The sequence below is a fragment of the Stenella coeruleoalba genome (genome assembly GCF_951394435.1).
Source record: "Stenella coeruleoalba genome assembly, chromosome: X".
NCBI lineage: Eukaryota > Metazoa > Chordata > Mammalia > Artiodactyla > Delphinidae > Stenella > Stenella coeruleoalba.
Genome location: NC_137152.1, coordinates 115,085,627 through 116,063,156, shown reverse-complemented (window position 1 = coordinate 116,063,156; position 977,530 = coordinate 115,085,627). Strand labels below are relative to the sequence as shown.

General features: G+C 37.7%; 1 protein-coding gene across 1 annotated transcript; it reads left to right on the top strand.

Moving 5' to 3' along the window:
• Nucleotides 1–2,675: 2,675 nt before the first annotated feature.
• Nucleotides 2,676–560,605, top strand: LOC307180667 (uncharacterized protein; the record flags this gene model as incomplete). The annotated part of the gene is made up of 9 exons (XM_079911035.1): nucleotides 2,676–2,952; nucleotides 29,942–30,099; nucleotides 70,411–70,465; nucleotides 89,185–89,261; nucleotides 91,022–91,068; nucleotides 387,273–387,394; nucleotides 438,278–438,327; nucleotides 547,848–547,903; nucleotides 560,586–560,605. The coding sequence occupies 5 exons, from the start codon at nucleotides 2,676–2,678 to the stop codon at nucleotides 91,031–91,033; spliced, it is 579 nt and encodes a 192-aa protein (XP_079767161.1). The 3' UTR covers nucleotides 91,034–91,068; nucleotides 387,273–387,394; nucleotides 438,278–438,327; nucleotides 547,848–547,903; nucleotides 560,586–560,605.
• Nucleotides 560,606–977,530: the final 416,925 nt, after the last annotated feature.

Here is a 977,530-nt window from a genome sequence, read left to right as displayed (position 1 = left end):
CTATCTTCTGTATTTTAGCTCCATCCCAGCTTTGTTTGTGTCCTTTCCGCTCACTGATATTCATGGCAGCTTTTGATTTTTAAGTTGAGAAGGAAGGAGTCATTTTCCTTGGGGGCTGGGATGGAAGGAGGGCAGAAATGTGGAAGATCCATGGCTAGTTTCCCATCAGTGGAGTGGATACCTTAGTCCAGATGCCCCGTGCTGGCACCATCCTTAGCTCCTGGGAATTTGGCTGCTGAAAGGTCACAGTTGCTTCTTCTCACTGGGAATCACTTTAGGCCTCAGAGAACTGTTTTGCTCCAGGTTACATCTCCTGCCTAGGGCTGGATAACTGACTAATTCAAGGATAGAAAGGCTGGGGGTCCTTGCTTGAATTTGGGACAACTCTGAAGGACCACATCAGCTCTGGAGCCCCTATGGGATGAGCTGAGGCCCCATTTGCAACTACACTGTCCTTTGGCATCTTCTACCGCTCAGCCGTGCCTCCCTAACCTCCTCACAGCCCTGTCTCTGGTCAAAGACAGAATTAATGGCACAAGGCACTTAAGGAGATGCAATAGGTAGAATATTCATTAATAAGGAACTTCTCAAAGAAAAAGAAGGGGGCTAGAATTTTATAAAGGCAGGAGACAAGAGAGTCATTTGCTTCATCCAAGAGTATTACAGAGGCCAAGTGGATGGATAGAGATGGTCTTATCTGGGCTTATGCAAATATGCCAGTGTTGGATGGTCCTTTGTGGTTAGCCATTTTCAGAACAAAACAGAGTGGTGGTGGTGGATGAGTTCTTAACTGCTGCTGCCTTCTGGGAACCCAGGGCTCAGGTAAACTTCAACACTGCCACTCTCAAGAGCTTTCCCCAGTTCACCTCTGGTAAGCAACTCTCTGTCTCAGAATCCGTTTCCAGGCAACCACCAGAAAACAATCAGCCATCTGGTCTTTTGGCCTGGGTTTGAGCTCCTCTGGTTTGAGCTCCTCCTGGGCCCCAGGAATCTAGAGAATCATATTTTTACAAGATACCTGATGAAATTCTAAGCAAGTAAGGGGTGAGGTTCCAGCCCAAAGCTTTCAAAACTCTCCATGTGCAACAATAGGCACCGCAAGCTGAGCTGCTTCAGGGCTAAGTTGAGACCCTGAACTGGAGTTCTTGGAGTCTTTTCTCCCAGCAATGCCCTATACCCTGAAGATGGGAACCTGAGACAGCATCTGGATATAGCACTCTTGGTGTTGACCTTGGGCCTTGCAAGATGGGCAGTGAAAATGGTGAAGCCTCTTCTCACTTACTTGGAAGGCAGCAACCTGGGGGAGAATAAAGCAAAGAACAGAGTGGACCCTGTGTGATGCCTGCAACTGAAAGTACCCCAAGATACACCAAGGGGATATTTTGGAAATAGAAGCCTGATTTCCAGCAATCAGGTTGGTGGAAGCTTGAGTTTCATGCTTTGGTTATGAAAAATAAAAGTGATCTTTCAGGCTGGTGAGTTCTGGGATATCTGGATTACTTGAAGGTATCTTTAAGTCGGTCTCATTAAAATAAGAATGTTTTCTCTGCAAGTTGGGTCACACTTAAATAAAATTACAGATCAAAAAATTCTTTGAAAACCATACAGTACTTTAGTAATGTGAGATTTAAAAACAGATGTTATTGTTCCTGTAAAGGGAGGTCACCTTTGTGGCTAGGCACTTCGGTTTTAGAGTCTGGCCAATCTGTGTGACTCTGGACTAGATTTTCATCAATGGGGGAGCAAGAGAGGAGAGAGGGATTTGTAAGTACTTTAGCCTTCCACATGCGATGGTTCAACAGCCCTATGCGCCACAATTTACCCCAAAGGAACTCATACCTAAGCACTGATAAAGACAGATTGCATCAGATACAAATAAAGCTTCAAGACAAATACCCTAATCTTGAGTAACTTCCACAAAACATGCAAAAAATTTTAAACAAAAACAAACAAAAAACACTAAGTAAAAAAACTGTTTTGTAGGCAAATTTAACTTCAAGTCAGTCCTTTAGCCAATTCCCACTCCTGGCTGTTCACTTCTGTGTTCTTTCTTTCATTCTCTCTCTCTCTCTCTCACACACACACACACACACACACACTCACATACTAACGGAGACTGCAGGCCTAAACTCTTCATACAGAAATTTAATCTCCTCAACTCATGATATATAACTTTTCTGAGCTTCCGTTTCCTCATCTGTAAGATGGAAGAAATAATCAGTATTTAATGAGATCTTGCACATATGGTGCTGAGCAGTGGGTGGCCCATGGTTAACATGCATCTCTATGGAAAAACAGAATTGGAATGACATTTGTATAGGCGTTATATCTGGTAATTCATGTCACCTATAATTAAACATTTATTGCATTTTTTCACCCACTTATGGGTAGAGTGAAGAGAGGGCCATGTTTCTCTGTGTCTGTCTCTGCACCACACTGCTCATCAGAACCCAAGATCACTGGACTGCAAGGAACAACAAATAAAAACCTTTCAAAAGAGCTCAAGTGAAAAGGCGATTTACTACTACGAGGACTCTCCTGGAACCCAATTTCGAATGTACCTACTTTATTTGCATTAATTAATTTGATCCCCTAAAACAAGTAAATATTATTTCCAATTTACAGATAAGGAAACTGAGACCCAGAGGGGTACCAGCACTTACCCTTTAAAGAGAATGAGCTCCCTGGCTGGGCGCGCTGGCGCCTCCTCTCCGCCACGTGATCCGCCGTTCCCGGCCAATCCTGCGCGGAGCCCCCCTCACCCTACCACACCCTGGCCGGCGGCGGCACATTCCCTCCCTCCTCTGCGGGACTTGTCCGTTGGGTCACCTCAGGGTGACCTCCTCGCGTCCGGGACACCAACGTGGATCTCACCCTCAGGCTCTGGCGGAGAAAAGGGGAAAACCACCCAGGACGGCGGGGCGCGCCCTCAGGGCCTGACTCAGGTTCTCGGTGAGAGGGGCGCGCGGGGCGGCGGGCAAGTGGCCGGAAGTGCGGGGCTGGGCGGGGTTTGCGTGGACCGAGGGTGCACCTCCGACCTGGGAAGGGGGCTCGCTGCCTGAGTTGACATTGGGGAAGTCACTCAAACCCTCAGGGCCTGTGCCCTGCTCTCTAAGATGGTAGCAGTGAGAGAAGCGACCTCCTAAGGGCTTTTGGTGGTTTGACTGAGAGAATTTATGGAACTTTCTTACTACAGAGCCTGGTCTGTAGCATTTGATGCATGGTGGGTGTAAACGTAGAAGTCGGGAGAGAAGAGCAGGTCTGATGGTGGAGACGCTGCTCCCAAGGGAGGGTCTGTGTGTCGGGAACAGGAAGAAATGAGACTGAAAGGACGCTGAGGATTTGGGACAAAATATCATTATAAAGGTGACAGTTCTGGGCTTCCCTGGTGGTGCAGTGGTTGAGAGTCCGCCTGCCGATGCAGAGAACACGGGCTCGTGCCCCGGTCTGGGAAGATCCTACGTGCCGCGGAGCGGCTGGGCCCGTGAAACATGGCCGCTGAGCCTGCGCGTCCAGAGCCTGTGCTCCGCAACCGGAGAGGCCACGACAGTGAGAGGCCCGCGTACCGAAAAAAAAAAAAAAAAAAAAAAAGCTGACAGTTCTGAAGGGCCGATTATACACTTCGCAGTTCACCTGAATTATCCTCACAACCCTATGATGTGGAAGTGATCAAATTAAATAATCATGGAGTGCCTGTGGGGGAAAAAAAATTATTTCCCTATTCTTGGACATTTAGAGTGTTTCCATATGTTTGCTGTTATTAAAAAACAGTAATTATTTTTGTGCATATTGGGTTTTGTTCCTTTGGAAATGATTTTGTGAGATAAATTTTGAGAATTCATATTATTTAGACAAAAGGTATGAACTTTTCAATGACTCTGTATGCATTGCTCTGGGTTTTATTTCAGGAGGTATTTGCATTAACTAAGAAATATACAATCATATGGTAAAGGTAAAGATGCCTTTGGCTGCACTTAGTAATTATTTGACACTGGAAGATGTGTTAGGTGATGAACGTCAGAATTGAATCGACTGTGGGCACTTCCTCTTGTGTGTTTATTGACTCTTTCTCATAATATTGAGCACCTGCTGAATGTGGGCCTTGTCCTTGAGTGTCCATGGCCATCAGCTCTGTAGTCAGGTAGCTTTGATTTCTGAAGGCAGGGGTCTGCACCCTCACTATGATGAATCCTTTTCTGAAGTCATTCCACACATAATTTTAGGAAGGGGAATTGGACTGAAAAAATTGGAATTTTTCACTTGCTTTCCCAGGTGGTTTTGATTAATTATAAGATAGAACTATTGTAAGGGTAATTAGGTGCTTTGTTCTCTTTGGAATAAAGGTTCCATAGGAAGAAGAGTGCAGTAAGAAGAAAGAAATGGTGGTGGTGGTGGTGACAATGATAAAGATGGTGAATGCTGGACTGGAATTGAGGGGTGATGACATTTTTTTTCTTTCTCTAGCTTAGCTTCCTCCTGTGATCAGAATACAAATGTTTAATGGAATGAATCAGCTCAACTAAAAAGCGTTCATTAAGAATATACTAATTTTTCATTCATTCAACAAATAGTTATTGAGTGCCTCTATTGTGCCTATAGATGTATAATATATATGCATATATTATATGTATATATACACATATATGAGACAGAGAGAGAGCATGCTAGCACCCAGAACATGCTGGGAAAGAACAAGGGAAATCATATTTAAGTGCTTATATCATACCAGTAACTTCTGTTATAAGGAAATTTAGGCATAGAGAGGTTAGATAACATGCCCAAAGTCAGACTCCTAAAAAGTAGTAGATCTGGGATTTTAAACAAAACTTATTTGACTCCACCTTTTCTCCTAAAGTACACTACCTCCTAGTGTCATAAGAAAAAAAATAAAATGAAAGACTTATAGAGGTTTGGAGACGTTATTAATTCTTTCCTGGAGGAAGCGAAGGGCTCTGATGGTTGAGGAGGCGTTGATAGGCAGGGGGTAAGATGTAACTGAGGAGGTGAAAAGGCTGTTAAAGGTTGAAAAAGCAGCGAGAGCAAAAGCAGTGACCAAGGAGTTTGTCTGAGGTTTCAGAGAAAGGGATGTGGATGGCCCTTGTGGGTGGAGCAGAGTTCGGGTTGGGAGTGGTGAGAAACAGCCTGGAAACAAGAGCTTGGAGCCCCGGTGTAGAGCGCCTCTGAATGGCGTGCCGGGGATTTCGGATTTCCTTATACCTGTGGGGCCAAAGGGGGCGAAGGTCAAATGTGAGCCATGAGAGCCTGACACAAGGCTGAGGCAATGAACAAGAACAGGCTAACAAGATTCCATAGAGTTTCATGGTGAAATGGGCGAAAGTTCATGACCAGTGGATGCGGTGCTGAGAGAGGAAGGAAGGCGGTGAAATGATGTCGGGGTGCCAGTCGGTGAGGAGCTAACTCAGATTTGTTCAGCTCCACCAGCATCTCCTGAGAGCATCTGTGCTGCGGCTCCAGAGCACAGCGAGGCTGGTTTGCTTTTGCCAAGACATTCCTCGTGCTCCAAGTGTTAGGTGGTGTCCTTCCTCTAGGGGCTAAACTTCTGCTTTAATGAAGCAAGCGCCCCAGAGCTCACCTGACCAGACTTTGTTGACCTGAAGAAAAGAGCTTCTTGTTGCCTATCCTTAGTGAAATCAAGAATTGTTTCAACACATGATGACAAGCTATGAATGCCCCCGACCCTATACACACATTCTCTTACCCTTGGTCTGACAACTGCATTAAACTAAAGGAATGATTGATGTCCAGTCAAAACCTTAGGCAGACTGGACTTGCCTTTTAAGTATCTTTTCTGTGGCGCATATTCTAAGGTGGGCTGTTGGATTTTTCAGTGTCTCAAAACCATGAGGCAAAAAACTCACCTGTGAGAAGAGTGGGATGAGGCACGGACGTGGCAGAAATTTACCTGTCACTTTCCTAGGTTCCTTGTTGTCATGGAAACGATTGCCTCGGTCTATACTGCCTGTGTGTGTTTGGGAGAACCCCTCTTGTATTATGGATCTCAAAGCAAGCCTTCTATGAAACGAGGAATCATCAGAGTGAAGCTGTCTTAACACATTAAACTCCAGCAATGGGAGTGGGCTAGCATTTGGGCCTCCAGAGGATGCTAAGTGAAGTAAGAGGCCACCTGGTTATCGCTTCTAAATCCAGTGAACCAGGAAGAATGAGTGCTTAGCTCACACCTGGCTGCGCTTTACATCTTTTAAGCTAACGTTTATGGGCCGCTTCCGATTTGTCAGGCACTGTGATGTACCTTTTAGCTTCCTGTCTTGCTTAATCTTTAGAATGAGCCAGTGGGCTGTACTGTTATCCTCATCTGCACTTTACTGATGGGGAATTGGGGCTGAGAGAGGTGAGGAGACTTTCCCAGGTTCAGCCTGGCCCCTTCTGTTGCTCTGCCTGGCCGTGGGCTTCCTGGGACCTGTTCTGTTTGGCAGCAGTGGACGTCTTGCTTATTCTGAGATCCCTCTGACTCACGCTATTGGTGAATGAGTAACCCTAAGTCAGCCGAGCAGCCAAGGCAGGGAAGGGTCTGTTCCAGGGAAGCATTTGTAGACGAGGCTGAAGTTCCAGAACTCCTTTGGTTTTGTGTCTGTGCATGTGATCAAATGGGTCTATACCAACGTTTCCGTTTTTCTTTCACATAAAATGGAAAGGATTTGAGGACTGGACCCTCTACATAGGATATCATCATTCACTATTTTTCTGTTCTGTTTATGGGTAATAAGGAGAAGACCAGCCCTTAGAAAACGGGTTCAGCTTGGACATCGTTAAGAGTTGAATGGTATCCTGCAAAATACGCATGTTGAATCCTAATTCCCAGGACCACAGAATGTGACTGTATTTGGAAACAGGGTCTTTACAGAGGTAACCAAGTAAACACCATGAGATCCCATGTGACTGGTGTCTTATGAAAACGGGAAATGTGGACACAGAGGCATGGATAGAGGGGAGATGATGTGAGAGACGGGGGAGAAGACGGCCATCCACAAGCCAAGGGGAGAGGCCTGGAGCAGATCCTTCCCTCACAGGCAACTGATACTCGTGCGGTGTGCGCGCCTGTAAAAACACATGCACAGGAAAGGAATGGGGTGGGGGTGAGCTGTGTGTGTGTGTGTGTGTGTGTGTGTGTGTGTGTGTGTGTGTGTGTTTGAGGGGGCAGAAGGGAGGAGGGTCAGGGAAGGTCCTCTGGAGATGGTGACACGTGAGGTGCGGTTTAAAGGGGGAAGAGAAGTTTCCCTGGTGATGGGCTGGGGTGTGGGGGAAGGGCATCCCAGGTAGAGGGGACAAGTCGTGAAAGGTCACGACCGGAGGAGCGAGAGGCTGGTGCGCTCACGGGACTCCTGACGCTGCCTGTTCCTGCTTCTCCCCCGACCTTCCTGAGCATTCTTCTCCTCTCACTGCCAACAGCACGAAGCACTCGAGGCCCAGTCCTTAGCCCAGGGCCTTCCTCTTCCTACCACTTTCTGAGAACGGTTATTTTCATACCATAACAGGAAACATCAGCCATGCGGAGGCTCCCATGTGTGAATCTGCAGCTGGGACGGTCCTCTTCTCTGGAGTGTCACCTCGTCTGCAGTGTTCACATGTGCACAGCCCAGCATCAGCTCGGGCCCAAGAGAGCCAAGTTACATTCTCTTTCCTGCAAAAGTGTGGCCCAGGCTTCTATGTTATTTTTTGATGTCCCCACCATCAATCAGTGACCTGGTCCTAAGCCCTGGAGTCACCTCTGACCCCTCCTGCTTCCAAACACCTTGTTAGGATGCAGGGCCAGACTGACAGTGTTATTCTCTAAGTCCCCATTTGTTTCCCTTGTCTTGAAATTCTCAGCAACCTTTGCCCATCCCCAATCTCCTGTCATCTGTCTCCTGTTCTACAAGTGATGACAAAATTTACTGACAGTGACTGAGATGATACCTGTGTGGTCCTTCAGTAGCAGGAACATCAGTCGTTAGGCTGACCGGAGGGCCTGTATGTGTTGTAAATGGTTAAATAATCTCCTGCCGTCTCCCGATTAACCTGTGGCTGCCATTCCCTCCTTGACTGTCTGCTCTGTCATTTCGAATGAGAAGAACATTATCTTCCCTGGATAAAGAGGGTGCACAGTAGAAAATTAGTGGTCTGGACTTTTTCAAATAATCCATGAACGAGATACTTTCTTCTTCCCCGTTTTTTCTTCCTATAGGAATGTTTGCAGTCGTTGGCACTGTGACCACCCTCTTCCTGATATGCTTTCTTCGTGGGAAACCATTCTCTCCTGATTGCAGTCCTGAGTCCTGAGTCCTGAGTGCAATCCTTCTTCAGACTCTGCCGGATAATCCTCTTTCGCTACTCACACTTTAAAAGTTTATGTTTCCTGAACCTCTGCCCTGAGTGCACTGGGCATTCCTGCTCTTCAGACGTGGTCAGGGGCCCTCATTCATCCTCACCCTCACTGCCGACACCCTCACACCCGGATCCGCCGTGCACACCTATCTTCTAGAGACGCAGCTTCCTCCTTGGCGTCTCCACTTGGATTTCCCCATAGATCCCGGAACCTCATCCTGTCAAACACTGACCGAGTCACCTATTCCTTCTTCCGCGAGGCACTCACATTGCTGCTAGGGGTCCTCATGAGTTCGAGCTGCTGTAACAAAGATGCCGCAGACTGGGTGCCTCAGAAACAGCAGACATTTGTTTCTTACAGTTCTGGAGGTGGGAAGTCCAAAATCAAGGTGCCAGCAGGTCTAGTGTCTGGTGAGAGCCCTCTTCCTGGTTTTCAGAAGGCTGTCTTCCCATCTTGGGAGAGAGAGGGAGCCATGTCCCTCTTGTTTCTCTTCTTATAAGGACACTAATCCCATCCTGAGGGCTCCACCCTCATGATCTAATTGCCTCCCAAAGGCCTCACTTCCTAATACCATCACATTGGGGTTAGGGTTTCAACATGTGAATTTTGAGAGGACAAAAACATTCAGTCTATAGCACTAGGGTTGGGGAATTTACATCAGATTTTGCTGTCTGAGACGTTAAAGCGATTCATATCTGCTTTAATGTGATTTCTGGCCTCCATATTTGAGGTGGGTTTAGCAGTAATACCAAACGTCTCATAATAGGAAGAGAAGGAATAAAAGCATCCATAGTAGACTTGGATCTCAAGGACAGTTGAGACTGCCAGCTTAGGGCTGGAATTTACACCATTGGCTCTCCTAGTTCTCAGGCTTTTCTACTCACACTGGATCTCCACATCAGAGCTCCTGCGTCTCCAGCTTGCTGACTGCTGGTCTTGGGACTTCTCATCCTCCGTAACCACATGAGCCAATTCTTTATAATAAATATATCTATTTGTGTATCTATATATCTATGTATCTGTCATCTATCTATCTCTCTACCTGTCCATCCATCCATCCATCCTTCTATTCTATTGGTTTCTTTCTCTGGAGAATCCTGACTAATACCACTATTTTTTTTCACATACTTAACTCTCCCCAACTCCAGTCTTGTCTCTGTGATTGTTTTTAATTAACATACTATAAAATTAACTTTTTTTGGTGCGTACAATTCTATGAATTTTAACACATGCATAAATTCACATAAGTACCAACACAGTCAGGATGCAAAACAGTTCTATCAGCCCCTAAAATTTTCTCATGTCGCCCCCTTATTGTCAAACTCTCCCCCAGCCAGGAAACCTGACAGTCACTGATCTGTACTTCTTTCTATAGTTTTGCCTTTTTAAGAAAGTCATCCTAGAGTGTATAATCTTTTGAGATTATCTTTTTTTTCTCTCAGCATGATTCTCTGGAAGATCATCCAGGTTGCTCATATTAGTAGTTTGTTCCTTTTTATCACCGAGTAGTATTCCATTATATAGATGTACCACTTCTGGGTGTCCATTCTCCCACAGAAAGACATTCCTGTTATTTACAGTTTTTGATGATTATAAATAAAGGTGCTATTAAGCATTCAGTTACAGGTTTTTATGTGAACATAATTCACTTGGGTAAATGACTAGGGCAAATACATTAGGAGTACGATTGCTGGGTCATATGGTGAATATATGTTTAACTTTATAAGAAACTGCAAAATAATTCTCAAAAAATGTCATACATTTTGCATCCCAATCAGTAGTTTATGAGAGATTTAGTCGTTCTGAATCCTTGTCAGGACTTGGTATTGCCAGATTGTTATTTTCCCGTTCTAACAGGTATAGTGGTAGCTCAGTGTGGCATTAATTTGCATTTTCCTAATGACACCTTTTTAATGTGTTTATTTGCCTTCTATATCTCTTTGGTGAAGGGTCTGTTCACAGCTTTGCCAATTTTTAAAAATTGTTTTTTAGTTGAGTTTTAAATGTTCTTTACTCTGTATACAAGTTCTTTGTCAGATATAAGATTAGCAAATATATTGCAGGGCAGGAATAGAGACGCAGATGTAGAGAATGGATGTGTGGACACGGTGGGGGGGAAGAGGGATGGAACGAATTGGGAGATTGGGATTGACATATATACACTACCATGTGTAAAACAGATAGCTAGTGGGAACATGCTATACAGTGCAGGGAGCTCAGCTTGATGCTCTGTGGTGACCTAGATGGGTGGGATGGGGTGGGGGAGGTCCAAGAGGGACGGGATATATGTATACATATAGCTGATTCACTTCGTTGTACAGCAGAAACTAACACAACATTGTAAAGAAACTATACCTCAATTAAAAAGTAAAAGATATATGCACACCAAAAAAAATTAGCAAATATTTTCTCCAAGTTTGTAGCTTGTCATTTAATTCTCTTAATAGTGACTTTCTCAGAGTAAAGATTTTTTTTTTACACATTTTGATTAAGTTCTGTTCATTCATTTTTTCTTTTATGGGCCATGCTTTTGGTGTCATATCTAAGAACTCTTCACCAAGCCCTAAGTTCCAAATATTTCCTCCTATGGTTTCTTATAAAAGCCTTATAGTTTTAAAGTTTACTTTTAAGTCCATGTACAAATTTTAGTTAATTTTTATAAGGTATGAAGTTTAGGTTGAGGTTTAATTTTGTTTTCCGTATGGATGTCCAGTTGCTCCAACAACATGTGTTGAAAAGTCTATTCTTTCTCCATTGATTTGCCTTGTTGAACATCTGTTGTCTATGTATGATTATCTACTTCTGGACCATCTGTTCTCCTGAGTGATTTTTAACGTGGCTAGTAATGCCAGTCTGAAGGTGGGTTCTACTGACTGGTGAGACGTGAGGTGCCCTTATTCTGCCAGAGGGTGGTCTAACAGATGGAGCTGATTTTCATTGGATGTACAGTTCTCTAATCTGATGTGGGGCTGGGATTTGAACTAAAAGAGGATTCAAGAACAGACATGCGGTTGGCATTGAGCCGTGAGGGATCAAATTCTTCACTCCATCCCCAACTCCAAGTATATGACTTGAGTTGTTTGCACCTGTTTTTGCAAGCATATAGATCTGCCAGGGAAAATTGACTTCCTATATTGTTACATGCTATGAAGAATTTTAAGGAAAAAGATGATTGACTCTCTTTGTCCCGAGCAACTTTTCCCCCTTTATGTGCCCCCACTGACTTTCCACTGGGCAAAGGTGTAGTTCCCTCCATCTTATCAGCCTCTCCCTGCTGTCTCCTGGCTCCTCAGGAGGTTGAGGGGCTCCTTCCTCCGTCCTCCCACAGACTTTTACAGAGTTTCTTTGAGCAGGAAGGGGTCCTGTCTGCTCCATCTCTACTCCACCAGCGCTCAGGGCAGTGTCTGGCCCTCTGGAGATACTATGTGTTTGCTGTTCTTGAATTTGTTCCTGATTATTTTTGAACAAAATAAACAGTATGTGACATTTATAAAACCTTTTCTAGAGTGAGGGGGAAACTGGACGATGCTGTATGGGATTTGGACTGAGAGTCAGGGACCTGAGTTTTAACCCCACCCACCACAAAGCAGTTGTGTGACTTAAGTAAGTCCTTTCATTTCCTTCTGGGTTGCTATGTTCTTATCTGGAAAAGGAGGAGATTGGATGAGAACAGGCGTTGCAAAGTCAAGGCCTGCGGGGGTCAGACAGGCAACATAAATTAATGAAATATAATGGATATAAGAAAAAGTAGCTGCAGAAACTCATTGATAAGTGACAGTTGGCAGCCCCTGGTAACCACCAGCCTACTCTCTGTTTCTACGAGTTTGGCTCTTTTCGATTCCACATATAAGTGAGATCATACATATTTGTCTTTCTCTGACTTGTTTCACTTAGTTTAATGCTCTCAAGACTCATCCATCTTGTTGCAAATAGCAGGATTTTCTTTTTTCTCATGTCTGAATAGTATTCCATTGTGTGTGTGTGTGTGTGTGTGTGTGTGTGTGTGTGTGTGTGTATCTTCTTAATTCATTCATTCATTGATGGACACAGGTTGTTTCCACATCTTGGCCATTGTGAATATATGATCTGTCCCTCTTTGAGCCCTGACAATGTCCCCTACCCCTCTTTAACTGTCTCTCTTGCTCATGCCATATCACATGCTATTTCCCATGGAAGCTACATGTCAGTTCATCGGGGTGTCCCTCACAGCTCAGTGCCTGGCCCAGGGAAGGAGCTCAGGAGATGATCAGGGATTTCAATGGGGAACATGCTGAGGAGTGGACCCTGGCGTCCCCATCAGCTTCTCTGGAGCGGGCATCCAATGCTGGGCTCCTAGGGGCAGAATGCATTCTGGCTGCAAGTGCGTCTGGATGTCCAGTAATATGACACGGATGTCTTCGTGACTTTGGCTGTTTCTGGGGGTGACCTCATGGGATTCTGTCACCATTTGTAATCCTTGTTATCTGTCAGCAGTGCACCCACAATTTTTCTCATGATCAGATTGATCCTGGTGAAATGTAAGCATCTTCCCACGTAAGGACAAAATAAATTTAACTGCAGACTTCTGTTGAAACAAACCATTATTAGTGAAAATCATATTTTTCCCTATCATTGCCAGTGGGTAATTGTCATTGATCCTAGAGCCAAGCTCATCCCGAGTGAGAACTTTGCTAATTCTAGGTCCAGTTTTTGGAAAACCGGACATCTGTCTGCCCTTACTTTCCTCCTTGTCCTGGAATCCCCCCAGCAGAGCATGTGGAATCCATGTTCTCCTTGTGACATCCTGACAGCTTGGCAAACGACAGCTCTTGATTCTGATTGAACCAAAAGGGCTTCAGGAGTGTGTGAACCTTAGGTGAAAGGTGGATTGTGTCCCCTGTGGAAGGAACAGAACGGGTCTGTTAGAAATGGAGGTCTGTGTATGTTCATCCAGTGGCCCATTGGAGCCGGCTGTTCTGTTGAATGTAAATGAGAAAGAACCGCCACCCATCCTACCTATACTTATATGTTCCTGTGTTAGAAATATATGCTTTATAAAGTGCAAATGTTCTATTAAATGTGAAGTGCTATATAACAGAAAATATCATACTTATGTGTAAGTAAATAGTAGGAAAAAGTTGCTTATAATGATTGGAAAGCAATTCTAAAACAAAGTTTTCAATGCATCTTAAATGTTTATGTTCCTGGGGTAGTGAACTCAATAGTCTCTAACCGAGGTAAGTATGCCTGGCCAATATGTTGATATCTGCCAAGTGCACCCATTCAGAATAGCCATCAGCTGGAGAGGAAAGTAAACCAGGGTAAGTGAGAAGAGCTGACTTCAAGCTGAACGTGGGCTGCACAGTAGTGATGTGGGTTATGCGTGGAGCCATGGGGATCATCTTTTATGCTAGCGAGGCTATTATTGGCTTTATGACATTTCTGCTTGGTATTGTAATTTCCTGAAAGATAATTTAATTAAGGCTATAGAAATTGATAAAATGATTTTTTAAAATGTCAAACAGTTTAATCTTTATAATAATAAAACCCCTTCTTGGTGGATTCACATGGGTTAAGGGACATGACACCTTGGGGTTCACCTTGGATACATGTGTGGACCGCAGACCTAAGTGCCTCTGTCTTTGAACTGACCTTCAGGTGGTGCTTTTCTGTTTGGAGTTCAGAAGGCCTTGGAAAGATGATTGAGTCTAAAATATGAGTAAAACAGGAAGCTCTTCTCATCAGGATACATGTGGGGGTAAAGAAAAATGTGGGGCAAATTTCAGTTCTGTACTACTCTAGGTTTTTATCTACACTGTCACTGGTAACATGACAAAATTAAAATAGGAAATATTCTAAATATTGATAGGCAAAAACTTTTTGTTTGTTTGTTTCGCCCTCTATTCACATTTAATAAATGTTGATATTTAGCCACATTTTAAAAAGTTTTTTTTTTTTTTTTTTTGCAGAAAATGTTACAGTTAAAGCCTCTTTTTCTACCCCACTGGGATCCCATTCCCCTGCAGCTTTCCTAGAGGGAGCCAGTCTTCCAAGGTTGTGTTGTTACATACATGTTGTTGCATTTGGCTCCCGGCTATGTGTCATGAACAATAACTAGTATTATTTTGTGAGTTTAAAACATTTATGGTAATGTTCTTACTCAGTAATCCATCTTTCTTCAGCTTGCTTTATCACTCAAAATCACGTTTTTAGGATTTATCCTTATTAATTGATGTAGAGCTAGTTTCCTTACCTGCTCTATTAATTCCTTTCAATGAATATATCATAATATATCCATTCTCTAATTGACGGGAGTTTAGATTGTTTCCACCTTTTCGTTTTACACACAGAGCTGTTGTGTACTTCTTTGGGCTTGTTTCCATGTGGACATGTGAGCTTCCCAAAGGTATAGATGCAGACGTGGATTTCTGGGTCTTAGGGGACAAACATCATCCACTTTGGTAGATGTTGCTGAATTGCTCTCAATTTACACTTCCAGAACCGTGTATGAGAGTTCTTGTTGCTCTGCATCTTCTCCAACTCTTGGCATTATCAGGCTTTTACATTTTGCTAATCTGATACATTGAAAGGTATCTCATTGTGGTACTGATTTATACTTCTCTGGATTTCTGGTGATTTATGCTTTTCTTTCTCATGATTGTTGGTCATTTGGGTTTCTTTTTCTATGCATTGCCAGTTTATAGATTTTGCTCATTTTTTGTAGTGGGTTATTTGTTTTTTTCCTTCCAGTTACCAAACGTTCACTATATATCCTGGACACTTAAAAAACAAAAACGAAAACAGAAACAAAACTACTCTCTCCATTTCTTTTTTGTTTTGCCTTGTTTTGGTTTAAAACAGCAAAAATTAATTTTCTTACAATTCTGGAGTTCAGAAGTCCAAAATGAGTCTTAAAGAGCTAAAATCAAGGTGTCAGCAAGCCTGGCCTCTTACAGCTTCCAGCTCTCTCCATTTCTTGCCTTTAACCTTTGTTTTTTGGTGTCTTGTCACATAAGTTTTAAAATCATGTTGGTCAACATTTTCTTCTCTTTTTGCTTCATGGTTTGTGCTATTGTGTCATTGCCTAGTCTGGGATTATAAAAATAGTGTCTGTATTTTTTCCTAAATCTTTTAAAGTTAACTGTAATTCTCTTGGAATTCATTTTTGGATATAGCATGAGTTAGAGATCTATTTTTTCCCCTGTAAATAACCAGTTGTCCCAGGACCATTTAATAAATAGTTCAGTCATTTCCCGCAGTTCTGTAATGCTACCTCTGTCACATCCCAAGTTCCTATACGCAGAGGGGCGCTCTCTATTATGTTGGTCTAACCCTGCACCAATCCTATTGTGTCTTAATTATAAGGCTTTAATAAATGTCTTCATATCTGGTAGGACAAGTGTCCATCTTATACTGTTTCAATATTGGTTTAGCTGTTTTTTGGCCTTAATTCTTCCATATGAATTTTAAAACCAGCTAAAAATGTTCATGAAAGACCTTTCTGGGACTTTAATTTGAATTACATTCAATTTATGTATTAACTTAGGAGGAACTGATGTTGATGTTGAATCCTCTCATCTCTGAGCATGAGCTATATCTCTGTTTATTTAGGTCTAGGACTTTCAGTGAAGTTTCATAATTTGCTTTCATTTAACTCTTGCACCTCTTTCTTTAGATTCATTCCTAGGTTTGTCATAGTTTATTGTTTTTGCTAATGGGATCTTTTAAAAATTACATTTTCTAATTCGTTGTTGCTGGTAAGGATGCCATGGATGTTTGTATATTAATCTCGTCTCCAGCATTCTCGCCAAACTCTCTTATGACTTTTGATTGTTTGTAGTTTCTCATGGATCCTCTATGTAGACAATCTTATGTGCACATGATTCTTCTTTTTTTTCTCCATTTCAAATCCTTATTTCTATAACTCCTTTTCCTTTGTTTATTGTGTCAGCCAGATATGTCACACAATGATGAATGGAGTGGTCTTAGAAAAAACATATTTGTCTAGTACCTGACTTTAAAGGAAATATGTTCCTAAAGTTTATTGTAGGTTTTTAGCAGAAACTGCTTAGTGAAAACTTCTTTCTATTCTTGGTTGGCTAGGTATTTTATTGTACTTTTAAATTGTGAATGGGTACTAAATTTTGTAAATGTTTTTTCTGCATCTATTGTGATGATTAGTCTTTCCTTAATCTGTCAGTGTGGTGAATTACAGTAAGACTTTCTAATGTTGAATCTTCCTTGAGCTTCTGGGATAAAACTTACTGGTCATCACAAGCACACATGCACACCATATATTTACCATGTGATAAATATGATATATGTGATCATGATATATATGATACATGATGTATATCATATCAAAAAACATATTTTAAAATAAATATACATTTATACACACACCACACTGCTGGATATGTTTGCTAATATCTTATTTAGGATTTTTGCATTGATGTTTTTAACTGAGATTGACCTATTGCTTTCCTTTTTTGTACCGTCTACTTCTAAAATATAGCTTTAGACTGAACTTATAAAGATACGTTCAGCAGCTTTTGTTCTTTTTCTATTTTTTGGTGTCAACTTTGGTAACATATTTTTCTAGGAGATTTTCCATTTCATCTGTTTTTAGTTTTACTGCTTTAAAGTAGAGGATCGAATTCTCATACTTAAAAAAAACATCCTCACTGTATTTATAGTTATGGCTCCTTTCCATGCCCAACAGTGTTTCTTTGTGCCTTCTCTTGTTTCTTTTGCTCATTCTTGTTGAATATCTACCTATTTTATTAGTCTTTTTAAAGAATCCACATTTGTTTTGTTCCTATATGTATTGTCTCTTCGTTTTTATTTTATTGATTTGTTATTATGATAGGCAAAATCTTTTAACAGCACAATCTTCTGTTCACTCTCAAAATACCTAAATACCTAGCAATGATTTCCAGAAAAGTGCCCCCAAATAGCCTCTTTGGAATAGAAGAATATTCTTTCAAGTTGTCAGGCCACGGGGTAAAAAGAAATCAGAATGCTTTTTCCTCTCTCTTTGATATGTACAATTGAAGGTATTTCTTACTGCAAACTGATGTTCCATCCATCATATGGCATTAAAGCATTTTTCATATTAGGCTTAGTAATAAAGGGTCACACTCCACAGCCTTAGGCATTTCAGAGGAAAAAAAGCTTGAAGTGTTGAGCATTGTAGGAAATGTCTGAATATTCAGAATGTTTGATTTAAGAGTTCAGGTTTATTTTCTATTGGCATGGAAATGACTCTGAGACGTCTCTTCACGATGCCATATGCGGAAGTACCCATTCGGGAAGGCATGGGGCAGATACATTTTCTTCAGAAAGCGTGTGACGAGGACCACGTCTTATTGGTCTCTGTATCTCTGTGCTCGACAAAGAACACATGCTTCTTCAAGGGTTGTTGAGTGGCTTAACAGTCTTTGTTCTATGGCTTACCTCTGTCTAAAGCGCCCTCTTTCCAGGATAATCCCCCAGATTCAACCAGAGACCTTGTTCTTAGGGGCCAACTGGGTCTGGTGTCCGTCCAGGGATGAGTGAATCAGAAGGAGCAAGAGAGCAGCTCCAGCCGGGATGGGCCCTCGCTTGTCATTTTATACTTCCGGGTTGTAAGACCGGTTGGCTAGAATCATAGTGATGAAAATTTAGAGGAATCATAATATTATTAAAAGTGAGAATTATAGAACCACAGCACATTTTCTCAGGTTAGCATCAGTTATCCCAATTCCGTCGTCCCATGAATGGGGAACTGGAGCCTAGAGAGGGCATGTGGTTTATCCAGATGACCAGAGAGAACACGAGACGCAGGGCCTGGAGAACCCGAGGCTTGGTCCTCCCTCACAGTGTAGCACAAGTTATTTGGCTTCTCTGAGCCTCAATTCCCTGAACTGTCAGTGGGAACGGTAATTGGTACCCACCTCCTGCGACTGCTGTGCATCTTGGATCTCTGCTAGGCATCTTCCCTCTGCACATCCAGATCCACTCTCTGCCCTTCTCGACCCCCTCTCTATCTTGGCAGGCGGTGTCCTGTGGATTATATCAAGGGGCCCCCGGGACCTCCATTGGGTTTGGCGGCTGGGGAGCCCCAAGGACAGTTGGGGGGAGGAGAGTGGGAGTGGGGTGCTCCATCTCCCGGCTCCCTCCCTGCTAGTCATCGAGGACTGGCTCAGTCTCTTGGAGAGGTCAGTGCTCCTCCCAAGGTCTTAATCCCCTCTCCTCGCGCACCAGGAAACAAAGAGGGAAGAAAAAGTCTCTTGCCTCTTCGGCAGGTCCAGACTTTTCCCCGGACTCCCTCCCTGCTAGCCGTGGCGCACTAACCCCCTGCAGGGTGTGTTCACGCCGCCAACCCCAGTCCTCTCCCGGCTCTCCGACCGAAGCCCGAGCCTCAGCTCCCAGCCCCACCCTCCCAGCGGGGGAGCAGACAAGCCTCTCGGGCTGGTGAGTGCTGGTCGGCCCTGATCCTCTGTGCAGGAAACTCACCGCTTTGCCCTCTGCAACCCTGTTGCTGAGCTCTCCTCCATGGCTCCGATGCTTCCCCCTCCGCCACCCGCAGTCTCTGCCCTCGAAGGGGCTTCCTAGTGTGTGGAAACCTTTCTTCCTTCACGGCTCCCTCCCACTGGTGCAGGTCCCGTCCCTATCCTTTTGTCTCTGTTTATTCTTTTGCCCTACCCAGGTACGTGGGGGGTTTCTTGCCTTTTGGGAGGTCTGAGGTCTTCTGCCAGCGTTCAGTACGTGTTCTGTAGGAGTTGTTCCACGTGTAGATGTATTTCTGGTGTATCTGTGGGGAGGAAGGTGATCTCCATGTCTTACTCTTCTGCCATCTTCCCGGAAGCCTGCTTCTTTTTTCTTATACTTACAAGTTTGTTGTATTTTTTAGATTCCACATATAAATGATATCATGCAGTATTTGTCTTTCTCTGTCTGACTTTTTTCACTTAGCATAATGCCCTCCAGGTCCATCCATGTGGCCGCAAATGGCAAAATTTCATTGTTTTTTTTTTATGGCTGAGTGGTATTCCATTGTATGTTTTTGTGTGTGTGTGTGTGTGTATATATATATATATATATATATATATACACCACATCTTCTTCATCCGTTCATCTGTTGATGGACACTTAGGTTGCTTCCATATCTTGGCAATTGTAAGTAATGGTGCTATGAACATTAAGGTGCATGTATCTTTTCAAATTAGTGTTTTTGGTTTTTTTAGATATATACCCAGGAGTGGAATTGCTGGGTCATTCGGTAGTTCTATTTTTAGTTTTATGTGAAACTTCCACACTGTTTTCCACAGTGGCTGCACAAATTTACATTCCTACCAACGGTGTACCAGGGTTCCCTTTTCTCCACACCCTCACCAGCACTTGTTATTTGTGTTCTTTTTGATGATAGCCATTCTGACAGGTGTGAGGTTAAGATATCAGGAAGAAATAGAAAATATGAACAGATGAACTCTTAGTAATGAAATTGAATCAGTAACTTAAAAACTCCTAACCAACAAAAGTCCAGGTAAATAAATTTAGAAAACAATCATATAAGGGAAGGGAAGTCTGCTATTTACAGCAATTTAGATCATTTTTTGACTTGTCCTATTTGATACAGTCTGCTGACTTTTTTTTCTAATATCATCACATGAAAGATATTCTCACTGCTCATTGCAGACAGGAGTCCAAAAAAAAGAAACTCTTAGAAATTAGCTTATGAGCATTTAATAAATGAAAGTAATGATCAAAAGACACCATCTGGGATTCACTAAGAAAAATGTAGCTATGCCTTAGTAACAGGATAAGCATACCTCAGTAACAGCATTAGGTGTACCTGTGTAACAGCATTCTCTCTGTTTATGAGTGTTTAGACTGTGGTCATGGGAATGCTATAAATTTGTTGCATCTGGAAGTCAGCAGGGCATCGTGATAGGCCTTTATTGATGTTCTGGTGTATGAGAGGAAGATGTGTGAGCTGGACAAACGCTGAGCCAGGAATCAGGGCTCTAGTCTAGTTTTTGTCTCATTATTAAGTTGTGGGAATTCCTGTTGGAGGACTCTAGAGGCATACTGCTTCTACCCTTGTCTCCCTCCTTTCTTTTAATTTTTTAACTTTTATTTTGAAATAATTATAGATTCGAAAGAAATTTCAAGGTTATTTACAGGGGCATCCTGTGGACCTCAGGCCTACCACTGGCTGGTTAGCCAGACATTAGGGATAAAGACTAGTTCAGGACTGAGCCCTGAAGATCAGTTTCCTTCCTTAACACTTTATGTCAGGGTCAAGGAGTAAAAGGACTTGGTATTTCTTGGAGGGTGTGTGGGGTGGGAGTGGGGTGAATGGGAAGAGTTGTAATGTGTGTGGGGTGGCAATGACACACTCCCAACAATAAGGCAACAAACACAACATAATTGCCTTCAGGCCACCTACCTCACAGTGATGTGCGTTGTAACCCACTAGGCTATAAGCAGCCGAAGCCCTGAAAAGGACCAAAAACTCATTCTACTCAAAGGAACCAACAGCACCCGCACACACTAAAATAATGTGTTTGGAAACCACAAGTTCAACACTGGTTAGTGCACTTTCTTGTTAGCAGTGGCCTGACAAAGGTGGGGCAGTGGAAGTGGTCCACCACACCCCCCAAACCACAGGCAATAAACGGGAGTATTGTCTACAGAGAATTTTAATAAAAGAATAAAACCGAGTAAAAACTGGTCTTCATGTTATCACCTCCATACTTCTGTATGTCTAAGCCAATCAGTGATTAAGTATTCTTCTCCTGGTAAAAAAATCTGTTTCTGTGTGTGGCGGGGTGGGGGGGGATGGTGGAGTGATTTCGACATCAAATCTAGAGGCTTGAGTTAATCGCATTCCTAGAGTTAATTGTTCAGGGCCCTCTCCTGTTTATTTACTCATTTGTTCCTCTTCTTTTTACCCCCCAATCCCATTTGTCTTCTCATAGGCAATCATTCTAAAACATTTGATGCATATACTTTTCTTTTCATGAGTGTTAATAAAATGTATATTATTGTTTGTGGGCGTTTGTTTTTAATTTATGTATCTGTTGTTAATATTACACTTCATTTCCTAATGTGTCACTGAGCCCCATTTTGAAGATCCATCTGTGTTCCTTATGTGTGTGTCTAGTCTGTTGTTCCCTTTAAATGGATATGTCAGATACATTATTTTTTATTTGTAAGTTTTAGAAAGGTATTTGCACTTTTAATATTTGTACCTACCCCTTGGTACATGTTTTGTTTGATTTATACCTCAAAGTTTCATTTTCTTTGAAGTGACAGTAAACAGTATCGTGTGTTTAATTTTGGTTTCCACATATTCTGTGTTAGTATATAGAAGTGTGATTGATTTTTAAAATTAGGCTTTTCATTTTGACATAATTATTTAATATTGTGACCAGGAAATTGACATTAATGCAGTCCATCTACCTTATTCAGATTTCACCAGTTTTGTACCTGCTCATTTGTGTGTGTGTGTATTTATGCAGTTTTATCACATGTGGGGATTCCTGTGAGGACCACCCCGGTAAAGATATAGAAGAGTTCCATCAACAGAAGGATCTCTCCTGTTGCCCTTTAATAGCCACACCCACTTCCCCCTAGAGGAAAGAAAGAAACCAAGGTGATGATAGAACTTGAAACTGTGTGATAGAACAAATGATAAAGGAACTGTATCAGGTAGGGTCCTGATGGGAAACAGATTATACACTCAAACAGGATAATGAGCACTGATTGCGAAGGAATGGGAGAGTGTAGGGAAACCATAAGAAATAGTGACGTAACCTGGGGCTGGAAACAGGAGGGAAACCACTCCGAACCCTAAGCTGGACAGGGAGAAGGAGGAGATAGTTACTGGAACATGGAAAGAACTGTCAGAAAAATATGTGATGATCTAGGTAAAAGAATAAAACAAGACCACACAAACCTTGCAAGGAGGGAGCCAGGTGAATAAGTACTTTGACTGCATTCTCATCCTTCCCTCCAATAATCCGGAGGGGATTCCCACTGATCAAAAATAAACAGAGAGCAAGAGAGCCCATGAATATAGCCCATGGTTCACACGAGTCAGAGCACAGGGCAGGGTGGAGAAGAGTGGAAAATGGGTCTGGTGATGCAGATGGACGATATACTAACAGTGAACTCAGAGAAGCCAACACCTCAGGAGCAGTCACAGTATCTTTCTTTAGCTCTCTGATGTATGGTCATGTGGAAGCAGATTGGACTCGGACTTGTTGAGTGTCATAACTCTGATTAGTAGTATCACAATAAGAAACTTACGGGAAAGTGACATAAACTCCATCAGGCAGTTGATCTGGTTGAGTTCACCCTGGAAAGCTATTTACAAAATGTTCCGTTGTCATTTAAGGACATTTTGCTCTTTCCTGTGGGCATGAATGTCTCACCATGCCTATCACTCTCTACATCAAAATGTCCAACACTTGCAACTATATTTCCCCTGGCAAAAAAAAAGAAAGTTGTGTTCTTTTAAGCTTGATAGCACTTTAAAAAGAAAAGAGTTACTAAATGTAGAAATCTGAACAGTGGCAATGATGTGCAGTGGCCTGACCGCTAATTCCCAGTAGGTCAGGACTCAATCTTGTTTGCTGAGGCATCATCAGGACTTAAAATGGAGCCTGACACACAGTAGGCAACAAGTAGATATTTGCTGAATGATTGCACAGCCATGGGAAGTGAAGGGTAGCAGGGTAAAGGAGAGAAAGATAGTGACTCATGTTACATGTGGTTCTAGTCCCAGCTCTGACTATAACTAAATATATCATCTTTGGCTAGTTATATAAATGACCTTGAAGATGACTTCCAGGTATCTAATTCTTTGAGTCTCAATTTAGTCATTACAAGTTTGAGTTTTCATCTCCTTCTATGCAGCATATTGATCTGGGATCAGAAATATCCAAGATATCCAAGGTAATGGATGAGTCTCTCCAGCTGAGGTTTCAATAGAATGCAGAGGCTGGTCTCTACTCAAAGAAAGGGTAGACAGTAGATATACTTATTTTAATTTATATTATTATTTTTGTATTAAACCAGCTTAATATTAAAAAGACCCTGAATAATTATGTTATTTTAATAAACTGTAAACCAGTGCACATTTAAGCTAAGAATAATTCCTTTGGATTGAAATGCTTCACTAACAGTGAATACCACTAATACCAATACTATCTAACATTTTAAAATAATTATGTCTATATATCCAGCATTTACTTAGCACTTATTAAATATCAGGTACTTCACATGCATAATGTAATTTCACTCTCACAACCAGCTAATGAGCCTAATACTTTTACTGTCATCATCCTTAGGGAATGAGAAACAGAGGCCACATAGGAAGTGATGAAGTGGGGATTCAGATTCAGGCAGCCTTAAGTAAAGAGTATGAACTCTTATCTACTCATTTTAAAGGTTATCATCTCTTGACTTTTCATCAGAGCAATAAGGGAAAATATGCATATTTGCTGTAATATAAATTCAAAGATGTTATGATTGCATACTTAGTTTTACAGACTGCATTCTGGAATTTTCCCTTTTTGGGCACTGACACCTAAACACACTTGAGTTCCTGCATTTCAGGTATCGCTTAGAAAAATATATACACATTTGGAAAATTTCTTTGCAGAATGCTGCAGCTGGGGTAGTTGAGAACAATTACCAATGAACCAATGAAGATGACCTTAAACTACTTCAGCACCAGATCTCAGCTCTGTCAACTAACAATGTGCACCTGGGCGAATGTGCAGTATGCTCTCTAATGTGTGACGTCCTACACGGTGCTTAATTCACTGCAGGGATTGTCTGTCTTCCAGCCTGTGTGTCCTCACACACAGGACTTATCTCCTCCTGATTGTTGCTCTGAAAAGGGGATTTTTCTTTCTTTAAGGAATCTCATACTTTTCCCATGCATTTTGAAATTTTGGAGTTTTGGAGAACCCACTTTTAGTGAGGCCTTTGCTCTGTTTCATATTATTTTTTTTTTTTTGCTTTTCACAATCCTAGTAACCAGCTAGGCAAAGGAAAACAAAGTAGTGAATTCAGTCAGCACTCTTAACACTTGAAGGATTAGCATTAAGTCAAATATTTCTTAATTTATAATAAGAATGGTAGTAAATTTTCATGGTCTATTTTTAATGACCTGTGGTAACATTTTAGGGCCCAAATGTATTACCTCTACATAAACTTAATAGAAAACACAAGGCAGCCCAAATTAGACACAGGAGGCTGGCTATCTAGTCTTTGGATCTCAGACATATACAGGGGAAAGGATACTGAAAAATCATAGAACATTTCCTTCTTCTTAAAGCTTCTTTGGTCCTGCAATATTCCCTAGTAAGTAAAAAGATTTTTTGCATAGTATATTACATATAGTATGGTACAATATATACTAAGTAAAGTTTTTGGAGCCTGACATACCTGGGGTCAAGACTTTGGGCAAATGATTTCGCCTCTATGAGACTTAGTGTTCTTTTCTATAAAATGGGGCTACTACATCTTATTATCCCCCCCTCCGCACCTGCTGACCCTGAGAATTAAATGAGAAAATGCCTGTCTGTCAGTCTCTTAGATCAATGCCTGACAATTGGTATGCCAGGGATGGCTAGAAGGGTCTTTCTTGCATGTCAGTTTTGCAAAGAGGAATCAAAGTTGTTTGGGGTCCAATTAAAAATTATTGTAAGCAAAGGACACTTTAGGGAATTGTAACTGAGGGAATCAGGGAATCACCTTCAGAGTAGCTGTATGACTGCTATAGATTTAAAGACTCCCAAATGACTCATGGTTAGAGAGGGGAGCTACCTCTCCCTAGTCAAGTTTCCTGACATAATCAAGAGTTTCAGAGCAGTCAGAGTTACCCATCCACAAGACCAAAAGGGCAGGAAAAAATGGCCATAAAAATAGGCATTTCTTCCCCAGGGTAGGGAAGCCTAAACTGTAGTAGATGATTTGCTGGAGGCTCAGTGTGAACAAGCGTGAGAGTAAAAAATGACTCCAGTGATACACAGTCTTGAGGGGGCCTCTCTGTTGTGAGGTTTACCTCTAGGAGCTCCACCAGGTTCTCACAGTGAAGACTGGAGAAGAATCTCCTGCTTTGGTCAGGGAAGGGGAGAAGCAGCCATTCTGAAATATGCCCGGAGCATTCCGTTCTTAACAAGGCCTTCCCTCAAAAGAAATTATTTTACCTGAGTCTAACATACTTGAGTTTCATGAGAGCCTAACTGACCTGGGGGATGGGAAATATACTTCTCCATTCCTCTCCAGTCTTTTTTGGTTTCCCCTAAAGGATGTGGGACTGAGAAGCATTTGTAAAGGTCACAGCCTATGGGTAGGCTTATTAAAAGACTGAGACCTAACCATAGAAATATAGAATACTTGCCTCTCCCCATCAGTAAAAGTCTATTTGCCACAGGTCTTTTTACCCAATACATTATGTCCAGCTTTCACCAAAAAAAATTACAAGGCATACAAAAGGGAAATTAACAAAACACAGTTTGAAGGGACAGAGCAAGCATCAGAACCAGACTCATGGTGGCAATGCTAGAATTATTAGACCAGGAATTTAAAACTATGATTAATATGCTAAGAGCTGTAGTGGAAAAATAGACGACATGCAAGAATAGAGGGGTAATGTAATCAGGGAGATAGACATTCTAAGAAAGAATAAAGAAGAAATGCTAGAAATTAGAAACACTGTAACACAAATGGAGAATGCCTTTGATGGACTCCTTAGTAGACTAGATATGTCTTGAGGAAAGAATCAGTGAGCTTGAGAATATATCAATAGAAACTTCCAAAAGTGAAAAACAAAGATAAAAAAGAATACAAAAACACTAAATGGAATATCTAAGAACTGTGGGGCAACTACAAAAGGTGTGTCTTATGGATAATGGGAATGCCAGAAGCTGAAGAAAGAGAAAGGAACAGAAGAAATACTTGAAGCAATAATGACTGAGAATTTCCCTGAATTAATGTCAGACACACCAAACCACACATCCAAGAAGCTCAAAGAACACCAAAAGATTCTAAAAAAGAGTGGATATATATATGTGTGTGTTTGTGTGTGTGTGTATATATATATATATATATATATATGTATAACTGATTCAGTTTGCTGTACACTTTTAACACAACATTGTAAATCAACTATACTGCAATAAAAATTTAAGAAAAAGAACACCAAAGAGGATACATCCTTTAAAACAGACAGACAAACAAAAGCTACATTTAGCCATATCAAATTAAAACTGCACAAAATCAAAGATAAAGGAGAAATCTTGAAAGAAGCTAGAGAAAAAAACAGCTTACCTGTAGAGGAGCAAAGATAAGAATTACATTTGACTTTTCTTCAGAAACCATATAAACCAGAAGAGAGTGAAGTGAAATATTTATCATTGATCGAAAACCCCACTAGCCTAGACTCCTGTATCCATTGAAATTATCCTTCAAAAGTGAAGGAGAAAGACTTTCTTAGATAAACACAACTTGAGGGAATTTGCTGTTAATAGACCAAGAAATGTTGAAAGAAGTTCTTCAGAGAGAAGGAAAATTATACAGGTCAGAAACTTGTACCCACATAAAGATAGGAAGAGCATTAGAAAAAGGAATAAGTGAAGGTAAAATAACTTTTACTTGTATTATTCTTAATTGAGCTAACAGATAACAGTTTGTTTAAAATAATAATAGCAACAGTAGATTCCATGGTTATAGTTTATGGGTAAGTGAAGTGAATGACAGCAATGATACAAGAGATGGGAAGGATGAATTAGGAATACTTTGTTTAAGGTAATTGCTCTACTCATGAAGAAGTATAGAGTTATTTGAAAATGGGTTTGGATTGGGTTTGTGAACGTATATTGCAGAGTCTAGGGCAACCACTAAAAAAAGTTAAAAAAAGAAGTGTAATTGATAGGTTAAATGGCATCACATAAAATGTTCAACTAAAACCACAGAAAGCATAAATACAGAAGACAAAATAGAAACAAAATACAAGTGCAATAAATAGAAAATAGTAGCAAATATGGTAGATATTAATCTAATTATGTCAATAACCACTTAAACCTTAATTGTCTAAAGACACCAATTAAAAGACAGACTGTCAGAAGGGATCAAAAAACAAGAGCCAATTATATGTTGTCAACTAGAAACCCACTTTAAATATGGAAACACATATAGGTTAAAACGAAACTTCTGAAGAAACATATACCATGCTAACAGTAGTTAAAAGAAAGCTGGAGTAGCTATATTAATTTCAGACAAAGTTGACTTCAGAACAAGGGTAATTATCAGGGATAAAGAAGGGTATTATGTAATGATAATGGAGTCAGTTATCTAAGAAGACATAGCAGTCGTGAATAGATAAATCCATAGAAACAGAAAGCAGATGAGTGGTTGCCAGGGGCTGGGGTGGGGGTGGGGAGGGGAGTGACTGCTTAATGCCTTTGAGGTTTCCTTTTGGGGTGGTGAAATGTCTTGGAATTAGGTAGTAGTTGAACATTGTGAATGTATTTAATTATATTCAATTGTATACTTTAAAAAGGTTAGCATTTCATTGTATGGTATGGGAATTTTACCTCAATAATAAAAAGCATAAGGATGCAACAAAATTACGTATTTTCAAAATGCTATCTATTGAGTAATTATTACTAGACCAGTAATTGCTTGGCATGTGTTCTTTCTCAGCCCATCTCTTGTCCAAGGTACACAATAATTGACTGATTGTAGGATATTTCCTCCCCCAAGAACTGATTTTGCCCAGGATCCTTCTCAGTACATACTCTAGGAAGTCACTATCCAAAAAATAAATAAAAAATTCTGACTTTGGGCCAGGACGACCTTTCCCAATTCACCCTCAGTCCCACTTCCTCTGCTAGCTAATACATGACATTCCACAATCAAGGCTTCACTCTTTTTGGTCTTTAACCTTTGTTAAATATTCCGCTGGGGATGTGTGGCAGGTTGGGTTCCCAGGAATCAGACTCAAAGACAAAGATTTGTGTATAGGTGGTCTAATGGGAATGACCTGGAAGGGAGGAGAGAAGTGGGATTGGACAGAGTGCTAAGCTGACCTATGATGCACTTGCAATGGAGGCTGCAACTGAGCCCACAGAGCGCTCTGGAGCTGGGATGATACCTTGGAGGTACCCTAAAATGAGGCAAAGACCTTGTATCCTCCCATGAAACAGTCACTGGAGGCACTGGGTTGCCTCTAGGCAAGAATTGTGACTCACCTTGAACTTGTATAGGTAATTCACACAGATGGACTGTGCTGAGCTGGCAATTGGGGAAGTACATGTATTGGTTCTAAAAGGAAGATCTGGGTGGCAAGCTACCACAGAGATGCACCAATTTTAGTTGCCAGCTAAATTTGTACATCAGTATGAATGAATTTAACCTCATTATGGAAGCAGGGAAAGCAAGCGAGCACAACAAGGGCCCAGGAGTGGCATGGAGGGTTACGGTGAAATACTAAGGATGCCGAGGAGAATTTGAACATTGCTCTAACATGAGGTAGCAATGTTCTCCAAATTCATTTTCAACTCTTTTGTCCTAATAAAAACAATCTGTATAATACTGCTTTGGGATGGATCATGAGGGTGAACTTTGAGATTGTTATTTGTAGGAGAATCTGAATCTAATTTTATACTTGTGGGGCTTCACTTGCCTGTTAGTTTCAAAAGTTTGCCCCTCTGGAAAATGGTCTTCCCAAGAGTCAAGAAGGCCAATTGCCAGTTTTCGCAGCCAATCTGTAGCCAGCTCGTGTGCTGGTGAAAAGAGCTCCTCCCGGTAGGCAGGGTGTACTTAAAGGAGGATAATCAAGGAGTTGGAGAGTTTTTCACTGCAATCTACTTTAACTTCTTATTGCAGTTACTGTATAACAAACTCAGTGGTGAAAAACAACCATTTATTATATTCACAGTATCTGTGGTTTGGGTATACAGACAGGGCCCAGTGGGTATAGCTTGTCTCTGCTGTGTGATGTTTGGAGCCTTGCTTAGCTGGAAGGCTCAAACAGGTTGAGACTGGAACCACCTGAAAGCTTGCTCCCCCTCATGTCTGGCAATTGATGCTGCACGTAGGCTTAGACCTTTGCAGGACTTGTTGCCAGCACACCTACATGTGCTTTCTTCATGTAGCCCAAGATTATACGTAACATTGTGGCTGGGATCCAAAGGTGCGGGTCCTCAAAGAGAGAGCCAAGTAGAAGCTTCATGCATATTACACCTAGTGTCCAAAGTTCTGCCATCACTTCGGCCGTGAAATAGCTTGGGCAGTCACAGGCTCCTGCTCTGATGAAAGGGGAGGGAGTACAGACCCCACCTCTGTGGGAGGAATGTCATTCCCACTGTAAAATGTGGATGAGATAAATATATTGGTGTAGCCATCTTTGAAAAAGTCTGTCACTTTCCCTTTTTCCTATAGACTCATTCTTTCAGTTTCCACAGAGGAAGACATTTGGTCTAATATTCACTTCCAGAGAAATGTAATTTGAGATTGGAGCCCCTGGAATGATAGGGGGATAACACACTTATTTCTATAAACTAGAATCTTATTCTGGTGACTCTCATATATTTTTTCTTTTTTTTTTTATAGCTTCCCTGGAAATGCAAATCCTAGATTCTACTGAGAAAAATTATTTCACCTTCATATTTATTTTGACTTTCAAAATTGCTGATCTTAAGTGTGACCAAACAGAAAGCTGGGATATTCTTCTTAACGTTTTCTCAAAAGTTAGGAAGATCACCAGGAAGGTGAGTGTCTAAAATGCCTTCACCCCACTATTGCTTATGAACTCCAGATAGCCTGGATACAACACTTTTCTATTTGGACAGGGTATACATGTCTCTTGGGAGTGCCACACTGAAGACATTCATTAATAGTCAATAACATACATTCATTTTTGAGGTTCTGGAAAATTTAGCTTCTGAAGGTAAGAGTGTATGCACTGTTTAATTGGACAGTATAGACTATGAAAACCAAGGTGATGACATTTATACCTTCCTTGGCAGAAAAACTAGAGCTAACATCAGTATTCACTTGTAATTATCTTGTTTCAGGTACGTGTATCGTCAATCCTTCCTTCTCTCATAAGATTATATTCTCTTCTTTTTTTAAAAAAATTAGTCTTTAATTGTCCTATTTTCAATATGTTGAATCTTGAAAGTTACATTCTGTCCATTTAGAATTAAGTAGTGGTATCAATCTTGATGACTGCATAGTTTCCTTGATGCATTTCAGCTAATGTGTGGAATAATATCAATAACACTGGCACTTACTGGACATCTACATTCTAGGTATTATGCTAAGCAATTCACATTATTTCATTTAATCTTCACAACAATTCTGAGTTCTGCATTATTACTCTTTGCACTTTACAGATGAGAATGTTGAAGTTGACAAAAGGGAAGTAACCTGTCCTGGTGAAGCTGTTTCAACTCAGGTTGAATCCAGAGCTTTCACTTTTTACCATTATACTATAGAATGAATAAAAAAATAATTTGGTTTTGAACTTTTTTCATGACCAAAGAAATTCTGTTAGTTATGTGAGGAGCTATTCTGTGTGTGTGTGTGGGGGGAGGGGGGGGTGGTGGGGGAGGCGGAATGTCATTGCCATGTCATCTTTTTTCTTTTTAAAAAAATTTTTATTGGAGGATAGTTGATTTACAATGTTATGTTAGTTTCTGCTGTACAGCAAAGCGAATCAGTTACACATATATATATATATCCACTCTTTTTTAGATTCTTTTCCCATACAGGTCATTACAGAGTATTTTTTAATATAGTTTTAATTTTTTATTGAAGTGTAGTTGATTTACAATGTTGTATTAGTTTCTGGTGTACAGCAAAGTGATTCACTTATATATATATTTTTTCAGATTATTTTCCATTATACTTTATTACAAGATAGTGAATATAGTTCCCTGTGCTATACAGTCGGACCTTTTGTTTATTTTATATACAGTACTTTGTATCTTCTAATCCCAAACTCTTAATTTATCCCTTCCCCCGCCTTTCCCCGCTGGTAACCATAAGTTTGTTTTCTATGTCTGTGAATCTGTTTCCATTTTATAAATCATTACAGAGTATTGAGTAGAGTTCCCTGTGCTATACAGCAGGTTATTAGTTACCTATTTTATATATAGTAGTGTGTATATGTCAATCCCAATCTCCCAATTTATCCCTCCCCCCATCCCCTGGTAACCATAAGTTTGTTTTCTACATCCATGACTCTACTTCCATTCTGTAAATAAGTTCATTTGTACCCTTTTTTATAGACTCCACATATAAGCGATATCATATGATATTCGTCTTTCTGTGTCTGACTTACTTCACTCAGTATGACAATGTCTAAGTCCATCCATGTTGCTGCAAATGGCATTATTTTTTCTTTTTTATGGCTGAGTAATATTCCATTGTATATATATATACCACACCTTCTTTATCCGTTCCTCTGTTGGTGGACATTTAGGTGTTTCCATGTGCTGGCTATTGTAAATAGTGCTGCAATGAACATTGGGGTGCATGTATATTTTCAAATGATGGTTTTCTCTGGGTATATGGCCGGGAGTGGGATTGCTGGGTCATATGGTAGTTCTATTTGTAGTTTTTTAAGGAACCTCCATACTGTTCCCAATAGTGGTTGCACCAATTTACATTCCCACCAACAGTGTAGAAGGGTTCCCTTTTCTCCACACCCTCTCCAGCATTTATTGTTTGTAGATTTTTTGATGATGGCCATTCTGACCACTGTGAGATGATATCTTATTGTAGTCTTGAATTGCATTTCTCTAATGATTAATGATGTTGAGCATTCTTTCATGTGTTTGTTGGCAATCTGTATCTCTTCTTTGGAGAAATGTCTATTTAGGTCTTCTGCCCATTTTTGGATTGGGTTGTTTGTTTTTTTTTGAAATTGAGCTGCACGAGCTGCTTGAAAATTTTGGAGATTAATCTTTTGTCAGTTGCTTCATTTGCAAATATTTTCTCCCATTCTGAGGGTTGTCTTTTGTCTTGTTTATGGTTTCCTTTGCTGTGCAAAAGGTTTTAAGTTTCATTAGGTCCCATTTGTTTATTTTTGTTTTTATTTCCATTTCTCTAGGAGGTGGGTCAAAAAGCATCTTGCTGTGATTTATGTCATAGAGTGTTCTGCCCATGTTTTCCTCTAAGAGTTTGATAGTGTCTGGCCTTACATTTAGGTCTTTAATCCATTTTGAGTTTATTTTTGTGTATGGAGTTAGGGAGTGTTTTAATTTCATTTGTTTTCTTTTTTTGCGGTACGTGGGCCTCTCACTGTTGTGGCCTCTCCCGTTGTGGAGCACAGGCTCCGGACGCACAGGCTCAGCAGCCATGGCTCATGGGCCCAGCCGCTCTGCGACATGTGAGATCTTCCTGGACTGGAGCACGAACCCGTGTCCCCTGCATCGGCAGGCGGACTCCCAAGCACTGCGCCACCAGGGAAGCCCCTAATTTCATTCTTTTACATGTAGCTGTCCAGTTTTCCCAGCATCACTTATTGAAGAGGCTGTCTTTTCTCCACTGTGTATTCTTGCCTCCTTTATCAAAGATAAGGTAACCATATGTGTGTTTTCTATCTGGGCTTTCTATCCTGTTCCATTGATCTATATTTCTGTTTTTGTGCCAGTACCATTCTGACTTGATTACTGTAGCTTTGTAGTATAGTCTGAAGTCAGGGAGCCTGATTCCTCCAGCTCCATTTTTTGTACTCAAGATTGCTTTGGCTGTTTGGGGTCTTTTGTGTTTCCATACAAATTGTGACATTTTTTGTTCTAGTTCTGTAAAAAATGCCAGTGGTAGTTTGATAGGGATTGCATTGAATCTGTAGATTGCTTTGGGTAGTAGACTCATTTTCACAATGTTGATTCTTCCAATCCAAGAACGTGGTATATGTCTCCATCTATTTGTATCATCTTTAATTTCTTTCATCAGTGTCTTATAATTTTCTGCATACAGGTCTTTTGTCTCCTTAGATAGGTTTATTCCTAGATATTTTATTCTTTTTGTTGCAATGGTAAATGGGAGTGTTTTCTTAATTTCACTTTCAGATTTTTCATCATTAGTGTATAGGAATGCAAGAGATTTCTGTGCATTAATTTTGTATCCTACTAGTTTACCAAATTCATTGATTAGCTTTAGTAGTTTTCTGGTAGCATCTTTAGGATTCTCTGTGTATTGTATCATGTCATCTGCAAACAGTGACAGCTTTACTTCTTCTTTTCTGATTTGGATTCCTTTCATTTCTTTTTCTTCTCTGATTGCTGTGGCTAAGACTTCCAGAACTATGTTGAATAATAGTGGTGAGAGTGGGCAACCTTGTCTTGTTCCTGATCTTAGTGGAAATGATTTCAGTTTTTCACCATTGAGGACGATGTTGGCTGTGGGTTTGTCCTATATGGCCTTTATTATGTCGAGGTTAGTTCCCTCTATGCCTACTTTCTGGAGAGTTTTTGTCATAAATGGGTGTTGAATTTTGTCAAAAGCTTTCTCTGCATCTGTTGAGATGATCATATGGTTTTTCTCCTTCAGTTTGTTAATATGGTGTATCACGTTGATTGATTTGCATATATTGAAGAATCCTTGCATTCCTGGGATAAACCCCACTTGATCATGGTATATGATCCTTTAATGTGCTGTTGGATTCTGTTTGCTAGTATTTTGTTGAGGATTTTTGCATCTATGTTCATCAGTGATATTGGCCTGTAGTTTTCTTTCTTTGTGATATCTTTTTCTAATTTTGGTATCAGGGTGATGGTGGCCTCATAAAATGAGTTTGGAAGTGTTCCTCCGTCTGCTATATTTTGGAAGAGTTTGAGAAGGATAGGTGTTAGCTCTTCTCTAAATGTTTGATAGAATCCACCTGTGAAGCCCAGATTATTTTTTTAAATATTGTGCCACAGTTTTATACTGCCATCATTAGAGTATGGATGTATTGTGTTATCACTTTTGTTTTGTTTTTTTAAAGATTTTTGTTTGATGTGGACCATGTATTTTAAAGTCTTTGTTGAATTTATTACAATATTGCTTCTGTTTTATGTTTTGGTTTTTTGGCCGTGAGGTATGTGGGACCTTAGCTCCCCGGCCAGGGATCGAACCCGCACCCCCTGCATTGGAAGGCAAAGTCTTAACCACTAGACTGTCAGGGAAGTGCCCTGTTACCACTTTTGAATAAGATTATTATATTTTAAATATGGTTGGCAGTATACTGCTTTCATAAGACACTGCCAGGAACAGTTTTGAAGCTTTGTTTTGGATATTTTCAGAAGTTTGGGACTTTACCACTATTTTGGGGAACTCAATGAAAATGCTCCATCTTTCTTGAGGCAGGATGGTTCAGGTTGATGGAGAGGCCTAGGACTGAGGCTTCGAACTCTGAAAGCTTATACAAATAGGTAAAGTCAAATAAGGGTCTCCAGATCTTAGGTACCTAAAAATGGTTACAGGACTTAGGAGAAGCAGACTGGATGACTGTCTGAAGTGTTTTCCATTTTAAGGCAGATGTCTTGTATTCACTAGAGTCATTTAGGACATTTAAAGTATTTGCATAGCTGACAAAGTGAGAGCATGACTGACTGATGTAAAAACTTCCAGTCAGCTCAGTCAGAAATCATGTTTCCTTCAGTGTTGATTGAACTGACTTCATATTCCAATATCAGGTGGTCAGAGACAGCAATACATTTATAGATGTAAACAATAATTTTTAATGTTTACTGAGTACTCAGTATACGTCAAGCATGATTCTACGTACTTTGTATCCATTTAGCTTATTTAATTCTCACAATAAGCCTTATGAGTTGGGCACTATTATCATTCTCATTTTAGAGAAAATGAGGCACACTGAGCATAAGTAATCTGTTTAAGGTCACACAGCTAGTGGAGGATAAGGCCTTTGAATTCAGACAGTAGGAATCAGGAGCTTTTGTTCTTAGAAACCACTTTCTACCATTTAGATTAAGAATAGAGATAAGGCTGATGATGAGGAGGAGGAGGGTGAGGAGGATAAGAATTTTTATGATGAAAATTTTTATCATTAGCTGCTATTGTTGACTACTTATCTTTTCCAGACATAATACTTGAAGATTTACCTATATTTATTTTTTTCCTGTGTAATCCTTATATAAACTCTGTGAGATAGATAAATGTTTTCATTTTAGAGGTGTGAGATCTGAGTTAATTGACCTTTCCAGTTCACACAGGTAAGATGTGGGTGAGTTGGAATTCACTAAGAGTACATAGATAGAGGGCTGCTTACTCCAGAGCTCATGCTGCTGCCTTAAGTAGGATGACCCTCCCTCTCTGAAACACCACCTGAAGCTGAAGTTTTAAACATACGTGCTTCTTGTAAATTCTTGTAAAAATTATAATAATGATATTGATACTCAATCACACTCTGTTTGTACTGAGGCCAGAGATTTTTTTTTTTTTTTTTTTTGCGGTACGCGGGCCTCTCACTGTTGTGGCCTCTCCCGTTGCGGAGCACAGGCTCCGGAAGCGCAGGCTCAGCGGCCATGGCTCACGGGCCCAGCTGCTCTGCGGCATGTGGGATCTTCCCGGACCGGGGCACGAACCCATGTCCCCTGCCTCAGCAGGCGGACTCTCAACCACTGCGCCACCAGGGAAGCCCCCGAGGCCAGAGATGTGCATGTAGGAACCAGATTCACTAAATGGATTGTCTGTCACAGAGAAAATCTTAGATCTTGACGTTAAAACGTCAGGTTCTGTCTCTGAAGATTTAATGTAATGATGAAGACCGAAAGTGTGTACCAAGTGCCTTGGAATCGTCACTTATTCTATTTCTGTAATGCACTTAGAATCCTAGATTGCCAGAGCTGGGAAGATATTAGAGGTCATCCGGTTCAACTTTCTCATTTTATAGATTAAAAATCAAACAACGAAGCAAACCTATAATGACTTTAGAGCTTAAATGCTTCTTTTAAGATTCTTCTATGTTTCTTCTAAGATTCTTTTAAAATTCTTACTTAGAAAAATAAATTTACTCTACCTTGAGCCTGGTTACACAAAATATATATTCATTCATATGATTAAAATTAGATTCTGAGTGACTACTTCCAGTTCCACCAAGATGGAGTAGCCTTATTCCTCCTGGTCTTGCCTCTTACAACTAAAAATCCCTAACATAACACAACGACCAAGCATAGGAAGATTCTGAAAGGTGGAAAGGAGGCAGATTGCGTGGGGATCTGGGGACTGGAGGAACAGCATGGCGGTGAGCACTCTGGATTTCTTTATTGTCTCCTGCATATCTTGGAGAGGGTGGTACAGAGAACTCTAACCAAGAACAGACAATAGGCACAATAAAAAAAAAAAGCTCCATGAAGATCCTGTTTCCCATAGTGAAAGGACTGTAAAAACAGTGGCCTAACACAATGGAAAAATTTTACAGTACCCACCCTACTCTAGTCAAACACCAATGGAAAAACCTACCGCCTATGGTTTCAATGGAGCTGAGTAGGGAGCTGATATTCTCCTCAACTGCCCTCTCCGCTGAAGTGGGTGGTGCACTCCCATTCCTCTGCTGTGCGGTGTCATCTGGGACAAACAGGATGCTGATCTTTCATTTCTCTCACAGCAGACCTAAGTGGCCTTGCTTTGATTCTGCTGCAGAGTAGTGTCAGCAGTACTTATCAAGGAGCTAATTTTCCATACTCCACCCAGCGGAGGCAGTTGGAGCTCTGATTCTCCTACCAGCCCAGCATTAGTAGGCGTTAGCCAAGCTGAGCCTCCAGCCTCACCAGCATCAGAAAGACTTAATGAGGCAGTGTGAAGTGGAGCTAGATACCACTAGGCTTCAGTCCCACTGGTGTTGGTGGAGGTTCAGTGGGAAGATACCTGGCATCAGCAAGACTGAACAAGGTGAGGCAAGCCAGGGCTAGTCAACACTCCACTTTCCTGCCACTTCTGATGTCAGCTGAGCCCAGTTGGAAACTGAATCCCTGCACCCAACATTAATGGGGTTGAATGATGTGATGGGAGGTGAGACTGATTGGTATTCTGTTTCCCTCTCTCAACCTGCCATGGCATCGATGTGACCCAGTGAAAGCTGAGCTTCAGTTTCTACACTGAAGCCACCAAAACTATGTGACTCATCCTTTATCAAGGAGCTAAACTTACATCCCCACTAAAAAGCAATGAGATTGTGTAAATTTGTTCCCCACTTTCTTTTGAGAAGATGTCAGAGTTGCTGAAGGGGAAACTGAATTTACATTTAAAAAGCAATCAGAAGCAAGGAAATAATAAAAATAAGAACCAAAACCAATGAAATTGAAAGCAGGAAGCAATAGAGAAAATCAGTAAATTAAATAATGATTTTTAAAAAAAATCTGTAAAAGTGGTAAACCTCTAGCAAGACTGACAAAGTTAAAAAGAGACAATACGCACATCACCAATATCAGGAATGAAATAGAGAATATCACTACAGATCTTGTGGCCATTAGAAAATAATAAGGGAATATGATGAAAAGCTGAACACAGATAAATGCAGACTTAGAAGAAATGGACCACATCCTCAAAACCCAGAAATGATCAAAACTCGACCAACATGAAACAGATATCATGAGTAGTCCTATGACCACTAAAGAAAATGAATTTGTGATTAAAACCTCCAAAAAAAGAAATCTCCAGGCCCAGATGGTTTCACTGGAAAATTCTGCTGTAGCACTGGAAGTTCTTACCAGAGCAATAAAGAAAAAGAATGGAAGGAAGGAAGAAAGGAAGGAACTAAATAAAGGCATAAAGATGGAAATGGGGAAAAAAACCTGACCCTTTGTGCAGATGATATGATTGTCTACCTACAAAATTGCAAGTTATATACACAAAAACTTCTGGAACTAATGAATGAATTCAGAAAAGTCACAGGATACACACAAAATATCAACACACAAAAATTAGATATATTTCCGTATGCCAACAGTGAACATGTGGAAAAAAATTAAAAACACACAATTCACCATAGCTCCAAAGAAAATGAAGTATGTAGGTTTAACTGAATGAAATATGTACAGGATCTGGTGCTGAAAATTACAAAATGATAATAAAAGAAATCAAAGACCTAAATAAACGGAGAGGTATACCATATTCGTACATTGGAATCTTCAGCATACTAAGAATATCAATTCTCCCTAAATTTCTATAAAAATCTCAGCAAGCTTTCTTTGTGGATACAAACATTCTAAAATTTATATGGAAAGGAACAGACCTCAGAATAGCTAAAACAATCCTGACAAGAATAAAGTTGGAGGAATTACTCTAGTCGATATGAAGGCTTACTACATAGCTACAGTGATAAAGACAGTGTGGTATTGGCTGAAGGATAGGCACAAAGATGGACAGAACAGAATGGAGAACCTAGGAACAGAAATGCAAAAATATGCCCCAATGATTTTTGACAAAGATGCACAAGCAATTCTGTGGAGGTAAGAGAGTCTTTTCAACAAATGGTCCTAGAGTAATGGGACATCCACATGCCAAAAAAGGAAAGAATAAAAAACAAAGAAACATCAACCCAAACCTCACACCTTGTTAAAAATTAACTCAAAATGAATAATGGACTTAAATGATAAATACAAATTTCAGAACTATAAAATTTTTAGAAAATGAAAGAGAAAATATTCAGAACCTTGAACTATGCAAAGAGATCTTAGATTTAACAAGAAAAGCATGGTCCATAAATGAAAAAAAAGTTATAATCTGGACTTCATCAAAATTAGAACTTTTGATGTACAAAAAAAAAAAAAACCCTTGTATGACCTTGTAATGACAAGGTAGAGGCTGGGAGATATTTGCAAACATACTGGACAAATGATTATTATCTAGAAAATATAATGAAATCTCAAAACTCAATAGCAAAAAACAAATAATCTCACTTCTGGTTCTGGCCCAGCATTTAAGGAGCTTAGAAGTTGCCCCTTCATCTTGACAAATGACAAGATGAACAAACTGAAAAATCAACAGCTCTTCTTAAATCCTTCAGAGAGTGAGGTCACAGGGCAAAATGCAACATCCAAAGTTGTAAAGACAGACAGGAAGATACAGACCATCATATCATACAGAAGCAGAAACTCACAGACAGAAACCTCTGCAGGAACCAGTACAGAGGTAGGAAAATCTGAACTGCAAGTGACAAATTGCTGGAGAGTCAGTGTGGACAAGTTTGAGAGTTAAAATTTCCAGGGGGACCCAGTCAATGAGGAGCCCCCAAGCTTTTGTCAGTTTTACCTCCGGGAGCTCTACCAAGTCTTCCCAGTGAATGTCAGATAAAAATCCCCTCCTGCTTCCAGAAAAGGAACCATTTAGAAACATAGCAGAGCATTCTGTTCTTCTTAACAAGACTGCCCTCAGGAGAAGCTATTAACCAGAGCCTAATCTGGTGGACTTTTATCAGAGACTAACCTATCTGACGGAAGGGAAATAAATACCTAACTCTAGTCAGCTCTAGCCGTTCATGTGGGGGAAGGGAAATGCTCAATTCCAGCCCCCTCTAGTCACCACGTCCCACCTAAGGGGGCAGGGGAAACTGAGAAGTGCTGCGAAGTTCACAGCCCAGAGGTGCAGGCTCACTAAAAGACTGAGACCTAATTACAGGACTGTGGAACCCATCCCCTCCCCCAGAGGCCTTTTTACCCAGTATGTTCTGCCTGCCTTTCAACCAAAAATCACAAGGCACCCTAAAAGGCAAAAGCAAAGTTTGAAGAGACTTAAAAAGCGTCAGAACCAGAGTCAGATATGGCAGTAATGTTGGAATTATCAGACTAGGAATTAAAAAAAAAAAGAAGCTATGATTAATATGTTATGGGACAACATTTAACATTTAAGAACAGATGGATAATATAAGCAGAGAGGTGGAAATTCTAAAAAGAATCAAAAAGAAAGGCTAGAGATCAAAAATACTTTAACAGAGGTGAAGAATGCCTTTGATGGGCTTATTAGTAGACTGGACATGGCTGAGGAAAGAATATCTGAGCTTAAGAACGTGACAGTAAACACTTCTAAAACTGAAAAGCAAAGAGAAAATAAAAAAAGCAGACTATTCAAGAACCGTGAGACAACTGCAAAAGATGCAAAAATGCACAATAGGAATATCAGAAGAAAGGAACAGAAGAGATATTTGAAGCATGCTCTAAGACTGAATGTTTATGTTCTCCCCACATTCACATGTTGAAATCCTAACCCACAATATCATGCTGTTTGGAGGCAGGGACTGTGGTATACTGTTAATAGTTCTTTCAGCCTTCCCCAAAGGGACCTACAGCCTTTTACCAAGGTCACGGTACACTGGGGGAAAAAAATCAAGCCTTTCAGGGACTACTGGACACAGGCTCTGAGCCAACATTGATTCCAGGAGATCCAAATCATCACTCTGGCTCACCAGCCACAGAAGGGGCTTATGGAGGTCAGGTGATCAATGGAGCTTTAGCTGGGTCAATCTCACAGTGGATCCAGCGGGTCCTTGAACCCACTCTGTGGTTGTTTTCCAGCTCCAAAATGCATAATTGGAATAGGCATACTTAACATTTAGTAGAATCCCCACAATGTTCCCTGACATGTGGAATGAGGACTATTATGATAGGAAAGGTCAAGTGAAAGCAATTACAACCGCCTCTATCTAGGAAAATACTAAAGCAAAAGCAATACTGCATCCCTGAAGGGATTGCAGGGATTAGTGCCATCATTAAGGACTTGAAAGGTATAGGGGTAGTGATTCTCACCACATCCCAATTCGAGTCTCCTACTTGACCTGTGCAGAAGACAGATCTTGGTGAATGACAGTGGATTAACATAAGCTTAACCAGGGGATGACTAACTGCAGCTGCTGTACCAGATGTTGCTTCATTGCTTGAGCAAATTAACACATCCCCTGGTACATGGTATGCAGCTGCTGATCTGGCAAGTGCTTTTTCTCCATCCTTGTCCCTAAGACCCACCAGGACATCATATGACATTAGGGAATTGCAAATTAAAACAACAGTGAGATACCACTACACATCTATTAGAATGGCCAAAATCCCAGACACTGACAATGCCAAGTGCTGGTGAGAATGTGGAGTAACAGGACCTCTCATTCTTTGCTGGGAGTGCAAAATGGTACAGACACATTGGAAGACAGTTTGGTGGTTTCTCACAAAACTGAGCATACTCTTACCATATGATCCAGCAATCACACTCCTTGGTATTTACCCAAAGGAGCTGAAAACTTATGTCGACACATAAACCTACACATGGATGTTTACAGCAACTTTATTCATCATTTCCAAAACTTGTTAGCAACCAAGATATTCTTCAGTAGGTGAGTGAATAAATAAACTGTGGTGCATCCAGACAATGTAATATTATCCAGTGCTAAAAAGAAATGAGCTATTAAGGCATGAAAAAACATGGACGAAACTTGAATGCACATTAGTGAAGGAAGTCAATCTGGCAAGGCTACATGCTATGTAATTTCAACTACATGGCATTCTGGAAATGGTGAAACTATGGAGACTGTAAAAAGACCAGTGTTTGCCAGGAATTGGGTGAGGGAGATGAATAGGCAGAGCACAGAGAATTTTTAGGGCAGTGAATTATTCTACATGATACTACAATGGTGGACACATGTCACTATGCATTTGTTCAAACCCATAGAATGTACAACACCAAGAATGAACCCTAATGTAAACTATGGACTTTAGTGATAATGATATGTCAATGTAGGTTCACTGATTTTTAATAGATGTACCACTGTGGTGGGAGGTGTTGATAGTGGGGAAAGGAGTGCACATACAGGGCATACGTACGTGAGAACTCTCTGTATTTTTTGCTCAATTTTGCTGTGAACCAAAAACTTCTCTAAAAAATAAAGTATATTAAAGAAACTCGAACAGCTAATTAGATAATGGGCAAAATGCATGAGCAGATGTTCCACTAACAGGATATACAAATGACATGTAAGCACGTGAAAATTGTACAACATTAGCCATTAGGGAAATAAAAATTAAAAACTACAATGAGATTTCAGAATGGCTGAAATAAAAAATTGTGACAGCAGCAAATACTGATGAGGATGTGAGTAAACTAAACTACTCATAGTTAGGTGGTGGGATAGACCACTCACAGATAGCTGGTGGGAATGTGTAACGGTAAAGTTGCTTTAGAAAACAATTTGACAGTTTCTTTAAAAAAACTAAACATGCAACACGATCATAAGAACACAGCAGTGACATTTCTGGGCATTTATCCTCAAGAAAGGAAAGTGTACTTTCACACAAAAACCTGTACACAAATGTTTAAAGCAGCTTTCTTCATAACAGCCCCAAACTGGAAACAACCTAAATGTCCTTCAGTGAGTCAATAGTTAAACAAACTATGCTGCATCCATACTTTGGAATACTACTTAGCAACAAAAAAAGGAATAATATATTGATACATACAGCAATCTAGATAGATCACCAGAGTGAAAAAAGCCATTCTCAAAGGTTACAAATCATATTATTATATAAAATTTTTGAAATGGCAAAATTATAGAAAAGGAGACAAGATTAGTGGTTTTCAGGGGTTCACGAAAGGGTGATAGCAGGAGAAAGGTTGATGTGGCTATCTAAGGGCAACATGAGATATTGTGGTGATGAACTGTTCTGTATTTAGACTGTATCAGTCTCAGTGTCCTGGTTGTGATAGTGTAGAATAGATTTGCAAGATGTTACCACTGGAGGAACCGGGTATAGGATATAAAGGAATTTCTCTGTATTATTTGTTACAACTGCATGTGACTAGAATATCATATCAAAATAAAACATTTAACTAAAAACATGGTATGTAACAGTATTATTCACAATTGCCAAAAGGTGGAAGCAACTCAAAGTCTCATCAAGCAATGAATGGATAAACCCAATGTGGTATATTCAGAGTGGAATATTGTTCAGTCATCAAAAGAAATGAAGTACTGATACCTGCTACAACATGGATGAACTTTGAAAACATTATGCTAAATGAAAGAAGCCAGGCACAAAAGACCAAATATTATATGACTGTGCATTTATATGAAATATCCAGAATAGGCAAATCCGTAGAGACAGAAGGAGGATTAGTGGTTGCCAGGGACCTGGGGCAATGATGCTTAAAGAGTTTGAAATTTCCTTTTGCAGTGATGAAAGGGTTCTGGAACTACATGGTGGTGATGGTTACACAACACTGTGAATAATACTTAATGTCACTGAACTGATCACTTAAAAATGGTATATTTTATACCACAGTAACAAGAAAAATTTGGTAGAAAGTGAGATATCCATATATTAAAATATTTGGGGGTGAGCAAATTATAAAGAATTTTTATGTTCTACTTTTTATGCTTGTACTCGATGAATCTTTTAAATGAGCATGTATTAATTTTGTTAGCATAAAAACTTAAAGAAATAAATAGCAATGCATGTACTCTAATACTTAAACCTAGCATTCAAGGAAAGTTGGAGTTACTGGAGTGGAAAGAAGAGAAGGGGATTTAAAACATACTTTTTATTATGGAAAGTGACAGAAGCAAAAATCACATAGAATAGTATAATGAACCTCCACTTACCTATTGTCCAGCTTCAATATTCATCAACTCACGAACAATAGTAATTTTATCTGTACCCCCCCTACTCAGAAAGGATTAGTAACAATTGCTGTGGGGCGGGTGAAAAGAGCATGGACTCTGAAGTGAGACATCTCTGTATTTTAATCTCAACTCTGCGAGTTCGGACACTTGGGTTAGAATCCTAGTTCTCTTGACTGATCATAAGGGGCCTTGGGCTGGTAACATAACCTCAGTTTCCTCATCTGTCAAAAATAATAATCAAATGTGAGTCATAAATAAAATGACGTGAAAAAAGAAACATAAATATATGATACAGGTTACTGAGTTTATTGTATTGGCTATCTACTTTTTTAAAACAACCTGTATGTAACCTATATATGTTTCCAGACAACCAGAAATCTGGATTTTTAAACTGAATTTATCTACATATGAGCTTATCAACATATATTTGAACAGAAACCCCATGTCTCAGATGGCCCGAGACAGTCTCCGTTTGCCCCTGTGGTGAGTGCAAATAATTGCTAGAGCGTCCTTTGACTCTGAGGGTTCCAGTTTGAATAACACATTTCATAGTCAGCGTTATATATAGGAAATATTGAAGTTTAAGAAAATGATATTCAAGGAATTAAAAACAACTTGCAATAAAGAAATCTAATAAATGAGTATTATATGCTCTTTAAAAGTGTGGGCTTTTCAGTGTTGATGAATAAGTTTTAAAAAATAAGCATTTTTGCATGTTAGCGAAATTTCTCTGATACTCAGACCTAATTTCATTTTGTTTTAGAATAGGTTTTATGATTCTGGGTCATTCCCAGATGACTCTGGTTTGGTGTAAATATAAGGCTTTACAGGCCTTAACTCTTAAGCAGTGCTGTGATTTCATCTGTAATACCTCTGTCTTCCTATTCTGCAAAGGCAGGCAGGTTAATTCCCTCATAAGGGAAGGGCTGTTAGAGCCACATGAAGGAGCCCTTGTGGACAAATCAGATCACTGAATTAACCACAGTGCTAATGGCTTCTCCATTCAAATAAAAATCCAACTGCCACCAGGCATGGCCCTGGTGTCCGACAATTGTAAAGTGTTGTACAATCACTTTTAACAAGCCTGTCTCACATCAACCCAGGGGGCACAAGCTGAACTAGCTAAGCTTTCTTTCTAATAGTAAAATAGATTCATTCATTCAGCATTTTTTGAGTACCTTACATGTCCCACGTTCTATGTGAGGCATTAGAGATACAAAAATGTGTAAGGCAGAGTCAGTGGTCTAGTTGGTCACAAAGTTAGATGAGGAGTACAGTTGAACTTACAGACGCTGAGATTTAGAGTTGGTTTCACCAGCTACAAGTATAAATTACAGTTTATCATTTGCTTTCTAGACTCTGCCATTTATTAATCCCTTTTTTTCAAGAAATACTCGTTGGGTGCCCACTCTGTTCCAGGCACTGTTCCAGGTACTAGAAATACAAGTAGTCCCTGCTCTCCTGGTGGTTATAGCCTAGAAGGGGGGCAGTAAGACAAAACACATGAATATACATGTCAGATGGTGGTAAGTGCTATGACAATAAAATAATTCCCAGTGAAAGGGGATAGAACTTGATAGGGGTGAGATGTGAGCTACTTTATATTGGGTGGTCAGGGAAGGCTGCATTCAAAAGAAGTCTTTGAGAAGAGACCTGAAGGGAATGAGATTCGAGGTCAGAGCAGTCCAAGGGACAAAAACGTGGTTGGTATATTCCCCCAAACAGCAAAGAGGCCAGTGCAGCTGGAACACAGTGAGCGATGGGGAGAGTGAGTGGCTTGGGACAGGAAGTCAGAAGGGTGGTGCAGGCCAGGGAGGGCCTGGAAAGGATTGTGCAGAAACTGGACTTTATTTTAAAAGTGTGCTTGGAAGCCGCTGGATGGTTTTGAGCAGAAAAGTGATATTATCTGCTTCTGGTTTTTAAGGGATCATCCTGGATGCTTGGTTAATGATTGTAGGCAGACCAGTTAGGAGGTTTATGCAATAACTGAGTCAAGAGATCGATGGTGGCTTATTTGGTTTCTGGACTCAATTCCAGTGTGTGGTTTGGACGTTTCCTCCCCGACCAACGAGCAATGCTCAGGACACCAGCTGAGCGTCCTACAGTTCAACTCAATTCTGACACTATCCACCAGAGATAGCATCAGATTCCACAGGTTAAGGGCTCAGTCCTCCAAGACTGCCCTTCACTTTAGGTGCCAAGAGAAGGCACAGGTGACGACCTGTGCTTCTGACCGACTGGCTATACATCAGAGGTCCCCAGGACCCTTTCCTTGGGTTCGATTAATTTGCTAGAGTGGCTCACAAAACTCAGAAAACCTGTTTACTCACTAGATTACCGGTTTATTATGAAAGACATTAAAGGATGCTAGCCAACAGACAGATGAAGAGATACATAGGGCGAGGTCCTGAACAAAGGAGCTTCTGTCCTTGTGGAGTTTGGGGCCTGGCATGGTGGCACATGGAAGTGTTCTGGTTCCTCAACCTGAACCCTCTCTGAACCCTTTCCTTTTGGATTGTTTTGGAAGCTTCATGACATAGGCATGCTTGGTCAAATCATTGGCCATTGGTGATTGATTCAAATTCCTCTCCCCTCCCCAGAAATCAGGATGAGGGACTGAAAGTTCCACCCTCTATACATGGTTGGTTCCCTGGCACCCCCCATCCTCAGGTGCTTTCCAAAAGTCACCTCATTGACACAAAGCCAGTAGTGGTGGAAAGGGGCTTGTTAGGAATAACAAGACACCCATTCCATCTTTATGGCTCTGTTGCATTTGCAGGAGCTGAGGACAAGAGAGCAGATATTATAACAAAAGGTGCTCCCACTGCTCTTATTGCTCAGGACATTGCAGGGGTTTTGGGAGCTGTGAGCCAGGAACCATGGAAGAAGACCAAATTTATATGAGAACTATATTTTGGTCACCTGAATGACCAAATGCATATTTCTTATAAATCACAATATTGCAGGCTTCAACTAGGATGGTAGCAGTGCAGCTGGTGAAAAATGGTTGAATTAGGGGAAGGAATCTGAAAGTAGAGACAATAGGACTTGCTTGACAGATTGGACATTGTTATAAAACGCCTTTTTTGCCTTGAGCTATTGGAAAAATGAAGTTGCCACTTACTAAGATGGGAAAGACCATAAGGATAGAAGGTTAAGAAATAAAAATCGGGCTTCCCTGGTGGCACAGTGGTTGAGAGTTCGCCTGCCGATGCAGGGGACACGGGTTCGTGCCCCGGTCCGGGAAGATCCCACATGCCGCGGAGCGGCTGGGCCCGTGAGCCATGGCCGCTGAGCCTGCGCATCTGGAGCCTGTGCTCCACAATGGGAGAGGCCACAACAGTGAGAGACCCCCATACCGCAAAAAAAATTAAATAAATAAATAAATAAAAATCAAGAGTTAGACATTGGTTATATTAGGTTTGTGTTTAGACATCTCATTGGAAGTGCAGAGTAGGCAGTTGACTATATGAATCTAGAGTTAAGGTGAGTGATCTGGGCTAAAGATAAAGGTTTTAGAATTGTTAATTTACAGGTGGCATTTAAAGTCATGAGACCAGATATTCAGCAAAGGACTGAGGGCAGAACCTTTGGAGACTGAAAAAGCATAGCCAGTAAGTGTAGGAGAGAAGCCAGGAGAGAATAGCATCTTAGATGTTAAGTAAAAAAGCTGTTTAGGTTGGAAGGAGTGATTAGCTACATCAAATGCCACTTCATGTTTCCATTAATCATTTACAGAGGGCTCACTCTTTTCTAAACACTGTGCTAGGTGCTTGTGATCCAAAGCTGTACAAAATATGGTTCTTGCCCTGGAGGAGTTTATAGTCCGGTAGAGGAAATGGCCAAGTAAGCAGACTATGGTGATATAGAGTGGTCAGTGCTGAAAGAGTCATGCACAGGGTACCATGTGAACATGTGCCTTCCCTATTAATGTGTCTTTCCTCTCAAACCTTTAGAGGCAAGTGATTGGCGTGAAGAGATATTTTTTGTTAGCATAGTGCATTGACTGATCGCTGCCAGAGATATGGTGAATGACATTCCAGGTTTTATTTCCTAAGAGGTGAGTTAAGTATAAGCCAAGTCTCTTGGGAGATATTTTTCGGAATAGGCAAGGTATTGTTACAGTTGTGAAAGAGATTGGTATTCATACCCTTCTACTTCTTATTCATACTAGAATTATACATTGAGAAAAACTGTAAAAATATATACTGGTCTAAATATATGGAGACATCAGACAAATGTTCTTTATCTAAAGCAATTGGGGTTCCTTAAGGACACTTTTCTGAGGATATAGGAATGGACCAGCATAATTAGCAATGCACACAACTTCCAAGGGCAGCTGCCTATTTCCTTAAGCAACTTGACCATTTTGATTCAGTTCACTCAAATGATCAATTCAGTTAAAAATAATCATTTGCTTGACTTTGTTTACTTGTCTGTAAACAAAAACAACCACATCATTGACTTAGCGGATTTGGTAATTTTAATGCCTCTTTTCCCGACCTTCAGGTCACAGTGCATACTTCTTAGTGTGACACAGGAAACCTTTTGTAGATGATGTAGAGCAGAGGAGTTCAGATCATTTACTATAGAGTCAGTTTGTTTGAATCCTGGATCCACTGTTCACTAGCTGGGTGACTTCAGGCGAGTTACTTGGCTTCTCTGGTCATTAGTGTCCTCATCTGTAAAGCGAGGGTAATAATAGTATGTGACTCAGAGGGTTATTGTATTAAATGTTATTCTGAGCAAGGGACGTAGAAAGTGGTCTAGAGCATAGTGATTGCAATGTAAGTGTTTGCTATTATCATCTGGCTCAACTCCGCTGGTCTGGCCTCACTAGCTGCCATTTGCAGACGTGCTACCTCCCTCCAGACAACCAGAACTGCTCAAAGAGGAGAGTAGGGAGGGAGAAAACAGCCAGAAGGCTGTTGCAGTGATCCAAGCCAGAGCTGAGGGTGCCAGAGGAGACAGAGAGAACTAGACTGACTCAGATTATCTAGTTTGAAGGCTGAGCTGACAGTATTTCCTAACGGATCACATGTGTATGGAGGGTCAGGGAAAGAAAAGTTAAAAAAAATGACTCCTACCCTTTTCTGTACAGAAGAAATTAACACAACATTGTAAATCAACTATACTTCAAAAAAAAAAAAAAGACTCCTAGCTTTTTATCTAGAGCAATTGGAGAGAAACAGCTTGGTTGCAAGAGGGGCAGGTATTCTGATTAGGACATGTTATGGACTTTGAACATCTCCAAGTGGAGATGTCAAGTAGGCAGTTGGATAATGCACCTGGAATTCAGGGGAGAAGTTAAAGCTGCAGATATAAATTTGAGAATTATCCTTATAGAGATAATAATTAAAATGCAAAGCCCTGGGATTAGTGGTGGTTACCTAGGGTCTAATAATAGCATGTACCTTTTAAGACTGTTATGAAGGTTCTATGAAAAAACCATGTAAAGTACTTGACACCATTCCCAGCACATAATACATATGCAATAAATGATAACTCGTGTTATTGTTATAATTATTATTAAGAATAATCTATTGCTAATGGGAATTTTGGTAAACCTCCATTATTCCTTACAGATGTGCCTCCAAACCTTTCCCCTATCACAGGCACACATAGAAAATGATAACATTTGCACAGCATTCTAGGATAAACTTCACTGTCAGAGGCTCTGATTCAGTTCTTGACCAGCTGCCCCAAGGGATGTGGATATCAACTTGGAGTACAATACTGCAACATACCGGCTGGGAAATTCTAGCCTATAGCCTTAATACTTAAAGTATGGTGTGTGGACGAGAAGCCTGGGCCTCAACTGGGAGCTTGTTTTCTAATGCAGAATTTCTGGCCCACTGAATCCGAAGCTGCATTTTTACAAGCTTCCCAGATGATTCTTGTATACCTTAAAGTTTGAGAAACACTGATTTATAGGATTGTTGTGCAACTCAAACAATATTCATTAAAACTGATTACATTAATTGTCAAATTTGAGATGATTATTTCTTCTTTTCTCCTTGCTTTCCACACAATGTTTGTATTGTGTCTATGATGCAGTGTGCCCATGGAGAAATTTGCAGTAGGTGTCTTTTGGCATTGGAGGACTTCTCTGTAATATGGGAAAAGCTCTAGGATTCATTGTTTGCTTAATTAAGTGTTTTCCATTTCACAGGGGCACTTTCTACCCACACTGTAGCCATGTCTATACATGATGACTGGCCTGGGACCATCACTTACCCTTACAGCTGTGACACTTTATGTCAGTGTTGGAGTTCGTGGTGGGAAACTTGACCCCTCACTTGGAGCTACATTAATGGCTGCTGCTGAACTGGGCAAGTTTCATCTGGCCTGGGAGAATGGGTCTGAAGCACAGTGAGGAAACAAGGCACTCTCTCTCACTCACTCATGGGTCTGGCCTGAATCACAGTAGTGCATATCGAGCCAAGGAAATTTGGCCATAAGACATTGCAGAACCAAAAGAGGCAGGTCAGGAATCAAAGAGAAAGATCAAAGGAAATGTTAGGCCAGAAAGAGAGGCACAACCTGAGTGGAAGTTTCCTTTCCTATCTTCAACTGAAAACACCCTGAGAGGCAAGTAGGAAAGGTGTGTCTCTGTCTGGGGTGGGGCAGATCCGGGACACATCCTTATGCATTCAATCTTAGAAGAAAAGAGCTTATTATGGTACCCATAGCCTTGCCCATAAGTGGTCAAGTAGTTTTCAGAGGGCAGAGAAGTTGTTTACCTAAGGTAGGATTAGAGCATCTTGGAGTTCAGTCACCGTGAGGTCCACAAAGTCTTCTGGCTGTCTGCCCCGCTTGGGTCAATATGGCTTTTGAAAGGTTTTCCACAGGCTGCACGGGAAAGAAACAAGGAATCATATGTTTGGTCCGTGTCATGTTGGTATGTGATATATTCGCGTGGGACTGCAGAGGCAAAACTTCCCCAGTGGCAAAAGTTAATGAAGGAGGCTCACTCAGCAAAGGAGTTCCAGCCAAAGAGGGCTCTGGACATGGGGGAAGCCAGTCATCAGTTTACTGTGTGACCGTGGACAAGGTCCTTCCTCTCCTGGAGGCTCAGTTGGGCTATTTGTCAAACAGTTTGGACTAAATGAACTCAAAGGGCTCTATTGACTCTGATATTTTGTAATCCTAGGCAAGCTGGCAATGTCAATCTGAATTTCAGGAAGTGACATGTCCAAGATTCCTAAAAATAGCCCTAAAACTAAAATCTCAACTGGTATCATCCTCAAAATGTTTCTGTTCTTACAACCACTATAGGGAAAGAAATCCATGGTATCAAGGTAATAGAACTCTGAATTGGGGAACTTTTAGGAGGAGAAACCAAACAAAGTCCTTGGTTCCGTGCTCCATCCATCCCAAAGCACTCTAGGATGTAACCTAGAGAATGCTTGTAGGCCAGGGCAACGTACGGAAGAGAGATGATTCTTTTTTCTTTTTTTAAATTTTTATTTTATATTGGAGTATAGTAGGTTTACAATGCTGTGTTAGTTTCACATATACAGCAAAGGGATTTGGCTATACATATATCTATTCTTTTTCAGATTCTTTTCCCATATAGGTTATTACAGAGTATTGAGTAGAGTTCCCTGTGCTATACGGTAGGTCCTTGTTGATTATCTGTTTTATATATGGTAGTGTACGATATATATGTTAATACCAACCTCCTAATTTATCTCTCTCCCCCCCTTTCCCCTTAGGTAACCATAAGTTTGTTTTCTAAGTCTGTGAGTCTGTTTTTGTTTTGTAAATAAGTTCATTTGTATCATTTTTTTTTAGATTCCACATATAAGTGATATCATCTGATATTTGTCTTTCCTTGACTTTCTACAATCTACACATATAGTATTAAAACCCAAATTTTATATCGTTAATGCTGGTCTCATTTAAAAGATACCTTGAAGGCCTCATTCTTCAACAAATCCACTCCCTCAAGGCCACTATCCCATTGATTAGTTTGGAATAACGTTTACACCTCCCACAATTCCCTTTTAATTTGCAAAGAATAACATTTGATACAACATGAAGCATCTGTTCTGCATCATATAATATTACAGACGCTTTACATATGATATTAGCAATCCTTATCTGACTTGAGAAAGTAGAGACTGTTCCCATTTTACTAAGGAGTCTGAGATTCAGAGAAATTAGGTAACTTGCCCAGGTCACAGAAATCAAATTTGGATCCGTCACTTCTTTTTCTATATTGTATGACCTGTCTCTTTAATAGCAAATACTTAAATAACACTAAGTTCCAGGCACTCTGATACACACACACACACACACACACACACACACACACACACACACAGAATCTTCACTCAACACTGTGAATTAAGTACTATTAATAACCTCATTCTATAGATGAGAAAGAGGAAGCAAAGAGAAATTATGTAACTTGTCCAAAGCCAGACAGCTAGTAAGTGGTGGAGCCTGACTTTGCACTAAGATCTGAGTCCAAAATTACTATGGAATCATTAGGATTTTAACAACTTAGCATAAATTAGCACTTCAACTTATTTTTCTTTTTTGAGTGGAGGGATGGGTCCACATTGGGCATTTGGCAGGGGAGGAGGTCATGAGCAGGTCAAAGGGACTTTTTAAGAAGCCTGTTGTTGCCTGGGAGTGCTGTGGCATGGAAGGCCAGGCAACACACAAAAGCCAAGGTCTGCCTACTCCCCAGTTTCTCCAGGGCGGGGCTTACTAAGATGCTGACTCCCTAAACTCACCTTAAATCATTGTATTAGCAAAACACATTTTCTGTGGTGTAGGGAAAAATGCAGATCTCAATCGGACGTGCTGCCGTTACTCTCTGTCAGATGGAAGTCAGGCTTTTTTAGTTGTTTACCATGCATTGTTATTATGAAGGTATTTATAAATCAAGCTCCAAATCTTTTTGCTTTATCTGTACAAAAGCAATATCATACAGCGGGTGTTCATTCTTTGCCCTTAACCTTTGTAATGCAGGGTGAGAAAAAGTCACTATTTGCATACTGTCATTAATATAAGAAACTTGAAATTCAAGTAGAAGGTGAGCAATTCATTTAATGACAGATCCAAATGGAACACTGCTATTTTGCATATTCAAAGTGGCTTCTGCACTTGTGACACTGCAACTGTAGTTGCTTCTTCTAGAATCGGGTTTCAGTGAGGGAATCACGCATGAGCTGTGTAATAGATCACACACATAACTTGTCTGAGTTTCAATTTACTTGACCGCAAAGTAGAGTGATCACTTTCTCTAGCCTTGTTATAGGAACTGTGAGCTGAAAATGGTTAAACTGTAAAGTGCATGTAGAGTGCATGAAAGCTTTGTTATTATATTAATTCATAGTAGAAGCCGTATCTCTATTTGGTAAGTGTGCACAGATATTTTTGTTCATTTAAAAGTACATATTTATTGGTGTCCACTATGTGCCAGGTGTAGTTCTAGGTGTCATGCATAAGTCAGTGAACAAAACACAAAGAAACCTCAACTATACTTTGATTAAAAACACACACACATACAACAAAACAGTTCTACTCTCCTTGAATTTTCATTCTAGCGGGGAAAGTAATTACCCAGCATGTCAGATGTTGGTGATAGTTGCTATGGAGAATAAAGGATAGAGAGGGGGCGGAGGAAAGCTGTGGTGGTGGAATTAGGTCCCTGCTTTGGATGAAGGAAGGGATACTCTTTTATACAGGATAATGAGACAACTTCTCTCAAGTACCATTTGAAAGAAGATAAATTTCAGGATTCTATATCATGGCATTAAGATGATCCACAGTAATGAAAACAATTATTTTTACAGTACTGCATTACAAATTAAAACTCGAAAAAGAAACTTTTATTTTTATTTATTTTTACTTTTTAAAAATTGAAGTATAATTGTTTTACAGTGTTGTGTTAATTTCTGCTGTATGGCAAAGTGATTCAGTTATACAAATATGTATACATTCTTTTTTTCATATTCTTTTTCATTATGGTTTATTATAGGATATTGAATATAGTTCCCTGGGCTGTACAGTAGGACCTTGTTGTTAAGAAACTTTGAAAAACTGCATGCAATATTGGTTTGGAAAAAAGTGCCAAGTTCATCAAAGGGGTAGTAATCGTTTATCAGTTTTATTTAAATAATGAGAACTTTTCTAAATCAAGGATTTTTCCCATTTTGTTTATGTAGAACAGGCACAGGGTTTCCCTTCCTCTTAATAGCTCTGATTTATTGGATGTCTTATATGTGCCATTTTACATCTATTAGCTTATCTTTCAATCCAACAAGGATGCTGAAAGGTAGGTACTGTTGTACTCATTATGGGTGTTCGAGGAAACTATGTTTAGTTATCTAATTGAATCCTTACAATAATCTGTGACTCAGGTATTTCTAACTGAATTTTAAATGAAAGAAAATACTTGCAGAAATAATGTGCCCCAAGGTCACACCCCCACTCCGTGGCAGAACCAAGATTTTCCCTTAGCTTTGCCTGAATCCCCTGCCAGTCACCATCGCATTCCTACTGCCGAGCACGAGGCTCAGCACACAGCAGATGCTCTGCCAGCAGTTCTGGAATGAATGAAAATACTTTTTTTTCCTTACAAGGTATGCATTCGCCATGTCTGTCAACCTGGTGGTCACGCCGGGTACTGCCTTCCTGACAGCTGATAAAAATGTAGAAAAGAACAAATTGAACAATTTGTAGAAAGGTATAAGGCAGGTGCAAATATCTGGATCAAGACACCTTTAAAAATCCCAACTTTGTCCATTAAGTATTTCTTCAAGACATTTTCTAGGTAGCACTCCATCTTTGGAAAGATGTGCTTAGGTCAGGTTGCATCTGGAGGGGTATTTTTATACACGGTTCAAATTAGATTTCTGAGGGTGCTGCCAGATATTATTGGAAACTGCTCAGTGTTTTTCCCCACCCTAGATAACTTAACCCATGTTCTCAGTCTGTTGCCAGCAGTCTTACCTCTAGGATTTGTCCAGGGCACCTTCCTTTGCCGGTCATGACTCGCTGTCTCTTGCTCTAATCTTCGTGGGCTATCTTAAACCTTTGGCTCCATGCTGTGGTTCTGACTTTGGCTTCCAGCCTTCCTTGTCCTCATGACCCGTTAGAGACATACTCTTCTGTGGTTGCCTGGGAAGAGGCTCTCCTGGAGGCTGCTTGGCCACTGCCTTCTGGCTCCACACACGACAGCTGTGGGCTACACTGTGCCCTGCTCGTGGCAGCCTGGCCCTTTGGACCAGCTCTACTGAGCCCAGCAGTTCTGCCCTGGGAAGGGGGATGGATAGACAGCTCTTTACAGCCTTCACGGTTCTGCCTAACTGAACTCATGATTGTGAAGACAAAAATGGTCTTGATTGAACAGTGCACCTGATGATATAATCACCAAATCAGAATGAGTAGCCCAGTCAAAGTAATGTTATTTAATAAAATGGTTCATACCCACTCTTCAATTTATTTGGAAATCGACTTAAATTAGCCAGAGATAAGAACTGTCACTGAATGTCCTTACAATTTGACTTGCAAAAATAGCTAAGATTTCCGAGAGTGGGGCTCCAAGAGTGTCTCTGGCTTTAAGGGTATTATTCAATACCCCAAATTTATCACTTCTCCTATGTGCCTGGAACCCATGTCTACCAATATCTCAAGCTCCTCTTTCACCACGTCCTAGATCATTCTCCAGGGAGCTGTCATGGTCCCAGATCCAGCTTGTGCACCTATTCTTGAAATGGGTCACTTTCACCCATTGCACTTGTGACCCTTTGGGGAGAGATTCCTTAGGTCAGAAATATACTATGGAATCTACTGGAAGATGGAGCACATCTAGGACATCTGCTCCTTGTTGCCATCTCCAACCTTAAGATGATTTCTTCAGCAATCTAAGGGATATTCTGACAGCAAACCTGTGGCATGGAATTTCATTTTAATGGTTCAGCATCCATCCCTAGACTTTTGGGAACACAAATTGGAATTTCCTTTGGGCCATCAGTTTCCCCTTCTAAGAGTTCATGTGCACATGCCAGCTTAGCCATGTCCAGTCAGAATATTGCAGTCTTCTGGCAAATGGTTTTTGGTTTAGGGACGGTTGCATAATTCATGCTGAGCATGAAATGTACTCTTTAGACTTTTGCTTCTACTGTTGAGAGAGGCATGCTCTCACTTCTCCTGAGTTTGGACCTATGGGGATATAAACAGGGAGGTATAGAGAGCTTTGCAACTAGGAAGGGAAAGCCTGAATGAGAACAGAGCCAATGCAAAAGAAAGCAGAACCAGGAGATGGAAAATCTGGGTGCAGATAACTAGGATCAAGCTAGGTTTACCCCTAGACTTTTCATTTATGGAAACCAATACTGTCCCGTCATTTGCTTAAGCCAGTCTGGGGTGATTTTCTTTCACCCAGAATTGCAAGAATTCTGACTAAATCAAAACGATTTCATTTCTTTGAATCCCTCCAATGCATCTTAAAGTGTGTTCTCTGAGTAAGAGTCCATGTTAGGTTATCCACCATGAAAGTGGATACCAGCATTCACCCATGCATACACCAAACCTATTATGAGGCATCTATCCCCAATCTCATTGACTTACTAGCTTCATAAGTTTGTTGCAAGTCTCAAATGCCCAACATTTTATTATGAAAGTTTTCAAGCATACACCCAAGAGTTGCAAGTATTTACAGTGAACAGTCATGAACCTGCCACCTACATCCTATCATCAACACTTGGTTTATAACATTTATCCCTCCATCCATCTCTCAATCCATCTCATTTTAAACTAAGTTACAGACGTCATTACAGTTCTTGTTAAGTACTTCACATACAGCTCTGTTCTTAACTTGAAACTGTTGGCAACTCATCGTCCCTGGGCCTTGGTTTCCTCACATAAAAAAATGAGGGAGTTGTTTTAGATGACCTCCATGTGTATTTTCCAGTTCTGAAATTCTACAGTTATCTGATATTTGCCTTTTTAGTTGATTGACATGCTTTGGCAAAATGCTCTCCGGTTGGATTCAAAAAGGATTAACATGGAAAATATATTTTGTTTATCTATGGGATATTGACCTAAGTAAAGCGAGTTTGGTTTAGAATACCCTGCTAACCAGTCCATTGTGATTTGGAGCCAAAGCAGATGTTTTTGAGGGTCTAGGGATAAACAAAATAAGGCATCAGGTGAATATTTTCAAAATTATGGGAGGAGTGGGGTCTTATCCAGGAAAAGAGCATGCAAGAGAAAATGAATTCACATGAAAATTAAACTCTGCCCATCCTGAGGAGGAGGAAAATCAAAAGTATGATGGGCAGACAGTAGAACAGCAGAAGTCTGAAGTCTGAGGCCACTGAACCTGACAGCATTATCCCTTGTTTAGTTCATGTTGGGGCATCTCTGTCAGATAGTCTTTTACATTCATGGTCTTTAGGAGCTAAGAAAATGACTTAAACAAACCAAAAAAGAAAAAGGAAAAAGGGTATCATGAAATCCAGTCTTGGAAAGAAGTGGCTATTTCTAGGAACAGGGGGCAAAAGGGAGAATACTAATACATAACTTATTGCAGAAAACAACCAAACCAGATGGAGACCCAACCCTGCCTCATTGTGGACAGCCCGCTTGACTCCAGGTGTACTGAAGCGGCCTCAACTTCTGATTTCCTTGGGGTCCCTGAAATGGCTTCTTCAGCAGGGATGCACATCAGTCACAGTGGCTCTGGGGCGGAGCTCTTGGCATCTCATGTGCAGCAGACTGAGCCCCCTCCCAGATTCCTTTTTTTTTTTTTTTTTTTGGTACGCGGGCCTCTCACCGCTGTGGCCTCTCCCGTTGCGGAGCACAGGCTCCGGACGCGCAGGCCCAGCGGCCACGGCCCACGGGCCCAGCCGCTCCACGACATGCGGGATCCTCCCAGACCGGGGCGCGAACCCGCGTCCCCCGCATCGGCAGGCGGACTCCCAACCACCACGCCACCAGGGAAGCCCCAGATTCCATCCTTTTGATTGCAAAGACTCTTCTGGATTATTTTGAATAATTCAAGTGAGAACAAAAATATCACTGAAGTTCTTCATAACCGTCATCAGCTTCCACGAAAAGGCCTCTTTCACTTAACTTTCAGTATTTACCTACACGTGTGAAATAAGAGGGCCACAGAGCTTCTTGGAATGGCCTTTATGCATGTCAGATGATCAGTCCCATTAAATATAGACAATTATTACAATTCTTGTGTGTATCGGGGATCAAGGAATGTGAATTAAAAGTGATGTCTGGTTATTTGGTCACAGGATATCAGTTTCAGATCTAAACTAGGAAGAAGTAGGCATTCACATGCCATTTGCATTAGGGAAATAATACTGTGGAAGATCTAAAAATAATCAGGAAGATTGCATCTCAAATAGTATTTTTCTTTTTCCATTTTAACACTCTGTTGTTGATGATGATGGTTCATTAGGCACTGTCAGACACTTCAGATCACAATTCTCAAGTTTATTTGAAAATGGCTGCATTAATTTGGCATTCAAGTACCCAGTTACTGTAGGCATGCCTACATTTGTTAACCTTGTATGGACTTTGATTAGACAGTCATTCCTTTTTGATAATCCATATTGGTCCAAGGCTATATCTGTGTGTTTATTCCATTTTCGCCTTAACAATATTGCTGAAAAGTGGAGACAGAAATGGAAGGTTGTGTGAAGCCACCATGATATGGGATTTTGGAATAGAGCTGAAATATGCCGTATAGATTATGGAAATTAGCAGCTGTGTGGTCTCTTCATTTGATTGTTTCTTATTAGTAACATGCTTGATTAGCTCTCTACCCTTTTAAATGGAATCACAAAATAACTATGTGTTCTGCCTCCAAAGCTCTTTATTGAGGATAACAATAAAGTGCCCAATGTTCAAATCAATGTATGATACATTTATATGATTATTAAATGCTGATAAATTGCCAGTTAACACTGCATATGTTTACTACCTAGTAAAACAAGTGTTGACCCATCAACTTAAACAACTGGGGAGCATTCATCTTGGCTTAAGTCATTGTTTCATTTTGGGAAAACTCTGCTAACGTGCCAGCCAGCCAGCATATCATCTTTCGTCTGCATTTATTAACAGCTTAGAATGTCCATCTGTTGTCCTTAGTAAATGGAACAGTAAGAAAAAAAAAGGCATCCATTGAGTCTATCTATATATAACTGTTCTCTTTATGGAGAAAAGCTCCTTGGAATGTTCTTCATAAATCAGAAACAAGGGACAAGTGTTGGTCAGAGAGAAATCATCCAAGTTGCTGAACTTTTAAGTGACACATAGCAGATTCCTCTCGTCCTGGGAGAAGATAACTATATTAGTTTCAGATAAAATGGAAACCATCAAGAGAACGTTTTTCCAAAATGTCTCAAATCACATTTCTTTAGATTTTGGTGACGGCTTGATGGGTGGTATAAAATACAAGAGAAAAAATTAACACATCTTTCATGTGTATTTGTGTTTACGTAGCCTCATGCACTGATTCAATTTTGTCTGTGGTCGGAGTTCATTTGAAATTCAGGAAAACTATGAGGGCATCAGTGCTCTATAGTTTCTATTCCAAAAATTTTAGCAGATTTGCTTGTGGCCCTGCCAAAGTAAAACTGCATTCGGAGTGGGACCATTTGATGCTATTCTAGTGAAGAGAACTGAGGGAAGGTATGAGGTCTCCAAGCACATACAAGCGCATCAAAGTGGGTTAACTTTGGATGAAAGTAGCATAATAACACATTCAGAGGAAAATTTAACTCCTGTTGGAGTTAAATAACTCTATGTGAAATTAGGGTTAAGAATTAGGGTTAGTAGAATGGTACAGTTTTACTTGAGCATATTCTTTTGATATACAGTATATAGGAAGAAGAAAACTACAAAAGTCATTGCTTGGAAGCCATAATTATATCACCTCAGTCTGATGCCGTGGAGTCTAACAGCAATATAATTAGTATAATCATGTTGATCATGGTGGTGATATTAAGGGCCAGATTGCTGGGAATGTAAACTGTTGACATGCAATGCAATATATAAACAGAAAAAGAGCATCTAGATGTAGATAATATGAAAAAAGAACTGTATTAGATAAAAATACATCATTTCTAGTAGAAAAGAGGCAAATTTGATTTGGAGACATCAGTTACAAATGTACAATAATAAGGTTCTCGGTTCACGCTAAGTACAATAATTAAGTCTGAAGTATCCTTGACAAACTAGCAGTGCCTCTTTCTGGTTGCTTATTTCACTTGAAAAGAGAATTTGATAAGTGTGAGGTTTTTTGTTTGTTTGTTTGTTTGTTTTTGCCGTACGCGGGCCTCTCACTGTTGTGGCCTCTCCCGTTGCGGAGCACAGGGTCCAGACGCGCAGGCTCAGCGGCCATGGCTCACGGGCCCAGCCGCTCCGCGGCATGTGGGATCTTCGCGGACCGGGGCACGAACCCGTGTCCCCTGCATCAGCAGGCGGACTCTCAACCACTGTGCCACCAGGGAAACCCGTGAGCTTTTAATATAAATGATCAAGGATTGATGTCTGTGACTTGCCTACGAGTTGTCTTCATCTGTTTAATTTCTTTCAAGTCTACCTCCATTCATTTCCTCCTCTGAGAGGTGAATAAAAGGGGAAAATAGGTCTAGATAAAGAGGGTATTTTACTTCACTTTAAGTCAGCTTTGCAAAATCTTTCAGTTTTAGATAGACATTTTTTCCCCTGACAGTGGCTTTACAATGATAGTAAATAACGATGAAAATGCAAATCAGGATTCATCTTCCTATGATAAAGAATTGAGGCTCGCTATTTACATCTCATTTGAGGACATTTAAATCACAATCCTGATAAATATTTATTTACACTTCTGTAATCACTGTGAACCCTTTTCTTCCCTGAACTATATATTATTGTGTGTGTGGAAAGAAGAAATGACTTAATAGTAATTTCATTTGCCTTAATCTCTCATCTTCCCTGCAGGGTAACATTCATTACCCCTGGCAGACTTAGCTAACGTAGAAGAAAATGGAATTAAGTTTATGTGTCAGCTCTTCATAGTCATCTTTTAATAAATGTCTACAGGCATCTTATAGATAGTATAAAGGTTCTTCTTTAGTGAACTATGAATAACAGGAGTAATGGGATGGATTTGTGTTCTCACTTTATCCTTTTTCATCTTGTTCTCATTCACTTTGCTTTTGAAATCTGTATGTTCGTCTTGGCCACAATGTGGCCATATAGCAGAAACGATTATTATGCATCCAATTGTACCGGAAGTCAGGTTTTGTTTTCTGAAGTTTATTTTCTGGAGTATCTTGGGTTATTTTTCCATATAGTCCATGACTCACTATGCAGCGCCTAATTTTCGCTCAGAAAATAATGAATATATTGAAATTCAGGAAAGGAATTTGTGTTTTTCAGCCAGCTGCTTCTTCTGTATTTTTAATATAAACCTAGATACTCATGGCAAGAAAGTCTGAGAGTCAGTCATCCTTGACTCTGTTTTGCCCTGCCCTCTGCATCCTTCTCCCACTCCCAACCCATCGCTAAGCTCTGTCGGTTTAGCTTCTTAAACACCTCTGGAAGCTGCCCTCTCCTTTCCATCGGGACCACCCATCTTAGCTCAGGCCTCCTCCTTGCTCAGGTTTAAGACTGCCATGGTTTCTGAACTGGTCACCCTATCTTTGATCTTGCCTCTTTCCAGTTCATACTCAATGTTGCCACCAGTGTCGTTGATCTTTAAAAAATGCTCATGACACTTCCCATTTGAAACATTTCAAGGGACCTTACATGACCTACAGAAAAAGAAACAATATCAAATGTCTACAGGGGTTAACAGGCAATAGAAATGAATGCAGCTGCTCCCAGGAGGAGAAGGTATCTAAATGGAGGGTCCACAGCCCATCAAAAGGAGGCAAGCACCACTCAGCTCTCGCCCACTGTTGTCATGCAGAATCATGGGCCACTTTTGCCTAATTTCCTTTTTTTTACCTCCTCAAAAGAAATTAGTAATCCAGATTTTTACGTTAAATCTCTTGATCTTTAAATGTTCGCAACTAATTCTTTTTCTTAATCCCTTGGGGGTGGGGAAAATGACACAGGTCTACTGGCTACTGGGTTTGTGAATCACCAGGCCTCAACTTCTATCCTCTAGGATAAACTCTGAGCCCCTTAATATGGGATACAAAGCTCTCTTAGGCCTACATCTTGAGCCTCATTTCTCACAGCTCCTGTCAGTTGTACCTTCAAAAATAGCTCTCAAAATCCTTCTATTTCTCTCCATCCCCAGTGCCACTCCCCGATTTCAGGCCATCATAACCTCTCCCCTGGATTACTACAATAGCCTCTTAACTGGTCTCTCTCTGTTCCAAATCTCTCCTTGTTCCAAACCATTTTTCAAACTGATTTTCATAAATGTAACAGTGTGATTTACTGAGAATTTCACGTAGCACGATGACCTATTGAGAAATTACCTAGTGCTTTGTTTTCCTCTTCTGCAACTCATCAGGAAGAGACGAAAGGCATTTTTCCATTTGTCAGGAGAGGCATCTAGCGCTGTGCGTTCTAAAGAGAAATGCTATGGAGTGGCTGTCAGCAGATTGTCTCTGCTGGCCTGGCTAAGGAGCTGGGCTAGGGGACTCCACACGACTCCAGGACTCTCTTACCTCATGGAGTATAGCAATGGAAGGCTAGTGGGGAGCCATTGCTGCAGAGCAGAGTTGGACATCTGTGAACTGCATCAGGCTGGCAATTGCTTTGTAATCATCTTTGTACCTAGATTTGGGTATGGTGCCTAGGATTCAGTAGCTGCTCAGTAAACGTTGTTGGGCTTCATGTGGGATTGAGCCAAAAACCTTATCTGGCTCTTTGGGAAGTGTAGACCTTCTTAGAAATTTAGAAATTTTAACATCGTTTTGAAGCATTTCTGGACTATACCTCCAAAATCGATAGACGCATTGTGGGCTTAGCTTACATCCACAAAGTTACCTCTTAAACCTCACAAATCCCTGTACAAAAGTAGGGGCATGTACTTCTTGGTGACAAGCCATTTTTCAATGTTCAAAATACACAAAACCTAGAAAGAGACCAGACTACCCAAACAGAAAGTACTCACATGCTTTGTTCAAGAAGACAAAGACTTAAGAACAAGTATTACTTAAAAGAAAGAATCCAATTCTCTTTCTTCTTAACGTGTTATTTCAGTTCTATCTCCATAAATAAGGACAAGTTACCTAAAAACTCTGGAATAAAACATTGTAACTTAGAAACATGTGCCTGGCTTATGTCAACTTTCGGTTTTTTGTAAGGGACTGGAATTAGTTTCGTCTGACATGCTAACTCTGAGAAGAGAGCCCTATACTTGGTAGTCCTATACATAATATCTAAATAAATCAACAGTAGCTCTTACTTGGAGAGCTACAATCCTTCTTAAGTTTAGAAGGATTTTGAGGTTAAGTCCAGAGTGAGTGGGAAATTTTTCATGGTCACAGTAGACTTTTGGCCATGGACTTGGGACTGGGCTGGCTGATGGCACTAGGGCCCCATCTTCCCCCATGTTATCTTGATTAAGGATTCATGCCTCTTCAGTTTATTTCCTCCCCAAGTGTCTGGGAAGCAGGTACCATTCTATTTGATCTTTAGTAAACTTACCTCAATTTACAGACAAAATCAAAAATCTACTTGAGCTATGAGGAACTTGCTGTTTATTTAAGGGCTGTAGATTACGGGCAAGGCCACTCATTAATTCTAAGTGAACCTGAGATAGTATAGTCTAGTAGCTAATTCGTGGGTTCTAGAATCTTCTAGAATAGGATTTAGGTCTATTTGCCACTTGCTGGTAGAGTGACTTTTGGCTAAAGTACCTTACTTTAAACATCCTGCTTTTTATCTGGAAAATGTGGATAGTAGTCCATGCCTAGCAAGTTGTTTACTGTCTTAGAAAGGTACCTGGCACATAGTAAGTACTCTATTAACAGACATAATTATAATAACGACTATTAGCCTGAAGGATATAGGGGAAACAGAGCATAATTTGTACTGCAACTTTTCTCTAACAAGATTATCAAATTTCTCAAACAAATCAGAGATTTAATAGACTCAATAGTGTACTGCTTTCCAAAGTGAATGTTGAAAATAATTTTATAGCAATAAAACATATTAAAAACATATTGTATCTTCATTTTTCATGTAACTGCTTAACTAAGTAGAATCTGCTTTTACTTCATTATGAAGATATTATTTTCACCATTTATTCTAAGAAGTCAGCCAGATCTTGGATTTGTTTAAAAAACATAGAGGCATTTTAGATAGGTCATTTTGGATGAATTCATGGCTGCCTCGCTGAAATGAGCGACTTTCCTTTCTTGTTTTTCAACACTTAGGAGACAAATGAATTTCATATATGTTCTCTAATTTTGACGTTACAGCTGCCCTGTGAGGTGGGCGTCAGTAGCCTCATTTACAGATGAGGAGAGCAGGTCTGTCCCTATTCTTTACATTCTCTCCATTGACAACAAGCTCAGCAAATCCTTAGTGCTGAGGGAGGGTGTTGGGCACACCAGAGCTGTGAGCATGCAGGCAGCTCAGTGGTCTGGAGAAGGCGACTGTAAGTCTGCCAAGGAGGACATTTCATCCATTCTCTGGTCTTTGGTTGGGGCCCTACTTCAATCTGTACCAAATGAGGAGAATCTCTGCTGCTTTGGGAAACTACAAGAGAAGATTTTTTTTACCATTTCCTTTAATAATGCCTCCAAAAATATAATGGCTTTTAAAGTTAGGAACAGCATCTGGTGTAAGGAGAGAGGAAAAGAGCAGTTTTTTCTATAAAAAGCAAAAATAAATATAAATTTACTATTAGTCATGGAGAATGTCTAATCACCTGTTTTGAAACTGTCCTGGCTCCACAGGCTCATGGATGGATTTAAATAATGTACATAGAAGGCATTTAGCATGTAGTTCTTTATAACATGATAAGAACTCAGTCAATGGTAATGTACCTTTCTTGACATCTCCTTTGGCAAAGTTGAGGTGGCAAATGGATCTTAGGGAGAAAAGAAATCAAAGAAAAATCACATTCAGTGATGGGGAAAATTTAAATCCATGAACATTTTCTAAGTAGTTTAACCTAAAAACCTAAAGACCTAAAGACACAATAGAGCAGAAAACAAAGATGAATAGCCAAATGACGTGTATTTGAAATAAAACTGTACACTTAATAAACGGTATCCGTTATTGACAGTCAGCAAGGCCTGCAAAGCCTTGCATCTCCCAGTTCTCTGATGGAATTGATCAGTGTAAATTGCACAACTACTGCATTTCAGTTGGATTTGGAATCTAAACAGTATTAAAATGAGCATGCACAGACATACAGGGGCACAGACACACACACACACACATCCAGCTGTTAGGAACTACTCAGTCAACTCAGATAGACTGTAAATATTTAATTTGCAAATTCAAGTCTTTCCCATAGACCCTTCCGTGATCATACGTTACAGTAGAAGGGCTTTCATGATACGCAGTCTTTTGGCAGCAGCTACTTCCAGTCTTTAGAGGCTGCCGGATCCCTGGCAGTATGAGAAGAGTTCTGGCCTCCTATACAAGAAATACAAGGTCTTCATTATACCAGAGTTTAATACTCACAGCCAGAAGGCTTTATATACAATGTGCACACAGAATCTCTGTCTTGCCTTCAGACTGAACAACTGTTTTTTTTCTGTGGTTTGTTGCAAAACTGCCGTAATTACATGGACAGCTACAGAGACTCACACTCAAAATCAAAACAGACAAACCAATTAAATGCATTTCACAAACAACTTTCAAAATGAGTCTAATCTACCTTTTGCCCTACTAATTGACTCAGATACCTACCTACATGGTGACATTGATACTTTTGCTAATTAAGAGAGCCTGCCTTTCTGTATTAGTTTAGTTGAAACAGAGAAATTTTGCTTTAAGGCAATGTAGTGTAAACATTCAGATTTATAGCTCAGAAAAATGGGATGTTGGTGTTTTGAGTATTTTTTTTTATTGCGAAAGTATCCTTTACATAAACTCACCCGGGAAGTCTGTTGATAAGGATACAGAGGGTGGTTACTAATTATCTTTAAGCACATTAGGATTTCTAAAGCACTTTGATCAGACCTCATTTGATTCTTATAAGGAAGAAGTAGGGTGGGATGTATAATCTTTTTTTCTATGCATGAGGCTCAGGTAGGGCCCTGGGTCATTGGTTGCATAAATGGCTAAGCCAGGACAAGGGGAGCCCTAGTTAAGTGTCATGCTTCCTTGGCCAGTGCGTTTGGCAAGGATTCAGTTGAAAAAAATGTAAAGGCTATTGACTTTTACAGGAATCCCTACAGGCACAAAATCAGATATCCCTGAACTGCCTGGGTCCTGCAAGCCCTCATAGGATGGAGAGAGATGAGGAACATTATTTTATCCATTTGGTATGCAAGGTATGGAACCTAGGACCTATGTGTTTTGCGTGTGACTATGAAAATGGTTGAGACTTGGAAAAAATACTGGTTCCAGAGTAGGAAAAAAATCAAAACATGGAAATGAATAAATGTGTAATTGAATGACTACTTAACATTAGGTCACCTAGTCACTTGCAAGTGAACTCAACTCCCATACATAGAGACAAAGATATTATCTGGATACATTTTATTATGTTTGGTATGACATGAGATGAAATTTTCAAAAGTAAACATGCCTAGAGCATACCAGGTCTCAAAGTGGTCTTATTAAAAGGGGTAGGGGAAGACTCAGCGGTAAGTGAAGAGTATCTTGGGAACATGCTAATTTCTTTTTGCCTGGGAGATGCCAGTGGTTAGCTTTTACATGTGTCTCAGCGGCTTAATATACAGTAGGTCAGGCTACTCAAAGGGCAAAGATGAGGATGGAAGTGATATAGAATTAATTAATTATCAGCCCATTTTCCCTGGAGTCTAGGGTTGCTAGATTTAGCAAATTAAAGTACAGAAAGCCCAGTTGAATTTGAATTTCAGATAAGTGAGTAATTTTTAGTTTAAGTACTTCAGCATAAATATATGCATTTTTAGTTCAAGTTTATCCCATGCAATAATTGAGATATATTTATGCTGAAAATATTCATTGTTTATTACATTTCAGATTGTACGAGGTGTCCTGTATTTTATCTGACAACTTGACTGGAGGCGGTTTGATTCACTTATGCTTTAGACCTTTGGGTTGAGAGTCCTGCAGTATGGATTCTTCACTTTATTTCTCATGTACTTGTAAATACTACATATTTAAGCGGCATGATTTAGGAGGACTATTCCCCCAAGTGTTTAATTGTTTTCCTAACCACTGTCCGTTTGCCCCCATACACTGCCTCACTTGAGCCTAAGCCTTCAAATCTGTGAGGAAGGTAGGTGCACTCATAACGTGCAGATTGGCCTGTGTTGCCAAGAGTTGGGCTGACAGACACCTGGTAGTCCTTGGCACGTAAGAGGTATTTATAAAGATCTGCTGGACCATAAGCTTCTCAAAGCCAGGCTTATTTCTTATTCATCTTTATATACTCAAAGCCGTGTAAAGTGCCCAGAGTTCTGAGAACATGGACTTTGTAATCACACAGACCTGGATTTGAATCCTGGTTTCTATTTTCTGGCTGCATCACCTTTGTGGGTAATTTTGTTTCTCTGCACCTTCATTTCATTATGTGGAAAATGGTGATACGAATTCCTATAAAGCAGGCAGAATTTTGTCAGGGTTAAATGAAATGAATGAATATAAATATAAATGTAAATGTAAATATAAATATATGTATGGCACCTGATAAATTGTAATCAGTCAGTAAATGGCTGTGACTAAATGGTAGCATTCATTAGGCCCCTAATGAACGGGTATTTCCCTTTAAACATTTATTGGCAAAAGCCAGCCTGATGGTAAACATAACAGGGAAACGGTCATTGAATTAATTTCCCATAAGTTCATGCTTCAGTTGTGGAGAATTGTTCAATCATATCGTAAGAGATTTGATTCTACATCCCTTTTGCACATGGGAGGCAGCTTGAGAAATTCAGAGGCAGCATTTGCCTGCCCAGGTTGTAAGTGCAAGGACCATCCAGACTTGAGTCTGCTTCTGAAATGGAGAGATTAGGGGAGTCTGGAAAACAGCCTGGTGCCATCCCTGCCCTTCTGTACTGATGGTGGGTCAGGAAGCGTGTAGACCACTTTTCCCACATAAACAAGTTAGATACAGAGGAGGTAAATGTTATTCTGCGAAGGGTTCAGGATCAGTTATTCGAAACATAATTGGTTAGCTGAGAAAAATCACCCAGTGTTAATATCAGTATTAAAATACAAAGGACTGGGACTTCGCTGGTGGCGCAGTGGTTAAGAATCCGCCTGCCGATGCAGGGGACACGGGTTCGATCCCTGGTCTGGGAAGATCCCGCGTGCCGCGGAGCAGCTAAGCCCGTGTGCCACAACTGCTGAGCCTGCGCTCTAGAGCCCACATGCCACAACTACTGAGCCCACGCGCCACAACTGCTGAAGCCCGCATGCCACAGCTACTGAAGCCCACATGCCTACAGCCTGTGCTCCACTAGAGAAGACACCACAATGAGGAGCCTGCACACCACAGTGAAGGGTAGCCCCTGCTCACTGCAGCTAGAGAAAGCCTGCATGCAGCAACGAAGACCCAACGCAGCCAAAAATAAATAAATAAAATAAATTAATTTAAAAAAATACAAAGGGGCTTCCCTGGTGGCGCGGTGGTTGGGAGTCCGCCTGCCGATGCAGGGGACACGGGTTCGTGCCCCGGTCCGGGAAGATCCCACATACCGCGGAGCGGCTGGGCCCGTGAGCCATGGCCGCTGAGCCTGCGTGTCCGGAGCCTGTGCTCCGCAACGGGAGAGGCCACAGCAGTGAGAGGCCCGCGTACCTCAAAAACAAAAATAAAACAAAAAAACCCCAAAGGACTGAGGCCCTTGTATTGGGAAGTCCTTATAGCGAAGATTCAGAATACTCACTCAAAATTCAAAATATATAAACAGCAAGGATTGACTGTATAGCACAGGGAAGTATATTCAGTATCTTGTAATAAGCTATAATGGAAAAGAATAAACAAAGAATATGGATATATATATATATATATATATATATATATGTATAACCAAATCACTTTGCTGTACACCTGAAACTAACACAATATTGTAAAGCAACATACTTCAATAAAAAATTCAAAATAAATCTGAAAACAGCTCTGGCTTATATTTCTTAAAAAGTCCTCAGTGCCTTTAACAGGTCAGCTGGTCTCCATAGCTTTCTGTCAGGGGTTTGCTGGAACTCATTTAAACATGATCGCAGGAGAACTGATGGTTGAATTCTCAGCAATTTTGCAAGCCGGTTGTGAAAGCTTTGATGGCTTAAAATCTGCTCTGGTGGTAGTATTTACATTCACCAAGGAAATCCACACAGGGCACAAAAGAGCCCCTTCCCTCCCACCCCCCATCTCTTTAATGGTCTGCGGCTTCTTTCTGCATACTCAGTTGTGAAGAAAATTGTCCTGGGAGTCTTCCTCATTTGAGGACCTTCTATAAGTTTACCAGAGAAAACAATCTCATCTCATTCTCCCAGCTGGGGAGGAAAATGTGTCAGGACAAGAGGAAGCGAGATAAAAGTACTTCCTGTAGGTTTGAATGGATAAAGAAAACGTATGTGTGTGTATGTGTGTGTGTGTATATATATATATATATATATACACACACACATACATGTATATAAAATATTACTTGCCATAAAAATAAGAATAAAATCTTGCCATATGAGACAACATGGATGGACCTAGAGCATATTATGCTAAGTTAAATAAGTCAGAGAAAGACAAATACAATATTATTTCACTTATATGTGGAATCTAAACAACAAATGAACAAACATAACAAAACAGAAACAGACTCATAGATACAGAGAACAAACTGGTGGTTGCCAGAGTGGGTTGAGGAGATGGAAGAAATAGGTAAAGGGGATGTAGAGATACAAACATCCATTTAAAAATAAGTACGTCATGGGGATATAATGTGCAGCATATAGAATATAGTTTCACTAATATTGTAATAACTTTGTATGGTGACAGATGGTAACTAGACTTATTGTAGTGATTATTTTGTAATGTATAAAAATATCAAATCACTATGTTTGTACACCTGAAACTAATGTAATATTATAAGTCAATTAAACTTCAATTAAAAAATTAGCTTACATTTTATAGAAACCTTAATAAATGAAATAATACAAACAAAAGTAATTCCTCTATACAGGAAGCCTCAGAGTACACAGCTTGTTGGTGTCTTCCAACATTTCTATTAGTACTAATAATAATGAGTGACATTTTTTTTTTGCATTCTTAAAACATGCCAGGTCTTGTTCTAAGCAGTATGCAGTATGTCATGTTATCCTCACAACAATTACAGGAGGTAATTATTATTATCTTCATCTATAGATAAAAGTAAATGAGGCTCAGAAAAGTTGGGAACTTGCAAATGGTCGCACAACCAGTAAGAAGTAGATTTGAATGCTAATCTCTCTGTCTCTGCCAGGGCTGTGTTTTTCTGACTGTACTAGGTATTGATATGCTTGTCAGTGTCTAATGCAGTTCTTTGCATATTGTAGAATCTCAACACATATTGGTAAAATTGAATCATAAGTTGTAATGCCTATGTTATTTAACCTCACACTTAATTTAGACTCTGTGAGCTCCTAGTACCAGTGTTGATCTTATTTCCATAACCTTAACACCTGGCAGAATCCTGGGCACATGGTGCTCCACAAGCGTTTGTTGAATGGAAATGAGCTTGTCAGTTTCCATACCAAGCAGGCTGACTTACAAAAAGAGCGGGAGCTGGTCTCTGGACTGAGCTTAGTTAATGTGTAAGCTTTCATGGGATTTCTGAAACTTTGTCCTTCTAAACCTGGCTTAAAAGAGCAGTAGCTGGGAAGGGGCATAATGGTGAATGCAGTTCCTTTGGTGATACTAGACTGTTTTTTTTTTTTAGACTTTTTTCTATTTCAAATCTTCTATAAGAGAAGCAAGGGTGTAAGGAAATGTATTTATTGATGACCAGTCATTTCGTTAGGAGATTTCACACGTTAAGTGCACGCAAACAACCCTAAGAGGTCAGCACTCTGTGTTTTATAGATGAGGAAATTTAGGCTTAGGGATTCAACACAACTGGTATTCAAAGCAGCAGATTCGGGAGTCAAACTCAAGACTCTTCAACTCAGACTCTGGCTGTGACAATACCATCTTTCTTTACTGTTGACCAGTTTTTTTCCTAACACGTTTTAAATTAACCAAGAATTTAGTTCTGTTTAATCTGAGTGTTCTCTGCCAGCTGCCATCCTCTCTCTTTTTTTTTAACATCTTTATTGGAGTATAATTGCTTTACAATGGTGTGTTAATTTCTGCTTTATAACAAAGTGAATCAGCTATACATATACGTACATCCTCTTTTTTTTTTTTAAACCTATTTAGCAATTTCCCTACTGAATACATAGGTTGTTTTTTGTTTGTCTTTTAAAGATTTTTTTGATGTGGACTATTTTTTTTTTAAGTCTTTATTGAATTTGTTAGAATATTGTTTCTGTTCTATGTTTTGGATTTTTGGCTGCGAGGCATGTGGGATCTTAGCTCCCCGACCAGGGATCGAACCTGCACCCCCCCGCATTGGAAGGCAAAGTCTCAACCACTGGACCACCAGGGAAGTCCCCCATACATCCTCTTTAATACAAGAGACTGAGTGGGGGTTGGATGGGGGGGCTCTGTGTTACCTAATGAAAAGGTCTCCATCTAGTGGTTACAAATCAAACTGCGTTCATATACCCCAAAGGTGCTTCAGGATGAAGTTAGGGATTAAAATGTATACTGACTGGTGCAGGGCTAGCACTAGGGTGAAGTGCATGAGGCAACTGCTTCTGGTGCAAAATTTAAGGGAGTGCCAAAAAACTCAGGCATCGAGACAAATAATATTTTAATCCAATGTTTTCAGAAATCAAAATTAAAGCAAAAAATCCGCTATGAACAAAACATCAAAATTTTAAATAAAGACAGGATCAGTATTACTGACTTTTCCTTTTGCCTCAGGCTTTAATATGGCACTACATGGAACTGGACTGGTGTGAAAATATGAAATGTTCATAAAAACTTGCTTTCAATGTAACCATTCTGAGTCCAAATCTTAATGTATTCGCTGAAATGTAATATCAGACTACAGCAATCACATGCCAGAGGAAAATCTCATTTACTACGGATTTCAGACATTATTGAAAATTAAGATGGCAGTGACTAAGAGGCATCGTATTCAATGACTTAACTGGTCATAGTAGAAATGACTAACCCGCTTATTTGTGAAGGCACAACTTTAAAATGACCATTTGATTTGACTGTTTTGCTGCTGTGACAGCATAAACAAAATATCTTTTCCATTATGTTCAATTCAACCAACTGTTGTAGTTTACAAATTATTATAAAATTGGAAGTGTTTTAGTACAAACATGTCAACAGTAAATAACTCCAAAAAGGTTTGATTAGCATTTGAGCAGTTTAATTACATTTGAACTAGCAGTGATTCAGTGGCTTCTAGTTAACTGGTTATTAGGACAGCAAAGTCAGTGTTTTTGAAAGAAGAAATAAAAAGTACTCTTTCTGGAACTTGATTGGTGAGTTACAGAATTGGTGAGCATCTATTCAAATTATCAGTTTATACACTGCCCCACATCAGGAAAAAAAAGTAGGAAAATTCAGCCACACCTAGATGTTTGTTTCCTTCAGCTCTCAGCTATCCTATTTGGAAAGAGCCAGTGTGTCTAGGCTCTAAATATTTTCTGACAGTCTCAGAATACTACTAAATGTAACTGTCTATTCACTGGGCACAGTTTTAAGCCAATTTATAAATAATGCAAACTTACAACCTTTGCTCTGCAATTTCAAAAAGTTAAATGAACTTTGTCAACACTGGCATTTATTTACTCAGTCTGAACAATGAGTAATGTGATTTATTTTAGGGAAATAATTAGGCAGTTGATCATTCGAAGCTAATGGTTTACTATTAATGAGCTTGTCTAATTGTGGATTCCACAGAGCTAACTGACCCAGGTAGCGCTATCGCAGACTTAATGGAAACCTGGAGATATTCTCACAGACGAAATGCAGGGGAGGGTTGCCATGGTAACAGCAACAGGCAGGCCTGGGCATCTTTATGTAGGCTTTAAGGAAGAGATGAGGGAGTGAGGAGAAACTGCAGCAGCTTGGTAAAGGTTGGGCTTCCATTCAGATTGAGTTTGAAGGAAGAAAAGGTAAAGGCGAGTTCTGTTGCTACTTGTCACTGGGAGGAAGGTCTTTCTACTGAGCATCTCTGAGAGCCAATAGTAGGGGTAATTTTCCTCGAAGGCCAAAGACAAGTAAATTCTATGGGATGATTAGGTACCTGAGACCATTAAATTGTTGTAGAATTCAGGACACAAGAGAATATTGCTTCCTAGAACAGAGTTGGGAGAGACATTTTAGTATGTAGGCATTTAACTTAAATTGCTTAGGTGGGGTTCATCATTTCCCCTTAGTTTTAGTAATATAAATAAAATGATGTGCAGCAAATATATATCCCCACACACTATACATATATATGCCATTGTAATATGCATATCGTGTATACATGCATATGCATACAGTATATACACCTATATATCATTTCTGTGTGTGTGTGTGTATTGTATACATACATACTACCCGCAGCTACACATCTTTACACAAAAGCAGGCCATACATATATGAGATGCTCCCACCTTACCAGGTTGTGAGCAATTCAAGGGCAAGGATCACGTCTTCTTTGATTTACTCTCTCAAGCTCTCACACAGAGAGTGCTCCATACTGTTTCCTGCAGGAACAATTCCATCGTGTAACCACTGTTTTCATATCATCTGTATACTTACATAGTTTAATTTGCTACTTTCCTTTTGAAAACTCCAAGATAAGACTGAAATAGCTTCCTTCTTGAAGTTGGAGGGTCCCATTTAGATTACACACAATTATCATTCATTGTTGTTGTTATGTTATTTTAAACTGGAGTGGGTACCAGGGTTTAACTACCCTGTAGTCCACAGAGCAGTGGACGACCTTCCCTTTTGGTGATTTGTGAGTGGAGAAGGCAACCGCATTGCACCATATAGACAAAACAGGATCCAAAAAGGGCTAGGGTGACAAGGCAGCTGAGACACTGATTTCCGTATGCTACATTTTGCAGATGAGGAGAACGGGGCACAAACACATTCTCAGAGCCACCCAGGTAGTGTTCTTTCTGGATCTGGCCTCGTGGCAGGTTTTTCGAGACCACTTTGAGCACTATTTCAGTTCAACAGCACAATTTTGGCTGAGGTTAATGTAAAACACTGGCATCCTTTATGTTTGTTAATGTAACCTGTGAAGCATGGAAGTTAAGAGAATGGACTATCTTGACGGACACACTTGGGTTTTAGTCTCAGCTCTGTCATTTGCAAGTTATGTGATCTTGACTGAGTTGGTAACTCTCTAGACTTCAGTTTTCTCATGCGTGGTAAGGGAATAATAAAGGAATAATAATACTACCACCATACAGAGGTGTTCGGTGATTTAAACGAAATAATCTATGTAAAGTTTTTCTTCCTTTATTCCCTTCCTTCTTTTCTTTCCCTCCCTCCCTCCCTCCCTCCCTCCCTTCCTTCCTTCCTTCCTTCCCCAAGAATTTACCAAGCACCTACTCTGTGCCTGGTACTGTTCTAGGTACTGGGGATACAGCAGTAAACAAAACAAAATCTCTACCCTCATGAACCTTACATTCTAGTGGAGAAGAGAACACTAAAGAGACAAGTAAAATATGTAGTATGTCAGATTGTGATGCATTCTATGTAGACCAATAAATCAGAGAAGAGGTATAGATCGAAAGTACTGGGTTCTGGGGTGGTGGTGATCCTTTTTCATATGGAGTGGTCAGGGAAGGCTGCTTTGAGACTGTGACAGTTGGGTAGAGATCTTAGAGAAATGAAGGGGCAAACCATGTGCACTGGGTAGAGCAGACCAGGCAGAGAAAGGGGTGAGTGTAAAGACCCTGAGGCAAGAAGTTCTTTAAAGTTTCTGGAAGTTCTGGGAGGCCACCGTGGCTGAAGCTGACTGACCTTGACACGGGAGAAGGCAGGAGGTAAGGCCAGGGAAGATAATGGGATCTTGTCATAAAGGGCCTATAGTCCCTGTACAAACTTTGACTGTTACTCTGAGATAGGCAGTCACTGAAGGGTTTTGGAGGAGAGGAATGACGTTATATGACATGTTTTAAAACAGGTCACAGAATCACACCCTGGATACTCATTGAGATTAGATGGTTATGTGGCAAGGGTAAAAGCAGGGGGGCAGTTGGAAGGTCATTTCAGTAGTTTAGTTGAGAAGCTACTCAAATAGTAGATGATGAAGAAGGTGATGATGGTTGGCAGTAAATGCCAGCTACTTTTACACAGTAATAATAGATGGTTATAACATACTGGCTACAGTTAATTACCTTTTATAAAGGAAAAGAGACAAGTTAAAAATGGTATGTAAAAGATTAAGAATTAATTTTTGTTAGAATGAAGAGTATCTGATGGTACGCAGCAGCTCCTTCCTCTTTGGGTACATTATAGTTATGTCTGCACGGCACCAAAATAGCTGGTGGAAAGTTTAAATTTTAGTCATCAGATAAAAAAATAACATAATAAAATACATTTGTTCAGCCATTTGAATACACTTGTTAAACCATTTGTGGCTTTTAATTGAAGTCAAACTGAATTTAATGTCAAACTGAAGGAAAGAAGAAAAGAAGTACTTGGGGAACAAGAAGGCAGTTTTCCAAAAGTATATTTGAAAGTGATTTTTAAATAAGACTTTTTTCCTATTCTATAGGAATATATACACATTACAGAAAACTTAGGAATAGGATAAAATTAGAATATTGAGAAGAAAAAAATGTATCACCCATAGTCTACCACCCAAAGTCAACCTTGGCTTACATGGTATATTTCTGTTGTTATTAGTCTGTTGTTATTATTATTACTTTATGTGTTTTACATGTAATGCTGATAGACATATAGATTTATATTTATTTTTCACTTAATACAAAATAAAATGTATTTTCCTGTGTTCTCAAATTCTTTATAAATATCACTTAAAATAGTCATGCAATATATTCAGTATATGTGTCATGATTTACTTTACTAATTCTGTAGTCAAAGACAATTTTAAGGGTTATTTTATTATTTCAAATAGTGTCACAGTGGCTATCTTTGTGATAAAACTTGTATTCTATATTTAAGAGTATTTTCTTGGAATAGGTACCCAATATTGGGATGATTGAAACATTTTAAGATTTTTAAGTGGAATCCTCAACCATAGAAATAAGAAAAACCATGAATAAAGGAATGAAAATGACAGACTGCTAAGCAATATACATGGTAAGGAAAGTGGAACTACTTGAGATAGGTCTGTGTTAACTCTAAATTAAGGACTTTCCAGAGAAGGAATTTAGGGAATAAGTAAATGTCAAGAATGGAAATAATGTATCAATCCCAAAGTGATTAGATGTTGTCCTGAAGAGTTCCAAATCAAAAGGATCATAGATCATGCATTGTCAAAACCCAGAGAATCATTTTTAAATGATGGTTTCACTAAGATCAAATGATTAAAGTCTCCATTTATCTTGAATACAGTTTTTATGTTGTCAATAAGCATCATGCATGATGCTTACTAATGAAGTTGAAAAATGCTGGCATTTTGTAATTAAATTAGTTCTCTTAGTCAATGTGCATTAAATAATGTATCAGGATATTATATGAGATTTTCCCTAATGTCTCAGATTTTAGCTGAAGCCCCGAAGCTGAAAACAATTCACAATAGTGACCACACAGTCGAAAGAAAGGTGCTAGACATATCCATGTAGGATTTCCTAAAAGTAAGAATAAGTCCAACCATCACCATCTGCCTCTAGCTTGTTTCAGAGAGACAAGAAATTCAAAGAGAAATTGTTGGAAGGGAATTTGTAGAAATAGATCAGGCTTTGACTTTTCTCCTCCTCTCCCCAAACTAAGATGGTTCCTGGGAGTGGGGATGCCTGTAAGAAGGTCAGCTTACTGTCCCCCTCCATTGAAGGCTGTCTGGGAAGCAGAAACTCTATAGGCTCTTGACAGTGCTCCACCCAAGTGGCAAATGGTAAAAAAATTGTTGGAAGAGCATGACCCAGTATTTCCTGGAATTTGAAGTCCTTGCATGAATACAGCCAGGTGCCAGTTTTAGACATGGGGCATCCCATGAGGACAGTGGGGCAGCTAACTTGTCCAGCATCATGGCATGGCACTGATGTGTCAGTTATACTTTGATCAGGTGGATGCTTTAGAGGTAGTTAGATTTGCACCAGCCTAAACAGATGCCAATATCTGAAAATTAGACAATTTTATAAGTGACCAGAGAACTATGGGATCTGAAAGAGATGTCACTAAGAGGTGGAGAAGCAGATTGATCAGAGTTGGAATGGGAGTGTTCCGGGCCATTCAATTCACTGGCTATTACCTTAATTTAGTTTACAAAATGAAGTAAACCTATTGATAACTATTACCTGTGGAGACATTTGAAAGCCCTCTAGCTCAATGAAGCATCCTGGTTCCAGTTGCTAGATACTTCCTTGTTTACCTGATATTCAAATTTATCTGGGAATCCTGATTTTTTTAACCTGTAAAATCTAGGATTTGCTAAAACCTAGTCAAACATCATGTGTGCCCTAACAAGCACACATATATTACATATATGTCTATGCATGTACATCATTATACATTTATTGTTTGTATAGACATAAACATCAAGTGTTAATTTTACTATGGTTTTTGTATTTGTAAGTAATGTATCATGTTTTAATAATATAATGTATCTGGAAATACAATTTTAAATGTATTTACATATATTTATTGTTACTGCTTCATATGCACTTTTTAAAAAGAATTTATTTTATTGAAGTATAGTTGATTTACAATGTTGTGTTACTTTCTGGTGTACAGCAAAGTGATTCAGTTATACATATGTATATATACATACATACATACATATATATATATATATATATATATTCTTTTTCAGATTCTTTTCCCATATAGGTTATTACAAAATATTGAGTATAGCTCCCTGTGCTATACGGTAGGTCCTTGTTGGTTATCTATTTTGTATTTAGTAGGGTGTATATGTTAATTCCATCCTCCTAATTTATCCCTAACCCCCCTTCCCCTTTGGTAACCATAAGTTTGTTTCCTATGTCTGTGAGTCTGTTTCTGTTTTGTATATAAGTTCATTTGTATCATTTTTTTTAGATTCCACACATAAGCAATATCATATGATGTTTGTCTTTCTCTGTCTGGCTTATTTCACTTAGTAAGATAATCTCTAGGTCTGCCCATGTTGCTGCAAATGGCAATATTTCATTCTTTTTTTAATAACTGAGTAATATTCCATTGTATAAGTATACCACATCTTCTTTATCCATTCATCGCTCTGATGGACATTTAGGTTGCTTGCATGTCTTGGCTATTGTAAATAATATGCACAACTTCTTTTAATCTTCATAGACACCTATGACGTAAATGCTATTATTACCCCTATGAAACCAGAAACCATGGTTCAGAGAGGTAAAGGAACCTGACCAAAGTCACACAGTCAAGAAGAGGTAAATGAGAATCTATACACCTAGGATCACCTGACTGCAACATTTGTGTTCTAACCACTGTGCTTTACCTGCCTCTTTATGCAACATTAAACCAAAAGAGTAAGTCAATTGTTTCATTAAAATGTCCTGCATAGGGTATGTTTTAAACAAGAAACGAGGGAAAGGAAAGCACTCCAAATGTTCAGAAATAGAATCACAAGTATGATTTTAATTAATTTGGGACAGATATTTCGTCTTTCTCATACTGATATAGAAATAGAGTTATGGCTCCAAGTATCTAATTTGTGAAAACATTAATTGTATAGACACATTTAAACTGCTTTTCTAAACAGAATCTTAACAATGCCGCAGGTGAAATCTTCCTTTGCTAATGGAGGGTTAGATGCCCATGTCAAACAGAAAAGAGTTTGTGTTTTGTATCTTAACCTTCATTGTTTTTGTCTTTTTAAAAATTAATTCATGTATTTGCTGTTTCTTCCACAAAGAGATGCACTTGATTGTATTTGAATGAAAGGGGCCACACATAGAGCTGTAATTTTTCTGAAAGCATCCTCATTCTTTAATTTTTCTGCTAAATAGGGTGGTATAATTTGTCCTTAATGGATATGAAATGAATATGGATTGTGAACAGCAATTGAAATTGCCTTGATAATCATCAAATTATTCAGTCCCCAAAGTTGTTATTTTTGTTACCCTCCAATAATTGAATGGAGTGAATGAAAACACCCTTTCTCTTGCATTTCTAACTCACCAAAGAGTACATTAATCTCTATCTTCCAGTGGAAATGGAAAGGATTCTCTCAAGTGATGTTGCCATCTGTGTAGCCATTGGGGATTCTTTTCTCTTTATCATTTTTAAATTTCTATTCATTTTAAATAATTTTAGTCCTAGCATGGTATTTTTAAAGTTCAAAATAATGACATGAGTACTATTGTGTTATTTCTGACTCATGCAGTATTTTTTAAATATTGCAATTCTGCTATTGTACATTATTAAAGTGTATGTCAAATTTTAAAAAATCTACCATTAACAAAATTACTCTAAGAATTACCTCCATTATTCTGAATAGCCCTTCTTGCTATTTAAACAGGACTCCATCTAAAAAGTAGTTTCATTTGGGTTTCTGCCAATCATCACAGGGCAAGATGGTAATTTCAATGACATGTATGGACAAAGGAGGAGGAGGGGGAGGAGGAGGAGAAAGAAGAAAAAAGAAAAAGAAAAAGAAAACTATGGGGAATTCCCTGGTGGTCCAGTGGTTGGGACTCCGTGCTTCTACTGCAAGGGGCACAATTTCGATCCCTGGTCGGGGAACTAAGATCTTGCAAGCCGTGTCGTGCAGCGAAAAAGAAAAGAAAACTATGATGTATCATTGATAAAACAAGCAGTTAGTAATGTGAAAGTTCTTTCTGAATATGCCTTTCCAGCAGTAGTGTTTGTTTGTTTCCTGCCCTCCCTTCCCTGGACCTAGATTTATTTCAGTTGACCCCACCAATCTGGTCTATATTTTTGAGTCATCATAATTGTCAACATGCGCTCACTCAAGTTTCCATAGTTCTTTTTGTATCTGAATAATCAATTGAAAAAATATACATTATTTGTAAAGGGAAGGCTATTACGTTTTAATGATTGTTGGCTAAGTGCCAGGTATTGTAGGCTGTATTGTGTACACAGCGCCTCATCTAATCCTTACCTCAGCTTCTGAAGTAGATATCAGCACATGAAAAAAAAAATGCTCAGAGAGGACAAACCACTTGCTCCAGTTACACAGCTGCTAAGAAGCATAATCAGGACTTGATTGGTCTCTGAGTAAATCTGTGACTTATATCTACTACGTAAGTTATATCTACTACATAAGACTGACTTTCATTCAAACTGTCTCTGAGTGAATCTGTGAGTTCTATCTACTACGTAAGTTATATCTACTACGTAAGACTGACTTTCATTCAAACTGTCTATAAAGCTTGAATTGACTGACTACTGACCTTTTGTTCAAGGACACAGTTTAGTTTTTGTCAAAACATGCCAAACTATTCTATAAGTGCAATAAATATTAGGTTCACCTGGTTTTTATGAAAAATAACCAGTTGACTGAATTTTTCTTTAAAAAAATACTTCTACATTGTGCAGATGCAGCTCATTTGTGTATAGAGTCAGAGAACCCTATGTAAATTGATGAAGGTGATTCATGAATTCTCCTAGCCTAAATTCTCTTTTATGTAGCTAAGAGACACAAAGTATGCCACATTGAGTCTGTGCATACTATCTCTCACTGATGTGCTTGTGAATCTTTAGTAAATGCTGGGGATTATGATAACTGTAATCCCTTGCCAGAGACATTACTTACCTAATGTCTTCAGTTTGCTTGCATGTATATATTTTGAGAATGAGTAGATTTTTTAGTAAGTGATATCTGAGTCTGATCCTTTAAATCAGGGGTCTGCAGACTTCTTTGTAAAGGGCCAGATAGTAAATATTTTAGGGTTTCTGGGCCATATGGTCTCTGTTGCAACTACTTAACTTCGCTGTTGTATTGCAAAATCAATAGACAATACGTAGATGAATGGGAATGATTATGTTCTAATAAAACTTCGGTCGTAAATGCAGATGGTGATCTGGATTTGGCCAAAGGGCCATAATTGGCCAAACTTTACTTTATATAATGATCTGACAGAGTGGACATTCATATACAACACACACACGCATAAACACACGTAAATGTACACCATACTTTTTTAATGGAAGTGAACCATTACTAGGACGCCTTCTTTAATAGCTATTTTAAGCTGAATCTTATGTGAAATTGCTGATAACCTGCAGCTGCAGATTATTTAATTCTTTCCTAAAGTTAGCACTATTCTTCTGAATAAACTACTGGATCATTAAAGTGAAAGTTGGTTGCATTGTATTTGAGAACGGGATTATAGACAATAGATTACAGTTCTCTTAGTTTTAACTGAAAACTGAGTTAAATTAGCTCTACACTGGCATGGTTCTATAAAGGAGTTCATTATAAGCATTTGAAAAAGTAACACACAGTATTAGGGCACTTTTCTATTTATACTATTGCCATAATTAAGAGTCTGTCCATATTTTTAAAGGCTAGTTTTAGCCTTTTCCAGTTTAGCCTTATATATTCTCTTCTGATTAAAACCTGGTAAATAAAAATGACTCAGAGTTGGGGTGGGAATGGAAAGAGGGACTTTAAAACATTTGTTTTCTAGACTAATTAGTCTCCTGGGCTATTAGATATGGGTGCTTATGTTGTCTATGGTTAAGGATTCTAAACATTAAGACCTGTTTTTAAGTTTAGCAAAAGTCCACATAGTCAAAGATTTATTTAAACTTAAGTATTTCAAGCTTTTATTGTAAATCCGCAGTTTTAGATTGTTAAAATGTTTCTGAGGGAATTATAGGAAATACTCTGACCATGTGTTTGGATTTGAAATAATACACTGAAAACAATGCACAAAACAGATCTAGAGTATAGAATTCTAAGAGGTAGAATGCACATCATGCCTAAGGGAAAATGTGAAAAGTGTTTGGATAAAATGGGAGAGTCACTTAGGAATGTATGTATACCTTTCTCAGATCAAGCATTTGCCAGTTTTAAGATATGAAGTGTAATGAAATGCTTGACTTAGAAAAATTTAGAGTTTTACAGTACTTTATAATGTCCATCAACCTACACAATGAAGCTGGGCAGTGTCCTATATCTACTTTTTCTTCAGACACGTTTACAAAGTTATACAACTCAAAACATAATCAAAACATAAATTTAACATAAGCTTTACTTAACATGCCAGCTAAAATGTTTGAAAGCCCAACCTCTGTAGCACAGTGTTCAAAGCCCTCACAATGTAACTCCAATCGTTCTTTCCTGCTTGCTTTCTTTCTTTCTTTCTTTCTTTCTTTCTTTCTTGCTTGCTTGCTTGCTTGCTTGCTTGCTTTTTTACTAAGCCCTACCCTGTACTTTTTACTCCAGCCAAGTAGGATTAATTTATTTTTCACGAATATACCCTGTATTTCCTGGCCTCTTATGCTTCCTCTACTTGGAAGGGAAATTTTAGAAGAAATAGATGAAGCTACTCTTAAATGTTAGTAGAAGCTCATTAATTTTAACTCTAGGGTCAAATGTCAATAATATATAGTTTACAGATACAGCCTCAGAACCCAGTCTTTGTTTGCTTGCCAGACATTAAAAATGTGAAATGCTTCAGCCACCCTTACATAGTTTTTTAAAAAATCTATTAGTCTACAAAATATTTTCTCTTTTATGCATTGATACCAACTCTGCCATCTTGACATGTGAATGACTTTCAGATTTAAAGGGTTTATTTGTTAAAGCATGGGAAAATCTCAATTGTGAGGCTCTTGAATGGAACCTTTTGAGCGTATGGATGCATACTTGCATTAATAACAAGCATGATCCCTTATTTACAGCCTGCCTGCATTATCTCATTTAATACTCATAACAGCACTAAGAGGTAGGTGCTGTTAGTTCACACTACTTTAAAGATAGGGAAACTGAGGCTCAGAGAAGTTATACTCATTGAGTTCTTACATGCATGAAACACCGTTCTAAGTGATTTATGTCTATTATTTAATCTTTTTTAACTGTCAGTTTTTATTGAAGTATAGTTGCTATACAATATTATGTTATAGGTGTACAACACAGTGATTCACAATTTTTAAAGGTTATACTTCATTTATAGTTATTATAAAATATTGGCTATATTCCCTGCATTGTACTATATATCCTTGTAACTTATTTTATACATAGTAGTCTGTACCTCTTAATCCCATACCCCTATCTGGCCCCTTCCCCTTTTCCTCTCCCCAGTGGTACCCACTAGTTTGTTCTCTTGTATCTGTGAGTGTGTTTCTTTTTGTTATATTCACTAGTTTGTTTATTTAATTTAATCTTAATGACAAATCTATGAGATAGATGCTATTATCTCCATTTTACAGGTGGGAAAACTATGGAAATCTAGGTCTATTGATCTGTGAGCTTACACTCCTAATCTCTATGTTATCTAGTAGTTTAGCTTCAATTTTTTTCTTTTATTGGAATCCCTTATTTTGTCTCTATTGCTTAGCACTGTTGGCTTATCTGTCTATTCATGTCTGTGTGCATGGAATTTGTCTCTGGGCTCTCCTAATATTTATTATCTCCTACCACATCCCCCATGTCCTGAGATAACCTAGTAGGACCAGGGTGGGGGACTCAGAGCAAGGAGCCCTTTAGTGGTAGCCTGTAGCAACTCTATTGTAGGCCTTTGAGAAAAGGGTTCTTGCTTTCCCAGGTTGCCTCCCTCAGTCGGGTGGTAAGATCCAGAAAGAGGCTAGGAGAGGACTCAGACATTTTTCCATATTTGGGAAGGGTGAAACTCAAACTTTTCCTCACTTTGCCTGGACACATTTGTCCTAGTCTCAGAAGCTGCCTATCACATACCTGTTTTATGTACATTTGATAAATGTTAAATTTTGAATTGAGTGATCTTTCCTAAAAAAAGAAAAGAATTAGGAGAATTATGAACTAATTTCTTTTATTTTTTTTTAACAAAGATTGTGGAATGTGATCCAGAGTTAGATCAGTTAGTATATGTGCCTTCTGATAGGAAGAAACTGATTTCTCAAAGTTGTTTTCAAGTCATGCAGTTGGGGACTTTTTCATCAGTTTCATTCTGACAGACCATCTGTTGGCTGTCAGCCACAGGCTTTTGCCTTCAGTAAGTACTGTCATTTTTTAAACTATGCACTATTTTTACTTGTAGTTATTATATGAATGACATTGAACAGTTGAATGGAACTTCCTTGTTATTGTACCAGGATTCAAAGTTTCTTGATTATGAAGTCAGGTAATTTAGTAACTCAAATATAGACTATGCTGAGAGAACTTTATTTTCCTTATGTGTGTTTCTTTCTTTTTTTAAAAAAACTGGTTAATAGATTTTTATTTAAAAAAACTTTAAAGCATGCCATCCTCAAATAATCCAAGTTATCTTACTATTAATCACAAATTATACTTTTTAATAGTCCTATGACTTAAAAAACTTTATTGATGAATAATTGGCAAATATAATGGTTTATATTTAAAGTACACAATGTTATGATTTGATATACATTGTGGAATGATTACCAAGATCAAGATAACTAAGAAATCTATCACCTCACGTAGTTAACTCTTTTGTGTGTGTGTGGTGAGAATACTTAAGATCTAATCTCAGCAACTTCCAAGTATCCAGTACTGTATGATTAACTATAGTTACCATGCTATACAGTAGATCCTCAGAACTTATTCTTCTTATAAGTGAACGTTTGTATCCTTTGATCTACATTTCCCCATTTCCCCCTCCACAAAGCCCCTGACAACCACCATTCTATTCTCTAGTCTATGAAATCGGCTTTTTTTTTTTAAACATTCCATATATAAGTGATACTATACAGTATTTGTCCCTCTCCATCTGGCTTACTTCACTTAACATAATACCCATGTCCTCCAGCTTCATCCATGTTGTCATAAATGGAAGGATTTCCTTTTTTGTGGTATATATATATATATATATATATATATATATATATATATATATATATATCTTAATGACCCTTGGTCATTATTGCTACTTCCAGTGGGACACCCCGACATTCATCATGCAGGGATCAGAACTGAACTTTCTTCTTTGTCTCATTTATTCCAGAGTCAAAGTCTTAGGCAGAAGTGTCTTATTGGCTCTTCCTTACCAGGTACACAAAGCCATTGCCAGAAAATGGAAAGAGCAACACTGCCCTACTTTGCTTCCCAAATTAGGGAGCAGGAAAAACACAGCATCACGTAAACACTGCATATATTGGGGGATTTGCCTCTAAAAGGAAGGGGGCTGGATGCATAAAAAGAGATCTAATAATCACTATACACAGGTTCATGAGTAGTAATCAATCCCATTTAGTCTTATAAAACTGTGACTCTATCCTCACAGAAACAAGTTGTATTTTGATTTTACTGAAGGTTTTTGAGCTCTGAAAAGAGCTATCTTACTTTGTGATTATTTTCTCTTTATATGAATGCCTTCATGATAAATGGGATACATTTAGAAGGGCTCAGTAGTTGGTAAATTTGAAAGAACTGTAATTAGCAGTCGGACAAAACTAAGTTCATATATCTTTGTGTGATCCTGATCAAGCTGTGTGATCCTGAATAAGTTCCTTAATCTCTCTGGACCTCAATTTCCCTACTTGTAAAATGAGAGTAATGCATCCTGTGCTATATTTATTATCAGGATCACATGATATAATGAATGTGTTCTGAGTACACGGAACTTGGCGTACAGCTTAATAAATGATGGTACTTGTTCCCTGTGGTAAATGTAAGTCAATAACTTTGCACACACAAATTCAGAAATTAATTTAACATCATTCAGGTTTTTTGAAGCTAAATTTAAAAAATGTGACTATTTTATTCAACCTGACCATGGAACTGATTGACTGAATTTTTTTACTTTGCCTAACTTTTAATATAATGTTTTATTGCCTTAAGTGAATTTTCTATGGGCTTAAGTAAAGTTGAGGAATAGCAGCATCATGCTGAATTACTGCTGATTTGCCTCGCTAACAGTCTACCCTAATGAACTGCCAAAGCACAAAAGCGAGCTGTGCTTTTTTGTTTTGGTTTGCTGGGAGAAAATGACTTCAGATGCAATTCTAAGCATTCACAGGACTTAAGACGTCTTATACCCTGTGCAGATTTTCTTTATCGTTTTTTTTTTTCCTTCCTGAGTTTTCATCCTCAGATTTGATCAACCTTTTAATGTTTGTTATGTCGAAAATCACTTCACGGGCCTTAATCATCTATGCCAAATAATAATTGACTAGACGTTTTGGAAATTATTTCACGTTTAAACCATTTAAATCATTACTGTCTTTGGTAAATTCCTTTAATATTTCCATGACTCAGGAGTTAAGATTTTTTTAAAGGCTTAAGTGTTTTTTGCTATATTTCCCATCCCTTGCCTGAGCTCCGACCCCACCTCCCAATCTCAGACAACTAGTGGTTTAGAAAATATTGGCTGATGCCAAACATTTCTTCTCTGTTCTTTCTGTTCCTTTCCTCCTGCTCAGAGACTCCTGTTCTTCCTTAATCTTTCTCTAAACTGTTACTAATATTTGAGAAGTTTGTTTGCTGCAGCCTTGCTATACACAGTTGTGAAATTTGAACATAATGTGGTAACATGCACATTACTTATTTTATTTTATTTTATTTTGGCTGCGTTGGGTCTTCGTTGCTGCGCACAGGCTTTCTCTAGTTGCGGTGAGCAGGGGCTACTCTTCATTGCAGAGCATGGGCTTCTCATTGCGGTGGCTTCTCTTGTTGCGGAGCGCAGGCTCTAGGTGCGCGGGCTTCAGTAGTTGTGGCACGTGGGCTCAGTAGTTGTGGCTCGCGGGCTTAGTTGCTCAACGGCATGTGGGATCTTCCTGGACCAGGGATTGAACCCGTGTCCCCTGCATTGGCAGGTGGATTCTTAACCACTGTGACACCAGGGAAGTTCCCACATTACTTATTATTGTGATATGCTCTTCTCTGGGCAATACCAAATAAACAGTATTACCACTCAGAGCACATCTACATCAGCCAAATATTTTCACAATACTGATATCAGAGTGTGTTATGGTGAAGATGAAAATAGCAGCTTGCGTGCTGCAGAAGACAGGAGATTAACTTCCTTCTATACACAGCAATCTACCTCTTGGATCTGGGCATGAGAGATTTCTAGGAGATATGTTTCAAGGCTCAAGCTATATTGGTAAATATCCAATATCTAGTGGATTTCAATATGCTATTTTACCAAAAATTTGTAAAGGTGATGATGGATGATGTGCTGGTAAATGGATAACAGCTGGCTTGAGACTGGGTGCGAAAGTCCTGATTTGTAGTATTTGCTGATATTCATGGCATAAATGTCCCCAGCATGACCAATTTCAAGCTACCAATATGACACTGAATGTAGATTTGGGAAAAATACTAACAACCTGGTCTCATGAAACAGTAAGAGCTGGCTTCAGCACACCACTGCATATATATTTAAACCACTCCATTTTTCAGGAAACAAAAACATCACACGACATGCAATTAGCAAAGATAACTTCTATAGTCAATATAAAATGTTACAATTTAACTAAAGTTCTTATATTTAAAGGCAAATATAACTTATATTATGCAATTCTCAGTTCAAAATCTTCCAAAAGAGTGAAACAACAAGGAATACTTCTTTTTTTAAAATTGAAGTATAGTTGATATACAATATTGTGTTAGTTTCAGGTATACAGTAAAGTGATTCAATTATATATATATGTGTGTGTGTGTGTGTGTATATATATATATATATATATATATATTCTTTTCAGACTCTTTTCCATTATAGGTTATTACAAGATATTGAGTATAGTTCTCTGTGTTGTATACAGTATGACCTTGTTGTTTATCTATTTTATTTATAGTAGTGTGTATCTCTTAATCCCAAACTCCTAATTTATCCCTCCTTCCTTTCCCCTTTGGTCACCTAAGTTTGTTTTCTATGTCTGTGAGTCTATTTTTGTTTTGTAAATAAGTTCATTTGTATCATTTTTTGAGATTCCACATATAAATGGTATTATATGATATTTGTCTTTCTCTGTCTGATTTACTTCACTTAGTATGATAATGTCTAGGTCCATCCATGTTGCTGCAAATGGCAATATTTCATTCTTTTTTAACGCCAAGTAATAAAGAGTACTTCTTTTTAAAGTGCAATATGTGGAAAAGCTGCTTCACAGACTAATTAACACACTGTTATTTTGGTCACAAGCCAGATGTTGCTTTTTCAAAATGAGAAAAGGTCAGTGGGAAAATGAAATCACTTTGATTGAGTCCTTCACTTGAGACAAGGCAAAACTAGAGTGTGCTGAGAAGGGCTTCATAAAGAGTGAATTCCCACATTGTGTCAAACCAAAATGCTTGCCTTAGACTTTCAGTTTGTTTAACACATTGTGTTAAGTGAATGAAGAGGATACACAATTTGAAGCTTACATATATCATAATACATATGTCCTTTTCGTATACGGTGTCCTGAAAGTCTCCAGGCTACTGAGGGGAAATGGAGTATGAAGACAATAGGTTGAGTTTGTAGCAAAGGACCTCCCTGATCTACATGGTTTCCACTCATTTTCACGGTAGGTGCTGTGGTGCTGACCAGTTGCATTGAGATAGCAAACAAGTTTTGTTTTTTTCTTTTTTTCATGAGCAGTCCTCTCTAGTAGCTCCATCCCACCAACTTCTTTAAAGCTCAACTGTCAGAGACTCACAGGATGGCAGGAATAGTGGCATTCTTGGAGATGATGATGATTGTGCAGGGACTCTAATTGGAGGCGTGATTTGCTGAAATCACACATCGGGTGATATGGCCAGGCACAGAAAAAAAAAAATGTTTCTGTTAAAAAAGTGCTCCTTCCACCTCATCCACTATTCCCTTTGTCTAGACCCTGGTCAGTGCAGGAGGATCATCCACATTGTTGAACATCCCCCTGCTACCCCGTCCACATGGAAACTCCAGTCTGTAAGTTGTTCAGTTTGTTCCAAGCGGTTCAGAATCATGATAATGCATTGTCATAAATACAGCAAGTCCTTAATTTGACTTCCTAAAATGTGCTCAAAGCAAAGCTCATTTGTTTTATCTAGTAATAATAGTAACACCAATAATATTAATAATGATAACTCTCATTTGAGTGCTTTCTGGTATTATTTATTTTTAAGTGCTCTCTAGTATTATACGGTTCCTTTAACTCCTCACCACAGCACTGCACATAGGTATTATAATCGTGATTTTTAGGCATAGAAAGCTGAGGCTTAGTGGGGTTCAAAAGACAAGTGAAGGAGCCCAAACCTGAATTTAGTTTTATCTAGCTCAAAAGCATGTCATCTTCAACTCCTTAAGCCACCCAAACCTTAATTATTCTACACAGCCTGCAACAATGTAATAGTTTCAGATCAGAAAAATGGTTGCAGGAGACAATTTGTTTCCTACAAATTTCTAGGATAATGTCTAATTTTTAAAAAGCATGAGTAATTCCAAGTTTTGGAGGGCAAGCAGCAGTTAACCAGGTACCTTCAAATGAATTTATGGAGAGAAAACTGAACTCTCTTTAAAGTAATGAACACAAGAGTGTTTGAGAGGTCAAGATGAATTTCTTCTCTAGGAGAATGTCTGTTTTCTGGGGCATATTTACTACTGTGACTTGTTTACTTTGAGCTGTCCTGGAATGCCATAGAACACAGCTACAGAGTTCATTTTAATTACTTGAGGCCTCTCCCTGGGAAAACCTCTGATGCATTCAAGAACTGTAGCACTAAAAAGGTCCTTAGTTGATTTTATCATTTGATGTAAGTGTAATGATGGTTAATACATTGCTGTAATAGCATCTACCATCTCCCCGGCTCCTTCACCTTGGGCAAGATGCACAAGAATTTCTGACTGTTCATTGCACATGCATTTCAGGAAATAATAGAGAAGAGAGACAAACTGCAGGAATGAAGATCAACTTTTTAAGTTCCCTCCAAGGCTATACAGGAAAATGTAATATTGTTTGTAAGGGGTAGTGGGAGGGGATGATAGGGAGAGTTTTCATGGTATATCTTTTTGTACTCATTGAATTTGTAATTGTTTAATGGATGCCCTATCCGTACACCACAATTTAATACCATAAAGTTAAACTTTATGAAATATAAATCTTCCTGGCTGAAAGACAGGACTATTTGAACTGAAAAATTTAAACCCATGCTGGGCTCTGTTCTGTCTTCTGGTTTGTGACCAAATTCTTCTGTGTATCAAACAAAAAGCTGCCTAGGGTTGAGGATATGATGGCAGAAACGTGATCTGCACACATTCTTACAACCCATCACAATTTGAATAAAATTTTTGAATTAAATATTGCATCTTAAAAAACAGGCAAAGTGCTTTGCACATGGTAGATGTCATCACATGTTTCTGGGTGTTGGAGTAAATAAATAAAGTCCTAAGTCTCTGTACCCACGATATTTTTCCATCCTCCTCCTACCTCTCCATACTTCTTCATTTTCCTAGTAAGACAGGAAAAAGAGGCTCCATGAATGTTCGCTGCAAGACATGCAATGATAAGCCTTGGTTAGATCCACATTTTTAATCCCTTCTTCATCTGATCTTCAAAGGAGAGTAGAAAAGAAACTTGTTCTTTGAGAGAGCTGAACCAGAGCCAGGCAGCGTAATGGGCATTTTACATACATGATCTCATTTAATCTTTATAATGATAATAACAGGTAAATATCATCTTCTTTTTACAGGAGGTGAAATAAATGTTCAGTTTACCATGACCCAGATCACACAGCTGGTAAGTAGAACAACTGAGGTTTGAGTTGGGTTTTATATGGTTTCCCAGTTATCTACAATGATGAGGACGATAATAATTACTATTTATCTAATGCTTTCTGCATGAGTTTTCCATTCTAATCTTCCCTCAGATCCTTCAAAGTATGTATTATTATCCTCACTTCACAGGTGATCCAAAAGTGAGGCTTACAGAGGTCATGTGACCTGTCCAAGGTCACACAGCTAATACATAGGATAGTAGATGTATGAATCCACGTTTGTCTGTCTCCAAAGCCTACTCTTTCCCACATAACACTCTACCTCTAAATATAGCTATATATCACTTGGTATTTAGCAGAAATCCCATCCAAACTCTAACTTCACCCCCCCAGTCCAACACACATACACACACACACACACACACGGATGGAAGAATAGTGACCATTATAAAGAGAGGAAAGTTTATAATCTGATATCATGGAGTGAAAACCAGTATCATCATCGTTCTAGCTATTCAACAATTAAATATATAAAAATCCATTACATCTTCATTTTAATATCTTTCAATTTAAAAGTTATCTTTATGTCCTTAAGAAAGAAAACATGACATAAAATGTTAATTCTGTTTTACATCATTTAGGTATACAGGGTCTTTTGGTGTGAGAGAAATTATGTAAAAATATTGATATAACAAGTTCTACATTTAATCCAATTTTAAGATATATTATGGGTAGAAAAATATAAGGGAAATAAAAAATACTAGATTTGTACAGTATTTTCCATTGAGAGTAAAGTGACTAAAGGAAAAATGAATATAAGAAAGAACTAGCTCAGAAACAGCAAAGGCAGGGGCCAGCATAATGCACTTTCTTAATTGAGAGCAATGGCTCTTGATTAGATCAAATGTAATGGCGGAAACAAAGGCCTGTGCATAAGTCATTTCCTAAGCATTAATATCCCATAAGAATTATGTATTTTGTTTTGAAATATAAGCAATTATGCTAGTGTAGACGAAAATCAAATTTCTTGATATTTTTTCATTAACATATCAGAGGAGTTACTTGGAATGACAGAAGCAAAAACAGCAAAAACACTAATCTTTGAAATATACCAAAATTAATGAAAATACAGTAACACTCCACCAAACTAGAAATTTCTCTTTTACAGAATAATTAAGTCAGAAACTCATAATTAAGTAAAAGGATGTATTAGAAGTGGCCAAAAGTGAGCTGGTGATGTCCAGCAAAGTTGATGAATTTCACTAATAGTACAGTTTCTCATGTCTGTAGTCAGTACCTCTTTATATTATTTTAACTACAATGGTAATAAATGTGGGTTATCTTGTTTCTAGATCCATTCTACAGGAAATTAGAAGTGAGAAAAGTTTCTAAAGGTTGGGATGTTGACTGAAGTAAGTAGTGATAGTTTTCAGAGAATAAAATGTAGAAAAACTGTTAAAACATACCTCAAAGCTGTCTAGGGCAAATAACCCTATATATGTTTCAATAAGCTAAAGGAACCCAAATTATATTAAAATGAAGTATAACAACAGGTATTACCGTCAATACTCTAAGGCAGTGAGATACAGTTAACTTCTACTCAGATTTCTCATTTTACAAAGGCAGGGACCAGTACAACCTATTTCAGAATTATCTATACAGTAAATAATTAAAACGAAATATTTGAACTTAAAGCAATAAACCTTCAGCTCTCCAGAAAACCACATAGTTTAGAATAACTAAGGTTCCAAGACTGTGAATTATTGGCACTCACTGATGAACCTATACTTATATTAAACTAATCTTTTTAATATCAGAAGAGTGTGCTTCCCATAATCTTGAAAGAATTAATAAACCACGAAGAAGTTGGATTGGATGGTATGTGTGAAATTTTACTTACTTTCAAAAGATGACACTTTGCAGTAGTCACTGCACAGTTATGACATTGCCTGGTATTCAGAGGAATGGTTTGGCAGAGACTGGAAAGGTGTTTGGAGAAACAAATGGGAGACAACTGAAAAACACTTTCATTTAGGTCCTATAAACTGCAACTCTGACGGTTCTGCATTATCAGGAGTTATTCAACTCCCTCTGCCTTTCAAGCTCTCTGGAAGGGCAAGAGCTCTTCTCACAGTTGCTCTTGAACTTCTTTTCCTGCTTTAGGGATAAAATCCCCCAGGACTGCTCGCCCCTGGGCTTCACTGGCTGGCTCTGGGCTCACCCAATGTCCTTGATTTCCCACACAGACATTATATCCTTCTGGGCCTCCCTCCATTAATTTGGGATTTGTCATGATTTGTGAACTTGAGACACCACTGTTCTTTTTATCTATTTCAGAAGGGATATGTTTTGTTTTGTATAGTTAAATTATGCTTTGAAAGTTCAGAAGGGGGAAAAGGGCAGAGTCCCTGAGAGGAGCAGTGTGGCTATGACTGCGAACCAAGTTATAAATTGCTAGTGATCTTTAACAAAAGTAGACAGATTGGTTTAAATAAAAGCGACAATAAGAATGCACATGTTGCTGTAGAGGAACTATGGGTAGCCATGCATCAAAGTGGTCTTTTCTGAGAGAAGAATATCAGGAAATGGCAGTGTTGGGAAGAGCAAAGTGAGAAACAGAAAAGGGAAGGAAATTGCAGCCATGATGACATTAGACCTCAGCTTGTATTATGCCATGGGGAGTGGAGTACAGAGGTGACATTTTTTCAATTTTGAATCAAAGAGTGGATGATATACTGCATTGTACTGACAGTCCTCTACAAATTAGGAATAGTAACTGTCTTTTAACAGCTTTATGGAAGTATAATTGACATACAGAGAACAGCACATATTTAAGGTGTACAACTTGATAAGTTTGGATATATGCAGATACCACTGATACCGTCACTACAATCAAGGTAGGAGACACAGGCAACACTTCCTAGAATTTTCTTGTGTCCTTGTTTTTGTTTTATTGTAGTAAGAATAATTAACAAGCAATTTGAACAACAGCAGATTTGAACAACACTGTAGACCAAATGGACCTTACAGACAAATACAGAACATTCTATCCAACAGTAGTAGAATGCACATTTTTCTCAAGTACACATACATTTTCTATGATAGTTATATGCTACGCCACAAAATGTCTTAACAAATTCGAAAAGATTGAAATTATATCAGCTATCACTCCTGACCACAATGATATGAAACTGAAATCAATAACAGGAGGAAAACTGGAAAATTCACATACACATAGAATTAAATAGCACACTCCTGAACAACCAATGGGTCAAAGAAGAAATCAAAAGAGAAATTTAAAAAAATATATTGAGACAAATGAAAATGGAAATCCAACCTACCAAAACTTATGGGATTCAGCAAAAGCAGTTCTAAGGGGAAAGTTTATAGCTATGAACACCTATATGAAGAAAAAAAGAAAGATCTCAAATAAACAACCTAAATATACACCTCAAGGAGCTAAAAAAGAAGAAAAAACTAAGCCCAAAGTTAATAGAAAGAAGGGAATAATAAAGACCAGAGCATAAAAAATGAAATAGAGAATAGAAAGAAAATAGACAAGATCAACAAAACAAAGAGTTGGTTTTTTAAAAGATGACAAAACTTTAACTAGATTAGCCAAACAAAAAAGGGAGAGAATTCAAATTAAAAAATTATAAATGAAAGAAGAGACATTACAGCTGATACCACAGAAATACGATCATGAGAGATTACCACGAACAATTATATACCAACAAATTAGATAACCCAGAAGAAATGGATAAATTCTTAGAAAGATACAACTTACCAAGACTGAATCATGAGAAACAGAAAATTCAGACAGACCAGTGATGAGTAAGGAGATAGTATCAGTAATAAAAATCAAGACGAGATAATAAGTGATAACAAGGAGGTGGAGAAAAGGGAATCCTTGTGCACGGTTGATGGGAATGTAAATTGGTACAGCCACTATGGGGAAAAGTATGGAATTTCCTCAAAGTATTGAAAACAGAACTAATATATGATTCTGCAATTCCACCTCTGGGTATGTATCCAAAGGAAATAAAATCACTATCTCCAAGATATATATGCACCACCCTTTTCACTGCAAAATTATTCACAATAGCCAAGGCATGGAAACAACCTAAATGTCCCTGGACAGATGAATGGATGAAGAAAATGTGGTATATATACACAGTGGAATATTATTCAGCCTTAAAAAAGAAGGAAATCCTGTCATTTGCAGCAACATAGATGAACCTGGAGTGTATTAGGCTAATTGAAATAAGACAGAGAAAGACAAATATTGTATGATGACAATTATTTGTGAAATCTAAAAATGCTGAACTTATAGAAACAAATTGTAGGTTGGTAGTTGCTGGGATCTGGGGGTCAGGAAATGGGGAGATGTTGGTCAAAGGGTACAAGCTTCCAGTTATAAGATGAATAAGTTCTGGGGATCTAATGTACAGTATAGTGACTATAGTTAACAATACCATATTGTCTACTTGAAAATTGTTAAGACAATGGACCTCAAATGTTCTCACTAGAAAAAAAAAAGAAAAAGAAAAGGAAATGGTAAGTATATGAAGTCATGGATGTGTTACTTTACCTTAGTGTGGTGATCATTTCACAGTTTATACATATATCAAATCATCATGTCATACACCTTAAACTCACACAGTGTTATATGTCAATTATATCTGAATAAGTTAGAAAAAAAATAAATTGCAGGCAAAAAAATCCATGAGATCTATTCTCTGAAATTTTGAAGTGCACTTTCCTGTACTGTTCACTATAGGCACTATGGTGTATAGAAGAGCTCTAGAATTTTTTCACCCTGCATAACTGAATCTCTATACCTATTGAACAGCAACTTCCTTTTTCCTCTAGCTCCCTAGCCACTGGCAACCACTAGTTACTGGGGTTTATTCATGAAGTAATTCTAGTTAGCTGCACCTTCGCTACTTCCTTGTTCAAGTAGCTGATCTTTAGGAAAGTTTCTGTCATCCTTCTGCCCAAAGGAGAACCAGGGAATTCCTGCAGGTATCTTTGCCAAGCAAACTAGTGAGTAAGTTGTGAATCAGGCATGTTTTTGTTTTTGTTGTTTTTACCTATGGAAATATCAGTGAGTTCTAAATAAAGCCTAATTATTAGACTGTAAGTATACCAACCTGAGAGTTAGTTAAGTATTAATTGATAGCACTTGAAAGAGAGACAATTTAAGCTGAATTAACTACAGTCAATAATGCGGCCTAATTTTAAATGCAAGCACTGCTCTAAATACAAGAGGAGAAAACTACTTCTTTGGGTTATAAAAGCACAGCAAACATTTTGGAAACTGTTTGGGTTGAGTTTAACTAAGAAGAAATGTTGGCTTAGGAATTAAGGCCGAGAGGTGGTATTTATTTATTTATTTTTAATTAAATTTTTTAATTGAAGTATAGTTGATTTACAAGATCATGTTACTTTCAGGTGTACAGCATAGCGATTCAGTTCCATATATATATATATATATATATATACACACTCTTTTTCAGAATCTTTTCCCTTATAGCTTATTACAAAATATTGAGTATAGTGCCCTGTGCTATACAGTAGGTCCTTGTTGATTATCTGTTTTATATATAGTAGTGTGCATATGTTAATCCCAATGAGAGGTAGTATTTAGACTGTGACTAGATTGTCCCCAGTATCCTTGGCCACTCTTAGAGTAGCTCTTTACATAAAGTCATCTGTCTAAAGAATATATTACGTAAAACCATACATATTCATCAAGGGACCTATATAAAGCAACACTTTGTTTTCCTAATTTGAGTTATGGTATGCACCCGAAAATAACATTCTCCTCTTTTTTAAAAGTACAGTTTAGAGGACTATTTTTTTAGATGTGTTCTACACAGGCCTAGGGGTTCCACTGAGCCCTATTAAGTCAGTGGACAGGGAAGGTGACTTATGAAACTGATGTCTACAAGGAAGAGAATTTAATTACTTGCGTCTGACCCAGGTTTATGTTAACTATCATTTAAATGTGATATTTACTGCAGAATAAACCATCCCCTGACATGTAATAAAAATAATAAATGTAATGGCTATTACTGGGAAAGCAGGAAGGCTGGAAATAAAGGATTTTGGAATCAAAAGCTTCTTATCCTCTAGAAGTTTAAGCTTTTTTGCACGAATTTGGAGAGCAGATTTTAAAACCTGAGTTAGCAATTCTGTGGTTGACTCAAACTGTTTTGTAGTTACATATAAGCATTTGTTCTTTGCAACCACCGATAGGCCACATTGTTTACAAATAGCTAAGTCATTATTTCAAGTTAAAAAGGGACATGAACTATTATGGCGACTAGCTTTTTCTCTATCTTTTCAAAATTTACAACTTTAAAGAGAACGTATCTAAAAATCATTCTTAAAATGTGCCATCAGAGAAAACTTAGAAACTCTTGGACAGCACGCTTATGTGCTTTTTTGATCTAAGTATTTAAAAAACATTTCCCTCATTTGGATTTTAATGGATGATGGTCTCAGTTCCACAAAATAAGGTGAGCTTTCTTTCATTTTCTTTAACTGTCTTTCTATTATGAGCCCCTATTCTGAAAAGTTAGAAAAATGTGGTTAATTTGGGGTTCTCCCATTTCCTTCACCTAAGTTTTGGGGAGTTCATGTTGCACCAAGAGTTGGAGGGTGAGGTGTGCGTCTACTCCTCGCTGTTGCACTCCAAACACTGGCATGGACTGCTGCGGCCTCATCCCTCTCTCTATTCCTCCTCTATTCTGGCTTCATGGCCACTTCAGTCCTGCTGGTTCTTTAGGCTTTGAGACTTTCCTATTCACCTGCCGGTTTCTAGTCTAAGCTTTCTATGAACTTTACCTTTTGACACACTCCCGAGGTTGGTAGGTGGATAGACATATACACCAAGGGATGTCTTCCCAAATCCTTTGTTTAGGCCATTGTCTTGCTTTTGAAACTCAGAAACTAAGAACTGACTCCTTTGTTCCTTGTCTCCTGAAGTAAACACTCTCTTAGTTCCAGTTGCCCAAGTTTGTAGGTGATGGGTGGGGGGAGACACATCAGAGGGTAACAGGAAGTACTGGAGGATACAAAGGTTACAAAGCAGTTAACATTTCAAAATCATTTTTCTGCTTCATTTGCTTTTGAAGGGGGTACATTACAAAAAGGGAAATTGGTCTAAATAAGGGGGTATTTTGAGAAGTCTTTGGAGGTAACCAAGGTAGCTAAACAGATGCACTAAAATATATTTTGTAGGAATAAACAGTCTCTACCAATGAGATCATTTGGTGAAACATTGACTTTCTTATTATTTTATGATTCAACTGTCAAGTGAGTTCAGTTTTTTTTTGTTTTTTTTTTTGTGGTACGCGGGCCTCTCACTGCTGTGGCCTCTCCCATTGCGGAGCACAGGCTCCGGACGCGCAGGCTCAGCGGCCATGGCTCACGGGCCTAGCCGCTCCGTGGCATGTGGGATCTTCCCGGACCGGGGCACGAACCCGTGTCCCCTGCATCGGCAGGCGGACTCTCAACCACTGCGCCACCAGGGAAGCCCTGAGTTCAGTTTTGATGTATTTCTGAGTGCTTCAAGGTACATTTCCCATCACGATTTGAGCAGAAGAAGCAAGAATGCATTTTCATGAGAATACAAAAATAAGAAAAACTGACATCTGTTATCCAAGTTCAGGAATTTATGCCAAAATTCATTAACATTCAAATTATGAATTAGCTGCCATAGAAGAGCACCTTAGTAAACAAAGCTAGGACCATACAGAGTCTTAAAAGTTGGGGCAGTCCAGTTTTGTTTTTAGAGCCTCTGGTAACACATTCAGCAGAGAGTAGTCTGGCCATGTTTTCAAACGCTTTCTAGGTTATTTGCAATCTTTGGATATCCTGGACAAATAATATGGTAAACTTAACTTTCCTTGGGGAAACAAAACAGCAAAAAGGAATTTGAGTAAACTGAGGGTATAGGCATCTTAAGATTCAATCCACTAAATATTGCTTTTCCTGAATTTCTTTGGAATTTTTAAAGCATTGTTTCTCAAAATGTGTTCCAGACTTTCTACACTTTAATAAATTCTTCAGATCTTCCTATGTGTGTTTAAGTTTGAGAACCATCAGCCTTGAGATATTTATGTATGCATTCATTTATTTACTTCCATGTAGAGTTATATGTGTGTGGATATACATGTGTGAATACTCACACATTATTTTAATAATTCTGATAATTATTGTCATTGAGTATTTTGGTCTTATTGAGAAGAGCAGACACAAATACAATAATAATAGGCTTCTGAGCAGCTCTTTAAACAATATTTATAATAGATGCATTGGAGTGATTGGTTTTATAATAGTAATATTACATAATACTTAGCGAATACTTACAAGTATGAACTGTGCTGAGGGCTTTATAAGTATCATCTTACTCTATTCTCACTACATTCCTTTGAGTTACCAGCTCTTATTATCCATTTGTTACAAAAGGGGAAGAAGTCACTTTTATGGGTCTACTTGTTCACATCATTTATTCAAGTCATGTTTGTTCAGAGGTAGTTGAGGATCTGTGCTAATGATTGAGAATAGAACAATAGCAACATAATCATGATAAGAGTAGGGAACATTTATGGGATGATTACAATGTGCCAGTCACTAGACTAAGCATTTTACATCCGTCACCTTATTTAATCCTCATGTCAACACTGTGTGGTATATGATGTCTTAATTCTCATTTTGTAGGTGAGGAAATTAAGACTCAGAGATTAAGTAATTTACTGAAAGTTACCCACTAATGCTAGTGGGTGATAGTGCCTGACTCCAAAGTGCATTTCAAACTTCCAAAAATCCCCCCCCCTTCCTTCTTTCCTTCCTTCTTCCTACAAATATATTTGAGTTTGGTTGCCATCATTCTAAAACAACAACTTTCTTGGCCTTGCTACATTCCTGAGCTTATTTCTTTGTTTTCCATCTTTCTTAGGTGTTTATTCTAACTGCTCCTATTTCCTCCCTTCCCCTTAAATCCCTTATCCTGTGCAATTGGAAGTCAACGCTCATCAAATTCTAACGCTGTTCTGTTCAAGGTTGCAAAAGGCTTCTTAATTATACAACTAACAAAGGTTTCTTAGTTCTCATCACCCTAGACTTCTTTGCTCAGGGTGATCAACAAAGACCAGTGAGCAGAGAAGAATTGGCTAGTAACTTGGTTGTTTAAATGCATTGCTAACCTGCTTTTTTGATTTGTTTTCTTTTTGTCTTTTCAGTGTTTCTTTTCCTTCCTCAAGAGGCCAAGACTTTGCAATACTGAGCAGTGTAGCTTAACCTGGGGTGCACATAAGCAGCAGCTCTCAGGGTTTTGATTTAGGGTTTCTAGGGTGAAACCAGGCATATGAGTTTTCGACAAGGTCTCCACATAATGGTTTTGTCCCACATATTGGAATTAACTGTTGGAGAATTAGCAGTTGTTTACATTTCTTTAAAAGATGTACTATAAAAAAAGATTGAGCTCTATCTTTTATTTGAAAAACATTCTTTCTTACCTGCATGTTTCGTATTTTAGTTTTTTTAAGTCTAGTGATACATTATTTAATCTTACCCCTTGCATGTTTAAATCTGTTGGAAATACGCCCCTGAAAAAGACAACTAAAAAATTATATTTTCCCTATGAAATCTGGACTTTAGTAAATAAGGAGAGTATAAATATAACTCTCCTTAGAAGTTTATTAGGTCATATTACCATTGATATTTTTCAAATTATAAATTATGATTTTTTAAAGAATTACTATGCAAAATGAAGCATATTGTAATTTATCCTTGATAGCTTAATTGATGGCTACGAATGAGGTCTTTTATGTCTTTTCCATATATAAATGTACCACGTGCTTCTCTACATGCCAAATTTTAAAAATGTTCCAGAATTACTTTGCCCTTGTTTAATGTAACTAATCTAATTCTTCAACCTAAACCAAGTACTATTGAAACATATCATATACTATTTAGTGGAGAAAATTTAAAATCTGTTCAATAGACCCAAGTAATACTTTTCCTAGTAAAATAAGGGTGTTTTCAAATGAATTAATATTATGGATCAAGAATTTCAGAAAATATACCTTATGGTAATTATTGTCATTTTATGAGAACTTGTAGAGTTAGAAATAGTCTTTGAAATCAAGATTACCATTCATCTTGCCTTCTTTTTGCAAAAAAATGGTTTTAAGAAATAATTTTGTATTATCAATTCACATAACTTATTTTTCTGGGATCAAAAAGCTATTATCTTTTTAACCCATTTGTTAGAAGATGACTTCTGTAATTTCCAATATTTTAGGAGCTACTTCAGTGTGGAGACAAAATAAGAATGGGTCTCTGGTCCCAGGTTTCCATAGAATCAGAGCATAGAGATGAATCAACTAGGAAACAGATAGTTACAAATATTTATTATTTTTCAGCTGAGATTAAGAAGGGATAATTGCTTGATATGTAATTATTTGCATAGTTATAAAATATTTTTATAAATACAATTTTATTTAATTCACAAAAATGCTTTCAAATATGTTAATGTTCTCCCACATAAACCTTTGAATAAAGATGTAAAACAAACAAAAAACAAACAAAAAAGAAAAATAAGGCCTCAAAATATCTGTTGTTGAGGGAAAACATAGACTTCTTGGATATCTGGCTGGTCAGCTTAGTTTTATATGGGCAAGCAATCAGAAGCATCCGTAAAAATGTGTCTACAAAAATCTGAGTGCCTGTTTAACATTTCTACCCTCACTAAGCAAAGGTCATGTCTAAGGTGAGCAACCTATCCCAGATTACCTGAAACTGTCCCAATTTTAAAGCTGAAAGATCCACGTTCTGGGATCCCCCTCAATTTCAGGCAAACCAGGATGGTTTGTCATCCTACATTTTCGTTTGCTTTCAAAAGAAAACAGGACCCAATTCTACTCACTCACTTCCTCACAGATTCATTCATTTATTCAGAATTTCAATAAGTATTTGCCGAGAGGCAACGATGTGCCAATCTGTGTGCTAGTTGATAAAGACACAGTGGTAATTCAAACAGCATTTCTGTCCTTATAGAAGTTACAATTTAGCGGAGATGGACGTTAAACAAATGTGCTAACATTACCAAAGGGTAAGATTAAAATCATATAGGAGATTTTAATTATACGAGTCAGAATTCTGAAGATTCTAAGAATGGCTTCTCTGTCGATGTAAGTGGATGGAGGGGCAGGGGGATGACTGAAAATGAGGCTTCAGAGTGGAGCAGAGGCCAGCTAGACATTACAGGGCCCATTAGTCATGGCAAAGAGAGTGGATTTTATAATAAGATCAACGGAAAGTCAGATATTTCTTTTGTAAAAATACTTCACCATTAAAATATTTGGTTTCTATCATTCTACCCTTAAGAAGAGAGCTACATGAATGGTAAAAGCAGACATTTCTGAGTTCCTGGCTACACCTAACTGAAGTGGACCCAGCTATGCTTTTGTCGGACCAAGTCAGCCGTAATACACCAACATCCATTCAGAATCAATAAAGTTGTTCCTAAGTGTGTCAGATGACTTACCTATATATATATATATATATATATATATATATATACATATATATATCCTCTAGAGGAAGAAACTGCCTTGCTGCCTTCTATTTCTGACAGTATCTTCAAATTCTGTTGTCCTAATCAATTTATTTCAGGTTCTCAGAGTGGAACCTCTGTGGTAAAGGTGCGGATTTCAGAACTAAGGCTACTGGCTAAGACAATTTGATGTTTACTATGCAAATAGGCTTTCCATCTGAGAGAAATACAGACTGTATTGCTCATCTGTCACGTGTTGACCCCTATATGGAGATAAATAGCTGCCTTTCTTTACTGGGTATTGTCTAACCGCTAATCCTCCTAGAGGAATTCTGTGTGTATCAACAATAGGAGGGTGTGTTTAAGTGATCCTGGGCAACCAAACTGAGACACTGCCCTTCCTTTGTATTAATATGGATCACTGAATTAAGTTGACTCATAATATAAGCAATAAAAAGTTTTCTGAATTTTGGAACGCTGGTACTATATAGACTATCTCTGAATACTTTTCAAAATTTTCAACTTTTATTCAGAATTTGGTATCAGAGACATAGCCTACAGGTAGCCACGTAGGCAGATCTCCCAAGGCTTTGCAACTGTTCTCACAATGTCAATATCTATTGTCATATTAATCCAGCAGTGATGCCCACTCATCACTCAGAAGGGAGGAGTCTTCTGCTTGGCGTCACCATCTTATGGTTATTTTGAACACGCAGATCTAGTTTGAGGAACAATTGGTGGTATTAATGCCGTGCTTATTGAATCATTACTCAATCTCTTTATGAAACATGATGATAGAAGGACAAAATAAACTGCTTTTAGGGAGAGTTCCAGGAAATATACAACCCCTTTTGCATTTTTGGTGAATATGCTAAAAATTTTAGCCAGCAAGGCTATCAATCTTTCATAGTTCCCAGATACCATCTTCCAAAAGGAAAGACACAGTTTTCCACAAAAGCCTGTTCTGCAGGCAGCTATCAATGTCAGTCTAATTTTTCCTTCTGCTTCAGTGGCTTCTTAATGGTGAACAAATGGAATAGGGGAGTATACGCATTTTAGATACATAAATAATTGCATGAGAGTCATAGGTTTCTGTACAGGAGAAAGCTTTTCTTTATTATTTGCCGAGCATGTATTGTTGCTTAGCTCCATTTGTTTTCTAGCTTGAAAATTATGAGTACCTCTCTATATATTTATTTTCATTAGGATCCCCCCAAAAGTTTCTAAGTGGAGGAAAAAAAGGCTGCAAGAGATTAGACCAGACTCTGGCATCCATAAGTGTGTCTGTAGTTAAGCTAGAGGACACTTAATTAACACTCTGAACCTCAGTTCTCTCATCTGTAACATGACACATAGAGTTGCCATGATATTGAATATGTAAAGACACTTTATATACTGCTTGGCACATAGTAGGTACTCAACAATGGTACTTAACTCAGTGCATTTAAAGATCACTCAGGTTGTTTCTAGACATCTCTGATTGATCATCCCACTTATCTTCACCATAGCTCATTAAAACTGTCTTCTGGAATCTCTTGCTACCTAGTATTTGAGCTTCCCTGGTACATGGGAAGCCATATTGAACTGTGTTGGCTGGAGCATATCATTCATTCATGAGTACAATAAAGTACTTCCTGCATATCCTAAGCTCCCTAAATGTTGAGATAAACTTATCTGGTGTTATAAATGATAATGATATCTGATTGGTCAGCTTAGTTTTATATGGGCAGGTAATCAAGGGCATCCATAAAAATGTCTACAAAAATCTGAGTGCCTGTTTAATACTAGATCTAATATCACTAATCCAAGTCATAATATTATTACATATTTTATTACAATGAATTGCTTACAGTTATCACTCAGTTGTCATTCAGTTAATGTAAGTTTTTATGAATGAATGATTAAGCAATTTTTTTTTAAAGATATTTTGATGTGGACCATTTTGTTTGTTTGTTTGTTTTGCGGTACGCGGGCCTCTCAGTGTTGTGGTCTCTCCCGTTGCGGAGCACAGGCTCCGGACGCGCAGGCTCAGCGGCCATGGCTCACGGGCCCAGCCGCTCCGCGGCATGTGGGATCTTCCCGGACTGGGGCACGAACCCGTGTCCCCTGCATCAGCAGGCGGACTCTCAACCACTGCGCCACCAGGGAAGCCCTCAGCTTCTTTTAAAGCAGAAATTCTGGAGGTGATTAAAGAATTTTCGCAAACTTAAGAACCTTGCTTTGTCCCTGACTTCTCAAAATGCCTTTGATTTATCAGGTGGGGGAGTAGGAGTGTTGTTTTCAAATCTAATTTTAATGAAAAATCACTAGTAAACACCATCACTAATAAAGCAAACAAACAAAACCCCCAAAGTTGCTTCTTAGTAGAGAAGCACAAAATAAAGTTACGTAAGTAGGAGCTAGACTGCCAAGGTTCCATAATGTTACATTGAATCTAACTGTCATTCACTAGATGTATGATTGCAAATGGAAGATGTGCAGGTAAACACTTAAGTGAATTAAGAATGAAAAAAAATGGGGCTTCCCTGGTGGCGCAGTGGTTGAGAGTCCGCCTGCTGATGCAGGGGACACGGGTTCGTGCCCCGGTCCGGGAAGATTCCACATGCCGCGGAGCGGCTGGACCCGTGAGCCATGGCCGCTGAGCCTGCGCGTCCAGAGCCTGTGCTCCGCAGCGGGAGAGGCCACAACAGTGAGAGGCCCGCGTACCGCAAAAAAAAAAAAAAAAAAAAAAAAAGAATGAAAAAAATGTATAAAAGTGGGTATTAAGTTCTTTGTAAATCACATTCTTTTGCTTTGTTTTTTTATAACAATGATTCTACATCTTTTTCTTCAGACTTTCCAATGGTATCTTTATTAGATTGTAATTGATTCACCACAACCCATTAATTCTTAGTCAAAGCAGAATAACATTCAAAGCAGAGATATAGTTGATATAGTATGGATGTGTCAGCACATTTAACATAATTTACTTTAATAGGGTCTCCTACTTGGCTGTAATAGAGCTTCTGGATGGAGAATTTGAGTGTCAGGTTTTAGCCAGATTGACTATCTTTCCATTTAGTCAGTTTTAAGATGTGTTTATTGGAAGTTAAAATATGGATATAGAAGGCAAAGAATTACCTCTTTCACATCACATCTCTCTGGGAGGCAGTGCCGTTTAATGGAAAAAACACTGTACAAGAAGTCTGAATACTTGGTTCTAGATCCACCTCCCTATTTACCCAATATATAACATTGGAAAAGTCAATTTGTCTCAGCTTCCCTACTGGAAAGTGAGAAAAACTTGCCTCAGAGGGGTATAATAGTCAAATTAAATGATGTGTGGGAAAGAGTTTAAACTTATTTTTGTTGTGTACTTTTTGATAGTGCAGAGTACTGATAATATATAAAATTATGAAGCATAACCGTGAACCCACCATCCAACTCAAAACTAGATCATTGGGCTTCCCTGGTGGCGCAGTGGTTGAGAGTTTGCCTGCCGATGCAGGGGACACGGGTTCGTACCCTGGTCCGGGAAGATCCCACATGCCGCGGAGCGGCTGGGCCCGTGAGCCATGGCCGCTGGGCCTGTGCTTCCGGAGCCTGTGCTCCGCAACAGGAGAGGCCACAGCAGTGAGAGGCCCGCGTACCGCAAAAAAAAAAAAAAAAAACCAAAAAAAACCTAGATCATTAGCAATTTGTTGCAGTTACTTATGTGCTTCTTCCATATTCCATCCCACTGCCTCCTTCTTTTTACTCTTAGACTGTAAGGTTAAAAAATTGCTTTTAAGATCCTCCTCCTGTCTTAGAGTTTTTGAAATTTTACTACGATGTTTCAAAATATGTGGGTTTCTTTTAATGTATCTTGCTTTACATCCATTTTCCCCCCAATCAGTGTATATAGACATATATTAACCTTCCTTATTCTGTTTATCTTTTACCTCTTCTTCATTGTTTTTCATCTACTTCTCTTTCCATAATTTCTTTAGCTTTATTTCCTGAGCAGTATTTCAGATCTGGGCTGTGTCTTATCTGCTGTTCAACCAGTCTCAGTTTTTGAGTTTGACAATTATACATATTTTAATTAAACTTCTAAAATTGGTTTTTTATTTTACTCATTTTGGAATTATGAGAGTTCTTTGTATATTTTTGTATGCAAGTCCTTTGTCAGATATGTATTTTGCAAATATTTTCTCCAAGTCTGTGACTTGTCTTTTCATTCTCTTAATGGTGTCTTTTGTAGAGCAAATGCTTTGAATTTTAATGTAGTCTAGCTTATTAATTTTTTTATTCTTTGAGTCACATTTTAGTGTTGTATCTAAAAAGTCATCACCAAACAAAAGGTCACCTAAATTTTCCTGTGTTATTTTTTAGAAATTTTATATTTAGGTCTGTGACCCATTTTGAGTTATTTTGTTGTGAAAGGCATAAAATTATATTTAGATTCATTATTTTTGGGATGTGGGTATCCAGTTCTAGCACCATTTGTTGAAAAGTTTATCTTTTCCTCATTGAATTACCTTTGCTTCTGTGTCAAAGATCAGTGGACTGTATTTTGTGGGTCTCTTTGGGAGCATTCTTTTTTATTTCATTGATCTGTGTGTGTATTCTTTTGCCAATACCATATTGTCTTGATTACTGTAGCTTTGTAGCAAGTCTTGAAGTTGGGTAGTGTGAGTCTACTGACTTTGTTCTTCCTGAGTATTCACTTGGCTCTTCTGAGTCTTCTGACTTTTGGTATAAACTTTAGAATTAGTTTGTTAACATCCACAAAATTACTTGCTGGGATTTTGAATGAGATTGCATTGAATTTACAGATGAAGTTGGAAAAAGCTGACATCTTAACAATATTAAGTCTTCCTATCCATGAACATGGACTTTGTCTTCATTTATTTAGATCTTAGATTTTTTCCCCATAGTTTTTAGTTTTCTTCATATAGAAATTGTACATATCTTATTATACCTAAGTATTTCTTTTTTGTTGTTGCTAATACAAATGGTGTTGAGCTTGTAATTTAAATTTTCAATTTTTTACTGCTGATAAATGAGAAAGCAATTGAGTTTTATTTATTAATTTTGTATCCTGCAACATTGCTATAATTGTCTATTAGTTTCAGGAGGTTTTTAAATTTTCTGGTTATTTGAGATTTTCTCATATAAACAATCATGTCATTGGCAAACAGAGACAGTTTTATTTCTTTGTTCCCAATCTGTATACATTTAATTTCTTTTTCTTGTCTTGTTGCATTAGCTAGAAGTTGCAGTAAAATGTTGAATAGGAGTAATGACGGGAGACATACTTATCTTGTTTCTAATCTTAGGGAGAAATTATATAGTTTCTCACTGTTAAGTATGCTGTTAGCTGTAGGGTTTTTTTGTAGATGTTCTTTCTTAAGGTGAAGATGTTCCCCTCATTCCTAGCTTGCTTTGAGCTTTTAATCAAGGATAGAGGTTGAATTTTGTCTAGTTCTTTTTATGAAACTACTGATATAATCATATGAATTTTCTTCTTTAGCCTGTTAATGTGATAGATTTTATTATTATTTGATTTTTGAATGTTAAACTAGCCTTGCATACCAGGAAAAGACCCCATTTGGTCCTGATGTATAATTCTTTTTATACATTGTTGGATTTAATTTGCTAATATTTTTGAAGATTTTTGCCTTTATGTTTAGGAAAGATATTGGTCTATAGTTTTCCTTTATTATAATGTTTTATCTGTTTCTGGTATACTTGTAATGCCAGCCTCATAGAATGAGTTAGAACAAGGTCCTTTGGGGTTCTATTTTCTGGAAGATATTGTAGAGAATTGGTGTCTTTCTTGCTTAAATGATAAAATTCACCAGTGAAGTCATCTAAGAGTGGTGCTTTCCTTTTTTGGAGGGTTATTAGTTATTGATTCAATTTATTTAATAAATATAGGCTTATTGAGATTATCTAATTATCCTTCTGTGAGTTTTGTTAGATTGTGATAGACAGGCCAAGGAATTGGCCTATTTCATCTAAGTTATCAAATTTGTGGGTATAGAGTTGTTCATTATATTCCATTACTATTCTTTTAATGTCCCTGGGATCATTGGTGATGATCCTTCTTTCAATTCTGATATTAGTAACTGTGTATTCTCTTTTTTACTTGGTTAGCCTGGCTGGAGGTTTATGAATTTCATTTATCTTTTCAAAGAACCAGCTTTTGGTTTGGTTGGTTTCCTCTACTGTTTTCCCGTTTTCAATTTCATTGATTTCTGCTCTGTTATTTTTTTCTTTTGCCTGCTGTTGGTTTACATTGCTCTTCTTTCTCTTGTTTCCTGTGGTGGAAGTTTAGGTTAATGATTTTATATACTTCTTCTTTTCTAATATATGAATTCAGTGCTATACAATGCCCTCAATGACCCAATAGTTTGGTCCCACTAAGCACTGCTTTAATGCATCCCACAATTGTAAATAGTTGTATTTTCATTTAGTTCAATACATTTTAAAAATTTCCCTTGCAACTTCTTTTTTGACCCATGTATTATTTAGAAGTGGATTGTTTAACCTCCAAATATCTTGACATTTCCCAGCTATCTTTCTGTTACTGGTTTCTAGTTTAAATTCCACTACTGTCTGAGAGCATACTTTATATGATTTCTATTCTTTTAAGTTTGTCAAGATGTGTTTTATGGCCTACAGTGTGGTATATATGGGTGAATGTCCCACATGAGTTTCAAAAAAATGTGTGTTCTACTGTTGGCTGAAGTAGTCTATAAGTGTCAATTAGAAACTGTTGATTTATGGTACTCTTCCGTTCAACTATATCTTTACTAATTTTCTGCTTGCTGGAATTGTGAATTACTGACAGAGGGGTGTAAAGTCTCCACTGAAAATAATGGATTTATCTATTTCTCTTTACATTTCTATTAGTTTGTACTCCACATATTTTAACACTTTTTTGTTAGTCACATACATATTAAGAACTGTTATGTCTTCTTGGAGAATTGATTATATTATCAATATTATGTAATATCACTCTTAATCTCTGATAATATTCCTTTTACTGCAGTATGCTTTGTCTGGAATTAATATAGGTACTCCAGTTTTCTTTTGATTACTGTTAGCATAGTATATCTTTAGACATCCCTTTACTTTTTTTTTAACATCTTTATTGGAGTATAATTGCTTTGCAATTGTGTGTTAGTTTCTGCTTTATAATAAAGTGAATCAGTTATACATATACATATGTCCCCATATCTCTTCCCTCTTGCATCTCCCTCCCTCCCACACTCCCTATCGCACCACTGTAGGTGGTCACAAAGCACCGAGCTGATCTCCCTGTGCTATGTGGCTGCTTCCCACTAGCTATCTATTTTACGTTTGGTAGTGTATATATGTCCATGCCATTCGCTCACTTTGTCCTAGCTTACCCTCCCCTTCCCCGTATCCTCAATTCCACCTCAAGTCCATTCTCTGGTAGGTCTGCTTCTTTATTCCCTTCTTGCCCCTAGGTTCTTCATGACCTTTTTTTTTTTCTTTTTTTTTTTTTAGATTCCATATATATGTGTTAGCATACGGTATTTTTCTCTTTCTCATTTACTTCACTCTGTATGACAGACTCTAGGTCCATCCACCTCACTACAAATAACTCAATTTCGTTTCTTTTTATGGCTGAGTAATATTCCATCATATATATGTGCCACATCTTCCTTACCCATTCATCTGTTGATGGACACTTAGGTTGCTTCCATATCCTGGCTATTGTAAATAGACCTGCAATGAACATTTTGGTACATGGCTCTTTTTGAATTATGGTTTTCTCAGGGTATATGCCCAGTAGTGGGATTGCTGGGTCGTATGGTACTTCTATTTTTAGTTTTAAAGGAACCTCCATACTGTTGTCCATAGTGGCTGTATCAATTTACATTCCCACCAGCAGTGCAAGAGGGTTCCCTTCTCTCCAAACCCTCTCCAGCATTTATTGTTTGTAGATTTTTTGATGATGGCCATTCTGACCCGTGTGAGGTGATACCTCATTGTAGTTTTGATTTGCCATTCTCTAATGATTAATGATGTTGAGCATACTTTCATGTGTTTGTTGACAATCTGTATATCTTCGTTGGAGAAATATCTATTTAGATATTCTGCCCATTTTTGGATTGGGTTGTTTGCTTTTTTGATATTGAGCTGCATGAGCTGCTTGTAATTTTTGGAGATTAATCCTTTGTCAGTTGCTTCATTTGCAAATATTTTCTCCCATTTTGAGGGTTGTCTTTTAATCTTGTTTATGGTTTCCTTTTCTATGCAAAAGCTTTTAAGTTTCACTAGGTCCCATTTCTCTATTTTTGTTTTTATTTCCATTTCTCTAGGAGATGGGTCTAAAAGGATCTTGCTGTGATTTATGTCATAGAGTGTTCTGCCTATGTTTTCCTCTAAGAGTTTGATAGTGTCTGGCCTTACATTTAGGTCTTTAATCCTTTTTCTCTCTTTTTTTTTTTGCGGCACGTGGGCCTCTCACTGCTGTGGTCTCTCCCGTTGTGGAGCACAAGCTCTGGACGCGCAGGCTCAGCGGCCATGGCTCATGGGCCCAGCTGCTCCGCGGCATGTGGGATCTTCTCAGTCCAGGCCAAGAACTCGTGTCCCCTGCATCGGCAAGTGGACTCTCAACCACTGCACCACCAGGGAAGCCCCTTTAATCCATTTTGAGTTTATTTTTGTGTATGGTGTTAGGGAGTGTTCTAATTTCATTCTTTTACATGTAGCTGTCCAGTTTTCCCAGCACCACTTACTGAAGAGGCTGTAGTTTCCAGTGTGTATCCTTGCCTCCTTTATCAAAGATAAGGTGACCATATGTCCGTGGGTTTATCTCTGGGCTTCCTATCCTGTTCCATTGATCTATATTTCTGTTTTTGTGCCAGTACCATACTGTCTTGATTACTGTAGCTTTGTAGTGTAGTCTGAAGTCAGGGAGCCTGATTCCTCCAGCTCTGTTTTTCTTTCTCAAGATTGCTTTGCCTATTTGGGGTCTTTTGTGTTTCCATACAAATTGTGAAATTTTTTGTTCTAGTTCTGTGAAAAATGCCAGTGGTAGTTTGATAGGGATTGCATTGAATCTATAGATTGCTTTGGGTAGTAGAGTCATTTTCACAATGTTGATTCTTCCAATCCAAGAATATGGTATATCTCTCCATCTATTTGTATCATCTTTAATTTCTTTCATCAGTGTCTTATAATTTTCTGCATACAGGTCAGTTGTCTACTTAGGTCAGTTTTTTCCTAGATATTTTATTCTTTTTGTTGCAGTGGTAAATGGGAGTGTTTTTAAATTTCATTTTCAGATATTTCATCATTAGTGTGTAGGTATGCAACATATTTCTGTGCATTAATTTTGTATTCTGCTACTTTACCAAATTCATTGGTTAGCGCTAGTAGTTCTCTGGTAGCATCTTTAGAATTCTCTATGAATGGTGTCATGTTATCTGAAATCAATGACAGCTTTACTTCTTCTTTTCCGATTTGGATTACTTTTATTTCTTTTTCTTCTCTGATTGCTGTGGCTAAAACTTCCAAAACTATGTTGAATAAGAGTGGTGAGAGTGGGCAACCTTGTCTTGTTCCTGATCTTAGTGGAAATGGTTTCAGTTTTTCACCGTGAGGACAATGTTGGCTGTGGGTTTCTCATATATGGCCTTTATTATGTTGAGGAAAGTTCCCTCTATGCCTACTTTCTGCAGGGTTTTTACCATAAATAGGTGTTGAATTTTGTTGAAACCTTTCTCTGCATCTATTGAGATGATCATATGGTTTTTCGCCTTCAATTTGTTAATGTGGTGTATCACATTGATTGATTTGCATATATTGAAGAATCCTTGCATTCCTGGGAATAAACCCCACTTGATCATGGTGTATGATCCTCTTAATGTGCTGTTGGATTCTGTTTGCTAGTATTTTGTTGAGGATTTTTGCATCTATGTTCATCAGTTATATTGGCCTGTAGTTTTCTTTCTTTGTGACGTCTTTGCCTGGTTTTGGTATCAGGGTAATGGTGGCCTTGGAGAATGACTTTGGGAGTGTTCCTCCCTCCGCTATATTTTGGAAGAGTTTGAGAAGGATAGGTGTTAACTCTTCTCTACATGTTTGATAGAATTCGCCTGTGAAGCCGTCTGGGCCTGGGCTTTTGTTTGTTGGAAGATTTTTAATCACAGTTGCAATTTCAGTGCTTGTGATTGGTCTGTTCATATTTTCTATTTCTTTCCTGTTCAGTCTCAGAAGGTTGTGCATTTCTAAGAATTTGTCCATTTCTTCCAGGTTGCCCATTTTATTGGCATATAGTTGCTTGTAGTAATCTCTCATGATCCTTTGTATTTCCACAGTGTCAGTTGTTACTTCTCCTTTTTCATTTCTAATTGTATTGACTGGAGTCTTTTCCCTCTTTTTTCTTGATGAGTCTGGCTAGTGGTTTATCAGTTTTGTTTATCTTCTCAAAGAACCAGCTTTTAGTTTTATTGATCTTTGCTATGGTTTCCTTCATTTCTTTTTCATTTATTTCTGATCTGATCTTTATGATTTCTTTCCTTCTGCTAACTTTGGGGTTTTTTTGTTCTTCTTTCTCTAATTGCTTGAGGTGCAAAGTTAGGTTGTTTATTCGAGATGTTTCCTGCTTCTTAAGGTGGGCTTGTATTGCTATAAACTTCCCTCTTAGAAGTGCTTTTGCTGCATCCCATAGGTTTTGAGTCGTCGTGTCTCCATTGTCATTTGTTTCTATGTATTTTTTTATTTCCTCTTTGATTTCTTCAGTGATCACTTCGTTATTAAGTAGTGTATTGTTTAGCCTCCATGTGTTTGTATTTTTTACAGACCTTTTCCTGTAATTGATATCTAGTCTCATGGCGTTTTGGTCGGAAAAAATATTTGATACAGTTTCAATTTTCTTAAATTTACCAAGGCTTGATTTGTGACCCACGATATGATCTATCCAGGAGAATGTTCCATGAGCACTTGAGAAAAATGTGTATTCTGTTGTTTTTGGATGGAGTGTCCTATAAATATCAATTAAGTCCATCTTGTTTAATGTATCATTTAAAGCTTGTGTTTCCTTACTTATTTTCATTTTGGATGATCTGTCCATTGGTGAAAGTGGGGTGTTAAAGTCCCCTACTATGAATATGTTACTGTCGATTTCCCCTTTTATGGCTGTTAGTATTTGCCTTATGTATTGAGGTGCTCCTATGTTGGGTCCATAAATATTTACAATTGTTATATCTTCTCCTTGGATCGATCCCTTGATCATTATGTAGTGTCCTTCGTTGTCTCTTGTAATAGTCTTTATTTTAAAGTCTATTTTGTCTGATATGAGAATTGCTACTCCAGCTTTCTTTTGGTTTCCATTTGCATGGAATATCTTTTTCCATCCCCTTACTTTCAGTCTGGATGTGTCTCTAGGTCTGAAGTGGGTCTCTTGTAGACAGCATATATATGGGTCTTGTTTTTGTATCCATTCAGCCAGTCTATGTCTGTGTCTTTTGATGGGAGCATTCAGTCCATTTACATTTAAGGTAATTATCGATATGCATGTTCCTATTACCATTTTCTTAATTGTTTGGGGTTTGTTATTGTAGGTCTTTACCTTCTGTTGTGTTTCCTGCCTAGAGAAGTTCCTTTAGCATTTGTTGTAAAGCTGGTTTGGTGGTGCTGAACTCTCTCAGCTTTTGCTTGTCTGTAAAGGTTTTAATTTCTCCATCAAATCTGAATGAGATCCTTGCTGGGTAGAGTAATCTTGGTTGCAGGTTTTTCTCCTTCATCACTTTCAGTATGTCCTGCCACTCCCTTCTGGCTTGCAGAGTTTCTGCTGAAAGATCACCTGTTAACCTTATGGGGATTCCCTTGTGTGTTATTTGTTGTTTTTCCCTTGCTGCTTTTAATATGCTTTCTTTGTATTTAATTTTTGACAGTTTGATTAATATGTGTCTTGGCGTATTTCTCCTTGGATTTATCCTGTATAGGACTCTCTGTGCTTCCTGGACTTGATTAACTATTTCCTTTCCCATATTAGGGAAGTTTTCAACTATAATCTCTTCAAATATTTTCTCAGTCCCTTTCTTTTTCTCTTCTTCTTCTGGAACCCCTATAATTAGAATGTTGGTGCGTTTAATGTTGTCCCAGAGGTCTCTGAGACTGTCCTCAGTTCTTTTCATTCTGTTTCCTTTATTCTGCTCTGCATAGTTATTTCCACTATTTTATCTTCCAGGTCACTTATCCCTTCTTCTGCCTCAGTTATTCTGCTATTGATCCCATCTAGAGTATTTTTCATTTCATTTATTGTGTTGTTCATCGTTGTTTGTTTCATGTTTAGTTCTTCTAGGTCCTTGTTAAATGTTACTTGCATTTTGTCTATTCTATTTCCAAAATTTTGTTTCACCTTTACTATCATTATTCTGAATTGTTTTTCAGGTAGACTGCCTATTTCCTCTTCATTTTTTAGGTCTGGTGCATTTTTATCTTGCTCCTTCATCTGCTGTGTGTTTTTCTGTCTTCTCATTTTGCTTGTCTTACTGTGTTTGGGGTCTCCTTTTTGCAGGCTGCAGGTTCATAGTTCCCGTTGTTTTTGATGTCTGTCTCCAGTGGCTAAGGTTGGTTCAGTGGGTTGTGTAGGCTTCCTAGTGGAGGGGACTAGTGCCTGTGTTGTCGTGGATGAGGCTGTATCTTGTCTCTCTAGTGGGCAGGTCCACGTCTGGTGGTGTGTTTTGGGGTGTCTGTGGACTTATGATTTTAGGCAGCCTCTCTGCTAATGGGTGGGGTTGTGTTCCTGTTTTGCTAGTTGTTTGGCATAGGTTGTCCAGCACTGTAGCTTGCTGGTCGTTGAGTGAAGCTGGGTGCTGGTATTAAGATGGAGGTCTCTGGGAGATTTTCGCCATTTGATATTATGTGGAGCTGGGAGGTCTCTTGTTGACCAGTGTCCTGAAGTTGGCTCTCCCACGTCAGAGGCAGAGCACTGACTCCTGGCTGGAGCACCAAGAGCCTTTCATCCACACGGCTGAGAATAAAAGGGAGAAAACGTAGGGAGAATTAGTAGAAGTAGGAAGAAAGAAAGAAAGGGAAGGAAGGAAGGAAGGAAGCAAGAAAGAAAGAAAGAAAGAAAGAAAGAAGAAAAGAAGGAAAGAAGGCAAGAAGGAAAGAAAAGAGGGAGGGAGGGAGGAAGGAAGGAAGGAAGGAGGGAAGGAAGGAAAAAAGAAAGAAATAAAGAAGATACAGTAAAATAAAATAACGTATAATAAAGTTATTGAATTAAAAAATAATTATTTAGAAAAGAAAACGGACGGATAGAACGTTAGGACAAATGGTGGAAGCAAAGCTATACAAACAAAATCTTACACAGAAGTATACACATACACCCTCACAAAAAGAGGTAAAGGGGAAAAAATCATAAATCTTGCTCTCAAAGTCCACCTCCTCAATTTGGGATGATTGGTTGTCTATTCAGGTATTCCACAGATGCAGGTACATTAAGTTGATTGTGGAGCTTTAATCCGCTGCTTCTGCGGCTGCTGGGAGAGATTTCCCTTTCTCTTCTTTGTTCTCACAGCTCCCAGGGGCTCAGCTTTGGATTTGGCCTCGCCTCTGCGTGTAGGTCGCTGGAGGGCGTCTGTTTTTTGCTCAGACAGGACGGGGTTAAAGGAGCCACTGATTCGGGGGCTCTGGCGCACTCACGCCGGGGGGAGGGAGGGGCACAGCGTGCGGGGCGGGCCTGTGGCGGCAGAGGCCGGCGTGACGATGCACCACCCTGAGGCGTGCCGTGCGTTCTCCCGGGGAGGTTGTCCCTGGATCCCTGGAACCTGGCAGTGGCGGGCTGCATAGGTTCCCCGGAAGAGGGGTGTGGATAGTGACCTGTGGTCGCACAGAGGCCCCTTGGTGGCGGCAGCAGCAGCCTTAGTGTCTCCCGTCTGCCTCTGGGGTCTGTGCTTTTAGCCGTGGCTTGCGCCCGTCCTTGGGGTCCGTGCTTTTAGCCACGGCTCGTGCCCGTCTCTGGGGTTCGCGCTTTTAGCCGCGGCTCGTGCTGTATCTGGGGCTCCTTTAAGCAGCGCTCTTAAACCCCTCTTCTCGTGCACCAGGAAACAGAGAGGAGAAAAAGTCTCTTGCCTCTTTGGCAGGTCCAGACTTTTTCCCGGACTCCCTCCTGGCCAGCCGTGGCACACTAACCCACTGCAGGCTGTGTTCACGCCACCAACCCCAGTCCTCTCCCGGCGCTCCGACCAAAGCCTGAACCTCAGCTCTCAGCCCCGCCCGCCCCGGCGGGTGAGCAGACAAGCCTCTCAGGCTGGTGAGTGCTGGTCGGCACCAATCCTCTGTGCGGGAATCTCCCCGCTTTGCCCTCCGCACCCCTGTTGCAGTGCTCTCCTCCGCGGCGCCGAAGCTCCCCCCTCCACCTCCCGCAGTCTCCACCCGCGAAGGGGCTTCCTAGTGTGTGGAAACCTTTCCTCCTTCACAGCTCCCTCCCACTGGTGCAGGTGCCGTCCCTATTCTTTTGTCTCTGTTTTTTCTTTTTTTTAATTCTTTTGCCCTACCCAGGTACGTGGGGAGTTTCTTGCCTTTTGGGAGGTTTGAGGTCTTCTGCCTGCATTCAGTAGGTGTTCTGTAGGAGTTTTTCCACGTGTAGATGTATTTCTGGTGTATCTTTGGGGAGGAAGGTGATCTCGACGTCTTACTCTTCCGCCATCTTCCCTGGAACCCCCAACAATCAAAAGTTTAAAGGAACCATCTTCAATTACTTAGAATAGTATGCAGATAATTGATGAGATGCTTTATTTTTTCTCAGAGAACTCTCTGCTTTGATTTCTTGTTTAGGTAGAAAGTAAGCAAGTAATTAAGGCTCAATAACTAAGCAGAAGGAGGATGAGACTGAACTAGAACAGGCGTCCTCACTCTCATGATTTTCTTATCTTCTCTGGCCCTCTTATGCCTTTGCTAGTCTCTGAGTGATAGCTTTGTTCATTCAGGTTGGCTATCACTTTATGGTTGAAACTTTGTCCATATTAGCTTCTGGGTTTACACTCTTACATATTTGTGGCAGAGGTGAAACTGGCCAAAGATGAAACTCTAATCTTCAATTTGAAAAATTTCAGTGACTAAATGTTGGGGTTTATGTCTATTTCTTGTGCTAATCACTGGGTTAAGAGTGTGGTAAGACACCCATGCATTAGCCCAATCCTTGGGGGTCTGGAGATGGGGTCAGGTAGCTCCTATTTGGGTCACCTATAAGTTGGGACAAGGGGGGAGAAATGGTTCCTCCAAAGAAGAGCATGGGTGCAGCAAAGGTATAATCCTTGGGGAAGTTTCTGTGACCTGGGAAGTCATCCAGATTTGTGTCTACTCCAGGCCTATGATTCAGAGAGTAAAAATATGAATAATTTGATGCAAAAAGATTATGTATTTTCTCCTTAAAAGTATATAATGTATTCAACCCACTTGCTATTTAAAACTTTATATATGAAGTCCAAAACAAAATGACAAGAATATCTCTTATCCTATCTACCTAAATTTTGAGGGTCATATAAGAGGATAAATATGCTGGATCTACACAAATTATAAACCATGGTACATATTATCATAATCATTATTTATATCGGAGGTAGAAAGGGCAGGTAAGGGACTCTTTATTTTCCTTAGACACATTCTTCCTTTCTGTGAGCCTAAACTCTGGAAGGAACAGAAGAAAGACAAAGATTCTGCTGGGGAGGAGAAAACATTTCCAAAGTTTAAAGGTTTGGAGATGACTAGGAGAGATATGTGGCTGTTAGACATCTCACACCTGGTATTAGGTACATTCAAAATATACACTAATGGGCTGTGAAATTTCAGATGACCCTTGGGCAGGGAGAGGAAATGGAAGAGTAGGAGGCCCAGAAAGGGGATTTCTAGGAATTCGTGTGTGTGTGTTGGGGCAGAAGTGGATTCTCCCATTCTGTGTCCAGCTCCAACCCACAGGGGTACCATCTCGTGTCTCTCTCCCTCTCCCTTGCCTGAGTGAGAGTCCTTATCTCAGCCCAAGAGAAGATCCAGAATCTGTAGCCTCATTTCACAATATCTTTATTTTTAAGGTCAAACAATAAAAGTGGTTTCTAGAAGAAGAGGTCCTATAAAAAAATGAAGTTGTAAGGATATTCCAGAGCACTTACTCTTTGGTATTACCCAGTGTGAAGGTTAATTTTATATGTCTACTTGGCTAGGTCATGCTTCCCAGATATTTGCTGAAACACCATTCTAGGTGTTGCCGTGAAGTCATTTTTTGGATGAGATTAACATTTAAATTATTAGAGTGGATTACTCTCCATAATGTGAGTGAGCCTTGTTGAATCAGTTGAAGGCTTTAAGAGAAAAAGACTAAGGTCCGCCTGAAAAGAAAGGAATTCTGTTTCCAGACTGTCTTTGTATTTGAATTGCAACATGAACTCTTCCCTGGTTCTCCAGTTGGCTAATCTGCCTTGCAGATTGCAGACTTGCCTTCTTCCACAATTGTGTGAGCCAATTTGCCATTTCCTTAAAACTTCTCTCTCTGTCTCTGTCTCTGTCTCTGTCCCCCTCCCCCGCTTTCTGTTTATGTCTAATAGGGAGATAGTAGGATAGATGTTGCATTTTATTGTTGTTTTTGTTGTTGGCTGCATGTGTTTGAGTGTGTGTTACTATAATGTGTCTATGGTAATACTTGGCTCATGTTAGATGATCATGAAATGTTCGTTTTATTCAATGCCTTACAATCCTCCAGTCCTAAAAAAAACTTTTATAGGGGAGTGAAGAAGCTTTATCTGACTTGTAAGCATCAGAATCATCCTTTTGACATTGGGAAAAGGATCCCTAGCGTATTTTCCAAGCTGAAAACAAATGAGCTGTTGCCATCCATACAAAGCCAACATAATGGAGGTTATGAAGTTGAAAGTGGTGGCACCTGTGACAGATACTGTGCTAGAGACTGGAAAATAAAAGCCCCACCTCAAGGAGTACCCCCTAGAGTGGGGGAGACGAAGTTACTTAACCAGGCAAACGTATTATACAGTGACAGGTGCTAAGATGTAGGTACACGCAGAACGCCATGAGAAAGCAGACAAGGGTCCCTATCATGGGGTTAGGGTCAGGGGCTTCCCAAAGAAGGTGACAGCGGAGCTCTATCCTGAGTATGAGGAGGGATTTCAAAGGTAGAAAACGGTATGTAAGGATATTCCAGAGCATAGTAACAGCATAAGCCAAGGCTAAGAGTCATGAGAAAGCCCAACACATGAGGGAAACTAAAACATGCTATTGTGCTACTCGCTGGAGAGTCAAGGAAGACCCCTGCCCTCAGTTGACTCTCAGTTTCATAGAGAATGTAGGATATTTACATGCAAGAAAAACACCATCAAGCTAAGTGCGAAACCAGTAGTGAAAAGAAGAGTTTAGGGATGATGGGAGTGAGGATGGATCACTGTGAACCAGCTTCTAGGAGTTTAGTGGTGGAAAGGGAAATAAGCTTGAACCTTATGTGGAAACTAAGACTAGGAGAGAGAATGCAGAACCCATTCAAGGCAAGAGAAATGACACAATCAAGGAACTTCTAGGAAGGAAACAGTGGACCACATGGCCCAGTGTTTCTCACATTGAGGCTATACTGCCCAACTAGTGAATACTCAGAAGTGTGTGGGGACATATAGTTGTCAAAGTGCCTGGGAGGAGCTACTGGCATTTAGTACCTTGAGATCAGTGATGCAAACCTTCTGTCATTCATTGAGATCCTTAGGTGAGATTACATGATTGAACCTAATAATTAACAAGCTTCAGGTTTGCCATGTGTATTTGTTATTTCAAAACCAAATTTATTTGGGGGAGATCCCCTACCCCTAACCCCCATCCCTTTTTTCGGCAAGGATTTTGAAGTGGGTAAGATGCTTTAACCTCCACATCTTATGTATCTTTCTTTATGAGACTGGACGATACCCACCAGAATTTTGAAAAAGGGTGGCTGCCTTATTATGAAGAGGTCTAGAATAAATACAGGAGAACTTGTCCATGATCATACTGGGTGATTTTCTTCTTTCAGTCTTGTCTTCCTGACACCTTCCTGTCCACCCCCACCCCACACAGAAGAAAACTCTGGCCCTCTGTATTCAGAAATGCTTGGGGCATTTGGACTATAGACCTCGCAACATGATAGATGGGCACAAGAAGCTGGATTGCTTCAGCAAATCTAATTGAAAAGAAAACTGGATATTGGTGCCTCAGCCATGATGAATGAATACAAAATGCTATAGCCTGTTACCAAGTTATAATTCAGAAACTTGACGTTCCCACTTCTTTCCACCCAGGACCTTAGGCAAAACATTTTTGTTCTTCTTCCGAAGTTCAACCTAGCCAGTAGGCCTTTTATGAGAGGACTGGCTGTGTTCTGATTATTGCAGAAATTAACAAAAAGCCAATTAATAGAAATAAATCTGGAGATGTTCCAGGATACAAAACAAAAAAGGGCCTCCCAAATTATCGCTAAACAATGAGATGGCTATCATTTCTAATGAGTAGTAAATATCTGCATCAAGGCAGTGTGCTCTCAAAAATGTATCAGGCTTCCTTCTCAGTGTATGAGATTAAGAATAATGTGCCCTCTCAGTATGACATAGAAAATCATTTATATCATCATGGAGTCCTTTCTGTATAACGAGAATAAAATGATTTCTTCTGTGTGAAATGGATTTCTACCTCCATCCCCCTCAAATTTAGTTACAAAAGGTTTAACCATGGCTCTATTCCAAGTTGTGTTTTGTTTTGTTTGGTATTTTTATAAGCTTAAACCAGCAGCTGTGCATGTTTGTGCAATTCCAAAGTCAGGATTTATATATGTAATTTTTCAACTGAGGGAAAAAGAAGTTAAAAATATCTTTAATGAATCACATGGAAAGCCACTGAAAGAAATATAACACCAAAGAAATGCTCTCTTTTATTTCTTTGTTAGTCAGTCTACATATTTGCAATATTTATAATGGAATTGATATAGACCTCTCTTGGGATAAGGTTTATCTTCCTACAAAGTGGTTTAGTTAATTTTCAATGAAGTAATTCAGGAAAGCAAATAGGTTTTGAAGTCTCATATGGCGTCAAGATGCAGATTGGACTGATTTCCTTAAAAAAAAAAGTGTTTGGACACTTCTGGGAAACATGCACCCCTATCTTACTCAAATCCCTCCAAATTCAAAGCAGGGCCCAGACTGCCACTAACCTTTTCCAGAATGAAGAATATTGGAAAGGCAAAACTGCTGGCCAAGCAGAACCCCTTCAGCAGTATCCATATTTCCTGGCCAGCACCATCCTTTTTTTCCCCTTCAGTTTGCCTCTTATTGGAGTGGGTGTACTAACAGATTTGATAAACGCATTGTTGTATTTTTGTAGGAAATGCTATTAAGTGACATTTTCTTCCAATATTTTTCTATCCTGGAATGAGAAAAGATCACTCTCTTAGGCCTATTCATCCATTTTCCCTTCAGTGTCTTCCTATCCTCCCGCCTTCCCCCGCTTTCCCTGCCACTCCTCCACACCCTGGCTGTCCAACTGCAACACTTTTCCTCTTGTGTCCTCAGCACAGTCTCCAAGCCAACTTCCTCCCCCTTCCCTCCTACCTAGGGCTTGCACCCAAGGGTAAGACATCATCTGGATGCTACACCAGATTCTGCACACACCTAATACTTTCTTACCTGAAAAAAGACTTAGGGAGAGTTTGACCTAGTCTTATGTAGACATTTAGCTCAATAGATTGTGCTCAGTAAAGCTGTTTACATCCTGTGTCTCACTGTATTAATTCAAGGCTCTCAGCATCAAAAACTTGGGACACAGCAGTAGCTTTGAGAATTTCTCACCTACATCCTTTTAAAAAGAATTTTTCATTGGTCACAGAAGGGAGGTTCTTTTCTCCTCATTTGATGTCTACCCTGGAAATCTGGCAGAGGGCCATACATCGTGCTCACTCAACATTAACTTTGCCCAGATACTAGACCCAGAAAATAATTTTAGCTTCAACCTTCCAGATAAAAGATGAAGTGAAAATGAATTAGTAGGAGAAGCTAGTATCCTTTTATCACTTAATAGTTTTTAATGAATTTGGTTCTATTGATTTGTTATAAAGAAAAAGAAGAGAAGATTTGCCTTCGACCTGTCTTGGGACAGTCAAAATCTGATTATCTTTTGCCTTCTACATACCCCATCAATGAACAGGGCACAAGCAGGATTTCTTTGCCTACCTTTCTGTACCAGAATACACAGAACTATGCTCAGCCCATGCAGAGAAGAAGAGGTACACTGTGACTACATAGCCGACAATTGCCTACTACTACTACTTCTATCACCACGACCAGTCGTGGTAACAGTTAACCTTTGTTGGGTACTTCCTACATGCCAGGCATTGTAGATGCCTTGTGCTCAAAGTTTTATGTATATTGTCTTATCAAATCTTTATAATAGCCATTTTGAATGTAAGCAATACTATCGTTATCCCATTTTTCAGATGAAAAAACTGAGACTTTAAAAAGTAGGAGGGGGGGCTTCTCTGGTCGCGCAGTGGTTGAGAGTCCACCTGCCGATGCAGGGGACGCGGGTTCGTGCCCCGGTCCAGGAAGATCCCACATGCCGCGGAGCGGCTGGGCCCGTGAGCCATGGCCAATGAGCCTGCGCGTCCGGAGCCTGTGCTCCGCTATGGGAGAGGCCACAACAGTGAGAGGCCCGCGTACCGGAAAAAAAAAAAAAAAAAAAGGAGGAGGTTACCCAAGGTGTGGAATTGCACTTTAACAATCATAGCCTTTTCCATAAAGGACAAAAATATGGCATAAAATCAAACAGAATCAAGGAGTAATAAAATAGACGAGAATAGAAAGCATTAGCATTCACAATACCAATAGTGCTATGGTTTTTCTTGAACATTTAAGGTCCAGTGTTTTTAGTGTATTTTTATACATTTTATACATATACTTTTAGTGTATTTTTATACATTTTACACATATACTTTCTGTATTATAATTACTCTTAAAGTAATGAAAATATTTAGACAAATATAGAACCAAGAACTAGCAGCAGACTGAAATATATGAAGTCAATTTATATAGATACAGAGAAGCATCTTTCACTAACAGATTAGCTCAGAGGTTCACAGAATGTTAATCTCTAGTTTTCAATAATCAGTGCTGGTGTGACCTTTATGTAATGAAGTCCTGACTTATTGAGAAAGAAGGTACAACATTTTTTTCTTCTTCTAAGATTCACTCAGTTTTCCTGAAGACTGTTTATTCACAAAATAAACAGAGTATTAGATGCACAAACTCTAATACAAAGCTAATATTGTATTTTACTCCTAAAAGACTTATATTTAAGTTTTTTCCAGATTATTTGCCATTTAAAAGAACTGACAAGTTAAAGCTCATTTACTCCATGAAACTTTACTTCTATCTGATGCCCATATTGCATACACCAGGCTAATTCTTAGCTTTCCCTCAATGCGTATCTGGAATTATGATATTTTAGCTCTGTATGCAAAAGCTCAACTTCCATAGCAGGCCTGATCAATGATGAAATCCATGACTTGTTTCTGTTTCAGCATCTATTCCAAAATATATTTGTTCAAATAAATGTGTCCTTTTGATAATGGTTTTTGGTGAGCATGACACAAGGAAAACTTACTTTGCATTTACCCTGGGATGGTGATGAGAAAATTTCTGAAACTGTGTAAGTGTTCAGGAGGATTGAGTTCCAGTTCTAGTTGTGTTATTTTTGACAATTCACTTTACCTCTTTAGGACTTTATACAGTCTCTCCTGCAAAGTGATGGTATTGGACTGAAAGATATTAAGGGTTCCATCCAGGTCTAAGATTTTAGGATTTTTGATTTCAGAGTTTCAAGACATTTGAATTGGGTAAGTCTTCCTTTCAAACAAGGGGGAAAAAAGGGATCAGGACTCTTAGGCACTCATATATAAATGGCATATGATTTCACTTGAAAAGAGGAAGCTGTCATAGTTCATGCTTTTATTTTCATTATTTCCTATCATGGGCATTAGCTGGCATTTGAATTGTATATGTAATTTTTGTTGGTTGGACATAGATTTGACTTCCCTTAATATATTTGACCCTCGAAACCGGCAAGTCCAGCTAATCATGGCTGTGACCTGCATCATGTGGCCATTTATTCATCAATATATTCATTCAGGAAGTGTTTATTGAGTACTTTCAGCCACTGATCAAGGCACTGTGGACACAGGCTGAACACGGGTATGTTGCTTACCATCACGGAGCTTACAGTTCAATTGGGGAGACAGAAAATGATTAAACAATAAGTATTTAAAATCGTGATGAGTTCCAGGGAAAAACAGGTTGTTGTGAGATAGAATAGCAGTCAGAGGTGGGGTGCTGAGAATAACAGTCAGAGGTGGGGTGCTGATGAGAAGAGATCTTATGTAGAAATCACAGTCAGGGAAAGCCTCCCTAAGGACTGACATGTAAGCCTCACCCTCAAAGAAGAAGGTAGCTATGTGTCCAACAGTGGGAAGGATGTGAAGGGTTTCTGAGACAGGAAAGAACTTGGAATGCTTACGTCTGGGTGGACTAACAAGTAAATGGGAAAGCGGCATAAAATGAGATTGGGAAATAGCAGCTAACATTGTCTAAGAGCACGTTTTGGCCAGGAATTCTTCTAAGAACTTTCTATGGCTTATCTCCATTGATACTCATACCAAGCCTGTGAATTTGGTATTATTATTATTAGCCCCATTTACCGATGAGGAAAGGAATACATGAAGAGTTTGAGTAACTTGCAAAAATTACACAGCTGGTAAAGTGTTGCACTGGGACTCTAATCCATGTAGAGAGTGTGCTCTAAACCAGAACACAGTATGGCTTCAGAAATAATGGTCAGATGACACATGGCCTTGTGGGCTGCCAAAAAGGGTTTGAATTGGATTATAAATGTAATGGATAGACATTAAATAATTCTTGGTAACATAATCAAAGCTATGTTTTGAGGATGGATTTTTGGCTGATATGTGGATAATAGGGGTGGGGATGGAAGCTAAAAAAAACTGGACATGGGAAGAATGGTTACTGGGGGCTGCTGGAAAGGCCTAGGACAAGCAGACACTATTGCTTGCTTATTCAATAGCCATTCCTCCCCTTCCTCCTGGCTAACAGAGCTCCAAATTTGATTTATTTTTGTCAAATACTCATATGTTATTCTAAATCAGTAGGTATCAAACTCTCTGATCTCAAGAACACTTTACACTCTTAAACATTATCAAAGACCTCAATGAGTTTTCTTTGTTTAGCTTTGTTGAGGTATAATTGAGAATAACAATTTTACATAGTTACAGTGTACATGTTTTGATGTACATATACATTGTAAAATGATTACCACAACCAAGTCAATTAATATATCCATCACCTCACATAGTTATTTTTGTTGGTGGTGCAAGGTCATTGAAGATCTACTATCTTAGCAAATTTCAAGTATACCATTAGCATTATTAACTATAGTTACCGTGCTGTACATCAGATTTCCAGGACTCATTCATCTTGCATAACTGAAACTTTGTACTCTTTGGCCAACATCTCCCCACTTCCCCCAGCCTCCGGCCCCTGGCAACCACCATTCTACTCTCTGCTTCTATGAGTTCAACTATTTTTCTTGATTCCACATACAAGTGAAATCATTCAGTGTCTTTCTGTGTCTGGCTTATTACACTTAGCCTAATGTCCTCCAGGTTCATCCATGTTGTCCCAAATGGCAAGATTTCCTTATTTTTAAGGCTGAATTATATTCTTATATACATGTATATAAGGTCAATTTTATGTATAAAGTGTCAGTAGACACTTAGCTTGATTCCATATCTTGGCTGTAGCAATGAATGTGGGAGTGCAGATATCTCTTAGAAATACTGACTTCATTTCCTTTAGCTATAGACCCAGAAATGGAATTGCTGGATCATATGGTAGTTCATTTTTAAATATTTTGAGGCAAATTTCCGTACTATTTTCCATGCTGGTTGTACTGGTTGTACCAATTTACATTCCCACTAACAATGTGCAAGAGTTCCCTTTCCTCCACATCCTAGGCAGCACCTGTTATTTCTTGTCTTTTTGATAATAGCCATTCTAACAGGTGATACCTCATTGTGGTTTTGATTTGCATTTCACTGGTGATCAGTAATGCTGAGCAGCTTTTCATGTACTTCTTAGCCATTTGTATGTATTTTTGGTTTCATCCATCAATGGGATTTGAGCAAAAGTGTGTGTGTCTCGATAATGTGGAAGTTTCAAAGAAGTTAGTGTTGTCGCATTGAGTTACTAGAATAAGTGTGCTGGAAATATAGGAGGTTAGAAAGGGGGATGCTTAAAATGACAGTTTCAAAAGTGGTACAGTTAACAGAGATAACAAGACCCAGAATGTAATAATTGGAGTGGGTGTCTTCAGTAGGTTGGAGGTAAAGTAAGGAGGAAAAGGAGTTGAGTCCAAGTTGTTGCATGGGTCACCATCTTGGATATTGAATGCCCTTGACATGCTAATAAGCGTTGGAGTGAAGAGGAAGACAGTGATTTAGGAACTACACTCTTCATGAAGAAATAGCGATTGGTGGATGCCAGCAGTAAAGAGCAGAAAGTATTTAACTGGATAACATGAGTCTTTGTATTCAATGAGCATGCTGAAGTTATATTTCTCAGCTTTCTCAGCTTAGGGCTCCTCATTGTTTTAAGTTTTCTTTTTCTAACTATAAGTAAGAAATTGGCATTATAGGAAATTTGGAAAATACAAAATACATAAGAAATAAAATAAAAATTACCCATAAACCCATTGCTGTTGACATTTTGTTTATATTTCCATGTATATACATATAAAACATTGTGATAAAACAGTACTTACATTTTTAGTCCTCAGTTTTTCCTTAGCATTATATCTTAAGCATTTTCCTACATCCTTATATATCTTTGTAAATATCATTTTAAATGTTAGATTAATATGTCATCCTATGGATATCATATAACTTATTGAACCTTTTCACTCTTGATGTGTATATATTTTTTAATGTAAGCAATATTGAAATAGAGGTAATTCTACAAAAATCTTTGTCCATATCTGAAAATTTCCTTAGAATAGATTCCTAGAATTTAAATTTCTGGGTCAAAGATATGACCAATTTTAAATCTCATGACACATTTGTAGAGGGCATCTAAATTTTAGTATCCCTGGCTAAACAAATTTATTATTTAAAGGTTAAGGTGATATTCCTTTGTGCTTTATGGACTATTGAAAGATAGACTAGACTCCTTTGGCTTCTAGTGATACTGATGTGTGTTCTTGGACTCTTCTACTGAGGATGTAATTGAGCATTTCACCTGATGAGAAAGCTAATTGACCAATGTTTAAGTAAGTTTAAGTTATCATGACACCTGCACTTTGTACTGGTGGCAGCAAGTAAATTTTCTCCTATTGTAAAAGAAGAAAAGCTACAGAGGCAACTGTGACAGTTCCAGAAACGAGAATAGAAAAGTTGTCTAAGATGTAGACTCAGGGGGATCCCTAAAAGCTGAGCTACTCAACCTTTCTTTTATTATTGGTCCCCTAAGAGAAAAAATAAATTAAACTTAAAAATTAATCAACTTAATTAAGTCCAATGAATGATTTAAATTAATTTTCATTAAATTTCCCCCTAATGAGAGAAATTAAATAACGACGAACAAAAGTTTTTCAGGTAGAGCTTTGGAGGCTCCCAAACCATTGTACTAAGATTTCTCCCCTGTACCCAAAGTAATTTTCACCCTTTCGGGCGATATTGCCTCCACAGAGAATGCATATTTAAGGTGAAATGAGGAGTGCTCAATCACTAATGAAAAGAGAGGTGCCTTAGTTTGAGCCACTCATTAGCAGGAGGTGATCATGGTTTTCACTTACTTCAGTGTAGTTGGGAATTCTGAGGTGGCCCCCAGAGATTCTCAGGTCTGTTGTAAACCCACCTTCTCCCACTTATTTAATCAGACAGGTGCTGCTGTAAAGGGATTTTGCAGACGTAATTTAAGTCCTAAATTGCTTGACTGAAATAGGGAGGTTACCCAGGTGCTCCTGATCTAATCACAAGACTTTAAAAAGGTTCTGGGCTCTTCCTGGTGAGAGAGATTTGCAGTGTGAGGCGGTTTGTGGAAGGAGGCACGTAACAAGGACCTGAGCGTGTCCTAGGACCTACAGGCAGCAACAAACCCAGGACCTCAGTCTCACAACCACACTGGAAATAATTCTGCCAACAACCTGAAGGAGCCTGGGAGCTGATCTTTCCCCAGTCAAGCCTCAGGAAGAAGGCACAACTGGCTAACGCTTGATTTCAGACTTATGAACCCCTGTGCAGAGAACCCAGCTAACAAGTTCTGGACTCACTACCCGTGGAAACTGTGAGTTGATAAATTATTTCTTTTTTCTTTTCGTTTTTTACATCTCTAAGTTTGTGGTAATTTGTTACACAGAAATATAAAACTGGTATATTCCACAATCATGACTCCTCATTATATTACACCCTCTTCTCCCTTCTGGAGCGGAAAAGGGAGGTGGTGATGAATTTTCCTTTTCAGTGAGTTTGCTTTCAGCTTTTCTCACTCCTTTATATCTTTGCAACACTGTCCAGCTATGAAAGCATCCCCGGTTTTAATTATGGCACCCCTTACACAAGATTCCAAGGTATGAGTGGGTTCTGTGGCTGTTTTATCAACACTGTTCCATACACACATTCTGATATAGGTTTAAGATTTATCCTGCGACAATTGTCCCACACCTTATATTTGGCTCCAGTGCCTGCCAGTCAGAATTTGGAGGTGTTAGTGGGCTTTTGCTAGGGTTTTCTTCCATTTATTCCCCAGGCGGGTGTTTGCTTTGAACGTAGCCCTTCCTGTAAGCTAGTTGCACCTGGACAAAATTTTCCAGAGATGATGCGTATTTCACTTAGTTTGGTATATTGTTTTGCTCACTGGAGTGGGACTTTTGGAGGGAGGCAATTTAAGTTAATTGATATCAGATGTTACTTTAATCTGGACAACTTCTGATCCAGGTTTAAAGAGATGACTTTCTTCTTCATCACATACTACGTAAGTAGATTATATGTAACATTAATTTGGGGGAGCCAGAAGTGTAGGCTTTTGTTCCTCAAGAGACTTGGAGAAATCAGATCAATCAAGCAAAGAGGTTTTACTAGCGGTAATCTATTAAAGGCAGATTTTTGTCTTTAAAAATTTGAGGGAGGGTCTTGATCCTTTAGCCCTGGCATTAGGAGCAAACATTTGACGTCAGAGGGTTGAACATGGAGAAAAGTGGTATTTTTAGCCTGAAGAAAAACCAAACCTTTACATTTATTTGGGGAAACAAACATTTATATTTGACAGGGAAACAAACATTTATATTTGACAGGGAAAACAAATGAGTGGATGTTTGTCAACCAATACAAGGTGAGTTTGGATACATGTGTATATATATATATACGTGTGTTTTATTTTGGACCTTATTGTCCTGCTTCGTGAAAAATGAACTCTCTGGCAGTTTATTGAATACAAAGATTGGGGAAAATAGCTTTTTACCTAGGGTTCATTGCTCAAGAATGTAAGGATAGCTTGAACGCCTCTTCCACTCAAGAACAGCCTTATGAAGTAATATTTTCCTGTGTATTCAGGGACAAATTGAATAAATCCAAATTGGAGTTTTGCTGACGTAGCATTCTTTGACAAGCTAGAGAACAACTCCTTAGCCTCTTTCCCTGTATATGAAAGCAAATTTAGGAGATATTTCTCATGCAGGGTTCCCTGGCCATGTGTATGGTGATGTTTTGAGGACAAACATGTCTGTATTTTTAAATTGTTTCTCCGTGTATGTAGGTACTGATTGGGGGCAGAGAACTCCTTGCTTGGGATGAATTGGCTGAGGGTTTACCGATATAAGATGCATATGTCCTTACTTAGAGTGTTCCTCCATTTGAACAGGGATGTTCTGGGGGAAAATGTGGCCTTACATGGTAGTGTTAGTGACAGACTATGGTCACAACTCCAGATTTCAAGTGGTTTTCCAAAGACTTAGCTAACATGAAGACAAATTGGATTGGTTGCTTTACCAAGTTACACAAACGAGTCTGAGAACAAATAAGTCCTCATTTAGGGTTTCAAGTCACATCATGTGTTTGGGTACAGTTTGGGGACAAATTGCCCCCTGCTCCTTGCTTGTAATTCTTCATGGTGACATTGTGGGGATAAGCACCACTTGAGATGGGGTTATTTATCCAAGTCATCAGGGACTCTTGGTGGCAAATGATACCTTCTTCTTGGATGTTTTGGCCAAGAATATAGGAACAGTTGGTACAGAAACAACTCTTAGAAAATCATACATGCTCAGAAATTTAAGGAATAAACTACTTATCCCATGTTTATTTTCCAAGTGTGGAGGGACAGTTAAATGGGGTACCATCTTAATTTTCTTTTTCTCATAAGTAAGGGCATTTAAGGACAGTTAAGGGTTGCACCTCTTTGTGTGGCTCTCTAAGCTTGAAGCAGTAGCATGGGGGCGGGGGGGGCTCTATATTTGGGGAGCTCTTTATCCACATGTTAGGGGAATTCTGGAGAATGACAAATGACTCCTTACTTGGTGTTTTTCCCTTTGGATGAAACAACATCATTTGAACAAATAATTATTTGGATTTGTCTTAAGCATGTAAGGATGGTATGTGACCAGGATCTGACTTATTAGTTTGTCTTTAGTCCATGTGCTCAGGAACGATTGAAGGATAAAGAATTCTTGATTTGTGGATCTTTTCCCTTCTTTATGATGGCACTTTGGATAAAAACTTCTTCCAGGGGTTTCTTCATAAATGTTTATAGCCACCACTTATTAGTATGTTTTTACTTTGGATTATCTGTCTCAGCAATTACAGGCAATATTGAAGAAACAATTCTGTGTGTGAGATTTGTGTTTTACACAGAATGTACAAACACTTCCTCCTAATAGCTGAGATAGACCTGGGTTCAAGTCTCCCCTCCACCAAACAATAATCGTGTGCCATTGGCCAAAATTATTTAGTGTTTCTGAACCTCAGTTTCTCATCCATTAAATGGGTAAACTAATAGTCCCAAACCTAGAGTCATTGAGAAGACTGAATGATATATATAGACAAATGCCTGGCATATACTAAGTGCTTGGTGAGAATTGCTATCCTCAAAACAATGATAAACCCGTCTTTCTATGCAGATCTTTACAATTTACCCAATTCCCCATTCAGAAATCTTTAGGCTTTTCTCACAAGGCTACTTTTTAATCCAACTGTGTTATTGAAGGCTTTCAAAGTGACTTTTGGTAAGACACTAAGCATCTCTGCCTTTCTAGTTCTTCATTTATCAAGCTGATGTGATGATAATAAGCAGCCTATTTCATAGTTTTGTGAGGATCAGATTAGATTCTGTGTCCTTTGAAAGTTGAGTACAATAGTATCAGGGTAGGTGCTCTACCTTCATTATCTCAGGTAATCCACCCAGCAGTCTGGCATGTAGAATGTTAATACTTAAATTTCATTAATGGCGAAGATGCATTTCAGAAAGGTTGAATAACTTTACCAAGATTATACAGATAGAAAATGACAGTACCAATACTTTATCACAGGTATCTCTGACTACAAAACCATGCTATTAATGACCATAATAAATGATTTCCCCATTGGAAATGTAAGGGTAGCTTTGCATTATAGGATTCTATTATCATAACTATTATTTAGTATAACATAGTGGTAACTAGAGGATATAATTATTCTGTAAGGAAGATTTCCTTCCCACTATAACAGCTGGAGGAAAGATAGACTGAAAGTAAGAAAGAAGTAGGAACCAGTAGAATATTCCAAGGACACATTTGTGAGAGCCTGGACTATTGTAATAGCTACAGATATGAAGGTAGATATGTGTGAACTATGATGTGATAGACAATGAGACCCACATTGAAATAGATAAATTGGGTGAAGAAAAGAGAGTATAAGGGTGAGTCTGGGTATCTGAAAGGCCAACAAGATAGTGGTATTATGGATTTGATTGGCTTGAATAAATAGGAAGAGTAAGATTTTAGGGAAAAGATAATAAGTTCGATTCCCAAAAGGTTTAGTTTTCCAGTAATCTTCCAAAAGTTAGGTCAATTAAGAAAGTTGGCTAATGGTTAACTGTTTTCAAGGAAGGAGATGAGATACAATTACTGATATCAGTAAAATCTTCATTTTCCTACCTAACCATCTTATACTTGTGACAAGACAGCCATGGTTGTAAGATCAAATTCCTCCCCCTAGCTTTCAAAGCTTCCATAATAGGGTCATTTCATATTAGAGAAGAAAAAGTTTGAGTCTTAGTTCTGCCCATGCTGACTGAAGCCTCAGCTAGATAATTTCTCTTCTTTGAAATGTCTTTTCCTCATTTACCAAGTGGGCATAATAATTCTAATAATAAGATAACATGGGATTACATATATGAATATATTTTCATACATGATAAAGACCCTTAGAAATTATAGGGAATTTTAAGACAATCTCATGTCTTCCATTACATCCCAAGGAATATCCCCATTTAGGTTGGTATCAATCTTATATCTTTATCTCATCATTCTGTTCATTCTTCCTGGACTGTTCATGTTCTTCCTCTTCGCTAATATAAATTCTGTTCATCCCCTATGCCCAGCTAACTGTGTAATCTTCTGACAACTCCTTAGTAAACACACACACACACACACACACATACACACACACACACACACACGCACACTCTTCTTTTGTTTTTAACTGTGTCAATGGTGCTTTGTTCTATTCTACACACTTAAACTGCAAAGCACCTTGACTATAGGGTTATCTTCTCTATCCTGTATAGCCTTACTAGATACCAATGGGATTGAATTACATCTCACCTAAATTTTTTATGTTTCAAAACATTGCATTTTATTTCATCTACAATAAAAGGAGAATGTGATTCTACAAATGAAATTCTTTCCTGAGAAGTGATATTTAATGCTTATTGCCTTCTTTCACAGAGCTGTGTTTGTCTAGGCTAAATAAGTCCCCTTTTGCTTTTTCTCATCAACCTTATTTACATAGTGGGTGATTAATGGAGCTATAATAATCTTTAGCAGGAAAATTTCTACATACCATATATGTTGATGCATTTCCTATCTTGAGTGCCTATTGGAAATGCTTTGGCCATTAACATCAAAGATAATTTCTGTCTCACTAGGTACTACTTAGTAGACCCCCAAAGAGAAAATGATTGGACTGTATCAGATAAAAGTAGATTTTTCTTTCAATAATGGAAATGGATCTGTAGTCTTTCTATAGTGTCTGTTAATTCAGTGTAAGAGTGTGATGAATTGATTCACTTTCTGGTAATTGCTACACAGTTATGAGAAATAAGATGGCTAAAAAAATATCCTCTTCTTGTAGGTATGCTGATATGTTAAAACTTTAAAACCATCACCCAGAGCCAGGAAACATCACAATGAGATACAAATCAAAGCAATTAAGGTTGCTTGCAGCAAAGGTTAATGTGGCTAATCTTTAGATTCCCTCCCCATTTATTAGATAAGAATAGAATGCTTGCAGCACACCCAAGATGTTCTTAAAATGACTCCTTGAGATGTTCATATTTCAGCTCTTTCTCCGTACTTTCAAGTGGTTCAGTGTCACTGTCACTATTCTTAGAATTTAACTATGTTCACCTGAACTATGACATTTTCAAAAATCCATCTTCCTTCCTCCACTGAAAACATTGAAGTTACATTTCAGTAATTTTTGGCGATTTATGTGATTTTTGTGTCTTGCTTCCTTCTTAATATGCACATTGTTAAAGCATCATTCTCCAGATAATTGGCTTTTAGGCTAGGAACTAAGCTTAACCTATACAAGGTATTATAATCATCACTCAAGGTAAATGTGGGATATATGGCATCATAAAGACACACATGGGCATTTGACTGAATTCAACCAGGGGCTTTTAAAAATCACCTGTCATTTTTTTTAGATTTATTTATTATTTTTGGCTGCATCAGATCATTGTTAAGGCACGCAGGATCGTCTCTAGTTGAGATGCGCAGGTTCCAGAGCACGTGGCCTGTGAGGCGCGTGGGCTCAGTAGTTGTGGCACGCAGGCTTAGTTGCCCTGCGGCATGTGGGATCTTAGTTCCCCGACCAGGGATCGAACCCGCGTCCACTGTATTGGAAGGTGGATTCTTTACCACTGGACCACCAGGGAAGTCCCCACAATCACCTGTCATTTGAAGGAATTCTTCAAGTGTGGAAGAATGGGCTAGTTTTACTCCTTTGACTTACTGGAGTCTAAGAAACAGAAAACAAATTGCCTGTTCCCTCCTTCACCAAATACATGGTGAAGTTACATTTTAAAAATTCTTTTTTTCTTTTGATATTTCAGTTCAGAGGTCTAACCTCACCAATTACTGTGTCTAGAGAAGCAGCTTTAATAGCTATTCACTGGGGTTTCCAGATTGATTTATTCCTCAATGAATTTTAGAGTTAATGAGGTAAATGTTAGGAAAAATGCCTCTGTCAGTTTTAGTGTTTGGTCTGATTTTGAGCTTGTACTGCTATTTTGGAAATTTTGTGTAGGCTGCTGTATAGAGAATTTGTTGTCTGCTCTTGGAAAGCTATTTAGAAAGATGTGAGAATGAAATATTTAAATGGTACAAAGAGTTAAAATATGTTTGATACAAAGATTTATATAAATATCTTTTAATAAACTATATCTAATAGAGTAAAAGAGCTTCAAATAACAACTGGTTTTCTTTCATTGAATTAATAAGTTCATCCTTCAAATATGTTTTCTGGTATATTTGAAGACACTAGATTATATAACTGGATATAAAAGTATGGTTATACTAAGAAAAGTTCTTAAAGCAGAGATCTATGATTTCTGATTTGAGATGGAAGATACGTTCACCTCTTCTCTCCCTCCCCCAACCCATTGAAATGACATTAAAAAAGCAAAAGACTGGGAAAAATTAGTAAAAATATAGTGGATATTCTGATAGAGATCAGGAATCAGTGGCTAAAGATTGTGTTGAATTTTGGGAGAATGGAAAGGTCAGGAAATCATATTAATAGATGATCCTGATCAGAGTAAAACAAAGCTCAGAGCACCCACGCATGAAGGTTCAAGTAGAGGAGAGAGCTCTTCTTCCCAGTGCAGTTTTCCAGAGTCAGCAGATATGGAGAGTGAAAGTGAGAAGAGGAATATAAGTTATTTTTCTTGGTTTGTTTGTGGATTGTGTTTGCCTTTTTAAAAATTGAAGTATAGAGTATAGTTGATTTACAATATTGTGCTAGTTTCACATGTACAGCAAAGTGATTGTTTATAATGTGTGTATATATATAAATTTCTTTTTCAGATTCTTTTCCATTATAGGTTATTACAAGATATTGAATATAGTTCCCTGCGCTATGCAGTAAATCCTTGTTGTTTACCTATTTATATATGGTAGTGTGAATCTGTTAATCCCATACTCCTAATTTATCCTTCCCCCGCTGTTCTCTTTTGGTAACCATGTTTGATTTTTTCATGTCTGTGAATCTGTTTCTGTTTTGTAAATAAGTTCATTGGTATTATTTTCTACATTCCCCATATAAGTGATATGATATTTGTCTTTCTCTGTCTGACTTCACTTAGTATGATAATCTCTAGGTCCATCCATGTTGCTGCAAATGGCATTATTTCATTCTTTTTTATGACTGAGTATATTCCATTGTATATATGTACCACGTCTCCTTTATCCATTCATTTGTCGATGGACATTTAGGTTGCTTCTATGTCCTGGCTATTGTAAATGGTGCTGCTGTGAACACTGGGGTGCATGTATCTTTTCAAATTAGAGTTTTCTCTGGATATATGCCCAGGAGTGGGATTGTTGGAGCATATGGCAACTCTATTTTTAGCTTAAGGAACCGCTATACTGTTTTCCATAGTGACTGCACCAATTTACATTCCCACTGACAGTGCAAGAGGGTTCCCTTTTCTCCACACCCTCTCCAGCATTTATTATTTGTAGACTTTTTGATGACAGCCATTCTGACTGGTGTGACGTGGTACCTCATTGTAATTTTGATTTGCATTTCTCTAATAATTAGCGATGCTGAGCATCTTTTCATGTGCCTGTTGACCATCTGTATATCTTCTTTGGAGAAATGTCTATTTAGGTCTTCTGCCCATTTTTGGATAGGGTTGTTTGGGATTTTTTGATATTGAATGGTATGAGCTGTTTGTGTATTTTGGAAATCAAGCACTCGTTGGTCACATCATTTGCAAATATTTTCTCCCAGTCCATACATTGTCTTTTTGTTTATGGTATCCTTTGCTGTGCAAAAGCTTATGTTTGATTAGGTTCCATTTGTTTATTTTTGCTTTTATTTCTTTTGCTTTGGGAGACTGACCTAAGAAAACATTGGTACGATTTATGTCAGAATGTTTTGCCTGTGTTCTCTTCTGGGAGTTTTATGGTGTCATGTCTTATATTTAAGTCTTTAAGCCATCTTGAGTTTATTTTTGTGTATGGTGTGAGGGAATGTTCAATCCTCACTGATTTACATGAGGCTGTCCAGCTTTCCCAGCACCACTTGCTGAAGACTGTCTTTTCTCCATTGTATATTCTTTCCTCCTTTGTCAAAGATTAATTTACTGTAAGTGTGTGGGTTTATTTCTGGACTCTCTGTTCTGTTCCATTGATCTACATGTCTGTCTTTGTGCCAGTACCATGCTGTTTTGATTACTGTGGCTTTCTAGTATTGTCCAAAGTCTGGGAGGGTTATACCTCCAGCTTTGTTCTTTTTCCTCAAGATTTCTTTGGCAATTCTGAGTCTTTTATGGTTCCATATAAATTTTAGTATTATTCTAGTTCTGTGAAAAATGTCATAGATAATTTGATAGGGATCACAGTAAATCTGTAGATTGCTTTGGATAGTTTGCCCATTTTGACAATAATTCTTTCCAATCTGAGAGCATGGGATATCTTTCCATTTCCTTGAATCATCTTTGATGTCCTTCATCAATGTCTTATAGTTCTCCATGTATAAGTCTTTCACCTCCTTTGTTAGGTTTATTCCTAGGTAATTATTTGATGCAATTTTAAATGGGATTGTTTTTTCTTTAACTTTCTCTTTCTGAAATTTCATTGTTAGTGTAAAGAAATGAACACATTTCTGTATATTAATCTTGTATCCTGCTACCTGCTTAATTCATTTCCGTTCTAATAGTTTTTCTGTGGAGTATTTAGGGTTTTATAAATAGAGTATTATGCCATCTTCATATAATGACAATTTTACTAAGTCAAGGGCTTTGATTAAAGATATGCTAGCAGAAAGATGGGTAGTTTGGTCCACTCATTCATAATAGGGACTGCTAACAGTGGAGGGAATTATGAACTATCTAATCAACTATTCTTTTAAAAAATTAGAAAAATAAGAGCCTTAAAAAATCATAGGAAAACTAACCAGAAGAGAGGGACCAATATAAGCAAACAACATCTGATTTGAGAAGAGCATATATTGTTTAGGGAAGAGAAAAGAACTTAAAAAAAAATCTAGTTTGTTCTTTCAGAGAGTTTGATAAGACGTGCATCTGTAAAATAAGAACAGGCTTCTCATTTAAAAGAACAATCACAGACAAGGAATAATTTGGAAAAATTAAAAATGTTACCAAAATAAGTAATTCAATATAAGGGTTTTAACAAAATGTTTGAAAAACACTTTCAGACGTCAGGAAAAAAATGAAGTAGAATGTATGAGAGGAAAGTTAGAAGATATTAAGGACCAATCTACAAGGACAAGCAACCACCTAATTAGGAGTTCCCCAAAGAACAAAGAAGGTGAGAAAAACAAGTAGCAAAGAAATAAAAGGAAATTCCAAGTGTTGTAGAAAGCTAAATCTCTACAGATTGAAAGGGCCCATTGCATGATAAAATGAAAAATATCTAGACAAATATTCATAAAGATATTGTTTTACAAGGATTATGTGAAGACCTAAAGGTATCTATAAAGGAGACAAAAAAGCACAGTAGATTATCTACAAAGAAATGATAAAGATTAGCATGAGACTTCTAGGTAGTGACATAAGATTCTGGAAGACAGTGGACAATACCTTAATGTTTGAGGGATGATGATTTTGGATTTAGAAGTCAATACGTAGCCAAATTAAATAAGAGTGAACAATTTATTTTTTAAAATGCAAAGGCTTAGTCATGAATTATTTTCTCAAAAAAAAGATTTAAAAGTTTTTGTGGTTATGCACCAATCAAAATGAAAAGAGTAGAAATAGGATCTAAGAAACATGAAACTAAAGAGTACAATAGAAATAATTCCCAGGATGATAACTGTGTAGTAGTCCTAGAATAATAGTTGGAAATTGTGTTTGGCTGATGATGACAGTCCTGACTGTGATTAAAATACATAAATATTTTTCTCATATTATGCACAATGTTGAGGTAGTTGGTTGCTGGCATTTTATCAACAGTACCACTTCAAAGTTCCCAAATGGCGGTTGCAGTTCTAGCCATTGCATTGGCATTCTAGGATGAAACAGAGAAATAGGGGAAAGGGGAAAAAAAAGTACCTCCCAGTAAAGTCAATCCTTGGAAGCCCCACCCTACAACTTCTACTTAAATGTCATTGGCCAAGCCGAGGTGCAAGGGAGATTGTATTCAAATAGGACCAGGGAGAGAACAGATTTTGGGGTGGGCAACTAGCAGTCTCTGACATGACTTGAAAGCATTTTATTGCATTTAACAAATGGTATAACTATGATACCCAATGATATTTCATGGTGAAGAAGGCATATTTATTTTATAAATAAGACATAGAAAGGCCTTTAGCAATTTCTGGAAGAATGAAATTATACACAAGAGAGTCTTGGCCCACAGACAAAACAAACAAAATGAAATAACTTGAAAATGTGCCATGATTTTAGGCAATATATGGAGTCAGTGAAAAGAGAACCACTTTGACTTTGAACCGGGAGGATTAGTCAGTAATCTTCGCATCAGTACAGGGTTGAAAAAGAGTGGTGAGGGGACATCCTTGCTTTTACCAGATATTTGTGCGAAAGTTCAAGTTTCTCACCGTTAAGAACAGTGTTTGCTGTAGGTTTTTTGTAGACATCCTTTATCAAGTTGAGGAAGTTACCCTCTATTCCTACTTTACTGAGTTTTTTTTTTTTTAATAATGAATGGGTGTTGGAATTTGTCAAATGCTTTTTCATCATTTATTGATAAGATCATGTGACTTTTTCCTTTTTAGCCTGTTGATGTGATGGAATACATTGATTTTTGAATGTGGAACCAGCCTGGCATATCTTGGATAAATCCCAGCTTGTTGTGGTATATATAGTTTTTAAACACGTTGTTGGATTCAATTTGCTAATAGTGTGAAGATATTTGCATCTATTTTCATAAGAGATATTGGTTGGTAGTTTGATTTTTAAAAATTGAAAACCAAGAAATCTATAAACAAGGTTATAGAAAACTATGATAATTGAAAACAGATTATAATGTAATACAGTTTAACAGTAGAAGGAGAAGTAGTGGGGAGTATAAAATGGTAACATATACAGTGGGGAGTCAAGAGCTACTATCTACAGGTGATGGATCAAGAAACAATGATTAAATATATTATTATAATGTCAGGAATGAGAACAACTCAAAACATGTAATTTACAAAGATTAGAGTGTCCCATAGTAGTGGGAGTGAGTTAAATCTCTCACCTTTTATGGTGGATACAAAATAAGTACTTTTTTATTGTTTACAATACAAGCTAGGCTGCCAGAGTGAAGAAATACCAAAATGTTTTTTCCCCTCTCATGTAATAGTTTAAGTAGTTGGTCCTGGCTGGTATGTTGGTTTGATGGGGTCTGGGATCTAGGCTCCTTTGATTACATTGCTGCGCTATCTTCATCTTGTTATCCCTCTAAATGTTTTAGCTCAACCATCATAACTTCATTTCAAGCTATGGATTTTAAGGAAAACCCAAAGGGGAAGACACATTCCTTTACTTTAAGGGCATGACATGGAAACACATCCCTTCTTCTCACATCCTCACAGAACTAGTCATATGACCTCACCTATCTGCAAGAAAAACTGGGAAATACAGGCTTTATTGGGGCAGATATGTGCTCAGCTAAAAATGCTTTTAATGTGGAAGAAGAGAATAGATATGGGAAATAGTTAGCAGTCACTGCTGTTTAAAGTTTATAAACATAGGTATAAGCAAATTATTTAGAGTTATGGAGTCAACCACAGACAATTTAAAACCAAAAATGGTATAAATATGGTTGCCTCTGAGGAAAGGGGAGAGTGGGAAGAACCGTACCTTTTTAATTTTGTACCTTTCTGTACTTGCTGGGTTATTATTTCCATGTGCTTTTAATAATGATGTAATAATTACACAAATGTAGTTTATATGGCAGATATATATCCTTCTTTTAGATGGCGGGGGAGGGGGAAATGCCTGCTATAGCAGAGTAAGGAAAATCAGATTTAGGAAAACAAAAAGCTTTAGTTAAATTACCTTTTGATTTTTATGACTTCTCTACTCCTGTTTTCTCTTGTTTATTAACAGAGGGGCATCAGCCCTTGCCAGATAGGTTGAGAAATAAAAGACAAGATGAAAAGACAGCACTTTGGACAAATGAAGTTACTAAAGAGAGAATCAGAAAAGGGAGATCAAAAACATCCCAGGCCATTTTATCCACCCTTGGACCTGGGCAATGCTTCTGTTTTGGGGGCTTTGACCTGTATGATGCTGCCATGTGCTGAGCATTGAAAGATTTTGCTGCCTCCCTTTGAAGGTTACTTCCCAGTCTAATAGATTTCATCCATTGAAAATCAGGGGTTTCTTCTCTATTCAGGTACATTTTCCTTTTCTCAATTTAATCCCATTATTTTTAATTATACTCTTCAAATCGTCCCTGTAATTTCCATCTTACTAGGGTTTTCAAATACCTGTAGACAGCAACTCCTTAGACATTATTTAGTCAAATGCACCTATTATTTCTTTGATCTTTTCTCTTAAGTTAGTTCCTACAGCCACTCAACATCCATGGTTTTAAGGATTTTTTTTTCTGCATTTTTCCTCAAATGGGTCTGTATCTATCTCTTCCTGACAGCAGAACATAGTTTCTTTCTCCTGCTACGGGTTCTGAATTATTTTCTTTCATATAGTGTGTGTCTCACTGCTCATGTGCACGTATCACCTATATCATTTAAGGTATTACAATTGATAGTCAATGACTTGAGGTAGATAAGGGGATATTTGATGAGATGACCTTGAAGTTTCCTTTGAACTCTGTGATTTTTCAATTTTATGCAGAGGTTACATATTGTTTTTCACTTATAAATTCTGCAGCTAAGAGTGATCTATATAAAAAGAATTATGAGAGTCAAATGCAAAACTTTTCCTGTAACTTCCAATCTTTAGTAACATGAATATATTTTAGACTGTATATATAGTATTTGTGCATTGTTTTGCTTCCATAACTGGGCACTAATTTATAAATAAATATCCATATAGTCTATTATCTACCTTCATATCCTTTAAAATAGGCATTATATTACTCTATCATAACTGATCTAACCATTCAAATATGCAAACTTTAAAAACCATTATCCTTGAGTTATAAAATAACATCAATATATAACAGGTGACTGATTCATTAAATAGAGAAATAAACTTGATTTTAGTACTGAGCTTACCACTGATAATTCAGAGGATGCCCGTAGAATACAGAAATGATATTTTATAATCTTAAGTCCTTTTTTCTTACTTTGGATAAACACATGAGAATTGCATGGTTGACTTTCTTACAATGATGTGCTTTAGTATTTTATCCCCTGTTAACTTTTTTAACATTTACCTTTTCTGGAAGGTACGTTCAATGTCTTTGGCTGTATATCCCTTTGTCTAAAAAGTAAATCCAAAAAATATTTCTCTCCAGCTTTAAGGGAACATTTAAAACACACAGAAATTCTCCTCTTGGAAACACCTCCTGCAGTTCCCAGGGGCTAATATTTCTGGAGGTGTAAAATGTGCTTCTAGTTCTTACAGTGACAGTTCCTAAATAAAAATGTTGCTAACTGGTCTCATGTGATAATACTTACAAAGCTAATGGGCAAATACATAGGTCCCCTTTCAATACTGAAGTTGCCTTTGGCATATATCATTTTGTAAAATATGCCCTTTCCATGCTGGGCACCAATACATGGCTGAAAGTACAGAGAAGATAGATAAATCAAACAATATGTGAGAGAAGAAAACTATTTGGAAAAGTTGCACACTAGAGACTCCACTACCCAAGAATTGAGGCCAACTTACTTACAAGGTAGGGAGAAATGCTTTGGGCCAGACAGGAGTTAAGTATAGGTATATCTATATGTAAGGTCAAGTCTAGTGTATGATACTCAGCCTGGGAGGAGTTGCTAAGTGGTAGGAAGGAGGGAAAAGGTAATGTGGCAGATATAAAACTTATATTTTAGTATTTTGTTTGAGCAGGTAATGAGAGGAGATTCTGCAGTCAAATATTTTTTAAAAACAATCAATGCTATTTCAAAATATAAAATGTCTACATTGTGCAGAAATTGTGCTACATACCTGATACGGAATCGTTTAGGCATCCCCAGCGACCCAGTGAGGTAGGTATTGTCATCATGCTCATGGTACAGATGAGGAAATTGAAGTACAGAGAGGCTGAGTTAGTTGTTTAGGGTCACTCAACTAGTAAGTTGTGGAATATTCTGATTCTTTTTCATTTCTGGTCCTGATCTCTGGTCTCCCAAACCCATGCTTCTCAGGGCAACAGAGGAGTAAAGAGCAAGCTACCTACCTTATGTATTTGAGAAGATTGCAAATTCATGGGTTGAGAGGAAAGAATACATCCCCTCTAAATTCCCAAGGAGGCCAGGACTAGTTAGTAGACACCTGGCAGTTTCTGGATATAGAGGACTAAGTCTCTATCTACAACACAGTGATTTTTTTTTTTGAATATAGAGAAGACTGGGGGCAAAAATGCTAGAGTGGGAGGGAACCCAGGAATTGAGTTCGCAGGATATTGGGTCTACACTAAGTGTTGGGTGAACTTTATGATCTTTCCCACTGGAAGATTATGTGGATATAACCAATATGAAATTGATCACAGTCAAGATAGAGAATGATAGTAATAATGATAAAGATGTTATCCATAAGTAATACTTTAAAATAGTTTTCTGTTTGTAAAGCACTCTCAGATATCATTTCTTTTTTTTTTTAACATCGTTATTGGAATATAATTGCTTTACAATGGTGTGTTAGTTTCTGCTTTATAACAAAGAGAATCAGCTATACATATACATATATCCCCATATCTCCTCCCTCTGGCGTCTCCCTCCCACCTTCCCTATCCCACCCCTCTAGGTGCTCACAAAGCACCGAGCTGATCTCCCTGTGCTATGGGGCTGCTTCCCACTAGCTATCTGTTTTACATTTGGTAGCATATATAAGTCCATGCCACTCTCTCATTTCGTCCCAGCTTACCCTTCCCGTGTCCTCAAGTCCATTCTCTACGTCTGCGTCTTTATTCCTGTCCTGCCACTAGGTTCTTCAGAACCATTTCTTTTTTTTTTTTTGCGATATGCGGGCCTCTCACTGTTGTGGCCTCTCCCATTGCGGAGCACAGGCTCCAGACGCGCAGGCTCAGCGGCCATGGCTCACGGGCCCAGCCGCTCCGCGGCATGTGGGATCTTCCCGGACCAGGGCACAAACCTGTGTCCCCTGCATCGGCAGGCAGACTCTCAACCACTGCACCACTAGGGAAGCCCGAGAACCATTGTTTTTTAGATTCCATATCTATGTGTTAGCAGACGGTATTTGTTTTTCTTTCTGACTTACTTCACTCTGTATGACAGACTCTAGGTCCATCCACCTCACTACAAATAACTCAATTTCATTTCTTTTTATGGCTGAGTAATATTCCATTGTATATATGTGCCACAGCTTTTTTTTTTACATTTTTTTTTTACATTTTTAACATCTTTATTAGAGTATAATTGCTTTACAATGGTGTGTCAGTTTCTGCTTTATAACAAAGTGAATCAGTTATACATATACATATGTCCCCATGTCTCTTCCCTCTTGCATCTCCCTCCCTCCCACCCTCCCTATTCCACCCCTCTAGGTGGTCAAAAAGCACCAAGCTGATCTCCCTGTGCTATGTAGCAGCTTCCCACTAGCTAACTATTTTACGTTGGGTAGTGTATATATGTCCATGCCACTCTCTCACTTTGTCCCAGATTACCCGTCCCCCTCCCTGCGTCCTCAAGTCCATTCTCTAGTAGGTCTGCATCTTTATCCCTGTCTTGCCCCTAGGTTCTTCATGACCATTTTGTTTTTTTAGATTCCATATATATGTGTTAGCATATGGTATTTGTTTTTCTTTTTCTGACTTACTTCACTTTGTATGACAGTCTCTAGGTCCATCGACCTCACTACAAATAACTCAGTTTCATTCCTTTTTATGGCTGAGTAATATTCCATTGTATATATGTGCCACAGCTTCTTTATCCATTCATCTGTCAGTGGACACGTAGGTTGCTTCCATGTTCTGGCTATTGTAAATAGAGCTGCAATGGACATTGTGGTACATGACTCTTTGAATTATGGTTTTCTCAGGGTATGTGCCCAGTAGTGGTATTACTGTGTCGTATGGTAGTTCTATTTTTAGTTTAAGGAACCTCCATACTGTTCTCCATAGTGACTCTATCAATTTACATTCCCACCAACAGTGCAAGAGGGTTCCCTTTTCTCCACACCCTCTCCAGCATTTGTTTGTAGATAGTTTTGATGATGGCCATTCAGACTGGTGTGAGGTGATACCTCATTGTAGTTTTGATTTTCATTTCTCCAATCATTAGTGATGTTGAGCATCCTTTCATGTGTTTGGTGGCAATCTGTATATCTTCTTTGGAGAAGTGTCTATTTAGGTCTCTGCCCATTTTTGGATTGGGTTGTTTTTTTTGATATTGAGCTGCTTGTAAATTTTGGAGATTAATCCCTTGTCAGTTGCTTCATTTGCAAATATTCTCTCCCAATCTGAGGGTTGTCTTTTCATCTTGTTTATGGTTTTCTTTGCTTTGCAAAAGCTTTGAAGTTTTATTAGGTCCCGTTTGTTTATTTTTGTTTTTATTTCCATTTCTCTAGGAGGTGGGTCAAAAAGGATCTTGCTGTGATTTATGTCCAAGAGTATTCTGCCTATGTTTTTCACTAAGGGTTTTATAGTGCCTAGTCTTACATTTAGGTCTTTTATACATTTTGAGTTTATTTTTGTGTATGGTGTTAGGGAATATTCTAATTTCATTCTTTTACATGTAGCTGTCCAGTTGTCGCAGCACCACTTATGGAAGAGGCTGTCTTTTCTCCATTGTATACTCTTGCCTCCTTTGTCAAAGATAAACCCACGCACATATGGTCACCTTATCTCTGGGCTTTCTCTCCTATTCCATTGATCTATATTTCTGTTTTTGTGCCAGTAGCATACTGTCTTGATTACTGTAGCTTTGTAGTATAGTCTGAAATCAGGGAGCCTGATTCCTCCAGCTCTGTTTTTTGTTCTCAAGATTGCTTTGGCTCTTCGGGGTCTTTTGTGTTTCCATACAAATTGTGAATTTTTTTGTTCTAGTTCTGTGAAAAATGCCATTGGTCATTTGATAGGGATTGCATTGAATCTGTAGATTGCTTTGGGTAGTAGAGTCATTTTCACAATGTTGACTCTTCCCATCCAAGAACATGGTATATCTCTCCATCTGTTTGTATCATCTTCAGTTTCTTTGATCATTGTTTTATAGTTTTCTGCATACAGGTCTTTTGCTCCTTAGGTAGGTTTATTCATAGGGTATGTTATTCTTTTTGTTGCAGTGGTAAATGGGAGGGTTTCCTTAATTTCACTTTCAGATTTTTCATCATTAATGTATAGGAGTACAAGAGATTTCTGTGCATTAATTTTGTATCCTGCTACTTTACCAAATTCATTGATTAGCTCTAGTAGTTTTCTGATAGCACCTTTAGGATTCTCTATGTATCGTATCATGTCATCTGCAAACAGTGACAGCTTTACTTCTTCTTTTCTGATTTGGATTCCTTTTATTTGATTTTCTTCTCTGATTGCTGTGGCTAAAACATCAAACTATGTTGACTAATAGTGGTGAGAGTGGGCAACCTTGTCTTGTTCCTGATCTTAGAGGAAATGGTTTCAGTTTTTCACCATTGAGAATGATGTTGGCTGTGGGTTTGTCTGTGATTTAAAATCTTCCAACAGACAAAAGCCCAGGACTAGATGGCTTCACAGGCGAATTCTATCAAACATTTAGAGAAGAGCTAACACCTATCCTTCTCAAACTGTTCCAAAATATAGCAGAGGGAGGAACACTCCCAAACTCATCTTATGAGGCCACCATCCCCCTGATACCAAAACCAGACAAAGACATCACAAAGAAAACTACAGGCCAATATACTGATGAACATAGATGCAAAAATCCTCAACAAAATACTAGCAAACAGAAATCAACATCCCATTAAAAGGATCATGCACCATGATCAAGTAGGGTTTATCCCTAAAATGCAAGGATTCTTCAGTATACGCAAATCAATCAATGTGATACACCGTATTAACAAACTGAAGGAGAAAAACCATATGATCATCTCAATATATGTAGGAAAAGCTTTCAACAAAATTCAACACCCATTTATGATAAAAACCCTCCAGAAAGTAGACATAGATGGAATTTACCTCAACATAAAGGTCATACATCATTTCATTTGATCCTGTCTGCAAACCTTGAAAGTAGGTACTAGCATCAATCCCCAATTTCCATTTTATAGATGAGATCACTGTAGTTCATAGATGATCAAATACGAATTTAGCTTTGATATTTTAAAAAAACAGTAACAACAATAACATCATTTAAAAGAAGAGTGGGTGTGACTTAGGACCTAGCCAGTTAAGAGAATTACCAAAAACATTTTAAAAAATCAAAGTAATAGCTTTGGGAGTTCCAACAAGCCCTAGATAATTATAACCTTTTCAACAGAGGCCAAAGCTAACAGTTGGGCTTAATTTCTTCCCCCTAGGCTTAGGCTGTGAAGATAAAATACGCATTAAATTGATAAGCCTGAGGTAGTCCCTTTAGAGCTGAATTGAGTAGGGGAAAACTGAAGTTTCAAAATTGCAGAAAGTGAAAACGGTAATGAAATAGGAATGTCAAAGAAAAGAGTAGCCCAATTGGGAAAACTGTTCTGACCCCCTGGCCATGTATTCATTCTGGGCCCAAGAAAGATTCCGCTCAGTGGATACTGAGGTCCAAAGAATAAGACAAACACCATGGTGAGGAACTGTGGAAGACTGAATTGTACACTATAAGAATAGTAGCACACAACAGTAGGCCCCAGGGAGGGCCTACTTTATACATTTGAGACCATATCAGAGACAGGGGCCTTACTCTGATTATGTCATCACTGTAGAAGTTGGGGATGGGAATCCACTGACAGGCTCCTTTGACTCCTATGGCATTCCTTAGACCTCTTCCTTTGTCTCCATTTCTTCACCTCCTCAATGATTTTTCTTTTTATTGACTCACTCCCTCAGTGTTGATGCCCCTCAGAGTTCTGCCCATGCTTTCCTTGTCTCTAGCCTTCTACACAGTTACCCTTGAAAATCAATTTTAAAGCCAAGGTTTATGTTATATATATCTCTAGTTTTAATATCCAAGCCCGTTTTTTGTTTTTTTTGCTTACTGCCTGTGTATTTTTGATCTCAAAATGTTGAAATCAGAACTCCTCTTTCCAGGCTAAAAGTGTCAGAGATATCTTTTATTCATCCCCCTAACTTGCTGCCCACCCCATTCTGTTGTTTCTACCTCTGAAATATCTTTTACATCTACTCTCCATTTCCACCACTAATGCTCTGTTTCATTCGATTGCCGTTATTATTTTGACTATTACAATAATCTAGCTGGCCGCTCTGAATTCAGACTTCAGGCTTCAAATAATCCTGTCTACTGGTGCTCGTTCCATTGGCTTAAGGCTGTCTTTCTCAAACTGTTTCAAATAATGATAATTCTGTGGAATGTTAATAGGGAGTATGCTTTTTTTGAGAAGGGAGTTGTCAAATGGTATTGGGAAATGCTGGGCTAAACTGAGTAAAATATGTTTGTTATTGAACTTTTCAGAGTCTCTAGCATGTTTAATTTATGTTATTAATCTTCAGTAGAATATTTAATCCCATGGGGGGGCAAATATTTCTTTGCCTTGTTCACTGATATATTTCCAGAATACTCTCATGATGCCCATCAAATAGTAGATGCTCAATAAATATAGTTTGAGTGAATAAAAGAATGACAGATGGGTCTATTGTAAACAGCATTTTCCACTTTAATGTAAATATAAAAACCATTTTAATCAACTTACATCTCAAGGGAGCAATGTCTTATGAAATATTTTCTATGAAATTTGGGCCAGATGATTCTTTATGGCAGGGGGCCTATGTCCTGTGCATTGCAGGATGTTTAGCAGCCTGTTGCCCTCTACCTACTAGATTGCAGTAGCACTGGCACCCCATTTTTGACAACCAAAAGTGTCTCCAGACATGACCAAATACCCTTGGAGTGTGGGGGGACAAAATCATCCCTGGTTAATGAACCAGTGGTTCTAAAGTATAGTCTGAGTTTATTCTCCAGCTCAAAAATTTTCACCACCTCTTCATTGCCTATGAAGTGAAGTTCAAATTCCTTAGGCTGGTATGCAAGTTCCCTCTTTGTCCTGAATCTTATAGGCACTTGTACGCAAACACACACACACGTGCCTGTAGGAATCAGGCAACCAGGGAGGTAGCATGTGGTGGAAAAGGGCACAGCTCATTTAATGTAATTCTGACATGATCTTGGCCTATCACAGAGGTCATTACTTTCTTCTCTACCCCACACCTTCAGCTAGCCAAATGCTTATTTGAACACTTTTTCTTAACAATATGTACCACTCAAGGTTGCCCTTGATATTCTTTTATAGTTGTGATTTCATCTGAGTATAAACATTTTGATGAACACTACATGATGTATCCTGGTCCTCTATATCTCATTAGAGGAGCCCCCCCAACTTTTATATATGACGCAGATATAATTGCTTAGTCAGTATGCAAAAATGTGAGTGTCTACTATGTGCTAAGCACTGTGCACGATGCTGGGGTTACAACAGTTACTGAAGCTGATTCCCTACCTTCAAGGTATTTACATACTAGAGATTAATGAATTGAGATAAGTGCACTATCAGAGACACACACCAATAGGTAGAGAGTCTGCAGGAGAAGAATTAACTCTGTGTTTGGACTTCCTGGAAGGTAGCATAGAAGAGATAGCAAGTATGCTGAGTTAAGAAAGATGAGTAGGTATTGATCCACCACTCAGAGTGGCCAGTCGACTCAGGCCTTTCAAAGAGCATATCCACAGGTATGTTTTAAACAGTTGCTGTTGTCCAGTGTGGGCTGCATTTGGTCCTTATAGTCAAATTGGTGTTTCTCCCCCATGATGAAAAAGAGACTTAATTTAACGAAGGCTTATTGCCCAGGCTTGTTGTCTTCTCTCTCAGCTGTATATAGACCTTACCTTTCCATTAGAACATCCAGATTTGTTGCTGTAACATGGCCCGAGAGGACACTTTGGGAGCAGTGGGGTGGGGGTGGAGGTGGCAATGATCAGGTGTTCTTCTCAAAAAGGTGTCTCCTGGCCATGATACAGACTTTTTCCTCTTGTCATTTTAGATGAAGTTTTCAGCTCAGGGATGGCTGAAACCAACTCAAGAGACTTAAAGGAAAATTTTCAAGGTACCACAGCTGTTTTTAAAGTTAAAAAACAATAGAACAACAAAAGAAGTTTTCTCTAGCCTAACGTTGAGGGAAAGTACGTTAGCAGATGTTTCCACATTGGAAGCAATTTGCAAATGCTCCTTAAATATTCTGCCAGTGGTGGCTGCAAATGCATATTTTATCTGAATGAATTGTTCACTGAAGTACTGGAAGCTGTATAGACAAAGCAAATATAGAGAATTTATCAAGTGGCCCTTACTTTGTTTTCTATATATTCTTTAAATTTTCTCCAAGATGCTTAAAATGCAAACAGACTTGTACTTGCCAAAATTCTTGCTCAGTTTAATTATGCCTAGAGAGGAATTTGACAAATCTGTTTGGGACACATCTTGGCCTAAAGGAAATGAAGCTGTGGGTTCAGAGAGAAATGGGATTTTGGTTATCCGTTGCACTCATTCATTTATCTATTAATTACTTTGTGGAAATAATTCCTTAATTATTTCTCCATTGAATATCTGCTACAGAAAGCTGTTTATTGGCTGTAGATGGCATAGAGATTTCATCTTGTGTGAAGATTCTCAATTACTGATAGTGGCTCCTTGGAATTCTGTATAAATAAGGAAAGACCAAGTTTGATTACTTATGTCTGTTATGGGCACAGGTTGAGGAATAGTGGTATGTAGGACAGACAACATTCATGTCAAGTATGTTAAGCTAGTATCTAGACTCTAAGCTACTCTAGGGCTTTTGTCCATTTCCAACATGACTGAAATTAGCAACGTTTGTCTTGATTTATCATTTGAAATTATAGAAAGAATTAGAATTTACCTATATATTTAAATACAATGATCGTCCATAATTCCATAATGCTAAATGTGCACATTTCTTGCGATTACTTGTCCATGTCAGTATTTAACATATGTATCATGTTCTGTGCTGCATTTTCATTTAAAATTATATCATAAACATTTTCATTTTTAGCCAAATAGTTTCCAAAACATTGTTTAAATGACTAGTTTTCCACTCTCTGATTGTCTTGTAATTAGGTAGGCCTTAAAAATAATTTAGGAGGGTTTTACTTAGAATCCTACCCAGTGCATACAGGCTTCTCCTTTGCTGTTTAAATTTCAGTTGGTTTCTGAAAAGTAAGTGATATTTCATTAAAGCATTTGAAGAAAGAAAACATTTTATATAATCTTGGTGAATTAACTGAAATACATATATAAATATATTTATATATAACAAGTATACATGTGTATATATACACAAATACATATGTTTATAATTCTAAGTATCATCATCATTGAGGCAAATCACATTTTCACACTTATTAAGAACTTCTGTATAAATCAAATGTAATGTCTGCATTTATAGGTGTTTTGTTTGTCTTCAGTTCTGATCCATTCTTTGGCAACTACCAAATTGACCTAAACAAACCCTAGGCATACAGAGCCCCTAGACTTAAAATATATTAGGACAATTCCTTATTCCAAACCAAGCCTGGTAGTCCCAGCCTTCCAAAATCCAGCATGAAGCCCCTGCTCCCACCTGGCTCCCACTACTTCCCTCCAGGAATTATCCATTCCTGCTAAACAGGCCTGTTTACTGTATCTCACCATCCACTTATTTTCACTGCCTCAGCTTATGCTACTTTTCCTGCCTTGAGCTCTTTCCTGTTTGTCTTAGGCTTATGGAAATCGATAGTTCTCGATAGTAGCTCCTCTAGGAGATTTTTCTTGATGAACCTAACCTTTCGAAACTGTTCTTGTTTGTCTCACTGGAAACTTAATTTCTATTACATCTGTCTATCTATCTATCTATCTAGATCAAAACATTCCCAAGGGCAAAAAAACCCCAAACAACACAACCCCCCCCCCAAAAAAAAACCCCACAACCTCAAACAGAAAAACTGTATAATACCTTGCATTGATCCATGCTAAGTTAGTGACTGGGTATCAGTGAACCCCAAACTCCCAAGTAGGGTCAACAATTCTACTTCTGATTAAAAACTGGCATACATTTCTTCAGCCATTATGGGTGTGTATCAGGTGTGGTGGATCATCATTCTCCTATTTCTGATGGATGGTAATATTCTGTGCAGAGGTAATGCAGTGGCCTCCAGGTTGGCTGTTCTGTTATTGCCACTCCGGGAACCGTTAGCCTTTTACTACTGGAAGCTGAATGCAGCAAAATCTATGTTTTATTCCTTGCTTTGTAATGAGCGATTTGTTTTCAATACGATGACAGCACACTCAGGCAGCTGAACAGCTATTAGGGTGGCAATGGGCTAACATCACCTACAGCAGCTATAACCGTCAACTAGGTAGTGGCAGTGATGATGCCAAATGCAGATACAATTTAGTGAAATTAACAGAACTTAAAAGTGCTGCCAACAACTTAGGATTTAATAATTAGTTTTAGACCTGATAGTCCCTCAGTGGAGTTTTCCCCAACCTCTAAATTTCTTATCTGTAGAATGTTCTTTGTCGATTTGCTCTTTTGCTCATTTACACTGAGCCACAGTCAGCCACAGCTTTGCTCTCACTCTAGGAATGGTGATATTGAACACTAGTGTGGAGTTTGACTGCAGCTGAGGTTTACTGTCTTGGGACAGAAAGATGTAGGGGAAGTGCTTGCATAATCTTTTCAGAAAAGCATGGCTTTGACTTTTGGATATCACACTTGTAAAATACTTTCATGGTGTAGATCTATGTCTCACTGTCTTTTGCATTTCATTGGAAGAACTAATTTGTTTCCAGGTCTTTCTACTTGCTGCTCTGAACTAACAGTGCTGGTAGGATATGGTAGACCATGAGAAGGAGACCCTCAAACAGTGACTTGTACGAAAAAAAAAAAAGGAACTTCTTGTTTTAGTAAGTGTTCCTTTTTTCTTATATTTGAAAGTTCAGTGTTTCATTGAAAAACTCTAACTGTGCCAATTCTTTAAGCATTTTCTCTGTAAATCATTGTGGCAAGGAGCAATGGAGGGTGCACTGAAAAATAGAAGGCCAGTTGTAGCTCCAGGCCATAGTTTATTGACTAGTTAAAATGAAGGGGTTGAAATAGATCTTTCAGGCTCTTTGCTTCTCTACTACCATTGTAATGGAATATTTGAGTATGGACAAGTTTTCACTGTGAATTAAAATAAAAGAAGGAATCTGGGTACATTCTGTACACTATACCTAAGTATATATAAAATATTAACATTTTTACTTTATAACCTTGCCATGGTGGTATCTTGTATAAGTTATCAAAGCTATGATGTGTCAGTCTTCGTAGTTTAATATATAATGAGAATGGTTTTAGCTGTATGAGTTGCATTCTGAGGGAAGAGGTGGAGAAAAGGAAGATTTCCTTATAAAGCCAGATGGCCAAGAGACTTACAGCATCTGGTGTCCTTATTAGAAACCAGAGGCCTTAAGCTAGATACATCCACACATAAGGTCCACAACTTATATGCTACCTAAGTACATAATTATTGTATTGTTTCATATTATGGTATTTGATTAATTGGGATGTGAAAAGTCATCAAAACTAAAAGCATTCAAAGCATTTTGCATAGCAATCCCAAATATTTATACTGAATGAGAGCAATGAATATGTCAGAAGTGATTATATGAATTTTCATACAGTTCCCTGGACTAATTTATAATTACTTCCAACTGTAGCATGTAGGAATTGATTTTTGGTTATTGGGAAAAAAGAACAGAAAGCTTGGAAAGGAGATGAACAAATCAGTTTGGAAAATGGTGTTCTATAAATTATAAATAAACATTTCAGCAGTTTTCTTGAGGGTTTATAATTTTTGCATCAGGTGGCTGAAAGGAAACTTTGGCTAATGTCTGCCTTTCCTTAGATGTTAATGGGATCAATTGACAGTACGCTGGATGCCTCACATATTAAATCATATGGGCCCAGAATCAAAATTGTTTTACTACTTCTGTGTGGTAGATAATTAATACAGATTTTTTAAAAATAAAAAATATTCACACATATATTAAAGGCTCATTTCCTATAGCAGTCCACTGACCTTTCTCAAATAATAATTGCATGTTGTACATTTTTTTTGCAATGATAATCTTCATGCCTTGAACAAGGGTTACAAACCCAGTTTCTGAACTATTTCAAATACAGTACTCCTTACTGTTTCCTTCACATTGGCAAATGGTAAAGCAGAGCATGATCAAAGTGTGATAACAACCCTGGGATGTATTTGTGAAATAGTCTCAGTTTTCCCCATGAGAATAATGAGGGGGAAAGTGGTTCAGCTGCTCCCCTGAGGTCACGCATCCAGTAGGCGGCAGAACCAGGACCTTACCTCTGATTTGACTACTTCAGCCACGGTGCCTTTGCTGGTACTCTGTGGCCCGTGTCTCCACGGAACTCATATTTTGACGGATTTTAGTAGTTCAATACAACATCCTGTTTGCCTGGTTTATTATTCAATGAATTTACCAGTTTGGAACTTGTATTGACCTAGCCTGCTTTCATAAACTCAGAGCAAAAGCCACATTCAGCTCTAGACTTATCCAACTTGGTTGTCGATACTAGTCAAATTCATAAACTCCTATTTCAGTCTTCTGCTAAATTTTGACTCTGGGGCCTGATCTAAGTAATTCACTGTTCTCTATCAGTTTGGAATGATTCAAGGATACATAACCCCAAAATGATGACTGGATAAAACATGTTTCAGCTTCATTGCTTTGTTTTGTGTCAGTTCCTAAGAAACTATTGGACTTTATAAACTACTTGGAAACATTTTTAATTATTAAAATAGAAACGGAAGAGAAGATTTTTTTGTGGTAATTGTCAAATGTTTCTTAAAGTTCTTGGGGAGTTCACATCCATGTCAGTTCTTGAGCCATATTTATGAATCAATGCCTCTAAATATCTTATATAAGTATCTAAATAATAGACAGTATTTCCTTCAATAATCTATATGCAAAATGTATAGGATTCATTGAGTCATCCAGTTAGGCAATAAAAATATACTCAGGCCTACTATTATGGTCAAGATACTCATTCTTTATGACTGAATGTCTGTATTAAAGAATGTCATGGAACAGGAAATTGACACCAGTCCACACTGTATAATTCGTCTGGAAGCAATGGCATTATTGCTCTAATACCACAAGAAACACGTCCTCATAATTCATGAAGGAGTCTCTGAGGTGAGCTAACGAGGCACAATTTCTCACATACAAACCCAGCAGGCAATTGTAGGTTTTGTTAAATCCAAGAACATATCACCTTACTTGAGTTTTAAGAGACGACTTTGTGCATGTGTTCACGCATGTGTATCTGGCCCAAAATAAATAAAAATATAAGTGGGGTTGTCTGACTGGCTGGTTATCTTGGACACTTCTGCTTATCTGGATTTCTTCTTGGCAAACAGTGAAGAAATACATATTTTACATATTTTTGAACTTCTCGCTAGTTTAGCCAGCTGTGTGTTTGGGATTTCAATACTCTTAAATTTACCAAGGCCTGATATATGACCCAAGATATGATCTATCCTGGAGAATGTTCCATAGGCACTTGAGAAGAATATGTATTCTGTTGTTTTTGGATGGAATGTCCTACAAATATCAATTAAGTCCATCTTGTTTAATGTATCATTTAAAACTTGTGTTTCCTTAATTATTTTCATTTTGGATGATCTGTCCATTGGTGAAAGTGGGGTATTAAAGTCCCCTACTATGATTGTGTTACTGTCGATTTCCCCTTTTATGGCTGTTAGCATTTGCCTTATGTATTGAGGTGCTCCTATCTTGGGTGCATAAATATTTACAATTGTTATATCTTCTTCTTGGATCGATCCCTTGATCATTATGTAGTGTCCTTCTTTGTCTCTTGTAATAGTCTTTGTTTTAAAGTCTATTGTGTCTCATGTGAGAATTGCTACTACAGCTTTCTTTTGATTTCCATTTGCATGGAATATCTTTTTCCATCCCCTCAGTTTCAGTCTGTATGTGTCCCTAGGTCTGAAGTGGGTCTCTTGTAGACAGCATATATATGGGTCTTGTTTTTGTATCCATTCAGCCAGTCTGTGTCTTTTGGTTGGAGCATTTAATCCATTTACATTTAAGGTAATTATTGATATGTATGTTCCTATTACGATTTTCTTAATTGTTTTGGGTTTGTTATTTTAGGTGTTTTCCTTCTCTTGTGTTTCCTTCCCAGAGAACTTCCTTTAGCATTTGTTGTAAAGCTGGTTTGGTGGTGCTGAATTCTCTTAGCTTTTGCTTGTCTGTAAAGGTTTTAATTTCTCCATCAAATCTGAATGAGATCCTTGCTCGGTAGAGTCATTTGGTTGTAGGTTTTTCTCCTTCATCACTTTAAATATGTCCCACCACTCCCTTCTGGCTTGCAGAGTTTCTGCTGAAAGATCACCTGTTAACCTTATGGGGATTCTCTTGTATGTTATTTTTCCCTTGGTGCTTTTAATATTTTTCTTTGAATTTAATTTTTGATACTTTGATTAATATGTGTTTTGGCATGTGTCTCCTTGGATTTATCCTGTATGGGACTCTCTGTGCTTCCCGGACTTGAGTAACTATTTCCTTTTCCCTTATTAGGGGAGTTTTCAACTATAATCTCTTCAAATATTTCCTCAGTCCCTTTCTTTTTCTCTTCTTCTGGTACCCCTATAATTTGAATGTTGGTGCGTTTAATGTTGTCCCAGAGGTCTCTGAGACTGTCCTCAATTCTTTTCATTCTTTTTTCTTTATTCTGCTCTGCAGTAGTCATTTCCACTATTTTATCTTCCAGGTCACTTATGCCTTCTTCTGCCTCAGTTATTCTGCTATTGATTCCTTCTAGAGAAGTTCTAATTTCATTTATTGTGTTGTTCATCATTGTTTGTTTGCTCTTTAGTTCTTCTAGGTCCTTGTTAAATGTTTCTTGTATTTTCTCCAGTCTATTTCCAAGATTTTGGATCATCTTTACTATCACGATTCTGAATTTTTTTTCAGGTAGACTGCCTATTTCCTCTCCATTTGTTTGGTCTGGTGGGTTTTTACCTTGCTCCTTCATCTGCTGTGTGTTTTTCTGTCTTCTTATTTTGCTTATCTTACTGTGGTTGGGGTCTCCATTTTGCAGGCTGCAGGTTCGTAGTTCCCGTTGTTTTTGGTTTCTTCCCCCAGTGGCTAAGGTTGGTTCAGTGGGTTGTGTAGGCTTCCTGGTGGAGGGGACTAGTGCCTGTGTTCTGGTGGATGAGGCTGGATCTTTTCTTTCTGGTGGGCAGGTCCGTGTCTGTTGGTGTGTTGTGGGGTGTCTGTGACGTTATTATGATTTGAGGCAGCCTCTCTGCTAATGGGTGGGGTTGTGTTCCTGTCTTACTAGTTGTTTGGCACAGGGTGTCCAGCACTGTAGCTTGCTGGTCGTTGAGTGGAGCTGAGTCTTGTCGTTGAGATGGAGATCTCTGGGAGATTTTCACCCTTTGATATTAGATGGAGCTAGGAGGTTTCTGGTGTATCCATGTCCTGAACTTGGCTCTCCCACCTCAGAGGCACAGCCCTGATGCCCGGCCAGAGCACCAAGACCCTGTCATCCACACGGCTCAGAATAAAAGGGGAAAAAAAAAGAATGAAAGAAAGGAAAAAGTAAATTAAAAATGTATTAAAATAAGAAATAATTATTAAAAATTAAAGGTAATAAAAATGAAGCAAAGAATGTAGAGAGCAACCAAACCAAACAACAAATCCACCAGTGATAACAAGCTCTAAAAAGTGTACTAGAAAAAAAAACCAGACAAAACTCTAGCACAAATGGTAAAAACAAAGCTATAAGAGACAAAGTCACACATGGAAGCATACACATACACACTCACAGAAAGAGAAAAAGGGGGGAAAAATATATCGTTGCTCCCAACGTCCACTGCCTCAATTTGGGATGATTGGTTGTCTATTCAGGTATTCCACAGATGCAGGTACATCAAGTTGATTGTGGAGCTTTAATCCGCTGCTCCTGGGGCTGCTGGGAGAGATTTCCCTATCTTTTCTTTGTTCGCACAGCTCCCGGGGTTCAGCTTTGGAGTTGGCCCCGCCTCTGCGTGTAGGTCGCCGGAGGGCGTCTGTTCTTCGCTCTGACAGGACGGGGTTAAAGGAGCCGCTGATTCGGGGGCTCTGGCTCACTCAGGCCGGGGGGGGTGGGGGGAGGGGCACGGAGTGCGGGGCGGGTCTGCGGTGGCAGAGGCCGGCAGACGTTGCACCAGCCTGAGGCGCGCCGGTGCGTTCTCCTGGGGAAGTTGTCCCTGGATCCCGGGACCCTGGCAGTGGCGGGCTGCACAGGCTGCCGGGAGGGGGGTGTGGATAGTGACCTGTGCTCGCACCCAGGCTTCTTGGGGGCGGCAGCAGCAGCCTTAGCGTCTCACGTCCGGCTCTGGGGTCCGCGCTTTTAGCCGCGGCTCGCGCCCGTCTCTGGAGCTTCTTTAAGCAGCGCTCTTAATCCCCTCTCCTCCCGCACCACGAAACAAAGAGGTAAGAAAAACTCTCTTGCCTCTTCGGCAGCTCCAGACTTTTCCCCGGACTCCCTCCCAGCTAGCCGTGGCGCACTAACCCCCTGCAGGCTATGTTCACGCCGCCAACCCCAGTCCTCTCCCTGCGCTCCCACCGAAGCCCGAGCCTCAGCTCCCCGCCCCGCCCGCCCCGGTGGGGGAGCAGACAAGCCTCTCGGGCTGGTGAGTGCTGGTCGGCCCTGATCCTCTGTGTGGGAATCTCCCCGCTTTGCCCTCTGCACCCCTGTTGCTGTGCTCTCCTCCGTGGCTCCGAAGCTTCCCCCTCCGCCACCCGCAGTCTCTGTCCGCGAAGGGGCTTCCTAGTGTGTGGAAACATTTCCTTCTTCACAGCTCCCTCCCACTGGTGCAGGTCCCGTCCCTATCCTTTTGTCTCTGTTTATTCTTTTTTCTTTTGCCCTACCCAGGTACGTGGGGGGTTTCTTGCCTTTTGGGAGGTCTGAGGTCTTCTGCCGGCGTTCAGTAGGTGTTCTGTAGGAGTTGTTCCACGTGTAGATGTATTTCTGATGTATCTGTGGGGAGGAAGGTGATCTCCACATCTTACTCTTCTGCCATCTTGAAGCTCCTCTCTTTTTGCATTGTTCTTTAAGTCTGTGTACTTAGCACTTAGCCAGGCATATACCAGCATATAACCAAGTTCTCTTTGAATAGACCGTGTGCTTAGATGTTTTATAGACCCATGGTTTTTACATCTATTTAGAGTAATAGAAACCATATATATATATATATATATATATATGTATATATGTATGTATATATATTTATTTATCAGTTACCATTTACCAGGCAATGGTCTGAGCATTCCACATGAATCACTACACTTAAGCAAACTTATTATTACCAGGGGGAGAAAGGTGGGGGGTGAGGTGAATAGGGAGATTGGGATTGACATATCCACACTACTATATATGAAATAGAGAAATAGGGACTTCCCTGGTGGTCCAGTGGTTAAGACTTCGCCTTCCAATGCAGGGGGTGCGGGTTTGATTCCTGGTCAGGGAGCTAAGGTCCCACATGTGTCATGGCCAAAAAACTAAAACACAAAACATAAGCAGTATTGTAACAAATTCAATAAAGATTTTTAAAAAAATGGTCCACGTTGAAAAAAAATAGATAACTAATAAGAAGCTACTGTATAACACAGGGAACTCTACTCAGTACTCTGTAATGGCCTGTATGGGAAAAGAATCTAAAAAAAGAGTGGATATATGTATTTGTATCACTAGTTCACTTTGCTGTACAGCAGAAACTAACACAACATTGTAAAGCAACTATACTCCAATAAAAATTTTAAGAATCACTACACTTAATTTTCATGATGAACCAGTGAAGATGGTGCTGTTATCAGCCCCATTTTACAGACAAGGCAACTGAGGCACTTGGGTCAAATCACACAGTTAGTATATACAACTTGGATTTGAACCCAGGCCATTGAGTTTTGGAGTCCATGCTCTTAAGTACTAGATTAAACTTCCTTTCTATGCCATAGTCATAAAAATGTTCACTGATTAACAAAATGAAATAATTTTAATTTTATGAGTTTAGTATATCTAGGATCCATCATTATGATTAAAAGGGACCTTAACATATTACATCCAAATATAAATTGGGTAAATGAAGGCCTTTTGGGAGGGCAATTTATGAATATTTTTTGATGGAAGGGACTAAGAAAACCATGCATTACTATCCTTTTTTTTTTTTTTTTTTTTACTATCCCTTTTGATTCAGCTACTGGGAATGAATTGCCTTGTCTATGGCAAGAACGTCCACTTGTGTTATCTCATTGAATCTGTGCAGCAACCCCATCCTGAGCTATAATATTGTTATCAGTTTGGGGGATGATATTACCCTAGAGTGTGTTAATAGTACTGTCACATGGAGGCAAGACCATTTCAGATCTCTCCTATGGAGACTGATGTTATCACTAAACAGAAAGGTCAGTGGTTTTGTCACAAATTAGGACAAGAGAAAAAAAAAATTGGAAAACCTGAAATGATAGTCTTGTTTGGAATTGAATGCTTTTTTCAGATGTGAAAATATATCCGTTCTTAAAATCATCATCTGTACAGAGTAGTAGTATAGTATAAGGTTTAAGAGGATGGCCCCTGCACACAGACTGCCTGGGTGTGGCTCCTACATCTCCTTTACACTCTGGCTGAGTGACTTTGGACAAGTTATGTAATCTCTCTGTGCTTACATTTCCTTAACCACAAAATGTGGAAAAGAATAATACCAATCTCACAGGGTTGCTTTTAGGATTAAGGGATTTAATACATGCACAATGCTTAGAACAGGGCCTACAAGTGTTTGAATGAATAAAATATTATACTTGCTCTCTGAAATATCCCTAGCTGTAAATTCAATGGTTCCAGAATGCATTTATTAAATAATGATGTCATGGGCTCAGATTCATTTTCTTTAATTAAAAAAACCCAATTTGATGTGTAGATTCAAAGACATACATGGAGGCCTTCTTTTATCTCCAAAAGAAACATATTTTAGGATTAACAGTGAAGAACGGTTGGAACAGATAACAAATTTTAAAAATATAAGTAGAGTGTATTTTAAAAATACTAATTCAGAAAAGTTATTTATCTTTTTTAATGGAAGAGGTAGGGTGGAAGGCCTAATTTAAACATTCAAAAAGGGAGAAATTAGGGGAAAAGGTCTATTTTCCCAGCTGGGGAATGTCTGCAGATATAGTGAATACTTAGTCAGCAGATCGCTATTTTTATTCAAGCAGCTTGCCAAGAAATACAGTGGCTGCAGTTTTCCTCTCCTCTAGATCGTGAACTGCAGCTCAGCTAGGAATACTGAAAACGGATGCCCATCCTTTCACAGGCGAGAGTGGGTCACGGGTAGCACGCAGGTCAGCAGATTTTCACCCCATTCTCTACTGTGGGAATTGGCCCAGTTAACAAAGGCAAACTGGGTTAGGTCTGGATTGGCGGTATACTGTTACTCTTTGAGTGTGCTACATGAAGAACAAGCCTAAGCTCTCTTGCAAAAATCATTGTGCGAGATTCCCTGGTTCCCTATTTGTCTTAGAAAGCACTCATGTATATGAATGTCCTTCTGTGAGAGCCAAAAGATTCAAGACTTGAAATGCAGTGGTGAACGGTTTGCCGTTGATGATGGTTTTATGTACACGCTAGTCTTATTAACAACCTTCATACTTTTCTTCACACTGCCTGACCACCAGGAATGGCTGTGTCTTTCCCTCCAGATTTTTCATCTCCAAATTCTAGTTTCCCTTTAGGCCCTGAAGTAAGTGTTAGCACATCCATCCAGCTCCTATCGATGGCTCTAGTGGGAAGTGATGATTTCTTTACCTGAACTGTCAAAGTATGTTACCTATACCTGTTTCAGCATATGGTCACTTTCTACCATGCATTTTACTAGTCTATTTTGTGTACTTATCTTATATCCCTTACCAGGTTATATGCTTCTTGAGGGGGTTTCTGCATCATCTTCATAGAGCAATACTGTGTCCTTTTTTTTTTTTCTTGGCTGTGTTGGGTCTTCATTGCTGTGCATGTGCTTGATCTAGTTGCGGCAAGCGGGGGCTACTCTTCATTGTGGTGCGTGGGCTTCTCATTGCGGTGGCTTCTCTTGTTGCAGAGGAGGGGCCCTAGGCGTGCAGGCTTCAGTAGTTGTGATGCACAGGCTTAGTTGCTCCACGGCATGTGGGATCTTCCCCGACCAGGGATCAAACTCATGTCCCCTGCATTGGCAGGTGGAATCTTAACCACTGTGCCACCTGGGAACCACTGTGCCATTCATCCAATACTATGTTTTGAATAATGCCCGCCGTATAGTATATACATAGTGGATATTGACCAGTGAATGAATAAACATCAAATCGTTTAATCCTGACAACAATCTAGGAATAGGGAAGATCTTATTCCGATTTTAGATAAATGGCAGTAATAATTAGAGCTAAGACTGATCTGAATGTACTAAACATTGATCTATGTTTTATGCATGTTGCCTCATCTTATCTTCATCACAGTTGTATAAAATAGGTACTACTCTCATCTCATTCCATTTTATAGATGGAGCAATTGAGACACCTAGCACTCTTGCAACTCACCAAAGTAGTAATTTTTAAAGCCAGCATTTGAACTTTAAGCAGTCTATTCCAGATGCGTCTCTTAATCACACTATTATACCCATTATTTCAGAGCAAGTCAGTACAGGAATTTAGATTTAAGCCCAGAACTTCTAATTCCATGTCCAGTGCATTTTCTACTGTACATACCTAGTGCCTTGCACATAGTAGATAGTTTAAGTATTTGACTCTATTAAAACCCTCTCCCTGGTTCCTAGCTGGATTTCCTGGTTTCATAGGCCAGCTATTCTTACTCTTCCCTGGTGCACTATTAACCATTCTAAATTCACCCAATTGATGAGCTAGAAAATAAAAGTATAGAATAGCTATAAAGTATAAAGGTAATGTTTGGGGGATAAAATAAACTGCCCGGTGTGTGTGCCCCTGAAACTGAGAGCTTCATAGGTTACACAAATTCTAATTTTCACTTGTAAATTCCTACAGATCCAGAACAGATAGGATGATTTAGTATCACCAACCTGGTTGAGTGGTAGGTGACCCTCGTTACATATTAGAATGGCCTGCAAAGTATGTTAAAATACAAATTCCAGGCTTCACTTGTATTTAATCAGAATTTGACTTATATTGCAGTTCATGTCATTGCCAAATTATTTACTGAAACAGATATTGCTGTGCCCCCAATTTGAATCAAAAAGTAAGTTCATTATATGAATTACTATTTAAAATGTATTACATTTAATAAACTGTACTACATAGGGATCTTCAAGATGGCAGAGGAGTAAGACGTGGATATCACCTTCCTCCCCACAAATATATCAAAAATACATCTACATGTGGAACAGCTCCTACAGAACACCTACTGAATGCTGGCAGAAAACCTCAGACCTCCCAAAAGGGTCTTGGTGCTCTAGCTGGGTGTCAGGCCTGAGCCGCTGAGGTGGGAGAGCTGGGTTCACGACATTGGACCAACAGAGACCTCCCGGCCCCATATAATATCAATTGGTGAGAGCTCTCCCAGAGATCTCCATCTCAACGCTAAGACCCAGCTCCACTCAATGACCAGCAAGCTCCAGTGCTGGCCACCACATGCCAAACAACTAGCAAGAGAGGAACACAACCCCACCCATTAGCAGAGAGGTTGCCTAAAATCTTACTAAGTTCACAGACACTCCAAAACACACCACTGGACATGGTCCTGCCCACCAGAAACACAAAATGCAGCCTCATCCACCAGAACACAGGCACTGGTCCCCTCCACCAGAAGCCTACACAACCCACCGAACCAACCTTGCCCACTGGGGGCAGACACCATAAATGGGAACTGTGAACCACAGCCTGCGAAAAGGAGACCCCAAACACAGTAAGTTAAGCAAAATGAGAAGACAGAGAAGCACACAGCAGATGAAGGAGCAAGGCAAACACCCACCAGACCTAACAAATGAAGAGGAAATAGGCAGTCTACCTGAAAAAAAGAATTCAGAGTAATGATAGTAAAGATGATCCAAAATCTTGGAAGTAGAATGGAGAAAATACAAGAAACGTTTAACAAGGACCTAGAAGAACTAAAGAGCAAACAAACAGTGATGGACAGCACAATAAATAAAAACAGAAATTCTCTAGAAGGAATCAATAGCAGAATAACTGAAGCAAAAGAACGGATAAGTGATCAGGAAGATAAAACAGTGGAAATAACTACTGCAGAGCAGAATAAAGAAAAAAGAATAAAAATAATTGAGGACAGTCTCAGAGACCTCTGGGGCAACATTAAATGCACCAACATTCGAATTATAGGGGTCCTAGAAGAAGAAGAGAAAAGAAGGGGACTGAGAAAATATTTGAAAAGTTACAGATGAAAACATCCCTAACATGGGCAAGGAAATAGTCAAGTCCAGGAAGCACAGAGAATCCCATCCAGGATAAATCCAAGCAGAAACATGCCAAGACACATATTAAACTATCAAAAATTAAATACAAAGAAAAAATATTAAAAGCAAGGGAAAAGCAACAAATAACATACAAAGGAATCCCCATAATGTTAACAGCTGATCTTTCAGCAGGAACTCTGCAAGCCAGAAGGGACTGGCAGGACAGATTTAAAGTGATGAAAGGGAAAAACCTACAATCAAGATTACTCTACTCAGCAAGAATCTCATTTCGATTCAATGGAGAAATTAAAACCTTTACACACAAGCAGAAGCTAAGAGAATTCAGCACCACCAAACCAGCTTTACAACAAATGCTAAAGGAAGTTCTCTGGGAAGGAAACACAAGAATAGGAAAAGACCTAAAATAACAAACCCAAACAATTAAGAAAATGGTAATAGGGACATACATACTGATAATTACCTTAAATGAAAATGGATTAAATGCCGCAACCAAAAGACACAGGCTGGGTGAATGGATAGAAAAACAAGACGCTTATATATGCTGTCTACAAGAGACCCACTTCAGACCTAGGGACACTTACAGACTGAAAGTGAGGGGATGGAAAAAGTTATTCCATGTAAGTGGAAACCAAAAGAAAGCTGGAGTATCAATTCTCATATCAGACAAAATAGACTTTAAAATAAAGACTATTAGAAGAGACAAAGAAGTACACTACATAATGATCAAGGGATCAATCCAAAAAGAAGATACAACAATTGTAAATACTTATGCACCCAACGTAGGAGCACCTCAATACAAAAGGCAAATACTAACAGCCATAAAAGGGGAAATCGACAGTAACACAATCATAGTAGGGGACTTTATCATCCCACTTTCACCGAAGGACAGATCATCCAAAATGAAAATAAATGAGGAAACACAAGCTTTAAATGACACATTAAAGAAGATGGAATTGATTAATATTTATAGGACATTCAATGCAAAAACAACAGAATACACTTTCTTACGTGCTCATGAAACATTCCTCAGGATAGATCATATCTTGGGTCACAAATCAAGCCTTGGTAAATTTAAGAAAATTGAAATTGTATCAAGTATCTTTTCTGACCACAATGCTATGACACCAGATATCAATTACAGGAAAAAAACTGGAAAAAATACAAACACATGGAGGCTAAACAATTCACTACTAAGTAACCAAGAGATCACTGGAGAAATCAAAGAGGAAATCAAAAAATACCTAGGAAAAAATGACAATGAAAACACGATGACCCAAAACCTATGGGATGCAGCAAAAGCAGTTCTGAGAGGGAAGTTAATATAGCAATACACTCCTACCTAAAGAAACAAGAAACATCTCAAATAAACAACCTAACCTTACACCTAAAGCAATTAGAGAAAGAAGAACAAACAAAACCTAAAGCTAGCAGAGGAAAGAAATCATAAAGATCAGATCAGAAATAAATGAAAAAGAAATGAAGAAAACAATAGCCAGGATCAATAAACCTAAAAGCTGGTTCTTTGAGAAGATAAGCAAAATTGATAAACCATTAATCAGACTCATGAAGAAAAAAAGGGAGAAGACTCAAGTCAATAGAATTAGAAATGAAAAAGGAGAAGTAACAACTGACACTGCAGAAATACAAAGGGTCGTGAGAGATTATTACAAGCAACTATATGCCAATAAAATGGACAACCTGGAAGAAATGGAAAAATTCTTAGAAAAGCAGAAGTTTCCATGACTAAACCAGGAAGAAATGGAAAATACGAACAGACCAATCACAAGCACTGAAATTGAAACTGATTAAAAGTCTTCCAACAAACAAAAGCCCAAGACCAGATGGCTTCACAGGCAAATTCTCTCAACGTTTAGAGAAGAGCTAACACGTATCCTTCTCAAAGTATTCCAAAATACAGCAGAGGGAGGAACACTCCCAAACACGTTCTATGAGGCCACCATCACCCTGTTACCAAAACCAGACAAAGATGTCACAAAAAGCGATAACTACAGGCCAATATCACTAATGAACATACATGCAAAAATCCTCAACAAAATACTAGTAAACAGAATCCAACAGCACATTAAAAGAATCATACACCATGATCGAGTGGGATTTATCCCAGGAATGCAAGGATTCTTCGATATACGCAAATCAATGTGGTACACCATATTAACAAACTGAAGGGTAAAAAGCATATGATTATCTCAATAGATGCAGAAAAAGCTTTTGACAAAATTCAACACCCATTTATGATAAAAACAAAAACCAAAACAAAAAATCTCCAGGAAGCAGGCATAGAGGGAACCTACGTCAACATAATAAACTCCATATATGATAAACCCACAGCCATCGTTCTCAGTGGTGAAAAACTGAAACCATTTCCTCTAATATCAGGAACAAGACAGGGTGCCCACTCTCACCACTATTATTCAACATAGTTTTGGAAGCTTTAGCCACAGCAATCGGAGAAGAAAAAGAAATACAAGGAATCCAAATCAGAGAAAAAGAAGTAAAAGTGTCATTGTTTGCAGATGACATGATACAACACACAGAAAATCCTAAAGATGCTACCAGAAAACTACTAGAGCTACTCAGTGAATTTGGTAAGTAGCATGATACAAGATTAATGCACAGAAATCTCTTGCATTCCTATATACTAATGATGAAAAATCTGAAAGAGAAATTAAGGAAACACTCCCATTTACCATTGCAACAAAAAGAATAAAATACCTAGTAATAAACCTACCTGAGAAAAAAACCTGTATGCAGAAAACTATAAGACAGTGGTGAAAGAAATTAAAGATGATGTAAACAGATGGAGAGATATAGCATGTTCTTGGATGGGAAAAATCAACCTTGTGAAAATGGCTATACTACCCAAAGCAATCTACAGATTCAATGCAACCCCTATCAACCTATCAATGGCATTTTTCACAGAAGTAGAACAGCAAATTTTACAATTTGTGTGGAAACAGAAAAGACCCTGAATAGCCAAAGCAATCTTGAGCAAGAACAAAGGAGCTGGAGGAATTAGCTTCCATGACTTCAGACTATACTACAAAGCTACAGTAATCAAGACAGGATGGCACTGGGACAAAAATAGAAATATAGATCTGTGGAACAGGATAGAAAGCACAGAGATAAACCCACGCACATATGGTCACCTTATCTTTGACAAAGGGGGAAAGAATATACAATGGAGAAAAGACAGCCTCTTCAATAAGTGGTGCTGGGAAAACTGGACACCCACATTTAAAAGAATGAAATTAGAACACTCCCTTCCACCGTATACAAAAATAAACTCAAAATGGATTAAAGACCTAAATGTAAGGCCAGGCACTATAAAACTTTTAGAGGAAAACATAGGCAGAACACTCTGTCATAAATCACAGGACAATCCTTTTTGACCCACCTCCTCGAGAAATGGAAGTAAAAACAAAAATAAAGAAATGGGACCTAATGAAACATAAAAACAAAAATAAACAAATGGGACCTAATGAAACTTAAAAGCTTTTGAACAGCAAAGGAAACCATAAAGAAGACGAAAAGACAATCCTCAGAATGGGAGAAAATATTTACAAATGAAGCAACTGACAAAGGATTAATCTCTAAAATATACAAGCAGCTTATGCAGCTCAATATCCAAAACACAAACAACCAAATCCAAAAATGGGCAGAAGACCTAAATAGACATTTCTCTGAAGACGATATACAGATTGCCACCAAACACATGAAAGGATGCTCAACATCACTAATCATTAGAGATATGCGAATAAAAACTGCAGTGAGGTATCACCTCAAACTGGTCAGAATGGCCATTATCAACAATCTACAAACAGTAAATACTGGAGAGGGTGTGGAGAAAAGAGAATCCTCTTGCACTGTTGGCGGAAATGTAAAATGGTACAGCCACTATGGAGAACAGTATGGATGTTCCTTAAAAATCTAAAAATAGAACTACCATACGACCCAGCAATCCCAGTACTGGGCATATACCCTGAGAAAATCATAATTCAAAAAGAGTCATGTACATAATATTCATTGCAGCACTATTTACAATAAGCAGGACATGGAAGCAATCTATGTGTCCATCGACAGATAACTGGATAAGGAAGATGTGGCACATATATACAATGGAATATTACTCAGGCATGAAATGAAATGAAATTGAGATATTTGTAGTGAGGTGAATGGCCCTAGTATCTGTCATACAGAATGAAGTAAGTCAGAAAGAGGAAAAAAAAAAGATTCTATAGAACCTAGGGGCAGGACAGGAATACAGGCACAGATGTAGAGAATGGACTTGAGAACACGGGGAGTGGGAAGGGTAAGCTAGGACAAAGTGAGGGAGTAGCATGGACATATATACACTGCTAAATGTAAAGTAGATATATCGCTAGAGGGAATCAGCTGCATAGCACAGGGAGATCAGCTTGGGGTTTTGTGACCACCTAGAGGGCTGGGATAGGGATGGTGGGAGGGAGATGCAGGAGGGAGGGGATATGGGGATATATGTATACATATAGCTGATTCACTTTGTTATACAGGAGAAACTAATACAACATTGTAAAGCAATTATATTCCAATAATGATGTTAAAAAACACATAAGTATTATGACTGCCTTTTAGTTTGTGTTTAGTTTGATATCTGGACCCTCCAAAAGGGCATTTCTGTTGCCTGCTTTTTGTGTGTGTGTGTGTAAGGTTAACATTTTCTCATTTCTTTCCAGGTCTTTAATTAGTTTTCAAAAACTGTACATCTTAGGTAATATAGCAGTTCTCGATAGTGATTATTTTTACGCTCAGGGATCTGTTTCTGTTCTTGGTTGATGGTTCAACTTTTAAAACAAAGTCTAGCATTCAGAGGACACTCACATGTCTTATGGAATTTTCTTCAGTTGGAAGAAACCAAACCCCCTTTTGTAACAGTATGGCAAAATACTTATAAGGCACAGACATCAATACTGTATAATATGTATTATTTGGAAGTTTAGATAAATACAGAATAGAAAAAAGTGGTAGAAGATGAGATGAATGAAATAACTTAGAATAATGTAATAAATGTTAGACATTGTTTCATTATTTTGTGTGTAAAGCTTTGTAATTCCTGTTGAGCAGATAATATTTTTAAGTTTGTGAATTTCCCAGTAGCATATATTTCTATATCTGTATATGTTTGGAATTCATTTTGGTCCGGGGAATGACACATCCAGAGAAAGATAATGAACATATTTTAGGACTACTTACAAAGACTAAATCTAGATAAACTCTATTTGGGGGAGGCTAGGGATTCAATAATTTTTTAACTGTGTATAGGAAACAGTGGGTTACAATATACTATGTTTGGAAAAATTTAGATTCTGAAGCATTCTATATTCCCTGTTATGCACTTCCTTTCTATTTAGAGTAAATAGCACATCAAATACATTTTGACGCTACTGATTTTTAAAATACAGTCCAAAAATCAAGTGATACTTCTTAGTTTCAGTGAAATTTGGGAGTGTATTGAAAAACTTTTACCCCAAATAAATTTGAAGTTTTTGTCAAATAGCCAATGGGAAAATAAAGGTGATGCCATCATGCCACTAAAGGTGATGCCATCCTGCCACTAAAGCTTCATTAGAGGCTATATGCAGTGCTTTTCTAGACACTTTTGACTCTGTTAATAATGGTAAACATTCTAGATTGTAAACCAAAATTATACTTTTGAAAGTATCTAGTTTTAAATTTATTTATTCAGTACTAATTTGTTGTAGTGTTTTTAAAAAATAATATTGTAAGGACAACTATGCAGGAAAATCTACATACATAATTCTCTGAAATGCACCAAAGGATTTTTAAAGTTATTTGAAGAAAACATAGTTTATGATGTTCATGAAAATACATTATTGATGCTAAGAATTTTCAGTCTTTTGATATCAACACTAACTTCTCCATTGTAGAAAATTCTAGAAAATGAAGGAAGAAAGTCAGTTTGATTCTAAATTTCACAATTGGCCCCATATGTGCTTAAGTTGATTTTGATATTTAATTTATTTTTTCATATTAGGTATATCGATATAATCTTTATTTTTTATTACTAAAATTTAAAAAAATTTATTTTTGGCTGTGTTGGGTCTTCATTGCTGTGTGTGGGCTTTCTCTAGTTGTGCGAGCAGGGGCTACTCTTCATTTCAGTGCATGGGCTTCTCGTTGCAGTGGCTTCTTGTTGTGGAGCACGGGCTCTAGGTGCATGGGTTTCAGTAGTTGTAGCATGTGGGCTCAGTAGTTGCAGCACGTGGGCCCTAGAGCATGCAGGCTTCAGTAGTTATGGCACGTGGGCTCAGTAGTTGTGGCTCTAGAGCACAGGCTCAGTAGTTGTGGCACACGGGCTTAGTTGCTCCACAGCATGTGGGATCTTCCCAGACCAGGGATCAAACCTGTGTCCCCTGCATTGGCAGGTAGATTCTTAACCACTGCACCACCAGGGAAGTCCCCTAAAATTCTTTTCTTTAATTGAAGTATAGTTGGTTCACAATGTTGTGTTAGTTTCAGGTGTACAGCAAAGTGACTCAGTTATACATTTTATATATATATATAAAATCTTCTTTTTCAGATTCTTTTCCCTTATAGACTATTAAAGGTATAGCAATATAATCTTTAAATGAGGTTTATGACAAAATTATAACATAGCCTTTTCAGTGCTCTAAATGACATATGTAATTTGTAGAGTTTTAATAACTGAACTTCTGCAACTGTATAAAAATTTACAATTAAAATTGACTGTGCATAGTAATTATAGAAAATTGATTGGGCATTGATATATGTGTAAATGAAAACTTTAAGTTTTCTATAACTCAGTGTTGCTCCTGTTAATGTATCACAACAATTTTGCAGCAACAATTTACCAGGTGGATTTGCAAACACTTATCACTCTCCGGATATATTTAACTTTGTCAATATTAGTAGACAAAAGAGAAAGTAGTCTCTCAAAAGTTAAATTTACTAAAACTGATTTAAGGTTAAAATAAACATGATAACACCAGTGATAATTTCTAGTGAAAATGAGACATTGGAGCAATAATAAGAAAAAACAATTTGAATATTTTGCTTGAGGAAGGAGTAATTTTTTCTAATAGGCTAATGGCATCCTTGCTATGCTTCCACGGTGACTTCGCAGACTTGAAAGGAGCGATTTTTAGGGGCTTTCCTTAGGAAAATGAAATTCTCACTTAGAGACAGTATGGCACAGGGGGAGTAACCTAGGCCCTGGATTATTGCAGGGCAAAGTTTTAAAGCCCCGTGACATAGGTAATTGTTGGACAATTCATCTCCAGCCTTAGGCAAGTCGTTTCATCTCCCTGAACCTTACTCTCCCTTCCTTTAAAAGGTGGAAAATAAGACTGTTTATCTCAGAGTAGTACATACTGGAATACTAAATCAGAAATTGTATGCAACGCATCTACCAGTGGCACAAAGTAAGTGCTCAATAGAAGTAACTCCTTTTTAAAAAGTGGTCGTTTATGAAACACTTAAAGGTGGCTCTTAGGCGTCATGCAGCCCATACCCAGAAGGAAAGTTGCTGAGAAATGAACTCCTTAGAAAACTTGATCTGCCTGAGAAATTTGGAGGCCCATGCAGAGTTTAGGAATAGCATTGTAAGATAGGAGATATTAGGGGGTGAGATCTTTACAATCCTAAGTGAGATTCGTGGACCAGTAACACCAGCATCACCTGGGAGCTTGCAGTAGCACAGACTATTAGGTCCCAACACAGACTTAATGAGTCAGGATCTATACGGTAACTAGATCCCCAAGATATTCAGATACATACTAGAGTTTGAAGAGCACTGGAATAGAGAAATTGAACTGTATTCTGACACTGAGCAGGCACCAAACTTAGAGAAAGTCTTCATGCTTCCATGTTGGGGGCTTATTCTGCCTCCAACTGCTATAGAAGTGCAGCAGTGCTATCATTGGTTACTCTGTGCTGCTTCTCTGGTTAGGTAGAGTGCCATTGGAAAAGTGGACTATAGAGGTAAAAATTCTGCGTAATATCATGGGCAATCTCAAGTCTGATCCCAAAATCATACAACAGCCTAGATGGATAGGTATTCCCTGGCATTCATGGTTATACAGACTTACAAAGTAAATGGCTTAAAATGTACAAATTAATAATCCTGCGAGATTCGACACCGCAGGTCATTACAGCCATGTCTATTTCATTTTGGAAAATCAGTACTCTGTTGCAAGGGTGCAACACCAACCCTGTTACACATTAGAACACAATTAGCCTGGTAGCTCAGAACTATAAAAAACATTGAGGTCATGGCAATGGGATTTGAAAAAAGAAAGACAAAACAAGAACCCAAAGTGGACAAAAAAAATCAAACCAACAATCTAATGCTGGGAATCCAGTTCCACAAACATAGGTAATGAACAACTTGTTTATAATGGAGATAAATTGTCTCAAACCAGAAACACTCCTGGAACTTTAGAATTATGTGTTGTGAAATGTGAGTGGATCCACTTTTTCATATTGTACACAAGAGTTGAAAAAAGAATAATGACCCAGACCAGAAACGATTTTTTTCTCCAGCTTTTACCTCTGCATGGTCAACCATCAGTGATACAAAACTATTGCCGTGCCCCCATTTCAGGGTCTCTAATTGCTCTGCTCCCTAGGTGAGGTGATTGGAGGAAGCAAGAATGCTTTAGCAAGTATGGTTGTCATTAGTACAGTTCACCAGTTCTCTGTCTTCTGTGTGCATGGTGGGATTGTACTTCCTGGCCCTCATGTGGTTGGGTAGAGACATGAAACTATTGCTGAGTTTAATTGCTGGGGGCGGTCTCTCCAGATCTCTTTTCCCTATGGCAAGGTGTCTGTAACTTTGGAGGTGCTGGCTGCTGTATCAGATTGGCTCCATAAATGACTACAATAAAGAGGGCCCCCTGCCAACCTGTAATGGTCAGATAGCAAGAACAAGAAATGGTGTGTGTTTGTGTACATTTTCTATTAAGCCAAGAAGACTTTGAAATGTTTGTTATTGCATCATATCCTAGCCCATGATGCAAGGAAAATGATCTTTATTCCAAGACATTTTCAATAATGGGAGAATGATTTCCCTCCTAGAAAGTTGGTCCATATGACCAGTCCCACTAAGTAGCAAAGCTAATTTTTACCGAGCTCCAGGTAATAACTCTGAATCTGGAAGTCCATGAATTGTCCTGCTCTCCTACAGATAGAGAGCAACTCCAATTCTAATAGAATAACAGAAAAGGGGGTTACGTGTAAAAGGATCAATTTTGGTTTTGATTGTACTCTAACTAAAATGATTAGAAAAGTTCAAAGCTTGTATAATTAGAAGAAAACTATTAGCTAACCAGAACATGTCAGGTGTGTGGTGTGGTGTGTGTGTGTGTGTGTGTGTGTACGTGTACTTAAGGAATTGTTTCATGTGTTTGTGGGGACTGGCAATTCTGAAATCCATAGGGCAGGCAGTGGGCTGGAAACTCAGGTAGGAGTTGATGGTGCAGTCCTGGGGCAGAATTTCTTCTCTGAGAAACCTCAGTTTTTGTTCTCATATTCAGTCGAAAAGATACATCCACATTATTGAGGGTGATCTCTTTATTTGGAATAATTAGGAAAAATATTCAACTTTAGAAAACATGATGAGGGTGATTTTTCTTTGGCAACATGATTAAAACAAGGGCTTCCAACATAGGGTGCTTTCCAAAATATAAATAAAATCATACTATTTCCCCTGTTTATAAACCTTCCATGAGCTACCACTGAAACATCGTAGCCTCAAATGTAGTTCCATCTAAGACCTGGCTCCAATTTTTATTTGAGCCATTCTTTCTTCCCCTCTTATCCCCATTACTCAGCTGCAGTTACACCAAACTTTTTGCCATTTTCTTTTCATACCATGCTCTTTGGGGATTCCATAATTTGTGTTTGCTTCTCTGTTCCCTATCCCCTGTCCCCTTTTCTTCTTGGAGCAAACTCCTTCTCGTTCTTCAAGAAGAACTTGTTATTCAGCATTTCCCATACCTGCAGACAGCCAATCAGTTATGTTTTCCCAAAATGTATTTATAAGCACTTCAATTAGAATATAATCAATTTATAGTCATCTTACGTTTTTTCCTTTATTCCTTCCTGACAAAAAGGTGAGATTTTTGAGCTGAAAGTCTATGATATTCCTAACCTCTTGCAAGCGGCTGTTACACAGCTGTTGCTCTAGAAATGTTTTTAGGGAAAACATCTCAGAAAAAAAAAGAAAATCTGATAAATGTAGCATCCTGTGATATGTTCTCTTCTATTGTGACAAGACCTTTAAATTATCTTCTAAAACTTATTCTACAATTATTAGGTTATTTCCTTAAGTTTATCCATGATCTTTAATGGGACTCCCAGTCCTTATTTTTATTATAATTCTAGTAGCTCCTTGCATTTGGATTTTTGATGTTTTTAGCTACAACAGCTTACAAATGGATACCACATAATCATGGCATACAAGTCAGCTTGGTTATTTGTCACCACCTAGAGGGGTGGGATAGGGAGCGTGGGAAGGAGAGACAAGAGAGAGGAGATATGGGGGTATATGTATAGCTGATTCACTTTGTTATACAGCAGAAACTAACACACCATTGTAAAGCAATTATACTCCAATAAAGATGTTAAAAAGAAACTTAAAAAAAAAGAAAGGGCTGTTTTTCCTCCTGTGAAATTTCCACTTTTCTGTACTTCAGAATTCAAGCGCAATTAGTCACACAGATGTGAAAATATAAAAGAACAAAATCGAAAATGGTGAGTGCAGATACTTTCTCTGATTCTGCATGGCACTGTATTGATCCATGATTCCACTTCCAAGAGTCTATATCATTTACCTAGTGGGAAAACATATATACATGCATGAGTAAAATTCTGAGAGTTAAGTAAAAAGGTAGAGGTTGACATACACTTAAAATGGAATCATTTTTTCTATGTTCAAAATTTCAAACTGGGAGAATCTGAATCAGATTTAAAGCCCTGATCTGTAAATTAGAGGGAAACATTTTTTATCTTGAATTTTGCAAATGTTTTATGAATACATTGCCACATAACACTGGATAAGAGTATTAAAGAGTAAACCAGTCAGAAATGTCAGTCATTTTCAGTATAAATTTTGGCACATAGTAAGAATTTAATAAATATCTGAGGGTTTTAATTAGGCATAGTTTTCTATATCTACAGGGAAATATGAGATCTAAAATTCACCAGTGGTTCAGCTGTATTTATATGTTTCATTGTATGGCCCACCTGACCTGAGAGTATTGGCATCATCAAGATAAAACCTATCTCAAACCAAGAGAGAAAGATTGAATGCTTACTTGACTATCAGGGGAGGAGATCTCCAACGTTATGGCAGTTACGTATGCCTGATCTTAAAACAATTAGGCCAGTTCAAAACTTTCATATTGATCGTGAAGAACAAAATTCCTTTCTGTAATAGTCATTACAGCTGTCCATAAATATTCCATTTCTCTTCCTTCTAGGCTCATGATCAGTCTATACTTCTCCATCACTTTTGAAGATAGGCATAGTCAAATGACCTGTTTTAGTTCAGGAAGTATGAGCTTCCATGCAGAATCCCCATAAGCTAGTGCATGTTTCACTACATTTTCTTTATTCACTGTAGAAGCAAGGAGATGGAGCCTTTTTCAGTCTGTGTTGCTATGTGAGAATAACGTAGAGCAGTTCCCCACTACATCCTACCCCTGGCCAATCCAAGGAGAGCATGGAGTATGAACCTGAAATAGGCCCTTATTCTTTTAGTCACTGAGGATTATAGGTTCTTTGTTACTACTGCACAACCAAGCCCATCCTGTCTGGTATATATTCCAATAATATAGTAATAAATCCCTTGACTGTTTTGCCAGCCTGTTGAGGGAGGAGTAGCACAGAAAAAAAATTAAAAATAATTATTAAACAATAGGGAATATGGGTGTAATCAATTGATACTTGCCATAAAAAACAATTTTACATTGGTTTGAAATGAGCTTTCAATAGATATGTCTCTAAAAAGAAGCTTACATAAGTCTTAAGGCCTCCCCAGGCAAGTTAAAGAAGATTAATGTTATTGGGAGTCAGGTTCTCAGGTTGTGATTACTAATTTCTCAAGACCAACCCTGAGCAAGGTGTAGATCAACCATGAACTCGTTTATAGTAAAATAGAATAACTCCTGTTCTATTCACCCCTCAGTGCTCTGTGGCCACTCAAGAGCTTCCAAGAGCTGTCAAAAGGAAAAAACAAAACAAAAAACACCTCAGAAGAAAGCAGCTATTGAAACCAAGGCTTTAAGACATGAAAGCAAGGACCATTGATTGGTCAACTACTATGTATGAAGCATTATTTTTTACATACGTTTTCCCATATCAGTACCATAATAATTATGGCAGGTAAATATTTTTCCACTTTTCCAATAAAAGTTAGTATACCAAGTGACACTGATCTACCTTTACAGAATCGACACAAAGCTGTACATTTATCAGGCACTTACCCAACCCAGGGTACTGTCAGAAGCATTACGTTTTCCTAAGAGGATCCACCAACTAGTTGATATAACAAGCCATGGGTATAAATAAAGGTATAATAGTATAAGCTAACGTAGGCTAAGGTTTCTACACATTTTGTAGGTAACGAGGACCACATATATCATTTGTCAGAAGTCAGAACTGGGGTGGTTTGGAAGGCAAGGTAGAAATAGACATTAATGTTGATTGAGGGTAAGGGGAACAAGGCAGGAGGGTGGAAATTTAAAGATCGATAATGATAGATGAAAAGCACAGAGGTGAAAATGCACATAACAACTCTGGGAAATGGCACCAAATCTGCCTGAAGCACACGTTTTCCTTCAATTAATAGTGTATTAGTGAAATCAATGAACATTTAATTTGGAAGGAATTATGAAACCCTTCTATTCCAACTCACTACCAAGTGAGAACCATTCTATTAAGTCCCAAAGAAGTGGTTCTCCAGGGAACGCATGAATACCTATAGCAGTGATTTCCAGCACTTACTGTCCATCATAAACCTTTGGCAAGCTTGTTAAAACTATATATTACTATCAATTATTGCAGAACTACTGAAAAAAGTATTCTAAGATGGGGTCTAGGCAAAGCCAAAGAGAGACAAGTAGGTGTCCTTTATGGACTAATGCATTTCTTTTACCCCTTAACATGGTTATTTTGTCTTCAACATTTATTTAGTGGAGCATTGGGAAGGGTAAAAGATAGCTGGTAACTGATTATAATCCCTCTAAGAAAGAATGCCATAATCCCCAAATTGCATATGCCACTAATCTAAATGGAAATCCTGTAGCTTTTTGGACCCATATTCCTTATAAAGCTTGATGACCATCTATTGATACTTGAAGATGTCTATTGCATACACATCTATTACAAGAAGCATACCAAAGTATTTTTTAAACCACATTAAAGTAGTCGTCTCAGAGTTCTGGTAAGCATAACTCTCTCCATCCCCTTACATTCTCTGTGATGTTATAATATCTAAGTGTATCCCTTATAGATTGAGGGAATGGATATATATCAAGCTCTGTATTTTACAAGTGGATAATGCAAGTCACCTTACATACTAAACAGATAACACAAGTCACCTTACATAGTTTCTTGTATTATCTGTTGGTAAGGCATCTGACTGACCACATTCTGTGTTTCTAAAGTTACCAAAGACATTTTTAGGCTGTAATACAATCGAACAAAAATTGATAAAAATTTAGACAATATTAGAAAATACTTGGGAATGAGAAGGAACACAAATAATTATTTGGTCAAGAAGCTATCTTTACATTCACCCTTCATATCAAGGCCTATGGGATACAGGAAAGCTATAATTAAAGACAAGTCCCTCTCTTTTGTCAGTTAAAATGACCCTCTTTAACCCATTCTCTTTTGACTTGAAATTGACTTAGTTTTCATCATTATCCCTACGCTTGTTATCTTTGGTTTGATTGGTAACTTCACTCCTTTAATTTGAAATTTTTCTTCCTTTGCATTAGATTTGTATTTTTTAAATGATACAGTATCAAATTCTATATTTTACCTAAATATGAGGGTCTTTGAATTTTAATAATGTAACTTAATAATATTTTCTCTGTTCCAGAATTTCAGTATGGGTAGGTTCTAAGCCCCAAAGGCAGTATATGGTTGTAAGAAAGGTTGGGAGGCTTGTCTTGAAGTCATGTCTACATAGTAAGACATGGTTTTCACTTAATTTACAGATCAGTAGAAGTCAAAGCTTTCTAAAGATTTTTGATACTTTATGTGAAATTAGTTGAAATCAAGTAAATATGGCTTATTGTTGTGGTTGTTATGGATTTTGGGTGGCTTTGGAGAACAGAAAGAATAAGAGAGAAATGCTAAAGCTACCCACCACAAACCATCCATCATTCATTGCTACCACTTGAATTCTGTGACTTAAGACATTCTGTTTGTATTCATGTTTGTATACTTATCTTAATTTTGTTTCCCTGGCTTTTCCTGTATGGACTACGTGTCTTAGAACTTTTTTCTTTAGAGACTTGGAAGAGGTACTTGCTTCTCTCTGTATTACTGTTTTTCAAAAAGAAGTCAATTTGTATATTCCCTGCATATTGAAAAACAGCGCAGTGACTTTTACTTCACACATGTGATGATAATAGCTAACATTTATTGAGCACTTATCTGTACCATACATTGTTCTTCTCCTTAACTTCATCTTATATTTGTCCATTTTTATCAATTTTTTACATTATAGTGCTGATAATTCAAGAATATATTTTTCCTTACCAGTGCTTTCATTCAACGGTATTTCCACCATCACACTTCTTGGCTGAACCTCAGGCTCAGAGTGCTGAGTTAGTCACACTAACAAAAAGCCCTTTGGTGTTTCATTTCTTTGCTTTTCCTTATGATGCTCATCCTACCCTATCTCCCAATCTAAGATGTTTAACATCCAAAGACACATCATGGTTTTGGCTGCAGATCCCTCACTCATGTACACATCTTGAGGCTCTGGGCCAAGTTACAAATGGTGGGGCAGGATTGAGACTTGCAGGTTTACTGTCTTTCAACTAACAAATATGAATGTTTCTCAAACCACTCCTCTTTGCTAGATGATAGCAAATCTATAATGTCTAATTGATGATGACTTGAGTTCCATCTGGGGATCTGTGGTAGCAAAAATAAACCAGAGTAAAACTGTGGACAGGTATGATAGTGAAGGATGGAACCCATGAAAAAGAAGGGGAAAGAATCCAAAGAACTCCTGAGTTATAGAAAGTTGCAAGGAATTCTTTAAGGCACCATTATCCAGATACCTTTTTAAATTGGAGATCATTAAACCACCTTAGGTTTCCTCTCTTATAACTCTTCCCTTTGTTTGGCCTTTAACCCCCCGTTACATAAAGTTTTTCCTTTTGTTTCCTGTCTGAAGATACTTTTTTGTTGAGATGACAGAAACTAGAATTTGAGAAAGCTTTCAATAGAAATGTAATGCAGTCTTTCTATTTTCCTGAATATAAATTTAAATACAGTCTTTGATCAGTAATATAACAGGGTTGGACTACTTTTCTGGTTCTCCTTTAAGTTATGGATCACTCATTCCATCTGTTGTGTTCTTACAAGTTCAACTCATTAGAGGGCAGCCTTCGGGGGGCTCCATGTGCAGCTCTGTGTTCCTCTTTGTTTACTCCTCCCTTTTTGTCCTCATGGGAATTATTGACTATTGCAATGTTAGAATGTTGTTATCAAGAGTTGCGTATCTAATTTGAGCATCTTCCCTTGTAACATCTTAGTATCAGCAATCCTAAGAACTTTGAGTATTTTAGAAACTACTTTCCCAAATTCTAAGGTCTGACTTGAACTGATGGGCAAGGGCTAGTCATTAAGAGTACCATAAAAGTTGAATAAAGACTACTAGTTGTCTCCCATTATTTGTAACTTATTCATCAATAATAAAAATCTTGTTTTATATCAGGGCAAACCACTCCTCAGCTAAAATACTACATACCCAAGCCAATCTTTCAGCTTGATGTGACCGTGTGACTAAATTTTTGCCATTGAGATGGAAGTGCTGTGTGGTACTTCTTTAAAACCTCTTTAAATGGGAGGGGATACTGTTTTTCTTCTTTCCTTCTTGCAGTGCTAAACTTGGGTATGATGGCTGTAGCTATGGCAGCTATTTTGGACCATGAGAACATGACCCATACTCTATTGATAGTACATGGTAAATTGGAAAGTTCTTGGGTCCTGGTAAAATTTCTGAAGTCACCACACTGTTCCTGGACAGTTTAACTCTGGATTTATTTTACGTAAGAGAGGAGTAAACTTCTTTCTTTGATTAAACTGCTGTAATTTTGGATTTCTCTGCTTAGAGATGAATTCAATCCTGGGTTTACATTGTGCTAAGGAGCTTGGACTTCAATGTTATCAGAGTAAGCAAAGTGTTATTTCAGAGAGATTAATTTAGAAGTATGAACTTGATGAATTTGATCTACAAGAGAAAAGGGACAGAAAGATCAATGATAAGATTATTGCATATATGACCTTTATTATGTTGAGGAAAGTTCCCTCTATGCCTACTTTCTGCAGGGTTTTTATCATAAATGGGTGTTGAATTTTGTCGGAAGCTTTCTCTGCATCTATTGAGATGATCATATGGTTTTTCTCCTTCAATTTGTTAATATGGTGTATCACGTTGATTGATTTGCATATATTGAAGAATCCTTGCATTCCTGGAATAAACCCCACTTGATCATGGTGTATGATCCTCTTAATGTGCTGTTGGATTCTGTTTTCTAGTATTTAGTTGAGGATTTTTGCATCTACGTTCATCAGTGATATTGGCCTGTAGTTTTCTTTCTTTGTGACATCTTTGTCTGGTTTTGGTATCAGGGTGATGGTGGCCTCGTAGAATGAGTTTGGGAATGTTCCTCCCTCTGCTATATTTTGGAAGAGTTTGAGAAGGATAGGTGTTAGCTCTTCTCTAAATGTTTGATAGAATTCACCTGTGAAGCCATCTGGGCCTGGGCTTTTGTTTGTTGGAAGATTTTTAATTACAGTTTCAATTTCAGTGCTTGTGATTGGTCTGTTCATATTTTCTATTTCTTCCTGGTTCAGTCTTGGCAGGTTGTGCATTTCTAAGAATTTGTCCATTTCTTCCAGGTTGTCCATTTTATTGGCATATAGTTGCTTGTAGTAATCTCTCACGATCTTTTGTATTTCTGCAGTGTCAGTTTTTACTTCTCCTTTTTCATTTCTAACTCTATTGATTTGAGTCTTCTCCCTTTATTTCCTTGATGAGTCTGGCTAATGGTTTATCAATTTTGTTTATCTTCAAGAACCAGCTTTTAGTTTTATTGATCTTTGCTATCATTTCCTTTATTTCTTTTTCATTTATTTCTGATCTGATCTTTATGATTTCCTTCCTTCTGCTAACTTTGGGGTTTTTTTGTTCTCTCTCTAATTGCTTTAGGTGCAAGGTTAGGTTGTTTATTTGAGGTGTTTCCTGTTTCTTAAGGTAGGATTGTATTGCTATAAACTTCCCTCTTAGAACTGCTTTTGCTGCATCCCATATCATCTCACACTGGTCAGAATGGCCATCATCAAAAAATCTAGAAACAGGGCTTCTCTGGTGGTGCAGTGGTTGAGAGTCTGCCTGCCAATGCAGGGGACACGGGTTTGTGCCCTGGTCTGGGAAGATCCCACATGCCGCAGAGCAGCTGGGCCCGTGAGCCATGGCCGCTGAGCCTGTACGTCTGGAGCCTGTGCTCCGCAACGGGAGAGGCCACAACAGTGAGAGGCCCGCATACCACAAAAAAGTAAAATAAAATCTGGAAGCAATAAATGCTGGAGAGGGTGTGGAGAAAAGGGAACACTCTTGCACTGCTGGTGGGAATGTAAATTGATACAGCCACTATGGAAAACAGTGTGAAGGTTCCTTAAAAAACTACAAATAGAACTACCATATGACCCAGCAATCCCACTACTGGGCATATACCCTGAGAAAACCATAATTCAAAAGAGTCATGTACCACAGTGTTCATTGCAGCTCTATTTACAATAGTCAGGACACGGAAGCAACCTAAGTGTTCATGAACATGTGAATGGATAAAGAAGATGTGGCACATACATACAATGGAATATTACTCAGCCATAAAAAGAAACGAAATTGAGCTATTTGTAGTGAGGTGGATGGACCTAGAGTCTGTCATACAGAGTGAAGTAAGTCAGAAAGAGAAAAACAAATACTGTATGCTAACACATATATATGGAATCTAAGGGGGAAAAAAAGGTCATGAAGAATCTAGGGGTAAGACAGGAATAAAGACATAGACCTACTAGAGAATGGACTTGAGGATATGGGGAGGGGGAAGGGTAAGCTGTGACAAAGTGAGAGAGTGGCATGGACATATATACACTACCAAATGTAAAATGGATAGCTAGTGGGAAGCAGCCGCATGGCACAGGGAGATCAGCTCCATGCTTTGTGACCACCTAGAGGGGTGGGATAGGGAAGGTGGGAGGGAGGGAGACACAAGAGGGAAGAGATATGGGAATATATGTATATGTATAACTGATTCACTTTGTTATAAAGCAGAAACCAACACACCATTGTAAAGCAATTATACTGCAATAAAGATGTTAAACAAAAAAAGAAAAGATTATTGCAAAAATCCAGGAATGAAGTTATGATGGTAGGGCTATGGTGGTAGCACCAGCGTACTGGTTGTGGTGATTAGGGGTTCTCACTTTCTCAGTTGTGGAGTGGGTAAGGGGTCTGGAGATGAGAGGGACACAAGCAGTATCAGGACAGGTTTATTGGCTATGACTTATTCCCCCGAGTCCTGGAATGTTCTCCGACATGCATATTAGATTACCACAGAAATTTCTAAGTAGATAGTGTGATGCGTTGAAAAGTAGCAAGTTTCTTATTTTAGATAATCCTGGATCTACCAATACTAACCATTAGGTACCCATTATGGACCTCATTTTCTGGAAAGGAAAATCAACCCTCAGGATTATTATAGTACCTTTTCAGGAGGCTTTTTAATGTGAATTAAGTGAAATAATCTCTTCAAAACATCATTCAGCACAAAGGCACATCATAAGCACTCAATAAATATTAGTTACTTTATTATTAAAGCACTTGCCACATATCACTAGGTATACAATGAATTTCTCTTAAATCTGAAAGAGAATGAGGAGAACTTACAGCTGGTACTGTCTTCCATCTTCACTAAGAAGCATTTTTGGAGTAAAGACAGGTGTACTTAGGTGCACCCTAGTTCCCTCCCCATTAAGAACTGGGCAGATGATTTTTGAGAATATCAACGACAGTGTTCGTAAGGGATTAGCGTCATACAAGGGGAGGTCATACAAGGGGAGGTTGAGGTGGATGGATTCTGGCTGACGCAGCAGTGCTTTTATAGTATTGTCAAACTCAGGATCTCTTTATTAATAGAGATAAAAGCGAGTGACTCTCTTTAGAACTGAGTTCCTGGTTTCCTGTCCTGCACTGGAACATGCACGTAACTGTCCCTAGGTGTTTTTTAGGAACTTTTTAGTTCAACATCTTGATTTTAGCTCAAAACAGATCTAGAACAATCTAACAAATTACCGAATAAAGACAAAATAAGTTTCTTGAGGATTACTCATTGCTGAAATGGAACCAATAGGATCCAAGCATTCAAAAGAAAAAAATTTGATAGGAAAAATAATGTGGTAAATGTAGGGAAATGTCAGTATCCTACTAATCAGCAGTCATCCTGACTCAGTTTAGTTGCTGTAATAGTGAAGCAATGTTCTAATTCTTCATGGGTTTCTTAGGTGAATTGAGAATGGACAAACTATAAAAATCATTGTAATGACAACCATCCAATGGGAGGGAGCTAACGGTGTGAGCTCTATAATGTTTTGAGAGAGCTTCAGACAGCTATTAGGCTTTTTTATCTGACTCAGCTTGCACCTGGATCCTGCCAAGACCAATGTTGATAAATAGCGAGGACACATAGACCCACTGCCCCATCAGTTATTTCTCTTTGATACTGTCCTCCAGATGACCTACTTCCTTCCTATTCAGAGCTTTTGGCACTCCTGCTGCCCCATTTTACTATTGTATTTAGCCTCTCTCTGGGATAATTCATATTGTGCCAATCAACCTTTACCAGTACTGGTTGAGTTTCCTATTTACTTATGGGACATTGTCTGTTTCAGCTATATTTTTTTAACCTTGACATTTGTCTGATCATATCAAATGTAGTCTTTCTTTAATTTATGCTCATTATATTGGTTCATTTAAGGGTCACTATAGCCTGTAAGGGTTTTTTTTTTCTCCATAAATAGTGTATCTTTGTATACTTCCCACCAACAAAATGACTCACATCTTCCAGTGTAATTGAAATCTAGCCAGAACATCAGGGAGACATCTTCAGCCCCTTCTCTGTACCTTCTTTTCATTATCCTACTATCCCAAGGAAGCTTCTAGGGACTTTGTCTCTTTTCTCTGTGGCAATATGAAAAAGAACCCAGCAAAAATTTTGTTTTTTTATACTATTAGCATTAGTACTCCAGGAATAATAATAATACCTGTAGTTCGTCCACCCTTTGTCCCAGACACAACCTTTGTCCCAGACACAACATCTAAGCACTTTATATTGTCATGTAGTTGGGGTTCTTTAGTTTGTGACAGAAAAATAACCAGTTACAGTAAGAAAAAAAAAAAGAACTTACTTGGATCATGAAGTTGAAAAGCCCAGAAGCAGATCTTTCTGTAAGCATGGCTTTATCTGCATGTTCAAATGAAAGAAACAGATTTGTACCTTTTTCCACTTCACAGGTGAGTTTTCTACTCTGTTACTTTCAGTATCAGGGGAGGTTGAACCTTTTATTGGCAAATACTGTGGCAAAGATGACCCCTAGAAAATTTATGTGTATATTGCCGTATAGCTCCTTATAAATAGGAATCTCAAAGAAAAATGGTTAGCTCTGCTTGGATTAGAGATAGACAGACATAGATTTCTGAATCAATCACTGTGGTCTTGGTATTGGTGGGGTGTCAGTATTCTTATTGGCCAGGCCTGGATCATGTGTCTACAGGTGGGTAGGTTAGGTCCTTCTCAAATTTCATGAAATATATTCCCAATGGTAAAGAAGTGTTCTCTTATAAGAAGGGGAAGAGGAGATATTGGGAGGACACAAGCACAGATATCCATTACATCATTTATTAATCTAATTTAATATTTGTGAGATGGATATCATTATTAATTTTACAGACAAGGAAACAGACTCATACAAGTCAGCTAGCATGCTGGTGGTCACACGGTAATAAGAGGAATTGCTAGGATTCGGCTTCTGGACTGTCAGATGGTCTAGATGTTGGGCCTTCAACATTTCCCATCATTCCTTTCATTTTTCTGATGGGGTATTTATCCTCAGACAAATTCTAAAGTGTGGCTAATTCAAACTGATTCTACTCTCAAAACAGTGCCACCTCTCTCCTTACTCTCAACAGATTCAGTGGCCTGCTACTTCTCAGTAAAGATAGACTATTCAGAGGTAATTTCCCCAATAGTCTGTTACCTCACCAAGAGACAGCTACATTTGCATGAATCCTTTCTTAAAGTTCTTACCCAGTCTGAGGCTAATCTTTCACCAAAGTTCTAGATTCCACTCCCTCCTCACTTCTTGGGATGATTATTCAGTCATCCTATATCTCTCTTCTATCTTCAACCTCACTACTGGCTCCAACTCATTAGCATTTAAACTCAATTTGTAAAAATCACCCTTCACTCCATGACCTCCTCTAGCTATGGTCCTTTTTATTATGATTCTTTTCAGATTTCTTCAGAGTTTTCTACACTTGCTGACTCTTCCCTCCCTTCCTCTGTTTTCTTCAGCTTGCTGTAGTCTGTCTTCTACCTTCATCACTTTACCAAGAAAGGTTTGTGTTAAAATGATCAATGACACACATGTTGATAAATCCAGTGGCTCTCTTTTAAGAACTTATTATACCTGATACCTCTATAGCTTTAAGTTCAGTTTACCATACTTTTTTGAAACCTCTAAATTTGAAGTTCCTCAGACATCTGTACTAAGCCATCTTTTTATTCTTACTTTACAAATCTTCTCTAGGTTATCTCATATATTTCAATGCATTTCATTTACCATCTAAATATTGATGGCTCCTGAATTTAGATACCCAACCTCTTAGATGCCTCTCTTAGAATTCTAGGCCTCTGTATCCAACTGCTCTCTGGCTATCTCTAATTGGACACTTCAAAAGGGCTTCTCTTGGGACTTCCATGCCAGTCCAGTGGTTAAAATTCAGCGCTTCCACTGCAGGGGAACACGGGTTCGATCCCAGAAGCCACATGGCAAGGCCAAAATAAAAGTGCTTCTCTTTATTATGTTTAATGGTCAAATCTGTTTTTTTCCCCTAAACTGAGTACTTCATTAGACTTGTACATTTCAGTATATGACACCTCTATCTGGTTCCTAAAGCCAGAAACAGGTGTTATCCTATACTTCTTTTATCTTCCCCACCAACCACATTTTAATCTATCACCAAATCTTGTCAATTTTAAAGGAAAACTAAATCTTGAAATTATCCACATCCTACATCTTCATGGCTGTGGTCCAAGCCACTGTGTTCTCTCATCTGGTCTGTCACAATAGTGTCTTAACTGGTTCCCTGCTTCTGTTGTTAAACTGTGCAGACCATTCTCCATACAGTACAAGCAGAATGATTTTTCTCAGATCTGATTGTATCATTCCTCTGCATAAATTCCTTCAATCCCACTTGCCCTACCATCATCTGGTAGTATAGTTTACAAGGCCCTTTGCAATCTCACCACCATCTACCTCCTTTACTTCTCCAGCCTTATTGTTTACCACTCTTCTCCTTTAACTCTGAATTCAGTCATGCAGGAATAGTTAATGTTCCTCTTTGAGTTATATTTTGATTCTAAAGAAACTTCCCTGTTTCTATTAAAGGTTCTATTAGGTGTCCATATTATGTGTATCTGAATCACCTTGTGCTTATGGTATGGTACTGCAGTTGCTTGTTATATTAGTCAGGGTTGTTCAGGAAAATGGACACCATTGCAAGTATTTCAAGAAGGAGATTAAACATAGGAAATTAAGTACTTACAAATCAATTGGAAGAACTGGAAGAAAGAATGTCAAGGAGGCCACTACTAGATATCAGGTTCTATTCTAGCTTCCAGTAATCTAGAAGTTGCTGCTTGCTCCCACTAGACCCTTCTAGCCCTTCTCCCAGGTCAGGAAACAGGAAGGCACTATTGAATATGGCCACAATTGCTGTGCAGCATTGAGGTAAGTAACTTCTATGGAAACGCCTATAGACTGCTACCAAATTTAAACATGTTAAGGCCCAGTTGTCTGCCCGCTGCTGCAGAGAAAAGGTAGTGTGGCTTCTGCTTCTCTTCTGCCTTACAGATGTCAAGTTATGGTTCACACTGGCAGAACTTAAGCTGGACCTTGAACCCTTCTGGCAAGGGAATCTGGGAAATGTAGTTCCTAGTCTTCCAGTCTCTGCAATTCAGGGAAGAGTAAAGAAGAGGGTGAAATGGTGCCAAATTCCAATATTCACTACGCCCATTCTTTTATCTGATAACCCATCAAAACTGAGTTCTGTGACAGTAAGGATTCTGTGTTTCCCTATTATTTCCCCTCAGGACCCGTCCAAGTGCCTGGCCCAATGAGTCTTGATGTAATGAAAGAATAATGAGGCCTTTATATCTCACAGATATACTAGGAACTTTATTGTTTATAAAATGAAAGTTAATTACAGTCCAGATTCTGTATATATTCTGAATATAAAACTCTCTAGTATTTTCTGTTATACTGATAACTTAAGGCACTGCTATGCACATTGTGCAAAGTCTCTAACAGAATGACTGCATTTAATCCTTAAAATAGCTCTATGAAGTAGATTCTATGATTATCTCAATTTTATAGGCGGGGATATTAAGCCTCAGAGATGAAGTTGTTTACCCAAGGTCACAAAGTTTCTAAATGGATAAGCTGTGTTAGAAACCCAGCGATGTCTTATTCCAAAGTCCATGATCCATTCTCCACTACACTATCTCCAGCTCAGAGAAGTGGAAGAACTTGCTCTGCTGGCATTTCAGGGGGCTGTGGGATACCTTCATGACCTTTTGACTCTAAAGCCAGTGCTCCTGAATCGTGCATGGCATCAATTTCAATAGCTTCTCTCTTGTAGAACAAAAAAACTTCCCTAGTTTTGTTTTTTTTCAAAAAGGACCAAGCATACGTAGCAATTGCTCTCTTAGTAGCACAACGTGATTACAACCCCATTTAAAGAGTTGCCAGATAAAATATGGGATGCCTAGTTCAATTTGAATTTCAGATAAACAGTGAGTATCTTTTCAGTATAAGTATGTCCCAAATATTGCCTGGAGCATACTTATACCAAAAATTTAACTTGTTTATTTGAAATTCAAATTTTACTGGCTGCCCTGTATTTTTATTTGCGATATCTAGAAACCCTACCTCTTTAGAAGCCATGTTATGTATGTAACCCATTCTGTTCACTTGGACATTGCAGCTTGCATAGCACTTTCACCACATTTACTTAGTTAATACATATAACAAACTTATGAGAAATGAATTATTCATTCCATAACTGAGGACCCTGGGCTCAGAAGAGTTAAGAAATTGGCCCATGATCATAGAGCTCATGAATGGTAGAACTGGAGTTTCAATCTAAGTGTGTCTCACTCCTTGTCTTGTTCTCTCTCCCTGATCACCGTTCAAAACCCGTCTCAGGCACCACCTTTGGTAAACCTACCCAGACTTCTCCCAACCCAAAGGTGAATTCGTTGCTCCTTTCTTATGTTGGCAAGGGCATTTGCACATGTCATTATTATGGGATGTGGCACATTGCTCTGTGATTGTTTTTATGTTGTTCTCTCTGCCAGAACTGAACTTCTTTGAGTAGTGTGGTAGGCAGAATAATGCCCCCCAAAAGATGTTCACATCCTAATCACCGGACACTGTGACTATGGTACCTCACATGGCTAAAGGGCCTTTGTAGATGTGATTAAGGGTAAGGGCCTTACAATAGAAAAATGATCCTTGACTATCCTGATGGGCCCAATCTAATCACATGCATCCTTAAAATCAAAGAATCCTTCATGACTATGGTCAGAGGCCAATGAGGATGGTGGAAGAAGGGTCAGAGAGATGCAGCTTTATGGGCCTTGAATATGAATAAAGTAGGCCCTGAGCCAAGAAATGCAAACTGCCTCTAGAAGCTGGAAAAGGCATGGACACTGATTTCCCCTAGAGCAACCAGAAGAAAACATAGCTCTGTTGGCATGTCACCTTGTTTTTAGCCTAGCGAGACTCATTTCAGAATACTCACTTCCACAACTTAAGAAATGTGTGTTGTTTTAAGCTACTAAGTTTATGGTAATTCATTAACAGAAGTAATCAGAAACTAAAAGAGGTAGGTACCATCTCTTAGTCACTGTTGTATTTCCTATAACTAGCAAAGTACCAAGCAGGCTCATAATAGGTACTAAGAAATTGTTTGCTTGCTTGAATAGATGAAAATTATAGAACTTTGCTTCATGATCTGAGCATATGAAGAAAGAGCCAGTCAACTAAGGTATGGGGAAGGAAAAGGCTCTCTACTCATCTTCTTCCCTGAACTAATGAGAATAAACTATCTATATTTCTTGGCCCAATGAGTCATGATCATAAATACAGAAAAAGGGGAATAATAAGTGATGATTCCCAAGGAACCCTTTATATCTTCTTAGCTATGAATGTGATTCTGAAGGGAGACCTCACCCATAGTGGCCGCAATGATAAAAATAGCTACGATTTCTTTGACTACTATTGTGATAGTAATTCAACTTTGGTGTGCATTAGAATAACCTGGGACACTTGCTTAGCTGCATTTTCCTGGGTCTAACCTCTAGAGCTTCTGATTCAGCAGGTCGGAGGTAGAAGCCAGGTGATTCTGTGGACCATACTGCACCAAACCAACAAATGTAAAAAGAATTCCTCAGAGGAGTTCATGTGGCATCTTCAAACCAGAAAAATATAAAGAAGGAATTTTCTCTCTCTCTCTCTCTCTCTTTTTTTTTTTAGTTAGGCTAAAGAAGTTGATCTTTAACCAACCACTGGAAATACAGGGTAACAGTTATGGAAAAAATGTTCCCAACTGGTCATTTTAATATGGTTACCTTTTTTGCTGCTCAAAACTGTAGCACATGCTAAAACTAAAAAGAAATTTGAAAAGCCAGAAAGATGCAAAGAAGAAAATGACAATTTCTCATAATTTCATTGCCTGAAGATAAGCTATGGCTAACATTTTGATTTATTACCCTCTATGCTTTGACTATGCATGTAAATCCTATTTGAGATCATACTGTATATGCATTTTAATATCATGCTTTTAAAAAAACTCAATGTTGTAGGATATATCTGTTCCTCAGTGGCCAACTTATTGTAATGAGATTGTTTTTGTTAAATTATTTTCCTTTAAGAGAACTGGGAGAGTCATAAATCCTAAGAAGAGGCCAAAAAATAACTTCATGCTCAACGTCTCTGCATATTATTCTCGAAGAGAAGCAATTAGATCTGCCTGGAGTGTCAGAGGTGTTGAGTCACCTGCAGCTGCTGACTGCTAATCAATTTTGAGGAAACTTGCCCTTTGGTGCCCCACATGTCAGGCTGTGCAGTGGCTCCTTTATTTACAGTGGCATGCAAGTGGGCAATGCCATGTTTAAAGAATAATGTGCATTCCAGGCTTGCTGTCCTCAAATGATTGCAAAGCTTTGTTGGAAAGGACAGAATTCTAGAATGTTATGACCATAAATCATATTGTTGGAAATTGTCTTTCTGTAAAAGTTTATCGTTGTGGTGCAGTGCCATTTTTCTTCTGGACTTGAATTTGACTGAATTCTACCTGCCATCACCGAGAAATACTTTATTTTCATTTTCAGTTCAATTATAAATTGCTGAAAATATTCTCGAGGTAAACTAGATACTAATAGTACAACTGAGTCTTAGCACTGAAAAAGTATTCACTATATATTAAATATACATGGGGATACTTTGGAAAAAAAGGGTGATTGCATTAAAAATTGTCAACATTGCATCCATCTGGATGCCAAATTGAAATCTTATGTGATTTCCCTAGTCTTTTGGGTCTATTGCTGAAGGAGAAAAACCCACTTTCATTAGCCTCTTATGCTAATAAAAACAAGCTAGAGACATGAGACCAAATCAAGAAGGCCAAGTTCTTCATCCTGTAAGCATCCTTTTATGTAAACACACTGGAAGTGGCCATTGCATCTGATTCAGTCCACTTTGTGGCACTTGCAGAAGCCTTAGTGCAGGTTACTTCATTCACTTTTCCAACCTGATAACTTATTTACATTGCACAAGCAAAGGCTACGTTTTCCTATGGCCAATAGACCCAGAAAACTATGTTGTTTATGGAAGATTTCAATCAAAGGCAAGTGATATTAACAATCTTAAATATATTTGAGGTCTCTTACTAAGTTTTTAATATAGTAGTATTAAAACACAGAGGCCATTGCAGAATTCCTAAGGAATTGGTATGAGAGATATTACATTAAGACATCTGTAAATGATCAATAAACTGTAAGGATTAATTGGATTTTACACTAAGAATGCTGTGTAAAATAAGGCAAAGAGCACTGGCAATATGAGGAATGCTTTCTAGTTCTCACTCTGACGCTAATAAGTTGTGTTAGCTCGAGTGAGTCACTTTACTTGCCTGTGTTGGAGAGAAAAATGATAGAAAAATAATAATATATATTGTGTACAAGGTCAAATAGTTCATTTGATAGTGCATTTGAAATCAACAATCTGAGAAAATACAGGCTTGCACCAAAAATCGGAACCAAAAACATAATGGCAATGAAAAAATAAGTCAATTTAACCCCAACTGATGTCTATAAGATATGAGAAAAAACTAACATCTGGTCATTTGCATAGTTTTGATCACAGAAAACAAAATATGGTTTGCAGCGCTCCACTGGAAGAAAGCCAACTAGCATGCGGGTGATCATTCAGGAAGGACTGCAGTGGACTCCCAAACAAGGTGGCTTTAGGATGCCCAACTATGACATTATCGATAGTGTCATGGAATAATGGCAAAAGGAAGAGTCATATAAGCCTAATTTTATTTAAGAGAGTGGCATTGTGGGACAGTCCTGAATGTGAGACAGTCCTAATTGCCTGGAAACCTGGGTGGAGTCAAAAGAAAAAGGACAAGGACCGGAAGGTTGTTGCATAACTCTGTGTGAGACCTTCAGAGATACTTTAGACCTGTACCTTTCCCACTGACTCTGGCCATGTCTGTGCGGTTGATAAATCATGTGCTTTTGTAGTCACTTGGCCTTACTTGGTCAACTGGTCGGCTTTGCAAAGGATACCATGAACAGGGAAAAGGTAGCAATATGCTCTCTGAGCACCCTTCCTTTATGATTTGACCTGAGATTGGTGCAATATAGGTGGTGCTTTCAATCAAAGGCTTTGAAGTAATGCAGACCTTAGTTTGAGTCCTGGTTCCACTATTGATGAACCGTATGACCCTGAACAAATTTGCTAAGCCCTCTGAGCCTCAGTTTCCTCTTCTGTAAAATAAGGATAAAGATGGGTTCTACATATACAGGAGAAGATTAGCAATTTATCTAGGTTCACAAAACTAGACATAGTTGAGCCAGGGCTGGCTGACTTCATGCCTGTGTTCACACAAGTGACCTAAGATTGCAAAGCTATTTGGCAATGAAATTGGATGTGGCAGATACTGCCAGACTACTTAAAATACGTTCTCCTTGACTTCCTTACCAAAGAATCATTTTTTCCCTCAGAGTAGAAATGTGGCCAGCTAAACATTCAACTTCCTGAATTTCCTGGAGCTTTGGTTATGTATGTGACACAGCTCTGTCCAATGTAATGTAATCAGGAATATACTGGGTAGGGTTTCCAATAAAGCTGTTATCCTGATAAAAAGGGCCAGACTCTGCTGAAATGCACCCTTCTTTAAGCTTAGCCATGGAAATAATACCTAGAGGTGGAATAGCTATCTTTGTAACCATCTTGATACTAGAAAGAAAAAAAAAAGCCACATGCTAAATATGCCAGAAGTCAGAGATGAAAGCTGGAATGAGCCTTTGTGGAAAAGCTGTACCAGCCCTGGAGGATGAATTTCCAGACTTAGTTGCATTAAAAAAAATCAGTGTTTGCTTAAGTCACTATAGTTTGGTTTCTGTTATACACAGATAAACCCAATTCTAACTGATATATTAGGATTCAAACCTCCAGAAACTTATTCAGCACATATTTTCTGGTAGATCCCTAGAGACAAAGCTCTGCTCATACTGTCTTTCATCTTGTTTATTTGTAATAGTTACCATGCCCTTGGTCTTAACCATCAGCTTCTCAGGGACAAAGTGCTTGGAACCCAGGATAATAAGCAGTCAACACCTATGATTTAAGGACTGGGAAATTGGGTCCTAGAGAGAGGGTATTTAGTGGTGGAGCAGAGGCCAGTGCTGAGGATTTTTGACATTCAGTCTTGTCTTCTTACCAATAGCGCCGTATAAGACAGACCAGGCTGGGGTTTTCCACTGGCTAATGCTCCCCCCCAAAAGTACTGGTCATCAGCGGCAGATATAAGAGCTTGGGCAACAAAAGAAATATTTTCATAGTTTATCATTTTGCTCTGAACATCCTTGTTACTTGCCTGTGTAGGCAAAGCATAAGCCTGGTTTCTCATATGCAAAGTGGGCATAATATAAATGTCTATGTCATAGAATTATTAATAGGATCTAAGGAGTTAATGTATGTAAAGGTCTTAGACCAGTGACTGGAGTATAATATGTATAAAATAAGTTGAGCTCTAACGGATATTATTTTTAACTGAAATATGAATCTTTTCAATTTGTTCTCCTAGGAATCTTCGAAATGATGAAAGCAAAGGTTCTGTAGCCAGATAGATGTGAGTTCTAGACAGATTTGTCACCTATCAATTGTGTGACATTGGGAAAAGCACTGAGACACTCCAAGTCTTGATTTCCTCCTCTGTGAGAGAGGGTATCTCACTGAGTTGTGAGGATTAACTGTGATACTTTATGTAAGGATACAACACAGTGTAGACATTCCCTAAAACATAACTATTGTGATTGCTTTTATTTAGAGCATTTCTTCTAAGATACCTTAGGTTTTTCTTTCTTCTTCTTTTTTTTTTTCATCAATCTCTGAGCTTGGGCTGCATGTCCATCACCTTCATTAACTTGGTGTAGCCCATTCTTCTGTTAGCTGCTTTTTAAAATCTCTTGATAATTTTTCCCTTGTGTGATGGTTAAATTTTACGTGGGTTTGGGATTTGGTGCCCAGCTGATGGGTCAAACACTAGTCTAGTCTAGGTGTTACTGTGAAGGTAATTTGAGGTATGACTGATGGTAAATATTAATCACTTGACTTTAAGGAGATTATCCTTAATGATGTAGCTGGACCTCATTCAATTGGCTGAAGGCCTTAAGAGCAAAAACTGAGGCTTCCTAGAGACAGGAATTCTGCCTTAAGACTATAACATAGGGGAAAAAAAAGACTGTAACATGGAAATCCTGCCTGAGTTTCCAGCCTACTGGCCTACCCTATGGGGTTTAGACCCAAGACTGCAACGTCAAGTCTTGCATGAATTTCCAGCCTGCCAACCTGCAATAGAGATTTTGGGCTTGCCAGTCTCCACCACCAAATGCATGAGCCAATTCCTTAATGCAAATCTCTAAATACATAATATGATCTCATATGATATAATATAATACAGTTGACCCTTGAACAACATGGGTTTGAACTGCACAGGTCCACTTATATGTGGATTTTTTTCAATAGTAAATTCTGCACACTTTGTGGTTGGCTGAATATGTGGATACAGAGGAAGCATGGATACAGAGGGCCAACTCTAAGTTATACAGGGATTTCAGATTTTTCACTGAGTGGAAAGTTGATGCCTCTAATCTCTCTGTGTTGTTCTGGGGTCAACTGTATAGTGTATCTTTTTGGTTCTGTTTCTCTGGAGTATCCTTACTGATATACCTTGTTTCTTGTACAAAATTGGATCTTAGGAAAAAAAATAGATCTTCTTTGGTTATTTTAGAAATTCTATTGAGGGACTTCCCTGGCAGTCCAGTGGTTAAGACTTCGCCTTCCAATGTGGGGGTGGGGGGCGGGTTTCGATCCCTGGTCAGGGAACTAAGATCCCACATGCCTCATGGCCAAAAAACAAACAAAAAAACCAAAACACAAAACAGAAGCAATATTGTAACAAATTCAATAAAGACCTTAAAAATGGTCCACATCAAAAAAAAAATCTTTGAAAGATAAAAGAAATTCTATTGAGAGTCTCATCTTCTGACATTTCTTCTGACTAAATGGAGATGAGCAGCACTAGAAGACAGCTGGCTGATGTACTTGTGTTTCTGTTTTTGTTTTTTTGAAAACTAGCCCTTCATTCTCCTTTTCCAGTCAATTGACTATTCCCTACAGCCTTTCACTTCAAATTTACCACTCATCTCCACACACCTCCTGGGAGTTTCCACTTCACTAGCACTCTTTTCTTTCTCATTTCTCCTTGTGGCTGTCTTGTCATACCACTCATTAATCATGGAAATCATTTTGCAAATCAGGCTGGGAGGAACCTCATGGCCATGGGATACAGCACAGGGAAAGCCAGTGTTTGAGCTTTACACCAAGCTCTTTGCACCACGTATAATTTGCACCACAGGTCTTCTTATCCTCTGGACAATGTTTAGGAAACTAGAGTTTTGTTAACAATCTTCAGTAATGTGGAGAGCTTGAAAGGATTCTGTGGAGGGCTCCTGGAATCCCTAGGGCCTGACTAAAGCATGCCTGGCTCCTCCTTACCACAGAAGCTGGTATCTGCCCTGTTCTGGACAAAGTGCTTGATTGCTTACCCATGGATATTGGTGTCCTAAGAAATCTTCATCTACTTCAGCAGGCACAGCTCAGGGAGGCCAATTAAACTAGTTTTCCAGCTGATAGATGGATGCATTGCCACTGTTTAACAAAGCACAAATTAGCATATTGTGTCTGATGGCCTGGTCATCTCTCACTGTTGACTCTAATTTGCCAGAGAAGAAGGAACAAAAGAAACCTGGGAAGAGTGGTGACAAGGGACTTTTGAATGCTGAAGAAGCATTTATTGCACACTGATTATGTGCCAAGTTAAGTGTGTCACTCGTGTTACCTCATTTAAGACTCATAGAAACCCTGTGAGGTAGATTTTAGTATTATCCCAATTTTACGAATAAGGAAATAGGCTCAGAGTGGTTGAATTACTTTCCTGAAGACATACAGCTCTTTAGTGGTAGGGATGGCAGGAAAAATGAGGCAATAGTAATAGTTACATCTGGCTCTGGCACACTTAGCAGATTGAATTTCTGCTGATCCAGTGACTTTTCCTATGTCCTCTTATCATCCACTTCCCTCTACTTCTCTAGTCTCCCACACAACAGGAAGCCTTTCTCTATTGTCATGATAATGAATTATGCTCTGCTGATCTCTCATTCTTTTGTGTCAATCCCGGCTGCTAAGGAATGGAATCATATCATAGTGATTGCAAGATATGTACCTTTGCAACCTACCGGCAGCGAGGAGGGCAGAATTCATCATAATGAAGGCATGAAAAAGACTTGTTTGGTTCCTTGGCTGCAATTAGCTGACGAAGCTTAAGACCTTTGAAGTCCAACTGCTTTGATCCCAGCTTCTCTGTAGCTGATCCTGCCAGGCTGCTTTGAAGTGAAGAAATCTACAGTTCCCTATTTGTAGGATATGGGAAGTGCTAGAAGGGCATGTGGAATTTATGGGCCCAGTTAAGTGGCTGCTGCTAGTATCCAGATGTGACATTTCATGAGAGTTTGAACTAGGGCGGGGAAATGAACGTGAAAATAAGGGTGGGGGGGAATATGGTAGATTCGAAGTTGTTAAAACCCACAGGATGTGGAAACCTTTTAAAAATGGGAGGTGAGGAAGAGGGAGCATTTTAAGATGAATCATTAACTTCTGATATTTGAGAATTTTGGATAATGGTGTCCTCCACAGATGGAAGACACGGTAACAGGAGCAGAGGCAGAGGCTTCAGTTCCATCTTATAAGATTTTCATGACAACCCGTGGTAGGAAGGGAATCCAGGCACAGGGAACAAAAAAGCTGAAGAGACAAAAATCAACAAGGCCTGTCTACAAAACAGCAAATGGATGGGTGTAATTGAAGTGCAGAATGCACACTGAAGGAGAGATTGAGATGAAGTTGGAAAAGTAGGGAGGTACTAGATCAATAAGGGCTTTTAAGAGGGGTTTTGCTTTTATCTTTAGGGGAAATGGAAAATTAAATACAGGTTTTAAGCAGGGAAGTTACTTGATTATAAAGATTTCATTTTAGAAAAACATCTCTACAGTGCAGAGGGTGGCATGGGAGCAGGGTAATGGCGTAACAGGGGAAACTGTTGAAATAGCCCAACTGAGAGTTGATGGTGGTTGGGACTATAGTAGTAGCGATTGAGGGTGAGAAAAATTGATAGAATGAGAGATATTTTAAAGGTAGAATGGGCAAGACTTGCTGGTGACTTAGATGTAGAGGAGAGGTAAAGTGGGGAATCAAGTATAACTACTAGGTTCTGGCTAGGCAACTAGGTTGATGTTAGTGCCATTTAATATGATGGGAGCCACATTAGTAAGAATTGGTTTACAGTACATTTGTGTCATCACTATCTTCTTGTTCCCTCTGTTAGGAGTTTCCTTTGATCTCTGCCTTTTCCTCACTGATCACAGCCAACCATTGATCCTTCTCTGCTCTAAGTCCCCAGAGAATTATCATCTGACTGTGGTATACCAAATTGGGGTAGGCTCTACCAACCATCTGGGGCACTGGAGAGGTGTGTGCTTTGGGGGTCATGGACATTTGATTCCTTCTTTTCCATCCAGTTATGACTATGGAGGAGAGAGCTAGAACTTGGGGTTAGAGAGAGCATCTATCCATAGGCCTAGGATGATCTGACTGAAGTAGAGATAATCTTGGTTTGCTCTGATAATGCCCTTTACCACCATTCTCAAAAACCCAGCCAACCTTTGTATTTTTCTTTCCTATATCTGTACAATATACTTCCTTCCAAAACACACATATACACCTATCACGCTCTATTACCTCCATTCTTATTTTTCCTTACTTTCCAGAATGTGTCCTTCACTCCACGATCCCTGGGTCTTTGCTAAAGTTCTCCTTTAGCAAGAGTACCACCACTCTCCCCACTTCCACGTATTGAATTCTATCCATCCTTTCCACATGAACTTTGATCGTAGTTGCTCTAAGGATCCTTGCAGTTCTCCCCATCAAAATTAATCTTTATTCTATAATAATTTGTTTACATATCTCTTGGAGCACTTATCTCAATGTTCTCAGTCATTTGTGTGTGGGCTATGTAGTCTGAGAGTTTGGGACCTAATAGAGTACAACAGCCAAGTCAAACATATCTGTACATTTGAGAACTAGCCCTTTGATACAGCCATGATTGGCCTTCAATCAAATAGTGTGAAATTTAAATGACTATCTCCCAAATGCCAGTAAAAGCACATAGTAAGTGTTCACTATTTTTTTTATTAAGTGAAATTTCACTTTTATCCTTATCATCCTGGAAAATTTATTATTTTATTTTCTCACTCAATATATTATTGCCCTAGAAAATGTCAAATGCAGTGCATTGACTTTTTCCCTTGGAGGAGGCTACTTTGTGCTGTAGTAAATACTGATGAGTGTAAATATCTGTAATAAACAAGGATAAATGGTACTGATTGGAATCAAGTCCACAACTTTGGTTGTCTAAAGTCAGCAACAGGAAAAATGATATGGCAGGGAATAAAACTATATGTGCTCTTCATCTAACACACTTAATCCCTCTTAGAGTCTCTATTTTTCCTACTTAACAACAATTAAACAACACAGAAAAGTGTGTGTGTTTGTGTGGTGTTGGCACAAGGCTTAGACTAGAATGCTAAGTTCCCCGTCGCCATTAACATGCTATTTTAATCTTATTCATGGAAAGTAGGGTTCTGCATCTTATCTCACTTCAGTATCTGCTTTGTGACATTAACAATTCCAATAACATTGACTCTCTGAGGCAAACTTATTTATTTAACATTTTATAATCATATCCTGCAGTTGGTGTCTTCTCATAACCATTCACTTTCTGAGTTGCCAATAAATACTAAATGCCTAGGAGTAAGGACATGTCAAAATCTGTTTGGAATGTAAATAGCACAAACATAATGATGTCAACTTGACATAATGCACTAGCTATGATTGCCCCTCATTTTTCAACAAATTCAAATATTTGTTTCTTCTCACTCTCTTATTTTGGTAGCATCCCATATCAAAAGGTTTAAAAACATCTAAGAGTGCTGGGTAGGAGGACTGGATTACTTTGAGAAGCCCATCCAAATAAGAATCCACTTTCCTTACCCATGATGAGCTGGTGAATACAGGTAGTTCACATTCGTGTGGAAGGAAAAGGCTCATTGAACGTTATTTCACATGGCCTCCCTGCTCCATGTGTGAAGTGATTTAATACCACTGCAGCAGGCAAACAATGACAGCATCTTCAGTTGTTACAAATTGATCATCCAACAGATTTTTTTTTTTTTTTTTTTTTTTTTGCGGTACGCGGGCCTCTCACTGTTGTGGCCTCTCCCGTTGCGGAGCACAGGCTCCGGACGCGCAGGCTCAGCAGCCATGGCTCACGGGCCCAGCCACTCCGCGGCATGTGGGATCTTCCCGGACCGGGGCATGAACCCACGTCCCCTGCATCGGCAGGCGGACTCTCAACCACTGCGCCACCAGGGAAGCCCCATCCAACAGATTTTGATAAATCACTATAACCTATGTGTCATGGAAATACTGAATGCTGAATATGTTTAAGCTACTATATACTTCACTGAAATATATCAGGTATGCTAATGCTAATATGAATTTTGAATTAGCTCTAACGAAAGAACAATTATTTGTTCTTTTTCATCTTTTGCAACTTGTCTCCATGTGATGCATTGTCAAGGTAAACCTTGCAAGACAAAGAGTGTAGAAGACTGCCTAGTTTTCTTCATTTTAAGAAAGAAAATAATTTAGAAAATATTTAACCCCATAGCATTTAGATAATCAAGGTTATGTCAAGCAATTAAGTACTATTTAGAATTTAAGCCACTAGTAAACATCTTTAGCGTCACTGTAGTGATGCCCATACCCTAGGCTCTAAGATAATGGTGACAATTTAGGAAAGATGGCACTTACAGGAGCCTTGCATTGTCCATTTTTGAGTGGGTAAATTTAATGGGAAAAATTAATGTAACCTCAAAAGTGCTGCGTAAGAAGGTAGGTCATCGTTTTTCTGAAAAACACTAAGGTAGTTATGATTGGGATTTTTAAATAAAATCCTAACATAAATAGTCTCTGGCACTTTGAATGTCATGAAACTGCCTTAAGAGAAAAAAAGTGGATGGAGAAACTTGTGGGAAATGGCAGATGTATGATCAATCTTTTTTTTAAAAAAATTATTTTACATTGGAGTAGGGTTGATTTATAATGTTGTGTTAGTTTCAGGTATACAGCAAAGTGATTCAGTTATACATACACATATATCTATTCTTTTTCAGATTCTTTCCCCATATAGGTTATTACAGAATATTGAGTAGAGTTCCCGGTGCTATACAGTAGGTCCTTGTTGATTATCTATTTTATGTATAGTAGTGTGTATGTATTAATCCCGACTTCCTAATTTATCCCTCCCCCCCACCTTTCCCCTTTGGTAACCAAAAGTTTGTTTTCTAAGTCTGTGAGTCTCTTTCTGTTTTGTAAATAAGTTCACTTGTATCATTTTTTAGATTCCACATATAAGTGATATGATATGATATTTGTCTTTCTCTGTCTGCCTTACTTAGTATAATAATCCTAGGTCCACCCATGTTGCTGCAAATGGCATTATTTCATTCTTTTTTATGGCTGAGTAGTATTCCATTGTATATATGTACCACATCTTCTTCATCCATTCCTCTTCCATGGACATTTAGGTTGCTTCAATGTCTTGGCTATTGTAAACAGTGCTGCATTGAACATTGGGGTGCATGTATCCTTTCGAACCATGGTTTTCTCTGGATATATGCCCAGGAGTAGGATTACTGGATCATATGGTAGTTCTATTTTTAGTTTTTTAAGAAAGCTCCAACATTGTATAGAGGATATTTTACCATTATTTTGGACAGTGAGCCACATGGCCCAGAGGGGAAATATATATTCTCATTTTTAGTTAAATAAAGCTGTAGGCTTGGGTTTGAATATATAGTTACGTACAATTCGGGCACCCTTGACTTAATTTGTAGTAGAACTTAGGAACTCTCTTCATCCAATATCAGTAATTTTCAGGATAGATAGCTGGGATATTGTCTACAGAATATAAGTTTGGTGAGTAAGTAGAACACTAAAGAGATTAATTTCCTTGAAGCACTCCCATCTGTGATATATAATTTGGGGTATAGGATGAAAATAAATAGATGGATGATAGATAGATAATCTCTAACACTTTGATAGATTTCCCAAGGATTAGTTGTTTATCACTGATCCTTACAGTCATCTCAGGATAGGCTTGAACAACAGTCTATATATACCTAGTGGAAAGACCCATGGTTTCCCGAAGATGTCTGTGGTTTCCTTTTACATGGTTCCCCCGACTTTGTATTCCTCCTTATTACTGAGTTGGTTCTGCTTCAAGAGCATCTTACCATACCCCTTTTTCTGTCTTTGATCTATACTGAATAAATTGGATCCCTGCCAACAGGGAACTGGGTCTTGTGAAAGTTTAAAGAAATTCCTTTCCAATATTGTCTTTGGAAGCCAGAATTTATTTTTAACAGTTGACATCACCAAAATCTTAGTTTTCCAGCTTCACTTAAAAGTTCTTACCCAATGAAATCATACATGACCATGAAAATCCTGAAAATGTACTTGAAAGTTTCAGAACAATCTTTCTTTCTCAAACAAGATTGTGAGCATTTCTTCAACTGGAGACTAATCCAGAATCCAAATTTTAGAGGCTCAGAACTTTAATTATTACAAACCAAAATGTGTCTCTCTCCCAATATTGTCTTTATCAAATCTTTTGATACTTTTGCTTCCAAAATATTGGTAGTTTAATTGTGAACTAAATTGAAATATTACAGATGTGGCCTTTTATGCTTAGAAATTCACTTTGGATTGGTAAATTTAAAGAAAATTAGTTAGATATATTTAAGGAGAACTCATGAATTACTGTTAATTTGCAGCACATGCATGATATAACAGTACTCTTAAGTAGCTGCCATATTTGTACTGTATGCCAAATACCATCCCGGGTGTACGTCATCCCATTGAACTATCACAGGTAGCCTGCCACACATCCCAGTTTTACAGATTGAATAGCTGTGAGGGAAATTTGTTCAAGCTGTGTCATTTTTCACTGAAGAAGTTATTTTATTCTGTATTGTCTCTTATGTAATGATGACCATATTATTGATATTGATCTATATTCAAGGTAATGTCAGATTTTATAAGACATGTGGGAAAATGCTATTTGGATATAAGAGACTTTTTTCACTCTCATGGTGAGTGAAATAGCCACTGAGGAAATCTTATGGGGTCCCCAGCCCTGAAATATCTAAGCAGAGAAAACAAATGCTTGATAGAATACTATAAGTGTATTTTTTCCCCTGTGAATTACATAACAAGATTTAGCAGCTTGTCTAAATCTGAAAGACATTTGAAGCCATTTTCAACAACTGTAATGTGATCTTAAATATCTGTGATTCCTATTGGTGACAAAGTCACAGCTACTCCATTTATAATGTAAGGAAAGGCTGAATTTCAGTTAAAGTTTAATGAAAAGAAAGATGGAATTGTTCCTGTCTAAATTCATAAACACCAGGTAGAGAACCCCTACTCTAACAGAAGTCATTGCAATGAGGTGATATAAAGAACTGGGAAGGAAGGCAACTTTGGAGCCACTGAGGGTGTTGTAGTGGCCTGGGTGTGTTATCAATACCTCGAGGAAGACACAGAAAAATGGCAGCTTGATGCCATTGAGCTCATCCTTTTACAAATGCGTAAGTTCTTCCAAATATGGATAGAATCTGCATATTTTTTATATTTAGGGTTACTAGTTCTGAGATATCTGTAGACTTCGTCTATTCTAATTGTCTTTTTAATTTACTGGATAGTACTATAATGAACTTCAACAACCTGTATGTATCTGATTCATACTATCAATATGAATTGAAAATATTAAACTGAACAATATAAATTCATTTTCATGAAGTTTGAAATTAGAGAATTAAAAAAATTTAGTCTTCACATCCACATTTATATCTGGAAATGGAAGACCTCACACATCATTTAACATTTCATATACCTTTCCTGTAAGTTCTCAGTCATGTTATTTAACATGCTGAGCAGCAGTGTTACTGGTGAAACTGAAATTTGCAACAGCTTATTTTTGTTGAACACATAATTTCCACTATGCTTGATAGGTACTCCTTTGTAAACTTGCCATCTGTATGTCTTGATGCCTGTGATTTTATTTTTTCACTTAACAGCCTTTCACAGAGGCATTATTTATTCTAGTTGCATTAAAATAAGTTTAAATTGCAGTCCCTTTTTCCAGTTCACCAAGTTTTCCATCACGCATCTTTTCTGTACACCAGTCATATTTCTTACAATAGTTTGATTCTGAAGATGTCTTAAGCCATATTCTTTGAACACAGATTTAGTTTATTTGCATAGTAAAAGCTTATGCCCAGCCCCTTATAGCTTATTTTTCTGTCATTCTCAACATGAGGCTTCTATCTTGTGGTCCATGATGGCTGCTCCAGGTCTGTATTCATCTCTTAGGGCTACCATAGTAAATCACCACAAACTAGGTGGCTTAAACAATAGAAGTTTATCCTGTCGCAGTTCTGGAGGCTAGAAGCCTGAAATAAAGGTGCAGCACCCATCCTTCCTCTGAAGACTCTAGAGAAGAATCCTTTTTAGCCTCTTTATGGCTTCTGGTGGTTATCAGCAATTTTTGGCATTTCATGGCTTGCCACTTCAGCTACTCTGATCTCTGCCTCACGTGTAACATGGCCTTCTTCTTGTGTCTGTATCCAAATTTCTCTCCTTTTATAAGGACACCAACCATTGGTTAGGGCTCACACAAGCTAGCATGACCTCATTTTAACTTGGTTACATCTTTAAAGACCCTATTTCCAAATAACGTCACATTCACAGGTACCAGGGGTTAGAACTTAAATATTTCGTTTAAAAAGTTTAAAAAAATATTTTAATGAGGTGAATTTCACACAACATAAAATTAACCATTTTAAAGTGAACAGTTTAGTGGCATTTAGTGCATTCAGGATGTGCAACCACTATCTCTGTTTAGTTCGAAAACATTTCCATCATTCCAAAGTAAAGACCCTTACCCTTTAAGCAGTTTCTCCCAATTCCTCCTAGCCCCTGGCAACCACTAATCTGCATACTGTTTCTATGGATTTATCTATTCTGGATATTGCATATAAATGGAATCACGAAGCATGTGATCTTTCACATCTGGCTTGTTTCACTTAGCGAAATCTTTTCAAGGTTCATCTACCTATATAGCATGTATCAATACCTGCTTTTTATGGCTGAAAAATATCCATTGTACAGGTACAGTTTTGTTTATTCATCTGATGGATATCTGGGCTGTTTCTACTTCTTGGCTATTAAGGACAGTGCTGCTATGAACATACATGTAGATATAATTGAGTTTTCTGTTTTCAGTTCTTTTGAGTGGATTTCGGGGTCATATGGTATATTCTATGTTTAACTTTTTGAGAAAATGCCAAACTGTTTTCCACAGTAGCTGAACCATTTTATATTCTCACCACCAGTGAACTAGGGGTCCCATTTCTCTCTGTCCTTGTCAATATTGGTTATTTTCTGTTCTTTTTTATAGCCATCCTAGTGGGAATGAAGTAGTACTTCATTGTTTTGATTTGCATATCCTTGGCTGTTAACTCAAATACTTGTGTCAGTTCTGAGTTGGTCTCCATGTCATTTATTAACTTGAATTTCTATTTAGTGAGATTAAACATCATTTCAGATGGTTAATGGTCAGTTCTATATCTGTCTTGTAAATTTTCTGTCCATGTATTTTTCACATTTTTCTATCAGATTTGGGGTCTTTTGTCCCACCATTTTTTAAAGTCTTTATGTATTAGTGATATTAGCCTATTATTTAGGATATATGCTACAAATATTTTTCCAAGTTTGTCAGTTATCTCTGAGTTTGAGTTTGTTATGTTGTATTATGCCTTAAATTTTTAAAGTGGTACAGTGTATCAATGTACCTTGGGTGAGTAAGCCACTGGTAACTTCCAGGAAGTTACCGGTCTATAAGAAATCTAGGAAAAACCGACTAAGGCAAAAGGACACGTGCTAAGGTGAAGATCATAGGCTAGGCAGCCCTCTATTAGAGTTAGGAACCTATGACCTATGGCTAAAGCCACTACCCATTTCCTCCAAGGCCAAAATCTGGAATGAGAGACCCTTTACCTAGTGAGCTAAATGGATAGGACTTATTCACAAACTGTCTTCCAAGAAGCTGGAAGTTTGTTGTATAGCTGTTCATGAATATGACACCCCCCAAGTGTCCCTCTTCACAGGAGTGAGGTAGGCTCTGTTTCTCCAGGAGAAGGAAGGGAGGTAGCATGTTCACAGTACCAGCAGTAAAATAAGGTGGGAAATGTGTCTGGTGGCGAGGAACCATACTGAGAAGTGCTTTTCACAGAAGGCTCCCATGCCTCTGGTTAAGCCAAGCCCTTCCCTGGGTTTGTTCCTAAGTCTCACGTTGTAGGTTTCTGTAAGAAAACGCCCAGTACAACTTCCAACATGGGCATATTTTCCTCTACTCACCTATAGTGGTAAAATCCAAGTCTGAGTATTACACCTCTGAGATGAACTCAATCCCCTAGATTTGAAACAAGATGAGGATACCCAGTAGAACAAGTTTATTCACTAAGAACTTTGATAACCTAAAGAGATTTCAGTCTGGAAATAGAAAACTGAGGAGAACTACGTGAACAGAGGGAAAAGGAGGTAGGACAGAAAAGTTCCCTGGTAGGAGCCGAGAAGTGTAAGTTCTTCAAGGTGTATAAAAGGGAGTCATAGAAGGGAGGTAGGGTGATTCAAATGTCCACTTAAATATGGCCACTTTGTCTTAGAGGGATTTTAGATAAGACATCCAAAATAATAGACAATGGTGAAGGGTGGGCGAGAACAGCATGAAACACTAGTGGAGGTGGCCAATGGGGGAAACATTCTCTGCCTGCCACGTGCACTACCAGAATGGAACCAGGGGAGATAAGAAGACATGGCAAGTCGCTTTGGGATGCATCTTTAGAGGGTGCTAAAGAAACCCCCTCTTCATCCAACCAGAGCATTTTGGCTTCCCCGACACCTCAACCCCTCCACCACCAGCACCATGGAGGTGTTGGGAGCAGTGCTTTGAGATGTCTAGCCACCCCAGGACTACCTACCACTGGCTGGAGCAGTGACTTGATGACCAAACAAAGGGTAAGGGTAATTGATCCTCTTTGACTTGGGAGGGGTATATATAGGAAAGATAGGAGCTCTGGGATAGATCACTGCTTGCCTTCAACATGGATGAGGTCTGTTGCAAATCAGAGGAACCTAGCACAGATATTGAACAGCCAACCACAAGCACAGAACAACCAGCCCCTAGCATGGAACAACCAACCACAAGTGGAGAACAACCAGCCATAAGCACTCAAGAAACGAAGGAGAGGATGACCCCCCGTCATTCCAAGTGCAGAGACAGTGCCAAGGTTGGATGGCCCTACCCATGCTCCTCCTCTTCCTGGTGGATCGCCCACCCCAGACGCCTATGCTGTCCGTGCCAGGCACAAACCCCATCCTCAGCCTGCACTCCGTGTGAAGCCCCCTCCCCATCCAGTCTCCATCTTCTGCCCCCAAACTAGTGCTGTGCTCCGTGCTCACCTGTTGCACCCCAGCCCCCAACCCAGTGCGGAAGGTAGCCAGGTGGGTAGAAATGTCCCTGCAAGAGTGTGCAGTCCCAAGGTCCCCTGAACCATCTATCACCTGTTCGAGAAAGCGCACGAGAGAAACAAGGGCAACGACCTCCGACTGTTACCTCCAGCTGATGAGCAGAAGGAATCAAAATCAGAGACCACGGCTGCAGCCGGAGCAGAACCAAGACGCCGCGGACAACCCGGCCCGTCCCAGACCGCCCTGTGTCCAGAGAGGCCTGGACACCAGCAGCTGTCTGCTGCGTCCCCAGAGGAGCCCGTGGAGAAACGGCCACCATTGCAGACACCAAAGTGGGCACCAACAGCGTACACAGGTGGTGATGGGTGAAATAACATCAACAAGATCTGAGAAAGAGATATGTGTGTGTGTAGGGGGGGTACTGTGCCAGTTCTCTGTTTTGGTGGGGAGGGAGGGAGGGAAGGGAGGGGCAGGTGTGTCTGAGGGCTGGGAGAAGAGTCCTGCAGAGTCAGGGGCCAGACCTGCAGGCCCACAGTTAGCCAGACATGGGGGATAAAGATGAGGTGAGGACTGAGACCTGAAGACAGATTCCTCCTGAACACTTTATCCCATGGGCAGGAAGAAAAGGATTTGGAGTTTCTGCATGTGTGAGTGTGAGTGTGGCAGAGGGCCTCCAGATGGGTTGACATGTGATGTGTCAGGTGACAATGGCACACACCCCATAAAAGCAGACATATTACCTCCAGACCACATACTTCATAGTGGTGTTTGTTGCACGTCATCCTATGCTGTAAGCAACTAAAGGCCTTCAGAAAAATTTAAAAACAGAAACAAAACCAAAAACTTCATCCTACTGAAAGTCACCAGCAACATCCCTAAACACTAAAATGATGGTATTTGTAGGCCATATTCCCAGCACTAATTAGGGTACTGTCTTGCTCAGAAACTTGGGATAGAGCCAGTGGAGGGTGGGGCAGTGGGAGGGTGAAGGTGAAAATAAGGAGCATTGTCTACCGAAAATTTTGATCATTTTTAAAATTTAATTTTTTATTGAAGTACAGTTGATTTACAATGTGTTAATTTCTGCTGTACAGAAAAGTGACTGTTATACATATATATGTTCTTTTTTTGTATTCTTTTCCATTATGGTTTATCACAGGATATTGAATATAGTTCCCTGTCCTGTACATTTGGACCTTGTTTATCCTCCTGAGAATTTTTAATACAGAAGTAAAACTAAGTAAAAGCTAGTTGTATTTTTATTATCTCTGCCATATGCCAGCATTTCTAAATAATGCCAGTCATTAAATATCTACTACCTCCAAAAATCTTTCTTGAGGTGGTATTCTAGAGGTTTCGACATCAACTGTAGAGGATTGAATTAATCATATTCCTTGAGTTACTTGTTTGGGACTCTCTGCTGTTTATTTCCTCATTTATTCTCCTTTGTTTCCACTCCCCAGCCCCATTTGCCTTTTCTTCACAGTCATTCTAATGAATTTTATGCACATTCTTCCCCTTGTTTGAATGTTAATAAAATGCACATTGTGATCTATGGGCATGCATTTTAAATTTATGTATCTGTTATATACCATTGTTTCTTACTATTTCACTCAGCAGTATTTATACATATAGCTGATTCACTTTGTTGTACAGCAGAAACTAACACAACATTGTAGAGCAATTATACTCCAATAAAGATATAAAAAAAAAAAGCAATAGTAAATTAAAAAAAAGACCTCTCCATGTTTCTATGTGTATGTCTGGTCTGTTGTTTCTTTGCCTTGGAATTGAATATTTCAGAAACGAGTTTTTTTTTACTGTATAAACTTCAGAAAGCTATTTAGATTTTAATATTATACAAAATATTTTTACTAGGTTAATCAAATATGTCTTAATCACTTACCAAGTGATATTTGAATTTTTAAATTGAAATTCAATTTAATATCTTAAATACCAATGAAATAAACATTTCTTAAAATGATAAAAGTAGTGTAATCATTCATATGTGGTTTTTTCATATTTGACTTAATTAGATTGGAATGAGATTTATCTGTTGAATAATTATTACGTTTCAACTAATACTTTCTGGGAAAAAAAACAACTGAGCTTGAGGCAATTATTGGGCCTGATTAGTCAGAAAGGATGTCTGGTGATTCTTTCAGATTTTGTGATGGGTTAATAGCTAATAGATTAATTTCTCTACATATCTAGGACATAAGGTGAATTTAGCCCTTAGCTGAAAGACAAAGCTAACATACTTACTTTTCTGCATTTGAAGTAGAAAAATCGTGGCTTTCCACTCCTGACCCTAGTTCTCTACGTAAATGACTTGAGTGACCCACTTGCCTTAGGGCTTGGTGATTTGTACTGGTGAGAAGTCCGCTCCCCCAGTGAGGAAGAGCAATCAGGTGCACCCCAGCCCCGTTCAGTGACATTGGTCATGTTGCTTCTCTGTTTCGGGGGAACACTGTGAGGAGGGAGAGTCATGAGGCATTCTAGTTGAATCAGAAGTAGAAGGCTCAAGTTTGTCCTGCTAAGAGTGCTAGGTTTCTTGTTGGAGCATCGGTTGTAACTAATTTCTAGGTGATAGTGTTTTAAAATTTCTTCTTCTGGTTTCTGGGCAGGCAAAAATCACCTCAGAAAACAAAAAAATAGCAAGAACCCTCCCTCCACACACATGGCCACGCACACAAGCTTCTCTAAATATGTGGACAGACAGGAAGGCATGTATCACGTATGTGAGCGAACTCATCTCTGAGTGTCTGTAGTGCTGTGAAGATGTAGTCTTGATGTGACCAAGCCATTTGATTATATGTTTGCAGGAATTTGGAAGAAATCTGTCATGTCTGTAATCACTTTGCATGCTCCATGTGTACGGATTTTCATATAACAGGTTTTTGTAAAGTGAGGCACTTCTACACTCCATCATAGGAGAAGAAAAAACACCTAAACAGAGGTATTAGTGACCCAAATCTGTTTGCCTCTGAATTCCCAAGCAGCGGCTCTAGGTAGCATATGCTACATTCCCATCATTCTCTCACACACACACACACACACACACACACACACACACACGCATATGCATACACATGGGTGGATTTAACTATTGATAGCTAGTGCAAATATTTAAGTAGCTATGTACAAAAGCTTTAACATTTGACCTTCAAGAAACAATTAGTGCTAATTTTGTAAAGGAGACAATGCAAGTCAAGCAGTATAAATCTGAACAAAGACCCTGGCACACCACGGGCTAGAGATGTTTGTTGGATTAAAAGATGGCCTTGAATTCTCCAAGCTCTTCACTCAGGACTTTGGGAGAAATTGTAGCTGCTTTAAAACTTTGCAAATCCCTGTTTCCCCAAGTTAGACATAGTAGACTATTACACATTTGTATTTTGGTGCAAATTAGTTTAGCAAGAATTGAGTGTACAGGCATATCTCAGAGATATTGTGGGTTCAATTCCAGATCAGTGCAATAAAATGAATATCACAAAGTAAGGTACACCAGTTTTTTTGTTTTTCGGTACATACAAAAGTTATGTTTACATTATAAACATCTATTAAGTATGCAATAACATGTCTAAAAACAATGTGCTCACTTTAATTAAAAATACTGGTAAAAATGCTAACCATCATCTGAGCCTTCAGCGGGCCATAATCTTTTTTTGCTGCTAGGGGTTTGAAATATTGTGAGAATTACCAAAATGTGATACAGACGCAAAGCGAGCAAATGCTGTTGGAAAAATGGCACCGGTAGACTTGTTCCATGCAGGGTTGCCACAGACAATTTGTTAAAAAAAAAAATGCAGTGTCTGTGAAGCACAGTAAAACAAGGTGTGCCTGTATTAGGGATGTAAGAAACCTCAGAGATCATCTAATTCACCACTGTCATTTAACAGATAAGGAAACTGAAGCCCTAAGAAAGGATGAAACTTACCCTGGGTCACACAGTAAATTAGAATGAGGTCTCTAGGGAATTCCCTGGCAGTCCAGTGGTTAGGACTCAGCTTTCACTGCCGAGGGCGGGGTTCAATCCCTGGTCTGGGAACTAAGATCCCACAAACCATGCAGCGGCGGACCCAAAAATATGTTAAAAAAATAAAGGTCTCCAGAGTTAATAGGTGCCCATGGAATTGATCTCCATGTAGAACTGTCCTAGTTCTGCCCAAGCAGGCAAAGCTGGCATCCTCCAGATGTCCTTAAGCTGTCCTGTTCACTGTGGAAAACTTCAGATGAACGTTTTGGTTAAAGGCAAATAAAGTAGTTCATTGATGACATGTAGCTCTTTGAAAACAGTAGCAGTCAACCCAGGATATGTGGTAGACTCCAAATTCAGCAAAGGCATTTTAGGAAGAGATACACTATAAAAATCAGGAAGTAGTTTAAGCACCATTCTTCAAAAATCAATTATTTATACATTAAAGACATCCCCAAATCTCTACTACAGTGTGTATGTTATAGAGATTCAGGGGTACCATTAACGTGAGACAGAGGGGGGGAGAGGGAGGGAAGGAGAGAATGAATTAGTATTATAAAACTAGTTTTAGTTGGTATTAAAACCTAGAGACAGTTAAATTCTAAAAACAGTTTGGCATTCTATACCGTACCAATCAATTGAGTCCATATGTAGTATTTTTAAAAACGACACATCACCTTCATTAATAACAAAGTCAATCTAATTTTGTCACTGTATAGATGAAATAACCAGATAATTAAGAACATAGCTCACTTTTTAAAATGTCTTATTTTTCAGTTATAAAATTAATATATTTTCAGTGAAAAAGATTCAGAAAAGTCATAAAAATAAATGGAGTTCCTAATCTCATCACCCAGAGCCATCTTCTATTAATGTTTTGGTCCTTGTACACTTTTTTTCTTGAATTTCATTTATTTACTTTTTATACAGGTTCTTATTAGTTATCTGTTTTATACATATTAGTGTATATACGCCAGTTCCAATCTCCCAGTTCATCCCACCACCACCACAATCCCCCCCATCCCGCTTTCCCCCCTTGGTGTCCATACTTTTGTTCTGTACATCTGTGTCTCTATATCTGCCTTGCAAACCAGTTCATCTGTACCATTTTTCTAGATTCCACATATATGTGTTAATATATGATATTTTTCTCTTTCTGACTTACTTCACTCTGTATGACAGTCTCTAGGTCCATCCACATCTCTACAAATGACCCAATTTCGTTCCTTTTTATGGCTGAGTAATATTCCATTGTATATATGTACCACATCTGCTTTATCCATTCTTTGGCTTCCTCTACTTTAATATTTATATATGGGCAAGTTTCAGGATTCTCTCGTGTGCTCTCTTCTTGTCCCAATATACACCCCACTGCCTGGATGGTTTTAGACACTCCCAGTGCTCACATTAACGATGTTCTAATGAATTACAAAGTTGTATTTCCAGTTCAGATCAGCTTCTGAACCTCAAAGTAACATCGGCAACAGGATACCCTGTATCGCTACTCAGATGTTTTACATACACCTTAATCTCAACATGTTTAAAATAAAAATCATTTTTACCTTCAAATCTGCTCATCTTCCGTTTTCTCTCCTGCCACATCCACCTAATTTCCCAGGGCAAAAATCTAGGATCATTTCTGACTTCTTTTTTTACCTCCTCCTAATCCTCTTAAATAGATCTAAAATTATATCCACCTCTTTCCAGCTCTACTGCCTGTTTTAGTCTCAGCTTCTACAGTCTCTTATTGGATTAATGCCGTCTGCTAACTGTCCTCCTTGTAGTCGGTCTTTCCTCCTTCAAACCATTTAACATTACAGCAAGTGTTAATGTTCTAAAATGAATGTTTGATCATGTCACTGCCCATTCTCTCCATGAAAAAGTCTAAGCCCCTTAAAACAACAGCAGTGGCCTGTCCAGAAATCATATACAGAAAATGCTTTTGCAGTTACAGGAGGGGATTATGGTGATAAATGTGCTCAGAATCAGGAGTTAGTGAACTCATCTTAAAACTGATTTTGCATAGCACTTTGCAACACTTTGAGAAAATGTCAACTTTTCATACCAGAGACTGGGAAGATGGCTAACAATATTTTGGTGAAAAGGTTGCCCCTCTTCCAAGCCACCCTCTTGATCTGTCCCCTAAGACATGACCCTACATGTCTTGCACCTCCTTAAAATTCATTTCACTTTTGGCCACTCTCATCCCTGGTCATTTATCAGTCACCCTTTAAAACAGTCAGTGGATGCTTATCGAATACCCACTATGTGCTAAAAATTATGCTAGACATTAGGGACATGATAATGAATGGGACATAGTCTCGGACCTCATGGAGTTTCAGTGTAGCAGAGGAGATAGCCATAAAAGTATTCTAGTATTAATTACTTAAACTTGTAACAAGTGACTATTTGGACATGGTAGGATCTAGCCCAGGGTTTCTCAGCCTTGGCACTATTGGTGTTCTGGGTCAGATAATTCTTTGTTGTAGGGGGCAGTCCAGTGCACTGTAGGATATTTAACAGCACCCCTAACCTCTACTCACTAGATGCCTGTAGCATCTCCCACCCAGTTGTGATAATCAAAAATGTCTCCAGATGTTGCCAAATGTCCCTCGGGGGGAAAAATTACTCCCAGTTGGCAATCACTGTTCTATACCAAGGTTACCATTGATTGATTGATTGATTTAGCAGTTAAATATCTTTAATTTCCTCAAGCATGCCACATTTTTTGTGTTAACTCAAAACCTGTGTACACACTGTTCCCTCTGCCTAGATCACTCCACTCCTTCCTTGATTGAGTCACCCCAACATCTCCCATCCCAACACTTTGACTCTAGAGTAGATGCCCCTCAGTGTTCCCATAGCACCCAGGTCATTTCTCATCTCATACAAATACACCTTATGATAATTTCCTGTTTACTTATCTATACCCTCCACTACTGTCTAAGTTCCATGAGGATAGAACCTGTCTTATTCCTCACTATCCAAAAAGTTTAGACTTTTATTTGGCACAAAAAATGCTGAACAATGTGTAGACCTTTATTTGGCACAAAAAATTACCAGTGTTGAATTGATAATTGAATGGATGAAAGAATGTTTCAGCTAGGGCAAGAGGGAACAAAGTGGTCACCCATGATTGAATGACAACAATTAATTGTGCTGATTTGTCGCAGTCATTTTCATAAGACGCCAAATGTCAACATATACAATCGCCTCTGAAGTACTAGGCGAAGTGGTCAGCAGACACCTCTGGCTGTCCCTCGTAGCTGACTCTTGATCCATGTTTTTCCTTTTCTTAATTTCTGATTCCATACATCCTTGTTTTTCACTACAATGTGAAGACAGGACATAGTATAAGAATTAGAAATTGACTGATGGTGTCTAGTTTACAGATTATTTGGCAATTTAGAAAGCTATTTTATTTTACAGCTGTGGCAAAATACTTTTACCTAAAAGAGCTGGGACAAGCCTAGTGGAGCCCTGGGGGCTGGAACACCCAATAGAACCCTAGCCCAGCAAAGCTGTCGGGGCGGAACTCCCCACCTAAAACTATGGGGGTAATGCTGCCACCCCAGTGGACTTGGAAGATGGGACATTGAGCCCAGAAGATTATTCTCAAGATTTAAGGTTTCATGGCATTTGTCTTCCTAGGTTTTGGACTTGTTTGGGATCTGACACTTTTTCTTCCTCTTTTAATGGGAATGTCTATCGTATACCTGTCCTACCATTGTATTTTGGAAGCACAAAACTTGTCTGGTTTCACAGGTGCACAGCTGGGAGGAATTTTGTCCCAGGATGAAACTTACCTTGAGTCTCACTCATTAGATGACATTTAGATGTGACTTTGAACTTCAGACTTTAGAGTTGATGTTGGAATGAGTTAAGACTCTTTGGGCTGTTGCATGTGAGAAGAACATGAATTTGGGGGGGGCAAGGGACAGAATGTTATGGACAGAATTATGTCCCCCTAAAATTCATATGTTGAGGCCCTAGCCCCCAGTGTGATGGTATTTGGATATGGGAACTGATAAGGTTTAGAGGAGATCATAAAGGTAGGGTCCTAACCTGATAGGAATGGTGGCTCTGTAAGAGAATATCTCTCCCTGTCTGTGTCTCTCTGTCTCTCTCCATGTGCACGCACCAAGGAAAGGCTATGTGTGCACACAGTGAGAAGGTAGCCATCTGTAAGCCAGGAAGACATCCCTCACTGGAACCTGGCCCTGCTAGCACTTGATCTGAGACTTCCAGCCTCCAGAACTGTGAGAAAATAAATGTCTGTTTTTTAAGTCTATGGTGTTTTGTTGTGGCAGCCTGAACTGATTAAGACAAGTCCACACCAAAGACACTGGCTTTTTCTTAAAAGTTCATCTAGACCCCTGGTGATGTCCTCTAATCTAAGCCATAATGCTTTACCTCCAAGTACCCTGTGGACTTTTGTAAATTCAGTATTACCTTCTATGCACACCAGACACCCCTGCTCAAGGCCCCACTTCTGTCAACGGCACCACTATTCTCCCAGGTATCTGAGCTTGAACATATGGTCATGTTTACCTCATCTCTCAGAAGCCCCCACAACTAATTTTCTTCTCCAGACATTCTGTATTCTATCTCTTTTTACTGATAGGCATAGAGATGCAAGATATATTATTGTGTTTCATAAATTCTGAGAGGCACCGCTATTTGATGTACCACTAAGGAAGTAAAAACACTGAGAGTTAAGCTGTGATGCAGCATTTATTGTAAAATGCATCCTAATTACAGGGATGTTAAAATGTGGAAAATGTGCATCATAGAATCAGTAAAATGAAGCAAGTGGAAAAATCAAGGACACTACAATATATAGAGCATGATACCTATATCAATCACATCGCAGCAGGAAACTGATGATCCATCAAAATTAGGGTAGTGTGAAGAGGGTTTATTTATAAAGCAGTTAATTACAAAGATGTGGGTGGGTCATGGGGTAGCCATAAGGAATAGTGTAGGAAACCTGCATCTAGTAGCAGTAGAGCTAATTCTGCTCAGGGCCACAGTGATGAGAAACGGAAAAGTTTAGCAGGATTGGGAAGGAGAGTGAATCATGTGAAGCAGGTTGTATTGAGAGGAGAAACTTCTTCAGTGGAGGGGCACAGCAAGTGTAAAGCACACTTGTGAGGTGCGAGCAGAGAGGTAACTATTCTTATGCAACTTGCCTTCCTCCTTCCTAACCTTCTGCCAGAGCCTCCCATTGGCTGAACCCAGTTGGAAGCCAGAGGGCAAGAGGCCAAGGGTGATGTAATCCATACATTTCAGTCTTAGGAAAAGAGCAGGGTGGAAGAAGATGGAAAATGGATATATAGGGGCAAAAGCAGATATCTTGTATGTGTACAGTGTATACACGTGTACAATGAAAAGAAAATGTGTTTGTGTACATATTTACATTTTTGTTCTGGAAGGAAACAAAACTTAACAATAACTATACAGGGCACATGGGATTCAGGTGACTAGGATTAGAAACTTTTACTTTTTATAACTCTTCTTGGCTGTGTGAAGTTTTTTTTTATAATAACTATTGCTTTTATAGTAAAAAAAAAAAAAAAGAAAAAACCTAATAAAAGTAGCCCCACAGTTTTATCATTCTCTACGTTACCACTGCCATGGCCGTAGTCTAGAAGTTACTGTCCCCATACCACAGTTATTGACACTGTCTCTCATCTGGCACCTCCATCTTACTTTGCTTTTTCTAATTAATCTTGAATAGGACTGCCAGAATTGTGTTTCCTCATTCACTCATTAATTAAAATGTTGTTATTGAGCAGCTAGTATATACTGAGTATATTCTAGAAGCAGAGGTCCTCTGATGAGTCAAGAAAGACTCATTCTCTTTCACATACAGCCCAGTAAGAAAGACAGTTGCTAATTTTTTCAAATCACATGAAGAAATATTCAATGTCAACCTTGAAGATGACAAGGGACACATTTCTGATGGAGTGATAACTGAAATAAAATATGAAGGATGAGTAAGATTTGTTACTCAGGAAGGTTGGGGAGGGAATATTTTTCCAGATAGATTGAATAATATATGCATTTCTCTGTGGTATAAGTGCACCTGGCATATATATTTTTTTAATTTATTTTTTATACAGCAGGGTTTTTTAATTTATTTTTTTATACAGCAGGTTCTTATTAGTCATCAGTTTTATACACATCATTGTACACATGTCAATCCCAATCTTCCAATTCATCCTACCCCCAGCCCCTCACCGCTTTCCCCCCTTGGTGCCCATACGTTTGTTCTCTACATCTGTGTATGTATTTCTGCCCTGCAAACCGGTTCATCTGTACCATTTTTCTAGGTTCCACATATATACGTTAATATACGATATTTGTCTCTCTCTTTCTGACTTACTTCACCCTGTATGACAGTCTCTAGGTCCATCCACGTCTCTGCAAATTGCACAATTTTGTTCCTTTTTATGGCTGAGTAATATTCCATTGTATATATGTGCCACATCTTCTTTATCCATTCAGCTGTTGATGGACACTTAGGTTGCTTCTATGTCCAGGCTATTGTAAATAGAGCCGCAGTGAACATTTTGGTACATGACTCTTTTAGAATTATGGTTTTCTCAGGGTATATGCCCAGTAGTGGAATTGCTGGGTCATATGGTAGTTCTATATTTAGTTTTTTAAGGAACCTCCATACTATTTTCCATAGTGGCTGTATCAATTTACATTCCCACCAAGAGTGCAAGAGGGTTCCCTTTTCTCCACACCCTCTCCAGCATTTGTTGTTTGTTGATTTTCTGATGATGCCCATTCTAACTGGTGTGAGGTAATACCTCATTGTAGTTTTGATTTACATTTCTCTAATAATTAGTGATGTTGAGCAGCTTTCTTTCATTGTTTTTTTTTTTTAAAAAAAACAAAGAAAGCTGTGTGGCTTAAGCATTGACTTGACGAGGAGCTTGCTGGGTGTTTTGTGGATGGTATGGTTAGGGGCCAGTCCACATATGCTTTTAGAGTCAATTCCAAGTATTTTTCTATTTATTTCAAAACCAACAGGAATTCTTTGAAATATTTTTCTGAAACCTGACTTGTGTTATATTGGTGGTCCAGCATAGGCTCCCTAACTCTTTCTAGATAACATTTATTCTTAGGGCTCCCTTTCCGATTACCTATAATCTGGCTCCACTGATACGTGGAAATAGATGGCTCACTGATCTCCTATATACCTTTGTCTTCATTCAACATAGATTGAGCAGCCACTGTGTGCCAGGGACTGTTCTAGGCACTTAGGGTACATCAGTGAGCACACCAAATATCTCTGCTCTCATGGGGCTTGCATTCTAAACACACTTCAGTCAGTTTTATGTGCATACTGTGCCACAAGTATAGCATAATTCCCTGTGCAATTTGAGAATAGGAAAACCAAAAATGACTTTAAAAGTTTCTAGTTGTATGGGACAGGAATTTTGCAGTAGGTAACTACGTTCTGCTTTAGCTGGCTTAAGAAAAGGGAGAGAGATTTACTATTTAAGGATAGTGGGACATCTTATAGAACCAGTGACTGTCTTTGTCATACTCTCATCTTTTTGCTACATTGCTTGTCTGCTTGGTTCATCAATCTTGATACAAACTAGCTCTTTCATTTTTGCACAGCTCTTGGGTTTTACATTCCCTTTCTTCCAGAGACCAATCATACTGAGACTGGAATGTCATAATTCTAGTTCAAATTAATGGGGGAGGGCTTCTCATTTTTGGTTCAGGTACCCCCAATTCTGGGACAAAACATTGTGGTAAAAGAAGATGGGTTGATCTTGTGGAAACACGGCTGCTCCCTCTATAACCCTGTATACTACAGAGGGGAGTGAGGGGCAGGGAGAAGGGGAAATTTTCAGAAAACAGTAGATTTGGGAAATGGTTCAGCAGATAAATGTGTCTATTGTACTAATATAGCCACCTCTTTCGATGCAAGGAAATTGGGGTCTAGAGAAGGACAGGAATTCACTAAGATTGTAGAGTGGAGCTGAGTGGTCTCATCGCAGCCTTCCTGCCTGCATTTACTTGTTTTGTTCCCCTCACCTGAAATTTCTTTTATATTCTTCACTATGACTTTCAAGGTCAGTCCCTTTCAACATTATGGGATCTCCTTTTCCTTCTCTGTAGTTTTACAAGCCTTAAAATTTGTATCACCCAATTTTAGCACACCTACAGTCATGTTACATAGATTTATTTCCTAGATCTTTTGTTAACTGTTCTCTTTGGTTGCACTTACTATCACAACTTTAACCTTCTCCATTTCCATATAGTAATATGCTACAATTTGCAAGACTAAGGCTGACTTTTGTAGTGTTTATTGGGTGCATTGTAGGTTGACTGATTCCAAATGATACCTACTGGTGCACCTTAATTTTACTAGTGCCACATAAATAATATTACAAGACACACAGTTTTAGTGAATTTGTGTGGCCAGTGCAAACATTTTTTGAGTCAGATACTTCCGGTTCCAGTCTATATTGCCCATGTGATCTTGTGCAAATTACCTGATCTCTCCACTGTCCCTCTATCATCATCTATTTCAAAGGATTATTTGGAAGATTGAGAAAATGCATTCAATTATTCCTTCATTTAACAAATATTTAAATGCCAACTATGCACCAGGTACTCCTCTAAGTACCAGGGATGATGCAATTAACAAAAACAGGCAAAAGTCCCCGACTTCATGTTCTTTGCACATAACTTTGTCCATAATACAATTTCAACAAGCAAAGCTTACTTATTCCCTTCTAGAAAGATTATTTGTAGCTACATAGCCTTAGTCCTTAATATTTTGAAAGAATATCATCTTTACAGACCTGGTTGTCTTGTCCTTTTTCTGATCTTGATCACCGTTTCTTTGTATTAAATGTACATAGACTAAACTCACATTCATGAGATCACCTAGGTATCATACAACTTCCCATATATTTTTGCATTTATTTTCTTACAATTAACTTTGATTTCACAGATGGTATATATTTGTTGAAGAAATTTTGAAATGTAAAGCAAAGAAGAAAATGTCTCAGTGTAAAGACATACTATTCTATGAAGAGAATACTACTCTTGCCATTTGGAGTATTTTCTCATCATCTTTTGAATTGCAACAGAATTGAACTCCATATTACCACTACCCTCTATCTATTAATACTACGCCTCTATTTAAAAATGCCATTGACATTTCTTGCGTTTTTACGTTTTGGTAATGAAAGCTTGTTTGACTCTGTGTCTGCACAGACACACTGTTCAGTGCTTTGACCTGTCTCTGACTTCTTGATAATCAACAGCTCTTTGTCTTTATATGACATTGAGTATTCGAGATTTGAACAGATATTGATAATTTGATTAACATGAACATTCACACACAGATCTTTTCCTTTTTAATGGGAAAACAGGAAATGACTTTACTGAATGTAAGGCTAGCTTATTGACTATTTAGTAATTAATGACTAGAAAATTGAGCCAAAATACTGGGTAATTTCAAATTAAAAATAGCATACTTGATTGTATGTGAACATAGCATATAAGCTCATCCAATTCAAAACCAGTCTCATTTTGTTCACTTTCTATATTGAGGGTGGTTTACTTGGTTTTGCCAGTCTGGGTACCAGCATTTTAAAGTCTTTATCCCCCAAATTTTCTAACATACAGAAAATTAGAACAAATAATAATACTGTAATGAACTCCCATGTATCCATTAATCAGTTTCAACAATTTCCAACATTTTACTCTGTTGTGTTACTGTGTCTCCCATTTTTTTATTGGAGTATTTTAAATTAAATCCTATACATATGTCATTTAACACAAATACTTCTGTATGCATCTTTAACTTATAAGGATATTTTTTGCATACCCATTACATCATTATCACATCTAACAATAATTACTTAAAATCATCTACCACTCAGCCCATGTTTAGATTCCCATGATTGTCTCAAAATGTCTTTTTACAGTTGGTTTGCATTTGATTGATCTGCGTCTTAAGTCTCATTTATTCTCTAATAATCTCCAAGTCCCTCTTTATCATGCAATTGATTTGTTAGAGAACATAGGTCCTTTGTCCTGTAGAATTGCTCACATTCTAGCTTTGGCTGATATTTTGTGGTATGTTCAGCTTGTATTTCCTGCAAACTATGAGTTAGATCTGGAGGCATGATTAGATTCAGGTTAAATTGAATTTTATGTAAGAGTACTTCATATGTGGTTTTATGTACTTTCTCTTGCAAGAAATCACAAGACATATAATATGTGGTCCCATTTTTAGTGATGTCAAGAGTGATCAGTGCCTTCAGGTATATCAATCTGATCCCTCCTGCTTGTTTAAGTTCCCATTAATATTTCATCTGATGATTTTAAAACCAGGATGTTAATGGCTTTGCCCTATTAAGATATTCAGGGTTGCAAAAATGTTTTTCCTAATACCATCCTTCATTTTGCCTTTGTTAGATAGAATCCTTGTATAAAAAATACATTTGTCCCTCTTCAAATATTTGGATACCCTGAGGTATAGTTGTAAAAAAAAAAAAAAGTAAGGTAAATGTTTAGTGCTTTCCCTTTATAATTTTTTTATAGTAATGAGTTGGTGGGTGTCTACAACCTCCAATGTTGTCCAATGAATTATTGTTTAGTATTATTATGAACTCTTAGATGTTTGTGTACTTGCTATATATCAATCCAATTGCACTTATTATCCTTCTTGATAAACAAGTTGTAGCCTCCTGGATCGGTGGAAACCCATTAGAGTTGGCTTTTGTGGGCAACAGAGGCTTAACTTTAATAATCAGGTAGGTCTGAAAAATGTAGGTATCAATATTTAATTGCACTCAAGGTGGCTTTTTGACTCATGACTTTATGAAGATTATAAAAGCATCAGTTGAGTATGGCTAATGTCATGCTCTGGAATGAGAAACATAGGAGGTAGAGGAGGTCCTCATTCTCATTCCCTGATTCTTCCTCAGAAAGGAATTTCTGATAACCTTTAATCAGTGTGGTCAAGGGAAGGGTTATGGTTTCATATGGCCTCTAGTTTGTGTGTTCTAGTGCTCTTGTCCAACTCATACTTAGTAATGAGGTTTCAGGGATATTATTGCTAAGACTGAGTTTTTGCTTATTTACTGGCTCAGAATAGATTTTCTTATAATCTGAGTTTTTATCAATTGTACAAAAGGCTTAATTCCATCTGTGGAACTATGCTGCTGCAGCTCTGTATTTCAAACCAGAATATTATGTAACCATACTTGTATTTTTTGTTGGCTCCATTGCTCTGTGTGAGCAGAGTTCTTTGGTTTTTTGCAGTTGGAGGCAATTTTTATATCTTCTTGGTGGGGAAAGTCACTTCCAATATGAGCTTGATCTAAAGACACATTTTCTATAGGTTTTTGGCAGTACAATTCAACAGCTTTCTGCTATCATTTTTTGTCATTACTTTATCCATTTGACACATAAATGTGTAGATTATAAGTTTACACAATCTTGTATCTTAATTTATGTAGGCCATCTATGTATATTCTATTTAAGTGTAAAATTAACTCACTTCGTCTGATAATCCATTTCTAATCAATTAAGATTTTTGTCCTTTTAACTTGAAAATGGTCAAGATAAAGACTCAAACTAGGCCCATGGGCCAAATTCAGACAACCACCTAATTTTTTGTAAAAAAAAAAAAAAAAAGTTATATTGAAACATATTATTTATGGCAGCTTTGGTGCTACAAGGGCAAAGTCAAATATTTGCGACAGAGAACATATAGCCTGCAAAGATGAAAATATTTACTATATGGACATTTTCACAGAAAGTTTACTAACCCCTGGTCAAGACTAATGAAATTTGCTTTGTACATATTCATAATGATACTTTTCTCAGGAAGCTGCTATGGAAATACCACTCACTAATAAGGAAAAGAGAAATTATTTTCCTCAAATATAATTCTTGTATTGTTAGCTAGGAAGAGAAGAGATTTTTGTCTGTTTTTTTTTTACTTCTCTATCTCCATCTCATAGTAGGAGACCAATAAATGTTTGTTGAGTGAATGAATACATGGATGGGTTATAGTTAAAGTCTTTAATGATGAACCAAATACAAGAAACGTACACTACATTCCTACTTCTATAGCTGTGTAGCTGTGGTGATTGTATAGCTATCATGGGAAGACTATACAATTGATCACAAACTAAGCGGCCAAACATATATTAATAATATTTTGTACACAGCCATTTGACATATCACTTATTAAATACTAACTTGCTTGTAACAAAGACCAGGTGAGGTTAGGTATCCATTTTCCTTGTTTGTGTTTTTGGTGGAAAGTAACTTTTCTGAAACATTTCTAATCATGAAGAAAGATGTCTGGGTTTATCTTTGGTCACCCATTTTTACTGTGAACTCTAAAAGAGTTAATGAATTGATTCCCATTCATTCTGTTTGACAGACATTACATTTAATAAGGTTGGTGGTTGTGTTGAGATCTCTGAGACTTATTTTTTATATATATAAAGAACCTCATATAAGCACAAAGAGCAACTGGCTACTTGACTCTAACAGTTCAGAGAATTCAGACCAATTCAGGGTTCTGAATCCTAGAACCTGGAGAGTTTAGCTCATTCAAAGTAGCATTTCAAAATTTACCTGAAAAACCCTTCCTACAAAGTTATCAAGGGGCTAGATTCATTTCCTATGAAATTATCCTTTTATCCCCACAATGAAAAAATTTTGAAAATGTATTATTTCACATATTTTGTCCAGTTTACCTTTGCTTCAATCCAGTTATTCTGTATTTCTTGTGATGATTCATCAGTTTTTTTTGCATTAAAATCTGAGGCACATATTAAATACTTGCCTGATGAAACTTGAGTTTAATTCCTGGGTCAGTTCATCATCTTGAGCCCAAAGAGACTTTGGTAAATCTTCACAGGTATGTCTTTAATAATGTTTTCAGTATGTTTAACAGATGACAAATCTGATCCTGTAGGTCGTCTGTGATTGGCTTCTGGTTGTGGCAGCCTTTGATCAACTTGTTGACAACTTATGCCTTATTTAGCTGGCTTATCTCTTTTAGAAGTTTCTGTGTCCTTAAACTCTTTTTGGTGCCTATTAGTTTACAACCAGGTATTGTTATGGGCCTCAATATTTACCCAGTGTGAAGTGTCCAGTTCTAATATATATAATATAGAATGCAGAGATTAAAGAGTTCACAGGTTTTTTTTTTTTTTTTTTACGGTACGCGGCCCTCTCACTGTTGTGGCCTCTCCCGTTGCGGAGCACAGGCTCCAGACGTGCAGGCTCAGCGGCCATGGCTCACGGGCATAGCCGCTCCGCGGCATGTGGGATCTTCCCGGACCGGGGCACGAACCCGTGTCCCCTGCATCGGCAGGCGGACTCTCAACCACTGCGCCACCGGGAGGCCCGAGTTCACAGGTTTTGAAGATTTGTGACATTAGACTAGTCATTTTATTTTTTAAGTCTCAGTTTTCTCACCTGTAAAATAGGGTGTGATAACAGTAACAAACTCAGAGTAGGTGAGAGGATTAAATAAATTAATACAAGTAAAAAAGGCACTTGGCACATTTCTTGGTACATAGAAAGCACTTGATAAGTGTTGATTATTATTACCATGCTACCCAACTATCTATTGGCTTAATAGTGTACCTATACATGAACAGTGATCTCAGTCCCCCCATCCAAGATGCACCTTGGTTAGTTCTAGAAGTTCTCAAATAAGGATGTCTCACATGTAATCACAACCAAGTCTGACTGTCTGGCAGCTGTAGTCACTACAGAGCCTCCACATTGACCTTGTTTTCTTGTTCTGTTTCCTTCACTGCTAGAAAGACCTCCTGGAGAAACCTCACTGATTCCACTACCTTCCATGGGCATATCCGTGTCCATATCAAGGGTTGTCATCTCAGGAGAATCCCATAGAATGAAATCCACAAGGTGCCCAAGAGTTGCTTGGTTCTATTCTGGGTACTCTGTGGCGGGAGATCAACTGTGAGATACGTTTTTTTTTAACCTGGTCCCTGGAGGAGCTCTGCTTATGCCCAGAGTCTCACAAATTACCTCTTGAATTAGTTCATTATTACCTTGTACCTTTACCTCCCTCCATAAAGGGTGATCTAAGAATCTGAATGTTAAATGCTCACTTTTTAATCATGCTAAAGCAGTTCAACAAAGTTTGATATACCTGCTGAACTTCTTGTCTGTATCTTTATAGATATGATCCATTGAAGGGCAGGTTCTCTTTCACTACTTATTATAGTGGAGGGGTGGAACAAGAATGGGGAATGTGTTATTTGAGAGGATACCTATTTCTCTGGGAGAATTTGGAGGAAGTCTACTAACATGAAGTTGCTAGGTGGAGATCAGCATATAGCCAGAGTGTGTCTGTTTGATGCATACAGATGGTGGGTGAGAATTAACCTTGACCACTGTCAGCTTCCAGCTCTAGAAGAAGACATGTTGATGCAAGCTTGTCTTGAGGGGGCTTGCAAGCTGAGTTGAACTAATCCATTATATTACCATAAGGAGAGGTGTTCCACTTGTACTCACAGTGCCTCACTAGCTACTGACTCACCACTGCCTATGAGAATCCAACAGCTTGACATGTAGAGACACTGAAGGAACTCACTCCAGTTGATTAATGGGTAGGCAGGACTGTTTATGCCCTCAAATGAGCAAGAAAAGTAAATTGTTTCACCTTTAAGGGGAATCAATAGCTTGAAGAAGGGGGGGATCCACTGAACATTCAGTACAGAATTGAAACAGATTTAATGGAGACAAGATGAAACACACTAAGGTAAATTCTAGATTAGAATTGAAAAGTTACCACAAAAGTATAAATATAAAGATTTCTTGGATAAATGCTTGCTTAAAAACAAAATTCATTAGAATCATGATAAAACAATGAATATAGTTGACCTAGAAGATAAACTAGAAGACGTATTCTATAATCCAGAGCAAATTTTTAAAAATGTTAAAATGGGAATAATGAGTGAAAAGATACGATAAATAGATGACAGAACCAGATAGTCTATAATAATAGGAGCGATAAGAGAGGAAAAAACAAATGGAGGAGAAACCATAGAAGAAATGTACCCGTAAGCTACAATAGAAGCTTGATTTGGGGGATCAAAAGGGCACAACAAGAGCCAGCAGAGTGAAAGAAAAACAAATAGCCATACACCAGTGAGATTTCTGAACTTCAAAAATAAAAAGAAATATTTAACAAGTAATCAGTAAATTATGAGATATTTCAAACTTATGGAAAATTATGTAACCTGTGTACCCACCATCTATTTTGAACAAATGTTAGCATTTTTGCTATATGCTTCATATATTTTCTAAACTGAGGTACAAATTTCATATACGTAAAACTCCTCTCACCATCCTACTTCTCTCTCTCTCTCTGCAGAGATGACCACTTTCCTGAGTTGATATTCAGCTTTTCCACTTACTTTTTAAAAAATATTTTTACTACATATATAGGTGTTTATATTTTTTAAATGGACAAAAATGTCATACATTACATATTACTTTGTGTCTTGCTCTTTTTTAACTTAATTTTTTAAAGATTTATCCAGGTTAAAGTATAGCTAGATAGATAGCTAGATAGCTAGATACATATCTAGTTCATACTTTTTAACTGTAATTAACTTTAGATATCCCTTATGTCAATGTTTCTGTGTAGAACATTTAAAACCAGGAAATATTAATTTCTGAAATTAATACATAAGTTTAATGCAATTATAGTTAGAATCCCAACAAATTTATGTTTTGAGAGACATAAAATCATCTTGAACTTATATGAATGTATATGTTCTAAAATAGCTAATAAAAATAAAATAAGTGCTTTAATCAATATAAGAACAAAGAATTTCTATAGTGAAATAAATATGAGTTTGGTAAAGAAATAGAAAACATATCACTAGAACATACTAGGAATACAGAGATATATATTAGTATATATGAGATTTTAATATATTAGTTATATGTAGTTCAATTCTGTCAGAAAATAATTTTTTAACAGTCCTGACACAATTGTCAATCCATCTGAAAGATACAGAAAATGGATCTCCACATTATAAGATACCCCCAAATAAATTCCAATATATTAAATACATATGTAATTAATCCATGAAATCTTGTAAGAAAATAAATGAGATTAAATGTATAATTTGGGATTCATAGAAACTTCTTAGCTAAGACTAGAAATCCAAAGACTGTAAAATAAAAGGTAAACATATTTCACAAACAAAATTCATAGACAAATGATAGAAATGGAAACAAATATTTGTAAAACTATAAGAACTCTTACAAAGTGATATGGAAAAGATAATCCAAAAGGATAATGGGCAAAAAATTACTAAAGACACTTCACAAAAAAGCAAATGCAAATGGCCAACAAATATATGAAAAAATGATGACATTTTACTTGCAGTTAGGAAATCTAAAAGAAACAGTTAAATACCATTTTACACTCATTAGATGGACAATAGTAAAAAGATAATTACCTGTTGATAGTGCACTATGAAGCATTACAAGTATTTTAGAAAGCGACCTGGAGATTTATATTTATACTTTATATTTACATTTACGTATATGTATATTTATATTATTTATGTCTTTGACTTGGCAATCCCACCAGTATATAAGGGCATACTTAATAGGATGTTTGTTTCAGTATTGTTTATAAAAAAACTGAAAATAAAGTAAATGCCCATTAATAGAAGAATGATCAAATAAATAATAATGCATCCATATGATAGAGGATAGTTTACAGTCATTAAGAACACTGAAATAAAGCTATACTGGGACTTCCCTGGTGGCACAGTGGTTAAGAATCCTCCTGCCAATGCGGGGGGACACGGGTTCGAGCCCTGGTCGGGGAAGATCCCACATGCCACGGGGCAACTAAGCCCGTGCGCCACAACTACTGAGCCTGTGCTCTAGAACCCACGAGCCACAACTGAGCTGGCGTGCAACAACTACTGAGCCCACGAGCCACAACTACTGAAGCCCACGCACCTAGAGCCTGTGCTCTTCAGCAAGAGAAGCCACTGCAATGAGAAGCCCTCATACCACAACAAAGAGTAGCCCCCATTTGCCACAACTAGAGAAAGCCCACGCGCAGCAATGAAGACCCAACACAGCCAAAAATAAATAAATTTATAAAAATAAATAAATAAAGCTATACTGATTGTACGTCCTCAGATAAATTTCTCTCATCCAAACTTTCTCCCTATCTGCTATATACAAAGCAAACACATTTCAGCATATAAATAAACTGTTGTGTGTCTGTGTGTTGGGAGGCGGGCAGGTGTGTTCTGTAGTCATAGCAACTAAACCCTAAGTCTGGACTGAGACTGTGGAATCTCACCTGTCGGGCCAGCCATAAGGGATACTGTCTGAGTGTGGATCCTTGGAGGTGATTGTATCTGAGGAGTTTCAAATTATTAGGCACAGCCATGGGAATCCCATCAGTTATTGTCAGCAGTTATCACAAAAGGATCAAGAATCCGGCCCTCAAGAAAAAGTTATTAAGGGTTTCCATAAGCCATGAAGAATAGGACTGATAGTTCAGAAAATAAGGTAGGAATAGAGAGCAGATTAGCTTGGTAAGGTCAAGTTACTTTTGGTGTACCCAGAATTGCTGAGGGTTTCTTCTAGGTATATTGGATGGTGGCCTATAATGATGCAACAGATTTCAAATTCCACCTGTTATTTGGATGTAGGTTTCCAGTGTTTCCCGTTTAGGCAGGTTGATTTCAGGAGCCCCTCAAGTAAGACTATCTGGGGGACGTGCCTAAGTACCAGATTAAAACAGTATGAGAATAGGGTGAGGTTGAGCAAGCCTGAGGAGATAACTAGATACAAAGAAGCAGATGAATTGGTAACTAACTCTATGACCTGTTTCTTTAGTACTAGTGAATAGCTTCCAACTATAGCATCCTACTGTTCCAACAGTAGGCCTTGACTCTTCGCATTTAAAGAATACTTATATTTGAGTTTTCAGTTTTTTTAGGAAAATTGTATGCATTTTCATTTTAGCATGTTTTTGTTCAACTTCCCTTACTGTAGATGGCTAACAAGACTTCTGGGCTAGTCCATACCACCATTCCTTTCTTGGCCAGAAAGTTCTTTTTTTTTTTTTAATTTTTGAATTTTATTTACTTTTTTATAAAGCAGGTTCTTATTAGTTAACCATTTTATACATATTAGTGTATATATGTCAATCCCAATCTCCCAATTCATCCCACGACCACCCAGCCCCCGCCACTTTCCCCACTGAGTGTCCATACCCTTGTCCTCTACATCTCTGTCTCTATTTCTGCCCTGCAAACCGGTTCATCTGTACCATTTTTCTAGGTTCCACATATATGCATTAATATACGATATTTGTTTTTCTCTTTCTGACTTACTTCACTCTGTATGACAGTCTCTAGGTCCATCCACATCTCTACAAATGACTCAGTTTCATTCCTTTTTATGACTGAGTAATATTCCATTGTATGTATATGCCACATCTTCTTTATCCATTCATCCGATGATGGACACTTAGGTTGTTTCCATCTCCTGGCTATTGTAAATAGAGCTGCAATGAACATTTTGGTATATGACACTTTTTGAATTATGGTTTTCTCAGGGTATATGCCCAGTAGAGGGATTGCTGGGTCATATGGTAGTTCTATTTTTAGTTATTTAAGGAACCTCCATACTGTTCTCCATAGTGGCTGTATCAATTTACATTCCCACCAAGAGTGCAAGAGGGTTCCCTTTTCTCCACACCCTCTCCAGCATTTATTGTCTGTAGATTTTTTGATGATGGCCATTCTGACCCGTGTGAGGTGATACCTCATTGTAGTTTTGATTTGCATTTCTCTAACGATTAGTGAGTTGAGCATACTTTCATGTGTTTGTTGGCAATCTGTATATCTTCTTTGGATAATTGTCTATTGAGGTCTTCTGCCCATTTTTGGATTGGGTTGTTTTTTCGATATTGAGCGGTATAAGCTGCTTGTAAATTTTAGAGATTAATCCTTTGTCAGTTGCTTCAGTTGCAAATATACTCTGCCATTCTGAGGGTTGTCTTTTGTTCTTGTATATGTTTTCCTTTGCTGTGCAAAGGCTTTTAAGTTTCATTAGGTCCCATTTGTTTATTTTTATTTCCATTTCTCTAGGAGGTCGGTCAAAAAGAATCTTGCTGTGACTTTGTCATAGCGTGTTCTGCCTATGTTTTCCTCTAAGAGTTTTATAGAGTCTGGCCTTACATTTAGGTCATTAATCCATTTTGAGTTTATTTTTGTGTATGGTGTTAGGGAGTGTTCTAATTTCATTCTTTTACATGTAGCTGTCCAGTTTTCCTATTACCACTTATTGAAGAGACTGTCTTTTCTCCATTGTATATTCCTGCCTTTAGCAAAAAATAAGGTGACCATATGTGTGTGGGTTTATCTCTGGGCTTTCTATCCTCTTCCAATGATCTATATTTCTGTTTTGGGGTCAATACCATACTGTCTTGACTACTGTAGCTTTGTAGTATAGTCTGAAGTCAGGGAGCCTGATTCCTCCAGCTCGAATTCTCTTTCTCAAGATTGCTTTGGCTATTTGGGATCTTCTGTGTATCCATACAGATTGTGAACTTTTTTGTTCTAGTTCTGTGAAAAATGCCATGGTATTTTGATAGGGATTGCATGGAATCTGTAGATTGCTTTGGGTAGTGTAGTCATTTTCACAATGTTGATTCTTCCAATCCAAGAACATGGAATATCTCTCCTTCTGTTTGTATCGTCTTTTATTTCTTTCATCAGTGTCTTACAGTTTTCTGCATACAGGTCTTTTGTCTCCTTAGGTAGGTTTATTCCTTGGTATCATATTCTTTTTGTTGCAGTGGTAAATTGGAGGGTTTCCTTAATTTCTCATCCAGATTTTTCATGATTAGTGTGTAGGAATGCAAGAGATTTCTGTGCATTAATTTTGTATCCTGCTACTTTGCCAAATTCATTGATTAGCTCTAGTAGTTTTCTTGTAGCATCTTTAGGATTCTCTGTGTATATTATGTCATCTGCAAACAGTGACAGTTTTACTTCTTTTCCAATTTGGATTCCTTTTATTTCTTTTTCTTCTCTGATTTCTGTGGCTAAAACTTCCAATACTATGTTGAATAATATTGGTGAGAGTGGATATCCTTGTCTTGTTCCTGACCTTAGTGGAAATGCTTTCAGTTTTTCACCACTGAGAATGATGTTGGCTGTGGGTTTGTCATATATGGCCTTTATTATGTTGAGGTAAGTTCCCTCTGTGCCTACTTTCTGGATGGTTTTTTATCATAAATGGGTGTTGAATTTTGTTGAAAGCTTTTTCTGCATATACTGAGATGATCATATGGTTTTTCTCTTTCAGTTTTTTAATATGGTTTATCACATTGTTTGATTTGCATAAATTGGAGATCCTTGCACTCCTGGGGTAAATCCCACTTGATCATGATGTATGCTCTTTCTAATGTGCTCTTGGATTCTCTTTGCTCGTATTTGTTGAGGATTTTTACATCTACGTTCATCAGTGATATTGGCCTGTAGTTTTCTTTCTTTGTGACATCTTTGTCTGGTTTTGGTATCAGGGTGATTGTGGCCTTGTAGAATGAGTTTGGGAGTTTTCCTCCCTCTGCTATATTATGGAAGAGTTTGGGAAGGATAGGTATTAGCTCTTCTCTAAATATTTGATAGAATTCGCCCATGAAGCCATCTGGTCCTGGGCTTTTTTTTGGAAGATTTTTAATAACAGTCTCAAATTCAGTGCTTGTGATTGGTCTGTTTATTTTTTCTATTTCTTCCTGGTTCTGTCTCGGAAGATTGTGTTTTTCTAAGAATTTGTCCATTTCTTCCAGGTTGTCCATTTTATTGGCATAGAGTTGCTTGTAGTAATCTCATGATCTTTTGTATTTCTGCAGTGTTGTTACTTCTCCTTTTGCATTTCTAATTCTATTGATTTGAGTGTTCTCCCTCTTTTTATTGGTGAGTGTGACTAATGGTTTTTCAATTTTGTTTATCTTCTCAAAGAACCAGCTTTCAGTTTTATTGATCTTTACTATCGTTTCCTTCATTTATTGTTCATTTATTTCTGATCTGATCTTTATGATTTCTTTCCTTCTGTGAACTTTGAGGTTTTTTTGTTCTTCTGTCTCTAATTGCTTTCGGTGTAGGGTTAGGTTGTTTATTTGAGATGTTTCTTGTTTCTTGAGGTAAGATTGTATTGCTATAAACTTCCCTCTTAGAACTGCTTTTGCTGCATCCCATAGGTTTTGGGTTGTTGTGTTTCCATTGTAGTTTGTTTCTAGGTATTTTTGGATTTCCTCTTTGATTTCTTCAGTGATCTCTTGGTTATTTAGTAGTGTATTGTTTAGCCTCCATGTGCTTTTATTTTTTACAGATTTTTTCCTGTAATTGATATCTAGTCTCATGGCATTGTGGTCAGAAAAGATACTTGATACGATTTCAATTTTCTTAAATTTACCAAGGCTTGATTTGTGACCCAAGATATGATCTATCCTGGAGAATGTTCCATGAGCACTTGAGAAAAATGTGTATTCTGTTGTTTTTGTATGGAATGTGCTGTAAATGTCAATTAAGTCCATCTTGTTAATGTGTCGTTTAAAGCTTGTGTTTCCTTATTTTCATTTTGGATTATCTGTCCATTGGTGTAAGTGGGGTGTTTAAGCCCCCTACTACGACTGTGTTACTGTCGATTTCCCCTTTTATGGCTGTAAGCATTTGCCTTATGTATTGAGGTGCTCCTATGTTGGGTGCATAAATATTTACAATTGTTATATCTTCTTTTTGGATTGATCCCTTGATCATTATGTAGTGTTCTTTGCCTCTTGTAATAGTCTTTATTTTAACGTCTATTTTGTGTGATATGAGAATTGCTACTCCAGCTTTCTTTTGAGTTGCATGGTGTATCTTTTTCTATCCCCTCACTTTCAGTCTGTATGTGTCACTAGGTCTGAAGTGGGTCTCTTGTAGACAGCATATATATTGGTCTTGTTTTTCTATGCATTCCGCCAGTCTGTGTCTTTTGGTTGGAGCCTTTAATCCATTTACATTTAATGTAATTATTGATCTGTATGTTCCTATTACCATTTTCTTAATTGTTTTGGGTTTGTTATTGTAGGTTTTTTCCTTCTCTTGTGTTTCTTGCCTAGAGAAGTTCCTTTAGCATTTGTTGTAAAGCTGGTTTGGTGCTGCTGAATTCCCTTATCTTTTGCTTGTCTGTAAAGGTTTTAATTTCTCCACTGAATCTGAATGAGATTCTTGCTGAGTAGAGTAATCTTGATTGTAGGTTTTTCCCTTTCATCACTTTAAATATGTCCTGCCGCTCCCTTCTGGCTTGCCGAGTTTCTGCTAAAAGATTAGCTGTTAACCTTATCGGGATTCCCTTGCATGTTATTTAGGGCAAACATTTTAAACTTTAATTTCTTTGGATTTTTAATTTGAGGAGATTTCCTTTTTGTTCTTTAATTTCTCCTTGGGAAAGAGATAATTGAGGGGGATTCAGAGTGTTCTAATTAGGGACATCCTTCATGTTGTAATTATTTGGGCTGATTGCATAATCTCTGGTGAGCTATGTTAAACAATGCAGATGGGCCTAATTTGAAAGGAAAATAGAACAAAGAGAAACTACTTTGCTTAGGGTACAGTGCAGCATAGAAGTAATTTTATTTATGTCTTATTTTGACCTATTTTGTAGTCTTCTGAGGGCAACAGTTTTAAGTGCCTTCATCCCAAGGTGATATATAAAATAGAAGTGGTTGACACTAGGGATGCAAGAGTGAGCTACCTCATCAGGTTTGGAACAGTACTGCTCTGAAATATTACTGGTTTACTTTCCCAAGGGAATGGCCACACCATATGCTTCATTACTAAGTTCAATGTTTTAAGACAGTGGTTTTCCTCCCTAGCTGCACATTAGAATTATCTGGGGAGGGTTTAACATACTTAAACTTTACCCTAGACTAATTAAATCAGAATCTCTGTGTTGGGTCTAGTGTTCTTAAAAAGCTCCTGAGTATATCCAGTGTGCATTTGTCTTGGGTTGAGTTCCCTAGGAAACAATCTCTGTGATAGAGATTTGAATAGAGGAAGTTTTTTGGGAAACTCTCAGCAACAACACTGATGAACAAAGGCGGATTGGGCAAGGTTGAGCTTCAGTGGTTACAGCAGAGGTCTCTGCCACAGAGAGGTCTGCAGCTGGCACAGCCCTCCATATTTATCCCAAATTAAGGAAAGGTAGCTGGATATCTTTATGCCCTTAAATCCGTACAGCTTTAAATTTGGGCTGCTTTTGGTGAATGAGTGTGACCTTGGGAATGGAAGCTCTTTTCCTCTTAATTGAATTTACAGGAGGCGCTCAGCTCTGTCGCAGCAGCCAACACTACACATGCACAGTCAGATTCCAGAGCCCATAGTACGTCCCAGAAGGACGAAGTTTTCGAGTTAACCTTTCTGGCCCCTCTTTAAAGCCCATAGAGCAGGCCTACCCACCAGAGGAAGAAGTATGTGTCTGATTAGTGAAAACAGGTAGGTCCTAATGCCCAGGTGGTTATGTTAATCAGTGATAGAGTCACTGGGGAAAAGTCAAGCATCATGGGCGTGTCTCCCTCTCCTTCCCTCTCACACATGGAAGCCCTCAAAAATATGTACTTTGCTTCCTGTCTAAGCCTACTACTGGAGTTGGTCCACACCGTTTAGCCACTATCCACCTTTTGTGCATGCATATGACTGGCTATGTAAGTTCATACCAGGAAAAGGATAGGAGACTTTGATACGTTGTCTGATACACCTCTAGCTACATTCAGGTTCCAGTATTGTAACTCCATCCACATTTGTATTCTTATAATGTATCTCAATTGCTTACAACCTAGAGAGGTGAGGAAAAGAAACTAGTCTTTCTCAAATCATTTCCTCAAGAATTTTGAGGAAGTAAATTGTACAGAAACAGAAAGAAATAATTAAAAATTTAGTGAATGAATAATCAAGATCGTTTGGGGTGGAGGGCAATAAAGTAAAAAAAAATCTCTGCAACGTATAATGATGAAGAAAAAAGACAAAGTATATGGAAAGTAGTTTTTATGGTATATAGCCACAGAAATGAAACTGTGGAGAGAGGGAGGGGGAGGAGATGGGAGAGAATGCTGTGTTCAGTTGTATGCTTACAAATTATAAAATCGAACTGAAATCAATAATTTTTCAGAAAATATAAATAACTGAAATTCTCAAAAGGTAGAAAATACTAATACATCATTAACTATGAAAGAAAGTTTATAGAAAGTCATCAGAAAGCTGAAACCAAAAAACTCTAGGACAATTTTATGAGTGATTCATTTGTGCTTTGCTCTATAAAATGTCTCAAATCATAGAAAATATATAAAATTTCTCAGTTTGTTTTAATATTATAATACAAGCTTGGCATACAGTTCTTTTAAAAATAAGCACAAAAACTAAAAACCACTCTTAAAGTAGGATCCTAAATAGAAAACTAGAAAAAATAAATCAATTCCTAATAAGATTAAAAATATGTGACTCTTAAAAAGCCAGCATCATACTGAAACCATAGAGGTGTCTACATTAAAATCAGGATCAATATAACAGTATTGTCTATCAATTCTAATATTTAGTAGTATTCTATAAATTTTAGTCATTGCAGAAAGATAGAACATTGAAGTGTAGGAAAAGAGATAGGTTATTATTGACAGATCATATAACTATTTAGTGAAGCTAAGATAACCAATTAAAAACTATAATACTATGTAAATTAATATAGATAATGAAAGCTCACTAAAATGGTCATGTCATACCCATGCACACACAAACATATCCATAACATGGATATATCTATACCTATATGTCTATATTTTTTTTGGAGATATGTATATATGTTTTGGATATATATATATATATATGTTTTGGATATATATATATATATATATATATATATATATATATATATATATATATATAAAATCACTTCCACTTCTATTCCTCTAGAAACAACTTAGTCCCATGGCCACGCCTGACTGGATGGGCAGCTGGGGATTTTGATGGATAGCCAGCAGCTTTTGCTACATATGTGATTTTATATATTTGTGATTGGTAATTCTATGTGGGCAATAATCTTTTAAAGCATGTAGTATAAGAAAATAATCTTAGAGTAATTACAAAACATTACAAAATTATAAAAGCATTAGAATGAGTTTAATAAAAGCATACATTTTATTTCTTTATTTTAAAGAATATTAAGTGGATATAAACAGCTTAATACACTAGAAAAATGAATAAAATGAATCTATTAAGTATCCCCAATTTAATTAATTCATTTAATAACAATCCAATCAAAAATCCCTTATAATTCTTTTAATTTGACAACATGATTCTAAAATCCATTTGGAAAAACAACTCTAGATATTTATAGAAAAGAAGAGTAACAAAGGAGCATTCAGTCTACAAGATATTAAGGAATACAGTAGAGTTTACAGTATTCAAAATGTTTTGATGTTATGAGAATTGGCAAGGTCACGAAGCAGAACATACAGACAAGCAACTAATATTTGATACCCCATATCTACCTGTATTTGTACATTTCTTATCTGGCTATGTATCTATACTGTTTAGGCTTTTATCATGTGCTAATTAGTTACTCTATTCATCAAGTTATATGTGATATTACAGTTGGTTTGGCTGTGGTAACAAATATACCCAGGCATATAATAGCTTCAAATAATAGTTTGTATCTTGTTTATATAATAGTCTTGAGTAGAGATTCCAGGTTAGTGGTTGCTGTAGTCTGTGTAAATCATTTAGGGGCCCAGGCTGCCAGAGTTTGTCTTTTTTCAAAATGTGACATAAGTGGCTTCCAAGGTTCCCATGGTTACCACAACACAATCAGCCAGAGACAGAAAGAACATGGAGGAGGTTTATGTAGGCCAGATCTGGAAGTTTCATATATCATTTAGTTCCATGGCCATGCCTAACTGGATGGGCAGCTGGGAAAAAGTAATCCAACTGTGGGCTTGAAGGGGAAGATGGATTTTGTTGGACAGCTAGAAGCTTCTGCTACACGTTATCTCTCTTTTAATCCACACACATTATGATCCAGTACTATTATTATTCCCATTTTATATACAAGGAACTATGGCACAGAGAATATAGGGAACGTGTCCACAGTCACATGGCTAATAAATGGTTGACATAGTAATCCAATCCAGTTTACTAACTCCAGAGTCCATGTACATCGCTAGTCTCACAAGCAATAGTATAACCACCACCACCACTATTACTATACACACACACACAGGTGTGCATGAATTAAATTTATGAGAAATGTATTAAAAATACTAGAGAATTAGTGCCTATTAATCAAATGCACTATTTGAAAACATAGATAATTTTCTTGTACTTTATAACAATATCAGGCAGATTAAATAATATAGAAAGTAAAATCACTTAAACTAAAAGCGTATTAGTGACTATTCATCGGCACTCTGGAATTTTTAAATATAATATGAAGTATAACTTTAAGTATACAGTAAGTGGCAAAGGAAAAGACTGGTATATTTGACTACATAAGGATTAAATATTTCATGCACCAAAAATCAGTAAAGGTAAACAACAAACTAGTAAAATATGTGCAACATATTTGACAAGTATCTTTAAGAAGTCTTATGAGAAAGAGCGCTGGTAACCTATAAGAAAAACAATAGGACATGAAGCATTTATTTCACTGTAGGGATAGAATATTGACAGAACTATAAATAGCTACTACATATATGAAAAACATTCAGTTCTGTCAGAAAACAAAGTAATGCAAGTTAAAGCAATGAGATACCTTTCATCCAATTGGATAAAGTTACTAAAAATATATTTAAGCAAAAAGAAGTTTAATGAACAGCTACTATGTGTCAGGTATGTTTTGAAATTTTGGGAATGCCTTATAAAGCTAGGCAAGTAGGAGCCATGCTTCAATGGAAATTGCTTTCAGTGGGAAGAGCTTAGACTAACAAAAATAAGAAAATAAGAAAAATATTAGATGTAGATAAATGCTATGCCAAGATTTAAAATAGGATATCAATATAACTGGACGACTTCTTAACGGTGTGTGGTTAGGGAAGGCTCATGATGAGATGGTATTTAATTGAGGGTCTGAATAGCAAGTCAATCATGTAAAGATGGAAGAGGACTACAGCACGAGGTAAATCTAGCTGGGAAGTTAATATGGCCAAATTATATAGGCTTGTTAAATAGGATAAGAAGTAGATTTTACTTGAAGTGTCCTTGAGACACCCTCTGAGGGTTTAAAGCAGGGCTGTAGTATCATATGAGCTGAGTTTACCAAAAAATTATTCTGGCTGCTTTTTGGAGAATTGTTCCCAGAAAGGAGCAAGATTAAAGGCAAAGAGATCCGTTAGGAAGCTTTGCAATAATCCAAGTGAGAAAAGATGATGACTGAGACCACAGTGGCATCAGGGAAGATGGAGATCAGTTAACAAATTTGGGATAGATTTTAGAGGTAGCATTCATAGTGTGTGGTAAGAATTGCCTATGGAAACCTGAGGAAACAAGAAGAAATTGAGCATAACTCCTAGATTTTGCAGTGTGTGATGTGGGGAGACATCATTTACTGAAATGGAGAAGACTGGGGGAAAAAAGTTGGTTTATGGGGGATTAAATAGTTCTTTTTTACTTCGTTAAATTTGAGATACCTTTTTATGAACTATGCGGATATGACAAATAGGCATTTGAAAGTATGAGTATGAAGTTCTAGAGAAAATTTAGGGCCTGTCAGAGATTCAGATTTATGAGTAAATTTATAAATATGCATGAGTATACATATATATATTTATATATTATTTTTACATTTACATTTATTATATATTTTATATGTAGAGGTATGGCACTACATGATTTTACCAGGATAAATGTGTCAATAGAAAAGAGAAGAGGATCTATGAATAGTATTGAATGTGAGGAGACATAACATACTGCTTGATGGGAGTTCAAACTTTACAATTTTTCTTTAGTGCTCTTTAACAGTCTGAATCAAAAGGTCTTATGGTCCATATTTACTGAATCATTAATCCAAATTCTAGAAATACTTCCAAAAGAAATATACACTGAAACAGTCAAATATTTACAGATAAAGATGTCCTTTTTGGTGTTATTTATAAAAGAGAATATGGGAATAAGCCTAAAATGCCACAAACTGGGGAATGTTTATATATATATAAACTATGAAATATTTGACAGCAATTAAGTTTTAACAAGTTTCAAAAATATTTAAGGATTTGAGAAAAATAAGGCAGGTGATAGCTTTAGGGAACTGATCATACAGTAGGGATATAGACACAAATAAATAATTAAAAGTTAATGGATTCTCTTCTGGAAGGAGTCGTTGGGAGCAGTGCGGTTGCACACAAGTTTGCCTGGGAGTGTGGTCTTTTGTCAATAATTGATCATCGGAATAGGTCTGGCAGAAGTGGAGTTTTAGCAATAGTGCAGAGGGCGGGGCCGAACAGCTAACTCTTGGGGCCTCAAGGAGCCCAGCACAGTGGGAAGCTCAGCAGTTGGGCAGGAGCCAAAGCACTGGTGCTCACCTAAGCCGCAAGGAGATACACCCAACTGGGAGATGAAGAAGCTGCAACCCAGAGAGGAGAAGTAACACACACAGAATCATTCCTCAGGAAAGCAAAGACATGAACCCACACCTGGACCCTTCTAGGCAGCTGTGTGGAGGACAGGCTCTTGGTGTTCCAGCCAGGCATGAGGGCTGTGCCACTGAGGTGGGAGAGCCAATTTCAGGACACCGGTCCACAAGAGACCTACCAGCTCCACGTAATATCAAACCGTGAAAATCTCCCAGAGATGTCCATCTCAACACCAAGACCCAGCTCCACTCAACGACTAGCAAGCTACAGTGCTGGACACCCTATGTCAAACAATTAGCAAGACAGGAACACAGCCCCGTTCATTAGTAGAGAGGCTGCCTAAAATATAATAAGGCCACAGACACAACAAAACACACCATCAGACATGGACCTGACCACCAGAAAGACAAGATCCAGCCTCATCCACCAGAACACAGGCACTAGTCCCCTTCACCAGGAAACCTACACAACCCACTGAAAGAACCTTAGCCACTGGGGACAGACACCAAAAACAATGGGAACTATGAACATGCAGCCTGCGAAAAGTAGACCCCAAACACAGTAAGATAAGCAAAATGAAAAGACAGAAAAACACAGAGCAGATGAAGGAGCAAGGTAAAAACCCACCAGACCTAACAAATGAAGAGGAAATAAGCAGTCTACCTAAAAAAGAATTCAGAATAATGATAGTAAATATGATCCAAAATCTTGGAAGTAGAATGAAGAAAATACAAGAAACATTTAACAAGGCCCAAGAAGAACTAAAGAGGAAACAAGAAATGATGAACAACACAAAAAATGAAGTTAAAAATATTCTAGAAGGGATCAATAGCAGAATAACTGAGGCAGAAGAATGGATAAGCGACCTAGAAGATAAAATAGTGGAAATAACTACTGCAGAGCAGAATAAAGAAAAAAGAATGAAAAGAACTGAGGACAGTCTCAGAGACCTCTGGGACAACATTAAACGCACCAACATTCTAATTATAGGGGTTCCAGAAGAAGAAGAGAAAAAGAAAGGGACTGAGAAAATATTTGAAGATATTATATTTGGAAACGTCCCTAATATGGGACAGGAAATAGTTAATTCAGTCCAGGAAGCACAGAGAGTCCCATACAGGATAAATCCAAGGAGGAACATGCCAAGACACATATTAAACAAACTATCAAAAATTAAATACAAAGAAAACATATTAAAAGCAGCAAGGGAAAAACAACAAATAACACCCAAGGGAATCCCCATAAGGTTAACAGCTGATCTTTCAGCAGAAATTCTGCAAGCCAGAAGGGAGTGGCAGGACACATTTAAAGTGATGAAGGAGAAAAATCTACAACCAAGATTACCCTATCCAGCAATGATCTCATTCAGAATTGATGGACAAATTAAAACCTTTGCAGACAAGCAAAAGCTGACAGCACCAAACCAGCTTTACAACAAATGGTAAAGAAACTCCTCTAGGCAAGAAACACAAGAGAAGGAAAAGACCTACAATAACAAATCCAAAACAATTAAGAAAATGGGAATAGGAGCATACATATCGATAATTACCTTAAACGTAAACGGATTAAACGCTCCTACCAAAAGACACAGACTGGATGAATGGATACAAAAACAAGACCCATATATATGCTGTCTACAAGAGACCCACTTCAGACCTAGGGACACATACAGACTGAAAGTGAGGGGATGGTAAAAGATATTCCATGCAAATGGAATTCAGAAGAGAGCTGGAGTAACAATCCTCATATCAGACAAAATAGACTTTAAAGACTACTACAAGAGACAAAGAAGGACACTATATAATGATCAAGTGATCGATCCAAGAAGATATAACAATTGTAAATATTTAGGCACCCAACATAGGAGCACCTCAATACATAAGGCAAATCCTAACAGCAATAAAAGGGGAAATCGACAGTAACACAATCATAGTAGGGGACTTTAACACTTTCACCAATGGACAGATCATACAAAATGAAAATAAGTAAGGAAACACAAGCTTTAAATGATACATTAAACAAGATGGACTTAATTGATATTTATAGGACATTCCATCCAAAAACAACAGAATACACATTCTTCTCAAGTGCTCATGGAACATTCTCCAGTATAGAATATATCTTGGGTCACAAACCTAGCCTTGGTAAATTTAAGATAGTTGAAATCATATCAAGTATCTTATCCGACCACAATGATATGAAACCAGATATCAATTACAGGAAAAGATCTGTAAAACATACGAACACAAGGAGGCTAAACAATACACTACTTAATAACGAAGTGATCACTGAAGAAATCAAAGAGGAAATAAAAAAATACCTAGAAATAAATGACAATGGAGACATGACGACCCAAAACCTATTGGATGCAGCAAAAACAATTCTAAGAGGGAAATTTATAGCAATACAATCCTACTTTAAGAAACAGGAAACATCTCAAATAAACAAGCTAACCTTGCACCTAAAGCAATTAGAGAAAGAAGAATAAAAAAACCCCCTAAAGGTAGCAGAAGGAATGAAATCATAAAGATCAGATCAGAAATAAATGAAAAAGAAATGAAGGAAACAATAGCAGAGATCAGTAAAACTAAAAGCTGGTTCTTTGAGAAGATAAACAAAATTGAAAAACCATTAGCCAGACTCATCAAGAAGAAAAGGGAGAAGACTCAAATCAATAGAATTAGAAATGAAAAAGGAGAAGTAACAATTGACACTGCAGAAATACAAAGGATCATGAGAGGTTACTACAAGCAACTCTATGCCAATAAAATGGACAACCTGGAAGAAATGGACAAATTCTTAGAAATGCACAGCCTGCCGGGACTGAACCAAGAAAAAATAGAAAATATGAACAGACCAATCACAAGCACTGAAATTGAAACTGTGATTAAAAATTTTCCAACAAACAGAAGCCCAGGACCAGATAGTTTCACAGGCGAATTCTATCAAACGTTTAGAGAATAGCTAACAGCTATCCTTCTCAAACTCTTCCAAAATATAGCAGAGGGAGGAACACTCCCAAACTCATTCTACGATGCCACCATCACCCTGATACCAAAACCAGACAAAGATGTCACAAAGAAAGAAAATTACAGGCCAGTATCACTGATGAACACAGATGCAAAAATCCTCAACAAAATACTAGCAATCAGAATCCAACAGCACATTAAAAGGATCATACACCATGATCAAGTGGGGTTTTTTCTAGGAATGCAAGGATTCTTCAATATACACAAATCAATCAATGTGATACACCATATTAACAAATTGAAGGAGAAAAACCATATGATCATCTCAATAGATGCAGGAACGTTTTTGAAAAAATTCAACACCCATTTATGATAAAAACCCTGCAGAAAGTAGGCATAGAGGGAACTTTCCTCAACATAATAAAGCATATATGACAAACCCACAGCCAACATCATCCTCAATGGTGAAAAACTGAAACCATTTCCACTAAGATCAGGAACAAGACAAGGATGCCCACTCTCACCACTCTTATTCAACATAGTTTTGAATTTTTAGCCACAGCAGTCAGAGAAGAAAAGGAAATAAAAGGAATCCAAATCGGGAAAGAAGAAGTAAAGCTGTCACTGTTTGCGGATGACATGATACTATACATAGAGAATCCTAAAGATGCTACCAGAAAGCTACAAGAGGTAATCAATGAATCTGGTAAAGTAGGAGGATACAAAATTAGTGCACAGAAATCTCTGTCATTCTTATATACTAATGATGAAAAATCTGGAAGTGAAATCAAGAAAACACTCCCATTTACCATTGCAACAAAAAGAATAAAATATCTAGGAATAAACCTACCTACGGCGACAAAAGACCTGTATGCAGAAATTATAAGACACTGATGAAAGAAATTAAAGATGATACAAGTAGATGGAGAGATATACCATGTTCTTGGATTGGAAGAATCAACATTGTGAAAATGACTCTACTACCCAAAGCAATCTACAGATTCAATGCAATCCCTATCAAACTACCACTGACATTTTTTACAGAACTAGAACAAAAAATTTCACAATTTGTATGGAAACACAAAAGACCCCGAATAGCCAAAACAGTCTTAAGAACGAAAAATGGAGCTGGAGGAATCAGGCTCCCTGACTTCAGACTATACTACAAAGCTACAGTAATCAGGACAGTATAGTACTGGCACAAAAACAGAAATATAGATCAATGGAACAGGATAGAAAGCCCAGAGATAAACCCATGCACATATGGTTACGTTATCTTTGATAAAGGTGGCAAGAATATACAGTGGAGAAAAGGCAGCCTCTTCAATAAGTGGTGCTGGGAAAACTGGCCAGGTACATGTAAAAGTATGAAATTAAGACACTGCCTAATACCATACACAAAACTGAACTCAAAATGGATTAAAGACCTAAATGTAAGGCCAGACACTATCAAACTCTTAGAGGAGAACATAGGCAGAACACTCTATGACATAAATCACAGCAAGATCCTTTTTGACCCACCTCCTAGAGAAATGGAAATAAAAACAAAAATAAATAAATGGGACTTAATGAAACTTCAAAGCTTTTGCATAGCAAAGGAAACCATAAACGAGACGAAAAGACAACCCTCAGAGTGGGTGAAAATATTTGCAAATGAAGCAAGTGACAAAGGATTAATCTCCAGAATTTACAAGCAGCTCATGTAGCTCAATAACAAAAAACAAACAACCCAATCCAAAAATGGGCAAAAGACCCAAATAGACATTTCTCCAAAGAAGATATACAGACTGCCAACAAACACATGAAAGAATGCTCAACATCATTAATCAAAATGCAAATCGAAACTACAATGAGGTATCATCTCACACCAGTCAGAATGGCCATCATCAATAAATCTAGAAACAATAAATGCTGGAGATGGTGTGGAGAAAAGGGAACTCTCTTGCACTGTTGGTGGGAATGTAAATTGATACAGCCATTATGGAGAAAAGTATGGAGGTTCCTTAAAAAACTACAAATAGAACTACCATACGACCAAGCAATCCCACTACTGGGCATATACCCTGAGAAAACCATAATTCAAAAAGAGTTATGTACCAAAATGTTCATTGCAGCTCTATTTAGAATAGCCAGGACATGGAAACAACCTAAGTGTCCATCAACAGATGAATGTATAAAGAAGATGTGGTACATATATACAATGGAATATTACTCAGCCATAAAAAGAAATGAAATTGAGTTATTTGTAGTGAGGTGGATGTACCTGTAGTTTGTCATACAGAGTGAAGTAAGTCAGAAAGAGAAAAACATATACCGTATTCTAACACATATATATGGAATCTAAGGGAAAAAAAAGTCATGAAGAACCTAGGTGTAATACACGAATAAAGACAGAGACCTAGTAGAGAGCATGGACTTGAGGATATGGGGAGGGGGAAGGGTAAGCTGTGACAAAGTGAGCGAGTGGCATGAACATATATACACTACCAAATGTAAAATAGATAGGTAGTGGGAAGCAGCTGCATAGCACAGGGAGATCAGCTAGATGGTTTGTGACCACCTAGAGGGGTGGGATAGGGAGGGTGGGAGGGAGGAAGACACAAGAGGGAAGAGATATGGGAGCATATGTATATGTATAACTGATTCAGTTTGTTATAAAGCAGAGGCTAGCACAGCATTGTGAAGCAATTATACTCCAATAAAGATGTTAAAAGAAAAAAAATGATTAAGCTCAGAGTAGAAGGATCTACAAAGGACATAAACAAAACAATAAATGCTTAGTTATGTTTAGGATTAGGGTGTATAGGGGCAGTGCCTCAGAAGAGATGGTATCTGAATTGAACATTTGAAGGAAGAATAGGAAAGGTTCACACAGAAGGAACAACATGTGCCTAGGGAGAGTGTTTAGAACAGCCTGGTGTATTGATGAAACTTTAGAAAGTTCATATTATGGAAGCATTAAGTATAAAAACAAATGAAGATGAGGAAAGGAGGTAGGTAGGGTCCGGACCGCACAGTTCATAAAGTGTCGTTCAAAGAACTAGAATTTATAACAAGGTCAGTGGCGGGGGTGGGGACATGACAAGTCAGATTTAAATATAATCCTAACATCTTCATGCATTGCAAGGAAATAAATACTTCTTGGGGAAAGTACTGTAGAGGTAAAATCAGATACCCAATTGGACGTAACTCTTTACTCCTGACTGTTCTTCCACAGTACACTGGTTCTTCTCTACCAGCTGCCTCATCACACCTGCTGCTTCTCTCCTGCAGGATCTCTAAAATAATGTCTATCATCAAGAGCCAAATAGATGATATATACAGGTTTCCCCCACTATCCAAACATAGAGTGTTCCTATGAAACCTTTGCTTATCTGAAGTGGTGTAAAGTGAAGAAACAATTACCTTAGGACACATCTTGCTAACGGATCCACAAAATGAATGGCGATAAAGCACAGATGCTCACAGACACAGTTCAAAGCTATGGCAGCTGAATGCTGAGATGCTGAGTGTGGTTTCTGGGGAAGGAGTTTGGTGGTGCCACTCTCACTGCCTTGGGTGTGCACTGCCACTATAATGGCTTGCTGAACACTAGTTTCACTTTTTGCCTGTTTTTCTAAAAGCAAAAAATCCTCTTCAGGTTTCTTTTGGTTAATGAAAACAGGTACTATTGTAGGTCTTTTGTAAAAGCAAAAGGTGGTGTAAAGCAAACTTTTGAAAAGTGAGGAATTACCTGTATTGTCCTGCAAGCAAGGCTCTCGTGAAGCCAATCCATTGGTGGCTGGATACTGGAGATGTAATGTGTCAATGCACTCTGTAGTTGTGGAGGACAGAATGGATATGTACAAGACTGAAGCTCGAGAGACAAGTTATCTAACTACTGCCATGGTCCAGGTTCATATGCCTGGAACTAAGGCAGGAGCAGTAAGGCCTGAGAGGAGGAAATGGAATTAAGAAGTACATACATAGAAGGTGGAATGGGTTAGATGGCTCATTGACTGAGAATCAAGGAGGGCAATGGTAAATTTAGTTCTGGACATGTTCTACTGAACAGCATTTAGAGCAGTAATTTCCAGAGTTGGCTGCACATTGGAATCGGTGGAGGAGCTTTGCAATAGTACATATTCTAGAACATCACTCCAGGACTTTCTGATTCAGTACTCCTCCGGTGCGAGACAGGTATCAGCATTTTAAATAAACTCCAGTGGTGATCAGAATGCACAACCAGCATTGGAACTTTTGCTGTAGAATACTGTTCAGTGCAGAGTTAGTGAAGTATTAACTAGCACATAAATGGGTACTGAAAAAATAGCTTGGTTATGGTCCCATGGCTCGTGTTTTTGCAAGTGTATTTAGTAGAGAGCTGATTATTCTCTTCCATTTCTATTCTGAGCAGATGTTCGTTCCTCATTCATGAGAAATTAGGGTTTGAATATCCTGCACCTGTTGCCAAATCTTACCAATGGCAGATGCTCAACCTCTTTCTCTATACGTCTATTAATCCAGTTCATAATGATTTCTTTTATGTTTAACATGTGCTTTTTCTGGCACAGAAAGATGTCCTCTATGTAGCCCAGCTTTCCATGTGCACAAATGATATTAGTTACTCAGCAGATGTCCAAGACAATGGTTTTCTGCAGGAGAACTGTATCCTGAAGATTAAACCATTTGCCTTGAGAAGTGGCCAGAATTTTGTTCTAACTTACTAAAAACGCTGTGAGGAACCTGCATGTATAATGCACACAGGGTGACCCAGATCACTGAACACATAGAATATTGTGGAAAAAACAAACATCCCTTGATGGTATTCCCCAAATGGTGCTTTATTATATAAAAGGTATTATCTCTTTAGGTAAGTTGAACTGGCCAATCTGATCTTTCTAGACTTTTTACTAGATCTCTACTTGCTTTTGTCTACTGTTCACTGGTTTTGTCACTAGATGTTTTCTTACTTGGTGTCAACCCTAAGGATCAAGTAATCTCTTTCCAGATACTAATTAGTGATGAATACAGAGATGATAATTCTGCATCTTAATATAAAAAACTCTCAATATTAAAACATCTTACCAATATCTTAAGCTATATTGAATGATGATCCAAAACTCACATGTTAAAATAACATTGCCAACACAAGACATTCAGACTCCACTGGAGTCCTCTCTGTTGTTTCTACTGTTAAGTTGCGTTGTAACTACACCCTGGAAGCACGTGCTCTGCTACCTTTCTTCATAGTCAGAAATCAGGGGCAGTGTGCTCATCTGAAGACCTCCAGATTTCTAACAGTTTTGCTGACACATGGGTTCGCGACTGGATTTGCAAGTCAAGAAGATTTTAAAACGTCCTTGATAGAAACCACAGAGATGGAAAAACGTATTCGTGGTTGCCAGAAGTTAGAGAAGGTGGACAGGGGCAGGGGGGTGATTAAAACTATAAAAGGGTCACACAAGGTATAATAGATCTTTATGGTAATGGGATAGGTGGTAGTTTCACCAAGCTGCATATGTGATCACAGGACATAGAATGGTAGCTCCACATTGTATCAATATCAATTTCCTGCTTTGTATTATGTATAAGAGGTAGCTACTGAGGGCAAATGCAGGAAGGATACAAGGTACTATCCTTGCTCCTTTCTGTGAACCTTTAATTATTTCAAAATAAGAAATTTAAAAAAGAAGTCCTTGTCAGAATCACTGTCCATTAGAGACCAACAATCTCAAGCCGTGTGGAGCCTGTTTCTTCTAGAACTGGCATCGTATGATCTGCCTGCATTTTGGCTACCACATATGATGAATCTATCATTTCGCTCAGCTTTTTGCCTGGCATTTTGTCAAGGCCTAGCCTTCCCAAATCAGACCAGATTTCTGCCTTTAATATTTGCTCTTATTCAATCTGCAATACCTAGCAGTGTCTGGCACATAGGAGGCATTTTGGCTGAAGGAATAAAGGCAGGAAAGATGGTCTTATCTATCCTACTAGAACTCTGAGTTCCTTGAGGCCTAGAACAACAGATTCATCTCTATCAGCAAAACATCTAGCATGGTAGGCAGTCAGTGAATGTTTTAAGAAGTAATAAATGGAATGTTATAAAATCAGTGAGGATTACTGTTATTAATATTTTAAAGGCTCTTGCAATCTTCTGCTAAAAGGAGCTTTTCATCATTTCCATCAACCTCACCTTTCTTTATAAGAACGTTTATATTTTTGAATATGACTGAGGGCAACCTATTTTTAGCAAGGTCATATACTTCTGTATGTATGCCTATAAAATGGTACAGTTTTCTAAGATAGAAAATTATATTCAAAGCTTTTCTTGCAAGCCACATCCCACAGAGATTCTAGATGGTTGTGGCATCAGCTCTGCTACTTTTTGAAATAAGTTAGTGAGGCACTTGGGATCCAGGAGAATGGCTGCTTGTTAACTGGTTGTTGCACAGATGGAAAAAATGAGGAGCCTCATCAGAAGACCAACGAGCTGCTAACGCCGCGTGCACAGGCCTTTCATACTTTGCTTACTGGCCCATTGGCAGTGTTTGAATCTTCAAGAAAGCAGCCTTTGTGTTTGGGAGGGTGGGAAGAAGATCAAAAAGAGGCAGACCTGGCAAGTGTCTGATGCAAATTATACCCTAATTTTCTAGATGTTCCTTCTCTTATTCATATTCTAATCCTGCGACTATTAGACAGGACCCCTTGGATACAAGTGACAGAAAACCTAACACAAACAGGCAAAAGGAGATTTTGTTAGCTCACGTAGAAAACTCTTGAGTGAGACCTGAGCTAGGAGCCCAAACATTGTCATCCTGGCCTGATTTATCTCCACTCTTAGCTCTGCTCTCACCTGTGTTGCCTTCTTTATCAGGCTCCACATGGTGACTTGCAGAATCTTCAGACTTATGATTTCCCAAATTCAAGTACACTGGAAAAGACAGTATATGTTTTCCCGGTAAATTATGTACAAGTCCAAGGATTCACTCTAATTGGACTAGCTGAGGTTGCATGTCCACTTGTGGACTAATCACTGTGGCTAAGGGGATTCTGTGACTCAGTTGGCCAGGCCTGGGTCTTCTGATCCATCAGTGGACTCAGTTCATTTCCAACTGCACTAAAGGAACAGAAAATAGAATATCGACTCCAAAAGGTGTTGGGGGTACCATTACTAGAAGAAAAAGAGATGCTGGCAAGCCCAAGCAATAAATACCAGGTATATCCTGTACACTGTGCTTTAGCCCCACTTAGATCAGCTGCCTGCAGTTTTCCAATGTGCTTCTTTCCACTTTAGAGCCATTGCTTCTACCATCCTCCTTATGTCTTCTTGTCAAAATATTATCTTTCCTTCCAGGGAATATCCAGCTTAAGTGTTCCTTTCTTTGTCAATCCTTGGTCAAATGAATTTCTCCTGCTATCTGTGTTCATATAGTATTTTTGAACCTCTGCTCTAGCATCCATTATAGTCTGTTTGGTATTGTAATGACCTGAATTTATGTCTTTATGTCCCTAGGTAACCAGTGTTGTGAGGTTAGGTACTGAATCGGTTATAGCTTTGCATTGCCCACAGAGTACCAAGGACTCTGCCATATGTAAATATATTCTTGCTGAATTATTGACTTGAAATTAATTTGAATAATTAATCTTTTTCCCATTTCAGCATGCTACATCAATGGTCTGTGTTCACTCCTGCAAAACTGCTCTAGGGCATGTACTTATTTTAGAAGTTTTCCCACTTTTACTTTGACTTAAAGAAATATATCTATACTTATTCTTATATAAAATCATCCCTCAGTTGCTTACTTGTCTACACTAAGATTGGCTTTGAGTGAGTTTCTGATTGTCTTGAGACTCGAGGGCTCTAACCCTTCCTTCCCATCACTTACATACTTCATAGATTTTATATCAGAAACCAAATTCATTATTCATGGCATGGCTTTAGCTATATAATCGGTCAGAATAAATAACAATCAAATGGGGTCTGTATACTGCAAATTATGTTCAGTATTTTATAATTCAAGAAAATCTGACTGAAAACTCTTCTGACCGTTTAGAGCAGTTGTTGTTTTGAATGGATACTTAATGACACGTCTTCCTTGCTAGTGAAGCTGCAAAGACCAGTGGTTAGTCCTACACTAGTGAGATAATTAGGATGAAAATGGGATAATATTCAGTTCAGTGTCATATAGCTTTACTGAGCACTCATTGTAGTTCCCTGTCCTTTGCTATGTGTGGAGGATAAACAGGTGAAGAAGACATGGTAAAAACCTCATGGTTCAGGCCTATGCACAGAACCTTTATTAATAATGTAGTAAGGCCAGTAACAGAGTTCCTCAGACTACTCTGGGAAGATGGAGAAGGTCAACTTAACCCAGAATAGGGACATATGGTAAAAGTTTCTGAATGTAGTTGATTATCTGGATGTTTTCAAATAGCTCCAGCTTGTGTCTTGGAGAGGTTCAGTAACTAGCTCAAGGCTACACATGGAGACAGTTTGCTTGGCATCCATAGACTTGAATCTCCAGTCATTCTATCTACTCCATTAAATGCTACTGTCCTCCTCACACCATATATATGTGTATTGTTGCCTGGAGTTAATGAAACCACAACTACAGCAGAATCTTTCTATAACATAATATTTTTAAGAGCAAATATCTTTAGAGCAAAAAAGAAACTTGAAAAGTATCTTATTTGTAAGATGAGGAGAGTTCCATGCCTACCATATCCCTGGGGAAAATGGATATATGTTAAACTGTGTCTGTGCCAGGTATCAAAATTTAGCAGAGTGTGGACAAAGAATAAAGTTTCCAACTGGGGTCCCTTGACTTTGGAGGTGGTAGTTGGAGTGAAATGCATTTACAGACTTATATGTCATGCAGACTCATTAAACAAATGTGATATAATATTTACCCTAAATTTCATTTAAACTGTTAACAAACTCCCCTTCCAAATAAAATGAGCTGACATTGATTTGAAAGGCTTGCACATTCCAGTGCTTCATAAAGGCAATCAACCTCACCCCATCAAGATAACCGTAGGAGGCTTCCCTGGTGGCGCAGTGGTTGAGAGTCCGCCTGCTGATGCAGGGGACGCGGGTTCGTGCCCCGGTCCGGGAAGATCCCACATGCCGTGGAGAGGCTGGGCCCGTGAGCCATGGCCGCTGAGCCTGCGCGTCCGGAGCCTGTGCTCCGCAACGGGAGAGGCCAAAAAAAAAAAAAAAAAAAAGATAAACGTAGGGCACTACATATTCAAGATGATTGTGTATCTTGGGTAATTTTCAAGCGTATATGAGACAGACCATATTAATAATAAACTAAGCCAAAGATTTATTTTTCAGTGAAAACAAATAAATCATTTAAAGTTGTCAGTGCAAATGCGTTGGTTTCTTTGGTAGTTATTTTTCCCCTGAAGTGTCCTCTGGGATTTCATTGACTTATACAACTATTTTATACAGCTCTTGATAGAGAGTTTCCTAGAGATGGAAAATCTTTTAAGTTAATGAAACTGTACATTTTATGATTACGTATATTCAATCTAGGGAAATGAAAACATAAATATAGCTTCAAACAAAAAATGTTTCTTTATTTGAAATTGAGAATTTGCACCAGACTTCTATGCAATGAAACAGCTTAAATGCAGTGATTCTTTCACCTAATCCTCTCTTCATTTCCCATACATCTACTACACATTTCTACTTGGCCATTTCACAAGTGCAATATTTTCAAATCCCACCGTTACCTTACCCATAAACTCGTCCCTCCTGTGTTCCCACATCTGTATGTGACACCACCACTGAGCCATTTACTCAAGATTAGTATTTATGAGTCATCCTTGGATTTTCCTCAGTTTTACATCCACACCATGATAATTACATTTCATTAATATTCCTAAATACACTGATACTGCCTTATTTTAGACTGCCTGGACTGTTACAGTAGTAACCAAGTTTGTCTCTTTTTGTTAATCTTATTCTTAAAAACTTGCTTACTCTCAATAAAATCTGGATTCGTTCATCACTCCCAGTGATCCCACACTGACTACAGGAAAAAAGCCTCCAACTCCTTAGGATGGTATTTAAGACCCTTCATAATCTGACCTCAGCCTCACACTAGTATCAATAAGAAGGTGTATGAAAAAAATAAATACTTTACAATGGCACTAAAAGTTTCCCCCTTCAACTAATTCTTTCTCTTTTCTTCTAGAGGCAGACTTCTTAAGAGTTGCCTGTATTTACTGTCTTCATTATTTCATGATCTATTTATTTCTTGAAGCCCTGCAGTGTGCTCCTATTTCTCCACCATTAATCTTTCCACAAAGTGTCTTACCAGGGACCTCAATGTTTGTCCAGTTAATAGTTTTAGTCTTCTTTGCACTAGACAGCCCTATTACATATGACAGAATTGACTTCCCTCATGAACACTCCTTCGGAGTCTGAGAAACCACCTATTTCTGGTTCTCCTCCTACTTCTCTAGCTGCTCTTTTAAAATTCTCCTTTGCAGGCTCATTATCTTTTAGCTGGCCCTTAAATGTTGGCGTTCCTCAGGGACATCTCTTTGTCCCTCTTCACTTCTCACTTTTGCCTTGGGCAACCTCATAAACTCCCTGAGTTCAGTTAGAAGCAGATGACTCACAATGTTATATCTCCAGCACAGATCTTTTCTCTGAATTCCACAACTGTATACAGTCATCCCTCAGTATCCGCAGAGGAATGGTTCCAGGATGCCCTGCAGATACCAAAATTTATGGATGCTCAAGTCCCTTACATGAAATTGTGTAGTAGCATTGGCTCTTGGTATCCGAGGGCTCCATTTCCAAGGATTCAACCAATGGCAATTTGATCCACGGTTAGTTGAATCCTTTAGTGTGTAACCTGTGGATACAGAGGGCCGACTGTATTCAACTGTCTACTTGATAAATATATATACACTTAAATATAGAATAGGCACTTACAAATAAAATATCCCAAACTGAACTTATCATTGTCTCTACCAAACAGCTCTTCCATCTGTATTTCTTGGCGCTAATTAGTGATTGGCACTAATTATGTATCCAATATACCTAGACAGAAATCTGGGCAAGATCCATGACTTCTCCTTTCTGACCTTTTGCATCCAGGTAATTACTGAGTCCTGACAATATTAACTCCTGAATATATACCTAATATATTCTGTCCACTACATACATACAATCACCACCCTTATTTTCTCTTGCCAAGAACAGCACAGTAGTCTAACATCTCCCTGCTTTCATCATTTATTTCTTATGTTAATTCTCTATCCTGTAGCATATTTACTGCTCTTTCTCTTGAATTTTGAGGTACTGTTCTCTTTTGGTTATCCTCCCATCTTTGATTTTTTCTTCTTAGCTCCTTTGCTGGCTCCCTTCAGTCCCCTCATCAATTAATGCAGCACTCCTCAGTGTTCTGTCTGAAGCCTCTCTTTTCCATATTTCACTCTCTCCTTGGGTGGTCTCTTCTCTCTCATGGCTTCAAATAACAACTGGATGTTTTAACTATTAGAGTCATATCTGCAGGCCAGTTTTCTCCCCTGATATATACTTTGAGTTTATTCTGGACTTCTCTGCCTATATGTCCCACAAAACTGAGCAGTAGCTACATCCAATAGCAATGTAAGCCACATTTAGTGACTTTAAAAATGAAATGCCTTGTCAAAATAAGATCTATACACACAGATCTCCTGATTCCTTTTCTCAGCATCTTTCATTGAGTGCATATCTGCTATACTGATTTACTATTTTTATGCTACCTTCAGTTTGGTTCTCTGATAATCCAAGCAAACAAAGTGATTGAATAGAGGTTTACTTAAATGCCTGAGTGAATATTTCGCCTTGATTTTTTCCAAGGGTCCCTATATTTGGCTTAGGCATGCCTTCAACTCTCAGGCAGGCATTTGACAACCCTGTCTCAGCTTTCACTTCCTACCTGTGTAGAACCCTAAGATCAGTCTGAGGTGAAAGCTTTGAGTCTTTTCAGGTTTTCTTTGGGCACTTACAAAACCCTGCACATGTGAATTGACTTCTAAATTTTCAGAAAATATGTTACTTTTCAAAGCCCTTGATGGATAGCTCATTCCCCAGGTATTTGTTTTAACTTTTGGCCAGTGACTGGTTTGTCCTAACTGATATCACTACTTCATATAGCTGCAGTATTAAACAATTGCTGCTGGTTGTTTTTGACAAGCACCCTGGGGAGAGGGCTTTTCAACCTGAGAGAACTCTGAATCAGATCAAATAAAGAGAAGCATTGTGGGTGGGGCTTTTCCAAGGAACTGCCAAACAGGTCAAATAGTAACAATTCTTCAGGGATTGGGTGATATGGGGAGTTTCAAACACATTCTGCCCCTATAGTGGCTATTAGGTTGATGATTTTAAGAACTGCTGTGATTGTGAGGCTGTTTAGTATTTAAGTGCACTGTGAAGCATGGTGGGGTGGAAATAGGACAACTAAAACACAATAGAACATACTGTTCTTACTGAAATTCAGCCATTTTTCTCAAACACTCTTGGATAGTTGCAAGCCTTTTGTTAATTTCTGTAATTCTGAAAGAGTTGATTTTGACAACTTTTGCTAGTATTTCTCTTGCTTTTTTGGAAGAATAGATTTTTGGAATTCCTTACTCTGCCATTACAGAAGTGACTATATTTTATATGCCATTTCAAATCAGAAATTGTCCGGATGTTTTACATGTGACACATCCTTCATAAATGAGGCTTCTTCTTTGGTGTCACTCAGCTGGAACCGATTATTAAGTACATCTTCATTTTATGTTTATTATCCATATGCATTTACTTCAGATAGGCATGGAAGTGTGGTGGCGTGCTGGAGAAAATGCTTTGCTTTTCCAGGCTCTCATTCTTTTTTTATCTGCAAACTGTTGGAAGTGGAGTAGGTGATCTTAAAGGTGTCTTTTAACTGTGATGTTGCCTTGATTGACTTTTTGCTTCTGAAGCTTAATCTACCCTGTAGATAGCTTAGGCTTGCCAAAGTCAGACCTATAGGACTGATTATGACAAATTGCAGACAACTTTTTAAAAAGAAAAGTGAGATACCAGTGAGTGGATGCTCTAATGATGTTCTGTATTTATAAATAGGACACTCTATGCTCCCTACACAGGCATGAGTTTTAGTAACGTCACTGATGACATATCCACCCCATCTATTAAGAATGGAATGTCGGAATTCGGTGGGATGCCGGGAGAGGACTGGGGTTGGCGGTTTGAACACAGCCTGAAGGGGTTAGTGCGCCACAGCTAGGCGGGAGGGAGTCCGGAGAAGTCTGGAGATGCCAAAGAGACAAGAGACTTTTTCTTGCCTCTTTGTTTCCTGGTGCGTGAGGAGAGGGGTTTAAGAGCGATGCTTAAAGGAGGTCTACAGACAGGCGCGAACCGCGGCTAAAAGCGCGGACCACAGAGACGGGCATGAGACGCTAAGGCTGCTGCTGCCGCCACCAAGAAGCCTGTGTGCGAGCACAGGTCGCTATCCACACCCCGCTTCCGGGGAGCCTGTGCAGCCTGCCACCGCCAGGGTCCCGGGATCCAGGGACAACTTCCCCGGGAGAACGCATGGCATGCCTCAGGTTGGTGCAATGTCATGCCGACCTCTGCCGCCGCAGGCTCACCCCACATCTGTATCCCTCCTTCCCTCCGGCCTGAATGAGCCAGAGCCCCCGAATCAGCGACTCCTTTAACCCCGTCCTGTCTGAGCGGAAAACAGACGCCTTCTGGCGACCTACACGCAGAGGCGGGGCCAAATCCAAAGCTGAGCCGCGGGAGCTGTGCAAACAAAAAAGAGGAAGGGAAATCTCTCCCAGCAGCCTCAGAAGCAGCGGATTAAATCTCCACAATCAACTTGATGTACCCTGCATCTGTGGAATACCTGAATAGACAATGAATCATCCCAAGTTGAGGAGGTGGACTTTGAGAGCAAGATATATTATTTTTTCCCCTTTTCCTCTTTTTGTGAGTGTGTATCTATATGCTTCTGTGTGAGATTTTGTCTGTATAGCTTCGCTTTCACCATTTGTCCTAGGGTGCTGACGGTCTGGTGTTTTGGTTTTTTTTTTTTTTTTTGGTTTTTTTTTACTTAAAAATTTTTTTCTCAGTAATTATTTTTTTATTTTAGTAACTTTATTTTATTTTATCCTACTTTATTTTATCCTCTTTCTATCTTTCTTTATCTCTTTCTTTCTTTCATTTTTTCTCCCTTTTATTCTGAGCTGCGTGGATGAAAGGCTCTTGGTGCTCCAGCCAGGCGTCAGGGCTGTGCATCTGAGGTGGGAGAGCCAACTTCAGGACACTGGTCGACAAGAGACCTCCCAGCTCCACGTAACATCAAACGGCGAAAATCTCCCAGAGATCTCCATCTCAACACCAATACCCAGCTGCACACAATGACCAGCAAGCTACAGTGCTGGACACCCTATGCCAAACAACTAGCAAGACAGGAATACAGCCCCATCCAATAGCAGAGAGGCTGCCTAAAATAATAATAAGGCTACACACACCCCAAGACACACCACCAGACATGGACCTGCCCACCAGAAAGACAAGATCCAGCCTCATCCACCAGAGCACAGTCACTAGTCCCCTCTACTAGGAAACCTACACAACCCACTGAACCAACTTCAGCCACTGGGGACAGACACCAAAAACAACGGGAACTACGAACCTGCAGTCTGCAAAAAGGAGACTCCAAACACAGTAAGATAAACAAAATGAAAAGACAGAAAAACACACAGCAGATGCAGGAGCAAGGTAAAAACCCACCAGACCTAACAAATGAAGAGGAAATAGGCAGTCTACCTGAAAAGGAATTCAGAGTAATGAGAGTAAAGATGAACACTCTATGACATAAAGCACAGAACACTCTATGACATAAAGCACAGCAAGATCCTTTTTGACCCATCTCCTAGGGGAGTGGAAATAAAAACAAAAATAAACAAATGGGACCTAATGAAACTTAAGAGCTTTTGCACAGCAAACGAAGCCATAAACAAGACCAAAAGACAACCCTCAGAATGGGAGAAAATATTTGCAAATGAAGCAACTGACAAAGGATTAATCTCCAAAATTTACAAGCAGCTCATGCAGCTCAATAACAAAAAAACAACCCAATCCAAAAATGGGCAGAAGACCGAAATAGACTTTTTTCCAAAGAAGATATACAGATTGCCAACAAACACATGAAAGGATGCTCAACATCATTAATCATTAGAGAATTGCAAATGAAAACTACACTGAGATTTCATCTCACACTGGTCTGAATGGCCATCATCAAAAAATCTAGAAACAAGGGGTTTCCCTGGTGGCGCAGTGGTTGAGAGTCTGCCTGCCAATGCAGAGGACATGGGTTCGAGCCATGGTCTGGGAAGATCCCACATGCTGCGGAGCAACTGGGTCCGTGAGCCACAATTACTGAGCCTGCTCATGTGGAGCCTGTGCTCCACAGAGAACAAGAGAGGCAGCGATAGTGAGAGGCCGACGCACCGCGATGAAGAGTGGCCCCCGCTTGCCACAACTAGAGAAAGCCCTCACACAGAAACGAAGACCCAACACAGCCATAAATAAATTAATTAAAAATAAAATTTAAAAAAATCTACAAACAATAAATGCCGGAGAGGGTGTGGAGAAAAGGGAACCCTCTTGCACTGCTGGTGGGAGTGTAAATTGATACAGCCACTATGGAGAACAGTATAGAAGTTCCTTAAAAAACTGCAAATAGAACTGCCATACGACCAAGCAATCCCACTACTGGGTATATACCCTGAGAAAACCATAATTCAAAAAGAGTCATGTACCAAAATGTTCATTGCAGCTCTATTTACAATAGCCAGGAGATGGAAACAACCTAAGTGTCCGTCATCAGATGAATGGATAAAGAAGATGTGGCATGTATACACAATGGAATATTACTCAGCCATAAAAAGAAACGAAATTGAGTTATTTGTAGTGAGGTGGATGGACATAGAGTCTGTCGTACAGAGTGAAGTCAGTCAGAAAGAGAAAGACAAATACCGTATGCTAACACGTATATATGGAATCTAAGAAAAAAATGTCATGAAGAACCTGGGGTAAGACGGGAATAAAGACACAGACCTACTAGAGAATGGACTTGAGGATATGGGGAGGGGGAAGGGTAAGCTGTGACAAAGTGAGAGAGTGGCATGGGTATATATACACTACCAAACGTAAAATAGATAGCTAGTGGGAAGCAGCCGCATGGCACAGGGATATCGGCTTGGTGCTTTGTGACCGCCTGGAGGGGTGGGATAGGGAGGGCGGGAGGGAGGGAGACGCAAGAGGGAAGAGAGATGGGAACATATGTATATGTATAACTGATTCACTTTGTTATAAAGCAGAAACTAACACACCATTGTAAAGCAATTATATCCAATAAAGATGTTAAAAAAAATGCACATATTGTTTGACCCAGCAATTCTACTTTAGTGATTTATCCTAAATATATACAAATATATATATATGTAGACACACATATATACACACACATATGCACACAAACATATTCGCACACACACAAACATACATTTTCATGAATTCACAAAGGTATTTGAAGGTATTTGTATAAGAATATTCAGTGGAGTATATTCAAACAAAGATAAACTATAAACAACTTAAATATCCATTAATAGGAGAGCAATCAAATAATGTTTCATCCAAACAATCAAATATTATATATCCTTTGAACAGAAAGCAGTAGTTTTGTGTACACTGCTATGGAATGATGCCTAGCTCTGTTACAATGTGTATGGACTCTGTGTGTGTGTGTGTGTTTGTGTGTGTTTGTGTGTATGCATGTATGCATACAAGTATGTACATGCGGAAATGAGATAAAAGTTACTATTGCTTGAGTGTCTCAGCATTTGTGCTGCTTCTGCTGAATTAAGAAAATTCGGGTTCTAAGACAGTCTATAGTTACTTTCCCTGGACCTATGAGAGAGGATCGATCTGGCAAGGGGATGTTTCTAGCTTTTGCACTTTAAGTATGTGAAGAGAGAACATGGTTGGAGAGGCTAAAAGAGGAGGGAAGGGGTTTAAATGCAATTGATTAAGCCAACACTAAAGAATTGAGGGGCAGGTGGTAACAAGGAGGGAAAAATTTAAATACTGATGAGCTTTGTTCACTTTTCAGGGTTTTCTGAGAATGTAGTCATGGAAATAGTTTTCAAATATGAGGGAAATCGATAAGAGAAGGAAAGAAAGACAATTTGAAGAAGTATTTCTTGGAACTCTGTCCTTAGCACAGTGTTAAAGACACAAATAAAACACTCACTTTCATTAAATTAATTTTTGACTGCAGATCTATGTTCTTTTGATGGTAACACCTCTTTGAGATAGAAACATAGGAATACAAGGGGACACCCAATATGGTATGATGTATGTGTGTGTAAATACTTTAAGTATAAATCTTAAATATGAATCTAAATAAATGTGTATCTCTATCTTCCTACCTTTATCTTTCTGTCCGTCCTTCCATCCATCATCCATCCACCCATCCATTTACTATGAACCAGGGGCTATTCTCCAAGTCCTTTACATGGAATTGACTCATTTGACCCTCATAAAACCTCTAGGAGGTTTTTACTTTCCCCATTGTTTAGGTAAGGAACCTGAGGTATAAAGTGGTTGATACTACTCTCTTAATATGCTACAGGAAGGTCTACCCAATATGTAAGCTTTTGACATCAAGAACACACAAGATTGTTCTGTAGTTTTCATTGTGTTAAGTTTGTCAAATTTTGCTATCTGTATAATGCTGACTTTATTAAAAACATGGAAGTTTGAATTATTTTTCTGTATTCTGTACCTGATTAAATAGCTTTGGAATTATCTGTGTTTTCTCTGTTTTCCAAAACTCATCTGTGAAATTATATGGGTGGGAAATGATTGGGAAGATTTTCTCTTTATAAAATATTTGCAGTTTCTTCCATGGATAGTGGTTAGTAGATTGCTTAGGTCTTATTTATCACTATGAATCAATTTTGGTAATTTATATTTTTCTAGAAAGTCATTTAATCCAGATATTTAAAAAGTCTATTTGCATAAAATTTATGCCAGTTATTATATTTTACTTAAAACAATATTTGTATCTAAAATTATTTTCCCTGTGTAATTTGCAATTTGCTACATTTGTGATTTCTCAATTCTTTGCTGATTATGTTAGCTAATGATTTGTTTATCTTCTTGATTTTTCACAAATTCTTGGGAGTATTTAGTTGCTCTGCCATTTTTTCAATGTTCAAAATGATTAATATCTGATTTATCATTATTAATCATTTCTTTCTGCTTTACTTTTGTTAACTTCATTTTTAAAAAAAAAAAATTTTTTTTTTCCCGGTACGCGGGCCTCTCACTGTTGTGGCCTCTCCCATTGCGGAGCACAGGCTCCGGACGTACAGGCTCAGCGGCCATGGCTCACGGGCCTAGCCGCTCCGCGGCATGTGGGATCTTCCAGGACTGGGGCACGGACCCGTGTCCCCTGCATCGGCAGGTGGACTCTCAACCACTGCACCACCAGGGAAGCCCCTTCATGTTTTTTTACTTATTAAATTTATTTAATTTTTATTCTTTCATACTTAATGGTCTAATTTTGTATAACAATGTAACTTCTTCTGACATGGCTTTGGTCAAATCCTGTGATACATATTCTTTTCATTATCTGCATTTTCCAGATGTTCTGCAATTTTACCTTCAGTTTCCTACGGGACATAAGAACCATGTAGCAAAGAATTTGTATGCTTCTTGTTGCTTGTAATTTCTATGTCAGTATATTTTGTCTGCTTTTATTTTTATTAAAACCTTATAGTTTTATAGCTCTGTACTTGAATAATCTGATCTGCACATTTTCTACTTTGGGAACTTTTTCAAGCTTTTGTTCATATCTTAATATGGGATACGTGGGTACTTAAAGAAGAGTTTATTCTCTAATGGCACAGGATCATTGTGGCTGCTATATGGAAAACTGGCTGAAGTGAGGCAAGGGTAAAACCAGGACGACAAGCAATGAGCCTTTGAAGTAATCCAAGTAAGATAATATGAGGACAAAGACCAGGGTGTTGTGGTGGAGGTGGTGAGAAGTGGTTTATTTCTGGATATGCTGTATTTTGAAGGTGGAGCTAATAGGATTTATATATTAATCGGATGTAGAATCATAAAGAGAGGGGAAACAAGAAGGGGATACCCAGGTATTTGGTCTGAGTAACTGAAAGAAAGGAGTTGTCATCAACTGAGGTGGGGAATATTTAAACAAGAAGATTTAAAATGAAAGTTTAGTAGCTCAGTTTTGGACTTGTTAAGTTTAGTATTTCCATCAACCATATGAGTGACGATGTTAAGTTAAAAATGTGTTACAGAAAGCTAGATTTCCAAAGAGAGGTTTGGACTGGAGGTAGACCTTTGTGAGTCATCAATGTATAGATGGTATTAAGGATGAGCTAACCAAAGTAGTGAGTACAGATATAAGAGAGAATAGATAAAATGACTGAGGCTTGGACTCTTACAACCTTCAGAAGTCCAGGAAAAGAGGAAAGAGCAAATACACTGTCAATTTGCAGCTAGGTAAAGATGGTATCCTGAAGGCCAAGTGAGAAATGAATTTTGGTGAAGAGGGAGTGGTCACCTGTGTCAAATGCTCTGATAGGTCAAATAATATGAGAAAGTATTATTATATTTGGAAACAAAAACTTCCTTGGTGACCTTGATCAGTGCAGTTTCAGAGATGTGATAGGGGCAGGCCTGACTGGCTCAGGTTCAAGAGAAGATAGGAGCAGAGATTTTGGTGACAGTGAGTCTAGACAATTTCTTTTATAAATTTGCAGTAAAAAAAAGGTGAGCCATATAATGGATCAAGTGGTAATGTGGAGTCAAGAGAAAGCTTTTCAAAGGGAAGTAATCCTTCCTCTGTTGTATATTATTTATGGTCTTTGATCCGGTAATGTGTTCTCAGAGGACCTTATCTATAAATGTCTTTCTTCACCCAATATATTTCTCCTTTTTTTGGTTATTTGTCATTTTGAAATAAGCAAATCAACTAGAATGAATGTCATGTCGTTTTCCTTGTATCTCATTGGTTTTTTATTTTGAGATTTCCTGTTCATTTTTTTCTGCTCAATTAACCTTGGTCAACAATTTACAAATCTGATTTCACCTTCCACTGCGTATTCCAAGCTGTATTACCTCTACGACTTTTCTACAGATTTCAGGAGAAAAAAATAAAAAATAAATAAAATAAAAATAAAATAAAATAAAGCAAGAATTCCCATGTGGTCTTTCTTTTTACTGTATCTCCCCTTCCACTGTTGGATTTAGAAAGGACACTCACTACAGATATTCAATTTCTCATTGAGTCTGTCTGTACCTCTGGACCTCATTATTCTAAATGATGAATTGCTTATTAGAATTTTCAGGAACCAAGTTTTCTTGTTTTTAGAGAATTCCCTATCCACTAGAGGTTGTAAAGACATTTATCTGTCCTTGTTTGCTTTTTTGAGTTGGTCTAATTCCATTAAAATTGTTTACTGTGGTAAAAATAAATATATAACATTAAATTTATCATTTTAACCATTTTAGGTGTACAGTTCAGTGACACTAAGTACATTCACACTGTTGTGCAACTGTTACTACTACCCATCTTCAGAACATTTTCATCTTCCCAAACTGAAACTCTGTACCCATTTAACAACAACTCCCCATTTGCCACTTCACAAACACTGGCAACCACCATTCTACTTTCTGCATCTAAATTTGACTACTCCAGGTACTTCATATAAGAGGAATCATACAATACTTGTCCTTTTGTGTCTGGCTTATTTCACTTAGTGTAATGTCTTCAAGGTTTATCCGCATTGTAGCAGATGTCAGATATTTGTTATTTTTAAGGCTGAATAATATTTCATTGTGTCTTATACCGTATTTTGTTTATCTGTTCATCCATCAGCGGTCATCTGGGTTTTCTCTACCCTTTGGCTATTGTGAATAATGCTGTTATGAACACAGGTGTACAAATAATTGTGTGAGTGTCGCCTTTCAATTCTTTGGGGTATATACCCAAAGGTAGAATTGCTGGATCATATGGTAATTCTATCTTTAATGTTGTGAAGTGCTTCCAGACTGTTTTCTACAGTCTCAGTTCTTGCTGTGCATCAGAATAACCTCTTGAGCTTTAAAAAACACACTTCCTCAATCTCCACCCCTGGAGGTTCTGATTCACTAGGTGTGAGGATATATCTGACTTGTTTCTTTTTATAATTCATATTTTAAAAAGTACTAGTGATGAGTTATTAAGAGGTAGTTTTTAAAGAGTGAAAACATAAGAACATGGAGGAAAAAGTAGAAGTTTTCCATTAACATTTGAAGTCTATCTTTACATTCACATGTCTACACACACTCACAGACAAGTGCACTTTTTTGTATTTTTAAGAAAATAAACGTGATCATACCATACACAGTTTCTACAGTATACATCATTATCTTAATTTATTTTGAATATCTTTTTATTTCCATCCACTTAGATCTGGTTCAGTCTTTTTCAAAAGATGCAAAATATTCCATGGTATAGATGCTTTATACTTATTTAACCATATACCTACTGGCAAACATTTCGGTTTTTCCTTTTTTCTATTAAAATTAGTATTTAACATACCTAAATACATAAATTTGAATTTAGGTATACAAGATTTACTAAATTTGGAATAGCTTGATTAAAGAGAATGAACATTTTCTGTGTTCATGGATATTTCCTGACTGCCCTTCAAAAAGGCAGTGTCAATTTTTAAAAACAATTTTTTTGAAGTATAATTGATTTACAATGTTGTGTTACTTTCAGGTGTATAGCACAGTGATTCAGTTATACATACATATGTATCTATCTTTTCAGAATCGTTTTCCTGTAGGTTATTACAAAATATTGAGTATAGTTCCCTGTGCTATACAGTAGGTCCTTGTTAATGATCTATTTTATATATAATAGTGTGTATATGTAATCCCAAACTCCTAATTTATCCCTCCCCCTTCCCTTTCCAAGAAGGCAGTGTCAATTTAAACTCTTATCATTAGTGCATGAGTGTGACTTTCCTCCTCTCTCCCCCATATTGGATATTTGCCTCTGGACTGTAAACTTCTCAAATGTTTCTCAGCCTTTTTCTCCATCCTTTGGTGGTAGAAGATAGCTAGAGTGGGCTTGAGCTGAATATTTCCCTTCCCCCCAGGTAAGTTAGGCTATTATAATACCCTAGCAGGTTAGGCTCTGGTTAACTTTTTTCCCCTGAGGGCTGGCCTTGGAAGGTATATTTCAAAATGGTTCCTTTTCCTCTTCCCCTGATGGAAGCAGGAGAGAATTTTTTCCTGACATTTATTGTGGGAATCTGGTCAAGTCCATGGAGGTAAATCTCACAAAATTGTAGGGACCCCCTTATGAAAGGGTCCCCCCTGGAGTCTTTAACTGTCAGAGTTTCCACACTGAGCCTCCAACAATTTGTCAGTTACAGTTCAGGATTTTCTGCCCCTGCTCTGGTTCCTCTGAAGGTTTCTACACATGTGTCTCTGCTCTTTTAAGCCAGGACTCCCTGTATTCACCTGTCTCTCCCCAATCTCGGGAGCAGTGATTTGTGCTGTGTCCTCCCCTGTCTTATGGATCTTTGAAGAGTTATTGATTTTTCAGTCTGTTCAGCTTTTTACCTGTTAGGATAGAGTGGTGACTTCCAAGATCCTTACATGTAGAACTGGATAATCATATTTTATGTTTGAGGAATAGCCACTTCCTAGTTTAACTGAGGTTGGACTTCTACTTTTTCTGCTTTATTCTTTTCCCCACATCATTCTGTTTCAAATAGGAGATGCTATAAATACACTTTTACTGTGCAGTATTTTAGAAGTCACAAAGTGTCCTTTAAAAAGTGGGCAGTACAGAGTGGATATAACTTTGAATGAAAATGCTCTTATGATTTTAACAGTCATCTTTTTGTGCTATTCTAGTCAATAAACATTTATTGAACAGATATTCTAGTGCTAAACCCTGCCTTAAATTCTCACTGGTTAGAGTGATGAGTTTGTCTGTGCCCCTGAGTAGTTATTGTTAAATAAGGGTTAGAAAAGTATGCCCGAAGATTTTACATAAATTAAGTGTGTCATGTGAGGCAAGTCATGATACATGTGGGCACAAAAAGGAAAGAGGATCTTCATCACATAGCAAGGCACCTGGTAACTATTTTAAAATGTTGAATTAAGTACAAAGCACGATTGGAATCCTATTTGATAGAAGGTATGAAGAACGATTATATTACTGACAATTATAGGTGGGGATTGAGGATGATCATGGGTTCTAGGTAGATTTACCGTAAGCAAAGATGTGATTGTATGACATCATGGGGGCATATTCAGAGAAAAGTCAGATTGGTCTGAACCTAAGGTATGTGTAGAGAAGTGAGAGATAAGACTCGGGTAGTTACTAAGGATCAACAGTGTTGCTCTGATCCTACTTTGCTGCAAATCCATTAACCTCTACGAAATGTTACAGTTCTCCCACAAAGGAAATGGGGCGCCTACTCAGATATGATATGTAATCAACCACTACTGCTGATACCAATCACTGAAAAGCTATAATGACAGAAGACAATGGTACTGATGTATCTTTAAACCAAACTGAGCCTAGCAATCTCAGGTCTGGACTTTCTCCTCTACACAGGCTAGGAAAATTCTAAGACATCACCATGGCTCTTTTCATGCCTGTTGTAAGGGCAGATGCCAAGAATTCACTTTAGTTAGGTACCCAACACTGAGTACACTGCCTTGTATACACCACACCTTTGGGAATATGTCTCTAATGGACCTTGGTGTCAGTCAACATGACCTATTTGAGAACATTAGCTTGCTTCTGGCCCACCACCTGCTGAGGATGAGTCCAAGAAGAAATTGTCATCCCTGCATGAACAGTGCTGGACCTTCACCCTTTACCCAGTAGGTACAGTTAGAGCACAGCAATAGATCTGCATCCCTACTTCCTTTCTACTTTTTAGGTGTCACTCAGAAGACACAACATAAGATAAATCAGGAAAACTGAATATTTCATATATGCCACAGTAAATCGGGTGATTTTTCTGGACAGAAGGAAATTGGCACTGGATGCCATGGGGAAAAGAAGCTTTTAATACTGCATGCACTCCTGTTTTAATCAAACTGAAGTTGTAATTTATGTTTAGGAACTATAAATGTAACATTCTAGCTAATGTTGATTTGCATTTGGTTTCTGAGCAAATAGAGCAGAATTATAGGAAATTGTAAAAAAAATCTCTGCATTTTACATGCTAAGAAGGCATTTTAATTGACTGTATGCTAAGATTAGTGGTTAACTATTACTGGCATAGGTTAAAATGTAAAACCCTGAAATTTCGGAAGTGGTGTAGTATTTGTATTTGGGATGTTTTCAGATGCTGAAAGTCTAGTCTATTAAGTTATATAACGTCTTCCACACCAAAGCAATAAGAGACCAGTTGATGATAATATATAATAGATGCTTCGAGCTTAGTCATCAGAGTAAAATTTACCCAGCAAGCTAAATAAAAACATCTTGCCTTAATACAAATTACTCAGGGCATTTTGGGGACTTAGGAGAATTTGGGATAATTACATTCCCATCTCCCAAACTGTGAACTACTGCAACTGAACTGACCACATTAACCTATTACTTGACTTTTAGTCAAGTAATAGGTTAATTAGTCCTTGTACCTTAATTAGTAATTAGTCCTTGTACCTTAAAGTCACCAACTCACCACCTAGGCAATTCATAATTGAACCAGCAAAGTTGTAAAGAATGTTTGACTTAGGTTATCATTGAATAAAGTGCTCATATTTTTATAGTATATGTGTATTCAAAATTTCAGATTGTGTAGTTTTACTTTGACATGTTATTCTCAGCTTATGAGGTCAAATTATTTGGGAAACTTCCCAAACTGAAACTCTGTACCCATTTAAAAACAACTCCCCATTTGCCCCTTCACAAACACTGGCAACCACCATTCTACTTTCTGTGTCTAAATTTGACTACTCCAAGTACTTCATATAAGAGGAATCATACAATACTTCTCCTTTTGTGTCTGCCTTATTTCACTTAGTGTAACGTCTTCAAAGTTTATCCACATTGTAGCAGATGTCAGAAATTTGTTATTAAGGCTGAATAATATTTCATTGTCTTATACCATATTTTGTTTATCTGTTCATCCATCAATGGACACTTGGGTTTTTCCTACCCTTTGGCTATTATGAATAATGCTGTTATGAGCACGGGTGTACAAACATCTGTTTGAGTGTCTGCTTTCAATTCTTTAGGGTATATACCCAAAGGTAGAATTGCTGGATCATATGGCAATTCTATCTTTAATGTTGTGAAGTGCTTCCAGACTGTTTTCTACAGTCTCAGTTCTTGCTGTGCATCAAAACCACCTCTTGAGTTTTAAAAACAACACTTGCCCGATCCCCTCCCCGGAGACTCTGATTCACTAGATGTGAGGATGAATCTGACTTCTATTTCTTCTTTGAGTTTATATTTTAAAATATACTAGTGATAAGTTATTAAGAGGTAGTTTTTAAAGAGTGAAAATGAAAGAATATGGAGCAAAAAGTTCAAGTCTCCTGTTAACATTTGGAGTGTATCTTTACATATACATGTGTGTACATGCACTCACAGAGACAAACACACATGTACTTTTTTGTATTTAAGAAAAAATAAATATGATCACACCTTACACAGTTTTTACAGCTTTCAACTTGTCTCAACAGTGAGATAAGAAAAATAATTGGCAGACAGTTTATGGTTTAATACAGATAAGAGAGAGGGAATTGTCAATAATGTCAGTTTCCTAAGAAATGGTGTAGGGATTCAATACAATGTTCAGAATGAGAGTGTGGTTGCAAATATGCAAAGAGTACAAAGTATTTCTGTTCTTTCTCTCTGTAAGTTACAAGCAAGATCATATCTTGGCAGTCAGAGGGGAGGTCCAACATTGAATACTTGTTGAGTAAAGTTTTGTTATAGTTGTTGTGGGTAAAGGGAGCTTGAGTTTACAGAATGAAATAGGATTGCTATTAGTGTTGTGAGCCCGTTCACTGTCTGCTTTTGATTTATAGTGGAATGCATCTGCCATGTTGCTGGACTTTGTTCAGTAGTATTGTGCTTTGTGGGTGAGGTCACAGAGAAAGCAGATAATTTAGTTCTTTCAGGGATTGTTTTTTACTATGTATTTAAAGGGCAAGAGTGACCTTTCACTTTAGAGTATTGGTGAGAACATTATTGACATGAAGAACCACAAAATTGAAAGCATATATAGAAGAAGTGAAGAGTACAAGTTATGATGGACTAGAATTCCCATTCAAAGAGCCTAGAAGCCTGAATCTTAGAAGTTTGTATTCATGGTTATTAAAGAAAGCCAAAATTTGGCAGAAGTTACGATTGAGAGAAAAAGTCTTTGAATAGTTAGGGAAAATACCTGAGAGGTTCATAAACCTCTCAGGTTTATGTGACATGGAGAAGGAGATACAGTCAATTGGCTTCGATTCTAATCTTTGGGTATTTTTAATGAGGTTTTAAAGGAGCCATCTGTAAGTGAGAAAGGGCAACAAGGAAGGTACAACTTAACTTTCTAAATTAATGTTTTATAGAGTATCAACAATACATGAATTATGAAAGGACTGAACAAAAATAACGTTCTGAGAGGAAAGCCAGATTTCAGTGAAGGGGATTGAAGGATGTTTAGAGAAGAAATTGAGTACATAAGAAAGCTGGATGATATGGGGATTCTGTACTGTTTTACTTACTATAGTTTTATTGTATGTTTTTTTATTTTGGTTGGCCCATTCTTTCCTCTTTATATTTAATTTTTACAATCCTTTCTTCTCATGCAGTAATCTTACTAATAAATGTTAGAATTGTTGGCCATGAAGTTATTTTAACTTAGTTCTCCTATTTTAACTCCCATGGCCAATCAGATTTTGATGCTTGTTGACTCTAAGCTTGGTATTTTTCTGAATTTTTATTGAAAATTTAAAAACTCAACTGTAGAAAATTTTCCCAGAATATATGATGTTTTAGTTTGCTCCATTCTATTTTCTTTGTTGATATATGCTTTCGTTTTTTCATACATTATGCAAAGTATGAATTGTTAGCCTCCTCCCTATTGTTTAGCTTTATTATGGAAAAATTTCTTTTTCGTACATATTCACTTATTCATCAAATATACACTGATCCACTACCATGTGACAGGCAATGTTCTAGGTGCTGGGGATAGAGTGGTGTGTGAGAGAGGAAGGGTTTTCTTTCTTTTTAAATTTATCATGGTTTATTTTATTTTTTAATACATGTTTGCTTTTTTTTTAAACATCTTTATTGGAGTGTAACTGTTTTACAATGGGGTGTTAGTTTCTGCTGTATAACAAAGTGAATCAGCTATACATATACATATATCCCCATATCTCCTCCCTCTTGCATCTCCCTATAAATTTTTCTTCTCTGAGTTTTGTTGCTTCAGTGGGACTTGGTGGAGGTGAAAGTGTGAGCTCAATCAACCACTTTTAACCATAAGTCTTGCTCTTTTACTCTTTAGTGAAGTATGGGAACTGGATCAGGAGAGAGAATCCAGTACTACTATAACACTGAAAAGAAGTATAATGATACTATAATGAGAGTCAGAGCAAGTCAGATGAATACCTGATACTATAATGATACCATAATTCTTTGATACCTTTTGGGAATTATGACAATTTCCCTCCTTTGTTTAACTCAATCTTACAAAAGCATTAAATCCAGAAGTATATAAAGTATGCAAATGTCTTGCATAGTAACATATTTAGTTGTTTTACATGATTCCAAAAACTCAAGGTAATAAAAGGTCAGACAAACATGATGTTGTTATCATAAGAAGGTAAATGTGATTTGATAGATGTCACTGTTTTTTGCTGATATAACTTGTGGTTGGAGTGAAAAAAGTTTTCTGAGAGAAAGTTAGGGAAGTATTCATTTGTATTTAGAATTCTACACACATGAGAGGGAAACTTGGTGGGGATAGTTTCAATAAGAACAAAATATAAAGGAAGACTGATTTTGGTGTTTGAGGATACAAAAATGGAATTTTCTTTTTGGTCACAGATGTCAAAATATTATGTGAAATATAATACACTAATGATGGGAGACACCTACTGAAGCATTTATCAGCTAAGAGAGGGTCAGATAATTGAATTATTGACTTGACTTGTTCAAAAGATAATAAAAATGGAATTTCACCATCAAAGTCTGAATTCTGACCAAGAAGTACAGCTTAGATATTTGGAAATAACAAAAATAAAGCATTATTTTATTACATTTTATGACATTAAGTGAAGGAGGGCAACCAGCTATAGCTAGATTTACTCACATATTTTAGAAATTTTTATTGAGCAATTACTCTATGATAGGCAATGTTCTAGGTGCTGGGGACATATTAGTGTCTAAAACAAAGAAGAATTCCTGCCCTCTTGGCACTGAGGTTGTAACTGGGGGCTCAATAAAAGCACAAATAATTAAATTATTTAGCTGGTAAAATGGTGACAAGTGCCATGGAGAAAAAATAAGACTGTAAAAGAGGAATGAGGAATACCAGATTGGAGACTATAATTATTAAAATGGTAATCAAGAAAAGCCTCAGAGACAAGGTGATATTTGAACAAAGACCTAATGGAGGATGTAAAAGAGCAAGTAATGGTAATATCTAGGAGAAGAGCATTCCAGGAAGAGGCAAGAATACGTTAAAAGTTCTTGTGATGGAAGCATGTCTGGTATACTTGAGGAACAGTAAGCAAGGAAGCAGTGCAAGGAGCAGGGAGAAAACTAGTAGATGATAAAGTTAAAGATCATGTTGAGTCTTCAGTCCATTTTAAAGACTCGGTTTTTATTCTGAGTAAGATGGGGAGTCACTGAGGGTTTAGAGCAGAGGAGTGACATGATCTGATTTATATTTTTAAACAAGACTATGCTGGCTGGTATGCTGAAAATATATTGTAGGGGGCCAGGATGGAGTGAACATCATTTAGGTAGCTATTGAAAAAACCAAATAAGAGGTCATAATGGTGTGGGTAAGAATGATAGTGGTGAAGGGATTGAGAACTGGTTCAATTCTGAATAAATTTCAAGTAAAACTAGTGGATTTTGCTCATGGATTCAATAAAGGAATGTGAAAGAAGATGTCTCCAAGGTTTTGGTTTGTTCAAATGTAAAGATGAAGTTGCCATCAACTGAGATGGGGGAGAATTGCAGGAGCAGGTTCGGAGAAAATATCAGGAAATTTCTTTAGAAATGTTAAGTTTATGGTGACTGTTAGACACTACAGATGACAAGTATGTAGTTGGATGTAAAACTCTAGATTTAAGGCAAAAGGGCTGGGTTGGCAATATACATTTGGTATAGCGCAGAAATTTTATGCTCATGAAATTTTATGAAATCATTAAAGAAATCAAAGTAGATAAAAATATTTTAAGATTTGATCCCTGGGACACTCCAATATTAAGAGAACAGGAACATGAGTATGAAGGAAGGTGGAAATTAAGTACTGTATTGAGATGAATAGTCACAAATTTAAAGTGAGACAAGTCAGCATTGTTGTGTATTTTTCCTGAGCCACATTCTGCCATACATGTTTAGACATAAAGTACATGATGATCTGGCTTGCCAAGGCTGCAATTTAGCCATGAGAATGCAATGAAGTGAGAGAAGACTAAGGAAGTTACAGGACTGTAACTTGTAAGACTGTATAAGAAAGTGATCATAATGATGGAACATAGAATTTAAAGGTGGGAAAGGAGGGAAGTGAGGCTATCAAAGGGATGAAGGCAGTTAAAAAGAGTTAGTATCAATGGATTGAAGATACTGTTGAGTCAAAGGATTATTAAAGGCAGGGAGTTGAATTAGGGAGGGTAGTCTTCACAGTAGGAAGGTGTTGGTTGGAAAACAGAGGGTATGAAAATGGTATTTTGGAGGAGTTGTATTGATTAATAATGAAAATATATAGAGTACAACCATGGAAGTAAGTGGATAAAACAGGGTTGAGGAGATGAGGAGGAAAGGTTAAGGAATTTTGTACATTTTATTAGGATTATCACTTATGTAGATATTGAAATCACCAATAATTGTGACAGAAGTAGTGTTAGAGAAAACATCCCAGAGCCAAGAACTAAACTCTTCTAAGATAAAGACCTAGTATATCAACAGTTGTCTGTTACAAGGAAAGGCAGAGGTGGTAAAGTCTGACAAGTTGAGATTAAAAATTCAGGGGTTTTCAAAGCAATCTACAGATTCCATGCAATCCCTACCAAACTACCAATGGCATTCTTCACAGACCTAGAACAAAAAATTTCACAATTTGTATGGAAACACAAAAGACCCCGAATATCTAAAGCAATCTTGAGAAAGAAAAACAGAGTTGGAAGAATCAGGCTCCCTGACTTCAGGCTATACTACAATTCTACAGTAATCAAGACAGTATGGTACTGGCACAAAAACAGAAATATAGATCAATGGAACAGGATAGAAAGCCCAGAGATAAACCCACACACATATGGTCACCTTATTTTTGATAAAGGAGGCAACAATATACAATGGAGAAAAGACAGCCTCTTCAGTAAGTGGTGCTGGGAAAACTGGACAGCTACATGTAAAAGAATGAAATTAGAACACTCCCTAACACCATACACCAAAATAAACTCAAAATGGATTAAAGACCTAAATATAAGGCCAGACACTATCAAACTCTTAGAGGAAAACATAGGCAGAACACTCTATGACATAAATCACAGCAAGATCCTTTTTGACCCACCTCCTAAACAAATGGAAATAAAAACAAAAATAAACAAATGGGACCTAATGAAACTTCAAAGATTTTGCACAGCAAAGGAAACCATAAACAAGACCAAAAGACAACCCTCAGAATGGGAGAAAATATTTGTAAACGAAGCAACTGACAAAGGATTAATCTCCAAAATTTATAAGCAGCTCGTGCAGCTCAATATCAGAAAAACAACCAACCCAATCCAAAAATGGGCAGAAGACCTAAACAGACATTTCTCAAAAGAAAATATACAGATTGCCAACAAACACATGAAAGGATACTCAACATCACTAATCATTAGAGAAATGCAAATCAAAACTACAATGAGATATCACCTCACCCGGGTCAGAATGGCCACCATCAAAAATCTACAAACAAATAATGGAGAGGGTGCGGAGAAAAGGGAATCCTCTTGCACTGTTGGTGGGAATGTAAATTAATACAGCCACTATGGAGAACAGTATGGAAGTTCCTTAAAAATCTAAAAATAGAACTACCATACGACCCAGCAATCCCATTACTGGGCATATACCCTGAGAAAACCATAATCCACAAATAACCATGTACCACAATGTTCATTGCAGCACTATTTACAATAGCCAGGACATTGAAGCAACCTAAGTGTCCATCAACAGATGAATGGATAAAGAAGATGTGGCACATATATACAATGGAATATTACTCAGCCATAAAAAGAAATGAAATTGAGTTATTTGTAGTGAGGTGGATGGATCTAGAGTCTGTCATACAGAGTGAAGTAAGTCAGAAAGAGAAAGACAAATACCGTATGCTAACACATATATATGGAATCTAAGAAAAAAAAAAGGTCATGAAGAACCTAGGGGTAAGACAGGAATAAAGACAGAGACCTACTAGATTATGGACTTGAGGTTATGGGGAGGGGGAAGGGTAAGCTGTGACAAAGTGAGAGTGGCATGGCCATATATACACTACCAAATGTAAAATAGCTAGCTAGTGGAAAGCAGCCGCATAGCACAGGGAGATTAGCTCGGTGGTTTGTGACCACCTAGAGGGGTGAGGTAGGGAGGGTGGGAGGGCAGGAGACGCAAGAGGGAAGAGATATGGGAACATATGTATATGTATAACTGATTCACTTTGTTATAAAGCAGAAACTAACACACCATTGTAAAGCAATTATCCTCCAATAAAGACGTTAAGAAAAAAGATGTGACACATATATACAGTGGAATATTACTCAGCCATAAAAGGAAATGAAATTGAGTTGTGGTGAGGTGGATGGACATTGAGTCTGTCATACAGAGTGAAGTAAGTCAGAAAGAGAAAGACAAATACCGTATGCTAACACATATATATGGAATCTAAAAAAAAAATATAAGGTTCTGAAGAACCTAGGGGCAGGACAGGAATAAAGACGCAGATGTAGAGAATGGACACGGGGAGGGGGAAGGGTAAGCTGGGACGAAGTGAGAGAGAGGCATGTACAAATATGCACTACCAAATGTAAAATAGATAGCTAGTGGGAAGCAGCCACGTAGCACAGGGAGATCAACTCAGTGCTTTGTGACCACCTAGAGGGGTTCGGATAGGGAGGGTGGGAGGGAGGGAGATGCAAGAGGGAGGAGATATGGGGATATATGTATAGTGGATTCACTTTGTTATGAAGCAGAAAATAACACACCATGGTAAAGCAATTATATTCCAATAAAGATGTAAAAAAAAAAATTCAGGAGTTTTAAGTAAGTGAAAGGAATATAGCTACCCCTAAGTATCTGCAGGGGGTTGGATCCAGGACACCCTGTGGATGTTGAAATCAGTGGATGCCCAAGTCCCTCATATAAAATGGCATAGTCTTTGCATATAACCTACACACATCCTCCTGCATACTTTAAATCATCTCTAGATTACTTGTAATAGCTAATACAAAGTAAATGCTATGTAAATAGTTGCCTGAATGCAGAAATCTCAAGTTTTGCTTTTCGGCACTTTCTGAATTCTTTTTTCCCAAATATTTTCAGTCGTGGTTGGTTGAATTGTGGATGCAGAATCCATGTATATGGAGGGTTGAATTTGATGTTCTGGAAACGACAACGAGGAACTGTTTCTGACTTTATATATATAGAGTGTGAGAGAGAACACAATCACCAGAAACAGTTCTCTGGAGGCTGTGAGGTCCTAAAAGGGGCGCTAGCTTTTCTTTAGAGCAAGAAGCTTGAGGAAACTCACAGAGAAGAGGTTAAAAACATGGGGGGGTTTGCTGAAGGTGTACTATGAGGTCCAGGAAGAACAGTAGTATGTCTTCAGAAGTTCAAAGGGAGAAGCAGTGGGGTCAGAAAATGGGTTTTCTGAGGAATATAAAGATTATAATCCAGAGGATAAAGAATGCCCTAGGAGATCTGGCTGCTTATCATAACTTGACCTAAGTAAGAAGAGCATAGTAAGGTTATTCCTGGTTGTCTAAAGGCAGAATGATGGGAGTGGGGGAGGGATGAGTATCTTACTAAAAGCATACAGGAGGAAGGCACTCTTTTATTTAACTCCTTTCAATGGAAATTTGGAGTCTAGAGGAGGAACAGTCTTCTCTGGAGCAAACAGGGATTTAGGGCTGCTTCTTCAAAAAATGATATAAGGAAAACAGAGGCAAGATGGTTTAATCCTGAGATGAGTAGCTCTGTGGTTCCCTCTTGTCTCCTAATGATGGTGGTCTGGGGACAGGGTGGAGGTAGTGTTTACCCTTGACTTTTAGATCCAAAAGGTCATAAGAAAGGAAACTGTAAAAATAAAGATAGCTTAGTGAGGGAAGGAGGCTGGAATAATGCAGTTTGGGCTATCTAAATTATAATCATTGTGAAAGCAAAAGAGAAGGCATTAAATAAAATGAAGGAAGTTTCACAGGAAGGAAGATCTCTAATTTAAAAGAGTCTTATGTAAGAAATATAAGGAGAAGCACCTAACCAAGGATGAGCATGGAAAATCTCTCTGAAGCTGTGAAAGTGCTAAGTATGAATAGAAAGGACTTTGTAGAGAGAAGATGAGGATAGAGAGGAGGATGAAATGATTGTTGTAGACTGTGAAACAATAAACTCATGGCTTGGAGCAGATCGTGTCATTTATTTTCGTTTTATTTTAGCAAGCACTTATCAACTTCATCGCTATTGTTGTATAGAGATAAATAAAACACAGAATTTATTTTCAACACTTATTAATACAACAAATATCTCCTGAGTCCCTAATATGTACTAGACACTGTCTTAGGACCTGAAGATAAATTGATGAAATAAACATATATAGGCACTGCCATCATAAATCTTACAGTGTAGTGTAAAAGACAAATATTTATCAAGCATAGAAATAAATACTAATTTATTGTACAAAGAGCACATTGTGACACAACCTACCTACCTCTATCACGAGACACCTTACGGACCCAAAAAACTCACTTTTATAGTAGTTCACTGCAGAATTAATTGGCAACTGGAGGGCATATCTGAATCTTCAGAGCAAGGGATGTAGTTGGAAAAAGCTCTCCCCTCTCGTGATTCCATATGACTCCACTGGTTGTGTGCCCCCACTAAGAATCTCCAAAGTAGAGAAGTGGGGAAGGGAGGGAGTAAGACTCAAGATCTATGCACTTAATAGTCATAGTAAAGCACAGGCAGGGTTTTGGAGAACCTTATTAGTCAGAATGTGTTGGATTATAAGCAATGGGCCTAAATTAAAATGAAATTTATTGGTTCAAGTAACGGAAACATCCAGGGATTTAAAAAGTACTCAAAGTAAATGAAAAAAAAATCACCTTGCTCTAGATCTAGATGTTTAGATCACATTTTCAGAAATCTTTGTTTCCATCACTTGGCTCTATTATTTTTCTTCTAAAGATTTTTTTTGATGTGGACCATTTTTAAAAAATTATTTATTTATCTTGGCTGTGTTGGGTCTTTGTTTCTGTGCGTGGGCTCTCTCTAGTTGTGGCGAGTGGGGGCCACTCTTCATTGTGGTGTGCAGGCCTCTCACTGTCGTGGCCTCTCTTGTTGCGGAGCACAAGCTCCAGATGCACAGGCTCAGTAGTTGTGGCTCACGGGCCTAGTTGCTCCGCGGCATGTGGGATCTTCTCAGACCAGGGCTCGAACCTGTGTCCCCTGCATTGACAGGCAGATTCTCAACCACTGCGTCACCAGGGAAGCCCGATGTGGACCATTTTTAAAGTCTTTATTGAATTTGTTACAACATTGCTTCTGTTTTATGTTTTGGATTTTTTTTGGCCACAAGTCATGTGGGATCTTAGATCCCTGACCGGGGATCAAACCTGCACCCTCTGCATTGGAAGGCGAAGTCTTAACCACTGGACTGCCAGGGAAGTCCCTTACTTGGCTCTTTTTTCCTTAGCATTGCCTTTACTCATTGTCTGCTGTACCCATGTTGTGAGAAAGTTGATTACCAGAAGATTTAGTGTTCTATCCTAACAACTTTGCAATTCCAGTGAAATTCATCAGCCTCTTTCCTGTTATTTCAGCATAAATCACAGTACTATATTTGACTTGGACCATATGCCTATATCTGAACCAACCACTACCACCAGGGTAGGAATAGACCGATTGACTAGATCGTATACCACACCCCGCCTTGAGTTGAATAATGGGTTCTCTCTCATGGGAAACCCTAAAAACTGATGTGAAATGTCAATTCTCCAAAGTGAAACTGAAGTTCTATTAGAACAATGGAGAATGGCTGATAAATAGGAAAAAACAATTGACGTCATTTACAGAAGGCTTGCATGAAGTGATGACATTTGATCTGGCTTTGAAAGATGGTTAGAATATTAATAGATGAAGGGAGAGAAAGGGTTGTTCCAGATACAGGAGACAATATGGGTAAAGGTATGTGAACTAAAAGAGCATGAAGGCTTCCCATTCCATTTGATGCACTCAACATTCACATCTGCCCACCTTCTCTCCAGAGACACTGTTAATATGAGAGTAAAGAAGGCAGAAAAAATGTGGTCGATGGATTCCATTCGTGGTATTAATTCTTCACCCCTCCACACTTCTCGCCATGCAACTTTTGGTACCTTCCTGCTCAGACTCGTGTTAACCAGAGTGTGATTTTGACAGGATGTTGGCAAATGTGACACAAACAGAGACTTGAAAAGTGCTTACAAAATTGAATTTGGTTGCTCTTGTACCTCTACCTTTGCCATGAGAATGTGTCTGGGCTGGCCTGCCGGAGAGATGTGAGAGACACGTAAAGCAGAACAGAATTGTCCCAGCTGACATGTGACGGGACCTAGCTGAGATTAGCACCTAGTGCTTCTGAGGCTGACTATAGACACATGTGTGAGCACAGCTCAGATCAGCTGAGTCCAGCTCACGTCAGCTGAATACTAGGGAAAAATAAGCTAAACAAATGTGTATGTTTGTACACCACTGAGGGTCTGTGCTTTGTTGTTATGCATTGTTATTGAGTTGATAGATAACTGAAACAGGAATGAATCGATATGAGGGAAGAGATTGGGAAGGGCACCTCTAGTGATGAAGGTATTTCAGCATATTTCTGGAAGGCTGAAAATAGCAACATTAGCAAATGAAGTCAAATGGAAGAGCAAACAGCCCAGGGGAGGACTGCAGTGAATGCCAGTCGATTTTCTAGGTCTGATCTTTGAGTTGGTGGTTACAGGTAACAGGGTTTATTAGTGGTGCTGAAAACGGGGATTCGTGAAATTGTTTACAGAATAACCTGGAGAATTGCCTTCGGTGTCAACTTCCCTACCTGTGCAGAGAGTGATGAGTGACAGAGGAACAGGCAATCTTGAGTGCATTTTTAAACAAATGCTAGGAATGCTGTTCTCTAGAGAGATGGGCCATTGATTCTACAGCACTGGAAAGGGTAGCTGACAGGAATGAGGCCAGGAGAAGGAGGAGAAAAGGTGGAAAGAGTAGAGGACAGTCATATCACAGATTTGCATAACGAAACATCCAGAGTTACCATTAAAGGTGATAGAATGAGAAATAGAGGCTCGTGCGTTTGATGTAAGGTTAGAAAGGTTATTACAGTAAAACTATCCACATTTTGGAGGAGAATCTGATGAAAAAGTTGAGGTGGTATAAGTGATTATAGTCCTCATTTTCTTAAGTTCATAAATTGAGAAACAGTTAACACAGAGATGTTATATAATGCAGTGGAGGTAAGCACAATAACTAAACACAGGCGTCCATCAGAGATTGCTTCTGGAGTAGGTCTAAGAATAGAGAGGTTTGGAGTGGGAGACTTTTTTTTTTACGCGCAGGCCCAGCGGCCATGGCCCACGGGCCCAGCCGCTCCGCGGCACGTGGGATCCTCCCGGACCGGGGCACGAACCCGTGTCCCCTGCATCGGCAGGCGGACCCTCAACCACTGCGCCACCAGGGAAGCCCTGGAGTGGGAGACTTTTGTTTCCATTATAAGTTCTTTGATCTTAGTTCATTATTTCCTTTAATACATGTATGTGTAAGTCAGTACAGATAACAAAACGTTCTAGCTACTTAAAGCAGGAATACATTTGATACAGGCAACTACATGCTTACAAATTATAGTAAGACCATGAGGAACAGAAGTTGAGGGTCTGCCGTGAGGATATTGATTTCAAGGTTAAAGCATCGTAACTGCGATCCAGAGGTCAAGAAGCTGTTGCTCCTGTAACTATGCTCTCTCCTATCCACAAAACTGGTGACTGGATAGGGGACTCTGGAAGTTTCTACTGAAGAGACGTTACAAACTCTGATGAGCTTTAGAACAAAAACTTCTGGTGTTTGATGAAGAATGGATTTAGGAGTCCTAGAGGCCACTGAGGAAATGGTTTAATTAGCTCAGGCAGAAAATCCTTCTATGGGGGAGGAAATTCTTGCTCCATTCCCCACACCTGCATTCTTGTTTCTTCCTTGTTCACTAGTATAGTCATTATGCAGGAACCATCTTTATGATATGCTGAGTCAACATAATTTCTTGTCCTAGGTGGCAATCAGAGAGAGATAAGGACACAGAATTTGTGGAGCTACTGATGAGGCAGTACATTGTTCATTGGCTATCGTGTGTGTGTGTGTGTGTGTGTGTGTGTGTGTTTCCCCACAGGAAGGAAGGTGCCTGGCAAAGCGGGATTCAGACGTTCCTGGATCCCTGACCATAGTATTACCTGGATTCCATAGAAACCCAAACTTTTATTTCTCATAATTACAAAATCCTGATCTAACTTTGCAACACACAGACAGCAAGGGAGTGAGTCCCTCCTTATATGTGATAAAGGCATATGGAAATAGAAAAAAAAAAAGAGCAGAACTGCTCAAGTCCTCAGCTGCTTTTACGTTAAAGAGAATAATCTTAAAACTGGATAGAGTGAAGAAACATGGATAAAAGGGAATTGAAGTCCAAGTAAGACATTTCTTTTTTTTTTTTAACATCTTCATTGGAGTATAATTGCTTTATCATGGTGTGTTAGTTTCTGCTTTATAACAAAGTGAATCAGCTATACATATACATATATCCCCATATCTCCTCCCTCTTGATTCTCCCTCCCACCCTCCCTATCCCACCCCTCTAGGTGGTCACAAAGCACCGAGCTGATCTCCCTGTGCTATGTGGCTGCTTCCCACTAGCTATCTATTTTACATTTCGTAGTGTATATATGCAAGTAAGACATTACTGAGTATCTAAACTCTTTAAAGGAGTTGAAGACTCTATATGCAGATAAATTATCAAGGTCAAAAACAATATCCAATTTTACCCTTGAGAAGCTGTAGAATATTAGAGAAAAACTGGGAGGAGACTGGGGATGAACACATACTTCTCCCTTTATTAAAAAGGGAAAAATGGTGGCATATGGAAAACAGAGATCAATAAGTGTGAGAACAATCTGTGGCAAGGTTTCAGAATGAATTATTCAACATACGTATGGGTAAAGTGTAGCTAATCTACCGTAGCAGTTGAGAGCATGGATGCTGCTGGCTGCCTGGGTTCTAACCCCTGCTCTAAAATGATGATAATAATAGTAACTGTCTTATAGGGTTGTTGTGAAGATTAGATGAATTAATATAAAATGCTTAAAACAGTGCCTTGTATGTAGAAAGTGCTATGTACTTTTATTTAATAATAATATATTTAGAAAACACTTGGAGAAAGTGAAGTTCATGAAAAATAAGTCTGGGCTAACTAAGAACAATTCATCCAAACTAGCTGTGCTTTCTTTTTGATAACATGGTGAGTCTGTTAAAGAGGAAAATGCTAATTCATAGGGCATTTGACCAAATGCCTCATTTCGTCCTAACGCCTGGATCAATGGTAGAAGAAGTGGATATGGAGGTGGCCAGCAATCAGATGAAACGGAAAGAACATGGGTGTCTGGATCAGACAGATTTAGATTCAAAGCCTGAATCTGTAACTTCTCAGTAAAATATTGAGTAAATTATATAAACTCTTTGACAGTCAACTCTATCGTGTGTAAAATGGGGAAAATCATATCTACCTTGTAGGACAATTGTATGGATTTGGTGTTTGTATATGCTGCGTCAATTGGGATTTGAGGTGGGGTAATTGCAATAGCTCCTTTCATCCCTACATTGTTTTGATTGCAGGCTTTTTGTTACATCATCTGTATTGAACAACTTGACTATGAAAGGTGTACCTCATTATATGTAATAATTTCTATTAATAAGTTATTTAGAAAACTTTTTTGAGTCTATTATCTGTGTAACTTTCCCTCTTTTCACCCAGAACTCTCTACGCTGAAGTAAATCTAAAAAAGACACAGACCTTTTAACTGGTCACAATTCCCTGACTCTTTTTCTGGTGATAATAAAAAGACCATTTTACATAGAAATTACTCCAAGCAAATAATGTACGATAGTTGGATAATTATAGTGAGAAGCAAATTGAAAAGTCAGTTTTCATAATTAGTCTCTGATATGTTGTGGCTCAAAGATTTTCATGCAATAGAGAACTTTGTATGTGGCAAGACTTATTAAGTTGATATCCTCTTAATCAACATCATACATCAGGTGCTTTCAAATTAACACAAGTTGAAATAGTTCAAAGAAGCTTTTACATTTGATATCATTAATTTAATTGAATCTAAGTACTTATTACTAGGTCATAGATAAGATCATTTGTGCTTGGAATATGTAAGAGACAAGAGACATCTACTTGATATTTTTCAGTGCCATGACCTCCGATACATGCCAACCATTGCTGGTCATCTATGATACCAGCAGGGCTGTGATGGGGAGGAGTCCTCACTGTAGATTCAACATAGATAGTTTTCATTTGAATGTGTAATATATAACTTTGATATGGTCAGTCAAAAGCATAGAACACTAAAGAACTGTTACGAACGTTCAGATCTTTCAAGACTAAACTGAGCCTGCTGCTGAGAGGGAAAGGATAAATATTTTTGACCCCCTTTAGGCCTGGAATAGCCTCATTGTTTCTGTCTCCACTGTGTCCCAATAGGTACCTTTATATCGAGCAATTGAAGGAGAAGAAAGTTGGGCTCTGATTTCTTGGTGCAGATGTTCATACTTTGTCAATTTTTTCTATCCCTTACTTCTTCCATTGGTACGAAGTTATTATCCACGTCTGCCATGCATTCACTCATCTTACCCTTCACATTCTCAACTACAGTCATACCAGTTAGCAGTTCTCAAAATAAACCATGATCTTTCGTTCTGCTCCTCTGTTTATGCTGTTCAGTCTACCTGAAAGTCTCTCCCCTCTTCTTCCCCTTCTCCTCCTCCCCCTCCCTTTCCCCCTCCTCCTCCTGTCCCTTGCCCCTCCACTCCCTCTCCCCTCCTTCTCTTGCTACTCTTCCTAAAGGTAGCTTCATGATTTGGCACAAACATCCTCTCCTCTGGGGAAGTTTCTTGACACTACCTGGTCCAGCCTGAGTTTGGTGTCCCTCTCTCATTCACAGGAATGAGAACGTCTGTCTGTCCTAATCATCATATTGCACACTAAATATTTTCATTCACAAATAAAGCATCCTAGGACTTTTTACCAATTCTTAAATACCATGTCATTCCACCACAAAAATATGTACTCTCTGACACGAGGAAAACAGCTAAATCAAGAAGGGTATACTGGGCAGATGGCTAGACTGACTTACTAGCTAAGCAATGTGTCCCTTTACATAAGCTTTGCAATATATTAAGTCAAATCCTGGCTTCAGCAAAATTATACACATGATAGATACAAGGAAGTATAGTAATAAGGCTTTTTGATTGATAAACTACATAATTTTGAGCTACATTATTGAAGTAATCTCTCCATTTGGAACAGGGCAAAGGGAGTAAACAGGATAACAAAAGGTTTGGAGAGAAAATCAGTAAAAGCAACCTTAGGAGGAAAAAAATGAATCTACAGCCAGGTGTTGAAACAAGTAATACACATCTGCACATCTATTTATAAATGATTGTATAAATAAAATGAAGAAAACTACTCTTGATACCCTATGAGTGGTATGTCATTGTGCTCAGGAACTCGTGGCAGACACACCACTGTTGTCAGTTACTGGAGTCCTTTTCAGAAACAGTATTGAATCTCTCATTTCCACAGGCTCAAATTCATTGGAGGACCAGGGATATTTCTGTTCTGGCTGCAGGACTCTGGCTTTGTTCAGAATAAGAAGTATAGGGGAAATTGGAGTTGCCTGAATTACTCTAAATGCTGTTGATGTTACAACTACATACAATTTCCCTCACAGCTGTGGGGAACTCAATCCTCTGGGAATTCCCTCTAGTGTGAAAAATATGCCTGTAAGGTAATAACATATGCAAAACTGAATGAATTTTAACCGGGATTTCTGCCAAGTAGGTGTCCCCAGGTTCTCTGGTCCTGTGCAGTTACCTTTCCCTTGAATATTTAAAAGTGTTGCACTCACTTATGGAGGAAAACAAAGGCTCCATCCCACCCCTGATACCTCAGAGGGCTTACATAGACTGAATTCTTTGTCTTACCTGTATCTTGTTTCTGTGGCTATTCCCTTCTATCCACTCTATATTGATCTAGACATGTAACCTAATTAGAATTGTAAGATTTAGCAACTTTTTAAAAAATCCAGTTAAATTTGAATTTCATAAAGTCAAATTTAAGTGAGCATCCTGTATTTGATCTGGCAACTCTGAACTTATCATCTTTTCCTTAATTTACCCAAAGCATCTGTCTCTCAGAGGCAAGTGTGCATAGGATATAGAAGATTCATGGGTAACAGAGGCAAAGTTACAAAAAGCAAAGAAGTTTACTTAAATAGGAATGTATAATTCTAGATTTTAAGTCCCGTGGTCATTCTCATCACAAGGACCCTTACACTGGTTGACTCTTCCTCAGGATTCCTGTCCTCCTGTCGTGTTGCTAAACCCTCTCTGTCCCTCTTTCTCCTTTTGATTATTAGCACTTTCACCCTGTCATTTTTAAATTGTTCCAGAACAAAAAAAATCCCTCCCATTTTATTAAATGGGATGTTTTGGCTTTTTAAATTTGTCTCGCCATAGCCCATTCCCAAAGTGCCCTAAGGTGGCCGAGGCGGGGTGGGGGGGGGGGTTACTTTCACATATTCAGTAACCATCAAATTGTTTTCCCAAATAAAAACCATGCTTTCCTAAGAAGATACCAGCTGGTCAGCTTTAAAAATATAGTTTTTTCTCTTTATTATATAATTAAAAAACAAATGAAGGAAAAGGGAACATGATGTGTACAGAGTGTAGGATGAGCAACGAAACTGAGCAAGTCTTCACAACAAAACTGCTAAGTTAGTCTGAGCTAAGCATTGAAGGAGCAGTAGACCCTTCCTGAGTACGGAATGGAGGAGTGATCTACTAAGTAGGGTTTTTTAAAAAAATTGTATTGAGTTCTTCTCATGGGCATGGATCAAAGCTGCCAGAAAGCTACTATTCTTTCTACTTCACTTTGCTCGTGTTGTATATGAAGTGTGTATTTAAAATATCCTTGACTGACTCAAAGAAAGAAAGAAATTCAAGAGAATTAAAAATCAAAGCCATGAAATAAAGTGTGGCAATTTTGCTCTTGTGTGTGAAAGCAGGGTCTCAAGGCCATGCTATTCTAGCGCGAAGAATCTTAGTTCAAATTCCTTGGGGGAGGGGAGTCTTTCTCTTTGGATGAAGATGTGCTCTCAATTACATAGGTAGATATGTATCAGCCAAAGTTGATTCCAGATTGTTGAATTCAATAATATGGAGTCAATAGTATAGATTTAAGCTGAATTCATAGTTCTACAATTCATGTGAAAAGCATGTCTTGAAGGGAACTCTGTGAAAGCTTTGAGACCAATGTGGATTTTTATGTCTAAAGGATTCCAGGATTGGTAACCTGAAAAATTCCCCTACTAGCCTCCAGTCAATCCAATTGGACAAATGTTCCCCAAACAATCTTCCTCCTGCCTGCACACAAGAGATGGCTATCAGTTTATTCTGCTTTGATGTCCTGAATACTTAGAACAAAATTAAGCCTTGAAAATCCTATAAAAATACAGAGATAGATAGTACATGGAAATCCCTAATAAATGAGCTTCATACAAAAACCCATTTACCAGCTGTGTCTGGTCCAAATTCAGCTCCAAAGGTAATCTGGAATCACATTAGTTATTTTTATTCCATTCGTGACATATTAGAGATATAAACACACTGTCTCTCCTGTATATTAGAGTTTTAAACTTGTATTTGCTATAATAAAGTTACCTCAAGATGTTAATTTTACAACAAATAATTAAAATATATTAAACTAGATAAAGCAACCATGATAAAAGAAAGTCAGTAATATGCTAATTCCAAGAGATTATTTTACTGCCTTGAGGGCACCAGAATTTTGATTTTAGCTTCACAGGAGATGGGAAAACTGATCAACAACGTGCCCCTCTGCCTATTCCCTTTGATTTCTCATTCCACAAGATGAATTCTTGTGGATGAGAGAGATTTATTTCACTGGTGTTCTCTGAGCATTGACTCAGTGCTGGGCTTGTCCTGGGTATTGGAGTCACAGAGATGAATGCCAGGCCTCCTTCCTTTGGGAACTCCCAGTGTATTGAGGGAAATAGACATGTAAACAGGCAGTTGCAATATTATGGTAAAGAAATGACCAAAATATGTATGGGAGTGATAGGCAAAGTACATTTGATCATACATGTAGAAAAGCAGGGATGCTTAAAAAAATTAGATTCTGAAACTGTTTTGGTGAGGAACCTGTTTTCTTTGTCCTTAACGACTGGTATGGGCCATTAAAATATTGGTAAGCCCCTGGCAGAGAATAAGGAGATTGAAGAGTCTGGTTTTCCTTTTTTCTCTCCTATTTATTATCGCACATTGTGCTGTGGGAAGGAAGGAAAGTCAGGGTGTTGGACAGTACATAGGACGTACTGCTCACCTAGCACTGGGGTTAGGAAAGCTTCACAAAGGAAGTGAGAACCAAGGTGAGATGTGATAGAAAGGAGGCAAAAGAAATAGAGAATCAGTGGAGACATCCTGGGAAAAAGACATGGTATAGATGAGGCACAGTACAAGGAACTAGGATGCCATGCTCGGGAAACCAAAACAGGTTAGTTATTACTGGCTCATGATATGGAAAGATGATGCTGGAGAGATAAGAAAAGGCTAGAGTTTGGAGGGCCTTAGGTACCACCCATGTAGGCCAGGCCAAAACTTAGACGTTTTCCTGTAAGTCAGGGGTTAGCAAACATTTTTTGCCAGATAGGAAATATGGCTTGGCTGGCCATACTTTCTCTGTTGCAAATACTAACTTCTTTCTCAATTTTGCCCTTGTAAGCAAAAGCAGCAATGAATAATATGTAAATGAATGGTCATGGCTGTGTTCCAATAGAATCTTATTGACAAAAAAGGCAGTGGGCTAGATTTGACCCAAGGGCCATAGTTTGCCCAACCTTGATACTAGTGATAAGCAGTGGCATGCCATTTACATATGAGATGGAAGTTGGTAATATTTTAATAAGCTTCTCTGGCAAATCTGACATAATAAATTTAGGTTTAGGAAAAAAAGATGCTTCAGTCTGAGCTGTACATCAGAGCTGCTCCACAGAATTTTCTGTGATAATGGAAATGTTCTGTATCTGCGTTATCTAATGCAGAAGCCCCTAGCTAAATTCTTGAAATGAAGCAAAGTGTGACAAAGAACTGAATTACAAATTTAATCTAAATTTAAATAGTTACATGTGGTTAGTGGTTGCCCTATTGGACAGCACAGTTCTAGGCTTTGGCCAATACTTGGATTTAGACTCAATTTCAAGTAGAAACACAAAGCAAAGATCTATGCTAGGATGTACCTATCCACATGGTATGGGGCATTAGCAGTATATCTAGAAAATATTGCAAAGCAGGCTCTGAGAACACCTTAAAATCATTCAATTCCATTCCTTTTTTTTTTTCATTCTATCTTGCCTGTTAGGATCCTTTGCCTAATTTTCTACTGAGTTTTTAAGCTTTCTTTCATTTATTTACATGAGCTTGCATACAGTAAGATGAGCATTTTATAATGTGAGTTACAAATTTTTAAAACTGTATGTTTTTACTATTTTAAAATTTCTTTTGAGTTTTACGGTGTTACTTTTCATGGAATTTTAAAAATACGGTCTTTTAAAAAGGTTTTTCTTTGATGACTTCAGGTATTGTGTGACTCTTTTAAGCCTTTTCTATCCAGCAATTATTGGGAAAAAAAGAAAAAAATGTTCCATAGCTTTTTCTGGAATGGTTATGGTTTAATAATTTACTTTTAAATATTTGCTCCATGCGAAATTTATTTATTTTTGTATAAAGTGTGAGGTTAGAGATTTGACTTAATTTTTTTTCAGATACCAAACCATTTATTGAATAATTGACATTTACCCACAAACAGGGTATTGTATCATAAAGAGTCTCTTGTATTTACTTTCATACATAGCTCGATTTTGTACTCTACATTATTGATCTATCTATTCGTGAGTCAGGGCCATACTTAGTAAAGTCTTATAATGTGTTTGAATATTAAGGTTAGTCGTCATCCTACTCCCCCTCTTTCTTCTTCGTTTTTTATTTTGTTTTTCTATATGGATTTTATTTTTTTAACATCATTATTGAAGTATAATTGCTTTACAATGGTGTGTTAGTTTCTGCTTTATAACAAAGTGAATCAGCTACTCATATACATATATCCCCATACCTCCTGCCTCTTGAGTCTCCCTCCCACCCTCCCTATCTCACCCCTCTCACTTTGTCACAGCTTACCCTTCCCCCTCCCCATATCCTCAAGTCCATTCTCTGTGAGTAGGTCTGTGTCTTTATTCCCGTCTTACCCCTAGGTTCTACATGACATTTTTTTTTTCTTAGATTCTGCCTGTGGTTTCCTCTAAGAGTTTTATAGAGTCTGGGCTTACATTTAGATCTTTAATCCATTTTGAGTTTATTTTTGTGTATCGTGTTACTGAGTGTTCTAATTTCATTCCTTTACATGTTGCTGTCCAGTTTTCCCAGCAACACTTATTGAAGAGGCTGTCTTTTCTCCACTGTACATTCTTGCCTCCTTTATCAAAGATAAGGTGACCATATGTGCGTGGGTTTATCTCTGGGCTTTCTATCCTGTTCCATTGATCTATATTTCTGTTTTTGTGCCAATACCATACTGTCTTGATTACTGTAGCTTTGTAGTATAGTCTAAAGTCAGGGAGCCTGATTCCTCCAACTCCATTTTTCGTTCTCAAGATTGCTTTGGCTATTCGGGGTCTTTTGTGTTTCCATACAAATTGTGAAATTTATTGTTCTAGTTCTGTGAAAAATGCTAGTAGTAGTTCGATAGGGATTGCATTGAATCAGTAGATTGTGTTGGGTGGTATAGTCATTTTCTAACTGTTGATTCTTCCAATGCAAGAACATGGTATATCTCCCCACCTATTTGTATCATCTTTAATTGCTTTCATCAGTGTCTTATAATTTTCTGCATACAGGTCTTTTGTCTCCTTAGGTAGATTTATTCCTAGATATTTTATTCTTTTTGTTGCATTGGTAAATGGGAGTGATTTCTTAATTGCACTTTCAGATTTTTTATCATTAGTGTGTAGGAATGCAAGAGATTTTTGTGCATTAATTTTGTATCTTGCTAGTTTACCACATTCATTGATTAGCTCTAATAGTTTTCTGGTAGCATCTTTAGGATTCTCTATGTATAGTATCATGTAATCTGCAAACAATGACAGCTTCACTTCTTCTTTTCCGATTTGGATTCCTTTAATTTATTTTGCTTCTCTGATTGCTGTGGCTAAAACTTCCAAAACTATGTTGAATAATAGTGGTGAGAGTGGGCAACCTTCTCTTGTTCCTCATCTTAGTGGAAATGGTTTCAGTTTTTCACCATCGAGGACGATATATGGCCTTTATTATATTGAGGAGAGTTCCCTCTATGCCTTCTTTCTGGAGGATTTTATCACAAATGGGTGTTGAATTCTGTCGAAAGCTTTCTCTGCATATATTGAGATGATCATATGGTTTTTATCCTTCAATTTATTAATGTGGTGTATCACATTGATTGATTTGCATATATTGAAGAATCCTTGCATTCCTGGGATAGCCCGACTTGATCATGGTGTATGATCTTTTTAATGTGCTGTTGGTTTCTGTTTGCTAGTATTTTGTTGAGGATTTTTGCATCTGTGTTCACCAGTGATATTGACTCATAGTTTTCTTTCTTTGTGACTTCTTTGTCTGTTTTTGGTATCAGGGTGATTGTGGTTTCATAGAATGTATTTTGAAGTGTTCTCTGTACTCTACTTTGGAAGAGTTTGAGAAAGATAGGTGTTAACTCTTCTCTAAATGTTTGATAAAATTCGCCTGTGAAGCCATTTGGTCCTGGGCTTTTGTTTGTTGGAAGATTTTAAATCACAGTTTCTATTTCAGTGCTTTTGATTGGTCTGTTCATATTTTCTATTTCTTCCTGGTTCAGTCTCAGAAGGTTGTTCATTTCTAAGAATTTATCCATTTCTTCCAGGTTGTCCATTTTATTGGCATAGAGTTGCTTGTAGTAATCTCTCATGATCCTTTGTATTTCTGTAGTGTCAGTTGTTACTTCCCCTTTTTCATTTCTAATTCTATTGATTTGAGTCTTCTCCCTCTTTTTTCTTGATGTGTCTGGCTAATGGTTTATCAATTTTGTTCATCTTCTCAAAGAACCAGCTTTTAGTTTTATTGATCTTTGCTATCGTTTCCTTCATTTCTTTTTCATTTATATCTAATCTGATCTTTATGATTTCTTTCCTTCTGCTAACTTTGGGGTTATTTGTTCTTTCTCCTGTAATTGCTTTAGGTGTAAGGTTATGTTGCTTATTTGAGATGTTTCTTGTTTCCTAAGGTAGGATTGTATAGCTATAAACTTCCCTCTTAGAACTACTTTTGCTGCATCCCATAGGTTTTGTGTCATCGTGTTTTCATTTCATTTGTTTCTACGTATTTTTTGATTTCCTCTTTGATTTCCTCAGTGATCTATTGGTTATTTAGTACTGTATTGTTTAGCCTCCATGTGTTTGTATTTTTTACAGATTTTTCCTTTAATTGATATCTAGTCTCATAGCGTTGTGGTCGGAAAAGATACTTGATACCATTTCGGTTTTCTTACATTTACCAAGGCTTGATTTGTGACCCAAGATATGATCTCTCCTGGAGAATATTCCATGAGCACTTGAGAAGAATGTGTATTCTGTTGGTTTTGGATGGAATGTTCTATAAATATCAGTTAAGTCCGTCTTGTTTAATGGATCATTTAAAGCTTGTGTTTCCTTATTTATTTTCATTTTGGATGATCCATTTGGATGTCCATTTGGATGTCCTTTGGTGAAAGTGTCCCATAGAAAGTCCCCTACTGTGACTGTGTTACTGTCAATTTCCCCTTTTATGGCTATTAGTATTTGCCTTATGTATTGAGGTGCTCCTATGTTGGGTGCATAAATATTTACAATTGTTATATCTTCTTCTTGGATTGATCCCTTGATCATTATGTAGTGTCCTTCTTTGTCTCTTGTAATAGTCTTTGTTTTAAAGTCTATTTTGTCTGATATGAGAATTGCTACTCCAGCTTTCTTTTGATTTCCATTTGCATGGAATATATTTTTCTATCCCCTCACTTTCAGTCTGTATGTGTCTCTAGGTCTGAAGTGGGTCTCTTGTAGACAGCATATATACGGGTCTTATTTTTGTATCCATTCAGCCAGTCTATATCTTTTTTTTTTTTTTTTTTTTTTGTGGTACGCAGGCCTCTCACTGTTGTGGCCTCTCCCATTGTGGAGCACAGGCTCTGGACGCCCAGGCTTAGCGGCCATGGTTCATGGGCCCAGCCGCTCCACGGCACGTGGGATCTTCCCAGACCGGGGCACGAACCTGTGTCCCCTGCATCGGCAGGCGGACTCTCAACCACTGTGCCACCAGGGAAGCCCCAGTCTATATCCTTTGGTTGGAACATTTAATCCATTTACATTTAAGGTAGTTATCGATACGTATGTTCCTACTAGCATTTTCTTAGTTGTTTTGGGTTTGTTCTTGTAGGTCTTTTCCTTCTCTTGTGTTTCTTGCCTAGAAAAGTTCCTTTAGCAGTTGTTGTAAAGCTGGTTTGGTGTGCTGAACTCTCTCAGCTTTTGCTTGTCTGTAATGGCTTTAATTTCTCCATCAAATCTGAATGAGATCCTTGCTGGGTAGAGTAATCTTGGTTGCAGGCTTTTCTCCTTCATCACTTTAAATATGTCCTGCCAGTCCCTTCTGGCTTGCAGAGTTTCTGCTGAAAGATCAGCTGTTAACCTTATGGGGGATTCCCATGTGTGTTATTTGTTGTTTTTCCCTTGCTGCTTTTAATATGTTTTCTTTGTATTTAATTTTTGACAGTTTGATTAATATGTGTCTTGGCGTATTTCTCCTTGGATTTATCCTGTTTGGGACTCTGTGCTTCCTGGACTTGATTAACTATTTCCTTTCCCATATTAGGGAAGTTTTCAACTATAATCTCTTCAAATATTTTCTCAGTCCCTTTTTTTGTCTCTTCTTCTTCTGGAACCCCTATAATTCGAATGTTGGTGCATTTAATGTTGTCCCAGAGTCTCTGAGACTGTCCTCAGTTCTTTTCATTCCTTTTTCTTTATTCTGCTCTGCAGTAGTTATTTCCACTATTTTATCTTCCAAGCACTTATCCGTTCTTTTGTCTCAGTTATTCTGCTATTGATCCTTTCTAGAGAATTTTTAATTTCATTTATTGTGTTGTTCATCACTGTTTGTTTGCTCTTTAGTTCTTCTAAGTCCTTGTTAAATGTTTCTTGTATTTTCTCCCTTCTCTTTCCAAGATTTTGGATCATCTTTACTCTCATTATTCTGTATTCTTTTTCAGGTAGACTGCCTATTTCCTCTTCATTTGTTAGGTTTGGTGGGTTTTTGTTTTGCTCCTTCATCTGCTGTGTGTTTCTCTGTCTTCTCCTTTTCCTTAACTTTCTGTGCTTGGGTTCTCCTTATTGGAGGCTGCAGTTTCATAGTTCCCGTTGTTTTTGGTATCTGTCCCCAGTGGCTAAGGTTGGTTCAGTGGGTTGTGTAGGTTTCCTGGTGGAGCGGACTAGTGCCTGTGTTCTGATGGATGAGGCTGGATCTTGTCTTTCTGATGGGCTGTCCCCGCCTGGTGGTGTGTTTTGCAGTGTCTGTGGCCTTATTATGATTTTAGTCAGCCTGTTTGCTAATGGATGGGGTTGTGTTCCTGTCTTGCTAGTTGTTTGGTATAGGGTTTCCAGCACTATAGCTTGCTTGTCATTGTGTGGGGCTGGGTCTTGGCATTGAGATGGAGATCTCTGGGAGGTTTTTACCGTTTGCTATTACATGGGGCTGGGAGGTCTCTTGTGGACCAGTGTCCTGAACTTGGCTCTCCTACCTCAGAGGCACAGCCCTGATGCCTGGTTGGAGCACCAAGAGCCTGTCCTATGCACGGCGCAGAATAGAAGTGAGAAAAGGAAGATAGAAATAAAGCAGATACAATAAAGTTATTAAAACAAAAAATGATTATTTAAAAATTTTTTTTAAAAAGTAATAAAAAAGAAAGAAAGAAGAGAGCACCAAACCAAAAAAGAAATCCACCAATGATAACAAGAGCTAAAAACTATACTTAAAAAAAAAAGAGAGATGGAGAGACTGAACCCTAGGACAAAAGCTATACAGTCAAAATTACCCAGAGAAGTATACACATACACACTAACCAAAAGAGAAAAAAGGAAAAAAATATTTATATCATTGCTCCCAAAGTCCACCTCCTCAATTTGTGATGATTTGTTGTCTATTCAGGTATTCCACAGATGCAGGTACATCAAGTTGATTGTGGAGATTTAATCCACTGCTCCTGAGGCTGCTGGGAGAGATTTCCCTTTCTCTTCTTTGTTTGCACAGCTCCCGGGGTTCAGCTTTGGATTTGGCCCTGCCTCTGGTGTAGGTCACCTGAGGGCGTTGGTTCTTTGCTCAGACAGGACGGGGTTAAAGGAGCAGCTGCTTCAGGGGCTCTGGCTTACTCAGGCCGGGGTGAGGGAGGGGTACGGATGCGGGGTGAGCCTGCAGCGGCAGAGGCTGGCGTGATGGTGCATCAGCCCAAGGCGTGCCGTGTGTTCTCCCAGGGAAGTTGTCCCTGGATCATGGGACCCTGGCAGTGGCGGGCTGCACAGGCTCCTGGGAGGGGAGGTGTAGATAGTGCCCTGTGCTTGCACACAGGCTTCTTGTTGGCTGCAGGAGCAGCCTTAGCATCTCATGCCCGTCTCTGTGGTCCGCGCTGTTAGCCACGGCTCGCGCCCGTCTCTGGAGCTCGTTTAAGCAGTGCTCTGAATTCTGTTTCCTCGCGCACCCCTAAACAATGGTCTCTTGCCTCTTCGGCAGCTCCAGACTTTTCGCTGGACTCCCTCCCAGCTAGCGGTGGTGCACTAGCCCCCTGCAGGCTGTGTTCACGCCGCCCACCCCAGTCCTCTCCCTGCACTCCGACCGAAGCCCGAGCCTCTGCTCCCAACCCCGCCCGCGCCCGGCTGGTGAGCAGACAAACCTCTCGGGCTGGTGAGTGCCGGTCGGCACCAAGCCTCTCTGTGGGAATCTCTCCGCTTTGCCCTCCGCACCCCTGTTGCTGTGCTCTCCTCCGTGGCTCCGAAGCTTCGCCCCTCTGCTCCCCTCAGTGTCTGCCCGCGAAGGGGCTTCTAGTGTGTGGGAACCTTTCCTCCTTCACAGCTCCCTCCCACTGGTGCAGGTCCTGTCCCTATTTTTTCGTCTTTTTTTTTTCTTTTGCCCTACTTGGGTACATGGGCAGTTTCTTGCCTTTTGGGAAGTCTGTGGTCTTCTGCCAGCGTTCAGTAGGTGTTCTGTAGGAGCTGTTCCACCTGTAGATGTATTTATGGTGTACTTGTCGGGAGGAAGATGATCTCCACATCTTACTCCTCCACCATCTTTTAGGTCCAGTAAATTACTTTTTAAAGACCCCTTTCCTTTTGGTACTGCTTAGCTAGCTCATTCTCCTTTAGTTCTTTTTCTGTCACTTTTGCTTTATTCAAAACCCATATATGTGTTATGCATATTTAATCTCCTAGATCCAAGAAATCCACAGGCAAATAGATTAACCTCTACGCAAACCCCACATTTATACAAAAGTTAACTCAAGATGGATTATAGATCTAAATGTGAAACATAAATTGAAAAACAATTAGAAAAACACATAGGATAAAATCTTCATGACCTATGGTTAGGAGAATTGTTTGTACATATGACAACAAAGGCATGGTCCATCAAAGAAGAAAAAAAGATAATAGTAGGCCTCAAAAGATGTTGCTCCACAAAAGACTCTGTTAGGTAAAAGGCAAGCTACAGGACATCTCTAGCGTCACAGTTATTAAGAATCCACCTGCCAATGCAGGAGACAAGGGTTCGAGCCCTGGTCCGAGAAGATCCCACATGCCGTGAAGCAACGAAGCCCGTGCACCACAACTACTGAGCCTGTGCTCTAGAGCCCATGAGCCACAACTACTGTGCCCGTTTTGCCACAACTATGAAAGCCCCCGTGCCTAGAGCCCATGCTCTGCATCAAGAGTAGCCACCGCAATGAGAAGCCTGCGCACCGCAGTGAAGGATATCCCCTGCTCGCCACAACTAGAGAAGGCCCACACACAGCAACGAAGACTCAATGCAGCCAAAAATAAATTAATTAATTAATTTTAAAAAAGGCAAGCTACAAACTGGAAGGAAATATTGCAAACTGCTTATATCTACTATATATTTTTATAACCTCTAAACTCAACAAAAGAAAATGAACAATCCATTTAGAAAACGGGCAAAGGCATGAAGAGATGTTTCACTGCAGGAAATATAGACATGAAAGATAAGCACATGAAAAGGTGTTCAATATCATTAGCTATTAAGAAATGCAAATTATACCATCATGTGGTATCACTACACACCTATTAAAACAGCTAGAATAAAAAAATAGTGACGATACAAAGTGGTGGCAAGGATGCAGAGAAATTGAGTCTCTTGTATTGCTAGTGGGAGTCTAAAATGGTACAACCATGCTGAAAAAGAATATGATGGTTTCTTTAAAAAAAAAAAAAGAAATTAAACTTGCACCTGAAATTCAACCCAGTAATGATACTTCTGGGCATTTATTACACAGAAATATAAACTAATGTTTGCAAAAATCCTGTATACTATTGTTCGTAGCAGCCCTAATTGTTATAGCTAAAAATTGGAAACAATCCAAATGTCCTTTGACTGGCGAATGCATAAACAAATAGCACATCTGTACAATAAAATTCTATTCAACGATGGAAAAGAACAAATTATTGGTGCAGGCAACACCTTGAATGGCTCTCAAGGGCATTATGTTGAGTGAAAAAAGCCGGTCCCAAAGGTTACAATACTGTATGATCCCATTTATATGGTATTTTTAAAATGGTAAAGTTACAGAGATGGAGAACAAACTACTTGTAGCCAGGTGTTGGAGGGTGTAACCATTAAGGGATGTACTAGTCATGGTTCTCCAGAGAAACAGAACCAAAATGTTACACACACACACACGTGTGTGTATGCATGTATGTGTGTATGTACATATACACATAAATAACAATATTTATTATGAGGAATTGCGATTATAGAGGATGAGAAGTCTCACGATCTTCCATCTGCAGTTTGCAGACCCAGGAAGGCCAGTGGTATAATTCCAATCCGAGTCTGAAGGCCTGGGTGAACCAATGGTGTAAATCCCAGTCCAAGGGCAGAAGAAGACCAGTGTCCAAATTGAGGCAGGCAGGAGGGTAAGCGTCCTCTCTTCTTCAGGTTTTTGTTCTATTCAGGCTCTCAATGGATTGGTTAATGCCCACCACCGTTCTAAAGATTCAGATGTTAATCTCTTCCAGAAACATACAGACCCAGAAATAATGCCTAACCAGACAGCTGGGCACCCCATGACCTAGTCAAGTTGACACATACAGTTAACAATCACAGTGGGATAACATGAGGAAGTTTCTTTGTGATGATGGGGCAATTCTGAATCTTGATTTTGATGATGATTACTTGCATCTAGACATGTGACAATATTAAAGAGAACTGCATACATGCACATACCCAAAGCACAGATAAGCACTGGTGAGATCTGAATAAGATAAGTAACTGATCTAATAGTATTGGACCAACATCAGTTTCCTGGTTTTGATACTGTCTTATGTTTATTTAATATATTATCTGTGAGGGGAGTTTGGTGAAGGAAAAACTTCTTGTGAGTCCTAAACTATTTTGAAATTTTAAAAGTTTTAATAAAAATAAAAGAGGACAAAAAAACCTCCCAGAACTACCAAAATGCAGCTATTGAATCTACTATAACATGGTTAAGACACATGTTTTACCAAAGCCCCAATTTTTTTTAGGATGAATTCGGTAATCAAATCAAACGTGGACAGTATACAGTCTGAAGTTTACAATACCCAATACTGTTTCCATAATTTGCAAACATTTATGTGTGTTCAAGTTTGTTTACCCTACACTCAGGTCATTTCTCTGATTTTCTGGACTCTCACCAAGGTAAAGATCATAGCATGTTTTTCCTGTCAATGTGTTTGTGATAAACATGGTGATCTGATGTCTAGGATCACAGTTTAGCAAGGCCTATTAAAATGTTATTGTAGGTGGCAAAATTTAAGAGGAAGTTTTCATAAACTTTAGCTATAGCCGTATATATTCCCTCCCATCTTCCAAAAAGGGAAATAGCTTTCCCTTTACTATCTAGAATAGTGGTGAATAGGTTTATAGATAATAAATTTCTTTAGGCAAAAATTAACATACAAAACTCTTGGGTGCATTCAGCCTTATATTCATATTCTTGGAATTGGCACTACAGTGATAATAATAAAGATTATCATTTATTGCATGTTTTTTTTGTGCTAAGCCCTGGGCTCAGTGCTGCAGATACTAAAACAAATAATGAGTGACCTTTACCCAAGAAGCTCCTATTCTAATGCAGAAGACAGAAAACTGAATAGCAAATCGCAGTCAGTGTGGAATTACTTAGCAGTTAGTCTTTTTTCCCTGTGCCTTTGTCCTCATCTGTAAATAGGTCCACAGATAATCCATATTTCACAGGTTCATTATGAGGATTTCAAAAGAAAATATATGAAATGGCTCTGAAACATAGTAAGAGTTCTTTAAATGATAATGGTTGTTATCCTTATGTCAAGAGTGCTCAGCCATCTCCCAAAGCTGCATCTCCGGACTTGTGTTCAAACCAACCTGAATAGGTCCTCTTTTTGCTATGAAGAATGTGTTTTATTATTGCTCAAATCTGGAAAAAAATATCCCCAGTCCTTGTCAGATCAAAAGCATTCCTACCAATTCTGAGCACAACTCCTCTAAATTTTCAGAGGCAGAGTATTTCGAAAGGAGAAGAGATTACAGGAGCACCTAAGTAGACAGTGGAGCAGTCAGTTTCATCCCTTCACTAGCTCTGTGATCCTGGACAAGTGACCATTTTTCTGAGCCTAAGTTTCTTCATCTGTAAAATGAAGACCATAATGGTATTTACCTCACAAGCCTGTTGGAAGCTTACAGGATACAATATTTCTAAAGTGCTTGCCAGTTTCCAACCCATAGCAAGTCTTAGTTCCATCTCTTTCCCACCAGCCCTCATAGCAGAAGAACTTAGAATTGGTCCCAATTCAGTCTCTCCCCAGCCAGAAACACTCCTGCATCAAAGGTAACATATATTAATTCTACACTGTTTTTTTCTTTCATCCCTTTGGTACTAAAATCACATTCATTTGTCAGATTTATGAAATGCAATAGCACCTAACAGGGTAACTATTGCTTAGTAAGTGTTTCATAAATATCGGTAGGCTAACTGCTAATGGATTACAAAGGATGAGTACATTTATAACATAAACTGAAGGTTAATGTGGAGTGTGTTAGAAATGTGTAAAGAAATCTTGCTTAAGTGCTATTATCGACAAACTAAGGCCAATTGCCTAGAATGTTCCCTCCATACTCCCACTGCCAAGGATCATCCTGCTTGGCTTCATGTACTGATGATAACTTACTCCTCCAAGACTACCTTTCATGTCCATGTGAACAATAGTTCCCTGCACAAAAATATGTTCTCTGCTTGGGGGACGGGATGAGAGAGAATGGTTTATCCTGGTATCATGCAGCTCTAGGAGTGTATGAGGGGAAGATGAAATACATAGATAGAGAGAAAGAAAAAGGGGGTTGGAAATATATTTCTAATCAGCAGATATTATGTTAGGGCACAATCACACAAATTGCCTTTATGGAGATTTAGGAACTAAATCCAACGGGGTTCTGCCTTCAAGGATCAATGTATACAATTGCAGTATATAGTTATATGCAGTTGACTTGAAGTCAGACACACAAAAGTTTGAGCTCTAAATCTTTTAAAAAATCTTGATTGTCTCATTTTTTTTTTTTTTTTTGCTGTACGCGGGCCTCTCACAGTTGTGGCCTCTCCCATTGCGGAGCACAGGCTCCGGACGCGCAGGCTCGGCGGCCATGGCTCACGGGCCCAGCCGCTCCGCGGCATGTGGGATCTTCCCAGACCGGGGCACGAAGCTGCATCCCCTGCATCGGCAGGCGGACTCTCAACCACTGCGCCACCAGGGAAGCCCGATTGTCTCATTTTTTAAACAAAGTTTCTGAGAAAGAACTTTGGGCAACATACTTAAATATTAACATCATTGAGAACATATAATTTCTAATTTCTATTTATTAACATAGCTCATCCAGCTTTGTGAAAGGGTGGGGCTAGAATCATCCAGTTGTTGAATCTCTGAGATTTCAATGTGTTCAGGCACCATCTATTCATAACTGGCTTTGAAGCCACTGCTTTCACTTACAGGGATGAGAGGGGTCAGTGCTCACTGCATTGTTTCTCCACTAAGGGGAGGATCTACCTGTACAAGCCATACCTGTCTTGTTGTAGAGACAGGCAACAATGCAGGTCTCTGGCCCCATCCCCAATCAGTTTCCCCAAAACCCCACAAATCCTGAAAAGGAATCTTGTAAAGTTCAATGAGACAGTCAAAAGACAGGTTCTAACTCAATTTAATTATCTCCTTTACTTAGCCTTTGGGATTATATGTACAGATGAACACAAAAGGGATGGTTTAAAAAGGAATATCTGTTAAAGGACAGTCCTGCTTGTTAATACAAAAACTAAGAAATAACCTGGCCTTCTGACCTGAGGGGCTACCAACATAATGGTATTTAAATCATGCTGTCATCCTGAATTTCCCAGCCCAGGCTGGCTCCAAAAATGTATTGTTTCCAAGACAGTGCCATATCAAGGCATTCTGGAACTTGAAAAAATTCAAGGGAGTTTTATCCACATAAATAATTTTCTCTAAGAGTTGCAAGTTAAAAGCAAGGAGCCCAGGAATGTCCTTCACAAATGCAGCTGTGTGATTAGTGATTAGAAAAGTCTTGAGGTTGTCTTTGTTTTGGGGAGGAGGACGTATAGAGGAGATATCATTATTATAATTCCTAAAACTGGGCTCTCCAATATGGTAGCCACTAGAAACATATGGCTATTTAAATTTTAAAAAATTTTCCTCTATCTCACCAGCTCCATTTCAGGTTCTCAATGGCCACATCAGGATGTGGCTGCCATATTGGACAACACAGACATGCAACTTTTCCATCATCACAGAAAGTCATACTAGAGTGTTAGCTCTAAGACTACTTCCTTTAAGGAGAATTCCCTAGCCCTCTGTATACAGTGACATTTTAGAATTTGTTCAACTCTGCCCTGAACTATAACTGGTTACACAGATATGTCAGCCCTACTATGAATAGAGAGTTATTTGTGCAGGAATTTTTTTCCAGTTTTGTTGGGGAATATTTGGCAAATAAAACTTGTATATACTTAAGGTATACAAAATGACGATGTGATATACGTATACATTGTGAAATGCTTATCACAGTCAAGGTAATTAACACATCCATTACTTCACATCATTACCATTTTTTAGCCTGTGGTGAGAAAACTAAATATCTACTAATTTAGCAAATTTAAATACATAATACAGTATTATTAACTTTAGACACTATGCTGTACATTAGATCCCCAGAACTTACTAATCTTGTAACTGAAAGTTTATATCCTGTGACCACCATTTCCCCATTTCCCCCACCACCTAGCCCCTGGTGATCACCATTGTACTCTGCTTCTGTGAGTTTGACTGTTGTAGATTCCACAAATAAGTGAGATCATGCAAATTTCTTTTTCTGAGTTCGGCTCATTTCACTTAGCGTGATATTCTCCCTGTTCATACAAGTTGCAAATGACAGGATTTCCTTCTTTCCTGTGGCAGAATAATGTGTCCTCTTGCATCTTGTTGAGGTCCTTTGAGATGATTATTTTGAATTCTTTGTTGGCATTTCATAGATCTCTAGTTTTTCAGGTTGGTTGCTGGGGCTTTATTAGTTTCCTTGGTGGTATCACGTTTGCCTGTTTGTGATCTGTGTAGCCTTGCATTGGGGTCTGAGCATTTGATGGGTAAACACCTTTCTCAGTCTTTACATACTGATTTCAGCAAGTAGAGACCTCTCATGCCAGGTTCCTGGACTGATGGGATAGCCTACGGGATCACAGTCGAGCAGGGTCTGGGCTGGGTAATGTGGATACTGCTGGATATACAATGGGGTCTGTATTTGTCAGGCTTGTTACCAGGGGCTTGGGTGGCTATGGACCCTGTCTGGTCCCTGGGTGAATAGGACTACCTCCAGGATGTTGGTCAGTAGGGCTGGCACTGGGACAAAGGCACTTCAGGGTCTGCAGTTGGGTCTGCACGTGGCAGGCCTGTTACCAAGTATGCAGATGTGTTTGACTCCTTCCAGGTCCCTTGGTAGAGCTCCTGCTGGGACACTGGGTACGTCCCTGGGTGATTAGGGCTGCTCCTGGACTACAGCTGAGAGGGACTGTAGCCGAGTTACAGTGCCGTTTCAGGATCCTCAGTTGGATTGAGGTTGTGGGCCTGCCTCCAAGGACAAGGATACTGAGTCCCTGTGTGGACAAGCCATTTCCCAGACCACAGCTGGGAGGGGCTGGAGCTGAGTTACAGGGATACTTCAAGATATGCAGTTGGACCAAGTTTGGCAGGCCCGCTTCTGGGTGCACAGATAGTGTTTCTCCTGGTGGGTCCTTGGACTGAGAGGACTGCTCTTGAGCCATGGCTGGAAGGGGGTTGGAACTGAGATACAGGGCTGCTTCAATATCCACAGTCAAATCAAAGTTGGCAGGCCTGTTACGGGAGGCATAGTCAGGTGTGACTCCTTCCAGGTTCCCTGGTGGATGGTGCCGATAGCAGGAGCAAGGCCAAACGCGGCTGTAGCCAAGTCCAGGGTGAGACAGGGCTGCTTCTGTACCTGTAGCTGGGACCATGGTTGGTGAGCCTGCTACCTGGTGTGGGCCTGCCTTCTCAAAATGGCCCTGCTCAGTTTTGGGCTCCACTGGTGTTTTATAACCCTCTACCTGGTTCCTGAAGCTCCCCCAAAGACACTTTTGTCTGTGGATGGCTGCCGAATTATTGTTGCTGTGGAGGATATGAATGGGGATCTCCTGTTCCACCATCTTGCTGATGTCACTCCAAGAACCTTATTCTTTAGGAGCATCTTTTGTACACACACATGTATGCAATATTTAAATCAGTGGTTCTCCAATTTTAGCATGTATCAGAATTAGAAGGCCTGTTAAAACACAAAATTCTGCTTATCATCCCCAGCTCCAGATTTCCTGATGTAATAGGTCTGGAGAAAGTCAAAAGAATATGCATTTCTAACAAGTCCAACGGGTGTGGCTGATGCTGCTGGTCCAGGGACCATACCTTGAGAAACATCAACTTATATCCTAAACCCCAGGCATTGCAACCCAAAAGTGTCCCCTAAATATGGCCAGTCCTGAGCTTCAGCTTTAAAATGGCTAGATCTTTCACTCAGGATGGAGGGACAAAGGGCTTCAAGATTCTTTACTACAATATTGGCCTTTCATTGTTTGATGAAAGAAAGTACTGCTGAATCTTTTGGACAGAAAAGTTGGCTGGAGGAAAAACTCTTTACAAACCTAAACTTTCTCCAAAATGGAGGGTCCTACTTAGATCGGATATGATTTCTTTGCTTCTAACACTTGACCTGAACTACTTACTTAACGCAAACCCCAAACTGGTCTAGCTCTGACTTTCTTTGAAGTAATACTTTCTTGTAAACAACAGTAAATGGTTGGTGTCTGCTTCCAGGATATAATATAGCAGCTCAAAACTTTTTATTTTATTTTATTTTTATTTTTGCAGTATGTGGGCCTCTCACTGTTGTGGCCTCTCCTGCCACGGAGCACAGGCTCCGGAGGCACAGGCTCAGCGGCCATGGCCGACGGGCCTAGCCGCTCCGCGGCATGTGGGATCCTCCCAGACCGGGGCACGAACCCGCGTCCCCTGCATCAGCAGGCGGACCCTCAACCACTGTGCCACCAGGGAAGCCCTCAAAACTTATTTTGCATAAATCAGAGGAGACACTCCCTAATATACCCATACGCATTGGCAGAGTAAAAATAAAAGTCAACTTTTTCACTGAGTTACATGCCACTTTTCTGAGTTTCAACGTTTTTTTAATTGAAGTACAGTTGGCTTACTATATTATATTAGTTCCAGGTATACAACGTAGTGATCCAGTATTTTTGCAGATTATATTTCATTTGAAGTTTTACAAAATAATGGCTGTATTTCCCTGTGCTGTACAATATATCCTTACTGCTTACTTATTTTATACATAGTAGTTTGTACCTCTTAATCCCATACCTCTATTTTGCCCTTACTTCCTTCCTTCTCCCCACTGGTAACCACTAGTTTGTTCTCTATATCTGTGAGTCTGCTAATTCGAAAAGATACATGCACCCCAATGTTCATAGCAGCACTGTTTACAGTAGCCAAGATATGGAAGCAACCTAAGTGTCCATCAACAGATGAATGGATAAAGATGTGGTATATATATACAATAGAATGTTACTCAGTGATAAAAAGAATGAAATTCTGCCATTAGCAACAATGTGGCTGGACCTAGAGAGTATACTGCTGAGTGAAATAAGTCAGACAGAGAAAGACAAATAGTTTGTTATCACTTATATGTGGAATCTAAAAAATAAAACAAATGAATGTATATAATAGAACAGAAACAACTCACAGATATTGAGTTTCAACCTTTGAAAGCTCTCCCAAACCAGTAGTAATAACTGAGAAAGGGGTGCATGCAATACCACAGCATTACACACAACTGAGTATTCCATCATCTGAAGAGTTAGCTTTCTCCATTACCTTGTTATATATTTGACTGATTGTTTTCAGTTAATCGACTAAATTTTTCAATGACTTGGTACTTACAAACACTTGCCAAAGCAAGGGCATATGAAAATAATAGAGGGGAAGGAAATACCACTTGTTGAGCAACTTCTGAAACGAAGCACAATCCTATAGACAATTTATATCTATCAACTCATAAGACCCTCATGAATCTTCATGGTTGGGATTATTATCCTTTCATCACATATGAGAAAACAGAAACTCTGATGTGTTACATGATCGGATCATGTTAATGCAGCTAGTAAGTGCTGTAGCATGAAGTGAAATGACATTTCTCCAATGCCAAATTCCATAATCTTTTCCTCTGTATTGGCATCCCTACAATGTATTCGGTAAAATGGGTGTTTCAATGGGGAAAAAATGTTTTCTGGCCAAATAGATTTTGAAAAGGTTGCATATCATGACCTTTATTTAAGATTCCTGATGCTCAGTATTTTAAGCACCCCAAATAAGACTTTCAGTAAAGAAACCATACAGCGCAGGGTTTCCCAAATTTAATTGACAAGAGAACTCTTTATTCCTAAGAAAACATTTTGAGAAGTACTATTTTATACTAGACTGCCTGCCTAAATATAGAATGAATATTTATTTTAACTCCAATATTCTAAATGAGAGTGAGCAGTAGGCAATGGAGAAAGTTCAGTACCTCTCTCTCATTTCCAAATTCCTTCTTTAATGAATACAGATCTTCAGTTAGATTCAGCGGCCAAGAATTGGACTCTTTACCAGTTAGTGGGGATGCTGTGTTAAAAGGTGATACACATATTTCCCCTGTTCTCTTCTAAATCATCTTTCCTTATGTCTAAAGTGGTACAGTGAACTAGAGCCTTCTTTTCTATTGGAACACCCTGGCTGTCTTATGCTTTCTTGGCAGTGCTAGAGTTTGGTAAGATCCTAGGATTTGAGTTTGGACCTAAACCATGTGCCCACATTCCCTGAATCTGTGTTTAGATATAAGCCAGGCTCACATTGCACTGGTAGTTGACTGTCCTTTGCCATTGAACCTCATACATCTGTTGGTCTCAGGGAGCCTGTGGGAGGGGGTGGCCGTGGTGGGTATTGAATTCTAATACTCATAGGTACTTAATCTAATAGTCAAAACCCACAGTCTTTTTCGTGACTCTGTTTTGCATTTTAACCCATATCTGTGGAGCTTAAAAAGTCCTTACAAATATTTCCATAATTTGCAAAGCATAAGGGAATAAAAAGAAAAAACAGTCAACTTCTTAAATTACTAATACACTTTTATTCATTCATATAATATATATGGTATTGTATGAAGTATTACATTATATTGCATATAGAGTATAAAATAGTGCCCTTGTCCTTGTCATTCAGGAGTTTATAGGCCAAAACATCAGATAAATATATGAGCGAGGAAAGAAGCAGACCTTTAGTCATACAGGCCCGATTCAGACATTTCTCCACTCTGTGACCCTGGGCACACTACTTAACCCAGCGGTCCCCAAATTTTTTGGCACCAGGGACCGTCTTCGCGGAAGACAATTTTTCCACGGACCGGGGTTGCGGGTGGGGTCGGGGGTGGGGATAGTTCAGGCGGTAATGCGAGCGATGGGGAGCGGCAGATGAAGCTTCACTCGCTCGCCCGCCGCTCACCTCCTGCTGTGCGGCCCGGTTCCGAACAGGCCACGGACCGGTACCTGTCTGTGGCCCGCGGGTTGGGGACCCCTGACTTAACCTTTCAGGTCCTTCATATCCTCTTTAGTAATGATGAGGTTTAACACTTCTCAGGGTCATTGTGTTTTGCAGCCGGAAATATGTGCACCCCATGGGGACAAAGGTCATTCCTAATGTCCATATAAACTCATAGGCCATCAAATAAATAATTTATATATTTAAATATATATTACTAATAAGAAATAGGTGTCAAAATCCATCGTAAACAAACCCAAAAGATAAATGTCAAACTAAGAAAAAGAAATGTGATTATTTTATAAAGGAAAGAACATCAGTACATCAGATTGGGTAAATAATATGAATAGACAATTAACAGTAAAGGAAATAAAAATAGATCTTAAACAAAAAAATAATGTACTTATATGAAATTTTAAACTGCATCAAGCTATATTTAACTACATTAAAAGCCTATTTTTTCTCTCACTGGATCAGCAAATATTCAAAATTTTTAAAATATACTATGTTTTCAAGGAATGCAAAGTAGCACAACCTTTGTGAAAGGTAGTTTTAGAATTTCAGTTAAAATTATGAATATATATCCTTTTACCTATCAATTTCCCTTTCAGAAATTTATACTACAGATATACTCCCACATATGTAAATATAATTTGAATAAGTTTGTTTAATGAAGCATTGTTTCTAATAGCAGCACATTTGAAACAAAACACCAATCAATCAATCAATCAGTTGGACTGGATGAATAAATTGTAGTACAACCAACAATGGAATTTTATGATGCTATATAAAAAAATGAGGTAGTTCTTTGTATTCCAATATAAAGTGGTTGCCAAGATACATTGTTAACTGAAAAAAGGAAAGTGAACTATAGTGTATATAGTATGTTAGCATTCTGTATAAATGGGAACATATATACATATATACATGTTGGAATACAACATGTATGTATGTTGTATATAAAACATAAATAATATGTTATATTATTATACAAGCACATATATGTTATATTATTATACAAGCACATATGTGCTTGTATATGGGTAAAATATCTCTACACAATATATAAGGAAATAATAGTGCTTGTATAAGAGACAATGTAAATAACTGGGAAATAGAAAAGCATCTTACTGTATAGCCCTTTATCCTTTTAAAATTTTGAACCATAGGGATTACTACGGACTGAATAATGTACCCCCAAATTTGTGTGTCGAAGCCCTAACTCCCAGCATGATGGTATTTGGAAATGGGGCCTTTAGGGGGTAATTTGGGTTAGATGAGGTCATGAGGGTGGGGCCTTCATGATGAGATTAATAGCTTTATAAGAAGAAACAGAGAGAGAGATTGCTCTCTCTGTGTCATGTGAGGAGACAGCAAGAAGGAAGCCATCTACAAGCCCAAAAGAGGGTCCTCACCAGGGATCAAATTGGTTGGCACATTGATCTTGGACTTCTCAGCATCCAAGACTGAAAAATAAATGTCTATTGCTTAAGCCATCCAATCTATGGTATTTTGTTATAGCAACCTGAATAAATGAATATGGGAATGTATTATCTATTCAAAAATTAAGGGCTTGTCTGGTGGCACAGTGGTTGAGAGTCTGCCTGCCGATGCAGGGCACACGGGTTCGTGCCCTGGTCCGGGAAGATCCCACATGCAGCGGAGCAGCTGGACCTGTGAGCCATGGCCGCTGAGCCTGTGCGTCCGGAGCCTGGGCTCCGCAATGGGAGAGGCCACGGCAGTGAGAGGCCCGCATACCGGAAAAAAAAAAATTGCTCCATTAACAAGATAATGCTCTTCATAACAAATTACAAGTAATTCTAACAGAATATAACCATAAATTTTTAATCTTACCCAAAGCACTCCTGCCACAAAAATGTAACCATGACACACCTTATCTACTTGCACTGTTGAGCAGTAACTACTGACTCCTTCTTAGTCTTCTAACATTTTCCAAGATTATGTCACATTTGTTAGTAGTGCTACAATTTAGCTATAGAAGATAGTGACGTGTTGATAAAGTATTTATTTGTTTTTGTTTTCAGAGCACCATTAGGCTGTGCCAGGTAATTGTAACAGAACCTAGAGAGGACCTCACAGTCTGCTTTCTGTCATAGTGCAGTTGGTTCATATAGGCTCCATATCTGCTTCATCCATTTCATTTAGGTATCTTATATCTTTGAATTTGCTGATGATAATTGTTAAAAAAATAAGTGGAATTAGTAATCAATATGGGTTAACAGAGATAAATATATGTAGATTTGGAGTTGTTGTTTTAGTAATAGAACCTATAAAATAATTGAAGATCCATGTTATTCTGGAGGTGGGAGATAAGCAATGAGTGAGGGGACTGAGCAAATTAGGACAGAGAGCTCTGCTATATTCTAGTAGGATGTTATAAGGAAGAAACTAAAGCAATTTTTACTCTACGAATTTGCCAACATATTGGAAAAAACGCTTCTGGGTACCATGCCAAGCAAAACAAGATAAATATTCCTCCAAGTTTCCTAATTCAAACATCCATGATATTTGACATCTCGACCCATTTTAGATTGAGAATAGGAGTCAACATAGATTAAATCAGGTATGTGACTGGAGACTGTTAAGGACAACTTATGGTAGCGACAGCCCTTCCATAATAACATGGGGGGCCTCTAATCATAATAGATAAATTCATAAGCCTCTGGAAAGATCAGGAAAGGCTTTGTAGAGTAGGTCATCATTGAGTTGAGTTGTGAAAGATGAATGCAAGTTTTTTAACCAGATTGTAGATTAAGTGGGATGGTATGGGTGGGAGGGACATTCTAGAAAAAGGAAATTGTATAGGTAAAATCAAGGCGGTTTCAAACAGATAATTCCAGGAAGTGCAGGTGTTTCAGTATGGTTGACATATCAGATTTTGGGGTGGAACCTTCATAAAATTTAGGATAAGAGAGAAGGCATAAGGTGGAAGCATAGGTTAAATCATAAAAGGCTTCATATACTATTTCAAGGAATTCTGAGTATAGCATGTAAGAAGCTGAGAGTTATTTGATATGACCAAATAGCATTTTGAAGACACCATCCTATTTGATATGTGGATGGTAGTTTGCAATTAGTATATAGAAGGAAGATGGTATCAGTGGAGATAAGTAAGTTAGAATATGGAAATAGTGTGAGAAAGAGAGGATATGAGAATGAATGAATGTTAGATATTAAAAGTTAGCAATGACGGAATAGGGGACTAATTGGGCATAAAACATAAGATATTGCTTTCAGGGATAAGGGAAAGGGAATACCAAGATTGCATTACAATAAGTCATATTTGAATTATCCTAATGTCAGTGAATTTCAGAAGGGTCATCAAAACTTGAGGAGAAAGCAATAGTTGTCAAATAAGAATAAAAGCAATATTTTAAAGATAGACACTAGTCATTTTAACAGCACTTGTCAAGGGATAGCCACAAACTGATTCTGCCAGCAGTAACCCGCCAACCATATTCTTAAGAAAAGGCTAAGAATTCATGGAAGGTTGAAGAAGCCAGGGATTCAGATTTATTTGGACAGAGTTGTGGATATGTTTTGCTTCCCGTGGGTGAAGAGAGGAGCAAGCTTCCACCTACCTCAAATCAAGTGAGGGGTGCTTCAAGAATAATTTGACATGCATTCCCTGGAGTTTTAAGGGATTCAGGGTTTGTTATCTGACTCACATCTTAAAAGTTGGAAGTAAAAAAGCTATGGTTTAAGTTCATCCGCATTTCTGCAGAATGTAGACACAGGGCTGCATAGTGAATGGCTTGTACTTCTAGAGTTTATGGTGAAAAACATGGAATTTTTTTTTCCTGTGGGCCAGATGGGGAGTTCACAGGAAGACAGGCAGACTAAGCCCTTTGGGTAGGGACTCTGCCCAAAAGGACTATTGGAGAACTAGGTGATCCCAGAAAAAGAGTGAACCACTAGACAGCAAAAAGACGAGAGAAAACTCATCTGGGAAATAGCAGTGAGCAAAATAAACGAAACCATAAATTAATTCTGTTCTTACAAGAATTTGAAAGTCAGTGAAAAACCAATTGGAGCTGCCCAACTATTTTATCTGCAGGTATTAAAACAAGTTATATGTGTAAACTTGAAATAGAAAATGTAAAGAAAGAACTTGCTGTCTGCTTGCATCTGACTAAGTGTAACTTCTTAAGTATACTTGCAGATTTCTGACTTGGATACATGGTAAAAATAGATAAGGAATGCAAAATGGCTGCCATTCACAAGATGGGGGACACTAAAGTAAGAAGGAGTTGAGGAGTGGTTGCGAGTTTGTGTGTATGTAGCTGATGAGTTCAGTTTTATACATCTTGAATTTGTGAAGGCTATGGACCATCTAGGTGAAGATTCCCAGTAGACAGTTGTAGTTATAGATGTGGTGCTTCAGAGAGAGATTCGGCTACATTATTTAGATTTTGTCATTATCCTATAGATAGTAATTGAAACATTAGGAGCATTTACCCATGTCAAGTGTAAAAGGTGATAAAAATAAAAAGAAACTATGGAAAATCTCTTAGACATGTCAATACCTATTAGACTGATGAGAATAATAATTCCAGAAGGAGAATAAGAAAGAATGGCCAGAGAGGCAGAAGAAAAGACAAGAGTAATTTTTCAGTAGTCAGAAGAAAAAGGAGTTTCAAGGAGTAGGAAATATAAAACAGTATCAAATACCTCCAAAAACTCGAAAAAGATGAGGACTAGTGAGAGGCCATAAAACTGGGATATTAGGAGATCAACATCATGTGATCTTTATAAGCGCACTGGGGGGGGGGGTGGAGGCAGGCAGGATAGATAATAGGATAACAATGATTTCCAATAGTTAGGTAATATATGGACCATTTTTAAAGGAAAAATTGTTATGTAACAAATGATTTTTATCATGCTACTCAAATATTTCCAAACCTAAAATCATGTATATACTATTACCAAAAAATACAATTTAAGCACATAAATACACAGATCAAATAATTTAATGTAATGGTGTTAGTGTATGGAAATCAAAGTACATCTCAGAACTAATCTACAGTTATATAAAGTACCTTGTCAAATTGTTTGAGTTTTGTAATGACTGAATTCTCCCTTGACTTTTCTCTTATCACACTTCTGTTTGCACATCACATCATGCTATGATTTGGCCTTTGCAGGGCCTGAATTCATTATATGTACCATAAAACTGTTCCTTTCATTTCTACTAGACAACAAAAAGGGTACTAATTGGCACCAATCTGATTAAAAACATAAACACAAACCTGGCACTTACCTCCTTTAAAACAAAAACACAATTCTGGGCTGTGAAATTTCAAGTTATAATATTATAACATGTTATAGTACAACATATCATAACATAACATATAATATATAACATATGTTATAATAAAGTAGACTTCCAGATATCCAAATAGGCTTGTATTACTTATTAAGTTTCTGAAGAATTACACATCTGCACACTCACGATCTGATAGATTCATCTCTGAACCCTGAGAATATGTCTGCAGGCACTCTTTTGAGAAGCAAGGCATTATACTATTATATCGAGATATACTATCTTTCTTTCTACACTGTAATTGATGATAAGCATAGACTATCTTATTAATTTTTATATCCTGCTCTCAGTGATTACCACAGTTTTTGAAATGGAGAGAGATTTAAAAGTTTTAATGAATGAATGAATGTCATAGTCTCTGTTTCCTTTATATAAAGTATAGAGATTGGATCAAACATATTGGTGGGAACTCGTTGCTTTTAGTAACAGTTTTTTCCCATAATTTTGGTCCTGAATTAACTCGTTAAGGCATGACATCAGAGGATACAATAGGGATATGAAATGACAATCTTAGACTACAATCAGATCCCCGTGAAGCTCAGTCCCAGGACAGTGCTGCTTCCAAGGGGCATTGTGATTCAGGTAGCTTACTGCTGGGAGATGCAGCAGTTGTTTGCTGACACACACATCTGCAGCGGCAAACTTCCAGCAAGGCTTCAGAACTGGAACTGCACTGTACTTAGCAACAACCTGAAAACTCGTTGCCCAGTGGGTAAGCTTTTCACAGCTGGAAGTTGCTTTCACATATATTATGCTGCAACCTGTTTACACTTTCACAGATTTCTAGGAGCATTCAGCTAATTAAAAACAGGCAGAGTTGGAACTGGAAGAAACAAATCACCCACAGGACCATGCCATATCCCAGTGGAGTTTCCCAGAGGTTCACTGACTGAAGTTGGGTCACAATTCTAAAAATGAGAAGCGCTATGCATCTTTCAATATGGCAGTGGGTTCCTGAAGACCAGGTCTCTGATGCTTCACTGTGTGGTCATTCCTAGTTCAGTGCTTTGGCTGATGTTTTCTGTTCCCCTTTCCCTTCCTTTTGCTTTTTTCCCCTCACGTATGTCCACCTGGAAAAACTTCTGCCAATTCACGTTTCTTGCTTACTTCCACACTCACCGCCTACCTCTTCCCAGAGATTTTCTGACTAATATCTGTAATTCCCCAACTTTCCTTCTTCAGTTTTATACAGAAGTTTCCTGAATAGTAACCTGGAGTCAAAGCAGAAAGTGAGCTTTGAATTGAAACAGATACGTGTTCAGTTTCTATCTGCAATAATTACATTTGTGACTCTGAGAAAACGTCTTAAATCCACATTCCATCTTCTTATCTAAAATTTTGGAATAACAATCACCACCTCATATGATTGTTGTAAGGATTAAATGCAATGATAGATGTGAACTACCCAGCTCAGTCTGTGGCACGTAATAGATATTCAATCAAGGCTAACTGTAGCTTTTGTTATTTTGCTGAATACCTGAGAAATCATTCCATTTGCGGTGTCTCCATGTCTCTAAAATCTTTCCTGATTTTTAACTGGCCATCCCTCCAGGATGATTCTTTATTCTACTCTTCTGGGTCTCAAAGACCACATGGAAGCCTGCCACCATTCCAGCTGTGAGCCTGGCTCACCTAAGCGGAAGGCATGATTTATCTGCTAAATGCTGACTACTTCCTTATTTCTCCACGTGGAGGTGAACTAATGTCATTTTACTAGAAGTCACCATCTTTAACTTATGTACACATAATTTTTGGATGCATCGTGTTCTGTTCCTTTTCTATAAGGAACAGTAATCGTTTCCAGCCTATCTTTTTTTCTCAATCCACAAGTAGATTCTTGCATATGCAAACATTTCTGACAACACCATTCTATAACTGGATTGTTCAGTTTCCAGATCACCAGCACATCACATCTCCTAGTCACCCATGGTGGACACTTCAAATTCGTTCTAAATTATTTCATATCCATACTTTCCCACCCACCCAATCAGTTAAATCCTGGTGATCCTTCCTTTGCAATGTCTTCCACGTCAGTCCCAGTTATCCCCTGACTTTCTGTTCAAATTGCCACTACCTTCCTTCAGACACACTTCTTTCTTCTGGAATCACTAGCAACCCTGTTTTCAGTCTCTTATCTCCTTAGACCCATCTTCATATTGTTTTCAGAATTGTCTTTATAAAGCAAAGGTGACGTCTTAAATTCTGTTTCTCAAAATTTGTCAGTGACTCCCAATTTCCTTCAAAATAAACTCCAAACTTCTTAGCATGATATTCCCAATTGAACCCCCAAACCACTTTTTCAGTTTCTCCAAATTCACCATTCCTTGAATATGGAACTCAGTCCTTAACAAAGCACTTAACTCTATGGATCCTAAACACTTTTCTGCCTCAGCATTTCTGTTTAGACTGTTCCCTCTGTCTGGTTGGCTATATGCCCCACTTGGTTTTTGCTTATTAGATTCCATCTTCCCTCAGGCACAGGTTCAGTGCCCTGGTCTCTCTATTCACAATTAATCATTTGTCTTTCTGCATCCAGAGTACAAACTTATACATGGATTTAACATTTATTTCATCATATCTCATATAATACAAAGTATTTATCTATATGTCTTCTAATGTATAAACCCCTAAAGGGCAAAGATCATCTCTACACCCTCAGAGCACATAGAACAATGACTGTACATTAAATGAACACAAGAAATGTTTATTGCATTTAATCAGATAACATGTAACCTCTTCAACTCTATTTGAAAACATAAAGCGTTCTTTTTTTATATCCATTGATACCAAAATCTGTTCAATTGTGTGAATTGCTAGTCTGTCTAGTCTGAGAATGGAGCTTCTGGCAAAATTTTTCTGCAAGATCAGATTTTCTTTTCAGTATCAAAAAGCTCTCTCTTGCTCTCATTGGATTTGAAACACTTGGGTCACATATAAGAATCTGTATATTTTCTAAATTAATAACATCCTGACACCCTATGGCAGTGCTGGAGTGGGATCTCTTTTAGACTGATGAACTGTGAATGATTTAGTTAAGCTACTACTGTGCCAGAAAATAACGAATAGCAAATCCATTACCAAGCAACGTGCCCTGATTTTATAGTTTAAGAAATTGAAACAAAGAGGAATTCAGAGCAAGAGAACTGAATTGTAATGAGAGAAAATGCAACATCTCAGGCATCTCACCATATGACTGAGAGAGATAACATATTTAACATCACATTCTTGAAGAGACTGAAATAGATTTTTAAATTTAAGTCATGCATTTTAATCACAGGTGGGAATATGTACTAATTCCTATAGAGTAAATTTTTAAAAAGCAACAAAACCAAAACATACATAAAATGTTGACATTTCCTTCTTATATATTTATGTTGATATAGATGGATTATATCGTAATTTCCATATGTTTTATTTCTTCTTTAAAATGCAGACCAGGCTTTCCTTTAATAGGGAAACATAGTTGTTAACTGATACATTTAAAGAAACTTGACTCATATTTTTAGAAAACAAAAATATCAGAGTCCCTAAAGCATTTGAATAGATTAACTCAGTGCTTATTTATGGAGCTTTGTTTTAATGACACCTAACGTTTCCATAGGTTCCAAGTTGCCAGAGCTCTTTCACATTCATCATTCCATTTGAACCTCAAAATATCCCTGTGAGAAAGTATTATCCCCATTTTCCAGTGAGGTCATTGAGACTCAAATAATCAAAATGACTCTTGTAAGCTACTAATTGGAAGTAGAAGCAATGCATTGTAACCCACAGTCCTATATTATGTGGACTTTGTTCTGCTTAGCTTCATACTATGTATCTGGTTCCATGTTAAGCACCAGGAAGGATACAAAGATTGAGAACTAAGGACACTTGCCCTCAAGTAGCTTGTATTTGTTTCACTTGATAAAATACATGAAGTTGATTAGCATTCATGAATGTATAAATGAGTAATTATGGGTAGAAAGGGATGGGTTGGTAGGGGTATAGAGTAAATTATTCAGTTAATTGTAATTGACATGTGTTAAGTCTTTTGTCCTGCCTGTATACAACCTGCATAACAATTTGGTTATTCAAAAAATAAAGCAGGAGGAATCAAGATGGGCCTAGACAAAAATAATGGTCATTTAAAAATTATTGTAAGTTCATTTGTATCATCTTTCTTTACATTCCATATATAAGTGATATCATGATATTTGTCTCTGTCTGGCTTACTTCACTTACTATGATAATCTCTAGGTCCATAATAACTTTAAATGGAGTATAATCTATAAAGTATTGAATCACTATGTGGTACACCTGAAACTAACACAATATTGTAAATTAAAAAATTGTCAACTGATTATGAAAAAAAAATTATTAAAGGATGTAAGCAAACTTACCCTAACCCTGTTTTTTTCCAACCGATATCTGACCTGCACCCCGTCCTTGGCCCATCCCTAAGTTTTACTGTACTCTCAATTCATTCCTGAGCTTCACTTCAATTCTAGCCTTCAGCCCATCCCTTATCTCACCTGTCTCTAACCATTTAGATCACAGCTGGAAATAGGAGAGTTTGAATTTGTGTAATCCATGTACTTTTAGAAAGTTAAATAAAACAGACTTGTCAAAGTATCCCTACATAAAAATGCCTATGGGAAAGTGAGTGAAAAAAATATTCTTGACATCATGTTGGCTGTGTCAGAATGGTTAGCTAAAGGAGGGTATTATTTATTGCTGTGTAACTAACTATCCCAAAAGTTAGCAACTTAAATATAACACATATTTATTACCTCATAGTTTCTGTGGGTGAGGAATTTGGGCATCACTTAGCTGAGTAGTTCTGGCACAGGGTGTCTCATGAGGTTGCCATCAAGCTGTCCTCTGGGATGCAGAGTCATCCATAGGCTTGACTGAGGCTGGAGGATTCACTTCCAAGATGCATAACTCACATGCCTTTTGGTAGGAGGCCTTAGTTCCTTACTGTGTTCCTTACTAGGGCACTTGAGTGTCTTCACAATATGACAGTTGCCTTCCCACAGAGCAAGTGATCAACAAGGAAAATGAAAGTGAGGCAGGCGGCACAATGTCTTTTATAATTTACCCTCAGATATCACATACTTTTACCACATTCTACTGATCACACAATCTGGGAAGGGACAACACAGACCTGTCAATACCAGGAGAGGGCAGATTATTGGTTTTGGCTGTCACGAGGGGCACAGAAGCACAGAAAGAATAGGTCTGATCTTAGAGACCTTAACACTCATATCAGGAGAGCTCGGATGAGGAGGAGTGGAAAGCCTCTTTTGAGAACATTGAAAGCTTGTCTGTCCTTCAGTTTGATGTTGAATCGTTCAATGAGCTTTGAAATTGTCACCATAGATCAGGGGCTGGCAAACTGTGGCGTGTGGGTCAAATTTGGTCTGCAGCATATTTTTATATAGTTAGTGAGCTGGTTTTTTGTTTGTTTGTTTATTTACAATTTGAAAGTACTATAAAAATAAGTATGTATATAGATAGATGATGGATGGATGGATAGATAGATAGATAAACTATTTGACAGAGACCATATGTAGCCCGCAAAGTCTAAAATGTTTTACTAAGTGGCCCTTTAAAAACATTGTAAATTCTATCATAGATCATCAAAATACATATAAAACATCTAATAAAATGTCAAAGTTTAAACTGCTATATTGTCTGGAAGGAGATATGTACATGAATCAAGAAGTATTTTTCTCCCCAGCTAGAAGGTTAGAGCATCATGGTATCTTAGACCCTTAATTTTTCCATTTAACCTAATAATAACTAAAAGTAACTATCTTGAGATCTCATTTCAGCATATCCCAAACCACTGAACATTAATCTCAGATGCACACACGCACGCACACACACACACAAAAGACTCCATGGTGAACTATGCTTCAGAAGCATCACATACTGTATCCTGTTTTTGGAGATTCAGAAGTTATTTGAATAATAAATGCTCTAAGAAGTCTTTCAATAATTCATTTTTGTCTACTTAATCCAGCATCTCCAAATCTAATTTTTCATGGACCATTTTTATTTACACATTAACATCTACTGACATACCGCGTGTGTGTGTAACTGGTGGATACATTCCCCGCTTCGCCACTTGAGGGCACTCTAATAAGCTTAGTTCAAGCCTTGATCGTCTTGATATAAGTGTGGGAGTCCCTTCCCATCATTTTTCTAGATAATCAGAAGTCCCCTTTTGGCTTTAAAAGATCCTGGAGGCATTTCTTGAGAAACCTTCACAGGGATGCTGAATATAAGCTAAGCCAAGTCTTGTAACAAGCCCATCGTCCCTCTAAATAGGTGATTGGCTGTTGAGGACACTAAGTCCTTATGGAGTCACGCTCCCATTCATGTTACTAACTGATAGTTGAATGACATAAATCTTGAAAATGGGACAATAGCTTGATCAAACCTTGCATTCAGCGTGGATCCTGCACACTTGAAACATGCTGCCGTGTTGTAGTTTCACGGTCCCACTTTCAGACCATTTTCCTTTTCTTATGGATGGGAGAGGGATCTATATTTTAAAATAACCTCACCTGATTCAGATGTGGCTAGATTACTGATCAGCATGTGAAAACAGTTTTCAACAAACTGCTACATAAGAATGCTAGATTTTTCTGATGTACAGCATTAAATTCAGTTCTTGGCCTTTTGTTTTTTACTCTAACACACATGATGATGACACGTACATGTATGGTACACTTTCCTAATAAAAGAAATATATTTGATTGCAAGTACCTAAGTGTGTTGATATTTTAGGGATAATCCTGAATCCACTCTAGCACATATAAAAATAGAAACCATTCTTTAAATTTTAACACAGCAGCTATGACCTGTGCCATTGGTTGTGTGCTGAAATTGGCCCAAACAACTCAGGAAAGCTGGCTGTGAACATTTCTTCCCAATGGCAGATTCAACACCTTCACACGAAGAGCCCAAAATTGACCATGGGAGGGGTATCTACATCACAGAAATAAGCAAATGCTACAAATCAAAAAAATTTTAAACAATTATCAGCACATCACTGTTGGAGATGCGTATTAAAACTAACAGCTAAATTTAATATAACCTTTAAATCAACTACAATAAAAATAAACAATTGTGACGTGATAATGTGTTATCACACTGAGGCTGAGAATGGCTGCTTTACTCTGTTGTTTTGTCTTTGTTTTTGCCACCGAGTATTGTAGCAGATCGAGAATCACACTGACCTTGGTACAAATTCTACTGTTTCTACTGCCTAGCTTTGTGATGTTTTGGAATTTATTCTGAGGTTCAGTTTGACAATAGAAAATGTGCATAACAACATGAATTCCTAGAAGACACATATGGCTATTGTGGATGGCTTCTGTAAGTTATATTACATAGTACCTGGCACATTGTAGGCACTTTAATACATAGTAGCTACTATTGTTAATTCATCTCTACTACAGGAGCAGTGATCTCAGCTCAAGTCTAAGCTGGGATCATTATCTACGTCTCTGCTGAAATGTCCCTACTATTTCTCCCACCTTCCTGCATCCATCTACACAGTTCACTCTATGCCCTCCTCATTCTGACTTTAGGGCCTCTCTAGGACCGCTGACTCAAAATACCATGTACACCTGCTCTCAGATCATCTGGAAGACATTCTGCTCCCTTGCAGTGTAGAATGAGGGGTAAAGGTAGGAATGAAATTAATTTCAGGGTGATAAACTTCATTGGGTTGGTTACTACTCCAAAATGTTATCCTGTTCCTGCCAAACACACACCAATACACAGACAAATTCTCACAATAGAAAGATACAGTGGGGAACAGTAACAGATAAGGCACTTCAAATATGCCAAAGAGGCACATCTTCAAGTATCTTGAAGGCTCTCTTGGGAAGGTTTGGAATTACATATTTAATCCCTTCCATAAGAGACAATCACAGGTGCTTAGGTCATGCCCTGACCTTCGACACCTTGACAATCCAGGACAGAGTCTTTTGTAGTTTTTGCTTTTTATTTTTTTTCTTTTAAACCACAAACTATATTCTTGACCTACCTCTACTAGCTGACCTGCAGGTATTTGCTGTCGACTGTAACAAGAATTAATTCTGTTCCATTCAATATGCATTTACTAAGCGCCTGTGTGCATTTTTTAACTTCAATTTCCTTTTCTGAAAATGCAAATAAGTTATTTTATGCTTCAGGGGGATTATTTGAGATGCAATTGTTATTTTCCAGCCTGGCTGTTCTGCTGTTTATTTTTATGTAACTATACAAACACAGGTGTGTATTTGCTGATATTTTGCTTATTTGACTGAAAAAATAGGAATCATTTCCAAAATAGCAGAGTTTTACAAGCTCTTGGGGCCAGGAACTGGGTCTTAGTCACCTTTCTATTCCCTCTAACTGAGCTGGTGCCTTGTATGAGAATGTACTCACTAAATGTTTGTCACATTGAATCATTCTTTATACCTGAGGTGTCCTCTATGAAGATGTTCTCTTTACACTGAAACCCCTCATCTAAGGTCCTAAATGTACTGCCATCATTTGAAACACAGTAAAACTTCATGATGAGGTTCTTGAGTATTTCACAGTGTCATTAGATGGTAAAGTCAGTATCATTTGATGTTTTTAGTATATACATGCCTAGATCCTCAGAACTGCACACGTCTATTATCAAAAGATAAGCTGTCTTCTCCATGGATCCTGATTCCTGCCCTGAGCATCAAGCGTATTAGGAACACTTGCATTAGTAAAAATTGGCTAAGTGTCCATGGTCATGCTTACTGATGTCTTAAGTATTCTCCCCAGTCTCTTCAGCTGGGTTATAACTTTTGTTACTTCTTCTCTGGATCCCTGACTATAAGTTCCCCTGGGCTGGCCTTCTTTGCTTCCTTCCTTCCTTCCTCCCACAGACTATTTCAGAGCACCCATATATGCCCAGGATTTGTGTGAAACACTGGGAATTCAATAATAAATAACAATGCCATCTTTGAGAAGCAATCGTTCTTTTTTAAACAGCATGGAACAAAAACAATAAGCTGTATGATAACATTTTACTACTTATTAAAGTGCTTCACAGGAAAGTATATATGTTGGGCAAGTATTGATGTTATTATACTTTGGCACGTGTATTAGTATTAGTTTGCTAGGGCTGCCAGCAAAGTACCATGGACAGGGAGATTTGGACAACAGAAATTTATTTCTTCAGGGTTCTGGAGGGTAGAATTCTGAGATCAAGTTGTCAGCAGGGTTGGTTTCTTCTAAGGCAGGGGTCCCCAACCCCCGGGCCGCGGACAAATACTGGTCCGAGGCCTGTTAGGAACCGGGCCGCACAGCAGGAGGTGAGCAGCAGGTGAGCGAGTGAAGCTTCATCTGCTGCTCCCCATCGCTCGCATTACCGCCTGAACTATCCCACCACCCTGTCCGTGGAAAAATTGTCTTCCACGAAACCGGTCCCTGGTTCCAAAAAGCTTGGGGACTGCTGTCTAAGGCTTCCCTCCTTGGCTTGTAGATTGCTTTCTTCCACTGCTATCTTCGTATGGTCTTCCCTCTGTGTCTCTCCATGTCCTAATCTACTCTTTTTATAAGGACATCAGCCATATTGGATGAGGGTCCACTGTACACACCTCCTTTTCACTTCATTACCTCTTGAGATACCGTATCTCCAAATGCAGTCACATTCTGAAGTATTCAAAGTTGGACTTCAACATATGAATTTTGGGGAGACAAAATTCAGCCTATAATACCAAACAAGAAAGTTAAGCATCAGGGAAGTCATATAACCTGCCAAGTTATCCTAGTAAGTAAGGAATAAACTGTGATATAATCTAATGTCTGTGGAAGTCTAGAATTCATACTCTTTCTACACCATGGCACAGCCTTTCCAAGCTCCTGTTATGAAACTACTGAAATTGGATCTTTCTCCTTATCCCCTGCCACTTTCTTTTTAATAGGGTGGTTTTAGCCCCAGTGCTCTCTAGACCTGCTGCTTGAGTTTCTGACTTTGCCTGTTTGATTATAGCTTTAAGGTTTTCATCAGTTTTGCTCTGCTTGTAATAATCTTCCTCTGTTTCAGATCAGACCTTGGTTCAGATGTACTTACTGCTTACAAATATACATGTATTTCTCTGACCTCTTGCAGTTATGTGGGGCCACATAATTAGTTCTAGGCTATGGAAATGATATGTTCTCATTCTGTGCATATTATTCATCTTTTTTTAAACATCTTTATTAGAGTATAATTGCTTTACAATGGTGTGGTAGTTTCTGCTTTATAACAAAGTGAATCAGTTATACATATACATATGTTCCCATATCTCTTCTCTCTTGCGTCTCCCTCCCTCCCCACCCTCCCTATCCCACTCCTCTAGGAGGTCACAAAGCACTGAGCTGATCTCCCTGTGCTACGCAGCTGCTTCCCACTAGCTATCTATTTTATATTTGGTAGTGTATATATGTCCATGCCACTCTCTCACTTTGTCTCAGCTTACCCTTCCCCCTCCCCGTTTCCTCAGGTCCATTCTCTACGTGTGCGTCTTTATTCCTGTCCTGCCCCTAGGTCCTTCAGGATCATTTTTTGTGATTCCATATATATGTGATAGCATACGATATTTGTTCTTCTCTTTCTGACTTACTTCACTCTGTATGACAGACTCTAGGTCCATCCACCTCACTACAAATAACTCAATTTCGTTTCTTCTTATGGCTGAGTAATATTCCATTGTATATATGGCCACATCATCTTTATCCATTCATCTGTTGATGGACACTTAGATTGCTTCCATGTCCAGGCTATTATAAATAGAGCTGCAATGAACATTTTGGTACATGACTCTTTTTGAATTATGGTTTTCACAGGGTCTATGCAGATTAGTGGGATTTCTGGGTCGTACGGTAGTTCTATTTTTAGTTATTTGAGGAAGCTCCATACTGTTCTCCATAGTGACTGTATCAATTTACATTCCCACCAACAGTGCAAGAGGGTTTCCCTTTCTCCACACCCTCTCCATCATTTATTGTTTGTAGATTTTTTGATGGTGGCCATTCTGACAGCTGTGAGATTATATCTCATTGTAGTTTTGATTTGCATTTCTATAGTGATTAATGATGTTGAGCATTCTTTCATGTATTTGTTGGCAGTCTGTATATCTTCTTAGAAGAAATGTCTATTTAGTTCTTCTACCCATTTTTGGATTGGGTTGTTTGTTTTCCTGATATTGAGCTGCATGAGCTGCTTGTAAATTTTGGAGATTAATCCTTTGTCAGTTGCTTCATTTTCAAATATTTTCTCCCATTCTGAGGGTTGTCTTTTCATCTTGTTTCCTTTGCTGTGCAGAAGCTTTTAAGTTTCATTAGGTCCCATTTGTTTATTTTTGTTTTTATTTCTATTTCTCTATGAGGTGGGTCAAAAAGGATATTGCTGTGATTTATGTTATAGAGTGTTCTGCCTGTGGTTTCCTCTAAGAGTTTGATGGTGTCTAGCCTTACATTTAGCTCTTTAATTCATTTTGGGTTTATTTTTGTGTATGGTGTTAGGGAGTGTTCTAATTTCATTATTTTACATGTAGCTGTCCAGTTTTCCCAGCACCACTTATGGAAGAGGCTGTATATTCGCCACTGTATATTCTTGCCTCCTTTATCAAAGATAAGGTGACCATATGTCCGTGGATTTATCTCTGGGCTTTCTATCCTGTTCCATTTATCTATCTTTCTGTTTTTGTGCCAGTACCATACTGTCTTGATTACTGTAGCTTTGTAGTATAGTCTGAAGTCAGGGAGCCTGATTCCTCCAGCTCCATTTTTCTTTCTCAAGATTGCTTTGGCTATTCAGAGTCTTTGGTGTTTCCATACAAATTGTAAAATTTTTTGTTCTAGTTCTGTGAAAAATGCCAGTGGTAGTTTGATGGGGATTGCATTGAATCTATAGATTGCTTTGAGTAGTATCGTCATTTTCACAATGTTCATTCTTCCAATCCAAGAACATGGTGTATCTCTCCATCTATTTGTATCATCTTTACTATCTTTCATCAGTGTCTTATAATTTTCTGCATACAGGTCTTTTGTCTCCTTAGGTAGGTTTATTCCTAGATATTATATTCTATTTGTTACAGTGGTAAATGGGAGTGTTTTCTTGATTTCACTTTCAGATTTTTCATCGTTAGTGTATAGGAACACAAGAGATATCTGTGCATTAATTTTGTATCCTGCTACATTACCAAATACATTGAGTAACTCTAGTGGTTTTCTGGTAGCATCTTTAGGTTTCTCTATGTATAGTATCATGTCATCTGCAAACAGAGACAGCTTTACTTCTTCTTTTCCGATTTGGATTCCTTTTATTTCCTTTTCTTCTCTGATTGCTGTGGCTAAAACTTCAAAAACTATGTTGAATAATAGTGGTGAGAGTGGGCAACCTTGTCTTGTTCCTGATCTTAGTGGAAATGGTTTCAGTTTTTCACCATTGAGGACGATGTTGGCTGTGGGTTTGTCATATATGGCCTTTATTATGTTGAGGAAAATTCCCTCTATGCCTACTTTCTGGAGGGTTTTTTTTTTTTTTATCATAAATGGGTGTTGAATTTTGTCCAAAGATTTTTCTGCATCTATTGAGATGATCATATGGTTTTTCTCCTTCAGTTGTTAATATGCTGTATCACATTGATTGATTTGCGTATATTGAAGAATCCTTGCATTCCTGGGATAAACCCCACTTGATCATGGTGTATGATCCTTTTAATGTGCTGTTGGATTCTGTTTGCTAGTATTTTATTGAGGATTTTTGCATCTATGTTCATTAGTGATATTGGCCTGTAGTTTTCTTTCTTTGTGGCATCCTTGCCTGGTTTTGATATCAGGGTGATGGTGGCCTCATAGAATGAGTTTGGGAGTGATCCTCCCTCTGCTATATTTTGAAAGAGTTTGAGAAGGATAGGTGTTAGCTCTTCTCTAAATGTTTAATAGAATTCGCCTGTGAAGCCATCTGGTCCTGAGCTTTTGTGTTTTGGAAGATTTTTATTCACAGTTTCAATTTCAGTGCTTGTGATTGGTTTGTTCATATTTTGTGTTTCTTCCTGGTTCAGTCTTGGAAGCTTGTGCATTTCTAAGAATTTGTCCATTTCTTCCAGGTTGTCCATTTGATTGGCATAGAGTTGCTTGTAGTAATCTCTCATGATCCTTGGTATTTCTGCAGTGTCAGTTGTTACTTCCCCTTTTTCATTTCTAATTCTATTGATTTGAGTCTTCTCCCTTTTTTTTCTTAATGTGTCTGGCTAATGGTCTATCAATTTTGTTTATCTTCTGAAAGAACCAGCTTTTAGTTTTATTGATCTTTGCTATCGTTTCCTTCATTTTTTTTCAATTATTTCTGATCCGATCTTTATGATTTCTTTCCTTCTACTAACTTTGGGGCTTTTTGTTCTTCTTTCTCTACTTGCTTTAGGTATAAGGTTAGGTTGTTTGTTTGAGATGTTTCTTGTTTCCTAAGGTAGGATTGTATTGCTATAAAGTTCCCTCTTCGAACTGCTTTTGCTGTATTCCATAGGTTTTGGGTCATCATGTTTTTATTGTCATTTGTTTCTAGGTATTTTTTGATTTCCTCTTTGATTTCTTCAGTGATCTCTTGGTTATTAAGTACTGTATTGTTTAGCCTCCATGTGCATGTAATTTTTGCAGATTTTTTCCTTTAATTGATATCTAGTCTCATAGCATTGTGATTGGAAAAGATACTTGATACGATTTCAATTTTCTTAAATTTCCCACGGCTTGATTTGTGGCCCAAGATAAGGTCTACCCTGGAGAATGCTCCATGAGTTCTTGAGAAGAATGTGTATTCTGTTGTTTTTGGATGGAATGTCGTGTGAATATCAGTTAAGTCCATCTTGTTTAATGTATCATTTAAAGCTTGTGTTTATTTATTTTCATTTTAGGTGATCTGTCCATTGGTGAGAGTGGGGTGTTAATGTTACCTACTATGATTGTGTTAGTTTCAATTTTCCCTTTTTTGGCTGTTAGTTTTTGCCTTATGTTTGCCGTATGTTGGGTGCATAAATATTTACAGTTGTTATATCTTCTTCTTGGATTGATCCCCTGGTCATTACGTAGTGTCCTCTTTGTCTCTTGTAATAGTCTTTATTTTAATGTCTATTTTGTCTAATATGAGAATTGCTACTCCAGCTTTCTTTTGATTGCCATTTGCATGGAATATGTTTTTCCATCCCCTCACTTTCAGTCTGTTTGTGTCCCTAGGTCTGAAATAGGTCTCTTGTATGCAGCATATATACCCGTCTTGTTTGTGTATCCATTCAGCCAGCCTGTTTCTTTTGGTTGGAGCATTTAATCCATTAACATCTAAGATAATTATCGATATGTATGTTCCTATTACCATTTTCTTAATTGTTTTGGGTTTGTTATTGTAGGTCTTTTCCTTGTCTTGTGTTTCCTTCCCAGAGAAGTTCCTTTAGCATTTGTTGTAAAGCTGGTTTGGTGGTGCTGAATTCTCTTAGCTTTTGCTTGTCTGTAAATATTTTAATTTCTCCGTCGACTGTGAATGAGATCCTTGCTGGGTAGGGTAATCTTGGTTGTAGGTTTTTCTCCTTCATCACTTTAAGTATGTCCTGTGACTCCTTTCTGGCTTGCAGAGTTTCTGCTGAAAGATCACCTGTTAACCTTATCGGGATTCCCTTGTATGTTATTTGTTGTTTTTCCCTTGCTGCTTTTAATATTTTTTCTTTGTATTTAATTTTTGATAGTTTGATTAATATGTGTCTTGGTCTGTTCCTCCTTGGATTTATCCTGTTTGGGACTCTCTGTGCTTCCTGGACTTGATTAACTATTTCCTTTCCCATATTCGGGAAGTTTTCAACTATAATCTCTTCAAATCTTTTCTCAGTCCCTTTCTTTTTCTCTTCTTCTTCTGGGTCCCCTATAATTCGTATATTGCGGCATTTAATGTTGTCCCAGAGGTCTCTGAGACTGTCCCCAATTCTTTTCACTCTTTTTCTTTATTCTGGTCTGCAGTAGTTGTTTCCACTATTTTATCTTCCAGGTCGCTTATCCGCTCTTCTGCCTCAGTTATTCTGCTATTGATCCCTTCTAGAGAATTTTGAATTTCTTTTGTTTTGTTGTTCATCACTGTTTGTTTGCTTTTTAGTGCTTCTAGATCCTTGTTAAATGTTTCTTGTATTTTCTCCATTCTATTTCCAAGATTTTGGATCATCTTTACTATCATTATTCTGAATTCTTTTTCAGGGAGACTGCCTATTTCCTCTTCATTTGGTAGGTCTGGTGGGTTTTTGCCTTGCTCCTTCATCTGCTGTGTGTGTTTCTCTGTCTTCTCATTTTGGTTAACTTTCTGTGTTTGGGGTCTCCTTTTTGCAGTCTGCAGGCTCGTAATTTCTGTTTTTTCTGGTGTCTGTCCACAGTGGCTAAGGTTGGTTCAGTGGGTTGTGTGGGCTTCCTGGTGTGGGGCACTAGTTCCTCTGTTCTGGTGGATGAGGCTGGATCATGTTTTTCTGGTGGGCAGGTCCACGTCTGGTGGTGTGTTTTGGGGTGTCTGTGGCCTTATTATGATATTAGGTAGCCTCTCTTCTAATGGGTGGGGTTGTGTTCCTGTCTTGCTAGCTGTTTGGCATAGGGTGTCCAGCACTGTAGCTTGCTGGTGGTTGAGTGGAGCTGGGTCTCGGCATTGAGATGGAGATTTCTGGGTGATTTTCGCCATTTGCTATTACATGGAGCTGGGAGGTATCTTGTTTACCAGTGTCCTGAACCTGGCTCTCCCCCCTCAGAGGCACAGCCCTGATGCCTGGCTGGAGCACCAAGAGCCTTTCATCCACATGGCTCAGAATAAAGGGAAGAAAAAAAAGAAGGAAAGAAGAATATAAAATAAAATAAAATAATATAAATTTATTAAAAGAGAAAATTATTAAAAAATATTTTTTAAGTAATTTAAAAAAAGTAAGAAAGAAAGAAGAAAGCCACCAAATCAAAAAAAAAATTCACCAATGATAACAAGAGCTAAAAACTATACTAAGGAAAACAAAAACAAAATGGACAGACAACGCTAAGACAAACAGTAAAAGCAAAGCTATACAGACAAAGTCACACACAGAAGCATACACATACACCCTCACAAAAGGAGAAAAAGGGAAAAAATATATATATCATTGCTCCCAAAGTTCACCTCCTCAATTTGGGATGATTCGTTGTCTATTCAGGTATTATACCGATGCAGGGTACGTCAAGTTGATTGTGGAGATTTAATCCGCTGCTTCTGAAGCTGCTGGGAGAGATATCCCTTTCTCTTCTGTGTTCGCACAGCTCCCGGGGTTCAGCTTTGGATTTGGCCCCGCCTCTGTTTGTAGGTCACCCGAGGGCGTCTGTTCTTCACTCAGACTGGACGGGGTTAAAGGAGCAGCTGCTTCGGGGACTCTGGCTCACTCAGGCTGGGGGAAGGGAGGGGCACGGAGTGCCGGGCGAGCCTGCGACGGCAGAGGCCGGCATGATGTTGCACCAGCCTGAGGTGCACTGTGCGTTCTCCTGGGGAAGTTGTCCCTGGATCCCGGGACCCTGGCAGTGGCGGGCTGCACAGGCTCCCAGGAGGGGAGGTGTGGAGAGTGACCTGTGCTCGCACACAGGCTTCTTGGTGGCGGCAGCAGCAACCTTAGCATCTCATGCCCGTCTCTGGGGTCCGCGCTTTTAGCCGTGGCTCGCGCCCGTCTCTGGAGCTCCTTTAAGCGGTGCTCTGAATCCCCTCTCCTCACGCACCAGGAAACAAAGAGGCAAGAAAAAGTCTCTTGCCTCTTCTGCAGATCCAGACTTTTTCTCCGGACTCCCTCCCGCCTAGCTGTGGTGCACTAGCCCCTTCAGGCTGTGTTCACACCACCAGTCCTGTCCCTGTGATCTGACCGAAGCCCGAGCCTCAGCTCCCAGCCCCAGCGGGTGAGCAGACAAACCTCTCGGGCTGGTGAGTGCTGGTCGGCACCGATCCTCTGTGCGGGAATCTCTCCGCTTTGCCCTCCGCACCCCTGTTGGTGAGCTCTCCTCTGCGGCTCCAAAGCTTCCCCCTCCGCCACCCGCAGTCTCCGCCCATGAAGGGGCTTCCTAGTGTGTGGAAACCTTTTTTCCTTCACAGCTCCCTCCCACTGGTGCAGGTCCCGTCCCTATTCTTTTGTCTCTGTTTATTCTTTTTTATTTTGCCCTACCCAGGTACGTGGGGGGTTTCTTGCCTTTTGGGAGGTCTGAGGTCTTCTGCCAGCGTTCAGTAGGTGTTCTGTAGGAGTTGTTCCACATGTAGATGTATTTCTGATGTATCTGTGGGGAGGAAGGTGATCTCCGCGTCTTACTCTTCCACCATCTTGAAGCTCCTCCCCATATTATTCATCTTTACTGCAAGCTTCGACTCTACTCCCTCTTCCTCTGTTCTAGAGACCTCAAAGCTATATGTCAAAATGCTAACATCATGAGATCAAATCTGCCTGGATCAGAGTACCTGCATTGGGAATTGAGGGAACCAAAAATACACCTGTGGTGTTAAGCCAGTGAAATTTTTGTATTAATTTGTTACTGCAGCATATGCTTGTCTATCCTGACTAATTCAGGCCAGTCAGATTGGAATTTTGTCGCCTTCCTGTATTCCCTTCAGTCTCACATCCAAAGAATCCCTGAGGTTGCTTTCCTTACTTAGGAGCTCTCACATGCCTTCCCTGAAGGAACTGACCACACATTTTTGCTCTTTACAATGGCAGTATCCATCAGATTGCTCTGATTTAATTGGACTACCAGTTTCTGCCCTGCCTTAGTTGGCTGCCACCCAGGTTCTAATTTGGAGAATAGAGAACATCCCGAATACCTGGATGCTCTGTCTCCTGAATCCTGTACCATAATGGCGTTGCAGTTTGCCTTTAAAATCCCGCAGAAGCATGCCTAAAAAAAAAAAGACAGCTTCAAAAAGAATATTCCCAGTTGTTAATTTAGTGAGAGTGAAGTTATGTTAGCTCATTGAAATTTAATTGCTAATGGGTTATAAGATCTTAGGAACTACAGGCCCAGCATCTGTCTCTTTTTAGTGTCTCAATTATCACCACAATAATTTAATGGCATCCTGTTGAAGAAGCATCATTGACATGCTAATGAATGGCACTCTGCTCATTTCCATGAACTTCTTATTCCTAGGTGATCATTTTAAGCCAGACATTTTAGATTTCCATCATTCCTTGACTACACAGACTGACTTAAATAAAGACCAAAATCATATATTTAGAAACAACAACAACAGTTGCTTAACATTAAATTTCAAATGTCTTAAACTTTAGTGACTTTTAATTTTATAAATACAAACCAAAATTGAGACAAACCATGAGAATCCCAGTATCTATTTCATTATCTAATTTCATCATGACCTTTTGCATTTAGGTTCCTCTATTTGGCTGTTTCATCGGTGTTCAATGACTGGTCCCATCCGTAATATTTTGCTTTTCTAATTAATTGTTTATTTTCTTGATCTTTCATTTTTATTTTTAAGGTCATATTAGCTTATTTTTTCTTTATTCATTTTATTTAATTTTTTCCATATGCTAGTATACTGCACTCTGACTTTTATTAAACACTGAGTTGTAACATCTAGATTTCCAGATACCTCAGAGCCTTTTAAGAAGGAGGGAAGATCTAAATACCTAAACAAATATATATATATATATATATATATATATATATATAAATACATATAACTGTCTCTGTTAATTTAAAAACAAAATAGAAGCTGTTACAATTTAAATTGAGATTTGTAACTGGCTTAAGAATGCACAAAAGTAATTATTTTGAGGTTTTTACTTGATATTTTTCATGATCGTAAAAAAGATGATTTGTTTAGAAAACACTGAGTCTTTATTTTTAAAGAACAGTTGTTAACCTGAGTTGCCATTGAAATTAATGTAGCATGGATTTTAAAAGGCTTTGCAAAATAGAGATTTGTGTGGTCAAAGGAGTTGAGAGCAAAAAAGAACAAGCCACAAACTGAGAGCGGTGGGTATGAAATAAAGCAGCATTTCTTGGTGGTGAAGTTCACTCAATTCTAACATAAACTGAAGAAGGTTTGGGAATTACCTGCCCTGCAGACATTGAAAAAGAAGATAAATACTAATCTGTCTGGGAATACTTTCATGACATCCTGTCTGAATTTAGTCAATTTAGCTGATTAGATGTCTCCTTGTGAGACATCTTGTACTCCTTGGGTACAATTCCTGAAATGGTAAACAAGAGAAAAATGCTATCACTTGGGATGTTTTGACTTCAATCAAGGAGTATGAGCTGAACTATGCATGGAGCATGATTCACCTTCTCACAGTGGCCTGAAGATTGGGTATCCTGGCAACTTAGACTTATGATGTGAAGAATGTGAACCCTAGTATATGGAGTACATCCAATCCAAAGAAAATCCATTTCTTCTGACTCTCGAAGGCAATGTGAAATAAGAGGCAGTCAGTTATCTCAAGAGTTTTGGAGAGTTCATGAAGAACCCCAAGCTGCTCCTCCTCCATGGGTGACCAAAGCTGAAAGTGGGGGAGAAGGAGGAGAGTCTGTGTGTTCACAGCCAGCCCTCCTGGTACCCATAGATGATTATGTCAATGTTGAGCATGAGAGTGGAGCCCAAGCAGTTGTTTCTAAGAGATATGACACAGAGTGGAGCATCTTGTATCACAGGTGGCAGAGGCTGGAAGATATCCACACCCCTGCCACTGGTACCCAACCTCAGAGCAGACTTCCCAGACACAGCTACCTTGTAGTCCCTCTTCCTGAGAGGAAACAACATTGAGTTCATTCTTCCTAGGCCTGGTGAAGAGAGGTCAGTGAGCCCTTCACTTCTGATAGAGGAGTTGAATGGGGGAGGCAGAAATTAATATACACAAAAATCACTTTTACTTGAAATTGAAAATAAAAGATACAAGCAGTGAAAGTAGTTTTGAGTAAAATAGACGTTATCAGAAGAGAACTGTAGGCTAGAGAAATGTTATGAATGTTAAGTACAAAGAATTATATATATAACTAACCATACCTGACATTTACACGTATGATTTGGGATCACTGATCATGGTGGTTAAAAACAAGTGCTTATTAAGTACTTACTCCATTTCAATAAATAAATACTGCACACCTAGTGTATATAAGGTAATGTACAGCATGCTGTGAATGCTACAGAGGCACTGTTTCCTTTCTGAAGGAAATAATAATTTGTGGAGGAAAAGAGAGAAACTAACATTTGTTGAAACGTAACTGTATGGCAAGCATTGTACTAGGCACCTTTTATGTGTCTTCTCATTTAATCCTTGCAATTAAATAATGTTGTCTCCATTGCCCTGTCTCATAGCTGAGGAAACTAAAGCTCAGAAAATTAAATGGCTTTCCCAAAGTTAGTACGTGATCCAGCGAGATAGCATGCAGATAATTATAACACAGGGAATAATGTGACTAAGATATTGAGAAAGTAACTAAAACAGATTTGTTCCATTCCCTTTAAAATAGTTATTCAGGTCAGTGACCCAGTCCTTAACCTATCAAGGTATGTATTTTCCTGCCCTTTTTGTCTGGGACATAAACTGGTCTCTTTGCATCTCAAAAAACCTCCTCTTTTTGATCTTCTGGATCTTTTTAAATGACAGCTCCATCCTTCCAGCTGGTCAGACTAAGATGCTTAGTCATTCCTGATTCTTCTCTTTCTTTAGCACCACATATTCAGTCAATTAATAACTCATGTCAGTTCCACCCTCAAAATATATGTAAAATGTGAGGTCACTGCCATCACTGCATTCCAAATCACTGCCATCTCATGTCTCCTTTCTCTATTATTGCACTAGTCTCCTAATGGAGACTAGTATTTGTAGAAATATATTTGCTTCTGTCCTTTATACCCCATCAGCCTCTTATCAACACAGCAGCCAGAGCAATTCTGTTAAACCAGATACATCATGTCTATTCTCTGCTCAAAACATTCCATTGGCTCTCCATCTCATTCAGAGACAAAGCCAACGTTCTTACAATGTCCTTTGAGGCCACCACTCCATCTGGTCCCTTGCTATCTCTACGACTTTATTTCCTACCACTTCTCTTTCACTCAGTTCAAGCCACACTGCCCACCTTATCCTTCCGGGAATACACCAAACATGTATTTATCTCATGATCTCAGGTTCCATTTCCCAGGAACATTCTTCTGTCAAATATTTTCCTGGTTTTATAGTTCATATCTGCAAAATATACTAATTGACAGTGTTTTTGGAAGGACATACGCATGAGATGCCTTAAACTATTTATATTATCTGAACCATTGAGTTTTCTTCTAAGAATTCCTCCTAAGGAAATAACCCATTACAAATGTAAAGATTTCTAGGCAGCAATATATAAGTAGTACAGTATATTTGTGAACACTATCAAGATATGAAAAAATATAAATGCCAACATGATGGGATCCTTTAAATAAATTGTGACACTTGGTCCCATGGACTATTGCTTATCCACTGAAAATTATACTGCAGGACAATATTTGCTGAAAATATTCCAACAAGTTACCATTCTATAAAATGACTAAAATATGCCTGAGCCAAACGAAGGGGCAAACCAGCAGGGAGCTCCATACGTGTCAGTATATCTGGGACACTAGAGCATCACTAGGAAAATAATGAGACTGAGAAAAGAATATTTATCAGAACATCTTTTTGGGAGAGCACTATTTTGAGGGAATAGATACTTCAATGTGGCAGTTAGAGTGGGTCTGGGGTGGTGAGCCCATACTCTAGTACTAAAACATGGTCATGAAATTTTCCTTTAAGTAGAGTACACCCAATTAACTGTATGGCTTCTTTTTTTAATTTGCTGATTTCATTTCCCTATAGGGCTTTTATTTATTTTTTTTAAAAAGTTGAAGTATAGTTGATTTACAATATTGTGTTAGTTTCAGTTGTATAGCAAAGTGGTTCAGTTATACTAACTGTGACTTTTGTTTGAATCTGGGAGGTGTACAAGCTTGGGGCCAGAGTAGCACAAAGACTAGATGAAGCCTGATCCATGTCCCTAAGCATCTGATTTCTTTCACCTGATACTTAGACCCTCCAAAGAAATATTAATGTGAAGGGGTGCCAAGTGATTAACTTGCCTGTGGCACACATGATTCTCAGTAGTCTTTATAAATACATGTTATTCAATATTTTTTAGGATTATGGGATTTTCATTATCTTTAATTGTGCTTTTCAGATTTGTTTCTTTGGTATTTGGCACAGGCTAGCTTTGTAATGAGGAAGAAAAATATAATTTAAGCAGTCATGTGGATTGTTCCACAGTGTTGAAAGATGTATTGAAGGAAAGTGGGGAGAGAGAAGAAGACTTTAAATTTGAGGGTGAAAGATTGAAGGCAACTTTGAGAAGGTGGAGAGCTTAGTGGCAGAAGCAAGCCTGCAATGCATTGAGGAGTGGGAGCTTAAAAAAATCAACAAAGTTTGAACAAATGAATTTGTAAGCAACATTGAGGATAAAATTGCATTTTCTGAAATATTGATGGATATGTATTTTAGGTCTAGGAAGAAATAAATAATAACATAGTTTATCCAACAAACACTGATGTACCTGCTGTATACTAGGCAGGCATTGTATGAAACCATTTGAAAATAATAACTAAGTTAATCCTCATACTTCATAACAACAACCATATGAGGTTCAATATTATTCTTATCCATATTTTACATGTAAAAAACTGAGACACAGAGGTTCAATAATATGCCCAAACTAACACAGTTAGTAAATGGTAAGATAGCATTTGAACCTTGGCACTTTAAGCATTGTAAGTAGGGCTCTTAACCATTCAACAACAGTGCCTCTCAATACTGTTAAAATGAGCTAGAAGGATAATCTGGCATTGGGAATACTATACACAGAGAAAAGAGGACTGTGAGTAAAAGATCAAAAGAAGCAGGATTCTATGGGTATGAGACCATAAAATAGGTACTTACCTCTTAATGCCAGAGTGACTTGTGGAAAAGGCGCATTTGCAGAATGAGATGGACACTAGGCTGGTGTCACATCTGGAGCAGAGGAGTTGAGTGGAGATTTCTTAGGAAAACCACAAGGCAAATCCATACAGTGATGGCTTGCCTGCTAGGCAAGACAGATGCAAAAGGTCTTCTTGTGCTGAGATCCAGGGACAGAATTTTGCAGGACTGAGAACACTTATTAACAATGCACAGAAAAGTATTGACAGAGGCTTTTGATGGACTAGAAGAGAGAAGTTAAATATAATTACGATTGTAAGATGTTTATATACCCTCAAAAGTGAGATCTTACATCTTTCTAAGAACTTCTTAGACCACCCAGACTGAGATCGAAGGCAAGGCCTAATTCTAGGGAAGTTGACCTTAATGTGTAGTAGCTAGATGTGCAGCATTAGGATCATTCAGGAAGTTGTTAGAAATGCCAATTATTGTTCCCACTCCCCCACAAAACCTAATGAATCGGAAACTCTTGGAGGGGGAAGATGGCAGAAGAGTAAGACGCGGAGATCACGTTCCTCCCCACAGTTACATCAGAAATACATCCACACGTGGAACAACTCCTACAGAACACCTACTGAATGCTGGCAGAAGATCTCAGACCTCCCAAAAGGCAAGAAACTCCCCACGTACCTGGGTAGGGCAAAAGAAAAAAAGAAAAAACAGAGACAAAAGAATAGGGAAGGCACCTGCACCAGTGGGAGGGAGCTGTGAAGGAAGAAAGGTTTCCACACACTAGAAGCCCCTTCGTGTCTCCCCAATTTTATATATTAAAGTCCTAATCACCAGCACCTCAGAATGTGACTGTATTTGGGTATAGGTGATAAAGTGAAAATAAGTTGATTAGATTTCGATGGACACCTAGTAGCTCTTGCCACATATGTGATCTCTTAAATCCACATACAACCTTATGATTCAATAATAATAATATCCTCTCATTACACATAGAGAACTAAGGTGAAGAAAAGTTAGGGAACAAGTCCAAAGTCAAATGAATACTAAATGTTTGACCTATCAATCCAATCCAGCTTACTAACTCCAGAGTCCATACACATCACTATTACCACTACCACCACCACCACCACCACCACCACCACTACTACTACTACTACTACTACAACACACACACACACACACACACACACACACACACACAAAAGTAAGCTCCTTTAAAAAAAAAAAGTAAGCTCCTTGAGACAAACGACTACGTTTTTTTCTTGAATTTTTTTAATTTTTTACTACAGCATGTTCTTATTAGTTATCCATTTTATACATATTAGTATATGTCAATCTCAATCTTCCAACTCATCACACCACCACCCCTACCCCACCAAATTCCCCCCTTGGTGTCCATACATTTGTTCTCTGCATCTCTGGCTCTATTTCTGCCTTGCAAACTGGTTCATCTGTACCAGTTTTCTAGGTTCCACATAAATGCGTTAATATATGATATTTGTTTTTCTCTTTCTGACTTACTTCACTCTGTATGACACTCTCTAGATCCATCCACATCTCTACAGATGACCCAATTTCATTCCTTTCTATGGCTGAGTAATATTCCATTGTATATATGTACCACATCTTCTTTATCCATTCATCCGTCAACGGGCATTTAGGTTGCTTCCATGACCTGGCTAGTGTAAATAGTGCTGCAATGAATATTGGGGTGCATGTGTCTTTTGAATTATGGTTTTCTCAGGGTATATGCCCAGTAGTGTGATTGCTGGGTCATATGGTAATTCTATTTTTATTTTTTAAGGAACCTCCATACTGTTCTACATAGTGGCTGTAGCAATTTACATTCCCACCAACAGTGCAAGAGGGTTCCATTTTCTCCACACCCTCTCTAGCATTTGTTGTTTTTAGATTTTCTGATGATGCCATTCTAACTGGTGTGAGGTGACACCTCATTGTAGTTTTGATGTGCACTTCTCTAATAATTAGTGATGTTGAGGAGCTTTTCATGTGCTTCTTGGCCATCTGTATGTCTTCTTTGGAGAAATGTCTATTTAGATCTTCTGCCCACTTTTGGATTCGGTTGTTTGTTTTTTTAATATTGAGCTGCATGAGCTGTTTGTATATTTTGGAGATTAATCCTTTGTCCATTGATTCATTTGCAAATATTTTCTCCCATCCTGAGGGTTGTCTTTTCGTCTTGTTTGTAGTTTCCTTTGCTTTGTAAAAGCTTTTAAATTTCATTAGGTCCCATTTGTTTATTTTTGTTTTTATTTCCATTACTTTAGGAGGTGGATCAAAAAAGATCTTGCTGTGATTTATGTCAAAGAGTGTTCTTACTATGTTTTCCTCTAAGAGTTTTATAGTGTCCGGTCTTACATTGAGGTTTCTAATCCATTTTGAGTTTATTTTGGTGTATGGTGTTAAGGAGTGTTCTAATTTCATTCTTTTACATGTATCTGTCCAGTTTCCCCAGCACCACTAATTGAAGAGACTGTCTTTTCTCCATTGTATATCCTTGACTCCTTTGTCATAGATTAGTTACCATAGGTGCGTGGGTTTATCTCTGGGCTTTCTATCCTATTCCATTGATCTATATTTCTGTTTTTGTGCCAGTACCATATTTTCTTGATTATTGTAGCTTTCTATTATAGTCTGAAGTCAGGCAGTCTGATTCCTCCAGCTCTGTTTTTTTCCTGCAGGACTGCTTTGGCTATTCGGGGTCTTTTTTGTCTCCATACAAATTTTAAGATTTTTTGTTCTAGTTCTGTGAAAAATGGCATTGGTAGTCTGATAGGGATTGCATTGAATCTGTGGATTGCTTTGGGTAGTATAGACATTTTCACAATATTGATTCTTTCAATCCAAGAACATGGTATATCTCTCCATCTGTTGATATCATCTTTAATTTCTTTCATCAGTGTCTTATAATTTTCTGCATACAGGTCTTTTATCTCCCTAGGTAGGTTTATTCTTAGGTATTTTATCCTTTTTGTTGCAATGGCAAATGGGAGTGTTTCCTGAATTTCTCTTTCAGAATTTTCATCATTAGTGTATAGGAATGCAAAAGATTTCTGTGCATTAATTTTGTATCCTGCAACTTTACCAAATTCATCGATTAGCTCTAGGAGTTTTCTGGTGTCATCTTTAGGATTCTCTGTATATAGTATCATGTCATCTGCAAACAGTGACAGTTTTACTTCTTTTCCAATTTGTATTCCTTTTACTTCTTTTTCTTCTATGATTGCCATGGCTAGAACTTCCAAAACTCTGTTGAATAATAGTGGTGCGAGTGGACATCCTTGTCGTATTCCTGATCTTAGAGGAAATGCTTTCAGTTTTTCACCATCAAGAATGATGTGTGCTGTTGGTTTGTCATATATGGCCTTTATTATGTTGAGGTAGGTTCCCTTTATGCCCACATTTTGGAGAGCTTTTATCATAAATGGGTGTTGAATTTTCTGAAAGCGTTTTTCTGCATCTATTGAGATGGTTATATGGTTTGTATTTTTTAATTTGCTAATATGGTGTATCACATTGATTGATTTGTGTATATTGAAGAATCCTTACAACTCTGGGATAAACCCCACTTGATCATGGTGTATGATCCTTTTAAGGTGTTGTTGGATTCTGTTTGCTAGTGTTTTGTTGAGGATTTTACATCTATGTTCATAAGTTATATTGGTCTATAATTTTCTTTTTTTGTCATATCTTTGTGTGGCTTTTGTATCAGGGTAATGGTGGCCTCATAGAATGAGTTTGGGAGAGTTCCTTTCTCTGCAATTTTTTGGAAGAGTTTGGGAAGGATGGGTGTTAGCTCTTCCCTAAATGTTTCATAGAATTCACCTGTGAAGCCATCTAGTCCTGGACTTTTGTTTGTTGGAAGATTTTTAATCACAGTTTCAATTCATTACTTGTGATTGGTCTGTTCATATTTTCTATTTCTTCCTGGTTCAGGCTTGGAAGGTTATACCTTTCTAAGAGTTTGTCCATTTCTTCCAGGTTGTCCATTTTATTGGCACAGTGTTGCTTGCAGTAGTCTCTTAACATGCTTTGTATTTCTGTTCCAACTTCTTTTTTTTTATTTTTAATTTTATTGATTTGAGTCCTCTCCCTCTTTTTCTTGATGAGCCTAGCTAATGGTTTATCAATTTCGATTATCTTCTCAAAGAACCAGCTGTTAGTTTTTTTGATCTTTGCTATTGTTTTCTTTGTTTCTCTTTCATTTATTTCTGCTCTGATCTTTATGATTTCTTTCCTTCTACTATCCTTGGGTTTTGTTTGTTCTTCTTTCTCTAGTTCCTTTAGGAGTAAGGTTAGTTTGTTTATTTGAGATATTTCTTGTTTCTTGAGGTAGGCTTGTATTGCTATAAACTTCCCTCTTAGAACTGCTTTTGTGCATCCCATAGGTTTTGGATCGTCGTGTTTTCATTGTCATTTGTCTCTAGGTATTTTTTGATTTCCTCTTGAATTTCTTCAGTGATCTCTTGGTTATTTAGTAACGTATTGTTTAGCCTCCATGTTTTTGTGTTTTTTACGTTTTTTCCCTGTAATTGATTTCTAATCTCATAGCGTTGTGGTCAGAAAAGATGCTTGACATGATTTCAGTTGTCTTAAATTTACTGAGGCTTGATTTATGACCCAAGATATGATCTATCCTGCAGAATGTTCCATGCGCATTTGAGAAGAAAATGTAATCTGCTGTTTTTGGATGGAAGGTCCTATAAATGTCTATTAAGTCCATCTTGTATAATGTGTCATTTAAAGCTTGTGTTTCCTTATTTATTTGCATTTTGGATGACCTGTCCGTTGGTGAAAGTGGGGTGTAAAAGTTCCCTGCTATGATTCTGTTACTGTCGATTTCCCCTTTTATGGCTGTTAGCATTTGCCTTATGTATTGAGGTGCTCCTATGTTGGGTGCATAAATATTTACAATTGTTATATCTTCATCTTGGATTGTCCCTTGATCATTACATAGTGTCCTTCTTTGTCTCTTGTAATAGTCTTTATTTTAAAGTCTATTTTTTCTGATATGAGAATTGGTGCTCCCACTTTCTTTTGATTTCCATTTGCATGGAATATCTTTTTCCATCCCCTCACTTTCAGTCTGTTTATGTGTCCCTAGGTCTGAAGTGGGTCTCTTGTAGAAAGCATATATACGGGTCTTCTTTTTGTATCCATTCAAGCAGTATATTTCTTTGGGTTGGAGCATTTAATCCATTTACATTTAAGGTAATTATCGATATGTATGTTCCTATTACCATTATCTTAATTGTTTTGGGTTTGTTACTGTAGATCTTTTCCTTCTCTTGTGTTTCCTGCATAGGGAAGTTCCGTTAGCATTTGTTGTAATGCTGGTTTGGTGGTGCTGAACTCTCTCAGCGTTTCCTTGTCTGTAAAGGTTTTAATTTCTCCATCAAATCTGAATGAGCTTCTTGCTGGGTAGAGTAATCTTGTTTGTAGTTTTTTCCCTTTCATCACTTTAAGTATGTCCCGCCACTCCCTTCTGGCTTGCAGAGTTTCTGCTGAAAGAGCAGCTTTTAACCTTCTGGGTATTCCCTTGTGTGTTATTTGTTGCTTTTCCTTTGCTGCTTTTAATATTTTTATTTGCATTTTGTTTTTGATAGTGTGATTAATATGTGTCCTGCTGTGTTTCTCTTTGGATTTATCTTGTACAGGACTTTCTGTGCTTCCTGGACTTGACTATTTCCTTTCCAATGTTAGGGAAGTTTTCAACTATAATATCTTCAAATATTTTATCAGACCCTTTCTTTTTATCTTCTTCTTCTGGGACCCCTCTAATTCGAATGTTGTTGCGTTTAATGTTGCCCCAGAGGTCTCTGAGACTGTCCTCAATTCTTTACATTCTTTTTTCTTTATTCTGCTCTGTGGGAGTTAGTTCCACTTTTATGTTCTAGGTCACTCTTCCTTTCTTCTGCCTCATTTATTCTGCTATTGATTCCTTCTAGTGTATTTTAAATTTCATTTATTGTGTTGTTCATCATTGCTTTTTTGCTCTTTTAAAATGCTTTTTGTATTTTCTCCATTCCATTTCCAAGGTTTTGGATCATCTTTACTATTATTATTCTGAAATTTTTTCAGGTAGACTGCCTATTTCCTCTTCATTTATCTGGTCTGCTGGGTTTTTACCTTGCTCCTTCATGTGTTGCATATTTCTCGCTCTTCTCATTTTGTTTAACTTGCTGTGTTTGGGGTCTCCATTTCACAGGCTGCAGATTTGTAGTTCCCGTTATTTCTGGTGTCTGCCCCCAGTGGCTGTGGTTGGTTCAGTGGCTTATGTAGGCTTCCTGGTGGAGGGGACTGGTGCCTGTTTTCTGGTGGGTGGGGATCGATCTTGCCTTTCTGGTGGACAGGGCCACGTCCGATGGTGTGTTTTGGAGTGTCTGTGAACTTTTTATGATTTTAAGCAGTCTCTCCGCTAATTGGTGGGGTCATGTTCCTGTGTTGTTCATTGTTTGGCATGGGGCGTCCAGCACTGGAGATTGCTGGCCATTGGATGGAGCTGGGTCTTAGCGTTGAGACGGAGATCTCTGGAAGAGCTCTCACCAGTTGATATTACGTGAGGCTGGGAGGTCTCTGGTGGTCCAGTGTCCCGAACTCTGCTCTCCCACCTCAGAGGCTCAGGCCTGACACCAGGACTGAGCATCAAGACCCGGTAATAATATCGATGCTTCTTTAATAAAACAAAATTGGCCTTTGTGTTCTGTAAAAATCTGCATGCTACTTCATTTAAATTTTAAAAAGCCATGTTTTAATCTCAGTTTACTGATCTGGAGATGATTGATGCTGCCCTATAAAAATGTAGCCTTCACAGTGCTGACGCAGCATCAGATTTTAGAATTTTTCAGAGACACATCTCACTATTATGTGACATTCAAGAACATCATCTGGATATTAAAGATAAGGGTATGCAGAAAAGTGCACTACAATTCAAGTAGCATCATCTCTCCTGCTGACCTAAATTTATAATATTAAATTATAAAATCCGCAAATGTTGTGCTTATAAATTTCTAAGTGTTTAACATTTTAAAAACAATTAGAATGGGGTCAAGCAAGTATTATGGAAAATGGCATAATGGTAGCAGAGCTTTTAAAAGGTCAGTCATTTAAAGAAAGAAGTCATTTAATCAAAAGTTATTATATTTTTTAAATCACTCATTTACTTTTCTTCATTGATCACAGAAGTCATAAAAGCATTTGAAAAAAGTATGAAATGCCCTAGAGTGAATAACGTTTACATAGAAATTTTGAAAATCACCTTAACCTCAGAAAATTCATTGTTGAAAATATTTAATTAAATACATATTAATAGTGTATACAGTATAAAACAAGTCTGAGAATATATTCAAGTGCTGTGATTTGTTAAATATAGTATTACTTAAATGATTTGTAACACACTATAGACATTATAAGCAAGTAGTTATCCCTTGAGTATGTGCTTGATAATCTATGATGTGGCTTAAATGATATGCATGGCAGAAGTGGACTGATGTTCCATAAGCACTTCACATCAAGGAAGCCATCTGAGCTAGAGTATTTCCATGTTATAGTAATCCTAACCAAGGCAGAAGCCCTTACTTAGAAAGAAACAGGATAGGTTCATTTTCTAATTATTCTTTCCTTCTGTTGTCATTCACCGTTCAACTTTTATTTTTTTAAACACAATCTTGGCTTTTTACTCCTTAAAAGCCACCAAAATGTTCATAATTTGCATTTGCACAAGAGCACAAACTATTCTATAGTCGGTTGGTGCAGTTTGAGATGACATGACGACATCATCAGTGATTAATGGTGAGTTAAATTGTTCAGGCCGTTTGGATTAAAATGCAGTTAACCTATGGCAGTGATCCCTCTGCTTTTTAGGTGATAGTTTAATTCTTATTCATATTCATAGTTGGAAAGGAGATTCTAGTCCAAATGTAACCACTCTGATGGACTTTTGATTTCAGGTATATATTTACATACATATATTTTATATATATTATATATAATATATTACAATGTATAAGGTGACACAATTTTTTCCTTGGTTGGCAATCATGTATAACATTTAACAGGAAGTTGCCTATGCCCCTCCGTCATGGGAAACCACTCAGAATATTTCTAGATACTTAAATAGTTTGATCACATGGATTGTCTTAGTTCTAGCAAGTGATAATTTATCAGCCATGGTGGTTGAAATATTGCTCCACCTACAGAAAGAAATTCATGCGTGAGTATACGTGAGTGAGTGACTAAAAGGATATAGAGGGCTTCCCTAGTGGTGCAGTGGTTAAGAATTCACCTGCCAATGCAGGGAACACGGGTTCAAGCCCTGGTCTGGGAAGATCCCACATGCCACGGAGCAACTAATCCCATGCACCACAACTACTGAGCTGTGCTCTAGAGCCCACGAGCCACAACTACTGAGCCCGTGTGTCACAACTACTGAAGCCTCTGTGCCTAGAACTCGTGCTTCACAACAAGAGAAGCCACCACAATGAGAAGCCTGCGCACCACAACGAAGAGTATCCCCCACTTGCCGCAACCAGAGAAAAGCCCACGTGAAGCAACAAAGAGCCAACGCAGCTAAAAAAAAAACTAGGATAGAGATCTATTAGAGGGAAGAATAGTTTTATTAATCATTAATGCCTCCTCCTCTTCCTCCTCCTCCAAAAGAATAAAACAACAAAACATAACAATATATATGACAAAATAGCCAATGATACGTCCACAATCCAGAATAATGCACTGTGAATATTGTTCTCTTTCCCTCTCTCCCTCCTTCCCTCCCTCCCTCTCTCTCTCTTTCATAGTTGGGAGTTGCAAAAGGAATATAATGACTGTATCACCTTCTGTTAAAATATTACAGGTAAAACTCACCCTGTTTAACTTCCATCCCTATCCTGGTTTTCTTTCCCTCCCACTCCTCATACAGATAAGCACTGGTATGAATTTGAAAGGTATCCTTCCAGTCTTTATTCTTTACATAAACAGCCATAGAAAAAATATAGTAGAGTTTTTCTTTTTAAAATTTCATATAAATGACAAGTTTTGCAAATCCTTCCTCAACTTACCTTTTTTATGGTTTTTTTTTGTTTTGTTTTGTTTTTTTTGCGGTATGCAGGCCTCTCACTGTTGTGGCCTCTCCCGTTCCGGAGCACAGGCTCCGGACGCACAGGCTCAGCGGCCATGGCTCACGGGCCCAGCCGCTCCGCAGCATGTGGGATCTTCCCGGACAGGGGCACGAACCCGTGTCCCCTGCATCGGCAGGCAGACTCTCAACCACTGCACCACCAGGGAAGCCCTTACCTTTTTTAATCTCAAGAACATGTTTGTGATATTTATATGTGTTGAAAAGCATTATAGTTCATTTATTTTCACAGGTGCATAGTATTCTGTTGTATGAATATGCAACAAGTCATTAATCTAGTTCCATGTTTATGGACATTCAGTCTATTTCCAATTTTTAACTATGATAAACAATTTTAAAATGAGCAGTGTTGTTTGTGTTTCTTTGCCCTCTGAGGGCAAAGACATTTTTGGACATTTTCAACTCTTCAAGGTATTGATTGCTAAATTGCTCTCCAGAGTGAATGTGCCAACTTACAGTTCCATCAGCTCTGTATGAGAATACCATTGCTCACACCCTTACCAAATTGGATATTATCATATATTTTAATTTTACTTTGGACTCTTCTCTATTATTTGAGTTGTTATAATTTTGTAAGAGTTTTGAAATTCACATGTCAAAAATAAAATTTATAAAGAGTAAAATATGCTCACATCATTTGACAGTGATTTCATATTTGAAATCTAAGGAAAATGTTGTAAAATTAAAAGGTTGAGGTTGCAGTGTGGGAGTTATGTGGATAGCAAAGGTGATGCTGGAGGAGAGAGAAGAAAAAGGATGCAGCAAAGAAGGACAATAAAAATGGAAAGAATAGAAATTAGACAAGCAAATCCTAGAGGGTCTTGTTTCAAAAACATCTTGGATAGAATCTGACTACCTCATGATGTCATCTACTTGGTCCAAAATTCTTGGGAAAGCTATCTACCTCAGTGCATTGTCTACTTCTAGGGGCTCTTGAGAGAGCCTAAGTTTCAGGTCTCTAACTGAGGCAGACTTATATTCAGAGTATCTCTTATACCTCTTGAATTGGAGAAACGTGAACCCAGGGTTGGACCTCCTGGAGTTCAGGAGCAGTGTTAGTGGTAAGGGGGATGAAGTATGGGCACTTTAAACAGAGTTCAAGATTAGTTTCCTAGTGATATTGCTTCCAGATAACTAAAGATCCAATTCTAGGTTATGGAGTGGTTTGGATGTTAAAACTGGAGGAAAAGCAGCTTCAACCTGTTGATGGCAAGTGTGGTTATAGTTAATAATTCACTTGTAGTATTTTAGAGAATCTGAATTGACAGGTTAGAATTTTTGAAAATCCAAGGAGAATAGGGAATTCTCATGGGTCAGCCATTTATTATTTTATATGGAGACGATTGGTGTCACTCAGCAGAAGGAGACTGGAGTGCAGTCAAGGCTAAGAATAAAATATCAGGCCATTTGCAGATAAAGTTCTCTTGTCAGTTTAACAAACTTTAATTTTGATCATCCATTAGCTCTTTATATCATTCCAGAATATATACTAATGCCAAATATATGAAAACTCTTATGATCTAACAGTACTACTCCTGCATATATACCCCCCAAAATAAGTGTATATTTCTACGAAAAGACATGTACAAATATGTCCATATTTGTAAGACCTCAAATGTTAAAATTTCCAAATGTGCATCGACAAATACAATTCATAAATGGAGTGTAATGACAAAATGAAATAGTATACTGCAGTATAGATGAACAAACTACAAAAACATGTAACAACATGTTGAACAAAGGAATTCAGGCACATAAAAGTACATAATTTACATATTTTATTATTCCTTATTGTGTATACTGATATCCAAGGACTGCTGTTGGGTTGAGAGCATTGATTTTACTCATGATATTTTGATTTTCTTTAGAAATTTTGTTCCATTGCATTTCCATATAACTTGTAGAATTCTCTCTCTCTCTCTCTCTTTCTCTCTCTCTCTCTCTCTCTCACACACACACACACACACACACACACACACACACACACACAAAGGGACACATTTCTAGGATTTTTATTGAAATTTTATTGAAGTTTGGGAGAATTTATGACATTGAGTCTTTTAATCCATGAATATGGTATATACTTCTATTTATTTTGTATTTATCAACATATCATAGAATGTCAAGTAGCCTCACAAAGATGATGTGAATCTCTCCATATTCATTCTTATTTATTAGCTCCCTGGCTGTTTGCACTTGAGCTACATTGCTTTTCTTTCTTTTTCTCAAAGGAGTGAAGCTTTTATCAGTTCCAACGCCTTTATACATGCTATTCTTTCTACCTGGAAAATTTTTTCCCACTTCTTTCATCCTTGGCTACCTTCTGTCTCATATCTGTTCTTCATATCTCCACATAAATATAGTTTCTTTAAGAAAGTCCTCAAGAACTCCAGATATAAATAAGTCCTGATATTCTCTTCTAACACACTCAAGTGTTTCTTCACAGGACTTATCACTGCTTTTTATTTTTCATTTTTATGATTATTTGTTAATTTCCATCCCCTCCAACAGACTGTGTGCTCCATCAGGGCAGGACCACTTATGCCCTATATATTGTTCTATCTCAGAGCTTATCTTGGTATCTGACACATAGCAGATTCTAAATATATTTGTAAATTGAATGAATGATTGACTGAAAGAATTCAAAAGGGAAGGTCTTAAGTTGATAGCCTGTGGCATTGTATCAACCAAGGTTAAAATCTTACCTCCATCACTTACGAGCTGTGTTTCCTCATTTACACAATAGGGGAAATGGACATCTTCTTAATCAACTATCCTATTGTTCTGTTTCATCCCAATTCCGGCTCAGGTTCCAGACCCTCTAGAACCCATGCCTGTAATCAGCATTCATCTTTATCTTTCACAACCACCCACAGCACTGTAGTTTCTAAAACAGCCCAGAACTTTATTTTAGTTCTGCAAAAGCAGTCTAAAATCAATAAGAGTAGGAACCATGCCTTTCGATTAATTAGGACCCAAAGCCCTGTATCAAGCATGCAGTTGATATTTACAGTAACTACAGTCTAATACTTGTTATTAAAAAGCTATTTATAGAGACCACAGAATCCCCTCATTATAGAAAAAGGAAGACTCTTAGAGATCACCTAGAGTACTTACTTATTACACAGATGAGGCAACTGGGTATTTGAAAGGGAATAGGACTTACTCTGGCCTTTACTATTAGTCAGTCACAGAATGAGTATTCCCAGTCTAATATACTGTCTCTGAGTTGCTTCAGCCCTGCTGGATTAAGCCAGCATCTATTACCAAAGTAATCATTAAGAGATCAGGGTTGAAACAAGAGAAATCCTGCACGTGATGCGATCCCACTTTGAAAGGAAGTAGCTCTATGACATTAGCAACATTATAGAGAGCCCATTTTAAAGTGTGCTTTGTAGGCAGACATTCAGCAGGCGCCAGATATAGCTTCCAGAGGGACCAAAACTGCAAACTTTAAATTCATTATACTCAAAAGAAAACAGAAACTGTTAACTTATTAAAAACACCCATTTACACATTTTTGTTATTTATTTTTACTAAGGTGTAGCATAAAATAACCATTTTAAAGTTTACAATTCAGTAGCATTTAGTATGTTCACAATGTTGTGCAACCACCATCTTTATCTAGTTCCAAAACATTTTTATCCCTCCAAGAGGAAACCGTGTACACACTAAGCAGTTGCTCTCCACACATATTTTAACATAGTAAACTTAAATATGTGATCAGTACTTATACTATGTACATATTTACGAGGAGACAAAACTAGACTGAGATTTTTGAAATGGTTGCAATAAATTCCCTTTTAATTTAGCCATTAACCATGACCTTTTTATGAACTCTTTTATTCATGTGTTTAGAGTTCTTTTTCATTTGAACATGATAACTATCACAGAGTAACTAAATGAAACAGAATAGCACATTTAAGCATTCAGTTTCTTACAGTGGAAGCATTATAGAAAATTCAAATATTTTTTGAGTTTTCTAATTGGTAATGCTTTAGAAAGCAATCAGAATACACAACTACCCCTACACACACACACACACACACACACACACATGCACACACCCAAATGTACACATCCTCCTAACCCGTAGATAGGCAGCTTTCATTTCCCTGTGGAGCTAGAAGCTTCATTTGGAGAAAGGAACCTCTATTAGTTTTAGCTAGTGAAACATCTCCCTTTGTTAACTGTCAAAGTTTTCAATTTGGAAGCTCAGAAAATCCTTCCACAGTGGGGTCTTGCACTAATTAGTTTATTAATTGGTATGCTGCTTCCTGGTTTGCCAAGGTGGGTAATATCCTTTGGTGTTATATGTATAGCAAGAAAATGTCTTACTCAGAAGGGATGTTTCCCTTTTGGAAACAAAACAGTGCAAAGTGAAAAATACAGTCCTGTTTATTTACACTTATCCCTCTCTCTACTAATCTCATCTGCTTGTGGAATCATATCACCACATGGTCAGATTCTGCTCTCCTAATGGAGACTAACGAAAGCTATGCAGATTGTCAATGCTTTATTCCTCCTTCACTTGTTCTTGCTAATTTCCCTTTCCTTTCTCATTCTTCCAACCAGTCCCTATCTAAACTGCTTCAGTTTCTAAGCAAATGCATATTTATTATGGAGTGTATTTGGCGTGCCAAATCAATGCCTTATGTTTTAAAGCCTTACAGAAATGTAGCTAATTTTACAGAATGGTAGCTAATTTTACAGAAATGTAGCTAATTTTAACCCCCTGAGAGTAGGGTGCAGGGAGTGGGGGAACTTGAGAATATATTTATATCTGTTGTGATTTAGATTTACCTTTACTCTTGGAACTTAGCTGTTTACTGTACATTATTTACAAGGGAACTACACAGTAAATGAGATTTAATGCATGTCTGTGTTTGTCCAATACAAGGGAACCATTTCATCGAATCACAGAATCTTCATACTAGCAGGGATTTTTGGAATGCATCAAATCCAGCGTTCTCACTCTGTTTTACAGGAAACAGAAATGCCTAGCATGGAAGGAAGTTGGTCAAGCTCAAATAGCAAGTTAGTGTCAGAACTGAAGAAATAGTCTCTCCTTTGGAAGGTTAGAATTGGCCAAAGACCCTGAGTGAATTTTCTGTGGAGAGCCTGACTGACTAAATGATGGTATAAAGTGCTTGTGAAGCACTTATTAGGAGTCTGGCAGTCTTTTAAGTGTTTTTATATAATAATTTAATGTACAGTTAACTCTTAAACAACACGGGGGTTAGGGGTGCCCACCCCTGTGCAGTTGAAAATCTGCCTATAACTTCACAGTCTGTCCTCCTTATCCTCCCTGCCTCTGTATTCAGTGCAGCTCTGTATCCTCGGATTTAACCAACCACAGTTCATGTAGTACTGTAGTATTTACTGTTGAAAAAAATCTGCTGTATAAGTGGACCCATGCAGTTCAAATCCATCTTCTTCAAGGGTCAACTGCAATTCATCTTCAACCCAATGTAGTAGAAGATAGATTATATTCATCACCTCCATTTTACAGATTAGGAAATGTAGAAATATAGAGATTAAGTCCCTTCAGTAAAAGTGACACAGGTTGAAACAACAGATTAAAGATTTCAACCAGGCATCCTGGCTCTAGAGTCCAGGCTCTTAACTATGGAGGAAACCCCACAGACTTGGGACCAGGCATGAGCAAACAGGTAAAGCTGTCTACAGAGAGAAAAGAACAAATCTGATATGGAGAGAGAAACAGACAATAGGCACCGTGTAGCCTCAGAGTAAAAAGTTGAAGAGGGATATTGGGAGGGGGATAGAGGGAGGGGGAAAGAAAGGGGAAGGGAATGGCAATGGGAAGGAAGAATGCTGGAGAGAAATGGCCTGATCATTTTCTATTTTCTGTGAATTCCAGCTTTATTTCCTGCAATGATTTCTATGAGATTCCCTGAATCCTTATAATAAATCTGGTTTTTTTTTCTTTGATCTTCTTAGGGTAGATTTCTGTTCCTAGTATTTTTGCAAGTGAATAATCCCTAAGACAGTTAGAAACTAAAGTTTGCTCTTTCACATTAAAGATGATTTCTATGTGTCTTTGAGAAAGGACTGAGAGTAAAAACTTTGCCACCCACGCTCTTGTACTCCACTCCACCCTCCTTTCCTTTCACTCCCAGTTCTTTCGTATTCCTGCTTAGAGGAGGAATACGAAATTCATCACCTTGATGAATTCAAGGCCTCCTGTTTGACACAGCACTCCTCTTCTAGACTTCAACATGACTCCCTCTCAACTCCTTTCTTATCTTTTCACCCACATTGTCTGTTGCAAATCTTGATTCCTCCTTTCTTTTTGTCCCACCTCAATGTTGCCAAATACTTCAAATGAAACTAACAAAATGTCCATTTAAGGAGACAAATATTTTCTGTGTCAATACAGCAGTTTCAATGCCATACATATTTCTTATAGAGGATCTCATGTTAATATCTGTATATGTGTACAGCAACTTAGAATTCATAAAACAGTTTTACATAAGCCCTTTCATTAAATTCTCACAATACTTGATGAAGTAAATAGGGAGGGTTTTTAAAGTTTAAAAACTTTGGAATTTTATCCACTTAATTGGAAACACTTTCGGGGAAGGAACTACATTGTACCAATTTTTATAACTCTCAAAGTGACTGGAGCCTAGCGAGGATTTCATGTTGTTCAAAAATGTAGGGTAAGTGAATGAATGAATAAGTGAATGAAGAATGGATGAATGAATGGCATTATTAAGTGGTTTATCCATATTTTCCTAATATTACAAGACCAAACCAATTCTAGAACCAAGGTAGCTGACTCCTAGTATAAACATTTTTTCTATTATATCAGCCTGCCAACACTCAGCGTGAATCCTACTTGTACACCTCTAATAAGTAGGAACTTTTAATACTATCTTGACTCCATTAATTGGAAAAGACTATCTCCAACCTGATCTTTCAAAGGCATTTTTCCAACACTACATTTATTTTAAGAAAAATCTGCAGATAGGCATTACAAAGATATATAAGAGCATAGAGGAGGCATAAATAAAAATAACTGGACATTTTAAAAACAAACAAACCAGAACTTATACATCTAAATGAGTGCTATCTTTCTAAGTAGTCCCCCTGGGAGAATACGCACATATTCCAATGATGGTGCCATTGCTCAAAGTGCCTTACGAACTCTTGTATGGGAAGTGACTTCTAAAACAGATTGGAAAATCACCCAAGAATTTGGAAAAACCACACCATTTTATTAGTTTATATTCATACTTTATATAAAAACAAATCTCTTTAGACATATCTCACAGAATGTCAGGTAACATTCTAGTTAGATACACTTATTAATTTCTCAACACACCATGAATTTTCTCTTCATAATAGAACAGGCTGAAAAATTTATCTTCCATATGTGGTGACCATTGTCAGGACTACTAAATATTATCTAAATTAAAAGTAGCCCTTTCAGAAACAAGTGAATTTTTTTTATCCTTTTCAACTTGTTGTAGTGCCTGTACACATCTCATCTGTGTGACAAGAACACCAGAAAGCTAGTTGGAGAACCACGTGCCTTTATGATGGCTTCCTAGAAATTAAGTGGGTCTGCTGGGCTCTTCCAGTCTGTTGAGAACAGCTGCTTTTGGCTGATGTGGTTTTTAAGATGAAAAAAGCTGAGGGAACCATCCAGAATTTTGTTCTTGATTATAGGTTTCTGAAATGGATTTTAGTGGCATTTATATTGGAAAGATATCTGGCACTATGTTCCTTTATATATTTGGTTCAGTATTTTTTTAATCCATTCATTTATTCCAGATTGTTCCCATCATTTTGCTAAGACTTTGAGAATCCTTAGCATTAGGAAGTTCCAACAGTGAAAAATTGCCTGTAAAATATGGTAACAATAAAATGAGCACTCAGGGGAAGCTGTAGTACAGTGAAAATGATATTTAGAACCAGGCAAGTAGACTGTGACATGCTTATGAGCTGTGAGACCTCAAACCAATAATTTTCTTTTCTTCATCTGTTTCTTAATTTTTGGAATGCAAATTGTGATATTGACCTGGAAGGTTTTGTTTGTGAAGAAAATATGAATATCTTTTGTCAAGTGCTCAGCACAATGCTACACATATCATGTGGTCTACAAATGGTGCTGCTACTATTATCATTGTGATTACTTGAAGGTACTGTTTTATTCAGATTAAGCTGAGATAAAAAACAGCCCCCCCCCTCAAATATCAGTGGTTCAAAAGAGATGCATTTCTCACACCATCGTCCAATGGTTGCTTTTATTTAGTGACCCAGAGATCTTCATATGACCATTTTGCACCACAGTCATCACTGAGTGCTTTGTTTCCATTTTTGCCCAAAGTTGTGAAAGAGACAGCCTAGAGAAGACACATTTACTCTTATCTGCATCACAGTAGAAGCATCTCATCACTTCTGCTCCTATTTCCACTAACTAGAACTCAGTCAAATGGTCCCCACAAAACTACATGGAGACTGGGGAAATGTGTTCTTCTTGCCTGTCAAGGTGGGCTCAAAACATAGTATTTTTTTTGGCCACATATAGTTTCTTTATATTGATAATAAAATAAATATCTGTACAACAGCAATAATAACCAGTTGCTTTGTTATACTGTTCCAAATGACTATCTTATCTCATTTCTCTTCTCCATTGAATCGAATAATAGTTTTATCATCTTTGAGATAGCACTCAGCTGAAATCTCACAAGTGGGTTTCCCTGTACATGTCCTTTCAACATTGGAACTTATTTTTGTCTGAAAATGAAATGACCTTGCTGTGTAAGGCATCTCTAAGAATACCCTTCCAATCAGCAACTCAACCTGGATGAATGAGGCTTTATGAATGGAAAATATTCATTTTGGTGCTGCAGCTGCCCGGTGTGGATAGAGTACAGAGGCATATGGGTCTGCCCATTGGACAATGAGACCCATGCTGCTGAGGCATTTCCAGAACTTCTTCCAGTGCAGATGACAGGTTCATCTGGGCTGGTTTGTGTTCCAACTAGGGCTCCCTCTTCCAGAACAAAGTTCCAAGAGATATCGTTAGCATTTCTAACTAGAAATAATTAATAACAGGTCAGTGTGTCATAATGAGAAGGAACCAGTGCCACAGCAACAGCTGATACCAGGGAAGAATAATTCACAGAGAAATTAATTAGGACCATTTCCATTCAAAGAAACAATTTATTAAGAACTCCCACCAAAAAGTGGATCCTGCCAAATTAGTAATCGCTATGAAAAGCATTCTGCTCAAATGGAAGCTGAAACTCACTTTGAATCTGACTGCACATATATAAATGATCAGGAACAATGGACTACATCTATTCAAATATAACTGCAGTGCTCGATAGGAATATTCTAAGTCATGTTCTTTTATGAACCACTGTTTTCAAATCACTAGTTGCTCCCACTGTGTATAAACAAGTGTCTTAATCATAGAAATGTACAGTGTATGCAGCTCAACCATTCTCTCGGGTTTACCCTTCTGTTAAGCCAAATAATCAGCAAGTGCATCTGCATTTTGGCATGATGTTACCAGTGTATATTGAGGGACATATAAGAGAGAGTGCTATAAATGCTAAGCTGTGTTAACTCTTAGTTTCATTTCCTACATACCTCTTAATTCTGGTCACTTTTCTCAGTCTCTATTGCCACTAACCCAGCTACCGTCCATCTTTTACCTGGGCAACAGCGATAGCTGCATGACTCAGATTCACTCAGCTCCCTTCTAATTCATTTTTACCAGAGTATAAAAGTAATCCAGGGTGGGCCACTCCTCTGCTTAAAACATGCCAAGAGCTTCCCTTATATTCAGAATAAATCTAAATTCCCTACCATGACCTCAACGGTCCTGTTAGATTTGGCTCCTTCTAATCTCCCCAACATGATCTACTACTTAGACTAGACCTCAAGGTCAAATACATTTTGATTATACTGCTTTTGCCCCAAACTTTCTTGGGTGTCTCTTTGGAAAGTCCTATCAGAGCTAATTCTCTGACCATGTAAGAAATGTCTCATTACTTTACAGTCTCATATCATCTTGAGTTCTAAAGTATTATTAATTAGCTTAGCTGACTAATTCATTGAAAACAGTCTCCATTTATATGTTGGCTGCTGCAAATAATCTAATTGCAAATTAAGAAGGACATATGTCTGACATGGAGAATATTCAATAGAGTGTAAGTTAATTTCCAAAAGGGATTCCAAGCAATTATCTGTGCATCGCCAACACTGGTGTCGGAAGTCTAAACTTTCAGAGGAGACTGCTTTTTGAAAAGGAAATACCTCACTTGGGCACATGATTTCTTATCTTTTTTGGCAAGCACTCTGTGTTATTACCTTACCACCAGGTCTTCTGTGTCACCTGCAACTTTTGACTTCCTCAGGAGTTTGGGGACACAATTATAAAGAGAGTTGGGGTCACAGGCCTTCCAAACATCTTCCTGCAGTCTTCCTGTAGTCTTTGCATTGACTAGGGCCATGGGTCTCCAATTCCTACCCTGAAGAGTACAAACAGAGGTAGGAAATCTGGATTTCTATGTTGTCATCAAAGCTGATACCTATATCTCATTCCTCTAGTGAAGAAATAATGTGCCATGAGGACCTTGGAGTGAATGACTTTCTACTAGCTCTTTTCAGATCACAGAGAAAACACATCTCCTGCTCACTCAGATCTAGCAGGATGTTTCTTTAGTTTTAATGGAGGTAAGCATTAGAGGGCCCAGGCTGCTTATCAAAGACTCCCCAAGAGTATTATTAAGTGGATCATTCACAGCAGCTCTAATGTCAAGACAAGCAAGATGCTCTTCATGCTTACCAATCTGACTTTGACAGCTCCCAGACAGTCTTCACAGCATCCTCTGTGTGATTTCTGGGCTGTTAACAAGCCCTTTTGCTACATTCATCTACTTAGCTTTCAGCTCTGCTAGTTTCTCAGTCAGAGTCAGCAGTCACACATGTGCCTTGCCTGTTCATTATATCATCTTCCCCAAAGAATAATAGCATGGGCCTAGGAAAGAAAAACACGTTGGACAGGCAGCAGTTCAGAATGAGTAATGATGATCACTGAAGTAACATCTGCTCATTCTTACACACTGGGTTTACAAGCTCCCCTCAAAAGCTAGGGCAGCAGTAGGTAGTCAGAAACCATTAGGATTAATTGAGTGACTCAGCAAGAAAATAAACACAGTAAGTGCTGCCTTGAAAGGAATTTCTGGCATTCAGGAAGCAGCTGGATAAAAAGACTTATGAAAGGTCAGAGATTGACTTTGGTATTAAAATATGATAGAGAACTCCAGCTCAGCTTTTCTTTGAGGAGCGTCTGTCTTAGTCTACTTAGGTTCTTATAACAAAATACTATAGGTGGTTGACTTAAACAATGGAAATTTATTTCTCAAAGTTCTGGAGGATGGAAGTCTCAGATCACCATGCCAGCATGGTTGATTTCTGGTGAGACTTCTCATCCTGTTTTGCTGTGTGCTTACTTGGCCTTTCTTTGGTTCATGCACAGGTAGAGAGAGCGAACTCTTTCATGTGTCTCTTATAAGGACACTAATCCTATTGGATCAGAGCCCCACCCTTATGTCCTCATTTAACCTTAATTATCTCCTTATAGGCTGTATTCCAAATACTGTCACATTTGGGGTTTGACCTTCAACATATGAATTTTAGGGGGACACAACTCAATCCGTAGCATCATCTTTAAGAATATCCTGGATAAGTTCATCCAGGTTATTGTTTTTGAACATCAAATTCACTAGGTTTGATTATTTCAGTGAGAAAAAGTCTCATTGGCCCCAGCTATTCATGGAGAGATGGGGAGGAAGCCAAGCAAGAAAAAAGATGAAGAAGTGGATAATTTGTATCTTGTAGATGGGAGCCTACTCTTATTTCTCTATTCATTTAGAAAGTAAGATAAAGGTTTATATTCCTACCCCAGTTTTAACCAAGACCATTCTAATTTTGTTTCATTAGATATTAGTATTCCACATAAAATGTGTATAAACAAAAGGTTCTAATAATTAAAAAATAATTTGAAATCCATGGGTTCAGATTAGGAGTCAGCAAAATTCCATTTTTGTTGCCACCTGTTTTTGTAATTATAGTTTTATTGGCAAAGAGCCATGCCCATTTGTTCCTGCAGTGTCTGTGACAGCTTTTGCTAGGAGGGTAAATTTGAGTAGTTGTGAGAGAGACCATATGTGACTTACAAGCTTAAGATACTTACTGTCTGGTTCTTCACAGAGAAAGCCTGGCCAGCCCCTAATTCAAATGATCTGCTTTAGAAATCCACATGATTAACTTCTTACTAACTAACTTGAGGTCTTAGAAGTGTCCCCTGACCCCACAGACTGGATCTAATGTGCCTCCACAGTTACTTCTGTTTACTGCTACATATCATATTCTTGTATTGCATTATACTGTAAATGTCTATTTACCTGACTTATTTGCATATGTAAATGTAAGTGGCTTGAGTGCATTAATAATATCAATCTTGTTATCCACTGTATCCTCAATACCTAGAATACTATCTGGAACATAATAGATGCTTACTAAATATTTGTTGAATAAATGAATGAATTAGAAATGCATTCAGTATTTAATTCAACAAATATTTATTAAGTAGTTGTTATGTACCTCATACTTTTTAAAGTCCTGAGGATACAGTAGAAGCAGAGGAAACAGACAGAAATCATTGCCATCATGGGGTTTACATTGAAGTGTGGGAAGCAAACCACAAACAAGATGAAAAAAAATTTAAGGGTGTCAGTATGATAATTACGAAGAAATAAAAATTAAATCAGAAAAGGACATAAGAAATATTGGTGTTGGGGGCATGAGGAGGAGTTGGATTAAAACTTGAGATAAGGTGGTCTGGGAAGGTAAACTTTGAATAAAGACCTGAAGTTAGTGATTAATATAGCCAATAATTATAAAAAAATAATTTAAGTAGAGTTGACCCTGTGAGTAGTAAGGAGAAGAGAATTCTAGGCAAGGGGAGAAATTGGGAAACAACTTATAGGTGGGAGAGATCTTGGAACATATAAAGAATTGAAAGACACCCGGAAAACCTACAGTTATATGATGCTATGATTCTTAAAAAGGAAGAGTGATAGAGAAAGGGACTCAAATGTCTCTAGTTCCAGGTCTTTCAATAAAGAAAAGGGATCACAGAGTATATGGTTACAGATACCAAATAAAATCTGAGTTCGAGCACTCCATATTAGAATCAATTGGGAGTCAGTATGTTTAAATGGTATCCAAAGATGATTGCTTCTCATTTTCTTCTATTTTAAGATTTTATAGGTTTCTGTAGAAAAGAGGGCATTCAGGAGAAGGACAGGAATTGATAAAACATCATTTTCTACTGATAAACATGAACTTCCCAACATTAATTCTCTTAAGGTAACTCAGCAATATGATTTAAGAGCCTAGTAGAGCGTTGGGAGAGAGAGAAAATGGAGGCATTCATTCTTATGTTCTTTTATTTGTATAATTTATGTTGTGGTAGTGCTGGATCAGGGGGAAATATGCCTTCAAGACATTTCTCTTCTAATAAAAGGGAGATGATATGTACTCAGATAATGAAAACACAGGCTGATTGGCAGAGGTGATTTGATGTACTGTGAAGTATGTGGGTTCTGGAACCAATATCCCTGGGTCCAAATCTTGGATGCTGATAGTTTTTGTGTGAACGTAGTCATTTATATATCCAGTCTTTGCTTCAGTATCTTCAAATGTAAAGTGGGAAAAATGCTAACTGCCTCATAAGTTTATGTATGATCTTTGAAGAATAATCGGCATGTGGTAAGCACAATATTAGTGTTTTTTCTTAAATTATCATTGACTATATTAAGTTTGAACTCTTTGTTAAATACCCAGATGGATACAAAAATTAGGCAGTTGGGATTCCAGAGAGAGGTGCATAGTAGAGATGTAATTTGGGTTGTCATATGCATATAGATGCTTTTTAAAGTAATCGGACTAGATGAAGTCATCTAAGGAATGAGTGCAGATGAATAAAAGGATATGTCTAAGGACAGAACTCTGAAGCTCTCTAGCATCTATAGGTCCGAAAGATGAGTGGAAAGCAGCAAAAAAGATTGAGAGAAGAAACTTCTCTGTAATGGACTGATTTGTGTCCCTCCAAAATTCATATGTTGAAGCCCTTACCTCCAGTACCTCAGAATGTGACTGTATTTGGAGATAGGGCATTTCAGGAAGTGATTACTTTAAAATGAGGCCATTAGGGTGGGCCCTAACCCAATATAAGGAAAACCGTGTAAGGATACAGTGAGAAGATGGCAATTTGCAAGCCAGGGAGAGAGAACTCAGAGAAAAACAAACCTGATGATATTTTGATCTTAGCCTTCTAGCCTCCACACTGTGAGAAAATAAATTTTTGTTGTTTAAGCCACCTAGGCTATGATATTTTACATGGCAGCTCTAGAAAACAAATAGAGTTCCATATGGTAAGTAAAAAACCAGACATATTTGTTGTCTAATAGCCAAAAAAGAAAGGAGCTTTAGGAATGGAGTGATCATCTGAGTGAAGTGCTACAATAGGTTTGAATAACTTAAAAACAGAGAAAAGAATGTTGGAATATGGCAATATGGAGGTTATCAGGTGGAATTCTGAAAAACAGAATGGTTGTGTGAATACAGAATGGCTGTAAATGTATGGATTGTTCACCCTCATGATCACATGATTGATTAGGAGCTGTGGTAGGGGCTGCTGCTTTCACACTATCATAAATTCGAAAAATTATAAGTCAAACCATCATAAATTGGGGACCGTCTGTATTATCAAGAATAATGTTTAACATACCTAACTTTTTAAAAGATTTATACCAATTTAGATTTTTCTCCTTATTTACTGGCTTTGGAGCTCACAACCAGCCCTTTTTAAACCCTTATGTTCTGGTTTTTGAGCCCTTAATTTTGTTTCACATTTAGGTCAGGTATAGCACATCTTTGAGTTTTTGTTTTTCATTTTCTCCGGTGTGTATATGAGGAGCATGATTTCTGAGCACTTATATATCTGAATATCATATTCTTTTCCCCTCAGTCATGGAGCACAACCTAATTGTGTATTTAATTCTTGGATCATAAAGTTTTATCTTCAAACTGTTTAGAAATATCCCTGGCTTGTTGAGGTGGAGCGTGTGTACTTTATGTCCAATTGTGGGCAACCTATATTTTTCCACAAACATTTCAATTTCAAGTTCATGTCAAGATCTGTTTATGTGTAGAACTTTTATAATGATTTTGCCAAAAACATTATTAAACATTTCAATCTCTGTATTATGCTTTTATTGTTTTTGTTACTTATTTTTGTGAGTTCTGAAAGTGTTCTACTTGGATTGTGTTTATTTTATTTATTGTTTGTTAATTCTTTCCCATTTTACCTGGTACATGGGGGCTTTTTTGTTTGTTAGTAAAAAAGAGTATCTGTATAATGTATGTCTGTCCTCTACTTCCCATATCTATTATCTTCTCTATAATATTTGTCTCTGTCCTTTTCTTCTGCATTCAGACTTGAGTACCTCAATCCTGTGTTTTACATGGCTGCTAGGTTTATGTGATTGATTCATTATATTCTTTATTGCCTCAAAAAATTTAATCTGTGTAATGAAGTAATTGTGGCTTAAGGTACTGGTTGTACAGACCCCATGATTCTGAATAAGGGTCAGTCATTAATGGAGGGAAGAAGCACTTTCTATCTTAAGCACATTAAGCAGGCTCTATTTTATGAGGTAAAACTTGGTTAGGTTTTATTGTTTTTGTTATGAGTCCATCTGCCTTATAGTTGGTGAAAATTCCTCTGTTATTATTTGCCCATTAATCTTATGTTTTAGTGTTGTTTTGAGTTTTTATGCATTTTTAGAGCCTTTTCATATGCATTTGAGTAAGGAGATTTGAGAGGCTGCCTCAAATCTGCTAGGCAGGTACCATTTTAAACCAGAAGTTCCTCAGCTATCTTTGAACCTTGCCTGTCCCATCTAATTCCACTTTCGATTCTTTTCTTTTAACCTCATCTTTCATTTACATGCTTTACTGAAATGTCAATTTATCTAATGGATGCCCTCTAAAATCTTCTCCTCGATAAATTTGCACTCTGAAATTTAAACACAAAGTTTCCATCCTTTTTGCTTCAGAATTTTCACAGACCCATGCAATGGTTGTTCATTTTCTCTCTTCCCATACTTTAAGTTCCATGAGGATAAGGATTGTGTTTTTCCACTGTTGTATCCCCATCACGCAGCACCATTCCTGGCACATAGTAACTGTTGAATAAGTATTTGTTGAATGAGTGAATGTGAGATTTAGCAGCGTCCATGGTTTCGATGGTAGTACGGGCCATACTTTAGGTTGTGTATGCACTAAATGTTGAAGACATTCCTTTGACCTTGTAATACGTCAAAGGTCCCTGTGATAGACATCACAGAGTTCACTAATGTCCAGCTCTTATTTCCTTTGTGACATATACAATACTAAACTTTTCAACATCCAACATACTTTTCAACATTCAACAATTTAGGCAGGGTCGTACAGCAAGTTCTGGGCTATTGGCTGTAAGAACTGCTCTGTCTTTCTTCTGGTATAATGCATAGAAGAGCAGGTGTAAATTTTTCAGTGCTACCTTTCCCTGCTGCAATGGCCAGTGACAGTACAGGTCATGGAGTCCCCATCTCCCTGGATCTCCAATTATGTCCAACATATTTTGGATATACAACAATAGTGAGGAATAACACACTGGTATATCAAGCTAGTGAATATATTTATAAAAGAGAAGTAATTATAATAGCCACCCAGATAAGTAGTTAATCCCATTATGCCTAGGTCTGCAGCATGCTATTCGAAATAATAGATTTTTGTAAATGTATTTTGTAAAGTAAACTAGAACTCACTTTATGAATAACAGTGGTGTTGGTGTCTGAAAAAATTTCTTTACCCAACATTCTTACATGTTACTTGTAATACCACCAGTAAAAAGAGAAAAAACTAAATTAAGTAAAGAACAGCAGAAACTAACACAATGTTGTAAAGCAACTATACTCCAATACGTTTTTTAATCTATGCAGAAATATAATGAAAAATGGAGATGTGATCTTAGACATACATTTGTGTGTCTAAGAAAGTTTTGTAGTTATTGGTCGTGGGGATGTCTACAACAGAGCTCTCCAATAGAAATATATGAGTCAGAAATGTAATTGTCAAATTTCTAGTACCCACATTTAAAGAAATATTTAATGAAAATATCCCAATATTATCATTTAAGCATTAATATAAATTATTGAGATTTTTTGTGCTAAATTTCTGAAATCCAGTGTGTGTTTTATACTTTCAATACATCTCAATTTGGACTAGTCATATTTCCAGTGCTACACACATGTGCCTAGTGAGCAACATATAGGACAGCACAAGTCACAGGTATGATCATAAGGGAGAGTATTGTGGTAGGTTGGTAATACTATTGGAGAAAAAGAGGTTAAAGCTAAAGGTCTGGAAGAATTCTCTACGTGCATTTTTAAGTTGCTCTGATTAAAGCAGTAGTAGTGCTAGAGAGAATGTCAGGGAATCACAATCTAAAATGAGTAGGAGAGTAGATGACAGCAACAAGAAGAGGTTGTAGGCAATGTAATAGGATAACATCAAAATCAAATTGGGTTATTTGAGCTAGACAGAGGGAGAATGATCTATTGGGAACCAGAAATGTGGAACATGGAGGACATCTACTGCACTTCCAGCCCCAGTAGTAGGATAGGTGTGGAAGAGGAAACAGCCATCACCTGAAAAGACTGCAGCAGTTTCCTTGGAGGATGGAAAAAGTCAAAGAGATTGAGTGTGTCAGACATTTTGGGCCTGATGGACCATGTGTTGCAGAAGGCACAGTGGATGTATTTCAGAAGTAAAGGAGGAGTTAACAAAGATAAAACAAGAGATGTGCAAAGACTTAGTAGAGATTAGAGTGTGGAAGATTAGGGGTGATATGAGCCTAGGGTTCTTGCAAGGGTAAGGGACTCAATGAGATTGGGTAGATTCAAGGCAGGTGAGAGTGTGGGTTCCAAAGTACAGGGAGGCAGGGATATCTGGGTCTATCTCTGGATCCGTGCAGGTGATGGTGAAAAAGTTATCTTGTGCAAGGCTCATAATGTATCCCTATCAGAGGAAAAGCAGATTTACCCTAAGGGTGTGTGACTCTCTCCTTGACACCTGTTGATGGAATTAAGGTTATCTAGGGAGGTCAAATGTTACTCTGGTTGTGTGAGATCCAACTTGACCTTGACTTGTGGTAATGAAGGGGTAGAAGACCTAGGATACTAGGATAACATGATTTTATTGCCAGTATGTGTGTGTGTGTGTATTTCATATATATATATATATATATATATATATATATATATATATATATATATATATATATGAATTTAATGAGATAAATGTGAAAATTTATAAATAAATATTGGAGTGCCCATAGATTATTGGGTAGATACATAGATAAAGAATTGAATTAAATACGGATCCCAATACTAAGGAATAGCAACAAGGAAATTTAAATTTGTTCTTGAGTTTAATTTTATGCTGGCAGCAGACTTCCAGATTTTAAAAGGAGATATTGGCCTTCTTCATTTTACTTTATATATCTGTGTTAATTAAAACAACAGCTTACCCAGGAATGCTAGGAGTCATTACTTAGTGAAAGCCGCTGCTGCTTCTTCGTGAACATATTTTTCAGTTGATCACATCTCCCAAGGATTCATTCTAGGTTTTCTTCATATCTAGCCTTAATCCATAGCACTATTCTGACTTCTGAAGGGATACAAAACATCATCATTTCTTCTAGTGTTCTCTGTTTTGAACAGATTACTGCTTGGCTATATGCACAATGCTTGAACTCTACATGGAGTACAATGATATGAGAATGTCCTGAGGACAAAAATAATGATAATCATGGACATCCTCCTGATTTTCTGACCTCTTAATTATCTGTTTGTTAGACGGTGGAGCCCATGTCAACTAGAATGAAATATCAGAGTAAAGAAATTTCCTTTAAGTATCCTTTCTTAAGGAAATTTCCTTTTTTAAGTTTCCTTTCTTAGGAACTGAGAAAATATTTGAAGAGATTATAGTTGAAAACTTGCCTAATATGGGAAAGGAAATAGTTAATCAAGTCCAGGAAGCACAGAGAGTCCCATACAGGATAAATCCAAGAAGAAACACGCCAAGACACATATTAATCAAACTGGAAAAAATTAAATACAAAGAAAACATATTAAAAGCAGCAAGGGAAAAACAACAAATAACACACAAGGGAATCCCCATAAGGTTAACAGCTGATCGTTCAGCAGAAACTCTGCAAGCCAGAAGGGACTGCCAGGACATATTTAAAGTGATGAAGGAGAGAAACCTACAACCAAGATTACTCTACCCAGCAAGGATCACATTCAGATTTGATGGAGAAATTAAAACCTTTACAGACAAGCAAAAGCTGAGAGTTCAGCACCACCAAACCAGCTTTACAACAAATGCTAAAGGAACTTCTCTAGGCAAGAAGCACAAGAGAAGGAAAAGACCTACAATATCAAACCCAAAACAATTAAGAAAATGGGAATAGGAATATACATATTGATAATTACCTTAAATGTAAATGGATTAAATGATCCCACCAAAAGACACAGACTAGCTGAATGGATACAAAAACAAGAGCCATATATATGTTGTCTACAAGAGACCCACTTCAGACCTAGAGACACACCCAGACTGAAAGTGAGGGAATGGGAAAAAGATATTCCATGCAAATGGAAACCAAAAGAAAGCTGGAGTAGCAATTCTCATATCAGAAAAAATAGACTTTAAAATAAAGACTATTAGAAGAGAAAATGAAGGACACTACATAATGATCAAGGGGTCGATCCAAGAAGAAGATATAAAAATTGTAAATATTTATGCACCCAACATAGGAGCACCTTAATACATAAGGTAAATGCTAAGAGCCATAAAAAGGGAAATCAACAGTAACACATTCATAGTAGGGGAATTTAACACCCCACTTTTCACCAATGGACAGATCATCCAAAATGAAAATAAGTAAGGAAACACAAGCTTTAAATGATACATTAAACAAGATGGACTTAATTGATATTTATAGGACATTCCATCCAAAAACAACAGAATACACATTTTTCTCTAGTGCTCATGGAACATTCTCCAGGATAGATCATATCTTAGGTCACAAATCAAGGCTTGGTAAATTTAAGAAAATTGAAATTTTATCAAGTATCTTTTCTGACCACAACACTATGAGACTAGATATCAATTACAGGAAAAGATCTGTAAAAAATACAAACACATGGAGGCTAAACAATACACTACTTAATAACGAAGTAATCACTGAAGAAATCAAAGAGGAAATAAAAAAATACTGAGAAACAAATGACAATGGAGACATGACGACCCAAAACCTATGGGATGCTGCAAAAGCAGTTCTAAGAGGGAAGTTTATAGCAATACAATTCTACCTTAAGAAACAGGAAACATCACGAATAAACAACCTAACCTTGCACCTAAAGCAATTAGAGAAAGAAGAACAAAAAAACCCCAAAGTTAGCAGAAGGAAAGAAATCATAAAGATCAGATCAGAAATAAATGAAAAAGAAATGAAGGAAACGATAGCAAAGATCAATAAAACTAAAAGCTGGTTCTTTGAGAAGATAAACAAAATTGATAAACCATTAGCCAGACTCATCAAGAAAAAAAGGGAGAAGACTCAAATCAATAGAATTAGAAATGAAAAAGGAGAAGTAACAACTGACACTGCAGAAATACAAAAGATCATGAGAGATTACTACAAGTAACTCTATGCCAATCAAATGGGCAACCTGGAAGAAATGGACAAATTCTTAGAAATGCACAACCTGCCAAGACTGAACCAAGAAGAAATAGAAAATATGAACAGACCAATCACAAGCACTGAAATTGAGACTGTGGTTAAAAATCTTCCAACAAACAAAAGCCCAGGACCAGATGGCTTCACAGGCGAATTCTATCAAATATTTAGAGAAGAGCTAACACCTATCCTTCTCAAACTCTTCCAAAATATAGCAGAGTGAAGAACACTCCCAAACTCATTCTACGAGGCCACCATCACCCAGATACCAAAACCAGACAAGGATGTCACAAAGAAAGAAAACTACAGAATATCACTGATGAAGATAGATGCAAAAATCCTCAATAAAATACTAGCAAACAGAATCCAACAGCACATTAAAAGGATCATACACCATGATCAAGTGGGGTTTATTCCAGGAATGCAGGGATTCTTCAATATATGCAAATCAATCAACGTGATACACCATATTAACAAATTGAAAGAGAAAAACTGTATGCTCATCTCAATAGATGCAGAGAAAGCTTTCAACAAAATTCAACACCCGTTTATGATAAAAACCCTGTAGAAAGTAGGCATAGAGGGAACTTTCCTCAACATAATAAAGGCCATATATGACAAACCCACAGCCAACATCATCCTCAATGGTGAAAAACTGAAAGCATTTCCACTAAGATCAGGAACAAGACAAGGTTGCCCACTCTCACCACTCATGTTCAACATACTTTTGGAAGTTTTAGCCACAGCAATCAGAGAAGAAAAGGAAATAAAAGGAATCCAAATTGGAAAAGAAGAAGTAAAGCTGTCACTGCTTGCAGATGACATGATACTATACATAGAGAATCCTAAAGATGCTACCAGAAAACTACTAGAGCTAATCAATGAATTTAGTAAAGTAGCAGGATACAAAATTAATGCACAGAAATCTCTGGCATTCCTATACACTAATGACGAAAAATCTGAAGGTGAAATCAAGAAAACACTCCCATTTACCATTGCAACAAAAAGAATAAAATATCTAGGAATAAACCTACCTAAGGGGACTAAAGACCTGTATGCAGAAAATTATAAGACACTGATGAAAGAAATTAAAGATGATACAAGTAGATGGAGAGAATACCATGTTCTTGGATTGGAAGAATCAACATTGTGAAAATGATTCTACTACCCAAAGCAATCTACAGATTCAATGCAATCCCTGTCAAACTACCACGGGCATTTTTCAAAGAACTAGAACAAAAAATTTCACAATTTATACGGAAACACAAAAGACCCCGAATAGCCAAAGCAATCTTGAGAACAAAAAACGGAGCTGGAGGAATCAGGATCCCTGACTTCAGACTATACTACAAAGCTACAGTAATCAAGACAGTATGGTACTGACACAAAAACAGAAAGATAGATAAATGGAACAGGATAGAAAGCCCAGAGATAAACCCACACACATATGGACACCTTATCTTTGATAAAGAAGGCAGGAATGTACAGTGTAGAAAGGACAGCCTCTTCAATAAGTGGTGCTGGGAAAACTGGACAGGTACATGTAAAAGTATGAGATTAGATCACTCCCTAACACCATACACAAAAATAAGCTCAAAATGGATTAAAGACCTAAATGTAAGGCCAGAAACTATCAAACTCTTAGAGGAAAACATAGGCCAAATACTCTATGACATAAATCACAGCAAGATCCTTTTTGACCCACCTCCCAGAGAAATGGAAATAAAAACAAAAATAAACAAATGGGACCTAATGAAGCTTCAAAGCTTTGGCCCAGCAAAGGAAACCATAAACAAGACCAAAAGACAACCCTCAGAATGGGAGAAAATATTTGCAAATGAAGCAACTGACAAAGGATTAATCTCCAAAATTTACAAGCAGCTCATGCAGCTCAATAACAAAAAAAACAAACAACCCAATCCAAAAACGGGCAGAAGACCTAAATAGACATTTCTCCAAAGAAGATATACAGACTGCCAACAAACACATGAAAGAATGCTCAACATCATTAATCATTAGAGAAATGCAAATCAAAACTACAGTGAGATATCATCTCACACCAGTCAGAATGGCCATCATCAAAAAAATCTAGAAACAATAAATGCTGGAGAGGGTGTGGAGAAAAGGGAACACTCTTGCACTGCTGGTGGGAATGTGAATTGGTACAGCTACTATGTAGAACAGTATGGAGCTTCCTTAAAAACTACAACTAGAACTACCATATGACCCAGCAATCCCACTACTGGGCATATACCCCGAGAAAACCAAAATTCAAAAAGAATCATGTACCAAAATGTTCATTGCAGCTCTATTTACAATAACCAGGAGATGGAAACAACCTAAGTGTCCATCATCGGATGAATGGATAAAGAATATGTGGCACATATATTCAATGGAATATTACCCAGCCATAAAAAGAAATTAAATTGAGCTATTTTTAATGAGGTGGATGGACATAGAGTCTGTCATACAGAGTGAAGTAAATCAGAAGGAGAAAGACAAATACCGTATACTAACACATATATATGGAATTTAAGAAAAAAAATGTCATGAAGAACCTATGGATAAGATGGGAATAAAGACACAGAATTACTAGAGAATGGAGTTGAGGATATGGGGAGGGGGAAGGGTAAGCTGTGACAAAGCAAGAGAGTGGCATGGACATATATACACTACCAATGTAAAATAGATAGCTAGTGGGAAGCAGCCGCATAGCACAGGGAAATCAGCTCGGTGCTTTGTGACCACCTAGAGAGATGGGATAGGGAGGGTGGCTAGGAGGGAGACGCAAGAGGGAAGAGATATGGGAACATATGTATATGTATAACTGATTCACTTTGTTATAAAGCAGAAACTAACACACCATTGTAAAGCCATTATACTCCAATAAAGATGTAAAAATAAATAAATTAATAAATAAAGTAAAGCATGGACATTAGTTAGTAATAATGTATCAATAAAAAAAAGTTTCCTTTCTTAGTTTCTCACCAAATTTGGAATATAGATTATTCTGTGGTAGAAGAATTTGAAATTGATTAATAGTCAGTCCCTAAATATATACAGAAAAAAATATTTATAAATGTGGTTACACAAAATTTAGACATTTCTAAATTTTAAAGCTCCCAAGAACAAACTCAGAAGACCAAAATCAACCTAGGAGCCAATATTTGAAACTCATATGACAGAGTACATTTTTGAAGGTCAGGTATCTTTTCCCTGTTTCTTTATCCTAAAATATGTTGTCCAAATTTCTGTGTTTATTTTGCCTTCCTGTTAACATCACTATTATGATTAATATTTTATTATTCATTCAAGAGCTATTTATTAAACATCTGCTCTATATCAAGTATTGTGCTTTGCTAACTGCTTAAGGAAGAATCCAACATTAAGCAATTACAATTGTAATATTTACTGAGTAAGTATTTATTGACCATTACTTCTGGGCCAGATACTAGGCTAAGAACCAGAGCACATAATGATGAGGCCAGACACATTCCTTGAGCTCATAAGGCTTAGAGATAAGTGGATAAGACAAACATTGAGTATGTCACCAGTACTTAGTTACTTCCAACTGTGTAATAAGTCCTCATAAAGAGCGATAGGAGAGCATATAACTAAGGAAACCAAATTAAGTCTGTGAAGTGAGGAAATGTTTCCCAGAGGATATAATGGTGAAATCGAGATCCAAGAGATGAATAGGCATTAGGTGAAAAGTGGAGGATTTATATTCTATTTCTATTCCAAACAGACAGAACAGCATGTTCAAGAACCTTAAGAGGAGATAGAAAAATGGGTACAGTCAAGCAGCTGAAAGAGTTTAATTTGCCTGGCCTGTAGAAAGGTAATGAAGTGGTGAGAAATGAAACTGAAGGGGTTTGCAAGAGCTAGATCATCGTGGCAGGGGGGCAGGGGTACTTTATAAGCCATGTTAAGGAGTTGGAATTGCATTGTAAAGGCAATGAGAAGACGTTTTATGGCTTTAAGCAGGGGAGAGATATGGTCAAAATTATGTTTTGGAAAAATCACTCTCGATGCCCCATGGAGAATTGATTTTAGGAGGGACAGGGCAGTGTGGATCAAAGATCAGTTAGGAGGGTATGTCAATGGTGCAGGTGAGAGACTGACAGTAGCTTGGATCTGAATGGTGGCAAAGGAGTAAAAAAAAGTAATTTAGCTCCTAAGATAATTAAAAAAATATATAGGGCCTTCTTTCTCATCTTTCTGGCCGCTGGAGATTGAATCTGTTTAAATGAAAATGGAAATAATCCAGTTGGGAAAGAATAGTTAAAAATACAGGAAAGAGAGGACATGATAAATGGAGGAGCCTACTAAAAAGGCAGGATAGCCTGTGTCAAGAACATCATAAAATTATCACTCTTAGTTAGCAAGAAGGATATGTACTTTATTATAACAAAAGAAAGGGAAAAATTGATGGGTACTCTTATGGTTGAATTGTGTGTCCCCCACAAATTCATACGTTGTGGTCTTAATACCCAGTAGCTCAGAGTGTGACCCTATTTGGAGATAGGGTCTTTACAGAGGTAATCAAGTTAAACTGAGGTTATTAGGGTGGGTCCTAAACCAATACGATTGGTGTCCTTATGAAAACGGGACATTTGGACACAGTGCTACACAAAGAGAAAAGAGCATGTGAAGAGACATAGGGAGAAGACAGACCAAAGAAGTAGGAGGCAACTGTGACTTCCCCTGGGAACACAGACACTGGCGGCACCCATTTTTGTAAGCTCGGTCTACCATAAGGACACTGGTGCTGGCAAGTGCCATTTTAGAATCTATAAATAACAAGTGTTGGCAAGGATGTGGAGAAAAGGGGACCCTTATACACTGTTGGAGGGAATGCATATTGGTGTAGTCACTATGGAAGACAGTATGGAGGGTCCTCAAAAAATTAAAAATAGAACTACCATATGATCCAGAAATTCCACTTCTGGGTATATATCCAATGAAAATGAAAACACTATTCAAAAAGATATATGCACCCCTACGTTCATGGCAGCATTATTTACGATAGCCAAGAAATAGAAGCAACATAAGTGCTCATCAATAGATGAATGGATAAGGAAAACATGGTACCTATATTCAGTGAAATATAAATTAGCTATGAAAAAGAATGAAATCTTACCATTTGCAACAACATGGATGAACCTAGAGGGTCTTATGCTAAATGAAATGTCAGACAGAAAAAGACAAATACTGTATGATTTCACTTATGTGGAATCTAAAAATCAAAGCAAATAAACAAACATAACCAAACAGAAATAGACTCATCGGTACAGAAAACACACTGGTTATTGCCAGAGGGGAGATGGGTAGGAAAGGTGGGTGAAATAGGTGAAGGGGATTAAGAGGCACAAATTTCCAGTTATAAAATAAATAATCACAGGAATGTAATATACAGAAAAGAGTATATAGTCAATAATACTGTGATAACTTTAAATGGTGACAGATGGTAACTATATTTATTGTGTTGATCAGATAAATTTAAAATCACTATATTGTACACCTAAAACTAATATAATATTGCATGTCAATTATACTTCAAATTTAAAATGAATGAATAAATAAATAAAGAAGGGAAAGGGAAAAAGGAGAGGAAGAGCACATGTTTACTTTGTAATATAAGTTTTAAGTTTTTAAAAAAACATAATTGTGTCTAACAATTATGGTAGTTAAGTCACAATAATTAATATATTTTTGTTATTTTTCTCCTTTTTACTTTTGGAAAATTATATCAGGTGATCTCTATAATTATTTAAAATTAACGCTGAATAAGGAGCAATCTGGTATGTTCTCAAAATGGTATTTTGCTTTTTAAAATTAAGCATTAAGAAACACCCCAATAGAAGAAAGCTGTATTAGGCCTCCCATACATGGGTTCTACTTTTCTCGGCAGTAATTTTTTCTGTGAACAGAATAAGCCTCGTCTAATATTTGAGAATATACAGTATGTTCCAAATACTTTCACCTACCTTGTGATTTATAATTTAGCTTTACTTATAGCATCTTTTACCCAACAGAAGTTTTAAATTTGCATACAGTCCAATCCCTTAAAGCTTTTGCATGTCGCGTCCTGCTTAGGAATATCATCTTCAATTAGTTAACTCCCAAACATACTGTATTTTAAACAGTATTATGAAAATATACTATCTTTTCTTCTAGTAGTTATGATTTTTCTTTTAGACATTTGAGTTATTTAATCCACTTGGAATTACTTTTTCTGCATGATGTGACATAAGCGTTTCTTTTCTTTTTCACTAAATTGGTGATTCTCAGCTGGGGCAGATCTTGCCCACGAGGGACATGTGGCAGTGTCTAAAGATATTTTTGGTTGTGACAACTGGAAGGTGGCATGATAATGGCTTCTAGTGGGTGGGGGCCAAGAATGTTCCTAGACATCCTACAATGCACAGGACAGCCTCACACAACAAAGAATTATGCAACTTGAAATGTCAGCAGTGATGAGATTGAGAAACCCTGTCCTAAACGGATGCCATTGGAGAAAAAGGACTAGAGTTTGGACAAATCAACTCAATCCCTTGCTGAAGTGGCTGACAGATTTCCAGCTACATTAATTGGCTAAAACCAGAATTCAGCACTTTGACTTTTGATCCTTTATGATCTACTATGAATAGCTCATATTTGTATATTTTGGGAAATAATGTATTTTTCTATGAAAAGTTGAAAAATGCATACATGCAAACACACATACACATGGAATCGTGGGGCTATGTAGGATGCCAGCTTTCTGCCAGAGTTCAAATACATCCCTCTGAAACCATACCATAAGTCTCCTTTATCACATCACTGCTGCTGGGTCTATACTATCTTCCCCTCTCTGCATGGATGATGAGAATTTGAACAATACGTTTTCTAGTAATTTTTGCTTGCTTGCTTTTTTTTTCCTTGCTTTTCTAAATAACTGGTTTTCCAATTTCATATTTTATGTCCAAAAATAAATACAGTGGAAATAATTTAGATTCCAAAACCAAGATAAAATAAAAACAGTGTTCCAGAGTAAGTCTTTCCTTACCTTTATTGGTCAAACAAAGGAGATACAATAGACTCTAAAACATTTATCTTCTTCTGAGGTGATCCTGTCTTTAATTTTGGTCCTGGATCAATGTTGTCTCCTGTTGTTGTTATTGACCTTTCTTAAGTACACATTCTAGTAAAATCAGAAAACTTAGCAGGAATCTGCTGTTAATATCATATCATTCCCATGGCTATGACCCATAAGATGTTTTAGTTTTTAACAGAGGAAAAGCATAAGATTAAAAATGAAGTATAAATTTGGGGCTTTTAATTTATTCTACAAAAACCCCACAATGCTTTAAAAACTCTTTTAAAACAGTTGGCTGTTAGCCATATACCAGGAGTGACCTTAAAATATTATGTAAACTATGGCTGGGAAAAATACATTGTAGCCATTGTTTTTCAATATCAAACTTGAGTACTCCTGAATCTGGCTATCTGTTTTAAATGATAGAAACAGAATTTGTTAGGAGGACTGGTGAAGACATATGGCCCTTGATACCTATATTGAGGCAAATTTGGAGAAACTATGCATTTCTGGGTAGTACTACTAATACTGCTATGTTGTTATGCCAGGAGCCTGGTGTACCTGTGGACTTTGCCATTACCTTTGTCAAACTGGAATTGGCAGTGGGGGCTTGCATGTAGTATTCTTTGGCTTTAGGAAGATGGAGAGGGTACATCTGAGACTCTCTAGTCTACCTAAGAGCCATTCTGATTGATAGCTATCTCACATATAGGTAATAGCTATTCTCTGGATATAAACTTGGCTTTGCAATATATCCAATACAGTGGTATGCTGGTAAATGTTGAATAATGCTCTCTTAAAAAAGCAAAATGAAGCAAAACCCCCTGATCCATAGCATTTGCTTATTTCCACAGTGTAAATACTACAAATATGGCTGATGTCAAATTACGAACTTGGCTTAACACAGTTGGAAAGAGATGTGCACAGTCAGTTCTCATGAGCTAGTATACATGCTTATTCCAGCATGTTCTCTTTGTCTTCAGTCAGAACATCTACAATAGTTAGCTACTCACACATAGTATAGAGATCATATTTTTAAAGTATGTCAATGTATAGAAACTTCTTCCTAGTCATTCCTAAGACACATTTGTACTTAAGTTTGGGGAAGGAGGTTAGAATTGTTGCAAAAATAGAAAGAGGAAGAAAGTTTGGATATTCAGATTCTAATAATCAAAATAAGAAGCCAATCAGCTTGAAAGCCAGTGTTTGTTAAGAAAGAAGCTTATTTCCTTCTAGTCCTGAAGAACTGTGGGAGAAAAGAAGATAGAATTTGAACAAAGATTAGAAATCAGGTCTTTGCCCCACATCTTCAGTGCCACAGTTGGGGATGGAAAGGATGTGATTCAGAAATATATAGATAATTTTAAAGGAATACCAAATTCAGATAAGATTAGCCCCATGTTCTTTTCTGAGAATACATTGCAGACTGGCATCACTACAGTCTGGAGGGAAGATGTGACAGAAAAAAAACTGTGATACAATATGGTCAGGAATTGCAGTCCCCACGTGATGCTGAAAGCATGTAAAACTTTGCAGTTTCCCTGTAGAGTATCAAAGAGGTAAGGAAGGTTGCTTCTTAGAGAATTTGCAAGAAAAGGCCACAAAGGTAGGGGTAACATGGCCTTAAAACTGAGTGCTACAGGGCAAATCAACTGGGTCAGAGTGCCAATCCTAACTCAAGGGTCTGAGTCACCTGTGCGAACAGAAATGCAGACCAATTGCTAACTTAGAAATGGTCACTGAGAACCAAAATGCCAGGATGTGAGGTCACGAGCCACAGATTTTAGAACTGGGGGGACAGCAAGATACTACATGTTCAGGGAAATGAGAAATATGTAAGGGTAAACAGAGACAATGGAAGGCCTTACTTATGAGGCTTACCTCTTCTTTGCAGTTCCCAAGTCAGGTAAGCTTGCCTTCCCCGTATATCTAAAATTCGTCTTGGAGAGGAACAGGGGGTGGAGGAATGAACTCTGAAAACTGGTCTAAGCCATTCGAGTAGATATTTGTTACTTAAAGTGATATATCCATGCTACTTATAGGGAGGTGTGTGTGTGTGTGTGTGTGTGTGTGTGTGTGTGTGTGTGTGTGTGTGTGTGTGTGTGTGTAAGAGGGGTGCTCATTAGGAAAGTCAGAAAAGGTATATATGGAGAAGCTACATTTTTCGTCTACCTGGGCGTGGCAATTTTGTGATTTCCTGTACATATAATTGCCTCTTTGTCAAGATTAAGGAAATGGGAAGTAATCGTCCTGAATATTTGTGGACCAGAAGGAACACATGAGGATGTTACTTTCAACAGGCCTACTTCTCCAAAGAAAAGGCAATAGAGAAAGTTGGACTAGGGTCATGGGGACTGGAGTCATGGATGAGGAGCCAAAGGAAATATAGGAAAATATCTCTAAAATCTGCTTTGAAGTTTGCAAGGTCCTATGCAAAAAACCTTGTAATAAATGCTCTAAGGGCTTAATCAAACCTATCATGTTCACATCACCAAGCCGTTTGCCATAGGAAGGCAGGGTTCTGGTATAAAATTGCTGCCCCCTGAATCAGCCTATCTAGTTCCCTAGTCTCCTGATTTTTTCTTATCCCTCTCCCCTGTTGTTTTATTCCACTTTCTGCCCCATCCAGTGGGTCAGTTCCCCTCACCCACTAAGCCCAGTGAGTGGTAACCACTACTAATGTTATGTGATACATATCATGTTGAGATCTACTAACACAAAGGCACTGTTATCACATTAAAACAAAGAAAAAAGAGAGTTCTTGCTGAGAAAGAGTAATGCATTGGCTAGAGTCCCAAGATAGCTGAGATCAGAGGGATAGGGTGGGGGACAAAAAAAGAGAGAGAAAGATAGCTAGGCAGAGAGAAATTCTAGGTCTATTAAGAGAACAAATGCCCAAGAGAAGTCTTAGTAGCTAGTACCAAAAAGTGGCAAAGTTTAAATGCCCATCTACTTTCTTTGATGCTGTTCTGCATGTGCTCATGTCAACGTTACCCCAGCTGTTCCTTCCTGGATTTAAAAACTTTTTCCTTGGCCCTTGCCAGGGGTACTAAATTACCTCTCATTCTTTCATCTGCTGCCTCCATCCCTTGCTGCAACCCAGAGGTCCCGATAGCATCATTTACACGTTTCTCTTTTGCTTGTCCAAAAATCCCCCACCCCCACTCCAGATCTTGGCATCTGTCCAAAGGTCAGCTTATTAGTTCCCCATGGTTTTAGCTTTGCTGGATATACCACTGAGAATAAGGTGCACGTGCTATTTCCAGGCTGTTTTTACCATCTGCCAAGGCCAATTGTTCACATGGTCATCAGAATATGATCTAAGTTTCCACAGTAATTATGAGAGAGTCCAGAGTCAGAATATATACCAACCTAACGTTAGTAAAAGATCAATAAATATTGAGTATCAGTGTACTAGGAAGAAAACAGTGGGCTAGTTCTCATGCAGAGACAAAGAGAACAAACACAAAACCTCCACTTTAAGAGAGCTATCAGTTTAGTTGGACAAACAGATATATAAACAGATACTTTCACTACAGTGCAGTAATTACAATGTTGGAAAAACTACAGAGCACTGGGGAAAAGGGGCATTTAAAATGTAGACATTTTCCTGTAATTGATATCTAGTCTCATAGCGTTGTGGTCAGAAAAAATACTTGATATGATTTCAATTTTCTTAAATTTACTAAGGCTTGATTTGTGACCCAAGATATGATCTATCCTGGAGAATGTTCCATGAGCACTTGAGAAGAATGTGTATTCTGTTGTTTTTGGATGGAATGTCCTATAAATATCAATTAAGTCCATCTTGTTTAATGTATCATTTAAAGATTGTGTTTCCTTATTTATTTTCATTTTGGATGATCTGTCCATTGGTGAAAGTGGGGTGTTAAAGTCCCCTACTATGATTGTGTTACTGTCAATTTCCCCTTTTATGGCTGTTAGCGTTTGCCTTATGTATTGAGGTGCTCCTATGTTGGGTGCATAAATATTTACAATTGTTATATCTTCTCCTTGGATTGATCCCTTGATCATTATGTAGTGTCCTTCTTTGTCTCTTGTAATAGTCTTTATTTTAAAGTCTATTTTGTCTAATATGAGAATTGCTATTCCAGCTTTCTTCTGATTTCCATTTGCATGGCATATCTTGTTCCATCCCCTCACTTTCAGTCTGCATGTGTCCCTAGGTCTGAAGTGGGTCTCTTGTAGACAGCATATATATGGATCTTGTTTTTGTATCCATTCAGCCAGTCTATGTCTGTGTCTTTTGATAGGAGCATTCAATCCATTTACATTTAAGGTAATTATCAATATGCATGTTCCTATTACCATTTTCTTAATTGTTTGGGGTTTGTTATTGTAGGTCTTTACCTTCCCTTGTGTTTCCTGCCTAGAGAAGTTCCTTTAGCATTTGTTGTAAAGCTGGTTTGGTGGTGCTGAATTCTCTTAGCTTTTGCTTGTCTGTAAAGTTTTTAATTTCTCTGTCAAATCTGAATGAGATCCTTGCTGGATAGAGTCATCCTGCTTGTAGGTGTTTCTCCTTCATGACTTTAAATATGTCCTGCCACTCCCTTCTGGCTTGCAGAGTTTCTGCTGAAAGATCAGCTGTTAATATCTTATGGGGATTCCCTTGTGTGTTATTTATTGTTTTTCCCTTGCTGCTTTTAATATTTGTTCTTTGTATTTAATTTTTGATAGTTTGATTAGTATGTGTCTTCGAGTTTTTCTCCTTGTATTTATCCTGTGTGGGACTCTCTGTGCTTCCTGGACTTGATTAACTATTTCCTCTCCCATATTAGGGAAGTTTTCAACTGTAATCTCTTTAAATATTTCCTGAGTCCCTTTCCTTTTCTCTTCTTCTGGGACCCCTATAATTCAAATGTTGGTGCATTTAATGTTGTCCCAGAGGTCTCTGAGACTGTCCTCTATTCTTTCCATTCTTTTTTCTTTATTCTGCTGTGCAGTAGTTATTTCCACTATTTTATCTTCCAGGTCACTTATCCATTCTTCTACCTCAGTTATTCTGCTATTGATCCCTTTTAGAGAATCTTTAATTTCATTTATTGTGGTTTTCATCATTGTTTGCTCTATAGTTCTAGGTCCTTGTTAAATGTTTCTTGTATTTTCTTCATTCTACTTCCAAGATTTTGGATCATCTTTAGTATCATTACTCTGAATTCTATTTCAGGTAGACTGCCTATTTCCTCTCCATTTGTTTGGTCTGGTGGGTTTTTACCTTGTTCCTTCATCTACTGTGTGTTTCTCTGTCTTCTCATTTTGCTTAACTTTCTGTGTTTGGGATCTCCTTTTCACAGACTGCAGATTGGTAGTTCCTGTTGTTTTGGTGTCTTCCTCTGGTGGCTAAGGTTAGTTCAGTGGGTTGTGTAGGCTTCCTGGTGGAGGTGATTGCTGCCTGTGTTCTGTTGGATTAGGCTGGATCTTGTCTTTCTGGTGGACAGGACCACATCCGGTGGTCTCTTTTGGGATGTCTGTGACATTATTATGATTTTAGGCAGCCTCTCTGCTAATCGGTGGTGTTGTGTTCCTGTATTGATAGTTGTTTGGCTTAGGGTGTCCAGCACTGTAGGTTGCTGGTTGTTGAGTGGAGCTGGGTCTTTGTGTTGAGATGGAGATCTCTGGGAAAGCTTTTGCCGTTTGATATTATGTGAAGCCAGGAGGTCTCTGGTGCACCAATGTCCTGAACTCAGCTCTCCCACCTCAGAGGCACAGGCCTGACACCTGAGCACAGCACAAAGACACTGTCATCCACATGGCTCAGAAGAAAAGGGAGAAGAAAAGAAAGAAAGAAAAAATAAAGCTATTAAAATAAAAAATTATTATAAATAATAAATTAGAAAGTAACAGAAAAAGAAAGAAAGAAGAAAGCAAGCAAACCAGAAAACAAATTGACCAGTGATAACAAGCACTAAAAACTATACTAAATAAATAAATAAATAAATAAAGGACAGACAGAACCCTAGGACAAATTGTAAAAGCAATGCTATACAGACAAAATCCACAAAGAAGCATACACATATACACTCACAAAAAGAGAAAAAGGAAACAAAAATATATATCTATATGTAAAAAAAAGGAAGAGAGCAACCAAATCACTAAAGAAATCTACCAATGATAATAAACTCTAAATACTAAACTAAGATAAACATAAGACCAGAAACAAATTAGATGCAGAGAGCAAACCTGAAATCTCCATTTGTTGCTTCCAAAGTCCACAGCCTCAGTTTTGGGATGATTTGTTGTCTACTCAGGTATTCCACAGATGCAGGTACAGCAAGTTGATTGTGGAGATTTAATCCGCTGCTCCTGAGGCTTCTGGGAGTGATTTCCCTTTCTCTTCTTTGTTCACACAGCTCCTGTGTTTCAACTTTGGATTTGGCCCCGCCTCTGTGTGTAGGTCGCCTGAGGGCGTCTGTTCTTCACTCAGACAGGACAGGGTTAAAGGAGCCGCTGATTCGGGAGCTCTGGCTCACTCTGGCCAGGGGTAGGGAGGGGTACGGAATGCGGGGCGAGTGTGAGGCAGCAGAGGCCGCAGAAGCTGGCGTGAGGTTGCAGTAGCATGAGGTGCACCATGTGTTCTCCTGGGGAAGGGGTCCCTGGATCACAGGACCCTCCAGTGGTGGGCTGCACAGGCTCCTGGGAGGGGAGGTGTGGATAGTGACCTGTGCTTGTACACAGGGATCCTGTTGGCTGCAGCAGCAGCCTTAGCATCTCATGCCTGTCTCTGGTGTCTGTGCTGATAGCCTTGGCTCACGCCAATCTCTGGAGCTTGTTTAGGTGGTGCTGTGAATCCCATCTCCTCGTGCACCGTGAAACAATGGTCTCTTGACTCTTAGGCGGCTCCAGACTTTTTCCCGGACTCCCTCCAGGCTAGCTGTGGTGCACTAGCCCCCTCAGGCTTTGTTCATGCAGCCAACCCCAGCCCTCTCCCTGGGATCTCACCTCCGAAGCGTGAGCCTCAGCTCCCAGCCCCGCCCGTCCCGTCGGGTGAGCAGACAAGCCTCTTATGCTGTTGAGTGCTGGCCGGCACCTATCCTCCATGCGGGAATCTCTCTGCTTTGCCCTCTGCACCCCTATTGCTGTGCTCTCCTCTGTGGCTCTGAGGCTTACCCCCCACCCATCCCCCGTTTCCACCAGTGAAGCGGCTTCCTAGTGTGTGGAAACTTTTCCTCCTTCACAGCTCCCTCCCAGAGAGGCAGGTCACGTCCCTATTCTTTTGTGTCTGTTTTTTCTTTTTTCTTTTGCCCTATCCAGGTACATGGGGAGTTAGTTACTTGCCTTTTGGGAAATCTGAGGTCTTCTGCCAGCGTTCAGTAGGTGTTCTGTAGGAGTCGTTCCACATGTAGATGTATTTCTGATGTATCTGTGGGGAAAAAGGTGATCTCCACGACTTACTCCTCCACCATCTTGAAGGTCTTCCCTATGCTAGGCTTTGAATCTCACTTTGGAAGCTGCCCCTGGGGAAATAGGGCAAGGTCTTTAATCCAATGCTGTGGCTCTTTAAACACACACAGACTTTGTGGTTGACTACATGTAATTCAATTATGGTCAAAAGACTATTATAACAGGTAATGAATTTCTGGAAATTTCTTCCAGTTCTACATTCAGAAATAGAATATATATATATATATATATATATATATATATATATATATATATACACACACACTATATATATATAATATTATCTTCATAAAGATAAACTCATTCCTTTCTTTTCTTTCTTTATTCTTTTCTCCTTTCTTTTCTTTTCTTTTCTTTTTTCTCCCTCTCTCCCTCTTCCTCTCCTTCCCTCCCTTCCTCCTTCCCAGACTCTCCCTTTGAGGCACTATTTCCAGTGTGACCCCTTATCCTGGATACCAGCTCCCCATCCTGAATGGCTTGGCTAAAGCAGAGCCATCTGTCTGTAAGGTGGTTACTTCTTTGAGTGGCTGCATATCAGTAAGGAAAAAACAATTCCTTTGGTACTGACACTCAAGATTTGTAGAAACAATGATTTACTGAAAAGAATATGTTCTTTTCAGTATATTCAGGGCAACCGATGGGGCATTCTGTCTCGGCTTTAGTTAACAAATAGGAAGTGTCATTTGCAGACCACTGGGCTACTCACTCCAGGATTTATGATCATTCCACATCTTTTAGGCAAAGGTGTTTTGGAAGAGCAGCTCATTGAGTGCACATACAGCCACACCCTGCCCCCCCAATACCTACCCACATATACTTTCTTCTCTTTATAGGCATGGAACATTTGTTGCAGTGAAGGTGAATCTTGCCTTGAAATGACTATTTGGACTGCTTTCCTACAGTCAGTAGTCAGCCTCTCCATTGTTTCCACTTGGGTAGATGAATGCATCTATTTTTTAAAGCAAGAAAAAAATAAAGGAGTAAGAATAAGAGAAGTCATCTCTACCAATTTTCCCAAACTTTTTAAAAACATCATGGCATACATAGATATTATTTGTACAATTTACCTAGAAAAATGGATGAGGCTGTCTTCTAGGATGGGGAGGGATATTGCTGAAAGCATCAATATATCAGATACACCCTTTTAAGACCATTTGGTATTCTGTGTCATTCTGGTTGAGAAGCTCTGCTTCAAGTACATATTAATATATTGACTGATTAATTAATTCATTTATTTATCTGTTCATTTATTCAACAAATATTTATTTAATGCCTACCATGTGTCAGATAGTGTTATAAGCATGAGGGACATTGAACAAGTTAGAGAAGGGATCAGCTCTCATTGATCTAAGATTCCAGCAATGGAATGTGGAAAGGTGATTGGACAAATTAAGTACAATACTTTCAAATATAAATAAATACAATGAAACTTATAAAAGAGAATGGAATAGACAGTGATTGGAGTTTGGACAGAGACAGGAAGCTGTTTTAGAAATGTATGGGTCCTCTCTGAATAGGAATATTTGAGCTGATATCTGAAAGGTATGAAGGAGCTGGCGCCACAAAGACCTGGAGGAGAAAAGTGGTTCAAGAAAAAGGAACAGCAGATAATATGGCCCTGGACAGCCCCTGATATTAGGAAAAAGACAAGGATATATGTTCTCGCAACTCCTATTCAACATTATAGTGGTAATTCTAGTCAGGGCATTCAGTCAATTAAAAGTGATAAAAGTCATCCAGATTGGAGAGTCTGAGCTGTTTTTACCCACGACACTTCTGATACCAAATGTATGATGTTTTTTCCCACGTCAAACAATTGTCTAATTCTCCAGACACCAACTGGGTGTTCTATAATTCAATTTAATTCTGACACAAAATCACTGGAGCTAGCACAGACCCGATAGGTTAAGAGCTCAGTCCCACAATACTGCCCCCACTTCAGACTCCTGTCTCATGTCCTAGGTTACTACTTGCATTTCTGACTGACCAGCTATAAATCAGGGGTTCCCATGACCCTCTCCTTGGATTTGATAATTTATTAGAACAACTTACAGAACTTAGGAAAGTGCTTTACTTACTATTACCGTTTATTATGAAGGATACAACTCAAACAGTCAGAGGGAAAAGATGCATCAGGCAAATTATAGGAAAAGGGGCACACTCTGGGTGTGCCACCCTCTCAGCATCTTGTAGTGTTTACCAACGCAGAAGCTCCAGAGCCCCATCATTTAGGGGTTGTTAGAAGTTTCATTACATATATAATTGATTGTCATTGGCCATTGGTAATTGACTCAATCTCCAGTCCCTCTACACTTCTTTGAGATCAGGGAGGGGGCTGAAAATACCAACCCTCTAATCGTGACTTGATTTTTCTGGCAACCAGCCCCCATCTGAAGCTATTTAAGATCCCTCAGCTACTAGTCATCTCATTAGCATATAAAAGACACTCTTATTACTCCAGAGATTCCAAAGGTTTTCAGAGTACTGTGCCAGGAACTGGGACAAATCTAAATATGTTTTTATTATATCATAAAAAGAATGAAGTTAAACTATCTGAGTATGACATGACTTTGCATGTAGAAAATACTCAGAATCCACAAAAAGATATTAGAACTAATAAACAAGTTCAGGAACATTGCAGGATACAAATCAATATACAAAAAGCAATGGTATTTCTGTACACTAGCAATGAACAACTCAAAAGTAAAATTAATAAGTTAGTCCAATTTATAAAAGTATCAAAGTTAATAAAATGCTTAGGAATAAGTTAAACAAAAGAAGCTGCAAACTTGTACTCTAAAAATCACAAAATATTGTTGAAATAAAGTATACCTGAATAAATGGAAAGTCATCCCACGTTCATGGATCAGGAGGCAGTGTTATTAATATGGAAATCCCCCCCAAATTGATCTACAGATTCAATGCAATCCCAGTTAATATCCCCAGTGCCTTTTTTGCAGATATTCACAAGCCTAGAATAGCCAAGGCAAGCCTGAAAAAGAACATAGTCAAATTACTCACACTTTCCTGTTGGAAAATTTAGTACAAAGCTACAGTTTTCAAGACAGTATGCTACTAGCTTAAGATTAAAAATATCAGTTAATGGAAAAGAATTTAGAGTCGAAAAATAAACTGATACATCTATGGTCAATTGGATTTAGGTAATTATGTCAAGGCCATTCAAATGGGGAAAGAATCAGCTTTTCAATAAATGGTTGAAACAATGAAATATTTATACAACTGGATAGCTACATGCAAATAAATGAAGTTAGACCCCAGAGTATACTTGGGTACACTCTGTATCAGCGTGGCAGTCTTACCTAGAACAGAATAATCTTGGCCAAATATGCATCTCCTCACAAACCCAGTTCTATATCTTATATGGAAACTAGAAAATAAAATGCTAAAAAGCACAGTAGACTCAAGATTGTATAAATGAGCTCTGCAATATGCTCCTTTTAAAAGTAGTAAGTTTCCCATTACTGGTATTCTAGAAGATGCTAGATGGCTTTTGATGAAGGTTGCAAATAAGGAGATTTCTAAACTGGGTTATACAGATAGAAGAGTAAGGGAAGTGCAGTAGAAATAAGTTGCAAAGCTAGACGTGTGTCTTTTGATTCAAGGGCAAATAATTTAAAAGTATTTTTGATGTTTTTGTTTTTATTTTTATCAGTTTATGGGCCATCTTTTAAAATCACCTCATGCTTGTTTAACACGCTGACTCCTGGGTTTCATCCTATGTTTACTATGTCAAAATTTCTGTGAGGAAGCCCAGAGATTTTTGTAACCTGTCCCTCAAGTGATGGTTAGGAGGACTAAACTTTGAAACGTACTGCTCATGTACCAAGATGTTCATTGCAGCTCTATTTACAATAGCCAGGAGACGGAAACAACCTAAGTGTCCATCATCGGATGAATGGATAAAGAAGATGTGGCACATACATACAATGGAATATTACTCAGCCATAAAAAGGAATGAAACTGAGTCATTTGTAATGAGGTGGATGGACCTAGAGTCTGTCACACACAGTGAAGTAAGTCAGAAAGAGAAAAACAAATACCATATGCTAACACATATATATGGAATCTAAGAAAAAAAATGTCATGAAGAACCTAGGGGTAAGACAGGAATAAAGACACAGACCTACTAGAGAATGGACTTGAGGATATGCGGAGGGGGAAGGGTAAGCTGGGACAAAGTGAGAGAGTGGCATGGACATATATACACTACCAAACGTAAAATAGATAGCTAGTGGGAAGCAGCCGCATAGCACAGGGAGATCAGCTCAGTGCTTTGTGACCACCTAGAGGGGTGGGATAGGGAGGGTGGGAGGAAGGGAGACGCAAGAGGGAAGAGATATGGGAACATATGTATATGTATAACTGATTCACTTTGTTATAAAGCAGAAACTAACACACCATTGTAAAGCAATTATACTCCAATAAAGATGTAAAAAAAAAGAAAGTGAACAGGGGGTTGCAGTCTTACAAGTCAAATTTGCAAGTGTCAAAGTCTGTTATAAAGTGCAGTTTTGAGAACCACAGGAGTTTTGTGATTAAGGTGTTAAAGCAATGCCTTTTTCCAGGACCTTCAGTAAATCATCTCCTGTAGTTTTTGATCTGCCCTAAACTTGTCCTTGACCATGCATTTCAGTTATGTATACCCTTGAGTCCTCCCACATCAAGTAGCATTACGTATTACATGTCATCTGTTCAGGATTCTGTTTAGAAGTTTGATTGACCTTGGAATTTTCTAAAGCTCGTTTTTAAGATTCTGGGTTCATACTATAGAAAAAATAATAGCTACAATTTTGTCTAATAAGCAGGTTTTACCATCATCCTGCATCTGGTTCCTTTGGGAATCTGGTACTTGTAGGGCCTTCAGTCGTGTGGATCCTCAACTCCAGCCATAGAGGAGAGCATCACCCAGGTTGGACCAATCATAGTACTTCTATTCCTGGTTACTGTTCAGCGACAAGAGTATATCCCAAACTGGGACAATTAGAGTATATATCAACATTTTTCTTCCAGAAAAAACTAAATATATGGTCTCTTTCAGCTGAGGATACTAAGCTTTGGAAGTATGAATCTAAGGTTATCCATTGTCTTCTTGACATTCAAGCAGAAGTAGAGGTGAGGAGTGTTTGCCCCTCACCTCAAGTCTATGGAAAGGAGTTTAAGAGGACTACATGGATGTCTTAATTTGTGTCCCTTACAGTTTCATCTAATTCTCATTCATGCCAGAGAAATCTAAAGGGCATGAGACAAGTTGGTTACCCATTGGTGAACCAAATTAAAGACATTTTTATAGGGCTGCTTATACTTCCTGAGTTTGTTGTTAAAACCGATGAGAGTTTCCTGTAGACTTAAAGGGTCATGTCCATATTATCAGTATCTTTGGTTCTGAGCAAAAGGGACACCTAGAATAGTAACATACTTTAGCAGAGGGAAATTGTGGATATTAGAAGATGCTAGGGGCTGAAGGCAGTTTTAGAGAGGAACCAGAAGAGAGATTAATTGGTGCTTGTTCTGGCTCCCATCCATCTGTTCTTCAACATCCTCTCTCTACCCTTCTACATCTGCTCCTTGCTCTGGAAGGCTAACCTTTATGCACTACATCAAAGCGTTCCCTTGCCCTTTGGCTTCCAGTTGGGTTTCCCAGTGGGGATCCACATCAGAACATCTGAGGGAAGGAGGAGATCAGGTCAGGATATTTGTTTCCTGGCTCTTTTTCTCTGAGGCCCCTCAACCTTTAATATCCATTTTACCAAAGGTCTCCGTTTTTCTTATATTGACTTTCTCTACATGACTGTTTCTTTCTGGGTACTGGTGACCACTCCCTCCCCTTATCCATTCAGGGCTAGAGGTGGTAACTCCCCCTGTCACTAACCCCATGTTATTTCACTTTCCCTTGTGGTCTGCATATGGTCCACCTCGTTTTGTAAATAGTCCCTTTTAAAGTAAACCTTCTACAAATGATCTGGATTTGAGGATGCCATCTGTACCCTGTGGGACTCTGATGGGTACAGCCCTCATCAAGGAGACTACAGATAAGCATGTCCAGAAATGTGTCATGCTTTAGGAACCCATGAATCACCCTGCCAGAAAGGCAGCCTCAAGTTCAGAGAATGGCAGACTTAGATTCCCTGGTCAGTATTAGTCATACACAGAGAGTCCGACTCCATTACCTCTCCTCCCTCCCCCTGCTCAAACCCTAGTTAGAATATAAACCTGAATTACCCAGTTTGGGAAAGAGGAATTGAAAGACAAGGTGTGAAAAGAACATATCCCTTTCACTGACTTCAAGGGGAGGAGAGGAGCTTTAACTTTCTATTAAATATGCAGTTTTAATTATTACATGGGGCTGTATATTTTATTCTCAGAGGACCTGTATTACATAAAAATGATTTTAAAAATCCATGAGTCCAACAGCATTTTTGTTTCTTTTTTTTTCAGAGCTACAGAAATAGCCAAACTAAATAAATATAAGGGTTCAACGAAAACAAAAATAACAATAATAAATGTGCTTTATGATTACACTGTACTTGTTCAAGGTGATGGCTACATAAGTTACATAAAGCTGTATCCGCTTCTCAAATGAAAGAACAATTTCAAATCCTCTTTGGGCAGTAATACCGTGCTTTTCTTTTACAAAGAATTAATACTGCTGAACCACTTCACTGCTTACTAGATGAAGACAGTTGTTAGACTGTCAAACAGTTATTACTTCTAAGCCTGGGCTAATACATTATGAGGAGCATAAACAGGGTTTTCTTACCATGGTAATTCACACCCACTGTAGGAGCCGACTGAGCTACAAAGATAGTTGCCCTAATTCTGTGCCTTCGTCATAGGTAGTTTGGTTGAGTATAACCCTACCTGTGGCTCCCCCAAATTGCAGCACTGGGGTGTGGGATATAGAACATACTAGAGAAGAGCCAAAGTCAAGACCAAGAAGATGATACTTCATACAACATTGCAGGGATATGGTAAGAATTATATAAGAGAAGATATTGTGAAATTGTACAGAAGCACTACTACTTATATGAAATGTTTACCTAATGTGGCAAAGAGGGACACAACTTCTAAAAGGAGCTATTGACGGATGAACAGCAGGAGATTGCAGATTAATCAATGACATTCCTTCATCCACAATAAATGTCCTGATAGACTTTTTCTCATGCCAGATGCATTAGGATAACCATTACTTTGTTTATCACTTATATCTTTTAGTCTGACATATTCCACGGAGTCCTTAAGGCAGCTGGCTTCACAGTTTTCCATATGGCAGAGTCTTTGTGAGCTGCAGATCTCTTTTGGGACTAAGAATAAGCAGACACTTCATTATAACACAGGTATGCACTGCTGAGATCTTTGCTTAGTAATTATAATTAATATAATTGGTTAGTCAGAGGTAGCTGAAGTGAAGCAAAATAATGCTGTGCACATGCATGGGTGCTTTAAAGGGTTTTAACCTTATTTTTCTTCCCTGACATTTGAATGTATTTACTTCCCGGATCTTTTATGGTTTTGAATTATTTTATTTTGCCTGTATTCCAAGCTCTGGCAACTATTGATTGACCTTCTGTTTCTGTTGCTTCTGCTTACCCCTAGTTGATTTCATGTAGCATATGAGTTTGAGTTCATTGATAATTGTCCATTTTGTAAGCATGAAACTCCTGCATATAGCATGACCTTCAGACAACTAGAACAGTTCTCAAGGTAACTATTCAGGCACGCTGGTAATCGATCAGTCAATCAACAAATACACTCATGCAAAATTGACCTGGCTACTGTGACTATGTGGGGACTACTGACCACGGGGGAGAAACTCTCACCATCTTTCTGTTCCACATGCCAATACATCAGAAGGACCCCCGTTGGTAAATGTTACTGTACAACTGACTGCCCATGAGCCCTGGGCTATACTGTGTGGAATGGAATAGGCTGGCTTCTGGACACACAAGTGCAAATAGTGGGATTAACTGTCTTTTGTTTGGGAAGACCTAATGGGTCCACCCCTAATGGCATTACTCTTTAGCTGCTTGTGTCTGTATTGTATTTGTGGTATCTGGTTGCAGTGCCCCCTACATACCTGACCCCAGGGATATCTAGGAAGAGGGGCAGACCAAGACTCTAAGGGTTGTGCAGGGTATGTAGGGGTGGAGTGTATGGTTAGGCCACTCCAGATGGCTGCTCTCTTGCTCTCTGTATATCCCCTGCCCAACCAGTGCCTGCTTCACGCATATCTTACGCACTCACCTTCCTACATATTTGCCCCAGGCCCCATCTAGTGATTGTTCTTATCAAAGGGGTGGTGAGCTGTGTGCCTCTATTGGTCAAAAAGAAATACACTTGTGCAAATTCATATGTTCTTTTAATTTTAAAAATTGGTATTATAATTAATAATACTTTGATTTACTCATTCCGATGGTATTTATTGTGTAGCTTAATTATTAGCAACTATTATACCCACAATACCTAAGGAAAGAGGCTACAAAGCTGACACTTATCTTTATTAAATATCAGTTATACACACATATGAAGTTTATAAGCATATGTATCAAATATCTTTATATCTTTTTCGTATATCGTATATCGTTTTATACGATATCTTTTTCATGAAGTATATTTTAATCAGTTTCATTGAGGTATAATTTCCATAAAATGAATCCACCAGTTTTAACTTTACTATTCAGTGAGTTTTGACAAATGTATATAGTCTTTTGACCACACCATAACAAAGATATATTATATTTGCCTTATCTCCTGAAGTTCCCTCTGGACTTTTTGCAGCCATTCTCCTCTTCCCAATTCCAGGCCCTGGTAACTATAGATCTGCCCTCTGCAACTATAGTTTTGTCTTTTCTACTATTTTATATAAATGAAATCATACAGTGGTTAGAGTTTTGTGTTTGGCTTCTTTCCCTTATGTTGCTTTGAGATTCATCCATATGGCTACATATATCAGTAGTTCATTCCTTTCCATTTCTGAATTGTATTCCATTGTATAGAACACACAACTGTTTCATCTATTCATCAGTTGGTGAACATTTGGCGTTTTCCCAGTCTGTGGCTTGCATGTTCGTTTTTTGACAGTTTGTCTTGAATGAAAAGTTTTTATTTTGGATGAAGCCCAATGTGTCATTTTAAAATGATTTTTACTTTGAATATCGTTTCTAAGGAATGTTTTCCCTATCCAGGGTCACAAAAGTTTTTATCCTACATTTTCCCTAGAAGTTTTATAGTTCAAATTCTTATATTTACATCAATGACATAATTCAATTTAATTTTTCTATATGGCTTCAGGTATATATACATCAATATTATGTATGCATATATGTATATACACATATCTGTATCTATCTCTATATACACCTGTATGTATAAATATTTGCATGTAGATATCCAGTTTTTCTGGCTACTTAAAAAAAATCCTTTTTCAATGATCTTAGCACCTTTATTGAAAATAAATTGACCATATATGTGTGGTTCTATGTCTAAAACCTCTCTTCTGTTCCTTTGATTTGTACATCTGTTTTTATGCCAATACTACACTATTTGGATTACTGTAGTTTTTAAAGTAGGTTGTCGAATCGAACAATATGAGTTCTCAAAACTTCTTTATTTCGCAGATCATTTTGGTTATTCTAGATCTTTTGCATTTCAACAATAATTTTATAATCAGCTTGTCAAATTCTACAAAAAAGCTGACTGGGATTCTGTTTGGTCTGTTTGCATGTATTGATCAATATGGAGACAAGCTGACATTGGAGACAAAATCTGAGTGGTTCAATGGAAACAGTAAATCCCTGGTAGTTGCAAAAGAATGTGAAAATAAGGTAGATTTTGGGATGTACAGAGTTGTATGTGGAGTAACATCAGGATAATAAAGGATTCCCTGGGATAAATATACCTTTAAAAAAACCCTAAACAGTGATGTAGGGCATGGCTAGTTCATTTCTGATGGTTGTTTTTTCTGAGGTGAATATTCAGTGCTGATAGTAGTTTCCTTCTCTTAGGCAATCAGGAATGGTAAAACAGGTGGATCCATTTCATAGTGATATTACAAATGTGGATTAGAGTGTAAGCCGTATCTATAGTGCACATAGTTCTATGGGCATCATTTAAATTCTGCTTGTCTTCAAAGTTAAAAAGCTTAACACCGCGGCAAGAGCTAAGGAAATGATATTCTGAACCTTGGTTTGCAATCACTGTGGAATAGGTAGTGGCTGACGAAAAGCATTGGATTTCTTAGTCTGGTGCTTTATCTTGGCATGAATCATATGATACTATATATTTCCTAGGGTTTGCAGCTACCAGAATTCAGAGTCATAGACTGCACTTTCTTAAACAGATGTACACAGAGGGGATGGAAATCATGTCATAACTGTAGAACCCAGCTAAAACTCTGTCCAACTGAGGTACAGAAATGGAAATGAAGGGATAATGTATATCTATTACACACATTCTTCTAAGTAAAAGAAAGACCAAGCCAATGGCCACGTTCTCATCATTGGTTGTATCCTGATGAGCCATGCTTGAACCAATTAAGAGTGGGGCTCAGACTGCTTTGGGGTAGATATTTTTGTTTTCATAACAGAACTCTGGTTTTATGAAGGACACAGGTTGTGAAATATAGCATGCAGTTAAAACAAATGAGCTTCCACCAGCACATTTGGTACTTCTTAAGCTTTTGAGCCCTGTAGAGGTGTTCTAGAGGGAATGATTCTTCAACAGGGAATCTAAATCTTTCCAGGTAGAGCTTCCAGGTTTTGAACTTGCCCTCGGAGATCCAGAGCACCTTTTCTCAAAGAATATAACCCTGATCACCATGTACAAACTTGTAGGAAGGGTCCCTGTAAGAAGGGACTAGGTTGGTTCTATGACAGGCTGAATCACACTAGCCTGTGCCACAGAAATTTGCCAATAGGATACTGGCAGACCAGGAGGAAAGTTGAGACATATTGTTGATTTTGACTCTCAAAGACATGGTAAGTCATAAATTCTCACTGAAAGGGCCTAACTTACCCATATCCAGGAAGTCAAAAGCTGCAAATTAAGTCTGTGCTAAGAACAAAACTTCTAGCATTACTATGATTTATAACCAACAGAAAGTATGCAATTCATTGGCATAATCACATTTAAATTAGCGTTTGATTTCAATCAATCATACTGGACTCTAAGGAGATATTGCTCCTTGGTATGAGCTGGTCATCATTAGGGATAGATCAATGATTAGAGGGCCACATGCTGTACCTCCAGGATGTGATTTGGGCTTAACTGGCATTCTCTGTAGGGCAGCTGGGGACTGAACAGTCATCTAACCTGAACTCTTCTTTCATCATTAGAATTTTTAAGAAAGAAATATTTGGAGATATTCTGCCAGCTAATGTGAAGTTTCCAGGCTGTTTCTGGCCATTGCCATTCTAAACGGCTACCAGTGGTGCCCTTTTGTGCAATGAATCCATCTTGTTCAAAACCCCAAAGTGCAAAAAAGTAACTCTGTCGGGTTGTAGACATTTTAAAAATGTTTCCTAAGCCTCATCTTCATCTGTTCAGGCTGCTATTACAAAATACCACAGACTTGGTAGCTTATAAACAACAGAAATTTCCTTTTCACAGTTCTATAGGCTGGAAATTCCAAGATCAGGGCACCAGCATGGTCATGTTTTGGTGAGAAGCTTCTTCCTAGTTCACAGCTGGTGTCTTCTGGCTGTGTCTGTATATGGTAGAAGTGGGCTAGGGAATTCTGTGGGTTCTCCTTTATAAGAGCGCTAATCCCATTCATGAAGGCTCCATCCTTATGACCTAAGTAGCTCCCAAATGCCCTACCCCCAATACCATTACATTGGGCATTAGGATTTCAGCATATGAATTGGGGACAGGGCACAGTCAAACCAAAGGCACCTCAATAATCTGTGAAACCTTACAAATATTTACCTATGAGTTTCAATACTCTCAAAATACTGTACTTTACCAACAGATTAGCCTTATTTAAGCAAAGTCCATGTCTTAATGATTAAAAATAATATATTCCTTAAAGCTCCCTTAGGCTAAGAAATACTATTTGGAAAAAATATTCAAAAATCCTTCTGCTGGGAAGACCTTAACAGAAAGCAATTCTCTTTTTTCAGTTTTTTAAACTTTGTATTCATTATTCTTTCTTTTACAATAAAAGTAATAATTTAAAATATTGAGAATTTACTACATGCCAAGATTTATGATGCTTTTTAATGTTTCATCATGACTTTGTAAGAAATATATTATTATTGTCGTTAATTCTATTATTTCTAGTTTTATAGATAAAGAAACTCAGTTTCAAAGAGATTAATAAACTTACCCCATGTCACAGAGCTAGTAAGCAGCAGAAGCATTTAAACATTATGTTATACAATGATAACTATCATCTTTATGGTACCTGACTATGTGGCTCTTGGTGTTGAAGATTTCTTGCATTGCATACCTTCTATCCATAAGGCCTTACACTGAGCAATAGAGGACACACAGATATTTAGCAAATGCAGGCTCTGTCTTCCAGAGGCTCAGAGTCTGGTGAGAGAGAAAGGATGTGGTCAAAAACAGCTACAATAAAAGGAGTTAAGTTAGAAGAAGCGAAGAACTATAAGAAGGAAAAAAAATCCACCATGGGAGAGTAGTTGTTTATCATGAAAGGCTTTGTGTAAGACAAGGATTTGGACTTGATCTTGAGTAAGGATAAGGGTTTAGATGTGCAGTGGTTGGGGTATGTGGAAGGCATCCAAAAACAGAAGCTAACCAATAGGATTTAGTGCCCTCTCACTCTAGTGTCTAGGAATCATGAATTTCTGGTTTAGATATTCTCCTTTTGCTTTTCTAGATCCATTCTTAGCCCTTCTCTACTATCTCTCTGCCTCAGAAGTCTGACCTATATTGACAATATCAGTGGGGTCCCATATCTTCTGGATTCCTGTTGAAAGAGGCCATTGGACAGCTCCAATGGGATATCAAAAGAAAGGATGAGAGTAAGCTAGGAATATTAATTCCCCTAGGCAACACCCTTCCCCATAGGGAGTCACCTTGAATAAGTGTATCCAAAACCAGACGTCACTATGCCTCCTAAGGCAATTATGTAAGACTTTCTGTTTTCAAGTTCTGGTAGCTGCTCCCTCCCCTTACTACTGAATGCTCTCTCAAGGTCCCCCTATATGCACAAATTAATAAAGTGTCCCTTTGGAGTGAGTTTAACTATCCTATTTTGAGTATATTGTCTCTTCTCTATTGGGACCCTATCTACTACACCTTCCTACTACTCTTTACCCCTCCACTTTCCTAAGACATAGGCTGTACCCTTGCTATTAAGGACATTGTAATATTCTATTTTTCTTCTTATATTTATTTCTGAGCTATTTTTGACGTTTTTCTTTAAGGTAGATGCCAAACCAGTGCAGCCAATGTATTGCCAATGACTTTTTGGACCATGGGGATGCCATGAAAAATGTCCAGCATGAGAAGCTACTGCCAAATATTAGCTCCCTCAATAAACATGTTGCCATTTCTTAAAAACACTGCCAATTTCATGAGTGGATAGTCAGGATTCTGCATCCCTCGCCATAGTTGGGAAGTACAAAGGAAGGCTGACTATCTATTCCTTCCTTTCTCTTGCATTACCCTTGATCCAGAAGATGAGTTTTATGGATGCCCATAAGCAGCATATGCTTGCTTGCTCCTGAACCAGGGGCGAATAGGAGATTAGCATCACCTACAAGTCACATGTGAATAGCTGAAGTATATCTCCTAGGACAGTCTTTATGATGCTTTCTCCTATCCACCTCCACCATATGGAGGCATAGCCAGGAAGGAGATGGGGTATAGAAACAGAAAGGCTCTGCCCCTGCTCCTTGACCCTTGATACTTTCCCACAGTGGGGTCACTAAATAGGCTAGCAGATGTGGCACAAACTCAGTTCCTCAATACTTTTGGGCATCTATGGAAGTCATATGGCAGTCCTCATGGTATAGAAATAATAGTACCAATTGAAGAGAGATGTGCACTCTCTATAATTTGTAAATAGCACCTCTTTGACAAAAGGACCAGGATGAAAAACATTTGTCACTCTTCAAACTCCATAAACCTTACATCTACTTAGCCATATGCATTTCTGTGTTCACATAACTGAAGAAAGTAGGTCTTTTAGTTATACACAGGGATAAGCAATGATAGCAGGGGGTGTGCTAGACTTTATAAGGGCCCCTTCACTACTAGTTCTGCTCTTTCCTTGGCTCCATATCCTGCTTCCCTCCCTGCTACCTCATTCTTTGGCTTCCACTTCAACAGTAGGAGGCCTCTAATTATGAGCTTTTCACCTTGTCCTCCTTTTTAATCATTCATTTCCCCTCATTATATTCATTCACATGAGAGCTCTTCCACCTGATAATTCATTGTCTCTATAGAAAGTTTCTGCTTTGAGAATTGATGAAGCTACCTTGGATTCAGAGTTTTAATAGAGCTGGTTTGAGTTAGTGCGTTGAAAATGGTCTTTTTGTTTGGCCACACCATGCAGCTTGCAGGATCTTAGTTCCCTGACCAGGAATCAAACCTGGGCCCCTGGCAATGGGAGCATGGAGTCCTAACCACTGGACAACCAGGGAATTCGCTGCAAGTGGTCTTCAGCATGTCAGTTAATCTCTCTGAACCTTACCTCAGTTTCCTCAGAGCTAATACGGAGGTTAATCACACCTTTCTCTACAGTTATTAAGATAAATCTGGAAAGAATCATATAAGCGTAAGCAATTACTATTTTTCTACTTTTACTACTACTCGTCCTGTCCAAGAATGTATCGCATTTTAGGGTAATTAACTTGTTATTTCTCTGTCTCTTCAAGTAACTCTAGCTGCCATGAGGACAGAAGCTGTGTTAACTTTAGTTCATCACTGTCTACCCACCAACTAACATGAAGCTGATCCAGATCAAATATTCCCTAAATATTGCAATTTAACTATAATTGTCAAGGACAGCAACTGCATTTTCACAGCAAACAGGACAATGCTCTAATTCATATTTGTAGAACTTGATACCAACCAGTGCTTGAGAAAATACAGCTGCAGTTCATCCTTACTCAAGCACCTCCCTTTTCCTTTAGGGACATTTCATAAACATCCTGGTAACTGAGCCTGAGATACGCAGGAAAATGTGTGAATCTGTGATAAATCTGGGCTTGCAGAAGGATGGTAATAATAGGCTTCATTCCTTTAACTGCCCATCTTCAGTATCAGTGGATAGAAACGCATCAGAGAAGAAATATGTACTCTATTGCTGCTACAACTAAGCTATTATGTTTAGAAAATTCAATCCGGCAGTCCAAAACTGCATGTGATTTTTGTATGGTATCCTAAGATATACTTATCTAGAAATTAGCTATTGTACTGCTTCCTGCGGCTTCCAGGTAAGAGTGCAGTAGAGGACAAATAGAGGACATTGGCACCAGAATTCCTCCATTACACCAGCTATTAAAACAAATGGAGACAGAATTCCAGTGCACAGTGCTCGCTGAGATGATTTTTACCAGTGAAGAAATCCCAGATAAAACAGTGAATGTCAAACTTGTGAATGCCGTGCTGCAAAAATTTCTGTCATGTAGGAAAGAAAACAGATGCTTTACATTTGGGGCAATACCCTATACTAATATATATATATATATATAATTTTTTTCATCTCACTGCTTCCATATACCACTCCACTTGGTTCTTTTTTTAACATCTTTATTGGAGTATAATTGCTTTACAATGGTGTGTTAGTTTCTGCTATATAACAAAGTGAATCAGCTATATGTGTACATATATCCCCATATCTCCTCCCTCTTGCATCTCCCTCCCACCCTCCCTATCCCACCCCTCTAGGTGGTCACAAAGCACCGAGCTGATCTCCCTGTGCTATGCGGCTGCTTCCCACTAGCTATCTATTTTACATTTGGTAGTATATATGTGTCCATTCTAGTCTCACTTGGTATTTTTTTCTTTTTTAGTTGCTTGGCTGCTTTTATCAATTGAGCAACTTGTTGATGAAGAAATTTCAATAAAAGCACCCACAATGGGAGCTGATAGAGTCTAGGACATAGTAGGCATGTAATAGATCTTTATTCAGTTGAGGAGCAAAGATGCACATGACTCTCTCCAGGGGAAGGTGCTTTAGAAGCTTGACTTGTTAGCACCCAAAATGGTTGCTCTCTCACCAGGAGGCCCACACTAACTAAGGTCACAGACAGTGAGGTGTAAACCAGAATGCCAATTAATTCCTTTGTCATGTTATATGACACTGTCAAGGGACCAAAGCTCTCCTGTCCTTCAGTTAACATATATTTTAGGTACACCTACGGGAGAAGTCAAATAAAATTCAAAAGTATGCATGGTTAGCATGGAATCAGAAGAAGGAGTGTAGCTAAATAGCTACTTTGGGGATATGCTTCTCACTGCAATAACACTGCTGACCTTCTTGGACCAGTGCGGCCTCTTCCCCTGGACTGTGCTTGAATGGACACAGTTAATTTTTCCTTGACAATTGTATTAGATATCTATCGCTGTACAACAAACTACAAACTTAGTAGCTTAAGACAACACACAGTTATTATTTCACAGTTTCTATGAGTCAGGAGTCTGAGCATAGCTTAACTAGGTCCTCAAATCAGGGTCTTACAAGGATGAAGACCACATGTTGGCTGGTCTGGGCTGCTTTCTGGAACTTAGGGTCCTCTTCTGAAGTCACATGATGGTAGCAAAATCATTTCCTTGAGGTTGTAAGAGTAAGTTCCCCTTTTCTTAGTGGTTGCTGGCAGAGGTTTGTTCTCAGCTACTAGAAGACTCCCACAATTCCTTACTAGATAGCCCTCTCACAATATGGCTGTTTGCTTTTTCAAGGCCAGCAGAAGAATCTCTCATCCAATCTAAGACAGAGTCTCATATAAAGTAACAAACACAGGAATGACTATTCCATCACCTTTGACATGTCAGTTAATCAAGCTATGCACTATCCTATCATATTCACAGGCCCCATTCACACTCAAGAGAGGAGATTATACAGTGTATGTCCATCAAGGGACTAGAATAATAGGGGCCAGCTTAGTATTCTTCCAAACATAGTAACTCTCTTTTCTCTGGGCAGTATAGCTTAGTGGAGTGGTTCTTTCTTCACTGCAGAATAGACTCATCTTAAAGACTTTTCCAAGTACAGATTTTCAGACTCAATCCTTAGAATTCAGATCCAGTATATAAAGCAGAACAGAGGCATTTCTATTTTCAAGCCCCATAGGTGATTCTGATGAGCAGACAGGTGGCAAACCACTTGAGCTTCTATTCAAGTTCTGAAATCTGAACCACATATATCTGAATCCTGATTTTGACTCCATAATTCACTAGCTTCATGACCTGGAAAATTTCACTTGATGACCCTAAGCCTTGGTTGCCTTATCTGTGAAATGAGGATGATAAAAAGGATACTTTAGTCATTGCTTCTCACACAGATTGACTAAACATATGCATGGAACATGGTTAACATATGCCTGGCATGTTGTAGGTGTATAAATAATGTAGCTGTTATTATCTGATTCTATGACTGACACACCTTCCTTCTGACAGTGAAAAGCTTGGAAGCCTTGTATTAGATATCTATTCTGTTTCTTTAGGTAACTCTGTAGACTGCTGATCTTTGATACTGCAGGTTGTTTTAGAGTTATACAGCTTAACTCACAGAAGGTAATCTCATATGTAAGTCCTAGATATAGAGGCAGAGAGTAGGGAATTCATGTTTGTCTTTAAGCCACGTGTGCAGTGAGATCTTCCATTGCAATTGCATTGCCAACATCTGCTAGCCCAGAAGCATCATAGTCAGGCAAGGCTGACATCTCTAGCTGTTTTCACCCGTATGTTTTTAACATATGGACTTGAATTCTTATTTTTATCATAGTCTACTTATCAGGGTATTGATTATTTGTGTGGACAGTGGAAGAAATTTTCTCCCAACATATTAATTGATTTTTTTCTTTTGTCACTGTCTCCATGTCAGGCCAAAAGAAAAACTGGCCTGATTTATCAGCAACATAAAATCTTGCTGTACTGAAATTGTCCAAACAGCTACTGCTCTCAGATCAATATTCTGTTCAAATGTAAGGCAAACACTCTTCATCCTGTGAAAGTCAATTTTCAAATACTTAACAAAGTATAAATTCCTTTCAAAGGCATTGCGTAACAGTGTCATTCCGTTGTGTGGGTACTCAGTAAATACTTACTGACTGACAGAGTTTTTGACTCTGTGATGAAGCCCATACTAAAAACAATTAAAATCTGTTTCAATATTTCAGAGTTCCTTCTTGGCTAGACCTCATGTAGGAATCGCTCTACAGATGCTGTAAGTGTGAGAGGTAAATCAGCAGAATGGAAAGTACCATACTAGATGCCAATTATCTAAGACCTAGGTTCTAGTTTCAGCTTGGCTACCTCCTAGCTGCATCCAATAAGGGAAAATTTCTGACTTCTCAGAACTTTGGTTTCTATAATATGCTTCCCACCTAACTGGTTCAGAAGATGGTGAAATTTAAATGATAGCAAGTTTGCAAAGTTCTCTGTGGATTGTAAGATACTATATCTCAGTATCTGCACTAAGGTACTACTGATGAAGAGGATGGAAGAGGACCACAGCAATCATGATGATTTTAGTGTGCTTTCAATAAATATTATAAATGCCCTATGGCTGGTTTTCCCTGACAAGCCAAAAGGATGGCAGAGGCAGCCAAGATCATTTCAATCATGCACACCACACAAAAATATATGCTCTTGTTCAACCATGCTTGACTCTAAAAATGGGAATTTGTGATCCTATGGGAAGGGCTGGTAGGGGGTACATGGGGGGCTGGTAGAACCCTTGATGCACGTCTCCAGTGGCAGAGAGAATGGTATGGGCTTCATCAAATTTGCTTTTCTTCCTTACAACACAGGAAAACAATGCTATCCAGAATGCCCTGCCCCTCCTCCCTTGCTCTAAAAGGGACCACGTGACTGAACTCTGAGTAATAAATTATATGTGGAGATGATGTGCACCGCTTCAGTTTCTGGCTTCTAAAACCCTCTGTGCAATCTTCCATGCTCTCATTCTTCACCATCGCTATCTATCTCCTTGTGACTAGAAGTAGACGACTCTGACATGGCAGAACTACAAGTTACCACTAAGAGAAAAGCTGCCCACAAGGAACAACCTAGGATTTGTGTTGAGAGAAAGATAAATATTTTTTATGTTGAGACACTTAGGTTTTTAGGTTATTTGTTATACCGACTACCATTTATTACTCTGATTAACATAAATCCTCAAACTTCAGAGTCTGTGCTATATTGTTGTTGCCCTATCTTTGACAACAATTCAGACTGATGCATTGTTAATAATATTTTCTCCATAGAAACTCCAAGGTTAATTGAGCTTCTGGAAAATATAGTTCATATTGTCTCTTCGTGTGTTCAATCAGGTCACATCCTCAGAAAACAGAAAATCATACGACTCCAGGCATGAACATTTATAGTCACCTAGTCATTTATTCCACCTCCAAACACACACATCTTGATTAGGGGCTGAAGTTGCCACTGTAAGACCAAGGTCAGGAATAAGACTGCTTAAGAAATGGTATAAGAGAACTTCCATTGAGATACTAAGATTCATAAGTGATGTCTACTCAGTTTGCAGAGAGGTCAGTTCCATCTATTATGTGACCTTAAACAAATCTCTTAAATTCTCTGAGCCTCAGTTACTTATTTTTAAAATGAGTACACTATTCCATTCACATGTGGTTATGAGGGATAAATGAGGTAATGTATATGGCATAGAACATTACAAATTTCCATATAAACGCAAAATATTTTAATTATTAACCAGTAGTTGCCCTTATGTAATACAATGTAAATTTGTTTATTTAGATCCATGGTCAAGAGTAGTTTTAATCCTGTATTTGATGTAGACACCAACTCATATAATGAATCACCCCATTTTGTTCATGGAAATTTGCACAAATCAACCTAGAATGAAATGTCCCAAAACAAGCAAATAAATTTACCACAAAGTAAGGAAATTGTAGAATATAGTGGCTATAAACACAGAATCTGAATTCAGAATGCTTCGGTTTACTCTCCAGTATCGCTTGTTATTTGCTGTGTGAAGTCAGGCAAGTTATTTTACCTCTGTATGCCACGGTTACCTCATATGCAAAGTTCATACAGTGGTCCCCATCTCATACGGTTGTTGTGAGGATTAAGTTGGTTGAAATGAGTCAACTGTTGAGAATATCTTTGAGCATGCATTAAATATGTATCACAGAACTGCATAGCATATGTTATATTTGGGTAGGGTTTACTCTTCTCCATCTATCCTCCCAATTCTGGACTAAAAATGGCCTTCCATATTGCTAGGTGCAAAACTTGCTGTACCAATTGTAACATGAGTAGTTGCTCCTTACCTTACTGTTTAATTTTCATTGATGTTATAGGAGGCACAATTCAATACAGAACTTCTAATCATGCCATAATTTTCATTGACCTCTAAAATGTATCCTAATAGGGGACCTTCAAGATGGCGGAGGAGTAAGACGTAGAGATAAACTTCCTCTCCACAAATACATCAAAAATACATCTACAGGGCTTCCCTGGTGGTGCAGTGGTTGAGAGTCTGCCTGCTGATGCAGGGGACACAGGTTCGTGCCCCGGTCCAGGAGGATCCCACATTCCATGGAGCGGCTAGGCCTGTGAGCCATGGCCGCTGAGCCTGCGCGTCTGGAGCCTGTGCTCTGCAACAGGAGGGGCCACAACAGTGAGAGGCCCGTGTACTGAAAAAAAAAAAAATCTACATGTGAAACAACTCCTACAGAACACCTACTGAACACTGGCAGAAGACCTCAGACTTCGCAAAAGGCAAAAAAATCCCCACGTACCTGGGTAGGGCAAAAGAAAAAAGAAAAAAACAGAGACAAAAGAATAGGGATGGGACCTGCACCTCTGGGAGGGAGCTGTGAAGGAGGAAAAGTTTCCACACACTAGGAAGCCCCTTCACTGGCAGAGACGGGGGGTGGGTGGGGGAAGGTTTCAGAGCCATGGAGGAGAGCGCAGCAACAGGGGTGCAGAGGGCAAAGCAGAGAAATTCCCACACAAAAGATCGGTGCCAACCAGCACTCACAGCTTGAGAGGCTTGTCTGCTCACCTGCCGGGGCAGGTGGGGACTGGGAGCTGAGGCTCTGGCTTTGGAGGTCAGACCCCAGGGAGAGGACTGGGGTTGGCAGCGTGAACACAGCCTGCAGGGGGCTAGTGCACCACGGCTAGCTGGGAGGGAGTCTGGGAAAAATCTGGACCTGCCTAAGAGGCAAGAGATTGTTGTTTCAGGGTGCACGAGGAGAGAGGATTCCTTCCCAATGTGCCCACAGAAGGCAGAGCAGCACCTAAGCAAGCTCCAGAGAAGGGTACAAGCCGCAACTATCAGCTCAGACCACAGAGATGGGCGTGAAATGCTAATGCTGCTGCCGCTGCCACCAAGAACCCTGTGTGCAAGCACAGGTCACTACCCACACCCTCTCCAGGAGCCTGTGCAGCACACCACTGCCAGGGTCCCGAGTTCCTGGGACAACTTCCCCAGGAGAACATATGATGTGCCTCAAACTGTTGCAATATCATGCCAGCCTCTGCCACCACAGTCTCTCCCCACATTCCAATTATGATTACTGTACCCCTCCCTCTCCCTGGCCTGAGTGAGCAAGAGAGCCCTAATCAGCCGTTGCTTTAACCCCCTCCTGCCTGGGTGGGGAAAAGACACCTGAGGGTGGTCTACATGCAGAGGAGGGGCCAAAACCAAAGCTGAACCCCAGGTGCTGTGTGCACGAAGAAGCGAAAGGGAAATTTCTCCATGCAGCCTCAGGAGCAGTGAATTAAATCCCTACAGTCAACTTTATGAATGCCGCATCAGTGGAATACCTGAATAGACGACAAATGTTCCCAAAATTGAGGCGGTGGACTTTGGGAGAAACTGTAGACTTGAGGTTACCTGTCTGTGACTGATTTGTTTCTGATTTTTATGTTTATCTTGGTTTAGTTTTTATTGCTTATCACTGGTGGATTTGTTTATTGGTTTGGTTGCTCTCTTCTATTTTTAATTTTTTATTTTATTTAAAGAATTCTATTATTTTTATTTTATGGCTTTTTATAATTTTTTTACACTTAATTTTATTTAATTTAATTTTTTTTTCTCTTCCTTACTTTTTCTTCCTTTTCTTCTGGGCAGTGTGGCTGATAGGGTCTTGGTGCTCCAGCCAGGTGTCAGGCCTGAGCCTTCAATGTGGGACAGCTGAGTCCAGGACGATGGAACACCGGAGACCTCCTGGCCCAGTTGGCGAGAGCTCTCCCAGAGAACTCCGTCTCAGCACTAAGACCCAGTTCCACCCAGCAGCCAGCAAGGTCCAGTGCTGAATGCCCCATGCCAAACAACTAGCAAAACAGGAACACAACCACACCCATTAGCAGAGAGGCTGCCTAAAATCATACTAAGTTAACAGATGCCCCAAAACACACCACTGGACACTACCCTGCCCACCAGAAAGATAAGATCCAGCCCCACCCACCAGAACACAGGCACCAGTCCTCTCCACCAGGAAGCCTACACAAGCCACTGAACCAACCTCACCCACTGGGGGCAGACACAAAAAACAATGGGAACTATGAACCTGCAGCCTGCAAAAGGGAGAGCCCAAACACAGTAAGTTAAACAAAATGAGAAAACAGAGAAATATGCAGCAGATGAAAGAGTAAGGTAAAAACCCACCAGATAAAACAAAGGAAGAGGAAATAGGCAGTTTCCCTAAAAAGGAAAACAGAAAAATGATAGTAAAGATGATCCAAAATCTTGGAAATACAGTGGAGAATATGAGGAAACATTTAACAAGGAACTAAAAGGACTGAAGAGCAAACAAGCAATGATGAACAACACAAAAAATGAAATTAAAACTTCTCTCGAAGGAACCAAGAGCAGAATAACTGAGGCAGAAGAACGCATAAGTGACCTGGAAGATAAAATAGTGGAAATAACTACCACAGAGTGGAATAAGAAAAAAAGAATGACAAGAATTGAGGACAGTGTCAGAGACCTCTGGGACAACATTAATTGCACCAACATTTGAATTACAGGGGTCCCAGAAAAAGAGAAAAAGAAAGGGTCTGAGAAAATATTTGAAGAGACTATAGTTGAAAACTTCCCTAACATGGGAAAGGAAATAGACAATAAAGTCCAGGAAGCACAGAGGGTCCCATACAGGAAAAATCCAAGGAGAAACATGCCACGACACATATTAATCAAACTATCAAAAATTAAATACAAATAACAAATATGAAAAGCAAGGGAAAAACAACAAATAACATACAAGGGAATCCCCATAAGGTTAACAGCTGATCTATCAGCAGAAGCTCTGCAAGCTAGAAGGGAGTGGCAGGACATATTTAAAGTGATGAAAGGGAAAAACCTACAACCAAGATGACTCTACCCAGCAAGGATCTCATTCAGATTTGATGGAGAAATTAAAACCTTTACGGACAAGCAAAAGCTAAGAGAATTCACACCACCAAACGAGCTTTACAACAAATGCTAAAGGAACTTCTCTTGGCAGGAAACAAGAGAAGGGAAAGACTTACAAAAACAAACCCAAAACAATGAAAAAATGGTAATAGAAACATATATATTGATAATTTCCTTAAATGTAAATGGATTAAATGCTCCAACCAAAACACATAGACTGGCTGAATGGATACAAAAACAAGACCCATATATATGCTGTCTACAAGAGATCCACTTCAGACCTTGGGACACATACAGATTGAAAGTGAGGGGATGGAAAAAGATATTCCATGCAAATGGAAATCAAAAGAAAGCTGGAGTAGCAATTCTCATATCAGACGAAATAGACTTTAAAATAAAGACTATTGCAAGAGACAAAGAAGGACATTATGTAATGATCAAGGGACAATCCAAGAAGAAGATATAACAATTGTAAATATTTGTACACCCAACATAGGAGAACCTCAATATATATGGCAAACGCTGCTAACAGCCATAAAAGAGGAAATCAACAGTAACACAATAATAGTAGGGGAGTTTAACACCCCACTTTCACCAATGGACAGATCATCCAAAATGAAAGTAAATAAGGAAACACAAGCTTTAAATGACAAATTAAACAAGATGGACTGAATCGATATATATAGGACATTCCATCCGCAAACAACTGAATACACTTTCTTCTCAAGTGCTTATGGAACATTCTCCAGGATGAATCATATTTTGGGTCACAAGCCTCAGTAAATTTAAGAAAATTGAAATCATATCAATATCTTTTCCGACCACAACAGTATGAGATTAGATATCAATTACAGGAAAAAACTGTAAAAAATACAAACACAAGGAGGCTAAACAATACACTGCTAAATAACCAAGAGATCACTGAAGAAATCAAAAAATAGCTAGGAACAAATGGCAATGAAAACATGATGACCCAAAACTTATGGGATGCAGCCAAAGTAGTTCTAAAAGGGAAGTTTGTAGCAATACAATACTACCTCAAGAAACAAAACAATCTCAAATAAATAACCTAACCTTACACATGAAGCAATTAGAGAAAGGGGAACAAAAGACCACCAAAGTTAGCAGAAGGAGAGAAATAAAGATGATATCAGAAATAAATTAAAAAGTAATGAAGGAAACAATAGCAAAGATCAGTAAAACTAAAAGCTGGTACTTTGAGAAGATAAACAAATTTAATAAACCATTAGCCAGACTCAAGAAAAAACGGGAGAAGACAAATCAACAGAATTAGACATGAAAAAGAAGAAGTAACACCTGACACTGGATTATGAGAGACTACTACAAGCAAGTATGTGCCAATAAATGGACGACCTGGAAGAAATGGACAAATTCTTAGAGAAGCACAACCTTCCGAGATTGAAACAGGAAGAAATAGAAAATATGAACAGATCAATCACTGAAATTGAAACTGTGATTAAAAATCTTCCAACAAACAAAAGCCCAGGACCAGATGGCTTCACAGGCGAATTCCATCAAACATTTAGAGAAGACCCAGCACCTATGCTTCTCAAATTCATCCCAAATATAGCAGATGGAGGAACACTCCCAAACTCATTCTATGAGGCCACCATCACCCTGATACCAAAACCAGATAAAGATGCCAGAAAAAAAGAAAACTACATATGAATATCACTGATGAACATAGATGCAAAACTCCTCAACAAAATACTAGCAAACAGAATCCAACAGCATATTAAAATGATCATACACCATGATCAAGTGGGGTTTATCCCAGGAATGCAAGGATTCTTCAATATACGCAAATCAATCAATGTGATACACCATGTTAACAAATCAAAGGATAAAAAGCATGTGATCATCTCAATAGACGCAGAAAAAGCTTTTGACAAATTTCAACCCCCATTTATGATAAAAACCCTCCAGGAAGTAGGCATAGAGGGAACTTGCCTCAACATAATAAAGGCCATATATGACAAACACACAGCCTATATCATTCTCAATGGTGAAAAACTGAGGACATTTCATCTATGGTCAGGAACAGGACAAGATTGTCCACTCTGACCACTACTATTCAACATAATTCTGGAAGTTTTAGCCATGGCAGTCAGAGAAGAAAAAGAAATAAAAGAATCCAAATCAGAAAAGAAGTAAAACTGTCACTGTCTGCAGATGACATGATACTATACATATGGAATCCTAAAAATGCTAACAGAAAACTTCTAGAGCTAATCAATGAATTTGGTAAAGTAGCAGGATACAAAATTAATGCAGAGAAATCTCTTGCATTCCTATACACTAATGATGAAAAATCTGAAAGGGAAATTAAGGAAACACTCCCATTTACCACTGCAACAAAAAGAATAAAATACCTTGGAATAAACCTATCTAAGGAGGCAAAAGAACTGTATGCAGAAAACTATAAGATGTTGATGAAAGAAATTAAAGATGATACAAACAGATGGACAGTTACACCATGTTCTTGGATTGGAAGAAGGAACATTGTGAAAATGACTCTACTACCCAAAGCAATCTACAGATTCAATGCAATCCCTACCAAACTACCAATAGCATTTTTCACAGAACAAGAACAAAAAATGTTCACAGTTCGTATGGAAACCCCAAAGACCCCAAATAGCCAAAGCAATCTTGAGAACGAAAAACGGAGCTGGAGGAATCAGGTTCCCTGACTTCAGACTATACTACAAAGCTACAGTAATCAAGACAGTATGGTACTGGCACAAAAACAGAAATATAGATCAATGGAACAGGATAGAAAGCCCAGAGATAAACCCACGGACATATGGTCACCTTCTCTTTGATAAAGGAGTCAAGAATATACAATGGAGAAAAGACAGCCTCTTTAATAAGTGGTGGGAAAGCTGGACAGCTATATTTAAATGAATGAAATTAGAACACTCCCTAACACCATGCACAAAACTAAACTCAAAATGAATTAAAGACCTAAATGTAAGTCCAGACACTATAAAACTCTTAGAGGAAAGCATAGGCAGAACACTCTATGACATAAATCACAGCAAGATCCTTTTTGACCCACCTCCTAGGGAAATGGAAATACAAACAAAAATAAACAAATGGGAACAAATGAAATTAAAAATATTTTGCACAGCAAAGGAACTCGTAAGCAAGACGAAAAGACAACCTACAGAATGGGAGAAAATATTTGCAAATGAAGCAACTGACAAAGGATTAGTCTCTAAAGTATACAAGCATCTCATGCGGCTCAGTAACAAAAAATCAAACAACCCAATCCAAAAATGGGCAGAAGACCTAAATAGATTCTTCTCCAAAGAAGATATACAGATTGCCAACAAATGCATGAAAGGATGCTCAACATCACTAATCATCAGAGAAATCAAAATCACAGTGAGGTATCACCTCATGCCGGTCAGAATGGCCATCATCAAAAAAGCTACAAACAATAAATGCTGGAGAGGGCGTGGAGAAAAGGGAACCCTCTTACACTGTTGGTGGGAATGTAAATTGATACAGCCACTATGGAGAACAGTATGGAGGCTCCTTAAAAACTAAAACTAGAACTACCATACGACCCAGCAATCCCACTACTGGGCATATACCCTGAGAAAACCGTAATTCAAATAGAGACGTGTACCACAATGTTCATTGCAGCACTATTTACAAAGCCAGGATATGGAAGCAACCTAAATGTCCACTGACAGATGAATGGATAAAGAAGATGTGGCACATATATATACAGTGGAATATTACTCAACCATTTTGGGTGCTAACAAGTCAAGCTTCTAAAGCACCTTCCCCTGGAAAGAGCCCTGTGCATCATTGCTCCTCAATTGAATACAGATCTATTACAGGCCTACTATGTCCAAGATTCTGATACCTCCCACTGTCGGTGCTTTTATTGAAACTTCTTCATCAACAAGCTGCTCATTTGATAAAAGCAGCCAAGCAACTAAACAAGTAAAAATACCAAGTGAGAGACTGGCATGGACACATATACACTACCAAATGTAAAATAGATAGCTAGTGGGAAGCAGCCGCATAGCACAGGGAGATCAGCTCGGTGCTTTGTGACCACCTAGAGGGGTGGGATAGGGAGGGTGGGAGGGAGGGAGACGCAAGAGGGAAGAGATATGGGAACATATGTATATGTATAACTGATTCACTTTGTTATAAAGCAGAAACTAACACACCATTGTAAAGCAATTATACTCCAATAAAGATGTTAAAAAAATAAAGTCTGGACTATTAAAAAAACAGTATCCTAATAAATTGAGATGCCTTCACAATGCAAAGCGATTCTGAAGGATGGATGTGGTACCCTGTCATATTGCAGTTATTAATGTTGACCTGAAGCACATGTAAGGAAAGCAGTGTTTTCCCAGTGTCAACCCCTGCTGTCACCTGCAGTGCATTCATGTTCAAGTCAAAGAAAACATGCGCTCCTGCTGCGTCTGCACCTGGCAGACTGGTCTCCCTCCTCTCTCTTTGCAGACATCTACATGCAGGCATCTAAGACTTCATGCAGACAAAGATGTCATAAATAAACACATGTCACTACATGTTCTCTTTTATTTTTATTTATTTATTTATTTATTTATAACATCTTTATTGGGGTATAATTGCTTTACAATAGTGTGTTAGTTTCTACTTTATAACAAAGTGAATCAGTTATACATATACATATGTTCCCATATCTCTTCCCTCTTGCATCTCCCTCCCTCCCGCCCTCCCTATCCCACCCCTCCAGGCGGTCACAAAGCACCGAGCCGATATCCCTGTGCCATGCGGCTGCTTCCCACTAGCTATCTACCTTACGTTTGTTAGTGTATATATGTCCATGCCTCTCTCTCGCCCTGTCATAGCTCACCCTTCCCCCTCCCCATATCCTCAAGTCCGTTCTCCAGTAGGTCTGTGTCTTTATTCCTGTCTTACCCCTAGGTTCTTCATGACATTTTTTTCTTAAATTCCATATATATGTGTTAGCATACGGTATTTGTCTTTCTCTTTCTGACTTACTTCACTCTGTATGACAGACTCTAGGTCTATCCACCTCATTACAAATAGCTCAATTTCGTTTCTTTTTATGGCTGAGTAATATTCCATTGTATATATGTGCCACATCTTCTTTATCCATTCATCCGATGATCGGCACTTAGGTTGTTTCCATCTCTGGGCTATTGTAAATAGAGCTGCAATGAATATTTTGGTACATGACTCTTTTTGAATTTTGGTTTTCTCAGGGTATATGCCCAGTAGTGGGATTGCTGGGTCATATGGTAGTTCTATTTGTAGTTTTTTAAGGAACCTCCATACTGTTCTCCATAGTGGCTGAACCAATTCACATTCCCACCAGCAGTGTAAGAGTGTTTCCTTTTCTCCACACCCTCTCCAGCTACATGTTCTCTTTTAAACAGCCCTGTAAACAGTGACCTTTTTCTGTTCTAATAATATGGAAAAAGTTGAAGATGGTAGAATTTATATTTCTATCATGAGGAAAGTAACTAGAGAAAAGGGTAGTTATTTCAAAATCTCACAACTCAAAGAAAAAACTATTTCCAAGTAAGAAAGGACATTTTTATTCTGCATTCAGATGTCTTAATATTGATAGGTATGGCTGGCTAAATGAGGTTCCTCTGAAGATATTCATGTCCTAGTTCCCAGCAGCTGTTAATGTTACCTTACATGGCAAAAGGTTCTTTGTTGATGTGATTAGTTAAGAATCTTGTGATGTGGAGATTATCCTGGGTTATCCAGGTAGGCTGCATTTAATCAACATTATCCTTATAAGAGGAAGTCAAGAAGGTCAGACTGAGAAGGTTGGTGATGATGAAAGCAGAGATTGGAGTGATACAGCCACAAACCAAGGAATGCTGGAAGCTTCTAGAGGCTGGAAGAGACAAGGAATGGATTTTCTCCCTTAGAGCCCTCAGAGGGAACCAGCCCTTCCTATACCTTGATTTCAGCTCTGTAGGTCTCACCTCAGAAATCTGACTTTAAGAACTGCAAAAGAATGAATCACTCTTGTGTTAAGCCACAAAAGCATGGACATTTGTTACAATGGCAACAGGAAACTCATATGTTAAGGTGACATCTAAATGAAAGGAATAATGTAAAAATAAAGGAAAGGATTGAGATATGTCTATAAAAATATTTGTAATTAGGAGTTTGGGATTAATAGATGCACACTACTACATATAAAATAAAAGCAAGGACCTACTGTATAGCACAGGGAACTATATTTCAATATCTTGTAATAAGCTGTAAGGGAAAAGAATCTGAAAAAGAATAGATGTATCTATATGTAACTGAATCACTTTGCTGTACACCTGGAAATGACACAACTTTGTAAATCGACTGTACTTCAATTTAAAAAAGTGGTTTAGTAACATTGAAATTAGCTTCTTTAGACCATAACAGTTAGTATTACTCCAAAAAATTTTGTCTTTATTCTCCATTTACAACTTCTCCTATTCTCTGACGCCTCACCTGCAGAGCATTCATGCTTGAATCCCACAAAATATGCTGAGGCTGCCTCTGTACCTGGCACACACTGAGCGTCCTCCTCTCTCTCAGACATGTCACATGTAGGGATCTTCAGTCAGACTTTAGCTCCCATCACTCCACCAAACTAGCTCTTACCAATGTGAACAATAACTTCCACCTTTCGGATACCAACAACCACTTGTTCAGTTTCATTTAACTCGACTCAGCAGGATTTTATAGAGCTGATGATGTGATGACTCCTGCTTGAAACACTTTCTTTTCTTGGCTTCTAGGACATCCCCTCTTCCTCTTTTTTTCTTTCTCACTCTTTGTTTTTATTCATTCTTTGCTGCCTCACCTTTATCTCTCTGACCTGTATATATTGGAATTCTCCAGAGCTCAGTCCTTAGACTGCTTTTCTTTTCTATCCATACTAATTCCCTAGATGATCTCATTTAATCCTTCTTATTTAAACATATTTTTGTCAAAGAATTCCTATTTTATATCTCTGGCAACAGTACTACCTTGAACTCCAGACTCCCATGTTCATCTGCCGATTCAAAATCTCCACTTGAATGTTGTGAAAGATTATATCTTACAGAAATAGTAACAAGCAATATTTCCAATCTCACACACTCTACTGGAACCTTGCCACTCCCTCTTCCAGAGGTGGTGTCTATTTCTTCTCCACTTAAACATGCATAGGCCTTCGTGATTGCCTCCATGATAGAACGTGGCCTAATTGACACTGTGTAACTTCCAAAGCTGGGTCATAAAAGGCAATCCATGACTTGCCTTCATGTCTCTCATTATGATTGTCCATGAAACTCAACCACCATGTTGTGAGGAAGCCTATGCCACATGAAGAGGTCACCTGCTAGTGCCCTAGCCAATACTCACAAGCAGGATTCCTGTTGACAGTATATAAGTATCAGACATGTGAATAAGTGAAGTTTTAGATCATTCTAGCCCCCCATTTTGAACCACCCTAGTTAACACAGTGGAACAGAGGTCGACTGTCCCCATTAAGCCATACCAAATCACAGACTTTTGAGCAAAACAAATGCTATTATTGTTTCTGTTCTAAGCCACTAAGTGATGGGTGGTTTGTTGCCTAAAAGTAGATAAGTGAGACAAACAGGTGTTAAGCAGCTCAAACCTAATTTGCATCAAACAAAATTCTTATTTTACCTTCCATCCCACATACCTGGCTTTCCATAATCTTCCATATCTTAGTGTTAACTCCATCCTTCTAACCACTCAGGCCAACATCAATGGAGTCGCTCTTGATTCCACTTTCTTTCACATCTCACACCCAAACTGCAAGCAAAACATGTTAGCATTTCCTTCTAAATCTATCCAATATTCAATCCCTTCTCATTACCTCCACTGATAGCAAATTGTCCAAATTACCATCATCTCTCATCTCAGCTTTGCAATTGCTTTCACCTTTGTCCCCAGATAGTCTCTTCTCAACACAGAAAAAAGGGATCATTTAGAAAGTTAGGTCATATCCTGTCAGTGCTCTATTCAAAACTGTCCAATGGCTCCACACTTCACTGACAGTAACAGGTACAGTCCCACCTGTAATGAACAACGTCCTGCACGATCTACAATTCCTTCACTCTCATCTACTTCCCTGATCTCATCTTACACTATGCTTCCCCTCCATCACTCTGCCTCACCACACAGACTTGGTTGATGTCCTTTGAACACTCTAGGAATGGTCCTTCCTCAGCGCTTTTGTATATGATCTTTCCTCTACTTGGAAAACTCTTGATTTTAAGTCTCTGCACATTTATTATTGTTTCAGTGGCAACCATACAGAAAATAACATTTCCTCATCCCCTCCCCAGTGCTCTCTAGATTCACATTACTCTGCTTTAGTTTTCTCTGGAGCACATAAACATATGTTTTGCTTATTCATTTACATTCGCTCCCCCCTTCCCTACCAGAATATATGCTCCACAAAAAAAGGACTTGGTATTATTTGGTACTCTATTCCTAGAGCTTTGGATTAGTGCCCAGCACATTAGTAGGTACTCAACAAGTATTTGCTAAATGAACAAAAAGAGAAATGTACTATGCATTTGTGTGTGTGAAACACAGTTGTTTTCAAAATTATTTAAATCTAATAATAACCCTATGAAGGTGATGATGTTATTGCCATTTTATAGAAGTGAAAACTCAAGAGGAAAAATGAGTACTGAAAAATGTAGTTGAGTGGCTACTGCCCAGAAAAAGCGTTCAGATGGCGTGAATGCTAGTCTCTGCCCCATCAATCACCACTTACATGCTGCTTGCCAAGTAAAGTCAACCTTTTAGAATCTGTAACCTCATTGGTAATCTGACCATAAAGCCTTTCCTGTCTACATACTATTTTGTGAGTAGCAAACTGAATAATAGATGCTATAAAGTTTTCCCGATTTCAATAGCAGTGTATAAATGTATGTGCCATTATTATTCTCAAAACATAACAAAAACATATCTTTACACAAATGAACACTCTACCATTTTTGGACCTTCTCCCACTCCTTCTCCCATCTCTCTTCCATGGTGTTCATGATCTGTCCCTGCCTACTTGTTTTCCTGTCTCCAAAGCGCAAATCCTTCCTTTAAGAACCATTTTTAATTGAGTCCTCCCTGACCATCAATTTCTCTGCCCTCTGAATGAATAGTCTGTGCTCTGTAGGATGTGGGTAATTAAAATAACACCAGTTGCCAAATATATCTCCCTAATGCCAGTCACCTATCATTACCTGGTGATTTATATTTTAATTACCTTATCTTAGATTGTCAGCCCAATGGGGAGATATTTTTTCAGCTCCTTTGTGTAGGAAAGGTCCTAGGACTCTTTTTGTGATTTAGTAAAGATTAAATCATAATAAGACTCTTCCTGATGTCCATAGTATTAGAAGAAGGATTTCAGTATCCTGATGTGAAAACCACAGAAAAATATGAAACTCCTGCCCTGAAAAGCTACTAGAGTTTTGGTGAGGCTCAAAGGCTCTAATGCAGTTGAAATTACTGTGAAAACTTTATAATCCATTTTAAATGTAAATGGAAATAATAATAATAACAATAGTGAAATGTGTTCATAGTCAATACATATTCATGTTTAACCAGGAAAAGATGAGTGATTGTCAAAAAAGTTAAAGGAATTTTGTTTCCCTTTTAGGGAGATCATTCTTTCGATATGTCCTGAGACACAACTATGTTTCAGTTGCTAAGCCTAGACTGATGAGGACTCTGCTAGAAGCCACAGTTTATTTCATGATTTTTTTCAAACTGAGATAGCCTGAGGGATACTGAAGGGTGTTAATAGATACACTTTCTTCATCTTTTATGGAATAAAGAATCTGCTTGATAGAAAACTTCAATCACAAAACCTTCAAGCTGGAATAGCCCTCTAGAGACAGTTCAGCCCATTACCCTACTTGGCAGGAGAATTTCAGTTCAGACTGTGCCTAAACAAAGAACAGTCAGGTGGTCTGGGCCATTGAAAAAGCATGTTACATATAATTGTGTGATAAATCAGAATATATCAATGAGATGGTAGAGAAATATACTGGAAGTGATTCACTCAGTGCTCAAGCATCAGAGTTAAGGCCATCTTGACTATCTTTGGAATTCTCTCACAAACACTGTTGGGAGTTGTCACCCTCAGAAGTTATCTTTTAGAACTTGGACTCTAGAGTTAGACTTCCTGGTTTGCAATCATGGCTATTCCACTTAGTAGCTGTGACTTTGAGCAAGGTATTTAACTTCTCTAAACCTCACTTCCTCCACCTTTAAAATGTGGATATTAATCATATATACCTAATAGGATTGTTGTGAGGATTGAAAGAGTTAATATATTTGAAGTGCTTAACAAATATTTAGTAGGTGATCAAAAATATATGTTGAATAAATAAGTGAATAAAATATGTGTTATTTTCATTGTGGTATTTTGTTAGTTTTTAATAGAAAAACAAAAACAGTCTGATACGAGCTTCCTTATACTTGTTACCTGGTGCAAGTATTTAACTAGGGCCTATACCTAGAAGTGGAATTGTGGGGCTATATGTTATGTTTATCTGCCCCTTTACTAGATAATGTCAAAATGTTTTCCAACATTGTTGTTGTACTAATCTAAATCCCTATTAGTAATGCATGAGTTTGCCTTGCATCACATCTTGTCATTTTTAATTTTTAGGTTTGGAAGTGTGTCTTATTGTGGTTTTTAATTTGCATTTTTCAATGGCTAATGTTGTTGATTTAAACACTTTATAAAAAATGTTTACTGACATCTGTGAAATACTGGTGTCTTCAGTACATTTAAAAATTTATATCAGGAAGAATTTCATTTGTATTTGATATTTAATATTCATTGAATTTCAAGAGTGGACTCTATACAGTTGATACAACAGTGAAAGAAACAGAAAAAAAAAAGACCTTCCTATAGAGCCAGCATTTATGTTGAGGGAAAAGACAATAAGTAATATTGATAAGTAAATCATGATTACCCCAAAATATATAAAACATAGCATATTAATGCAATGGAATATTATATAGCAGTGAAAATAACAGCTATATATATATATATATATATATATATATATATATATATCTTTAATATTTAGTGGAAAAATCCAGAAAAGTGTATACAATTCTATTTTATTTAACAAATCAGGCAAAACCAATCAGCATATATGTTTTTGGAGTAGGTATCACATATACATTCAGACCATAAAGTTAGCAAGGGAGTGCTTAATGCAAACTCAGGACAGTGGATACTTCTGGATTGGAAGGAAAAAAATATGCAATTGAGAACGGACACACAAGGTTTTCAAATGTGCTGCTAATGCACTATTTCTTAGGCTTAAAAGTGGGTACATAAATATCCATGTATTCAAGTTATTTTTTTCATTAATTTATATTTAATTGGAGTATAATTGCTTTACAATGTTTTGGTAGTTTCTGCTGTACAGTGAAGTGAATCAGGTATATGTATACATACATTCCCCTCCCTCTTGGACACCCCCATCCCACCCACCTAGGTCATCACAGAGCATAAAGCTGAGCTCCCTGTGCTATACAGCAGGTTTCCACTAGCTATCTATTTTACACATGGTAGTGTATTTATGTCAAACCTAATCTCCCAATTAGTCCCACCCTTCCCTTACCCCACTGCGTCCACATGTCTGTTCTCTATGTCTGTGTTTCTATTCCTGCCCTGCAAATAGGTATATCTGTACCATTTTTCTAGATTCCACATATATGCGTTAATGTATGATATTTGTTTTTCTCGTTCTGACTTACTTCATTCTGTATGACAGACTCTAGGTCCATCCACTTCACTATAAATAACTCAATTTCGTTTCTTTGTATGGCTGAGTAATATTCCATTGTATATATGTGCCACATCTTCTTTATCCATAAATCTGTCAATGGACATTTAGGTTGTTCCCATGTGCTGGCTATTATAAATAGTGCTGCAATGAATATTGGGGTACATCTGTCTTTTATTTTAAACATCTTTATTGGACTATAATTGCTTTACAATGGTGTGTTAGTTTCTGCTTTACAACAAAGTGAATCAGTTATACATATACATATGTCCCCATATCTCTTCCCTCTTGCATCTCCCTCCCTCCCACCCTCCCTATCCGACCCCTCAAAGTGGTCACAAAGCAGTGAGCTGATCTCCCTGTGCTATGTGGCTGTTTCCCACTAGCTATTTATTTTACGTTTGGTATTGTATATATGTCCATGCCACTCTCTCACTTTGTCCCAGATTATCCTTCACCCTCCCCATATCCTCAAGTCCATTCTCTAGGAGGTCTGTGTCTTTATTCCCCTCTTGCCCCTAGGTTCTTCATTACCATTTTTTTTCCATATATATGTGTTAGCATACGGTATTTGTTTTTCTCTTTCTGACTTACTTCACTCTGTATGACAAACTCTAGTCCATCCACCTCACTACAAATAACTCAATTTCGTATCTTTTTTTTAACATCTTTATTGGAGTATAATTGTGTAACAATGGTGTGTTAGTTTCTGCTTTATAACAAAGTGAATTAGTTATACATATACATATGTTCCCATATCTCTTCCCTCTTGCGTCTCCCTCCCTCCCACCCTCCCTATCCCACCCCTCTAGGTGGTCACAAAGCACCGAGTTGATCTCCCTGTGCTATGCGACTGCTTCCCACTAGCTATCTATTTTATGTTTGGTAGTGTATATATGTCCATGCCACTCTCTCACTTTGTCACAGCTTACCCTTCCGCCTCCCCATATCCTCAAGTTCGTGCTCTACTAGGTCTGTGTCTTTATTCCCGTCTTACCCCTAGGTACTTCATGAACTTTTTTTTTTCTTACATTCCATATATATGTGTTAGAATACGGTATTTGCTTTTCTCTTTCTGGCTTACTTCACTGTGTATGACAGACTCTAGGTCCATCCACCTCATTACAAATAACTCAATTTCATTTCTTTTTATGGCTGAGTAACATTCCATTGTATATATGTGCCACATCTTCTTTATCCATTCATCTGTTGGTGGACACTTAGGTTGCTTCCATGTCCTGGCTATTGTAAACAGAGCTGCAATGAACATTGTGGTACATGACTCTTTTTGAAATATGGTTTTCTCAGGGTATATGCCCAGTAGTGGGATTGCTGGGTCGTATGGTAGTTCTATTCATTTCTTTTTATGGCTGAGTAATATTCCATTGTATATATGTGCCACATCTTCTTTATCCATTCATCTGTTGATGGACACTTAGGTTCCTTCCATGTCCTGGCTATTGTAAATAGAGCTTCATTGAACATTGTGGTACATGACTCTTTTAGAATTATGGTTTTCTCAGGGTATATGCCCAGTAGTGGGATTCCTGGGTCATACAGTAGTTCTATTTGTAGTTTTTTAAGGAACCTCCGTACTGTTCTCCATAGTGGCTGTATCAGTTAACATTCCCACCAACAGTGCAAGAGGGTGCCTTTTTCTCCACACCCTCTCCAGCAATTATTGTTTGTAAATTTTTTGATTATGGCCATTCTGACTGGTGTGAGATGATATCTCATTGTAGTTTTGATTTGCATTTCTCTAATGATTAATGATGTTGAGCATTCTTTCAGGTGTTTGTTGGCAATCTGTATATCTTCTTTCGAGAAATGTCTATTTAGGACTTCTGCCCATTTTTGGATTGGGCTGTTGGTTTTTTTGATATTGAGCTGCATGTGCTGCTTATATATATTAGAGACTGATCCTTTGTAAGTTGCTTCATTTGCAAATATTTTCTCCCATTCTGAGGGCTGTCTTCTCGTCTTGTCTATGGTCTCCTTTGAAGTGCAAAAGCTTTGATGTTTCATTAGGTCGCATTGTTTATTTTTGTTTTTATTTCCATTTCTCTATGAGGTGGGTCAAAAAGATCTTGCTGTGATTTATGTCATAGAGGGTTCTTCCTGTGTTTTCCTCTACGAGTTTGATAGTGTCTGGCCTTACATTTAGCTCTTTAATCCATTTTGAGTTTATTTTTGTGTGTGGTGTTAGGGAGTGTTCTAATTTCATTCTTCTTCATGTAGCTGTCCAGTTTTCTGAGCACCACTTATTGAAGAGGCTGTCTTTTCTCCACTGTATATTCTTACCTCCTTTATCAAACATAAGGTGACCAAATGTGCATGGGTTTCATATGTCACCTTATGTTTGATAAAGGAGGCAGGAATGTACAGTGGAGAAAGGATAGCCTCTTCAATAAGCGGTGCTGGGAAAACTGGACAGGTACATGCAGAAGAATGAAATTAGAACACTCCCTAACACCACACACAGTTTCAAGTTCACTGCTTGTGATTGGTCTGTTCATATTTTCTATTTCTTCCTGGTTCAGTCTCGGAAGTTTGTGCATTTCTTCTAGGTTGTCCATTTTATTGGCATGGAGTTGCTTGTAGTAATCTCTCATGATCCTTTGTATTTCGGCAGTGTCAGCTGTTACTTCTCCTTTTGCATTCCTAATTCTATCGATTTGAGTCTTCTCCCTGTTTTTCTTGATGACTCTAGCTAATGGTTTTTCAACTTTATTTATCTTCTCAAACAACCAGCTTTTAGTTTTATCGATCTTTGCTATCATTTCCTTCGTTTATTTCTGATCTGATCTTTATGACTTCTATCCTTCTGCTAACTCTGGTGTTTCTTTGTTATTCTTTCTCTAATTGCTTTAGATGTAAGGTTAGATTGTTTATTTGAGATATTTCTTGTTTCCTGAGGTAGGATTCTATTGCTATAATCTTCCCTCTTAGAACTGCTTTTGCTGCCTCCCATAGGTTTTGGGTCGTCCTGTTTTCATTATCATTGGTTTTTAGGTATTTTTTGATTTCCCCTTTGATTTCTTCCGTGATCTCTTGGTTATTAAGTAGTGTATTGTTTAGCCTCCATGTGCTTGTATTTTTTACATATTTTTTCCTGTAATTGATATCTAGTCTCATAGCGCTGTTGTGGGAAAAGATACTTGATATGATTTCAATTTTATTAAATTTACTGAGGCTTGATTTGTGACCCAGGATATGATCTATCCTGGAGAATGTTCCATGAGCACTTGAGAAGAATGTGTATTCTGTTGTTTTCGGATGGAATGTCCTATAAATATCAATTAAGTCCATCTTGTTTAATGTATCATTTAAAGCTTGTGTTTCCTTATTTATTTTCATTTTGGATGATCTGTCCATTGGTGAAAGTGGGGTGTTAAAGTCTCCTACTATTATTGTGTTACTGTCAATTTCTCCTTTTATGGCTGTTAGTATTTGCCTTATGTATTGAGGTGTTCCTATGTTGGGTGCATAAATATTTACAATTGTTATATCTTCTTCTTCGATTGATCCCTTGATCATTATGTAGTGTCCTTCTTTGTCTCTTGTAATAGTGTTTGTTTTAAAGTCTATTTTGCCTGATTTTAGAATTGCTACCCCAGTGCTCTTTTGATTTCCATTTGCATGGAATGTCATTTTCCATCCCCTCACTTTCAGTCTTTATGTGTCCCTAGGTCTGAGGTGGGTCTCCTGTAGACAGCATATATACTGGTCTTGTTTTTATATCCATTCAACCAGTCTATGTCTTTTGGTTTGAGCATTCAGTCCATTTACATTTAAGGTAATTATCGATATGTATGTTCCTATTCCAATTTTCTTAATTGTTTTGGGTTTGTTATTCTAAGTTTTTTCCTTCTCTTGTGTTTCCTGCCTAGAGAAGTTCCTTTAGTGTTGTAAAGCTGTTTTGGTGGTGCTGAATTCTCTTAGCTTTTGCTTGTCCGTAAACCTTTTAATTTCTCTGCCAAATCTGAATGACATCCTTGCTGGGTAGAGTAATCTTGTTTGTAGGTTTTTCTCCCTCATCACTTTAAATATGTCCTGCCACTTCCTTCTGGCTTGCATAGTTTCTGCTGAAAGTTCAGGTGTTAACCTTATGGGGATTCCCTTGTGTGTTATTTGTTGTTTTTCCCTTTCTGCTTTTAACATTTTTTCTTTGTATTTAATTTTTCATAGTTTGATTATTATGTGTCTTGGCTTGTTTGTCCTTGTATTTATCCTGCATGGGACTCCCTTTGCTTTCTGGACTTGATTAACTATTTCCTTTCCCGTATTAGGGAAGTTTTCAACTATAATCTCCTCAAATATTTTCTCCGTCCCTTTTTTTTTTCTCTTCTTCTTCTGGGACCCTTATAATTCGAATGTTGGTGCATTTAATATTCTCCCAAAATTCTCTGAGACTGTCCTCAATTCTTCTCATTCTTTCTTCTGTATTCTCCTCTGCTGTAGTTATTTCCACTATTTTATCTTCCAGATCACTTATCCGTTCTTCTGCCTCAGTTATTCTGCTCTTGTTCCCTTCTAGAGAATTTTTAATTTCATTTATTGTGTTGTCCATCACTGTTGGTTTGCTCTTTAGTTCTTCTAGGTCCTTGTTAAACGTTTCTTGTATTTTCTCCATTCTCTTTTCAAGATTTTGTATCATCTTTACTATCATTATTCTGAATTCTTTTTCAGGTCGACTGCCTATTTCAGGTGTTTTGGTTTTTACCTTTCTCCTTCATCTGCTGTGTGTTTCTCTGTCTTCTCATTTTGCTTAACTTATAGTGTTTGGGGTCTCCTTTTCGCAGGCTGCAGGTTCATAGTTCCCGTTTTTCTGGTGTCTTCCCCAGTGGCTAAGGTTGGCTCAGTGTGTTGTGGAGGGCACTAGTGCCTGTGTTCTGGTGGATGAGGCTGGATCCTGTTTTTCTGGTGGGCAGCTCCATGTCTGGTGGTGTATTTTGGGGTTTCTGTGGCCTTGTTATGGGTTTAGGCAGCCTTTGTGCTAACGGATCGTGTTGTGTTCCTGTCCTGCTAGTTGTTTGGCATAGGGTGTCCAGCACTGTAGCTTGCTGGTCATTGAGTGGAGCTGGGTCTTGACGTGGAGATGGAGATCTCTGGGAGATTTTCGCAGTTTGATATTACTTGGAGCTGGGAGGTATCTTGTGTGCCAGTGTCCTGAACCTGACTCTACCCCCTCAGAGGCACAGCCCTGATGCCTGGCTGGAGCACCAAGAGCCTGTCATCCACACGGCTCAGAATAAAAGTAAGACAAAAATGAAAGGAAGAAAGAAGATAAAATAAAATAAAGTAAAATAAAGTTCTTAAAAAATAATTATTAAAATAATGTATTTTAAAGTAATAAAAAAAAGAAAGAAAGAAAGAGGAGAGCAACCAAATCAAAAAACAAATCCACCAATGATAACAAGTGCTAAAAACTGTACGTAAAAAAAAGGACAGACAGAACCCTAGGACAAATTGTAAAAGCAAAGCTATACAGACAAAATCATACACTGAAGCATACACATACACACTCACAAAAAGAGAAAAAGGGGAAAAATATATATATGGTTGCTCCCAAAGTCCACCTCCTCAATTTGGGATGATTCGTTGTCTATTCAGGTAGTCCACAGATGCAGGTACATCAAGTTGATTGTGGAGGTTTATTCCACTGCTCCTGAGGCTGCTGGGAGAGATTTCCCTTTCTCTTCTTTGTTCGCACAGCTCCCTGGGGTTCAGCTTTGAATTTGGCCCCGCCTCTGTGTGTAAGTCGCTTGAAGGCGTCTGTTCTTTGCTCAGACAGGATGGGGTTAAAGGAGCTGCTGATTCGGGGGCTCTGGCTCACTCAGGCCGGGGGGAGGGAGGGGTACGGATGGTGGGTGAGCCTGCGGTGGCAGAGGCCAGCATGACATTGCACCAGCCTGAGGCGCGCCGTGCGTTCTCCCAGGGAAGTTGTCCCTGGATCCCGGGAACCTGGCAGTGGCGGGCTGCACAGGCTCCCGGAAGGGGGGGTGTGGATAGTGACCTGCGCTTGCACACAGGCTTCTTGGGGGCGGCAGCAGCAGCCTTAGCGTCTCATGCCTGTCTCTGTGGTCTGCGCTTTTAGCTGCGGCTCGTGCCTGTCTCTGGAGCTCCTTTAAGCGGCGCTCTTAATCCCCTCTCCTTGTGCACCAGGAAACAAATAGGCAAGAAAAAGTCTCTTACCTGTTCGGCAGTTCCAGACCTTTTCCTGGATTCCCTCCCGGCCAGCCGTGGTGCACTAACCCCCTGCAGGCTGTGTTCACGCCGCCAACCCCAGTCCTCTCCCGGCGCTCCGACCAAAGCCCGAGCATCAGCTCCCAGCCCCCACCCACCCCGGTGGGTGACAAGCCTCTCGGGCTGGTGAATGCCGGTCGGCACTGATCCTCTGTGTGGAATCTCTCCACTTTGCCCTCCGCACCACTGTTGCTGCGCTCTCCTCCGTGGCTCCGAAGCTTCCCGCCTCCACCACTTGCAGTCTCCACCCGCGAAGGGGCCTGCTAGTGTGTGGAAACCTTTCCTCCTTCACTGCTCCCTCCCACTGGTGCAAGTCCCGTCCCTATCCTTTTGTCTCTGTTTATTCTTTTTTTTTTTTTTTTTGCCCTACCCAGGTACGTGGGGAGTTTCTTGCCTTTTGGGAGGTCTGAGGTCTTCTGCCAGCATTCAGTAGGTGTTCTGTAGGAGTTGTTCCACATGTGGATGTATTTCTGATGTATTTGTGGGGAAGAAGGTGATCGCCACGTCTTACTCCTCAGCCATGTTGAAGCTCCCCCTTCCATGTGTCTTTTTGAATTATGGTTTTCTCAGGGTATATGCCCAGTAGTGAGATTGCTGGGTCATATTGTAGTTCTACTTCTAGTTTTTTAAGGAACGTCCATACTGTTTTCCACAGTGGCTGTATCAATTTATATACTCACCACCAGTGCAAGAGGGTTCCCTTTTCTCCACACCCTCTCTAGCACTTACTGTTTGTAGATTTTTTTTGTTTTTCGTTACGCGGGTCTCTCACTGTTGTGCCCTCTCCCGTTGTGGAGCACAGGCTCTGGATGCACCGGCTCAGTGGCCATGGCTCACTGGCTAGCCACTCTGCGGCATGTGGGATATTCCCAGACCAGGGCATGAACCCGTGTCCCCTGCATCAGCAGGCAGACTCTCAACCACTGTACCATCAGGGAAGCCCTGTTTGTAGATTTTTTGATGATGGCCATTCTCACTGGTGTGAGGTGATACCTCACTGTAGTTTTGATTTGCATTTCTCTAATAATTCGTGTTGTTGACCATCTTTTCATGTGTCTCTTGGCCATATATATGTTTTCTTTGATGAAATGTCTATTTAGGTCTTCAGCCCATTTTTTGATTGGATTGTTTGTTTTCTTTGATATTGAGCTGCATGAGATGTTTATATAATTTGGAGATTAATTCTTTGTCAGTTTCTTTGTTTGCAAATATTTTCTCCCATTCTGTAGTTAGTCCTTTTGTCTTGTTTATGGTTTCCTTTGCTGTGCAAAACCTTTGAAGTTTCATTAGGTCCCATTTGTTTACTTTTGTTTTTATTTCCATTTCTCTAGGAGGTGGGTCAAAAAGGATCTTGCTGTGATTTATGGCCTAGAGTGTTCTGCCTATGTTTTCCTCCAAGAGTTTGATAGTGTCTGGCCTTACATTTCAGTGTTTAATCCATTTTGAGTTTATTTTGTGTGTGGTGTATGGTGGAAATGTTCTAATTTCATTCTTTTACATGTAGCTGTCTATTTTCCCCAGCACCATTTTTTGAAGAGACTGTCTTTTCTCCATTGTATATTCTTACCTCCTATGTCATAGATTAGGTGACGATAGGTGTGTGGGTTTATTTCTGGGCTTTCTGTCCTTTACCATTGATCTATATTTCTGGTTTTTTTTGCCAGTGCCATACTGTCTTGATTACTGTAGCTTTGTAGTAAAAGTTTTCTTTTTTGGCTGCAATGGTTGTTAGCTGCAGCCCACGGGATCTTTTGTTGTGGCAGGCAGGCTTCTCTCTAGTTGTGGCGTGAGGGTTTTCTCTCACTAGTTGTGGTGCGTGGGTTTTCTCTCTCTAATTGTGGTGTGTTGGCTCCAGGGCACATGGACTCTTTAGTGGTTGCGCATGGGTTTAGTTGCCCTGCTACATGTGTCACCTTAGTTCCCCCACCAGGAATCTAACCCATGTCCCCTGCATTGGAAAGCAGGTTCTTTACCACCGGACCACCAGGGAAGTCCCACCCTGTAGTGTAGTCTGAAGTCAGGGAGCCTGATTCCTCCAGCTCCGTTTTTCTTTCTCAAGATTGCTTTGGCTATTTGGGGTCTTTTGTGTTTCCATGCAAATTGTAAAATTTTTTGTTCTAATTCTGTGGAAAATGCCACTGGTAATTTGATAGGGATTGCATTAAACCTGTGGATTGCTTTAGGTAGTATAGTCATTTTCACATTGTTGATTCTTCCAGTCCTGGAGTATAGTATGTCTCTCCATCTTTTTGTGTCTTTTTTGATGTCTTTCATCTGTGTTTTATAGTTTTCTGAGAACAGGTATTTTGCCTCCTTAGGTGGGTTTATTCCTAGGTATTTTATTCTTTTTGTTGGGATGATAAATGGGATTGTTTCCTTAATTTCTCTTTCTGATCTTTCGTTGTTAGTATATAGGAAAGCAAGAGATTTCTGTGCATTAATTTTGTATCCTGCAACCGTACCAAATTCATTGATTAGCTCTAGTAGTTTTTTGGTGGCATCTTTAGGATTTTCTATATATAGTATCATGTCATCATACTTCTTTTCCAATTTGTATTCTTTTTATTTCTTTTTCTTCTCCAATTGCTGTGGCTAAGACTTCCAATACTATGTTGAATAATAGTGGTGAGAGTGGACAACCTTGTCTTATTCCTGATCTTAGAGGAAATGCTTTCAGTTTTTCACCATTGAGAATGATGCTTGCTTTGGGTTTGTCATATATGGCCATTATTATGTTGAGGTAGTTTCCCTCTATGCCCACTTTCTGGAGGGTTTTTATCATAAATTGGTGTTGAATTTTGTTGAAAGCTTTTTCTGCATCTATTGAGATGATCATATGGTTTTTATTCTTCAATTTGTTAATGTCCATGTATTTAAGTTATTTTTAAATGGTATATATGCTATATGTACCTCTTATGTCCTTGATAAATTCATAAATAAAAAATAATGAAAGTATTCAAGAATAGATCAAAATATGTGGCAAATATCCGACTTGTTTTGAGTAGTGTTGGTATATTGACTGGATATTAAAACAAAACCAATGTATATCTTTGCCTCATTCAAAACACCAAAATAAGATGGCTTATACATCAAATCCTAAGGTTATAACTTTCAAGTTATTAGATTTAGATTTTTCATGCTCCCAAAATCCAACTAGTGCAAGAGGGAATCAGTAGGTATTGATGCATTTAAGGTCAAGATAGACAAGCTTGTTATTTTAAAAGGCAACATGGTGTATGTGCCAAAGAGCAGCCTGGCCTGTTATTTTGTAGAAATAGGAAGTCATGCTTTATGAAGAGGAAATGTATTAGTACCTAAAGCAGCTCAGCTGTATATGCTGGCATTAAGTGTGCAATGTATTTTAAATTTAGAATCATTCTGCTGCACTGGATCCTTTCTTACCACCCAAATAAAGGTAACAAATGAAAAATAGCTAGCTATACAGACTGACTACTGAGATTCTGTCTCTCTTAACCAGACCAAAAAATAACAAATAAAACCTCTTTCTGGTTTTTTATTTTAAATACTTAATCTTAAGGAATTGTGCGTTTTCATGTAACTAGATAGGAGAACCTATTAATTTAAGGCAGTAGGTGGAAATCTAGATAAGTTTGGGTGTAATTATCTGAGTTAGAATATGCAACTGTAAGGTGTATTATCCTATGTATGTAGTATTTCCATGAATTATATACCTGCACTGAGAGCAAGGCATATCTCTTATCCAAGGCTCTTTTTATAGGGAAGTGTATTATATATACCTTTGTATGACTCAGCGTAAAGGAAATATTTTCCTAGACTTGAAGCAAGAGACAGTGCTTGAGGTAATAGGAAATGTGAACTTGTTGATTGTACATATGACATGTCAACATGCTCATAACCTTCAACTTCTATTAAAACAACTATTATCTAGTGATCCTTTACATTTTCCAAATGTCTTCTGATAAATCTAGAAATTTCATAATTCCTTTCAAAGTTAGTATTGGACTTTATTTATCACATGCAATACAAGTTTGAAATGTTCCCTCATGGGCTCATTAAATTCATCTTCAACTGCTTTCTGAATCTTTTTGTTGAAATATGTACAACATTTCAAAGTAAAGTCAAACTAGCAGAAATAGCAAAGTATAGAGTAGTAGTGAAGTCCAGTTTTCTATAATTCAGTGAAGGTCAAACCTTGTCTTCTTTCAAGAAAACTCTGTGACTTTATAAATGTGGTGACATAATGCAAGACAGTCAATCATTCCAGAAATGTCCAGCACTGGGATTTTCTAGACAGGAACTGGGCAGTTTCCTCAGTACAATTTCTGAGGAAAATTGATCATTTGAAGTGGTAAGAATATTGGTCACTTGTAAGAATGGAAAATGTTTCAATTCTCCAATTTCACACAAGATTATATGCTATTGACTGATATGAAAAGTGGTATGGATTAGACCAAGGGTCAACAAAGGTTTTCTGTAAAGGTCTAGATGATAAATCTGTCCAGCTTTGTGAGCTATAACATCTTTGTCACAACTATTTAACTCCGTCAGTATAGCACGAAAACAGCCATAGAAAATATGTAAATGACAGATGTGGCTGTGGTTCAATAAAACTGTATTTAATAAAACAGGTGGCAGGCCAGATTTGGCCCATGTACCATGATGTGCCAACCCCTGGACTAACCCATAATAGTAGAAAAAATCCAAACTCAGAGTATTCAGACGCAGGAGAAGATAGAATTCAATAAAAATGACAGGAGTAAAAATCATTAATGATTGTGGCCAGGTATCATGAGTGGAAAAGAAGCATTTTTACAAATCTGCACACTTCCCACTCTTACATATGGAATTCAAGCCCCCAACTAGGTACAAGGTAAAAATAATTGTAATCTATTATTTATGATGCATGAGGAATGCAAAATAGGCTCTAATATCCTGGGTCAAAGCTTGGCAGCCATATGAATATGTACTGTCTAAGTGTCCATAATAAATAGCTGTAGAGATTGAGAGGACCCCAGTCACAACAAAGAACAGAAAAGACTGAGGCTAATTAAATCATAAAGAAAAGTAAAAATTATGCAGAGACTCATTATGTTGTGGTAAATCTATTCCACTAAAATTTAGAAAAAGAGTTTCAACACATGGATGGCTCATCGTTTATAATAGGCTCTATTTAGAGAGATAAACCATGATCCTTATAATACCCTTTGTTATTTGTGAAAAGTTCACATTTCAAAGCACAGAAGGGGACCTCAAAGGGTTGTATTGTTCAGCCTTTTATCTACAGGCAGGATTAATTAGGGTAATAGCTAGCATGTATCTAGTGCCTACTGTGTGCCAGGCATTTTCCACATAATATCTCTCCAATCCTCAAATCTTTTGAATCACAACTCTGCTGCTTACTACCTTTGTGACCCTGGTCAATGAAATCAGTCTCTCTGGACTTCTGTTTCTGAATGGGCTCCTATGGAGTCAGCCAATCCCCATGCTATAGAAGTCCGGGTAAAGAGGCTGGAGAAAAACATGTCATTTCCTTTTGAAAAGTTATTTTCAGGGACTTAGAAAATATATTAACTAAGAATAAAATAGGGAAATATGCTAAAGCTAGAAAACCTGTTGAAATGGTGTACAAAAGTTGCCCTTAGGGCTTCCCTGGTGGCGCAGTGGTTGAGAGTCCGCCTGCCGATGCAGGGGACACGGGTTCGTGCCCTGGTCCGGTAAGATCCCAAATGCCACAGAGCGGCTGAGCCCGTGAGCCATGGCCGCTGCGCCTGTGCGTCCGGAGCCTGTGCTCCGCGACGGGAGAGGCCACAACAGTGAGAGGCCCGCGTACCGCAAAAAAAAAAAAGTTGACCTTAAATATATGCCTGAATTGGAATGCCATGTGACCTAGGGTCGGTCTTGGAGACCTGACACCGATTGCCTACAATGGCTACCAGCGAGGGTGGGGAGAAAGAAAAAAGAAGATAAATAGTATTTTCTTCCTCCTATGCTTGGCATAACAGGCTATAGAAGTGCAAGGGCCATGTTATCTCACATAACCTTTAAAATCTTTCACTGTCTTCTCTGGGCTTAAGTGTTCAGGATATGCTAATGACTGCCATTCAAGGACTCAGCTCCTTCGATATTTCTTCTCTAACATCACCCAAGTATCACCTTTACTTTGTATTCTCCTCTCCTCTCACCTATAATGAGTGTGTGTACTGTACCACAGCATTGAACGTGATTATTTACCACTTAGATATTTGCTCTAGTTTCATGTACTACTAGTTTCATATCCCTGGCATTATTTTCCCACAAGACAGGAACCATGACTTCTGCTTCTTCTGGGTTCCCAGTGCTTGACTCTCTGCTTGGCAAAAAGTTGGTATTCAAGTGAAGCTTCCATTATGTCCTTCCTGTGTTCTATGTCAGACATTGTGTTAGGTGCTAGGAACATAGTGTGGTGCAGAAATAGACATAATTTTTGCTGTCATGGATAGTCCTTACATTCTAGCAGGGAGATGGGCATTAAATAATCACACAGACGAAGTTAAAATTGCAGTGTGACAAGTGTTGTGAGGTAGGGATGTTAAGGACAGAAGATAATATGTCCCTGATCTTTAGGAGCTTCTAGTCTAAGTCATGTCAACAGACAATCACAAGACACAGTGATAAGTGGAGGGTTGAGGAAAGCATGGGGTGCTGCAGGGTCCCAGAGGGCAGGTACCAAACATGCTGGTGGCCAGAGAAGGCTGTCAGAGAAAGGAATGCTTTAGATGACTTTGGAAAATATGAGCAGAAATAAACTACATGGAGTTTGAGAAAGGAATTTCAGGCAGAGAGGAGAACATGGGCAAAGGGTTGGAGATCAGAAATCACATGACTCGTGGCAGGGGTAGGGGTAGATGCAATCATTTCAAAGTTGTGAGTGAATGACCTGGAAGGATGGAGCTGAGAGAAGATGCTGCTGGAGAGAAAGAGAACAGACTGGGGGTCAGGGGGAGCTCCCTCTATATCCTGAGGTTCTGCAGAGAAAGAGGAAATTGTAAAGACTTTAAAACAAATGAGTTACGATCCATTTTGACTGTTTAGGTAAATGATGATGGCAACTTTATGAAAGTTGAATTTAATGCAAGAAATGCTTAAAGTGGAAAGATCTGTGAAGAAGCAGTTGCAGTGCCCTAGACAGAAGACAATGAGGGCTGCTCAAGTGGCAAACACAGTAGAAATATAGAAGCTGTGCAATATGCCAACACAAACTACTGAGGTCAAATGTACAGGATTTTGTGATTGATTGCTTGAGTGACAGGGAGGATGCGGTGCGGGAGAGAAGGGGCGAGAGAGAAGGGGAGTGAGAGGAGAAGAGACAGAGAGAGATGGGGAGAGAGAGAGACCAAGAGAGGGAGAGGGAGGGAGAGAGGAGGGGGAGAGGAGGGGAGAGGAGAGAGAAAGAAGGAAGAGAGAGGGGTAAGGGTAAAGGAAAGTAGGAATGAGAGTTCAAGAACATTGCATGAGGTTCCAGAAGAGGTATAATGTAGCAGATAAAAGCTCAGGCTTTGAAAAGAGACCACCTTGATTTACAGTCCAGCTGTGCCAATTATTTTATGTGTGAACTTGGGTAAGACATTTAATGTTCCTTTGCCTCAGTTTCCTTGTCTGTAAAAGAGAGATAATACTATCTACCTCATAGGCTTGCTATTGAGACTGAATGAGTTAATGAATATAAAATTCTCAGAACCGTGGCTCTCAATAAGTACTATATAAATGTTAACTTATTATTCCTTTAGGAGAGAAAATGTGCTTGCTCAGGTTTGAGTATCCTGAGATTTAGATGCCTGTGGGATATCCATGTGACAATGACCATATCTGTTTTTACTCACCACTGTATCCCTCCATTCCTAGAAAAGTGCCTGATTCATAGTAAGCACTTAATCTATATAATTTCAGACAAATAGATAAATGAATGAATGCATAAGATATATAACAGGCAGTTAGATATACATCTGAAACCCATGGAAAATCTAGGGATGGAGGTAATAGATACGGTATTGTGTGCTATGGGTCAGGCTGAGACGTCCAAGGAAATTCCTGTAGGATGAGGAAAGCACAAGACAAAGGATGGAACCCTACATGTCTTATTTCAAGCTGCTATAACAAAGTACCATAGACTAAGTGATTTATAAACAACAGACATTTCTCACAGTTCTGGAGGCTAAAGTCTGACATTAGGGCACCAGTATGGTCAGGTCCTGGTGAGGGTCCTCTTCCAGGTTGCAGACTGCTGACTTTACATTATCTTCACATGGCAGAAAGAGCGAGAGAGCTCTCTGGGGTCCCTCTTATAAGGGCACTAATCCCATCATGAGGGTTCCACCCTCATGACCTAATCACCTTCCACAGACCCTCACCTCCTAATACCATCACATTGGTGGTGGGGGGTGTATAATTTCAACATATGAATTTTGGGGGAACACAAAGTTTCAGTCCATACACTATGAGTCAGTAGCATTTATGGGTCAGAGACAGCAGGAGAAAAGGAGAATAGAGGATCAATAAAAATCAGATAAAAACCAGGTTAGTGTGGTATCCAGAAGATAAAAGAAAGTTTCTGTGATAAAGAGATCCACAGTGTCAAGTGCTGCAACATCTTTTAGTATGTTAGACTGTAAATTTTCGAGCCATATTTTGACCCCCAACCTAGCAGATTTGATCCCAATCTCCTCTATGCTACGTCTACATATCATACATATGCTTACTCCTTCCACGTAAACTGCATGTGTGTTTAACTTCCTTCACTAGATTTTGAGCGACTTGAAGGATCATCTCTTGTTTTATTCACCTGTATGTCCCTGGTGTCAAGCACAGTACTTGGAATATAATAGAGAGCTAGTTGAAAGCATCTTAAATGAATTATGTTCACTTTATGTCAATAGACTAAATTGTCTCTGGGACATGATTTTCTAAAGGAAAAATAAATAGCACTATTATTTATGTATTTACTAATTCTTACAAAACTGAATGGGTGAAAGGAGGAGTCCAAAACTAAAGGGACAATATGTCATGCACTGTATTGACATTTTGTTCTCACTTGTTCATCCTACTGGGCTTTGGGCATGTGCTGTCCCGTTTTAATAAGTTTCAGAAGGGTTCGATTTAAAAATCATGAACCTGGTAAAAACTAGCATGTGAACAACTTATTTGAATTTGACAGACACTCCACCAAGAAGCATTCAATAGGTACACTCACCAATGACCTTTCAAGCTCAAAGAAGGTAATATTTCTTCCCTTAGTGGCAAAATTATACCCTAAGAATAGCTTACTCACTAGTGGTTTCTGTTAATATCCCTATTTTTCATGCCCTCTATTAGATTTTGATAACCCTATTGCCAGGATTCATGTCTTGTTCATCTTTATATCATGATCGCCTAACACAGTAACTGACAGCCAGTAGGTTCTTGGTAAATGTTCATTGAATTAGTTATTAGCTTTAAACCACTCACTAGGTATGTGAATTTAATGCAAAGGTAAGAAATGGTGCAATTTTAAATATCAGCCTTACTTTAGAATACCCTCTTCTCAGTAGTATAGAAGAGAAGAAAGCCGTGAGGTTGTTAAGTTTATGAAAAAACCAAAAACCAAAAATCATGTTCACTCAAGTGCTTGTGTAGGCTCATAGCAAGATGGAGGAACAAAGAAACTACTGGTGAAAATGTGCTTTAAAAATGCATATATGGTGAAATATCTATGCAACGCTCTTAAACAAGATCTTGTAACTAATACTTCCTGACCAACATCTCTGGCTTGAGCTGAGTGGTAGGGTTAGGGTTAGGGTTAGGTAGATGTATGAGGTTCTTGAAATGACTCAGTAGTTTTCAAAAGGAAGCTTATATGATTAGTAGATTTTATTCTTAAAAAATCCATCAGAATGAATATAAGTAATAATGATTTGAATGAATCCAGCATGAATTTGACTCATTTTCGCTGAATTTATGAAAACAATTGAGTCCTATAATAATCGGTGTTTAAATCTAAATGATACTGGTTGAATAAGGAAGACCAATAACTCACAGTTAACATTTTATTTTTAAATTAATATACAATGAAATATATTTTTGATATACACTTCTATGGGTTTTAACACATGCGTAGATTTGTGTAACCACCAGCATAATCAGGATAAAGAACAGTGCCCTCACCTCCAAAACCCCCTCATGCTTCCCCTGTGCAGTTACACCCTCCTCTTACTCCTACCCTCTGGCAATCATTGATCTGTTCTCCATCACTATAGCTTTATATATTCAAGAGTCCTATATAGGTGGAATCATGTGTGCTTTATTTTGAGGTTGGCTTTGTTCACTCAGCATGACTCCTTTGATATCTATCCAAATTGTTGCATATGTGTGTATCAATAGTTCATTTTTTTGCTGCTGTGTAGAATTTTTATTGTATATACTGTGCTCTGTTTATCCACTTACCCCTTAAAAGTCATTTGGAATATTTCTACTGTTTGTAAATTATAAGTAGAACTTCTATAAATATTTGTGTGCAGGAATTTATGTGAACATAATTTTTTTCTTTAGGGTAAATATCTTGCAATGAAATATCTGGGTTGTATGATAAATTCACATTCAACTTTTTATAAGCTGCCAAACTGTTTTCCTTAGTGGCTGTATCATTTTGCATTCTCACCAGCTATAAGTGAAAAGTCCAGTTTCTCCACACCCTCACCAGCATTTTTCATAATTTTTTTAACATCTTTATTGGAGTATAGTTGCTTTACAATGTTGTGTTAGTTTCTGCTGTATAACAAAGTGAATCAGCTATATGTATACATATATCTCCATATCCCCTCCCTTTTTTTTAAACATCTTTATTGGAGTATAATTGCTTTACAATGGTGTGTTACTTTCTGCTTTATAACAAAGTGAATCAGCTATACATATACATATGTCCCCATATCTCCTCCCTCTTGCGTCTCCCTCCCACCCTCCCTATCCCATCCCTCTAGATGGTCACAAAGCACTGAGCTGATCTCCCTGTGCTAAGCGGCTGCTTCCCCCTAGCTATCTATTTTATATTTGTAGTGTATATAGGTCAATGCTACTCTCTCACTTCGTCCCAGCTTACCCTTCCCCCTCCCCGTGTCTTCAAATCCATTCTCTACATCTGCGTCTTTATTCCTGTCCTGCCCCTAGGTCCATCAGAACCTATTTTTTTCTTTTTTTTAGATTCCATATATATGTGTTAGCAAATGATATTTGTTTTTCTCTTTCTGACTTACTTCACTCTGTATGACAGAGTCTAGGTCCATCCACCTCACTACAAACAACTCAATTTCGTTTCTTTTTATGGGTGAGTAATACTCCATTGTATATATGTGCCACATCTTCTTTATGCATTCATCTGTCAATGGACACTTAGTTTGCTTCCCATAATTTTTAACTGTAGGTATTCTAATATGTGTGTAAGACTATCTCATCATGGTTTTAATTTGCATTTCCCTAATGGCTAACGATGTTGAACATATTTTCAAGTGCTTATGTTTCAGCTTTTCTCTTTGGCGAATTGTTCCTTCAAGTGTTTTGCCTGTTTGTTAATTTTCTTTCTTACTGTTGAGCATAGTGAGTTATTTATGTATTTTGGATACAAATCCTTTGTCATATATATGTGATACATTTTTCTGTAGCTTGCCTTTTAATTTTTTTACAGTATTTTTCTCAGAGAAAAGTTTTTAATTTTAATGATGTCCGATTTAGCATTTTTTTCTTCTAAAGATCTTGCATGTATTGTCATCCCTAATATCTCTTCGCTTACCCATAAGTCATAAAGATTTTCTATTATGTTTTGTTTTAGAGATTTTATAGTCTAACATTTTATATTTCAGCCTATGAGTTAATTTTTATATAAAGTGTAGGGTTCATGGTTTGCATATGGGTGTCTCATATTTCCAACACCATTTTTGAAAAGTATCCTTTCTCCATCGAAATGTTTTTATATATTTGTAGAAAAATCAATTGTCACATTTTTGTGGGCCTATACTGTCAAAAATAAACAAAGCCAGACATTAAAGTGGTAAGGACAGATTTTATTCAGTAATATACTACTGAAATAGGGAAAAGAGCCCACCACAAACTTAGCCTGATTTGTGTAGAGGTGACTAGGCATTTTAAAGAGAGAGCGAGGGACCAGGGAAGGGGTGAGTGGGGGCTGAGTAGAGTGAGGGAAGTTAAAAATTATAAAAAGTGCACAGGGAGGGATTGGTCTATGTGATACCCCTCTGGGTTTGCTAACTGATGCTTACTGAAGTTAGGCTTCTACTCTCCCACAGGGGCTGGGAGACAGAGGCTCTATCTTCAGATGTTGGCTAGAATAAGTAGTAAATTTGGGGGCTATCTTGAGTTTTCTCATGCAGGCACTTTAAGGGGTCTAGGGTCATCCTAGGGATGTGGCCTTGAGCTATTAGAAACCATGTTAGTATTTGTTCAAGTCTTATATACCAAGGTTGAGGCCTAATGGAGAAGTTCTCAAAGGAGCTTGACTAGAGTTTGGTCAAGGAGAGAGAATCTTTGTCAATACTGAACACTTCCTTCTGCTCCTTTGATCTATGTGTCTTTCCCTTTACCAATATCATGCTGTATCGGTTACTGTAGTTTTATATCAAGTCTTATAGTAGGGTAGTATGCATCCTCCAACTTTATTCTTCATTTTAAAAGTATTTTGGTTCTTCTGTTTCCCTTGTCTTCCATATAATGTTATTGTTAGGAACTCAGCTGAACTAGAGAGAGATGAATTATCGGGTGTTGGAGTAATTGATTAAAACAACAACCAAAACAAGAGTAACGGTCCAAATCTTTAATCACTTGCTGTGATAGTATAAGCAAGGAACTAAACTTCCCCATTTTCTATTGTCCCCCATGGAACGGTATGCCAGATTGAGGGTTGGGTGGATCAGCACAGCCACGGGGTTCATCTCACTGCTGAGAGAAAGAAAGAGAGAGACAGTGAGGAAGGGAGGTAGGGAGGGTGGTGGAAGGAAAGAATATGAATGAGTGCATATAAATGAATGACAATAAAAATAAGGTTTTTGAAGAAACAAGAGGGGATGGACTCCTGTGCATAAGTGGTAAGGATGCGCTTGATAGCAGTAGGAGCACTCCCTCCATTGTAAGAGATAAGAGGGGGAGACAGGCAAAACGGGCATAGAAAGTAGAGAGGCAGCTTGATATGTTTGATCGTGGACTGGTAAGATTTCTGGCTTTTATTTTCTCAATAAAATATGAAGTTAAGTCATTAGCTCAGTGAGATATTATAAGATACTTGAAGAGATTCAGTGTTAAAAAGTTGATTTAAAGATTAATAAAATAAATCCATAAGGCAAGTACAGTAGGATATTCAGCCAGTGTGGGGTGTCCATTTGAGTTGTATGCATATACTGTCCAACATGTTTTATCCATAAAATGAATATGGATTCTTTAAAAATACTAACAGACTCACACTAAACATATACTTTACAATTTGCTTTTAAAAAAGACTCAGTGTATTTCAGACATTCTTTTCTCAAGACATTATATATAGGTTTACCACGTTCATTTGGTAGCTGCATTGTATTCTGTAGTATGGCTTCATTATAATTTATTTAACCAATGAAAAATTTCCAAAATTTAAGTTTAACTCTATAACCATTTTCTGGAGGCAGGGAAGATGGGAAAAAAATTGAGAATGCAAGTATTACTCTGGTGATGTGGTTCATTTGGGAATAACAAAAATAATTCATCTATTCGATATTTCAAACATTCTTTCATTTTAGAAAACTACTTAATGCATGCATACTATGTGCCACTTGGACAAGAGTTAGCTCCAGAATGTGAAATAACTGCTTTATGTCTGAAAGAATCGAGAGAAAATGAGACCACATTGAAATAAGCTCTTAAAGGGGATTACAATCTTTCTACATGGTTGCTAATTAAGTTTTACCTAATTGTGGCCACGTTTGTTTCCTACTGGAGAGACCCTCAGAATCTTTTTTTCCCATCTTAAATGTTGGATCTTTTTCATTGCTTTTTATTGAACATTCCTGGAGATCTTCAAGGAACACTCCGGTGGTGATGAGCAAAGATGTACTTGAGTCAAAGTTCTGAAATCTTACATCTATGCCTTTTTTGCATAGTCATCCCTTTTAATGCTTATGTCTGCTGGGGAGCAGCACCTGTGGGATGAGGAAAATTCTGGACTGCTGCCTGCATTTCCCCCTGTTTACCTTGAGCTTTCCATTCTTCCTGACAAAGTGCCCTGTTGCCCCCCACGATGAATATGACAGTTCATTCTTTTTACTCAAAAATTATCTCTCCACCCCCTTCTCTGTGTAGTCTGTCTCTCTCTTCCTCTCTCCTTGTCTTTCCTATCTCTGATCAACACATCTTCCTCTGAGTGTTGGGCAGAATAATAGCTCAGCATTGTTAGCAGCACTGCCCTTCTTATACCAGAAAAAAAAAGTCAATGTCTAAATATAGAGCTGAAATTAGGACGTATGCTTTCCAATTCTTGACTCACTCCATCATTTACTTGCTGTGGGGACTGCAGGGAACTGCTTGACCTCTCGGTTTCCTTTGATTCAGTGAAGGCAATAATTCTTGCCTTGCCTTCCAGATGAAGGTGAGTAATTAATGGTTGTGGAGTCCTTTGAAACTCAAAAAGGAAGCTGCAAAGGCTAATCCCTCGCAGAATTCACATCGGTTTTTGAAGTAATTTACAGGGGAAAATAAATAGTTCAGATGCGGAATAGAAAACTATGAGAGCTAACACAAATTCATCCACAAATTCACAAGAAGATGCTGAAGAAGACAGGAAGCTATTTAGCCTTTCCCCCTCTTTCCCTCCTGTGCACTCTCTTTTAGACTCCTCCCTGACACCTCACCTGAATTGGTGATGAGTGAGTTGCCCTTGAAAAGGAGTGGGGCTTTGGAGTCAGAAAGACCCAGTCACACACCTGATTCCACCACTTTCCCACTATGAGAACTAGGGCACATGACTTGTTACATGTTTCACCTTTTTCTGTGCTTCAGTTTCCTTATTTTGTACAACAGCAATTACCTTTACACCACAGAGCTGTCAATGAGAACTACATACACGCACACGCGTGTGCATGCATGTATTGAGCCTAGGGCATCCTTGGGTTTCACGGGATGTCCATTCCCTTCCACTTTTTGGAAAAGAGGTGGAAGGACAGGCTGTGTGGCAAAGCAGTGTCAGCTGCCCTGGTGACAGTTGACAGCCCCGACCAGATACTTCCAAGCCAGGTAGAGCAGACAGACTTTGGGTTAGGCTTAGTGCACTTGCCTGAGTGAGTGAGTGTTCCCCTATGACTTTCAACCACATGAAAAGAAGTGTCTCACACCAGACCAAGTTCCCTTATTCTGCAGACAGAAATAATATCAACCACGTCCTAAACAAAGGAGAGCACTATATATCTTCTAAAAAAGAGATATTCTTTGTTGAGCTCTAGAAACTAAAACAATAAACGTGAGGATCCTCTGGAGGACACAGCATCAGAGTCCATGGTTTCTGAGAAGACCACCTTTCTCAGGGAAGAAAGGACGCATATAAGTGGACAACAATTTCCAAGATAGCAAAGCCACAGATGATAAGGATGTGCACATTTTCAGGACTTTTTAAAGGTTTTAGTGTAGAGTCCTCAGGGTGATTAATTATCCCTCATTGTATCATCTGAGTCTTCTGAGAGCAGGGAGTGATTGAACTGAGCCTCTGGAATGCTGCTCTGTTCTCAGATCAGGGCTGCGCTCAGGGAATTAATTTTGATACTGTAACATGTAGCAGAGAAATATTTCATTTTCTAATCATATTATATAAGAAGACAAATACGTAATATCAACCAAAAAGAAAAAAAAGGATTCCTTCAGTCATTTGCAAGGGAACTAATAAAAATATGGCAACTTTTATGCATAGCTCATTTATGACTGTTGTAAGTTACTAAAGCAATATTTTGTACTACCAAAAATGTCTAAAAAGGTCAAATACTGGGGTCCAATGGTAATGCTTATTTTAGTGCTATATCATATTATAGGTATTTGTGAATGTGGCTGTTTTCTTCACTAGAGTTTGGCATGAGAACATGTATTATTTATTTCTATATTCCTCTAATACATCTCATGGTACTTAATATTAGAGTGTCTCAAGTTCTAGCACAAAAGATTATGTTTTGAAAACATATTAAAAGAATTATCATTAGAAAAAGTTTTAAAATTCCATAAATATAAAACACAATGATTGCTAAATCTTAATATATTTAGGGGAGAATATTTAACTGACCAGAATAAAAAAATGAAGTAACTGAAAATTGAAACACACATTCTATTAAATTAATTTTTAAAAGGAATTATCAGAGGACTCAACAGGTTTAAGTATGGACATGTAGGGTTCTATTGAAACATATGGTGATAATGGGACATAATCAGAAAGAAAAGAACTCAATGATTACACAAAACATTTAAAATATTTCTTTTTTTGTTTATAAGAGTTATATATGATTTGCATAGAAATTATTCAAAAATAAAAATATGTTAAAAATATAGTAAAAAATGGATTTCCTACTTAAAGATAAACTTTTCCTTTGTTTTAGTACAGTAACTTCTGACACCTTAATCTTAGACTTCCAGTCTCCAGAGAACTGTGAGTAATAAATTTCCATTGTTTGTTACCTAGTCTGTGATTTTTTTATGGCAACTTGAGCAGACTAATACAGCAATTTGCATGGTATGAGATTATGATTTTAGCTGTACTTTTAGTAATATATTTGGCTTTCTATTGTAAAAAGAAATATTATATACTTATTTGCATTTTTTGATAACTCCTAAACTTAAGTATTTGAATATAAAGCATTTGCACTCATTTTTATGTGAGTTGGCTGCTACTAGTCTTCTTTTTCATTTCTAGTTATATTTTAGAGTTTTTTTTAAACTTTCATGTCTTTATAAATTAAGAGTTTTAAGCCTTGTAACACCTTAAGATCTTTGCGAAGATTTTCCCAGTTTGCTCACCTGTTCTCTCTCTCACTCTAAATACACACACACACACACACACACACACACGTATAAAGAAGTTTTCAAAGTATTTAAATGTCAATATTATTTATCATTTTTACATAAGAAAGATATGTAACTATGTAATTTATAATTTTATATTTCATTTTGTGTATTAAGAAACTCTTTAAACCTTCCAGAATTTAGTTATGGTTTAGTTTGCTAAGTAAGTAATGTAATTTTTCTATTATAATTTATTGACTAATCTGTGTCCTATAGATTGGACGTTGCTACCTTTATCATGTCACAAATTGTAATACATGCTATGGTTAGTTTCTGAAATATAACTAGTATAGTGTTTTTGTTTTCTTTTGTTGTTAAGGCTTTATATTTTTGGAGCAGTTTTAGGTTCACAGCAAAATTGAGAGAAAGTTACAGAGATTTCTCATATAGCCTCTGTCCTCACATATACATAGCTCCTCCCTTTATCAGTATTCCCACCAGAGTGGGACTTTGTTACAATTGATGAACCTACATTGACACATTATTCTCGCCCAAAGTCCATAGTTTACATTACAGTTCACTCTTGGCGTTGTACATTAAATGGGTTTGGATAAATGTATAATGATATGTATCCACCATTATAGTGTCATACAAAATCCTTTCACTGCCCTACATATCCTCTGTGTGTCCTCACCTAGTCACCTTTTCCTGTGATTTTAACCCCTGACAAACACTGATCTTTTTACTATCTCCATAGTTTTCCTTTTCCAGAATGTCATATAGTTGGAACCATACAGTACGTAGCCTTTTCAGATTGGCTTCTTTCACTTTAGTAATATTCATTTAAGGTCCTTCAATGTCTTTTTATGGTTTGATAGCTCATTTCTTGTTAAGGCTGAATTAATATTCTATTGTCTGGATGTATCACAGCTTCTTTAATCCATTCACCTACTGAAGGACATCTTGATTGCTTCTATGCTTTGGCAGTTATGAAGAAAGCTGCTATAAACATCTGTGTGCAGGTTTTTGTTTGGACATATGAGCTCTCAACTCCTTTGGGCAGATACCAGGGAGCATGATTGCTAGATCATATGGTAAGAGTATGTTTGATTTATGAGAAACCACTAAACTGTCTTGGCTGTACCATTTTGCATTCCCACCAGCAATGAATGAGAGCTCCTGTTGCTCCACATCCTCGCCAGTGTTTGGTGTTATCAGTGTTCTGGGTATTGGCCATCCTAATAGGTGTGTAGTGGTATGTCATTGTTGTTTGAATTTGCATTTCCCTGATGACATGTAGGGTGGAGCACATTTTCATATGCTTATTTGCCATCTGTGTATCTTCTTCATTAAAGCATCTGTTAAGGTCTTTGGCCCATTTTTTAATCAAGTTGTTTTCTTATTGTTGAGTTTTAACTATTCTTTGGATACCAGTCCTTCATCAGATGTATCTTTTGCACAGACACATACTGTATCCCAGTCTGTGGCTTGTCTTCTAATTTTCTTGACATTGTTTTTCACAGAACAGAAGATTATAATTTTAATGAAGTCTAGCTTATCAATTGTTTATTTTACAGATCGCATCTTCGATGTTGTATCTTAAAAGTCATCGCTGTACTCAAGTTCATCTAGGTGTTCTCCTATATTATCTTCTAGGAGTTTTATACTTTAGCATTTTTAATTTAGGTCTATGATCCATGTTGAATAAATTTGTGTGAAGGGTGTAAGGTTTGTCTGTGTTTAATGTCTGGGTTTAGTTTAATGAATTGTTGTTCCAACTTCAGCCTTTTTACCACATCTGCTGCTCTAGTTTCCATATAGTTCTTTTACTCCAACTACAATTATTCTATTTCATTTATTTCCATAATTGATTCCTCCCTGGTACCTATGCCTGTACGCTCTCATAAGCCCTAGCTTGTTACAACATTCATGAACAGCTCTAGTTTATGTGGGATCTTTGCATTGTTTCTTTAGGGGTTACCTGTGGTGCTAGAGACACCAAGATAAATAAGATATATTCCCTGTCACCAAAGTGGTAAATCCACTGACATATAATTTCAACTTGTTTTGAGGGCCATTGTAGAGAAGTGCCCATAATGTATGAGAGCACAAAAGTTGTGTGTATAATTTCATAGGAAAATCATGGGGAAAACAGCTGGGGGGGTCATTTAAAGCAAAGGGAACAACATATGCAAAGGCATTGGGACATCTGTGGAGAAGAGAGTGAATATCTGTGTGTGGAACTGAGGGATTTTGGCAAAGATTGTAGATTAGGAGAGATGGAAAAACTTTTGGGACCAATATTTATGAGTTTTGATTCTATCTGATGTAAAATAGTTGTGGTAACAGTACTGGAACTGGGGGCAGAGGTAGAGGGGTTAAGATGTTTAAGCAGTAGTGGCACAATCAGATACATGTTTTACAAAAATGGATGGATGGATGGATGGATGGAAAGATGAATGGACGGATGAATGAATGAATAAACAAATAAATAAATATCTTCCAAAAAGAGATAATCCAAGCACTGTTTCCCTGCAGAATTTTCTATAGATTAGGGCACTGATTACCCTTCTTTCTTGCTATAAAATATCCTGTATATGGGGTCCAAGTCTTGGAATTATATGATCATTCAAGGCATTGACAGGTATCACAGACATTTAGAAGTTCCACGCATGAGAGTTCAACAGTAACTGCCCAGATGTGACTGTTTTGATGTAGAGAACTGATATTTCATACAGCAAGTCTATTTAAATCAAATGATGACAATTTTAAGAAATTAAATTTCAAGGAAAGTGTGAGCATCAGATGGCCTTCATTGTGAAGTTCTGTAGAGGGACCCAGATGGACTCCTAACAGAAAGATGCAACGTATTATTACCAACAGCAACTCAGGCATTGGCTTGGATAATTGCTGACTACTGATCCTTTTTTAAAAGTAACCTGGACTGAATCTGGGAATTGTAGATTAGGCATCTGAATTTGATATCACTAAGAGTGGATAAGGAAAATCTCTAACAAGCACCTTGTTCAGTATAAATTTTAAGACCTGCCACTATCTTTTCCACTAGAGTAAGTCACATCTAACACAGAAAAGCTCTTGGAACAGAGCAAAGTTAAACTACAGTCCAAAGAAACAGTCAGTGAGTAAGTTTTCTGTAAAACATTATATAACTTTTGCAATTGTATTTTAAAAGGCTTTCAAAGAAATGTGGCAGTTATACTTGTTCTTATCTTTCCATTGTTATTCACATGGCAATTCGCTGTGAGAGGCAAAGTACTGCACTTTATCTTGAAACAATTAAAATTTAGAAAATGACCCAAAGTAGATACATTCTTAAATCCCTAAAACAATATTGCTTGCAGGGTCCCAAAACCCTCAGACTACAGGTAAGTTAACTAAAAGCCAGAGAGGAGAAATGATTTGCACAATGTCATATATTACCAGAGTCAGTTCTCATCATCATATGCCATTGATAATATCCTGACTGTTTTCCAGGCACTGTGCCAAGATACTTTAAAGTATATTATCTCATTGTTAACTCCATCACACACAGGGAATGAAGACTTAAAAGAGGCTTACCTTGCCCAAGGTAACACAGTTTTTCAAGATGTAGACCTGGGATTCAAACTTGGGTTTGTCTTATTTCTGGGCCTCTGCTATTATCTAGGATGATATATCTCTTGCCCAGACCAGACTAGTATTATTTCCTTGACTGTATCTCCCCCATGTCACCACTGATTGATTTTAGTTATTGAATTATGAGAAACACAATAACTATCTGGGTTTACACACTTAACTCAAAAAAATCACCTCTAGAGTATGTGAAGGAAGTAACACAAATCTATAGGCTGTGTTGAAAAAAATCAGCCAATTTTCCTTCTTTGGTTTTGAGATAGTTCTGCCAACAAAAGTGCTTCCACCTGTCGTTTGAAAACCTGGATGAATAAGTGAAAGACATTACATCACAGTAATACCCATATAGTTTCCTAAGTGGCATAACAGGAGGGAAGATGCAACCAGTTTATGAAATGGGTTGAACATGCTCTTTCCTGCCTCTTCCAACATTATGGACACATCCCATGGTTCTTCAGTTATCTTGAGCCATAACAACACCTTGATCTTACGTAATACAATCAAAACTAAATGACATACGTAGCTCTGATTCAGGGCATATCTTTGCATAAATTTGCCCTTTCCGCTACCTATTTTTTCTCTCCAGCCTTTATACTGTAGCTAGAGTGGTATGTTAACAACGTAAATCTGATCCTATTCCTATCTATCTTTAAACCTCTTCAGTGGCTCCCTCATATTCTTCAGTATATAGTCCAGGCACCCTGGTTTAGTTAACACTGCATTAAAAATAACCCCCAAACTTAGTGGCTTAAAAACATATGTAATCTTACGATTTTGTGGATTGCTTGGGCAATTCTGTTGGTCTAACCTGGGCTCATTCCTATGGCTGCATTCAGCTGCTGGATCAACTTGAGGCTGGGCTCAGATAGGAAGGCTGAGATCACTTGACCTTATTCCTTGTGGTCTTTCGTCCTTAAGGAAGCTGGACCTGGAATTGCTTCAAAACCAGTGCTACTGGGGGCTGTTTGGCTGTTCATGAAAACTGAAAGAGAAAAGATGTAACCATATAGGCCTAAACTATGAAATAAGATGGCGGCTCTCTAAGAAACTTGAGTATGCTTCGGAATCACCAGGAGGGCTTGATTAACTCCAGATTGATGAACTCTACCTTCAGAGTGTCTTAGTCAGTCTGGGTAGGGCCAAAATTAGGCATGTCTAACAAGTTCCTGGGTGAGTCTGATGCAGCTTGTTTGGGGACAATATTCTACAGACCTCTAAATGAAGACATAAAAGCTCCACGAGTGAGTGTGATGATAGCAACTTGCATTTTCCTGAAGAACTGTGGCAGAAGTGCTTTGCTTTTGTCACCCATTGTAGCAGACAGAACAGAGGACTTCAAATCTGACCCTTGGACTTTTTTCCCCTATCATTTATTTCTGTGTCTCCAACACCTATCCTACACCTAAGTTGATCAGGAAATATGTGTTGTACTGAGCTACATGTTCTATCTACCCTAATAAGGACACTACTATTACTTATATCTAATACCGTCTGTAATGGAGAGGTCATTCAGAGAAATAAGGGAAAAGATGTTAATCAGCAGGAGTAAGGGAAAGAATGTGTGTGTGTGTGTGTGTGTGTGTGTGTGTGTGTACATTTATGTTGGGGGATTCAGGAGGGTTTGATAAGATAGGAGCTTCAAGATTCCTACACTGTTTGTTTGTTAACACCAGACACCTTTAATGGAACCTCTCTGCTAATACACATGGCAGCCAGAAACTTGCCTGAGAGCTTATCTACTATCTCTTGGTAGCTACCTACTTGAGGAAGCCCAGTTTATGTAAGGAATTTATGCCACTACAGGTACTGCTTCGGGTACATGCTTGCTTCTCCCTTTGCTTAGCCTCATTCTGTTACAGGAGTGGAGTGTTGCATTCCCCGGTTTGCTCCTTGTCATACTGACCAGGGTTCTTGGCATTCCCCAGTCAATAGAAATTAACTAGAGGCCAGACAATAAATTCAGGCAAGGCTTTATTGGGGCCCCTGCGCTGGCTGCAGGAGGGAGCAAAAATAAGTAACAGATTCCCTTGCTCGGCTCCCCGAGGAGGGGGGGGAATGGCGAGCTCATTCCTTATATGGGGTGAGGGTAGGGGTGTGTCCAGGGGTCGGGATGGAGGGCTGGCTTAGGTGGTTTGCCCACCCCTTTGTGGTGTTGACTGCAGCAGGGCATGCAGAGTTCCGGGCTTTTGCTCCCAACACCCAGTTTTTGCTCCCGGCTCTTCAGAAATGGCAGTTGGGTTTTTTTTGTCTTTTGTATCTTTTGGGTCCAGAATTTGCCCCAACTGGAAATGCACACAGTTATTTTTAGTCCTGTGTAGTTTCCTTGTATTTTTTAGCTCCAGGAGAGATGTGTCCAGGTGCAAGCTTTGCTGCACTGCAGCAAAGGGTCCTAGGTCCCAGGCCTGTCTCACTTGGATTCATTCTTTCATTAAAGGTCAGAAGCAAGCTAGTTTCAAATGTCAATAGATGTTTAAAATATTTCATTTCAGCAAGAATTTCCCCCCTGATCTTAACTATCAAATACTGAGCAAATTTTCTGGCTGTGTGCTGAAGTCATGGCCACTCCCCCGGGATCTTACACTCTCATTGATCAGAATTTGGTAGATCAAGCTATAGAAGAGTTAATTAAACAACTAAGTAAGAGCTGCTAGGAGACACAACTAATTGCACATCATGCACTTAATGACTGGTGATATTGTGGGTGTGAACAGATAATTAGAGTTTATTGTGATTCAAGGTGCACCTTTGCCAGTTTTCTTCCTAAGATTCAGAGCTTCACATTCAAATACTTTCCTCTTTAATATTCACACCGACACCAATGCTCGATAGGTAAGGAATTGCATGTTTGTCATTTTTCCTTGGTGAGAACTATTGCTACCTTAATTAATCTTTATTTTCCCCTCTACAATTTGATATACACACCGTTACTAGTTTAATGGCAATACTTATTATTATTAATAAGTATTATTAATACTTACATATTTTCCTATAAAATAGGTTTGAAGAAAAAGTTGCAAAGCATGCATTTGTATCAATATTCTGTCACTCATTTACAATAATACTAAAATGTAAAATTATTTTCTCATTTTCATTTTATTTAAGATAGTTGATATTCTTTCATTATTAGTATTTGGGTCAGATGATTTCTTTTAGCTGTCATTTTTAAAATGCATAAGGCTAAATTAAAAGTTGCAAAGACTTTGGGGATGATAATTAGGTAATCATCTATGTGAGATGTGATTAAAAACTTTAGTCATAACATTTTCATCAACACTTTTACTAGATATGTTATGAACAACATACACTAATACTACACTCTGTGACATCTACCTTTACTATTATACATTATTGTCTGCAAATAACATTCACAAAGAAATTATGTAGTTGGACAGCATATATGGCAAATAATTCCTCTTAAATATCATTGTTAAAGATCAACTGGTTGGGAGACATGGAATCTTCAAGAAGATTTCAAATTATAAATTTGTGTTTCCCAGTAGAAAAGTGGTCCCCTACTCCAATGATCACCAAGTCTTCTTTTTAAAATTAATACCTATTTTATTACTTTTGCCTGATATAGCCATATCTTGAAATACTTTACAAACACATCACATTAATTCATTATGTCTTGATTGGGAGAAAAAGGAAAAGCAAATTAATCAAAGACCTAGCTACCTGCCATTAAACACTTCTGATCAGCATAAAGCAGTTTGTTAAGCATCCTTCACGGGTAGAAAAGTAACAACAGTTGTGCAGTGGAAAGAGCCAGGGTTTCAGGATCAGAGAACCCTGGATTCATTTCTTTGTTCCTACAGATACATATACAAATGTGTGATCTTAGGCAGGTTGCCTTACTTCTGAGCCTTAGTTCCTTTACCTGTAACATGACGATAGGAATTTATCTGTCATAGGTAAAAATGAGAATTACATTTAGCTTGGGGCATGGCACATAAACACTAAATGACTGGAAACTATTACCTTTATTATTGATCCAAACAAGCATTTACTTTATCTGAGCATCATTTTATTCTCCTTTAATATTGCATTCATAACACCCCCTTGTTGGGTAGTTAGGAAGATTGGTAATGCCTTATGAAAATAATCTACTTTATACTTGGCACATATTAGGTACTCATTAACCATAGCAACCATGTTGTTTTACTACTAGTATCTTAGTTGAACTTTGTTCGTTTAAGAAACATTTATTGAATATCTGCTCCAAGTCATATTGTGCTGCTTCTTTGTTGCTAACGTGGTCTTTTTATTATGGTTGGAGGAGAGATATTCTATAATTGACTTAATTCCATTATATTACTTTTATTTTTTTATTTTTTACATATACATGTATCTATTCTTTTTCAAATTCTTTTCCCATTTAGGTTATTACAGAGTATTGAGCAGAGTTCCTTACGCTATACAGTAGGTCCTTGTTGGTTATCTATTTTAAACATAGTAGTGTGTACATGTCAATATATTACTTTTAAAGCCATAGTTTACATTTCATATCTTGGTATAATAATCAGATGATCCCAATAAAATTTAGAGGATGCTGTCAGTGCCCTGTCACTGGGAGGTGCATTTTTTCCTCCAGCTTCTGTGAGTGCTTACTGCTCACAGCTGATCCCTTTCTCCAGTGAATTCCTGTCTGCCACACAGAAGCCACCTCAAACTTACACTCCCAGGTAACACACAGCTAAGAATTGACCCGCTACATACAAGAAACTCACTTAAGGTGGGGCTATTTCTGGGATGCAGTTTGTGTTCCTGAGCTCCCCTTGGATCATGCTGAATCTACTCTAAATTTGAGACCGTATTCTTGTTTAGCAACTTCCTCTGCCCTATCCTACTTCTCGTATTCCCTTTTTTTTTTCTGAGAATATTTCCTCAATAATCACTACCTCTAGGACACCCAACCTAAGGTCACCAGCTAACAATTAAGGAAGTTACTGATACACTATTCAGGCTCCTGATGGCATTACATGCATGATGTCATTTACCCTGGAGAACAATCTTATGGGGTATATAACATTATCTCCATTTTAAAGGAGAGGAAACTGAGTTAGAAGTCTCTCTCCCCCAAGTTCATGGCGTTAGTAGGTGGCAAAACTGGAATTTGATGAATTAATTCTATCCATAGAACAAAGGAGAATAGTAATGAACAAGAAGCAGTTCCTGCCCTCAAAAGGATGTGCACCCCCAAATAGGTAATGAACTGCAATTTTAGAGAATCTTGTTCGTAGTGTCAGAAGCAAACACTTTGATAGTAACTAGACTTATTGTGAGGATCACTTCACAATATATACGAATGTTGAATCACTGTGTTGTACACATGAAACTAATATACAAATATCATTGTATGTCAATTATACTTCAATTTTAAAATACTTGTATTCTCCATATAGAAGGCAAGTAGTCTATAAACTTTGTTACTATAATTTTATGGATCTATTTCTAGATATCCTGTTTTATTCCATTGATTTATGAGTTTATCCTTTCAGCAAACCCACGCTGTCTTAATTTCTGTAGCCTCATAGTAAATTCTGAACTTAGGTATTCTAAGTCCTCCAACTGTGTTCTTCATTTGAAATAGTTTTGGCTTTTCTAATTTCTTTGCCTTTCCATAGAAATTTTAGAATCATTTTGTTGATACTATTTTTAAAAGACTGCCGAGATTTTTATTGGGGTTGCTTTAAACAAATAGATCTGACTGGGGAGAAGTGATATCTTCTTTGATTTTTTTTTGTCGATATTTACTAGTTTTCAGTATACTGAGTCTGCTCATGTTTTGTAAAGTACAAACCTGAGTAATTTTAGGGGTGTTATTGTCATGGTATTTTTGTTTGTTTTTAATACCAAGTTCCAATTTTTCATTGCTGGTAAGTAGAAACATGGTTGATTTTTGTATATTGATTTTGTATTATATGCTCTTGAAAAGGTTACTTTGCTACTTCTAGGAGCTTTTGGGTAGATTCTTTAAGAGTTTCTATTTATACAAGCATGTCATCTGCAAAGAGGGACAGTTTTATTTCTTCCTTTCCAAGGTGTATTCCTGTCACTTTATTGATTGATTGATTGCCATAATGTACTACCTAAGACTTCTAGTAAATTCTTGAATAAGGGTGCTGAAAGAGGACATCTTTGCATTATTCGTGAATTTAGGGAGAAGCATTCAGTTTTTTTAAACCATTAAGTTATATGTTTATATTAGGATTTTGTACGTACCCTTAATCAGTTTGAAGAATTTCCCCTTTACTCCTAGTTGGCTGGGTATCTTTACTTCTAACCCATTGATGTGATCATACGGCTTTTCTTCTTGAGTCTATTAATATGATTACTTACATGGGCTGCATTTTCCAATATTGAACCAAGGTGTATTCCTGGGATAAATCACATTTGTTCATGATGTGTTATCCTTTTTCTATATTGCTGAATTTAATTGCTAATATTTTGTGGAAGATTTTTGCAACTGTTGTCCTAAGGGATATTGTTCTATAATTTTCTTTTCTTTAAATGTCTTTGGGTTTACTAGTGGAATTCTGGCCTCATAGTATGAGTTTGGAAGTTTTCCCTCCTATTCTACTTCTGGAGGAGATTGTATAGAATTGGTTTTATGTCTTCAATAAATGTTTGGTAGAATTTGTCAGAGAGACTGTGTGTGCTTGAGATTTCCTTTTTTTGGAAGGTTTCAACTATTAATTAATTAATAAAATAAATGTAGAACTATTCAGGCTACCTATTTTCTACTGAGTGAATTTTGGTATTTTGTGTTTTTCAAGGAATTGGACTATTTCATCCAAGTTGTCAAATTTGTGGACATAGAATTGTCCCTAGTATTATTCTTTTAATATCTGGGGTGTCAATAGTAATGGCCCCTCTTTCATCTGTAATATTAATAACGTGTCTTTTCCTATTTTTGTCATTCTGGCTAAAGGCATCAATTTTTTTCCCAGAGAACCAGTTTTTGCTTTTTCTTGCTTTGATTTTTCATTGTTTTATATTTCAATTTAATTGATACTCACTCTCATCTTCTGTTATTTCCTTCCTTTGACTTGTTTTCTTTTAATTTAATATGTTTTTCTTGCTCTAGTTTCTTAAAGTAGAAACTTAAATCACTGATATTTTTTGCATTTTATTTCTTTTGTCATACAAGCATTCAATGCTATATGTTTTTAAGTACCACATTAATTGTATCAACAAATTTTCATATGTTGTATTTTTATTTTCCTTTATTCATTTTAGACTTCCATTAAAACCTCCTCTTTTGTTATGATTTCTAGTTTAATTTTGTTCAGGTCCAAGAGCATACTTTATATCATCTTTATTCTTTTAAATCTATTAAGATTTGTTTTGTAGTCCAGACTACTGTGTATCTTACAAATTTTGATAAGCATTTGAGAAGACTATGCATTCTGTTGTCATTAGGTAGACTGTTCTATAAATATTCACTATGCCAATTTGGTTGATCATGTTGTTCAGATCGTGTATATCCTTACTGATTTCTTCCTACTTACTCTATCAATTAATGTGTGTGGACCGTGGAAGTTTCCAACTATAATTTTGGATACGTCTGTTATGTTCTTCTTTTTTATCAGGTTGCTTTATGTAAATTGAAGCTCTATTAGGTGAATACACATTCAGAATTATTGGGGAATTCTTGGAAAATTGACCTCTGTATCATTATGTAATATCTCTATTTTTCTCTAATAAATATCCTTTAAATTAAGGCCTAATATAACTGATATCAATATAGCTATTCTAGCTTTCTTTTGGTTAGTATTGTGTGGCATATCTTTTTCCATCCTTTTATTTTTTAACCTATCTATATCTTTATGTTTCAAGTGAGTTGCTTGTGGGCAGCTTAATTTGGACCTTGCTTTTTCATCTAACCTTATACTTGTTTTATAATTGGCAAGTTTAAGCCATTTACATTTAATTTGATTATTGATGTGTTTGGATTGGAATTTATCATCTTGCTAGCTGTTTTGATTTGTACTATCTTTTTAAAAAATTTGTACTAAAAAAGACATGTTTATTATTTAATTTTTAATCCCTATTGACTTATTATTCATATCTCTTAAAAAAATTTAGCAGTTCACCCAGAATTTGCAATATACAACATTTATAAATCAGGGTTAACTTTCATATGATATTATACTACTTCACATGTAATGAAAGGAACTTATTACACTATATTCCCAACTCCTATTTTTCATCCTCTATGTTTATGTTTTCAAACATGTCACTTTTACATATGCTATAAACATACTATATTTTGCTGCTACTTTGGCTTTAAATAGCCAACTATCTTTTAGAGTAACTAAAATAGGAAAAATATAATCTTATTTTACTTTCATTATTTTTTCTAGCTTGCTTAGTTTCTAAAGAGTACTGTTTTAATTCCTGTTCTTCTATATGTAATATTTTTTTAATCTGACTGCCTTTAATATTTTCCTTTTGTCTTTCTTTTTAGCAATTTTAAAATGATTAGGTTATGAGTGTGTGTGTGTGTGTGTGTGTGTGTGTATTCTATTTGTTATTTTCTAAGCTTCTTAGATATGGGCTTTTGTTCATGTCATTAACTTTATAAAATTCTTAGACTATATTTTTCAAATACTTTTTATTCCCCATTTTTTCTCTCTTTTCTCTTTTCACGATTCCAAATATGCATATGTCCCACAGCTCTTGGATGATCTGTTCTGTTTTCTTTGTTCCATAGTCTGTTCATGTTTCAGTTTGTATAATTTCTATAAATCTATCTTCAAGTTCACTGATTCTTACCTTGATTGTGTTGTATCTAGTGATGTTAGTGTGTTTTTAATTTCTAGCTTTGACAGTTCATTCTTTCTTATCATTTCCACTTTCTCTCATGAAAAAACCCATCTGATCTACATGTTGTCCAACTTTTTCTTTACAAATTTTAGCATATCGTAATAGTTATTTTAAATTCTCTTTCAGATGCGTACAAAATCTGTGTGATATTTGTTTCTGTTTCTGATGATTTCTTTATATCTTGGGAATATTTTTTTGGTTTGTTTCTTTGTTTTTGTTTCTTTGTTTTTGTTTTTGGTTTTTTTTGGTTTTGGTTTTTTTTGTTTGTTTGTTTTCCAGCCAGCTAACTTGGGTAACACAGTAAAGACTGAGGTAACGTCATTTTATGCCTGAAAAGAGGGATGCATTTTCTTCTACTAGGTCTTAATTATGGGAATTTGAGTTAACATAGATACGAGTTTGGGATATACTGTTGCTATACCTATATTCATTTCACCACAGGCTTCAAATACCTTCACAAAACCCATGTTTTGGGTGGGGGTTGGTTTGCCAGAAAACTTATTTTTCAATATTTATTTCAAACTCAATTTAAAGTCTTTTCTTTGCATTATGCCTCAGAGAGTTATGTCTCTTGCAAATTACTTACTATAAGTGTAATTATATAATATTTGGAATTTTGTGCCTAATTTCATTTACTTGGCATAATGTTTTCAAGGTTCACCTATGTTGTAGCATGTATTCGTATTTTATTGCTTTTTATGGTTGAATAGTATTCCAATGTATGGATATACCATTTTGTTTTCTATTTATGATGTGATGCACATTTGGTTAGTTTCCACTTTTTGTTTTCTTTTTGTTTTGTTAAGTCTCCTTTAAATATTTGGTAGAGTTCTCCAGTGTAACCATCTGAGCCTGAAAGTCACTTTTTTGAGTAGTTTTAAATTATGAATTCAATATCCTTAATGTTTAGAGAGCTATTCAAATTATTTCATTTTCATGAGTTGTGGTAGTTTTTACTTTTTTGCAGAATTAATCCATTTCATATAAGTTGTCAAATTTATATTTTCATATTCTTTTACTATATCTTTGATATTTTCCATTCTGTAGTGATGTTTTTCATTCTGTAGTGATATCACTTGGCAAAATAAAATGGCAAAATTTTATTACTTATGTTTATAATTAGTGTCTGATGAGTATTTTCACTGGGCATAGGATTCTGGGTTGACAGTTCTTTTTTCTCAGCACTTGAAAAATTTTATGCCACATCTTTCCAGCCTACTTTGTTTCTGCTGAGAAATCCACTGTCATTCAAGTAGTTTTTTTCCTCTATACTTATGGTGTCATTTTTCTCTGGCTGCTTTGAAATTTTATTCTTTGTCTTACATTTTTAGAAGTTTGACTATAATGTAAATTTATTTGGCTTAATCTTACTTGAGATTTGCTCACCTTTTTGATTCTGTAGGCTTATTTATGTTTTTTGCCAAATTTGGGAACTTAGACTGCCCTTTTCTTCTCTGCTCCAAGTCTCTGATGACATGAATATTCTATCTTTTGTTGTGGTTTTTGAGGCTCTGTTTATTTCATTTTTTAGTCTATTTTCTCTGTTGTTCATATTGATTAATTTGTATTGTTCTGTATTCATGTTCACTGAATCTTTTATCTGTTCCCTCCATTCTGCTGTTGAGCCCATTTGTTGATTTTTTAAAATTAATTCTTTTTTAAATACAATTTTAAAGGTTACAGTCCATTTACAGTTATTCAAAATATTGCCTATATCTCCCCGTGTTGTACAACATATCCTTGTAACCTGTCTTACACCCAAAAGTTTGTACCTCCCACTCCCTCACCCATTTATTGCCCCTGCCCCCACTGGTAACCACTAGTTTATTCTCTATATCTGTGAGTCTGCTTCTTTTTTGTTCTATTCACTAGTTTGTTATAATTTTAGATTCTACATATAAATAATATCATACAACATTTGTTTTTCTCTGACTTATTTCACTTAGCATAATGCCTTCCAAGTCCATCCACGTTGCTGCAAATGGCAAAATTTTATTCTTTTTTATGGATGCGTAGTATTCCATTGTGTGTGTGTGTCTGTGTGTATATATATATATATATATATATATATATACACATACATACATACACTACATTTTCTTTATCCATTCATCTGCTGATGGACACTTATATTGCTTTTTTATTTAGTTATTTTTTTAGTTGTAAAATTTCTGTTTGGACCTTTATATCCTCTATTTATTTAATGAGACTTTTAATTTTTTCATTTGTTTCAGTGTGTTTATAAATTTTTGTTGAAGCATTTTTATAACAGTTGCTTTAAAATATTTGTCAGATAATTCTAGCATTTCTGTCTGTGTAATGACGATATCCATTGATTGTATTTCTTTTCATTTAAGTTGAAATTCTCTTAGTTCTTCATATGATGCATGAGTTTTGATTGAAATATTGGTATCTTTCATATTATGTTGTGAGACTCTGGATCTTATTTAAACCTGTTTTAATTCGCTTTCTTTGACACTGCTCTGGCAAGAAAAGGTGGGAGCACTGTCTCCTTATTGCCAGGTGTGCATAGACATACAGGTTGCTTATTCAACCTCCATTGCCAGCTGAGGAGGGAAGGTATTTTGGGGTAAGAGTGGGAGTTTAAATTTGTCACTAGGTCTCTACTGATACTTCCCTGGCTTGGGAATTAGAGTGCCTTATTACTGCTCCCCATGTGACCTCCACTAACAATACTGAAGGGATGTGGTTCATTGCCTCTGGGTAATGGTAAAAGTCCCAACACTCCAGTGTTGAAAACACCCCTGAAAGGAGTTGCGGAGCCTTGTTACTACCAATTGCGAATATAAGACCATACTTTCAATGTATTCTCCACTGACAATGAAGTAAGGATACCACCTGGTATCTATCTACCACCTGGTAAGGATAGAAATCCTAGTTGGCTCCTTGGTCTTTTCTGACACCACACCTACCCACATGTTGGGGCACCCTGTTACAGCCTGGTCAGGGTAGAAGCCTCGGATTCCTACTCAGCCTCTGGTGACATGGGTAGGGGTAGGGACAGGTGGTTTTTTGTTTGTTTTTGAGGGCAGTGATGGCTTGCTGCTGTAGAGTGGTTATTTTATAAAAGTTATCTTCCTAGGCTACCTCTTTCCTGGTCCCTGTATTACAAAGAGCAGAATTTGCTTGAGCTCTTATTGTCTGTGCCTATTGTCATTTCCAAGTTCCTGGATTCTTCAGCTGCAAGTCTAGGATGTATGAGGAATAGAAACAATGAAACCTAGGGAACTCCTTGCCATATTGTTCCTTGGGTCCTGAGCTCCCTAGCTAGTCTGATTTTTTCCTATCTTTCAAATGTTCTTATGTTTGTTTTATATAATACCCAACACTTTTAGTTGTGTTTAGCAGAAGAAAGAGGCAAAATTATATCTATTTCATCTTCCAGAGAAGGCAGTGACTTTCATATACATTTTAAAATTTAATTTTGACAACTACTTCGAGTTAACAGTTCATATGACAATTATTTAGGTGAGAAAACTGAGACTCAGAGCATTTATTTTTAATTTTTTTAACATCTTTTTTGGAGTATAATTGCCTTACAATGGTGTGTTAGTTTCTACTGTATAATAAAGTGAATCAGCTATACATATACATATATCCCCATATCTCTTCCCTCTTGCATCTCCTTCCCTCCCATCCTCCCTATCCCACCCCTCTAGGTGGTCACAAAGCACCAAGCTGATCTCCCTGTGCTATGTGGCTGCTTCCCACTAGCTATCTGTTTTACATTTGGTAGTGTATATATGTCCATGCCACTCTCTCACTTTGTCACAGCTTACCCTTCCCCCTCCCCGTGTCCTCAAGTCCATTTTCTAGTAGGTCTGCGTCTTTATTCCCGTCTTGCCCCTAGGTTCTTCATGACTATATATATATATATATATATATATATATAGATTCCATATATATGTGTTAGCATACGGTATTTGCTTTTCTCTTTCTGACTTACTTCACTCTGTATGACAGACTCTAGGTCCATCCACCTCACTACAAATAACTCAGTTTCGTTTCTTTTTATGGCTGAGTAATATGCCATTGTATATATGTGCCACATTTTCTTTATCCATTCATCTGTCGATAGACACTTAGGTTGGTTCCATGTCCTGGCTATTGTAAATAGAGCTGTAATGAGCATCGTGGTACATGAGTCTTTTTGAATTATGGTTTTCTCAGGGTATATGCCCAGCAGTGGGATTGCTGGGTTGTATGGTAGTTCTATTTTTAGTTTTTCAAGGAACCTCAGAGCATTTAAATAAGTTCATTTCAGTTGTTGAATCACTGACATTTACATACACCCTTTGCCAAGACACCTATCATTCTCATTTTATGATCTTAACTTCTACAATGTAATTTATTTTTCCTCAGTGTCTTTATATTAAGACTGTGTATCAGATTTCTTGGTATCTCATACATTGCTTAGTGGGCCTATGCATATATTAAGTATTTAATAAATACTTGCTGGAAAAACACAATGAGAATGCATTCTTATACCTTTGTTATTATTTCTGATTAATTTTATTAATCATTTTATTCTGGATTATTGGTAAACCTTTCCTTTACTTTTATAGCTTACCCATAGCCTGAGACTAATATGTGGTTTAGGAGGCTATTACCAGGGCACCCATGAGGCCCCACAAAGGAAAGTAGTGCCTATTTTTTTTTTTAACATCTTTATTGGGGAGTAGTGCCTATTTTAAAACTAGATGTCTATGCAATTCAAACTCCGTTTGAAATTTTGTAGATCTTCAAATCAGGGCAGACCTGAAATGGTATTTTTGGAAGTAAAGATTTGTGAGCCTCTTGGTTCACAGCAACTCGATTCAGCTTCACCCATCACCTTGAAGTCAGCCCTTCAACAATCACAGGCACTAATAGCATTTTCTTCCTTTCATTGATTTTTTCAAACTGAATGCACAGCCTTCCTCTGACTGGCACATGCTATAGTGACATGCTGCAGTTCTTCCTAGCCCACTCTATTACCCTGTGTAATGCTGCTTAAATCCCTAATTACCCTTCTGGATACTGCTGTGGCAGCTAATAAAAGGATTTTGCAGGCGCAGATTGCCATGATTCTTCAGCAGCTACATATTCTTCCACTGTTGCTATGTCAGTTTCAACATATGTTCACTGTTACACCTGTTGTTTCTACTACAAGTATCTTTCATTTTTCTCTATTATGCTTTACAATTTTTTACCTGAACTTATTTCAGAATGAGAATTCAATCAAAGTGACACATTAACATGCCTTAAGCTTGAAAACATTTTGATCATATACTTAAAAGTGCACCTCAATTCAGACTGGATAAGTATGGTTTATTTTGTAAAGCTATAGAAAACAGCCCTGTTGATTTTTGTGAGTCACAGGGAACAAACTCTACAGAAATATATAATTATGTTGACAATGATGGAGCAAGATAATATGTGGCTTTGACCTATCAATGACAGGTGGTCCTGGAGGTGGCCTAATCTTGACATCTTGAATATAGTGCTATCTTATGTTGGTGAACCAGTTAACAAATTCCCAGGTGCACTGTCTTCTGCCCCACTGGGATCTTAACCATACTTACAGTAAATGTTAAGGTATTATGAAAAATGCTTTACAAGCATTATTTTATTTAATCCTCATATGAACACTATGTTGTAAATACTATAATTACCCCATCCCAAATTAAAGAAACTCATAGAGTAAGAACTTATATAGATAGTAAAGGACATACCCAGGGTTCAACACCAAGTCCATCTAACTTATATTCTAAGCCCATGCTCTTAAGTATATATTGTACCACCTCTCATCATCCTGAGTACATTGTTATTTGTTTTGCCTCAGTCACATGTTCAGGACTGTGCTGAAATCAAAGCATCAGCAGAATTTAAGTGGTGGTAGGAAGAGCATAGCAGCAGCTTTCCTCACCAGTTACAAGATATAAAGGTAAATATAGTAATAATTATTTTTTAAAAAATGAGTATATAAATTAATTTTGTAGGTATTCTAACTATTAATAATTTAGTGTCCAGGAATTTAATCACTGTGCTACTCATTGGACTGGTACCTGGTGCTGTAATATTAGGAAGTCATTCTTTACAGCACACTGATAGACTGACTATGAGAAACTGAAATAGGGGAAGTAAATCTTTGAAAATATGCCCTACTGAACTAAGTACATCTAGATTCTTGTAGTTTTGAGACTCTTCATATTCCTTTTATCTGCTTCCATAAAAGCCCTAGTTATCATTTGCTTTCTCCTTTTTTTTCTTAAAAATTTTTAAATTTAATTTTATTTCTTTATACAGCAGGTTCTCATTAGTCATCAATTCTATACATGTCAATCCCAATCGCCCAATTCATCACACCACCATCCCCCCCACCCCCCGCGGCATTTCCCCCTTGGTGTCCATATATTTGTTCTCTACATCTGCGTTTCAACTTCTGCCCTGCAAACCGGTTCATCTGTACCATTTTTCTAGGTTCCACATCCATGCATTAATATACAATATTTGTTTTTCTCTTTCTGGCTTACTTCACTCTGTATGACAGTCTCTAGATCCATCCACGTCTTAACAAATGACCCAACTTCGTTCCTTTTTATGGCTTAGTAAAATTCCATTATATATATGTACCACATCTTCTTTATTCATTCATCTGTCGATGGGCATTTAGGTTGCTTCCATGACCTGGCTATTGTAAATAGTGCTGCAGTGTACATTGGGGTGCATTCGTCTTTTTGAATTATGGTTTTCTCTGGGCATATGCCCAGTAGTGGGATTGCTGGATCATATAGTAATTCTATTTTTAGTTTTTTAAGGAACCTCCATACTGTTCTCCATAGTGGCTGTATCAATTTACATTCCCACCAACAGTGCAAGAGGTTGCCTTTTCTCTACACCCTCTCCAGCATTTGTTGTTTGTAGATTTTCTGATGATGCCCATTCTAACTGGTGTGAGGCGATACCTCATTGTAGTTTTGATTTGCATTTCTCTAATAATTAGTGATGCTGAGCAGCTTTTCATGTGCTTCTTGGCTATCTGTATGTCTTTGCAGAAGTGTCTATTTAGGTCTTCTGCCCATTTTTGGATTGGGTTGTTTGTTTCTTTAATATTGAGCTGCATGAGCTATTTATATATTTTGGAGATTAATCCTTTATCCGTTGATTCGTTTGCAAATATTTTTTTCCATTCTCAGGGTTGTCTTTTCGTCTTGTTTATGGTTTCCTTTGCTGTACAAAAGTTTTTAAGTTTCATTAGGTCCCATTTGTTTATTTTTGTTTTTATTTCCATTACTCTAGGATATGGATCAAAAAAGATCTTGCTGTGATTTATGTTAAAGAGTGTTCTTCCTATGTTTTCCTCTAAGAGTTTTATAGTGTCTGGTCTTACACTTAGGTCTCTAATCCATTTTGAGTTTATTTTTGTGTATGGTGTGTTCTAATTTCTAATTTCATTAGAAATGTTCTAATTTCATTCTTTTACATGTAGCTGTCCAGTTTTCCCAGCATCACTTAATGAAGAGACTGTCTTTTCCCCATTTTATATCCTTGCCTCCTTTGTCATAGATTAGTTGACCATAGGTGCATGGGTTTATCTCTGGGCTTTCTATCTTGTTCCATTGATCTATGTTTCTGTTTTTGTGCCAGTACCATATTGTCTTGATTTTGTAGCTTTGTAGTATAGTCTGAAGTCAGGGATCCTGATTCCTCCAGCTCTGTTTTTTTTTCCCTCAAGATTGTTTGGGCTATTCGGGGCTTTTGTGTCTCCTACAAATTTTAAGATTTTTTGTTCTAGTTCCATAAAAAATGCCACTGGTAATTTGATAGGGATTGCATTGAATCTGTAGATTGCTTTGGGTAGTATAGCCATTTTCACAGTATTGATTCTTCCAATCCAAGAACATGGTATATCTCTCCATCTGTTGGTATCATCTTTCATTTCTTTCATCAGTGTCTTATAGTTTTCTGCATACAGGTCTATTGTCTCCCTAGGTAGGTTTATTCCTAGGTATTTTATTCTTTTGGTTGCAATGGTAAATGGGAGTGTTTCCATAATTTCTCTTTCTGATTTTTCATCATTAGTGTATAGGAATGCAAGAGATTTCTCTACATTAATTTTGTATCCTGCAACTTTACCAAATTCATTGATTAGCTCTAGTATTTTTCTGGTAGCATCTTTAGGATTCTCTATGTATAGTATCATGTCATCTGCAAGCAGTGACAGTTTTAATTCTTCTTTTCCAATTTGTATTCCTTTTATTTCTTTTTCTTCTCTGACTGCCATGGCTAGGAATTCCAAAACTATGTTGAATAATAGTGGTGAGAGTGGACATCCTTGTCTTGTTCCTGATCTTAGAGGAAATGCTTTCAGTTTTTCACCATTGAGAATGATGTTTGCTGTGGGTTTGTCGTATATGGTCTTTATTATGTTGAGGTAGTTTCCCTTTATGCCCACTTTCTGGAGAGTTTTTATCATAAACCCGTGCTGAATTTTGTCAAAAGCTTTTTCTGCATCTATTGAGATGACTATGTGGTTTTTATTCTTCAATTTGTTAATATGCTGTATCACATTGATTGATTTGCATATATTGAAGAATACTTGCATCCCTGGGATAAATCCCACTTGATCATGCTGTATGATCCTTTTAATGTGTTGTTGGATTTTGTTTGCTAGTATTTTGTTGAAGATTTTTGCATCTATTTTCATCAGTGATATTGGTCTGTAATTTTCTTTTTCTGTAGTATCTTTGTCTGGTTTTGGTATCAGGGTGATGGTGGCCTCATAGAATTAGTTTGGGAGTGTTCCTTCCTCTGCAATTTTTTGGAAGAATTTGAGAAGGATGGTTGTTAGCTCTTCTCTAAATGTTTGACAGAATTCTCCTGTGTAGCCATCTGATGCTGGACTTTTGTTTGTTGGAAGATTTTTAATCACAGTTTCAATTTCAGTGCTTGTGATTGGTCTGTTCATATTTTCTATTTCTTCCTGGTTCAGCCTTGGAAGGTTATACCTTTCTAAGAATTTGTCCATTTCTTCCAGGTTGTCCATTTTATTGGCATAGAGTTGCTTGTAGTAGTCTCTTAGGATGCTTTGTATTTCTGTGGTGCCTGGTGTAACTTCTCCTTTTTCACTTCTAATTTTATTGATTTGAGTCCTCTCCCTCTTTTTCTTGATGAGTCTGGCTAATGCTTTATCAATTTTGTTTATCTTCTCAAATACCAGCTTTTAGTTTTATTGATCTTTGCTATTGTTTTCTTTGTTTCTATTTCATTTATTTCTGCTCTGATGTTTATGATTTCCTTCCTTCTGCTACCTTTGGGTTTTGTTTGTTCTTCTTTCTCTAGTTCCTTTAGGTGTAAGTTTAGATTGTTTATTTGAGATTTTTCTTGTTTCTTGAGGTAGGCTTGTATAGCTATAAACTTCCCTCTTAGAACTGCTTTTGCTGCATCCTATAGGTTTTGGATCATCATGTTTTCATTGTCATTGGTCTCTAGGTATTTTTTATTTCCTCTTTGATTTCTTCAGTGATATCTTGGTTATTTAGTAACGTATTGTTTAGCCTCCATGTGTTTGTGTTTTTTACATTATTTTCCCTGTAATTCATTTCTAATCTCATAGCGTTGTGGTCAGAAAAGATGCTTGATATGATTTCAACTTTCTTAAATTTGCTGAGGCTTGTTTTGTGACCCAAGATGTGATCTATCCTCGAGAATGTTCTGTGCACACTTGAGAAGAAAGTGTAATCTGCTGGTTTTGGATGGAATGGCCAATAAATACCAATTAAATCTATCTGGTCTATTGTGTCATTTAAAATTCTGTTCCCTTATTTACTTTCATTTTGGATGATCTGTCCATTGGTGTAAGTGAGGTGTTAAAGTCCCCCACTATTATTCTGTTACTGTCAATTTACTCTTTTAGAGCTGTTAGCAGTTGCCTTATGTATTGAGGTACTCCTATGTTGGGTGCATATATATTTATAATTGTTATATCTTCTTTTTGGGTTGATCCCTTGATCATTATGTAGTGTCCTTCCTTGTCTCTTGCAACATTCTTTATTTTAAATTCTATTTTATCTGATATGAGTATAGCTACTCCAGCTTTCTTTTGATTTCCATTTGCATGGAATATCTTTTTCCATCCCCTCACTTTCCTCCTGTATGTGATCCTATGTCTGACATGGGTCTCTTGTAGACAGCATATATATAGGTCTTGTTTTTGTATCCATTCAGCTCCTATGACCATTTTCTTAATTGTTTTGGGTTTATTTGTGCAGGTCCTTTTCTTCTCTTATGTTTCCCACTTAGAAAAGTTCCTTTAGCATTTGTTGTAGAGCTGGTCTGGTGATGCTGAATTCTCTTAGCTTTTACTTGTCTGTAAAGCTCTGATTTCTCCATTCAATCTGAATGAGATCCTTGCTGGGTAGAGTAATCTTGGTTGTAGTTTCTTCCCTTTCATCACTTTAAGTATATCATGCCACTCCCTTCTGGCTGGTTGAGTCTCTGCTGAGAAATCAGCTGTTAATCTTATGGGAGTTCCCTTCTATATTATTTGTCATCTTTCTATTTTCAGTAATTTTTCTTTGTCTTTAATTTTTGCCAGTTTGATTACTATGTGTCTAAGTGTCTTTTTCCTTGGGTTTATCCTGTATGGGACTCGCTGCGCTTCCTGGACTGGGTGGCTGTTTCCTTTCCCATGTTAGGGAAGTTTTCGACTATAATCTCTTCAAATATTTTCTCTGGTCCTTTCTCTCTCTCTTCTCTTTCTGGGACCCCTATAATGCGAATGTTGTTCCATTTAATGTTGTCCCAGAGGTCTCTTAGGCTGTCTTCATTTCTTTTCATTCTTTTTTCTTTATTCTGTTCCACAGCAGTGAATTCCATCATTCTGTCTTTCAGGTCATTTATCCGTTCTTCTGCCTCAGTTATTCTGCTCTTGATTCCTTCTAGTGTAGTTTTCATTTCAGTTATTGTATTGTTCATCTGTTTGTTTGTTCTTTAATTCTTCTAGGTCTTTGTTAAACATTTCTTGCATCCTCTCGATCTTTGCCTCCATTCTTTTCCCAAGGTCCTGGAATATCTTCACTATCATTATTCTGAATTCTTTTTCTGAAATGTTGCCTATCTCCACTTCATTTAGTTGTTTTTCTGAGGTTTTATCTTGTTCCTTCATCTGGTACATAGCCCTCTGCCTTTTTATCTTGTCTTTCTCTGAATGTGGTTTTTGTTCCACAGGCTGCAGGATTGTAGTTCTTCTTGCTTCTCGCTTTCTCCTTTCTAACATGACAGCTAAGTTAATTAACAGACTACTTGCTTTGTCGGGGTCAGTGTTACTCATATCCTAATGGATAAAGGCCATCCTCATTCAAGCATCATTTTACCAATTTCAGTTTCTATGGAAGGCTGATGTGAGGAATATTTGGGGGAGAACCCTAAAATTTTATCCTTTATGTTACTGCCAATCTTTTTTATTCTTTGCACAGGGCCTGTTGACAGTTCAGAACCATTTAGGCAATATTTGAATTTATAGTTTGAAAATGAAGATTCATTTCAAGGCATTGGCCAGGATAGTTGGATAATGTGAACCACCTGGCCAGTAGTCCTTTACTCCTCCAGTTTTGACTCTTGGACATAATATATATGGATTTTTGATTATTAATGGGAATTAGGTAAATGAACAAAGAAAATAAATATACATGATGTACAAACTTCATTTGAAACAAAAGGTTCAATTTCCTCTTCCTCTATTCTTTATCAGGATGGTTATAATTTCTCTGAATGGTTAGAGTAGACTTTCTGCTCTTTAATTTTCTCTTCCCACTCCCTAGTGAAGACCACAATGAGTCCTCTATGTGGCCAAAATGCAGCCATGGAGAATAAGGGAGCACACAATCTGAATTACTGGTCTTCAGATAATTAAGCATTGACTATTCATTTTTTATCTGATATTTTAATTACCACTTTTATTTCAGAACTTACTTTCCTATAATTTTTGTTGTATAACCAAATAATCATCATGGTAGAATTGTTCTTTATCCTCATTTAAGTTCCTATTGTATATGATGGTGTTATTCGTAAATATGATACTGTTCCACTAAACATAGATTTTTTAAATCCCATATTTAAAATAAGTTAGTATTTCATGTGTCTTTTTTTACCTGTTTTATTTTGCAGGGTATATCATAAAATAGTATTGATGCTTTTGATCTTCTTGCTGTCTAGGGATCTGGTACAAAGGCAAATAAATAAAAGTGTGGGTGGAAGAAAGCATAAAACGCTAGAGACTCAGAAGTTCAAAACAGGGGAAGATTAACTTTCTATCTATATAAATAGACATAGAAGTTCACATCTGGGGATTCTTACCTTTTACTTTTCAGACCATCTAACAGATAGTTCATTCTTAGTTTTCATCATATATTCTGTTCATAAGAATTAAAGAACATGGATTTTTGATATATATTAAGCAGATATTTACTAAAAACCTAGTGTATTACAGGTGCTATGAGAATACAGTTGAAGTAGACTACAACTTTTCTGTTCAAAATATGTTCAAAAATAGGGAGGGAGGAAAATATACACATAAAAAGACAAAAAATAAAAACATACAAGGCCAACTATATATACATCAATGAAAATCAGTTATATATACATCAATGGAAATTATATATAATGAGTAGTCTTTCAATTCAAGCATGGGAGTAAAGGTTTTATGAAGGTCCCTGCCACTACAAAACAACTAATTCTATGTGAAATTGTCTTCAGGATACATTGCAGTTCTTAGGTGAGGGAGTTCTCCTAGGTCTCTTCCCACCAAATAATATAAGCTGAGCTCAGTATACAAAGTGCTGAACAGCAAGTAAATAAAAAAGAAAGGCTGTCTTGAGGAAAGATGCTGATACTAGCAACACAAGGGGGACACAAATATTCAGTCTATAGCACATTTTAATTATTAATTTATAAAAAGGAATAAACAATAAAATCAACACAATTAATTTGGAAACTTCAAATACTGAAGTCAAATTCCACCTTTTCTTTTATTCTCCTTTAACAAACTTTTTGACACATAGTCGTCAAAACACAGGAGGGATTTTATACAATCGTAGAGAGCTGGGGATAACTGAAAGTGGCTAATTTTACAGCTGTCCTTAGACAAACATAAAAGTTATGGGCAACTTGCATGGATCATTTCTTGTTTAATTGTCTACTATAATCTTTAATTCAACATTTATCTTGAAGACAAGGGAGCAAGATTTACAGCAAGATTGTGCAGCCTTATAATTGGACTAGATATGAATATAAAGTAACAGTTTTGTATTCACATAGTTCATTTCCCAAGTGTGGGATTTAGTAAGACTGTATTTTTTAAAGAAAAAGTATCTGTGTTGTTTTATTGCCAAAATGAGAGAAATTTCATAAAATGATTTGTCTTATTTGCTTTGGGGGCTCGAGAACTCTTCTTGTGCAGACAAAAATATAGTCTAAGTCTTTGTTTTAAAAAATATGCATAAAGAGAATTTATCTTCCAGAGGTTGGAGTGGACTTAATATTTTAATATTCTTTGAAAGCAACATTAATTTCCTGGGGATATTTTTATGCACCCACCTGATTCATTGGCTGAAATCTCTAATGTTTAATTATTTTCTGCTTTCTCAACCAAGATAATACTTTTTAAGCTACTTTTGCTTTGTTTCTAATAACAATGCAATATGGAATTTCTGAGTACATTTTCTACAATAAAATAGTATTAATGAAGATACTCCTTAGGAAATTGTGAGAATTATCATGGGTTGGTTAATGTTTGTGGTTTGAATTATATAGTTTCTTTGGATAATGTAAGACCCACTAAAATGCACTCTTCCAGTTCTTTTTTTAGAATTTGGTGTGTGGTCTTGTTTTGTTTTTTTACTGAAGTAGTTGATTTACAATATTGTGTTAATTTCAGGTGTACAGCATAGTGATTTGAGTTTGTTTTTTTTTCTTTTGCAGATTCCGTTATAGGTTATTATAAGATATTGGGTATGATTCCTTGCGCTATACAGTAAAGCCTTGTTGCTTATCTATTTTATACTATATGATATAATTTATATGTAGAATCTAAACAATGATACAAATAAATCTATATGCACTCTTCCACTTTTTCCCCAAATTTTAACTCCAGAGGTCAACAGAGGAAGATACAATCCTCTTGACCCTTTTACTCTGAACATTTCTATTATTGTATTGTGTAGTTACATTCAAAATATCTGAAGACATGATTCCTCATGCAAGTTTTTACTTTTTCTTCATCTTAAACATGCTAAAATTATGACTGGCAAAATACCTAGTAAAGGAGTTAGAAGAAAAAATTCTGGTTTTAGTTCTGCAGAGAGGTCCCTCTGCCCTTCCTTAGAAAGTAAGTCATGGTCACTGTCATCAAGGAACTTATCTGGTTTTCCTTAGGGCTTGGCTAGCACAGACAGGATTTCAGTGAATGAATATAAAGGTATAAATTAATTAATTGTATTGTTATTATTGAGGCTTTATATTTCATATATAAGTTATATGTGGAATCTAAAAAATATAACCAACTAGTGAATATAACAAAAAGGAAACAGACTCACAGATATAGAGAACAAACTAGTTGTTACCAGTGGGAGGAGGAAAGGGTGAGGGGAAAGATGGGGGAGGGGGATTAAGAGTTACAAACTACTATGTATAAAATAAGCTATAAGGATATATTGTACAACATGGAGAATATAGCCAATATTTTATACTAACTGTAAATGGAGTATAACCTTTAAAAATTGTGAATCACTAGGTTCTACACCTGTAACGTATTGTACATCAACTATATCTCAATTAAAAAAGCAGAACATTGCAAAGGGTATGAAAAGATCAAATTCCTTTTATCACATATGTATTTAGATTTAATTTGCTATCTACCTAACTGGCTTAACCACATTGTCAAAAGAACAAACGTGGTTAATCTACCGTCAGTCATGAAGGAGAATGTATATGCATACCTAGTAGTGTTAGGTATCACATCACTTCAAAACATACCCCCTAATTATGGCCTCAAGCCCCTAGCATTTTCTCTTGCCATCCTATCCCTTATGAATATCATTTATTGCCATGCCTTCTGTCAACATTTCTATGTAGTGGATTCCAAAGCTCTGACCTAGTTCTTCTTACGTGTCTATTTGTCTCTCATTTCTAATTTCCTACTATACATTTCTAACTGTAAATCCTAACAGAACCTCCTTGTATCATGCATACAACCACATTTCACATTTTGCCTTGTCCATTTCAGTTCCTCTTCTTGATTTCCTATTTTCATTAAGGCCACTACCAGCTTCCAAAGCACACATATATTTTTTTTTTAGTGTTTCCATAGTGAGCACTTTAATTAATTTCTCCATGGAGTACCATCTTTCTTTCTTTTTTTCTTTTTTAACATCTTTATTGGAGTATAACTGCTTTACGATGTTGTATTAGTTTCTGCTGTATAACAAAATGAATCAGCTATATGTATACATATATCCCCATGTCCCCTCCCTCTTGCGTCTCCTCCCACCTTCCCTATCCCACCCCTTTAGGTGGTCACAAAGCACGGAGCTGATCTCCCTGTGCAATGTGGCTGCTTCCCACTAGATATCTATTTTATATTTGGTAGTGTATTTATGTCCATGCCACTCTCTCACTTCGTCCCAGCTTACCCTTACCCTTCCCCGTATCCTCAAGTCCATTCTCTATGTCTGTGTCCCTATTCCTGTCCTGCCCCTAGGTTCTTCAGCACCTTTTTTTTTTTAGATTCCATATATATGTGTTAGCATATGGTATTTATTTTTGTCTTTCTGACTTACTTCACTCTATATGACAGACTCTAGGTCCATCCACCTCACTTCAAATAACTCAATTTTGTTTCTTCTTATGGCTGAGTAGTATTCCATTGTATATATGTACTACATCTTCTTTATCCATTCATCTGTCAGTGGACACTTAGGTTGCTTCCATGTCCTGGTTATTGTAAATAGAGCTGCAATGAACATTGTGGTACATGACTCTTTTTGAATTATGGTTTTCTCAGGGTATATGCCTAGGAGTGGGATTGCTGGGTCATATGGTAGTTCTGTTTTTAGTTTTTTAAGGAACCTCCATACTGTTCTCCATAGAAAATCACACATATTTTAAAGCTAAGATGCATCCTTGATTCTTCTTTCTCTCAGTTATCTTTTTTCCAGTCTTCTACCAAAACTCATCTTTTCTTCCTTCCAAATATCCATACCATCCATGTTCTTTGCTTTTCTACTACAAACACCCCTTCTAATTTTTGTCTAGATTACTGGAATTGCCTTCTTAATGAAATGCCTGTCTTTATCCTCACCTTCCACAAACAGGTAGCAGCATTTTATTTGTTGGCAGCTTTATTGTCTGTGTCATTGTTGTATTCATCAGGGTTCACCAGAAAAACAGAACCAATGGGATAGATAGATGGATCGATCAATAGACAGATAGGTCAATAGATAGAAGGAGATTTATTATGATGAATTGGCTCATGCTATTGTGGAATCTGGGACAGCCCACCTTCTGCCATCTGCAAGCTGGAGGCCCAGGAAAGCCAGTGGTGTACATCCAGTCCAAAGATAAATAATGAAAAACCAAAACCTACTATGGCATTAATTGGTATACTGTACTTTGTGGGAGCAATCTTTAATATGTTGGGGAAGGATATATTTTCCCCTGATGAGATTTCATAAACTATTATGCAAATTTATTTTATAGCATTTGAGGAAAAATACAATTTTAGACACAATACATTATACTGTTAAAAAGTAGTAAAAATAAACAAATTTACCACTAACCTAAGGATATGAATCATATGAAATATTTATAGATCACATTTTGTAACCTTTAATAATATCAAACCAAATCTGGTGGTTTTAAATTAGATTTCAATCCAGTGTTCTGCTCTTCAAACAATGCTGGATATAGCCATCCTTCACTACCAAGGGTACTTTTAAATAACTATGCTTCTCATAAAATGCCTTCTTCAGAGAGGAACCTTGTTTCATGTAGTCTATAATAAACAAGATGAACTGCAATGTTATTTTCTTTCTCTTAAGTACATCATCAGCTGTTTTGATTTATACTTCTCTCATAAAATATTATTATCAAGCAAAATAAAGCACAAAACTCTTGTTCTTGTTTTACAAGCAAGAGAAAGTCTAGCTTTTAGACTGTAGGTGGTTAGACAATTTGACTTCCTTTTCCTTCTATTTTTCTTTCTTATTTTTCCCCTGTCTATATTAGGAGTATTCTGAAATACACATCCAATCTGCATTTTTTTTCAGTTGGTCTCTTTCCTTGACAGTCTGAAACAGGCTGTGCTGTGTGCCGTGAGTTATGGCAAAATTTCCAAAGAGACTTTGCCTAGTGGAGGCACCTCAATAGTCTGACTCTTTCTTTTCAATTAAAATAAAAAATTATAGGGTGACCTTGCAGGGCAAAAATCATTGCATATATTTGGATCTATCTTTCAGATTTTAAATCCAAAGGTATTCCTGAACACTTTTGTATTTAATTTTATTTAAACACTTGCAATTTTAGATAAATAGATTGGCAACAAAGAAGGACCAACAAAGGAACAGCTTCTTCCCTTAGTAGTTAGTAGCAAATTATTAGCTTTTAAAGAAAATTGCCTCCTTTACCCTGCTTTAAAATATGCAGTCTTTGTTGATAGCACGTTTTGTCTTTAATGCCATGTAGTATCCTATATGTTATCTGTTTGCTTCCCTTCCCAAGGATTCCAAAGCACAGCAGCCAAGGTAACATTAAAGGGAATGATGCTTACATTAGAATATTCTTTATTTACTCAGAGTCCCAAATTACCATTCTATGCCTTAGATAAGCCATACTGGTGTTACCAAGTACAATTGCTAGCACTGTTATTTTAGCAAAGTCAATATTATGTTTCCCAGAAATCACAATATAGAGAGCCAAATATATCTATCTCTGCATATAAATAAAATAGTCATAGTGGATCATGGCCAGAGGAGAGTAACTAAATAGGGAGCCTGCAGGAAATCGTATTCCAAGATAGGTAGTTGAAGTGACTGAAGTGGCTTAACCTGAGGACAAGACAACAGATCAGTATCTTTAGGAGACTGACACACTGCCTACTGGGCTAGTGAGGCAACTCTGATCAGTATCTTTAAAATCGGAAGAGTTGCATGGTTAAGAAAACCCCAAAGGTAAAAGCAGTGTGATGAATTGGGAAGTGTCCAGCTTTGGAGTGTGGCAAACTTCACTTGGAATCCTGTTTCTTCCTGACTGTGATTGGGCAAAGGGTTAACTCATCTCTCTGCACCTTCATTTCCTCATCTGACAAATGGAAGTGATAAAACTGATGTCACATGACTGTTGTGAAGATGAATACCAATCACTTGCATAAAGCACGTAGCGGACGGCCTAGCGTTAACTAAGAAAGTAGTCGGTGTTTGAATGTCCACGAGCAAAGGGAGGAAGGAGGGCTCTTTCTGGGCTGAGAGTAGGAACTGCGCATGGGACAAAGGGGAAAAAATACTAGAATACCCTTAGTGAAGCCACGTTGGAGGCCTAGGAACTAAACCAGAGCTTCAAATCAAAGAGCAGAGAGGCTAGAAAAGCTCTCTTAGTGGTGATCCTGCAAAAGGGGATAGGCAAGATGGAATGAATGCATAGTTTGAATGAACAAGAAGTTGAAGTCTGGTGAGACTGTGGATCAGTGGTACCCACTGTAGAAGGGAGCATTTCACAGGGTCTCTGTGCTACAGCAGTGGATGGGGAAAAGCTGTTTTGAGGGCCAAGTTTGTTGACACACTTGATAAATGCTAACTATTATTAACATTCTGAAAATAATTCTTCATATTAAGACAAATGGGTAGGCACTTTAGGAGAGTTTGCTCAAATATAAGGGACTAATTTATTGATATTGATTGATCCACCAAATCTTTGAAGTCTACTCAAACCTACTTATTAAAAGGTTCCTCATCATGCAAAACCCTACTCTGCTGCAGTCAGTCTTCTAGTAACTGTGGGCAAAATTTTGTGTTTGGGTCTGAATTTAATACATAATGGGCTCACATTCACTAATCTACCTTTTAAAACTGATTCCCAGTGATTTTCTTACTTCTGAAACCTCTGCTTCCTTCACGCTAATTTCTAAGTTCACTTGGCATGTTTCTATCTCTGATTTTTTTTTCATATAATCTGTCGTCTACATTAAATCCTACACCAAGCATCAAGACCGAGCTCAAATCCTAGTTTAGATACAATCACCTCTGGACTGTTAGAAAACCTGTTAGTTTAAAATGTTTCTGAATTATTCATATGCTGTATTTTGATATGTATAACATCACTTTCTTAAAATATTGTATAATATTTCTAATGATCAGAGACTCAGAATTTATGTATCCCTGTCCCCCCACCCCCATTTCTCCATGTTATAGCAGCATATGATACATTCTCAATAAATATTTATCATACTGAATCAAGTTACTTTAATAAACAAGTGAGTTTTATAGTTCCCAGTTTAAAGATCAGAAAAATAAGTCTTGGGGAGGTTTAGCGGCATGCCCAATTCACACCGAGTTGTTAAGTCACCTACAGCTTATACAATTGGCTGTCGGCATTCCAGGAGCCAAATATGTGAGTAATATTAGGAGACGACCTCTTTCTTATGTGGACTTTGTTTTAATCTCACTGATTTTAGTCCTGTGCCTCTTTCTTTCTGCAATTGGGCAGGATTTGATGAATACTAGTTTATTAAACTAGCTGATGCATTACTGCCAGAACAAAGAGAAGTTTGTTTTGGGGCCATTTAATTTATTTAAAGAGAACCCTTGCTTTTTAAAATTTTCCTAGCAGTATGTGCTTGGCTATGGTGAATATCATAATTCAAGGAAAAGGTAAAAGGATGTTTGACTGATCAGGTGGCATGTTTACTATTAATTTCCCAGTCATCCAACCCTCAATATCAGAGTCACGAGCTTCTCCGGGGTTCTACTGGATGAGATCCTTGTGCACATGAGTTTCTATGCTTCAGCTTCTCCTTCTCTGCTTCCCCAGACCCCATCCTCCAAAGCTTTCCATCTGCAATAAATCTGTTATTGTCTCTTGCCTACTAATGGGTTTTAGTGTTCATCCTCATTTTCATGTGGTCATATTTGGAAGATGAGATGAAGAGGTTTGGTCATTCTGCCATCTTTAACCATCTGCAGATTGGTGACATTGAACCAAAACAGTTTTGAAACCACTGTGATCAACCTTTGCTCAAACCATTCACCCTCTTCTCAGTGCGTTCCCTCAGTTTATTCAATCAGTATTTATTTTCTTTAAAATCCACATTAAGTCTAATGCCTTTCAAAAAATAGAATTCAGTTTTCCCTGTGGAGACCTAATGTCTCTATTCCTCCGAATCCCACAGCATGTTTTCTCAACATCTATTACAGCATTTATAATCATTGGCTTTATTACTGGAATCATTTATATATCTCTGACTCCCCAATTAGACTGCAAGTTCCAGGACACGGGGGTCCATGCCTTTTTAATCTTTATATTCCCAGTGGTGTTTTGCCCACAGGAGGTAATAAATGTTTGCTCAATTGAAGTAAGTTACTTTATTCTTCTTGTTATTCTTTATTTCATTTATTTATGTCTAATAAGTGATTTAATTTATTTTTATAATTAAAAACATGAATGTAATCTTTCTTAGAAGTTCTGCATTTTCTAAATCTGATGTTCTATGCCTAAACTCCTATGTCTGTTAAGTTACCTAAATAAGTAAAATCAAAACACATTATGACAGAAAGGGAAATAAAGGCTATTGTTTGTACATAATAATTCAGCACAGACATTGGAATTAGATCAGCATTCTAATCTGGTTCCAGCTCTTACTTGCTGTGTGACCTAGGGCAAGCCATTGTACTTCTCTGAACTTTAGTTTCTTCATTGATAATATGAGCATAATGATACCTCCTTCTTGAAGTTATCAAGATTAAATGACTTTGCTAATTATAATTTTTCAAGTTCTAAACAAATTCTAGTTGTTATTGTTCACATGAAACGAGACATGGTAAAAGGCATTCTTAGTCACCTCCCTGTTCTCAACCCCCGGCACAGGGCCTGCCACATAATAGGTACTTACTATATATTTGTTGAACAAAGAAATGTGGAGGATGAAAAAAAGGAGACAAAGAAGGTGGGAAAGAAGTAAATTATATATTTATTCCAGATCTTAAACAATAATGGAAATGTCACTATCTGTAAGAAGGTAAATTCTACAATATTATCATGTTTAGAAGTAATTTTCTCTATGGTATGAAGGTCTATGTCTGTCCTAATGCATGAGTTCATATTCATCAAACAATAGGAACGATGTTTAGAACAGATGTCAAGTGCACAGTAAGCAGATCTAGCATTCTTTGGGTTCCCTGAGACATACAGATTCACACGTGTTCTCAATCTATAAGCTGAATTCATATGTAAAAGATAAAAATGAAGCTGCATTTTTTTTCTTTCTTTTCCACTCTCTTAACAACCCTAGCTCTGGAGAAAATAGGCAAGAAAAATGATTTGAACCCCACCATATTCTCTATTTCAGTGCTGTGCTATAACCATTTTACTTTATCAATTACTTTATCAGTTTTGAAACCCCACTGAGGCATGACAAGACAGTTAGATGAAGGGAATAGCAGTTTGGAAAAGCTCACTTGGTGGTCAAGCAGCAGACAGTGGAGAGATGCATGGTGTGGCTGTAAAACCTCTACACTATTTCTGGTTCATAGACCTCCAAAGAAAGAGGACTTGAGAGCTGAGAAGAAAACCAGCGTTAGGGCCTTAAAGACCTAATGCAGTCGTGCATCAAAAAACAGCTTGGGGAGTCAGACATTCTGCTGCTTACTATCTGAGTGTCTTTGGAGAGGTGACTTCAAAATCTCAACCCTTCAGTTTCCTCTTCTGACAGACGTGCTGATAATCCTTACTTTTCAAGAGACTCTTAAGGGTGAGCTAATGTAGGGGAGATCGTCTGGTGCAAAGTTCATGCATATTACTTTTCTTTTTTCCTTTTAGAGTTGGAAAGGCCCTTGGGAAAGGCAAACTAATGGCTGCAATTGGGTCTATCAGCCTATTTTATTTGCAAGACAGTTAAGTATGTAGTGTCTTCTCTAGAGAAAGAAAAGTTGGAGAAATTCACACAGTGAAGCAGCAGAAATTCTAGGATTTAATTATGCTTCTGCAAGTTCTTATAAGGAGATTCAATGTGTGTTAGAAGGAAGCCTCCTCATCATGTCTTGATAAAATCAGGTTTAAACTGAGCTATAATTAGCAAAGTCACTCAGTAAAATTTGGGGATGCCAAGCTCAAGCCTAAATTTAATGCTTGAACTTGTCTTCTGTGTTTGAACATGAATTGCTAAATTATAATTCATTATCAAGAAGTAGGGGGAAAAGTATGAAACTTGCTTTGTGAATTCATTCATTTAAGATATACTTGAGTTGGGCAGCATCCTTTGTAATATGGTGTTTCTTAATGCCTTGTGCATAATTGTTAGAAAAAAAGGAATTATCAATCTAAAATAATAAAAAAGTTATTACTAAAAAATCATGCAGTTAACCATGGCCTATGGCTGAAAGCTGGCTCTTTAGCCCACAAGATCCAGAGCAGAGCTAGTGGAAGCATACTGAAAATGCAAGCAAATCACCTTAATTCCTGAGCTTGCAATTTGAGCCACAAAGTTAAGCCCAGTTAGAAATGTCACAAACGCCATCAACAATTTGGGAAAAGCAAACTGGCCATATGTGTGAATATCAGCTTCAAATTACTGATATCCTTTGATCGAATAGTTCAATGTCTAAGAAGTTACCTAAAGAAATAATCAGAAACATAAAAAAATAACTAATCTACCAAAATTTTCACTACATTATTCATAATAGCAAATTTGGAAATTACTTAGATATTCAACAGAACAATGGTTAAAGAACCTGTGATATCCATATTACAGACTTTTACATAGTCATCACAATATTATTTAGAAAGAATTCCCAATGACCTGGAAAATACTCATTATGTAATATTAGGTCAAAAACAGCAGGCTATGAATTTTTAATGATATATAAATGTTGTGTGTTTACACACATATGTGTGTATGTGCATACTTCTATGTATATATTATAAAAAGACTGGAAATAAAGGCTCCAAAATATGATTGAGCTTAACAACTAAATTTTACTTATTATTGTGAGTATATGTATATTTTTAAGTTTACAGTAAATAGCTATTACTTTTGTAATCAGAAAAATGCAAAATTGTTTATAACAATATTTTTAGGAAGCTCTCCTGTAATATCCTCATGTAAAAGTATCTGTGAGACACAAACTTAGAATATATTTTGTTGAATAAATATTCAAGTAAGTCCACACTCTACTACTAGTAGGTAAAGAGTTGGAGCCCCTGGAAGCTGCCTCATAAATAATCATTCTCCTCTTGGTGAATCCTCCCTGGTTTGGTGCAGTTCAATAATTCTTGTCATACGTTCTACTTGCCAGCTGCTCATCTGTCTCACGCTGCCTATGTCACTGACATTCATGCTTCTAATGGTACAGTGTAAACAGAAAAGAATACTACAAGCTTGGGTCACAGTTTTAACCAAAACCTAAAACAAACAAAACACTGACAAAATATATGTCAAAATATACTTCACAATGCAGTGTTTTCTTATTTTAAACATTATTATTGAAATCCATGTTACTGTGACTGAGATCACTCTATTAAAATGAAAAAGTTAACAGGTTTCAAAAGGTTGTATAGTTTGGGCAGACTTGAGATAAGCCCAGTATGAATTTGGAAACATGGGTTCTATTTGTGGTTCAGAGTAGCTATATTTTATTAGACTGTCACTTCTCTTGGAGCTGGTTTCCCTATCTGGAAAAATAGGGGTTGAGGACCATGAATGCTAAATCACCCCTCCCCCATGCCATGTTCCCCCTGGATATTAGAAATTCACGGCTTAGAAATTTGAGATCGTGGAATCCAATGTTTTCAGTGTCATAAAAGTTTCATAAGCTAAAATTTTCATTCCTCTTGCAAACAGGCTGACCACTGTACTGTATATCAAGGGCCAAAATGAGTTGTAAATAAAAGTTTGACTCAGTGGTGCTTCATCTGGATGAATTATAAGCCTCAAAGACCCTAACTGTAGCAAATTAATCAAGAAGCATATTCATTGTCTATGTATGCCTTTTTGAAACTGAGTTTCTCTAGTGCACTTGAAAGATGACCATTGTTCACTTGTGAAACTGACATATTTGTTCTTAGTATAAGAACATGCATTTTGGATGTAGGCCAAATTAAATTATTCCTCCTAGAAAATACCCCTTTCACTGCAAATGACAAATTCTTCCCTAAAACAAATCATTGTATTCACACACCTGCTTATTGTAAATTATTTCAGTATTGTCCCCAGTCCATCACTTACTTTTAGTTTAAAAATGGAATGTTTTTAGTCAAGGAAAAAAGATACTTAGAAGGAAAGATAGGATATATATTTCTCTTCTCACCATGAATGAAGCTGGGCTATCTTCCAGGTATTTCTCATTTGGTTTAGGAGACAACTTTAAAATCTATACAAAGCTAATTACTATGTATTTGTGAAATCATAATACACAACCAAGAATAAAGGAAAAAGTGGGAATCCATAGAGGACCCCATAGTACAGATAGACACATGTATCTTTGAGGAAAACTGTGACACAACCACTTATACAAGGTCATAGAGGTTATTCATTAAAATCTTTACCTTGTAAATGAACCCCAGCCTAGATTTAATGCTTGGACTATTTGTATGCAGAGGCACTCAATCATTATCCACTTTCTAGAATTATAATTTATTTCTGCTTATTGCATGGAAGTATCAATCAGGACTAGCCAAACTAATTCCTAAAATGCAACTGAAAGTAGCTATAATTAAACTGATTAGAATACAAATTTCAATGATCATCTTTTATATAGAAAATGGAAATTATGTGCTACATATACTTTTCCCACATTCAGTATTCACACATTCATTCATCTACTCATTTCACAAATACAGTGAAATGTGGACATTGTTTGTCACAGTCTATGTCTACGCATGTGTCTGTGATTACACACTTACGCTTATATGAAGCATAGAAATTTAAGAACTTAGGAAAGTCTAAGAGTTATGAGACACTAGTTTTAGTCTTGGCACTTAAACACATTGTATTTCCTAAAGAAGGCCCATGAAATTTCTCTTTTACAATTTGACACACTCCAATCAAGAGGCAGAGTGTAATTTCCCTTCCTTTCAAACCTGGTAGGTGATATAACTTCCTTGTAATTGCTAAAAATGTAGCAGAATGTACGCTCTGTGACTTCCAAGGCTAGTTCAGAAAAGGTCAGACATCTTCTGCCTGCTTCTCTTTGAACCCTCTAGGGGAGCAAACCACAGTAAAAGAAGTGTTATTTTCCTGAGACTAACATATTGGAGGGGCTACATGTAGACACTTTGGTCAAAAGTCCCAGATGACCTCAGGTATCTTCCAGTCATCCCTTCTAAGGTGTCAGGAATGTGAGTAAAGCAGTCCTGGACCTACAGACCATGGCTTCCTCCAGCTGAGTACAACTAACTGACCTCAGTCAATGCCATGAAGAGCAGAAGAATTATCCAGCTGAGACCTACCTAAATTCCTTAACTATAGTATATGTAAAATGTAATAAAATAGTTGTGGTTTTAAGCCACTCAGTTTTAGGGTCGTTAGCTTCACAGCAGTAGTAACTGGGATATATGTACAACTTAATAGCTATGTAACTGTTGAAAAGTTACCCATTTCTTTTTCTCATTTGTAAAATGACAATACCAATATAGATCCTTCCCAACCAGCATGAAATAACAAGAGAAGATAATAGCTGTGGGAGTGCATTATGATGTGACATAATGGTAAAGCATTATCTCTATCCATCCATCCCATCCATCCATCCATCCATCCAATGTAAAAGTCAGTCTGGTGTTTCTAACATTCAAAACACTATAATCCTCTACACTATACGGAGATGGCCAAATCGTTTTAAGGCATGTACTTTGTTATCTAAGTTACAACCTCAGTCCCAATTGGAGGCTACATTTTGCAAACTGTCCTTCTGAACAAATATATTATCTCCACAGTTCAAGTACTTCAGGTTTCCCTGAGTCACATGGACTGAGCACTGAAATCTCCTTTATATGATTGTTTCTAACAAAGTACAATTAGAGGTGTCATTTTAGCACCTATTTTCCTCAAGCCCACATTTCTCTTTCATCCTCTCAGCAAGTTGAATACCAAGTTAGTCTCATTTCTTCACCCTTCCTTCACCCAATACTTATTGGGTCAAGAAATCGAAGTTGCAGGTGAGGTAAGTGTAGTGCTACCACGTTGAATCCTCAGAGCTAGTTGGTGCCTCTAGGTTTCACTCTTCCACAGTTTCAGTAACTTCATTTTGGATATTGTCTTAAGCCATCTTTCCATGGCCACTCTAAGGGACACATTAGATGTGTTTTCAAAGTGACTTTCCAAGCTGAATCCCAGGCAGGTTACTAGGTTCTTTTGCCTGAGTTCTCCTAAGTGTGAAAATGTCAATATTCACTTTTCCATTACAAGAAAAAACTCAACACGTACTATGCTATGCCTGCTAACGTTTTCTTTCTCCTGTCAGTGATATGGATATATAGAAATTCACACTGTCCCAGTTCTTTTATCCCTCACTGGTAGTCAGTGATGTATCCTGGTGGTGGCTACAAGCTGAACCTTTATAAAAATTAAGAAAAAAAAACTGAACCTTTGATCACACATCTCTAATAAGGAAGCAAATTCTAGGCTGTAATACTGAATTTGCATACACGTCTCTGAGGTCAAAGTTCGTTTGGAGGGCACGTTCATATAGGTATACGCCGCATTAAGAAAACATGGTGTTTGAAAATCTGGATTTATGGAATGGGGAAAATTGAGGAAGTGAAGTGGGGTGAAGTTATTCTCTTTTTTGAAGTTTTTTCTATATTATTTCTTTAAATACTGATCCACAGGTGCATATTTATTTATTCTACTGAAGTATAGTTGATTTACAGTGTTGTGTTAATTTCTGCTGTACAGCAAAGTGACTCAGTTACACACATATATACATTCTTTTTATATTCTTTTCTATTATGGTTTATTGCAGGATATTGAATATAGTTCCCTGTGCTATACAGTAGGACCTTGTTGTCTATCCATTCTATATGTTAATAGTTTGTATCTACTAACCCTAACCCCAAACTCCCAGTCCATCCCTCTTCCACCCCCACACCCCTTGGCAACCACAAGTCTGTTCTCTATGTCTGTGAGTCTGTTTCTGTTTCGTAGATAGATTCATTTGTGCCATGTTTTAGATTCCATATAAGTGATATCATATATTTGTCTTTCTCTGTCTGACTTACTTCACTTAGTATGATAATCTCTAGGTCCACCCATATTGCTGCAAATGGCATTATTTCATTCTTTTTTATGGCTGAGTAGTATTCCATTGTATATATGTACCACATCTTCTTTATCCATTTATCTGTTCATGGACATTTAGGTTGTTTCCATGTCTTGGCTATTGTGAATAGTGCTTCTATGAACTTAGGGATGTGTGTATCTTTTTGAATTACAGTTTTGTCACAGGGGCATATTTTAAATGCAACATTAGTTACAAAATGTGTATGTACACATAGAAATTTTCAGAAATATATATTTTGCAGAGTAGGTTGTATATGTATAAATTATAACTAGATACAGTATTGCTTCAGGACAGAAAACTAAAGAAATGGGTAAGTAGTACCTTACTCACTGCCTATTTTGTGCAAGAAATAATGCTAGGGACAACATATGCATTCTTCGTGTTGATATTAAAGAAATTCTACCAAAGGGGATGGGGGATGGAGGGACAAATTAGGACTATGGGATTAATAGACACAAACTACTATACATAAAATAGGTACACAACAAGGATTTACTGTATAGCACAGGGAATTACATGCAATGTCTTGCAATAAATTATAATGGACTATGTATAATATGCAAAAAAACCCCAAAAGTGAATTGCTATGTTGTACACCTGAAGCTAACATAATACTGTAAATCAACTGTGCTTTAAAAAAATTCTATTAGCCCCATTTTAAAGATAGGGAAACTGAGACTCAAAATAATTAAGTAAATTATCCAAGTTTGCTCTATTGGTAAAGGGTAGAAATGATTTAAATTATAATCCAACTTCATATTGCCTGTGTAGCCTTTGTCTTCCATTACTTCCCATGCTCTACCCTTTATGCTCCAACCACATTGAATAGTTTGAGGTGTACACTTTTCTAACTTCCTACCTTTGCTCACAAAGTTCTCTCCTTCCAGGATGCTGTTACTCCCATTTCTACACATTATATGTAGCCCCACCCAAATAGCTGTCTTTCTTGAAGACTTTTTCAACATCGTCAATCAGAACTGTCTCATTTTCCTGTGTTCTCATGGCATTTTGTGAAGCTTTGTCATAATGCCTTGTATGTTATCTATGTTCATGTCTTAGCTTCCCAGCCAACCAGCCTTCAATAATAATACTCAGTTCTGTTAGTGCATTAAAAATACATCACATGTTCCCATTCATTTTCTCTTTAAAGGAAAACTCTCCTAGTGACTGGTAGTTGTGAACTCATTTCTAGTGCCTAACATGAGAGTTCAGTTTTTAAACTAAAATATTACGATCCATTTTTGTTTAATTCATCATAGAATATACTCTTTTCTAGAGAGTTGTATTCTAAAATCAACAAAAATTCTCTCTCCATATCTATTTGTACCTATCAGTTCATCTACTTCTTTAATAGAATTTCAGTCAGCTGTGACTTTCTGGAACATTAGTTAATATATTAATTTAAAGTTCAGCAATTTGTGAGAATCTACAAAGTCCACAATAGGTCATGATTAACACTTAAATGATGGCTTATGAACGCGGGCAACCAGTCTCAGCATCTGCATTTCTGCTGGGCTTTACTATTCTCTCCTCCTTGTTTTGACACCTATGCTATAATTCCCATAAACTAAACTGTGATTTCATTGCGGCAAAAATGACTCCAAAAGAAAGTTAGCTGATATTTCTCTTGATAAAAGGAGGGAGGGAGCAAACAGTGAAGTCTAAGGAAGTGACAGTCCTTAGAAAGAACCAAAAAAGCAATAAAAATATGCCTAAATTAAAGAGAGGAAGAATAAATTTTATGGTAGCTCACATGAAATCAACAAGCCCACCAACCATATGCTCTATATAGAAATAAGAAAAATACAATTTCTCTATTTAATTTGCTGAAAACACTGCTCGTGAAGTGCTAGATAAAACACTATGACCCTGAAAGATTTATCTACTTTTTAAAGGAATATTGCATTGCATTGCATGGGGAGAAACATATAGTGGTATGTGTCAACTAAGCGTTTCATGAAGCTCTTAAGACGTAGCTCTTACTCCCAAAAAGTTGTCAAACATAATCTTTCATTGTTATGACACATCTATTTACGTATCATCAAACTGCATTTAAACAGGGTAAAGTGACAAGGTCTGAATTCCATGAGATTTCAATATTCAATGTAGAAAAAGCTCAGTTTATTTTGACTTTTTGAGGCTTACTCTTTCACTTACTTCTGAGTTATTGATCTGCAAGTTTTATTTGCCTCCTCTAGTTCTCTATACATTAGGAATTAATATTTTCATTTGCTGTGAGCATTTTTCATTCACAATTTTCTGAGGCGTTCCAACTATTGAAATTATCTTTTTCAGTTATGTAAAGAAAACAATTAATTTAAAGCACTATTCTGGCTTAGCTGTCTCTTCTACTATTTTTGACTCATCTAGAATTACTTTTAAGTGAATTTTCTTGAGCATATGTATTGCCTTCAGACATATTTTCAGTGAAAGAACTAAGCAAGTATTTTTTTTAACTTCTTCATTCTTTAGCTTCTAGTCAGTCACTGCCCAGTAACCTACATTCATTTTCCGGTTAAGTAACAAAAATGTCCTCCGGACTATATAAGAGAAACTGTTGATTTCTAATTACATATTGAATTTTGCCACCATACAAGTTACAGAAAACCAGAAAGAATTATGTTTGCACAAAGCTTGTATCGGAAGTAATATTTTTATGTTTGCCATAGTGAGTTATTTTATTGATTTTACAGCATTGTATCTTTTATTCTTTATAATATGAAGTTTGTGATTAGGTTAAATCTGAAAGGTTAACTCTGTAATCTGGAAAAAGTCTGTTTAAATATCTTAAAGAGGATGAGGAAGAACCACAATTTAGAACTATCTTCTTATTCCTAGGACTAGTGTTTGAATATAAGTGTCTGTGTGTGTGTGTTTATGACAGGTAAATGAAATTAATTCCTTAGTTCATAGTAGATTTAACATCTACTACATGCAAGTAATTATTCTATGTTTTTAGATACAGTGATGACTAAGATATGGTCCTGGTTCAAAAAGAATTTACAGTCTTTTTATTGTCCTGGCTTAGACATCTCTTCTGAGCTCAAGACACCTATACTGGACAACACTGTTGACTTAAAAAAATGCACAATGTGAGAGTTGCGAGTTAAATTTTATTTGGGGCAAAATGAGGACTATAGCCCGGGAGGCAGCATCCCGGATAGCTCTGAGAAACTGCTCCAAAGAGGCAGGGGGGAAGGTCAGTATATATATTATTTTGGTGAAGGGGGAATACATGCAATCAAGCATATATTTTTACAGAAGGTTTCTGCTAGTCTCGTGCAGGTTACTGCTAGTCACGAGGAGCAGATGTCACCATGAAGGCTTTCAGTGCTTTTCTAGATATGAGGAGATGCAAGAATTGGGCTCATAAAATTGGCTCCTGAAATTGTCTATCTGAAGACCTGTTCTGCCAGTTTTTCCCATAGCACAGAGCGCCTCATTTCTGCTCTCCACCCTGAACTGCTTTCAGGGGTGTTGAAAGTCAGCAGCTGCAGCAGCACCTGATTTAATCCTTGTAGCGATAGATGGCAAGTGCCAATGGTGAGTGCCAATTCGTAGTTGACAACACCTAACACAATGCCTGACACATACTAGACACTGAATAAATATTTGTGTTATGAATACTTCTCCTTTTCAGGGGCCTTAAATACTAAAGTTCTTTTGGACACGGACTTCTTCTTCCTCTGTGATCTCTTCTACTCCCATACTTCAGTGGCCAATATATGCTGACAACCTTCTCAATTTATTTCTCCAGCCTGAAATTCTATTCCAGATTTCAGATCTATATATCCCACTCTACATCTGTAAATGGATGCCTCAGGGGCTCTTCAAATTCAAGATTCCCATTAGGGAACTCATGAGCTTCAAACCCATCCTTCTGTTAGCCCCACTATAAACTTGGTATGTCCTCATTTGTTCCTAATCTTAGTAAACAGTATCACCATTCACTCAGCTACAAGGCCACCATTGCATAGAGACCCTAATGAAGCCTAATACCTACTTCCAGGTACTCACATCTTTTTATAAGTCCCTCTCCTTGAGTATAGGCAGGACCTGTGACTTGCTTCTAACCAAAAGAACATGACAAAAGTGATGGATGTCACTCCTGTGATAATGTCACATCATATGACTCCATCTTGGTAGCCAACTCACTATAAAAACTCTCCTTGCTTTCTTGATGAAGTAAGTGGCCATGTTGGGAAGGCCTATGTGGCAAGGAACTGTGGGCAGCCTCTAGCAACATGGTGCATTATTGGTACAGTGAGAGTAAGTTAGAGCATAGAGAGTATTGGACAGAAGAGATTATGGGAAAAGAGCCTGGAAAGGTGGTTTAGGGCTAGACTGTGAAAGACATTATCCTGCCAAGTGAAGGATAATTTGTTACTGTGACAACAAAGTAGTTAACTCATTAAATAAATGGTTGTTCCATGCTTACTAATTGCAATCCATTTTCTAGTCACTAGAGATACAGCTGAGAACAAAACCCCTGGCTTCAGAAGCTTATATTTGTAGGCAGAACCACTGAATGGTTAAAGCAGGGTATATGTGAGGTCACATTTGGATGTTAAAAACTAAAATGGAAGATTAAATGACATATATCATATGATATCGTTTATATGTGGAATCTAAAAAAATGGTACAAATGAACTTATTTACAAAACAGAAATAAAGTTACAGATGTAGAAAATAAACTTATTGTTACTGGGGGGTGAGGGAGATAAATTGGGATATTGGGATTGACATATACACACTACTATATATAAAATAGATAACTAATAAGGACCTACTGTATAGCACAGGGAAGTCTACTCAATACTCTGTAATGACCTATATGGGAAAAGAATTTAAGAAAGAGGGGATATATGTATATGTATAACTGAATCAATTTGCTGTACAACTGAAACTAACACAACATTGTAAATCAAATATACTTCAATAAAAAAAAAGAAAGAATGATTAAAATAGGAGAAAGTGGAGGCAGGGAGAACTGGAACCCAATTCTGGAAAATTGTTAACTAATAAAAAAATATAGAAAATACCAGATAGGAAGGAGAAGGGTGAACGTGGCAGGGCAGGAAGTATAGCTGCTTACTACAAGCAAACACAACATTAGGCATGCAGTAGGGCATTGAATGATTGCTGATATGAACCCAGCTTTTGGCTTCATTCTAACTTTTTCCTACTCCCAGCCAGGTGGGGCTAAGCTACTTGGATCTGGGTCCATTAATGCGCATTCTGTGATTGGTCTTTTTAAACAGGTAAAGCTTGGTTCTTTCATTTGACAGCTCCTTCTCTGAGGTGGTAGTTTTTAATCCAAGAATATGTTGGCCATGTGTTGGCATTGTTAGAACAGTAGCCCTTCTGCCACTTGGAAACACAATCTGCTTCTGAGAGCAGCTGTTTGTCTTCATTGAAAAAAATCACTTTATCTGAATTTTACACTTTCCTACTTGACTCTGGGTTTTCATTCTCTATCTGCTACTGATGAACTTATCCTTATTTGGAAGAGCTCTTTTGAATTTTTGCAGGATCATATTTAAGGCAGAGTAACATTTTCACAGCAAGTTACGTATACTTCAATGAGCTTTTCAGACTATACTTTAAGAAAAGAATATGTGAGCCTAAATATAAGGGTAAAGGTAGTTTGCCATTTTTCCCTTACTCATATGTATCATCAATGTCCCAAAATTTAGGTCAGGCCTGGGAAGTGAAAATGGGATGAGAGAGCATTCTAATGGAGAAGATTAGCATACTTACAAGTAATTAACACCATATAAGAATTTACATAGCAAACAATATAGTTATCTTACTAAACTGCATGCAGCCACCTTAAAATTTGGAGCCCACAGTAAAAGTAAATTTGGGTTGCTTCTCAGCACTGGCATTGACGGGTTCATTTTTTATGATGCCTTAATCTAAAGTGGTTTTGTGAACTGAATTTATGTGCTGCTACTAGGCTAATAATACACAATACATTTTATTTTTTTTAATTTTTAAATTTAATTTTTTATACAGCAGGTTTTTTTAGTTATCTATTTTATACATATTAATGTATATATGTCAATCCCAATCTCCCAATTCATCACACCCCCACCCCCCACCACCACTTTCCCCCCTTGGTGTCCATACATTTGTTCTCTACATCTGTGTCTCTATTTCTGCCCTGCAAACCGGTTAATCTGTACCATTTTTCTAGATTCCACATATATGTATTAATATGTTATTTGTTTTTCTCTTTCTTACTTCACTGTATATGACAGTCTCTAGATCCATCCATGGCTCTACAAATAACCCAAATTCGTTCCTTTTTATGGCTAAGTATACTCCATTGTATATATGTAACACGTCTTTTTTTTAAAAATCCTTATTAGAGTATAATTCCTTTACAATGGTGTGTCAGTTTCTGTTTATAACAAAGTGAGTCAGTTATACATATACATATGTCCCCATATCGCTTCCCTCTTGCATCTCCCTCCCTCCCACCCTCCTTATCCCACCCCTCTAGGTGGTCACAAAGCACTGAGCCGATCTCCCTGTGCTATGCGGCTGCTTCCCACTAGCTGTCTATGTTACGTTTGGTAGCGTATATATGTCCATGCCACTCTCTCACTTTGTCCCAGCTTACACGTCCCCCTCCCTGTATCCTCAAGTCCATTCTCTAGTAGGCCTGCATCTTCATACCCGTCTTGACCTAGGTTCTTCTGACTTTTTTTTTTATATTCCATATACATGTTAGCATACGGTATTTGTTTTTCTCTTTCTGACTTATGTAACTCTGTATGACAGACTCTAGGTCCATCCACCTCACAAAAAATAACTCAGTTTTGTTCCTTTTTATGGCTGAGTAATATTCCATTGTATATATGTGCCACATCTTCTTTATCCATTCATCTGTTAATGGACACTTAGGTTGCTTCCATGTCCTGGCTAATGTAAATAGAGCTGCAATGAACATTTTGGTACATGACTCTTTTTGAATTATGGTTTTCTCAGGGTATATGCCCAGTAGTGGGATTGCTGGGTCATATCATAGTTCTATTAGTTTTTTAAGGAACCTCCATACTGTTCTCCATAGTGGCTGTATCAGTTTACATTCCCAACAACAGTGCAAGAGGGTTCCTTTTTCTCCACACCCTCTCCAGCATTTATTGTTTGTAGATTTTTTGATGATGGCCATTCTGACCGGTGTGAGATGATATCTCATTGTAGTTTTCATTTGCATTTCTCTAATGATTAATGATGTTGAGCATTCTTTCAGGTGTTTGTTGGCAATCTGTATATCTTCTTTGGAGAAATGCCTATTTATGTCCTCTGCCAATTTTTAGATTGGGTTGTTTGTTTTCTTGATATTGAGCTGCAGGAGCTGCTTGTATATTTTGGAGATTAATCCTTTATCATTTGCTTCATTTGCAAATATTTTCTCCCATTCTGAGGGTTGTCTTTTCCTCTTCTTTATGGTTTCCTTTGCTGTGCAAAAGCTTTGAAGTTTCATTAGGTCCCATTTGTTTATTTTTGTTTTTATTTCCATTTCTCCAGGAGGTGGGTCAAAAAGGATCTGGCTGTGATTTATGTCATAGAGTGTTCTGCCTATGTTTTACTCTAAGAGTTTGATAGTGTCTGGCCTTACATTTAGGTCTTTAATCCATTTTGAGCTTCTTTTTGTGTATGGTGTTAGGGAGTGTTCTAATTTCATTCTTTTACATGTAGCTGTCCAGTTCTCCCAGCACCACTTATTGAAGAGGCTGTCTTTTCTCCACTGTGTATTCTTGCCTCCTTTATCAAAGATAAGGTAACCATATGTGTGTGGGTTTACCTCTAGGCTTTCTATGCTGTTCCACTGATCTATATTTCTGTTTTTGTGCCAGTACCATACTGTCTTGATTACTGTAGCTTTGTAGTATAGTCTGAAGTCAGGGAGCATGATTCCTCCAGCTCCGTTTTTCTTTCTCAAGATTGCTTTGGCGATTCGGGGTCTTTTGTATTTCCATACAAATTGTGAAACTTTTTGTTCTAATTCTCTGAAAAATGTCAGTGGTAGTTTGATAGAGATTGCATTAAATCTGTAGATTGCATTGAGTAGTATAGTCATTTTCACAATGTTGATTCTTCCAATCCAAGAACATGGTATATCTCTCTGTTTCTATCATCTTTAATTTCTTTCATCAGTGTCTTATAATTTTCTGCATACAGGTCTTTTGTCTCCTTTGGTAGGTTTATTCCTACATATTTTATTATTTTTGTTGCAATGGTAAATGAGAGTGTTTTCTTAATTTCACTTTCAGATTTTTCATCAGTAGTGTATAGGAATGCAAGAGATTTCTGTGCATTAATTTTGTATCCTGCTACTTTACCAAATTCATTGATTAGCTCTAGTAGTTTTCTGGTAGCATCTTTAGGATTCTCTATGTATAGTATCATGTCATCTGCAAACAGTGACAGCTTTACTTCTTCCTTTCCGATTTGGATTCCTTTTATTTCTTTTTCTTCTTTGATTGCTATGGCTAAAACTTCCAAAACTATGTTGAATAATAGTGGTGAGAAAGGGCAACCTTGTCTTGTTCCTGATCTTAGTGGAAATGGTTTCAATTTTTCACCATTGAGGACAATGTGGCACTGCGTTTGTCATATATGGCCTTTATTATGTTGAGGAAAGTTCCCTCTATGCCTACTTTCTGGAGGGTATTTGTCATAAATGGGTGTTGAATTTTGTCGAAAGCTTTCTCTGCATCTATTGAGATGATCATATGGTTTTTGTCCTTCAGTTTCTTAATATGCTGTATCACATTGATTGATTTGCATATACTGAAGAATCCTTGCATCCCTGGGATAAACCCCACTTGATCATATTGTATGATCCTTCAAATGAGCTGTTGGATTCTGTTAGCTAGTATTTTGTAAAGGATTGTTACATCTATGTTCATAGGTGATATTGGCCTGTAGTATTCTTTCTCTGTGACATCTTCATCTGGTTTTCGTGTCAGAGTGACGGATGCCTCATAGAATGAATTTGGGAGTGTTCCTCCCTCTGCTATATTTTGGAAGAGTTTGAGAAAGATAGGTGTTAGCTCTTCTCTAAATGTTTGATAGAATTCGCCTGTGAAGCCACCTGGTCCTCGGCTTCTGTTTTTTGGAAGATTTTTAATCACAGTTTCAATTTCAGTGCTTGTGATTGGTCGGTTCATATTTTCTATTTCTTCCTGGTTCAGTCTCGGCAGGTTGTGCATTTCTAAGAATTTGTCCATTTCTTCCAGGTTGTCCATTTTAGTGGCATAGAGTTGCTTGTAGTAATCTCTCATGATCTTTTGTATTTCTGCAGTGTCAGTTGTTACTTCTCCTTTTTCATTTCTAATTCTATTGATTTGAGTCTTCTCCCTCTTTTTTCTTGATGAGTCTGGCTAATGGTTTATCAATTTTGTTTATCTTCTGAAGGAACCAGCTTTTAGTTTTATTGATCTTTGCTATCATTTCCTTCATTTCTTTTTCATTTATTTCTGATCTCATCTTTATGACTTCTTTCCTTCTGCTACCTTTGGGGTTTTTTGTTCTTCTTCCTCTAATTGCTTTAGGTGTAAGGTTTGGCTCTTTATTTGAGATGTTTCTTGTTTCTTAAGGTAGGATTGTATTGCTATAGAGTTCCCTCTTAGAAGTGCTTTTGCTTCATCCCATAGATTTTGGGTCGTCGTGTTTTCAATGTCATTTGTTTTAGGTATTTTTTGATTTCCTCTTTGATTTCTTCAGTGAACTCTTGGTTACTAAGTAGTGTGTTGTTTAGCCTCCATGTGTTTGTATTTTTTACATATATCTTCCTTTAATTGATATCTAGTCTCACAGCATTCTGGTCAGAAAAAGATACTTGATACAATTTCAATTGTCTTAAATTTACCAAGGCTTGATTTGTGACCCAAGATATGATGTATCCTGGAGAATGTTCCATAAGCACTTGAAAAGAATGTGTATTCTGTTGTTTTTGGATGGAATGTCCTAAAAATATCAATTAAGTCCATCTTGTTTAATGTATCATTTAAAGCTTGTGTTTCCTTATTTATTTTCAGTTTGAATGATCTGTCCATTGGTGAAAGTGGGCTGTTAAAGTCCCCTACTATGATTGTGTTACTGTCGATTTCCCCTTTTATGGCTGTTAGTATTTGCTTTATGTATTGAGGTGCTCCTATGTTGGAGGCATAAATATTTACAACTGTTTTATATTCTTCTTGGATTGATCCCTTGATCATTATGTAGTGTCCTTCTTTGTCTCTTGTAATAGTCTTTATTTTAAAGTCCATTTTGTCCGATATGAGAATTGCTACTCCAGCTTTCTTTAGATTTCCATTTGTATGGAATATATTTTTCCATCCCCTCACTTTCAGTCTTTATGTGTCCATAGGTCTGAAATGGGTCTCTTATACACAGCATATCTATGGGTCTTGTTTTTGTATCCATTCAGCCAGTCTATGTCTTTTGGTTGGAGCATTTAATCCATTTACATTTAAGGGAATTATTGATATGTATATTCCTATTACCATTTTCTTAATTGTTTTGGGTTTATAATTGTAGGTCTTTTCCTTCTCTTGTGTTTCCTGCCTAGAGAAGTTCCTTTACCATTTGTTGTAAAGCTGGTTTGGTGGTGCTGAATTCTCTTATCTTTTGCTTGTCTGTAAAGCTTTTAATTTCTCCATCAAATCTGAATGAGATCCTTGCTGGGTAGAGTAATCTTGGTTGTAGGTTTTTCTCCTTCATCACTTTAAATATGTTCTGCCACTCCCTTCTGGCTTGCAGAGTTTCTGGTGAAAGTTCAGCTGTTAACCTTTTGGAGATTCCTTTATGTGTTACTTGATATTTTACCCTTGCTGCTTTTTATTTTTTATTTTTTATTTTTGCGGTACGCAGGCCTCTCACTCTTGTGGCCTCTCCCGTTGCGGAGCACATGCTCCGGACACGCAGGCTCAGCAGCCATGGTTCACGGTCCCAGCCACTCCACGGCATGTGGGATCCTCCCAGACCGGGGCACGAACCCGCGTCCCCTGCATCAGCCGGCGGACTCTGAACCACTGCGCCACCAGGGAAGCCCTCCCTTGCTGCTTTTAATATTTGTCCTTTGCATTTAATTTTTGATAGTTTGATTAATATGTGTCTTGGCATGTTTCTCCTTGGATTTATCCTGTATGGGACTCTCTGTGCTTCCTGGACTTGATTGATTATTTCCTCTCCCATATTAGGGAAGTTTTCAACTATAATCTCTTCATATATTTTCTCAGTCCCTTTCTTTCTCTCTTCTTCTGAGACCCCTGAAATTCAAATGTTGGAGCATTTAATGTTGTCTCAGAGGTCTCTAGACTGTACTCAATTCTTTTCATTCTTTTTTCTTTATTCTGCTCTACTGTAGTTAGTTATTTCCACTATTTTATCTCCAAGTCACTTATCCATTCTTCTGCCTCAGTTATTCTACTATTGATTCCTTTTAGAGGATTTTTAATTTCATTTATTGTGTTGTTCATCATTGTTTGTTTGCTCTTTAGTTCTTCCAGGTCCTTGTTAAACGTTTCTTGTATTTCCTCCATTCTATTTCCAAGATTTTGGATCATCTTCACTATCATCGCTCTGAATTCTTTTTCAGGTAGACTGCCTATTTCCTCTTCATTTGTTTGCTCTGGTGGGTTTTTGCCTTGCTCCTTCATCTTCTGTGTTTTTCTCTGTCTTCTCATTTTGTTTAACTTACTCTGTTTGGGGTATCCTTTTTGAAGGCTGCAGGTTCTTAGTTCCCGTTGTTTTTGGTGTCTGCCCCCAGTGGGTAAAGTTGGTTCAGTGGGTTGTGTAGCCTTCCTGGTGGAGGGGGCTGGTGCCTGTGTTCTGGTGAATGAGGCTGGATCTTTTCTTTCTGGTGGGCAGGACTGTGTCCAGTGGTGTGTTTTGGATTGTCTCTGAACGTATTATGATTTTAGGCAGCCTCTCTGCTAATGGGTGGGGTTGTTTTCTTGTCTTGCTAGTTGTTTGGCATGGGGTGTCCAGCACTGGAGTTTGCTGGTTATTGACTGGGTCTGGGTCTTAGCATTGAGATAGAGGTCTCTGGGAGAGCTCTCACTAATTGATATTATGTGAGACCGGGAGGTCTCTGGTGGACCAATAGCCTGAATTCAGCTCTCCCACCTCAGAGGCACAGGGAGGACACCCAGCTGAAGCACAAAGACCCTGTCAGCCACACAGCTCAGAAGAAAAGGGAGAAAAATAAATATATAAATAAATAAAATAAAGTAATGTATAAAAGTCATTAAAATAAAAAAAGTCATTAAAAATAAAATTAAAAATGTAATAAAAAAGAAGAAAGAAAGAAGAGAGCAACCAACCAAACCAGTAAACAAATCCACCAGTGATAAGAAGCGCTAAAAACTATACTAAAATAAGCAACAAAAAGGACAGACAGAACCCTAGGACAAATATTAAAAGCAAACACATACAGAGAAAATCACACAAAGAAGCATACACATACACACTCATATAAAGAGAAAAAGGAAAAAAATATATATATTTAAAAAAGGAAGAGAGCAACTAAATCAGTAACCCAATCTACCAATGATTGATAATAACTCTAGATACTAAACTAAGGTAAACATAAAACCAGAAACAAATTAGATGCAGAAAGGAAACCCCAAGTCTACAGTTGCTCCCAAAGTCCACTGCCTCAAGTTTGGGATGATTCGTTGTCTATTCAGGTAGTCCACAAATGCAAGGTACATCAAGTTTATTGTGGAGATTTAATCCTCTGCTCCTGAGGCTGCTCGGAGAAATTTGTCTTTCTCTTCTTTGTTCGCACAGCTCCTGGGGTTCAGCTTTGGGTTTGGCCCCGCCTCTGCATGTAGGTCGCCCTCTGGCGTCTTTTGGGCATTCTTAAGTCTTCTGCCAGGGTTCAGTAGGTGTTCTGTAGGAGTTGTTCCACATGTAGATTTTTTTTTTTTTTCAGTACACGGGCCTCTCACTGTTGCGGCCTCTCCTGTTGCACAGCACAGGCTCCAGACACGCAGGCTCAGCGGCCATGGCTCACGGGCCCAGCCGCTCCATGGCATGTGTGATCTTCCCAGACCGGGGCACAAACCCATGTCCCCTGCATCGGCAGGAGGACTCTCAACCAGTGCGCCACCAGGGAAGCCCTATAGATGTATTATTGATGTATTTGTAGGGAGGAAGGTGATCTCCACGTGTTACTCTTTCGCCATCTTGAAGGTCACCCCAGCATTGCTCTTTTGAATTTTATTTTACAAAATGAGTTGGATCCAGATGTGCTGAATTGACTGCACTCATTCAAGTTCTCTTTTTCTCTCATTATCCTTGTCAATGTGAAGTAAACGTTATAAAATATTCCTCTGTGTATAGTTACTATTATCCTCTTCCTAGATTATTATTTCCTAAACTAGTATCCTCCATAGGCAGGAGGTCCCATGGCCATATATTACTGTATCCCTGAATACTGTATTTTTTTAATATTTTATCATATTTGAAATTTTTTTTTTACATTTTATCATATTTGAAATCAAGATTCATTTATTCCTTCAGATAAAAAATATTACTGCCCTTGTGGAAGTTATATTTGGAGGACAGAGGGGAATACAGTATAAAACAAAGAAATTATATAGTATGTTTGATGGTAATTAATAAGTCCAAAAGAAGGACAAAACAGGATAAAAGTAACAGTGGACCTCATTGGTAAAGAGACTTTGGGAAAACAGTCTTGAAAAAAGTGAGAGAGTGAATCATGCACTTATCTAGGACAAACATATTCTAGGCAAAGTGGGCAACAAATGAAAGGCTGTGAAGCAGGAAGGTGCATGGTGGGTTGAAAGTATTGAAGTGCAATGAGAGCAATGAGCCTAGGAGTGTGCAAGGAGGAAAGTAGTAGCAGAGGTCAGAGAGGTAAATGCAGACATAAAACTAAGGAAGCAGCAGGAAATCTTTACATCAGGGCCAGGAAACTGTAGACATCAAAGTAAGGCAGAGGCAGGAAATATTGACATCAAGGCCAGTGAAATATTTGGTATGTGTGCATCCAATTAACCATGGACAATTTGTGCAGGCAATGGGATTAATTAATTTGACTGTCTTTGTTGATCAAAGTAACCTGTTATTGGTACTTCCCTGGTGGCACAGTGGTTGAGAATCTGCCTGCCACTGCAGGGGGCACAGGTTTGATCCCTGGTCCAGGAAGATCCCACGTGCCACAGAGCAACTAAGCCCGTGTGCCACAACTACTGAGCCCATGTGCCACAACTACTGGAGCCTGCGTGCCTAGAGCCTGTGCTCCACAAGAGAAGCCACCACAAATGAGAAGCCCATGCACCACAACAAAGACTAGCCCCCGCTTGTCACAACTAGAGAAAGCCCTCGTGTAGCAACAAAGACTCAATGCAGCCAAAAAGAAAAAAGTAACCTGCTATTTAATGTTTTATTCTACAGATAGAGCTGAAGACTTCAAGTTAGTACTGGTATAATAAATCAGAAACCTATGCCATGGTATAATTCTCTGTTTGCAGAGTTAAGCTTAGGATGACATTGTATTAAAGGGTGGGCAGAAGAGGGGCTTCTATGTTTTTTTTTTCTTTAATTAATTCCCACCAGAAAAAAAAGCCTTTTCAATAAGATATCAACACATCAACGTGACTTGTTGAACAATGAAGAAATGAATATGTCAAACTCTCACATCTTCATATAGATGTCTTTAAATTCAATTATTTGAAATGAATTTTTTTTTTTTTTTTTTTTTTGCGGTACGGGGGCCTCTCACTGTTTTGGCCTCTCCCGTCGCGGAGCACAGGCTCCGGACGCGCAGGCTCAGCGGCCATGGCTCACGGGCCCAGCCGCTCCACGGCACATGGGATCCTCCCGGACCAGGGCACGAACCCGTGTCCCCTGCATGAGCAGGCGGACTCTCAACCACTGCGCCACCAGGGAAGCCCTGAAATGAATTTTTAAAACAATTGTTATGGTATAGTTGAAATGAATTGTGTTAAGTAAATATATCTATGTAGATAATATTAGTAGATGATCAAGCTTTGCAAACATCAGTTGCAAGATGTTAGAGCCATATTCATCTTCCCTATTACTTCTGGGTCCAGTAATTCTTATACACTAAAAAAGATTGGGCTTATGCTCCAGAACCTGAAAATGGACCCAAATACTGTTTACACTTAATTTACTCATTTTGCTCTAGTTTATACCAAACCTCAGATTAAACAGTAGTAAAACTTCATTTCTTTAATCATTTTATAAAACTAACACATTGACTTAATCAAATTTGCCTTTCCTTTGCATTACACAATGTTCAAGTCTTACTCTACCCTTTGGATTGCCTAAACCCCTTAATGAAAAGAGGAGCTCTCTGATGCAAGCTTTCACAATGAGATATTTAAAGTAATGTGTTTAAAAACACAGAACAAAGAAATTATATATTAAGTACTCATTTCTCAATGATTTATTAATGGCTGGGTTGAACCATGGGGGCAGAATAGTATCTTGTGATTGTCTATGTTATGTTTTTGCCTTGAAGTTAGATAACTTGGGTTTGGTTACAGTTCAGTTATTCACTGGCTCTGAGCCACTACTTCCCAACTGTAAAATAAAAGGTTACACTAGCACAATTATTTGAAAGCTATTTTCTAAGAGATGGAAAGAAGATACTTCAAGGGCTGCTGCTGGGGTTAGGGTAGGTGTGGGATGAACGGGGTACACAGCTGTTCTAAGAACATCTGTTATATATATTGAGATTCTTTGTAAGAGTTCACTGGAAGGAAGCTTTCCAGTGTGAAAATTATTTAACAATTGTTGTATTGGGGCAGTGTTCATCAAACTTTTTGCTTTCTTAGACCATTAAAAAACTTTTTAATATACTTACTCCCTCAAAAAGTTATATATTAAAAGCTAAAAACGTTCACTGTATGTTTAAATGGTCACAAAGAGTGTACTTTTAGAGCACATTACAAATATTAAATTTTAAAAATAAAAGTACTTCGTCATCTTTTTAAATTCATCCAATAGTATCTATATATCAAACAACTGGGTACACACCATTATCCATTAAAATGGACTTGAACAATCTATAACTGTCAGAAATTTAACATTGTTCCTTTTTGTTTTGTAACTCATATAGCTATTTCCACAATATTTTATACTAGTGTAATATAGTTTATGTTTAAACCTTTTATGGAACATAAGATCATATTTCTTGGGCACAAAAATATGTGTATACATAAAAATGTTCATTCAAACATTTCCTGTGACCATACATTCCTATGGACTAAAAAAATTCAGGATTGAGTTATCATTACACTTATTTAGTAGTATCCAGTTGATCAAAATAAAAAACATTACACATATGAATAAAATATTAAAAACAAAGTTAATATTTCTTAGAAATCTACTTCTTAAATGCATTGGACAAGAATAATTTTTGCAATGAGTTTACTTGCCCCTAGATAAATATTTTTGTGCTAAAATTAAGTTCATTCATGGAGAACTTTTGTTCTGTGTGTGATGTTTGGGTTTGCATATATGTTAGGCCTGGAAACTTATTTGTGACAATTACAAGATGGGAAAGGAGTCTTATTTTAGTAATGTCTCATACTCATTTGATCTCTGACTTATCTGGCAAAAATTTATAAGCTGTTAACTGGTTTAGGTCTTCCTTCAATGGGCTTGAAATAATTGGAAGCCGCATGGATGGCAAAGAATGTGTCACCAAGTGGTAGTTTGATTCACGTTCTCAACAGTTACAACAGTGCTTGTTAGGGACAAGTTGAGAGCACTGCCGTTCTTTCATAAAGTGGAGACAGGAGGATTGGGACAAGAAACAAACAGGGGAAAGGACAGGACAAGCTGCTTAGACGCTGCTTCCAAGCAGATCAGTTTCCGAAAGATGACATGTAGACGTTAGGGAACTGAAAATACTTCTCTTAGAACTAGCCACATCCAAGTACCCCTTAAAAACTCTTCATGGACCTCTGTACACATATATGGATGCCCTAGTATAAAAGCCACTGCTCTGGAGGATCTCTTGGGTCTCCTCACATTTTATCATTTGTGATCTCTTGTAGTTTATCATATTATGCATTAGAAACCTAAAATCCCTTTGTAATGGAGAAGCAAGAAGCAAACACGTAGATTTCATGAATGCAAAATATGCCTCACCCTTTCATATTTTTCTTTTGTATTTACATCAGATTAAACTTCTCTAAATAACGGTATCCCCCAAATCAGTTATTGTTCTTCTCATGTGTATCTGATTGAAAAGTGAACTTGAAAACTGAATTTTACAGTTGACTTGTAACTAGATCCAGAACAAATCAGCCCCGTTTCATGCCCCTTGCCTACTGATAAATTGAATTGACTTGAGCAGAAACACATTAAAATGTAACATGAGAAGAATATAGGAAGAGAGGAAAAGTGGAGTGATAATTACCATAGAGACATTATATCGACCCTGCTATTAGTTTTTCATGTCACTAGCAAAACTGAGAAGCAAGCTCTTGAGAGTAAATACAATGACTTATTTTTATGTTACAATTATATTGTCCTAGTTTAGAAGAGAAGCATGACACAGCTACGTGAATTCAGTGTGAAGCTCTTCTTTAGGTAATTAACTCCATCAGTGACACACTATTTTCAAATAACAAGGAACATACAATTTTCACCTGAGGGCTCCAGACATTTGGCTTCCTCAAATCAAGACTATAGTGATGGTCATACGAACTTATCTACCAAACATAAACAGACTCACAGACATAGAGAACAGACTTGTGGTTGCCAAGGGGGAGGGATGGAGTGGAAGTTTGGGATTAGCAGATGCAAACTGGTATATATAGGATGGATAAACAGCAAGGTCCTACTGTATAGCACAGGGAACTATATTCAATATCCTATGATAAACCATAATGGAAAATAATATAAAAAAAGAATATATATAAGTGAATTACTTTGCTGTACAGCAGTAATTAACACAACATTGTCAATCAACTATACTTCAGTTTAAAAAAAAAGACTATATAGTGATGGGGACTAATTAACCCATCAGTGCAGGGTGGCCCACTGGTCTGTCCTTGGATATCTTGAGCAGCATGAAGCGTCTTTTACTGCCCATGTAAATATACAATGATATCACCATGAAATGTGGTATCTGGTTTCCACTGTCAGACTTGGAGGTTTACTGGCATAATGCATGCAGGCAGAATGACTGCCTAATGTTCTTGGGTCCTAGTAAGTTTTTTAGGAAGGTTCGATGAATATTTGTGGAAGGAAGAAGGAAAGGAGGAAGAAAAGCATTCTATATATTTTTAAGGAAACCTAGTAGATGATGGCCATTCTGACTGGTGTGAGGTGATACCTCATTGTAGTTTTGATTTGCATTTCTCTAATGATTAATGATGTTGAGCATTGGTCCATGTGTTTGTTGGCAGTCTGTATATCTTCTTTGGAGAAATATCTATTTAGGTCTTCTGTCCATTTTTGGATTGGGTTGTTTTATTTGATATTGAGCTGCATGAGCTGCTTGTAAATTTTGGAAATTAATCCTTTGTAAGTTGCTTCATTTGCAAATATTTTCTCTCATTCTGAGGGTTGTCTTTTCATCTTACATCCACTATGGAGAACAGTACGGAGGTTCCTTAAAAAACTAAAAATAGAACTACCATATAACCCAGCAATCCCACTACTGGGCATATACCCAGAGAAAACCATAATTCAAAAAGAGTCATGTACCACAGTGTTCATTGCAGCACTATTTACAATACCCAGGACACTGAAGCAACCTATGTGTCCATTAACAGATGAATAAAGAAGATGTGGCACATATATACAATATAATATTACTCAGCCATAAAAAGAAACAAAATTGAGTTATTTGTAGTGAGGTGGATGGACCTAGAGTCTGTCATACAGAATGAAGTAAGTCAGAAAGAGAAAAACAAATACCGTATGCTAACACATATATATATGGAATCTAAAAAAAAAAAAAAAAAGGTTCTCATGAACCTAGGGGCAGGACAGGAATAAAGATGCCGACTTAAAGAATGGATCTGAGAACATGAGGAGTGGGAAGGGTAAGCTGGGACAAAGAGAGAGTGGCATGGACATATATACACTACCAAATGTAAAATAGCTAGCTAGTGGGAAGCAGCCGCATAGCACAGGGAGATCAGCTCGGTGCTTTGTGACCACATAGAGGGGTGGGATAGGGAGGTTGGGAGGGAGACGCAAGAGGGAGGAGATATGGGGATATATGTATATGTATAGCTGATTCCCTTTGTTATAAAGCAGAAACTAACACATCATTGTCAAGCAATTATACTCCAATAAAGATGTAAAAAAAAAAGAAACCTAGTAGAGCATATAGACATAAATGAGTGGAATCATTCATAATAGAATGCACTGCAAGATTTTTGTAATTTACATATTTTGTGTGTATATTTGTGTCTGTATATATACATATATCTCTGAGTATATATGTATGTGTCTATACATACAAACACACATATATGTATACATATATACATATAGAGAGAGAGTGTGTGTATATATATATATATATACACACACACACACACACACACACACACACAGAGGATTACAATGAAAATGTGTGCAGGTGCAATTTAAAGCTGTGAAGAGCCATGCAAGTGTGGGCTGTCCTTTTATTGGGAGCACACACCAGTTCTTGTTTCTTGAGAGAGACACAGGATACAACTATACCCTGGAATTGTAGTCAAAGGCCACAGAACCTTTGGTCAAAAGTGTGGTTCTTGGAATTAGAGCTGTGTTGGTACCCTAGCTTCATCACTTACTGGCTGTGAGACTTTGCGCAAGGTATTTAACTTCTGTGTGCCTCAGTTGTCTCATTTGTGCAAAGGGCATAATAAGAGTTCCTAAAGCATCAGGATGTTGTGAAACGTACAAGATCCAGTGTGTGTACAATATTCCTGACTAAAGATTTATGGATGTAACCATACAGGTCAATATTCCTTCAATTAATCTTTACTAAAAAGATCTTAAAGAAGTGTCCCATTTGTTCAGGTTGCAGAGCTGTGTGGTAATAAGGATAACACAGGTTTTGAGTATGATAAATCTGAATTGATATCCTAAATCTTCTACTTTCTCAGATTCCTCTCTGTAAAATAGGATAATATATAATCACTGACTCATATTTAGCAGTGACAACATGCCAGACACTGTTCCAAGAGCTTTACATGTATTTGCACATTTAATCCTCATAGCAACCCCATGGAATCAATGCAGTATCGTTACTTCTCTTAGCTACTCATTGAAGTTGTGGTCATTACCCTAATCTCACAATTGAGACACTAACTGAGAGTTTTCATAAATGGTACTAGATTTTCAGCTTCTTGAGGCCTTGAATCCCGTGCAAGGTATCAAAAAGTCCTTGGAATCTATGACACAGTAAATAAACGTATGGTAAGTTGAGTCAGGAAGATGACTGTCAGAAATCAAGCCTGCAAAAATTGATAATGGTTTGGCGAGTATGGCTTGAATACTCTAATAATACTTCAGAAAACCTAGAGCTCCTGAGGATGAGGATGGGGTAAAGTGTGTAGGAGGGTAGACTCCTCAGTTTAGTGGGTGATGAATATACAGGCCTTTTTAAGGGAACTGAGTTGTTCTACTTGCAGCCTGTTGCAGGAGGATGAATTGAACCATTTGAAATCTATGGAAAGTGTACAGAAATGTACTCTAGAAATCTGACTGCTAGAAATTCAGGCCTTAGGCACTTTCTCTTATAAAAAAAATTAACAAACCTATTGACATTCATCTATTAGACTAAGAAGGAAAAAAAGAAACCGTAAAGCTGGCAATATTTCTAAGTTTGATTGACTTTTTCTTATGAGGAAAAAATGTAAAAAAAAAAAAAAAAAAAAAAAAGGAGTTACACTTCTCCAAACAAAATACACGAAGAATACATATGATGTGGTGGAACCTTGAATTGACCTCTTTATTGTCACCAAAGCACCAGGGAAAAACAATATGTATTTCTTGGGTTGGATGTTAGAAATAGGTATGTCTGCTTTTAATACAGGTATGCTTCTTCTGTGTAAAGATGATTCATATCAGTTTGGGCTAATTCATGCTTTACAATTTAACATATATTTTCAAGAACTGTCTGAGTGGTCCAAGAAGAATGTTGCTGTGGTTGTTGCTGTTGCTGTTTTTGTTGTATTCATTTCTGGGTTTTGGAGGAAGAAATTGAGCCTGCAGAGAGATGAACTGACCTAGTTACAGACATAAGCTAGTATTTAGTGACATGAGACCTATTTGCATAGAAAGGTAACACGAGACACATTTCCCTGTTCGATGTGATTAAATTCAATAACCAAAGATCATGATGTCAGTAATCCCATACTTGGATTTAGATTAAACATAAATGGATTAGGCTGGCAACAAGAAGGGCCACTTCTAAATGGCATCATTGGATCTGTCACAACAGGGTTTATACAGAAATATTTGGGAGTTTTGTAATATATCAATATAATCCATATACACCACCCATTCAGATGACCAGATTAATTATGCAAAGGTCCGGTTTTGTTGATACTATTTACTAATTTAACTGTAGGATATGATTTGTTAGGCCTTGTTATTTGTAGATGCCTCCTCCTTGTTTCTGTTCTGCCTCCTCTAATTACCTCCTCCTTAATGTAGTTACATTTTCTATTCATTTTTTGTTTGTTTTTGGTGGTGGTATGCGGGCCTCTCACTGCTGTGGCCTCTCCCGTTGCAGAGCACAGGCTCCAGACGCGCAGGCTCAGCGGCCATGGCTCACGGGCCCAGCCGCTCCGCGGCATGTGGGATCTTCCCGGACCGGGGCACGAACCCGCGTCCCCTGCATCGGCAGGCGGACTCTCAACCACTGCGCCACCAGGGAAGCCCTCTATTCATTTTTTTAAACATGTTTATTGGAGTATAATTGCTTTATAATGGCGTGTTAGTTTCTGCTTTATAACAAAGTGAATCAGTTATACATATACATATGTCCCCATATCTCTTCATTCATTTATTCAACAAATATTTATTCAATGCTTACAATATACTAAGCACTGTCCTGTGTTCTGAGGATCCAGTAGTGAAAAGACCAACATGGTTCTTTTCCGTGTTGAGAACAAAGTCTGGTGGAGGAGGCCCCTGAAAGGCCTTGCTGATGGATTGCATGTGGGAGCTAAGGAAGGTTGAGGAGTCATGGGCGACTCCCAGGCTTCTGACTTGGGCAGCTGGGTGGGTGGTGCTGCTATTCACTGAAAGCAGGTGTGCTGGAGGGAGGGCAGATGCTTTTTTGTTGTTGCTTTGGTGTTCTTCTGGCTTGACAAGGGAAAAGTGATAAATTACATTTTAGGTGTGTTGAGCTTTAGGGGCTTCTGGGCCACCTAAGGGGAAATGTCCAGTCAGCAGTTGGTTATACAGGCCTGTATCATTTAATCTCTGTGAATCCCATCCCTCCCTTCTCGAGGACCTTAATCTATTATTTATCCCCTCTCTGTGTTTTAAGTTCTTTCTGTAAACTTGTTCTTTATCTTTACTATGAAACATACTTCACACACTTAAGAAACAAAGGGACACACATCTCCAATCCTGGCATCTTCATATACTACCTGTTTCCCATCATTAAGTCATTCATTCAATTAATAGTTACTGAACATATATTGAACATTTTGCAGGTTACTGGACATAAAGTGGTAAATAAGATCAGCAAGAGCCCTGTCTTTATAGTGCTTTCTACAGGCAGTGGACAGATAACACATATGTCACATATTATAAGCAAAAGTATAAGGTATTCAAAGAAAAATATAATAGGAAGACCTAATCTAGACCAAGAAGTCATGAAAACCTGGAGAAAGTGATATTTAGGTGAGACCTACAGGATGAGTAAGATCTGGCCAAGAGAAGAGCATGGAGACTGTTCAGGGTTAAAACAGAGTTGAAGACTGTAGGAAGATTTGTCAAGACTCAAAGATAGGAAAGATCATAAGCCTTTAGGGGGACTAAAATTGGTCTACAGTAGATGGAATGGAGATTCCATATGGTTAAATCCAACAGAAAGAAGTGGGAGGTAAGATTAAAAAAATGCTTTCAGTTATTTGGAAAGTATTTTTTGAGTGCCTCCTATAAGCTAAATGCTCTTCCAGGCACTGAGGATTCAGCAGTGACTAAGACAAAGAATCCTGCCCTCATCAAGCTGCAATTCTAGTGAAGAGAGAAAGAGGGTTAAAGGGTAGTGTGGGAAGTCCTGGACAGATCATACAGAGTCTTATGATTTTGTAATTAATCCTAAGGGCAATAAGAAGACATTATAACATGTTAAGCAGTGAAATTACAAGATCAGCTGTATGTTTTAAAGACATCACAATGGCTAAAATGTGATAAAGATGAATGAGTTGGAGGGATCAAAAGTGGAGATAGGAGACGAGAGAAGACTGTTAATCATCAGGTAAGAGATCCCAGTATCCTGGGGTACAGTTGGAATGGAGAAAAGTAGATGACTAGGTATTTATTTTTGAGGTAGAATCAGCAAGCCTTTGTAACTGTCAGGATGTGTGGAGGGGAGGTGAAATAAGGTAAAATCTGGAGTCAGATTTGTATTGTGAGCCTGGTGGACAGCGGTATGATTTAAGGTCAGGAACACATGAGGAAGAATAGGTTTGGGCCATAGCTATGATCAGTTGCAGACATTATAAGTGCGAGATATCAAGGAAACAATCAAGCAAAAGGTGTCAATAGACAATTGCACATATCAAAAGTGGAACCATGCGAGCTGTCCCCCCTCCAAGCTGAGGCAATAAATTAGTGCATGGTCTCTAGGGAATTTGTAAGCAATAATAAAATTGACTAAAACGGATCTGCTTATTATTGCCACGTGCTAGTAATACTAAGCAATTCCAGAGACAAAATACTCTTCTCTACTGGATTTGACTCTTCGCATCACCTGCCTTACTCCTTCTTTGGCACACCACTGCAGTTAGTTAGGTATGGATGCACATGTAGGAGAGCAAAGCCTGAGCTAGAGATATTTCTTTGGGATTCATCAGCATGTGGGTAATAATAAAATCATGGGAATACAGGGACTATGCAGAGATATTCAATATTGAGAAGACCATAGCAAAGAGCCAGAGCCTTGAGAATGATGATATTTAAGGCGTTAGCCTAGAAAGGAGTACCAAAGAGACTGGGAAGTATCTTCTCGAGAGGTGGAGGAAAATACCAGAAGTGAGTGACATTATAGACGCCAAAGGCAGAGAGTATTTAAATATGGAGTGGTCAAATGTCAGGTAAGATGAGGATCAAGAAATGTATGATCTATATTCAATGTTAATTGAGCCCTCAACAGGTGTTTGGGGTCCCAACAAAGAATAAAACACATTCTCACCCCTGAGAATTTTACAGACAAGTGAGAAAAACAGGTTACATTGCAATATAGAAAGCAATATAACAAGTGTTAAGAGAAAGCCACGTAAAATGTTTTCTTGGGAGAAACTAGATTGGAAACAGAAGAGAAGAATGGGGGCAGGGGTTGTGCCAGAGATGGCTTTATGGGAAAGGAGATATTCATTCGTGGTGAGCCTTGAAGAATGCAGCAGCATTTGGCAGATAAGAGAGAACAGGATATTCAAGGCAAAGGAATGTGCAAATTCATGGAAATATGCGAAAGTGTGTTGCTTTCAGTAAATGAATGCTTGGTATGCATGTGAAGAAGCAGCAGAAGACTGAAAAATAAGTCAAAATTACCTTGTGAGATGTCATGTGCCACGTGAAGATTTGACATTTTTTAAAACTGTATAAAATAGGGACCAAGGTTGTACAATCCATGACCGCAAAGGTATTTTATTCACATATCTCACCTGCTTTCTAAAATAATTTGAACTGCTTATCAGTTTGATTTTAAAATGTAATGTTAAAATCAAAATATATATCTATATGCAAAATGCTTATAATTTCATAAAAAGTTCACTTTCTAAACCACTTTCAAATTTATCTCACTCCATGAATTCATCAAATACTTTAAAAAAGCACTCCCTGCCTTCTACATGCTTCTAAAGATCCCACAAATCTTAGGTCTCATGATTGTTCCTGTTCAGGAACCGTCGACTTCGATCATGAAATATTGCACATTTTCAAGAACAACATTGGCCTCAAATGGGTACCTGGGTACCTATTAGAGGCAATATTTGGTACAACTCATTTATATTCATGTTGCATTCTTTCCAAAAGATGCAGTATCTCTTCTATCTGAAGTTTCCCCATTCTAAATTACCACCATGGTGTATTTTCTTTGACTCCGGATTGCTTTTATCCTCTGATAGTTCACAGGAATCTGAGTGAATTTGCCCATCTGCTTTGGGAAGATTTTCCCAGGTTGTAACTTTTGGGTAACTGCTATTAATATAGAAACTGGATTTCTCGGGTCTCATGCTGACTAGCCTGTCAAACATATTACAGTTGAATTAGTACATGTTCATCCATTATCAACTATAGTCATATTTGAATTATCACAATTCCAAGAGTCAATTTTATCTATTGACACAAATATCAAAGCCTCAGTCAAGAAAAGACCATTAGTAACCTTTTGATGGTGAGTAAATGTGGTGAGTTAGTTGATCAGCTCTTCCCCTTCAAAATTCTTAGCAAATATCCCTGGTTGACAGTTAAACTTTTGGACACTATAACCAAAAAAGGCTTTTCAATGTATATATGTGCAGTTTTTCTCTCTTGAAGTGGAATGCTTTAGTAACAAATATGGCAAGGGTATAAGCATTCCATGTGTATGCTATCGCGTTCCTCAAATAGTATTGTTACTCTCCTATTATTAGCAAAGGAAATGGAAATCAAAGAATGTCTAGACATTAACTTCAACCATTCTAAGTTTATGTTATCTGAATGAAGGTACTATACACGACTACATCTATTTTTTGCATCTCCATTGAATCCACTTCATTTCAGTTTTTACCAAACACATGGACCCTGACAAAATAACACGGGAAACCCCATTCAGAAATGCAATGGTAAATGAATGCATGTCCTGTGGTCATTTACCTTTAGATGAGCAGGCCACAGAGAATCTCAGAGGACTGGCAGTCTCTTCTCAAGTAGTTCACAAGGCTAATTGTTGACTTAAATGGACTATATGTAGATAAATTAGCACACTCCACAAATAGTGGGAGACATGTCTCCATGGGTCTCTCTTCAAGTCCTTTGATCAAGTGGCATTAACATCTTTGTTCCAGACTCTTCTCAAGGATGTCTGTATAGCAAACTGCCTTGAAAGATAGAGATAGTGTCTCCCTCTAGGGCCAAGAATAGGTATGCTTTCTTAGCAGGATAATGAAAATAATGTCATTCTCTGGGGCAAATGTTAGGCAGATTGGCCAGCAGCCCTTTTATAAGATTGTTTAAGCACAGGGTTCCTCAGTTATGACGCAGACCTGCTGCTCGTACACCATCCACCTGGTCCACTCTGTATCATCCCTATGGGACTTGTGGGGGTGGGCAAGAGGAACTAATGCAAGTATGAAGCTCGTTCTGCCTGCCCTTCTGTTTGTAACAAGTCCTTTGTCTCTGACGCAGGAATCTTATGCCTTCTGCTGGCATGTATGAAATAGTGGCAGGCTAACTTTTATCTTTCAAGTATGATAAAAACCCAGACACTTCATAGTTCTTAACACCATTAATAAAAAACAACTCAAGTCAATGTTCTAATGACAGTAGGGCATCACATTAAAGTTCTGTGCAAATCAATAGACCAGGATAGTGGTGAATGAAGAGTCAGTCAAAATATTAGCACCATCTTAGATGCCTCTAAGTACAAGCTTATTAATGTTAAAGTCATTATCAAACACTTGCATCTTACTGAATAAAGGTCACAAAATACACAAAGAAATGTAAATTCTTCATGTAATCTAGTGTCATGGTATATTATTAGGTGGTATGCTGCTTGGGCTTCCATTCCATAAAGGAATTGCCATGCATTGTTTATAAGCATTGACTTGGCTATGTGTGCATAATGGAAATGTCATTAAACAAGTAATCTGATGCCACGTTAATAAAACATGGTGATATGATTGAAAACAACCTTTTAAAAAGGAAACTTTTAGATAAAACCTAATTTTGTGTACATGCCAGTAAATTTAAATTCTGTGACAATTTGTAGAGAATAAATTTACTACTGAATATGCTAAGATTATAAAAGCTAATAATGCCTGATATTTACTGTTGGTATGATTATAAATAATTATTTTCTCACTCTTGCTTAATTCAACGTTAATATATTTCTTCTGGATACCTTTGTGGTTAACTTGTTAATTGTAACATTACCGAGACTTCTCTGTTCCTGGTGACCATTCAGAAATCTTGGCAGAGGCTGTGTTGTATATCTTTATGTTCCTCAGTATTCTGTATGTAGTAGGAGCTCAGAAATGTGACAAAGATATGGTGCAATGTTTTCAACTTCCATTGCTTCTAGAAAAAAGACGACTAACTTCCTTTTTTAAATAACAGCAGCAAACATATTTTTCAGCATAGGTGCTTCTGTGAAATTGCTTGAAACCATCCCCATGAAATTCAAAAGCCATTTGTTAGAAGGCAGCTCTATTTTTATGTCTATGATGTCTTTTATTCTGGGTAGAGCTTTACTATTTAAATCAATATTCAGGAAAGTAACAGCCTCATGACTTTATTAACATTTTGTTCAACTTTTCCCCTCTAAGTAAACCATTTTCCAAATGATAATCTGTCTTATACTAACTGTAATTTGGAAGAAAATTTTTCTTGTGATCATTCTTTTGTGTTGTAAATAGTAAAAACCTATAACTAGCACACAAACATATAACTTACAAAGCAGAAATATTAAACTTTAGCATTCTAATGGTTTTTGATATTTAAATTAAGATTCATCTTAGCATATTTGTTGCCCTCAGGGCTGTCACCTCCAAATTTCTCTATGTGAGTTGATTGATCTGATATAGACACCACATTATTTGGGAAGAACTCTGAACACATTGACTACAAATATTAATGGAACTAGTGACAAAAAATGCCATGTCCACTCAAATATAAGTTCCACGATGGCAATGACCTTCTCTGGGTTTCTCTATCCTCATTGACTAGAATAGTTCAATAGAATGGATGTTCAATAAATAGTTGTTTAATTAAACACAATGAATTAATCTTGTCATGAGTCTGATATGGCTTTAAAGAAGGAAAGGAAGTATTTTATGGAAGAGTTGGTCTGTGAGTCTAGCATTTGTATTTGTCACACTCCATCACATTCCCTGTTTTATTATATCTGTGAGTTACATCATTCCAAATAATTATTTATCCACTTATTTGTATATTATTTCTCTCCTCTACTAGATTACAAATTCTATGAGGAAAGGTACCATGTCTGTCTTGTACAGAAGTATGTTCTGGGCACCTCAAGTAATGTCTAGCATATAGTAGATCCAATATATATCTGTTTAATGAGATACTAAATTTTAATATGAACTTGGTATATCTGTAAACTGTAACACAAAAAAACAGAAAGGTATGAAAATTCCAATTGTTGGCATGGTGAGACAGACCCTCTAGAAGGACTTCTGCATCTGTTCAGTGTGTGAGGCCAGGTTATGAAAGACACTTTTTATAATGAGCTAGAACCTGCTTATGAATCTTTAATATTTGTGGGGATTGAAGATTTCTAGAGAATGCTGAATAATCTTGGTTTTGGAGGAAGTTAATTTAGTCCTCAAGGCAGAGAGATAACTACATGGGATTGATATATCCTAGCATTAAGGGGCATTATAAATGGAATGAGGTATAATCTGATCATTATTATTTATAGTTTTTTTATTATTAGTGGTAGTAATTGTAGTAGTTTTAGAAGTGATAGTTTCTGGCATACGGCAGGCACCAAAAATAATTGTCAAATGAATGAAAGGCCTGTCATGTTTAGATTTGCTGTCCTCCTTATTCTGAGATGTCTTCAGAACAAAATTTTCCAGTCCTCCCAAAATTCCTGAGTTAGATGTACAGTGATTGGAACACCAGGATAAACTCTGAGAGGAGCCATGGAACTAATCTGTTCCAACTCTTTTCCAAGAGATAGATATCAATTTTTTTTGTACATAGACTTGACCTCACACACAGAACAAAGGCTCACAAACATTTCTGCATGTTCATTACTCAGTTTCCATTTCATGTCAGGTGTTTCAAGAGATGTCAGGTGTTGGCTTCAGGAAGGGTATTTATTAAAGGGGAGCAGTATGTTGGAGGAAGGATCACAGTCTAGGAAATCAATGGTATGAGTTAAGCCAGAATTACTCAACTAATATGTGGCTGAAAAACATTTACGAAACTCATAATAATAAAACCATGATAATAAAACAGAATGCCAATTTAAGAATTTACAAGAAAAGTATATATTTGGCTCAAGAACTGGATCCAATTATCTGCAAGAGGCTTCCCTGCTGATATGCAAGGAGATAACTTTGTAGATATAATCACAATGTAGCTTATGGGGAGAGGAACACTTCTCTATAACAATAATATTTGTTTTGCTCCCATATTCCACATAATTATGCAAAAGAACCTGTCAATTCCACCTCTGAAATGTATATTGAATTTTTTTTATTCCATTCTTTTCTTTTTCCAGTTTTTAATTCACCACGTTTCTCCCTGAACTGAAGCAATGCCATTTTAACTGCTTTCTCTATCTTCACTCTTTCCTATCTTTAGTCTCATTCTTTTTTAATCCACTCTCCACACTACAGTCTAAAGAATCTCTCTGGTAATCAAGTCTGCTTGTATCACACCACACTAGCCCTCTTGAGCAAAACCTGCAATGACTCTTTGCTGCATTCCAGGAAGAAACAAAATACACACATATGCATGCACATGCACAGACACATACTTTTAAGCAGGATAACCAATCAGCCTTTATAATCGGCCCCAATCCACATTTCCATCTCCTTCTCCTAAAAAAATGTCCCCAAATAACCTACGCTGTCATAATGCTTGCCTTAACATTTGCCAGTTCTGCATTGTGCCAAGTCTTCATCTGCTTATGCTGTTCCTGCATCATGGAGTGTCTTTCCACCCTTCACCTATAAAACACCTTTTTCATCAAGAACAAAGTCAAATGTCACTTCCTCTGTGAAATTTTCCTTGAGCTACCTACTTGAAATTATTAATTCTATTTTCACAATACATATCCTATTAATACTATTTTGCACTTTTCTATTGTCTCTTTTATTATGTGGGTATGTCTGCATCCATCGTTATATCGTTAGCACCTTTAGGACATCTTCCTCACCTTTGTATCTTCCTTACCTACCCTTGTATCCTACTGTCGTAGTCTGCTCAGGCCGCTTTAACAAAATACCTTAAACTGGGTGGCTTAAACAACAGACATTTATTTCTCATGGTTCTCGATTATGAGACATGTAAGAGCAAGATGCTAGCATATTTGGTTTCTTATGAGAGTCCATTTCCTGGCTTGCAGATGGTCACCTTCTCACTGTGTCCTCACATGGTGGGGAGAGTGGAAGCTCTGGTGTCATTTCCTTGTCTTATAAGGGTAATAATCTCATCATGGGTCCTAACCTCATGCCCTCATCTAAACAATTACCTCCAAAAGGCCCCACCTCCTAATACTATAACACTGAGGTACTATAACACTGAGGGTTAGGGTTTCACCATATAATTTTTGGGAGGACACGAACATTCCATACATAACACCTACCCACTTGTCTCTACCCCCTTTAGTGTCTAGTAGAGTGCTGATACAGTGTTGAGCATGTAATAGTCTTGGAAACTTGAAAATCAACCTTTCAGATACCCAACTGCTCTCAGATTTCTGACTGTGGTTGACCAGCAGTTCCCACTACTAAACCCTGAGCCTACCAGGACATTTACATAGAAAGAAAGTCCTCCTTTCCTCTAGGCTTCTCTCAGCCAGTGATGAAGTGCAGCAGGAATACTAATACAGACCAACCTCTGGGACATTTGAGACTCCTCTGATGACTGACTTTGCCTCAAGGACTCTCCATTGGCCTGCTGAACTTTCTTAGGACTGCTCTGTAGGTCTAAGACACATCCATGCAATCTTCCTTTCTTCCTTCTCTCCTTCACAAGGGTTAGACCTTTGTGTTGTCTGATGGTTCCTCTTGCATCTTCTACCCATTTTCCCTCACAAGCAATACCCCTAAATTTTTCTTTTATGTGTAATACTCTCTTAGTGTCTGCTTTTCAGAACACCTTGAATAACACAATATGTTTCAATAAATCAAGGAATGGTGCATGCTGTTTCCTATCTCCCAGAAGCCTTGGTGCTACTCTCTGGCCATTCAAAGTCCTTAATATGATCATCAACCTAGATCTTCCTTCCCTTTCAGTACACTCCTATGTAATGACCTGAGAGCCTCTGGCATTATTGATCCTTAATTAATGCCAAACACCATATATGGGTCTAGGACTAGTGACTAGTCACTTACTCATTCTTTTGTACTTATTTTGAAACAAGTAGCTGAGGAAATAAGATTTGTAGTGAACTGGTGACATTATCAAAAATTATAAACTTGCTTTATGTTTATATAAAACTTATCAAAATATTTCGTATCTGTCCTGACTTTGTTTTCAGCTACACTTTTTGAAGAGAAAACTTAAAAGATGTAAAAATAACATCAGAAGAAGAGCAATATAGTGGCTGGGCCACTGAGCTTGTCACCGTCTTTCTATTATTACCTGTCAATTGAATATTGGCAGTGTGACCAACAAAACAGAGTGTTCCAAGCAATGTCTAGATGTAGTTTCACATGAGACACATGTAAAAAAGGAGGGGAACGTTAACTCTAATAATCATGGAAATGTTTTTAAACTCTGATCTGTCAGCAAGCAGACAGGCAACAAGATCAACTCCTAGCTTCTAAATTATACTATCTGGTCCAGGGCTGGTACTTTACCGTCTCCCTCTCTCTTTTTCTTTTCTGTACCTTTTTTGACTTCAGATGCAGAACAGTATGTTAATCATAATCCTCAGGACATGGTACTCTTTCATTATTGATCTGTGCAAGTTTACTGTCTTATTCTATCATTTTGTCCTGGTTCCTGCCCCATCGTCATAATGTTTCTAATATATGTCCTTGGATATGTATATGCCCTTACAACATTGTATAATGTATATATCATAGTGGTTAAGAGTGAAGAATATGGAGCCAGATTGCTTCAATTTAAACCATGGGTCTTTCACTAAATAGCTATGTAACCTTATAAAAACTGCTTAAACTCTTTGCTCTTCACTTTCCTAGTATTATTGTGTGGATGTAATGAACATGTGATGCCCTTGGGAAAGCATCAGGCACATAGTAAGTCCACAATGAATGTTTGCTATTCTTTGTGTAAGCATGAATCTTTAAATGATATGAATGATAGTCCTATAGGTGTCATTGTATTTCTTTTTTCACTTAACACTCTATTTGTACAATTTACCCATGAAGAAGCATGCACATCTAGTTTGTTAGTTTGACTTGTTTAGAGCATGCCATGATACTCATCTATTACCTATTATATACATAATGGACACCGAGGTTGCCTTTAACTCTCAGATACCATAAACAAACAAAAAAATTCTAATATATCCATTGAGATTACATTCTGCCACAATAAACAGAAACCAAATAGTGGTTCATTTCTTCCACAAAATATAAAGTCTATAGGTATTGATTTAAGTAAAGGTAAAGATGGCTTTATATAGGTAACGATATAGGTAAAGATGGCTTCAATCTTTATAATGATTCTGTGTTAAAATATACTTTGTCGGACTTCCATGGTGGCACACTGATTAAGAATCTGCCTGCCAATGCAGGAGACACAGGTTCGAGCTCTGGTCTGGGAAGATCACACATGCCACAGAGCAACTAAGCCCGGGCGCCACAACTACTGAGCCTGTGCTCTAGAGCCTATGAGCCACAACTACTGAGGCCATGTGCTGCAACTACTGAAGCCTGTGCACCTAGAGCCTGTGCTCTGCAACAAGAGAAGCCACCGCAATGAGAAGCCTGTGCACTGCAACAAAGAGTAGCCCCTGCTCGCCACAACTAGAGAAAAGCCCACATACAGCAACGAACAACCAATGCAGACAAATATACACACACACACACACACACACACACACACACACACTCTCACATATATACATACACTTTGTCTACTGTTAATAGAGCTATACCAGCTTGCTTTATGTTGGCATACTTAGTGTTTGCCACACACACACATACATGTACACACACAGATATGTGTGGTGTGTATGCATGTGTGTAAGAATACATGCATATATTCTTTTATTAACTGTTAACCTTATACTTTATGTGTGTATTTTATAAACAGCATATGGTTGAATTTTTAGACACACCTTAAAATTTTTTGTCTTTTACCCAGGCATGTGGCCTGTTACCATTTGTTTTGATTGTTGGCTTACTGGAATTATTTCCACAATCTTAGCTTGTGCATTCTATTTGAGTTTTTAGATGCTTTTATTATTTCTCTTCCTTTTTATATTGTAATGGCTTCAGAGACGCTTAAGTTTCATTTTTCCCTGCTGTTGCAAATTTTGGAAGTTTCACAGTCTAGTTATACACTTTTAAAAATTGTCCTTTATATCTTAATTTGTAAATTTTAACATTGATAAACATTACAGCTTTACTCTGAGAAAAATAGAAGATCTTTGGAACACTATAATCACAAGCTTCCCTCCTTGTAGTTTTTGTTTTATTTTCTGGTGCTTATTTATTTATTATATTTGTTTTCTTATACTTTAATTCTGTATTTTAATTTTTCTTTTTTTTACAGTTGATTTCTTTTTTTTAATCAAAGTACAGCTGATTTACAATGCTGTGTTAGTTTCAGGTGTACAGCAAATTGTTATACATATATCCATTCATTTTCAGATTCATTTCCACTATACTTTATTACAAAGTATTTAATATAGTACACTGTGCTATACAGGTCCTTGTTATATATATTTTTTCACATCTTTATTGGAGTATAATTGCTTTACAATGGTGTGTTAGTTTCTGCTTTATAACAAAGTGAATCAGCTACACATAAACATATATCCGCATATCTCCTCCCTCCCACCCTCCCTATCCCACCCTGCTAGGTGGTCAAAAAGCACCGAGCTGATCTCCCTGTGCTATGCGGCTGCTTCCCACAGGCTATTTTACATTTGGTAATGCATATATGTCAATGCCAGTCTCTCACTTTGTCCCAGATTACCCTTCCCCCTCCCCATGTCCTTAAGTCCACTCTCTACGTCTGTGTCTTTATTCCTGACCTGCCACTAGGTTCATCAGTACTGCTTTTAAAATTTCCATATATGTGTGTTAGCATATTTGATTTTCTCTCTCTGACTTACTTCACTCTGTATGACAGACTCTTGGTCCCTCCACCTCATTACAAATAACTCAATTTCATTCCTTTTTATGGCTGAGTAATATTCCATTGTATATACGTGCCATATCTTCTTTATCCAGTCATCTGTCAATGGACATTTAGGTTGCTTCCATGTCCTGACTATTGTAAATACTCCTGCAATGAACATTGTGGTACATGACTCTTTTTGAATTATGGTGTTCCCAGGGTATATGCCCAGTAGTGGGATTGCTGGGTCATATGGCAGTTCTAATTTTAGTTTTTTAAGGAACCTCTATACAGTTCTCCATAGTGGCTGTATCAATTTACATTCGCACCAACAATGCAGGAGGGTTCCCTTTTCTCCACACCCTCTCCAGCATTTATTGTTTGTAGATATTTTAATGATGTAAAAATAAATGAAAAAAAACACTAATGGGTCAACAATGAATTCAAAGATGAAATTAAAAAAATACGTTGACACAAATGATAATGAAAACACAGCCATAGAAAATCTATGGGATGCAGCAAAAGCAGTTATTCGAGGGACGTTCATAGCTATATAGGCCTTTCTCAAAAAACAAGAAAAATCTCAAAGAACCTAACCTACCACTTAAAAGAATTAGGAAAAGAACAAAACCTAAAGTCAGCAGAAGGAAGGAAATAATAAAGATCAGAGAGGAAATAAATAAAATAGAGATTTAAAAAACAGAAAAAGTCAATAAAACCAAGAGCAGGTTCTTTGAAAGGATAAACAAGATTCACAAACCTCTAGCCAGGCTCACCATGAAGAAAAGGGAAAGAAAAGAAATAAAGAAAGTAAGTATTGAAAAAGGAGACATAACCACTGATACTGCAGAAATACCAAAAACCATAAGAGAATACTATGAACAATTATATGCCAACAAATTTGACAACCTAGAAGAAATGGGAAAGTTACTAGAAACATACAGCCCACCAAAATTCAATCAAAAAGAAATAGATAATTTGAACAGACTGATCACTAGAAGTGAAATAGAACCTGTAATTTAAAAACTCCCTACAAATGAAAGTCCAGGACCAGATGGATTCACAGATAAATTCTACCAAACATACAAAATAACTTATACCGATCCGTCTCAAACTCCTCCAAAAAGTTGAAGGGTAGGGAACATTCTCAATGACATTCTATGAAGCCACCATAACCTTGATACCAAAACCAGACTGACACCACCAAAAAAGAAAATTATGTACCAATATATTTGATGAATATAGATCCATAAATTCTCAACAAAATATTAGCAAACCGAATCCAACAACACTAAGAAAGATCATACACCACGACCAAGTGGGATTCATCCCAAGTTCACAAGGATGATGCAACATACTCAAATCAATGTGATATACCACATAAACAAAGACAAAAACCACATGATCATCTCAATAGATGCAGAAAAAGTATTTGAGAAAATTCAATATCCATTCATGATAAAAACTCTTACCAAAATGTGTATAGAGGGAACATATCTCAAAATAGTAAAAGCTATTTATGCCAAACCCACAGCGAATATGATACCCAATGGTGAAAAGTTGAAAGCCTTCCCTCTAAAATCTGGAACAAGACAAGGATGCCCATTCTCAGCACTTCTCTTCAACATAGTATCAGAAGTCCTAGCCACAGGAGTCAGACAAGAAAAATAAAAGGTATCCAAATTGGAAGTGAAGAGGTAAAATTGCTGTTATATGCAGATGATATGATACGATATGTAGAAAACCCTAAAGACTCCACACAAAAGCTACTAGAACTGATAAACGAATTTAGGAAAGTAACAGGATACAAGATTAACATGCATTTCTTTACACCAACAATGAAGTATCAGAAAGGGAATGTAAAAAAAATAATAAAACAGTACGTTTTAAAATTGTATCCCCAAAAATAAAATACTTAGGAATAAACCTCACCAAGGAGGTGAAAGACTTATATGCTGAGAACTATATAAAACATTAATAAAGGAAACTGAGTATGATTCAAAGAAATGAAAAGATATCCTATGCTCTTGGATTGGAAGAATAAATATTGTTAAATGTCCATACTACCCAAGGCAATCTACAGATTTAATGCAATCCCTATCAAATTACCCATGACCTTTTTCACAGAACTAGAGAAAATAATCCTAAAATTTATATGGAACCATAAAAGACCCAGAATGCCAAAGCAATCCTGAAGAAAAAGAACAAAGCAGGAGGCATAACATTCCAGGCATCAGACAATACTACAAAGCTACACTAATCAAAACGTCATGGCATTGGCACAAAAATAGACAAATGGATCAATGGAATAGAATAGAGAGCCCAGAAATAAACCCACACACCTATGGTCAATTAATCTTCAACACAGGAGGGAAGAATATACAATCTCTTGAGAATATATAGTCTCTTCAGCAAGTGGTGTTTGGAAAGTTGGACAGCCGCATGTAAATCAATGAAGTTAGAACACACCGTCTCACCAGACACAAAAATAAACTCAAAATGGCTTGAAGGCTTAAACATAGACATGACACCATAAAACTCCTAGAAGAGAACATATGCAAAACATTCTGACATAAATCATACCAATGTTTTCTTAGGTCTCCCAAGGCAATAGAAATAAAAACAAAAGTAAACACATAGGACCTAATAAAACTTACAATCTTTTGCACAGCAAAGGAAACCATAAACAAAATGAAAAGACAACCTATAGAATGGGAGAAAATATTTGCAAATGATGCGACCTACAAGGGCTAATTTCCAAAATATACAAACAGCTCATACAACTCAACAACAAAAAGACAAACAACTCAATTGAAAAATGGGCAGAAGACCTAGAGAGACATTTTTTCAAAGAAGAAATACATGAAAAGATGCTCAACATCACTAATTATTAGAGAAATGCAAATCAAAACTAAAATGAGGTACCACTTCATGCCAGTCAGAATGGTTATCATTTAAAAATTCTGCAAATAACAAATGCTGGAGAGGGTGTGGAGAAAAGGGAACCCTCCTACATTGTTGGTGGGAATGTAAGTTGGTGCAGCCAATATGGAAAACAGTATGGAGGTTCCTCAGAAAACTAAAAATAGAGTTGCCATATGATCCAGCAATCCCACTCCTGGGCATCTATCCAGACAAAACTATAATTCAAAAAGATACATTCACCTCTATGTTCATAGCAGCACTATTTACAATAGCCAGGATATGGAAACAATCTAAATGCCTATCGACAGATGAATGGATAAAGAAGATATGGTACAAATATACAATGGAATACTACTCAGCCATAAAAAAGAATGAAATAATGCCATTTGCAGCAACATGGATGCAACTAGAGATTATCATACTAAGTGAAGTAAGTCAGAGAAAGACAAATACCATATGATATCACTTATATGTGGAATGTAAAATATGACACAAATGAACCTATCTATGAAACAGAAACAGAATCAGGGACATAGAGAATAGAGTGAGGGATGGGGGAGGGATGGATTGGGAGTTTGGGATTAACAGATGCAAACTATTGTATACAGGATGGATAAACAACAAGGTCTTACTGTATAGCACAGGGAACTATATTCAATATCCTGTGATAAACCGTAATGGTAAAGAATATGAAAAAGAATGTCTATATATGTATAGATGAGTCACTTTGCTGAACAGCAGTAATTAACACAACATTGTAATTCAACTATACATCAATAAAAAATAAACATTGTTTTTGTTTTAGGCCATCAGTGTCGCTTGAAATTAACCTACACATTTAATGATTTCTTTGTTCAATTAATTGTTTTCCACTTCTGTTTCTTTCCTCCTTCCCTACCTTCCACTGGAAACATCAAATTTTTTTTGCTGGTTTAAAAATTATAGATTCTCTTTTGAAATTTTAGTGGTTATTCCTAACTTACTAAGATGCATGCTAGTATTTTTTCCCATAAGCTTATTAACCTTATTTATAGTTGTGTCTACCTGGTGACCTTGGCATGCTCTCAGTTTCCTCTAAGCCCAGAATCTAACATAAATGTCATGCACATGAGAGGGGCTCAGTATTTGCTGGAATCAGGTGTAATCTCTCCCCTAGTGTCTGAGTAAGTGCTTGGCAAATTAACTCAGTATAGTTTAGAACAAGACAACACAATGGAAAGGGATTATTTGCCAAATACTTATTAGGAATTCTAGTATCGTTGCATCCTGACCCAGGCATCCTAGTGACCCTGTCTTCCAAAGACATCAAACATAACCCATCCTCAATATCCCTATCCTCATGGCACAATGGTCAGCTTTCTTACTGCCCTGTATTGGATACTAAACGGTCAAAGAGCCAAATGAGGCAAGCACATCACCATTACAGACACGGGTCCCATCTAACATGGCAGAGGGGAGAAACCCACCTACTAAGGAATGTAATCCAAGTACTTTGCTCATGTAGTGAATTCCAGCTGAATAGTTCTTGGAAAATTTTTGAAAGACTGGATTAGATAGTATCAGTGGACAGTATGAAAGTTCCCCATGAGAAGATCTCAATGGGAAGTTAAAGGAAATGGGGAAAGTTAGCTTATCTCATCCTCAGGAAATCTGGACTGAAATTCAAGGATATTAGGATTCCTTCCTTCTCTCTCTTTTTCTTTCTTTCTGTGCCTGCACTCTCTCTCTTTCTTTCCCTCCCTCTCTCTTAGATTTTTACTTCTTCAGTTTTTAATCAATAATGCTTGCCTCATATCTATGCCACAGAAAGATTAAGATAAATAAGTCATATTCAGCTACAAAAAGCACTTTCTGAGCCCTGAAAGATTGATTTTCACCATTCCTCACCTCCAGGATCCTTTGTTGATTGCAGCCTTGGACACAGTTTGCGTGAACACTCACGTGCCCCATAGCCAAGCAGCAAGGGAACAGCCAAAGCAAGAGACTTCCCCCTGGGGCACTGCATACCCCGTGACCTAAGGGGCATTCAAGTGCCCCTGCTGTGCCCTTCCCCATTTTCACACTTCAGAGGTGGACACTCTCCCATTTTCCTTGGGCCTCAGTGCTCCCTTCTACGTGTCAACAGAATAAGTTCCCCCACCATGTTTTCTTATAATTCTAGAAAATAATATTTTACATTTGTAGGAACAGCTTTATAATGCTGTCATATTAGGGAAAACACTTCAAATGCTTTCGGTCACCCCATAGTCATATGCTTACTGTGCCTCTTTCCTTCTGTTTCTTTCTTCTATTCATTTATTAATATTCTTCCTCTCTTTCTTCCCTCTCTCTCTCCTCCCCCTCTCCCTTTCCTTCTTCTTTTCTCTCTTTGCTTCTTTTATTTTGTTCCATATATTTATTTTCTTCATAGTACCAGACAATAAAATGTTAGCATTTATTGCTTCTTCAGTTGTATTAACAACCATATTAGCAAAACTTCACATAGGCAGTATAAGTTAATCATCAAAAGAATTCTAGGCAGAAAATATTATCATCATCCTCAACCCTAATCTGCATATGTAGAAAATCAAGCTCAGAAAGTCAAATTCAAGAGAGTAAAAAATCAAGCTAAGTAACTTGCCAAAGGTCCAAACTCATCACCAAACCCAGGCATGTGCAACTGCGAAGCCCTTGGTCTCAGCACTGAGATATCTACTCCTGATCACTATATCTCTTTTCTATCATATGCCATTTGTCATGTAGGCGGTATTTTAAGAACCAACTTGTGGTAGACATTTTTAATGTCAGCATGTCAACTGCATTTTCTATTTAATGTTTGTAAGATTTCCTACAGATGGCCCCATTATTTTAGGTATCTCACACCCAACTGCAAGATAATGAGGAGGCTGATTTCAGCAAATGAATACATGTAAAATTTTTTTTTCTTATTATGTGTCTGTGAACTGCAACAAATTATTCACGGTGCTACTTATAGCCTGACTTAGATTGAAAGTCCAGTTTGGGTGCCACAGTCATGATGCTACTTAGAAATAGTATTTGAGGGTATATTGTCACATGCCTCCCTGTCATTTTCCATAGAAGGTAGTCGTTTCACAGAAACTACAGCCATACACAGATTATAAGACATTCTCAGTCAGGTTTGGCTTCCTTCCATGTTGGTGTCTCCAGTATTGCATATTTTTAAAAAATTCTGTTGTGTTGGGAGACATTTTAGAATGTTCCTTCTCCCACAACTACCATATCAAGTCTAGTAGTTTTTACTTCCGAAATTCATCTTTTCCTCTATATCCTAACTGCTATCACCCCATCCTAGGCCTCCTTGTCTCTCTCCTGGAATACCAAAATAGCTGCCTAGATGGTCTCTGGGTTTCTAGGATTGGACCTCTCCAGTCTGAACTCCACCCTCTAATCTGAAGACATTTTGAAGACCAGAGCTGATCTAATCTGTCTTCTGCTTAAAAGCCATCAAGTTTTCATAACGAGTTAACAAAAATATACCCAAATTCCTAAACATGGCATACAAGGCTCTTAAAATATATCCCTGAACATTCATCTATCTCATTCCTTCCTTATATTAACTGTATGGAATGCCATCCTCAACCTCTCTCCCTGAGAGACTCCTGGAGTTTAAGCATTTTCTTTTTAAGTATTCCCTGATATTCCCTAGTTGAACTGACCACTTGCTATATTTTGTCTATCCCATAACTTATAGTAACTATTATAGTAAACACTCTACTGAATACCATTTATTGAAGTCAACATGAACTGTGGCCTCCAGCGTGTCTCCTGTAGAGTTTGTTTCTAGTGTACTGTGAGCTCCTTGAGGGCAAAGTGTAACTTATTGGTCTATTTACCTAGAGTCAAGCACAGAGCTTTGTAAATTAGTTAACCATTAGTAATGTTTATTGAATTTAAAGAAAAAGGTAGTATAACACAGAATTTAGAAAAAAATATGACCTGACCCTAGTGCAACCAATAAAGCCATCCCCAGAAACTACTGAAACACTCTCACATCTTTCATTTCTCTTTTCCTCTTTGTCATCACTGCTACTTTCCTAATTTAAATTCTCATCAACTCTCACTTGGGTTATTGAAATAACCTGGATACTGATCGCCATCCAATTTTTCCACTCCTCCCCCAAACCATCCTCCACACTATCAGACTGATCATACCAAAACAACTTGCTGATTATGTCAGTCTCTGGCTTTCACACACTCAGTAGCTCTCCACTAGACTTTGGATGAAGTTCAAACTTCTTAGCTGATATATATAAAGCCCTTCAAAACTTGGCCACAGTGTATATTCCATAATCTCCTGTAACTCCTCCAAATATACAAACTCTTTCACAGCTCTGACTAGTATCCATGCTATTCTCTCTCCCTGGAATATTTGTAACTATTAACTTCAACGATAAAAGCTTACTCATCCTTCAAAGACCAGTATAAATACCTCCTCTTACTTTCTCTTATCATCTCCATTCACTTCACCCCACTCCAGAAGAATGAATCATTTATATACACATCCATTATACCATACATTGCATCATTGTATTTGTGTATGCATCTGTCTTTCTCACTGGACTGTAATCTACTTGAGAACAAGGGCTGTGGACTACCCATTTTTGTCTTTAAAGTGAAGTGCAGTACCTAGATGACAACTGGTAATTGGAGTTTGTGGCACGTTATATGCACCCAAACTATTCAGCAATGTATACCGTAATGTGGTGAGGGTATGGGCTATGTAAATATATACATAAATATGATATATATATATATACACATCCTGTGAAGTATCTATCTTGTACATAGAGTAAAATTAATGCTGGAATATTCCAAATATAGGCTATATCTTCCAATGTAGCTCAAAATTTATGATTATTAATTTCATGTAAATTGTCTTATCTAATTTATACCATATCTTGTAGACAAAGTACCATCTCAGAAAACCAGTTATGTGGCTGCTGAATGACACTGGATGGAATAAAAGTTTCATTTGTAAATGGACATTTTAATCATGAACACATACATATCCTGAAACATTTCTGCCTTTTTCTCTTAAAACTTGAATTAAGATGATAAATGTTGTCAATGGAATTGTAATCATTGATTTATTCAACGAGTATTTGTCAGTTACTAAATGGCAGGTACTCAGGTTTTGTGACAAAGCCAAAATAAAACTACAATGGCCTCTGCCTTCTTAGAACCTATAATCCAGAGTGTAGAGTAACAATAAACAAACACATATTATTCAATAATAATTAAAAAAAAATTATGAAGGAGAAGTCCAGGGTGTTATGAATGTATGTGACATCTCTGAACCTCAATTTCCTCATTTTTAAATATTCACAGTACTTTTGACATAATAATAATACCAATTGGTATTTATAGAAATCCCTTCTATCTGTTTACTGTTCACAAATAGTTTCACTTTATACATTTATTCTTGCAACAAATATTTATTAAAAGGCTACTCTGCACAAGGGATTATCCTAAGCACAGTGAATATAATGGTAAAGCCTAACTGTACATGTTGAATAATCATACAAGTATGATGAGCACTATGAAAAAGAAAGTCCTACCAACACAGAATATGCACTATTTTAAAGGATGACGGTAAGTAAAAAGGGCAGTCACCAAATAGTGTGATAATTTAACATTGGCTACTTTAACAATGAGAGGTTTAAAAATACTTTCTAATGGTAATTTTTTTCTTTAATTAATATGTAGGTACTGCATGATTCCCTGGAAATCCTATATGTTCTAAAATCTCTTTCCCAATTAAAAGTCCCATTCCATCTGTTTACAAAACTCAGGTAGCTATTTGATAGAAAGCAATTTCATCAGATTAAACTATGGTATAAACGAATCAATTGTCAGCCCTTCCAGAGATAACTGTATTTTAAAATGATTATTTATGCTTTCAAATTCCTATATCTCTAACTGTGATAGGTGTGGTTAGGAACATTTTGGAAGTCAGGGGACTCCCTAAGAACCCCCAAACCATGCCCAGAAGACAATCGTCTTTACTGCTGGCACAGGAGGGCGGTGCTTTAAAAGAAAGTGGGAAATCAATGTAAAAGAAATTCACATTATATATTTATTTTTACAAATTATTTCCAGAGTACCTAGGTTCACCCATGAGTCCATTCTATCATCATAGTTGTGCACAATTGGAATTTATGGCATTGAAGAATGTCGCAAGATCCACAAAGAATAATGACCTTGAAGCATTTCACGATCCACAAAGAAAACTGCAGTGATAATCCCTAGGCACTATTCAGCTACTTTGGAACAATTTTCAACAACAATGGCTGAGATACAACTAGGTTTTAGAGTAACTTTCACCTAACCAAAAAATATTAAGTCAAACACCTGAGTCCCCAAGCAGTCTAGATAACTGGGGTTTTATGTTACATTAACATAAACGTTAGACAATTATTTCCCCCATCTGTTTCCCTGTTTTAAAACCCCCAGCAAAAGTCTTTGTAGGAGCTCTTGAAAATGTTCCTGAAATTTTAACCCATTTCAGCGGCTCTTATCTAAATTTTCTTTGCTGATATTGTTGTCTTATATGGAGATCTTGTGTGCCAAGTATTTTTCTCATTTCAACTGTGTCACAGTTTCTTTTTTATTTATTCAATTTAAAAACAAACTCTTCATATCATATCACAACTGATAATATCAGGTTGGCAATTAAAATATTGGCATTCTTTAACATTTAATGTGATTCATCCATTTTCGACTATTTTCAAAACTCAGCAAAGTGTAAGTCTTCCATAGATACTAAAGAACAGTGTTCAATAAATTAACAACTTAGGATGCCTCACATTTATCAGCAAATCTGGTGAGTTGTATATGTGCCAAGGAGATGCTGGGTTATGAAATCAGCAACAACAGCTGTTGCAGCAAGTGTACTTTTTCTTTTTTCTAGTATATACTGAATAGCTGTTTTTCTCTTCAAAGGCAAAAACTGGACCAAAAAAATACAAGAATCAAATGAGAAAGAAAATGGTGGTTTTCTATCTGACATCTTTCACTTCTATCTTGGCATGCTTTCTTAATATTTAATATTGATGACATAATTGTGGATATTATTAACACTGGAAACTAACCTTTTTGATTTGAGTTTCTTTCCAGAGCATAAAGGTTTTGAGAGTTTTAGACAGTTCTTAATATAAATTTGAGTATCTGGAAGCCTAACATATAAAACTTATATTTTCTATGTTTTGGCAAATTATTTTAACAAATTATTTTTAAGTAGAGTATGTATACTCTCTAGCTATTGTTATACTAATAATTAAAATTACACTAATGGCCTACCTTTTGAACTTTAAATGTCTTTTATCCAATTGGAAGATTTTGGGGAATTGGAAAGGGTGGCAAAGATGAGATTTATGGGAGGAGCTTCAAGATGGTGGAAGAGTAAGACACGGAGATCACCTTCCTCCCCACAAATACATCAGAAATACATCTACATGTGGAACAACTCCGACAGAACACCTACTGAATACTGGCAGAAGACCTCAGACCTCCCCAAAGGCAAGAAACTCCCCACGTACCTGGGTAGGGCAAAAGAAAAAAGAATAAACAGAGACAAAAGAATAGGGAAGGCACCTGCACCAGGGGGAGGGAGCTGTGAAGGAGGAAAAGTTTCCACACACTAGAAGCCCCTTCATGGGTGGAGACTGCAGGTGGCGGAGGGGGGAAGCTTCGGAGCCGTGGAGGAGAGCGCAGCAACAGGGGTGCGGAGGGCAAAGCAGAGAGACTTCTGCACAGAGGATCGGTACCGACCAGCACTCACCAGCCTGAGAGGCTTGTCTGCTCCCCCGCCAGGGCGCACGGGGGCTGGGAGCTGAGATTCGGGCTTTGGTCGGATCCCAGGGAGAGGACTGGTGTTGGCCGCGTGAATACAGCCTAAAAGGGGCTAGTGTGCCACAGCTAGCCGGGAGGGAGTCCGGGAAAAAGTCTGGACCTGCCGAAGAGGCAAGAGACTTTTTCTTACCTCTTTGTTTCCTGGTGCGCGAGGAGAGGGGATTAAGAGTGCTGCTTAGAGGAGCTCCAGAGCTGGGCGCGAGCCATGGCTAAAAGCGCGGACCCCAGAGACAGGCATGAGATGCTAAGGCTGCTGCTGCCGCCCCCAAGAAGCCTGTGTGCCGACACAGGTCACTATCCACACCCCCCTTCCGGGGAGCCTGTGCAGCCTGCCACTGCCAGAGTGCCGTGATCCAGGGACAACTTCCCCGGGAGAACGCACGGCACCTCAGGCTGGTGCAACGTCCCGCCGGCCTCTGCCGCCACAGGCTCGCCCCACACTCCGTACCCCTCCCTCCCCCTGGCCTGAGTGAGCCAGAGCCCCCTAATCAGCTGCTACTTTAACACTGTCCTGTCTGAGTGATGAACAGATGCCCTCAGGCGACCTACATGCAGCGACGGGGTCAAATCAAAACCTGAACCCCAGGAGCTCTGTGAACAAAGAAGAGAAAGGGAAATCTCTCCCAGCAGCCTCAGGAGCAGCGGATTAAAGCTCCACAATCAACTTGATGTACCTGCATCTGTGGAATACCTGAATAGACAACCAATCATCCCATATTGAGGTGGTAGAATTTGGGAGCAATGATATATTTCATTTCCTTTTTCTCCTTTTGTGAGGGTGTATGTGTATGCTTCTGTGTGTGACTTTGTCTGTATGGCTTTGCTTTTACCACTAGTTCTACGGTTTTGTCCATCCATTTTTGGATTTGTTGTTTTTTTTTTTTTTTAGTATACTCCTTAGTGCTTGTTATAATTGGTGGATTTGCATTATGGTTTTGTTGCTTTCTTCATTCTTTCTTTTAAATTACTTTTTAATTTTTTAAATTTCTAATAATTATTTTTTATTTTAATAACTTTATTTTATTTTTTCTTTCTTTCTTTCTTTCTTTTCTCCCTTTTATTCTGAGCCACGTGGATGACATGGTCTTGGTGCTCTGGCCAGGCATCAGACCTATGCCTCTGAGGTGGGAGAGACGAGTTCAGGACATTGGTCCATGAGAGACCTCCCAGCCTCACGTAATATCAATCGGCGGGAGCTCTCAAAGAGACTTCCAGGGCTTCCCTGGTGGTGCAGTGGTTGAGAGTCCGCCTGCTGATGCAGGGGACACAGGTGCGTGCCCCGGTCTGGGAAGATCCCACATGCTGCGGAGCAGCTAGGCCCGTGAACCATAGCCGCTGAGCCTGCACATCCGGAACCTGTGCTCTGCAATGGGAGAGGCCAAACAGTGAGAGGCCTGCGTACCACACAAAAAAAAAGAGACTTCCATCTCAACGCTAAGATGCAGCTCCACTCAACGACTAGCAAGCTACAGTGCTGGATACCCTATGCCAAACAACTAGCAAGACAGGAACACAACCTCACACATAAGACAGAGGCTGCCTAAAGTCATAATAAATTCACAGACACCTCCAAACACACCACTGGTCATGGCCCTGCCCATCAGAAAGACAAGATCCAGCCTCATCCACCAGAACACAGGCAGGAGTCCCCTCCACCAGGAAGACTACACACCCCCCTGAACCAACCTTAGCCACTGAGGACAGACACCAAAGACATTGGGAACTACAAACCTGCAGCCTGTGAAAAGGAGACCCCAAACACAGAAAGTTCAGCAAAATGAGAAAACAGAGAAACACACAGCAGATGAAGGACCATGATAAAAACCCATCACACCAAACAAATGAAGAGGAAATAGGCAGTCTACCTGAAAAAGAATTCAGTGTAATGATAGTAAACATGATACAAAATCTTGGAAACAGAATGGAGAAAATACAAGAAACATTTCACAAGGACCTACAACAACTAAAGAGCAAACAAACAATGATGAACAACACAATAAATGAAATTAAAAATTCGCTAGAAGGAATCAATAGCAGAATAACTGAGGAAGAAGAACGGATAAGTGACCTGGTGATAAAATAGTGGAAATAACTATCACAGAGCAGAATAAAGAGTGAAAAGAATTGAGGACAGTCTCAGAGACCTCTGGGAAAACAATAAACGCACCAACATTCAAATTATAGAGGTCCCAGAAGAAAAAGAGGAAAACAAAGGAACGGAGAAAATATATGAAGAGATTATAGTTGAAAAATGCCCTAATATGGAAAAGGAAATAGTTATTCAAGTCCAGGAAGCACAGAGAGTCCCAAACAGGATAAATATAAGGAGATACATGCCAAGACATTTTAATCAAACTATCAAAAATTAAATACAAAGAAAAAATATTAAAAGCAGAAAGGGAAAAACAACACATAACAACAAGGGAATCCTCATAAGGTTAACAGCTGATCTTTCAGCAGAAACTCTGCATCCAGAAGGGAGTAGCAGGACATATTTAAAGGGATGAAAGGGAAAAACCTACAACCAAGCAAGGATCTTATTCAGATTCAATGGAGAAATTAAAACCTTTACAGACAAGCAAAAGCTAAGAGAATTCAGCACCACAAAATCAGCTTTACAACAAATGGTAAAGGAACTTCTCTAGGCAGGAAACACAACAGAAGGAAAAGACCTACAAAAACAAACCCAAAACAATTAAGAAAATGGTAATAGGAACATACATATCGATAACGACCTTAAATGTAAATCGATTAAATTCTCCCACCAAAAGACAAAGACAGGTTGAATGGATACAAACATAAGACCCATATATATGCTGTCTACAAGAGACCCACTTCAGACCTAGGAACACATACAGACTGAAAGTGAGGGGATGGAAAAAGATATTCTATGCAAATGGAAATCAAAAGAAAGCTGGAGTAGCAATTCTCATATCAGACAAAATAGACTTTAAAACAAAGACTATTACAAGAGACAAAGAAGGACACTACATAATGATCAAGGGATCAATTCAAGAAGCAGATATAACAATTGTAAATATTTATGCACCCAGCATAGGAGCACCTCAATACATAAGGCAAATACTAACAGCCATAAAAGTGGAAATTGACAGTAACACATTCATAGTAGGGGAAGTTAACACCCCACTTTCACCAATGGACAGATCATCCAAAATGAAAATTAATAACGAAACACAAATTTAAATGACACATTAAACAAGATTGACTTAATTGATATTTCCATCCAAAAATACACTTTCTTCTCAAGTGCTCATGGAACATTCTCCAGGATAGATCATATCTTGGGTCACAAATCAAGCCTTGGTAAATTTAAGAAAATAGAAGTCATTTCAGGTATCTTTTCTGACCACAACACTCGCAATGAGACTAGATATCAATTACAGGAAAAAAATCTGCAAAATATACAAACACATGGAGGTTAAACAATACACTACTTAATAACCAAGAGATCACTGAAGAAATTAAAGAGGAAATCAAAAAATACCTATAAACAAATGACAATGAAGACATGATGACCCAAAACCTATGGGATGCAGCAAAAGCAGTTCAATAGGGAAGTTTATAGCAATACAATCCTACCTCAAAAAACAAGAAACATCTAAAATAAACAACCAAACCTTACACCTAAAGCAATTAGAGAAAGAAGAACAAACATAACCCAAAGTCAGCAGTAGGAAAGAAATCATAAAGATCAGATCAGAAATAAATGAAAAAGAAATGAAGGAAATGATACCAAAGATCAATAAAACTAAAAGCTAGTTCTTTGAGAAGATTAACAAAATTGATAAACCATTAGCCAGACTCATCAAGAAAAAAATGGAGAAGACTCAATAGAGTTAGAAATGAAAAATGAGAAGTAACAATTGACAGTGCAGAAATACAAAGGATCATGAGAGATTACTACAAGCAACTCTATGCCAATAAAATGGACAACCTGGAAAAAATGGACAAATTCTTAGAAAAGCACAACCTTCCGAGACTGAACTAGGAATAAACAGAAAATATAAACAGACCAGTCACAAGCACTGAAATTGAAACTGTGATTAAAAATCTTCCAAAAAACAAAAGCCCAGGACCAGATGGCTTCACAGGCAAATTCTATCAAACATTCAGAGAAGAGCTAACGCCTATCCTTCCCAAACTCTTCCAAAATATAGCAGAGGGAGGAACACTCCCAAACTCATTCTACAAGGCCACTGTCACCCAGATACCAAAACGAAAGATGTCACAAAGAAGGAAAACTGCAGACCAATATCACTGATGGACACAGATGCAAAAATCCTCAACAAAATACTAGCAAACAGAATCCAACAGCACATTAAAAGGATCATACACCATGACCAAGTGGGGTTTATCCCAGGAATGCAAGGATTCTTCAATATACGCAAAACAATCAATGTGATACACCGTATTAACAAATTGAAGAATAAAAACCTTATGATCATCTCAAGAGATGCAGAAAAAGGTTTTGACAAAATTCAACATTCATTTATGATAAAAACCCTCCAGAAAGTAGGCATAGAGGGAACTTACCTCAATATAATAAAGGCCATATATGACAAACCCACAGCCAACGGCATACTCAATGATGAAAAACGTGTAACGATTTCCACTAAGGTCAGGAATAAGACAAGGGTGCCCACTCTCAGCACTATTATTCAACATTGTTTTGTAAGTTTTAGCCACAGCAATCAGAGAAGAGAAAGAAATAAAAGGAATCCAAATCGGAAAAGAAGATGTCACTGTTTGCAGATGACATGATACTGTACATAGAGAATCCTAAAGATGCTACCAGAAAACCACTAGAGTTAATCAATGACTTTGGTAAAGTAACAGGGTACAAAATTAATGCAGAGAAATCTCTTGCATTCCTGTGCTAAAGATGAAAAATATGAAAGTGAAATTAAGTAAACACTCCCATTTACCAATGCAACAAAAAGAATAAAATACCTAAGAACAAACCTACGTAAGGAAACAAAAGACCTCTATGCAGAAAACTATAAGACACTGATGAAAGAAATTATAGATGATACAAACATATGGAGAGATATACCATGTTCTTAGATTGTAAGAATCAATATTGTGAAAATGACTATTTTACCCAAAGCAATCTACAGATTCCATGCAATCCCTATGAAACTACCACTGGCATTTTTCACAGAACTAGAAGACAAAAATTCATAATTTGTATGGAAACAAAAAAGACCCCGAATAGCCAAAGCAACCTTGAGAAAGAAAAACGAAGCTGCAGGAATCAGGCTCCCTGACTTCAGACTATACTACAAAGCTACAGTAATCAAGACACTATGGTACTGGCACAAAAACAGAAATATAGATCAATGGAACAGGATAGAAAGTCGAGGGATAAACCCATGCACATATGGTCACCTTATTTTTTATGAAGGATGCAAGCATATACAATGGAGAAAAGACAGCCTCTTCAATAAGTGGTGCTGGGAAAACTGGACAGCTACATGTAAAAGAATGAAATTAGAACACTCCCCAACACCACACACAAAACTAAACTCAAAATGGATTAGAGACCTAAATGTAAGGACAGAACACTCTAAAACTCTTAGAGGAAAACATAGGTAGAACACTCTATGACATCAATCACAGCAAGATTCTTTTGCCCCACCTCCTACAGAAATGGAAATAAAGAGAAAAATAAACAAGTGGGATCTAATGAAACTTAAAAGCTTTTGCACAGCAAAGGAAACCATAAACAAGATGAAAAGACAACCCTCTGAATGGCAGAAAATATTTGTAAGTACAACAACTGACAAAGGATTAATCTCCACTATTTACACGTAACTCATGCAGCTCAATATCAAAAAAAAAACCAAACAACACAATCCAAAAATGGGCAGAAGACCTAAATAGACATTTCTCCAAAGCAGATATACAGATTGACAACAAACACGTGAAAGAGTCCTCAACATCATTAATCATTAGAGAAATGCAAATCAAAACTACAATGAGGGGAAGCTTCAGAGCCATGGAGGAGAGCACCGCAAAAGGGGTGCAGAGGGCAAAGCGAAGAAATTCCCACACAGAGGATCGGTGCTGACCAGCACTCACCAGCCTGAGAGGCTTGTCTGCTCACTTGCCGGTGTGGGCGGGGCTGGGAGCTGGGGCTAAGGCTTTGGTCGGATCGCAGGGAGAGGACTGGTGGCGTGAACACAGCCTGAAGGGTTTACTGCACCATGGCTAGCTCAGAGGGAATCCAGGAAAAAGACTGGACCTGCTGAAGAGGCAAGAGACTTTTTCTTCCCTCTTTGTTTCCTGGTACACGAGGAGAGGGGATTAAAAGCGCTGCTTAAAGGAACTTCAGAGATGGGCGCAAGCCGTGGCTAACAGCGTGGACCCCAGAGATGGGCATGAGATGCTAAGGCTGCTGCAGCCACCAAGAAGCGTGTGTGCGAGCACAGGTCACTATCCACACCTCCCCTCCTGGGAGCCTTTTCAGCCCGCCACTGCCAGGGTCCTGTGATCCACGGACAAATTCCCAGGGAAAACGCACGGCACACCACAGGGTGGTGGAAGGTCACGCCAGCCTCTGCCGCTGCAGGCTCACCCCGCCTCAGTACCCCTCCCTCACCCACAGCCTGAGTGAGCCAGAGCCACCAAATAAGCAGCTCCTTTAACCCTGTCCTATCTGACTGAAGAACAGACACCCTCAGGCGACCTACACGTACAAGGTGGCCAAATCCAAAGCTGAACCCCGGGAACTGTGTGAACAAAGAACAGAAAGGGAAATTTCTCCAGCAGCCTCAGGAGCAGCGGATTAAAGCTCCACAATCAACTGGATGTACCCTGTATCTGTGGAATACCTGAACAGACAACGAATCATCCCAAATTGAGGAGGTGGACTTTGAGAACAAGATATATTATTTTTTCCCCTTTTCCTCTTTTTGTGAGTGTGTATGTGTACGCTTTTGTATGAGATATTCCCTGTATAGCTTTGCTTTAACCATTTGTCCTAGGGTTCAGTCTGTCCGATTTTTTTTTTTTTGCTTAAAAAAATATTTTTTTCTTAATAATTATTTTTTATTTTAATAACTATCTTTTTTATCTTACTTTATTTTATTTTATCGTCTTTCTTTCTTTGTACTTTTTCTCCCTTTTATTCTGAGCCATGTGGATGAAAGGCTCTTGGTCCTCCAGCCAGGAGTCAGTGCTGAGCCTCTGAGGTGGGAGAGCCAACTTCAGGACACTGGTCCACAAGAGACTGCTCAGCTCCACATAATAACAAACGGCAAATATCTCCCAGTGATCTCCATCTCAACGCCAAGAGCCAGCTTCACTCAACGACCAGCAAGCTACAGTGCTGGACACCCTATGCCAAACAACTAGCAAGACAGGAACACAGCCCCATCCATTAGCAGAGAGGCTGCCTAAAATCATAATAAGGCCACAGACACCCCAAAACACACCAGACGTGGACCTACCCACAAGAAAGACAAGATCCAGCATCATCCACCAGAACACAGGCACTAGTCCCCTCCACCAGGAAGCCTACACAACCCACTGAACCAAACTTAGCCACTGGGGACAGACACCAAAAATAACGGGAACTACAAACCTGCAGCCTGCAAAAAGGAGACCCCAAACACAGTAAGATAAGCAAAATTAGAAGACAGAAAAACACACAGCAGATGAAAGACCAAGGTAAAAACCCACCAGACCTAACAAAAGAAGAGGAAAAAGGCAGTCTACCTGAAAAAGAATTCAGAATAATGTGGGTAAAAGTGATAAAAATCTTGGAAATACAATAGACAAAATGGAAGAAACATTTAACAAGGACCTAGAAGAACTAAAGAGGAAACAAGCAATGATGAACAACACAATAAATGAAATTAAAAATTCTCTAGAAGAGATCAATAGCAGAATAACTGAGGCAGAAGAATGGATAAGTGACCTGGAAAATAAAATAGTGGAAATAACTACTGCGGAGCAGAATAAAGAAAAAAGAATGAAAAGAACTGAGGAAACTCTCAGAGACTCCTGGGACAATATTAAATGCACCAACATTCGAATAACAGGGGTTCCAGAAGAAGAAGAGAAAAAGAAAAGGACTGAGAAAATATTTGAAGAGATTATAGTTGAAAACTTCCTTAATATGGGAAAGGAAATAGTTAATAAAGTCCAGGAAGCACAGAGAGTCCCATACAGGATAAATCAAAGGAGAAACATGCAAAGACACATATTAATCAAACTATCAAAAATAAAATACAAAAAAACCATATTAAAAGCAGCAAGGCAAAAACAACAAATAACACAAAAGGGAATCCCCAGAAAGTTAACAGCTGATCGTTCAGTAGAAACTCAGCAAGCCAGAAGGGGTGGTAGGACATATTTAAAGTGATGAAGGAGAAAAACCTGCAGCCAAGACTACTCTACCCAGCAAGGATCTCATTCAGATTTCATGGAGAAATTAAAAACTACAGACAAGCAAAAGCTGAGAGAGTTCAGCGCCACCAAACCAGCTTTACAACAAATGCTAAAGGAACTTCGCTAGGCAAGAAACACAAGAGAAGGAAAAGACCTACAATAACAAACCCAAAACAATTAAGAAAATGGGAATAGGAGCATACATATCGATAATTACCTTAAATATAAATGGATTAAATGCTCCCACCAAAAGACACAGACTGTTTAAATGGATACAAACAAAAGACCCATATATATGCTATCTACAAGAGACCCATTTCAGACCTAAGGACACATACAGACTGAAACTGAGGGGATGGAAAACGATATTCCATGCAAATGGAAATCAAAAGAAAGCTGGAGTATCAATTCTCATATTAGACAAAATAGACTTTAAAACAAAGACTATTAGAAGAGACAAAGGACACTACATAATGATCAAGGGCTCTATCCAAGAAGATATAACAATTGTAAATATTTATGCACCCAACATAGGAGCACCCCAATACATAAGGCAAATACTAACAGCCATAAATGGGGAAATCAACAGTAACACATTCATAGTAGGGGAAGTTAACACCCCAATTTCACCAATGGACAGATCATCCAAAATGAAAATAAATAAGGAAACACAAGCTTTAAATGATACATTAAACAAGATGGACTTAATTGATATTTATAGGACATTCCATCCAAAAACAACAGAATACACATTCTTCTCAAGTGCTCATGGAACATTCTCCAGGATAGATCATATCTTGGGTCACAAATCAAGCCTTGGTAAATTTAAGAAAACTGAAGTTGTATCAAGTATGTTTTCCGACCACAACGCTATAAGACTAGATATCAATTACAGCAAAACATCTGTATAAAATACAAACACATGGAGGCTAAACCATACACTACTTAATAACAAAGTGATCACTGAAGAAATCAGAGGAATTCAAAAAATACCTAAAAACAAATGACAATGGAGTCACGATGACCCAAAACCTATGGAATGCAGCAAAAGCAGTTCTAAGAGGGAAGCTTATAGCAATACAATCCTACCTTAAGAAACAGGAAACATCTAGAATAAACAACCTGACCTTGCACCTCAAGCAATTAGAGAAAGAAGAACAAAAAAACCCCAAGGTTAGCAGAAAGAAAGAAATCATAAATATCAGATCAGAAATAAATGAAAAAGAAATGAAGGAAACGATAGCAAAGATCAATAAAACTAAAAGCTGGTTCTTTGAGAAGATAAACAAAATTGATAAACCATTAGCCAGATTCATCAAGAAAAAAAGGGAGAAGACTCAAATCAATAGAATTAGAAATGAAAAAGGAGAAGTAAAAACTGACACTGCAGAAATACAAAAGGTAACGAGAGATTACTATAAGCAACTCTATGCCAATAAAGTGGACAACCTGGAAGAAATGGACAAATTCTTAGAAATGCACAACCTGCCAAGACTGAATCAGGAAGAAATAGAAAATATGAACAGACCAATCACAAGCACTGAAATTGAAACTGTGATTAAAAATCTTCCAACAAACAAAAGGCCAGGAACAGATGCCTTCACAGCCATATTCTATCAAACATTTAGAGAAGAGCTAACACCTATCCTTCTCAAACTCTTCCAAAATATAGCAGAGGGAGGAACACTGCCAATCTCATTCTATGAGACCACCATCACCCTGATACCAAAATCAGACAAAGATGTCACAAAGAAAGAAAACTACAGGCCAATATCTCTGATGAACATAGATGTAAAAATCCTCAACAAAATACCAGCAAACAGAATCCAACAGCATTTAAAGGGATCATACACTGTGATCAAGCGGGGTTTATTCCAGGAATGCAAGGATTCTTCAATATACACAAATCAATCAACGTGATACACCATATTACCAAACTGAAGGAGAAAAACCATATGATCATCTCAATAGATGCAAAGAAAGCTTTTGACAAAATTCAACCCCCATTTATGATAAAAACCCTGCAGAAAGTAGGCATAGAGGGAACTTTCCTCAACATAATAAAGGCCATATATGGCAAACCAAAAGCCAACATCGTCCTCAATGGTGAAAAACTGAAACCATTTCCACTAAGACCAGGAAGAAGAAAAGGTTGCCCACTCTCAGCATTCTTATTCAACATTGTTTTTAAGTTTTAGCCACAGCAATCAAGAAGAAAATGAAATAAAAGGAGTCCAAATCGGAAAAGATGAAATAAAGCTGTCACTGTTTGCAGAAGACATGATACTATACATAGAGAATCCTAAAGATGCTACCAGAAAACTACTAGAGCTAATCAATGAATTTGGTACAGTAGCAGGATACAAAATTAATGCACAGAAATCTCTGGCATTCCTATACACTAATGATGAAAAATCTGAAAGTGAAATTAAGAAATCACACCCATTTACCACTGCAACAAAAAGAATAAAATATCTGGGAATAAAACTACCTAAGGAGACAAAAGACCTGTATGCACAAAATTATAAGACACTGATGAAAGAAATTAAAGATGATACAAATAGATGGAGAGATATACCATATTATTGGATTGGAAGAATCAACATTGTGAAAATGACTCTACTACCCAAAGCAATCTACAGAGTCAATGCAATCCCTATCAAACTACCACTGATATTTTTCACAGAACTAGAACAAAATATTTCACAATTCGTACAGAAACACAAAAGACCCCAAATAGCCAAAGGAATCTTGAGAATGAAAAACGGAGCTGGAGGAATCAGGTTCCCTCACTTCAGACTATACTACAAAGCTACAGTAATCAAGGCAGTATGGTACTGGCATAAAAACAGAAATATAGATCAATGGAATAGGATAGAAAGCCCAGAGATAAACCCACGCACATATAGTCACCTTATCTTTGATAAGGGAGGCAAGAATATACAGTGGAGAAAAGGCAGCCTCTTCAGTAAGTGGTGCTGGGAAAACTGGACAGGTACATATAAAAGTATGAGATTAGAATACTCCCTAACACCATACACAAAAATAAGCTCATAATGGATTAAAGACCTAAATGTAAGGCCAGAAACTATCAAACTCTTAGAGGAAAACATAGGCAGAACCGTCTATGACATAAATCATAACAAGATCCTTTTTGACCCACCTCCTAGAGAAATGGAAATAAAAACAAACATAAACAAATGGGACCTAGTGGAACTTCAAAGCTTTTGCACAGCAAAGGAAACCATAAACACCACCAAAAGACAACCCTCAGAATGGGAGAAAATATTTGAAAATGAAGCAACTGACAAAGGATTAATCTCCCAAATTTACAAGCAGCTCATGCAGCTCAATAACAAAAAAACAAGCAACCCAATCCAATAATGGGCAGAAGACCTAAATAGATATTTCTCCAAAAATGATATACAGATTGCCAACAAACACATGCAAGAATGCTCAACATCATTAATCATTAGAGAAATGCAAATCAAAACTACAATGAGATATTATCTCACACCAGTCAGAATGGCCATCATCAAAAAATCTAGAAACAATAAGTGCTGGAGAGGGTGTGGGGAACAGGGAACACTCTTGCACTGCTGGTGGGAATGTAAATTGTTACGGCCACTATGGAGAACAGTATGGAGGTTCCTTAAAAAACTACAAATAGAACTACCAAGCAACCCAGCAATCCCCCTACTGGGCATATACCCTGAGAAATCATAATTCAAAAAGAGTCATGTACCAAAATGTTCATTGCTGCTCTATTTACAATAGTCAGGATATGGAAACAACCTAAGTGTCCATCGACAGATGAATGGGCAAACAAAATGTGGCACATATATACAATGGAATATTACTCAGCCATAAAAAGAAATGAAATTGAGTTATTTGTAGTGAGTTGGATGGACCTAGAATGTGTCATACCGAGTGAAGTAAGTCAGAAAGGGAAAAACAAATACTGTATGCTAACACATATATATGGAATCTAAGGGAAAAAACCAAAAGAGATCATGTAGAACCTAGGGGAAAGACAGGAATAAAGACACAGACCTACTAGAAAACAGACTTGAGGATATGGGGAGGGGGAAGGGTAAGCTGTGACAAAGCGGGAGAGTGGCATGGACATATATACACTACCAAACGTAAAGTAGATAGCTAGTGGGAAGCAGCCGCATAGCACTGGGAGATCAGCTCGGTGGTTTGTGACCACCTAAAGAGGTCTGATGGTGGGTTGGGTGGGAGGGAGATTTAAGAAGAAAGAGTTATGGGAACATATGTATAGCTGCTTCACTTTGTTATAAAGCATAAACTAACACACACACACACACACACACACACAAAGAGATTTATGAATACTATTATTTCTATTAACCAAAGAATATTCGTATGTAATATAGCATTTTTCAGCTTGATGTTTTTGTAATCCTGAAAGTGATACCTTATTTCCTTCTGTTCCCTGACATGCATGCATATAGTTATCCAAGAAAAAGTTTTTAACACCTATCCTTTGCAAAATATTGCAGATAAAACAGATTAATCAGACATAGGCCCTGCCCTCAGGAAGCTTATAGTAGTGTAGTGAATGAAACCTGGAGTTTGAATTTAGATTACATTAACTAGTAGATAAATGACCTTGGATAGTTAACATCTAGGGTGAGAATTCCTGTTCCTCTATAAAATAGGAATAATAATATTTCCCTCCTCAAAGGGTTATTGTGAAAATTAAATTAGATCATAGATATGAAGCATAACTCTCCTACACAGTAAATGCTCAGTAAATAAGAGCTATTTGCTATTGTTGTTTTTGTCCTCCTCCTCCTCCTCTTCCTCCTTCTCAACAGCAGAGGAAAACAGGGAAGCCAGAGAACGGAAAATAGGGAGGAATCAGGGATAACATTTCGAAGCAGGCAGTCTATCAAAATTGTGTAGAATTTGAACGTACGAACTTTGTGGCAAAGGACATTCCAGATAGAAGCAGCATTGTGCAAAATTGCCTGGAGTTACTGATTCAAACTTTGCTCAGAAAATCAGTGTGAATTCCATCTATGAAACCCAAATATCACTTCAGTGGCAACAATTCTTCTGTGTGTTTTGTGGGAGAGGAAGTTTGCTGAACATATTTCTGTTCTCCTTTGATTCTAAGTTGAGAAACTCAGGAGAGCAGAACCAATTACTTATAAGCAAAGACCTCCATTCCCGCAGTCATCAGTTCACTTTCTGGGAAAGAGGGTCTCCATACCTGCCAGGAACTGAGGTCAGAGCAAAGGGAATGATCAACCAGATTTTGCTGTCTTCTACTTTTGGAAAATTTTTAAATTGTCAAACAACAATCACTGATGCCATTATGTGCCTTCAAACATATTCTGGAATGAAATTTATATAATTGTATCTCTGAGTATCAGTGCTAAAGTGGCATTTATCTATGTTTCACCCATGTTCTAATCTTCAGAGTGCTAAAAGGGATTTTATGGTTGACATAACTATTTCTTTGAAGAAGGAAGTTCACTTGGCCCCGAGGCCTTGCCAACATCAAAGAGCTTGGTCCAAATGGTTCCTCCACTGTGAACATAATATGATTCATTTGTTTTCCCCATCCTTCCTCCTGATTCTCCCCAATTGCTGAAATGGGATGTGCATGTTCTTTCATAAACGCACGAACTTTCTTTATAATATATTCTATCAGCCAGCAAGCACTAGTTAAACTATTGGCTTCAAGGGTCTATAGAAGTGCATGAAATATAACAATAAAATATTTAATAATGGTGATAAACTGCACAGTCTTTCTTCATAGTGATTTCAAAATTGAGGCCATGCATCTCAGACCTAAGAAGAATATTATGACAGTGATACTCAAAATAATGCATGCTATTTTTAAAATGGGAAATGCAAAAAGGTGCTGAAGTCGGAAAAGTGTCCAATGAATTGGAAGATGAAACAAATATAGAAAACTACCTGACTGGACCACAAATATACTTTCTTTCTCATCACACTTTTTCCAAAGGACTATCTTTTCCTCCTCAATTTTACCACACATATACATTCACATTTTGCTGTTTCCCCAAAACCCTCATCCACTCTTTTTTTTAAAATAAATTTATTTATTTTTGGCTACATTGGGTCTTCATTGCCATGCACAGGCTTTCTCTAGTTGTGGCGAGCAGGGGTACTCTTCATTGCGGTGCACGGGCTTCTCATTGCGGTGGCTTCTCTTCTTTGCAGAGCATGGGCTCTAGGCGCACAGGCTTCAGTAGTTGTGGCACGCAAGCTCAGTAGTTGTGGCTTGTGGGCTCTAGAGCGCAGACTCAGTTGTGGTGCACGGGCTTACTTGCTCCATGGCATGTGGGATCTTCCCAGACCAGAGCTTGAACCCATGTCCCCTGCATTGGCAGGCGGATTCTTAACCACTGCAACACCAGGGAAGTCCCCCTTATCCACGCTTTATAGAAACAGAGATGTTCCAATTGTTATTCCTCATTGAGAATTGGAGTAAATTTCACTTCAGGACCTTACCCTTGAAGGAGCTAAAACGACTTCTTCCTTTTTCCTTTTCCCTTTTCCCTCATAAACTGCTGGGTTTATAAACTTTGAATCTAGTGTCAGTTTCTGGCCCAATGGATAATGCTTTGGTCCTTTTTCTAAATCCATTCCAGGCTGCTCAAGTGCCTCAGATGGTTTCTGTGAATCTGGGTAGAGCTTTGCAGAACTGAGCTGAGCTCCACATTGAAAAATGGATATTTCATAATTGTGGTGGTTTTACCGTTTCAATATAACCCTATTGATATTACCTCTTAGACATTCTAAATCTTTGAATTGACCTTGTCTTTCCTTTTTATACTTATATTTTAAACATGTAGAAACATCCAGAGGGTAGGATTACAAATACCCACTTAACAATCACCCAAATGTAAAGATTTTGCAACATTTCAGTCAGAACTTTTTGTAATAAAATAAAACAATGCAGAAAGTTTAAGTCTAATTATACTCATTGTGACCTTTATATAGAAAGTATTGTATTTTATTCATATGAATAGTTTACTAATAATATTAACATTTACTTTGGGCTTATGAGATGTCAGGCAGTATGCCCCTGTCCATCTACTGATTAACAGGTTGTTTCCTTTTCCTTATTACGAAAATCCATACATACATAAATATACACGTATATATATGTATGTATATGTCTATGTGCACGTCGTATATATTGTATTAGTTTCGTAGGGCTGCAATAACAAAATACTACAGACTATGTGGCTTAAACCACAGAAATTTATTTCTCACAGTTGTGGAGGCTAAAAGTCTGAGATGGAGGTGTCAGCAGGTTTGGTTTCTCCCGAGGCCTCTCTGCTTGGCTTGTGTATGGCTGCCTTCTGGCTGTGTCCTCACATGGCCTTTTCTCTGTGCATGTGCAGCCCTGGTGTTCTCTCTGTCTGTATTTCCTCTTCTTATAAGGACAACAGGCCAGATTAGATTAGGGCCTACCCCAAGGGTCTCATTATAGCATAATCACCTCTTTGAAGACCCTGTCTCCAAATACAGTTACATTCTGAAATTACAGAGGTTAGAACTGCAATATACACATTTGGGGGGAACACAATTCAGCCCGTAAGAGTTGTGATACAGTAGTCTTTTTTGTTTTTGTTTTACTTGCGGCATACGGGCTCTTAGTTGCGTCATGCAGGATCTAGTTCCCTGACTCGAGATCAAACCCGGGCTCCCTGCATTGGGAGCACAGAATCTTAACCACTGGACCACCAGGAAAGTCCCTGTGATACACTAGTTTTTGTGGTTGGTGGTTTCTTTCTTTTAGGGACTGTACCAGGGAATGGAATGGGATTGCTGACTCTTAGGGAATATATAACTTCAACTTTGTTAGGTATTGGTAAATTCTCTTCAGTTTGCTTCTTCGAATTTGTATGCCCACCAACAGTGTAACAGAGTCTGTTTTGTCCATTTCTTTCCCAAAACATGGCATTGTCATACTTTAATTTTTGCTGCATTGGTGGGTATGAGATATATCATTTCTTAATTTTGCAGTTCTCTGCATATTAACAAATTTGCACCTGTTTCCTAGGTTATTGGCCTTTCATGTTTCTTCTTCTGTGAACTACCTGTTCTTAGTCTTTAGCTATACTTTTTTTTTTTTAACATCTTTATTGGGGTATAATTACTTTACAATGGTGTGTTAGTTTCTACTTTATAACAAAGTGAATCAGTTATACATATACATATGTTCGCATAACTCTTCCCTCTTGCGTCTCCCTCCCTCCTACCCTCCCTATCCCACCCCTCCAGGCTGTCACAAAGCACCAAGCCAATCTCCCTGTGCCATGCGGCTGCTTTCAACTAGCTATCTACCTTACTACGTTTGTTAGTGTGTATATGTCCATGACTCTCTCTCGCCCTGTCACAGCTCACCCTTCCCCTTCCCCATAACCTCAAGTCCGTTCTCTAGGAGGTCTGTGTCTTTATTCCTGCCTTACCCCTAGGTTCTTCATGACATTTTTTTTTCTTAAATTCCATATATATGTGTTAGCATACGGTATTTGTCTTTTTCTTTCTGACTTACTTCACTCTGTATGACAGACTCTAGGTCTATCCACCTCATTACAAATAGCTCAATTTCGTTTCTTTTTATGGCTGAGTAATATTCCATTGTATATATGTGCCACATCTTCTTTATCCATTCATCCGATGATGGGCACTTAGGTTGTTTCCATCTCCGGGCTATTGTAAATAGAGCTACAATGAACATTTTGGTACATGACTCTTTTTGAATTTCTGTTTTCTCAGGGTATATGCCCAGTAGTGCGATTGCTGGGTCATATGGCAGTTCTATTTGTAGCTCTTTAAGGAACCTCCATACTGTTCTCCATAGTGGCTGAACCAATTCACATTCCCACCAGCAGTGCAAGAGTGTTCCCTTTTCTCCACACCCTCTCCAGCATTTATTGTTTCTAGATTTTTTGATGATGGCCATTCTGACTGGTGTGAGATGATATCTCATTGTAGTTTTGATTTGCATTTCTCTAATGATTAATGATGTTGAGCATTCTTTCATGTGTTTGTTGGCAGTCTGTATATCTTCTTTGGAGAAATGTCTATTTAGGTCTTCTGCCCATTTTTGGATTGGGTTGTTTGTTTTTTTGTTATTGAGCTGCATGAGCTGCTTGTAAATTTTGGAGATTAATCCTTTGTCGGTTACTTCATTTGCAAATATTTTCTCCCAATCTGAGGGTTGTCTTTTGGTCTTGTTTATGGTTTCCTTTGCTGTGCAAAAGCTTTGAAGTTTCATTAGGTCCCATTTGTTTATGTTTGTTTTTATTTCCATTACTCTAGGAGGTGGGTCAGAAAGGATCTTGCTGTGATTTATGTCATAGAGTGTTCTGCCTATGTTTTCCTCTAAGAGTTTGATAGTTTCTGGCCTTACATTTAGGTCTTTAATCCATTTTGAGCTTATTTTTGTGTATGGTGTTAGAGAGTGATCTAATCTCATACTTTTACATGTACCTGTCCAGTTTTCCCAGCACCACTAATTGAAGAGGCTGTCCTTTCTCCACTGTACATTCCTGCCACCTTTATCAAAGATAAGGTGTCCATATGTGCATGGGTTTATCTCTGGGCTTTCTATCCTGTTCCATTGATCTATATTTCTGTTTTTGTGCCAGTACCATACCGTCTTGATAACTGTAGCTTTGTAGTATAGTCTGAAGTTAGGGAGCCTGATTCCTCCAGTTCCTTTTTTCGTTCTCAAGATTGCTTTGGCTATTCGGGGTCTTTTGTGTTTCCATACAAATTGCAAAATTTTTTGTTCTAGTTCTGTGAAAAATGCCAGTGGTAGTTTGATAGGGATTGCATTGAATCTATAGATTGCTTTGGGTAGTAGAGTCATTTTCACAATGTTGATTCTTCCAATCCAAGAACATGGTATATCTCTCCATCTATTTGTATCATCTTTAATTTCTTTCATCAGTGTCTTATAATTTTCTGCATACAGGTCTTTTGTCTCCTTAGGTAGGTTTATTCCCAGATATTTTATTCTTTTTGTTGCAATGGTAAATGGGAGTGTTTTCTTCATTTCACTTTCAGATTTTTCATCATTAGTATATAGTAATGCCAGAGATTTCTGTGCATTAATTTTGTATCCTGCCACTTTACCAAATTCATTGATTAGCTCTAGTAGTTTTCTGGTAGCATCTTTAGGATTCTCTATGTATAGGATCATGTCATCTGCAAACAGTGACAGCTTTACTTCTTCTTTTCCGATTTGGATTCCTTTTATTTCCTTTTCTTCTCTGATTGCTGTAGCTAAAACTTCCAAAACTATGTTGAATAAGAGTGGTGAGAGTGGGCAACCTTGTCTTGTTCCTGATCTTAGTGGAAATGCTTTCAGTTTTTCACCACTGAGGATGATGTTTGCTATGGGCTTGTCATATATGGCCTTTATTATGTTGAGGTAAGTTCCCTCTATGCCTATTTTCTGCAGGGTTTTTATCATAAATGGGGGTTGAATTTTGTCAAAAGCTTTCTCTGCATCTATTGAGATGATCATGTGGTTTTTCTTCTTCAATTTGTTAATATGGTTTATCACATTGATAGATTTGCGTATATTGAAGAATCCTTGCATTCCTGGAATAAACCCCACTTGATCATGGTGTATGATCCTTTTAATGTGCTGTTGGATTCTGTTTGCTAGTATTTTGTTGAGGATTTTTGCATCTATGTTCATCAGTGATATTGGCCTGTAGTTTTCTTTCTTTGTGACATCCTTGTCTGGTTTTGGTATCAAGGTGATGGTGGCCTCGTAGAAGGAGTTTGGGAGTGTTCCTCCCTCTGCTATATTTTGGAAGAGTTTGAGAAGGATAGGTGTTAGCTCTTCTCTAAATGTTTGATAGAATTCGCCTGTGAAGCCATCTGGTCCTGGCCTTTTGTTTGTTGGAAGATTTTTAATCACAGTTTCAATTTCAGTGCTTGTGATTGGTCTGTTCATATTTTCTATTTCTTCCTGATTCAGTCTTGGCAGGTTGTGCATTTCTAAGAATTTGTCCATTTCTTCCAGATTGTCCATTTTATTGGCATAGAGTTGCTTGTAGTAATCTCTCATGATCTCTTTTATTTCTGCAGTGTCAGTTGTTACCTCTCCTTTTTCATTTCTAATTCTATTGATTTGAGTCTTCTCCCTTTTTTTCTTGATGAGTCTGGCTAGTGGTTTATCTATTTTGTTTATCTTCTCAAAGAACCAGCTTTTAGTTTTATTGATCTTTGTTATTGTTTCCTTCATTTCTTTTTCATTTATTTCTTATCTGATTTTTATGATTTCTTTCCTTCTGCTAGCTTTGGGGTTTTTTTGTTCTTCTTTCTCTAATTGCTTGAGGTGCAAGGTTAGGTTGTTTATTCTAGATGTTTCCTGCTTCTTAAGGTGGGCTTGTATTGCTATAAACTTCCCCCTTAGGACTGCTTTTGCTGCATCCCACAAGTTTTGGGTCGTTGTGTCTCCATTGTCATTTGTTTCTAGGTATTTTTTGATTTCCTCTTTGATTTCTTCAGTGATCACTTCATTATTAAGTAGTGTATTGTGTAGCCTCCATGTGTTTGTATTTTTTACAGATCTTTTCCTGTAATTGATATCTAGTCTCATGGCATTGTGGTCAGAAAAGATACTTGATACAATTTCAATTTTCTTAAATTTACCAAGGCTTGATTTGTGACCCAAGATATGATCTATCCTGGAGAATGTTCCATGAGCACTTGAGAAAAATGTGTATTCTGTTGTTTTTGGATGGAGTGTCCTATAAATATCAATTAAGTCCATCTTGTTTAATGTATCATTTAAAGCTTGTGTTTCCTTATTTATTTTCATTTTGGATGATCTGTCCATAGGTGAAAGTGGAGTGTTTAAGTCCCCTACTATGAATGTGTTACTGTCGATTTCCCCTTTTATGGCTGTTAGTATTTGCCTTATGTATTGAGGTGCTGCTATGTTGGGTGCATAAATATTTACAATTGTTATATCTTCTTCTTGGATCGATCCCTTGATCTTTATGTAGTGTCCTTCTTTGTCTCTTTTAATAGTCCTTATTTTAAGGTCTATTTTGTCTGATATGAGAATTGCTACTCCAGCTTTCTTTTGGTTTCCATTTGCATGGAATATCTTTTTCCATCCCCTTACTTTCAGTCTGTATGTGTCTCTAGGTCTGAAGTGGGTCTCTTGTAGACAGCATATATATGGGTCTTGTTTTTGTATCCATTCAGCTAACCTGTGTCTTTTGGTGGGAGCATTTAGTCCATTTACATTTAAGGTAATTATCGATATGTATGTTCCTATTCCCATTTTCTAAATTGTTTTGGGTTTGTTATTATAGGTCTTTTCCTTCTCTTGTGTTTCTTGCCTAGAGAAGATCCTTTAGCATTTGTTGTAAAGCTGGTTTGGTGGTGCTGAACTCTCTCAGCTTTTGCTTGTCTGTAAAGGTTTTAATTTCTCCATCAAATCTGAATGAGATCCTTGCTGGGTAGAGTAGTCTTGGCTGCAGGTATTTCTCCTTCATCACTTTCAGTATGTCCTGCCACTCCCTTCTGGCTTGTAGGGTTTCTGCTGAGAGATCAGCTGTTAACCTTATGGGGATTCCCTTATGTGTTATTTGTTGTTTTTCCCTTGCTGCTTTTAATATGCTTTCTTTGTATTTAATTTCTGACAGTTTGATTAATATGTGTCTTGGCGTATTTCTCCTTGGATTTATCCTGTATGGGACTCTCTGTGCTTCCTGGACTTGATTAACTATTTCCTTTCCCATATTAGGGAAGTTTTCAACTATAATCTCTTCAAATATCTTCTCAGTCCCTTTCTTTTTCTCTTCTTCTTCTGGAACCCCTATAATTCGAATGTTGGTGCGTTTAATGTTGTCCCAGAGGTCTCTGAGACTGTCCTCAGTTCTTTTCATTCTTTTTTCTTTATTCTGCTCTGCAGTAGTTATTTCCACTATTTTATCTTCCAGGTCACTTATCCGTTCTTCTGCCTCAGTTATTCTGCTATTGATCCCATCTAGAGTACTTTTAATTTCATTTATTGTGTTGTTCATTGTTGCTTGTTTCATCTTTAGTTCTTCTAGGTCCTTGTTAACTGATTCTTGCATTTTGTCCATTCTGTTGTCCATTCTATCTCCAAGATTTCGGATCATCCTTTCTATCATTATTCTGAATTCTTTTTCAGGTAAGCTGCCTATTTCCTCTTCATCTGTTAGGTCTGGTGCATTTTTATCTTGCTCCTTTATCTGCTGTGTGTTTTTCTGTCTTCTCATTTTGCTTATCTTACTGTGTTTGGGGTCTCCTTTTTGCAGGCTGCAGGTTCGTAGTTCCTGCTGTTTTTGATGTCTGTCCCCAGTGGCTAAGGTTGGTTCAGTGGGTTGTGTAGGTTTCCTGGTGGAGGGGACTAGTGCCTGTGTTGTGGTGGATGAAGCTGGATCTTGTCTGTCTAGTGGGCAGGTTCACGTCTGGTGGTGTGTTTGGGGTGTCTGTGGCCTTATTATTATTTTAGGCAGCCTCTCTGCTAATGGGTGGGGTTGTGTTCCTGTCTTGCTAGTTGTTTGGCATAGGTTGTCCAGCACTGTGGCTTGCTGGTCGTTGAGTGAAGCTGGGTGCTGGTGTTAAGATGGAGGTCTCTGGGAGATTTTCGCCGTTTGATATTATGTGGAGCTGGGAGGTCTCTTGTTGACCAGTGTCCTGAAGTTGGCTCTCCTACCTCAGAGGCAGAGCCCTGACTCCTGGCTGGAGCACCAAGAGCTTTTCATCCACACGGAAGGCTGGTCTTGGGTGATGGCAAGAAGAGTTGATTTCTGTATAACTCTGCTCAGTATTCTGTAACAACTTCTTTCCTTCCAAGCAGCAGAAAAGTGCCAGCCAGCATGGGGCGCTGAGTTGTAGCCAGGGCAGAAGCGAGCTTTCGGAGGCACGCTAGTGCGGGGAAGCTCGGGGCGACTAGCACGCCGCGCCAGGCCCGGAGACAGGGAGGAAGAGAGCCACAGAACTGCTCTGCCACCGAGCCCTTGGCGGCGGAGCGTCTCTGCCACCCAGGCTGCTGGCCCCTAGCTGCGGCAGACTCCGCGTTCTGGCAGCGGGCAGGCCAGGCCCCCAAGGGCTCCTCCCGAAACCTCCGTCTAACCTTCCTGCGCGTAAAGAGCTAGCTATACTTCTATTTGCTTATTTGACTTTTTCTTCTTGCTTCATATTAATTCTTTTTTTCTTCCAATTTTATTGAGATATATTTGACATACAGCACCATGTAAGTTCAAGGTGTACAGCATGATTTGACTCATATATCATGAAACTATGAACACAAGTTTAGTGAACATTTGCCATCTCATAGATATAAAAATAGAAATTTTTTCTTATGATGTGAGCTCTTAGTATTTATTCTGTTAACTTTCATATATAACATACAGCAGTGTTAATTATATTTATGTTGTACATTACATCCCTAGTATTTATTTATCTTATAACTGGAAGCTCGTACCTTTTGACCACCTTCATCCCTTCATCCAATTCTCTGCCCCACCCCCACCTACCTCTGGTACCACAACTCTGATCTCTTTTCTATGAGATTTTTTTCTTTTTGAAATATCATTGGGACTTCCCTCGTGGCTCAGTGGTTAAGAATCTGCCTGCCAATGCAGAGAACATGGGTTTGAGCCCTGGTCCGGGAAGATCCCACATGCTGCGGAGCAACTAAGCCTGTGCGCCACAACTACTGAGCCTGTGCTCTAGAACCCGCAAGCCACAACTACTGAAGCCCGCATGCCTAGAGCCCGTGCTCCACACCGAGAAGCCACCGCAATGAGAAGCACATGTACCACAACGAAGAGTAGCCCCCGCTCGCCACAACTAGAGAAAGCCCACGTGCAGCATCAAAGACATGATGCAGCCAAAAAATAAGTAAATTTATTTAAAAAAGAAATATCATTGACCTACAACACTGTTAGTTCCTGTTACACAACATAGTGATTTGATATTTCTATACATTTCAAAATGATCACCATAATGAGTCTAGTTACAATACGTCACCAAAGATGTTACATAGTTTTTGACTATATTCCCCACACTGTACATTTCATACCTATGACTCATTTATTTTCAACTTGAAGTTTATACTTCTCAATCTCCCTCTCCTATTTCTTTCCTCCCCACCCCCTTCCCCTCTGACAACCGTTTGTTCTCTGTATCTCTATTTCTTTTTTGTTATGTTTGTTCATTTGTATTATTAATTCTTTATGTTATTAGGGATGTTAATTATTTTCATTTATGTAAGTTGCAAATATCTTCTCCAAGTCAGTGCTTATAATTGAGCTTAGTTTATGATGGCTTTTGTCTTATAGAAAATTCCAATTTCAATATCACATTGTTAGTCTGTTCATTTGTGCCTTTTGTATCTTGCTTACAAATCTTTCCCTGCTCAGGTATAATTAAGATATTCTCCTACACTTTATTCTACATTTCTTAAAATGTGTTTTTTTTTCTCTTCAAATTTATCTAGAATGAAGAGGTTATGATGTTATTTTTAAAGTCTCATTTTATGTTTCTACATTGATTGTAAGTTGTTTCAACATAACTTATTTTGTAATCCATCTTTTCACGACTAATTTGCAATGCCACTTCTGCCATATATCAAATGCTCATATAACAGCTAACAACTGTTATACATATGTTATTTGTTAGTCATTGTATTTGCATTATATAGTATAATCCTCGAAACACTTACATGAAGAAGGTATTATTTCCATTCTACAATTAAGGAAACTGATGTAAAAAAAAAAAGTCTAATATTTTCTCCAATGTCACAAAACCAGCAAGTGGAGGAGCCAGGAATTGAGCCCAAGCAGTTTGATTACCACTATTCAATGACACTTCTTTTATATATATATGAAACAGTTTCTGGAGTTTACATTTTTTCACTGGTTCACTTGATTATGAATGTGACAAATCACACACTTTTAATGATTTTTCCTCTTTAATATTTTCATATTGGTAGGGCAATCTTTCCCATCTCATGTTTTCTTCACAAGTATATCAATCATTCTTACCAATCTCGTTGTATTTAAACTCAGCTTCTTAAATTCCATTAAATCCTCCCTGAATTTTGTTGTAAGCACATTATACTGAAGATCATTTTTGAGAGAATTAACATCAGTATGATATCGAGACTTTTTACACACAAACATGCTAGGATCCTTATTTTTAAGGTCAATTTTAATTTTTAGGGTGCCTTTTTTCCTAAGACTATTTTTTAGAACAGTTTTAGAGGTTTATAACATAACTGAGAGGGAGGTACAGAGATTTCCCATATACCCCCTGCCGCCCTACACCTGCATAGCCTCCACCCTTATCAATATCATTCACCAGAATGGTACTCTTTTTTAAACAAGAATGAACCCACATTGATACATCATAATCACTTAAAGTCTGTAATTTACCTTAGGGTTCACTCTTAGTGTTTTACATTCTATTTAGTTTGGAAGGTCAAATTTTATGTCCTTCAAACTCAGCAGAGGCATATTTAAAAAATAAAATAAATGTGTGATCTGGAAGGTTTTGGAAAACTGTCAATGCTCTCTCAGACATTACACCATATTGCTAGATCAGCAACACATTATTATTGATTTCACATGATAGTGTCAAGCTGAACTAACATTACAAAATGGGATAGCACTGAAATTGATATACCTGAATAATTCAAGCTGTTATCATTGTAAGTCAGCCATTTTTTAAGAGCATAAGTATTTTAAAAGTAAAGTTTCTTCTAAAATGCCATATGATATCACTTATATACGGAATCTTAAAAAATGATACAAATGAACTTATTTACAAAACAGAAACAGACTCATGAACACAGAAAACAAACTTATGGTTCCTGAAGGGGAAAGGGGGGGATAAATTAGGAGTTTGGGATTAACAGATACACACTACTATATATAAAATAAATAAACAGGGCTTCCCTGGTGGCGCAGTGGTTGGGAGTCCGCCTGCCAATGCAGGGGACGCGGGTTCGTGCCCCGGTTCAGGAGGGTCCCACGTGCTGCGAAGCAGCTGGGCCTGTGGGTCATGGCCGCTGGGCCTGCGCGTCCGGAGCCTGTGCTCCGTGGTGGGAGAGGCCGCAGCGGTGAGGGGCCCGCATACCGCAAAACAATAAATAAATAAATAAATAAACAAACAATAAGGACCTACTGTATAGCACAAGGAACTATACTCAATATCTTGTAGTAACCTATAATGGAAAAGAATCTGAAAAAATATATATGCACACACATACATGTGTAACTGAATCAATTTGCTGTACACCTGAAACACTGTAAATCAACTATACTTCAATTATATATATACATTATTTTTTATTTTTTTATAAACATATGGGCTTCTAAAATTTTCAGCAATCCTCCAAATTTAAAACTTAAATTTTTATAAATACTGTATTGCATTTATGTCAAAGCCACCAGGATGATAGTTAAGAAACAAAATTTATAACCAAAAATTGGAAACATTAATTAAACAACACCTACCACTGCTTGACCTCATCTTAGGATGATCAACTGAGGCAGCGAGAGTCTTGAGCATTTTGTGAATATGTTCACTTATGAAGTGTACAGGGAGACTGAGCAAACTTGCAAGAACCAGAGTGAGAAAGTGACTCATTTTGTGAGAAAAGAAAAACATGTTTTCCCTTTAGATTTTTTTTTAACATCTTTATTAGAGTATAATTGCTTTACAATGGTGTGTCAGTTTCTGCTTTATAACAAAGTGAATCAGTTATACATATACATATGTTCCCATATCTCTTCCCTCTTGCGTCTCCCTCCCTCCCACCCTCCCTATCCCACCCCTCTACGTGGTCACAAAGCACCGAGCTGATCTCTCTGTGCTATGCGGCTGCTTCCCACTAGCTATCTATTTTATGTTTGGTAGTGTATATATGTCCATGCCACTCTCTCACTTTGTCCCAGCTTCCCCTTCCCCTTCCCCGTATCCTCAAGTCCATTCTCTAGTAGGTCTGCATCTTTATTCCCGTCTTGCCCCTAGGTTCTTCTGACCATTTTCTTTTTTAAAAAAAAATATATTGTAGATATATTGAAAGCAGTCTTAAAGCTCTGAGAAGAAAATTCAGAATACCTGCACTTGGGGAAAAATAATCCATTATCACTTCAGAGAAGGAAAACAGTAACCAAGACACAGCAGAATGACTAAGCTAGGCCCTAAGCAGTTTTCTGAACAAATACAAGATTGCTCTCACTACTCCCTAACATTTTTTTTCTCATCCTCACTCAACTACCCTTGTCCATCTTGTACCAGGTCAGCCATTCTGCCCTTCTTTTTGTAGGGTTACAGTTGCATATGAGTGGAAGTGAATAGCATGCCACTTCTAGGTCTAGACATTAAAATACCTCATGTGAATTTCTCTGTGCTCATTCCTCTTCCTAGGATCTAGAATATAGACATGCCTACCATCCAACTTCAACTATGCCAACGAGGAAAATGACTGGAGACAACAGTAGAAAAATAAGAAGAAAGTAGCCATAGTCTTTAAGGGACCAAATGGAACAGAGTAGCCTGCCTATCCATTACAGACTGCCTACTAAGAGAGAAATAAACATTTTTGGTCTTTAAGCTACTATAAAATTGGGTCTCTCTGTTACAGAGGCATAGCCTACCAAACATCATCAGAAGCCAGAAATGTGTCCAAGTTGTTTTGGACACATGAATTAAGTATAAGATCCTTAAAGCAACACCTCAAGTATTTTAAATGCTTTCGTTTATCTCATGTCATTCTTGCCATTCACTAACAAGGAGCTCAGTTGAGTGGAATCAGAATTAGCTACATTTTAAAGATGGGGAACTGAGGCAAGAGAGGAAGCTTTTTAATCACAAAATTGTGTCAAAAGAATAAAAAATTAGAAACCCGTTGTATGACTCACAGCTCTGTCCTTATATAGAAATGTTATTCTATATAAAATGCTTATACACTATTACTGATTCATCATAAAATTCTGGATTATTTTGTGACAGAGAAAACCCTTGACAAGAGGTCAAAATCACCTTGTCTTTCCTCTTACATTCACAACATGTGTGGTTCATATGCCCCACTCAAATAAATTTTACAAATGTATCTCTGCAATTGAATACTCTTTTCCCCATTAAATAACATTGTAATTTCCAAATACAGTAATTCCTCTCCAACAGTAAGGCTTAGTTGCCTGAACACATCCAATGCAGGAACATCAAGGCTAAAGAACTTCAGATCATATAGAAAATATTCAGCCAAAGGGACCATGATCATGACTGTAACCGTGAAACCTATTATCTTTTTGTTCAATAAAATCAACAAAGATATTATATTAATTAAAGAGAACATAAAATATATTTACATAACAGTAATAATAGTACCAAAAAATTTCCATTTATCACCACTTGCTTCCTAAACAGTCAGCTATGCTTTTTCCTATGAAGCTTAAAGAAATGAATTCCATTTCCCTTATTGTATATAAGGTATACAAAGACATTTTATCCTGTTTGCTTCACCATTCAAAAATATGGTGTCTTCTGTACTCCAAAAACTATAAGATGCTGATGAAAGAAATCACAAAGGATGCAAACAGATGGAAAGATATACTGTGTTCTTGGATTGGAAGAATCCATATTGTCAAAATGACTATACTACCCAAGGCAATCTACAAATTCAATACAATCCCTATCAAATTACCAATGGCATTTTTCAGAGAACTAGAACAAAAAATTTTATAATTAGTATGTAAACACAAAAGACCCTGAATAGCCAAAGCAATCCTGAGAAAGACTGGAGGAGGAATCACACTCCCTGACTTCAGACCATACTACAAAGCCACAGTCATCAAAACAGTATGGTACTGGCACAAAAACAGAAATACAGAACAATGGAACATAATAGAGAGCCCAGAAATAAATCCACGCACCTATGGTCAATTAATCTATGACAAAGCAGGCAAGAATATATATAAAGGAGAAAAGACAGTCTCTTCAATAAGTGGTGCCGGGGAAACTGGACAGCTACATGTAAAAGAATGAAATTAGAACATTCTATAACACCATATACAAAAATAAACTCAAAGTGGATTAAAGACTTAAATGTAAGCCTGGACACTATAAAACTCTTAGAGGAAAACTTAGAACACTCTTTGACATAAATTGTAGCCATATCTTTTTGGATCTATCTCTTAGAGTAATGGAAATAAAAACAAAAATAAACAAATGGGACCTAAAAATAACAAAAGTATTCTTTGATACTCTTCTTATCACTTTGTCCTGATCTATCCTTCTCATAATTTAGTAAGTTTATGCACATTAATTAGCTGGCTCCAATTCTTAAATCAATTAAACTATGCCCCACCACATCATGGTATAAAGAAATCTTAGCATAGACAAAAGGGAGCTTATTCTCTAGAACATTTTTGAGGCAATCCATACACTGGAGTCCACTGCTTGAATTTCTCATCCAAGCTGCTCTTGATAGCAAATATCCTGCAGATATGCTTCACTGACTGGTTTCACCTCCTCTGCAGGTTTATGCTGGTCTATGGGGAGGGTCTTGTCTGCCTATCATGTATGTGATTTCTCTAGATTGGGACACTTTGAGGGTCTTGAGTTAAGTAAGAACTTGGGTCTTGTGTTTACATTCTTTTTAAGGCAAAAACAAAGAAGCTACTTTTCAATCATAAAATACTGTTCTTATAGATTATGCTGTTTCAGAATTTCTGATGATTAAACTAAGTGGAAGCTTCCGTCTTGGGGAAAGTGAGTCTGTTAAGTAAATAAGTAGTTTTCAACAAATGGGAAAGACCACACTTATCATTGTTTATTGTGAAACATCATATATGACATTACTGTATCATAGTAATATTATAAATTATGTATAATGTTGCATATACATATATTGCATATATGTATATATTGCATATATAACAAACATTAAATATTATATATTATTATTTCATATGAGCTGCCATTTTTAATTTTTACTATTTGCTAGACATATTACCCAATTTACTCTTCACAGAAATACTAGGAAGAACACAGGCTGGTACTGTAATTAACACGTTATATATTTCATCTTATTCATTTGTCACAATGAACTTTCAAGGTAGGAAATATTATTATTCCCATTCTTAGGAATAAGGAATCTGAGGTTCAGGAAAGTTAAGTAAGTTTTGCAAGGATTTCAGATTCTAAGTGTATGAGTCAGATATTGTAAACTATCTGTCTGACCCCAGAGCCTCTGTGATGAACCATCACGTTACACTGTCCCTTCCAGCTCATAAATGGGACAAGGTTCTGCAAAGTACACTGGCAGCATAAACAGTAAACACGAGGAGTTGTACAACATAGTAGTTAAGAGGACACTTAGATCTGGGTTCATATTCCAGTTCTGACACTTAATAATAGTGTGATCTTGGGCAAAAGACTTTTTCAGTATTGGTTTCCTGACTGTCAAAAGTGGATAAAAATGACTACTTTGGGCTTCCTAGGTGGTGCAGTGGTTATGAATCCACCTTCCAATGCAGGAGACACGGGTTCGAGCTCTGGTCCGGGAAGATCCCACATGCCCCGGAGCAACTAAGCCCCTGTGCCACAACTACTGAGCCTGTGCTCTAGAGCCCACACGCCACAACTACTGAAGCCCACGCACCTAGAGCCTGTGCTCCGCAACAAGAGAAGCCACCACAGTGAGAAGCCCATTCACCACAACAAAGAGTAGCCCTTGCTCACCGCAACTAGAGAAAGCCTCTGCGCAGCAACAAAGACCCAATGCAGCCTAAAATAAATAAATTTATTTTTAAAAATGACTACTTTACAGAACTATTTGGAATTGTAAATAAGATAAGGCCAGTTCAGCACTAAGTGGCTTGATACAGAGTGTACTAAGAGGTGGCTATTAGTATTCATGAGGTTCCCTTTTTGGAGGACAAGGCAAATCAGCACTAAAGTGATAATACCCAATCACTACTTTACCCTCATTTATTCAGCTATTCTTCAGATATTTCTCATAGACTTTCAACAAATGAAAAGCAATGAAGTAGTGGTAACCAGAGCCTAGAACTAGCGAGTGTCCATTCCACTAACCAGCACAGCCTCTTGACCCTCTATATTGGCTACATACTCAGCACACTATGTGTTCATTTCCCCAGCAATTTACTCTGTACTATGGACTGTGATATGTGTTGGAATGCAAAACTGAGGAGCATGCAGCCCCATCACTGAGGAACTCACAGATTAGCAGCAGGGCAAGACATACATATGAACAACTACACCTGATAGAGAACTGTTTTAACAGGAACATAATTCAATAAGAGCACAAAGGAGGGAGTGGTTAATTTGGGGAGACAGGGTAAGAAAGTCTTCAAGAATTTATGAAGGGAACCCTCCTACACTGTTGGTGGGAATGTAAATTGGTGCAGCCACTATGGCAAACAGTATGTAGGTACCTCAAAAAACTAAAAATAGAGTTGCTGTATGATCCCACTATTGGGAGCAATCCCACTCCTAGGCATATATCCAGACAAGATGAAACTATAATTCGAAAAGATACATGCACCCCTATGTTCATAGCAGCACTAATTACAATAGCCAAGACATGGAAACAACCTAAATGTCTATGGACAGATAAATAAAGATGTGGTACACACACACACACACACAATGGAACATTACTCTTTCATAAAAAATATGAAATAATGCCATTTGCAGCAACATGGATGGGCCTAGAGACTGTCATACTAAGTGAAGTAAGTCAGAAAGAGAAAGACAAGTACCATATCACTTATATGTGGAATGTAAAATAGGACACAAATGAACCTGTCTATGAAACAGACTCACAGACATAGAGAACAGACTTGTGGTTGCCAAGGGGGTGGCGGGCAGGGGAGGGAAGGATTGGGAGTTTGGGATTAGCAGATGTAAGCTATTATGTATAGGATGGGTAAACAATAAGGTCCTATAGAATAGCTATATTCAATATCCTGTGATAAACCATAATGGAAAAGAATATGAAATATATCAATATATATGTGTGTATATATATATATGTATAACTGAATCACTTTGCTGTACAGCAGAAATTAACACAACATAGTATCAACTATACTTCAATGAAATTACAAAAAAAGAATTTATATATGAAAAGGATTCTGGAAGAGAGAAAAGTAAAGAAGGGGCATTGCAAGGAGCAGGGGGGCACTATGAGTATAAGAACAGAGAAAAGAATGAGAATGAAATTCAAGGGGGAGATTATGAACAGCTGAGTGAACTTAAAAACAGCAGACTAAACTCTCCTGAACATATACGAAAATCAGAGGCAAGCAATAAGGTCCTTTAAATGGACAGCATGGATGTCCTGAGTTTTACTCACCGAAGACCACCTCAGACTTTACTCATAGTCTGGCTTCAATCACTCTCCTCTCTTTTTTTTTTTTTTTTTCTCTCTCTTCTCACATCTATCACCTTTAACCATCTTCTCACTATTGATAGTAACGTAGAAGGAGAAAACTAGTTGGGAGAAACCTGTGCCCACCACAACTGGTCATTGAGAGAAAAGGTCAAACCAGCTATTAAGAACAGATACAATGAAGAATCTTGAGATGGGGAGATGCTCTTGCATTATCCAGGAGGGCCCACTCCTTATAAGAAGGAGGCAAGAGTGTCAATCTGAGAAAAATAAGTGATGGAAGCAGAGGTCAGAAGAGAGGGATATTTGAAGAGTTTATGCTGCTGGACTTGAGGATGCAGGAAGAGAGCCATTAGCTAAGGATTGTGAGAAGCTTCTAGAAGCTGGAGAGGGCAAGGAAACAGAACTTCCCCTAGATTCTCTAGAAAGGAAGGTGGCCCTGTCCACGTCATGATTTTAACCCAGTGAAACCTATGTGGGATTTCTGATCCACATAACAGGAAGTTAATAAATTTGTATTGGTTAAACCTCCAAGTTTGTGGTAATTTGTTGCAATACCAATAGAAAACTAGTACAGGCAGTATTTAATACCACTGATAACGACTCTGAGGCATCAGAAAAATTTGAACACACATTTTTTTCTGAGAAGGCAGAAATGTTTAGGATACCTACCAGCTGAAATATAGCTTAACTTTATGAAAAGAATCAACTTTGTGAAATTCAAGTATTCAGAAATTTCACCTCTGAAATTAACAGAAAATTTCAGTAGGTAGACAACACTGTGCACTGGATAACTACTTCTGCCTTGCCTCCAACATTTAGATTCTCCTGAGACCCAGGAAAAGAAAACGTTGAAACGACTGATGCATTTTAGACTAAACATCTTTCCATTGCCCTATAATGGGCCAAGGAAAGTAGTCATTTCTAGAGTGCCAACTTCTTCCAGGCAGAGGAAGTATTGAGCATCTACTTTGGGAGACAGAGTACCATGGCAGATAGTGCTCTGTGGGATTCGGAATCCTCTGCATAAAGTATACAATAAATCTGGGGAGATGTCAGGCTTTATGGGCTCTATGGAGCAACATGTCAACAAATTTGATTTAATATAGGGAAAACATTCACATACCTTAGTGCTGAATGGACGCTCTAGCTAAACTGATATTCCTCTATAAAAAGCTTTTACATTATATATTAAAGTGTTTAGCCCACTAGTAATGCTGCCAGGGACCTTCATAACCGGTGACCTCTGAAAATGGCAACAGGAGTAAATGAATGTTGCATCCCAGCTTGTTAAAAATAATGTCGTTGTGTTCTTAATAAATACTGAGCTTTATAACATCACCCAAAAGATTTTTATGTTAGTGTACTACATGTTTATCTTTCTTTGTGACTGCTTCATTAGAAGTGAAAAATACTAAACGATTCCAAGCAAAAACTCAGAGTTACGGTATTTTGTCTAGGTGCCTGGAAGCAGGATATAATATTAAGTCCACAAAGAAAATAGTCTACAAAAATTGAGACAAGTATTTTAGTAGAAAGCTTTGACTCCCTGAATTACATCTCTTTAATGACTCTTCATGACCTTCAGCATATTGTTCAAATGTCTCAGCAGGAAATACACAACCCTCCTTCATCTAATCATTGCTTAGCTGTCAAGCTTTGATGCACAAAAGTAGGTGGAAAAGTATAGATAGATGCAGGACTTCACTCCTGTCTCATCTCAGGGAAGGGATGGTGGTCTTGCCTTCTCCTTGCTGTCTCTCCCAACCCAATGTCTCCTATATTTGTCTTCCTAGCCCTATTCCTGGAACCGAGTGTCCTGTATCCACACTGACTTTCTACTTTCTACCTAACCTACATTTTGGCCTCTCTTTTGCAGTTGTTTCTGCCTCTTCAGTAATGTCTTGGTATAAAATCAATCCATTTATTCAAACCTATAATCTTTACTTTTTAATGATCTAATGCCCCTTCATAGCTAGCTCATTTCAACATAGCTTCAACCCTCCCTTTTGACTCCTATCGCCACTACTTTGTTTCCTAGGCTTTTAGCTAGGGCTCTGAAGACCTCTGGCCTTTCTCTTGGCTGAAATTTGATAAATAACATTTATAAAATTACATGATGTCTTTAATGGAATTGGACAGGGTAACCTAGGAATCCGAGAAATGTTTATAAGATTGCTTCTAGGGAAATAGTGCTTCCATTTCCAGACAACCAATTATGTCCAGAGAAATAGATCTTTTTTTCCCAGAGAACCAATTAAGACACAGTGAATTTTAGAATAGAAAAGTGTTTCATAAATTGGTCAAAGTCTGTGATAAGATGAAAAAGATGATGAGGATAACTAAGCATTACTGAGTGCTTGCCGTATACCAGACGCTGTGCTAAGTGTTTTGGATACATTATCACATTTAGTACTAACAACTATATAAGATAGATACTATTTTTTTCCATTTTGGGATTATGTAACTTATACAGACCACACAAATGGGAAGTTTTGAGGCTGCAATGCGAACTCGGATATATTTTGTACCAATGTTGTGTAATGCAACTATCAGGGTAAAGACTAGTCTGATATACAGATGAAGGAAGGGAGGGAGGGAGGGAGGGAGGGAGGAATAGATGGATTGATGTAAGAATAGATGAATAAAATAATCTGAGCATTATATAACATCCTTTAAAATACAAATTTTTATTGCTTATAGGGATTTTCTGTGAGTCCCTTCCCCTTCCCAAGATACATCAAGTCCTGCCTAAAATGTATCAACCACAATAGAAATCGCTAGTCTTAAATATATCATTTCACCAGCTAAAGTAACTGGATATCTGGTTACAATTAGCTCTTTTGTTCACAGTGCAATGACTGCTTCTGAAGTGCTTGAAGCCGTATGTTTTCAATAGTGTTTTACGATATAAAGCATGCAGTTTTGGAGTTAGCTATGTTTGAGGAAAACTCCAAACTCCAGCACTTCCGGGCTGTAACCATGAACATGCTACTTGGCTCTTCTGGTACTCAGTGTTCTTATCTGTGGAAAAGTACTTACTTCCCAGATTTAGAGTTTTTAAAAAGGTCTCTAAAGTTGTCTTTTGTTTTGCTTTGTTTTTTAGCTAACATGTAAAACTTTTTGGCTTAGTGCCTGGTACATTAAAATTGTTAGCTATTTATATTAATAGTGTTAATAGAGAGCGCTTCTTTCATTTATCTTGTGACTTATAATTTTCAAAGTGTTTTCACTGAAATTATCTCAACTGATCATCTAAGAAGCCTGGACATAAAACTTAAAAATAGCAAACTTGATCTTCTAAGAAAATTAATAATATGTCCCAGGCTTTGTATTGCTTCTTTTAATTCTTACTACAAACTTGACAGGTAGGTACTAGTTTACGTATGAGAAAATGAAGCTGACAAATGTTAACTAACTTGCTCAAAGGTATTCATCTAATCTGTAGGAGAACTCTGAATCAAATACACTTTGAGTTGTTTCTCAAGCTCAGTTGGGGTGTTTTCCCAACTTTGATCATGTGATAAGTTTATTCTTGAGAAAATGAAGCATAGGCATAGGGACTCTTGAGCCAGTGTGCATGGGTCCAAATTCTGGCTCATTTACTTACCACCTGTGTTAACACAGGGCTGCAGTTCCTCATCTTTAAAATGGAGCTTATAATATACCTCATATGGACGTGATGAGGATTAAATGAGATAATATATACAAAGCAATTAGAATAGTATTAGATACACATTAATCACTCAGTAAATATTTTTAAATTATTTTCTGAGGCAGATGGTTAGGCATCTCCTATATAATTATTCAACACTTACAACTCAGTCCTCTTTTAGTATAATTTATTCTGAGATTAATGGAAAAAATAACTAAAAAATCTAAATCCTTTATTAAAAGGATCGATCAATGCAGTATCCCAGCACTACCATCCACTTCCAAATAACATTTTGGTGATAGGGTTAAGGTACCCATTTTATGGGTGGGGAGAATAAGATACCCACAGATCTAATGCCATTCTAAAAATAGGTATTAGAAGATGACTATCAGTGGGCCAGACTTCATTCTCATTATAGGATCACTAGCGTTTACTAGATAGATAATTTTGAAGCCACATTGTTCAATCACTCCCTCATCCCCCCAACATAATGTAGACCCTTGGTTGTAGTAGAGCTTATGTTCTCTACGTAGAAATACTTCTATAAGGTGTTTTCAATTATCAGTTAGTTTGGGAAATAATCAAAATAATAATAGCTACCATTTAATAAGTATCTAAAATGCTTCCAGATATGAACTAGGCCCTTTATTATACATGAGATGTAAAGATAATCTGAAAACCCAAATGTGAAACAAATAGAAATTTCTTTGTCTTTCCATGACTTGACCTAAATTTACTGTGTGGCCCATGCCTACCAGGGTAGCAGAAATGGACTCACTCTCATGGAAGGATTTTCTCCTGCCTGTTTCCCCAGCCTTGTGTCTGAGTTGCTCAGGGCTTACAACACACCAAAGAGTCGGTCGCAAATGGGGTAGGCGTGCGGGAGTACTGGGCCATCTGTTTCCTGGTGCCATCAGTCCCCTCAGGCAATCTCACTCTTGCAAGAAAGCACTGAGGCATCCTTCATTTTTTCCTCATTGACTACTCAGGTGACTCTTGCCTCTATTTCTGCACCATACTCAAGGATATGGGAACCCTTGTGTTATTTGTCATTCCATGCTGGGACTGTGGGATCACTGCAGGCCTGTTTACACTCCATCTATTGAACCATTACCTCTATGGGATCTTGCTGTCTTCTTATGTCCCCCACCTAGTAATCAGAGTAAAGATGCCCTTGATGTCTCAGCACGATTTTCCTTCCTTGAGCTCTGAGATGAGACCACAAGTGACATCATGGTGACAGCCTCACGAGAGACCCTGAGCCAGAGGATCCAGCAGATTACTGACTCACAGATGTTGTAAAATAATGTTCATTGTTGTAAGATCCTAAGTTTTGGAGTAATTTGTTTTGCAGCAATAGGTAACACGTACAATAGAAATAAATTAAAATTCGTTTGTCCTTTCAATGTTTCTCTGTCTTTTCCTAAAGCCCTCATTTGGCAACCAAATTCAAGAATTCTTCCTTTTGGGAAATGATTTCTGTACTGTCACATCCTTCTACTATGGCAAAATATAGCACAGTTCTTGAGTTGAGGTGAGGGGAAGAAGCATGGGAGCTTATAAAATATGAGGGGAAAATGGTTAGTATTTCACGAACACCATTTCATCTTACACTACAATTCTAGGAGATAGTTATTATACCCATTTTGTAAGAGAGAAAAGTAAAGCTTCGGAGATGTTAAGGAATTTTCCAAAGATCACATAATCAGGTATCAATTATCAACCTTCATTTATCTTTATTACATTTCACCACCACTAGGAAAACGTTTGAGCCAATATTAAAAAAAGAAAAAAATCAACCTTGCTATTTAAATCTGGCATGCAAGTTTCTACATATGAAGAGTTGTATGCTAAATGAAAAAGGTTAATTTAGTGTAATATGAGATAACAGAATAACAATGGTACAAGTTGACTTTGGACTTTCTGGGCTCTGCTTCGTTATGAAGAGCTAACACAGAACACGGTAATTTCTGCAAATTATGATGAAGTACAGAGGAAAATATCAGACACTAGACCAACATTTTCACTTTCTTAAGTTGTCACACTTATTCAATTCCTATCCTACACAGTCCTTTGGAAAGACATGATTTAATATTGCTTTCACCTATGAAACCATTCATAACATTTGGTTCTCGTCACATTTTTCTTCTAATATAAAATGAGTATACATGATGGAACCTGTCTTCATTGAGCCTACAAAATTGAAATCAAAGCCAAGAAAATATATTCTCCTTTCTCCACATTGATGTATTAATCTATGACTATCTTGGCAATGCAACAAAAATTAGTGTGCTCTGTACACAAATATGTATTTCTTCAGTTATTCTGTATTACACACAGTAAGATTGTTTGTGTTCCTTATCTATTCCATCATGTGGAGAATTTAATCAACTAATTTAATTTAATCAACGTTCTTCACTACAGCCTGAAGAATCTAGACTGCTCTAGGATACTTAACTCATGAAAGCTCTTTCTTTAAATACAGAGGTAGGAGGGGAAGTGGGGCACAGTTAGATGCTTCTGAGTTTTCTATAAAAAGATACACTCAAAGACCTTTAAAACATTTCTTTATTATACTCATTTAACAAACACATATTTTCTTGGTACCTGACACTATTCTAAAAATTTTGTAAATATCAATAGTAACTCATTTAATTTTCATGGCAACTAGGTAAAGTAAGTACTCTATAGTAATTGTAAAACTGAGGAAACCGAGGCACAAAGATGTTAAATAAATTGTCCAAGGTTGGACAGCTACTAAGCAGCAGAGCCAGAATACAAAATTTGGCCTTTTGGCTAGAAGATCGATGCCCTCAATCACTACATTGTGCCATATAGAGAAAATGAATCATTTTAAAGATGTTTGAGAAATAGCATGAATTCCTTTAGTAGTATATCAATTAAAATGCATACATATTTTATATCCACATATATATTATGCATATTTCATGCCTATGTGGCCAATGCTACTGAACAGTCTCAACGATGACCTCTCAAAGTAAGAACGCATAGATGTATAATATTTACATATGGATATAATGGACAAAAGCATTGCTTTATTGTCAGAAGACATTGTCTTGAGTCTTGACTATGACTCATTGATTATAATTTCAGTAAAGTACATTAACCTGTAACAGCCTTAATTTATGTTTTGCTCACTGTTCTATCTGTAGCTCCCTGCACACTGTGCTTGGCAAACCAGAAGTATTCCATAATTTTGTTGAACTGAATTGATAAATGGATACTGCTTGATTATTTGGGGATTATCCGTTATGTCACTTGATGAGTTTTTTAACAGTGGATGCTTGCCCATATTTAAACAAGAGCTAAATAGTACTTGCTTAGTGTGCCTTATCCAAAAATAAATATTTTGTATAAAGGAACCTGAAAGAAACACGTTTTATAGGAAAGTCAAATGCTCATCAAGTCATAGATTAGATTTCACATACCTTCTTGTGTTTTGGAATAACAGACTAGCCCATTCTGTGCTGGAGATAAAGTACTTTATGACTACCCAGGAAATTGAAATGGAAAAAGGCAAAACAACCAACTGTGTCAAATTATTACCTTGGAAAGTTTGAAGACTGGGCCTACAGCTCCAAAATACTATGTTCTGAAAGAATTCCAATACTTTCTTCATCAAAGAACCAGAAAGAGAAAAAACTTTCTCTTACTTTTCCGTTTAAAGTCCCGTTTTCCTTTTGCTATCTGACCTTACCTCCATTTCCAGATGTTTTTTAAGTCACAACTGCAGATATTTGTTTGCTTCAAGCAGTGCTTTAAAAATACTTATATGAGCAGTGCATTTTCTGTTTAAACCCAAACCCAAGTTAAGAAAAGGACACTATCATGGAAACAGCTGGTTTCTTGCTGTCATTGCTATTATTGTTGTTCTCCTCCTCATCCTCCCCTCCCCCTCCTTCCCCTTCCCCTCTCCTCTTCTTCCTTTTCTTCTTTCTCCTTCTTCAAACTAAGTAAAATTACAAAGTCAATAAAGCTAACCTAAGCTAAACTTGCAAAATTGATGTAGGGCCTCTTGAAATGTCTGCCAAAAAATGGAAATATTTAGAGAATATGGTCCCCAAATCACAAGAATTTTTTGGTAAGTTTGAACACAGATGAAGTTTCTTGCTCTCATACTCAGATGGATGGTAGAATCTGCTTTAACTAGGAATTAATTTAAAAATTGAACTCAGGACCAGTTGATGTTTATTCCACATTTCATACATCTACCAATAAAAAAGTTAGTATAACTAGCAAACTGTTTTCAAGCATTTAGAAATTATTCTCATAGAAAGCATTGGGATGCTCTTGACAGTCATTAAACTCTTCCTATATTTAGCCCCACTTTGTTAGCCTAGATTTCATTTGTTTGCCTAGATTTCATTTGTTTGCAAAACAGAAAAGAACTGAATTTCTTTCAAGTCTCAAAAACTTTATCCCTCTCTAAATAGTTTCAACATGGTTTATTAACTGGCCTTACTTGCATTTGTTTCTTTTGCACATTCACTGATGTATTGGAGAAGATACCCTTTAACTTATTTTCTTCATCTTCAATTTAGAATTCTATTAAAAAATGCAAGCTTGTTAGAACTGCTAAATATATTGTTTTTGGAGATGGTAAAGTTTCTAAGGTTCTAAATTATTTATTTCTAAATAAACAGTTACACTATAATAAATACAGCCTAGATAAGAAAATTGGAGAGAAAATCCTATGGGATTTTCCATGTTTCCCAAAAGTTGTGTGACTTTTCATGTTCTCATTTATCATTAACATGAATATTCCCACTACACAGAACAAACTCCTTTAAAAGGAGAAGAATTGGGAAGGACTTCTACAAATCACTTAGGTGCAGTTCTTATCACAGTTCATTCATGTATGGATTAAATGAGAACACTAGAACAAAGACTGTCTCATTTTCAAGGTCTTTTCTTACAGTAAATTTAAGCAAACATGAATTAGATTTCCCCATGGTGAGGTTGCAAACAGAGACATGCTTTTCCCTGAGACTTGTTCTTTTGTTCTTAAGTAAATGTTCAAAAAGTACATTTTTTTCTCTTTAACAGACTGTTCATAATGGCTCAATGGAAAGGTTAATGTGATTTATTTTCCCTCGTTTCATCATTGGTGTCAGTGCTACTGACAATGCGTTTAATAGTACAATATGTAAGCTGCCAACATAGGACTGCAAACCCAAATAGCTGATGATATAAAGCATTTGTCGATTTGGCAAGATGATCTATGGTTCTTAATGAAAAATGAGAAATCAATTAAAAATGTTCATTAACAATATTCTTTTGAGTTTATTGACTAAGATCACACACAAAATATATATGACCCTACTTTGTTTCTTCCTGACGTATTCAAGCTCCAAAAGTTTGAATAATTTTAACATTGGGAAAAGTGGCCTATATATGAACCAGTCTAGTAGTATGCTGTGACATCATTTTATATGACTGTCTCCAAAATACTGAATATTTATTGAAATGAATTATATTTTATGTCAGCTGAATGCATAACATACATTAGATGTATGGGATGGTAGATTAAACATTCATATTTGAGGTCTGATAAGGACCAACACCTTTTATCTGCTATAAATAAAACAAAAGATTCAATGTTCATTAAAAAATAAAGTTATTTTCAACAACTGCGCCAAGACCATTCAAATAGGGGAAAGACAGTCTTTTCAACAAATGGTACTGGGAAAACTGGATATCCACCCACCCAGGAAACTCGCAGGAGACACACCTGTCCAAGCCCCCCAGGACAGGTCTGCTGACTTCATTCCTGAGTATGGATCCTGAAAGGAGCCCTGTGACCTGGATCCAGCCCACTCTACCATGGTCCTGGAGGCAGTTCTGTCCATCCAGGGACCCACTCAGGAACCATGTAGGAGCTCTCTCAGACCTAGTGGGAGCCAAACCTGTCTGTGTACCTGGTAACAGGCCCACTGTCTATGGACTTGACTGCAGACCTAGAAGTGGCCCCATGAACTGCCTCCCACTCTACTCCAGCGTGGTCCCAGAGCTGTCTCATCCACCTAGGGATTGGGGAGAAACCACACATGCTTGTGCCCCTGGTGACAGGCCTGCCAATCGCAGACTTGACAACAGTCATGTAACTCAGCTCCAGCTCCACTGGACTGAGATCCCGGAGACAGTCCCATCCATCTGGGAACCCAGCGCTGGTAAAGATAAGCATATAGTCAAATTCAGAAAACTCTAATGCTGTGATGGTAGTGGTGTGTAAATCACTTTTAACTTTAGTATAAAAGTGAAAAGACAGAATTATTAAAATAAATACAGCTACAATAATTTGTTAATAGATACACAATATAAAAATATTGAAATCGTGACACAAAACCAAAATGTGTGTGGAGGGTGAGAAAAAGTGTGGAATTTTTATATGCAATTGAAATTAAGTTATCAACTTAGAATAGACTGCTCTAAGATAGTTTATGTATCTTAAACTATCTTAACTTCAAGGCATATAGGTGCTGCTAATAAAGAGATATGCACGTGCAGAAATTTGTTATCTTCTTCTTTTTTAATTCCAAAGTATCATTTGCTGTCAAAGAACTACTTAGTGTTAAGTAGCAAGTTTATATCCCTATGAGAATGTAGCTTTCCCATCTGAAACTCTGAAATCGTTTAGTTTATATTGGTTTTGATCAAATCAGGAGATGGAAAAAATAAGGAAATGACGGCAAACAATAATCCTACTTTATTCCTAAGACTGGGATATTTTATGGATGACAGCTAAATTAAATTGGAGTAAGAGTTGCTCACAATGATTAATGCTGCTGTTCATTCATAGTAACTAGAAAAGAGAAAGAAAGTAATTTTTCTTTAAAGGAAAAATCAATAGGTTGAAGGAATGATCAATTACTGAAGACAGACTCCTGAGAAAACTCATCACTAGTTTCAGCTTCATTATCCTCTTTGAGCTCATGAGGCCTTTGCCCAGGGTGTGGATAAAAGATTCTCCAGAAACCTCTGCCCCACTCACTACTAAATTTGACCCTGAAAGCAGCTGGGAAATCATGGGTGTAGCTGTTATTCACGGTTGAGCTTCAGGTTGTGGTTCTGTTTCCCTTGGTCCTTAACAGCTAATACTCAACAAGCCAGCCAGCCAACCAACCATTCATTCATTCATTCAAGAAATGCATTTTGAGCATGCACTATAAGTTAATCAACAGGGTGAGAGAATCTAATCAGAAATTTAAAACAAAAAGAAAGAACACTAAGGAAGACAACACTCATCTTAATTAAAGCTATACCCACTATATACTGGGGATCAATGAATACCAAGGCCTAAGGATTTTGGCAGCCTTCCTAAGTCTGCATATCACCCTATTGCTGCCTGCCCAGAATCAGAGGCATTCCTGGCTTTGTGCAAGTCTTCTTCCTCATTTGCCTGCTGTCTTGGCCCCATGCCATCATGCAGAAAGCAAAATCTATAAATGTGAACTAGCTCTCATGCAGCTGAGAAAATCTACAATGGAGACGGTGGTGCTAATAATGATAAATGTTCTTTTCCCTCTGATTCATACAATAATTTTATTTTAAAAGATTGGTTTTCTTTCTTTTTTAACACAGAACAGAATATGGGTCACAGCCTTCAGTTACCCACACAAGGTTCATGTTTTTCGCTTTATTAGTGTCTGCTCTTGTGGAAAAAAAAAATCCCAGTAATATCAGAGAAGTTTTTTATAAGACAGGTAAGCCATCTAGAATTATTCTACAAAAGGAATGTCACAGAGCATGCATTCACAGACTGTTTTTCCCAAATAAGTATATTCATATCATTATGTAACATGATTATTTGGAAAGTCACAGTTCACTAGTAGTGAGAAAAATAAGTTCATAGTATCAACATAATATTAGCTATGGCTTGCAGGTAGAACTGGAGTAAAGTTCTGTTTTTTTCTGCTAGATTCCTGATATGTACCAATAAGTATATGCAATGGTCCGAGTATACACCCATAAAGAATTAAATAATAAGAACTAGTTGACTCTTTTATAAGTCAAATTCTGTAACATTTAAATATGGAATTTATAAACATGTAACCTAATGTATAGACACTGGAGAGAGAAGTTTTGGCTTCAATATAAGAAATGTTTAGTTGTCAAAACTATCCAAATATATGATGGCCTGCCTCAAGGTATCACATTAACTCATACTATTAGATACAATGAAGGCGTGGAGTATTAGATAAATCTCATCTTGAGTATGGAAAGAGAAATGCCTCAACCTACTAAAGAGGTTCAAGCATCAGCAAATATTTGGATAAATATTTTGGGAGCTAAAGTTACTTTGGAAGTATATTCTAATTAAATACTATGTAAGTAAAGACAAAAATAACTCTAAATAACTCCAGTTAATAACTGGAGTATACTGGTTAACAATAACCCATAGAGGTATGGGTTAGCGATTCTGAAACTACTGTATGCCATTACCAGAGTTGAAGCTATAAGTAAATATATTGTAGAAAAATTAGAATCAGGTTCTCACTGTCAGAAAAAGAAGCTACAAACAAGAAAAGGGCGAATTCTACAACAAAGAACACACTGTTGGATTGGAATTGGAGATATCAGTATGAACTTGTGTTTTAGTTAACAGATACACAGATGATAGATGTAGAGCTAGAGATAGACAGAGAGAGATATACAGATGTGTGTAAGCATGGGTTATTATATATATATATATTTCCAAGTTCTGCTCACTGAGAAGGCCTAGATGTAGTGATACCCTAGTAACTGTGAGCACACATTATATACAGATATTGGTTTCTAAATACATTCTCTAGTGGAAGGACCCAGAGTTGCTTGGAAAAGTGGTTGACTGTAGAAGTGAAACAGAAAATACAAAATGATTCTGGAACATTTTGCAGTGCCAAAAATTAAGGAACTGCTCAAAGAAAAAGGAGGATCATCAAAAGGGTAGAGACATCAACCTGAGAGAGTTCCAAATGGATAAAGCAGAAATAATTTAAAACCTTTAAAATAGAATATATATCTATGAGGAGTCCATACTTAGATAGTTGAATAAATCAATAAATGCAGGAGAAGGAATAGCTCTATCTCACTGAAGAATTCCAATTAATAAATGTGGAAGGAATGAAGGAAATAGAAATTTGCCATTACAACACAAACTAATCATTATTGCAAGCAATATCCACCAATGAATGCTAAAGTTAGTGAGCAAAAGTTTGAGGAGAAACAGGATATTTGCATAGCCTCAAAGTATCAACTCTGAGATATTTATTAATTACAAAGGGAATTATTGTAATGTTATAGTGGAGAAATCCATTAGACACCACTTTAACAAAGTGATCAAGGTTAACATGGACAGAAATAAGACAAGACGTATCTACCTCTTGTATCCCCTGATTGCCACATTGAGAAGGGTACCTCACCTCTGTAGATTTTTTCTAAAAATCCATAACCATAGTCCAATTGCAAGAAAACATCGGATACATCCAAACTGAAGGTTATTCTACAAAATAACTGAAATTACCTTTCAAAACCAGTTAAGGTAAAAAAAGAAAAAGAAGGCAGCTGGAATCAAGATGGTGGAGTAGAAGGACGTGGAACTCACCTCCTCCCACAAATACATCAAAAATACATCTACATGTGGAACAGTTCTCACAGAACACCTACTGAACACGGGCAGAAGACCTCAAGCATTTGAAAGGAGAAGAGGGATCTCCACGTAGTCAGGTAAGAAGAAAGAATGAAAGAAAAAGGAAGTGGGATGGGACCTGTGCCCCTGGAAGGGAGCTGAGAAAGAGGAAATGCTCCTGCACCCTGGGAAATTTCCTCACCGGTGGGGAGATAAACCAGGATGTAAAGGGAGCTTCAAAACTCAGAGGAAAGCACAGCTACTGATTTATGGCAGACAGAACAGAGAGAGACCTGCACAGATGGTCTGTGACACCGCACTGCGTGCCCCAGACTGAGGTGCACATCCACTGGTACAGGCAGGGGCTGGGTGCTGAAACTTGGGGTTTAGAGGACAGACCCAGGGAGACAGCCTAAAGGGGCTGAAGTATGGTACGGCTGAAACCAGGGGTGTATGCTGAAGAAGCCTGGGCCCATAATAGAAGTGAAGTGCCACTGTTAAGTGGCCCACAAAGGGAGGGGCAGGACCCACCACAGCAGCCTCTTTCTCAGCTCACTAGCCACTGCCTTGGCAGGCTCCAGCCACCGCCTCGCCAGGCTCAGGAAACAAGCTCCAGTGGGTTGTCCACACACAAGGCAGGGCTGAAATCACAGGTGAGCCCCAGGGGCCATGTCACTTAGGTAGGAATCAGGGCTGAAATCTCTCCCCATGGTTGTGCAAGCCACCACCAGCTTTGTAAACTCAGCACCCGCCAGACATCAGAGTGGACAATGGGTGCTCCTGCAGCTGGGACAGGCCTGGCCTTAGCAACTGTGGGCTTTGTGGGCACATGCATGTGGGGGCTGGGCCAGGCCAGTATCTGGGCTGCCTCCACAGCTCCCAGAGCAGGACCAGGTATGTGGGGACTGTGGTCCTGAGACCTGACATCAGTGGATCTGTGCTGATGGCCTTGTGAAAACAGCCCCTGAGGAACACCAGGGCTGACTGCCAGACCTTCCCACTGTTGAGTTGGGGCCAAGGGCAGTGCTAACAACAGTGTACTTTGTAAGCCTGTGCAATGGGTGACAAGTGACACAACAGAGTGCACTCCTAGGTGGACAGCTCCAGCAAAGGAATACTTAGTGGCTCCTCTCCCAGTGGAAGCACTCCAATCCTACCTACCTCACACTGCAGCTCAGAAACGTAGCTCAGAAACAGATCTCGGGGCTTCTACTCCAACAACTAGGGAACAGACCCTGCCCCCAACAGGGCTGTGACAACCACACAGAAAAGAGGAGGCCCTGCTCAACATCTGGTGCAGGCTCTGGTCACCACAACATCAGTCATACCCCCTCTCAAGGGGATAAGAGCCAGGACACACTGAGGAAACAGGCAGCAGGCATCCATACTAAAAACAGCCCTCACACCAAAAATATTAAACCCATGCCAGCTACAAGGGATGCTCCCACATAAAAACAGGCCTCCAAGACCATAGTAGATAACTGTTTCTCCTAAACTCACAGAGTAAGAGAAATATAATTAAAATGAGGAAGCAGGGGAAACACTCCCAGTTAAAAGATCAAGAGAACTCCCCTGAAAAAACAATGAAACAGACCTCTTCAGCCTGATAGATACCAAGTTCAAAAAGGAGATAATGAAAATACTGAAGAAATTAAGAAAGGCCACTGATAGAAATGCAGATTATTGTAAAAAGGAACTAGAAACTATAAAGAGGAGCCAAGAAAAATTCAAAACCTCATTTGCTGAGATGAAAGGTGAGCTAAAGGCAATGAATAGCAGAATGAATAATGCAGAAGAATGAATAAGTGATCTGGAAGATAGAATAATGGAAATCACCCAATCAGAATGGCAGACAGAAAGCCAAATGAAAAAAAATGAAAGGAATATGAGACCTATGGGATAATATAAAGCATGCCAATCTACATATAGTAGGAATTACAGAAGGAGAAGAAAGAGAAAAGTGGATTGAAAATGTATTTGAAGATATTATGGCTTAAAACTTCTCAAGCCTAAAGAAGGAAACAGATATCCAGGAATAGGAAGCGCAGAGGGTCACAAACAAGATGAACACAAACAGACCTACAGTGAGATACATTATAATTAAAATGGCAAAAGTTAAATACAAAGAGAGGATTCTAAAGGCAGCAAGAGAAAAACAAGGTGTTAATTATAAGGGAACCCCCATAAGGCTTTTAGCTGATTTCTCTTCAGGAATGTTCCAGGCCAGAAGGGAGTGGCAAGACATATTCAAAGTTCTGAAAGGGAAAAATCTGAAACTTAGGGTACTCTACCCAGCAAGATTATCATTTAGAATAGAAGGAGAGATAAAGAATTTCTTAGACAAGCAAAAACTAAAAGATTACAGCAATACTAAACCTATTGTAAAAGAAATATTGAAAGGTCTTCTCTAAATAGAAAAGAAGCAAGAAACTATAGGAAAGAGAAAATTGCAACTGGAAAGTGAATCACTTAAATAAGTCAGTAAACAGATTAAAAGAAAAAAAATTTTTTTTAATTCTTGTGAAAACAATAACCACAATGAACAGCAAAATGGAAAAGATGAAGATATAAAAGAGGACATCAAAATCATAAAATGTAGGAGGAGAGTAATAAAATGTAGATTTTTTTCTTTTATTTGGAATGTGTTTGAGTCTAATTGACTATAGTCTAAAGCAAGTAGATATAGGAAAGTGTTAACATACTTGAAAAACAGGGTAACCACAAATCAAAAACATACAATAGATTCACAAAAACCAAAAAAGGAGAACACAAGCATAATATAAAAGGAACTCATCAAACCACAGAAGGAAAAACAAGAAGAAAAAGAAACAAAGAAGAGATACAGAATCAACTGGAAAACAAGGTTTAAAAGGGCAATAAACATATATCTATCAAAAATTACCTTAAATGTCAATGGACCAAATGCTCCAATCAAAAGACATGGCAGATTGGATTTTTTAAAAAAAGAGCCTACAATAAGCTGCCTACAAGAGATCCACTTTTAGGGCAAAGGGCACACATAAATTGAAAGTGAGAGGATGGAAAAAGATATTTCATGCAAACGGAAATGACAAGAAAACAGGAGTAGCAATACTCATATCAGACAGAACAGACTTTAAGACTAAGTCCATAAAGAAGGATAAAGAAGGACACAATATAATGATAAAAGGATCAATACAAGAAGAGGATATTACACTTGTCAACATATATGCACCCAATATAGAAGTACCCAATACATAAAATAATAACAGACATAAAGGGAGAAATTGATGGGAATACAATAATAATAGGAGACTTTAACACCCCACTCACATCAATGGACAGATCTTCCGGACAGAAAATCACTAAGGCAACAGAGATCCTAAATGAAAACAGGTAACGTGAACTGTTATCCAAATTCATCTTTAAAAAGGTGAGATGCTTTATTCTAGTCTGTATTTTAAGTGCAGCAATAGATTTATCTCTTAATCAAGCTCTTTAAAAACTGGCTGCCACAGAGAACTTCTATTTGGTAGTATGACCACAGAAGGCAGTCATGACCCATGCAGCTTAAATAATGATAATAACATAATATCAGCAAACATTTAGTGTGCCAGATGCTTTGATAAATGATCTACATGCATTATTTATTAATAATAAAAATTATGAATTGTTAATAGGTATTAAGTATACTCTATGTGTCAGACTTTGCTGAATACTTTACAAAATGCATTTAATTTGATCTTCATCAGAAATCTGAGACAGGTAACCTTGCCCTTCTTATTTTAAAGATGAGGAAACTGAAGCTTAGTCAGGTTCAGTAATTTATATAAAGTGACATATATATGACTGGTAAACTGGAAGCTCTGACTTCAACAGTCAAAATTCAGAACATGTACTCTTAAACCTTATAAAATGCTGCCTCCATATAGTTAACAAGGCTCAACATGGAAGTGGTGGAATGATCCAAGAAATTGCCTAACTAGAACACAGGTTCCCAAACTTGGCTGTGCACTGAAATCAACCAGACCACATCATATACCAGTTCAACCAGAATCTCTAGGTGTGAGACCAGGACAACAGTTATTTCTTTATAGCTTTCCTATGTGATTCCAATGTGCCACCAAGTTTAAGAATCTAAGCTCTAGAAATTGATTTTTGCATAACTTTACAAAATGCCAGTGAGAAAGGACATGGTTAGGCAAGCTAAGCACACAAAACATAGAAACTAGAAGTTAATGACACTAATGTTACTGTACAGAAGTTCTAATTGTTAATGAGTAAAAGTGTTTCTTTTTTGCTTATCTCAATATTTCAATAAACACATATTCCTCTGATGAAGAAACAAATTATGCATTCCACTGTGACGATATTTTTCCATAGTCTTTTAAGAATGAAAAATAATTATAACTTTAAAATAATTGAGAAAGAAGAATTACTAACGTTGTTAATCATGCAGGGTTTTTCCCCCCCCGGTGTCTTTAATATTCTATTTATTTTCCACTCAGCAGTTAGTAAATGGAATTGCACCATGTTCTCTTTTATGTTTGATTTCCTCTAAAGAATATAAATATCACTAAATAAAATATAGATAATTTTCTCATTTGGCCTATATATTGGTATGCTCTTATTATTGTTACATGTCTATGATATACTAATTTATTATTTTTAAAAAATATACTCTATTTCTGAACAGTTTAGTGAGAAGTTGAAATGGTTATCTAAATCATTCAAGGGAAAAAAAAAAAGAATTTTAACCAAAATTCACTGTATTCAACTTAGGTTGAAAACCACTTGAATTCTGGAAGTAAAGCCCCTCACACTTCTTGTTAATATATGTAAAGACAGTATGCATTCATTCTGTGAATGCCTATGGCAAGTATATCCTTTATGTTTTTTACTCAAAGAGATGCATGTTGATGGAGATGGGAAATGAAAATATTAAGTGTTCTTGTTTGGTTGCATAAAATTGTGATATATAAATTTGAAGGAGTTAAAGGGACGTTCCTGAGATAATCTCTGAGACTCTGGACTTGAACAGTGTCACTTCAGGGCCCAGGTGACAAAATGAGGTGGAAATCCATGGCAAGGGCAAATCTTCCCAGCTCTTCAGAGAATCAAGCACCACTCAGATTTCTTGTGAACTCTGGGATAAAGCACTCTTGTTACCAATGATGTCTCTAGAAAGACACTATGGTCCTGGCAGTACTGAGTTTCTTTAGGTGATGTCCTAAAATAGTGGCCACTGGCTAAGAGTCATGAGAACAGGAAAGGAAGAACACTGTAGATGAGCTGTGAACATATGCATGATAATTCTTTGTAGTTCACCAAAAACAATTGGGTGTACTTTGCGGGATTCCTCCATTGGAGTCAGTAGAGGATTGAGCTCTTGTAAATTAAGCATTAAAATAAGAAAAGAAAGGCAATAAGACCTCATTTGATACTCACAGCCTAGTGAAGCTTAGATATACAAATTGTAGACATAAAACAAATCTGGTGAACGTACATGGAAATAATGTGTTGATTGAAACCTTTACCCCCTAACTTCCAACAAAATGAAGCAATAGCTTCACAATACTTTACGGAAGTTTCAGAGACTAATTAGGATCTGTTCATCATATATTTGTGGAATACCTATTGTTTATAAGACCTTATTCTAGTAAGATGCTACAGAATGATTCTGACATTGTCCAGTCTGTTAGAAATCCATGTGAACAAGTTTTAGATTTAAAAGTGAGGTCTCAAAAATGTTGTTTCTGATTTAACCAAATGATGTACTCTCAATAAACCCCTAGTGTGCATCGGGTGCTTGAGGAGCTGCTGGCGCCCAAAGATTGAGAGGCATAAGAAAACTCAATCTGTAGTTATCACTGACCAGACACCACTTCCACAATGCCAGAAGAAGGCACAAGCACCCCCTACCACCACTGCTTAGCAATTTGGATCACACAATGGAGAAAGGCTGACAAAGGGAGGTAAGTAAACCATTAAGGGCTGAGGGTTTACCCCAAATAATTAAGCTATGAAAGAGACAGAGGCAAGGTTCCATTACTTGATTTCATCTTTCAAATTACTGAATGATATTGAATATTATAGAAAAGCATAGATCTGTCCATTTGCAAATGTGGAAGCTTGAAAGCCAAAATGAGTTGCATTATATGTATATGTAAGTAACATTTTACATGCCCTGGTTTGTGACTATTCAATTTATTGCCAACCAAATTGCTTCCAAAATAACCAGTTATTTGACCAATTTAATCAATTTCTTTCTAACAGGGTGTGTCTAAATTAGTAGATTATTCAAATGGGATGCATGCAAGTAGAATCCTGCTCAATTGTCATATTACCCTGAAAATCCAGCCATCACAATGAGGTGGTGAGGATGTTGGTAACAGGGCACAAACCTGCAACTAGAAGATAAACAAGTTCTGGAGATCTAACGTATAGCACTGTGATCATAGTCAACAATACTGTATTATATACTTCAAAGATGCTAAGAGACTAGATCTTAAATGTTCTCACTACAAAAAAGATAATTATGTGATGTGATAGGTATTAGCTAATGCTACTGTGGTAATCATGGCAATATATAAATGTATAAAATCAACACACTGTATACCTTAAGTATGCACAATGTTATATGCCAATTATATATCAATTAAAAAAAAGAATAGAGGCAGGGGTTTCTGCAGCCACTCAGGTGCCTGTAGTAGTGTCCTAGTAGTTCCCCACCTCTTCTGTCCTTTTCTAATGTTTTCCACAATTGTTTATCAGTTTAGAAACAAAACAAGTCCTTGCATGGCATCCACCTAAAGCCCATCCACAGCTTTCCATTACTCTTCTGATTGAAAAAAAAAATTTCCACCATAACCTATCAATTCATAAGTCTTATGTGAGCAGAGTTATGGTAACTACCAAAGTCTCCTACCTTGTGTTACACCCCTCTATTCATTGTCTTCTTACTCCACCTGTGCTGGTTTTATTTCATTTACTCAACTGGGTACATTCCCTACCATCTCAAAGCTTTCTCAAAAATTATTCCTTCTGTTTAAGATACTCTCCCACTGTCCCACCCCCAAATATGCCACAGTTTGCCTATTTAATGACTACCCATTCTTTCAGGTCTCAAGTCCCTAACTTCACGGTTATCTTGGGTTCTCCTGTGTGGACTCTCCTACATAGCATCTATCACAGTTTGTAATGGTGTGCTTTAGTGAGTATAGGTCAGCCAGTATGCCTGTATCTATAATATGTTGCTCACCATCGTATCCCTAAGGTTAGCATACTGCTTGCTCATAAGACATACTTAACAAATGTTAGTTGAATGAAGGAATTAGTGTATGAATAATGGCATAACCAAGGGGCTGGTCCAGTCCAGGGGGTCTTGCATGGAAAATAGGCATTGGCAGATTACTAGTAATGACAGGCACTGGAGAGAGCTTGGTGGTTCAGTGCATGACCTTTGGTTCACAGCTCAGACTGACCATGTAATAGATATGTGATTATGAGTAAGTTACTTTTCCATGTCTCAATTTCCTCATCCTAAAATAGGGACAATAGTAGTTTTCTACAAACAACCCAATCAAAAAATGGTCAGAAGACCTAAATAGACATCTCTCCAAAGAAGACATACAGATGACCAACAGGCGCATGCAAAGATGCTCAACATCACTAATTATTAGAGAAATGCAAATCAAAACTACAATGAGACATCACTTCACACCAGTCAGAATGGACATCATCAAAAAATCTACAAACAATAAATGCTGGAGAGGGTGTGGAGAAAAGGCAACCCTCTTGCACTGTTGGTGGGAATATAAATTGATACAGCCACTATGGAGAACAGTATGGAAGTTCCATAAAAAACTAAAAATAGAACTACCATACGACCCAGCAATCCCACTACTGGGCATATACCCAGAGAAAACCATAATTCAAAAAGAGTCATGTACCAATATGTTCATTACAGAACTATTTACAATAGCCAAGACATGGAAGCCTTCTAAATGTCCACTGACAGATGAATGGATAAAGAAGGTGTGGAACATATATACAATGAAATATTACTCAGCCATTAAAAAGAATGAAGTAATGCCATTTGCAGCAACATGGATGGACCTGGAGATTATCATACTAAGTGAAGTCAGACAGAGAAAGACAAATATATGATATCACTTACAAGCAGAATCTTTTTTAAAAATGATACAAATAGGGCTTCCCTGGTGGCGCAGTGGTTGAGAGTCCGCCTGCCGATGCAGGGGACACGGGTTTGTGCCCCGGTCCGGGAAGATCCCACATGCCGCGGAGCGGCTGGTCCCGTGAGCCATGGCCGCTGAGCCTGCGCGTCCGGAGCCTGTGCTCCACAACGGGGGAGGCCACAACAGTGAGAGGCCCGCGTACAGCAAAAAAAAAAAAAAAAAAAAAAAAAAAAAAAAATGATACAAATAAACTTATTTACAAAACGGAAACAGACTCACAGACTTAAGAAAACAAACTTATGGTTACCAAAGGGGAAAGGTGGGAGGGAGGGATAAATTGGGAGTTTGGGATTGACATGTACACACTGCTATATTTAAAATAGACAACCAACAAGGAAATATTGTAAGAAACTTTTTTTAAATAACAAAAGGTTTATCTCAAAAAAAACCAGTTTTCTACCTCATAGAGTTATGGTAGGATTATATTAAATATCATATATAAAGTGCTTAGTACAGTGCCTGTTCCTTAGAAAGTGCTATTAATGAGAATGATTATTGTCCTCATCACTGTTTTATTGTTAAGTTTCATTAAGAGATGAACATTGAGGGATGGACATATGCTTCAGCAGGGGTATTTAACCATAGGCCAGCAACTCAAGTGATGAGAACATTCTGACACAATGGTAAAACTTAAATCCCAAAGGGAGGTCTAAATAAAGAACCTACGTAGGGAGGAAGCATCAAATGATGGACTAATGTCCAGATAGTATGCGACTAGTGGAAATGAAAGAGGAGGAGAACAATGATCCTCAGATTTCTTACACAATCTTTGAGCAACTGAGATTTTGGAATAAAAACACCATCAATGGAAGACAAGAACCTAATCCCTGGTGATTGGTAATAGACACATATTTACTGTAGAGATGCTATTAATGCTGTTGAAAGGTGTCATCTTTTCAAGTCCCCTTATGAAAAATTTGTCTCGGTCCTAGAAATAGTTATGCTTCCTTTGTAATGAATTGCTTCATTCAAGCAATCATATTTCTTGTTTGCTTTGGCTATTAGGAAGCTCACAGGGAAACGCAGGGCTCACAAATAGCAAAGTACGGCATTCAATTAGTCAATCAATGAATAGCATAACTTCCGAACCAAAAAAGCTATTTATTTTTATGTTTCTAAAATTACACATTCCTCCATATTACTTATCACAGATGTACATTTTCATTCATTTGTATGTTTATTTGATGAATATCTGCCTCCCCACTAAAGAGTAAGTTCTTTGAAGACAGGAAAAGTATTTATCTTCTTTACCTCTATACCCCCTAGTTCATAGCACAGCTCCTAACAAATGGTAGATGAACAAAAATATTTGTCAAATAAATGAATGCAAGTTCACAGTGACTCGTGGAATTTATTTTGTGTATTAACCTCAACCCTGGCTTCATTTTTCTTCTTCAATTTTCATTTGCACAAGTTTCTTCCTTCCTTTTAAAAAATCAGTTGTATTTTCATTATTATGTAATACCTGTTAGTTGCATAAAACATTATAAAATATAAATAGTAAGTGTAAAAATAACTCATAACCACTCTAACTAAACAACTTTTAATGAGGGGTATTACCTTGTAGAACTTGATTAATATATATGAATGTATGTATATATGAATTTTTTCATGTTTCTGATGTATTAATCCACAACAAAACAATTTGTAGGATTTAACTTGTTTTGTATGTACTGTACTTTTGTAAAATACTATCAGTCCTTTTTGGAACAAGGATGGCTATAACCATGTAAGCACTGGAAATAGGGGTAAGCAAGTCAGTGTGGGTCAGACACAAGATGTACTAGACACTTATGCACTAGGCTCCTGACCCCAGATTTTTTATTCTTCCTACGTAAGCCTGGGGTCAGTCTATGATCCTAGACTACAATCTGAGGATCAAGTATGCTCAACTTTCAGAGTCAGCAAGATATGGGAGGGAATCACACTGTATTTTCTGGGCTAAGTAACAGTTCAAGGATGGGACATAACTGACATCTTAGGTAACAGAGTGACATTAGGAGTACTGGCCATGGACATAGTCTTTCTTCCCCACCTCCCCACCCACCACATCTTGAGATCACGTAATTTTAAGTCAGCAAAATATGGTGTCATTTTATTTTTATGTTTCTGTATACCTTATCTCTGGGTGAAGCTCTCCCCTCAACCCTGGGGTTATAGAAACAAGTAAGAGAAGGTGACGGGGTATGCTCCAAGATGGCAGCCCACGTGGTGCGGCACGGGATCCTCTGGGTGCGTAAAGTGTCGCTGCCTCAGCTCTCCCTGACAGGTACAAGATGCCTGCTTTCTGCAGCATACGTGGACAGCCACAAATGAGAAGCAAGAGAAAAAGAAGACTGTCACCTCGCCCTTTGTACCTTCATTATGCAATGTGATGTGGTGAAGAGTCTGCACTTGGAGGGGAAGACAGCTGGCTGTGAAGCCCAGCTCTGCCAGCTTTCAGAAACTATGTCCCTTAACTCGGTTCCTATACCTATAAATTAGGGATGATAATGCCCACCCCAGGTAATACCCTGACATATAGTAGGTGCTCCAGAAATATGTGAAAGGAACAAGTCCCTAGGCCCCTTGATTGTACTCCTATATAAAACACTAGATTGTGAGGTGAGGTGAGGTTTTGAAACTCAAACTGCTTGGAAGAAAAAGAGGCTGTTTGAGACAATATTTTTTTTCTGCTGTGTAAGAGAATGTAACTAAAACTTGCGTTCATACTTGGAAAAAAAAAGAAAGTGAAGATGATTGTTTCTTTTTCACCTCTGCGTGGTACTCATGACTAAACATGTGAAAACCAGATGTTTTCTTTTTTTATTCTATTGTTTATTTTTTAAAACTTCTTTTATTGAAGTATAGTTGATTTACAATGTTGTGTTAGTTTCTGGTGTACAACAAAGTGACTCAGTTATACATATATATAAAATAGTTAACATCTGCTAATCCCAAACTCCCAATCCATCCTTCTCTCCCCCTTGGCAACCACAGGTCTGTTCTCTATGTGGGTCTGTTTCTGTTTTGTAGATAAGTTCATTTGTGTCATATTTTAGATTCCACATATAAATGATAAAACCTGAACACCAACATTAACACCACCAAAGAGCTGGGTTTCCCTTTTCTTTCCTATTTTTTTAAATTGAAGTGTATTTGACATACAATATTATGTTAGTCTCAGGTGTACAACACTGTGATTCAACATTTATATACATTATGAGTTGGTCACCACAAATACAGTAACCATACAAAATTTTTACAATATTATTGACTATATTCACTATGTTGTATCCCTGTAACTTATTTTATAACTGAAAGTTTATAGCTCTTAATCTCCTTCATTTATTTCACCCAACACCCCAACTCCTACCCCTCTGGCAACTACTTGTTAGTTCTCTGTTATCTATGAGTCTGTTTCATTCTTGTTTGTTCATTTGTTTTGTTTTATATATTCAGCATATAAGTGAAATCGTATGGTATTTGTATTTCTCTGTCTGACTTGTTTTACTTAGAATACCCTCTAGGTCCATCCATGTCATCACAAATGGCAAGGTTTCATTTTTTATGGCTATGTAATATTCCATTGTATATGCACATAAACCACATTTTCTTTATCCATTCATCTATCAAAGCATACTTAGGTTGCTTCCATATCTTGGCTATAGTAAATAGTGTTTCCAAGAACATAGGGGTGTGTATGTATTTTCAAATTAGTGTTTTTTTCCTTTGGACAAATACCCAGAAGTGGAATTGCTGGATAATATAGTAGTACTATTTTTAATTTTTTGAGGACCCTCCATACTATTTTCCATAGTAGCCACATCAATTTACACTCCCACCAGCAGTGTACTAGGGCTCCCTTATCTCCACATCTTGCCAACAGTTGTCATTTGGGGTCTTTTTAATGTTAGCCATTCCAACAGGTATGAGGTTATATCTCATTGTGATTTTGATTTGTATTTCCCTGATTAGTGATGTTGAGCATCTTTTCAAGTGTCTGTTGGCCATCTGTATGTGTTCCTTGAAAAATCTAATCAAGTTTTTGATTGATTAGAATCAAAAGTCCTCTAATCAAGTCCTCTGCCCATTTTTTTAATATAACTGTTTTTTTGATATTGAGTTGTGAGAATTGTTTATGTATTTTGAATATTAACCAATTATCAGATATATTGTTTGAAAATATCTTCTCTCATTCAGTAGGCTGCCTTTTTGTTCTGTTGATAGTTTCCTTCTCTGGGCAAAAGCTTTTTAGCTTGCTGTAGTCTCATTTGTTTACTTTTGCTTTTTTGCTCTTGCCTGTGGAAACAGATCCATGCCAAAGGGCATAGTGCCTATGCTTTCTTCTAGGAGTTTTATGGATTCAGTTCTTATATTTAAGTCTTTAATCCATTTTGAGTTTATTTTTGTATATGGTGTAAGGTGTCTAATTTCATTCTTTTGCATGTAGCTGTCTAGTTTTCCCAACACCATTTATTGAAGAGACTATCTTTTCCCAAGTGTATAATCTTGGCTTCTTTGTCATAGATTAATTGACCATAGGTGACTGGGTTTAATCTGAACTCTCTATTCTGTTCCATTGATCTATGTGTTTTCTGTGCCAGTATCATACTGTTTTGATTACTATAGCTTTGTTGTATACAGTTGACCCTTGAACGATGCATGACCCCCCATGCAATCAAAAATCTGACTATAACTTATAGTTAGCCTTTCAAATCTGTGGTTTCTCATTCGTGGATTCAACCAACCAAGAGTGTGTGCTACTGTAGTATGTACTTATTGAAACAAATTTGCATTTAAGTGGACCTGTGCAGTTCAAACCTATGTTGTTCCAAGGTCAATTGTAGTTTGAAATCAGGGAGCATGGTACCTCCAGCTTTGTTCTTATTTCTCAGGATTGTTTTGGCTATTTGGGGTGTTGTGTAGTTCCATACAGATTTTAGGATTTTTTATTCTAGTTCTGCGAAAAACGCCATTGGTATTTTGATGGGAATTGCATTGAATCTGTAGATTGATTTGGGTAGTATGGATATTTTAACAGTATAAATTCTTCCAATCCATTAGCACAGTATATCTTTCCATTTATTTATGCTGTCTTTAATTTGTTTCATCAGTGTTTTATAGTTTTCAGAGTACTGGTCTTCTACCTCCTTGGTTAAATTTATTACTAGGTATTTTATTCTTTTGTTGCAATTATAACTGGGGTTGCACTCAATTTATCTTTCTGATAATTTGTTACTAGTGTATAGAAACAAATTTCTACATATTAATTTTGATTCCTACCACTTGACTGAATTCATTTATTAGTGCTAATGTTTCTTTTGTGGACTCTTTAGGGTTTTCTATATACAGTGTCATGTCATCTACAGACAATGACAGCTTTACTTCTTTCTTCCAATTTGAATGCCTTTTATCTCATTTTCTTGTCTGATTTCTGTGGCTAGGACTTCCAGTACTATGTTGAATAAAAGTGGCAATAATGGTCATCCTTGTCTTGCTTCTGAGAGTTCCTCTTTGTTTCCTGGTGTGCGAGGAGAGGGGTTTAAGAGTGCTGCTTAAAGGAACTCCAGAGAGAAAATCAATAAGGAAACTCTAGCTTAAATGCCACATTAAACTAGGTGGACTCAATAGATATATACTATATATATACAATAAATTTGACCCCAAATCAACAGAATACACAGGTCCAGACTTTTCCTCGGACTCCCTCTTGGCTAGCCATGGTGCACTAACCCGCTGCAGGCTGTGTTCATGCCGCCAACCCCAGTCCTCTCCCTGCGCTCCGACCGAAGCCTGAGCCTCAACTCCCTGCCCTGCCCGCCCCGGCGTGTGAGCAGACAAGCCTCTCGAGCTGAAATCCTCTTCCTTCCTTTAGAAGCTCTGATGCTGGGAAGACATGAGAGTTCTTCTCTGGAAATGTTTAAAGTCATCAGCCAAGGTTGGAGCATGCAGGTTTCATTTGTATGAGAAACAAAAAGAAGTTTGCACAGATTACATCCTTGCCATGTCTGATGATATTAAATTGACTGAGCAGAGGAAGCAGTAGTGACCAAAATGGAACAAGGATGGAAATAAGGAAAAGTTCTTCATTATTTTCTTCCTCTCTCTCAAATGATTGTTACTGACCAAATGAAGAGAAGCCTGAGTGAGATTTGGTGGCAGGAGAAAGAAAATGGAGGCTGTAGTCACTGCTGCTGTTTGGTGATATGTGACAGTGAGAAGGTAGAATATTAGCTGGCCATGGAGAATATCAGAAGGTGAAAAAAGAGAAAATGGAGCAGAAGAAATATTTGAGGTAATATTAGCCAAGGATTTTCCAAAATTAATAACACACCAAATATAAACCCGAGCAGTTAAAAGAACAGCAAGGAGGATATATATCAAATTCTACACTTAGCCGTATCATATTCAAACAACAAAAAAGCAAAGACGAAGAGACATCTTGAAAGGAGCTAAAGTAAACAAGACACCTTACTTATAGAGAAATAAGGAAAAAAATTACAATGGACTTTTCATCAGAAATCATGCAAGCAAAAAGAGAGTGAGGTGAAATTTTTAAAGTACTTAAAATAAAGAAAAAAAATTAAACTATAGATTTCTATATCCAGTGAAATTATCCTTCAATAGTGAGAGAGAAATAAAGACCTTCTCAGACCAAAACAAACTGAGAGCCTTCCTGGCCAGTAGACCTGCCTTGCAAGATACATTAAAAGAAGTTCTTCAGGGAGAAGAAAATTTATATGGGTCAGAAACTGGATCTGCATAAAAGAAAGGAAGAATATCATCAAAGGAATAAAAGAAGGTAAAATAAAATATTTTATTTTGGGTTGTATGGTAGTTCTATTTATTTATTTATTTATTTTTGTTAGCAATCCCACTACTGGGCATATACCCTGAGAAAACCATAATTCAAAAATAGTTATGTACCACAATGTTCACTGCACCTCTATTTACAACAGCCAGGACATGGAAGCAACCTAAGTGTCCATCGACAGACGAATGGATAAAGAAGATGTGACACATATATACAACGGAATATTACTCAGCCATAAAAAGAAACAGTTATTTGTAGTGAAGTAGATGGACCTAGAGTCTGTCATACAGAGTGAAGTAAATTAGAAAGAGAAAAACAAATACCGTATGCTAACATATATATATATGGAATTAAAAAAATGGTTCTGATGGACCTAGGGGCAGGACAGGAATAAAGACACAGACATAGAGAATGGACTTGAGAACACGAGGAGGAGGAAGGGTAAGCTGGGACAAAGTGAGAGAGTGGCATGGACATATATACACTATCAAATGTAAAACAGATAGCTAGTGGGAAGCAGCCGCATAGCACAGGGAGATCATCTCAGTGCTTTGTGACCACCTAGAGGGGTGGGATAGGGAGGGTGGGAGGGAGACACGAGAGGGAGGGGATATGGGGATATATGTATACGTATAGCTGATTCACTTTGTTATACAGAAGAAACTAACACAGCAATGTAAAGCAATTATACTCCAATAAAGATGTTAAAAAAAAAAAGACCATCTGAGGATAAAGTTATTTAAGGGCACACAAACCCAGCTTGGATTCTAGAACCCATGTTCTTTCTATGGCACTGCTTATGAGTAAGGGCCTGTCCACCTGGGTCTCTAGATTAACACAGCAGTTTCCTCCTTTGGGGGCTCTAGCCCTATCCTGAACGCAGGCAGCCTTGACTGAGGCTCTGACATTTCATATATGTCTTATTAGCTCCCTCCCTGCAATGGTTGGACCTGACTTGTGGACTCAGTCGCTGGCTGGAGCACTGTTCCTTCAGGAAGGGGTTTCTGGCAACACTGGTCACTGTCCAGACCAGTACTGCTGGCCCCACCCGCCTGAGAAGCTCTGGGGTGGAGTTCACCCAGGCTGATCTACTTTCCACACCTTCTCCATGGTAAATGCTGCTGAGAGATGTTTGGATGGTCACCTACTGGGGGCCAGCATTACATAAAGCACCTAAAATTTATTGCTGAGTGGTACTCACCCACCCTGGACCCTCAAGCTGCCTGTCATCCAAGCCCAGATCAGATCATGGCCAAAAGCATGAAGAAGTATTCCTTTAGTATGCTGACAGAGTTGAAAAGGCCTTGTGCAAGATATCCCAGGAAACAACAAATGTGAGACGCACGTAGAGAGACTGGGTTCCTGCAGAATCATGGGTTGTTGGTCATAGTTTACATTATCAGCGGGAAACTCACCCAACACAGTTCTGTAAAATTACATCAGTGGTGTTAAGGAAATTGGGAAAAGTACTGATTAGTAAGGTTGAGAGTCACAATTAGTCTCAGGTGGGAGCAGTTCATCCTATAGGCGCTATACATCAGTTCTTCACAATGTGCATGAAAATCACCTGGGGCTCTTGTTACAACGTGGATTCTAACTCAGTACACCTGAGGTGGGGTCTGAGGCTCTGCATTTCTAACAAGCGCCCCTGACATGCTGAAAGCCACTGATCCTCAGACGACACTTTGCATAGCCAGCTCACAGACCTCCTTGACACAGGTTTAAAAAGGAAAAACTATAGTTGAATTACTTGGATCTAAGTCATGCATGTAGGTGGCATTAGAACCTTCCAAACCAGGTACATGATCTTATCAGAAAAGTAATCATTCACAGAGGAAAAGAAACAAGCCAGCACTGAGTCTCAGAGCATGAGGGAGATGGAGCCTGGAGTTGAGGGGTCTAGAAACGCGTATAGAAATCAAGAGAGGGAAAGAATGGGCAACAGTCAGAGAAAAAGCAACAATGTTGTTCAACTGAATAAATAATCCATGTTTGCAGGTAGCCTGGGGTATTTGAAGTCAGGCCTGGGAATGCCAGACCCAGGACGCTAGACTCACTGGCACAGAAAAGGCAAACGGCAGTCTTAACAACAAGCAACAGAAAGAAATCAGTGCAGGCAAACCAAAAACGCCAGAGTGAGCATAGGGTCACACGTGTCCAGAAGGCAACCAGGGGATTCCCTGATGCAGGAAGTGAACTTACCCGCTCATCTTCAGCTTCCAGAAGGAACTGAGCAAGGGAAATCCAAGTGTCCTAGTCCCAGAGGAAATAGCGCGTCCAGCAAGGAATCCAGGAAGGGATGAGGTACGGGAGCCGGAAAACTCAGCAAAGGCTCACTCAGCTCTGCTACCCACGTCAAATCTGCCGTAAAGTTACGTCGTACTGAGCCAATGAAAGGCCTGTATTCCTTCCTACCTGCGTGGGGCAGAACCAGAACGTATGAGTTAAGCGGCTCTAGCTGTGAAAATTGGCAAACAGTATGCGCGCGAGGCACGCTGGTAGAGCCCGGAGTCTCAAAGTGAGGTCCCACATCAGAAGTATCAGCATCACCTGGGAACCTGTTAGGATATGTAACTTCTCAGCCTCGCTCCAAACCTACCAATCAGAAACTGTGGGGGTGGGGCCTGCAGCCTGTGGTTCTGTAAGCCCTCCGGTGATTGTGATGCAGGTTCATTGCGGTAGAGTCTATTGAAAGCATGGTGGACAGACAAGGCCAGGTGTGGCAAAGGACGGTCATTATAAGTAGGCTTCATAATGGGCTTTTAAAGAGCTAGTGAAGACTAAAGCCTGTTTACAGGGAGAAGAAAACCCAGTAGAGGTAATGTAAAATAATAAAGAATAAAACATGCTCGGTGATCAACAAAGTTGGGCAGTGAAATTCCATGGTAGTTTCATCAATGTTGAGGAATCATCTAGCCATGTGTAGGACAATGATGTTTTAATGCTGATGATGAGAGACATCATGAGAGCCAAGAGGGGTCAACTCACAATATGTGTTTGAATATTCTCTCCTGACGTATTTTTAAGAGACTCACCAAAAAGAAGTGCTATTCGATGCCCATGCTTGTGAAGAGATCTTCTCAGAGGGGGAGAACAAACTTGAGAAACACAAACATGGTGGTCTAATGGGCATTTAAAACAAAGAATTTTGTTTTAAATCTGAACCCAAGTGTAAGACACAAAACCCCCAAAACACGTAGGGGCTTTAATTATAGGCACACCTCGTTTAATTGTGCTCGCTTTATGGTGCTTCACAGACACTGCTTCTTTTGTTTACAAATTGAACGTTTGTGGCAACTCTGCATCGAGCAAGTATATTGGCACCATTTTCCAACAGCATTTGCTAATTTCACGTCTCTGGGTCACATTTTGGTAATTCTCACAATATTTCAAGCTTTGTCATTATGATGATATTTGTTATGGTGATCAGTGGTCTTGATGTTACTACTGCAAAGAGATTGTACCTCGCTGAAGCCTCAGATATTGGTGAGCATTTTTCAGCCATGAAGTAATTTTTAATTCAAAAAAAAGAAAGAAGGAAGCAATCTCAAAAGGCTACATAGCATATGATGCCAACTATGACATTCCTGAAAAGGCAAAATTACGAAGATGGGAAAAGATCAGTGGTTGCCAAAGGTGATGGGGAGGGAAGGATAAGGAGGCAGAGGACATAGGATTTTGAAGGCAGTGAAAATACTCTGTATGATACTGTAATGAAGGCTATATGTCATTATACATTTGTCCAAACCCCCAGAATACACAAGAGTGAACCCTAATATAAACTGTGGACTCAATGATTGTGATGCCTGTGTAGGTTCATCAATTGTAGCAAATGTACCACTCCGGGGGATGTTGATAATGAGAGAAGGTATGCATGTGTGGAGGCAGGGTGTATATGAAGAATCTTCATATCTTCCTCTCAATTTAATATAAAACTACTCTAAAAAATAGTCTTTACAAATATGAATGTGATGCCACCCCAGAGAAGGCTGTATTTCAGTCCATAGAAGCAATATATCCCTTGGTCTATATTAAATTTTCATCTTGTAAATTTACATAATACTCATAACACAAGTTTGTAAATCATCCTATAATTAATTTGGATTTAAAACTACCTGTTCCAAATTGTGGGATCCAGCAGACTGCTAAGAGGAAAAGACGTACATATTTGAACTGTGCTTTTACCTGACAAGGGACAGGAGAGTCTCTCAAAGAGACAAACAAACAATAACAACAAAAGTGCATATTGATGGTAGATGACATCCCAGGAAATACTGTGCTAACCAAAAGTTATAGCACTTTCAAATGCATTGCCCACCAGAGATCAATCCAGAGCATGTCAGGTTATATTTTCCTATCAATGATTGACAGTGCAAAGGTATTAAAATGACTATATATTTTTATTAGATGTATACATGTAATTTAAATATTATTCTGAGTGCATCTTTTAAGTGAGAAGAAAATGAGGTCTGGAGAGTCACCTGAAACAACCTGTAATGCATGGAATTATGAGCCACATAAACTCAATATGATTATTTATTTTGTAAACATCTGCTTGAATACAAAGTATGTGGCTTAAGCAACTCAACATGAAAAATATTGCAATTAAGACTAAAAGAGTTTAAGAACATTGTCTTGAAAGCAATAGATTTTATTTGCAGACAGTTGATAAGGTTATAAAATAATATATGATAAGTGGCAAAGAAAACCAAAAGAAATAGTTTGCTGACATTAGAAAATACTGAGAACTTTATAAAGAATCATACATTCTTGTCCTCACAGTACTTCAACCAACACTTAGAACAAAAGATATTTAATTCAGTAAAACATTTAAAGAAACAGACTGTTGGGGAGCTAATTTAAAGAGAAAAATTTCAGGCCAATTTTGACCTTAACTCCATTCCAAAATTGTTTTTTAATTTATAAAACTTAAATTTTTCCATTCAGGAATTTCTACAGACCTTTATAAATCTAAAATTTTTAATCTTATGACTTATTTCTAAAATAATACATATTTTCTTAAGAAAATTTAAAAATAAAAAAGCAAAAAGAAAACGGAGATAAAATATCCCCTCGCAACACTGTTTGTCAATACTAAATAAGATGTGTAAGTAGTTAGCAAGTTCCAAGTGCCCAAGAGATAGTAAATAAATGCTATTTTCCTTTCTTTCTTTTTCTTCCATTTATAAAAATCAAATCCATATACTTTAAGTACTAAGTTTGCTCAATGTTTGACATTTTAAATGTTCAAAACATGGGCTCTTTCATACTATCTAGAAAGCATCAAAGTATACTTTTTTGAACATAAAAATTAAGATTTCTCTCCATGATAGTGACTATATGAATAAAGGTTGTTTTAGCCACTTATCATTTCATTAAGTGAAAGCTTAAAGTGAATAATATTTTCAAAGAAAAAGTATACTTAGATTTATTTCCGAGGGCCCCTGTAGGAATAACTAAAACCAGTGTGTAGAAGTCACAGAGCAATAGATTTTGATTTAATATAAGAAAAATCATTTCTAACAGTAGCCAATGATGGAATGAGCTATTTTAAGAGTTAGCAAGTTCTCGGTCACTACAGATATTCAAAAAGTGCCTGTGTGAACACTCCTTGGGGCCACTACGGAAGAGCACCCTGTAGACCCCCACTTAATCTGACAAACTAAAAATTATTATTATTTTTACTAATATTTTTAGGAAACCCTGAATTCTATATGTTCCCAAACAAATCTCTCATCAATTAGCCCTTTGAAAGCAAGTATCATGTCACATTTCTCTTTACTTGACAGTAACAGATGCCCAATAAATGGCTGCTAAATTTGTAGACCACCTACTCTATCATAGCATTATGTTTACTCTTTGAAGAGCATATTTACTATGTTTTGGGTAGTGTAAGCTGATCAAAGATGAGTTGGTGCCACCAAACTGCATTATTTCAACAAAAATTGATGAAAACTCCTATTTCCAGTAATCTCTAACTACAGAAACCCAAGGTGTACTAAGTAATAAGAATTCCAAAAGAACAAATAGACTCAGATTGAATATTATTTCTCTAGTACACATCTGTGACAGCACATGCATACACATGTCTGGGTGTACACACACACGTATGTATTCGTAGAAGGGCAGGTTATGTAACAGATATGAGAAACCTTATAAGAAGTAGAAAGAGTACTAGAGCCTATTAAGTATGTCCTTGCTTTATGACAATAGATTTCTGGTAGTCTTAGAGGAAAATCTGAGGCTTCAAATGGAAAAGGTACCCAATACACAGGGTTATGTTGTGAAGGTATTCACAAGAGACATTCTCGTCATTTTTTTTCTGGTATAGTTACTTACAATGCAACACCTATTTTATTTCCTTCAGTAAGATTTCTGAATATCTGAACCAGGAGGACACATGTAGAAAGCAATGAAGTTGATTGACATTCACTGTCATTCTTCCAGCATCAAGAGAAATAAACACTAGATAGAATGAAAATAATTTTACAGCTAGAATCCTGGTAACCAAAGTAAACATTCTTGCTGTAATTTTCTTGCTGGAGTATTTACACCCAGTAAGAAAAAAAGGATTATTAGTGAGTCTGAAGAGAGAAGTAGGATGCTCATATCCTTGGTGCCAGTACCTATGCTTTATAAGTACTGTGCATCTCTTACTAAAGGATTTCTAGGAGTCTCTCCAAGCATATATTCTTTAAATAATCAAAAGAGTCTGCTGAGACAGTTTCAAATAAAAGTGGAGTGTTCTGGGCATGCCACTAAGCAAGAACTTGGAATATCTTCGCTTTTTAATTAATTTTTTAATTTAAAAATGGTGATATAAGCTTTCCTCTATGAAGTCCAAATGAGAAACTAACCCCCAAAGCACAAGGCCTATTTTCAGCTTCATCAGCTATAGAACAGAAGTAAAACTTCTATTATGAATAGGGGCTATGGAACTAATTCACCATGCAGACCATTGAAAACTGCCTCTGCTGTCAGGAAGTAGCCTCTGGTGTTAGGAAATAGCCTTTGAGATACACATGACTATGGTGGTTTATTTTTCAATGCAATCTAATTTGATATTATAACAAAGTATCCGCACATTAAAAAAATTCTCTAAGGGCATAGCTGTTCCAGTGTTTTTTTGAAAAAGAACCAGCTGTTAGAAAAGATAGGTGAGGAGGGGATGAACAGCTTCCCTTCAGAAGCTGTAAATTTCTTTCAGGTAATATGAGATTGATTAAATGAAAAGACTGATTTTCATGTATCTTATGTGTCACTTTTTATAAAATCATTTACCTACAATAAAATAAGCCCACTTAAACTGTACATTCCAATCTTTTGTCAACTGTAGACACCTATAAAATCACACCATTACCAAAGTATAGAAAATTTCCTTCACCCCAGAGAGTTCCCTTATGCCCCATTGAATTTAATCTCCACCATCTCCAGCCCTAGGCAACCACGAATCTGTTTTATTGTACAATAGACTGGTTTTGTCTCTTCTAGAATGTCATACAAATGTGATCATAAAGTATGTACTCTTTTGTGTCTGGCTTCTTTCACACAGCATGTTTTTGAGATTCATCAATATAGTTGTGCACATCAGTAGTTTGTTCCTTTTTCTTTGCCAGTAGTGCTCAACTGTATAGACACACCAAAACTTGTTTAGATATTGATCTGTTAGTAGACATTTGAATTTTTAGGTTTAGCTAATATGAATAAAGCTGCTATAAACAAATATTTACAAGCTTTTTTATGGATGTGTATTTCCTTTTTGCTTGAGTATATTCATAGTGGCAGAATAATGGATCATATGGTAGGCAAATTTTTCACCTTTTAAGAAAGTGCCAAACTGTGTTCAATGTGGTTGTACAATTTTACATCACCACCAGAAGTGTATGAGGGTCCCAGCTGTTTGAGGGTTCCAGTTGCTTTTCACCAATATTTTCACTCTTTTTAATTTTAGTGATTCTAGTAGGTGTATAAGGGCAAACCATTGTGATTTTAATCTGCATTTCCCTGATTAGTAGCTATGGACATTTTGACACATTATGTATCTCTTTTTGTAAAGATTCTGTTCAAATCTTTGCCAATATTTTGGAGCTGTTTTTCTTATTATTGATATGTAAAAGTTATTTTATATTCTAGATATAAGTCCTTTGTCAGATATAAGTACTGCTAATATTTTTTCCTAGTCTATGGCTTGCCTCTTCATTTACTTAACTGTATATTTTCAAGAGAAGACCTTCTAAATATTATGAATCCCAACCTACCTTTTTTTTTTTTTTACAGTTAGTGTTTCTTGGTCTTGAGAAATTTTGGCCTGAACTACGTTCACAAGAATTTCCTTATGTTTTTCTCTACAAATCTTGGCTGTAGACCCAAAGCAGACGTGTGAGTCAGTTCCAGCCCCTCTCAACCATGGACTGGGGCCAGTCCCACCTGCCCAGGAATACTCTCAGTGACCTGGTAGAAACCCTCTCAGACACCCAATGGGAGCCACACCTGTTCACAAACTTGGAAACAGGCCTGCTATATACAGACTTAACTGTATGGTCCCTCAATTTGACCTTTGTCTCAGATAGAGCCCCACTGACCAAGGTCCTAGAGCCAGTACTGTCTCCCTAAGGACAAGGCAGGATACATGCACACATGAGCCACTGGTAAAAAACATGCCAAATACAGTCTCCACTGTGGACCTGGAAGCAAACATGTGACCTGGCTCCAACCCTACATGACTGAGACCAGAGGCAATGCCATCAACCTGGGGACCCAAAATAAGGACTTTACCTGCTGAAACCAGTCTGTAAAGATTGGGATAGGTTTGCTCCTGAAAATGGACAGACACCAACTCAAGGCTACACGAATCAGGCAAATGTGACACCGTGAAAAGAAAGTAATATTGCTCCAGTAACCAACCCCAAAGAAATGTATATCTACATATTGCTTGGGAAATAATTTAAAATAACTATCTTAAAGAAGCTCAATGAGATACATGAGAACACATATAGATAACTGAAGAAAATCAGGAAAGCAATGCTTGAACAAAATGAGGAATTTAATAAATAAACAGAAACTTTATTTTATTTATTTATTTTTTTTTGCGGTATGCGGGCCTCTCACTGTTGTGGCCTCTCCCGTTGCAGAGCACAGGCTCCGGACACACAGGCTCAGCAGCCATGGCTCATGGGCCCAGCCGCTCTGCGGCACGTGGGATCCTCCCGGACCGGGGCACGAGCCTGTGTCCCCTGCACCAGCAGGCGGACTCCCAACCACTGCGCCACCAGGGAAGCCCCCAGAAATTTTATTAAAAAAAAAACAAACTGAAATCCTGGAACTAAAAATTTTTATCAAGGAGGTGAAAAATCTGTGCATTAAAAACTATATGACATTTATGAAAGAATTTGAAGAAGACACAAATAAATAGAAAGATAGCCTGTGTTCATGGATTGGAAGAATTAATATTGTTAAAATGTCCATAGTACCCAAGGAGATCTACACATTTAGTGCAATACCTATCAAAATTCCAATGGCATTTTTCACAGAAATAGAAAAAAAAAATCCTAATATTCATAAGGAACCACGAAGACTCCTATAGTCAACGCAATCTTGAGAAAGAACAAAGCTGAAGGCATCACATTGCCTGATTTAAAACTATATTACAAAGTTATATTAATCAAAACAGTATGGTGCTGGAATAAAAACAGACACATAGACCAATGGTACAGAATTGGCAGCCCCAAAATAAATCCAATCCAGAATGAAAAATGAAGAAAGGCTAATCTCTTCAATAAATGATGTTGAGTAATCTGGATATCGACATGCAAAAAAATTAAATTGGACACTTATCATACAGCATACACAGAAGTTAACTCAAAATTGATTAAACACATAAACTTAAGACATGAAACCATGAAAATCCAAGAAGAAAACAAGGTGGAAATTTCCTTGACATTGTCTTGGCAATATTTTGGATACGACATCAAAACACAGGCAAGAAGAAGAAAAAATTAGTAAGTAGAACTACAATAAAGTAAAAGCTTCTGCACAGCAAAGGAAACAGCAATATGAAAAGGCAACCTACAGAACTGGAGAAAACATTTGCAAACTATATATCTGAAAAGGGGTTAATATCCAAAATACATAAGGAACTCATACAACTCAATAGCAAAAAACAAAACAACCTAATTAACCTAATTAAAAATGCTATCTATATCTATAGTTTTAAGTATGGCCTACCTCATTGCATTGGAGGATAAATTGTGATTTTGTATGCAATGCTTAATATTGACAAAAATATGAGGAAACCATCAAATTATGGTAAATTTATACCAGTACTATATACTAATTCACACTGTTAGATATTTGGACTGCTTCCATTTTATCTTATTATGAATAAAGTTGCAGTGGACATTTTTCTGTAGAAAGCATTGTCCTCATTTGGGGCCATTATTTTAAGAAAAGTCCCAAAAAGCAGAATTGGAATGGTAAATACATACAAAAAAATTTAAGGTACTTGATATATACTGTCAAATTAATTCCTAGGAAAGTTGAAGCAATTTACATTTGCATTAACAAAAGTTTAATATCAGTATAGAATGAGAACAAGTTCCATAATATCCATACAAATGTTTGTTGTTCAATACCAAATCAATGAAAATCTTAATATACTTCCTAGAAGTAGTGAATTTATAAGCAGAGCATAGATTAGTGATTGTGTTTAGTGTTGCTGTAAATTCAGTGCTTAGGGTCTTTAAGTGTTAAATGGTTTCAAAGGGCACTGATATTGGACTTAACACTATTAATACATTACATATTGTTCATTATGTACAAATATCTGAGGATAACAGCCATGGCTAAATAATAGAAAATAATGACACTTGGAAAGTGTATGCAACCTAAAACATAGTCTAGATGAATGGCTTTCAAATATGTCTGATTATAGACATCACCTGAATATATTGGTTCAAAAACCATATTCCCAAACAGCTTCTCTAGAAATTCTGATTCAGAGGTCTGAGGTGAGCTTTATATGATGATTGCTATAAAGAAATAAGTTTTAGAATCACTGTACTAAATGATAGTAATAATGATATTTTTTTGCCTCTTTAACATTTCCCGTACTTTGTTTTACTTAATCCACAGAGCAATCTGATAAGATAGGCAAACTGGTAATATTTTGTGTCACAAAGAAGGTGAGGTTCAGTTGGTCTAAGTTAATTACCCAAGATCAAAAAGTTTATCTAGATTTAATCAGCTCATTTTTCTGTAAGCCACAGGAGCATAAAATAATATACAGACTCAGTAGATATAACAACATGCAGTGCAGTGATGACGAAGGAAGGACCATACCCACCAGAATGTCTGAAAGAAGAGGACAGACAGTACTAAGTGGCAGTAAGAATGTGGAGCAACAGAATTCTTACATACAGTTGATGGGGATGTAAATTAGTACAAATAATTTGGAAAATACTGTTTGGCAGTATCTAACAAAGCTGAACACTTGTATACTCTATAATTCAAAAATTCCAGTTCTAGGTATATGTCCAAAAAGAAAGTGCTGATCATCACAAAAAAATCATGTAAAAGAATGTCCATAGCATCACCATTTGTAATACTTCCCAAACTTGAAATCAAGAGTAGAAAGGATAAATACATTTTGATGTGATCACATGAATGTTGCACAGCAATGAGGATATGACTTGTAATTATGTACAACAGTGTGGACAGATATCACAAACATGAGTAAGAGAAACCTGACATAATAGTACATATTCTTTTATTCCATTTATCAAAGACATACAAAGCAAACTTATTCTGTTAGGAATCAGGATTTTATTTATCTTTGAGGAGGGATGGGAGTGGGTGGTGACTGGAAGAGGGCACACAGGAGACCTCTAGGATGCTGGTAATGTTATGTTTCTAAATGTCGGTGCTGGCTATGTAGGTATGGTCATTTTGTAAAATTTTATCAATCTGTACAATTGTGATTGTGTACATTTTGTTATGTATGCTATAGCTTAACAAAAGTGCTTTTTTAAAAAAAAGAATATAGCCCATTTGTCATCACTTTGTTGTGGGAAGAGGGCAGAAGGTGGACATGGAATGAATGGGGAGAAAAAAAAAATCTACCATATATAAACTTCACATTTTCCCCCTGTATTATCACAACGTATCGATAGCAGGGTGTACAGAAAATTTGTTGAAATCCCACATACTTGCAGTACAATTCCTCACTTAAAGCCAATATTTTTATTTTACTCCCATATAGTATTAAATCCGTACCTATGTATAGAGCAGCTCTATTGATTTCCAGACAAATATTTTAAACCTCATTTGCTACTATGTTGACCTTAATTTCTCATTTCAAATAGATATTGGAACTTCATTCATGTTCCAATTTAAGTTGAAATATTTGTTTGATTTTATAGTGTGAATTGTTCCCATAGTGAGGTACATATTTGTGTTTCATAGAGTGGGAACTTAATGATCCATTTCTCCAAAGAAAAACTGAGATTGATAAATTGTATGGAATAGTCTTTTCATAGAGAAACATTTTGACTTTCATTTTGTCCAAGTGAGAGAAAAATCGAATACAATTGTTGGTCAATTATAGATTTTGTTAAATTTTATGTAATAAGAGCAAATATTTATAGAACAAAATTTAGGAAAAAGAAATACACTTTTCTACTAAAACATACTTATTTACCATATCCACTTAGAGCAAGGGAAGATATAAGGCAGGAGATTGATCACTAACATTCTGGATGTATTTAATATTCACATTAAATCATTACATTATCATTTCATAATCTATACAGTACTGCTCTATGCTAAATCATTGTTTTCCTCGTTTTGTACGTGAAGAAATTGAAGTGACAGAATTGACAACACCAAGGCAGTGTGGTGTGATCGAAAAACTATGGGCATAATAGCTGACCTTAACTCATTGAACTTCCCTGATTCTTACATTCCTCAGATAAAACAGAGATAATAATACTTTATAGGATTGTTGTGAGCAGTTAATGAGAAACGATATTTCATTTAAATTGTCATAATTGGCATAAACTTATTTATAATATTTCTTTATCATATTTTTAATATATGTAGGATATATGGTGATATCCCCTCATTCAATCTGGGTTTTGGAAAATTCTGTTTTCTCTCATTTTTTCCTTAATCAATCTTGCTAAGGGATATCAATTTTTTTTAATTGAAGTAACATTGGTTTACAACATTATATATGTTTCATGTGTTCAACATTGTATTTCGACTTCTGTATACACGGCAGTGTGCTCAACTCCAAAAGTTTAGTTTTATCTGTCACTGTACAGTTGGCCCCCTTCATCCATTTTGTCCTCCCCCCACTCCTTCCTCTACGGTAACCACTACTCTGATCTCTGTACCTGTTTTTCTTTGTTTCATTTGTTTGTTTAATTTTTTTTGAAGTATAGTTGATATACAATATTATATGTTAGTTTCAGGTGTACAACACTGATTCAATATTTTTATAGATTATACTCCTTTTAAAGTTACTATAAAATAATAGTTACATTTTCCTGTCCTGGACAATATATCCATGTATCTTATTTATTTTATACATAGTAGTTTGTATCTCTTAATCCCCTACCCCTATCTTGTACCTTCCCCCTTCCCTCTCCCCACTAACCATTAGTTTGTTCTCTATATCTGTGAGTCTGCTTCTGTTTTGTTAATATACATTCGTTTGTTTTATTTTTTAGATTTCACATATAAGTGATAACATACAGTATTTGTCTTTCTCTGACATTTCACTAAGCATAATTCTAGGTCCACTGATGTTGCAAATGGCAGAATTTCATTCATTTTTATGGTTGAGTAATATTCCAGTGTGTGTGTGTGTGTGTGTGTGTGTGTGTATCATATCTTCTTTATCCGTGCATCTGTTGATGAACACTTATGTTGCTTCCTTATCTTGGCAATTGTAAATAACTGTTCTATGAACATTGGGGTGCATGTATATTTTTAAATAAGTGTTTTCATTTTTTTTGGATATATACCCCAAAGTGGAATTGCTGAGTCATATGGTAGCTCTATTTTTAGTTTTTTGAGAAACCTCCATACTGGTTTCCATACTGGCTGCACCGATTTATATTCCCATCAACAGTGTACAAGGGTTCCCTTTTCTCTACATTCTCTCCAACATTTGTTATTTGTGTTCTTTTTGGTGATAGCCATCCTGACAGGTGTGAGGTGATATCTCATTGTGGTTTTGATTTGAATTTCTCTGATGATTAGTGATGTTGAGCATCTTTTCATGTGCCTGTTGGCCATCTTTTTTGTACCTTTTGGCTATCCTTATGTCTGTTTTGATAAAATGTCTATTCAAGTCTTCTGCCCATTTTTAAATCATTTTTTTCCCTTGGGTCTTGCCAGCTGCATCCAAGCCAACCATGAGGATTTGCACCTGTTTCTTCCTGAAGCTCCATGAAAAGAGCATGGACAGTGTGAGGCCCATGGCCAGGCCTGGGGGAGGGGGCACAGGCATAGACATAGGGTGCAAGCTGGAACTGGCAGGCCTCAGTTGTTGGGTTTTTTGTTTGTTTGATATTGAGTTGTATGAGTTGTTTATATATTTTTGGATGTTAACCCCTTATCAGTCACATCATTTGCAAACATTTTCTCCCATTCAGTAGGTTGTCTTTTTGCTTTGTCAACAGTTTCCTTTGCTGTGCAAAAGCTTTTAAGTTTAATTAGGTCCTATTTGCTTATTTTTGCTCTTGTTTCTTTTGCCTTAGGAGACAGACCCAAAAAAATGTAGCTACGATTTATGTCAAAGAGTTTTCTGCCTATGTTCTCTTCTAGCAGTTTTATTTAGGTCTTTAATACATTTTGAGTTTAGTTTGTATATGTGAAAAAATGTTCTAATTTCATTCTTTTGGGAACCCTTGTCTTGTTCCTGATTTTAGAGGAAGGTCTTTCAGCTTTTGATCATTCTGTGTAATGTTATTTATGGGTTTGGCAAAAATTGACCTTTGTTATGTTGAGATATGTTTCCTCTATACCAACTCTGATGAGAGTTTTTATCATGAATGGATGTTGAATTCTGTCAAATGCTTTTTCTGCATCTATTGAGATGATCACATGATTTTAATTCTTCTTTTTGTTAATGTGGCATATCACACTTGTTGATTTGTGAATACTGAAACTTCCTTGCATTCCTGGAATAAATCCCACTTCATCATGATGTATGATCCTTTTTATATGTTGTTGAATTAGGTTTGCTAATATTTTGTTGAAGATTTTTACGTCTATATTCATCAGAGATATTGGTTCATAATTTTCTTTTGTTGTGTCTTTGTCTGGTTTTGGTATTAGGGTAATTGTGGCCTTGTAGAATGAATTTGGGGGTGTTCCATCCTCTTCAATATTTTGGAATAGTTTGAGAACACTAGGTCTTGGCTCTTCTTTATATGTTTGGTAGAATTCCCCTGTGAAGCATTCATGTCCTGGTCTTTTGCTTGCTGTGAGTATTTTTATTACAAATTCCATTTCACTAACAGTGGTTGGTCTGTTCAGATTGTCTATTTCTTCTTGATTCTCTCTTGAAATGTATGTTTTTAGAAATTTATTCATTCTTCTAGGTTGTCCAATTTGTTGGCATATAACTGTAGTATTCTCTTATGGTTTTTTTGTACCTCTGTGGTATCAGTTGTTATTTCTCCTCTTTCATTTATTATGTTGTTTATTTGGGTCTCCTCTATTTTCTTCTTGATGAACCTGGCTAAATACTTATCAATTTTGTTTATCTTTTGAAAAAAAACAGCTCTTGGTTTTATTGATCTTTTCTATTATTTTTAGCCTGTATTTTTTTCCCCTCTGATATTTATTATTCCCTTCCTTCTGCTGACTTTGGGCTTTGTTTGGCCTTCTATTTCAAATTCTTTAATATGGTAGGTTAGGTTGTTTATTTGAGATTTTTCTTGTTTATTCAGGTAGGCCTGTATCACTATATATTTCCTTCTTAGAGCTACTTTTGCTGCATCTCACAGATTTTGGAAAGTTGTATTTCCATTTTCATTTGTCTAGAGGTGTTTGCCGATTTCCTCTTTGATTTCTTCATTAACCCATTTTTTTTTTTAGTAGCATGTTGTTTAGTCTCCACATGATTGTGATTTTCCCATTTTTCTTCCTGTAGTTATTTTCTAGTTTCACACCATTGTGTTTGGAAAAAATGCTTAATATTATTTCTATCTTCTTAACTTTGTTAAGACTTGTTTTGTGGTGTAACATGTTAATTATCCTGGAGAACATTCCATGTGCACTTGAAAATAATGTGTATTCTGAATTTTTGGATGGAATATTCTGTAGCTAGCTATTAAGTTGAACTGGTCTATTATGTCATTTAAGATCACTGTTGTCTTATTGATTTTCTATCTGTATGGTCTTTCCATTGATGTAATTGGAGTGTTAAAGTCCTTTACTATTATTGTATTATTGTCAATTTCTCCCTTTATGTCTGTAAATATTTAATTTATTTATTTATGTGCTCCTATATTGGGTGCATATATGTTAATGTGTGTAATATCCTCTTCTTGTATTGATTCCTATACTATAATGTTCTTCATTGTCTTTTGTTAGAGACTTTGTTTAAAGGCTATTTTGTCTGATATGAGTGTTGCTACCTCCACATTCTTGTCATTTCCATTTGCATGAAATATCCTTTTCCAACCCCTCACTTTCTTTCTGTGAGTGCTTTAGCTCTGAAGTGAGTCTCTTATAAGCAGCATATATACAGGTTTTGTGTTTGTATCCATGCAGCCACTTTATGTATTTTGATTGGCGCATTTAGTCCATTGACATTTAAAGTAATTATCGATAGGTATGTACTTATTGCCATTTTATTACTTGTTTTCTGATTGTTTTTGTAGTTCTTCTCTTTTCTTTTCTTCTCTTTGTTTCTTCCCCTGTGGTTTGATGTTTTTTTTACTGGTATGCTTGTGTTCTTTTCTCTCTAGTTTTTGTGTTTCTATTATAGGTTTTTGATTTGTGGTTACCATGGAGCTCATATATGTTGATCTATATCTACTTGTTTTAAAAAGGTAGTACTTTAAGTTCAAACACAGTATAAAATATCTACATTTTTTACTCACTTCCCTAAATTTTGTGTTTTTGATGTTGTATTTTACATCTTCATGTTTATCCCTTTACTGATTATTATATTTATAGCTGAGTTTACAATTTTTTGTCTTTTAACTTTGTACTAGCTTAAGTGGTTGATCCTCAGCCTTTACTGTATATTTGCCTTTACTAGTGGAAGTTTTTCTTTCCTATAGATTCTTACTTCTTGTTATAGCCTTTTCCTTTCCACTTAAGGAAGACTCTTTAACATTTCTTTTAGGGTTGGTTTATTGATGAATCCTTTTAATTTTTGCTTCTCTGAGAAGTTCTTTATCTCACCTTCAATTCTATATGGAAATCTTGCTGGTAGAGTATCCTAGGTTGCATGTTTTTCCCTTTCAGCACTTTGAATTTATCACACCACTCCCTTCTGACCTGCAAAATTTTTGCAGAAAAATCAGCTGATAGACTTATGGTGGTTCCCTTGTTTATGACTCTTTGTTTATCTCTTGCTACCTTTGGAATTCTCTCTTTAACTTTGCCAGTTTAATTATAATATATATTTGTGTGGGTCTGTTTAGGTTCATCTTGTTTGGGACCCTCTGTGCTTCCTTTACTTGGGTATCTGTTTCCTTCTACAGGTTTAAGAAGTTTTTAGCCATGATTTTATCAGATACATTTTCAACCCCTTTCTTCTCTTTCTGGGACCGCTAAAATGCAAATGTTGGTATGCTTGATGTTGTCTCTGAGGTCCCTTAAACTGTTCTCATTAAAAAAAATTTTTTTTTCTCTTGCTCTTCTTATTTGGGTGATTTTAATTATCCTATCTTCCAGATCACTTATATGTTTTTTTGTATCACCTAGCCTACTATTAATTCCTTCTATTGTATTTTTCATTTTGGTTATTTTATTCTTCATTTCTGACTGGTTCTTTTTATATTTTCTAGCTCTTTGTTAAAATTTTCACTGTGTTCACCTAGTCTTTTCCTTAATTCAGTTAGCATTCTTATTACTAATGCTTTCAACTCTTTATCTGGTAAATTGTTTATTTCTGTTTTATTACTTGTTTTTTTCCAAGGGTTTTCTCTTGCTCTTTCAATTGAGACAAATTCCTCTGTCTTCTCATTTTTCTTAACTTTCTCTTTCTCTATGAAATTATGTGAAGCAGTTACCTATTGCATCTTGAAGGAATGTCCTTATGTGGGAGCATCCCTATATAGTCTGCATGTGCCCAGTGGCTTTGGTGAAACAGCTGGATCTGATATGAACACAAGTCACATCTTTGCTCAGGGTCTGCTGGCAGCTATCACCTTGGTGGAGGTTAGGCTAGATATGGAGGAGTAGCGCTAAAACAAAACGTGAGCCAGTGCTTCCCCTCTGCTCAGTGGCCATCACCACCTTATTTGGGGTAGGGGCAGGTCCTGCGCTGCTGAAGCAGAAGCCTGAAGTTTAGGTCCGAGCTGGCTTTATTCCCTTTAAGTATGTGCTCCACCCACTCCCAGTATCAAAACTCTTGCCCCAGAGTGGAACAGTTCTGGAGCAAGTGGTGCTGGTGTGGGAACTTGGCATGAGTTGGGTCATGGGTTGCCTACACCATATTTTTTAAAATTCACCTTTGCCCCAGTGTTTTAAGATGTCATATTAATCACATATTAAATTTGAATGTGTATTTGGGTCACCTTCTGGCATTTCTATTCTAGCACATGATTTTTTAATATGTCAGCACAGTTTTGTTTAATGAAACTTTACAGTATGTTTTAATGTCTAATAGGGTTAATCCCCTCTTACAGTTTTCCTTTTTTGTGTGTTATCCTATCTCAAATTGCATGATTGCTTTCTATATAAATTTGATTATGACTTGTCTTTCTTATCAACTTATCAAGCCCTATTTAAAGGTAAGTAAGAATTTTTATTAGAATCACATTACATTTATAAATTAGCAGAGATAACAGACATCTTTATGATGTCTATTCCTCCTATCCAAGAACAGGGGCATGTCTTTCAATGTATACAGGTCTACTTGTGTGTCTTTCAAGAGTGATTTACCACTACTCCAGTCTCTGCCATGTCAGCTTCACGAGTGAGCACTGTGGCCACTGGAGCAGCTCCCACGGCAGAGCAGGACTGGATGGTCAGAGGAGCATGGCAGCCCCAGCAGCCATGGAGTCACCTGGCCCCCAGACTGACTGGCACAGTGGAGAAACCACCTCAAAAACAGAAAAGCAGCCATGTAGCTAACAAGGTCTTGGTGCTCCAGCCAGGTGTCAGGCCTGAGCCTCTGAGGTAGGAGAGCTGAGTTCAGGACATTGGTCCACCAGAGACCTCCTGGCCCCACATAATATCAAATGGCAAAAGCTCTTTCAGAGATCTCCAACTCAACGTTAAACCCAGCTCCACTCAATGACCAGCAAGCCACAGTGTTGGAGACCCTATGCCAAACAACTAGCAGGACAGGAACACAACCCCACCCATTAGCAGAGAGGTTGCCTAAAATCATAATAAGTCCACAGACACCCCCAAAACACACACCAGACACGGTCCTGCCCATCAGAAAGACAAGATCCAGCTTCATCCACCAGAACACAGGCACCAGTCGCCTCCACCAGGAAGCCTACACAGCCCACTGAACCAACCTTATCCACTGGAGGAAGACACCAAAAACAGTGGGAACTGTGAACCTGCAGCCTGCAAAAAGGAGACCCCAAACACAGTAAATTAAGCAAAATGAGAAGACAGAGAAATACACAGCAGATGAAGGAGCAAGGTAAAAAGCCACCAGACCAAACAAATGAAGAGGAAATAGGTAGTCTACCTGAAAAGAATTCGGAGTAATGATAGTAAAGATGATCCAAAATCTTGGAAATAGAATGGAGAAAATACAAGAAAGGATTAACAAAGACCTAGAAGAACTAAAGAGCAAACAAACACAGATGAACAACACAATAAATGAAATTAAAAATTCTCTAGAAGGAATCAATAGCAGAATAACTGAGGCAGAAGAATGGATAAGTGACCTGGAAGATAAAATTGTGGAAGTAACTACCACAGAGCAGAATAAAGAAAAAAGAATAAAGAGAATTGGGGACAGTCTCAGAGACCTCTGGGACAACATTAAATGCACCAACATTCGAATTATAGGGGTCCCAGAAGAAGAAGAGAGAAAAAAAATGGGACTGAAAAGATATTTGAAGAGATTATAGTTGAAAACTTCCCTAACATGGCAAAGGAAATAGTCAATCAAGTCCAGGAGGTACAGAGAGTCCCATACAGGATAAATCCAAGGAGAAATATGACAAGACATATATTAATCAAACTATCAAAAATTAAATACAAAGAAAAAATATTAAAAGCAGCAAGGGAAAAGCAGCAAATAACATACAAGGGAATCCCCTTAAGGTTAACAGCTGATCTTTCAGCAGAAACTCTGCAAGCCAGAAGGGACTGGCAGGACATATTTAAAGTGATGAAAGGGAAAAACCTACAACCAAGATTACTCTACTCAGCAAGGATCTCATTCAGATTCAACAGAGAAATTGAAACCTTTACAGACAATCAAAAGCTAAGAGAATTCAGCACCACCAAACCAGCTTTACAACAAATGGTAAAGGAACTTCTCTAGGCAGGAAACACAAGAGAAGGAAAAGACCTACAATAACAAACCCAAAACAATTAAGAAAATGGTAATAGGAACATACATATTGGTAACTACCTTAAATGTAAATGGATTAAATGCTCCAACCAAAAGACATAGACTGGTTGAATGGATACAAAAACAAGACACATATATATGCTGTCTACAAGAGACCCACTTCAGACCTAGGGACACATACAGACTGAAAGTGAGGGGATGGAAAAAGATATTCCATGCAAATGGAAATCAAAAGAAAACTGGAGTAGCTTTCGTGTAATTTGCATTTCCCTGAGACATATTCTGTAGAACATACTTTCCTATGCCTATTTGCTATCTGCATTTCTTCTTTGGTGAGGTGTCTGTTCAGATTCTTCATCGCTATTTAACATTGTACTAAAGGAATTAGTCAATTAAACTAGACAAGGGAGAAAAAATTAATTTGAGGGATAATAACTGGGAAAAAAAAAGTGAAGCTATCTCTATTTTAAAATGCTATAATAGCATATATAAAAATCTCTAAAGAGTCAGTGACACAACTAATTGAAACAATAAAAGCACTCAGTAAGATAGCAGGATATAAAATTAATGTACAGAAATTATTAGCTTTCATATATAAAATATTGCTGGTTAGGGGAAATAATAATAGAGAAAATACCATTTACAATAGCATCAGATCACATGATCTGCTATGTGCAGACTCCTAAGTCAACACCTAACATTAAAAAACGTGTAGAATTACAATTCACCATGAGCTGATTTAAAGAAAAGTACAAAGTGCATTAGGGAGAAAAGAATCATGTTGAGAAACAGTTAACTTAGAGTTGGCAAAGCAAAAATGAAATTCATACCCAAGTTTTTAGAAATAATAGAACATACTGAAAGGGAGTTAAAATAGGTATAATAAGACACTTCAAAGAAACTAACTATAAAAAGAATGAGAGATTATGAAATGAGAAAATAATAGTTTGAAAATACAAAAGAGAAATATTAGAAATGCAAAACAGACTATACACAGCTAAAAAGAGAATTGTTAATATTTTTAAATGACTGTCAAGAAACCACAAAATATTCAGCACAATTATATAGAGAGATGAAAACTATTAAAAGCAAGTTAAGAAAAATGAGGGATAGAATGAAAAGGCTTGATGGAACATATATGTGAAATTATATATATCTATATCTTATATGTTTATATGTATATATAACATATATATGTATTATATATATATATATATACACACACAATACCCAACATATAGAAAATATATTTCCTTTTCAAGCTTAAGGGAAATATGTATATATATTTCTACTTCTATATGTTTATGTGCATGTGTATGTGTACTTATTTATACAATATACAAAGACCACTTATTAGGCCTCAAAGTATACCTTACAAAGTACTGAAACATCAGTGTCATATAGACTATGTTTGGAAAAGGAACGAACACTCATTTCAAGAGTCAAGTATAATCTAAGTCCCAAAAGTAAGTACAAGAAAATTTCAGTCCAAAATCACTTATGAATATAGATATAAAGATTGTAAATGACATGCTAGGAAACCAAATCTAACACATTAAAAAATGCCTTCATACAAGCAAGGCAAGGATGATTGGACATCAGAAAGTCTACCAATGAGGGCTTCCCTGGTGGCGCAGTGGTTGAGAGTCTGCCTGCTGATGCAGGGGACGCGGGTTCGTGCCCCGGTCCTTCTGAAAATAAGAACAAAGGGGTAAAACTTATTATATCAACTTTGAAGACTTGTTTTGAAGTTGTATTTGTACAAAGATAGTTTTTAAAATTGGAGGGAATAGAGTTCAAATTCATAAAAATAACGCATCATAGCATGTGAGTGTGTTGGCATTACCAACCAGAGTAGAAAAAATGAACTATTCAATAAATAGTTTGGGGACAACTGTTTTGTCATAGTTGTAATTAGATTCCTACATACTACTATGCACAAAAATAAATTACAAATGTGTTTTAGAAATAAATGTGAGAAACAAAACTTTGAAGGTATTAGAACTATTATGATAGTTTTCATGACTTAAGGATTTTTTAAACATTATAAACAACATACAAAAAAAGAAAAAGATTTTTAGAATTAAGTAAACAAAATTACATTTTATAAGAAAAAATGTTAAAAACCATGTATAGACCATGAGAAATTCTTTGCAGCACAAATAATGGAAAAATAATTAATATCCAGGATAGATAAATAATTTCTCGAAGAACAACAGTGTAGGAAAAAAATAAACCAAAAACTGAAGTCAATTCCCTGAAGAGAAAACTGAATTGCCAATATTCATATGAAAAGATGCTCCTCTTAACTGGCAATCACAGAAGTGTAAATGAAATCACCAATAAAGCATTTCGTATCCAGCAGATTGTCAAAATACCATGTATCTCATGTACTGCTGTATGGAGGATAAACTAAACTGGCTCATTAGTTCAAACACTTTAGAGTCCAAATTAAGAGTATCTATTAAATTTGAAATTATGTGTGCTCCACGTATCAGTCAGGGTTCTCCGGAGAAACAGAACCAGTAGGAATACAGGAATACATGTCTGTGTGTGTGTGTGTGTGTGATTTATTTAGTTATTTATAATTATTAGATCTCAAAAAACCCAGTGTTGAGGAAAGAGAAAGATGCAAGATGATATGTATGTATGTGTGTGTGTGTGTGTGTGTGTGTATATATATATATATATATATATATACACACACACATAGAGAAATTACATATATAGTTTCTATACATTTAAAAACACATATGAATACATCATACGATGTTCATGATTGCACATTATCTATAAAGGTTTAAAAAAACAGAATGAAAAAAACAGAATGGAAGTGTTTATACTGTTAGGGATTTCTCTTGAGGAAGAGATTGGAAGAGGGATGGAGAGGATGGAAGTTGGACTCTTGAGCAGGGATATATAGGGTTTCAACATTATGTTATGTTTTATTTATTTTATTAAAAAAGAATGAGGAAGTAATGATAAAATATGTGTGATGGAAAGAAAGGTATTTGTCATCCATTTCTTCATTCAATAAATATTTATTAAATATTTACTTTGTTCCAGGCATAGTTCTAGTTTCTGGGACTACAGCAGGGACCAGAGTAGGTGAAAAATTCCTTTTGTTTACATAGTTTACATTCTAGTGGGAAAAGACAGAATATGCATTAATAAGTAAAATGCATAGTATATCAGATAATCGGATCGTGATAAGTTCTGCTGCAAGCATCTCAAATGTCAGGCAGAAAAGGGCTTTCTTTTACAGGGAGGGGTAAAAAAGACCAGAAATGGCAGAGTGTGAGACAGTGAGTGATGTGATGGAATGACAGTAGGTCAGGGAATGTCTTTCCCTGTGGTCAGTCTAATCCTGGGAGGGGCAAAAAAGGGGGGTGTTGTATGTTGGCTCAGGCTGAGGGTAGGTCAAAGTTCAGGGAACTTAACGGGAGGGAAGACTTAACTAAAGTTAGGTCAAGTCAGGAATTTTGTCCAGATTGGTCAGTGGGTACAAATAGACCATATAATCCTTTAAGAGGCAAAGAATGAGAATTTGATGGATCTGTGTCTTGCCTTGTTATAGGTAAACAAGGGGAGCCTCCTTAAGTATTATCTAAGTCACATGGTGAAGGGTGGTTCTTTTTCAGTAAGCTGTTTCCCAGAACACAAATGGGTGAGGGGGATTTCTTAACCATTGCTGTTTTCCAGTCTCTCAGGGTTCCTGTAAAATTCAGCACTGCCAGAAGAAAGAGGTTGCTATTTTAAAGAGCGTGGTAGGAGATGGCCACATTGAGTGAGTGACATTTGAGCAGAGACCTAAACCTGAAGACCTAAAAGACACTAGAAAAGGTACTCCAGGCAGAAGACAGAGCAATGCAAAACCTAGAGGTAGTGAACCTCACATGTTGGAAGAATAGCAAGGAGTCCGGCGTGGCTGGAGAGTAATGCGATTAGAGAAGATAGTAACAGACAATGAGGTCAGAGAGAAAAGAAGGCCGGATTGTGAAGGGCCTCATCGTGCATTGAGGGACCTTTGGCTTTTACTTGGAGTGAGATGGGAAAATCTTGCAGGGTTTAAAATGGAGGAGTAACATTTTCTGGCCTGGATTTTAATGGGGGTCTGGCTGATGTGTTGAGAAGTCAGCTGCAGGAGTAAAGTCCTTAAGTAAGTGAGAAGAGACAGAATTCAGTGCACAGGTGTAAGGGTAGAATAAAGAGTTCATCCACAGAAACAGGAGGAAAGACAGAGGGCATACTCAAGGCATAGACATGATAGGTAAGTAGATGTGATGAAATAAGCCTGTGGAATTTCTCTTTTGATTGATTTTATTCTTCTAATGAAATAAGAAGCAAGATTATTAGCTGAGAGTGGAAATGGGAGAGTGGTAAGAGAAGAGAGGAAAAAGTATTGGACAATTAGTTGGAGAGTAAAAGGATGGACTACGAAAATACTAAGTTTGGCAGATACAATTAAGGACCCACTTGAGGGTAGTGACCGTGAATTTAAAATGAGAACAGTGAACACAGTTTCAGTTTATTCAGAACTGGGGTTTTGCCAGGAGAGGAAAATGAGGTGTGAAAGGGTCAAAACAGTTGAGGGTAGATGCAAAGGACTGACAATGATGGTCTATGGTACTTAAGCTAGGTAAGAAAGAAAGAGAGGGGATGCGGAAGGTAAGGGGCAGTGAAACATGGTAGGATCATTGAATTGGAGGTTTCAAAGAGATCCAAAAATTTTTGGAGTTGAAGAACTAGAAAAATGAACTGGAATGATAGGATGGGTGGACAGAGAGTGGGACGTTCAACATTGAAGGACTCAAGGAGTTGCAGTAATTTAACAATGGCAGGCTCCAGGGTATGGCCATGGGAGTGGTGGTTAGCTAAGAAAGGAGGATGGAAATGACCATAGGAAGAGAGGAGGTAAAGGAGCTGAGAGACCACTACACTAAAAGTGTGATCTAAGTGCATATGGAAATGACAAGTAATTATGACAGGAAGAAGTGAGCTGGAAAGGGTAAGAGTGAGCAAGGATTTAAAATCTTATGGAATGAGTGGGGATAACACTGAGGTCTCTAGATGACTGCAACACTAAATGCTAAATGGTGGTTATTGATATGATCTTACAACATGATATTCAAATACACACACACACACACACACACACACACACACACACACACACACATACACTCTAGGGAGAAGAAAAGAAAGAACGTGGAGAATACCTCCTCACCTTCAGCTCACCTTCAGGATCTCTGTACTTATATATAATTTTTATATTAAAAAAGAAGTAAATGGGAAAAAACAATAAGAATCTTCTGTAATCATATAGAAACTAAAATACATATACAATATTTTTTTAAATAGAAGAACCCACAAATAATTGCAACAACTTGTTTTCTGCCAGGCACTTTTCTTAGAGCTTTACATGTGTTTACACATTTAATTCTCATGACAGTTCTATGAGGTAAGTATCAGAATCAACCCCATTTAATAGATAGAGAAAGTGAAGCACAGCCAGGTAAGGTCAATTAACTATTTATTAAGTGACAGAACCAGGACTCAAACTCAGGCAGTCTGTTCCAGAGTTCAAACTGTTAATCATTGCATTATACTGTCTTTTGAGAAAATAATTCATAATGAACAAATTAGGCTCTTGCCAGGATGTGAAAAAGATACATTATTAAGAATTCTTACTAATTCTATTATACATTATTAAGAATATCTAATATACTTTCTACCATTTCAATAGATAAAGGAAGAAAATCACATATCAACTCTTCAGTTGCTTAAATGTTTTTTGGGAAAATAAAATATAAATACTTAAATACATTTTAAATCGTATAAAATATATTTTTAAAGAATGGGGTAAACGGATACTTCCTTGATACGATTTTACCCATATTAAGCCAAAAAGCAAAAGCAAGCTTAATGGAGAAACACAAAAATCATTCCTAATAAATGCAAAAGCAAAGGAAAAATATCCACCTTCAATTTGGCTATTTAATTTTGTTCTGAATGTAGTAGCCAATGTAATGAGTCTAAGTGAGGAAATTGAGGTAAAAGCATCTAAAATGAGAAAGAAAATATTATTATTTGTTTATGGTAATATGATACATATAAAATACACAAGGGATTCAATGGAAAGCTATTAAAGTCTTCCAATTTTAAAATAGCACAGTAAAGAGAATAGTTTTCTCATTGTCCTTCAAGTAATCTTAGCCTTCAAAACAATAAGGAGAACGTTTAAAAATAATGCAAACTTCATCTTCAATGAAATTTGGAAATATCTATATTCCCAAAGCATAGTATATGAGAAAAGACTTTCAAATAGAGCCAAGGTCATAAAAGAATGAGGAAACACTGAGGTAAGACTTTTGTGACTAAAGATCTCAGGCCAGTGATAAACCACAGTTCTAAGTGGCCACCACCAAAGAGAAAAACAATAATCAACTGATTATAGAAACAAGTACAAAGGCTGATAGAGGAAGCTACTCTGAACTCAGCATGACAAAGAGTTTCAAAAAGTAGGGAGAGTGGGGCTGAATAAAGAAACAAACAGGCAAGTCTGTTTGCAGAGTGGAGGAGAGAAGCATCATATGCATAGTTCAACAATGCTGATGTCAGTTTACCAGGGAGGGACTGCCCTGGTGGTGCAGTGGTTAAGAATCCACCTGCCAATGCAGGGGACATGGGTTTGATCCCTGGTCCGGGAAGATCCCATATGGTGCAGAGAGTGATTAAATAAATTATGGTACATCCATAGAATGGAATGACTAATTTCCATATGTACTTATAGGGAAAAAAGTTTTGAAGTGAAAAATTCTGTGTACAATGACTTGATTTACATATATGGATATGTATACATGAATATATGTATACACATATAAATATTATATATATATTTCTTTTGTCTGTTAGAATATACCTGGAAGCATACACACAAAAAAACTGAGCAAAATGTTTGTGTCTGGAGAGGAAAACTGAGAAACAGGGGCCTAGGGGTCAAGGGACTGGTCACTTATATTACCAGTAGACAATATTGTAACTTTTAGCCATTTATATGTTTCATATTTAAAAACAAAAAAAGATTTTAAAACTAATAGAAATCATAAGAGATTTCATAATGTGATTAGTTACAAAATTAAAATATAAAAATAACTTTTCAAGATATGAAAAGGATAGAAATGGAAGAAATGGCCCATTTATAATGGAAATACAGAACATTAAACTTAAAAAAATGTTCAGTACCCATGTGAAGAAGAGTTTGAATTACCAAAAGACCTCAGAAAAATCATAGATAAGTACGACAACATAACTTGACATTGGCAATAAAACTGAATATTATAAAGATAAGCTAATTCTAAAGTTCACATAAAAAATAAACCTTAAGACTGACAACTAAATTCTGAAAGACAATAAGGAAGCACTAACCCTATCAAAATGTAAAATTTACAAAGATCCAATACTTAAACCTGACTGACATTGGTGCACTAATAGATTGATAGAACAAATGAACAGAATAGATCCAAAAAGAGATGGAAATAAAAATGCAAGTAATTACATATTAAATGTAAAATTTTTAATTTGTAGAGTTTATTCATTAAATGGTGTTGGGAGAACTGGCTAGTGACCAAAATATAAAGCTATATCCCTATCTTACTCAATAAACCAAAATTTCAGATGAATCAAATGTTTAGAAATCAAAGTAAAAATCATAATTTACCAGGAAAAATGTGATAATTATTTAAATAATGTTACGGTGGTTCTTCTAAGCAAAGCCAAAATCAGAGAAGCCATAAAAGAGAAACATGATAAATTATATAAAACTTGAGTTTCTTGAATAAACAAAATAATTTTCCTGCATAGAAAAATGTTATAATCAAGAAAAAATTCACTGAAAAACTGAGAAAAATATTTACAGCACAAATTGTTTATGAACAAAACTTGTTTAAAAATCATAGAATTCTTAAAAACAAATAAGAAAAAAACCCTGGAGATCAAATAGGAAATCAAATTCACATGCACAAATAGTTAATACAAGAAAAATAACTTTAATCATATTAAAGAAATTTTCTATCATAATTCAAGAAATGGAAATAAAATACCATCTTTTCCCATTAGATTGGCAAATATCAAGAGTAACATGGTAGGTAAGACTGCACACTATCTCAATGACCATTTAACATTGTAATAGAGGGATTTCCCTGGTGGTGCAGTGGTTAAGAATCCGCTTGACAATGCAGGGAACACGAGTTGGAGCCCTGGTCCTGGAAGATCCCACATGCCGCGGAGCAACTAAGCCCAGCCCGTTCGCCACAACTACTGAGTCTGCGCTCTAGAACCCGCAAGCCACAACTACTGAAGCTGGTGCACCTACAGCCCATGCTCCACCACAAGAGAAGCCACTGCAATAAGACGTCCACGTACTGCAAGAAAGAGTAGCCCCTGCTCGCCGCAACTAGAGAAAGCCTGCATGCAGCAACAAAGACCCAACCCAGTCAAAAATAAACAAATAATTTTAAAAAGAACATTGTACTAGAAATCAGTGCAATAATGACTAATAATGTGTAAGTAATAATAATGACTAGTCAGTGTGTAAATGTATGGGTATGTGTGGGTGCCTACACATTTTAAGGGAAGAAAATGTCACCATTTTTTCATGATATGATTATTCACCTGGAAAAATCTACAACAATCAATGTACAAAATTAGATATAGTAAGAATCCTGAAAATAAGCACAAAATGTGGGGAAACAGGCATTAGGACTCTCAAATTTGTTGTGGGAGTATAAATTTTGAACTTCTGGTAAGTAAAATTTGCCTGAATGTCTATATCTGTATATATCTATATCTATCATCTGTCTACCTGTCTATGAATAATACATACCCTTTGACCAGTGACTCAGGAATTCTACTTCTAGAAAAGGAATTTATAGTCCACATAGATATTATCAGTTATGTGCAAATGTTTATTCATAAAATATGCAATGCATTGATGCCTATTGCAGGAAAAGGTTGGAAACAACCTTAACACCCATCATTAGGGAAGTAGTTTAAAATGTTTTGTTATCTTATGTTAATGTATAGTCGACTAAATAATGCGGCTCCATGATGTCCACTTTCTAATCCCCAGACCCTGCAAATATATTACCTAATATAACATCTTGGAGATCGCAATTTTAATTTTTTTAATTTTTAATATTTTATTTTAAAAAATTTTTATTGGAGTATAGTTGATTTACAATGTTGTGTTAGTTTCAGGTGTACAGCAAAGGGAATCCATTATACATATACATATAACCACTCTTTTAAAGATTCTTTTCCCATATAGGCCATTACAGAGTACTGAGTAGAGTTTCCTGTGCTATACAGTAGGTCCTTATTAGTTATCTATTTTATATATAGTAATGTGTATATGTCAATCCGAATCTCCCAATTTATCCCTCCCCCCCTTTCCCCCTGGTTAACGAAAAAGTGTCTTTGAAGATGCAATTAAGCTAAGGATTTTGAGAAGGGAAGATTGCCCTGGATTATCCAAGTGGGCACAATGTAATCACAAGTGCCCTTCTAAAAGGAAGCAGAGAGAGCTACTCCTATAGAAAATAAGGCAATGTGATGGTGGAAACAGAGATTAGAGTGACGTGCTTTGAAGACAGAGGAAGAGGCCACAAACCAAGGAATAAAGGCAGTCACTATAAGTTGAAAAAGACAAGGAAATGGATTCTAGCCATAGAGTTTCTGGAAAGAACCAGCCCTGCCAACACCTTGAATTTAGCCCAGTGAAACTGATTTCACATTTATGACCCCCCACCTGAGCACTGTAAGAAAATAAATATGTGCTGTTTTAATCCATTAAGTTTGTGGTAATTTTTTACAGCAACAATAGAAAGCTAGTATGTACTGGATTACCAGTTGGGGCAGATATATATGTACTGATATGATATATGAGTGTTTTTATCTCCAAAATACACTCAGTAATGAGTAAGAAAAAAAAGAAAAGTATGGTGTATATATTATGTAAAATTTTTATAGAAATGAATGTATTTATATGCACATAAACAAACATGTACACACATATAGGGTGTCTCTGGAAGAATGTACAAAAAATGTAAACAGTGGTTATCTGAAAAGGTGAATTGGGAGGGGCTAATTTTAGGAGTTGAAGACATTTCCCCTTTGTACCCTTTTGTGCTGTTCGACTTTTTATACCTTATGTACATATTAATTTTTCAAAAATAAATAATGGGCCCATAATTTTTTAAAAATTGAAGATTACAAAAATCCTGTTCAGGTTTTGATTGTGATATTATTGGATTTATAGATTAATGTGTGGAAGAATTGATATCTTTAGAACTCTGACTCTTCCTCCAGAAATATATCATGTCTCTCCATTTATTCAAATGATAAATCCTCCAGCAAAAATGTTTTTCTTCATCTGCAATTCTTAGACCTTCCTGTTAGTTATAGCAATAGTTATTTATAAATTTATTAATATTTTAACTAAAATCTAATTTTGTATTAAAACTATATTTCTAATTTCCTTATTTTTACTTACTTTGCTTCAATTATTTTTAGCTAGGTATTTTAGTGTGATAAGTAAGAAGCAGCAAGGGTGAATGCCCTTGTCTTGTTCCGACATGAAAGCTAAAGTCTGTAACTTTATGTATGCTTGTTACAGATATTTCGTAGTTATATTTTATAAATTTGCAGAATATCTAGATTGCTAAGAGTTTTTATTACAAACATCTGTTTGATTTACTGAATTCCTTTTTCTGCCTTCATTTATATGATCGTGTAGTTTTTCTCCTTTATTCTCTTAAAGGTGAATTCATTGATTTGTTTTATGTTACAGCATCTTTTCATTCCTGAAAAAAACTATTAGTCATGACATATATTCTATACAACTGGATTCAGTTTGTTAGTATGTTATTTAAGATTTTTGCATCTATACCTATAAATCTGCAATATTTCCTCCTCCTACTAAACCCTGTCAGATTTCAGACTTCTAGATTAATAAAAATAAGATTTCCTTTCTTTTATTTTAATGAAATAAAATTTTCCTTAATTTTAACTGAAACAATTTCAATAAAGATGAATTTTCTGTTCCTTAATTCATATTTTCTAATTATTCTTGAGCCATTTTTGATAGTTGACATGGTCCATTTTAAGTTTTCCCAAATTTATTAAGACAAAACTATTCATAATATTTTATCATTTTAAAAACTCTGCTATGTTTAATGATGTTTCTTCGCATTCCTAGGATTATTTTCTTCTGAATACTTTTGCAAGAAGTTGGCCTATTTTATTAATTTTTGAGTAGCTAGTGTTAGTGTGTTGAAGCTCTCTATTATTTATTTGCTATTAATTAATTTCCACTGTTAACATTCCTTTATTCTTGTAAGTTTTCTGTTATTTTTCTTCTAACATCCAGAGTGAAACAATTAGCCCATTCATTTTTGATTTTTCTCATTTTCTAATATATGCATTTTTTACCCATACTTTTTTCCACTAAGTACTATTTTGGTTGCCTACCAATACTTTTTGATATGTAATATATTCCTTGCCTTTTATTTCTAAATATTTTATAATTTCCATAGTGGTTTCTTTTTGATTCATTTGTATAGTACTGTTTCCAAAGAATTTATGTTTTTATTATACATAGAAGTATCCATTATCGATTTCTTATTTTATTATGCTGTACTCAGGGATTGTGGTCTGTATATTTTGGATCTTTAATATTCATTGAGAATTCCTTTGGGACATAGTAGACAATAAATGTTTGTTAATATTTCAGATGTGCTTGAAAAAATGCATTCTATGTATGATGCTTACAACAAACTTGCTAATTTTGTGATTCGTCTTTAATATCCCTAGTAATTTTGTATCTTTCTGATTTGTTTCTGAGTGAAATAAGTCTTCCCTCAATCATTGTTCATTTGTTCATTTCCAAGGAGATATATGGGCAGTTGATCCATGTCTTATTTCTTTGTCTGTGAAGTGATTTACTTAGTTGAAGGCAAATTGTATGAGCTATCATCATTGTGTAAAACATTTCATAAACTCTGTATTATGGGTTAAACTGTGTCTCCCCAAAATGTATATTTTGAAGCCACAAACCCTATTATCTCTGAAGGTGAAACCAAACCAGCAAACACCTTGATCACGGACTTCTAGCTTTCAGAACTGTGAAAAAATATATTTCTGTTGTTAAAGGCACCAGTTTTTTGTTATGACAGCTCTAAACCAACTAATACATGCTGTAAGAAGAAGAATGAGAGTGGATGGCAAATCCAAAATAAAATCTATATTTATGAACAAAGTCTTCTCCACTCCACAATGGAAGGGGTACAATACAATCCACCTATGACCTATGACTAGGTAGTTCATTAATTCCTAATCGTGTAACCAAGATTGGTTGTTCCTACTGGAATATTGGTTTATCTATAGTGGTATGTACTATGTCTGCTTAGGTAAAACAAATTCTGTGTTGTTGAGATTTTACTTAACCTGTAATCTAACCAGTATTGATACTTTCCTTGTGAGATCACTGAATTAGATAAGGAAAACACATATAAAATATTAACAAAAATTGTTTTTTCTGTTATACCCCAAAGGAATTCTCAGTATTTTCTTGTTTATTTTCCTAGAGGGAAAGATGTTCTCTTCTAAGATTCTACACTGATCACAAAGGACCAGACATTGTTCTTGTTGGATAATAAGGGACTTGGAAGGAACAAACTTGGTGGATTAAGGACAAAAAATGCTGAGAAACAGATATTTACATGAACATCAAGTAATATGTCCAGAGCCTGAGAAAATTTCTTTTCTAATATGAATGCTCTGCTGGTTAGACAGCTCTCATTTCTGCTCACTGGGATTTCCATCCCTTATTGTCCTTCAGGGTAATTTCAAGGTGGGGCTATAACATCCTAGAGTTCAACTTTGAGTGATGCTGGAATATTGCACAAACACAGCTGTGAAACAGGCTCAAATGCTTATTTTTTTAATTTTTATTTTATATTGGAGTATAGTTAATTAACAATGTTGTATTAGTTTCAGGTGTAGAGTAAAGTGAATCAGTTATACATATACATATATCTATTCTTTTTCAAATTCTTTTCCCATTTAGGTTAATACAGACTATTGAGCAGAGTTCCCTGTGCTACACAGTAGGTCCTTGTTGATTATCTATTTTAAATATAACAGTGTGTACACGTCAATACCAAACTTCCAGTCTATCCCTCCCCCCACCCACCCTTCCACCCTGGTAACCATAAGTTTGTTCTCTAAGTCTATGACTCTGTTTTGTAAATAAGTTCATTTGTATCATTTTTTCCTAGATTCCGCATATATGTGATATCATATGATATTTGTCTTTCTCTGTCTGACTTACTTCACTTAGTGTGATAATCTCCAGGTCCATCCATATTGCTGCACATGGCAATATTTCACTCTTTTTAATGGCTGAGCAATATTCCATTGTGTGTATGTATGTGTGTGTGTGCGTGCATGTGTGTGTGTATATATATACGCACACATATACTATATATATATATATATATATATATATATATATATATATATATGTCTGTGTGTGTGTGTATATATCTCATATCTTCTTTATCCATTCATCTGTCGATGCACATTTAGGTTGCTTCCCTGTCTTGGCTATTGTAAATAGTGCTGCAATGAACATTGGGGTGTATGTATCTTTTCGAATTATGGTTTTCTCTGGATATATGCCCAGGAGTGGAATTGCTGGATCCTATGGTAGCTCTATTTTTAGTTTTTTGAGGAACCTCCATACTGTTTTCCATAGTGGCTGTACCAATTTACATTCGCAGAGGGCTCCTCAAATGCTTATTTTTAATTCTCAGTGAACTGGTCATATGAAAATTCTCATGAGACCACAGATAGCAGTTGAGGGAGAGACATAATTGTAGTATAAGTAAGATTGGGAATGTAAAAAATATACTTATGAAAGTTACTTATGTCCTCAGGGTCTACCATTTCCACTTAACAACAAAATACTCCTTGGAGTTCCCAAAGTTATGTTTAGCTGTCTCAGATAAAATCCAATTATTGATGGGTACTTGAATGTCATGGTCACTTACTGTTTCTTTACCTTGTTTTCAATGTTTACCAGCAGCCAATAGGGACTCATCAATTGGTTATCAAAAGTTATTGTTAAAAGGTAGTATGGCTTTGCTCCAAAATGTTAATGATTCCCAATACAATTTGCCCTACCTGAGTTTATCATAGGTTCCATAGAACATGCAAATATGCTAGTGACATTTTAATCATATTTGGATATGTCATGTCATAATGGCAACTGGAAGCACCTTTCTCTTCTCTGCCCCCCCTCCCAAAATTTGACAGCATAAAAATGTAGTGTTACCTCCAAAGAATGAAGAAGCTCATACATTGTTATACATCCTTCTTAGGGTCATAAGATCCTTTTCCTTCACCAGGAAGGAGATGGTCCTGACATACCTTCAGATTAGTGGGTTCCTGGGAGTTTTGTTCTGTATTCTTGAAATTCATTTTCCACATATTTGCACATTTTCCCAAGGCATCCAGGGAAGCTACTAGTATCTGTTTTTCTCTGTCCTCTCACATAATATTAACAATGTAACCGACCAACATGGGTGTCCTGTAGGATAGTAAGGCAGTCAAGATTCCTTTGAATTAGGCATAAAGAGAGAAAGTACCATTAGCAGTTTTGATCTGCTCTAGTAAGGAGATATCTTGAACTGCAGCTTCAAAGCCTCTATTTGATTAAGTGTACCAACATCCAATACTATTCTCCAAGACCTATTGGACTATTTACTGGCTGAATGAGAGAATTAAATAGTGCTATTACAAGCATCAATGGGCTCAAATCTTTCAAGTTATTCATGGTGGCAAATATCTCTGCAGTTTCCTTAGGGCAATACACTGTTTAATAGGTAGCCCTTACTTGGCTCAATAGTCGGGAAACCAAAATGGAATTCTGCCATTTGTTGAGGGTATAGATCCTAAATAAACTCAGAAACAAAAGAAAGAAACTACAATATGCACTTGTTGTTATATGGTCAAATATGAGCATACTCAACTGAGAATTCCACTTATCATCTGACCCCATATGGCCTCATCCTGACAAATAAACTAAAATCGTGTGGTAGGTTCTCAGGAGGTAATGTTAGCTCACTGTCCATATATAATCGCCCAAGAAATTTATTCATTATATCTATGATGTCATACTAGTCAGACTGCATGAACAAAAAGTAGCTAGCCTATTGGAAATCTTGATTTTATCACACTCTCTAAAGAGGGGGAGATACATCCAAGAATTTTAAGGAGTTGGACCTATCAATAAAAATTTAGATGTCCAGTGGTCAGGAGCATTCCAGTATATTTCATCTGCTATGGGTGGAATTGTGCCCTCCCCCCCAATCCACATGTTGACACCCTAAACCCCAGGACTTCAGAATATGACTGTATTTGGTGTTAGAGTCTTGAAGGGGTAATTATGTTAAAATGGGGCCATTAGGGTGGGATGTAATCCAACCTGACAGGTGTCCTTATAAGAAGAGGAACTTTGGACACACAGAGAAACAGCAGGAATATGCATGCACAAAGGTAAAACCACGTGAAGACACAGGAAGAAGCTGGCCATCTGCAGGCTAAGGAGAGAGGCCATAGGAAAAGGAAAATAAACCTTCTGACACATCTGCCTTGTAGTTTTAACCTCCATAACTGTGAGAAAATAAATTTCTGTTGTTTATGCCATCCAGTCTGTGGTATTTTGTTATGGCAGCCCAAGCAAACTAACACACCATCCAAAATAAAGGACAAATTACCGCAATTTGCACCTTCCAATAACAAGGAAGTACAATGCCTGACGCGCCTTTTCATGTTCTCTTAGTAGCATATTCTACACCTGGGAAAACTGCACCAACCCATATGCTGGGTAACCCTAAATACAGTGAGCTTTGATTCGGGCCCAGAACTGGTAAGGGGTGTATATCAAGTCCAAGCTGTGATGCAAGTGCATCTGCCACTTGGGATTTATGATCTGGCAGACATACAGTGTTGGAGATATTAGTGGTGGCAAAAAGATGCCATGTTGTGTTTGCTGAAAGACCCAGAGGGAGAATCACAAAACAGGCCCAGAGATTCTGGAACAAGATCAGAATTTAGCTGCATGAGATTCCATATAATATTATATCCAATCAGAAGATTTGCATTACAGCAAAGGAAAAAGAGCGGTCACCCTCCAAAAGCTGCTGGCCTCCTAAACATTGGAATAACCTCTTAAAGACACAACTTAAATGCCAGTTCAGAGGTGACACTATATAAGAATAAGGTGCCATCCCCAGGACACAGTTTATATCTTGAATCAAAGATATTTATATGATGTTGGCCATCTGTAGGAAGAATACATGGATCTGGAAACCAAGAAATTCTTACCAACAGTCCTAGAGACTCAGTCGTAAAATATTTACAATCTGGTCCCTACAACTCTGGGTTTTGCAAGTTGAGAGGCCCTCAGTTCCAAATTATGACCATTTTTGCTTGGGGACACAGCAAGAGTACTTGGTACTTCCTTTCCCCATTTTAATAATAAATGTAGCAATCTAGGCCTGGTAAGGGAATGGTGATAAAGAGCTAAAACTCCTCATGAGTCATGGTTTGCATCATGCTACCACGTAAGTCATCAATACCAGCAAAACTTCTATTTCAGAGAGAGAGAAACCTAGAATGGAGGGTGGAAGAAACAATGAGTATCAGCTGTGACCTTGAGACCAGCTGGGGCATTGGAAGTTGTTCGCCCCACTAACCTTCTTCTAAGCTTCCTCCGGGAAGAGAGGTCCACCAGAATCCTGGAGGAGCTCCATGTGAAACATCAATATATGAAGTGAAACTAAGCAGCACGAGGGGTGGACTCTGAAGGTTTTGACTGGGATACTCCCAGATCCCTCTTTGAGGAAGGACTTGTTGATCCACCTACAATACTACATAAGCAAACATCCTTCAGCTGTCAACCCCTTCTGAGATTGCTTAGCTGCAGAGACCTGTCTCATGTAGGGTCATGCCCCTTCCCAGCATAGCCCACATTCAAAGAGTGATTAAAGCAGAAGTATACCAGTCTGGTCATCTTGGCACAACTTGAGACAATCCAAATGGCTATTCTAGGTCTAGAACTCCTCATGGGGTTGGCTAAGATTGAGCCTGCATCACAGCTTAACTTCTCCCTTTGCCCAATCTTGCTTCCTACCTCTCTTTTTTGAAGGTGTTGATCCAAAAGTCACTCTAACAAACATCCTGTATATCCATCTCAAAATCGGCTTCTGGAGAGCCCAACCTCCAATAATTGCCTAACAGTAGTGAAGGGAAGGGCATTTAGGGAAAATATTAAGTTTTACTTGCAAGAGAGAAAAATGACTTCTTTAGGCATTTAAAGTATGCTTATAAGAAATTCTGAGCATTTTTTGAGTTATCTCTATTTTCTGTATGCAACCAGAAAATATCACTGTTCTAATTATTAGGATCTTACCCTTTCTTTTTTTTTACTTTTATTTAACACTTTATTGGAGTATAATTGTTTTACAATGGTGTGTTAGTTTCTGCTTTATAACAAATTGAATCAGCTATACATATACATATGTCCCCATATCTCTTCCCTCTTGCATCTCCCTCCCTCCCACCCTCCCTATCCCACCCCTCTAGGTGGTCACAAACCACGGACCTGATCTCCCTGTGCTATGCAGCTGCTTCCCACTAGCTATCTATTTTACATTTGGTAGTGTATATATTTCCATGCCACTCTATCATATTGTCCCAGGTTACCCTTCCCCCTCCCCGTAACCTCAAGTCCATTCTCTAGTAGGTCTGTGTCTTTATTCCCGTCTTGCCCCTAGGTTCTTCATGACATTTTTTTTTTTTAGATTCCATATATATGTGTTAGCATACAGTATTTGTTTTTCTCTTTCTGACTTACCTCACAATTCTCATACCAGACAAAATAGACTTTAAAACAAAGACTATTACAAGAGACAAAGAAGGACACTACATAATGATCAAAGGATCAATTCAAGAAGATATAACAATTGTAAATATTTATACAGCCAACATAGGAGCACCTCAATACATAAGGCAAATACTAACAGCCATAAAAGGGGAAATTGACAGTAACACAATCATAGTAGGGGACTTTAACACCCAACTTTCACCAATGGACAGATCATCCAAAATGAAAATAAATAAGGAAACACAAGCTTTAAATGATACATTAAACAAGATGGACTTGATATTTATGGGACATTCCATCCAAAAACAACAGAATACACATTTTTCTCAAGTGCTCATGGAACATTCTCCAAGATAGATCATATCTTGGGTCACAAATCAAGCCTTGGTAAATTTAAGAAAACTGAAGTTGTACCAAGTATCTTTTCTGACCACAACGCTATGAGACTAGATATCAATTACAGGAAAAGATCGGTAAAAAATACAAACACATGGAGGCTAAACAATACACTACTTAATAACGAAGTGATCACTGAAAAAATCAAAGAGGAAATCACAAAATACCTAGAAACAAGTGACAATGGAGACACGACGACCTAAAACCTATGGGATGCAGCAAAAGCAGTTCTAAGAGGGAAGTTTATAGAAATACAATCCTACCTTAAGAAACAAGAAACATCTCAAATAAACAACCTAACCTTGCCCCTAAAGCAATTAGAGAAAGAAGAACGAAAAAACCCCAAAGTTAGCAGAAGGAAAGAAATCATAAAGATCAGATCAGAAATAAATGAAAAAGAAATGAAGGTAACAATAGCAAAGATCAATAAAACTAAAAGCTGGTTCTTTGAGAAGATAAACAAAATTGATAAACCATTAGCCAGACTCATCAAGAAAAAAGGGGAGAAGACTCAAATCAATAGAATTAGAAATGAAAAAGGAGAAGTAACAACTGACACTACAGAAATACAAAGGACCATGAGAGATTACTACAAGCAACTCTATGCCCATAAAATGGACAACCTGGAAGAAATGGACAAATTCGTAGAAAAGCACAACCTTCCGAGACTGAATCAGGAAGAAATAGAAAATATGAACAGACCAATCACAAGCAATGAAATTGAAACTGTGATTAAAAATCTTCCAACAAACAAAAGTCCAGGACCAAATGGCTTCCCAGGCGAATTCTATCAAACATTTAGAGAAGAGCTAACACCTATCCTTCTCAAATGCTTCCAAAATATAGCAGAGGGAGGGACACTCCCAAACTCATTCTACGAGGCCACCATCACCCTGATACCAAAACCAGACAAAGATGTCACAAAGAAAGAAAACTACAGGCCAATATCACTGATGAACACAGATGCAAAAATCCTCAACAAAATACTAGCAAACAGAATCCAACAGCACGTTAAAAGGATCATACACCATGATCAAGTGGGGTTTACCCCAGGAATGCAAGGATTCTTCAATATACACAAATCAGTCAATGTGATACACCATATTAACAAACTGAAGGGGATCTTACCCTTTCTTAATCACTGTGATAGCTTTGTCAATTAAGTGGTCCCAACAAAGATTGCAGCAGTCTTTGTGTTTGGTTTATAGCAATCTTAGCTCTAATATATAAAAAAGAAGTCTGGCAAAGGGGTCCAATAATAGTCCTGGGTTTTATTACATGTTAACTACTAGATGAAGCTTTCTTCATTCCAGAGAGAAGGTCACAGTTTGATAACCTCGAGAACCACAGAAGCCCATCATGAAACCACCTAATGCCAGATGATCTCCGGATTGAAGGAATTCGCAGGCACCCTGATCCTTATCAGCAACCCTACCTCTTGACTATAAGACTCCTCACAACCCCCCTCCCCGGACTGGGACACACAGTTTTGAGGGCATTATCACCCCCATGGCCCCCTTTTCCAGGCAAAGCAGTAAAGCTATTCTCTTCTACTTCACCCAAACTCTTTCTCCGAGATTCAATTCAGTGCCAGTGTACAGAGGCCGATTCTTGGCATCACAACCAAATATGCACTACACTTTCCCTAGAAGAGGATATAAAGTCCCTGAGTGATGTCTACTCTTCTTGATATCCCATAACTTAAGTACTATGGTGTAAACTTAACAATACTTAAATATTATAAAGTCAACACATCTAATGTTAAATGAAAAGGGAATAAGAGAGGGAAGAAAGATATTTGATGTATAGATAGATAAAGATATTGATATTGACATAGACATCTGTAGGTATATAAACACACACATGCAAACATTTATAATAAAATAAGGAGAAAATACTCATGACAATTACAGTCCTCCCTCTTGTAGCTGGTCATAGCTGGTATTTATAATTATCTTCATCCACTACCCATTCCATATTCCCTTTGCTTTTAGCAAATACCTCAGCTGCTTATGGAGCTTTACCTGGTGGGATGATCCAAATCCTTATTCCTGAAGGGTCTCGGCCATTAAACGTTCTGCCTGTATTAGGTCATTGTAGTTATATGTCGACTTTAATCACAGGGCATGGTAATGATAAGAGATGCCCTAAAAACCCTCCTATAATCCAAACATAGACTTCCTTGCCTCCTTTGTGAAGTAGTAGTCAATTTCCTCTTGTTGGACAAGATCAGTCACCCCAGCCAGCACAGTAACTCCCTTCTTTGCCTATTGATTCAAAAGCATGACGAGTCCAAAGTGGCCAGGCAGCATTCTTAAGTTCCAGTTCAATGGAATCTCTTTTGTAACTCTTGGTGGAAGCATTCCTCCCTTTGGAGCCAAGACTTCTAGGTCAGTACAGCATAAAGTCACAGGAATATAAAGCAAAAATTTTACTAGTGGGTCGCTAGAGATAATAGGGAGTGGTGCCACCCTCATTTTCATCCCTTAATTCCAGAACTTGTGAATCTTGACTATGGGAGAAATAGCACCATATATTAGATGTTGATTCAGAGTATATACAGCCTTCTGGAGAACTCTGGCCCAGCCATGCAAGGTATTGCCACCTAACTGTTACGTAACTCGTCTTCAAAAGGTCATTCCATCATTCTGTCAAGCTAGCTGCTTCAGAGTGGTGGGGAACATGGTAAGACCAGTGAATTCTGTGAACATAGGCCTATTACTACACTTCATTTGCTACTGAGTTCCTTTATCAGAAACAATGCTGTGTAGAATACCATGAGAGTGGATAAGGGCATTCTATAAGGCTACATGGTAGCTTTGGCAGAAGCACTGCATGCAGGGAAGGCAAGTCCATGTCCAGAGTTTCTATTCTAGTAAGAACAAAATGCTGCCTTTTCCCTGATAGAAGTGATCCAATGCAATCAACTTGCCACCAGGTAGATGGCTGATTGTCCTGGGAAATTGTACCATATCAGGGTCTCGGTGTGGTCTATGCCACTGGCAGAAAGGCTCTCGGTAGTGATGAGTGGAAGACAATGTTGCTGAGCCTGTGTAAAACCTCCATCCCTGCCACCATAGCCATTTGTTTTCATGAGCCCATTGGATGATGACAGGGATGGCTGGGAAAGAGACCAACTAGTATCCACAAGCAGGTAATCCTATCCACTTATTAAAATCCTCCTTTGCTGAGGTCACCCTTTGGTGAGTTATTCACATGGGATACAAGTATCTTCACATTTTTCCCCATGCAGAGAGTTCTATCCATATACCTCTTCCCCAAATTTCCCTGTCACCAATTTTCCAATCATGTTCATTCCATGTCCCTGATCATCCAGCCAAACCATCGGCCACAGATCATAAATCCATATAAAATAATTCATCTGGCCATTTCCCTTTCCAGGAAAAGTGAACCATCAGGTACACTGCTCAGAGTTCTGCCCACTGGGTGGACTTCCTGTCACCACTTCCTTCAGGGATGTCCCAGAAACAGGCTGTAGTGCTGCATCTGTTCACGTGCAGGTGTTGCTTGCATATCACACAAAATCAACTATAAACCAAGCTCAAGTCTTCCTTTCCTCTGTCAACTGATCGTAGGGAACTTCCCATAAGGTCAAAGGTGTAGCCTGGGAGAAAGAAGGTGGTGTAATAGGAGTAGGGACCATGGGAATTTGGGCCACTTCTTCATGTAACTTACTTGTACCTTCAGTGGTTGCTCAAGCCCAATCATGTATGTATCACTTGATTTGATGATGGAGCACTGCTGTTCATGCCTGACTGTATGACATGGTGGGTCATATAACACTCAGTTCATGATGGGCAGCTCAGGTTGCATGGAAACTTGGTGGCCCATAGTTAAGCATTCATGTTCTACTAAGGCCCAGTAGCAGGCCAAGATCTGTTTCTCAAAAGTGAAGTAGTTTTCCACAGAGGGTGGTAAGGCTTTGCTCAAAATCCTAAGGGCCTACATTGAACTTCACCTAAAGGGGCTTGCCAGAGGCCCCAGAAAGCATCCCTATCTGGCACTGACACTTCAAACACCACGGTATCGCCTGGATCATATGACCCAAGCAGCAGAGTAGTTTGCACAGCAGCCTGGACCTGTTGCAGAGCCTTTTTTTTGTTGTTCTGGGCCCCATTCAAAACTAGTACCTTTTTGGGTCACTTGGTAAATGGACTGGAGTAACGCATCTAAATGGGGAATATGTTGCCTCCAAAATCCACTCAGCATTGTGCCTCTTTTTTGGATGTAGGATGGGACAGATACAACAACTCATTCACCTTAGAAGAGATATCTCAACATGCCCCACACTAATGGGCTCCTAGAAATTTCACTGAGATAAAAGGCCTCTGAACTTTTATTGGATGTATTTCCCATTCTCTGACGTACAAAGGTCTTACCAATAAATATAGTGTAGTTTCTATTTCTTGCTCACTAGGTCCAGTCAGCATAATGTCATCAATATAATGGACAAGTGTGAAGAAAAAAGGTGATCAAGATTCCTACAAACTAAATTACAACATAGCCCTGGAGAATTGCTATATCCCTAAGATAGGACAGTAAAGTGTGTTGCTGGCATACTGCTGCTGGGGTGCCTTATTGACAGGGATAGAGAAAAAGGCATTTGGCAGATCAATAACTGCATACCAAGTTCCAGGGGATGTTTTAATTTGCTCAAGCAATGAAATCACACCTGGGCTATAATTGGAGTTACCACCTGGTTAAGCTTGTGAAAATCCACTGTCATTATCCAAGATCCATCTGTATTCTATAGAGGTCAAATATGTAGTTGAGTGAGGTTGTGATGGGAATCACCAACTCTGCATCTTTCAAGTCCTTTCAACAATGAAGTGCAGAAATATCCCAGTGCAAATTGAGAATTTAATATGTAATCTAAATAATATGTCAATTCAGTAGGAGAAATTTTTTATTTAAAATGATACTGTCTGAAATGTGTATCAATTTAGATAAAAATGAGGCAGAATCCCTGCCTCATATCTTACAAAAAATAAATTCAAATGGATATAAAGTTTAAAAATCAAGAGAAATATAAAAATATTAAGGAGGGATATAGGCTTGGGAGTGTTTTTTTAAACAATACAGAAGTTTTAAAAAGAAATATATAGGTTTGGTAGTTTTTTTTAAAAAACAATACGGAAGTTTTAAATAGGATAATAAATTTAGATTTTCTGCTAATTTGTACTCTTTCATTAATCTTGTATTTCTTCTTTAATAAAGGAGATGATTTTTCCAGTTAGTATAGATTTAGCTGGATCACATAATACTATGAAAAGATCTACAATTCATTCCCGTCAAGATATTTTATATATTCATACTGATTTCCTCTTTAAGGCATTCTTAGTATGCTTTCATTAAATATTAAGTATTTTTTCAACTTTACCTTTTTCTTATTGTGTATTTCAAATTTTATTGGATTATCATCAGAGAATGTGACATGAAAAGAATTTTACAATCTTTTTTAAGGTTTATTTTGTTGCTAAGTAATTACTTTTATAAATATTCAAATATTGGATGGGCCAAAATGTTCGTTCGTTCTTTCTGGAAGATGGCTCTAGTGGCACTTAATTGTCTTTAACTTCATTCGAAACAATTTTGTTAGATTGTATGTGATGGCTGTCATATCAGCGTGCATTTAAAAAAAGACTTATCAAAATTGGTGAATTTTTGTGTAGCCATTTTAATATTGAAGATGGAAGAAAAAAGCAACATTTTCAGCATATTATGCTTTATTATTTCAAGAAAGGTAAAAATGCAACTGAAACGCACAAAAAGATTTGTGCAGTGTATGGAGAAGGTGCTATGACTGATCAAACGTGTCAAAAGTAGTTTGAGAAGTTTCGTGCTGGAGGTTTTTCACTGGATGATGCTCCATGGTCGGATAGACCAGTTGAAGTTAATAGAGATCAAATTGAAAAAATAATTAAGAACAATCAACGTTATACCACACGGGAGATAGCCAACATACTCAAAATATCCAAATCAAGTGTTGAAAATCATTTACACCAGCTTGGTTATGTTTATCACTTTGATGTTTGGGTTCCACATAAGCGAAAAAAACCTTCTTGACCATATTTCCGCATGTGATTCTCTACTGGAATGTAATGAAAATGTTCCGTTTTTAAAACAGATTGTGCCGGGCAATGAAAAGTGGATACTGTTCAATAATATGGAATAGAAGAGATGGTGGGGCAAGCGAAATGAACCAACACCAACCACACCAAAGTCCGGTCTTCATTCAAAGAAGGTGATGGTGTGTATATGGTGGGATTGGAAGGGAGTCCTCTATTATAAGCTCCTTCCTGAAAACCAAACGATGAATTCTGACAAGTACTGCTCCCAATTAGACCAACTGAAAGCAGCACTTGATGAAAGCGTCCAGAATTAGTCAACAGAAAACACATAATCTTGCATCAGAATAACGCAAGACCGCATGTTTCTTTGATGACCAGGCAAACACTGTTACAGCTTGGCTAGGAAGTTCTGATTCATCTGCCGTATTCATCAGACATGGCACCTTTGGATTTCCATTTATTTCGGTCTTTACAAAATTCTCTTAATGGAAAAAATTTCAATTCCCTGGAAGACTGTAAAAGGCACCTGGAACAGTTCTTTGCTCAAAAAGATAAAAAGTTTTGGGAAGACAGAATTATGAAGCTGCCTGAAAAATGGCAGAAGGTAGTGGAGCAAAAGGGTGAATATATTGTTCAATAAAGTTCTTGGTGAAAATGAAAAATATGTCTTTTATTTTTACTTAAAAACCGAAGCACTTTTTGGCCCACACAATACATATTATTTTCTCATGAATCAAGTTATGTGATTACAATACATTAATGTATATATACCCATTATATACGTGTGCATAGATGTAATGTGTATTATTGTATTATAATATACAATATAGGGACTTCCCAGGCAGTCCAGTGGTTAAGACTCTGAGCTTCCAATGCAGGGATGCAGGGGATGCAGGTTCGATCCCTGGTCGGGGAACAAAGATCCCACATGCTGTGAGGCACAGTCAAAAAAAAAAAAAAAAAAAATATATATATATATATACACACAATATATAGAGAGATCACTCTATATTATTTCTTATTTTTCATCTGATAGGTCTATTTGATTATGGAAGAAGCATACTCCAATGTTCAAGTAAAACTGCATTGTTTTCAATTCTCCTGGCATTTGTAATGATTTTTGCTTTATTTAACTTCTATGTGATTTGATACATACGTATTTTGATTGTCAGAGCTTCCATGTAAACTATATATTTTATTATTGCTTGATGTGGCTTTCATTGTTTATTGTAGTTAAAATTATACTTTGATAAAATAGTTTTCATATTTATTAATACTTTTATTTATCTCTTCATTTTTAACCTCTATATTTTTTTTGTTCTACTTTATTATTAAAGTTTACATACATACCCAAATGCAAAATTATTAAGGATACAGCTCAATGAATATTCACTAATTGAACACATCTGTTTAACCAGAACTTACATGAAGAAATAAAAACCATAAACTGTCAGCACCCCAGATGCCTTCCCCTCAAGGAAAACTACTGCCCGAATTTGTGTATCATAGATTACTTATGCCTTTTTCACATTTAGTTCTGCAATTGATCAAAACTGATTATTGTATATGGTTTGATGAGTGTGTGTTTGTGTGTGTGTGTTTGTGTGTTGTATTTCTAATTTTCTCAGTACGATTTATTGAAAGATAATCCTTGCCACATTATACTGCAGTGACACCTTTCTCATAAATTAGTTGATTCTGTATGTGAGAGTCTGTTTCTGTATCCACTATGTTGTTCCATTGGTCTATATTTTGCTTATACCAGCACCATCCTATCTTAATTACTTTATTATTGTCAGAGGATTTACTATCTGATAGGGTAAGTCCTTTCATTTTTTTCTATTATTTTTTGTTTTTTCTTTAAAATTGCATGAACTATTCTTGAAAATTTTTTCCATATAAATTAACAATCAGCTTGTCAGTTACCATAAATTCTTTATCATTTTTACACCTTTTCTGAGGCATTATTTATTAACAATATCATTAAACCATTTTGAATTTACAGTTAGATGAGTTTTGTGAAGTGTATGTGGGTTACACCATTACAATAACCTAGTTTTAGAATATTTCAGTTGTCCCCAAAAGTTCCCTCCTGCACCTTTGCAATTAATCCCCACCCTTATCTTGGTTCCAGGCAACCACCAACCTGCTTTATATCACTATAGTTTTGCATTTTATAAAAATTAGTATAAATGAAGGTAAAAAAGTCCTTCACAGCCCCTCTCCATTTGGGCCCAGCAGAACCCAAGGCCTTGTTTACACCACCTAGGCCACTTGCTCCCTTAGTCCAGGGGCTGCTCCACTCAGGAGAGATAACCGGATCAATATCCAGAGAAAAGGGCAGTAGAGACATACATTTAGGCAGCTATCTTCCCCACGTATATATTTTTTAATTAAAAAAAGGAAAAAAGACATCCACAGTATATAAATCTGTACATCTATAAAATGAAATAAGGCAGATTAATAACTATTATAAATATAAAAATAAGTCCCTAGATGAAATTTTAATTTAGGATAGCTAACGGGATAGCTAAAGTTATTGAGCTAAATGTTTTTTGGTGAATTGACAAACGGATCTAGAGTACCCATCTATCTGGCTAACTTCATCAAGATTAATTTGAAGCATCTATTTTGGGGGAGCTTTTTCTAATGTGACTATGATGAGCTGGTGTGTTTTCTTAATGCACACCACCATTTCCTTCATTATATTCCATTACATCTTTTTACTATGTATGTATGCATATGTCTCCGTCCTCCACCTCAGCTGCGTATTGGAATCACATGGGGAGCCATTTAAAAAATAATGCCAAAGTCCCACCACAAAAGAACCTAATTTTTATTTGTCTGAGGTGTGACCTAGATAGCAGAATCTTGAAAATTTTTCCAAGGTGATTCAAATTTGCCATTGGAGCTTGACATCTTTTGGTTCAGAAAGAGCACTGGTACTCAAAGCTGGAGGGGCATGAAAATCATCTAAGGAACTCTTAAAAACTGATGCTTGGCTTCCATCTCAGACCAATTAAACCAGAATTTCAGTGGGTAGGGAATAGGCATTGCTGTATTTTGTTGTTGTTGTTCCTGTTGTTTTGTTTTTTAGCGTTTCAGGTCATTGTAATGTTCATGTAGGATTGAGAACCAGTGATCTATCATTTAGTAAACTGTTAAAAATACAAATTTCTAAAGCCTACCACAGATGACTGAATCAGAAATTTCAGAGTGTTACCCAGTAATCTATGTTCTGACAAGCTCTGTAGTTAATACAAACATACTTCTATAATTTGAGAACCACTGATCTAGTGAGTGCTATTCAACTTTGACAATACATTGGAGGCACCTGGGATACTTTCAAAAGTACTGATTTAATTGTCCTGGAGTGTGATCTTGACATTGGGATTTTTATAAATGCACTCCAGATTATTTTAATGTGTAGCCAAGATCGAATACTTTCCTAGTTCATGAACTCTTTGAGAGTGGAGACAACGGCATAACCAGCTTTGTAGGTTCTGAATTTGGCACAGGAGGAGACTTGAAAATGAGGGGAACCTTGAAAATGGGCATGGGGAAGCAGAAGAAGAAATCAATCATGCTAAAGAGGGTAGTGTATTGGATTTTTCTGTAAAGAATGCAGGACAACTGCATAGTCTTCAATAGTCATCCAGAGATTCTGACTTTCTTTATATTAATTGAGATTTTCTTCGTTTTGCTTTCCAGAAATAAAAGGTATTGGTTCTAGAGAGACCATCTTTGGATAATATGATATACTATGCTATTCCTTATAAATAATCAGAATAGAAAATATATTCAAATGCACAATTATTTTTCAGATTTAAAAAATATATCAGGCTGATCATAACTGGAAACCATTCAGCATCAAATGGATATGTTAGGAAAATAAGAAATTTAAAATACATTCACTCCAGGAAAAGATCAGTCACAATGATGTTTAATTATTTATGAAGACAGCTGCATTTCCTTTTTAAAATCTGTTTGGCAGCAAAATCCTCAAATTTCAAATTGTTTTAAACCAAAAGCAAGAAACAAATATTTCATTATCTTCAAAAAGACAAAAAGCTTAATAATTAACTAAGTTTAGGACTTACTGAAGATTGTCTAATTGAAATTTGATTAATGCTCAAACCAAGAGGGGGAAAAATTTATACTATTTTTTTTCAATTTGGTAATACAATGTTGGATTTTTTAGCCCTTCATTTATCTATTATCATAATAAGTATCAGAAAAGATTAACTTTCAATGTGCTGTTAAAAATACAATTTTCTAAATTATAATATCAAGATACTAGCCATGTTCAAACGAATACAGTGAAAACAATCCACCATGATGTTTTCCCATTTAGTTTCATAAAACAAACAACAATAATCAAAATTTTATCAACAGTTTGTCAGCATCCTAATCAAATAAAGTTGTTATTTGATTTTTTAAAAGAAATTTACTTACCCTTGAGCTTGGCTCTCTACAGACCCCTCCAGATCCTGGATTTTTCTCATCACCATGATTTGCACTTCACTGATGCAGATGGCTAATAGATCCTGACCAGAGAAGATGACTACATTTGGCTTCCAGGCACGATGGTAGATAAGAAGACCCATGGAGACACCAGCTCCTACAAAAAATTGTATAAAATGGCTGGTAGTTTGGTTAGTATAATGATGAATTCTGTGTTACAATTTAAATAAGGATCCAGATCACAACCGATATCAGAATGTAAGAAACTGAATTAGTCATCTTCCTTACAGTCATACCAGAGCTCATCTAACGTTGCCTGCTTCTTATTTCCAGTGAGTTTTAGTGTAATTAGTCAACGTGCTTGGACATGAAACTAATAATAGGTAAAACCTGAGGCAGAAGTATAACCACCATTCAATGTAACAGTTTTCCCATGAGTGCATAAATGCTTGGCACTGTCTTATGGGAGTAAAGGGAGATAAGCTTAAATTTTCAGTCAAGGTCACATTGTAAAGGCCTTACTGAGAGGCTAAAATGCCAGGCTTTTTAGCCTCTCAGTAGCATTTTCCATAGGAGGTAGATGCCCGTGGTTGGAAAACACCTTCAATCCTATGGTCTCCTCTCTGGGTTTGTTTCTTCTCCTGAGTATTGGCCCTGAAATTCTTCACTGCCCTATTAGTTCTGTGGTGACTTAAAACAATTTAAAAATGTTGTCCAGACCTTCTACTTCTTCCCAGCATTATTGCTGGTCTGAATTACCTGATCTGCTTTTATTAAAAGAAGAAATACATATTTTTCTTTTATATTTACTGTATATTTCATTTCTAGAAGTCCTTTCCTTTGGTAAATTTGCTAGATCTCTGTTTATGATTTCCTATTTCCTGAGAATTCCAAACTCATGTGTTATATTGTATAATAACCATAGTTGTTTTATAATGTCTGATCATTCCAACATAGGAAGTTTACCATTTTACTCCATTTCTGTTACGTATGTTTATTTATGTTTATTCTTGTTCATAACAACATACATGTTAGGTTATTCTTGGCTGTGTAATGCTTATTGGCACTGAAAAAACTGTCAATATTGAGAATTTTTGTACTCCACAATCATGTCCACATCCTAATCTTTGGCACCTATGAATATGTTAGGTTATGTGGCAATGGGCAATTAAGACTGAAAATGGAATTAAGGTTGCTAATCAGCTGAACTGAAAATAGGGATAGCACTATGATTTAATCAGGTGGGCCTAATGTAATCACACAAGGTCTCCAAAACTGGAAGAGTGAGGCAAAAGAAACTATTGAGACGATGCGACTGTCAGAAAGAATAGTCAGAAAGAAATGGCCAAAGAGATGCAATACTGCTGACTCTAAATGTTCATGGGCCAAGGAACATAGGTACTGTCTAGCACATGGAAAAGGCAAGGGAATGGCTTTTGCCTAGAGAGACTAGTGTTGGACTTCTAATACATAGACTCTATAGCTATAGCTTCTTCTAGTCTCATCTAATCTATAGAACTTTAAGATAAATCTGTGTTGTTTTAGTCCACTAAATTTGTAGTAATTTGTTAAAGCAGCCATAGAAATGTATACAGAAATTCCTTGATATTTTCGGGGTGGAAATATCACCTTGCTCCTGGGCTTCCCTGGTGGCGCAGTGGTTGAGAGTCCGCCTGCCGATGCAGGGGTCGCGGGCTCCTTCCCCGGTCCGGGAAGATCCCACATGCCGCAGAGCGGCTGGGCCCATGAGCCATGGCCGCTGAGCCTGCGTGTCCGGAGCCTGTGCTCCGCAACGGGAGAGGCCACAACGGTGAGAGGCCCGCGTACCGCAGGGAAAAAAAAAAAAAAAAGCACCTTGCTCCAGTGAAGATTTGTGTTTGCATCTGCCAGGTGCCTGGCAGCAATACTAGTCCTGGAATTCCTTAAAGCAAGTGAATACTTTGAGATTCCTTGTATCATCCTAAACCAGTTTGCAAATATGTGTGATAGTCAGCTCTATTCATCAACAAGAAAGCCTTTTCTACAGTTCCATGTTGTAGAGAAGAGTGGATATGTTAAAAACCATTGAATTGTGTACTTTAAATCTGTGAATTGTATGGTATATGAATTATATCTCCGTAAAGCTGATATTTTTTAAAATGTGGCTGTGGTTCTCTGGCTTTCTGGTCCTCTTACTAGGTTCCTGTTTTCACTCTGATACTGACATAAGTTTTCTATTTTTACAAAATGTTTCATGGACTAAAAAATTTATACATGAACACAGGCATATAATTTCATATTGATTTTTTTCAAATGTCAGAAAATAAAATATTTGGACTTTTATCTTGTGTCCGTGTGTGTGTCCGTGTGTGTGCACGCAGTTGTCTTCTCAAGGCTGGTGTCCTTATATTTGTTTACATACCATGGTCAGACTCCCAGCCATTCCTTTACTCATGGTCCATATGCCCTCCCAGATAACAACACTACCTTTATTTGGTTGTATATTTTGTTAGCATTTTTCTTTAGTCCTTAAGGGTTAAGGCAATAAATGCTGTATAAACATGTGTTAAAATGAAAGGTCTAGGCGTTTCTATTCAAAAATCACTGGGATTTTGGTAAAGCACTAGAGAAAATCTTTCCAGGCATAGAAAAGTGATGAATAATATTCATACCTGATTTTCATTAAATTCCCACTGATATCTCTCAGGAAATCATTTCTAAAGAAAGGATACTGTGTATAAGTGATTTTTTTTATTAGGAGACTTTTTAAAAGCAGAGTTAAGCTTAGAAAAAATTGAAGAGATAGTACAGGGAGTTCCCATATACCTCCTTTCCCTAGCAGTTTCCCCCATTATTAACATCTTCTATTAGAGTGGTACATTTGTTACAATTGACTAACCAATACTGATATATTACTTTTAACTGAAGTCCATAGTTTACATTAGTGTTCACTGTTTGTGTTGTACATTTCTATGAGTTTTGACAAATGTATATCATATATCCACCATTACAGGGTCATTCAGAAAAATGCCCTGTGTGCCAACTAATCTATTCCTTCCTCCTTCCTTCAGAAACCCTAGCAGCCGAATGATCTTTTTACTGTCTATAGTTTTATCTTTTCCAGAATGTCTTACCATTTTAACTATTGTCTTGTCTGAGAACACGCTTTGTATGATTTCTATTCTTTTAAATTTGTTAAGATATTTTTTTACGGTCCAGAATTTGGTCTATCATGGTAAATGTCTTATGTGAGCTTATGAAGAATACGTATTGTGCTATTGTTGGATGAAGAATTCTATAAATGTCAATTAAATCCAGTTCAGTGCTGATCAGTTCAACTATATCGTTACAGGTTTTCTGCCTGCTGGATACACTAATTACTGATAGTGTAGTGTTGAAGTCTCCAAATATGATAGTGGATGTGCCAGTTTCTCCTTGCAGCTCTATCAGCTTCTGCTACAAATATTTTGATGCTCTGTTGTTATGTTAGGTTCATACAGGTTAAGGATTTTTATGTCTTCTTACAGTCATATCTTCATTATGTTATGTCTTCCTAGAGAATTAATACCTTTATCATTATATAAAGCCCCTCTTTATCCATGATACTTGTTATTATGAAATATGACTTATAGGAAATTAATATAGTTATTCCCAATTTCTCGATATAACCTTTTCCATCTCTTTACTTTTAACATAGTTGTGTTTTTACATATATAGTGGGCTTCTTGTAGCAACATATAGTAGGGTCTTGTTTTCGATCCACTCTGACAGTCTCTGTCTTTTAATTGGTGTATTTAACCATTTACATTTTAAATGATTATTGATCTGTTTGGATTAATGTCTACCATACTTGAAACTATTTTCTATATGTTGTCATTTTTTGTTTCTTTTGTGTGCATTTTCCTATTTTTCTGCCTTCTCTGGTTTTAAACATTTTATGATTCCATTTTCTGTCCTTCATAGAGTATCAATTTTACTTCTTGCTTTAATTATTTTGGTGATTTTCCTAGAGCTTGAAATATACATTTACAACTAATCTTAGTCTGCTTTCAAATAATACTATACTGCTTCATAGGTAGTACAGGTAAATTACAACATAATATTCCCTAGTTCTCCCTCCTGTCCCTTATAACATTGCTGTCATTCATTTCATTTGTCCATAAGCTTTAATCATCCAACACATTGTTGTTATTATTATTTTGAATGAATGTGTAAATGATTTTTAAGAAAGCCTGAAGAATACTAATTGATGCTTAGATAACACAACTATTGCCTTCAATAAAATATATCACTCAACATCATAGTCACTACTAATTGGACCATAATTTCACATTCAAAAAGGCGTATGCATTTCATTCACTACAAACCTAAGTGTATGTTAGAACTAATAAAAACACAATATATGGAGCATTTGCCATGCTCCAGGCACTGCTTCAAGTGTTTTACATACATTAATCACATTTCCTTCTCACAAAATCTTTGTGCTCTTCCCCATTTTATAGTTGAATAAACTAAAGCACAAAAAATTCAGATAACTTGCCCAAGGTCACAGGACTTGTAAGTTGTGGTAATTGCAAAGGTAAAATTTGAAACCCTGCATTGTGGCTCTGGACCTTATTTTTTTTCCCATTATACTGCCTCCAAGTGTAGGAGAGGAAAAGAAAATGATGAAAGAAATGAAACTCAATATTTACTAAGTAGTTACAGTGTGCCAGAAATTATGCTGATTACTTTGCATATCATTTCATTTAATCCTAACAAAAAGCCTAGTAGCTTCTTTTTATCACCATTTTATAGATGAGGAAACTGAAGTTCTGAAATAAAGTAATTTGACCAAGGACACAGGCCCAAAACCTGGCAGGGCCAGTACTGTAACTAAGTTCTGTCTGGTTCCAAATAACATGCTATATGCATTTAATGAAAAATCACCTCAGATTTCTCAGTTAGAAAATATTTGTAGGATACCTGCCAGGTTATTATACATTTGAAAATAAAAAGGCAATTAAAAACATATAACCCTGTGAAAAATATGAAAGATCCAAGGCACACTAACTGAAAATCAGGGAAAAGCACTTTGTTAGTCTTTAAAAGACCACTGTTGCTGTGGCTAAAACTTCCAAAACTATGTTGAATAAGAGTGGTGAGAGTGGGCAACCTTGTCTTGTTCCTGATCTTAGTGGAAATGCTTTCAGTTTTTCACCATTGAGGATGATGTTGGCTGTGGGTTTGTCATATATGGCCTTTATTATGTTGAGGAAAGTTCCCTCTATGCCTACTTTCTGCAGGGTTTTTATCATAAATGGGTGTTGAATTTTGTCGAAAGCTTTCTCTGCATCTACAGATTCAATGCAATCCCTATCAAACTACCACTGGCATTTTTCACAGAACTAGAACAAAAAATTTCACAATTTGTATGGAAACAGAAAAAAACCCAAATAGCCAAAGCAATCTTGAGAACGAAAAACAAAGCTGGAGGAATCAGGCTCCCTGACTTCAGACTATACTACAAAGCTACAGTAATCAAGACAGTATGGTACTGGCACAAAAACAGAAATATAGATCAAGGGAACAGGATAGAAAGCCCAGAGATAAACCCACGCACATATGGTCACCTTATCTTTGATAAAGGTGGCAGGAATGTACAGTGGAGAAAGGACAGCCTCTTCAATAAGTGGTGCTGGGAAAACTGGACAGGTACATGTAAAAGTATGAGATTAGATCACTCCCTAACACCATACACAAAAATCAGCTCAAAATGGATTAAAAACCTAAATGTAAGGCCAGAAACTATCAAACTCTTAGAGGAAAACATAGGCAGGACACTCTATGACATAAATCACAGCAAGATCCTTTTTGACCCACCTCCTAGAGAAATGGAAATAAAAACAAAAATAAACAAATGGGACCTAATGAAACTTCAAAGCTTTTGCACAGCAAAGGAAACCTCCTCCGCCATCTTGAAAGTCCCTCCTAAAGAGTGTTGTGAATGCCTGAATCCAAAGTAACTCTTTATTCTTTGAGAAATAATTTGAAAAACCCACTTTTCTGATTATAAATGTCCTCTCCATCCTGCCTTCCCATCATCACTCCTGTAACCTTCCTATTTCTGCTTGTTGAAATCTACCCACACTTCAATATAGAGATCAAATGACATTTCTTCAAGGAACCCAGCTGCCGATAAGCATAACCACCCTCATTGTATTTCCCATGAAATAATTCTTGCTTTCTCCTCTGTGCTACCATGGTACATTTCTCAGCACATCATTATAATACTTACATGTATTTAGACCAAAACACTAAAGAAAAATTCTCAATGAAAATCTGTCTTGATCAATGAGAAATCAGAGATGATCACTTTCAATGAAAACTGACAAAAAGGAGCAGGAAACAGCAAGGCTCTTTGGGGTACCAGCTTCACATTTTTCTCTCTTCTACGTATAGGCTTTCATTTCTAGGTACCAGCCCCTTTGGGTGGCATTTGTCCATCTTTTATGAGTTTCTGAGGTTAAGGTTCCAAATGTAGTTCTACTCATGGGGCTAACCTGGTCCATTGATTTGAAAAAAAGAGAAAGCTAATTTCCAAGACACATCATTTGTGCACCTGCTGATTACCAACTGGAGTGGAACAAAGCAATTAAATCATTGCTAACTTAGGCCCAAAAAGGTTGGCTTCTAATGGTAAATATGGAAATCTTTCATTTCCTGAGTTGCAGGTTGAGTGATTGGAAAGCAATCTTTATTTTCAACCAGCCTCCTCCCAAGGGAGCTAGGATGTTTTAATTGCAGTAATCCAAACTTAGAAGTCTAGCTTACATTACCTTTAATACAAACTGGATATAGAGTTCAGTGAACAAGGTAAAATATTACTTCTGGTTTGCAGAATAAACAGGACAGTGCTTTTGTACATGTCACTGTTGTAATTTGGGAAAATCAAGACTATTTCCAAAAACTTTATTAATTATATATTCGTGAAAAGGCCATTTTTAAAGGTTATCACTATTGTTCTCTGTAATATAAATTCAGCTTATAACATGTCTACAAAACTTCAAGCACACCTACACTAGTTCATTGGGATTATCAATGTCAACTGCAATTATTAATCACTTAAGCAGAACAATGAGAGCCTATTTACTAGGTAATTTGGAAATCGATCAACAATCAATACCAGAGGGGGGACCTTGAAGATGGCGGAAGAGTAAGACGTGGAGATCACCTTCCTCCCCACAGATACACCAGAAATACATCTGCACGTGGAACAACTCCTACAGAACACCTACTGAAGGCTGGCAGAAGACCTCAGACCTCCCAAAAGGCAAGAAACTCCCCACATGCCTGGGTAGGGAAAAAGAAAAAACAGAGACAAAAGAATAGGGATGGCACCTGCACCAGTGGGAGGGAGCTGTGAAGAAGGAAAAGTTTCCACACACTAGGAAGCCCCTTCGCGGGCGGAGACTGCGGGAGGCGGAGGGGGGAGCTTCGAAGCCACGGAGGAGTGCACAGCAACGGGTGCGGAGGGCAAAGCAGGGAGTTTCCCGCACAGAGGATCGGTGCCGACCGGCACTCACCAGCCCGAGAGGCTTGTCTGCTCACCCTCCGGGGCGGGCGGGGCTGCGAGCTGAGGCTCCGGTTTCGGTTTCGGAAGGAGCGCAGGGAGAGGACTGGGAAAAGTCTGCACCTGCCAAAGAGGCAAGAGACTTTTTCTTCCCTCTTTGTTTCCTGGTGCGCGAGGAGAGGGGTTTAAGAGCACTGCTTAAAGGAACTCCAGAGACGGGCGCGAGCCGCGGCTAAAAGCGCGGACCCTAGAGACGGGCGGGAGACGCTAAGGCTGCTGCTGCCGACACCAAGGGGCCTGTGTGCGAGCACGGGTCACTCTCCACACCCCTCTTCCACGGAGCCTGTGCAGCCCGCCACTGCCAGGGTCCCGGGATCCAGGGACAACTTCCCCGGGAGAACGCACCGCAGGCCTCAGGCTGGTGCAAAGTCACGCCGGCCTCTGCCGCCGCAGGCCCGCCCCGCACTCCGTGCCCCTCCCTCCCCCTGGCCTGAGTGAGCCAGAGCCTCCGAATCAGCGGCTCCTTTAACCCCGTCCTGTCTGAGCAAAAAAACAGACGCCCTCCAGCGACCTACACGCAGAGGCAGGGCCAAATCCAAAGCTGAGCCCCGGTGAGCTGTGAGAACGAAGAAGAGAAAGGGAAATCTCTCCCAGCAGCCTCAGGAGCAGCGGATTAAAGCTCCACAATCAACTTGATGTACCTGCATCTGTGGAATACATGAATAGACAACCAATCATCCCAAATTGAGGAAGTGGACTTTAGGAGCAAGATCTATGATTTTTTTTCCCTTTTCCTCTTTTTGTGAATGTGTATGTGTATGCTTCTGTGTGAGATCTTGTCTGTATAGTCTTGCTTCCACCATTTGTCCTAGGGTTCTATCCGTCCATGGATTTTTAAAAAAAATTTTTTTCTTAATAATTAATTTTAATAACTTTATTATACTTTACCTTCGTTCTTTCTTTCTTTCCTTCCTTCCTTCCCTCCTTTAGACAACGAATCATCCCAAATTGAGGAGGTGGTCTCTGAGAGCAAGATTTATGATTTTTCCCCCTTTACCTCTTTTTGTGAGGGTGTATGTGTATGCTTCTGTGTAAGATTTTGTCTGTATAGCTTTGCTTCCAACATTCGTCCTAAGGTTCTATCCGTCCCTTTTTTTTTCTAAATAAGTATTTTTTAATTCAATAACTTTATTATACTTTATTTTATTTTTACTGTATCTTCTTTCTTTCTGTCTTTTTTCCTTCTTTCCCTCCTTCCTTCCTCCCTCCCTCCCTCCTTTCTTTCCTTGCCTTCTTTCCTTCTTCACTTTTCTTTCTTTCTTTCTTCCTTCCTTCCTTCCCTGCTTTCCTTCTTTCTTTCCTCATACTTCTACTAATTCTCTCTAATTTTTCTCCCTTTTATTCTGAGCCGTGTGGATGAAAGGCTCTTGGTGCTCCAGCCAGGAGTCAGTGCTGTGCCTCTGAGACAGGAGAGCCAACTTCAGGACACTGGTCAACAAGAGACCTCCCAACTCCACATAATATCAAACGGCAAAAATCTCCCAGAAATCTCCATCTTAACACCAGCACCCAGCTTCACTCAACGACCAGCAAGCCACAGTGCTGGACAACCTATGCCAAACAACTAGCAAAACAGGAACACAACCCCACCCATTAGCAGAGAGGCTGCCTCAAATCATAATAAGGCCACAGACACCCCAAAACACACCACCAGACGTGAACCTGCCCACTAGAGAGACAAGATCCAGCCTCATCCACCACAACACAGGCACTAGTCCCCTCCACCAGGAAGCCTACACAACCCACTGAAACAACCTTAGCCACTGGAGACAGACATCAAAAACAGCGGGAACTACAAACCTGCAGCCTGCAAAAAGAGGACCCCAAACACAGTAAAGATAAGCAAAATGAGAAGACAGAAAAACACACAGCAGATGAAGGAGCAAGATAAAAATGCACCAGACCTAACAAATGAAGAGGAAATTGGCAGTCTACCTGAAAAAGAATTCAGAATAATGATAGTAAGAGTGATCCAAAATCGTGGAAATAGAATGGACAAAATGCAAGAAACAGTAAACAAGGACCTAGAAGAAATAAAGATGAAACAAGCAACGATGAACAACACAATAAATGAAATTAAAAGTACTCTAGATGGGATCAATAGCAGAATAACTGAGGCAGAAGAACGGATAAGTGACCTGGAAGATAAAATAGTGGAAATAACTACTGCAGAGCAGAATAAAGAAAAAAGAATGAAAAGAACTGAGGACAGTCTCAGAGACCTCTGGGACAACATTAAACGCACCAACATTCAAATTATAGGGGTTCCAGAAGAAGAAGATAAAAAGAAAGGGACTGAGAAAATATTTGAAGAGATTATAGTTGAAAACTTCCCTAATATGGGAAAGGAAATAGTTAATCAAGTCCAGGAAGCACAGAGAGTCCCATACAGGATAAATCCAAGGAGAAATATGCCAAGACACATATTAATCAAACTGTCAAAAATTAAATACAAAGAAAGCATATTAAAAGCAGCAAGGAAAAAACAACAAATAACACACAAGGGAATCCCCATAAGGTTAACAACTGATCTCTCAGCAGAAACCCTACAAGCCAGAAGGGAGTGGCAGGACATACTGAAAGTGATGAAGGAGAAAAACCTGTAACCAAGACTACTCTACCCAGCAAGGATCTCATTCAGATTTGATGGAGAAATTAAAACCTTTACAGACAAGCAAAAGCTGAGAGAGTTCAGCACCACCAAACCAGCTTTACAACAAATGCTAAAGGAACTTCTCTAGACAAGAAACACAAGAGAAGGAAAAGACCTATAATAACGAACTCAAAACAATTTACAAAATGGGAATAGGAACAGACATATCAATAATTACCTTAAATGTAAATGGACTAAATGCTCCCACCAAAAGACACAGATTGGCTGAATGGATACAAAAACAAGACCCTTATATATGCTGTCTACAAGAGACCCACTTCAGACCTAGAGACACATACAGACTGAAAGTAAGGGGATGGAAAAAGATATTCCATGCAAATGGTAACCGAAAGAAAGCTGGAATAGCAATTCTCACATCACACAAAATAGACTTTAAAATAAGGACTATTAAAAGAGACAAAGAAGGACACTACATAATGATCAAGGGATAGATCCAAGAAGAAGATATAACAATTGTAAATATTTATGCACCCAACATAGGAGCACCTCAATACATAAGGCAAGTACTAACAGCCATAAAAGGGGAAATCGACAGTAACACATTCATAGTAGGGGACTTTAACACCCCACTTTCACCCATGGACAGATCATCCAAAATGAAAATAAATAAGGAAACACAAACTCTAAATGATACATTAAACAAGATGGACTTAATTGATATTTATAGGACACTCCATCCAAAAACAACAGAATACACATTTTCCTCAAGTGCTCATGGAACTTTATCCAGGATAGATCATATCTTGGGTCACAAATCAAGCGTTGGTAAATTTAAGAAAATTGAAATTGTATCAAGTATCTTTTCTGACCACAACGCCATGAGACTAGATATCAATTACAGGAAAAGGTCTGTAAAAAATACAAACACATGGAGGCTAAACAATACACTACTTAATAATGAAGTGATCACTGAAGAAATCAAAGAGGAAATAAAAAAATACCTAGAAACAAATGACAATGGAGACACGAAGACCCAAAACCTATGGGATACAGCAAAAGCAGTTCTAAGGGGGAAGTTTATAGCAATACAAGTCCACCTTAAGAAGCAGGAAACATCTCGAATACACAACCTAACCTTGCACCTCAAGCAATTAGAGAAAGAAGAACAAAAAAAGTCAAAGTTAGCAGAAGGAAAGAAATCATAAAGATCAGACCAGAAATAAATGAAAAAGAAATGAAGGAAACAATAGCAAAGATCAATAAAATTAAAAGCTGGTTCTTTGAGAAGATAAACAAAATAGATAAACCACTAGCCAGACTCATCAAGAAAAAAAGGGAGAAGACTCAAATCAATAGAATTAGAAATGAAAAAGGAGAAGTAACAACTGACACTGCAGAAATAAAAAAGATCATGAGAGATTACTACAAGCAACTCTATGCCAATAAAATGGACAATCTGGAAGAAATGGACAAATTCTTAGAAATGCACAACCTGCCAAGACTGAATCAGGAAGAAATAGAAAATATGAACAGACCAATCACAAGCACTGAAATTGAAACTGTGATTAAAAATCTTCCAACAAACAAAAGGCCAGGACCAGATGGCTTCACAGGCGAACTCTATCAAACATTTAGAGAAGAGCTAACACCTATCCTTCTCAAACTCTTCCAAAATATAGCAGAGGGAGGAACACTCCCAAATTCCTTCTACGAGGCCACCATCACCTTGATACAAAAGCAGACAAGATTATCACAAAGAAAGAAAACTACAGGCCAATATCACTGATGAACATAGATGCAGAAATCCTCAACAAAATACTAGCAAACAGAATCCAACAGCACATTAAAAGGATCATACACCATGATCAAGTGCGGTTTATCCCAGGAATGCAAGGATTCTTCAATATACGCAAATCTATCAATCGGATAAACCATATTAACAAATTGACGGAGAAAAACCATACGATCATGTCAATAGATGCAGAGAAAGCTTTTGACAAAATTCAACACCCATTTATGATAAAAACCCTGCAGAAACTAGGCATAGAGGGAACTTTCCTCAACATAATAAAGGCCATATAAGACAAGCCCACAGCAAACATCATCCTCAACGGTGAAAAACTGAAAGCATTTCCACTAAAATCAGGAACAAGACAAGGTTGCCCACTCTTACCACTCTTATTCAACATAGTTTTGGAAGTTTTAGCCACAGCAATCAGAGAAGAAAAGGAAATAAAAGGAATCCAAATCGGAAAAGAAGAAGTAAAGCTGTCACTGTTTGCAGATGACATGATCCCATACATAGAGAACCCTAAAGATGCTACCAGAAAACTACTAGAGCTAATCAATGAATTTGGTAAAGTGGCAGGATACAAAATTAATGCACAGAAATCTCTGGCATTCCTATATACTAATGATGAAAAATCTGAAAATGAAATCAAGAAAACACTCCCATTTACCATTGCAACAAAAAGAATAAAATATCTAGGAATAAACCTACCTAAGGAGACAAAAGATCCATATGCAGAAAATTATAAGACACTGATGAAAGAAATTAAAGATGATACAAATAGATGGAGAGATATATCATGTTTTTGGATTGGAAGAATCAACACTGTGAAAATGACTCTACTACCCAAAGCAATCTATAGATTCAATGCAATCCCTATCAAACTACCACTGGCATTTTTCACAGAACTAGAACAAAAAATTTCGCAATTTGTATGGAAACACAAAAGACCCTGAATAGCCAAAGCAATCTTGAGATCGAAAAAGGAGCTGGAGGAATCAGGCTCCCTGATTTCAGACTATACTACAAAGCTACAGTAATCAAGACAGTATGGTACTGGCACAAAAACAGAAATATAGATCAAGGGAACAGGATAGAAAGCCCAGAGATAAACCCACGCACATATGGACACCTTATCTTTGATAAAGGTGGCAGGAAGTACAGTGGAGAAAGGACAGCTTCTTCAATAAGTGGTGCTGGGAAAACTGGACAGGTACATGTAAAAGTATGAGATTAGATCACTCTCTAACACCATACACAAAAATAAGCTCAAAATGGATTAAAGACCTAAATGTAAGGCCAGAAACTATCAAACTCTTAGAGAAAAACATAGGCAGAACACTCTATGACATAAATCACAGCAAGATCCTTTCTGACCCACATCCTAGAGTAATGGAAATAAAACCAAAAATAAACAAATGGGACCTAATGAAACTTCAAAGCTTTTGCACAGCAAAGGAAACCATAAACAAGACCAAAAGACAAGCCTCAGAATGGGAGAAAATATTTGCAAATGAAGCAACTCACAAAGGATTAATCTCCAAAATTTACAAGCAGCTCATGCAGCTCAATAACAAAAAAACAAACAACCCAATCTAAAAATGGGCAGAAGACCTAAATAGACATTTCTCCAAAGAAGATATACAGACTGCCAACAAACACATGAAAGAATGCTCAACATCGTTAATCATTAGAGAAATGCAAATCAAAACTACAATGACATATCATCTCACACCAGTCAGAATGGCCATCATCAAAAAATCTAGAAACAATAAATGCTGGAGAGGGTGTGGAGAAAAGGGAACACTCTTGCACTGCTGGTGGGAATGTGAATTGGTTCAGCCACTATGGAGAACAGTATGGAGGTTCCTTAAAAAACTACAACTAGAACTACCATATGACCCAGCAATCCCACTACTGGGCATATACCCTGAGAAAACCAAAATTTACAAAGAGTCATGTACCAAAATGTTCATTGTAGCTCTATTTACAATAGCCCGGAGATGGAGACAACCTAAGTGCCCATCATCGGGTGAATGGATAAAGAAGATGTGGCACATATATACAATGGAATATTACTCAGCCATAAAAAGAAACGAAATTGAGCTATTTGTAATGAGGTGGATAGACCTAGAGTCTGTCATACAGAGTGAAGTAAGTCAGAAGGAAAAGACAAATACCGTATGCTAACACATATATATGGAATTTAAGAGGAAAAAAATGTCATGAAGAACCTAGGGGTAAGACAGGAATAAAGACGCAGACCTACTGGAGAACGGACTTGAGGATATGGGGAGGGGGAAGGGTGAGCTATGACAGGGCGAGAGAGAGTCATGGACATATACGCACTAACAAACGTAGTAAGGTAGATAGCTAATGGGAAGCAGCCGCATGGCACAGGGATATTGGCTCGGTGCTTTGTAACGGCCTGGAGGGGTGGGATAGGGAGGGTGGGAGGGAGGGAGACGCAAGAGGGAAGAGATATGGGGACATATGTATATGTATAACTGATTCACTTTGTTATAAAGCAGAAACTAACACACCACTGTAAAGCAATTATACCCCAATAAAGATGTTAAAAAAAAACAATCAATACCAGTGGTATTTTTAATTTAATTCTAATAGATTTATGGAGTTATAATTTACATACAATAAACTTCCCATATATAAGTTGCATAATTTGATAGTTTTGGCATATGTACACATACACGTGAATCATCATCATAATCAAGACAATGAACAGAACAATCACTGCCAAAAGTTCTCTCACACCCCTTTGTAAACATCACCTCCACCTTTCCTGCCCCCCATTCCCAGGCAATCACTGATTTGATTTTGTTGCTGTCAATTAGTTTCCACTTTCAGGAATTTCATATTAATAGATTGAATGGATTTTTTTCACATCTTTTACTTTGTGTTTGCATTAATATTCTCCCAGATTGTTGTGTGCCGAAGGGCATTTTGGTTGCTTCCAATTTAGGCCCTTTGCAGAGGCCCCAGCAGAATTAAAGATTCCCAAATTTGTAACAAGAGCCCCAGGTGATTTTCATTCACATTGTAACGAACTGATGTACAGTATAGTGCCAATAGGTTGAACTGCTTCCACCTGAGACTAATTGTGACTCTCAACCTTACCAATTACTATTTTTTTCCAACTTCCTTACCACCACTGACATAATTTTACAAACCTGTGTTGGGTGAGTTTCCAGCTGACAACATGAACTATGACCAACAACCCATGATTCTGCAGGAACCCAGAGCCTCTCTGTGTACACCTCACATTTGTTGTTTCTTGGGATATCTCTTGTGGTATGGGATTTGATTATATTGCAAATACAACCCCTTCTACTATCTTGCTGTGGTTTCTTCTTTGTGTCTTTTGACATATAATATCTTTTTTGGTAGATTCCAGTCTCTTTTAAAATCAGTGGTTGTTCAGCAGTTAGTTGTGATTTTGGTGTCCTCATGGGAGGAGATGAGCTCGAGGTCCTCCTACTCTGCCATTTTTGGGGCTCTTGTTACATCCTGGATTCTAAGTCAGTACATCTGAGGTGGGACTTGAGGCTCAGTGTTTCTAACAAGCACCCCTGACATGCTGAGAGCCACTGATCCTCAGACAACACTTTGCATAGAAAGCCCATAGACCTCCTTGACACAGGTTTAGAAAGGAAAAAATATAGTTGACTTACTTGGATCTAAGTCATGCATGTAGGTGGCATTAGAACCTTCCAAACCAGGTACATGATCTTATCAGAAAAGTAATCATTCACAGAGGAAAAGAAACAAGCCAGCACTGAGTCTCAGAGCATGAGGGAGATGGAGCCTGGAGTTGAGGGGTCTAGAAACGCGTATAGAAATCAAGAGAGGGAAAGAATGGGCAACAGTCAGAGAAAAAGCAACAATGTTGTTCAACTGAATAAATAATCCATGTTTGCAGGTAGCCTGGGGTATTTGAAGTCTGGCCTGGGAATGCCAGACCCAGGACGCTAGACTCACTGGCACAGAAAAGGCAAACGGCAGTCTTAACAACAAGCAACAGAAAGAAATCAGTGCAGGCAAACCAAAAACGCCAGAGTGAGCATAGGGTCACACATGTCCAGAAGGCAACCAGGGGATTCCCTGATGCAGGAAGTGAACTTACCTGCTCATCTTCAGCTTCCAGAAGGAACTGAGCAAGGGAAATCCAAGTGTCCTAGTCCCAGAGGAAACAGCGCGTCCAGCAAGGAATCCAGGAAGGGATGAGGTACGGGAGCCGGAAAACTCAGCAAAGGCTCACTCAGCGCTGCTACCCACGTCAAATCTGCCGTAAAGTTACGTCGTACTGAGCCAATGAAAGGCCTGTATTCCTTCCTACCTGCGTGGGGCAGAACCAGAACGTATGAGTTAAGCGGCTCTAGCTGTGAAAATTGGCAAACAGTATGCGCGGGAGGCACGCTGCTAGAGCCGGGAGTCTCCAAGTGAGGTCCCAGATCAGAAGTAGCAGCATCACCCGGGAACCTGTTAGGCTATGTAACTTCTCAGCCTCGCTCAAACCTACCAATCAGAAACTGGGGGTGGGGCCTGCAGCCTGTGGTTCTGTAAGCCCTCCGGTGATTGTGATGCAGGCTCACTGCGGCAGAGTCTATTGAAAGCATGGTGGACAGACAAGGCCAGGTGTGGCAAAGGACGGTCATTATAAGTAGGCTTCATAATGGGCTTTTAAAGAGCTAGTGAAGACTAAAGCCTGTTTACAGGGAGAAGAAAACCCAGTAGAGGTAATGTAAAATAATAAAGAATAAAACATGCTCGGTGATCAACAAAGTTGGGCAGTGAAATTCCATGGTAGTTTCATCAATGTTGAGGAATCATCTAGCCATGTGTAGGACAATGATGTTTTAATGCTGATGATGAGAGACATCATGAGAGCCAAGAGGGGTCAACTCACAATATGTGTTTGAATATTCTCTCCTGACGTATTTTTAAGAGACTCACCAAAAAGAAGTGCTATTCGATGCCCATGCTTGTGAAGAGATCTTCTCAGAGGGGGAGAACAAACTTGAGAAACACAAACATGGTGGTCTAATGGGATCTGTTTGACAACAACTTTGTTACAAAGCAGAAACTAACACACCATTGTAAAGCATTTACACTCCAATAAAGATGTTAGGAACAAACAACATTGAGAAAGAATTTTGTTTTCAATATGAACACACATATAAGACACACCCCCCCAAATATGTAGGGACTTTACAGGCACACTTTGTTTTATTGTGCTTTGCTTTATGGTGCTTCACAGATACTGCATTTTTTACAAATTGAATTTGTGGCAACTCTGCATCAACAAGTCTTTCGGCACCATTTTCCAACAGCATTTGCTAACTGGTGTCTCTGTGTCACATTTTGGTAATTCTTACAATATTTCAAGCATGCCCATTATGATGGTATTTGCTATGGTGATCGTGTTCTTTGCTGTTACTATTGCAAAAAGATTGCAATTAGCTGAAGGCCAGTTGTTGGTAAGCATTTTTTAGCCATAAAGTAATTTTTAATTAAAGAAAAAAACATGTAGCTATATTCTATAATGGCGAGTAACCTTTAAGATATTCTAACTAGATTAAATTCTTAAATTGCTTGAGTATTTCAGGAATCTTTTCAGATTCACTGTGTAAATCCAATTCATTCCCTTGGTTCTAACTGTGAGCAATCACTTATTGGTGAAAAACTATTAAAATTCCTCCTTTTCAAAAAAAAATCTTTGGAAGAGGATAATGAGTCAATCGTATCACAAGAGAAAAAGCTGGCTTAGATAATACTCAGGCAACTTTCTGCCTAATAAGTGTATGATTTAACACTCAGAAAAATCCAGTAATTAAATTAATTTCCCCAAGTAAACAGACTTTGAAACATACCCAATATCTTCTTTTATTGCCAACACTCCCTCCATTATCTAGACACAGATGCTTGTTTTTTTAACCAGTGATATTTGCTTCATTTTATTTGCTTGTTTGTTTTCCCTGCAATGAAGTTGGAAATGAGAGAGATGCAATGCATCCTAACTTCACGTGGGTGTCAGGAAGCTCACCTCTATTTGAGAGTCAAACCCACAGCAAGAAAACAAGAACTGAGAAAAGAGACCAAAACATGATCATACTGTCTGCTCTATACATATCCAACGTGTATTAAGTCAGTCTCTCTCTCTCCATCTCTCTCTAAATACAAACCTTACTAGGATATAAAGTCAGCTTTTCCAAACTTGTCGAAATGCAACAATACATTTGAGAGATCCTTTTGAGTTAATTCTAAAACACATAATTCACTGCTCACCCATCACTCCCCCAGGAACACAGTGCAATAGTAACATGGATGATCAGCAGAATGGCTGCTGAAAACTGTCAAAATGATCTCCTCTTGCTTTTAGTCCCTGTCAGATTTGACAGGTACAATTTCTTGGAGCTTCTTTCATTATTTCAGAACAGAGATGGGCTGGAATGAAATCCCCAACCTGTCTGGCTGCCTGGGGCATGTTCCAAAAATATCTAACCTACCTCTAGGTTCACAGGGAATTGAAAAGAAGAGTGAAAGTTCCTTTGGACTTTGAAACAGATGTCTTCTTACAGATGCTGCCTTACAAACTGTACCCGTCAACTGGCATGACCCCTTGGCGGGAATCAAGATGGCAGTAAGCCTCTTTTTTTTTTTGTAAGACTTCTTTCTATGAAATAGACCTGTTCGTTCTTCTCAGACCTTACTAGAGTAAATAAGAAAGCCTTATCTTGCCACTTAGCTCGTTATTTTTTTCATTACATAATACCTCTGAGTAATAAAGCAACAGAGATGACAGGACTTATATATTTACCCACAAGCCATCCTCTAATCTGTGACATGACACCTTCAATCATTTCTCACTTCCAAATTCATCCCCAGGGTCCCCCATAACACACTGTGCCTCTAACTGCATTTGCCAACATCTGACCAGTATTATAGTTCTTCTATTGTCTTATAAAGTCTATCAGTCTGTCACAATATCAGCTCATCTGTGTATTCCTAATGTTTGGCACATAATAGGTGCTGAAAAAAGTTTTGTTGAGTCACATTCAATAAAGTAAAACATAGGTTCCTAATAAGTTGTCTAAAGGATGTTAATAATTCTCCACACATTACTTATCAGTGCTTAACTGCTACATTAATTTAAATAAAATTGTATAAATGTACTATAAATGAAGTTTGATGCATCCTAAGATATTCCTGGGGTTGGAGAAAAATACAAGAACTAGTTATTACTAAAAAATCAATTGTTGTTTCTTTCATTTCTTCTTGTTGCTCTTCTCCTGGCTCAAGCCTCTTGATTTAGAACTTATTGAAGGTTTCCACTCCATTATACTTTTCAACTTCCTGGGATTACCAGAGTCAAATGAGGAACCAACAGTTGGATAACCTAAAAGTTAAGAAGGATAAAAAATGGAAAGTAAGGTGAAAGTTTCCTGGTCTAGCTAATTTCAGCACGTGATGACTAGGATACCTAAGACCTACACCGGGTCCCCATGACTTTGAGCTGAGGCACCCAAGTCATATAACACCCGTCCACTGAGCTGAATGGAATATAAGAAATAAGCCCTTTTATTACAAGAATAAATATCAAGTGTTTCTTTGTCATCTCAGAGAGTTTCATTCAGATGTAATCAATACACTTGGGCTCAAGTGTGCTGGACAGGAGTAACTAAAATCGGACTCTATTCCTCATTCTTGGGTAGTCTTATTGGCAATATCTGAGGATAAACATGATAATATCTAATACCTAGAGGTATCAGAATATTAGTTTACCTTTCTCAGTCATTTCTTTACCGATCAAGTACAAGTGAAATCTCAGCTTTTCCCTTTAGAAAAAATAAAAAGACCCTTTATTTCAATATTTAATTGTATTTTATTCATGTACGTGCACACACACACACACACACACACACACACACCAATCACAGTATATTTGCTGTGGTCTGAATACATCATGGATTTCCTCAGTTCTGCAATCATGCTAATTCTGTTACATCATTGGATTGTTCTTACATCTTCCAATTTTTCTCCCTTCTCTCCCTTCAATTTTCAAATCACATACTGATTCCTCTGTGACTGCCTCTCCAAATACCCTCAGTAGCTTAGAGTATTCCCCTAGTCTCCACCCCCAAAACACTTTGTGTGATTATTATATAAATTACAGCATTTTGGCCTTAAATCCTATATTATATTTTAGTAAAGCTATTTTGCCAACTCCAAGTTCCAGTGAAGTGAGAATCCACGTGGTCACTTTTGCATTCCAATGACAATTAGCACCTTGTACTACAAATGCTGGCTGTTCGATACACATGGTTTGAATAATATTAAGTAACCATAGTTTTAACAATACGAAGTTCACGTTTCCCAATTGTATCAACTCTGATAAACAAGTTTCTTTTTCTTCACATCTTCATGTCCTTCCATATATCCTTACTACCCAAGGAGAGCTAGCCACGTCAGAAAATGCAGAGACTTGGCCATATGACTATTATCTTTACTCCCAACAGCTGTAATCCAACCAAGCCTCATATGAATGAAGCAGACCAGTTCCAACAGGGTCATCTACCAGAGTTAGGCCTCATATTTATACTGTGTAGATGGTACTTTTATACAAGGCCTATGTAAATTTTAAGGGTTAAAATGATGTGATTGCCATAGAGAAAATGGGCATAAAATACATAGAAAGGGAAATAAGTGGGTATTAAAAATGAAGGAAAACACTGCCTCTGTAATATTCTTTTATAAAGCCAATGGCAGCAGAAACTCAGTAGAGTCTATGAGCTATTGATAATCAGGGGATAGAAATTTTATGCCATAGATTCTGTGTTATAATATTGTCATCAGTGACATCCATGGACTAACTCCCTGGTGGCTTCCAGGAGTAAATTTGTAAGTCATAGTGACTGAGGTGAGAAAATGTTTTTAAAAGCAAAACACTGAGGAACAATTGATTAGCATTCTCAAGCTCGGGTGGTAAAATGGCTCTTACTCAGCCCAGAGATTGTCAACTTATTTCCAAATTATTCAAGAATCAAAAACAGATAATAAAATTGAAAAAATTCCAACACTTATCGACAGTTTGTGCTAATATATTGTAATAGGAATACTGAACTGGGCTGATATTTTGTAAAGATTGATGGTTAATTACTTACACTAAATTATTAATTTTTTCATATATTCAATTAATTGTATTATTATTAAATTAATATACGTACATAATTTTAAAGTCAAATTATTTTAACGATTTTAACCAAAACAGCAATCCCAGTCCCCAACCATATTCTTGCCCACTCCTGACTCCCACTCTCAAAAGCTAACTTCTTTTACCTATTGACTTTTAAAAATTTCTTCCAGTATATTCCTCCATATTTAAAGTAATATTCATATATTTATTTTGAGTTTTTATAGATATAAATAAATATATTGTCTTGACACCCTACTATGCACAGAAAGTTTATCAGTGTTCTATCACCACACTTACCCATCACCCACCCAACATTCTTTTAATCACCATCATTTGGATAAAGTTATACAACAATTTTTGCTTAAATAGATAATTTGGTTTTCAATTTATTATGACTAATATAAATATTTTATAAATATTTTTATATATTTTTATTTTTTAAAAGTCAGGTGAAAGTAAGGTTTTTTTTAAAGTATTTTTTTAAAAAAATTTTTTATATATTTTAATATATAAATATTTTTGCACGTGTGTCACTTTGATTATATTTTCTTTCCCATACAAGATTTCTTTGTTCGTTGGTGATTTCTTACCTATATTTCTTGTTTGTTTCTTTGCTTAGTCATCAAATTACCAGGAACGCCCCTAACACTCCTAGAGCAATGTATATCCTTCTCCATACAAACACAGTAGATAATCAATCAGTTAAATTTCTTTTCTTGAAGTCATTTCTCAGGTGGTCTTCTGTCTTCTGGCTCCAATGGACTGGTTAATCTCTGGGACTGTCACACAGCTGTCATGCTAAAATTCCTTTTTATAATCATCCCAGAAATTTACTTCACCTCTTTCCTATGTTGGATCCTATTTCTTGATTATTATATTTTTCACTTTCTTAGTTTTTGTCTTCATATTTTTTGTTAAAAACATCTTCTAGCAACTGGTTAAGGAAGGATGAATTTGAAATAAGTTTTTGAGAGCTTGTATGTCTGAAATTACCCATATGTTACTCTCGTACCTGACTGAAACTTTGGATGGTATGGGATTCTTGGTTGGAAATATATAATTTCACGTATAAAAAATTATAGGAAATGTAAACTAATATATAATGACAGAAAGCAGATCAGTTTTTCAGGAAGTAGGTGGGAGGATGTATGGAAGAACTACAAGAAAGAATGATGTCTTCTCTATCTTGACTGTGATGATCAGTTCATAGGTGTATCTATATATCTATATCTATATCTGTATCTATATCTATATATATACACAAATATATATGTCAGAAGTTATCAACTTGTACCCTTAAAAGATATGCAGTTTACTGTACGTCAATCATGCCTTAACAATGCTGTTAACAATGTAGAATAGAGTTCTTTGGCCTCTGACCAAGGCTTATACTGCACATATCCAAGGCTCTATCAGTTATCAAACTTTTCTTGGCAATCACTACAGGGAACTAGAGGGGAGGTAATCAAGTTAGGAACATGGGATATTACAGATTTAAAAAATCAGGGTTTTGATAGACAATTTTTGTGACTTAATTGGAAATGGTACTTTTAAACTCTGATGCAGGTTGAACTCTTCAGATGTTCAGGTTTTTAAGATATCTTCTGGTTTGAAAAACTTGCTGGAGAGTGGTGTATTTACCCAGAAAAGGGTGACAGGAGAAGTAGGTCTTGGTGAAAAAATGACGTGTTTTCATTTTGTGTTTAAAGGAGAGATTTATAGATTATCAAGTAGGCAATTGGATGTGAAAAAGCATGACATTTTGCGTGAGATTCCTGGGGATTCATTGTGGGATCTGCCACATTTTAACTACATGTCTGTGGATTTATTTATGTATTATTAGCAAGTTTTAGGTTTTTTTATATTTAAATCAGGTTAAAAGTAATACTTATCTCACAGGGTTGAATGTGAGAATTGAATGAAATAATGGCTATAAATGTGATTCATAAACTGAATTTCCATGTATATTGTATAATAGAGAGCAGTGATGACAGTATAGAATGGAAGATATATCCTCTGATAGGCTTTGGAGTCAAAAGCTTAGACTTGAATCCCAGCTTAGTTGTGCAAACATAGGCAAGCCATTGTGTTCAAGGCAAAGTCCTAATCCCTTAACAGATCGGGCTGGGCCTTTCATGGTTTGGCACCAGCCTACTGTTCGAGTCTCTTCTACTTCAACTTGCCTAACACTTCCCAACCCAGAAGTCAGCCTCACCACAGCCACATTCTCTTCATTCCTATTCGCCTTTCAGACATACTGTTTTACACATGTATCTCAAATCAAGAATTGTCTTTGCTTCAAGGATTGAGTGTGAATATAGTCGCTGCTACTTTCTGGCTGTTTTGTTACTGGCAGGCGTTTGAACCTCTCTGAGCCTCGTTTTCCTCACCTATAAAATAGGAATAATAACACCTAACTCATAGTAGCCTACAGGAATTATCAAATGTGGACAGACAGATGCAGGGCTAGTTAAGTGTGATGTTTTATATGTAATCCACAGACCCTCAGAAATACATTATATTTAGATTGGAGAGAGAAAAAGCATCTTGAAAACATAAGCATATTTTCACAATTAGCTTTTTGAAATTGCAGAGCTAAGTCAATCTTGGTTCTAATTATTATCGTACCACTTAACAGTTCGGTGACTTTTAGCCACTGAATATCTCTGAAAGTTTAAACTTTCTCCTCTATAATACCAGACTGTCAATTGAAGCTACCTCATTGGGTTGTTGTGAAGAAGTAAGAAGTTATGCATGTAAAGTGCTTAGCAGTGTTCTTGGAAACTACTGCATGTTTAATTCATGTTAATAATTATTATAATCATTATTATGATTATTAGTTAAAAGTCAGGAGAATACGTGGGTCAGGAGTGGAACTGCTTATGTCAAAGGATTGAGTGAAGACAGCTAAAGTAAAGTGCAAAACACACACTGTTAACATTTAACCGCTGACAGTTACTCAAGGTAGAAGGAACTCCATTTTCTGATTTAATCAAAACATCTTTGCCGACAAGAAAGAAAATTTAGATCAGAATTTTTTGCTATTCCATATATCAGTCTGTTTTGGAATAAGGAGTTCATTATAGGAAACAGACCATGTGAAGGAGCTTGGGAAGTAAACATTTGGAAAGGGGAGTTGGATCAGACAGAAGTCACTCACCTGCCCTGGCACAGAACAATTAGAGCTTACAGAGAAATCTGGATTGATCCCATGAAAGGAGGCAGTGTTGAAGTCTACGAAATGTTTTTTACTATTTATGTCTACCAGCTCTGTACAGTACATTCTTAGGGATGCTCTGGTGGTGGGCCTAGGTCACTTCTGGTCAGCAGGACTGGTAATCTGAAAAGAAAGCTGGTAATAGCGTGGGGAGGACAGAAAGCAAACTGGGAACTGCCAGCAGCTCTGTGTCTGTCTCTTACTGTAGCTACACAATGGCTGTTGCTTCACTTCTGCATCTCAAATCTCTCACAACTTCACTTTTGGCTAACTCTAACCTTGAGCCATACAAGGAAGGGGGTTCTGAGAAATACAGCTCCTAGGGTAACAAAATTGAAAACAAACAATCCAGCAAAACTTCTAAGTTAGCATTTTCATCTGTTGTTGTTGTTAGGATAATGGAATATAACTTGTAATGCTGATTGTATATATTACATTGTCTGCCTCAATACAACCACACATACACTTTGGTGATCTTCCTTAATAAAAGGTGTTTTTAATTCTATTATATACATTATACAGATAATATTATATATATATATATATATATAATTTAATTTAATTCTATTATATGTGTAACATCTGCCTGCTGTTACCAATACCAATACTAATTAACAAGTAGTGTGATCAACTGTCCTGGGTGTAACAGGAGGTGGGACTTCCAGTGCTAAATCCAGGAAAGTTTCAGGCAAACTGGGATGGCTGGTTACTCTGTGACAAGGCTCAGTCAGAATTTATGCTCAATACCCAGCCTCCTTCTATGATTCCCATGTGTTCTCTCCCTTTATGTTGTTTCTGTATTATTCCACATATGGGAACTACTGTAATGCTTTCTAAACTCCATAGTGAATGGATACAGTGTCTAGAATCAGGTGAATTGTGAACTTCCATAAATTCCCCCTTAGACTATGAGCTCCAGGAAGTCAGCGACCATGTCTCATTTGTTCACTGCCACATTCTAAGTATTCTGCACAGTGCATGACACATGATATACTGTTGAATGAATTTCAGAATCTTATTCTCCATCAAAGCTTCAATGGAAGAAGGAGATAATAATAGGCACCAGTTCCCCCTGCCCTATGAACATTAATTCTAAGTACACATACATATATACATATACTTTAGTATATGCCCTAGGTGTCCTTGGATATGTTTATTGTCTGTACCACAACTTGAAAATCCATGAGTACATAAACTCTATCTTACTTAGCTTTTTACCCTCAGCATCTAGCTCTAATCCTAGTACATAGTAGATGCTCAATAAATATCTATGGAAGAAGAAAAGTGTAAGTAAGGAAAGCATCTTTTTTTTCTTTTTTTTTTTTGCGGTACACGGGCCTCTCACTGCTGTGGCCTCTCCCGTTGCGGAGCACAGGCTCCGGACGCGCAGGCTCAGCGGCCATGGCTCACGGGCCCAGCCGCTCCGCGGCATGTGGGATCTTCCCGGACCGGGGCACGAACCCGCGTTCCCTGCATCGGCAGGCGGACTCTCAACCACTGCGCCACCAGGGAAGCCCGGAAAGCATCTTTTAAATATACTATATGATGCAAATTTTATTGAGTTCACAGAGGTAAGTCAAGGGAAGATTTGTTATATTAAGAAGGATAAAATTGGATACTACCCAAAACAATCTATAGATTTAATGCAATCCCTATCAAATTAATCATGACAATTTTCACAGAACTAGAACGAATAATCCTAAAATTTATATGGAAACACAGAAGACTCCAAATAGCCAGAGAAATCTTGAGAAAGAAGAACAGAGCTGGAGGTATCATGATCCCAGACTTCAGACTATACGACAGATCTATAGTAATCAGAACAACATGGTATTGGCATAAAGCAGACACATAGATCAATGGAACAGAATAGACAGCCTAGTAATAAACTCACACACGTATGGTCAATTAATCTATGACAAAGGAAGCAAAAATATGCACTGGAGAAAAGATAGTCTTTTCAAAAGTGGTGCTAGGAAAACTGGACAGGTTCATGTAAAAGAATGAAATTAGAACATTCTCTAACACCATATACAAAAATAAACTCAAAGTGGATTAAAGACATAAATATAAGACCAGGCGCTATAAAACTCCTAGAGGAATACATAGGCAGAACACTCTTTGACATAAATCACAGCAATATATTTTTTGGATCCATCTCCCAAAGTAAAGGGAATAAAAGTAAAAATTAAAGAATGGGACCTAATTAAACTTAAAAGCTTTTGCACAGCAAAGGAAATCATCTATAAAATGAAAAGACAACCTATGGAATGGGAGAAAATATTTGCAAGTAATAGGACATACAAGGGGTTATTATGCAAAATATGTAAACAGCTCATATAATTCAATATCAACAAACAAACAACCCAGTAAAAAATGGGTAGAAGACCTGAATAGATATTATTCCAAAGAAGATATACAGATGGCCAAGAGGCACATGAAAAGATACTGTACATTGCTAATTATTAGATAAATGCTATCAAAACAACAATGAGATATCACCTCACACCGTCAGATGGCTATCATCAAAAAGTCTACAAATAGAGGAGACCTTCAAGATGGCGGAAGAGTAAGATGTGGAGATCACCTTCCACCCCACAAATACAACAGAAACACATCTACATGTGGAACAACTCCTACAGAAAACCTACTGAAGGCTGGCAGAAGAACTCAGACTTCCCAAAAGGCAAGAAACTCCCCGTGTAACCAGGTAGGGCAAAAGAAAAAAGAGAGACAAAAGAATAGGGATGGGACCTGCACCACTGGGAGGGAGTTGTGAAGGAGGAAAGGTTTCCATACACTAGGAAGACCCTTGACTTGTGCAGACGGCGGGTGGCAGGGGCAAAGCTTTGGAGCCACGGAGGAGAGCGCAGCAACAGGGGTGTGGAGGGCAAAGCAGAGAGATTCCCGCACAGAGGATCAGTGCCAAACAGCACTCACCAGCCTGAGAGGCTTGTCTGCTCACCCACTGGGGTGGGTGGGGGCTGGGAGCTGAGGCTCGGGCTTCGGAGGTCAGATTCCAGGGAGAGGACTGGGGTTGGCTATGTGAACACAGCCTGAAGGATGCTAGTGCGCCACAGCTACCTGGGAGGGAGTCCGGGAAAAAGTCTGGACCTGCCTGAAAGGCAAGAGACAATGGTTTCGGGGTGCGCAAGGAGAGGGGATTCAGAGCACTGCCTAAACAAGCTGACGAGACGGGTGTGAGCCATGGCTATCAGCGCAGAAACGAGAGAGGGGCATGAAATGCTAAGGCTGCTGCTATAGCCACCAAGAAGCCTGTGTGCAAGCACAGGTCACTATCCACACCTCCCCTCCTGGGAGTCTGTGCACCTCGCCACTGTCAGGGTCCCATGATCCAGGGACAACTTCCCCAGGAGAACACGGGGAATGCCGCAGGCTGCTGCAACGTCACCCTGGCCTCCACTGTCGTAGGCTCACTCCGCATTCCATACCCCTCCCACACCCGGCCTGAGTGAGCCAGAGCCCCCTAATCAGCTGCTACTTTAATCCCGTCCTGTCTGGGCGGAAACAGACACCCTCAGGTGACCTACAGGCAGAGGCAGGGCCAAATCCAAAGCTGAACCCCAGGAGCTGTGCAAACAAAGAAGAAAAGGGGAAATTTCTCCCAGCACCCTCAGGAGCAGCATATTAAATCCCCACAATCAACTTGATGTGCCCTGCATCTGTGGAATACCTGAATAGACAACGAATCATCCAAAAATTGAGGCGGTGGACTTTGGGAGCAACTGTAGACTTGGGGTTTGCTCTCTGCGGCTAATTTGTTTCTGGTTTTATGCTTATCATAGTTAAGTATTTGGAGTTTATTATCATTGGTAGATTTGTTTCCTGATCTGGTTGCTCTCTTACTTTTATTTTATATATATATATATATATATATATATATATATATATATATATATATATATATATATATATATATACACATTTTTCGCTTTTTGTGAGTGTGTATGTGAATGCTTCTTTGGGTGATTTTGTCTGTATCGCTTTGCTTTTACCATTTGTCCTAGGATTCTGTCTGTCCGTTTTTTGTTTTTTTGTTTTTCTTAGTATAGTTTTTAGCACTTCTTATAATTGGTGGATTTGTTTTTTGGTTTGGTTGCTCTCTTTTTTCTTTCTTTCTTTCTTTTTTCTATTACTTCTAATTTTTTTTAATTTGTAATATTTTTTATTTTGATAATTTTTATTTTTTCTTTCTTTTTTTCTCCCTTTTCTTCTGAGCCGCGTGGCTGACAGGGTCTTGGTGCTCCAGCCAGGTGTCAGGCCTGTGCCTCTGAGGTGGGAGGGCCGAGTTCAGGACATTGATCCACCAGAGACCTCCCGGCTCCATGAAATATCAAACGGTGAAAGCTCTCCCACAGATCTCCATCTCAACGCTAAGACCCAGCTCCACTCAACAACCAGCAAGCCACAGTGCTGGACACCCTATGCCAAACAACTCGCAAGACAGGAACCCAACCCCATCTTTCTTTTTTTCTCCCTTTTCTTCTGAGCCGTGTGGCTGACAGGGTCTTGGTGCTCCAGCCAGGTGTCAGGCCTGTGCCTCTGAGGTGCGAGAGCCGAGTTCAGGACATTGATCCACCAGAGACCTCCCGGCTCCATGAAATATCAAACGGTGAAAGCTCTCCCACAGATCTCCATCTCAACGCTAAGACCCAGCTCCACTCAACAACCAGCAAGCCACAGTGCTGGACACCCTATGCCAAACAACTCGCAAGACAGGAACCCAACCCCATCTATTAGCAGAGAGGCTGCCTAAAATCATAATAAGGTCACAGACACACCAAAACACACCACCAGATGCAGTCCTGCCAAACAGAAAGACAAGATCCAGCCTCAGCCACCAGAACACAGGCACTAGTACCCTCCACCAGGAAGCCTACACAACCCAATGAACCAACCTTAGCCACTTGGGGCAGACATCAAAAACAACAGGAACTATGAAACTGCAGCTTGTGAAAAGGAGACCCCAAACACAGTAAGTTAAGCAAAATGAGAAGACAGAGAAAAACAGTACATGAAGGAGCAAGGAAAAAAACCCACCAGAACAAACAAATGTAGAAGAAATGGGCAGTGTACCTGTAAAAGAATTCAGAGTAATGATAGTAAAGATGATCAAAAATCTTGGAAATAGAATGGAAAAATAAGAGAAACGTTTAACAAGGACCCAGAAGAACTAAAGAGCAAACAATGATGAAAAACAATAAATAAATTAAACATTCTCTAGAAGGAATCAATAGCAGAAAAACTGAAGCAGAAGAATGAATAAGTGACCTGGAAGAGAAAATAGTGGAAATAACTACTGCAAGGCAGAATAAACAAAAAAGAATGAAAAGAATTGAGGACAGCCTCAGAGACCTCTGGGACAACATTAAACACACAAACATTCGAATTATAGGGGTCCCAGAATAAGAAGAGAAAAAGAAAGACACTGAGGAAATATTTGAAGAGATTATTGTTGAAAACATCCCGAATATGGGAAAGGAAACAGTTAATCAAGTCTAGGAAGTGCAAAGAGTCCCATACAGGATAAATAAAAGGAGAAACACACCAAGACACATATTAATCAAACTATCAAAATTAAATACAAGGAAAAAATATTAAAAGCAGCAAGGGAAAAACAACAAACATACAAGGGAATCCCCATAAGGTTAACAGTTGATCTTCCAGCAGAAACCCTGAAAGCCAGAGGGGAGTGGCAGGACATATGTAAAGTGATGAAAGGGGAAAACTTACAACCAAGATTACTCTACCCAGCACGGTTCTGATTCAGATTCGACAGAGAAATTAAAACTTTACAGACAAGCAAAAGCTAAGAGAATTCAGCACCACCAAACCAGATTTACAACAAATGCTAAAGGAACTTCTCTAGGTAGGAAAAACAAGAGGAGGAAAAGACCTACAATAACAAACCAAAAAAATTAAAAACTGGTAATAGGAACATACATATTGATAATTATCTTAAATTTAAATGGATTAAATGCTCCAACCAAAAGACACAGACTGGCTGAATGGATACAAAACAAGACCTGTATATATGCTGTCTACAAGAGACCCACTTCAGACCGAGGGACACATACAGACTGAAATTGAGTGGATGGAAAAAGATATTCCATGCAAATGGAAATCAAAAGAAAGCTGGAGTAGCGATTATCATATCAGACAAAATAGACTTTAAAATAAAGATTATTAAGAGAGACAAAGAAGGACACTACATAACGATCAAGGGATCAATCCGAGAAGAAGATATAACAACTGTAAATATTTATGCACCCAACATAGGAGCACCTCAATACATAAGGCAAATGCTAACAGCCATAAAAGGGGAAATCAACAGTAACACAATCATAGTAGGGGACTTTAACACCCCACTTTCACCAATGGACAGATCATCCAAAATGAAAATAAATAAGGAAACACAATCTTTAAGTGACATATTAAACAACGTGGATTTAATTGATATTTACAGGACATTCCATCCAAAAACAACAGAATACACATTTTTCTCAAGTGCTCATGGAACTTTATCCAGGATAGATCATATCTTGGGTCACAAATCAAGCCTCGGTAAATTTTAGAAAATTGAAATCATATCAAGTATCTTTTCCGACCACAATGCTATGAAACTAGACATCAATTACAGAAAAAAAAACTGTAAAAAGTACAAACACATGGAGGCTAAACAATACGCTATTATATAACCAAGAGATTACTGAAAAAATCAAAGAAATCAAAAAATACCTAGAAACAAATGGCAATGAAAACACGACGACCCAAAACCTATGGGATGTAGCAAAAGCAGTTCTAACAGGGAAGTTTAGAGCAAATACCATCCTACCTCAAGAAACAGGAAACATCTCAAATAAACAACCTAACCTTACACCTAAAGCAATTAGAGAAAGAAGAACAAAAGGAACGCAAAGTTAGCAGAAGGAAAGAAATAGAGATCAGATCAGAAACAAATGAAATGAAGGAAACAATAGCAAATATCAATAAAACTAAAAGGTGGTTCTTTGAGAAGATAAACAAAATTGATAAACCAGTAGCCAGACTCATCAAGAAAAAAAGGGAGAAGACTCAGATCAACAGAATTAGAAATGAAAAAGGAGAAGTAACAGCTGACACTGCAGAAATACAAAGGATCATGAGAGATTACTACAAGCAACTCTATGCCAATAAAATGGACAACCTGGAAGAAATGGACAAATTCTTAGAGAAACACAACCTTCTGAGACTGAACCAGGAAGAAATAGAAAATATAAACAGACCAGTCACAAGCACTGAAATTGAAACTGTGATTAAAACTCTTCCAACAAACAAAAGCCCAGGACCAGATGGCTTCACAGGTGAATTTTATCAAACATTTAGAGAAGAGCTAATACCTATCCTTCTCAAACTCTTCCAAAATATAGCAGAGGGAGGAACACTCCCAAACTCATTCTGTGAGGCCACCATTACCTTGATACCAAAACCATACAGAGATGTCACAAAAAAAGAAAACTGCAGACCAATATCACTCATTAACATACATGAGGGCTTCCCTGGTGGCGCAGTGGTTGAGAGTCCGCCTGCCAATGCAGGGGACGCGGGTTCGTGCCCCGGTCCGAGAGGATCCCAAATGCTCCCCAGTGAGCCATGGGCACTGGGCCTGTGCGTCTGGAGCCTGTGCTCCACAGCGGGAGAGGCCACAGCAGTGAGAGGCCCGCATACCTCAAAAAAAAAAAAAAAAAAACATGAAAAAATCCTCAACAAAATACTAGCAAACACAATCCAGCAGCACATTAAAAAGATCATAAACCACAATCAAGTGGGGTTTATCAAATCGAAGGATAAAAATCATATGATCATCTCAATATATGCAGAAAAAGCATTTGACAAAATTCAACACCCATTTATGATAAAAAATCTCCAGAAAGTAGGCATAGAGGGAACCTACCTCAACATAATAAAGGCCATATATGACAAACCCACAGCCAACATCATTCTCAATGGTGAAAAACCGAAACCATTTCCTCTAAGAACAGGAATAAGACAAAGTTGCCCTCTCTCACTGCTATTATTCAACATAGTTTTGGAAGTTTTATCCACAGGAATCAGGGAAGAAAAAGAAATAAAATGAATCCAAATCAGAAAAGAAGTAAAACTGCCAGTGTTTGCAGATGACATGATACTGTACATAGAGAATTCGAAAGATGATACCAGAAAACTACTAAAACTAATCAATGAATCTGGGAAAGTAGCAGGAAAAATATTAATGCACAGAAATCTCTTGCATTCCTCTAAACTAACGATAAAAAATCTGAAAGAGAAATTAAGGAAACACTCCCATTTACCATTGCAACAAAAAGAATAAAATACCTAGGAATAAACCTACCTAAAGAGACAAAAACCTGTATGCAGGAAACTATGATACTGATGAAAGAAATTAAAGATGATACAAACAGATGGAGAGATATACCATGTTCTTGGATTGGAAGAATCAACATTGTGAAAATGACTCTACTACCCAAAGCAATCTATAGATTCAATGCAATCCTTATCAAACTACCACTGGCATTTTTCACAGAACTAGAACAAAAAATTTCGCAATTTGTATGGAAACACAAAAGAACCCGAATAGCCCAAGCAAACTTGAGAAAGAAAAACAGAGCTGGAGGAATCAAGCTCCCTGACTTCTGATTATAGTAAGCTACAGTAATCAAGATAGTATGGTACTGGCACAAAAACAGAAATATAGATCAATGGAACAGGATGGAAAGCCCAGAGATAAACCCACGCACATATGGTCACCTTATCTTTGAGGCAGGAGGCAAGAATATACAATGGAGGAAAGACAGCGTCTTCAATAAGTGGTGCTGGGAACACTGGACATCTACATGTAAAAGAATGAAATTAGAGCCCTCTGTAACTCCATACGCAGAAATAAACTCAAAATGGATTAAAGACCTAAATGTAAGGCCAGACACTCTAAAACTCTTAGAGGCAAACATAGGCAGAGCACTCTATGACATAAATCATAGCAAGAACCTTTTTGACCCACCTCCTAGAGAAACGGAAATAAAAAGAAAAAATTGGGACCTAATGAAACTTAAAAGCTTTTGCACAGCAAAGGAAACCATAAAGAAGATGAAAAGACAACCTTCAGAATGGGAGAAAATATTTGCAAATGAAGCAACAGACAAAGGATTAACCTCCAAAATTTATAAGGGGCTCATGCAGCTCAATATCAAAGAAACAAACAACCCAATCGAAAAATGGGCAGAAGACCTAAATAGACATTTCTCCAAAGCAGATATAGACTGCCAACAAACACATGAAAGAATGCTCAACATCATTAGTCATTGAAGAAATGCAAATCAAAACTACAATGAGGTATCACCTCACACAGTCAGAATGGCCATCATGAAAAAATCTACAAACAATAAATGCTGGAGAAAGTGTGGAGAAAAGGGAACCCTCTTGCACTGTTGGTGGGAATGTAAATTGATACAGCCATTATGGAGAACAGTATGGAGGTTCCTTAAAAAAACTAAAAATAGAATTACCATACAACCCAGCAGCAATCCCACTACTGGGCATATACCCTGAGAAAACCATAATTCAAAAAGAGTCATGTACCAAAATGTTCATTGCAGCTGTATTTACAATAGCCAGGACATGGAAGCAACCTAAGTGTCCATCAACAGCTGAATGGATAAAGAAGATGTGGCACATATATACAATTGAATATTACTCAGCCATAAAAAGAAATGAAATTGAGTTATTTGTAGTGAGGTGGATTGACCTAGAGTGTGTCATACAGAGTGAAGTCAGTTAGAAAGAGAAAAACAAATACCATATACTAACACATATATATGGAATCTAAAAAACATGGTACTGACGAACCTAGGGGCAGGATGGGAATAAAGATGCAGATGTGGAGAATTGACTGGAGGGCACGGGGAGGGGGAAGGGTAAGCTGGGACGAAGTGAGAGAGTGGCATGGACTTATATATACTGCCAAATGTAAAATGGATAGCTAGTGGGAAGCAGCCACATAGCAAAGGGTAATCACCTCAGTGCTTTGTGACCACCTAGAGGGGTGGGATAGGGAGGATGGGAGGGAGACACAAGAGGGAGAAGATATGGGGATATATATATATGTATAGCTGATTCACTTTGTTATAAAGCAGAAATTAATGCACCATTGTAACGCAATTATACTCCAATAAAGATGTTAAAAAAATGTCTACAAATAAGAAATGGTGGAGAGAATGTAGAGAAAAGGTAAGCCTTGTATACTGTTGGTGGGAATGTAAATTGGTACAGCCACTATGGTAAACAGTATGGAGGTTCCTCAAAAAGCTAAAAATAGAACTACCAAATGATCCAGCAATTCCACTCTTGGGAAAATATTAATTCAAAAAGATAAATGCACACCTATGTTCATAGTAGCACTATTTGCAATAGCCAAGATATGGAAGCAACCTAAGGGCCCACGAACAGAAGAATGGTTAAAGAAGGTGTGGTATATATATATATATATATATATATATATATATATATATATATACATTGGAATATTACTCAGTCATAGAAAAGAATAAAATCCTGCCATTTCCAGGAATGTGGATGCACCTAGATAATATTAAACTTAGTGAAATAAGTCAGTGAAAAACAAATACTGTATGATATCAGTTATATGTGGAATCTAAAAAGTAATACAGATAAGTGTATATACAGAAATAGAATAGAAATAGAAACAGACTCACAGATACAGAAAACAACCTAGTGTTTACCAGTGGGGAGAGGGAAGGGGGAAGGGGTAAGATAGGGGTATAGCATTAAGAGATACAAACTACTATGTGTAAAAAAAATAAGCCACAAGGATATATTGTACAGCACAGGGAAGTATAGCCATTATCTTGTAATAACTTTTAATGGCATATATTCTGTAAAAATACTGAATCACAATGCTGTACACCTGAAATTAATGTAATATTGTAAATCAACTATACAGCAATATAAATAGATTAATTAATTAATTAATTAAAAAATCTTTAAAAACCTTCTTTTCATCCGTTTCCAGGCAGAAAAAGAAAGACAGATGAAGTTTGTAGTTTATAAATGGACCTGGAGAATCTGAGAGCTGTTGTATGTTTAGTTGTGTATAAGAAACTATTTCCAAAGGAATAAGAGTAGTGAACTGTGAAAATCCAGTCCTCCATGAAAACAATAAGAACTTGGGCAACAATTGTCAAAATTAACTATTTCAGAACTCTGGAAATTAACCAAGTTCTTGCAACAATCTAAGGAGCTTTTATTCAACAAAAATGCCTGAATTTTTATAAGAAGAGAGGTTTGTGACAATATACTTGCACTCTTCATTCCCCTCTCCTCAGCTCTGTGGTAACCTGAAATTCTGGTATTTGATAGCAGTGATGATGATTGCACAGTCCAAGGAATGTACTAACAAACAATGAGTTGTACACTTTAAATGTGTCAGTTGTATAGTACGTGAATTATATCTGAATAAAAGTGATATTTTAAAGAAGGAAGCAGATCATTGTTTCCCAGCATCTCTATGACGGGGGGATGGAGAGTGACAGCTAATGATGTATAGGATTTCTGTTTAGGAAGATGACAACGTTCTGGAGTTAGATTGTGGTGATGGCTGCAAAACTCTGTGCATATACTAAACACCACTGGATTGCACACTTTAAAAGGGTGAACTTAATTTTATGTGAATTACATTCTCAATAAAATTGTTATAAAAATAGAGAGAAAAGCTGTTTCCTACACATAAAAAGGAAAATGATGAATACCAAGGTATACCTTTGAAAGGCTACATTGACTGTATTCTTTTGGTGAGCTTAAGGTGACCTCAAATGCTTAGAAAGAGAACACTAATACTCTAAGAACTAAATGAAATAATGTCAATATAACACTTTTCATAGTACCTGGCACTTAGTAGGTACCCGATAATTGGAAAGCTTTATTCTCTGTCCTCTGTACCTTCAAGGCTGGCTCTAATTTATATGATATTGTATGATAATTTATTCAATTTTATGTCTATTTTTCTACCTAGACTCTGTCCCTTCATGGTAGAGTGATCTATCCCGATCCATCACAGAAAGTGGTGAGCATAATGATAAATTTTTATGGTTTCAAATTTTGACTCCAACACTTCTTAGCTATGTGACCATCCACAAATTAGTCTCCATGCCTCATTTTCCTCAACTGCAAATGGAGATAGTGATAGTCCGTAATTCCCAAGGTGGTGGTTAAGATTTACGAGTTAATCCACATAAAGTAGTTGGACTGGTGCCTGGCACGTGTAAACAGTCCATACATGTTAGTTTTTATTCCCAATACCTAGCATGGTGTTTGGCGCATGGCAGGCACACAGTGGAATTTGATGTGAGTATGATACATTACATGTTTGTTTTAGAGGCTGCATGGGAGAAGCTGAATATATTGCATGATTTTGGGGAATCTGGATACTGAGAGGCATAGTTCTGAACTTGCCTGGGCTACCCATCCAGGGCCAGCTCAAGCAATCTCAGTGGGGCAGGGCTCAAGAGGTTGAGTCTTCTGCTTCCATTACATTTGATTCCTTTTACTCCTTAATGGTCCTGCTTTGGCTGATGAAAACACAATGTCCAATTTACAAAGTTGTCTCAGTTCTCACTTCTTCTCCCCTAAGTGGTGCACCATGGGCATCGGTTGTGACGCTAAGTTTCTTCTGGGCACAAGTCAAGGATAGTTGTCATTACTGAAGTGTGAGGAGCTTAAGATGAAGCTGACTGATCATTTTCTTGAGTAATTAAACCCAAACAAACAGAAACAACTCCTGTTAGGCAGAAAGCTTGTTTGTGCTAAGAGATATGTACAGCTGTATTATGTGTCACCTCTAATTCATCTTAAAACGTCATGGTACATTTCCTTTACTTACAGTAGATTGCGGAAAGAACTTGGTAAAGAGTCCTAATATTTGCTTCCAGAGACTGTGTATGAGAAAGCTGTTCAAATGAGGAAGTTTCAATTCTTTTTTCAGTAAAGGAATCTAGGCCGCTCTTTGTACAGAGAATATTCTAAGCCTAGAATTGAGTGCCTTCCAAAAAAGAGCTCTGCACCATGTGCACTGACATTGACTCCCTCAGCCACCATAATTTATGGACATCAATTAGATAATGGGCTGCTTTGCCTGTTTTTATGAAAATGCCAATTTGAAACCTTGGCATTGATGGCAAAAGCCTCTACTGCTGTGCATGGAAGGTGGCCAGCCAAATAGTCTGCATGGAATTCCTTCATCAATCTGGTATGGCAGGCCGTAGACGATTCCCTTTGAAAACTGTAATCACCTCATAGAGGCCTCCGTGAGGAGGTGTGCAGCTATTTATTCACACCTTTGTAACCAGGGAGAAAACTCAAGGCTGTGTCATTATGGCCAGACATGAGGCCCAGAGGATCAGGATCACCATTCAGACCCCAGAGGTCATCCTACATGCTGACCTTCAAATCACATTCCCCCCCACACACACCAACTAAGACCTGGTTAAGTATATCAAACTCATTATGCCTAGATTCTTCCTCTCTTACAATAAATTCTATCTCAGGAAGCTCCTCAGTCAGACCCCCACCACCAAAATAGTTTTATTGAGCTCAAGCCTCCAGTCTCTAGGCTTTCCCAGACATGCATGGGTCCTAGAATTAGACACAACTTGGGTTCAGCCTCAACCAGCTACCCAATGAACTCCTTAGCCAAGCAGACACCTCCTGCCTCTCCCCAAACACATTGCCTTCAGCTCTACTGAATTACCTGCAATTCACAGACAGCAGCACATTTTTGCATGAAGTGACCCCTGTTTGAGATGCTCTTTCTCCGCCTCAAGTTGTCTGCCTGAAAAACTACTTATTTTTCAAGATTTCTCAAGAATCACTTATACTCCCAAACCTTCTCTGACTACTCCCACCCAATCTTATCTCTATTCCTTAGTACACATACATGTGCACACATATATGCGCACAAATACACCCAGTTAGTGTTTCCTTCCTGTGTGCTACCAAAGGGATTATCAAGTGTTGCATACTGTTCTAAGCACTTTATGTCTATTATCTCACTTAATCCTCATGGCCACTCTATGAATAAGGTATTACTATCACCTCTGTTTTACAGATGAGGAAACTGAGGCTCAGAATTTAATAAACTTGCATATGGTCACTCACAATTAACATGTTGTGGAGTCAGGATTGGAACCTCAGCAAGCTAATCACTACACTACATGGAGAAGCTCTATCAGACATGTACGTACATTTGGAATGTACATCGTCAACTGGTATAGCTCTTGTGGGAAAACTGGGGTCACTCTTTTTATTAAGCTAACAAAAATGATATAATAAATTGTCCCTGAGGTGGCCCAAGAGAACAGAATATGCCCTGTGAGTTCGAAGCCATTACCCAGCCTTGTTCTATCCCATGGTCCTGGCTGTGGCTAAAACAGCTTGCTTTTGTAGTGACCTGTCATGAAACAATAAATGTCAACCACCATAAAATTTACAATACACAATTCTAACCAGAACCACTGTTTGCTGTGTACATTTTCTTACTGAAATATGAGAAGCTCAAACTCTGTTTAATGACTTGAATTTAGAAGAAAACAAAATCAAACAGAAAAAAACAAGAAACAAAAAATAGAACTTCAGTACAAAACAATATTGACATTCTTTTCCTACTGATCAATTAATCATTCTTATTACAGCACCTGTGTGTCAAAAGGGGTAGAATGGCAAAACTCTAACTGATTTAACCCGTTGGATGCTCTCTGCTAAATACTACTGGATAGAACAAAAACCACATTTCAATTGGTTCTTTGAAGACTTAAGTTTTGGAAAAATGTTTTGTTCTTTTTTGCAAAGCCTTGGTATAGAATACAACTTTCAAGTACCTAAGGGGATCTAAGTACGGGGACCTAAAGAACTATGCTAAAAAAGGAGTAAGAAGGTAAAGGTTTTCATTTCATTCTTGTCATGTGCTTGCACAATGTTAGGGTATTTGTGTGCATGATTTAATACAAAATATAATATATTAGTCCTGAAAGTGATCTTTTAAAATTTGGCCCTGTTGCCTAAGATGAAGAAATGAAGAAATCTTCTAGAAGCGGACGTACATACTTCTTCCCTCCCTTCTTCCTTCTTTCCCTCTTTCTTTCCTGAATATTTCACTCAAAAAGCCTTTAGGCAGGCCATAGGAAAGAAGGCAGTAAGTGGGGCAGCAGACCAAGAGGTTCTGGGGATTAGTCACATTCAAGGGGATTAAGTAAAGAAGTAAATATATTAAGCTAATGGGATCCAGGTTTTTTATTAAAAGGATTTAACATTATGGACAGGGAGAAAAATTAGAATGAACTCTGGTATAGTATTAGACTAGAATCAGAGGTATGAAATTATGGTTTTCAATATATAGAAAGAATTAGAAATACATATAACTCTAGGGTTGTAAATGTATACAACCCATGAGTACACGTAGCTTCCAAATCTTGGTTTCTAAATACCCTTCAGCATGAAAGGAGACAGCCTTCTTGAAGAAATAGCTGATTCCAGGGTTGAGCAGAAGAAGGTAAATGAGCCTGGACTATTTCATTGTGCCGAGAAGAAAGCAGGTGCTCTAAGAATAATAGAAACATATCAACAGAACATGTTCTTAGGATCTCAGAGGGACTCCTACTGGCCAAACTTAGAAAATTTGAAGATAAAACGAAATAATGTTAGTGACAGATTGCAGAGGTTTATCCTATTGCATAAAGTATAAATCCATGAGTCCCCACTGTTATAAATAAATGAATAAATAAATAGGAGACATGGGAAAGTTTTTCCTTATAGTAGAAAACCAACAAATACCGAAGCAATGATGGAATTAGAAAATCACCACTTGGTAGCCATCATAGTAATAAGTAATTCAGTCAGGAATCAATACATACTAAAATCAGTGGGTGAAAGTAGGAAGAGAAAAAGAATATTTAAACAGTCTCAAAGTATCTCCCCACAAATTGCACATTAATGACAGGCCAAGAGAAACTTTATATGAAGAATCCTGCAGACCCTTATTCAGTGATCCAAATTATCATCAATGATGGGATAAATGTACACTGTGTGCTTCCTGATAGGACCCTATGAGGACACAGCATCGCTTTTGTGATGTTCCTGCCAAACACATAAATTGAAGCTAATAGCGAGAAAACATCAGGCAAATGGCAACTGAGAGACATTTTACGAAATAATTGGCAGATAATCTACAAGTCTTATGGTCCTAAGGTCAAGGAATAACTCGAGAACTGTTCTGGACTGAAAGAGACTGAAGAGATATGACACCTGGGTGCAATGCCTGACCTTTGATTGGATTGTCTCACTACAGAGGGCATTACTGGTATGGTTGGTGAAATTTGAATAGGGACTGGAATTTTTTGTACTGTTCCTTTAACATTTTTGTGTTTGAAATTATTTCAAAATAAAAAGAAAAATATACAATCTGTAATATTTCATAATTTAGAAATAAAAATAGAACAATCAATTGCTTTACACTAAAATATGTATAAAATATCTAGTATGCGCCAGACACTGAGCTTGACCCTGAGGATAGCAACATAGTGAAGACAGAAAACTCATTTGAAGGACAGAGGTGGGTGTGAGGAGGAGATAAAGTTTGGCAGATATGAGAGAAACAGTATGGTAGAGTGATGGAAAGCTTGGCTCCAAGGCCAGTAGTCAAAGCTTTTAAACTCCACTCCCATGGCCATGATCACTCCCAGGTTATCTTAGACAAATTACTTAATCTCACTATCTCTCAGATTACTTATCATATAATCAAGATGATAATAATAATTTATCAAGCTGGTTGCAAAGATCAGAGATGATGACTATGTAAAGTTTCCAGCAGAGTTCCTAGATCTTAGAAGGTGTTCAATAAATGAAAGCTACTGATAGTAGTATAAAAATAATGATAATAATACAAATAATATTATCTAAGTGGTTTTAGAAAACATGAAATTTGAGTATAATATAATATAAAACATACTAAAAGACACATATCAAGACATATACATTGGATGTTAACTAAACTTATTGTGGTAATCATTTCACAATATATACACATATCACATCATTATGGCATATACCTTACACTTATACAGTGTTATATGTCAATTATAGCTCAATAAAACTGGAAGAAAAAGACAAATATCTTTACTTTATCCATGCCTTAACCCATGTAGAAGCCTAGATGTGTCCATGTTCAAACCTAGCACCACATACACATGTGTCTGGACACAACAACCCAGACAAGCACATTAAACATGTCCAACTCACTTATACCTGAACAGTCCCACTAGCTGGACATATTCACAACCAGGCAGATCTCCATGGAGGACACCTTGACATGCCCATGTAGGACTAGGCTTATGCCCATTTCTGTGCCTAGGCAGGCATTAACAATCCAGGTGTCAGTGAAGCTGCATTCCTTTCTGGAGCTCAAGGCCTCCTCCAAGCTCATATAGTTGTGGCAGAATTCCATTTTTTGAGGTTTAGAAATTCCGTTCTTTGAGGTTTAGAAATGAGGTCCCATTTTCTTACTGACTGTTGGCTGGGTGTTCACTGTCAACTCATAGAAACTGCACTCAGGTCCTAGTCATGTGGACATCATGCAACATGGCAGCTTACTTCTACAAAGCCAACAGGAAAATCTCTTGTTCAGTCTGCTAAGACAGATTCATATATAACACAATGAGATAACAGGAATGTCTATCCCATCTCTTTTGACATATTCTATTGGTTAGAAGCAAGTCACAAATTCTAACTGTATTCAAGGTGAAGAGATTACACAAGGACCTCTAACTCAATCAGGCATTTGCTGCAAATTCCACCTACCACAGTATGTGCTAGCATTATACCAGAAAAGGGAATGAATTTCTGTGTGGTCCTATATTTTGACCATAAATTAGTCTATAAGATATAGGCATATGAATGAGTGATGCTCGGGGAATAGATATGGATCTTGGGATTGGATATGGCCATGGCTATTTGTTGTACACAATCCTCAGCATATTTTAAGGCATGGCAATCAGTAAAAAGACAGGTTTCTTATTCCCTGTATGAAGGTGCATATGTCTGGATAAATATATACACATGTATGGGTTCAACCATACACTAATGAGCATGGCTATGTCTAGAGGTAGGATCATTCTTGGTCAGCATAGAATATAAATGGGTGCTTGGAGTTGTGCCTGAATGCATGGGTATCGTTTTAAGTTTGGCTTTGAAAAAAAGAAAAGCTATATATTGGCTTTTTAAATCATGTACCTCATTGGAATATCCAGGCATACCCGCAAACTAAGCAGGCAATAAAAATAATAATCTGGGGCTTCCCTGGTGGCGCAGTGGTTGAGAGTCCGCCTGCCGATGCAGGGGACACGGGTTCGTGCCCCGGTCTGGGAAGATCCCACATGCCGCGGAGCGGCTGGGCCCGTGAGCCATGGCCGCTGAGCCTGTGCGTCCGGAGCCTGTGCTCCTCAACGGGAGAGGCCACAACAGTGAGAGGCCCATATACCGCAAAAAAAAAAAAAAAAAAAAATAATAATAATAATCTGGAAAAGAATGATATGTGGGGAAAGAAAGTGATGAATCTAGACACTTCTTGTTCCATAGAGTACATGGTTCTAAATGATGTAAAGTCTGACTCTGCTGAGGGCAGAGGAGATTGTAAGAAAGTTGTTCACACTTTCATTTCTACATTTCGTCTCTATTGCAGACCCTAACCTTAACTATAAGGTTTTAACTATAAACCAGTATATATTTATACTAAACTTATATGCTATGGCCCAGTAATATGGTAGCATGATGTGATTTTATAAGGTGGCATCTGCTGCAAAATGTGATCCCTCAAAAAATAAAGGTGGGAGGGTGATCATGCTGTCTGTGTCATTTTGAGAGGACTGACAATTAATTTTAAATTACTTTCTGTCAAACTTTCAAGTATTACAGGACATTTTTTACATATACACACAAATTTTCAAGCATTAATATTTTAATATAGCTTATTTTTAGGTCCAATGTAAGAAATAACCATTTTCAACAACTCTACTGTCTTTCACTGTCTAGTTAGACATGGTGAACCAATAAAAAAACAGTTTCCTTCACAACTGAATAAGTCTCGAACATTGACTTTCCCTAAATTTGAAAACCACATTACTGTAATATAAATATATTATTTATGTGCATATTTATTGAATTATTCATCAAAAGACTCCATTGAAAATGTGGATGCCTTGATGGTAAATTTTTATCACCATGGAAAATTAATTAATATGGAAATAGCATCAAGAGAAATTTATTAAAATGCAAACAGCATTTAATAAAATGCTGAAACACTCACAGAGATGAATTTATAAAGAATAGCCTGTCCCACTAATGGCTTTTCATAAGATTTCTCAAAATCTGGGAGGTGGGATCAAGATGGGAGAGTAGGAAGATCCTGAGCTCACCTCTCCTCCCACAGGCACACCAAAATTACAACTACTTTCTCTGACTCCCTGAACACTAGCATAAAAGTCTTCTACAATTAAGGAAATAAGGGGGAAAAAACCCATAAATACAGGGAGCAGGAGAAGATACACCCCAGTGTGGTGACCCACAAGTGGGAGGGGATATCACAAACTCTGAGGTCCTCCCTAAGGAGTGAGTGGTTCAAGCCCCACCTTGGGCACCCCAGCCCTGAGCATGGGCAAAATAGGTGAAGATAATTAAGTACAAACTTCCAGTTATAAAATAATTAAGTCACAGGGATATGACGTACAGCATAGGGAATATAGTCAATAATATTGTAAAAACTTTGTATGGTGACAGATAGTAACTAAACGCAATGTGGCGATCATTCTACAATGTATAAAAATGTTTTTATTGTAAATGGGTATTGAATTTTGTCAAAAGTTTTCTCTGCATCTATTGAGATGATCATATGGTTTTTATCCTTAAATTTGTTAATATGGTGTATCACGTTGATTGATTTGCATACACTGAAGAATCCTTGCATTCCTGGAATAAACCCCACTTGATCATGGTGTATGATCCTTTTAATGTGCTACTGGATTCTGTTTGCTAGTATTTTGTTGAGGATTTTTGCATCTATGTTCATCAGTAATATTGGCCTGTAGTTTTCTTTCTTTGTGACATCTCTGTGTGGTTTTGGTATCAGGGTGATGGTGGCCTTGTAGAATGAGTTTGGGAGTGCTATATTTTGGAAGAGTTTGAGAAGGATAGGTGTTAGCTCTTCTCTAAATGTTTGATAGAAGTCGCCTGTGAAGCCATCTGGTCCTGGGCTCTTGATTATTGGAAGATTTTTAATCACAGTTTCAATTTCAGTGCTTGTGATTGGTCTGTTCATATTTTCTATTTCTTCCTAGTTCAGTCTCGGCAGGTTGTGCATTTCTAAGAATTTGTCCATTTCTTCCAGGTTGCCCATTTTATTGGCATAGAGCTGCTTATAGTAATCTCTCATGATCCTTTGTATTTCTGCAGTGTCAGCTGTTACTTCTTTTTCATTTCTAATTCTATTGCTTTGAGTCTTCCCCCTTTCTTTCTTGATGATACTGGCTAATGGTTCCTCAATTTTGTTTATTTTGCCAAAGAACGAGCTTTTAGTTTTATTGATCTTTACTATCGTTTCCTTCATTTCTTTTTCATTTATTTCTGATCTGATCATTATGATTTCTTTCCTTCTGCTAACTTAGGGGTTTTTTTGTTCTTCTTTCTCTAATTGCTTTAGGTGCAAGGTTACATTGTTTATTTGAGATATTTCCTGTTTCTTGAGGTAGGATTGTATTGCTATGAACTTCCCTCTTAGAACTGCTTTTGCTGCATCCCATAGGTTTTGGGTCGTCGTTTCTCCACTGTCATCTGTTTCTAGGTATTTTTTGATATCCTCTTTGATTTCTTCAGTGATCACTTGGTTATTAAGTAGTGTATTGTTTAGCCTCCATGTGTTTGTATTTTTTACAGATCTTTTCCTGTAATTGACATCTAGTCTCATAACGTTGTGGTCAGAAAAGATACTTGATATGATTTCAATTTTCTTAAATTTACCAAGGCTTGATTTGTGACAAAAGATATGATGTATCCTGGAGAATGTTCCATAAGCACTTGAGAAAACCCTACAGAAAGTAAGTATAGAGGGAACTTTCCTCAACATAATAAAGGCCATATATGACAAACCCACAGCCAACATCGTCCTCAATGGTGAAAAATTGAAACCATTTCCACTAAGATCAGGAACAAGACAAGGTTGCTCACTCTCACCACTATTATTCAACATAGTTTTGGAAGTTTCAGCCACAGCAATCAGAGAAGAAAAAGAAATAAAGGGAATCCAAATCAGAAAAGAATAAGTAAAACTGTCACTGTTTGCAGATGACATGATAATCTACATAGAGAATCCTAAAGATGCTACCAGAAAACTACTAGAGCTAATCAATGAATTTGGTAAAGTAGCAGTATACAAAATTAATGCACAGAAATCTCTGGCATTCCTATAAACTAATGATGAAAAATTTGAAAGTGAAATTAAGAAAACACTCCCATTTACCACTGCAACAAAAAGAATAAAGTATCTAGGAATAAACCTACCTAAGGAGACAAAAGACCTGTATGCAGAAAGTTATAAGACACTGATGAAAGAAATTAAAGATGATACAAACAGATCGAGAGATATGCCATGTTCTTGGATTGGAAGAACCTACATTGTGAAAATGACTCTACTGCCCAAAGCAATCTACAGATTCAATGTAATCCCTATCAAACTACCACTGGCATAGTTCACAGAACTAGAACAAAAAATTTCACAATTTGTATGGAAACACAAAAGACTCCGAATAGCCAAAGGAATCCTGAGAACGAAAAACGGAGCTGGAGGAATCAGGCTCCCTGACTTCAGACTATACTACAAAGCTACAGTAATCAAGACAGTATGGTACTGGCACAAAAACAGAATGATAGATCAATGGAACAGGATAGAAAGACCAGAACTAAACCCATGCACATATGGTCACCTTATCTTTGATAAAGGAAGCAAGAATATACAGTGGAGAAAAGACAGGCTCCTCAATAAGTGGTGCTGGGAGAACTGGACAGGTACATGTAAAAGTATGAAATTAGAACACTACCTAACACCATACACAAAAATAAACTCAAAATGGTTTAAAGACCTAAATGTAAGGCCAAACACTATCAAACTCTTAGAGGAAAACATAGGCAGAACACTCTATGACATAAATCACAGCAATGTCCTTTTTGACCCACCTCCTAGAGAAATGGAAATAAAAACAAAAATAAACAAATGGGACCTAATGAAATGTAAAAGCTTTTGCACAGCAAAGGAAACCATAAACAAGACCAAAAAACAACCCTCAGAAGGGGAGAAAATATTTGCAAATGAAGCAACTGACAAAAGGATTAATCTCCAAGATTTACAAGCAGCTCATGCAGCTCAGTAACAAAAAAACAAACAACCCAATCCAAAAATGGGCAGAAAACCTAAATAGACGTTTCTCCAGAGAAGATACACAGATTGCCAACAAACACATGAAAGAATGCTCAACATCATTAATCATTTGAGAAATGCAAATCAAAACTACAATGAGGTATCACCTCACACGGGTCAGAATGGCCATCATCAAAAAATCTATAAACAATAGATGTTGGACAGGGTGTGGAGAAAGGGGAACCCTCTTGCTGTTGGTGGGAATGTAAATTGATACAGTCGCTATGGAGAACAGTATGGAGGTTCCTTAAAAAACTACAAATAGAACTACCATAGGACCCAGCAATCCGACTACTGGGCATATACCCTGAGAAAACTATAATTCAAAAAGAGTCATGTACCAATATGTTCATTGAGGCTCTATTTACAATAGCCAGGATATGGAAGCAACCTAAGTGTCCGTCGTCAGATGAATGGATAAAGAAGATATGGCACATATATACAATGGAATATTACTCAGCCATAAAAAGAAACGAAATTGATATTTGTAGTGAGGTGGATGGACCCAGAGTCTGTCATACAGAGTGAAGTAAGTCAGAAAGAGAAAAACAAATACCGTATGCTAACACATATATATGGAGTCTAAGAAAAAAAAAGTGTCATGAAGGTAAGTCGGGAATAAAGACACAGACCTACTAGAGAATGGACTTGAGGATATGGGGAGGGGGAAGGGTAAGCTGTGACAAAGTGAGAGAGTGGCATGAGAGAGTGGCATGGACACATATACACTACCAAATGTCAAATAGATAGCTAGTGGGAAGCAGCCACATAGCACAGGGAGATCAGCTCGGTGCTTTGTGACCACCTAGAGGGGTGGGATAGGGAGGGTGGGAGGGAGGTAGATGCAAGAGGGAAGAGATATGGGAACATATGTATATGTATAATTGATTCACTTTTTTGTAAAGCAGAAACTAACACAGTATTGTAAAGCAATTATACTCCAATAAAGATGTTAGAAAAAATAAGTATAAAAATGTTGAATCACTGTGTTGTACACCTGAAACTAATATAATATTGTAAGTCAACTATAGTTCAATGAAAACAAAACATAAAACAAATCCAGAAAAAATTTAAAAATATTTCTCAGAATGTAAAGGCATAGATTTAGAAACTGCCAAGAATTCTTGTTCAGGTAAGCAAAATTATTGAGTCTTATAATTCAGGCCACTGGGTTCTCTTTTTTTTATTAGCTAATAAAGTATTTGGAAATAGTTCACCACAATGAGAAAGGGTAAAATCAAAGAATCAAATGCTACTTTTCCTCCTAGTTGGCTGATAAAGTAGTAAAGGACATAAATATGGTAAATAGTCTCTTTTTATCCTCTTGATTACATTTAACTTGAAAAATCATGTTGTTGATATGCTTTTGTTTGTAAGTTTGTTTGTTGTTGTAATTGTGTTGACAATTCTCTTCTTATGGTAGCCTGTATTGCAAAAAATAAAAATAAAGACAGGCAACTGTGGTCCTAACATTGGAACAAGAGTGGTAACTCTGTCAAATATGGAAATATATTGTAAAGGCATTATAAAAATGTGATGGTGGTATGAAAATAGACTTAAAGTTAGCTTAGAAGCAGACCCTACTTTATATAGAATTTTAATATCAAATTTAGGAAATAAGGCAAGGTATATAGACTCTTCAATAAATTAAGTAAATTGACTGAAAAAATATTTCTTCAAGCTGTATATTAAAATAAGTTTTAGATGGTTTATAATTAAAATATGAAATTGCAAAACACATGGGCCATTTGGTTTTATATTTATAATATTTATATAAATGTAGAAATGGAAAGAATTCTGTAAGCACATATGAAGCTATGGAAGCCATGAAAAATTAAAAATAAAATGTAATTCAACAACCTTCAAAATTTTTTTGTTAATCAAAGCAGAAATTAGAAAGACAAATAATAAAAAGGGGAAATTGTGACAAATATGACAAAGGTTTAAAAAATTATTTAACTAGTAAATATCATCTGTTGGAGTAGTCCAAGATAGATATATATCAAGCAATTTACTTTATTACCAATTGTGTATGAAAATAATTGTTGCAGAAGGAGAAAAGGGAAAAAAACTAGAAGCTAGAGAGTTTTAAACTCAGTAGCAGTTATTTTTCTGTAGAGATATTTTAATTAAGGTATTAGCAGAGCTGTGCATGTGTACAATTATATAACCTAAACATCACTAAGCAAATCCCATTTTATTATTTTATTATATCTAGCTTTTGTTTAAGCTTTTCTTTTCCTAGCATCACTACCACCACCATTAGTTCATCTTCCTACACATTTTTATCACTTTCATCACTCATGATTTTTATGGACCAAAAAAAATTACTGAAAATGACCCTATTACAAAGCAGATTTTTGTTTTTAGATGTATTTTCCCTCCTGTATACCTGGTGCCAGTTTTGGATAACCAGAATGTTAAAACCAATTGTGAATTATGTTGCCTAGTTAATAGATCACATTATACACAAAGCATTTTATGAAAACCTTGAGCCATAAGAGAAATGCCTAGATGGTACATTATACAGCTCAATAATAAAAGCACAAAGACTACAATAAAACCTTTCCAAAGATATGAAAAGTTAATTTCAGTGATGGACATACAAATGCTCGAAGTCTGTATTGAGCAAAGAAATAAATGTAAATGTAAACAAGATACCTTTTGTTCATCAAATTGGCAAGTGTTATTTTTAATGACAACATACAGTGCTGACTGAGGGTGTGTTGATGGGAAGGTAAATGGTCAAACCCATTCTGAAAAGGATTTGCTAGAGAAAGAGAGCTAGGGAGAGTGAGAGCAAGAGAGGATGATAATCTTAAGAATCTTAAGGAAAAACAATGTACAGGAGCAAAGATTTATTTCCTTTTTAATTAATTTCCCTTTTAAGTATGGCTTGCTGCAAGTTAGTTTTTGTTTTGTTTTGTTCTGTTTTTAATAGACTATTTTTAAAAGCAGTTGAGGTTCACAGAAAAACCGAGGGAAAGGTAGAGAGATTTCATGTATATTCCCTGCCCCAACACAGCATAGCCTCCCCCTTTATCAATATCACCCACAAGAGTGGTACATCTGTTACAATTGGTGAACCTACAATGACACATCATTATCACCCAAAGTCCACAGAAAGATATTTTTATCAAAAATAGTCATCATGGGGCTTTCCTTGTGGCGCAGTGGTTAAGAATCCGAATGCCAATGTGGGGGACACAGATTTGAGCCCTGGTCCGGAAAGATTCCACATGACGCGGAGCAACTAAGCCCATGCACCACAACTACTGAGCTTGCGCTCTAGAGCCTGTGAGCCACAACTACTGAATCCTGCGCACCTAAAGGCCATGCTCTGCAACAAGAGAAGCCACCGCAGTGAGAAGCCCGCACACCGCGACAAAGAGTAGACCCTGCTCGCCGCAACTAGAGAAAGCCCGTGTGCAGCAATGAAGATCCAACACAGCCCAAAGCAAACAAACAAAAACAACACAAACAAAAAAACAAAGAAAACAAAAATAGTCATAATTATCATGTTAAGTTTGAGTCAAAATATGCAAACCAACTAATGTCTAATAATTAAATTAACATTGGTATACATCAATATTTTCAATATTTTATATTTTCAGAGTTTTCAGCACATTATCCACAATATAATGTTGAGTAAAATATGACAAAGTAGTGACATATATACAGCAGGATAAGAGGTGGATACAAGTTTTGAGAAGCCTGAAGCTTTCACAATTATTAGAAAAGGGATACAAAATTATGAACACAAAATTAAGTAAGCATGTGAATTTGTATTTAGAATAAGAAATCAGGAAAATTCCAAAATTTACAAAGATGATGAATAACACAAAAATCACTAAATCTAGAAACATAACAGTTTTAAAACTAATTAACTTACTGACCCACCTCGCTAATTCTCTTCTGTTTTTAGCTGAATACTATTTCATTGCTTCTTCATATGACAATGATTTTGTAATATCCTTTTATGTCGGTATTATAGAAAGATAATTTAGTCTTTCCTTTAGCATAGTTGGTCAAAATTTTTAAAAATTAGTAGTACTTTAGAAATGCTTTTCCAAGCATCACAATTTATTATTGGTAATGTCACGTAAAGGTTTAGAATCATTGCCCGATTTGAGACAACCTCTATTCCATTTCTTTTCTATAAGCACTATTACAAGCATTTTCACTGTTTGTAGTACTGCCACAGATTTGTGTCCTATAAACGAAGAAGTTCTTGTAAATTCTATTTTATATGATACTATTTTTTAAAAAGTCATGTTTATATATTTTGGATATTAGGCACACTGTAGTGTATACAGAAGTCAAAATACAATGTTGTACTCATGAAACATATATAATGTTATAAACCAATGTTACTTCCAAAAAACAGCATATTTTCTTAGGATGATTATATTATTTTTAACACTTTTTAACTTTTCCCATGTGTTCTACAATTAGCATTTATGTGTTTTATAAAGTATAAGTTATATGATTAAAATATTAAAGTAAAATCAAAGACAGTATATACAATATCTTTCTATCCAGAAAAATAGGCTAGTTAAATGACTTTCAGAGTTTCTTCACTCTCTGTAATCATTGTCTCCAAGAGGAAGGGAACCAAAGTGATGGAAGATGTGGTCATGTGCAAGGATGTTCCCCCTCTTGTTGATTACAAACATGCATTTTGTATATGCAAAGGCAAAAGACTGCATTGTATCATTCTAATAGTTTGAATGGGTATTTGAAGAATGTGATGTATCCATGTGGCATGTCTGAATGATAAAGAGCCACATCTCAGTTGGGATCACAGTTTATTTTATAAAAATTAAATCAACCTTTTCTCCTGGTGCTTTAGGGAGCATTAAGGATGAGCATTAGAAAAGCTAATTATGTATGCATGTTCACTGCTCCCCTTTGTACTCTCTGTCTCCACAAGGATCAGTGCATCATTGACACATACTGCAGCTTGCCAAATACTTGGCAAGGAGGATGGCAATTTTAAGATCATTGGAAGCACTGTGACTGAACACAGAGTATTGGTTCCAGCTTCCAAAATTTCTCTCTGCAATGAGACACGGTCATATCCATATAAAACGTGGATGAAGTGTATGAAATAAATTTTAACTTGTCCACCAATGTGACCAACCAGGTTCTCAGGTAAAGCAAACCTGAAAATTTTTGCTGGGCCTTATCATCCACTTGTACATTGACTGACAATCTCTTCTTTGCCTGATTTGGTTCAGAAATTCCCTACAGTATTATCCTAACAGCTGACCTGCTTCTAAAACTATTTTTCCTTCTCAAGCTATTTTGTTATCCTACCCATACTCTCTTAGCATCCACTCTTTCTCTGCTCTTGAATTTTATATCTTAGGCTTAGGCTTTCTGTGTCCTAGGCTTCACAAATTAAAACAACTTCATACTTTGAAACAGACTGAGAAAGGATACATCCTCACTGAACTGACATGTAATTTCCTTGTTATAGAAACATGCTTTACTTTTCTAGACAAAGTAACTGATTACATGAATAAGCAATTGTCACGTCAAATAAGAAGTCATTGCCGTATTTTCAAAGGTTTTAATTTTTTTGAGAATCTTAATATTCTGATACCACCTTAAAAAGTATACTTTTTCAAAAAAGTGTTTCTAAGTCATCTGAAGATGCCTAAAAGATTTTTTCAGGATTATATAGTCAGATATCTTAATACTGTGTGTGTGTGTGTGTGTGTGTGTGCTGTTCAATTAATACAGCTTTAGCAGAGACATAGCATATTATCGTTTAATTTACAAGGAGTCTCTTTATTGCAAGGAGATTTCTTTTACCATGTAGGTGATTATCTTAAAATATAAAATATTGAAGTATAATAAGAAAAATAGCTAACATTTACTGAGGGCTTATTAGATTCCAAGAAACTGTTCTATGCCCTTTATATGTATTAACTGAATCTTCACAACCCTATAAGCTGTTATTATCCTTATTTTACAGATAAGGAAACCGAGGCACTCAGTAGTTAAGCAGCTTGCTCAAAGTCACACAGCTAACAAGGGGCAGAACTAGGATTCAAATCCAAAACCTATACTATTAACACTGACTATGCTATTCTCATTAATGTTTATAAAGATTAATTTTGAAAGTTCTTATGGAAATGTGCCATGTTAAGAGTTATATAGGAGAAGTGTTATTCCTTAGTTGACTCCAGTGCAAGTCGACATCATTGTGGCATTTAATTTCTCCCCATGTCTACAACTTTCTAAGCACTTCAATTGTTAAGAATGGTTAAAAATCAGAAATAAGGAGCCTACTGGGCTTTATAATTGTCTTAAGTTCCTGTGAGAAATCTGCTTCAAGGTGGTGGTGTTTTATTCCCTTTAAACATCATGAAAATTGCCAGATGCTGTTGGAAACTAGCCTGCTTTCCTGGTTTAGTTCATAGGTGGAACAATATCATTTATTTCTTTGTCATATGCAAAGCCAAGACCCTCATGAAAAAAACTCTGTTTCTTTTTTTATAAATCCACTTATTTCTGAATTTCCAATTTTTCTTTTGGGGTTTTCAGATAGATTGATTAGGTAATTATTGATGGACAATGACATTGCTTTTGGAATATATCAGCAGAATGCTTCAGTCCTGGCCTTCTTCAGATTTGAACACACTTATTGAAATTAAACCTATTCATCACATTAATGCTCTACTGTCATTTATAGTTAAGAAATAAAACTTTTTCCATCCTCTTGGAAAAGGCAACAGGGTAAAATAGACACTGGTACAGAGATAAGGCATCAGCCAGTGTCACTAAAAAAGGATAATTCCTTCAATAGTGAGAATGATATACAGAAAACTATCTTATTAAAAATTTGCACTAAAATATGTAGCATTTCAGAATCAACATTGCTCCTTACCACCCCAAGTGGACAGTCCAATGTAAATACTATTATCATTTTATCATCATTGTGAGATAGAGAGGTAAAGTAGAAAGAGTGTTGCTATAGAGGAAATGTTTGTGTTGAAACCTAATCCCAAGTGTACGTAATGGTATTTGGAGATGAAGGCCTTTGGGAGGTGATTAGGTCATGAGGGTGGAGCCCTCTTGAATGAGATTAGTGCCCTTACAAAAGAGACCCTCAAGAGCTCCTTCCCTCTTTCTGCCATGTGAAGACACAGCAAGAAAACAACTGTGTATGAACCAGGAAGCAGGTCCTCACCAGACACAGAATCTGCCACCACCTTTATCTTGGACTTACCAGTCTCCACAACTGTGAGAAATAAATGTCTGTTGTTTACAAGGCACTCAGTATTTTTTTATATAGCAGCCCAAACAGACTAAGACAAATGTTAAACTAGGAATTATATTTTTCTATTTTAAATACTATTTTGGTATCATCTCATGCCACCTCACCACTTTTCCAATCACAATGATCCTTTAACAATTTCTGGAACATTCAGGTCTCTCTCTTGCCTCAATATGGTTTTGCTACACCTGGAATTATCTTCCTCCCTCTTTTAACCAAGGTTGGTCCTTCTCTTTTTTAGATCTCACTTTGAATGTCACCCCTCAGATAGACCTTCTCTGACCATCCTATTGAAAGTGCCCCAATTTTATTTTATTATCTGTCATATAAGACTATTTTTTTCCTTCAAAGCACTTATTACAAGCTTTATTGTATCTGTACTAAATGTTTTGGCTCTTCTACCACAGTGTGAGTCCTTGAGAATCTGGTTCACAGCTATATTCCCAGTGCCTGCCATCTAGAAGATACTCAGTAAATAATTGCATAATAAATAAACTCATTTCCAACATCACCCACTGTCCAAATGACTGAGCATTTTACTTAATCTCTAGGTACTGAAAATGTTCAGGTCAGGCTGAATGTCTGAGACAGTCAGCACTTCGTCATGGTCTTCAGAAAGAATGAACTTATAATAAAAGTATTGAGGAAAGATGTAGATTTTACTGAAGAATTCATAGGAGAGAAAAAGAAGGCTTCGCTATTTGGCTTCTTTTCTCCACAGTCTCTGTACTTATCCTGCCTAACCGGGGAGCAATGCCTCCACCCTTTCGTTATGTAGCACTCAGTCTCTGCATCCCTCCACTCTCTTCCCCTCCACTATCTTTCCGAGGATTTCAGCTCTGTGCCCAAATCTTTATACAAACAAACAAGGGTCTTGAATATAACAAGGCCCAACCTCTGAAGGAAATTTGATGACTAGCATTTATTTAATCAAGTACTCTCCCAGGGAGCCCAACAAGGAGTATTCCACCTGAGAGGTGCTCTGAAAAATGGAATTTTCTCCATTTTGTTACATCTCTAAGTGTTGGGTTTTTTTTTTTTTTTTGCTTGTCATTTTTGTGTGTTTGTTTGTATTTGGATCTGGAAACTATCAGCCCTGGCAGCCAGGGCTGTGATTAGAATCAAATAATATATATAAATAAATTATTTAATCTATCTAAAGATTTACTAGATATTTAGCATGAAACAGTAGTTCCTACCCAAGAGCAGCCTACAATCAATGCCCATTATAAACAACAGAGCACGATGACAGTTTAACTACTTGTGTCGAATAACTGGATATTTGCACTATTGCAATGGTCATGATTGTTTATGTTATTAGTAATTCTGAGTTTTGGAAACAGCACTGAAATAGTAAATTCTTAATATAATTGATGTGGTATTTCAGAAATGTTATGGCTAGGGGACAAGATGACATTTTTGTTAAATAAAACCAGCCCCTTTTTCCATTAGTTGGTTTTATTCCAATTGAGAATGAACATTTTAAAGAAGGAATCGTATGAGTTCTTGTCTAGTTGTTACTCATCCACTGTTACTCAGGAGTCAAAATTTCAAATACTACAGATGTAAGTCAAGCATGTTCTGGCTTAGACTAGAGGTCAGGTCCATAGCATTGCTTATCCTTAGACAGCACAGATGCAAATGTCTTCCCAACAACTCTCATAGCTGTGCTCCAGCCGTATACCTTCCAGTTTCCCAAGGAGCTTTAAAGAACCATGTCACCTGGTCCTGCTGATCTGAATACAATTACAGCCTAATAAGAAATATAATATGATACTCACACTGCAGTGATAAATGCTACAAGAATGAGCATGAGAGGCTATTGCACCATAGATAAAGGGCCCCTGTGGTGAACTTGGAGCATCTGGGAAGTCCTTTAGGAAGAGATAGTATGTGCTTAGAGGCATAAAGAACAAATAGATGCAAACCAGATGGAAAGAAGCCTGTAGAAGGTGAAAAAAAAATAGGATTTCTATAAAGTCAGGTAGAACATCACACAAAATGGTCTAGAAATAAGAACGCCACTGCATTTAGTTTCATCCTGGGGATGCAGTGGTAGCAAATTATAAAGGAGTAGAATGGAACTAAGTGAGGTTGGCAGGGCTTTCAAACAGGTGAGTAATTTTAGTCTGATTTAAGTTTTTACAAATAATAGATTAGAGAGGAAGACCAGAAGCAGAAAGACCAGTAGTTGGAAGCTACTTTATGAATCTATGATCATCTGGACTGGCAGTGGGTTAACCAAGGAAACAGCTGGCAGAGCTGTTTAGAAAGAACAGGAGGGACAGAGAGAGATGAGAGTGACTTCCATCATTCTAGCTTGGATCACTAGGTTAATGGACTGCCCCAAAGGCAACGTGGACAGGGAGTCAAGACCCAGATACTAGTCTCCACTGCACTAATACTAGCTCTATAACCTTGCCCAAGTTCCTTAACCTCCACAAGCCTCAATTTCTGCACCTGTCCAATGGAAATGCACGGTCCTATACAACTCACAGAACAGTGGAAGGGCAAGATACTTATAAAACCTCCAGAAGCCAATGCAAGGGATTATTAATTGGCTCTCTGAACCATGGCATTCGTTGACTAGCCTTATGTCTGATCATCCTTTGCTGTCAAATCTTATATCACTCGTTTTCCTTCATTCTGATGGGAGCACCCAAACTTAAAAGCTTTATTTAAAAAATTAGACATTCATTGATGATTTGGTTCAGAATATTAATGTATTCAATGGAGAAGAAAGCTTAGAGAAAAATAATTGCAAAAAGAAGGCACTTTCTAACTATCGTTCAATGCTTTCACATCATCAACAGTGTCAGGCCTCATGGTCAGCACTATGAAGAATACAGAGATGAGTAAGATCTACTGTTTATCTTTAAGGAGGTGAAAGTCAATGGAAAAACAATACACAAATATGTATCATTGTAACACAAAGTGGAAATAAAAGGAACCTAATAAAAGGGATAAGCCAAGTGTGAGTGAATGACAAACCGAGAGGCATCATGGGAAACTATAAGACATTAAGGAAAGAAACATTAGAAAGTCCTGGTTTGAAATTCCAGATATGTCACTTGTTGGCTGTGTGATCTTGGGCAAATGACTTAACTCTTCTGACCTTCAGGTTTCTTATTAGTAAACTGGGGATAATACTAGCATCTCTCCCTCTTAGAATTTTGTGAGAATTAATTAAATGAGATAATATGACAAATTAGGGCTGAATAAATTTTTGGTAGGCAGAAACTTCAGTGATATGGGTCTTCTAAGACAGAAACATTAGCAAGAAACTAAATGGGTACCCTCTCCATCTGTTGAGAGCGGATAGTGAAGAGTTATAAACCCCTGTGTCATTAAAGAAAGGCTTCTAGGCTGAGTGAGAAGTGACTGCAAGTGTCTTCCACAATCACTCCCAAATTATAAGCTTTCTTCATTACAAAGCTTTGTCCTGAGCCTGCAACCAGTCTGGCTAGCTGAGCTGGGAGTGTCCCTATCATAGCTTAATACACACGATATCAGGGCAACATAGCACAGTACTGGGTACTCAGTGGGTTCTCAAGAAACGGTTTTCAAAGTAACATAGAATTGCAAAAGCCTAACCTGGGTAAAGAATACTAAAGGGATAGTTTGGGCCAGCAATGCCTCAAGTGTCAGAGCAGGAGATGGACCAGCAGTGAGTAAGAAGGAAAAAAAAGAAAAGGAAAAGAAAATCTCAGAAAACTAATAGAACACTTCTTTTCCATAGCACAATACCTGTGCTATTAAAATAAAAATTACTTTCCAACTGGCAAAAAAAAAAAGACATGATTTTTCCCCCTTCTCCAGTAATGTATTAGTTATGAAAAAGTGTGATCAGGCTTTAGTAACTGCTGCTGGAGAGTAACAGAAAATTAAATATTCCTGCAACTTTTCATTTCTGTCAGCAACTGTAAGTGTAATCAATTTTTTTTTCAAAATAGGCCAACTGGCTGCTTATTTAGAAATTCGTTTTTAAAGTGACAAATGTGGTTGTACAAACCCAGGCAGCTAAGTTTAGTAATAGCACTAATCAAAGCTGCAAAATGGTAAGCATCTTTTCTATCTTCTAAGGAGAAGCACCCAGATTACCTATGAGAGAAAAGAACAAAATGTGAAATTAAAAAAAAAAAAAAGGAAAAAGGTGCATCCCTGCTACTGTGGTGATGTCAGAGAGTGGTTAAACTTCGTAGTTTTGGGCTCAAGGACCAGACTCTGACTTGATAGATTTATGTCTTCAGACAAATGAATCTCTTCAAATTCTTGCCTTTAAAATGTGAGTACTAAATGGGTCATTTTATGTAAAGCAGCTATCATAATGGCTGCATATATGTATCAATACAAGTTAGTTGCTGCTGCGTTTAAAAGTCATAGTGTTATTATTAGCATTCGCATTATTATCAGTACCATTAATTGTGACCTAATTATTGCCCTGGAAATTTGACAGCAGTTATTTCATTAAATGTGCCTAACTATACTGAGAGTTAGACATTCTTAACCCAGGGTAGAGAAAGCAACTTTTATTAGTGGTTGATGTGTATTCCACCTGGGGTTGGACTATAAAGCTTACATTGATCCCAATCCCGGGTCTCCTCTTGAGGAAGGAAAGGGAAAGGTCCCACATTATTCAGCTGTGCTGTCAGCCATGAGGCCTTGGAAGAGTGTCAAGGTTAGAAAAACTCTGACTTGGTACCCAGATCAAGGCTATTTATGAGACCTGACAGATAATTCAGGGTTTTTCCCTGATGAAGGAAGCAAAGGACGCAAGGAACTGTAGTAAGTGTGTTCATTGTGCTGCTTTCTGAATCGGGTCCTTTTGGCATGTAGAATAAATATGCATAAAGTAATCATTCATCCCCTGGGTTTTCTGCTCTTCGCTCTTTCCCATCTTCCATGTCTGTCCCCAAGTAGCTGCCATCAAGGTCCCACAGGGGCCAATTATATCCAGCTCTGAGTGATGGAAACTCCACCTACCTGAGGCTGGCTCCCAGCACAGAGCACACCTGCAGGTCCACAGCCCAGTAAGCACTCCCAGGATTGGGGTTCCCAGGGGCTACTGAGCTCCATAGGAATATGGGTGTCGAAGGATGAAGTCAGAGGCAGATGGCAAGGAAACATGTAGCCAGTTCTGCAATTTCCTCCTCTCCTGGAGCCATGCCAACTTCCATACTCCTGCCAGAGTTACCATTTCCAAATCCTGACCTGGTTATCTGAGTTCCTGCTTGTGAATATTGTGTGGCTTCCTATTCCTTGCAAGGTAAAGTAAAATCTCACCCGGTTGTACCTTCCCATCTGCATTTCCCATGATGTTCTTTATCCACCATGTAGTACACCATCTAGTCCCAGCAAATTAAAAATCATCCCCATGACATGATTTGAGGTTTCTGTGCCTTGCACATGCTACTCCCAATGCATGGAGTGTGTCTGATCATTTCCTCCATTTTCTTTTAGGTAAGCTGACCTGTCATCTCTCCTGAAGAGTCCTTCCCAGCCTTTTTGTTGCTCATCCCTTGTGAACAACAGAGTGGCACTTAGTATTTAATTTTTAAATGATTGTACTTTACTTGTCCTTCTTTTCAATTACACTATAAGCTTCTTATTTATTTAAAATATACTTTTTGTACTTTGCTCTGACTTGAAAAGTAATACAGGATCATTATTGAAATGAAAAATATAGAAAAGAACACAGCATGAAATATTTTACCAGCAACTCCACTCCTCAGAGACAATCAGTGTTAATATTTGGATATGTTTATGCTTACACATGCATGCAAATCAAACAGCTCATGTGCAAAGAGCCTGGTGGAAAGAGAATGGGTGGCACATTTAAGGGACTGAAAGAAGTTCAAAAGGCTACAGCGTGCAGAGCAAGAAGAGCAGGATGTGATGATACTGTAGAGCAAGAGCTTTCAAAAGATTCTCACCGTGACCTACAGCAGCTATGGAAAACAGTATGGAGGTTCCTCAAAAAAATTAAAAATAGAACCACCATACAATCCAGCAATCCCCATCTGAATATATATCCAAAATAATGGAAATCAGAATCTCAAAGAGAGGTCTTCACTCCTGTGTTCACTGCATGGACAATTTACAATAGCCAAGATATGGGGGTGGGGTGGGGAATCTAAGTGTTCACTGACAGATTAATGGATAAAGAAAAAGTGTTATATACATACAATAGAATATTAGTCAGCCTTAAAAAAAAAGGAAATCTTGCCATATGCAACAACATGGATGAACCTGGAGGACATTATGCTAAGTGAAATAAACCAGTCAAAGAAAGACAAATGCTGCATTATACCGCTTACATGAGCTATCTAAAATCGTCAAACTCATAGAAGCAGAGAACTGAAATGGGGAGTTCTTCAACAGGTATAAAGTTTCAATTATGCAAGATGAATAAGTTCTAGAGACCTGCTATACAACACAGTGCCTACAGTTAAGAATACTGTACTGCACAGTGAAAAATTTAGGAGGGTAGATCTCAAGATCCTGTTCTTACCACAGGAAAATGGGAGGCAGGAGGAAACGTGTGGAGGTCATGGATAAGTTTATTACCTTAATTGTGGTGATAGCTTCAGAGGTGTGTATATATGTTGAAAACCATTGAACCGTGTACATTAAATATATGCAGTTTTTTGTATATCGGTTATAACTCAATAAGGCTGTTAAAAAAAGAAAAGAAATGCATTTTCTACTGTGACTCAGGGGTACACATATATAACTGAAGCAAAGGGTTCATGAAATATCCCTACCATGTGAGATGAACTCTAATATTTTCTATTGTGTTCTATCCCTCTCATTCATTTAAAAGAAGATGCTGGGACGAGGGGAAGATGGCGGAAGAGTAAGACACGGAGATCACCTTCCTCCCCACAGATACACCAGAAATACATCTACACGTGGAACAACTCCTACAGAACACCTACTGAACGCTGGCAGAAGACCTCAGACCTCCCAAAAGGCAAGAAAGTCCCCACGTACCTGGGTAGGGCAAAAGAAAAAAGAATAAACAGAGACAAAAGGATAGGGACGGGACCTGCACCAGTGGGAGGGAGCTGTGAAGGAGGAAAGGTTTCCACACACTAGGAAGCCCCTTTGCAGGCGGAGACTGCGGGTGGCAGAGTGGGGGAGCTTCAAGGCCGCGGAGGAGAGCACAGCAATAGGGGTGCGGAGGGCACAGCGGGGAGATTCCCACACAGAGGATCGGTGCCGACCGGCACTCACCAGCCCGAGAGGCTTGTCTGCTCACCCAACCGGGGCCTCCCTATCCCACCCCTCTAGGTGGTCACAAAGCACTGAGCTGATCTCCCTGTGAGAGGCAGCTGCTTCCCACTAGCTATCGGTTTTATATTTGGTAGTGTATATATGTCAATGCTACTCTCTCACTTCATCCCAGTTTACTCTTCCCCCTCCCTGTGTCCTCAAGTCCATGCTCTACATCTGTGTCTTTATTGCTGTCTTGCCCCTACGTTCATCAGAACAATTTTTTTTTTAGCTTCCATATATATGTACTAGCATACGGTATTTACTTTTCTCTTTCTGACTTACTTCACTCTGTATGACAGACTCTAGGTTCATCCACCTCACTACAAATAACTCAATTTCGTTTCTTTTTATGCCTGAGTAATATTCCATTGTATATATGTGCCACATCTTCGTTATCCATTCTTCTGTGGATGGACACTTAGGTTGCTTCCATGTCCTGGCTATTGTAAATAGAGCTGCAATGAACATTGTGGTACATGACTCTTTTTGAATTATGGTTTTCTCCGGGTATATGCCCAGTAGTGGGACTGCTGGGTCATATGGTAGTTCTATTTGTAGTTTTTTCAGGAACCTCCATACTGTTCTCCATAGTGGCTGTATCAGTTTACATTCCCACCAACAGTGCAAGAAGGTTCCCTTTTCTCCACACCCTCTCCAGCATTTACTGTTTATAGATTTTTTGATGATGGCCATTCTGACCGGTGTGACCACCTGTCTTCTTGAATGGCCCTGCAATAATCCTTTCTCTACCCCAAACTCCAACATTTCAGTTTGTTTGGCCTCACTGTCCATTGGGCACACAAACTTGTGTTTGATAACAGGCATAAGACTCAATGATACAACTCAATACTCTACTTTCTGATTTCTAAGGCAGTTCTCTATTTACTATATTAGTTAACCATAATTCAAAGTGAGATACCACTGTAAAGCAATTATACTCCAATAAAGATGTTAAAAAAAACTGGATTGTAAGCTCTGTGAGAGCAGGAACAATGTCATGTTAAGCCCTGTATACTTAGCATCTAGTAGATTACTTACAAGATAGCAAGTGCTCAATAAATATTTATTAATGAAAAAAAAAAGTGAGAACATTTAAACCAGGTGGAAGACAGAGCAAATCTCTGACTTTTGTAGGAGTTTAGCACAGGTAACTGCATTTGAATTTTGGAAGGGTCAGAGGCCTGGGGTTTGATCCAAATTTTTAATCTCATGTTGCTTTCCTCTAAAGTATGGGATTTCAGGATGACTTTGACACATACAAAAAATATTGTCTATTCATATATTCTGCAAATAGCAGAAAAGCATGCTGGAGCTAGAAAGATTTACAGTAAAATGTATTAAAGATCTGGCAAATAGTAGCTTTCATCAAAGATTAAAGGAATGGGATTCTTAAGCAAAGTAGGTAACAGAAGGGAAGATTTCATAACAGTCCTCCCATATATTCTGAATTATTTTTCTCCCCTATTACATCAAAGATAAAATGAGAAGAGGTAAGAGAGACCTAAAAGAATGATGAACTTTCTGAATGAAACAGACTTGTCATGAGAGATTCCTTCACTACTTTTAACAATAAATTAAAAATTATTTTAAAATTTTCTACCTATCTTCTAGGGAATTCCATTATGAAATTCCTCAAGGTAATTAATCTGATTAAATCCAGTCATGCATAGACAGAATCCAAGAAAAATTGCTGACTGGGAATACGAGCATTATAGAAATAGTCAAGATGCTCTCTGATGGAATTTCTCTAAATTCAGCCAACTCCACATGGTTGACTTGATTAAGCCCCGATAAGGTGATCACCAAGTAATCAGTCAAAGTGGTAAACAAGATTCAGAATAAGAGGGTAAAATAAAGAAATCAGTTATGGTCTGGTCATTGTAGTCATGCCATAAGACCTGGATACTGTGGCAGTAAGACATAATGAGTATCTGAATAAAAATAGAATTAGTGTTGCAGAGAAGCATGTGTACTTTTAAACATTTAGTTTTAAAAATTTTCAAACCCATGAAAATGTTATAAGACTTATACAATGAGTATTCATATTCCCATCATTTAAATTCAATGACTGTTGTCAGTTTGCTGTATCTACATTATATGTGTGTATACTACATGTATACAAATATACACTATGTATTTTACCGATGCATCAAAATTAACTACAGATTTATTTATGATGCTTAAGCCCTAATTATTTCAGCACACAAATTCTAAAAGTAAGGACAGTCTCCTACATCACAAAATATCATGACATTTCTTAAAAAAAAATTAACACTACTTCCTTAATATCATTTAATTCCTATTCTATATTCTGATCTGTTCAATTGTTCTCCAAACGTCTTCTCTTTTCCTTTTAACTTTTAACTTTTGAAATAACTTTAAACACAGAATAGTTGCAAAATCGCACAGAGTTCCCATATACCCTTCACCCAGTTTCTCCTAATGCAAACACTTTGTACACTTATGGAAACCAGAAAATTGACATTGGGATGGTACTCTACTGACCAGATTAGAATTTAACCAGCAATGAAGAAACTTAAGATAATCATGTCAACAACATTGTGATATAGGCATTGTCATCATTTCACAGATAAAAGAACTAAAAAATTTGGGCTTCCCTGGTGGTGCAGTGGTTGAGAGTCTGCCTGCCGATGCAGGGGACGTGGGTTCGTGCCCTGGTCCGGGAGGATCCCACATGCCGCGGAGCGGCTGGGCCCGTGAGCCATGGCCGCGGAGCCTGCACGTCCGGAGCGTGTGCTCCGCAACAGGAGAGGCCACAGCGGTGAGAGGCCCGCGTACCGCAAAAAAAAAAAAAAAAAAAAAAAAAGCTTACATTTCTATCCCAAGGTCATAGAGGCAGTGAATGGCGACCCCTATAAAACTGTTTGGCTCTAAAGTTCACATACTTTTCACTACATGATGCTGCTTTTCCACTAATGTCTGCTATATACGTAATGGGGTCAAATAGTTGAAAGAGAAAAAAATTATAAATTAAATCGTTTATCATTTATAGCTCATGAATTAGAACTAGAAGTTCCAGATGTTTTCAAATATCACTGATAAAATTCTTTACGACTTAAGCATGTAAAGAGCTTATATTATAAAACCTACATTTTATAAAAATTAGTAAAACTTGGTCTGCTCCTTCTGTCTTTTCTGTTCAAGCAAAATTCCTTTTGGTTTGTATAGTTATATAAGTGACAGTAATTAACTCTGCTTAAAACACTCTCACTTTTGTAAAACTACATATTTTTTTAAATCAGGCACAGTGATCACAACACCTAAAGCTTTTGAAGTGAGGAAACTGGGACCCAGAAGAATTACATAATTGTATAATGGTCGCATAGTAAGCAAGTAGTAAATATAGGACTACAACACATATTTTCTGATTCCAGTAAAATATGCTAACTATATCAAGGTACTTGGCAAATAGCAAACAGCCAATAAATGTTTTCTAATGAATTAAACCTCAGTTGTTTGAAGATAAAAAATATATTGCAATAAACCCTTGGCATTCATAAGGGATATATATTTTTGAATCACAAAACTTATAAATTCCAATATAACATGATATTCATCACAAAATACAGTAGTATATAAATGAAAACAATAAGTGATCACTTCAGACCACAAAAGATTTAATATTTACAAGACTACAGTCAGTTTTTGCACTGAACTGAACATGTGATGTAATGGTTTCACAAACATTTTTCTTTATTCTGTATAGAGTGTATGATGAACACAATGTGACAGATCTCAATGACTTAAAAAAATTGACATTTTACTCCTTAATTTAAACACTTCTATGTTCAGGTTAAGAACCACAATTATGTGAAATCTCTTTGCCTAACTTCCCCTTTATTCTCTAGCACTGACATTTCGCTTTCTCTTCAGAACTCTTTTATTCCTCCTCCACATAAACATAAAGGAGAAAAATTCACTATTTAAAATCACAGCTACTTTTTAAAGAGATTAGATCTTGTTAAAGTAAAGTCTCTAAACTAAGGATGGTCCTTTTGTTCAGCTAAGAACATTGATAGGTTTTTATGTATGAACGTAGGCCAAGAACCGAGTTTGGTTTTAGAATTAAAACAATTGCCCAGCCTTGTGAGGAAGAGAATTAAGAGATGAGAGATACAGAATGGGATCAATAAATTGGTGAGAGGTCAGAGTGCCACATGAGGTAGTGTGGTCTGTGAGGAATACTCAATGGCTGAATGTCCAATAATAGTAACTTCTAATGTGAACAATCAGGTTATTTTTTGTTTGATCAAACAATGTAACATTGTATTGATTACATGCCAACAATCATTAATCGTATACAACAGTCTATACAAACAAATCTATACAAAACAGTCCTGTGTTAGAGGTTGCTTTGAAAGGGGTGCGAAAAGAGAATAGCTTAAAACTTATGTTTGAGACAATTCCAGTTTGGAGATAAAGGCTGAAAGATTCAGAGAAGAGAATAAGAAATAAGGTAGAAGCAGGGAATCACAGTCAAAGTACTATGAAATTAGAACCAGCTACAGGAATTTGTGGAAAAATTTGATGGGGCATTGATCTTACCAAAAGTATGGCAGCCATTTGGTTTATACAAATAAATGGTATGTTTTACTTTAGATTACTTGATGAGAATGATTAAACACATGGATAATGAGAAGAGAATAGTAACACTACTTGGGAATATATATGTTGATTGGCCACTAAGATTGCTCATTAAGAGATTGGCTCTTGTGTACATTTCCCACAGTAAATATGAAACCGAAGATTAAAACAGTTCTAATGCATAGTCAAAATCATAAATATGGAATCCACAGATACCAAGGGTCTGTGATATACATTTTTCATTTTTCTTTATTAATAGACTATTTATAGAGCAGTTTTAGGTTCACAGCAATTGAGCAGAAGGTACAGATATTTCCCATATACCTCCTGTCCCACCACGTGCATAGCCTTCAGCATTATCAGCAACCCCCACCAGAGTGGTACATTTCTTAGAATTAATGAACATATATTGATACTTTATTATCAACTCAATGGTCACAGTTTACATAAGGTTCAATTTTGGTGTTTTACATTCTATAGGTTTGAACAAATGTATAATGGCATGTATCCTCCTTTATAGTATCATATAAAGTAGTTTTGCAATAATTAGTATAATTTCTTCCTTAAATGTTTGGTAGAATTCATCAATAATCCCATCTGGGCCTGATGCTTTCTATTTAATTATTTATTTAATTTACTTACTAGATATATGTCCACATAGATTGTCTATTTCTCCTGTTGTGAGTTTTAGCAAAGGTATCTTTCAAGAAATTTGCCCATTTCATCTAGGTTATCAAATTTGCTGGTAGTGCTGTTCATAATATTCCTGTATTATTCTTTTAATGTCCATGGGATCTTTAGTGTTGTCCTGTCTTTCTTTCTCATATTAGTAATTTGTGTCCTCTCTTTTTTTTCTTAGTGTAGCTAGAGGCTTACTGATTTTATTGATGTTTTAAAAGAATCATTCTTTGGTTTTGCTGTCAATTTCTATTGATTTCCCATTTTTTATTTTCATTCATTTCTGCTCTAATTTTTATTATTTCTTTTTGCCTACTTAATTTGGATTTTTTTCTTCCAGTTTTATTGAGATATAATTTACATACAGCACTGTGTATAAATTTAAGGTGTAGAGTGTAATGATTTGACTTACATACATCATGAAATGATTACCACAATAGGTTTAGTGAACATCTGTCATCTCAAATAGATACAAGAAATAGAAAATAACATTTTTCCTTGCGATGAGAACTCTTAGGAGCAAAGAAAGGTTTATTGCCATTGCCATGCAAGGAGAACAGGCAGCTGGCTTACGTTCAAAGACCTGACCTCCCCGATGGCTTTTGGAGGGAGAGGTTTTATAGGCAAAATTTGGGGGAAGGTCTGCAGGGTGTGTGACCTTCCTCTGATTGGTTGGTGAGGAGATAACAAAGTGGAGTTCTAGGAATCTCATTCATCAGCCTTCTGGTTCTAACCAGTCTAGAGTCCACATGCTTGTGTTCAGCCTGAAGGTACCATCCTCCACCTGGGTGCGGGGTCTTAGTTCCTGTAGAAGAACTCAGATATACATTGTTATATATATATCCCTTGAGGAGGAACCAGGACCCTGCTTTATCACTGCACTATTATTTCTTAACTGTTCCTCCTTTGTTTCTGCATTCCCTCCCTTCTCTGATTAGCAAATGTTTGAATCTGCCCTTTGGAACTCAGGGAAGTTCTAGGAGGCTGAAGCCTTTTTCCTACAAAGAGGAAACAGGGAAACGAAAAGGCTTTTGTTACCTGGGAGGGCCCCACAGGGTCCTGCGTGGTTTCTGAGGAGAAATGGGATGTAATTCTTATCTTTGCTTCTCTGTAGACAAGGTTTCCCACCTCACCCTCTCTAACTATATTCAGGACTTTTTTTCCTTAATTTTCTGTAATTTGGAAATGATATGCTTAGGTCTTGGGGTTTTTTTTAGAATTTATCTTGCTTGGTATTCTCTGAGCTTCCTCAGTCTGTGGTTTACTAGCAGACATCAATTTGGGGGAAATTCTCAGTCATCATTGTTTCAAATATTTCTTCTGTTCCAGTCTTTCTTTTTCTGGTATTTCCATTACATATATGTTACATCTTTTGTAGTTGTCCTATGTTTCTTGGATATTTTGTTTTGTTTTGTCTTTGTTCTCTTTGCTTTTCAGTTTTTGAAGTTTCTATTGAGATATCCACAAGCTCAAAGATTTTTTTTTCCCTCAATCATGTTCAGTCTACTAATAAGCCAATCACATGCATCCTTCATTTCTATTACAGTGTTTATGATATCTAGCATTTCTCTTTGGTCTTTCTCAGAATTTCCATCTCTCTGCTTCACTGCCCATCTGTTTTTGTATGCTGTCAACTTTATCCATTAGAGCCCTTAGATAATAATCATAGTTTCAAATTCCCTGTCTGACAATTCTAACATCTCTGTCATATCTGAGTGGGGTTCTAACGCTTGCTGTCTCTCTTCAAACTGTTTTTTGCCTTTTAATGCTTCTTGTAATTTTTCTTGGTAGCTGGATATGACATACCCAGCACTCATTTCCTCAGAGTTTTCTGCTGTGGTAAATTGTGATTCTCTGTTTTTACTTGTCAGTCTCTCTAATTTGGGGGGAAGCAGGTGGTTCTATGATCTCATTTCTCTTATGGACGTAATAAGAATTGTTGACTTTTCAGTTTCTTCAGCTTTTTACTTTATAGGACAGAGTGGCAAATTCCAAATTTCTTACATGCTGGACCAGAACCTGATTGCCCCATATAATTTTCATTTTGATGTCTCATGACCAATAATATCTGATTAATTTTGTAAGATATTAAATCAATCAGTATTTATTGCATACCTATATATTTATAACTGTGCTATAACTTCTTTAAAACAAGCTTGGACATCTTTTCTCTTATAAATTTACTATCTAGTTGATATTAGACATGCTACATACAGAAAATATTAACTTTACACTCTCAATAGGTTAGGCCATTTGTTGGATGGATCTACAGAACCTCATAGTACTTTCAGCCATTGCATTTGTATATTTTTTGTGTCCTATTTGAGTATTGCCTATTTACTCCACTCACCTGTAAGGGTCTGTGTCTCTCTGTCCAAGATTATATAGGGGTTGTATCTGTCTTGTTCTTGTCTGTATCCCCAGTGCCAGCACAGTAGTCAGCACTTAATAAGAGCTGGATAAAGTCTTGGTGAATGAGTAAATAAATTAGAAAGTTTTATGAACAATAGTGCTACATGCTGATATAAAAAAGTGTTAAATTATCAGTGGCAGGTAGAAAAATAGAACAAAATATAATGTGTTAATTTGCAGTTTAGCTAGTAGGTACTAAAGGAATTTGAAAAGGAAATAATAAAGAGGATTGTGTAAAAGTTTCTCTTTCTTGTTTTTTGTTTGTTTGTTTGTTTTCTTAAGATAGGAAACACCAAATAAATTTGAGGACAAAAGGGAAGAGGCCAAGGGGTGTGGAAATTGATTTTGCATAAGAAAGTGTATTTTTCTATTTTTAATTCCAAACAGATAATAGCTGGTTAGCATTAGCAAGCATCAACTAACAATCTATGCTAGAAATAAAAATATAGGTGTTGCCTAAGTTTAAACATTGATCACATAAAATAGTTCAGAGAACACAGAAATTGAGTAATCACTATCCTTATAATAAAATATTTTTTCATACATTCAAAAAACATTAAATCCTCCCTTAACAAACTTTTCTTAAAAATCATACATCTTTTACCACTAGTCATCAGACCTATTTTATATATTTTTAAGTCAATCTTATCATTGTTCTCTGGACCCACTCTAACATCCTATCTCCTGTGCAAAGGTCAGGACTCAGACTAATCTAATATTCTCATACTCTTCAAACTAAGACAGGACATTCTTTCTCATTTACTGTATTTGCCTCTTGCTATACTCGGTGTCACACTGACTTTTGATTCAGAGTAGAAATGTTGCTTGCAGGCATTCAGTTCAACCTTGAAATCTCTTTCTACCTCAGTTGTAGGCCATTTTGTACATACCTTAACCAAATTTTATCTTGTTTGGATGAATTTTTTCCAATTTATCATGATTACTTAAAATTGCATTTATATCTTATAGAATGATGGAAACTCCAAATAACTTAATTTCCTCTGAAATTCTGCTGGGTATAATTTCAAATACTTTATAGTAAGGGTCAATAAGTGTTGAATGCTACCAAGGCCATTCTTCAGGGGTTATTATATGGCATAATCACCAAAATTGACCCCAACACCTGCAATAACATATTCCCTGTTTTTATTCAAAGTAAAATAATCATTATCGTAATTTTATTTTTTATTAGAAAGTTATGTGAAATGTAATTGAGAGCCCTACCAAAATCAATGTGGACCACATCTTTCCAGGTGATAATATGAACCTGATCAGTTTGTTATTACATGGGACTAATTTTTTCCTTTGGCATATATAGGCTCTAAATTTGCCTCTTACTAATGCTCTGGGAAGCCATGGTCTCCTAAAAATAACAGCTTGTGGTTTGCCTGGGATATCTGCCAGTTCCTTAAGTAGCCAAGAATGACAGTCACCAATGTTTTCTGATACAGATTATTCAACTTCTTACATAACTTTTTTGATGAAGCGTGAGACACATGCATAGCTCTCTTCTATATTTATTTGAGTAATATTTGATCTTTGCTGACCTAATTAATATCATTAAGAACAGTTGTTCTCATTTTATAAAATATATTGCAGACTACAAGTGAAATTCAAATAAATGGCATCTTTCTGCTGCATCTTTCAATTAAATAATCAGCTTTAACCTGAAGCCTTTCTAGGTCAACGTTATTGGGAAAATTTAATTAGCTGATTTTGGCTAAAACTGCCCCAAATTGTATTTAGGAAAAGCAGGCCTATGGACTCCAAGCTGCAGATATAAAGAAGTGCCTGAAGATCTCATTTTTAAAAACGGTAGTTAAGGGGCTTCCCTGGTGGCGCAGTGGTTGAGAGTCCGCCTGCCGATGCAGGGGACACGGGTTCGTGCCCCGGTCCGGGAAGATCCCACATGCCGCGGAGCGGCTGGGCCCGTGGGCCATGGCCACTGAGCCTGCACGTCCGGAGCCTGTGCTCCGCAACGGGAGAGGCCACAGCGGTGAGAGGCCCGCGTACCGCAAAAAAAAAACAAAAACAGTAGTTAAAGATGCCAAACTGGGCAAAAAACACAAAGAAACAAACAGAAAGCACGTGTCTGCCTCACCTCAATATAGAGGTTTGTTTTCTTTTTGTTTCAAAAGGATACCTCAATGATTTTTCTACCTCTGAATATACTCATCCACTGTCACCATGAGTAAGATTCCCACAAGGTCTCATAAAAGTTATTTTCACTGTTATATCCTTACTTCAAAGGGCAAAAAATGTCCCTTCACAATAACCTTCTTGCCATGAAATACTTCCAGCGAGAGCATTCTAAAGGGATAATCCATAATCCATAAAGAACACAGAGGCATTTTCTATTCTATTCATGAAGTTGGAAAAAGCAAAATAAAGTGCTATATGTTTATCTGTAGATTGAGATAGACATTTTTTCTGGGGAAATAAAGGGAAATTGGACTGTAATGTTAGCAACAACTTTTGCAAGGTTTCCTTTCAGAGTCTATTCTATGTTTGTCTCTGATATGGATAAGTAGGAATGTGACCTAACACATCCCTTTAAATTGTAGTTTAAATTATGCGTGTGACACTCTGGAGCATTTTTATATCAGAAGAGATTTGTGATTATATGTAATATTACTTGGTCCTATAATCATAATAATTTATGTGTTATGAAAAGAATGTGTACTTTTCCTTTCTCCGGCAAAGGAAATGTCAATGCATAAAAAAAATAGATGTCAGGCCCTGTTGCCTTTTCGGCTTCTGAATCCTTTTTCTCCCCACAAAGGAGGCAGACCACATTGTCACGCTGGTCTTCAATGGTTGCAAGTTCACATCACTGTACTCTCAAAGCCCCTCAAATCTGCTCAAATACCTAAGTTCCCAACTGGAATTATTCTTTTCTTCTAGCCCTTTGGGATGAGCCTTATCTGGACTTTCAGGACAAAGACCCTGACAGCTGCCCCGGACCAGACATGGCTCTAAAACCAGAACCCTGCAGAGGAGGCAACAGACTCCAAACCCAGGAGGCATAAAAAAGCCACCCAAAGGGGCTTCCCTGGTGGCGCAGTGGTTGAGGGTCCGCCTGCCGATGCAGGGGACACGGGTTCGTGCCCCGGTCTGGGAAGATCCCACATGCCGCGGAGCGGCTGGGGCCGTGAGCCAAGGCCGCTGGACCTGCGCGTCCGGAGTCTGTGCTCCGCAATGGGTGAGGCCACAACACTGACAGGCCCGTGTAATGCAAAAAAAAAAAAAAAAAAAAAACCACCCAAGTCCTAAAGACTAAAATTGGCATCTCTGTCCTTTGAGAAGCCTGAGTGTACGGTGGCTGCTTAAAACATTTGTTCTCAATTCTGGGTACTCATTGAAGTCTTCCTGAGGCATGGAACCTACCCTTTTGTAACTAAATTGGAATCTCTGGAGGGTGTTCCCAAGGCATCTGTGCTTTTAAAGTGGTCTCTCATTTTAACGTGCAGCTAGAGCTGAGAACCACTGACCTAGAAGAACAAACACTGCCTGGTCCTTGGTCTTGTTTCAGATTCCCACGGACACGAATGCATGCACTAAATATTTACTAAGAGTTTATTGGGCTGCAGGTACTGTTTTAGATAAGGGGATACAACTATGAGCAACATAACAAACTTTACCATCCTCATGGAGCTTGAATTCTAGTAGGGGTCTTTTGTTCTGTTTCAGGTCTGACGGAGAGCAGTAAAACCAGAGTCAGTTATCCCAGAGCTCCCTGAGCTATCCAGGAGAAAATGAGAGTTCTCTCCATGCTCCCTCAATCATCAGTTACTTCTGAACCCTGACATGAGCTAGAGCCCCCAAGGATGAAACTCCTTCCCACTCACTCTTCTCCAAGAGCTCTAGAGTTGGAGTCAACTGGTGTAATGATTGATCCTCTCTTGGTGATGCCAGTCATAACTTGAATGGGGCCTGTGATTAAAATAATCTGTGTGTGGTTATATCTGTCAAGAACTATCATATAGGGCTTGAAATGTGTTCTATCAGCCATAAGTTCGACCTGAGGTCACATTCTTACTTTTAACACTCTGAACACCTCTGAACTTGTCAACAAGAATATATTGCTTGGCCCTTAACCTGTGCTACAGAATTAGTGAGGATACTTTAGGACATCTTGGATCCTCAAATGGCTTATCATAAAAATGATAATAATATCTACCTTGAATGGCTCTTATATTAAATGAGGTCTTTCCTAAACTCCTCAACCTAACATTCAAGATGGTCTATCATTTCCTCAGAACTACATCATACCTTATGATCTAATTACCCTGAATACTTTGTTTCTTCCTCTTTTATGCAATAAGCCTTTATCCATGTCATCATTAGCACTTTTTTATCATTACATTGTATTCTATTAAATCGGTCCACCAGAATTTACTGTTGTTGGACATCATGATTGCTTCTAATTTTTCATGACAATAAATAATAAAGCAATAAACAATACTGTAATTAAGTCTATATTATACCCTGATTAGTTCAAACACCCTTGTGAATGTTCTAGGATTCCTGCTCATTTTCCTCAGCTGTTCTTCCTTATTTTGCTAATTTGTTAACCAAGAGGCATAGTCCTCAAAATGTTTTATCTCCCTTGATGAAAAAACATTGGATCATATGGATTTAAGTATCATTTCTACACTGATAACTCCCAGATTCATATACTCAGCTCAGAACTTCCAGTGTCCTCCAGAATTATATACTTTACTGCCTCCTTCTACACCTCATAACTTGGAAGTCTAACAAGCAATTGAAAATCAACATTCCCAAAACTAAAATCTTGCTTTTCCAACAAAACACATGACTACCTCAGACTTCTCTGTATCAGTAATTACCAACTTCATGCTTCTAGTTGCTCCAGCCCAAACTTAGATTAATTCTTGCCTCTTCTTTATCACAAGGTAGTACATGATATTGGCTCCATCTTCAAATGATATCCTTAATCCACCTGAACTATTATCACTCTAATACAAGCCACCACCATCTCCCTCCTGGGTTACTCCAATAGTCTCCTAACAGATCTTCCTGTTTTTCCCCTGCACTCCCCCCACAAAGTTTGTTCTCAATACAGCAACCAGAATGATCATAAAACAGTTCATATCCCTGTGCTGAAAACGATGCAATGATCCAATGGCTTCCCATCTCATTCAGAGTAAAATTAACTTATTGCAGTAGAGACTACAAAATCTGCCCCGTCTTTGTTTGCTCTCTGACCTCAAAATTCTATTATAACCTTCCATCATGCTCTCTGGTCCAGCTACACTGGCCTTCTTGATATTTTCCTAATTGATCAGGCATACTCCTTTCTTAGGGCCTTTGCACTAGCCCTTTCTTCTACTTGGAATGCTGCCACTAGATATCTTCATGGCTAGCTGCCTCACCTTCCTCAGATTTTTTGCACCTCAGAAAAGCCCCCTCCAAGCCTCCTATTTTAAACAAAGACCCGTATTTCTTTTTTTTTGGTAATTAAAAAAAATAAATTTATTTTATTTATTTATTTTTGGCTGTGTTGGGTCTTCATTTCTGTGCACAGGCTTTCTCTGGTTGTGGCGAGCGGGAGCTACTCTTCATTGCGGTGCGTGGGCTTCTCATTGCTGAGCACAGGCTCTAGGCGCACGGGCTTCAGTAGTTGTGGCACACAGGCTCAGTAGTTGTGGCATGTGGGCTCAGTAGTTGTGGCTCGCAGGCTCAGTAGTTGTGGTGCATGGGCTTAGTTGCTCTGTGCATGTGGGATCCTTCCAGACCAGGGATCGAACCTGTGTCCCCTGGATTGGCAGGCGGATTCTTAACCATTGTGCCACCAGGGAAGTCCCAAGACCCGTATTTCTTATACCCCACTTTGTTCTTCAAAATAGAAGTTTACAAATCACATATATAATTTACTAATTTACTTTTTGCATTCTTTTTTTCTCCACTAGGTTGTAATTTCATGATGGCAGAGATTGCTTGCCTCTTTTGATTACTGTTATAACCCCAACACCTATATTAAATGATCATGTTCTAATAATACCATGCTTATTTTATAAAAATAAATAAGTAAATATCACATGTACAATTTTCAATCTTTTTACATATATGGCTAAGGTCTAGCTTTCTGACTAAAATATGGGCTCTATGTAGACCTTCAACATATATTTGTTGATTGAATAGTATTTCTATATTATAAAATACATTAAACTGTATGCAGGCTTTAAGCTTCATTCAAACTGACACCTTTAGCCTAGCAGCTTTTTTCTTCCTTCCTGCCTTTGGAAAGTTTTATTTTGTTAATTTTGTATCATTTCTTTTTATAACATATTTACATACAATTGATATACAATAAAAGTCTACCATTTAAATTTTATAGTTTAATAGTTTTAATGCACTTACAGAGTTGTGCAACCATCGCCACAATCAATTTTAGAAAATTTCCATTATCCCCCAAATAAAGCACATACCCTTTAATAGTCTCCCTCCCCACAATTTCTCTCAACACCGTCCACCAGTCTAGTACTAGGCAGCCACTATTTAGCCACTATACGTTTGCCTAAAGTGGACATTTAATATGGAATATAAATGGGATCATACAATATGTGGTCTTTTGTGACTGACTTCTTTCTTAAGCATAATGTTTTCAAGGATCATCCTTGTTGTGTATGTTTCATTACTTCATTTGCTTTTATTGGTATATTTTATTATAAAGTCATTAAGAAGCTAAAATAGCACTAACCTTTTAAGTTAAAGACTGAGAGTTTTGACCTTGTCTCAATGATACGCCACAACTAGACACATATTCCACTGTAGGGATACACCATTTCTTATTTATCCATTTATCAACTGATGGACATTTAAGTTGCTTCCACTTTTTGGCTATTATGATTAATATAGTTATGAACATTCATGTAACAAGATTTTGAATGGGCATGAGTTTTTTCATTTCTCTTAGGTACATACTTAGGACTGGACTTGCCTGGTCATATGCTAAGCTTTAATGTTTAACCTTTTGAGGAACTGCCATACTGCTTTTCAAAGTAACTGTACATTTTACATTCCCACTAGCAGTATGTGAGGTTTTAGTCTAGTACCTTTTGATATACAATACCTAATTTTCCCCAGTAGAAGAGTTGTATTGATATGAATCTCCCACCATCAGTATGAGTGAGTTCTTGTTTTCCTGGACACCCATAAATGCTAGATAATATAATCTATCTTAACTTGATAATTTTATAGCAAAAATATTTAATTTGTATTCACTTGATTACACATGATTTTCATTCACATGATTTACACATGATTTCATGTTCAAGTCATTTATTTAAACTCATTGTGAAATTATTTCCATCATCTGTCATTTTTTCCTGTTATTGCTAATTATTGTTTTTAAGAGTTTTTCTATAATAAAGAAATCAACTCTTTTCCAATCATATATGTTGTAACTATTTTTCTTCTTTTGATGGAAAACACATTCTTACTTTTTAAATGATTTGAAATTTATACTGTCACGATGTTCTGTGCATAATGAAGTAGCATACTTAGAAAGTCATCTATTCCTCTAATTATTCTTTTCTGAACTTTAACTTTTTATTTTATACCACACCCATGTTGATTTACAGTCTGAGGTTGGGATCTAAATTTTCTTCTATCATATAACATTTTCAAAAAGTTGTAAAGGAGCTGAGACAAAAGTAATTTTCCATTTAACTCTTAGTACATAGAAAATTTAATTAGCCAGGGCATGTTATGCTCAACGTAGTAATCTCAGTTAAACCAAATAGGTACACAATGCTTTAGGAAGTTTGATTTCATTTTCACTGAAGCAAATGGGAAATGCCAAGTATTGGTTAGAGTGGCATTTGACCAGTTTGAATAATGTTGCTACAGTCATGTATACGCTAAAATATCAGAGGGAAGTTCCCTGGTGGTCTAGTGGTTAGGATTAGGCGCTGTCACTGCTGTGGCCCAGCTTCAAGGGGTTCAATCCCTTGTGGGGGAACTGAAATCCCGCAAGCTGCATTGTGTGGCCAATAAATAAATAAATAGAATATCACAGATGAATCTTAGCAATATCAAAAAGGAGTTTGTCCTAAATGAAAAAATATATAATCTATTCTATAGATTCCTAGCAACTGTGTATCAGGAACCTCAGATATTTCTATACATATTTGGTCTAATAATTTCATTTAAATTGAATCATCTATTCACTTGGCAAAGATTTAATGACTACCTACCATGTGTTAGACTTTCTGACAATGCCTGGGAATATGGTGACCCCTGCCTTTATGGAAATTACATCCTAACTAGGAAAGTGGTGGAGGGAAGACACTAAACGATAACACAAATGATTTTATAATTACGGTTGTAGTATTATAAAAGAAAATTATAGTGTTAGGATAGCCTATTAAAGGAGTGTCTGACCTATACTTGTGGGCCAGGGAAGGCTTATCAGAGGAAATGACATTGAATTCAGGACCTGAGAAATGACTAAGAGTTAGGCATGCAGAATAGAGAGGAAGGGTGGTGTTAATGCAGTCCCAGAGGACGGAGGCAAGTTATGAGGCAGAAAGGAACACATAATTGGGGATGCCCCTAATGTGTGATAGCAGAGTACATCAGCCCTATGCATGAGTAAATATTGCATCTGAAGTAAATTACTAAGGGGCACTTTCTTTTTCATCACATTGAAAGAGTTTTATCATAAATTAATGTGATAATGTCTGTGGATTATAATTATCAATAATTTCGGGATGCTGAAACACATGCCATCTGGAATGTTTAAAATATCTGTTTTAGAAACAACCTGGGAAAAGTGCCTCATCATAGTGTGGCAGAATAGTAAGCATGTTTCCTAAGGATTCATATAAATGCCGGCTCATCAGTTTCTTTGGAGATGCATTGCTCCACTCTCCTCCTTCCTATGATGACTCCTCATGCTGCACACCTTTTCCCTTCCCTTCTTGTCACTCTTCCATTACTGAACAGCATCACTGTCTTCTTAAAGCATCTTGTTATCTCATACCTTTGGCTACCAAATGACCTCCTTTACTCCGACCTCCCCAAAGCTTATCAAGTTGGAATTCCTTAATTATCTTTCTCTTCTCTCTTCTTTCCAAACTAGTTGAGGTTTAATGAAACAGAGGCTAAGTGTTGCACACTTGCTCTGAAGTCATCACACTCATCACACTTCTCAATTACTGGTAACCCCTACTATTCTCCTAGAGCTTTAATACTAGGGTTCAAGTATATGAACACTGTTCAATGGGAAGTCAGCAGTGATTAGAGTTAACATATGGGGTGAGAAATATCACAGAAACAGAGCTGGAAAGAAACTCTTAGACTCATTTAGCCTCATGCTCTCAGGAAATGCCATCATGACCCCTACTGTCTCCTCCCCCATCCTCTCTGACCTTGCCTTAAGGAACTTGCTTGCTTTCTGAGCTTCCATAGCTTAGCATTCACTGCTCTGTACTGTGAATAAGACTGTTTACCCACTTTTCATCTTTGATATCCATGGAACTTGTGGAATGCAGAGACCATGTCTTGTTCATCATTATGCCCAGCTAAGTGCTTGAAATGTAATAGAGACCCAATAAATATTTTTTGAAGTTAAATGGTGTAAGTATGAAATGACTGGCACTGAAAACAAAACTGCACAAAAATTACAACATGGACTACAAAGCTTTTGCAGCTATGCACTGATCTGGTTCCAGGTCTGCCAGCCCACATGTGGTGTGTAGGGGAGCTTCCCAGAAGAGTCAGAGACGAGGCATTAGTTCCCTACAGATAATGACAGTGGGAATTCTTTGCAAGAAAAATTCCTCAGGTCACAGTGTTTATATTCATGGTCCCCATCCAGCAATCCCACTACTGGGCATATACCCTGAGAAAACCATAATTCAAAAAGAGTCATGTGCCAAAAAAGTTCATTGCAGCTCTATTTACAATAGCCCAGAGATGGAAACAACCTAAGTGTCCATCATCGGATGAATGGATAAACACAAGGTATCTTTTGCATCTAGTGTCTTTTGGTGTATGTAGCTACAACTGATTGACAAGCAGTTTTTTGTTTTGTTTTGTTTTAATTTAACAAGAAACAGGGGAAAAATCTGAATATATTTTGAGGGTTTGAAGTAGGCAGATGACTCGGTGTGAAGAAGCTTGTTTGAGGAGTTGCAAACACTTGAGTGGTGACACATGTCACCAGACCTGGAGGCCCACGCATGATGGGGGATTTGATATAAGATGCAGGATAGAATTGCAGCCATGATAGTCTCAATAAACAGGAACAGAAGTGTCATCACAGTACTACATAGGGCACATGAGCAAAATTTATATGCACAATTTGGTACTGACATCATAGTAAGTGATATAAAATGGACTGCTCACAAAAGCAAGTACTGGGGACTAAAATTTGAGACCTACTGAATTTACATAGTGTTTCTTTGTAGAGATCATCTGAGAAACAGAAAAAGAAAAGTAATTGTACAAATATCTGCAAATCAGTCGCTAACAATATTAAGCAAAGAACAGTGTGGCCACTCCATATACAGTACTATGTGTCAGCTTCTTATTTCTGAAAAAAAAAAAATATATATATATACATATAAAAGAACATGGTGAGATGTTTAGATGCTCCCTGATACATGGCACTAACACCAGGGCATGAATGTTGGACAACAACACAAAGTCTGAGAGTTTCATGAAGCATATATCAGGGACAGTACTTCTCAGTAGTTAGGAAATTCTATAATCCTTATGTTGTGTGTAGGGTTGGGTTGGAAGGAAGAAGAGAATCTAAAGGTCTACTTTTTATTTAGAAAACACACCACATTGGAAATTGCCTACCTGAGGTATCCTGCCTTCTGTTTTATTACACATAAGACATAGAAAGAGAAGGGAATAAACAGAGGAGGAAAATAAAGTTAGATTGACTTATTAAATTATATGTATGTTTTAAATACATTTGCATGATGTTTCTAGGTATAATTATTATAAAGTAAATTAAAAATTAAGAGTAATAATTAGTACTTCAAATGTGCACTTACAAAGGGATAGTGTTAAAATGCTTGAGGAAAAAAATGTAATCCCTTAAGAAACTTTAACATACATGACAAAGTTCTTTATACTAACAATTGACTTAGCATACCCTTCACGGGTAATCCAAAAAGGAAACTTTCATTCAACTCATAAGGAATTATAAATTTGCACTGATGCAAATCCACAATGTATTTAATCCACAACGTATGGAATGATTCTTCTGCAGCAAGTATTATGAAGACATTCTTACAGTTAATGTCAACATTTAGCTCAGGTTATCCATAATAATTATTTAATTTTATTTTTATTTAACCAAAACTTATTTAATACTAGGAGTCAGGCACTGTTCTATGTGCTTTACAAATATGAATGCAATTAATCATTATAACTACTCTCTGGAGTGAATACTATTTTTATCTATGATTTACAGATGAGGTCATTAAAACTCAGAGCAGTTTTACGTAACTCGCTCAGAGTCACAGATTTGGTAAATGGTAGAGCCAGGATCCAAATTCAGGCAATTTGGCTCCAGAGTGCTGACTCTTAGCCACCATTAGACATGTCTCATATTGTATTCAACTATCATCCTATGTTCAGATCAGTATGAAAAAGTGAATCTTCAAATCTCTTCTGCAGCGCTTCCTGCCAGTGAGACCTGGTGTGATATGATTAGCAACGACCTCTGAATGTTTGACTTGATAAAAATATTAATTTCTACCATCTAATCTTAATTTTTGTTTGGGGTGACTGGTTGCCATTTGGGAAAATGTCAAAGCTTTCTATTCTTTTTATCAGAAGATTCATGTAGTTTTGTTTTGTTTTGTTTTGCTTTGTTCTTTAAAGACTAAGTAAACAGGCACTGGTGTTGAAGAGGCCCGGGATTGCAGGCCAATGGGTCCCATCCAGGCCTTTGAGTATGCTGTTTCTTCGGACCCATTCCTTTGTAAAGCTTCTTCCTGCTTGCTTTGGCGTTCAGGTCTCAGCTCACCAGTGACTTCCTCAGAGAGGCCTTCCCTAAGTCCCTATCTCATGCACACACACAAACAAAATCACTGACTCAGCACCCTGATCTTCTTCATAGCACTACTTACTATACGAAATCATATTTATTTCCTTTTCTGTTCCCTCTTCTCCTTGCATAAGCCCCATGATGACAGAGTTCTGTTTTTACTTACTTCTATATATTCATTGTCTATCTAGGCGCATGGGTGGTACTCAGTAAACAGGTTTTTGAATAATGGCATCAAACAACTTGAGAGTGGCATATCACAAAGGCGATGCTAGTGTAGGGAACAAAATTTGCCACCCCAAAATGAATCTTTGGCAAGTGGATTATTTCGAGCCAAAAAGAATCAAGATCCAAAAGATTCAGAAAAAAGCTTTGACTTTCCCCCTAACTTCCTGAAGAATTTAGATAGAGGACCTATTCCAGGAACAGAGCTATCACCAGAGACATCTGCAAAGAATATGGGCTAGGTGCGGTGGGGTTAGGTCTTAGAGATCAGAGTCCACTCTGTATCCCGTTGTCTCTGCCTGGCCCAGGAAACATTTCTTTAGCAAACCTTTGCTTTTCCATCCCTATGTGAATTGCCTTCCTCCCCTTTGAAGTCCCAAACTGTTACGGAACTCAGGTTGGGCTGCTTGCCACTCAAAAGCCAATTTCTCGAGAGACAAGTGTTGGTTGGAAAGGAAAGGTTGCTTTATTCAGGAGGCTGGCAACTTGGGGAAAAGGTGGACTCATATCCAAGAACCAACTCTGAAGATTCTGCTGACCACGACAGTTTTTAAAGGGAGAAAGAGATCACAGTTAATCATTCGGGGAAGGGGTCAGAGTCTCCGTTATCTTCCACTGTGTACACACTTTCTTCTGATTGGTTGGTGGTGAGGTAAAAGGATGGTGTTCCAGGAATCTTGTGCTCAGCCTGAAGTAACCATCCTCCATCTGAGAGGGGGGCCTTAGTTCCTGCAGAAGAACTCAAAGATATTGTTTTGTATATCCCTTGAGGAGGAACCAGGACCCTGGCCCATCACTGCACCATTGTTTCTTGATTGCTCCTCCTTTGCCTCTGCAATTCCTCACTTTTCTGATTAGCAATTATTTGAATCTGTCCTTTGAAACTCAGGGAAGGTCAAGGAGGCTGAATGAAGCCTTTTTTCTACAAACAAGAAATGAGGGAGACAAGGAAAGGATTTGTACCTGGGCGGGCCCCACAGGGTCCTTCTTGATTTCAAAATTAATACCCCCAATGTCCTCTTTTGTATTTAGCTGAAGATGGTATTCAAGGTGAGGGTTTTGACCATTTTGTAGAGTTACTCAGTTCTCCTGGGTCTCTCCCATGTATACATGTTATTAAACTTTTGTGTGATCTCCTGTTAATCTGTCTCATGTCAATTTAATTCTTAGGCCAGCCAGAAGAACCTAGAAGGGGCGAGGGAAATTTCTTCCTCCCCAACAGCAGCACTTACTAGAAGCAGTGAAAGAAACCAAGCAGGGAGCGATGGGAGTGCTGTGTAACACAAATGCCTCGGTTATATCAAGAGTACCTATGCATTCATTCTCTTCATGGTTTCACATTCAATTCCAGGGACATGGAGGAAACTGTTCAAGTTACTTCCCAGGGAAAGACCCAGAAGTTGCTAAATCAGAAAACCTGAGGATTTACTAATCTCTAAAAGAAAGAAGATCCTCCTTCTTAACATTTCTACTTTATCCTTCAGCTTAATTCTGTCTCTCTTCAGTGGAGAACAGTAAGTCACCATCTTTCTTTTAATTGTCCATGAAATAGTTCCTATGCACTGCAGAAATCTGACCATTCTTCCCTCCAGCCTGAATGATTTCCACTAACTCTTCTTTCTTACATTTCATTTTGAGTAATTCTGTAATCACTGTGGTGGCTTCTCTCTTGATTTTTATGTTAGGGCTTTGGAAAGAGGAAGCAAGGACAGTGTAGTCACTATCAGCCTGTGTGGGCACAGGCCCTGCTCCATTTAGCCTTTAGCCTTACCTTTGAGCTTTCCTGGATTTGTAGCATTTACACTTCCGAGGCTCCATTCAAATGAACAGTTCACAGCCAGCATTCATTTTCAGTGTTTGCTCTGAACGTTATTTCAGTAGGTTCTTAACAATATGGTTCTCCTGAATCTCTCACTCTGTGGGATTGGTATCTCTGGGATTAGCAGACTGTGACTCTCCTCGTGCACTCTCTTGGGGCTGGGAACCCTGAATGAACGTTTGTTTTTCAGATTTTCTCTGCTCCTTAGAGATGGTTGGAATTGATCCTTTTTTCCTTTTCCTTATGACAGTCATTTACTACCTTTCTTCAAATATAATCAGTCTTCTCTACAAGACAGTGAAAACAAAGTGGGAGTTTGCATGCCATTAACTCTACAGTTGCAAGTCTCCTCTCCTTCACAGTTCTCTGACTTAGGTCAGCCATCTTAAATGATAGCAAGATATTATAAGAAAGGACTGCCTTGAGCAAGAAGAGAGAAGTGTATTTATGGGATAAAAGAGTCATGACTAAGTATATCTGACTAGTGGAAGGGGAGAAAACAATTTTCATTTTTTGTTTACAAGGATATTGGAGACTCTATTAGAATCTAAGTTTTAACCATTCCTATCATCAATAAAGACATCTAAAATAGAAAAATACATAATATTTGTGACAACTGGTAATGATGGAAGAATGATTTGCAATACATGAGAAAGTGTTTCCACCTCCAGGATAAACAAAAAGACTGGCAAGGCTTTTCATCTGACCACATTCAATTATTATTTCATACCTAAAGGACAACAGTAATATTGGCTATTAATTTGAAATAGAGCATAACTCAGGTTGAACACATATATTAGGAATAGTTTTATATCATGGAAGAGTATTTAATTATATTATATGCCATTTTATTATCTATTGATAAAAATCATTTTATTTAACATAGAGCTAATTTAACACACAATTATTGATTACCTACGGTGTGCTGAGCATGATTTCAGGTGCCAAGATATAACAATAGAAAAATGTCAAAATCTCACTTTTTAACTGGAGAAAGACAGTGAACATAATAAATAAATTATATGGGTTGCTTGAATATGATAACTGCTGTGTAACAGCAAGTAGAACATGGTAAGGAAGATGAGTGTAAGCAGATAGGATGGGGAGTGGTCCCTGGAAAAAGAGAGCCAGGCATGGATTTCTTGACATAAGAGAAGCCATGTTACGCCTAAGCCATTTTGTGATCTAAGCCTGGCTACAATGCTTGCCCTTGCAGAAGAATAGGTCTCAGTAGTTAATGAGTTTAAAGGGACAAAAGAAGGTAAAAATAGCTATTACCAGGCCAGTGAGACAACTTAACCATATGGGAAACAATATATCAGTTGTAAAGACTCCCAGTTCCATTTCAAAGGTAAAGATTAGCTTGAAGCACATTCTTGAGCTGTTTTGAAAAATTCAAACCCCCTGGATCACTCAACCACCAGATAAACTGGAACCTAAGGAATGATGATGCTGACCTTCTCTGACCCTCGTGACTTTAATCAACTAGAGCCTGGACTCTGTCACCTCTGCACCAATTCTATGCTGAATTCTCCTTTGCTCAAGCCCCTTCATGAATATGCAGGTACTGCATTTTGCTGTTCGAGGAGACACTGCTTTGGGAAAGATCCCTGGTGTTCTCCTTATTGGCTGCAAGTAATACACCCTTCCTTCTCAGCTCTTTGGCTTGGTTGTGGTTTTTGGCGCAACACCCACCAATGGGCAAACCCCGTTTTCGGGTAACATTAGGAGAGTAGGGGTAGGAGCAGAGAGATGCAGGTTGCAATTTTAATTAGGGTATTCAGGGTAGTTCTAACCAAGAAAAACACATTTGAACAAAGACATAAAGGAGATGATGGAATAGTTAAGTGGCTATCAGAGGACAGAACAAACCAGGCAAAGGACACCACTAATAAAAGGCCCTAAGGCAGGAGAATGCCTGGCATACTCAGGGAAGCAGAGTGAAGTGAATGAGTGGGACAGCATTAAAAATTGAAGTCAAAAATAAACTCGAAATGGATTAGAGACCTCAATGTAAGGCCAGACACTATCAAACTCTTAGAGGAAAACATAGGCAAAACACTCTATGACATAAATCACAGCAAGATCCTTTCTGACCCACCTCCTAGAGAAATGGAAATAAAAACAAAAATAAACAAATGGGACCTAATGAAATGTAAAAGCTTTTGCACAGCAAAGGAAACCATAAACAAGACCAAAAGACAACCCTCAGAATGGGAGAAAATATTTGCAAATGAAGCAACTGACAAAGGATTAATCTCCAAAATTTACAAGCAGCTCATGCAGCTCAATATCAAAAAAACAAGCAACCCAAACCCAAAATGGGCAGAAGACCTAAGAAGATATACAGATTGTCAACAAACACATGAAAGGATGTTCAACATCACTAATAATTAGAGAAATGCAAATCAAAACTACAATGAGGTATCACCTCACACCACTCAAAATGGCCATCATCAAAAAATCTAGAAACAATAAATGCTGGACAGGGTGTGGAGAAAAGGGACCACTCTTCCACTGTTGGTAGGAATGTAAATTGATACAGCACTATGGAGAACAGTATGGAGGTTCCTTAAAAAACTACAAATAGAACTACCATACGACCCAGCAATCCCACTACTGGGCATATACCCTGAGAAAACCATAATTCAAAAAGAGTCATGTGCCACAATGTTCATTGCAGCTCTATTTACAATAGCCAGGACATGGAAGTAACCTAAATGTCCATCGACAGAAGAATGGATAAAGAAGATGTGGCAATATATACAATGGAATATTACTCAGCCATAAAAAGAAACAAAATTGAGTTATTTGTAGTGAGGTAGATGGACCTAGCGTCTGTCATACAGAGTGAAGTAAGTCAGAAAGAGAAAAACAAATACCGTATGCTAACACATATATATGGAATCTAAAATAAATGGTTATAAAGAACCTAGGGGCAGGACAGGAACAAAGATGCAGACCTACGAGAGAATGGACTTGAGGACATGGGGAGGGGGAAGGGTAAGCTGGGACGAAGTGAGAGAGTGGCATGGACTTATATATACTACCAAATGTAAAATAGATAGTTAGTGGGAAGCAGCCGCATAGCACAGGCAGATCAGCTCAGTGCTTTGTGACTACCTAGAGGGGTGGGATAGGGACAGTGGGAGGGAGATGAAAGAGGGAGGAGATATGGGGATATATGTATATGTACAGCGATTCACTTTGTTATAAAGCAGAAAGTAACACCATTGTAAAGCAATTATACTCCAATAAAGCTGTTAAAAAAAAAAAAGAGTGATAACAGGAAGCCGTGGGAAAGTGGGAATGCAGGACTCGCCAGGGCACAGACTTCTGGTAAACCACCAAACTCAAATACAGAAGCCTGCTGGTGAGTCTGCCCTCTGCACATCCTGGCCTGACCTAGTAGGAGGGCTTCTGCCGGGACACAAGTTCATAGAATTGATTTAATATAAACACTGTAATTTTTCAGAATGGGTCTTCATGAGCATGGTGTCTTCCAGTAGTGTGTGAAGCACCAAAAATGGTCAGACCAGCTAAAGATCTAACAGACCACACTACTATTCATTAAGTAACATAAAACATCTTCTTATCCTGTCCTTGGAAGCGGGGAGGGGTAAGCAACAAACAAAATAACAACTACAATCACCATAAAATTGTGTCTCAGAAGCTCACGTATTAAGCCCTGCCAGTCATTTTATATACATGTGACTGACTATCAGCACATTTTCTGCAGATCTGTTTTGGGATGCTTTGAGTCACTGAGGGTTAGTTTTGATAGAATTGATGTAACAGCAGGAGTAAATGGACTTGTTGGGTATTGCTGAAATAATATGAAGACAATGCCTGAGAGGTCAAAGGCACTAAACAAATTTGTCAGTTTTGAATCCTGGCTGAAGGCTGAACATCTGACCCCCAGATGGTCTCAGTTAATAACTTGCTCTTCACAGCATGAAAATTTGTTAAGCTTTACTGATTGTTTAATTGTCTTACCAAATGGTTTCCCAATCTTCCCTTAATATTAGGCCTCTAAGGTGAAAATTATGTGAAAACTACTCATGGAACTTGAGTTGGATCCAGGCATCGATCTTGATTATTACAGTGGTAGAAAGGTGAAATGGGAGGATAAGCAAGACCTCTTGATTTTGGTGAAACAGGAAGCCCCAAAGCAGTGACCTCTGAGGTCAAGTTACTTGACTCAAGGGGAAATTATGAGAGTAGTAGTAGGATCAGAAGGCTTGATACAGAATGTGTGTACATAATGTACAAGGGGTATTCAAAGTGGCTGATTAGCCAACACACTGCTTGGTTTGTTATCTTTTCATTTATATCTGACAATGTTGAACTTTACTTGAGCCCAGTACAGTTTACTTTTCTCCTGGAAAACATCCAGATTAAGAAATCCTCTTTTGTGTTCCCAAAAGTTACTGAAAAGAACCACCCTTCCTCACATGACTTAGATAAGACCCACAGATGACCCATTTGTTTCACCTAGGCCCAGGCCATTCACAGATCTACCAAATTCCCATATTTTGTCTTATTAATGATTAGCTGAATTGTTTGTAGCCACTGACAAATCTGGACAAAATACCTGCTAACATGACTTGATCAGACTTTAGTTAATTTTCACTTCTCCCAGGCCCATGAATTTTTATTTACCCAGAGCCAGCAGTGGAATGCAAAACAACCCCTCCTTAAGTGTCCCACCCAAGAATAAGCTAACCTTGACCCAAAGGAAAAACATTTCCTGCTCAACTGTATTATCATGTTACCCACTCTTCCCACTCCACCATACTATGTTTGGTTCCTTCTAACCTTGTTTACCCCTCTCTATAAAAGAAAATTCCTTCTGCCTGATCTCTGAGACATTTGCAAATCTCATGTTTGGAGTGTCCTCATTATTGCAACAGCCCCCCTTCCCTTATTTCAACAGTAAACCTTCCCTTATTACAATGATTCTTTTAAATAAGCATCTCCTTATCTAACTCAATATATGATGTTTATTTGATGTATCCAAATAAAACGCAACAGAACTCTGGGAACATAAAATCAGAGAACGTATTCTTTTTGATTAAAATCTAATGCCCTGACAATCCCTCACTAACTCATAGACTGATTTTATCAGTTAGCCTCTTGAGGGCAAATGGGTTTGGGAAGTGTGTGTGTGTGTGGGTGTGTGTGTGTGTTTGAGTGCTCCCATGACTGCGTCTTAGGGTAGGGCTTTGCAGTAAAAGCTGGGATGAGAGTAATTAAAAACCTCATAGATATTGCTATGGTCTGAATGTTTGTGTCCCCCCAAATTTCATATGTTGAAACCCTAACCCCCAAAGATGTTGTATTAGGAGATGGGACCTTTTGGGGGTGATTAGATCATGGGGAGGTGCCTTCATAAACAGAATTAATGGCCTTATAAAAGAGATCTCACAGAGCTCCCCAGCCTCTTTCACCATGTGAGAGTATAGTAAGAAGGCACCAGCTATGAACCAGGAAGTTGGCCCTCGCCAGACACCACACCAAATTTGCAGGATTCTATTTTTGGACTGCCCAAACTCTACAACTGTGAGAAATAAGTTTATTTTGTTTATAAGTTACCCAGTCTCTAGTATTTTTTTATAGTAGCCCAAATGGATTAAGACAAACATGCTCTTGGCTTATAGGTGCTAATGACCTTCCTCTTGTCACATGTCAGACCTGTCACATGTCAGGTCTTGAGAAAACGGGGTTTAGACTTTCCTCATTTTTATAGTAATTTAATGCAGAGTTCTTTTGTTTGGAATTTAACATATATTTATTTTGTTTAGCAATTAAGCACTTACCTAGCAGAGCATTGTTTTCAACGGAATGTGGAGACATAGCTGCAATTAAAAAAAAAAAACAACGTCTCAAATTTACCCAATTAAGGTTTACACCACAAAATATTTTAGAGAGTTGTCCAAATGACCTGTAGCAAATTACTTATCAGGGAGAAAACATGGCAGTGCTATGATTTTAGAAGGAAAACTGGCATGTGTATTTCATGAATGTTATTTTTTTCATGAGCTCATCTATGAACTTCAATTCATTTCAAGGGGTTAAAAAAGAAAATCAGCTGTGTCTCAGAGCCTTGCAATTTAAGCACCATGTCATTTTCTTACGTTGTGCTTACAGTATCAAATTCTCTAAATCCACAAATCCTCTTTCATTTTTTGTGACGTTTGTTATAATCTTTAGTTAATCTTCCACTTAGGAGTTTTAATGTTCTTCTCCAGACTCGTGACATTAATGCAGCTGAGTTTAAGGGTCCATTTCAGCTGCTGTCAAAGAGATTTCAAATCTATTCTTACACATGGCAGTGGAGTGGCACCAAATTCGCTTTAATTTGGGGAATTATTATTTAATTTTGTAAAAGTTATCCCAGACATTAGCACAAGAAAACAACTAAATCGATACCCACAAATGTCACAACCTAGAATTATGGGCCAATTAAGAAGAAATGTGATTTCAAAAAGACACTTAAAGTAATTGTTGGCCACCAAATGGAAATGTATCAAAATAAGTCAAAATAGATAAAATCAGTGCTAGCCCTAGGTTCATCTCAAAAGTATTGACAAGGGCAAAAGCAAAGCAAAAAGTAATTAAACTACACCAAGATAGTATGTGAAGACTGAAAAGGAAGGAGCATCCGAATCAATCAATTCTCTTCCATGAGACCGGAACTCTTTATTCTACTGTATATCTATGACACAGAAAACAAATCACTCATTGTTATTACTCTCAATGTTATTATTCTTCATTGATAACTATTTCTCTATAGTGTTGGTAGTAGAGGGTAGTAGTCCAGAGCACAAGCTCTGGAGCCAGTGTTTTTGAATTAAAATCTTGGTGCCATATCTTTACTAGAAGCAAGTCACTCAACATCACTGCACTTTAGTTTTATAATCTGTAAAATTTACATAAAATAGCCACCTCCCAGGATTGTTGTGTATATTGACTGGGTGAAGACACATAACTCACTCAGAACAATGCCTGACCTGTAAGCCCTCAATAAAAGTTGGCTAATAACCTCATTAGTGTATCCCCATTCCTTTTACCAGAGACTGAAACACACAATAGAAGGTAATCAGTAAATATTTGGAATTTGAAGCAATTTCAGATCATAGCTGTCTATGTTGTTTTCCAACGTACAAATACTTGAAAGTAATAAAAGTGATGTCTGAAGGAAGGAAGGCTAAAATGCCAAACCTTCACAAGAGCAATAGAGAAGCTGACAAAAACTGTCAGATTCAACTTTTTTGGAACTCAGGAATCTAAACTTACAACAACGAAGGAACTGCTTAATGAAAAAGAAAAAAAGACGGCTGCATTTTGGTGGAAGAGCTCTGTGACATTTTAATTTACCCTGTTACCATCTACCACACACCAGTGAGGCAGTGGCTTTAAATGGCCGGGCAACTTCCCAGTGCAGGTTGCTGATACCAGAGGAAGCAATATGGATTTTCTTCTCAAAGAATTGTCATTGTATGTTTTGACCTTGCTTATGGCTCCCTGAAGAATTGGCTTAAGTGTTTCCTTTTGTTTTGCCTGTCTCATAGGATCCCTAGAACTGCGGTGGCTCCCAGGGAAGTGTCTGTCAAAAAATTTTAAAGGCAAATATATTAGATGCTGCCTGGCACAAAAGATACCCATTGAGTTAAGAAATATAACAAAAAGCCTAGGAAAGAAGAGACTTGGGAAGGAAATACTTGGAGAATAAAGACTTTGAAAAACTCCCACAAATTCTGAAGACTCTAGAAGTCTTCATGAATGCCTAGGGAAGAATATATCCTCAAAAATGACCTGAGGAGACACTAAGTTCTCACCACTGGCTGACCTTTAGGCTCTGTGCAACCAAGAAGTAAAGGCTAAGGCAGAGTTTTTTGAATAATGGAAGGAAATTTGGAAAATTCACAAATATGTGGATAAGTACACAACACACTCTTAAACAACCAATGAATTAAAGAAGAAATCACAAGGGAATTTAGAAAATAATTTGAGACAAATGAAAATGAAAATACAACATAACAAAACTATGGGATGCAGGAAAAAAGAGAGAGAAATTTATAGCCATAAACACCTACATTAAAAAGAAGAAAGATCCTAAATTACTAACCCAACTTTACACTTTAAGGAACTAGAAAAATAAGAGCAAACTAAACCCAAAGCTAGTAGAAGTAGGAAATAATAAAGATTGGAGAGAAGATAAAAGAAATACAGAATAGAACCAGAAATTGGTTCTTTTAATTGTCATCAAAATTGACTAACATTCACCTAGACTGACAAGGAGAAAAGAAGATTCAAATTATTAAAATCAGAAATGAAAAAGAGGACATTATTATCAACCTAACAGAAATAATAGGTATTATAAGAGAGTACTACAAACAATTGTATATGAATTAGATAACTTAAATAAAATAGAAAAAAATTCCTAGAATCACACAAACTATCAAAACTGAATTATGAAGAAACAGAAAATCTGAACAGATCAACAATGAGTAAGAAGATTGAGTCAGCAATCAAAAAACTCCCAACCAAAAAATCCCAGGGCCAGATGGCCTTACTGGTGAATTCTACTAAATATTTAAAGAAGAATTAACACAAATCCTTCTCAAAATCTTCCAAAAATTAGAAGTGAACTCATTCCTAACTCAGTCTATGAGGTCAGCATTACTTTGATACCAAAACCAAAGACATCACAAGAAGAGGAAATTATAAAATAATATCCCTTATGAATATTGTTGTGCAAATCCTCAACAAAAGTACTAGCAAACAGAATCCTGCAGAATATTAAAAAGATTACCCACCATAAACAATTGTAATTTATTCCAGGAATGTGAGGGTAGTTCCACATACAAAAATTAATCTATGTAACACATCATATTAATGGAATTACAGGAAAAATGATAATTTCAATTGATGCATAAAAAACACTTAACAAAATTCAACCTTTTAATCATAAAAATATTCAACAAAATAGGAATAGTGGGCTTCCCTGGTGGCGCAGTGGTTGAGAGTCCACCTGCTGATGCAGGGGACACGGGTTCGTGCCCTGGTCCGGGAAGATCCCACATGCCGCGGAATGGCTGGGCCCGTGAGCCAGGGCCACTGAGCCTGTGCGTCCGGAGCCTGTGCTCCGCAACAGGAGAGCCCACAGCAGTAAGAGGCCCGCGTACCGCCAAAAAAAACCAAAAAACAAACAAAAATAGGAATAGTGTGTCAACATGACTAAAAGCATTCATAAAAACTCCTAAGGTTAGGAACAAGACCAGGATGCCTGCTTTGACCACGAATGTTTAATATTGGGCTGAGAATATTGGCAAGAAAAATAAATAAAAGTCATCCAAATCGGAAAAGAAGTAAAACTATCTCTATTTGCAGATTACCCTAAAGAATTCATATATACACATGGATTAAAAAAAAACTATTATAGCTAATAAATTCAGCAAAGTTGCAGGATATAAATCAGTATTCAAAGTTTAGTTTTATTTCTATACATTGAAAATGAACAATCTAAAGGGAAATTAAGAAATAAATTCCATTTACAGTATCATCAGAAAGAATAATATACTTAGAAATATATTTAACCTAAGAGATGCAAAACTTATACAATGAAGACTGCAAATTATTGCTGAACTAAATAAAATAACTAAATATAGGGAAAGACATTGATATTTATGTGGATTGGAAGACTTAATATTGTTAAAATGGTAATACTCCCTAAAGTCATCTGCAGATTCAATGCCATCCTTATCAAAATCTCAATGATCTTTTCTTCAGAAATTGAAAAGTTGATCTTAATATTTTTATGGAGTTGCAAGGGACCAGAAAGCAAACATCTTGAAAAGGAACAGAGCTGGAAGACTCACACTAGTTGATTTCATTTATATGAAATACCTAGAATAAGAAAATCCATAGATCCCACAAGCCATGTGGTGTGGCCAAAATAAATAAATAAAAAATATAAAAAAATAAGAAAATCCATAGAGACAGAAAGCAGATTGGTGGTTTCCAGGGGCTAAAAAGATGAGAGAATGGGGATTCATGAGTAAACAGTAGAGTTCCATTTTGGGGTGATGAAATTATTTTGGAACTAGATAGTGGTGATGGTTGTGCAACATGTAAATGTACAGAATGTAATGACTTCAGCTTTCCATATTCCAAGGTATTTAATTCAAGTTTCTTGGGTACCATGACATACCAAAGGGTTGCTCTCTATGAGATTCCTGGACACAGATTGACAAAAGAAAAAAAAATCAAAATAAAACAAAAAGCTTGGTTTTTTTCTTAATTTTAGAATTTTATTTATTTTTTTATACAGCAGGCTCTTATTAGTTATCCATTTTATACATATTAGTGTATATATGTCAATCCCAATCTCCCTCCAAGATTTTTATCTTGGATGCCACGAAGGCTCCGACAGCACCATATTTTGCTTAGTGGAAGGAGAAAACTATATCCCTTCTCTGCAGCCTGTCCAACTACTGAGAATAATGTCATACTGTATATCCAAGAAAAAAATGCTAGGACAAGGAAGAACATAATAGCATGCATGGTCACCCACCCCAGAGAGCCAAACTTAACCCATTCCATGACTTTTAGCAAATATTTATTGAGAACTTGCTATGTGTTTGGGGTGGAATGCAGAGATGAATTAAAGTATCATCCCCCACAAATCTAAGAGAAAGAGAAGGAAACTTAAAGCAATTTACAGTCAGTGTCAACCTCACGGGCACGGAGCCCAGGCTTCAAAGGGTCTTTCACTTAGTTTAATGTTCTGCTGCTGCTGTCTTCAAATTCTTAATGGTTGTGCAAATTACGTAGCTTGTCCTGTTTACAATAAAGTGTGCTTCAAGGAATGGTGCATGGGCTGTGGGACAACAGAGACAGGGACACTGTTTTTCTCTGGGGGACTCCCTTGCTGTTTAGGCTGAGCCTGAGAAAAGAAATTTCACAGGCAAAGCTCGGGGAGGCAACACAGGCAGGTTGCTAGAATGTACAAAATCTTAGATATGTGAAAATATATAATGTCTACGTAATCATGTGGATTTGGGAATGTCACTTTAGAGACTAGGAGTATGATGGTAAATGTGACTGGAGAGACTGTCAGGGCCCACATCACGATGAGCCTTAGAAATCACATAGGACCCTAAAGTAAAATAATAAATCTTTGCTTGATTTGTGCTCAGACTGTAATTGTTCCAATCTACTTAGTCGTCTTCTTTTGGTTTTGTGTATGGAGCAAGAATAGGTCATTTTAAGCAAATTTTGCTGATGTCTGAGGAAAAGTATGAAATATGACACTCCCAGTTTTCATAACCACTCTAGGCCTCACATTCCAATAGATGAGATAGAAGAGTTCTTACAGCTACAAAAACATCCATTTTCTCCATCACCGTGGCAACGCACCTAGAGGTGAGCTACAGGGACTTAAGCCATACTATCAGTGCTGGTACTATGTGACCACACGGAATTTTACAGCTTGACTTCTCTCAAAAACAGATGACTCTGAGGCATAATAATTAAGAAAATGAAACTTTGCAGTCAGAAAGACTAATATTCACAACCTGGTTTTATGGCTTACTAGCATTATCTTGATGGACTTAGCCTTCCTGCCCCTCAGTTTCCTCATGTGAAAAATAGAAGTAATAATTGCACCTTCTCCTTATGGTTGTTGGGAGGATTCAATATGTTAATTCACGTATCACTTCATTATATCTCCTGGTGCATTGGAGGTCAACACTCTAGCTACTTCTCCCTTAGGCTGTGACTCCTTGGGCTCTAAGACCACATCATTCATCTCTATAACATTGGCCTGTAGCTCAGCATCTGGAACATAGTAGGCTCATAATAAGTATTTCTGAATAAATAAGTTGTAAAAGTCCACACTGCAAAATGCCATATCATCACCTACTTCACTGCTACATACAAGAGATGAAAATAATTCTTAGCGACCTCTTCTCTTTATTATCTGTATTCCCTGTACTCTTTCTCTCTCTCTCTCTCTCTCTCTCTCTCTCTCTCTCTCACACACACACACACACACACACACACACACACACACACACACACTCACACCAAGACACACACACACAGAAACCCTTCATAGTTACATGTTTTAAGTTATAAATAGTCAAATTGGGCAGTGGAACAAAACATAGCAATCCGTTGTTTATAACAGATATCCCTAAAACATAATGGTACAGAAAAATTGATAGTAAAAGATATATCAGGGAAATACTAACCAAGAAACAATTGAGGTAATTACATTATCACAGATAGAAATTTAGGCCAAATATTAAGCATAAAGCATCATTATAAGAAGCATAGAGAATATGATCTATTATGAATATGGACTATTTATGTCATACTGTTCAGGCCCATACCAGCTCTGTGACCTTGGACAAGTTGCTTGTTCTGCTTATTTCTTCATCCGTAAAATTTCAGTGCAATTAGTACTTGCTTGATGGAGTTGTGTTAAAGATTAAATGTGTATACATATTTTAGAATAAAGTCTAGAATATGGTAAGTTCTCAAGAAGTGTTAACTACATAGAGATAAAAGGTACAATTCAAAGGCAAGATTCAATGTAAATGCAAGTAAAATGTAGATTCAAAATACATTAAAAAATGACAGAACTCCAAGGAGAAACTGAAAAACACATCATGATTTTGGGACATCTCCCTCAATATTTCAAATGTTAAGCAGAAAACAAACAAAAGAACAAACTAGCTAGAATACTGAGAATTTTGTGAACAGCACAATTTCCAAACAGGAATTTCTGAATGTATACAGAACCCTACACTTAGCAATGAAAGAAAACACATTTTTCTCAAAAACACATAGAAGTTTTACAAAATTTGGCTGTACACTAATCCATAAAGTGAATCTAATAACTTTTTTAAAAATCAGTATTATACAGATAAAATTATCTGACTAAAATTCAACAACTATAAAGTAATGACAAAAATATATCTAAAAAAGCCAATATATTTTGAAATTAATGAACAATTTTTGAAGGCTGTGTATTAAAGAATACATCATAATGAATATTTATTAAGAGTAGAACTTAATGTAATGAATATTCTACATTTTCAAATATAATTTGATGAAAAGTACAAGGCAAAGAGAAATCTATATCTTGATATTAGAAAAGATGGAACCCCAAATTCAATGAGCTAAATGTATTTCTTAAGGCATTATAAAAAGAACAACAAAATAAATGCAAAGAAAAAAGTAAATAATAAGGATCACAGTAGAAATCAATGCAGGAGAAAACAAAGGACAATGGAAAAAATCAATAACCCCAATAATTTTAATATATAATAGAAAATGTCTCTGGCAATATTTAGTAAGGATAAAAATGAGAGATACCATATATTACTAATGACAAGTTTGACATAACTACACATGCAGCAGAATAAAAATAAGAAATAATACATTTAAAAAATTATATACAATGGATTACTTTCTAGAAAAATATTTTAACAAAATAAAGAAATTAAAAGAGTTTATAAATATCCCTGCAAATAAAAGACTAGGACTAAATGGTTTTACCTGAAAACCACTTCTATAACAAAACAAAACAAAAAATAACTAGATGGTTCTACAAAATTTTCAAGAAATTTATCATCTCAATATTACACAATTTTTTTTTCAAAAAACAGATAAAGAACAGATACAAATTCATTTTAGGAACCAGTATAACCTTGATACCCAAAGTAGACAAGGTTTCTATAAAAGAAACAGGCCAATATCATTCATGACCATGAATATAACATGCTAAAGAAAATATTTGTAAATGAAATTCTATCTATGCTATCTAAATATTTATGTACCTATGTATCTATCTAAGTATTATGATTGATTTATATTTATTCAAGGAATGCATCAGGAAATCTATTAATATAGTTCATCCCAACTTATTAACAGAGAAACACATATTATCATTTCAGTAGATTAAAAAGAGCATTTGCTAAAATACAACACCCATTAATGATTAAACAAAACAGAACAAAGCAAAACAAGACTTCTAGCAAACTAAAAATGGAAAGACATCTCCTTAAAATGATAAAGGATATGCATCAAAAATCTATAGCAAAAATCACACTTAATGGTGAAAGTTTGGAGCAATGCTCTCAAAATCAAAAGGATGACAAGGACATTCTTCGTCAATTTTCATTCAATACTGTGTTCTAAATCCAGTGCAAAGTAGTAAAAGAGAACAAAATAAAAAGCACAAGGACAAGAAAGGAAGAAACAAAACTCATATTATCTTTAGGCTATATGATTGTCTATGTAGAAAACCCAAAAGGAAAATTATTAGAAGAAATTACTAGAATTGATAAGAGAATGTGGCAACTTGATGTGACTACAATCAATATAAAATATATTACATTTCCATATACCACCATCAATGGAAATTTTCACTTTAAAAAAGTTACCATTTAAGATACTAACAACAAATATAAAGTTCTTAGAAATAAATTTAACCAAAGATTTGTAAAATCCGTTGGAAAAAAATTAGCTTTATTAAGATGCTAAATAAGACTTAGATAAACAGAGCTATACAGTCTGTCCACTGATATACTATCACTACTGGAGTTTACTTTATTCAGGACATCAGTTCTCAAATTGATCAAAATCCCAACAAAATTTTTCATGGAGCTGGACAAGCTGGATTACAGGTTCATATGGATGAACAAATGAGCAAAATACCAAAGACAATCCTAAAGAAAAAGAACAAGATAGAGGGGTTTGCCCAACCTAACATCAAGAATTATTATAGTAGTATAATAATTATATAGTAATATAATTATATAGTATAGTAATGAAGACACTGCAATTTGGTACATAGATAGCAGATTAAAATAACTAAGTAAAGAGCCCAGAAACCAGCCCACACTTACAAAGGCAATGATTTATGATAGAACTGGCATTGCTGATCAATGGGAAATCATTGACTATTTGGTAAATAATCCTCAGACCATTGGCTACCGTTTACAAAAAATAGCTGAAATTGAATCCCTCCTAACACCACACTCAAAAATCAATTCCATACATATTACAGAGATACATATTAAAAACAGAATTTTAATAGTTCTAGAATAAAATATAGAAGAATGCCTTTATAATACCAAACATAATATCAAGGATTTCTTAAGCAGGGCACCCAAAGGACAAACCATGAAAGAGAGTGATAAATTACAATTCATTGACATTAAAATGTAAATACCCATAACACACTGAGTTCCGTACAATTTAATAAGAAAAAAAGATATATACAATGGAAAATGGTAAAAAAAAAAAAAGGGATTGGCTTTGCACAAGTAAAACTCCAAATGTCCAATAAGCATGTAAAATTATATCAATGTCATCTGTAATTAGGGAAATGTAAATTTAAATTATACAGATATACCACTTTATACCTGCCATATACATAAAGTTTTATAACTATAAGCAAAATTGTCCTAGAAAAATGAACCCTTATACATTGTGCATATTGGTATAACTGATTTGGGATACAATTTGGCATTATCTTATAAAGCTTAATATGAATATATCATAAAACCCACAATTTCCACTCATTGGTATATAACCTAGAGCAGGGTTTCTCAACCTGTGCATTGCTGATGTTTTTGAGCAGAAAAGCCTATGTTGTATGGGCTCTCTTGTGCATTATAGAATGTACCAGACATCTGCCAAATAGATACCAGAAGCATAGTAGCACCCCACCCCCAGTCATGTTAACCAAAATGGTCTCCAAACATAATGAAATGTCCCCTTAAGGTAAAAATCACCCCCATTTAAGAACAACAGCATTAAAAATACTATTGCACATGGAGAGTAATGTTCATAGTAGCATCATTTGTGATAGCAATTTTTTTTTTACAAACCAAATAACTATCTTCATCACTGGATTTCTGTATAAAAGTAAAATTGAAAGCACTGAAGTTATAGGCATATATAGATTAATGCATCCATCCATTAGTAGATCAACAGATAGACAGATATTGATATATAGATAGTAATTGATATATACATGTTGATATATGCATGCATATACCTGCATGTATATATTTCACAAGCATAATGAGTAGATAAAAGTAAGTAACAACAGAATGTATGCAGTATGATATTATTTATGTATAGTTTTAAAGTACATTAGATATGCATATGTATATAGTCAAAATATAATAAGCAAGTTGAGGTTAAGGACAAAATGGCTAACCTTAACAGAGGGGTGAGGGCAGAGGGTGGTGATTGTGGAGGGGCACACAGTTGGGTTTCAATACTAATAATTTGAAAATAAGAAAACATCATTATTTTTTAGAGAAATTGATGGCTATGGCAGCATCTTCTGTATTATTATTTAAACCTTAAAGTATCTTTTGTATTTTCAACTTGCTTTATATGAAATATTTTATAATTAAAAAAATATTTTAAGCCAAAAAAGGAAGCACTGATTTGCAAATCAAAGTGACAATGTGACATATCTCATACCTGTTAGAAAGACTATTATCAAAAAGACAAGGAATAACAAGTGTTTGTGATTGGGTTGTTCATATTTTCCATTTCTTCCTGGTTCAGGCTCGGCAAGTTGCGCATTTCTAAGAATTTGTCCATTTCTTCCAGGTTGTCCATTTTATTGGCATAGAGTTGCTTGTAGTAATCTTTCATGCTCTTTGGTATTTCTGCAGTGTCAGTTGTTACTTCTCTTTTTTCACTTCTAATTCTATTGATTTGAGTTTTCTCCCTTCTTTTCTTGATGAGTCTGGCTAATGGTTTCTCAATTTTGTTTACCTTCTCAAAGAACCAGCTTTTAGTTTTATTGATCTTTGCTATCGTTTCCTTCATTTCTTTTTCATTTACTTCTGATCTGATCTTTATTATTACTTTCCTTCTGCTAACTTTGGGGTTTTTTGTTCTTCTTTCTCTAACTGCTTTAGGTGCAAGGTTAGGTTGTTTATTTGAGATGTTTCCTGTTTCTTAAGGTAGCATTCTATTGCTATAAACTTCCCTCTTAGAACTGCTTTTTCTGCATCCCATAGGTTTTGGGTCGTCGTGTCTCCATTGTCATTTGTTTCTAGGTATTTTTTGATTTCCTCTTTGATTTCTTCAGTGATCACTTGGTTATTAGGTAGTGTATTGTTTACCCTCCATGTGTTTGTATTTTTTACAGATTTTTTTCCTGCAATTGATATCTAGTCTCATAGCGTTGTGGTCAGAAAAGATAGTTCATATGATTTCAATTTTCTTAAATTTACCAAGGCTTGATTTGTGACCCAAGATATGATCTATCCTGGAGAATGTTCCATGAGCACTTGAGAAAACCCTGCAGAAAGTAGGCATAGAGGGAACTTTCCTCAACATAATAAAGGCCATATATGACAAACCCACAGCCAACATCATCCTCAATGGTGAAAAACTGAAACCGTTTCCACTAAGATCAGGAAAAAGAAAAGGTTGCCCACTCTCACCACTCTTATTCAACATAGTTTTGGAAGTTCTAGCCACAGCAATCAGAGAAGAAAAAGAAATAATAGGAATCCAAATTGGAAAAGAAGAAGTAAAGCTGTCACTGTTTGCAGATAACATGATACTACACATAGAGAATCCTAAAGATGCTACCAGAAAACTACTAGAGCTAATCAATGAATTTGGTAAAGTAGCAGGATACAAAATTAAGGCACAGAAATCTCTGGCATTCTTATACACTAGTGATGAAAAATCTGAAAGTGAAATTAAGAAAACACTGACATTTACCATTACAACAGAAAGAATAAATATCTAGGAATAAACCTACCTAAGGAGAAAAAAGACCTGTATGCAGAAAATTATAAGACACTGATGAAAGAAATTAAAGATGATACAAGTAGATGGAGAGATATACCATGTTCTTAGATTGGAAGAATCAACATTGTGAAAATGACTCTACTACCCAAAGCAATCTACAGATTCAATGTAATCCCTATCAAACTACCACTGGCGTTTTTCACAGAACTAGAACAAAGAATTTCACAATTTGTATGGCAACACAAAAGACCCCAAAAAGCCAAAGCAATCTTGAGAAAGAAAAATGGAGCTGGAGGAATCAGGCTCCCTGACTTCAGACTATACTACAAAGCTACAGTAATGAAGACAGTATGGTACTGGCACAAAAACAGAAATATAGATCAATGGAACAGGATAGAAAGCCCAGAGATAAACCCACACTCATATGGTTACCTTATCTTTGATAAAGGAGGCAAGAATACATAGTGGAGAAAAGACAGCCTCTTCAATAAGTGGTGCTGGGAAAACTGGACAGGTACATGTAAAAGTATGAAATTAGAACACTCCCTAACACCATACACAAAAATAAACTCAAAATGGATTAAAGACCTAAATGTAAGGCCAGAAACTATCAAACTCTTACAGGAAAACATAGGCAGAACACTCTATGACATAAATCACGGCAAGATCCTTTTTGACCCACCTCCTAGAGAAATGGAAATAAAAACAAAAATAAACAAATGGGACCTAATGAAATGTAAAAGCTTTTGCACAGCAAAGGAAACCATAAACAAGACCAAAAGACAACCCTCAGAATGGGAGAAAATATTTGCAAATGAAGCAACTGACAAAGGATTAATCTCCAAGATTTACAAGCAGCTCATGAAGCTCAATAACAAAAAATCAAACAACCCAATCCAAAAATGGGCAGAAGACCTAAATAGACGTTTCTCCAAAGAAGATATACAGATTGCCAACAAACACATGAAAGAATGCTCAACATCATTAATCACTAGAGAAATGCAACTCAAAACTACAATGAGATATCATCTCACACCGGTCAGAATGGCCATCATCAAAAAGTCTAGAAACAATAAATGATGGAGAGGGTGGGTGTGGAGAAAAGGGAACACTCTTGCACTGTTGGTGGGAATGTAAATTGATACAGCCACTATGGAGAACAGTATGGAGGTTCCTTAAAAAACTACAAATAGAACTACCATACGACCCAGCAATCCCACTACTGGGCATATACCCTTAGAAAACCAAAATTCAAAAAGAGTCATGTACCAAAATGTTCTTTGCAGCTCTATTTACAATAGCCAGGACATGGAAGCAACCTAAGTGTCCATCAACAGCTGAATGGATAAAGAAGATGTGGCACATATATACAATGGAATATTACTCAGCCATAAAAAGAAACGAAATTGAGTTATTTGTCATCAGGTGGATGGACCTAGAGTCTGTCATACAGAGGGTAGTAAGTCAGAAAGAGAAAAACAAATACCGTATGCTTACACATATATATGGAATCTAAGAAAAAAAAGGTCATGAAGAACCTAGGGGTAAGACGGGAATAAAGACACAGACCTACTAGAGCATGGACTTGAGCGTATGGGGAGGGCAAAGGGTAAGTTATGACAAAGTGAGAGAGTGGCATGGACATATATACACTACCAAGAGTAAAATGGATGGTTGGTGGGAGGTAGCCGCATAGCAGAGGGAGATCAGCTAGGTGATTTGTGACCACCTAGAGGGGTGGGATAGGGAGGGTGGGAGGGAGGGAGACACAAGAGGGAAGTGATATGGGAGTATATATACGTGTATAGCTGATTCACTTTGTCATAAAGCAGAAGCTAACACACCATTGTAAAGCAATTATACTCCAATAAAGATGTTAAAAAAAAGAAATAACAAGTGTTGGCAAAGATATGGAAAAAAGGGAACACTTGTGCACTCTTGATGGGAATGTAAATTGGTGTAGCCCCTATGGAAAAAATTCAAAAACTTAAAAATAGAACTACCATATGATCCAGCAATTCTACTTTTGGTGTTTATTCAAAGGAAATGAAAATACCAAATTGAAAAGATGTATTCACCCAGTGTCTATTGCAGCATTATTTACAATAGGTAAGACACGGGCTCAAATTAAGTGACCATCACTGGATGAATGGATAAAGAATATATGTTGTATACACTCAATGGAATATTACTCAGTCTTAAAAAAGAAAGAAATCCCGCCATTTGGGACAACATGGATGGACCTTGAAGGAATTATGTTGAATGAAATACGCCAGCCAAAGACAAACACCTTATGATCTCACTTATATGTGGAATCTAAAAACCTGAACTCACAGAAACAGAGCTTAGATTGGTAGTTGCCAGATGTAGGGGTAGGAGGTAGGCAACATAGGTGAAGGGGATGAAAAGGTACAAACTTAGAGTTACAAAATGAATAAGCCAGGGGATATAATGTACAGCATGGTGACTACAGTTAATAATACTGTATTGTGTATTTGAAAGTTGTTAAAAATTTTAAAGGGTTGAGGAAGGAGACAAAGTGGTATACGGATGGGTACATCGGTAAATGCCAATTCTGTGCCAATGGCCCCTTCGAGTTTTATGTTGATACTGCATAGTATGATAAATCTATATAGAAACATTAACAGAGTTTTTAAAGGGGAGGAACCCTAAATGACATACTATATCTTGATTTTAAGAAATCAGGTAGGTGTATAAGAATATCATCACAAGATGGTAAACTATAATGTTTTATTCTGTTCAACAAATATTTTTTGAGCACTTATTATGTGACAGGCAGTGTTTTAGATATTTAGGATACGTAGTTGAAAAACAGACTTAGACCCCTGTCCTAATGAACATTCATGAAAAAGAGATAAGCAATCAACCACATTTATCAAAAAATAAGCAAGTTCCATAGTTGATTATTATACATTGCAATTTGGAGAGCTTTATGGATATGGTAATTCATAATAATAATGACATATATATATAATACTTTAAGATTTACAAAACACTGGTATACATATTATTTTTAAGTCTCATGACTGGTGACATATACAGGCCCGCTATTAATTATTATCCCCAATTTCTTTTTATAGGCAAGGTGGCCTTGAATTTTCAACTTGTGCAAAACCCAGTTAGAAGTTCAGAGCCTAGCCTAGAATCATTTTTTCATATAAAAACGGTTACAGTCCTTTTCCAATACAAACAAACAAGCTAGAGTTCCTCTTCTTCTGACTTCAAGTTTATGATGTATAAATACGTACTTGGATCCTCTAAAGCCATTGTGATACCCATGATTTATCACGAGAGAACCTTTCCATTTAAAAGTTGCCAGATTTCAAGTTTCATTCTTCAGATTATCATCTTTAGATGTCTTGACATAAAATTCATCAGCAGCTTGAGGGAGATGGTTTTGCAACAGCAGTTTCCACTGACATTTGGGGGATCAATACAAATTAACTCAAAGAGCAGATAACACATCCTGTCACTGTGTGTTTGTCAATTAATGGTACTCCTGAGAGTTAAATTATTTCAGCTTGCAGGGGAAGAATTAACGGTGGAATGGCCTTGTTACCCTTTTGAAATACGAAGTTAGTTTTCCCCATCTTACTCTAATACATCTATGTGTGTATTTTCGATGGCCATTCTTATGAATTTCAAGTAGGAGGACTTTCAAGTGATGGAAAATGTTCTGAAGCCACCAGTAGTAAGGACACATAGAAAGATATAGCATAGTGGTTAGTACAGAGAATATATGCTATATCTAAAAGTATTTAAACACACTATAAAAGGCATAGGACCTTTTGATATCAATGCTTTCTATTATCTAAAGTGATTTCTAGAGGTAGCTTTTGTTTAGAAAAAGATGTGATATTCGCTGTGTAATGATAAATAAGGCACAAGAATCAGATCTGTCATTGATCACTTATAACTGAAAAACCTTATATCTAGTTTACAACGTCTGGCATTCAAAGACTCATACAATCTATCCCTAATTTACTTTTCCAGTTTCATTTTTAACAGTTCCCGTTTGAAACTTTCACTCTAGTAAAAGTAATCAAATTACTGTCTCCTGGCATGATTTATACCTTTCCAATGCTACACCTCTTCTCTGCACACTTCTTTCTGGCATGTCCTTGTCACACCCACACCCCAAATCTTGCCCCTACTCCCATTCTGGCCCTCCTATTTCTGCCAGATAAAAGCCGAAACCTTCTCAAAGGAGGTGCCACTGTCATATCCTCCCTGTAAAGGCGACATGCATCTTTCATTTCACGTAAGACAAAACAGTCTAGTGTTAGTTTCATTTCAATCTAAACTGGAAGTCTGGATACTTCACTAAGCATCATAGCTGTGAAGTCATTTGTTCTTGGATAAGGCAATACCATAGTCTATCCTGCACTTCCTTAAACAATAAAATGAACCTTTCCCCGATAACCTACCTTCCTTCTGCTTACAACGATTTTTACCGTCTTCTTAGTTGATATGTAGTATATCTGTGATCTTGTAATCATTCTGTACATGGAAGAGAGATGCAAGTGTCAAGATGTCTAGAAAGGTGCAGAAAGCTGTAGTGCTGATTCATAGAGGACAGCCAGAGGTCAGGTGCCAGAAGCCGACAACACACATTTCTCAAGGGCTTTTGATGTCGTAGTGGTACGTAAATTCACCCCATCTTTCTTGGTAATGGGAGGGATTACGGTGGTGTGTGATGTAGAAGATGAAAGTGGGAAAGGATTGTCAAATGTAGGAAAAATGATTTCTTGGAACTTCATAAATCTTGGTCAAAGATCTAAATCATTGAGCAGTCCTGAGTTTTTGCCTGCTTTGTCTTCCTTGTTGACAGATTCATGAATGACAGCTTCATTTCAAATACACCTTCATGAGAATAATAAAATCTCCCAAGTTAAAGAAAACCACATTGGTATTTGACTGTCCCGAAGTTTCTCAAGGGCCTCAAGGAACTGCAGCTGCTCGAAAGGGTACCCTGACGCTGGCAACAGCTGGCTTTTTAGTTATTTGGTTACATGTCTCATTTATTTTCCTAAACTGTCAACTCTGGATGAGCTTTGATAGAGAATATAATTTCTTACTTCACCTACCTGATTCCTGAGGCTTATTTCCAAAATTATGGGCTTAGAGTGTACAGAGACTAGATAGAAAGCATAAATTATGGGTTTTGTTGATACAACTTTAGTAATAGACTTCTCTCACAGAGAAAGATATATGAAAATTCTCTATCAATTCCTTTTTTGTTTTGTTTTGTTTTAACCATGCCACATGACTTGTGGGATCTTAGTTCCCTGACCATGTGTCAAACCCATGCCCCCTGCAATGGAAGCGCAGAGTTCCAACCACGGGACCACCAGGGAAGTCTCTAAATTCTCCATCAATTCTATTCACAGTTGTTTTCAGTGCCAGCAAGGACTCTTGGGAGCATAGCAGTAGCCTGCCCCCATGCTCTGCTCCCTGAGTTGATTTCTCATTTCTGTGACTCAGCTATTGTCTCAATTAAAGACGATTTTTGAATTGGAAGACCTCGTTTTTGAAGTTTGAAAATTTGAAACTGAATAATATCACAAGAAATTGCAAAGTTTTCACAGTGTGTTTTCTTCCAATACCTTATCTTCCAGACTTTTTGAACTTGACCAAGGGAGAGTCCTTGACCTCCCTGAGATTTGGATAAGAACATTCCTCCCAAGGCCCCTCCTGCCTCCGTAGCAGAAGTCCAGAAGATGCCCTAAATCTATTTAAGACTGTGGAGTCTCAGACCCCCTCAGATCCCCTCTCTTCCTCCTTCACAGCCTCACATCTATCATTTCCCTTGAGATCTCAAGACCAATGGTATTACGTCCATTTTCTTGATTTACAATAATTACCACGAGGGCTAGGACTGCTCAGGACTCTAGTCTATGTATGGCTCTGGAGCACCGAGGAAATGCCCACCTTGAACTCTCCTCCACTCCTCACCACTTTATTTCCCCCCCTTTTTCATCAAGTGATACACTACGTATTTTACTCATTTATTTGCTTAGCTCCATCCACTAGATGAGGGCATTTACTCATTTATTTGCTTAGCTCCATCCACTAGATGAGGGCAAAGTCTTTTGGTCTTTGTCCTCCATGAGATATACTAGTTTAATTTGCAGTCAAGTGTGGATGCAAAAATAGTACCAACAACAGTAAAAAAAAAAAAAAAAAAAAAAAGTGTACAATAAAAATTTTAAGGTCTCACCTCTTAAACTTGATTATTTCTTTCAGTTTTAGAATGCAGGGGCCACAGAGGAAGGGAGCTCATCTTGTTGGGGCTTTATTCACCAAGATTTGAGTTCCGAATGCCTGTTTTCTTTCTGTTCACGAGGAGTTAGCTCCTGCATTCAATAGCCAATCTCATCACACTGAAGTATTTAAGGGAGTGATTTGTATTTCTGTGTACATATGGGGTCTTTACTGGAAAGAACATCTATTACGGGAGTCCTGCCACAACTGCGTCAGAAATATTTGCATTGTGTGAAGTAATAAGCCTGGAGCTGTGCTCCAATTGCCAGATGATCATTTCTTGTTACTACCTTAGTAATAAGAAGCAATTATATTTACTATTTTCCCAAACCATTATCCCTTCAATTTTATATGCTCTTTTCTCTTGACATGTGAAGAGCCAAGTACAAAAAGAAAAAAATAGGCCTATTATAATCTATCTTCTTTGCTTATCATACTACATTTTTAAATTTTTCTCAAAAGCCCACATTTTGCCTTAGGATACTCTAATATGACCTTTATATCTTTTCTGTGAGAATTTTGCTTACACAGACAGGCCCAGAATTTTTTTCTTCTTTCTCTGCTTAGACATCCTTTTATGCCAAATCTTTAGATTCAATCAATACCTGCTCAGTGTTTTCATTAATTCATTCAGTAAAAGTCTACTGAGCACCAACTATGTTGTAGGTATAGTGCTAGGAACAATTTTTTAAAGACAGCTAAGGAAAAAAACCCTCCTTTTATGGAGCTATTAGTTGAATAGAGAGGGTCAAACATTTTATCAATAAATGTAGGCAGAGGGTAGGGTTACAAAGGAGTAAGATTATTTTGGGGGCTGCTTCAGTTAACCATCAAACTAAGTACAGGCAGACCTTGCAAACAAGGCAGACCTTGTTTTATTGCACTGGACTTTATTGCAGTTCTAAGATATCACATTTTTTACAAATTGAGTATTTGTAGCAACCCTGCATTGTCAGATGTTCGTTAGCAATTTTTAGTGATAAAGTATTTTTTAAAATAAGGTACGTACATTGATTTTTAGACATAATGCTATGACACACTTAATAGAAAACAGTATAGTCTATTAAACATGACTTTGATATGCACTTTGAAAGCACAAAATTCACGCAACTCGCTTTATTGCTACATTTGCTTTATTGCAGTGGTCTGGAAACAAACTCACACTATCTCTGAGGTCTGCTTGTAATGCAAGATAGGTAAGTGGTCCCAGGAGGATAGAATGAGGTAGAGCCTGTGGTGCAAGGAAAGAGATGGTGAGAGTTATGGCTAGAGAGGTTGGCATAAAGAATTTTCTGTGCCATAATAAAGAATTTGGACTTTTTTGCCCAGAAAAATGGATTAAGGTGTCTGAAAATTTTACTAGTCTGATAAACAGATTTGAAGTAAGAAAACTCATCATCAGATGAGATGGAGGAGGTAGAGCAAGACTAGAGGAAGTGAGGTTGTTGCACTTGCAATAATCAGCCATAGGTGTTGCTGACATTAACGATCCTTCCTTTGTTATCCATTTCTAATCCATCTTCACGACCATTTCACTCTTTAGAAACGACACATGAGGCCTGCAAGAAGGCCAGGGATAGTCAGTAATGGGGGCCATGTTGAGTTTTGATTTGTTGAGATGATCTCCAATTGTGATGATTCAGTCCTCAATAACATTGGTTCTCAGGCCCCAGAATGGAAATATCAAGGCTAAAGTTTTTCCCAAGGAGTTTCTTGGAGAGTCTGGAGACTGGCTTAAAAGTTTCAGTGTTTCATCACTAGGGCAAACCCATTTGCAAGACTGCTTTCTGACTTACACTGACATGGATCTTTTGCTTTTTACTTTCTGACTCCAAGGAAAAATGCTTCAGTAATTTCAAGATAGAAGGAAACATTTTGGACTACAGAATTGTGATATTATGATACTTCTAGTGGCAGCCTTGGCCTATGAAAAGGAGAATGTGGACCAGATTTAACTAATAATGCATAAAAATGGTGTGGAAATACATCAGGCCATAATATTTGACGTACTAGCTCACTGAAACATTTTCAAGAGGACAGTTCCTCACTCCACCACATTCTGCTTGCCATAGATGAAACAATTTTTCAACTCTTCTCCTATCGCCTCAATTAGTTAAGGCTTCACTACACCTTTCACAAAAATTATTCTGTTAATCATTTTGTGAGTACCCTGCTAGACCATGAGCCATTTGGGATCAAGAACTATGTTTCATTTGCTGTTGTATCTGCAGTATGTAGGACACAATCTGGCACCCAGTAACTGGAACTGAATAAAAGAATGAATGCCATTTCTTTGATCACTTTTCAACTTTCCATAATGTATTTTTTACTACATGATCAATTTGCATGGAATAACCCTTTCCATCACCAGACAGTGTGCTTCACAGAAGCAAGGAGCGTGTCATTATTTCTCCCTTAACTGGCATAGAGGATATGCTTCACAAACATAAACTGAATTAAATTTATGAATTAAATGTTATGATGATCTCTTTGGTAACTGAATGATCAAGAAAGAGACAGTGGGTTCACTATTAACATTATTATGGAATTATTTCAGTCTTGTTATGGCAAAGACAAATTTGAAACTGAGTGAAGAGTTGACTATGCTCTAATTAACTGTATTCTCTTTGGACAGACCTTTATGAGTCATGGGATGGAACTGTTCTGTGTAAGAAGTGAGCTATTTCAATTATTAAAATAAACTTAGTGGAACACATTAGGTACTAAATGGTAAAGTCAGCTAACTACTTTCCATTCCTTTCCATTTCCAGTACTTGCAGTAGACACAAAAGCATGTATGTGCACACACACACACACACACACACACACACACACACACTTTTCTCTTGTCCTAGAACTATCTTTGATTTTAATTGAGTTCCTAAATATGACTCTAGTGACTTAGCAATTAAGATAAAGTCAATTTGAAAATATAACTTGAAATATTACACGAACAAATATACTTATTGAAGTAAACGTATGTGCAAAAGTAGGCCATTAAAATCCCCTGCAACACTACCACTTGACTATATATCTATATCTATGATTACAAGAAAAATAGGATCTTACTTATGCACTATTTGGCCTCCTGCTCTTTTCACTTCTTTCCAAGTTACCAAATATTACAATATGGCATAATGCTGAGAGACTGAGCCTTGGCATTTGATAGACCTAGTTTTGAGTTTTGGGACAAGTAACTTATTCTGATGATCAATTTTATCATGTGCAATATGGGGAAATAATTAGCCCCTAGTGTTGTGGTGAGGAGGAAATGAAATGCAAATAAGTAGCATATAATGAGTAACCAACAAATTAGGTAGCATTTCCTGGTATATAACGTATCTCAATTTACTTAACCAACTCAAAGCCAACCCAACCAACATTAAATGACTTTGTTTTCTCAATATTAGAAGAAAATTATATGATGAATATCCTTGTGCATTTATAGGTGCCTATTTGTTCAATTATTTTTTGTAGAATATATTACTAGAAGTAAACTCCCTGAGTCAAAGGGTATGAACATTTTCAAGACATTCTGTTCTGCCAAATTGCTCTGCAGACGGGGTGTACCAATTTACACTACCACCAGCAGGGTGTGAGAGTACTTATTTCCCATGATGTTGTCAGCACTGAATACTTATTAAAAACCCTGCCAATTCCACTGGGGGGAAATGTATCTCTTATTTTAATTTGCATTTTTATTGCTAGTGAGATTTATTGACCAGTTGCGTTTTTTCTTCTGTATCTACCTGTTACACTTTTTGTCCATTTTCTCTTTATATGTGCTTTTTTCCCCCTACACACATCTTCTATATATTAAGGTTGTATGCGTTTGACATTAAAATACACTGCAAAATTTCTCTAAGCTTGCCGTTTTACTTGTTATGATGGTATTTTCATGGACAGATATGTTAATACATTTGTGTGAATTTTAAAAATCTCTTCAGGTAATTGTACTGATATCAGAAAGAAACAGTCTAAGGATTTCCATTTACTATAATTTTCAATATCGCCTACAAAATGTCCCCCTATATACTGCGAATATTATAAGTCAAAACAGCACCTATGTGATATACTTGTATTGCCTTCCATTTATTACATTTTTGTAATGATAAAATGAACAATTTAATTGTAACATTGCTGCTAGCTCATCATTCTTGGCAGTAACACATCATCAGGTTAAGTTAAATACCAAGGAATAGTCTTCAAAAGAAAAAGGTATTTATCGCAAAACTCATCAAAATTGAATCTGGCCCTGCCAACACTGACACTTTACTCTTTACTATAGCATAAATAATTTCAGTCCACCATCTACAATAGCATTGCCTATACTACATCTAAAATCATAAATTTTCAACCATGATCCATCCATTCTTTCATAAAACATATACTGAGTTCCTACTGTACCAAACATTATGCTAGGCACTGAAACAAATAAGACCAGCAAAGTCTTACAGAGCTTACAGTGTTTTACAAGAGTATAAACTAGATAGAATGGACTTGTTTCAACATTAAAAATAAAAACAAAAGAAAATGTAAAACAACTCTTGTGTTAATAAAAGGACTCATTTAAATTGCATTTACTATAGACCAAATGATATTCTACTTCTTTTTTATGCATATACATTAACTCATTTCATCCTACCAACAACCCTAAGAGGAAGGTAGTATTAAATTATTTCCATTTTACAGATGTGGATACTAAAGCATAGAGATATGAAGTGAATTCTTCAGTGTCATACAGTTACAAAGCAGAGAGACTGAGTTTCAAACCCAGTGAATCTGGCTCTTGAACTCGTACTCTTAACCACTGTTCTAGACTACCTCTGGAATAGGGTGAAATGTTTTCCTATTTTCATACAATATATTTTATGTACTTACTTTATGCCTTTTAAACATTTTAAAATTTACAGTTTTAAAACATGACTTTCTAATTCTTCAGAGTTGATTTAATATGGAACACACATAAATAAAATATGAATTCTCTTCATTTTCTGTGCTTTGATTGAAAAGATTCTCTGCTTTAGCTCTTCTTAAAAGCACCTTTAATGATTCTACTTTTGAATACTTATATCCCTCCCTCCTTATCCAGCTCTCATGTCCATAGCTTCCTTAAGTATTCACAAAACATATAAAAAACAGAATATAAAAAAACACACAAACAAATGCCTTTAGCAACCAAAACAGATGTCATAAGTTTATGCATGAGGGAACATTCCAGGCTCTCACTCAGAGGTAGTTTAACTTTACACAGAATTATAATAAGCTTTAATAAGCTGCTGCAGATCGAAAGTAGAAGGGGGTTATAAAGAGAGGATTCTGACAGCCTGACTAGAATTAATAATACAGGAAAGCCATAAATATGTCACGCAAAAGAAGTCAAAAATATTTTCTGAGGATACTTAGTGTAGGGATAAACCATCAATGTATAATAACCAAGAAAAGTCATTGAAGTTTAAAACAATACCCCACAATCATTAATAAAATGTTTGAGTTCAATCAATTTTGTCTAAATATTTAGTGAACTTCCACCAACAATGACATCTGATTAGAACCTGGTGTTGATGATGATGTGACAAAAGGAGTATTCTCATATAAAATACAACATTTATATAAGGCAATTTGGCAATATTTATGAAAAGCGTTAGCATCGTTAGCCAGTTTTCTCTATTACAAAAGGTAAAATTCAGTTTTTTCTTAATAATTTTAGTGTTTTCTAGGTTTCTCTGATTTTTACCTGATCCTACTTTTTAACTTCACTTCATGACTCAAAAAGTTACCTTTTATGAAAAAGAAATAGCTATAAGCTTCATCTGTTGTGTTGAAGTTATTTGGTACGACAAGATCTGAAGTGTAGACTCATATATAAGACAATGGTTGACAGAGGCTAGTTAAGTATACTTTGCCAATAATCTTAGGCTCATGATTGAAAATATCTTGCTGCTAACTAATTTCCTGGAAGTGTCACCACAGACTTGTATGATGCATCATCTCCTGAGGATGCCTTTTTTTCCTGTGGTGCTCTCAGTCTGGAATGTTCTCTCTGAACTTCCATCTCTATGTCTCTATCTATCGAAATCCTGCTCATTATTATTCAAAACCCAGCTCAGATGCCATCTTCTCCATGTAGTCTTTCCCAGCTCATCTGCTGAGAGGCAGAATTGGGTAATGAGTGTGGGCTTTGCACTCAGACACACCTAATTTTGAATTCTGGCTCTGCCACTTACCCGTCACGTGACATTAAATAAATGACTTCACTACTCGAATCCTCAATTTCTTTATTGGTAACATGTGACTAATTGAGGATCCTGCCTTATAGGACTGTTGTGAGAATTAAATGATATTACTTCAGAAAGGTATAAAAAATTGATAAAAGTATTCTAAATATATACTACATTCAGCACAGTAAGTTCCCTACATATGAACTTTCAATTTGCGAACTTTCAAAGATGTGAACATGTGTTCGCATGTCCAATCACATGTTAGTTCATGTGTCTGGCGTACATTGTCACGTGCGTGCACCCTCTACAAGTGGTTGTGCTTTTGTGTACTTTACTGTATAGTACTGTGCTGTGCAATACAAGGAGCCTACTAATGAAGACCTGATGGAATTGGAGGCCCATAGGAAGGACGAAGTGAGACAAGAAGAAGAAAAAGTAACTGAAGAACCGAAGAGATTCATGACACAGGAAATGGCAAGGGGATTTTCTTTATTTGAGGAGGCACTGTTAGTTTTTGAGGCACAGGACCCACAGGATCCGAATGTATAATGGTACACGAAGGTTGCAGCAGCTGTTCAGAATACAATCCAGGGCTACCATGTCATCTATGATGAGAAAAAAAGAGCTACTACCCAGACATCACTGGATCGTTTTTTCAAGAGGGTACATAGAACTGAATCCAGCAAGGAACCAGAACCTGGGCCATCAACATCAGGCATGACTGAAACTGCAGTTTGCCCTCCGTCTCCTATTGCTGATGATCCTTCAGCTCTACCATTTCCAACCTCCTCTCCCTCCTCCAGTCAGTAACTCTACTCCCCTGTTCATTCGATGTCAGCTCCTGTATGCCAGCTGTTGTAATGAACTACTGTACTTTTCAAGGTACTGTACTGTAAGATTAAAAATATTCTCTTTATTTTTGTTTTTTTGCTTCTTATGTATTATTTGTGTGAAAAGTATTATAAAACAATTACAGTATAGTACTATATAGCAGATTGTGTTAGTGGGGTACGCAGGCTAACTTTGTTGGACTTAGGAACAAAGGGGACTTAAGAATGTGCTCCTGCAAAATAGACTTTAAAATAAAGACTATTACAAGAGACAAAGAAGGACACTACATAATGATCAAGGGATCGATCCAAGAAGAAGATATAACAAGTGTAAATATTTATGCACCCAACATAGGAGCACCTCAATACATAACGCAAATACTAACAGCCATAAAAGGGGAAATTGACAGTAACACAATCATAGTAGGGGAATTTAACATCCCACTTTCACCAATGGATAGATCACCCAAAATGAAAATAGATAAGGAAATACAAGCTTTAAATGATACATTAAACAAGATGGACTTAATTGATATTTATAGGACATTCCATCCAAAAACAACAGAATACACATTTTTCTCAACTGCTCACGGAACATCCTCCAGGATAGATCATATCTTGGGTCACAAACCAAGCCACGGTAAATTTTAGAAAATTGAAATCGTATCAAGTATCTTTTCCAAACACAATGCTATGAGACTAGATATCAATTACAGGAAAAGATCGGTAAAAAATACAAACACATGGAGGCTAAACAATACACTACTTAATAATGAAGTGATCACTGAAGAAATCAAAGAGGAAATCAAAAAATACCTAGAAACAAATGACAATGGAGACACGACGACCCAAAACCTATGGGATGCAGCAAAAGCAGTTCTAAGAGGGAAGTTTATAGCAATACAATCCTACCTTCAGAAACAGGAAACATCTCAAATAAACAACGTAACCTTGCACCTAAAGCAATTAGAGAAAGAAGAACAAAAAAACCCCAAAGTTAGCAGAAGGAAAGAAATCATAAAGATCAGATCAGAAATGAATGAAAAAGAAATGAAGGTAACAATAGCAAAGATCAATAAAATGAAAAGCTGGTTCTTTGAGAAGATAAACAAAATTGATAAACCATCAGCCAGACTCATCAAGAAAAAAAAGGGAGAAGACTCAAATCAATAGAATTAGAAGTGAAAAAGGAGAAGTAACAACTGACACTGCAGAAATACAAAGGATCATGAGAGATTACTACAAGCAACTCTATGCCAATAAAATGGACAACCTGGAAGAAATGGACAAATTTTTATAAATGCACAACCTGCCGAGACTGAATCAGGAAGAAACAGAAAATACGAACAGACCAATCACAAGCACTGAAATTGAAACTGTGATTAAAAATATTCCAACAAACAAAAGCCCAGGAACAGATGCCTTCACAGGTGAATTCTATCAAACATTTAGAGAAGAGCTAACATCTCTCCTTCTCAAACTCTTGCAAAATATAGCAGAGGGAGGAACACTCCCAAACTCATTCTACGAGGCCACCATCACCCTGATACCAAAACCAGACAAAGATGTCAAAAAGAAGGAAAACTACAGGCCAATATCAATAATGAACATAGATGCAAAAATCCTCAACAAAATACTAGCAAACAGAATCCAACAACACATTAAAAGGATCATACACCATGATCAAGTGGGGTTTATTCCAGGAATGCAGGGATTATTCAATATACGCAAATCAATCAACGTGATACACCATATTAACAAACTGAAGGAGAAAAACCATATGATCATCTCAATAGATGCAGAGAAAGCTTTTGACAAAATTCAACACCCATTTATGATAAAAACCCTGCAGAAAGTAGGCATAGAGGGAAATTTCCTCAACATAATACAGGCCATATATGACAAACCCACAGCCAACATCATCCTCAATGGTGAAAAACTGAAACCATTTCCACTAAGATCAGGAACAAGACAAGGTTGCCCATTCTCACCACTATTATTCAACATAGCTTTGGAAGTTTTAGCCACAGCAATCAGAGAAGAAAAAGAAATAAAAGAAATCCAAATTGGAAAAGAATAAGTAAAACTGTCACTGTTTGCAGATGACATGATACGATACATAGAGAAACCTAAAGATGCTATCAGAAAACTACCAGAGCTAATGAATTTGGTAAAGTAGCAGGATACAAAATTAATGCACAGAAACCTCTGGCATTCTTATACACTAGTGATGAAAAATCTTAAAGTGAAATTAAGAAAACATTCCCATTTACCATTGCAACAAAAAGAATAAAATATCTAGGAATAAACCTACCTAAGGAGACAAGAGACCTGTAGGCAGAAAATTATGACACTGATGAAAGAAATTAAAGATGATACAAATAGATGGAGAGATATACCATGTTCTTGGATTGGAAGAATCAACATTGTGAAAATGACTGTACTACCTAAAGCAATCTACAGATTCAATGCAATCCCTATCCAACTACCACTGGCATTTTTCACCGAACTGGAACAAAAATTTCACAATTTGTATGGAAACACAAAAGACCCCAAATAGCCAAAGTAATCTTGACAAAGAAATACAGGGCTGGAGGAGTCAGGCTCCCTGACTTCAGACTATACTACAAAGCTACAGTATTCAAGACAGTATGGTACTGGTACAAAAACAGAAATATAGATCAATGGAACAGGATAGAAAGCCCAGAGATAAACTCACGCACATATGGTCACCTTATCTTTGATAAAGGAGGCAAGAATATACATTGGAGAAAAGACAGCCTCTTCCATAAGTGGTGCTGGGAAAACTGGACAGCTACATGTAAAAGAATGAAATTAGAACACTCCCTAACACTATACACAAAAATAAACTCAAAATGGATTAAAGACCTAAATGTAAGGCCAGACACTATCAAACTCTTAAAGGAAAACATAGGCAGAACACTCTATGACATAAATCACAGCAAGATCCTTTTTGACCCATCTCCTAGAGAAATGGAAATAAAAATAAACAAATGGGACCTAATGAAACTTCAAAGCTTTTGCACAGCAAAGGAAACCATAAACAAGACCAAAAGACAACCCTCAGAATGGGAGAAAATATTTGCAAATGAAGCAACTGACAAAGGTTTAATCTCGAAAATTTACAAGCAGCTCATGAAGCTCAATAACAAAAAAACAAACAACCCAATCCAAAAATGGGCAGAAGACCTAAATAGACATTTCTCCAAAGAAGATATACAGATTGCCAACAAACACATGAAAGGATGCTCAACATCATTAATCACTAGAGAAATGCAACTCAAAACTACAATGAGATATCATCTCACACCGGTCAGAATGGCCATCATCAAAAAATCTAGAAACAATAAATGTTGGAGAGGGTGTGGAGAAAAGGGAACACTCTTGCACTGTTGGTGGGAATGTAAATTGATACAGCCACTATGGAGAACAGTATGGAGGTTCCTTAAAAAACTACAAATAGAACTACCATACGACCCAGCAATCCCACTACTGGGCATATACCCTGAGAAAACCAAAATTCAAAAAGAGTCATGTACCAAAATGTTCTTTGCAGCTCTATTTACAATAGCCAGGACATGGAAGCAACCTAAGTGTCCATCAACAGCTGAATGGATAAAGAAGATGTGGCACATATATACAATGGAGTATTACTCAGCCATGAAAAGAAACGAAATTGAGATATTTGGAGTGAGGTGGATGGACCTAGAGTCTATCCTACAGAGTGAAGTAAGTCAGAAAGAGAAAAACAAATACCATATGCTTACACATATATATGGAATCTAAGGGGAAAAAAAGGTCATGAAGAACCTAGGGGTAAGACGGGAATAAAGACACAGGCCTACTAGAGAATGGACTTGATGATATGGGGAGGCGGAAGGGTAAGCTGTGACAAAGTGAGAGAGTGGCATGGGCATATGTACACTACCAAACGTAAAATAGATAGCTAGTGGGAAGCAGTTGCATAGCACAAGGAGATTAGGTCGGTGGTTTGTGACCACCTAGAGGTGTGGGATAGGGAGGGTGGGAGGGAGGGAGACAAGAGGGAAGAGGTATGGGAACATATGTATATGTGTAACTGATTCACTTTGTTATAAAGCAGAAAGTAACACACCATTGTAAAGCAATTATACTCCAATAAAGATGTTAAAAAAAAAAAAGAATGTGCTCTTGGAACAGAACTCATTCGTATGCAGGAGACTTACTGTATTCAAATTGACTAAAGAGGGAAATTTTGAGATCTAACTTCTGACACTCATGACAAAGTAATACAGACAAAGTAATACAGGTAGGTTGGGACCTGGGCAACACCATTTTGCACATTTGGTGAATGTTCCAGGATGGAGTTTTATTAGAAAACACTAGGGCAAAATTACACAAGAATTTGCCACCTGTATTAGAGTAAATAGGTAGGAGGCCTTTTCAGTGCTCCTCCATCTACATGTTTACTGAGCTAAGGATGAGGCAAAAGTGGAACTAAATTGCTCTGCCTAACACAGGAGTGAAGGAGACTTTGGAAATGGGAAACCATGTAGGGGAGGGAAGGAAAATTTTGAGGATAAGACAGAGGAGAAGCTTGTAATATGATCAGCGGCTGTATTCTAAAAATAAATACAAAGAGCCTTTGGAAATTCTCCACTGAAGAAAATTATCAGAGGACTTTTATGAGTAGAGGATGTTAATTTTAAATAGTTTATATTTTTATCATTTTCCTCTGGCACATACCTTCTTTCTACTGTCCCAGGTTTTAATAAATTCTGTCATGTGCATAGCCTTTACTTAGTGATACTTAAAGAAGTAAAAGGATCTGAATAATGTCTATTACAGTAATATTATAGGAGGATAAACCAGAAAGACCAACAACCCTGGGCACCTAGGCTCAGGGAGATCAGTTCATCTACTCAGATTTTGAAGTAATAGAACCCTAACTTAATCCCAGATCTCTAGACTTAAAATTCTTCATTCTTTTTTACTACCACACATCATCTTGTTAGGCAATTGTCCTTCCTGTGACCTCTACAATGCTTCTCATCTGAACTGCCCATTTTTCCCTCAGAATTTATAACTAAACTAATAGTTAACTTTGCCTGGGTAGGAAGTAGATCTCTCCAATTAGATTATTATCTTCATAAAGCCTTACTTTCTTGCAATCCCACAATGCATCCTCCAACAGAAAAGTCGAATTAAATATTAGTTGGATAAAAAACAACTTCTTATGCTTTTATCTACTTTTGTGTCTGAAGGTCACTATTATAATGAAAAGGTGTATATAGTTAGAAGATGCATTCTGCTTTAGAAAATCTCACTTCGAATTCAAAGGCATTTTAATGACTATTGTTAGCTTTACAGTGAAACAATTTTTCTTGCATGTGCAAACTAAAAGAGCTCTGGGTTTTCCATATCATTGACAGCATGGTTCTTGGTTCATCACAGCATAAAAAGTACATGATACACTGGGGTGTCACTATAAAGATAATGTTATTCTTCCAATTTGATCCTGGCACCACTCGGGAATCCTATCAATGAATACAGATGCACACAGCTAAAGTAAGATAATGCCCATAAACCAATTCCTGAACAGATTTTGCAACAAACCCTTCAGACCTGTTTGGCTATATTATTTAGGGAAAGCTGGGATGGCTTTGAAATGTAAAGTTCCTTATGAGCTCAGTCCCACATTTTAATTCAAGCTTAATGATGATTGCTGTGCCCCATGCAGCAGATATTGACAGGTAGAAAGAAAAAAATAGATAAAATTGAAAAGCCGAAATCACAATGAAGATGTCAAGATAAACCAGCTACTGAATAATCAAATGAAATAGTTTATTTTTAGGTCCTGCCTCTTTGATTCACTTACAGTGTGCCCTTGAATCATGAAACTAACTTATATACAAGGTCTTCTTTCTATAAAAATGATTGCCATTGACTTCACAAAAAGACCATTTTCTAATGTACATTCCCCTGCATAAACCCATGTCAATATAGAAAATGCTATATTTTACACTGAGGGTATAACACCTGGATTGGAATAGGATTCATGGTGTAGAGAAAGGGAAAATTTTCATCCTTGTCTTACCTTCTACAGTAGCATTGTCCAGCAAAATTATTATGCATGCCACAAATGTGAGCCATATCTGCAATTTTCAATTCTCTAAGAGGCAGGATCAAGATGGCAGAGCAGGAGGACTCTGAGACCACCTCCCCTCATGAAAACAGCACAGCTACAACTACAAATAGAACAACTCTTGCTGAAATCAACCTGAAGACTACCAGGACAGCTCTTCTACAAGCAAGGCTATAAAGAAAGATTCAATCAGAGTCTGGCAGGAAGGGAGGTGAAGTGATCTAGTCAGGACCTGCACACCTAGTGGGGGACCCAGAAGAGGAGGGGATATCGCAGTCTTCAGGATCCTCCCTTGGGAGTGAGGGGTTTGAGCCAAATATTAGACACTGAAGCCCTGAGATCTGACACTGGGAAGATGAGCCCCCTTAGCTACTTTGAAAACCAGTGGGGTTTACCAGAAGGCTAGGAAACTGAGCCTCCATCTTAAAGGGCACCCACACAGACTTGCTTACTCCCAGTCACAGTGTGGAGGCAGCAGATTGAAAACAGCCTGGTGCTCTGGGAAGCTTGCCAGGACCACTTGGGCCCTGGTCCTGCCTCTGACCAGAGTGGAGGCAGCCATTGCCAGGGCATGCATCCATACACACATTCCAGAGGGAGCGAAATCAGCTCCAGCGTGGAGACAGCCATTGCAGACACACACTTGGAAGGAGTAAAATCAGCTCATTACTTTCACTGCAGCCCCTCTGGCTTAACCCAGTCTCTAAACAAGGTACACAGATCAGAGAAAAAGTGAAACCAGCTTAGAAGTGCAGCCTAAGCCTCAGGCCCAGGCCAAGTCCCAAACAATGGGAAATATGCCATCACACCTGAGAGAAACCCAACTCTCTCAGGGCTCCTGCTCCAGCTCCTAAGGCCCCAACCCTGACCCTGATAGGGTGGTGAATACCACAGAGTATAAAAGAAGCTCCAGCTCACACCTGATTCTAGCTCTAGCCCCTCCAACTCCAGCCTTACCTCCTACCAAGGCGGTGGCTGCCAGTACACCCTGAGGGAAGATGCTGCCCTTGCTCACTTTGGATTCAGCTCTCCCACCAAAGCTACTAAACACATTCAAACTGAATAAGGATGCTTGCACACGAAGACATGCTTTCAAGATGGGGATAGGTAACTGTTTCACCTTATTGCACAGAGGCAGAGAAAGTTAAACAAAATGAGAAGACAGAGGAATATGTTTCAAATGAAAGAACAAGAAAAATAAACCTGAAAAATAACCCCTAATGAAACAGAGAAAAATAATTTATCTTATAAAGTGTTCAAAGCAATATAATAAAAATGCTAATTGAACTGAGGAAAAGAAAAGATGGACACCATGAGAATTTTAACAAATAATTAGAAAATATAAAAAAGAAGCAGTCAGAGCTGAAGAATACAATAACTGAAATGAAAAACACACAAGAAGGAATTAATAGCAGATTAGGTGATACAGAAGAATGCCTAAGTGATGTGGATGACAGAATAATCGAAATCACCCAATCAGAACAACAAAAGGAAAAGACAATTTAAAAATGAGGATAGTTTAAGGGACCTCTGTGACAACATCAAGCGTACTAACATTTGCATTATAGGGGTCCCAGAAGGAGGAGAGAGAGAGAGAGAAAAGGAATAAAACTGTGTTTTATAAAATTATGGCTGAAAACTTCCTGAACCTGAAGAAGGAAACAGATATCCAGGTACAAGAAGCATAGAGAGTCTCAAACAGGATGAACCCAAAAGATCAATGCCAACATATCATAACTGAAGTGGCAAAAGTTAAAGACAGAATTTTAAAGGCAGCAAGAGAAAAACAGAGTCACATAAAAGGGACCCTCCCCCATAGCTATCAGTTAATTTTTCAGCAGAAACACTGCAGGCCAGAAGAGAGTGGCATGATATATCTAAAATGCTGAAAGGGAAAAATCCTACAACTCAGGATACTTTACCTCCCAAGGTTATCATTCAGAATTGAAGGAGACATAAAGAGCTTCTTACACAAACAAAAACTGAAAGATTTCATCAATACTAAATCAACCTTACAAGAAGTGTTAAATGGGCTCCTTTAAGTGAAAAAGAAAAGGTACAACAAGAAATAAGAAATTATAGGAAATGGAAAAGTTCACTGGTGAAAGCAAATATCTAGTAAAGGCTGTAGATCAACCACTCAACAAAGCTAGTATGAATGTTAAAAGGCAAAAAATTGTAAAATCAACTGTAACTATAATAAACAGTGAAAGGATAAACATGAAGATGTAAAATGTGATATCAAAACCACAAAACGTGGCAGGGGAGTAAAAAATGTAGGTCTTTTAGAATGTGCTTGAACTTAAATGACTATCAGTTTAAAATAAATACATATAGTTATAGGTAACATATATAAACTCCATGGCAACCACACATGAAAAACCTAAGATAGATAAACATAAACTAGAGAGAAAGAAACACAAGCATACCACTAAAGAAAATCATCAAACCACAAGGGAAGACAGTAAAAGAAGAAGAAAAGAACAGAGACAACTACAAAAACAACCAGGAAACAAACAACAAAATGGCAGTAAGTACATACCTATCAATAATCACTTTAAATGTCAATGGGCTGAATGCTCCTATCAAAATACATAGGGTGGCTGATTGGATTAAAAAAAAGACTCTTTAATATGCTGTCTACAAGACACTTCAGAGCTAAAAACATACACAGACTGAAAGTGAAGGGATGGAAAATGATATTCCATGCAAATGTAAACAAAAAGAAAGCTGGGGTAGCAATATTCATGTCAGACAAAGTAGACTTTAAAACAAAAGGTATAATAAAAGACAAAAAATTACATAATGATAAAGGGATGAATACAAGAACAAGATACAACCATTCATAAATATATATGCACCTAATATAGGAACACCTAAATTTATAAAGCAAGTATTAACAGACATAAAGGGAGAAATTGACAATAATACAATAAAACTAGGGGACTTAAATACTCCACTTACATCAATGGACAGATTGTCATGACAGAAAAGCAGTAAAGAAACTGTGACCTTAAATGACACATTAGTAAAGTTAGATTAATAACTACAGGACATTCCATCCAAAAACAGCAGAATACACATTCTTTTCAAGTGCACATGAAACATGCTATTGTGTTTTTTGAAAAGATAAACAAATTGATAAGTCTTTAGCCAAGCTCATTAGAAAAAAGAGAGGACACAAATAAAATAAGAAAAAAAACAGGTCAGAAATCACAACCAATATCACAGAAATACAATCATAAGAGAATACAACCAACAGTTCGTTATTCTTACAAACAGTTCTGTTCAATGTACCAATTAAAAAATATTTCTACAGGTATAAATGGGAACGCTTCACATATTTAAATGTTCTTTAGTCTCTCTCTTCCCTCAGTACAAAATTCTATATCATTTTCACTTTGTCCAATGCTTTATTTCAATGTTTCCTCTTCACAATGTATAAATTTATTCATTCTCTTTCCTCCTAGTTGAGTTTCTCCACCAGCTCTGACTGTATGTTTTAAAATATTTACAGAGTTCCAAAACCCTTTTGCCTCTCCAGCCAAATCTGACTTTCCTCTCCCTATGGTAGCTCCTTTCCTCCCTCAATTCTGTCTTGAGTCTTGTCTTCTTGTATCCGTTCCTCTGGCAAACCACCCAGCAGGGGATTGTTGGTTTGTCACACTTGCAATCTCTTCCCAGCTTCCTGTCTTCTTTTCTGCCTTCACCACGCCAATGAAGTAGTACTAGCTTTTGGAATTTCCACAAATGTTCCAAATTCCAGAAAGTGGCCTTATTAGCAATATGCATTTGTGCTCAGTGACTGAATTCCGTGTCATACCCAGCTTAAATTGCATTACATAACAAGGATAATTTTAAAACAATAACATTATCTTCCCCAAAGTAGTATCAATCCAACTTCGCAGGGATGTAGACACTTTGTCCACCACACGTTTTGTCCTATGATTCTGTTTGGTTTCTCACAGATGGGAAGCACCGCCCTTACAGCCTACCTCCCAAGCTGTGGCTGGCAAGAGCCATCTTGAGTCTGCTTTCTGTTTAAAGACAGAAAATAAAGATGGAGTTGGTTGCTGGCATTACAGCTGGTGTTCGTGAAAGCATTTTGTGAAACTCTATTTAAATTCTAAACTTGACAGCACAGTCGTTGGTTTGTCAAAGCATTGAAAAATGAAAAGAGTGAAGAGAATTTAAAAACCAGAGTCATAGCAGTATTTTTTGTTTGTTTTGTTTTAAAGTAGCTATGGATCTAAAAGTATATATTTGATTTATTCACTTTGCTGAGGGGAAGAAACACATTAACAAAATGACAATACCAAAATGACCTTGAGAAAAATATTTTTTGAGTCTTCTAAGCAGCAGAAAATTATAACTTGCCTTTTCCCAAAAAGTCATATTGTAATTTCAGCAATCTACATTTGTGAAAAGTCATTTCTTCTATTACTTATTCAATAGCTGAATTAGGTAGGGTGATATTTTCATATTTGCTATATATACAATGTTGCTTTAGTGTAACTTCTAATCGCTAGGAAGCCTTATCTGAATCTCCCGGTTGGTCTAGTGACAGTATAACAGAGAAAAGTTATGCAGTTGTTTTCTGTTTCTGTTTTGTTTTTTTCTGGAGCAAAGGTCTATAAACATATAACCTTCTTAATCCTGTTAATCAAGAAAAGCATCATGTCTTCTTGAGGTATTAGGTGTATTTCATACCTGATGAATTCTCTTAGGGTTTGTCAGAGAAGTTGAGAAATTTGTTTCCAAGGTAGTGAAGCTATCCCACAGTTAGAGGAGGTCACATAAAAGAAACGAATAAAGCGTTTTGATGGCATGTTGACTTTGGGTCCATGAATATTTAATGAGTAGAATAAAAATTCATAAAACACATTACACCTGCTTTACTTAGTCATTCTTCAGGTTTTTTCAGATCACAACACTTCAGGAAACTACTCCAGCTGACCAGCTGTTCTGTTGTGGCTGCTAAATCAAAAGGCCACTCAATTATGGCTGTAGTTTTAAAATAAAAATGCAATTAAGTATAGATACATTTAGATCTTTGTATTTTTGTTTAGTTTTTAACAATAGTTCAAAATTTATTTAATTATGGTCACATATATTAGTTTAATACATCTTATTACATATATTCATTTATTCTTATTTTCATTTGTGGTATTTTATGAAAGTCGAAGATTTTGAGAAAAAATTAACAACTGGAACTTAATCCATTTCCACTCTCAGCCAGTGAATTTTTACGGAGGGTTACTGTATGCCATGTCTAATCTCTCTTTCATGTTCATGGACGTCCCCTGGGACTCAGTTCACAGGATCCCAGGAGCCTAAGCTGGAGAAAAATTATAACAGTTTCTTGCTACTATTGTGGGGCATGGAGCTCAGGAAAAATTTCATCCCACTGAGTTTCCAGATCAACTCAGAGTAAACAGCATAGCAGAAGACTACCAAATCTCTATATGGAAATAGGAGGATGGAGGCTTAAAGTTAAAAACCAAGCAGGTCAAGAATCTAAGGCTGGGGAGATAGGAATAAAAGAGGTTAAAGCTTGGTTTTAAGGGAAGTGGTAGAAAGGTAAAACTTGAAGGAAGGCCTTGAGTCTTGATTGAGGACGACAGATTGTTTAAGTGGTACCTATGGTCATAGACATGTATGGAGCAGTTCACAACATATAGCCAGCTGACAGTTTAGTTAAAATAGCTTTAAATGAAACTTAGAGAACACAGAGCAGACAATGAATAACTGCATGGTAACATCAGGGAAATCTTTGGAGAGCAGGTAGTATCTGAGTTGGGCTCCGAAGGATGAAAAGCTTCTCAAATTACCAAAAAAAACGAGAAAGGGAACACCAGGGAGACTGAGCTGTATGATCTTGGGAATCAAAATGTACAATCAGCTAGAGGAATTGAGTATAGCTTGGTGAGGCCTGAGTTACAGGGGTGTGGGGTTTCATCTCTGGCTCCCAGCATGCATTCAAGGTCCACCTGACCTACCCTACACCTTGCATCTTACCACTTACCTAGTCTCAAGTCCTTAGATTCTAGCTGTGTTAGCCTTTTCATTTTTAGAACTCATCTCATACTTTGATTTGGATCCTTTTTTGCCTTTTCTTACCTCTGGGAAAGCCTTATTCTGGAGACCTTCTTTTCAGGAGCCCTATGTCCTGAGCAGTGTTCTCAGCAAGCCTAATTCCAACCAGACTGAATACAACCTGCTCAGCTGGGAGCAGAAGGGATGAAGTTAAAAACACAGATTGAGGAAAGGCCCTGAATTGTTTACAATACCACGTTGCTGGACACTAAACTGATACCACATCCCTTTTAGCATCCATAAAATGCTCTCATCTGGGACTTCCCTGGTATCACAGTGGTTAAAAATCTGCCTGCCAATGCAGGGGACATGGGTTCCATCCATGGTCTGGGAAGATCCCACGTGTTGCAGAGTAACTAAATCCATATGCTACAACTACTGAGCCTGTACTCTAGAGCCCGTGAGCCACCAGTACTGAGCCCTTGCACCACAACTACTGAAGCCCATGCACCTAGAGCCCGTGCTCTGCAGCAAGAGAAACCACTGCAATGAGAAGCCTGCACACCTCAACAAAGAGTAGCCCCCACTCGCCACAACTTGAGAAAGCCTGTGCACAGCAATGAAGACAACACAGCCAAAAAAAAAAAAAAAAAAACCTCTTGAGAGGAGACCTTCAAGATGGCAGAGGAGTAAGAGGAGGAGATCACCTTCTTCCCCACAAATACATCAGAAATACATCTACATGTAGAACAACTCCCACAGAACACCTACTGAATGCTGGCAGAAGACCTCAGACCTCCCAAAAGGGAAGAAACTCCCCACGTACCTGGGTAGGGCAAAAGAAAAAACAGAGACAAAGAATAGGGATGAGACCTGCACCAGTGGGAGGGAGCTGTGAAGGAGGAAAGGTTTCCACACACTAGGAAGCCCCTTCACGGGTGGAGACTGTGGGTAGCGGAGGGGGGAAGCTTCGGAGCCACAGTGGAGAGTGCAGCAACAGGGTGCGGAGGACAAAGCGGAGAGATTCCTGCACAGAGGATCGGTGCCGACCAGCACTCACCAGCCCGAGAGGCTTGTCTGCTCATCCACCAGGGCTGGTGGGGGCTGGGAGCTGAGGCTCGGGCTTTGGAGGTCAGACCCAAGAGAAGACTGGAGTTGGCTGCATGAAGACAGCTTGAGGGGGCTAGTGTGCCACAGCTAGCCAGGAGGGAGTCCGGGAAAAAGTATGGACCTGTCTAAGAGGTAAGAGACCACTGTTTCAGGGTGTGCAAGGAGAGGGGATTCCTTCCCTGTCTGCCCACAGAAGGCAGAGCACTGCCTAAATGAGCTCCAGAGATGGGGGCGAGCTACGGCTATCAGCTCGGACTGCAGAGACAGGCATTAAACACTAATGCTGCTGCTGCAGTCATCAAGAATCCTGTGTGCAAGCACAGGTCACTGTCCACACCCCCTTGGGAGCCTGTGCAGCCCGCCACTGCCAGGGTCCCATGATCCAGGGACAACTTCCCTGGGAGAACACACAGCGTGCCTCATGCTGTTGCAATGTCACGCTGCCTCTGCCACCACAGGCTCACCTCACATTCCAATTATAACTACAATACATCTCCCTCCCCTTGGCCTGAGTGAGCCAGAGGCCCCTAATCAGCCGCTGTTCTAACCCCATCTAGTCTAGACAGGGAACAGATGCCTGAGGGGGGACTTACACACAGAGGTGGAGCTAAAACCAAATATGAACCCCAGGAGCTGTGCAAACAAAGAAGAGAAACAGAAATTTCTCCATGCAGCCCAGGAGCAGCAAATTAAATACACACAATCCACTTGATGTACCCTGCACCTGTAGAATATGTGAGAGACAAGGCATGTTCGCAAAACCGAGGCAGTGGATTTTGGGAGCAACTGTAGACTTGGGGTTTGCTGTCTGTGACTGATTTATCTCTGATTTTTATATTTATCTTAGTAGAGTTTTCAGTGCTTGTTATCATTGGTGGATTTGTTTATTGATTTGGTTGCCCTCTTCTTTTTTAAAATTTTAATAATTATTTCAATTTTAATAATTTTTTAACTTATTACTTTTTAAATCTAATTTTATTTCTTTTTTCTCCCTTTTCCTCTGAGCCATGTGGCTGACAGGATCTTGGTGCTCTGGCCTGGTGTTAGCCTGAGCCTCTGAGGTGACAGCGCTGACTTCAGGACATTGGACCACCAGAGACCTCCCAGCCTCATGTAATATCAATTGGTGAGAGATCTCCATCTCAAAGCTAAGACCCAGCTCCACCCAACAGCCAGCAAGCTCCAGTGCTGGAAGCCCCATGCCAAACAACTAGTAAGACAGGAACATTACCCCACCCGTAAGCAGAGAGGATGCCAAAATCATACTAAGTTCACAGACACCGCAAAACACAACACCAGACATTGCCTTACCCATGAGAAAGACAAGATCCAGCCACACCCACCAGAAAACAGGCCCAGTCCCCTCCACCAGGAAGTCTACACAAGCTACTGAACCAACCTTACACACTAGGGTCAGACACCAAAAACAATGGGAGCTATGAACTTGCAGCCTATGAAAAGGAGACCCCAAACACAGTAAGTTAAGCAAAATAAGAAGACAGAGAAATACGCAGCAGATGAAGGAGCAAGGTAAGAACCCACCACACCAAACAAATGAAGAGGAAATAGGCAGTCTACCTCAAAAAGAATTCAGAATAATGATAGTAAAAATGATCAAAAATCTTGGATATAAAATGGAGAAAATGCAAGAAATGTTTAACAAGGACCTAGAGGCACTAAAGAGCAAACAAACAACAATGAACAACACAATAAATGAAATTAAAAATTCTTAGAAGGAATCAATAACAGAATAACTGAGGCAGAAGAACAGATAAGTGACCTGGAAGATAAAATAGTGGAAATAACTACTGCAGAGCAGAATAAAGAAAAAACAATGAAAAGAATTGACGACAGTCTCAGAGACTTCTGGGACAACATTAAATGCACCAACATTCAAAATATAGGGGTCCCAAAAAAAGAGAAAAAGAGTTTGAGAAAATATTTGAAGAGATTATAGTTGAAAACGTCCCTAATATGTGAAAGGATATAGTTAATCAAGTCCAGGAAGTGCAGACAGTCCCAGAAAGGATAAATCCAAGGAGAAACATGGCAAGACACATATTAATCAAATTATCAAAAATTAAATACAAAGAAAAAATATTAAAAGCAGCAAGGGACAAGCAACAAATAACATACAAGGGAATCTCCATAAGGTTAACAGCTGATCTTTCAGCAGAAACTCTGCAAGCCAGAAGGGACTGGCAGGACATATTTAAAGTGATGAAAGGGAGAAACCTACAACAAACATTACACTACCCAGAAAGGATCTCATTCAGATTCAACAGAGAAATTAAAAGCTTTACAGACAAGCAAAAGCTAAGAGAATTCAGCACCACCAAACCAGCTTTACAACAAATGCTAAAGGAACTTCGCTAGACAGGAAACACAAGAGAAGGAAAAGATCTACAACAATAAACCCAAAACAATTAAGAAAATGGTAATAGGAACATACATATCGATAATTACCTTAAATTTAAATGGATTAAATGCTCCAACCAAAAGCCACAGACTGGCTGAATGGATACAAAAACAAGATCCATATATGTGTTGTGTACAAGAGACCCACCTCAGACTTAGGGACACATACAGACTGAAAGTGAGGGATGGAAAAAGATATTCCATGCAAATGGAAATCAAAAGAAAGCTGTAGTAGCAATTCTCATACCAGGCAAAATAGACTTTGAAATAAAGACTATTACAAGAGACAAAGAAGGACACTATATAATGATCAAGGGATCAATCTGAGAAGAAGATATAACAAGTGTAAATATTTATGCACCCAACATAGGAGCACCTCAATATATAAGGCAAATGCTAACAGCCCTAAAAGGGGAAATCGACAGTAACACAATCATAGTAGGGGACTTTAACACCCCACCTTCACCAATGGACAGATCACCCAAAATGAAAATAAATAAGGAAACACAAGCTTTAAATGACACATTAAACAAGATGGACTTAATTGATATTTATAGGACATTTCATCCAAAAACAACAGAATACACTTTCTTCTCAAGTTCTCATGGAACATTCTCCAGGATAGATCATATCTTGGGTCACAAACCAAGCCACGGTAAATTTAAGAAAATTGAAATCAAATCTAGTATCTTTTCTGACTGAAACGCTTTGATACTAGATAACAATTACAAGAAAAAATCTGAAAAAGTACAAACACACGGAGGCTAAACAATATGCTACTTAATAACCAAGAGATCACTGAAGAAATCAAAGAAGAAATCAAAAAATACCTAGAAACAAATGACAATGAAAACATGATGAGCCAAAACCTATGGGATGCAGCAAAAGCAGTTCTAAGAGGAAAGTTTATAGCAATGCAACCCAACCTCAAGAAACAAGAAACATCTCAAATAAACAACCTAACCTTACACCTAAAGCAATTAGAGAAAGAAGAACAAAAAAAACCCATAGTTAGTAGAAGGAAAGAAATCATAAAGATCAGATCAGAAATAAATGAAAAAGAAATGAAGGAAACAATAGCAAACCTCAATAAAACTGAAAGATTGTTCTTTGAGAAGATAAACAAAATTGATAAACCATTAGCCAGACTGATCAAGAAAAAAAGGGAGAAGGCTCAAATCAACAGAATTAGAAATGAAAAAGGAGAGGTAACAGCTGACACTGCAGAAATAGAAAGGATCATGTAAGATTACTACAAGCAACTATATGCCAATAAAAGGGACAACCTGGAAGAAATGGACAAATTCTTAGAACAGCACAACCTTCTGAGACTGAACCACGAAGAAATAGGAAATATAAAAAGACCAATCACAAGCACTGAAATTGAAACTGTGATTAAAAATCTTGCAACAACCAAAAGCCCAGGACCAGATGGTTTCATAGGCGAATTCTAGCAAACATTTAGAGAAGAGCTAACACCTATCCTTCTCAAACTCTTCCATAATATAGCAGAGGGAGGAACACTACTAACCTCATTCTACGAGGCCACCATCACCCTGATACCAAAACCAAAGATGTCAAAAAAAAGAAAACTACAGGCCAATATCCCTGACAAACGTAGATGTAAAAATTCTCAACAAAATACTACCAAACAGAATCCAGCAGCACATTAAAAGGATCATATACCATGATCAAGTGGGGTTTATCCCAGGAATTCAAGGATTCTTCAATATACGAAAATCAATCAATGTGATACACCATATTAACAAATCAAAGGATAAAAACCATATGATAATCTCGATAGTTGCAGAAAAAGCTTTCGACAAAATTCAAGACCCATTTATGGTAAAAACTCTCTAGACAGTAGACATAGAGGCAACCTACCTCAACATAACAAAGGAGATATATGACAAACCCACAGGAAACATCATTCTCCATGGTGAAAACTGAAACCGTTTCCTCTAAGATTAGGAACAAGGCCAGGTTGCCCACTCTCACTGCTATTATTCAACATAGTTTTGGAAGTTTTAGCCACAGCAATCAGGGAAGAAAAAGAAATAAAAGGAATCCAAATCAGAAAAGAAGTAAAACCGTCACTGTTTGCTGATGACATGATACTGTACATAGAGAATCCTAAAGATGCTACCAGAAAACTACTAGAGCTAATCAATGAATTTGGTAAAGTAGCAGGAACAAATTAATGCACAGAAATCTCTTGCATTCCTATACACTAACGGTGAAAAATCTGAAAGAGAAATTAAGGAAACACTCCCATTTACCATAGCAACAAAAAGAATAAATAGCTAGGAATAAACCTACATAAGGAGACAAAATACCTGTATGCAGAAAATTATAAGACACTGATGAAAGAAATTAAAGACGATACAATCCATTGGAGAGATATACCGTGTTATTGGATTGGAAGAATCAACATTGTGTAAATGACTATACTACACAAAACCATGTAAAGATTCAATGCAATCCCTATCAAACTCTCAATGGCATTTTTCACAGAACTAGAACAAAAAAAATCACAATATGTATGGAAACAGAAAAGACCCCAAATAGCCAAATCAGTCTTGAGAAATCAAAACGGAGCTGGAGGAATCAGGCTCCCTGACTTCAGACTATACTAAGGTACAGTAATCAAGACAGTATGGTACTGGCACAAAAACAGAAATACAGATCAATGGAACAGTCTAGAAAGCCCAGAGATAAACCCACGCACATATGGTCAATTTACCTTTGATAAAGGAGGCAAGAATATACAAAGGAGAAAAGACAGCATCTTCAATAATTGGTGTTCGGAAAACTAGACAGCTACATGTAAAGGAATGAAATTAGAACACTCCCTAACACCATATAGAAAAATAAACTCAAAATGGATTCAAGACCTAAATGTAAGGCCAAACACTACCAAACTCTTAGAGGGAAACATAGGCAGAAGACTCTATGACATAAATCACAGCAAGATCCTTTTTGACCCACCTCCTAGAGAAATGGAAATATAAACAAAAATAAACAAATGGGACCTAATGAAATTTAAAACCTTTTGCACAGCAAAGGAAACCATAAACAAGACCAAAAGACAACCCTCAGAATGGGAGAAAATATTTGCAAACGAAGCAAATGACAAAGGATCATTCTCCAAATATACAAGTAGCTCATGCAGCTCGATATCAGAAAAACAAACAACCCAATCCAATAATGGGCAGAAGACCTAAATAGACATTTCTCCAAAGAAGATATACAGATTGCCAACAAACACATGAAAGGATGCTCAACATCACTAATCATTAGAGAAATGCAAATCAAAACTACAATGAGGTATCACCTCACACCAGTCAGAATGGCCATCATCAAAAAATCTACAAACAATAAATGTTGAGGAGGGTGTGGAGAAAAGGGAATCCTCTTGCACTGTTGGTGGGAATGTAAATTGATACAGCCACTATGGAGAACAGTATGAAGGTTCCTTAAAAAACTACAAATAGAACAACAATATGACACAGCAATCCCACTACTGGGCATATACCCTGAGAAAACCATAATTCAAAAAGAGTCATGTACCATAATGTTCATTGCAGCACTATTTACAATACCCAGGACACTGAAGCAACCTATGTGTCCATTGACAGATGAATAAAGAAGATGTGGCACATATATACAATATAATATTACTCAGCCATAAAAAATAAATGAAATTGAGTTATGTACTGAGGTGGATGGACCTAGAGTCTGTCATACAGAGTGAAATACGTCAGAAAGAGAAAAACAAATACCATATGCTAACCCATATATATGGAATTTAAAAAAATAATAATGGTTCTGAAGAACCTAGGGGCAGGACAGGAATAAGGATACAGACATAGAGAATGGACTTGAGGATACGGGGAGGGGGAAGGGTAAGGTGGGACAAAGTGAGAGATTGGCATAGACATATATACACTACCAAATATAAAACAGATAGCTAGTGGGAAGCAGCCGCATAGCAGAGGGAGATCAGCTCAGTTCTTGGTGACCACTTAGAGGTATGGGTTAGGGAGAGTGGGAGGGAGACGCAAGAAGGAGGGGATATGTGGATATATGTATACATAGAATGATTCACTTTGTTATACAGCAGAAAGTAACACAACACTGTAAAGCAATTATACTCCAATAAAGGTATTAAGAAAATAAAAGCTCTCATTTGGGGTCAATTGAAGTGGAGGAAATAGATTTGAGTGATGTTATATGTTTCGGTTGAGATCTATCAATTATTCTAGAAAATCCAGAGTCATAAATGCTGAAGTGAAACTTTCAAGATCAGAATATGTAGCATTGTTGATGGTTAGGGGCACCCAAACAAAGTGATCTGTTTATCTAGGTAAAACTTAAGAAATATTTTGTTGGTGGCTATCTTGTGATCAGGTGAAAAACAGCTCACCAGCTCAATCACTGGTGCAATAACACTAATAAGTGGTATCTAGGGCCACAGGTATAGCTGGGTAGAAATAAAAATAAAATAAAGTAAAAGAAATAAAATTAGATGAGCAAGAAGGTAGTATTTTGGTTATTCCAACTGCAAAGTAATAAGTTCATGGTGTCCTCAGGCTTCCCCCATGTTTTATCATAGGATTCTAATAAAACAAATGTTGTTTTTGGACAAGTAATGATAGACACAGTCAATCAAGACAACAGTTGTGCATCTGGTAGTTTCCTCTGGAGTTTCCTAATACCTTTGAACATGACTTTCCCATGCTTTGTGCATCATGCAATTTGCAATATTTTAGACCTATCAGATTGAGGCCCACAATCAAAAAGCCATTTGAATGCAGTACACAGATACATATAAATGTAGGTTTGCACAGGTACGTACATACATACTGACACACACATTGTCCCCATATTCAATCTCAGGAGACTATTTCTCACTTTAATTTAGAGTTTTTTCTTATTTTGCTTCAATCCTCCTATAACAGGAAAATACCTAATCTTTTATAAAAGCCACCTAACTGGACTGCTGTGAAGGGTAATTGTGTATAAGTGCCTATCACAGAGGAGGTGGTTTTATCAGTGTTGGTTCCTTTCTTGTTCTTACTCTTCAGATACAGAAAATAAATTGCCAATAACAAACTAAGGTGAGACCAGTCAATAAAACTCATTCATTAAGCACCTCTTATAGTGGGGGGAGTGATAGAATGATAACAATGAAGATAAGTAAAAAGCAAAACTTGTTAAGACCTGCTTTTCCAAAGGCTATAGTCTCATGGAAGATACAGTGAATAGAGGATATATTCACGATTGCCACGCATCTGAATTTAATCTGTGGGTTTCATTTGGCATTTAGAACAAACTCTATTTTTCAAAAATTATTTAGACATTTACATTGTTTCAATATAAATGTAGATACATACATTTTCAAGAAACCTATATACTATTTATAAATAACTGCTAATCAACGGCGGTGATGCTAATCAGTCTAAGTGTTTCTCTGTTAGGTTATCCCTGTATATCAGAAAATGTGTGTGAGAAGCTTCCCTTCATAACTCACCTCTGTTCTCACCCAAGATGCTGATGATTCAGTGATGATATGGACTCTGCATCTAATCCATCCTCATCATGCAAATACTCTAATTAGATAACACATATAGAATCCTATGAGCACTAGCATCCACTCCCTAAAGCCCACAGCTCATGGGAATATTCATGATACACACAAAGCATCTGGAAATCCCTACTTTACTATCCAGATAAAGATAACTCAACCTCCCATCCCAACCTCCCTGTACCATACACACACACACACACAAGCACACATACACTCAGGCACATGCCAAACCAAATGGTGGCTGCATGTTTTAGTCTAACCCTCTTATTAGCCTGTGATTCTACTTTGACTATGGAAGCAACAATATTAACCGCATATATGGAAACTGAAAATCAAATGAGAGCTGGATTCACTGGACACAAAACAGGATTGCTCCAACAATATTTTTGTTGCATCATGACCTCTCTAATCTTAGAGGTCATGTGCACTCATTGCATTTAACCTAACACTCATTTTTTGGGGACTGGGTTCATAAGAATTTTCCAGTACGCTTGATGAGATCATTGTAACACTGGTAGATCTGTAAAAGAATCCTTTTAACAGTATCACAAGAAAAATCCTTTAAAAAAATCCCTAAAGCTACCCTTATAGGGAATATCAATTATATAAGCAGGGCCAATTGTGTACTTTGGAGGAATAATGGCAGGACAAGAATCAAGGCTGACTCTTTCTTTCCAATGGGGACAATTCATTCCACACAGATGTTCAGGTTACTCTAAAAGTTACACAGAAGATCTCCCTTTGGAAAACAAAAAACCCAAAAAACCCCAAAAAGTCCATAAGGTGTCCCTGAAAAGCATTTATGTTATAAAGCTAGTGCAATTTAAATGTAGTTCTCTGATTTAGATGTGGTTCTCAAGCTTAAATATGCCTCAGAATGACCTGGGGGGTTAGTCTGGGGAAGGACCAAGGAATCTGCATTTTTATTAACTCCCCTCAGGCAATGACAGTGCAGATTGTCATAGGATCACACTTCTAGAAGCACTGCTTGACCACAGGATCTATTTAAAGGACCCCTACAATAAATTCTTGATATAGTCCAATCGCACAGCCCACTCCTCTCCACAAAATACATCTTCTTTGGTAGGTATGTTCTGTGCAATTTGATTTCCACCTGTATTACTCTTGAGCCAATTCTTTGCACACCAGTTCAGCTACTGAGACGATCATGCAGAAGCCTGAAGCAGGCAGTCAATCTAACTCATCTAGATACAGGACTGTGAGAATTAGGTCCAGCAATCTGAAGTGATTGATTGTTGATGTTCCTGAAAAGATCTAGCATTCTCTCTCCTTCTCTTTCTAACTCATACTCATTTTTCTTTTCTTTTTTTAAAAATGTAGACTGATAAAAGCCTTGTTATCATAAGTTTGTTAAAACACTATTTCTCAAATACATTAATTAACAAACAAGTAGACCTTGAAACATAAGGTTTTGAGGTGAGTCATTTATGCATTGATCTCTTAGACCTCAAAATAAGTCAAAGAAATTTCATGAATTCTTCTATCTTTTCAGGGAACATACAATATGGTTGGAAATCCAAAATTAAAAAAAAAAATTATAGGATATGCTCCAAATGCTTTTGGTTAGAACCACTGCTGAGGAAAGAGATGTACTGGGTAATATTTGTTATGTTTATATGCATCTGCCAATGATATTTAATCCATATTTTAGATTCTATCAGGTTTGCCTATACAACGCAATAAACTGCTTCATCTCCATCAAAATGAAGAGGTCATACTTCTTGAAAGTAGTGTTCTTGAGAGGTTGTGAACCTATCCCATATGCTGAACTACCCACAGTGGATTTGTAATTCTGCTTTTTAGTGACAAATGACATGCTTTGAGGAAATGTGGTTGGCCCCAGGAGGCAAAGATTAAACACTAGCGTTTTTTAAAAGTGGGGACAAAGGCCTCCAGACTAACAATGTTGAAATTCCAGCAGCTGGGCAGCTCACCATCTGCTGGGATTTTACAAATGCAGTAATATGTGTTCAATAACTTTAAAGGCTGTAAACTGTAGTGGATAAACAGTTCTACCACTGACCACAGATGACTAGAGTTGCCTCAAAGAATCTGTAAAATAGGGGAATAGTATCCAACAGGATTATTGTGTGGATTAAAGATGACAGTGTATGTAAGACTCTTATTAAAGGGCCTGGACCCTAGTGTCTTCTTGATATCAGCTGTCATTATCAACATCATGTGAACAAGGTTTGCCTTTCTGAGCCTGATATTCCTTTGAAAAGTGCTATTTTATCTAGTAAATGGATTATTTTATTTTAACTTATCAATGAAAACCCTTGGCAATATTTTGTGTGTTTTAGGGATGACCACATTGCATTCCTTGAGAAACTGATGTCACTTGTAATATAAAGGTCATTGAAGACATTTCTGAGATGGGAGAGGAAAAAAAGATGAGAGACTTGTCTCACTATATATATAAACTTATCATGCAACAATTAGGCCAGTGTCAAACCAAAACAAAGATAGACAAAACAGATAAATAGAACACAGCAGAAAGCCCAGAATCAGATCCAGACATATGTGTGAACTTGGTGGAAAAATGACTAATTTTCCACATTGAAAAAAAAATAGCACTCCTTATGCAAAGAATACATTCTAGAGAGATTAAAGACTATATAAGAAAACAGTAAGATTTTTTTTAAAAAATGAAAATATGTAACATATATTTATGTCCTTGAAATAATAAACAAGTTCTTAAAACAAGACCATCCCCTTCAAAATATACCATAAACAAAGTGACCATAGACTCAGAGAAGATATTTGTAGTATATATAACCAAATTATTAGCATTTGAAGTATATAAAGAAGGCATATGAATCACAAAAAGGACAAATAACATGAGCTGATAATATATATAAACAGAAAACAATAAAAATCATTTAATACAAAAAAGACTACCAATCTTCTAATAATTAAGTAAATGTGAAGTAAAAAATAAAAATGAGAAACTCACACATTAGATTAGCTAACTTTAAAACTGGACTGCAATAATTTTTTAAAAGGTGTTAGGGGCTTCCCTCGTGGCACAGTGGTTGAGAGTCCGCCTGCCAATGCAGGGGATGTGGGTTCGTGCCCCGGTCCGGGAAGATCCCACATGCCGCGGAATGGCTGGGCCCGTGAGCCATGGCCTCTGAGCCTGCGCGTCCGGAGCCTGTGCTCCGCAATGGGAGAGGCCACAACAGTGAGAGGCCCGCGTAACGCAAAAAAAATAAAAAAAAAAAATAAAAAAAAAATAAAAAAAAAATAAAAATAAAAAAGGTGTTAGAAAATGATAACTGTCAAATGATAATCTTGGGAATATAAATTGGTACAGACCATTTGGAAAATAATTTTCAGTAGTTACTATCATTTAAAATGCACACACCCTGTGACTCAGGAACTTCACTTTTAATTATGTACCCCAGAGAACCAAAACTCTTGCATTCATACAAAAGGAGATGAAGGAGATGGTACACAGCTATTTACTGCATTCTTGTTTATGTTAGTGAAGAACTGGAAACCACCGATAAGAGAATGCATAATTAAATCGTCATATCTTCGTACAATTAAAATGAATGAACTAGGTATGTATTAATGAAAATAAATGGCAAAACAATGATGTGCAAAAAGGACAATTTCTGAAAGATAAATTGTTTGATACCTTTTTGGTAAATTGAAAAACTAAAAAATAAAACACACACACATGATAAAAGAACACTCTATATGAACAAAATATGATCTTAGCTGTTTATGGGAAAGAAAGGAAGAAAAAGAATGAGACTAGGGCAGGAAATAAATAAGACTTTTATCTTTATTCTTTTACAAATGAATTACTCTTCTTCTATAATCCTTTAAATGTTGGAGTTGTTTTAGGGCTCAGTCCTAGACCCTCTTCTGTTTACTCTCATTCTGCATACTCCCTAAATGATACCACAACTTCTAATAGCTTTGCTTACCAAATTTATGATGATTCCTCTCAAACGTTTGGTTGCAGTTCAGTTCCCTGTCCCAACCTCAAGACGCCTGAATACATATGGCACATTTCCATCTGAATGTCTCATGCACACCTTAAACTCAAAGTGACTGAAACCAAGCTCATCATCTCTTTATCATAAAACTCGTTCTATTCCTGTGTTCCCACAGTTGATGAATGGCAAGACTATATACCCAGTAACCCATGTAAAGAACCTGGAAGTCATGGTAGATACTCTTTCCTTCTCACTTCCAGCATTATATATTTATATGGTATATGAAAGAGTATATATTCTTTTAACTGAATGCACCTTGAATATATTTCATATTCTCCACTAATAATTTTTTTTCTATTCAGCCCTCATAATTTCGATTCAGCCCTTAAAACAACTGATGCCATTCATGTACCACTATAACCCAGCCACGAAAAAGCTTCTGACATGATCTATCAAAAATATGATTCTCAACAAGATACTTCCTTTCTGAAAATCACAGAATGCTCCCCATTACCTATACAAAAAACCCAAACTCCTTCATGTGGTATAAAGAACCAGCCATGATTTGGACCTTGACATTTTTCAGCTTCATGGCCCAGCATATTTCAATCACAATATACATGCCTCTTCTACAGAGTGATATTTGCATTTCCCCAAGCCTCTTTGATGTTCTACACTTCCAGGACAATGAACATGCTCTTCACTATGCTGGAAACATTTTCACTTCCTGTTTCTAAAATTCTTTGACTTCTAACACCTTCTCATTGTTCAGATCTCAGATCAGCTGTCATCTTCCATAGGAAATCTTCCCTGACCCCTAAATTTGTGATGGTTTTTCTCTTCTCTGTACTTCACTGGTTTCCATTGCTTCCCACATTAAACCACTTATCAGGTTGAATTGTCCTTTATTACTTATCCATCTGACTCTCCATCTTAGACTCTGTGCTAAGTCCTGTGAAAGCAGGGATGGACTGTGATTTATATAACAACATGTCCCCAGTATTTAGCACAGTACTAGTAAAAACTCAGATAAAATATGTTGAATGAAAGAATAATATAGGCAGAGGACCTTCAAGATGGCAGAGGAGTAAAATGTAGGGATCACCTTCCTCTTCACAAATACATCAAAAATACATCTACATGTGGAACAACTCCAACAGAACACCTACTGAATGCTGGCAGAAGACCTCAGACTTCCCAAAAGGCAAGAAATTGCCCACGTACCTGGTTGTGTGGCTTACAGGGTCTTGGTGCTCCAGCGGGGTGTCAGGCCTGAGACTCTGAGGTGAGAGAGCCAAATTCAGGACACTGGACCACCAGAGACCTCCTGGCCTCACGTAATATCAATTGGCAAGAGCTCTCCCAGAGATCTCCGTCTCAACACTAAGAACCAGCTCCACCCAATAGCCAGAAAGCTCCAGTGCTGGATGCCCCATGGCAAACAACTAGCAAGATAGGAACACTACCCCTCCCTTGAGCAGAGAGGCTGCCTAAAATCATACTAACTTCACAGACACCCCAAAACACACTGCCAGATGTGGCCCTATGCACCAGAAACACAAGATCCAGCCCCACCCACCAGAACACAGGAACCAGTCCCCTCCACCAGGAAGCCTACATGACCCACTGAACCAAACTTAGCCACTGGGGGCAGACACCAAAAACAACAGGAACTACAAACCTGCAGCCTGCAAAAAGGAGACCCCAAACACAGTAAGCTAAGCAAAGTGAAAAGACAGAGAACTACACAGCAGATGAAGGAGCAAGGTAAAAACCCACCAGACCAAAGAAATGAAGAAGAAATAGGCATTCTACCTGAAAAAGAATTCAGAATAATGATAGTAAAGATGATCAAAAATCTTGGAAATAGGGCTTCCCTGGTGGCGCAGTGGTTGGGAGTCCGCCTGCCGATGCAGGGGACACGGGTTTGTGCCCTGGTCCAGGAAGATCCCACATGCCGCGGAGCGGCTGGGCCTGTGAGCCATGGCCGCTGAGCCTGCGCGTCCGGAGCCTGTGCTCCACAACAGGAGAGGCCACAACAGTGAGAAGCCTGCGTACCACAAAAAAAAAAAAAAATCTTGGAAATAGAATGGAGAAAATACAAGAAACATTTAACAAGGACCTAGAAGAACTAAAGAGCAAACAAACGTTGATGAACAACACAATAAATGAAATTAAAAATTCTCTACAAGGAATCAATAGCAGAATAACTGAAGCAGAAATAGATAAGTGACCTAGAAGATAAAACAGTGGAAATAACTACTGCAGAGCAGAATAAAGAAAAAAGAATGAAAAGAATTGAGGACAGTCTCAGAGACGTCTGGGACAACATTTAATGCACCAATATTCAAATCTAAGGGGTCCCAGAGGAAGAGAAAAAGAAAGGATTGAGAAAATATTTCAAGAGATTATAGTTGAAAACGTCCCAAATATGGGAAAGGAAATAGTCAATCAAGTCCAGGAAGCACAGAGAGTTCCACACAAGATAAACCAAAGGAGAAAGACGCCAAGACACATACTGATTAAACTATTAAAAATTAACTACAAAGAAAAATATTAAAAGGAGCAAGGGAAAAGCAACAGATAACTACAAGGGAATCCCCATAAGGTTAACAGCTGATCTTTCAGCAGAAACTCTGCAAGCCTGAAGGGACTGGCAGGACATATTTTAAGTGTTGAAAGGGAAACATCTACAACCAAGATCAATCCGAGAAGATATAACAATTATAAATATATATGCACCCAACATAGGAGCACCTCAATACATAAGGCAAATGCTAACAGCCATAAAAGGAGAAATTGACAGTAACACAATAATAGTAGGGGACTTTAACACCCCATTTTCACCAATGGACAGATCATCCAAAATGAAAATTAATAACGAAACACAGCTTTAAATGACACATTAAACAAGATGGACTTAATTGATATTTATAGGACATTCCATCCAAAACCAACAGAACACACTTTCTTCTCAAGTGCTCACGGAACATTCTTCTGGATAGATCATATCTTGGGTCACAAATCAAGCCTCAGTAAATTTAAGAAAATTGAAATCGTATAAAGTATCATTTCCAACCACAGTGCTATGAGACTAGATATCAATTCGAAGAAAAAAGCTGTAAAAAATACAAACACATGAAGGCTAAACGATATGCTACTAAATAACCAAGAGATCACAGAAGAAATCAAAGAAGAAATCAAAAAATACCTAGAAAAAAATGACAACGAAAACACGATGACCCAAAACCTATGGGATGCAGCAAAAGCAGTTCTAAGAGAGAAGTTTATAGCAATGTAATCCTACCTGAAGAAACAAGAAACATCTCAAATAAACGACCTAACCTTACACCTAAGGCAATTAGGGAAAGAAGAACAAAAAGAAAAACCAAGTTAGCAGAAGGAAAGAAATCATAAAGATCAGATCAGAAATAAATGAAAAAGAAATGAAGGAAACAATAGCAAAGATCGATAAAACTAAAAGCTTGTTCTTTGAGAAGAAAACAAACCTGATAAACCATTAGCCAGACTGATCAAGAGAAAAAGGGAGAAGACTCAATCAACAGAATTAGAAATGAAAAAGGAAAAGTAACAACTGGCAGTAAAGAAATACAAAGGATCATGAGAGATCACTACAAGCAACTATATGCTAATAAAATGGACAACCTGGAAGAAATAGACAAATTCTTAGAAAAGCACAACCTTCCGAGACTGAACCAGGAAGAAATAGAAAATATAAACAGACCAATCACTAGCACTGAAATTGAGACTGTGATTAAAAATCTTCCAACAAGCAAAAGCCCAGGACCTGATGGCTTCAAAGGCAAATTCTATCAAACATTTAGAGAAAAGCTAACACCTATCCTTCTCAAACTCTTCTAAAATATAGCAGAGGGAGGAACACTCCCAAACTCATTCTACGCAAATCAATCAATGTGATACACCATATTAGCAAATAGAAGGATAAAAACCACATGATAATCTCAATATATGCAGAAAAAGCTCTGGACAAAATTCAACACCCACTTATGATAAAAACTCTCCAGAAAGTCGGCATAGAGGGAACGCAGCTCAACATAATAAAGGCCATATATGACAAACTCACGGCCAACATCATTCTCAACAGTGAAAAACTGAAACCATTTCCTCTAAGATCAGGAACAAGACAAGGTTGCCCATTCTCACTGCTATTATTCAACATAATTTTGAAAGTTTTAGCCACAGCAAACAGGGAAGAAAAGAAATAAAAGGAATCCAAATCGGAAAAGGAGTAAAACTATCACTGTTTGCAGATGACATGATACTATAGAGAATCCTAAAGATGCTACTAGAAAATTTCTACAGCTAATCTATGAATTTGCTAAAGTAGCAAGATACAAAACTAATCCACAGAAATCTCTTGCATTCCTATACACTTACGATGAAAAATATGAAAGCGATATTAAGGGAACACTCCCATTTACCACTGCAACAAAAAGAGTAAAATACCTAGGAATAAACCTACATAAGGAAACAAAAGACCTGTATGCAGAAAAGTATAAGACACTGATGAAAGAAATTAAAGATGATACAAATAGATGGAGAGATATACCATGTTCTTGGATTGTAAGAATCAATATTGTGAAAATGACTATACTACCCAAAGCAATGTACAGATTCAGCGCAATCCCTATCAAACTACCAGTGTCATTTTTCACAGAACTAGAACAAAAAATTTCACAATTTGTATGGAAACAGAAAAGACCTTGAATAGCCAAAGCAATCCTGAGAAAGAAAAACAGGGCTGGAGGAGTCAGGCTCTCTGACTTCAGACTATATTAAGCTACAGTAATCAAGACAGTATGGTACTCGCACAAAAATAGAAATATAGATCAATGGAACAGGATAGAAAGCCCAGAGATCAGCCCAGGCACATATGGTCACCTTGTCTTTGATAAAGGAGACAAGAATATACAATGGAGAAAAGACAGCCTCTTCAATAAGTGGTGCTGGGAAAACTGGACAGGTACATGTAAAAGTATGAGATTAGATCACTCCCTAACATCATACACAAAAATAAGCTCAAAATGGATTAAAGACCTAAATGTAAGGCCAGAAACTATCAAACTCTTAGAGGAAAACATAGGCAGGACACTCTATGACATAAATCACAGCAATATCCTTTTTGACCCACCTCCTAGAGAAATGGAAATAAAAACAAAAATAAACAAATGGGACCTAGTGAAACTTCAAAGCTTTTGCACAGCAAAGGAAACTATAAAGAAGACCAAAAGACAACCCTCAGAATGGGAGAAAATATTTGCAAATGAAGCAACTGACAAAGGATGAATCTCCAAAATTTATAAGCAGCTCATGCAGCTTAATAACAAAAAAACAAACAACCCAGTCCAAAAATGGGCAGAAGACCTAAATAGGTATTTCTCTAAAGAAGATATACGGACTGCCAACAAACACATGAAAGAATGCTCAACATCACTAATCATTAGAGAAATGCATATCAAAACTACAATGAGATATCATCTCACAGCAGTCAGAATGGCCATCATCAAAAAATCTAGAAACAATAAATGCTGGAGAGGGTATGGAGAAAAGGGAACCCACTTGCACTGTTGGTGGGAATGTAAATTGACACAGCCACTGTGGAGAACAGTATGGAGGTTCCTTAAAAAACTACAAATAGAACCATATGACCCAGCAATCCCACTACTGGGCATATACCCTGAGAAAACCATAATTCAAAAAGAGTCATGTACCAAAATGTTCATTGCAGCTCTATTTACAATAGCCTGGAGATGGAAACAACCTAAATGTCCATCATCGGATGAATGGATAAAGAAGATGTGGCACATATATACAATGGAATATTACTCAGCCATAAAAAGAAACGAAATTGAACTATTTGTAATGAGGTGGATAGACCTAGAGTCTGTCATACAGAGTGAAGTAAGTCAGAAAGAGAGAGACAAATACCGTATGCTAACACATATATATGGAATTTAAGAAAAAAAAATGTCATGAAGAGCCTAGGGGTAAGACAGGAGTAAAGACCCAGACCTACTAGAGAATGGACTTGAGGATATGGAGAGGGGGAAGTGTAAGCTGTGACAAAGCGAGAGAGAGGCATGGACATATATACACTACCAAACGTAAGGTAGATAGCTAGTGGGAAGCAGCCGCATAGCAAAGCGAGATCAGCTCGGTGCTTTGTGACCACCTGGAGGGGTGGGATAGGGAGGGTGGCAGGGAGGGAGATGCAAGAGGGAAGAGATATGGGAACATATGTATATATATAACTGATTCATTTTGTTGTAAAGCAGAAACTAACAGCATTGTAAAGCAATTATACTCCAATACAGATGTTAAAATACAAAGAAAAAAAATGGATTAAAGACCTAAATGTAAGGCCAGAAACAATCAAACTCTTAGAGGAAAACATAGGCAGAACACTCTATGACATAAATCACAGCAAGATCCTTTTTGACCCACCTCCTGGAGAAATGGAAATAAAACCAAAAATAAACAAATGGGACCTAATGAAACTTAAAACCTTTTGCACAGCCAAGGAAACCATAAACAAGGTGAAAAGACAACCCTCAGAATGGGAGAAAAAAATTGCAAATGAAGCAACTGACAAAGGATTAATCTCCAAAATATACAAGTAGCTCCTGCAGCTCAATATCAAGAAAACAAACAACCCAATCTAAAAATGGGCAGAAGATCTAAATAGACATTTCTCCAAAGAAAATATACAGATTGCCAACAAACACATGAAAGAAAGCTCAACATCACTAATCATTAGAGAAATGCAAATCAAAACTACAATGAGGTATCACCTCACACCAGTCAGAATGACCATCATCAAAAAATCTACAAACAATAAATGCTGGAGAGGGTGTGGAGAAAAGGGAACCCTCTTCCACTGTTGGTGGGAATGTATATTGTTACATTCACTATGGAGAACATTATGGAGGTTCCTTAAGAAACTAAAAATAGAACAACCACATGACCCAGCAATCCCACTACTGGGCATATACCCTGAGAAAACCATAATTCAAAAAGAGTCATGTACCACAATATTCATTGTAGCACTATTTACAATAGCCAGGACATGGAAGCAACGTAAGTGTCCATTGACAGATGAATCAATAAAGAAGATGTGGCACATATATACAATGGAATATTACTCAGCCATAAAAGGAAATGAAATTGGGTCATTTGTAGTGAAGTGGATGGACCTAGAGTCTGTCATACAGAGTGAAGTAAGTCAGAAAGGGAAATACAAATACCATATGTTACACATATATATGTAATCTAAAAAAAAAAAAGGTTCTGTAGAACCTACAGGCAGGACAGGAATAAAGACACAGACATAGAGAATGGACTTGAGGACACGGGGAGGGGGAAGGGTAAGCTGGGACCAAGTGAGAGAGTAGCATGGACATATATACACTACGAAATGTAAAATAGATAGCTAGTGGGAAGGAGCTGCATAGCACAGGAAGATCAGCTTGGTGCTTTGTGACCACTTAGAAGGGTGGGATAGGGAGGGTGGGAGGGAGACGCAAGAAAGAGGGGATATGGGGTTATATGTATACATATAACTGATTCACTTTGTTATACAGCAGGAACTGCACAACACTGTAAAGCAATTATACTCTAATAAAGCTGTTAAAAAACAACAGAGGGGGCTTCCCTGGTGGCGCAGTGGTTGAGAGTCCGCCTGCCGATGATGCAGGGGACGCACGCGGGTTCGTGCCCCGGTCTGGGAAGATCCCACGTGCCGCGGAGCGGCTGGGCCCGTGAGCCATGGCCGCTGAGCCTGCGCGTCTGGAGCCTGGGCTCCACAACGGGAGAGGCCACAACAGTGAGAGGCCCGTGTACCGCAAAAAAAAAAAAAAAAAACAACAACAGAGGAGCAAATAATTTACTTCAAAATGAAATAATAGGACACATCCATTATGTGGGATATTGTATGACTGGCCAAGACTTTTTGGGTCACTGTCCCACATAAAAAGATACACATCAACTGTGTTCAGTACATGATCTTTATTTGTAACCTGGATTAAAAAAATAACAAAAGACAAAGAAATCATTCTATTTTTTAGCATATTGCATGTGTTATATATATTATATTACATGTATATGTAAAATATTACTTGTGTTCTTAGGTGCAAGAATGGTACTGTGGATGCTCTTATCTATATGATCTCATATATATATGAGTATGAATATTTGGGGAAGTATTTACAGTGAAATGTCATATTGTCTCAAGCTTAATTTCCAGTGTGGAAAAATTTTAACAATTGGTGAATCTATGTGAGGAGTATATGCTGTTCATTGTATCAGCCTTTTATCTTTTCCGAAGTTTTCATGTTTCTCAAAATAAAAATTTGAGTGAGAGAAATGAAAAAAGAATAATATAGGCTGTTTTCTGTTAAGTACATGATTGGCTTTTAAGACAAAGCTCAAAAATAGATAAATAAATAAATACAACTTGCCTTTACAATTAGCGCCTACTTTGAAGGGAAACAGTCATTTATATGTATAATTTCTAGTAGGCTCTTTCAATAACCAGTCTCATTTCTTTTCAGACAAGTTTTGTATTTCTGAGAAGAGCAAAATTGCTGTGAGGATGCTGTAAAAAGTGTGAATGCCAGAGACTGTCTTCTGAAAAAGTAATCACCACAGCAAATGCATGTTTTCTCATAATACAGATTTTTGATGTGTGTGTGCATATGTTTCAACTTCCATAAACGATGAGAAAAATGCAGTCTGGCAAAAGTTACTATTGCATTTTAATTAGGTTTTTCATGTTATAACCTCAAGAAGGTTTGTAGTTGTTTCTTAAAATGTGGCAAAAGTAGCAAAAACCGAGGCAAAAGTTTAGACTTGGCAATCGAAATGTAGTCAGATGTTCATCAAAATAAAAAGATTTTGAATGATTAAATGTAATGTTTTAAAATAATCAAATTTTTATACGTCTCCAAGATGTTTCAAAAATTCAGTGTTTTTACTTTTTTCAAGCTGAACATTCTGTGATATGAATATATTAATTGTATATTAGAAATGTATCAACTGGAAAAGCAAAGGGTCAAAATCCCTCATGCTTTTTAAAGTATCACTAAATTTTCTGATGCATTTCTAATATTTATAATTATATATATGTATATATACATATATATTGCCTACTTTATCTCAGATATTATATCATGACTCAATATTGTTAAGATGTCAATTCTCCCCAAATTGTTAAGATGCCTATAGATTTCAGGCAATCTCAATAAAAATTCTAGCAGATATTTTGTAGAAACTAACTAGCTGTTTATAAAATTCATATGGGAATGTAAAGTATGTAAAAATACAAAGAAAACTTTGAAAAAATACACACTATATGATATACTTTTTTCTTATATAATGTATATAGTTTGTCCCACCCTCAGTCCAAGAATTTAAGCCATAAGAAGATAAAGACTTTTGCCTATTTTGTTTGCTATATCCCAAACAAGAATTTTGCTAACATATAGTTTTTTGATATTTGGTGAATAAATGGATGAATGAATGAAATAATAAAATACAGAGTTATAGGAATATGTGTATTAACACTTGATCTATGAGAAGGATCACATTAAACATCAGCAGGGAAAAAATGGGCACCAAAAAATGGTGCTGAGAACATTGGTTATTCAAATGAGAAAAATACAAAATTGGATTCACACCATGCATTAAAAATCAATTCCACATGAGTTAAGGAAGTAAAGGGAAAAGAAAAAACTTTGAAACTCTTAGAAGAGACTGTATCAGAATATCCCTAGCACATCAAGATAGATAATGATTTCTTAGATAAGATAAAAAAATACAAACTATAGGGCTTTCCTGGTGGCGCAGTGGTTATGAGTCCGCCTACCGAGGCAGGGGATACGGGTTCGTGCCCCGGTCCGGGAAGATCCCACATGCCGCGGAGCAGCTGGGCCCATGAGCCATGGCCATTGAGCCTGCGAGTCTGGAGCCTGTGCTCCGCAAAGGGAGAGGCCACAACAGTGAGAGGCCCGCGTACCACAAAAAAAAAAAAAAAAAAAAAAAAATACAAACTATAAATCAGAATGATCATTTTGACAAAATTCAAGTAAAAATTGCACATCAAAGAGACAGTAAAGCCAAAGTGGTATGCACTAACTGCTGTCCACAGCAGTTTCTGTCCCAAATACAGGCTCTAGGCATTAGGTGCCAAGGATAGGATTCTAATGCCTATGTATAAACAAGAGAATTGGCAAATATGATTTGCAATTAAAAAAATTATCCCCAATTTTCCTGAGGATTAATACAAATAACAACTTTCTTAGAGTGCCAGTGTAATTATAAATTGGTGTAATCACCTTGGAAAATAATTTGCAATTTCTAGCACAGAGTATGACTCAGCAATTTCACTTGTAGAAAAACATAGAGAAATGCTTGCATGCATGGCCAAGGAGACATGAAGTTGGTTTTCTGTTGCAATTTCATTTCAAATGGGGAAAGTCAAAAGCAACGTGGGTACAGCTAGGAGAGTTGATGAATAATAAATCGTAGTATATTCCTGAATCGAACTACCTACCCTCTTTTAAAGGGAATAAATTAGATCTACATCTATTCACTTGGATAAAGCTAGAAAACAGTATTGAATGAGGGAGGTGAGGGAGTTACAGAAGGATATTACAGTGAGAAAGAATGTGTATAAATTTTGCAAATACAAAAACATTTTATATTGTTATGAGCACAAAAATATCTGGTAAAATTGTAAAATTATTTATGATGAGAGATACACATCAACTTCTTTTTTTTTATTTGTATTTTTCTTTACTTAGAATGACACCAAATAAATGAAAAGCACCGTAAGTGAAGATAGACACCATGGAAGAAAGAAGAAACTTCCTATGTACCTTTCTTTAACAGCACTTTTTTCCCATGCGTTGACCAAGGAGCTCTGAGCTTTCATTTTTCACTGGCCCTGCCCCAGATTCTGTTTGTTGAATGAAAGACTAAGTAAATAAATATTTTTAATTTAAGTTTTATTGGAGTATAGTTGCTTTACAATGTTGTGTTAGTTTCTACTATACAGCAAAGTGAATCAGCTATATGTATACAGATATCCCCTCTTTTTTGGATTTCTTTCCCATTGAGGTCACCACAGAGCATTGAGTAGTGTTCCCTGCGCTATACAGTAGGTTCTCATTAATTACCTATTTTACACATAGTATCAATAGTGTATATATGTCATTCCCAATCTCCCAATTCATCCCACCTCCCCCCTTTCCCCTTGGTATCCATACATTTGATCTTTACATCTGTATCTCTATTTCTGCTTTGCAAATAAGATTATCTATACCATTTTTCTAGATTCCACATATATGTGTTAATACTACTACGCATATACCCAGAAAAAAACATAATTCAAAAAGACATATGCACTCCAATGTTCATGGGAGCAGTATTTACAATAGCCAAGACATGGAGCAACCTAACTGTCCATCAACAGAGGAATGGATAAAGAAGATGTGGTATATATATATACAATGGAATATTACCTCAGCCATAAAAAGGAACGAAATTGGGTCATTTGTAGAGACGTGGATAGACCTAGAGACTGTCATACAGAGTGAAGTAAGTCAGAAAGAGAAAAACAAATATTGTACACATCAACTTCTGAATAGTATTTACCTCTAACAAGAGAAGAAAGATAATTGGATAGGAAAGGCATACAGAGGACACATCAAATGCTTTGGTAATATTTTATTATTTTAAAAAAGAAGATTTGGAGCAGATACGGTTTGATGTTATACTGTCATAAATCTAGTCTCTTATATTTGTGCTTATTAAACAAGCAATATAGCACAGAGGTTAAAATCATGGGCTTTGGGACTAGACTGTCAAGAGATCGAGTCTCAGTGGCAACATTTATTATCTGTGTGGTCTTGGGCATTTTATTTACTCTCTGATCCCTACTTTCCTCATCTGAGCACAGACCTCTTAAGTTTGTTCTGAGAGTAATGATATAAAGAACTTAGAACCTTGCCCAACACAGAGTATTATATGTATTTTATATATATATATATATATATAATATGTATTATATGTGTTGTCTATTATTACTGTTTGAAATAGTTCATAATACACAAAAGGGGAAAGCATGAAAAACAGCTTTGCAGTCAAATCAACAGTCTATTAGTCACAATTTCAAAGAATTAAGCAAAAACTAGTTAGAATACTAAGTGCTAATTGTCATGATAGAGGCTGGTCTCAGTTTAAAAAGGGGTAGAGAAGCATGAAAGCATGAAAAAGGTATAGATACAAAGAGGTTAAAAGTTCAGGGAAGTCTTTGTAAAGGAGATGATCACATTTTTGAGTTTTGAAAACCATAAGTGCAACCACTACCCTGCTGAGGTTTCTCTCACTGCCTTAGTGGAGAAATTCTTTCATACTTTTCATTTACTTTAAGCTCATTGATACAACACCAAAATGCAGTTACTATTTTCTAAACAACTTTATTTGTCCACCTCGAAGTCTAAAGTGACATCTGCCACACCCCTGTCTCAACATAAGAGAGACGTCAACATAAGAACTGACAGCTTGTCAGGGCAGAGGTAAAATATTGGGAGGACATTCAGTAAGGCCTCCACCCCTTCAGTGAAAGGGCCTCAGCTGGAAACATACTAAAAACCTTTAAGAAATGATCAAAGCAACCATGTGAATAGAATGACATTCATTTAAAAGGAGAATTACAAACACATAATCTTGAGCTGTTTGCTACAGAGGAGGATCTTGATCAAAATGCTTGAAGCAATGAGCATTACACTGACTTCACTGGCATGGAGAATAGGGAACAGTTTTGCAGAAAGAAAAAAAAAATAGACCAGCTGCTAACCTTATTCTTTTTTTAAAAATTTATTTTCTAATTAATTTATTTTTGGCTGCGTTGGGTCTCCGTTGCTGCACGCGGGCTTTCTCTAGTTGCAGCGAGTGGGGGCCACTCTTCATTGCGGTGTGTGGACTTCTCATTGCGGTGGCTTCTCTTGTTGCACAGCATGGGCTCTAGGTGCGCAGGCTTCAGTAGTTGTGGCACATGGGCTCTAGAGTGCAGGCTCAGTAGTTGTGGTGCACAGGCTTAGTTGCTCCGTGGCATGTGGGATCTTCCCGGACCAGGGCTCGAACCCATGTCCCCTGCATTGGCAGGCGGATTCTCAACCACTGTGCCACCAGGGAAGCCCTAATCTTATTCTTTATTCCTCTTAATTTCATAATCTTTATTTCTCAAATTTAATTTATGCTTTGAAAATATATTGAACTAAAAAAAAACAATCCATTTTTTGAGACCAATGACCACCAACTACAAAGCTAGAGGGTCAAACCCTTTGGATGTATATGTGCCCAAGTGTGTATACATATGTATGTATGAGAAAGATGCTGCTTCATCATACAGGCAGCATTCCATTGTTTTCTCAAAGCTGGTTTATGAATAGGTTTGGGGGGATGCAAAATATAAATTACTATGGAAAGAATGTTCCAGATGAAGGATCGTTTCCCAAGCAAGCCAACAAAAACCAAATACTCCTTTTCTTTTTAATGAATGAAAGAAACCATAATCTATAAACTTCTTGAAGGTGAGATGTCAGGGTGGAAATGACATTGCACTTGGAATCAGAAAACTAGTATTCAGATCCTGAATCTTTACAACACTGGTGAATACCAATTCCTTTATTTGAAAAAGAGTCCAGGAAATTGAACAATCCCAGGCTTCTCTTCCCATTGTTTGTAAATGTGTTGTAAATTGTGTGTAAATGTGGTATGGATGAAAAATGTTGCCTGCCATATCAGCAAAAAAAGGATGGTGTGGCAATCAAGCCATCAGCCACTATCCCCACCCCGATGGTGAGCCCTGAGGGAACTCAGGATGGAGACAAATGGGCTGCCCACTGCCAAGCCCTCAGCCACTGCAGCCACCCCCAACGGTGTACCCTAAAGGGGCTCAGGATGGGAAAGAACAGGATACTGGCCCTAGATAGCTAAGGTGCGTATCAAAGGAAAGATTTCAATGAGCCCAAGTGCTAAATTCATTAACTTGATATGTCTGGTTTTCTTTAATTAACAGTAATCTTCTGATGTTCTGACTACCTGGATTTTGTTGCTCTTTGGAGCAGTTCTCAACTTCTAGTTTGTGCTTTTTTCTTCAGTTGACAGTGGTCAAGACTGGAAATGAACTTAGCAAGCATTAGTAAGGATGGTAACTGGCTGGAAGGAGGAGGTAAGGGAGTAGAAAAAAGGAGGTTGGCAGCTATGCATGAGCAATACCAAGGCAGTAGCAGGATTTAAATCATGACTCCATCACTAACCAGCTCAGTGACTTTGGACTAATCACTGAATGTTCCAAAGCTTCAATTTCTTCATGTAAAATGGGCGTTATAATAGTTTCTACCCCAAAGAGTTGGATTAAATGAGAAAATTCATGTAAATTACTTAGCAATATTACCTGGAAAATAGTAATTACAGTACATATTATCAAATAGTTTATGTTATACTCTATTAATATTATTGGGAATACTTTAGTAAGAATTTTACTATATTCAAAGGGAAATAACTATACTAAAGCTTCCCACTTTGGCACAGGTTGTCTGAAGAAATTCTTGTCTTCTTTCAACTAGTCCCTAGGAAATCAATCTTTTGATACTTACTCCCTGACACGTAGATTTAGCATGATTATCTAAATAAGATATTCCAAAACATTTGATACGTTTTACCCTTCAATATCTCTGGACCTTGGAACTCTCCAGTGCTCCCAGAATTCATAGCCTTGGAGTTAAAGGGTCAAAATGATACAGGTCTTATCATAAAATTGTCAGGGTTAGCAAGAAATCTTAGATCAGTGCTATTACCTGATTGATCAGTTTATCTAGTGCAACCCTGCCCTTGGAGAGAGGTTGATATTTTCATGATTTAAAAAGAAATAATCAGGGCTTCAGGTTTAAAATGATGATTGTTCAGCAGCCCCTGATACAGCTTTTCTAACACCTTACCAAAAAAAGACATAGACAAAAGATGAAATCTCACAGTATCATTAAGTACTAGGAATTGCAGTAACATATAGAGAAAATTCAGTAAATGTTTCTAGTAACTCCTAAACTAAATTGAAGAAAGTAATTGTGAAGCTTAAGAAGTAACCCCACAATCTCCCAATAAACTGATACTCTCGTCATCTCCTTTTTACTAAAAAGGACACAGAGGCTCAGAGAGGTGAAATAACTTGCTCAAAGTCACACAGCCACTAGATGGCAGAACCCACCTTTTTCAGCCTTGAGACACTGCTGAGTTCTAAACTATTATAGTGAGTGTTCTTACTTGGATATCTAAAGGCATCTTAAACTTCATATGCCCAAATTAAAGTCCTGATCCTGTGACCACCTAGAGGGTGGGATAGGGAGGGTGAGAGGGAGACACAAGAGGGAGGGGATATCGGGATATATGTATATGTATAGCTGATTCACTTTGTTATACAGCAGAAACTAACACACCATTGTAAATCAATTATACTCCAATAAAGATGTTAAAAAAAAAAAGTCCTGATCCTGCCACTCCTCTCCTTATTGCTAAAACCTGCTTCAGACCCAGTCATAAGTATCTCTGTAAATGATACCATCATCCACCCAGTGGATCAAACCAAACAAAATACATCCAAAAATCTAGAACTCAGTCTTGACTCATGTCTCTCTCTCACCTGGCACATCCAACTTGTCATCTGTTCATGTCTGTCACTTCTTCCTCCACAATATATCTTAAAGCCTACCACTTTTCCTCCATCTCCAGTTCTACCACACTTGAGCTAGCACCATCATCTCCCTACTGAATTACTGCAAACGCTTCTCAAATGATCTCCTGATTCCACTCTTGTCTCTACATACAACTTGAATAATGCTTTCATAATATTCTCATCCATATAACCATTGAATGGTTTTCCATGCTTCTTACAATAAAACACAAAGTCATTAAGGGACCAACAAGGCCCTCCATGGCCTGGTTCCTATATACCTTTCTGACCTTATCTCCAACTGCTCTCCTCATGAACCAGGTTATAGCAACATTGACCCTCTTTTGCTTTCTTAAACCTGCCAACATGTTCCTGTCTTTGAACATGCTGTTAGCAATATCTGGACGACTCTGAACCAGATCTTTACAAAGTTCTTTCATGATTGTCATTCAGATCAGCTCAAACTCCACCTTAATGAACCCTTCCCTGACCATTTACTTTAAGTTATCTCCTGTCTCCATTCCATTACCTTCTGCGATATCATCTAAATGTGTTTTCTTCAAAGCAGTTATCATTATTGGAAATCATCTTGCTCACTTATTTGTTTTGCGGAAAGAGATGAAGACCACCCAAATGAGAAAAGCAAAGGCTACTTATTCAGAGCTTAGTATAAGCAAGGGAGTCAGCCACCATCATTCGTGTTTTGTCAGAGACTGAAAGTCAGAGAGAGGAGTGGGAAAGCTTTGTAGTGGCAAAAATGGCAGACTTCTGGTATGACCTGATTGGAAGCTGTTGGCATGGGGAAGCTGCTGGATGGCAACCTGAAGCCGGGCATGTTATGTGATTGATGATGGGTATATACTTGGTTTTCTCTGGTTGGTCCTAAGTTGGAAGTAGATGCAAAATAAGGGAACTTGTCAGTTAATTAGTCAAGTCTTGGACATTTGGGGTCAATTACTAGAGACAGCAGCCTGACTTCCTACCAGTCACACTTACAGCAGGCTGGCTTCCTGGGCTGTTTATTGTAGATAAGGAGCTGGTTCCTATGCAAGTTGCTCCATATTAAGGGTCAAAATTCTACTTTTATATACGGTTTGGCAATTGTCCATCTGTAAAGTCAGTTTATCAGTTTCCTGATCATATATATCTCCCAAATGGAATTTAAACTTCAGGAGAGCAAGTCCCTTGTCTATCTTCTTCAATAAGGGCTCCTTAGTGACTAAAACACTGCCTGGCACAGAGTACGGGTTCAACACATATTTGATAAATGAATGAAAGGTTAACTGAATGCACAAATGCTTTATTACTATACAGGCAGACCTTGGCGATATCTCGGGTTCAGTTCCAGACCACCACGATAAAGCTAATACTGCAATAAAGTCAGTCACCTGAATTTTTTGCTTTCCCAGTGCATATAAAAGTTATGTTTGTACTATACTGTAGTCTATTAAGTGTACAATAGCATTATGTCTAAAATAGTAATGTGCATATCTTAACTAAAAAATACAAAACAAAAAACAATTACAATGGTAACATCAAAGATCACTGATCACAGATTACATAACAAATATAATAATAATGAAAAGGTTTGGAATATTGCAAGAATTAACAAAATGTGACACAGAAATGAAGTAAGCAAATGCTGTTGGAAAAATGTCAATGATAGACTGTTCTACACAGAGTCGCCATAAATCTTCAATTTGTAAGGAACACAAATTCTGCCAAGTGCAATAAAGTGAAGCACAATAAAACGAGGCTTTCCTGTATTTTTATTGCTTCTGAAAGCTAAAAGCAAAATGAAAAGGTATAAGTACAGAACTTTCTTTTTGGCCAGCATGACTGGCTGATTTTGTTGATGTATTGATCTGATATAACTCAAGTACACCGATTAGGTCCCAGTGGAATAATCTCCTTACCTTTAAAATGAACACCAAATTCTATCATGAATTTTTCATCAGGGTAGAAGATGTACAATATTAATGGCAACTCTTAACAATAAATCGGTATTTTGGCACAGACTAGGGTAGTGGCCTTCTTGTCAATGGCTGTGAGAGAAGACAAACTTGTCATGATGAGTTCATTCATGATTTGATAGACTTGAAAAAGGAAGATAAGAAGCCAGGCTAAAAATTCCAGATAAACTGCAGCTTCTTCAATCTGAGGTGTGGTGCAGTGTCTGCTTTATAGCACCACATTCTCTTATTGAAAGATTTGCATTATATGACTAAGCCCGATTGGCCCAAACTTCATTACCTACCGTTCCAAACCGAACTTCAGTTCACACAAAGAAGAATAATTTAACTACACACACAGAACACAAGAGGCAGAAGGGAAGGAAAGAAAGAGACAGACAGAGAGAAAACATTAGAATGGCAACAGCAGTTTGATATGGGAAAAGCCACCTAGCACCTAGAAGAAGAGAGAGAGATATGAATGGGTCACAGTTGCCAAACATAGTTATCTTTAAAGAACTCATGCTCCAGTGAAGAGCACAGCCATGCAAACAGGTCATAGAAAGTAGCTAAGAGAAACTGTACTTAAATGCTCTGAGGGTTCCAGGGGTGGAATTGAGGAGATTCATTCTTGGCATTCAATTCCCATATTGTTCTTCTTTTTTTTAATATAAATTTATTTATTTTTGGCTGCGCTGGGTCTTCATTGCTGTGCATGAGCTGTCTCTAGTTGTGGCGAACGGGGACTCTTTGTTGTGGTAAGAAGGCTTCTCACTGCGGTGGCTTCTCTTGTTGCAGAGAACGGGCTCTAGGCACGCGGGTTCTACAGAGCAGGCTCAGTAGTTGTGGCGCACGGGCTTAGTTGCTCCACGGCTTGTGGGATCTTCCCGGACCAGGGCTTGAACCCGTGTCTCCTGCACTGGCAGGCAGATTCTTAACCACCAGGAAAGTCCCTCCCATATTGTTCTTTTGTGTCAACAGTAAGGAGGGGATTTTCCCAGAGCCATTCAAATTCTTCTGCCCAATTGCCCATGGGATCTATAGCAAATCTGGGAGTAGAATAATAATAATAATATAAGTAACAACAGCTAGCATTCATCGAATGCTTATAAAAGGCCAATCACGTTGTAAAAGTTAGTTCATTTAATCCTCACAACATCCTTGTGAGTCAGGTATTACCCCTGAGTTATAGACAGGGAAAGTGAGGCTCAGATGGGGTTATGTGAAGGTTCCAAGATCAAACAGCTTAGGAGCAGAGCCCTGATGTTAACCCATATTTGACAGACTAAAGAGAATCACTCTATTAAACTGCCTCTCACCTCATCTACTGATCAGGCTGAGGCCAGCACAGCTCTATTAGGCTCCCTACTGAGGTGCATTAGGCTAAGGTGGTAGAATAAGAGAAAGATACCAGAGAACATCTTCCTCTCCTATCAGGGAATATCTTAAGATAGCATTTGCTGTGATTGTTCAGATGTGCCAAACATGGTTTCACAGGTTCAATAGCAGGTCTGGGCCTGAAAACCAGGGCTAAGATGACTACAATGGTATCTCTTTGGAATGTTTTTAGAATAAATGAAACTGTGTAATACCTTAGTCTTGTCCAAGAGACTGGTTTTATTCCAAAGCTACTGACTTTTTAAAACACAATTTTGGTTGATGGGACTAAACAAGCACTCACAATTCCAAGGACTTTTGGTTTAGATGTAAACTAATGAAACTTTTCTCAGAGACAATTCGTCAAAGTATATTCAAGGCTCTAAGAACTCTGACATATAGTTTTTAGGAGATGGTGCCAAGAAAATGGAAAAAGAACATATGGAATATATATGATGGAATACTAGACAGCTCTTCAAATTCTTGCTTTGAGGGGACTATTTAAGAATATGAACATATGTTCATGCTGTGGTGCTAAGTTTTAAAAAGCTAAAAGATGGTATGTAAACAAGAATCCAATTTTCAAAGATATTAATAATATTGATAGTTGATAGTTTACAAGGCAGCCAAAGGTAGAGGAAAGAAAAAAATGTAAAGGGAATGAAAGAAAAAAGGTAAAACATTGCCATGTCAGAACTGGACAGCTAGGAGTCAGCTGGAAATTTTATAATTTTTTTCTCTCCTGAACTCAAAATTCCAGCCCACACCCAGGTGGAGGATGCAGTCAAGGCATGTGACTGGAGGTCTAGGTTAACACTGTACTGCATTGAGAGCAGCCATATCTCAGCCCGCCATGTTCCTTGAGTAGAGCATCATGCTGGCATTATAATTTGGAATCCAAATATCTATTACATTATTTTAAAGTGCTCATTTAGTTCATAGTGCGGCAATTTATAAAATGTGTTATCACACAATAGCTGTCCATTCATTTCCAAAAAGCCTACACATTAATGGGCATTAATTAATTGCAGGATGCTAAGTGATATGGAATATGGTTAAATATGGGCCTTCTCCTGTAGTCTTACATCCATCTAGTCACAAAATACACTTTAATGTCATTGCTGAAACTAAGCTGATAGAATATGGTAATAGGTTGGCATAATTAATGGAAATACTAGTTTAACAGTTATATCAAATAGATTCCTTATGAAATGGCATAATTATTGCACCAAAGGCCAACGCTCTCTCACTAAAACAAATTACTTTTGGGGGGAATAATTCATTCACCATTAAATAGCAATAATGCAGAAATATGTAACAATATCTATAAAAGACATTTTACTGGCACTATGCATATTGCAAAGTCTATTGGCTCAGGGCAGATGCTCTGTAATAACTGGAATTTTTTATCTTCTACAGTAAATATTTTCTAGGTTATCTATGAAATCAGATCTGAATTTTAAATACATATAATGAATTTATAGTTAATTCAGCTTGACTACTGAAAATAAGTCCCTGATTTTTAAAAAAGACATGTTCTTACTAGCCAATGTCCATTATACTCCAAAACATAGCATATGAGTTTGCAAGTAATAGATAAGACAGGGTTTTCAGATTATGATGATAAAAAGCCACACTCCTGTAGAAGAGTTAAAGTACTGGAAGACCGAGGGGGTGAGGGCAAAAGTCCGTAAAAGAACTATGTATAAACTTTGCAAGGAAAAATAAAATCAAGGGAATGATAGTTCTTCTGGTAGGTTGACCTCCTAGGCCAGACAGTAAAAGTGTTCTGCAGGAATCTATAAGTCATACACCTTGAGAAAATAATGGATGCAATAGAAGAATCTAGTGAGTTCAGAAATAATATGGAAGTTCTTCCTGACAATTGACTGCATTGATGGTTGTGCATTTCGAGGAAAAGGATAATAATTTATCATCTCTAATACTGAATGGAAAAAGTACTCATTGGAGGGTGAACAGACAACAAAGAAAGACAAAAATACTTATGCAGAAGAGATTTTACCATTGCATCTCCTTACCAAGAGATTCATGTGTCTTGCATCTCACCTTGGCAGCATCTGAACCTGCACTCTGTACCTCTTGGTTTCTGTAGTGGGGCTGCTCTGATGCTGTAGTGCAAGACATCTGTACTCATTCATGCACAATTGGAAGTGTGAGAGTATTCACATTTCATGGGTGGAGTTGCTAGATTTCCAAATAAAAATACATGAGACCCAGTTAAATTTGAATTTCAGATAAACCGTGAATAACTGTTTAGTATAAGTATGCCCCATGCAATATATGGGATACACTTATACTAAAAAAATGTTTTTTATCTGAAATTCAAATTTAACTAGGTGTCCTGCATTTTATACGCCATTTTTTTTAAAAAAATTATTGAACTATAGTTAATTTACAGTGCTGTGTTAGTTTCAAGTGTACAGCAAAGTGATTCAGTTATACATATATATATATACTGAATATATATATATTCTTTCTCAGATTATTTTTCCATTTAGTTCATTACAAGATATTGAATATAGTTGCCTGTGCTATACAGTAGGTCCTTGTTGTTTACCTATTTTATATATAGTAGTGTGCTATATGCCAATCTTGCCTGTGTATTAACACTTGCCCAGTTCAGGAAACTGGCTTTGAATCAATACTCCTTTTTCTGTCTTATGGGTGAAAAATTCTGAGATGTATTCTACACAGCAACTTGGAAGATCCTGGTGGGATGAAGCTACAGTTGCCCCCAACCATAACTAGCTCAATGTCATACGTCTGTACTATTTTCCTTCCTTCCCAATTCACACTCACTGAATTCCCATTCTTTTTCCCTGGGATCACATCCTTAAAAAAACAGCCTGCGCAAAAGCTTCTCTCTCATGCTCTTTTTTTCTGGGAAAACTCAGGCTAAAAATGTACTGGTGAATCTATGAAGTTGTAGTAATCTTAGAGCTAGAATGAACCACTTTACTAATGTGAAAATTAATTTATATCGAGTTCAGTTGCATTGCCTAAGGTCTCACTGCTCAGTAGAGGAAGATCTGAAACTTGAACTGGGTCTTGACTTCCATTCAATGCTCTTCAACTAGAAGACTCTGCCTATCTTTATTTCACACTACTGTTTTTAAGAAAAATCAGTTTAATGTTTCTGTAAAAATGATATAGTAGCAGCATCAAGAATGAAAAGCACAGATTCTTTCATTTTCTAGCAAAAAAAAAAAAAAATCCTCCAAATCTCACCGCACAAAACAACTAACATTGGCAATTAGAAACACATTATTTGGGCTTCCCTGGTGGCGCAGTGGTTAAGAATCCACCTGCCAATGCAGGGTACACGGGTTCAAGACCTGGTCCAGGAAGATCCCACATGCCGCAGAGCAACTAAGCCCGTGTGCCACAACTACTGAGCCTGCACTCTAGAGCCCACGAGCCACAACTACTGAAGCCCATGTGCCCAGAGCCCGTGCTCTGCAACAAGAGAAGCCACCACAATGAGAAGCCCACACACCACAACAAAGAGTAGCCCCTGCTTGCCGCAACTAGAGAAAGCCCAGGCACAGCAACAAAGACCCAACGCAGCCAAAAATTAAATAAATAAAATAAATGAATAAATGTAAAAAAAAGAAAAGAAAAAGAAAACTGGATACTCTTTAAAAAAAAATAAAATGTCATCTAGATGTTCTTGCCTTCTCATCAAGAGATGATCCAGGGCTTCCCTGGTGGCACAGTGGTTGAGAGTCCACCTGCCGATGCAGGGTATACAGATTCGTGTCCCGGTCCGGGAAGATCCCACATGCCGCGGAGCGGCTAGGCCCGTGAGCCATGGCCACTGGGCCTGCGCGTCCGGAGCCTGTGCTCTGCAGCAGGAGAGGCCACAACAGTAAGAGGCCCGTGTACCGCAAAAAAAAATAATAATAATGAGAGATGATCCAGTATAGTATTTCTCCCTGCCAGGAGAGTAAACATGAAGGATCATATTTTCACATAGCTTAGCTAATTTAAAGACACATCAATTTTCATGTGTGAAATGAGTGCAGTAATTGAATGTATAACGAAATATGCATGAAAATGTAGATACACATTTGTGGTGTAGATTTAAGGCCGATGTTAGAAAATTTAGCAAAATCTTATACATTTTCATTAACTATTTGAAAAATGTGTGGACTTTTCTGCCTCAAAGAAACACCAGCAGTATTAAAAGATAAAGCTGAGATTTTATGTATTAACTTGTAAACGTGTGCAGGATTTTCACTTTGTTTCAGAATTCCTTCCAAAACTGGTGAAAAATATTAAAGCATAGCCACATTTATGGATATGTAGGTATAGATAGAAAGCTGTATACAGGAGAGTGAAAAGTCCAGAAATGCTCTGATATGAGTAGCAGTAGGGATAACGTGGGATATACAGACCGGAGGAGGAAAGACTTGGCAGGTACAAACAGTTGGCTTCTAATATCTGAAAAGGTGCTTAAGACAACAATCAGTATACTAATTCTATTAGATCCCAAGAGCAGAACATGTCAAAAAGGTGTTTTTCCAGAGATCAGAGCATAATTCAGTAAGAGGAAGGGTCAAAGAACTTTCTACCAATTAGAGTTGTCTGAAAATGGAATAGGCTGCCTTATAAGGCAATCCCTCCTCTAATCAGAAGTGGTCAAGCAAAAAGACAGGTTGGTTAATCATCAGGAATGCTGTTTAATGGGTTGGTATTGTTTGATGTTTTGTGCTTTTTAAAATTATTAATCAATGTTAAATGTCAATTATATTTCAATAGAGCTGGAAAAAATAAAATAAAAAAATAAAGTTGATGAACCAAAAAGAAAATATTAATATATTTTGTAGTTTTTACTATGCTCGCTATAACTTTTTGTTGTTGTTGAAATAAATTTCATTGCCAGAGCCATTGAATATTAACTATAAATTTTAGGTTGCAAATAACAGGCAAATTCCAAAGCAATTAAATAAAAAAAGGAAAATGTGAAGGGAACACTCTAATATAAATGGAACATCAGTCACTTCTCATTTTTCAAGATTAGGACCCTCTGGTGTGCGCAGTTCAAATTTTCACCCTCAACTACAAGTCTATGTACAGTTTATGATCCTCTTTTTCATCCTCCCAAAGAGAAAGAAAATGAGGAACAGCTATATTCTGGTGCATAAGGAATCAGAACAATTTCATGGAAACTAATAGCAAAATGCAGTAAAGACTCAGGAAGAACTGGGACTTGGTCTGCTTGGGAGAGATGGCCATTGGATGAGTCACAAGTTGTTTTCAACCATTTCACTTAACCAGACCAAATTAGAATTTCCCTATCCAAATTTGAAAATCAGAGGATAATGTGACTGGTCCAGCCTGGTCAGATGGCTCTTCCTGGTCTTAACAGCAATGGCTGGAGGCTAGGCTCTTCTGCTACAGACCTGGTGGATGGGGGCCCATTCCACTGAATCAAGTGGCATTTCTAAAGATGATGGCATTTCTAAAGAAGATAATTTCTAAATAATTATACAAATACAAGTAAAGCATGAAAATTTTTATTTTAAATACCTTTAAACATGTTAAAAATATGTTTATTTTTAAACATGTTTAAAAATAAACATATTAAAGACATGTTTATTTCATGTCTGTTGTCAAAAATTGAAAGTTATTTTAAAAAGATCAACAATGCTTAAGCATGCTAATTGCTTATCTTGGAGATGTTTTGAAATTTAAGGATTGGACGAACTTTGAAAGTGTGTAAAGCAAAGCAACAAGCTTGATTACCTATCAACAGGGAAAGAACTGGGCTGGCACTCATCTTTCTACATACTGCATTTCCTCCTAATCGGGAAGGAAACACGACTTTAATGTACTATTAGGCTAATATCATTTTATAACCATTTAGAAAATACTTTTAGAACTGGCAAGTTAATAACCATGAAACAACAGAGACATGAAATGTTAGCAAGTAACAGGACTTGGTTTTCAACATATATCAGAATTCTGGCATATAAGTAAATAAGCTACACTTCCCAGTTTAAAATCCATTCCCCAAATCAGACATAGCCAACATATTTTCCTATTAACACTAAAGCAAGAGCAACACTCAATTTTCTTACACATTGTATTCTTCATAGTTGGCTCTAAATACTTTGGTATTATCCAAAGTAAAACTAGCCCACAAAACATAATCTAAAAATTTAGTAATGATTGCAAAGAGCACTTGCAAATGTCAGAAATGTTTGGAATAAAAGCTGTGTCTGAGTCTCTGCTGCATACAACTCTCTGAGAACAAGAAAGCAGGGTGCCTTGCCATTTCCCAGACCTGAGCTGCTGCTGACTATGTTCCACACCTGAGCCTGAGCTGCAGTTGATACTCATCCCTGGGACCACTCTGCCACCGGGGGCCCAGGACACTGCTGCAACCTGGCAGCCTTAGTTCTGTGCCGCTGCTGTGTCTAACCTCCCTCGGGGCCTGAGTCACTCAGACCCTGGCTCCATGGGTGATGTGCACATGCCCACACTTCAGACATTGGTGCCACCACCAGAGCAGGTGCACCAGTGCCCCAGGCCCCAGGTGCTGAGCTAGTTCCATGTAGTGCTGAGGCCAGGACCTCAGCTCTCCTGTCACTATGAACGCCTACACCCCAAACACCAGCGCCACTGCCACCACAAGAATGCCAGCAAATCATCTATCTGATAAAGAGTTACTATCCAAAATATGTAAGGAACACATACAACTCAACAGCAAAAAACGAATAAAATTATAAAATGGGCAAAGGAAGAGTACAGACATTTCCCTAAGGGAGATCGACAAATGGCCAACAGGCACATGAAAAGGTGCTCAATATCCCTAATCATCAGGGAAATGCAAATCAAAACCACGATGAGATATCACCTCACACCTGTCAAAATGGCTACCATCAAAATGACAAGAGATAACAAATGTTGAGAGGATGTGGAGAAAAGGGAACATTTTTGCAACACTTGTGCATTGGTGGTGGGAATGTAAATTGGTGCAGCCACTATGGAAAACAGTATAGAGCTTCTCAAAAATTTAAAAATAGAACTAGCATATGATCTAGAAATCCCACTTATTGGTATATATCCAAAGGAAGTGAAATCAGTATCTCAAGGAGATATTTACACTCCCATGTTCATCGCGATAGCCAAAATATGGAAACAATCTGTCACTGAAGTTCTAATATTTATAGCTAAATAGAGGGGACTTCCCTGGTGGCACAGTGGTTAAGAATCCGCCTGCCAATGTAGGGGACACAGGTTCGAGCCCTGGTCTGGGAAGATCCCACATGCTGCGGAGCAACTAAACCCATGTGCCACAGCTACTGAGCCTGCGCTCTAGAGCCCACGAGCCACAACTACTGAGCCCATGTGCCACAACTACTGAATCCTAGAGCCAGTGCTCTGCAACTAAAGAAGTGACCACAATGAGAAGCCCGCGCACCGCAACGAAGAGTAGCTCCCGCTCGCCGCAACTAGAGAAAGCCTGTGTACAGCAACGAAGACCCAACACAGCCAAAAATAAATAAATAAATATATCTAAATAGATAGAGAGATATTTACAATTTCTTTATCTACATATGTATGCCAGACACACAGAAAGAGAAATACTTCATGGTATTATTTGTATGTGAAATCTAAGAAAGACAAACTTAGAAAAACAGAGAGTAGAATGGTGGTTGCCAGCAGCTGGGGGGTGGAGGAAATGGGGATACGGTGGTCATAGGGTACAAAATTTTAGTTAGAAGATGAATAAATACTAGAGATCTAATATACAACATGGTAACTGTAGTAAATAATTATGTATTGTATACTTGAAATTTGCTAAAAGAGTGGATCTTAAGTGTTCTCAACATACACACACACTAAATGGTAACTATGTGAGGTGATGGATACATTAACTACCTTGATTGTAGTAATTATTACTTATGGTACATTTATATTAAAACACCATGTTGTACACCTTAAACATATACAATTTTTGTCAATATATCTTTAAAAATTTAAATGACACAGTCAAAAAAAATTTTTAAGCTTTGTATGTAGTCAAGTTCCCAAGAAGCAGAGTCTGAGGTGGGTATTCTTGTTCAAGTGATTTCTTGTGGGGTGAGGTGCTCTCAGAAGAAGCGATGTGAGGGAAGCAGGATAATAAAGGGGAAGGGAAGTTCAGCAAGAATGTAGTTTCAGCTACAGACTGGCCCCATCTGACACTATGGAGAAGTTCCAGAGTCCAAATTCCATCACAGATTTGGTCCCGTGAGGCAGAAATCTTAGATAGTTTATGAATAGAAAATCACCCAGTTTCAATTTTTTTGGGGGGGGCGGTACGCGGGCCTCTCACTGTTGTGGCCCCTCCCACTGCAGAGCACAGGCTCCGGACGCGCAGGCTCAGCGGCCATGGCCCACGGGCCCAGCCGCTCTGCGGCATGTGGGATCTTCCTGGACCGGGGCACGAACCTGTGTCCCCTGCATCGGCAGGCGGACTCCCAACCACTGCGCCACCACGGAAGCCCCAGTTTCAATTTTTTAAAGTATTGTAAGTGAGTCTAAAAATCTTTCACCAAGATGACACAGAGCTTCTCCTGACTCCACATTCACTCTACCCATTCAATCTATAAACAGCTTAAGGATAATGTGGTTGATGTAAACCCGCTTTGTCATTACTTAGACAACATCTGGAAGAGCTCTCTAGAGATATTTTTAGAGTTAACCTCTTACCTATCAAGACCTATTTACATATATCTGCAATCTACTTTCAGACATTAAATGTGAACAAACACTGCTTAATGAATTAAACTCCAATACAATTGCTTTCACTCTACCCTCAAATCAATTAACCTGCTTATAGAGAAAAACCCACGCAGAGTATTTTTAATAGATAAAAGAAGAAGATAAAAAGAGAAAATCATTGTCTATTAAAATGAAAGGAAAATAAACTAATATTTACTGAGCACCAACTCTGTATATCCCAGGCACTAGGTGAGGGACTTTGTGTATCTCATCTCACTCAAAACTCGCAGGAATCCTTTGAGGTAGATATCATCATCATCTTAATTTTGCAGATGTGTAAACTGAATTTGAGGATAGATAACTTGTAAATCTCAGGATAGATAACTTGTAGATAGATACAAGCAGCAGAGCCCAAATTTGCATCCAGATGTGTCTCATTCCAAAGACTTCACCCTTTCCACTAAGCCACTAGCTCTTAAAGATGGTTCCCGAACCAGCAGCAACAACACCATCAGGAACCTGCAGAATCAGAAACTCTGGATATGGGGTCCAGCAATCATTCATTATTCATAAAATATTTTTTGAGTGCGTACTCTATCCCAAACACTGTTATAGGTGCTAGATGCTAGGGGCTGGGTGTATTCCCTTGAAAAACTCAGGCAAGGTCTCTGTCTTCATGAAGCTTACATCTGCAGCTGCAAACATTAAGTATTGATATATACATATATACGTATAAATATAATACATATATACTCACATGTATAGTGTTTGTGTGTGTGTACATATGTGTGTATATGTACTTATGTGTGTGTATACATACATGCATATATAACGCATATATATGTCTAACTCAGGGAGAGCACTGTACAATTTTCAAGATTCAAAAAGCATATCTACATTAATTAACTCATTAACTATTCATAATAACTCTGAAAATTAGATAGAATAGGTATTGTTATCAACACTTTATTCATGAGAAAAGGTACTTAGATCATAATAGTACTTTCCATTGAGCACTTACTAGGTATCAGGCACTTTATATGTATTAGCTAATTTGCTCCTCACAACAACCTCATGGAGTAGCTACAGTTATCAGTTTCCATTTAAAATGCAAAAACTGAGACAGCTGGTAAGGAGACGAGTCAGGCTCAGAAACCAAATATTTCTGATTCATGAGCCTATGCTATTATGATAAACTCTCTCCAGAAGAGTTAATTGTTTGTTTAAGGCTAAAATATGTGTATTTACCTATTTCTCACCTTAAATGGGAAACAATTTAAGCCAGGAAGAAAAAATAAAATATAACAAGAGAGCATAGATTAAAAGCATGGATGAAAGAGGAGAGAATATCTAGAATCAGGATATAAAATGGGTTAAGGTTCCTAATAAGAAGTGCATGTCATAATGGACTTTATTTTGCCTTATGTGGGTCATCACCTTCGCTCTAAGCTCTCCATAAGTCACTGTAAAAAAGGGAAATTCAGCCAGCTAAAGTTCATAGTACCCAGATCAATTGTTCAGAACTGCAACTGCACTTGACACTGAGATCAGATAAGAATTTCTCTCGGGTCTTCCCACAGATGATACACTGCAAGTTAACAAACATCCTCACAATACATGAAACAAGAGTTTCCAAGGGCTACTTCTTTGGGGCCCCTCCTATAAAATGAAATCCCCAAAGGGAACCTCAGTGAAAACAGATCTGTGGTGAGCTCTGACAAAATGAGCCAGGTAATTAGCTCCTCACTGGTTTAATTTAATTATGGCACCTTCTTTAGTATATCTTGAGCAATAGTGGGAATATATATCCTCAAAACAGTTCTTGTCAAGTACTGCTCCTCTCAACCAATTTTCTAGTGTGTATTGGGCAGCGATGATTTTAAGATCATATTTCTTGACATGTGTTCTGAATGTAGCTCCTTTATTTTGCCAGTTAAACTACCTTATTTGCTGTAACCAATAGCTGAGCATAGAGTTGACAACCTGTAAGGCCTATCAGTTCGTTAACAAATACTTTTCCTAAATACAGTTTTTTCTCCTGACTCAACTCAAGATCTTGGGGAAAAAGACACCTATCAGTACTTTTTTATACAAGTCTCCTGAAAGACATTTCCTGTGTGAAAGCACTCTTCCTCAGCAACTCCAGGTAAGGAAGACACTTCCACCAAATGTGGGGTTCAAGTTCCCTAAAACGGTTCGCTCCTCCATGGGGTATGTGGAATAATGAAGCATTGTGAAAGACTTCAGAACACATCACCCCAAAATATGCCACTCCAGCATATTAACTATTTTGAGTTAAAAGCCCTTGAAAAGCAGCAAATACAAAAAGAACACTCTGACCTTCCTTCTTTTTCTTAAAAGCAGGAGATGAAACTACCCTGTGAAAGATGTCCTCCCTACAAGAGAAGGAATGTGACATTTTTATCACCACGGATTAGAAGCTGAGGTCGAAAAAAATCTGCTCAAACATACCTTGTTGAAATAACCTTTATCTTCCTAGTTACTTCTCCACCAAATTAACTACCCTAGCCTAAACCCTTTGCCTTGTCAGGTCTACACAATTTACTCTCCTTGTCCAGCTCAGTATATAGCATTCAACCCTAACTGCTTCTTTAGGTCTTCGTTTTTCTGCTGAAGACTCTCATAAACATATAAAAAAATAATTAAAACTTGTTATGCTTTTCTCCTGTTTATCTGTCTTATGTCAGCTTAATTCTTAGGTCCAGTCAGAGACCTTAAGAGGGTAGCGGAGAAACTTTTCCTCCCCTACAATGTAAAGACCTTAAAAATGAAAGCATATGTCCAAACTTGTCATGTGTCCATCCCATAGCAGGGAAAATGTAATTCTTAAGAAAAGCATGCCCAACTCGCAAAGGTACAAGATCACAGAGATCAAAAGATATGGAGCCAAGACTTGAATCTTATTTTTTTTTGGCTCAAGAGCTAGTGCACTTTCTATTTGGTTGGTACTGATTTACTTTTATAATCAAAGTCCAAGAGGATGAATGTGAATGCATGGCGTATAAAATACTAGTCTTCCTCGGGAATTTGGTGAGAAAAAGTTACATAGACAATTTCTTAAACTCTCACTACATATCAAAACCTATTTCAAGTGATTCATATTATTTGCTTCGTTTTAATCTTACAACTCTGACAAGTAGATACTATTGTTTTTCCCACTCCACAGATAAAACAATTGAACAGCAGATAGATGAAGTGACTTGCCCAGGTCAAATAGTTAGGGGCAGAAACAAAATTCAAATTCTAGTTCCCAAATCTACGCTTTCAAACAGTACACCACAGAGCCTTTCTCAAGAGTAAAGATTCCACATGAAGCATTTAGCTACACAATTAACAGATTAAACATAATAACTAAAAGTCTAAGGTATAGGAAAACATACACACTGAACAATAAACTGAGAAACCATAAAACATACAGGTTTTTAACTGAAGAGCCATTACTGCACCTTTATACTCTGAACTAATTATTAATTTTAGTTGGGCACTAGAAACACAATTCAAACCTCTCTCACAGACAACGGGTACACAGAACATTCTGAATGAATTTGAATTTCTTGAGGAAGATATTTTATTCTCTTGAGAGGCAACCAATGTAACCTGAAGAGATTATAGCGCTTTCCCTACACCTGTCCCCAAGGTTACTCACCCTTCCTAGTTTGCAGAATACATATTCACACATAAACATTTTATGCTAAAACCAAAATGCTTTCCTTATGAATTATTCATTTAATTTGCATTTTATTGACATAAAATATATCAATCTCCAAATAGAATATAGAGGCTAAGGGTATAAGGTGTGAAGTTCTACTGCTTGGGCTTGAATTCCTTTTCCATCACTTATTAGCTCTAAGTTCTTGGAAAAGCCATCTTTAACATGTCTAAGCTTTAGTTTCCTTATTTGTAAAATGAGTTTATAAATAGCACTTCATGATGTTGCTATGCAGATTAACAAAGAAAGTGTTTGTTTGTAAGACGTTCAGCACAGGTTCTAGTACGTAGTACATGCACATTCACTCATTCAAAACTATTTGCTGATTCTAGGCTACATACTGGACACTCTTTTAGGCATTTGGGGTACACAACTAACCCAAGCATCAAAAATCTTTGCTCTCATAAAGGTTGCATCCTAGTGAGTAAAAATGTTCATTATCAACATAGTCCTTGTTGCTATCATCAACATTATCATGAACATCATCAATGAGTGTCCAGAAACTGTCTAGAGATTTTAGAGTCTACAAAGATAAGGATGCCCTTCAAGGAAGCATTACAAGGTAGGTCATCAGCCTCAGTGGAACAATTCAGTTCATGGCCAATCAACTCTCATTTGCACATCAAGGTCTTACTGTATCAAAGGCTATTATAGTAAATCTGTCAAGCTCCAAGGACTATATAGTGGACAGATTCACGTGCAATCATAAAGCTTGGGGGAGAAAAGAGTTAAAAGGTAGCTGCTTCACAGAACCCTAAGCCACAGCTGCAATCCCTGGGGCAGAGTGTCCCTTTGATCCTGCTTTTCCCCACAAGAAGGAAACCAGGAAATGAAACACGAAAATATTTGTTTCAAATTTCCAAATGGATCCCCTTGAAGCACAACTTCCAGAGAAGATAGGGGTCCCTCTAGAGGGCAAATAAACAACCTCTTCTCTTTCCATTAAAAGGAGAGAGAGCCATCTCTATTTATTGGGAAGAGTCCTGTTGGCAACACGTAGAGTGTGCAGATATAAAGACAAGTGATGAAAGAGATCAGAGACATCAGAGAGAAAGTAATGCCATTCATGGCACTGATATCAGTCATTTCTGTGTTTGGTGAAAGTCCTTCTATTCTCACATCTGGAAAATGATTCTAAGACACAAGAAGAGGAGCCAACACAGGACTCTGTAAGCTAACCAGGTCAGAAGCAAAGAGAACAATGCCCTTGACTAGTCGAGTGGATAGAGGTACAGCCAATGAAAAAGTGACCTTATACTAGGCAGGATAGCTCAGGAAGTCTGGATATTCAAGTGAGCTCTTTATCTGCATGACATGGATGCAAGGAATCTTTCTCTGTACGTGTAACCCAGGTCTCCTAAAAATGTGATATCTCAGCTGAAAGCTGACTAAAATTGAGTCAGTCAGAGGAGGCATGGGGATAAGGAAGCAAGAGTTTTCTGTGAAGAGGGACAACATATGGTAAAGACACAAGGAGGAGCTCATTGTTCAGTCTGGCCAGGAAGCTAGGCAGAAGCCAGATAGCAGTACACTTCATTACTATGACATCAAAAGCATCCACATACGGCTTCCCTGGTGGCGCAGTGGTTGAGAGTCCGCCTGCGGATGCAGGGGGCGCGGGTTCGTTCCCCGGTCCGGGAGGATCCCACGTGCCGTGGAGCGGCTGGGCCCGTGAGCCATGGCCGCTGAGTCTGCACGTCCGAAGCCTGTGCTCCGCAACGGCAGAGGCCCACAACAGTGAGAGGCCCGCGTGCCAAAAAAAAAAAAAAAAAAAAAAAAGCATCCACATAATATTGGGATTCATGGTATTCATAGTATACCATGAATACTCACCCCATTAATTTAAAATTAATTATTAATCAATTATAATTGATTATTATAAGCACAACCCATAAAATAATCAAGTTTATAATCATATATCTATACTATGCAATCAGATAATACATAGTTTCCTATATGAAACACATTTATATTGTATATTATAACATATACTATATACTTACAAAATAATTATTAGTTATAAGTAATTATTTATTAAGCATTTATCGAGTGCCTTCTCCTTATCAAACACTGTTCTTAGTGCTGGGTGTACTCTCTTGAACGGGTCAGGCAAGAACCCTGCCCTCGTTAAGCTTTACAGTTGTGGCGAGGGAAGCAGATAATAAGCAGGTACAGTTTTAAAAAGTTTATGTAGTAAAACAAGACCTGGAAATATAATAGAGATTAACTTCAGACTGAGGAAGTAAGAAGGGAGGCACTTTAGATGGGGTGTTTAGTTTAGGCCTTTCTGTAGAAGCGACATTTGAGATGAGACATGAATGACAAGAGGACAGTCAGAAGAGCATTCCGGGCACATAAACTGAGAGTTTAAGGCCACAGGGTATAAACAAGCTTAACATGTTCAAGAAACCTAAAGAAGGACAATGTGAATGGAATGTTACAAGGGACGACGAAGAAGGTTGTATGAGATGAGCTTAGAGAGGTAAGTACTGTACAGGTTAGGTTATGCAGATCCTGGGAAGTCAGGGGAAGGAGTGCAGATTTCTTTTTCAATTAAATAGAAAGCCAACGTCATCTTCGCTCCTTCCCAAATTCCTTAGAGAGAGTTCTAGGAAATGTCAAAGGATGTGTTTCCTGTGTGCTTGTCAGTTAGCCCTCTTGGCTCCCATATGGCATCTCCCGTTTTTTCCTGTCCTTTCCTGCTCCAGCTGCTATAGTTGAACCTATAACAGAAATGACCACAGTAATACCACCATGTCACAAACACAAGGCTAGCAAAACTGATTACCAGGCACTAAAGAGTGATGGCCTGTTGGCACTCCAAATGGTTCTGACTCAACACAGCTGTTATCTGTTCTGTGCTCCAGTATCTGCAATGCTGTGCTCCAAAGTCACCCCAGATGAGGAAGGTGCCCCATCTTGTCCCTCTAGGTACTGCACCCTAGCACTTAGGTGTTATACTCTAGTACATGCATAGACTACAAAACACCAGGGGTTTCTGCTCTTCACATCCTACATAGACTTGAGTGATACATTTTTTATATTTCTATCTTTTATCACATATTACGAGGATTTTCACACCCCAGGACTCAGGTCTTTGAGAGCTGGGCTTGAGGACAATTTGTAGATCTTAGAATCTTTCCCTCATCTTCTCCTTTCCCCTCCCAAACTGACATTGGACAACATTTGAAAAGCACAGCTCTCCTTCTACTAGAAGTGTTCTTTGCCAAGATGCCACACAGTTTCTCAAGCAAATAGACCCTTCGTGGACCTGGCCCTATCGGTCCTCTAGACAGGCTACAGTTGCCAAGCTGAAACTTTGAGATCAAGCTGAATCTTGATGACCTTGATAAGATAAATCTCACTAGAATGGCAGATATTGAAACATTTCTGAGTGGGCTGAGAGGAAGTGAAGGAAGACAGAAAACTCTAGGCAACTCTTTCAAGAAATGTTGCTTCAAAGAACATCAGAGAAATGGGGATAACACTAGAATAGGATAAATGTTAAGAATATCCCATATCATATGTGTAGAACTGAGGCTTGGAGTATCTTGCCAACGTCAGACTGTTAGTAAGCTATAGATATGGGACTCAAATCCAAGTCTTTATGATCTCAAATCTCCTATTCTTTCCAGTACACTATGGTGCAGTATGTGTCTGAACAGTCAGCCTGAAAACCTGGCCTTAAGCATACAAAAGCCATTTTAATCCTATGACAGTATTTCCTTTTACATGCTATTCCAGGAAGGAAAATTAAGTTTTCAACCAGTTACATTATTAATCAAGGCATATAGTGCCTTTATTAAACAGAGCTGAGAAAACAGAAGAAACACAGGAAATAACTAGTGAATCTGCTGAATCTGAAAGCTCTGTATTGCATTTGGTTTATCCACATAATCTCAACAAAACCTTTTGATTGACTTAAAAATAGTAGGGGAACAGAACTTACATTTTTATCCCTTGCTTTATTTAATTCATATATCATACTAAGACCTTTAGATCTATTTTTACAGTCTCAGTGGAAACCTACACATGATAAATGACCCTTAACAGATTCTTCTTCTGAGTGTCAACCATGACAGCAAAACAACTTGCCACTTTTCAAACCTTCAGATTATTTTTGTAGTTTTTTGATTTTGTGGTAAGGGCAGTCCACAACAGAAAATCAATACCTATGGGTAAGCACAGCATGGTCACTGCCCTTGAAGAGTTTATGTTCCTGGAATAAGTGTCACACAGAAATGGAATGGAAGGATGGATTAGACACATGTGCGTAAAGAATATGATTAATTTCCCTTTAAAAATTGGTTTATAATGAAGAAACTCTGGAAAACAATAATATTGAGGCCTATTTCCAATTATCTCATTTTTGCTTATAAAATGTCTGTAATTTGGTTTCCAAATAAAAGATAATGCCACACACGACAACTTGGATGAATCTCCAGAGAATTATAATGAGTAAAAAAGCCAATTTCAAAAGGTTACATAGTGTATGATTGCATTTATATAGAAATAATGAAATTCCAAAATTATAGAAAGAACAGATTAATGGTTGCTAGAGATTACAGATGGAGATTGGGGGAAGGTGAGTGTGGTTATAAATGGGTAATGCAAAGGGATCCTTGTGGTGATGGAACTGTTCTGTATCTTGACTGGATAAATGTCTGTGTTCTGGTTGGGATACTGTACTATAGCTTTGCAAGACATTGGGGTAAATTATGTGAAAAGTAGACTGGGTTTCTCTGTATTATTTCTTATAATTGCAAGTGAATCTACAATAACCTCACAATAAAAATTTGAACTTAAGTAAAAGGTAAGGCCTTTCTATATGTACAGTAGTACAAATAGGCATATATAAACAACTAGCCATGCCTAAAACTGTGATGATAATTGTCCTTTTCCCAAATCCATACATAAATAGAAAACCATTTAAAATTATGACCCTGCATTTTATTTCCTTTTTTCCTGGAAATAAATGTAACTAAAACTGAATTTCCCTTCTTGGTACCACAAAACATGAAGTGTCAGATTTGAAATAGTGCCCCAAAGAGCACTAAGATGGTCTAAGAGTTAAGTGTACTAATTTTCTGCTGTCATATCTGTGAAGGTATAATTAAATTTCCAATAAAAACAGAGACATTAAGAAAGCTTCCTGAGACACACTGCATGTAGGGAATATAAAAATAATGTGCATTTGGACAGAAACTAAGAACTATCTATTTGGAATTTCCTTAGTTATAACTAGACAAGTCAGTCATTAAAGATTAAATGTCATGCATTTAATTACTTTTCAAGTAGTATCAAAAGTCACCTCCCACATTGTGAATCCAAAAAAAAAAAAAAAAAGAAAATCGACACTCTTAACAGCCCTACTAACAAATCAAACTGCCTTCAAGCAAGGAAGCACTTCTTAAATCTTCTTGGCAGCCCATAGAAACCGGCTCCCCCAACCCAGTTTTTGTCCAAAAAATAGCTCACATGTTGGAGAAAAGTAGTTGCTGGGGAAAACCTGCATTCATTTCCCCTGCAGGAGCCCAGCCTCTAGTCCTGGCAACCAAATTGATAACAATCCATTCACATACAATGTAGCTGGTGAGCTTCACTCCAATCACCTAGTCTCCTCTGCATTTATCCGAAAACTGTGATAATGAGTAAATCGATTGTAGGTGTCAATTCGAAGTAACATGGACCCTGAATAGAGAGCCAACTGCAAATGTGTGTCCCTTACTACCTGCCATTCTGCTCAGCTACCACTAAGCTGCTGTCCCTTAGACTGACACTTTAAAAGCTCCCAAAGGATCTTTTATGAAGGTAAATCAAACCATAAATAACTAGGTTAAGTAGAAAATAAGTTGCCTGATTGGTGTCTTCTCTATAAGCCTTCATTTATTCATTCATCCAATATACAGTGGTCACCTATTATAACTGAGTAGGACCCTATGGGGCTTTCCCCTATATCCTCTGCTTTAGCTCCTCTCTGAAGTACCTAGATAACAGTATTTGATGCACATTTCCTGAGTTATTTTATAGATGTGAAGACCCCCCCCACCAAATGGAAGATGTTATCACTTGATGACCATGAGCACATAGCCCCAGGCCTCCTGGAGCCTAAGGACTGATAATGTTAACCCCTGTGACATCGCCCTATTACCTCACCATCAGCCAATCAGAGAATTGTGCACATGCTGATCACATACTCTGCGACTCGGCTCCCTCACCTGGCTTTTAAAAATGCTTTGCTGAAACTCTTCAGGGAGCTCAGTGTTTTTTAGAGCATGAGCCACCCATCTCCTTGCATGGCCTGGCAATAAACCTTTCTTTGTTCCAAACTCCGATGCTTCCATTTGACCTCATTGTGTGTGGCGCACAGGAACTTGCGCTAACACTATCATGTAAAACCAAAAAATGTAGTAAGTAAGGGAATGGACTCTAAATTTAGGGAGAATTGAAATAAGATGCAGGCTTTTCAGACACAAAAGGTCTTATCTTGCATGGTTCCATTTATATGAATATCCAGAATTGACACATCCCTAGAGACAGAGAGCAGATCCCTTGTTGCCAGGGGTAGGGGAGGGGGATGGACATTGACTGCTCAATGGGTGAAGAGTTTCTTTTTGTGGTGATGAAAATGTTTTGAAACTAGATAGATGTGATGGTTGCACAAAACTGTAAATGAACTAAATGTCACTGAAGTGTTGATTTTAAAATGGTTAATTTTATGTTAAGTGAATTTTATTCCAAAAAAATGTTTTTCTAGTTTAAAATCCAGACTTGTCAACCATGTAGTTGAATGATCTTAGAAAAGTTTTTCTCGGAGTATTGTAGGGGAGCAAAACTTGCCACTGCTAAATATCTCTTTGGCATGTGGATTATTTTGAGCTGAAAACAATGAAGGCCCAAAAGAGGAAGAAACTTTGACTTTCCCCTAACTGCCTAAAAAGTTTAGATAAAGGGCCTGTTCCCAGAATAGAGCTATCTCCAGAGATATCTGCAAAGAATATGGGCTACATGTGGTGGGGGAACAGGGCCTAGAGATCAGAGTCCACCCTCTGTCCCACTATCTTGGCCTGGCCCAGCCAACATTTGCTTACCAAACATTTCCTTTTCCATGTCCATGTCAATTGCCTTCTTCCCCTTTGAAGCCCCAAACCATTACCCCTAACATCCTCTTTTGTCTTTAGCTGAAGATGATATTTAAGGTGAGGATTTCAGCCATTTTGGCAAGTTACTCAGTTTTCCTGGGTCTCTCCCATGTATATGTGTTACTGAACTTTGTTTGATTTTCTCCTGTCAGTCTGTTCCATGTGAATTTAATTCTTAGACCAGACAGAAGAACCTAGAAGAGTAGAGGAAAATCTCTTCCTTCTCAACAGTATAAATTGGGATAACACTATTTGCCTATTAATAACCTCTGTAACGTCCTTAACATGACATCTGACACTTGATCAATGCTATATGGGGGTGAAGAAAGGAGTGATGATGCCTTGGGCAATGTGGGAAACAAAAAGAAGTCAGAAATCAGTCCTGACCTCAAGTTGCTCATGGTCAATATGAGGAAACAGAGAAGTAAACACTGAGTTTTAATAGTGTCCTCCGAAAAAAAATGCACCACCTACAAGTTGAGAATTATGTTTTATTTGGCAGACTTTCCGAGAACTTAAGCCCAGGAGACAGCCTCTTAGATAGCTCTGAGGGACTGTTCCAAAGAGGTAAGGGAGGAGCCAGGATATATAGGAGTTTTTGCAAAAAACAAAACAAAACAAAAAACCTAAAAACAAAAAACAAATAGTAGGAACATGAAAATATTACTGTTAATTAAAGAAAACCCGGACATCTCAAGTTAATGAATTTACCACTTTTCTATGTATGGGAAGATGCAAGAGTCTGGGCTCATTGAAAATATTTCCTTGATGTGCACCTTAACTATCTAGGGCCAGTATCCACTTTTCCCCATCCTGAATCCCCTCAGGAGGCACAGCTGGGGGTGGCTGCAGTGGCTGCTGGCTTGATGGCTGCAACATCCTTTGTTTACTGATATGGCAGGCGACATTCTTTGTCCACAGTAGAATTCAGCAAGCATAGGATAAAAGAATGAATAAAATATTGTGGAAACACAGAGCAGGAAAAGGTAATTTTGCTTGTAGGAATCAATGAGCTTCACTGAGGCTCTAACATGGGTCATGAGGATAATTTAGACATTACTAGATGAAAAGGAAAGACATTCCTGGCAGAAATAACAGGTACAAAAAGGATAGGATTATAAGAGTTTTGTTTTTCATTTGTCCATAAGCTTTAGGAAAATAATACCTCAGAGGGGGCAATCAGCATTGGGAGTTCTTAGGCTCAAATAAGCTGTCTTCAGGCAGAAGACCCTAAACTATCCAGGCCAAGGGACTTACTAAAAAACTCTTTTGCAAGCCTATGTAAAATGAGAACTACCAAAAAATAAGTAAGTGTGTAATAAATAATATAATAAAATGTAATAAAGTTGGATTGTTGGAAAGTTTTTGTTTCTCAACAATTAAAGGGAATATATAAGGTACTGTCTACTGGAATCTTAGAGAGGCCTTTCAAACCAAGGGCCAGTAGGAAACATAACTAATCAAAGTGGAATTCCATGTTGCCTTCTACCGTGTAATTTGGTGGTTTCAACTCTCCTTCAAATGCCAAATAAACATGTCGCATACTTGCTGAAACTCAAGACTGTTGAATGATGATGCTTGAATAATGTTATTTTCAAATAAAAAAGAAGGGTGCTCCATTAGGTTGTCAAATCTAATTTTGTCTGTGCTTTATCTTCATTCTGTTGTTTTAACGTGGTAGAGTTATATCATACAGTTGCCAAGGAATGGTGATTTTCAGGAGAAGAGAATTTTCCTTTTGAACTTGGCGTTTAATAGGCAGGGATATATGGAATCAAATGGTAGCCTAGTTTACTGGAAAGGTCATGAAGTCCTTGAATGATCTTGAGCAACTCACTTGTATATCTTGCTGGGCTCTTATAAAAATCAAATGAGATAAAGCAGGTGAAAGTGTCTGCTGTACTTCAAGTGTTAAGTCATTTAGTGTGAGTCTGCATTTTCAATGGTGGATGATGACTATATGCTTCTGAATTAATGAGATTTCGGTGAGCAAACATCTTCAACATCTAGCTCATATCATGTCCAGAAACACATTCTTTGGCGATTAAAGGTGTCCATACGACTCCCAGCAGCAAAGCTGAAAATTCAAATGCTTCTTATCCACTGAAACTGTTGGATGAATCCGTAATGTAGAAGCTACTGGATTGCAATGGATACAGAAGAAATTGGCAACGTCAGCTGCTGACTCAGTCATTCTCCCTAGAAGTCACAAGTTCTGTGCCACACTCCAGTTTTTTTGCCAACTGTTTTACTTCCGTGAATTCATCGGACATCAATGTGGTTAAACCTACTGGTAAGTGCTGAGGGAAGCAAATTGAGAATGGCAGGGTTTTTACTTCTCAAATACGGAGAATAATGTTGACAAACTGAGACCATTCCCTGCATTTGTTCAACAATGATTTTTAAGTGCCTGCTCTGTTCATGTCACTGTGCTTGAATGACAGCATGCACATGTGAACCATTCATTCTCCTTGTATAAAGGAGTGTTAAACTGAATATAACTAAGTAGCAAAATGGCTGATACAGTCTCAAAGAATGCTGTACTATCATGAAGTGGACAAAAGAGTTCTGTGTCTAGCTACTGAAGAAGACTTCACTGGGGAAGAGGGATTTGAGCTGGGTCTTGACAGATGGTACAATTTAGATAGATAGAAGGGATGAGGAAAACAGAACTACATAGGTATTCGTTCCAGGAATAGTCATTCAAAATCACAGATCTGCATCTACTTTGGCCAGGGAATTTTCTGGCTGCTATAGTTATTAATTATCTATATTAAATGATAGTCAAATGAATGGTGAGTAAGTGAACATATGAGATCAGCAAGCAACTAGCCCAGATGAGGATGCAGATGGTAAAAAAGATCTAGGTTGCCTTCTGGGGATGGTTTCTATTTCCTAAGATTCCTCTACCCCTTCCTTCCAAGAAAATAGTAAGGAAAATGTCCCTCATGACATATGGTGAAGATACAAGAGGAAAACTCCTAGGTGGGAAATGTCATAGATGGGATACAAAAACAAAATTTAAGTCTTTGGGCTACAATTATTTTGTTTCTCTCCTGGTATTCCTGTAGGAAAGTGGTTAACTCCTTTGGGAATCTGATAAAAGCACTGGACCTTCTAAAGCAAAAAAAAAAAAAACAAAGGAAATTTGTACCCAGGCATTTTTGCATGCAGTTTCGTGGGGTCAGGATCCCTAGGGCTCATATATACAGTCCCTAGGGGTCCATGGACCCTAGTTACAAACGTCTAAAAGACAGCCAAAAAGAATCCTGGCTAAAATCATTAACTTGCTTAAGTATTAGTCATTGGCTTCCCCATGTTTGGAATTAGTTCCACTTCTGCCAAATGAACTGGCAGAAATTCCAGCCCATAGAACACTTTTTCCCACTTACAAAGACTGTTAATTATCTCCTCAGGCCTCAAGCACCATTGTAATTAATAATAGCTCAGATGAAAAGTAAATTAGAAAAGACTCCAAGATGTTCTATTACTGTACTGAATTATATTAAAAATAATATTTAGCATTTCAGAAGTTACTTACATGTGCCCAAAGTTATTAGAAGTTGACAATTAACAGAAACTGGTCAATATAACTACCTCTGGAAAACATCTACAAATGTATTGAAGCTTCCTCAACCCCACCACTTCTTAAACCATAGCTCATTCCTGGCCCATCCTAGAAGTGGACACTTCCTCCTGCATGAAGTCACAGGGCCGCCTTGAGGACAGGCATTGGGTCTTATACACCTTAATATCCTCATAGCACCGTGTACTACAGATTAGGTGCTCACCAACTCTCTTTCAAACAAAAGAAAAATGCTTTCAAGGAAAGGCTAGTCCCATGTACTGTCATGTTCTTTGTACATTGTAGGAAGCTCAGATTACACAATGCCCTCTTGGATCAAGTTTGGTTTTAAGAGAAGAGAAAAAATGAATCCATAATAATTCTAGTTCAGCTTCTCTCAAAAGATGAAGCATCAGCTTCACCTGGGAATTTGTGAGAAATATAGAATCTTGAGCCCACCTAACCTACTACATCAGAAACTCTGGGAGTGGGGTTCTATATTCTGTGTTTTAACAAGCTTTCTAGAAGATTCTGAATGCGAGCTAATATGGAAAAACCACCAATCTAGATAAATGATCCTCCCAAAAGAAGATTTTTTTCTCCAAAATACTGACAAGTGATAATAGTCTACAATTTCCAATCAATTTCCAATCCACTGACTTCATCATATTAAAAGAAAAAGAGTATTGGGTAACAAAAAGAGCACTGGCATGGGAACTGGACCAATCTGAGTTTCAATGCTACCTCTGCTACTTTCTAGCTCTGTGACATTGGGCAACGCTTGTAACATCTCTAAGCCTCAGTTTCCTCATTTGTAAAGTGAAGTTATTGTAAAAATTGATTTTAAAGTTTCCTACAAGCACTATAATTTTGTGCGTTTCATTGTAGACAAATCTTCAGTATATATTTATTGAGCATCTATCACAATTTCAACAAATCTGAAGGATATGAAAGAAAAAGACAGCCCTTACTCTCAAGAAACTCAAACTCCAGCTAGAAAAACATGTAACTTATACATCAAAGGAATATATTAGATAGAGACAGAAAAATATGCACCTAATCATGGCAAGGTCAACTCAGAATGAAGGAAACCTGCTCTTTCTATGGGGATGATTTGAGGGATGTCCAGGGGATAGATAAGTCTAAGGATAACCTTCCCACTAGGTATGTCACCGTTTCCAGATAAATCTCTCCAGTCTTATTTAGGTAGTAGGATTAGGCAGGAATTTAACAGTTTTGAGCACGTTCTACATTCCAGGTATTGTACTTGAGGCTTTACATACATGATTTTATCTAAAAAGCTCTTGACTATCAAAGAGCCAGATACTAATATCTTCATTTCACAAATGAGAAAGCTGAAGCTCAGGGTTTAAATAACTTACCTAAAATGTACACATCCCAGAGACGGATCTGGGATTCATTATTTTTATTTTGTACTTATGATGTTTTCACAAAAAATTATGATGTTTTCAAAAAAAGAATCCATTGTGGGAACTTAAATTAATGGGATTAGGCATTCATGCTCTGAGATATTTCAAACCTTCTGTGAAACAGATAACCATCAAATATCACCCACTTAGATCAAAAGATCCCGGAAAGGGGATGTACAAGGTTAGAACAATTTAAGATGCTTTGGGGATTATAAAGTAGTTCTCATAGGAATTAAAACTTTTACATCTAAAAGGAATGTAAAGCTTTTTGCTTCCCAAAGATTCAAGACTTTCAGTTATTTGGTTGCCTGAACAGTCTGACCAGCAACTATTCTTCAACTAAGTTAATTACTAATGAAGTAAACTCTGGGAAACCTGAAAAACAGGTTGGCTTTTACTCAAATAAGCTCTTTGGACTGAAAACCATGAACCGTTTGTGGTTTATTCATTTTTGTTTTCGTTTTTTTTTTTTAGTAAAAGGAGAGGGAATCTTATTAAATCAGTACGTAATCACTTATAATTCAGGAATTTCCTGATACGTGGGTCATTTTGGGCCTTCCATAATTATTTAAAAACATTTATCTTTAACCTACCCTGGTACATGTAGGTACTTCCTCAAATCCCTGTTCTGCTTTAGGAATAGATAATTGTCATTGCATCAGTGCATGTCTTCTACTTAACTTGGCTAGAGACATCTGTTCTTGGGGCATGAAATTCCTTTCAGCACAACTATTTCCCTGCAGTTTAGAAGACATTCGGTTCTGTTCTAGTTGAAGCCTGAAGCAGGGGTTCTCATCCTAACTGCATATTGAAGTAATCTAGGTAATTTTTAAAATATACTGATTCCCAGATTCGATTCCTAGAGATTCTGATTCAATTGGTCTGCAGTGTGTCCTAGGCACTGGTACTTTTAAAAAGCTGCCCAGGTGATTCAAATATATATGGTCATAGTTGAGAATTATTGTCTGAGATTATGTTGTCATATAAGAAGGCAACTCAGCTCACAAATTCTACAAACTCTGCAAATTTAATTGGGAAGATGCTGGGGACAGAAATTTACCTACAAACCTTCAGGTAACTTTAACCTCTCTTTGTGAAAGAATATTGTTTATAACAGCAAAGTGTTGGGATCAGCTGAAAGGCCCAACAAAAAGTGAGCAATTAAATAATTAAATATACATACAAATGAATAATAGAAAGGTAATAAAGCGTTAAGATAAAACAAGAGTTACTTTACCTCATAATAAAGTTACTACATATTCTTTTGAAAATCATTTGGAGGATACATATAAAAACGCATAGAAGAAAATGAAAGTCACACGTAATCCCACCTAGCAACAGTTTGTGTTAATCTGGTGACTATCCATCCTAATTTCCTCATTTCTTCCATTCTTGATGATAATGGTAATGATGATGATGATACCTAAATATTATTATATAACATTAAATATATGTATATTCTTTCTAGTATATATGCTTTTCTAGCCATTTAAAATAAGCTAAAATATTATTTTATAACAACATTTGATCCTCATTATTAAAAAAAGCTAAAATTTTTCTAATTCTACATGCTAGCAGTGTTCTTCAATTACTTCCATAAGGGGTACTGCTAGTCACTTATTAGTTTGCTCTGGTATCCATTTCTCACCCTCCCCCTGACCAGTTCTGTACGGTACATGGCACAGGGTGGGGAGGTGGGGGTATGAGGAGGAGGCTAATCCCGGAAAACTGCATTTTCAAGGCTCCCTTGCCAACTAGCTTCCAGTTGGGTTTAGCTAATGGGTGATACTAGAGGAACGTGGAACGTAGAAAGAGGGGAGAAGTCAGGGCATTTCTTGCTCTCTCTCCCTGCTTCAGGTGGTCTCTCTGGCAGTGGTTCATCTCGATTTTTCCAGCTCCACCTGCACTATCTCTACCTTTATGACTACAGTTCCCATCAGTAGCCTGAGCTGTACCAACACCACCTCTGCTCTGTGTCCCTCCAGCCCTAGAGCTGGTAGCAGCTTCTTGCTGTTGCAAATCCTTAGATTTTCTCACTTTCCCATTTGTCTTTTCAGCTTTTCAGCTATCCAATACCTTTGTAATGAATCCCCTGGCTCTGTTTTCTTCAATGTACCCTGACTGGTACACTGATATTACCAGAAGAGTATTCCTTGGGCCAAAGGAGATGCATGTTTTAAATAAAGTTTATATTATGCAATGAGAATTTGTTCTGCAGCCAGCATGTAAAGATGCATGACAGAACATGTTTTCCTGGACCCTCTGTTTCTGGGATTTACTATTTTCTGTAATCTCTGTCAGCTTCAAAGTGTTTCTTCAGTTTGCATTTCTTCTCTTGGGTTAATATTTTCCTGAATTGTAAGACTGAATACACCATGAGGGCAGGTATCCTGCCCTTTTTGTTCCCAACTGCATGCTCAGCACTTGTCTCTGTGCCTGACAAAGGAAACATTCATTATTATTAACTGAATAAAGGAGGAAATGTAAATGAATTTTCTATTGCTTCATTAGCCATTAGAACAAGCCTACTCTATAACATCTTTTATTGTGTAGGAGGGAAAATTCCCCTCTCATTACTGTTGATTTTTTGTTCCCTCAGTATTTTGTGGAATATTCCCATTTCTTAGTAGTAAACTTTGGAAACATTTTTGTTAAGTTCTTCCCTCCCCCACCTCCTAATTTCTTTTCCCCGTTGGGACTTGGATTATGATAGTGTTAAATATCTAAATTAAATTGGTAGAGAATTGACATCTTTAAAATAATTGATTATTAAATCCCTCTTGTTTCACCCTTGTTTGTGCTACCTCCCACCCCATGCTCTACCCATTTCTACACTGCTTTCTGCCAGGAGACTTATGAATCTGGCAGCCTTACCCTCTGGCTTCTGATTGGGTTTAGCCAAGGGGAAGAACTGACAAAAAGTGTAGGATGGCAAGGTATTTTCCCTTCCAGCTCCCACTTGATTCAGTGTCAAGTCTTTAGTGGTTGGGTATAGCCAGGAAAGTAGAAGTTCCAACTTAACAATTTTCCACATACAGGTCATTATGTGCCCTGCATATTTTTCTACAATTTGGGTTGCAGCTGTTTTCAGTGGTCAATTTTTAAATAATAGATATTTCTATTTAAAAACCATCCCAAATCTAATTATTAAAACCTACTTTTAAAAATGTTGGTGAGTTTTTCCTTGGGATGGTATTTTATATTATATATGTTTATATAGCTTGTAATTCTTTTATTCTGGCTTTGCATCACATTGTGAGCACTTCTCAATGTCACTACATCTATTCAGGACTATACATCAATATAACCAGTTAGAAAATAAAAAGAAAATATTCCATTAATTAAAACATCATTATAAAATACACAAAATTTAATCTAATGCAATCTTTTATGTAAAAAACATAGAACTTTGCTATGGGATATAAAAGAAGCTTAAATAAATGGACCAGAACACCATTAGTCAGGGTATCAGTAAGAAACATAAAGGCAGACTCAGCTGTGATTCAAAGATAATTTACTTAAGGACTATTCAGAGTTGAGCGCAGGGTTAAGGGAAGCAACAACGAATGTGGAAGTAACTCAGGGACTAGCAAAAGTGAGAAGCCCTTCCCACCCATAGACATGAAAGGAAAAGGGAAAAGAACTGCTTTGTCAGAGCCTGGTAAGCGATGGAGCAGAGGAAGAGAGGATGCGGTCACAGAAGAGGAGAGATCCAGCCACTTCCAGAAACATGAGATGAATAGGGTTGGTAAAATTATCCAGGATGGTGGCTGACATTTTGGAGTCTGAGATCCCAACCCACAGCGGGGTATTGCTCACGTTGCCCACGGTCAGAATTGTGACTCAAACTATTCACTATGGTATGGCTATTTGGGGAATGCAATGACATGCTTCATTAATCAACGCCACGGAAGAGTCAGTAATAGTGTAGCTAAAGTGTTAGGCAGTTTTAAACAATTACGTTCCATGTCAATACATGTGTAATTTGTCAAAAATTAAGGATTCTAAATTTTTATAATCTTGGGTTTTCAATCACAATTTATGATACTGATTCTTTTGTATATGAATTCACAGAAATAGTATGGGGTGGAAAAATAATGCAGGACTTCGTATACGTCCTTTTACAATGGGTATGATAATATCCACCACTCATTCCTCAGAGAGGTACAGTGAGAGGACAATAAGGTGACAAGTGTGCCACTGCTTTCTAAAGTGCTCAGCAAATGCATTTTCTAAAGTGCTGTTCAAAGGTTAGCTGTGATGATCACAAATGAATATTCGAAACACAAGCCATTTGTATTTCTTCAATTGCTTATGGTACGAATGCATTCCAGGAGATGATGTTTGGATGTCTGCACTTGAATCCCAAATTCTTTTGATGATATAAAGAAATGATGTACATGCCCGTATTATTAATAGAAGTGCATATTGTACTTCTATTTTGTAACAAGTTGCTAATTATTTTTCTAACCATTGATAAATCTATATGTAGAAAATACAGTTATATATCCTCACATGTGATGACTGTGTTATTAACTTGTTTAAAAATATCTAAATAGTAAGATGAATAACAAGGGTACTGTCTTCTTGTCCGCATTAGCAAAATAAAGGCAGCACTCAAGCACAATGGGCATAGATACTGCACAGGCCCTGGATCTAGGTAAACACAGACATAAACTACATCTGAAATTGCCTAAATCAGCCACCATTCAATGTAATGGCAACTGGCAAGGGGAACTGATGACAATGTTGTTTCCTTCTTAATGCCTATGTTTTCTAGACTTACATAAAGTTAAAAAAAATCACAGGAGACAGGCTCACTTTAGCTACCTATTTTCCCCCATTTCCCATTTAGGATTTCCACTTTAGATTACACATGGCTCGACAAATTGCACTACTTGTGCTCCTCTCAAATGGACAATCAATAGTTGTCAACGATTCACCAAGCCTAAGCTCGTACCATCTATTTTGGTGAGGCTCAGATCAAAGTGGCCAGTCTGAGAGCCTTCACTTCAACCTCAAAACTACTTGCCATGCTTAAGCTTTTCAAAATGCACAGCATCTATCACGTGACATGTTGACTGAGGTGGGTAATAAAAGCATTTCAGAGAATAGGGAAGCTTCTCTCTGTTTTGAACACAGTCATGAGTTCAGGAAAAGCTTTGAAGTCTCACCATGTCAGTTTTATGACTTACCATTTGAGGTTTTTCCAGTCTAACACAGTCAAGCATATGTCTGCATACGGTGCACATCTAAGTCTGGCCAAAAGTGTCTTTTGATTTGTCATAGCATTGCAATCATTCTTTTGTGCAGCTCACAAACTCTTCTCAAATAGAAACTTAGCATCTTTTAATTGAGTTGGCAGTGGAAACCCTCAACTTTCTTTTGTCAGCTAAATCACTCTGTTTAGCTAGAACCTTTATTGCCACTTCAGAATATCTGGTCCATTTAAAGGATAGCTGTATCTCCCCTCATTTGAATAGCAGAGGAAGGTTAATTGTAACAGGCCCCATAGGCAAAAATATGTTCTTTGCTGGATTTGACATAGCTTCATATTCTAAAGATGGCCTCAATAATTGATGGAAAATTATCTGGATTAGGACCCTTTCTCACAGCTTATATATGCACGTGACTGTAAGTGGAATTACATATAACACCAAGATAAGTGGTCAAAATTAAGCAAATTCATGATTGGTTATTAAACGAGTTGGGTTTTGAGTAAGTAGAGGCTATGTGGAGTTGGAATATTCATTGGGAACATACACTGCCAAGGAAGGCCAGAAGTACCTATCAGACCATTTAATGAAAAGTAGTAGAATGATGGGGAAGACAGTAATATGCAGTGGTAAGAAGAATGGAAACAGTGACTCTCTTTTTGTCTCCCATGTGAGACTGAGATGTGAACAGCACTTATGATATGCCAGAGTACCAAGCACCGAGTTGAAGATAGACCCTGAGAGCAGACCCAGAGACATCCTGGAAGGATGGGGAGTAAATCTGACAACTGAGGAACCTGAAGAAATGACCCAAGACACTGACTTGTATAGCTGCCATTTTGACTGCCATTGACTGGAATATTGGGGTCCTGGGGCAGATATGTCAAATTCCATCTGAATATTAAGGTTTTTTTCACGTTATTTACTGTCACATAAACATCTATTTTGCACATAAGCTTGTGCAAAGCATGTCAGCAAAAATCTGGCAACAATTCCTGTGTCACATTTTGGGTATTTCAGTAGTTATGACAGAGGAAGGAATAAATGATGGCAAAGACAGTATTCCATGAAAACCCATTGTAGATGTACTTGGGAAAGAGTACAATAAGTTTGGTGTTATATACATACATGTTGACAACTCATAACTAAGTCATAGCAAAGATATCTGCAAGACAATAAATGTACCCAGTACAAATACTGTTCTACCTGTCCTATGTTCAAGGACTAATAACCTCATATAAAAATGCTTCTTAATTCTGAAGCAACTCAAAGCTTTTAAAGTACCTCCTGGTATCATCTCATCCAGTCTTCTCAAAAACCCCTGATTTGTGCTCTGGATACATCATGATTCCCATTTTACAGATAAAGAAACTGAGACTCAAATAATTTAAATAAATTACTTAAGGTCACCCAAATGGTTAATGAAGAAATGAGGTACTGAAACCACTAGTTCCAGTGATCAGCCCCTTCAATAGCAGGGAGCACAGCATTGCAAGCCAACACTCCAATGCCACGAGGGCCTCATTAAATGCCACCATGGGTACCAGCACACCGACTTAAACATCCTTTAAGTCTTACCTTTTGTCCACCTGTTTCCATACTCACAGCATATCAGCTTTATTGTTTTCTCCTAAATTGGTGTGGTTCAGTACCACATCTATGTCTCTCAAAAGGATGCCCTGGATTTTAACTAGTTACCCTGGTTCTGACGGTGGTCTTGATATTTGCTTGTCAGCCATACATAAAACTGTCATGGGTAAGAGGCAACTGTTTCTGTTCCTACAAAACACCTCCCATTAACTGACAGAGGAGGATGATTGGACAGACAGCTTCAGGTTTATTATAAACTATTCAACATTCTATTATTTTTCTTTGGGTTTTATTGATTTGATGGAAACATCTTTTGGAAAAAAATGAGGAGTGTTATTTTTGGTTGTACACTCACAAATTGAAGCAAACTGCGATAGGATCTCTTTGGAATACGGTCTCTTATGTGTAGCATACAATCTTTACTGCCAAAAAACCTGACACAAGCTCTTTAAATTGTGTGTGTGTGGCCAGCCAACAAAATTCCTCTCATATTGAAAATACTAATCTTGGTTATGTGTTTTCACTGATTACTTTGTGATTCCCTTCATACATCTGAAATATAAACCTCTTGACTTTAACTGCAAGGTTTTTCCTTCGTTTCACTCTTTGGAGCCTAGAAGATAGGATTCTGAACAAAGCTGCTTAACAACAAAATAAACTTGGGAGGCAATAAGCTTACTTCTATATAGCTATGTTTTTTGGGTGGCGTATAAGAAATATTGGAAGTATAAACATGATTGCATCATCTACTAAGTATAATAAGGAAGTTATTTTTCAAATCAATGGGTGAAGTGGAAAGTAACTCATCAAAAACCTCTTGAAGACGTTCTATGAGCAAAGGTGTTCTAAGCAAACACTGAGGGAGTAACAGGGGAATGACACTGAGGGTGGCCTACTTCAGTCTTTGACACAAAACTGATTTCACCCTTACACAACTTACAGCCTAAGAGTTCATATGATCACACAAGAAAGATCTATGTTTTCAAAATAATCTGCAGCTTTAATTGATGTAAAGCTATTTTAAGCAGGAGGTCAGTAACTTCTTCAATCCAAAGGGATATAGGCACTGCCTAAGATGACGCCTAGTAGCCAGTGTAAGGCCTGAAAGAAAAATGGAAAACCAAAGAAGAGAGAGAAATGGAAAGGAAACTACCAAGGCTGACAGAAGAGAGAAAAGGACACTTAAGGTAAAGAATAGCAGAAAGATAGCACCTACTGGGAACATATCTGTTTTAAACTATCTGCATGAGTCACTCCCTCAGCCTCCTTCAAACCTTTGCATGAATGTCACCTTCTCAGTGAAGCCAGCCAGGACCCGCTTATTTAAGATTGCAGTGTTTGCACTCTGCCCAAGCTTGGCATTCCTTGTCACTCTCATCCTGCTTATTTCTTTTTTCCCATAGCACTAATCACTTTCTAACATATTATATATATATTACTCATTCTTTACATTTACTCTCTATGATAGGTGTCTCCTTACTAGAACAAGGGCAAGGATTTCTGTTGGTTTTAATTGTATATCCCAGTGTGTAGGGCAATGTCTGGCATGAAGTGGCTACTCAAGAAATACTGGTTGAATGTATAAATGAGTTCATAAACATTAACATATTACTCTAACTGTAAGATAAAAGAAAAATATTTTTAAACACATATGTATACTTTCATATGTGTGCTCATACACAACTATAGTAGAGAAAATCATGAAGATGAAGTAGTTATAAGCTTGCACCTACATCTAGAATCGCTGACAAAATGATAGCTTAAAATGCAGACTAATGCAGTTGTACTGGACTGTGTAATTCAATACCACGAGCAGTACTATTATCAGGAACATCATTTTCTTAAATAGTACACAAAACTCTTAGCAATGTATTATCTTCCCTTGCTTTACACAGTAGTTGCATCCCTAGAAATTTCAGCACAGGAATAGTAAATCCATGCAAAAATACTTAATGTTTATCAGTAAAATTGAGTTAGCTTCTAGACTGAGGTAATTAGGAGGAAATTATAAGCTGCAGTAGGATATTTGAAGTCAACATTTTCTTGTGGTTACTGTCCTCTAAAAGGCTAGTAGCACACCCCAACATCACTGAAGAAAACCAAAAAATAAGTTCTCAAGTATTTGTCAAAGTACTCCCTCCTTCATTGAGAACCTCCGACCTAAACCGTCCCCAGTAGAGTTCGCTCACAGATCCCATAAACAATCCTTGACACTTCAGCAGAGGATACCAAGTTGAGAACTTTGATAGTCTGACCAACCTTCAAAACAGCATGGTGGTACCCAGGATTCCAAAACCAGTCCCTGCTTAAAAACAAGTATGTAATAAGTTATGCAACAATCATAATAAGTTATGATTTTAATCAATGTAGACAAGCCCTCATAGGAATTTTGATCTGTCTTACTGTTTTTTTTTTGCTTTCAAACACTATTTTTAACTGATATGAATTAACCAGAAAATTATCTCAAGCAACTATCTCACTTTATAAAAATTTGATTATTCAAAACCAGAGCCAGCGTTATAAATGCCCAGAAAGAATAATTTTCCTTAGGTACAGATTCTATAGCAAACCTGATGGATTACACTCCCTATTTTATTTTAAAAAGCAAAGCAAAGCAAAAAGTGTATACACACAGACACATAATCATGGATAGAAATTCACTAAAGACTTCCTTTTGCACACAGTTAAAAAGTTATGAGCTCTGAACATTAGCATTGCAAATACATATACACTGTTTTCAATTTAGCTCTAAGGAGAACTACTTTGGCGCCTTTGGCAAGCAAGCAATAATACATCATTGGAAACACAGGCACACGCTGTTTTGGAATTAGCACACACTCATCTCCACCCTCTCCTCCTGTCCCTGAAGAAAATTGCCAAGTAGATCTGCATTATCATTACCTAATGATGATTAGCTTCCTTCCTATTCTTGAGTTTGAAACTGCAGATTTCAGTGACATACAACATTGAGACATGAGCAATAAATCTGCAGTTATGAACAGCTTGCTTTTATGGAAATATGTCAAACTGAATATATTAAAATAACTTTCACATCAGCTTGTCACAGTTTACTTTTTATCATTTTCAGTGCCGACAAATATGCATTTAAATAAAATAACTCATGTGATATTTAATGTATTTTTATAAATATTATAACTTCTATAGACAAGCTAAACTAAGCACCCCCGTGACCTTAGGGTCGATTGTTATACATTTCTATTAGTGTTGGGCCATGTGCACTGAACAAAGGATCAGATGACTGGGTCCCAGCTTCTCCAATGTGCCTCAGTTTCCTCATCTATAAAATAAAGATATCATTAGATGATCGCCAAGATGTTCTATCTGACTTTGAATATTTGTTAGAGCAGGGGTCCCCAACCCCTGGGCTGCGGACCAGTGATGGTCCGCAGCCTGTTAGGAAGCGGGCCGCACAGCAGGAGGTGAGCGGCAGGCAAGCAAGGGAAGCTTCACCTGCAGCTCCCCATCGCTCGCATTACCGCCTGAACCATTCTCTCTCCCCCGGCATCTGTGGAAAAATTGTCTTCCACCAAACCAGTCCCTGGTGCCAAAAAGGTTGGAGACTGCTGTGTTAGAGAACAATTCTAAAAGTTAGCGCATTTCAGGAAGTCAGTCTTCATCTCAGAGTACTATTATTTGCAAGGAGAATAATAAAGAATACAAATATTCATGAATATTCCTAAGGACTGAAAGAAATATATAGAATTGCAATGTGTTTGATTCTTAGATCAGAATACATTTGGATTCTTTGTGCCCATCTCCTTTATTCATCCACCTCCTTGGTGTTTGCAGATTTCTAATCTTCTGATTTAGTACTTAGCCAGAGCCTAAATCACACTTTAGGAAAGACTTACTTAGGGATTAGTTGATAGCAACATTTAAATGTTTTCTCAAAATGGATAAGTAATGATCACAAGTTACAAAGACCACTTAAAAGATGAAAGACAGTGAATTTGGGTTTATAGATGCCTTTATTCTCCTTTTCCTGTAATCTATTCTCCTAGCAAGCAGGGGACAAGGGTCTATCTAAAAATTTCCCAAAGTCTCATCTTTGTTGTTGTTGTTGTTGTTGTTTAATTTATTTATTTTTGGCTGCGTTGGGTCTTTGTTGCTGCAGGCAGGCTTTCTCTAGTTGCGGTGAGCCGGGGCTATTCTTCATTGTGGTACACGGGCTTCTCATTGCGGTGGCTTCTCTTGTTGCGGAGCACAGGCTCTAGGTGTGTGGGCTTCAGTAGTTGTGGCATGTGGGCTCAGTAGTTGTGGCACACGGACTTAGTTGCTCCGCAGCATGTGGGATCTTCCCGGACAGGGATCGAATCCGTGTCCCCTGCAATTGGGAGACCCTGAGCAGAAGAGCTAGCTATGCCAGACCTGATCTCCTGATCCTCACAAATTGTGATATAATAAATGTATGTATTTAAGCTACTGACTTGGGGGCAATTTGTTATACAACCATAGAAAACGAATGCACTGTCTATAAAAACAGCATTTGTTGAAAATTCAGAAATGTTTAAATAAGAAAATAAATCATTTATAATTCTGATATGCAGAAACTATTTATTATTTTAAACATTTTAGTACAATTTTAGAGTTTCTCCTATACATAGTCTATATCTATCTTAGTCTATCTTAGAAAGTGCATTTGCAAATTTGCATTCTGTATTCTCACAGATAGTCATAGCATAAGCTTTCTACCCCCAGGAAGTGAGTCCATGAATGCAGAGACTTTGTTTTAATCATCAGTACATCCCCAGCATCTATAATAGTGCCAGACACATAATAGCATCTAAATACATATTTGCTGAATGAATGGTTGAATGAATTGATGTTTTACATCTATAATAATTCTTCATAAACTTTCTAGTGGTTGCATAAAATTCCACAAATGGAGTGATTACAATTTACCTAACCATTCCTCTGTTTTAGATTTGTACTTGATATTGACATATGTATTTTTAAATTATTCCATTATATATACTTTCTTCTAAGCCAAATATATCTTTCTCCCCTCTCTCTCCTTTCCACCCAATATTGCAAAACAGGAGTATACCATGCCTGGTCAGAAAGAGGCAAACACAAAGTTGAACTCACATCCCCCACTGCTAATATAAGAAAATATATACCATCTGAGTTAGGAAGGACCAGAAAGCAAAGGTCGCACAGCCAGTGAGCAGAGGAATTGAGATTCTCATTTTTTCCATCTAGACTATTTCAAAGGCTCATAACATCCATCTTGCTTCTCTAATTCAGCTTTGGCCTTATTGTTAGATTAATCTTCCTACTATACAAATGAAATTATGCCTATCCCCTTCCTGTAAAACCCAATAATAGATTCTCATTGCCTATAAAATAATGTCCAAACTTCTAAAAAGTCACACAGGGCCCTCCTTAGTATCACCTCATCTATACTTTCAGCATTGTTTTCCCTAAGTTCTTCCATATTTATTTATGACTCTCCAGTCCACCAACCCTGAATGAATGATGTGTTAATGAATTCTTGTACTCTCTTCCCCTATTGTTTTTTCTTTGACCTGGGATGATTTTGCCATCATTCTCTAGCTATCAAAATGATTAGTATTTGGATGTATGACAGAGACTGTCATACAGAGTGAAGTAAGTCAGAAAGAGAAAAACAAATATCGTATAATATTGCTTATATGTGGAATCTAGAAAAATGGTACAGATGAAGTTATTTGCAAAGCAGAAATAGAGACACAGATGTAGAGAACAAATGTATGGATACCAAGGGGGGAAGGTGGGGTGGAATGAATTGGGAGATTGGGATTGACATATACAAACTACTATGTATAAAATAGATAACTAATGAGAATGTACTGTATAGCACAGGGAACTCTACTCAATGCTCTGTGGTGACCTAAATGGGAAGGAAATTACCTAAATGGGAAGGAAATCTATAGAAGAGTGGGTATATGTATACGTATAACTGATTCAATTTGCTGTACTGCAGAAACTAACACAACCTTGTAAAGCAACTATACTCCAATAAAAATTAATTTTAAAAAAAGAAAAAAAAATGATTAGTATCCTTCAAAGTCAAGGTGGCTCCTAGTAAGTGAGTGACAGTTTTCCTTGGGCCTCTTTGTGAGAATAAAGAATTCCTGCTTCTATAATTCCATTCTGCTTTGTGTTACAAAATATATGACTAGCTCTGCCACTAGATGGATTTCTCCTTGGGGGTAGACACTTGATTAAACAAAACAGAAAACATCCCTGCTTTCATGAAGTTTACATTCCAGGAAGGGAAGAAAAACATTAACAACTGAACAAACTGCTCTGTGATATGTTCTCAGAAGATAAACTAAATCAAGTTAAAGGGACAATGAGTAACTGGTGTCTGTGTGTGCATGTGTGTATATATATCCATGTGCTACTTTTACAGTGTGATCTAGGCAGACAGCTCCAATTAGATGGCATTTGAGCAGAAACAAAAGGAAGTGAGGGGGTGAGCCAAGTGAATATGTGGAGGCAGAATATTCTTGATTTTGAGCATAGAAATGAAATTATCTGACTCGTGTTTTTATAGGATCACTCTGACTGCTCTGTTGAGAATAGATGGTAGAAGGTCAAGGGCAGAAGCAGGGAGACCAGTTAGAGAGTCGTTACAGTAAGAGGTGATGGTTCACACTAGGGACATGGTGGTGGAAGTGGTGAGAATATATATAGTCAGTTTCTGAATATATTTTGAAGGTAGAGACACTCAAATATAAGCTACCCACTAGAATGTGAGCTCCATGAGAGCTGAGAAATTTGTCCTTTTTGGTACTGCCTTATCCCCAGTAAGTCAAACAGTGCCTGGCACTTAGTAAGCACTCAATAAATATGTTAGTTGAATGAAGAGCCAAACTAACAGGCTAATTGATGAAATATGAATTTTATGTGAACATGAAGAGTCAAATATAACTGTAGTTATTGATTAGAGCAAGTAAAAGAATAAAACTGCCATTTATGAAGATGAGGGTCACTAAGGTTATTGCATATCTTGGGGGGATTGGAAATTAAGATATCTGCCTTATACATGTTAGCTTTGAAGTGTCTATTAGAAATTTAAATGGAGTATCAAGTAGACAGTTAAATATATGAATTGGGATTTCAATGAAGAGGTCTGTATTGAAGATATATATTAGGGAGCTGTCAGCAGCATATACATGACACTTAAAGTAATAGAACTGGATTAGGTCATGTAGGTATCAAATGTGAATAAAAAAGAAAAAGAATCTGATGACTGAGCCTTGGCCCCCCAATATTAAGAGGCTGGGGAGAAGACGAGAATCCAGCAAAGGAGACAGAAGTCACCGCCAGTGTGGTAGGAAGAGGACCGCGAGAATGGGTCCTGAGAGCTAAATAAAGTGTAACAAGGAGGAGAAAGTGAGTTGAAGACTAAGAATTGAACATTGGATTGGATGACAGAGAGGTTGTTGGTGGCATGATAACAGCATATTTTGCAGAGCAGTGTTGGTGAAATCCTGATTGAAATGATATAAAGCAAAAAAGTGAAGTGTAAATCAGTGGGTGTAGATAACTGAAGGAGGTTTTTGTTGTTGTTATTGTTTGTTTTTTGGAAAAGGCAGCAGAAAAATAGAGATCAAAATATACTAAGATTTATTTTATAGGCTTACCATGAGGCTCCAATTTGAAAATGCTTTGTTAAATGTCAAGTATTAATTAACAATATCTCCTTTAATTTTTTTAATTCTATGACGCAATTCTTCTCAAAATCAGTCTATGTGGATATTAAATGTTCTACTAATAATTAGACACCATACGATTATTTCCAAATTAGCTCAAAGTAAGGTTCATTTGGTCCTCTATTTCTCAAACTATGACTGTTTTCTGTATAGATACCTGCCTCCTCGACTAGACTGTGTGATCCTTAAGGGTAGGAACCGCACTTGATTCATGTACATTCCCACAGCCTACTACAAGACTAAGTACAGCACAAATCAGCAGTAACTATTTATTAGAGAAATAATTGAATGATAAAATGAATATTAATATGGATATCAATGTGTAAAAGAATGAAGACTAGGTAGGCACTTTAACATCTTGCTAAAGTTATAAAGTAAGCTTGTTTTCTGTGTTGCTTGGAGATTCCTGTTGGCATGTTAGACAGCCTGCCAATACAACCAAGAAATGCTTGCAAGGTTGCTATTTGTAATAATCTCAGATCCACATGAAATCGATAGTGCTACCCCAAATCAATGAATCCTGCCACAACAAAAATTACTCTGCCTTTTCCTTGTATCACACAAGGCAAGTTCAAATAACCTTTAAGGAAATATGCTATTACATCAAGAAATAATGTCAAACTTCTCAATAAACCATTACACAGTCGCTACCACCATTACCACCTGCCTCTCTGCAAGCAAATTGGAGCCATCAGAATACTGCATGTGATTAGGATAATATTGCTACTGGGACTTCCGCTGTGTCCCACCCTTCTTACATACAACTAATGGAATCTATTTACTGGCGCTAAAAGAAATGGAGCCTAATAAACAACAGCAACATGAATTTCATGAGAAAGAGGGAACTTGGTAGGTAATAATCATCAGGACTAATTTGAGATGTTTTTATTGCTTTTATATTAAATGACTGGTACCAACTAGAACATCCTTAACCTTTCTCTCAGCTCACAGCTGTATGGTGAATAGCTACTTCATCTGCTATAAATACCTGTAAATTAATTTAGCTCTTTGACTGCTGGGTAAATTCCATATTCTCTATGTGCACGTACAAGGAAAGCAGCTAGTTCCTTTCAATCCAAGAGAGAAAAACTGATCACTGTACTGTATGTGTCATTTTCAGAAAGACTCGAAACTCTAACCAGCTGTCCCTTGTTTCCTGATTGAGCCTCGGATATCTACCCTAAGGGACAAAAACAGCAACAGAAAATCCATATTTTCTCTTAAGCTTTGGAAACGCTTTCCATGATCATGGCAGTAGATATCACTTCACTATTTTGTTTTGTTTATATGCCTTTTTCAAATATCTTTGTATCTCCTGAGCATGCCAGCAGAGGAAGGGCAGTGGAGCCCATGGCAGAGAGGATTAAAAATGAACTCAATTTGCTTCAGGAAAGATGGGAAGGGGAGGAGTACAGGTGAAACAAAACTTACTGTGAGTCGAGAATTGGTGAAGCTGCGTGATGGGTACATGGAAGGTCACTATACTATTCTCTTTACAGTTTTATATGTTTGAAATTCTCCATAATATAAAGTCATTTCAAAACCTAAATGAACCACAGTCTACAGCACATGAGCACATGACATTTATTGAGCATTTAAAATGTCTCAGACCCTGTTCTGGGCACTGAGGAAAAGCTAAATAAGCCACTATACTAGTGTGAAAAGAGTTAATAACTTAGTGGATTTAATTAAAACACTAGTAAGTTATAAAATACTTATAGATCACTTAGTATGTGCCAGGACTATGTGATCTCATTTAAACCTCATTATGACCCTGTTATCTCCATAACAGAGGCTCAGAGAACTTCACTGACTTGAATAATGCCATAGAACTTGAAAGTGACTGAGCATAGATTCAAGCCCAGGTCTAATAAACTCCCAATCACACGTTACTAAACACTAAGATATATACCCAGTCCACAGTTACTGCAGCACTAGAAGAAATCTTTGTCAAGGAAACATGTCTTTGTGTAACAAAAAGGCCCTACTGATTTTTCCCATACAAAGTCACAAAGAGTAACGTTGCCGACCAATTCCAATTCTCAAACAGCATTCCTTAGAGACATTAGGCTCAAACATGCATTGTCTGTAGGCTGTAACAGAAGCAAATGATCTCTAATTCAGCAAACAATTTATACATCATCTGCTTCAATGAGTAAATTAAGCCTGTCCATCTGAAATAAAAAATATGAAATTCATTAATAATACCATTATCAATCTTAATATTTTTCCAACGCTTTTTATTTTTATTAAGGCTGAAAACACATCTTGGCCCATTTCAATCTATAGTTACTTTCTGAAAGCATCTCATTTGTGGACCATAGGTCTCCTTGTTTCAGTCTGTCTGATTTTGAACTTGAAGTGAACAGTAAGAGCAATCACTTGCAGAGAATGCTCTGTTCAAACTAATTTTAAGCATAATTTTAGCAAAGCAATAAAATCAATACGAGCTTTTTCCAGGCTCAAGTGCAATTAGAGGCACTATTTTAAAAAGGCTTTAATTCTTCTTTGGAAAATACTGGATCCAATTAAAAAAAAATCAACAAACAAAGCTATGCTTGTTACTTGCTCAAAGTGTGGTAATATAAATAGCAACACTACTTTGGTTAAATGTTTCCTAATCATCCTGCTTTGTGCAATTAAGAACACACACACACACACACACACACACACACACACACACATTCACCCCTTACAAGGATTTAATATGTTGCAAAGAGAGTGTTTACTGTATAGGATTCGAGATGAAACACCTATTTATTTTAAATATATGAAGCAAGAGAATAAAGATAAATGAAGGAGAAAGGAGATGGGAGCTTAGTCAACACCCTGATCAACAAGAGAGAGTCAGAAACTCCAGTACACATGCAGCTATGTATATGGAGGAGAAAAAATAACTTAAAAATATGATCTCACACTTCTTTTCCTTGAACAAAGCACAATCCTGGTTTGAGTACAAACTTGATGTTTAGCCCAAGATGAACTATGTAAGAACTGGGGGGCAGAGATATCATTTGTCCATCTAAGGTGGAAAGAATTTAGAATGTATTGAACTGTTTGAGTTGGTAAATAGTCACTATGTGTTCAATATCATAAATCTTAAGCGAACAGTTTGATAAACAGCTTACAACTTTATAGAATCCAGTGATGTGCTGAAAAACACAGCTCTCTGAATAACAAAGCCATGATATGTAACATTTGCTGATTTCCATGGTGAAAACACTCCCACCAATGGCCTACTTCAAGCTACTGATGTGATAACTTTGAAAGGAGAGTTGGAAAAAGATGCACACAATTGGCTTTCTCAAGCTGGTAAGAGCCAGTGCCAGCACACCCTTATATACATCCACATAACCTAGTATGAATTAACTTAAGAAATAGTTTCATCAACTAGAAAGTTACCCAATGCCTCATTCTAGCCAACTCCTACCCCCATAAGTAATCTCTGTTCTGATTTCCGTAACTATACATTAGTGTCCTCTGTTCTTGAAGTCCATAAAAACGTATTCACACTATATATCTATATCTATCTATATCGATATCTGTATCTATATACACATACATCTCTATTGTCAGCTTCTCTACCTAACAAGATATTTTCAAGGTTTATTCATGCCTTTGTATATATCAGTAGTTAACTCTTTCTATATTGCTGAGTATTATTTTCATTACACGAATATATAACAAGTTGTTAATCCTGTTGATGGACTTTTTTTCAGTTTTCAAGCATGATGAATAAATCATATTTGTAAGAGTCTCTTTGTGGGCAGATACTTTCATTTCTCTAGGAGAGATACTATTATGAGGATTTCCAGGATCAGGTATAAAGTACATGTTTAACTTTCTAAGAAAATGCCAAATAGTTTCCCCCAATGAGGATAACATTCTGCATTCCCATCAGCAAAGTATTAAAGATGTGGATACTTCACATCGTTGCCAACAATCAGAGTTGTCAGTCTTTTTAATTTTAACCATTCCAGTGGGTGTGAAGTGGTATCTCATTATATTGTGAATTTGCATTCCCTGATGACTAATGATATTGAGCAACTTTTCATGAACTTATGGCCAACTTATATGGCTTTTTTGGTAAAGTGCATCTTTATGTATTCTGTCAAAAAGCCAGAGTTGTCTGGCTTTTCTAATTTAATGGAGGAATACTTTACGTACTATAGTTATGAATACTTTATTAGTTATATATTGAAAAATATCTTGTCCCACTCCATGGATTATCTTTTCATTTTCTTAATTATGACTTTTGATAAATAGAAGTTCTTTATTTAATGGAGTTCATTTTATTATTACTTTTTTTTTATACGAAGTGTTTGTGTATCCTAAGAAATCTTTGCTTAACTTGTGAAGATGCTTTACTACATATTTTTTACAAACTATAGTTTTAGTTTTTATAATTAGGTCCATGATTAATCTCAAATTAATTTTTGCCTAGGGTGATATGTAAAATTTAAAGTATTTTTTCTTCCATACATAAAGCTAGCACAAATGGTGCTAGCTTTTCTAGCACCATTTGTTGAACATACTTTATGGTTCTAGCCAAATTGCCTAGAAAATTTTTAACAAAATCACTTCACCATGTCCATGAGTATATTTCTGTACTCTATACTGTTCCTTTAATCTTGTTTCATATCTATATCCTTAGGACAATGCAATCTTAATTACTATAGCTTTATGGTAAGTATTAAAATCAGAGAGTGCGAATTTTCAAACCACCTTTTTAAAATTGTTCTCATTACTCAAGATCCATTGCATTCCCATATACATTTAGAATCAGTTTTCCAATTTGTACCAAAAAACAAGCTGGGATTTTGATTAAGATGGTGAGAGGTATATAGATCAATTTGAAAATAACAGGCATCTTACCCACACTGAATCTTCCAAATCTTGTACAGGATTTGTCTCTCCATTTACTTGATTCTTCTTTTTTGCAGCAATGTTATGCAGTTTTCAAGACAGAGGTCTTGGGTGCCTTCTTCTAGATTTAGTTCTAAGTGCTTTACTGTTTATTATTTGATGCTATTATAAGTGCTAGTTATTGTAGTTTTTTCAACTGTCCTCTGCTAGAATAAAAATACATGAATATTTTTATACTGACCTCATATCCTGCAAATGTAATATATTTACTTGTTAGCTTTAAGTTTTTGTAGATTTCTTAGGATTTTCCATACAATCAATAAATTTGAAAATAAAGATAATTTTACTTCTCTCTTTTCAATCTGTCCTCTTTAACATTTTGTTTCTGGCTATACTGCATTGGCTAGAATATCCAGTACAATATTGAACGAAAGTGGTGAGAGTATGCATTTTTGTCTTGTCCCTGATCTCAAAGCGAAAGTGTTAGCTATTAGTCATTAAGTATGAAGTTAGTGCTACAAATTCCTTGAGTGCCTTTGATCAGGGTAAAGAAGTCCCCTTATATTCAGAGATTGCTAAGTATTTTTTTTTTCTTTTTTTTTTTTTGCGGTACACGGGCCTCTCACTGTTGTGGCCTCTCCCGTTGCGGAGCACAGGCTCTGGACGCGCAGGCTCAGCGGCCATGGATCACGGGCCCAGCCGCTCCGCGGCATGTGGGATCTTCCCGGACCGGGGCACGAACCCGTGTCCCCTGCATCGGCAGGCGGACTCTCAACCACTGTGCCACCAGGGAAGCCTGCTAAGTATTTTTTATCACAGATTGTTGTTTAATTTTTCCAATGTTTTTTCCTCCATCTTTTGAGATAACAATATGGTTTTTCTCCTTTCTTTTTTTAATGTTTGGAGTTACAATGATTGCTCTTCTTATATTAAATTGAAATTGTATTCCTGGGACAAATTCCACTCAGACATGAAGAATTATCATTTCTAATTTGATAGTATTTTATTAAGGATTTTTGCATCTATGTTTTTTTTTCATGACAAGTCTATCAGATTTGGGTATCAAGATTATGTTGTCCTCAGAAAACAAATTGAGATGTTTTAATTATTCTATCTTCACAAACATTTTGTGTAAGACTGATGTTGTTTCTACATTCTGTGTTTCATAGTATTCACCATTAAACTTATCTGGACCTGGAGTTTTGCTTTGTTTTTCTGAGAAGATTTTTAATAATGAATTCAATCTCTGTATTAGATACAGTGTTACTTGGATTTTCTTTTCATATTGAGTCAGTTCTGGTAAGTTGTGTTTCCCAAGGACTGTGTCCATTTTATCTAAATTGCTACATTTATTAGTGTGAAGTTGTGCATAAAATCTCCTTATCATCATTTTAATCAGTGTAGGATTCACGGTAATGTTTCTTCCTTCATTCCTGGTATTTGTAATTTATGTTTGCTCTTACTGTTGTTGGTCGATATTGCTAGGAGATTAACTATTTTGTTAATTTTTTTCAAAGAATCAAGTATGGATTACTTTTACTGATTTTGGTTTTCTATTTCATTTATTTATGCTGGATAATTTACTTCCTTTTATATATTTTGGTTTTAAATTGCTTTTCTCTTCCTGGCTTCTTAAGGTAAAAGATTAGATGAACAATTTTAAACCTTTTCCTATTCTAGCATAAACATTTAATAAAATGGTTTTCAGTTAGGTGGTGACTTTGTCCCTGAGGGGACGTTTGACAATCTCTAGAGACATTTTTGGTTGCTACAACTGGAGGCTTCTCTATCAACTTGTTTTAGGGTCTCCATTATTTCTAATGTGAAATCTGCTGATATTCATACCATTTTGGGTATTCATACCATTCATTCAGTCATTCATTTGGTATTCATACCATTTTTGGTATGAATATGAACAATTCATACCATTGCTCCCCTGTATGCAATTTGCCATTTTCCTCTGGCTGCTTTGAAAATGTTCTACTCATAATTCATGCTACACAGTTTAACAATGTAGTTTGATGTTTTTCAACCAATATGGGAAATTTTTAGCCATTATTTTCTTTGCAAACATTTCTTTTTCTCACCTATTCTCTCTCTCTTGTCCATTGGGAGAGGTATATGTATGTACATATATGTATATATGTATGTTCGATGACATTATCTCACAAATCACTGAGGGTCTCTTTGTTTTATTTTTCAATTCTTCCTCTCTTCTTCAGATTTTTAAAAAAATTTATTGATTTATCTTCCCTTCCATTTATCCTTTCTTCTGCCATCTCCATTCTTCTGTTAATCCTATGCAGTGCTTTATTTTTATTTCAAATATTCTATCTTTCAGTTCTTAAATTTCCATTTATTCTGTTTTTAATAGTTCTCACTTCCCTGCTGAGATTCCACATGCATTTTTCTCATTATGCCCATCTTTTCCTTTAAGCACTTGAACATACTTATAATAGGTGTTTTAAAGTCTCTATCTTCTAATTCAATTCTTTAAGCTACCTCAGGGAATGTTTCCATTGACTGCTGTCCCCACCACCACCATAATAAGTCACATTTTCTTGCTTTGTTACATGTATAGTTATTTTCTTTCATGTTTTTATTGAAATAAAATACATACAAGATAAAATTCACCATTTTAACTATTTTAAAGAGCACAATTCAGTGGCATTAAGTACATTCACAATGTTGGCCTCTTCCAGCTTCAAGTCAGCAATGGTGCATTAAACGCCCCCCCCTTGGTTTTTGAATCTTTCTGACCTCCCTTTCTACCACCAGTTAGAGAAGACGCTCTGCTTTTAAGGGCCCATGTGAATAGATAAGGCCCATTGAGGTAATATCCCTATTTGAAGGTCAGTTGTGCCATATAACATCATACAATCATGGCAAGTAATACCTCATCATATTCACAGGTTACAGAATAAGGGTAGAGTATCTTTAGGATTTTAGAAATCCTGTGTACCATACCATTTATTGATCATCTGTTGTGTACTTGGCACCTTAAGTGTTAAAACTTTAATTTGTGACAAGCCTAAAGATATGTATTGTTTCTACTTAATATGTGGGGAAAATGAGGTAGTACAGACATTACAAGTATTTGTCTTTATTTACCATGTACTTGAGCTGTGTTTCAACTCTGGCTTGACTGACTCCAAAACACATGCCATTAATTGCCATAGTGTATTATTTCCCCAATATTTAGGTGCTGATGTGTCAGGAGCCAATTTTAGGTAATTGTATGATAGCATTTTATAGAGGATGATATCTGCAAAGATCATCATATTTAAGATTTTATTAAGCAAAAAATGACTGAAAATCTAAGCCACTTGATTAATGCTTCATTTTGCTAGTTTTTAAATGCTCCTGGTTGTTATTAACCTAAGTAATATTTCAATTAATTTAGCATGGTAATAAAGTCTTAGGATTAATATCACTTTAATCAAAAGTAATTCTTTTTTTTCCAAGTCCAAAGGTAATTCTTAATGAAACTATACTAGAAAGTAGACAAAGAAGAGATGAAAGTTTTTGGAAGGGAGAATTCTTGGCTTGCGATTGTGGGAAGTGAGAATGACCTAGGATACAAATGCTCTGCAAAACTGACCACGTTCCATTTAGTTGAATGTACAGAAGAATGTGATGATCTTCTTACCTCAGGTTGTATAGAGTTTATATTCATATATGCAAATGAATTCACCTTTGAAAATGTGGGTTAGTTAGCATATAAAGCAAGCTGTTTTGTAATTGGCCAGTTCAATTCATATTAATAGTAACCAAGAATACTAAAGGAAAATAAAGGAAACATAAATGGCTTATTCAGGGGATAAAATCAAATCACCCATGAAGATTTTAACTGAGCAATTCAGAAAGAACAGTGCTTTAAAAAGTAGGCATTGCTTGGAAAAATCCTAGAGGCAGCAAAAGTCAATGTACCAGGACTTCCAGTTTCTGTTCTGACATGTAAAGTGCTTGAAATTCATCACTCCTGTCTTTACAGTGTGAAAAAGCTGGACAAGCTTAAAATCAATGACTTTCAGAGAACTGAGCTCTCAAGATGAGATGTCACTGCAAAACCCAGAAACACAAGAACATCCAGAGAGAGACAGGACCCAAGGTTTACTTACCTGGAGAAAAAACCACTGAAATCCATATGCTGTAGGAACATTTAAATGGCAGTTTGGATAAATTGCTATAAACTGAGTATGGACTAGAATAGGAGTGAGAAATTCCTGGGGGGATCACAAACTTAGGGGGAACTCTCATGTTTACATGGACTTTCACCATAGGAATTCTACCACATTCTCAAGATGAGGATCTGAGAAAGATCCTCTCTTGGCTCTGGCTTGGGAAGAAGAAGAATCATTGTGAAATATGTCCATCATCTTTTCCATAACAAAAACCAAATTTCCAGGAAAAATCACTTTGCCAGAGCTTTAGCCTAGAGGCAGAAGATAATTCCTCCCCACTCCAGCCTCTTCCAATCTTCCTACCTCACCTAAGGGAGGAAAAAAAATAGTCAAGAGGGCTCAGGGTTTCAAGGAAATAAACTGGAAATGCTGTAGCCAGGGAATGGAGAAGAAGACAGGGAGAGAAAAAAATCGGTACGCCTGGAAAAATTCTTTTGAAGGTCACAGCCCAGGGACAGGCCAGCCAATGGGCTGAGATATAATCAGAAGATTATGGAACGCCCCTCTCCCCAACACCTTACTACCTCATCATTGGGGCTCCAGTGCAATAGGTGAAAGAGCTGCGAGATACAGACTCCTTGCGGAAGAGTAGGCAGACAAATCCTAAGTCAGGAGGGGAGATAAAAGCAAGTATGCTAGGGGAAATTGATGTCTCTGTCCCTTATATCTACAGCAAATATAAAACACAAGCTGAATTCCTAGCCAGATAAACATAAAACCTCACACAAAAAGCCTATTTACTTCAGTGCCTATAACCCAGTATATCATGTGAGACATTTAACTAAAAATTGCAATGCATGCTGAAAGGAAAAAAAATTAATAAAAACAGTCTGAAGAAACAAAACTGTCAGAGTCAGATATGGCACAGATTTTGTTATTATCAGATGGGGAATTTTAAATAACTATGATTAATACATAAAGGGCTGTAATGGAAAAACAGGACAACATGAAAGAACAGATGGGTAATGGAGGCAGAGAAACAGAAACTCTTAAGATAGAACCAAAAAGAAATGCTAGAAATCAAAACACTGTAACAAAAATAAGAAATGCCTCTGATGGACCCATCAATAGACTTGACATGGCTGAGGAAAGAATCTGTGAGTTTAAAGATAGGTCAATAGAAACTTCTAAAACGGGAATTAAAAGGGGAAAAAAGGAATGAAAGAATAGAACATCGAAGAATTGTGAGAAAATTCCAAAAAGTGTACAATATGAATAAATGGAAAACCAGAAAGAGAATCAAAGGAGAATAGTACAGAAAAAATATTTGAATTAAAACTGGATGAAAACTTTGCAAAAATAATTTCAGACAACAAACCACAGATCCAGGAAGCCTGGAGAACATCAATCAAGAAAAACACAAAACAAAAAAGCAAATAAATTTTAAAAAATACTAGTCTTATCATATTCAAATTGCAGAAAATCAAAGACATAATGTACCATTTGCAATAGCAGCAAGAGGATAAAATAACCAGAAATTAACTTTACAAGAAATGTGCAGAACTTATTTAGAGAAAACTTTGACACTCTAAGGGACGCAAATCATACTTAAATAAATGGAAAGACAAAACTTGTCCTTGGTTAGGAAGACTCCATATTGTAAAGCTGTCAATGTCCTTAAATTAATCTATAAATTTAATTTCATCCTAATCAAAATGATAATGTGACTCTAAAAATATTTGCAAACTGATTTTGGAAAAATTAAAATGTGAACATACAACTGAGGTGGAGATGGGGAACAAAACTGAAAATAAAGGGCTAGCCATGGTAGATATTAAAATTATTAATAGGTTAAAGTGGATAAAGCAGTGTAATAATCATGTCAAAATGATCAAATATAGAATAACAGAGAGCCAAGATAGAACCCCAAATATGAATTTATAATAAAGGTAGAGTGTACACATGCACACACACACATACACACATACACACCATGCATTCAGAGTCTAATTGGACTTGCCATGATATAGATGTTGGTCAGAATTATATTTATCACCTGACCCTTATAAACTTCAATTACTAGTGGGCTATAATTATGTTCTGGCTTCCCAGAAACTAGAATCAGTTTCATGTCAATGTTCAGTCTTGCCTGAAATTTCTGATTCTCACCTTTCCCCAGAGTACTGTTATCCCAATAAATACCTATAAGCCTTCTTTGGGGAAGACTATGAGGAGAAAGCTCGCAATGTACTTGTGTCTTTCCTTAGCAATGCCAGATTATTTCTTCATTCATGGGGCTCTGGATCTACAAAATAGCTTAGATTTGAGAACTGAGCCATGGTTCACATCTGTCTGTTGTGGTGGCTCAAGTTCAGCTTCTGTTGACAAGATCCAGTTATACAAATCAGTTAGCTTCTTAATGAGGCATGTGTTGATTTCATTTTCTGGAACCCCGGGACTAATGAACCACAGCCAGAGACCTTGGTATGTAAAGCCGCATCTGGGGATCTTGTTACCACGGGGGGGACCTGCTGCTTGTTATCATACCCATCCCTGCTTGGTTTCTGGTAGTTTACTTTGGAAGGACACTGGAAAGTGGTCTACAGCAGAAAGACATGGATGTAACATGGATGTTGACCCTCCCCCACTTCTCCCTCTGTGCAATATTATGTACTAGTCCCCCCTTATCCACAGGGGATACGTTCCAAGGCCCCCTACTGGCTGCCTGAAACTGCAGATAGCACCAAAGCCTACATATACTGTTTTTTCCTATACATACATACCTATGATAAAGTTCAATGTATAAATTAAGCACTGTAATAGATTAACAGCAATAACTAATAATAAATAGAACAACTTTAACAGTATACTGAAAAAAAATACATGTTATGTGAATGTGTTCTGTCTCTCTCAAAATATCTTATTGTACAAATTTTACGTCTTTTCCATCTTAACTAAGCACTTAGCACTTACTGTGGCTGTAACTTTGCAGTTTGAGGTGCAACAGCAAAAACTAGCACACATTTCTTTTTCCTTCTTCACAAATTTACAAATAGAAGATTCATTCTTACTGTATATCTTAGCATATGCAGCATACAATTTTTTTCTTTGCTTATTAAGTCAAGAACTTTCACATTTTCACTTAAAAGAAACACTTTATGGCTTCTCTTTGGCATATCTGAATTGCCAGCTTCACTACTCTTGCGCTTCAGGGCCAGTATTAAGTAAAATAAGAGTTACTTGGACACAAGCACTGTGATACTTCGGCAGTTGATCTGATACTGAGTGTCTAACGGGCAGGATCTGCTGGACAAAGGGGTGATTCAACTCACATTCCAGGTGGGACAGTGCGGGATGGCGTGAGATTTCATCACCCTACTCAGAACACCGTGCAATTTAAAACTCTGAATTATTTATTTCTGGAATTTCTTATTTAATATTTTTGGACCATGGTTGGCCACAGTAACTGAAACCGAAGAAAGCAAAACCACAGATAAGCCGGGGGAGTGGAGGAGGGGACACTACTGTACTTTGTGTCAGCAGAAAGAGACAAGGGAAACAATTCCAGTAGCAGTTGCCACAACAGCTTGAAACCTAAGCCAACTCACAAAAGCGACCAAAATAATGAGTTCTATTCTCTCCTAGTCCAAAATTCCTCCCATTCAGTAATGACAACAAACAGGACAGGTAGGGCAACTTGAATTCAGGCATACTTGATTTATTTATACTTCTTGTGACCATGGAGGTAGGAAAAAAATGGCAGGTAGATATCATGCTTAAAGTGCTCTAGATAAATGCTTCTCAAATACTAGGGTCATATGAATGACCTGGGGTTGTTTTAACATGCAGCTTCTGAGTCAGTATGTCTGGAGTGGGGCCCAAGATTCTGTATTTCTAACAAGCTTTCAGGTGATGTTGGTCCAGGGACCACACTTAAAGTGACGAGGATCTAGAGCACCCTGGCTCAGTGTATCACTTTTATCTACCACCCAAGACTCCCCATATATGATTTCAAGTTCTATGTTTTCTTCTAATCCTCTCACAATCCATCTTAATTTTCTCTGAAAGCTAGTGCTGACAAAATCACATATACTTCTGTCCAGGATTACTAATTATCTCATTTCCATGTTTTTTTTCCCTAATTACAATAGCATTATCATGAAGAGGGGTTTCCAAAACAGGGGAGTATGGGGGAAAGTTTATTATTACCTGCGTCTTCTTCTCTACTCAGTAAAATTTTAGTTCTTGGCTTGCCTTTGGATCACAAAAATGTAAACATTCCTTATCCTCCCTCTTCCATTCTTCATCTTACATGTATTTTCATTTGTCTAACTGGCCAAGGCCAATTCTCCTAAATCCACCAATTTAACACATTCTGTTTCAGCTAATGGAACACACAAAATATTTCTGAGCATGTATAATTACATAATTATAACTTGCCATTACCATTAACCAAATACATTCTATGTACTTATTATGTAAACTAATACAATTCAGTCCTCCAATATAATATCTTTTGCTTTCATAGGAAGGGGAAAATAGTTCCTGAAAGAGTATATGATACACTTGAATCATTCCTAAACCAGTACCTTAGTGGTAATTATGTGTCTTGGAAAGAAGAGCTTGTTTCCATTTATCTATTATCGCATAACGAACTACCTTATAAATCTGTGGCATAAAACAAAATTAATCCTTATCTCTGATAGTTCTATTATTTAATGGGATCAGCTGAGTGGTTCTCACTGGGGTGTCTCATAAAAGTGGCTTCTTCATTCTTATGTTTGGTGCCTGCGCTGGGACAGTTGGAACAGCTGGAGCTGGTTGGGAACCTCTTTCTCCATATGGCTCTCATGGGCTTCCTCACAGCATGGTTGTCTCAGAGAAATCAGACTTCTTACATGGCTGTTGGCTTTTTCTAGATGGAGTGTTCCAAAAACCCAGGAAGAAGTTGCATGGCTACTTATGATTTAGCCTCAGAAGTTACACAGCATCACTTCTGCCATATTCTATTGGCCCAAGTAGTCTGGGCTAATCAGAATTCAAGAAACTGGAGGGAAGAGCTCCATTTCTTGTTAGAGGCAAGACTTATACATATAGGGTGAGAAGGAACTGAGAGCAGCCATCTTTAAGATAAACGACCATGACTGCTAGAACAGAACACAGGCAGAACACACCTTGACATAAATAGTAGCAATATTTTTTTGCATGTCTCCTAAGGCAAAAGAAATAAAAGCAAAAGTAAACAAATGGGACCTAATTAAACTTAAAAACTTTTTGCACAGGTACCAAAGGGGGAAGGGGGGGGGTGGGATGAATTGGGAAATTGGGATTGACATATATACTCTACTATGTATAAAACAGGTAACTAATGAGAACCTACTGTATAGCACAGGGAACTCTACTCAACGCTCTGTGGTGACCTAAATGGGAAGGAAATCCAAGAAAGAGGGGATATATGTATACATATAGCTGATTCACTTTGCTGTACAGCAGAAACTAACACAACATTGAAAAGCAACTATGTTCCAATAAAAATTAATTTAAAAACCAAAAAAACTAGAGCAGGTGTTCTCAGAAATGGAGATTATACCAAGAAGGGCACTTCACCTCTGTGGTATTCTTTCCAAAACTTAGACATAACATGGATCCCTTCATGAAATAAACATCAGAAAAACCCAGATCTGGAGACATTTTCCAGGATACCTGGCTGGGACTATCATGGAAAACAAGGAAAATCTGAGACACTGTCAGAGACCAGAGCAGACTGATGAAAAAGACAACCAAATGCAAAATGGTACCAGAGATTGGCTTCTGGAACAGAACGAGGATATCAATGGAAAAATTGGTAAAATTCAAATGAAGTCTGGAGTTAATAAAAACAAAACAAAACAAAATAAAACTTCTGTGCAGCAAAGGAAACCATCGACAAAACAAAAAGACAACCTACTGTCTGGGAGAAAATATGTGCAAATGATGAAATGGACAAGGAGTTACTATCCAAAATGTGCAAACAGCTCATGCAACTCAATATCAAAAAAACAAACAGCCCAATTAAAAAATGGGGAGAATATCTGAATAGACATTTTTCTGAAGAATACATACATGTGGCTAACAGGCACATGAAAAGATGCTCTACATCGCTAATTATTAGAGAAATGCAAACCAAAGCCACAATGAGGTATCATGTTATGCCTGTCATAATGGCTATTATCAAAAAGTCTACAAATAACAAATATTGGAGAGGGTGTGGAGAAAAGGGAACCTTTATACACTGTTGGTGGGAATGCATATCAGTGCAGCTACTATGGAAAACAGTATGGAGGTTCCTCAAAAAACTAAAAATAGAACTACCATATGATCCAGCAATTCCACTCCTGGGTATATATCTGGAAAAATCAAAAACAATAATTCAAAAAGATACATGCACCCCAATGTTCATAGCAGCACTATTTATAATAGCCAAGACATGGAAGAAATCCAAGTGCCCAATAACAAATGATTGGATTAAGATATAGTGTAGAAACTATCTATAGATGGTATAGATAGATAGATAGATAGGTAGATATACAGTAGGATATTACTTAGCCATAAAAAATGAAATACTGCCATTTGCAGCAATGTGGATGGACCCAGAGAATATTATGCTTAGTGATATTAGACAGAGAAAAACAAATATCACTTATAAGTGTAATCTAAAAAACAACAGAAGTGAATGTGTATGCAAAACAGGAACAGACTCACAGATATAGAAAACAAACTTGTGATTACCAAAGGAAAGAAGGAAGGCGGGAGAAACAAATTAGGGTTATGGGATTAACAGATACAAACTACTATGTATAAAACAGATAAGCAGCAAGGATATACCATATAGTACAGGGAATCAAAGCCATAGCAAAGTGACAAGAGTGAATGAACACGTCATGATTGTCTGAATAAACTTCTCTAGGGGCCATTTTACAAATAATGAAACAAAAGTGCAACAAGATTAAGTAAAACTTTAAACGGTGCACAGCTTCTGTGTGCTGCAACTGAGATCTGATTCCCAGTCTATCGTTTTTTTCTGTTTCTCCAAGCAGCCTCACTTAATGAAATCTAAAAAAGGAAATTATAGATATTGTAATTGGATGGGATTTGCTGGAGGACGTACAGGAATATAATAGTAGAAGGAAGTCATAAATGGTCTAAAGCTGAAACCAAGAGAAAGAGAGAAGCTCAGATAGAAACGTTTGGGCCCTAGAGAGATCACCAGCAATCCAGTCTTGTTCAGGGACGTGCATCACACGTCAGCTAGAGTAAGGGTCCCAACCCCATTATGCCTGCCTCCATAGTTTGTGTTCTTTCTGCTACACCAGGCTAGTGAGAAGTCATCACACCTCAGTCAAATAGGACTGGATCCAGGGTAGAGTACCAAGACCCAGTGCTAATCCACAGGCAGACCAATAAATATAAATGATCATTTCTATTGACCATTTATTGAGTGTTATATTAGATTGGCATTTGGCATCTCAATACTATCTTCACTCCTTTCCATGCTCTTCCCTGTATCTTTGGGGCAGGAAGGCTGGAAACATTTCCCAGATCCTCTTGCCAGAAGGGTTCTAATTTAGAATCTACTAATGGGAGGATTTTGCGTAAGATTTAGAAGGATGAAGAGAAAGAAAAGCCATTCTTTTTGCTTGTGGTTTTCCTGACTAAATTCTTGCTGATACAAAGACTCTTCTGGGCATCTCCTAAGAGTTTTGGACACTTTAATCATCCTGTTAAGCCCATGACATTGGTGTTATTATTTCCATTTGAGAAATGAAGAAATTGAGCTCAGAAAGCTTAACTGATTTGCCCAGGGTCATTCAACAAATAGATTCCTCAACATGGATTCAAATATGGAGATCATACTCTTTCCTACCATTCAAAACTGCCTATGAGAGTAATGGTATGGGTGTGAGCAACACAGACAAGATTATGGGAGCCCTGTAAGAATCCTCACACTGTGCTAATTGTTCTCGAGGAGCAGAGGGGCAAAGAAAGCATGCCTTAATCACCTGAGGAGCATTTAAAAGTTTACGTTTTAAAATTTCACTTCCCTCTTCAACAAGGGTGTATTAGAATCTCCCCTTGGGAGGGGATGGCGGGGAATGGTTAAAGATTAGAGATTTTTCAATAAGCTTTGATTTAAATGTTCTCTAGACAATTCTGATACAAAACTCTGCTTGAAAACCAGGGTTGTAGATCTACCATGTTGTTAGATTATACTAGACAGAATGATTCACCACCACTCCCATCCCGGGTATGGCGGCAATTCAATAAGCGCCCTTCAAACCTAATTCAGGCACTGTGCAAAGGTTAAGTTTTCAGGTAGAGAGAATCAATGGCCTGATCTGAATGAGGCTGATGGTGAAGGATTCTCACACAGAAGATTTTCAATAAATGTTGTTGACATCTTGCTCACTCTTGGAATAGTGTCTAAGAAGATATGCCTTTGTCTTCTTTCCAGTAAGCCCCGACATAGTCTGTCTGAGGAGTAACTGTCATTACAGCATTACAGTGCAGCAAAATGGGTGTGGAAATTTAAGGTACATTTTATTCAATTGAAAATGAAGCCTAGAACTTTAATCAAATACTTCTCAGACACTTTCCAGAGAAGCAAGCTTAATGTGTCAAGTAACTCTTAAACAGAGTCACTGCCTGCATTACCAGAGTCTGTGCTAGACAAAAACATTTACCTTTGCAGCCTATCTTCATTTTGATTTCTGCCAGATTTGTGATTCCCTATTAGCAACCTGCTCTGTATCCACAAACTCTATCTCCCTTTCAGATAGTCTGTTAGGGAACATTACGGAGTTAGTAAAGGATCACTCTTTGGATTCCTAATTCTGCTTTTATATATTGTCAAAGACAATGGTATTTGCCTCTTACCTTTAAATTACTTCTGCTGATTCCTTTATTCAACAAATATCTTATGAAATATTTATTTAATTTGTAGTATTTGTCAGGCACTGTGTTAAGAAATAAGGATAGGTTAACCTCAACCAATCCTGGCCAAATAGATGTGGCCCTGAGAAAGCTTTATGCACTGTACACATGTGGTGGGGGTTAGGTATAGGGGATACCTGAAATTCACATGACTGAATGGGCAAAGTGTTAGTTCCAATTTAATAAAGGAGCCTGTATTTAGTCTGCCTAAACATATAATTCTATTTCAAAAGGGTTGTCATTAAAAGTATTTATAGAATGTTTACTATGTGTATAGCCTTGCTCTAGAGGCTAACATTAAAAAAAAAATTTAGTAAGAATCAGTCCCTGCCCTCAAAGAATTCAGTTTGGGGTGAGCAACTGTTGGATAAAATAAGATAAAAGGCCATACACACTCATATATAATATATCCACTCTACTAGAAAGGTCAGGGACAATATTTGATTTTGGTCTTGGAGGATAAGGGGGTTTTGACAGACTGAAGAAGAGTAGAGTGCATTCAAGAGAGCCTGTGCAAAATCACTGATGCAGGCTCCAGAATGATACTTTCTGCTTGAGACTGTGGATCTCAATCTGCCACATAGTAGAATCACCTGAGGCCCCCTAAACGAGAAAAAGTAAAACTTTCCAACATAGGTGAATGGGTTATATCAGTCCTTCAATATCATTGAGGTAACCACCCAATTCTTTGAAAAAGAAAACAAAACTGTCCTTGTTTTACAAATGTAGTCTTTACAGGACCAGAGGTGTGGCTCCAAAAATAATCCAAAGCCCATCCATCCTTTTACCACTCCCCAAACCTCCCCTATTTCTCTTAAGAGGCTTGTAAATATTAAACAAATGGGAAACAATGTCATCCTAGGAGGAACTTGCCTGTACCTTTCAGATCAATATGTCCTATCTGGTCTTCTCAGGAACCCTTATCTCTGCCATCTTTTTAAATGCAAATTTTAAAAAAGAGGGTAGGGACTTCCCAGGTGGCGCAGTGGTTAGGAATCCGGGTTCAAGCCCTGGTCTGGGAAGATCCCACATGCTGCGGAGCAACTAAGCCTGTACACCACAACTACCGAGCCTGAGCTCTAGAGCCCACAAGCCACAACTACTGAGCCCTCATGCCACAACTACTGAAGCCCGCACACCTAGAATCTGTGCTCTGCAACAAGAGAAGCCACTGCAATGAGAAGCCCGTGCACCACAATGAAGAGTAGCCCCCACTCACCACAACTAGAGGAAGACCATGCACAGCAGCAAAGACCCAATACAGCCAAAACTAAATAAAAATAAGTTAAGAAAAAAAAGTGTAAAGTAATTTAGAACTTAACTTGTCAAGATAAATAGAAATCCTAAGTGTCTTTTCTGTAAACACTAGTAAAATGGGTTTAGCCATCTAGATAGGTGACCTTGATTTGTTCCATCTGCCAGAAGCCCAATTTGAATCCAACCCCTTGTAACTGATGGGTTTTATGTTGTACCTGACTCAGGACTGAAATTTTGGAATGGGAACTATGAAGACTTTGTGTTTGTGTGTGTGTTTATATGTATCTATATGTGTGTTGTAGGTGTATGGTATTGCCAAAAATTAATTTGTAAAAGAGCTCTACTTAATTGGCTTTTAAAAAAATTAAGTGCTTATATAAATACTCAGAAAATAATCTGGCCAGAATGAATTTCAGGTTCATGTCATCTGGAAAATATTCAGTACTAAACTGATATCGGGTATTGAAGGTGGCTTAAACTTGTTGGTTTGATTAATATATACATGTCTTTAGAGTCATCAATGTTGAGTATAACACTTCTGTTGTACCTAGGTTTACTAGGGATGAAATAAAATCTTATTCTATGTTATAAATTTGTATGTTTTCAGTAAAAGAAGGTAGGAGGAATGAGAGAAAACATACTGAAAAGAGTTGTCAGCATGATCAGGATTTTTTAAGACTGGATTAAATTTAGTTGGGAAAATGGATTTTGTTGGGAGTAGGCTGGGACAAGACTGGATTTGGTTTCTCTCTCCAAAGTTTTCTTGAAATGATGCTTTTTTTTTTTTTTAGATTTATTTTATTTATTTATTTATTTTTTGGCTGCGTTGGGTCTTCCACTGCTGTGTGTGGGCTTTCTCTAGTTGTGGTGAGCGGGGGCTACTCTTCGTTGTGGTGTGAGGGCTTCTCGTTGCGGTGGCTTCTCTTGTTGCAGAGCACAGGTTCTAGGCGCGCAGGCTTCAGTAGTTGCAGTACACGGGCTTCAGTAGTTGTGGCTTGCAGGCTCTAGAGCACGGGCTCAGTAGTTGTGGCCCATGGGCTTAGCTGCTCCACGGCATGTGGGATCTTCCCGGACCAGGGCTTGAACCCGTGTCCCCTGCATTGGCAGGCAGATTCTTAACCACTGCGCCACTAGGGAAGCCCTGAAATGCTGCTTTTGATAACAGATAGTATGAGTTTCTTTGACTTTAAGTGATCTGTATTTGCTTTTGAGATCTTTTGTAACTTTGGTTAAAGAATAAGTATTGTCTCACAGTGACCTATGATCTTATTTGACCAAGTGTTTTAAAACTTTTTAACAAACTTCCCAAATATCAAATTTTAATTAAATTTCTTTTGATTTCCAGTGAACCCTGGGGTACTTTAGAGGTCCCCTGAGGTATCTTAAAAGAGAAATATTTAACTAGGATTATTTGGTATGTTAAGTTAAATGTAATCATTTGTAATTCTGGTTATTGTAACCAAGTTTCTTTATCGATTACACGGTAATCAGATTTTTACCATGCCTTTTAAGTCTTTTGTCATTTATCGATTTTTTTTTTTTACTCTGAGGCTGTTACAAAAAGTGCTTCATCATCAAGGAGATTCATAGAAAGTCTATGAAAGCAGTTACAACAGTTCCACACCAAGATGATGGCTATGCGAGGATTTCAGACTATGCTGACTTAAAACAAGGAGCTGTTCTGCCCCTGGGGCCCCTAGATCTGGCATCCAGGGATTTTTACTCCCTGACAGGCAGGGTGATGCCCTTACTCAGCCTTGAAACAGTTACAGAAGACGGACCATTGCCCTTCTGCTTCCTGTAAGAATATGGGAGTAAAATCTCTGACGTGGGAATGAAACAGGAGGGAAGGGGGCAGGGCACAACCTTTGAAAGAATGACATAGCCCAAGGACATGGCATAAACTGATTAGAATCAAATGGGTCCATGATGGCCAACAAGTCAACTTCCACTGGACCTTGAGCCTCAGTATACAAGCTCACTGTAACACATCAGCAAGCTAAATGACACACCCACAGGCGCCATGCCAGTTCCAAGGCCAACCATAAGGATCAAAAAGTGGGTGGTGGCCCAATGCTTGGAAATCCCTGCCCCTTCCTGAAATAGCTGGACTATTCCTCCCACTCATTAGCCTATGAAATTACCTACTCCTATAAAAACTGACAACCCCATGCCCTGGTGCCTTTCTCACCTTCTGAGATGGCCCACCCTCTGTGGAGTGTGTTTCTCTCTAAATAAATCCACTTCTTACCTAAAAAAAAAAAAAAAAAATCACCTGAGGCTCCACCCCAGCCCCAAATAGCCCTGGAATTTGGAGAGCTAACATAGTGGAACTTGACTGAACCAATAACAAGCAACATGAATGACAAAGAAGCCACCTCTTTTTTTTTCTCTTTTTTTTGCCGCGCCTCATGGCTTGTGGGATCTTACTTCCTCTACCAGGGATCGAACCGGGGCCCTTGGCACTGAGAGTGTGGAATCCTAACCACTGGACCACCAGGGAATTCCCAAGAAGCCATTCCTGCAGCAGTGTCCCCCGATCTCCTGATCTTGAGTGTGAGAGGTCTATACTAAGGTGACTTTCCAAAAAATCTTTCCTTTGATCCCTAATCCCTTTCCTGCACCAACCCTGGGATCAAGACTCTTCATGACCCCTTCCTTCACAGGTTTCCTAATGAATTCATGATCACAGTTCCTACCATGTTTTTCCTATGGCAACATTTACAGATTTCATGCATAAATCAGATACTTACCATGCTTCTTCTTTAAGAACAACTCTGCTCTTTGCTCTCTTCCCAACAGGGACTTTACACAGTCTTTCTTTTCTACTTGTTCTTGCTGAGTACTGAGAAAACAGGAAATCCTTCCAGATAAAGAAATCAGGAAATTTGGCTTCATATTCCCCCTGCTGCTCATCACCTATACCTATATTCCTAGTTAGATTTCCAAATGTGGTGTAAATAGCACTAGACTTGATGTAAGACAGGTCTGGGTTCAAATATCAGCCTTATTCACTGCCTAACTGCAACTCTGGGCAAATGAGTACCTTCAGATCTTTGAGCTTCAGTTTCCAACTTTGTATAAAATAGTTAGTCACACCCACTATATAGGGTTATTGTGAGGGTTGAAATGAGAGAACGACAGGTTACAGTGCCCTAAAATGTTAATTGGATTTGATTTCTAAACCATTTATTTTTCCATTTCAGTAACCAATGATTACTTTAGCTATCTTTCCAGAAAAATATCTTCTTGGTAGCTAAACTCATATATTTGCTCTTAGAACAGGAAGTTGGCAATTTTTTTGGTTGGATAATACAGTGAATATTGTCAGCTTTGTGGGTCCTGTGGTCTCTGATGCAACTTATCCACTGTGCTATTGTAGCAATAAAGCAGCTATAGGCAACACATAAGTGAGTGGGCCTGGCTATGTTCCAATAAAACTTTATTTACAAATAAAATGTCCACAGGGCCAGATCTGGCCTGCAGTCATAGTTTGTTGACCTCTGTCTTAGAACACAAGGCAAAGCATTGCACGGAGAAAAGAAAATAGACTTGGCCTTTTTCTAGTCACAGATTTAAATCCTAGATCTATTACTAGCTAGCTCCACTATCTTCAGCAGTTTGTTTAATCCCCTCGTGGGCCTCTGTTTCATCATCTGTGGAATACAGACAATAATAGCACTTTTAACAAAATTAAAACAGTGTTCACTTGAAAGTGTGGTTTAAAGAGTTACTGATAAATGATAACTTTTATTATTTGTTTATTTTGGATGGGGATGTTTTTACTACTTTTGTTGGTTTCTCTTCTCCATTTCTTCCTCTTGCTTCCCTTCCTCATTCATTTATCCTGCTGCCTATGATCCCATGAAATTTCTCTATCCATGACATCCAATGTTAATGTCCTTCCTACTCCCCACATACCAGCTTGATCTTATTTTTCCTAGAAATTATAATACCAGAAACGGGCAATGTGTAAATTTTTGTGATATATCTATATATGGGAGAATACTAGAACATATCACTTACATTCACACACTATGAAGTGTTTTATTTGAAAATACTCAGTTGAACTTGGAACAACATAATCTACTTGATTCCAGAAAAACAGAGACTAACAATGCTTAGAATAAATCCCTCTAATTAGAATAATGTTACCCAAATCAACTATTAATCTAGATTTCTTTGGATGAATTGGCCACACAAATATTATTTTAAGACCAGATTATAAACTGAGCGTAACAGTAATGAGTATACTGGCCAAAAGTTAATATGAAACTCTTTAATCCATTTATGTTTGTGTCCATAAACACCCAGTGGGCTGAGGAAAGAATGGGGAGGCTGATTTTTATTGAGCATCTGTATGTGCCAGGTACTCTAGTAGGATCTTTGTATACATCATCTAATTTAACCCTTACAGTCAGATTATATTATTAGGATTATAAAGGTGAGGAAACTGAGACTCGGAGTTTAAAGTCAATTACTCAATATCACCCGGCAAGTAAGTGGTGGAACTTGAATAATAAACCCAGGTATGTACCACTACGTACCGTACCATACCATGTGCCTTATTTTCACTGACTTGACCATTTAGTGAAAAAGATCAAAATGAATGAATGCCCTGGTCAGTCAAAACAATCAAAACAGCCTGAGTATGATGCACGCTCTTCTCTGAAAACCAGTTAACAATTGTTGCTTTCACACAGACTGGATATTGATTGCACTGTATGAAATGTCTATTGAAACATTTTTCCTTTCCCTTAAACTGTTAGGCTAGATTAGATTTGGAAGTTATGCTCCAGGATCTAGCTCCTTGAAGGACTATTGTCACTTTCTCTATGGAGTAAATATTGAGACTTGAAAGAAACTTACTCCTGTGGTTTTGTTGCTCAGTAAAGGACCCACACCCACACCTTACTCAGAGCTCTTGAAACTCTAGTGGTAACTTCCTGCCTGCTCTACCTTCTTGCCCCCGTCTTCCCCGAGAGACGACTGGTTGTGAATAACTGTTTGACTTGCATGAATAACGTAAAAAGTGAAACGATGATGAGACATTATATTAAACCTACTTCAATATGGAAACCACAGGGAGAGGAAAGAAACAAAAGAAGATCCAGAATTATCTTAATTTTGAATAATTTAAAAAAGCATTCCTCCTGCAAGTGTCAGAAAGATTATCATGTCCCTCTTTCCCATGGAGGTGCCCCTGGCATCCAAATAAGCTGTCTTTGGAGAGAGCACAGGGACAGGTATAATCCCACTTAAATATTGGACTTACAGTTGCATATATTTAGACATACCTGTACTCACCATTATGTGTTGAAAACCTTTTTTCCTGCTGCCTGATTAATCGATATCAATCTGGACTATTTATATAGAAGCTTTTCTTCTGTTTTTGTTTCCCCTTTGTAGCTAAACAAGTGGTCTACTCTTTGTGCTTATGCCTGCTTATCTGCTGCAACTAATTAGCAGTCACCTAAGTGTGACTGAGTGATTGATTAGCACTATTGAGCATTACAAGCCTCAATCTGCTAAATGTTCTCATAGGATTGCAGATACATAATAAGCATTTCTGAAAAGATACCTTTTGGGCTGCACCTGCAGGCCTACAAGCCCTGTACTTGCCCAGCTGTATATTTTCTAATTTTTTAACATCTTTATTGGAGTATAATTGCTTTACAATGGTGTGTTAGTTTCTGCTTTATAACAAAGTGAATCAGCTATACATATACATATATCCCCATAGCTCCTCCCTCTTACGTCTCCCTCCCACCCTCCCTATCCCACCCTAGGTGGCCACAAAGCACCGAGCTGATCTCCCTGTGCTATGCAGCTGCTTCCCACTAGCTATCTATTTAACATTTGGTAGTGTATATATGTCCACGCCACTCTCTCACTTCGTCCCAGCTTACCCTTCCCACTCCCCATGTCCTCAAGTTCATTCTCTACGTCTGTGTCATTATTCCTGTCCTGCCCCCTAGGTTCTTCAAAACCATTTTATTATTTTTTTTTGTAGATTCCATATATATGTGTTAGCATACAGTATTTGTTTTTCTCTTTCTGACTTACTTCACTCTGTATGACAGACTCTAGGTCCATCCACCTCACTACAAATAACTCAATTTCGTTTCTTTTTATGGCTGAGTAATATTCCATTGTATATATGTGCCACATCTTCTTTATCCATTCATCTGTCGATGGACCCTTAGGTTGCTTCCATGTCCTGGCTGTTGTAAATAGAGCTGCAATGAACATCGTGGTACATGACTCTTTTTGAATTTTGGTTTTCTCAGGGTATATGCCCAGTAGTGGGATTGCTACCATACTATAGTATGGTAGTTCTTAAATTACAGACCTCAGTATAGTTCCCTGTTCTATGCAGTAGGTCCTTATTGTCCTATGTTCAATATTTGTAATAACCGATAATGGAAAAAAATCTCAAAAAAATATACATATATATATTTATGTATAACTGAATCACTTTGCTGTACACTTGAAACTAACACAACATTGTAAATTAACTATACTTCAATTAAAAATAAAATAAATTAAAAAATTGCAAACCTTAGAACCAGTTTTAGATGCACATGTGTTTAGTACCTTCTGATGATGCCTCGTTTTGTTTTGTTGTTATTGTTTACCAAAAGCCATATTGCCATCTACCGTATTTTCCAGAACTGATTTTCAAAAAAATTCTACCCTTAACCAAGAAATATAACCATTAAGGGTTATTCAAAATAACATGCCATAGATGCTGAGAGCCAGCGGTGTTAGACTGGAAAGCATAAGGGCATTAGAATAAAACAAGCTTGGGTTTGAATTCCAGCCCTGCTATGATCTTACACTTATTTTACACTTATTTTCTGCATCTTGGTCTCTCCACCTGTATAATCGTTACAATAATACTACCTGGGGTTTTTGAGAACACTAAATGAGTCAATATGAGTCAATGCATGTGAAGTGCCTGGCAAAAAAAAAAAAATGATGTTTTATCCAATATTTGCTGCACTTCTGGAAGGTCTACAGTAGGACTACAATGTTTCTTCTGCTTGTATGTCTAAGGACCTCCCACTTCAGCTTGCCATATTTGAGCAGTTGGATCTACTTTTCTCTTTCCCGCAACATGTTCTCTAAACCACATCCTGTAACACTGCTCTCAGTCAAGGCTCTGCACAAGCTCTCCAGTAACCTATTCTACATACGATAGAGCCTCTAGTCATAATCCTTCACCACTGCTCTCTTCTAACAGAATCTAGGAAATCCAAATTCAAGAAAGCCTTTTTACATTCAGCTAAAATCTCCTAATATTACCTGTTTCCTTCACTTTACGTTTCTAGTCCTGTTGATGTAACCATACCTTTCATATCTAATTATCCACTGTCTATTAGATGGTAAAACACATGGTGTCTAGGAATGCTTTTTGTTTTTAAACATATTGCAACTCAGATGAAGAGGGGAAGTCCTCTACAATGTGTATGGACAGACCGCCAGTAGAGTTCCCTACACCGACAACAAGTTGCACTTGAGTCAGAAAAATGTTTAGGCATTTTTTAAAATGTTGTGAGATATGACATGTAGATTTTACTACATTTGATACAAACATGTGGATCTCATTTACAATATATGAAGAGGTTAAAAAAATGTTGCTGTCATTTTGAGTTACATATTCATATATAAATCTGGCTCCAGATATTACGTTGGAGGAAAAAGGTAATTCTCGTTTCAAGTTGGGACACATTATCCTTGAACCTAATTTTTCAGCCAAGTAATGATCCCTATGTCTCCTTTTTATCATATTACTTATCAAGTTATTTATGATCTGGGAAAGATGCTAAAATGGTTTTGGCATATCAGAGGAACATCAGTTGTGAATTGCTGGTCCTAGTTAGAGTGACATGCTGTCTTTGACCTTCTTCATTTTGGGAGATAACTTTAGATGGTTAACTTATTTTTTTAAATCTTTGACAAATTGGTTTAGAGAACTCAATGCATGTCTTGGTATGGTAATCCCATGGAGAAACTGTCTCAAAACTTTCATCTGCTGGACCAGACTTAGAAGTGAGAATTATACACTATCATCCCCAAAGGGCACGGGGAGGGAGAAGGATAATACAAACAACGTAAGTCCCAGCTGTCTTTCATAAGTTACAGATTAAAATTATAGATATCAATATATCTCAAGAAGACTAGATACTAAGCATCTGGATAATAGGAGTTACACATAATCATTTCTATCTCCCCTCTCCATTAGTTCCTATTAAGGAGGTCTGGAAAGTAGTAGATGTTCAAACATTCTTTCTAGCATCTTACACTTATAGTTGGAAATGTCCTACTGAGAGGTGCAGGCTTCCAGAGGGATGGCCTGATGTCCTTTCCTTCATCCTTTGATATGTAGTCTCCAGAAGATAACAGTAAACTCAGAAAGGAACACACAATTTTGAGCATGGAAATAAACTGTCACTTCAGCTGTGGATGATGGAAAAGGATGATGATGATGATGATGATGATGATGTATGTGTCTGTGATAGGAGGATGAGTTTGACAGTGAAAGGGCACACAGCACATAACTTCATGAATATCAAAATTTTCTCTCTCCTGTAGAATTATAGATCTGGTTTACTAAAGCCTTAACAAAAGTTAGTTTATACATGATAGCTACTTATCTGGAACTTGAATCTAGGATAGATAATTACACATTGCACTATTCCATTCTTTTAGCAGCTTTAAAGATTATACCTGTGCATGTGTGGGAGAGATTAGACAATTTCTCTTGTTCTGTCCAGTAAGCAAATGGATAGAACCTCCGAATAGAAAGTGGTACTTTTCAGGCAAAAACAAAATGGTCCTTTAAAAAGATTAAGATAGGCTCAAGGATGTACTGTACAACACGGGGAATATAGCCAATATTTTGTAATAACTGTAAATGGAAAGTAACCTTTAAAAATTGCATAAAAATTTTTTTAATTTTTTAAAAAAGAAAAAAATCATTCTTTTATTCTCAAAGCCTCAGAGTTATTACAAATTATTTTACATTGAAAGTAATACAACTTAGCCTTGCTAAAATAAAATGATCAGTAATAGAGGGCACTGAGATTTGAAATAAATCATACCAATTCAGCCTTTTATTTATTTACTTGTATTCATTTGCTTAGAGAATAAGTATTTACTCACTTATTTTTGACACAAATTGTACTGTGCATAGCACATCTAGGAGGTAGATAGAGGACACCAGTGATTGCCTTCAAGGAACTGACAGTCCAGTGAGAGAGCTAAGAATGGATTTTTTTTTTTTTTTTAGTGGTACACGGGCCTCTCACTGTTGTGGCCTCTCCCATTGCGGAGCACAGGCTCCGGATGCGCAGGCTCAGCGGCCATGGCTCACGGGCCCAGCCGCTCCGCGGCATGTGGGATCCTCCCGGACTGGGGGCATGAACCCGTGTCCCCCGCATCGGCAGGCAGACTCCCAACCACTGCGCCACCAGGGAAGCCCTAAGAATGGATTTTAAATCTAGAATATACTACTTAAGAAAATATTTGCAAACGATGCAACCGACAAGGGATTAGTCTCCAAAATTTACAAACAGCTCATGTGGCTCAATATCAAAAAAATAAACAAACAACCCAATCAAAAAATGGGCAGAAGAACTAAATACACATTTCTCTAAAGAAGACATACAGATGGCCAAGAGGCACATGAAAAGATGCTCAACATCACTAATTATTAGAGAAATGCAAATTAAAACTACAATGAGATATCACCTCACACCAGTCAGAATGGCCATCATCAAAAAATCTACAAACAATAATTACTGGAGAGGATGTGGAGAAAAGGGAACCCTCCTACACTGTTGGAGGGAATGTAAAGTGGTACAACCACTATGGAGAACAGTATGGAGGTTCTTTAAGAAACTGCAAACAGAGCTACCATATGATCCAGCAATCCCACTCCTGGGCATATATCTGGAGAAAACCATAATTCGAAAAGATACATGTACCCAATGTTCACTGCAGTACTATTTACAGTAGCCAAGACATGGAAGCAACCTAAATGTCCATCAACAGAGGAATGGATAAAGAAGATATGGCACATATATACAATGAAATATTACTTGGCCATAAATAGAATGAAATATGCCATTTGCAGCAACATGGATGGACCTAGAGATTATCAGACTAAGAGAAGTAAGTCAGACAAAGAAAGACAAATATCATATGACATTGCTTATATGTGGAATCTAAAAAAAGGTTACAAATGAACTTATTTACAAAATAGAAACAGACTCACAGCCTTAGAGAATGAATTTATGGTTACCAGGGGAGAAGTGTGAGAGGAGGGATAGATTGGGAGTTTGGGATTGACATGTATAACACATTGCTATATTTAAAATAGATAACCAACAAGGACTTACTGTATAGCACAGGGAACTCTGCTCAGTACTCTGTAATAACCTAAATGGGAAAAGAATTTGAAAAAGAATAGATACATGTATATGAAAAAATAAATAAATGAATAAAAAAGAAAGAAAGAAAAAGGAAAAAAGAAAAGAGGTGAAACCTGTTTTCTGAGAACTCAAAGCAAGCTATCACTTGTAGTTGAGAGGCACCGGAATGGGCTCATGGCAAAGGTGGCTCTGAGCACAGCTCCAATTCATGGGTCAGACAGACACACATCAAGCTTGGGGACAGGTGTTCCAGAGAGAGGTTTTATTGAATGGGCTGAAGGTAACTTAAGTTGGAAGCACATTGCATAAGTTCTTCAAGGTCAGGCTAAGGAAAGCAGAATGACAAGTATGTAATATATTTAACATCTTAATACATATAATTCAGATGCCACAGATATACTACAAGTCACTCTCCCAGCAGCTAGAGGGATCTTTTGGAAACAAAGACCTGATACTGTCACTCTACTTATTTTTTCTCTCTGATTTTTGGCAAAAAGTCCCCAAATCTTAACACACCTACAAGACCTTGCACGACCTGAGTCTTCACTTCATTCTACGAAATTTCCAATCTGCTTTCTCTACTTGCCCTAGACTGGGGTTCTTGCGGGTACCAGAAATATACCTTATTTCCCACATCTAGGTCTTTATGTACCCTTTTTTTATGCTCAGAATATTCTTCCCACTAAACTTTGACTGGCTTATTTTTATTCATGCTTCAAAAGCTTAGCTAAAATATCACTTTCTTGGTACTCCTGACTAGGTCAGATATAAACCCCGTCATCTACTCTCTTAGCAAATGGCCTTCATAATACTTAAAAATGATCCCATGGTAAGGACTAATATACTGAGCAATCATCATGTACCAGGTACTATACTACCTGCTAAATGAATGTTTGTTGAATGGACGGATGAAGGAAGGAATAAATTAATCAATATTGTTAGCCCAGAAAGAATGAATAACTCAGATATCATCAAGTTTTAAGTTCACACTTCCTTTTAACTCCCAAATTAAAATAGTATCTGTCCATATGACTGCTGGAAGTTCTGGCTTGTCCCTCAAATATATGGGATCATCAGGAAATTGTCATGTGTTCCAGAAACCATTCCTGGGTGTTACCCAGGAGAAAGCTCATATCACAAGATATTTGGATAACAATGGTTAAAATTTATTGAACGACTGCCATATTCCAGGGACTGTTTACATATATTTTACATATGTAACTATATGAAATGTCTATGTATCCTTATATTCACGTGTGCATGTGTCTGTATGTGTGTATACTTATTTAATACTCAGAATGTCCCAATGATTTAGTGTCACAATATATTAAAAAGAGGATACTAAGTCCTGGTAAAGTAAGTACTGTCTTCAAGGTCTCCATGTGGTGGAACTTAAAACTGGAGGCTGGAGAGGGTGGTACTCACCACCCTCCTCCCTGCCCCACCGTCTGCTACAATATTTTGGGGACTGCTTTATCTCCTCCCAACAGTAGTGCTCTTAGGTAACATTTCTCCTGTTAATAGGGTTGCCAGATTAAAAAAAAAAATACAAGGCAACTAGTTAAACTTGAATTTCAGATAAACAGCAAATGATTGCTGAATATAAATATTTCTCAAATATTGCAGGGAAGATGCACTAAAAATGTATTTAGTTTTTTTACAAAATTCCAATTTAACTGAACATCCTGTAATTTTATTTGCTAAATCTGGCAACTAAACAAAATCTAGTTTCCCAAATTCCCAAACTTCAGAGTACGGAGACAGTTTCCCCTTTCCTCTGTCACAGGCCTGACAGTCAACTCCTCATTTCCTATCCTAGTAAGCTGTGGGTAACTATTTTTGTCTCCTATTTCTGCTTTGCTAGTCCCTTCTAAGTGGGTCTTCTACCTCCTTTTACATAGTACAGCACAATTTTTTCTCTTAATCTCAGCTCATTTTGGTACCACACATGTATGCCTCCTCATCTCTCCTATGCCTATGCCCTCCTCTCTCTTTCCTCAGCCCTTTCCACTCTCTCATCTCTCAACAAGTTACAATTTACGAGGATTAAAAGAAAACTGCAACTTCTCAGTTTAACTGGGTTCCCCATCTAGAGAACAAGCTTCTTAATTTCTACTCTTTTCCCTGCTTCAATTCTGAGCACATGGCTCTTTAGGTAGTTAATACTCAGTAAAGATTTGATTGCCAAATTTTATAGGTGTGCTCATAATGTTCTTTCTGGGGATATGTTTAGGCAATACATTTTTCTCATAACAGGAGTTTAGCAGGTCACTCAGGGTGGCAATCATCAGGAACTTTCTGGAAGAGAAAGAAAAAGCAAGCCACATCTTATGTTCTAGGGCCTGATGAATCTCAAGAGGCCAAGAGTGTGTACTTTGCAAAGATCTGCAGACCATCAGAGCTAAAAACAGTCCTCAGAGATGTCCTAATGCCACCCCTTAGTGAATTCAGAGAAAACATGACTGAGGCTTATAAAGGAAAAGTGACTAGACTGAGTTCAGAGAGGATCCTTGGTTAATAAATACACAACCATCAAGTTGCGTTGTCAGAAAAACTGCAGTGGGGGGAATCGTTTGAATCCAGGCTCCAACACTAGATAGCTTCGTGATACTTTAGACATCATTTATTCTTTTGGCACCTTATTTGTCTCTCAAATAAAGATGATAATATTGAGCCATGTACCGCAAGGAAATGTTCCAAGGATCAACTGAAATAATGTAGGTGACAGCATTCTGAAAACTGTGAAGTGTTATATCAATGCAAGAAAGTGTCATTGTAGCCACTGTAGCAAGGATTGGAGTTAGTGAATTTGAGGCGGCCATTGTCCTCTGGGTTAGGCAGAGTCTGTGACCTGGCCCTTTGTTGGAGCCCTCTCCTCCAGATATGGGTTCTCTTAAACAAATATTTAACACTGTATGTTCTGATCATCTGTAGTCATTAAAAAGATTAAGGGTTGTTTTTTTTTTCTTTCCTAATAATAATGTATTAGCCTCAGTAGTCTGACCAAATTCCAGACTCAGTAATTGTCTTCCTCCTTACTATTCCTTAATGAGGTTCAAAAGGCTAATTAGTTGTCTGCAAAATACCAAAGTACTTAATGGAGGTAATCTAGCAGGACGATATCTAAATGTAGTGTTTTGGTGAACAACTAGACAGACAGTGGTATAAAGAGCTAAGAAACTGACAGTTTCTATTAATATTCTGTTAACTGAATACAAGGAGATTTAAAAATAAAAAAAACAAAGACACCTTCGTTATAAATAGTGATTTAAAGATAGAGAAGCAATTTTTGATGTTGGCCTAAGACTGTCAACACAAAAATAAATATTTTAAAAGAAATAACAAAATATAATATCACATTGTCCTTGGAATTACAATAAATTGATAGCTGGGTAAAGCAGTAATTTGTATTGACTTGAACTGCAAACCATCGTAAGGCCCTGATATATCCCTAAAGAAGAGAATGTGCTCTGTCTACCCAGCTATACACTGTCATATTCTACTGGAACCTCTTTTTTTGCAGATATTGGCTTGACTTATTTAGGGGAAATCAATTTACATTATACATGCACATAATTATATTCTCGTATGTATACCCAATGAGAAGTAGTATGTTTCTTCTTTTTTGTTTGTTTCTTTGTTTGGTTTTTATTTGGTTATTTTTTCAGAGATATTTGTAAAACCCACAAGCTGGAGAAGGGACTAGCAGAAATTATATGAGATCACATGACTTGGTAAGTGACTGTTTCAGCAAATTGCAGGTGGTTAGCTTCAAGGACAGTAATATCTATTTGGAAAATAACTGGAAAATGAGAAATTATCTTTCCATCATACACACACATGCATATACATATACATTTATGTGTGTGTGTATATATGTGTAATTCACTTTTAAATTCCTAATAATGAATATCATCTGTAACAGTTACATTGCTTTCTTGCCTATCATTCAGTTTTTCCTGGCAATGATGACCCTGTAATTTTATTTGAGGTGAGGGAGAGAGATAGCTAATTGAATAAGACAGAAGAGACCTTCAAGATGATGGAGGAGTAAGACGCGGAGATCACATTCTTCCCTACAATTACATCAGAAATACATCTACATGTGGAACAACTCCTACAGAACACCCACTGAACGCCAGAAGAAGACCTCAGACTTCCCAAAAGGCAAGAAACACCCCAAGTACCTGGGTAGGGCAAAAGAAAAAAGAAAAAACAGAGACAAAAGAATAGGGATGGGACCCACACCAGTGGGAGGGAGCTATGAAGGAGGAAAGGTTTCCACACACTAGGAAGCCCCTTCACTGGTGGAGATGGGGGGGTTGCAAGGGGGGAAGCTTCGGAGCCATGGAGGAGAGCGCAGCAACAGGGGTGCGGAGGGCAAAGCGGAGAGATTCCCGCACAGAGGATCAGTGCCGACAGCACTCACCAGCCTGAGAGGGTTGTCTGCTCACCTGCCGGGGTGGGTGGGGGCTGGGAGCTGAGGCTCGGGCTTCAGAGGTCAGACCCCAGGGAGAGGACTGGGGTTGGCTGTGTGAACACAGCCTGAAGGGGGCTGGTGCACCACAGTTAGCCGGGAGGGAGTCCAGTAAAAGGTCTGGACCTGCCTAAGAGGCAAGAGACCATTGTTTCGGGGTGTGAGAGGAGAGGGAATTCCTTCCCTGTGTGCCCAAAGAAGGCAGAGCACTGCTTAAGCGAGCTCCAGAGACAGAGGCGAGCTGTGACTATCAGCTCAGATTCCAGAGATGGGCATGAAACGCTAACACCGCTGTTGCTGCCACCAACAATCCTGTGTGCAAACACAGGTCACTACCCACACTGTCCTGGGAGCCTGTGCAGCCCGCCATTGCCAGGGTCCTGAGATCCAGGGACAACTGCCCCGGGAGAACACACGGCACACCTCAGATTGCTGCAATGTCATGCTGGCCTCTGCCGCTGCAGGCTCACCCCACATTCCAATTATGACTACTGTAGCCCTCCCTCTCCCTGGCCTGAGTGAGCAAGGGAGGCCGAATCAGCCGCTGCTTTAATCCCTTCCCATCTGTGTGGGGAACAGATGCCTGAGGGCGACCTACACGCAGAGGCAGGGCCAAAACCAAAGCTGAACCCCAGGAGCTGCACAAACAAAGAAGAGAAAGGGAAATTTCTCCATGCAGCCTCAGGAAAAGCAGACTAAACCCCCACAATCAACTTGATGAACCCTGCATCTGTGGAACACCTGAACAGAAAACAAATGTTCCCAAAACTGAGGTGGTGGACGTTGGGAGCAACTGTAGACTTGGGGTTTGCTGTCTGTGACTGACTTGGTTCTGATTTTTGTGTTTATCTTAGTCTAGTTTTAATGCTTATTATCATTGGTGGAATTGTTTATTGGTTTGGTTGCTCTCTTCTTTATTTTTATTTTTTTTATTATTTTATTTTTTTTCCCTTTTTTTTTTCCTTCCTTTTCTTCTGAGCCATGTGGCTGGCAGGATCTTGGTGCTCTGGCCAGGTGTCAGGCCTGAGCCTCTGAAGTGGGAGAGCCGAGTCCAGGACACTAGACCACCAGAGACATCCCGGCCCCACATAATATCAATTGGCGAGAGCTCTCCGAGAGATCTCCGTCTCAACACTAAGACCCAGCTCCACTCAACAGCCCTCAAGCTCCAGTGCTGGAAGCCCCATGCCAAACAACTACCAAGACAGGAACACAACCCCACCCGTTAGCAGAGAGGCTGCCTAAAGTCATACTAAGTTCACAGACAGCCCAAAACACACCACCGGATGCAGCCCTGCCCACCAGAAAGATAAGATACAGTCCCCCACCCACCAGAACACAGGGACGAGTCCCCTCCACCAGGAAGCCTATACAAGCCACTGAACCAACCTCACCCACTGGGGACTGACACCAAAAACAATGGGAACTACGAACCTGCAGCCTGCAAAAAGGAGACCCCAAACACAGTAAGATAAGCAAAATGAGAAAACAGAGAAATACGCAGCAGATGAAGGAGCAAAGTAAAAACCCACCAGATCAAACAAATGAAGAGGAAATAGGCCGTCTCCCTGAAAGAGAATTCACAGTAATGATAGTAAAGATGATCCAAAATCTTGGAAATAGAATGAAGAAAATACAAGAAACATTTAACAAGGACGGAGAAAAACTAAAGAGCAAAGAAACAATGATAAACAATGCAATACATGAAATTAAAAATTCTCTAGAAGGAATCAATAGCAGAATAACTGAGGCAGAAGAACGAATAAGTGACCTGGAAGATAAAACAGTGGAAATAACTTCCACAGAGCAGAATAAAGAAAAAAGAATGAAAAGAATTGAGGACAGTATCAGAGACCTCTGGGACAACATTAAACACACCAGCATTCAAATTATAGGGGTCCCAGAAGTAGAAGAGAAAAAGAAAGTGTCTGAGAAAATATTTGAAGAGATTTTAGTTGAAAACTTCCCTAACATGGGAAAGGAAATAGTCAATCAAGTCCAGGAAGCACAGAGATTCCCATACAAGATAAATCCAAGGAGAAACATGCCAAGACACACGTTAATCAAAATGTCAAAAATTAAATACCAAGGAAAAATATTAAAAGCAGCAAGGGAAAAGCAACAAATAACATACAAGGGAATCCCCATAACGTTAACAGCTGATCTATCAGCAGAAACTCTGCAAGCCAGAAGAGAGTGGCAGGACATATTTAAAGTGATGAAAGGGAAAAACCTACAACCAAGATTACTCTCCCCAGCAAGGATCTCATTCAGGTTCAATGGTTCAATCACAGGGAGGGGGAAGGGTAAGATGGGACGAAGTGAGAGAGTAGCATTGACATATATACACTACCAAATATAAAATAGATAGCTAGTGGGAAGCAGCGGCATAGCACAGGGAGATCAGCTTGATGCTTTGTGGCCACCTAGGGTGGGATAGGGAGGGTGGGAGGGAGACGCAAGAGGGAGGGGATATGGGGATATAGGTATACATATAGCTGATTCACTTTGTTATACAGCAGCAACTAACACAACATTGTAAAGCAATTATACTCCAATAAAGATGTTAAAAAAATAAAATAAAGACAATATGATGTACACACACACACACATATACACACAATGGAATACTACTCAGCCATAAAAAAGAATGAAATAATGCCATTTGCAGCAACATGGACGGACCTAGAGATTATAATACTAAGTGAAGTAAGTCAGACAGAGAAAGACAAATACCATATAATATCACTTAAATGTGGAATCTAAAATATGACACAAATGAACCTATCTATGAAGCAGAAACAGAATCACAGACCTAGAGAACAGACTTGTGGTTGCCAAGGGTGAGAGGGCATGGGCGAAGGATGGAGTGGGAGTCTGAGATTAGTTGATGCAAACTATTATATATAGGTATAACTGAATCACTTTGCTCTATACCAGAAGCTGACACAACATTGTAAATCAACAATACTTCAATAAAATAAATTTTAAAAAAAAGACAAAAACAGAAGTCCAACTCATGTGTTTCTACAGAGGATTTAGGCAAATTTCACAAAAATAAAATCTCTAATAAAACAGGAATAGAAAAACAAACAAAAAAACGGAAGCTAAAATTGTGCTGACCACAAGTTCAGTTGTGTTTCCTGACAGACATGGAAGAAAGGAGACACAGCTGGATCTAAAAGATCCTGTTAGAGGAAAGAAGAAATACTAACATTCCTCTAGAGGTACAGTTTTTCCAGCACTAAATTCAAAGAGAAATAGATTATGAAGTGTTTGATATAGGAGACACTGACTAATATGAAATAAATTATCCTCAACAGTGATGTTATCAGAGAAAAAGGGAGTTAAAATCCACACAGCTATTACTCCAAACTGCCATTAGTGAGCACAGAGGGAATAAAATCCCTTGTTGTCTGACAAAGGACTAGCCAAATCATGCAACTTTCTGGCGATTTCACTTGCTTTCAGTATAGGATGTGAGGTATCAGGTGGAATAGACATAAAATACATGGCCCTTAAAATACTTTCCCTAAACATGTTTTTTGATACAGTAGAAATCCTTTATTATATCTTAAATTAAAATATTATATTCTTAAGGGACCTATGCAAACTCTAGGCAAAATATATAATATATATGGAGCCACCTTATAGCCATATAAAAGCTCATAAATGAGGCATGTCTGCCCTTATCTAGTGAAGTGTCTCAAAAAAAAAAAAACTGACATTTTCCAGGACCCAAAGGGACAATCAACCCACTTAGAACAGGTATCCATTAAGCCAATGGCTCACAGCCAAACTTCCTGAAAGAGTTACCAATTTTTACTGTCTTCCCTAACTCACCTCCCATTCACTTCTCTTCTCAATGCAAATTGACTCAGTTCCCCACTGCTTCATCTAAACTGTTTATGAGAAGAGCACTGATGATCTCTGTTTGGCTAAATTCAGTGGATATTTTTGTTTCATCATTCTTCTTTCATTTGTTCAATAAATATTTGTTGATTGAAAACCATATGCCAGGGACTCCCTTCCAGAATAGAAAGACAGATATCAATTAAATCATACAATTGCAGTGATAATAAGTGCAATGAATAAAATGAACAGGGCACTGTGGAAGCATACAACGAAGAACTTGACTTAATCGTGGGGAATCAGTTGACCTTGCAGCAGCATTTGGCTTCTGAGACACTATACTTCCTTGGCTTTCCTCCCTTCTTACTGACTGCTCTTTCTGTTACTTTCTCTGTTTGACCTTTAAATATTTGCCAAGGACAATCATGGTTGACACAGGACAATTCTGGTTTATGCTTGCCATCCTGGCATAATTCTTAATTGTGTCCCCTTTAACTCTCAAAAGAGTCTGGGTTTGGACCATAAATGCTATGATCACCCTTTTTCTAGGTGACCTCATTCAGTGTTGAAGCATTAAATAGCACATATATATGTTGATGACTCCCCAATCTTTCTCTAACTTGGCACTTTTTTTTCTGAGCTACTGACACGTATGTTGAACTGTGGGCTCAGTAACTCCAACCTGATCTCTCCCAAGCTCAGTATGGCCCAAACTGAATTTAATTTGCTGTCCCTCCTATCTATCTAGTTGTGGAAGCCATAAACCTGTCACTCAACCTTGAATCCTTCTTCTCTGACATATCCTTATTGTCAAACGACCACCAAAAGCTCTAAACCACATTCTAAATGTACCTTGAGTCATACTGCCCAAGTCTAGCCAACCAACCTGTCTCACCAGAATGATTGCATCTGTCTCCTAACTGTGCTCCCAAACTTCATTCTCCCCCTACACACATCAGTTTCTTCTTCCAAACAGCAGTCAGAATGATCTCTGTAAATCTCACTAAATCACCATCTTGTTGAAAACTCTTTAGTGATTTTAATTGAATTCAGGGTAAAGAACAAAATCTCTATTACCTCCCTACCTTTATTTTTAATGTCATTTTGTAGCTGATTCTACCTTTTGTTAACTACCTTCCAGACACCCACATGCTGCACATCTGCATTTTTCCTGTCTGGGACACTGCCTGCCATTCCAATGCAAATATCACTTCTCCAAAGAAGGCCGTATGTCTTTTCTTACACATTCACATGTATTTATTTTTCATATCAATCATCACCAGTAATTAAATAATGATGTCTTTTAAGTAATTTGGAAATTATTTCTTTTAATGTCAGTCATTTTCCAACTATAAAACTCAATGAAGACAGTGACTTATTGTCTGTTTAAAGCTTTTATCCTCAGCACCTAGCCCAGTACCTGGCACACTGCAGACCCTCAATAAATATTTCTTACAGGAAATAAAGGAAGGAAAGGACATTGATTAAATGGGACACAGTGTCTTTAGACATGTCCTCATGACCTGAGAAGAACTTCAGAATCCTGATACTTTGCACTGTAATCAGAATATACTCTAGATTGAAGGATTGAAGACTGAAGACGTCAGGAGCTCTGAATGACTGCTTGTAAGGAGAACTCCCTGCCCATCAGGAACACTTGTTTTGCCCTTGACATGGGTAAGAAATTCCTGCTGTGTTAGTCCACTGTGATTTTTTTCTTCCTGTTCAGTAGCTCGTGTTACTTTAAATACCCCTTGCTTAATAACTCAAGCAAATTTGTTTCAATTTGACAAATGAGATTATCAATGATTATAGAGTAGTACCAATTAGTCTCAGAGATGTGAATTAATGTTGAATTGACGCTGATGATGAGACTGTTGAGGACAACAACAACAACCAAAAATGCGCCTTGATAGCCATGAAGGATACATCTTGACACTTTTGTAAATATCATTATATCTTGTGATTTTCCAGACAAAGGACATTTTAATTTTTTTCTCACTGAGCTGGGGCCTTGTTAACTAGACACTATACTTCTACACTCCATTACTTAGTATCTCAACAAATTGGGACCATTTGACTGTTATGGGTAGAGGAGGAAGGGTTGAATGGGGAAGAATGTCAGAAGAAAAATAAGGAAGAAATACAGGTTAGTAAGGCATCCAGTTATGGTCCAGATCTATGGGCTGCTTTGAGCTCCTCGTGTTAGGAGGACCAGATATTTATGGTACATATTTTCATGAGAAAACTGCTCGTGATGTGGGCAAGGGTTGAGAAAAAGAGTAGATACAAATTTGAAAGGAAACTGAGAAGCTAGGCACAAGCAGAGCAGCGTCAGGTTCCAGTAACAAATTACAACAACGTTTCCCCACAGAATCGAGACATGTTCTGCCACCCTGAGGACTGTAAACACCTACATTCAGCATCCTTAGTATAATCATTGATTTTTCTCACAACTGGTCAAGGCCTGTGTAAGATTTCTCCAAGTGGACCCATATGCAGCAGGTGTGGACAAATGGGTGTCAGAGCAAGGGACAAATAACCAGGTATATTGCACAGCCACACGTTGGTGACAGGTAACAGACTGGTTTGTGCATGCTTATGAGGCAGTCCTTTGGAGATTCCAAGAGAGGGGCTAAAATATAGCCATTTAAACAATAGGATTCATATTTGGTTTGTGGAAAAGAAGTATGTGCTTGCTTAATTAATAATGACTAGTGGTAAAATTTAAGATAATTGGATTATAGCACATCACCACCATCATGAAATTAAGTCAAGTATAATTGAAAAAAATTAAGTAGCTCACGCAATTCCTTAATCAGAACTACAACATATGTGAAGGTGAATGAAGAACAGTGCACTGCATTTAGAGAAATATGTTGGGGGGATTGGATGCTTAAGTATTTCTATGACAATTTTATAAATGAGTTAAGTAATACACCAGAGCATTCAGTGGCTTTCATGAGGCCTCTCCACTAGGATTAAAAACAAGTTTCTGTTTTTTTTATGCCACACTCCACACTGGAGCTCCCTCATCACATAGTTAGAAGGGAATTCATCTTCCTCTAAACTCTCATACTGAAATTTGAATTTTACTTGCACATTTTCTCTCCTCTGAACTTTACACTTATTATTTTATTAATATTATTGATGTAAAGCGTTTATCTTTCCTGCTAAAATGTGAATTCCTTGAGGACAGAGATAGTATCAGATTAATTTCTGTGTCTTCAATGATAAAATACCACCCAGCCCCTAGCGTAAGCTCATTAGTTGTTTACTGAGTGAATGTTTGATTTTTTATCAAAGAAATTACATAAGTTGAAATAGTAGCCTCCTTCCAAACTCTCTGTTTCATCTTGATAAAACTTGAATGGGTTTAGCATCAAAGCATCCTGCCAAGGATTGCTCAAGAGATTGCCCCAAATTCTCCATCTAAGTCAAGTCGCCCCTCCTGTGTGGAGGCCATGGAAAGCAATTCACTTAACATTTTATTCAACACATATTTACTGTGACCCTATCATATGTCAGGTACTGTCCTAGACACTAACAATACCTCAGTGAAATTGGCAGATAATGTCCCTGCTCTTATGGACTCTACTTGCAGTGGAGGGAGATAGACAACAAACAAATGATGTCACGTAGTATAAGTGCTGTAAGGGAAAGTAAAGCAGTGCAAGAACATAAGTGTATACCAGAGTGAAGGATGGGGAATTGTTATTTTATACAGAATGGAAATGAAGACTTCTCTGATATGCTCTCATGTGAGTAGAGATCAGAATTAAGTGAGGGAGAAAGCAATGAGATCTCTGGGGAAGATCATCCCAGTCATAGGGAACAGTGAGAGAAAAAAACCATGAGACAGGACCATGCCTAGTGTGTTTAAGGAACAGCAAGGGAGATAGTATGACTGAAACACTGTGAGAAAAGGATAGGAGGGCAGGTGATGAGATCAGAGGTAGAGGGGGTCAGATCATAGAGGGCCTTGTAGGTCAGAGAGCCTCATGGCTTTTACTCTGAGTGAGATGGGAAATGCCTGGAGGGATAGGAGCAGAAGAGTGGCATAATCGGACATTCAAACTTTCAGAAATTACACTTCCTGAAAAAAATAACTTGAATACCTTGCCGGAAGAATGAAAAAAGAATCATTCAAGAACTATAAACGGAGAAAATTGTCTCTAGAAGGATCTGTGTATTAAGCATAGGATCCAATTAAATATATGGGACTGAGTATAAATATTTTTTTCTAAATATGGTTATAAATCTGATATTTTAATCTTTGAAAGAGATGCTCTCTGTAAAAAAAAAAGTGATAATCACAGAATAAATAAAAGACTGGGGAAATGGAGAAAGGGGGTTAATAAAAATGATTAACTGCTTTTCTAAAATGGGCAATAAAAACATTGTTTTATTTTTTTGCTTTCTTGCAAGTTCAATATAAATTTGAGAATGCTTTGAAAAGCTTTTTGATAACTACTTCTGGAATTAAAAGCAGAATGTCTGTCCTTTAAATCACTGCAGAAAATAATAATAAATAGAAATAGTCTATAAAAGACTAAGTGGGAATAAAACAACAAGAAATGATAAAAAACAGAGAGCTTTATAAGAAGATGGAAGAAGTAAAATCAAACATAGTATTAGTGATAATAAATGAAAATTAATTAAATTTCTTATTAAAAGAAAAATATTCTCAGGCTCTCAGTTGTTTTATCCATTAATGAGCTACTTACAAGAGAAACAGTGACAATAAGATGTAGAAAGGCCACACACACACACACACACACACACACACACACACACACACAACAATGGGCAGCAATATTTCAGGCAATCAACACAAGGAAAAAAAATTAGGCACAGTGCTAACTGGAATTAAAACATTAATTTATATCAATAAAGTATATTATCTCTAATGAAAAATGAACAATTATGGGGCTCTATGTGCTATCATAACATGAAAGTATACAAAAGCCAGAAGTTCTTCTCAACTGAATTAAAAAAAGAAACAGAGGAAGGAAGAAAGAAAGGAATGAATGAACAAAAGAAAGAAAGAAAGAAAAAATACCAAGTGAAGTGCAGTGGAGATTGTGCATATCACTATCAGAATATGACAGATCACAGGAAATCATAAATAAATAAGTATAGGTCATCAAGGTGGTGACATAGATTGTTCTCAACTTTGGCCCCCCTCACAAGATCAACTAGCAACTATCCATAGACAAGACGCCTTTGTGAAAATCGCAGAACCCAGGGGTGAGGTCAAAGTATCCCCCAGCCCTGGACCACAGAGACGGAGAAGAACCATATTAGAAGGGAGAGAGGTGCAGCTACACTCTGATCATAGCACCCTCCCATCCCAGGCAGGCACAATGTAGCCTACTAAATGATAGAAAACATATGCAGACCATATATCTGATAAGTGGTTAATATCCAAAATATATAAGGAATAATAATAAACCAATTAAAAATGGGCAAATGATCCAAATAGATATTCTTCCAAAGGAGACATAAAAATGGCCAACAGGTACATGAAAAAGGCTCAATATCACTAATCATCAGGGAAGTGCAAATTAAACCACAGTGAGATGTCACCTCATAGTTGTTATGAAATCTGTTGTCCAAAAGACAAGCGATGAGAAATGCTGGTTAAGAATATGGAGAAAAGGGAACTCTTGTAGCTGTTAGTGGGAATGCAAATTGATGCAGCCACTATGGAAAACAGATTGGAGTGTCCTTAAGAAATTAAAAGTAGAACTACCACATGATCCAGCAATCCCACTTCTGGGTATATATTCAAAAGAAATGAAATCACTATCTTAAAGAGATAGCTGTATATCCATGTTCATTGCAGCATTATTCACAATAGCCAAGGTTTGTAAAAATTTGTTTCTACTGACAGATAAATACAGAAAATGTGATACATATCTATATAACTATCTGTTGATCGATAGATCGATCTATGAATGACTATTATTCAGCCTTAAAAAAGAAGTAAGTACTGCCATTTGCAACAACATGGAATGAAGCTGCAGGGCATTATGCTCAGTGAAACAAGCCAGAAAGAGAAAGACAGAAAATGCACAGTATCACTTACATGTGGAGTCTGGAAAAAAAGGGAAAAAATGTCAAACTCATAGAAAAGGAAAATAGAATGATGGTTGCAGTTGCCAGGGGCTGGAGTGGTGGAGGCTGGCAAAAGGGTACAAATTTTTAGTTATAAGTTGAATGAGGTCTGAGGATCTAATATATGACATGGTGACTATAGTCTATAATACTGTATTGTATAATTGAAATTTGCAAAGAGAGTAGATGTCAACTTTTTTTTTTAACCAATAAAAGGGTACGTGAAGTAATTAATGTGTTAACTCATTAATTAACTCAATGGTCAGAATTCTTTTACAATATATACATATATCAAATCATGTTGTACACTTAAAATATATTACAATTTTGTCAATTATACCTCAATAAACCTGAAAAAAGTTGCAGGTGATCTTAAAAAAACCCAGAATACTTTGCAAAAATACAAAATAATAGACAAATGAAAGAAGACAATAAGAAATACTCCCCAAATCTTCATTCTTATAAGAATTATGTATATAATAAAAATGACTTAAAATCACAAGGATGGGGTTTTTTAAGGTGTTATGGATTGATTGATTTTTAAGAATCATTATATATAATATATATATGTATGTTTATGTAGTAGTATATAAACATGATAAATGTACCACATACCAAAATAAATTCTAGATTCATTAAAAATATATAGATAATTAAACCATAAATCAAAAGAACTAAATAGAAAAAATAAGTTACTGTTTATATGATCTCAAGTTGGAAAAAACATTTCCAAGCATACAAGCGAAAACAGAAACCACAAAGAAAAAGATCTCTAAGTTGAGCTACATAAACCCCAAATATCAACGTGTATATTTTATCTACTTATTCTTAGAAGTAGTAGCTGTTATTAATGCTATTAGTTGAAAACATTGTATAGAACTAATTAAAGGCAAATAATAAACTTGGAAAATGTTTAAAACATATATGACAAAATCTTACTGATCTAATATATAAAGAACTGTTGTAACTCAATAAGAAAATAGAATTAGTCCAATAGAAAAAATGAGCAGAAATCATGAGCAGACAATTCAAAGGAGAAGGAAAATAGAGCTCTCGTCCACTGCAGAGCACAAGTATGAAGGGGAAGCATTCACTTAGCTGTCCATACATAGAATCTATACTACAGATTCTAATATATCTATTCTTGTTTACATGCGTGCTCTCTCTCTCTCTCTCTCTCTCTCTCTCTTTCTCTTTCTCTTTGAATCTTTCCAAATATGTGATCTCCTAATGGCTCTCTTGTCTTCCAGCATTGTTGTATGGAGTCATTAGTTGTTTCTTTGTATTATGTCTTCTTACATTTCATTATATGAAATTTAGCATAGAGAAGTGAGTTCAGTCTGTAACTTGATATATAATCCATTATCCCTAAATATTTTATGACCCTTTCAATCATATCTACTAGAGCTTTCAAGTTTACCACTGGTCTACTCTCAACTCCTTCTAAAAGAAACTACCCAGTACATAGGTCCTCAAGGCAAAACCATTGATGGATATGATTTTTACCCACTTACTCATTACCTTCTGGCTAATTAGACCACAGAGAGACCCTTGACACAACAGCTGCCAATCCATAGACTAGGTGATGAATTAAGGTACAACCTGATATGAAAAGATGAGATAGCTCAGGGGAATGTCTTGCTTGGGAATCGAAACTTACAATTGAAATTTAAAAGAACAAAAGGAAAAGTTAATTGAGACAGTTACTGGTGAAAGCCACAGCTTAAAGCATGTGAGTAAATCTGAGATTTGACCAGAATTGACCTATTGCAAGCTCAAGTTGTCATGGAAGCTATTCAGTAGATCACAGAACAGAGGATAAACCCAGAGAGAAGCAGAGGACCCATGAGTAAGCGTTACGAGTTCCCACATAAATTTCAGTCCTTGCCAACTTTTGAATTCCTGCCCTGGTCCACAAAGAACCACCATATTGTTGCAGTAAGTTAAATGAAATCAGTAGTTTTCTATTACTGAACAACATATTGCCACAAACATAGCAGTCTCAAAACACACACATAATTTTACAGTTCTGTAGGTCAGGAGTCTGAATCTAACTTAAATACAACTTTTCCTCAGCATCTCAAAAGTAACAGTCAAGGAGTTGGCCAGGCTGCATTCCATTCTGTAGCTAGGAGCTCTCTTCCCATTGATGTTGCTGAAACAACTCAGTTCCTTGTAGCTGTAGAGCTGACATTCCTATTTTTTGCTAGTTGTGGGTCAGGGGACATTCTGAGTTCCTAGAGCCCTCACGTTTCTCTGCCACATGGTCTACTCCATGGGCAATTCACAACATGGATATTTGATTCTTCAAGATCAAGAAGAGAATTTCTTGCTCCTGGCTACTAAGATGTAGGCTGATATAATGGGAGGTATCCCATCATCTTTGCCATACTATATTGGTTAATAGCAAGTTACAGGTCCTGCTGCACTCAAGGGGAGGGTATTATTTAAGGGTGCGATTCATTAGGGGTCAATTTAGGGTACGTCCATCACAGTGAGTTCCTGCTACATGCAGTCAAATGTGGCTATGGAACATGTTACCTCAAATTCTTTGTGAATGACAGAACTTTAATGAACAGATACAAGGACACATACATTCTCTCTTTTTTATTTACTTTCTATCAACATCTACTCCCCTTTGACAGAATAAGAAACCATTTTATTCATTAATATAATTTCTCTTCTAGTCGAATGTTACTTGGCAATAACTCTAGGTCTGAACCTCAGAAAGTTGGTTAAACTAGCTGAAGAGGTATGCACTGTGTTTAATTTACCGTTATTCATTGATTTTGTTCTTTTTTAATCAGGTCGCGGATACTGCATTGCTATTTAATAAGTTGAATTTTAGCTCTGAGAATCGCCAATGTACAACCTCACCTTTATCCCTGAACTGATTTTATCAAACATATAAAATAGAGGAAGCATGCTTGAGGAAATACGAAGCTACCATGAAAAATTAAATAGTTACATAATTTAAAATACAAACAAGCAGGTGTTTTGTAGAAACATACTGGTTTTTCTAAATGAAGCATTTCTTTTCACTAATTTAGACTAAATAAAAGATGCAGTAACTAATTGCAAGAACCTAGATTTTACTTTCAGGAAAGCAAGAACCATTCAATAGAGAATGCATATGAGGCCTAAACCATGTAAAATGGCTATTTTAGCATACTTCTTCAAAGGACAGGGTTTCATTATATTTGAAAGTTCAGCTCAACAGCAACCTCTAAGTCTGAAGCAATTAATAAAATGTACATCTTATATAGAATTGCAGTACTATTAGGAAAAGGAGGAAGATGAGCTGTAAATATCAATTAATGGAACCTACTTATTTGTATATCTGTTCATAGAGTGGAAACTCATAAAGCAAAAAGTATACCTATTTACTTTAAAAGATAAATTTTCCCTATCTAAATAAGTTCAGATAATATTTTAAAGTGTTTCTCTTTCTGCAAGAAAATATTTTGTGCAACCTTAAATGTAAGTACTTCCACACAGCCACCATCCTAAAAAGTTAGTGGCTACCTCTTTGAAAATATTAAATCAAAATTAGGCTGACACTGAATTTCCATGTAATATGCACCTGCTTGTTGATACATCCTGAAGAAAGGGCACAAACAAGGAAGGATAGAGTCCTGGTTCTTAAGTAGTTTGCAATAAAAGAGTTATCATCAACAAAGAAAAGGGAATTATCGATGTGAAGATGAAACAATGACTGAAAAATACAACTATAAGAGAGGTGACAAGGCAGTTCATGACTGCCTTGTCAAATGAGTTGCAGAAAGTGGCTCCAGGATTTCAAATGAGAGAAAAGTCATTGGGAGGAATGGGTGGTATATTGAATAGAGCACCAGTCAAGTAGGCAGAAGGAGTTTTCCATTTCTAGTTTTGTTACTGATTAGTTGTATGACCTACAAAAATCCATTTTCTTTTCTTGTAATCACTTCATTTATTAAATGAAAGCTATGGCTATCATGGATGGTATATATAGTTCATTCCAACTCTGAAAGTCTATGTTCTTATCATGGCTATGAAAAGCTTAATAAAGGAAGATGATAAGGTAGCTGAGCTGGATCTTTTTGAATGTGATTTGACCAGACAAGAGGCAGCATGAGGATATTTCCTGAAAGGGAAAGTACCTAAGCCAAGATGTAGATGTAGGTACCACAAGGTTTAATTAAATAGAATTCATCAATGTGGAATCGGTATTTTTTCCTAATTTTCCTGATTGTGAAAACACATTTTAGGTTATCTTTTTCTTTGACTATAATAAAAACTCTTTGTGAGATACCCAGACTTCATTTCCCCAACAATAATCAACAATAGGACACTGGAAGGTGACTCTGAATAGACTTCCAGTATATCACTTTAAATGAACCATGGATTCCTTAAAGTAAGACACACAAAATTTCAGAACCTCTGTCTTCACAGTGGATCTCAGGTCAAATCTATTAATTTTCAGTTTTCCTATTTGAAATTTAAAGTGAGGAAAGAAAAATGCAAAACCTAGACTGATCAGAATCTTTCTCTATTCAGGAGAGGTGCCAGGTCCTAGTCTTTATTAAATTTCTTGTCATTTGATGAATTAAATATAATTACAATGAATTCACCTGGGATTTGATTATAATCTATGGAGTTTTCCTTTCCAATTATATAGTTTCATATTAACTCTTAAATGGAAACGTGTAATCTTTCTCTCAAAGACTAGAGAGCCACATTCCTTTGAGCATTTTGCAGAAGTGTTACTTGAAAGGATCTTGAAGACTATACAAGATTCTCATTAAATCTGACAACAGCACTCAAAAGCCGGTAAGTGGCCCCAATTATTATTGTTTTTTCATAGGTTGGCAGTTCCAGAACCAGACTCATCATAAAGGACTCAAGGGATTGCTAAATTGTCTGTTGGCTTTTGCCTTTTGCTTGCGCTCCTATTGGTCAAGTGAAAACTTCCCATTCACTAGAAGTTCATTCTTAGCCATTAAGTGGGACAAGTGGCTAATGAAGGCTGTGGGAAGAGTCTGGATCTGTCATTTTATCAAATGATTTGTTAACCTTAGGCTTCAGATAACGTGAAAAAAAACCCGAATGTTTCTGAATGGCTGAATGGATACGTGAAAAGAGGTGATACTAGTTTCTCAATGTTACAGGATACTTAAGGGAGACTTGTTTTATATGTTTGTGCATTCATTAGTTCATCCATTCATCTTAATTTTGGCTTACCCCTTCAAGTGTTTGTATAGTGTATATATATCAGATAATTTGTGAATACATTCTGTAATTTTATTTTCAGAAAGCTTATAAAATGCATTTTACTTTTCTGAAACTTCTTTTTATGAATCGAAGTCCACTTGAGGCTGAGCCTCCTTCACTGTCTGAATTTGAAGTTAAAGATTCATTCTGTACGTTTATTCATGCCATAACAATATGCCAAGCCTTGTGCTAAGCAGTATAACAAATACAGAGTGTTCCACATATATATGTGGAATATTACTCAGCCATAAAAAAGAATGAAATAATGTCATTTGCAGCAACATGGATTGACCTAGAGATTATCATACTAAGCAAAGTAAGTCAGAAAGAGATAGACAAATACTGTATGATATCACTCATATGTGGAATCTAAAATACGACACAAATGAACATAGCTATGAAACAGAAACAGAGTCACAGACATAGAGAAGAGACTTGTGGTTGCCAAGGGGAAAGAGGGTGGGGGAGGGATGGATTGGGAGTTTGGGATTAGCAGATGCAAACTAGTATGTAGAGAATGGATAAACAACAAGGTCCTACTGTAAAGCATAGGGAACTATATTCAATATCCTGTGATAAACCATAATGGAAAAGAATATGAAAAGGAATATATATGTGTATAACTTAATCACTTTGCTGTACAGTGGAAATTAACACAACATTGTAAATCAACTACAGTTCAATAAAATTAAAAAAAAAATGTGTTACGTCTCAGTGCCTACCTGAAAAAGCTCAACGTGGGCTTCCCTGGTGGTGCAGTGGTTGAGAGTCCGCCTGCCGATGCAGGGGACACGGGTCCGTGCCCCGGTCCGGGAGGATCCCACATGCCACGGAGCGGCTGGGCCCGTGAGCCATGGCCGCTGAGCCTGCGCGTCCGGAGCCTGTGCTCCGCAACGGGAGAGGCCCACAACAGTGAGAGGCCCGCGTACTGCAAAAAAAAAAAAAAAAAAAAAAAAAGCTCAATGTACAGAGGAAAGCAGACCAATTTTTAAACAAGTAATCACATAGTAGGACAAAAAATAAACAAAGTTAAGTATGTCCAAATTGCTATGGGAACCCAGAGGATGGTGTATTCTTATGTCAGTAGAGAAGGTCAGCAAGGCTACGTCTCTCTGTATTAGTTCCGGAGACACAATTTACATTGTAGTCTATGTGTTATGGTGTACTACAGAGTGGCAATATTTGAAGGAAATATCTAGAAAGACTTTCATGATGAGGTAGCATATAAGTTGATTCTTGAAGGAATAGTAGAAATTTGTCACCCAGAGAATGAGAAGGGGCACTGCTGGCAAAGAATATACCGAGTTCAAAGACTTGCATGTGTGAAAGAACATGTGACATCTGTTGAATGGAGACTGAGGTGTTTGGGGATGTCCCTAGAAATGAGAATGGTGAAGGTGCAGGAAAAGGGAATAGCAAAGAAGCAGCATGTTGAGAAAGAACATGGCATACCAGAAAGTGGCAAGAAGTTTGTACAGCTGTAGCAATATCTGTGTGAGGTGTGACATACCAGTCTCTCATCTCAATCTTCAAAGGTTTAATCAGAAGAGGAAAGGTAAGAACTTGGCTTTAAAATTCATCTGTTGGCAAAAGGAAACCATTTAAGGACTTTTTTGGGGGGTCACACTGTGCAGGCTTGCAGGATCTTAGTTCCCCAACCAAGGATCGAACCTGTGCCCTCAGCAGTGAAAGTGTCAAGTCCTAACCACTGGACCTCCAGGGAACTCCCTCAAGGACTTTTTAAGAATGAAAATGATTTGGTCAAATTAGTGTGTTAAAACAACCTATTATTTGTGTGGAGAATGAACAGATGGGGCAAATAAGAGAAATGATTGTAGGACTGTATGGAGATCAGAGGTACAGATGAGTATTAGAGTCAAATAAATCTACAAAATCTCAGCCTTTCCCCACTCTGTGACCTTGTGCAAACCTTTATTCCGAAACCTCAGTTTCCTCATGTATAAGGCGGAGCATATATTAATATTTATCTTGTATGTGATAATTCAGTGAAATAAAATTTATTAGCACCAAGAACCTAGGAAAATAGATGGATTGGATGGGTAGCTGTCAATAAGGAAAGATACATATAATGAATTCAATAATGTTTCATAGCAACAGTGAGAAATGTCTATGTGAAGTAATCATGGAACAGTATGGAAAAAATATATTAATCCCATGTAAGTACAGATATTGTCCCTCAAAATACTGTGGAGACTGATAACTATATCAACTTTTTGGTCTATTTAAGTTAATTCTTAATAGCATCTTAGTTATTGCTCTTCTAACAATGCTAAGATAGAAGTCCATAAAATGTTACTATCCTATAGAGAAATCAATGCAACACCAATCATTTCTCTGGCCCTTTGGTTGCCTTTGGCCCAGATTCTACCTGTGAGGTTTCAGAAATTTTACAAGCCCTTGATGGAATCCATGGTCTTCAAAGCATGCAGAGGATCAGTAAGCAGCTCCTGCACCATTTGAGAATTGATCAGAGAGAATGTTACGGAACAATCCCTTGCAGTCCGCAGATAACCCTGGTTATGCATACTGCTGACCTCATTCCTAACTTGCCACATCTCCAGGCTAGGAAATACAGATTTAAAGTAAAGATCCAAAATCACAGAGCTAATTTCTCTGTCACTTAGCCCAAATTTAAATTTAGATTTGACAGAATATAACATTAGTGTTTACTTTATTCACTGTAGATATAACTTCTCTTCAAATTTGTTTGAATTACCCATGGGCAGTGGAAAGGAAACATATTTATGCTATGGTTCCCTCAATATTTCCTGTAAGGAAGAAACTTTATATATTTCATGGTAAAATTTATCATAGAACACTTTATAAAATATATTGAAAATAACTCTATTGAAAAGAATCAGATATATGTGTATCTGTATTCTGCTGCCTAATTTTCTGTTTTTCTTCTCCTTGTCTTATCTCCTTACTCTCTCAGTTGACAGGCCATAGGCTGTGAAGCTAAATTATTTAGAACATCTTTTATAGGGAGTGTTAGGTATCTATACCACTCTATACCAATGACTCTTCTGTCTACTCCATTACAAAACCACCTTCTCATCTGTAAAAGAAACAATATCTCAACCTTGACATTCAGCCTAATCTTCACAGCAGAGCCTGTGTTGCTTGGTTCCTATATCCTTTATGACCAATGCATGAAAATCTATGGTAACATCAACTGTTTCACGCTTACTAAATGGCTTTTGAGGATCATAATACATCTACTAACTCCTGCCAAGGATTTGCATGAGCCTGTTATTTGAGATTATAAAGCCATGGTGAATGTATCCTGGCTAAACCATGGCCCAGTGGGTTAATGAAGTGACTCTCAAGCTAAATAAGGAAGAAATGGGAAAATGTTAGAAAAATAGAAAGTGCTAAACTGAGAAAAGACTGATGAACAATCTGGGTATGCAATGTTCAACACTGGAGCATCTCTACACTTTATAGCCAGACATTTTATTCTTGTCAGTCTAATCCCACACCATGCCTTTTTATACCTTTCCTGCACTCAACCACTCAGTATTCATCTCTCTGTGCTTCACTTCTCACAGTGCTCAGCACAGTATGTATTAGGTACCCAATAAATACCTATTGAATAGAAGAAAGTATATGCCTTCTTCTTTAGGTGTATCTTTCACAAATACTCTAAAATTTTACCCCTATTACTTTACATACTACTTCCTGGGTCAGTCACATGAACCAGTCGATCTTTGACTGTCTCTGACAGAGGCAATAAGAGACGTATTGTAGAAAGGCCCATGGCTTCCATTAACTTGTTTGAAACTCTTCATATATTAAGATAATGTCTCCTCCTGGGTCAAATTTCTCAAAGCTGTGCTTCCTGCTGTGTAAAAGAGACCTTCAGTATGAGTTTATTTTACTGTTGCTAACACTGCTTGCTTTAATGTTCTGGCCACTGCCAGTTCCAAAGCTTGATCAGCACACATCATTTTCTTCTTGATTTTCTTAAGCAACCAGTGCCTTTAATGTGGCTATGGAAAAAAAAAACCTACTTAAATATGCAAAACTTTACTCTTCAGTGAGTAACCACCATATTCACTGGTACAAAGGGGATCTTGGATTTTGCAAAGCACTGAGTAACAGCTAGAATCAAATCGAAATAGAAGACATAAAGAAATTGCTTTCAACCCTCATTACTCTCGTATAGGCTAATAAAAATAGCTGCTATTAATATTTGCTCTAATTTAAAAGAGAAACACATGACACCAAACATAAAAAGAGACCTTTGTTCAAAATCTTGTAATAAACTCTAATGGAAAAGAATCTGAAAAAGAATATATAACTGGATCACTTTGCTGTACACCAGAAACTAACACAACATTGTAAACCAACTATACTTCAATAATTTTTTTTTAAAGAAGAGACCTTTGTCTACAAGATGGGAAGTGCTTATATAAGTGGAAATGCCCAGCTGTTTGGTATCATTTGACAAAACTTCTGTTTACTGGATATCCAAAATTCCTTTGTATAGATGTTTGGTGGCATACTGTAGAAATAGACAAAATACATCTATTCCTAATGGAGAAGCTAAACTGTAAAACGTTAGAATAGTAATGAACCTTATATAAGTTGACCCAAAGCATATTTGAACATCATTGTCACTTGAAGAAACACTTGAGTGACTCTAAATAGTAGCAGCCCATCAGCGCCAGGCTGATTAGCATTCTCTAGCTGCAATGTTTACTGAAAGTTAGCCCAGGTGTGAGAAAATAAAACACAATCAAGCTTTGGACACTTTGCCTAGACATTATAAAATAATTATACTGTCTAAATAGCTAAGAAGTGATTTCTTGTATATAAGATGACAAAGACAGTGATTACCAGTAGAAATCCTATGTAAAAAACAGATTGGAAGGTCGGCTTTCAAAACATCTCGGAAATTATCTGAAGAGATGTCAATACTGGCAGAAACCAGTGCATATCTCTTTTATGGCTCTCAATAAGAGTCTTTTGGAGTGGTTTTAAAAAAATGATATTTGGGTTTTTTGTTTCCTTTGATAAAGGAAACAGATTCACAGTTAAAGACTTGAAAATGGGTATAAATTAAAATTTGTCTTTTGAATTTCTGTTTCTGAAGACTCGTTCATGGTAAAGTCACATTTTGATCTTCAAGAATATTTTAAAATCATAAACTCAACAATCAAAATTTCATCTCTTACACAATACATAAGTACCTTTAAGACAGGTTAAATGATGCTCGTGCACTTAGGACATGACCATGAAGACCATTTTAAAAGAAATTAATCTGTGCAAAAAATCCCCCACCTTTACTGCCTGACCTTTCTAGATCCTTACTGTAAAGATGCCTTACTAGACAATGACTGTATATTGATTCTTCTGATCTGGTGGAGTTCTTCATACAACAGATCACCTACACTCTAAATGATAAGTGTGACAAAACTTAAATTTCATGCAAAAGGCTGTTGCCTCATGCCATCAGGAATTTGTGGGAGTCATTTGCCTAGGCTCTGAAGTCTTACTAATGCCACCAGCACAGTGTGTATGTCATGGAAGTGCTCTTGTACTGGGCATTGGTAGTGCAGAGACCACTCTGAAAAGTTTAGCCATATTGTTCTTTCTCATCCAATAAATATAATCAAAGAGAACTACACAATAAAAACCAAAGAGAAAGTTTTCTTCAGTTGCGAGAACACTTTTCATTTTTTTCTTAGCATTATTACTCAGTATGAACAGTGCTCAAGGAAGAGAAGCCAATTCCCCCAGACCTCAAAACATTCTTTACTTTTTAACTCTTTCTCTTCTTTCCTTTCGGTGTGTCTCTTTGATGTTTCAGAGCCTAAATACCTGATGGAGGTGGAGATGGAGGTGTTGTTTTGACTCACAGGAATATAAAATATTACAAATGGAAATTCTATAAATAATTGCACATGTTTATGTTGGTTTGGGGGGCTGGAGTGGAATGCTTCATGTATCAAAAAATATCCTACTTAAGAACTGAAAATTCTAAAACACCATTATCCCATTGAACAGTTTAAACGATAGAGAACTTAAAAGCCCAAAGGCATCTCACTCCATCTGAAGACGGTGCTGTGTATCAGAAAGTACTCCTTATGTTGAGAAGCCATTTTTCTATATAGAAATGAACATAACATGCTTGGTAAGTTATGAACTGTAAAAAGTAGAAGAGGATACTTACTGCCTTCTTTTAAATAACTTATCTTTAGAGGAGGTGGCCAAGAAGGTGGAGTAGGAAGACCCTGAATCCACCTTCTCCCATGGACACACCAAATTACAACTACTTACAGAGCAACTATCTATGAGAACCACCTGAAGACTAACAGAAAGATTTTCTACAACTAATGACTAACGATGAAATTATGACAAGACAGGTAGGAGGGGCAGAGATGTGGTATTGTCAAGACCTAAACCCCTGGGTCAATGACACACAAATGGGAGGAATATCACAATCATAGGAGGCCACCCCAAAGAGTGAGGGGTCTGAGCCCCACGTCAGGCTCCCCAGCCCAGGGACCTGCATTGGGAAGATGAGTCCCCAAAATGTCTGTATTTCAAAACCAGCAGGGCTTATTTTCAGGAGAGCCAGAGGGCTGTAGGAAACAGAGATCCCACTCTTAAAAGGTACGCACAAAATCTCACACACTCCAAGTTCTGGCACAGAGGCAGTAGTTTGAAAGGAGCCTGTGTCAGACAACTTGGAGAGCCTGCCAGTGAGGCAAGAGGCAGCTGAGCCTCCCCATGGGGAGAGAGACACTAGCGGCAGCTATTTTGGAGAGCTTGACCACTGACATTTTGGAATCCTCCTTCTACTCTCCTAGCACCAGGGGATTACCTACCCACCAGTGGGCTGGCACCAGCCCTGAGACCCCCAGACCACATAGGCAGCCATGTAGGGACCTGCCACCACCCACCAGTGGCACAGAAAATATTAGCAAACATAAAGGGATAAATTGACAGTACCAAAATAATAGTAGTGGAATTTAACACCCCATTTACATCTGTGTACAGATAATCCAAATATTGCATTCAAAAGCAGCAGAATACACATTCTTTTCAAGTGCACATGGAACATTCTCCAAGATAACTCACTCACATTCTAGGCCATAAAACAAATCTCCATAAATTTAAGAAGACTGAAAGCATATCATGCCTCTTTTCTGACCACAATGGTATCAGAAAGCAAAATTAAGAAAATAATCCCATTGACAATTTCATCAAAAAGAATAAAATATCTAGGAATATGGGCTTCCCCGGTGGCGCAGTGGTTGTGAGTCTGCCTGCCGATGCAGGGGACGCGGGTTCGTGCCCCGGTCCGGGAAGATCCCACATGCTGTGGAGCGGCTGGGCCCGTGAGCCATGGCCACTGAGCCTGCACATCTGGAGCCTGTGCTCCGCAACGGGTGAGGTCACAACGGTGAGAGGCCCGCGTACCACAAAAAAAAAAAAAAAAAAAAAAATCTAGGAATAAATCTACACAAAGAGGTAAAAGACTTTAGACTTGTACTCTGAAAACTTTAAGATATTGATGAAAGAAATTTAACACAACACACACAAATGGAAAGACATCTTGTGCTCATGGATTGAAAGAATATTGTTAAAATGACCATACTACCCACGGCAATCTACAGATTTAAAGTAATCCCTATCAAAGTACCAAAGGCATTTTTCACAGAACTAGAACAAATAGCTCTAAAATGTATATGGAAACATAAAACACCCTGAATAGCCAAAGCAATCTTGAGAAAGAAGAACAAAGCTGGAGGTATCACACTCCCAGATTTGAAACTATATTACAGAGTTACAGTCAACAAAACAGTTTGTTACTGGCACAAAAAAGACAAATAGATCAATGGGACAGAATAGAGAGTCCAGAAACACACCCATGTTTATGAGGTCAACTAACATATGACAAAGGAGGTAAGAATATACAATGGGGAAAAGACAGCCTCTTCATTAAATGGTATTGGGAAAACTGGAAAGCTACATGCAAAAGAATCAAACTGATTTACTTTCTCACACCATATATAAAAATAAACTCAAAATTAATTAAAGGCTTAAAGGCTTAAGTGTAAGACCTGAAACCATAAAACTCGTAGAAGAAAACATAGACAGTAGACTCTTTGATATTGGTCTTAGCAATATATTCTTAATCTGTCTCTTCAGGCAAGGGAAACAAAAGCAAAAACAAACAAATGGGACTACATCAGACTAAAAAGTTTTTGTACTATGAAGGAAACTATCAACAAAATGAAAAGGCAAATAATTGAATTGGAGAAAATATTTACAAATTATATATCTGATAAGGAGTTAATATCCAGAATATGCAAATAACTCATAAAACTCAGCATCAAAAAACCAAACCGGGCTTCCCTGGTGGTGCAGTGGTTGAGAGTCCGCCTGCCGATGCAGGGGACACGGGTTTGTGCCCTGGTCCAGGAAGATCCCACGTGCCATGGAGCAGCTGGGCCCATGAGCCATGGCCACTGAGCCTGCGCGTCCGGAGCCTGTGCTCCGCAACGGGAGAGGCCACAACAGTGAGAGGCCCGTGTACCGCAAAAACAAAAACAAAAACAAAAAAACCAAACCCCTGATTTAAAAATGGGCTGAGGGGGACTTCCCTGGTGGCGCAGTGGTTAAGAATCTGCCTGTCAATGCAGGAGACACGGGTTCGAGCCCTGGTCTGGGAAGATCCCACATGCCGCGGAACAACTAAGCCCATGTACCACAACTATTGAGCCTGTGCTCTAGAGCCCATGAGCCACAAGTACTGAGCCTGCATGCCACAACTACTGAAGCCCGCATGCCTAGAGCCCATGCTCCACAGCAAGAGAAGCCACCACAATGAGAAGCCCACGCACCACAATGAAGGGTAGCCCCCACTCACTGCAACTAGAGAAAGCCCACAAACAGCAAAAAAGACCCAATGCAGCCAATAATAAATAAATAAATAAATGAATAAATAAATTTATTTTAAAAATAGATTACAAGTAAAGATTAAAAAATTTTTTTAAAAAATGGACTGAGGACCTGAATAGACATTTTTCCAAACAAGACATACAGATGGCCAACAGGTATATGAAAAGATGCTCAATATTCCTGATCATCAGGGAAATGCAAATCAAAGCCACAATGAGATACCACCTTACACCTGTCAGAATGGCTATTATCAAAAAGACAACAAATAACAAGTGTTGGTGAGGACGTGGAGAATAGGAAACCCTTGTGTACTGTGGTGGCACTGTAAATTTGTGCAGCCACTATACAAAACATTATGAAGTTTCCTCAAAAAATTAAAAATAGCCCTATTATATGATCCAGTAATTTCTTTTCTGGGTATTTATCTGAAGAAAACAAAAACACTAATTTGAAAGATATATGCATACCAGTGTTCATTGCTGCATTGTTTACAATAGCTTAGATATAGAAGCAATTCATGTGCCCATCAGTAGAATGAATAAAGAATATGTGGTGTGTGTGTGTATATATATATATATATATATATATATACACAATGGAATACTGCTCAGCCATAAAAAATGAAATCTTGCCATTTGTGAAAAACATTAATGGATCTAGAAGGTATTATTATGCTAAGTGAAATAAGTCAGACAGAAAGATAGATACCATATGATGTCACTTATATGTAGAATCTAAAAGTAAAACAAACAAAACAAAGGAAAACAGACTCATAGATACAGGAAACAAACTGATGGTTGCCAGAGGGAAGTGGGTTGGGAGGGGTGAAATAGATGAAGAGGATTAACAGGTACAAACCTCCAGTTATAAAATAAATAAGGCATGGGATGTAATATACTACATAAAGAATAAGATCAATCATATTCTAATAACTTTCTATGGGCATAGATAGTTACTAGATTTATCGTGGTGATCATTTCATAGTACACGCAAATGTCAAACCACTATATAATACACCTGAAACTAACATAATATTGGATGTCCACTATATTTGAATTTTAAAAATAACAAATAAATAACATCTGTAAATAAATTTTAGGAGTCTAACATCATGTTGTTGAATCACACTGCAATAACTATCAACTAATTCACCTTGTAGATCACATACACTTCTGAACAAGTAGAGATGATGCTTTGAATACATTCAGAACCACATAATACTAGCGTAAGGATACAAAGGAAATAACATTTGGCAAAAGCTATCACACAGTCTGGTGAAGCTGAAGCATGGTATGGACAGCTTGAACTCATCTGAAGGCATTTATTTTTCTGTAAATATATTTGGAAACAGCCAAAACACAAGTTTGTATTCATTGACTTATTTCACTGTTGGAAATAATGCAACTATCTTAACACATATAATTCCTCCACTACTTCTTTTCATTACCCAATCTTCTAGCTAAACTGATTTACTCACTATCACGCTTGCATAATTCACCATGTTCCTCCACGCAGTATGCCCTTCTCTTCATTCTTCATACAACCCAACAAATATGTTTTAAATACTTATTGGGTGCCAGGCACTTTTCAAGGTGTTGGGGATTCAGTACAAAACAAAAAGGCAAAAATTGCTGCCCTCCTTCCCTGGTGGTGCAGTGGTTGAGAGTCCGCCTGCCGATGCAGGGGACGCGGGCTTGTGCCCCAGTCCGGGAGGATCTCACGTGCGGAGCGGCTGGGACCGTGAGCCATGGCCGCTGGGCCTGCGCGTCCGGAGCCTGTGCTCCGCGACGGGAGAGGCCACAGTAGTGAGAGGCGCGCGTCACGAAAAAAAAATTGCTGCCCTCACCTAACTCATTGTAGTTAGGGAGAAATAGATAATAAAAACAATAATTCTGACAAGACTTTTCCTCAATTCCTCATCATGAAAGCTGAGAACAGACTAAGAGTTTGTAAATGGAATTATAATACAGAACTCTAAACCTGAACATCATATAGCTCTCTGCAGACTCCATACAGCCACTGGACACCTCTCTGAGTCCTTGTCTGCTACAGCGTTGCAGACACCTCTTTACTGCCTCTCAACGATAGTAAAAATAACTTATTAATATCATTATATAATATATAAGCAATGTCTAGAATACATAAAGCTCAAAGTGCTTTCTATTGATTAATCTAATATCCACTGCAATCTTAGGTGGTAAATAGAAAAATCATTTCCATTTTCAGATGAGGAAACCAAAGCACAGACATATTTAGTAATTCCAAAGATCACTCAGCAAGGAAGTAGCAGAGCCCATAATATTAACCACATATGATATCTTGCCTCCCATGGTTTGCTGGTAGATGTTCAAAAGCTGGCTCTCTTGGGCGGGGTAGGGAGGTGGCTGATTTGTAGCATTTGCTGACTTCCATGGTGTTTTTCCAAGCTACCAACATGATGCTAACCAGCTCACAAAATTCCTGAAAATGTAGCAACCAGTATGAGCAGACCCAAATACAATCATGGCTGCCTCCCAAAAGTAAACTTCTTGAGAGACATGTCTTTTCTAGCCAAAATCAAGTCCTTTATTCTTCCCAACAGAAACTTAATCTACACAGGTTTAATTTTGTCCACATCGATGACAATCCTTTACTTTAGGTAATCCAGTTTAATCACATTACAAATAGAATTTTTTTTGTGTTGTGTTTTCAAATCCGAATGCCAACTGATGTATTTCTCAAAAAGTAACAAAAAACAAATAGGATCTGCCTTCTAGGAAAGTATAGTCTCTTCGATAAATGGTGCTGGGAAAACTGGACAGCTACATGGAAAATAATGAAATTGGACCTCTATCTTAACAGCATACACAAAAATCAACTCAAAATACATTAAAGACTTCAATGTAAGATCTGAAACCATAAACCTCCCAGAGAAAAACAAAGGGGGTAAGCTCCCTGAAACTGGTCCTGAAAATGATTGCTTGGATTTGACACCAACAGCAAAGGCAACAAAAGCAAAAATAAACAATGGAACTACATCAAACCAAAAAACTTCTGCACAGCAAAGGAAACCATCAACAAAATGAAAAGGCAACCCATGGAATGGGAGAAAATATTTGCAATTCATACATCCGATAAGAGCTAAATATCCAAAATATGTAAAAAAAGACCTCATATAGCTCAATGACAAAAAAAAGCAACCAATTAAAACGTGGGTAGAGACTGAATGGATATTTATTCCAAAGAAGACATACAAATGACCAGCAGGTGCATAAAAAGGTGCTCAACATCACTAATCATCAAATCAACATATACACCTTACACTTACACAATGCTTTACGGCAATTATATCTCAATAAACCTGGAAAAAATAGTTTCTAACTTCCAGTAAAAATGCAACCTTCTTTCACAATGATAAAGTAAAACCATCTGGGTATTTAAAATGATAGCCCCAAACTCGTCCACCCCCTCTAGCCATCAAGGTTCCAGGATTACTTATCACTTAATCTCAGTCTGGACACAAGGACTGTTGGGAAATCCATATAAAGTCCAAGAGCAGGATGATACACGTTTACAAAGGATTGTATGTTCACTGGATTCCACTGCCTAACTCAATATCTGGGACATTGTTAGCACTCAGCAATATATATTTGAGAAAACCACATAGGTTGATCCATTCCATCATTCCAATAATCCCACAAAAATTAGATTAAAACTCATCCTAAGAACTAGGAAATAGCATCTCTTGTCATGAAGCTGGAACTCAATTATAATATATAATTAAATGGACCACAGTTCATAAAGTAATATATCAATATTTATGTATGAGTATATGTATATGTGTATACACATATATTTGCAAAATATATGTATCTATACGTGTGTGTGTGTGTGTGTGTGTGTGTGTGTGTGTGTATCTTCAAGGGAAAATCTGATAAATTATTATTTTATCAGAAGGAGACACTTAATGAAGTTAATTAGTTGCTATACTGTTTCATTAAAATTCATTGACAGGACGTTTAATCAAATGTTCTCAGCATCCTGTTTTGGCAGCTCTAAGCAGCGATTCTGCCTCCAGGATATAGCTGTAGCCACATTTGATCTTCACCAACCATAAGGCTCTCTCTCACAGTATCAGATGCTTGCTGCCTAGACTCATTCTGTCATGGCAAGACAGTTAATATTCCACACCACAATGCTAACTGTACTTCAAGGACAACTCATCTGAGCAAAGGGTATGGCAAATCTTCATAGAATTTGACAGATGGGAAATTGTCCAGTATTATTTATGTGAATGACCACTGCAGAATTAAGATGCTCTTCTTAGCCATTTCCTCATGATTCACGTACCATTTCACTAACCCCCTAATTCCTGGTCCTTTAGATGTCATTTAAGTATGTAACTTTATAGCCAAATCTTGTACTTGTGTGAAAGAACCTACATATACACATTTTTCAGGATTTTTTTTTTGATTAATGTTGTGCTCTTCTCCTACCATAAGTGCTTCACATTACAAGGGAAATGAACCATTTGGACATATGTGTAGAAAAAGTAATTTTCCAAAAATACCAGTAAAACTTGATATAGCTTTCCCCTTTTCAATAATTTTTACTTAAAATTGTGTTTGATTCAAGAAAAGAAAATATAGACTATGAATCAGACTAGGGAGTGAAGATGTGAATTCCCTCTCCTATTTCTGCAACAGATCTACTCTATAACACTTGATCCCCATTTTCCTTTCCACCATGTCCCCTTTATCTCTTCCCTGGAGTTTAGGCAGTAGCTTCCTTTCCAGTTTTCCAAAATCCAATCTCAACACCCCAACTGATATTACACACCACCACCAAAGTTACCTCTACAAAATGTTATTATCTTATAGGTTTTCAAAAGTTAATGGTTCCCAACTAACTACTGAATGGTATTAAAACCTCTTAATTTGGTAGTCAAAGCCATAACCAGCATAGTTTCAACCTATACTTTTACCTTACACTCTGCTTTGGCCAATCATCCAACTTACACTAAAAGACACAATCTCAGTAAATATGTTGAATGTGCTGTAATCTTTACCTGCTTTGCTCAGGTATTTTTACTTACCTAGGTGAAAGTATAGCACAGTGAAACAAGTAAATAGGTTAAACTGTCTGAGTCTCAATTTCCTCAGCTCTGAAATCAAGATATCAACTCAATCCTTGTACGACTGTTGTGAAATCAACCACAACACATATAAATCATCACATGCAGTCAATCTTCAATTAAATTTATTACCTATACTTCTCCTTCCAGAGTATAAGCTCTGTAGGCACATGCACCTAGGTTAAGACACTGACTCTGTCACCTTTCTGCTGTGTGCCTTTGGGAGAGTCATCTCTCTGAGTCTCAATTTTCTCTGTAAAACAGAAAAGCAGCTGTGCTTCTCATTGAGGTACTTCAGTGAATTATTCCTTTGAAACATTCCACACTACTTAAAAGATGTAATTTACTTAATACTCATGATTATCCCTATTATCTTCTTCCAATTCTTGGTCAAATGACCTTCTCCAGGATGCCATTCCTCATTTGCCCATCCAAGAGTAACTTCTTCTTGCCTTGCAACCCTGTAAAACTTTTCTTATTTCTTTACACAACAGATAGTCTGTAGATTGGTACCACCAAGTCCAACACAGCTGTTTCCCCCACAATATGCTACATATCCACCAGAACAGCCAAAAAAGAAAAGGAAAGAAAATGAAAAAAGAGAAAACTGACAATAAAAAGTGCTGGTAAGGATGTAGAGCAATAGTAATATAATTCCCATATATTTCCAGTGGGAGTATAAACTTTGAAAAACATTTTGACCTTGCCTGCAGAAGTTGAACATTTGCATATTCTATTATCTAGCGAAGTCACACTCAACAGACCTGTGAACAGATGTTCAACACAAGGTGTGTAAGATAATATTTATAATAGCATCATTCATAAGAGTCCCAAACTAGAAATACCCTAATGCCCATCAGTCATAGAATCAATCAGTAAATTGTGGTACATTCATATATTAGAGGACTACGTAGGAATTAAAAGGATGAATTTCACAAACATAATATTAAGTAACCGAATTCAGACACAAAATGCATATTGTATGACTTCATCTATGTAAAGTTCAAAAACAGGGAAAAATAAATCTGTAGTTTTCATGCATACTTGGGTGGGGAAAACATTTTGAAAATTGTGATTTGTGATAAAACATAGAATACTGGTTTACTTTAGTGGAGTGGGAGGGGAGCTGTGATTGCGAAGGAGCATATGGGGTGCTTCTGTGTTGCTTTCAGTGTATTTCTTAACCTGAGTAGTGGTTAAGTGAGCGTTTTCTTTTTAACAATGTATTAAGCTGTACATTTATGTTTTATGGATTTTCAGTCTAACTTAAAATTATAATTCACAGAATAGAGAAAGACACAGCGTTTAAGCCCTAACGCCTATTTAACTAGAGCTAAATGAAGAGTAGTAATTTTAAAAACAGGATCCAACACCTTAAAACATTCTAAAAACCTTCAAATTGCTAAACATAAAAAAAGCAGCCAAAATTAAATTTTTAAAAATACCCATAGGTTACTTTGAACATCAGACTGACCTCAGACTTCCCAGCTGTGGCACCGAATACTTGAAGGTAATGAAATAATGGCTTTCAAATTCAGAAGGTAAATTATTTTAAACTTTGGCTTCTAAAATGAGGGCAAAGATTTCATTAAATGTTTGAGGAAAAATAAATGTACTTTTAATGTATGTGTCATTTATATACTCTGTGCATATATCAGCATATGTATTTGTTAATTTGGGAGTTAGCCCAAAATAATGTCAAAGACATACAAGAAGACAGATTTGGAATATGGCCAGTATGATGTCGGTACTTGGTTCTGCAGTAAATATACTTACAGAATCAGAATAATGTTAATGCATAATAATGTTATTTTAATTTTTAAAGAATTAACCTAGAAACAAGGCACAGAGTACTTCATTACAGTCACTGAATAAAGTGTAGATAATACAAAACCTCAGGAGAAATAAAATAATAATATAACAATGTTGAGAGGAAGACAGGAGGTAGGAAGTAACAATGAAGTAAACCCTTCCTCTTTTTAACATTAGAAAGTCAACATGCATTTTTTTTACCTTTTTAGCATTATGTAATCAACATGCGCCTAAATCAAGAAATAACAATATAAGAATATTATTCAAAAATATAATGATAACCACCTAAAGAATTAAAAGATAGAAACTGGCAAAATGCTTACATTTGTTGAATGGGACTACAGAATGAAGGTGGAGAAAAAATTATTCCTTTTAATTTTAGACTCTTCTATAAAGTTTCAATTTTAAAAAAAATGTGTGGGTATCTAGTTTTAACAAGTTGGGGTTTTAAAAAAATAAATGGCACCCTCTTCTGCCTCTCCAGCTTCATCTCATGTCACTGGAACACTTTCTCTCTGCTCACAACCACATAATCTTTACTTCAGTTCCTCAAGTGTGTCAAGTTCTCTCTTGCCTCAGAGTCTTGGCTCATGCTGGTATCCTCCTATACCTACTTTTCACCAGGTTAATTCCTATTCATCCTTCAGATCATAAATTCTATGATCAATAAACTGTACTAGGTTCCAGGAGTGACAAACTACAATCCATAGGCCAAATCCTGCTCACACTCTTTCATACACAACCTGTGAACATAGCCACCATCATTTGTTTACCTGTCGTATATGGCTGCTTTTATACAATAGCAGAATATATGGTTTTTTGAGCTGTGAAGCCTAAAATATTTACTGCCTGGCTCTTTTCAGAAAAATTTTGGCAATCCCTGGTGTATTCTCACAATGAAATGCTAGCGGGCTTCCCTGGTGGTGCAGTGGTTAAGAATCCACCTGCCAATGCCCGGGACATGGGTTCAAGCCCTGGTCCCTGGTCTAGGAAGACCCCACATGTCACGGAGCAACTAAGCCCACGTGCCACAGCTACTGAGCCTGCGCTCCAGAGCCCACGAGCTACAAACTACTGAGCCAGCTTGCTACAGCTACTGAAGCCAGTGCGCCTAGAGCCCATGCTCCACAAGAGAAGCCCCCACAATGAGAAGCCTGCGCACCACAATAAAGAGTAGCCCCCGCTTACCACAACTAGAGAAAGCCTGCATGCAACAACGAAGACCCAACGCAGCCAAAAATAAAAATAAATAAAATAAATTTATATATAAAAGAAGTTTTATAAAAAAAAAAAAAGAAATGCTACGCAGCCATTGGCAGGATAAAGTAGGTCAATATGGACATTGGCATGGAAACATGTCCAAAATGTAATGTTGAATGCAAGTTTCAGAGGATTATCATGAATATAATCATAGTTAATATTAGTATTGTTCTTATCTGTAGTCATTCTTGCATATTTATTAAAAGAGCCTGGGACAACACACCAAACTTAATATTGCAGCATGGACTCAAGAGAACTCTTTCACTATTTGTTTTCCTACATTTCTGCATTGTTTAATTTTTTTTAATGAGCATATACTTCTTTAGTGACTTTTAAAAGCAAATATGATCATGTTTTCTCCATGCTTTGTGCCCTATAGTGGTTTCTCACTGTATGTAGGGTAAAATTCAACCTCTTTACTATGACCTAGAAGGGCTTCTTTTGACTGGGCTGAAGCTTGACTCTCCAGCTTCCTCTCATGTCACTGGAACACTTTCTCTCTGCTCACAACCACACAATCCTTACTTCCGTTCCTCAAGTGTGTCCAGCTGTGTCTTGCCTCAGAGTCTTGGCTCATGCTGGCATCCTCCTAAATCTACTTTTCACCAGGTTATTTCCTACTCATCCTTCAGATCATAAATTCTATCTCACTTCTTCAGGGAAACCTCCCTGACACATCAATTCAAATTAAGAAACCTGTTTTATTCTGTCATAGCAATTAAAAGTTTTCTTTAGTGCATTTATAACTTTTCATATTATCTAATTTATGCAATTGTTTAACATCTGTCTCCCTCTCTGGATCTTACCCATTAGATACTATTATGGTCGACTGGACCAGATTTTTGGTTTTGAGTTTCTTCTTTGAGCAGTCTTAATAATTTGTAAGAGTTGATACTTCATGTCTTCTATTCATTCTTAGAGGTCTTCTGAAGATTAAACAGAAACTTTACTTTTTTAAAAAATAAAACTCATTCTATCTTGAAATTACCTTGTGGATCCATTGGACACTTTAATAAATCTAACACAACATTATGGGATCTTAGTTAACTTATTTTTTCAATATCTTGAAAGAGTTTATATTTCATCATCCCAGAAATGATTTAATCATTACGCATGATTACACAACAATAATTATGAACTATGTCCAAAAGAGACCAAGAAAATATGAAAATAGAAAAAAGACTAAGAAAATATAAAAATAGAATAAAATATGAAAATACAATCACCAAGAAAATGATACAACAGTGAAATAAATTGTCAACTTTCAGTTTTCTTAATGTATTTCCAAAGTACTGAATTGCCTTTCAGTAAAGTATAGAAGAAGATCAGGTGCAATACCCTTATAGTTTGTTTTTACCATACATTGATCATAACCATGAATTTGGATTTTTTTCCATCAATAAAGGCAAAGAGAAGAAAACTGACAGAAGATGGCATCTCACAGTCATTAGACAAATCAGAAGACGAATGCAAAGAAACGGATAGCAGCACTTTAGACTCTAAAGGTGATGGTGAAATTAATCATATAAAAAGAGAAATTTCAGACTACAGTAATCTTCATGTGACATTATTCAAGCTGAATTTTCTCAAATTCAAGAATTCATAAGTAAATAATATATTTTTAAAGACAAAAAGGAAATATGATTGTCTTCCAGTCCTTCAACAGGAAGAACTTCATCACTCAATATTTTTATACAAGTACCTGACCCATAAAATTTTGCTAAAAAGATATAGGACAAAATTCTTTCATATTTCAAGACATTTGTACTTGGTACAAAGAAGTTTACTATGTTTAAATTCTTATGAAAGTTTCTAATGAACTTGGTTTTCACTGTCCCTTTATTCTTACTTCTGTAAATTATTTTTAAAGTGCCTGTAAAATGTAAAAAAAAAATCAAATAAAAAGGGTCCATTGGGGCTTCCCTGGTGGCACAGTGGTTGAGAGTCTGCCTGCCGATGCTGGGGACACAGGTTCGTGCCCCGGTCTGGGAAGATCCCACATGCCGTGGAGCGACTAGGCCCGTGAGCCATGGCCGCTGAGCCTGCGCGTCCTGAGCCTGTGCTCCGCAACGGGAGAGGCCACAACAGTGAGAGGCCCGCGTACCGCAAAAAAAAAAAAAGGGGGTCCATTGGACACAGTTAGTAAATGTCAAGGACTAGTTTCCCTGTTATACTGAGGGCCAAATTAAGCCCTACAAGGACGTAGACCCTGTTTGTTTTATTGCTGACTCCTCAGCATCTAATACCTAACATCTATTAAATGCCTACTATATACTGAAGAGTATTCTAAATTCTGTACATGCATTAAACCACTTAAGCCTCAAAATAACCCTATGAACATGTCCTATAATTACCCCATTTTACAGAAACAGAAACTGAGGCATGACAAGGGTAAGTAACTTTGCCCAAGCTTACACAGTAAGCAGAAAGGCAGGATTCCAACTGAGATCAGACTCAGAGCTCACAGCCTTAATCAACACAATGTCTTTCTAACACAGTGCCTGGAAGACGGTACAAGTCCAACAAATATTTGTTTAATGAAAATGAGCATTGCACAGTTGCCAAAGCAATATGCAGTAGCTCTGAAATGAGATGAGCATTACTGAAGAATAAACAAACAGTCAAAATGGATTTAGTTGAAACATTCATGGACAGGATTGAGTTTTGGATAGTTCCAATAAAATCAAAATTCTGGAATAACATTTGCATTTAAGTCTGTACTATCATTGGACATTTTCTGACCACTGATTTAATGGTTTGCTCCATTTAAATAGTGCTTCTGATATTCATTTAATTTTGTTTTATCATTCATCCATTAAATGAATATTTATCAAGTGCCTACTCTGTCTACTCTGCCTGGTAAGCATTGTGTTAAATGTTGAGGGTTTTGCAGTGAGAAATAAAGACATTTTTAAAGGCACTGCCAGTCTGGAGGATTTCCTTTTGAAAGTATAGATATAAATTTAGGAATACTGTATCCAATCTTTCATATTAAATATTAATTGAATATCATTTCATCTGACTAGGGTAAAACACACATCTTAATTGCCATGACCTATTTTTGATGAATGGGGAAGGTTTCTTGTCCTCTGCAAAACAAGATTTTCTTATTTGAAAATTAGAAAGTAGCATTGATCAATGCCATTAGCCACATGTGTTACTTAAATTTATATTCAAATTACTTCATGTTAAATAGCATAAAAAATTTAATCCCTTAGTCACATTTCAAGTCCTTAGTAGCCATTTGTGCCTAGTGGTTAATGTATGGGAAGGTACAGAGACAGAAAATTTCCATGATTGAAAACATTCTACAGGACAGTGCTGATTTAGAGAAAATTAATTGGCATCATCCCCACTATCACAAATTTTGAAATGTTCATCTTGTCCTTCAGATGATAAAAAATGAAGCAAGCATTGCTTCTATTTTTAGAAGCAAAGAAACCATCTACAAATTCTATTACTATACGGCTCCGTATAAAGGATTCCTGTAACATATAACATATAATTTAAAGAAACAGAATTTCAGAAATGGGAACCAGTGTCAGGAAACCACTCAATTCACAGGCCACATGCACATTGAAAGTAGTTGATTCAAGATCCAAAGGTTCAGTAATCTCAGGAACTCCATCACAGAACATAACACACAATAGTGAAGTTCATCAGGTTATTAACAAATTAGTTTCCTAGTGTTACAACTTTACTCTGCTTAGATGTGTTTGAAACATTGCTAATATTTCCACAGATGGATATACAGCACCATGCAAATAAATGATAAAATTCAGACAGATTCAGAGTTCTTTCCTCATAAATACCCTACCACAGATAAATCCAAACAGAATATGCATGACAATGTGTTTATAATGCTTTTGATTTTTCCTCTTTAAATTTTGTTACAATTTGATTACATTTTCCACTCACATTAACTATGTTATCATAGGCCTGGATGTACATTTTATTCAAATCAATTCTGATTTTCTAAGGCTCAGTTTTTATAACCTTGGATAAATATGTCCCAGTTGTCTCTTCAACACTGATGAAACTCAAGACACGCTCTTCAATTAAGACAGCCCTTGACATTATTTGTACAAATTGACAGCTATTTTTCCACCTTAATATCACTTTTCTTACCATGCATTATTGAATAAGGCAAGAAAATGTTGACTTCACTCCAAATGCCCTACAAAATTTCAGTTTTTATTATTCCAATGATTGAATTTTGTTTTGTACACATCTCCAGGACTCAACTTCTGAGCCCCTAAGGGGATTTTTTTACTCATTATATCTTACATGTAGATTTCTAAAAATGCCAAATGCTTCCTTTATACACAAATAAAATGATCATTCTTAAAAATAAGCACTAATCCCAACAAATGAACACAATAAATCTGAATATGAAGAAAAAACATTCAAAGCATCATACATATCAAGACATTGATACTATTTTGCTGTTGAGATATTCAGTGGCTGCTCTCTGGAGTAAGATTACCTAGGTTCAAATATAGGGCCAGACACATAATTATTTAGGGCATATTTAGGGCAACGACTTAACCTCTCTAAGCCTCAGTTTCTTCATCTGAAAATGGAAATAACCATAGTATCTTTCTATTATGGTTGAAGTGATTATCAAAAGACCTAAGGCATGAATTGGTGTTGGTCTTCTGGTTGAAGTGATTATCAAAAGACCTAAGGCATGAATTGATGTTGGTCTTTGTTTTATTTAGGTTTCCCATCATTTGAAACTTCCCTCTGAGGTAGAAAATCAATCACTGTGAGAAGTGAAGGTCAGATACTGTCTCTTATCCCTGGTACAGCACATGATCCAAGCTTAGCCAAGAGAATGCTGAAATCTGGAACTTTGAATCTTAAGTGAATGACACAAGAAGCAAAAATAACATAGAATTCACTGCAGTAGTAGTTGTGATTCTGGTAATGACATTTGGTATATATTTTCCTATTATAGCAATGAAAGTTATAAAGCCAATTCTTTTTCATTGATGCACATTGCATTTTAAGTGTGTGCTAAAGGAAAAAAAAATCTACAATTTTTCCAAGTGTACAAGAAAGTGTTAACAAGTTGGCTGATCCTTAGATATTTAGTACCTTATAGTACTATATTTAAGTGTCTTTAATAAGCATTTTTCAGAATTTAGGGAAGTTTTGGTATATGGTAAATCCTGCAGTCACCATTACACATCAACTGCTACATTTATCTGCTGAACAAATGACATTTCTCCAATGCAGATTGCCATTTGTTATCAGTGAAATGGACACAATTATAAAGGATAAGGAGATTGGTCTTTATCATGTAGAAAAATGGACATATTTGAAAGGTTTTAAACAGGGAAATAACATGGTCAGATCTGTACTTTAGAAAGATCACACTGGAATAAACGGAGCAAGAGTGAAGAAAGAGTTAGGTTAGAAATTTACTACAATAATGCAGGTAAGAAAAGATAAAGTCTTGGCCTAGGTTAGTAATAGTTGGAAAAGAAGGGAGAGGATCAACTTGAGAAGTAGTAAGGAAATGTAATTGACAAAACTTGTTGGTCAGTTGGATGTTGGAAAATGAGATATAGAGAACAGAATAACTTTCAGGGTTTTGATATAAGTTGTTCATTTGTAATTGCTCTGTAGTTTCAGGTTTGATATCTTCTTTAAAACAAACATTATTAAGAAAAATACTTTTGGGATTTCCCTGGTGGTGCAGTGGTTAAGAATCTGCCTTCCAGTGCAAGGGACATGGGTTCGAACCCTGGTCCAGGAGGATCCCACATGTCGTGGAGCAACTAAGCCCGTGTTCCACAACTGCTGAGCCTGTGCTCTAGAGCCTGCGAGCCACAACTACTGAGCCCACGTGCCATAACTACTGAAGCCCGCATGCCTAGTGCCCGTGCTTCTCAACGAGGAGTAGCCCCTGCTCACCGCAACTAGAGGAAGCCCACGTGCAGCAACGAAGACCCAATGCAGCCAAAAATAAATAAATAAATATTTTTTTAAAAAAGAAAAGTAGTTTTTAGGTTTTTACTGAAAATTTCAAACATAACCAAAGTAAAACAAACAGTATAATATAAACTTCCATTTTCTGTTTATTCCCCAATCAATAATACAATTATTTTAGAAGTTCTTATTTGGTGATACTTACAAACATAAAAATGCACAAATCTTAGCTGCACAATTTGAAAAATATATACACCAAAAAAACCTATATCCCTATCATGATACATAAACTCTCTCTAGAATGCTCCTGCATATACCTTCCCAGTCAATCCCCACCCCGACTAGAGGCCACCACAGGTCTAATTTTTTTAATGTTAGATCAATTTTGCCTGTTTTAGGACTTCTTATAAATAGAACCACACTTTATGAGATTCATACATGGTGTTTCATGTATCAATTTTTTTTCCTTTTTATTGCTTCGTAGAGTATGTAGAATATGCATTGTATGAATATACTACAGTTTAGTCATTATTCTGTCGATGGACACCTGGGCTCTTTACAATAGGGTTTTTTTGTTTTTTTTAATTTTATTTATTTATATTTATTTTTGGCTGCATTGGGTCTTTGTTGCTGCACGCAGGCTTTTCTCTACTTGCGGCGAGCGGGGGTTACTCTTCCTTGCGGTGTGCAGGCTTCTCATTGGGTGGCTTCTCTTGTTGCAGAGCACGGGCTCTAGGCACGTGGGCTTCAGTAGTTGTGGCACTTGGGCTCAGTAGTTGTGGTTCGTGGGCTCTAGAGCGCAGGCTCAGTAGTTGTGGCACATGGGCTTAGTTGCTCTGCGGCATGTGGGATCTTCCCGGGCCAGGGCTAGAACCCGTGTCCCCTGCATTGGCAGGCGGATTTTTAACCACTGTGCCACCAGTGAAGCCCTACAATAGGTTTTTGACTGTTGTAAACAAATTTGTTATAAACATTTTTATAAATGTCCTTCTGTGGACAGATGTTTTTATATACCTTCAATAAATACTAAGATTGCAATTACTCAGTCAAGGGTAGAGGTATGTTTAATTTTCTAAGAAATTACTGAAACATTTCTTAGTGTGGTTGTACCATTTTACATTCTTTCCAGAAATGAGTAAGAGTTTCAGTTACTCCACATCCTTGTGAGCATGCTGTGTTGTCAATCTTTTAAAATTTCTTTGGTCTAGTGAATGTTTAGCAGTATCAGAAAAATATTTTTTAATTTAAAACAATGTATAATTTTGTGGAATGCCCTTTGATTATTAACTTCTATTTTTTTTGCATTGTAGCAACAGATTGTGACACATATGATGTAAAATTTTAGAATAATTGAGATTTTTCTGACTTACATTATATTTTTAGGTGTGTGAATATTTCATTGGTTTCTGAAAATAGTATTGTTCTATTATTTGGTACAAATTTCCACATGCATATATATAGTCGATTCTCATTATTCACAGTAATTATGTTCTATTAAAGTCACCTTGAACACTGCATTAGCAAATACTGAGTCATTGCTCCTAGGAGAATTACCGGATTGGGTTCTTACAAGCCTCTGGTCACAGTGTTTTCATTAAGTATTCAAAACATAACCTTCTTTAATGTGTTTCTGTTTAAAGACACCTTACTTAAAATATAGTGTTGATTTATTAACACTGGCCTCACAACCAACAGCTCTAAAATGCATGCCTGGATAAAGCTTATCTAACACAGGCGTATTCTCCATAAGACGCATCACAGCCTTTTTAGCTTCAGCAGTATGCTTGTGGTGCATTTTAAACAGTGAAACCACCAAAAAAAAAGACCAAAAATGCAAAAAATGTGGCATTAATTATACTACAAAAAGGACATTTGTTTATAGTTTGAGAATTAAAACAAGAAAAACTTGTTTGACCTCAGCTGGAAAAGTGCATATCAGACAACTCAAATTTTCTGCCAGTCTATTCATGTCTGTGAATAACTGTAAAGGTACTACAAGTATCAATCTTGGGGTTACCAATAAATTTAAGTAAGTGAATTTGCAAATACGGAATCTGTGAATAATGAGGATGAACGGTATTCTTTGGAGAAAGTTTTATAAACTTTACTTACTTTTTGCCCACACAATTAATTGATTTCTAGTGTGGCATGTGATTACATACCCTTGTATTTGTAATGGACTTTAATCCAATCATATTTGTTTTGATTTGTTATGTTGAAACTATTTTTCATTTGAAGTCCAATGCTCTTTCTTTTTTTTTATTGTGGTAAAAGACACATTACATGAGATCTACCTTACAAATTTTTATCTGTTCAGTACAGTATTGTCAACTATAAGCACAATGTTGTCAGCAGATTTCTAGAACGTTTCATCTTACATAATTGAACTTTCATACAGCGTGAACAACAACTCCCCATTTTCCCCTCCCCCCCAGCATCTGGCATTCTACTTTCTTGGTTTTTTTTTTTATCTCTTCTTTTCTATTTTTTGTTAAATTTATTTTGTTTTTTATTCTATTACTACTATCTTCCTGACTTGTTTTTTAAACTATATATCTAATTTCTAATATTATATTAGTGGCTTTTTTTACCCTCATAATTAAACATATTATTCTATCAACACCTAAGTGAATCTCCACCTAAAACTCCCATTCAAAAATTTTAAGAATTTTTCTCATCTCTCCTCCAACTCCCACAACCTCCCATATTGAAATAATCTAGAATATTAGTGTCAAATAAGGTTAGCTGTTGGCGTGATGGAAGATTCAGGTCTGAATCATCATAGTATGCCTCTGATAACTGTGGGAGAAGTTCAGGACTAATGGCAGGTCATGGGTGTTCAGGTATCTTTTCCTATCAGACATGGGGGACTACCATCTTATGCATCTCTGCAGTCATACAGGTACAAATACACACACATGGACACAAACACACAGAAAACACCAACATATTAACATAACTGGGATTATATACATGCTGTTTGCCATGAACACCTTTTTATTTTTTTTCCTTAGTCTTCCTTTGCCCTTCACTCCTCACCCAGTAGCCCCCCCAGCACACACAGAAGTAAACAATAATCATTAATTGATGTATTCCCTTCAGCATTTTCTCCCTACTTATATAGGCACCTTGATTTCAATTAAAATGGCTTTATTCTAACACCATTTAGAGCCATTTGCTTCTGTCTTCCAAGATATAAGGACCCTTTCTCATTTACACGTCTGGGGTAGTCATGCCATTATGAATGTATGGATACTTTCAATAATTTCTATGGAGCATTGAGTTTGGAGGTATGTGTCCCCAGTTCTTCACATTTAGACTTCCAGTAAAAGTACTCCCTTTATAATTGGTTTTGTCATAGTCATATTCCAAATTATTTAAAAGAATATGAACATAAACTTTTGTCTCTGGATATAAAACAAATTTTAACAGTAATTATCAGATATTTAAGATATAAGAAGTAATACATACATGAAAGTGAAAAGTAGGCCTGTGTAAACAAAAATCAATTCAAAAGAACTGGGCAATGTAAAGTACCATTTAATGGATGTTTTCTATTTTCAAAACACTATATTATCAATGTTAATGTAAAGTTTTCCATTGCACTGTTACTCCAACTGGATTTTTCATACTTTAAGGGAGAAACTGTAAAGCCTTGGATTTGAAACGAAATCAGTCTCTCTGTGTCTGTCTTTCTCTGTCTTTGACTCTGGGTCTCTCCACACACACACAACACAAACAACTGCAAAGTGATAAATTCTCCCCTTACTTGTCTAACACATGGTTTCCCTTCTCCTAATTTATTTGGTATATCCGTTGAAAAGAAAACTCTATACATTTTCCCTGAAGACAAAACAGTCTTTTACCATTCATATGGTTAATTTTTCACTACTTGTATTTTGGTGTACATCAAAAAAGGGAGAATAATACAAACATAAAAAAGTAAATATAAATAAAGGCATGAAATATAAAATAAGAAAGAGGCCCAAAATGGAAAATACATAATTGCTCATGAATAAATAAATAGCCCTAAAGATTGGTTGGCTTCGGACAGGTTCAATTTATCAAAACATACCAATGTTCACATTAAGTAATGGTACATGCCTCAAATATATTAAAATAAATATCTGTTAAAAACTGTACATTGATATTTTTAAAGAACCTTGACTTTTATATGCATATTTGCAACATTATATCAATTCTCAAGTTCTATGAATAAATTTTTAAATTGTTCAAAATCCTAGAAACCACTGTCAGCCTCGTCTTCCCAAATTACTGGTTTCATCAAGGCATTACCTTATTCAATAACTTACAGTGCTCACGAACTAAGGTCAAATTCTTCGGCTTAACTTTAAAGGCCATCAATCTTAGTACCTTGCTGAATCTTTGTTGCCTCATTTGTTTTCTAAATTTGAGTCAAAATGTAGCATCTTATTTTGGCAATCCATTTTCTTTCTTATCTCCCTGACATAGAAGACTGTCTCCTTTCTTGTGTCCGGACACACACACTATAGTATTAACAACTACTTTCTTAGGTTTTGCCTATGCAATCATTTCCCCCCAATTTGAATAATGACAGCAGCTATACCAGCAAACACGCCATGAACTTGGAGACATCTCTCACCCTTCAATTATTTCTTTGCGAAATAGGGTTAATTATATCTATGCATCAGAATGGTGTAAGGATTAATTGAAGTAATATTTATAAAATACTTAGCAAAATATCTTATAAGTATTAATTGCTCGATAAATGCCCATTTAAATACAAACTCCAAAGATAACTACTTTGAAGGGGTAACTTACATTTAGATGCTGAAGTTCCAGTGTATTTGTAACAATACTATAGTTATAATTTGAATATGGATAAAACTGATGGTAAAGTAATGGTTATTTCATTTTTGTTTTTAACCATAGGGGTTTTTTTAGAATTAACTGATGGAATTGTAATGAATACATTAATTACTGTATGTAATAATAATCTGTACAGCACCTTATCACTTACAATTATCTTTCCCATACATTCTCTTATTTGAATCCAGACAGAAAATAATGATGTATTATTACTACCATTTTATAGACATGAATACTGAGGCTTAAAGGTACTAAGTGACTAACCTAGATAAGGAAGCTATGGTTCAAACCAGTCCACCTCACAACAAATCAATTGCCTTAAGAATCCTGTGCGAGAATTATATTTAAAGGATATATCACAGAGGTTTTGCGTTTAGGGTGTGTGTGTATGTGTGTGTGTTTAGAGCATGATATGATCTTTGTTGCAAATGCTGCACAGTGGTTATGTAATGAGTATATAGGCAGCTTAATTGGAGTTCAATTATTAGAGCGATGATTATGTCATTTTGTGCAATGTCTAACATCTGATGGTTTTATTTGTCCTGAAAGATAGTTTGGAGATTTGACATCTCATCACCTGTTACCTTGGGATGATGTGTTGTGAATAGTAATGGAAAAAATACCTCTAAGTTAACCTGTGCTTTTCTCTGGTCTATTATTTCATGAAATCTTGGTCCAGAGTTTGATTATTATTCATCCTGCTTTGCTGGTCACTGAAAGTGGATTAAGTCACAGTATGTCATCCTTGTCAGAAAGGATCCAAGTTGTCAATAAGGAATAATGGTACCTGGATTATTGTGTGTTACCTCTTTGCCCACTTGTCTCTACTCTACATAACTGCCTTTTACATTTACATCTATCAAGCTTTGCTTCTCAAGAGGATTATCTGGGAAAATTCCATAACAAAAGGAAAGGAGTGAAAAATACTATTGCAAACAAAAATTGAGAGAAAAAATAATGGAATAAAATCTGAAAGGATTTGTGTAAATGTTGAGATGGCAACACTTTACTCATCACACGATAAATGAGCAATATAAAATGTAGATATTATGAAAATCTTGAAAATGTGTCATTTTAATTTTCATCAATGTGTGTAAACTCAAGCAGAAGCTCATTTTATGTCTTTCCTAATTAATGCTTATTAAAGCATATGAAAGCATATGAACATTCTTCCTACCCTGGAAATTTGCAACTTTTTATTAAATAAGAAAATAAAACTCTTGGTTCACGTTCAGAGCTAAGATATTTATGAAGACTCATGAGGCAGAAGGTAAACTGGGAATGCATGAGGTTAAACTGTGGCCCAGCACTGGGGCAAGGAGGAGGCAGGTATCGCTGTCGGTGCTGTGCTCCTCACCCTGGATTTTTTTTACTGTTCTAAAATTGGCAACTTGATCCATCATTTTTAAAATGTTTTTCATCTTGCTCTTGTAGCTAGATCCCAATCCCTTGGAATGTAATTGATCTTATCTATCAATTGAATCTAACCTCCAATGTTTCTAACCCTGCTTCCTGTTGCCAGTGACTGGTCCTTCACTGCCAAGTTGATCTTGATTATTTATTGCTCCTTTGTCTTGATAGTGTTCATTCAATGTTCTATACCCTGGTCTCTACCCAAGTCTGCTTAACCTTATCACACTGGCTCTGCTGAAAAAGTACCCAAATACCTTCACCTGACAAAAATGAATTATCAGGAAAATGTTATTATGTGTAAGAGAGACCTATGCTCCAAATGGAATTTGAAAATTCTAGTGTGAATGCCAATGAAAAATTGAAGGTTTTCTAGCATGGAAAATGCTGTGTTTAGTTTGTTGCAGAGCTAACTCACTCTTCAGTCTTTTAGATATTCATATTATCTAGGTGAAGTTCTGATTTACTATCCACGTTGTGTTTAGATTCTGATTCAATCAACATTTATCAAGCATTGTCAGTGAGCTAGGCATTGTTTGAGATAGTTTTTCATGTGTTATCTGTTTTTAAAAGCCCATAAATGTGCAGGATGGACAAGGCTACTTTTAAAATATAATGGCTAGGGAAATGGGCATTCAGAGGTTAGTTAAGATGTTCAAGGTCACATAGTATGTAACAGAACCACTATGAAAGCTCTCTTTTCCAGATCCCAAGGCCAATGCTATTTCTACTTTACCACAACAGTCTATATACATATGCAGTGAGAAGTAAGTAACAATAAAATGTGTACTTTCTGCATATGTAATTGTCCTTATTTTTAATTGACAAAGTTATGAGGTTAGCCACATTTAGCCTCAAAAACCTGAGAGGATTTCTTCTTTTAACAGTAATATATTGCTACAGCCTACAGGAAAATAAAAACAAAAATAGCATAATGGAAATATAATGATATGTTAGAATTTAGGTGCCAGGTTGGAAGTAATGAGAATTGTTATCTCTACAAGGGAAGTACAGAGCTCTCTTTCAAGCACAATATATCTACCTGAAAATCACTCTGAAGTGACACTTTTATCCTAAGTCAGCTTAGCTTTAGAGCCATAAGAAAATATAGTTGAGTTATGCCAGAATCAAATGAATTTAGAGAAGTTACTGGGATTAAAAAAAAAAAAACAGGTCCAAGATAAATAAATAAGTCCTCACTCCATACATTTGCTTTTGTTCATATTGAAGTAACATTTGAGATTCTACTATATGCTAGACATTATACTAGATACCTAAAATGGGTGCTTACATCTATTTTTCATGACTTTGAAAGATAGCTATTTCCACTACCACAACCACCATCATCATCATCCCTGTGATTGTTAGTTTTATGCGTCAATTTAACAAGGTTATAGTACCCAGTTATTCAAACACTAATCTGGATGTTCCTAGGAAAGTATTTTTAGTTGTTGTTATCATGTATGATCATTTGACTTTAAGTGAAGGAGATTACTTCGATAATGTGGGTAGGCCTCATTCAATCAGTTGAAACATCTTAAGAGCAAAAACAGGTCTCCCTGGAGAAGAAGAAATTTTGCCTCAAGATTGCAGCCCAAGAGTTTCCAGACTGATGACCTGCTCTATGGATTTCACAACAGTCTCCACAATTGTATACACCAATTCCTCAAAATAAATCTCTTAGGATGTGTGTGTGTGTGTGTGTGTGTGTGTGTGTGTGTGTGTGTGTGTGTGTGTGTGTGTGTGTGTGTGTGTGTGTCTTACTGTTTTTGTTTCTCTGGAGTACTCTAACACAACCTCCATCCTAAAAGTGAGAAAACAGCTTGAGATGTTAGGTGATGTGCCCAAGACTGCGTGGCACATTAATGTGAAGGGCCAGAAAGGAACCCACATCTTCTTACTCTTAAGTTCTGTCCTCTTTTTGCATATCTTTCTTAATTTTGTCCTTTATTTCTCTTTCTACTTTCTCTAGCTTTAAATCTTCTTGGTAGCTCTAAAACCGTCCTCACACACATGTTTATACATGTGAGGTCTAATGAGGGAAGTTGAAGGTCTCATTTACCTAAGCACAGAGCCTGATTTGGGACACATGGTATGCATCCAAGCAAATGACTCCCAGATCCAGTTTGCTTACAGGGAAGCCCTTGGCTAAAGAGGAACCCAGTGAGTGGCTTCAGACAGTCCAATAGATAACAGAGCAAATGGCAGGATTTCCAAAGTACTTACCAATGTTTATTAACATTTGTGATAGATATTGTGCTAAGAGCTAACAAGAGCAGAATTTAGAAAGAGAGTATGATTAGCCTGCTGCCTTCTGGAAGCAAATTAACTCCATCTTTCAGGGGTGACTTTAAAGACAGAAGACAGGGAATTAGATCATACTTCTGTCCTTGCTAGCTGAGTTTCATTACAGAAATCACTCCATCTCAGTTTCCTTAATTTATTCATCTGTGATTTGGGGGTTATCACAGTACCTACCTCATGAGACTGTTGTAAAGATAAAATAGATATAAAAGTTTCTGTTGGCTAAAGCATTATACAAACTAGAATCATAATTATCAATAGTTAAGCATCTCTCCCCTACTGCTGTGTTCACAGCACTGGTCTATAAGTTGTGGGTAATGCAAAGAAGGCACGGTATTCATCCCCTGCCTCTGGAAAGCATTCCCGTTTTATGAATGAGGGATTCGTGCATGAAACACTGAGACTATAAGCCAGATGTATATTTGTGTCTATGAATTGTTTCCTTCCAAACATTCACAACATGTAAGATGGCATCTTATTTGAAACATAACCATGAAAGTGATGTGGCAGCTGAATATACAAAGAGCGCATGACATTTTGGCCGTTTGCTCCTACTGGGACCTGATTAGGTCCTATGCCAATGTAATGATAGGCCCTACCCTGTCACTGACCACTGTGCTGCGTTGCACAGTCCCATATTGTATTCTTCCCCCAGCCCATCATTTTACAAGCGTATAGAGATGTGAATATGATTTATTATATTTTACATACAAAACACCACATATTGTATTATTACAATGTATCACACACTGTGCTAGTCATTTCCAAATATATTCTCTAATTTTATCCTTAGACTAGTGTTAAAAGTTGTAACATAGAGAAGATGATAATTCACATTTTACAGATAAGTTATCTACAGAGGGTACAGAAAACTGAACAGCCTTGTTCAATTGTGTTGAATCCCAGATTTGAATTCACATCTCTCTGATTCTAAAACTTGTGCTCTTTCCACTATGTGGATTATGGGAATGTTGCTGTGGTAGCTTAGACCCAAACTTCCACAGAGAAAAGCGTTCTTAGAGAATATCTAATTAAAGCATTCTTAGAGAATATCTAATAGCTTTCAGTTTGTAGATGAGCAAACTGAAGTCTCAAAATGAAAATGATTTTCTCTAGGTCACGTGAACAGTAAGTAACAGCTCCATACTAGAACAATACAGTGTAGAATTAGAATATATACTTAATCAACGCTTTGACAATTACTGGTGCTCATTAGAATTTGATGATGTGATGAGTAACTGCTAAAAGTAGCAGTCTGGCAATAAGAGCTATAGAAGTAGCTCTGGAGCTGGATCCTAAGATGGGTGAACTCAGACCAGCAGAGCAGTGTTTAAGCAAAATGCAATATAGTTAGTGCTAGAGAAAATGAATTTTGAGTCTAAGCCACAGTGACTAGTTTTCAATGCCAGTTTCACTATTTCATTCACTTATTTATTCACCCATCCATTCATTCAAGAACTATGGAATGCCAAGTATGCATCAGGAAATAGTCTAGACACTCCAGAAATACTAGTGAATAAAACATATAAAAATCCCTGCCTGTGTGGAGCTTCAATTCCACTGGAAAAGACAGGTGAATAAACAATAAACACAGCACATAAGTAAATCATACAGCTCTCTAGAAGATAATAAATGCTATGCAGAAAAACATAGAGCAGATTAAGCATGATCACGAGTATAAGGAATAAAGTATAATTTTACACAGGATGATCAGGTAGGCTTCATGGAAAAGTTGACATTTGAACAAAAACTTGAAAGCAGTAAGGGAGTAACCTAAGCATATACTAGCAGGAGGTACATTTCAGACAAAGCAAATACCAACTGGAAAGGCTATGAAATTAGACAATGGTTGGCATATTTGAGAAACAGTGAGAAGAACAATCTTCCCGGAGCAAAGTGGAGGAAGGGGAGAGTATAAGGTGATGAGCTCAAAGAAGTGATGGGGTGCAGATGGAAGATAATTGTAGGGCATTGCAAGGGTATTGGATTTCACTCTGAAAAAAATGGCAAGTCATTGGAGGATTTTGAACAAAGGAATGGTAGGAATTGCCTTACATTTTAACAAAATCACTCTGGTTGTTCTGTTGGGTAAACTAAAGGGGGATACAGGGTGGAAACAAGGATTATCAGTTAGGAGACTACAGCAGTCATCCGAGAAAACACAGTGGTGGTTTGGACCAGAGAGGTAGCTATGGAAGTGACAATAAGTGGTATAATTCTAGATAAATTTTGAAGATAGAACTAAAAAGATTTTTCCAACAGATTAAATGAGAAGAGGGATAAATGATGAACTTTGAGGATTCAGGTCCAAGCAAATAGAATGAAGTTGTCATTAATTAAATTGGGGAAGGCTGTGGGTGGAGCAGGTTTTGAAAAGAAAACCAAGAACTCTATTTTGAAAGATCATGTCTGAGATATTTATTGGTCATCCAAGTGGAGATACAAGCAGGCAGCTGGATATACTTACATGGAGTTGAATGGAAAGGTATGGCCTGAAGATATACATTTGGGAATCAGGGATTTATGATGGTATTTAAAACTGTGTAATTGTATGAGATTATCGAAGGAGTGAGCGCTGATGAGAAGGGGGTCTAAGAACTGGGTCCTGGGGTATTCCACCATTAAAAGCTTAGGTGATGAACAGGAATCTGGTAAAGGAGACTAAGATGCATGGGTGGTCAAGTAGGAGTAAAACCAGGAGATTGTGATGTTCTGGAAGTTGAGTGAAAAAAGTATTTCCACGAGTATGTAGTGGTAAACTGTGTCAGATGCCAATGTTGTTAGATAAGGACTGAGAATGGACCATTGGATTTAGCAATGCAGAGCTCATTGGTGACCTTGACAATAACAATGTCAGTGAAGTTGTGGGTTTTACCTAACTACTTTGGAGTTAGGAGTGAATGAGGACAAAAGAATTTGAGGCAGTCAGTGATTAGTGACAGCTCTTCTGAAGAAGTTTTGCTCTAAACAGTATCAGGGAACTGAGGCACTAGCTAAATGAAAAAGAAGTTTTCAAAAGTTTTTGTTTATTTGTTTGACTGTTTTGAGAATGAGAGAAATGATAGTATGTTTTCTGCAGTTGAGAGTGACCCAGTAGAGAGGGGAAATATAATATAGGAAAGGGGTGAGAATTGTTGAAGTTGGTATACTTGCGGAGGTGATGGGGATGGGATCTCTCTAAAGTGGAGAGGCTGACCTCAGGAGCACAGTCAGTTATCCATAGAAATGATATGTAATGGGTACATAGTAACAGGATGGGAATGAGTAGATGTGGAGGAGGAAATATGCACTTGCAGTTTGAACTTGAGTCATGTAACTTCTCTGCGGTGTTTAATTTTATGTGTCAAACTGGCTGGGCTAAGGGATGCCCAGATAGCTGGTAAAACACACTCTCTGTGTCTGTGAGAGTGTTTCCTGAAGCGATTAGCATTTGAATAAGCAGACTGGATAAAGAAGATCCCCTCATCCATGTGGGTGGGCATCATCCATTGAAGGCCTGAATAGAGCAAAAAGCTGGAGGAAGGAAGAATTCACTCTCTTTGCTTGAGTTGACACAGCCAGGTTCTCCTGCCCTCAGACATCAGTGCTTCTGGTTCTCAGGCTTTTGACTCAGATCTGGACTTAGATCATCAGTCCTCTGATGCTCAGGCTTTCAGACCCAGACTGAATTAGACCACCAGCTTTTCTGATCCTCCAGCTTGCAGACAGCAGATTGTGGGATGGGACTTCTCAGCCTCCATGACTGCATAAGCCAATTCCTATAAGAAATCTCCCTCTCTCTCTCTCTCTCTCCCTCTCTCTCCCTCTCTCTCTCTCTCTCCCCCCCTTCCTCTCTATTCTATTTCTCTAAAGATCACTAATATGCTCTCTAAATCAAATTTTCTTCCTCTGTAAAATGAAAGCAATTGTGGTATGTGCCTATTAAAATTTGTGTTATGACTATATAAATAGACTACTGCATGTAAAATACTTAGTATGCTGCCTGGTACATAGAAAGCACTCCCTAAATGTTAATTATTAATTCTTAATAGCACAATTTCTGGAATCAGATAGCCTTGGATCAAATACCATTGGGTGTATTACTTGACTTCTCTTGGCCTTATTTTATTCATCTATAAAATAGAAATAATAACAATTCTCACTTAATGGGGATAATGAGATAACACATACACAGAGCATAGCACAGTACCTGTGTCAGCATTACTGAAAATCTCCCTCTGTGATTAAAACAATGAAATGCATGCCCTAGCAATGATGGTCTAGAAAGAGGAAAGGAAAAACATGGAGTAGGAAGCACAAAACTTGACTCCTTCTAATTGACTCCCTAAGCTTGGGCAAATCAATTAACTTTTGCAAGAGGAGGACAATATCATTCATATTGCTTGCTCTTTATTATAATTTTTAGAATCCCTCTGGATAATATAGTGAAACACAGGACCTAACCAAATGCTGTGTAACAATATGAATATTATCTGAATAATAACAATGTCTATGAGTGGACAGGGCCAAAGTTAAAACTCGTGTACAATATCCCAGGATAATGAAATATATAAACATAATCAGTTTGTGAAAGGAGGATGGGGAAAGGGACTACTTAAGAAATTCTGCCTGAGGGAGGAACTCTATTGCGCAGTCTCTCCCACACAAAAAAGCATGAAGTATCAATGCTGACAATTCAGTTAGATATAGGCATTCAGTTGGGTAGCTATTCTGTGCCAGGTCCCATTTTAGGCTCTAGCATACAGACTACCAGGTAAAAGAGATTGAAAAAAATCAAACTGTGAACAAAGAAAGGGGATGGATAACACAAGCAGCGACCTCAAGTAGATTCCTTTTTTTCTACAGTTCTCTTTCTGGGAACAATGCTGTTTCTTGAGTGAATTCTTTTGAACCCAGCATTTGAGCTCCTTTTGGGCAAAGAGTGTTACGTTTTATTCTTTGTCTCTCTAGTCCCTGGCACAGAGTGGATTCCCAGGGTCTACTTTAAGAAAGGAGGAAGGGAGGGAAGGAAGCAGGGACAAGGGAGGGAAGGTTGACTGCAGATAAAAGGTGTGGGACTGTTCAGAGATAAATCAAAGAGTCTGCATATTTTATGCAGTCTTCTCAGCAAGAAGCCCCAAATGGGCTATTTTCAGAACTGCTTTGTGAATCTTGGGCTGCATTTTTGCTAAATGGCTTAGTTTAGCTGAACAACTGTGGCTCCTGTACATATGCAAATAGGAACAAATATGAACAGGAACTTTATATTGTAATAACAATTCAAAGTGACACACCAGCATCTGGATGGAAATTTCTCCAGCTGCACAGCTCACTCTTTATTGTAAGCAAAATAATCATTTCAGCCACAGAATGGGGCCTGAGAAGTCGGTAGAGACTATTTGCTGGAATACCATAAAATCAGCAGATGACCATCCCTCAGTCTATGAGCAGACAAGAGGAAATTCTCACGTGGACGTGTACTAGTGGAAAAGGCATGCGTCTGACATCAAACAGCCCTGGTATTGAGGCCTGGTTTTACCACTTACTATCTGGGTCACCTTGTGTAAATTATATAATCTTTTTGAGTCCCAGATTCCTCATCTGCAAGCTGATAAGAATAATGACAATGATGACAAAGGATTGTTGAGTATTGAATACAATAGGGCATGGAGTGGATTAGCAACAGGCCCAGTCCAAATGCAGCCAGGGCACTGTAAGTGGCATCTGCTATTCCTAGCAGGCTTAAAAAAAAGATATTGAAACAGATTGGACTACAAGTTGTATGAAGGGAAAGCTGTGTTTGGCTCACTACCATACCACAACACAGCACAGGAAATTGACAAATACAAGTTGAATGTCTGAGATTGTTAAAAATTGCTGTCTTAACTCCATGCCCCCATGTTTTCAATAACTATTTCCAATATAACACATAATTTACTTCTCTTTGAAAGATAACATTGTACAGTGACTTAGGTCCCAGGCTTCAGAGTTGGACTGCCAGTGTCTGAACTAGTAGAGAATTTTATCTCGGCTCTGGCATTTACTAGCTGAGTGACCTTGGGTAATGTACTTAATCTCTCTATCTGTCAGTCTCCTCATCTCTTGAGTTTAAATATATGAACTTGCCTTTTTTGTAGGTGCAAAACAGTCAGTCTGCAATTTCATGTAATTCAATTAATACAAAATGGGAATAATAATAGTATTTTCCTCATAGAGTTTTGAAGATTAAAGGAGTTAATATATATGAAGTGCTGAGAAACATATCTGGTACATAGAAAAAATAAATACACATTTTATATTTTTGCTATCATTATTATTGCTTGACAAAAACTGAGTAACTATTTTAAGTACTAAATCCAAAAAGAAGATATGGGTAGACAGCACGATGTGCCATCAAGGCATTCCTATGTGGTAGTTGCGATGTAGAGGCCCTTCCAAGTGCAATGAGATATTGATCTCCTCAGCCTTCAAGGCTGCCAGGCCAGGACCGGGGAGGCCTGGGCCTGCGAGTTGGCCATCGCTGGCCAAAACCAGTCTCCTCAATTTACCACAGAGTTAGCATTCCTTATAAACATCATTTTCTCTGTGTGGCCATAAGGTGAAAGGGTTGGGAACCTCTAGTTTGGAGCATGAGCCATGGAGTCTGGCAGACCTGGTTGTGAATCAGTTGTCTGCCCTGGGAAGGATACATAATTTGTGGGACCCAATGCAAAATGAAATGAAGGGTATCCAGGAAAAAAGTGTCTTTAAAGCGCTTAAAATATAAAGCTTTTTCCCTTTCCTCTGTAATCTCTTCTTGACTTATGGTATTTTTTATGTGCTACTCAAAATCAATACAAGTTAAAAAAAATTAAAATTTTAAATGGTTAGCATGAATTTTACTGTTCATCTTTATATGGTGCAATGCCCATTTTAAATAAAAGCATAAGCATTTAACTTGTATGTGGAGTCATCAAAAACACACAATTCATATTTCATAGCTCATATATGCGTATGTAATTTGTTCTTGCCAGAACAGTGGAAAGAGTTCACAAAGCCAACTCATCAATTTTTCTTTAAATTCTTAATACACACACATTAGCTTTGGCTGACTGATAAGGAAACAACGAATGAAAGGAAAAGGAACTATGGATTGCCTTATCTTTCCCTCTCCTTCCAGGTTATCATCTTCAGTGTAAAGGATTGGCTAATACTGGGGAGTAAGAGTAGGAAAGAATATGATAGGATTAATTATTTGTTTCTATTTCTTATAATACCATGACCTTCTTTCTGCATTGCAAACAGGAAAGGAAAGTGCAGCCTCTCAACAACGTTAGCACGTGGCTTACTCATAGACATAACACGCTTATCATTGTACTCAACTGAGTCTTATTCAACTCCCACGCATCATGGGTCAACCAGAATTCTGAACTCATGTGGCATCACAACCACTATATGCAAGTTGGGAGGCAAGGAGTAGCTATGGATCAACATATTGTGTGTATCTCCTCTGGTCACATACATGCTCCATTATCCCTTTGGACTCCACATACAAAACACAAGTTCACAGATAAAATTATTAAGACTTTCAAGATGGCAACAGCAGAGCATTAAACCAAGCATGGGTCCTGAGTACTAGGTTAGCTGTTAGGGAAGATGGATGGTGGACATCACAAATGCTAAGTATAAAGGCAAAAGCAAGGACCAGCAGCAGACCCACATTGTTCATATCTCCTCTGCTCACATTCATGTTCCATTGTCCAGTTATGATTTACTTACAAAACACAAGGTCAAAGAAAACTGTAGTAAGAATTTCAGTATGTCGAGAGCTGGGCGTTAAATCAAGTGTCAGGTGCTTCTTAGTGTTGGGGCTCTGCGAATGCACTGATCATATTCCCAGGAAATCAGCCTGGGCTCTGCCCTGAGATAACCATACGATCCTGGGAAGACAGCTTTGCGAGACTTGGCCTCAGTTTCTAATTTTGAAAACAAGGATAATTTCTACTACCTCATAGTCTTCTTGTGAAGACTAAAAGAGTTAGTATACTTGACACAGGGTCTGCTGCATAATAACAATGATGATGATGATGATGATAATATTTACTGAATGCTTGCTTATTAAATTTTCTTAATTACAGACATTACTGGAAAGCCTTTATGAGGAGGTCAAACTCAGATTACATTGGGAACAATGTTACCAACTGTAAAGGAACCATCAAGTTCAACGTCAGCATCCCCTTAGCCTTTTTACCCCATCTTCAATGCCAAATGGTAAAAGTATGTCAAAACCAGACACAAAGTTGGGAAGGAATGAATAGGTGGAACACAGGGAATTTTTAGGGCAGTGAAACTATTCTGTTTGACGCTGTAATGGTGGATACATGACATTTTGCCAAAATCCAGAGTACTCTACAACACAAAGAGTGAACCCTAATTAATATGAACTATGGATATTAGTTAAAATAATGTATCAATAGAGATTTATCAAGTTTAACAAATGTACCACATTAAAGAAAGATGTTATTAATAGGGGAAACTGCAGACAGGAGAAGACTGGGTATATGGGAACCCTGTACTTTCTGCTCAATTTTTCTATAAACCTAAAACTGCTCTAAAAATAAAAATCTATTAATAAGACCCCAGACATACTATAAATAAATTCTGACTGTAAGCTATTTCTGGGGAGGCAGCAAGGTGCCTCCCTAAAATGCTGAAAAGAAGCTTGCCCTCTGAGAATTATTCAAAGGCCAGAACAGGTCTTGACTAACATAATTAACAATCTGGTCTGAAGGCTGGGCTAGATCTGGTCCTTAAGTGGTATTTTGAAAAATTATCTCTACAAGTGTTTTTAAAAATAAAGGATTAGAATCTAGGATTATTCTTCCTGTTTTATTTGTTTAGCTTTGTTTTTATTCCATGCTCTAATTAATGTAGCATGAATATAATTATTCTCTAAGATTACAAACCCCTGAAGAGGCATAGATTATGTCTACTCTTGGCTTTGAAAAATTCACATGAAGCCTGGTAGTAATGAGAGCTTTCATGCATATAGCTTTCTACGGTTTATGCAGCACTTATATATATTTATCTGCTTAGCCACTTGTTCTACACTTGGGAACTAAAGCCCCAAGCCAAGTTTTTTTGTTTTTTGTTTTTTTAACAAAAACACCATCTTATAAGACAGGATGCCAGAAACTGCTAGTTACCTAGCCAATATCTTTTTTTTTTTTTTTTTTTTACTTCTTTCTTAGTAATAGAATTCCAATTTTATTCAGGGTACCAAATACCATATTTTCAGCTTCTCTTACAGCTCCGGTGACCATGTGACCAAGATATTTCTAATGAGATATAAGCACCAGTTGTTGGGGGAGACATCCAGGAAGAATCCTTAAAAGGGGAACTGTTGACCAAGACCAATCCTTTTGCCTGAATTCTGCTCCCTGCTTGGAACACAGAGGTGATGACTCTTGCTTCAGCAGCTATATAATATATTTCCAAAATATTAAAGAATCTTTTAATTTATTCTTGGAGATGCAGTGAGGTTATACTTAATGGTAATCAGTTTATCTTTCTCATTCTTTTAGGAAAATTATATTCCTTAGTGTGAGATTGTCCAATTATTTTATAATTCTTTAGAGAAGTTATAAATGTAATGCTGACTAGGATGCTTCAAGAAATACTTCAGGAAAAACAAGTGGTATTCATTATTTTTCAAATATTTTTGGTGTAATAGATTTCTGAAGACAAATGCATTTCCTATCCAAGCGTTTCCATTCACAGCCATTGCTTATTCTTTGTTCAGATTATTTCACTTGGTGATAATCTCTTATGTACTCTTTTAAAGAGCTATCCATAATATACACACACGTACACACACACAGTGGAAACAATAATTCATACTCTATTTTACAAAGTCCGTGACTTTGCTGCTCCCAAGCTTTCACAAGTCTTGGTGTCTCAATATCCAGGGGTTTAAACAGTCTCTTTGGGGAAATCGTCAATTTAAAATTCAACCCCTTAAAAAGACTTTTTCTTTCTCCTCCTGCCCAAATGGTATTTAGGTAAAAGGGAAAGAAATTGTGCACTCCTTGAGGCACGTGGAAGCAGTTCCCCTGTACACCACAAGCAGGTCTTGGTGACACAGGAGTGCCGACACATGCTCATCTATCCAATCACCTCTCTCTACTGAAGCTACATTATTATTCCTTGTCCACCATTTTGGACATGGCTCAGAAACAAACCTGGATTTAAGCTTCCTCCAGCAGCCTGCTAACTTGGGTATTATCAAGTTCTATTATTCCTATCTGGGTATTTCTACAGTGATGCCCAATCCACCCCACCTTGAGTTTCCATATTGACAAGAGGACACAAGGATGCATGCTTTTAACATCTTTACACTGCCTGAGCTTTTATTCTATTTCATAATACTCTACAAGGGCCAGAAGGAAAGGGATGCCTTGAGTTTTCACTATGCTTGGCTTATAATAGCAACCTTGATGTTTAAGGTTCATCAGGCAGGCTTGGCCTTTGTTAAGGGGGTTGGAGTAGTGGGAAACCAAAACCAGAAATTACCAAGGATGAAAATATGTTGGTTTCATATGCCAATATATTATCTTCCTTAAATTTATGTGTTCTAAAACCTATAGAAATTTTATATACCTACACAGTCTCATGAAACCTATAAAAGTTTTAAAAGCTTCACATAGTGACAATCATAGGCATGACATTTTGTCAAGTCATTTTAAGGAGGGCATAGAGCAGAAAGAACTGAGTCATACAGGTAATAGATGACAGCTACTGAAAGTTAGTATATAAAAGAGGGGCAAGACAAGAGAGATGGAGCTGGAGCCTGCTAAAGAAGCAGAAAAGAAATGGAATAAAAATAAAAGAAGTAAGTAATACATGCAGTTTTCAGAGTATATAAAATATCACATTTGGATTCAAATGTCCTGATATGAACAGTACTGAATGAAAATGTTTAGAGATATGGTGTATAATTCCCAAACTGCATAATTTAAAATGTTTAAGGACATATGCTTCTAATGAGGAAATATAGTATAACATGGAGTGCATTTCAGAAATCAAAATGAATTTAATTTGACAGTACCTAATTACTCATTTAAATCACTGATACGGCATTCACTTTGAGAGAAAATTAACATTGTTACTTCAGTTTCACAGAATTGCTAATATATTGGTACGACATGAATGATGTATTGGTTGGTTGGCCTGCTTCCAAAATAAGTAAGTTTAAGTTTTCAAATAAATGATATTGCAGACCACAAAAATATTTCCACCCTTGAGCTAATTCCACACTTGAGCTAATTCAACTGAACATTAGCATAGGAAGTCTTTCTTTAAAACTGATGTTCCTAGTTCTTAATAGCTCATTAATACATCTTTTTCATTCTCTCATGGAAAAATGCATCCCTATTATATACGATTCATGACACTACATGGTTAGGCCATTATAGCTGTAAATGTCATAGCTGTCAGCGTCATCAGGCACTTTTACCGTGGAATCCATTTGAACTATCTACAGTAATACCTCCCTTAACTAGGGGTCAGCTTCCCAGAGACTACTGAGAAAACAAACAATGCCTCTTCAAAAATCAAGCTGTCCTAACAATAATTTGGTAAGGAAAGGTTAATGTTATTAGTGACAGCTTATTGAGTGTTAGGAGATATGACAGGTGACAGCATGTGAGAGTAGAATGAAAGACAAAATATAAAGGAAAAATAAAGCATTTCATTATATATAATTTAGGAAATATCCCTCTACATCCATCTTTCTGCAAATCTTTGTTTCCTAAGAATGGAATTGTTTAAAAAAATAAATGTATGGATAATTTTAAAGAATTGGATACGTGTTCTCAGACTGTACCAATCCGCCACAACTGTGTGGGCCTCAGTGGCAGAGCTTCGGGGAGGTGACAGTTGCTGCAAGTGCCTCTGGGTTCAGTGTCGAACGTACCGGCGGATCACACGCACCACGGCTGGTGGTGGTGGGGCCAGTAGCTCATGGTTGAGGGGGCTTGTGGTGGGGCTGGGGCTGGCTGTCCCCCGAGTGCATGCGATAGAGGGGAACAGGGCCATCAGCGTGGGTGAAGGCTCGTGGCATGCACTCAGCCGCGGTGGCAGTCTTCAGGTTGTCCTCAGCGGTGGGAGCAGAAGCCGGCAGTGGGGTCTGGGGTGAGCAGCAGGCTGGTGCCCTAGTGACGGTGGAGGTGGGCCGTGACCAAGTTGGCTCCTGAGACCAAGGTACCCACAGCAGCGCTGGCTGGAACAGGTCCAAAGCGTGGTGGAGTGACCGGGTGGGTGGCGGCTCAGGCAGCTGGAGTCCATGAAGGGGAAAACTGCAGTGCCCTCGGCAGTGAAAACTCTGGGGCATCTGCAGTGGTTGCAATGGCTGTTGGGTTCCTCAGCAGTGAAAGCTTCTGGGATCTGCAGAGCAGGCCTCTGGGGTCTGCGATGGTCAACACTGCAGGATCCTCAGAGGTGATGTTTGCAGGAAGGGTGTGGTGGCTGTGAGGGCTGTTGAGGTCTTCAGTGGTGGAGGTTGCTGGGGTACTTTGCAAAGAAGGCCACTGGGGACCATGACGGTACCTGCTGCGTGGTTGGTACCGAATGCCCTGCCCTTCTTTTTTTTTTTTTTTTTTTTGCGATACGCAGGCCTCTCACATTGCGGAGCACAGGCTCTGGACGCGCAGGCTCAGCGGCCATGGCTCACGGGCCCAGCCGCTCCGCGGCATGTGGGATCTTCCCGGACCGGGGCACGAACCCGTGTCCCCTGCATCGGCAGGCGGACTCTCAACCACTGCGCCACCAGGGAAGACCCCTGCCCTTCTTTTCTACTCACAGGTATTGACAGATGTCTCCGCTATGCCAGTCCCTTTAGCTATCCCTGGGGGATGAATTTCAAGTAGGTCCTTCCGCAGTGCCCTGAAAGGCTGAAGAAGCTGGACACTCACCCTGATCTCCTTTTCCCCAGTGAGAAGAACTTGCTGACCAAGGAGATCCCTCCTGGCCCTGAGCCATGCTGGCCTAAAGCGTGGGATGATGTAGACAAAAGGAAACTGTTCTTCCTACCCTTTGTGTGTGCTTATTCTTGGGTTTCTTTTCTCCACTGTGTTGCTGCAGCTTCTTAACTGGACACCAGAGCTCTCCCAGAGTTATTTTGGTGCCATCTTGCTGACATCACTCCTGCACCCCAATTTTCTTTTATATTCTTTTTTCCTTCTGCACTTAAGGGATACCCACTTGTAACCCTTGCATTGAATTTCATTTCTTTGTCCTCCAGACCTATGATACATCTCTTTTGATTTCCATTTCTTTGTACTTTTTCCATAATATTTAGGAGAGGTTACTCAAGTTTTATTTTGCTGCCATAGATTTTATTCTCTAGCTTTATTCTTCCTTTCTTACACTTCTGAAGGTCATTTGGGTGTCACTGGAAAGTACTAAGCTTTGCTAGTACCTAAGACTTCTAATAAGCCCATCCTTTAGAAAGTTTTGCCATTTGTTAGAGTGAAAGAGGACAGGCTCCAAGCAAATAGATCCAATAATTTTTGTGACACTATTATAGTTACCTTTCCTTGAAAATTTATCCACTGGCAATTGAATTAATGTTTCCATTCACACTCTGAGTGAAATACTTTTTGCTTATGGAGGAGAGTATTCTATAGTTAAGATAATTCTTAAACATGTCTATTCTGTAATGACCAAACCTTCCTTTCAAATGCTCGAAAACTTTGCCTTTGGATATTGCATAAAAACCACCATTTCTCATAATGTGGGTGCTATAGAATATGTCGGAATATAATTTATGCTCATTAAAAATACATATTCCTGGGTCTCACCCTATGTATATGTCTTCTGATTTTGGGGGAGTGACATCCAAGAATCTACATTTTAAATAAGCTCTGAAGTTGTTTTCAATGCACAATAAAGGACGATAACACCTCTAGACTCCCTAACTCTGCCTAGATTTCTGCTCATACAGTCTCTTTCTACACAGCTGGAGCTATATTTCACTTCATATCTATGCTTGGTCCTATCTCTAACCCTAAACCAATCTTGTTTTTAGTCTTGGGGAATTTAAAGAGCTCTCATTACATATTCAGGTGACAAAATATCAAGACACCTTTCACTGACCTTGAGTAATTACCTAAGCAACTGATGGTCGAGGCTTCATTCCCTGGCTAATGGAAACCTTGCCTGCTTCTGCAGCAGAGCATAAAATCTCAGTGGTGTATTTATTTAAAATCAACCAGCTTTAGGGGGACAAAAGTAAAACAAAATTGGGGGTATTTAATTATGCATTGGTTGTACAAAACAAAATCAGCAAAGCAAGAGGAAGTAAGAGCAAGAAATTGACCTCTCCTCTTCACAGGGAGAAGGTAACGACACACAACCAGGATATTGGAATAAGCTGCTCCTGACAAGCTAGCAGCACTCTGAAAGCCCGGAGAAATAGAGACCTCAATTATGCAACCATCAGCTTTTCCTCAGTCACCAAATCAAAAGTTACCAGTGAAGGAATGGAGGGAGAATACTTATTATAATCCCTGTTCAGTAATGACACTACCACCCAGAAAACTCTAGCCTCACTATTCAAAGCAGGATCCACAGACCATCAGCACGAACATCAATTGGAAGCTTGTTAGAAATGTGGCATCTTAGGTCCTGCTCCAGACCTCCTGAATCAGAATTTAAATTTTAGCAAGATCCCCAGGGGATTTACATATTCATTAACATTGAGGAACTCAGCTCTAAGAAGCCAGGATTTCCAAAATGTACTCCATAGTCTGGCAGAAGGTCTTTAGGGTAGAGGAACACAGAAGTTCAGAGTCATATTTCCATAGAAGAGTAAATGAAAGTTGTTGAATTGAAATTAAGAACAGCATAGCTAATCACATTCAAAAGAGACATGGAGTATGCCATCATAGCGTTCAATAAATGTCTGATATACAATAAACTGAATGTATGGATACATATATGACAGAGTACCACTCTTACAGCTGCTAGACTTCAACAAGGTTGACTCAAAGATGTAAATCATTAAATATGGGATTGGAAGGCCAGACATGTCTTACTATACTTAATGAAACATCTCTTTTATAAGCTTAAATAGCTATAATCCTGGTTAATAGGTTAGTCTGAGGATTATTAATGTTGTCTAAACATAAGAATCACCCACAGAACTTTGAAAACTACAGAAGTATTTATCATTTCAATGAAGAAAAATGAGCACATGAGTGTAGGATCCAAAAAAAGAGCAATAAATACAGAGACACACACAAAGAGACAGGAGAGAGAGCAGCTTTCTTGACTAGAGGTGTCAGACTCACTGATATTTAAATGAAGGACATTAACCATTAAAGAGGAAATGCAAGGATGATGTTCTGTAGATGGAAAGAGAATTTTCAACAATCTGCATGCGAGCCAAAGTGAGGAAGAAGTCAAACTTGACTCAAGTAATTTTCCACTGTAACATAATATATGCGATAGCAAGCAACTTACAAAGCTGTACTTGATCCTCATGGCATCTAGAGGATATACTGAAATTGACAACTATGACAGAGAATTCCAGGCAACAGGGCAAAGTATACAACTAACTAAACAAAACTTGAGAAGTGGTAAGCTATAATATCTGATGTTTTACTCCACAAAGTTCAATTTATTTAAAATATGACTATATAAGTATTTAATTTTTTTTTCCATATAGTCAAGCAATCACTCCCATACTGTAGCATGATTTTAAGTATTGGCACCAGAAACTTCCGTCAATTTCTTTAACAACAAAAACTGAATTCATACCCAGACCATGAGTTAAGTTCCTGTTTCCCTAAGGACTCTCACTTCTTTTGAAACAGCAGAAGTTCCAAGGACCAGAAGTTTCTTGAAAAGAGACAGATTGACACATTTGGTCAGTTGGTTAAAGAGATTTTTAAAAATTACATTTGGATACCTGTTGTCATGTACTCTCAGGAACAGGGAATTGCAATTGTTTTATGATGAAGGTAAACAATTTCTTACATATTTATGTGACTGGGCTACCAGGAAGAAAAAGGTACTTAAAATGTGAACTCGTATTCTCCACTTGAATCCTGATAATCAGTCACTTCAAGTCATCACTGCTCTCAGACTAACATCAGAACTCGTCAAAGGTGGTATCAGCTTACTTAGCTTCTTCCTAGAGCAAACTGGAGAACCTTCAGAATAAATTAAATGACTACAACTCTTGAATAATAATCTATTCCTTAAATACAGGAAGAATCATTCAGATCTTGGTTTCAAAAAGCTGGCAAACTATTGCATTATTTAGTTCCAGGGTGTCACCTCCACCACATAATTTATCTATCACAGCACAAAATGAAATGTGATCTAAATGTTATAACATGGCATAACTTAGTGTAAGAGATTTCAGGATAAATGATAAAGCTAAAAATAAGAAGCACCAACATTATCAGCCAGAGGTCATCTAAATCTTCTCAAATAAGCCCACTCCAGATAAGTAAGTCTCTCCTAGTTAGTTCCAGACCAAATCAGACTCCCTTTGGAATGCCTAGGACTAATTCATGACCATGGCCTCCCCAGATCCTAAGAACAGGACCAAGTTTTGAAATTCATAGGACATAGAAACTCTTTGACCTAATGATGCAAAGACAGAATCTATAGATGTCAACATGATCCTGGATTCAGCAAAGCATCTGACAAGCCTTGTCGTGAGACCCTTGAAGGTAAGATGAAAATATATGAACTGAGAGCTAGGATGACTAAGTTGATGTATGACTAAGTCCCTGTATAAGCAAGTATACTTAAGATGTGCAATTTAACCACAGGTATCAAACTGGAAAAAAGTCTACAGTACCATGATACAAAGCTCTGTTGGAAGACTTTTCTTATTCAATGTTTTTTTCTTAATTAGTTGGATGAAAACCTAGAAGACATATTTAACAAATCTATGGGTGATTTAAAAATAGAAAAATATTGACTGTTAGAATACTTTAAAAAATAACAGAACAAATGGAACAAAAGAATGAATCTAATATGGTGAAATCTATGAATCTAACGTCGTGGGGCCTGGTATATAAGAAATGACAAGGCCTGGAACTTGGAACCAAAGACGTCAACTTCATAGTTGAAGGATGGAGAAATTAAGTAGCAGCAACATTTATTGAAGAAACTCTCAGGAATTATGTAAACAGAGAGCTCAGCAGAACTCAAGAATGTAATACAGCAACCACCCCCCCCACCACACACACACACACACACACACACACACACACACACACAACAAAATAAAACCTAATGTATAATTTTTTTTTTAATTTTTTAAAAAATTCATTGATTGGGCTTCCCTGGTGGCACAGTGGTTGAGAGTCCGCCTGCCGATGCAGGGGACGCGGGTTCATGCCCCGGTCTGGGAGGATCCCACGTGCCACGGAGCGGCTGGGCCCGTAAGCCATGGCCGCTGAGCCTGCACGTCCGGAGCCTGTGCTCCACAACGGGAGAGGCCACAACAGTGAGAGGCCCGCATACCGCAAAAACAAACAAACAAACAAACAAATAAATAAAAATGCATTGATTTTTGGCTGCATTGGGTCTTCATTGCTGCGCACGGGCTTTCTCTAGTTGCAGCGAGCAGGGGCTACTCTTCGTTGCGGTGCGTGGGCTTCTCATTGCAGTGGCTTCTGTTGTTGTGGAGCACGTGCTCTAGGCACACGGGCTTTAGCAGTTGTGGCTCACAGGCTCTAGAGCGCAGGCTCAGTAGTTGTGGCGCACGGGCTTAGTTGCTCCATGGCATGTGGGATCTTCCCGGACCAGGCCTCAAACCCGTGTCTCCTGCATTGGCTGGCGGATTCTTAACCACTGTGCCACCAGGGAAGTCCCAAACCTAATGTATAATTGAAATACAGGTTCTGGCTGGTAAAAAAAAGATGACAGTCTTTTTTTTTTTTTTTTTTTTTTTTTTTTTTGCGGTACGCGGGCCTCTCACTGTTGTGGCCTCTCCCGTTGCGGAGCATAGGCTCCGGACGCGCAGGCTCAGCGGCCATGGCTCACGGGCCCAGCCGCTCCGCGGCATGTGGGATCTTCCCGGACCGGGGCACGAACCCGCGTCCCCTGCATCGGCAGGCGGACTCTCAACCACTGCGCCACCAGGGAAGCCCGACAGTCCTCTTACTATATAACATAGCAAGCAATTCTATCAATGTAGCAATAACCTATTTGAGAGAGAGAGAGAGAGAGAGACACAGAGAGAAAAACTACTACAGAACGTTACAGAAGTCACAGGAATCCTGCCCTTTGCAAGTTTTACTCATAGAAAAACCTTACAGTGAGATCTGACTGGAGGATGTGGGGCATTATCAAGGCCAGGATATGAGCAGGACAAAGTCCAGTGCTGTCCTGCTCCAAATAACTAAAGACCCTTAACCATGGTTCCCTCAGGTACAACTTTAAACAAAAACTCAACCACCGTGCACCTAGCTTCAAAGCCAGCTTCCCAATCCTCTCCCCCCAGTGCCTTAAAGGCTCTTATTTAAGAAGCACACCTTCCTTTTGGTTTATATGGAATCCTTCATTGAGCCTTGGGGATGGGGTGAGATGGGGAGCTGGAGCCCAGGACCCTCTACAGAGCCCATATCTCAGGAGAGAGTCCCAGCTGCTGGGTGACAGCAGAAGGATCGGGCCCCCATAAAGATGCACTCAGCTCAGATGTGGAAGATTGAATTCTACATCTTCTACCTTATTGACCAAAGATATAAATTCTAGGTAAACACATGGAGGTTCTGCAACAGAGATAAAAACATCAGATGAGAGAGAGAGAGGACTGGCATTGTACTAAACAACTTTTGAGGGCCTTTTAAAATGGAAATTCTGTCATTCTTTGCTTTGATTGCCATTACACAGAAGAATAGTATAGAAAGAATCACTGTTTTGGTATCAGACAGATTCATTTTTGAGTCCTATTGCTTGCTAGTTTCACTAGCTGTGTGAATGTGGGCAAGTTACTTAACTTATCTGAGCCTTAGTTTCCTCAACTAAAAAAATGGAAAAGGTGTTAGGAGTAATAAAATAATCTGTCAATACTCTGATAAATAGGAGTAGAGAGGAAGAAACTGTCTCTATATTCGGCTATAAGACATAATAAACAGATTGTCACAATTTTATGCTTAATACAAACTACACTTGAACATGCATAGAGTTTTACTTAAAAGGAAACAAGGAGTTCACACAAGAAAGCAGATAATTAAACCCCTCTACCTGTATCTTCAACTACACAGCCGGTATTTAAGATCAGATGTCTCACTGTGCTACTGTCTCCCCAAGATCATGCGGTTCCAAGCTTACTTTTCAGAAACAGAATTAAAAGCAGTATCCTGTTAAATTACCTGATGCCTATCAAAAACTTTTTTTTTTTTTTGGCTGCACTGGGTCTCAGTTGCGGCACACGGGATCTTTTGTTGCAGCGCGTGGGCTCTTCGTTGTGGCACACAGGCCTCTCTCCAGTTGCAGCTCATGGGCTTCTCTCTAGTTGTGATGCACGGGCATCTCTCCAGTTGTGGCATGCGGGCTCCAGAGCACATGGGTTCTGTAGTTGTGGTGCATGGGCTCTCTAGTTGCTGCGCATGGGCTCAGTTGCCCCACAGCATGTGGAATCCCAGTCCCCCCCCCCCCCCCCCCCCGCAGCAGGGATCAAACCCACGTCTCCCGCATTGGAATGCAGATTTTTAACCACTGGACCACCAGGGAAGTCCCCAAAACTCTACTGCTGATAATCCCTGTGGTGTTCCTTTCCAGTTTTTGTGTGAAAATGCTGTTTTATATTGTTGATATGGATTAATAATGCTTGTATTTATGTGTTTGCATAGCACAACATAACCTCAGGGTGTGTATACACGTGTATATGTGTGTACATACATACATTTTCAGGTAACTCAATAAATCCTTCAGAGTGAATTGAACCCGATAGCCATGCACATTAATACGGCATATTGTATCTCTGAAAATAAGGTCTGAATTCCATTTAGTCTGACAGGAAAGCTTTTTTACTGCAAGTCTTTTGGATAATCTTTCATTTGCTCAGTGAGGTCATGAGGATGGAATGCTCCTATCTCTCTATCTTATCATACCTCCTTCTAACTCAGAGCTCCAAACTTTGTGTTAATGCCTCCCAGTCTCTACCCTAAAGCAAGATGCTTCCTGGAGCAAATTAAATCCAAGTGACATTACAATCCTTGCCAGTTCTTGAAGTAATAATATGTTTTAAAGTTGTTTGGCAACTTAGAAATAACAAGGATTAAAACCTTTGGCGGCCACCTTCTTTCAATGAAGTGCTTTTAGGCATTAGACATTCCTCAAAAACAACCGCAAAATTTCATCTATAGTTGACATTTAAGCAAAGTTTGCTTCTTGATGGTTTTGTAATGGCGTTTTATGCCTCATAGCTGAGGAGCTTGACGTATTTTTTCATCATTATCTATTCATCAAGAAAGCTGGCATTGCCTTGGATGAGCTATTGCACCTCGTATTAGTATACATGTATACCAGCATGCCTACATAAGACATCCAGATAGCACTGTTAATACAAATGGAAGTAACAACAGCAATGCAAATTTATGGAATATTTGAAATTATGATGAATTCATACAAAGCAATCCTAAAATGACTCAGATACAGGTAGGTTTCAAATAAAACATTAAGAACAGTGCTTCTACCACACTAATCCAAGACAGACACTGATGTAGATGGCTGTATTTTGTGACACATAATTATTTCATTCTCCTCAGAGGTGGCGACAGTGTTTATTACATCAGCCAAATAGACAGAGACGATGCAAATCGTAGGCGTCAAAGGAAAGGCAATTTGGACTCACCTTCTGAATGTGGGCCTTAGGATCAGGAATACAGTTTCAGTTGACATTATACTGTCACATATCATAATCACTACTGTTAGCTACCTGTTCTATGAAAGGCACAAGTCTTTAGAAAGTGACCTGGGGAGAGGTATTCAGGGTTCTTGGTTGATAACAAGCCAATAAGGATTATTTGTGGTACAGATATCTCCATGACTTTTTAGTTGGTGGATAATCACAAGTGTCCTCACTAAACTATCCAAGAGGCAGGGATATCCAGATGGTCTCTAGGTTTACATCTACTAGGATGACTCCACTTTCCACCCCTGACGATTAGAAATTTCCCAATGGCAGAAAAAAGGCTTTGTCTAGTACATTATGATACTGGTTAGAAGATGTAGAATGAGTTACAATAACATAAAAATCCGACCAGGGACCAAATTTACCCAAAATCAAAGATTTTGTGCAAGAGGTGGCTTAGATGCTTGCTGATAAATGAAGATGGGTAGGGAGGTGAGGGTAGGTTGGCAGTTCTGAGTCATTCTGCCTGTCTATGGCTTACTGTTGACAATATTCAAAAAATAATGTAAAAAGTGCATTATAAACATTCATAAATTATTACAGACATATTTTGTAGACATTACTTATGATCACCAGTGTTCTTTGTATCTTCCACATTTTTACTGATTTTGTCTACTTCTATTAATTACTGAGAGGTATAAAACTCTCCAGTTATAACTGTGACTACCTGTTGATGTGTGTAATTCTATCAATTTATTATTATTTTTTTTATTTTTATTTTTTTCCAGTATGCGGGCCCCTCACTGTTGTGGCCTCTCCTGCTGCGGAGCACAGGCTCCAGACGCGCAGGCTCCGGAGGCGCAGGCTCAGCGGCCATGGCTCACGGGCCCAGCCGCTCCGAGGCATGTGGGATCCTCCCAGACTGGGGCACGAACCCACGTCTCCTGCATCGGCAGGCGGACTCTCAACCACTGCGCCACCAGGGAAGCCCCTATCAATTTTTCATTTATGAAGTTTGATGTTGTTATTAGGTACATACATATTTAGGACTTTTTTGCCTCTATACTGACCTTCCCATTTTATCATTATGAAATGTTTCTCTTCATCTCTTATAATACTCCCTGCCTTAAAGTTCAATTTGTCTGATATTAATATAGACTCTCCAGCCTTATTACTCTTACTGTATACATAGTATGTGTATTTCCTTTCCTTTTACTTTCAACCTATTTGTATCTTTAAAGTCTCTTGTGTTTCCTGTAAACAATCCCTAGTTAGTTTGTTATCCTTTCATCCGATCTGACAATCCCTATCTTCTAATTAAAGGGTTTGGTCTATTTACCTTTGATGAAATTATTGAAATGGTTCGGTTTAACTTTGATTATATATGAGTTTCCACTTGCTTCTCTCTCTTTCTCTCTCTCTCTTTTTTTGTTCCTCATTACTCATTTCTTCTCATCTTTTGGTTGAATTAAATGTTTTTTATATTTTGTCACTGAACTCAGGTTCAGCTGCTCGCCACCCAAAAGCCAATAATTGAGGGGCAAGTGTCAGTAGAAAGGAAAGATGCTTTCATCAGAAAAGCTGGCAATCTGGGGAGAAGGTAGATTCATGTTCTGAGACCAACTCCAAAGATTCTGGTCAGCTATGATAGTTTTTAAAGGGAAAAAAGGGGTAAGAAGCTCAGTGAATCATCAAGGCAGGAGGTTGGATTCTACATCATTCTCCATTGCGTGCAGACCTGCTGACTCTCTCTTCAGATGCTATCTTGCCCACATGATCTGCCTGCAGGATTGCTAATGGGGCTGTTGGGAGTAGAGAACTAGCCATTTTTTAGCTACTTAATTCTTCATTCTTACTTCTTTTTACTCTAGGAAAAAAATCAACAGGTTAGGCAAGGCATGGTGAGCATTCAGTAGAGCATAAGTCAGGAGTTAGGTTAAACTGCCTAGTGATCTCATTCCTATGATTAGGTTTTTTAAGGTTAGAGGGGAAGAGAAATGGGCAAAGAAGAAAGGGGCAAAAGAGCTGCTTTCAATTCCCCACAATCAAATATCATTCCATTTCTATGGGATCATGGGTGAAGATCCATCTTCTATAACTTCTTCATGCCGACCTAGGGTGCCATATTCACAGAGTGGAAGATGTTGACATGGGTCTGTAGCATCTCTTTGCTGGAAATTTTTGTTGCCTGCTTACCTATATGAGCAGAGCAAGCTATAATTATTTTGGTGCCCACAAATATATAGATTATTATGAGCAATAATGTTAATCCCGTTCTCTTGGGGCCAGTTCTTGGAATTGTGCTAGCCATTGCCTCAGTACTGCTCAAGATGGAGCAACTTATGTCATGACTATTGCCTGGTCATCATACAGTTAGCTTTTTTCCTCTGGTGGCAGTGATTGTATCTGTAAAACAATTCACGAATGTGCATCAGACACTGAGACTGTGACTCTATTATCCTAATCATTAACTGCACAAGCCTGCGCTTTTGTGACTCTGGGAGGCCTGGGAGACTTCAGCTTTTCTACAAACAAGGGGCAGGGGACATAGAGGGGCTTTTGTACTTGGGGGAGCCCTGAAGAGTTCTGCTCAGTTCCAATTTTATGTCCAATTTTATGCTTTATATTGGCTTCTTAGATATGCTTCCTTTATTTTTTAGTGATTGTATTAGGGCTAATGATATGTTAACAAAATCTAATCGATACTGTAACATCACACTTTACATTTTACACTTTTCCTTTCACATTTTCTACTTCATACTTCTTACATTTTGGTTAATAACAGATATTTCATACTTGCTCCTTTCAAATTTTCCATTTCACACTGCCAAATGCTCATAGTGCTGTCCCGCACATATTTTCGGGGCCTCCCTTTGCACATCTTCCTCCTCCCTTATTACCTGACATGCAGAATCTAGCATCTTCAGCTGCCCAGAAGTCTGATCTCTGTATCCACAGCTGAGCAGACTCTCATGCTTTCTTATATCCAGCTCAATGCATTGTATTTTAAAAATTGCTCCAGTCGAGGAAATAAGATATTGTGGAGCTCAGTTATGTTTTTCTCTCCTCTAGCAGTTATAGCTCTCTAGCTGCCAGTGCCTGAAAAGCATTTCTTCATATAATTTGTCCAGTTTTTTGGGTTGTTTATTTTGGGAGAGCTAGTCTGGTATGAGTTACACCATCATAGTCAAAAACAGTAGTTTATTTTAGCCAAAGAGTTTTGAAGACCTTTTCTTTTAAAAACATGTTATTTGTCTACTCCCTTTCTGCAAGAAACCTGACAAAAATAAAAGACTCTGAATTTAGGTAGCAGGGGGAAAATAGAATTTTGTTTTCCAGCTCATAGTGTTTACTATTTCTTTGTTTTAAAAGTAAAATATATTTAGGCTACTTCACAGTTAAGAAATCTTAATGTTGCCCTTTTAAGCTTGCTCCTCACCCTGTCTGATGCTCAGATTTTTCTATACATTTTCTGGTAAATAATTATAAAAACTCAGATTTCTTTCAGGAAATCGTTATGATTAAGCAAAATAACCTCTAAAATTGTCCTCAGAGAGATAATATAAAGAATATTTTTTACATTGTTACTAAGCTCTTCTATTCATATTAGAGATATATTAGTTTCTGGGCTTAAAGTCACTCAGAAATGAACTCATTCTCATCTTATATCAAACCATAAAATTCCATAGTGCATGTCTCTACTAGGCAGTTCTGCAACTTATCTATAGGCAGTTATATCTACTAGGCAGTTCTGTACTTATCTACTAGGCAGTTCTGTACTTATCTCTAAGTATAGTACTTATCATAGAGAGCAACTAGAAATTCAGATGCTGATCAGTATAGCTTAATGTCTAAACAGCACACAAAGAATGAGAAAGGACTTGTTAACTTCATGTCTTCCTTTGTCAGATACTGAATTTCAAAAAAAACAGTTCAAGTTGATCTCATAATCTATAAAATTAGGGAGAACTGGAGATCCAACTTTGAATGTAGCATTAAGAATCATATTCTGTGTCATAATTGAGTTTTATAAACACTTATTTGATCAGAAAAGTCCCTTCTTCATTATTACATTAGAAAAAGCTTTCCCTGTGCCCCACCATGCCTGACTCAGCATGGTGGTTATCCATGCTGGCATTCTACAACGTTTCCATAGCACACAGCATAGTAGTGTTCACTGTGTTGCAATGCATTAGATTAGAAACACACTGTGAATTCTGAATAGCATTTCAGAGCATGATATGAAAGTAAGTGGAAGTATAGACCTTGGACAATTTTTCCAGACAACTGAAAAATGAATGCATCTTGATGAGTTTCCATGTTGATATGTCTCTGCACTGGCATGATTTGATGCTCTGTTTATGAGTAAAAATAGTAATTGTTAGAATTGTCATTGAGAGCTAATCTAATTACCTTGCATTTTGGTATGTTATTTGCATTCATTTTATCCTTTAATCACAGCTACCATCTTGGAAAGCATGTACCACACAATCCTCATATTACATAGGAGGAAACTGAGGCTCAAAGAGGTTATATGACTTGACAAAATTCACATGAGATTTAAAGAACAGACACAAAACATATACCCAGGACTCTCTGACTCCAAATACTGCACTTCTAACAATTTCATTATACTATCTCACTTATTTTTGTATAGTAGCATTTACTCATTTATGTAAGATTTTCACCTATTTTACCTCATAATTTCCTTTTGATTTTTGTGTCAAATCTCTGAGGCTTGAAGCAGAGCCAGAAAATCAACCCAGGTTTATCAAATTGTAGGCCAAGTGCTCTTTCCAGTAATTCACATTGTCTCTCTAACATGAACCACTCTAGGCCTTTTATTCTTACCCATAAACTTCTACTACAGTTCATTCTAACATGTTTTCCATAGAAGCAATCCAGACAATTGAGCTCCCAGAGTTCAGGGTTAAGGAAGTACACTCTCTCCACAATGTACTCTTCAGACATGATTTTAACTTCAACATAGAATTGTTAATACCCACAATGAAATCTAAAGCCAATGTTAAAGCATTTTGCCCTCATCCATCAAGTGTCTGATTAATTCACATATTCATTCAGATAGACTTCTATTCAGCAGATATGTTCCAATCACCAACTTTTTCCCTAACGTTCTGGTAGGGACTGGAGCAAAGTTGTTCTAGTTGTAAAGACCAAGAAAAAAGCAGACAGTTACAGAATGCAATCTGAGATATAATAAAAGTATATACAAAGTGCATTAAGGGTAAAAAAGAATAAAGTAGTGATTAAATCTTATGATGGATAGGAAAGTAGAGAACCAAAAAAGGTTTCACAAGAGAGGTGATATTTGAATTAAACTTTAAAGAATGAATTGAATTTCAACAAGTAAAGAGGGAAACATGCTTTACAGGTAAAGGACACAGAATTATCAAAGATTTAATGGTGGAAAAATCCATAGTATGTGAAAGCAAGGAGACCAATTAGCAGACTATTTCAGGTATCCAAATGAGAGATAATGAAAGCCTGAATTATCAATGTGCTAGTGGAATATTTGAGAGATGCTAAAACAGCGAAATCAGTAGTAATCCTTATAGACTTATTGCGGAAAACGAAAGAGGACTCTAGGGTGACTTGTAGTTTTCTAGTTTTGTAACTGAGCAGATTTAGTTCTATTCAATGAAGTAATAAATGTCAACTAAGAAATTAGGATAGTCCTGCTATATTTTGTGTGAGGAGAGTTAGAGGTGTGCAGTTTTGCAAGTTAGTCTCCTGAGCATGAGGAATCATACCTGAATCTGATGAGGTGAAATTTGTATTGTTGGTGAGGAAGACATTTTCCTCTACCCTTCTAGGTTCTTCTGGTTTGTTTAAGAACTAAATTGCCATAAGGCAGATTAACAGGAGAAAATCAAACAAAAGTTTAATAACATGTATACATGGGAGAGACCCAGGAAAATTAACTCATTAAAATGGCCAAAACAGCACCTTAAACACCATCTTAGCTAAAGACAAAAGAGGATGTTGAGGGTAGTGGCTTGGGATTAAAAGGGGAGGAAGGCAATTGACATGGAGATGGAAAAGCAAAGGTTTGGTAAATAAATGTTTGCTGGGCCAGGCAGAGGCAATGGGACATGGAATGGACTTTTAACCAACAAATTTATCTAGGTCCATCCCTGTCCACACACCTAATTCATGCTATAGTTATCTATGGTGATGGCTCTTTCCTGGAATATGTCCTCTATCTACATTTTAAGGCAGTTAGGGAGAAGTTCAAAGCTTCTTCTTGCATCTTTTGGGCTTTGATTTTTTTCAGCTTGAAATAATCCTCATGTCAAAGATACGTTTTGGTTTGGCAAAATTTTGCTCCCCTGCAGTGTCATCTAAAGATTCTTTAATTGGGATGAACACAATGACTGATGATCTTTTTTGTCTTCCCTAGTTGAAAAGAGATGTGAGTGTTTGTATAAAAGATACTTGCTTCATATTGGGTCAAAGGGTAAAGATGTTGTGCATAGGTAGAAATGTGAGAATGAATGTCAAATGGCAACGGTGCTGTGCCAATCCTGGGTCTGTTTTACTTCATACCCATTCCTTACTTTCCCCTGCTCCATTCTGTATGACAAGGTGGAGGTGGGGTGGTCTCTGCAGTTTGTTTCCCAGTCTCTATGGATACCTAACTTCAACCTGGATTCAGCCAATTCAGGGCACTAACAGAAGATTGGAGGGTGGGAAGAGGGGAGAAACCAGAGTATTTATTCCTCTCACTTTGCCTCAAATAGTATCTTAAGTGGCAATCTCTTCTCCTCTGTGGTTTTAGTTCTCCCTGTCATTCTAGTTTTAGTGAAGTTACCTCCTCTCCTGGGCTTTGGTAACCCTGCCTCTTCCCTTTGTCCTCCAGCCTAAGGCTGTCATCATTTCTGATATTGCTAATTTTGAGTGACCTCACTGTCCGCTCTGACTTCTCAGTTCTTTCATTGCCCGTGTAAGCAATTCCTTGCATTCAAACTTTTGTTTTAAATATTCCTATTCATGTGTGTTTTGTTTTTCTGGGTTAGAATTGTACAGATACAAATGGTCAATAATGTCAAATGCTGCAGAGTGATTAGAGAGGAAAATAATTGGGAATAAACCAATGGGTTTTACAATTAGTTCTTGGGTGACCTTTGGGAAAGCAGTTTGAGGGGAAAGCCAGATTTCTTTGAGATGAATAATTGATGGGTGAGGAACTGAAAGTAGCAAATACAAGTAGCTTTTCCAAGAAGTCTAACAGTAAGAAAGAGGTTATTGTAGTAACCTGAAAGGAAGACTCGTAGGAATGTTTTATATTGTGTTGGGTTATGTTACGTTATGTTTTGTTTCATTTTATTTGGAAAGTCAGTTAGGTATTTGGGACATTAAATTACTCATTCAGGATTGCCCAGTCTCTGAGAATCACAGATACAGTGAGCTCAAAACAGTCTTGTGTGATCATTTGCTCTAGTGCATTACCTTCAGACAGAACCAGACTTAGAGCATCTCCAAAGAAAATCAGGTTCTAAAAATTCATCAAAATGTGTGTTAAAAGTATCAACAGAATGTGCCTGTAAAGAAAGCAATGCAGGGGGCTTCCCTGGTGGCGCAGTGGTTGAGAGTCCGCCTGCCGATGCAGGGGACACGGGTTTGTGCCCCAGTCCGGGAAGATCCCACATGCCGCGGAGCGGCTGGGCCCGTGAGCCATGGCCGCTGAGCCTGCGCATCCGGAGCCTGTGCTCCGCAACGGGAGAGGCCACAACAGTGAGAGGCCCCCGTACCACAAAAAAAAAAAAAGAAAGCAAGCAATGCAATTTCAGGATGTACTAATAGAAAGATATTTTCCACTTCATGGGAGGTCATAATAAGGACATTTTTATACTCTGTACAGACGGGATAATATTTATGATCATGTGTTCCATTCTGAACAACCCATTTCTCAAGGAAGATACTCATACTTTTGAGAGTATCTTATTTAACGAGAGCAACCCAGGTGCCTTACCATATGAACAAGAGTTAAGGTAACTAAATGGAGAGGTTTAGACTGAAGCAAAGATTTCAGGTGCTCAGCAGAGAAAAGACATGGAATGATGTCATTCCATAACTGATGGTTCGTTACCTGGAAAAGGTATAGAGAATTAGCTTATGACACGTACCCACTAGGCGCTGAACACTTTGCTAAACATTTTAATTCTCACAGAAACTCCTTGAGGTAATAACTATCTCTGCTTTACAGACAAGGAAATTTAAAGTTCAGGGTGATAAAGAAATGTTAAATATCTCACAGCCGTTAAGGACACCAGATATAAACTCAAAAGGACACATATTTCTTCTACTATAGCATAATAGAGATTAAACAGATGAGTTAAACTTATAGGGAATGAGTCAAGATGAGTATCAAACAGAAAATCAGGACCTTTGCTTTCTCAGCCCAACTGCAGTAATAAAGTATCTAAGAAAACGATTGGGCCAAACCTCATCCCACCCCCCAAGGGGAAGAAATTTATAGTGGGAGAAGTAAAGATCATGATTAGAATTTAAACTGGACTAGGAAAAAATGTTCATTGTATTCCTGTCTTTTTTGTTTGTTTGTTTTACATTCCTCTCACCTATGGGATTGGCTGGTGCAGTACAAGCCTCACCGCCACTGCTCTGCCCTACTCCAAAGAGCAAGGAGGCAAGAACGGTCACATTGCCTTTGCCCTTGAGCAGAATGCTCCTCATGACTCAATTCCATTCAGCAACCTCCCAAAGCCTACCTGCACCCCTTCTTTCAGGCCTACACTTCCACTCTAGACTTTTTTTCCTCTATCATATTACACCAATACCTGCATATCAAAGTTAACTGGTCTTATGTCATGCCACCTTAAGTAGCTGCTTTCTGTTTTCTGAATTTATAACTCACTTGTTATATAATCCAAATTATACTGCTTTTCCTTCTAAGTCAATAGGTGAATTGCAACAATGACCTTCCACAGAAAATAACCTAACCTATAGTACCTTGCACACAGTAAGCTGTCAGGAAATGCAGATGGAATTGATATTAATGGATTATATACTTGGAATTGTAGGTACACTGCTAGGAGGCAGAGTCAGATGAACTTTGGACTGGTAGCCTACCTCAGTGTTTAACAACACTTTTTATCAGAAAAATCCTTCTTAGTATTTTGCCTAAATCCCTCATGGTGCAATTTACACCGCATTCTCCTTGTTCTGTGCAAAGAGAAAACTGAGACCAGCTGGTGAGCATTCTCTGTATAATAGCTCTTTATACACTTAAAGACCATTATTAAATCCCCTCTTGGTCTTCTAGTTTCGAAGCTGAACAATCCCAGTTTCATTAACCTTTCTTCATAGCCCTTATTTTCCAATGATTTAATCATCTTGGTGGCAGTCTTCTGAACCCTCTCCATGTTCCCCAAATCTTTAGGTCTGTGGAGCTCCAAAGTGGACAAATTTTTACAAATGATCAAGAAAATTTTAAATGTCAGGACAGAATTCTTTCAAAATCTTGGGTCATATAGAGAGTTGTCATTCAGGGATTTTCCAATATTTAGCTATTTATCAGCGACCCTGAGCATTTTGATACTTTAAAGAGTTGATAGTTTAAAATCATTGGCCCTGCAAAGCTTCTCGTGCATAGGATCCCAGGCAGTGAATAAATCTACGTGACCCTATAGTATCCACAGGTCAGCCAGGCTAGATTGTTCTTTATTTGTTTCTGTATATGCCGTAACTCTTGTGCAGTGTCAAAAAAGATTAGTAGAAAATTTCCATTAAAAATTTATGCTGTAATAATATTAATAAAATTCATGATTTGAAAATATTGTAACTTTGACTTAGATATCTAGTATTCATTTGATAATATAAGCATATAGCAGATTCATGGCTTATTTTATGATTTACTATTAGTTTTATACCATGATATTATTAATTTATTCAGTCCTTCAATAAATGCATCCAGTGTCTGGTCTCTTTTCACCACCTTCACTGTCATCATTTTGGTCTAAGCCATATCACCTGTCACCTGGATTATTGCAGTTGCCTCCCATTCATCTCCTTGCCTCCACCCTTGCCCTTCTGGAGTATCTTCTTAATGGAGCAGCCAGAATGATCATATCACAATGTAAATCAGATCATGGCATTTATCTGTTCAAACCTCCCCAGCGGTGCCCCATTTTTCTCATGGTCTATCCAACAACAAGGTCAACAATATCCTATTTATGTGTCCTTCTATTATATCTTTCATCCTGTATCTTAATACTTAAATTTACTCTCCCCTTGCTCTACTACAGCTACACTGACCTCCTTGCAGTTGTTCAAACCTTCTAGACACATCTTGGCCTCAGAGCTTTTGTCCTTTCTCCCTCTACCTGGAATACTCTTCTCTCAGTTGTCCACATAATTCACTCCTTCATCTCATTTAAGTCTTTATTCAAGTGACACCTTTCCAGTGATCCATGCCCTGATTACCTTATTTAAGGTTGCCAACTACCACCAGCAATTCCAATCTCTTATTCTGTTCTCTATTTTGTACACATCTCTTATCACCTTGTAACAACATTACATAAGCCACTTTTCATGTTTATTGTTCATTTCCCCTTCACTAGAATTGAAACTCTGCTGTTGTATCTGGCACTTATTATATTTTGTTTTGAGTGAATGAATGAGTGAACAAATATTTATTATTTGCCAGCTGTTGACCAATGACTTTAAACACACACACACATACACACACACACACACACACAATTTCTTGACACTAAGAGGTGATATGAATTGAGACTATACATTTAATTATAATATATGCATTACATGTTTACTACCTTAAACCATGTGCTAGCTGTTTTGCAGGTACAGGGAAGTCTGAGCCCTGTCTTCTGGGAATCTAGGTCTGCAAAATGTCATAAGAAAACAAATCCATAATGGCAGGTGACAGGCTTGAGGATTGCTTGGGGGACACTAATAATTTTTTGAAGTTGATGCCACAAAGGATAAATTTATCTATTAAACATCTGGCCTTTGACATACCTGACAGAAAGAAAATACTCAACTTGACGACCCATCCACAGGATTCTACAAAGTATTGCTGTACTGCTTTCCCTATTAAAGGGAACAATTTCTACCTCTAACAGTGTATCAGTGTCATTTTTTAATGCAACTTCACTGTTCATGGATCTTAGCTTTCTTTTTATTTGTTGTCACTAATTTGATGGGTAAAAATGATAGTGTGGTTGTTTTCATCTCCCTTTCTTTTTTTACCTGCAAAGATGGAATTTCTCTGTATGTTTGTTCATTCTTTGTATTTTCTCCTATGTGCAGTTCTAAGAGACTTTAACCATACTACTACACTGTGGAATCTCTGTCTCTTGCCTAATGTAAACAAGGCCTGAGGGCAATTCTTCTAAGTTCCTAAGAAACCTGGTCTAAAAAAAATCAGTCAGAGGTTAGTAGTACAGACAGGCCAACCTCAAAATCAACAAGTCATGCCTATTTTTCTTTTTAATCATTTGGCTCACACTAGTTCTTCTATCACATTTATGATGCACATTACAAATTAAGCTTCCTTCACGTAGGACATGTCCAATAGCTACTCAACCAGCCACTATCCTTTAGGACACTGCAAACATCACTTCTGCAGCACTTCTATCCTCTGCTGGCATGGAAAGCAACACTCCTATCAGGATTCTGGAGCTGTATGCTTCTGGCCTTGAAGGTCAACAGTCATCAGATAATTATGGCTGAACAGTATATCAAGTCACCACTTCCAAAAGTGTGAACACTAATGAAATCATTCTAGGAGGAATCAGATTGCCGGCAGTTAATGACCAACTATTTTTAAACCTACAAGGAAAACTTTGCCATATAACCATGTTCCTAAAATAATTCAAATAAAGAATAAAATAATTTATTTGAGACCAAATCATTTAAGTGGTTTTCAATGGGGCAAACTTTCAAGTATAATTTCTGCTGAAATACATCTGCATTTTGAAGAAACATTTTTCATTCATCATGATGTAATTAATATTCAAGTCATGACTTTCCAGCAACTTTATCTATGGTTACACTTAAATCAAGATCTAGCTAGAGAGAAGGAATTTGCCTTTCCAGCCACCACAACTGAGAGAGTACTAGAACCTCAATCTGCTGAGGCTGAGGCCATTGTGTTAGCCAGCACCTTTTAATGGCAGGCAGAAAATGGTCAGGGACACGAGTGGTATATCTATCTATCTATCTATCTATCTATCTCCTCAGCATGCCTTAGCTAGCTTGTCTTAGCTCCTCTGCCACTTTTACCTCCTCCCATGCAGCCCTTGTACAGCAAATGTGTATAGGAATGAATAATCACATGCCCAGGAAGCTAAATTCCATCTCAGCAACTTAGAGCCTGCCTCTGTTTTCCCCTTTGAACTAAAGTTGCATTTGCTCTTGTCCCTGCTTCCATCTTTGAAAGTCATCTGGTAATATGCATTTGCCACTAACAAATCAATGTCTGACTCATTTTTCTGTAATTTTGACATAATGCTACATATTATTAGGAAGTTCAAGCTCACTCCCTCATCTCTTTCCTCAGGTGTTTTACCAACTGAGGCCAGGACTCTGGTATTAGCCCATGACATGATTATTACCCAGACTTGCTTATACCATGATTCTCCCTTCCCCTAAAACAACTTCTGATAAAATAGTATTTCCCCTCTGACTCTCTGTGCCTTCCAAGGTACTAATACATAGTTAGAGTAACTAACTGTGCTTATAAAAGATACCCTGAAAATGCATATTTTGGCAAAAGGTAACGAGTATGTCAATGTCTCTCATACCCCACCCCCTTCTGTTCACTCAAAGACTGAGTCTAATGCTGGTATTCCTGGGTCATGCAGAGCAGCTAGGACAGCATAAGTGAGGGATGCCATGGGGCATGAAGTTAGGTAAGAAGGTCTTCGCATTTCCCTGGAAAAAATAATTGGGTGAAGTACAGGTACTGCCTCTGCTGTAGAAAAATTCCCTCATTTTATTTTACCTAGGATCAAACTAAGTACTGAATGCCTTGCTAAGTGTATTTGTTTTCTAATCATGAAATGTGATCGTCTTGCATTCTCCTTTTGGTGCCCTGGCTTAAGCCTGTACTTGAGAGTCAGTATTGTCTGCTGCATTAACTCTCAATCTCCCTTATGGCTTCCTTCCGTGGAACTCAGGATCTCTGTCCAGCCCACCTGGGAACAGGCCCAGGCAGCACTCCAGGTGATCTGCCATTCAAAGCAGGTGCTCGGTGCTTGCCTGTGCTCAAGAGGGAGGATTAGAACACCACAAGAGGCTTTCCCCCAGAACTCACCTTCCAATTCTGCTTGGGTGCAGAAGCCCCATCAGGGACAACATAGCCTGGGGAAAAAGGAGGGTCCACCCGCAGGAACACACAGGATTTTTATCAATACCCCAAACTCCCAAAGCAAAGGAGGCTATTTCAGGCCTGAAGGAAATAGGACTGAACAAGGCAAAGAAATTCATGGCGTGAGGGACTGGGGCTGAGAATGTAATGGGATGTCAATGAAAACCAAAATCTCCATCCCAGATGTTTTTTTTTGGGGGGGGGAAGAGGTTTAACAAATTATGCTCTTTGCAATATATGCTTTGGTGGGACTTGGGAACAGAGTATGGGTTAGGGAACGGTAACATACTGTGCTCACTCCTATGGCTAACATTTTGCTGTGAGAACGATGCCCCATGACGTGTAGTTATTAGGGTCTGGATTCCAAATATACAACAAAACACCATTTCTAAAAAGTTGTTCTGTGCTGGGCAGGTAATGTTTGTTTTTTGTTTGTTTTTCTGTGCTCTGTGTCTGAGAGAGAGACAGACAGAGACAGATTGAGCTGACCTTTTAAAAAAATTTCTGAACCCTCAGAAAGTTTTTCAAGAGTGGGATTAAGTACCTTTATTCCATATTGAATACTTAATCATTCTAGAGAAGTAGAGAAATTAGATGACATTATCAAACATAGAGAATGTTTACTCAGGACTGAGAAAACGGGGGGACATAAAACCTGGGCCAAACATGCCACCAAGCCTCGATCACATTAAATTATGACTTAAGGCCAGATGGACCAGAGCAAAATTTTAGACCTTTTGAATAGTTGAGGAATCTTGGTGGATGGGGGCAGTTTGGCTTGTACAGACATGTTGAATAGAAAAAACAGGATGTAAACATGTGTAGTTATAACTGGAGATGTCAATACATTACACAATGGCTATGACAAGAGGCTGCAGAAGTAAGGAGACTACAAAAAAATGCTAACAGTGTTTGAAGTAAAATCCTAAGATATATATATATTTTTTTTTCTTTTCTCAAATATCTAAATTCTCTAATACACACTGGAAATATAGAAATACAAAGCATAAAAGGAGAGAAAAAGAGAACTGAGTGAGCAGTGAGGCAGGTGGCATGAGAAAGAGAAAAAGAAAGATCAACAGAGATTAGGTCAGCTGGCAGCTTTCTAGTGTCCATGTCCCCAGAAAACATACCACAGCACAATTCAGGTGCTCAAAAGGTTTTACCCCTCTCCTCAAGTCTTCCTTACTTCCTAGAGAGTCCTCCTTAGTTCCTAGAGACACAACTAGTGCAGCCTGAATCTCATCCCTTAGCTTGAGAGGAAGAAAGGAAGTAGGTAATGGAAGACTGGGTGCTCCAAGCAGTTGAACTTCTTTCCCAACAGCTAGCTTATGTTAAAATAGCTTCTACATCATCTGAGAAAAACTGAGTATCTTGGCTTTACAATAAATGGCTGTTAGCTAAGCAATGCATGTCAGTAGTCTAACAACAGGGTTTTCCAGAGTACCAGAATGTATACGGCAAATGGATGTACCTCTGTCTTTGTTTAGAAGAAAGGTTAAGAGCCATGCTTTTAAAAGTGATGTTTACTCCAGGTCAATGATCCTTTTTATGAGTCTCAATATTCTTTTTTTTGTTTTGCCTTTGGACTCTGGTGTGCATTAGGCAAACAGCCCTACATATTTTTTCCCCTAAACTGATGAAGAGAACTTTCTGAGTTCTTGAAATTTTCCTAATCCTTAAACCCTACATCCTTCTATCTGAAGGACAAAGATTATTCCAGTTCCTGGAGTCAAGGACGTGATTTGACTCTAAGGAGGGCAATGACTCTGAACTTGTTTTTTCTTTCTCTCATTATGATTAGAGATAACAGAGAAGTAAGTTATATCCCACAGTGCAAGCAGAGACACAGCTGCAGCTGATCCAACAGATTTAAAAGATCTAGCTGGTTTTAAAACATAATAAAATTAGAGCTGCAAATTAAGTTTGAGAACTAAATCAATCTTTTGATGACTGGATTCAAGTTAAAGGGCATGAGGAAAAACTTTATAATCTTCTCGGCATGGTTGGCTGTTTCTAGTCAGGCATGCAGACTGCAGCATAATGCCACACTTCCTTTTATTAAAATGTCAAATTCTATTCAGCTGGAAATTTTCTTCAACACCAGAGAAGGTTTATACTGAACACACCTGACCGACTCTTGGGTTTATATAGCAATTAAATGAAATTTTGGCACCCTCTGAAATAGAAACATGGTTCTCCGTTATATTTTCCTATATTGTATTTGTATGACACAAAAAACAGCATTCATTCTGACTAGAGCACTACTTGATGTTAAGATTTTTGATGAAAATAAGGTGAGTTAGATAAAAGCAGTGAACACTGAGTAAATGAATAGAAACCATAATGTTAAAGTATGAAAGCCTGCCAGAGAAGAGAGCTTAAGGGCTCAGAATCATGTTTGCAAAACATGCAAGTGATGGTGATGGCCAGCACTGTAGAACCAGTAGGCTTGTGTTGCTTGTTTATTTTTATGAGAAAAAACAATCCCAGAGAAGAACCAGCAATGACCTAAGAAACTTAAAGTTTAAGAAGTGGGAGCCATTGCTACTTCCAGATATGCATCTTAATCAGACACCAATATATTACATAAGAAGAAATAATGTGTCCTCTCAACAAGAAGCAGCAAGGACGTGGAGAGCCGGTTCCCACTAGTTTTATCCATGAGCTTTTCAGAAAAGAAGTTAAGAACAAGAAATTAATCTTTTAGAAGTTAATTTAAAGATGGTAGAGTAGAAAGAAACTGAGCTCACCTCCTCTCACAGGCACACCAAAATTACAAGTATTTACAGAACAACTATCAATGAAAATGACCAGAACTTATCATAAAAGACCTTCTATAACTAAAGATATAAAGAAGATACCACAACAACACAGGTAGGAGGGGCGGAGACGTGGTATAGTCAAGACCCATACTGCTAGGTGGGCAATGCACAAATGGGAGGATAATTACAATTTCATATGTCCTTCCCAAGGAGTGAGGGGTCTAATCCCCACAATGGGCTCCCCAGGGGGAAGAGGGTCCTACACTGGGAAGGTGAGCCCCCAGAACATTTGGCTTTGAAGGCCAGCAGGGCTTACTTTCCAGAGAGACAGAGGGCTGGGGGAATAGAGAGTCCACTCTTAAAGAGTGCACACAAAATCTCACAGGCTCTGGGACCCAGGGCAGAAGCAGTCATTTTAAAGAGGCCTGGGTCTGACTTACCTGCTGATCTCAAAAAATCTAGCAGAGAGGCAGGAGGCAACTGGAGCACACCCTGCGGACATAGACATTGGTGGGAGCCATCTGGGGGAGCTCATTCTACCATGGGGACACTACTGCCAGTAGGTGACATTTTGGAATCCTACCTCCAGCTTATTAGCCTCACAACCCAGCCCTGCCCTTGCCCATCAGCCTGTAGGCACTGGAATGCCTCAGACCAAGCAACTAACTGGACAGGGACACAGCTTCCCCCACTAGCAGACAGGCTGCCTTAAAGACACCCTGAGCCCACAGTCACCCCTGGACATGGCCCTGCCCACCAGAGGGCCCAGGACACTGCCCCATACAGTACAGCAGGCACTAGACCTGGGACCCCCAGGGCCCTGAGCCAGAGATCCTGAGACCCAGGTCCACATACCAGTGGAAAGGCACCAGAAAGAGAAATTAAGGAAACAACCCCATTTACAATTGTATCAAAAAGAATAAAATACCTACAGATAAACCCACCTAAGGATGTAAAAGACCTGTAACTGGAAAACTGTAAGACACTGATAAAAGAAATGGAAGATGACACAGATGGAAAGATGTACTGTGTTCATAGATTAGAAGAATTAATATTGTTAAAATGACCATACAACCCAAGGCAGTCTACAAATTCAATGCAATTCCTATCAAAATGCCAATGGCATTTTTCATGAAGCTGGAAAAAAATAATTTTAAAATTTATATGGAAACACAAATGACCCTGAAGAGCCAAAACAGTCTTGAGAAAGAAGAACAGAGCTGGAGGTATGATGCTACCTGACTGTAGACTATACTACAAAGCTACAGTAATCAAACTGTGTGGTACTGGCACAAAAACAGACACACAGATCAACGAAACAGATTAGAGAGCCCAGAAATAAACACATACACTTATGGTCAATTAATCTATGACAAAGGAGGCAAAAATATACAATGGAGAAAAGTCTCTTCAATAAATGGTACTGGGAAAACTGGACAGCTACATGTAAAACAATGAAAGAACATTTTCACACACCATATACAAAAATAAACTCAAAATCGATTAAAGACCCAAATGTAAGACCTGAAACAATAAAACTATTAGAAGAGAACATAGGCAGAACACCCTTTGACGTAAATCCTAGTAATGTTTTTTTGGATGTTTTCTAAGGCAAAGCAAACAAAAGCAAGTATAAAGAAATGGCGTCGAATTAAATAAAAAAACTTTTGCACAGCAAAGGAAACCACTGACAATATGAAAAGGCAACTTACTTGTTGGGAGAACATACTTGCAAATGATATGACCAATAAGGGGTTAATATCCAAAATATATAAACAACTCATATACCTCAAAATAAAACAAACAACCCTATTAAAAATGGGCAGAAGACCTGAATAACTGTTTTCTCAAAGAAGACATACAGATGGCCAACAGGCACCTGAAAAGATGTTCAACATCACTAATCATCAAATAAATGCAAGTCAAAACCACAATAAGATATCACCTCACACCCGTCAGAATGGCTATCAACAAAAAGATCACAAATAACAAATGGTGACAAGGTTGTAGAGAAAAGGAAACCCTCTTCCACTGTTGGTGGGAATGTAAATTGGTGCAGCCACTGTGGAAAACAGTATGGAGGTTCCTCAAAAAACTAAAAGTAGAACTACCATATGATACAGCAATTCCACTTCTGGGTATATGTCTGAAGAAAATGAAAACACTACTTCAAAAAGACATGCATCCCAGCGTTCGTAGCAGCATTATTTACAATAGTTAAGATATGGAAGCAACCTAAGTGTCCATCAACAGATGAATGGATAAAGAAGATATATATATATACACACACACAGTGGAATACTACTCAGCCATAAAAAAAGAATGACGGGCTTCCCTGGTGGCGCAGTGGTTGAGAGTCCGCCTGCCGATGCAGGGAACATGGGTTCGTGCCCCAGTCTGGGAAGATCCCACATGTCGTGGCTAGGCCCGTGAGCCATGGCCGCTGAGCCTGCGCATCCAGAGCCTGTGCTCCGCAACGGGAGAGGCCACAAAAGTGAGAGGCCTGTGTACCACAAAAAAAAAAAAAAAAAAAAAAAGAATGAAATTTTGCCATTTGCAACAACATGGATGGACCTGGAAGTTATTATGCTTAGTGAAATAGATCAGACAGAAAAAGACAAATCTGTGTGTTATTACTTGTATGTGGAATCTAAGAAATAAAACATACTAGCAAATATAACAAAAAAGAAAAGTCTTTCAGATGTAGAGAACAAACTAGTGATTACCAGTTGGGAGAGGGATGGGGGAAGGGGCGCAAGAGGTGTAGGGGATTAAGAGATACAAACTACTATGTATAAAATACATAAGCTATAAGGATATGTTGTACAACATGGGGAATATAGCCAATATTTTATAATGAATATAAATAGAGTATAATCTATAAAATTTTGAATCACTATGTTGTTCACCTGAAACTAATATAATATTGTAAATCAACTATACCTTAATAGAAAAAATTAAAAATCAGTGGTTCTCAAAGGGGCAATTTTGCTCTCCAGGGGATGTTAAGCACTGTCTAGGGGCATTTTTTATGGTTATGACTGTGAGGGATGGCTACTGGTATTTGGTGGATAGAGGTGGCTACTGGTATTTGGTGGGTAGAGGCCTAGGATGTGGCTAAAGTCCTACAATGAACAGGACAGTCCCCTATGATGAAGAATTATATGGCCCCAAATGTCAATAGTGGCAAGGTTGACAAACACTGTTGTAGATTAACTTTATTATCAATTTATCAAGATCCAAAATCAATCCAATTTTTTTCTAAAAAAAAAAAAAGAAGCTAATCTAAACCAGACTACACCTCAATCTCTAATCATTCTCTCTATGATTATGTACATTTACTGGAATTATCCTGGGATCAGCAACTATACCACCCATACTTACGTTCACTAAAAAATAAACATCATTCTGATGTTTCTTACTCATCTCTTCTTTTGGAGTCTGTAGTAGACTCATGATTGCATTCATAGTCATTTTTATTCACTTTTATTTACTGATAGCTTTATTGAGATATAGTTCACAAATATAAAGTTCACCTTTTTAGGGTGTATAATTCACCGAGTGTTAATATATTCATAGAGTTATACAACCATCACCTCTATGTAATTCCAGTACATGTTCACCAGCCCGAGAAAATCTATACCCATTAGCAGTCACTCTCTATTTCCTCCTCCTCCAGCCCCTGGCAAACACTAATCAACTTTTGATTTAATGGATTTTCCTATTTTCGAAATTTAATATAAATTAAATGATAGGATATGCATACCTTTTTGTCTACTTTTTGTCTAGTTTCTTTTAATTAATCTAGGATTTTTTCTCTTAGCGCATGTTATAATATTTATCAGTACTTCATTCATTTGGGGTGTAAGTAATATTTCATTGAATGGAAATACAAACATATGTTTATTGTTTAATCGACTGATGGACATCTGGGTGGTTTCCACTTCTTGGCTGCTATGAATAATGCTTCTATGAATATTCATGTACAATTTTTCCTGTGGACATGTTTTTAATTAGCTTGCATGTATACTTAGATGTGGAATTGCTGGGTCATACGAAAATTCTATGTTTAACTTTTTTAAGGAATGTCAAAATGTTTTCCACAGTGGTCATACCATTTTACATTCCCACCAGCAATGGTTCCAATTGCCCCAAACACTCACCAACACTTTTTATAGTGTCTCTCTCTTTCTCTCTCTTTTTTTTAAATTTTAGCCATTCTAATGGGTCAAAAGTTGTATCTCATTGTGGTTTTGATTTGAATTTCACAAATGGCTTATGATGTTGAATATTTTTTCATGTGTTTATTGGCCATTTTGGTTATAAAAAGACTGTGACTTCCATCTTGGAAGCTTTCTCTCACTCTGTCCTGCAGTAATTGCCTTGATAAAAGCTACCTGCTATGCCTTGAGGCAATCTTTTGAGGAGGCTCACAAGCAAGGGACCAAGACCTGCTGAAAACTACATAAGTGAGTTGGAAGTAAATTATCTGCCCCCACTCCCAACAGGCCTTCAGATGAGACTGCATCTGGTATAAAACTTGATTGTAATCTCATGAGAGACCTTGAACAAGAGGCACCGAAATAAGCCACTCTCAGATTCCTAATTCACAGAAAGCAGGCAATAATAGCTTAATGTTTTAAGCCACTGTTTTGAAGTAATTTGTTTCACAATAATAGATAATATACAATGACTGTTGCAGATCAGTCTTTCTGGTTTTCCATGACAACAAGAGAATTCTTTTTCAAAGAAGTATTGAATCAAAAGCTCACCAACAAATAATTTATAAAATATTTCTGTTAATTAAAAGAAAGAAAAAGAAGTCATAATTTCTATATTTATTGTCTACCTACTACCACATTTTAATTAGGACACAACTTCAGTTTAATACATGAAATAAAATCAAGAAAATTGAGAAGTCTAGTTTGAGTCCCTGGTGAATGAAGAACATTGCATACTACAAAACTGGGCTGGTTCTCCTAGCCAGCAGATAGTTTACTTAGGACTATGGAGTGAATTGTGTCCTCCCAGAATTCATATTTTGAAGCTGTAACCTCCAATGTGATAGTATGTGGATATAACTACTACATATGGGGCATTACCATTATTACTATGGAGCATTTGGGATATAATCAGGTTTAGATGAGGTCATGAGGGTGCTCTCATGATGGAATTAATACCTTATAAGAAGAGGGGAAAATCCAAGAGCCCTCTTTCTCTGCCATGTGAGAATACAGCAAGATGATGTGGCCATCTGTAAGCCAAGAACCTCAAGTACTGTGAGAAATATTAAATGTCTTGTTATTTAAGCCACTCAGTCTATGGTATTTTGTTATAGCAGCCTAAGACAAGAAACTTCAGTAAATGAGAATGGACTAATCAATTTCAGCTAATTTTAGACTACTGCAGCTGTATATGGAGTAATCACTGGTTTCTTTCTGCATAGGAGAACCCAAGGTTTGCTATATGAGAAGATCTAGGGAAAGGTCTCTGACTCAATATCTTTCTTAGGAGATGGGGATATGAAAGCCAAGATGTTACTAAACTAAAGTGCATGTGCCCCACACACAGTTGTAACAAGGAAGAGCCAAATCTGACTACATGCTGGATCTGTTTCTTTTATTTTAAACTTTGCTTTCCGCTGCTTTTGTTCACTAAAGATACTGTCTATACATAATGGCCTGCCTCGGGGAACCCTGCCCCTCCGCCTGAATGTTAAACCAAAATGCCTTTGTTCAGGAAAACATCCGGACCTCCTCCACCTGTGGATGGCTACAAGAAAGCAGAAATTAACACATCCCCTCCCTGAGGCTGGCCATTCCAGGGGATATTTGCAAAACTTACGGCCTTTTTACTTTACTTCCTCATCTCCTCCCCCTCTCTGTGCTATAGAAGAAACTGGCATCCAGACCCTGATAAGATGGTTATTTTGAGACTTCAGTCGGCCACCTTCTCCGTCAGCCGGCTCTTCCGTGCCTCAACATCTCGTCTCTGATTCACTGGCCTGTCCTGCGGTGAGCAGAGCAAGCTTGGACTCGGTAACACAGTGAGGCCAAATAGTACCAAAACGTCAGAGTGAGGAGCAGAGAAATGTTTACTGCAGAGCAATGCAAGCAGACGGGTGGCTCAGGCCTTAAAATCCCAAACTCCCCAAAAGGTTTCAGCAAAGCCCTTTTACAGGAAAGGTGAGGGAGGGGCATAGTTAGTTGTTGCAAACTTCTTGGTGTCAGATCATTTCTTCTTGAGGTCAGGTCACGGTCAGGTCATGGTCAGGTCACAATGTTCCTGTAAACCTCCACCAACCAAACAAATATCCTCTGTTCTGACAAGAAAGGGCAAGGTCCCAAGGCTCAACTTTCACCCTCCGAGGTCCAGGCCCTGACTAAGAGGAGGAGGGGGGGCCTGCCCGGGAGCATCCGTCCAGCACTGATCTCAGCTGGCGGCGCCCTCAGGGCCAGGTCCCCAGACCCTACCCAGCCATCATCACCGAGGGAACTGGGCTCCCAGGACCCTACCGGCCCTCAGGCTTTTCATGTAAACTGGAGAAAATCATCTGTATAGGATCGATAGGAATACATGTTGTAGCAAATACCAGTCACGTTAATTCCCAGCTCACGACAATTGCCCTTCTTTGAGAATAGCCCCACCACAGAGGTGGACCTGAAGTAATGATGTTCAATGTCCTGGCCACTTAACCCTGACCTCTAACCACCTCCTAGGAGTAGACAACTGATCTAAGCCGAACCGAGTTTTGAAACTTGAACTGAGAGACTGAAGCTGGTTGAAGCTGTTACCTTAGTGGCAGGGTCCCGTATACTGCAGTTGCTGAGGCCTCTATAGTCGGCGACCCATGGAGACGGACGCCATTACGTTGCGGAGGTGGGGATGTGGAGAGGTTCGCGACTGCTTCCAGGCCAGGGCCCGGCCAGTGCGCAGCCGTGGCGAGGGCTCTGGAGCTCTGCGGGACACAGTCCTCAGCCTGTCCCGAGGCCCCTCAGCTCGCCCACCGGCCCAAGGCCCGAGAGCCTAGAGGGCTCCGAGACAGCCGATCCACCTCTTACCACACTCTCTGCTGCAAGGACCCCTGCCAGGCTGTGAGCGGAGCAGCACCTCTCGCCACAGCGCTCAAGCTCTCGCGCGAACAGACTCATGCTCAGCGTCGCGCACTAACGTGCGTCCGCTCCGCCCCTGTTATAAAGACGTGTTGAACAACAACAACAAATAGACAAGTAGGACTACGGGGAACTCTCGCGCTAACAGACTCACGCTCAGCGTCGCGCGGTAACGTGCGCCCGCTCCACCCCTGTTATAAAGACGTGTTGAACAACAACAACAAATAGACAAGTGGGACTACGGGGAACTGAAAAGCTTCTGCCTTGTAAAGGAAACAATCGATAAACAGAATGAAAAGGCAACTTACAGAATGGGAGAAAATATTTGCAAACCATATACATGATAAGGGATTAATACCCCAAATATATAAGGTACCCATGCAACTCAAAAGAAAAAAAGCAACTAACCTGATTAAAAAATGGGCAAAGGAATGGAATAAAGAAGACATACAAATAGCCCACATGTGTATGAAATGGGCTCCACATCACTAATCATCAGGGAACTGAAAATCAAAATCATAATAAGATATCACCTCACACCTGATAACAAGTGTTGGTGAGAATAGGGCAAAAAGGGAACTCTTGTGCACTGTTGGCAGGCATGCAAAATGGCACAGCTGCTATGGAAAACAGTATGGTGATTCCTCAAAAATTAAAAATAGAACTAAAATATGATCTAGAAATCTCACTCCTCAGTATACATACAAAAGAATTTTAAATCAGTATCTTGAGGAGATATCTGCATTTCTATGTTCATTGCAGCATTATTCACATTGGCCAAGATATAGAAACTAACTAAATATCTATCAACAGATGAATGGATACAAAAAATGAATAGACACACACAATGGAATATTATTCAGCCTTCAAAACCAGGCTGCCATATGCAATAACATGGGTGAATCTGAAAGGCGTTAAAGTGAAATAAGCAAGTCACAGGAGGAAAAATACTGCATGATTTCACTTATATGAGAAATCTAAAATAGTCAAACTCATAGAAGCAGAGTAGAGTGGTCATCTTGAGTTGCTGGAGGGAGGGGAAAATGGGGTGTTCCTGCTCAATGGGTATAACGTTTTAGGTATGCAAGATGAATAAGTTCTAGGGACCTGCTGTACAACATGGTGTCAAAAGTTAACAATACTGTATTATGCATTTCAAAATTGTTAAGAGGATGGATCTCATGTTAAGTGTTCTTACCACATTAAAATATATATATATATATATATATATATATATACAGGCAATTCAAATTGAGTAAATAGAAATCTGTTCAATAAGCATGATTAAACACTGGAGGAAATGTAGTCATATCAGTACTCCTTCCAATAAACCTAAATAAATGAATTCAATATTTAAATATAAAAACGGTCATAACGAATAATTTTACTTCTATAGCAGGAAGGTTTCAAAAATTGGAAGTCATTAGTTTGCACTGAACAATACATCTGTTATTATTTGGTCTAAAGTAAGATATTAAATTATTTTCTCTATTTAATTTACTGTCCAACATTATTGAATTGATGGTAAAAGCAATATACCATTTTAAAGAAAATTTACTGTACTCTGTAGAGAATATCCATCATACGCTCATAATATCACTACTTGACTAATCATGATTCCCTTTTCCATTTAGTTAAAAAGAAAACAGCAAAAAAAAAGTGTAATAAAACTTCTAAAAAACAAAACGTCGTTTTTTATCCCTACATTTAATCATCCTGACTTTCACTAGAACAAGTGACTCTGGCACTCATGTGTGCCAAAAAGTTCCTCTGGAAGGATTCTCAGGAGAATCTTCCAGGTGTTTCTGACTTCCTTCATCAGCATGCAGCTTTAGAACTGATGGCAGGGAGAGATCCAGGGAGAAAAGCCCACGTGGAGAAGGACATCAGCAGTCATGTGCCCCAGACCCTTCTTCCTGATCCCTTCTCCTCACTCCCATTGGTATGAGTGATTTTTCCCCCTCTGAGCCCAACTCCCCAGATTTCTATTTAAAGATCTCATGAAATGGAAACTGCAGAAATTCTCAGTAAACTCTAATGTCTATATAAAGGCAAGAAGATGGTACTTCAATATTTCTTTGATTCTAAGTATACCTATATCTTTTTTACACTTTAATGTTTCTGAACTGAGTTATGCTATAAACTTAATGTGTATATGTAGTGTCACTGCTTTTATTTTTGCCCCCAAATCTTTGACTAAGTTAGTTTTACTCCTTACAACTCATAATATTTTGCAATCAAAGAAATAAATATAATCTCTTATACTGCCCTTCAGAGAGGTATCACAAAGGTTGGAAAAATGCTAACAAACCCTAGGATTATAGTTTCCAATATGCAGTGAAAGATTAGTGTTAGATGCCCTTTAAGAGAATGTATTCTCCCAGCAATAGGACTAGTCTTAAATGATGAGAAGGGAAATTTATTAGAATACCTGAGAAATTTATATCTTACTCCCATATTCCAGTGTGTACAGAAGGCATAAATCAGATAGGAATGGATCTCAGAAGTGCACAGATCCAATTTCATTTTATAGATCAGTTTTCTTTTTTCATAGGCAGTGAAAGAAGGGGCAATATGTGCTCTCTCTTAGAGACAAAGAGGTCTTATAATATTTTTACTGGCAGGCAAATTCTTATCTATACCTAAGACATCCCCAAGCTCTGGTGGTTTCAGCTGCTTCAGCAATACCACCAAACCTACTTTCAGCGGGGGTCATGAAGAGATGTGATATAACCTTCAGTTCTCAGCCTTTCTGGAAATAAGAGACAAACCTCTTGCAGCCATGAGCTACATGACATTAATTTGCAAAAGCTATTTGATATCTCAGCACAGGTCGTTGAGTCAAGCTCTGTTCCAGGTCACTGATGAATGCATCAGTTTCCATTGGCTGGATGGTGAAAAAACATCTGAAAAAACAAATATCTAGAGAAATATTTAAAGTACCTACACACACGTATCGGTTTACTGTCCCAGCCCAGGACTATGGCATTATGCCTAGTTGACGCTAGTACCACAGCACTCTTTCCTGTTGAGCCCTCCTGAATTCTTAGGAGCCTTCACAGCTCAGATCTCCAAGCAGCTGCTGAGGTGAAACTTATTTAGAATCCCTGGGTTAGACCCTGTTTTTTTTGTACCCATGTCCAAACCAGATGGATCACTAGAAATCATTGTGTATGGTCAGGCTACCCAAGGTGGCTGTTCTCTTGCTCTCTGTACATCCCCTGCCCGACAAGTGCCTGCTTCATCTACAGCCTATGCACATGACTGACCTACATACTTGCCCCAGGCCCTAGTTAGTGACTATTCTAATCTTTAGATCAGAACTATCTCCACCATGATAGCTTATCAAAGGAGCTGTGAGGGGCATGCCCCTCTGCTGGTTTCCCTGGTAATAGATGAGCCAACCTGATGTCAGTTCCCCGTATAACTGGTAACCTCACCCTGCCCCAGGGAGCGAACACTGCTGCCATGTCCTGCCCATCTTCTGCAGCACACGGGGGAGCAGGGGGAATGTCGCTCCAGGATCTTGCTTCAGACGTGTAATATCCCCCATCCATTAAACCATTGATGTCTCTATCACTGACTCCGGGCTCTTTCTTCGGTCTTGAGGCTGGGCAAGTACAGGGCTTGCAGGCTTGCAGAGTGAAGCCCAACACATTGCTACATGTTCAAACTCAGCTCTAATTATTACTACAGATGCCCGCTGCCATGGCCAGCTCATCTATCAAATGGCACCTAATGGATATATATAATGATAAAATATGTAATGTATTATATGTAAAGTGTATGTGAGAGTATGTAATGTGCATATAAGATATGAAAAGTGCTCCGTGTAAGTAAATATTCTAAAGAAACAATCCTTTCCAATGAAGGACAAGTAGAAACTGTTGACATTGATTCAACTGTCAATTCCAGCTTCTACACAACTGATTCTTGACCCTGGCTGCGTATTTCAATACCCTGAGGAGCTTTTAAAAAATTCTGATATCTGAGCCCCACCCCAGGCTAATTGAAATCTAATCTCTGGGGGCTGAGTCTGAGGCATCTGCATTTTTAAGACTGGATATTATTCTGTTGTACCACTTAAGGCAATAAAACCATCAAGGAACAGGTGGAATTATAAAAAATGATCAAGCCATTTTGGCTGACTTATCAAACACTAATTATTCTACTGTCACTTTTTTAATGGTAGAAAAATAAATGGCTAAATATATAGTTGTCCTCAGGGCTGAAAGTAAATATTTTAGATATCTTAATAAGAACAAAGTCACCAATTTGCTTGTGTTCCATCTGGAAGGGGGAAGAGCAGGAATGATAATTGACCAACTTTTTGAAAGTATGAATCTGGTGGCATAGATAAAGAAAACGAAGTTAAACGAAACACATTTCCTGACCTTGGGTCTGATAGAGAAAGAAATACACGTAAGCTGCACTACCACTTGGTAGTACCAAAGCCCTCTACGTACTGGTGAACATAAAGCAGATTAATTAACTGTCATAGCGGAAGGAACATGTTAGGGAAGTCTTCAATAATATGCAGTCTTGTGGAATGGGTTTTACATGGCCGAGGAGGAGATGGCAGTTCTAGTACACAGGACAGAAAATTAAGAAGAAAGGAAGCAAGAGCCTGGCATGACAGGTGACACTTCTGATAGCTCAGTGAGCTCCAGTGTAGGTTACATATGTAGGGGAGCAGGTGAGGATGCATTTGGAAAGGAAGTCAGATCATGAAAGATCTTGTTTGCCAAGCTAAGGAAAATGCACTTAATCTTGTAAGTGATAGAGTAGCAAGAGAGTGCAAACAGAGATTTGTAAGCTGGAGCATAAACTGATCAGATGCCATTAGGAAGATCACTTCAGTGGAACTCTGTAAGATGTGATGAGAGGGGAAGCGTCAGTCTACATGGGTCTCTACTGCAATACTTATTTCCTGCTTAGAGCAAAATCAAAGGGTTTTCTGTCTAGATGGGGAAAGAATGTGAATATCAATATTTAAATTGGTAACATTTGTACTTCACGCTTTCATCACAAAAGTAAAAAAATAATGATTGGAAAGGCAGGTGTCCTTAGTTTCTTACGTTTGCAGGACTGCTAACTGGCTTTCAGGGTTATGCAGAGGGTAGATTCTCAGTGTCGCAGGGGCTTCTCAGCACTGCTGCATCTCTGCTAAGCATTCTCAGCCCCCCTCCTGCCTTTTTTTCTTTATGGATTGGCCAGAAGCCTATTAAACCAGGGACAATGCATTTTGAGTGGTTAACTCTGCAGTGCCCTATGAAACAGTTCCCTCTGCGCCCCAGTCAAGCACGTGGTCATGGTGCTTTGTTGATCTCTTTGTCAAGGCAAAGCCTTTGCAAAGCTGTTCGACAAATGGATGTGAGGGGCAACCGGGCACGACACCAATAAGCCAAATGATGAATTTCAGAACACGTGCACTTTTCTGCCTTTATGGGAAGTAATTTGGATAATTGTGACAATTATGTAACTAAGTACGCCATCTAAAAAGTACACTAATTTTATAATTGTCAAGCTAACCATTGGAGACTTAAAGACTAAACCACTTGTAATTATCTTTATACAATAATGGCAGGAATGATATTCTGTGAAAGAAAGCTATCTCGTAGTGCCAGTCTCAAAGGCTGTTTCCTTACGTAGCAGCAAGGAGTATATAAATAATTACACCTTGCAATTAGGATCTGTGTGAAGCCCTAAACTCAGTATTCTTTATAACACAAGCTCCTGTTATGGATTCTTCTTCTTCTTTTTTTTTTTTTACATCTTTATTGGAGTATAATTGCTTTACAATGGTGTGGTAGTTTCTGCTTTATAACAAAGTGAATCAGTTATACATATACATATGTTCCCATATCTCTTGCGTCTTCCTCCCTCCCACCCTCCGGCGGGTGAGCAGACAAGCCTCTCGGGCTGGTGAGTGCCGGTCGGCCCTGATCCTCTGCGCAGAAATCTCTCCGCTTTGCCCTCCGCACCCCTGTTGCTGTGCTCTCCTCCGCGGCCCCGAAGTTTTCCCCCTCCGCCACCCGCAGTCTCCGCCCGCGAAGGGGCTTCCTAGTGTGTGGAAACATTTCCTCTTTCACAGCTCCCTCCCACTGGTGCAGGTCCTGTCCCTATCCTTTTGTCTCTGTTTATTCTTTTTTCTTTTGCCCTACCCAGGTACATGGGGAGTTTCTTGCCTTTTGGGAGGTCTGAGGTCTTCTGCCAGCGTTCAGTAGGTGTTCTGTAGGAGTTGTCCCACGTGTAGATCTGGATGCTTTTTATATATGGAACTTTTCTTGAAGGTATGCCCTAGCAGTTATGAATAAAAATTAGTGTCTCAACGCTTTGCAGTGAAAGCATGATCTAGTATATATAAGCAAATATTATAGTATTTCACGCACATATCATCTTCTGCGGAAAAAGACAAAAAAAAAATACTGCAATGAATTGGTTAAGTGGAAAGAACAGTAGCCTAAACTCTACAAATTAGGGGCAGGGTGTGTGAACTTTGGAAGTCTCTCCCCCTCTCTATTTAGATGTATCTTCCTCTGTACAAAGTACAGGACTTGGAGCAGGTACCTTATAAAGCAGGATCTAACCTCCCCCGCCACACGCACCCATTTTGCAAATGAGAAAGTGTGAAAGGAGCTCATCCTGAGTTACTGTGGCTCCAGGAACCCCTGGATGTAATATACACAATTTTGTGAGCATATGCATTTTCATGAGGGGAAAGCTTTTCTCTGACACTCAAAGAGGTCCTTAACCCCTGAGAGATTAGAAACCACTGACCCAAAGTTCTTTTAGCTCTAAGGTCTAATATCTAGAAAATCCAAAAAAGATCTGCAGTTGGCTCCATGTGGAAGGCTTATTATAATTTGGTTCTATCATTACACATACAATTATTCAAGAATGTAGTGCCATCTCTCTCTCTCTCTCTCTCTCTCTCTTACACACACACACACATACACCCCTTCTAAATTTATCAGACTTCGTAAATCATTTTCCAGGTTCACATCATGAAAAGCCACTTAATAATGAGTTCCTTCTGAGTAAATTCCCAATGAGCTCTAATACAAGCCTATTTTATACTAAAGTGAAGTAGCTTTAGAAATGATAACCTGAGTTCCAATTTCAATTCTGCTACTACCTAGCCCTGTGACCCTGAGCAATGTACTTGACATCTCTTGGCTTCAGCTTCCTCCTTAGTAAAATGAGAACTACACGATGACGGCAAAAATTTCCACATCTGTCCTTGCCTTGAAGTTGTATGGTGCAATTATATTGCAGCAAAGATTCACTGGTAACTCAGAACTAGAAATGTTATAATATCTGCCAATCTAGTCTCTGTTCTCCTACGTTTCTTTATAAATCTTCATTGTACACCCAGGGGAGATAATAGCTAAAATATCAAATAAATATCACAGTTCAAAATCAAGAAATCTTGACATATTGTGTAAGGAAGTAGATTTAACATATATCTGAGCTCAAATGCTAAAACCTTCTAAAACAGCCAGTTTCCAGGCCAATTGTTTTATTGCTGTCATTGGACATTTGAATACAAGTAGTGCATCAAATTCATTTACAAAAAACATAATAAAAGTGACTTGATTATTAATTAAATGTTGCGTCAATGAAGTTGTTAATGAATTGAGGCACTGTACAGCAATGAGTTTTTAAGATGTTCAACATGCCAATAAGATATATCAGGAAGAATGCATATGGGTACCCTATTTTCAACTAAGGGAAAATATACAGTGCTCATGAATAGGTGTTTCCAGTTGCAGGTAGTCATGCTAATTTTGCACAAGTCAGATGCCATGCGAACTTGGACAGGTGGCAATTAATAATGCAAACTCTGTTGACCCGTGAGTTGATAATGAATGTTTTACAGCCAATCTGTGATCATCTGGCTATTTGCAGACAGTTTTGTCGCACTGAAAATGAACAGATTTCTACATGTGCTGTAACATAGATATTCTTTACCCTGAAGGCTTTGGCATTGGTGTGTAATGGCATTTTAGGACAGAACATTTTAGAACTTCCCTCTTCCCTTCACCCATATGGCAATCTGATCTTCTAAAGAAATGATTACCTGACACTCTTGGCAAACATCTCCTCCTATGGGGGCTGCCACAGTACTTCCTTCTCAAGTACTCAGTATGCATTTTCAGAATCAATCAGTGAATGAAGACGTCACTTTCTATAAACCATTTTAATTACTCACTAGATTGTATACCTCCTATGAGTGGAATAGTGTTTTAGTCATAACTTCAATATTTCACAAAGTGAAATAATTTGATATCAGTATGAAGCTTATAGTCCATTTTCAGAAACATTGTAGAGAAGGAGGGAAAGTCAAGGCTTTCCCTGAAATCCACCCACTAAGGAGGACTGGAATTTGAAGCAATTAGGTCAGCAACGTAGCTCAGCTAGACAGTCCAAGAGTCTGAGCCCTGGATTCAAGCTCAGACCTCTTTCCTGCACCATTATGCCATAGTGTTGGGTACTGTAAGGTAGGTGAAGCTACACTGGGACCTAAGGGCAACAAAGGCATCAGAAGTCTACCTCTGGAGGCACTGATCCCACATTTAAGGAGGACTTATGCTCAGCCTTATTCCAGCAACCTGTAGTGGCAAGGCTGCTGCTATACATCCTGATTTAGTCATATTGACCTAGAGACCGAGTTTATACTAAGTTGACAAGTGGGAGGGTCATTGTTTATCCAACTGTGTAGAGCTAATTAAGGCAGGGATACGGTCCCTGGTAGGTTGCCTTATGATAACCCTTTCTATTTACATATTACCTTACTGTTTATAAGGTGTCTTCATACTCTGACCTGAGTGGTAAGCACAATGTAGATATTAAATCATTATCTGTGGAATTGAACTGCATTGAATGTCTGGGTGAATAAAAAGTTGCAGACTTTCAAAATGTTCCAATGCCATTTGATTCAGAGTCCTATTATTTGACTGGGAGCCATGAGTGGACCACACTGGAGGCAGAGAGATAAACTTCTTGTAAACACCCTTTATTTTACATAAACAACCTTTATTGAGCTCCTAATGTTTGTAAGGAACTGTGATTGAAGATTCAGTGATGAAACAACCTGGTTCCTGCCCTCAGTTACCTTATGGAGCAGTGAAGGAAGCAAATAATTTTTTTAAAAGGTAACCATTCTATAACATAGTCAGTAAACTAAAAATTAGTTCATTAATCACTGTTTCCAAAATCAATTAAGCTCACAGAGACATGGCCTGAAAGTAGTTTACCTTGGGATAATGCAGTATCATCGATGAAAAGTTCCATGAAGGTTGATACTTTCCCCTCTACGTTTGTCCATATCCCCATAGCACCCATGCACATGCTAAACACAGTGGACATTTGCAAAAAAAACATGGTGACTACATTGCTTTTCCAAGAAAACTCTTTATTAAACGTAAGGTCATGTTAAATGGTATCTATACTATAATGATGGTATAGCATAATGATTAAGCATACAGACTGTGGAGTCAAATTGCCTGTTTAAATTCTTACTCTGCCTCTTCCTAGTGTTATATGACATTGGGCAGGATACTTAATGGCCTTGTGTAAGGAAGTAGACTTAACATATTTCTGAACTCACGTCACTTGTAAAATGGGATAATATAGTAATTACCTATCTCATAGGGGTGTTGTGAAGATTAAATTAGTCAAAACATGGAGGGTGCACATGGTAAAGACCCAATAAATGTCAGCGATTATTATTAAATGTATAACGTTGGATATACATGCTTATAAGAACTAAAAGGAGATTTGGATCAATGGGAAATTATGGCTTATTGGGGAGGTGGAAACTTGCATGGATTTATTCCTTGTTTGATTTCAAAGCCATCAATAGTGCTATAGTGCTTAAATAGTTTAAATATTGTTTTAAAAAACTCACACAACCTTTAGAACTCTATAGACTATGTTTCTCACTTGTTCTATTAGAAATAACAAACAAAAACCCATCAAATCCATGTGTTTGTACATCCATTAAGTTCCTGTTCTAACACCAAAAGATAACTATTTCAGGGCAACACTCAAGGTCACTCAATCTCTGACCCTCTACTTTCTCAGCTCTCAAATGCTTTTATAAGATTGATGCAGTGCATAGGAAGGTAACTACAGGAATATGTAAATTATGTTGCTGCCTACATAGATGCATTTAATAATGATGTACTTTGGAAATGTTCTGGGAGTGCTGATTAAAATTGATTGAAAATCACCTTAAAAATACACACCTTTGCATCCTGCCTTTGATGCCAACTTATGGGTGTCAGTTATTTTCTTTAGATTACACAAAATACTAATTTGAATTCTGACACTGCAGGCTGGAGAGTCACGTTTCTCCCAGAACAAGTGTGTTTCCTTGGAGCCCAGTTTTCTGTCTATAGAGGATGACACCTGATCAGGACCACAGTCCTTTGTGAATAAGCTTATTCTCTGTATTATGGTGGAGCTTCATTAGCTCAAGTTTTCAATTTGATAGAGTAGTATTTTGTATACTGTATAATATTTATGTGACCTCAATATTATTTCAGAAATTTACCCCTTAAGGAAAAAAAGAAACAGCAAAAAAAATGTACCCACATGATAAGAACAAAAATTAGCTGTCTATACGTAATGCAGATACATACATGGGTGAAAACATGATTCATAAAATAACTCCTTCTTTAGGGTTATTAACAATTAATTTACTTACAATTCATTGCCCTATAATCTCCATTTCCCATTCCCTCTTCTACAAGAGACTATGACTTTCTGTCCCAAGCTTGGGAGCTCCTGGCCTAATCCTAAACTCTGATTCTGGGAACTTAAATCCAGTTAGCTGCTACCAATCAGTCAAAACAGAAAAGATGAAATCTCGATGAGCTCCAGTTAATTAAGCTCCCTATTGATAACACCAGTCTTTGTCACCTGATATTTAAAGGGCCCTGTACCAAGCATCTGGTGACAACTCATTTCTATGAGAAGTGTCCATTTACCCCCATTTGTTCCTTTCTCTAGCAGCAGGAGAGCTTTCTAATAAGTGAACCCAGGCAGTCACAGATATTTCTGCTGCCAACAGAAGAAAAGTAATTGAAGACACATCAGCTTCATTTATGGACTGGTACGCAGTGCTGAAGTTTAACCATTCAGGCACTTTGAAAGAGGACATTTTGTGATAAACGCTATTAGGCTTGGGCTTAGGAAGAGAACCGTGCTGTGAAAACACACACCTGCTGGAGCAAGCAGTCTTATTGAAAGAGCTTTTAACATTAATAAAATATATAATTTGTGTATAGGGAATTCTGTATGTCACAATTTCATCTTCAGATGAAACCAAGTGTAAGTACTGCCTTAGTACACAGACTTAACTGCAAAATCTGTGGTATTTTATGAGCTTTATTCACAAAATGTTCAGATTCCCTATAGCAACATGTGATTTTACTTATGCAAACATAAAATGCAACAAATTTCTAATGTGTGTTTCAGAACAGAGGGAAAGAGAGAGAGAGGTATGGAGACAGAGACAGAGAAGAAAGTACAACACACTTTAACTAGTTCGCGGGAAAGACAACTGAAATTCAACAAGGATAATTTCTGAGCTCTTGGCACGGGGGAGTAAACACTACATTTCATCTCTGAATTTTAGGTGTGGATGTGTGATAAGCATTAAATTTCAGCCATATAAGAAAACTACTTTGGAAAATTTTGTAATCCAACTTTATAAGCTACAAACATATTCTCTATAGAAAATATAGAAAAAAACTTAGACTGCATTATATATGCTGTATTTACTGCCAGGACATTTTAATGTTATCTTTAAGAGAAATAACATTAATAATATTTGATAGGTGGTAGATAATGTCCTTAGAAAATCTGACCACCATCAGATTTCATTGCAATTTAAATAATCTACCACCATAGATAAATGTATAACATAAACCTATTATGGTGTGAACTTGGCAAGGGGTATGAAAGAGAAGTTCCAATTTTCATTAGTATCACTCTTCATTTTAATTGTTAGAATGATTTGCTTTTTTAAGAAAATGCCTTCCTGGTGATTCTAATGCAGAATCTTATGCAGATAATAACACATTGTGACACCTTCAAATTTCCTCCTCTTTAAGACCTCAACTACCACCTCCTTGTCCAAAAGAAATATGTTACATTTGCTTCCGGGTGGCTCTTCTGAAATAAAAAGAAAGCATCTTTACTTGGACATGTTTCAAATTTGAAGAGTACTGTAGTATAAAAGTTACAACCTTCTCATCTGGGCCCTGTCTAGAATAAAGTCTCCTAGGCGAATGAGTTAAGTCAAATAATATCCAAGTCATAAAAGCACTGATCCATTGATTCCTTTCATTGTGTAAAAGTCAACTGGAAATGGTGATAACAATGGTTATAATTTACTTAATCTGGGGAAAACTATAGATCTACAGCTAAATCTGCTACTTATATGCTTCTAAATCTTCTGGCTTGAAGCATGACCAGTCCAATTTTCCTTTTACTTAATCTAAATTTACTGTTGTGAAAACAATGGAAGCTTGTTCAAATTTTTGAGTGTCCCAGAGGTATATACAGATCATTTTTCATCTCTACATTTCCAGATTGAGGAGGTCAAATTGCTTAAGGTTCTTCTGAAAACCAATAATGTGCAAATGACACGTACCAAGTTCTTTAAAAATGTGTTTTCTGGGCTTCCCTGGTGGCGCAGTGGTTGAGAGTCTGCCTGCCGGTGCAGGGAACACGGGTTCGTGCCCCAGTCCGGGAAGATCCCACATGCCATGGAGAGGCTGGGCCCGTGAGCCATGGCCGCTGAGCCTGCGCATCCGGAGCCTGTGCTCTGCAAAGGGAGAGGCCACAACAGTGAGAGGCCCGCGTACCGCAAAAAAAAAAAAAAAAAAGTGTTTGCTGCAATTGAAATTAAAAAGATAATTTAATTCATTGAAAACCAAGGTTATTTGTCACAGACTTCTAATTAGAGGTTAGTACATCACTCTAGAATGTGACAACATTGTGTTATTGTAAATGTCCTTAATATGTATATGTGATCAAAAGGTGATGTTGAAGCACATTGTTAAAAGCACTCCATCATGCCTCACGGGCTTCCTTAAAAAATGTCTTTAAAGGGTAGACACATCAATTAGAAATTAATCACTCAAAATTGACCTCATGTAAAGTTAGTTGCGAGTCACAGGAACATGAGTTTTTCTAAAAGTTAATTTCAATGCCGTGTCTATAGACATTAATTCTAGTTGAATTTGGAAATGTTCAAAGTTCCTAAGACTGACCCTTTAGATTTCTTTCAGTTTGTTACATTTTAAGGGAAAGAAATTAAACTCTAGTAATAAGTCCAGGTCATTTATTTTGCATATTTCTTACTTTGCTCCATTCTTAAAACCTGATTTCAACAAACAAAGCAATTACCACTTGTGTGTTACTTTACATTTATTACTTTATTTTCAGCTACACAATAACATGTGAGTCTGGTGGAGAACTAGAATTACAGCCATTTACAGCAGAAGACACTGAGGCTCAAAAAGTTTAAATGATTTATAGATACACTTAATGAATGCTTCTGAGACCTGAACCAAAATTCTTTCCCAAAACCCATTGTTTTTCACTATACTATGCCAGCTATTGGAGCAATGATTTAATGCAATGCCAATGAGACCTCAGGTATCCCTGATCCTATTACATGGCATTACCATTTTAATAAAACATTGCAATTAGTACTAGCCAAATGTCATAGTTGAGTTGAATTTAGCCATACCGGTAATGACATAACCATAGATCTAAAAGACTAGCTTGAGTCTTTCATAGCACCTTTCTCCAAACTTCAATCAAGCATTTCTATCTTCCAAGTCTACCAAGAGTCATCCATTTTTTACTACAATCCTTTCCAAAATTGAAAAGTTCTTTGCAACATTTACCCTAAGTCTCATTCATTGCAACTGAATCCTAGTCATCTTTGCCTGGTGCTCAGTCAGACAAGACAGAAAAAAAAATCTCCCTACAGAATTTCAGCTAAATAAGAGAAATTTGAAAAGTATTGATAAGATCAGAAGCTTAAGAGAAGCCACCTGAGGAGTGCTCATTGATGAGGAAAAAGAAAATCCAGTAGAAGACACATTCCTTCAGTTTCCTGGTCACAGAGTTAAATTTTGAAATGTTGATTCACTATTTGAATCACATTTTGCCCAATTTATCACTTTTATTTAACACAAATGCTGCACTTAGACATAGGAAACTAGTAGACAAATGGCAATAGATTCCTGATGCTATTAATACGAAAAAGTAATCAATAATGAAAGTGCTTTCATATTGCTATTATTAAGGTTGTTCTAGCATTTTAATTTTTAACATTTTATTTCCAGAGATTTATAAAATCTGTCTCTGAGCTGCATACCCAAATCTCAAGACAACATTCAAAAACAGAATATTTCACTGGAAAGAAATAAAGACACATTCCATTCTTGTCAGTCTATTCTCTTTCCTTATCAAATTATGATTAGTAGTTAACTGGTTCCCTTCTTGGAAGACCTCGATTTTTTACAACAAATTTTGGAGATTAGTTTCCTGGCAATGTTTTAGTAAGTTTAGTACAAAGCCCATTCAACAGATATTTGAAACAGGTAGCACAGACGTGGTTATTCTCTTGGTTTGTCCATGGTCATAGCATCTGTAAGTGGACATGTGGTTGTATTTGTTTCCTATTGCTGCTGCAATGAATTACCACAAACACTGGTTTTAACAATATGAACTTATTATCTTACAGTTCTGCAGGTCAGAGTCCAAAATGGATCTCCCCAGACTAAAAGCAAAATTTTGGCAGGATATCTAAAGGCTGTCCACATTCTTTAGCTCAGGGAATCCTTTGTCAATCATCAAAGCCAGCAACATTGCACTTGTCTCACCATTATTCTGTAGACACATCTTACTCTGACCACAGAAAGAAAAGGTTCTCTACTTTTAAGGATTCATATAATTTGATTGGATCCACCTGGATAACCCAGGATACTCTATCCCGAATTCCTTAATTTTAACTCCATCTGCAAAGTCTTTTTTTCCCATGTAAAATAATATATGCCCATGTTCTGGGGATTGGGAGGTAGGCAATTTAGGAAACTTTTAGTTTTCCTACCACAGTGGTAAAGATAAAATTAGAAGTTAGGACGTTTGATGCTCACCAGAGTGCTTTTGTCATAGGAGACATTCAATAAATATGAGATAAATAAATGCAATAAGTGAATTAAAGAAAAGTAGTCCTAGGAATCCAACTTGCAAAATAGGGTTAGGGTGAATGTAACACAGTGATTGGCTTCAGGGTGGGGATGATTTTTAGTTATTTTATATTTAATTATCGTTCAGCTTTTTAAGATGTTCACTTGATTTTTCTTTCCTGCAGTCAAACAATGATATTTAATGTCTGACCAAAGAATAAGCAATTAACGGAGAGTTAAGCCCAAATCAGTGTGTATTTGACCTGAAAGAGAAACCACTTTATTGCCATGGAATAATTTCTCCTTTTTAAGAAAATGAAGTCAGAGATGCAAAAACAAAAACGGTAATTTAAAAAATCTGATCAACCAAATTAAGGAGAATTTAGAAGAAGGCATTTAAAAAATTTAGAGAAAATTGCTACATTTTCTTAAATTTTTGTTTATTAATCTTCACCAACATACTGATTAGAGTGATATTTTAAAATGTTTCTGAGAATCATTCTGTGTAAGGGGTGCTAATTACATTCATTGTTGACTTTTTATAACAGCTTTATTGAAGAGTAATTGACATACAATAAAATAAACATATTTAAAATGTGCAATTTGATAAGTTTTGATATATACATGCACCTGTAAAAGCATCATCACAATCAAGATAGTGAATATATCCATCATTACTAAAATTTCCTCATGCCTCCCCACCCATCCTTCCCAAACCCTCTGCTCCAAGGCAACCACTGAGCTGTTTTAGACACCATAGATTAGTTCGCATTTTCTAGAATTTTATATAGATAGAGTCATACAGTATCCACTCTATTACCTGACTTCTTTCACTCAACGTAATTATTTTGAGATTTATCCATGTTGTTGATTCTATTAATAGTTTCCTAACAGAAAAATAAGGGAAGCTAAATAGACATTGGGTAAAGGAGGTAATATGAAAAATTTACCAAGTAGTATTCAAGAAGTGAAAGATGCATAAGGGAAATTTGTTGGAAGGAAATGGGATGATTCACATCTCTACTGAGATTAAATATGGCCATCTTAGTTGAAGGAAATCTGAAATACTAGATAATTATGAACAGTGAGAGGCTACAGAATGAACTGCTGAATGGGATAGCCATGGGGAATGGCCTGGAGGAGAACCTCTCTCTGGCATGTGTGCAAGTAGAAATGAATCTGGGAAAATGAGAAGAGGTGGCAGGTCAGGTGGGAAAATGTCTTTAGGTGGTGCTAAATAAAACCTCCTTTCTCCAACCTGAGTCTCTTGGCCTCACAACACCACTCCATCTCATCATGTTGTCAGAAGTGGTACTTTCCCATGTCTAAGCCACCTCACATGTATCTTAGACTCAGGTAGAACTGTGCTGACCAAACAAAGCTGAAGAGTATGCCACCTCATTGTCCTGAGGAGGGGATGTAAAGGCAGGGCAGGAGGCCTGGGGTAGGCCACTGTTGGCTTCAATGTAGCTAAGGTGATCAGGAAACCACCAGAGGCTAGAACAGTTAAAGAACAACAAATGCCAAGCACCACCTGTGAACCCAGGTCCAGAGTTAGTGACAATGTGAAATGATCCCACTCAAAGTCTTCCTCTTCTTTCCCATAAATCCCACCCACAACTCCTACCTGTTCTTGCCTGGAGCAAATCTTCTCTTCAGCTAACATTCCTCATGGAAAACCCCCTTTCCACCCAATCCTCATTCTCTTTCCCTGAACCAGTGCCCTTCTGGGCTCACCCTGTTTCCCTACCCAGTGCAGAAGATAAGATGGGAAAAATACCCCCTCTAGGAACTTTAAGAAAAAAAATATGCTTCAATAATTACCACTCCTTCAGGAAAATGTAAGAGAGCAATAAGCCAAACATGTTTATCTGTTACCATGAGCTGAATAAGACATGGAAATAAAAATTAGCAGACCAGGAAGAGGGGACACTGGAGAATTCTACCATTCCAAGTAACGCCCTGTGCCTGGCAAGGCTCAGAGACCTAGAACTATCTGCTGTGTCTACAGAAGACGCTGTGGAGAAGTGGTCAATGGCATAGGGAACAAATCTCGCACTGATAAGGGTACATTTATGTTGATGACTAAAATAAAATCAATGATGTGAAAAGGAGGGGTGTGTGTGTGGTGTGCGTTTGCATGCATCTGCAAGTTCTCTGATGGTAGGGAGGGAGAGAAGGAAGGGAAAACGGTGTGTGTGAGAAGGGAGGAGTTGGAGTCCTGCAGGGCTGGAGGCCTGACTTGCAGGTTCACAGACAAGCAGACATGAGGGATAAGGGTTGTGTGAGGACTGAGAACTGAAGACAAATTACCATGCTTAAGACTTTAACCCATAGCAAAGGGGGAAAAGGGCTTGGCATTTCTACATGTATGGAGGGGTGGACCCAGGTGCAGAGAGGTGTGATGTGAGTGACGTAGTGGTGCCATCTACAAAAACAGAAAAAGAAATCGTCTCCATGCCACATACTTCATAGTGGTATTTGTTGCACGTCATTCTATGTTGTAAGGAAATGAAGCCCTCAGAAGGACCCAAAATCTCTACCTCCTAAAGGTCACTGACAGCATGCCCACATACTAAAACTCATGGTGTCTGGAGGCCACAAACTCAACATTAATTAGGTCAGTTTCTTAGATCTTAATCCTTAATCACTTAATTAGGTCTAAGAAACCTGGAGGTGGAGCAGTGGCTTACCAAAGATGGGACAGAGGCAGTGGTTTACCTCTGGTGTAGGCAATGAAGAGGAGCAATGTTCAGAGAATCTTAATAACAGAATAAACCTGAGTGATAGCTGCTCTTATTTTTACTATCACCTCCATACTATAGCATTTCTTAATAACACCAGTGATAAAATACTCTCCCCCACCCCCAAAATGATCTTTAAATTTTTTCCAGAGTTGTTTTTGTATTGTCTTCAGAAAATATCATTAAAGTAATTTTTTAAATATTGAGTTAAAATTGATATACAATAAACTGCACAAAGTATAATATTTGTTTAGTTTTGACATATGTATACAACAGCCATGAAGCCATCACTACAATCAAAAAGTGAACATAGGGCTTCCCTGGTGGCGCGATGATTGCGAGTCCGCCTGCCGATGCAGCAGACATGGGTTCGTGCCCCGGTCTGGGAAGGTCCCACATGCCGCGGAGCGGCTGGGCCCGTGAGCCATGGCCGCTGAGCCTGCGCGTCCGGAGCCTGTGCTCCGCAACGGGAGAGGCCGCGGCAGTGAGAGGCTCGCGTACCGGAAAAAAAAAAAAAAAAAAAGTGAACATACTCATCATGGGCAGAAGTTTCCTCCTACCCCTTTGTAACCTTTCCTTGATGCCCCTTCCAGCATCCTCACTGCCAAGCAACTACTGATCTGCTTTCTGCCATTATACATTAGTTTGTATTTTTTAAAGTTTTATATAAATGGAATCATTCAGTATGTACTCTTTTTGTATTTTTTCTCAGCATAATGATCTTTTTCACTTTACTTAAGTTATAATTAACATCCAACATTATATTAGGTTCAGGTATACAACATAGTGATTTGATATTTTTATACATTGTGAAATGAACACCACAATAAGACCAGTTACCATCCAACACAATACAAAGTTGTTACAATATGGTTGACTCTATTCCCTATCTCACCATAATGATTTGATGATTAATCCATGAATGGTGTATATCAAAATTTCATTTATTTTTGTGATAGAGTAGTATTCCACTGTATGGATACAGCTATGTTTATCCACACACCTTCTGATGGGTATTTGAATTGTTTCCAGTTTTTTGGCACTTGTGTCCAATTCTTTTTATTGATGAATGATTTATTTCTGTTTGGAAAAATACCTAGGTTTAGGATGGCAGATTCATAAGAGAGTTGTATGTTTAGCTTTTGAAAAAGAAACTGCCAAATTGTTTTCCAAAATTGTAAGATTTTGTACTCTCACCAACACTATGAAATTTTCAGTGTTCCACATCCTTGACAATACTTGTTATGATCAATAATCAATGTTAGACATTTCAATAGTTATGAAGTGGTATCTCATTGTGGCTTTGATTTCATTTCCCTAATGACTATTTTTGTTGAGTGGCTATTTCTGTGATTTTCCCTCTGAATGAGGAAGTGTTTGCTCAAATCTTTTGCCCATTTTTATTGGTTGTTTATTATATAGAAACATTTTTATATATAAAGGTACAAGTGCTTTATCACATATGTGATTTTCAAATATTTTATCTCAGTCTGTGGCTTGTCTTTTCTCTCTCAAGTATATTTCAAAGACAAGCTCTTAATTCAATGAACTCCAATTTATCAATTTTTTCATTAATAGAGTCTACCTTTTTTTTTGTATCTAAGAATTTGTGTTGATCAACCTCAGGTAGCAAAAATTTTCCACTATATTTTTTTCCAGATACTTTACAGTTTCAATTTTCCATTAAGGCTTATAACTTATTTTTTAGTTTTTGTTTTGTTTTGTTTTATGAGCTATGTATTAAAGTTATTTTTTTTTGCATGTGGATATCCAATGGTTTTAAAACCAGAATTTGCAAACCACATATATGATAAAAGGGCTAGTATCCAAAATACATAACTAACTCCTACAACTTAATAACAAAAAACCAAATAACCTGATTAAAAATGGGCAAAGGAATTGGATAAACATTTCTCCAGAGAAGGCATGCAAATGGCCAACAGGTACATGAAAAGGTGCTCAACATCACTAATCATTAGGGAAATGCAAATCAAAACCACAATGATCACCAAATAATCACCTCACATCCGTTAAGATGGCTATTACCAACAAAAAGAAAAAGAAATATTGGCAAGAATATGGAGAAAAGTGAACCCTTGTGCACTGCTGGTGGGAGAGCCACTGTGGAAAATAATGTAAAGGTTCCTCAAAAAAACTAAAAATAGAACTGCCATATGATCCACCAATCCCTCTTCCAGGTATACATTTAAAGGGATTAACATCAAGATCTCAAAGAGATATCCGTACTCCCATGTTCATAGCAGTATATTCACAATAGTCAAGACATGGAAACAACAAAATGTCCATTGATGAATAATTGAGTAAAGAAAATGTAGTGTTTATGTACAGTAGAATATATTTAACCTTGAAAAAAAAGAGAAAATCCTGCCATTTGCAACGACATGAATGAACTTGGAGGACATTATGCAAAGTGAAATAAGCCAGACACAGAAGGACAAATACTATATGATACCACTTACACAGTGAATCTAAAATTGTCAAACTCACAGAAGCAGAGAGTGGAATGGTGGTTGTCAGGGTTTGGGAGAAGACAGAAACAGGAAGGTATTAATCAAAGGGTACAATGTTTTGGTTTTACAAGATGAATTTATCCTAGAGACCAACTGTACAGAATAGTGTCTATAGTTAATAATACTGTTTTATATTTTAAAATTCTCTAAGGGGCTAAGAGGGTAGATCGTATATTAAG